The sequence below is a fragment of the Aspergillus steynii genome, assembly GCF_002849105.1.
Source record: "Aspergillus steynii IBT 23096 chromosome Unknown P170scaffold_4, whole genome shotgun sequence".
Taxonomy (NCBI): Eukaryota; Fungi; Ascomycota; class Eurotiomycetes; order Eurotiales; family Aspergillaceae; genus Aspergillus; species Aspergillus steynii.
The window spans coordinates 1,166,605-2,146,236 of NW_020194401.1; the positions used below are offsets into that span (position 1 = coordinate 1,166,605).

A 979,632-nucleotide genomic window follows, 5' to 3' on the forward strand; every position below is an offset into this window, starting at 1 on the left:
CCATCGGATCGTCTCGTGTGGAAGAAACACCACCAAGGTCCGCCAAGCCCTGTGTACCGGTTTCTTCAGGAACGCTGCGCGCAAGGATCCCCAGGAGGGATACAAGACGCTCGTCGAGGGCACGCCTGTCTACATGCATCCCAGCTCCGCCTTGTTTGGCAAGCCGTCCGAACACGTCATCTACCACACTCTTGTCCTCACGACCAAGGAATATATGCACTGCACCACGTCAATTGAGCCCAAGTGGCTGGTCGAGGCAGCCCCGACCTTCTTCAAAGTGGCACCTACGGACCGTCTTTCGAAGAGGAAGAAGGCCGAACGCATTCAACCCCTGCACAATCGCTTCGCTGGAGAAGACGACTGGCGTTTGTCTGCGCAGCGACGACAAGGAAGAGGTGGTGGTGGTGGAACCTGGGGTTGATTCTATTTTGCTGTTTTCATGCCACAGATACTATATCGCATGTGCTGTCTGGGTATATACTGTAGTTTTAAAAAGAAATACCCCCTCTGAAAGGATCTCTCTTTGGACGTTTGCTTTGGTTTCTTATCTCCGAGTCATAAAATGTATTTTAATGAGCAATAGAAATGATAGATGACAACGAATCTCGCTTTTTTAAAATATACTTTCTAGTGCGTATGCCTTTCTCAAAATTTCTAGGATTTTTCTTGATTTAATCTCATGCATTTTATCCATCCGGAGACTCGGGGCCATGAGGCGATTTCCCTTTTCGGCGCCGCGCCGGTTTTCTTTGCGCGGGCCGTGCCGACCAATCAGCGACCGCAAAAATCTGCCGGGACCGCGAACATCCTTAGATCATCATTTCATGCATCCTCCATCTTTTTTCTCTTCAGAGATCCCCATCCCCAGTATTCCATAATGTCGCACGCAGACAATCAGTTTCCCCGGACGAAACGGAGGAAGTTGGACTCCGGCGAGGAGTCAACTGTCCAGTCCGACATCACGTCTCATACGCAATTGCGGACCATCCTGACTTTTCAGCAAAACATTCAAGAGACCAAACAAGGTAGGCAGAAGACCATGCAACAATATGTTCTGACCCAACAATGTTAACAGCGTAAAATAGGCTTAAGAAAATTCAAGGAATTTCTGCTCTCCATCCCACAGACGGAGAATGAGAGTGAAAAAGCTAAAAAATTCCGCATCCTCAAAGCCTATTGTGATTCGCAAATCTCTTACAATGGCGAGGACCCATCTTGCTTCCCTGATCTGATTCAAGCCTGGGGATTTGCGGATACTAACAACAATGACTCCTTGTTGACGATCATTCCGTCCGTGGTGGCGCTCTTTATTAAGACGATATCCAGTAATCTGGATTTCCGAGACTTCGGACTGGCGTTGTGTAAATTTTTGATGCAAAAAGAGCAACTAAGATTTTTCAACCGTGGGTTGACCGCAACGAAGTCGAAGGAGCATTTGATCTCCCCGTGTCTTCGCCTTCTCACCGAGGTGGTCAGCTTCGATGGGGGTGCCGTTGCCCGTCAAGTCTATGCAGCGCGTTATATCACGTTCAAGCGCCTTGAGGTGTTCTTGACTCCGAATAAGGCCCAGCTGGAAGATGCGTCCGATGATGCTCAAAAGTCGACTCTGCGCCGCAATGCTCAAAGATATGTTTTGGCAAACTTGAGAGTCCAGCATGCAACCTCAAAAACCGATATCATCGAGCAAGGCAAACTCATGAGAGCGTTCTTCGAGTACATTCGAAAGGACCCGCGAGATATTGTCATCGACGTGATCAAAGCCGTTGACCGAGATATTGTCCAGGATGCTTCCCTTCCCCGGAACTCCAAGAAGTTGTTCTTCAGCCGCTGGAATCTGGAGCGACTCGTGACTTTGTACGGTTATGACCGAGAGTCCGAGGATCCTAACCCGACAGGATTTTCCATCGCCAACGAGATCCACAAGATCTTGATGAACATTTGCACGAAGACTGAGCTCGGGGTGTTGCTACCGGAAACAGGCTGGTACCCCCACGGTAGCGACCCGGAATCCCTGCCGGCGGACAGCGACGCATCGATTGAATTGGGCCTCGATTCTGCAGTTTACGTTGACAAGTACAGAGAGTCCGTGCCAGTTCGCAATGGAGTGCTCTCCTATATTATCCAGTCACTTCGCCCGGATACGGATAGTCTCCAGATTGAGCTGCTTGTGGCAATCTTCAAGGCTGCACCTGAGTTGGTCGCCGATTTCTTTAGCAAGAAATTGATGTTCGTTTCGGATCCGAAGCCTGTTCCGTCGTGGCTGGCCGAATCTGCGCTTTTGTTCTCGACTGTCAGTCTGCCGATTCCGAAGAACTGCGGATGGAAAGACAAACTGCCTCCGATGCCGCCGGCACCCTCGGTTGTGATTGAAAACATTCTACCGCGTCCGCTGAATCAAAAGATTCTCACTCGGTGCCTGAACCTGAACACGGAGATTGTTACTCTCTTCGCAGTCCGTCTTATCACGGTCTCCTTCAAGAAATTGCAGAAGGTCCTGCAAATCTTCAACTCCGACCACGGAATCAGCCAGCCGCTCTGGAAACAAGCTGCGGGAAAACTGGTCGCTGAGTTTTCCCGCCGATGCCCCGTCGTGAAGGATGTCATCCAGCTTTACAAAAGAACTGCCAAGGAAGACCTGCAGCAGCAAGAAGCCGTTGCCGAGTTGCTTTCTTGTTTCTACGAAGTTGCCCCGGATGCCGCTTTCGAGGAAGTCCTCGATGTTTCGCTCATAATGGTGGAAATTCTGAAACGACTGGACGAGCCTAACATTTCATCGGACGACTCTGAGCTGTTGCTCAGTCAACTGCAAAGTATTCTGAAGATTGCGCAGCAGTCGGCATCGATCCGTTGGTGGCAGCAACCTGGTGAGTCGCTCCATTCCCTCATTCTCCGTTGAAAGCCGGAGGGAAAACTAATAGAACATCTAGCTTCGATGCAATTTTCTGCGTTCACTTCCGTGATGAAGGTCGTCGTGGAAGCGTCATCTCAGGAATCTCTCGGTGATATTTATCGTCTATTGAGATCGGTGCTCATTGAAAACTCGATTCTGCAGAGTGCATCTTCATTTACCGCACTTATGTCGAGTTTCGACACTTCGGATTCTGCCCGCTTGCAGCATCAACTGGCCTTTTTCGATAACTGCGCCTGCCGGATCGCGAAAAAGCAAGTTCATTATCAAGATTTAATAGGATCTTTCTCACAGGATAAGTCCAAATCAACGAGCTCCATCGCAGCGGCTATTAGTGAGCAGTGGCCGTTTGTCATTAAGTCTGGAGATGCAAATGCCCAAAGTGCTGTGTGTGCATGGGCTGCCCAAGTGTTGGGTCGGTTGAAGCAGGCCGGTGAAGACTCGAAAACACTGAAGGGTGTTCGTGACTCCCTGATGGACGCTACCGATAACAAGAAGCTCAAGTCAACCCTGAAGAAGTCCTTGAAAGATAATGAGGAAAATTCTGAACAAGAGAAGAAGGGCATGGATTTGGATCAAAAGGCATCTCCGACTGCAGGAAACGAGCAGCCGCGCGTGGACTTGCTCGAGATGTTCGGCGCGCTTCCCGTGGAAAGTGATACTCGAAATGAATTACACAAATGGGACAAAGAAGAGCTTGATGTGTCAATTGAGCAGGGCCGAGTGGCGGAATTGCTGGTCTGTTTGTGCTCGGAGCACGAGGAAGTGCGCAGACAAGCCTTTAGCAACATCACCCGATTCATGTCTAAACTCAGGGTAAGTCTACAAGGTGCACCTACGGCCAAAAGAAAGCGGAACTAACGGCACTAGGAATCTAAATATACCGAATGGAGGTCGGTTTACCTCCTCACCGGAGAACTGTACGAAACCGTCAAACTGCTTGGCGTTGAATCGCCTGTGCCGTGGATTGTGGGAGAGTGTGCCGCTAGCTGTCTTGCAGTTCTCACGAACCCCATGCACAAGCTGTATGGCAAGGTCAACAAATTCCTCCAGAAAGCGCCTACCTGGGAGCCCGAGAAGATTCCCTCCTACTGGATCGACAAGATTTTGCTGCACGAGCCCGAGTTGGATGACGGTCATTACGAAGAGACCAACTGGCTGTTGGATCTGTTGGTCAAGGGCCTCCGGACTGGAGCGGTATGCACCCTCCCCCACCTGCTGCTCAGTCTATTTATATCTTACTGATTTTCGTGCCAGGATATGGAAATCTACCGCCGCGCCAACGTGTTCGAGCGCACATTTGCCTTCTACGAGTCCCCCAGTACGAGTGTCTCGGTCAAGCGAAAGATTTTGCATCTGCTGTATCGCTCGACCCAGGTCCAGGGCAGCACGACTCTCATTACTCGGGCAGGAATCATCAGCTGGATTCAAAGCCAGCTTCCGGCCGTGGGTGCCAAAGAGGCGTCGAGTTTCTCGGCCATCACCAACTCCTTGCATGAATCCTCGGATAAGGAGCGGGTTGCCAAATGGAGCGGAGGCGCCGTGGATCAGATTGTCGGCAACATCGCCGGGGGAAACTGAGCTGACTGGCGAAGAGAGGGAGGGAGTGTATTGGGTAGATGTGAATGTGCATCTGTATCGCATGCGTTCTAGATAGAGAGGTTTAGGGTAATTCTAATGAATGTTGGAAATGTGGATGTTGTCTATGTGTTTGGGACTAAGTCAACGTGTTACTCTTCTGGCCTGCGCCCACCCTAGTCCCATCAGACAGGACTTCCGACAGTCCGACAGGCAGTGACCAGAAACCATCGGATGATTCCTGGCGATGAATCTAAGAATCTACAGAATGAAGGCGGTGACCGGCGGCAGGAAAGGGAGCGAAGCGTCCATCGCACCCCCGCCTGCTGGTCTGCTGGTCTGCTGTCTTGCCCTTTGCCAGAATCCTGGATCCCCCCTTCTCACTCCCTGTTCTCACCCGTCCACGTTCTCTCTCGCCCTCTCACAGAATTCCACGGTAGCTGCAATCACGTTTGTCTACGCTTCCTGCAGAAACTCCCTCTCTCAGAGGCAACCCAAGTGGCGGTCGGGGGCTGCACGGCACGTAAGTTCTGCCGGCTTCACCTCCCGCTTCTTCATCTCGACGACTGCAATCCCCCATCCACCCTACTTCTGTCTATCCTCTAGTCGCCCTTTTCCCCTATCACCCGTTCTCCTTGATCCTCGGTCCGCCGTGACTTCTTTTTTTCAGCCGCTCCGCGCTTCTTTTTGGATCCCCACGAACCAATGAAAACGACGTAACAGCCTGCCGATATCACCGTTCCGCACACAGAGTCTGCCATCTCCATGGCGCGACGTTACCAGATCGATGAGCTGCTATGGCTGCGCTCGTCGCCTCTGGTCTCTAAGCCTGTTACTTTACCTCCTGTAGAAGAATGGATGGGGTAAGCATTCACCTTGCTCCTGATGCGGTGACCGTCAGACTGATTTGGCCTGTGCCTCGCTAGACCGATCCCCGACCCAACAACGCAACGAAAAACCGCCAACCCCAGAGATCCTAATAACCCCCCCGAAACAACCCCGCGACGATCGAGCATCTTCGAGGCTCGCCATGTCTCCCGTGGTTCAAATTCAGGTAATTTATGGCCAACCTGCCTGCGATGCACCGTGGTCTTTTCCATGTTGAGCGTCGGAAACGCTAGGGAGATCTTCGCTAACTGAGGGGCTTGTCAATCTCTTCTAGAGGACATCGTTCTTGGACCCCCGAAGACTGCTTTTGCCTCCGCTTCTCGCATCGCGACTAAAGGTTCCATCGACTCCACTGAACGGCCGCCCAGGCAACCCGACTCGGAGGACCCCAAGAACGACCGCTTCAACTTCCGCGAAAAGTTCTTCAAGGAAAGAGATGCCGGCGATCGAGATTTTGATCGGCGCGATGGCAAACAGGCCACGTTCAATGGCCGACGTTTAGATCGAGAAGACTGGAACAGCGGGCGCCCGCGTCGCACCTTTGGACCCGACGAACAAGAGAGAAAGCCTAGACGGAACGGCGAGTTCGACCGCTGGGAGGGTGCTCGGGACTTGCACCGGGACCGCGACCAACGAGATCCCAATTCCGATCGAGGAGTCCGAGATACCAAGGATGGTCGGTTCTTTCCTCGCCGGGACGGCCAGCCAGGGCGCGCGCGGCACGAAGGCAGCTGGTTTCGCGAGGAAAACGTCCAGGATGGCGGACACGATGCCGAAGAGGAAAAGACACCAGTTCGCAATCGTGAATGGCGTCGGGACCGACATGGTGCGGATCGTGATTGGACTCGCGGTGCCAAGCTTGAACAGGAGCCCGAGTGGTTGGACGCCAACGACAGGGACGAGCCTCGCCGGGTGCATACCCAAGAAGATTTTGAACGGTGGAAAGAAAGGATGAAGGCCGGATCTTCTCAGCCTCACGTGGAAGAGAAGAAAGAGTCCCCCGTCGAGCAATTTGCTGGCCCCTCCGAGAAAGCCGAGATCAAACCCACCGACGGGGAAATCTTCAGCAGTAACGGTGCTCCTTTCCAGGGCGACACGGCGATGGAACGATTCTTTGGGCTTTTGGGTGATGGCAAACCGTCTCCGGTCGTTACCACGTCCTTGCCATTGGAATCAACGCCTAAGAAGGAGACCGCGCCGGCCGCGCCGGGCAAGTCGGCCAAGTCGTCTCGCTTTGCCGGACTGTTTAGCCCTCCCCCGGGGAGTCCTGCCAGGGAGCCTGATCCTCCTCCTCAAATGATGATGGGAGGCAAGTCTCCAGTTACTCAGCCACCCCCGTCATCAACAACGCCATCGGCCGATGCGGACCAGGAGGGCTTCCAGCGTATCCTGCAAATGCTGGGCACCAGCAAGTCACGCAATGCTACACCCCATAACGATAACGTGCAAGCCAACCGTCCTCCATCTTTGGTGCAAATGGACCAGACTCGGAGTGCGGTGTCATCTCCGACTCGCGAGCAAGTCAAGAGGCCCGAACAACTAGCCATGCAGGATGCTGCAATTCGGAATGCTGGCCCACCTCTCAAGGAGAATGTCTACGTCCAGGACGCCCAGGCCCGAGACAGGGAAAACTTGCTCCGCCTCATGCAACAGGTCAAAGTGACTCCCATCACAAGCCCGGGACACGGTGGTCAAGGTCAGCCCCAGAGCGCCGGCCCGGCTCCCGGGTTGATGAACATGCCCGAAATGATGCCTCACCCTCCTCCCGGACTCTCATCCGCGCCGAAGGTGCCACCTTTCCTTGACGATCCGGCGATAGCCAACCTGCAGCGACCGGATCCCGAACAGTTCCGACGGAGACCTGCGAACGGACCGCCAATGGGGTACTTTGACGATCTGCCATTCCCTCAAGGTAGCCAAGTGCCCATCACCCCTGGTGGCTCCAGGGCTCCGCAAGGTCAGGGACTTCCCGGTATGGGCATGCAGAGACCTCCGGGATTCGAACATATGCCTCCCCCCGGATGGAATGGTCACCACCAGATGCCCCCACAGCAGGCAGGTGGACCGCCGACTCCTATGGGCCCTCCGCCAGGCATTCCGACGCCCAATCGCGGCATCAACCCCAACTTCATGGGAAACATGATGCCCATGCACGGAAATGTACCTCCTCTCGGTGATCGACAGCCCTTCCCTCGTGCTGCCGGCGGTGCTGGGTCGGCGGGGTTCCCCCCTCCCAGTATGATGCCACCCCCTGGATACATGAACGGTCCTCCCCCGGCCGGATTCCCTCCCATGCCGCCTAACGCCGAGGCCCTGATGGGTGTTGGTCCCGCGGGACAGGGCCCCTTTGAAGGCAACCCTGGTCCTCAAGGACCACCACCTTCCTCTCGACACTTGCTGGATATGTTCGGTCAGGTTGGTGGTGATGCCCGCGGCGGTATGATTGGCCCAGGTCAGTTCAGATAAGAGGGCGAATTTGCCAATGTCGAGTGAAGGTGGAAATCTGGAGCAGCGGGGGATGGAGCTGCGAGGGAGGGCAGTGGACTCCAGTCGTAATTGTGCCAGCAGGCCAAAGATTGACACGATGGAGCATTATGGATGCAGTGAAATAATTTCCTAGTCGAGTATTTGATACCACAACGGCCGCCAACGTGTATCGCGTTTGTACATCTAGGTAGATGGCTGGATAGCTTCGATCGAATCTACTACTTGACCTAGAAAACCTCGTCGATGTTGCGTTGTAGAATTAATGGTCGAGAAGGCATAAGGCCCTCGACTAATCCACGAGGGCAGCTGTGGTTTCTGTGTATCTGCGATGCTCTGCGCACAGTGTTGATTTGCATTTCTTTTCCTGGCTGCCTTCTTCCTCTACTTCCTCCCCTCTTCTCCTCCACTCCCTTCCACTATGCTGGTCGCCCACTTTCTCATCTTTCCAGGCTTTGAGGTATCCCCCATCGTGGCTCTTCCTCCAAGTGGTAACTCCCGCCCTTTTCTGCAGCTAGTCTGCCGTTTCCTAAATGTGCCTCGTTCCTAAGTGAATCCCCCGCTTCTCGCAAGTCATCACCAAACGAGGTCTAGACTTTCATTCCTAGCATAAAAGAGGCCCTCTCCTGATGGTAAAGAAGCCCCTCCATCCTCCAATCGCTGTGACTGGACCCTAGAAAGACAGTTCTTACAGCCTCTCCACACTACACTATAACCATGCCTCGTCTACCTGTAACCACTCCCTATATAGAGATGAGTTCCTCAAGGCTTTCGAGACAACAATTCTGTTTCCTCCAAGAACAGGAATCGCAGCTGACTATAGTCCTTCTTCTAGCCTATCATGATGGATCGGATCGACTTTGAACTCTGTCTTGATGTCGATCAGCATGTGAGGACTCCCCTAGTGATCTCTTCTACCGCGACGAAAGGTTACTTGCGCAAGACATTCTTAGATCCAGTTGATTGGAAATGCCAAAATAGCCCTCTTCAAATGCTAACAAACTTACGCGTAATAGGACTCAACTCTTGATCAACCGGATGATGTCAACATTACTTTCAGCACCGACACACACCACCACGAGAACCCATTGCCCATCCGACCTCGCCGCACTCGAACATTCAGTGAAATCGAAGATGAGAGCACAGATCGCCCAGGAACCGACACCGACAACCCACAAAAGAGACCTAGAGTACGAGAGCCCGGAGACTGCACACAACCCATCTACACTCTACAGGGAGATACCCACAGCGGAGGAGCAAATATGTCTGGCCAACGCCGGAGTCAGCTAATGGATCCCTTCTGTCCATATTATGGCAGTGAGATTCCACCCCCAACAAACCCTTTCTATGGCATGATATCTCCAGACGACCCTGGAAGCTTCGGCGTCGCGACGACGATTACTACGGATGCCATTCCTGGCCCAGAGCTTGGAACTCGCCGCATATCCCTCTCCTCCCTACACCGCTCCTACCTAAACGAAAGCGACATGGCCAGCTTCTCATCAACGGACCCTCTTCCCCCGACCCGATTCACCATCTACGAAGACCCAGACGGCATGGACATCGACAACGCGCATATCGAAGTCAGCCACAGCGCCTGGCCATCATATACGCGCTGGGTGACCGACGACGATGACAAGGAAAACCGCGACGCAGACGAAGACGAAGACGCCGCTCCTGAGACTGAAATAACCCACGCAGGTAGTAGACATGCTCCCATCCCCGCTGTCCCGGTCCAGGACTCCTTCCCTTTTCTAAGCTCCAGTTCTACCATGTACCCCGTCAGAAGCATTCACCATCATGAGCAGGGCCTTGAAAATACACCCTTCTACGCTCACCACACTCAAGGCCTAGACAACCCGATCGATACTTACCGCGACCAGCTCTTCCGGCGTCCCTGGAGGGGCCCAGGAGAAGGAAGAGACGTCTCTCCAGTATCCCCACCCCGCCATTCTCGTCTTTCCGATTTCGACGCAGACGACGAGGCCGACCAGGACATGATCCTGCCCAACACCCGGCACAGCACTTCCATGGACACTCATGATCAGGCCGAGCCCGAGATGGAAGGGGAATACTACACCGGGTCCTTGAATTCCACATTCGCCGAGGGGACCGAGATGCCATTCTACTCGTATCATCCGCTGCGGGAAATTCCGTCCATGAGCCAGTTTAGACCCGAGGATGTGGCGCGCGCGCCGTCTCGTCGGGCGAGAAGAATCAGGGCGTTTAACTTTCCGTTGTAGAGTGGTTGGTTTGGTTTTCTTTGTGTTTTCGTCGGATCCGGTGACTTTCTTGTTTGTTATCGAGTTGATGACTTTGTACCTTGTTTCCTGATGTTGGGACAATGAGGTTGAAGGGTCTTAAGGATAAGTGGATGATGTAAAAATGGTCTTGATGATTTGATGATTATGGACAACTGAGGTGCTTTTGTAGTCTAGGTTTTGATATCGAAGCAGCCTTTGTCTCATGTCTGTGTAGTTGAGTATGAGGAATGATTTGATATGGATACTTGAAACATTCTACAGAGAGTCTACAGGAGTATTTAGTGTTGATGTTGCGAAAATGAAACTTCCGATTTCAGAAAGTTACAAGCCTTTAAATATCAAAATTTTGAACAAAACGAAAGTAGGAGAAAGGAAAAGAAAAGAATCTCGTAGGAAGAAAATAAATCAAATCCAAACCCTTCAAAGATGCTAGAGGATTAAACCCCATAGATTGCAAACCCCCAATTCCAAGCCAAGCGCAACATGAAAACTCAAAAGTATCTCCCAAAAGACAGAGCAGCTGCTGGCTCCTGCTTCAATCCTTGCGCTGCGTGACGTTAATAGCCCCTGTATTGGTTACCTGGACATCGGCGAAAATTCGCAGCAGGTCTATGATACTTGCTCGTCCTTCCAGGGCTTCGTTCCCGATCATGTCCGAGATATCAAATGTCTTCGACTTCTGGAGTTCCAGGAGATGGGCGTCGATGGTATCCTTCACGATCAACTTGACGTATTCCACGTCGTTTTCCTGGCCAATTCTGTAAATCCGGGCAACAGCCTTGGGAATCAATCATGTTAGGCGCCTTGCAAAACTTGTGCAGTGATTTCGGGATGAACGTGTTAACGAACCTGGTCTTGGATGGCTTCATTCCACCACAGATCAACGAGAATACACTTGTTCGCCATAGGCATATCAAGCCCTGTTCCCCCGGCCTTGAGACTGATAATGAACACACTCATATTCTCTTGCTCCCTGAACTTCTCCACGCTCTTGACCCGGTCTTGCGGACGCATCTTCCCAGTCAACTAAGCGCCGTTAGCTCTGCGTATTCTAAAATCACGCGATGAATAGATGGGATTACCTCTGCATGAGGCCACCCCTGAGTGTAGCACATGATGGCTAAAATTCTGACAAAATCGATGAATTGCGTGAAAACAACAATCTTGACCTTGGGGTTTTCCGCAATCCATCCGAGAATGAGCTCACGGATTTTGGTCAGTTTCGCACTCGGCATCTCCTTAGCGCAGATCGGAATCCAGTCGGGCTCTTCGTCTTGATCATCCAGTTCGGTATTGCCGTCCGCCCTTGGGCCCCGATATCCAAACATCCAACCACCGAACCTTCCAAAGGCTCTTGGCTTTGGCGCTTTCTTTGCCTGTCCTCGTTTCTTTTTCGGGGCAGACGGTGCTTTTTCAAGATCGATGTCTTCCACCGGGACGCCAGGTGTGATTGCTTTGATGGCTTCCTGGCATTCAATACACTCTCGTTTCGGGTTAGACGAGTCCTTGTCTTGGTCATCGAGAAGGTAATAGCATTCCTCGCAGTAGAGATGCATGCACGATGTAATGACAGGGTTCACCGGTGCGAGCCTACACCTAGGACAATTGGTTCGCTCAAGTCTCTCTTCCCATCTCTCCTCCTCATGCAGTTTGCTCATCAGTTGGTGGAATTCTTGCACAAGCTTCGGATTGCTTTCCCGTGGCTCGTCTGTAGCTTCCTCCGCGGTCTTGTTGGACTGCTTAGGTTGGTCGGGGAATGGATTTATGGCCATTGCTCGGAGCCAGCTAGTAATTATAGCCGAATGTTTGTCTGAACTCCCGCAGTTTTGTGCAGCTTTGGTGAGTGTTTCCATTAGTTTTCCGGGCAGTAATTCCTTCACCATACTCTGCATTGTCAGGATGTGACTGCAGATCATGCGGAGCTTCTGCATCATTGTCAATATGCACTGATGCTGGGCTAATTTAGGATTTTTCGAATTCGAAAGACCTATTTAACGAGTTAGATATGCTCTTCTTGGTCCCTTTGCCCTTTCTCCTCTTTTGCAATCTCTTCGTCTTCCATTGCTAAAAGTGAAGGTGATTAAAATCATTTTCCTCATGCCATCACGTACCATTGATGTTATTGAAAAAGGTGGCTACTATGGCGTCGTAGATCGCCCTTTCAGCGGCGCAGAATTCAGTCGAGATTATGCGCTCTTGGATTTTGGGTAGATTCACCACCGGCAAAGAGAACAGGCGACTAGCATGAGTACGCCGAAACATGAACGAGCGAAGCATATTCAAAAGACGATCCCGACCAATTTCATTCTGATGTTCAATATTAGCGCTTCATCAGATAAAAGTTTATAACGGCATTATACCTTGCAATAATTTTCGAAGAAAGCTTCGAAAGTGCCATTACCTGGGACCTCGAGAAAGTCGAAAATGGGATAGAATTCGTGAACGTAACTCAGCAATTGTTAGCTCCAGATCGAGTCACTGCGGAGGAAGATACATACTTCTGCACAGGAGTCCCACTCAAAACCCATTTGTAATGGCCGGTGAGAGCACGAACGGCGATAGAAGTTTGCGAGAGGTGGTTTTTAATTAGATGGCCCTCTGGTAAAATGGAGGTTAATCAAGCACAAATCAGAACTGGAGCATAATGGGTTTACCGTCAAGAATGATTCTAAGGAATCGAATGCGATGAAGCGGTCCAGCTTGTTTTTCATAGACCTCCTCCCACCATTCTCTGATCTTGACTTCGTTTCCCTCGGGTTTGCCCTTGACTGGTGGATATGATCGTCGGACCTCGTCGTACGTTGTTACCCTGTTAAAATTGAATTAATACTCGGATATGGGGCAAGGCTAGAAACAGTCAGGTTCTCTCACACAACATCGTATTTCTGTAAACTCTTGGGCGAATCCAAAGTATCAAGTCGAGAGTTGGCACGATACAAAATCACTTCGCCTATTGCGCTTCCGTCACAATGCTTTTTGATTTGATTTCTCCTGTCCTAGTGAGACTTTTGAAACCATGTATTTGAGATTCCTTAAGACTCACCAGTGCTCGACAAGGTGCGAAGGGACAACAATCAAAGTTGAATTCACAGAGTCGACTTTCTGGGTATTTCTTCCGTCGACAACATTGGCTGCAACCACGTTAGATAGAAATAAAGACTCATGGTGGATAATTTAATACCTAATGCTTGGATGGTCTTCCCAAATCCCATTGTGTCGCACAAAAGACCCCCGAAAGGCTGCCGTGTGCAAAGCTCTCGCTCGCGCTAGAAACATCAGCTGGTGCTTTCAAATCGAGCCTATATATTTTACCATGAAAGATGCCCCCAAAAGCTATCGTCACTGTTAGTACACAAAAGGGTAGTCATGGGAAATCCGGATTTTCAAACCTGGTAATGATATAAGGTGGTCTTCATTCCCTGGACTTTCCACCCGTTCTTTCCGTGCACTTTTGCGCTTGGGGAGAATTTCCTCGAGGCCAGAACGCATTGTCTTTTGTCTGACCTGGCTTTTCGCTGCTCAGCATGGGGCAAAGCGCCAACAAGTTCTGCGAGGGCCTTGTCCTTGTCACCAGTATTCGTCGGAAGGGACGGAATTGCGCCCAATGCAGCGCTGGTATTTGCATCATCAACGAAATTGGTACTCAAGAGCGATTCAAGGGTCTCATCTGTTTGATTGGATGCCTTCTTCGCCCTTTTTTTAGTGGCAGGAGTATCAGAGCTAGCGGCGGCGCGCTTTCGTCCCTTTCTTCCTCCTTGACCTTTCTTCCCCTTACTTAGAGCAATGTTCAGGCCGAATTGCATGCTTTTCTTTTTCTCCGCTGCAGAGAGCGCAGCTGGGTTACGCTTTCTGCGCGCTGAAGGCTTATTCTTGGTGGCACTACTAGAGGACTGAGCCATATTCGGTTTCGCAATAGAGTCATCGTGCTCATTCTTGTTAGCTTCTGGGTCCTCTTCATCCTCGCTGATCGGATTCTCCTCGGCGATCTTCCTGTTCTCCATTTGCTTTTTGCGTGCACTTTCTTTCAGTTTTGCCGCTTCATAATGGACCATGTCAGCTAGAGTAGGCTGCTTAAGTCCTTGAAACCATTTCTCGGCTTCCTCGAAACTAAAATAGTCAGAAAAATCCCATGATATCATATTCATGGTGCTCACTTATCAGGAACTTCTTCTTCCTCTGGCCACTCCTCTTCGGGGTCTTGTTCTTTGTCTCCATTGGGAGGCACTTCCGCAAGACTTCCATTTCCATCACCTGGAACATCCACCGCGGCTCCTCCAGGCTCGACAGATGAACGTGCTTGAGGAATTTCTGGAAGTTCCAAGCCTTCCTGGCGTACGAAAATGTCATCGTCGGGGACATCATCGAGCGAAGTGAGCATTTGCGTCATCTCGTCTTGTGTCACATGGGTATCCTCAAAGCAGTCTGGCAATGTTTCGAGGGACGGGCAAGTCGGATCAATGACCATTTGATCTTTATCAGGAATTTCCGGGGAAGAAGGCCAGATTCTGACTTCTGTCGGGTCATACAGTTTGGCTGGCACTGGAGAAGCAACCGCCTTGTTGTCGGGATCCTCGGATTTGAGATTCATCTCGAGCTCCTGCTCAGGATTGCTTTTCGGTTCGTTTTCTGAATCCATATTGAAAGGAACCGGAGGGTAATGAGGGAGGGTGTTCGGGTGAAGCGACGATGATGGATTGATGAATTTAGAGAAAGGTCAAGGAGAAGATCACTGGGTCAATGTGTGTGGATGAAAGATGTAGTAATCTCAGAACCGGCTCTGAAGGTCAAGTGAGAAGATGCGAATGGTAATGCGAAGCTGAAGAAGAAGAGATATGGAGGTTTGATGAGAGGTAGAAGTGTCAGAATGATTCAATAGCATGAGATGTAGACATGGGTAAGATGATGGAGAGGAGAAAGAATTATATGGATGATGTCTAGTATTGACATCCTCCATAGGGCATGTACTTGATTCCCATGGGTTGAAGATGATTGAAGAGAAGAGACTCAAGAGGCAGATGTAGAGCGGAAGTTGAGAAGGAGGAAACCAGAGGTCGCATCGAGTATTTATACTCTATGCAGAGTGCGTGTTCAACCGCTAAAGGGTAATGAAACTGAAGCCTTGAGAGCGAGAGAGTCGAGGTGTAGATAAATAGAGGAGAGAGCTTCTCACTGTAAGGAAGATGCCGGGTGTTGATGAGAAAGAAGAAGTCCACGGGTCCCTTCTGGTGTTGGTATCGTTCACATAACCCGTCATAAGATGCGCTGACGGAGAGACGCAGTAAGCGGAATATATGAGGAAGATAAAAGGTATCGTACAGGAATAAGACATCTCTCCGCCGCATTATAACTCTTATCATGTGTGAAGGGATCCTCAAAGATGAGAGCTCGACCAGAAGACTAGAAGCTTTTTTGTATACCCAGTTGTGTATACCCAGTTGTGTTGCTTTCCCTTCTGCAAAAATTTCCCCATCCTGCCTCAAGAATTTGGGTCAGTTCTGTGCTCATTTGGAGGAGCACTATGGGCATCAGCATGAACGTATCTGCAGTGACCCTTTCCACGATATCCAAGGCGGACGAAATGGCATGTTACCGACAGTGGAAGACAGAATAGCATGATCTCACTCTTCGTAAATATCCAGGACTAGAAATTCAATTGCACTCACAGCTAATGAATCTGTATCTGCACCTGCTGTATTGCAAGCAGGCTTTCTATCATGCTTGTTGTATGAGTATGAAGCTTGTCCGGTGTTGACATGGAAGGGGAGAAGAGGCAAAGCGAAAACGAGATTATAGACCCTATAAATAACCTCAAGTCAAACAAGGTCAGCATGAAGAGAGCCCGACGAGAAAAAGGAGAGATAGCAGATCTAGATAGAATGATTTACCAGAAAAGCCATTTGAAGCCTCTAGGCGGGAGTAGAACAGAATTCTTAAGAGCTACAAACTAAGCTTCAAGGTAGACTCGATAATTGGAAAAGCCCGAAGGTGTCCATTCACTGCAGAAAGGAATTAGAGCTAGGAACGTTGTATTGGGATAGATAGTAAATAAATTGACAAGAACCTTCATCCTCTCGATTTAGTCTCTTTCTTTCTTCCTGTGCTTCCTAACATACTCTTCCGCAAAAGCACTGTACTCGATTTGTCAAATTCCCCAGTGCAGTGGTATTTCTCAATAAGCAAATAGATCGAGAAGCGACAGCACTGGACTCCTGGTTTCTGCAGCTAGCCACTGAGCTTTGAGCCTCAAAAACTAGAATAACTGGCAGCTCTACGGTACTGTCTTTTTCGAAATATTCCTACTTTCGTTATTGGTAGTAATTGACTCTAATAGTGTAGTAGATTCATCCTTGTGCTCATGGATTGAAACCGTTCGGGGCTCGACAAGGAACGGGTAGTATATGTTCTCTGGCATGACGGCTCTGGCGAGATTCTCTCTTAATAATAATCTGTTCAACTACATGCCACCTGTTTTATTTCGGACTGGCCTCGTATAGATGACAATTGCACATCAGTACGGACATCAATGAGAGGAGCCAAAGACGGAATTATCGAGAAAGAGGCTAGAAAGGTTACTCTACACTACTGCGTAGTTCACAGGGTCAGTCATTGCACATAACAGCCATACCATAATGCAAGAAGTGTTGAAGTACTACCAACGTGGAATGGCAGCAGCCACACATGCTCTAATGCCCGGGCTAGAGTCCGAGTATATAAGGAGCCTAAAAGTCTGTTGTAGCACTTCTCTGACTAGAATATGGCGCAGGGTAAGCGTGTCTACCTACTAGGCTATACCAAGATATATTTCGTTACTTGCTCTGCATTTGGCAGTTGTCCGAGAATAGGTGTGGGTCACCTGTTGCAATCACCCATGAGTGGAGCTAGAAGACACAGCCAACAAATTTCTCTGACGAATACGCTGTCCCCTATCACAGATGAAGACAGATGCAACACACCAGCAGGTACATTGCTACATTCACTCCTTCTAGCTGGAGCTCATTGGGGAATATAAAGTCAAGTTGTCAAGTTGCCAAGATATCAAGGCCGGCTGGCCCAATGGCAAGGCGCTTGACTACGAATCAAGAGATTGCAGGTTCGACCCCTGCGTCGGTCAATATTTTTGCTTTTTTGTGTGGATTCCTGGATGTCAGAATTGCGTTCAGCAAAATCGCAAGAAACTAAATGTAATTGCTGGTTTGTATTTTATTTTATCCAATGAACTGGTCTCCCGTAATCATATGACATCAATCTTCAAAAATCCTGTACTGATTCCTAGCCCAAACGGCGTCAAAATAAGCTCACACGGCAGGAGATCATTGCCCAGGTCTAAGATGCGCTTATGTATGTGCCGCACCGGGCTTTTATTTTTGGGATCATAGTTGTGTTGAACCATTCGTTAGAATAATCTGGATCCTCAGTTGAATTGTGTACAATATAATGGGGACAAATAGAAAAGGACTGAGGGTGCTTCCCAAAAGAACATTTTTCCCAAACACAGGAATCGCTATGATACAAATACTGTTGCAAAAACACCCAGTCCAACATAACATGTTTAAAAAAGAATAGGGCTCAAAACAGACCACATTACCGTGCCTAGGTATCACAAGTTATCATTACAAGAGACAGAAGGTCCTTGATCTTCACCACCACGAAGCAACTTCCTGCATCGCCTCGTCATTGAACGCCCAACTTAGCGATTCCGTGTTACCAGGGTTAAACAAAGCATCAGCCATCTGATCAAACCGTAAGCAGCTGCACTCGATGAAAAGTCTTAAAGAGAACTTACCGTCAAATCCCAATCTCCCAATCCATCAGAAGGTGTGTCCAAAGATATCGGAGGAAGAGTATCCAAGGCCCCATTCGCTTGACCCTGCGCCGCGATTCGTTCGAGTATAGACAAAGACGTATCCCCGGCCTCGGTTGCAGCTTTGGCAAGAAGCTGCGGGATCTCATCCGCGCCAAGTCCTCGCATGAGACCCTGGACCTGTGCAGCGATCACGCATCCGAGCAGGTACGCTTTGATATTTGTTTCTCCGGCTTCGATACATCGTACACACCAGGTCTTCACGTCTTCTATCACGGATAAAAGGTCCGGTCGTAAGGTGACGGGTCCTAGACCTTCGTCCTCTTGGAGCTGGGTTCGGAGTTCGCAGGCAATAAGCAAAGTAGCCTGGAGGGCAACGGTGCGACAGAAGCCGCTGCCGCAGACTGCGAGTCTGGCGAAGTCGTCATGGTCTGATGAGAAAGCGGCATTGCCACTGCGGGAGCCCGTGAACGACGACGCTGGATATACCGCGTACCAGATTTTGAGAGAAGTCTCGACGACCACCTTCCGGGAGAATGCATACGCCGTCTGTCGTAGAGCTGGGCCGAAGTAGGGTTTGTGAAGAGCAGATACATACTGGTGCATGATAAAGTGGACCATACGGGTGGAAAACTGAGAAGGGGAGGGTTCACTGCCTGATTCGTATCCATGAAGGGTGCGGGTGAGGACTCTATATGACGCTCGCAGGTCTGCGTCAAGTCGTAGGAGCTCCTCATATGATCCATGAGAGCTGATGTCGTTGAGAAATTTCGCTACCGCAAGCCGCGCAGGGAACGTTTTATGCAGAGCGATTGCAATGGATGTTTGAGTGAAATGGTTCTCTAGCCCCGGGACAGGACTGTCGGTTGTGAGCTGCTCGTCGTCAAAATTTGCTGGTGGCTGTGTGTCAAAGTCGTAGAGCGAAATTAGGGGAGCACCTCCAGTAGTCAGGCTTGACTGCAGAGCTAGCTCCACGATGGTGTTCCATAGCCTTCTGCGCATTTCAGAAACGAAGGTGCTTTTGTTCGGCAGGCGTGAAGGGTCTCGGTGCAACCCCATGATCATTCCTCTTCTGAGAAGCTCGCCAGCCGAGACCCAGACCGAATCTCTGCCAACACCTATTGTCTCTCGAGCAATCAAGAGCAGGATGTCTATCTGCAGGAACTGAATCCCAATTCGAGACTTGAACTCCGGCTCAGAGATCCAGGTTAGAGCTTCGTATACCCATCGAACCGCCGAGCTGCGTAGCGAGAAATTATCATCGTATGTAGCGGCACCAAGAGCAAAAACCAGCTTAAGTTGAACCAAAAAGGCCGTACTCGGCTTAGCTTCTGATGTCCAGAGTGCTTCGTAGTCCCGAATGAAGGTGGGGATATGAAGGATTCGATGCACTGTCTCCGTTGTCCGAAGATAGCAGTTCACGAGCTCATTGGCAATATCTACTCGGGGTAAGTCGGCTGTTGGTGGCGAGGGCCAGGGAGGTGCGCGCTGCGATTTTATAATCCTGGCCAACGATTTACATTTCTGCATCCCAGTGAAAGCCTCGTATAGTCCCTCTCGCACGAGAGGCTCCACTGACCCTAATAAGTCTTTGAACTATATTGAGCCGAGTCAGATTACCTCCAAAGCCAGAGTTTGAACAGCAGCAATGAAGCCTTACCAAAGACATTCCAACAATCCAATGACTTTGACCAAAGAAACGGCTTTTATGAGTGACACTGCGGGTCAAGCCCTGCGGTGGGCCGAACACGTTACTTTCACGATGAAAGTAGTAAGTCCCACCCATCTGCGACGCTGCCGTTTCAATTTCAGAGTTTAGGGGAGAAGCATGAGACTGGGGACTAGATTTTGAAGAAGTCGCTTTGGACAATTGCTCTTCAAGCTCTCTAATTCTGATTCTCATAAGCTCAACATCATGAGTCGAGGACGGGCTTGCAGGAGACAGTGCAGTTGTGGAATAGGCCACTGAGGAACCAGGAACATGGCTCGAAATATTCGACAATCTGCTTGTACTGGAAGCAGTCTCACTGGGGGTTAAACCTGACAATGTTTGTACCAGACTCGGCTGGGTTGGCCGGGGCTGTGGAGGTGGTGAATGGTTCTCATAGACGCAAGTAGCGTTCCTTGCCTTCATACAATTGCCACAGGGATTCTCTCGGTTGCAACGAAGCTTACGCCTCCTGCAGAGGGAGCACGAACTATGGCCGACTGTCGTTAGTATGGGTATGGAAGAAGCCAACAAGCGGGTCCGAACTCACACGGCCGGTCTTCTGCGTCGACGTCCGGGTTCAGCCATCGCCAGCTGTCTTGCTTGATGCCGATTCTTAGCTCCGGAATGTTTTCCCTGTCATGTCGCATGTCACTGCAGATTATCTCCGATCGAAGGCTTCGGTCTTGTTTTTGAAAGCGGGAGTTGCGTTTGTTGTCCGTCTCGCGTGCCATTTCCCGGCTCCGGCACTGTAGAAAACTGCGCTTTTGGTCCGTCTTGTCTGCCATTTGCCGAGTCCGGGTTAGTCATCTCCGATGCATTGCCTAATCGGGTAATAGACAGCCTCGCAGCCCTAACTGGAGGGCAATTTATATACGTCCTGGATTCCTCGAGGTTGAAGCCGATGATCATCCAGTATCCCAAACGCAGAAGCGCCAGATTGTTTGTTTCTTTGAACAGTCCATCGAGTCCTCAGTTGATTGCTACAAAATGACGACTGTAACATCGGAACCGACTGTCTCGCTCACAGATGAAAAGGTTGAACAAAACTCGAGTATCCAACCTCAAATAGACAAGGAAGATGCAGAATTCGGGCCTGCGCCTGATGGTGGAATGAGAGCCTGGCTTGTTGCAGCTGGGGGTTCTTGCCTCTTTTTCTGTTGCCTCGGATTCTCAAACTCATTCGGCGCGTTCCAAGAATACTATCTAAGAAACCAGCTCCGTGGAGAATCTCCCGACAGAATCGCCTGGATTGGATCTCTGTCGGTGTTTCTTCAATTTGGAGCAGGTATGATTGGAGGTCCATTATTTGATCGTTTTGGTGCAAAGGTATGCCCCCTAGCCTGAGCAGATCAAGTGCTTCCATTAACGGGATCGTAGGTCATCCGACCCGCAGCCGTGGTCTACATTTTCGCTATGATGATGCTGAGCCTGTGCAAGACCTTCTGGCAAATTATTCTCGTCCAGGGTGTCCTTATGGGTATAGCCATGGGCCTGCTGCAGATTCCCGCATGCGCAGCAGTGTTCCAGTACTTTGACAAGAAACGGGCCGTTGCCATCGGGGTAGTTGTATCCGGATCCTCACTTGGCGGCATTGTAATGCCGATTGCAATTTCCAAGATGCTCAACAATTCCTCTCTCGGCTTCGGATGGTCCGTTCGAATCATTGGATTTCTCATCATGCCCTTTATGGCCTTTGCCATTGTGACGGTCAAGGCTCGTCTACCCTCAAGGACCACGAAGTTCTGGATCTCTGAAGCATACCAAGACCCAAAATTCATCATCCTTATCATCTCCATGTTTTTCACTTTCATCGGCATCTTTACTCCAATCTTCTATATCCCCACATACGCAGTCACCCGAGGGATGGGCCCAACGCTGGCAGGCTATATGCCAGCAATTCTCAACGCGGCCTCGACATTCGGCCGCATCATCCCGGGACTCCTGGCCGACAAATACGGACGACTGAATCTATTCGCTCTTGGGGGTATTGTCACCGGCGTCATCATCTTTTGCATGGACTCCGCCACGACGAACGCAGGTTTGATCGTGTATTCGGCTGCCTTTGGCTTCACCTCCGGGAGCATCATTTCCGGAGCATCCGCAGCCATCTCCCTCTGCACGCAAGACCCACGAGATATGGGTACGTATATGGGCATGGGGACGGCTATCAGCGCTCTGGGGGTACTGATAGGCCCTCCCGTGAGTGGGGTGATCGTGGAGCACTATCAAGGATTCTTCGAAGTATCCATGATTAGCGGTGCTATGTGTTTGTTTGGGGGATTTGTTGGGCTAATGACTAAACTGGCGACTCCTCAGGGTATGTTTGGAAGAGTTTGATTAATTGAATTAATATATGAATCCCTAAATATATCACTGGACGCTTGATAAATACAGAGATTAAGGGACTCTAGACTATTTAATTAGTTGATTAGTCTAACTGAAGAACTTAATCCTAATTTGTAAGATATCTACGCTGCGTCGAAGAAGGGTAAGGTATTGGTAATGCCCCTGGATATGAAGTGGGTCCCCACAACTACGCTTTTCTACTGCGGTCTTTCATGTGAGTTCCCCGGATTCCATTATGACACTAACAAAGAAAAGAAAAAGACAAGGAAGAAAACATCATGTTGCGCCCTAAGGGTGGAGCAAAATGGCCAGAATAATCTTGGCAAAACCTAGCATGCCCTGCACGTCATCGACTGTCCATGGGCCATATGTCCAGACTCTGGCTAGGTTGACGGCTGGCACGGGGAAGATGCTACCAACTCTGTTCTTAGTGATATACTCCTCCCAGGCCAGGCCATATTCCAGGAAAGAGACGTACAGCTCTGGTCCGTCCTGGGCTACCAAAACGCGCCTGGTAATGTCAGTCATGGCGGAAACACCCTCAAAGAGAAACTGATAAACATACCATGGTCGCCGGTTTCCGGTGCCAAAATTGGCCTTGAAAGATACCTGTTCGGCCGACCAGTGCTTCGTCGCCTCCGGGATGAGCTCCTTGATGGACTGGAGGAAGGTGATCAGGGCGGTGTTGACGATATGTTCTCCATGCTTCTGGCGGAGTTGCCTTCTGTGTAGAACTTCTTGTTGCTGCCGGAAGAGCGGCATTACGGGAATTTGATTCACTTGTCTTAAAAAGCATTCACTTAAAATGTTACCCATTCTCACAATTTACCAGAATGGCCTAACAACCACACCCACTACCCATAAAACAGCTCAGAGACCGGCTAAGAAACCGGCACAGACAACGGCGAGCTCAACAGAAACTGAACAAACAACTCCACAGTTGCATCATCACGTGTTTGGAAGCTATACAGCCTCGATTGATAAACCATCAACTGCCTTTCTTCCATGTGAGCGTAGAATACTCTGCCATGCTGATTATTCAAGAAGGAGAGCATCAAGTCTGGAAACTTCTTTTCCCCTCCAAAGGCCCGGGGTTTGCCGGGGAAGTCCCGGGCGCCTTTAGTGTCCAGTCTTTCCATCTCCTCCATATCCGTGACTAGAGGCTGGTTTGCGCGGCTGTAAACAGCTTCTACCAATGGCGCTAGTTCACCCCATAGCATAGAGTCATCATTACCGGAGAAATTGTGTGTCGTTGTTATAATGACATGAGGGTAGACTGGTCGGTTGTTTTCCCAAGCGGGTTCCAGGGTCATGGCTGCTGTCGAAGAGCCTTGACGAGATGGATAACGGAAAAAGCCATCGAAAAGGTAAAAGAACGGGTTCGGAATACTACGACATAGTCAGTTAGGGCCGTGTAAACACTCGAAAGACAAGAAAACAGCCACCGGTTCTAAACTTACCTGACATTGACGGGAACAACAAGTCCTTGCTCCGCTGTACATAAAGCCCACTGAGTGACCAGGTTATACGCAAGTTGTGCCGCGAGCCCGGATCCGCAAACTTGATCCCGCCGAACCTCGGGGTTGGTATGGGTCGCGTAGTCAATAAATTGAGCTGCCTCAAGGGACTCTTCCGACGGCCGATGCTCCCTGACATCGGTAAGATCCAGGGGCTTGAAGAGAAAGCTGGGCATCAACCCGACTGCTGCAGTTTCCAGCTCAAAAGGAATACGGGCGATTCCATGGCGAGAAAGATCTTCATTATCTACCTCTTTCATAGTCGCGGGGTCTTCAGAGTAGACTATGTCATTGGTCACAAAGACCTTCTTCCACAGCTCGTTGATACTTTCGCGCGCCACATTTCTCGGCATATTGGGCACTGGTAGAAAAGAAGAATGGAGGAAATGAGCGAAGAGATAGTAGCAGTTTTAGATAGAATTTAAGAGTGAAATTGACTCAGTATTCTAAGTGATAGAGCGGAAATGGAAGCTGAGTGGGGTGAGAAGAAATACAAATTCCTGGGACGGTCAACTTCCCAGCTTTCATCACACTGATTCACGCACTAGACTCTCACCCATGGTTGTCAGTCCCCTGTGGAAGATCGGGTGCTTGGCACGCCGGGGATGGCTAAGAATGCGGCTTAAAAGCTAAAAGGCCTTAACTTTAGTGATTTAAGAGATTTATGTATACTTTCTTAAATACTAATGATAATTAATAGTATATAATTTTAGGGTCTCTCAGAGGCTTCGGTTGTCCTGAGACCCAGCACAAGAAGATACATTGACAAATCTGACCGCAGCATCCGCTGGAGCTGAAGTTCTGTCTGGGATGTAGATGAAGATTCAGGGCCTCCACCGATCCCAATGACTTGTTGAGACGGATCCTTTGTCCGTATAGGTCCGACTCTCGGATGCCGAAGATCTTCCCTCCAACTTTCTCATCTTCTTGCCATCTTTTTCCAGTGGCTCAACAAGGCCATCAACGATCTCTGCATGGATCTCTGCAATCTCCGGCGCGGTCAAGGCTCTTGCCGGTTCCTTTGACTCGTGTGCTCGTCTTATATCACCGGTGTTTCACTGCTTGCATGATCCACAGGGCGCTTATATACCCGCCTCCCCTGCCTTCAACACGACCACAGTGGGCAGCGACTCACCCATCCCGTCCCTTTGTAGCCATGTGCCTGAGGAGAATCCTTCAATCCGTTCCCTACAAGCCCTCCCCCCTTCCGACCAAGTTGCTCCCCACGGCAGATCTGGTTGAGGAAGAGCACACACCCCATTATAAGCCCCAGCACTTTTATCCTGTACGTCTTCATGAGCGATGGCCCACTATTGAGACAGTTTCGATCGAAGCCCGTTTATTTGAAAGGAATGAACACAAACTGAAAGAACATGCGTATGGATATTGATTCGTAAACCATAAACGTGAGCAACTAATATATAGGTGTATACTATATTCAAGACAGAAGACATCAAAAACAACAAGCCGCCCAAACGAAATCCAGAAAGAAAGAAGGCGCAGTGAGAAATCAATCCCACCCTCTCCTCTACCTATCTAGATAACACATAACACATAACAAAGGGGAGAGAAGAGCTCTAGCTCTATCACAGCTGCGGCGGCAAATCCGCAGACCTCTCAGCCCCCGTCGCAGGACGATTCTCGACCATCCGCTCCTCGACCTTCTCATTATTATCCAAGATGCCATACTCGATCGCCTTGGCCTCGATCTCCTCATCCGACAACTTCGGCAACTCCTTCGCCGCCCTCACATAGCTCATCTTCTCGACATATCCCTTTGCGAAAATCAGATCGATCTCCTCGAGACTCCGGCCGGCCGTTTCCGGATAAAAGAGCCAGATGATGGGGATGAAGATGGCGTTCCAGGCCGCGAAGAACAGGTACGTGCCCCAGCCGATGTGGTCGACCATGACGGGGGTGATCATGACGACGGTGAAGTTGAAGAGCCAGTTATTACACGTCGAGATGGCGTTAGCCTTGGAGCGGGTCTTCAGCGGCGAAAGCTCGGCGGGATACAGCCACGGCAGGGGCAGCCAGGTCGCGCCGAAGAAGCACATGTACATGAAGAAGCCGAAGACGGCGCCCTTGGCGGTCTGCGAGTCGCCGGGGATCAGACACCCGAAGACGATGACCATGGCGGCGCATTGGCCGTAGCTGCCGCCGAGGAAGAGCTTGCGGCGGCCGATCTTCTCGATGAAGAACCAGGAGAAGGTGGCGAAGATGGCGTAGCAGATCATGTTGATGCCGCCGATGAGGAGGGCGAAGTTGTGCGATTGCCCGATGGACTGCTCGAGGAGGACGGGCAGGTAGTAGATGACGGCGTTGCAGCCGGAGATCTGCTGGAACATTTGGGATGAGGAGCCCACGAGCATGCGACGGAGGTGCTGCGAGGGGCCGCCGGTGAGGAGGTCGCTGAATTTGGACTCGGTGCTGCCGGAACTGAGAGGGGGTTAGGATTGTGGGCTGAGGTTGGAGAAAGAAGGGAGGACTCACGCTCGGACTGAATCCAACACCAGGTTCTTCTCGAGTTGGGTGTGCGGGTGGTCGATTTCAGTACCGGCCAGGGCAGCCAGGACTCGTTCGCCTTGTTCTACCTTGCCGTGGCCGATGAGGTATCGCGGCGACTCAGGAAGATACCACATGCCCACGATGATGATGAACCCAAACACCACTTGGAAGGCAATCGGGAATCGCCAGACCAGGTCTTGCGGACCAAAGTGGGCTCCGTAGTCGATCCAGTAGGCGATGGCGGTGCCAATAGCGATGGTACCGCCCTCAATGCAGATCAAAAGACCACGATTGTGGGTTTTGGAGCATTCGGCTTGATACGTTGGGATGGTCGATGTATTCATGCCATTGCCAATGCCGGTGATGACTCGACCGAAGATGAACTGCAAGAGTGGGAGTGACTTGGGCATAGCAGACACTTGGATGATCACGCCGACAATCATGATCGTTGCGCCGATTATCACCATCCAGCGACGGCCCAGCATTTCACCGAAGCAAAGCGCGACGATTGCCCCGAATAGACAGCCTATAGAGATCGAGGGTCAGCTCGCTCGCATGCAGAATCCGAAGAATTGTACTGACCGACTTCATATACAGCAGTCACCGTGGCTTGCATTGTGTTATCGCCATCAGTGGCCTTGAACATGTCGTTGAAGGCGGGATCGGAAATAATTCCAGACATTACTCCCTCTAGAGCGATGATGAGCGAATGTCCAAGGGTGGCTACGGGTAGTAAGGACCTTACGGTCATATCCAAAAAGTAAAAAGCCCATTGTTGCGATGGTGGTAACTGCCAGGCCCAGTTTCTTGCCTGACATTCCCACAAAGGTTGGGGGTGCCATATTGAAGGTGTTCTATATATACAGCACGACGAAGACAAATTTCGGTCACGGCAGGTGTGTGAACAAAGTGAAGTGGGGGTACAAAATATGGGGAGAGAAGATGGAGAAGTATGGGGGATAAGATCAAGATGGGGTAGATGAATAAAGATTGTCAGGGAGTCATTGGCATAGTGCCACCAGATCTAGGGATAAGCAGCGAATTCTTGCGTGCCACATGCAGTAATGATTCGACGCAGGGTGCTTTTCGCCATTCTCCCTGAAGCCCATCTATGATCGCCGACCATCCATGCCGACATACTTCGCAGCACCCAAGGTTCTTTTCGGCTTGACATCACTGCCGTAGCCCATGATTGGATCTTTGGAGCGATCAATCAAGCAATCCAGGTATAGCTCGGCAGGATTGCACGGCTGTTGCGGATAATTGGGAGCAATGATGGTGAGATGATGCGGTGGTGTGTGAGATTCTGCAGAGAGACGACGATTAGCTCAAGTTCATGATGTAAGGCGACGGGTTAGCGGCCGGTTCGCAGAGGAAATACCCACATTTCACGGCAACCACATTGGTCCCAAAAGTCGCGTCGACTTTGGAGGAGGTGGAGAAGGTTCTCCAGTTCTCGATTAAGATTCTTTAGTATAACTCTAGCTCGGTGGGTAACCCTTCGCAGCAATGCCAATTTTCTCGAGTCGCGTTTGGCATTTGTGACACCATCCACAGTCTGAGACTGGGAGGTTTGGCAAAAGCTTCGGCAGACCTTAGTAAGCTCAGCTTGGGTCACCCACGGCATCCGGAGTTTGGAGTTACACGGCGCCCAGTTCTGCAGCCGAGACAGTCATGTAGGTCGGGCCGTCAGACTCAGAATCGTAGGACGGCAGCGACGCATTGGCCGGGTGAGCGTAGCACGACCGAAGGACGAACGGAGCCCGAGCCGTCTTCAGGACGTCGCTCGAACCGGTCGAGCCATGTCGCGACAAAGTAAACTCGAACTATTTAAGCCGTGGTTAGTCCCGGGGCTCTAGAAACATTGCGTGTCGCATGGATTGCTTACCTCGAGCCAGTGACTGACTTGCACATTTTGGTATTTGGTGTCAAAGTGCATGTTGAGCTTGCCGTCGGATTCGGCGTGCGTCAACGCGATGGCCTTGGGAAGGGACAGATTGATCTCCAATTTCCTCTCGTCGGCAACACCCGGCTTCTCGGTCGCATCCGAGCTCCAATCCTCCTCTGACGATGTGCTATCGTCGCTCGATCCGGTAGAATCATCCTGAGCTTCAGGCTGAGGCGACGACGTGGACAGAGAGTCACTTGTCGCGTCGTGTAGAAGAACCCGCTTGAACGGGCCCAAGCAGGATTGCAACCCGTTCCGTTGGAGGTACTGCGTGTTCTCCGAGAGAAAGATCTTCAATCCCTGCAGTTTCGCATTGCCCAGCTCCTCGAGAGAGACAACCACGGGCAGTTGATCGCCAAGAGCAGCGCCTCTTCTAGACAAGGTAACCTCACAATGCAGCAAGTGTCGCCAATTCCGGGAGATGTAGACTGGCTCGGCATCCTCCAAGAAATCGTCTTCCGGGCAGTGAACAGCCACTATCGGCATGTTCTGTGTGATGGGGTGGCTTAAACGCCCCGGTCGCTCGATGCATGCTTCCACATTGTACTGCACGTTGCTCCCGCGCACGCAGATCGACTCCGGTAGTTGAGGCGGCAGAACCATCTCAAATCCATATTCATGAATTCCAGGCGACAGGACCTGGTGCTTGGAGCCCATTTTGCGGGCGCCGCTCGGATGGAATTTCTTCTGGAAGGGGTTCCAAAGTCGACCGTGCTCTTGGCCTGCATGGCAACCGTTGAGGTCGCAGTCGGACGATTCAATGCCGCATGCGTTGTCCTGCATCTTGGTCTCGGGACCAAGCAGCACCATCTTGCAATCCGTAAACGTTCTCATTTCGTTACGGCCTGGGAGAATGGGGGCAATCGTCAGTCCGGGTATACTTCCAACGGCATCGCGGGCGCCTACCATAAGACCATTTCACATGGGAGACACCGCGGAGGTTTACTGTCAACCTCTTGACGGGGAGTTTCTCGTGCACATTCACAATGCAGCTTCCTCGGAAGACGGCAGGTTTGTTTGCACAGGGTGGTATAAATAGAGCGGGTTCGAGACTAACGATGTCGAGATCCGCCTCGGCGGATTTGCGACGACCGCCCGTGAGCGGCCGCGCAGAGTCTCGCAAGGGATGTTGCAACATGGTATTTTAAAAAGTGTGGTGGATGAATCTGCACTTAGGAGACGTTGGGATGCATGATAAATAAATACCTCTCCCAGGGGGCCTCAAAAAAGTCGTGCGACTATTTTGACCGCAGATGACTCGGATAACCCAAGCCGTTATCGAAGGGCGATTCGCACCAGACGCGTTCTAGATTAGGGAGACTCAATATAGATCGGCCCTAAGTTGCGTGACAGCGCTAATTCGGGTGCTAGCTGGCTCACTTGACTCGAAGGAAAAAAAAATTTTTTTTCTCTGCTAGCCTTCGCCACGATCGTAGTTTAGCTTGAGAGTTTTTTTGTCCCAACTGATGGGTCATCCTCAACTTTTTTATCATGGGTCTACCAGGCATGAATTGTTATGGACGACCCAGGCTCCAGCAGCTTGTCGTCTCCGCATCAACAGGTTGGTAGACTCAGCTGCAAGGGCGTTCCCAAGGGAGATGATGTCACGGTGAAAGCATGCTCACGGGCTGGCGAGTCCAATAGAGGCGCAGAAGCTCTGGGAGTGACGATCCATCGACGGGGAATGTGCCTTGGGATGGGAAGATTTGCCAGCGAAACATTCCTGAGCCCAACAAGAAGGCCGATCAGGTGATGCAGCACTAGGAGTTACGATGAAGACCTCGAATAATAATGGGGGCCGTAGGGCATGTCCACCGGGTGGGAATTAGGAATAGGATAAGCTAGCTACGTGCCGAGTTCCTGAATATCCTGGTTTCCTTGGAAAGACTCTGATGGAGCCGGACTGCGTGTCAGTCGAGAGATAAAGGGATGGATGACCACACCACTCGCCGACTCTTCCGTGCAGCGGTTCATGAACAATTCAATTTTTATTTTTAAATTCAGGGATGGAATCAAGCAATCCTATTAATATATTCAAGATAAGGAGAAGGGGATTTGTGTTTCTATTATTTTTCGAAAGCTCCGTGTTCGAGACATGCATTTTGCCACCGCGGATTGAGTTATTTATATGGGTTGGAGTCTAGATTTTTTCCTTTTTTTTATTTTTAATTTTTAGGACCCTATCTGCCCTATCAAAAGCAAAAACGAACCTCCTTATTTTAGTCTGCCGGTGGAGGAATTAAATAGAATGGCTTATTTCGGGATGCCGTGGATGTATATCTTTTGATCAAGGCGGATCTCCCCGTCACTCAGTCTGCACCGAGTATACCAGTAGACCCAAGTATACCACCGGATTCAGGAAATCCCCGGGGGCTGACAGCTCCGAGTGACGAAGGAAAAAAAGGAGCGAATGCAGGAAGTGTGCACGCTACGCCGATCGACAGTTCACCGTCACCATCACCCTCACGTAACCCGAGCTAAGGATGATCACCAGTCTTCTGACTGCCCGCGATGCTTGTCGTTTTATCCCGAAGAGTCAATTGAGGGCCAGAAAACCGGTCCATCCTGGGCGAGGAGGAAGTACCCTGGCGGTACCCGGTCGCCCTCACGGCGGCCAGAAGATACCCTCGCGGTACCCGCCGGCCCACCCGCGGACCGTCGAGCCAACCGGATTGAACGCGTCTTTCTCCTCTTTCTTGCTTTCTGGTCTTTCCAATGGCCTCCCAACTCTACCGTCTGAGACTAACCGGTTGAACTGCGGCCATCCAGTCTTTCGTTCATTCGTTCATTGTTCTGCTGTCCGGGTTTCACTTCTCGTGTACAACGTCTGCTGGTCGCATGGCCTCCTTCAGCCTCCCCAATTAAGGAGTTCCATTCTGCTCTGCGCTGCTCTGCTTGGACCACCGGCCAGACCTCCTTTCTTTTAGCCGCGGATCGTTTCACCTCTGCCTCTCGCCCTCGCTGGCTCTCCCCTTCTCCTCTTTGCCTCGCCGTGAACGTTCTTTTGTCCTTCCCCCTCCCTCCCCTCATCGATCATCCCGTCATCGTCGTGGTCATCGCTCCGTCTTGGATTAATACCGTCCATCCCGGCGACCGGTCCCCTCCTCCCTGATCCTTCTCGCACTCCTTTGCTTTTACGACCGACATCAGCCCAGCCGTCGAATTCGCCTCCCCTCGTTTTCAGCGCCATTCTCGGACATCATGGCTCCCAACGACCATCCGCAGCCAGACGGCTCGGGTCATACCAGAGATACCTCATCGCCGCCCACCCTCTCATTGGACTTGCCCCCTCAACTACCGCCCCTCGCCCCTTTCTTGTCGGTTCCCCAGGACCAGGAACCCATCCCGCCCGTCCACTCCGAGACCGTTCCTCAAGATAATACGATAACCGACGCGACGGATGCGAAACCTACGGCCGAGAATGAACCCGTCGAACCCGTCGAACCCGTCGAACCCGTCGAACCCGTCGCTTCTACCCAGGTCAGCGAGCCGAATGCTCGCCCGGCGACTCATGACTCCGCTGAGGAGTCCAACGAACCCAAAGCTCCTGAAGCCGCCCCCGAAGTCGTCCCGGAGTCGTCATCGCCCGTATCCGAGCCCTCAGCCAAGGAAGACGAAGATTCGGGTCCGTCGTTGTTGATCACCCTCCTGTTGATTACCGGGGCACGACATCCGTTTAAGATTGATGGAAAATACCTTCGCAAGCAGTCGGTCAATGTGGAAAACAACGATCCTTTTGCCATGAGCGTCTATACTCTTAAGGAACTCATCTGGAAGGGATGGCGACCGGGTAACTATTTCCATTGCCAAATCCATCGCGACGATTGTGACTGACGCTGTATCATCTAGAATGGGAACCCCGACCGGCGTCGCCCACGTCGATCCGATTGATCTCATTTGGGAAGCTACTTGATGACAAAGCCCCGCTGTCCGGTATGTATTGGCAATAATTACTTTTAGCTCGGCAAAAATGGCTCGAATGGCTCAGGCTGACGGGAGGATTAGATTCCAAATTCAATCATGACGCTCCCAACGTTGTGCACATGACCGTCAAGCCCCCGGAGGTTATTGAAGACGAAGACACCAAGGGAACCAAGGGACAATACCAGCGCGACGGAGAGGGCAGCCAACGTAGCCCTGGTTGCCGCTGTATCATTCAATAAACGGGCATCCTTGTGTTTCCGCAAACCTGGAAGATTGGGGGACCGCGGTCATCCAAACTGCATTGATCGACTGTTCTTTGTCCCCACCGTGGCCGCAGCAATGTACAGCAGGCTGGTTGGCTGGCTTACATCATTGGGCCTAAAGAACAACCCCCAACTTTACCCCCATGTTTCCTCGCCTATATTGCTCGGTTTGCCTTTTCTGTTCTCGAGTTGCTTGGGCGAAGACTCATTGTCTGATGGCTTCGATGCAGGATATCTGGCTCGTCAGCTGGACGGCGTTTCTGGAGACTGTTTACCTTTCGGCGCCGAGACGTCTGCGACTTTTTCCATCCCGACTTTTATCAGAACGGCCCGTGCTTGGCCTGCATTCCATGAGCAGCTTGATGCTTCTCATGTCCGCATCCCGGTTCACTATATACCCCCACTTCTATTTTCGAATCTTCGTTGCTCCTTTCCTTGGACTGGTCAGACCTGTCACCATTTCTGTTCGTTTACTGTAGCATCTTCGGCTTTCTCTCCGATTGACAATATGACCGGATCTTTCATTTGTTTTCGTTCGGGCAAATTCCTTCGTTCTCCTATTTCTTTCCTTCTTGGTCATGGGCGTCATTGTTTGGCAGGATGTATCTATTCCATTGACTGTCCCATGAGGGCTTCTGGCTGCACAATCTCTAAGCGGGTTGGGTACACCCCCGCGCATTTCTTGTATGTGCAAGTATATAGTGTTTGCTTGCTCCTTATCTATCCATTAACGGAGAAGCTGATGTACAAACTGTCTATTTCTTCGGCTTTTCCAGCCGTCACTTTGCTGATAATTCATATTAATTCCGAGTGGTAGATTCCGTGACAAATTCGTGTGTAACCACTGGCGCCTGATTTCCTTCAGCTCCCCGGGGCTTCCACTGTCGACCCCGGCAGGTGACCACTATTTTACGTAAACAGCCTACCCAGTTGCTGAAGACTAGGCAAGCCGAAAGAAACAGCCTGAAAGAGTCATGGTACCACACGCCTAGATCTATATGAAACCTAATGGCGACCTGTATGAACAATGAAGAGGACAAGGACATCATATTAAAAACTCAAAGGACGGACGGACGCATAATAAAGATATAGAGAACAAAGCCAAGATCCCAGCTTAATGGTCCATCCGCAATCTCTTCTCCATCTCGTCGTGGAACGTAGGCGGTTCTCTGAATTCGTCTCCTACAAGCACAGGTAGCATTAGCACCAATCAATCCAAATATATCCCCAATCCCCCGAATGACAACCCAACCGGGCCCATAAAGAAAAGAAAATCCCCCTGACGGAAACAAAAGAGGAGAAAAGGAAAAGACTCACCCTGAAAAACATCCTCCCAACCGATCTCCGCATCCCGACCACCCAGCACCAGAATATCCTCATGCACATTCCCGCCCTTGACGCCGCCCAGCACAGCCGGCCGGAAGGTACCATCACGCACCAGCTTCAGCTCCATGCCGCGGCGCACGGGTTCCGCGATGCCGTACGCCCGACGCAGCGTCTCCATCTTCATGCTGTCCTGGGTCTGGCGCCACGCGTGCAGCCGGGCTTCCAGGGGGTGCGAGGACGCCGGGACGCCGGTCTGAGACGAGGGCGGGCCCGAGGGCGCAGGGAGCGTGATCTTCTCGCGGAGCGTGTCGGGGAGGCCCGGAGCCGAGGGGGCGCCTTTGGATGGTCGCGGCAGGCAGATGGGGATTTGTTGCCGGGTCGAGGTGTTGCTTGTGGAGGTGGGGTGGTTGGCTGGGGGGGCGATGCGGAGGGACTGGTTGAGGGGTTAGATTGGAACTGAATGGGGAGGAATGGATGGGATGGGGCGTTGATGGATGGATGGGAGGAAGGTGAGGTAGATTGGGTAACGGGGATGGGAAGTTGAGGTTGAAGGGCATACCATGTTGGCGGTGTTGTGAAAAGAATGGAATAAACGGTGGATGTAAATCGTAGAAGCAGTCAATCTCGTAACAGAATCGAACTAAGTCTAGCAGAAAGATCAAGTTGGAGGGAAGATGAAGCCGAAGATACGGAGTACGTTAGCCAGCAAGCAACCTAGCTCTGACATCGGCGATTCAGGCAACCCACCGCCCGCGCGGCAGGCAGCTCCTCCGGCGCCGCACAGCGCCCAAACCCGCCAAACCGTCCACGTGACCCATATCGCAAATTCCCCCGAAACCCTCCCCCAATCGTCCTCGCCGTCCGCATCGCATCGCCTTACTCGATCCCAAAGAGGACCGACCCAACCGCCCAAAATGCCTCCCTTCGTCTCCTCCCTCACGCTCCGCACGCTCCGGACCCTCGTCCAACGCCCCTCCGTCATCCCCTTCCCCAAACCCCAACCACAACCCAGCTCGATACTCCCGCGCTTCCAACCCATCCTCCGCACCCCGTCCGCCATCACCGCCGCCGCGGCCCCGGGCTTCCGCACCTTCTCGACCTCCCCCCTCCGCCAGACGACGTACAACCAGGTGCGGCGCGGGTGCCGGGTGGCGCAGCGTGCGCGCCGCGCGCGGTCCCCGGCACTGAAGGACCGGCCCGAGATGAAGGGCGTGTGTCTGAAGACGGGTATCACGAAGCCGAAGAAGCCGAACTCCGGCGAGAGGAAGACGGCGAGAGTTAGGCTTAGCAGTGGGAAGGTCATTACGGCTTATATTCCGGGCATGGGTGAGTTTTCTTTCCTAGCTGTTCTTGTCGGTGGTGGATGGTGCTGGTGCTTGGTTTGTATGATGAGTTGGGGATTTTTTTGGACTACGGGTCTGGGCCAGGATTCTTGTATTGCATTGCATGCGTTATGTGATATTCTGGGACTTGAACTATCAATCTGTCCAGACTTGACCCAACCCAACCCAGCACCAGCACTAGATGCAGGGATCGAGTTCTACATGTTTAGGAGACCGGCTAACAAATTCTCCCACTCAGGCCACAACGTCCAGCAGCACAGTGTCGTTCTCGTTCGCGGCGGTCGTGCCCAGGATTGTCCCGGTGTGAAATACCACTGTGTCCGAGGCGCCATGGATCTGGTATGTCTATATTTCCTCCCCGTTTTCCATCTCTCTTCCCTCCCGCCTGAAAGGGTGTGCAGGGAGTCCTCGATTTCAAGTCCTGTGCCTGACCGTCTGACAGGGTGGTGTTTCCAATCGCTTGACGAGTCGGTCGAAGTACGGCACCAAGAAGCCTAAGAGCGATTAGGTGGTTACGTTACCTGCATGAGTAGGTGATTGGGTGTGGTTACACGTCGGGTGTGACCTATATACTGTATGAGTGTACAGTACATAGGTTCGTGGGGTGTTGGTTTGAGATTTTCCTTGTACTATTTATCTGAGTTTGTTCAAACGGATTGTTATCGTTATCAAAACGCCTATGTACATTTATGAAGCATTTCTTGCGGATGGGTTCTCTGCTTCCGTTTCTTCCTGATTAATCGCATCACACAACGCAGCATAGAAGAGCAACTGCTTCAGCTGCTAGCCACTGCCCTGGATATATCGCATGTCTCAAGGGCAAGAGAACAAGAGAGAAAACTCCCATAATAAGACATGATACGTGAACGCCCAATTTTATACGAAATAGTAAGGAAAAACGACAGTGATACTGAGCTGGCACTTATCGTTTCAGCAATGTCTTCGACTTCGAAACAACTTCCGTGGAGATGCGTTGTCCTCCATGGAACACTCGAGCGCGAAGGTTACGGCTGATGGCGAGGATGATGCTGGCGACGACGAGAATCGCCAAGACCGCCTTCCCGACGACGGCTAGTCAACTCTCGTCCTCGTATCCGGCGGGCTTATCCATGTCGTTGACTTGGAAGAATCGTGACGTGCCTGTGTAACGATCAGTGAGTGAACGAGTCACAGGTGCTGCGGTTGGTAACTTACAGGAGTAGCCCTTCCAATCAAAGTTGTCCTTGGGGTTGCAGTGGCACTTCAGATCCAGTCGCAGCTGCTCGCCGGTTGGGCAGTGAGTAAAGGGGATGTGGTAGTAGGCGATCTCGTTGAAGAAGTGGATTTCCTCCTTCTTGAGGAGGAGTCCGGCGGCGATGGAGTGGACCGGCGCGTCGCCCCATCGTTCGTAGAAGAAGCCGCCATCCCGGTCAAGAGACTCGAAGTAGTCGATGTACTCCTTGGATCGCAGCCAGTGCAAACTTCCGATCTCGAAGTTCGACCACTGTCGTCATCGTTAGCAAAGATTACGAGGCTGTCGCCTAGGGAGGAGTGCTTACGAAGTGGCACTTATTGTAGGTCTTTCCGCCGTCATCACTCAAGAAGTCGATCGAGTTGCCCTCGACGATATGCTCGGGGTGGTTGCCCATGAACTTCTTAACGCTGTCCCACAGGGTAGGGATGGTGTCGTAGTATTCGTAGAGACTGAGCACGAAACTGTACTTCTTGTTGTTCTCCTTCATGAAGCGGAAGGGGTCGAACGCGATATCACAGTAGAGTTCGATGCTGGGCTCCACGCGCCAGTAGTACTCGTAGTTCATCATCAGCGGGTGACGGAAGAAGAAGCCCGACTCGTAACGGCACATGTGGCGATAACTCTCCGAGTCTCCATAGATGATCTTCTTCTCGCCCATGTCGTGACGGACCTGCTGCGCCTTATCCTGGTCGATCCATTCGGGGTAAGACCAGTGCTCATTCGGGATGACGCCGTAGTGCGTGTTTCCAGAAACCAGCGCCGAGGTGATCTTCTTGAACTTGTCGTCGAACTCCTTGTCGTTCAGGAAGACCCAGTCATAGTTGTAATTCCGGTTGAACCGATCCTCGACTTGTCGGATGGACTTGGCGATGTCCCAAACATCGGAGTTGCGCGCCAAGGTGACAAATGTCGCATTCACCCGGTTAGCCGCAGGAGCGCCAGCGCTTCCGGAGGTCTGATCGGAGGGTTGCTTGATAGGAGTTTCGCTATGGGGAGTAACGTCGGATGTGAGGGAGCCATCCTTGTTGTGAGGGGTCAATTTGGCGCCAATGTTTTCGGGGATGGGGATCGCGCTTCTGGAGATGAAGAAGAAAAATGCCAGTCCCTGAAGCAGAGAAGCGCATCCCGTCAGCAACAATTGGCCCGCCAGGTGAATTTGGGCCAACTTACCACGGCGGCCAGCAGGAGGTACCGCATATACCTTGGTCCCGACGACATTGTTTTAGAATATACCCCAAAGCGTCAGGTCTGGGGGAAAGGGCCGGTGGAAGGCCGGAATTCGGATGCCTAGGAATGGAAATCGGCTGGTCGAAGGACAAGTAGGAAACGAGCGACGTAAAGGGAGGTGCGAGGCAAATCGACGTAATACCTCCGGCAGGTTTTCTCCGTATAGGAATGTGGAGAGTTTCTACCCACTCTAGCAATCCAACAGGTATGCCAGATGGAGCGGATAACTCAGGCGACGGACGATAGGCAGGCAATCAATACAAAAGTTTAAGGGGGGAAGGGAATTCTGTCACCAAACGGCCGTAAGAGTCCCCGAATGACATCTGCTGGGAAGGAAGGATGTCGGAGGGATGGATGAAAGAGAGACCGAACGGAACGGGGGGAAAGAGAGAAAAGCGACGATGGCGAAAAAGCAGAGGATAAGAATAGAATGCCATGCGATGAAAGGTCAAGTAAGACGAAATGGACGGGCGGGCAAAACGTAAGATGGAGCCTCATCATTGGCCAGGCCACGTACGACGGGCGCGGGTTTCAGCCACTCCATCGCGACGGTGGGTAATTAATCTTGACCAGAGGGGGCTAGGGTCCTTACAGAGATTAGCCTGCGCAACTGGTAAGGCTGTCCGGCGACGTGTTTCAGACTTCCAGGGAGCGATCGTGCTGGGCTGGATATGGTTCGTGGCGGGTTGGTCTTTAGGGCGACGATCAGTCGGTCGGTGCCTACGGAGTGTGTCTGCAGGAATGATATACGGAGTGGAAGATTGTCTGGAATGATGTACGGAGGATGGATCTCAGTGCACGGGGAGCAATATAATCCAATCTAACGAAACTGCATTCCAGAAATCACTAGTAACTCTACGGATACTCAACGTTGCACGCCGTAAGACGAACGATCGAGGACGCGGACTTACCCGAACAGGCAACTCCCGGTCAGGTGCGAGTGTCTGCCTCAGGTGTCGATAACGGGTCTATAGTGAGTCTTGGCTGTTATACGGGGTATGAAGAAAGTGTATACTTGCAGCGTCAGATATCGGTTCTATGTAAGAACAGAAGAGAATTCTATTGTCCGTCTGGGATTAAAGTACCCTGAACTCCAATGCCTGTCGAGAGATATGGACGATGTTTGAGTATTATAAGACACGTATGACAGCTCTGCAGTTCTGAGGGATTATATTGTGCAGAAGAGTTTCGCCAGGAAGGCTCTTTGGTCGGGTTTCAAAAGGTAGAAGCACTGGTACAGCAATCACACATTGTATTGATCACTTGGAGTGTTGGCGATGCCTTCGTATGAAACCGAGACATTCAGACTAGTCCGAAGTAGTTGGATGGACTTCCGAATGGTCGTGTTTGTTGCTCATGCCTCAGGCACCACATACACGCCCAGCGCTAGCCCGATCGGGCGGCGGCGGCGGCTAACCTAAGCGGGTGATATCAGACCCAACCAAGTCCCAGGCCAACTTCATCCCGCACTACCAATTATGCGCTGCTAATTCTCGCCCTCCCCTCCGCTTCCACCCTCGTCCTATCCGCCCTTCCCCTCCCGAAGATGTCCTTCTTCGGCTTCGATACCACTCTCCCGAGGGATCGAGCTGCCCCGGGCGACCAGAGGGGTATTTTCGATACCCCTGATCCGTTTGCCGAAGTCGCTCGCGCCAGAGCTGAAGGCCTCCAGGATGAAGACGACGATGCGTAAGTGCACTCGGCCATCTCCGGCCATTGGGATCAATAATTCCCTGTCTCCGCTCAACCGGGATGACGAGATTCAATTGACTAACTGCCGATCCTCCGTCCCGCAGCATCGATTTTGAGGATACGTATGACGGTTTAGGTGATCGCCTCGACGATGATCAGGATGCCTTCAACGATGATACCTTTGGCGGTGGCCCCGAGCCCGTTCCAGTTGGCAAGGATTTTGACTTCTTTGGAAAAACCGCTCTGGTCGCGGATGTCATCGGCGAGGAACAGGTCCGCTACAGCCTCCAACAGCCTCCCCAGGGCCCGGTGTCAGGTCTGGCTGCCGAGATTCCCCAAGCAAACGAGGCAGTTCAGCAGCCGAAACGCACGGGATATGAGAAGTACAATGACCCGGGCTACATTCCGGACCTGCAGGCCAAATCCAGTGTCTGGGGCGTGCAGAAGAAGCCGGAACCCTCGGGCCCAGTCCCTCAACAAGCCAAGAAGATGCTGAGCCTGGAAGAGGTAGAAGCGCAGCTGCGTCATCCTGCGATGCCATCTCAGCTGCCCGTGTCGCTGCCGCAATCGATGCCTGAGCCGTCTCATCCCCTGCAGCAGCCTCAGCATATCCCCGGACTCCCCGACGGATTCCCCCACCTGCCACCGGAGTTCATCCAGGCGCAATTTGCAAAGGGTATACCACCGGCGCAACTAATGCATCATCCCGCGATGGTCCCAGAACCGTTTCCTCTTCCGGGGCATGCGCCGAATATTCCTTTACATCTTCTCCAAAATGCGAACCTCCCGCCGCAGCACATGGGACCCCCGCCCCCTCCTCCCCAACGCCAAGCGATCCCTCCCCGCGCACAGCGAGCCCAGCAACAGCAAATGCCGTCCCAGGGTGCTCGGGGAGCCGCCAATAACTCCTTGCCGTTGATCACCAACCCCCAGCAGTTGATGCATTTGACGGAAGAGCAACGGATAGCATACTTGATGGAAGACGCCAAGCGTGCCAAGCGCAATCATAAGATCTTTCTTCTGTCAAGAGGCAACGGCCTGATGACCCCTCAAGACAAGAACTTCATCACCCGGATCCAGCTGCAGCAGTTGGTGGCCGCGGCCGGAAACGTTGCCGATTCGGATTCGGAAGCGATCCTGGCCGAGGACTTCTACTATCAGGTTTACAGCCAGATCCGTGGTGCTCCCCGGCAGCATCCTCACCAGCCCCTCGGTCATTTTGCGCAGACCTACCTCCTGCAAACAGGCAACCGCCTGGGTGGTCATGGATCCAGACGACAGGCCCAGAGCGCGGACAATCACATGCAGAGGATGCAGCAGCAGGTGCAGCGTGCAGTTGAGGCTGCCAAGGCAAAGCCGAAGAACAAGCAGCTGATCATCGAAGGAAGTTTGGGCAAGATTTCCTTCAGCAATGCGAAGACACCGAAGCCGATGCTCAACCTCAAGCGGCCGGAGAGCTCCGATGGAGCAAAGACTACCAAGAAGCCCCATGCCGACTTGAGTGTCAGTGACCGGAAGTCCATCCTCACTAACATCGAGGGTGTCTACAGCACACTGATGGAGCTGGAGGACATGGAGCGCACAATGCCTCCTCCACCGGATGAGAATGACCCGGAAGCTATCCAAGAGCATCTGGAATGGCGGCAACGAGTCCGCTCGCTGAACCAAAAGCTGTGGCAACAGCTCAAGGTCATGGAGCCTATTGTCCCTAACACGAATACTCCTCACCCATTCATCGCTTTCCTTTCTTACCCCAAGGGCAAGAAGGCCATCCCGCGCATCTTCCGACACATTGATCAGGAGCAGAGAGTTACAATCCTTACCATGATCGTTGTACACCTAGACACCTTGGATGTTGTTCAGCGCGCACAGCCCGTGCCCGGCGAGACGCAGCCTTCTTTGGCCGTTCGGGAGGCCATTGACCTCTTCTCCCAGGCCGTCATGCCCAGTCTACTCGGCTACGTCAACGAGGCGCCCTTCAACATCATCATTGGACTTTTGGGACTTGTCATCGCGCAGACGCATGTGCATCTGGTGGCTAAGACTCGTATTGGACTCGGAATTCTCACCATGCTGCTCAGCCGAGCAGAGATTGTCAAGGAAGCCGGACAGGCTTCGGAACGAGACTGGCAGCAGTGGGTGGAGAAATTCAATGTGCTATTCGACACTCTGGAACCGACTTTTGGCGATATCTTCCCCGGATCGATTAATACCGGTGACGACATGTATGTTTGGCAGTTCTTGGCTGCTGTTGGTATTGGAGCTAGTCCGGACCAGCAGCAGCGCTTGGTCATTGCCGTGAAGTGAGTTTGCACCTCCCCCCGTTTTGAAACCCGATCTAACCATTTGATAGGGACCGTGTGATGGAGACTGTGACATACAGCAAGACACTTCCTGTGGATATGGGGGCCCAGCGACTTGGAAATGTCAACCTCTTCATGCGTGCCATCGGTCTTGACGTTGAACTGCTTGGTTAAGGGGATGGGTTTATATTATCTTGCAGTCCAATCTGTTATTATTAGGATCCGACAGACTCAGCGCTACTATATTGTGCCGAGGCCCACGAAAACAACGTATTTAGTCGGATAAAGCCTATACCAGCTCCTGAGGGGGAGATGATTCTGAACGTCTAGTGGTCCTGAAATTTCCCGGGACTTTCCGTATGGAGGTCCCGAGAAACGCATGAGGGTCATTAGTCTTAAAGAGAAAGAGAAGCCTAGGCGCATATCGCCGGCCACTGTTATGATTTGAGATGATTCGATGGGCCTGGGGAGAAGGGGTGACAATCTGTCGACGGTTAATGACTTTGAAGCATCTGTTACACTATCACGTGATCCCGCTGCTGGAGATCTCCGGTAGGCACCACATCGTGTCTTTGGAATAACCACCTGCATGTTCTATTTATCTTTACTGTTCTATTCTCTTCAAGCTTCTATTTATCATTGAAACAAAGTTGTACATTTCTGGCAACACTATTGAATCGCGTCCCATCATCGCTGTAGCAGGAGGAGTTCCCTGTAGGTCGAAGTATCTCAGCGCCTTCAAGCGGATGGTCGAGTAGTAAGAGTCATCAGTGAATAAAGAAGAGGACAAGGCAGCCACCTGATAACAGGGAGAATCACGTACCCCGCCTTCACTTACCGGAAGTTGTCCCTAGATGCTATACAAGACAAAAGGAGCCTAACAATGATGCCATCCCCAGAAGATGGAGCATCCCGTTAGTTTTTGCAGGGATCAAGCTATAAATACTTCATCCACCAGAACACCAGAACCCTTTTCTCTTCTTCCTTTTCTTGATCACCTACCAACAACTGATTTTATAAACAGGGAACAGAATAGCTAACCACCAAACTGACCATCGATCTGACAAGTCCCGGTAAGCGACTCCTGACTCCCAATCCTACTGGCTTTGACACCAAAGCCATCACGAAAGGTCAATAGATAGATATATATATATATCTTTCTATCTTTCTATACATACTCAGACATCAGTCACTGTATTGATACCAAATCCTCACAATGTCAGGCCTAGAGCTGGACGTGGCCCTCGGGCCCTCCACCCCAAAGCGGACCTTCAAGAAGACCAGCGAACTGACTCGTCGACTCAAACTGATCGAGGAGCACAAGGCCTTCAAACGCCGCCTCCGCAAGGAGCGCCAGCTCCTCAAACCTCTCAGGCTCCGGAAGAAGCGCCCGATCATCCCCAACGTCACGGACGCCATCAAGAACGAGACATATGTCGAGCCCGACCCGGCCACACTCGAGCGACTCACTATGAAAACCACCAACAGCAAGACGATCGAGGACAACAAATGCCCGGAGAAGGAGCGCGAGCTCCTACGACGGACTCGACGTGTTCAGCTGGAGCGCGCCGGGTTGCAGCTCGACCCCACCGACGAGAACAAGGTGCAAGTATACGTTGACTTCCACAAGGATACGTGCCGCAACCTGGACGATCCGCAGGAGGTGCTGTTCGCTGCATACGGGGTGCTACTCCTACGCAGCGCTCAGCGCCGGTTTGCGAACCCCAAGGGGAAGCCGGCCCAGGGCATGACGCGAGTGGGCCTGGTCGTGAAGACGGAGGCGATGCGCCCCGAAGAGGTCCTCGAGGACGCCATCGAGGCCGTTGACTACCTGCGAAAAACACGCAGGTTCGAAGACATGGACTACCCCATCGGGTACGAAAATGTCACGCTGTGCTTGATCCATCATGGGTTTCCTGCCAATGGAGCAGTGCCGTCCTCTGTGGGGGTCGGTATTCGGCTATATGAACTATAGCTTTTCGTTGGTAGGTCAAATCTGTCGTTCTTATTTCTTATACTCTCTCCGTTGTGTTGCTGCTTTGATTTCTGTGTTTCTGATTGCCTCGGCAATTGGTTTGTTTTCTGCTTTTTGTTACTGCGTTTCGCTGTTGATTTCATTGCTGCTTTTGCCCGTCTTGAGTTTTCTTGTTTTCCTGGTTTTCTTGTTGCGAGGAATATACAGCTCATTTGCCGACAGGTATACGACGCTTACAGGAGGTGGAGAGAGTATGTTGCTGCGTTGCTAAAAAAAAAAAAAAAAAAAAAAAAAAAAAAAAAAAAAACAGTTTTGGATTTTATTTTCCCTGGTTAACTGACATATACTAACTTTAATTCCCAAGTCAATCCTACTGACAAGCATCCATGTCATGACTAACTATCTGCACGTTAATAAGACATTGAAATACTTCGTTATTACTTTTCATATTTAGAAACAAATTGAGTATATACAAATTCGATAGACACTGCCATGTAAACAATCGAGGAACCATTGTACTGTGAATGGAACACGATAACAACCCAACATGCTGAAAGCTTCAAATAATAACTCCCACTCGATTGCTTCTACTCATTGACCGGGCGTATTGGAGGGTTCGTTGGCTCGTGTCGGAAAGGAGTGTTGGATGACAGGCGAAGACACGGGCAACGCATTCGACTCGGGAAGATGATGAGAATGGTGATGACTACACAGTTAGCACATCTCAACACCAGCGGCTTTGCCCTAGCGAGAATGAAGACCAACCTACTGAAAAAGCTTCTTCGAAACAAAGTAAAGACAAGTACCAACGACGGCGACCTTCGCAAGCCCTCCAATCCCTCGAGGCCCAAGACCTCTAGGATGAAGATGTCGCTGGTAGCGAGAGTAGCTGAGAGAGGGAGATCGCATATTGTGTATGATCAATTAAACAGTGGATGATGATTTTACATGCTTCAGATCTCCTGTCGCAACTATATATGCAGAGCAGGACGGCGGCTTATCCGCGACCGTTCAGCCCTTAAAACCGAACTTATGCCGGAGTTCGGCTTAACAACTCGGTTTTCCCCGCCTCAAAGCCGAACTTCTTTCGGCCCCAACTGGCTTTCTCGGGTTTATTTATCTGCTTCACGAATCTATCCCGGGGTGAGTGTCCTCACTCCATCTTGCGTTTGTCAATAGACCGAACTCATCGGCCTCTTTGTCCCCAGTTACGTCATTCAATCAACACATCGCCTTTGAAATGGCCGACGACGACCGGCGTAAACGCCGTCGCCTCGCCAAGTCGTGCGAGCAATGTCGACAGCGCAAAGTCCGCTGCGATCGCAATGCACCCTGTGGTCCTTGCACGCGAGCACGAGCTTCGTTAAGCTGCTCTTACCGCAATAAAGCCAGTACCACTACCTCTTCATTTCCTCTTGATGTCATTCCACCAGCGTCTCATCCAGACCGTCTACATCACAAAGGTCCCGGGAATCATCCTACCCCAGCCTCCAATGATGAAACGGAACCTAGATCGACATGGGACAGTGTGCAGGGTCCTGGGTCTCCAGGTCAAGTTGATCCGTCGATTGGCAGTCTCCAGCATCGTCTACGGCGTGTGGAAGAGCTGTTATCGCATCGGGGAAACAATCTGACGCCTGGCCGCGATGGTTCCCTGGATCAAGCGTTGCGTGAGCTTAGTACTCGTGTTCAGGGGGTTGAACAGCAGCTTTCTGAAGGTTCCTCGTCTGGGAAGACCCAGACTGCAGATAAGGGTGAGCTGTGTATTAATGCAGCAAACCCGCGACTTCATGCCTCGTCCAGTAAGATGAAGCTGCTGGGTCCGAGTCACTACTCGAATACTGTAGACAAGGTGATATAATCGATCAACCCTGATGGCGACAAGTCTGACCGATGCACAGCTTCGACTCAGCCACATCATACACCTAAAGGAGTCAAATCCTTCACTTGACGCGTTCAAAACAGCCCTGGTCGCCCAGATTAAGGAATGTCGCGGGATTCGACAATCCGTTAAAGCACGACAGTCTTTCCAGCCCACCGAGCCAGTTCCGGATCTGAAGGCCAGTATTCCGGTAAGGCCAATCTGCGATGAGCTGGTTGATGGCTATCTGCGCACCTTTGAACCTATCTACCGCATCCTGCATCTCCCGTCTTTTTGGCGCGAATATCACCACTTCTGGGCCCAGGACCACCTCCCACCCTCTAAGGCCTTCCTCATGAAGCTCGTCCTTATCCTAGCTATCGGCACAGTCTTTCATCCAAAGCGCGGGAAATCTGGCCCCGACCACAATGTTCAGCTCACGCAGACCTGGATCCACGCTGCGCAGTGGTGGCTTACCGGTCCATCCGAGAAATCTACCCTCGGATTGGACGGGATCCAAGTGTTCTGCCTGCTAATTATCGCACGGCAGATCAGCGCCATGGGCTCATCGCCGTGGTTATCGGTGGGTTCGCTCATGCAGAGAGCCATGACGATGGGACTCCATCTCGACTCGACGCATTTTCCCGCCCTGTCTGTCTTTCAGTCGGAGATGAGGGCTCGTCTATGGGCAACGATTCTTCAACTTGCAGTGCAAGCTTCGATGGACTCAGCTGGCCACCCACTTCTGATCCCGGAGTTTGATACTCAGCCGCCAGCTAACTATAACGACGTCGATTTCGACCCGGATATTCATGTCCAGTCCTCTCGAAGTGCGAGGCCGGCTGCCGAGGTTACGGATACGTCGATTCAACGTCTCATGCACCAGACCTTTGACCTTCGTGCAAAGGTCATCCGTGCCTTAAACAATCGGCCGAGTCTTTCCTATACCCACGCCATTCAGCTCGGAACGGAACTACAAACCGCATGTCGCAGCATCACAGAATTCTTTCAAAACTCCTCAGAGGATATCTCGCCCAATACTAGCCGACATCTGAGCCCCAACTCCTTCCATAAATCCTTCCTCGACCTAGTCCTCCGTCGCTGGCTCCTCGCCCTCCACACCCCTTTTATGCTCCAATCCTCGAGCAACCCGGAATTTTACTTTTCGCGTAAAACATGTCTCGAGACGGCCATGACGATAGCGAGCTACGCGAGACCTCTCAATCTCCCCTCCGTCCCTGACGACGATCTATGCCGGCTAATGATCGCCGGTCGAAGCTCCATGAAGGGGGCGCTCAGTCTGGATATCATATCCATCTTAGGGCTGGAAGTCACGAGGCAGATCGAGGAATCTCCGATGGAGGACGCAGGCATCATGAGCGAGCTTGCGCTTTTATCCCGCGCCCCGATCCTCAATGTCATGAAGCACATACTCTCTCAGCTTCTGCGGGTCATCAGTCTCGGAACGCCTAGTCTGAAGCGGTATAATCTGCTCGCGGCAATTATGGGACAGATTGGCGCTATGGACACCGGGGATTGCGTGGAAAGAGTGGTCTACGAGACTGTGCGAGAGAGTCTAGGCGAGTCGGTAGCGTTGCTGCAGTCCGGGTCGTCGCGCGGGATGGCCCTGGGTGAGGGAAGCCAGCGAGCAGAGAGTCTGTTGGACCCTGGGATAGCTGAGTTGGGGTTAGACCTGGTATGTTTCATTCCTCTTTTTTTTTCCCCCTTCACTGGCTGAATTTATCACACCAAATACTAACCTTCGACTCAACAGCATCCAGAACTAGCATTCGACTCCGACTCGGACTTCAACCTGGACATCGCCAGTGTCCTAGGCCTCTCCGACTGGATGAATCTCGAAATGAACATTCCCGAGTCTCATTTCTAGCCATCGCGTTCACAAAACTGACAAGCACAATGCATACTGTTTACTATACTACGACGTGCCACCAGGACCAAATGACTGTATACCTTCCTTCCGCAGCAGTGCTGTCGCCTCACATGAAACGAGGCAAAGAAGACATTTGCTCCCTCTAAAATTAGATTTCTCAAGGTATATAACCAGATCCTGTCTACTGACTAAATTTATCATAATTCAGAGGGGTCTCGGGCGGGTGAGTTGCTCCCAAGTGTGTATAACACTATATATGGCGGGTTGGGTACGGGAACTCCGTAGGAGGTCCATGTTGGTCTTTTTGGCCGTGTGGGGAGAACGCTGAGCACCCAGGCGCCTTTTACAAATAGATAATTATAAGGTCCAGTTTCTCGTAGATCGACTTTATTCCGATGAATGGCTGCAAGGATTTGCTTCTGGTGCGCTTTATTACTATATGTAGATGGAACTTTTGGTGGACCAAGTGGGCCAGAAAACCTTGGAATCAGTGGCTGAACTGCTATATCGTGTGATGTTATTTCTACTGTACAGCACTGCATCGATCTGATGGATAGGCCTGAGGATTCGGGTAAGACTGGACGCAAGCTCAGATCGAGGAATCAAACAATAGGTTGATACAACGAAGAGAAACAATTCCATTAATTATCTGCTATCCCATGAGGGCCACAATTCCTTCAGCAAAATAAACAATAAATACAGATCCAATCGAATACAAAAATCAATTTTTAAGCCTGGCTTGCAGCCCATCGACCAGATTACTCCCGTGCTCTAGTATATCGTCGATCGCGATATCATGACCCTGCTGTTGCAGAGCCAGTGCAGTGTAGCCGGCATCGACAAAATCCTGGTCGCGAACGGCGAGCTCTATGCTCTGGTCCAAGCGAGAGTGAGAGGGCTTTTCGTCATGAACGTCGTCTGGCATATTTCCATCTCGAGGAAGAAAGGAATCGAGAGTAATGGCGTGGTCGCCGTTCAGCAACAGGTTCGCTGTGGCGTGGAGATCTTGAGAGAGAGCATCCGCTAGTCGTGGAGAAACCACACCTTCCAAGTAGCCAACAGCGAGTTCTATCTGGCCGGGCTTCTGGACGCAGGTGATCGAGATGTTGGGGAGATCCTCGGCTGCGTCGGGAAAAGAGACCGAGACGCGATAATCGGCTACGTCCCAATCTGGCATCCGGGCTTGTTTGACGCTGTTCAGCCGCGAAGTGAAGTAGACCGACTGCGGCATGCTTGTGCAGTGTCGGAAGATATCACGGAAGCCTAGTGTCTCATGTGGCATGCGGGCAAGAAGCTGTTCCCGGAGATGATAGAACAGATCGAGGATTGTCCATGTTGTCTCCAGGGAAGCCCTCACAGGAACGACGTTTGCGCAGCAACCAGCAGTGTTTCCAATGGGAGCGGACTCGAGATGCCGACCCGAGGCGACGTCGCCGAAGAGCACATCCTGTCGGCCGACATGGCGAGCAAGGACGAGGGCCCAGGCAGATTGCAGTACGACCGCGAGAGTAACGCCATCCGGCAAAGGTTGTTGGATGTCGACCACGTCTGTTGCATGGTGGATCAGCTTCGCAGGGGACCGGGTTTGTTTCGCCGATGGAGACACGATCGATGGCATGGACGCGCCGTTTAACACAGATCTCCAGAAGCATCGGCTCGTCTCCTTGTCTTGTCTCTGGAGAGAGTGCATGTACTGACAGGCAGTGGAGAATGTGTCCGTCGGCTGCTGATGGTATATCGCCTGCAGTGTTTGCAGGATGTAGGAAAGTGTAGCCTGATCGTAATCGGCATGGCTTATGCGAATAGCTATCTGATGGCACTGTGCATGCGGGTTCGTGATAATGGCAAACTCGGTGAACGGTCGACCAACACGGGGTGGTTGACCCATGTCCCGTGAGATTAGCTCCTTCGAGAACTGATCTATGGGCTGATTCGTATTGAAGACGGCGACGTGAGGGCGATACTCATCCCGGACGACTTGCAGGAGCTCTCCCTCGTGGAAGACATACGCAGTTCGCAGGCTTTCGTGTCGCCGGATTAGCTCCATACAGCTTGCCGTCCAGCGTTCGATGTCAGGGATCCCATTGCCATCCAATATTACATGTGCCAAGGAGTCTCTCGACTTGCGCAAAGTTCCAATTACGAAAGTGGCCTGTTGATCCGTAACCGGGGCAGCGTCGATGATTGCGCCAGGCGAATCCAGGCGAGAGCCCAACGTCTCCTGCAGTAGTACAGCATCTTCTGGAGTGCCCATGGCTGCAAATCGTTTGTACTCAAAGGGCCTGACATGAGACTGATGCTTTTGTTCTGACAGAGCCGACATGGCCGATAGAGTTGGGTACCGAAAGATGTCCGCAACCTCAAGGGCAGCGAGGGCTTCAGAACGGGCTCGGGACACCAATTGCATCGCCGAGATAGAATCACCCCCAGCCCGGAAGAAATCGTCGTTGACTCCCAGCTCTTGGACGGGAACCTTCAGAACGGATGCCCATAGCTGACGGAGGTGGACTTCCATGGAGGTTGAGGGTGGTATCTTGGAGGCGTTGCGGAGCCTGTATTGACTCAAGGAGGGGGACTGTGCAATAAGATTCCAGGTGGCTCTCCGGTCCAGTTTGCCCGAATCTGTGAGCTGCATCCTATTCATGGGAAGGTACAGGTGCGGCACCATGTATTGCGGGAGGACATCCAGTAAAGCGGCACGTAAGTTGACGAACAATTGATGCAGATTGCCTGACGGAGGCAGTAGATGAGGTGCTAGCTGGTCACCAGGGCGCAACCCGGGAGATGTTGACTCGTCCATTGCAATTGCAACGGCCAGGACAGCTCGAGGGGAGGGTTCATCTGCCAGCTGGTCCGGCTTGATGATTTTGACTGCCACCTCGTGGGCACTGGGGAGCTTCGCCTTGACCCAGTGCTCGATTTCCCCGGTCTCAACCCGTTGACCGTTGATTTTGATCTGGGTATCCACCCTACCGAGATACTGCAGTGATCCATCTGGAGCCTGTCGTACCAGATCCCCGGTTCGGTATAGCCGACGTCCACGGAGTGCCGCGAATTCCCAGCGTTTCGACCATCCCGGGTCCTTGATGAATGCCTTCTGCGTCCTTTCCTCGTCGAGATAGCCTCGAGCGAGCAACGGCCCTTCCACTAAGAGCTCCCCAGGCGTTCCGATCGGCACCAGCTGGTGATAGTCGGTAGCATTGACGATCCACGTTCCACATCCTGCCAGCCCCTTGCCGAGTGTCGACACTTGCGCAGGGTCCATTATGGGGTCACTGATGGTGGTGTAGATGGAACACTCCGTTGGGCCATATCCGTTCAAGACACGCACACCCTGCGCGATCCAAGGCTCTGTCGTCTCAGGGCGGAGAGCCTCGCCAACCATCAAGATGGTTTGCAACGAGGGAACATCTTCTGGCTTCAGAAGGTCGACCACAGTCGGGGTCAGGCTTACCACGTTTGAATTTGCGGCTGTAATTGCTTTGGCCACGTTGCTCAAACGGTCTGACGGCGACGGAATGCAAACACAGCCACCAAAGATCAACGTTGTGAAGATCTCTGCAATGCTGAGGTCAAATGTGTAAGTGGCAAACTGAAGGGTACGTGTGTTGGGCCCAGCAAAGAGTACTCCATGCGCCTTCATGCTTGCAGTTAGGGCTTGATGTTCGAGGACAACTCCTTTGGGCGTCCCGGTGCTTCCAGATGTGAAGATTATAAAAGCAGCGTTGTTGATGCCAACTTCAGGAAGGACGGTGGGATCGGCAGCAGGGAACACTGTCGGGAGATGCTCATCGATCACCAGCGTGTATTGAGACTGGAATTGGTGCGTGCCATCTGATGCTAGCAGGATGGGCGCCTTGACAAGATCTAGGATCCCCTGAATACGCTGCGTTGGATGATCCCGGTTCACGGGTACAACGATGCCGCCAGCCTTCAGAATTGCCAGCTCGGCGACGACAACCCACAATGATCTTTCTAGCATCATGGCCACTGGTGTCTCTACACGAACTCCAAGGTCGATGAGGTGCCGAGCTAACCGGAGGGCCAGTCGGTTCAGCTGCTCGTATGAAAGATCGCCATCGCAAGCGGACACAGCGGGTGCGTCCGGACGAGTCTTGAGTTGCTGGTCGACAAGTTCGTGGATTCTTGCTCGGCTCTCCTTTCGCGTTTCCATGTGGCTGAGGTTCCATTCTGCAAGTTGGAGTGCGTCTTGAGTAGACACCATGTCTATTTCGCCCACCTGGAGTTCGCTGCTATCCGTTATTGTCGCCTGTTGCAGTTGAGTCACCACATGCTGGTACTGATCTAGTAACCTCTTCATCTGGGCTGCCGGAATCATTGCGGAATCAAAGTAGACCTCAATATCCACCGCCGAGTGCTGCCCCCCTGCCATCGGATTGCAGATGACGGCCAGTTGGTAGTCCGTGAAAGCAGTCTCAGGACCAGGTATTAACTCGAGACCAGGGACAGTCTGGTCGAGGCGCTCACCCCGGGATTGAACCACAAACAAGTGCTGCATGAAGCTCGCCGGCAAGTCCACTCCCATGGATCTTATATTCTGTAAGCCCGTTTGCTCGAAAGGCATCATGTCGACAGCCTGTTGCTGGACTGCTTCCAGATAGCCTTGGACTCGTTGGTGTTTGTCCAGATGGATGTGGACCGGGACTGTCGCGATAGTTGGACCCATGATGTCTAAGATTCCTGCAACAGGAGCCGAGCGGCCAGCCAGTGTGCTGCTAAAGCCAACCCTGCTGTTTCCCGTCTCCTGAGAAATGACCATCGCCCATGCCGCGCGCAGCAGGGTGGCCTGAGTAACTGCATTTGGCTGACTTCCCGCTTCGATTCGATGTGTGAGCTTCTGAGGGAGTCTGTTGTCAGATCGCAACGACGAAACGGGGAATTCTGTTGCCTCGGCTGCCCCCGCGAGGTAAGATTGCCAATACTGCTTAGCAGCGTCGGTGAAGATAGTCCGCTGTAGGTGACGCATGAAGCGGCTGTAAGGCGTGAACACCCGGGAAACCTGGCCTTGGTGGTAGAGGCTGGAAACGGCGCTTAGGAGCCCAGTCAACGTCCAGCCGTCATACACGCTGTGATGTGCCGTAAACGTGAACACTGTTTCCGCAGGGCTTTTGGCAATGGCAAAATGGACCAAAGGTGAGCCAAGCCCCATTGGTTCGGCTGTGCTTTGTGTTTTGCATAGATCCAGGGTCCCATCAGTGTTTGACTCCGTCCAGGGCAAGTTCTGTCGAATAACCAGCTGCATATATCGCCCGTCGGAATCCTGAATAATTCTAGTGCGAAGAATCACGGTTTGCTGGAATATCTGGTCCCAGGCATGCTTGAAGCGGATCAAGTCCATGCTCGCATCCAGCCGGAATTTCCAATGACCAACATAAGTTCGAGGTTCTCGAGTCGTGACTGTGATCATGCCTTCTTGCAACGGGGAACACGGGTATACGTCTTCCACCTCCATCGGCGCCACATGACATTGCGTCGCTAGGGCATGGATGTACGCATCTCTATCACTCTTCGACGAGACAGGGTATAGAGAGAATGGGATTGGATTGGGCTCGGTGTCATCCGCCCGTCCCTCAGTTCCATACAGCCGCTGAGCGATGACCTCTGCCATGGTTGCAAGCATCGGGGAGTGAAAGACGTCGGCGACGGTGAGAGGCAAAGGCGGTTCGGCGTCCTGAGTCAGGCCTACCAGGCGCATTGCGGAAACTGAATCGCCACCACACCGGAAGAAATGAGAATCACGGCCGATCTTAGGACACAATGGCAGGACCGAAAGCCAACTGTCTCGCAACCGGCATTCGAGGTCGGTGACCGGCTCCCGATGGATACCCTGAGTCAAAACATACTGTGCCAGCTGATCGGAAGTCTGACTCGCCAGAATCGAGCGAAGGGATTTGCGATCTATTTTACCCGATGCTGTTAACGGCATTTGTTGCATCGGGACGTAGATGGAGGGGATCATGACAGATGGCAAGACCAGACTCAGCGTGCTGGAGAGTTTATCGACTAAACCATGCCATTCGGGTGTCAAATACGCAAATGGAGACTTGGAGCTTACTCCGGAGCCCCCGACGTGTGTCTGCTCGGAAACCTCGATGGCAACCGCGAGGACAGTCGATTGCTCCGTCTCTCGCTCAGGTTCAAACAAGACTGATGCTGCCGGGAACCCCGAGCCCACCGTCTCACGCACCCAGTGCTCGATCTCGCCGAGCTCGAGCCGCTGTCCATGTATCTTGACTTGGTCATCTCGTCGGCCAATGTAGATGATCGAGCCGTCAGAGGGATCCTGCCGCACCAAGTCTCCCGTGCGGTAGAGCCTTCGCCCCGGCGCTGACGGACCTAGCGAATATTGGGCGAGGAAGGAAGGGTCTACTAAAAAGGCATCGGCCGTCTTTCCAGGCTGATGAAGATATTCGCGTGCCAGGAGAGGCCCTTCGATAAGCAATTCTCCAATGGCCGCCCCAATGGGAACGAGACAATCGGGGTTGTTTGGATCTGCCACCCAAAGTGCACCGGCAATCGCTGTGCCCACGTTGGCGGATTGTGTCGGATCCCACAGAGGGCCACTGACTGTTGATAAAATCGTGCATTCGGCCGGGCCATACCCGTTGAAAACACGCGCATGGGGGGACCAGATTTCCACAATAGATGGAGGGAGTTTCTCCCCAAGAAGGACTAATGTCTTTAGCGAAGGGACATTCTCCGGTCGGATCAGAGAGGCCACGGTGGGAGTAAGCGCAGCTGAGTTAACATCAAAAGACTCCATGGCCGCCGCCAGCTGAGGACCGCCCATGCGCTGCTCTTCAGAGACCACGCAGATACATCCACCAAACCGGAGTGTGGTGAGGATATCAAGCAAGCTGATATCAAACACGTAGGCGGAAAACTGTAGCGCGCGTGTATGGTTCCCGATGTTCAGGCGCAGACCATGATGCTCGATGCTGGTCGACAAGGATCCATGTGTCAGAATGACTCCTTTCGGATGGCCTGTTGACCCTGACGTATAGATGACGGCAGCTGCACTGCCTGGTGCGAGAGAAGGAGGATCCCAATGCCTTGTGACCTCTGGCAAGAGTGACAGTGACTGGCGATTGATGACCATAGGGCGAACCGTGGGAATGCTGTCAAATCGATCCCGCAGATGCTCCATGGTGAGAACCATAGGGGCATTGGTGTCTTCTAGCATGAACTGGAGTCGGCTCATAGGCATATTGACACCCAATGGCACAGCGACGCCTCCTGCCCGAAGAACAGCCATCATCGCCACGACCGTCCACATTGACTTTTCAAAGTACAGCCCAACCATGACCTCCTCGCGAACACCGTGGGATTGGAGATGACAGGCTAGACACGATGCATAACGTTCTAACTCGCCGTAAGTCAGTGTTCCGTCCCATCCACACAGAGCAGGCGCACTCGGTTGCATGGCAGCCTGCTGCGAGACGAAGGTCGGAATTGCGGTCTCAACCGTAGGTGGGCTCTCTGCATTCCATCGTCGGAGCTTGTTGATGTCTGATGGACCTAGTACTGGGACGGCGTTCACGGGCCCAGTTGGGTCTCGCAAAATGGAGAACAAGGCCGACTGGAGACCCTCAATGACGCCTTGAGCGCTCTCAGAACTTATGATTGAGGAGTCATACTGAACGGAGAGTCGCAACTCGTCATCGCTGCCAGTCACATTCAGGTTCATGTCGTATTCTGTAGGGTCAATACCCGATACCCCACGAAATGTTATATCTGGGGCACTATCTGGACGCGGCTGAGCATCACGGTTGTAGGAGACGATGGTATTGAATAGGGACTGGCTCGATAGACCTAGGGAATGCTGTATGTCTGCGAGGGGCGTTCTTTGATGCTGGAAAGCGTCCAAAAACGACTCCTGCGTCTGACGAGCGCACATAGCGACGGTCAGATCATCCGAACCCATATCTATCCGAGCAACGGTCAGGTTAATCATGGGTCCCATTATCCTCTCGACCCCCGGGATTGGCGCATCTCTGCCGTTGGTCAGGAAGCCAAAAACGACGTCGTCTACGCCCGTATATCGAGCCAGCACGACTCCCCATGCTAGCTGTAGGAGGCTTGCCAACGTTACGCCATACGAATCGCGAAAGCTGCGCAACAACTGCATGTCCTCAAACCGAGCTTGCTTATGTCGCATAAGCCGGCCCTGTGAGGTCGAACTGCGCGTGCGAGGAAAGCGGCACGGCTGGGCACCACTGAGACGGTTGGTCCAGTAGGATAATGACTGCTCTGCTGGAGCTTGTTCGAGGAAAGAGACATAAGATCCGTAAGAGGGAGCTGGCTCCGATGGCAAGCCCTCCTTGTATGTCTGCGCGAGATCTCGGAGAAGAAGCTGCAAAGATGAGGCATCCATCAGACAATGGCTATGATCCAGCTGAAAGAAGACCTCTCCTCTCGCCGTCTGACACAACATGAAGCGATGCTGAGGTTGCTCCTCTGTATATTGGGGCAATCCTGTCCTATCAAACGTTGCTCGTACATCACCAGCGTCTTCACAGTGGAGGATTGACACCTGCGGCTGCCACTGGCGACGGACGACTTGATAAAATGAGGTCTGACCAGCACTAACTGGAACGAATACCGTGCGCAATATGGTATGATGTGCGACAACTGCCTTCCAGGCCGATGCCAGTCTTTTTGTATCAATCAGGCCGTCCTGGTGCTCCTTGATGGTCTCGCAAACCTGCTGCACCTGATAGGTGCCCGGATCCTTGATCTGACTGATAAGCATTCCGACTTGCACGGGAGACGCCGGGTAAATGTCTTCTATCTCAGATTCAACGTCGATGCCAGTACGAGCCAGGACTGCGGTATGGACCTGGGATATCAAATCTTCTCCCGAGCGGACATCAGGCAGGCGGCTGAGTGTGTAAGATTTGGGAGAAGTGAATAATCGATTGACGAGATCCAAAAGACACGTCTGAAATTCCTGCACCCATCGTCGGACCGCCTCTATTTGGTCTATTTGACGAGGGTAATTAAAGTCGAAATAGAACCGACCCGATCTGGTGCTCGCCTCAATTGCAAACACAGACGGTCTCTTGACAGCATTGCCGACGGCAGAAGAACGGTGCCCGTAGTCGATACTTAATAGGTCCTGCGAGCGATCAAGACCCTGGGTTTGGCCGGTATAGTTGAAAGTCACCTCCGAGCATCGATAAGATCCATCTGCACTCGATTGCACTGCGAAGCAGGCAAGTCTATGATCGGACTTTCTTTGGCGGGCCTTCTTCGTTTCCCAGAGAGCATCCATCGGATCTGCTGTGAGGTTTCCGAGCTCTACTGGACTCATGATCGTGAACCATCCTACTGTTTCGACAACATCGATTCGATCATCCCACGGCTCCCGTCCGTGGCCTTCTTCGAGGATAACGGGAACCGGGCGGTCCGTGAAGACCTGGCTGAAAGAGTGGCTAAGCGCAGCTAAAAATATGTCCGTGAGCTCCGTGCCCGTACATTGGCTGCTATAGAACAAGTTGGCGGTCTGTGCTTCATCCAGGATGACGGAGTCTGCCACACTATTCCCATAGATGTTGTCTTCTGGTGAAAGTGTCCAGTAATCCCAATTGGATCGCGTGGGGCTGGTGCCATCCAGCTGTTTGGGGATAGCAGATTCAGAAACGTGGGCCTGCAGTAGGCCGATCCATCCTGGGAACGACGTCGCCGGCTTCCTATAGCCCGGGGATAAAGGATTGCGGAGTCGGTTCTCAAAGTCTCGGATTATAATTCCCCAGGACACGATGTCCACAACCAGATGGTGTGCAGTTAAGAATAGTTGATCCGGCTTGGTGGCCATTTGTATCTTGTGGACAGCAAAGGCTGGTCCGTCCTGGAGGTTTAGCTGGCTTTCTGCAGCCAAGATAACATCGTCTGCCTCGGCTGCGGACTGGACTACATGAGAAGCAAAGCGGAACGAATCTTCAACGCTAGGAAAGATGCTCTGGCTGAAACCCAAAGGCGATGTATGGAATCGGGCTCTTAGCATAGGATGCCTATGAACGACCCCCAGGGCGGCCTGTTTTAGAGTGTCATCATCAAAGGGGGCCTTGAGTGTGAGGCAGACGCTCTGGTTGAAACGATTTTCCCCGCTGACATCCAGTCTGCCTGATGCCATTGAATTGAAGTAGTATTCCTGAATAGGCGAGAGCTTGAACGGCGTGTCCGGAATCGATGTGCCTAGCAGTTGAATGTCATTGCCTGTGGCTGTCTGTGCGAGGTCGACTAGAGACCGACACTGTAACACGTTTCGGATGCTCATATTCATCCCACAAAGCGATGCGCACCGCGAGGTGAATTGCATAGCTGTAATGGAATCCCCTCCATGACTGAGAAAAGACCGATTCATTGCCACCTTTGACGGTGGGAGCTGCAGGACAAGAGCACACACGGCCTGAATCTGGTGTTCCGTTTCAGTGGCTGGCAATACTGCGTCACCCTCGACAGTGGTTTGTGTCAGCCGAGTGAAATCATCAAGATCCATGTTTTCACACCAGCTTGTAAGACGGCGGCGATCTGCCTTGTGGGCGGCCGACTGTGGTAGGTATGCCAGAGAGATCCACGTCTCGGGGACCATATATCCCGGCATCTTCCCAAGCATAGATCGACGAATCGCAGAGGTCTTCTTCGACACAAACAACTGCTTATCTGAGCCCGTTGGCTTTATTTCGGCCCCCGGTGGCATTTCAAATTGCCGCATAACGACGACCCCGACTAAGCGGTCCTTGCATGGGCCCTGGCGCGGATATAGAATCACACCGTCAACTACAGGACGCTGTTGTAGCAGGTAGTGCTCAATCTCTCCAATCTCAGTACGTTGGCCTCGAATCTGAATTTGACTGTCGACACGACCGAGATAGACAATTGAACCGTCACCCTGCTGGCGTACCAAATCGCCTGTTCGATACATCCGGTCGTCTGTCGGGCTGCCGGTGTGAAGCCCGTACTGGGTTAACCAGGCTGGACTGCGAATAAACGCTGCCGTTGTCTTCTGTTGATCATTAAGATAGCCTCGTGCCAACAATGGCCCGCTTACCAGAAGCTCTCCCGGCTCCCCGATAGGGAGGAGTCGCTCTGGGTCCTTTTCATCGACGACCCACGCGGATCCAGCCACAACCCGTCCGATACTGCTGGCCTCGGTCTTGTGGCCAAGCTCGTGGATAGTAGTCATAATGGCACACTCACTTGGCCCATAGGCATTGAAAACGCGCCTGAACCCCAACCAGGGCTCTATCTGCTCTTGCTGGAGGGCCTCTCCTCCCGCGATGATGGTCTGTACGCCGGGCACATCATGCGGCCGGATGGTGTGGATCAACCGTGGAGTCAAACAGAGCTTGTTCACCTTCATTCGCCGAATGGCGCCGGCTAAATTGCCCAGCTTCTCTTCTTCGTGCGGCAGGCAGACGCAACCGCCTACCAGCAGGGCAGTCATGATATCATGGAAGGACATGTCGAAGGTGAAATTGCTAAACTGATATGCCCGTGTGTGCGTGTCAATGCCGAACCGATCCGCCTCCGCGAGCAGGCTTGTGGCCATCGTGCAGTGCTCTAGAACAACGCCCTTCGGCATGCCAGTGGATCCGGAGGTGTGATAGACAACTGCGGTGTGATGAGGTGCGACAGGAGACTGAACTGAGGCAGTTGCGGGCCGTAGTGATTCGATTAGCCTCTCATCCACGACGACGGGGAGAGACACCTGGCCCCCGAAGTCCTGCGGCAGATGTGACTGTGTTAAGACAATTTTGATCCCGGCCCGATCTAGGATAGCGTCTCGCTGCTGGGTTCGCTCGGTGTGAATCGGCACAATGGCACCGCCGGCTTTGAGAATGGCCAACATGGCAACCACCACCCATTTTGACTTGTGGAAGCAAAGTCCCACCAGGGTCTCTGGTTCCACTCCGAGCGTAACCAAATAGTGTGCAAGTGTCTCAGCAAGTAAATCGAGTTCCCCTCTTGAAAAGTCTCCATCCCAGGCGCAGATGGCGGGCGCACTCGCGGATTCACAAAACCGCTCGTGAATAAGATGGTGAACAAGAGTAGACTGTGTCTCGCGAATGGTCCCGTTCCACCGAGCTAGCTGCCCTGTCTCTTCTGGACTCATTGTGGTGATATCCTTGAGGATTGCTCGATGAGCCGTCTGATGCTGTATCGAGGATACAAGCTGGGTATATACATGGCGCAGTGCATTGAGAAGATTCCGTGCCTGTGGAGCCGAGAGAACTCGCTCGTCGAACTGGGCTTCGACGCGGATGCAACTCTGGCTTCCGAAGCCTATGGTGCCTCGTACGACCAAAGGAATGTTGTGCACAAATGGGGCAGTGTGCGTAACGGACTCAACACCCAGTGGCATGCAACCTTCACCGTCGTTAGGCTCTGGCGCCCGCATGATGGTAAATAGATGCGGTAGGTTAACCTCCTTTCCCACAAGACGACGGATGTTTTGTATACCGGTATGCTGGAACTTCATCAAATCCAGGCTCTGCTGCTCTATGGCTGCTAGGTACGAGCTGATTGTCTCTGTTTTCACCGGCCGCACCATGCGAGGGACGGTAGCAATCGTCGGGGCCACGATCTCTTGAATGCCTGGTACAGGGGCAGAACGTCCAGATAGCACCTCCCCGAAGAGCACGTTGCCTCCCGTGTGTGCGGACACAACTAAGCCCCATGCAGCACGAAGTAGTGTTCCTTTCGATACCGAGTCGGTGGCCCCGACCCCGTCGAGATTGCACGAGATTGTTTGCGAGGGCCCTGGCGTATAGGAGGTTCCCAATGATGCAGGAAAGAGGCTTCCAATGGCACCCTCGAGTTGAGAAGTCCAAAACCCCCGCGCCGCTGTAGCATCCTGATCTGATAGATAACGGAGGAATCGCGAATACGGTGGCATAATGGGAGCTCCACCTTGGGTGTACAGACGTGCGAGAGTCCCGAGCATTTTGTCGAGACTGACATCATCATATCCGCTATGGTGAGCCGTAAGAACAAAATATCGATGTTCGGGTGTCTCTGTAATGATGCCAAACCGAACCAACTCCGACCCATGCCCGAATGGGCGACGTGCGTTCAGGGCTAGATACCTGTCCAGACTATCCCCTTCGTCACAAGCGCGCCCTTCTCGTAAAACGACCTGGAGAACCCCATGTGACTTTCCGGGCACCAGGCAAGTTCGCAGGATGGGCAATAGCTTGGTTAGCTGCTCCCATGAACGTCTCAAGCGATCGATGTCGACATCAGCCTTGAGAGAGTAGACCCATCGGCCGACGTAGGCTTGTGGGTGCTGCAAGGTAATGGCCATTAATCCTTCTTGAAGGGGCGTACATGGATAGACGTCTTCAATGTCTCCAGGGCTCACGTGCGCTCGGCCTGCTACTTCTTCAAGACTGTCGATCAAACTGTCTGATAAATTGTGTTGGATGCTGGGATCAGCATGCTTCCACAGCGCGAATTGTGGCACTTCCTGCACAGGGTGATGGACTGCCAGTCGTTTCTCTAGGTCCGCCGCCATCTCCCGCAGGATTGGATACTGGAAAACGTTGAACACAGTCAAGGGGATCGATTGCTTCTGGGCGAGGGACACCAGACTCATTGCCGTCACCGAGTCACCCCCCATATGAAGAAAGTGATCTTGGACGCCGATACTGTCTCGGCTGATCCCTATCGCCTCGGACCACATTCCCTGGAGCTTTAGTTCCACCTCAGTAGCTGGGGGAGTCTTGGTAGCTGCGCGTAGGGCGTACTGCATCTGATCATCTGTGCGCAACCCCTCTATGGCCTCCTTGAGTCCCCTCCTATGAAGCTTTTCCGACACCGTCCGAGGGAGACGAGTGACCGGGACGAACAACTGGGGAACCATATATGGCGGGAGGGCCTCAATGAGCGATTCCTGAAGCTTTTCGAATGCCTTGCGACGAGACGGAGTGACCGGTATGAGCATGCTATCCGGATCGTCAGTTTCCTGGATGTGCTGGCCCATTTCCATGGCGATTGCAATAGTTGAAGCACTGTGCTGGTGACTGAGCTTAACAAGCAACGCTGCCGTGCCTCTAATCCCCGTCATATTCCGTTTCACGTGGTGTTCGATCTCTGCCAGTTCAACCCGCTGACCGTTGATTTTCACCTGTGAATCTCTTCTGCCCAGGATGCTGATCTCTCCTTGCCGATTCTGTCTAGCCATATCACCTGTTCGATAAAAACGGCGGCCCTGAATCTCGGGAATGAGACGGGACCAGGCGGGATTGGAAACAAAGGATTCATTTGTCTTTTGAAGGTCGTTGAGATAGCCTCGCGCAAGCAGTGGCCCATCGATCCAGACTTCGCCAACTGCTCCAATCGGACACAATTTGTCTTCAGAACCGACTATCCACACCCCGCCTACAAGAACCCCGCCAATGTTTGGTGCTCGTTTTGGGTCTGTTATGGGCTTGCTGCATGTCGTAAGCACCGAGCACTCTGTTGGACCATAACCGTTGAGGATAGTCCGTCGTCCCGAGTTGTCAACAACACGGTCTATCATGTCTTTTGTGACAGGCTCACCCACCAGGACCAGGGTTTTAAGAGATGGTAATTTGGCCCAGTCGAGTAACCCTGCCACTGTAGGAGTCAAGAGAGCTAAAGTAGCGCGACAGGATTTAATCGCCGCCTGCAAATCGCTCATTCGCTCCTCCTCTGATATCACACAGACACATCCCCCGTGGCAAAGGGTCGCCCAGATTTCAGTCAGGCTCGCGTCGAAAGTGAATGCGGCAAATTGTAAGGCGCGAGTGTTCTCATCCATACCAAAAAAGGATCCATGTGCTTGGAAGCTTGTACAGAGGGACCCATGAGTCAAGACGACACCCTTCGGCTTCCCAGTGCTACCAGACGTGTAAATCACAAAGGCCGCATTCGATGGTTTGGCATGAACCCTTTCGCGCTGGGCAGGCCCCGAGGTTGCAGAGAGTAGATCTGGGCCAACATCAAGAACGTTCGGAACAATATCGAAGAACTTTGCCCGGTGTTGTGGTGCAACAAGCACTATGTGGGCTTCCATGTCTTCCAAGAGCCCTTGCAGCCGTTGTATGGGATGATTCGGGTTAACTGGAACGGCAACAGCACCGGACTTTAGCACAGCGAGTTGTGATACCACAGCCCAGAATGATTTGTCAAAACACAAAGGGACCATAGCCTCCAGCCCGACCTCGTATTGCGTCTGCAGGATACTGGCCAACCGATCCGAGTAGCTCGACAATTCCTGATACGTGAGACTTCCGTCCCATGCAGATACAGCGGTGGCGTGCGGTTGAAGCATTCGATGATGTTCTACTAACTCAGGGATTGTGTGGCTTCTCTTTGGGTCGGGCCTTTTGCTGTTCCATGCACAGATCTGCTGTACATCTCCCGGACTGATGGGAGAGATGTTTCTGATAGGGTCGTTCGCCCTGGTGGCTAATACCTTGAGTACGTGACCAAGGCACTCGATGAGACCCACGGCAACGTCATGTTTCATGAAGGTTGTTGAATATTCGAGTAGCAAAGTCATTTTGCTGGAAGACGACAATGCGTGTACCGTGACATCATGGTCTGTCCTGTCATAGCCGACGATGTGTCTGAAGATTAGTCCGAACTTACCTTGTTCCCCCTCTGGCATGTTCCTATACGAGACTACTGTGTTGAACAGGCTCTTGCCCTGTAACTGGAGTGCATGCCATATCTTCACTAGCTGAGCCGTTTGATATTCAAAAGCACCGAGAACGTTGTGCTGGATCTGTTGAGCAAGGTCCCTGCCCGTGGAGTCGGCATCGATCTTAACACGGTTCACCATCATGTTTATCATTGGGCCCACCACAGTGTCAATATGGTCTACCGGCACATCTCTTCCGCTCGTAACGTAACCAAAGCAGACATCAGAAGATCCCGTGAATTGGGATAGCACTAGAGCCCATGCGCACTGGACAAGGTTGGCCACCGTGACTCCGTGATCCTTGCTAAACTGTCGCAGCTTGTGAAAGTCATTCACAACCAAAGAGACAGGTTCGATCACTGTCTCTAGATTTGATTCTGTGTTGATGCCTTCTGATAGAGGGGGGAGGTAGCACGGTTGCGCTTGGGAAAGCCGTTCTGTCCAGTATTGGATCGACGCCTGTTCTGACTTCTGGCGCAAATACCTTATGTAATTGGTATAGGACGGTGCAACAGCAGAATCGAGGCTACCATTGTAGGCCTTGATCAGTTCCTGCATGATAATCTGGATGGAGGAAGCATCCACAAGAGCGTGACTGGCTAAAATCTGGCAGTAAGTTCGCCTAGAAGGCGTGGAATAAACCACGAACTTATGCTCCACAAGGCCGCTGAATCGAATCTCCTTTTTTTGTGCTAACCGAGACATGATGTCGGTGTCTGGGCAGGTGAAATGCTCTATGTCGGCCTTCACAGACTTCAACACGACCTGCAAAAATCTATCGTCCATTGTCTGCTTCGAGGCAACGGTGAGGTGAGTTCTTAGCATTGCATGACGATCGACCAAGACCTGCCACGCCGACATGAGACCCTCGACGCTCACCCTGCTTGAGTCGGTACTCGTGACCTCGAAGGCCTGTTGCCCATAATATTGAGATGGGTCCTTGAGTTGATTCAAGATGATTCCCACCTGTATCGGCGAGCATGCATAAACATTCTCGACCTGGTCGGGTCCAATACCTGCGTTGGGAAGTATTGTGTCGTGGAGCTCTTCCAGTACCACTGGCTTTACTGTCACAGAAAAGTCGCGAGCTGTTGCCTGGTTCTCTCCTTCGATTCCATCGGTCACGTTTGTTACTTCAGACCTCGATTGGACCTTTTTATCGACGTACGAAGAGGCAGCCTCTTCAGCCCTCGCAGCCATCTGTGCGATGGAGGCGCTACCCACAACATCCCGCATCGAAAGATGAATCCCGCTTGGACGTAACTGGGATAACACCTGCATAGCTAGTATTGAGTCGCCCCCTGCCGCGAGGAAGGAGCACCCCTCGACCGAAATTTGCTCGCCCGGGAGTTTTAGGCTATCTGCCCAGGCGCCGTGAACTCTTCTTTCGAAGTCTGTTCTCGGCCCTTGGACGTGCTCCGGCTTCTGACCACCTTGGAATGGAGACAGTTTGCCGGGATCCAGCTCCTCCAACCACGTATTCAGTGTCTTTCGGTCTAGCTTGCCGGACTCCGTTTGGGGCAGACGACTTCCGATTGGAATCCAGATCTTGGGAAGCATGACGCTGCTGACTTTCGTTGCAAGGAATCCCTTGGCAAGATCAATCTGTTCGTTTACGGTAGGCTGGCCGTCGGGCATGACTGGCGGCGCCTCGGAGGACCAACTTGCGTTGGACGCATATTCATGAAGGGCCACTACAGATACCAGCTGATCTGCGCAGGGTCCCCGTCGAGGGTAAAGAACCGCACCATCGGAAATGGTCGCCTGCCGTAGCAGGTGATATTCGATTTCACCGATCTCCACGCGCTGGCCACGGACCTTAATCTGCGTGTCGCGTCGACCAATGTAGGTGATAGAACCATCATAGTTCTGCCGTACTAAGTCTCCTGTGCGATAAAAGCGGCGTCCTACTCCCAGGTCATGTCGATGCACCCAGGCTGGGTCTGTCACGAATGTGCCAGCTGTCTTGTCAGGATCATTGAGGTACCCATTCGCCTGAAGCGGTCCCTCGATTAATAGCTCACCAGGTGCCCCAAGAGGGACAAGGCGGTTATAGTCATGAGCCTCGGTGATCCACAAGACGCTGGCAAGTGCGGTTCCGATATTATGAACATCACAACCGGGCGTCAGCTCGCCACAGGCGGCCTCCATGGAGCATTCAGATGGACCATAGGCATTAAAAACCCGGAGAAGTCCCAGCCAAGGCTCAATCGTGGTTGGTTGAGCTGCCTCGCCGACCAAAACTAGTTTCTCCAAGCTGGGAACCTGCTGCCTCGACAGAAGGCTCACAACCGTGGACGTGAGGGCAGCTACATTAACTCGATAGTGCTCCATGGCGGCTCCTAGATTGCTTAGGCGATCGGCCTCGGAGATGATACACAAACAGCCCCCAGAATGCCAGGTGGTGTATATGTCTTGAATTGAGATGTCAAAGGTGTAGGCTGAAAACTGGACCGCACGTGTCTTCGAGTTCAGCTCGAACTTGTTCACTAGGCTGGCGAGACTACTACACAAACTGCCGTGGGAGAGCACTACTCCTTTGGGGACACCAGTGCTTCCAGAAGTGTAAACTATGAAGGCCGTGCTATCTGGCGTTGCCGTGCATGGTGGTGGTCTCGTAACTTGAAGCCGGGACATAAAGCTTGCGTCCAATTTAATCAAGGAAGGCCCTAGAGACGACAATTGCTCCGCAAGTCCGGGCGATGTTAGAATGAAAGGGGCATGCGTATCCCGTACGATTGCCTTCGTGCGTTGTAGTGGTTGGCTGTGACCAATCGGTACCACGCACCCCCCTGCCTTTAAGACAGCTAGCTGTGCGATCACTGCCCATTTGGATTTCTCGAAGCAAAGCAGGACTTTGGTCTCTCGAGCCACTCCCCGCTGAGATAGATAAGAGGCCAGTGTATCGGCGTTCGCAGCCAGATCTCTGTAGGTAAGGTCGCCGTCCCATCCCTGAATGGCCCAAGCATCGGGTCTCTGGCACTGCTGCTCGTATATACGGTCTTGCAAGCAGGCTTCTACTCTTGTGGGAGTAGTCTGGTTCCATTCACATATCTGTTGAACGTCTGCGGCTGGTGCCACGCTAACATGGCCCAGACACTTAACCTGGTCGCTAATGAGGCCAAGCAGCGCTTGTTGAAAGGCAGAAGCTATGCGTGTCACCGCTCGTTCATCAAGTCGCGTATCCCAGAAGTCAATCGCTAGATCCAGACCCTCCGAGCGCGTGTAGATATTCAGCACCAAATCGAACTTTTTTCACAGTCAGCTAGCATTGCTTTAGGTTGGGATGCTTGCACTACCTCTGTCGGATTAACACTGTCCACAAACTCGAAGGAGAGCCCCTGGCTCTCCCGTTCTGACCTCTCCTTTCTCTGGCAAGACATCATTGTATTGCCTTTTAACCGGGCGAGTTCCCTAGATTGCCAGCCATGCGGCGAGCTTAAGCTGGCCAACTGATCGACTGAGATGTCCTTTGCCTGCGCCAGGGCGTCCAGCTTGTTTGTATCCGCGGGGACCTTGAGGCGACAGACAGCCGCATACGCAAAAGAGCCAACGGCATCTCCAATACCGTCGACTGGGGCTTGACGGCCAGAGACGACGTTGGCAAAGCAGATGTCATCCGATCCCGTATAAGTACGCAAAACCAAAGCCCAGGCAACCTGACATATGTTGGCCATGGTGATCTGATGATCCTCGCAGAACTTTACCATACCATCGTTCTCCATCGTGTGACGCACGGTTTGCAGGCTCCGCCGGTCCGGGCTCCCAGCACAGATCGGAAAGATGCTTGGCTCGGCGCCAGACAGGTACGGCGAGGCATGGATAGGCTTCTGGCTGCCAGGTAAGCCATACTGATGGTTCGTCGATGGGTACGGTTGAGGTATCTCCGGAAGTGGACCGCCGTTGTATACTTGGCACAGCTCGCGCAGAAGAATTTGTCCAGACTGCGCGTCGGTCACAGCGTGCGATATCTCCAACCGAAAGATTCCTGAGAACGGGGATACTGGCGCCCAAGTAGCACGATGAGTCTGGCGGTGGCTTTCGAAGATGATCGGTCGACGCAGGGTCATGTCATCGATACTGGTCTCCGCGCCATCCTGCGCGGTGCCACGAACACATTCCAACGTGCTCTTCCCTTGACTAAGCACGATCTGGTCGAAATGGCCTGGCCGGGCAGAGCTTTCAACGAAAGTGCTACGAAGAGCTGGATGTCGTTCCACTAGGATTGCCCATGCTTCTTGCAGCCGAGTATGATTGATCGGGGCAGCTGCGGTACTAGCGTCCAGGCGGGCGACGAAGGCACATTGATATAAGGTCGGGTCCGTGGATTGAGCAATCAGAAAGGTTTCCTGGGTCCAGGAACACGCGACGGCGTCGTCGCCTCTCTTGTCTAGGCCTGGGCCCAAGGAGAACCCAGAGTCTGTCGTGTGTTCCTCGGAATTGCCCTGCGGGTTGGTGTTTGTGGCGTTCTTTTCGCCGCTGTTGTGTTCTTCCTTTGCTGGGTCCTTCTCAAGCGGCGAGACGAAGTCGGCCAGGCGTCCAATTGTCGACACCTGCAAGATATCGCGAATATTGATATTGTAGCCTTCATCTCGACATCGACCCATGAGCTGGATGGCTAAGAGCGAGTCCCCGCCATGCGCCGCGAAAGACTTGTTCGGCCGCAACTTCGCACGGGGTCGGTGAAGCACCTCTGCGCAGAGAGGAAGAAATACCTCTTGGAGAGCCATTCTTCTCGCGTTGGATCAGATAGACTGGCTTGAATGCCTGCTGTGTGTGCTCGAGAGATTCCACTCGGGCAAACTATCACGGTCATAGTCTAGCGAACGGCTTTGACAGACGGAATCTACGAGTGGTCGCTCAGAGTCCCCTATCACCGTCTCTACGTAGGCGATGTCACTACACCAAGTGATGAGATCATTACTATTTCGCAGTCGGCGGAGTGTCCTGGGTCTACCGGATTGCTTGGAAGGTGACCCGGCCTGGATGCGTCCAGCACATGGTCCAGACTTCCATGTGTAACGCATTTCCCGTGAACATGCCTCGTCCTGCCGTTGCATTGAATTGAGTGGAACTTATACTTCTTCGCCCCGACCCGCCCGTTTGGCCGGTGATTTTCAAAAGACGTTCTCTCGTCATGACTCGCCTGCGTGGTATCCACCATAGTTGCACCGGATTCCTTCGGCTGTGGCAAGCAAGGGATGCTGGTTACGTCAATGCAACCGGGGGGCTATCCCCTTCCAAGGCATGGCCAGAGTAGCAATGACTCGTATGAGTCGCATTCTTCATTCGCAGTCCTTCGTGGGGGTGTTATCCCTCGCCGTCATATCCATATGCGTCCCTGGAATTCTATGCAGGCCAAATGCAACTAGCTTCATCCGCTGGAACTCAACCACAGTTGCAAGCCCATTACGCTGCGAGCTCTGGGCGGCGGGTTCATTTTACTCTGTATTGCTCGAATGCCTCATCTATCTGTACTGCAAGTTCTTTGCTAAGTCCTGAACGCAACGGTTGACCGCTCCGTCTCTTCGACGATGACATTCCAGTCCCCATCTTGGGTGCCCCCCATACCAGGCCCCATTCCGGATTCCACATCCGTAGGGGAATTCGTTCTCACCCAGAGCGGTTGCTCGACTAGTTTAGCGGGTCCCAATACGCCCTTCGTGGATGGAGTTTCGGGGTTGAGCTATACCATTGAGGTGCTTCGTGAGCGTGTGGAAAACCTCTCACGATCTCTGGCTGCACGGCTGAACTGGTCACCGACTAGAGGATCACCCTGGGAGAAGGTTGTGGCAATCCATAGCGTCAATACAGTAAGTCTTGCATATCCGAACTACTCATCGATCCAGCTGCCTATTGCATCTGGCCTTCGGTTGCTAATCCAACCATCTCTGGATAGGTTGATTTCTTTGTCCTGTGCTGGGCAATCCACCGCCTCAATGGCATCTGTCTCCCAATCCATCCCACAACATCGGTGGATGAAATAACCAGCCATCTAGCCAAAGCGAATTGCACAACAATCTTCACTCATCCGAGACTTGCTTCCACGACGTGGGACGTTGCTCAACGGTTATCCATCCCATCCGAGAAGGTTTTTATGCTCTCACTTGCCGGGCTTCATGGCCTTCAGACAGAGTCGCCCGTCAGTGAGGCACCATGCCTCGAGCAGCTGGTTCTGGAGGGCACCACGATGCCTCCAATTCCCGGGCAGCAGTGGGCGCCCGGTCAGGGGAAAGAACAGGTCGCCTTTCTTTGTTCGACGAGCGGCACCTCGGGCAAGCAGGTGCGTTCGTTGCATTGGCCCAGTTGCGAGAGGCCCCAACTGATGAAGAAAATACAATAACCAGAAGCTTGCCATGCTGACACACTACGGCATCATCACCAACCTACTCCAGATACAAACCTTTGAGCAACACATTCGACAAGGGCGCTCGGAGGTGGTCACCGGCTCTGTTCCGTTTACGCATTCATATGGTATTCTGCTCGGACATCTGATCCCCTGGCGAGGAGACTCGCTTGTCGTCTTCCCCCAGTTCGATCTTCAACAGATGCTACAGGCAGTCTCTCGATATCGTATCCAGAGACTGTATCTGGTAAACCCCGTCTCGTTCCGGTCGGCGCTTGATATCTTCCTGACATTGTATCTGCCCTAGGTCCCTCCTATCTTAGCGGCTCTCGCAGCCAGCCCAGCCTTACTCCAGCTCTATGACTTGTCATCAGTCACCAGCGTGCTCACCGGTGCGGCCCCCCTTGACCGGTCGCTTGCTCAACGGCTGAGTTGCCTGCAGCCGGCTTGGGCCTTCCTTCATGTGTTCGGTATATCTACCCACCAGATTTGCTTCTACCACATCTACCTTTCTCCGACGTCTTATCTAACCGAGTGCACCTGCCTGCAGGTCTGACAGAAACGTGCATCATGGCGACCTGCACGAGCTGGCACGACGTCTGGCTAGGCTCGTCGGGATCGCTGCTGCCCGAGTTCCAGCTGCGTTTACTGGGGCCCAATGACGAGGTAATAACGAGCTACGGAGTACCCGGGGAGATTTGCTTCATGTCTCCAAGCCTTTTCGTTGGGTATCTTGGAGACGAAGAAGCGACCAAGCAGACGTTCGATCGGCATGGCTGGCTGCGGACTGGAGACCTCGGGTGTATGCAGCGAGGGCCGCTAGGAACGGAGCATCTATTCATCGTCGATCGGATCAAAGATATGATCAAGGTGAAGGTTTGCAGCGCATCCTTTTTTTTCCCCCTTCCATCCACTTCCGTCTATGGCTAATACCGATACGGTCGTAGGGCCTGCAAGTCATCCCTGCTACCATTGAATCGATCCTCCTGCAACACCCAGGCGTTCACGATGCCGCTGTAATAGGGATCGCCGATTCCCTCGCCGGTGAACGCCCGCTGGCGTTTATCGTACGCTCTCCGTTCGAACTGTCTGATGTCGATGAGGAAGATTTTCAGGAGATGTTAGACGACTACGTCCAGGAGAGGTTAGAAGAGACACACTGGCTATGCGATCGGATTCTCTTCGTGCAGGAAATCCCAAGAAGTGCGAATGGTAAGCTTCTGAGAAGGGAATTAAGGGCCATGATGCCACTCAACTGAGAGCGGCCACGTCTGATATCTCACTCGGTGCTGAGGTGGAAAAGAATATCATAAAAGTTTCGATTGTACCAGTTTCTCTAATTTTCATCCGATCACAATATGTATTTCTAAAAAGAAAAAAAAAGGGGGGGGGGAGGGGGGAAAGGGGGAAAAGGGGGAAAAAGAGGGAAAAAAGGGGGAAAAGGGGAGAAAAGGGAAAGAAAGAAAAAGAAAGAAAAAGAAAAAAAAACATAACAGAAAAGCCGGATTGAGATAGTTAAGAATCATCAAGAACATATTTTCTTCTCCCAAAATTCTTTTTGGCGAGACAAATAATGGGTTGGGGGGGCGGATATCATAATAGTATTCAAAGCATCCAAGCACAGGATCCAGGATAATGAAATTGATGATCCGCGGAGTAGGCAAAAAAAGGTCCTGTGCTAAATATTAGAATTCTAGCTAGTGTTGAAACAGGAAGACAGGGGAATACGCGAGAAGAAATCGGTTGAAGCAATTGACATTCAAATTATGGAGTCGACTAGATTTGTCAAGAACTACTGGAGCCATGACACTCAGTATAGATAGACTGGAACGCAGAAAATCATCCGAGAAACCGGGCGTAGCGACCAAACACCTCGTCAGCATTCAACCTCTGGACCGCATCCGGCTCGCACTGGATCTGCACTTCACATCCTCCGTCCTGATCCTGGGGCAAGACGTAGACCAGGCCCCTTTCACGGCTATAGGCACGGAGCACAGTGGGATGCAACAGCCGGCCCCAGTCTTCGCGCAGGATTCCCAGCTCAGATATATCCGTCAAGCTGAGATCCGGACCTGGGAAAAGATTATAATTGTCGGTCAGCTCGGTCGCTGCTGGGAGGCTGTTTGCCAGCCCGATGGCTGTGCGTACGTCCGGCTCGCCCAAGGCATTAATGGCAGACCGAATTCCGCGGGCCAGTGTCGCCAGGGACTGAGGAGTGGACGGCTGGCACACCTCCGTCAGAGGAAGACGCCATCGGGCGTTTGGCGTGTTGATGTTGCCGACGAAGCTGTTGGGCAGGGGAGGCTTCATCCGACTACGAAAGTTCAGGCGCGTCGTGAAGAGGGACGTCTCCGACCCGGCGTCCATGGGCAAGCGCCTAGCAAGGCTCAGGTGCTTCCATATAAGCGCTGCTAATGCCTCACTCCGAGTGAAGGCCACATCGTGCTCTGGTATGGCTGCTGCGAGCATCTGGCGTAGGGAATTCAGGCCGGCTGCGCTGAAATAGTAAGTCACCATCACGCAATCGGCGCAGGGACGATCGGATCGATCCAGCAAGTGAACATGGTCGGGGTGGCTGGGGGATCGAGCCGTCGGATCAGCGACATAATCGGATAGAGCGTCGACGGTAGGATTGGGAGACCCAATGTCAAGTCTCCATCGCTCCAAGCTCGTGTCCACGGCGGTCGCCGGAGTGCCCACGATACCGTCGTCGAGAACCAGGCGGGTGTGGTGGGCCCAGGTGCGTAGCAGGAGATTGAGACTGTAGGCATCTCCCACGGTGTGATGCCACGATAGTCCCATCAGCAACCCCCCGTCAATGAAGTTGAGCTGGACTGTCAGGGCGGGGACCCCCGTCACTGGGGCTTCTTCCGGAGCCGGCGCAGGAATGAAGAGGAGCTTCTGGGGCATGTTCGCCACCGGAAAGTGCCGCGACTCGAGCTCCTCGTAGCTACCGTAGGGCCATGCTTCGCGGTTGTGCTGCACATAATCTTGCAACCGGGTCGGAACGCCGGACCACGGATCCAGCCGGAGCTCCAACTCCTTCCGAGTCGAATGCGGCACGGGTCCGACAGTGGTGGCAAAGTCGGGGATTTGGTTCAACGCAAGGCGTAGGCCCTGAAGGAGCGGTTCGAGGACATCACCGATAGCCGTGGCCCGGTCCATCCGGAAGCACAGCACAACCATGCCGTACCTCCGCTGGGCATGCTGATCAAGGGCCGAAAGAGCAATTACCTCTTCGGCTCGGGCCTCCTGCAGTGGCACGGATACCTCTTGGGTGAGTCGTGTCATTCCGAATGTCTTTGCTGGATGGTTGTATTACGCCTATTGCCGCTGCTGGCTTCCACTCGCATTAAATGAGCAGCTCAGTCGATCTAGACCCAAGTCAAGGGCTGTCGTCATGGCCAGGACACAGAATCCACATCTGCTCCATAAATGTCTAGACTTCCTGCAAAACTCCGTTACATTTCGTCCATGCTGCACAGGCGCAATACGTAATTCTCGGCGGGATTTGACCTCTCCGATACATCCTTTTTCTTTGCACATTTGTTATTCGTCACCGATGGGGGAGAGAACACAGGGTGAGTGAGAGCATTAAGACCGAGAAAAGGAAAACTTTCTTTGGATTCTTTCGAGGTGTAGTGTGTTGGGCACATTCATAATGATATAATGATGACAAAGTCCTTCTGCAAAACACAGTTCTTCAACGGACGTACCTGTATTCGAAAGACTCCGAAAGAGAGCACAACGCAAATACTTCACTTGGGAATGCAACGAGGCAAGAGAGTGGATGATGGTGCAACCCAAATCCCCGACGACGAACCTAGGGGACTGTATCTCCACCTAGACTCATGAGTAATGGACCAGCAAGACATGGAACGATGCTGACCTCTGAGCTCAGCCATAGCCTTATCCACTGAGAATGTAACTCCGCAGCTATGGCACGGCATATACGCCATCTTCAACGGGTTGCGTGGAGCATCATCGATGATTCCGGCGTCCAACCAATACGACGGTGCAAAACATCTCCGCGGGATAGGACTTCCGTTGCATAGATTCACTGAAGCTATACATTAAACGGTCACTTAGGCATTTCGCGGCTTCCCAAGAACCCCTCGTGAAGCTTTGTACGTTTATTGCCCTGAGGCTACCTCCCTGCCCATCAGCATTGTACGTGGACACTGGTCATCGTCGTTGTTTCTCAACCTGGTAAAGGCCAACCCTTTCGAGAAGATGGCTACACACGATCAGGAATCGTCAACATACACTTCAGCAGAGGACCTTGGGATGGCAGACGACCCTAGAGGCCATGAATCCAAGCCGGTCGAGCCGATTGCCATTATTGGCATGAGTTGTCGGCTTCCCGGCACGGCGACGGATCCTCCGGCCCTTTGGAACATGCTTGTAGAGGGACGGACTGCTTGGACGCCGGTCTCAGACCGTCGGTTTCATATGGACGGATTTCGAGACCCTTCAGGGACCAAGGCCAACACGGTAGGTTTCCATGGCTGCTAGCTTCTTCCCCTGATCGTGGCACTGTGGGCTAATCTGGGGTATAGACAAATACCGGAGGGGGGCATTTTTTACAAGAGGATATCGCTGGCTTCGACGCCGAATTCTTTGGCATCGCCCCAGTTGAGGCCACCGTAAGTGATACCGGCAATTGTCGCCAGGGAGCAGAGATGGCTGACCGCCGCGATGATGATGATTAGGCGATGGACCCTCAGCAGCGTCTCTTGCTCGAGATTGCGTACGAGGCCTTCGAGAATGCGGGCATCAGTTTAGAAGCCGCCTGGGGGTCTTCCACTGGCGTCTACGTCGGCCAGTGGGCTTCTGACTATCATGAGATCCAAACCCGGGACATTCAACGCCCCCCGAAGTATTTAGTCACCGGTACAGGCCCAGCCATTGCGTCGAACCGCATTTCGTACTTCTTCAACCTGCGTGGTCCAAGCTTCACCATCGACACGGGCTGCTCTTCCAGCATGGTTGCCCTGCATCAAGCCGTGCAGAGCCTGCGCGGTGGCGAAACCACCCATTGCTTCGTTGGGGGCGTCAACCTCCTCTTGGACCCTCAGCGGTTCACTTACCAGAGCAAACTTCAGTTCTTCTCCCCTGACGGCCGCAGCTTTGCCTTCGACGAGCGAGCCAATGGGTATGGGCGCGGTGAAGGTTGCACGGGGTTGGTCCTAAAGCCACTCTCGGCTGCATTGCAAGATGGTGACCCGGTGAGGGCTGTGATTCGCAACTCTGCAGTGAATCAAGACGGCCGAACGCCAGGGATCAGTGTTCCCAGCAAGGAAGCCCAGCGGAAAGCCATCCTCAAGGCATACCGCGAAGCAAAGCTGGATCTACATGCCGATTATGTAGAGGCTCACGGCACGGGCACCCGGGTGGGAGATCCCATAGAAGTCGGCGCCATTGCGTCCACTCTTTCTCAAAAGCAAAAGCACGCCGGCCCTGTTCCAATTGGGTCGGTCAAGGGCAATATCGGGCACACTGAAAGTGCTGCGGGTCTGGCCGGGCTGGTCAAAGCAGTGCTGATGCTGGAGCATGGCATTGTACCCTCCCAAGCGAACTTTGAGAGGTTAAACCCGGCAATTGACGTGAAAGCCAGCAACCTACGGGTGAGATCTGAAGCCCGGTCTTTGGTTCGCCTTCTCTGGACTAATTGACGAGTAGATTCCACTGACCGCCGAAGAAGTACCACTGCATAGGATTTCGGTCAACAGGTATGCCCTTGGCGTTTTTTTCCTGCTGACAGCGGTGCTCACTGGACTTTAGCTTTGGGTACGGGGGTACCAATGCCCACGTTATCATAGAAAGGCCAGATCCCATACAAGCGCCTCTGCCTGCACAGCTACGCGACTCACGGTCCACGGTAGACCAGCAGTCACCCGATCCTATTGACCGGGTTTTCATCATAAGTGCTGCCGCTGAGAAATCGTGCCAGAGCGCATGCCAGCGGTTGGCCAAATACTTGACTTCGAAATACCGTCAAAACTACCATGACTCGAACAGTCTTCTTGCTAGACTGGCGTCTACCTTACAACGGAGATCCGTTCACGCATACCGCGTAGCCATAGTCGCGTCCACACTTGAGGGCTTGGTGATGCAACTGATAGCCGCTGCACAATCCCCTGTTCCTGCGGGAGAAAAGCGCCCTCAGCCTCGCTTTGGCTTTGTGTTCAGCGGTCAGGGCGCTCAATATGCACGCATGGCTTTGGAGCTCATTGAGAACTACCCATCATTTGATAGCGTGCTGGATCGTGCCCAGCAGCAGCTTACTCGCCTGGAGTGCCCGTGGAACCTTATCACAGAGCTTTCTCGCAAGAAAGAACACTCCCGCATCAATGATCCGGCCCTGTCCCAGCCGCTGAGTACCATTGTTCAGCTGGGGTTGATTGAAATATTACGAGAAATGGGGATACAGCCATCTGCTGTCGTCGGACACTCTAGTGGAGAAATTGCGGCAGCCTATGCCGCCAACGCCCTCTCACTCGACGATGCTATAACTGTCGCCTATTTCCGCGGCCAGATGACAAGTAACCTGATCTCCGAAAACCTCCATCCAGGCGCCATGCTCGCAGTGGGAACAACGGCCGAGGTGGCGCATGGCTATATTCAAAGCCTCGGGACCGAGATCGGTCGTCTGCGAATTGGCTGCTATAACAGCCCCAAGAGCGTGACTGCTTCGGGGGACCAACTTGCCGTTGAACGGCTCAAGGAGATGCTTGACGCGAATGGCATTTTCAACCGCAAGCTCATCACCAACGGGGCGGCCTACCACTCGCACCAAATGGAGCTCCTTCGAGACAAATACGCTTCTGCGCTGAAAGGAATCACGCCGGGCTCTGTGGGCTCAGATGTACGGATGTTCAGTACCGTGACAGACCGCGAGCTGGACAGCCGGACCGATCTCAGCGCAGAATACTGGGCTCAAAACCTCACGTCTCCTGTGATGTTCACTTCAGCTCTTCGGAGAATGGCCGAAGGCGACTACGGTGGTTCTTCCATAAACACGCTGATAGAAGTTGGCCCTCACTCGCAGTTGCAAGGGCCGGTGAAACAGACCCTGGAGTCCTTGAATGGCGCGGGAGACAAGATTGCATATGCCAATACTCTCTCGAGGAACAATGACGCCGCACGATCGCTGCTACAGTTACTCGGTTCTCTGTATATTCAACACGGGCGTAACCCTTCGTCCGGTCAAGATCGTGGATGCTCAGCTTTGACACCGCTCATCGACCTCCCCCCTTACTCGTTTGATCACGACGGAAAGTATTGGCATGAAAGCCGCCTATCAAGAAACTACAGAAGCCAAAAGCACCTTCCACATGAGCTTCTCGGATCTATCACTCCTGGTATCGACGGTGTTGAACCGAGATGGAGTCGTTACCTGAGTTTGAAAGGCAGTCCCTGGCTCCAAAGTCATGTTGTCCAGGGTCAGGTTGTGTTCCCAGCGGCCGGATACATCTCAATGGCAGTCGAGGCAATCAGACAGCACACTCAGTCTCGTCATGGCAGTCCTGATGCACGGCGTATAGTACTGCGTGATCTGTCGTTTGGGCGAGCGCTCGTGCTCCAAGAAGATGCCGAAGATTTGGAGATTTGCACTTCGCTGCGCCCACAGCCACAAAGTGCGAGCCGGTCTTCCACTCGGTGGCATGAGTTTCGCGTTTTCACCATAGCGGCGGACCAAGAATGGACCGAGCATTGTCGGGGAGCCATTCTAGCTGAAACAGAGGCAACAGAGGCGCAAGACCCTCCAGCTTTGGGCGCTGACGGAATTCCACGCAACCACTTTGCTGCTGGCCGTTCTACAAAGCCCCATTCGTTCTATCGCATTGGCCACGAGTGTGGACTCGATTGGAGAACCCCATTTGACAATCTCACCAGTATCCAGACGTCTGGGTCATCCTCCTTGGTGATGATGCAGGCACCCCAGATGGATGCTCATCCAGGAGGTCTTGGGGACCCCCTATCTCCCTGCATTTTAGATTCAGCTTTATTCCATGGGGTTTACGCCCAGCGATTTTTAGAAGACGGCATCCGAGCCACTCTTGTGCCGACCTTCATCAAAAACCTGCGCATCGCCAACAAAGAGATACACGGCGGCTCGAACCTTCACGCCTTATCAACCAAAGGCTCGGCAGGGGAATGCAATGTTTCCGTGGGAGATGAGAATAATGATATGGTTCTGGAGGCCGAAGGCGTCCGACTAACAAGCCTTCCCGGGCCCCTTTCAGCGTCCCAACCAGTCGAGGAAATGTGCCACGCGCTTGATTGGGTGCTGGACATGGGCATGTTGACACCGGAGGGTTACCATGCCTCTCTTGACCCCGTCATCCCTACGAGCTCTTTTTCTAAGATGAATTACTCTCTTGAGGCTTTGTCCCTGCGTCATATCCAACAAGCGCTGACGGGAGTCACGCTGTCCGATATTCCCGACGGACATCTTCGCAAATATTTCGCATGGATGCAGACCTGCACAGGCATGGAAAGGTTAGATGCGTCGCCGGAAAAGAAAGCAATAGATGGCAGTATTCCTCTTGATCTCGGACCCTTTGGGAAAGCTATTGATCGCCTAGGGCCAGAGCTTCCAGGGATTCTAACCAGCAGTAAAGACCCATTATCTCTGCTTACGGCAGGCGATCTCCTCTCTCAGCTTTATTCCGAGCCCAGCTGGCTGCGCTGCTATGCCCAGATGTCCGTTTATTGCCGCCAGATGAGTCGCCAGAACTCTGGTCTAAGGGTGCTGGAGATTGGGGCTGGGACCGCATCCGCCACGTTCCCCATTTTGACGGCGATGCGAGACGGGAACGATCGTTCGGTGGACCAATACGACTTCACTGATATATCGCCGGGCTTTTTCGAGGCCGCGAGAGACCGGCTCGCCGAGTTCCAGGACGTTGTTACATTCCGAACGCTTAATATTGAGCGTGATGTCCAAGAGCAGGGATTCAATGAGGCCAGTTACGACCTGATCATTGCTTCAAACGTAATCCATGCGACCAGCAGCATTGAGCATACTCTGCAAAATGTCCGTCGCCTTCTAAAACCAGGCGGCCAATTCATGCTCATGGAGATCACGCGTCCCACTCTACACTATAACATAATCTTTGGTACTCTTCCTGGCTGGTGGGCGGGACACTCTGAGGGACGCTTGCTCTCCCCGCTGCTCACTGTTCCTGCATGGATATGCCAGCTGGAACGCGCCGGGCTTGCCAAGGCTCAAGAGTGGTTCAAAGACTTCCCCGAGGAGGATGGCGGCTTGATGAGTGTCTTCGTTAGCCATTCTCCGCGGCCGCCTTCGTCTAACGGGTCCTTTTCGTCCCTACAGCTAGTGACGGCGCCCTCTGCCCAGCCATTTCCAGGGGGCTCTATCAGAAGCATCCAGAGCCAGCTTCAGGGCACTGAAGTATCCGTCAATTCACTCCAAAATGCGACCCAGGCCGACCTTATAATCCTTCTTCCGGAGGTGGCCCAACTGCTGTGCCATAAGCCTAGCGCTGAGAGTTGGGGCAGGTTCAAGCATATACTTATCCATGCCCGCGCCGTACTGTTCGTCAGTGTAACTGGGGATGGTACGCTTAACGGCCTAAAGTCTAGTATTTGGGCTGGTTTCTCCCGAACGATTCGCCTCGAGCATCCTGAGCTTCGGACTGTGGCACTGGAACTAAGCGTGTCCTCGCTGCAAGAGGTGCCCACTAAATTGGGCAACCTTGTACCTAAATTGCTCCGGGCTGAAGCGTTCAACCTTGAACGACCAGGATTGGAGGTCGATAATCAGTATCTAGAGCAGGATGGGCAGCTATATGTACCTCGGGCTTTCCACCGTCCAGAGATGACACAGTACACACACCGCAACAGGCAGCAGGCCGAACCCGAGATGACACCCTTCCTGGACACCGGCCGTCAGCTGGTGGCTGAACTGGGCATCCCTGGTCAATTGGAGAGCTTCCGCTGGCGAGACGCTGTCAAAACTCCTAAAGTAGGCCCAGACGAAATCCGACTTGAAGTGCGAGCTGCTGGAATCAACGTCAGGGACGTTCTCGTTGCGACAGGTCAAATGAATGGTGTTCCCGAGATGCAAAATGACTGCAGTGGCGTTGTCATTGATGTTGGAGAAAGCATGAAGAGCCGCTTTCGCCCTGGGGATCACGTATGTGTTCTGCACTCGCAGTCCTTCACCAACTATGCAGTTGTCCACGGCGACTACTGTCATGTTGTACCGGACCAGGTATCCTTCGCCGAAGCGGCATCTTTGCCAACTGTCTGGGCAACGGTTTATTACTCTCTGGTTGAGAAGGCACGTCTAGCCAAAGGAGAAAAGATCCTCATTCACTCAGCAGCTGGGGCGGTCGGTCAGGCTGCTATCACTCTGGCGCAATATCTCGGGGCCGAAGTCTTCGCCACCGCTGGCAGTGCTGCCAACCGCCAGTTTCTGCTGGAAAAGTACTACCTGGGCGATGACCATGTGTTCTCAAGCCAGAGCAGAAACTTTGCTGGTGGCGTCAAACGCATCACCGAAGGTTACGGTGTGGATGTTGTGCTGAACTCGCTCAGCGGTGATGCTTTCTGCGAGACTACCACTCTCGTCGCCCCCTTCGGTCGCTTGGTGGAGATTGGTTGGAAACAGTCTACCGAAGATGCGTTGATGCCGATGGGCTTCCTGCACAGGAATGTCACCTTTGCCTATGTTGACTTGGGCATGATCATTGCTCACGACCGTCTTCTGTCCAGGCAATTGCTTGCGTCTGGTGTCACCTTTGCCACGACCCACGGCAACCAACCAGTATCTATGACAACGATGCCCATGTCCCAGATCGATCAGGCTTTCCGCCTGCTTCAGCAAGGCGAGCATGTAGGGAAAGTTGTCCTGACGGTAGAGGAAGATCAGGAAGTCAAAGTGAGTGACTGGGATATGCGCTGCGTCTTTTATCGCACTGTTGTTCACTTGCTAACATACATGATGTCTTATAAGGCAATCCCCCCCGTCCCAGAGCAAGCACGATTCCGATCAGATGCCACCTACCTTGTCGTTGGTGGCTTTGGCGGTGTTGGGCGCGCCATCATCTCTTGGATGGCCGATCATGGGGCAGAAGTCATATTATGCCTGTCACGCTCGGGCATCGCCAATCCGCAGGGCCAGAAGTTGATCGACGAGTTCAGTGCGAGAGGAGTCACCATCATAGCTAAAGCATGTGACATTTCTTCCGGTCCTGATGTCGCCACACTGGCCCTGCAGGTCACCCGGGACAGGTTGCCCCCAGTTCGCGGCATTTTCCATTGTGGCATGGCCCTCCAGGTACGATTATCCCCCCCCTTTAAACCTCCGTTGTTCGGTCTCATGTCTTAACTTGACCGCAGGACACTCTCTTTGGCGAAATGGACCACGAGGATTGGCACACTGCCCTAGCCCCTAAGGTGGACGGCACCATCCACCTGTACGAGACTTGGGGACAGCATGTGGACTTTTTCATCAATCTGTCCTCCATCCTGGCGCTCATGGGTAACGCTAGTCAGTGTAATTACGCCGCGGCTTGTGGGTTCCAGGATGCACTCGCACATCGACACGCAGAACTAGGCGTGTCTGCCTACTCCATTAATGTCGGCATTGTCGCGGAGACCGGCTATGTCAGTGAAAACCCAGAGGTTGCTGCGTTGATCCGGCGACAAGGGTTCCGGCTGATCAGCATCGCCGATGTCCTGGCGCTCTTGAACTACGCCGTTACTCATCCAGATGCCACCGATCGGGTCTGGTCGCTCGGTCTGGTGCCCGCAGAGGACACCAAGCAGGTCCGTGGGCTGCAAGAGCGCTGCTTCAGCCATCTAGGACCGCGTCGCCACTCGAACAAACAGGCCTCCACGGCCTCAGCGGATGCTCTCACGCTGCTGGAGGGAGTTCGGTGGACGGAGGACGTCGTGCAGATTATCAGCCAGGCTATCCTGCAGCGGCTGGCCCGGCTGATTGCCACCTCCGTCGACAGATTGAGCCCAGCCAAAAGCCTGGATAACTATGGGGTGGACTCCCTAGTGGCCGTGGAGCTGCATAACTGGATTGCGGCCTCCTTGCAGGCCAACATCTCATTGGCGATTCTTCGCGGAGCCTCCAGCATTCACGATCTAGCGCAGATTGTGAGCAAGGCCTCGTCCTTGGTTCGCGAGGATGGAGCGACTGCGGCATAAATCCAGTCAATTGTATTATTGGGTTTGACAAGGACTGTAGCGATCCACGGGCTTGGAAGGACGTACATCCAGATCGAATTTGTATTCCAAGCCTTGTATTCTTGTGCTGCCTCTCATGCCATTCATCTCTCTCAGAGGTTGGTTAAAAGCTTTCTCTTGCGAATTGACCTATATGCCTTTATTGCATCTCAGATTAGCCCTGTAGTCCCTTCCACGGTTATCTGGTCCATTGCCGTTGTCTCATCCGAGTTCCGGGCATGCAATCGCACAAACACTCAACTTGGCATAGAGCACATCATGCCAAGTTGCAGGCGTTATGAGCTTAGGCTTGCGCAAATGAGGCCTTCGACAGGGCAACGGGGACGCAGAGCATGAAGCGGAAGCTAGGGAATGGGTTTTTGATCTCCTCGAGGGTGGGGAGTTGGTTGTTCCTGCGGACTGGGAGGAGGGGGTTGTCGCGGAGGCGGTTAGGGAGTGGCAGATGAAGGAGCATCAGAGACATGCGGCCAATATAGTAGGTGTTTGAAGGGATAGAAGGATGTTAGATTGACATGTGGTGTTTAAGAAGATAATAAGATAGAATAAGATAAGAAACCTTTATGTGCTAGAGTTAGATAGGATTTATAAGCCTAAAGATTTAGAGGTTGTAAGAATAAGAAAAGAGGATATAGTAATTATTCAAAGGATCGGGCATGCAGTGGTTAGGAAGAGGGCTAAGGAAGTGGCTGGGTTAATTGAAAGATTTTGGAGGATGGGTTGATTACCCTAGGGAGATGGATTAGGCATGTTTAGGCTATAGCCCTTTTAAATATCTATAGTGATAACACGCTGGGATATAGATGGATACTTGTCAATAATGCTGCAAGGGTCCGCGTAGGGAGCTTTGTGGTAGGATATCAACGCTATCAATATACGCTGTGATAGGGTCAGATGTTATATACTATCGCAACGGAGTAGTAAGCCGCATTCAGAAGTAGTTATTTTTATTTTTTAGACTGATTAAGAGGGCCTTAGGATACGTTCTTTAGTAATATGTAGTAATTTATAATAATACTAATATGATCTAATTTCTATCTTACTAGTAATCATTTGAAGAAAGAAATTGGCTAAGGAAATAGGCTGAGACGCTTGTATGGACCAACTGCACCATTTCCAAGACAAAGAAGGAGGAACAAGAAGAAAGACAAGCCGACTTAACAGACGAAAATCCTTGCGGCTATTCATCGGAATAAAGTCCCATGCAGCGATTGACGAGAAACTGGACTTCGCGGTTCTCCATTTGTAATCTTTCTTGGATTCGGTACGGGGGCATTGGGAAATCTAGACTGGAGTCGTTCACTAGAATGCATTCGCAGTTGCCCAGGTAATTGGATGTCTGTCCACGCAAGCGTTCGTAGAAATCTTGAAGGACGCTCATCGCGGTACCCGAATTCCACAACACGCGAACTTCGGTCCCAGGAACGATACACGTCTCGTTCACTAGGCGATGGAGATCACCTAGACGCAAGAAACCGAAACCCTCCCCCCCGATCTCGATTGTTGTGAGGGGCGCTTCCTTTCGAAAATGATCCGTTCTCACGATTGAAAGACGCCGCGTTGGTGGCTGCTGAATCAACATTCGTCTCCAGCTCGCTTCCTGTCGGAGGAGGTATATGGATTGGATCCAAGGTTCCAGCGGACGAATATGCAATAGCTCAGATGGTGTAGAGTTGTTCCTTCGGAGTATTCTATGCCAAATCAAGGGAAGGAGTGGGTTGACTTCGCGGGGCTGATTCGGCAGTAGGGGCTTGACGGATGGCCGGATGAACAGCACGGTCTGAAGATAGCTGGAGGTGTTGATGAGTTTATTCCAGAAGCGACACACCCTTGAAGCGGATCCCAGTAGGGTCCGAATATCCGTCTCTAAAAGGATCATTTCTAGCAGCTCCACGAGAAAGAGGGGGTGGGTGGCCATATTGACGGTATGACTGCTCCGGAACGCTTCAGTAGGTGGTGATTGTAGATAATAATGACTTGCGGAAGAGTATGGTTGAGTATGGGATATCTGATAAATAATGGAGAATTGAGATGAGTTTGGTGGACGGACAAGATCCGGTTGGAGAACTAGAGAAACCCATTCTATAGTGGAAGTCCAATTCTGGAAGGAACAAACGTTTCGTTTGCCTCGTTTCGTGTGCTGCAGAAGGACGGTATACAGTCCTTATCGTGGGATTGTTTCTATTGATCGCACTAAACTAGTGGACCAGGGGAGACGACTCGTATTACACTCGGGAATTGATAAGCCGATAAGAACTGGGGTATATCTACTCGTCCACTACTTTCTCTCCAGTTCAACCTCTCCCACCGAAATTGAAATCAAAACCAGCAAAATGTCCACTCCCCAACTCGTCCTCCCCCGTCCAGGAACCACCAACCCCCAAGACAAGATTTCCTCCATCTCCGCCCCCTCCGAATCCTCCTTCATCGCCACCTTCGGCTCTCTTCTCCCTGCAGCATCCTACCTGCAGACCCCCCACGGCCGCGCCGCCTACTACTCCCTCCCGCCCTCGTCGCAATCAACCACGTCCATATCGCACGTCCTCCTCATCCACGGCGTCCAAACCCCCTCCATCGGCCTGTATCCTCTCGTCCGGTCCCTCTCCGCCCTCTCCCCATCCACACACTACATCCTTCTCGACCTCTGGGGCCACGGGCTCTCCGACACCCCTGTTGCGCCTCACACGCCAGAGCTCTTCCACGACCTGATCTCCGCCCTCCTGGATCATCTAGCATGGAAAACTTTCCACCTGATCGGATACTCGTTCGGCGGGTCTACGGTAGTTAGCTTCGCGGGTAGGTATCCGGAGCGGGCATTGTCTATGGCGCTGATTGCGCCAGCGGGGTTGATTCCCTCGAAGGGGTTTAGTGAGGTGGAACGGGGGTATTTGGACCCTCGAAAGGGCAACGGGGACGCAGAGCATGAAAGAAAAGCGAGGGAATGGATTCTTGACTTCCTCGAGGGTGGGGAGTTGGTTGTTCCGGCGGACTGGGAGGAGAGGGTTTCGCGGGGGGAGGTGGTTGCGGAGGCGGTTCGGGAGTGGGAGATGAGGGAGCACGCGGGCATGCGGCCAGTGTGGTGGGTGTGTTTCGGGACGGAGGGGTCTTGGATCGACATGCGGTGTTCGAGGAGGTGATGAGACGGGGCGAGGTGTGGGGTTTTAGTGTGCTGGGGGAGTTGGATGGGGTTTGTGGTCTTGGGGATTTGGAGGCGGTTGGGATGCGGAAGGAGGATGTGGTGGTTGTCAAGGGGGTTGGGCATGCGGTGGTTAGGGAGAGGGCCGAGGAGGTGGCACAGTTGATTGAGGGGTTTTGGAAGAAGGTTTAGATTGTGTGCTCATGGTTAGGGATGTGTGGTTTATAGTGTGTGAGGTTGTATACCAAGGCAGACTGGAGGCTATAAACTGAGAGATAGAATCGGTATACTGCAGTGATTCTTGGCAATCTATGGTGACAGTGATAGTATGCAGTTTACGTCTTGTTGATATACTTTCGCATAGAAGAGAATTGAATATGCAGGCAAGATAAAACGCTCGAAAGAATCGTAGAACGAACTGTAGAAAATAGGTAAAGTGACCAAAAAATAGTCTTATTCACATGAGGCTCAATTACACCACTCCAAAGGAAAACAGGACCGAGAAATGAAATAGGAAAAGATGTGTTGAAGAAGAGAGAAAGTGAAGTTGGAATATGAAGACGGGATAACTAGTCAATGGATCTTTGGAGACATACCTGACAAACGGACGCTTGCAGTGAACTAGAGCATTGAACAAATGAGTGTCTTTCACTTGGTTTTGACCAGAGTGGGCTCTGAAGATGTTTTCTATCAACGAGGCTCATAATGGTTTGGCTTCTCTCTAGACGAGACCTCAGCGAATTCAAGGCCGTCATGGAAGACAGGATCGACGTGGATGATTCTTCTACCAGTATTAGCGAACGGCCATAAATATCGGAATCAGGGCGTAAATCCCGCACCTTTGCGAGTATAGCCAACGCAAAATCAACATAGAAATGTACCCAAGCCAAACAAATCCCAGCCATGGCCGAGGAACATCAGAAGTCTGTTCGCGCCTCTTCGCTTGTCTGTGCCTCAATGCTTCGATCAACTTGAAATTCGGTCCACGGGACGAGCATTGATTGCTGGTTACGATCGGTCCGGGGATAAATCAAGCAGTACTCCCAAGATCCAATTGCCTTTAGTTTTGTTCTGAGCTGCAGCATTGAGAACTCGATCCAATCTCCAGGTGAATGTATGACTTAAGAAAAGAATTGCTTTGTGGTCCCATTGCGCATTGCCTACAATTGCTTCAAGCACATTCTCATCCACATATGCCTCATGCTCAAAGAGTAGCCATAGCGCATCGGTGTTGTTGAATGATTGGCGTGCCGCAACTCTGGCAACCCCTTGTAAATTGGAAATGAGCTTTGTCGAAGGATGCTGGAGTAATTTCTTGAGAAACTATGTGCCATGCTCATAATTTCTTACTGCTGCTTTCAATGGCAAATTCATGATCCCTGACCTCTGCTTACCAAGGAGGTGACTTCATATTGCAATATTTCATACTATAAGCGATAAGAGTCCGGATGTTCTCCAATGTTTAATTAGCGTCAGATCTGGTCTCAAACTCGTGCGCCATGACTGAGCAGAACTGGGAGTGAGGGTGAGACAAGAGGCATAAACAAGAGCTGATCTTTTGATCTTTACAATTCCCACCCTATCAAATGTTACAGTCAACTAACAAGAAACCTTGGCTATTATATAACTTCCGTGGTCCGATTTAAAATGTCATTTTCCACCAACGAAACCCTTTTAAGGTACCGAGGGGTGTGTGAAGTTCTCATCAGCGGTCATTATGAGTTTGTATATCCTGGTCCTAATTGGCCTGAAGGGACAAGAAAACATCCCTCGCTTTTCCGGGGCACTACGGAATGTGACTCCAATTGTAGATCGGTTCCGGGATTTGATGCCGATCAATGCAGCCGCAAGGCTGTGTCCGGGTGTGAGTGAGCCTGATCGAACAAAGCTGAGAGAAGAGTTCTCTCCCCTGCTATTGCTCCAGTAATTCTAGCACTTTTTTTTGTTCATTCTATCGTCGAACATGGTTCAATGGCGAATTAAGCCGAACATGCTGAAGAAGTCTTCCACCCGTGACTACAAGAATGTTTCATCAGATCCAGTTGCGCCCAAAAGAAGCAGAGGACAGGATAGTTCTGCAGGCCAGAAAGGAAGGCGGACGAAGTGCACCCCGCTCATGGACACCTGGATCTGGGAGATCACCGCCATGATATTCAGCACCCTTTGCTTTGTGGCGATTGTCGCAGTGCTTGGGGCATACGACCAAAAAGCAAGCCCCAGCTTTCCCAAAGGCTTGACTCTCAACACCATTGTGTCGATATTAGCAACCGGGTCAAAATCATCATTGCTGTGCATGGTTGGCACCTCTATTGGTCAGCTAAAATGGAATTGGCTTCAGGGCAGCAGAAGGCACCTTTTATACGATCTCCAGTCCTTTGATGATGCCAGTCGTGGGCCTTGGGGGTCGCTGTTGGTTTTGCTGCACCGGCCGAAGAAGGAACGTTTATTGATCTCTCTCGGTGCCATTATTACCATCGCTAGTCTCGCATTTGATCCTTTCATGCAGCAGATAGTGAATCTTTCCACCAGGCAAGTCAGCCGAGAGTCTGATGGGGCTCGGGTTAAGCAGGTTGATGTTCCATGGCGTGTTTCATCAGGAGCGGATATTTATTCGGCTATGGTCAGCTCGCTGAATGCAGGAATCTGGACAGGCGGAGTAAAATCAGATCCCATCTGCCCATCAGGGAACTGTACATGGCCCACTTTTCGGTCCGCCGGCTGGTGCAGCAAGTGTGAAGACTTCACTTCGAATGCCACTTTTGTTGGGTGCGATGTTGCCATGTTCAACAGCAGCAGCCATGACTCTCAGAAAGTCGCCTGCAACATAAAGATCCCCGACGGTTACTCGATAAACTGTGATCTTCAGGGCGTCTGGGGAAATCGCCGAATGTTCGAGGAAGACTGGAGACCTGGACTCACGATGAAGATTCCGTTCTATGTTATTCAGCCCATGCATCCTCGGTGGGGGCCATATTTCAACCAGACCATCTTAGGGGTGAGGAGTCCGCTAAGTGCCGTGGCAATGGTGGGATTGAGCACGCCGAACGCTTTCACCGGCCCGGATTTGCTGCAGGTGTTGACGCCCACGATGAACGTCACTGTCTGCGTCTTGTCCCCTTGCGTGCAAACACACAGCGTCTCTGTATCAGGGGGTGTCCCAAGCATACGAAAATCATCCACCGAATTTGGCGAGATCTTTCTAAATCCTGATTCACCATATGAATCATCCACCGTCAACTTGAACTCTTGCTGGAAACCACATCGTGACCAGGCCGTTGACTTGTCCATATCCTCAGAGAGCTCTCTGCTCAAATTTAACCCCTGGGAAAATTCAACCCGTTTCGCCGCTTGCCCTGTGATTGGGGATATGACCGGCTCTGGCTTGGTTGACACGGTATACCACAGATATCAGTACAATACGACGATCAACATGTGGGAATCCAGGGACCAATTCTCTTACGAGCCCCCAATAACGAAAGCTTTAGCATTGTCTAGCTTCGACTCTATCATGTCTAATATCGCGGCATCATTGACAAATACCGCTCACGAACTTCTTGGTCGCGAGGTCTACGGTGTTGTGATGAATCCCGAGGTGTACGTTGTGGTCAATTGGTACTTTATCATTCTCCCGGGCGTGTTAATAGTTTTGGGAATTCTGTTTCTCATCTTGACGATATTGCACAACCGCCAGCGCGGCCATTCTCACTGGAAATCATCCTTGTTACCTGTCGTATATCATGGGCTCGCCGAGGACATTGGCAGTGACGAGCTGGGTAAGGCTAGCGCTATGGAGAAGTCGGCTCTTGAACGTACCGTGACTCTGGGGATTGTTGACAACAGAAGGAGGCTGGCTCTCGGGGACTAGACGATCGGATAAAGATACAGTATATTGAACCTCTTGTTTTCGATCCCTGAAATGGCTAGCTTTTCTACTTATTATTTTCGCTTTAACTACGTTGGGCATTTTTCCTATTTAAAAGGATAATCCGGGTGGATTTAGAAAGCGCAAAAGAACCACACGTGTCAACCCTTGGTGGATGGAGCATACTTGCGTAACTGGGGATCTTATGAGATTCGCTCAAATGACTAAGTTTAATGCTTGAGACTTCTGCGGTCTGCATCTCCAGCCATACGAGCCCGACCAATTGACCAATCCCGAGAGTTTCCATACGAAGTCGCCCCTCGTTCGGATGCTTTTTCAGTGGTGCACCAAACGACCATAAACCCTATTCTGCGCAAACAAAGACGTAGTCAAGGGCCTCAGCTGAATAGCAAGATCAATATGTTACACCAACTTCTGCATATAAAAACAGACTGCCGCCAGTTTACCATCACCATCCCAAACTCAGTCAGCTCTTCCTCACCTATCGCCCATCATGACAAGCAATACACCAGGTTCTCTCCCTGAAACCATGAAAGCATGGACATTCAGCCAATCAGGGCCCCCTCAATCAACCCTGCAGTTGCAACACATCCCACTACCGACTCTCAGCACAGACACGTCGCTGCTGATTCGTGTCTCCCACGTCTCCCTCCACCCCGGCACAGTCATCATGATGAACCTGATCCCGTCTATATTCCGAAACCCCTCAACTATCGCCGAGACAGATTTCTCCGGGGTCGTGGTATCAACCGGCAAGAAAGTCCCCGTCTCCCGTGCACCCAACAGCAACCGATCCTTCCCCCCAGGAACAGCCGTCTTCGGCTCCATCCCCGTCCCCCAGCATCTCCTAGGATCCGGCGCACTGGCCGAGTACGTCGTCGTCGACATGGCGTCTGTAGCTCGAAAGCCTGAAAGCTTCACCTTCGCCGAAGCCGCGGGGCTGGCCGTTTCTGGCTCGACGGCTCTCGACCTCCTAGACGCTGCTCGACTCCAGCCGGAGGGGAAGGTGCTCTTGAATGCTCCGTGCGGCGGGATCGGCCATTTCGTGACGCAGATCGTAGCGGATGAAGGGGCCCACTATATCGTGGGAGTATGCTCAGGGACGTCGGCGGATTTGGCCAGGGATCTAGGATGCGACGAAGTGACGGACTACCACGTATTAGATGACGGGACGTGCTTGGGGGATTCTCTAGCGTCGAGATTTAGCGGAGACAATGCGTTCGATGCCATTATTGACGCGCACGGCTCCCAGCACCTGTGGCATTCAGCGCCCAAGTTCTTGAAACCAGGTCGGGGCCATGCGTATACGACTGTCGGGCCGGCGCTGGGGTCTTACACTTACCGAGCCATGGGCGACGTGCTGAAGGATATGGTTCTCAATAAGTGTCTGCCGAAGTGGATGGGTGGTGTGGATAGAGAGTATAGACAGGTTGCGTCGATCGTGACTACCGAGAAGCTGGAGAGATTGGCAAATCTGGGTGAAGCCGTGGGTATGATAGCGTATGTTGGAGGAGAGTGGGCGTTTGAGGATGTTCTTCAGGTATGTCATTCCACCATCGTCTTCTTGGGATGTGCAGGCAAGCTGAAATGGAGTACAGGCATACGAGGTACTGATCAGCAAACATGCAAAAGGGAAGCTGGCGATTCGTGTTTGGGAGCCATCTTTTGCTGAGTTGAATGCGTTGGCTGGTCGCAGTAGTTGACGATGACTCTAGAGTGTGGAATGGGCATAAACCATGCATAATTAATTATAATACTCAGCTGACAAAGCGGGGTTTTGTGCATAACAGATTAGGAAGGAATAGCCCAATCAGGCAGTGGCACCTGACCGTAGACTATCCCTATTTAGATTAGCTCCCGCCACACCTGATCAGCCACAGTCAAGCTCCAGCCACAGGAGGGACCAACCAGACAAACATCTCTTCTTTCTCCTCCTTCTTTGGCTTTCTCTCGTCAAGTATACGTCCTGGATAGATCCTTGTACCAATACGACCTCAATGCGCATCAAACCCTCCGAAATCACCTGATCCCTTGTTGACTGAGTGTTGTGGCTTGCTCCTTTCGCTCACCGTTGGGCTCAACTGTTTATCTCGGCGGGGTTCCTGGAGATCCCCCAAAATTTCCAATCCGACCTGGAGAAAACACCAATCCACCCTCCTATGTCATAAAGCGTCTAGCATCAGCTTCCCCACTTTCGAGTCCCTCTGATGGTGTGTATTACGTGCATGATATTGAGTATCGCACCAGCCTGTCTCATACAGTGGTTTTGCTGACGCATTGTTTACTCTAGCTCTCAACGGTCGTCTAAATCATTAATCCACTTGCAACGTCTCTCTCGACAGATACAGACCCATCCTTTCCCACCGATCCCTCAGTCCAATGTCTGCTCTTCCTTCCGCAGTCACCGCCTTGTCCGCCCCGGGCAAGGTTCTCCTCACCGGTGGCTACCTCGTTCTCGACCGCAAGTACACAGGCACGGTGTTCGCCCTCGACGCAAGGATCCATATCGTGGTACAGCAACTGAGACGCGGCCACCGCAGAGGAGCATCTGGGTCAGGAAAACCCGGAGATAGCGCACCGACTGGAACAGCGGAGGAGGGCACTGCTGTGGATGATAAGGACAATGAGGATATCGTCGTGGTCCGCTCGCCACAGTTTATTGATGCGCTGTGGGAGTATAGCATCCAGCGTTGTGAGAACGGTGGCGGCATCAAAGTGATTCAGAAGAACGAGGGGTAAGCATTTCTGTCCGTCCGTTTGGCAAGTCAAAGACTAACATTACTAGACGGCACAACCCGTTCGTCGAGACCTCCCTCAACTACGCCTTGACTTACATCAGCTACGTCGCCGACTCCAAGGATTTCGGGTCGTTGTCGATCACCATTCTTGCGGATAATGACTACTACTCCGAGACTGCTTTCTCCAAGGCGTCTGAAATGCAGTATGCGGGGCGATTTGTGAACTTTGGCGTTCCTCTCCACGAGGCGCATAAGACGGGTCTTGGCTCTTCTGCGGCTTTGGTCACATCCCTGGTGTCTGCTCTGGTTATCCATCGGACAATGCAGCCGGATGACCTTGGTGCTGCCCGGGACAAGCTGCATAACCTGGCGCAAGCAGCCCACTGTGCGGCCCAAGGAAAGGTGGGATCCGGTTTCGATGTTGCCGCTGCGATCTACGGTTCTTGTCTCTACCGGCGATTCTCCCCTAGTATCCTGGAGTCTGTGGGCGATGTCGCGACTCCTGGATTCGAGGAGCGACTGTTTGCTATCGTAGAGGACGTCAACCCCCAACATCCCTGGGACACGGAATGTCTGGATTTCGGCATGCAGCTGCCCCGAGGCATGCAGATGGTTCTGTGTGATGTGGAGTGTGGCTCTCAGACTCCATCCATGGTGAAGAAGGTGCTGGAGTGGCGGAAGCAGAACCCCCAGGAGGCCGAATTGCTCTGGACGGCCCTCCAATCTAACAACGAGAGACTTTGCCTCGAGCTGAAGCAGCTGGCCCAGAACCCCAACCATGAACAAGCCAATGACTTCAGTGACGTCCGCCGCCTGATCCAGCGCTCGCGCAACCACATCCGCAGCATGACCCAGAAGACGGGCGTGCCCATCGAGCCCAAGGTACAAACCGAACTGCTGGACGTCGTCTCCGATATCGAAGGTGTCGTCGGTGGCGTGGTCCCTGGCGCTGGTGGATACGATGCCATTGCCCTACTGATCCGCGACGACGGCGAGGTGATCCAGAAACTGAACGACCTCTTCGAGACCTGGGAGAGTAAGGTGGAAGACGACTTCGGTGGCAAGATCGGCCAGGTGCGTCTTCTAGGCGTGCGGCACGGATCCGCCGGAGTGAAGAATGAACCGCTGGACCAGTACTCTGGCTGGGTATGAACCATTCTTTAGGCATGAAACTCGGCATCGCCCCGAGGACTCAACGGACGACTTAAGGTATAATTGCATACTGATTCGGATTCTCGATTTGACTCGGTTTCAACCACCCGTCGATCGTGTCGACTTTCTCTTCTTTGCATGCGGGCACATATTCAATTAACGACAGGATGACATAATGACGAGCATATTGCATGTTTTAGAATAGCATAATCTATCAATCCAATCCATTAACCACTCACCTCTTGTTATGGTCTGCAGAGACTATCAATTATACTATTCTTCCAATTTGAATCAGTACTTTCTGCATGCCAACGTATCGAACCCCAAACACATATATTCATTCTACGACCGGGACAGGCGCCAAGATAAACTTAGCCTGGTTATTTGTGACCTTGATGATTTGACAGTTCGTCACTAGAGGAAGTGAGCAGCTAGTCTACATTAGATTTGGTCGGGTGAATTGCACGAGACCTCATAATCTCCGACCGAAGTGACGTATGGCCGGGGGATCCGGGGACGAACGGAGGATTGGAAGCCACGTCGGAGATGAATCTGATAAAGGGGGCTTACGTGCGTGACGCGGGGTTGAGGAGCTGCATGGACCTTGGAAGGCTTGGATACGACCGTTGCTAGCTTGCTGCATTCTAGAAGATGGTGCGATTGATGTCATGGTACGGTCACTGCATACTGCATATACTCCTGGCTAGTTTTCTGCTGTCTATATAGTGGATACTGGATAGAGCAGTTCAAGGGATATGAATACGAACTCCACCTTCACTATTTATAAAAGCGTCGTTCTGGAAGGCTCGAACCCACCGTGAATCATCGGAATTGCAGACAAAGAATCCGAGGGCGAGAAATGCCTCAAACGTACTCGGCGACTCGGCGACCGGACACTCCGGGTGCCTTAGGCCAGGAATGATCAGGTGGTCTGGATCGGAGCGGCTGCCGAAGAGGCCAATCATATTTATGGAAGTTATGGGGCGCGGGAAAGAACAGGAACGTCGTCCGCCATTCAGGGCCCTGAGGGGCTCCTGGCGGACGGTCCTGAGTGGCCCTGGCAGCCCTGACTCACTCGCCTTCCGGCTGGTTTTCTTCTGCCGGAGTTGCGCTGCGTTTGCCCCGACGGGCCCAGCAGGCATCCGTGGTTGGTCCCTGTCAGTGAAAACTCTTCTGTACTGTACTTTGTGTTTGATTTTCTTCTGATGATTTAATCGTTCAGTTAGTTTCTGACATAGAGTCATGGGTACGAAACACAGCCCCTTTCCACTTATACTCAGCAACTCGGACTACTCCGTAGATACTCTAGAGTAAATTCGGACCTCCGCGTAAAGTCCGAAGGCTCCCTTGGTCCGCCCGTCCCAAACAAGTAACGCCTGGCGTGCGATCGGCACTAGTCCCCTTCAGGCCGGCCCGCCATACAGATCATTCTCGGCTTTTCTGAAATATCCTTCGCTTTCCTCGCTGACGCCCTTTTCTCTCTTTCTCTCCCAGATTTTTTGCCTCGACATCATTCACTCTCGTCGAATTCCCTCGTTATATCCTTCCCCCTTACTTCCGGGCGCGTTCCTTTGGCGATTGGTCATCGTCAAATGAACCTGCATCATTTTCACTATTTTGATTACAAGGTGCGTAAAGGACACGAGTACACCCATGAAGATCAAGAACACGCGACTAACTCCCCCCAGCATTGCCTCTTCTCGCTGAAGAGGTCGCCCGCCAGATAAATGGTTTTCAAACCGTTTACCCATCTCGCGCGCCAGAGTTTCACAAAAGCCTTCACCCATGGCTATGCTCAATCCGTAGTCGCCGCGTCGCAGTCCACCTACACCTCCTCCGCCACCTTCAACCAACTCGCCAACCAACCCGCCGCCAAATTCTCCCGAACTACCCTCCAAAATGTCTTCCAACCGTCGAGTTCCTCCTCTGGCGCTGGCGCCAAGGCCAGCCAGGGCGGTTCCGGCTCCGGCGACCTGGGCTTAGCCGCCTATTACCAGGCCTGGCAGCATGCCCAGCAAACCGGTGATGATAGCGATTGGAAGCAGCTGCAGATGAAACGACGCATCGGGTGGAAGCCCTCGTCGGAAGAAACTGCCAAGGCGAAGGAGGAAGAGAGTCTTGCTGCGTCCAAGTCGCATGAGAACCTCCATCGCTCGCCGCATCTCACCAAGGCGTCGGCCAATGCCGATGTCAGCGCGCAGGTAGAGGAGGCGGTGGCTCGTGAGATCCAGATTCAGGAGGAGCAGGCACAGGCGGAAGAAGCGGTCGAGGCGGAGAATGCCACCGAGGCGTTCCCCGATCTGCCCGATGAGGTTGCAGCCGTTGCGGATGCCGCGGCGGAGCAATCCGACGCTGCGTCCGAGCAGATTGTGCAACTGGCGTCGACGAAGAAGTTTGCTGAGATCCCCGGGGCGTTTGCCGCGTTGTTGAGAAACGGTCTGACCCCCACGGTCGGAGCCTACAACGCTCTGCTGGAGTCGGCCATCCAACTACATGGCGATAGCGCTCAGGCGATCCAGAAGGCGCTGGATGTCTACTCGGACATGCTCCGCCGCAAGGTGATTCCCGACGAGCAGACCTACCGCACGTTAGTCGAGCTTTTCGTCGTCCGGGCCCACGATGCGATCAAGGCCAAGGGCCTGCTGGAACAGGATCGACTTCGATTCGGCGGCATGGAAGAGGACGGCAAGTTCATGCTGCACTCCAGCGAGCTGGAACGCGCCATCCTCGACGAGGATCACTCGCTCGACATTGCCCTGAAGCTCTTCAACACGGCCACTATCCGACACGCCGACCTGGTCTTCTCGCTCGACACCTACCGCTATCTGATCACCGCCTGTGCGACCGAGGGCCGCGTCGAAAACATGGTCCGCGTTTACGCTCACATGGAATCCCACAAGGTCACCCCGCACGCCTCGATTTTCCCCTCGATGATCGACGCGTTCGCCTCGACCGGGGACATGAGGAGCGCCGTGGAGTGCTACAACGAATACAAGGCGCTGGCGGTGTCGGACGATAACGGCACCTTCAGCATCGTGCAGCGGTTGGACGCGCAGGTCTACGCCGCCCTGGTCAAGGCGTATCTCTCGTGCGGCAAGGAGGAGGAGGCGCTCCGATTCGTGGAACGCATCCGGACCTCGTTCGACGAGGTGACGGAAAATCGTGAAACTCGGCAGAGCGCCATCGAGTCGGTGATTGTGCAGGACGCGCTGGTGCGCCACTCTCTGAAATCGGGCGAGCATGATAGGGCGCTAGACCAGGCCAAGACCCGCTTGCAGGATGGCGCGCTGGATCATGCCATGGCCCAGATCTGCGTCACCGCGGCGGATGCCGGTAATCTGAAGGCTGCCTCCGAGGCGTATGATGCTCTGCCCACCGAATGGGCCCTCCGACAGGGACCCGCCGTCTCCTTGCTGGCGCTGCACGTCCGTCAAGGCAATGTGACCGCGGCCCGATCCCTGTGGCTCGCGCTGAGCACCTCCGGTCAGGCTACGTCGGACATGATCCAGCCGACTGTCATGTACGCCGTCGCCCTGCTGAAGAGTGGGCAGATCGAGGAGGCCCTGCTGGAGGCCCGCAATATGTTTACCCGCATTCGCAACGCCTCCTCGTCTTCTCCTGTCACCAACAACCCTCTTCTGCTGAACCCCATCCGCGAACAGATCAACGAAAGCATCCATCTACTCGGTCGCGTCCTCAGCCAGTCTGCCGCCATCCTCTCCCCTCCCGCTGCCATGGCTCTTCTCTGGTCGATGGCTGAGAACGGAGGCATGGTCTCCCCGGTCGCCGAGCATGTCGTCGCCAGCTTCGGTCCCCTCAGCATCTCGCAGCTCAACGCCCGCGACCTGACCCTGGCCCTCCAGGTGCAGGCCGGCATGCTGGTCAACGGCAACGCCGCCGCTTTCGACGTCGCACACCCCATCCGCTTCGCCCACATGCTCGACATCGCCTTGGCCACCGGCCTCCAGATGGACCCGTTCACCACGCGCGTGGTGGACCAGGCCGTGGGCAAGCTGTTCAACAGCCGACCCGACATGGTCCGCAGATGGCACGACCATCTCGGCCTCACCTCCAGCCCTTCGTCCTTCATCTCGGCCGACCGCCACGCCAGCCCCGTCTCCGACCTCTCGACGAACCTGAGCTCCGCGCCCGGCGAGGACTCGTTCGACCCCTACGCCTACGCCACCGACTTCCGCGGGTCGGCGATGATCGCCGAGGAGCTCGAGAGCACCAGCGGCCGCGCCGAGTCGCATCTCAACGAGTCCCTCAACCGCGTGCGCAACATGCGCCGCGCCGGTCGTCATCCTCGCTACATCACCTACGCCAAAATGATCACCGCCGCCGCCAAGATCAACCGCGTGGACCTGGTTCACGAGATCCTCAGCATGGCCCGCCGCGACGTGCCCCTCCTGCCCCAGTACCACGCGGTTAAGTACGGCTGGGTGTCGATCCTCGATGCCATGGTCGCCTCCTGCCTGACGCTGGGCGACCGCAGCCTGGCCACCAAGTACCACAGCGAGCTGCTGGAGCTCGGCTCCGCGCCCTCGGCCAACACGTTCGGACTCTACATCACGACCCTCAAGGAATCCACCAAGACCTTTGACGAGGCGACGGAAGCGCTGAAGATCTTCCACCGCGCCGTTGCCGAGGGTGTCGAGCCCACCTCGTTCCTGTACAACGCTCTCATCGGCAAGCTCGGCAAGGCCCGTCGCATCGACGACTGCCTGCTGTACTTTGCTGAGATGCGGGCCAACGGCGTCCGCCCCACGAGCGTCACGTACGGAACGATCGTCAACGCCCTGTGCCGGGTCAGCGACGAGCGGTTCGCCGAGGAGATGTTCGAGGAGATGGAGTCGATGCCCAACTACAAGCCTCGCCCGGCCCCGTACAACTCGATGATCCAGTACTTCCTCAACACCAAGCGCGACCGCAGCAAGGTCCTGGCCTACTACGAGCGCATGCTGTCCCGCAACATCCAGCCCACGATGCACACCTACAAGCTGCTCGTCGACGCCTACGCCTCCTTGGAGCCGGTGGACATGCCCGCCGCCGAGAAGGTACTCGAGACCATCAAGGCCGGCGGCCAGCAGCCCGAGGCGGTGCACTACGCGTCGCTCATCCACGCCAAGGGATGCGTCATGCACGACATGGAAGCCGCCCACGACGTGTTCCGCGCCATCGTGTCGGAGCGCAAGGTGCGCGTGCAGCCCTGTCTGTACCAGGCCCTTCTCGAAGCCATGGTGTCCAACCAGCAGGTGGGCCAGACCGAGGAGATCGTGCAGGACATGGCCCGTCGCGGCGTCGAGATGACGGCGTACATTGCCAACACGCTCATCCAGGGATGGGCGGCCGAGGGCAACGTCGCCAAGGCCAAGGCCGTCTACGACAGCATCGGCGTCGGTCGTCGGGAGCCCAGCACGTACGAGGCCATGACCCGCGCCTTCCTGCTGTCGGAAGACCGCGAGGGAGCCTCCCGTACGGTGCAGGAGATGCTCTCCCGTGGATACCCCAGCGCCGTGGCCAGCAAGATTGCGGATCTTGTCGGAGGAGCGGCCGTGACCGCCTCTCTTTAAGCAGTGCCTTTTCCGGTGAAAAATAGAGAGAGAGAGAGAGAGAGAGAGAGAGAGAGAGAGAGAGCAGAAAGGAGAAAGAGTATAATTTGCATTCGTCATCTGGACGAAGTTGCCTTCCCATTCCTGGTCATCGACCAGGATGCTTCTTTTTTGACTGGAACAAAAGAAAATAATTCGTTTTAATCTGTCCAGGGCTGGATCCCTGTCTTTCGGCTGATTCCAGCCCGACTCCGGCATTTTGGGAGGCAACCATGATTCCCCCGTTGGTTTGTTCATAATGTGATATTGTGTTTTCGGATATATTTGGTTTGCATTCAGCGAGTGACGGCGTTTGTGAGATAAAAACGGGGGTTACCAGATGATGTATACCATGGGTTTGGGATTCATATTTCGATGTTCATAGTGATTTTGTCTTAGACCATCTCAACTCTCTGCTTCGAGTCTAATGGGCTTGAATGAATTGACAATCAAATACAATCACAATAAACATGTACCACCTACAGAGTATGTAGTCAGTATAGGTACTCAGGTACTCAGAAGACGGAAGCGGCGATAAATCACGGGAGGAGCTTAACCCCACATGACATGACCTTCTCGTCTCTCCATCTTCCTTCTTCCTTCAACCTCACTGCAACCGCGGGGCTCACACTGTCTATGCACCCTCTCCGACTGTCCTGTTTCCCTCATTTCGTCTCTCGTTCCCGTCAATTCATATCCTCTCTCCAACTCCGCAATTCGAGATCCTCTTCCACCATGGACCACCCCAAGTACCCCACCAGCGGGGAAGCCGACAAACGGCCCAAGAAGCTAATCTGTATCCTCACTACCTCACTACGTTCTATAAACTATACACTAACAATAACATAATTAGTCGCCCCAGGAGACATCGCATCCACCGCCTCCACCCCCGAAAATCCCTCCCCATCCTCAACGCCCGATGTCCCCTCCGCCGCCTCCCGCCTCGACTCCCTCCGCTCCGATACCTCGACCCCCAACTCCGTCCAGGAGAGCCAGATCGTCTCGCACCCGGCCCGCGCGCACCAGTTCGTCAGTAACCCACCCCTCACCGTCTCGCAGATGCACCCGGCCAACCCGCTGCACCAATTCAACACCTGGTTCCGCGACTCCCGGCTGCCGGCCTCCTCAGCGCCGGAGACCTGCACCCTGGCCACGGCGTCTCTGCCCTCCGGCCGAGTCAGCGCGCGCATCGTCTACCTCAAGGAGCTGGACGAGCGCGGCTGGGTGGTCTACAGCAACTGGGGCAGTCGCGAGGGCAAAGGCGGACAGGTATTCGGGGCCACGAACGGAGAGGACACGCTCGGCGCGATGCCCGAACCATCCGACACCACCAACCTGCAGGAGGAGCTGCAGCTGGACCAAGTCCCGGGAGGAGGCAACAAGTGGGCGGCGCTGACGTTCTGCTGGTCGAGCGTGGAGCGGCAGGTGCGGATCGAAGGGCTCGTGGAGCCGCTCAGTCGCTCCGAGAGCGAGCTCTACTGGCGCACGCGCGAGCGAGGCAGCCAGATCGGCGCCTGGGCCAGCTGGCAGAGCAAGGTGCTCTGGAGCACGGAGCCACATCTGCTGATCGACCGGCGGCGCAAGAGCCTGGCGGCCGACGAGGTGACGGGCGCGGTGCCGGTCATCCCGGGCGATGTGAACGAGACGGACATCGACGACGGGCGGGCACTATTGGAGCAGCGCGTGCAGGAGCTGGAGGCGCGGTTTGCGGACACGAAGGAGATCCCGCTGCCGCCGTTCTGGGGCGGCGTGCGCATTGTGCCGGAGTCGGTGGAGTTCTGGCAGGGGAGACGTAGTCGATTGCATGATCGGTTTCGGTATGTGCGGGTGCATGAAAATGGGGAGGGAGAGATGTATAAATGGCGGATTCAGCGATTGTCGCCGTAGACAGACAGGAGCATAAAGTTGGAGTAGAATAGATAAGACATGCCAAGACAACACTTGGCCTCGGCTTCCCTCACTTTCACCTCATCATATCCTACACCATACCTTCATACTCTACATAATATTATATATATATATACCAACATGCCCCTCCCTCAACAACCCCCAAAGAACCGCCACTCCCGCTGGATCCTCCTCGCCCTGACCAGCGGCGCATTCGCAGCTCTGAACGGGCTCTTCGCAAAGCTGTACCTCCCTTCCCCTCCACCCAATCCAAGGACCAGACAGAACATAACCAACACATCCTATGACTCCAGAACAACAGACACACACACCTCCGCCTTCGCCGCCTCCATCCTCTCCCTCTTCCACGCCTCCCTCGACGACCACCCGTTCGTGGAGGTGATCATCCGCGGAGTCCGTCCTACCCATCCCATATCCTAGGCCCATCCACCCAGCTCCAGCTCTCCCTCCCTTTTCAACCTATCCATATCCACCCTTAACACCAATACTAACCCAGCTATGGTGATAATGTCGAATAGGTCTGCTTCGCATTAAACCTCCTCAGCAACATCATCATGTGGGCGCTGTTCACGCGCGCGCTGACCGCGTCCCCGTCCACCACTAAGGTGTCCATCACCAACACGTCCGCGAACTTCCTCGTCACGGCTGTCCTGGGGATGTGCGTGTTCGGGGAACGCGTTGCTGGGCTGTGGTGGGTTGGTGCGGCGTGCATGGGCGCCGGGTGTGTGCTTGTCGGAATGAGGGATCAATAGGTTATCGTCGTCGTGGGTTTGGGGCTTAGGGTGTATATATCTGGCTGTGTCTGTTTATTTGTGTGGTGGAAGGGGGGGAGGGGGAGGGGTGTCGATGCGATGCTATATGCTATATAGAGGCTGTGGAGGGAGTTAGTTGGGTTCCTGGTCTGGGTTGGATTGGTGTTATGGAGTACCTATGTATACTATTGGTTTAGTGGGCTAACACTGATTTAGTGTTTTGGTTAGGCTGGATGCTCTGCATCGAGGATGGTGTAGATGATATAGTAGCAAATCTATATTCAACTGGATGCCAGATCCAGAATCTATGTAGGAAGTGTATACATAACCATTCAGAGACCAGACTACTGCCTCTCCTCCAACTCCACAACCCCCGTATCCTGCGCCACCCCGCGGTATTCACCAGGCGTCCGACTCGGCCTGTTCCAGCCCGGAATCCTCGAACCCAAGGACTGTATGAAATGCCACAACCGCTCTTCCAGCGTATCGCCCTGCCCGTGCAGATGCTCTCCCAGCCGCAGTTCCTGGGGATTGTTCGTCGCCGCCAGGGCCTGTTCCTCGGCCTCGACTTTGAACTGGTACTTGAGGCAGTCCTTGACGGTGACGAGGCCCGAAAGGCGGCCGCGGTGTTCGACGAGAATGACCCGCGGGCCCATCTTCTTGAAGATCTCCATGACGGTCTCGAGCGGCAGGCGCGGATGCACGGTGAGGGGCGTGTGGTCTGCGTAGCGGCTGAAGTCGACGAAGCTGGAGCCCGAGCTGCGGTGGATGGCGTCGAAGGTGTCCGGGACGAGGGAGTGGCGGGAGGAAGAGGCGCGGCGCGCGACGGACGCCTCGGCGGCTTCTTTGGTGAAGACGCAGCGCGCCGTCGGCGAGACCATGCCCTCGGCGCGCGCGCGGTCGATGGCGTACCGCAGTTCGGTGCGGCCGATGTAGCCGACGAGGATCTTGGAGGAGCGGTCCTCGACGATCGGGAAGCCCTGGAATTTGTTGTCGCTGAGGAGGTGCTCGGCTTCGCGCACGGGGAAGTCGGAGGCAGGTAGGGTCAGCGGGTCGCTGGTCATGGCGTGGGAGACGGGCACGTTGAAGACGTGTTCTTCTTTGTTGTCGAGGAAGGGGAAGCCGTTCGACCAGATCATGCGGTCTGCGATGCCCCCGTTGCCGAAGCGGTCGCCGACTGCTTTGGTGACGCCGACGACGATCTAGACTGGTTAGTAGGGTCAATGAGCAGATGAACATGGGTACTAACCATAGTAGGGAGAATATAGGTCAATGCGCCAGTCAATTCAAACATGATGACCGTCACCGAGATGGTCAAATGCATGATACCACTCAGCGCTGCGCCAGCGCCCAGGAAGGCGTACGTTCCGGGTGTGATGCACGGAACATCAGGATCGCATGAGGCAAAGAATCTGGAGTCGGGAAAAGATTCATATAGCGCTTGCACGAGAATGCCGACCAGACGGCCGAACGACGCTCCCACGGCCATCGACGGCACGAAGATTCCCGCTGGCACTTTGCACCCGTAGGATATGATGACCAAAAAGATTCGAAGGAAGGTGGCTATCGCCAATGATCCAACCATATACCAGCGACGTTTGGGTCTGCTCATTAGCATAATTCATTGCATTCGGGGATAGACTCACTCGCAAAGCCCATGATAGTCATGGCCACCCTCGCACTCCCGGAACAGAATCTCCATCATTTCCGTCATGTTAATTCTCAGAAACATGTTCGGGAAGCACAAGATGGCTGTAATGGCGGCCAGGATAACCGACTCCAACACTGCATGTTGGGAGAGATACTTCTTGCGGAATGCCTGCACTCGGAGGTTCCACTTGATCACAAGCGCTCCGTACAGACCCCCGAAGATGCCGATGAAGACAAAGAATATCAGCTCGAAGAAATGCCACGTGCGATCGTATTGTACTTGAAACATGACCAGTTGTCCGGTTCTAAAGGGGTTCATTGCCTGTGACCTGTTAGTCTCGCATGAGAGAAGAGTGTGAAGCTACATACCGCCAAAACACCAGTCGCAACCAATGCGCAAAAGTAACTTCGCCATAGCGTTTTGAGTGGGAAATACGACGCAACTTCCTGCGATCAGTTAGCTTGGCCCAAAACTAGGCGAGTATAACATACCTCCAGAGAGAACAGCACCCCTCCAATTGGACTGCCAAAGGCAACAGCTACACCGGCCGCTGCCGTCGCGGTCAAAACCTCTCTAGTCTTGGATGCATTCCGTCTATATTTGCTGAAGAATCGCGATATCACATTTCCTGCACACACCGCAAAATGAACACTCGGTCCCTCTTTGCCGACAGAGAGACCCGATGCAATGGCCAGCGGCAGCGCAATGGACTTGATCAAGAGTGTCCACGCGCCCAAGAAGCCTTTCATCACGAATCCCGCAATAATACACTTGATCTCGGAGATACCAGAGCCTGCGGCATACGGAGCGAATGATTTGACGAGACTAGCGGCGACGAAGGCAAACAGGACCTATACAAGATTAGCCATGGCTGTCTGGCTGTCTGGCCACGTCAGACGACATACCGCGTAGAAGGTGTATATCATATAATTCACAAGCCAATATGAAGTCCAATGCTTCCATTCAGAACAGCCTGCGAAACAAATCAATCTACCACTCCATCTCCATTGAATAATATGACCGCTTACCTCCCTCTGCGCCCCAACAACAGAAATTCTCATTGAGATAGAACGCCGTGGTACAATGACCCAGTTTGATGTCCGACAGCCACTCGGTGATAATATTCAAGAAGGCCGAGATCAATCCGATCACCGCGCCGACGATGGTGATGACGAGCCACGCCTGTCCGGCATCGTAGGACTCGCGCACCTTTCGTCGCCAGCCAAAGGTGCCTTCCTGGTCCCAGAAGCCCGAGCCATCACGGCGCTTGGCTCGGCGTCGCGCTTGCTCTTGCACTGCATCCTGCACCCAGTCGATGGTGGTAAAGTCCTCGTAGCGTTTGATCTCGCTGATCTCCTCGGTGATTGCGGCGGGGTGGTTATTATCGGGGGGCTGCTGGTCGACGGGCGAGGATAAGCCCGATAGCCTCCTCAGGATCCGGCGCTCGGATAAGACGGAGGGGGAGTGCGGAGAAGGAGACGGGGGGCGCATGGAATTCATATCATATCCTTGTCGGAGGGGCGATCAGGAAGGGCATCGCCGGGGGGGGGATCTAGAAGGTCGCAATGATGAAGATGGATGGAAGGCAATTGGAAGCCCCAATATTGCCGTCTTGGGATGAGGCCTTCTCCGCCCACGTGAGGCGGTCCGTACGGAATGAAAGACTAGAATGGAGAATTGAACAAAGAGAATTTAATTGATTTTAGATTATTTATGATTTTAATTATTTCCTGAATTTCGTTCCATTGCGATACTTCAGTTGGCAGTCACAAGCAGTGGTGGTCGATTCGCCATAAGATTATCTACTCTCTACTATCTTTATCTCTTCCGCCACGCGTGGATTCCACCGCGCGCGCCTCAACTTCCTCCACGCTTCATACTCGCTCCATAACTCGATTCCTACGAAAATCCGTACAATTTGACCACTACGAAGCCGATCCCTCCAGCTACTCCAACACTCTTACATTCCGATCTCTTACACCCCATAACGCCTTCGACCGACGCGACGATGCCTCCCAAAGAGAAGGCCGCGCCCGAGTCTGCGCCCTCCGACGAGATCACCGGCCAGAGCGCTCTCCCCAGTACGTGCACCATATTCACTTCACGATTCAACAGCTGACTGGGACAGTCTCCCGCATCAAAAAGATCATCCAGCTGGACGAAGACATCGTCCAATGTTCCAGTAACGCCACCTTCGTGATCGCCATGGCTACAGTGCGTGACTTTTTCCTCTTCGAGCCACCCAGTTCAATCATTGACCCTCCAACACTAGGAAATGTTCATCCAATACCTCACGGAACAAGGCCACAACGTCGTCAAGTCGGAGCGAAAACCGCGCAAGAACATCCAATACAAAGATCTGGGTGAGTCGCACACTCCCGTGGGCTTGGACTGAGACTGATAAAGGCAAACCAGCTACCGCAGTATCGCGCATCGATAACCTGGAGTTCCTGGCCGACGTCATTCCCAAAACGACCACCTACAAGCAGTTCAAGGAGAAGCGGGCAAAGGAAGCCACCAAGGATGCTGAGTACGAGAAGGGACAACGCACGATAAACGGGGCTCTACCTCCGACGGAGCAGGCGAACGGAGCGACGGAGGAGCCGGAGCAGTCACCGGAGGAGAAGATGTCGAAGAGCCCTCGAGCGCCGATGGTCATGCATGCGTCGGGGGCCGTCAGCACGCTGATGGTGGATCGCACGGTGGACGGGCAGAATGGGCAGGACCGGGATGTGGAGATGACGGATGGATAGAATTGGCAATGGAATTAAATAGGAGCATGATTGGGGGTTTAGGAGTATATAGGATTCTGGTATAATTGATATTATTTATTGGATTTACTGGAGTATACGGAGTGTTAGTATGTTACCTTAGTATGGTAGTATGAAACGGAACGGGAAATGACGGACCAAGAAAACGGGTCGGGATCGTAGAAGAGCATTGCTGAACGGCAGGGTGTATGGCAGAAAGAATAGATGATCGAATTAATAATTAAATAAACATTGAATCTATATAGTTAAGTCATAAATATATTATATACTAATAGTGTACTCCATACTCCAGAGGGAGTTAATAGTTATAACCCCACGTGACTCCGGCCGTGAGCCAATGAGGCGCCCCGTGATTCCGATCGCTTGTCGTAGCGAAAGCTCTGGTTCATCCCCGGCCGACTTCATCCTCCTCCGTAGGAAAATCCCTCCTCTTGCTCCCTCGTCCTATCCTCCCCCCTCACCCCTCACCGCCACCGGTCGTCTCTGTTGCGATTGCTTGCAATTGCTTCCTCGTCGCCATGTCTCTCGCCTCCGCTTCCGGCTCTCTGCTGCGCTCCTGCGCCCGCCAGCAGCTGACCACCTCGCGCGCTGCCCTCGCCTCCTGCCAGCAGTCCCGGGGCGTCGCGGACGCCTCCAAGGCCTCCTTCGAAAGCCCCTTCTCCTCCAACACCACCAAGATCCCCGACTTCACCAAATACTCCTCCAAGAAGTCCCCGCGCTCGAACCAGGTCTTCTCCTACTTCATGGCCGGCTCGCTCGGTCTGGCCTCTGCCGTCGGTGCCAAGGCTACCGTTCAGGGTACGTGATTGCGATCGTTGGATATTCGTCCGTGGAAGAGCTGGGAAACGATCAGGATGGGTTGATCACGGACATCGACAATCGACATGGGTGGCAGCATACCGTCGGGGACCCCAATGGCTGATCTTCAATTTTCTTATCAACAGACTTCCTGGTCAACATGTCCGCCTCCGCCGACGTCCTCGCCCAGGCCAAGGTTGAAATTGGTCTCGGTGCCATCCCCGAGGGCAAGAACGTATGTCCCTCACCCCAATGGTCTGCAATCGGTGTGTAGGCTGGTTCCGCTGACCGCACTTCCCTCCAGGTCATCATCAAGTGGCGTGGTAAGCCCGTCTTCATCCGCCACCGCACCCAGGGCGAGATCGACGAGGCCAACCAGATCGACCACACCTCTCTCCGTGATCCTCAGGCCGACGAGGAGCGTGTCCAGGACCCCAAGTGGCTCGTCATGCTTGGTACGACAGCCCCTCCCCCTCCACCCGCCTTCCAGTTCCCACGATCCTAACCTCTCTGCAGGTGTCTGCACCCACTTGGGTTGTGTCCCCATTGGTGAAGCCGGTGACTATGGCGGCTGGTTCTGCCCCTGCCACGGTTCTCACTACGATATCTCCGGCCGTATAAGGAAGGGTCCTGCCCCCCTGAACCTCGAGGTTCCCGCGTACAACTTCCCCGACGATGAGACCCTGGTCATCGGTTAGATTAACTACAAAACGAGTCTGTATATTGACAATCCATCCTTTTCTTTTTCTGAAACAACCGGACGGGGTTCTGTACGACCACAGCCATGAGTTAGTTTTTGTTTAGACGATGGAACAGCTATAGCGAATGCGAGTGCGGAAAATATGGGGAAGAGCAGGGGGGAGCAAGCAACCCGAAGCGGAGACAGGTTTGTGTTTTTAGATGAAATCTCTCTCTCGTTGTCTTTTTTATTTTTGTTAAGATTAAAGACACCTTGTTTTAATATGCATCGATCGATAAGATAAAAACCAAAAAAAAGAGCCTGTGTTTTATTATTCATTGCGTGTCTTGTGATTTCTTGTCTCTTTCTGTATAGACCTCTCCCTCTTATCGTTATATTACTTTAGCCATTCTCTGCTTTCTCCTTCTCCCCGCCTCAACCGAGGATGATAGAAGATACAGCGAGGCAAGAGTCTCACGTTCTACCTGTATATTTATCTGCTTGCTTACTCGCAGCTACACTCCTATACCTTACTATTCCAATTCTGTACCGATGTCTATTCCATTTAATGCATAGACCCAGTTGAGTTGTGTTTATACCAGCGGAGAGTCCGGTGCCGGATATATCCGGATCATGCACACCGGCACTTTTTCTTCACCGCTCGAATGAGTTGGTGTTTCCCGACACCGTGCTATCGTTATTGCTGTTGTATGGCCACTGTGCTTTATTCAGCTATAAGGTACTTGTGTATTCGGCAGTCTGATCCGAGTTTACCCGAGCTGTTAACTTTCCTCGAGATAGGTATTTAACAAAGTATGGACAGGAGAATCGATTCAATTTATACATAACAAGAGGTCTATTTATATCTAGGTGAGGTAATACCTTACTTAAGGTAGGTTCAATGCGGTGTGGTTAGTTGAATATTTGTACAGTACATGTATGTTTTCTTTTTCTCAACGGAAAAAGAATCTGGGAGATGATACACGTCCTTTTTTTTCTCTTTTCTCTCCCGAGTCTATCGGTACATTCATTCGCATTTAATTGGAAGCTTTCATCGCGGTCGTATCAGTGCAATGACAAGGCCCATGATGGCCGCGCCGGCAGCGGCACTTTGCAGAGCCACGGATGATAGATCCCGCTGCGTGATGGTGATGCTGCGGTCGCTGAAGAGGTCGTGGAAGTACTGGCGCCAGGATTCGACGGATTGAGGAGAGGAGAGGCGCGACATTTGGGATTTGATGGTATCGTTCCAGGCGGAGGTGGGCTCGGCGGAGGGAGTGGGTTCGATTGGCGTGGAGGGGGAGGAGGTAGAGGCCGATTCGGCGGGTGCTACAGGACTGACATTGGAGGCAGCAGGCTGCTCCTGGATATCAGATGTCGGCGTAGAGGATGGTTCTGCGACTTCGGGGGTAGTGGTGGCGACGGCCGATTGCTCGGGCTGCTGCTGCTGCTGGGCCACCACCGGACTAATGATTTGGGTTTGGGTCATGACCTTCTCTTTCTCAATGGCTTCGATGACCTTCTCCTCGAAGCCCTTGACCAGCCTCTTGCGGCGCCAGGGTTCGACGGCGATCTGGAAGATGAGGAAAAGGAGCACGTTGACCCCCATCAGCCCCCATGTGCCCCATGTACTCATGCGACGGATCTTGTCCGACCAAACCTGTTCCTCGTGGTATCGGGAGAGGATGCAGCGGCTCAGCTGTGCAGCGGCCTCTTCCGATTCGCGCTCCGCCGAAGACAAGGCCTCCTGGGCCTCGTTCTCGGCGACTTCGTTGGTGTGGTCGTTCCGGTAGAGATGGGTGAAGCGTTCCAGGTCCGCAGGCGACCAGGCATGTTTGCGCTGAAGGAGCTCGTTGACTTCACGCTGGGAGGTCGATCGTCGGTTGATAGCGGCGGAGTAGGCATCTTTGGTTTCGCGGACTCGGAGACGGGCGGTGCGCAGGCGTTCCTCTGAGAAAAAAGCGTTAGAAGGCATGGTTTCTTGAGCGGCACAAATCGCCGCAGGGGTATACATACCTTGAATGTGAATCTCATTCTTGAGCGCCTCAATTGACGAATACCCAGTCAAATCGTTCAGTCGCTGGCCTGCCACGAAAACATTCGACTGCAGGTTATCCATCATAGTCCCGAACTGTTTCGCAAACTGCGATCTGCGATTCTCCATATACGACGGTAGACTCCCGTCACTTTCTGATCCGCGCTCTGTACCCTCATCCTTCCTTGGCTCAGGCCGTTCAGGTTTCTGTGTAGTTGTGTTCTCCGCGGCGGAGGGAGATCCCTGGCTGCTGGTGCTGCTGCTCCCCGCATCCGCCTCAGTAGTCTTCAGGATCCCCTCACGAACCGCCGCCGCCAACTCTGCATTCACCGACTGATCCGCCGGCTTCTCATCCTTAGGCTTATCCGTCTCATTCGAATATAGAGCCGACTGTTTTCGGAATTGGCACTGCAGACAGACCGAGAAGCTTCTCCGCGGGAGCGTATTGCCGACGGGAAGAGCTTTCGGGCCAACGGCCGACAGCAGCGGCGATCGCACGGCACGAGCAGAGGGTCTTGATAGAGTGACAGTGTGTCTGAGAGACTGTCGGAACAGCAATGGCATGGACTGCATGGCCGGGTTGGAGGGCCACGAAGAAGCCGGCCAGATTGCTGGGTCGGATGGTTGGGAGGTTGAATCGAACGGGCGGCGGGTGAAGCGCAGGTCGGGAAAGGCGGCAAGTTAGGCGGAATCTCCGCGCTTCTTCACGTTTCCGATAAGATCGACTCCCAACATCATGCGTTGCGTTATTGGGGATTCGTATGCGGTAGGAACGCAAGGTCTGGCATATACAGGATTTCCTATTTGGCTCGTTGGAGAGATGGTGTCCAGGCGATCTTCATTCTCTCGCTCTGGAAGTAGCGCCCAGCTGCAAGGGCTGGGGAATGGGCCATGATGGGAAAATTCAAAGGTATCTTATCATTGACTCGCTGACGTGACGAACATAAGCATTAAGTGATCCTAAGTACAGTACATAGCAAATTCCCTGGCCCAAGGTAACTCCCAGCGTATTCGGATTATCAAGGTGGCGGGAGAAAGCAAACAGTGTATGACAGACAGCCTGGCAGGCAACCCCCAAGTGCAGCGCGACCTCCAGGCGAGAATAGACGGCAGCTCCTACCAACCATCAAAAAGCCATCTCTTATCTTGCCTCTCGCCTAGAACAATTCAATCATCCGTCTGCACCTTGTTGTCTCCCTTCACTGCTTCCGCATAGGTCGGAGGGGGCCGAGAATCGTCATGCGACTGGCTGCTACTGCCACCCTCGGCGGGGGGGCCCTGCTGCGGCTTAGGGGCGGCCTGGCGACCGTCGGATTGGGCTGTCCGGGCTGGATTTTGCGATCCCAGCGTGCCGTAGGCTCTGGGTGGAGGTTGCTGGCCCGGCTGGTGTGAAACGTAGTAGTATGTCACGCGACCGTTTTCCACGTCCCTGCCCCGACCTGGACCTGCGGGAATGGGCTCGTAGCTTGGGTCATCGTAGTCCGGCTCGGGGTGTTTGAGGATGATGTACCAGGCATGTAGCAGGCCTGGAACATAGCCGAGGCAGCAGAGTGCCAGGTTAATGATCGAGTCAGCTGTGCAAATGCCTACTTTAATCCATACTAGAGAGAGCAGAAGTGTTAGCCGGCAGTGAACATATGCGGTTGTTGTTGTGAATCCAACCAAGGGGCAGGGGAGGGGTCACGGACCTGAAACGGGGGGGAAGAAGATGGCGAGAATTCCCAGGAAGATATCTGAACCACACATTGTGGCGGGGTATGGTAAGTCACAGTCTAGAGCGTCCTATCTGCGCGAGTTTTCAATAATTGTAGAGCAGTCTATAACGATGTGTGGGGTAAGTGTGAGCAACCAAAGCTGACAGCCTGAAGATATTTGGAATGACGAAACATCGGATGCCTGCGGTCAGATGACGTCGCCTGGTCACCTGACGCGGTGGCAGTGTCCGTCAGGCAACGGTCAATTCAGGGACTCTTGAGAGTCATTTTGTATTATCTATACAGACAATCTCTATTCTTAAGAAGAAGGTAGAGCTAGTACTTGGGAATCGGCGAACGGCGTAGAGCACGTCCCTGCAACTACTTATATATCCGTACCCACATCAAAGCTGCCGAAACTTGCCAGGAGCAGCCTAAGAACTATGTGCTGTACAGAGTAGTTGATCATAATTCTCTCTCACCAATAATGAGAAATCCATCTGGGTCATGATCTCTTAGCATGCTTTCTCCTCTCTTAATCCAACACCTCAAACAACCATTGGGTATCCAGAATAACGTCTTCCAGATGGTCATTGCTTATTAATACGATATTCTTTCCCTGTAGGCGACCAACTGGTATATATTTGCCAATTTACAGAAATGACATTATCCTCCGTAGTGTGTATGAGTTTATCTTGCCACTCCCTTTGTGTGTGTCTGTGATGCATCTCATTTGGGCAGACTCGAAGACATTGTCAACAGGTGACAACACATCACCGGGACTACATATATATCCACAATGGCGCCCTACTCTGAATTAGTATGGTAGTTCCCTCAACTACGAACAAACGTTGATGTAGTACCACAAATACGGTCCAGGATATGTATTGTAGTCGGTACATTGACCGAGAGTAGAATCTCTGAAGTTAATATCCGTTCACTGTTGATACCAGACAACGATGCCACTCCGGTGTGCCCCGGAGTAAGTGACCAGTCCACTCGATTCATATGACCTGGGTGGATTCCATTTTGTGGATACAAGATGCCCCGATGATTGAGACTAGATCTGCCTTGCAGATACGAGGATTCCTCCGCGTCCTTCAAGTGGATGTAAATTGATATCTACGGCGACTGTCCAAAATGATTTCCTAGGCCTGAATGACTCCTAGCGAAGGGTGTTCGACTCCGTGGCTCCTCACCTCCGATATTATAACCCTTGCATGGGTGTGGTGTTTCAGAAAAAAAGGACAAGAACCCAAAGGAACGTTGACTGCTGAAACGGAACCTGGGCAAAGCTGTCTTGTGCCAATGATCTGGCATGGGTGCGTCGATTTAATTCCCGCGAAGCACCCCTTGCCAAGTCATCGGCGAGGCTCAAATAGGGATCGACCAGCTCAGCCGTGCCTTTGACTGGTGGATGCCACGGAATGCGACACACGGGAGGATTGAACAATGTTGAATTGGATACTGACATGCTGAACAAGTGATGCTGAACAACTGGAGTCGTGCTAACTGTGAGTCAGTCAGAGCCCAACCCCTTGACCAACTTTGTCAAACCATTCGAGAATAATGGCAAATAAACCCCCTCCGTAGAATCTGGATGGTCATGGTTTTATTACTCCCAGTCCCAACCAGTCCAGTCCTTACCTGGTTCCACGGAACCCTCACTTTTGGTCCCGCGCAAAGTTCCACCGTTCGTGTGGATTCGGTAAACAGATCACAGCACATGGCCAGCGGTTGAGATAATGAGATGTCGAAGGAGGGGGAAAATAAAGAAATAAAAATAATAATAACAAGAAGAAAAAAAAAGAAAGAAAAGAAAAAGGCCGAGTGCCTGAAACGATGAAGCGCACCTCTTGTCAAGCCTCACCGCGTGCCACGTCAACAATGGATTCACCATCCAGTGTCCATCATGCCGTACAAATAGATCTATAACCTGGCGGTTCCTGCATCGGCCCTTTCTTTCGTTTGCTCTGGCATCTTTGGTGCTCTGAATTTTCCGATCGCCAAAAGGAAGCGTCGCAACGAGCCATCCGTGCCTCGATTGATCTCCCAACCGATTGATCACATTTTCCCCGTCGGCCACGGAATTGACTATCGATCTTTCGACCTTCTTGATTCAGCGTGGGAGTGGAGCTGGCAAGGTAGGGTTAACTTTGAATCTGCACCGCAGCAGCAGGGGAACCTTTGTGCAGTCCGTATAGCAGCGGGAGACTAAGGCCGTGCTACCGACTAGTGGAGTCTGGTTTAATTGGAAAGACGCCGGTTCCTCTGGCGAACCGCCCATCGCCCATTGCCCAGTCCGACTGTCTTTGACTCGGACTCTGGACTCTCTGGACTCTGCGACCCCCTTAGACTTTGAGTTTGGCCTGGAAATCTCGCAGTCGTCCAGTTTATAACCGCAATTGACCCGGCGGGAAAATCCTTTCGCTCCGTCGATCTCGACCGTCGGGGCCTCAGGCAAGGACGAAGCCCGTTCCTGGAATTGGAAAGCACCGCCCATCTTTCGTTGAGGCGTTTCGTCTTTCGTCTTTCGTCTTTCATTCCCTCGCCTTCTTCCGATCCAGCGTCCTCTTCCCTGGCTCTTTCGCAAGCCAAGCCATTCGTTTGATTTTTGATTGTGACCTTCTTTTCTTCCCTCATTCCCGGGAACCTCTCCCTTTTCGCCAATTGATTTCCGTTTCGCTCTTTTTGATATTCGAGATTCGATATTCGACGCGTTCCCATATCGCAGGGGCCTGAGACCGACGCCGTTCCCCTTCACCGAATAGTCGCGCACGTGCAACTGCATGAGAATCGCCAATTGAGACGACCGCCGAACTGGATACTGATACCGATTTCGCCATCAACTTGAATCTGCCTCTTTCCTCGTGCCGACCCCGTCAATTGCGATCCATTCATTGCGACATCAGAACCCCCGAAGGACGCCCAGGCCGGGCAGAGGATCGCCATGGCTACCTGTATCTCCCTCACCGGATCAAAGCAATGTCCGGCTTTTAATGGATCCTCGATATCGACCAACTCTAGTCTTCACACTAATTTGTAAGCTTGCCGAATACTCTTCCCTCCGGCGGGTTTGCTAATCATATCATAGCCCGTTTATGGAATCCGTTTCGAACTTGACCCAATTTGACGAAGCGCTGGATAACTACGTCCAGGATTCCTATGTCAAGCGAAAGTAAGCTCGCCAGTTCGTGCCGTCATTCTCATACGCGATTTACTAACGTTCGCCGCCCGATGGTTAGATATGTTGATTATCTGGGTTGTGGAGGCGCTAATCTTACCGATACCGATGACTACTACGCCCGGTACACCACGAGCTCGTTATGCAATGGGATCGTGCAGAGCTCGAAGGATGACTGCAATCTGTCCAGCGAGGAGTCAAGGCCGCTCTGTGCCGATGATTGTGTTTGTGATGCCCGCCCTTGGATGGTCGGAATGATTTACTAATTGCATACGTCTAGGCGCTGATGGCTAGAAGCGAACAGGAAATCCTGGTCAACGCGGACCTTTGTCCGCAGCGAGATGGGAACTACATGGACCAAATCCGCTCGGATTTCACCGTCTGTGCCCTGCCTGCTAATTCGCTTACGGTGACCTGCATATCGGGAGCAGATAACGAGCCCGACGAGTGTGGATTCCGATCTAATATGATGGGTCTCTGCGGATATTGCGCCGGAAGCTCTCCCAACTCGACCGATTCTTGCTGCGTAAACGCCGACGCCGGAACTCGTTGCAAGGACGTGACGCTGCCATCACCGACGACGACTCTGCCGCCGATAATTACCACGACATCCAACTCAACCGCAGATGATTCGGGTGGCGGCCTGTCGGGCGGACAGATTGCCGGGGTCGTGATTGGTTCCGTGGCCGGAGTCGCCCTGTTGGCTGCGTTGGCGGCATTTGGCCTCATATACTGTCGACGAAAGCGCCAAACAAGGAACGACGGGATGCTGAATCAGCCCAATCCCCAGAGAAAAGGCTCACCATCCATGCAAGGCGCGGGCCAGCACGGTTTCGCCGCCATCCCGGGGGGAAGGGTTACCAGGATGTCTGCGCTACGAGAGATGCCCAGTTCCTCACCGGCACGGTCTCGCACCTCTCGGGGCTTTTTCGGCGGGGCCAAATACAGCGACTCGTCCGACTCCGAAGGCTACGGAGCCAGTCCTGGAGCGATGTCTAAGAGGATTCCTCCGACGGCAGGCAAGCGACACGGCTCGCTCTCGAGCAACTCGGCGTTTGCCGGCGCGGGTAGCGACACATCGCCTCGTTCTGGCACCAACGGTCAATACTCCTCCCCCGAGGGAATTGCCAGTGGACAATCCGAACAACTTTCCTCTTTCCAGGATTATTACTCGCAAGATGACATTCGGCCTGGTGATCGCGTTGCCGCTTTGTGGGCATACCAGCCTCGTGCGAACGATGAATTCTCTCTGGACCGCGGCGATATGTTGAAGATTATAGGTATTTGGGATGATGGCTGGGCTACCGGAATTCGCATCCCCGAGAATGCCGAAGACTATGACGCTCGACACCGCGAACAGCGCGACAGTGGGGTGTCCAATGGCTCGCATCGCCCGACCGCATCGCCGGCGCCCGTGGGAGACATCAAGGCGTTCCCGTTGGTCTGCGTCTGTCTTCCGCAGCATTGGCGAAAAATCATCGATGGAGGACAAGGCGACGATGATTGATGACCCGCAGACCGCCATGTTAAGATCAAATCTGCATGGCTTGTTTACATGCCGGTTTACGCCTTTAACGATAGCGTCGTTGTCTACTCTCTTGTGATTTTTCTTTTTTCCAAACCTTGCGAGCCTTTCTTCACGCGTGTCGATGTTTCGCTTCAGTTGCCTTTCGAACTTCATCCCCATCGATCGGAGTTCCGCCGTCAGTTTCTCCCGGCATGACTATATCCTATGACTTGGACCGTTTCCGCTTATAGGTCCAAGTGACCGAATGCCCAAAGGAGTGCCTAGAGATTCCTCTTTGACGATAATCTGCACCAGCGTTGGTCATGCGCATGACTTCTACTACCAGGTGCCTTCGGGATTGTTCGGAAACGACTCGATACAGTTTTTCCTTCTCGTATATTATACCCCCCTTTATTATTTATTTCTTTTCTACGGAGGCAAATAATCGGCCGTTTGTTCTTCGAACATGGCCTGTCAGAACATGTTTTTTGTATCTTTGATTTATCTTTGCTCAGCCTTGGAGCAGATGACTGCGACGGTCGCCTGCCAGGATTCGGACTTTAGGGGTGTTACTATTATCGAACCAAGTTATTTGGGTACATATTGATGTATGCACATAGATATTTAGATACTGTCAGGCTGTCATCAGAATCGAACCACCTAGTCGAACTCGAGTTCCGCTGCTACATTCACTCGAAGGGTCCAGAGCCAGGGACAGGGGACAGGCACCTTGACGTGATGACACTCGGTTAGTTGGGGCTAGTCCCATGGTTGGCCATAACGGTAAGTTTAGTTTCGGCGAGACCGTAGGAATGGGTATGCCTACGGAGGTGTTGCGCTCCACTGGACGGGGGGTTCTCCCCGGACCAGGACTGGCAGGCAGACACTGCAGACACTGCAGACACAGGATGCGAGAACCCGCAGAATCCGGGACACTGGACGGCGAACACCTGCGATGGCAGCCCCGGAGGCTGCAGGATTCGATTCAGGGGAAGGCGAAAGGGCGGCCGGTGGTGCGACCGCGTCACGTGCGGGCCCGGGCACCCCCACCAGCGGCGAGCAGCACAACAACCAACTGCCCCTCTATCTCCATCTCGGTTCCCATCCATCCCCCGTCATTACGCTTCCCTCCTCCCCTTACCCTCCCCTGGATTCCCGTCGGCTCTCTGCAGGCAGTCTGTGAGTGTCTCCCCGTGATTTCTTAGTGTCGCTGTTTTCTGCTGGGTCTTCTCTTGAGATTGGACCCCCGCGACGAACGTTTTTGTCGGTTCTTTTTTTTGAGGGGGCCCCATAAACAAGGCAGAGAGAGAGAAATCCAAGGCAACTAACATCGCGTGCCCCCAGCGCAGATTTATCAACACCTTTCCCTTCTCCTTTAATCCACACAAGCAACCATGTCGGTGCGTATTTGTCCCCTCGACACTTTTCCTCCGGGTTGAGGCATGCCAATGCTGATTTTCTCCGTCGTCTTTTTAGCTCGCCTCTGGGTATGTCATCGGCCGAACCGCCGCCACTTCCACATGTCCTCTTCGACCCGCTTCGGAGCCATCCGATGACGCAGGCCGCTTGTCGACCAAGTACTGATCAGTTGTGTTTGTGTTCAACAGTGTTTCCATCACCGATGAGTGCATCAATGCATTCAACGAGTTCCGCATGAGCGGAGGTAGCAAGGCTGCCAAGACCAAGTTCATCATCTTCAAGATCGCCGACAACAAGAAGGAGGTCGTCATCGACGAGGTCTCGCAGGACCCCGACTACGAGGTCTTCCGCTCCCACCTCGAGGCCGCTCGTGACGACAAGGGCAACCCCGCTCCCCGTTATGCTGTCTACGACGTCGAGTTCGATCTCGGTGGCGGCGAGGGCAAGAGGTATGACGGACCCCGGATCTGCTGTGACGAATGGATCAGGGAGACTGATTGGCTGACTCGACTTGCACCGTTTGTAGAAGCAAGATCATCTTCATCTCTTGGGTTCCCAGCGACACCCCTACTTTGGTATGTCCCTCCGTGTTATCTTCTTCCCCCTCGCAGTCGTTCGGTCGACGGAATCAAGCGGTAACTGACGGGCGACGTTAGTGGTCCATGATCTACGCCAGCACTCGGGAGAACCTGAAGAACGCCCTCAACATCCACACTTCCATCCACGCCGACGACAAGGGCGACATCGAATGGAAGACCGTCCTGGCCGAGGCCAGCGGTGGTAAGGCCGGTAAATAAATGACCTGCGCCGGCTGGGTCCGGACTTAGGTGAGCGCTGTGTGTGCGTGTATGTGTGATGGTGATTGCACTGCACCCCTCCGTTTCGAGACCGCGGAGTGCAAACTCGGAATGAACCCAACATCCATGACCTTTCCTTTCTCCCTGCACACATTTAGTTCCAATATGAGATCGTTACGACTTGTCTGCCTTCATAGTGACCGTATCATCGTGAAACCAGCGATGGGGATGGAGGCTTTTCTTTCTTTTTGTGTCAGCGGTTTACCTGTACAGAATAGTTGCTGTCTTGTATGGGGTGTGATTTCCAGCGTTTCGGTGTAGAGTAGAATACACGGCATCGCCTCCCATTCATCCACTGTTGAACCTCCGTTCTGCGTTAGGCCTGTGCGTATTTCGAGATAAGGGAAGGGACCAGGGACTAGTAGGTAAGAGTTGGACTGCGGGAGCTTTCGGGTTTCGAGGGATGGGCCGATGTCAGCGGCACGAATGGAAGCGTCGAAGGAATCTTGGTCGAGTGTTGTCGGTCTTCTGGTTTCAAACACGTTCTATTGCGTTGGAAGTGAGAACGGGCAAAGATCCGACCGGTGAAAGTACCCTCTAGCAAATAGTTCATAATAGTTTCATAGTTAAATAGCCAGGAAGATGTTCTGATGTTGTGGTGATGAGGTCGGTCGGATACGCCGCGGACGTGGACCAATGAGGGCGCCGATAAAGCGGACTAAGCTGGCCCGTCCGGATCCTCGACTTTCCACCTCAAACCACAGTCGAACATCGTCTTCGTCTCCCATTGCGAGTCTCGATCTTCCCCCCCTCCTCCACTCTCCCCAACTTTACCTTCCCCTATCCCTCCCGAGGTAATTGTCTCCCTATCTCCACGGGAGTGTATTTTTATATCAATTGATTTGTTCTCCTCTCTAGTCGCGCGCTCGCCTCTCCCACACAATGTTCCTTCGCTCCGTGTCTCGCGCTGCTCCTCGCAGCTCGGTTGTGCCCACGACTGCCACTCGTTCTTTCCGCACCGTTTCGAGCCCCCTGGCCTGCCTGAACGCCCGTCCCCAGGCCGAGAAGAAGGCCGTCGCTCCCCAGCAGACCCGCGCCGCATCCGAGCATGCCATCGCGAATCCCACACTCGCCGGTATCGAGAAGCGCTGGGAGGCCCTGCCTCCCCAGGAGCAGGCCGAATTGTACATGCAGCTCCGCGACCGCATGAAGGTTGACTGGCACCAGATGACGCTGCAGGAGAAGAAGGCTGGTAAGGCATTCTCTTGATGAATATCCCCGGCTTGTCCGGCCTGTCAGAATTTTGCTAATTTTTCCTCTTCTTCCCCCACTCAGCCTACTTCATCGCCTTCGGTGCTCACGGCCCCCGCGCACAGGCTCCCAAGGGCGAGGGTCTCAAGATCTTCATCAAGGTGGCCCAGCTCACCACCGTCTCCGTGGCCATCTTCTACGTCATCCACCTGTTCGCTAAGCCCCAGCCCAAGACCATGTCCAAGGAATGGCAGGAGGCCAGCAACGAGTACGCTCTGGTACGTCATGTCCACTCGTTCCGCTGCATGAGAATGCAACGGATATCTCCCGGATCGTCCAGGGATCAATGGCAATTGCTAACCACATTTCCCCCCCACAGAAAGAGAAGATCAACCCCATCTACGGCATCAGCGCCGAGGGTTACCAGGGCCCTGGCTTCGTGCAGAGCCCTCCTCTCGAGAAGTCGTAAACTGGAGGACCCTGATCCGGGAGGATTCGGTATGAGCAACATCGGGACAGACCTGCTCTGAGCCCAACCGACCACAAACACCCTTTCCACCCCCTGACGACGCATTGGAAGCGTGTCTCTCTCGTCGGGCATTCGCCTTTCGTCTTGTGTCTTACTTGTTTTTGCCAATCTCAGCCCCCCCAAAAGACCCTGTGTATCTCGTACTGTGCAATAATCAATTGATCTCCTTTGTAGCCATAGAAAGATGTTGTCAAGTGTGGTTGTCTCTGGCCAGACGATCCGTCGCGTGGGTTTGTAGGGGGAGGAGGATGGTTGATATTGCACCCTAGCTTGTCCGCCGTGTATGTGTTTGATTGTTGAGAATAGCTGCCTGTTTACCAATGTGACGTTGTTTTGATCTACACCTAGTCGGTATGGGAATGGTTTTCTAGGGGCCTGCAGCACCTGGGAGATGACGTTAACACTTGGCCTGGGGGACGGGGCCCGGTTACAGACTACGGCGGCACGGAGTAATTGCTGGTGTTTGAGCTCATGGGATCAATTGGATTGATGTGTTTATTTTTCTTTGGGATAATTTTCCGACCGGATACTGAGCGGGAGCATCAGCAACATATCCCAGGATTGTTGTCGATACACCGATGTTTACCAGAGCATCACGGGAACACGTCAGATTTTTCGCAGCTCCTCCAGCGTTCGTCCGAAACAGGACGGCAGCTGCTTGGAACCGGACGAAGTCGGCGCACTGGCGGTGGAGGTGAGCCGCATGGACTTAAAGAATAAAAAAATGACCACACCATAGCTATATATATATTATTTATCATTTAGTATTTATCATTTATTATTTACGGATTCTATTTTAAATATTGTATGTTATTTTATAATGTAGGTACTGTTAAATACCATCTGCTCGAGGCTGGGGGAAAGGAAGACATTCCGCGCGACGATTGGCCAGGCTGGCGCTTCCCCCCCTTCCCTTCCGACGGGCGCCAAGAAAGCTCCTCATTTGTGTGCGAATTCTTCCAGTCCAGCTCCATCAGGGCAAAGCTGGAGAAGGCCGTCCGGAAGGAACTAGAGCACTAGGATGCGTCCGATGCAGAGGGTAGATACAGTAGATGTAGATGTAGGAGCGGTAGATGCCTTCCAAGAGAATCCTCTGACCGTCCACCTGGCAACAGACGCTGACGAAGGTCGCCCTGCGCGTTGCTCGGTACATCACGGGATCGTCGGCAAAACCGCCCCGGAAAGGCTAAGCCGGACACAGTCGCCCGTGTCCACCTCAACCTCAACCTCTTCCCTTCCCTTCCCTCTCTCTTCCCTCTCCCCATCTTCTCGTCCCTTTGACCTCATCTTTCCCCGTTTTCGCTCTTAAACACCATCATAATGTTCAAGAGGTATGTCTGCCCGCCGCTTTTCGCCTGCCCGTCCCCTTCCCCCTTTCCCCTCCCGGCTAACAGCTCTTTTTTCCCTCTCACAGCGGTCTCGCCCGGACCTTCGGGAGGGCTGCTTTTGCCCGACCTACCTCCGTCGCTCGTCGCGCCCTCCAGCCCTCTAAGATCAATGGATTCCCTTCCCTGGCCCGCTTCGCCAGCACTGAGGCCGCTCAGGGCGGCAAGATTCACCAGGTCATTGGTGCCGTCGTCGACGGTATGTGCTATCCGGTCGCTCCCTACCGAGAAAAAAAAATCCCTTCCTTACCCGGGGCTACGCGAAGAAAATCTTTTCCGGGCCTCGATTCCATCTCAACAACCATCGATTTCCATCCAATTGATAGCTCGATTCACGATCTCTGACTCTCCGCTACAGTGAAGTTCGATGGTGACAAGCTCCCTGCCATTCTCAACGCCATTGAGACCGAGAACAATGGCCAGAAGCTTGTGCTTGAGGTCTCTGTATGTTTTTCTGATATTGCTCTGTCCTTGATGACATCAATCCCCTTTTCTACTTTCTGAGCTCAGTTAGCTAACGCGTGATACAGCAACACTTGGGAGAGAACGTCGTCCGTACTATTGCTATGGACGGTAAGCTACCTCTTTTTTCTCCCTCGGCAGTTCGTCACGTATTGGGCTTGGCATCATGATCCAGATGGATATTGATATTGCCTTGCCCTGATGCTTGACCGCCGATTGGGCCATCGAACTCGACGTCGCTGACTTTCCTGTCTTAGGTACTGAGGGTCTGACCCGTGGTGCCGCTGCCCGCGACACTGGTTCCCCCATCAAGATCCCCGTCGGTCCTGCCACCCTCGGCCGTATCGTCAACGTCACTGGTGACCCCATTGACGAGCGTGGCCCCGTCAAGGCCGTCAAGTACGCCCCCATCCACGCTGAGCCCCCCGAGTTCATCGAGCAGTCCACCGAGGCCGAGATTCTCGTCACCGGTATCAAGGTCGTCGACCTGCTCGCCCCCTACGCTCGTGGTGGTAAGATTGGTCTCTTCGGTGGTGCCGGTGTCGGTAAGACCGTGTTCATCCAGGAGTTGATTGTAAGTTGACCTTCATTTCTTGTCACGTTCGAATCAAAACTAATAAGTGAATAGAACAACATTGCCAAGGCCCACGGTGGTTACTCCGTCTTCACCGGTGTCGGTGAGCGTACTCGTGAGGGTAACGATCTGTACCACGAAATGCAGGAGACCGGTGTCATCCAGCTCGATGGCGAGTCCAAGGTGTCCCTTGTGTTCGGTCAGATGAACGAGCCCCCCGGTGCCCGTGCCCGTGTCGCCCTTACCGGTCTGACCATTGCCGAGTACTTCCGTGACGAGGAGGGTCAGGATGTGCTGCTCTTCATTGACAACATTTTCCGTTTCACCCAGGCCGGTTCTGAGGTGTCTGCCCTGCTGGGTCGTATCCCCTCTGCCGTCGGTTACCAGCCCACCCTGGCCATCGACATGGGTGGTATGCAGGAGCGTATCACCACCACCACCAAGGGTTCCATCACCTCCGTCCAGGCCGTCTACGTGCCCGCTGACGATCTGACTGATCCCGCCCCCGCCACCACCTTCGCTCACTTGGACGCCACCACTGTGTTGTCCCGTGGTATCTCCGAGTTGGGTATCTACCCTGCCGTCGACCCTCTGGACTCCAAGTCCCGTATGCTCGACACCCGTATCGTCGGTGAGGAGCACTACAACACCGCCACCCGCGTCCAGCAGATGCTCCAGGAGTACAAGTCCCTCCAGGATATCATTGCCATTCTCGGTATGGACGAACTTTCCGAGGCCGACAAGCTCACCGTCGAGCGTGCCCGTAAGCTGCAGCGTTTCCTGTCCCAGCCTTTCACCGTCGCCCAGGTCTTCACTGGTATCGAGGGTCAGCTGGTCGACCTGAAGGACACCATCAACAGCTTCAAGGCCATCATCAACGGTGAGGGTGACGACCTTCCCGAGTGTAAGTTTCTCCGATGAAAATCCCTCCAACTGAACTCATGCTAACTCCTTCTAGCCGCTTTCTACATGGTTGGCAACTTCGCCTCCGCCCGCGCCAAGGGTGAGAAGCTTCTGGCTGAGCTTGAGGGCCAGTAAATGTAATATTGTTTTTGAGCGCCCTTTCTTTTTTGTTCCCTTTTTTTCCGTGTTAGAATATGGACTACCTCTTTTTTTCTTTGAAATGTTCCGTTTTCGAATCGATACGTGTACAGTACTCGAATAAAGAAAAAGGGAAGTCGAAAGAAGAAAGGTTCTCCCTTCTATAAAGAAAGAAAGGTGAAACTGGAAAAAAAAGAGCACTGATTACTCTCTCACACCAACCTCTTTTTTTAAGTCTGGATGGGAACTGGTGGTTGGTGGTAGGATGGAACACGACTACTGCTTCATCTCTCCCTGTCCGGGCTTGTGTTACACTACCTATGTGCTCATGTAAGTAAGTCAAAATGACCACAGTCAGCCTGATACCCTGGGGCTGGGACAATTGTATTCATTTCTTTTGTTGCATCTTTTCTTTCTTTGTAGAGTGTAAATTGTAGCTATTACTTGGCTTGTTCTCGTGTTTACGCGTAGATCTTAATATCAGGTTCAAGGTATATATACCTGTTAGGCGTTAAAAAGCAGCAGCTACTTGGTTGAGTTATTTAAGCTGCTCGTGTCGCTACATAAATAAATATATGCATTGCTTGATGTTGATATTGATATTGATATCGACGTCGGTTGGTGTCGGTTCATGTTCCGTTCGTCCGGGATCGGACCCCTTCCTTCCCCTCATCTTCTCTCCTCCGTGGACAGACCCTTGCGTTCTTGTTGGGTTTATTTAGGATTCGACTGGGAGGGGTTTATGCGGGTAGGTAGTTAGGCACCTATGCAGACAGAGCAGGGATCTAGATTTTATGCTGATGTGGTATATTGTTTGTGTGGATTTTATAGTGGATTGGTTGACTTCGCTGCTACAGTTTTGTAAGACTTCTTTCTACATGTGTTTGGATGGGATTCTTATGGGTATGAATAACCAGGGATTCGAGTATGGGTTTATGCAAAGTGGACGGATGGATTGATATATGTATGGATCGATCGGCTTTACATGGTCAAAACAAGACAGACAAATAGATGAAACTTAGACATGGACGTAAATCGGAGCCATAGACAGACAGATATATTAGTGGACGATTGGACTGAAATATGTCACGAAGCTTTGGCCATCTCCATTCGAAGGCGATGTGATGGATCTGGCTCGTAATCTAGAGTGTCTCTTCGAGGGCGAGGACCTGCTTCGAGTTAGTATGTTATGTTTATCATGTACTAGGGGGAATGAAGACTCACCAAAGCCGACCTCGTCGGGATATAGACCTGCAAGTAATTACTCCGTCCATTCCAACCAAAGTCCGTCGTGAAGAACCGGGTTTCCTTCAGATTCCTCCCCAGCCCGCCGAACGCATGATCGTCCGTATCCAGAACGATGCGGTACGTGCCGGCCTGCTCCACGCCGACCCTATAGTCCGTGAAGCTCTGCCTGGGATGGAAATTAAAGATCCAAAGGAGTCCGGCCCGCTCGAACACCAGCACCTTATCGACCTCGTGTTTCAGGCTGATGTATGCCTGCGGGGCGTGCAGCCAGCCGTACTTGTCCTCGGTGAGCTGCATGGAGCGGTCGAACTCGTTGAGGAACTTGTACCGCAGCAGTGAGTCCTCGGTGAGGTTGAGCTGGCGGCGGGCGTACCAGAAGGAGTTGTTGTTGCCGGCACGGGGGAAGTCGAGCCATTCGGGGTGGCCGAACTCGTTGCCTTCGAAGTTCAGGTAGCCCTCGCCGCCGAGGGCGTGGGTGACGAGGCGGATCATCTTGTGCAGGGCCATGCCGCGCTCGATGATGGGCGTGAATTCGGTGAGTGTGGACATGTGCGTGTACATTTCCTTGTCGCAGAGCCACATCATGAGGGTTTTGTCGCCGACGAGGCTGGGGGGTGGTTAGTTGGTTGGTTGGTTGGGTGGTTAGACGAGGAGGATGAAGAGAGCTTACGCTTGATCGTGGCTTTCGGCGTAGGCGATGGTTTTCTCGCCGTGTCGTCTGTTGACTAACGTGAAAGAGAGATTGCCAATGTCCCATTCGTCGTCAGACTTCTCCTTCAAGAGTTTGATGTACATGTCTGGGATGGCCATGGCCAGACGATAGTCAAAGCCAACACCTCCGAGGGCGTGGGGTAGACAGAGTGCTGGCATTCCTGAGACGTCTTCTGCGACGGTTATGACATCGGGGTATAGCTGGTGGAGCATCTCGTTGGCAAGCGTCAGATACATGACGCCCTCGTCGTCTACCGATGGCCCGAAGTATTCGTGGTAGCCGCCGGAGAACCCCCTTGAGACAGTTAGTTCGTCTGCACCAAAATATGGGCGAGGCCAAGTACGTACGTTCCAATTCCATGATGGAGATAAAGCATGCTGGTGACTCCGTCGAAGCGGAAGCCATCGAACTTGTATTCTTCCATCCAGAAACGGAGGTTACTGAGGAGGAATCGCAGGACCTCGTGACTGCCGTAGTTAAACAGACGACTGTCCCAGAGCTCATGCTGACCCTTTCCACCGCCATGGAAGTACTGATGGTCGGTCCCGTCGAACATGTTCAATCCGTCGAGAACATTCTTCGAAGCGTGACTGTGCACCACATCAAGCAGCACCACCAGCCCCAAGCTATGGGCCGTGTCGACGAGCTCCTTCAGGTCTTCAGGCGAGCCGTAGCGACTGCTCGCGGCGAAGAAATTGTTGACCTGATACCCGAAGCTAGCATAGTAAGCATGCTCCATAACGGCCATGAGTTGAATCGCATTGTAGCCCAAATACTGGATGCGAGGCAGCATGTTGGCGGTGAATTCTTTGTACGTCGCCACTTTGGTTTCTGGCGAGGAAATGCCCACATGAGCCTCGTAGATGCGGAGACTCTCAGGTCGCTTGGGACGCGCATGCTTGAATTGATACCTCTTTGATTCTGGGGGATTCCAGAAAACCGCATCGTACACAGGAGAGATCTTGAGATCTTGCACCACGCGCTTGATCCATGCTGGGATTCGATAGATTCGCTCTCCAGTGGGTGTGACCATTGAGATCTGCAAGTACCGTAAGCCGCAATTGACGGAAGTATAGGTTTATTTCAGAAGGTACAATCAGTACCTTGATCATGCTCTTGTGAGGAATGGCCGGGGCTCCATCCTTTGCCGGTATAGTAATCTCCCAGACGCCGAAGGGACTCTTGGTCATCGGATGAGCACTAACGTCCCAGTTGTCTACCAGTCTCAGCGAAACATTCGAGAAGGATTAATTTATCCAGCGAGACGTACTAAAATCACCGACCAGCTGCGCCTCTATAGCACTGGGAGCCCATTCTCGATAGGTAATGTCGCCGTTCGGGTGGACATTGAGGCCAAAACTCTCATAGCCCTATCATCAAGTTAGCCATGGTGCACAGGTCCACAGTTCCTTTCATCAGGATGCAATTGACGAGAGATTGATTCGGAAACAAAAGTCCCACTGACCCTGCTGAACTTCTCCAGTCCCCCCTCGGTGTCATTGATGGTCTTCACCCAGCTCTGGACGAACCCAAACCGGCGTTGTAGAGCTTCCCGGAAAGGTTCCAGCCAAGGATCCAACTGGATCACACCTGAAAAACATCAGCCAATAAATTCAAAGAGATCAAAATCCAACAGAATCGGGTCTGGAGGCGTACCTGTCCCGTCCGCCGGCACTGGCTGGCTGTCTGGCGCTTGGGTGGTCATTTTGGAGCAAGAACACTAGAGATAAACTCTAGATCACCAATTGCGAGAGCGTATATCTAAAACAAAGCGACTGTAACCGAGAATGCGCGAAAAGTATCACCTGAGAACAGAAGAAAGGAAAACGGTCGAGGGAAAAGTGTTGAGAGGGGGCAGGTTGGCTGTCATGCGGGGGAAGGTCGAGGCCAAAGCCCCCATGTGACATCACCCCCTCAACTCGTCAACAAACATCTTCCTTGTACAACCCGCCTTTCATCCTTGTCATCCATCGCCACGATCGACATTTATCGACTATTCATCATTTACGATTCGCTCTTCGAGTGGGTTTCATATTTGAAGATTGTGGGAGTGAATTGATTGTCCAGACTGTCGTATCCAGGCGCTTTACTTGAAATTCCAGCAACCAACAACCATTTGCTTGTCCACGAACTCATTCAGCATCCTGGCAAATTTCCAACTCAACAAGCTAAATGAGCTGCAATTTAAAACCTGTCGGATCACCTAGGAGACACTCTTGGCTTAAAGGACCGTGAACGACATCGAATTCTTTACGGACTAGAAAGATCAATGCCATGGCTTGTGAACAATTATCTAGAGATGTCCGTGACGGTGCTGGTGGCGCCAGAAATGGGGGGCCTGGAATTCACCCTCCGAGCTGCCAGTGGCCTGTGCAGTAGGCTCCGCGGTGGTGGTCGCAGCGGTGCTCTTGGTCGAGCTAACGGCGACGACAGCCTCACGAGCATTAACGGAGCCGGAGGAGCTGTCCGCCATGAGAGCGCTGACCGGAGTAGCATTCGGATAGAAAGAGGTGGGGATGGTCGGGATGGGAATGGAGACAGTGCTACCAAAGTCCGCGGTGAGATCCGAAGCCATGGTAGGTGCAGAGTAGCCGGACGGGGCCTGGGTGGCCGTGCTGGTGGTGACGGCATAATCGGCGTGGTCGGAGCCTTCCTGGAGACAGAAGCCGGAGCCATAGGCGTTCTGGCAGACGAAGGTTTGTCTCTCACCCTCCTCGGTCCACATGGCGAAGTCCTCGAAGTTAATGTCATAGCAGGGAACGCCGTCGGGGCAGATGATCTTGACGGGTCCTCGAGAAGCGCCGTTGGCCTCGGTTCCCTTCCAGTTCTTGATAGTGAAGTTGCTCAGCTCAACACCCTCGCCGCCCAGGCTGCTCATGCTGCTCCAGTAGCTGTCGATGTTGAAGGAGTACGCGTTTCCGTGACCTGATCGCAATAATGATGATTAGTTGTCAAATCCTGGACTGTGAAAGGTCTCAGCGATGGCCCGGTGCTTACCGATGAAGTTCTCAAAGGTGACATCGGAAACAGATCCACTGCCTCCGTTGCTCTTCACAAACATCATCTGGTTCGAGTTCCAAGTGTACACGTTCCGGAAGGTGATTGCGCTGATGTCGGTATCGGCACCGAGGGAACCCATACCGCAACCGCCACTCCAGTTGCAGTAGATATTTTCGACCAGGATGTTCTTGGAGGGACTCTGCAATTGTTGTTAGAACCCAGGTTTATAACAGATGGACTTTTGAGTGAGAATCCTACCTTGACGGTGACACATTCATCCTTGTTAGTGACCTCGACCTGATTGGACATTAGCAGCTGGGTGATATAACCGAAAGACATTGTTGCTCACGTCATGGATCCAGATGTTGTCGCTCCAGACATCAAGACCATCCAGACCACCATGATTGGCACCACGGATCGCCATGTTATAAATCTCGCCGTTGGTGCAGGTATCGATGGAAAGGTGGAAGGCCGGCGAATCAACGAGGATAATATCATGGGCCGAGAAGTTGGTGACGTCCCAGATTCGGAGCAGACGGGGGCCACTCCATTTGTTATCGGCGTGGAACTCATATCCAGACCCCTGCATGGCGCCCGAGGAGGTGCTACTGAAGAGCTCAAAGTCGTCGGTGTGCTCGATCATGATCATGTTTCCGGCCTCCGTACCAGTGCGGTAGATGGTTCCGTCAAGTTGCAAAGCCCAGGCCTTACCGTTGGCCAGCTTCACCCACGTTTCCATCGCATAATCTCCCTCCGGGATGACCACAACACCACCGGACTTGCAGGCGTCGAAGGCAGACGACAGAGCAGGGCCCAAATCAGTGGACTTATCGGCCGCCGCACCGTAATCAAGGACGTTGCAAGTCTTGACAGCGGCTTTGTCGGAGACCGAAGTCAAAGGACCGACAGAGCCGGAAAGCCGCGCAGCGGCAAAGGTAGGCACCAGGCCCACAAGGGAGAGTAAAGATACAGTATTAAAAAGCATTGTTCCTCTGGAATCACAATGATTGGAAACAGAGACGAACAAAAAGAACGACAAACAAGGGGGTGAGGGGGAAGGAAAGAAAAAAGAGTGCGGGTTGAAGAAGAGAAGCAAAAGAGCCTGGCGGCAGGAGAGAATAAGTATGGAAGAGCATTGTGAGACCGACCAAAGCCGAAATCGGAAACGGCTCTTGAAAAGCCCCAAATAAGGCCTTTAATATCCAACAGAATTTAGCTCAGGTGCTATAAAACAAGCTACGATATAGTCGACCATTCAGAATCGTCCTCTACGGAGCCACACTCAGCCTTGAACGATATCTATGGCACCGTCAAGCATTGAAATCGAACCGGACATCAGGCAAGGGGAATAGCGGCACAGCCTGAAACCTCGAACACGCCAAGCTTTGTGTGGTGTTGATAGAGATTCCTTAAGCCCCTGGATGCCAACGGAGCTTTTAATATTTTAAGCCCTGGTGGCCGAATCAAATAGAGTGCTCTAGATCGTGGACCCAGGGGCAATTGGAGAACACCTTGTGTATTCCGCGGAGCAGTGATACTGGGGTTCCTCAGCTCGATGGCCTTATATTGCATTCGGATGGGTGACATTGAAGTGCATCCCGCATTATGACATTGCTGCCACGCGACCTGCGACTTGAAGACAGAGACTTAAAAGCTTAAGCTTATTTTCCGCGACGTGTTGAGTGAGCATAACCGAAAATGCAGAGTTTGCGCCCATCCCTTAATACTCCGAGAAGCCTGAAACACCCTAAAGCATTGCTTATGGGAACCATCCACTACTATTTGCCTACCGGCAGGAAAAGTGGGTGCAAGAGCCAATGCTGCGATCGCTGGCAACCGCCCGGGTGAGTTTAGCCATTATTTACCCGACTCCGAGTCTCCAAGTCTCCAATTATAGGGAATACTCTACAACTGCCGAAGATCTAAAAGGGGCTACTCAGAGCAAAGAAGATATTGAAGAAGTGAGATATAGAAAAATGCTGTCACATTCAAGGGGTATTAAAAGTATATTCCTGAGTGTCGCCAATATTTGCAACGAAATAGATCTCTCTATCAGGACTCCAAAAGGCGCAACACAAGCTAATTAATGTACATCGGTTTCGTGCTAATTCATTGCTCGCATGTCCAGTCCGAAGGCTTCTCGCGATAAAAGAAAATTTGGTTATGGTCTATGCTTTAGACCGCAAGGAACGGTTCAAGGCTGGGCACACTGTATCTGGAATTAGCACACTGTGAAAGAGGAACGACGATGAGATGAGCTCACAATTTTTACAGGTTCTTGCCGAGGGTGGCGACCACGGAGCCGACCGAAGTACCCAGAGCAGGGAGACCGAGACCAGTGAGAAGACCAGCGACGTCGGGGGAGAGCTTGATGAGCAGGTGAGAGCCGTCGTTACCGACAACGGTCAGGAGCTGCTCAACGGGGTGGCCGAGGTCCTTCAGGAGATCACCGACGTTGCCAGCGGTCTTGACAACCTCACCGACGGAGGTGCCAACACCGGGGAGACCAAGCTTGGCGAGGAGGGAGGCGACGGAAGGGCTGAGCTGGACGAGCAGGCGCTTGGCGTCGGGGCCAGTGACCTCCAGAACGTCCTTGACCTTAGGGGCAGCGTCCTCGACGATCTTGCCGTCAGCAGAGCGCTTGAGGTTCTCGCCGAGGGTGGCAACGACGGAGCCAACGGGGGTGCCGAGAGCGGGCAGACCAAGGCCGGAGAGGAGACCAGCAACATCAGGAGAGAGCTTGATGAGGAGAGCACCGGCATCCTTGGAGACAACGGTCAGGAGGCCATCGACAACGGGACCAAGGTCCTTCAGGAGGTCACCGACGTTGCCGGCAGTCTTGACGATGGAGCCAACGGAGGCGCCAACGCCGGGGAGACCAAGACCGGACAGAAGACCGGCAACCTCGGGGCTGAGCTCGATGAGAAGCTTCTTAGCGTTAGGTCCGGTGACGGTCAGGGTCTGGTGGACACCGTGACCGGCATCCTTGACGATGTGGCCGTCAGCGCCAGTGGAGGCCACCGGGGTGGTGGAGGCGGAGGAAGAGGAGCTAGAAGCGCCCTCGGTGACAGTCTTGGTGATGCTGCCGACAACGGGGAGACCACCAGCAGGGGCGGCGACGGCCGAGGTGGCCAGGGCAGCGAGGAGGGTGACGAAAGATGCCTTCATTTTGACGATGTGGTTTGGAAAAGAAAAGATGGTACCAAAGAATGAACGGTAGGTAAAGAGTGATGTCAGGTGTGAATTAATGAAAGACCTGGGTTGGGATGAAGGAACGAAGGAATGAGAGAACGATTCGCCGCTGGATGGATGAAAGAAACTCAACAGAAGGGCGCAAGTTGACGTCCTTATATACTGCAGTTGATCAGGGAAAACCCTTCCTCGCCATCCTATCGAGGCACTTGGCAGCTGGATATCATGCTCGCTAGCTCAGCGGGTCGACTCCATATGGACGAACAAGATTATTGCTCATAGGGGATATGCCGACTACACCAGCTCGATGGAACCCTCGGATGACTAGGTGGTGGATACAAGCTATAGCACAGAATACGAATTATGGAGCTGGTGTTTTCACGGGTCGGCGATGATCAGTATGGTGCAATACGCAATGCCTGCACAGCGACTACGCAGTACGGCCACTTTCACTACCTTGAGAACAGCCGACTAGGGGACAATTGTAATGTGAACACCGAACGCAAGCCGTCGCAAAATTACACCATTTGCAGCACAAAGTAAGTTCTCGAGTCTCTTTTTCCTGGCCTTGGGATCAAAACATCCAGCGATAGTCAGGCTCCGCGCCATATGGGAAGTGGATAACTGCAATCGGAGTGCCAGTCACTATTGCTTCTTTTAGAACTACGAGGACCCGCTGATTTACATGCTGCATAGAAGTTCCGGGTCTTCCATGCCGTCACTGCCAATTAGGATCTGCATCTTAGTCCTACCTCTTTGGACCACATACTTTGGACGGACAATTCATAAGTTTGTCCTAACGCCATCGGGACTATCGGGGACTATTGGAACGAGGGACGCACTCCCACCACCATCGCCCAGCCGGAAAATTTATGACCTCGTGGTGTTTGAGAAATTTGGTACCCAATCAAGAAACCGGCCAAATTCCGTCATTTTCACTATCACTTATAGTACCTGGGATATAGACTTTGCAAACGACTAGATCGCTCAGGGGTTGGAGTGCCCTCCAGGAGAATGTCCGCCAGGAGAATTCCTCGTACGTGGCTCAGTGCGCTTGAAATCGATATGTCATAATCGTGACAGGAGATATGCATACATTTGCCCTCAGCCACTCTAGATATTTGGTCCCTGAAACGATCGATCAAGCCAGCGCGATAGACGAGATCTGGAATTGACATTTCCGGCTTGGAAGTCCGCCTTGCATTTGCTACCTGCCAATAAAGAAGAGCCGTCCCTGGGGTCCGATTCCGACTTGATTAAACTGGGGACGTTAGCAGACGCCATGGAAGTTTAAGCTTACAATTCCATATGAACAGATCCAATGGAAGGCAAACACAACGCGACGCATGACTCGTCAGAAAGCGCCATCTAGAGGCTCCACCACGGCAAATGCGCGCTTGTGCCTTCCGGAGTATCCAGGGACTCGGTCAAAGGGTTCCCTTTCTCGATTAAGTTTGTTAGTGATTGGTGCTTTTTAGTTTTTCATTTCATATAATTTCCTTCTGCTGGAGCGTCGACATTTGAGTTCCTGTTTGACTGGAATTGGATCCTATTCGCGGGTCTTGCCGACAACCAGAGAGAGTGGGCCCCGAATGCCTGCCTGTCCGCCATGAGTTTTCCACGGAATACCGAGTCCATCGTGTCCACGTCAAGTGCCTTCTGTAACACTGGACTGCTAATCGTCATTATCGATTGACATAGGTGGTTAAGTTTCCGAGCATTGGGCCGTTGAGACACGTTGACATAACGGCAGACATGCACATCCGGATGAGCATTGTTCTATTAAAAAAACAGGGAAGCGAAAAGGGGAAATATCGAGCTGCAATACCCGGTGGAGTTTGCTGAGGTCTCGCAAGGTCATCGTCGTCAGGAACAACTGAATAGGGAAGAGCAGACAGGATGATTCCAAACCTTGCGAGCGATCTGCAAGCTGGAGTGACTGCGGTGGGGATGTCGATCTCTCCCCAGATCACTAATTAAAACTCTCAGCCAGGCCGTCGATGGAGTCGATGGGGAATCGCCTTCCACTCTTCCGTTCGTCCCGGCCACTCTTGCCTTCGCTTTCTCCCTGATTCTCCGCATGGATGACAGTAACAAACAATGCGTGCTCGGCTATCGTGCGGCTGTTATGATTTTCAATCAGGGGCAGTTGTCTGCGCCATGGGTAATTCATCGCCGAGTTCGCGAATTCCTGCTGTGATCAGGATTAACTGGTTTCTCCATAGGATCAATTAACAACCAACAACCAACAACCTCGGGTGCCTGCCTTTGCCTGCCCTACAGGGTCGCTTTCCGCACAGCCAGTGGGCCACCGAGTCTCCGTAAACCAGTCCAAGTCGATGACTCGATAGACTTGGATGGACTATCCATGGTGGACGAAGATACGCCATTCGAGCTAAACTGCTAAAGACAGGTCTGCTGTCCTTGTTGTGGGTTGTGGAATCTTCTCGCCAAACTAATTACAATACTAAAAAATGCCGTGGCTAGCTATGTACAATGCACCCACTCTCCGGGACCACGTCCCCAGTTCCCCTGACAGATCATCTCTGTAATCTCAAGAAGCCGGACTGGGTGGCAACTCCCCTGTGAACCAGTCACTGGCACTGCTGCCCAGTTCGAACTCAATGCTGCCTCCGTCGGCAAAGACGTCGTCCCAGGTGAGCCAGTTTTTCTTCCAGTCTTCCCCGTTGACCCGGAGTCGCTGCACATGGATGTTGGTGTCGCCATTTCCATCGCCACCCTTGGCGGTGACATTCAGCTTCTTGTCACCTCCGAGATCGATCGTCAGGGACTCGAACCAAGGTGAGTGGATTAGGAATGTCGTTTGTCCGGTGATGGGATATAGGCCAATCATGTTCCACAGAAGCCATGTTTGCATCGCCCCGGCGTCGCTGTTTCCTGGGAGTCCTTTCCGACCTGTATGGTAGTAAGTCTTCGCGACATGGCGGGACCGGACAACTGACAAGTCCTGTCGATCGACATAATTATACAGGTACGGGATATTGAACATGCTGGACGAAAAAGCCAGTCAGCTCCATCGAGATCGGATTCGTTCCAGTCGGTGAAGCGATCTAGAATCAATAGCCGGAAGGGGAAACACTTACGGTTCGTTCGTGGAGTCGAAAATGATTCCACTGGAGCCACTGGCACCCTCGGTGAACATCGTGTCCAATCGTTTCACGACGGTCTCGGACCCTCCCATCATCTGGACCATCTGCTTCATGTCGTGGACGCTAGCCCAGGAGTACGCCCATGAGCTGCCCTCGTAGTAAGGGTCGCCCCAGTAGCCACCGTCCAAAGGATTGGTCTCGATGAACCCATTTTGATCGCGCGGGACGACGAAGCCCGAGAATCCCAAGGACGTCGCGTTGGGGTTCCAGTGGTTTTGCCAATTCCGGGACCGATTGAGGTACTTCTTCGCATCCTCGTCTTTTCCGAGCCCCGAGGCGACCTGGTACAGACCGAAATCGTTGCAGGCATACTCGACGGCCCTTGTGACCGCGCGAGTGTACTTTGGCGTGATGTATCCGAGATTCTTCCAGTCTGCTAGAGCTCCTCGGCCTTCTTTTGTTGAGGAGTCCGGGGCCATCGAGTCGACCGGGTCATTGGGTGGGACCACTTCTGCGTCCTTGACCATGGCCCGGTATCCATCGTCCCAGTTCACGGCACCACGGACGCCTTTCACATAGGCGTCAGCCAGGATGTTGTCTGCATTGGAGCCACCCTGGCTTCGGCCGTTGTAGTTAGACGAACGGGCGTCCGGGAGAAAGCCGTCGTTGCGCCAGATGTCAATAAGAGATCGAATCTGTTCTTCATATGCTTCAGGCTGCAGAACTTGCATCAGCGCCGTGGAGCAGCGAAAAAGGTCCTGAAAACAAGGATTAGCCTCAAAGACACCATGGAATTTCAAGAGTTGGTTTCAGGTGGCCTACCCAGTAAGTGAAAATATCCTGATAGTACGGCTCGGAGGAAGTCCAACCAGGGTTTTCGCCAGTTTGGTTGGTCGGAATCAAATGCATGAAATACAGGGAAGTGTAGAGCAAGGTGAGGCTCGTCTGGTTGGTGTTTGATGTGGTGACCTTGGACAAAACCTCGGAATCCCACTCTGATTTGGCATCTTTCACGACGGTATCTAGGCCCGTTCCATCGGGGATCTCATCTTGGACGTGCTTGCAAGCTTTGTCCGTGGAGATCCACGAAATTCCCACGCGAGAAGTCACCTTCGAGTCCTGAAAGGCGAACAGGCCCCCGACTCGTGTCGAACCCGACGAGGACGTTGCGAACCCGTCTGTTTGCTCGACGCTACCCCCTGCATCAGTCCCGACATATGTCTTGTTTCTGATAGGAGCATTATCGAAGTAGCCGCCTGATTACTCGACAGTCAGTTCAGATGAAAATCGGTCCAGACGCAGGAACAACATGGCAAACTCACAGAAGTATATGGACCAATCAGGTGAACGGTTCCATCCGTTATCATACACACCATGGCCCTCATAGTGGCCATCGTGGAAAACAGTGATGTTTCCTCCTTTGTACCCCTGGCCCAGGCCCTGACCCCTGAAGGAGGGCAACACATGCGATACGTCGACCAGAACGTTCCCCTGGGACCCCTTGGGGAAGGTGTACTGGTAGATACCCGCGTGGGCCGAAGCACTCAGCTCGACTACGATTCCATCAGAGGTTTGGGCCTTGTAATAGCCGACGGACGCCTCATCTGTGCCAGACCGGGCAACAGTCTTATTCGACAGCGGGTTGGTGACATTGCCGATCAAGGGCAGCTGAGACACGGTACCATATTTCGGGGCGCCTCCAGTACCTTGCTCGTGCATCATACTGAAACCCGAGAACTCACCATTGGGCAAATAACCGGAATAAGCATCCGTCCCCGAGACAAATAGGTCCGGACCCAGCTTGGTCATGCCAAACGGACGAGCAACTCCGGGGAAATTATTCCCCCCACCCTCGGAGCCCAAGCTTTGTCGGTTGTTAGGACAACACAGCTTGGTGACACAGACCATCCCCAACCCCATCAGGGGACCAGGACATCGGGAGGGAAACTCACAAAAGATCAACATGGGAGGTCAAATCGGAAGCCCAGACCACCGGTCTCACCAACGTGAGCACCAAGATGGCGCAAACCAATGCCATGACTAAGAAAACAAAACCTGGAACGAGACTCGTTAGGATCGCCAGGATGAAGAATCACATTCGCCGGACTATTTGAGCCTTTGGGAGGAGAAGGGGAGAGATCTTGTCCTACAATGAAAGTGCGGATGAAGCAAAGAAGAACGACAGCAGCAACGTGTGCGTGCAACAAAGCAGCTTTTCTACTTTCCATCAATTCTATCCTTGCCGAAGAAAAGCAGGAAAGTTCCGATTTTTCAACCCAAAATGAGCGTGAATGTCCACTTGCTCTCTGCGCGGGGTAGTTGGACCATGAGACCGAATGGTGAATAACGAATGGACGAGATCATGGAGGGGTCACTCCATGCTCAGGTAGGGAGCGTATAGGCTTAGGCCACTGGGTGCAAGGGAAGGTCGCACATGGTGAGATCACAGGCCGATGGGACAGGACATTGATTTAATGATCCAATCTACCTACGGCAGCCGGGTCGATCAGATAGACAGACTAAAAGGAGGGGAGAGGGTGGGACTGAGAAACACACTTAGGCACGAGTCAGAAGTGAGGACAGCAGGGAATGCAGAGAATACCGAGGATAAGGAGGTATAGTGGGTAAAAGTGGATTGGATATTATGTGCATGTATTCCCATGCATGCAACCCATCCATGGATCGGTTATTTCCAATAAAAGGGGAGGGCCACCTAGTCTGGAGGGTCCGTTACTCAGGCCAGAGACAAGACCAGGGTTGGCTAAGTTCCGTCCCTTGTTAAATTAGCTTAACCTATTCCTATTGATGGCTGATAAGCAATTTGTGCAGACTCTCACTACATCACTAGTCTGCTTTGGTGCAGAGTCCTCGATCCTGTCGAATCCCAGCCCTGTCTGCGTTACCGTTACAGTGACACAAGAGTGCCAGAGAAGCATTCCGGCCGTTTCTTGTCGAGTCCTATTTCGTCGGAATGCTGATAGGACGCATACCAACAGGGGATGAAGACAAAGCAAGCAAAACAAACATTCTCGAGAGAGCCCAGATTCCGACCCCAGAAATCAAATTACTGCCTAGTCAGTAGGAGGTATGCACGCATGTCTGCACTGTCCATACATCCAGGTCATACCCATCTCATCCTAGATGCTAGGTACATACTAGTTATTTAGTTAATCCCTCCCTACATCACACAGCAACGAGTCACCAACGCATGTGCCCCCTTAGTTCGCACGCACGGAAGGAAGTCTCCTTTTATCACATCTATTTCATAGATAAGCAAGTCCGTCTAGTTAACAAATCAAAACACTCAAATCACGCATGAGCATGAGCATGAGGATGAGTAAACTCCTCGCAAGCCTCGAGAGCCAGTCAAGCGCCCACATGTGGCTGGACTCAGGGAATTAGAGTGTCTGGTGCAGAGACGATCCTGCATTCTTCGGGGGAGCGTGCAGAGACCAATGATCGAGCCACATGCTCCGTCGATCATCCGCCAAGAGTGGTGGATGCTGATTGGTGGGTTGGGAGGTCATGTGAGGAGGGTCATTTATTTATTTATTTTCCATTTTCCAACTGATTCTTTTGTAGAGGGTGATCAGATATATATTGTCTAGTATATTAATGGGGAGTTGAGACGAGAGTTGTGGTGACTTCAATCTACTCGCTCGAGTCGCAGGTTGGATGAATATATATTCTAGCGGTGTGACTCCTGCACTCGACACCAGCAGGAAAACCCTGATCTAGCAACGTCACATTTCCAACTGCACAAGATCTGTGCCCAGATAACTTCGAAGTTTCGTTCGACTATTCCAAATGATGACGGTAGGGCTGGAGAAACCGGTTTCAGATATGCAGCTGCGATCTATCCCTAGCTTCCCTTCCATGCTTCGCTTGAGGCAATCATGGTTCAGACCCCAAGGAAGGACAGGGTAGTGGGTAGATTTCCAACGTCATAACGCATCCATTTAGTGAGTTTAAGGCTTGAAGTTAAGGCTAGTCTAACATATAATGACGATGACCATGGCTAGAGTATATCCACATGGACTGATTGTCTCAAGACATCTTCTCGCCTGGCCCGTTGGCTCACCCCTTGCGGATTTGGCTTGCTGAGTAGGTAGACTTGAGCACGGGATGAGTTGTAGGTGAGTTGTAGTGCTGTTCAGGCGGCAGATTCATAAGAAGGAAGGGTCTGAGGAGGAGAGAATGGCTTGTGCGTAGGAGTAGTATGGAGCTAAGTAAATAGTTCGTAGATGGGGAGTGTGATGCCTTAGGCAGCAAGAATTCAAGCCTGAGGAATCTGGATCGAAGGTTCCAATCTACTAGAATTTTTATTTGTTACTTTCTGGTGAATTTGAACATATTAAGTTACTGGTAACCTTTCTCTTATGATAAGAAAAGTAAACAATATGAACCTATTATTTTTATTTACAGTTCAACCACAAATTCAAGCAACCACGTAATCAAGACGAGCTTTTGGGTTTGATATACAGTCTAACTTTTGCGAAGACAGTGCAAATACAAATACAACAGATCATGAAAATAGCCAACTCAACCAAATTATCAATTAGACCAAAGACGCCAGGGTTGAACCCGACGAACTGGCAAACAATTCAATAGCAGCAGCGATTCTCTTTACCAGGTCTTCAGCGCTCGCCTGGTCCAACGTGTTTTCAGTCGCAGTGATGAGAAGCTCAAGGTGCGATGAACGTTCTACCGAATTGATCCCGACTTGGCCGGGTGCGAGTTTACTAGTGACCCAAGTGAGACTGGGCGATGATTTAATGCCATCAAAGTCCTGGACGGCTGGCAGCTCAACCATCTGCAGCCCCTGGTGGTGCGTGAAGCAGCCGATAGCCGAATCGTCAGGCCAGGAGGTGCAGTGGCGGCGGATATGGTCGAAGGAAATATTGTCGTTTGCCACGGCTTCCATCTGGCGAGTCTGCATTTCATGCAGGAGATCCTCGACGGTCATGTCCGGCTGCAATGTGACTCGTACTGGCAGCTGAGTAAGGCACGGTCCCAAAGTTCTGCCGATGTTGGGAAGAGAGCCGCCACGTCCATGCATGATCTGGCCCAAGATGATATCGGAGGATCCGGCATGACGCCCTAAGACCCACGCCGATGCTGCCTTCACAAGGGTTGCGAGGGTGATATCCGGCAAGGTCTGAGGTCGGCAGATTGTATGTTCCACAGTGATATCTTCCACAGAAGGTTCGGATATCCCAGCGACTCCCAAGGGGTCAATTGCTGAGGCTGAAGCACCGTTAAGATGGTCTCTCCAGAATGAAAAGCAAGAGTTTTCTGAGCTCATGCGGTATGACACGACATCTTTGAATTGTCCGCTTTCTCTCAATTTCCTATCCTGGTACGCAGCAACAAGGTCCTCCCACAGGAGTGGCACAGAGACACCGTCGTACTGCGCGTGCGAAATGTGAATGATGAAGATGCAGTATTGTCGGGTGAAATTGGTTACTAGTGTAAAACTCAATGGCACTGAGCCTTGAGCTGTCGTAGCTGGTGATGGCTCTTTGGACTTCGCTTGCACCCATTTTTCCGGGTCGGCACATTCGACAAACCCGATTGACGGTTTAACCTCTTTTAGGACCACCTGGAAGAAACAGTCATTGTGGCTGACGAAAACAGTACGTAAGATACTGTGACGAGCCATCAAATGCTCACATGCCTTGCGAAGCCGGCCGATATCCAAGTGAGTTTCAAAACGCCGTGCCATTGAAACTGGCGAGGAATTGGTGATATAGAAAGCCTGCAATGTGACTGCCGGGATGATGTCCTCTACATTATCGGGCGTAAAGGGACGTGTTCCGGCTAGGGACAAAGACATGATTCTTTTCTTTTCACTGTCTGAAACCAGGGAAAAGGGAGCTGGAGTTCTGTAGGAATAAGCGCTTCGTGAAAGGCGTGTAGATCTCTTAGCAACCTCGGAAATAGTCTTCCACTGGAGCAATTCTGCGACGGAATGTTTGATACCCAAGGAACGAGCCTCCGAGGTGGCTCTCACTGCAGAGATCGAGTCGCCTCCCAGGCGGATGAAGCTATCATCGATTCCTATCTGCTCCGTCCCGACGTGGAGCACACGAGTCCAGATATCCCACAGCAAGAGCTCGGCTTCCATGGATGGAGCTCGTTTGATCATGTTGTCTGGGCCCAAGTGTTGATTAAGCTCATGCCGCGGAATTGCTGCAATTGACTCTCGCAACGATCGACGGTCGACTTTTCCACTGGGTGTTTCCAACATGCGTCGTAGTGGCACAATCAGGGACGGAACCATGTAGCTTGGGAGCACATTTTCCAGCCGATGAAGGGCCGTTCCGACTATATCCGCAAACCTTTGAGGAATGTCAACATCCAACGATGGAATGATTGCACTTGAAGATTCGGGATCGGGCTCGTTCCAGGTGATGAAAGCAGCGAGCCAGGGGGCACTGGATGTTGACGAGGGTGTGATCACTTCTGCAACCACGTCTTTGACCCCAGAAATGCTCTGTTTGACCTGCTCCTCTACTTCACCTAACTCCAAACGCTGTCCTCGGAGCTTTGATTGATTATCCTTTCTGCCGATGAATAACAATGAGCCATCCTGCGCATAGCGGACCAAATCACCCGTACAATATAGCGGCGTGTCACAATCAGAGCTCTCCGGTGACTGCACTTCCTTCAGCCATGACGGGGGTGCGATAAATGCGGCGTTTGTCGCCTCCGGGTTGTTTAGGTAGCCCCGAGACACTTGCGGACCCTGAAGAAGGAGTTCACCCACTGATCCTATGGGTACTAGTCGTTCCGGGTCCCTCGGGTCTACTACATGCACGGCACCTGCCAGGGGAAATCCGATATTATTTTCCTCGGAGGAGTCTCGGATGCAGGACTTTATGGTAAACGCAACAGCGGCTTCTACCGGTCCGTACGCGTTTGAAAAATTGACGTGTGGCGCCCACTGCTGAATGTCGCTTGGTTTCAAAGGCTCTCCACCGGCAAATACTGTATGGAGAGAGTCAACAGTGACAGGATCGAGTGTCCGAAGAACAGATGGAGTCAAAATGGCCATATCTGGACGCAGATCTGCAATTGCTTCCGTTAATTGGCATCGTCGTTCCGATCCGGAGAGAATGCATAGGCAGCCGCCTGTCATGAGAGTTGGAAGTATTTCCAAGATACTAGCGTCAAATGCGTACGAGGCGAAATGAAGCACCCGGCTCTGAGGACTGAGACCTGCAGTACGAGTGTAGCCCATGACTGTGGCCAAGAATGCGTTGTTGTTGACAACAACTCCCTTGGGAGCCCCAGTCGAGCCCGATGTAAAAGACACGTACAGAGGCCGACTAGGGCCGGCGGCTATCTTATATCTCTGTCCTAAGGAAGGCAGAGTACCCTCTAGGGAAAGGGCGATAACTTTTGGAGCCAGCATGCTAGCCATTTCCTCGAGAGTAGAAGAGGAAAGGATGAGAGGAGCACGGATCTCTTCGCACATCATACGTAGCCTCTCAAGAGGCAGCGGGACATCCAGAAGCGCGAATGCGGCACCAGTCTTGAGAACACCGAGAACAGCAACAGGCACCCAGTGAGAACGATCGAGATAAATCGGAACAATGCAGCCCGATCCAACCCCTTTCCCGACCAATATGTCGGCAACAGAATTTGACCACAAGTCAAGTTCTCTGTACGACAGGCCGCCCATGGAGCCCGAGACTGCAAGAGCGGAAGGTTGTGTGATACATTGCTGGCTGATACTTTCAACCACTGTCCCTGTCCCCGGATCGAAGATTTCAGGCTGCCAGCTCCGAAGCTGCCGAAGGTCATGTTGGTTGATTGAGACAATATCTTGCACACTGCGATGAAGGCTTCTATGGACTTGCGGCAATATGTGACTGAACTGGTCTAGCAGTCGGTTCATTTGCCATTCTGATATCACATCAGGATCGAAGCAAGTCTCTACACTGATCTTGTCTGCCTTCATAAGGACAACCAGTTGCACAGCGTATGCATAAAGCCCGTTATCACTTGAAGAGCCGAGTGCCTGCATTCCACCTTCAAAATCCTGGGTACCAGCTTTGGGATCAAGTTGTTCCACGAGCAAGACTTGGAAGGCGCAGGCGCGAGCACCATCTGCCCCAATAGCAGCGATTTTAGAGAGTCCGACTTGCTCAAAGCTGGCCGATTCCGTTGACTGTTCATGTATATTTGCAATAGCCTGTGATCCACTGAGACTTTTATCAATCCGGACGCGCAGAGGATACGTGGCGATGGTGGGCCCAACCATGGCCTCAATACCATGAACGGGTGCGGTACGACCACTGGATACAACACCAAAAACAACATCATCGTTGTTCTGATACTGTGATTGTACCAGAGCCCAGGATAATCGAATTGCCGCAGTGCGACTGACCCAAGGGTGCATCAATGAACCAGTGTCAATGATTCGCTCAATTCGCGTTGATGGTCGAGGACGATAGGACGGACTCGGCAACGATGGGAATGGATCTGCCTTCAAATCGTGAAGCTGCTTGCACCAATACTTCAGACCGGCTTCCTTCCTGGACATGGAGTATGCGATAAAGTTCCTGAACGGGGTTGCGATCGTGTTTGGAGTATGCTGGTCGTGGTACACTAATCTTGCCTTTTCGACAAGAAGACAGACAGACCAGGCATCGTAAATTGCATGATGCATTGTGATCATCAGATCGAATTGATTATTCTCCGATGGTAGTATCTCAAACTGAGCCAGTGGCTGTCCGAAGATAAATTCCCACTGTAGTTTCCGGCTAGTGCGGTCAGCTTTGGTGATCCATACAGGTTCGTCTTCCTTCAGCAGGGCCTGAAAGTAACCGGCATCCAAAACTACCAGACGAGTACGAAGTATGTCATTTGTTGCCATTACTGTTTGCCAAGCTCTCGTGAGCTTGGCCAAGTCGGTATTGGGTCCTAATCGAAAACGATGACCCGCAACAAACGCCCCCTGACGTTGCGCGGTTAGAGCAGCGAGTCCAACCTGCAACTCGGTACAAGGGTAAATGTCTTCGATCTGGTCCCTTGGAACGCTGCATTGGCTGGCTGCCTGGGCTAGTATTCCTTCCACATCCGTCTCTGGAAGAAGTGAGAATTTTGTCGCATCCACATGTGGGGTTATGTTAGTCGGGCTTGACACTGGGGGCTGCCGGGACACGGCAACTTGTGCGAGATCCTTCAGCGTGGAATGAAGGAAGACATCTGAGACCGAAATGTTGAGGTCTTCGCTAGAAGCAGCAGATGATAGCTTCATGGCAGCCACGCTATCACCTCCCACCGAGAAGAAATCGTCTTCTGGGAAGATCGAGTCCCACGAGCGACTAAGAATATCTGCCCAGAGCCGTTGTAAGACCCGTTCTGTTGGATTCAGTGGACCTGAACTCCGTTTCGGACGACTTGCCACGGATTGACTGATTTCTGCCTCTACTTTTCGAGAAGCTGCTTCCTGCAGTTTACGACGGTCAAACTTGCCATTCACCAGTCGTGGCACTTTTTCAACTGGGAATATAAAGGAAGGCACCAGAAATGACGGGATTTCTGACCGCAAACGGGTCTTGATCTCATCTGCTGCCCGTTGGAAGGAGGCTTCGTCTGTCTGCGAATGAAGAACGACCGATGCGACAATAAACGGAGACGTTGAAGTGCCATGGAGGACAAGATCGGCAAAGACTTCCGGATTTGCTGCAGGATAACACCGTTGTACTTGATACTCAACCTCCGACAGCTCGATCCGCTGCCCATGAAGCTTGACTTGGTTATCGGCACGGCCAAGGTAGCTGATTGAACCATCCGGCATCATCCGGACCAGATCGCCTGTCTTATAGAGCAGGCCGCTCGCTGTATCACGAATCTCATGCATCCAGTCTGGATACGGTAGGAATGCCTCCTTCATATTTTCTGGTCTGTTCGCGTATCCACGACCAACAATGGGACCCTCGATAGCAAGCTCACCAATCGCACCAACTGGAACGGGGTGGTGCGGGGGATGCAAGCTGAGTACCCAAGCAACTGCTCCGGTGGGGTGCCCGATATTTGACGGATCTTCTAGAAGGCGTTGGCTGGAGGATTGACATGTTGAAACAACAGACGCCTCGGAGGGTCCGTATGCGTTCATGCAAACTACATGTGGGGACCATCGCCGGATGTCGTCCACACTCATTCTTTCCCCGCCAAACACCAGGGTCTGCAACGTTACCACCTGCTGTGGGTCGAGAATGCGAGACACTGACGGTGTCAGAAGAGCCCAGTTCACTTGGTATTTGGAAATGCAGTCTTTTAAGTGGTTGTTTCTTTCGTCATCGGAGGGAATACAAACACATCCTCCCACAAGAAGGGTGCTTAAAATTTCCAAGATCGCTGCGTCAAATGCATTGGAGGCAAAGTGAAGAACTCGCGATCGCGCATTTAAGTCCAGTGCTTTGCCGTGGTGGAGCGCAGCCGACAGGAAGGAGCGATGCTCAATAACACTGGCTTTGGGTTTCCCTGTGCTTCCAGAGGAGAAGACTGCATAGCAAGCAGAATGCATAGAGACGGGAGCCATGTTGTTCCCGGAGACTTCGTCGACAAATCCCACGTTAGCCTCCACTGATTCTGGAACTATGACATTGGGCGCAATAGTAGCCGCCAGTTGAGCCTGTTGTTTAGATGAAACGATCACAGGGCAATCAAAGTCGTCGTGAATCATGCTCTGGAGTCTGTGCTGCGGCTGAGCAGGATCGAGCAGGATGAAAGCCCCACCTGCTTCCAGTACTGCCAGGATTGACACAACCTCCCATTTCGACTTCTCACTGAGTATCGGTACAAATGTCTCTGGACCAATCAAGTGTTGGGAAAGCGCCTGTGCAGCAGCGTTTGCTCTTCGTTTGAGTTCCCTGTAAGTGAAGTCGCCGTCCCAAGCAGAGACTACAGTAGCCTCGGAATAATGAAAACTCGACAACTTGATCTGAGTATGAATACAAGATTGTATACTATCGGGCAATGAAACATTGGACTGGAGAATCAGATCCATATTATCGTGCCCTGCAAATTTCAACGAGTCGATGGATGTATCACTGCGACGTAGCAACTGTAGTATGCTACAGTGGAAAGCATCGGCGATCATCTTCACTTGGGAATGAGAGTAGAGATGGCTCCAATATGTCAAGTCTCCACGGATGTTGTTTTGGCCCATAGCGACATTCACAGTCAAATCATACTAGATGTGACTCAGAAAGTATGATCTCAAGAATAGGAACTCCCATTTACTTACCTCGGTGGCGTCAACTCCTCCTTCGGGCTCCACGGCCCTCCCAAATGCACTCTTGCTGTCTGAATTTAAAACGTCTTTTTGTACGGACATGACGGTGCTCAAAGTGATTTTCCAGACAGCTGAAGTAAGTGGACCATCTCTGCCAAGGAGCAATGTTGATGCTCAATGCTGTTTGTGTATGCCTTGTGATTGCATAGAAGCGCTTCTAGCGCCGTAGCATCATTGGATAAGAATAACCGACAAACCAAGATATTCACCATGGGCCCGGCAATTTGGCCGACGTGTGCTATAGGCAGGTCTCGACAGGAATGCAGATAACCGAAGCATACGGACTCGGACCCGGTATATGCACGAAGCACCAGTCCCCAGGCCACTTGCAGAAAGCTAGAAACTGTCATGTCATTTTGCCGACAAAACGAATACAGCTCCTGCGCAATCTCGAAATTGAAGGGAAGGAGCTGTGGCGTCTTCTTGGGGGCGGTCTGCATTGGCACATCTAACGATGGAAATATACAAGGAGTGAGGTCTCTCAGGTAGCTTTTCCAATGAACCTTCGATTGTTCGAGGTCAAGCCCTGCTAGATATTCCAGGTAGGAGCCCATCTTGCCAGCCGGTACCTCATCCATAACCCCACAATACGCGCGGTCAAAGTCGGCCAGGAATATCTGCTCGGTGGCCCCGTCGACCAATATATGATGGATGGTCAATTGGCAGAGTACACTGCCATCCGGTCGAGGCGTAATGCGTAGTAGATGAGGTGGACAACCAGACTCTGTGGGTAATGGGTGATACAAATGGAAACGGTTAGGCAGACCGGGTTTATCTCCGTCCTCGGCCACTGTAAGCTCCTCCTCAAGGATGCTCGCAGTAGTGGACTTCAGAACGACTTGTACTGGTTCTCTCGGATGAGCGGTGTTTTCGATGATGACCGTCCTCAAAATAGAATTGCGATCCACTACTTGTTGCCACGCCGCTTTCACCTGCTCCAGATTCACAGGGGCATCCTTCCCGTGGGCTGCAGGAACAGACCACCGCAGGTGTGACCAATATGCCTGTGGATCTTTCAGTTGACTGATATAGATCCCGAGCTGCAACGGAGAACATGGGTATATATCCTCACCTTAGATCGCGGTACATCAAACCGGGATGAAACATTGTGCAAGAGGTCTCGAAGTTGGCTGTCTTCGGTAAATGAAAGCAGTGGCAGGTCCGAAACAGTCAGTCGCTGTTCTTGCTGCAGCATATTGGGAAGTTCCTCCAGAGTTTCTCGGCACTTTTCAGCCCACTCCTGGATGCGATTCTGGTGTTTCGTGTTGTGATTATATATGAAACTGATGCTGAGATTGCCATCCATGACGACTGCATTTACGTCTATCAATGCGAACCGGGGTAGGTCGCCGGGCATGGGCAGAAGACCGTTTCTGGTAATCGGGGCCAATTGAAGAAGTGCACCTGGGCGCTCCAACTGCTGGAAAAGACCCGTATAGTTAAATAGAATCTCCATCAGCATGTTATCCTGTTTGACTTGTCGGTCTTCCGCATGTAGGTAGCGACTTGCGAAGGACGCAAATCCATTGCTGGGATTCCTGCGTCGACCATACTTGGTCAGCTCCAACAGCCTGAAGATGTCATGATCCTTGTTCACATCCAAAAATAATGGTGCGATCGTGGTGAACCAGCCCACTGTGCGGGCTATGTCAATGCGAGCGTCCCATGGCTCTCGTCCGTGGCCCTCGGTAAAGATGGTTGGTGCCTGTCGATCGTCGAACACCTGAACGAACGAGTATAGAATAGCTGTCTGGATGAGCTCAACAGGACGAGTATGGAAGGGATCATTGGCCGTGCCAAGAATAGCTTGTGTTGCCTCGCGTCCTATTGTGATCGGCTTTCGCGTTGCCTGAGCCCAATTGTTTTGTCTGTAGATGGCCGATGAGCCCCAGTAGTCCATAGGGACCGGACTAACTGCCCATGGCTCTGCTGGCGAACTCATCCCATCCATGATATGTGCCCGCTGAAGCTTGCACCACTGCTGGAAGGACATCGATGCGGGCTGCAAGGGTCGACCGGATGTCAGAATGTCTTCCAAATCCTGAAGCAGCACTCGCCACGACACGAGGTCGATAATAATGTGGTGTGCAATGAGTGATAGGAACTGCCCCTCTTGAGTATCTAACAGGCCAACAACCATCACCGTTCCACCACGTGGGTCGAGCACTTCTCGGTGACTGACAAGTATGGCTTTCAGCGTTTCGAGCTCATGGATCGAGTGGAAAGAGTGCGATCGAAAACAGACACCTTTTTCGAGTCTGTCGCCTATCACTTGGCCCCAGTATCCGTTTTCGCCTTTTTCAAACCGCGCACGTAGCATAGAATGGCGGCCACTCAAGGACATTATGGCTTCCTCGACCTGATCCTCCGCGACGGGCCTGGAGATCCGCAGCAAGAAGTCCATGGTAAACTTGTCATGCCCATCCGGTACCGTGTCAAAGAAAAATTGTTGGATTGGCGATAGCTCAAACCAAGCTTCAGTCTGGGTACTCTCAAGCCCGATAGCCAGCGGACTGAACCCACTTGTCTCCTGGATCCTCTCAGATAGCTTCTTGATAGTTGGGCGGCGGAAGATGTCCGCGACAACGACATTGAATCCAGCGGCCTGGCAGCTCGCCGCCATCTGCATGGCACTGACTGAGTCGCCTCCGAGGCGGAAAAAACTATCATCTATTCCAATCTCCGCCATCGGCCGATTTAAGGTCTCAGCCCAGATATTACGCAACGAATCTTCTTGCGCCGTGGATGGAAGCGTGGGCCCAGTGTCTGTTTCTCGGTATTTCTGCATCGTTGACCATGATAAGGAACACGTTTGATCACGAAGGAATCGCCGATCCGTCTTTCCAGATACTGTCAGCGGCAGATGTGAAACCGGGAGAAAGACATCCGGAACCATGAATTGTGGAAGGGCGTCGGATAATTGGGGTTCCGCATTCGCACATGCAGCACGGAAACCTTCGCTTGGGGGGAGAATCATGTGTTGTCCCTTTTCGCCATCACTTGAGTTGGCGGATGGATAATGGACGAATGCAGCAAGAAAGACGCCTGGGCGATGGTCTGCAGAGGTATCTTCGGGGGAGGAGTGAACCAATTCGGCAACAACATGCTCCGTTCCGAATACATTGCGCAAATGATGCTCGATCTCTCCCAGCTCCATTCGTTGCCCATGGATCTTTGCTTGTGTATCCTTTCTTCCATTGTAGCGGAAGCTGCCATCGCCCGTATATTCGACAAGATCTCCGGTCTTGTAAAAAAGGCCTGTGGGCAAGGGCTGAAATTGATGACGCCATTGTGGACTTTCGATAAAGACTTTAGCCGTTTGATCTGGATCAGACAAATAGCCCCTGCCGACAATTGACCCCTCGATTAATAGCTCGCCGGTGCACCCTGGGGGCATTAACCGACTAGTATCATCCGGATGCACGACCCAGCCAACTCCACCGGTGGGGAACCCAATATTAGACGGATCGTGGCATTTCAGCTCCGGTTGGACACTGAAAATTGGTGAACATTCAGCCGGGCCGTAGCCGTTTACAACCTGAACATGTGGTTTCCACCGTTCCACGTCACGAGCTAGTACCGCCTCCCCGATAAATATCATAACGCCCAAGGACGCTAGGGCTTCCGGGTTCATGATTCGAGTCACGGTTGGCGTCAGGCATGTAACTGTCACGCCATATTTCCGTATCGACTGGGCTAAATTGCTATGACATTCATCCGCAGACGGGATACAAACACAGCCTCCCATGATAAGTGTGCTTAGGTGCTCTAGAATGCAAGCATCGAATGCAGGAGATGCGAATTGAAGAACTCGGGAAGTTGGCGTGAACCGAAAAGACCCACCGTGGGCGAGTGCGCTGGATGCAAACCCTCCATGATGAACAACGACACATTTGGGTACTCCGGTGCTTCCTGATGTAAATGTAGCATACATTGGATCTTCAGGGGTAGCTGCAGGTGAAAGAGAAGAGAGAGAGACAACGTCCTCATCCAATTGAGTCTCTTCTACTGTGATAATGTTTGGGATACCCAGCTGCGAGGCGGTGTTGAGCTGTTCTCTCGAAGTTACTATCAGATTCGATTTTGCTGTTTGACACATCTGCTGTAGGCGAGGGGTTGGATGAATCGTATCCAGTAAAAAGAACGCACCGCCGGCTTTCATGACCGCCAGCATTGCTATTGCAACCCATTTCGACTTTCCTAGGCAGAGCGACACAAACTGTCCGGGACGTACATGGCGAGTCAGAGACATCGCAAAGGCCCTGGAGATATGGTCCAGATCATGAAACGAGAGGTCACCGTCCCAACTTGCGATAGCCGGTGCTTGGGGCTTCTCTGTGACACGCCGGCGGAAGAGCTCATGCACACACCATGGGGTGTCAGAGGAAAGGCCAGCTGATACCATGCGAGATAGCTCCATGTTGTTCTCTGGACTGATGCAAGTAATTTGTGACAGCGGACGCGTGGGGTATTGATCCACCTGACTGTATACATGGGCGAGCTGTGACAGAACTCTTTCTCCCTGGCGGACGTCCATCACCTCCGGGTCAAATGACATTTCAATCCACAAGCCCTGGGAAGTTGGACGACAACGAAGGATCAATGCGAATAAATCGAAAGTCGTCTGGACCGATTGACCCTGGGAGAATAGTGAGGGGCCTTCATGGCTATCTCGCGGCTCAACCGAAATTAGGGTCTGGAATTGACACGCTGCCTTGGTCCCAGGGCTTAGATGAAGGAGATTCTGGAGACCGACATGTTCGAATGGCATGCTAGCCCCCCAGTTCGTTTGAATGCTAGAGACAGCATCGCCAACGGTCCGATCGAGGTCTAGCTGTACACGTACTGGAACACTGGCCAGAGTGGGTCCGGCTATCTCTTGGATCCCTCCGACAGGAACGCCCCGTCCCGTGTTCACAACACCAAACAGTACATCATTACACCCAGTGTAGACAGACTGCAGAATAGCCCAGGACAGCTGGAGCTTGGTGTTTACGGTCCCTGGGCTATTGGGATTGTCAATCATATCCCATGATCTTTCCAGTCGGTAACTTGGTGTCGGAGAATAGCCTGCCGTGGGGACACGAGGGAAGACGCCGATAGAAGATCCATGCAAATTCTGGAATTCTGCTTCCCAGAAGGCGTTTGATTGAAGTTTTGTCGCCTTGATGTATTCTACCAACGGGCGAAATGACCGTGGCGTAAGTTCCTCCCCTCGATATGCTGCTTCTGTCTGCTTTAGTAGAAGATCAATGGACCACCTGTCACATATGGAATGGTGGATTTTAATCTGCAGTATGTGTCGGCTGGTGTTGAACGAAAAAGCCGCCAGTGGGGCACCAATCCTCCAGACGATGACGGTGGTTTCATCTGGAACTGCCTCATCATCACAGTGTTCCTGCCACTGAACGGGCCCTCGGAGAACCACTTGAAGACATCCTCGCTGAGGCGTGGTGACCATACGTGTTCGGAGTGTGGGATTGGCCTGGGCTGTCTGATTCCAGGCACTCTGAAGTTTGTGTGGGTCGACGTCCGGAGAAAGATAAAACTTATGCGCGATAGTATATGCACCTGGATCTTTCATTGTTTGTGCCACCATTGCCTCTTGCAGAGGGGTGCAGTCGTACATATCCTCGACGTCGTCTGACGAGCAACAGCACTGCGTGACCACCTCCTTGAGCAATTCATCATCATTTTCATCATCGGGCGGTGGCGTTAATTCCCCTGGTGGTTCTTGTAGTGCGATTCCGCTATCTAATGAGATTGATCTGTCGTGCGGGGGTGTTGGAAGCGTCGTAGGTCTGTTGACCTTGGGACCGAAAACTTCGAGTTTGGTAGGCCATTCTCCATCGTGATCGTATCCTTCTTTCTCACTAGTAGGCATAAAATGGTGTTGCGCATAGGTAGTGCCGGATTCAGACATAATGGTTGTATTGTGGCTTGGTGTAGGCTGCCCTGTCCAAAAGAAAAGACCCTGATTAAGACATATGATATGACCAAAGGTTTGCTTTTCAACCTTCCAAAGGCATAAAGGCTCCCAAACAGAGCGCCTCCGAACGTCACCAGCTTCGCCACTATCGCAGCGAATGAAAGCAACCACAACCGAAACATATAACAAGCCTCTGTGTGTTTCATGTAACAAATAGACCCGTTCTCTGTATGAGAGAAGCATCTCGACATTTGATGAGGCATTTTGGGGTTTTTATCGGGTATTGCCCCATGAAAAAAGTCAAAAACAATTGAAGACTTGTTCATGACGCTTGGGAACCATGGTAAGTAGCACGGCCCGAATAGAACGAGACTGTGTCGTTTCTCAATGGGAGCCGAGGCTGCATCAATCGGCTTTCCTCCCGTGATCCGACCCACATTTTGACATCAACACTTGAAATGCATTCACCATGATGGTGATGAGGACTCTCCGGCAGGTACGAATTGGAGGAACGACCGCTGACCGCACTGCAGATCATTCTATCAGAGTGTGGCGATGAATATCAACGGAAAGCGGCGGGAGGTGGGATCTTCTTTGGGTGTTATGTTGTCATGACTGCTCTGAAATCCATCTGGAGGAAACCAAATCGAAAACTACATGAATGATCTGCGGCTCCAGAGCGGTCGTCGACGGTGGGTCACGGGGTGGCTAAACCAGATAAGGTTAGATCAGACGGAAAAGTCGCCGAACTCTGGTATGCCATATTGGAGACACGTTTGGACCCGAAGGTTCAGCCATATTGCGAATATGCTATCGGGTAATCCATGCAGCCATCTAAGCATCTCGAAAGGTTTGACAGAAATTCTCGTGCAATTAACCTTTATAATCCCGTTGTCTGGCGTCGACCGGTTTTACGCCATTGCCGTCATTTCCTAAGTCGATCTTCTACGTCGTGCTTCCTTCTATGAAGTCGTTCCCTGGATCAAAACCCAACCTGGAAGAAAGCCATGGAAGTCCAGTTGAAAAAGCAGGGTCGAACACGCTCTTTGAAATGTCCAGGGGCAAAACACAATGATATTGCTTGTGATTATATGCCGCATTTTGCTGTCCTTCGGCTTTGACAGTTCACCCGTAAGCCAGCCTAGTGAGAAGAACTGGTATATCGAAAACCCGCACAACTGCGTCCGTTCCTGTCAGACTCGTAGGAAGGAGAATTCTGATCTTATTTGATAAGAGAGTATTCTTTCGTCCTGTTTCCTTCATGAACCGACTCGTCGATATCTACGTGTTACAGCCTGAGGCATGGAAATGCTTGATCGGGTAACGTATTCCACAAGCGAGTCGGCACCACAAGCGAGCCGGCACCCCCGCTCCAATTTCTGCCCGCGGACCAAATACTAGAGGCTTTATCAACGAAATAATTGCATTTCTATATAAAAACTAATTAGGAACTCGATTGGGACATTGTAACCGTCTATGTCCTAGAATATGACAATTACTGCAGCGTGGTGGCGCTCGTACGCGTGGCTCAACTGCAGAAAGTGCAGGGTCTAGAGGAAGCGTATTTTGAGCTTCATCAACCTCATTCTCGCGCTGAAATCGCTCTAGGCCTTCTTGAATAGCTGATCCCTCTGTAATAGCTAGCTGCCTAGTAGAGCGTTTCTTTTTTTGAAGCTTCTTTTCATGAGAAGCGCGTAATTCACGGATTTCTTCGCGTGCAAGAATAAGCTCATTAAGGTGTAATTCATGACCTTTAATAAGCTTATTAAATCGCATCTCTAGCGAAGATGAAGGGCCCTGCGTACGCGCTTTAAGCAGCTTCTTTGCTGTAGATGCCTGCTTTTCAAGCTGCCTAGTTGTATAAGGCGTTTTTGGCGCTGTATTGGTAGATCGACTGCCTGGTGGTGTAGGGGTCTTTAGCTGAATATTCAGCTTACTGAGTACCCTATCTGGATTAAGTGGAACTAGACCAGCACCTGCGAAGCTATTCCGAATAGTATCTGCTTGAAAAGCGCTTTCACGAGCTTGTGGAAAGGCCTCTAAGAAATCAAACTTATCGATATGATTGATTCCCAAGCGTGCCTGTTTCTCAACTAAGCTGCCGTACGCCCGCTTTAGAGGCGAGAAGCAGCCAACATCTAGAGGCTGTAGTAGATGCGATGAATGTGCAGGCATGCAGATAGGAATAATATTATTCTCACTGCATATCTGGTCGAATTGAGGTGTAAGATGGCTGCCATGACCGTCAAGAACTAGAAGACGATATCTTCCAGTTATACGACTAGTAGTAGTCGGAATAAAGAGGTTTTTAAGCCAGCGAAGGCTTATCTCATCAGTAGTCCATCCATTAGGACTAACTTCAATCCTGCTATCGCGTGGGAGTTTGATATCTTGATACCAACCCTCTATATGGATCTTTCCTTTAAAGATCACACATGGAGGAAGTGCCCAACCGGTTGAGTTAATACACTCGATTGAAGTAACCCATTCTCGATTGCCAGGCTGTATAAGAGAGGCCTTTCCGTAGTAATTAGCTCTAGTAACTACTTGAGCAGTAGCTACTAAGCCTATAGCGAAGCCAGTCTTATCAAAATTGTAGATATCTTCCTGTACAATTCCATGTTGCATTATAATGATTTGTACGCGATCAAACCACTCTCTGATAATCTTGGGGTCTTTGTATTTAGCGCGCCGATAATCATAGCGTCGAGTATAGCGAGTTTTCAAGCGATCTTGTCGTTTAATGAAGTTGGAGACCCAGTTCACTCCGACTGATTGAACTGGGGTAGTATCGCGCGCAGCAAGAAGAATATTGGCCATTTCTCGTATATGGGACGGTCGGGGAGGCGCTCCACGTCGATCTAGCGATAGAATCCATTGTACAAGCGATTCCTCTTCATTTTGAGTCATTTTATGACCATTGGCACGTGTTTCTGAGCGATTTGTTTTTCCGCGTAGCCGATCTTGTAGAGTAGAACGAGGCACATTATAATGACGCGCAGCTTTAGCAATTTGGGTAATTTGTTTATTTTCTATAGCAGAGATTGCTAATAGAATCCTCCCCTCCTGCTCGGCTGAATTTCCTGACTTTTGACGCGCTTTTGGAGGCATGGTTAGTGGTTGAATTGAGTAAGGTTTTTGATCGCGGTCAAAACGCGTTGGGGTGCCGGCTCGCTTGTGGTGCCGACTCGCTTGTGGAATACGTTATAAAGCACGTCCTGATGAGTCAGCATATCTTGGGATGCCCAGTTCTTCTTGCTATTGTTGTCAACCACAACTTCTCATCATCCATATTCTCGGGCAGAGCGATTCCAGAAATTCCACTGTCGCTGCCACATCATGCATGGATATCTCAACGGCTTTAGGGAGTCCCTTTTTCTCAACACGCTGGCCAGCCCTAGCAGACCACCATGCGTCGTGGAAGCCATGGAGAAACCAAGCAAGGCGTCGGCCATCTCGCCCAGGCCTTATCCTGCATGACCCTGCACACAGCAAAGACTCCAAACTTTTTTGTGCAAAAATCCACCGGTATGGAGATCTCCTTGCTGAAAGGAAATCCTTCGCTCTTCGCCCACGTCATAACCCCGCACCGCGATGGACATTGGTGTTACCGATGAACTGTTCCTCGGTAATGCGTTTCGGATGCCACTGGGAATTTATAGCAGTCTGGTGACAATGGAATCACATCTCCCTGCCCCCAAGGTAGCATACACCGACCTCAAGGCTTCAACCTGAAACGTGAACAATGACCGGCTTCACTCTCAAAGACCCCGGGACCCGAGAACTGACCGGCGGCGATCTGCTTGCCCAATCGCTCAAAAATATCGGCGTGGAAGTCGCGTTCGGGCTGCATGGTGGCCATCTCGATGCTTTTCTCATGGGCTGCGAGTTCTCGGGCATCCGTCTTGTCGACACGCGCCATGAAACGGTCGCCGTTCAAGCGGCGGAGGCCTATGCGAAGCTCACCTCGAAGATCGGAGTGTGCTTTGTGACGGCAAATAGCGGGTGAGATCTGGAGTGCCTTTCCCCCTCTACATACAGAGCGTCTATCTTCGGTAATTGACCAAAGAAAGGTTCTCGAATGGCATTCCCGGACTCGCGACGGCGCTGGCCGATCGAGACCCGATTCTCTGCATCACATCCTCTCCGCCCTTGAGAGACGCAGAGAATAACTCGCTTCAGGGCATTATCGACCAGGTTGTGGTTTCGCGACCGCTAACGAAATTTGCGCATCGCATGACAAACCCGGAGGATACGCCGAGAATTATCTCGTTGGCCGTGAGGACAGCGTTGTCGGGCGCCCCGGGTAGGTTAATCGCATGTCATTCTTGAGTGGATGGCTTTTTCTAATAGGAGATCTTGTGGACAGGACCGGTGTTGGTGGATTTTCCGATCGATGTGCTCTTCTCGCCGGTTCATCGGCCTTTAATTTCATGGGGTTCAATCTCCTCGCCGTTAGCTTACGGCCCTGGTGCACATACCGGGGCTGTTCAAGCTGCAGCCGATCTGCTGAGTTCGGCAAAACGGCCGGTGATAATTACGGGAACTGGAGTCTCGTCGGCAGTAAGTGATATTGTTCATGTTTCTAGACTATTGTCAAGCTGACAGCATGAACGTAGGCCGGAGCCGAGGTGGTGAAGTTTTCAACTCACAGCGGCATCCCTATCTTTCATTCACCAAAAGGTAGAATGCACGTTGCGTCGACCGGTCGTAGCCATGATGGTGGCTCAGCTGGCAAACTTGCCCTACTTGGTGACCAGAAACCGGACCTGGTGTTGCTCCTGGGCGCGAGAACCGGGATGTTTCTGGGTCTGCGCAGCGGTGCCATCATCCCTCGGGAGAACTGCAAGTTGGTGCAGGTCGACGTGGACGGGGGCGAAATCGGCCGAACTCTCCCAGTTGATCTGGGTGTTGTGTCTGACGTAGGCCAATTTGTCGCCGCCCTCCACTCCAAGTTCGATCCTGCCCTGTCTCGTAAATTCGACTCAGACTGGATCCAGAAAGCCATATCTCTGAAAGAAACCCCGTTTCCCTTCGAAAATGAGCCTGAGACGCAGCCTTCCGGACGTCTCCATCCATATCACGCCCTCAAGCATGTGTTCTCTTCCATTGAACCAGAAAGCATCGTTATCATGGACGGTGGCGAGGCCTCCGGATGGGCCGGGGACGTAGCCCATCTTTGCGCACCAAGCGTCATCCTAACCTCAACCGGGAATCTCGGGTTCTTGGGAAATGGATTCGGATACGCATTAGGTGCGGCTGTTGCAGCTCCCGATCGCCAAGTAGTCATGGTCCACGGCGATGGCTCAGCCGGGTTCCATTTCATGGAACTTGACACGTTCAAGCGCATGAACCTGAACATCCTCACGGTAGTGGTCAATAACTACTGCTGGGGCATGAGCTCGAATGGCCAGCAATTAGTGTACGGCGACAACAACCCAGCTCGCCCTGTTAGCTCATTGAGCCCCGTGGCGGAATATGACCTTGTTGCGAAGGCTTTGGGAAATGCCAGCGCCAAGTTGGATAAGATTGATGCGATTGCAGAGACAGTGAAGAGACTACAGAAGGAGATTGGGCCCAGCTGCGTGAATCTGATCGTCGATGATAAGCCTATTCATCCGATGACAACGGCGATGGTCGGACAGACGGATGATCCGGGGATGGTGGTGGTGCCTTATTATGATAATATTCCGAGGGCGTACTATAAGCTTTGAGATGTGTATTTACTTTGACTAACGAGCCGTATTCGTTCATCTAAACCTTGTGCCCTGAGAGTTAGTCTCATGTTAGTCAGGTATAGCGAGTATAGCATCAAATCTACAAGAACTTCCCCTCTCGAGATACGTCACTGAGTGACACGAGCCACGACTCATTGGTCGGAAATCCAACGAAAACCGAGGTTCGAGCCTGCAGAAACAGACGGATTCCCCCGCATCTGTCCAGGCATAAGAATAGAAGGCTCTCCTGAGCTTCTGGATATCCCGTCAACTGCTCCATCAACAACGAAGTCACAATCAAGGTCCAACAAACCAAAACAAACCAGTCACAATGAAAGCCGCTCGCTTCTACGCCGCCCGGGACATTCGCATCGAAGAGATTCCTCCCCCATCACCAACCCCCGAACAAGTCCTTGTCGCGGTAGAATGGTGCGGAATCTGCGGCAGCGACTTGAACGAGTATCTCGTCGGTGAGGACACAACCCCAGCCCTCGACTCATCCATACAGTATACCTAACCCTCAACAAGGGCCTATTGCAATCCCCGGCCCCGAGCGCGGCCCACACCCTCTCACCAACGAGACGCTGCCCATAACGATGGGCCACGAGATCAGCGGCCGAATCGTTCAGGCACCAGCATCCTCATCTTTCCGCCCAGGGCAGAAAGTAGTCGTCGACCCGCGCCTCTACTGCTCCAGCTGCACGCCGTGCCACAAGTCCGCGACCAACTGCTGCCGAAGCATCGGGTTCATGGGTCTCTCGGGCGGCGGAGGCGGACTGGCCAGCACGGTCGCCGTGTCGACGTCCAGCGTGCATGCTCTTCCCGAGGAGGTTGATCTCGCTGCTGCGGCGCTCATCGAGCCATTAGCTGTGGCGTGGCATGCTGTGAGACTGTCTGGTGTTCTTGTGGGCGACCAGACGTCTGGATTGGAGTCAGCTTCGACTTCAGAATCTGATATGCATGTCAAGTCGACACCGATCTTGATTATGGGCGGAGGACCCGTCGGCGTTGCCGTTGCCTTTGTGCTCCGGGCCAGGGGGGCAGAGAGGACGATTGTATCGGAGCCGAGTGCGCGGAGGAGGAAGGCTTTCGACGGAATCGCGCATACTGTCTTGGATCCGACGACGGATGATGTGGTAAGTCGGTGTCAGGAGCTGAGTCTGGATGGCGAAGGCGTCGGAATCGTATTCGATTGCGCGGGCGTCCAGTCGGGCATGGAGACCGGGTGTCAGGCGCTTAGGTTCGGAGGGAAATATGTGAATCTGGCGATGCCGAAGGGCCCGGTGAGTAAGCACTTGCGTTCTTATATTAGGGTATCAACCATGAACCTGGACTCCGGCCGGGATACGTGTTTGCTATCCGGGGACAACGGATCAAGCTGCCTCTCTGTACGGCGTACGACCTCTCTATCTCCCGAGTGGCGTCGGGCCGGGCAAAGGGAAAGAAGAAATGAATGACAAGAAAAGCGTTGTGGCTGACCGCTTGATTGGCTCCAGATTACGATCCCTGTTGGCCAGTTCTTGCTAAAGGAGCTTACATATAAGGCGTCCTTGGCGTATGACGAGAGGGACTTCCAAGATGTGGTAGCTACTTTTGTCGCCGGTGAGTGCTGGGAACCGTGTGGTTCCATCAGGACCACGACATGCTCATGCAAGAGACTAGGGCAATTGACAGGTGTCGAACGCATGATAACGAGAAAAGTGAGGCTGGAGGAGATTGTCGAGAAGGGGTTTGAGGAGCTGGCGAATCCGAATGACCATATTAAAGTGATGGCGACGCCGACGGGGGAGGGGAGAGGGATAAGCAGAGATTGAGGATGCGTTGAGAGCGGACAGTGAGCTGCAGAAGGTGTAAGACAAGGTTAATTAATTGAATATCACTGCAGGGTCGGCGACAGGAAACTGACAGACGTTGAGGGCTGCGCAAGTCACATGCATCGCCGTCCTTTTGACCGCCTCAACGAGGAATGGATCTTCTCCATCGCATCCACTTCGACGCAACCAACAGCCCATATTCTGCCCATCATGGCAGCCTGGCTACAATTATTCCATCATTCTCGGGGCGTGGACATGCCGGGAGATGGAAAAACGGAAAACCCTGGCATAATCGCCCTATATCGCAGCCACCGACAGCTGCCCAGTCAGAAGGAGCCGGACGCGATGTCTTTAGCGGCGCATTAGTGACGGGCGCTCAGTGGACGGAAAAATCCATCTCCTCACGACCGCAATAATTTCTCCGTCCGTACCCACCCCCCGGACTCGAAAGAAGCATTGCCGAGTCGCTGTCCTTCCCACGGAGTTGCTCGATCCAGTACAGGGCGCGGGGAGAAAGCAAAACGACTGGGGTCTCCGTGTGTCGCCCATTAGGGTCCCATCCTTCGCGATCGTCATTCTCCCGGTCTCCGGGCCTATCGGAAATAGAGATGACGGATGGAGCTTCTCTGGATGGAGGGTTCGAGTGATTGGGGTAAGAATTATGGGGGAAGGGAAGGAAATAAATAGTAGGGCCTGTTTCTGGGGATTGTGCCCCGGTTTCTTTCCCCTTCCCTTTTTTTTTCTTTTCTCTCCAGAAAACCCTCCCTTTTTTCGCTGGCCCAGGGGTTCTCGTCATCATGGGCTTCTTCAAGAATTATCGTGTTTATATCCTGACAACGGTGGCCTATTCGGGGTCCCTGCTTTTCGGTTCGTGGTTCCTTACCCCAGATTGATCTTGACGCAGTTGATTGATGGCGGATGTTGTCTAGGATATGACACCGGTGTCATGGGTAGTGTCCTTGCCATGGACAGTTTCAAGCGGGATTTCGGCTTGCCTCTCGACTCCGACGGGTTCGAGTCGTCGTCCAATGCTCAGGTCTCCTCCAACGTCGTCTCTCTGTTGACGGCGGGCTGTTTCTTCGGTGCCATCTTCGCTGCTTTCCTCAACGACCGTCTGGGACGTCGGTACTCGCTCATGATTTTCACCTTGGTCTTTCTGGTCGGAGCTGCGCTGCAAGTCGGTGCGAAGCATGAAATCGGCTTGATCTATGGCGGTCGTGTGGTGGCTGGTCTGGGCATCGGTGGCATGTCTAGCATTACCCCTGTCTACGTGGGCGAGAACGCTCCTCCCGCGACCCGGGGTCGTATTGCTGGCATGTTTCAGGAATTTTTGGTCATCGGAAGTACCTTCGCCTATTGGTTGGACTACGGAGTAGCCTTGCGCGTACCCTCCAGTACCAAGCAATGGCGTATCCCTGTCTCAATCCAGCTTATTCCCGGCGGTCTCATGCTCATCGGCTTGTTCTTCCTGAAGGAGTCTCCCCGCTGGCTGACAGGCAAGGGCCGCCACGAAGAGGCCCTGCAATCGCTCGCGTACATCCGCAATGAATCGCCGAACGAAGAAGGCGTTCAGAAGGAGATTGCCGAGATCCGGGCATCCATTGCCGAAGAAAACGCTGCCACCGAGGGTTTGACCTATAAGGAGTTCCTACAGAAGAGCAACCGAAACCGCTTCCTGTTCGCCTTCGTCCTCATGCTGTGCCAGCAGTTTTCGGGCACCAACAGTATCGGATACTACGCGCCCCAGATCTTCCAGACGATCGGCCTCAGCGCCACCAACTCGTCCCTGTTCGCCACGGGTGTCTACGGAACGGTGAAGGTTGTCGCCACAGCCCTGTTCCTGTTTATTGGAATCGATCGATGGGGTCGGAAGAACAGTCTTCTGGGTGGCTCCGCCTGGATGGCCAGCATGATGTTTATCATTGGCGCTGTCTTAGCCACCAATCCCCCTGATCCTGATTCCAAAGGCGAGGGTGTCTCGCAGGCCTCTATTGCCATGGTCGTGATGATCTATTTTTACGTGATCGGATACAGTTTCTCGTGGGGCCCCACACCCTGGGTGTACATGAGTGAGGTAAGATATCCCTCTTGAAACCCCAGTTTCTAAAATCAGCCTCCTTCTCTCTACCCTCAACACCCCATTTTTGTACGATTTTATCTCCTGACTCAGGTGTAACCAGATTTTCCCGACCCGCTTACGTGCCTACGGCGTCGGTCTCGGAGCCACCAGCCAATGGCTATTCAACTTTGTCATCACCGAAGTCACTCCCCACGCGATTCACAACACGGGCTGGCGAACCTTCCTCATGTTCGGCATCTTCTGTCTTGCCATGGGTGTCTTTGTGTTCTTCTTCGCCAAGGAAACCAAGGGCCGAACCCTGGAGGATATGGATGTGCTGTTTGGGGCGGTCGACGAGGCTGACCGGCGCGCGGCGGTGGAACAGACCTTGAACAAGGGGGTGACCAAACACATTGAGCGCGCAGATGAGGAGGACGCCATCCCTGCTACGTCCGTGACTGTTGCTCCTGGTGAGCAGGACAAGCACTAGAGAAGGAACGGTGTATGTTGAAGTCACAGTGATTGTATCATGACATTTTCCTTCCAAGATTTGGGTTAGATGCCAGTTAGATGGATTAGAGGTTACTAGATGCGATACGATATAGTATGATATGATATGCACATATAAGCCCAACGGTTTTTGGATCACTGTTTCACAACGCGGGAAAAAGTCTCCAAGTGGAGATTAGAGCTGTGGCACTACGTGTCTTGTACGAGGTCAGATCCATTTCCCATTCCATCTAACTAATCATCATCATTTCCAGCTCTTAATAGCCTCACATATACCTCTCCTATTCACACCCACTTACGTTTACCGACCATCTCAGCCAACAGAAAGGCTTGAACCCGCTGTCGACGGCAGGCGACATGAGATTAAGGCAGCAGGGCACCTTCCCAATCGATCGAACAATACTAAGACATCTGCCAGTTACCAAACATTGAAACTTGAGGCTTTGCAGGGAGCTGCAGGTGAGATTTGGATCGAGACCGGTGTCACTGACTTCTCCTTCATGCTGCTTCACCGACATATTTAATCATCCACCCTTCTCGCATTGTGGATTATATTCAACCATACCCTCCTGAGCTTCCAATTATTGTTGCTTCCTTTACGTGCGCCCTTTCACCATGATTCGCCATCTCCGGCTTCTTGCCCTTGCATTGTACGCTGGTACCATTGTCATTGGACATGAAGCTACCGCCAGCAGGAAGAGGGATTGTCCTCTTCCTAATCTGATTGACGCGACTTTTGATGAGCTCCATACTGGTTTGGAGAATGAGTGTTTTACGAGTGTGGATCTGGTGAATGTAAGTTACTACCTTTTCTTCTTTTCACGATGTCTTTGTTCTGTTAGTGTTGTACAAAGTTTATATAATCCTTGAGTGTGCTGACAAGATATAGGCATATATTCATCGCATTGATGACGTGAACTCCACTGTCCATACAATCCTGGAATTGAACCCCGATGCTCTAGACATCGCCGAGCAATTGGATCAGGAGAGGGAGATGGGAAATCTGCGTGGGTAAGTCTCTCTACTTTCCTTTCGATGGAATCAAGGCTGATATTGTTGGCTGCGTATAGACCGCTTCACGGCCTGCCGGTTCTCGTCAAAGATAACATCGGTACAGGCGATGAGATGCAGACGGCTGGTATGTTTGCGACCCGAACACATTCTTATCGATCCACTTACAGTAGACTAATGTGTTATCTGTTCAGCTGGCTCGTACGCACTTGTAGGAGCCAAAGTGGATGACGATTCCACCGTCGTGGCTCGACTCCGCGAGCAAGGACTGGTTATTCTTGGGAAGACTAGCCTCTCGGAGTGGGCAAATATCCGGTCGATGAACTCGTCCAATGGATGGAATGCGCGCGGCGGTCAGACATACGGTGCTTATTACCTCAACCAGGATCCCAACGGGAGTTCGAGTGGGAGTGCCGTGGCTACGGATCTGGGATTGGCTTTTGCGGCGCTGGGAACGGAGGTAAGTTATTGGTTCTAGCCTGCCTCTGTGCTTGAAAGTGAGAGGGCATGCAAGCTGACCATTTCAGACCAGCGGGAGTATCCTTTTCCCGAGTGAGGTGAACAATATCGTGGGCATCAAACCCACTGTTGGACTGACCTCTCGCCATCTGGTCATCCCCGTCAGCCCCCGTCAAGACACCGTCGGGCCCATGGCGAGGACCGTGAAAGACGCCGCGCTGCTACTACAGGCCATGGCTGGGTCAGACCCCTACGACAATTATACCCAGGCCTCACCCTACGGTTCCTCCCCTCCCGATTATGCCGCAGCATGCCAGCTCTCCGGCCTCCAAGGAAAACGAATCGGCATCCCCGAAAACGTCCTGAGCACCTTAACCGGAAACTTCACTCCCATGGCTACGGCCTTCAACGCTGCCGTATCGGTGATGGCCCAAGCCGGCGCCACAATCGTCCACGACGCCAACTTCACGGCTTACGAGCAATACATAGCAGACCAAACAACCACGCAAGCAGTGCTAGCGATTGACTTCATCTCCAGCATCCCAAAGTACCTCGCCACCAACCTGACGGCCAACCCACACAACCTGCACAACATCTCCGACATCCGCACCTTCACCCAGCAGGAACCTCTCGAAGAATACCCCTCCCGCGACACCCAAATCTGGGACATCGCCATTGCCACCGGTCTCTCAAGCACCTCGCCGGAGTTCTGGGCCATGTATCAGAAAAGCCTCTACTACGGCGGCGAAGGCGGCCTGCTGGGCGCTCTGTCCCGCCACAACCTCGACGCCATCATCCTGCCTACGGGCGTCGCAGCCGGTGTCCCGGCCATGGTCGGTGCGCCGGTCATCACCGTCCCGATGGGTGCGTTTCCAGACTCCTCGCCGATCGAGTATAACAGTCGCGGCGACATGGTGTATATTGCGCCGGGTATCCCATTCGGGATCAGTTTCTTGGGAAAGCAGTGGAGTGAGACGGTGTTGATTGGGATGGCGTACGCCTTTGAGCAGAAGACGTTGGTGAGGAAGACTTTGAAGAGGGTGGTTGAGCCGAAGGGCCAGTTGAGTGATGTGATTGATGAGGAGGATGAGGAGGAGGGACAGGATGACCACCAGGGTTGCGGGTTGTGATTGGGTTTAATTTAATCTCCTTGCGTTGGTATGGATGGGACTACGGGTTTTTACTTAATCATGGACGTTGATATTTACAGGCATCTGGTTACAGGTTAATAGCAGGTACTAGTGGATGATGAGGGGAGCTTAATCGGGTTATTTAATTTAATTGAGGGCTTGATACTGTTAATTCAGTAATGCTTCTAGTAATAACCACTAAAATTCCAGACCTAGACTAATGAAGTGCACCCAACATCTGGACCGTACAACTTCCAGAGTTTTGCCTACCTCTCTCATTCCGTAAGGCTATCGCTGCACCGTACACTCCGATGAGGAGAGTGTGCCAGTGTAAGTATGCCAATCTTATGCAATGCTACCTCGTCCCCTCTACTCCGACGTAAGCGGCTAACTAACCATGCAGAAATAACACACAAGCTGAACTCTATGCAGTGAGATCTAACCCGACGACTCCAGCCCATGACGATTTATCAGTGCCTTTTCCAAAATTCATGCATTTCTCACCCCGCTTTGCTCTTGTCCGCCAGCCACGGCTGAATGGTCATGCTGGCTCTCGAGTCTCGATATTGGTCTACCTACTCCCAGTAAGACAGAGGCTGGCCCCTTGCGTCTTTTCGACTCCATTTTCCAGTTTTAGTGGGGCTTTGTAACATCTCCGGGATACCCATGTTAGCTCTCTCCTTTTTCTTTTCTTGCATGTCGGTGTATATTGGTGTTGCAATTCGTTACTGTCTTTCCTGCAGTGCTTGCCCTGTTCTCGCACGGACGAGCAAGGCTATTGATAATGAGGACGCCAAAAGAGGGAAATAAGTCGAATATTCAACGGCTTTACAGTACTGGGGCTCTAAATTGGCTATATTACATGCTTCCTCCCAGTAATCATCGCTATGGGGTTGTTGGAAGGGGAAGGGGAGAGCTATCCGCAACACATACCAACAACAGTTGATTGGATGAGCAAATTTTGATAGCAATAATAATATGTCTCTTTTGTGTCGTTATGTTGGATCACAGACGATACGTCTCTCAGTGAGTCAGTCGTAGGCAGAGCGGAAAGTGGAGGGTTACTCTATGGCATCACAGAGAAAGCGATGCCATACAGAACGAAGCAAATCAAGGATTGAAAGAGGGGGTGTAAGACATATTCCGGAGTACTCTGCCGTCGCACTGCTAATGCATCAACTAGACAGAGTTAGGAAACGATAGCTCCTCCCTGCGACATGTCTGGTAGGGATGTGAATGTTTGGAAGCAAGGGGTGGGGGGCATCTGCGGCCTCCATGATGGTAACAGAGTTCACAAATTCAGAATCTGACAGATGGCAGTTAAAATCCGTGAGATTGTTATTTTTGTTGGTTTGCGAACTGCGAGGCTCTCCCTCCTTGTAGGGAGACGCGAAGTTTCTATACGAATGCAGAGTCTCGGTAGACTAAGCAAACTGGGGGGTCATCCCGAATGGTACGTCAGGAGACTACCAACCTGCAAATCGACGCAGTGATTTAGACGGATCAAACAAAGTATGTGGAGAATGAATGAGAAAATAGAAAAAGAAAAGGAAAAGAAAAAGAAAAAACGCCTGACCGCTGAAAGAGGAATCAAAAGGCCCATCAATATCTCTATGAAGCACGACACCGACAGGGGCCTTCCAGCCTACGGTTCCGACGCCCTGGAAGCATTCCGGTCTATAAGCTGAACTTCCATGGATGAACACTCGGCCGCGTCCAGTTTTTGGGCCCGTGCGCGGCGATAAGCGTCGCTGTTTTGATCGCTGACGGCCGTGGCGTACGTCTTGATTTCTTCTCGGTGGAATAGACCATTGAAAAAGGAGGGCATCATGGGCAAGCAGGAGCAGATAATTCCCGTCGTCATTTCGATCGCATTCCAATTGGCGACTGAGAGAAGGGAGTCTATGGAAGCTGATGTTAGCGAAAGAAGCCCGTGTAGAGAGTAGTTGTGGGGGGCAGTACAGGTCAGATTGTCCATGTCGAGCTCAGAGACAAAATAGATGCGGACAATACTCGCCACGCAAACGCTAGGAGTCCGAGTTTCCCGGTGTTAGTGAATGACCTGGCAACGGCGATTCTGTCAAATTTCCAGATAGCGACTCACAAAGCACCCAGGAGGAAGACAAGAGAGAGCTGTATTTTGCGCTGGCGAGTCATCTTCAACCTCCAGACAATCGATTGTGGCAGGCAAAGGACAGTAATATCTAAGGCTAAGTTGAGAGAGCAGAATGCGACCCAGACCGCATTATAACTGTGACGTGTGTGTGACTCGTCCTCTACCGGCTTGGATGGGAAGATCACAACGCAGTTGGCGGAAACGAAGTACGCAAACACAAGGCCTCCTATCACCCAGGTGGCTCGGCGGAATGCGGGCTTAACTACAAATATGCGTCGGTAGGATAGCAGGATAGACAGCTTGGTGAGGGAGAGGCATGATGTCGCTAGGATGTCGGTGGCCAGATATGACTGGAATCGCGGATCAGACAAGGGGTGCAGGACAACCCACGAGCAAGGGAGAATCGCACCTGGATGGATACTTGCCTCGTGTGTCGGTCATACGAACTTTGATCGTGGCCTGCCTGGCCTATCGTGACCATCAACGCGGTGGCGACGAGGAAGCCATATGCGACGGTCAGAGATGCCAAACAGATCCAGTCGTCCAGCTGAACCGAGGTCTTACGCCGCGCAAGGAATCGCAGAAGCACAAAGACACTGGCTAGGAAGGTCATTGTAGCCGTGATTGCGAGCGTTGTGCTACCGACTGGAGCGATCATGGTGGGCAGTTGGTTCGACTCTATGGAAAGGGTCGGTGGGCTTCTAGAAGCGGATAATGCAGAAGGGCCATATCGACGGGGAATATCATGGCCTGGGAGTGTATTTATTGCGAAGATCGCAACCTGATCGTCTCACTCTCGACTGGAATGCAGTCCACCCGGGGAATGACCACGGCCTTTCTCAGCCGACCCTCCCTCACCAGGCATGGTCTGCTGGGTGAGAGGGGGCCAAAAAGCTGCATTTCCCCTCGTCTGGACACAAACTTATTGCCCAATTGAAAGGGCTACATGCCATGGATCGCAATCACCCAAGTCGGGATCTACGCTGACGGCATTAGCCCAAGTTGCAAGGGTTCCGTTTGTTGACTCCATTTCCAGTTTAGTTGGACGCAGGGTCAACAAAGAACTCACCCACCGAGAAAACCCCTTCTCTTCTGCAACCACCTTATAACTCTGTGCAAAGACATAATGAATTACTTCCTCAATTCCAAAGCTGGATTATGCGCACTCGGTGTCATCGGGTTCTTGGGCACCCATGGTCGCACCGGGGCGGACGGTCCACGGCGCTGATATCCGAGGCGCTGGATAGTCCCAACCCCAATATTCTCCCTGGCACTCGCTTTGCTCTACGCAGAACCTTCACCGGACTTCGATCGCCCGTGGACTACATTCTCGGCATGCTCGTGCTGTTCTGGTGGGAGACAATTGACGGCTCCCACCCGGCCACCTCAACCATTGGGCTTTACGTCAAGGAGCTCAGCCCCGGCTCCATCTTCCTCCCTCCGGTAGGCCCCGGGCCACAAGCCTTGACGCCAGGAGATGGGGTGCGTGGCTTTCTCCTTTGGGACCAGGTTGCGGGGTACTCCACAGTCCTGGTGGTTGTTCTTTTGGAGTTTCGGAGCGCATTCGCGGCCAGTCGCGGGTTCAGAGGTAACAAAGCATCCACACTGTCGGCGTGGATTATTGGAGCGGTCGGAGTCGGCCTTTCACTCGTCCTGGGACCGGGATGCGCGTGCTTGATAGGCAGCTGGACTCGCGATGAGATATTCTCTTTGGGAATTGGTGAAGCACTCATCTCGCGCAGAGCGTCCAGTTCTATCGGCTTTCTCCGTACATATTTTGGGATGTCTGTAAGGGATCCGCGACCTGTTTGACACAAAATCCTCCGTAGGTTAATCTCGAATAAAGTAATGTTTCTGGATGTCGTTGAGATTCATTGTATCATATTTTATTATCAATAAATACTAACCATTATATATAAGGGAGAGGTCAGTGCCCAAGGTATTAGAATGTCTGACACCAGGAAAACAATTCAAAGTAGAACAGAGACAACTGCATTGAGAAACAAGACGCAAAATAGCTCAGGACATGCACTACGATGCAGAGTTCCAAAATGTCTACAACAAGTTCTATCACGACACGACCGAAAACAGAAAGACCCTGCCAAGGGCAGTATTTAGCGGTCAATAAGGCGGTGAAGTACTCTGGAGATCACGAGCCCCTGTTGCAAGCCTGAGGCAATCCTCGGCAGGACCAACAGCCTCAGGCCGCCATCCGGCAAGCAACGGCCTCAGGCCAATCAGGGCGGCTCTCAAAAACCCGCGAGTTACACCTAAATTGTCTAGTGACAGCGCCCTGGACTACGACTACCCCTATCCATTCACCATGAATCGCAATCCTAATCAATTCGTCGATCATGAACACTCCCATCCATTCCATTTTAATCCTCACCTCAATTTTGATTCTCACACATAAATGACCACCCCGATGGACGTGCCCAAACGCAAACCCCTCCCCATCGCCAAGGACGAAGAGGACAATGTGAACGCGACCGCTCCGCCTCCGCCTCCGCCTCCACCAGCGGGCCCCGGCTCCTCAGGCCCGCAATGGTGGCAGAACGGGCTCCAGCGGTGGTCCGCGCTGTCGCAGCGCAAACGGACCTTCATTTTCATTGCCGTCTTCGGGTCGTTGGCGCTGATTGCTCTGATAATTGGATTGGCAGTGGGGTTGACGAGGAGGGGGAGTGGGTGAGTTTCATCCAACACGTCTGCTATCTAGCTATGCGATGGTCCAATTGGATTGAATTGATGCAACATATCTACTTCGGATCGAATTAATACTAACGTGATATACATGAATGTTAGACATGCAAACCTCCCCCTCCCCACCTCCCACGGCGGCCCTTACAAAGGCGACCTGACCTACTACGACCCGGCGCTGGGGTCCTGCGGTATCACCAGCTCTAGCTCCGACTTGATCTGCGCGGTCTCGCATAAGCTGTTCGATGCGGCGTCAACGGGCTCGAATCCGAATGCCAATCCGCTGTGCGGATTGAAGTTGAGGGTGAAAAGGGGAGAAAGCAGTGTAGATGTGATGGTTGTGGATCGGTGTATGTTTTCTTTCCTGGGTTATGCGTCTTACTTTCATTGAGGGGAAGTAAGAAAGGAATTTGGAGTTGGTGCTAATTGTTTGCCCTGATAGGTGTTGGATGCGATTCGACCGACCTCGATGTTTCTTCCGCTGCGTTCAAACGCCTCGCCGATATGGATCTGGGTCGCGTGTTGATTGAATGGGCTTGGCTGGATAAGGCGCCGGTCGATACGAAGCCGTGATGTGGCTTGCTTGCTCTCTAACTAATGCGGATTCTATGTACGGTTTTATGATTAATATACGCGGATGCATCAGGTCGTGCTCTCGTTTCATCGTTCTTTTCTCGTTCAATACTCAGGCCATTCCGGGTCGACCTGTTCACGCCAGGCGCGGAACCCCCCTCGGATATCGGCAATCTTGCGTTCGCCGCTGCGATCCAGTCCCAACTCCTTCAGCTTTTTGACTGCAACCTGGGAGTCGTTGCCTAGACGGCAGACCACGTAAATGGGATTTGTGGAGTCAGGGACGATAGTCTCGGGAAGCCAAGATGGGCGAGATGACGGCTCATTACCATCGGGACTGGTCGTGGCTGTTCCGGATAAGATGGTCGAGATAGGGACGTTGACACTCTTCTCCAGACTGCAGATATCATACTGGACCTTTTCGCGGACGTCGATGATAGTGGCCTCATTCCCCGGCTCGGGTGTCTGTGCTACTTGTGGATATAAAGTTTGGTATTCCAATGGCGAGATCCGTTCCTCTGGAGACAGCAGAGATTCTGGGCTCACGGTCCCGCAGAAGAAGACATAATCGGTAGATCCCGACGTGACAGAGTCAAGAGTGACGGTTGCTTCAGAAGAACAAACGGCACAGTTTGGTCGACGCGATCTCAGCTTGATAGATCGGAACTGAGGTGTTGAATATGCCGAGAATATAAGCAGCGACGGCGGCTTTGCTTCGTCGACTGGTGAGGTAATCACCTTGATCGCCTCCAGCGCTTGGAGTACACCCATCGTGCCGACCACAGGACCAAGAATTCCCCCATCTGCGCAACTCAGAATACTGTTGGCCGGGGGTGGTCGTGGAAAGACACATCGGTAGCAAGGGCCACCAGTCTTATCACCAACCGGTCGAGGAGGGTTGTTCAGCACCATAAGTTGACCCTCGGTGCGCAGTGCCGAAGCCGAAACCAGCGGTTTCCCCAGAAGGACGGCGGTGTCGGAAATCAAATAGCGGGTTACCGGATTATCGGTGCAATCAAGAATCAAATCATACTTCTCAAAAATGGCTGGTGCTTCTTGAGGGGAGAGATGCGCTCGGTGAGGGATGTATGTAGGGTGGGGGTTCAATCTAAACACACAACCAGTCAGCTTATCCTCTTTCTTCAAACGGTGCTCATGAAAACATGAACTCACTCGCGCAGGTACTCAATGGCACTATCCACCTTCAACTTGCCCACATTGTTGCTCCGGTGCAAGACCTGACGGTGCAGATTGGACGTGTCAACCGTATCGCCATCGACAAGACCTATGGTGCCCACGCCCGCGCCGGCCAGATACAAAGCAGCCGGACACCCAAGCCCTCCAGCGCCCACAAGCAGTACTTTAGCTGCGCGCAGTTTCAATTGGCCTGTATTATTGATCGGCACTATTAGCGAATGACTCATGCCATAATTTTGATCTCAACGAACCTTGCAATCCCAATTGTGGAACAATCATCTGCCTTCCATAGCGCCGATACTCTTCATCAAAAAGTGGCCACCTTCTTTTCTCATTGCAATCACTCTCAGTTGCCGAGTCGCGAATGTCGTCGGCCTCTTGCGTCGTGGTTTTCGAGGCCGCCTGCTCCGCATTCTCGAGGTCGCGTTTTAACCCCGCGAGCTGGGTTTCCGTTGCGGCAATTTGGGCGCGCAGGGATGCGCATCTGTCTTCGAGGTTGTCCATGAGGATATACCAAGTGAGCGCGCCTCAGAAGGTGACAAAATGCCCGTCTGGACTTCGGAGGATTGATCGAAAGTTGGGAGAAAAAGACCCCGCAGGAGCAATCTTATCGCAACGGCGCTAATCCCTTTTTGTCTGGAAGAGCAAACCGACACGTGAGGGTCACCTGACTGGTTTCGCCGTGGAAATAACCAGAGGGACGTGTGGTATTGAAAGTTTCGCCGAGTTGTTGTGTACGTGACCGGGTGAAACATAAATTACACCGCCGGGAATGATGTGTATCCTCTCACTTTCTTACATTCAGCTGGCCAGGGTTCTGCTACTATCTGTATTTCTTCCAAGTCTATCCAGAGGATCCAACTCGGCCCCGACTTTGTGGATCCCCGGCTTCGTGACAAGACTCCCAACCAGTTAAAACGCAGATGTGAAGCAACACAGCACAAGAATTCCCAGGATGTGGCCTCCTATCCCGCTAACCTGGTCGACCGGGCCTGGGTTTATGCGCTGACAGGAGGGATAAGCAAATGTCAAACATGCAGGGCTCTCGCTATATATGGGTCATGTGTTGGGGACATTTTAAGCTATGCAATCTTTGCGCGAAGGACGATAGGTCTTGGCCGTTGACTACAAAGTGGCAGCTCATAGGTTGTGAGGCTTTATTTTGCTTTCCAGTATCTTGTCTTGCTATTCCGACCAAGCGACTACGTCAGACATCATTTATCAATCACTCCTATCCTCACCTCTCATTGCCATTGGGGCGCTTAATGCAGTTCTGGTCGTTATAGCTTTAATTTGGCTTTTTGAACTTGTTCTTCTGGGGAAATGGGAGCTCCTAGAGTGATGTCGAAGGCCGAGGTCGACGGCGACACAATAACGGAGATTGCTAGAGCTTGCAATGTGTCCGAAACGCAGATTGAAGATATCTATTCACCCAGCCCTCTCCAAAGCCGTCTAATTGTGAGAGCCGAGGTCTTTCAGCTAGCCCTTTCTTTCGGGCCCGATGCCGACATCGATCGGTTCTGCAAAGCTCTAACACAGGTGGCCGCAGCCAATCCTATCTTACGCACTCGCTTCGTCGACTCATGCCTGGGAATTGTGCAGGTCATTACAGATGAAGAACACACCACGCAAACCCTGTCTGGGACCCTTGATGACTATCTGAACGATGAAGACTCGTATAAATTAGGTCTTGGAGTACCTCTTTTCCGATCGAGCCTCATTGACAGGAAGTTCGTGGCCACGATCCACCACGCCGTAATGGATTACTGGTCCGTGACTACCTTTTTCCAAGAAGATGTGGTAGGCGCGTATCATGGACAAGCGCCGAAGGAACGCCCCCCTTTTAAGGATTTTGTGGCGCATATCTCGAGTATCGATGAGTCCGCGGCGCAGACCTTCTGGGGCCCGCGATTCAAGGGTGTTCCAGCTCTGTTTCCGACAGTTAGCCCGGGATATGCTCCCCACGCGAAACAGATTGGGACGCGAAAGATCGCATTGAAAGGGATCGGCGAGGGAGTGTCTCCTTCCCATCTATCTTCCTTTGTCGCGGCAGCTTGGGCTTTGACGACTGGTGTCTACACGGGAAGCGAAAATGTTGCGTTTGGTCTCGTCTTGTCAGGCCGTTCATCTACTCTGAACGGTCTCGAAAACGCCCTGGGGCCGACTCTGGCAGAAGTCCCGGTTCAGGTTAACTTACCTCGGAATCTGACCGTGGAAAAGCTCATTAAAGATCGCGCTACAACTCTGCGACAACTACAGACGCATCATACTCTGCAATATGGCATCAAGAGTATTGGTTCCCTCAGCGACGCAGCTCATATCGCTTCGGGATTTCACGCCTTATTGAACATTCGCCCCCCGCTACCTATTGCCACGGAGGCAACAGATGTTCAGTTCGAGCGGCTGCTGTGGCCACAGGGATCGTTCAGTCTTGAACTGGTGTGCAGTCTTTACGATGATGGGATTCTAGTTGAACCGAGGAACGATCCCGATGTTCTCGACGAGCGGCAGTTGGACCGGGTTTTGAACCAATTCGAACACACGTTGCAACTGCTTACGGAGGTTCCTTTGCACACCAAATTGGGCCAACTGCAATTATTAAATTCACACGACCGTGCAGAGATCCTTGAATGGAACACGAATATCCCTGAGCCGATCGAAAAATGTGTACACGACGTCTTTAGCGCCCAAGCTCGCGCTCACCCAGAGGATGTGGCAGTGGAAGCAAGTGATGGAAGTTTGTGCTATGGCGAACTGGATGAACTTTCCGATCGTCTTGCTTTCGACTTACAGAGGAGGGGTGTTTCAACTGGCAAGTCAGTTGCACTTATTTTTGAAAAGTCGCTGTGGGCCATCGTCGCTGTCCTCAGTGTCTTGAAGACGGGCGGAGTCTGCGTTCCCATTGACAAATACGCACTGTATGACCACAGAGCTTCTATTGTCTCGACCACGAACGCAAATATTGTCTTGACTTCGTCTGCCGAATACGCGAATTCGGCTAATCTGGCCCCTGACGTGATTGTTGTCAGTCAAGAATCTATTGCGGCACTTCCAGACACTGAGACTCTTTTCAAGAGCATGGTTTCTCCAGAAGATCTTGCTTACATCACTTTCACCAGTGGCAGCAGCGTGTCGGCGCCGAAAGCAGTAATGCTCGAGCACCGCAACTTGGTTTCATCATTGACCTCGCTTGTCGAAAGATTTGATTTACAGCCAGAGTGTCAGGTGCTCCAATATGCCGCTCCTGTATCAAACACTAGCATTGGTGAGATGCTCGCGGCTCTCTTTTCAGGTGGATGTCTTTGCATACCGTCCGAAGCGGCAAGCGCATCGAATCTTTCTGGCTTCATTCAGTCTAGCAAAGTCAATTGGGCGTTTCTACCTCCGGGAGTGATTCGAACTTTATCGCCCAATCACATATCTAGCTTACAATCACTGGTCTCTCTTGGGGAGCCCATCGCTATTGAAGCCGCGAAGACTTGGGGCGACGCAGTTCGCTTTTTCAACAGCTGGGGGCTATGCGAAGCATCTTTCCTCAGCACCGTCGCAGAGATTACACCTAACTCAGAATATCCAGAAAGCATCGGCACTCCAGTCGGCTGCGCCATCTGGATCGTGAAGCCCGGCAATACCAACGAGCTCACTCCAATCGGCGACGTCGGCGAGCTCTGGATCGAATCGCCTTCTGTCGCCCGGGGCTTTATAAACGACGAGCCCAAAACATCCGCCTCCTTCATCTCACCACCTCTCTGGGCCTCGTCCTTCCCGCGAAACGCAACCCGCTTCTGTCGCACCGGTGACCTCGCCAAATACAACCCCGACGGAAGCATCTCCTTTGTCGGGCGACAAGACAACCAAGTCAAGCTGGGCGGACAAAAGGTCCAGCTAGAAGAAATAGAGAGTATCCTGTCAACGTGTCCTCTCGTTCGAGAGCTCGTCACCTCCGCGAAGATCTCTGCCGGTCGCACGCAGCTGGTTGCGGTCGTTTGTCTAGCTGATGTGCGGTTTCCGCGGAGTGCAGTGCTGCAGGACTTACCGGATAGTGAGAAGGATCTTGCGAATGAACAGCTTGATCGGATTCGCGATCATGCCAGGTCTCGGCTGCCGGCTGAACGGGCTCCTACTATTTGGTTAACGGTCGAGCAACTGCCTCGCACTGTGTCGGGCAAGCTGGATCGGGGCGCTATTAGGGAGTGGTTGAAGATTAAGGTGCAGTCTGTTGTGACGCCGCGAACTCCGATGTTTTAGTCAGATAGATGTGGACATATTGTGAATGTTGGGTTTGTTTAAAGCTAGAGTTAGATCGAATATATATTTTGGATAGTTTGTTACTCTGAATTCAACCCCGCAAGGATTTCCCGCACTGAACCATGACCTTGTATTGTGAATAGGCTACCAACTGCTACTATGCTCCAGCCTGTCCGCAAGCATTCCGGTCTGATTCATCCTCCCATAATCATTACCCGACCTTAACTACATGGCGGTAACCCTTCGGTCTGTATTACGTTTCGACATATAGAAACAGAATCCCAGATCACCACTTAGTATCATGTATCTTCATGTTCTCATCACCATGCCAAGGACCCAAGCCCAGCATAACTTGGCACAGACCAACCCCGGTCCTCCAGGATTCCACGAAGCGTGGCAGTGGCATGTTCGGTCAACGTCCGATAAGCAGAGACCCCGAGGGATCGGGTTCTACTCTATCCCCGGGATTACAGTGGAGCTCGGGGACGGAGTCCATACAAAGTCGACCTTCCTATATTTCGTTGCTTGGCCTCTGCATGGGGGATGCTGAATTAAATTAAATTGCCAAGTTGGAAGGAGTTTGAGTTTAGACATGGTAAGCGTCATATACCGCGTATTTTTTTGTGGCGTTAGGCCGGATCCACACAGGGTTATTATTTAATTTTTATTTTATGTTAATAAGCGAGAGAGATACGAGTAATTATGGGCTCTTAGATTAAAATGGATTGTTACCCCTGTCGAGATATCTAGAATGAGAAGGAATGGTGGGATCGTTCTCGGAGTTTAAGAGCCATTGAGATACGCCCATGCAGTACCCCGTATACTTCTGTATACCATGTGCATACCTGCCAAGCAAGCCCAAGAGAAAATCATCCGAGCCCGTTACCTGCAGTGTCACTCTCCCAAACACGCCACGGGGCTCCCCTTCATTGATATCAACCACGGATCCGTTGGGGTCCGACGGACAAGGACCGGGCCGGCGGGTGGCTGATAGACTACGCAGTAAGGCCCTCCTCCTCCAAGACAATTACGACGTCACTCTCAGCGCCAAAGCTCCTTGCAGGATTAGCCTGCGCCACGTTCTACGCAGTGGTATATTCCGAAGTCCGTAGAGAGTAATACTCGTCGCATCTCAACCCTTTTCCAGAGTCATGAAACCAGCCCCCACAATTTTATCGGCCCCCGAAAAGCTCTGACCTTCTTCTCTTCTCTTTCTCCGGAACTTCGGCCACATGGTTGGTAGCTACTAACCTCGACACTGCGCTGGCGCACTGATCTCCTCTCGTGACCCAGTAGGGTGGAATGTGGATCGTGTCTAATGTCTTGGAAAGTGCCTCATACATGCGCTTGCCATCTACGTCAGCTGTCGGGGGCCGACTCGGGGCCGATTTTGTGCCGCATATCACTATGGAGACGCGTTGAGATTGCTGAGATCGATATACATCCACACGTTTTGGGGTTTCTTGGCTTTGGGAGGGGAGTTTTACCACATGATCTCCTCATTTGGACTTTCTAGATTACCACTCTTGTGGGTAGCTCGGCGTTCACACAAAATGCCTAGGACTCAGAAACATAATTGTCTTACTATCTACTACCCCACCGGCAAACTTCCATTATGCCGGGAAAAACGCCGAAAGCTACTGCAATAGCCTACAGTCTAGAACCATACGGAGCCGGAGCGATCGTACTCCGAGACAGCGATAGCTCCGTCCAATCTGCGGCGGAATCTGTGGAGGATCTCCGCGGTGCCAGCAGTCGGGTCAGCAGTGCCGGAACTGAGTCAGTTACTGCAGAATGCAGATCATCCACATTCTAGGAAACTGCGTAATTAAGCCTCCCGTACAGCGTATGCATATGTATAGCCTAAGCTACCTACCTGCCTAGGTAGGTATGCGTGCTGACAGGCTGACAGGGACGGTATCACCTCATCTCGTACGATTTCAATGCTTGTCTTTTTTTTTCGAGCTGGGAGGGGGGATAGTAATCCTTACGGTTACATACTGGGGGTAATGACGATCACAGGGGTGAGTGGTTCCATAAGAGGAAATTGATAGAAACAGGAACTGATTCATGACTAGAGGTAGTTGGTAAATATAGATAAAGTTAGACGACCGGGATCATCTTCCATCTCGCTTATTACGCGCGACTCTTGGTTGACTATTTAGGAGGATATCGATCAACGCTTCCTCCTGTGTTTCGCTCAAATACCGCCAAATACTCCGATACGCAGTCGAAAGTTACCAGTATTTTTCAGTTCTCCGCAATTCTGCAGGATTACTAGGCTGTGCAGTGCCCTAGGGATATAGTCCGTAATGCTCTTGGTCATCAGGAATCTTCAACTAGGGTATACTGCGTACCGCTAGCCACTCAGCTGCGAAAGCCCATATGTTGACTCTTACGACTGCACATTCCGAAGCTGCATTCCAGCCCCTGCCCTGTTGGGGCAGCCTAGAAACAAACCCGACTGTTCTGTTAGAGATCTCTGACATGATCTTTGGACTAGAGTCCAGACGCCGTGAATATTCAGTGACGTCGTCTCACCGAATACTAAGCGATCCAGTCAGCCACTAGCCAAGGCATGCGCGTTCCGACAAACTGTAGAATACTGCAGGCTATGCTGCGTAACTTTGATTGCCAGCTCATCCCGGTCAGTACCTGGAACATGCAGCTGAAGGAATGCACGAAGGAGTCGTAATATTAAGCCTTGCATGAGGCCTCCCATGAGGATGAGGGGAAGGTGAGTGAATGAGGGGACGAAGGAAGATAGCTATACTACAACGTGGAGAAAAGATACGATGGACGGTGTCTACAGACGGTTAATGCGGTATATTCGCCTCTGTGGCGTTCTGTCGTATGATTTAGTGCACTTACAACAGATATTGAGTTTGATAGCTCTCTTCCTTTGCCAGGAGTCATAGCAAGGCGGACTTCGCGTGCTTGATACACCCACAACACATGGCGAAGGGACATTCCCAACATGGTCCACGTGGATTTGACTCCACAGTAATCGCATTGCGTTGGAAAGGAAGGCTTGAGACTTTCAAGATTCTCTCACTCATCGTAAATAGTACGAGACTTTGGGTTATCTGTTGGTTAGACGTTCAGCAGTGGAGTATACACTTGAGAAATTAATCGACATAACCACCTTTAGCAATGACCCCATTGCCACCTCCAACGTAAGCCCGAATAGAATAACCGAACAATAGCAGGAATAACCATTCTGTCGTAATTTACACCAACGTTGCTTAATGCCGCGGAGCTATCGCAACAAATGGGGTTGGCTGGATAGCCACTGCTTCATCAAGCAGGTGCATGCAGCCACGAGGCTTACCAATTATTACCAATTGAATGCAAGAGGGCCTTATTCGACTTAATTTCGAACAGGGTAGCTGAAATATTCCAATAAGCGCTCGGGGTGATAATCGACTAGGGCCCATCCCCACCACGTGTCAAGGCTGGCCTGAGGCAAATGAACCTCCACTTTGTAAAATCCGACCTCCGTCCTGCACTCCGACTCCGAGACAATATCCAAGACGACACCAAGACGACAAGACTCCATGATCCGTAGAAACCAATAAAACATGGCTCTCGGGCTCCATCAAGAACTAGAATACCTGCTATACTTTCGAATCAACCCTTTTGAAGGAATCTACCAAGCCTCCAAGATGTTTTATGTCACCGGTGTCTCCTGGTGCCTCAAACTCCGGCTTACGAACAGGAATATCATCCTAGTTTATCGAAAGCCACGCTCAGAGAATCTTCTCGGACACGGACATGGACCTAGTGGGTCGATCAGTCCTGTGTATACCATTGGAGGATCACGAAGCTCCATGGAGGACACGCGGTACCAACTAACTTCAGGATTAGTCGAGCCGGCTATTTTCTGACAGGATACGAGGCATATTCATGGAGTACACTGGTAAACAATCAGGAAATCTACCAGCCTTGTTCAGCAGTCTGTTATCTGCTCACGAACTCGGACAAATGTCTGAGTCCCAGGTATATAACTCCCTCCATTGCCCACCTGTCTTGTCTATCACACTCCATTGACGAACTCACGAGATCTTTAACATCCACTACAATTCAACATGACGAACGACACCCCCATTGCCATCGTCGGTCTTTCCTACCGCGCCCCCGGCGTCGGGAGAAAAGGACTATGGGACTACCTGGCTGAAGCCAAGTCCGCCTGGACCGAGATGCCCGCTGAACGATTCGACCACAAAGCATACCACAACCCTGGAGCGGAGCGAAGCGGCAGCTTTCGATCACAGGGTGCGCATTTCCTCCCTGACGACATCTACGGCTTCGACGCCAGTTTCTTCAACATGAGGGCCGAGGAAGCTCGGAACTCTGACCCCCAGCATCGCATGATGCTTGAATGTGCCCTTGAAGCGGCCGAAAATGCCGGGCACAGCCTCATCGATCTGGCGGGCAAGAAGATCGGTGTCTTCGTCGGCTGCGGATCCCAGGAGTATGCGCACCGCACCTCTGAAGATCTATATTCAACATCCACTTTCTCGGCTACTGGTGTTGCTTCGTGCATGTTTGCCAATCGTCTCTCTTACTTCTTCGATGTCAATGGCCCTAGCGTTGCTATTGATACGGCGTGTGCTAGCAGTGCCTATGCTGCTCACCAGGCCTGCCAGGCTCTCAGAAACGGGGACTGTAATGCTGCGTTTGTGGGGTCGGCGGCACTATGTCTCAGTCCTAGTTTATGGATCACTCTCGAGAAGATGGGGTAGGTCATTTTGCAGACTATCATATCTGACTATGTAGCTGACTGTACATGAACAGGGCTCTATCGCCAGATGGACGCAGTTACTCTTATGACCACAAGGCTGCTGGATTCGGTCGTGGTGAGGGTGCTGCATGCTTGCTGGTCAAGCGATTGGATGATGCTATCAGCAATGGTGACCCTATCCATGCTGTCATTCGCAGCTCTGCCTGCAACCACTCCGGCCGCTCGGAAGGTATCACCATGCCCTCCCGGTCAGCTCAAGAGAGGCTCCTGCGAGAGGTCCATGCAGCTGTTGGCCTGGATCCCTCTGAGACGCCTGTTGTTGAGGTTTGTACTGCTCGTTCAAATCCCCCGTATTATGGGAATGCTAAAAGAAGACTAGGGTCATGGAACCGGTACTCAAGCAGGGTGAGTATTTTAACAGTTGTTTCAGAAATGCAAGCTAATTGAATAGTGACCCTATTGAGGCTGGTTCCTTTGCGTCTGTATTAGCCAAGGACCGAACGGCTTCCAACCCGCTGTATATTGGATCTATCAAGTCGAACTTTGGGTGCGTCTTTACAGTATTATCAAACTTACTTGTCCCTTTCTAACCATTTATTACAGGCACTTGGAAGGCGCTAGTGGAATCTTGGCCGTTGTCAAGGCAATCCTCATGATTAAAAAGGGAATCATCTTGCCGACTGCTGGTTTCGAGCAAATGAACGTCAAGATCGAGGGACGAGACCGGCTAAAGGTGGCCGAATCCCCGGTTCCTTGGCCCGAGAACGAGGCAAGACGAGTGATTGTTACAAACTTTGGTAAATGAACTGCTTGTCCTTGATACAGTATCAAGTTGCTAATCCGACAATACAGGATTCGGTGGAAGTAATTCCGCAGTCATTCTCGAGGCAGCCCCTTCGACTGCCAGCCTTACAAATGGTGCCAACGGTGCCAACGGCATCAACGGTACAAACGGCGTAACCAATGGTGCTAATGGACATGGCAGCCTAGCCGACGCGGCGAATGGTACTAATGACGTTACTGCTTCTGACCCTCTCGCACAGCGATTGTTTGTCCTATCCGCCAAGACAGAAAAGAGTCTTACTTCATACCTGGGTTCCTTCCAAGAATACCTGGATGCTGCTCCACAGTCTGTTGACTTCTTGAAGGATCTGAGCTATACCCTAGGACAGCGTCGCACTCAGCATGCCTATCGTGTTGCCGCGACAGCCAACTCGGTGGATAGTCTCAAGGAGAAGCTGTCAACAGCCAAGCCGAGCAAGATTAGAGATCGGGTTATTGCCTTTGCCTTCACTGGCCAGGGCGCTCAGTAAGTTGTCGTGTCCTATCGCATCTCTTAGTATGAAAGCTGATTTGGAATAGACACGCTCAGATGGCCTCCGGGCTGCGGCATTACAAGGCATTCGCTCACGCCATTGATCGTGCTGAATCCGAGCTTCAGGCAATGGGAGCGACATGGTCCTTGACTTCGGAGCTGGCAAAACCAGCCGCTCAGTCCCGAGTCAACGAGGCCGAGATCAGCCAGCCGGCCTGTACCGCCGTTCAACTGGCTTTGGTGATCCTCCTCCAGAGCTGGGGGATCACGGCCACGACAGTTACCGGTCACTCCAGTGGAGAAATCGGTGCTGCCTTTGCTGCCGGTCTGGTCTCCTTCCGAGCGGCCATTGCCATTGCCTTCTTCCGAGGCCAGGCTGCAGCGCAACTGGCTCGCGAGCAAACCAAGAAGGGAGGTATGCTGGCTCTGGGAACCGGTTTTGAAGACGCCTCGAAACTCATCGAGCAGCATGCCGACGGATACGCTACTGTTGCCGCTATCAACAGCCCACAGAGCGTGACTGTCTCGGGAGACCAGTCTTCCATTGAGAAAATCCACAAGGTCGCAGATGCACAGGGTCTATTTGCCCGTCGTCTCAAGATCGAGGTAGCGTATCATTCTAAGCACATGGAGCAGGTAGCCGCATCGTACCTTGCAACCATCAAGCCCTACTGCAACGCGGATGATTCACTTCTCTCCAAGAGCAACGAGCGCGCGGTCTTCGTGTCTTCTGTCACCGGAGGCGTGGTGGACCCGGCTTCTGTCGATGCTTCCTACTGGGTCAAGAACCTGGTTCAACCCGTTCGATTTGCGGACGCAATCGAGACTATCTTTTCGCCCAAGGAGGACAGCGACAAGAAGCTGCCCAACGTGATGGTGGAAATCGGTCCCCACGCAGCACTCAAGAGCCCAATCAAACAAACTGTTGATCTCATCCGTCAACGCCACGGCCAGCGTCAGACACCTTTCGCCTATCTGGCCTCGCTGGTGCGCGGCACTCCTGGCGATGAAGCGCTCCTCGGCCTTGCCGGGAGCCTCTTTACCATGGGTCCAACCATTCAACTGGGACTGATCAACCAAACCGGTATTCACAATGCTCATGTCCTGACTGATATCCCAGCATACGCCTGGGACAAGTCCGTGAAATACGAGCACAAGCCTCGGGCCACGCAGGAGAAAATGTTCCCCGGCGAGCCATACCACCCGCTTCTTGGACGCAAGACTGCCTCCAACGGTGGCAGCGAACGCTCATACCGTCAGGTGTTCAACCTTGACGAGCTTCCATGGGTCCGTGACCACAATGTTGCCGGTGTTGTTGTCTACCCCATGACGGGCTATCTGTCGTGTGCTATCGAGGCGGTGCGCAGAACCGTCCCTACTGAAGCAGCTGCCATTGTTGTTCGCGATTTCCACGCCATCCGCAGCTTGGAGATCGACGAAGAAGAGACTGTCGACATGATGACTACCCTGCGGCCAGCACCAACCGGTACCGGAACCTTCTCATCCACCGTCTGGACATTTGAAATCTCTACCTGGAAGGAATCTGAAGGATGGACGAGACACTGTAATGGCCGCATCGAAACAGAGTCCACCGAAATGACCACCGAGACCCCGACATTCAAGTCCTCCCTCCCCTTGGTCGACGTCACAGGCCTCAAAGAGCATGACGCGCATATAGAATACGCGACCGCTGGACAAAGAGGAACAAAATATGGACCAGCGTTCATGAGTACTGTGAAGTTCCACGAAGGCAAGGGATACACGGTTATTGAAGCGCAGCTGCGCGACCTTGAGTCTTCGCTGCCGACTCAGTATGGCTCTCCAGTCTCTGTCGATCCGCCAACCCTCGACGGATTCCTTCAGGGTGGTGGTCCTCTGCAAGAGGTCGACGGAAAAAGACCCGCACAGATGCCCAACTACATCAGCCGACTGCGAGTATCCAACCACATCCCCAGTGATCCAAAGCAGAAGTTCACCGTGGTCACTCGCCTGCTGAACTACGATGTCAAGGGCGGTCGCATGTACATTGGGGTTGCTGCTTTTGCTCAAGGCAAGGATGGGCTCACGCCTGTGGCTGAGTGGGAATCGGTGACCTTCCGCTCGATCCTGTCGGCTGAAAGCGACGACCCGGCCGCTCGCCTCCCGTCAACCTGGTGCTGGGACTTGGTTCCCAGCTTTGACTTCATTCCTTCTTCCGAGTTGTATGGCAAGTTCTCGGCTGGTGATTTGACCAAGGCCGAAAACGGACGCCGACGCTTGCTGAGCCACACTGCCGCCTACTACATGAACAAGGCTTTGAAGGAGACAGCACAGGACGATCTATCCAAGCTGCCGCATCACCTCTCTCGCTTTGTGGGCTGGGCAGCAAGAGCAGTTTCTCGCGAGGTCGCTCGAGAGGGACTCGACCTGAGTGGTGATCACACTGCGCTGCTGGAGGATGTGCGCACTCATGATGCTCAAGGAGAACTGCTCTGCGCTATTGGTGAAGAGCTCGTCCCAATTCTGCGTGGAGAAGTGCAGCCTCTGGAAATCATGCTCAAAGACGGTCTTCTGACCCGTCACTACGAGGCCGACGTTGGCAATGCGCATTTCAGTAAGGTCCTGGGTGAATGGGTGCTTCACCTGTCTGATCTCGAGCCGGATCTCCGCATTCTGGAAATCGGTGGTGGCACTGCTGGTACCACGCTGCATGTGCTAGAAGCGCTTTCTCGCGACAGAGAAGTGCCAGCGTTCCTCGATTACACTTTCACCGACATCTCGACCGGGTTCTTTGAGAATGCGCGCACCAAGCTGGCCAATTGGTCAAACCGCATCATCTACAAGAAGTTCGACGTCAGCCAGGACCCTGTCAGCCAGGGTTTTGCCACGCAGGACTATGATCTTGTTATTGCATCTAACGTGTTGCACGCCACTCCCAACATGGTGGATACGATGACGAACGTGCGCAGTCTCCTGAAGCCTAAAGGCAAGCTTCTCTTGCTGGAAGCTGGTCAGCACCCACCTCCTACGCTGCCTTTCGCACTGCTACCGGGTTGGTGGTATGCCGAAGACCATTACCGTGACCACGAAGAAGGCCCTCTGCTTTCAGTGGACGGCTGGAAACGCCTTCTTTTGGACTCTGGCTTCTCTGGAGTTGATGCCGCTGTCCAGGACTACCCCGGAAAGCCCGAGCAGATGCTCAGTGTGATTTGTTCGCACCGGGTGTGCAAGCAGGCAGATGATTCTCACATCACCGTCTGTGGGCCCTTCCTTGATGACGAGGAGGTTGAATTCGCTCAACTCGTCGCCGACACTATCTCCGACAGCCTTGACTGCACCACCGAAGTCAAGCCGCTTGGTGAAGTTGTTCCTGCGGATGACCCGTATTGCATCTTTATCGACTCGCCTCGCCAGAGCTTGCTGGCAAACGTCGACGCAGACACCTTTGAGGTGTTGAAGAACTTCCTCATCCACAACACTGGATTGCTGTGGGTGATCCCCGAAGGTGGCGCTCCGGAATCTGAGTCCATCAAGGGAATGTTCCGCACGTTCCGTCTCGAGAACGAGCCTAAGAATCTGTTGTGGTTTGACAATGTGCCGACCACCTCCCAGGGTGCATCGGCCATCACGACGATTGCCGAGAAGCTGCGCGATCCGGAGGTTGTTGCCAGTGAAGATCAGGATTATGTCTTCCACGACGGCTCGATTCATCTGCCTCGTATGCGCCAGATGCAGGGAGGAAAGGAGCAGTTTGCCGGCGAGCAAGGTGTTCCCATTCGCACGGTGCAGAACATCTGGCAGGGCGAAGGAGCGCTGGAGATGACCATCGACGCTGCGGGAAGCCCTGACTCCCTGTACTTCCGCCGAACTGAAGATCCCGCAAAGGATCTGGGTGCCGACGATGTCGTGGTCGAGGTCGAGGCGGCAGGTGTCAGCTCTCGCGATCTCGATCTCGTCTTGGGTTCGATCCCTTGGTCCCCACTTGGTTTTGATGGGGTTGGCAAGGTTCTCAAAACTGGCTCTCGAGTTTCCCACCTTCTGGAAGGAGACAAGGTGTTCTTCCTCGCGCTCGAGGGCAGTGCCTTTGCCACGTACAAGAAAATGCCCGCTTGGCAGGCCGCCAGAGTCCCAGCCAACATCAGCAGCACCGACGCCGCGAGTCTGCCCCTCGCCTACTCGATCGCTGTGTTGGCTCTCATTCGAATTGCCCGGCTCCGCAGAAACGAGTCTGTGCTCATTCACTCGGCCGCTGGCGCCGTGGGACAGGCTTCCATTGTCACTGCTAAGCACCTAGGAGCTCGCATCTTCGCCACCGCTGGTACCCCGGCCAAGCGGGCCTTCCTCCACGAGACTTATGGCATCCCCAAGGACCAAATCTTTTCCAGCCGCACGTCGGAATTCCGCGACAGCATTCTTGTTGCCACTGGCGGAAAGGGGGTGGATGTGATTGTTAACTCTCTCGGTGGAGAGCTTCTGCAAGAGACCTGGGCCTTGATCGCAAACTTCGGCCGGTTCGTGGAAATCGGCAAGAAGGACGCTCTCCAGAACGCAAGTCTTTCTATGAAGCCGTTCGACCGCAACGTCACCTTCAGCGGTGTTGACGTTCGAGAACTCTTCGAGCACCGTCCGGACGAGCTGAGAGAAACTCTATCAGAGGTGGTAGACTTGCTTCAACGCAATGCCATCGCGCCGCTCAAACCTGTCACCGCGCTACCTATCTCTCAGTTCGCAACCGCCCTGCGTACTCTCCGCTCGGGTGACAATATCGGAAAGGTCGTTGTCACCTTTGGCAAGGATGAGCGCGTTCTCGCCGAGAGCTCTCTTCAACCCACGCATGTGGAGCTCAACCCCAATGCGACGTACCTGATTACTGGTGGAACCCGTGGTATTGGTCTTTCGTTGGCCTACTGGATGATTGAGAACGGTGGCCGCAATGTCGTTGTTCTCGGTCGCAGCGGTGGCACTGGATCTGAGGTCCAGGAGCTCTTGAACAAGTACAAGGGAACGGACGTCCGTATTCGAGCTCTTGCTTGCGATGTCGGCTCGAAGGAGAGCCTTGTTGATGTGTTGGACTCGATCAAGGATCTTCCGCCAGTGCGTGGTGTGGTTCACAGCGCGCTTCTGCTAAGTGTCAGTACTTCTTCAAGGGAAAACCAAGCGATCTCAACTAACATCAACACAGGACAAACTGCTCGAGAACGCCACATACGAGGACTGGCGCACTATCACCCAGCCCCGAGTCCAGGGTGCCTGGAACCTAGACGCGCTACTCCCTAACCTCGACTTCTTCATTGCCCTGTCTTCCTTCCTCGGAGACACCGGTAACGTCGGACAGAGCATCTACGGCGGAACCTCAGTAAGCACATGTCCCCCTATCCAACACACAGAACACACACTAACCTGACCCAGACCTTCTACGACGCCTTCACCAAACTCCGCAACTCGCGTGGCCAAAACACCGTCTCGATCGCCCTCCCCGTTGTCGTCGACGTCGGCTACGTCGCCGACCGCGAACTAACCGCCAGCCTGAAGAGCGCCCTCGGCGCGACGCTCACGATGGCCGACATCAAAACCATGGTCAAGGGCGCGGTGGTCGGCCAATCTTCACCCCTCAACCACAACGGACGCGCAACCGCCTTCCAACTTTCCCTGTCCGGCGAATCCGTCGACAACCTGCCCTGGAAGTACTTCCACCCCGTGCATATCCGGGAGCGACTCAACGAGGACCACCGCAAGCGCGACACCGCAGAGGCCAGCGGCAGCGGTGCGCACGCCACTTCCGCATCGTGGACGTCCGCTGCGGACCCGCTGACGGGGCTCATCGAGGCCTTGATCACCAAGGTGTCTGCGATGACGATGATCGAGCGCGACGAGGTGGAGGCCGATGCGCCGCTTTCTTCGTACGGCCTGGACTCTTTGGTGTCTGTTGAATTGAGGAACTGGATTCGAAGGGAGACGAGCGTGGAGTTGGCGCTGACGACGATTACGCATGCGGCGAACCTGCGGGCTTTGGCGACGCATATTTTGGCGCAGAGGGAAGGGGCGGCGAAGGCTTAGGTGGTTGTTTTTTGTCTTTTTGAATGATGGAGTACGGTGGATTTTGTGCTTTTTTCTGCTTTATTGATACTTTATCGGTTCTTTATTGGTGTGGAAGGGGTTTGAGGTACAGCAATGGATTTATTTTAATTCAAGAGACGCGTCATGCTCGCATAGCCTCCTCGTTCTATTCCCTGTGTGGATATCTGTCCGGAGGTTGTAATTGCTAGTGTACGCAGCAGTCATGCAGAGAATATGAATGCGTGATGAATCGATTACATTAGGCCTATGCATAAGACTTTGAATAGTATGTGCTTCCGAAGTATCCGCTATGCTATGTAAATTGTCGACTAAATCATAAGACACTAGCATCATGACTCTAAAATCGCTAATATAGACACTGTTAACTTTTGACATGAGCCTAGCTGGTCCAAAATACCATTCTTATTAGTGATAGCTATCCAAACTGTTTCATTTCGCTATTGAAGCGTGTATCTGTACGTACAGCTTTTTTAGGGCTATATCAAGGTAAGAAACTAATATGACCTCGCTTTCCAATTTTTGTATAAAAAAAATCTCGCGTATTCCACGCCAGCTCAGGGTCATAACTATAGCTGTAATCAAGGGGCCAATGCCACATTGGCCAGACCTAGTTACCTAAACGTATGAAGGAATCCTTCTTTTTTTAGAAGAATTCTTTTTTTTTAAAGCAAAGATAAAGAAAGAAAGAAAGAAAGAAAAATAAAGCAATCCTCAAACGCCGGGGAGAATTTCATTCCAATTCCAATACCAAGACAGAAAACACCCGCGTAGACAGGATTTACAATACGGATCAGCTAATATGTGCGGTATTTGGAGGTATTTTCCAATTCCGCTTACGGCCGACATGGGATCCGAATCCTATAAATCCAGCTTATTTCTCAATTTATGTATAGTTGTATTTCCCTGCCCAAAAGAAAAGCAAAAGAGAGATACCACGAAAACATTGGAATTCTCTTGACGGAATGAGTCGGAAACGGACGGGGTACAGTCATTCATCAAGTCCCTCATTGCAACCTGCTGTTTTACCGTTTCAGGTTTCTGTTTCTCGAGGATTGGATTCCGATGCTTTTTGTCTTGTACTGGAGCTGTGCGGGTGTTTTATTTCGTTAATCCTTTGTTGGATATATGCATAGTCTAGATGGTTATGGCTATAATTCGGTGCCTTCTTTCGGTCTGCCTTGGGGTATAAAGGCTCTTTTTGATGGTTACTTATACTTCCAGAAAATAGCCGATACGGGTGGGGTAAGACATGGCTTTCATGGGTTTATTAACTTGTTCGAAGTAGACATGTTTATATCTGTTTTGAGGACTCTGAATACTGGTCGGAAGTTGATTCCTTTGAATAATTCCAATAACAAAACTTTAGACATATCTCAATAAACATTTCACATGGCAATATCCTAACACTAAATCAAATTGACAGAGGAGCAGAGAGAGAGAGAGAGAGAACAACCCATAACGTGTTGAATAAGATCCTCTCTACACACGGGCTATAATAGAAACCTACCCCTGAGTTGGCTTCGGCATGCCAGCACCAAACATGCCCGCTCGGTTATCCGTCTTCTCATTCAATCCCCACGCCGTGGACGAGGAATCATGCACCGTCGCCCGTCTCATGTCGCGAACATATCTGCCCGCAAAGGAGCCACCACACGCTCGGTGCATGACGCATGTGTTGTCCTATCACCCGTCAGTTTTCCACCTTCGTATCGTTGAACCGATCAAACAAGACAAACGAGTAAAGAGAGAAAGATAATAGATGAGAACTCACCCAAATAACCAAATCCCCATTATTCTCCCAATCCACCTGAAACGTATACTTCTCCTGACTCGCATGTTCCAACAACCGCTCAATCACTGGCTGACTCTCCTCCCGGCCCCAGCCATCAATATGGTGCGCATGCCAGGCAATATACAGGTTCGTGCGCCCGCTCGGCTCATGCGTCTGCACCAACCGATGCCTCGCCATAAAATGATCCTCGGGGTTCATCTGCTTTAGAAAGTCGCAGTCCGGCGCCCCCAGCCGCCGACTCTGCCACAGCGAATGACAAAGCACGTACTCGTCAATCTGGGCCTTGGTGGTCTCGTCTAAATCCTCGTATGCGGTGCGCGTGTCCGCGAACGCCGTGCCCCCGCCGGTCCCCTTCGGAGGGAGCTGGTGGGCACGGAGCAGTGAGAGCCCGGCGCGACGCGGGTTGTAGGCGCAGTCGACGTGGAAGAGGCCGTTGCCGAGGCCCATTTGGTGGCGCAGGCTGGTGGTGGGGACGACGTGGCCGTCGGCTTCGATGTTGCCGACGTCGGTGAGCTGGGTGAAGGGGTGGAGGCGGTATTTCTGGCCCGGTTGGATGAAGGGCGTCGAGTCGTCGAGCTCGCCCAGTTGGGAGGCGAAGGCGACGTGACCTGCGTCGTCGAGTTGGGTGGCCCGGAAGACGAGCACGCCGTATTTGGCCATGCCGGCTTTTATGGACGAGATTGTGGAGGGGGGCAAGGGGGAAGAGAAGTCGACGCCGTGGCATTCGGCGCCGAAGGTGGGATGGAGAGGTTTGAAGGTTAGAGGGGAGTCGGTGAGGGAGCCCATTTTGGAGGTGGATTTGTTTGGTGAGGGTTGTGAGGGTTGGGTATAGTATGTTTAGATGTTCAGACGGATGGAAGTGGGTGGATATAAAAGGGTATGGTAGGTATTTGTGAAAATCGGCCAAGAGAACCGGTACAGCAGGTTTATATGTTATATCTAGTGTTTCTATGCCGTAGTTGACTAATAAGATAGCTGGCCACCCGGAGACGTCGAGTCCGATAGGATGGTAATAGCCGGCATTGAATCCTGATGACTCGTAAGACTGACTAGATATCGTGTTGGTCGATGTCAGACCATTAACAGTATGAAAGTATGCTATGTGGATATGCAGTATCACAATCGAGTACAGAGGGCCTCCGAACAATAATGGTCATTCACTACCTGGCAGAGAACAGGTCTACTTACAAGTAAACACATTATAGCCTCGCTCCTTGGGATACTCGCTAAATAAAGTCGAATGTATCAAGCGAACTTGATCATGCCCAGCATCATGCATGCTCCTCAGTAACATAATTAACCACCAATAACCGGGACCTATCCTCCACGCAATATCCCAAACGCCAACATTCAAACCTTCTCAAAATACCTCATCAAGTTTGAATCAAGCCAAACTAACCGACCAGATCGGACCTCAAACACCCCCCCCGTTCTCCGTCCGAGTCCGATCCTCACCTAATATCCAGCCAAGCCGGCATAACTGACCCAACCTATCACGGCAGCTCTAATATCTACATGAATCCCTCGAGACGAGACAATATAAACAATAAGCCGGTGTCAGCCACTGACGCAAAGCGTAACGCCCACCTCCAAAGGATGGCAAGTATACTCCGTCCACCTCCCTAGTTCGGGGGTGATCGACCCGGGCGATCAGCCACCACATGGTAAGACGGAAGGGGCGGAGGGATTCAAGTCCGATTTGACGAATCTTATAGAATTATCCGGGCTTTTCTTTTTCTTTTTTGCATGGTGAAGCTCCGTATTACCAGTGCGTATCTGTGGCTGTTACGTGGACTGTAAAAGCAAGTAAGTAATTGTAATATGTCGATGCAAATACCAAATCAGACGTTTTGGCATACTCAAATACCCACGTAAGCATGAAGATCCCCCAATACCAAGCAAATACGCCGTCCAGGTTCAAAATCGCAATACACCATACCTTCCATAGGTAAGTAAGCAGCCCCTACTGCATCTCAGTCTTCTCAGATCCCCGCGCACTAGCGCAGCCTCCAAATCCACAATCCCTCAGGATTCCCGAGTGGAGACTCTTCAAGCTCCCTGATTGCCCCCGGGTCCCGAGGCCCCCGGAGATTGAAACCGTTGGGGGCGGAGGCAAGAGCCGATTTAGCGTGCTTTGGCGCTTACCGGGGAGTATCGGACGAAGACGCTAGAATTGTTAGCCTAGTGGCGGATTCAAGATTGTTTGCTCCGCGGACTCTAAGGGAGGCTTGGTTTCGTAGCTTGCGTGGTTACGACGTTGGGGATGTGGAGTCTGTCCGACTAGGTGGATTGTCGAGATGAACGGGGATCTAGATGGTATGACTCTTTTCTGTTTCTTGTTTTTGCCCGATGAGAAAGAAGTGTTATCGATCTGTTTCGGTATTGTACTTTCAATCGGCTTTGGACGTGGGCGTGGCAGTAACTATGGTGGACACATCGAGCTCATCGAGGGCGCTGACTAGGCAGGTCAGGGCTAATGTCTGAACTTCTCAAAATACTAAATTGCTTCCAAAGGGATGAGTTCGCTATGGTACAAATGACTTTTCATTCCGCGTTTCCGCATGATCTTGTCTATGATCTATACTGTACAATTTGTTCGCATCCTGCGCGAAGCAATTCGTCATGTCTCGCATGGTGTCAACCCTCGAGGCATTGAGCGACTCGTCCGTCCGGCAATGAAAGGACAAGTCTCGATTGCAGATGACCAGCCACATTTTAAATGCTTCTGAACGAACTGGGGCTGGTCCAGACATAAACCCATACTGTCAAGACCGCGGCACAGCCAGCATGTCATATCCAGCGGGTGTTTGACTATCCTTCAACCCATGATATCGAATCTTCAATCCTCATCAATCGCCGCGACTAGCGCATCCATCGCAGAACTGTGCGTCGACGCGTCAATCGCACTAACAGGCCCAGCCCAGTTGATTCCAAACTGATTCTGCTCGTCGCGGTCGTTGTCCCAGATACTGTCGGCGCAGGCACGGATCACCTTCTCATATACGTCGTCCGGCGCGACGGAGTGCAGCAGCTTCAAGTTCCGGATGAAGATGCCCTTGAATTGCGTGGCGTTGGCGTCACAGTCGGGTTCGCATGATTCGCGAATCACGTAGTTGTCGTCGGCGAGCTCGTCGATGGACGCTTTCGCGATCTTTTCGGCCATGTCGAGGTACGATGAGTTGGATGAGTTGGAGACGGAGCGGTGCAGTTCTGCGAGTCCGCCGATGACGACGCCTTGGTTGTAGGTCCAGCTGGGTGTTTTTGTTAACATTGTGTTCAGCTTTGGGAGACAGACACAGAAGGCTTACATTGTGTCACCGTTGTTGGCGCAGTCGTTGGTCAGTCCGTCGTTGACTGTATAGTTCTCGTTGATCATGCCGGTGGCATTGAACCAGTTCCACTGACGACGCGCCCAGTCCACATAATACTGGCTGTCGGAGGCACGGTTGGCCAGGTGTGCCGCGACAGAGAAGAACAACTCGTTGGTGACCGCGTTGACATACACGTGCGAGTAATCCGAGTCGATTCCGCCGTTTCCACATTTAGACGGCCAAGTATGACTCTGCACAGATGCCCATCAGCCATCACCGCCCCAATCATTCGGAAAGCCAAGCAAGGGGAAAAGTCACTCACCAGTCGGTCAAAAATGCCAATCGCCAAGTCCAGGTATTCATCATCATCCGTGACATCATACGCCGCGATCCACGCAAGCGCCCACCACGCATCGTCGTCATAAGATCCGTCCATCCACTGATAGGCATCTGGCGAGCCGGCCTGCGTCCCGTCGGTGATGTTGTAGAATTCGTCGCCGCTGCGCTCGGGAATGGGGTTCGAGATCGTCGCAACCTTGAAGGTGGTTCCGAGCACGCCCACAACCGCGTCGTTCACGGACTCATCGGCAATGGCGAAATCGGCCAGCGTCGTTAAGCAGTTCGCCCCGTTCCACCATCCGCAGGTATCCCATATCCCGCTGGTGCCGTTATACCACGTTTGCAGCACGTCCATCGCGATCTGAGCCCTTGACGTGGCATTCTGCGCCGAGACGCCGGTGGAGAACAGCAAGGGGGCGCTGGCGGCAGCAGCGAGTAACGTGGTGAGTGGTGCTGGAGACATGGTGAAGAGAAATATAGGGTCTGTTCTTCTTCAGTTCCAGCAGGACGGCGGTCCCCCTGGAGGTTTTTGTACCCCTGGGCTCTTCGCCCCAAAAAATGTGAAGCAGGGATTCGCCATTGTGGTCCCCTTGAAACCAGGGGTGCATGAGTTGTGAGATTCTAGAATTCCTGCGGACGATCATGTCGGCCTATCACATTCTTGGTTGTGTCCAAGGTCCATGTTTGAGGGCGGCTACGGATCTCCACCGATCACTGGTCGATTGTCGTTCGCCCTGCCCTATTAGGCGGCAGTTGGAGTCGGCGGCGATTCAAAATTCTAACTGCCAAGTCTGGGCCTGCACGCGAGAGAAAAAAAGAAAAAAGAAAAAGAAAAAAAGGCACAATGTTCCTTGTTCCTGCAGGGGAGGACCAACAATTTCCCACCACGCGATAAAGAACCGTTGGTGGTCGATCAAGGGAACTGCGCGGTTTTTCCCCGGGTCGGTAAATGCCCCCCTTGCCACTGTGGCCGAGGGTCCGGAGTTTCGTTGTGTGTTTGAACGGGAGATCACCGTTTAGATTTGTCATTGGAGCTATCAGATCAGAGGGGCCTGAGGGGCAGGATTATGTGTCAACTGGGTCAAGTTGATAGATGAAACGAGATATATCAGACCCCAAAGATGTGCTGTCAGAGCATAGATTAGCGCCGAACAGCTGTCCGAGACAATGCCAAGACTAGGACAGAAGGAAAAGTCTGTATCACTCAAACGCCGAACCATGGTTCTGGCGAAGTCTAATCGCGCTTCAATATTTGGACAGGGCTGGCCTCGACTTATCTATCGAGGACTCCCTCGACAAACTTTGCGGTGCCTGAATGCCGGTCTGGTTGCCGTTGCCGCCGTTCCGGGTTCCGTTCCATGATTCGATTTTACTGCATGCTGCGGCTTGGAATCTGCCGTTCAAGTGATCACTTCAAGTTGTATAACCCTCGAAATGATCTGCTGTTAGCGTTATATACCAGAACTTCTTCTATTCTAGTACATACGACCACAGGGTAAGGAGAATAGGGCTTCCCGTCCGCCCAGCCATATTCAACACATAAAATCATATCCTCGCGGGATTTCCCTGAAGCCTAGTAATAATACTCTAAATAAAATATATAATATACTTAAATATTTCTAGTTAATTATTATTATACTATCTCACCCTTAAGATACTAAGATATTTAACCTTATAACTTTATTGTTTATACTTAATTAAGATAGCTTATTAGTAAAATAGCTAATAAAAAAGGAGGAATTCGCGGACCTAATATCAGATTCAGACCATCTACTTGGAAGGATCCAATTGGGATCCTTCCAAGGATGGTTAGTCCTAGCCTAGCTAAAATACATAAATCTATATCCTCGTAGGATTCCCCTGAATCTGAGTGATAATATTCTAAGCAGAATACACCATACGTTTGAACACCTCTAGTCAATTGCTTTCACGCTGCCTTACCGCTAAGGGTAGGTTAGTAACCTTTAGAAGAGGTTTATAACTTTTATAACCCTATCCTAACCTCAATTCAGGGTCTAACCTTACAACCTTACAACCTGCGTGGTCCGGGTCGTGGCGAGGTCTAGTGCTGACCTACTAAATTAGCCTAGAACAAGGGTGTTGGGAGGGAAGGAAGAGGGGCAACTCTCCTCTCATCTCATTCATTTTCCCCATCCCACACCCTATCATTACAAAAGCATGTTCCCACCAAACCGAATTCTTGTCACCTGCGCCGCTGGCAATCAAGGACGAGGCGTTGTGCACCGCAGCCTCGCCGCAGGACACCACGTATACGCCTACGTCCGCGACCCAACCACACCCGCAGCGACTCAGCTCGAGGGTCTCGGAGCAAAGCTTGTAAAAGGTGACCTAGGCGACATCGACGCTCTGCGTTGTGCCACGGAAGGAATAGATGTCGTGTTCCACACCGAAGTGCAGACAGGAGACTGGGCCGGAGACCTGCAACGCAGCACGAATGTCATCGACGCGGCGCGCGCGTCATCGACCGTGTCCACGATGATCGTGTCGACAGCGATCAAAGTCGGTCAGCACGAGACTTTTCCTGGCTGGGGCCTCGAGCATCCGATGCGGCAATACTGGCTGAACAAGCACGCTCTGGAGTCCCAGGTCCGGGAGGCTGGGTTCCAGCACTGGACTATTATACGACCGGGTCACTTTTTGCAGAACCTGAAGGCTCCTGTCAATGCCCTTGCCTTTCCTGATTTCGTTGATGATAGAGTCCTCCGTGTTGCGTGGAGGCCGGACACGAAGCTTCCGTGGGTCGATGCGGCTGATGTGGGCATCGTGGTCGCCAAAGTGGTGTCGGATCCGGAATGCTACACTCACCAGGAGATAGACCTTGCCGTGGAAGCGCTGACGGTCGAAGAGGTAGCCGGCAAGCTCACCCGGTGCCTTGGGAGAGAGGTGAAGGTGCATTATTTGTCGGACGAGGAGGTGGATGATATGATCAAACAAGGAAGTCCGGTTCCAGCAGCGCATAAATGGGCAAATGAAGTTCCTGGTGTTGATGCGGTTGGGAAATTCAAGGAGCTTGATCTCACTCCTGTGGACGCGTTTCTGGAGACGAATGCGACTGCGATATGATCATCTTGATGCTACATCCTCTGCGAAGCACGCTACGTGTTCCGTCAAAAATCAGGCTTTTTGATGCAATCTTTTGGGACAAATGGATATCCAAGACAACACTATATATGTATATATCTCATGACCGACACTTTCAGAACAAAAAAGAAGTCCGTGTATACCAGCGATAATCCCAACAAAGCGCCTGAATCAACCATTCGAAAATCCAACCGCAAGCGCCCGATGACGCCTATGGAAAGCATTCCTCTCGGCCGACAAGCACCTACCCAGAATTAATGTCTTTGACGACGTCAATCTGGCCGTAGAGATCTGTCACGTCAAGGAAACCCTCCAAGCCTTCCGAACAGGCTCTTTGATCTGAGGTTGCAGCCGTCTCACAGCAAGCTTTAGGCACTCGCGTTCATAGTTGGCAATATCGAACAGCGACCGCTTCGCATTGTCGCCCCTTTGGCTGCCCGTATCATCCGTCTCGTCTTCACCTTGTTGGAACTCCGGAAAATTGATACTATTGAGGTTGTTCTCTTCTCGAGACCCGTAGTCATTAAACTGTCGGCACATTGTGGCCAAATGACGACAGACGTCTTGAGCGAGGTACTGAGTCCGTGTCCCAGCGAAGCGATCGGCGCCATTACAGGCCGAGGATGATACCAGGCACCGGAAAAGCTCAAGGCGGAAAAGAGTTATTACCAAAGACGGTGGTTCCATTGTTCTCTTCCAACCGAGCCTGGAGATGATTTGCTATCTTCGTCACATTTTCGGCCCCGAGAGCATCACCCGTAAAGTTGGAACCCAACAAGGTCGAGGAAACCTGGTCACGACAATTATTGGCATCTTGTACTCTGAATTGGAGCTTTCAACAGTCATTCACATACCCAGGAAGACTCACTGTGATGTATCCAATGAGTAGACAAAGAAAACCAACAAAAGAATCTCCCAGCTCCAAAAGACGTTTTCGATTTGCTACATTTGAGCAAGGTACTCATTAGCGAACCGATGGTCCATGAGTGCCTCGAAAGTCTGGGACTCCACGGCGCTAATGCTAGTGTTAGTGAGGCTATCTGTTAGTGAGGCTATCGGGATAGGGTTGCATCGGCCGCCTGCCGGCTAACCTCCTCGGGCAACACCCGCAGAACGCCGGGAGGGGGTGGCTACCAGTGGTTTTGGGCCCTGCAGCGGTTGGGCCTTTCTAGTTGATCCAGGCGCCCGACTTCCGGGTGATCTCGGCGTAACTCTGATCCCATGTAAGATACTAGCTGTAATTAATGCATTTCTTTGTTTGTTGAGCCTGGGCAAAAAAAGATCGTAAGAAAGGAGGGGCAGTGTTCTGCCTAAAACGAACGCATATGTTGGGCAGTTTCTTTTAAGTAGACAGATGTTAACTGGACGTGAGATCCGTTAAACAAAAAGGCCTGTGACAATCGTTAGAATCTTTTAAAGGCACCTGCCAAGATTTCATTCCTACCGAACGTTTTCACTCGCAATGGCTCACGGCATAGAGGCGGCAGTTGAGCAGTTGAGAGCTGCCTTTGCTCATCAGTTCGTGACCCCGGACTTGGAGGCGAAGTTCCAGCAAGCCGTGGCAGTCCCTTGGTCCCAAACCTGCTGGACCCCCGCGGCCGGTTATGTATACTTGAAAGACTCCCTGGAGCTCACTAGAGCAGTGGACATTATCAAAAGCACAGGATCCAAGTTCGCCGTTCGCACCACCGGCCACAACCCCAATGCTGGATTCAGTAGTGCAGACAGAGATGCGATTGTGCTTGACATCCGTCAGTTCCAGTCCAAGGAGCTGACATCGGATGGCGTCGCCCGAGTTGGTTCGGGAAGCACTTGGGGCGAGGTGTATGCCTGGCTCGAGGGGCACAAGCTGTCGGCCATTGGAGGCCGAGACCGACAGGTCGGACTGGGAGGTTTCCTCCTGGGAGGTATGTGGTGGTATTGGAAAAGGATACAACCAGGGGTGTACCGTTAACAATTGAGAACAGGGGGAATGGGAGCGTTGCCCAATCTGTATGGACTGGGAGCAGACGGCGTGAAGAACTTCGAAGTGAGTGAAGTTTAGTCTTTGAGTACCTTGATTTTGCTTTTCTACAAAGCTCACAACTAAAGACCTTTAGATTTTGTTGGCCGACGGCAGTCTAGTTAACGCAAACGCAAATGAGAACGCTGATCTCCACCGCGCTCTGAAGGGAGGTGGCTCCAACTTCGGTATGTGGCATTCCTTATCCTCAGGTTGACCTGGCTTGCAAGACTCAGTTAGTGGACCCGAGTTTTCTAATCCATTGAGCAGGCATCGTGACACGGTTCGACCTTGAGACCCACCCATTGATCAACGTTCAGTATACAATCAATGCTTACAACCTCGACGACTATGTTGCGATCAACAAAGCCACGGTGGCAGTTCAAAAGGCTATGGAAGAAGATTCTAAAATCGGGCTGTTTACCAATTACAACAATGGCCTTGTCGCAGTCGGCATGCTTTATGGAGGCACTCCCAACGAGCCACCTGCCGCCTTCCAGCAATTTCACGAACTCAACAGTCTGCTGATGACGGTTCTTCCTGTCACAAATGGAACTCTTCTATCGCTCGCTGAGGCCATGGGCCATGTCCAGGATAGTAAGAAGTAAGTGCAGGTAGAATATAGGATGCACTCAACTCGTCCTTAACACATAATAGGCGAGCCATTTGCACGTCCACCACACAGGTTTCGCAAGAGCTCTACGATGAAGTGTACAAATACTGGGTTGATATTCGCAACACCTTTCCGGCTGATCATGTTCTCCACTATACTATCCAGCCAATGGGCACGGCTGGTGTCCAGGAAGGCAAAAACCGCGGGGGAAATATCATGGGACACCAGATCATCCCGCAGACTTGTAAGTCCTTACTGAACCATACTGTACTCCCATAACTAATATGATGTTGACTCAAAGGGTGGGTCTTTACGTGTGAATGGCCTGAGGATGGCGACGACGTCGCTGCACAAGGTGCAGTGGACAAGATGCTCGCAAAAGTGCAGAGTTTGGCCGAGGAAAGACAGCTCTTGCTTGACTACCGGTGCATGAGTTTTGCTCAAGCCTCTCAAAGGGTTCTGGGCAGCTATGGGGCCGAAAACATTCAGAGGCTGCAGGACGTTGCAGCCAAGTACGACCCCGAGGGAGTATTCCAAAAGTTGCAGCACGGGGGCTTCCTCTTGCGCAACAATGTCTAAGCGATGTTGTCCCCTTGTAATGAATAAGGGGGGTTGTATCCCTATTCTGCAGGGAAACTGAGTCCGGAGCTTTACTATGTTTGCCTTATTCTAATGCACGCCATGAGTCGCGCCTCCTTTTTCCCAAATCCCTTTCTGTACTGCATGGGCCGTGCTCGGTGTACCCGACTTTCGTGCATTTTAATTCAAGTTGAGGCCGCCAAGCCCTAGCGTTAACCTATCGAATGTAACCATGTTCAATGTGTCTCTGTATTATTCAGCCCCTTCTTCACGTACTTTGGAGAAACTTCAGATTGGGCCTTGCTGTGGGTCATGTGAATTCGGTTGATCAGAATGCAGCGAAGTTTGATGACCTACACATTTGATTCATGGGTTGATGTAGCCTCTCGAGCTTCTGCAAGTAAGCAGCAGGGGTGTGAACGCAGAGTGAATGAGAGGGGTTATACGTATTGATCCAGCCCGTAAGACATTCTGGAGCTAAGTGGTTCGGGATGTAAGATGTCGAGGCAGCAGGACCATGCACAGGACTACCCAAATTCTATTATGGTCTTTGGAGTGGCAGAATCGCTGCCAGCTGACAGACACTTCTCGCGACAAACTAGTTACTTGGCAGCGAGGTCCGAAAGCCAGCCCCAATTCCAGATGCCATAAGGCTCATATGGGTCAGAGTCTGGGAACAGGTTTTGAAGTCAATATTACACCCCGGACACCTCGTTTTTCTTCTCTCTTTATACCTTCATCTGTGGTATTGGTTCCTTCGATTATCAATAAGGAAAGGCTGAGATGTCTGCTCCAGGTACTTTGTCGCCGGGCGCCTATCTGGCAGCCGGCACGCCTCTGATTGTCGCTTGCGCCGGTTTCGTGGGCATAAGATGCGCGATGAACATCAAGGTGTACAAAAAGCTTTTTATTGCGGACTGTACAGTTTCCATATCTGCCCGACGAAAAGGAAGCATATTGACTAACGCATTTCGAAATATAGATGTCTCCATCCTTGGGTTCGCTTTCGTTACAATCGTATTCGCCATGAACCACGTTATCATTCAAAGTGAGTATTTCGACCTTCTCTGAAAGTCCCAAAGAATGAACATTAATCGTATTCCTTACTGCAGGATTCGCCAATCCGCTAGGATCATTAAACTGGCTGAATCGGGTCAGTTCTCTTTAGATATATTGCCGAGTGTGTGGCTGACCTCTGAGCAGGTTGCGGTGGTTATAACGGTCATTATCACATTTGAACTGTGGACAGAAAAAGCACCGATTCTGCTCATCTATGTCCGACTTTTTGGCATCAAAAAGTGGCTGGAATACGTCTGCTATACCAACCTTGCGATTTCAGCCTTGGCATATATCTGCGCCATGTCACCCACCTTCATGCGATGTGACCCTAACGCCAAATCGGCGACCCTCGAAGACCTTGGATACTAAGATCTTTTATAGTTTTCTAGTAGTACAAAATCACTATAGTAAATAATATATTAATTTTTATTGTAATAATTATAGTGATAAGTAAAGATTTATAGTAAAATACGTAGTAAATCAAGTAAAATCACTCTACATTCAGCTATTATCTCATATTTTGGCTATACAGGCCCTTATTCAGCCTAGAACAAGACCTATCTTGGTGGTCAGACCTGCTCTGCAATTCTGCACTCGATGTGCAGCGCTCGCTACCATTTTGTTCTACGTACGCCTTCGGTACGCAGAGTGGTAGCCCACTAATTGCCTCATTGGGAGTGCCAAGGGGCGAGTATCCACCCCCGCTCTGCAAAAGTGAACTCTGCGTGGTTGCAGAACACCTCTATAAGTCACAAACACACGCATGCCAACACCTTCGGGATTCCATCCCGAGGAATGAAGTTGTCCTCAGGAACGAACCTTACTAAGCGGGATCTGCTCACATGACTACTAGTAAACGTAATCAACCACCGACGGCCCAGTTCCCGTTATAAAGTGTACACAGCTCGCGAGGACCTCACGTGACACCCGCGCGAGCTCACCCCACTTTTTTGTACGATCAACTCACGCGAGGTTTGGCTTACTTAAGCAGAACAACTCACCCGAGATTGTAAAATTTTACTGTATTTTGATTTCACTCTTTTATAGTAGTATTATACTAAGTATCTACTAAGTACCTTAAACACTTACTAAGTACTTAAAAGCTACTTAAAAGCTACTTAATCCCCTAATACCCTAATAATTATAAATAAAAATAATCCCTAATTATATTCCCTAAACAACCCTAACCCTAAATAATCCCTAAAAACCATATATAATCCCTAAAAATTACTAAGTACTTATTAAGTACTTAGTAAGTATTTCTTAAGTAGTTTATAAGTATCTTTAGTACTTAAGTAGTATTTAATAAGTACTTATAAGATACTTTATTTTATAAATAATTTTTTATAAGTATAATATGTAGTAATGTATTGAAATAAGTGATGTGAGTTGTAATAAAAAAAGTTGGAGTGGGGGTCAGGTGACCTACTAGCGCCTTTTTCAACTCAACGGAGGTAAAAAAACACCCTGACCGACCTGTAACCACCGTTATAATCATCCTTGTTTATCATCCTATGTTGGAGCTATTATTGTACTCCCATTATGATTCATGAAGTGTAAGGGGCAGCCACGAAGGTTCTGGTTCGGGCACTTGGTTCCCTTAGATAGATGTACCGAGGAGTTCAGAATGCCTGCGATACACTTGCGGACTGTCTATTACATATTAAGAGATATAAGAAGTTAAAAGACAAGTATTAAATAAATAAAATTAATTACTTAATTTTCTAAGGATTAAACAGATAATTTTTTTAAATAAAGGGTTTTCTGTATATAATATTATTACAAGAATTAGTTTTTAAATACTTTAGCTATTTTACAGACCTCCGGTAGTCTGATTATTCTGTATTTTGCGCTAACATAAATACTAATAATAAATATATCCTTTTTAATAAAATGGCTGTTCTTAAATACTTAATATAATATCTAGTATTTCTGTTTTAATATTCTTATATAAAGTAAAATTACTTTATCTTATTTTAAAAATTAATTTATACTTAAAATTATTTTTATAGCTTATCTATAGCTGTTATAATTTTAATATTTAATAAGGGATTAATTTATTAAATCAAAAATAAGATAACTAAATATTTTATAAGTATTTAAGGCCACCTAATATCTCCTATAAATATAAATAATATAAGTAAATTTAATAAAATTAAACTTTCTTTTTTTTAAAATCTCGTGTTTATTTTTTATATTTAAAAAAAATTAATTATAAGATTGTATATTATTCTAGCAACAGATTTTATACTAATTTATATAAAAATTAGTTTATTAACTAGTTTTTTTATTTTTTTACTACCTAAGATTATTATAATTCTAATAAGATAAAAATATATTTATTTTATTTTTTTTAAGAAAAGATTCTTTTTTTACTCTTATAAGTTTTTTTTTTTTTTTTTAAAATCTAATAAAAATTTTATAAGATATATATTAGGCTAGTATAAGACTAACTTTAAGTACATATAATATTTTAAAAAATTAAAAAATATTATTATACCAGCTGGCTATTATTTTTATAAAAAAGATAAAATTATTATTATTAAATAACTAACTTATAAAAATATTATTAAAATTAATAAAATAATTTTTTTCCTGGCTAAGAAGGTTTTTTTTACTTATATAAAATCTTTTATAATATATTAGAGATACTTGCTGTGTTATTAAGGCTGCTATTATTTAGATTATTATTAATAAGGGCCTTATTATTAATAAGGATCTATTAGCTTATATTATTAAGTTATTTTTAAATAATAAATTATCTTTTAAGTCTAAAGGGCTACTGGCTCCGGTATATTATTATTTTATATAAAAAAATAAATAAAATATTAATTTTTTATAGGCTATAACTTTTATTAATATATTTAATCTTATAAGAAAAGGAATATTTATATAAAAAATAAATTTTATATATTTTTAAATTTATATTATAATAAAGATAATTAAAATATAAAAATCTTAAAAAATATAAAAGTTTTTTTTTAAGTTTTATATTATTTTTATCCTGTTTTTTTAAAAATAGTTATTCTATTATTTTTCTTAATAAAAATTTAAAATATTTTAATATATCTTTTTTATTATTAAAAAGTGTCAAATGGGGTCACCTGACATCACCTGATTCATCAGAATCACCTGATCTAACCCCACAACCGAAATTATTCAAAATTTACTACAACTTTACTGTCACTTCATTGAACTCTCACTTCTACCACCAAATTATATGGGAAAAGTGAGGTGAAACTGAGCTCAATGTAAGCAGAAAATAAAAAAGAAAAATTTCTAAAGAATTTCTTATTTTAGACTAGCTTATCTTCCTCTTTGGGAAATCACCGGTCGCTAGAATCCTATAGAAGTCAGAAAACATAAGTTAATAAATTTCCTATTTAGGAAATTAAAAGTTTATTTTAACCACTATGATCAATGGCTTTGTTCAGATAATTAATATAAAGGGTCCAGAATATCTCGCCTATTTATTTTATAAGCTATAAAGTGAATATTGCTACCCTGGTTATTCTGATATTATTTAAATGATTTCATTATGATTTATGTATTAAATCTTAATTGTTCTAATTATTCTAATCATAAAATCCTGATTATTTGATCATTTAAATAATTAAATATTAATTTAATGATAATCTATGAGGTTAATCTTAAAAGCCTAGATTAATGATATGACTTACAGGTAAAGGCCTAAAAAGATTTAATAATTTTATGTTTGTAATATTTGCTTAGGGCCAGATTAAATTAGCCCTGATTTTATTATTTATAAATATACAGTTAATGACCTGCATTAATTTATTCTTTTTAACAAGTTAATTTTACTGTTTTAATTTAACAAGTTAATTTTATCTATTTAATTTACTTATTGATTTATTCATTTATTAATTAATTTCACCTATCTACATACATAGTAAATAGTAGGACCTCTGGTCTATTATCAGATCTAAATAGTCTAGGTGAACTATTTACTTTATCTAACTGATCGATTTCCTTTATTCTATTTAGTCATTTAAAATTTTTATTTAATCCACGTGACCTACTTACCCTATCTAATAATTATAAGCCCAGATTAGCATTTTATCTGATAGTTATAAGCCCGGTCTAGCCCTTTATTTTGACTATTTATACATACACGTGAATGAATTATTTATTTATTTAATTAAATTTACATATGTTTGATCGAATTCACACCTACACCTGAATTAATTATTTATTTATTTAATTAAATTTAACCTACACATGAATTAATCATTTGATTACTTACTATTGCAGTGAATTATTTACTATTTACATTAATTTAATTTATTTAACCTGTGTACTTACTTCAAGTTTTTTATCTTATTTGTCTGAAGTGTTTGATTAATTTAAATTATTTTATTGATTTATTAATTAAATTTACACACACGCGAATTAATTAATTACTTGTTTATTTACTATTATAATAAATTATTTACCTGTCTGATTTAGTTAACCCCTACTTACCTAATTTACTTTCACTTTATTGAACTTTCACTTTTACTACTGATTTATACGGTGAAAGTGAGGTGAAAGTAAGGTGATATAAAGGTTAAATAATTTAAATTACTTTATTAATTATTTAAGCTTACTAACATAGATATAAAGCTTAATTTTCAATTAAACTAGTCACATGACTGGATACACTAGTTCAACACGATTAAAACAATTGCTAAAAGTAGACATGTTTAGGAATTTATTAATCCTAGTTATATGATTATGCCTGATTAATCTATACGGCTTAGTTACCCGGAACCATGTGACCTCGATAGGAATACTAGATTAATTATTAATTTAACCCAAAACAATCAAACACTTTATTAAGACCTTCTATATGATTATAAATTAGCACTTTAAAAATATTATCATATGGATAAGGGCTTAGCCCTAATTCTACTCCTGATTAAGAACTCAATATTATTAGTTAATAGGGTTTTAATATCTAATAAAGAAACCCCATATTACATATTACAGATCCTTCAAACAAAACTAGCTCCCACTAATGAATTAAGAAAACGTGATATTATTAAGCAATATTATATGCTTAAAAATCTGCAGAATAAATATTTAATTAATTTATATATTTTACTATGGGAAAATGTCTATACCGAAGCAAAATCACTTGAAATAAGCGAAGTGAATAATCTATACTAAGTTTAATATAACTTTATTAAAGCCATTTATGGGTCTTATTCAACATTTGTAAATTATTAAAGCGAAAAATTAAATAATAAAATTAAATCACATAATAAAATACTATTATTTTTTAATATAACTAAGTGATTCAGAGATCACGTGAAAATATTTTTAATATTTAAATGCTTAAACTAACCCAGCCGAATCGCTTAGGCAATTTTTAAAGAAGACATCTTGGAAAATACCCTAAGCCCTAGGTTTAATTCTAGAATTTCTAAAAAGGAACAAAATTGCCCCTGTTAATCAGACCCTAATGGAGGCTATTATAAATTTGATTAATATTTTTATATTAATAATTCTTTAAAGAAACCAGAAAATTAGTCACATGATCCTAAGACTATTAAATAATTTAATAGAGCCTCTAGGAACCCTAAATTTCGCGTAGCGCTTAAAGCTATGAAAAATCGCTTAAAATTAATAAATTAAGTAATGAATTAAATAATAAATTTTAAACTGATTTAATTATAATGGCTTCAAATTTAATAGGACTAATTAAAAAACACGCTAGTCTTAATTAAGCATTTGATACTGCGGCAGATATTTATATCTGTAATAATTAATCCCTATTCAGTGATTATTATAAATTATCTATATCGATCTTTATAGGGAATACGCAGATATTAATTAAAGGTTTTAGAATAGTGAATTTAAAACTTTTAAACTCCTATAAAGATGAAACAACATTTGAATTATGTTATTGCGCCTATGTTCCATAATTTTATATTAATGTTTTATCTGCCTTAAAGGCAAGATAATCAGGTATTTACCTTAATTCTAGGGCTATATACCTAGAAAGCCCTAATCACCGCCAAATTTATAAAGTCCTTGAAATTACAGGCATTCATTTAATTAAATAGAGTATTAATAATCATATCCAATGGTCACCTGAATTAACTCCTAAAGATAATCATATTCACTATCTAAATTTACTACCGAATTCACTACCGAATTCACTACCAAATTTACTACCAAATATTGAAGTAAATGAATTAGAGGCTTATTTAGCAAGAAATTCGAATGAACCAATTATCTCCCATGGAATAGCTGAACTATGGTATTTAAGATTAGGGCACCTAAGCTCTGAAGCCCTAAAATACCTTGATTTAGCAGTAAATAGAGTGAAAATTAATAATAAATTAACTAAAACTGAAGATTATTGCCTGATTTATTAATTATTAATATTAAAACATTAAATTTCTTAAATTCTGATTTAATTAGGGACCAAACCATTCAAAACCATTTATTAGGACCTTATTTATTTGAATCAGGGAATCTATTAAAAATAATATATTAGCCATATATATTATCCTTATTTAAAGTTTTATATGGTTAAGGTAATTTTATTGAAAGATTATGTGAGTAATTTAATTATTGAAATAATTTAATTTATTAAATATTGATATTATATGATTATTAAACGATTTTATTTAGATTAAGATAGAAATCTAGCTTATTTTTATAATTACGCGAGATCTGAAGGGGTAATCTATAATATTAGCCTGATTAAGTAATTTAAGTAGAACCTATTTACAGAATGTTCAGGTGTCTTAATTACATAAAAAATACAGATTTTATTTATTAATTCAGGATTACTGCTATATTTATAGCCAGAATTATTAAATATAATAATATATATATTAAATCGCACCCCTACTTATTCACTAAAGTGGAGTACCCCGCATAAAACCTTATTTAAATATCTTGATTAGCCTTTATTATATATAATGCTATTACCAAATCTCTCTAACCTAAAGCGGTATGGTTGCCGAGCTTATATAAGGATTTTTAATATTTCTAGGCTTAGTAAGCTCAAACCGAGAGCTCTAATTGGCTACCTGATAGGGTACATTGCCCTAAATATATGGAAAATATAGATACCCGGTTAAAATAAGGTTATTTTAGTACGTGATTGTATCTTTGATAAAATAAAGGTCTATAAAAATAAACAAAATATTTAAATATTTGAACTAGACCTAATTAGATTAGAAAATTCCGAACTGTTTAGTCTTAAAGAAATTAATGATTTAATTTCCTTAATTTTGATTAATTTACCTGAAATCACTGAATTAGGATTTACTAAGAATAAAATTATTAATAATATTTATTCTAAACCCAAACAAGGTGAATCAAAACTATCTAGTGAATATAATCTTATTTATTATTAATCTGAATATGAAAATTGAATTATTAAATTAAATAATTAAAATAATTAAAATAATTTAATTTAATTGAATACTTAAAATAATGAAATTTTAGGAGACTAACCTCCTACTCCACATTCTTAATCACCCGAAGTTATTATTAATAATTCGCTATTCAATTTTAATGATTATAACAATTTTCATGAGCTACTATCCTTAAAAAAGAATAGATCAGAATCATCTGATCCAGGACCTTTAAAAATGCCTCGAAACTTTGTATTAAATCATGTATTCTCTATGGCTTAAATTAGTAATAATAAATTATATTGAAATGATTTGCCTATTAAGCCAACTAATTAGAATAAAATAATGAATTCGCCCTTTCGCGATGAATGGCTAAATGTATGTAAAATTAAATATAATTAATTAACAAAAATAAACACCTGGGAAGCTATCCCTAAAATAAATAATTTAATTTAAAAAATCCTACCATTAAAATGGGTATAGAAATACAAGTTTACTGATTAAGATTAATTATTAAAATTTAAAGTAAGAATATATGTTTGTGGAGATCTTTAACTAATTAATAATCTCGATTCTAGGGTCATTATCCTAGCCACGCGAATATTTAAGATTATTATAGCCTTAATTACTACTTTTGATCTTAAAATAATTTAATAGGATATAATAAATGCTTTTTTAAACAATAAATTAGATAAATTAATTTATATTTTACTATCTCCCGGACTCAGTCAACAAAATAAGGTTTTTAAGCTAAAATAAGCTTTATATAGACTATATTAATCTCTATTACTATAACAACAAAAAATAAGAAATACTCTAAAAAAATTAGGCCTAAAATCAGTGCCTGAAGATCCCTGCCTATTTATGAATGATTATATGATTTTAATGATTTATATGAATAATATTATTTTATTATATAATTAAAATTATTAATTAAAAATCAACAAATTAAAAAATCAATTATTTTTAATATATAATCTAAAGAATTTAGGTGAAATTCACTAATTCCTAAATATAAAGATTATTCGAAACTGGTAAAATTAAATAATTTGGCTTAATTAAGTAGATTATATTAAAAAAGTTACTTACCGCTTTAAATTAGCTAATCAGAATTCACCTAAAATGCCTCTATTATCTGGTAATTTAAGTAAATCTATAGGGCAGCCGCTTATTAAGCCCTATCATGTAGATTATTAAAAGAAAATTAGCTCAGTTTTATATCCTATAATTATTTCTAGATCAGATATTACAAAAAGTTGTGAAATCCTTGCAGAACATATAGCTAAATTTTTTTTAAATTATATAAATATAGCAAATTACCTGATTTTATTTATTTATAGAACCCGATTTAATTTAATTTAATATAGTCTTAATTTAATAGATTAATTAAAATTATTACTAATTTTCAAAATAGCGAGTAATACAGCTTATATAGATTTATTATAAAAAAAAGTCATCTGAAGGCTTTATATGCTGCTTATTTAGCAGATCTATTAATTGGTCAGCTAGAAAGTAAAAAATAATTACCCTATCTACTACTGAAGCAGAATTATTAGCCCTAATTACGGCTAGTAAACATTTTCTATGGTGGAAACACTTATTTATTACTATAGGGTTTAACCCTGAAGAAAAACTATATATTTATTATAATAATTATTAAATAATTAACCTGCTTATTAAGCCTAATTTAATTTATAAAACTAAATTAAAATATATAGATATTAGTAATCACTGGCTCAGGCAAGAAATCAAGAAAAAATCTATTAAATTAAAATAGGTCTCTATTAATTAAATAATTACAGACAGCTTTACCAAACGCCTGACTAAGCAGGAACATGCGAAATTTACTGAATAACTAAATATAATTAATATTTAATATCTTATTAAATAATAATTAATTATTTAACATTTACAGTTTTAATTAATATTTTTATTAATTTAAACTGAAGGGGTATATTAAATAAAGTTACCTAATATTATCTAATTTATTAGAATTATCTGATTTAACCCCATAACTAAAATTATTTAAAATTTATTATAACTTTATTATTACTTTATTAAACTCTCACTTCCACCACTAAATTATATAGGAAAAGTAAGGTGAAACTGAGCTTAATATAAGCAGAAAATAAAAAAAAAATTTCTAAAAAATTTTTTATTTTAGACTAGTTTATTTTCCTTTTTAGAAAATTACTAATCACTAGAATCCTATAGAAGTCAGAAAACATAAGTTAATAAATTTCTTATTTAGGAAATTAAAAGTTTATTTTAATTATTATAATTAATAGCTTTGTTCAGATGATTAATATAAAGGGTCTAGAATATTTTACTTATTTATTTTATAAGCTATAAAGTAAATATTATTACCCTAGTTATTCTAATATTATTTAAATAATTTTATTATAATTTATATATTAAATCTTGATTATTCTAATTATTTTAATTATAAAATCCTAATTATTTAATTATTTAAATAATTAAATATTAATTTAATAATAATTTATGAGGTTAATCTTAAAAGCCTAGATTAATAATATAATTTATAGATAAAGGCCTAAAAAGATTTAATAATTTTATATTTATAATATTTGCTTAGAGCCAGATTAAATTAGCCCTAATTTTATTATCTATAAATATATAGTTAATAACTTATATTAATTTATTTTTTTTAATAAGTTGATTTTACTGTTTTAATTTAATAAGTTGATTTTATCTATTTAATTTACTTATTAATTTATTTATTTATTAATTAATTTCATTTATCTATATATATAGTGAATAGTAAGACCTCTAGTCTACTATCAGATTTAGGTAGTCCAGGTGAACTGTTTACTTTATCTGACTAATCAATTTCCTTTATTCTATCTAGTCATTTAAAATTTCTATTTAACCCACGTGACTTACCTACCCCATCTGATAGTTATAAGCCCAGATTAGCATTTCATCTGACAAAAAGTAATACCCCTAGTTTCGCACAGGATATTTAGGGGGATATTATTAAAGTTTTAAATAAAAAATTTTCTTAAATTAATTATTATTTATTTTTTTAACTTCTCCCGGCCTCATTTAAAGATTAAAATTATTTTATATTATTATCTTATTTTATCCCGGAATCTCTTAAAGCTATATTTATCTTAGCTTAATATTTTTAATATATAAAGATACTAGGGTTAAAATCACAGATAATATATATTTAATTATATATTATTAAGATATATAAGTATTACACAGCTATAAAGTATTTTTATAAGCTTATTTTTATTTTTTTACAGGAAGAGGCGGGTAAGATATAAACTATTTATAAAAATAAGAATTTATTAAAAGTTGTCAGATGAAATGCTAATCTGGGCTTATAACTATTAGATAGGGTAGGTAGGTTATGTGGGTTGAATAGAAATTTTAAATAACTAGATAGAATAAAAGAAATTAATTAGTTAAATAAAGTAAACAGTTCACCTAGACTATTTAGATCTGATAATAGACCAGAGGTCCTACTATTTACTATATATATAAATAGGTAAAATTAATTAATAAATAAATAAATCAATAAGTAAATTAAATAGATGAAATTAACTTGTTAAATAAAAACAGTAAAATTAACTTGTTAAAAAAAATAAATTAATATAGGTTATTAACTGTATATTTATAAATAATAAAATTAGGGCTAATTTAATTTAGCCCTAAGCAAATATTATAAATATAAAATCATTAAATTCTTCTAGGTTTTTATTTATAAGTTATATTATTAATTTAGGCCTTTAAGATTAACCTTATAGATTATTATTAGATTAATATTTAATTATTTAAAAAATTAAATAATCAGGATTTTATAATTAGAATAATTAGAATAATCAAGATTTAATATATAAATCATAATAAAATTATTTAAATAATATTAGAATGACTAGGGTAGTAATATTTACTTTATAGCTTATAAAATAAATAAGCGAGATATTCTAGACTTTTTGTATTAATTATCTGAATAAAGCTATTAATCGCAGTGGTTAAAATAAATTTTTAATTTCTTAAATAAAAAATTCATCAAATTATATTTTCTGACTTTTATAGGATTCTAGTAACCGGTGATTTTCTAAATAGGAAAATAAGCTAGTCTAAAATAGGAAATTCTTTAGAAATTTTTTTTTTTTTTTTTGCTTATATTAAGCTTAGTTTTATTTTACTTTTCCTATATAATTTGGTGGTGGAAGTGAGAGTTTAATAAAGTGATAATAAAATTATAGTAAATTTTGAATAATTTTGGTTATAGGATTAGATTAGATGATTCTGATAAATCAGGTAATGTTAGATAACTTTAATTAATATATTTTTTTAGTTTAAATTAATAAAAGTATTAATTAAAACTATAAATATTTAATAATTAATTATTATTTAATAAGATATTAAATATTAACTATATTTAGTTATTTAGTAAATTTTATATGTTTCTGCTTAGTCAGGCGTTTAATAAGGCTGTCTGTAATTATTTGATTAATAAGGACTTATTTTAATTTAATAGATTTTTTCTAGATTTCTTGCCTGAGCTAATAATTACTAATATTTATATATTTTAATTTAGTTTTATAAATTAAATTAAGCTTAGTAAGCAGGTCAATTATTTAATAATTATTATAATGAATATATAGTTTTTCTTTAGGATTAAACCCTATAGTAGTAAATAAGTATTTTTACCATAGAAAATATTTACTAGCTATAGTTAGGGTTAATAATTCTGCTTTAATAGTAGATAGGGTAATTATTTTTTGCTTTCTAGCTGACTAATTAATAGGTCCGCTAAATAAGCAGTACATAAAGCCTTTAGATAACTTTCTTTGTAATAAGTCTGTATAGGCTGTATTATTAGTTATTTTAAAAATAGGTAGTGATTTTAATTGATTTATTAAATTAAGATTATATTAAATTGAATTGAATCAGGTTTTATAGATAAATAAAATTAGGTAATTTATTATATTTATATAGTTTAAATAAGGTTTGGCCATATGTTTTGTAAGAATTTCGTAACTTTTTATAATATCTGGCCTAGAAATGACTATAAGATATAAAACTAAGCTAATTTTTTTTTAATAATCCACATAATAGGGCTTAGTAAGCAGCTGCCCTATAGATTTACTTAAATTGCCAGATAGTAAAGGCATTTTAGGTGAATTCTGATTAGCTAATTTAAAGTGGTAAGTAACTTTTTTAATATAATTTACTTAATTAAGCTAAATTATTTAGTTTTACTGATTTCAAATAACCTTTATATTTAGGAATTAGTGAATTTTACTTAAATCCTTTAGATTATATATTAAAAATAATTAATCTTTTAATTTGTTGATTTTTGATTAATGATTTTAATTATATAATAGAATGATGTTATCCACATAAATTATTAAAATTATATAATTATTTGTAAATAGGCAGGGATCTTCAGGCACTGATTTTAGGCCTAATTTTTTTAGAATATTCCTTATTTCTTGTTACTATAATAATAGAGATCGGCATAATCTATATAAAGCTTGTTTTAGCTTAAAAACCTTATTTTGTTGACTGAATCCGGGAGATAGTAAAATATAAATTAATTTATTTAATTTATTGTTTAAAAAAGCATTTATTATATCTTATTAAATTATTTTAAGATCAAAAGTAGTAATTAGGGCTATAATAGTCCTAAATATTCGTATAACTAGAGTAATGGTCCTAGAATTGAGATTATTAATTAGTTAAAGGTCTCCACGAACGCATATTCTTACTTTAAATTTTGATAATTAACCTTGATTAGTAAATTTGTATTTTTATACTTATTTTAATAGTAGGATCTTTTAAATTAAATTATTTATTTTAGGAATAGCTTCCCAGGTGTTCATTTTTATTAATTAATTATATTTAATTTTACATGCATTTAGCCATTTATCACGAAAGGGCGAATTTATTATTTTTTTCTAATTAGTTGGCTCAATAGGCAAATCATTTTGATGTAATTTATTATTACTAATTTAAGCTAATGTAAAATTTTAAGGTATTTTTAAAGGTCCTAGGTCAGGTGATTCTAATTTATTTCTTTTTAGGGATAGTGGCTCATGAAAATCGTCATAATTATTAAAATTAAATAGTGTATTATTAATAATAACTTCGGGTGATTAAGAATATAGGGTAGGGGGTTAGTCTCCTAAAATCTTATTACTTTGAGTATTTAATTAAATTAAATTATTTTAGTTATTTTAATTATTTAATTTAATAATTTGATTTTTATGTTCGGGTTTATAGTAAATAAGATTATATTTACTTAACAGTTCTGATTTACCTTATTTAGGTTTAGAATAGATATTATTAATAATTTTATTCTTGGTAAACCTTAATTCAGTAATTTCAGGTAAATTAATCAAAATTAAAGAGATTAAATTATTAATTTCTTTAAAACTAAGCGGTTCGGGGTTTTCTAATCTAATTAGGTCTAGTTTAAATATTTAAATATTTTGTTTATCTTTATAGACCTTTGTTTTATTGAAGATACAATTATATACTAAAATAACCTTATTTTAACCGGGTATCTATATTTTCCATATATTTAGGATAACATATCCTATCAGGTAGCTAATCAGAGCTCTCGGTTTAAGCTTACTAAGCCTAGGGATATTTAAAATTCTTATATAGGCTCGGTAACCATACCGCTTTAGGTTAGAGAGGTTTAGCAATAGTGTTATATATAATAGAGGCTAATTAAGATATTTAAATAAGGTTTTATACGGGGTACTCCACTTTAGTAAATAAGTAGGGGTGCGATTTAATATATATATTACTATATTTAATAATTCTGGTTATAAATATGGCGGTAATCCTAAATTAATAAATAAAATCTATATTTTTTGCGTGATTAAGACACCTAAATATTCTATAAATAGGTTCTGCTCAGGTTACCTAATTAGGCTAGTGCTGTAAATCATCCCTTCAGATCTTGCGTAATTATAGAAATAAGCTAGATTTCTATCTTAATCTGAATAAAATTATTTAATAATCACGTGATATTAATGTTTAATGAATTAAATTATTTGAATAATTAAATTACTTACATAATCTTTCAATGAAATTACCTTAGCTATATAAAACTTTAAATAAGGGCAATATATATAGCTAATATATTGTTTTTGGTAGATTCCCTGATTCAAATAAATAAGGTCCTAATAAATGGTTTCGAATAGTTTAGTCCCTAATTAAATCGGAATTTAAAAAATTTAATATTTTAATATTAATAATTAACAAATCGGGCAATAATCTTTAGTTTTAGTCAATTTATCATTAATTTTTACTCTATTTACTGCTAAATCAAGGTATTTTAAGGCTTCAGAGCTTGGGTGCCCTAATCTTGAATGCTATAGTTCAGCTGTTCTATAGAAGATAACTAGTTTATTTGAATTTCTTGCTGAATAGGCCTCTAATTTATTCACTTTAATATTTGGTAGTGAATTCAGTAGTAAATTCGGACAGTAAATATGATTATCTTTAGGAGTTAATTCAGGTAACTATTGGATATGATCATTAGTACTCTATTTGATTAAATAAATGCCTGTAATTTCGAGGACTTTATAAATCAGGCGGTGATTAGGGCTTTCTAGGCACATAGCCCTAGAATTAAGGTAAATACCTGATTGCCTTGCCTTTGAGGCAGATAAAACATTAATATAAAATTATGGAATATAGGTGTAATAACATAATTCAAATATTGTTTTATCTTTATAGAGGTTTGAAGGTTTTAAATCTATTATTTTAAAATCTTTAATTAATATCTGCGTATTCCTTATAAAGATTGACATAGGTAATTCATAATAATCACTAAATAGGGATTAATTATTACAAATATAGGTATCTGCCGCAGTATCGAATACCTAATTAAGACTAGCGTGTTTTTTAATTAATCTTATTAAATTTAAAGCTATTACAATTAAATTAGTTTAAAATTTATTATTTTAATTTATTACTTAATTTATTAATTTTAAGTAATTTTTTGTAGCTTTAAGCACTATATAAAATTTAGGGTTTCTAAAGACTCTATTAAATTATTTAATAGCTTTAAGATTATATAACTAATTTTCTAGTTTCTTCAGAGAATTATTAATATAGAAACATTAGTTAAATTTATAATAGCCTTTATTAGAGTCTGATTAACAGGGGCAATTTTATTCCTTTTTAAAAGTTCTAGGGTTAAATCTAAGGCTTAGGGTATTTTCTAAAACATTTCTTTTAAAAGTTGCCTGAGTGATTCGGCTAGGTTAGTTTAAATATTTAAATATTAGAAACATCTTCATGTGATCTCTAAATCACTTAATCATATTAAAAAATAATGGTATTTTATCACATAATTTAATTTTATTATTTAATTTTTCGCTCCAATAATTTACAAATGTTGAATAAGACCTATAAATAGTTTTAATAAAGTCATATTAAACTTAGTATAGATTATTTACTTTACTTATTTCAAGCGATTTCGCTTCAGTATAGACGTTTTCCCATAGTAAAATATATAAATTAATTAAATATTTATTCTGCAGATTTTTAAGCATATAATATTACTTAATAATATCGCGTTTTCTTGATTCATTAGTGGGAGCTAGTTTCATTTGAAGAATCCACAGCATGTGATATGGGGTTTCTTTATCAGATACTAAAACCCTATTAGCTAATAATATTAAGTTCTTAATCAGGAGTAGAATTAGGGCTAAGCCCTTATTTATATAATAATATTCTTGAAGCGCTAATTTATAATCACGTAAGAGATCTTAATAAAGCGCTCGATTGTTTTAGGTTAAATTAATAATTAATCTAGCATTTCTATCGAGGTTACATGGTTCCGGGTAATTAGGCTGTATAGGTTAATCAGGCATAGTTATATGACTGGGATTAATAAATTCCCAAATATATTTATTTTTAGTAATTATTTTAATTATATTAAACCAGTGTATCCAGTCATGTGACTGGTTTAATTAAAAATTAAGCTTTATATCCATGTTAGTAAGCTTAAATAATTAATAAAGTAATTTAAATCATTTAACCTTTATATTACCTTGTTTTCACTTTACTTTCACCATATAAATTAGTAGTAAAAATAAAAATTTAATAAAATAAAAGTAAATTAGGTAAGTAAGGATCAATTAAATCAGACAGGTAAATAATTCACTATAATAGTAAATAGACAAGTAATTAATTAATTCACGTGTGTGTGAATTTAATCAATAAATTAATAAAATAATTTAAATCAATCAAACACTTCAGACAGGTAAAATAAAACACTTAAAGTAAGTATACAGGTTAAATAAATTAAATCAATATAATAAACAGTTTACTATAATAATAATCAAATAATTAATTCATATATAGGTTAAATTTAATCAAGCAAACAAATAATTAATTCAGATGTAAGTATAAATTTAATTAAACATATGTAAATTCAATCAGACAAATAAATAATTAATTCACGTGTATATATAAATAATAGGAACAAAGGGCTAGACCAGGCTCATAACTATCAGATAAAATGCTCATCCGGGCTCATAACTATCAGATAAGGTAGGTAAGTCATGTGGATTAAATAAAAATTTTAAATAACTAGATAGAATAAAGGAAATCAATCAGTCAGATAAAGTAAACAGTTCACCTGGACCACCTAGATCTGAAATATATAGATCAGAGGTCCTACCATTCGCTATACATATAGATAGATAAAATTAATTAATAAATAAATAAATCAATAAGTAAATTAAATAAATAAAATCAACTTATCAAATTAAAACAATAAAATCAACTTAATAAAAAAAATAAATCAATACAGGTCATTAACTATATATTTATAGACAATAAAATCAGGGCTAATTCAATTTAGCCCTAAATAAATATTATAAACATGAAATCATCAAATCCTTCTAGGCCTTTATCTATAAATTATATTATTAATTTAGGCCTTTAAGATTAACCTTATAAATCATTATTAAATTAATATTTAATTATTTAAATAATTAAATAATCAGGATTTCATGATCAGAATAATTAAAACAATTCAAATTTAACATATAAATCATAATAAAATTATTTAAATAATATCAGAATAACAAGAGTAGCAATATTTACTTTATAGCTTATAAAATAAATAAATAAGATATTCTGGACCCTTTATATTAATCATCTGAACAAAACCATTAATCGCAGTAGTTAAAATAAACTTTTAATTTCCTAAATAGGAAATTCATCAACTTATATTTTCTAACTTCCATAGGATTCTAGTGACTGGTGATTTCCCAAAGAGAAAGATAAGCTAGTCTAAAATAGGAAATTCTTTAGAAATTTTTCTTTTTTATTTTCCGCTCACATTGAGCTCAGTTTTACCTCACTTTTCCCATACAATTTAGTGGTGGAAGTGAGAGTTCAATAAAGTGACAGTAAAGTTGTAGTAAATTTTGAATAATTTCGGTTGTGGGGTTAGATCAGGTGACCCCAATTGACAAAAGTATACAAGCAGTTTTTTATAATTATAAAGTTTTTTAAGTATTATTACTAGAGTACTAAGAATAAGTTACTTTAGGTATATTAGTTTTTAAATTAAAATATATTTTATTTTATTTAATTTTAGAGAGGGGTATTAGGCTTATCTTATTTTAATTTAATATAAAAAGAGATAATATTTATTATTAAAGATAATAAAATATTAAATAAAATTTAATAAAAGTATTAAGTTTTTTTTTTTATATTAAATAAAAATAAGTCTTTAGATTATTCTTTTTTATATTTTATTATTAATTTATAGTCTTTAATATATTATTAAAACTTTTAATCTTGTGGGATAAAAAAAATATTATTATTTTATAAATAAATTACTAGGGGTTTATTTCCTGCCAGAGAGATAAAAAATCTTATAAAAAAAATATTATTTTTATTTTTAAGAAAGATAATAAAGTTTTAAACTTTTATATATATCTAGGGCTTCTCAAGTTGTCAAATGGGGTCACCTGACATCACCTGATTCATCAGAATCACCTGATCTAACCCCACAACCGAAATTATTTAAAATTTACTACAACTTTACTATCACTTCATTGAACTCTCACTTCCACCACCAAATTATATAGGAAAAGTAAGGTGAAACTAAGCTTAATATAAGCAGAAAATAAAAAAAAAAAATTTCTAAAAAATTTCTTATTTTAGACTAGCTTATTTTTCTCTTTAGGAAATCACCAGTCACTAGAATCCTATAGAAGTTAAAAAATATAAGTCGATAAATTTCCTATTTAGGAAATTAAAAGTTTATTTCAACCACTACGATTAATAGCTTTATTCAAATAATTAATATAAAGGGTCCAGAATATCTCGCCTATTTATTTTATAAGCCATAAAGTAAATATTACTACCCTGGTCATTCTAATATCATTTAAATAATTTCATTATAATTTATATATTAAATCTTAATTATTCTAATTATTCTAATTATAAAATCCTAATTATTTAATTATTTAAATAATTAAATATTAATCTAATAATAATCTATAAGGTTAATCTTAAAGGCCTAGATTAATAATATAACTCATAGATAAAGGCCTAAAAAGATTTAATGATTTTATATTTATAATATTTACTTAGGGCCAGATTAAATTAGCCCTAATTTTATTATCTATAAATATGCAGTCAATGACCTGCATTAATTCATTCTTTTTAATAAGTTAATTTTACCATTTCAATTTAACAAGTTAATTTTATCTATTTAATTTACTTATTAATTCATTTATTTATTAATCAATTTCACCTATCTACATATATAGCAAATAGTAGGACCTCTGGTCTATATATTTCAGATCTAGGTAGTCCAGGTGAACTGTTTACTTCATCTAACTAATCAATTTCCTTTATTCTATCTAGTCATTTAAAATTTCTATTCAACCCACGTAACCTACCTACCCCATCTAACAGTTATAAGCCCGGATAAGCATTTCATCTGACAATTATAAGCCCGGTCTAGCCCTTTATTCCTACTATTTATGCATACACGTGAATTAATTATTTATTTATCTAATTAAATTCACATATATTTAATTAAATTCACACCTACACCTGAATTAATTATTTGTTTGCTTAATTAAATTTAATCTATACATGAATTAATTATTTGATCACTATTACAGTAAACCATCTATTATATTAATTTAATTTATTTAACCCGTGTACTCATTTTAAGTGCTTTATTTTACCTGTCTAAAGTGTTTGATTGATTTAAATTATTTTATTAATTTATTGATTAAATTCACACACACGTAATTTAATTAATTACTTGTCTATTCACTATTACAGTGAATTATTTACCTATCTAATTTAATTAACCCCTATTTACCTAGTTTACTTTTATTTTATTAAACTTTTACTTTTACTATTAATTTATACGGTGAAAGTAAGGTGAAAGTAAGGTGATATAAAAATTAAATAATTTAAATTATTTTATTAATTATTTAAGCTTACTAATATAAATATAAAGCTTAATTTTTAATTAAACCAGTTACATAACTGAATATACTAGTTTAATATAATTAAAACAATTACTAAAAGCAAACATATTTGGGAATTCATTAATCCCAGTTATATAACTATGCCTAATTAACTTATACAGCCTAGTCACCCGGAACTATATAACCTTAATAAGAATACTAGATTAATTATTAATCTAATCTAAAATAATCAAGCGCTTTATCAAGACCTTCTATATAATTATAAATTAGCACTTCAAGAATATCATTATATAAATAAAGATTTAGCCCTAATTCTACTCCTGATTAAGAACTTAATATTATTAGCTAATAAGATTTTAGTATCTAATAAAAAAACCCCATATCATATACTACAGATCCTTCAAATAAAACTAGCTCCCACTAATAAATCAAGAAAACACGATATTATTAAGCAATATCATATGCTTAAAAATCTGTAAAATAAATATTTAATTAATTTATATATTTTACTATAGAAAAACGTCTATACCGAAGCAAAATCACTTAAAATAAGTAAAGTAAATGATCCACACCAAGTTTAATATAACTTTATTAAAGCCATTTATGGGTCTTATTTAATATTTGTAAATTATTAGAGCGAAAAATTAAATAATAAAATTAAATCACATAATAAAATACTATTATTTTTTAATATAACTAAGCGATTCAGAGATCATATAAAAATATTCCTAATATTTAAATACTTAAACTAACCCAGCCGAATCACTCAGGCAATCTTTAAAAAAAATATCTTAGAAAATACCCTAAGCCCTAGATTTAACCCTAGAACTCCTAAAAAGAAACAAAATTACCCCTGTCAATCAGACCCTAATAGAGACCACCATAAATTTAACTAATATTTCTATATTAATAATTCTCTGAAGAAACCAAAAAATTAATCACATAATCCTAAGGCTATTAAACAATTTAATAAAGCCTTTAGGAACCCCAAATTTCGCACAATACTTAAAGCCATGAAAAATCACTTAAAATTAATAAATCAAGTAATAAATCAAAATAATAAATTTCAAATTAATTTAATTATAATGGCTTCAAATTCAATAAGACTAATTAAAAAACACACTAGTCCTAATTAGGTATTTAATACTGCGGCAGATACCCATATCTGTAATAATCAATCCCTATTCAGTAATTATTATAAATCACCTACATCGATCTCTATAGGGAATACACAGACATTAATTAAAGATTTTAGAACAGTAAATTTAAAACCTTCAAACCCCTATAAAGATAAAACAACATTTAAATTACATTATTACGCCTATATTCCATAATTTTACATTAATATTTTATCTACCTTAAAGGCAAGGTAATCAGGTATTTACCTTAATTCTAAGGCTATAAGCCTAGAAAGCCCTAATCACCGCCCGATTTATAAAGTCCTCGAAATTGCAGGCATTTATTTAATTAAATAGAGTATTAATAATCATATCTAATAGTTATTTAAATTAACTCCTAAAGATGATCATATTCACTATCTGAATTCATTACCGAATTTACTACCGAATTCACTACTGAATATTAAAGTAAATAAATTAGAGGCCTATTCAGCAAGAAATTCGAATAAACCAGTTATCTCTTATAAAACAGCTAAACTATAATATTCAAGATTAGGGCACCCAAGCTCTAAAGCCCTAAAACACCTTGATTTAATAGTAAATAAAGTAAAAATTAATAATAAATCAACTAAAACTGAAAATCATTGCCTAATTTATTAATTATTAATATTAAAACATCAAATTTCTTAAATTCTAATTTAATTAGGGACTAAACTATTTAAAACCATTCATTAGAACCTTATTCATTTAAATCAGAGAATCTATTAAAAATAATATATTAGCCATATATATTACCCCTATTTAAAATTTTATATAGCTAAAGCAATTTTATTAAAAGATCACGTAAGTAATTTAATCATTAAAATAATTTAATTCATTAAATATTAATATTATGTAATTATCAAACGATTTTATTTAGATCAAAATAGAAATCTAGCTTATTTCTATAATTACGCGAGATCTAAAAGGGTAATCTACAGCACTAGCCTAATTAAATAACCTAAGCAAAACCCATTTACAGAATATTCAGGTGCCTTAATTATATAAAAAATACAGATTTTATTTATTAATTTAAGATTACCGCTATATTTATGGCCAGAATCATTAAATACAGCGATATATATATTAAATCATACCCCCACTTATTCACTAAAGTAGAGTACCCCGTATAAAACCTTATTCAAACATCTTAACCAGCCTCTATCATATATAATATTATTATTAAACCTCTCAAACTTAAAGCGGTATGGTTGCCAAGCCTATACAAGGATTTTAAATATCCCTAGGCTTAATAAGCTTAAACTAAGAGCTCTGATTAACTACCTGATAAGGTACATTACCCTAAATATATAGAAAATATAGATATTTGGTTAAAATAAAATTATTTCGGCATATAATTATATCTTCGATAAAACAAAGATCTATAAAGATGAACAAAATATTCAAATATTTAAACTAGACCTAATTAAATTAGAAAACCCTAAACTACTTAGTCTTAAAGAAATTAATAATTTAATTTCTTTAATTTTGATTAATTTATCTAAAACCATTAAATTAAGGTTTACTAAGGATAAAATTATTAATGATATTTATTCTAAACCTGAATAAGATAAATTAGAACTATTTAATAAATATAATCCTATTCATTATTAATCTGAACATAAAAATTAAATTATTAAATTAAATAATTAAAATAATTAAAATAATTTAATTCAATCAAATGCTCAAAATAATGAGATTTTAGGAGACTAACCTTCTACTCCACATTCTTAATCACCTAAAGTCATTATTAATAATTCGCTATTCAATTTTAATGATTATAACGATTTTCATAAGCCATTATCCCTAAAAAGGAATAGGTCAGAATCATCTGACCTAGGACTTTCAAAAATGCCTCGAAACTTTGTATTAAATTATACATTCTTTATAGCTTAAATTAGCAATAATAAATTGCATCGAAATAATTTGCCTATTAAGCCAACTAATTGGAATAAAATAATAAATTTGCCCTTTCGCGATAAATGGCTAAATACATGCAAAATTAAATATAATCAATTAACAAAAATAAACACGTGGGAAGCTATCCCTAAAACAGATAATTTAATTTAAAAAATCCTACCATTAAAATAGGTATAGAAATACAAGTTTACTAATTAAAGTCAATTATTAAAATTTAAAGTAAGAATATACATTCATAGAGATCTTTAACCAATCAATAATCTTAATTCTAAGGCCATTACCCTAGCCACGCGAACATTTAGGACTATTATAGCCCTAATTACTGCTTTTAACCTTAAAATAACTTAATAAGATATAGTAAATACTTTTCTAAACAGTGAATTAGACAAATTAATTCATGTTTCACCGCCTCCCGGACTCGGTTAATAAAATAAGGTTTTTAAGCTAAATTATTATTTAATTAATTCGCGCTATATCTTTGCCTTATAATCAGATAACTAAGATATTATAAAGATATAATCTATTAGTGTCTAATTTAGGGATATACTTAAAAAAATATAAGTTAATTTATTATAAATAAACTCTGTAAATAATAGCTAATCTACTTAATTATCTTATTAAAAATTTATATAATAATATAGGTATATTTCTATAATCTAATTTTATTATTCTGCTTAACTATTAGTTTAAGGATAGAATGCTGTATTTATTTAGTATTTAATTTAGAGAATCTGATAGAATTTATTTTAGTATTTATTTATAAATAATAATCTTTTATTACTAATTAATTTTTTTAATATTTTATATCTGTAAATAATTTTCTCTATAAAAATATTAACTAATTATTTTATATTAATAGTATTTTATACTAGGATATATTATACTATTTTAATAAATCTATTTATTAAGATTAGGATTATATTATAGATAGAACTCTTATAATTTACTAGTAATAAGTTTATAATAAAATTAAATATTATTAATTATTACAGTCTTTCTAGGACTAGTAAAAAGTTTAATTATTTATATTTATAATAATATAAGACTTTATTATACTAATAAATAATATAATTAATAATGTATTTTATTATATCCTTTGGTATAAGATCTTATTAAAAATATTAATAAATAAAGTTTAATATTTTATTTTATCTAAAATATCCTATAAAAAAATTATTATAATAGATATATAGTAGCTCCTACTATAATATAATATTTAAAAGTATATATAAAATACTTTTATAATATATAAAATCTTTTTTATTAAGATTTTAAGTCTCCGGAGAAATAATTTAATAAAATAAATATTATAAATTAATTATATATTATATAAAAATATTTTTAAATTATACTTACTATATTAAGGCCTTAAAGCCTCTGGTACTAGATTTATATTTAGTTTTTTTATAATTACTCTACATGTTAATCAAGCTCGTCCATGAGGTATTACTACTTTTTATTTATTTATTAATTTAATTTATTTATAAATTTATTTATATATTAATTTAGTACTCTTGTAAATAATTATTATTTATTTATTTATTAGTTTAATTTTTTTATAAACTAGTTTAGGTATTAATTTAGCTTTTATATAATATAATATAATTTAAAATATAAATATTTTTAATTCTAATTTTAATATTACTCTCTAAGAATTGCGGTTTGCTATTTCACTGCCATTTTCGGCGGCACGTGCCGCTGAAAATAGCCGTCTTTCAGTAACATCCCTCCGCCACGCTCCTGTTTCCTTTAACCACGTACCAGCTTATTTACTGTTTCTATCTCAGGCTGCTATTATTTAGGCGGCTTACATCTTAGTTTCCTAAAGGCTTATTTATTACTTTATTATTATTTATTACACTCTTACAAGGGTGCCAAAAATGGCCTTTTTCACCCTGCTTATTATACTTTAGCTAGTATCTAGTTATTATAGCTATAAATATCCTCTCTTTAACTATTTTCTATCTAATATTCTTTCTATTTTCTAATTTAATTATTATTTTAAAGTTTTTCCTCTTCTTATGCCTCTGTGCTATTTATTTAATTATATATTAAAATATTTTAAATCCTTTAGTAATTTTTTTTTATAATTAATATAATCTTCTAATTATATATTATTATTAGAGGCCTAATACTAGCAACTACTAAATTACAAGTAATTCCTTTTATACCTTTTCTATTAATACTAATAATAACAGATTATTTAAGCCCGACTTCTTTAAAAAATAATTTTATTAAACCGGAATATTCCTCTCTAGCTAATTAAAATATTATTAGGAATAAGTTAAGTCCAAGTACTAGCATAAAATTATTATAATTAAATATATTAAATATAAAGTATATTTATTAGGCCCTATACTAACTTTCAGATGATAATATAGATAAGAACCTAGCCTAGATATTAGAGAATTATAGCTAATCTAATAATATAAAAAAGCTAAAACTTTAACTAAAAGAGTATTAGATTTAATAAGTAATTAAGATCTTATTAAAAGATTATAATAAGATACTATTAATTAACTAATATGCCTTATCTTAGATTCTACTAAATCAAAGTAAAGGAGTAATCTGTTAATCTAAAATAAAAGAATATAAAAGATATATTATATAAGATATCTTTAAGTAATATATATTAATTTTTTAATTAATATCTGAAGCTAGAGTATAGTCCTAATAGCTACTATTAGAAAGGCTATATAAAGGTTAGTACCCTAAAGGCGGATTAGAAATACTTTTAAATTTACTATATACAGGTTACTAAATATAAGATAAGCAAAAAGATAAGTAAAGCAGTTTGCATAGTTTATTTTTGTTTTTTTTTTTTTTTTTTTTTTATTTTTTAATCTCCCTATTATCTTAATAAGGCTTGCTCTGACAAGAATAGACAGGGCATGAGGTACTTGGTTGACAAGCGTGGCCTTAACAAATAACCGCGGGTAAGTACCCTAGTATATATTAAAGATTTAGTCTTATTTAACGAGATAATCCTTTAAACCCGGGAAAAATGATTTTACCTGGGGTTTTAGTGGATTATTTTATATTTATATAATATTATTAGGCTATTTACTATTAACTAGAAATAAATAATATTTTATTTTTAATTTAAATATTTATAATTATTATTCTAGCAAGATCCGCGCGGAGGACCTCTAGTACTAATAATAAAACTTAAGTTCTAGTTTATAAAAAGTGTCTTAGGCATGTTAAAGCTGTAGATGCTACCTAGTACTATATATCTACTTATTATATGGCTTGTTGGACTGACTAGCTAATTAGAAATATATTCTTACTACCTAAAATTATTTATAACATATTATTTATCTTTAGCCCGCACGTCTTGCTCTTTAGTATATTATTTTATATTTATATATTTAAAGTAACTTATTTAACCTTAATAAAAGACCTACGGAGGCTACTTATTAAGAATAGTTAATAGAAAATATTACTCTCCTTAAAAAAAGAGATAAATAATTATTATATCTTCCTAAAGATTAATATAATCTGTAGTTAGCCCTGTATTTTATAGGAGATACTAATAAATAAAAATATACTTAACACACAGCTCAGGATATTTAATAAGATATATAGCTTTTTTAATTATTTTTTCTCTTACTAGTTCTAATATAGAGGAAGTAATTTACTTAACAAGAGTAGTAAGTAAACTATTGTCAGATGAAATGCTAATCTGGGCTTATAACTATCAGATGGGGTAGGTAGGTCACGTGGGTTGAATAGAAATTTCAAATGACTAGATAGAATAAAGGAAATCGATCAGTCAGATAAAGTAAACAGTTCACCTGGACCACCTAGATCTGATGATAGACCAGAGGTCCTACCATTCACTATGCATGTAGATAGGTGAAATTGATTAATAAATAAATAAATCAATAAGTAAATTAAATAGATAAAATCAACTTATCAAATTAAAACAGTAAAATCAACTTGTTAAAAAGAATAAATTAATACAGGTCATTAACTGCATATTTATAGACAATAAAATCAGGGCTAATTCAATCTGGCCCTAAGCAAATATTACAAACATAAAATCATCAAATCCTTCTAGGCCTTTACCTATAAGTCATATCATTAATCTAGGCCTTCAAAATCAACCTCATAGATCATCATTAGATCAATATTTAATCATTTAAATAATCAAATAATCAGGATTTCATGATCAGAATAATTAAAACAATCGAGATTCAACACATAAATCATAATAAAATCATTTAAATAATATCAGAATAACCAGGGTAGCAATATTCACTTTATGGCTTATAAAATGAATAGACGAGACATTCTGGACCCTTTGTATTAATCATCTGAACAAAGCCATTGATCACAGTGGTTGAAATAAACTTTTAATTTCCTAAATAGGAAATTCATCGAATTATGTTTTCTGACTTCCATAGGATTCTAGCGACCAGTGATTTCCTAAATAGGAAGGTAAGCTAGTCCAAAATAGGAAATTCTTCAGAAATTTTTCTTTTTCATTTTCTGCTCACATTAAGCTCAGTTTCACCTCACTTTTCCCATACAATTTAGTGGTGGAAGTGAGAGTTCAATGAAGTGACAGTAAAGTTGTAGTAAATTTTAAATAATTTCGGTTGTGGGGTTAGATCAGGTGATTCTGATGAATCAGGTGATGTCAGGTGACCCCAATTGACAACTATAAATCTCTAAAGTTCTCTTCTCTTAATAGTAGATAGATTAAGTCTTTTATCCAGGTTTCATTAGTAAAGCATAATATGATATAATTATAGCCCATATTATTAATAAAATGTTTATTAAATATTATTATCCCTGTTAATATACTAGCTTATAGGAGATTATGTGCGGCCTTGATCCTGATAAGAAGTTCTTAAAGGCTATAATCCGGATAAACTATTAAATTAATTAGTAGTAATTATAACACTTAAATAACACTAACCAGGAATTAATAGAGAAAAACCCGGAATTATAATTAATTATATATTAGTAATTTAAGCTAGACTTTTAATATAGCAGTTACTTTTATAAGCTAGTATTATAAGTGATATTAGAGGATTAAAAATATAAAGTCTATAATCTGTATTAGTGTTTACAGGAAAAACAGCGGAAGGAAATATAGTATAATTTTAATTAAAAACAGGCTATAATTAATATTAAATAATAGTTAACTAGTAAAACGGTTAGTAATAAGCCCGCGCGCCAGATATTACGGAAAGAGTTTATAATATTACTAGAGTAGATTTTTCTTATAGAGATATTTTTCACTTAACCTATTACTAATTCATTAGAGGATGAGTAGATATAATATAATAAAGTTATTACTACTGGAATATAATATTATAGTTTTTAGAAGAGTGGGCCCCTCCGGAAATAACAGAAGTGCTCTGCACTATCTAATAATAATAATATAGTTTTATTTTTGCTAGTTTAAAAGATAAAGACTAATATACTGCTAACTATGTTACCAGAGAAAGAATATACTTCTGATAGGAAAGATATTCTAAATATAGAACAAACCTTTACATGCTTCTAATGTCCCAAGATATACTTTAATTATAATAAAGTAAAGAGGTATTTTAAATTATTATATTTAATAGACTAAAAATATAATTTTTATAATCTATCTATCTTATATAAGATATACTTACAAAAGCATGCTGGGAATATATATGGTCTTTAAATATGAGTGTCAGGTTCTATTTATCTAATACTGGAGGCCTTTGCCTATTTTATTTATATGTTTTTCTTTTTAAACTTAATTAGTAAAGGTATTATTAGATTGGTTGCTGTTTTATTAGAGAGTATTTTGTTTATCGCGATTATATAGAGCCCTCGCAACAGGATGTTCTTGTTCCTTAGATGTCCAGTTGTGATGATTGAATAACCTTGACCATACCAAGAATCTGGAATGGTGTAAAAACGAGCAGCCTGTAATTGACAGCGAGCGGCAACTTTCTGGAAAATTGATGGACGAAGAGGTAATGGGCGCGCTCGAGCGAACTGGGTATATAACTCCCCAGCATATGCTCTTGATCGATTCTATTCTCACCATGCCCAGTTCTACTGTCGAGCAGGAATATCAGCGTCGAATCTCCGCGATCAATGCAGTTATCGCTTTCTGTGATGTGGAAGAGGGGTCGCACTGGCCCCTCACAGCCTTTCAAACGCCGAGGTCACCCGTCCGTTAATAGGCGGCACTCCATCAAACTAGAACCAAATATCTTAGAGCAAAGCTATAGCACTCAGGAAAATCCCATATTTCGTGTCACAGCCATAAATTTATAGGCACTAGTGTATAAATACCATTAGGTATTACAGCAGAATCAATGTTTCATTCCGTGCTTGTACTGTGTTTAAGTATTATTTTTAATATTAACTTTGCAAGACAAGATAGCGCCAGGTCAACTTCCATATTCCTTTAGTAAGATTTAGTAAATTAAACCCTATAAATTTAGATCTTAATTCCTATATCTACCTTCCCCGCGTGCTGAGTGCTATAAGCAGTATCAGTGACCTTTTAAATTAGAGACAAGGATTTAGCTAATTATTAGTCCTAATACCTCCCTCGGCCCCGTATTAATCATGCAGCTCTATTATATTATATAAACTTATTAAGAAATTAATTAAATATTATCTATTTATAAGCGATCTCCGTCAACAGGACAGCCCGCTACTATTATACTAATACCACAAGTAGTACACATCATCAGTGTCAGAAGCAAAAGGTCCATCCGGTGTTACACCGCCTAATAGCACAACAAAGGGACAGTGTTACTAAATCTCGTGTTAACTGGTTCTAGCGTTTGTATTTTGGTTATTCGGAGAGATACTAAACTAAAACAGACAATCTGCCGCCAATGAGTATTACAGCTATTGTTAATAATCCGGAAGAGGGCTCAGCAGAAGAGCCAATTGAGAACGTGGTGATGACTATCAAAGGAGAGGATGCGTTATTTAAAATCTTCTTAGATCTCTTGCGCGCTGTTAAGTTGGCCAAGAAGCTATATATATAATACAAGATTTTGATATACAAAGTAATGCCTGGCTTTAGTATTCCTTTGCCAGAATTGGTCTTAGTTATACGCGTTTTTTTTTTTTTCCGGCGTTGTCGGTTTCCGAAACCATAACATAGCTGTTTTGCCAGTAACCTACGTCTTTTCTGTGCCATATATAACCTCCACTTTATTATCAGGAACATCATCAAAAAACCTCAAATCCTTATCTAAAGCCCCGTCTGGCCGTTACTGCTTCAACCATAGATAATAACACAAGACAAACTAATATTTTATTGCTATAGGTGCTTAAACTCCGCTCCGGTGGCGCAATTAATCTGCATCAACAGCGAAGTAAAAATCCTATCCGTATGCCGGCGCCCTAAAGATACAGTATAACAGATATCCTAATTGTAAGCAAGTCCGCAAACACCTAACTAAATATAGCTAGAAGCTCTACTTTACATAGTTTCTTTAGTAAACCACTATAGCAAACTAAGACCTATTTCGAGCATATAGCTCAGCTCTTGGAGGTGTTTTCGCTTATAATAACTGAAATTAAGCTCCTATGGTTAGTCTTTATTATCTTGAGAATTTACCTGTCTTATACAGGAATAAAAGTACTCCGGAGAATATATCAAGATCTGATCGCAGGGCCCGAGAATTAGAACATTGTAGTACTAGAAGCCTCTAGTATTAACATCTTCTCAAACTTCCATGCTGTTCCAAATTCTCGCGCACAGGACCAGACCGCACGAAAGGGCATGCTAAATCCAAACCAACAAAAGCATAAGTCTATGCCAAGCATTGGTTCTAAGTTATATAAAAATATTTTCTTTGTTTGCTTAGAAGGCATCAGCAGCCTATTGTCCGACTAGAGTCAAATATTATGGCAAATATGCAGGAAAGTTAATAAGAAGTTTTATACAGTATACTACTATTAAACATTCCCCTAGTATATGAGAGCCTCCATGAGGAAGTTTAATATGGATTTAATCTTATAGTTAAATACTCTATCAGATCAGTGAAATTTACACTTGCAGCATAGCTTTATTTAATAAAAAACCTTTACGCCCTTTGCTCCCGGTATTAGTAAAAAGTAAAGTGCCAGTCCAAGGTGCATATCTTTCTAAAAAGGTACAGAGGCGCCGGGGTATGGCCTGTATATTATACCGAATTAAGTATATAAAGGTTATAATCTTTTCTATGGTATTTTGTAACCATCTTACTAACGGATGTGCAGTGTGTTAGTATGCCGCCGTCTTATAAAGAATATATCTAATCCGGTATCCAGTGCTTCTTTAATCCTCACGAAGATAAGTGTTGTAAGGAGTACTGGGAGAAGATCCAAAATAATGCCAGAGTGTCTTATAATATGATTATATAAATTGTTTCTTTAATACAGCACGGAGCCTACGATCAGATCATATAATTAACAGAAAAGATATATCAGGAAAACTCCCCTGAGCGTGCAGTTGAGTGCCTACGATCATTATTACTCAGGTATAAGTATGTAGGATAAGAGGTAATAGGCAATTTAGGTCCCTACTAACAGTTGCTAGGTCTGAATCACGACCAGAAAGTTTATGAGACTGTTTTTTTTGAGGCCCTAGCATGCTAGCAAGAGTCGTCCACCAACAGACGGTTGGATGTTTGTACGCGGTACTTGTAGTCACCAATATGATCCCATTTTTGGAACTTGTTGGCCAAGTTTGTCGAAGAGAAGCGGCTCATCTAGGAACATAACTGAATCTGGAATATCCCAAATCTCCCAATTGAGAGGCTTTCAGTTTATCAGATCACGCGACCGGATTTTGAGATAACCATATCTGTTCTCCAGAGTAATCTGGCTCCTGCATAATCTGGGTGAGTTCTTAGGATAGTGGAGACTAGCCGTAGGAGCTTAAACCGGGTTCTCATAACGAACGCACCCTCAAGAGCTAGTTGGTATGCACGAAGCAAAACCTACTTTGCCGTGGTGGACTACTGTTCAACAAGACCAACGGTTTGATTCAGCATCTCCAATTGACTACTACTAGTATATTATCTATTCTGGAGTAAACATGACAAGCCGACCGGGCAAGAATCGCGGGCGCATTCTTTTACATTGTTTGTTCAGTAAGCCATCATAGCAAACTAAGACCCATTTCAAATATAGCTTAGCTCTTAAGGGTGTTTTCGCTCATGACAACTCAAAGTAAGCTCCCACGGCTAGTCTTTATCCTCCTAAAAACTTAGCCGTATTATGTAGGAACCAAATACTCTGAAGAACATATTAACATATTTAGAGATCTTAAAATCTGGTCAGGGGATCTAAAATTAAATCTTATTCTGCTAGAAGGTCCGAGCCGCCCCTAGAACTATTAGTAATATTTTTAAGAGGCTAAAGATACCGTGAATAAATATTCAGCTACCTGTAGGAGTTATCCTCTAAGCCTATAATTAAAGAGAGAGTATAAGACGCTAAAACTGGTTTTATATTTTTATGTAATATATTTATTTATAGCACAACAAATAATAGGACAGTATAAGTGTTGTAGATCTAGGTTTTCTGGTCTCGTCTGATGGCTTAGAAAATAGCAGAGAGCTTAGGTAGGTTAGAATAATTTCTTATAATAAATCTGGGGAATACTAAGGTATTAGGAAATATATAAATTTATAATTAAGATAAAAAATATTATAGCTAACTAACTTTTTTAGTTCTTCCCTCTAGCTTAGTATAAAATACCCACGGGTATTACTCTCGGGGTATATCCTTGTAGATAAGTATAATATAGGCCCTTTATGTAGACCTTTAATAATTATTAATAATAAATAGGTCCGTACTATGGCTAGAAAATTTTCGAGATATTAATTTTATGTTCCTCTTAGGCTTTTATAACCTAAATATTATCAATTTCCACTGTTAGCGTAAATGTGTTTAATTTACTTATAAAAGATAATTATATTATATTTTCACGCAATTTATAAGGTCCTAAGTTAATTAAATTAGTTTACTTAATAAGCGCTTTAGCGCCCCCTTGTTAGCTGGTTCTAGAGTCTATATTTTAGTTATTCGGAGTGGAACTAGCCCGAAATAGGTAATCCGCCGCCGGTAAGATTTGGTGGAATGATAATATTTGGAGATTGGACATTGCTTTTGTGGATGTATTACAGCTGAAGTGGCTGGGACAGTCATAGTCGTATGTCGACTTACCATGGAAGCGCGCCAACCCCTGTCCAATTCTCTAAAGTCTGATCAATCATCAACTGGATAGAAATAAACATGAAGACTTAAAACGGCCCACGAATGCCGTTCGCGCTCATAAGGGCTCTGATAATCGCAGCAGCAGCTCCCTGGCCGTAGTGCATCGCCATGTTCAGTCCGAAGCGCTCTGAATCAGGTCGAGCCGGGAGCGACAAAAACCGTTCCAATGTATGGCCTGGGACATATGAACTCGGGCTGCCGGTGAAATATTGCTCGATTCTTTTCCCAACCGTCATGCTGCCTGTGTCAGTCTTCTGCTAGGCTTTCGGATGCGAGGAGCTAGTGAGATGGACTTACGCCGCGACGCCAAACAGGCCCGCTCCACAACCATAGAGAATGCACCGGCCTATTGAGAAGGACCTAATTGGCTGTTCTGGGATGTAGTGCGACGCCACATGAATAGGGAACGGGGGCCTTTTCATTTCTGCGCACGAAAGTCATTGGGTTGAGCGCAGCTCATGCAGCGAATTTCTCCTGGAATATCATGACTGGAAGAGCCAAAATGGTCATCAAATCCTTGTTGCTGCTGGAACCAGGATATGCCCTGGGGGAATCCGCTTATTTTCCGAATGACTTTATTGCCTATACGAATAGAGATCGTGATAAGCTCTGTTGGGTGTCGGACGGAAAAAGACACATGTTTCTAGTAACGATGGCATACGGAACAAATATTTTGACCCAGTTCACATTCTGTAAGGGCCTCCGTTTGAGTTAGGAACTCTATTTGCGAGGAGTAGAGCTCCGTGAGTGCATCTGCGACCCGGCGATAGTCTCCACGGCAGTGGATGGAACCCTGGCAGTAATAAACTCCCAAGTTATGATACATAGGGCGATCTAATTGAAAATAGAAATTTGGGGTTAGAAGTGTAGTTGCAGCCCCAACCAGGTCAGCGGATTTGTGGGTCGCACTGCACGTAATGCTTTTGCTTAATACTGTCAGCATTGTCGAGCTGGATGGGTCGAGCCAACTGCGAATTCAGTCACAATATGTCTTGATCTGATGTGGTTCTCTTTATATTTCAAAACCGTTGCTGTCTATCTAGAAAGATGTTAAAAGCACTTAGATTGCGAGAAAGTGAATTGGCAAGCTTAGGTTGTCTTAGCTCTTCTTCCCATAGGAGCATAACCCCTCTTGACCTGTCATCTCTTGGTTGCGGGGTGGCTGTTTGCTTGGTGAGCAGGTGGCGAGCTGATTCTATGATCATTTCCTTTTCTAGATTCATCACCAAAGCCCACGGGCTGGAAGAATGTGTATTAATTGCCTATTCTTACGGTTCTGAGCGGGGCAAGACTACGCCGGTCAGCTGAAAGACCAGAATCTCGAACTTTCTGTCAAATACCACCCATATTCTCCAATGACTGGAATGGCCTTTCCCTGCGTGCCGTGCATGAAGTATACTGCATTGCATTTATCACGCTGCATGTTGATACTTGGTGAGTTGTCATGCAGCGGCTTAGCTACGTTAGTAAAGGGGCGTTAAGGCCTCTACTTGTGACCGAACCTAGCGTGAGAAGCATAAACAGGGCAGATAGACTAAGCATACCTTCGCTCCAGGGCTGTCTAGACCTGAAACTAGCTCTTTGAATAGAAGTAAAGAAACAGAACAAGCCGGAGAGGGCCGCGACCATTTCACAGATCAGACGAACCGTGGCCTGCTATTACTACTGTACCATGTCACCAAAACAACGTCAATCATTTGTATTCCTTAACAGAGAGGAAGAAAGAATATCTCTTGCCATTCCTTCCGGAGTAATTCAAAAGGCTTGTTGTCCAGCAGTTTGGTCTAATAAACCTCCGTCTACATGCCAGGACTACGCGCGTGTACAACACAAAATGGCAATTTCCAGGACCTCGATATCTCAACCAATATCAAGTATTCTATTGAGGTCCACTCTATCTAATAGGTACCATAATCCGTTCGTGCATACTCTACGTTGAGTAAGGAAATTGCTCGTCAACATACTACTTTAGGAAATCAGTTTATTGTAACTTATTACAAGTTGGGCAAGCTGAAAATACTTCAGCTACATAGCTTATACACCGCTGGCCAAGTCACGAGCCCGACCCTTCAGGTAAACCATTCAGTGACCATTCCAGAATATGAGGTCCTTGGCCAGAGCAGAACATCTTATTTCCCTTCGCCACTAAAGAGAAAATGCGCAATCCCTTCTTCCCAGCGCGAGTGCCAATTTGCGATATGCCTTCTCTAACCGACTGAAGTACGCATTCATAGGAGACGGTACTAGCCAAGGTCCATTTCCCAGAGACGTCTCTTTTCCAGGTATTGCAAGTGCCGTCATAGGAACCGGAGACTAGTATATTCTCATTTCCACCATTAGGATCGCTTGGAGTTGACTGTAAAGAGCGCACCACATTAGCATGAGCGGGTAATCACTCCAGCTCAATCCCTAATAAGGCATCGAAAAACCTGATGTTCATCTGAGCCGCCGGACACAAGACATTTCCCTTTGAAAATTAGAAGAAGTGAAGAAATGCCACCCCACTTGCTAGCTCTAGGGAATTCCTGGGATGAATTTCCGGCTTCTAGGTTCCATCGACTTATTGATCCATCGCCTCCTCCGACAAAAACCCGCGGAAAGTCATCATCTATTACGATGGCGAGTACGGGTGTCTTGGGGTCAAGGCTCTGTAGTAAGATAGGGTCGCTGCAAAAGTGATCAGTATTATATATAGCATTCTGCGGCAAACAGCGTTATATCCCACAATTTAACTTTCCCGTCACGACTCCCAGTGAGCAGCCCTCTGTGACTGGAAACCAAGCATAGCACAGCTTCCTCGTGCGCTTTCCACTTGCGCAGGAGTCGGCCGGTAGATATTTCCCAGATTATTACTATGCCATCTGAATCCGCTGAAACCAATATACCTTGCGTCACACACAGGTTGTTCAATTCGCTCACATGAGGTATGATACGTAATCAGGTCGGCGGATCAAAATCTTCGCCAAAACATAATTCACCTCAGGTAGGGTTGCGTTGTCTTGTTCGCTCTCGTCCCCCTCCATTCCTCCTCCTTTCCTTCCTCTTCGCTTCACTTCTTTCTTCCTGCGCTTACTCCTCTTGTCCTCCCCGTCTCCTAGATAATTACAAATTTGTTCAATCTTCTTTCTCACCTTCCCTATTATCTCTTTTTCTCGCCCTCCTTTCTTCCTTCGTCTTATACATACGCCAATCCGTACTCTTCCGGGGTTGAAGAATCATCTTTCAAGACCTCAACTTATCAACCTAGCAGCTGATATAGATAGCAAACAGGTTCAGATCAAGATTACCGCGGTCAGACGCGAAGCCAAATGTTTGAAGGACAGGATCAAGAGCAAAAAGGATTAACTGGCTGACACCACCCTTCTTCAGACTGCACTGAGCCAAGCGGCCACCCGGTTTCAAATTTCAGCAAAGCCTTGAAACACACTCATTATTTCACAACCTGTCATCCTCTTCAACCCTTTCGTGTTCCTCTAGCTGAACCAGGAAGAATGCCAAAAATTGGACAAAGGGAGCAAAGCTTAGACATAAATCACAGGTGACTTCTTTCTCTGTCAGTGCGCATCTGCAGCCGCGTCACACTCTTGTGGAAAAGTCTGCAAGGAAATTTCACAGCTTTCATACAGAACTCTAGCCATCCGGTTATCGAAGGAGATCGGAACGCTCTATTGGTTCAGCATGAAGTTGCTTGACTACTTCACGTAGGAGGCGAGTTGGAGGTGGTGAATCTAAAATCTTGCCTCAGGCCTCTACTTGCCTCCGGACCGACTATGTCTATGTCAGCACAATTATAAGGATACTAGCTAAATGTATGAATGCATTTTCAATCATTTAATGGCCGAAAAACAAGTTTCCTCGGGGGAATTCTTTGGTCGTGTTTCGGCACAAATTGTATTGCCTATTAGACTTCCTTAGGTATCCCATCGCAAAGACATAATAGACATGAACAATTCCTGGAGAGATAATGAACACGCTGATTTTATCACAACGCCGCTAATGAAGAATAAAACTGGAGGAGAAGGGAAATTGTGATACAAAATCACCGACATTATCCCATCCCAAACAAAAGAAGACAATAAACATGAAGGCCAATCAAAACCAGCATCATAGCGTGCCGGCGATCAAGCTCCATACAACCATCATGATAAGGCCCCAGGCGGGTTTCGACAACGAGCTGGCAGCGCTCTTCCCGCCATTGTCGTTGTGATAACTCGTTGCTTTGGTGAGACCGGCATTTTGCAGGCAGTCGACGACATCTGTCGTGTTTCCGCTAGTGTTGCAGAACCGTGCACAGCGCTTGTTGTAGAGTGTGATGTTGGCAGTTTCGCCGCAGCATTCGGACATGCTGCTGAGGTATGTGTGGTCATTGGGGAACGCGGCGACATCTGTCGTCGTCCATATGTTGATGGGAGGAATGCGGACTGTGGCGGGACATTTGTCCAGGTGGCTTTGGTGACGGGGAGACATATTCTTTCGGAGGTTTCGTATACGAAGGCGTTTCTTCGAGGCAAATGAATTGGGGGTTGACAGTACTTTGCCGTAGACTTGGATCCGCTGTACGAAGGTTTGGGTTAACAGTTCTGAGACTGGGAGGAGATGATGATGTTGGGAGAAAGAAAAATTCTCCAACCTACGAGGGTTGCTCAAAATTTAAGCTATTTCGCATACTGTGTACATGCCATCTGCATCAGGGGCGGTTATAAATAAGGCTACCCGAGGCTCAAATTCGGCCCCCAAAAACCGTCCACCAACAGTCGATGATTGGCGGAGGCAAAGCCCTGCTCGATCCTGCGGTGGGGGTCGAAGGGATTAGCATGCCATTATTCCCGTCTCGTAGGCTTGGATCTGCGCGCTCAGCCTCAAGGCATGGCTGCTGCTCGAAATTTGTTTAATTTATCCCGCCCTGAAGACCCACGTCTAATTACCTTGTCACCGAAGATTGCGACTTTCTAACGGAGAGCGGAGCACCGAGTCGCTTGGGCAATGAAGGCGATGCTGCGTAGTGCATATTCCGTAATTACTCCGGAGATCCGAGTTATTGCTGCACAGCCAGTGTGCGACTTATCTGGCCGATGTTTTCTTCCCAGACGACCTATGTCAAGATTTTCTACTCCGTAGCATATGAGATACAGGAAGGAAATGGGGGCAATTTAATCAGTCGGTCGGGCGACTCTAGAAAGTCAGAACTCTTCGCATACCCCTGCGACGTTGTTAAGGTCGAGCAAATTTTCATTCCGGGCCGCAAGGATCAATGCGAAAACGAGCGGTGGGTCAAGGTTGACTAAATGGTTTTAGCTCTGTGTTGTTTACACCGGAGTACTCCGTAGTATCGCAAAGAGCCGCTAAAAAAATGACCTAATGCTAAATGACCGATGGATGATTATTCTGTGGAGGCCGGAGACTTCGGATAAAGTGGTAGCATTGGAGGTCAATTGTCGGTGTAAATGAATGAGCGAACTATGATGGGGCACCTCTTCGAGACCATGTCCTTTGGAGAATTAAGTAATTCTGAATCATATGTCATGGTCTTTGCAGTAACTAGGGGAGATTAACAGTCTAGACAGTACTGACTACCTACCTTCTCGCTTCTTAACGCGTTGTAGTGGCTGCAGCTTGCAGAAGGCGAAGGTGAAAGGAGGATAATAGGTTTCTACTACACGTAGACCCCCTGAAATGAAAGGCCAAATATTTTCATGGGATAGCATTGCTAACATTTACACTGTCGCAAATGGCCCAATGCGTCTTCACAACGGCCTGTTAGTTTCATTGGTCTCTTGCCATTGTATTGAGAAATGTCGCGAATTCCTTTCGAAGTACCTGTAAATTCACCCCATGCCTCATGGAGTGACTTTATCCTCTATTGTAAGCGACACAGCACTTCGAATTCCCGAGTCTCTTGTATCATAAAGAAAACAGTTTTTGACTTTCAGTAATCCCAGCCTGAGAGGCTTTTATGTGACAAGATTGCCTCTACCCGAAAGTCAACGAGCCATTGCCCAGTCTTCCAAATTTATGCCGTGTTGGCCAGGTACATAATTGAACGACCGGAGGTGACCTTAGCCCGTTCCTAGCAGACACTAGAAGCACTGATTGCAGTTCCAAGACCCTGGATTCTTTCGACTAAATCTCTCTGATCGCTGGAGTAATCCAGGTTATCTAGAATGATCATCGACCGTACAGAAAAGGTGAATAAATGAGGGAGTAGAGAGAAATTATCAAATTTAGTACTACCAAGCGAAAATGAATATTTAGTGATTCTTTTATTTTTAACAACCGCAATCCCAACCCAACAAATTGAGTCCCAATCCATTCTCAATACATTGAATTTACAATAACCAGTAGATTAAGCACAATACCCCAGGCTGCTCTTGACAGCAGTCTAACATGGGAACCAACCATAATAATAAGAATATTCACGGCTCAGCCTACCGTCTACATGATCTTGAGTCTGTAAGACAGTTAGTCATCAGTTAGTCAGAACTAGAAGCATGGGGCTAAGCCTACCAAAGCTTTGATAAAGTACTCCATCGTTTCATTCTCTTCCTTGAACCACACATTTTGCCTTGGTGAAAGATTGCCTGAGAATGTTTGGGCAGAATCAAAATCAATCCAGAGCACTCTATTCTGTTTGCGAGATATTATCATATTTCTCGGTTTGGGGTCGCCATGAAGGACTCCTGCTTGGTGGATACTGTAAAGACTATCGCGAAGTTGAACAAGATAATCTTTCGAGAAGTTGGATAGGTCTATTTGCTGTGCGTCCGGTATATACTCAATGAGAACGGCATTCGGAGCTAACTTGTCCTGAAGAAACATATGCAGACTTGGCCAGAGAGTCGGTTGTATTTGTGTTATCGTACCATAGAAGTCGGGAACAACCCCTTGTCTGTATAAGCCCCTTTCTTTCATGCGTCGATAAGCGGAGGATTCGCGAGAAAAGAGATTCACGTCATAATCTGGGGGGTCACATTCAGATAGGCCCCTATCATGGTACTTAAAAATCTTAGTAGCGCTTCAGTAATGACAAGGACTCACTTACTACTTTCATCACGCACATCCTTCCGCGAACTCTGACCTTGAAGACAGCAGAATTCTTGGACTCTTGCAATAACTCAAGGAATGTCACATCGGAAGGGTTAATTCCAACATATTCATCAGCCATTTTGACACCATGGGGAATATGCGCGTACACACGAGAATTTGGAACTGTACCACAGGAAGGAAGTTGGGAAAAGATAACATAAGGCGGCGGGGCTAGTGCCGACATTCATATATTTCCTTGCTGCGTATTCGTAGCGTTCCGCCTACCCACCGTCCGCTCTAACCGCTTTCCATTACTGCCTACTAAAACTGTCTGCTGCTGTCAAACTGCCCCTGGCGGCTTCATCTCTCGAGCTTTGCTACCAGCCTATTTGCCGCGTAGTCTGCGGTAGGTCATATTACGTATGCGACTTGAAGAGTTAAGCGATTGACAGTTAACGACGAGCTGCTTTGGATCATACGAAAATCGGCTTCATTTTGATGTAGAGATCGTAATTATGATCTTGCATTCTTGCTCAACCAAGCATAGGGGCCATCATTTGTAGCAGGACCAGAAATGGTGTTTGTTGATTGGGAGGTTAAATCAATCCTCCTTTTAGTGTAGCGGTCGAGTGATAATTAGGGGTCCGTAAAGTTGCAAGGTACTGTTTTTATTATTCACTGGATGCCCTATGCTCATGCCATATCATAGAATTCGTAACATTTCCTCATCAAGAAAGCGAATTCAGTCTCACTAAGCGCAAACCTAAGCGGGGAGAAAGTTACCAACGGCGGGCTAGTAATAAAAAATCCGGGGTGGGCTGTTACCTACATCCCGCCTATTCCGCGCTTTATCGTAAAAGTAAATGATAATTCTGCAGAAGCTCTTCTTCAGACATGCCTGCAGAAATTCGAAGAGATTATTTTCCTGATGACCAATACAAACAGCCACGGAAAAAGCGTACAATCGAATAAGCGGCTGAATCTAGCCTCTCGGCTTCAGACACGCCAGACTGGAAAAGAAAAAGCGAACTAGACCAACAGTGTCTAAGTAATATGGACTGACTGTTTATACAAGGCAACACACTCAGGTGTTAGGCCATGAGCAAGCTGTCGAGCCCACAAGGCTAAGCGATGAAGACGGAGCAGGCAGATAGTCTTCAAAGAACGAGTTACTTTACCCACCACAACGCAGACTGTCTTGCCGCTCCGTCCACTCTAGACGGGCCAGGCTCAACTTTGATTTTCCTAATTGTGTTTACTTGTTATAACGCGAGGCCTATAAGCAAACAAAATTCCTAATATGTTAGTGTGAAGCCAAGTAGTGTGGTAATAATGATGTTACAACATGAACCATATTCTTAGAGACTGTATGCCAAGTTTGCTGCCCGTTTTCAGCCCATCTTTTTGGATATTTTATAATATCATATATAACTATATTCACGCGCATCTTCTCATTGACATTATCATGCGCGTTATTTACCAAACCATGACTATGTATCAGGCCGTCATAGACTCGGTTTCAAAATCGTGAACAATAAGGTTGAATTCAACTTTGTAATTCACCACGATATTATTGTGAAGGATTCAGTAGCTATAAAAGTCCCTACCAACCCAAATAGAAAATGTCTTATCCCTATCCCTTTTCCATCATTAATCTATCAAGTTAGCTTAAAATAAACATACAATACGGTCGTCAGGATGATGCTTTTATCTCTTACTATGGTAGCGTGCGCAACGGCAATGACCATATGCAACATGGCGTATTCCGGGAGGGGGCTGCCACCAGGGCACCCATAACTCCTGTGATGGAGGGTTAGTATGTATCCCTTGCCCGGCCCAGGATATGCCTGGTGGGATTGGAGTGGTAAGTATTAGATCTTGATAAGAGAAATTACAGAATGTTAGCTAACAAGATGCAAAGTGTGCCTACCCAGGTGTATGCCCTCCGCCCGACGAATTCGTGTGGCATAAGTGATATGGTAAAGTTGGCAGCACAGTAATAGGTTACAGCAGGTTATATAATGTTGCTATAAATGGATTACAGTATATGGGGCTGGTATCCAATTTTGTTACAATGTATTAATTTGACTCTCTAAATCCAGCCTTGGTACAGGTTTTTGGCTAACATTTTCTTATGTTTGTTAGGTTTTCTTTGTACTGTATCTCGAATGAGAAGGTACCATCTCGAACTTAAGCAGATCAATACAATCAAATATAAGCAGTCTTCCTTCCCACAGCCCTGGGGCGAATGAGAGTTTATTCGCCTTGAGGTAGCACATCTATTACGCGCTGTACTTGCGGGTCTGAAATGTATCCATGACTGGCTCGCGTACCGTTTCTCAGTCTGAATTTACTTATTCCATCTCGTATGAAGCCACACCGTGGTGCCCTCGGGACGAGGATAAATAATTCCATGAGCAACTCAACGGATACAGGTAAAGATGGGACATCAGCTTGGCTCTGAACATAGTCCTGGCTTATCTGGTACCTGGAGGTATGTTACATCAATTAATGCGATGCTGCGACAAGTCGTGTAAACAGGGCCACATTGCTTGGATGACCCTAACACAGAGAAGCACTATACACAATGGACTCTTTACTAGACGTTACAAAGGAGGCTATTACGTGGAGGGCTCGGACTTTCACGGGAGTTGCGCTTTGGTAAAGTAAACCGTAAATTCCAAACATGTCTTGTCTAGTTGGCCGAGTATATAAAGGAATCACAATCCCCTAAACATCCGCTTGTGGTTTAAGCCTGATAATTTCTAGGAAGCTACGTTGTGAGAGGCTTTCCTCACTTCGCCTCTCTTTAAAGAATAGTTATCTACTTAATTATAAAGACGGCCAAGTACTTCTTTCCTCGTTTTTAACCGGCCGTAGAGAATCAATACTACGTTAGCGGAACTTTAGTTTTGCAGATCTATTGCACTTTGCCTTTCCAAGTAACCGTGGCTACTTTGTGAAGTTGTCAACCAGATTGCCATTTCTCATAGTACAAAGGAAACAATTTGGAATTTCTTGTAATAAGAGCAACTTGCAGTGCGGTCTACTATCTGATCAAGGCGTCCTTTGACGAAATACTACATTCTTATAAGCACTAAAATTAGCGACAGCAATACTGAACAAATCCTATCCTGTCAACTTAGGTATTATCATCATACCAAACTTGTGCTGATGATATAACTGGATTGTGGGGATGTCCGATATATTTTAGCCAGAACTAATATCTGTCTTCATAATTCTGCGGCATTCATAGGTATCTGGTTGCAGACAAAGTGAACTCTTAGCTGCTTCTTCCGGACTGCTTTTGGCACGAATGTCTTTATTGGCATCTTTATTGACGTTTCTAGTGTTAGGAATAGGGGCATATGGCTGCGAAATACTTTGTCGTTGAGGATGGGCGGTGCCAGTCTTAACATTTCCATATCAGTCACGCGATCGGCTGAAGAGACAGCAAAATCACCCGAGTCGAAATACGTCCGTTTCTTCTAACCATTAGATAGTGTTCCTAAGTGGCAAGGTTATGTAACACACCTTAGACTGCTGTCCAAGCAGACCTCCACCATGAGGTAACATTCCATAAATACGTAACAGACGTTCCTCATCTTCAGTCAGTGGCTAAAGATTGAACGGATTAATAAAACTATAGTAGAGCTGCTGAAAGGCGAAACTTACATCATGATGGGATCCTTTGCTCTGTCGTGCATCCACTTCGAGCAATATGGGATAGGGAAATGATTAAACAACACGAAGTAAGAAGAGAGATTAAAGACTATCTGTTGCCAGGGTGTATCAAAGTGGATTATCTATAATAGCCTTGTTCGCCCCTCACGTCATAATACATGAGTCACCTGGGGACAAAAATTTCATTCCAAATAAAAATCACCTAAGTTGAAGAGGAATGATGACCCCTCTACGTTAAATGACCTCAGATCCAAGTATTTTACCACGGTTGAACCTGATTGACCGATCCAGACGTTGAACATACTTTTCTCCCCGTTAAATCTTTTCGCCACTAGTAGCAGTACACTATATAACTGCAGTTTTGCGGAGCTTACTTCATACTCTTAATACCATCTACATATTTTTTCTATATAATCGCAGGCTACTATTTATTGAACATGCGAACAACCCGCCTACTTTATTCTACATGGAGCCCTCGCCAAGTCTATCGTGCGATTTTATACCCTAGAGCATTCAGTGTTCCTACTCGTGATTACAGTGGTTCCACAGAGGGCGGGGAATATGGGCAAAATCCGAGCAACGAAGGCCTGGGAGGTCAAATAAACGGAGAAATAGCAAATACGGAAGGTAAGTTAGATGTGTCACAGTCATGTGGTGCTAGTTCCCCGCAATTATTGTGCTGTCTAATCATTCTGATACTCTTCTCCCTCAATAAAATTAATTTGATATGGCGATTCTATTGTGCCCTTTACACTGAGCTTGGTCCTATAATCTACCTTCGAGCCGGTAGCAAAATGTTTACGGAAATTAAACTAATACTGATTAAAGAATGCCACGGCTCGTCTGTAGCCCCCTCGAAAAAGTCGCGCACAACAGCCAGTCACGATAAAAACCGTCCAGAGTACTACAGTCTCAAGGATTACCGAGAAGGACCTAATACAGAGAGCGGGGAGCTGGACACCGAGCATGATCAGCGAAAAGTGAAAGAGCATAATAAAGATATGGAAAATAGGTTCGAAAAGCGTCAAATGTTATATATTAAAGTCCATTCTGGCGATCACTAGCGATCCTGGGGCTACTATCCCTTTCTGTTCGCGGCCAAAAAAATTGTGCGCACACTTGCGCTAGTGACCAGCACAGATTGGTTACCATATTAAATATTCGCTGTACTTATGAATTTGAAATGTATCCATAACTAGCTCGCGGACTGTTTCCCTTGTTGAATTCGCCTGCTCCACTTCTTCAGCGGGATCATCAAGCCTAGCCGGCTACTTATGGGAAGCCATGTTTTTTGCAACGATGTATGTCCAGGGAGCGTAACAGAAGCCAATTAGAAAGTCTATGAGTTGAATGTTAAGGCAAGAGAACTGTGGCGTGGGAACACCTTTGTAAAGGAGGTGAAAGATCAGGAGAGTTCTCAGCAATGCAATTTAAGGAGAGTTGTCGGAACACCACCTGATTGCTTATCTAGTGTGGCCGCGGGAGTTGACTAAGCCGGCACTTCATCGTCTTGTTCAGTCGAAATAATCGATCAGTCAATTATTCAACATAGTTGCTTTTTATGATGAGATGATAGGTCATCATTTTGGAGCTCTAGAGATTACATAAAGATGAGCTGAATGCCATAGCTAGAATAATCAAGACCTTCATTCTTATTGAATCGGTGGAGATCACGTAGTTAACGCACCTTACAAGCGAGCCGGACAAACAAACGGGCCGGACACAACGCGTTTTGACCGCAATTAAAAACCTCACTTAATTAAAACACTAATTATGCCTCCAAAAGCGCGTTAAAATCCAAGAAATTCGGCAAAAGGGGGGATGGATCGTTCTTGCTATTTCAGCTTAAAAGCAAGAAATTAGCATTATTCGCAAGGCTGCAGAGGTTTTTAATGGACCTCGTTCAACCCTTCATGAACTATTAAATGGAAGCACCCATCGTGATGAAGTACGCACCGATAGTCATAAAATGACTCAAAATGAAGCTTGTACAATGGATTCTATCGCTAGATCGACGTGGAGCCTCTCTCCGACCGTCCTATATACGAGAAATGGCCAATATTCTACTTGCTCAACGCGGTACTACCCCAATTCAACGGTCGGGGAGAACTGGGTCGCCAACTGTTAAACGACAAGGTTGTTTAAAACTCGCTATACTCGACGTTTCGATTATCGGCGCGCTAAATGCGAAGAATGCTAAAGTTATTAGGGAGTGATTTGATAGCGTACAAGCCACTAAAATGCAACACGGGATCGCGCAAGGAAAGATCTACAATTTTGATGAGACTGCCGCAACACTTGGAGACTGGAAAATGCTTCCTTCCTACAGAAAGAAAACCTTGAGACTGGCCAACTTCGGTACTCAAATGACTGCTCGAGATCACGCGTATCAACAGCCCTAGTCCTCAGTTGCGCCAATATGATCCTGTGAGCGAGCTAGTTTGTCATGCGGGGTTTGGCGGGGTCAAAAGAAAATCAACTTCTATCTTTCCTCAGATCTCGACTGTCAAACACAAAGTCTGTCCAGAATCGAGGCCACATTATTTCCCGATAACTGATTATCCTACATATATATTGTTGGATAAAAAACGCTAAAAGTAAATATGGTCTCCACTACTGATATAACGCACCTCCGCCGCTGTGTTGAACTGGCTCGCGAAGCTCTCAACGCAGGCGATTCGCCCTTCGCCTCCGTCCTCGTCTCAGCGGAAGGAACAGTCCTAAAAGAAGACCGTAACCGAGTCGTCACCGAGGCCGACGTAACCCGCCACCCGGAGTTCACGCTCGTGCAATGGGCGCAGAAGAACCTGTTTCCGACGCAGCGCGCCGCGACCACTGTCTATACCTCTGGTGAGCATTGCCCGATGTGCGCGACTGCGCATGCATTCGCGGGGATGGGGCGGATTTTTTACGCAAGCTCGACTGCGCAGCTTCTTGCTTGGAGGAAAGAGATTGGGATGGATTCGGATCTGGTTGCGCCGCTGGCGATTAATCAGGTTGCACCTGGGGTGCCTGTTGAAGGGCCAGTGGCCGGGCTTGATGAGGAGGTGAAGGAACTGCATCGGTTGAAGCACTTGTGGGCAAATGCATGAGGATGTAACAGGAGCATTGGCACTAATCTAGTGTGGTGTAGAATATAATACAACTCTGGTGGTGCACACCGGCCATACCAGGCGCAGTGATAGAATTCCAACCCTAGAGGTTCCAGACACAATCTATATAAGGATCCCCATAAACCTTTAGTATACGATCCTTGCTACGGCTATTGCGCAATGATGCGGATGTTTTCCTAACACCCATAGCGCCTAGTGATGATTTATCTACCTGTAAGATCGACGCGACATTCTAACGAATCCCATTGAATGATATAGAACTAGCTCCTAAATACATTCAATCAAATTATCCCGCAGGTTCCTGTCTTTTTTATCATCCTTAACCGATTGTTATACCGATATCAACACAACATTAGTACTCTATTCCTGTCCTACATGAATTTGATTGTTAAAAGAAATTGAGTATCCTCTTCAAAGGTAGGCCTTCACAACTAGTAAAGGAAAGAGTACTCCACATAACTATCTCTTCATTTATCCTACCAGCCACAGCGGACCGGTGATGCTACGCGTAGGCTTTGAGGAAGAATGATGTACATCAACGGCCATGGATTTTCTTATCTTGCACTGAGCTCGTGATATCTATTCAATTTTCCTAGCTTTAGAGAGACTCCACCCGTTTCCTTGGCAAATATGACAAGGGACGCTTTCTGTTGTAAGCCAATTCACTCCAAATATGCTGCGGCCTAGCTCCGGTGCTAGTTCGACCAAGGTGAAGGGATCGGGAGAAATCAGACTGTGTTGTGGAATCCTATAGATTCAATGGAGCCCGCGTTGTTTTCCAGGAACTCGGTGAGGAATTGTGCATGGACGTACAGGCAGCACAGGTCCAGCTGCTGGAGATGTAGCAGGGCGTGGGACAGTGTTCTTAATGGTGACCCAGATCCACTTAGACGTAGAATTCGAGAGTGATCTACTAAATCACAGATATACGTTCTCAGCGTCTGCGCTTTTGGCGTATCCCATGAGCTAAAGTAAGGAAGCTCGAGGTTTGATAATTGAATGGAATGCAAGAATGTTCCACTGTCGGTTTAGGTTTTGAGGCCCTTTATAATGGCGTGGAAGTGATGCTCAAGGGTCTTTTCTTGCATGGTCATAGTCGTGTCCAAGTAAGATCCCACCCAATGTTCTTTTGCGTTTGTCCGACGAAAATATACGCAGAAACCGGTCAGTTTAGGAAGTTGTTGTCCAAGAGCAGCCGAAAGCACTTCAATATCCTCACGTCTTTTCAAAATATCATGTTGCTCCTTACATATACCCCTGAAAGTATCGTAGATGACCATATATGGGGGAGGTGGCTTAGCCGGACAATCCTTGTCAGACGACTGCTTTAATTCATCCAGGTAATTCTTAGGGGGAAGAATGTTGTTTCTAAAAAACCTGAAATCCATGATCTCTAGACCAGATTAGTAGGTTCCCAAGTTCTCATCATAAGGTCCTTACCAGATTGAAGCAGTTCCGGAACAACATAGGTTAAAGAAACCACATACCAGCGCAGGTTTGACAGTAGCAGCCGTTGTAGCGATATGAAACCCGATCTCGAAAATTCAAAACTGACGTTACGGAATAAATACGGCAAGCAAACCTTCCTCAGTCGTTCACTAACAGATGAGAGGCGTTTGACATCCCGACTGGATAGACGGGTTATGATTTCATAGAGTAATTCGGTGGGCAAAAGCTCGAAGCGAGCATGTCTGCGTATGGAGTTCATCATCAACAATACGTAGATAATAGAAATAGGCTTCGCCGAATAGGTCTCATGCCAGCTAATTACGGATATCGGTTAAAGTACTTTTCCGGACAATAGCCGACTGTGGCAGATACGCGGTAGGTCTACCGAGCGAGGTGAAAATCAACCAATTATATGACCATATTCAAACTGGCTGAAGGACTTGAAAAATTCAACTAGAACTACGCGATTTGAAGCCGATTTTAATATGCACTTTCAGAGGCTTCGAATCGATCATTTCGATGAGCGATATAATGTGATATACGTGTTGGAATCGCATTTGTTTGGGCCGATCGCTTGAGTGATCGGTTGATTTGAAGCAAGGCGATGATATAATCATTTTAGTCATCTCCCGCCGGCCACACCGACCTTGTCTCCGAAGTATTGCGCAGTTGTCAATAACCGGCACAACCAAGTATACTGCAGCAATTATTTATCTGGAATACAGCTAGTGAGTTTGTGCCAATTATGCATGGGGCTGCTGTATTCTATTAGCTCTAATTGATGTCTGGGGGAAGTCTCTTAATATAGACCAGATTCTGGTGGGGTCGATCTATGCCGAGCAATGACGTCCATCCTATAAGCGTTCCATCCTCGAACAACCTTCTTGGCAATCTTGCCTTTGGAATCAGATTCTGTGATTAAAGAAACACATGGTGAAATAATTACGGCTTTTCTGTCACTGTAGCAGCCATATTTCGTAAAATCCATCATTATCAATAGTTAGTGGATAGAGCCACGATCCGCTTGAATGATATCAATCATCATGTTCCCACGCATCACTAGACAGCATCACATTGTGGAAGTATTCGCGATATACAGTTTGAAACCAGTGTCTAAATAAAGCTTTGTGCCTTCTCAAACAAAGAATGGAGTCCTTCCAATTTGGAAGTGTGTCCTTCCTCCGTACGGTCTTTGTACAATCTGAAACATGGCAACCCCGCTGTCGCAGTGCTGCCTCGACGACCAAAGAAAACAATAACAGAGATGTAAGAAAGAGTCATGTGACGCAAATTTGCTCAAGTATTTACATCGAGTGCCAGAATTCGGCTAGTGCGCGGTCCACATCCAGCGATGAACCTTGCCAAATTGCAAGTATCTCTAGAGACAGCGATTCAGACAGTAGTCCTTCTCTCAGGACCGCCTCTCGATTAAGACTTTAGAGCTCTACTCGAGGCACTAATATTCTCATCAGTAGCTGTCAAAATGCTGGAAAAGATGGTCATTCTTTATCTTCGCGAACGTATTATCACTGATTTCCGGAATCGGTTTTCCGCCGGTGCGGTGTATGTCGGCTAGGAAGACAAGCTTAGTTTAAAAATCCGCAAAGATCATTTGATTAGTAATTGTGGAGCAAATACGTTAAAATTCAGGACGGCTGAAAGTGAAGAAGCAACCGATATTTTAGAGATATCGAGTGGCTATCGTTTACAATTAGGCCAGCTTCGGTGTGCGGTTTGAATTCGAAACTCATGGGTTGCTCGCTCGGTATATTTTGGACCGCGTCATCATCTAAAGGAATCGCGGCTCCCTGGCAGTCTATTATGGTTGCGGATACTACTTGCCCTTCAGTAAAGATAAATTTGCGAGAGACGCTACCAATCAGCTCCTTTAATGATAGCTGTTGGAGGTACACGGCGTAGTATATTTCGTCGTCGCAGGAATATCCACACTCTTTGAACGCCCGGATATATAGACAGTGTCCTACCAATATTAGATTTTCTTAAGCTCACACTGCCAAAGGGAACACATACGAGATATTCTCATGTTGACGCTTCGTGTGGCCTTTGGTCGCGATGCTTGACGGGGTATTATTGATGCCTCTGACTCCTGAATGCCGCGCTGCAACTGGAAAGCAGGTGATGGATCATATGGTATGCTATTCAACCAAGCATAAATCTCATTATTGGCAAACATCGTATGCTCCGATACTGAGCCCACACCGTGCAATCTGAGTTGGGAAGTTGTGTAGTCAGATTATAACATATTGCTGAAATAAAGGACTATTTCTTCGGCCCCCTTACCAAAGTTTACTCCGGTTTTGGTTGAAAATTGGCTTCACACTGATTGGCCGGCTATGTTATCCGACGAAAAGTCAGGGTGGCTCCGTAGTTAGATATTGCTGCCGCCATTTATTAATGAGAAGCACCCATCAGAAGCCGAGCATCAACTAACAGCATTTTCAAAATCGCCAAGTATTAATGCAAGTCTAGAATAGTGCTGAGGAGTAGTGAGGACAAATCAATCCAACTTCTATTACATAATGTTTAGGTTCGTTAAGCATTTACTTTACCGTGTTAAAGAGTGTCCGCGTGACCCGGTTATTTAGCGCTCAGGAAAAACGTGGCGCGGTCGTCTTCAATGAGGACTCTGTTCGCAAGCTCCAGTCATTACATCCGGTTCATGAGTTCAACCATTAACTAACTTATATCCGGCATTAATAACCTGAGATTAGTTCAATATTTGCTGGTTAATAGAGCCACCCCCATCCCGCCCTTTTTCCTTTTATTTTTACTATTTTCGTTTCAAGGAAAGGATTATCTTCATTTAGGGGCTTGATAGCTGAAGCGGGCGGTCATACAGAGACCAATTATAATCACTATTGGGCACCCCAGTAACCGATGCAATCACATGATCTTGTGGCTGGACTAAACCTTACAATTCGCCCCAAATCTGTCACAGCGAAAGGAAGATTGTCACTAGTTGGCCTCAAGAAGCGACTTGGCCAGTTGTTTTCTAAGCTGATTTCCGGTAATTTTATAAGCTATTTTTCGAAGCATAATGTCGGAAAACCACCAGCTGATTACTTATTTAGTTCCTATTTATAAATTCGAGCTTTAGTTCAAGTGATGTCATTTCCCTCTCGACCACAAGGGTTCTAGGGAATTCAGCCTTTCACGTGCCGTAACCTCGTTGTGGCAGAAATAGTCTTGGCAAAGAGCTGATTAATACGCCGAGCTTATATGATCATATGAAATGATTAAAGGTCTTGATTTATTCTAATCTACTGTAAAAAGAAGCCATATTTATGCAATTTCAGGGGTTTTAAAGATGTAATTTTAGGGGCTTGATTATATGATTTAAGCTCTATAATTGTACGATTAATATTGATTAATTAATTAATTAGTTGAGTAAGGTAGTAAAGTAATTATTTAGTTAGTTCCGCGGCTATATACCCCTTTAGCGCCTTGTGTAGGGCCATTATCTTCCTTCTTAAGCTATAATAAGATCTTTAATATTAACAAGATTTAATATCTTCATAAATTTATAGTAGTTTTAAGCCAGGAGGGGCTTTATAAGCCTGTCTGTAATTATTTAATTGGTAGGGATCTATTATACATATAGATCGCTTTTCTGAGCTTCCTGGCGAAGCCATAAGCGGTGTATATTAATATAATAGAGTTTAGAGCGTTGCTCTATGTTTTTGGAGTTAACTAATCAGACAGTTTATTAATTATTGCAAAAAATGATTATTTCGTGTTAGGGATTAAAGTCTATGGTGCTAAAAACCCTCCTTTACTAATATACTACTTTAGCTGCTTTAGATAGAGTAAGAAATTTAGCTTTAGTTATAAAGGTTATTATAGCTCGCTGCTTGCTTGCTTTTTATTCTATAGGCCTATTATAAAGCTTTATAAGAAATCTTACAGAGCTCCAGCAGTCTAGCTAATCTCTAAAAATTATATCTGAAGTAATAACTGTGATCTTTTAATTATCTATTTTAGCGGAGTATTCAATTGCATAAAACCGTATGGTGTAAAGATAAATAATAATTTAGTTTATAGCACAAATATAATCTACTGATAGGTTCTTAAGCGCTTTAAATAAGTAGCTTATTATATATATAATATTAGGTTGTGTAATTATTGCGGGGTACTAGCTTAATCTTATTTTTATTAAATATTCCTTAATCTTTGCCTCTGTTACCTGGCCTTTGTAGGGATTAAAATTAAGCGAGATTAAATATAGTGTATTTAGCTATTTTATAAGATTATTTAAATAAAATTTTATAATAATATTCTTAAAATATGTATTTTGGTAGAGCCAGAGCTTTTTACAAGCTTTATCTTAAATAATTCTAACTTTAAGAAACTAGTTTATTTCTCTTATATTATATAGCTTATATTTTTCCGTGAGGGCTTCCTTAAATTATCTTGCGGCTTTTTAGGCTTTAGTGGTAGGTAAATTAATAATAATAATATTATTAATATAAACTAATATAATTATATATTAATTTATAAAGAGGCACTGCTCTTCAGGTACAGGATAGAAGCCAAACTTGAGTAGTATAGTAGAGAGGGCTTGCTATTAAAAATATAATAATTTCTATAATTTATATAGTGTTTTTCTGAGCTTTTATATCTTTTTTTTTATATGGAATCCCTCTGGCGATCTTATGTATATAGCTTTTTTAAGTAGGGTGTTTAGGAAGGTGTTTACAGCATCTTTCTAGTCTATATTAAGGTTAAAAGCAGCTACTAGTGCTATAGTAGCTCGAAATACTCTCACAGATACTGTTACCGCGAAATTATTAGTAATAATATTTTTTTTAAGATCTTCTCTTACACAGATTTGTTTTTTCACTTTTATAAAGTTGCTATTTTTATCGAATTTATATATAAATACCTATTTTAATAAAAGAACCTGTAAATCGCGAGCTTCCTCTTAATTAATAAAAATAAAGTAGTCTTTTACCTTAAGATTTTCTACTTTAATCTACGCAGCATGTAAGAATTTATTTTTAAGTAGGTGTTATAGTATTTCTGTATAAGAATTTAGTAAAAGCAGAAGCTTATTATAGTACTAGTGTTTTTTTTTTATCTATAAGTTTTATAATTATTAAGAAAGCCTTTTAAGCGATATAGGGATCAGAGATGTAAGAATTAGTAATTATATTATTATAAAAGAAGTCTAGATTTTTTTAGGTAGGCCTTAGTTTTTATTTTATATATAATATATTTTTTTCCTGGGTTCTGTTATTAATAAGACTTTTTTTTTTATATCTTCCACCCCCTAATCTTGATAAGTTATATAAATTATAAGTATCCTCTGATTTGTAAAGTTAAATAGGTAATATAAATAAAGCTTATAAGCTCTCTGTTTTAAGTATCAAGCTCTGCAGTAAATCTTATAAAAATCCGGATAATAATCTGTCTTATAGAGGAATTACTAAGTATTATAATATTTAATTTAGTTTCTTAGGTATAAGATCTTCTAGAAATCTTTCAGGAATTATTTTAGTGCGGCTATAGCTTAAATTAATTTCTTTGTGAGCTTCAGTATGTGGCTTAAATATTAATTTAGGTATTAGTAGAGTACTCAGTTATATAGGGTTACTGTAATAAAAGATCTAATCTATCTTCTAGTTTTTCTAATTTTTATTAATTTTACTAGTTTAAGCTTTTTCTAATCCCTGATTCTCTGTAGCTTATAGAGATTTTTTTATTTTAATATAATTAGTCTCTTTGTTAAGGAAGATCCTTTCGCCTTTTAATAAGTCTAATACCTCTATAGATGGCTCTAGAGATACCTCGCTAAGCAGGTCTTTAAAAAACAGTTATATAGGATTATAGGATTATGTTTTATTAAATATGATATCTCTTGCTTTTTTAACGCGTTATTTTTTTAGATTTTATATATGTCAGATATTCAAGACCATAAAGCCAAGGAGGATGCCTTTATATACGCGGGGGACTATTTTATTACTTAATAATTAGTCCTGTCTTATATATATAATATAGCTAATTACATAGAATACTAAAATATCTGGCTTTTTGCCTATAATTATCTTATATAGTATTTTCTAATTTAGAGCTTTAGTAAAAGTATGATTAGTGATATTTATTATTTCTTTTATAACCTATAGCTAGAGATCTTAAAATAACTTAGCCTTAATTATTATCTTCTTTTTTTTAAGTATAAGAATAGCTCCTATATATTCTGTAGTACTATTTTACTTAAGTATATTAATTATAGAGTATTTATAAATAATTCCTTTAAGCTCTTTTTTATACTTGACTGTATTACTAAGGGTTTGCTTATGATTATTTTTAAAAAAGATAATCTTTATTTTAATAAGATATTATATTTGTTAAATAAAGATATTAAAGACTTCTACGCAGCTGTTCTTTAAGCGGTGGGTAAAGATATTATGAAAACGTGAATTCTTGTTATAAAAATATGAAATCTATTAATCTTTATTTAATGTAGGCTTTATTTGTATAAGATTAAAGTGTATGTGTTAAAATAGTATTTTAGCTATTATTATAGACCATCTTAAGATCTGTCTCGGGGCCTCGGACACCTTGTATATCTTATATTTTAGATTATTATGTTATTTTACTTGAAAATGGTTAATTTAGATATCTTAAATAATTTTAGGTAAGTAATAAAGCATATCCTAATTCAGATAAACTATACAGTAGTGCTATAAGTTAATATTTTTTTTCAGAATATAAGCTCTTGCTAACCTGTGTAGATTATAATCTAGTTTAATTATTATAATGTTATAGTAAGTGCTTTTTTTTTTTCTTAATAATTTATAATCTTAATAAGTGCTTCTTTACTCGGAATATAACCCTGCTGTTTTATAAGATTATATTACAGGCTATACTAAAGTTATAGCTGGCTTGTTTAAGCTTTTACGTGCTTAGGATATTTATATAAAGATCTAGAATAAAGATAATATTAATAAGGATAATTTTTTAATTTTTTTTTTCTCTGTAATTTAGCTGTATTTTGACTTTTCCGAATCCTTAGATCTTAATAGTTAAATTACTAGCGTGAAGTTATCCTTTGCTTAATTAATTAAGCTTCTTGAATCTTGATATCTTGTTGTATATATGTGTATAAGAACTGGTATTAATAATAAAATAGTTTTTAAGCGGGATATCTAGCAAGGTGTTAAATAAGAGGGCTATAATATAATATTCTTAAGGCTTTTTTTGCTTCTAGTTTTTTTTAATAATTGATCTGACTATTTAGGCTTGTGTTAATAATTTTGTAGTAAAGTCCTTAATTTTTTTTATAGCTCTGCTGTTTGGCTTCTAGTTTAGTAGCTGTAGATCGGGATAAAGCTGCTAATACTTGTTTATATAATGTTTTAGTCTGTATATATAACAGTAAGTTTCTTTTTTTTTCTTTATATCTTAAAGCTTTTGGGCGTTTGCTGGTTTATTACTTTAATTATTAAGTGTGGTAAAAGTGTGTGTTACTGCTAAATTATTATTTCGGCCGCTGTTAGTAAAATAAGTACGGAAATTACTTAGTAAAATATGGTAAGTGGTATTCCGGATATTAGAGTAATATAATCTTGAATATAGAGGATCTACGGCTTTAATTAATTAAAGGAAGTCCTTTTATATATGCTTATTTTAGCTCTTACTTATATTAAGCTATTTAATCGCGAGGTAAGCATAATTAAAATCTTTAATCCAGGTGTTAATCTTATTTTTCTGTGGAAATCTTTTAATAATTACTTTATACTGCTTTAGAGCCTTTTTTTCTATCTTGTCTTTTATTAGCTTATATTACTCTTTTAGTATTTTTAATATCTTGAATTATCGCTTTTCCTTGATCAGGGGTTATATATAAATCGCAATAGAGCTTTTAATTATTTTCTCCACCTTTATAATATTATTTTGAGTATCCTTATAATCTTGAAGATCAAGTTAGTATACGCGGAAGTTGGTTTTTATAAGCTCTATAGGTCTTATTAGTTTCATAAGGGCTTTAGGGTGTTATGGAGAGTCCTCTGGATTAAAGTAATCTTATATATCTAGCTGTTCGGCATATTCTTTGATATTAAGGGTCTAATTATATTAATTATTTTGGCTTTTCAAGATAATTTTAACTTTCGTGGCGATATCTGAATCAAATAAGGAGGTTATATTAACTTTAGTAGCAGGTTAGCTTTACTGAATTACTTCCTTTTGCAGGATCCTATTGGGGTTACTGTTTTGTGTTTTGCTCGGAGTGAGGAGCTTGTATAGCTTTAATAATTAATTAAAACAGTATGTATGTTCTCTAGAGTAGAACCGGGCTTATAACTATAGCAGAAATAGTCTTGGCAAAAAGCTGATTAATACGCCGAGCTTATATGATCATATAAAATGATTAAAGGTCTTAATTTATTCTAATCTACTGCAAAAAGAAGCCATATTTATGCAATTTCAGGGGCTTTAAAGATGTAATTCTAGGGGCTTGATCATACGATTCAAGCTCTATAATCGTACGATCAATATTGATCGATTGATCAATTGGTTGAGCAAGGTGGTGAAGTAATTGCTTAGTCAGTTCCGCGGCCACACTCGTCTGGCCAGGTGTTTAAACTCCGCTCCGGCGGGTCCCGTCCGCATGTCGCGCCTTACAAAGACACAGCATAACAGGACACCCTAATCGTAAGCAAGTCCGCAAACACCTAACTAAAATATGGCCAGAAGTTCCACCATCGAAGCGTAGTCTAAAAAATCGCTGTACCTAATTAAATATGCCCTCTCTAACCCCGCGCTCGCTGCTAGGAGGACTTCCTCGAAAAAAGAAACTAATCTGGAGTAAACATGACAAGCCGATCGGGCAAAATCGCGGGCGCATTTTTCTATGTGGTCTGTTCAGTAAACCATCATAGCAAACTAGGCCCTGTTTCGAGCGTACAGCTCACTCTTGGGGGTATTTTCGCTCATAACAACTCAAATTGAGCCCCCACGGCTAGTCTCCATCCTAGGAACTCGCCCGTATTACGCAGGAACTGAATTACTCCGGAGGATATATCTAGAGATCTTAAAATCCGGTCGGGGAATCTGATAAATTAAATACTATCCTGCTGAAAGGTCTGAGCCACTCCTAGAACTATTAGTAATATTTTTGGGAGGCTAAAGATACCGTGAACAAATATTTAGCTACCTGTGGGATTTATTATCTAAGCCTATAATCAAAGAGAGAGTATAAGGCGGTAAAGCTGGCTTTATACTTCTATATAATATATTTATTTATAGTATAATAAATAATAGGATAATATGTAGATTCGGGTTTTCTGGCCTAGTCTAATAGCTCAGAAAATAGCAGAGAGCTTAGGTAGGTTAGAATAATTTCTTATAAGAGACTTAGAGGATACTAAAATATTAAAAAATATATAAATCTATAATTAAAATAAAAAATATTTTAATTAATTAATTTTTTTAATCTTTTCTTCCGGCTTAATATAAGATACCCATAAGTATTATCCTTGGGGTATACCCCCGTGGGTAAGTATAATATAGGCCCTTTATATAGATCCTTAATAATTACTAATAATAAATAGATTTATACCATAGCTAAAAAATTTTTAAAATATTAATTTTATATCCTTTTTAGACTTTTATAACCTAAATATTATTAATTTTAATTATTAGTATTAACATGTTTAATTTATCTATAAAAAATAGTTATATTATGTTTTCACGTAATTTATAAGGTCCTAAATTAATTAGATTAATTTATTTAATAAATATTTCAGCACCCCCTTATTAGCTGGTTCTAGAGTTTATATTTTAGTTATTTGGAGTAGAACTAGCCTAAAATAGGTAATCTGCCGCCGGTAAGATTTAGTAGAATGATAATATTTGGAGATTAGACATTGCTTTAATAGATGTATTACAGCTGAAGTGGCTGGGACAATTGCTCTAATATTAATTCTTAAACAAGTTTGTGTTAGCATTAAATACACCATGACAGGGGTTTTCTGAAACTAATTTCCAATACTTTCGGTCTATTGACTTTGTGACAGCGATCTCTATATGGATTACGCTGGCTTTTTTTATTACCCCCGCGCTGCACTAGTTATGTGCTTCTTAAACCACTTTAATTATAAGTATTTATACCATACCGCGAAGATTTCTTCCCTTATTATATAGCTATTTTCTTTACTTGTAATTCGCAAAAGTCCTTAGAGATATAGTAGTTAGTCTTTAACTCTTAAATCTAGGCCTGTTATAATATATAAGTGAGAGAAAAATACTAATTAATAATAAGGACTATTTTGTGTTGTGAATGGATGTCTAGGAGTCTGGATAGTGCTTTCCTTTAATACTGGTATTAGTGTTAGTGGATATGGTATTTATACACTTCTGAACAAGAATACTGGCGAGAAAGTGGAGGCAGATGAATAATGGGAAGTGTGCCTGGGCAAGGACGCGATCGGAAAAGGGATCTATCTAGGGAGAACCGGTACGGTTTTGATAGATTCCAGCAGGATCAAAAGAACCAAAACGAGATGGGGAAGAGACATTAATGGTGGCACAGATTAACAGAATAGGCTTTCAGTTCATCGGATCACCCGGCCGGATTTTGTGATAACTATGTCTGTTCTCTATAGTAATCTGGCTTCTGCGTAATCTGGGCGAGTTCTTAGGATGGCGGAGACTAGCCGTAGGAGCTCAATTTAGGCTTCTATGAGTAAACACACACCCAAAAGCTAGGTTGCATGTTCAGAGCAAATCCTAGTTGCCATGGTAGTCTACTGTTTAACAAGACCATATAGAAAAGCGTGTCCGCGATAGTTTCCCAGCAGCTTTATTGTATGGGCTCAAGACTAGATAACATATTAATAATGGTCAAACCAAAATACTGTAGTGAACTATCTAGCGTACCCGGTCAATTAACTGATTGTTTACATATCCACTGTAATAGGTTTCCAAATCACCGTATTCACTTTTTGTAGAGATACAAGATATACTGAGCTCGTTACACCACCTTCAGGAAGAAAGAAAAGGCGAGTATAGAGAGTCACTAGTCATTGAATACCATCGAGAGCATGAGCGACCGCACAATATTAGGAAGTCTCATTTCCCCGAAACCCGGGCTCCTCTGTGCCGTGGAATCCGGGCATTATCGCTCCCTTGATTATTTTGTTCATTTTTTTATTCGTTTAACTTACTTGTTCTGGTTGCCCCACAGGGCCAGTGAACCTGCGCTCTTGAACATGTCTATGGACGATGTTTAACTTTCCCTTCGTGCTTCATACACACTTTATTATTTTGCTATAGTAATATTGTCTCGTCTTGTATTAGTTGCGCATAGATGGCGGGATCTTTTCTCCCTTCTTCGGTTCCTATGGAAGTGGTAGTATAGAAGGATATTTTGATGGATATGAGAAGCTTTAGCAACAAGTCAACTTTATATCTGACATGCGAAAGTGTTTAAATGCTGGTTAAACATTTGCTCTACTGTTCTCAAGTCTGAGATTTGCTAAGGTGATTCCGGCTATTAGCATCTGATGATGTAATGTGGTTGTCTGGTCTGTTTACTATTTAACAAAGCCTTGATTTACACGCTCTGGTCATTTTATCTAGTTTATATGTTTAACTTGTGATATTAATATCCGGGGGCTAGTTTGATAATTGTTAGTTAATAGACTACCTTACTATCCTTTCTATTACCTCAGTTAAATATTAACTATAACTAGAGGCCTGATGGCTAAAACAGGTGGTTATTTGTGTAAATAATAACAGTTAGAAAGAATTAAGGGATTATCTGGTTATAAACACTTAATCTTTGAGGTATAATACTAATCTTTTTAATAGGGACTCCAAGTATAATAATTATACAAGATATAAAATAGGATGGCGTGTGTTTAAAGAGTATTTTTAATAACTAGTAAAAATACTGCTTGTCTGTTAATTAAGCAGGATAAAACTATTATTTTTGTTCTTATTAGAGCTAATAGATATATTTAGAAGCTTATTACTTATCACGGACTAGCCTTACTTTGAGTAAATAAAATATAGATATTAATAAGATCACTCGAGTCTGTGACAGAATATCTTAAAAGACTTAAATTAATTTTATAGGAATATTTAAATAAAACCAGATTAAATAATTAGTATAAGTTATAGAAGATAATTTTCAGGCATTAATTATATAGAAAATCTATAAGATATTAACACTCTGTAGAATTAATAAACTTAATTATAAGTTAATTAGGTAATATATTATTAGTATTTTAAACTTTAGTAAGTATTATATATATTTTAATAATACTGGCTACTGACACACACCCTTATCCGCGAGATAAGATTTTAGGCTAAAATAAATATTATATTAATAGTCTTTAAGCTGAACTATAATAATTTAATTTTTTAGCTAATTACAAATAAACTCTGTGGATTATATTGTTTGCTATTATATCCTGAGGAATAAGGTCGAGCAGACTATATAGGGTTAGATAAGATAATCTAAAAAAGAAAAACCAAGTGTAAAAGGCACTAGAAGGATTCTACTCTCCCTGGTGAGAAATAATACCTAAAAGACTATGTAATTATCTAAAGGGTATATAAAAATAAACTAGGTAATTATTTACTAATTATGGAGGCGTAAGGCTATAATAAAGTATATATAGTTATATTAGTCTCCCCTTCTTTTAAGGCCTTGCCTCCTATGGATAGTTTTAATAAATATTAGGATCTATTTATTAAAGTTATGAATACTATCTTGGTAAACTGTGTAAGACTTAATAATACACTTGGTAGATATAGATACTAAATAAAGGAGAGAATAATAATAACTAACATCAAGAAGATTCAGGGCTGTGTGAATTAGCTTACTTAGTTAAGATATGTAGAAGTAATCTATACTATTAAGAAAGAGAATACTCTATTTATAAGCAAGTATATCTAAGTTTAGTATAACTGTCAGATGAAATGCTAATCTGGGCTTATAACTATCAGATGGGGTAGGTAGGTCACGTGGGTTGAATAGAAATTTCAAATGACTAGATAGAATAAAGGAAATCGATCAGTCAGATGAAGTAAACAGTTCACCTGGACCACCTAGATCTGATGATAGACTAGAGGTCCTACTATTCATTATGCATGTAGATAGGTGAAATTGATTAATGAATGAATGAATTAATGAGTAAATTGAATAGATGAAATCAACTTGTCAAATTGAAATGGTAAAATCAACTTGTTAAAAAGAATAAATTAATACAGGTCATTGACTGTATATTTATAGACAATAAAATTAGGGCTAATTTAATTTGGCCCTAAGCAAATATTACAAATATAAAATTATTAAATCCTTCTAGGCCTTTACCTGTGAGTTATATCATTAATCTAGGCCTTTAAGATTAATCTTATAGATTATTATTAGATTAATATTTAATTATTTAAATAATTAAATAATCAAGATTTCATGATCAGAATAGTTAGAATAATCAAGATTCAACATATAAATTATAATAAAATTATTTAAATAATATTAGAATGACCAGGGTAGCAATATTTACTTTATAGCTTATAAAATAAATAGGCGAGATATTCTGGACCATTTATATTAATTATTTGAATAAAGCTATTAATTGTAGTGGTTGAAATAAACTTTTAATTTCCTAAATAGGAAATTCATTAACTTATATTTTCTGACTTTTATAAGATTCTAGTGATCAGTGATTTCCCAAAGAGGAAAGTAAGCTAGTCTAAAATAGGAAATTTTTTAGAAATTTTTTTTTTTATTTTTTACTTATATTGAGCTCAGTTTCACCTTACTTTTCCCATATAATTTAGTGGTGGAAGTGAGAGTTTAATAAAATAATAGTAAAGTTGTAGTAAATTTTGAATAATTTTGGTTATAAGGTTAGATTAGGTGATTCTGATAAATTAGGTAATATTAGATAACCCTAATTAATATACTCCTTTAGTTTAAATTAATAAAAGTATTAATTAAAACTGCAAATATTTAATAATCAATTATTATTTAATAAAATATTAAATATTGATTATATTCAGTTATTCAGTAAATTTCGCATGTTTCTGCTTAGTCAGGTATTTAGTAAGGCCGTCTGTAATTATTTGATTAGTAGGGACCTATTTTAATTTAATAGATTTCTTTTAGATTTTTTGCCTGAGCTAATGATTACTAATATCCATATATTTTAATTTAGTTTTATAAATTGAATTAGGCTTAGTAAGCAGGTTAATCGTTTGATGATTATTATAATAAATATATAGTTTTTTTTTAGGGTTGAACCCTATAGCAGTGAATAAGCGTTTCTACTATAGAAAATACTTATTAGCTGTAGTTAGGGCTAATAATTCTGCTTCAGTAATAGATAGGGTAATTGTTTTTTGCTTTCTAGTTGACTAATTAATAAGTTTGTTAAATAAGTAGTATATAAAGCTTTCAGATGACTTTTTTTGTAATAAGTCTGTATAGGCTGTATTACTAGCCATTTTGAAAATAGGTAGTGATTTTAATTAATCTATTGAATTAAGACCATATTAAATTGAATTGAATCAGGTTTTATAAATAAATAAAATCAGGTGATTTGCTACATTTATATGGTTTAAATAAGGTTTAGCTATGTGTTTTGCAAGAATTTCGTAATCTTTTGTAATATTTGGCCTAGAAATAACTGCAGGATATAAAATTAAGCTAATTTTCTTTTAATAATCCATATGATAGGGCTTAGTAAGCGGCTGCCCTATAAATTCGCTTAAATTACCAGATAGTAAAGGCATTTTAGGTGAATTCTGATTAGTTAATTTAAAGCGGTGAGTAATTTTTTTAATATAATCCGCTTGATTAAGCCAAATTATTCGATTTTGCCGATTTTGAATAACCTTTATATTTAGGAATTAGTGAATTTTACCTAAATCCTTTAGATTATATATCGAAAATAATTGATCTTTTAATTTGTCGATTTTCGATTAATGATTTTAATTATATAGTAGAATAATATTATTTATATAAATTATTAAAATTATATAATTATTTGTAAATAGGCAGGGATCTTCAGGCACTGATTTTAGGCCTAATTTTTTTAGAGTATTCTTTATTTCTTGTTGTTATAGTAATGGAGATCGGCGTAGTCCATATAAAGCTTGTTTTAGCTTAAAAACCTTATTTTATTAACTAAATCCGGGAGGCAGTAAAACATGAATTAATTTGTTTAATTTATTATTTAGAAATATATTTACTATATCTTATTAAGCTATTTCATGGTCAAAAGCAGTAATTAGGGCTATAATAGTCCTAAATATTCGTGTGGCTAGGGTAATGGCCCTAGAATCAAGATTATTGATTGGTTGAAGGTCTCTATAAACATATATTCTTGCTTTAAATTTTGATAATTAATCTTAATTAGTAAATTTGTATTTCTATATTTATTTTAATAGTAGGATCTTTTGAATTAAATTATCCGTTTTAGAAATAGCTTCCTAGGTGTTTATTTTAGTTAATTAATTATATTTAATTTTACATGTATTTAGCCATTCATCGCGAAAGGGCGAATTTATTATTTTTTTCTAATTAGTTGGCTTAATAGGCAAATTATTTTGATGCAATTTATTATTGCTAATTTGAGCTAATATAAAATTTCGAGGCATTTTTGAAGGTCCTGGGTCAGGTGATTCTGACTTATTTTTTTTTAGGGATAGTGGCTTATGAAAATTATTATAATTATTAAAATTGAATAGCGTATTATCAATAATGATTTCAGGTGATTGAGAATGTGGGGTAGGAGGTTGGTCTCCTAAAATCTTATTACTTTGAGTATTTGATTAAATTAAATTATTTTAGTTATTTTAATTATTTAATTTAATAATTCGATTTTCATGTTCGGGTTCATAGTGAATGGGATTGTATTTACTAGATAGTTCTGATTTATCTTGTTCGGGTTCAGAATAGATATTATTAATAATTTTATCCTCGGTAAACCCTAATTCAGTGGTTTCAGGTAAATCAATCGAAATTGAAGAGATTAAATCATTAATTTCTTCGAAACTGAGTGGTTCGGGGTTTTCTAACCTAATTAGGTCTAGTTTAAATGTTTAAACATTTTGTTTATTTTTATAGACCTTTGTTTCATCGAAGATGTAATTACGTGCCGAAATAACCTTATTTTAACTGGGTATCTATATTTTCTATATATTTAGGGCAACATACCCTATCAGGTAGCTAATTAGAGCTCTCGGTTTGAGCTTACTAAGCCTAGGGATATTCAAAATCCTTGTATAGGCTCGGCAACTATACCGCTTTAGGTTAGAGAGGTTTAGTAATAGTATTATATATGATGGAGGCTGATCAAGATGTTTGAATAAGGTTTTATGCGGGGTATTTTACTTTAGTGAATAAATAGGGGTGCAATTTAATATATATATTACTGTATTTAATAATTCTGGCCATAAATATGGCGGTAATCTTGAATTAATAAATAAAATCTGTATTTTTTACGTGATTAAAGCACCTAAATATTCTGTAAATAGGTTCTGCTTAGGTTATCTAATCGGGCTAGTGCTGCAGATCACCCCTTTAAATCTCGCGTAATTATAAAAATAGGCTAGATTTTTATCTTGATCTGAATAAAATCGTTTGATAGTTACGTGATATTAATATTTAATAAATTAAATTATTTTAATAATTGAATTACTCACGTGATCTTTTAATAAAATTATTTTAATTATATGAAATTTTAAATAAGAGTAATATATATAGCTAATATATTATTTTTAGTAGATTCCCTGATTCAAATGAATAAGGTCCTAATGAATGGTTTTAAATGGTTTAGTCCCTAATTAAATCGGAATTTAAGAAATTTGATGTTTTGATATTAATAATTAATAAATCAGGCAATGATCTTCAGTTTTAGTCAATTTATTATTAATTTTTATTTTATTTACTGTTAAATCAAGGTATTTTAGGGCTTCAGAGCTTGGGTGCCCTAATTTTGAATACTATAGTTCAGCTATTCTATAGGAGATAATTAGTTTATTTGAATTTCTTGCTGAATAGGTCTCTAATTTATTCACTTTAATATTCGGTAGTGAATTCGGTAGTGAATTCGGATAGTAAATATAATTATTTTTAGGAGTTAATTCAGGTGACTATTGGATATAATCATTAGTACTCCATTTGATTAAATAAATGCCTGTAATTTCGAGGACTTCATAAATCAGGCGGTGATTAGGGCTTTCTAGGTATATAGTCTTAGAATTAAGGTAAATACCTGATTGCCTTGCCTTTGAGGCAGATAAAATATTAATATAAAATTGTAGAACATAAGTGTAATAATATAATTCGAATGTTATTTTATCTTTATAGGGGTTTAAAGGTTTTAAATTCACTGTTTTAAAATCTTTAATTAATGTCTGCGTATTCCCTATAGAGATTAATGTAGATGATTTATAATAATTACTGAATAGGGATTGATTATTACAGATATGGGTATCTACTGTAATATCGAATACCTAATTAGGACTAGCGTGTTTTTTAATTAGTTTTATTAAATTTGAAGCCATTGTAATTAAATTAGTTTAAAATTTATTATTTTGATTTATTATTTAATTTATTAATTTTAAGCGATTTTTTGTGGCTTTAAACACTATATGAAATTTAGGGTTCCTAAAGGCTCTATTAAATTATTTAATAGCCTTAAGATTATGTGACTAATTTTCTGGTTTCTTTAAAGAATTATTAATATAAAAATATTAATTAAATTTATAGTGGCCTTTATTAGGGTCTAATTAACAGGGGTAATTTTGTTCCCTTTTAGGAGTTCTAGGGTTGAACCTAGGGCTTGGGGTATTTTTTAAGATATCTCCTTTAAAAATTGCCTGAGCGATTCGGCTAGATTGGTTTGAGTGTTTAAATATTAGGAATATTTTTATGTGATCTCTGAATTACTTAGTTATATTAAAAAATAATAATATTTTATTATGTGATTTAATTTTATTATTTAATTTTTTGCTCTAATAATTTGCAAATATTAAATAAAACCTATAAATAGCTTTAATAAAATTATATTAAACTTAGTATGGATTATTTACTTCGCTTATTTCAAGCGATTTCGCTTTAGTATAGACGTTTTCCTATAGTGAAATGTATGAATTAATTGAATATTTATTCTACAGATTTTTAAGCATATGATATTGCTTAATAATATCATATTTTTTTGATTTATTAGTGGGAGCTAGTTTTGTTTGAAAGATCCGTAGCACGTGATATGGGGTTTTTTTATCAGATATTAAAACTTTATTAGCTGATGATATTGAGTTTTTAATCAGGAGTAGAATTAGGGCTAAGCCCTTATTTATATAGTAATATTCTTGAAGCGCTAATTTATAATCACGTAAGAGATCTTAATAAAGCGCTCGATTGTTTTAGGTTAAATTAATAATTAATCTAGCATTTCTATCGAGGTTACATGGTTCCGGGTAATTAGGCTGTATAGATTAATCAGGCATAGTTATGTGACTAGGATTAATAAATTCCTAAACATGTTTATTTTTAGTAATTATTTTGATCATGTTAAACCAGTGTATCTAGTTATATGACTAGTTTAATTAAAAATTAAGCTTTATATTTATGTTAGTAAGCTTAAATAATTAATAAAATGATTTAAATTATTTAACTTTTATATTATCTTGCTTTCACCTCACTTTTACTGTATAAATTAGTAGTAAAAGTGAAAGTTCAATAAAGTAAAAGTAAACTAGGTAAGTAGGGGTTAATTAAATCAGACAGGTAAATAATTTACTGTAATAGTGAATAGACAAGTAATTAATTAATTCGTGTGTGTGTGAATTTAATTAATAAATTAATGAAATAATTTAAATCAATTAAATATTTTACACAGGTGAAATAAAACACTTGAAGTGAGTATACGGGTTGAATGAATTAAATCAATATAATAGATGGTTTACTGTAATAGTGATCAAATGATTAATTCACGTGTAGGTTAAATTTAATTAAGCGAATAAATGATTAATTTAGGTGTAAGTGTGAATTTGATCAAATATATGTGAATTTAATCAGACAAATAAATAATTAATTCACATGTATGTATAAATAATAGGAACAAAGGGCTAGACCGGGCTCATAACTGTCAGATGAAATACTAATCTGGGCTTATAATTATCAGATGGGATAGGTAGGTTATGTGGGTTGAATAGAAATTTTAAATAACTAGAAAGAATAAAGGAAATCAATCAGTCAGATGAAGTAAACAGTTTATCTGGATTATCTAGATCTGATAATAGACTAGAGGTCCTACTATTCACTATGTATATAGATAGGTGAAATTGATTAATGAATGAATGAATTAATGAGTAAATTGAATAGATAAAATTAACTTGTTAAATTGAAATAGTAAAATCAACTTGTTAAAAAGAATAAATTAATGCAGGTCATTGACTGTATATTTATAGATAATAAAATTAGGGCTAATTCAATTTGGCCCTAAATAAATATTGCAAATATAAAATTATTAAATCCTTCTAGGCCTTTACCTGTGAGTTATATCATTAATCTAGGTCTTTAAGATTAACCTCATAAATTATTATTAGATTAATATTTAATTATTTAAATAATTAAATGATCAAGATTTCATGATCAGAATAGTCAGAATAATTGAGATTTAATATATAAATTATAATGAAATTATTTAAATGATATCAGAATAACCAGGGTAGCAATATTTACTTTATGGCTTATAAAATAAATAGGCGAGATATTCTGGACCCTTTATATTAATTATCTGAATAAAGCCATTGATTGCAGTGGTTGAAATAAACTTTTAATTTCCTAAATAGGAAATTCATCGACTTATGTTTTCTGATTTTTATAGGATTCTAGCGACCGGTGATTTCCCAAAGAGGAAAGTAAACTAGTCCAAAATAGGAAATTTTTCAGAAATTTTTCTTTTTTATTTTCTGCTCACATTGAGCTCAGTTTTACCTCACTTTTCCCATATAATTTAGTGGTGGAAGTAAGAGTTCAATGAAGTGATAGTAAAGTTGTAGTAAATTTTGAATAATTTCGGTTGTGGGGTTAGATCAGGTGATTCTGATGAATCAGGTGATGTCAGGTGACCCCAATTGACAATAACAAAACTATTTATTAGGAGATTATTAAAAAAGGTATAGTCCTTTTAGATCTGGTAAAGCTACTGATTTTTAAGGGACCCCTTAATAAATTTATTATAGCTAAAAAAGTTATACCTAAAGTTTTTATGAAGAAAATAAATTACAGACTTAGTTTTATAAATAAGTGCCTTTATTATATATTCTGGAAGCAGTTGTCCGAGATATAAAAAATTAATATAAATTAACTTCTTTTATATTATATGAAAGAATTCGATGACTTCTGCAAAAATTATAAACTAGAATATAAGATCTTGCTAGAAGAAATGGTTCGGAGCTGGGAAGAAAATTACAGCCTATATTTTAAATAACTAGAAGACTGAATCACGCGGGAGAGCCAGGGAGATTTTATAGGAAGACTATGGTTAAATTAGCTGTATATGGTAATAAGGTTAGAGGTCTCGAACTTTTCTTGGAACAGTACAGACAACCTATGGTTTTCTGATGTGAAAAAAGCCGTGTTTTAATCAAGTAGGGCCTGCGGGCTGGCGGCCGCCTAGCTTAGGGGTTTTTTTAATATTTATACAGGAGCAGAGGGAATAAGGAATAAATTAATCTTTGTTATTTTTTTACCTAAAGATAAGATTTTTTTTTTTAGTTTATTCTATTATTTTGGTTAACAAGGGGGACTTTTTAAGGATTTTAGCGGGGGATATTTAGTACTCGGATAATTTTAGTATTTTATATGGTATTCTTGGTCCTGAAAACAAACTTTAGTTAGATTACTCTAAGGTGACTGGAATATTTAACTTAATGGGAGTAGTAGTCCCTGGTAAAAGCTTAAATATATATTTTTAATAGGAGCTTGCTTATAAGCAGGACGGAAAAAAATTATATCTAATATAAAGGATTGCAGTTTGAGCCCTTAGGGTGATTCGGCCTTTTAAAGAGTTTATTCGGGATATTACCTATAAAGAATAATTTCTCTTATATTAGTTGCCAAGTCTTACTAGAAAGGGTTTTCTGCAAAATAATTAGTTCTAGACAGTCGCATAGATGCAAGTACCTAGCTCTCTGGTAGAAAGAAAACCTTGAGACTGGCCAAAATAGTTATACTTCGTCCGAACAACTTTGGCACTAGCTGTCCACTTATAGTCTGTTCTTGCCTCCTTTCTGGGAAAAATTGGAGTGCAGAGATATACGAATCCATTATCCGGCAACACAGGACAGGCTCGGACATATGTTAACAAGCAGGGGTACATAAAGCTCATACTATCACACTGTAGAAACAAACAAATTCACACGAAAGCTCAGCGTGAAGCGGGAAGATCAAGACATGTATTAGAGCATAACTAAATTAAATTAACTATTATCTACGGCCAGCGTAGGTAAAATGCGAATCCTAACGCAATCTCGCGAAGAGAAACACTATGCATATGGCAGTTCAGGGTCATTTAATCCTCTCTGTTATTGGCTGGCCTTTGAATAAGAGGCTCCGGTGGGCCCCTCGCCTGTTCAGACCACTTATAGATGTCACGCACGAATCGCCGAGCAGTACCTTTTGTCACTCCTTTCTCAATGAGAAACTACACGTGCTCTTGATCTTCGTCCACTATCTCGAGATCTAGACCATTTAATAGAGTGATATCACACGCCTTATGCCAGTCGGCTTTGCGCCTCTCGTCGGTCACTTGTAGTTCGTGCCATTCAAGTATTTCTTAACGGCATCATCCCGGGGTCCATAAATCTTCAGTTGTTTGTTCGGTGGTGCAGGGCTAGCTGTTGACGTAGAGGTTGGAGGCTCTCGCGTGCTCTGCGGAGGCAAGCAATTAATGATATAAACTGGGCACGGGACGCCAGAAACAATCTGTTTATTTATTTTATTTGGGCTTCTCTCCAACTTTTGCTGGGCTTCCATGTATAAAGCTTGTCGAACGTCCTCTGGGACGTCATCATAACTATCCAATTTACTCTTTGCCTTTACATGGGCGCAGAGCTTCTCAAGATGGGGTTTTCGCAGTGTATAGTGTCTCCGACCCTTAACATCCTGCCAGTACCACTTTTCAAAGTTATCGCATGAAGACACAGAACATCGCATTAGTTTATAAACATATCTCCAAGCTGAAGGCTGATCAGGCTGTTCTTCAGCAACAATCTCTGCGTCTCGTTCAGCAAGCATTCTTTTTGTAGCTAAGGACCCCGGCTTGTCCGACATATCATCATCTCTTATATACTGGAATGTGATAGCAGTCTGAGACATTTTGCCTATGCGGACCAAATCGCTCCACTTGTGAAACTACCTTTCTACTGTATTGCGGGGGCGGAAGAAGGTTTCGACCCACCCTGTAGGAAACTACCACTGCTACCAGGGATTAAATCGAAGGATATAAGGACACTCATTACCATATACCTAGAATAGTTCTTATTTTACTCTTCGCGTTCAATAATACTATCTTTAATAATCATAGTGTTTTCACTGCTAGTACGATTCGTCCACACTCTATCACAAGAAGGTATACGTACTAACCTGGCCTTACTTCTTCTTTAGCTATGTAGGGATCTTTCGATCATCGAGTTAGTCCATCAGAACCCAGGCATAATTCTCAGGAGCAATCACTAGTCATTCAAGAGCATCATTGCTCTTAGGCAAATATTACCCGTTCCTAGGAACAATTGGACTGTTCGCAAAAAGGCTCAAACTATAACCTAGCAGTCACCACAGCTTTAGCGGATCCTAGGGTTTGACACTGCTCACGCGCGACATCGCGATTGCTCGGGGCTCAAGAAAACTTGGCTGATATTTCTGTCACGTGATTTCTCGATCACACATCTGTGGCCGCGGGAGGATAATCCGGCAACCCTATTGCCTTGTTCACCTATCGGATTATTCTACCAGATTTTGAGATAACTATGTCTGTTTTCCAGAGTAATTTGGCTTCTGTATTATCTAGTTAAGTTTTTAGAATGGTGGAAACTAGCTGTAGGAACTTAATTTAAATTATTATAAGCAAACACACTCCTAAGAGCTAGATTACAGATCCTAGTTTACTATAATAGTCTACTGTTTAACAAGGCTATATAAAAAAGTGTGTCTGTAATAATTGCCCAGTTGTCTTATTATTTTGACTAGGATTAGATAATATTAATAATAATTAATTGAAAATGCTATAATAAACTATCTAGCCTACCCGGTTAATTAACTAATCGCATCCACTGTAATATGTTCTTAATTACCGTATTCAACTTTTGTAGAGATATAAGATATATCTAGCTTATAAAGCTATCTTTAAAAAAAAAAAAGGGCGAACACGAAGAGTCACTAGTTATTAAATGCTGTTGAGGATATAAATAACTGCCTAATATTAAGTATACAGTAGAATATTATTGCTTTATTTTATTATTATTTATTTTGGTTTCTTCTCTGTGAAGCCGAATCTATTATAGTTAATAAACCTGTGCTCTTAAATATATTTATAAATAATACTTAATTTTCTTTTTATGCTTCGGAAATATTTTATTATTTTTAATTAATTTTAAACTCTTCTTATTTTTTGCTTTATAATAATATTAACCTGTTTTATATTAATATATTCTGCTTCTATTGCCTAACAATATTCTCTTAGTGTTATCTATACATAAATAGCTAGATTAGTTTCTTTTTTTCCTGATAAAAGCAGTAGTTTAAAAAAATATTTTAATTAATATAAGAAGCTTTGGCAGCAAGTTAACTCTATATTTAATTTCTAATAAGCTTTAGCAAGAAAGTATCTTATACTAGTTAGGTATTTACTCTACTGTGTTCAAATCCAAGACCTGCCTAAGTGATCTTGGTTATTTAGCAGCCGGGGAAAACATAACGCGGTTCGTCCATCTAGTATTCAACAAGGTTCTAATTTGCACGCTCCGGTCATTTTATCTAGTAACCAGCATGAATGAGCTGAGGCTAGTTTGATATTTGCTGGTTAATAGGCTACCCCAACATCCCCTCTTTTTATTACTTTGACTATTGTCTTTATTTCGTGTCTGATGGCTAAAGCAAGCGGTCATTTGTGCGAACAATGTTGGTCAGAGAGAATTAAGTAATCACCTGGTCATAAACTCCCAATTCTTAATATTAAGTACCGATCCTTTCACTGGAGGCTCCAAGAAGGATAGTTATACAAGATATAAAACGAGGTAGTGTATGTTTGAAAAGTATCTTTACTAACCGGTGAAAGCACTAGTCACTCACCTGTATTTAGTTGAACAGAAAGGTCATTAAAGGCCCATGGATGTCTAGAAAGCTCATTGCCTATTGCGAACTAATTGAGCTCATACCAATGGTGACTCAAGATGGGACCAAAATCCGCTCGGGTCAGCTAGCAACGTGTATACTCGGCCAGAATCCCTTAGTCGGATACTGAGACAAACATCCGCTTTATATAGCTTATTATATTAAGAGGCTTTTCTTATTATGCCCTTTATTTATTAATCCCTTTTTTATTATATAAACTTTTTTAAGACAGAGGTTTTTTTTCCCTTACTTTTGTTTAGGGAATTTTTTATTTTTATTTCCTCAGGTATTATAGAAAAGAAAAAGAATAAAATAATATCTAGTTATTATACAGTATAAGATAAATCCTATTACCTCTGAGTAAAGATTAATTAAAAAATAAGTAGAATTTATATACTAGAAAGAAAGGGCTTATGGTTTTTAAAGTCTCTTATAACTATAGTACTTAATAATAAATACCTTATAAGTATATAATTAACTTTAATAATATAAGAATATTATCTTTATAAATATTACAGCACTATTAACAAGTAATTATGTAATAGCAGTTTAGCTAAATAATCTATAAAAAACTATTATCTGCTCCTGTAGGTTAACCCGATTAAATAGTATTAAAAAATCTACTATACACATAAATACTTATTAACTATTATACTTTTGTAAGGGATAAGCTAACACAGGCTATAATAAAAGAAGGATAGTTAAAAAAAGTTTTCCTAGGGTAATAAAGTAAAAATAAAATAAAAGAGAAAAGTAAAATAGGCTTAGTTAGGATTAAAATAGTACTTCTAATAAAATTAAGGTGTAAATAGAAAATTTATTATATTTAGTATTTAAATAGTTAACTCTAGTATTTAATATTATCTAAATAACTTACTCTTGACTACTAGCCTAATATAATTATTAAATCCTAAGAGAAAGTAAAATAAATATAGAGTTTAATCTCTTAATTTCTGGAGTTAAGAAGAGGCTAGCTAAAACTTCTTTATAAAAAAGCGGGAATATAAGATAAGTAATAAAGGAAATAATCTAGTACGGGCTTTTATAATATATTTTTATAAAGTCTTATTTATTTTGCTAACTTGTAGTGGTCAACTTTCTAATAATCTAAGTAAAGAAAAAGAGGATAAAAAAAAATAATAATAAATATTTTATAATATAGAATAAATATTAAATATTATTAGCTAAACATATTTTTATCTCTTATTAAAAAGCCTTTAATTACATATATTCCTAATACCCTGGCACCCCCTAGCTAGCCAGCAAGGAAAAATATTCTAACTTACTAAAGAAAAGCTAACACTAACTAACTGACTAACTAGCTCAGGGCTGCTAAGCCAGGTAGAATAAGATAGATAACTTTACTCCCTTCTCTCCTGTATTTTCTCCTAAAAGATTAAAAGCACTTATAAATAAATATTATACTCCTCGGAATATGGCGTCAGCTCTTATAAATAGTTTAATATACCCTAAGAGCTTGGGTCTCGCTCTAGGAAACCCAACAGGCGATCTGATGAAAACCACTATCCTGAGATTCTGTCCATCCTGGGATCCTCTATCCTGGGATCCTCTATCCTGGGATCCTCTATCCTGGGATCCTCTATCCTGGGATCCTCTATCCTGGGATCCTCTATCCTGGGTACATACTTTCCTGTGACTGATTGTCCCAGGGACAGTTTATTCCTAGAACACAGTTTCCGGGGTATGGCCGATTCTGGGATCACTTATTCCTGTGATAGATAGTCCTGGGATCACGGGAGTGTCAAACCCTAGGATCCGCTTAAGCTGTGCTGACTGCTAGATTGGTTATAGTTCGAGCCTTCCAGCGAATAGTCCAACTATTCCTGGGAACGGGTGATACTTGCCTAAGAGCTCCAAGCTCTAAAGTAATCAACGGTGTCTCGGATGAACCTCCCAGAGATTCCGGTAAACTAACTCAATAATTAAAAGATCCTAAACAGCTAAAGAAGAAGTAGAGCCAGATTAGTACATATATCTTCCTGTGATAGAGTGTGGACGAATCATACTAGCAGTTACTGAAAGGTAATTATCAAAGACAATAATTGTATTAAACGCGAAAAACTAAACAAGAATTATCTAACAGGTAGATAAATAAGTGTCCTTATATAGTCCTCCTTAAGTATACCATCTGGCATACTATCTAGTCCTCCCTGTACTATTTAGTCGCAACATACCCGATGGTATACAACATACTATATGGTATCGGCATACTATATCACGTGACTGAATCCTTCTTTGTAGCGTCACGGGTCCTGGGTCGCCGCCGACCTATCGTTCCTTGCCCCGCGGCTCCTGGTGTAGCAGGGGTTCGTAACAATTTAATAAAACTTCTTATTTTATTTTATTAGCTATTTATATTATTTTACTAAGGCACTCGCTTTAATAAAGTTTTTAGGCTTTTTATTAATTAATAATTTAAAGGCTTATTTAATATTTTTTTGTAAATCTAGCTGTAGTATTTTAAAAAAGTAATTAATAAAAAATTAGTTAATATCTTTTTATATAAGCTTTATAAAAAGGATATATCTATTTAATATAATCTATATTAATTAATTAGGGCCCTATCTTAATTAAATAAAATTATAAATATAAATTTATCTTTAATTTTTTTTACTTTTTATATATTTTATTAAAAAAATCTTAAAATCTTTAAATATTATTTTTTAAAAATCTTTAAGGTGTATTAAACACTATAAGTTTTAGAAAAATTTTAATAAATACATTTTTATATATAAGATTTTTATTTTTTTTTAAAAAAAATATAGGATTTATTCTTAAAATAATACTTTAAGTTTTATATAAAAATTATATATTAATATAAATCCTTATCCTTAAAGATCTCTAAATTTTTAAGCTTAAAATTTTTTTTCTTTTTATTTTTCCCTAAAATCTTTATTATTATTATTAATATATTAAGAGTTATCTATACTAGTAAAAAGACTATAAACTATTTACTAGTCTTTTAATAACTAGAAGACTATTTAAAATAATAATTTTTAAGTATTTAAATAAAAAAAATTATTATTTAATATAAAAAATTAATTTACCTCCTCTGAAGCGGAAAAAAAATTATTTAAAAATATTTAATAAATATAATATCTCTATTTATTACGGGATTACTCGTGTGTAAATATAGATAATAAAACAGGAAAAAATAATTAAAACTATAAAAAATAATTATAAAAGTTCTAGTTCAGGCACTTAGTTCTCTTAAATAAATATATTAAGAAGTTCGGAACGCCTGTAATATACCTATAGACTGCTTACTATATACTAAAAGATATAAGAAATTAAAGGACAGGTGTTAAATAAATAAAATTAATTATTTAATGTCTTAGGGGTCAAGCAGGTGGTCTCTTTAAATAAGGGGTTTCCCGTGTATGACATGATCACGGGAATCAGTTCCCGAATGCCTCGGCCACCCTGCGGACCTCCGGCGGTCCGGTTGTTCCGTGTTCCGCGCTGAGGTAAGCGCCGGTGATATGAAGTATGCCAAAACTAACTTCGGAATCTTGAACACTGACCTTGACCAGTTTCGCCAGACTCCTTACTTCTCTGCATCAAACTGGCTATAATACAGTTCGACATTCGGCTTCCTGCGCCTTGCTAGTTCTGAAGGCTCTAGCGCCTCCCCTAATTAGCAACGGGCACTATAAGTAACAAGTCGTGGGCTGACGAATTCTTCTTTTAATGGCCTCCGCCAGCTTGAATCAATACAGCTCATACGGATAGGCCAACTTTCAGATCTTTTCTTCCACCTTAGGGAAAATAGGTGTTGGGAAGGTCAGTAGATACCAGTCTGTGCTCTAGCCAGGATCAGATTCAAGTTCTATGGCTTTTCCTTCAACATCAAAAGACACATATACGCCAATATGTGGCTAAAGTAGTAAGTATATTATGAACAGGGTCTTTCTAACTATACTAATGTCAAATAAAGTTCCCTAAATACACTGAAAAAAGGCAAAAGCCCAGCTGCGACACTTTCCTTCACGAATATATAAGGAGCCTACGGAGGTAAAAAATAAACCTAACCCATATATTAATAAAGCTCGAGCATACCACCGCATTAAGATGTCGAGTAAAAACTCCAAAAGAGTATATTTCCCTGAGTTTCATGGCGTCATCACTGATTTTGGCATATCAAAGTTTACCGTCAGTTATATTAACCCTCGAGCGGTTATTCTTGAACCTATCAGGCCAAAGCTTGTATTATAATAAATCCTGGCAGCATAGGGAGAATACAGCTATAAATTTCAAAATTAGCTCAACACTCTAGGCTTTCTCAGTGTTTTTGAAGTGGAATACTATCATAATCTTTTCCATGACCGTATCCGCCGTCTCTTAGTATTGCACAGACTTGGTATCACGCATGGTGATATATAAGATAATCATTTCAGACTACCAGGTGACTTTCACGATATAATCTTATATAACTTTTTTTATTTATACACTTTCTCTCCAGTCACACCTTACCTGATCAATTTTCGCCCACCACGTGCTTTGAAGGATATATCAGACAGTGAACAGGACATGGTTAAGCAACAGGTCTATAAACGGTAGGTAACACCAGGCAATTGTTATTGGCAGGATTCTTATTACACCCCTGGAATGACCAGTGGGACTGTTAGTTAGTAAGGCTTTACACTCAGCTTAGAACGACAAATAGATGTTGGGTATGGCCTAACCGCTTAATTGTGACCTGGGAATATGTGCGACTAACTGGTCCCGAAAGGTCGGTTCATAGAGCACAGATTAAGCATTGATAGGGTTATTTAACGGGAAATCGCTAGATCAATAGCCTGTGGGGTGGGCTAACAGTAGTCAACGGTAGTTACTCCTACTAATGTACCAGGATGGATGACGTCAGTTCTACCGTAGCTCCCCCAACCAGATCCCGCATCTTCTACCACTTCGATCATCAACCATCCGCCGTCAACAGTCCCCAGCATCATGAATGGCCTACACTGCCCCCCTGAGTGCTTCTCTCCCGGCAACCATTGAAGTTTCCCCGGGCGCAACCCGGAGCAGGCGCACGTGGGGGGTTCTTGGCAAGAGCCTTCTGGAGCCCCACACAAACTCGCTGCCGATCCTCAATCGAGTCGGTCTCTCAAAACTCTGTCGCTCTTCTCACCGGAGACAGTTCGAATTCACCAGAAAGAAATCCCCCCGTCTCGCTGCATCCCCGCACTGTCATCTCCAACGCACTCGGTCTTTCCCGTCGTCGGAGCTGTCATTTGCGAAGCCTCCATGCACGTCACTGGCTGATCACGTGCGGGACTGAAAACGGCCGGAGAGAAGAGATCCGCCTGCAGCTCGGAGTTTGGGACGCAGAATCGCGGAGGACCGACCGCGGTCGCCAAAACATCGCGAGAATCCGCCAATATGACATCGCGTGACAGCTCGAGCGAATCGGCTGACTCGCAGTGGTCTCATCAAGACCCGCCCGAGCCAAAGAAAGAGCCCAAGTCCGGTCTGGGGACGAGGATCAAGAATGGCTGGGCCCGGCTGGAGTTGGATTTACCGACCGTGATATTGATGATGAAGTGAGTACTCTTACCTACAACAGTGCAAGTAAATTGGAACTAATATTCTGGCAGAGGCGCGGTTCCGCCAACGATCGCCTTAGCCGCGTAAGATGAACTTATCAATCTGTTGAGGATCCGATTCCTCAGTCATGGAAATCTACTAACGTCCACAAGATATCAAGCCGACTCCTTTGCATCGCACTTTAACACGGTCGGATACCTCGTGGCCATCGTTTCGGTGCTGGGTTTTGCCATCATGCCTCGCGCCAAGTTCATTCAAATGATGGTCCTCGATGTCTTGGCAGTCTGCACGGCTTCCGCCGTGGCTCTGTTGATGATGTATTCGAGCGTTAAGGCCCGCGAGCATACGGATCCGTCCTCGATCCCCAGCTCTGGCTCTAGCTCAATCGCGACGAACGGGAGTGGTGGCATCACTGCGACTCCGTACAATTCGTCGGCCTCGGCGGTTAGCGGCGTCTGGTTGTTTTTCGAGATTTACCTTGTGCACTCGTTCCGTGCCAAGTACCAGCAATTCCAGTTTCCCGTGATTATCTTCTCGATTGTGGCCAATGTGACTTTCGTGTACGCTCCACGGCTGCCGACCATGGCCGCCTCCATTAGTATGGTGAAGAAGCTACTTGAGGCGTGTCTCACCGGATTGGCCTTCTCTACGGGCACATGTCTCTTTGTATTCCCAATGACGTCTAGAAAAGTAGTCTTCAAGGAAATGGCAGGCTACATCGGGGGTCTACGTGCGGCTCTCAATGCGCACACGGATTATTTTGGCACGCTGGAACGGGACGATATGTTTGGACGCGCGGAGACTTATGACTCTCACGTGGAAAAGATCACAGAGAAGGGCAAGGTGTACAGCCCCGAAGCCGAAGCCATTCGGGCGGCGGTTCGAAAGCTTACCGACCTCCATGCCAAACTCCATGCGGATCTGACGTTTGCAAAGCGTGAGATGGCGATCGGAAATCTGGGCCCCGACGATCTGCAGGCGATTTTTAGGCATCTGCGGCAGATCATGATTCCGATTGTCGGACTCAGCTTCGTCGTCGATATCTTTCAACGCCTGTCGGATTATAACAAGTGGAACCAGCCTATCGATCCTATGGGAGCAGAACCACCGGACATGATTCGCCATCGGGTTGTGCAGGAGTGGAACGATATTATGAGAGCGGTTCATGATCCGTTCGAATCGTTGATTCACACAATTGACGAGGGTCTCCAACACGCTCTGTTTACGCTTAAATTAGCCAATCCACCCAAGAAACCCGCCACAAACTCAGCGGACGGCTCTGCAGACGTGGAAGCTGGCGTTGGTCCAGGAGACAAACAATTTGCCGCTCATTTTGAACGAAAACTGCGCGAGTTCAAGGTGGCCAAGAAAATTGCTTTGAGAACCTGGAGCGAAGAAAAGGGGATCAAGCTGCCTGCTGATTTTTTCGAGCGCCCGTCATCTGCACACATAAACGTGGATGATGTTCCCAAGGATGAGTATGGAATCGGTCGTGACCGAAGTAGGCGCCAACTTTATCTGTTCCTTTATGTAGGTTTTGCTCGACTTTGGAAGAGAGCTCTGCAACCCGCTAATGTCCTTGACAGATGGAACAATTGCTCAATTCAGCTGGTCATGTCGTACTGGAGTTCGTCCGTTTCGCAGATGAGAGGGTTGAGAGTGGCAAGCTCTCCCGGAAACATCTGATTATCCCTGGCTGGAAGCGCGTGCGAAAGTGGGTACTCAGCGTATTCAAGGCGGACGATTCCCACGAAGATGACAATATGGGTGACATGCACACCCAGAACAACATTCTGCAGCTCGGAGAGGCCTATAAGCACCGGCGGGATCCAGAGCATCTCCCGTCAGATACCGCTTTCCAAAAGTTCGGAGACAAAATCAGAGTTATTCCTTCGCTCCTGCGTTCATCCGAGTCCGCATATGGTTTCCGAGTAGCCTGTGCTACCATGACCATTGCGGTGGTCGCCTTCATTCATGACACGCAGACCTTCTTCATCAAGCAGCGCTTTGTGTGGGCCATGGTCATGGTGAACCTCAGCATGTCTCCCACCTCTGGTCAAAGTATCTTTGGCTTCGTCCTTCGGATTTTTGGGACCGTTTTGGCCATGATACTCAGTTTTCTCTGCTGGTTCATACCTGGCACAAAAACGCCCGGTATCATTGTTTTCTTCTTCATCTTCGTATCCATCATGTTCTACATTCCGATCAAGATGTTCCGGTTCCGTATTATCGGCATCATCACCATCATATCCACGTCTATGATCGTTGGATACGAGCTCCAGGTCCGTAAGGTCGGCGAGCATGTTGCAACGTCCAATGGACAGCCCTACTACCCCATCCACCTTCTTGCGCCTTATCGACTGGCGACCGTTACCGGCGGTATTGCAGTTTCGTTCTTTTGGACCTTCTTCCCGTATCCCATCTCGGAACACTCCGTCCTGCGTCAGAGCTTAGGAGCATCGCTTTATCTTCTGGCCAATTATTATTCGATCATCCACGAGACAGTCAATGCTCGCATGCGCGGCGATGAGGGTGATATCGCTTTGAAGACGTCGGCCGGACGTCGGCTTTTGAAGGCCCGTAATAAGGTCTTTTCCAAGCAGATGCTCATGTTGACTGGTCTGAGAACCTATTCCGAGTTTTTGAAATGGGAAGTCCCGATTGGTGGCCGCTTTCCCAAGAAGCAATATGATTCTATCATATCGTGTATCGAAAGGTATGTCGTCCATTTCTCCGTACTGCGTTGGCGTCGTCCCGCTAACCTCTAGCAGCATAATCAGCTATTTGAGTCTTTTGGGGTACGCCTCGGACACTCTCCTACAACTGGGCGATGATGGTGATGACAGCAACACTGTCTGGATTCACGATTTCCGGAGACTGGTGGCCAGTGCGCGTATAACGACCCATGAGATCACTTCGGTGCTGTGCCTTCTATCAGCCAGTATTACCAACCGACAACCTCTACCACCGTACCTGAAGACACCTCGGCCGTATAGCTTCTCCAAGAGACTAGAAGCGCTTGACAAAGACATTCTCAGTCTGCGGCATATTGCAGAGCCTGGATTCGCGACTTTTGCCGTGCTTCAGATTTCGACGCGCTGCATTGTGGGTGATGTAGATAGACTTATGCGGTGAGTGATATTGTTCTTTCTGTCTGGAGCATCCCTGACTTACTGGCTTTAGGGATGTTAAAACCCTCGTCGGAGAACTCGACTTTTCCTTCCATGCAGTCAGCACAGCGCAGAGCGTCAAGTCCTCGGCTGATGTGTCGCGGCTGTCGAGAGCGACCGATCGCGATAAATTAGAATAGCCCGCGGATGGCAATAATATGTAGTATATGTATATACCAACCGTATACAATACAAGGCAAAGCCCAATGGGCCAATGTTCATATCAGACTGCATCTGTAGAGTGGCAGATGGAGAACAGCTGACCGGATTGCCGACAACCCCGCTCCTTCGTCACGTCATCTCTTTTCTTTTCTTTTCTTCTCCTTTTCCCCTTCGTCCTCATCCCATTTTCTTGCATTCCCCATATTGAAAGAACCAGGTCGCAAGATGCAGGAATACCATCTCGACGCCTCCATTCTCGCGCACGCCGCCACGAAAACAGTCATCATCACCGGCGCAGCCAATGGCATCGGCGCCGCAACAGCCACATTGTTCAACAAGCACAGTGCCAATGTAGTCATTGCTGACTTGGAGTCATGTCGCGAGAAGGCCGAATCGCTAATCCAGTCTCTCGCTCATCCCGACCGCGCAGTCTTCATCCCAGCCGACATTCTGAACTGGACCGACATGACCACGCTATTCAATAAGGCTGCGCAGAAGTTCGGGCCCGTCCATATCGTAATCGCTAATGCAGGGACTATGGAATCTCGTCCGGCCCTAGATCTGAACGATGTCGACGACGAGGGAAATCTGAAAGAATCAACCGAGGCATTCAAAGTGATTGACATCAACCTGAAAGGGACATTGAACAGTACCTCTACCCCCCACCCAGCTCTCCCTCATCACATCCATCCCTGGAAGATTGACTAATCACGGGAGAGAAAGCCCTTCGCCTCGCAATGCATCACATGAAATCCAATAAAACACCCGGCTCGGTCGTGCTATTAGCCTCCACATCTGGCTATTTCGGTGGCACGGGAGTCGCAGCCTACGTGGCCTCCAAGCACGGCGTCATCGGTCTCCTTCGGGCATCTCAGCAGACGGCACAAAAGTACGGGATCCGAGTCAATGCCGTCGCGCCTTTCTTCACCCCGACGCAGATCACGGCTGGGTTCGCGCAGAGGTGGAAAGAGGCTGGCTTGGATGCGAACACGCCGGGGGCTGTGGCGGGGGCGATTGCGAATCTTGCCGTGGATCAGGAAAGGAGAGGGGAGTGTATACTTGTAAGTGCACTCTGTTTCCAGCCATTCTGTGGAAATATTGTGACTGGTTTAAGGGTTATGTGAACAAGCAGAAAGACAAGCGGACTGACCAGCTCAGGTCGCAGGAAAATATCTCCGACATCTAGAGTCCACCAGAACGCGACTTCTTCCCGACTGGTTGGGACAGGACGTAGCTGAGTTCATGGGCCGGGCGATGCAGTTCTTCGTGGAGATCGGTGGGTATGTTTTACCGCAATGGCGCGGCTGAATCACAGATCGGACCTGACCCGACTATTTATTGTGCTGATCACCTATCAATATTAAAATGTGTCACTTCCCCTGAGGCAGATCTAGCGGTGATCCTCCACATTCGATATTCGACAGTCAACTCCAATACGCAATCTGACACAGCATATCCGCAACACCGCCACTTATGCAAGGGGAGACCGTGATGATCCACGTCATTCATTACTCTACTAGTCCAAGCTATTTCCTGCGGTCCGCATAACTTTCGACCTACGTTCACATTCCAGCAACTCCCTGGGCCAATTGTTTCCCAGGAAAATCAAACGATGATACAGAATGGAATGTACCGACTCCGCCAACACCCAAAACCGGGGTGATGACGACTTCCCCCGGGTGATTTCTTCAACTCTAAGATTCATATCCAGACGGCTCCGCGGGCTCCCTAACGTGCGGCGCAGTCTCACCCGCATGTGAGTAGGTCGCAAGCGACCCAGCACTACGGAAGGCCCCCTTTTTTGGCATCAATAGCTTCGCCATCATCCCTTGCGCTGCGGAATCCCCTCGTACACTCTAGTGGCTTGTATCCATATAGCTAAAAACCCTTTGCTTCACGAAAGTGACAGGTATATTTAGCTTGCTACAGAATGGATGTGCCATTTCAGACCTCTTCCAACTTTTTCATTAAATTCACCGATGCTGTACAACCGGATTAAACCGCACCCGCCCTGCCCTGTCCTGCCCTACGCCATTCGACCTTATTTATGACGCCGCATTATCCAGCTTCGCACCCTGTTATGGTATTCATATCGCATTCAAGATTAACGTGAACCGAATGAAATGGGTAGAGGAATAGAATTAGTCGAGGTCGTCGCTGCAAAAGCTGGCAATGGCGACCAAGCCGGTTCCAAGACGGCACCTCACACGAGCATCCAGTGCCTCGGCGACGACCATAATGGCATTAATAGCCCGCACGCCACATCGTTTCCCAACGCCAACGGTCCGGATCTAGAAGACTGTCATGAGAAAAAGCAGGGTGGGAAAGTGGGCTGGAAGCCGGGCGTTCCAGAATGCCTCTTTATGACTTGTATTTGCATCTTAGTGATGATGGATGCGTTTAACGCCATGGTGGTCATTCCGCTGGTTCCTGTATGTCCTCGAATGCAGCCCGGGCAGAGCAAAAACCGGGAGGCGAACGACAGCCACTAACATGAATATTTTCTTTCCGGACAGGATTTGGCCAATAGTCTAGGACAGCCCCTCGAAAATGCCCTATGGATCAATACTTCCTACTTCCTCGCCAATGCGGCAAGCCAAACCATCTCGTCCATGTTGGCCGAGGTATTCGGACACGGGCCAGTTCTTCTCTCCGCGGTGGTTCTCGCAACAATCGGAACGGGTGTCTGCGGTGGATCGTTGAACTTGGCAGGTTTAATCGCCGGTCGATCACTCCAGGGAACAGGTGGCGGCGGGATTTTGGCTGCTTCGTTCCTGATTATCTCGAACCTGATACCCAAGTATCATCAGCTGGAGTTTTCGAATTACGTTTTTCGCGCGCAGGTGACGGGCTCGATCCTTGGTGCCATTCTGGGTGGACTTTTTGGTGACTATGCAACAACGATATGGCTGTTCTATTCCAGTTTCGTCTTCTGTGCACTAGGCATGCTGGTCGTCCCTTTTGCCGTGGACCTGCGAGGATGCGGACAGGGAAAGACCGGCTATATATGCAAACTGCGCCGGACTGACTGGCTGGGTACCCTGCTCATCCTGCTCGGCGTCGGATGTCTATTAATTGGAATCAGTTGGGGTGGCACTCGCTTTTCATGGGATGCGGCAGCCACATTGGTGCCGATATGCGTGGGCATAAGCCTACTTCTCGTCTTGGTCGTCTACGAGCGGTTCTGGACAGTGCATCCATTTTTCAGCTCTGCCATGTTCAAATCGCTCTCCACGACCATGATACACATAAGTGGGTTTATCCACGGAATCATCGTACGTCTCCCTCAACCCAAGCCTCCATTCTACAACCCAATGAACACGGCTAACCAACCCGACAGATATCAAGCCACCTCCACTTTCTCCCCCTCTACCTCACCTTCGTCAAATACCTCCCCCACGCCCTCACCGGTCTAGGCCTCGTAGCCATTGTCGCACTCGCCCTCCCGTTCCTCATCCTCCTCCAAAAACTACGTTTCCTCTCTCACCAACCAAACCTTAACCCCTGGATCCTCCGCCTAGGCTGGACCCTCGCCACCATCTCTACCGGATGTCTCATAATCCTGGACTTCCACACCCCCACGCCCGCCTGGATCATCCTCTTCCTCATCTGCGGCCTCTCCCACGCGCTCCTCACCCCCTCTTTCATCCGCTGCATGTTCACCCGCCCCTTCGACCCCGACAGCGACTCCGACTCCGACTCCGACACAGATCCCGTCCCGAAGGGATACTCCAAGCGCAAGATCCCGCCGGTATTACTACACTCGATCCTAAGGACATGGGGGATGTGCATAGCCATTCCCATTAGCGGGACGATCATGCTCAACCAGCTGTTTTGGGACGTGGAGCGGCGGTTCCCGTTTCCCGGGGAGATCTCGTATTTGGTTGAGTTTGGGGCGTTGATGCCGGGCGGGGAGAGGGATGATTACGTCGATGGGTTTAGGGTTCTTTGGCCAGTTTGTACGGGTGTTGCGGCGTTGGGGGCTGTTTTGGGTGGTGTTTGGGGGAGGGTGAGGTAGTATTTCTTTTTTGTTTTCTGTTTTGTTGCCGGATGTTTAGTGCGTGGATTGTGGATTTAGATTGATGTTTGTGGGTTCTATCAATGTGGAGGGCTTTTATCCTTCTCATTATGAATGAATATTATATTTCGAGGCAGTACATTTAGCTATTTTGTGGTAGATACTACGTAGCAGGTGAATGTGGTGTCTGCTGCTGTCACGGCTCACCTCGGTGAATACCTTTATAGATGACCTTCTGTATGCCTAAGTCTTTTTCTCTTCAACTGTTCATTTATCAAGCTGCAACGTTTTGTCTGTCTTTATCCCTTTTTCCTCATCGTCTCTAGCGCCAGCCCATTTTAAGCCGGTGACCATTGATATATTCAACGGTCTTTTTCTTCTTCCATGGGAACAAATTCGCTAAAATTGGATCGTCTGCTTCAGTTTCGTGGTCAATTCCCGCAACTTAGGCTGGAATTCAAGGGTTAAAGACAATCCACGCGTTCATTGCATGATATGTGGTGCTAACTATGTACACCTGTCTCTCCTGATTATTCTGCAGATCTGAAGGCAACGAGGCAGTCAGGCAGTCAGGCAGTCAGGCAGGGACGAGAGAGGCAGAAAGGTAGCAAGGCAGTAAGGCATCCAGCCATCATTAAGGCCTGTGCTCCACCCCATCGGGTTAGCGCCCGTCGCCGCCTTCGGAAGGCACCGCCGTCTCTCTTCATTCTTCCTTGATTCTTCCTGTTGGCAACACTACGTTTGATATTGTGGATTCAATCTGACATTTGTCATTCATCTGTCTCTACTAGCATCGTAAAAATCTCACGAAGGATACGATAGCTCTCCACAGAACCCACTTTCCTTGTATTTCTCATGACGATTACGATTGTTCACCCCCAAAATGCATACCACCCCAAGGTCAATCGCAGGACCAAACATAGCTCAATATGCATGTACAAGTCATCATGACCTTGTGAGCTGAAGACCCTCTATACTATAGCTACCAAACAATTTCTAATCTCTTAGCAATGATTGGGGCCCCAATCGAGAGCAGACAAGTCGAGTCGTGACGTAGAGAATGTGGCTCCGGAAACGGACACCACATACCTGCATGTATGCATACCCGTCCGGGTTCATCAGCCAGCCACCCCAATACCTCCTCACCGTATACATGGTGCTTACATATATATATCTTCTAATTGCACACTCTTTACTTCCCATGCTTTTCATCATTATCCAGAACGATCTACCATTCTGCCAACATGTCTCCTCCCGCTGCAATCTCTCCACCGTCGGGGCCAAGCCCCAATCCCAAGGATGATATTTTCAACGAGCCCGATTGGAACAAGGTTCATAGTCATCGCATTGGCCTGCGGAACAAAGATGATCGGTTCCCCGGTCTCACGCACGACGGGGATGACCCGCGATGGGAACTGGAGGCATTGTCGGAGAAGGAAGTGGCGGAGTTGCAGGCGAAGAAGGCGAAAGGTGAACTGCTCACCGTGCGGGATTTTATGCAGGATCAGCGGGTAAGTTGTTTCTTTGGACTTGGAAGGGAAGAGAAGCTAAATGAATCTCGAATAGGATTTTCATATAACTCGACCTGATGTGCACCCTCAGAGCTGGAGATATGTGCTCCATACGACGGAAGACTTCATCAAATATGAAGAGGACTGGCCAATAAACAAGAAGGATTCACAGAAGCAGAATGGGGAAGCAAATGGCACCCAGGCAAATGGCGCCAACGGGGCTGCGGGCAGCAAGTACACACCCGAGGAGGAGTTGTTCCTGAAGAGTCTCCAGGAGGAAGAAAGGTACTTCCGCAACTTAAAAATCAACGATGGAAAGGGCGTCTCCCCGGTGAAAGATGCGCCGATGCCTACAGATGTCGACGATCAGGACAAACTAACGCCTGACAATTGGGTTCCTCGGTCGGACCAACTGATTCGCCAAACGGGTGCACATCCTCTCAACGCAGAGCCCAATCTAGCAGAGCTTCTGGGCGAAGGCCTCATTACCCCCAGTCGTCTCCACTACGTGCGCAGCCATGGTCCCGTGCCGCATCTGTTGTGGGAAAATCATCAGCTCGAGATATCGGCAGGAAAGTCTCTGACCCTATATATGGACGATTTGGTGGATAAGTTCCAGAGCATTAACATCCCCATTTTGCTGGCTTGCGATGGTAATCGTCGAAAGGAAGTCAATTGGGTCAAGCAAAGTATGGGATTTAATTGGGGCGCCGGGGCTGTCAGCTGCGCATACTGGAAGGGTGTTCTTTTGCGCGACGTGTTGATCATGGCGGAGATCGACCAGTTGATGGCGGATTACCCGAATCAACGTCTTTATGTCAACTTCCAAGGATCGGAGACCTTGCCCGAGGGCAAATACGAGACCTCTATCCCTTTGGATCATATCATGGACCCTAACAACGATGTTTTGCTGGCTTATGGGATGAACGATAACCCATTACCTGCTGACCATGGGTACCCAGTCCGACTCATCGTTCCCGGGTTTGTCGGCGGTCGCTGCGTCAAATGGCTGCAAAGCATCTGGGTGACAGACCAGGAAAATGACAGTCACTATCATATATACGATAACCGTGTCGTTCCCAGCTTTGTGGAGGATAGAGACTCGGACTTTGGCAAAGCCATGTACAATCATCCAAGCACAGCGTGTATGGAGCAGATGCTAAACTCAGTCATTGCGAGGCCCGATCATGGCGAGAAAATTGATCTTTCTGGTGCCAAGAAGGGCGGGACATATCGAGTACAGGGATACGCGTATAACGGCGGTGGGAACGAGATCCAGCGCGTTGAGATTAGCTTGGATGGAGGGAAAAGTTGGCTATACTGTACACGCCAGGTGAGTTAGGATGAGATGTTCCCAGCATTGCAACGCGCCATACTGACGATTGATTGACAGTATCCGGATGCCCCCTTGCGACATGGACGGAAGTTTTGGACGTGGCTGCACTGGCATAAAGACCTCCCTATCACCGATCTGCTTCCAGCGGAAAGTATTACTGTCCGATGCTGGGATGCCAACAAAAACACACAGCCGGAGAACATCCGGTGGAATCTTGAGGGGTGAGTTGACCGCTCTTTCTGCTCAACGTATCATAAGCTTACTGGCCACAGAATGATGAACAATGCCCAGTTTGTGGTGAAATCGGAAATTGTCCAAGATCCGGATACCAATAAATCTGTGCTCCAATTCCGCCATCCGACCAACGCAGCAGGCGATGGCGGATGGATGACGCGCTCTCGCGAGAATCAGATCCATGACTGGGAGCAAGAGGGCGATGTTCCAACCACTCAATACGGTCGCGAGGAAATAGAAAAGCACTCGACGGAGGAGGATTGTTGGCTCGTCATCAATAACAAAGTGTACGATGCGACCCCCGTTCTCGGTTGGCATCCAGGGGGTAAAGCTGCCATTTTGGCACACGCCGGGCGAGTACATTTAGAGACTACGGAACAATTCGAGTCCATCCATGACGCCAAAGCGCACGATGCTCTGAAAGGTTTGTCATGACTGCTCCAGCACGCGGGTTTTGCTAATTGCCTGCCAGAACACCTCATAGGCGTGGTCTCGAAGAACACGCAGGACTGGATGAAGCAGCAAGCGGAAGAGGAAGCAAGGAAAGAAGCCGAGAATCCTCCGGATCCCGACATAGCTCTGAAACGCCACAAGTACGGAACTTTGCCCCTAATTACAGACCACCAACTAACATCTGCCAGGTGGATACAAGGCAAACTCCTAGGAAAAACCAAACTTTCGGATGACACAAACCGGTACAAGTTCTCCTTGCCGGATGGTAAGAAGCTCGGTCTAGAGAGTGGACAGCATGTTCAAGTCGGATTCCATTTCGAAGATAAATTGGTCTTCCGGTCCTACACGCCTGTCAGGCCGGTGTTAGAGGAAGATGAAGACGGCACATTTGACCTTGTCGTCAAAATCTACAAGCCCGACCTGCAACAGCCAGGCGGCACGATGAGCAACATCCTCGATTGTTTGCGCGAGCACGAAGAGATTGACATCGCCGGGCCGACCGGCGAGATCCGCTATCAAGGCAATGGCGATTTCTTGATCGATGACACAAAGTACCATTTTGATCGCATTCAGTTGATACTGGGAGGTTCTGGAATCACACCCGGTTATCAGATCATTGCGCATATCTTGTCCTCTCCGAGTGATAAGACGCAGATCAAGGTTTTAGATGCCAACAAGACCGAAAACGACATTTTGTTGTACGATGAGTTGACCAAGTTCGAGAAAGACCATCCGGATCAGCTTCAGGTTTATCATGTCCTCTCTAGGCCGGACAGCGATTGGACCGGGCTAAAAGGGCATGTCGACGCGGATAAGCTTCATAAGTATGCATTTCCCCCTGATGACAAGACCGTCGCCCTACTATGTGGGCCATCTACCTTGGTCACGGCAGTCGATACGGCATTGGAGGAATGGGGATATAACAAGGACAAGAACGTGTTTGGATTTTAGATCAAGTTATGAGACATCTCTTCGTTATATACAACCCAAGATCAGTCTTTTTTTTAATTCCGTTCCAACAACGTTCTTCTTCCATGTTATACATGGCTTTCCCTTTATCTTCCCAATCCATTTATAGAAGATCATCAATTCCTCCTCTCCTTCTTTCGCTTGAACCTTTCCCGTTTCACATAGCCTGAGGCAACAATATCGACAAAAGGTTGGTGACATCTTTTTTGAGTTTTTAATGTTCAGCCAGCTGTATCCGATGTATACATTTTGATGGGGACATATTTGCAGCTCACTGCTTCCGCAATGTTCTGGTGGCATTTGCCATAACCGGGCATAGCATATCACCCCGAAGCACAACACTCCTCTCTCAAGCGCAACGCAAACCTTTACGGTCAAATGTACGGTTTCCGTCACTCCATGCAATTTCTGCTTCAGATGGAACTCCTTCCATGGGATATAGTTCTCAAATGGCGACCAGACCGCATCCTCCCCTTCAGGCTTGAGCCCTTCGAGAACACATTCTCTGGGCACATAGCAGGAACGGATCTGCTTCACGAGACGCCTCGCCTCTCGATATGAGATCGACCACTCCCGACAGATGCTCACCAGCCCGGGAGTCTCGCAGTAGGGCATCAAGTCCTCTTCTTTCCCCTCTTCTTCTTCTTTTTTTTCTTTACCTGTCCTCCGCCATTCCTTCTTGATCCTTGCAAACTCCCCGCGCGGATGCATCGTATAGCACTGCGTACAGTACTTCCACCGCTGATTCTCGAGGTACTGCAAAATTTCATACGGCGAGGGAGCCCCGTCATTCTCGATCGCCAGTATATCTTCCCACTTTCTCGGAATTCTGAAGCACGGCTTCTCTGCCAATCGCGTCCTTAGCTTGCGGTACATCGCGCAGCACGAGATAGCGAGAACTGCAAGCCCAAGGGGCGGCAGATTCTCTGCGATCATGTCGATCAGTTCCTGCGGGAGGCGTACGAGATCACTGTGTTGGATGTTGTGGTGTTTGGAGGCGTTGAGGGCTTCAGCTTTTGCGGTGGCTGCAGCGGCTTCGGGTTCGGGGTTAAGGCCTTCGAGATGGGCTTTGGAGGATCCGGGGAGGAGGTTTTGGAGGGTGGATTTTGCTCTTTGGAGCGTGGTTGTTACGCTGGAGGGCATTTTGGATGGATTGGTTTTTAGTTCTGGAGTTGGTTTTGATCTGTGATGTGATGTGGTGATGGAAGTTCAGATTGACTTGAAGAATGGATAAGGGAGCCGTTTGACAGACCGTTGGAGAGGGCTTATGGCCGTTGATGTAGTCGAGCAGAGTCGTCGAAGTCTGGATCTCGCTTCATCATGACCGTATTGGTGGTTGAAAGTAGGTTTACGCGGAGATGAATCCGTTTGGCTCGGATCTCTTGGTGTATGGAACAGATACTACCTTGACACCCTCGTGTTGTGTTGGAAAGAAGTGGCTGACGAACATGACATCAGCGAATTGGCCATGACCAGCTAGATTGCGGTTTTTAGGTGAATTTTCTTGATCATTGACATTAAATGCATGGATGTCTGATTCTTTCTTTCTTTCTTTTCCCACTTCTTTCCCCATTCCTTCGCATTCTCTTCTTTGATCCCTTCAAATCGCGCAAAAACGAGCCAGCCTGTCGTAGTATTTCCAAGAGGACATTAAAAGCCTCAAACCCGGATCTCAAAACCGAGCTCTCACTCTCCTTCGGAACTTCCGCCCGACAGCCAACACCAAATGCTCGACTCCAATGAATCACACTCGGAAAGCACCCCCGAGCCCAGCCATCCATCGCTGCTCCATATTCCCTCACAACGAAGCTTCCATCCGCCCATTCGCGATTCGATATTAGATTTTTAATCTCGGAGGCTGCACAGGAGTCGCACGGTCGTCGATTAATATACTCCGTATAAATATGGAAAGGCTGCAAGATTTGATTATGGGTGGGTTCGAAGTGAGACATCGACTAGTTTAATTAGCCTCTAATCCTGCCTAACCGTGGCATGCCGGCAGTGGCATGTTGGATGGGGTCGGACTGCGGGATTCAATCGGCCGTGGCGCTGCATTCATGTGGATATAGCATGGAGCTTACTTTACGGAGTAGGAAGGAGAGCTAAAATGATGGTTGAGAGGTTAATCTATCGATAGGAGTTGAGGGGGTTCTAGAAGGCGGTTGGTTGAGGTGCACTCCGTAGAGGATGGGTAGTGCAGGTTTTTTTTCTTTGCGGGTTTTCTCCTATTGAGGGGTTTTTTTCGGAGTAGAATAAACTATCTTCGCTGTTGAAAGGGAATTCTTCCCATCCATTCGAACTCAAATTGACCACGACCTCTACTCCATACAACAGTGTATATCTCAAGCCACATTGCCACTTCAACTGTCTCAGTATCATGCCACAGCCACTACTCCATACGAGTCTATCCCCTGAGCATTATCCTACAATCAAACCTCCAGCTATGGAGTGCAGCCTAACTCGACGGACCCAAGTCAGTCGTACCGGGCCCCCGCATGGCGCCGCCGGTCTCCAGCACGCAGCGCAATCTTAGACAGTGGCACAGCAGCCCGCTGAATAAGCTTTCTCGCAAGCAAGCTTAAGTCTAGTTGCGAGCTAGTCGTGTGGCAATTAAAATAAATTAACGTCATTTCCTTGGAAGAGCCTAGAGACGGGATATTTGACAGGTTAGATTCGTGGGAAGTTGCCGTGTTGGGCGATGCGATGACCTTGAGATTTGAAGCCGAGGATTACTGCTATGTAGGGGCTGGACTAAAATGCTAGATAATTGGTAATTGATCGTTTCTCTCGGTTATTCTTGTCTGAGTGTTTGGAGTATTTTCACTGACGAAAGGCCGGAAGTCCGCGGAGGTATCAGCCGGATGTAGTTTCATGTTCTGGAAGCATGCACTGGAGCATATACTGGAGCATGCATGGAGCAAACGGAGCATGATATGATCTGAGATTTTTATATCCAAAGACCGAGTCGGTGGGCCGGTGGATCGGACTATCACCGTTCCTGGCTCGCGGGGGTCCACTTCACCACGATCTTAAATAGGGTTAAAAGTTTTCATTCTCGCGTTCACCGTATGGGTTACCCCTTTAGTCGAGTCTTTACTCTGAGGGGAGCTAGGATTTAACATGAACAGAGAAATTAAGACAAGAAATACACGCCAAGAGAAGATAGGGAAGGTCATGAGGGCGGCATCTTGAGCACACCCCGTAATTCTATAATAATCCGGACTGTCAGCATCCCTATAATACTATAATATATTATTATCGCTCCAATTTCGGCAGTTGTCCGGCCAGTCGCCAATACGGAGCAATTGCTTTTACGGTGAAGCCGTCAGCATCAGGACGGGGGAAGACTATTCCCGGCCTCAAACTAACAGCCCTTGTGAAACGCCGTAAATCTCCCGAGTGACTCCACCGTCCACCTCGTCATTAACGGAATGGATCTACGGGTTCGTGAACGCCGCAATGAGAAACGTGGTTGTGCCTGTTCCCCTCCACCGGAGTTCTCGCTGGACCTGGCAATGGGCCTCCCTCTAGTCTCGGTGGACTGGAAACGGCGCGGTTTTACTCTGGGGCACTGGTCTGTTCTCGCCGCCTGCTATGGCTTGTTTCACTGCAATCTTCCCGGACCCCAATTTATTCTGCAATCCGGATTATTGGACCATGAGATAGCGGTGATGGTGTGTTTGGCTCCATGTTTGTTTCCCAGGGGGAAGGGGGTGTCTAGCCTTGCAAGGATTTTTACTCCTCTCTCTCTCTGGGGATTCTATACATATAAAGACCGGACTTCGCTGCCCTCCTGTGGCGTTTTTCTTCCCAACCAAATCATTCATTCTTTCTTTTTTTTCTCTCTTTATTTTAATTGATACCTTTATTGAATTTCCTTTCTTTTGTCTCAGTCATTCTCTCCATCATGAAGTACACTGCGCTTGCCAGCGCGGCGGCTGCTGCATTCGCCAGCACTGCTGCTGCCATCGGCGTCTCCGGCGCCGCTGAGGGATTCGCCAAGGGAGTGACTGGAGGTGGAAGTGCCACCCCCGTCTATCCCAACTCGATCGATGAGCTGGTCTCATACCTCGGCGACAGCTCGCCCCGTGTCGTTGTCCTGTCCAAGACGTACGAATCCTAGTCCTTCGGTGATACATCTCGCTCGCTCATGGTTGATGCTGCGTCTGACTCGGCGTTGACGGCGAGCGAGATCTATATCCCCTTGTTTACCGGCTCTAACTTTTGTATAGCTTCGACTTCCGTGGCACCGAGGGAACTACCTCCGAGACCGGTTGTGCCCCCTGGGGTACTGGCTCCGGCTGCCAGCTGGCCATCAACAAGGACAACTGGTGCAACAACTACGAGTCCAGCGCCCCTTCGGTCTCTGTCTCCTAGTATGTTCTCCGGCCTCATATCGCAGACTTCTTGCTGATTCTCCTCAGTGACAATGCCGGTTCGCTCGGTATCACCGTCGCCTCCGACAAGACCATCATCGGTGAAGGAAACAAAGGTGTGATCATGGGTAAGGGTCTGCGTGTTGTCAGCGGTGCTAGCAACATCATTATGCAGTGAGTATATCATGGGTTCTGCTTGTGTGTATATCCCTAATCATGTATAGGAACATCGCTGTTACCGACATCAACCCTCAGTACGTCTGGGGTGGTGATGCCATCACCGTCAACGACGCCGATCTCGTCTGGATCGACCACGTCACCGTATGTTGCCATCCACCTATCACCAATCCATGATTTTAACCAGAACAGACTGCCCGTATCGGTCGCCAGCACATCGTCCTCGGAACCCAGGCCGACAACCGTATCACCATCTCCAACTCCTTCATCAACGGCGAGTCCGACTGGTCCGCTACCTGCGACGGTTACCACTACTGGGGCATCTACCTCGACGGCTCCAACGACATGGTCACCATGAAGGGCAACTACATCTACCACACCTCCGGCCGTTCCCCCAAGATCCAGGGCAACACCATCCTGCACGCCGTACGTCCCATCCTCATCCTTTCTGCTACAATTCACTAACACCATCTAGGTCAACAACTACTGGCACGACAACTCCGGCCACGCCTTCGAGATCGGTGAGGGTGGCTACGTCCTTGCCGAGGGTAACGTTTTCCAGAACATCAACGTTGTCGCCGAGGACCCCATCAACGGCGCCCTCTTCACCTCCCCCGACGCCGGCACCAACGCCGTCTGCTCGTCCTACCTCGGCCGCGCCTGCGAGATCAACGGATTCGGCAGCTCCGGCACCTTCAGCCAGGCCGACGAGGACTTCCTCAGCAACTTCAAGGGCAAGAACATTGCTTCGGCCGAGGCCTACGGCAACGTTGCCTCCAGCGTTACTTCCAACGCTGGCCAGGGCCATCTGTAAGCGGTTCAGGGTCGCTTTCTTTGGCCGATTCAGGGGAACGTTCCCGGCGGACGGGATCCAGGTCCTTCATGGATGCGTGAGATTGTTTGAGACTCTCTCTTTTTATATATAACTTGTACCTATTGCATATGTTCCTAGTGGATATCAGTCTAATTTGGTTCAATGAAACCCTGGGTGGTTCATTTAATATCTTGCTTCAATCGACTTGTAGTACTCTAGCAGTCACGAGAAATCGTAGCCTGACTCTTTCTCCTTACTCTCTTCAGTCTGCAGGAGCAACGATCTGCAAACCTCCCTGGGATCAGGATCATCTGGACATGTTCGCAACACAGACCAAGATCTGCCGATCTTTAATCTACCTGAAAGAGTCAACCGTGCAGAATTGTCAAGGCAGTCGTTCACCTTACGAAACGTCCCGAAACGGTCGCAAATCCTGAATCCCCATCGATCCTTCTAGCCCAGGGCCTTCAACTTCTTAGGTAACTGTTCACACGATCTGGTGGAATAAGGTTTGCAGCTGTGCTCCGTAGGTCTAGATGGAGGTCCACTGTCGGGGCTACATTCGGTTCAGGTCCCCGCGTCTCGGGTTTGTTTCATGGGGTTTTATGATCTCAGAGGGTGAATACAGTTAGAATTGGGCGAGACGGTGCTGTGAAATCATGAGATAAACAATGCTAGAATCCGCTACAGACAGGGGTTGTTGATGAACCACCGGATTCGGATCAGATCCATTTTTTTGTCCAATTCGGCAATTCAGGCCACAAGGCATCAACACCCGAATAGGCTAGCGCAGTGGAATGCCTTTTTGCCGACCGGATGCCTCAGGCGGAAGGCTTCACATGACGGCAACGGATCGGATACTCGGTTCCGTTGCCCCTTTGGGAGGCAGGCCTGACCGAGTCATGATGTAATGCCTGGGTTGGAGTAAGGAAGGAAGAGGGTGAGTGCAGAGAGTGCAGAGATTACACAGATTGCATGGAGGATCGAAGGATTATAAGTTAAAAGAATAATGCAGGAAGTGCAGATATCCTACCCACCGGCAGGGAGAATGTTTAAGCCATCGACCGAGTCGCCGTGTATCCCCGACGCTTGCAATTAGCCCGCGCGTGATTGGCCGGCGGCGGCTGAGTCATCCGCGTGGCCGGCAAACCCGAGGTAACCCTCAGGCAGAGACTGGCAGCTCCCAAAGCGACAAAACACATCGTCGCCTCCCCTTTGGACCTTCATCTCTCTGCCTCAATTGCCGCTGGCTGGCTGCCTTTTGTCCCCTCTCCATTCCGGCGTCTGCTCCTCCACTCCACTCTCCTCTCCTGCTTCTCTCTTTCTTGCGGCTCTTACCCGCCCCGAATTACTCTCTCCCTTTCCGACCCTTGATTTCCTGCGCCAGCCTTTTCGATCCACAAAAGCCACCATGGCCGCTCTTCGCTCGACCTCGCGCCTCGTCGCATCCTCGCGGCCTCTGTTCCGCCCCTCCGTCTTCGCTCGCTCCTACGCGACCGTCGACCCCGTCGCCCAGGCCGGCTATGCCAGCAGCAAGACCGTTCCCGAGACCAAGACCTCGACCGACCAGGATCCCAACATGTCCGAGAGCCCTCGCGTCAAGAAGTTCCACATCTACCGCTGGAACCCCGACAAGCCCACCGAGAAGCCGTCCATGCAGTCCTACCAGCTGGATCTGAACAAGACCGGGCCCATGATGCTCGACGCGCTCATCCGGATAAAGAACGAGATGGACCCCACCCTGACTTTCCGGAGGTCTTGCCGAGAGGGTATCTGCGGTAGCTGTGCGATGAACATTGACGGTGTCAACACCCTGGCTTGCTTGTGTATGTGAATCCCGAATGACTGGTGGCGACAGAACGGTGGCGCTAATGAAAACAGGCCGTATCCCGACCGACACGGGGAAGGAGTCTCGCATCTACCCGCTGCCTCACACCTACGTCGTCAAGGACCTGGTTCCCGACCTGACGTATTTCTACAAGCAGTACAAGTCCATCAAGCCGTACCTGCAGCGTGAGACCAAGACCGAGGACGTAAGTCGGCCCCTTACTTCGCCCCTAGGCTGTGTGGCGAACGGACGAATATTAACAACATCCAGGGCCTGGAGCACCGCCAAAGTCCCGAGGACCGCAAGAAGCTGGACGGTCTCTACGAATGTATCCTCTGCGCCTGCTGCTCGACCTCCTGCCCCTCGTACTGGTGGAACAGCGAGGAGTACCTGGGCCCCGCCATCCTGCTGCAGTCCTACCGCTGGCTGGCCGATTCGCGTGACGAGAAGACCGCCGAGCGCAAGGCCGCGCTGGACAACAGCATGAGCGTGTACCGATGCCACACCATTCTCAACTGCTCGCGAACCTGCCCCAAGGGTCTGAACCCGGCCCGGGCGATTGCGGAGATTAAGAAGATGATGGCCGCTCACTAAGATGGGGTAGAAAAGGGAAAAAAGACTTGTGTTTATATTTTGTGATATTCTTTGCATCCTTCTTTTCTTTTTTTCATTCTCCTTTTTTTTACTTATTTTTTGATGTTTTGGTCGCTATCTAGCTTTTCTTTGCGTCCTATTCCCTCGGACTGTGGGGTTTTCATGTCGGATGTTTCATTAGGTGTAAATTGTGAATATTCATATAAGACTATTTCCTAAGATAATATTGTATACGAAGTTCTGGTAGAGTTGTAGGTGAATAGGTGAATAGCTGGAAGACTTGGTGTGAATGACAGCATACCCACTTGCAAGCGAATGAGAACCGTTTGATTGATGCTGATATTCGCATTCACTGAGTACTTTTCATTCATTGTGTTAACAATCCCTAGTGACAACCAGATGACATCTCAATTGGGGTTGTGGTTTAGTGGTATAATGTTCGTTTTGCATACGAAAGGTCAGGGGTTCGATTCCCTTCAACTCCATTGGTTTCCTTTTTTCTCTTTCTATTTTTGCTTCCGCTGTAGACAGGCTGTTTTGTCTTCCTACTTCTTCTTTCTTTTTTTCTTCTTTTTTTTTTCTTTTCTTCATTTTTTCCAGCTGTTTCCAGCTTCATAAGTAGCTGGTATTTCTTGATTTTTGATTCCTTTGCTTAACGTAGGCAGATCTTGCTGCTGTTGGTTGTTTCGGTGATATATATTTACAACACTAGATTACTATGGAGTTTATTCTATTCTCTGCACCAATGCTCTCGTACTTATTTCTTAGCAATGGAATATTCCGCTGTATAGTACTCCATAATACGCATGAATATGTCTTAAGTGCATCTTATTCAGACCATTTATATACAATTCCCCTAAGGTCATCCAATTCTCACCACAACAACCATACTCATGCGCCCACCACCACAAACCACAAAAGAACACAAAATCAAGGATACCTCCCCGACGACTTCAACATATCCATACACCTCTCCACCGCCTTCTGCATCTCATCCGTCGCCTCCTCCAACAGCGCCGTCAGCGGCACCCTCCCCGCCTTCTCCCTCTGCACCCTCACATACTCATTATTCAACACCTTATTGATATTCACCTTCGACACTCCACACTCAATGCACTTCGCAAAAATCTCCTCCGTGAACGGATCCGCCCCATGCAACACCAGCCTCACCTCCTTCCCCACCTCCCCAAATATCCCCCTCAACCGTTCATACTCCAACTGGATCCCCCGCGGCCCATACTCCCCATGCACATTCCCAAACGCCGGCGCCAACCAATCGATCCCCGTCGCAACAAACTCCCTACTCTCCTCCCTCGTCGTCAACAGCCCCTCCAGCTCCGCCGTGTCCGCCACCCCGTCCTCCCCGCCCTCGATCCGCCCGGGCTCGGCCTCCGTCGCGATCCCGCGCTCATTGCAGTAGCGCACCAGCTCGCGCGTCAGCGCCAGGTTCTCCGCCTTCTCGTAGTGCGACATGTCCACCATGATGCTGTCGAAGCCGCCCAGGTCGGCCGCGCGCCGGATCATCTCGGGTGTCTGCGCGTGGTCCATGTGTACGGTTATCGGGACGGTGGCGTTGCGTGCGGCTTCGGCCGCGGCGTGCACCAGGAGCCCCGACGCGTAGGTCACCGCCCACGGGAAGAGGAGGATCATGGCCGGGGAGCGCTTGTCTTCGGCGGCGCGGACGGTCGCCAGGATTCCTTCCACGTTGTAGCAGCACATCGCGGGGATGCCGTAGTGGTGGGAGGCGGCGTGGTCGAGGAGGGTGGTGGCGCGGTTGGTGATGGGCATTTTGGTGGGTATGTCGGGGTTGTTTTGGTAGGGGGTGGTTTTTGGGAGGAGGAGAGGTTGGTGAGAGAGGGAGTGAGGGAGTTAGGTGGTGCAGGGTTATATATTCAGGTTTGTTCCCCTCTTCTGGGCTTTGATAGATGGATTATGGACGGAGGGTCTGCGATCGGCGGGTTGGCCGAGTCGGAGTTGTTCCGATTGACGTCAGTCAGGATCCGGGGTAAACAACTCATTGAGCGGAGATGGATCTACAATCTGGAGGGTTTTCGGGATACTGTGCAGCGTTATAATAGCTGACCGGGCTTTCTAGTTTATTCCGAACCCCTTTGAAATGGAAGCCTCCGGAAAACAGAACCCCCGCTCCACCCCTCACTGCATATCAGCAAAACTCGTATACTCCAACGCCAACGCAACCGGCAAAGAATCCCTACAGAACGCCCCATCCCCGGTCGCTATACCCATCTCTAGTTTCTTCTTCTCTCCTTCGAGGTGAAGCTTATATCCCTCTTTCCCTGTCCCCACCCCAGCACTAGAGCTGGCAGTCCCAGTATTAGCACTAACAGCCCCCCTCAAAACATCAACCTCCATCCGATACCTCGCCTCCCTGAACAGATCCAAAAAGGTAAGATAGGCCGGATGCTCACGCATCTCTTTCCGAAGAAGAATCATCACCGATGTTCGCAGCAGACACGCGTCGTTGATCGCTGTGAGACCGACGTCGGGGCGATGATGCCAGAGTTGGCGCTGTTGCTTCTCAGTCCGAGGTTCAGTCTCACCCTGAGTCTCAGATGACGGTAACGACGAAGACATAACATCATACTCGAGACGGAACGAAGTGTGGAAGATCTCAACAAGCCAGGAGAGGAGCGTTAAGTCGCCGGACTCATGGGGGGTGGGAGGGCGACGGAGGGTTTGTTGGGCGGTTTTGAGGAGGGGGTTTTCTGTTGGAAGGGAGTGGATGGTGGATTTTATGCACTGAATAGATGGTTAAATTAGTGTTAGTTGAAGGGCTATGGAGAAGAGGGAGGGATAGAAATGGAGAAAAGCACATACTTCTTGAAGTCGAGTGATGGATGCAGTTGGTGTTCCTTTTGCTGCGAGATCGTCGGTCAGTTTGGCCAGGAGGTGGTTGAGGACTTTGGAGTCGGTCATTATTTGTTTATGTCTGGGCCCGTGAGTCTGCTATCGTGAGCTGGAGCGATCTGATAGAATACATCAGATGAATAGCCCATTCAAAATCGATCTTAATAAAGAGGGAAAAACGACACTGTAGCTAATATCGCATCAATTCTCCCACAGCCTACTAACTGAATACGTCACTTCACGCACCTTGTGTATCCAGTAAATGCCAGCATAGATGAGCAAATCTCAGCGAAACGGGAAACACAGACATATGTAAGGCATAGAGTATGTACGTAGCTTGGAATAGGGAACTGGAATCTGCAGGCGCAACGATTTAGAAGTGACCGACAGTCTGACGACATGCAAGATTGGAAAGATAGATGTGCCGGACTTTACATACAGAAAGCGATCTGACGAGATATGAGAGGAACGGAATACCTTCTCTATCTGTAAGGTATGTTGAGATCGAATTTACTCGGAATAATTACCTTGGACAAACCTGGAATGCGCAAGTGATCCTGGAAATACATAGACGGATGCAAGTGCGTTGTTACCCCTTGCGTGTACGTAGATTTGGTCATTCGGCAAGCCGTTGACATCAGCTTGAGATTACTATCTCAATTAATATTTATGCATTTTTGTGACACTGAGTTATGCATAATGCTCCAGAATGGGCAAGATGATTCTTGCATGATGCTATGAGTTCTACGTTACGTCCGATTGAGCTCTTGGATTGCCGAAAACGAACAGTAAAAGACTACTGACATGATTATATTCCAGCAGATCTTGCGTCGCTTTTTATCGAGCGCAGCTCCTCGTTAAATGACAGCATTAAGGCTAGGTTCCCTGCTCCAAGGAGAGCTCGATGAATCGTATACTCCCCAGACTACGTGTGTTCTCCCCTACCTCATCCCAGACGATGACATCATCGCTATTATGGATAGAAAAGCGTACTAGATCAGCGAGACCATTTATCAAAGCCGGAAAGTCTTAGGTCAATTAGAAAAATAAAGTCACACGAGCTATAACAGTACGGAGATAAGAAAGAATCTATTTTCTGCAATCAAAACCACCATGACAGACACATACTCGAGGAGATGAGTGTAGAGGACTCTAGCGATGCCATCGAGGAAACGATTACGGTACAGAAATAACATGAGCTGCCTAGCATTCTACTCTTCCAAGACCGCATAGATACAGCCCTAGAGCAAGCAGAGACAAAAAACAATACAAAGTCACCTGGCAATTCCCATCCCAAACACACCCGCATAGCCCTAGTACTGAGAAAATCCAACAATCAATGTAAAGCCCAGCACCTGCTCTCTCCTCCCCACTTTCTCAGAAACAAGCACCGTGTGAACCAACCTCCTGGCGTTGCAGAGCTCCAGAATGATGTCGTAGGGATGGAGAGGGATATTTAGGAAAGGAGGCGATGAAGGGGATGATGTTTTTGATTCGCAACCAAGAGGGAAGGCAAATCCATTGGATCACCGCTTCAAGGATACCAGCATACATGCAGCTATCCGTCCTCCGGAAGATTCAGACCAGACGGAATTGTTTCCAGATGCCACAGCATGTCATGCATGTCGCCGTGTCGGGACTCCCAACGAAGGAATCAAGGCAGCGCATTGTCAGGATGATAGTCTTTGGCGAATAGAGGCGTAGATACAAGCTCCGCTAAGCAAGGAAGAAATAACCCAGTTCCGCAGCGTTTCAAAGACCCGTATTTCTTCACTCCATCGAGCCGTTACTATTTTCAGTCTGAGGCAGAGAAGGTCTAACCAGAGAAAACACCAGAAGTAAAGGATCAGTAAAATGCATTCTCATCAATCTCATCGATACATCGCAAAATCAAATCCAAAAGAACAAATTAACCCTCATACCCATAAGCCCTAATCACACTCGTACTGGCCTCGCCCCCAAACCCAGCCCTCTTCGCCACCAGCAACATGTTCAACGCCGCATTCGCCAAATGCAGCGGCACGTACAGATCCCTCGCCTTCTGCACCACATTCTCCAGCCTGCCAATAGCCTCGTCCACTGTCTGCGACCCCCCGGGTGCCTGGGCCCCGATCTTCCCCTCGATCATCTCCAATCCGCGGCCGACAAACACTTTGCTGGCGCCCGCAGCGTCGCTGACCAATCGGTAGAACTGCGCCATGTCGACGTTTAGGTATCGCGCGAGGGAGACGGCTTCTGCGGCCGCGACCAGGTTGATGCCCAGCATAAGGTCAAGTACGAGTTGCAGGGATTCGGTCGTTTGCGGTTGCCCGGTGGCCTGCACGTCAGCAATGGGCGAGGCGTAGTATTGGCGCACCATGGCGGAGTCGTCTTTGGGGCGGTAGCCGTGTAACAAGGCGGCGAGGTATGTTTGTTCGGCGGTGGAGCAGAGAGGCGTGGGGAAGTTGTGCTGGCGGGCTTGCGAGGTGATGATGCCCTAGATGCCGCAGGTCATTGGTTAGTGTGATGTGTTGTCATTTCAAACGAGGTCAGACGGAGGGCAACGTACGACATCCTTCAGGATAATGGTCAGCGCACTAGCACCCGGGTTCCAGTCTTCGTCGACCATCCGCGGAAACCGGTTCTCATGCATCCATGTCCAAGCCTCGGACGACATGATCCGACTGGCTGTATCGCGGGCCTCCAGGCCCAGATGGGCCGCGAGACCTTGGGCCTCGCTGGCGCCGAGGATGTGAATGGCTGCGAGGATCTGATGCACCATCTTCATGTTGCTGCCGGCACCCACGCCCCCCGGGACCAGGTAGAGTTTGCTCTCGGCGGAGAGAGTCTGGAGAAGGTCTCGACCGCTCTGGAGCGCCTCGTCCGACCCCCCGGCCATGATGGAGAGGGTTCCGTCGGCGGCGCGTTTGGCGCCACCCGAGACGGGACAGTCGATGAAGTGGATATCCGACCGGCCGCGGGTCTGGAGCTCCGCGGCGACGGATTGGGCGTAGGATGCAGCGACGGTGGAGCAGAGCAGGAGAGTGGCGTTCTGAGGGAGGTCTGTTGTTGGGCTGTCAGTTGGTACTCCGTAGAAGGGAGGATGATTGGCGAGGTCTTACGCTGCACAATGCCATCATCGGCAAACAGAACGGACTGCACTTGCGGCGCGGAGGCAACCATACAGACGTAGAACGACTTCCCCTCAGCGGACTCCTGCAGCGACGCGGCGGGGATGCCTCCGGCCGTTTGGAAGCGTTGCACAGAGGCCGGGAAGACGTCGAATCCGTGGACGGCGTAGCCTTGCGAGACGAGGTGGGTGGCCATGCCGAAGCCCATGGCTCCAAGGCCGACGAATCCAATGGCGGGCTTTGACATTTTGATCTTGTTATTGTGTGGTTTGTGTTTGTGTTACTTTGGCAGCGTTGGGGTTGCGATGGCGGTTAATATAGGAAGCCTTGGAGGATCGCCGAGAAGTCCGAGAGTGGGATGCCTCGGAGGTGCTCCGATCTGGGATCTGCCCTGGCATCTACTCCGGATGACGATCAACTTAAATACACTCGTCGAGGGCCTGTTTTGGATGTTTCTTCTTTTTCCTGTGCCTTCGCCGTTTCCTTTGTTTTCGTACCTATTTCGTATATACTATATCTCCCCATTCTCTCTATATAGAATTCTTCATTCTTCATTGATCTCACCTACTTGTCTTCATCCGAAGTTGCCTTGGGCACTGTCCAGTTTGACTTTGAAAGGCAATGCCCTTCGCCTTTAATTGGAGTCCATGTTCCATCCGACGTTAATAGGAGGCTTTGCCCAATAGCCTCGTTCCAAGACCCTGTTCAACTAGACAACACAGCTCCTGGATTCGTTGTTCACAGGCATACAACATTGAATATTGCAGCCAGAATCAACATAGTAGCTTTCTCCTCAAACTGCAGTTTTGTACGGATCTCGAGAAAGTCTTAGTTGCTCCTCTGCAAACCTAAGTTGGCGACGCAGAAAGCTCATACATATTGCGAACCACCTTGGGAATTTGAGTTTTCATCCTGACTTTCCATGCCACGAATAGAGCTGACTGAATACATTGATACCAGAATATCAGTGGAGAATGAAGAGGTGGACATAATCAGTATGTCATGCTACATACATTGCGTACGTCACAGGACCCTTTCATCATGCACTACTAACACCACGCCAGAGTCCCGGCAGCAAGAGTTTCCAAACGGTCGCAAGGACCAACACTCGCATTTGAATCTCGACGATGAACCGAACTTATCCATGGGACAACGCGGGGTCTGCATTCCAGAGCCCGTCCGGACAATCAACTCCGCTGTCTGAAGCCTGTGCCAGGGAGTCCCAGGACGCAATCTGCACACACTCGATTGCTCCGGGACCCACAGTCTGCCTCCACGTACAACAGACGACCTGCATTATCGGACGCGGATGTATAAACACCCCAGGAGCGACATGGGGTTTGTAATCCGGTATGTGGTTATCGACAACAGACCTTGTCCTGTTCAAGCGTTCTGTGCCGCCGGGACAACTACCGCCCTGTAGCCAGAGCCATGAATGAGGCAAACCGATCCCGACTCTAGCGCAAGGCATCATTACGGTATCGCGGCGCGAGTTGCGTCTGTGTGATTGATGATCCAATTGGTCCTAGCCGGCCATTCGGGTGGTATGTTCGAGAGGCAGCATCGGATGGTTTGACGCTTGGGGGCCTCACATCGGCTTTACGGGCAACCTGAACAGTCTGAAGTTGCCACAAGGCGAGCACATGCTGCCATGTATATTATCGGTCATTGGAAAGGACTGCATCAAAAGAAGGGTTGTCCAAAGATCAGCTACCTTAAACACCTGTGCGAATATATCCAGGACACGCATTGCAGACGGTACAAGCTAGACCCACTCAATGGCACCATCGACCCGATTGATTTATGTCGGCCTGGTTGCTCAATGAACCGGAGAGAGGAAGTCCAATTCATCGACTCTTTGTCCTGGGGTCGTCAGTTCCCCAAGCCTCCGATGTGCTTTTGTATCTCTGGAAGTGCATCGGCATGCATAGGCTTGAAAGTGGACAGAGTGATAGGCGTCAAGATGAATTACCAACGACCGACCCGAATATATCAGGAAAGAACCCGGTCTCCGACGCCTGTTCAATATCAGTGGAGCGAAATCTTGCCCTACCCAGTTTTCCTGAGGCGTACATTAGACGCCGAAGATGCGTGGAAGGTTTGTCTCAGACAGGCAGTCTTGGGTCAGAGATTGAGACCGACGGCATATGAAGTCGAACTCTCAATGCCCACAAAGCTGATTGCCAATGGATCCAAGTGACCGAGCGTCGTGTGGTACATATCGCGAGATCAGTAAATCTAATATTCAGGACCACAGCCTTCTAACACATTCATTCATTCTCGGATTGCCCGATAGGTTGATTTCGGCACCACCACTGGAGAATCGAGGAGTTCATTTCGTGGACATTGGACGATGTGATCCTAGAATGGAGGTTCACGCTGGGAAATGCTGTGTTGGGAGGCTCAGTCGCCCCTTTTCTCGCGCAACATGCTAGAGCCACGATCTGTCAGCAACGGCAAAGTGCAATTATGAGCTGCCGCGGGATTTCGATCACACAATGTTCTCTGTGTCAAACACCTCTCCAGCAAGCATTTAGCCGTGTTGAAATGGTGCTGGCGTACTGGTTCCTATCCGCGACGCCCTGTACGTCGTCCCCAGCAGACCCGGAGGCGTTTATGCGGCTGACTGAAACTACGGCGTGGCAGAATAATCCCCCATGACGCTTCAAACCCCGGCATCGAGCTGAACAGTATGATGCTCGTTGGTTTATCGCGTTGGCGCGAGGTTCAGAAGATCATTACTGGCCTGGGTATCGAACCTGAAAGCGGCAACCCGCGCAAGTTGGTAATCCTGTCGCAATATCCGACAATGGCGGTTATTGTTTATCTCGTTAGTTCCCAGAAGCCCTGTTCCTGTGTTCGGCAGCCGCTCTAACGTGCTCAGGCGATCCGTAAATGCTATCCCAATCACCATCCTTACCTCGCGCGAACTGCTTCTATTGTCGATTTTGCCATGCAAGCTGCACCCCAAAAAACCCCATGCAACCGATTTGGATCCCTGCTAATCCTCCCAAATCCATCAGCTATCCGCCATTAGGCTCCATGGAAACTTCTCGCCACAACAATGGGAGACAGAAACCCATACACTTCGAACATACATACAATGCTTTCAACCTGAGCGCGGAGGTCTGGTTTCAGCAAGGCGAGATTCAACTGCAGAGCTTTTCGAAAGGCGACATCGTGATTCGCTTCAACCCAGGGAAGGTCCATCCAAGGGGACAGCGACTGCGTTCCTCGAGAACATGAGCGAAGCCAAGTTTGATCGCGCCAATAAGGACAAGGCGCTGCAGAAGTGGAGATCAAGCCCTCTGGTCAAGTGCATCCGGCTCTATTGGTATTTGAAGACTGTTCATCGCCGACAGCAGCGCTCTGGGAATCATCCGAAGCATCCGCTGCGTTATCCACCTCGGCACTCGTGGTCGCTGCTCGAATCCTTCACCACACAGGTCGAACGAGGTCATTGATATTGGTAGTGATGACGAAGGCGGTTAGCTGCGTACGAAAAGGAAATTAGAACCGAAGGATACTATTATGGGTTTGAATAGTCACGGCGGTCTGCGCGGCGAGACTATTCTCATCCGTCCCTTTGGTCACCGACTATAAACGCGTCGCAGGATCGTGGCCCTGCGATTACCCGAATGTCTTGATATGAGAAATCGAAGGTTTCAATGACACTGGGCTTTGTCTCGAACATCGTCTGTTCTCGTCTTCATTCTATTCATCGTCGTCTTTCTTTCACCTCCAATTGCCCATCGTCCTGTCAACATGGCGTCACTCGCCGAATTGAGAGACGACCCCTATTTTGCTTCTTACTATAAACCTGGCTCTGCTATTGGGTCCTATTTCATCGCGAACAATCCCGAACATTACCATGGGACGGGAAAGAACAGTCGGCATGAAATTCACCGACTATCGACTTCAAGCCCGGGCTTTCGACTAGTACGGTCGTCCTCATCCAGGGTATCATGCTCCAAAACACGACATGTTTGAAATCGATGAATATCTGAAACCGAGGATGACCTAGTCTAGAGAAGACTGGGTAAAAGCAATCCATATCCGGTCTACCATTCATTCTGCCGAATAATCTCATCCAGGGGAACATGGCTTAGCACACGGTGCTGGACGATCAAAAGGACTTAGTCTGCTGGGCTAGACGGTGCGAAATCAGCGGTCCAGAGTCCCGATCGTCCTGCTGACTCTTTGCTGCCGCCGGTGCACGAGGCCAGATGTCTTCTCATCGGAGTCGTCTCTAGCCATGGGTCGAATATCAAACGCCAGGGCCCTGGTTGTCCTGGAAGCTTCTTTCCGTCACCCGTGGCTCTGGCGATCTCGGCTAGCTACACTGGAACCAGATATAGGCTTGCTTTCTTGATTGTGATGAGAGAAATGAAGGTTACCGAAATCGATAGGCTGTCATAATCTTAGCTCGCGTGTTTGTAAGCTCTGGGTGACGCGGTCAAAAACACACGCGCCAGATTGGCGGGAAACCAAAATACGTCGCTGAGCAGCACGATTCAATGCTTTTCGAAAGACAAAACGACCAATGGCTATGCTGTACCAGAAATCCTGCGATGCTCCCGTGTGCCTATATCTCGAAAATGAAAGAGTGGATTGAGGTCCGGGTTGGCTGGAGATCCTCAAGGCCTCCTTTCAGCCTGACAGCTCACACACGCCTGGCGCAGAATCTTCCTATCAATGATGTGTTCTCGGCAAATCAAACTCACCAGCCAAGAATACGTCCTCGATGTTCTTATTGCTCAGACGCTGGTATTATATCCTCCGTTCTTGTTGGCAAGCTTGCACGCAATCTAAAGCCAAGTCCACTGGACCCACATATCACCAATGGGAACCCAAGTCCTGAATTTCTACAGGGCGTTGTCAAGCCTGTCCACCTGGAACAAACACACCTCAGACCTCTTAATAGGTTGTCTTGTTGCTCCTGGAGAGCAGCACATGCACTTGTACTCCGCAAAAGCGAGCTGGTCATGCATGGCCATAGGGCTGAAAGGTACTACTGGTTGGGGGGCTATGAGCCATATGCGCAGGCAATAATCAATTTAACTGCTCATTGCTCTGTATATTTTGCAACCATGAAATGGCTGAAGGAACACCCGGCTGACATATGAGCTTCGGCATACAGTCAGACAATGGAAGAACGCCCCAGAACACTATGAGCGGTGTGGTTCTGTCATCCTGTCTGTCCTGTCAGGCAATCAGTCATAGTCTGTGATCGCAGATGTTGACATGGCTAAACACGCAGCTGGAAACACCATACAGCCGTGAGAGCTGATATCTTGTCTGAAAAGCATGAGAATATATCCAACTAACAGCATATCTTCGGACACTGAATGCCATACAATTGCGTTGACACCAGCACCGATTTCGAAATACCAGATTCCACAGCGCGCAGCGTGAACAGATGGGATTAAGGACACGATGAACACCATGGGTCGTTCGAAGTCATCAATAAATTCCCCACTGGCTGGTCGGCGAATTCGCTGTCCGATACCTTGGCTCTGCTCGCGAATCTCACGGATTTCACCAGCTATTACATTAACGAGGTTGAAGAATTCACATGTTGATTCCGCAATGTATCATCCCTCTATGAATGGCCATACATGCCATTCTCTCAGCCGAAGAACCGCGAAAGGAAGCCGCAGTCAAGTCATTCCCCCGACGTAGGCATCCAACCGGCAGTTTGAATATATCGACCGGAACGATGAGATGCGAAGGCTATTTCATCCAAATATCCGCCGACCAGCTCGTCATGAATATTTTCAAAATCTTCTGAAGCCTCCTATCGGTGAGGAGTACGAGGCCACTCCTCCGGTTCCCAGCGATCCTGGTGCCTACATAATGGATATGCCTTCCGCAGCCACGATGGTCTCTACACTGCAGAGGACGTTACGCAGATTCCTCAGTCCCAGCGACAGAAAGTTCGCCGACATACCCTATTTCCTCTACAACAGACCTTATCCCGCTAGTCACAGGTCCCAGCGTCCCAACTGCTCGTCTATATTACTCCGTTGTTTGAAAGCATAGCCTGACGGCAGAGCAGCGACATTGGTCTGTTTGTCCGTTAAATATGGCTCCACGAGCACTGAAAGGCGCCACTCCTACTCCTTTGCATCTCCTGCTTTTGATCATTTAGCCAGGCTTCGATCTCATACTCAATGAGACTTTGCAACGACAACCTGAGAGTCAACCATCTGGCGCTAATTTCCACTCACGGAACCTGTGATGCCTGCCGCATTCCCTAATCCACCTTTCCCCGTTGCGGCTCTTCCACTTGACAGATCCCTTTCTTGGAACAGGCACCGTTAATTATTCACACCGTTATACCCACGATAGAGGGCGAGAGCCTCTTATTCATGCTTCAGGTTGCAGATGATCTCGTGCATGACGGTCATGACAGATTTGCTGCTAGCGCTGCGGCGATATAATACAGATACCCCGTGGATATGTATCTCTCCCGAAAAGAACACGTCATCTATCGCAAACCCAATACCATTCTCTTACGGGCGGCTTTGTCTGTACTGAGACTTTCTTTGGTGTTGCTCATCCAACAGCGTGTCGAGGTCTCGGACGGGCTCGCGTTGCATCGCTCGGGTTGTCTGAAAAGCGAGAATTCGAGTCAGAATAGAGAATTTTTGTGGGCGGCTCTTTCACTCTGCTTTGCTCGATGTGTGTTCCGCTCTAGTTGATGCACTATGGCGAATCAGAGCCCGGAGTGTTGTCTGGGTTCCATTGGCGAGACGACTGATCTGTCTGAATCCACTTTCCTTGCAGTGGCCATAACAGACTTTCAAGCAGGAGACTGTATCCTCATTGTTGAGAGGTACTCCAACCTGAGCAATACGGGCTACTCTGGGCTGTCTTTCTACTTCCGACAATTGTACCGAGACATCTCGAAGCGTTTGCTTTTTCCGTCGAAAGCAACACGGCATCCAACAATTCTTTCACAGCCGAATTTTCAATCCCGCTGATGCTATCTACGTCCTGCGGCGACTTATCCTGCGCTGCGATGTACCTCTGCCGAGACATGGAAAATCCCAACTGTGGATAGCTGCAAGGTCGTTCAGACATGAACCTGAAGCCCGGAATACCACAACCAAGGACACTTGACGGGGGACGTAGAAGACCGAGAGAAGGGCAAGTAGCTCGGTGACTTCTACGAGCGATGCAGAGCAACTCACCAGCTCTTTCGCCATATACTTGCTTTGTTCTTCCACCCTAGCATACTCACATTATCTCATGCTCGTCACGTCCTGTCGTTTGGCAGCTCAGCCTATATACAAAGCCGACTACCCAAGGATGAAGTCACTGGGGCACGACCGAGTTAGCGATATTTGTGTTCGCATTCAAGTTCTGAAACGCAAAATATCAGTGCCGAAAGATTCATGATCCAAGGAACTGGAGAAATCGTGACATCATGCGCCACATCTGCATCGATACCGATGTACCCAAAAAGCAACATGTTTGACGATCGTTTACAAAGGACCTTGACCTGACCATATAGCCAAAATTCATCCAGAGCTATGAAACCCAACCACCGATAAGATTTCCAACTTCAAAACAGAGCCTAGCAGGCATTGGAGTGCCCATGATTACAGACATATGATTCCAGACATTCTCAATGGATCGTCATGTAATCTGTCCAGGCTTATTGGATGCCTGGGCTTTGCATCTCTAGACGCATTGATCTCTGACGCTATGTTGAGTGTCGCAAGGCTATCCGACTCGTTGGTCAATTACACATGAAACAAACTGCTACAACCTCGATGATGCAAGAATCAACCTCATTTTGGCACATGAGGTGGTCACTAACTCCCGAAATGAACCCGAGGTCCGGTTTCCACGGTCCCATTCGATTTGATCCCATTCCGTCTGTCACTGTCTTTCCATGAGTATCAGAACCAGAAGCCGAGAGCAGATAGGAATCATGGACCCTTCCCTCATCTCACACGGTATCTGGATGACCCTTATCCTTCGAGGAGGTATTGGGACTTGGCCTCATTCCGACAACGAAACCCCTTACGGAAAGTGTCAATCAAGCGACGTTTACCGGTAAAATGCCTGCTTGCTTTGCGCATTTGAATTTCCTGCGTGACGGATTCTGCATATGAATCAAACGTCTTTTCCATTGGCTCGATGCCAGCTCTCATGTCTCGACACACTGCCAATTCGGTTCTGTGCTGGAATGCAACACCTGCGACTGGTCATCTGTGGTCGGCGAAATGCCAGCCCATGTTTGTCATCGCAGTCGCATGTGGACTACTGGGAGTTTCTCTGGTTATCGTTCGGAGACCTGATCTGCTGCGGATCAGCTACTTCCTGAACTATATCCCGCGCGTTTCATACCGACGACGAAAACCCGTACGGATTTGTCAGTGATACAACGGTATCCAGTACAGTGCCTGCCTGCCTGCTGCCTGCCTTCCTTGGCCATTCGCCTGGTCTGCTTGGTCCATTCTGCGTATTGACACGATGCGCTATCCACTGGAATGTCACCTTTGTCATCATAGTCGCGCGGGGCTTGTATGCGGTCGCTTTTGATATCGTTTATATACCCGAGCTGTTGCAGATTACCCACTTCCTAAGTCATGCAAACTTATACCGGCATCGGCTGATCGTCGGGATAGGTTATGAGCCCGGAGCTCATGCGTTAGGAGCCCAGTTTATTTCTACATGATTGACTAAATGCGATGACCGCCATGTTCGATGGCGAGACGACTAAGAAAGCCACAAACAGGAAAACCATGAAGAAAGACAGACGGCAAAAGAAAGGAAGCAGAACATTGATGTCTTCGTTAGGCTGTGCTCTTGAACGGAACACACCAGCATGAAGAGATGAGCGACGATGGGGATACCAGGTTACGCCGTCTGTGTGAGAGAAATGCTTGGCTGAGATCAGGCGTGCCTGGCTCTTGGGCTGTGAAAAGAATGGAACAGGAGGGATCAGACCCGGAATGAATGTCTCCACAGACCATCTGTTCAACGGAGACCGGTCAGAGAATAGCCCACGAGGTTGGCGTTCGGGCTATCAAGTCCAGCCACGTGTGTTAAGGCGATGCTGGATGAGAGGCTGGAAAGACTGGAAAGACTGGATTAATTTATGCAAGAAACTTCTCTGGAAGGCGGAATATTGAACGGCCAGAACACAAAATGACCAAGGACTTCGGGTCTGTGCGAGCTAGGGACCACTGGTTCTGTAAGGAAGGGTGGTCATCTATGGGCTTTTATCATACTTATCTATGTTAGTTAAGTTGAAGGGGATCGTGAGAAGTGGATCTGGTTTGATGAGTGAGGGTTCGGGGTAGGTGTGAGTCGTCAGGCATCTGGTCACGCGAATGGTTCGTTGTGAGGAACCCCGAGGTCTTTATGTGTTCAGCCCTCAATTCCTATTCCTCTGGTATAATCGACTCAGCCCAATTGAATTTTTGATTAAAGACTGAGCCCTTTCGTAGTCCACCTGTTGATTCTCAGCTCATCCATTACTTAAATTTGAAGCTTATGGACCTGGATGGGCAGTGATAGCGAAAGAAGGGAGGACTTTTTTTGCTCTCATTTATTTTCTCTGATGAAGAAGATACCGAGACTAACTAACAACAGTCATCGTCATTGGGAGATGAATCGCTGATAAGTCAAAAGAATTTGACAGGAAACGGGAGAGATAAGAATACAGAGACAGGAGGCAGCGGATATCAACTCCTTCTGAAGTCGACAATCTGTTCTCCCAAGTTCATATTGTCATTTCTCGATCGACAGTGTTTCCATCCTTTTCTGTCTTCACCTTTCTTTAGAAACCCAATCTTTCCATCACAGCATGACGAGAGGGATCGGCTTTGCCGGGCAGCCAACTTGCTTCATCTTCTCTCGTGGGGAAAGGAGGACCGAAGCAGTTTTTGTTTCCATCCGTCTAGCTTTGATCAGCAATTGTCACAGACGGTCAAGCAGTCGAAATCCCACCAGTCCCTCACTTGTATGAATAAAACCACATGTCATTGTCCTGGCAGCATAATCACCCAGTCGACAAAAACAACGTGAACAATTCGGAAAAATCTTTTCCAAACCCAGCCCCGCACCATGCGTCGAAGACACCCATACCTCTCACGCTATACCACCCGCTCTCAATTATTCCCGTGAGCCCCCCAACCCCCACCCCGCATGGTTCAGATTGCTGTAATAGCATCTACGAATGCAGACCGGGAGGCAACGTCCATGCCCTGCCTCCCGGCCCGCAATCACGTCTATATCCATCATGAACCCGCAACGTAAAGTAAAGCAGCGACCACACTGACAGCCGCACTGACAGGTGTATGGAGGGACAAAGGCACCACTGGCCAGGCTACAGGTCACAGAATCAGCACAGCCCGCTCCAAGCATCTCGAAAGTGGCTAACTCACCAGGAGGCCCCCACCGACTGATTTTCGCCAAAGCATCCGGCGTCTGCGCCCGGGACTTAATATGGCGCTTGGTGTCTGATGACGAGGTTGGTTAGTCGATTGTTTCATTTGGGTGCTGATGGTGGGGAGGTTTCATACCTTGTTGTTTTCAGCGGGTGTAAGGAACCTAATCAAGGGAATTGCAAGGATGCTTGGTGGCTGATGGGTTCCGATCGGGTAGATGGGTCGTAAAGTCGACTGAACCCATTCATTGTGGAAAATCTTGGCCGGGTGGTTACTTTTACTGAAGTCCATCATTCGTTCCTATAACGGAGGACGCGGTAACGCGATTTTCTGGGCTGGACAGGATCCTGAAGATGGATCGTGGTAGCATTGCGATGGCCTCAAAGTGGCATTGGATAAGGTTGATTGTTAGAAACTCGATGGATGGAGGAGGAGGAGGAGGAGGACAAGAAAGTTGGAAAAGAAGTGAAAGGAAAACGAAAGAGGAAGGACAACACAAAAGTGGCTGCCTGATTCTTGCCTGGTTCATGCCTTCGAGCCTGAGGCCAACACGACCAGTGCCTGGCGATCGATTTACGCAAAAGAACATCCACAGCTTCACTGTCTATTCTGCTCTGCTTTCCATTACTCCTTTCTTCTAATTAAGAATTACCGCCATTCATCCAGCCTTATTGGACCCATTCCAAGCCGCCGATCCCTCACCATTGCGGTTAGCGGGTCAGCACCTAATACTAGTGAGCATCCAAATTGCCTGCGATTCCTATCATACCCAAAATTAAACATAATTAAAACTAATATCCAGAGCCGAACAGCCAGTCCCATGACCATAAATCCTCGCAGCAGATATACCACCAGGAGAAATTCGATCGCAGAACATCCCTCGCAGATTGCCACCCAAGCGGGAGCGATCGCCGCGGCTCAACGAACATCGTGGCTTTGCTGGGGCCAATTCTCGAATTCCCCACTTCTGGGCGCAGCGGGAGAGCCTTGTGCCAGTTCCCGTACTCTGGCAGGGTTCTGGGGCTATCAGTGGATCCTAGTTCCTAGCTGTTTCGGGGGTTTGGGTCTGGTTGTGCGACGTCATGCGGTCCTGGCTGGGCTGTTATTGGAGGAGATCACGAAGTTGAAGATGAGACCCATGGGGCCAGGGATTTGGCGTGTCTGGGGCTGTGGTTGTCATAAGCGTGTTGGCGAGGTGCTTATAATAGGGGGATGGGTATAAGTAGGTCGTGTTCAGTCCAGCTTTCTTTGTTGGACTTGTTAATTTGTGCTAGAGCGTCATCATTAACCCCTTTTTATGGTCGCATCCTTGGTCTAGATCTACTCTTCCACTTGATTCCTGCCATATAAACTACCAAACAACTAAACCAACTCAACAAAGCAATCCGTTGAAATGTCTCACGACGAAAAGGTCGCCTCCGGTACGTCTCCCCGAACCCTCTTCATCCATATACCGAATCTAATGCACTCTAGCTCCTCCCCTCTACGAACAACAACCCACCCCTATCCACCCTCCAACCGCACACATGGTTCCTCCTATGGAACCTCCAGCCTGGCAACCCGGAATGCCGCACCCAAGCGGCTACAACACCTCGTCGCCACTACACACGCTCCAACGGGGTCCGGCACCAGTGGATTGTCCGATCTGTAGCCATCGGGAGATGACACGCGTGGATGTCGAGTCAGGGAATACGACGCAGTATGTACTCCTTGGTTATATTCACCACGAATGAAGAGAGTAAGCAAGGGACGGACCGCTAACGGATATAGTGGCTGGGCGGCCGTGATCTGCTGTTGCTTTTGTCTAGGATGCATCCCGTACCTAATCTCCTCGCTGAAAGATGTTAACCATCATTGCGGCAAGTGTGGTGCTATGCTGGCGACGTTCCATGCGAGTGGCAGGACCGAGGTGCATCAGAATGTGAGACAGGGATAGTTTGATGCGATAGGCTGATGGTGTATGTGCGTTTGATACCACTGATTTTATGTTTGAACAGGATAAAGGGTTGGGTGGTTTTATGATTTGTGATTAAGAAAATATGATTGTTGCACTATGAACACTGATTTTAAGTCCAAAAGTTTAGACCATATCATTAAGTGGCATTTAATTAAGACATTAAATAATACATCCAAAGAACTCAGAACGCCATCCCAACGCTCAATATACAGACCAGCAGCAAACACCAAACCCCCTACTCCTTCGCAATCGAACTCGACCTCGACCTCTTCACATACCCCTCGCCGTCCATCTCCATCAACTGCCTCGAATTACTCAATTCCACTCCGCCCATCTCCCCCGGCAACTCAACCGGAAGTCTTCTCCCAGGACGATGCACATTGGCACCGGGGTGATAGCGAGACGCAGAGTCGGAAGAAGCAACCAACGTTGTTTCCATCATTTGCGGTCCACTCGTATCGTATGAGTACCCAGATCCGGGACCAGATCCATGACCAGACCCAGGAAACTGTCCTCGAGAATCCTCATGTGCCAATTGCTCTGGTATATCAGACACACCTCCAGCAGGCTCGTCCACAGTCCCGGGATGGGATCTCCGTCTCCCCCAGAGAAAAAACACCGTCGCGAGAACAACCACCCCCGCGACACCACCGACCACGATCCCCGCAATCGCGCCTCCAGATAGCGCTCCTCCACCATCACCATCTTCACTCGCCTCCCCCGTCGGAGTTGGCGTGGCACCCGTCGCACTCGCACTAGCCCCCTTATCACTCGTCGTGGCTTCACTCGTCGTGCTCGTCTCACTCACAATCGTCGAGATCATCGTCATGGTCCCCGTAGTCTCCGTCGAAACAAACTTCCTCACCGAATCCTCGGGCATTGGATAAACATCATACGCGGACAGATTCCTCGTTGCATCCTTCCTCCACCGCGTATTCTCGCACTCCCACCCGATCATATTCTCACATTCGGCCTCGCGCCAGATGCGCAGACACCAGGGGCCCTCGGGGTCCCAGGAGAACTGGAGGTCTTTTTGGTGGTAGATGCGGACGCAGGTGGCGTTTTTGTTTTCGTGCGCGACGTTGGCGCCGGTGGAGTTGCGCCAGACGAAGGTCCATGCTTGTATTGGGGTTGAGAGCAGCAGGAGGAGGAAGGGGAGGTGTCGATATGAGAGAAGGGATGGGCGGGGGAGGGTCATTTTGAAGACGCGCTCTTGATACAGACGCTGAGGATGAGGCTGGCGCTGGCGGAGAGAAGATAGACGTCGACGTCGAGAGTGAGCTAGCACTGTCTGCGCAGCACAGAGAAACGACAGAGACCAGACCAGAAAGTGGGGAAAATCGAGCGTCGAAGATATTAAACTAGCTAGATCATATGTTTAAATCGAGTCCTGAGGTTCAGGGGGTAGGCCTCGTCTGAATCATCCCCCTGCAAGGCTGAGCATAAGACCCTCCTTCTCCGTCCCTGTCAGAACAAGCCCGTGGAACGATCGTATCAATCTCAGCATTAGCACATGCTCTACCACCAGAAAAGGAGAGGGTTGCGGCCTAAGACTCTTGATACCTGAAAATGCTTGATCCCATTGGTCTGGAAAATGGCCCGAACCTTGCCGGCAAAAAGCGAGTGGGGGATTGAATCTGATTGTTGCTCTAAATCTCTGGGCTCTGCAGGTGGAAAAGCGGTGATTGGTGGCGGAGACGGAATACGAGCAGGACGGGACTTAGCTTCTTGGTATCTTAGTCGAGTTGGGGTCTTGTTGAAGACTTTTGGGGCCGTTTCGGATTTCTCTTGGGGAGGGCTAATGCCAATGATGTGGGGATCTCGATGTTATCTCCATATTGAAGGAAAGCGGAGGGATGATTGAGATTGAATAGGTAAGTTTCTCTGCTTTCTAAAGCCTTGTTCTGATTTAGGTAGGATCGGAATTAAGATATAAACCCCTTCGAGCCTTGGAAATATGAACCAGAATCATCTAAATAGTAATATTATAATTAAGCTGCTAAGCTTAGAAATAGATGTTATTTTAAACCGTTCCTCAACAACATATACAAGAGGAATTAGAAAAAGCACGCGAGATGATATCTTTACAGCCATGACACTTCGACATATTCAAAAACCAACGAGTCTTCATGCAGCATCCAGCTTCTCATCGGGACAGGAAACTGATAGTCGAAACTATGTGCCAAATGTCCAAACTGGATGAAATACCCACCTGGTTTGAGCCTCCTTTGGACTTTCTTCAGACCTACTCAACGCAGGGGAATATTTAAGGCGCCAAGTAAGAAAGCGAAATTCCACGTAAGCAAAGAGCTTTACGGTTTATACAGCCCTGTTTCAGGTCGCGGGAAAAAAGGAATTATACGATAGTGTCGCGACTTGCATCACGATCGATGATGGTTTCATGATTTCTGGCTAGAGGCTACAGTAGGTAGAACGGAGGAGCCTGATTTCAGTATTGTTTTGATGTTGCTTTCTTGTCTACCTTTACGACTGCATATTTCTTGAACAACAACATTACAGTTATCCGGCTATGATGGCTGTCTATCAAGTAACAATACCACTGCGATTGGAGACCATTGATCATCTTTCTGTGGTGAGCTTAGCTATAAATTGCAAGAGGCTCTCTGAAATTCACTCAAGGGATCCATTAAACCAATCGCGAGGAATGCAGCGGCGTGCTAGAGTTGTAATGCTGGTCTGCCCCTTCATTCCTCTGGCCGGCGCGGATTCCTCCAGGACCTCCATACAGATTATGTCGGCCATCCATCAACGCCCTCCCTTCATCAAACTCCGTTCAATTAAACACTGTCTGACTTCAAATTATTGAACATGATTCACCAGGAGAAGGAACCCGAAACCCTAATACAAGATAAGGCCCCAGAGAGCCCTATTCAGCCGACGGAGGATGAGAAAGATGACCACGAGTATCCACCACTATGGGAGGCAATCCTGCTGACGGCCACGCTGTTTTGCAGCTTTTTCTGCTGTGCTCTGGTAAGACGATTCCCTCTATGCCCTTGTCTCATGAAGCGACTGACCAAATCAGGATCAAACTATACTGGCGACAGCTATCCCCCGAATCACCGATGAATTCCAATCCCTCGACGACATCGGCTGGTACAGCGGCTCGTTCCTGCTGACCATGTGCGCCACCAAGATGGTCTGGGGAAAGATGTACCTGTTTTATCCGGCCAAATGGGCCTTTCTGAGCGGGTTGTTTCTCTTCGAGGTCGGCTCCTTGATATGCGGCGCCGCTCCGTCGTCGGTGGCTCTGATCATCGGACGATGCATCGCAGGTATCGGCGCTTCTGGCATAGATTCCGGCGCCATCATCATCGTCCTCTATATTGCTCCGGTGCGAAAGCGCCCGATCTTCATCAGTTGTTTGGGAAGTGTGCGTGGGATCACCAGCGTTGCGGGACCACCGTGAGTAAACTACCTCCTGGCCCTTTGCACAAAAGCTGAACAATACAGACTCGGAGGTGTCTTCACTGACCACGCGACCTGGAGATGGTGCTTCTACATCAATCTCCCCTTCGGTGCCGTGACCCTCATCGGCATCTTCATCTTCCTGTCCCCTAAAACGCCCTCCATGTCGCATCTCAACTTCAGACAGAAGGCCCAGCGCATGGACATCCTCGGCACTCTCTGCTTCATCCCTGGCGTCGTCGCCCTCCTACTGGCAATCCAATGGGGCGGGTCCGACTTCGCCTGGAACAGCTGGCGCATCATCCTCCTGTTCACGCTGGCCGGCGTGCTTCTCTTCTCCTTCGGCGTCATCCAGGTCTTCTCACCCGAGGACCGCGCCACGATCCCACTCCGGGTTCTTCGCGACCGCAACATCCTCGGCGGCCTCTGGTACGTGAGCTGCCTCTTCGGCGCGCTCTTCGTAATGATCTACTACGTTAGTCCCCCTCCTCTCCCATCCCAACCCAGCCACGAACTAACGAACAACCCAACCCAGCTCCCCATCTGGTTCCAATCCATCAAAAACGTCTCCGCCACGAACTCCGGCCTCATGCTCCTCCCCACCGAGCTAGGCATGGTCATCTTCTCGCTGATCGGCGCCACCCTCGTCACCGTGACCGGCTACTACACGCCCTTCATCGTCATCTCGCCCGTACTCTTCAGCATCGGCACCGGCCTCCTCTCCACCCTCACCCCCACCTCCGGCACCGCGTCCTGGCTCGGCTACCAGATCCTCATGTCCGCGGGGGCAGGTCTGGGCGCGCAGAACGCATACATGGTTGCGCAGGTGGGGATCCCGCCGTCGGACAGCATCATGGCCATTACGATGATCTCGTTTGTGCAGCTGCTTGCGGGCGCCGTGATGCTGGCTGTCTCTGAGAGTGTGTTTCATCGATATCTGGGGGCGGAGATGGCGGGTGTGGATGGGTTAGATGGCCAGGTTGTGACTGGGGCGAGTGTGGACTGGGAGAAGGTTCCGGGGGACTTGGTTGGGGATGTGCTGTCGGGTTATAATCGGGCGATTGTCAGGACGTTCTACATTGCGGTTGTGCTTGGGGCGGTGGCGTTTTTGGGCACGGTGGTGCTGGAGTGGAAGTCTGTTAAGGCTGGGAAGGGGGAGGGGAGGTGCGTGGAGAGGGAGAGGAATGGGAGTGCCGAGGAGTTGCATACAATGGAGGGAGGGAGAGAAGAGGATTCGAAAGGGTCAGAGAGGAAGGTGTGAGCTATTGGTGACTATACAGTTGTGACAGGGACATCATGTTACGGTTATTAGGGGAAAAGAAAGACAAGGAAAAAATCGGCAAGCTATATAGATAAAACTTAGTTGTAATGCAGCACAATATAATCTGTATAAGAATACATCCAACGGACAGCCCAAACATAACTGAGCCAAGCCCTCCACATTCTCTGCCTCCCGAAGAACCATGATTCATGACGGGCAAATTAACTCATTTGGCAATAGCGCTGCAACCAGTCCTGGGCCATACTTTCGTCGCCCTAGAATTTCCCTCCCTTTATTCTGGAAAAGACTCTACTTTTTCGAATGGAAAAGAGCAATTGAGGAAGGCTCAATCACTAGATACAAAAATATGTCCTCCTCAAAAGAATCACTATAAAAACGACGCCGTGATGCAGTGATTACATAATCATATCGCGATGTATGACGTCACCATCCTGTACGAGTGAAGCTGAATTGAGACCGGGCCACCCTATCTGACCGGAGATAAATGCTAGCTATCCTGCATGTTAAGTCTGTTCAATCCTTAATATATGACCAGGCTGAGATGGATTCGAACATGTCATGATCCACTAGGACCGGCGGATATGATCGAGTGGTGACGCCAACGGGACGGGCGGATCGTTGAACCTTGTCTTTGGACTTGACGGGGTTTGTATATCTTGAGGATGTTCAGCATGAGTGAAAGAAATTTCATAGATTGATGTTGAATCGGTGGTGTTTAATTCCTTTTCTCGGTAGTAATACTATATATCTGCAGGACTATCGCCCCATTACTACATTAGCACGAAAAACTACCTGAACATTGAAGGAATCAAGAAGAAATCCCCGGCAAATCCCGTATACAAGTAACCACCGCAATAAACTTCCTCCTCCCGTGGCTGCCGCCAGATCCATGATTTCTCCCTCCCTGACAACCCGACCACCCGCCAAACCGACGTTGCATACACTCCTCTCCTGCACGTCATGGCCCTCGATTCTCGCTCTGCCCTTCCGCTGCTCCCGATCCTGGCTACAGGGTGTAGCTAAGCTAGCCTCAGCCTCGTCTTCTTCTATAATCCTCACCTGAGCTTGCTCGCCCGTGCTCGTGCTTTTCTTCCCGGCCTACTTGTTCGTTCGGTGGCCTGTTACAGCCAGCCAGTGGGCGTGCTTGAGCGAGACCGACCGACCGGTGTCAAGCTCCTTGGTTCTATACCTCGCTCTTTACCTATAGCTTGGAAGAACTAGATTTTTCGAGTTCGAAGTGAACGTGCGCCTGCCTCGCCGACAAGACGCGAGAACCCTACACGGAACTCCTTATCTTTGTATGTGCACATCACATCCACCAAGTAACCCCCTCCGAAGCTAGAAAAAGCAAGCTAACATCACCATTCATCCAGCAGACCAGCAAAATCACAGACCATGGCAGCAATAAGTCTCCCGCACCCGGAAACCCGCCGCGCAATCCTCAAGCGAAGTAACTGGGCAGGCGAGAACCCCGGCGTGGTCCTCGTCTTCTGCATCGTGTTCATCGTGGGCGTTGGGATTGTCGCGCTGTTCCTGTATCGGACTTGGATGGCACGGAAGGCGAAGAGGGCGGCGGTGCAAGTTGAATAAGATGAGGGTGAGGACTGGGGAAATGAAGGTGGTGGGTGAAGATGGATGGATGTAAGGGGTTAAAGGGGAGTTGGATGTTGGACGTGGATGGATGGGGTGATCGGTATGATTTCTTGTCTGGCTTCGAGTATGAATTATGGCTGTTATGGGGAGATTGATAATAATTTGGAGTTCTGGAGCATGTAATATGACTTAAATTTCTTATACTATTCTCAGAGCAGGACTATGCCCTCTGTGAGTGTCTTCATGGACTGTATGTTCGGTATTTCTTCATCGTGGCCGAGCGATCAGTAGATGGGAAATGACGGTTTGGAATGGCATGTAAAATGGGATCTCACATAATGAAAGCATAATTATGTTGACTATTTTCTCATGATAAATAGTAACCATCCTATACAGTAACTGTTTCTTCAATCAATTGGTCAAACAATCAAATTTCTATTAACCTGATAAAGCCTATCTATTGAAGCAACAGGCTATACAGGCGCTTCTCCGGCAAAGCAGAATTTCGCAGCCGTACACTATATATAAATCTCACAATCACAATAGACTATTAAAAAGCAAGATATAACTAAATCATAGCTGCCACATATCGACTGTGTGTCTACCGCGCCATCATAGACGCCTCCGCCCCTTCTGTATTCCCGTATTTTGGTATTCTAGTGGGTGTGTTACTGGTAGGGGCGAGACATCCACCCCCCCTTAGAGTTCTATGTAACTATTATCTTTGTTGTCTAATCCGAGCCTTTCTAATAAACTACTAGATTCCGGGGTCTCTTCCTCCTTTTTGTCCCTAAATTAGGCGAATTAGAATTACTAGAGTAGGCCAGTTTATTATATATACTCAACGATATAGTAAATCACCTACAGGTGATGTATAACTGTATTATAGTTTTATCTACGCCCACGTAGCTCCTTGACTGAGTTAAGGCTTTTTATAAATTTTTTACAGTAAGTGATATGTAGTGGGTACTCCAGGAGAACGTGTTTAGGGGTCTGGGACCCTAGTTTATAGTAGTATCCATCTGAGTTGACCTGCTTAATTTTATAAAGGAAGTGCCTTAACCTTATCCTGATAGTGCGCATCTGCATAATAATTGACGAGTGCGACTTACTGAGGTGCTTGTACAGCCTCAGGTTCTTCTTAACGGTTCCTTCCAGATATGCCCATGACGCCACCTGCCCTAACAGACTCTCGCAAGTCAGCAACAACAGTCAAGACGAGCTCTGATGGCCATTTGAACCAGCATCAACACACTAATCTACATCATACAACTATATTCTCTACTATTCAGCCTGACAAACCTTTTATACTTACCTTCATCATTCGCAATACATGGAAGAATTAAAACAACAACTGGTCTCACGGACTTCAGTCTTCACCAACAAAATTGGCAATGCAAACTTCAAAACACCCTCTTTGCGTACCTGGGCAGTGCTAATATCGTCTGGCATCACGCTCTCATCCACTGTCGCGCTCTACACACTCCACAGATACCTCGGCAAGCGCCTTGAGCATGAGCAAAACGTGGGCGACGTTTCCCCCTTTCTCCCCTTCAAAATCACATCAGTTCCCCCCGTGTGGGATAACTGGCATTACCTTCTTAATTGCGCCACATGCCGCGTACATCGAAAAGACCTCCCACCGCGAGATCTCCCGGGTTTGTTCGAGTTGATGGTGCGTCAGAATATGATGGAGTTTCGGCGTCTTCCCTATGGATACTTCGTATATTGGATTGCGCCACGATCGGTAAAGCCAACATTTGCTGATTCGCATATCCTGGCTTTGGACTTCGTCGAGCGGGATGCGTTAAATGGGATATTCGTAGTCTGCCAACGAGAGGCCGATAAACTGGTCTGCCTGGTTAATGGTAGACATCCGATTGAGACCAGATTGATAATGCACTACTGGGAGGAAGGCGACGATGTGATTTTCTGCAGAGAGACGCTTATGTGGAGACTGAAAGCCAGAGAAAACGAGAAACAGCGAAAGCTTCCGCTTGAAAATCCGGTTCTGAGATTCATGCATGAGTTGACGGCTTGGTGGTTGTTGGATTCTGGCGTTCGCTACCTGAAAGAAATGAAGCCCGATCGGGAGAAGAAACACCGGGGTTTTCATGTACTGCGCCCTTTGTTCTCTCTCTTTAGGTGGACGAGGCCTGGAGGCTAGGGAGTTTTCCGGGTATGGGGACAAAGAACCGCGACTCTCCGCTATACTGGTACAATATCATTGTATGCACCGGGGCTTCCAATTGACGGCTTCATATCCACAAGTATAAATACCCTCGCCATTAGCTAGATACAACAGATCCACCCCATCATTTTCAATCGCACAACAGTGAACTACAAGCAGTACTCCGTCTCCGGTAGACTTTCATGCTTGTCATAGATCACTGAAGTTGCGATCGCTTCATCATCTTACCTCTGTTGTGAAAACGGAAACGGTAAGTTCAATCAAAATGTGTCACTACACTCTCTACCACAGCTCTGCCTGCGGCCACATCACCAGCTTCAACATGGAAAGCTGTGCTTCGATTATCAACTCGATGCGCAAGGGAAAGAGTAACATGTACTGCGAGTACTCGTCCTTCAGCCACCACGTGGTATTCCACAACAACGAATACAGCTGCTGCAAATGCGACGCCGAGACCAACGCTAAACCGATGACCGACATCGACCACGAGTGGCAAAAGATTCACCTTGAAGGCATGGATCTGGTGTCTGATGGATATCCCTGCGCTGTGTCGAGCGAAATCAGCCCTGGGAACATCTCCAAGAGAACCCTCTCGCCCATGCGATGTGTGATTCACCGATGTCTCCCGATGGATATCCCCTACGAGCCGGGCTGCGAGCCCGACGAGGAGCAGCAGGGCGCACCCAAAGCATCGTCTGCTGCCCCTTTCAAGCGTCCAATTGAAAGATCGTGCCCCGGGCCTGCGGAACTGAAAGGAGACTGTCCCAGGGCTGCCCTCCGTCCAACGGCAGCGTGCTATGCTCCTCTTGGCTCTGATTCTGCATCGTGCGTGAGCGACAGGGACTACGAGGACTATGAACGGGTGCTCCTGAGTCGGAAACTCTTTGGAGTACCCTCTAGACTTGTTCCCACTCCACAGGATAGTCTTACTGATCAGACGCCCGAGTTCAAAAGCCAGTCCCCGTGCTCCCAGACCAACATTCCGGATCCCAAGGATGATGACTTCAGCCAGATCAATGCAGCGGACGCAAACGACCCCTTTGACATGGGTGCAGCCGTTGACAACGACTTTGTGACGGTTGTCCAGAACATGGCTGACTCTAATATCCCCACGTTCCATCTGATGAGCGCTGAAGAGGAGAAAGAGGCCAAGCCGAAAAAGAAGGCTCGCAAGCAGAAGCCCAACCTGGCGCCTATCAACACAAACCTGCCCTACTCCTCGGAGTGGGAAGTCTCTATTCAAAAGACCCCATCTTCCAAGTTGGAGCAGGCCCTGGAAGAGGCGATGAGCGACGATGCCCCTGTCCCGGTTTCCATCGCGTCTCCTAAATTCGTGACGCCTGATTACCGGAAGCCAAGCGCACAACGAGTCGATACCGGTCTCATCAGTCCCCGTCAGACTTCGCCGATCCTCGCCAGCCCACAAAAGAACTACTTCCAGCCTCCTCCCCCTTCTGGGGATTGGTCGGGCGACGAGCAGCACGATGAATCTGGCACAATGCTGGACTGGATCCTTTCAACCTACTATGAGAGCTATGGGAGCAAATTGTCGAGACGTAAGTGGATGGAACGGATGAACAGAGGAGCCTCCTTCTGCACCTTTGCCGAGTCCGATGAGTCCGATGAGAGCGAGGAGAGCGAGGAGAGCGAGGATTACGAAATTATGAACAAGGAGCCTAATGACAACCGGGACGTTTCTGTCTTCAGTGACGAATCGGACGCCATGAACTTTGACCCCTTGGAGGACTCGGGCGCCGAATCTATGCTCTTTATGATTGGGAACCGAGACCACATGGACAGAAATACCACGCCTGATAGAGAAGTTCCCGCTCCCCAAAAGTCGCCTCAACTGTTCGCTCCAAAGCCTCACCGGCCCATGGGAGGTCTTTGTCAGGAATGGGCTCAGAAGGTCGAAGCCCAGCAACAAGTGAGAGACACTTTCCCCACCCAACTTGTGGGCAGTCAGTTCCTCTCCGACAAGTCCATCGCATCTCTTTCTCCCCCAATTGGGACATGTGATCCCGATGACGAGCTGGCTGTATGGGCACAATCTGTCCGCGACACTCGATCATCATGGCAAAACCCACCGATGAACCCCAGCATGGCGGCGTTCGCAAAGACTGAAGCCCCTCGTATGCCGCTAGCAAACGAGAAGGAGCCGGTCTTTGGCACCATGCAATATGCCGCCAAATACGGCCTCCCTCAGCCTACGCTTACTGAACACATGGCCGCTCAGAGTCGCGCAGCCAAATTTGTTCCCCTTCCTGGCCTCGGCCAAAACACCCCCCGTGAGGACGCACAAGGTCCCCAACCGGCCTGCGGACAGAATCTCTTCTGTCCCCCGGGACTGGGCCCCATGCCCATGTTCAACGACCAGAGTTGCGAGCCTTCTGCGCCATTCAGCGTGAACCAGACCCCCTGTCTACGAAGCAGGAGGCTCTGGGCCCGGCAGCCATTCCGCGAGCTTCCGGAGCTGCGCTCTTTCGAGGGTATCAGATTGCCCTTTTCTAGTCGCCTCGATCCGATGGTGAATTCGGTGAGTGAGACTTGGATACTGCATCCCGAGGTGAGGAGTGACCTGAACGAGCAGCGGCGTCGATGTGATGCTTACTGGTGAGTCGTGTGCGCTGTTCTGATCTGAGTTGAGGGGTGATTGATCTGACTGAAGGTTCCGAACTAGAATCCGAGAAACCGAAAAAAAAAATGTTAAAATGTGTGAAAATTGACATGTGCAAGGTTTTCTGATCTGTTTCGGCTTTATTCAGATTGTGAAAACCAATGTTATTGTTTTTATTTTTCTCTTTCGATTATCTTCTTATTTCTTTCGTATTTTGTTTTTTTTGTATTTCTTTTATTTTTTTTCTCTATTTTGATTATCTTTCTTACATATCTCCTATTTTGTTTACTTTTGTACTTCTCTTTGTTTTGTTTCCTTTCTAGTTTTTTGCTATTTCTTTTCCGTTCTTCTCTTTGTTTCTTTGAGTTCTTTCTTGCTTTTCTGTCGTTTCATTTCATGACATTTTAAAACCACATTATCTGACACTTATAATTTGTTTATATAGAGTGTGTTTGAATACAAATAATTGTCACTGTGTGAGATTTATCTGAGTTGCAGACCATCCACGGCATTTAAAAGCATTGCCTCTTTCTCAAATATTTACCCCATGCCGTTATAAGGCGTAGATCAACGAATAAGACCAAAAAGAGGTATTATAAAGTCGATTAAATGGCATGGGATCTAACAAGGGATCAAGTATTTAAATTTCGTATTTTCAGAAGTCTGGATCCTATTGATTTTTCAAGACAGGTATCCCCTTCAGTCTTGTTCGCCAGGGAGTAGAGGGGGTACTACTAAGATATCAAACGACATGATATGAGCAATGAGCAATGCACGTTGATTCTCCGTATGCGTGCTATTTGTGCCTCTGCTAATGTGGATCCAATCCAGGAACCAATTCCCCGTCCCACTTCAACCGAAGTGAACAGTGGGCCGGCCGGCGACAAATCGGAGAAATCATACTGAATCATGAAAGTAGCAAGGGAGTGGCGGTGTCACCTTCTCGCATGTGGCCGGGTCCAGGAGCCATGTGGTCCCATTATAGCTACGCCGTATTTCCGCTGATAGAGCCGAAGACAACAAGAAACGCTGAATCTGTCCGTGTCCGTGAAGGAGAAGGAACGTATACCCCGTGTCGAGGATTGCCGCCTGAAGACTGCAGAATCACATCTCAAACAAGGCAACTAAATCCCGAACACCCCAGACACCTGACAAGCGAACCCAGCAAACCACCCAGCATACCATATCACCTCGCGCAAATAAGCGACTCAGCAATCTACATCGCACGTCTTGGCACGCCAAAGCGCTTGGCACTTGGCCCTGGCGCGCTGACTGTCAATTTCCGCGAACCACGCCAGGAGACGGTTAGGGCGATCCTGAAACATCGTGTCTTAGGGACGAGCGTTCTTCGCTATTAGTGCGAAATTAGCTGCTCCGTAGGGGTTCGCCGGCTCCTAGGGTTTCATTGCCGAGTTCACCGTTGAGGTTGGTCAAACGACGATCTGGTTTAGGCAGTTTTCCGCTGTGGTGGTTTGCGAGGGGTGGGGATTTGGCGGAGAAATCGCCGTGTCAGTCTATCTTGGTCTGGTTCTGATGGGCTACTCTGTAGGTGGATGTGGTATAGGCTACAGCGTAGTGGGTGTGAGGCTATTTTTGGAGTCGAGAGTGTACACTATTTAAAGTGAGCGGATTCTGCTCTTGATATGGTGTTTCTACACCGGTAATCAAGATATCGAGTACTGTCAGACAAGAACCATGAAGGCTGCCGTTCTCTCTAGCCTGTTGGCCTTCTCGGCCCAGACTGCTTATGCCCAGGTCAAGGGCACTCCTCAGGGCTTCGCGGCCGGAACTACCGGTGGTGGCGATGCTACTGCTGCCACTCCATCCAGTATCGAGGAGTATGTACTCCAGATGCACTCACCTGACATGTTCACCTCAATGCTAACCATCTCAGACTTACCCAGTGGATCACCGACGACACTCCCCGTACCATCCTGATCGACCGCACCTGGGACTTCGCCGGCACCGAGGGCACTACCTCCGGGCAGTGCTGCAGCACCAGAACCACTACCTGCGAGGGCGGCACCTCCAAGGGCCAGGCTTGGATCCAGGACAGCTGCGACGACGGCACCTGGGTGTCTTGCACGTACGACAACGCCGCTCGTTCGCCCCTGGACATCGGCTCCAACAAGAGCATTGTCGGCGTTGGCAGCGGCGCTGTGCTCAAGGGCAAGGGACTCCGTGTTCGTGGTGGTAACAAGAATGTGATCATCCAGAACATTCACATCACGGTATGAGTGCCTTCTATACGCCCAGATGAATGTGGCTAATACAGCACAGAACTTGAACCCCCAGTACGTCTGGGGCGGAGACGCCTTGACCCTCGACGGAGCAGACCAGGTCTGGATTGACCACAACAAGGTAAAGCACCTCGGTTACACAGTATAGCGAATGGTCCGCTGACCGAGAATAGTTCTCCCTGACGGGCCGCCAACACATCGTCAGCGGCTGGGGCCAAGCCGGACGGGTCACGATCTCAAACAACGAGTTCGACGGCCGCAGCGAGTGGTCCGCCGGGTGCAACGGCAAGCACTACTGGACGATGCTCCTGATCGGCGAGAACGACCAGTACACGTTCTCCGGAAACTGGGTGCACGACGTCTCCGGCCGCGCTCCCCACATGGGCACCGACAACACCGACTCCCAGATCTTCTTCCACGGCGTGAACAACTACTTCCAGGACATCGGCGGACACTCGTTCGACATCGACACCAACACCCACGTCCTGCTGGAGGGCAACTACTTCGATAACGTCGACACTCCCTTAACGCAAACTTCGCTGGAGAGTGGCGCGCTGATTTACAACGTTCCGACTGTGGACTCGGCCAGTGCCTGTACCTCGGACCTGGGATATATCTGTGAATGGAACCGTCTGAGTAACTCGGGCGAGTGGACGTCGAAGACTGATCAGGCGGTTCTGAGCAAGGCCGCGGAGTTTAAGGATTCTTTGATCGACCATATTGGTGTGGCGGATGTGCCGGCGACTGTTAAGGCCAATGCTGGTGTTGGCAAGATCTGATTTGGAGGTTTTACTGACGATGAGTGTGTAGTTAGCTTTCTTTCTTACTGTCGTTAATAGTACTTTTTTAATGTCGGAGTTGACTGGCTGAGGCACCGACTGACATATCGTGACAAACTCATCGCGACTTCATCCCTTGCTTCAGCACCTATCTGCTTCACAGTTTGAAATTAGCTCTATCAAGAGACAGTGCACTATTTTCAAATATTCTTCGATAGGCCTTCCTTTCCTTCTTGAGCCCATTCTCTCCGTTGATCCCACCTTATTATGCCTTCGGATTAGGACCGAGCAGGGAAAAGTCCGGCTTCCCTACCAAAGCCACATCCAGCACTGCATTCTGGCTCAACAATCTCTCTCTCAGCAGTCCATACGGAACATCCTGGACTGGCATCGGGGCAGTTGTATCTGATAACGCAATATCGCAAGCATTCGCACACGCCTGACCAAGCTCCCAGAACTGATGCTCAATACGAACAGCCCCTATTACTCATCAGTACCAAATCACGGAAAAAGCACTCCGAACAAAGCATACCGTATCCCACATGCGACGAGCTCGGACATGTCGCCGTTAAAGCATTAGTGGCTTCGGTTCTCCGAGGTACCAAGGCACGATATGAGATCCCGAACGGTCTTCATTGATGCTTGTCTTTGAAGATAAAACCCTCGTTATGGGCTAGACCATCCCAGACAACTCTTCGCGCACAATGCGTATTAGTGGACCAGTACGCAATGGCAACGGGGTACGGGTCTTCTTCTTCCCCGTCGTGCTCTGATGCTGTGTGCTGGGTGATCACGTAGTCGGAGACCATTCGCCGTGCATCTCGCACGTAAAGCTGACGCGGGAAGTGGTTGTTGTCAGGGAATTCATCGAGGCAGTAGCCGAACCGGGACCATTCGTTACGGATGTCCAGCTGAGGGTTCATTGTGAGATGATCATGCATGTAAAGAGGGAGAGAGGAAGTTCGAAGGACCTACAGGCACAGCTGGACCATTCGCAAAGAACCATATTAGGCCCTTGGTGAATGTGGCAGTTTTGTCGAGGATGTTCTGTCGTTCTTGAGAACCAACAGCTGGCCAGTCATCATTCATTCCAAGTAGGTCTGTCGCAAGGACTGCTTCAGAGCCGATTAGATCGGTCTTTCGGTTGGGAATTCCTTTCAGCCGAGGTATATATAGTTTTCCACCGGCCTGGAGATAACGACGGTGTAGCTCATAGTGAGATGGATCGTAACCATCCGGCTTGTATATCGGAAGCCTGTTTTCCTCAACATCAGTTAATGGAAGGCGATACGAGTAAGCTGCAAGGTGCTTATCTCCACTTCCAGGCTGACCAAATGGTTCAGGCGAGATTCCAAACAATAGTCCGCTGGATAGATCGCCGGGAGCACGGTAGGGATCGACTGGTACGTCGAACTGCGTGTAATGTGTCTCGGCTCTGACACCAGCTAGGCTTTCACCATAGTGGCTGAAAGATTCACGGCTAATAACTGTAGAGACACCAGCTGCGGCAAGAATGTTCGTTAGAGACTGCATTGCACGCATTCTGACCGAACAGTAAAATGTTGACCTGCACCGTTTAATAAAGCCGTAAGCACCTAGTATTTAACCTGCAGCCAAGCGTCAAGCCTTAATTGTTTGCCCGAGCAATCCACGATGTGAATTTTGAGCGACAATTCAACCCCGACGTCGGGAGAATCGATCTTCCTGACTCGCTAGTGTCACGCAAGCTCCGCCCTCAAATTGTCGATTCGAATGAATCCCCACATCTTGGCTCTCACGCTTGCCAGACCTGAGGATAGTCCGGGGTACGGGGGAGAGACGGCCGACATCTCCACCGGAAGGATCTCAAGACGAGCCAGACAGGGTTCACCCAAGGCGGCAAAGCGAATGGGTCCTCTGGGAATTCTACTGTGAGTAGAGTCTAGCAGGACTCGACCGAGTCCGATGTCGCATCAACTCCGAGGATAAACAAATGCTGGAAGCGACTGGGAGGATCCAAAGGATGGGGCAAAGATATTTGCCTCTCCACCCCCGCATTGCGGAGATTCCAGTTGCACCACATATTTATACGTGGGTCTTAGGAAGGTGATATTGGTCTTTTTCACAGGTCTTGATTTCTGTGCGGTATTTCCAGAATGGCCGGAGGGGGCAAATTGTATGCCAGCAGGCAGGCGTGGTCGGAATGTACGACGCAGCTCATTCTCATCTGTCTGCTCTATTCGATGGGAAGCATCTTTTTTGGTAGGTCAATGAAAGACAAATTGTGGCGTTTCTAGTCTAACAGAGTGATGCAGGATAGTGAGTGTGCCTAGCAAGATACCTAAGCGATTCTAACTCATAATCGTGAACAGTGATGGAGCGTCCTTCGGCGGAGTACAGACTTTTAATCCCTTCGTGCAAAGATTCGGTGAATACGATTCCGAGAAAGAAACATGGGCTATCCCAACGAAGATTGTGTCGTTGATCAACAGGTGTGTCTATGAAAGCTAAATTGATAAACACATCTAATATACCTCAGTCTTGCGCTGATCGGAAAATTCATCGGTGCTATTATCGTTGGCCCTATAATTGAGAAGCTTGGACATCGCATCGCCATGGTGATTACCTGCGTAACTCAAATCGTCGGGGCAGTCAGTAAGTGGTAATTTTACTATCAGTTACTATTTTGATGCACTAATCTTTTGCAGTACAAGTTACCAGTCATTCGTCAGCGCAGTTCATCGTCGGTCCATCATCATTTATACAGCTGTTGGTCTGGTTGAAAACGTAAGACCATCCGATTTGTTATTAATACCCACTAACGCTCTCAGGTTGTTCCCACGTACGAGTCTGAAATCTGCCCTGCTCCCCTGCGCGGTTTCTGTGTTGGTTCAATTCAGCTCTTCCTCACATTTGGATCACTGATTGCTGGAATCGTGAATCAATATCTGTCAAAGTCCAACACAGATATGGGCTGGATGCTAGCGACGGGAATTCAAGCTGTCCCTGCTCTGATCATCCTATCTGGCCTGTACTTTACTCCAAGTAAGACCTCCATCCCGAACAAAAGCGCCTGAAGCTAACAAAAACACAGACTCTCCCCGCTGGCTCATCTCCAAGAACCGTCGGGAAGAAGCCCTAGCAGCCTTACGCCGGCTGAGACCGAAGAAGGCAGTCGAAGATGGCCTCTGCGAGCTTGAAGTATGGGCACTTGAGAACTCCGATAATCGCAGCGAAAAAGCGCCCTGGGTTGAGCTCTTCAGTGCCTCTAACTGGCGACGCACATCAATTGCACTATTTCTCATGGCCCTTCAGCAACTTCCTGGCGTGACTTTCAGCAGCTCGTACGGACCAACATTCTACAAGAAAGTCGGACTAGGAGATATGGCGTTTACATATGCAGTATGCTCAATCTCACCCACCAAGCCATGAGCTATCAATCCTAATAGCCCACTAGGCAGTCAACAACGGCGTCTCGGTTGTAACCGCTCTCATCGGCATGACGCTCTTCGACATTTTCGGCAGACGCGAACTCACATTCCACGGATGCTGGGTCCAGGCTCTTTTCCTCTGTCTGATTGGGGGATTAGGTTCAAAAACCAACCGCTCAACAGGGGATACCAACGGAATGGTAGCATCATTCATTCTCTACGCGGCTGTGCTCCATGCGACATTGGGCCCGGCTGCATATATCACAGCTCCTGAGATCGGAACTGCCATTTTACGAGAGAAAACTATGGCTATTTCGGTATGGCCCTTCTGATGAACTTTTTTTTCTAGAGGAATGAAGACTGATACACTCCTACAGACAGCATTCAACGTCGTTGTCGGTTTCGTGGTGGTATACACAACCCCGTATCTCTTATCTACCCCGGGTGCCAATCTAGGTGCTAAACTAGGCTATGTCTGGGGTGGGTTTGCAGGTGCTGGAGCAATCTGCGTTTGGTTCTTTATGCCCGAGCTGAAAGGGAGAAACCTTGAAGAAATTGACCAACTGTTCAGGGCTAAGCTGCCTGCTTGGAGGTTCAAGGGGTACCAGTGTGAAGGGTTGGATCATGAGATGGCGATGTATCAGACTGCGGGATTGAAAGAGAAGGAATTGAAGGAGGAATTGCGATGAGTTGGTATAAGTGTCCTATAATCCAAACTCACATTGCTTTAGATATTCTCACACCTTAATACCATGTGCACATACTGCTCAAATTGTTTTTATTTTGGCTTAGTCTCAAACTACACTATCCGGTCCCCTGAAACAAAAACAAGATAATCAAAATAAACGAAAAGGTGAAAATTAAAAAAGTAACTAGGTAGATACCGTAGTCCTAAGCGGCTAAACCCTCACCAGGCCACTCCCCTTGGCAAATACGCGCCTGTATATTAAGGCAAAGAAGGCCCAGGCTACCGACTATCTAGTATCTATATACCCATATTCCTATAAGATCCTATATCCAGGCGCCATGAAAGTTATTAACGGATGATTTAGGCAGTATTGCATACCATGCGCAAAATACACCATGTGAAGGTATTTGTTCTAGGGGTCCCGTTTCAATCTGTCTCTTTACAACCATTATAAGATAGTGGAATGAGTGTGGGGATACGAATAATATTGCACAGGACCAAATATCCCTGTGTGTACATTTGACGTAAGCCAAAGAGTTTGACATGTAAAAGAATGCTATACGTATGTGACTTTATGTTGCTAAAAATACTACACTGTAACTAAATTGTAGTGAAGATTCATTCTCATAGTTCTAAATCAGCCCCATGACAAGATAAAGATGCCTCGAAGCTATCTTTCCCCAAATAGATACCACTATTACAGAGGAAACGCAAAAGAAATGAGACTCCAGGCTTATTACAAAAGTGTGTTATTCTCAAGGCATGGAATAACTCGGCAACACCGGTTACAGGTAATAAGTCCCATTTCGGTGGTTCTTACTGAGAATCCACCGAAGCTTGGACAGTTAGAGCAAAGGGACCGCCTTGACTTGTTATACTGTTTCACAGCTTTCTCGAGACACTGAATCCACTCTTCCCTTGTCCCAATAATCCGCTGTTGGTCAATCATTTTGATCAGAGCCGCTGATCCAATAGCTTCGTTGTCCGCAAGAAGTTGTTTCAACTTCAAGTTATTGAATTTTATAAAGTGAGAGAAATGTTTTGTGATAGTGTCGGTCACCAATTTGCTTAGCCTCTCTTTATGTAACGGGGTCACTCCCATAATATCCTGGGCGGTCTTGAAGAACGTGTTGGAACACCAACCAGTCTCGGTCCAGCTGACTAACTTTTCAGCTACAAGGGACTTCAAATCTTCGATACCAAACTTATCTGCTGCTCGGTAGACGATTAGGTGGATGTATACGACTGCATTGTGTTCATTTTCTGTATTGGCGTCATCTTGAGGGCGGTCCGAGGTTCCTTCTGTAGATTGATCTGAAGTAGAATGGTTATCATCATCCGTGTACTCGTCTTCGGGTCCCTCTTCATCATAATCGTGCGTATACATGAATGTAATCACACGTTTGACTGTGTTCACGTCGTCTTCAGGTAGGTCAACAGTCTGTTCATGGGATTCCTTTAGTAAGTCAGTAATAATCTCGAGGCAAGTCTCTCGTTTCACCTGCCTTGAAATCTGATGCTAGTGCCCCTCGGAAAAAGGATGATTGGGGACAGATTATGGCACGGTGGACATTAAAGGTGGTTCCCTGGCAGGTTACTTTGCAGTCTGAAAACTCTCCACTTGAGAGAAGGTCCTGCATGGATTTCTTCCAGATCGCCGGAGGAGACATTTTGGGGATCCCACCCGGTAAAGTCCAGGAGAGAGTAGTTGTTTCGGAAGAAAAGAAAATATCAATCCATCTTTCAGATAAATAGTGCCAATATCGAGCGTCTCGCGTTATGATTGCTCATTGAACTATGGAGTTAAGGTTCTAGGAGGATCTGATATAATTGGTTCGACCAGGGCAGCAGTAGGAGGAGGAGTAGTAGTAGTATTGATCAACGTCCAGTCGGAGGCTGCCTGATGAGCCCCCCGGAGAGCTTTCGAGGGATTCAGGGATGTGTCGAGCTATGGAGATTTTGTTGGAGTGGCTCAACCGATCGATCAGGAAGTGGATCCTTGATTGCATGAAGCATGCCGGCACTGCAGACTATCGAGGCACTGTGAGTCATACGCAACACTAAGAAACAGCTACATGCGGAAGGTGGTTTAGTAGGTAAGCCCTATCGAGGGCAGATCGAGATATAGAACCCACCCCGTAGCTGCCAGGAGCTAAGCGAGCCCCTGGACAGACATGGACCGGGGATACAAAACAGCCTCTTTCATCCCATCCGAGGGGGAGGGAAGGCTGATACTACCAGAGATAATTGCGGTTATACTTCATTAAGATTCTGAAGCATAATACCACTTTTACCGTCAAACCAATCATACTGCTTAAATTGCTTTTGCTTTGGATAGTCTTAAAACTACCCTGTCTGGTCCCCGGAAAAACAAACAAAATGGTGAAAAAGAAACAAAAAGCAAGCAGACATCGCACTTCCAAACCAACTGGGGGGAGGTAGCACTACCACAAGGTAGACTTAGTACGCGGAATCAAACTCTCGCTACGCCACTCCCCTTATCATATTTCAGTCCTCCCTACTACCACGCGTTCGTATATCGAGGCAAACACAGCCCAGGCTACTCATTATCCAGAATACAATATCACCATCATAGTATTCTCATGAGATCCTATATCTAGGCATCATCGAACTCGTCAAACAGCTCATGCTGCTCCTCATCATCCGACACTGCAACTAAAGGACTTATGTCACCATCCCCCGTGGCGTTCCCGGTCAATCGGAGACATTAAGGCCCGCTCAGGACCCGGGTAGCTTCTCCGCCAAAGTAACCATACAAATTGGTATTCCGCCACAGAACCCAATGAATCATCTCAATTCCGGCTTTGAGGTAACCTTTATGCAATCCGAAAAAAAAACCAACCCTTTCATCCCAAATGATTTCGCCATTCTCTCAATCGACGTCCTATGCGATTTCCCTCCTTAATCTGCGGAATATTTTCGGTCCCATTTGAGTCATGCTTAGGGGACAAACCGGGCCCATTCGCTTTCCGGTCAACCCCATTTTCTTGAGTTTTTGTAATCAGGGTATTTTCTAATTCTTTATCACTCGCCGATTCTTCTTGTTCACGAATCCCTTGTCCAAGTTCTTGTTCCTCAGCCTCTCGCTTCCGGCGCTCTCGCGCGCGTCGAGCAATTCCTTCAATGCCCCCTTTCTCGCCAATCATGACTGTCCCGGCGGGTCCGGGTGCGAGGGCTGAAATATCCCAGCCCATGTTGTTGGTTTTCTTTTTATCGATGCGAAGGCAAGTATGTGAGAATGAAGTGTGGTAGGTGTAGGTGGATAAACAGTGGAGAGACAGTAGGTTGTTGATAATGTGGATTCTCGGCTGCGATAGCACAGCAGGGGTTATTCTTGAACGAACAAACTTACCCGCGGGCCACCACCCTTAAATAACCACATCCAACCACATGAGGCAGGGCATGTTCTGGAAATTCGGCCGGTGGATCGACAAAGAGTGGATCGCCCCGGATTCCGCATCGGGCTAATAGTAGGGCCTATGATGTCATAGCTCCAGTTTCTTCATCCAGGATCTTGGAGTTTGAGGGCATGGCTATGCTTGCCGATCATTTATGAATAGTGCTCATATTGCCTGAGACGATTTGTGCTATTTCTTAGGGGACTGGGTGTGTTTTTGGTGGATGCGACCTGTCGTAGCAGTCCCTATGTTAGGACAAAGAAAAAAGGCATAAACAAAGAACCACATAATAGAATGCGGACTTTCCAGCCAAGAAGACAACACTGTCGAGGCCCTGGTCCGGATGAGCCAAAGAAGGGTCGGGCTCATCCGAGGGAGAGAACAAACCCAGGCAGCGCTCGTCCCTGCGTATTCCATATGCTTAAAGAATCCATGGGCAATGCGTATTGAATCTCACAGGTGATTGAGGGAATTCCCATGAAGGTTCTGCCTACAGTCATGAAAGCTGGCATTGGTCTAAGGTATAAATACCTCCTGGCTTGCCGCTAATTGTAGGTGGCATCATCAATTATTCCACTCCATTACTGACCAGCCTAAGCCCAAACAACCAACACATATACCGTGACAGCAGTCTCATCCAGTCAATATGTCTGATAACAATCGTTATCGCTCTAGGTGCATCCTTTGTGGATCTACGGACACCCCCCTTCCCGAAGAATGCAGCATGTGTCGCGCTGCATCTTTCTGCAGTGCTGAATGCAAAGGGCGTGCCGTTTTCACGAAAAAGCACATAGGATGTGAAGCCGTGGGCATAGCAAGATATCGGTATGAAGAAAAGTTGGGAAAATATCGCGATCACCCCGTGTATCGATATCTCACCGACCCGGACAACATGGAATATCATCGACTTCCGGAGGGACCGCAGTACCCTGCTGCGCAAGCTTTCCGAGGGGTTCGTTGGCGCTTAGCGGCTTCTCTTAGATTCATCCGTACCAGGCAGGCCACAAAAGAAATGCTGCAGCTTATACGGGCGGAAATTTTATTGGGCGATTTTGCATACCGCGATCGCATTCTGGAGATTCTAGGGCCATCGCTGCTAATGGGGGACGACAATACATGCTATCAGATCATCACGCGAATGTGCAAACACGAGGTAAAGGGAGTGGATTTATTCTCGACAATTCAGTCCTTGAACCTAAACCTCATGGAAGGTTCAAATGGCATGGAGGCCTTGACCGACATGGATATTTTGAGTGACATGGAGCTGTTCAGTTGCTATGACAATCTCCGTGATGTTCGTCATAAAAGAACTTTCAAAATAGCAATAGCACTCATTAAGTTCAGGCTTCTCCAGAGACTGAATTGCTTACCGGTAATGACGGAGACCATGGGACCAAAGGTTCCACAAGAGATATTGGATGTGATCTATGATTGTGTGGTAAAAACTGATTTTAGTTCAGATCTACTGCAAAGGATTAAATCACGGGAGGACCACGAAAATGCCGTTGCAACTCTGACTAATGATATAGATACTTTGTTCCAATGGGTGGGATTGAAGAATTGGTCTCTCTTCCTTGACTCGGGAAACTCAGAAAAATGGGTCGATAAGAAATTGCATAAGGCCTTTTTCGAGACTCCTGGCGCTGAGAAGCATTTCCGCGAGTTACTGGATAGGCACAGAGCTGGAGGCGAGTGGTGGCAGGTCTGATGAACATGCAGTAGACCTCCAAGGCTCATGCAACTTGCTCTCTTTCTTGTGGCGTTTAGTGCTTTGATTTGGTCTTTTGTCTTGAATTGTTGTTATACTACGCCTTAGGCCACGTTAATGTGATTTGATAGTCGATTTCTACACTCTTCCCTTTTTAAGTATATATTTACTAAAAGGTATCGCTAGATTTTAAGTGTTACTAGATACCTATAGATAGACTGTCACGTACGATGATCAATATCGTGGTTCTAAGATCAGGGAAGGAGTTCTCTGACTTCCCTGGTGTGCTATCCGCAGGGTGTTGAGTATCCTATGAAAATGAAAGCTTGCATGTTCCAGTATAGCTATTTATGTTGTGGTATACAATTGTTTCCTCTAGCTATGATGAGAAACTATCAATTACAAATCCCAGAGAAGCTTCCTAAACCTACCGGACCAAAAGCCTCATTATACTTCATCCTTTCGCAATTGAACTCTTTACCTCAAAGGCTCAAGTGAATGTATCACACTACATGTTAGATAGAGTGTCTCATAATTTAAGATTCGTACATGGCATTTACATAGTTTACTATCACTAACAATCAAAACAATCTATAACATCAGAGGTATCATTGATAAATTATGACTCAACTTGACAGTCGAAAGATCAACGAGGAAATTTCAAATCAAAATATTAGAACAATATTATATGTATAATTACGTTCATCCATAGGGGCTCGAAATATGCAGGGCTTGGTGGGAAACAGTGGTGAACATATGAATCATTGCAAGGACTGGCCACGAACCAGCCGGCGTTTTTGGTCTAGTTAGTATGACGTGACTTCTAACAAACAGGAAGCGTAACAGACTTAACCCGCTTGTGAAGAAAGACTCAACTATCAAATCAATCACAGTTTGCTTGTTTCTGTGTCTCTTTTGGTGTGTCTCATCAATATTCCTTTGTCTACCCGGCTAATGAATAGCCTTTCCGAACAGAATGGTATCGTAATATTGCATTTCCCGTTATCCTACAATGATGGAACTGGAGACCACCAAAACTACCAATGTAACAAAGAAAGGCCTCCAATTGTATAAATACGAATTTGCCCTCGGGGATTTCTGAACTACCTAGCCATCCAAACCACGTTAATTCGAGAAGGGCCAGTCAACCTACCTCGCTGAAACAGTGGCAGCTCTACCTTATCATTTCATTTTTAATTTGCTATTCAATATACAGGGCTATCTACAGTTTGTCGGAAAGTATGAACTTCGACCGTATTCATCCATATGGATGTCCTGTGTGTTCCGCAAGGACGGGGCTTTCCGCTTGTAATAAATGCAAGGCAGTGTACTATTGCAGTGAGAAACACAGAAAAAGGCACTTGGAGCTCCATCAACATGGGTGCAAGATGATACAAGTGTGTGATGTGTCCTGTAGACTCGCATCATACCAGTTGCCCGATGACGGAACGCAGACAATGCATGTCACCGATAATGCAGATATCGATGATGTAACATACCGTGCCGTCCGAAGATCCAGTGCCTTGACTGCGAAGACGGATCTAGCCCATTACCTCACGTATCTGATGAGCGGCGAGGCCCAGGAAGAAAGTATAAAGATCCTGCGGACCTGTAGTCTTTACGATCCGGGATATCCGGGGAAATGCCATTCTTTCGAAATGGTAGCAAACTACATGGTGCTCAGAGACTGGGACGATGAATGTCACCACTTTCTCCGGCAAGTCAGTATCGCCTTTTGTCGGATTGAATCTGGCAACAATGCGTATCATGGCCCCGGATGGGATGTAGGCCGAGATCCGCTCAGTGACAACGAGTTCTTTCATCATCCTACGATCAAGATTCGCGTATTTATCTGCCTTTGGCTGCTCCGATACAAATTGCTTGTCGGGTTCGAGCAACTGCAAGCGGTCCGAGAACAGGTAGGACAAATATTCCCCACAGAACTCGTGGATATGATACAAGAACGTGCAGCAGTCAACGGAATTCTGGCAAAAGGCCCAAGCTTGGCCCGAGGAGATCATTGTGCAAGGATTGAAGATCTCCGCAAAGAACTTCAAGAGTTGTGGTCTACAGTCCATCGTCGTAATCCTTTGATATGGGCAGTTCTGCTTGGCAAGAAGTTCAAAGAAAAGCACACCTGCAAGCCCAGAAAGTCAAATAAAGCGTCATGCCGAAAGTGCCAGGTCCAAGACATTAATCTAAAGGACATAATTGCTTCATGGGAAAGTGTCCCTGGAGCGTTGGACTGCATCAGACGGCTGTGCAACACTTCAGGGAACCGCTCGTTCACCCCGATTTATGAGTCGGCCTGATGAAGGGCGTCCAGCAAACAGTCCAAGGAAATCAGATTTCTTTCATAGCATAGAAATGGAAAGCATACATGTTGAATGTTAGATACGACAGTCCAAGATGGTCCAGGCTGGATAACAGTTAGGGCTAACTAGTAGTAGCATACATCCAATCATCAACAGACACGCCTGCACGAATAAAAGTATAACAAGTGGTTTATACATTGTAGCCAACGAAATCCAGTAAGAAATATTTTCTAGTCCATGTGGTTATTTTCAAGACAAATGACAAGAAATCACCAACGATATCTATAGGATCACGTGACCTATGAGTCACGGCAGAGATCGACGGGAAGATCGAATCTCCGAGCCGATGGCGGGACGAATTCTCGCCGACGTCGGGCGGGGCAGAAACTTGAGAGCATCCAAGCGTTAATCATTAGAGTCATTATCGGACGAGCGAGAGTGCCGGCCTTGCCATTGGGACATCATGACGACCAACGCGATTCCGACCGAGGCGCAGAAGTACCTCTCCACCCGGGGAGGCGACTATGACGTGCGCTTCCTATACTCCGGGCTGCTGATAAGGTGCTAACTTGCGAAAAGTTGTCTTTCGAGACCGTGGTCCTCAAGGGACTGGCTGCGGATGGTGGACTTTTTCTGCCTCATGAGGTTCCCAGCGCCGATGACTGGGTATGTATACGCGTTTATATTTGAGAGCCTGGTTATAGGGCTCCGCGGGGGTGTGAAAGCTAACAGACAATTACAGCAAAGTTGGAAGGATCTCAGCTACGCCGACCTCGCCCTAAAGATCTTCAGCCTCTATATCTCTCCCTCCGAAATCCCCACCGAAGACCTGAAAGGCATCATCGACCGCAGCTACTCGACATTCCGTGCCGACGAAATCACCCCATTGGTTCATCTGCAGGACGATAACCTCTTCCTTCTTGAACTTTTCCACGGACCCAGCTACTCTTTCAAGGACTGTACGAATACTTGTGGTTTTCACGGCTTTTTGAGCCTACTTGACTGACGGTTTCAGGCGCCTTGCAATTCTTGGGAAATCTGTTCGAATATCTGCTTGTACGGAAGAACCGCGGGAAACAAACAAAAGGTGGGGCGCGCAAAGATAAATAGTCATGTCATCATGGCTACTCGGATTTGGTGTGGATTGACTGACACGAGAGCAGACAAGCATCACTTGACGGTTGTTGGTGCTACGAGTGGTGATGTAAGTCTCCGGTCTATACTTGATCTATTGCGGATATTGACGAGCTAGACCGGTTCTGCGGCTATCTACGGTCTCCGAGGCAAGAAGGATGTGACGGTCACCATCCTGCACCCTAAGGGCCGCATCAGCCCCATCCAAGAAGTGCAGATGACTACCTGCACGGAAGCGAATGTCCACAACTTGGCTGTTACGGGCACATTCGATGACTGCCAGGTACGTGCTTCTATCGCTGGCCTAGAATATAGAATTAAATTAACAAATCCATAGGACATCGTCAAAGCGCTCTTCGGGGACGCCGACGCAAACGAGCACCTCAAGCTTGGCGCCGTCAACTCCATCAACTTCTCGAGAATCCTCGCCCAGATTGTCTTCTACTACTACTCGTATTTCCAGCTCGCGAAGAAGTCGTCCTCGTTCAACGTTGGCGATAAGGTCCGGTTCGTCACTCCCACTGGAAACTTCGGAAACATTCTCGCCGGTTACTTTGCACACAAGATGGGGCTTCCCGTGGATAAGCTGGTTGGTAAGTGATGTTCAACTCGCGACTTGATTGATTGGTAACTTGACTAACATTTTATTTCTCCCTGAATATAGTGGCCACCAACGAGTGAGTTATTTTAGGATATACTCCAATAGCTAGGAATTTGCTAATCAGGTTCAGGAACGATATCTTGCATCGTTTCTGGACGACTGGCCGCTACGAGAAGCACCCTGCTGAGGACAAACAGTCTGGCAAGCCCGACGCTTGCAAGGAGACTCTTAGCCCGGCCATGGACATCCTGGTGTCCAGCAACTTCGAGAGACTATTGTGGTTCCTGTCCAAGGGTATGATTGATCATCCCCATCCTCCAATCACACGCTAACAATCGACAGAGCACGCCCTGGCCAATGGCGCCGACAGCCAATCTAGCAAGAAGCAGGCCAGCGAGGACATCGTGTCCTGGTACCAGTCGCTGAAGTCCTCCGGCGGCTTCGGACCCATCCACCAGGACATGTTGACCAACGGCCGACAGATCTTCGAGAGCGACCGTGTCAGCAACGCCGAGACCTCGGCGACCATCAAGTCCTGCTACCAAGAGACCAAGTATGTCCTTGATCCCCACACCGCCGTGGGAATCACCGCCTCCCACCGATCGCTGTCTCGGACGGGCGCCCCCACGCATCACATCTCGCTGTCCACGGCCCACCCCGCCAAATTCTCCGACGCCGTCGCTACGGCCTTGAAGGACGAGGCTGGCTTCGACTTCGACGCCCAGGTGCTTCCGGATGAGCTGAAGGCTCTCCTGCAGAAGGAGACCCGCGTGACGCAGGTGGAGAACTCGTGGGAGGCCGTGAGGGAGATCATTAAAGCCCAGGTCCAGAAGGAGCTGAAGGCCGAGGAGAATGCTTAGGACTTTAGAACTAAAGAGGGGAGTGATTGGTGAATGTATATCAACGAGCCCTAAAATTGCAGTATATCTAGATGATAGAAATGTTTATGTCTTCTCAATTATGACCATTAATTATGCCGTGATCTACTGCCGTCACGAGCATCTACAGCACTGCTAAAATTCCAACAATCCTTTTTTTTTTTTAATATAGACTATCTGACCAGTTTCTATCAGAAGAAAATAAACCGAAAGTACAGATAGCAGATAATCCATCACTCGAAGCCACAAACAACAACAGGTACCCTTTACTGGTAGGGTTTTAATCTCAATCACGCGAACAAAGGAAATAGCGATAGGGTAATTAATGAGTGACGGAAATCTGCTTAACGCGAGCAGACAAGCATGCGAAAGAAAACAAGGGGAAGCAATACCACCATCCCCATCAGAAGGGGATAGAAAGAACGCAAAGCAAACTGCAAAATGCAAAATGTAGAAGGGGAAAAGCAAACCGAACTCACGAACCAACCAACGACAAAAACCAACACCTAACCCAACATCACAACGCGACCCAACTTCCAAGGGCTCACATCGCAACTAAACCCCCGGACTCAAACACTGCCTACTCCCCAAACTCGGGCACGGACTCGGACTCACCGCACCAGCCGCGCCAAAAAAGCCCGACGCATTGGGCGTATTTAACGGCGATGGCGAATGCGCGTTCGCCATGACCCTCGTTTTCAAGATCGCGCGAATATCCGACAGACTGCGGTCCTTCCACTCGGGGTACCCTGCGGTGCTGTGGGGGAAGAAAACGAGGTTCTCGTCGCGGGAGCCGAAGTCGTCGACGTTGGGGGCGGGCATGGCGGTGATGATGTCGAGTTCTTGCGCGATGCGCCGGCAGTACGTGTCCAGGGGGAGGTCGTTCACGTCGTCGCCGAAGGGGTTCTCGATCTCGCGGCCGATCGCGGAGAGGCCGAGGATGATGTATGCGGCGGCTAGGAGGGGTTTCCAGGGTTAGGGGTTGTGGATGGAGGTTGAGGGGATGGGAAATGGGGGGAAACATACCGATTGAGCCGGGGATTGTCACCCAGGAGAGGGTGTCGTAGAGTTGGAACGGGAGGACTAATACGTAGATCCAGGTGATTTGGGCGATGGAGATCGTGTATGCGGTGGGTAGGGGCGTGTCGAGGACGCGTTCGGTACCGGTGACGACTTCATTGAGGCTGGCGAGGCTGTTGACTATTCCTTGTTAATACTTCTTATGGACAAGAAAGGTAAAAGGGAGGGGCTGAACATACTCGCTTGCGTCTGATAGACATTGAAACTGAGCGCGTCGGAGGCAATCCACTGATTGACATACACCGACAGATGGTTCAGAATCTCCAGCGGAAGATGACCAAGGGGCTTCTTAGATCGCTTGACATGTTTCCGAGGATCCGACTCCGCGATTGATAATGAAAGGTACTCGCCGGCAGATTTCCAAAACGATTTTCGCGGGGGTACGAGACGCTGGCGATCGTACGCTTCTTTGGCGAACGTGTCGAGGTGGCCTACTAGTCCTGCGAGGTCGTCGTAGCCGATGTCGGGTTCGAAGCGGAGTTTGTGCTTGAGGGCGACGGCGAATGCAAGGATCAGGTTCATCGCAGATCTATATTTATCGTAAGTAGATGGTTCATGTATGACAGAAAGAAACGTACAATTTGTCAAGGACATCCTCTTTGCCTTCTTCGCCTTCTCGCTCGGTCGTGCAGATCCAGATAGTGCGGGCGAGGTTTCGCGACGCTTGATGCAGAAGGGACCAGTACTTTCGTCCATCGGCCCATCTATTGAGGTTTAGCTTTTGGTCTTCGATGAATTCTAGGGTCATAAGAGAAAGGGCATACCTCTCGTAAGCGGTTGAGCTTTGAAAAGATAGCGACAGTCCGACGACGAGACCAGTAACGGTGAGCAGGATGTTATCAATCCCAACTGTCTTGGTTTAGTATTGTCATAAGACGATGGAGGGTAAATACTCACGATCGTAAACATATTTGCACACCAAGGTAACGACGGTTGACCAGATGGCAATGAACGAAAGAGGGATGATCAGCTTTGGCAACACACTACCATGCAGTCGGAAGAAGACTGGCCATTTAGTGTGCTTGTCCAGATCGCGAGGACCATGCTAGGCATTTTTGAATTAGAGAGGCTCATTCGACCGAGACGCGAGAAAAAATGACATACAAAATAGCGAACGAGGTCGCTAGAACCCTGTCGCTTCAAGGTGGAATGACCATCTTTGGGACTAAAGCAGCCGTCGAGGAAAGTTGGACGTGGGGTTAGACGGCGACCAGGAGACAGAAATTCAGGCTCAGGACCGGCTTCTAAGTCATAATGGACTTGAGGGATAGGCTTGGAGTCGAAGGTTGGCAATATTGGCGGTGATTCGGTCCTTGACGATGTTGTCATACAAGCAGCAGGCGCTGCAGGTGGAATCTCAGTGGGAGATAAAAGCACCATTCAGGCGCAGGTCAAGAAGGCGCACTCTGGCGGGGAGGGGCAAAATTATTAGTAAGTATTGAAACGAGCGTGATGCAAGGTTTGCTTGCTAATTGCGATATAACGAGTGACTGGGGCTGAAACGAATGACAATCAATTAGTTGGAAATAAGGGGTAATGAACGACTGGCTGATAGAGTAGAGATGCAGGAGAAAGATGGCAAGAAGACGGGATGTCTGGATTATATGACCCAGGCAGTCATCGCATTGGCCAACAGCAACACTAGGATCACACTCTGCTGCAGAAGACTTTACTCTTTTGGGCCCGGTAGCGAGTGTCAATGGTAGTAACTACTCCTTATGTGGATAAAGCGGACTGTATCCGGTCAATGAAAGCTAGAACATGCAGCATCGAGGGGTAACCAGTGATCCAGGCCAATGGAATATCCCTGCGCGGGACCTGATGAGGGCCCTCGCCTGTTGGGCGGTCGATCTAGGCCTTTTAGCTGGAATGCTCGACTTCAACGCTGATCTGCACCGTCATTCTACAGATTGCGCACGCTAGCCGGCAGAGATACAAGAATCTTCTCGAATGACAGTGGAGTAATACCCTGCATCGTCAAGCACTTGCTATCAGGCTCTGATTCTCTTGTTTTGATGTCTGGTCATTGTAGATAGACGGATAGTCACTCCTGGCAGATTACTGGAAAATTCCAGAGATCAATTGCAATCAATCCCCATGAGTAAAATGTCGCTCTGTCAAACGATGATCCGCCCAAAGGCTTGCGACACGGACGGTGATGACCCTTAATTTATTAAGAATGCCGATCCTGAGGGTCTGTTTGGCTGCGGCATTGAGGAAGTGGATCCCGGACGGAATGCCTGTCCATCACTGTGGGGGCTGTCACCATGTATGACCGCCGTTGATTCGAGTGTCCCCTAGCAGTTTTCTCAAATCATCTTCATAGAGCATGCACTACTGACTGGCTGCTTTCTTGCAGCATTATGCCTTGTAGGGCGAATTCCGTTTATGTAGAGTATGATTCGAGGAAATCATTTCTCGTGGCACTTTGGACTGAAGGGCTGAATGGATGGAGCCTAGTAAGTAGCAACTATCCTTGACATTATTTATTTTGTGGAAAGCTTCCGTGGATGAGACATACCGCCCAACTGGCGCATAGGCTCTTTTACTCGGATAGACGGTTGCCTTGCTGTCTTGTGTCTGGCCATCTTTCCTTATAGCCTTCTCATCAATTCGTAATACTCTGATTATCATCGCAATATGTTTCGATACACTATTGACCATTATTGAAGACAGGTTTTCTTTGATGGTGAGACTGATGGAGATCGGTTGGTGATGAGAAGGAAGTGGAGGAAAGATGAATCCTTCCGCAGAATGAACCACGACAACGGCCATCACGTGGGCCGGGTTCTGGCTTATAGACCTTTTCTTCTTTTTATCACTAGACAGGGGATGCATGTATAACATTAGCTTTAATGCAGCTAGTGAGAAAACCTGTCTATTTCCCCCTCCAATCAGCTGGAACCATCAGATCGATAGCCATCTGCGAGCCTATTGAACCTTCCCTCTCGAATCCACCGGCCAAATCTCCTCCACAACGCCCTTGCGATGAGCATAATAGAAATCATGCAAATTCACCGTCGGATCAATATGACTCGGGACCATCTCCACACGATCCCCAACCTCAAGATCCGGCGTCCCAGCCTCCCAGATCAGCGAGCCATGCTCATCACCCAAAACCCCATAATCATACCGACGATCCTTGCACTCCGCCAATCCACTATCCGTTGTCAACGACTTCAATCCGCTATCGATAGTAACCGCCCGATCCCCCTGCTTGCTCACAACCGTCGACAGAATGGTCAAACTATTCGTGTAAAAGCTCCCCACGGCGTTGCGGTAGTCCGTATCCATGAAGATGAACGATCCCGGCTGTAGCTCCGTCACGCCCGGCACGGTGGCGCAGAACTCCGCCGTCCCCGTGCCACCGGTCGTCACGACCTCGATGTTATGGCCTGCATTGCGCAGCGAGTCCGCCGTGCCGGTCAGAACAGCCATGGACTCCAGACACTGCGTTTTGCGATCCTCCTTGTCGTGCAGATGCTGCAGATGGCCCTCGTAGCCCTGCACGCCGATCAGCTTCAAATGCTCCAATCCCGCGACATGGCTCGCCAGCGCCACAGCCGGATCTCCAGGCTTCACGCCCGTCCGGTGCAGTCCCACGTCCAGATCGATCAGGACGTTGATGGGATCTTTGATGCCTGAGGCAGACAGGGCGTTGTTGATAGCGGTCGCGCCGACGTGGCTGTCCACGACGATGCGAATCGATCGGTGCTTGCGGAACAGCTCGACCAGCCGCTTGACCTTTGCCGGGCCAACGATCTCGCAGGTGATTAGGAGGTCGTGGAACCCTGCTGCGGCGATGGCTTCGGCTTCGCTCACTTTAGCGACGCAGCCTCCTTTGGCGCCTGCTTGGACCATCTTCTTGGCCACGATGGCGCTCTTGGTTGTTTTCAGATGCGGGCGGATGTTCAGGCCTGTGGGGAGGAGCTGGTCCATGAGTTTCTTGAGGTTGGCTTCGGCGAGGTCCAGGTCGACGATCATGGATGGCGTGTCGAGGTCTGAGACCAGAGTGCCGACTTGAGGGGAGTACATGATGATCAATACTGCGTGTCCGAGATCAGGATATGGGTGTAGTTTGGGAAGATAATGCGGGGATATGAGCTTTATTCTGTAGACAAGGGACTGAGATGCTAAAGCAGGGATCAGTTCGCTATTTATAATCTGCCAGGGGCACGAATCAAGGGGTAGAAGTGGTGAGGATCAACAATGTCCCCTCATACCGTTGCATGCAGAGACTCCCGGGCTAAATAGGTATTATCGGATTGTAGTATCGAGTATCAGACCCCCGCACTAGACGCGTTGACGAGAGTATCTCAGCCCCCACACTAGACGATATCGTTTATCAGGTTGCATCCCGTGATAACCAATGCGGGGTTGATAGCCGAATCTTGACTTCATTAATATTGACGTTTTTATAACTACGATTAGTATGTTGATCCCATTTCAACAGATCATGTTCTCAAAGATAAATACAGAATCGAGGAATAGAAACAAAAGGCAATCTTACCGGGCACTTGGTATTACTCAAAAAGACTTCAGAGATCAATATAGATCCATCGTCTATACAAGAACTGACGACATTTTGAATATTATTATATATTTCCCATTTTGATCATCGCAATAAGTACAAATACAAAAGTAGCAAACCAATCACTCCGCCGGATCCAACGCCTTCCCAAATGTCGCCAGCGTATGCTCCCAAATCTTCCTCGGGAACTGCTTCTCGCGATACCCATCCATCAACTTCCGATTCGTGGCATCACTCCCATCATAATTCAAGATATACGAACCCCCACCAACACTCCCCGTCGACGCGTTCGATATCTCCGCCCCACCAACAAGAGGCACCCCGGTCGCCGTCCCCGCCTTCGCCGCCGGATACGCCGCCGAAGTAGCCATGTAGAGGTTCCTTTGCCCGCTCTCCTGCGGCGTCATCGAGATAGGCGTCGACAAGAAACCCATCACAGACCCGGCCAGGTTTCCGAAGGTGTTGCTCATCAGCGGCGTGCGCACGACACCGGGGAACATGTGGATGAAGCTGACGGAGGGGTTCTGGGCGGCGAGGTACTCGGTGGCCAGCGAGTTCATGGTCGAGGCGTAGGTGAGAGAGGCCATGAAGGTCCACTTCTTCTGCAGATCGAGGTTGTCTTCGGAGATGGAGCCTTCTTGGCCGCCGCCGAGAACGGAGATCACGCGGGCGGGACCCTTCGAGGCGCGGAGGAGAGGAAGCAGGTTGTAGATGAAGCGCATGCGGGAGTAGTAGCGGAGGGCATGGTTGTTTTCGAGGCCTTCGGGTGTATCTGTTTAGAATATTGTTGTTAGTCAGGCGTGCTTAGTTTCTAGGGATGGAGTTGGGTTGAATGGTGAATTACCATTCTTCGAAAAGCCCATATACCCGGTACTCATGAACAAGAGATCGATCGACTCCTCCTTCTCCTTGATCTCGGCACACGCCTTATCGACATTCTTGAGCAGCGACACGTCGGACTTGATGAAGTGGAACGATCCCTCGGGGTTCGCGGCCCTCAATTCCTCCAGGATCTTGGACCCCGTGGCCTCGTTTCGTCCGATCAGGTGAATCGTCGGCTTCTTGACAGTATTGGCAAGCTCCTTGGCTGTACCTTCGCCGATGCCACTGGTTGCACCGACAAAGACAGCTACTAGCTCGGGCTTGTGAGAGTTGATCGCGGCGTTCGAGGCGCGGACTTGGTCGAGTTTCGCCATTTTGGAGAATCGGATTGATGAGAGGGTGAATAGAGAGATGTATCAGAGAGATATTGGCTCAATGCGTAAACAATCGTGATTGATGGCGTCCAACATCAACAGAGGCACCCCCATCTTAAGTAGCAGGACGAGGCTGGCCGGGACGAGGCTGGCCGATGACGGCATCGCCCGGATGGATCCACTCGGGCCCGGACAGCCTCCGCACGTGACTTTCCGCCCCCGGATCTGGACGGCCCCTCGGAGGTGCGCCTCCCGGGGATGCACGTGACCTCGGAAGGGCCGCCGTCGGATCGGAGATGCGATCGACGGACTTCATCTTTCCGAAACCAGGACGACTCGATCCCTCTGAGCCACAATTAACAGGATGGCCGACGCACCGGCCATAAGCGTGCCAACAATAGGGGACAAGTTGGACGGCTTCCGCGAGAGTTTCCGCTCGACTTGCGACAATCTAGGACTTCCTCATTCAGCAGACGCTTTGCGTCAACTCGATAGCGAAGGTAAAATAGTTGGCAATGGATCCAGCCTGTTCTGACTTTCCCCAGACCTGCAAAGCCTAGCGCTTGACCTAGTCTCTGCACTGCGAACCTTGTCGGACCTGCGAAGGCGACCGTCTGTCAATAGCCGAAAAAGCCTCTTGAGTGACGTGCTGAGGCTTAATTCTGCAATCAGTTCTGACGACTTCGACACCGACCAGCTCGTTTCGTTACTGAGTGCCATTGTGAACGAAGAGTCTCATGATATAATCTGGAGAAAAATACAAACTGTTCTTGTCGAATCTACCCCTCCCCCGAAGTCCCTACCGCCCATGTTTAGCCAAACTCCCAATTTGCACACTGTAAGCAGCTTCGTAAACTCTTCCGAACAAAGAAGGCATGTAGATGCTATGCTTAAGGAAGAGCTCAAATCAATCTACGTCGGTGTGCAAGGTTTCTACGAGGCATACTTCGGTGATATCGATGGGTTGGAAGAAGCAGGGGCTGCGGTTTTCAGAAGATGCCAGGAAGGACAGAGTCCTCTGTTCACAAAGAATGGATGGCGAGACTGGCCAGAAAATGCGAAGGAGGGGGATGTTTTAGATTGGCTTTCGACTTGGATTCGTCATATCGTCAGTATTGCATCTGAACAAGGGTTTGCCATTACCTCGCAGCGTATGGTTTTAGCTCAACCTAATCGACCATTGGAGGGATCTACAGCCGACCGCAAATTAGACATCGGCATTATGCCCAACACCAAGGAACACCATTGGTCGCATATCCTAGTCCTCGGGGAGCTGAAAAGTAATCCTAAAGCAGATTCAGCTTCGCAAACCTGGCGGGATCTAGGACGTTATGCAAGGGAGGTCCTCACCACCCAAGATACTCGCAGGTTTATCCTAGGCTTTACACTCTGCGGATCCAGTATGCGTCTGTGGGAGTTTGATCGAGTGGGAGCTATCGCATCATCCCCATTTGATATTAACAAAAAGGGATACCGGTTTGTTTCAGCCATGCTAGGATTTCTTCGGATGAATGATGAACAATTAGGATATGATCCCAGCGTCATATCAGCGTCAGATGGGAAAAGACTCATTGAGATAACACGAGACGGGCATTCGGAACGTCTTGTTCTCGATAGTCTGATAAAACGCGCCCCATGTGTGGCGGGCAGAGCCACAACCTGCTGGAAAGCCCATCGCGAGGGGGATGAAAGCACGCCACTTGTTATCAAGGACTCATGGCAGTATCCAGAGCGAGCAGAAGAAGGCAAGCTTTTGCACGAAGCCACAGAGAAAGGGGTTGTCAATGTGGCCAGGTATTACCACCATGAAACGGTTCAAGTTAACGGAAAGATCGATGATGTTCGGAACGGCATTCGCAGAGGACTCGATGTGACCAAGTCAACAAATCACAGAGCAACACGCCCTGAAACAACCTTAGCTGAGAGCGATACAGCAGATATAGAAAGGGTAGGTCGCTCCATGGGTAGCAGTACGGGGAGCAAGAGGTCATCCAGTCGTGCCGGTGCAACGCTGCCGCACAGCAAACGAACCTGCTCGAGTTCCCCCTTCAAGGCGGCTCGGGACATCGCCCGAGAGAATCGAGTGCATAGACGCGTGATTATCCGTGACTTCGGGAAGCCTATTTACAAAGCAAGCTCTCATACCACTATGCTTGCAGCACTGGAGGGTTGCGTAGATGGGTACCAGTCTCTCCATATGATGGCAGGATTGTTCCAAGGTGACATTTCGACGGGCAACCTGATGATGAACGAAGAAGATGGCAATCCATCATGGCTCGCATTTCTAATTGACCTCGACCTGGCAATTAAAGAAGATCGGACGGCACCCTCAGGAGCCCAAGGCAAAACCGGCACGAGGGCCTTCATGGCTATAGGTGTGCTATTAGGAGACATACATTCATTCATGCATGATATGGAATCACTCTTCTGGTTTTTATTTTGGATATGCATCCACTACGATGGACCAGACCAGAAAGGCAGAGTCGTTCCCGAATTTGACTAATGGAATTATGCCATGATGAACGAGCTGGCCCAAATCAAGAAAGGAATAGTTGCTGATGAAGCGGACTTCATTGAGATCGCCGGGAAGAACTTCACGTCTTACCACCGACCACTTATCCCTTGGGTTAATAGATTGCGGAAGGTTGTCTTCCCAAGTGGCGGCCGATGGAGGACGGAAGACAGGGCTCTTTATACACGGATAAAGGAGGTTCTTCAGAAAGCTCAGAAAGAGCCGAATGTTTCCAAGGGGTAGATGTAATGATATACTATTTAGATAATGTTGAAAATACACGAGAAACGCTGTTAGCGAGGAGGATATAACCCCTTTGAATCAGTAGGCTTCGATTGGATTCGATATAATACCAACACTGTCCCGTCAATCCAGACCTATATGGCATATATGCGAATTGTGCAGTAGTCGCTCTACCCTGAACAGGCAATAGCCAAACTGCTCTACATATAGAGGCTCCATCACAATAAATGACAAGCACCGCCGTCAGCCCCTTCATCGCCCCCTCCACAACCAACCAATACACTCCGATTCCTCTCCTGCGTCGAAACCGCAACATCCAAGCCGGGATTCCCCGTAAAGAAATTCACCGGCTTCAGACCCACCACCATCTTCTCGCACGGCATGACGGGCCAATCCTCGATTCGCGGATTATGCGTCGACCCAAACGTATGCCAGACGACAATATCCTCATTCCTCACGGACGCTCGCTCCGCACTCCGCTGCTGAATCGCCGACGCAATACCCTCCCCGCCCGCGGACTGCATGGTATGTCTCCCGGCGGGAAACAGCTCGTCGTCATGATACCTGGTGACCCAGACGGCGTGGGTTGTGAACTCAGACCGCTTCGCATGGTACGACGACGGATGCGCGAGCAGCATCTGGCTATAGCAGGGGAGGAGCTTGAAGCCGACAGGGGAGTGGGTGATGGGATTGCGGCTCGCCTCGTTGATGATTTTGAAGACGCGATTCTTGGCGAAATCGAGGTCCAGGCCTTGTTCGTGCTGCAGGATCTGGGAGGTCGTGGTGTAGCCGACGCCGAAGGGATTGTGGATGTCGGGATCTCCGACGGGCAGGGGGACGGACTCTTCGACTTGCAGGGAGTTCGCGTGCCCGTCGAGGGCAGGGTCGATGCGTAGACTGAACAGGTGCTGGTGGTACGGCGCCAGAGTGCCAGGGGCAACGATGGTGCCGTAGGGGACGGTGTCGTCTAGATTGATGGGAGCGGTGGATAGGATTCCCGTGGCGCGGACCTCGTAGTGGATGGAGGCATCCTGGCCGAAATGGAATGCAAAGATATACTCATAGTTGCTGACCGTGATGATGGTCTGGAGAACAAGAATCCTAGAGCGCGTGACCACCGCATTCTGGGTGCGAAAGTTGGTATGCTTCCAAAGAATCCCATCGTCTTGCTCATGGCAGCAGACGACATTAGGCAGTTTCAAAGCCTCCCCGGACGCGGTGTTATGCCAGCCATCGAAATACTTGATATGGCCGAGACAGTCGCAGCCGAGACGCAGATTATTCGCATTGATACCGGCGCCATCGTTGCCGAGATCGAACGCGCCTTTACGAGGATACGGGGCACGAGGATCGCCATACGGCACGAACATCTCGGCCAGGGAGAGCCGGTAGAAGAGACTTCGACCGTCGTAGCGGATATCGTGGAGGGTTAGACCCTCCCGGTGGTTGAAGCCCACACGCATGCTCCATTTCTCCCACATGAGAAGATTGCCCTGCGTAATGAATGACGGCCCCTCTGGCTGCAGGACCTGATAGGGCTTGGTGGATGTGCGCGGAGCCGGACGCAGACTCGGATGATATTCACTGGCGTCGGTGGGGTGGATCTTGCGGCGATCATAGGGGCGCGAGTCATCGTGTATACGATCGTGAGCGGCTGAAGGGAGCTGGTAGACTTTCGTCACAATGAGGTGCTCAGCGACCTCAGCGCAGAGATCGAGGGGGTAGGCGTAGTAATTGGCGTCTGGGTTATCGGTGAGACGTATGTAGAACCAGCACTGAACCTGTTAGCCCTCCAATCTGACTGGGAAAACATTGAACTCACCATTGTAGTCCGTTCAGACATGTCATTCACCCCATCTGTGGCATACGCCCACGGTTCGACGATGACCGATGCTCCAGCAGGCAGGTCTAGCTTCTTTATCTCCTCCTGAACCCTGGAGTCGGCCAAGCAAGCCTTTTCGACGGATTTCATGTACTCGGGATCGATGTAGGAGTGTTTCCCCACGAGATGCTCCTGATGCAGAACCTTCTCGTCATCGATATTAACCAGAAGCTCAACCAGCTTGTTTGGAGAAAGCTTCGCATCCTGAATAACCACCTGAACACGAGCAGTTCGGACAGGACGTGCATCCGGGGGTTGCCCGCGATGCTCCTGGTCTAGAAACGGAATCATCTCATGCTTCGGTGGTTCTTTGAGAGTGATGAAGCGGAAAATTGGATTACTTTCAGGAATTGCGCGACGGACGATCTTCGCTGTCTATAGAAATTGTGAGCAATACATCTGGATAATAATAAGACGGGGAGATGGTGAATTGACCTGGGAGATCTCCTTCGGAGTCAACGGATCGAAGGGGTGCGAAGGCGATGCCATAGTGGGAGAGATATATGGAAGATCTAGAATGTAGCAATCAATGTCCTGATCAGGGAAGGAGATATGTAAAGATAATGCGTATCCGGTCCTAAACTCATCCTAAATACCCTGGCACGACAGGCGCTTCCCCGCCGCCAAGACTAGTCAGTCCATTAGGGCATTTGCGTATTACATGCTGCCACATCCATCTGCCATCGGCGCACGCTCCAGTTGAAATCAGAAAACGAAATAAGTGAAGAAGACATGAAGCCTCAGATAGATGCTTCTTCGCAAGTGTGGATCCAAGCAAAAGTTTAAACGAAGTGACCAAAATGCTGAAAACTGCCCAAAGAATGATAAAACTCCCACCTCCCCATCCCCCTGTACGATCAAAGTCCTCCTTGACGCCCGACACCTACTTTCCACCCATAGCTCCTCGAAAAAGGCCCGTCAACTGAAAGTCTTTCTCAGTGATTGTCACACGGCGTGCATGATTCGCCAAAAGCTGTGCCACTATATACACACCTCCATTAGCGACTCTCCCATAACAATAAAAGCAGCAGCGGCGTAGCCATCGCAGCAAACGCCGAATACCAAACCTACTATAAAGCTATCGGACGACCAAAGTCTCGACAATGTCCTGAATGGTATCCATAGCCAGAGAATCAAACTTGATACCCGACGCTTCGGGGATATCGCGCATCACTTCCCGAGCCAGACGTCGAAAAGCAGTTTTCTCAATGGATAAATGAGAGGAAGGCTGGTTCGCACGTCGGAATTTGTGCAGAAATCGGACTGAGACGGTTAGTTAGAGAGACATGTGTCGGATGTGAATGGACTCGAGGGGACGGAGAGATAGGACGTACCACGACGGCGATGGAGGATTTTGCTGCGTGGAACTGTGAAGATCTTGCGAGACACTAGCTTTCCCGTACGCGCTGAGTGCACTGTTTCTATGATAGTGCGTGGCATGATTCAAGAAGATTAGGAGATGAGAGTATGAAGAGAGATTGAATGGGATTGGAAGTCTTCAAGTCAAGTAAGGAAGAATCCAAGACGAAAGAGCGTAGGACGTATAGAAGGAAAGTGACTGGTTGAAGTGAAGTAAAGGCAAGAATTCGAAAAAGAGTAGATTGGAAGTCGTTGGCCCATTCAAGGCCTTTTGTTTCATCTAATTGAACTGAGAGATATTCCGTTTATATCCACCAAGAACTTCACCGCAATGGAAAGACTCAAGCGTAAAGTCGTGTGCAGAGAGATATGTACGTAGTAGCCTAGAAAGCGAGCGCATCTTCCCTCACCTTGAACTCAACACACGTACTCAAATCCGGAATCACAACATCATACATGCTCGAGTTTGAAGGCCGTTCCGTCGACCCGCCCACAAAGCGAAGATGGTATCTCAACAAGATGTTACTAACAATCATCTTCATGGAGTGATCGGCAAAGAACCGTCCCGGACACACGATCTTGCCGTGGCCAAAGTGTAGGTTATTCTCGCTGGTCGTGGTGAATTCTATATCAAAAGAGTCAGTGGGTTCGATGCTATTATGGTTGTAAGCAGGAAGTCATACGGTGCCAGTTGCTCTCGCCCGGTCGCTTCCGATTGTTGAACTGACGTAGACCGTCGAATTTGTCTGCATTCGGGACTCGCTCGGGGTCGATGCCGATGGCGTAGGTTGCCATCTGGATGTGGGCGCCTTCCGGGAGGACGACGCCGTCATGTAGAGTGACCGGTTGGCGGACGATAGCGTTGAAACCGACTGAATTCGTTAACCCCTGAACTATGGAAACCTGGATAATGGTTGACAAAGGAAAAAGGCTGAACTCACGCAAGGTAGGCGGACTCAGGCGCTGAGACTCCCGCATAAAACTATCCATCTGCTTCATGTCGGCCAACGCCTTTTTCGTATACCCACCCTCCTGGGTCAAGATCTCAATCGCCTCCTGTCTGAGAGGCTCCACATACTCTGGATGAGCGCAGAGATCGAACAGGACCTGTGCAACGGCAATGATGGTTGACGGACCAGACCCCAGATAGGTGACCATCAGCCGCTGTACCGTTGTCTCGTCATCATCCTCGATCTCTTTCCCTCCATCCAGCAAGTGTTGAAGAAAATCATCGGGCCGCTCATAAGTGGGGTCTTCACGCTCACGGCGCCGGCGCTCGTGGATAAGAGGAATGACCATGCGCTTGGCGTTCTTCAGAGCGCGATCCACGCCCCAGCTCGTAGGAAGGAAACGAGCAACGACGGGCTTAGCCCAGTCGGGGAACACACGGAGGAGAAAGTTGTGCCTGAAGCCATGCTCAGAGTACGCGATCGCTGTTGACAAGTACTCCTCATTTTCGGCAAGCTCGGCAACGAACTGAGTGGCCACGCCGCGGTGGACCATGCGTCGTGCAAGATGCAAGGCGTTAATGCTAGCCCATTCATCCTTCGTGGCAGGAAGCTCCTGAGGCAGGTACTTGCGGAACTGGTCCTGCACCAGAGGGACATGCAACCCGAGTTTGGGCGTGAGTCGGGTCATGAGCATGCGCGATTGCAAGCTGTGATCGGTGATGACAGCGGTGATGGAGTGGAGGCGCTGAAATGCATCCACGATGGCGGTGTTGAGACTCAGCTTCTCAGGGGGCATGCTGGCCAGCTCAGCGAGGTACTTGTTGGGAACGATGAGGAGGTCATTGCCCGAGACCTTGAAGAAGGTGTCCTTGTACTTTTCATACCCTTCCTTGATCATGGCAGGACCGTTGAGGAAGAACTGCAAGCGTGCCGGAATCATGTACTTGTACCCGATGATCGGAGCATCGAAGTCATAGTTGCCATAAATGTTGGGGTACTTCTTTCTGTTCACGGTAATCAGATACCACCAGATGACCACAATGCCCGCAAAAGCTGTGAATATTGAAGTCGGTACTGAGAACTGAGGCTTAAACGAAGGAGCATCAACCCCTAGGGTGTCTGTATGATTCAAACCAAAACCGTCCATAGTGAAATTGGCAAGAGCCATGACTGCTAGTGCCACAATATTGAACACTCTGATAAAACAATTTCAACAAAGTGTTGACCGGCACTCCCCCCGCCGTGGCGGCTGACATCTTTATACCAAAAGCGTCCATCAAGCTCCTCATCTTGGATGCCTCGCCCACATGAGTAAAGGCCGCATAGAACACGGATCTTACACGCTTCGGAGTCCGTAAATAGCTTGGAAACGCCTCATAGCTCTTACTTCGAAGCCGACGCTCTAGCCAATGATGTTTTCATGCCAGCACATGTCGGCTTGAGAGAAAGGCTTACGAGTTTCAGCCCAGCGCCCTTTACATGTCTTTTCAAAGGATCAACTCGAAGGATGATGTGGGGTGTGAGGCCTTCAACACCCCACTGCGTTATTTTCATCCATTGACAGACGAGGGATAACTCAGCTCTTGGGCTCGAGTACAGCCAAGTTGAAGTGCGCGGCACATTTGGCCAAGTGTGGTAAGACTGACCACACTCTAGGCAAGATGAGGAGAGTAGCCTCTTTGGCTCGTCATCTCTGTAAAGCTCATAACGTATCAGACGAGTAGATCCAGGCACTCGAAGACGAAAGCTCAAAAAGCAAATTGCCTTTCTCCACGCCAAACTTCTATATCAAGTCTAAGAGTTGCAGCAGATTGTTGCTCTACTTCATCCCTTTTACCAGACAGTAGACTTAAGTGCATTTGTCACGGAAGTCCCGACATTAGCAAGTATGTCCGTGCGCCACGACTGGACACACGTCGGATCAACTTCGTCACAGGAATGCAGGTTGTTCTCGGCCCTTTGTAATTGGACAGCCTTTAGCGCTGACTACTTTCTGACTGGTGATTTCATACCTTCCCTGCTAGATAACGGCTTGTCGGCGTCCTGTCAGATCTGACTGCATGAAACCCACTAAGCCATTCACGGTTCCCAATAGGAGGATGGCGGGACTAGTATTTGCCTAGACCAGAGGATGAAACTCCATATCGGGTGCAAATTATAATCCGGATTCGGAATCCATTCCAGGTGCCATGTGCAGCTCGTATTTTGCTAGGTCTTACTTACCATGTCTTATTAAGCATCGACTCGCCACTCATACAGACATTCTGACCTGTCCATTATCATCATGAATTAGATAGATGATTTGGCCATTTCCTTCTTTCCGTGGCTCGCCAGCATCATGATCCAGGCAATCGCCTCCGTGCTTGTGGGAGTCGTTTTGCTTGCCTATGTGACCGAATACCTGTTGAGCATCAGAGACGACCCTCGAGAGCCTATCCGCCTTCGGCCGAAGGTACCGGTGATCGGACACATACTTGGACTCATAAGAAATGGCCCGTCGTATCATAGCCAGCTGAGGTACCGGAAATTGAATTTTGAGACGAAACCCCCTGACCGTTTCTTCCAGGACTGCTACCGACCAGGAAATATTCACACTGGGAATCTTCAATTTCAAGCTCTACACGAGCGTCTCAACGCGACTGTTACCAGCTATCCAGCGACAATCGAAGACGCTATCCTTCCGACCCCTCATTCAGCATGTGGCTCGCCGATGGGGAGATGCGAGCGACCAGACGAACGAGATATTTGGCGGACCGCATTTGGTCACCAATTTCAGCCATGCCATGAAGCTAAGCTTGGCACCGGGTCCACACCTGGATGCGCAGAATGAGAGAATGGGAAAAAGGGCTTTGGTGGATATTGATGCTTTGCTTGGTCCCTTGACTGTAGAGCAGCAGGGGATGTGCCAAATCAAGCTACTGGAATGGGTGCGACATGCGATTATGCAGGCATCGAGCTGTGGGGTGTATGGGACAGAACACCCTTTTCTTGACGTTGAAGTGGAGAAGGCATTCTGGTAAGCACTGTCTGGTCTAATTTCCACCCCCATATAGAAGAGTGAATGCTCATAATGCACGCAACGTCGACAGGACATGGCACGCTCATCTCTCCGCCCACATATCGGGATTGAACTTCGACCTGCTTGGAAAAGGCTATGCCGCTCGTCAAAAAGTCTTTGATGCGCATGTGAGATACTGCAGGAATGTTCCGTCGGACGCGTCGCCTCTTTTTACAGAGCGCTGGCGCGTCTTACAGGAGGCCGGCATTTCAGAGGCGGATTGCATCAAGCAACAGGCCACTCTCCCGATCGGAATGTTGAGCAACACTGTGCCAACATTCTACTGGACCATCTGGGAACTGTTCTCTCGGAGAGAGCTTCTTCGCGAGGTCCGACAAGAGCTGGAAGCGCAAGCCATCATAAAGCAGGACGATGGGTACGCGCTCGACGTTGGTTCTCTCAAGTCCAAGTGTCCACTTCTGCTCTCGGTCTTCCAAGAAACGCAACGCGTTCGACACATCCACGCCGCCATTCGCAGAGTCATGAAAGACACCCTGTTAGATGGAAAGTATTTCCTGCGAGAAGGAAACTATCTACAAATGCCAGGACACTCAATCCATTCGAACACGAACATCTGGGGCCCATCGGCGCGAGAGTTCGACCCGTATCGATTTATCAAGGCAGCAAAACCCGCTGGCAGCGACTTTTTGGCATGGGGCGCACCTCCACATCTGTGTCCTGCTAGACAGTTTGCTGCAACAGAGATCTTGATTATGGTGGCTCTCCTCGTGATGCGGGCCGATCTAGAGCCTGTGAGTGGTGCTTGGGAGGCAAGTCCAGCATTGGACTTCAATGATCCGGTCACGGTATTGAATCCGAAGAAAGAGGTCCAAATGCATGTCAGCATTCGAGGCCAATGGACTGGAAAGTGGGTACTACACATGTCACCAAGTCAGAGTCGCGTTCCTTTAGCTTCGGGATGACGATACCCAAATCAATTACACCACTTTACGGGCGTCAGCCTGCCTCGAACACGTAATGGGCTTAGAAATGCAGAATCGGAAACTGCCTCCCGCGAGACACTTCATTTCAAGCGCAGTCAACCATGTGAGATGGAGTGTAAGCCGGGGTACAGAGCTCCCTGGGTGGCCTTGAACTGCCAAGTGAAGCGGGGGCTGACAACTCCGGGTTAATCGGAGGGAAATTCCATCCTCCCAGCGTCTCGCGTAACTCCACCTTTCGGTTCAATAGTATCTGAAAGCACTGATTGCGAATATCGATACCGTATGTTATTGGTCCCGGAAGCCTGATCTGACCTTTTCCGGTGAGACGGTCAAGCCAATCATGGTAGCTCCGGCGTCTCGGCCCAAGCTGTTTCAATTCGTCCGCCTAAACTTCCCATGGATTGCTAATTCATGTAAGCCGCTTTTTGATTGGTAAAGCTGGCGTGGCTGGATGCTAGGTTCTGGCAACATGATGCAGGCTGTTTGCTTGGCCTGAGTTAGGGGTAAAAGAAAGTTCTTCGTGAAAATCCTGGAAGAAGAAGAGGGGAAAGGGAGCAGGTGACCTCACGTGGACACTGAGATGGTCCGGACTCTACAACTAGCGATGCAAGACCCTAATGGACTCGATAAAAAGGGAGACATATAAACAGGAATCCCAGACAGAGGTTCATGAAAATATAAATAAAGTTCATCATCCACAAGGTTGATCTGGGTATTTATGCATGATTAAATTAGTGTTGTACAGAAGGCCTTGCTCTATACTCAGCAAGATGAGGTCTAGTTACGTAAAGTCGCACATCTATGATCGTTTCTTGAAAACCAAATTGGCACCGTCCTTTTTCAAAGTCAGCGTAAGCCATGAAGGCCGAAAACGGAGAATATGTAAACTTACCATCGGGAACAGAGTGGCAAACACCCGAATCTCTTCCGACAAGGGCGTGGGGTGGTGCTCCCAGTCAAGCTCTAGCGCCGCCTTGCCGATCATACCGGCCATTGAGAGTGGTACGTATCTCCTCGCAAGGCAGTCATGCGGGCCTGCACCAAAAACAAGCCAGTTCTTGGTCTTTGACTCGGCGTCACCGGTGATCCAGCGATCAGGGTTGAAGACATTCGGGTCAGGATAAGCCTCGGGGTCGTGGAGAGCTGGGTAACAAGACGGGATGATCATGGAGCCCTTGGGGACGGTATAGTCGGGCGTGACAGGGAAATTTTTCGTAGCCAGGTACGGAACAAAGATGACGGGAGGTCTGTGGCGGAGCAGCTCCTTGATGACGGCGGCGGTGTAGGTGAGCGACTCCAGCATGGGAAGATCAAACGGCTTGTTCTTATCGCCACCCCGAGCAGCCAGGTTCTCTTCTCGCAATCGGGCAAGGACGTCGGGTCGCTGAGCGAGGATCTGGAATAGCCAGGTGGTGGCACTGCTGGACGCATCTTGGGAAGCAAACAGGAAGGTGAACAGCGTCTCCGAGATCTCGTCGTTGGTAAACTCTCGGATCATGTTGGTGGGTTTCTCCAAGCCCGTCTCTCCCGCAGCAGTTCTTTCGCGATACCGTTCGGATTCCATCATGTGAAGGACCCAATGGTCCACGACGCACGTAGGGGTGGCACCCTTAGCCATGTTCACCTTGCATGCCGCTGCACAGTTCGCGAACTCGGCATGGACCGCATCAGCCGTGCGCTTGCCCAACCAGGTTTTCGTGAACGGAATGTACATTGAAAGAGGGACATTGACCAACTCCATGGCGGCGGTAGCAAGATAGAAGTCGTCGGCAATTTTCTTGACTGCGCTTTGGGAGATGTAGTCGCCGAAGAAGGTACGGCAGGATAGCGCGCAATTGATCTCACGGAACAGGGTCATAAAGGCCATTGGCCGCCCTTGATTCTTCTCACTGGCGGCAACAAACTTGTCGAAATAGTCTCCGAGTACCTTCTCCTGAACAGGAAGATAGGTGGAGATGGCTTTGTTGGTGAAGAGTGGCGTCAATCCCCTTCGGTACTCGGCATGGGCTTTACCCTGAAGAAAAACCCATGACTTGTGGCCTAGGAGGTCTTTGGCAATTGGCACGATGCATGGCTCGGCATATGCGGGCGACTTAAAGACCTTGTGGGCAATATCGCGATCGGAAGCGAGGACGACGAATCTGTAGTGCTGAAGTATGAGTACAGCCCTTCAATATCCTTTACTCAGTACAGGGAAGGCGCATACTTGTGGAAAACCGATACACAACTAAGAGGGCCACTCGCCCACTGAGCCAAATATGCCTCAAACTTAGGATGGAGCGCTTGAATGAAGGGGCCCATTAATGGGATCTTGAACATAGGCCCAGCAATCGAGCCCTTCCGCTTGAGGTACATAACTAGATGGTGTCAGCGCATACTTATGATGCCCCGATCATGTCAATCACCTTGATCATAAATCACCACACCCAGGACGAAGGTCACAACATATTGCCAGGTCGGCCAACCCAGCAAGAATTCCGGCAAAGCATCTTTCAGCTGAGCACTGCCAACGGAGCCTGCCTGAGGCAGATCCTGCGAGCTGAGAGTGGTGTTGACGAGTTCAGCGTCCATTTTGGAGTCCTTGAAGGAAAGCAGACTTCGAAACTGGTGCAGAGGAAAGAGAAGAAGCCGACGAGCCGGTTAAAAGGGGACATCCCCTAACAAGAGGCAATAACGCCGTGGCTGATGATTGGGTGGCAGCGCATCGTCGCTCTGTGTATGAAGGCCCGATTAGGACTAGACTCCGAACACGACGCACGGATGCCGCATCGCCCAGGCATCGGGGACTAGTCCTCTTTCGGCCGGTGGAGTGTTTCCAATGATCTCGCCATGCAATGATGAAGGCCCCTTTATCATCCCACTCGGCCAGGAAGGAACGGCTGCTTTGCAATCATCCCGGCTCATGTGGAACTGTACTATTGAGCGGATCATTCCAGCTGTGCCGTGTGTGGACGCCTCAGGCCGGTTCTTCAACCGTGAGTCCAAACATCGGAGAATCCCTTGAACTGCCAGATCGACGTGGATACTCGGATCGATCATTTGACAGACATCACCGGAACGACGTATAGACATGCATAGATCCGAAGAAAACCTCCCATTCACCCGCATAGAAGAAATCGATCGCATCGAAGGATGTCGAAGCGCCGATTCAGGGCCGTGGGGGATTACGTAACCGAGTCGAAGTCTTGGCGCGGCTGTGATTACGCGCCTGACTGTTCAGGCTGTCAGCGGCCGGTCTCCACCAAACATTCTTCCTTGTTTGATTGCTCCGTTTTGCCGACTTCATCTTTGTCTCTCCCGCTGTCCCCGAAGATGCGCCAAACGCTTCGCCGGTCCTGTGCGGCATGTGCCAAAGCCAAACATAGCTGCGACTTGCGCACCCCGCGCTGTTCTCGATGCGTCAAGCGCCAGGTCCAATGCATCTATGCGAATGAGCCTCTGAGTGCACCGCCGGCTGCTCCCGGGCGGGGAGATGGCGGATCATTAGGACCTGTCGAGGGCCTCGGCGCTTTGACAACGTACAGATTCGGCTCTCTAGATCCTTTCGACTCTTATCCACAGACGAGACTTCCCCGGGAGCGCGTCCAACGTCTCATCCATAGCTGTAGGTAACCATAGTCTTCTGTCATCAAGCAGGGCTTACATAAGTACTCCAGTTGTCCATAAGATCGCATTCCAGTACTATCCCCTTGACCTCAATCCTACCTCGAATCCGTTTCTCATCTCTTGGTGGCCACTCGCTTTGGGTGATCCAGCGCTGTTCCACGTCTCGTTGCAGACAGCATGTCTTGATGAGGAGTTACTGGCGCAAAAGGGCTTTCAGGCTTCCGAAATCCTCATGGCCGACTCTGTAGCTCTACTACGACGAAAGGTGCAAGAGCCATCACTAGCTGTACAGGATGGAACGATGAACTCTGTCATCACCCTGGCAGCAATCGAAGTGAGATTCTACCCGTGTCTTCTGTCTGCAGTTCTTAGTTTGATTCACTGTACTGACATGTTGCACTCTCAGTTCGGGAAGGGTAATATTAAAGTCAGCGAAATGCATGTAGATGGGGTCAAAAAGCTCATCGACATGAGGGGTGGCATCAATTCGGTAAGGCAAACCAGTCCGCTGACCGCGAGAATGGTGAGCTGGTAAGTAGTTCCATTGAATTGTCGTGGCAGCCGAGTATTTACATATCTTAAAGGGTATCGATGATCGTTACCGGTCGCCCTCAATTCGACACGCAGGATGATCTCGGCACTGGAGATGGCATACCTCCCATTCCGGAATGGCAGCTTGATTCGACTACCCACGATGATTTATCGGATCTTGGCACCATTGAAGTTGATGATGCGGTAAAGAACGTTCTCATCCGTCTTCGCAATGCCTTCGGGCGGGCGCAGCAAATCCCGCTGCCTTCCACGCGACTGCATGACCTCACGTGCTTCGTTGTACACCGGCTTCTTCTCTCAGTGCCGAACCTGACAGATTCTCAGTTGTCACCATCACCAATCACTGAATGCATTCGCTACGCAACTGTCCTCTACATGTTTGCCATTCAGGGACCATTGTATTTCTCGCATGCTGTCATATTGAATATGATCGTTACCCGGCTCATGGATAACCTGAAGCAACTCGACTTGACAGGCTCTGTGCATGATGACTCACTAGATACTTGGTTCTTTGCAATCGGAATGGTGGCCTCGACTGGTACACCCCAGTACCAGTGGTTCATGAACAGAGCAAAGGCATTGACTGCTTCTTTACAGATCAGTGATTGGAGTGACGTTTTCACGCGTGTTAAGAACGTTCTGTGGCTGGAGCTACCGCAAGGCGAGGATACATTCCGGCCTCATTGGGAGACAGTTCTACACATGACAGACTCAATGTCACCAGATGTTATGATGTGTTTCTCGCCGGGCAGTGTCTATGGGGTACCATCTCACATACCTGCGTGGTATCCTGACTATCCCGATTACTCGACAGATGAAAGTCAGCCACTGCCCACGGAAGAGAAATGGGACATGGACATGGTATCATGATGCCGACATGGATAATCAAAGAAACATCCACAACCCGTGGGGGATAATATTTCCCCAGCCACCTCACAGCAGACCTACTATCATGACATACAATTGTCGAAGGTGAGCTCAACTTCCCCGCTACACGGTTGGCTAGCTTCTCATGCTTTTCACTTAGACTGATATATTGATCTGTACCACCGTACGGTGATCACTCATACCAGCGCCATCGAATCCATCCCAGGCCACCCTCAATCCATTCGCGCCGCCCAGTCGGAATTGGATTACTATACTTGACATTTTGAGTGCTGGGCTTTACCCACCAGTCTTCACTCACGACCAACCAGTTCACGATCTACTCCAATGTTTCGTCAGGCTTGCCTTACCCAACATGTCCACCAGGGACATCATTCTCACCGGATTCTTAGAGGCAGAATCCATAACTTCAGTCCTTCACAGGGCACAGCTAGCTCTAGACAGTATTTATCGAATATCTACCAATATTCTTTCATCATAAATTGTAAATAGCCTATTTCCTAGTCCTCGATACAAATTGTTGCACTCCCAAATACCTTATTTCATCTCTTGAATCAAACCTTGCCCCGTGTCCACCGTGCGTGGCATTTCCTCTGCGTAAAAATACCCGGTACTCGTTCCGCAGGCAGTAATCGGCACTAAACACGCTACATCCGCAAAGGTAAGGAATAGCCGGATGTTTAACCCCAAAAGTATAGAATCCGATTGCGATCGTCTCGAGTATCCCTTAGGGGACGCACAGTGATTTTGACTTATTGAGAATTTAAGCAGATCGGTGGGGATGGTTTTGATTCTCTGTACACTTCAGCGAGCAAGAAATAATAGCAAGGGTTCTTTGCGTTAGTTACACTGGGTAGTTATATACCATGCGCGAAAAACCATTAGTATTGAACAACAATAAAATATCGAACCATTCAACCAAAACGAATAACTCCCTAGTAATGATATAAACCCCTAACGATCCACTCCCATTCAAACCGACACATGCGCCGAACTCCCCTGCACCGCCTCATCCTCCTTCTCCCCCTCGCCCTCCCTCCTCCCCTCATAACCATGACCATGATCCTGCAGCTCCCCCGGAAACACAAACTTGGAACTCCTCCACGGCTTCACCTTCATCACATACATCGTATCGATCTCCTCCAGCGTGCGCCCCCTCCCCTCCACAACAGCCACATAGACCAAGCCCGCCGCAAGAAACAAACACCCCGCAAACACATACCCCAGGCGGAAGTCAATCGCACTCGTGATGAACGGGGTAAAGAACGCCAGGAGAAAATTCCACAGCCAGTTCGACGCCGTGGCCAACGACATCGCGCGCGCCCGATACTCCGACGGATACAGCTCCGCAATGATAGTCCAGGCCTGGGGGCCCCAGGTACTCGCGAACCCGAGGATGAAGAGACACGCGAAGACGACCATCACCACGCCGGGGGTCTTGGTGTTTTCCGGGTGCTCGTGGTCGAGCAGGAAGTGGCCGACGGAGGCGAAGACCATGAAGCAGATGAACATCCACAGGGCGCCGGCGATGAGGGAGCGGCGACGCCCGTAGTGGTCGATCAGGTAGAGGCCGAGGAAGGTGGTCCCGAAGTTCACCCCGCCGAGGATCATCTGGGTGACGTAGGAGTTCTGGATGCCGGCGCCACGGAAGATGGTGGTGCCGTAGTAGAAGAAGTAGTTGGCGCCGGTGAGCTGTTGGAGGGCTTGTAGGGCGACGCCGACGGCGACGCGGTAGGCCATGCGCGGGGCGCGGAAGAGGCGGACCCAGGTGATGGGGCCCATGGATTGTTCGTGCTCGAACTTCTCGCGGATTTCGTTGAATTCGAGGGCGAGGGCGCGGTGGTGGGGAGGGACGCCGTAGAGGTTGGAGAGGGTGCGGATGGCGCGGGGGACGTGGCCGTGGCGGTAGTCGTAGCGGGGGCTTTCGGGGAAGAAGGCCATGCCGACGCCGAGGATGAGGGCCCAGAGGTAGGTGATGCCCATGGGGATGCGCCAGGAGGAAGTGTCGGGGTGGTCTTCGGTGCCGAAGTTGATGCAGTTGGCGACGAAGATGCCGAGGGTGATGAAGAGCTGGTACGTGCTGACCAGGGCGCCTCGGATGTGTCGCGGCGCGGACTCGGCTTGATACATGGGGACCAGCAGCGAGAGGGCGCCGACTCCAAGCCCGGCGACCCAGCGGCCCATGGCGACCTGGACCCAGTTTCCGGATGGGCTAGAGATCTGGACGGTGATGCCGATGCAGAGAATGCCGCACCAGCCGGTGATGGACCACTTGCGGCCGATGCGATCGGCGATGGGCGCGGCGATGAGAGCGCCGATTAGGGTGCCAATGGAGAGCTATGTGTGTCAGTCAGGAGACATCATCGGTTGGATATATAGAAAGGGACATGAGAGGGGGATACCAAAGCAACAATCAATCCCGATCTCACGTTCGAGAAGTAGTACGTGCCATCCGATCCCAGCTGCCCGTATCTCTGCAGGAAATCCTTCATCTCCAGGAACCCCGAGATCTGACCGGTGTCATATCCGAAGCAGAAGCCACCCATGGACACAAAGACACCCATCGTCAAGGATCGCCACGTGAGTAGAGGAATGGGCCCGTCAACGACCTCGTCCGGGGCGACTTGGTCCGGGGGTATCTCATCTTGAAAGTGGGCATCCGGCTTAAAGCGAGGCCCTTTAGACCTTGAAAACTTCATCTTCAACCTAGAGTTAGTAATACAGGTTTAGTGCAGCATAGAAGAAACTCTAGCTCGCCTATACCCCGAGAACAACCCATTCCGGCTTTAAATAGTTCGTCGCGAACGATGATGCCATCAACGGAGAGGACCGCCGCTGTCGCATGTGGCGTCAGCTGTACCACCACGCGGTCTGGATGGAGATCAACCGGGGATGGCGACTCGGCGCCGAACTTTATCTGCAGTTTGCGGCCCCGGATTCCGGGGTGTGGGGATCCGGAAACACCGGTTTCCTGTTCCATTCGTGTCACCTGCTAGTGTGACGTCGATCGAGATTGGGATACGAGGTCTGGCGTCATGATTTCAGAATCTGTAGAATGAGTTCAACGAAACGTAGGGCATAGAGGGAGTAGCTCGTGGCATGAAAGTTTGGCACACCGGTCTTGTCGGTGCTAGTTCGTTAACGCCGGAGGGAAAACAGCGTAGAGAAGGAATACAATGAGGTGTTTGAGTTACGCATGTCTATGGTGGGTACTGTGCACAAGGAAATAGAGACCGAAACTTTGTGCCACAAGGGCTGGGCTAGCTACTGGATAGTGTTCAGGATGTTAAGCATACGGCCACGCCAAGATTCGGAGTCATTGATCCCATCTAGAGGATACTGTTTTCGTTGTAGTAAAGAAAGGCCAGTATGCCTTTCCAGGTGCGTGGCGATCTAGTATAATATTTAGCGGTGATCCTCTGGGGGACTGTGATACTCACCACCAAGGAAAGAGTCCTTATTGCTGGTTCGGACGGCAGTTCCATATGGAGCTATCGAGTCAGCATACTCCAACCACAAGGCTAACAAAGAACAGTGATAACATACCAATCAACGGAATATTAACACCTATCTGTCCGACATTAACTCGACGCTGAAACGTGTTCGCATGCTTTCCACTCGTCGTGAAGATCGAGCATCCGTTTCCATCTGTAATCTTAGCGTCTATCCTTCACATCAGACGTATTCACTTACATTTATTATGATTGATCAGCTCAATCGCCTCGTCGAGCGTATCAACCTCCATGCAGATCAGCACTGGCCCAAAGATCTCACTCTGGTAGCACTCCATATACGTTTCCACTCCGGTGAGAATCGTCGGCCCCATGAAATTCCCATGTGGATAGTCAGGCACCTGCACATCGCGACCATCCAGCAGAACAGAGGCCCTCTCTTCAACCGCCCGCTGAATGATCCCGCTGACGCGCTTCTTGGCCGCCTCGTCAATTAACGGCCCGATCTTCGACTCCTGGTCCCCACCACACCCAACGACCATCGACTGTGCCAGTTCGATCAGCTTGGGGATCCATTCTCGCGTGCTGCCCACGAACACTGCAACGCTCAACGCCATGCATCGCTGACCTGCAGCACCAAATGCACTCCCCGCAATGGCGAACAAAGTCGGCATCATGTTCGCGTCTTCGAGAACCACACCGTGATTCTTCCCGCCGCATTCGGCCTGGACGCGTTTACCTAAGGCTCTGGCGGTATCGTGCACTTGCTTGGCTGCGGCCTCGGAGCCGACAAAGTTGATGGCTTGAACGGACGGTTGGCTGATCAGTTGATTTGCCGTTGACGGTCCGCCATGGATAACATTGAAGACACCCGGCGGGAAGCCCGTTCTGAGGAATGCCTCTGCCAGAAGCGAGGAGGTGGTGGGTGTTCGCTCAGATGGTTTGAGAATGGTCGTGTTGCCTGTGATCAGAGCATACGGTAGCGACCAGAGCGGAATCATGAACGGGAAACTAAACGGGGTGATTGTCATGCAGACACCCTATTACTCGGTCAGTCTGCAGCATGAAGTGAAAGGGCATGATACTCACGATGGGCTCGTAGAACGTTTGCAGCAAGGTGACGTCGTTACCTAAGTACATTCCCGCCATCTCAGGACCAACCGAGCATGCGGCGTGGATACAATCCAGTCCCCGGAATACCTCTGCATCTGCATCTGCGAGGGTTTTGCCGACCTCTCGAGATAGACACGTTACCTATAGGTAGCCACCGTTAGCTACTCTACCTTCCTCGAGATGGAAGCAGACCACGCACGATATCAGGAGACATCTCTCTCAAAACATCAATTAATCTCAGAAGGTGCTCCCTTCGCGTTTGAAACCCCAACGCCGCCCATTCCGGCTGAGCATCTTCCGCCGCATCAACTGCGGTCTGGATCTCCGAGAGTGTACTCGTCGGCACTCTACAGAGTAATCGCTGCGAGACCTACAACTCCGTCAGAACCGACTCCCACAAACCCAATTATAGCTGCAGTCCGAATAAATCAAACCTACCGGATCCAGCACACTCCCCCAATCCCTCGCCCTCGACATGACGCGCCTATTGCTAACAAACAAATGCGTGACCGTCGGCGGCGGAGGCGGCGATTCTTCCAGATCCGGAGAATGTCGAACACAGTCCGAGCCCACCGGTTCCTCAATTTCAGTCACCGGCTCAAGTTCATCGTCAGAGTCCGCTTTCGATCGACCGGGTCGATCGCACCCGTCGTCTGATCGGCGCGCATGGCTTGAGATTAGCGTATCGTCGCTGCTATTAGGCGATACGCTGAAAAAGGGCGTGAATCTGACGCGTCTGGACGTGGCGGCCGGTGCTTTGGGCATTTCCAGTTATCGCAGGCAGATATCGACGGGGGGATGGCTATCTCCATGATTGTTGATTGCGAGGTTGAGGCTTATCGCGTCTCTTTTTGCGGGGAACGATAAGGGGTGGGGTATTACGTAAGGGGTGATAAGCAGAGAGTGTGTTCTGATTGGTTGCTTGGATTCAATTCACTAGAAACATCTACCTTAAGAGAAAGTAGGGACTCCGGAGTAACGTTGGGGTAGATAGAAGAGTGGATTGTCGCTGAAGCACTCATTACTCACTATCGTACCAATGATTGGGCTCAAAGCGGGATTTTATTTCTAAGATTCATAGTATACTTTTGGACAACCCGGTGCCCGAAAACATGGCGGATCCATAATAAATATATCATGTCTTGATTGCAACATATCGGCAAATGTTATACATCATACATTACACTCAGAAGCAACACCGTATAGGAATGGATCTTAATTGCGGGCGTCTACACGTTTGGAAGATTCCCAAAACATGTATTTCTATTCGACGTCAAACACCGAGGACGCATATCGCCCTTGTCCCCGTACTTGCGGGTACTATGATATATCTTGAAATACCAGGGACATAAAGAGAATTATAACATATCCTTTAGGGATGCATATTCGGCCTAAGGAGATATGTCGAGCTCTGAAACGTATATCAAACCAGAGAACTTGTTATCTCAAGACATACTTCTATCAGCCCGTAGACCGACCAGCAGAACAATCCTCCAAAAGCCCAGCATACGCAGCCAACGCCTTCCCAATCCTGCTCACAACATCCCAAACAGCCTCGCCACTCAAAAGCTTCGCCCACACCCTAACGATCCGCGCACAGAGATCCTCCCTATCCAAGCTAAACTCACCCCCCGGATCCGCCTCCGCCACCAAATCCTTAATATAACCCAGCAACCTAACTTCCTCCTCGTCCAGCGTTCTCCCACCCTCGCCACCATCCAACACAGCCCTCAACCACCGACTAACAATAAAAGCACACTCAAGCGCACACAGCGCATGCTGCAACGACCACGTAAATGCCTGCGTCCTGGCCACAATATTCACCCCGATTTTAACCGGGATGCTCAGCGCATGCGCAGAGTAGAGGACCGCACGCGTGATTCTCGGGCTCGGAGCTAGCGGCGGACTGGTGTGCATGCGTGCTGCGATTTCACGTGGGTCATGGGTCGTCAGGGCACGGTAGGGCCCGAGATTCACATTCAGCCGGATATAGGCCATGCGGAGGAGGGCGGTGGAGTTGAACGAGATCGGACCTCTGGTGCTGCCGGGGCCGAGGAAGGATTCCGGATCGCGGTACCATGCGGATTGCCAGTTTTGGAGGGCGACTTCGACCTCTGTGATGTCTCTTTGCGGGAGGGGTGGGTTTTGCTGTGAGGATAAGGATCCGAAGATCTTGGTTTTCCAGGTCTCGCGAAGGAAGTAGATGTGTTGGATTAGGGCTAGGATTAGAGTGTAGCCGCCTAGAGAGGAGTAGGTGATTTCGTGGTGAGTGTGGTGGCGGTGAGTTGGGGCGGAGAAAAGAGATGAGAAGGAGGATTGGAAGAGAAAGGATTCAGGTAGGGGTTGAGTGGATTTGCGTCGGGTTTCGATCCAGTCAGTCTCGCAGGGGGCTTCCCAGTCTGCTTCTCGAGATGGGAGGTGGAGGTCGAGTTCCGAGTTGAGAATCGGCGGTGGAGTGTCATAGACTATAGTGTGGAAAACGAAAAAGCAATAGATAATAGCGATGGTCCTGTTGAAGGCCTCTACTTGGATCCATTGTTGCCAGGAATTATTGCTGTCTTGAAAGCGAGGCTGTAGATCCAGAAGTTTTTCCTCTCGGATATAATTGGTGAGGGTATTTTGGAGACCAACAGCCTCGTTGAAGATAGCCTCTGAATTACCCCAGGTTGCCATGGCCATTAAGATAAGAAGTGTTTGTGCGAGGGAAAGCCGGGTGAACTGATTATCGGGGGTTTGATTTCCGCTCCACCCTGATAGAGTGTCTGTCGCGGAGAATAATCGTTCCCGTTGCAAGGCCTTTCGGTGACGTAGACGTTCCTGGGCTATGGCCAAGGACGATCTATAGAACATAATTGCATTGCCGTGATCGAAGGCCGACTGCGCCCCGATTGTCGCCACGGCCAATAGTAACTCAACCGGGCATTTGGTGGGTGAGAATGTTGGTATATGTAAGAATGGTAGATGCCGGTGGAATCCAGAGAAATAAGTCGCGATATAGCGAGTCAGCGTGTGGCGCGAGGGGAGAACAAAATTTGAGGGCAGCACGGGTAGGAAAGACTGGATCTCAGCCAAAAGATGATTCCAAATGTCCTGCGTGATCTTCCAGGGCTCTTGACTGGCCCTGGCAGATTGAGCTGGTTCGAATGAAGGGAATGTTGACGTAAATTCATCAAGTAACGGTGTTGATCCCTCAGGGCTTGGGGTGTTTGGTAGAACGGAATGGGATTCAAAGGAATCGAAAAGAGGAATGGGTGAAAACTGCAAAGTCGGTTGATCAAACAGAAAGGTTGACATGTTGCTTTCATGTGGCATTGCCATGCTATCAATGAATTGAGCGAAATCACCAAAGGTACCAGTCGATTGAGCGCAGTGTGGTTCCTGATCGAACGCAATTTGTGGCGTGGAATCGGAACAAGATATATTTGGGGTCTCTAAACGGCAGTTTATCGAAGGATTGCTATGGAACAGACATTTATGACGCGCCAGGAGGTCCCTAATGCGTCTCAGCTTAACATTTCAAGTCTCGTATTGATTAGACAATTACCTTCGAGTAAACCCTGCCGAACACGCCGTGCAGATAAAAGGCTTTTCTTTAGTATCTGGTAAGTGTTAATACATGACTGGCTATCAGGATGAGTTATTCGACATACGCAATCGTTCGTGCCGGTGTAAATGCTCCTTCCGTTGAAAAGCCCTGGCACAAAACTGACACTGGAATGACTTTTTCTGAATCTTCGAATCTGGCGAGGACTGATTTAAAATGGATACATTATCCACGGCTTGTCGCTCCTCATCAGCCGGCATATGTCTGTTCTTCTTTCTTGGTGGCATCTTTGTCAGTTTCGCACCGGGTTAAGGTAGGATGAAGCCGAAGCTGGTCCATGGAAAGGTAATCCACCCGCACCGCTAAGTCATACACTTACCAATGACAACCTCCGCAACTAAGCGAGTTCACGTAAGCAATTACCGCCGAAAGATTTTGATTGGTGAATTCAAAGTCAATTTAATTTAAGACGTCCATACTTTTGGTGAGTCATGGTAAGACTGCTTTTTTCTATGGCTATTGGCTATCTACTTCGGCTGCGGTAGGTAAACGCTCATCTCGAACCCGTTTGTAAAAGGCAGGGTCATATTCTGGAACCCATTCTCAGGCGAACGTAAGAATGCCAGCAGATCTGCGTATCCCTTCGCTCCAGAGATCGTGTTATCTGTCAGAACAACTGCTCCGTGTCGAAGACGAGGAAGAACCGTCTTGAGGGTCGGAAGTGCAAGTGCGGACCAGACTAGAATATTTCTGTTAGTACATCATCTTCACACTGTAGTGAACCGCCAACTTACTATCTAGAAGGAGCAAGTCCACTTCCGGCAGCCCTTCCTTCAACGTCTCAAGAAGGTCCCCCTCACGGAGGTCGATTTGCTGCTCAACGGTCGCACCACACTGTGCCCAGTACTTGCGCGCGATAGCTGCCTTCTCTGTTTCCTTTTCCGTGGCGATCACAGTCCCGGACTTGCCAGTCGCCGCGGTCGTTTTAGCCACAGCTAAAGCAAGGTAGATAGTGCTGACACCGAAGCTGGTTCCTGCTTCGACAACATTGGTGGCGCCCATGGCGTTGATCAACTGGTAGGTGAATTGACATTTATCCTCGTCGAGAGCGATAAACTTATCCAGCATAAGCTGGTCGAATTGATCTCTGGGATTTTCAGCTGGGCTTTTGTCTTCTAAGTCGCCGAGGATTTTGGAGGAGAAGACTTTGCCCGTTGTGGAGAGGACAGCTTCTTGTTCGAGAGACTTTTTGTGAAGTTCGGACAGGAGCTGCAGGATGTGCGCGGGGGCATCAACGGGTGTAGGGGTTGACATTATTCAATCGGGTGCGAAGATCAAGAGTTGAGGCTCAATGATTATTGTTAAAGCTGGTGAGCAGTGATTCTTCCAGGGTTATATACTCGCAGCTTCTTAAGATGACATGACATTTGTGCTGCTGCGAATGTGGGGAATGGATTCTTGGCATTTTGGAGAAAGGGATTGACTTTAGCCGGGCGACTAGGGAGTCCTATACTGCTATCCTACTTTCTACTTCTTCCTTTCTCCCTTCTTTTGATCGTGGATTTCGCCTCTCTCTTTCACCAAATCCGAGATAAAATCCCCAGTATCTCCCCCTATCTTCCCAAAACCGTCCACTACCCCCTGTCGATCCCCGGGCCTCATCTCCTGACTCATTTTAAACTTCCCCTCGATCTTAGTAACCTTGATCTCAATTCCCACAATATTCCGTTTCATCAACGCGAGATACGGTCCAGGTGCATCTGACACTTTCCATGGCTTCAGCCGTGCCCCGTTGCCGTCCCCAGTATGCCCCACAATCGACCTCTCAGCATGCTCAGACAGATCATGGATCTGCTTCGCTAGAAATGCGCCAGCGTCCGGGGACTTCGAGTCATAGTAGAGCGAAAGTTTGCCGTAGACCTGAACAGCCGTGTAATTCCACGTGGGTACGACCTTGCCCGTGGCCGGTTTGGTTTCGGTGTAGAACTTGGGCGTAACGTAGTGGTCGTGTTTGCCGTTGAAGACGACCAAAACCTCGTCGTCCAGGTCCAGGATGCTTGGGGGTTTGTTGTCGACTCCTTCGATCAGGGCCTGGGCCTGAGGGTTCTTCTTTGCGATGTGGGCGCGGAGCCGGGGTTCCGATGCGTTGGAGTCGTCATGGGCGTCGAGAACGAATGGGACGTGGGTGCATTGCAGGTAGGAATGTTGGGAAGAGTTGATGCCCGTGATTAGCATTCCCAGTGGGTTTTCGCGGATGAACTGGAGGAGGACATCGCGGTCAGTTTCGGCGTGGACGCTTGGAAGGAACATGTTGGATGATGAACTGAGAGGTGATACTAGTCCAACGACAGCTGAGTGTTTATTGATTGTTTATGTATTCGTGATGGAGGAAGGTTTAAACACCGGATGAGCCAATACTCTATAGTCTAAGGTCTAGATCCTGCGTGATAAAACTTTCATAGTGATGGCGAATTTTTAAATCGGGGTAAAATGAAAACTTTTCATAATGTCGCTCTTGCGCACCACATAGAGCAAGCACTACTAATTGAGGGAATATTAAATCCGAGACTGAAGGGTGGGAACCATCGCAGCCGCGCACTATATTGGGAATAGGATTGTTCGGGGTTCAAAAAGGTACCCTGGTACCACGACGTTTACAGATCCACCGCCACGGATCAATCCACCTCTTGCTAATCACGGTCAAATACCGACACAATGCGAAGCCTACATCGGTATGAAGATATAGACAAGCCTCAGCTACATGGTGGGAATGGAGTCGTAGCTACCCTCTGATTCTTCGTTTTCTCTCATTCAGCATCTGCATCCTTTCCGACCTTGCATTGCTATCTTCAGCACCATGGCCAACCAATCACCGCTAAAAATCGCCATCCTGATCAACACCCCTCCGGGCAACGAATTCCGGCACGATGTACGAAATTCATACACCGAAATATTCAGAATCATGGCCCCAAAAGCTCACTTGAGGTTCTTCGACCCCGTGTTTGCAAATGAATTCCCTGATCCCAAAATGAACCCTTACGACTTCCTAGTTCTCAGCGGTGGCAAAGCCGATGCTTCCTCCGAAGAGCCGTGGGTCCTCGGCGTTCTTCACTTTGTTCGAAGAACAGTATGCGAGACTACAAAGACAAAGCTTTTAGGCATCTGCTGGGGTCATCAGGCAATTGCACGAGCCTTGGGTGGGGAGGTTCAACCAGTGCCAACGGGCCCAATAGTAAGAGATCCCCTCCACCCTACCCATTCACATGTATTCGGAATATATCTAACTTCGCTGATAAAACCAGGCAGCCGTTCAAGATATCCGGTTGACCTATGCGGGACGAAAGTTCTTTGGCTATGCTGCTGAAGCGGGATATTATGTGAGTAGATGATGGCACTCTCGCTGATTAGTCCTATCCATATTAATTAAATATCTAGACAGCTCCCGAGTTTCATATCCGTGAGGCCGCAAAACCAGCTCCGGGGTTCATCCACTTAGCAGAGAACCATGAGTGCTTTTTGAACGCGACCGGTACAGTCTTGACCTTTCAGGCGCACCCCGAGGTTCAAAGTGGACTTGCTAGGAAGATGTTGTTGGAGGAAGACGACGTGTACAATGGAAACTCCACCAAGGAGCAACTGGAGGAGGAGCTTAGAAAGCTGATGCAGCCCACGGATGGAATTCGGCTTATGGAGAGGGTTGTTCAATGGATCAGGGAATAAGATATCTAGTTTCTCTAGAGGTAGTAATTTCAAGAGGGCTTAAAAATGATCGAGGTTGACGTAGTACTCCATAACTAAAATGGGGATTTTTAGGTGCGGTAGGGCGATGTTGATGCTTGGCATTTTGGAGAGAAGATTCTGCAACATGCCAGTTAGAATGACTCAATCGTGGCAATCATCCATTCACAATATTTCCTGTACTTCTCCAGAATGCCAAGATCATCTCACCGGGTCCGGGCGATCGGCAGCTCCACCACGCCAGACCCAAAGAAGTGCGCGAGAGCGATGCGTACCAACGGGGAGGTTCATTCCAACTCCGATGGCCCACTTACTCCCGAGTATACCATGGTCATGATACCTACGGAGTAGTTCTTATCCTTCAGAGCACAGTTTTATGTGGCAGTACAAACTGAGTATATAAAATCGATTGTCGTCGGTCTTCATATTCATGTGCGGGTATGCTATCTCAGTTTCAACATGTCTTCTTCAGCTGGAATCGAAAGATTAGGTGCAGGTTCACCAACCAATGAACAAACCTCCCATGGTCTTACGGAGAAGACACCACCAGATGGAGTACTTAATCAAAGACAGGAGAAGCCCTCGAACAGGTATGCGAACCCAATGGCGCATCCACGATCGAATGCCACGTGAACTAGGAACTAACAATAGCAGGCGCAAACTGATTATCATCATCGCCGCGTTCATGCTCAACTTCTCTGGCTGTGGGCTTCTCTTCTCTTTTGGCATCTTCCAATCACTATATGAAAATATGTCACTGGAGGAGAATAACCCATTCAGCGGAGCTTCATCAGCCCAAATTACTTTGATCGGTAGCATCGCTGCAGCCTTGATGAAGCTGGGTGCTCCCTACGTCGTTGCATGGTCGAAATACTATAACCCACAGCCGGTAGTTTGCGTAAGCGGTCTACTCTATGGGATTGCCAGTGTCCTTGCCAGCTTCGGAACACAGCTGTGGCACTTCCAGCTCACACAGGGTCTTTTGATCGGCATCGCGACATGCCTCTCCTTCATGCCCTCCATGGCCGTCCCGCCGAGCTGGTTTGGAAAGTATCGTGGTCTGAACATGGGCGTCATCTCTTCCGGGACCGGAATTGGTGGCCTGGTGTGGTCTCCTGTAGTGAGCGCTTGCCTGCAGACCATGGGATTTCGAAACACCTTGCGACTTACTGGCTGTATCTGCACTGTTCTCATCTGTGCCTCTGGGGCCGTTCTCAGCTGGGAACCGACCATGATGGCGCAGCTCCACGAAGAGAACCAAAAGCTGTCTTGGATCTCTGGCCTATTTGTTGTTCCTCTCCCCCCTCGGAACATCGTCATGACCCGCAAATTCCTAGCCCAGTGTCTCAACGCGACCTTTCAAAGTGCCGCCTATTATACTCCGATCTTCTACATCTCTGCATACTGCAAGACCCTCGGCTACAACGACACAGACGGCTCCAACTTCACCGCACTGAGCAACGCCTGCAACGCAATCGGCAAGATTGTAGTTGGGTTCGTGGCCGACAAAATCGGGCGCCTGGACTCGTTCTTCCTCACCACGGTCTTGAGCTCTGTGTCGACGGCTGGGCTCTGGGTTCCGAGCACCGTGCTGGGATCTACCGATATTGCTTCCGGAAAGGGAGCCTTCGTCGGATTTACCGTGCTTTATGGTCTGTTCGCCAGTGCGTATATTGGCCTGTTCTCGCCGGCATTGGTGGAGCTCTTTGGGATGGCTAATATGCCACACATCACGGGCATCATGTACATGCTGCAGGGCGCTGCTGGCTTGGTAGGGACGCCTGTTGCTGGTGTTTTGGTACAGTCGACAGGTGGGGAGATGTTGCCGGATAGCTACTTGTATATGGCGGTGTTTACAGGAGCGTTGATGGTGGCTTCCGCTGTGACTGTATTCTGGGTGCGGATGGAAAAGATGTGGGAGCGACTTGGTGGCTCATTGAAGTGGCATTGGAAGTTATAGATTCTTTGACAGTCCGCCTTTACCTCCGTCTCAAAGCGCAACTTACCGCGCATGTGGAGAGTGAGAAGAGCTTAATGGGATAAATGAGGGTAATATAGTCATTATTCAGATGTGGTACTTGATTACCAGGGCTAACGTCTGTGGAGCTTGTGCGACATTAACTGGGAGGCAGAAATAGTCCAAGGCAGCCACTAGACCCAAAGCTGAGCTGCGCCTGGAACACATCCAACTGAGCTCAAGTGTGCAGATCATTGTGATCTCATAAGCAATAATTCACAAAGAAGATCACCCGGGCACATGACCACCTGCCGAAAGCGGGGAAATATACTCCCGTGAGGGGGTGGCACTATCGCCAGCAGTCATAAAGGTGGCATCTGCAATATCACTGACCCTATAACTGATAAGCCTTGCAAGAGCGGGCTCTTCGATAAACATATCATTGCTGGGGTTCTATCAGCCCAGTCGGTGCAGGTGGTACGATAAGCTTAATCAATGATCGTATCTTATCAGTCATCTAATCGGACCCTACCGTTCAGCGCAGATCGACGAGACACTGAATTATTTGCTCCTTCCCTGAGCTCTAAAATCCAGGAATCTCTCTGAAATTGGCTGCTCTTGATCTTTTCTTTGATTCTAGTGCTCCGATCTTGAACAATTCCTCAAACCCTCTATCCATAACCACCACTTCCAACCAACCCCGACCATGGAACTATCCAACGGCGTGAACCACAAGAAGCCCGTTCCGTCGATTGACCGAATCGCCGTCCTCGAGCAAGATGCACCACTTCTCAGTCTAATGACAAGAATCCGAGACGAGAGTACCTCGCACCGCGACTTTTGTGCCGCGGTGGATAGAATCGCCCAGCGGTTAATCACACTAGGTTAGATACATTTCATCGCAATGCCGTCCCATGCTAACAGGTAAAGCACTTAACCATGTCCCCGTGGATTCTCATACTATTACAACGCCAACAGGCGCGACCTATCCGGGAGTCCAATATACCAAAGGCGTATGCGGAGTGAGCGTTCTACGGGCGGGTGCTAGTATGGAGCACGCGCTGCGAAATACGTGGATGTACGATTTCCCTTACTCAATTTCTTTCCCTCTTATGCGTGCTAAACTTCATGACCAGGGGACCACTCACCTTCGGACACATCCTGATCCAACGAGACGAACGAACCAGTAAAGCACAGTTATATTACTCCAAACTACCACCGCATATTAAGGACGATGGTAAGTCCAACACTATCAACGAATGCAAACCAGCCTATCTGACAAATCAGTCGTCTTACTCCTGGAACCGATGCTCGCAACAGGGGGGTCGGTAGTCAAGGCCGTCGAATCGCTCACGGGGTTCGGCGTGCCCGAAGAGTCCATTGTTCTGGTTAACGTGGTCGCTTCGAAGAAAGGGCTTGATGTTGTGTCTACGAGATTCCCTGAGCTGAAGATTGTATCGGCAGCTGTGGACTCAGAGCTGACGGCTGAGAAGTAAGTGCTTTTGAGTCAGAATTCTGAGCTATTTGCTAACTTGCTCCGTGAAGTTACATTAGCCCTGGGGTGGGTGACTTTGGGGATCGGTACTATGGTACTTAGGGGTTTTGTTTGGGAGCGTTTACTCTGATGTCTTATGTGGGTGTTGGGTTCTGGTTCGGTGATATTGGATGTCATTTCTATTAAGCATATTGCTCTATTGGTTAAGGTTCTGTAGTGTTCATATCAAGTGTTTTGTGTTTATATCGTGTTCGGATAATTCGTATCAGGTGTTCATACTATAAATCTAGAATTGACAGATGATATCTCTTTAGTTACACAATTCACCCTAGCAGCTAACGATGACTCCAAAAAATTTCATTCAGATTTACGTCCTATTTCCCGCAATCAACTGTTATCTATTCTTTCACGCACGACTTTCAACGTGAAATTATGGAAAAGCTACTGTTTCTACAAGCCAAATAACACTTGACTTGTAAACTGCGTCGGAATTCTAATTTAGGTTAAAAGATTTCAATTACTATTGACTCTAACAAATACACATCTAATCAAAAAGCCGTCCCAAACAGCCTATCACCAATATCTCCCACCCCCGGCTCAATATACCCCTTATCATCCAACCCCGGATCCACCGCGCCGACCACAAACTGCGTCGACTCCGGCCACACATTCGCCGCACGATCGAGACCAACCGGCGTCGACAACAACGACAAGAACGTAACCTTATCAATTCCCCACTCCCTAGAACCAAACCAAGCAATTAGCATCCCCAAACTCACCCCAAGAAAGACATAGAACAATGGAAAAGAACTCACTTCAAAATATCCACCACCGCACCCGCCGTACCCCCCGTCGCGATCAACGGATCCAGCACAATCGCCTGCTTAATATGGTCTGGCTTTTGCGGCAACTTGTTATAGTACTCGACCGGCTGGAGCGACGATTCGTCACGGAAGATGCCCATGTGGTAGACGGCGGTCTTTACCTCGGAGGGGACATTCTTCATGAAGCCCTCGAACATGGCGAGCCCGGAACGCAGGACCACGATGATCGCGAGGGTTTCGTCGTTGGGGGCCTTGAGGGTGGTGTTTTGGGCGATTGTGGACGAGGCTTCGTGGACTAGGGACCGGACGGAGGAGGGGTTGAGAGTGCGGTCGCGGAGTTTGTCGAGGAGGGAGGTGAAGGTGGGGTCTTGAAGTTTTTGGACGTTGGGGGGGTAGGAGATGGTCATTTTGGGATTGATTTTGTATTGCTTGGTGAAGTGGTGATGAGGATGAAGGTGAAAGGATGATGGTTGATGAATGCTTCGATGTTTGGATCAGGACAATTGGGGATACATATATCTGTGAACCATGAGAAGCCCAATCCGTTGTTATTCTGTGTTCGCTATTTACATCTACTATCTATACAGATTGCCCAGGTAATCAGATAAGATAGGTCTATCTCTCAACCTCCATCGATAAGCCTCGGGCCACCTAAAACGGAAAGGCTTGGCACCTGCAGCTGGCCGCGTCTACCAAATCAGACGCCTTCGACCTGCATGCAACCCCTCATTGTCGATTTGTTGTCAACCTCATCTCGACCTGGAGCTTCTCTTCATCCTTCGCATCCTTCCAAATTTCAAGCGCTGCTACCATCGCTGAAACCAAACACCCACCATGACAGACACAATCCCGTACCTTCTCAGCCTAAAGGCCGTGCGAGAACGAGCACAGATCGTGTTCAAGAATGCGGAGCAAGGCAAGCTGAGCAACTTCGACTACCACCCCGAGAAGCTCGATGCGGCCGCCAAATATGTGATGGATATTATCGAGGTGAGAAATGCTTTAAATATCGACCTGGAAATCCACTAACAGGTCTCCTGGACAGAGAGACTTCGGACCAGACAAATACCACCTCATCCCCCCGCACGGTCGCTGGCAGCATTTCGAAGTCGGTGGAGTACCCAGGATCGCAGATTTGATCGAGCGATGGGAGACACAGGGATACGACGATGCAGAGAAGGTGCGAAGTCTGCTCGATCTGTTCTTTGTGTCGGTTCTCCTGGACGCTGGGGCGGGTGATCACTGGCGCTTCCGCGAGGAGAAGACCGGACAGGTATATAACAGAAGTGAGGGGATTGCTGTCGCGTCGCTGTATATGTTTTTGGACGGGGTGTTTGCAAACAAGGATTCTTCGCGGAAGGATGTTGTGCATGGTAAGTCCAGTACCTTTGTTATTGGATGGTGGGCTAATGAGAGGTGGTAGGGGAGGCGCTGGAGAAAATCACCCCGGAGGAGCTATCTCGCGGTTTCCAAGTCGATGAAAGCAATCCCTTGCTTGGAGTGAATGCACGAACGGAACTCATTCAACGACTAGGAGCATCGTTGCGTAATCTGTCCGATATCTTTGGTCCAGAGGGCCGTCCAGGTCGACTCTTTGGTAAATATTCATTTCTAACCCTTTCAGATATCTGTCTAACATCACGTAGACTATCTACAATCCCAGAACAAAGGAAGTCTCGATTACACCCAGCTCTGGAACGCCCTGCAAACAACCCTCATCCCAATCTGGCCGTCCGATCGAACTCGCATTGACGGAAAGCCCATCGGAGATGCATGGCCTTTGAAAGTCCTCGCAGACAACGCCTCCACCAGCACGGGCGGCATCCAGCCATTCCACAAACTCACTCAGTGGCTCGCATACTCGCTGATGGTCCCATTCCAGCGTCTCCTATCGGTGAAATGGACCAATGCCGAGCTCGGCACCGGTCTCCCAGAGTACCGAAATGGCGGAATGTTCGTTGACATGGGGGTTCTCACGCTGAAGCCCGATACGTTGCAGCAGGGATTGAAGACCTCCGGGACTAGTTTGCCTTGCTACGGGGCTAGTAGTGATGAGATCGTGGAGTGGCGCGCCATGACGGTTGCTCTGCTGGATGAATTGCATAAGCGCATCTTGTCGAGTGGTCGGTTTGGTGAGACGAAGTTGACTCTGCCGCAGATGCTGGAGGCAGGGTCTTGGAAGGCGGGACGGGAGTTGGCTGCTGAGAAGAGGCCGGAGAGTAGGTGCAGTCCGATCCTGAATTCGGGAGATGGTACATTGTTTTAGATAGTTATGTCTAGCGTTAGTCTCTGGCTATAAGGGCAAAATGCAAATGGCACATTTTCAAAACATATCATTGACTCCTAGGTCAACACAATATTGACTTCTTAGCTCAAAGGGATACCCTAAATGCGATGCTTCTTCTGTGCACTCGTTATTCGAGGCGTAATTCCACAACATAGAGATCATACACACTTCCTATCCACCCTACACCTTCAAGGTTGCAAGATAAGATAAGATTAGATGAGATAGGAAGATAAGCCAGATAACTCCGGATCCGCCGTGTTATCTCCGCCCCTCAACCAGCTTTATCTACCAAGGATTTCCCCCGTGTTGCTTATGTTCTGGTCCAGATAGTTCAGCTAATCTCCAGGTCCCTCTAGCGCACGATGACAGATGATAGGTGCCCGGCACATCCGCAGCTGCCGTCCAGATTGCAAGCAAGGGCTTATCAGTGTATCTGGTGACTTGGTGGAAGCGACCGTGGAATAGTTAGGTATATAATTGTGATGCCCACCGGTTAAGAAGGACTAATATTGTGTTTTCATATTCTCTATATCCGTGTGCATTCCATTTACACACTCTTCACCCTTCGAGATGACCGGCACAATAAACCCTCCCAACCCAGTAATGGAGCATTACTCCAACCGCATCGTCGTACGCTATCCCTCACCCCACCACCCCCTCCCTATCTCCTGAAATCCCACTAACACTCCCAGCTCACAACCTACCCCAACCAAAGCGTCGCCAACCCGATCCCTCTAACATGGGGCGCCGCTACACCCACGGAGCGCGGTCCCGTGATCGTCTCACGCTCGAAAAACACCCTCAGCAAGCGCAACGCGATCGGCGCCCACGGCGGCAGCTACGCGATCTACGGCGCGCTGGCCATCGCCTCGGGGGCGCTTGACCCAGACTTCCGGCCCAACTTCCTCAACACGCAGCCGACGTTCAACTTCCCGCCGCAGGCCGCATGGGGGGACAAAACGAAGATCGTCTCCATGGACCCGTTCGGCCACGACATCGTCAAGCACTACAGCCATCACATCGAAGCTGGGCTGGACGTCCGCCCAACCATCGCGGTGACGCGCGCCACGATGCGCGTCTCGGAGGTCAGCGAAGCGATCAAGCTCGGCCGGCTACCTATCGACGGGAACATCGTGCTGAACGGACAGGGCGACGTGCGCGTGACAAAAGTAGCCGTCGAGCCGGTGTGGTATCTGCCCGGGGTAGCGGCGCGGTTTGGCGTGGACGAGGTGCTGCTGCGACGGGCGCTGTTCGAGCACACGGGCGGCAACTATCCGGAGCTGATCACGCGGCCAGATATGAAGGTGTTTTTGCCGCCGATCGGCGGGCTCACGGTGTATATCTTCGGGCCGCCGGAGAAGGTGTCGGATCCGAATATAAAACTGGCGCTGCGGATCCACGACGAGTGCAACGGGTCGGATGTGTTCCAGTCGGATATCTGTACGTGTCGACCGTATCTGGTGTTTGGGATCGAGGAGGCAATCAAGGAGGCGCAGAACGGCGGGTCCGGGGTGGTGATTTATTTCCGGAAGGAAGGGCGCGCGCTGGGTGAGGTGGTTAAGTATTTGGTGTATAACTCGCGGAAGCGTGGCGGTGATACGGCGGATCAGTATTTCCAGCGGACGGAGAATATTGCGGGCACGAAGGATGTGAGTTCTCTTTTTTGTTGGTTTTATTTCTTGGAGGGGGTGGTGGCTAATGGGGTATAGATGCGCTTCCAAGCCCTGATGCCGGATATTCTGCACTGGTTGGGGATCACCAAGGTGGATCGCATGCTTTCCATGTCGAACATGAAGCATGATGCTATTGTGGAGCAGGGGATTCCGATTCTCGAGCGGATTCCAATCCCGGATGGTGAGTTCTATCCATCGATGGCTTGGAGTGGTACTGACAGAGTTAGAAATGATTCCTGAGGATTCGAGGGTGGAAATCGATGCGAAGATCCACTCGGGCTATTTCACAACGGGGAAGCAGTTTACTGAGGAGGAGTTAAAGCAAGTGAAGGGTCGTGGGTGGGATGCATGGGAGGATGTTACGGTAAGCTTTCTTTGATTGTATGAGATGTAGTTGACTGACTTGTGTTGTAGCACTGAGCGCATGAGAAATGGAAACAAGGGATTAGATTTGGGCTTTATTCGAAGTAAATTTGTACTTGACATGAATAAGAACTTATATCACATAAAGACTCTCCTAATTCTTTTGGCATCAAAGTAAATAAGACTGCGATACAGGCACATACTCTACTACAGAGCCACCATTCCACCTTCACCAGAGTCCCTAAGAATGAAAGCACCCGCAGAACGCGATGACACATCCCAGCACCCCTTCTATTGGTTAAACATACCAGGTAGATACTCGCGATTCTACATCCAAGTTCTCTGACTGGCTCGCAGAGTCTATCTTTGCAAGACAAACCAACCGGTCCGAAAGTTAGATGTAAGCCTAAATGTAATTGATTCTTCGTTGTTCAAGCCGAAAGACATATTCATTGAGCTTCAGCCATCTCATGTTATGTTTCTGCCCCTACCTATCAGATTCTCTCTAATAGCTTTAATGTCCCCCTCATCCAGACCACAACAACTCCTCACATACCCCTCAACACTACCATACCTACACCTCATAAACTCCAACGTCGCTCTCAGACTCGATTCCCTGAACCTGATCAGCACTGTCACACCAATAAACCCCACAGCAAGAACACAGGACACATACCTAACACTAAAAATATTCCTCACCTCCTCCACCCCAAACACCCCCGGCTCCTTCCTCCACAGAATCCCCTCCAACGCAGGTCTCCAGTCCTTCAGACCCTGTTCCGACAGACAGTAATCCATCTCAATCGTCGCATCGTCCACGCCCACAAGAGTCAATATCACGGCCGCCAGGATCCCCGTCCTGTCTCGCCCCAGGGTACAGTGGAACAAGCAGCCCGAGTAGCCATCGCGGAGATGGAGCAGGATAGGACGGAACGCGTCCCCGCCGGCGGTTAGGATGTCGCGGTATTCTTTTCTGAAGCCCTGGTACAGTCAGCATGTTAGTCCTATCCATGTTCCCTTACCTCCCTTCTTGAAACGAGGTGGGCCGGACATACAATCTCCCCCATCGCATAACTCTCACACCTCGACTTCGTGCTCTTGCCTGCACCCTGAGCGACACCCCGAGATGAAAACACAGGCGCTGCGACCCTCCTTATCCCCGCGACCTCCGTCACCCTCATCGAGGAATCATGCGTATCGCTCTCCCCTGTGGATCGGAGGTCGAAGATAGTCGAGATACCGAGTTTGCGCAAGACATCTGCTCCGGCGGGGGTGATGCTTCCTGGCTGGGCGCTGCGGAAGAGCTTTGAGTGCTTTATGCGCCCATGACGGGTTGGTAGACCGCCGAGGTCTCGGATGTTGTGCACCCCGGGGACGGTGAGGAGGCGAGATGGGGTGGGGGGTGGATGGTCGAGGAGTTTGGTCGGGAGGAGGAGGTCAAGTTTGAGGATGAGGGTTGGTTTCATATTGAGGTATTGATTTAGTACATTTGGTTAAGTTGATTGATGGCCGTATAGTAGGTGTGGAGGAGAGGATAGAATACTATATGTTTGGTAGGACATATCCCGATACAGATCATATGAACTAGGAATCTAGAAACAAACAGGTCAGGAACCGGTTAAACCCATTACATGCCAAGGCTAAGGCTGCTGTCTATCTGGGTAGTATTCGAGACCCCGAATCCCGAATCTATCGACATGGCTATCTAACACGTTTATGTCACACATAAGGATCAAACAATCCAACAAGATCTCTATCTATTGAATGGAACACCTATAGCCCTCCCAATTCCGTGGATAGCATATTCAGTAGACAAGAAACAGCATCGAGACTAGAAAGCAGCAACCCCAGAAGAAGGCGATTTCGCGAAGGACGGAAATGAAGTCCATATTGTTTTCTGTAGACAGACGTCGAAAGAAAGCGTTCTAGAAAATGGAGTTTTGTGGGCCGAAGATAGATGAGAGGACTTCGAGGTTCCCGGAAGCATGGATAGAAATTGTGGTTATGTATGTAGATGTATGAGGACGCGTCCTAATCTTGAATTTCTAGTTTGATTTCTTTCTTGTCGAGAATCAACAAAAGAGGAGAGGTATAGTAGAATCGAGCTTTACTTTCGCAAAATGCCCGGGGAAAGGGGATTAAAGTATCGGAGAAGGCATAAAGGGCGTCCACCGTCACAATTTGGGTTTCGGGATTAGTGACTTCTGAACTCTGCGTGATGAGGGATTTTCCAGCCCTCACGAGGACCTGGTTCCATGGAATGGCATCTGTCATTACTTGTTCCTAGCCAGAACTTTCTTTCAACTGGTAATTCTGGGCGCATTCTCCGAAGAGATTTAGGAAGTTGGTCGTTGTAGTAAGCTATATCCATGTAGAGAAATGTTGACATGACATGACGTGACAGATAACCTCGTGAGAACATTAACACTAATGACTGGATAGTTATAGATTAATTCCATAACAATGTTTCAGGCTGCCGATAACTTCGCAGTCGACTTGAAAGCCGTTTCCACATCGCTCAGTCGAAAGCCTGGTGCTCGGCCTAGTATAATCATGTTTTTCAGAAGCACTGTCAAATTAGCATAGGCCCAAGATGATCCGGGTGAGAAACTCACAGCGAAAGAAGCCCTCCACATTGAGGGTCAAATCGCTAGTCCGCGATCTCACTGACGTTCCATCACCGATGTGAAACTTCCTAGGCACCACACTCTCCTCATGCGCATCCACATCCATAACACCCTCATCCACCCCCTCGGACGCTTTCGCAACAGCACCCGACCCAGACGCATAGACACACGAAGGACCATCCAGCGCCAGCCCCTTCTCCTCCAAATACCCCTGCACATCATGACAATCGAGCCATATACCATGCAACCCCAGGGCCTTGAGCAGCGCATCTCTCTCCTCACTCGCCTCATCGACCTTATCATCCCTCGCGCCCGAAAACGGCATCACGCTCAGAATCCTCCTCGGAAGACGCATATTCTCCGGATAGACTGGCACCCCGTTCTGTTTTCGGGGGTAATGCGTTCCCGCGCCCCCGATGCAGTAGAACGGTGCGGCCGCTATATCCAACGATTCCTGCGCCCCCGACCGCACGAGACACTCTAGATACGGGCGCATTTTGTCCGTGTAGCGGACGCAGGGGACGAGTCTGAAGATGCGGTAGAAGTCCTGCGCGTTGGCGTGTGGATCGATGAATATGCGCCAGGTATATTCGAGACAGTAGCGGTGGAGGCGTCGCGAGAAGTCGGTCTCGTGGAGGCTGTGCGTGTGTGCGGAGCTGCCGGGGAGAGGCTTCTCGATGTGTCGCAGGTGGTAGGAGTATAGAGGATGGCAGAACCGGACGGGTCGGTGTCTTTCGTGAGAGGTTGGGAGGTGGGAGTTGGGGTCTTGCTGGTCCTCGGGGTTGATCATGTAGCCGAATGTGACTGGGTCAGGGTCGGTAGTCGTGGTGGGATAGAGTGGATGGTTTGTTGCGTGGATGTCTTCTGTACGGGTCCAGTGTTGGTCACTTCTCGGGGTGCTACTCTGTACCTGGGCGATTGTCTCGTTGAGCCTGTCGAATAGATATGGATGGGTGACGTGCAGATCGGACTGGATGGCCATTTCGTGGAAGTCGGCGAGAGACGAGGATATTCGCTCCACGGTATCTTGCAGCTCCGAGACCCGATTTCTCATATCGCGGAACATTGTCTCTTTCTTCTGGCGGTAGGTTCGTTGTGCGTGTCGAACCTGAGTGCGACGGTCCTGATTTCGTCAGACTCTATCATCCTATTTATTAGGAAAGACTACATACATGAGACGCTGTGTCTGTTGTCGACGGCGACATCCTCGGTCGCCCACGCTTACTCACTCGATTAGAAGTCATAGGCGTCGATCGATGAACGAAGCTTTCCCTGCTAATAACCTCCACACTCGCGTCCGGTCGAGATTGGAGCTCAGGATTCGGCAAAATGCGCCCCGGCAGATAATATCGCGCCGAGAGGGTTCGCGCCAAATCATGATCGGCCATGTTGGCTTCAGGAAATTAGCAATTCCTGACACTGGAATAACAGACCGAGTAACCGGAATACAACGACAAACGATGAGAATATCAGCGGGGAGAAGAATCAATCGCAGGTGGGGGCATATAACATGTCAGACGCAAAAAGATCCCTCGGCTCGATTGTGATCAGATAATCTTTGCCGATCCTCGGCTCACGCATTTTGCCAATTGGCCACTCTCTTGCGTGGTTCGCGCTAAGAACGCCCCTATCGCTTCGAATCACGCCATGATCTCTGGAATTCTATTTAGCCGGCTGGTTCCATATCGGCCCAGTCCCGTCTTGGGTTTCCGTCGAGTACTTCGTGCAACTCCCAACCGAGATGCTGTGCGGCCCGATCACGCTGTCTGCGTTGTTCGATTAGTGGATTGTGGATTTGGGCGGTTGCATGATCATGTGGGACAATCTCCTTACGCATGAAGGTAGTAGTCCACAGTCTTCAGCATTCTCGTCGGGGCGTCCTCGTTTAAACACATACCGCAAGTCAAAGCTAGCAAAGACCTGTTTCTGAGGCTGTTCGTCGACCTGCTCTCTCGCCGATAATTTCCGGTCGACCATGGCCTGTTTCAAAGATAAGTCTCGGGATAAATGCCCTTCTCCAAAAGGTGCGAGACCACGTATAGCCCTTTCTGGTCCAATGTCATGGCGCGAGACTAGATCTCATACGGCTGGTAGGGCTTATCTCTCGCTTCAAGACAATGCACCCCTCCCAGAGCAATACTTGTGGAATCTGGAGCAGGAAATATCGAGATACAAGGACCAAAAAGGACTCCGCAGAGGTTTGCTCTGGAAATATCGAACACGTGGAGTTGTGGATGTTAGTCGCAATCACTCTGAGGCGATCGTTTGAAGTTTGAACTAATGACGGCAGAAACAGACAGTCGGGGGTTAGCGAACTAAATGACGTAGGAGCGATGTACAATCGTGCGATAATCAGGTGAAAAATCAAATCCTTGTCGTCAGTGCTATCGGAATTCGATTGATTGCTGAACGTACATGCCACATCAGGGTAGGGTCTTGTATGCCGTCAAGAGAATCATCAGGACCAGCACTCCCAGACCCGTCGAATCATGCATGGCGGTGAATCTATTCTGAATTTCTTCGAATGATCTACTCCATAATATGACGATCCACGACGATCAATAGTTCAGTTCGAGTCCGACCGATGATCAATTCCAGCTTATTTATTCCCGGGCTGCCACGCATCGGCATGCCGAAGTGCTTGGCTGTACTACAGATGACGTCGCATCTATTTGGCAAATACCAGGATTCTGCTTGGATCGTTGCACAGTAGTCAATTACACTTCTTCATTGCTCAAGACGGTATCAGTTGTCGAGAACAAAGTTCTTGTCAAACCCGTGGGCCAGGTAAAGGTGCGTCCTGCCGCTCCGGTATTCAGCAGGGCTTTGCCCGCGAATAACAATCCAGTGATACATGACTAACATGCTCTTTCTGAGCAGAGTGAGAAATCCGTGGTTCGTGAGGGCAATCATGGCATGGTGGTCACCAATTGGAGAGGGTCAAGCAGCCATCCGACGGTTCGCCAGCCATGGCCAGTTAAGCTCTCACCGACAACGCCATCTACGTGATGAGTACATGGATCGGCCGCATGTGATATAAGATTCTCATATTATGAGTCCAGCACGTCGCCCAAAACCGAAGAGATCATCCTGAAGCTGGAGAACTCCTACATGGAACATGAACTAGTAGACTGCAGTACCACCCCAGGCCATAGTGGAACATTCAGCCCTTATCCCTGGCTCCACATTGGATGCCCATTCCCCAGGCTGACGCACCTCCGCGGAAAAGAATCCCCACGATAAGAGCCAATGCGATGACTCGCCCATTGCGGTGGGCAAAGGAATGCCGTCGATCCGCGATAAGCAGGTCCCTTGCTGATTGGGCCATTGGGGGCGCTTGGCGATCATTGTCGAGATCTTGGCGGAGTTGAGTATATCGGATTATCATATTATCTCATCAGGGATTTGCATCTCCTATAATACATGTACTGCGATTTACCCCTTTCCTCGCTCCCCGTAGTCTATCGTTACTACTCCTTTACTCTCCTCACCATGGACGCCTACACTCCCCCGGAAGTGGCCGAGCTGGTCTCCCGCGCCGGAGCCACCAAGGGCAATATGCGCCTGGATAAGGTATTTTTCAGCGCTTTCTCCGCCGGATGTCTCCTTGCTTTTGCATGCGGAACCGTGCTCAGTACAAATACTGCCTCGTGGTTCCAGGACAATGCCCCGGGACTCATCCGGACCATCGGGGCGCTGGTTTTCCCGTACGGGTTATGCATAATCGTCCTGACAGGAGCAGATCTATGCACGGGGTCGTTTATGGTTAGCTCCACATGCCCAATCCATATTCTAGATCCTCCTAACAATGTACTGTGCAGTATACCACAGTAGCTGCTCTCCAGCGCCGACTCTCGTGGCCCAAAATGCTTCTCCACTGGTTCGTCACTTTCTGGGGAAACCTCGCCGGCTCGTTATTCATCGTGGCCATCATATTCGGTTGTATGTCCTCTCTATCCCAAACGACATCAATCGCGCGCAGTAATTAACCCAACACAGACGGTGAAACCTTCTCCGCCGACCCCTACAAATCCCAAGTCATCTCCTTCGCCACAAAAAAGCAACTCACCCCAGACTTCCACATGATCTTCCTCCGCGGCATCGGATGTAACTGGCTCGTTTGTCTGGGCTGCTTCCTTGGTCTGCAAGGACGGGAGTTATCATCCAAGATCATCGGGATCTGGCTGCCTATTTTCGCCTTCGTGTCTCTGGGATTCGATCACGTTGTGGCTAATATGACGTTTATTCCGATGGCGATCTGGCTGAAGGCTCCGGGGTTGAATATTGGGCTGTATATTTGGAAAGGGATCATTCCGACCTTGTTGGGGAATATTGTGGGTGGTGGGTTGTTTGTTGGTGAGTTCCTCGGGGGTTCGATATTCGTCGAAACTTGTATACTGACTGTTTCCAGGAACATACTATTGGTACATGTATCTTGTCAAGGAAGAGACTATCACTCTTACCGGTCTTCGAAAGGGACAAGATAAGTCCGAAGCGAGCAGCTTCGCTCCCAGGGGAAAGGAAGATGTGGAGGCTTCTGCTGGGGCTATGGATAGTGGGTTTAAGATTAATAGCCATTGATGTTATTTTGGCACCACACTGTAATCCCGTCTACGATTACCATGAACCCCAACGCACAATACTTTGAATGAACTTTCCATTTTCTCGAACTTGAACTGAAATGAGGCTCTAGATCTCAATACGTCTTCAAGCATGTCAGTCAAAGACCTCAACCTTGGTCTGCTCCTTCCTTCTCTTGTATTTGATCTCTCTCTTTTTTTTCGATCTCCTGGTATTCGGCGACCGGGTAGTAGCTTCATATCCTCAAGTTCGCCTAATTTGGTTTGCTGGTAACTACCCCAGGGTCGAGGTACAATCCCTGCTGCTCAGGTAGCAGGCTCTTGTCCACACCTTTCATGGTAGATGGCCGCAATCCGACCTTCCGCATCCATCTCCGCGTAGCCCAACGGGCAATGCGCAGTCGACGCTCTTCTTCGGTCATGGATCGCGCCGGCCTTGTCACCTTTATTAAGTCTCCTCCGAGTAGCCGCCACAACTCGAAACTTCCAACTTTCTGCGGGCTAAGCTGGTGAACCGGAGGAAACTGCATGCTGGTGAAGCGACTTTTGATTCCCTCGAAGATTTCAGTAGCCGGCGCCACGTATGTAATATCCTGGGCGCTGCATCCGGCAACTATACTTCCAACAACGGATTTCTCGTCGGCATTCACCACCCATGCACCGCAGTCTCCTGGTTCTAACAGCAGGTTTTAGCGTTCCGGCAGATTTGTGACTAGACTTTACTCATGGGGGGTCTTACCTGGTTTCATTCTCAACGCAAAGACATCTCGAAACCCCGAATATGGCGTTGACAGACCACACAACGTCTGGGAAGCAATTGCAGGGACTGGTTTCAGTGGGCCGACTGCCGCCCACACCCGGCCTTCTGCCCAGACTGAGTATTTCGAAAGCACGATCTCACCGTCCTCAGTAGACACAGAATTTTTCGGAGAAGCCGAGTCAATGAGCCGTATCAACGCCCAGTCAGCCTCTATAGACCAAAATGCAGGTTGCGTTCTACCATTCTCGAAGCCAGGCATAGTTTCTGGTATATCCCCTAGGAGCCTTGTCTGATTTGAGCCGGTACTATCCGTTGCAAAAGCTTGTGTCGCCCTCAATTTTATAGACTCCTCATGCTCCAGGATGTCAAGGTCAGTGTCGGAACTTGACTCGTCGCTGTCGTCATCGCTTCCGTCGGTCTGATCGCCGTAATGAGCGTCAAGAAACGCGTGAGACACTGTCACGCCGAAATATACCCCGTTGATCACGACTGCTCCTCCAATGGTCGCACTGTAGTCGTATACATTGCTCTCGTCCCCTACATTAAACAATGTGCCGCAAATGCCCCCGTTCCCTTCTGCTTTTCTGTCCGAGCCGCCGCGATTCGAGGCGATTTTGGTCCTGTATCCATACACTCGGAACCCCCATCGCCCATGTACCTCGCTTTTTCGAACGAGCTTCAGCGCTTTTTCAGAGAACTTCGCATCATCACAAATGAACACCACCGATGGATGGGCTGATTGCCGTTCCTTTCCAACCATCCAGCAAGTGATAATATAATGCGGCTGTTTCCTGCGGCGTTTGAAGATCGCTTCGCCGTTCCCGAGAAACAGCGGCTTGAGGATATTCGGATAAATTGTTTTATTCCAAGCATCTTGAACAGGACCGGCGGGATCCCAGGCATGCTCGTCGTTGAAGCTGCGCGAATATTCTGGGTTGGTCGATGCGTTCTTCTCTTCGAGAGTCAGGCCCTGCCAGAATGTCTCGCAGGTCGCTTGAAGCCCGGTGGTATAGGAATGCTTTACATTATTGAGGGGTGGCTCAATCATAGTGCTCACTGCCATTGTATCGCTCATATTTCGAATCGCCTTTCGAGTGTGGGGAACGGTTGTGATCTCTGACCTGCGTCTTCTCCCTCGTCTCGGGTTGATCCCCGCGCGGGAGCCTCGTCACAGTCAGCCTCATCATTCGCCGAATTTAAGCGCCTGCAGGGAATTGTGGCTGAGTGTTGCACGCATCATGAATTGGCGCTGGCGTTCCAGCCTTCCAGACGAAGAAGCCTTGCCATCTCAATAAACTCTCGATCCCAGACTTTCAGAATTATTCTAGTGTTTCAACTTCAAGTGCTATCTATAAAGCAAAGATTGCCACAAACCCTACATCACTCAAACACTAGTACTGTAACATGACAAGCCAACCTGAAAATGCCCTGCAACTACCTATCAATCAAGCACTAGACGACTCTCGAAACCAGGCACTGAGAGCCAAGTTGCTCCCTGCATTATGGGGCCTGTCGGGTGCCGCCCTTCGACAATCAGATCCCTATATAGATTACTACAATAGCCATATGATATTCATCGAAGCCTACAATCTCCACATCCGAACCCATCAAGACCTTCTTGATTTGATCAATTCCATCAGATCAAAATCCTCTGTTCCGCTCGATGTCCTTCTCAAAGAATTGAATGCGGAGTTCCCGCAACTGGGTCCTGCGATGCGAGCCGTCGAAATCGCAGTCCGGATCTGGTTGATGATTTCCACTGAGGGTTGGGAAACCACTCAGTCACTGGAGGACTTCCTCAATCATTGCTTTCCAACATCCAAACAACTGCCGCATGCAGATCCTTTTCCACTGGCGTTCAACGCCCTGAATCTCCAACGCATCGGTGCGTTTCAGATCGTCTGGACGGAATGTTCACAGGATCATCTTTCTCTCACGATTACCGAAACGCAAAAAGTGCTAAACCTATTTCACCTATCTGCCTTTCTGCAAAGTAACAAACATGGACTAGATGGGTAAGTAACCACTTTGCTTGAACATCTTAACAGATCTCTAACCCACCCACAGCACCATCTTCCCCCCCAACCTCCTCCAAGAAACAGCCCAAACCCTCTCCCTCCTCATCCCCGCCTCCAACATCGACTGCATGAGATGGGTCCGAAAAGCGCAGCGACAAGACGAAATCGACCTTGAGGCTGGTCTGTTTCCTCCAACGTCGCGCGACATCTCGAATTATCCGTACTGGGGACGTCAGTTGCAGATCTTGCGCGATGAGCATGACCGAACTGAGCCGACGACGCTCAAACAGTGGATTTTGGATAGAAGACGGCCAAATCAGCGGTATACGTTTTTGATTGCGGTTGTGGCGCTGGCTCTGGCGTTGTTTTTTGGACTGGTGCAGTCTGTTACCGGGGTGTTGCAGGTTGTTTATAGTGCGAGAGAGTGAGTATGCTATCATGCTTGCTATTATGCTTTTCTATAGATTATGATTATGTAAAATGGAGGAAATGATGGTGTTCTGTTTTCTTTTTCTTGTTCGACTACCTTTTTGGTTCGCTAGTTTTGTATTTGCCTGATTCGTGCTTCTACTTGAACACTCTACCTTTTTTTTTTTTTTTTTCCTTATGTAAATTATTATCTCTTTCACTTTCACACTAATGCTTATTTGGCCAAATTTGATTTCTTTGCCGTATTTTGAAAATGCCATGATCATTTGTTAATTTGTGCCGCGTCCAGAAGATTTATATATAACTTCGATGCTCTTTCTCCACCCAGTTCAAAGACCAATTCAACAATCACCTCATACCATTCATTTACAACACTCGACAATTCTATGAATGCAGATAGTTCAATATCCAATTCATATAAACATGTTGATGCTATAGATCATCGATCCGACATCGGCAAGAACAGGAGCGGCCCCGCCAATCCCAAGCGGCAAGTTTCTCCGCAAATCTCTAAAACTACGGAGTAATGTTCACCGGCGCCTTGCAATTTCTACTTGAAAGGTTTTCAGGCACTTGTGAGCAATAGATTTAAATTCGGCCCTGTATACTTTTACCGGAACTCGTTTCCTGAGATGGCGATTGTTGTTCAGCATTCATAAAAATCTTCACGATGATCCAGGTCCCCAGCGCAACGGCTGAGCGCCCCGATGGCATCACCGCCGACAAGGATGCGGCGCTGGCGGTGGTAAGCGACGAAGCGCAGGAGATTGATCCCGCCGTGGAAAGACGCGTGCTGCGCAAGATCGATATGTTCTTCATGCCGGCGATGTTGATCGGTAAGCTTTCCTCGTTCTTCTGGGCGATGGTAGCTAATTATTCTAGGTTATGGATTTGTATATTGGGATAAAGTCGGTCTTCTCCACTTCGTTCCCATCAACCACGCTAACCTGTCAGGCTATTCTGGGAAGCGCCTCTCTCTTTGGAATGACGACCGATTTGGCCTTGATGGTGGTGGATGATTCCACCTCGCCACCGTCAAAAGATACATCGCGTCTCAGCTGGGCCACCTCCATCTTCTACTTCGGTATGCTGGCCGGGCTGTACCCGATGACCTTCATCCTGCAGCGATTTCAGATTCGATACGTCTTCGGACCGATCGTCATGCTGTGGGCGATAACCTGTGCAGCTACTGCGGGTGTAACAACTTGGCAGGGGCTGTTTGTCCAGCGGTTTTTCCTCGGTACGTCGCACGCCCTAACTCATCGTTACATATCTAACCCGAACAGGATTCGTCGAGAGTGTCGTGCCAACCGGCTTCATGACCATCGTCAGCGGCTACTACACCCAGCAAGAGCAGGCCATGCGTCAGGCCTGGTGGTTCTCCGGCACCGGGTGGTTCACCATCATCGGCGGAGCTCTCAACTACGCCTTCGGCCAGATCACGTCCGGCGCGCTGACCCGATGGCAATACATCTACATCTTTGCCGGAGCCTTGACCTTTCTCTTCGGCCTCTGGTGCTGCATCATGCCCAACTCGCCCGTGTCCGCGTGGTTCCTGTCGCCAGAAGAGCGCGTCGTCGCCGTCGAGCGCCTCCGTAAGGGCCAGACCGGCGTCCGCTGCCAACAGATCAAATGGGATCAAATCAAAGAAGCCTTCCTCGACGTCAAGATCTACCTTGTGGCGATCATGATGGCCGCAGCGTAATTCCACCGTACCCATTCACATATCCTCCGCCGTGCTAACCACCACAGATACACCATCAACGGGGCCATCTCCGGCTTCGGTCCCCTCATCGTCTCCACCTTCGGCTTCGACACCCTCGACTCCATCCTATTCCAATTCCCCGTCGGCGCCGTCTGCGTCATCTTCATCCCTCTCTGCGGCTTCATCTCCTCCCGGATCCCTAACACCCGCATCCCGATGCTCATCGCCTGCTGCCTCCCCGTGATCGCCGGGTGCGTCATGATCTGGAAGTCTGAATGGGGATATCAACCCGCAACACCTGTCGCCGGGTACGCGATTACCGGATTCTTCGGGCCCGTAGTGAGCCTCATCATCACACTAGGAGCCAGCAACGTTGCGGGAGCCACGAAGAAGACCATCATGGCGGCGACGGTGTTCGTGGCGTACACGGTGGGCAACATCATCGGGCCGCAGCTGGTGAACAGCAAGACGGTGGATCAGCATTATCCGGAGCTCTGGCAGGGGTTGATTATTTGTTATTGTATTACGATTGCGGCAGCGGTGGTTTTGTATGTGTTGCTGAGGAGGGAGAATCGGCGCCGCGATGCCATGGATGTGGATGAGAGCTTGAGGGATAAGTTGGCGTTTCAGGATCTGACGGATAAGCAGAATCCGTTTTTTAGGTATGTTTTGTGATGAGGTTGGTTTGAATGGGTGTGATGATAAGTGGATTTAATATTCTCGATCTATATTTCTATTCCGATGGCATCGATATCATTCTTAGAAAACAAGTACATTCCCATCGGCCTGTACATCCACCAAGGTAGGAGGCTCACCCATACAAAGTCGCAGAACATAATCAGCATCGCACCGAACTAGCGATGCTACATGAAAGACTATTCTCTGCTTCAACTACCTCTAGCCTGCATATATCGAATTTTCCGGGCTGTAGGTGTGGACAGGCTATTCTTAAATATTCTGAATTCGACTTGAATTTGGTATAAAGCGCCAAACACCATACTTCTATGGCAGCCGAAATGACTCTATAGGCGGTGGTAATTCAAATACAGACCCATGGACCTCAGACTGTTACGAGTAGGTGCAAAGCGAAATCTATTACTGGGCATGATTTAAAGCAACCTAAACCGGAAGCAATTGCATATTCCGCGGTAATATTGTGGGCAAACAAGAGGTTTGAAGGTTAATTGATCTGAAGAGGTATACATTGCGATGCCTTTCTCTATCTGGCTAGTGGTATAGATTGGGTTGTCTTATTCTAAGGTGCTAGGCCTAGACTGGGACCTAGACTGGGATGCACGCACAGACATAGATACGTTAATATAGCTTAATATCTGCACTGTATGCTACTGCATAATAGGCCGGGTGATCCGAAAACACCCCTGCCTGAGATTATTAACAGTACCGTTCCGTACTTTGTTCCAGTGGCCTGGAACCGGTCTCTGCTAACGCTGCATGCAGACAAATCGAGCCATTAGGGTTCCCGTGCTTTCGGCCGGGGTTGTACATACAGAGTCCAGCCACGACGCCCATCCAACCCTGCAGGTGTCACAATTTAGACTTATGCATGTCTGTCCGAGTTCTCTTTGTTTGCCTGTAGATAGTGGCTTCTATAGAGTGTCTCGATCATGTGGGACCGAAATAACCACACGTGATGGAACTGTGACTACAGCAGTTGTCTTGGCCGTTGATCTAGACACTCGCCACATCTCCCCTCACTTGATAGCAATGCACAGACATGTCAGGTCCACGCCTTGCCGCACTTATTTCTCACCCTGGGACCAGATTAAGTTCAAGCCCTGAACCAAGATCAGCTAGTTCATGCACGTCTCTGATCACCGGACCCGAGGGCACTCGGAAACCGAAGCCACGTTGCGTCGGCCTTCGGTGATAGACTTTATAACACATCTTATATACCATATTGGCACATCCTTGCATGGAGCAAACTCATCCTAGCGTTCCAACCACAGTCTCCAACCTGGCTAGTCCTACCGAGACTCTTAACCACCACGCTCACCCGTGTTTGTCGGCGCAGTTTCGGCCGGAACAAACATCCCATTCAGTCGAGTGCAGCGCCGTCCTGACTCGACAGCGCGTTGGCAGGATCGCCGTCCAATCGGAACCGCGAGTGTTGGATTTCCGCTGGGTTAGGGGGATTAGTGCGAGACTGATGCGGAAGAATGGCACGCAGAGAGGACCAGACGGACGGATTCACCAGCGTGCATCACCGGAGGAGTTCCGGCGTCGTTCCAGTGGTTGTAGTCGGTCTTCTGTACGGACTCTGGACGGCTCCTGCCAGCGTGGATCGGCAGTTAGTCCGTAGCAGCTCCATACCGGCCTTATGATGTATTTGGATTCCCCTTCGATTCCAAATTTTCTCCCCGAGAAGGAACCAACGGCGGCTCAGCCAATCAGGCCGGGCCTGTCGTCAGATTCTGGAACCTCTCTAACTCCTTTGGGCCGGGCAGACCGGCCAATCCGCGGGGCAGGCCGACCTCCTCCGTGGGTGACGGAGGCAGCGCCATCCAAGCCATTGGCTGGCAGATACAGCCGGCCAGCGGACCCGCGTGGGTCGATCTGCAGCCAGACAAAGAATGGAAAGCCGGATCCACAGGAACCGTCGGCCTCGAGCGCTGATTGGGCGGCCGCAGGGCCCTCAGCGAACCTTTTTCCGCTTGGACTTTCGTCTTTTTCGTCTGTTGTCGGCACGGGAGAACGTACACTGTAGGGAAAGTACCTACTTTTAGATCCTCTCCTTTTACTATCAAAGTCCACAACCAACACCAGATAAAATTAAAAAATTAAAAAAACAAAATTAAAAAATCACTCCGTTTCCCTTTTTCTTAAAGAGCTCAACCCGTCCCGCCAACGATGGCGTCGATATGAGCTCGTTCTCCCCGTTTGTTCTACATGTCCGATTCACAGTCATCGTCCTCGCGTCCGCTCGCTCCGTTCCCTAACCCCCTGCAAAAGACCAACTCGCCCGACGATGTAGTGCCCGGCCGGAAGCACAAGACCACCGCCTGTAGGGCGTGCAAGCAGAAGAAGTTGAAAGTGAGTCCCCCTCGGCCATCATTCATCCCCTTCTCATTCTGGCCGTCTGACGTCGCCACGCTATAGTGTCGAGGAGATCCGCCCTGCGAACATTGCGTGGCAAATGGCATCGACTGCCACGTCGACGAGATGGCCGACATGCGTCGGAAATTCGCCATGAAACGGAAACTCGACCGGCTCGAGCTGGCCTCCGACGTCCTCCTGCGTCTGGTCAACGCTCTGCGAGAAAGCGAAAGCACCCGCGTCGCCCAGCTGCTGAACCTGATCCGCAGCAACGCGTCCTTCGGCGAGATCCAGGTCTTCCTGCGCCAGGAATTCACCCCGTCCGAGATCGAAGGCTCCCCTGAACTCCGCGAATTCCAGAGCCAGCTGTCACGACCGGACGAGGAGGCCGACGAGGAGGAGGCCAGCGGTGGTGCCGCCGGCCACCATCGAAGCGGGCGCCGAATGCTGGACGTCCATCGTCTCACCGATATCCCGACGTACCGCGTGCCGGCGAAACCGTGGACAAAGGTCACCGACGACGACGACTTGGTGTCTCATCTGGTGTCGTTGTGGTTGACCTGGACGTATCCGTATTTCCACTGGATGGATAAGGACGCGTTCGTACGCGACATGCAGGCGGGCAGTTTGCACTCCCGATTCTGTTCTCCGTTCCTGGTGAACGTGATTCTCTCAGAGGCCAGTGTACGTTAGCATGGACATGTAGATGCTGTCTTTTTTCTCTTTGTTTTCGTGTTCTACCGACAATGGGTCCGGCGAGCTGGATGTTGATGATTTGAGCGTTCAGTATTATTCCGACTACGCCGAGGTGTTTACCGTCCCCGGAGACCCCCTATCGCGAGGCACGCATTTCTACGACGAGGCGCGTCGGTTACTGGAGGAGGAGGAGGAGGATGGTGCTGCGTCTCTGCCCACCATCCAGGGGCTGTTGATTCTCTTCATCCGGTGGGTGGCCTTCGGTTTGTGCATCGCGGACTGGGCTAACGAGCAGCAGAATGGTTCTGATGGGAAAAGACCGCATGGGATGGATGTACCTGGACCTCGCCTCGCGATCCGCAGCCGAATACGCCGCGTCTCACCCGCCTCGACCGACAGAGAACGAATCCGCACGGGAACTGGAGGAGGTGGAAAATCATACCTTGTGGGGGACATTCTGCATTGCCGCGTACGTGGACCATCCGCTGGACTGTTAGCATGGCTAACAATGCTGCAAAGTACTGCCGCCGTGTCGCTGATGAAACACATTGACGTGAAGCCTCCTCGCCGTCCTCGCGTGGCGATTCGCCACGACCCCCACGACGTCTGGTCGCCATACCCGAGACAGGCCGAACCGGTCCCCGGCCACCACAACTGCGTCTTCGACCGATGGTGCGACCTCAGCTGCATATGCATCGAGATCAGTCGCGCTTTCCACGACGTGGATGACCGATCGCCGCAGTTCTCCATAACACACGTCGTCAACGACATCTACCGACAGCTGCAGGGCTGGTACGCCAATCTGCCGGAATGTCTCCACGTGGAAAACGCCACCGTACCACACATCCTGAGCATCCAGTAAGCCCGTCCCTCTAGTGCCATGGACCAATCTAACAATCCAGCCTCTTCTACCACACGACAGTCATGCAAATCTTCGGATTCCTCCGCTCGAACCCCAGCGCCCGAACAGACCTCGACCCCAGCGCCGACCACGCGCCCACCATCTGCCTCTCGACCGCCCGCCGAATATCCTACCTGCTCAGTATCCACCGCGACAAGTGGGGCATCGACCGGATGGCCCCGTCCACAATCCAATGGATCAGCATCGGTCTGTTCACACTGCTCGAGGGCTTGGACGCGCTGGAGAACCGCACGGCGTTCATCGAGCTGTGCATCGTGGCGCGGGCGTTCTCGCGGCGGTTCCCCCTCGCCAAGGGCATTCTGCGCATGATCCAGCTGTCGGCGAGCCAGCAGCAGGTGACGCTGCCGGCGGAGACGGGGGCGCTGTTCACGGACTTCGAGAGCCAAAGCTGGCGCAACAACGACGCGCACGAGTTCAGCAGCTTCTATCCGCATTTTTCGTCGGTCATCCAGCAGGGCCCCGCGCGGCAGCCCGACGTCGCGATGGATTTGTTTCTGGAGAAATGGGACCAGTTCGGGATCGGCGAGGACCAAAAAGATACTTAATGAATAACGATGATATGATTTCCTTTCCTCAGCCCTGTCGGCCCTTTTGCCAACAGACACATCCAGTAAAATTAAAACAAATCCAACATGATTACGCCCCGTTCAGGCACAAGTGTTGGGGTTTCAGTCAGATTGGAAACGGCCCCTTGGCAGCCTTTGGGGTCTGGCAAACGGTGGCACAGGCGGATATAACCACGCCCTAACGATCCGGCATCAATCCGAGGCTAAAGTAGCGCGGGCGATGTTGCATGCAACCCTCATAAGGGCCTGCAGTCCACCTGTTTTGACCTTCTGGGGAGCCGGAATCGTCAACATGCGCTGCCGAGCGCCAGAGATTTTAAGATGAATGTTCGCCTCTTTCTCCCTCTCCTAGGCCTGCTTCTGGGGGGTATGTACATACTACGAGAGTTTCTCGACTCGCGGACGGCTTGCTCAACGCTAATGTGACTCGCAGCCCGCTCGCAAGAATGCACCCCGCCGGACGGGCAGATTTACTTCAACATCACGGGACAGGATTCCATCGATGCTTTGTCGTCGTCGTGCACGACGCTAGTCGGGCCGGTGTCGGTCGCGAGTAACTTCAGCGGGGAGTTTGTGCTGCCGAAAATCACCAACATGACGAACGAGTTTTCGGTGACGTCGAAGTTCAGCCCGAACGTGGCGGTCATCGATCTGCCGGACCTTGAATACATGGGGAGCACCTTTCGACTGGGATCCGTGGCTGAGACGCTGGAACGGATCTCGGTCCCGAAAGTCGAATCCCTGCAGTCGTTGTCACTGTATCAGTATCGTGACAACGCGACGGTGGATTTCAGATCGTTGAGGACGCTGAAGGATTTGTACATCCAGGGGAATTACTCCCGGTGTGTATTTCGTGTGTTCTCGTTCGAAGTCCATGTCAGGTCGTGTTGACGCCATGCAGTGTAAGGCTGGACTCACTGCGGAATGTTACATCTCTGACGATCTGCAATACCAAAGAGTGCGACTTTCTCGGGACACAGACCGCGCGTCGGGGGATGAAGGTCTCGTTGCCGAATCTCGAAACGGTCGACATACTCCAGGTTACGGGGGGAATAGCCAAGTTCGTTCTCTCACAGCCCGTCCCCGTGCAACATATTAACGTTTCCCTAGACTCGCCGTGCCCAAGATCTCGTCGGGGGTGATTCGCGTCGAATCCGACAAGACGCCCGCCGATTTCGACTTTGCTCAGGTGACGAGTGTACCGGATGGCTCCTCTCTCAACATACAAGGCCATATCACGAGGTACGCACCCACCGTTTCCTTTCCAGCTATGCACCCGCGCGCTGTTCACTGCTAACTAACCCTAGGCTCTCGCTGCCTCGCCTCGAAAGTATTTTAGGAAATTTCGACGTAAAAACGAGCCACCCTCTGGAGGTAAACCTCCCTGTCCTCACCGAGAGCCAAGGTCTCTACCTCAACGGATCAATCAAAAGGTCAGCCAGTCTTGTCTCATGAAACTCTATATCGTGAAGCTCCAGGATCTAACCCAAAACAGCGTCTCCCTTCCCGCACTCGAGGTCCCCCCTAGAATTAGGGTCCATTCTGATCTTGATCTCAACTGCGGCAAGCTGAGGGACGAGGTCATCGACAAAACCGGCGAGCCTGCGCAGGAGTGGGATATCTTATGCAAATCGACGTATAAGCCATGGTTGAATACGAAGAGGAAGGTGATTATTGGGGTTGTGGTGGGGGTGGGCGGACTGGCTGTTCTTGTGGCCGCTTGGTTCTTCTGGAAGAAACGGGCGTCGAAGAGGAAGAAGATTGATGGGATGGTGGATGAGTTGACGACGTGGAGGCAGAGTCAGGATAATCCGCCTCCGCCGTATACCCGGAATACTTAGTATAAGTATTTATTGTTTAGTACACTGCATTCTATATCAGGTATAAAGTACTAGACATACCATTCAGTTGAATTCATCTGCACTACAACAGAAGGGAAGATCGACCGCTGAGTCATCAAGTAAACGCACAGACAACGAAATCTTCTCTCAGTTGTTCTCCTATTCGATCTCCATCTGCATCGTCATCTCATCCACCGAATCACATCATCCACCATGGACGAGAAAGACCTAAAAGAATGCTATAGACCACCGCTGCCGCCTCGGCCGTCGCGGAATCCGTCTGCATCGTCGTCTTCGTCGCAGACCCCGTACCCCAAGGATGAAAAACACCTGTATGATTATAGCGGCCAGGCGCCGGACCCAGGGCCGACGCATACCACGCAGGACGGCTTCGCGGGCTTCACCTACGCGCATTCTCCGTTCGACCCGCCCCCTTTGCCGGCGTATTCCGAGCATCCGGAGCCGCCGACTCTGATCCGGAACCAGATTCCCGATGAGAAGGAGGCGAAGCTGCCGGTTGTGATTCCGCGTATGTTTCCCTGCCTGCCATCCCCACATCTAGAGTCTAGTCTAGACCCGTCACTAGCCCTCCTTCCCCCACATTCCTCCTCCTCCTGGAGTATAGACCGTAGATCCCAACCAACCAACATCCACTAACAAATAAAAGAAACATCCCACACCCTCCACGGCACAATCTACCGGCCTTTTGCGCGCGCCTACCCGCCGTCTCTCGCCCTCACGACCGCAACATACAACGACCTCTCCACCACAAACACCTACCAAGGGCCGAACCAGAACCTCGCCGCCGGATCCATCTCCGCGACGGACTTCCTCGCCTTCATCGACGGCCTGAACGCCGTCTGGCTGGCCCATCCCTACCTGCAGGCCGCCAGTGCCACGACCTGCATCTTGGGCTTCGTGCCGCTCCTGGAAGTCCAGCTGGCTGCGCTGGGCGTGCAAGTCGCCACCGAGTACGGGTCCATCAAGCTGTCGCAGATGCGGACGCAGGCGTACCTAAGGCTGGCGAATGAGGAGCTGTTCGTGCCGAGGGGCCTGCGCGTGCAGGTCCTCAAGACGAGGAAGATGATGGAGGTGGCGGGGGTGCCGGGAGAGGTACTTTCTTTGGGAGAGGGGAGGGGCGTGAAGGGGGGGATGGACGGGGAGGAGGTTTTTGATGATGATGACAGTATGGCGGGGACGCCGGTGGAAGAGAAGGGGAAGGGGTATGAGTCTCTTTCGCGTGTTTCTCGTGAGCTGGATGGCGAGAAGGGCAAGGGGAAGGGGAAGGAGAGGGAGAAAGACTACGACCTCAACCTCAACCCCAGCTCTAACCCTACCTCTCCATCTATTGAAAAGACACAGACACAACCAGACAGCATAAGCAAATACGACCCCCAACTGCGCCGCATGTCCGCGCTACACGGCTACGTGCAACCCCTCGAATTCGACACCGACCTCCCCCTCTCCGAGAACTGGCTCAAGCGGGCCTCCGAGAAGCAAAGCCGACTCTTTGCATCTCGCCAGAACTCCATCTTCAGCGGGAAGCGCGACAAAGCGGCGAAACAGATCTCGGAGGCGCAGGACGCCGAACGCGAGCTCAACGCCAAAGTCTCCGAGGTGGAGGACGCACAGCGCGAGGTGCGGGCTCGGGCACGCGAGAGGCTGCAGGGCCCGCTGGGCGAGTCGATGCAGGGGAGGCTGATCGTGCAGGAGGATCTGGAGAAGGAGATGAAGAAGCTGGAGAAGAAGATGGAGAAGTTGGGTCGGGAGCGGGAGAAACGGGTGACGAGGAAGATGCAGCAGAGTCAGAGGAGTATTGAGCGGGTGGAGAAGCGCGAGACGAAGATTGCGCAGCGCGTGATGTGGGTGGTTGTCACGGAGGATGATGGCCGGGGGTTTGAGAATCATCTGTGGGAGGATTCCGATTGATCCACGGATTCTTGTGGCTTGTTTTTATATTTCGGTTTGTTCTTTCAGCCCTAGCTGATGGATCGTACATGAAGACATCCTAATTCTAGAAATCAGCATTCTACTAATTCGAGCAGTGATAACAACAAAATAAACGCACATAACTACTCAAGAATCCATGCAAGAGATATCAAACAATCCACCCCCTCCCCCTCCCCCTTAACCCCCAAAAAAAGAAAAGAAAGCAAGATCACCACTTCGACCGATCCGCATCCCTCGGCTCCTGATTCCCCAAACAAACCACCGCTCTAGAAACCACCTTTCCCACCCTCTCATTCAACGCACAACTCGTCCACGAATCCACAAACACCCTCCTCAGCACCGGCCTGACCATCAACACCGGCAGTCTCCCATTCAGCACTCCGTCCGGATACTCCCCCCTCGTCCACCCATGCGGCTTCATACTATCCTCGACCTCCTTGTACCCAAGCTCCAAACACTCCTCGCGGCCGGTGATCTGACCATCGAACGGGCCCAGCGCACCGACCTCGTCCGCGAACACGAAGTAGCTTTCCTGCGTGTACATCCAGACCGCGATCTCGGCGGCCTCGCGGAAGATGGGCACGAGGTGTTTGGTGCGGGTGGACTGGGCCTGGCTGTCCAGGGGACGGAGGAGGGGATGTATGGGGCTTTTTCTGGTGTTGGAGCTTGGGTCGGCGAGAAGAGAGTCGACGAGCCGCTGCACGGCGTGTTTGCGGAGAGTGCGGCTTTGCGCGCCGATCGAGATGTCGTGGCACTGGTCCCAGATGTCGAAGCCGTTGAGGAGCTGGGTCAGTTCCATGCGCACGCGGTGGGCTTTGACGCGGCTGGCTGGGGGGTGTTAGCTTGCTTTCTTTTTGGGGGTTGAGGGGAGGGTTAAGGGTTGAGTGTTAAGGGGGAGGAATACCTCGCATCAGTCTCTGCCAGACGTTGTAAAAGTCCCTGCCGAATGTGGTGGGGACGGCGTCGATTATGTTGTCGTCTGCTTTGGTGAGGTAGTAGAATGGGTCTTGGATGATGGTCTTGTAGAGCGATTGGCTGATCAGACATTCGACTAGGAGTTTGGGGAGGCCAGGGGGGCAGGGGAGCTTTTTCTGTGAGGTTGATAGGAGGGGTTGAGAGGTTGGTGCTTCGGGGGAGCTGGATGGTGGTGTGTTGGGCGTGGAGAGAGGGTCTGAGTTCACTTCTGGAGCAAGCTCAGGTGAGGCATCAGGAGTACCTGATAGAGTATATGGATGGACTTCCGGGGTATCCTTCGTAGAGTCTCCCATGGGTTCGGGTTCATCCTGAGCGCTCTCCTTTGGCTCGTCCGGAATGCTTTCTATCTTCACATCCGTCTTCACGTCTGAAGTACTCTCCACTGCATCATTCAGACTCATCGTCAACGGAGGATTCGGCTGGACCTCCACCAATTCCATCTCCTCCTCCTTACCATCCGCATCCTCCGAAATACTCGGCGACACCAACCCCAACTCCTCCACATCTTTCTTCGAAAGCCCCTCCACCAACTCATCCCAGTCCTTGAACACACAATACCCCCCCAAACCCTTCATAATCAACCGCTTCTCCTCATCCGACAGCCTCTCTCCAACCGCCTCCCCATCCTCCGCCCACTCCTCCACCCACTGCGCGATCCGCGCCTCGAATCGATCCAACAGCGGCTCGATCTCCGCGTCCTCGAGGCTCGTCCACCGCCGCACACCGCTGTAGGGCGGGACCAACGATCCTTTGATCCAAATGCATCCTTCGTATTTCGGATGCTGGAAGGGGGGGAGGTACTTTTGCTCAGTGGTGGGCTTCTCTTCCTTTGGAGCTTCTTTGGTTTCGTTCGCTTCTTTGCGGGGGCGTTGTGTGTCCTGGTCTGGGCTCTTTTCTGTTGTAGTGGTAGTGCCCTCTGGGCTCTGGGCCTCAGTGGCTGCGGTGTTTGATTCTTGATTTAGCCGGGACCATTTTGAAGGACGACCTCGTTTTGCTTTTTTGTTCGAACGGGAGGTTTTCTTTTCCGGTGGGAGGGCCCGTTTCAGGCGGGGAGATCGTCGGATCTGTGGGCGTAGGAGTTAGCATTCTTTGTGAGATCTGCATGGATAGGAGATATCTGAGTAGGCATCAGGGAGTCGAAAGTCTCGGTGATATCAGGATCGAGCCAAGCGACAATCGCCATATCAAGAAAGATACACGCTTGTCGCCATGAAGTGCTTGGTTCTATCTTACCTGCATCTCGCCCAGTCGGATATGCTTTCCCCTCACTCTCGCCATGATGTGTCTGGATTTAGCTTTAACTATTGATAGAAGATAGATATGCAAGAAATATCGCCGTAGGTCTTCGGAGCTTCAAAAATCAATAACTGAAATCGAATCTGATAGATAGTTAGACTATAAGCAGGTGACAAGCAGAGAACATCGCAGCCAGAGGAAGAAGTAAGAGCCACTATGCGATCTTTACAAAGAAAACCGAATCTTTTGTTATCCGAGTCCGCTTTCTCGATCCTTTCTTTTGAACTGCGCTTTGAAACTATCGTCTGTTTGAGGGTTTCTTTGTTGCGGGTTAGTTACTACTTAAATAGCAGATAACTAGACTCAGCAATTAATCGATAAATGAACTTCAGTCTGGCGTTAACCTAACCGTTTAAATTTTATAATATCCTTTTGAATGCTTTTGATATGAATCAGTCTCATACTTATTTCCCCTGTCTAGATTCCTATCAATGTTGGTAGACATGATATTGCCCACCACTCAAAAAAACGGCATCAACAATCAGGGGCCAAAGGAATGCTCGACGGAACAATCACAGTTTCAGTCAAAGGTTCTCCAAGAGACTTTAAGGCTAAGTTTCGAGATCCCTGCTTCCTCAGTATGCACAATAAGGCTGTTTTGCATCGGCCGTACAATGGCATCAAGCGCCATTCTTTGAAGTCAGGCGACTTCGATCAGAAGAAAAGAATTTTATTTGTAGATATCCTATCGAAAGCAAATTCGAAGAAAGAAAAGCAATATGGTATTATAACAGATACAACAAAAGATCGAAAAGAAGCCCCCTAAACCAAACCATCACAAGTCCAGTGATCCGTCAAACCCTAACTTGCCCCTCTCCATAACCATCTCCTAATCCCAAGATAAAGTAAATCCAACCAAACAACCAACCCCTTATCCCCTCCAACCCAACAATCACGGCGCCTCCTTAATCTCCGCCGCCTCGCCCCCGGCCACAAAGACCGCGTCTTTCTGCAACGACGCCTTCTTCGGACTCTTGGCCTGGAAGATGGCCGTCAACTCCTCCAGCGTGCGCTTGCTCGTCTCCACAAACAGGAAGTAAATAATCAGGAACTCGAACGTATCCCAGAAGATGAACAGGAAGTAGTACTTCCAGCCGGCGCCGGAGAACGCGATCCCTGTGACGAAGGTGTTATAGAAGGAGGCGATGTTGACGAAGAACTATCCCATAGTCAGCACCAGCCCTCAGTGAGAGTTTGGGCTAGAAGGAACTTACATTATTCATCCCCATGCCCTTCGCACGACTCTCGTACCGCAGACACTCCACGGGATACATGGCCTGGTTAGGCGTCCAACCGGCGGAGTAGACGAACCCGAAGAGGAAGATCATGGCGATCTGGGCGCGCGCCGTGACGCCCGATTTAGCGATGGGCTCGCCGTCGGGGCCGTCGATGACGTTCGTGGCGTTGAGGGCCGTCACGATGGCGAACAGCACGACGATGATGGCCGTCGAGACGAGAAGTTGGGGCCGACGGCCCACGCGGTCGGTTACCAGGGCGCCGGCGACGGCGCCGATGAACTGCACCACGTTCTGGAGCCCTTGGAGCAGCAGTCGCGTGCTGTTGTTCTCGATGCCTGCGCCGCGCAGCATTTGCGGGTAGTAGTAGGAGACGGGGCCGTTGCCGGACCATTGGCCGAAGAAGGCTGGTTTGGTTAGCGTTAGCTTCGAAGATGTGCTGTGCTTTTCAGGGATGTAGATAGGTAGAGTGGAGGATAGTGCTAGATCATGTCAGGCAAGGACTCACCCATGAAAATCACCAACATCGACCGGTATCTCGTCTCGCGGCTGTTGAACAACTCGCGGTAATCCCACCACCGCTTGTCCGAACCGGTCTTGGAAATATCCTCGATCATCTCGCGGTACTCCAGCTGGACGATGGGGGCGTTTCGGTCCCCGTCGCCATGGTAATCAGCCAGGACCTTGAGCGCGGCTTCGTGCTTGTCCTGCGAGATGAGCCAACGGGGGGACTATCAATCGTCAGCATCACATCTTCAATCCAACCTCAAAGGGGACGGGACATACCTCGGGAACCGTAAAGCAGAAACAAAGCACCAGCCCCGAAAACACCATCTGCAACCAGATCGGGATCCGCCAGCTCATATTGCCCTCGATGGAGCTGGTCCGCCACGGGATAAACGTCCCGGGGATACCTCCACCGAACCACAGCACATTGTACAACCCGGTCATGGCACCACGGTACGCCGGGTGCGCGATCTCCGAGACATAGGCGGGACCAGCGGTGGCGGAGGTAGCGACGCCGAAGCCGAGAATGAAGCGGCCGGCCATGAAACCGCCCAGGTTGTGGCAGGAGGCTTGGACGATAGTGCCGATGATGATGAAGATGGCGCCGAGGGCCATACCGACGCGACGGCCTATTCAGACTAGAGTCAGTACCCCACTTTCACTTCAATCCCTGTACACAAGGGGGGGGGGGGGGTCTAGAGGGGAGGGGTACCTTTGAAATCAGTAAACGGGCCGGCCGCGAACGAACCCACGATGTTACCGATCGTGTAGATGGCATACACGATGCCGGTGGAGGGCGTACCCTCGTCGGGATCGAAGCCGAAGTACGACCGGTACTGCTCGTAACTGTTGATCGAGCCCATGAGGGAGCCGTCGTAGCCGTTGATACAGGAGTTGAGCATGGCGACGCCGATGCACCAGTACAGCTGTATTGCGGCGTGAGCCTCCAGCTACGTGGAGAAGTTCATTGTCAAGGGATGAGGTTGAACACACCTTCAGCATACTCTTGCTCAAGAGCTTCGGCTTCTGCTGCATGGTGGCTACCGCCAGGGCGGCATTGTTGACGCCACGCACCTCGGCATCGCCCTTGTCGGCGTGCGATACAGTGGTGTCCAGTTTTTCGGACATATTGGCTGGAGTAAAAAAGAAGTAAAAGCTGAAAGACAAGAGACAGAAAAGGAGAAAGACCAACAGGACGACCCTGATTTATATCAATCCCTCATCCCAGTCAGACACAAACCCACCTAGGAAGGGGAAAAAGCGAGCAAAACAATGTAACAACCCACGCAATTCCGAACCAAACACTAGACCGAAAAGAAAGAGGAAAAATCAAACGATCCTCCGGCTATAAGGCGTGCATTATACGTGGATAATTGCAGGATCTGGCCCTGTCTGTTCTCCCCGCGACAAGGAGCCTTCGGTCCGTACCGAATCGGGTAAGGATGAAGTCCGGGGAAAATCCACCGTCAAATCATAAGACGGACTAGGAGCTGGGGTGACTGGGATGTGTGCACTGGAGAGGCCAGATCAGGATGAAAAATCTGCTGTCTTGTGATATGGATTTGCCTCTCAGTTGAGTCTTTCCGCAGGACAGTTGGGTGAGCTGACTGTGACTCTACAGACAAGTAGAGCGTTAATACGCAGGCGAATTCCAGAAACCCAGCATGGGCTGATCATATCATACCTGACCGTCAGGCAGGCAAACTAAATGCTCACGTCCATTCTGATTCCAACCTCACGGCTGACGGCCCGATATGCCGTGGCCAACTGGTGCAGCCTGGATTCTCGCATCGCTACTCCGTAAGCGAAGGCCGGAGACCCTAGACTCCGCATTGACCCCATAATCAGATCAAGTATGGGGTAGAACCACGGAGTCGGCGATCCTATGCTGCCCGAGGTCGGCGGTCGTTGGAATAGTCGCACCGGACGAACAGTCCGAAGCCATCGGATGGTGAGCCTGGGACCATGCATGCGCCACCCGCTTTGATACTATCTGTTTTTATATCTCGGTGAGAGGTTTAGCCTGAGCCTGAGAAATTGGACTCTTAGGATGATAAATCACCCCAGGGAATGAAATCGAATCCTGCTCATATCATCCATACCCAATAAGAAAATTCATTCCACATAATATACATCCAGCATAAATAATCCAGTCCCATCCCACCCCATACCTAAAATACAATCCCAAGCCCAAACCAAACACCCCATCCCATCCCAAAAGACCCTACCTAAGCTAACACCCCAACCCCATCGCCCCCTTCTCCTCGCCACTAACATACAAACTAAGCGTATACTCCCTCCCCCCAATCAACTCCGACACACTTTCTGGCTCCCCAACAAGCACAACCTTCGTCCCCCCAGCCGCCTTCCTCCCCCACCACAGCGGCTCCCCCTCACGATCCGCACCCTCCCAGTGCGTCGCATGGCACGACATACTACTCCCCACCAGGAGCGGATTAAAGCCATTACACAGCGCGTCCGGGATATGCAGGACGTCATCGAGACGGATGGTTCGGGGGGACGGGTCTGTAGCGCTGCGGCAGGTCGTCAGCAGGACGGAGCCGACGCCAGCGACGCGCAGCTCGTCGTGGGCGTTGAAGAGGTTGTTTTTCAGCACGGCGGACACAGGGCGGTAGCTGGTGAAGTGGGCGAGATCGCGCGCGTAGTGGCAGTTTCCGGAGACGACCATCCAGTCGTGGCAGATGTTCGGGGTTGGGTGGGTTTGTTTGGTGCGTTTGCGTGGATCGGTGCTGCTGGGGGAGGGGGAGCGGGCGTGCATGGTTCGTTCGTGGGGTGTGGATCGAGAGTAGGTGTCGAGGTTCGAGGTTCGGAGGAGCGGGATTTTGAAAATTGAAGGAAGGAGAGGAATTGAAGAGGAATTGAAGAGGAATTGAAGAGAAGTTGGAAGAAGGAGATCAAAATTGATGAAGCTGTTCGATGAATGCGGATGACTGGCAGTATGCTGCGTTGGGCAGGCGGTGTGCTATATGATCGGACTCACCGCTTCTGGATTGGGATGGTGCGCACGTGAGATGGGTCGACATCGACGCGTTTGATTGGTTGGATTGTCTGTATACATCTGGAGATTATTCAGATTAACAGGTGGGTTTGCTAGTCTTGATTGCGAAGGAATATATAATTATCTAAAGATGTTGCCTGTCCTCTATCAACTGATCTATCCCAAGCAAAGAAGTCCAACACGACGAAAGTCTTCATTTCATGCAACAAAGGGCAAAGGCCAAATTCGATCTAGTAATCTGATACAACCACTATCAGCTCACAAGTTCCAACCAAATATCCTCATGGAAGCCTCAACCGATGCCGACGGCATCGATGACAAGCCCTCATGTAGCAGTTTCTGCAGACATAGATAAAATTAGTCAGGGTTTTATTGCAAACATCGCATACTTTCCAGCCTTGTTTATGCCGCATCCACTGAGCAGTCTTTTCGTGATTACATCCGACGGTTCCGCGATATCTAAGATCTCCCACTATCCAGTTCAAGGCTTGCTGGTGCCCTATGTTTCCTGTTTTCCGCAAGGTGTTCATAAAGAATCCGTTGGAAACCGCCTCATTCGCAACATGATGTAGCTCATATTCGGTCCATCGTGGACAATGGCAAGTTTTCCACTCTTGACCGCAGACGTAGCAGAACTGGTGACCGCATCTATCACAGTATTATCATCTATGGCCTTCCTCCTGTTGCATTGAATGACAGGGCGGTTTGAATAACTTACCGACACACCATATGAAGAGAGCCATGGCTAAGCTCGACCATGGTACGGCAGCGGAAACATCTTTGCCATTGTTTCTCCTGAGCCATGGCAATAACAGCTTGCAGAGGCAGATCATAGGGGCAATTAGCCCGCGGATGCTCCAGCGAGCGGCAGGCCAGATGGGTCCGTTCAAGGCACCGCGTACAAAAGCCGTGGTCAGCTATGAAATCACACGGCGGAATGAATTTCGAGCAGGTCGGTGCGGCGCAATACACTCGATCCGTGCTGGAATATTCGATCCCTCGTTATTTGAATTGACTTTGCTCGCGGTGGTCGAACAGTATGAGGTGTGGTTCGTCGAGAGGGATCGTGTGGCCGCAGCAGCGAGGGGGGTAGAGCTGTTCGTCTCTCATCGCGTCCATGAATAGCTTGCGTGTGCAGGTGTGACAGAAGCTATGACCACAAGGGTTTTTGAAGGTGTCGTGCTCGCCGAATGTGTCCATGCATGCGGCGCAGAAGGCCCTGGACTTGACCTTCGACGAGACCTCGCCATTATCGTTATTCGGCTTGTCGGTGAGCGTCATTCGGGCCATCGGATCGTTCACGATCGCGGAGGTGGAATCACCAAGATCGTCTTGGGAGGGGTTGGGGAGTGAAGAACTGTGGTTGTCATCCTTGGGCGCATGTTCATGATCTCGTTGAGCCATCGTCTCCTCTTCCTGGATGGACTGTGGAATGTTCTGGTCCAAACCAATTGCCGTGCTCGTACCTTGGCTCTGAGCACGGTCTCGAATGAGGGCTTTTAGCGTGTGCATGTTATTCCTTGTGCTAATGATCGATGCTTTGAGGTCAGCTTGCTCTTCAGCTGCTTGCTTTTCTTTCAGTCGGTCCTCCAGGTCTTTGAGGTCATTTTCAACAAGGTTTAGAGCGATTTCGAGACTTTCATCGGTGAACATATTGGTAATTGTCATAATAGAGACTGATCATATAAAGCGAAATATAATAGAGAATAGAAGGATCTAATCGTAAGATACAAAGTGGATCAGTTAGTAATAATTGAAGAATGGCCGTGGTCAGTTGTAGGAAGAATCAAGAAGGAATGGAAGGTCGAATGTCATCTTGACTTTATGCGCATAATATCAGTTGAATGCTTCTTACTGGAATGGAAGCAACAAATAATTCAATCATGGCAAGTGCCAACAACAAGTCAGCTCTGTATAGCAAGATCTCGCTTAGAAAACAACCACCCCAGAATATACAATATATACAACCGACCCATAAACATCATAAGATACTACTGTCCCTCCTATCTTTACTCCTCACAATCGTCTCCCTCACCACTGTAATCCCCTCCTTCTCATCCCCATCACCACTCAACCTCTCCCACTCCCTCCCCAACCCCAACGCTGACCCTCTCTTCCTCTTCTCCCCCTCTCCCCCAGCCTGCCCATGCCCCTGCCCCTGAGGCTGCACCTGCGCCTCCGCCCTCGCGTTCGTCTGAGTATGACTCTGACACCCCTCCCCCTCCACCTCATCACTAACCGTAAACCCCCACTGCGTATCCGGAATCGACAACGGATGCCTAAACTTCTTCTTCCGACTCTGCGCCGTCGACTCTGCATCATGACTCGCCTGCTTGCCATCGCCCTCCGAAAGAGGATACGACTGCGACGTGTTCCCGCCGTGCCCATACGTCGTGCTGATGTACCAGCCCGCACGACGCGCCATGCGCCGGAACAGGGGATAGATCATGGGCGCGTTGCCGATGATCACGGCGACGAAGGTCTCGCGACAGGCCCAGCTGCCGGCTTGTTGGGCGCCGTTGGCTCCGGCCTGGTTTCATTTTCATTCATTAGCTTTGAGGTTGGGAGGGGGATAGGATGGGGTGGGGGAGGGGGTAGTACGGTGACGATGAGCACGCATCGGAGGATTCCCGCGGCCATGACGAAGATGCCGCCGCTGAAGAGGACGAGGAGTTCGAGTTTCTCGCGCCAGGGGAGACGCGCTTTGAATAGCATCTGCACTCGGGTTAATCGGTGGTTAGATGCAGAGCGAGTGTAGAGACCGAGAGGGGACTCACTGGCGTCGGGATCGAAATCAAATATACATCCGTCGCGACATTCAACGTCACTGTCACGTAGACGTCGATATGCGAGACAGCCGGCTGGCAATAGTTCCCCGGGTCGGGATAGATCTGCCAGTTCTTGCTCATGGGGTGGCAGCCGAAAAGAATCGAGCAGATGACTGCAATATAAGTGGCCGCGACGAAAAGGTAAGCAAGACGAATGCGAATGGTCATGTTGACGAGGCCGGCCCTATTCCACAAAATCAGTTAGCAAGGGAAGAAAGGTAGACGGGAGGAGTAGACGCACGCCACTCTGGAAAAGAAAATAGCCATACAAGCCTTCAGCAGCCACAGCAGCGTCGTGTACAGACTCCAGCCCACGACCTGCGTTTTGCTGCCGCCGACTCTGAGCGAGAACTCCTCGGACGCCGGGTCCAGGGCCAGACGCTGCTGGTCTGTCATGGCGTTGTTGGCGAGGCCTTTCCACCAGGCACCGACGCAGTATGCGGCGGCGGTTTCGAAGCCGTAGACTATCTACTCATATTTCAGTGTTAGGATGCATGCCGACAAACGCAAACAGACCAGGTAACTCACCCCAGCCACCGGCATCAAGTAATCGTCTAGTTGGAAGTTCTTCACCCCGACAGTGAGACAGCGGGCGACGATGCGCACGGCGATGGTGACGATGGCGAGAGCCAGCAGGGTGAAGGCCTCTATCGTGAAGTCGTCGGTGGCAGCCATGTCTTCCTGTCCTGTATAAAGCAGAAAAATAGAATCATCGAAAATAAAATCACACCTGACTCGAAATGAACGTGAAAAAAATCCCCGGCAATCAAACCATGACTCGTCCAGAGTTTAAAAAAAGAACGAACCCCAGAAAAACAAAGAAGAAAACAAAATCAGAAACCAGAGAACAGAAGGGGCTTTAATACCCGCCTGACAGCCGTTCGATTCTGATGCATCACCCAGACCAGTTTATCTATCGATCCAGGGCGATCACCGGAAATGCCGGTCTACGACTCCGTACTAATCTAACTTCGCCATCGTCGGATCAACTTTGCACTGGGTGCAGTCCTACGCGACCGTTTAATGTCAACCGCCGTCGACAGGAATAGCAGACTAGACGCAATAGTCGACTCCACTTTGCCAGGCTCAGGCACAGGAACAGGTTCCGAGCACCAGCCCAGCCCATAGTGCCGGTATATACTCCATATTCCAAATGAACGAGTCCCACCGGATCCATAGCCGTTGGGCTGGGAGCCTGGGACTGAATGCCGAACTTCACTTACCACACTACGGTATAGATAGCGGGTGGAGTAAATCTTGGCTTCGTTGACGTCTGACGTCTGACAGAGGATTCGGCTGACGATGACGGGCCTGCGAATCCCGACAGGCCAAGAAAGCCTAGCCTGAGAGTCAAAATATACTGACTCCGAGGACTCCTTACTCCTTACTGCGTACACAAAGCTTGCAGTTCCCCTGAAGAATCACAGCCCTCAGACCCCTGCACAAACTCCGAAGATGGAGAACGATCGACAGTCTTGGTTTGTCAAAGTGGAGCTGAACGCAACTGCGTCTCCTGACCTCGCTTAGAAGGCAAATGATAAGAATGCATGGATGCGCAGGCAACCGACCTTCGTACTCGGGGAATAACTAATAACTCAGTCTGACTTTCCCTGGACATGATCAGCTATTCGTATACACGGCACATATACTTCACTCATAACTACATATCCACGCCGTATGCATAGGAGAGGAGTACCAAATAACCTCCGACGCGACCACGGAACGGACACTCAAACCCGAGTCCAGCTGTCAGTGTCAGTGTTAAACCAAAAAACACTGACAGGAATCCACAGACTCCACATGGCGGATGAAACGCCGAACCAAACCCAAACCTCCATTTCGCAGCCTGATGCCTCCCACTGGACAGGACGCAGAAGTCCCGAACGGTCGATGGCAACAAACTCCGGGAATTAGGTTATTAGTGATTAAATACGAGAATGGCATTGTCTATCCTCTAGTCTCCAGTCTCCAACTCAAGTCTGTTCAAAAGTCCAACCGACCGTTGCGTTAACCGACACTAAAAGTTAGGGCTGGTTAGTGTCACGCCGGGGAATCCAGGGGGGGAGAAGGGAATGCGGTCGATTTGTCGAATCAATAGTCAATTAATATTAATATTGCTTGTCCTGAACAGTGGCATTGTTAACCTTGTTAAATTGGAATAGGAACTGGGATTATTTATCCCATCCCTGAGCCTCCTCCTCCATCCATCCATCTCCCTCCTTCGCTTCTTCTCTGTGGAGACTGGAGTCCCCTCAGCTCAGTTCAATCAGTTCTATTTATTCCCGAGATCGGCGCTGCGGATGATCTTGATTTCACCGTTCTTTCATTTATTATCTCCTAGCAGTGGTTACATCGGTTCGGGACTTTTTTAACCCCTCTGGTCCACTTCTTTTTTTTCTTTGCTTTTTCTCTCGACTCCGAGTGACTGACAGGTGCTATTGCCAACCTCCTTGCTGAATGCTGGGACTTTTGCGGTGGATTTAATCAGGAGTCAATCAGATCAGTGGATTGCTTGCATTCCGGCTTTATCTGCCGAGTTGTTTACCCTGCCTATCTGTCACCTTCCTTCTCCTTCTCCCTGCATTCCACGCAAACCCAAATCCAAAGGCAAAGAAAGTACCACGATGCTCAAGCCCGAAGACCCCTTCGACGTCACTATAATCGGCGCAGGTATATCCCCCCTCTACCTCCCTCCCTCCCCGCCCTACAAACCACCCAGAACTAACAACCCCCCGTAAAAAGGCTGGAGCGGCCTCTGCGCACTCAAAACCTACCATGAGGTGCATCCCACCGCGCGCATCCAGCTCCTCGAAGCCGCGGACTCCGTGGGCGGCGTGTGGGCGAAACACCGGCTCTACGCGGGCCTCAAGTCGAATAACATGCTGGGGACGTACGAGTTCAGCGATTTCCCGATGGACGAGGAGACGTTTGGCGTAAGGGAGGGAGAGCATGTTCCTGGGGCGGTGGTGCAGCGGTACATGGAGTGTTTTGTGGAGCGGTTTGGGCTGGAAGAGATGGTGAGGTTGGGGGTCAGGGTTGAGAGCGTGACGGGGGATGGGGAGGAGGGGTGGGTTTTGGAGACGGTGTCAATTGATGGGGATGGGGATGGGAGGAGGACGATGCGCAGTAAGAAGCTCATCGTCTGCACCGGCATCACCTCGCAGCCGTACCTCCCTGCGTACGCCGGGCAGGAGGACTTCGCAGCGCCGCTCTTCCACTGTCGTGATCTGCCGCTTCACCAGGATGCCATCTTCCAGCCGGATTCCCGCGTCACCGTCTTCGGCGGCACCAAGTCGGCGTGGGACGCTGTATACGCGGCGGCGACGGCCGGGGCGCGCGTGGACTGGGTGATCCGCGAGAACGGACACGGGCCGGTGTGGATGGCGCCGCCGTACGTGACGCCTTTGAAGAAGTGGCTGGAGAAGCTGGTGACGACGCGGCTGCTGACCTGGTTCAGTCCGTGTATCTGGGGCCCGGCGAACCGGGGGATCCGGGGACTGCTGCACGGGACGTGGCTGGGGCGCAAGATCGTGGACCTGTTCTGGTTCGTGCTGGGCGACGACGTGCTCAAGCTGAACGGGTACGACGCGCACCCGGAGACGCGGAAGCTGAAACCCTGGGTGAGTCCGTTCTGGGTGGCCTCGGGGCTGAGCATCCTGAACTATCCGACGAGTATCTTCGAGCTGGTGACGAGCGGGCGGGTGCGTGTGCATGTCAACCATATTGAGCGGCTGTCAGAGCACGCGGTGCATCTGGCGAACCCAGGTGACGATGGTGATAAACCTCTTGTTCTCCCCTCGGACGCCCTGATCAGCTGCACGGGCTGGCAGGCGACGCCGAACCTGGACTTCCGGGCCTCAGACGCGCTGCCGTTTCCGGATATCGCGATGGGTTTCCCCTGGTCTGAGGATTCCATCCCCAAACCGATGGTCGAGGCTGCGGACACGGAGATCCTGACTCGCTTCCCCCGTCTGATGGACCAGCCGTCTCGACCGGCGTGCTATAAGCCCCTGGCGCCCGGGGCCGCCGCCACGGCGCGCCACCCGTTCCGGATGTATCGGTTCATGGTGCCGCCGGCGCTGGCGGCGTCGCGGTCGATCGCGTTCATGGGGCTGACGATGACGATCAACACGACGATGGTGGCGCAGGCGCAGGCGCTGTGGGTGGCGGCGTACTTCGCGGGTGATCTGATGGCGCTGAAGCCGAGCGAGCGCTGTCCCGAGAGTGTGCGCGCGGAGCTGCAGAAAAAGGGAACGACGGACGAGGCGACGGACGTGGATCTGCTGTGGGAGACGGCGCTGCATAGCCAGTTTGGCGTGCATCGGTACCCTGGGGGGTTTGGCAAACGCAACCCGGACTTCGTGTTCGATGCGCTGCCGTATGTCGACCTGCTGCTGGGCGATCTGGGACTGGATATCGGCCGCAAGCAGGGCGGGCTGAAGTGGTTGGAGCCGTATGGCATGGAGGATTATCGCGGGCTGGTGCAGGAGTTTCTCTCGAGCAGGCAATAATGGAGAAAAGACTGTAATGAGAATTCCATAATCAATCAACCTTGTTCAATCCCAATCAATATCAGTCCATACAAGTGCCATTCCGTCGCAACGCCCTTCTACATACATAGGAGTACATAACATCCAGGTGTGACCGTTCGCTCGATGCCATCCCAGCAAGCATTCAATCAATCAATAAGCACAAAAAGAAACAATATCCGACCCGCCTTGCGAAAAGCCGCCCAAATCCAAGCTGAATACAGTTGACAAAGTCGTGGAACATACAGTAGACGGAAAAGTCAGGGCCAAAAAACTCACGTACAAAGCTCGACATAGTAACACCGTTCCCAGAGGCAGAGCGAAGATCCAATATATAACGCCGAGGATGACAATATTAACTCCGGTAAGCACGAGCCAATCAATCAGGTGTGACCGTTGGACTCCAAATCTCGTTCTTCCTCTTTGACGGTGCTCCGTTCTTGCTTCGCAGAGCTCGTGTCGGTGGCTCCCTCCTTTCCGCAGCCTTTGACCAGAATGTGTCGCTAGCACTTGTTAGTCTTTCTGTATCTTCCTGTATCTTTCGGTAAAGTGTTCAAGGGACGAAGCTCACCTTCAGTGCATCCTTGCGGGAGAAGCTCTTGTCGCAATGGGTGCACGGGAACGGCTTCACCGCCAGATGAATCCGTTTATGTCGTTTCAGATCATGGTTGCGGTTGAAGCTTTGAGGGCACTCGTCACATTTGAATGGCCGGTCGTTGGTGGGCCCTGGCGCATGTCCGGGGTGCGGTGGATGTCCTCCGTACATTTGCTGCATGCTGGCCAGATGACCACTGTTGAATCCCGGTAGAATGCCCGGTTGGAGACCGCCCAAAAGCGACATCTGACTTCCCGGGTTATGGACATTGGTCATCACGGGTCCGTTCATGGCGGGAAGCGAATACGATGGCCAAGGCTGTCGCGGGTGGTAGCCCAGAGGGTGATGGGGAGAAGGATGCGGATTCGAAGCCACTCGTCCTGGCGGATGGATTCCCATTCCCGGTTGTCCGGCATAGGGTGGATATCCCGCTGGAGGACTGGCTAGCTGTTGAAGCCCGCCGTATGCCGGGGCGGACGAGGATTTGGCCATGTACGGATCGTTGAACGGAAGAGGAGGCGGCGCAGAGGCCGGGTTAGGTAACGCATTCTGGGCCGTGAGCATCGCATGCGCCATGGCGTGGTGATGCGGGTGATGCGTGTGCTGATGGTTCGGGTTTGCGGGAATGCTGGCGACGGAGGGGACTGAGAGCGGTTGCTGAAACGGAGGGAGCTGATTCATATCGTACGATGGAGAGATGCCGTCGCTGCCAGGGGGTGAGGTTGCGGGATTTCGGCTCAGAGGATTCAAGGATGGGGAGAAGGTGTCTCGAGTCGTGTAAGAAGCGGGATTGTTCCACGATTGCCGTGGTGTGGATGAAGCGGTTCCGTAGGAGCTCTGGCTTTGCCAGTAGCTCGGCGCATAGGACGAAACCAGATCCGGAGACGCGGAGACGGTGGTGGCCGCCGCTGTGGCGGTCGTCGCTGTCGCCGTGGCAGGTACCGTAGATGCGCTCGTCGGAGCCGGAGTATCAACCGATTGCGTGGATGCTGGCGGCGTGAGAAGGTTGCTGACGCTGGGATTGGTGGGGGGATGCTGAGGATTCGATGGATGCGTAGGCAATCTCAACCCGGTCGTTCCAATATGGAAGTTTGGCGGCGGAAGTTCAAAGTTGGGAAGAGACGAAGCGGCAGGTCTGCGCGTGTTCAGTGGCGGCTGCGGGGTGTTCAGCGCATCGAGCGCCGTCCCCATGCCAGAGGGAGGGATTGCTAGGGCCGCCAGCGTGACGGAGTTATCTCGAGTAAAGGTTAAGGGTTGGAAAAAATCGCCCGCTTCCACAGATGGTGGAGTGGTCAGGGTAGTTGCCAGTTGCCCGGTAGGAAACGTGACGGTGTCGCCGCCCAGCGTCCAGTATCGATTGCCAGACAGGCCGCCAGAGAGATCTGGAGGATCCAGGAGGGGCAATGATCGCGATTAGAGCGATCTGACTGGGGGGAGAGGAGAGGAAGAGATGGATAGGGGGAGAGAGGAAGAGAGGCAGATGATCAGTCGGACGCAGGTGAGAATGGCCGAAAGTGAGGGAGGATTTCCTCGTCGTCCGTCGAACTCTCGCGGTGTGGATCCCTGGATGTTGAAAATCAATCGAGTTCGATGCGAAGAATGCAGCAGGTTTGCGCTTCCTCGAGGGTCGTGTCAACCGAGGCTTTCGTTGGTTTTTGTCAGTCGGGTGACATATCCCAGGCGATGTACACAACGAACAGCGGCGAATCGATGAATCCAACCAAGGAATGACGAGATCAAACTTTGACGTGCGCAGGTCAACACGATAACATTTCCTTTCTCAACAGACCGACCGTGCGATGGAATCAGAAAACAAAAACAGCAGCGACACAGCGACACAGCGTATATAATCGAGCAGGCCAATTGGCGACGTCCAGAACAACAACAGTGGATACAGAAACGGTTCCTTCAAGCGCGACGCAGATGGCGGATGACGATGGTGACAAGAAAAAGGATCAGAAGGAAGGGAAGAAACAAAAGGAGATGACCGATGGATGGATAGATAGATAGACAAGGGAGAGAGAGGCAAAAATAATCAGTGGTGGTGGTTGCGGTGACAAGATCGAGGGAAAAGAAAAGGCGCCGGAGCGAGTAAGTGTGGGATTATTAGGTCAATCTTTATTTTTTATTTTTCCTTAACGTGTATGGATATTTGTATAGGCCGGGAGTATCAGGCAGTCAATGATAGATTGAGGCGACTGAAGGGCCAAAACCAAAACCAGCCGGGAATGGAGACGTATCCAGACCAGTCCAGCGCTGGGTCTGGCCAGCGCGGGGGTTGAGAGTCGTGGTCGGATGTGGGAATAAAATACCAAGGGTAAGGAAAATAAAATCAAATCGAATGGGTGCGACTATGGAGCTAGAACGGATGTAGAAAATCAGTCACCTAATAATTAAATCCAAAAAGAAAAGAAAAAAAAATAAAATGGAAAAGGGAATAAAATAAATGCCAGAGAAAAAAAGGAAATAAAAAAAAAAGAAAAGGAAAAAAAAAATAACAGACACACCTCCAGCCGGACGACAGACCCAGGAGCTAGTCGGGATCTAGTCAAGAAGAATGAGCAGCTGGACCAACCAGATTTCAGAGAAAGATTTTATTGGGAAATTCCCTGGGATCGATCCATGGCAAATTTCCAGGGAAAACGGATAGTCACGAAACCAAGGGCAGATGGCCGAGAGAAAAAGAGAGAGAATAATAATAATGATAATAATCAACCACCTGCGCAGTCCAACCCCCGAACAGACGTTGACTGAACAGTAACAAGAATCCGCTTACTGCGTATATACTGCGTAGGATCCAAATCAAACATGCTCCTACGGAGTAGAAAAGAGGCAAACCATCAGATCAATCATGTTCGAAACCCACCACTAGCAAAATTATCATACGGAGTATGCATTATTATCAGAGAGATTATTTATAACTCGCCTCCGATGGACTCCATCTCCCCATCTGGCAAGAGCATATACCACGGAGGAAGCAAAAATAAATTAGATCCATCCTCAGGAGAAAAATCCGCTCAGGCGCCGTCCGCAACACCAGACGGACTGATCAACGGCAACGTGGTTGACAGGGCTCGCCAGAGGTCCAAGTCCCAGCGCGTTCCCACCTTTCGGCCGCACCCACGGTCAAGGACCAACTTATTTTAGCCAGATGGAACGGTGACCGGATGAAGCATACTCCGTTTCATCGATCCATATTTTTTTTTTTACTCTCTGTATTATTCTATCGTCCGTTCTTTTATCCTTTCATGACAATAATGCCAATAATCAGCTGCATGGTTGATGAACCGGAACCATTCGACGGTGGTTTCTACATCTCTTTCTCGTTTGGTCAGATGGTGACTTCATAACTTTCTCACTCGGCAGGGTATGGAGTTCAAGGTTTGATGCTGGACAATCGTATTCGAGTAGCTCGAGATAAACAGACAAATACGGAGGATACCCAATTACACATAGAATGGATGTATATGAAACAAAAGAGAAAAGAGCCAAAAAGCAATTCGCCCGCGCAATGAGGCTAGGGGGAAGCACAGGAAAAGATGGACATGTGGAGCGCATTCTGGACGATCGGCCACCCCGACCCAGCAGGGAATATTGCTGAGTGCTTTCCCTGTTTGGTGGAGCAGAGAATAAGCTTAGCAAGTGGTGGACGATCGATTCTGCGTCTAGGAGGGATCAGAGGTTTGGATCGACAGATCTGGAGTTGTGTCAGAAGGAGCTTTTTTCAGGAGGGCCTGGAAGAGCATCGTCAAATCCCATCGGCTCAACGCCGCAAAAATACGAGGTCGAAACAGAAAAACAATCATACCGACTTGTATTTCCCGAAGCCAAAACAAACGGACAGAAAAAATAAATAAAAGTCAAGTCAAGTGGAATGGACGTTCCAGACAGACAGCGAGACCCAGAAAAAAAAGGGGGAGTAGAAAGCGTTGATGCTCCCTTGCATCGGGGAATGCATGACAGATGGGGAATGGAGGGAGATGGGCAGAAACTGAAAGACAGCGGAGTCGGGGCAGTTGTGAGGCATCAACCGATAGGATCCAGAACCATTGGATGGGTTTCCTTATCGGTTGTCATAGGAAATATCTCCATCATCGACTCCCGTCCTCGAGTTAAGGTACTGCCCACCCAGGGACCGGGTACTGCAACCACCACCGGTCTCCGTTGGGAACCATTGCAGCGAGGACGGCTTACGGCGTCTTCGCGAGTGGTGAATAATACACATGGCATATCAGAGTATGAATGGCTTGTTCTTCTCGAGCTTCTGCGCCAGACCCGGCCTCTGATGGCGGATGATCCGGCGATGATTTGTCGTGCTGACGGGGTCTGATAATAACCATCAATCTTATTTCCCTCCGTACCGCTCCTTATTGTTCGATCCCCAGGAGAATCGAATAATTACTATTCATCTGATCCCAGGCTTTCCTCCGGACATACTTACCCAGTAGTACTAAACAATAATTTCCACTCGCCCGCTCGTATTTCCTCGCCAGTCGCCTGTCGCCTTCCCCTCTCGCACGGACACTTCCCCCTCCTCGATCAAAGAACCATTCCTCGTCTTCAGACAAACGGTCCCTGGTTTGCCCGGTCGGTCGTCCCTTCCAGCTCATTCCAGTTGGTCTTCCTGTTGTTTCCCTTCGCTTCCCTCCCCCCCCTCTTCAGGATCGGGTCAGGTGTTCTTGTCGCTTCGTTCTTTTGCACTTCCCGTCAGATCGAGGTCACCGACCCGGCTCCAAACCAACCCCGAGGCTGCAATACGAGACCCTCTTTCTCGTCAATATTTTCCCATTATTCCCCGCCGGGTAGATGCAAGCGAGAGACCCTCGGAACCGCAGGGACTAGAGCTGGTTTAGGTTTCTCAGATCCCTGCGCGGCGGTCATGTCTGGGTCGGGCGCTGGGACTGGCTCACTGCCTTTTTTTTTTTTTTTTTTGTCTTTCATTTTTTTCGGGATTTCCTTGTTTTTGTTTTTCTTTCTTTTTGTCTTTGGCTTGCGTTTTTCTAGCGGCGGCGGTTCATTGGCTGGTCGTTTTCCCACGAACGACGCTAGGACCGGATCGGGACTAGATCCGAGAACGACTGCTTTCAAGCGGGCCCCACTTGGGCTTACCCGGCTGGTCTGCCTGCATCTCGGTCAGCTTCCACTTGGACCATTGCCTGGAGAGACAGAGCCAGAGCGAGCGATAGTCTCAGAGCAGTCCGGTAGGAGGAAAGGGAGGGGAACGGAGACTGGCGGAGTTCTTTGACTCATGACCGGGATCTTTTCGTGGTCCAAGGCTTACGCCGCACAGAGAGATGGTTTCTTATTTCCTGAGTCCTGACTCTCGGTTCCTGCCTTACCCACATTTCCTCTCTTGCTCTCTCCTAGGAGTAGTCCTCCAGCCCTCCCCCCTGAATTCTTGGTAAATGTCTAATTGAAAGTGGAGACTGACGATAGCTAGTATAGCTGTCATGGACAAACCCAATTCACCAGAGTAAACACCGGCGTACGCAGGAAGTACTCGTACGAGCGCAGAGCAATCGCCAACCAAGGAACTGGCCAGTTCGGTCGTGGACAAGCACACCCCGTCCGTCTGCGTTCGGGATCAAAAGCAGCGCAGAAACTCGACTAGGTGGAATCCAGCAGAGTGTCTCCTGCTGCTGAGACTAAAAACCGTCCGTCAGATTGATTCCACGGGCCCCACCCGTCCAGAACCTTCCATTGGCCCCCGCCAGCGCCGAACGGGCCGTCGATTGGCTGAAACTCAAGGCTATCTATCGGTGGTGGCCACATCCCCGCGGCCAATGATGGCGCGGCCGCCCAAGAGGGAAACAGACCACTCACAAAGGGAGGGGGAAAGATAGCCAACGGTCCACCGCTTTAGACTTCATTCGCGGCGGCGGACAGCACCGGCCTGTCGGTGTCGGCGGGGACGAGAAGTTGTGCGCGGGAGATCTGGGTGGCGGCCACACGGTCGAGGTGGAACGATGGGTCTACACCTACTCGTACGGAGTGGTACTTTGTCACTACTATCTCCCAGTACTGCGCAGATAGGTCTGGAGCTTACAGAGGCTGGTAAATCAGATAGGTAGATAGTATACCCTAAAAACTTTCCATCTCCCCGACGACTGCACATTCCTATATCCTAAAATCCTCAGAAAGCGGAACCCTATCAGCGACCGTCGTGGAAGATGCTCTTTTGGCACGGTGCTAGCCCCGACTAATAGGGGGATGTTTGCTAGTCTCACAAAATAATTTATCCAGACTCGAGTTGAGCTGGACAAGACATCCGGACAGCATGGTATCCATCCAGCCAGCGGAGGGAGGGAGGAGGGAAGGACAAGAACGGGGTCGAGTCGAAAGTAGAAAGTAACTGTAGGATTTCCTGCCGCAAGTCTAAGTCCGTCTCGGTACAAGCTCCGTACAGAGTATCATCGGTACAGGACTAAACCTGCCCGGGGGTGCTGGCCATGCAGGAAGAACGATGCCGGTGGATACGACCTGACCTGACTGACCGCTTGGGTGCCAACGCTATTCGTCCCCTGTCTCCGATACCTGACCAGAGACTTACGGAGTACGGACTAAGGTACCTGTACGAGACTGCTAGTACGGTAGTAGTAAGCGGGCGGACATGTAGGCGGTCGGGACCAGATTGATTGATTGATTGACGGATTGATTGATTAGTTTAGACTATGTCCACCCCGGCCAGGGTAGTATACTTCGACCTCGAGAGTATGGGGATGGATGGGATGCCCGGAAGAGCCGACGACATGAGGGTATTCTGCTTATGCAGGCCCATGTAGGGGATGCAGAGCACCATGCACAGTACTCCGTATACTGAAACACCAGCAACAAAGGAATAAAGAGGGGGAGGGGGGGAAGGGTACGAGGTGATAGATAACCATGCAGCACTTTCCTCCGTACGTCTGCGTCTGTAGCTGTGCGGAGGGAGGACACCCACACCTACCGGACCAGAACCTAAATAACTCTAGAGTCTGGAAGGACGAGGACGATAGTTCATTCTCGAGCTGCAGTGCAGTCTCCTCGCGTCGGGACCCATCCCACTGGACCAGCTGAGTCGATCTTCTGCATCAAAGGGCGGCGTCCGTTTGCTTGTCGCAGTGCGTGGCGCAAAAATAGGACGAGAAAAAAAAAAGTCTGGGGAAAGGGGAAGGGGGAGGGGAAGTACCGGCCAGGTACCGGGCTACTTTTTCCCTACCGCGGTCGACAGGTTAACTTTGGGATCAGGCTGGACTGAAATCAGATGTTTGTTCCGTTGCAGGAGAGGTGGGGTTTCCCTGTCCTGACCTACGCAGCAGAGAGTAATAATAATAGTATACTCGGAGAACTAGCTGGCACTTATCGTGGACTCGAGTCATAATAGGGATTACTATTACTACCGCGGCGACGTATTCGGAATATGGTCTAGACAGCTGGGCAGATACCTGGCAGGTACTTCCTCTTCCTGAGTCCTACTCCGTCGATGCTAAGGACGCGGCTACTGTACATCAGAAATTATGCGCTCCAGAATTAAGGGTGCGGTTGACCAAATCCCATGATGTTCCCGGACGGGATTAGCGGAGCAGGGATGGCTCTCCTTTTGTCTTTTTTTTTTTTTTTTTTTGTCTTTTCTCTTTTGCGGCACTCCCTGTGTGTTATTCTTATTTTTTATTCTGATTATTTTTATTTGATTGATTTATTTGTCCTCCGCCAATCCTCGTTCTCGATCTCCGTCTTCATACCACACCTCCGTGCGACTGGATCTAGAATACGGAGGGTGCCAGAATCGACGAAATAAATCAAAATCAAAAATACCAACAACCAAATGATAAAATAAAATCAACTAAAATCAAATAAAATCAAAATGCCAGTCTGGACTTCGGTCCAATCCTCCCCGCCCAATCCGGCTAGCGCGAAGAATGTTCGGTCGAGTCACGAGATGGGGCCTTCTGCAGCAGCGACCGGTCTAGACTGAGCAGAGCGAAGGGAGCCGATCGAATCGCCAGCCAAGGGGGAGGGGAGAAGAACCCGGCAAGTCCACGACGGGACCGCAAGGCAAAGGCGTTGTGGTGGCTTATCGTTTGTAGTTTATTCTGCTTATGATAACCTCATCTCAGCTCATCTCGACTCACGATGCGGAAGAACTGTATGTTCATTCTCTGTTGATCTCTTCTCTCTTCCGGAATATCTAGCTGGCTGTCGCTAACTGATCTAATTAGATGCAGCAGCCTCATACGGTGCCTCCTCCTCATAAACCTCATATTTATATCCGCTGCCCGGATGGTCCGCCCGCAACTCCCTCTGTCCCTTGCCATAGACCTTCTCGCGCGCCGTCAGCCCGTCCTCCTGCTCCTCCGCCGCAGGATACACGCCTCGCCGCCGCAGCTCCGGGATCAGCAGATCCACCACCTCCTCGAACGTCCCCGGCGTCGTGACATACCCCAAGTTGAACCCGTCGACGTCGGCCTCGCGGATCCACCGCTCCAGCTCGTCCGCCACGCGCGCCGGGCTCCCAATCGCAACGGGCCCCAGGCCGCCGATCGCCGCCTTCTCGGCCACCACGCGCGGCGTCCACCGCGGCACGTCCTCGCTGGTCGTCGTGAACGCGTCCAGCACGCTGGTGACCTTGTGCGCCTCCAGCGAGTCCGCCGCCGTGATGTCCTGGTCCAGCGGGATGCGCGAGATATCGATGCCCGTCCAGCCGCTGAACAGGACCAGGCCGCCGACGACGGAGGCGTGCTTCTTCAGCTCTTCGTACTTGGCCTGCGCCTCTTCGTCCGTACGCCCGATGATGGGCGTGAACGTCGCGAAGAACTTGATCGAGCGGGGGTCGCGGCCCTGAGACGCCGCCAGCTGCCGGATGTTGTCGATCTTCGGCCGCAGCACGCTGGCGGAGTGGCTCGACACGAAGATGGCTTCGGCGTGGTTCGCCGCGAAGGCCGACCCGGCGGCCGAGGTGCCCGCTTGGAACAGGAACGGCGTGCGCTGGGGCGACGGGTCGACGATGTGCCGCGTGTTCAGCGAGAAGTATTGGCCCTTGTGGTTGATCTGGCGCACCTTGTCGGGGTCCACGTAGGTGTCTGTTTCGGGGTTGGGGTTGAGGGCGTCGGGGGCCCAGGATCCTTCCCAGAGTCTGCGAATAGGTTACTACCTTGTCCGGTATACTAATGAGTGCTACTTACTTGTACAGCACTCGCAGGTATTCATCCGCCTGACGATATCGCTCGTCGTGCTCGATCGGCGTGTCCAGCCCGATAGCCTTGAAGGCGGCCTTCTTCCACGAGGTGACGATATTCCACCCGATGCGACCATCCGTCAGATGATCGAGCGTGGAGAAGCGTTTCGCCAGCAGAAACGGCGGCTCGAAGGACGTCGAGGCCGTGATGCCGAAGGCCAGATTCTTCGTCACGGCCGCCATGGCCGAGATGGGCTTTTCCAGTCAGCTTTGCCTTCAGCCGGAATCTCGCAACACATACAATAGTCGGATCCGTGACAGGCCACTGGGCCGCTCGTCGAATGCACTCGTCCAGCTTCCCTTCGTAGGTATCATACCCACCGTACGTATCCGCCAGGAAGAGGGCATTGATGCCGCCGCGCTCAAGCAGCTTGGCCAGCTCAATCCAGTACTCTAGCTTGCGTTTCGTGGCCGATTTATCGACCGGATTCTGCACTCTCAGCTACTTCCAATAACACAGTTTCTGACTAACTCACCTTCCACTGCCCAGGCGACAGATGCCCCACGGTCGACATGTCAAACGCATTCAGGAGGATTTGCTTCTTGCCAGGGCCATCTTGGCCGGAGGGTGCGGTACTATCGCCCATGTCGATTCAATTTCGGATTCAAAGCTCAATCCTTGAATCTCGTCTCGTCTGGGCCTTCCTTCCCCTCTTCTTATCTGACGCAGACCCCTCAGCAAAGAGACCCCACATATCGCCATCATGTATTCTCATCGCGTGAGATACATTGTCATGCTGATCGTAGTCGGTAGAATGCCGGGCAGGGGCAGAGATATTGACTGATTCGCCATCGTCTCCGCTGTAATCGCCACTGCATTGGATGTCTTATTTGCTGCTAGGACGTAGTACATGGACGGACATCTAGCCGATCCGAGGTGATGCGGAGACGGGTGGCATCATTAGGGGGTGGATTGCGTGCGCGGGCGGATCAGTTATCAGCGATAATCACTTAGTTAGAATTGCCTTGGATCGTTAATGAGATGTCATTCATAATTCCTAATATCAGCTGTCTACAAATTCGAATAGAAAGATGAGACAGGAGGGAAATGTAGGCTTGTTTTGTTAGATGTTCAAGTGTTATATCAGAAATGAATTACAAGCAACACTGTCAATAAAAGAGAAAGGAAAACGCAGTCCAATAGTGTTAATCACATCCAAGAAGCGTGATAATTGTTTAGCTTCGAAGTCGTTATGGTTAAGAAACTAGTTTACTCGGAGCAATGCAGTGTAGTACTGTTCACCCTAAATACCATCTTATACTGTCTATCTCTACTGACCAGTTGTATCCCATATATTCAATCAATACCCTCCGCATAGTTACTCCAACCTTCTACTCTTTCCCACCCTGAGAATGCGCAACATGCACCACAGCCTCTCCTCTCTCATCTGCCTCTCCCTCGCTGACACCAGCCTCCTCCATCTTAGATTGTCTACAGTCCGTCAGCCAACCCCCTCCCCTCCCCTCCCAAACCCCCAAAGAAGAAAGAAAAAAAGGGACATACCTCCTAACCCAAAACATAATCCCATGCGCAACCCCCACCAAACAAACCGCATTCGCCAACACAAACGCATACCCCTTGACGAACCGCGGCGCCTCAACCGTCTTAAACACCAACAAGGGCGTCCACGCCGTCGTCGACTGCGCCACCGTATTAACCGCAACCAACACAACAGCCCTCTCTGCATCCGAATACCTCAGCAAACTATTCACCCAACCATACAGCACACTCGACATCGCGACGGCCGCATACGTCGTCAAGAACGCGAACCACAGCGCCGACTCCGGCACGTCCCAGCTCACGAGGATGAGGAGGCCGAGGGCGTTCCAGGCGTGTGACAGGGTGATGGCCCATGCCGGGCCCAGCGCCAGGTCGGACAGAAAGCAGACGGCGAGGGTGTAGAAGATGCCGAGGGCGGGGGATATCGCGGCGAGGGTGTTCAGACGGGGGGTGGAGAAGCGGTTGAGGGATTTCAGCCATAGGAGGTAGCCGCCCGCGTTGGTGTTTAGGCAGGCGTTCCAGAAGAAGATGTCGAGGGCGAGGAGGGCCCAGAAGCGCCAGTTGCGGAGGACCGAGGGGATGGTGGATGTGGTGAAGGTGGTTGTTGAGGTGGTGTTGGAGGGCTGGGTGTGGCCGGCGCGGAGGAGGCGGTGTTTGGAGATGGCGAGGTCGGTGTCAGACAGCACGATGCGGTTGGGTTTGCTGGGTGTACCGGGCAGGATGAAGTAGCCGAGGATGCCGATGGGGATGGTGATGAGCGCGCAGATGATGTACATCCAGCGCCAGCCGGCGAGGCCGTGGACGCCGTCGAGGCGCGCGGAGGTCCCTGCTTGGATGAGGCTGGCTGTGAGGGTGCCGAGCGTGAGGCCGACGTAGAAGCAGCCGCCGCGGCGGGCGATTTCGTCGCCGCGATACCAGGCGCCTGGTAGTGTTAGCAATGAGTGGGAGACGAGGGAGAAGGGGAGGGGAGGGTACCGAATATGTAGTGCATTCCGGGGAAGAATGCAGCCTGTCTTATCAGCATCAATTATAGACATATGGAGGGGGATGGAGAGAGAAACCTCAAACCAGCCCACCAGAAACCGATACGCCATCAACTCGGCATACCCATTCACGCGATACTGCAGCAGCGTAAACACCCCCCAGCAGATATCCAAGAACGGGATGAGCCACGACATCGGGACCTTGGTGAACAGATACGCAAACGGGATCTGGCCGACCACCGCGCCGACCGTATACATGGTCTGCAGATGGACGAGCTCGTTGCCATGGAGTCCGAGGTCTTCTTGCAGGCCGGAGACGTAGGCATTATCTGACAGATGTTAGTTACACTCTCCGTCCTTAGAATGGCAATGACAATGGCATGGCAGGATAGCAGGACGGGAAAGGTAGAAGGAAGGAAGACGTACTAATATTCGACTGATCAATATACTTCGTCCAATACGCCAAAAAAGCATACGGCACGATCAACAGATCCAATTTCAGAATCAGCCTGCGCTCCTCGGGCGAGTCCTGGTCTGCGAACCATTGGATGCGCCACCATTTGCGACGCGCTTGGACGGTATCGGCCATATGAACCACAACTAGAGCCCAGCCTGGACTTCACTTCAACTTAATCCGGCTGCAAGCATAGCGAAACCAAACCTCTTAAATCGCCTCCCTGTTCGACAAGATGTCAACGCAGCTTGCGATGACGTGACTGGTCCTGTCGGGCATGGCATTGAGGAGAGGGGGCTCGTGGAGATGACCTCCTTGTCCTTCACCAAAACATCTAAACAAGTAAGAAGAAAACAAGAGAAGATGATCTCGGAAGATCCCCGACGAGGATGGATAAGATTCGGCAGGACGAAGACGGGAGTTGGCTGCAGCCAAGCATCGTGTCAGGAGGTGGAGGTAAGACGTGCTTAGATGTGGTCTAATTGTCTGGCTATCGGGGGAGCGGGTCTAGAGCCAGGTAAGTGAGGGGTGCTATTTTATTCATTTTGTGGATTAATTGTCAATTAGAATGGGCCTACCTTGATGTATATTTATCCTTATTGTCTGACAGCATCTTGTTACATAAAACATCCATGATAACACAGCTGATAGACATAAAACTCATGGGCTCCAATTGTATATTCACTTATGTCAATTCAGACCTGGAACAATGCACCGCCTTATATACAGTTCTGCAACAAACCAGCAGAAAGAAACACATGGATGGATGTTATGTGATAGAGAACTAAAAGCATCATCTACCACAAATATATATACCCTTCATATACAGTAGTCTTGACTTTTATTTTTTATTTATTTTTTTTTTCTCTCCTGTCCATTCATTCAAATAATGGGGGATATTAGGTTCAAGCTTTATACAGATTTACATATATATTCAGTTCTTGCGTCCCAAATCAGAAGAAAAGTCAGAAAGGTTGATCTAAAGCAATACACTATTTATATCTTCGAGTATATATACTTGACAGTTATGAGAAGGCATTGACTTCATACTTTTCCCTTTTATATATACCCAAGCCTTATAAATAAACAATAACGCTAATGCATAAATTAATTCCTCACATCTAAGACCTGTATCAAAAACAACACCTTTAAGGTATATATATCTACCACCTCACCCACGAACTCAAGACTAAAGAGAAGCCAACACCCTCCGAATCGTACTCGACACCCTGCCCACCTCCCCACCCTCCTGTCTCGCCGCTTCCACACCCCCCTTCACAGCCCCCAAATACCCCCCCTCCACGAAAACCCGATACCGGTCCTCCTGCGTCTCATACATCTCGCCATCCGAGTCCCTCGGCGCCCCGAACAGATTCAAATACGCGTACGGATGCGCCGACTCCGGCACCAGATGCACCGCCGAGAGGATCGGAAAGTCCCCATTCCCCTCGCCTCCTGCTCCATCCTGTCCCGGACTGGAAAGTAAATGCGGCGCAAGACCCGCTTCCAAGAACACGCCCAGGACTGATAATCCGCGGATCAGACCCTTGCCTTGCTTGCCTGCTTTGCCGAGTTCGACGCGTCCGGTGCCTGAGCCAGATCCAGAGCTAGAGGTCCCGCCGGCACCGGTGCTCGTCCATTTCGATTTCCCGCCAGCCGGGTCGGGAATGTGCCATCCCAGCAGCGACAGGAAGCATTTCAGAACCTTGACCCAGCCGCCGGGGGCGCTGACGACTTCCTCCCCTGCGACGTCGACCAACCACTCGAGGATGTCGAGGGTCGAGAGGCGAATGTCAGCGGCGAGATGGGTCATGCCGGCGCGAAGGTACGGCAGGAGGGTGGGGACGTGGTCGCGGACATCTCCCGGGGGGAGGGTCTTGAAGAGTTTGAGCAGGGCGGAGCGGACGGAGACGTTTGCGTCGAGGATGAGAGGGAGGAGGGAGGGGAGGAGAGACGGGACCGGGACGGGGAGGGGGACGAGACGGGGCGCGAGGCGATGGCGGTGGCGAGGTGCGAGAGGGAGTCGCGGCGCTGGGAGTCGGATTTGCTGGACAGGAGGGAGAGCGAGTGTGTGAATTGGGTGGATTGGGAGGGGGCGTTGAGGGTGAGGGATTGTTGGGTGAGGGTTATTGCTTTGCAGAGTTAGGTTAGCTTGCGAACTGGGTTTGATGGATGAGGGGGGAGTACATTTCGATTTGAAGCTGGTGTCTGTGAAGTTTTCGGGCTTGGCTTTGGCTTTGCCGACTTTCAACTTGGGTTTCTGGTACATCAATTAGCATGCGCTTCATTCAACATCCCATTCCGTTCATCTGGCACCCATTCATCTGGCAGAGCATCAGGACATGGCACAGGGCATAATGGCTTACCTGGAAGTCCTTCTGCTTCTCCTTCTTCTTCTTCGAGCTGGCACCCATTGTGTCTTCTTATCTTGCGACGTCTCTTCTGGCCTGAAATGTCTGAGGAATCAATGGCGTCGGAGGATGATCTGCGGAGAAAAAGCAGGAGGAAATTTTGGTTGTTCGATAAGATAAGCTTATCGCACGTGACCTTATCCACATGCCTGAGGTGTCTGCAACACTACATTTACAAGATGCATGCTACCATCTGGCAGTACATCTACATCTACATCCATCTACACCAAGACAAATCAAAATAAAGACCATCACCATAAAACAGTCTATAATCCATTCAATAAAAATTCAATAAAATCAAATCACAGTGCGCACTTCTGTCCGGCAAAGCCATAAAACAAACACCGGACAGACGCGATTGTATCAAACATAAAATCAGGCCGACGGAGCATCAAACATCAAACATCAAAACCAGAGAAACATGAAACATGAAACAACTGCACACGAAAAAGGAAAGAAAAAAAAAACATCAGGCGCTAGAGTCAACCATTAAATAATATCCGAAAAAAAGAAAAAAGAAGCTTTCCTTCCTTCATCACCATTAATCCTGTCCTCCTCCCCTGATAACACAGCGGGAGCTCGGATAGCGAGCGCCGTCGTGTTTCATATCTATGAATATCGGTCATGCGGGCGTTGCTGATAATATCGAATAAGAGAATGAAAAGAAAGAAATTATAAGCTCATGGTCAACCATTCCCATTCTTGACTGGCGCCTTGGCCACCCGCGATGCTGTGGTTCGCCGGGTTCGCCGCCGCCGGGGGCATCGCAGGAGCCAGAGGAACCACCTTGGATCGGCCGGAGGATTTGCTGCTGTCTTCGGTCTCGTCGCTGGCCTTTTCCAGCCGGCGCTGCCGTTTGGGAGCCACTTGCACCGCGCTGCGCGTCTGTCCGGTACCCGGGGATGCGGCGACCGACGGAGCGGACTTGGGCGGCGCGGCGGCAATCGGGACCACGCCGGACGCTCGTCCGGGAGCACTCGGCATGGCCGGCGGGGACTCCGACGCCGTTCCTCCGCTCTGGGCGCGACTGGATGTCGGCGTGGTGGCGGGCGCCTGCTGCACCGAGTTCTTGCGCGCGGATTTCTTGGACGATCGGGACGTGCCCACGGCCAGGGTGTTGGCGCTGCTGCGGTTCCGCTTCTTGATGACGTCCGTCTTCAGCGACAGCGGTCGCACCACGCCGTGCAGCTTCAAGAACAAGCCGCAGGCGTTACACAGCGGCTGTCCCTCGGGATTCCGTCGCCACAGCGGCGTGGTCTGGGTGAAACAGTTGGTGCAGGTCGTCGGGCCCGTGCTGCCCTCGCCGTTCTTCGAGCCTCCGGGGCTCGCGGGCCGCGAAGGAGCCGCACTGCTCAGGCCCGACTCGGGCGGGGTGTTGGGTGAAGTGTGCGAATTGTTGGCCGAGTTCATGCTCTGACGCAGCAGCTGCGCCGTGTTGGGCGTGGAGGCGGTACGGGCGATCTTCTGCCGGCGGGGATCCTGCTCTCGGTTGCGAACCTCGCTGACCGAGGCCGCCGACCCGTGAGTCCGATTGAGACTACCGCTCTGGTGGTTCCATTCACTCGGGGTGTCCATCATATCCGCCGATCCAATGGTGACATGTTTGCGGTGCTGAGCGAATCCCGGCAGCGAATGGAACGATCCCGGGAACTGTGTATCCCACTGCATACCCGAGTTCATATCGCCATTCTCGTCGCTGAATTCCGCCGGCATCGCAAGTCCGGCACGCTCCGAAAATGGACGCCCCTCGTCATCCTCGTTGTCCGAATCGGCTCCAAAGGAGAACATGTTGGCGTGGGATGCCGTGAAATCCCCCGGTCCCAAAACCTGAGACGGATCGACATGCGGAACCGGATATCCTGGGGAATGCACCGAGGAGTTGGTCTGCTGCTGCTGCTGCTGCTGCTGCGCTTGCTGCTCATGCTGGTTGAACATATACCGCGGCTGCAAGGACGCCGACAGGTTCGAACGGTGGGAAACGTAGTTGGGCACTCGGCGCTGGGTGCGTGCATCCACCGTCGGCATGTCGAAGTACATGGAGTGCTCGCCATCGTAGGCCGGCTGCGGAGTCGACACGGTCGACTGGTATCCCGAGGGAGGGGGCGAAAAGAAATCGGTCGAGTTGAGCGACGACGCCACGGGCGTCTGTGCATACAAGTTCGTAAACGGATTACCCGAGGTCATGGGCGAGTCACTCGGGGAGAAAGTAAAGTGGGTTTGATAGGGGCCGGCGGAAGGAAGGATGGGATCTTCGCCGAGACTGAAGGTGTCCAGCGCGAACGGCACGCCCGGGGAGGTGTGGCTGGCATGGTTCGACGCATGCTGGGTGGCGTGATGCAGTCCGAACGCCGAGGTCGACGCATCCAATGCGTAATCGGGAACGCCGCCGGAAAGATCGGGATCGTGGGCCAGCATGGTGTTGGACACCGGGGGAACCTGGGGCGAGGATTCGGCGGGTCGTTTGCGGTTGGGCAACTGCAGACCGAAGAACTGGCGCTCGTCGATACTCGTCTTGCGCACGCGACGGGGCACGTAACCGAATTCGCTGTTCTTGCGCTGATCCCGAGCCGGGTGGTGGAACGACGCAGGCACGGGCGTGGATTCGGCCACTTGGTCCTTGCGAGATTTGATGGGGATCGCCGCGGAGGTCGTCTCGGGCCCCTTGGGAGCATTCGGGGATGGGTGATCGGAGGGAGATTCGAAGGGCACGATAAAATCGTCCAGGTTCATGGGATCGGAAGCGAAATCGTTCGGGGTGGAAGACGCCGGGTGGGCGGGAGCTCGGTCGGAAATGCGCAATTGGGCAATACCACTGGGGCTGGAGATGCTGTTCCGGGCGGGAAACCTTTTAAACCGAATGATTTCATCCCATAATAAGCCAGATGTTCCAACCAATAAAGATCTTACGGTTTGTAAGACAACCAATGCTAGGGACAAACCTCGACTGATATAACCGCTCCTGCTCCTGGCGCTTCAAACTCATGGCCATCATTCGCCAGGTCAAGTTTTCCATGCGCTCCTGGTTCGGCAACTGGGCCTTGGTCCTAGAATACAGCTTCCATATCTGGGTGGCTAGCGGATCTTTCCTTTGCATCTCATCCGGACCGTCGAAGCCAACGCGAGGCTGCGCGCCAGAGCTCCACTCGGGGAACAGCGAGTCCTGCAGTAGGCCGCCGTCCTGCACATGAGACGAATCGGGCGGACTGAGGGGAGAACCGAAGGAGAAGTCGTCGGAGAGTTGAGAGGAGGCAGTGGGAGGAGGGAAAGGTTGACGGTGGTGGAAGGAGGCGGAAGACCGGTCAGCGTCGGCGGAGGAATCGAAGCCAGCGGGTTGAGTCGGTCGCACGCCCCCAGGACCTCGCCCGAGGGTCAACCCGGACATGATCTCGCGGACCTTCTCTCCCTTCTTATTGGAAAACGAGCCAGGGAATTAAAGGGAGGGAACCAGAAAAAAAGAAAAAAGAAAAAAGCCGGTATGCAAGGCGATAAGACGGAAGAATTTCGAAAAAGAGGGGAAGAAAAGAGAGAGATTAGAAGGAAGGAGGGAAGCCCAAAAAAAAGAATAAAAAAAAAGAGAGAGAGATAAGAGTCGTCAAAAGTCCAGACAACGAGAGGGGAATTCCTGCTCTTGTGTGGGTGGATTGGCCAGTCAGGAATTCCAGCTTACCCGCCGTAAACGACGTCCGGGCGGGAAGAACAATAATCAATGGGATCCAGGAAGGGTTTCAACCGATCTGTTCGGGGAGGTTAGTCGAGGTGGACGCAGCGACTAATGCGCGTGGATATCTCGATCATCTAGATACAGGCACAGGCGATGGAGAGATGGACAGGACGATGGAGCAGAGCAGGCGAGAAAGAGTAGTGGTATGTATCATACATCATTGGCCAGTCCACTAATTCCCAGCACTCGGACAAAAAGGAAAGGAACGTACCTGGGAGACGGAATGCCGAGGGATGGCCAGGAAGGGAATTGAGACAAAACGGGGGGATCGGACGACAGAGAAAGCCAGACCGAGCAGGGAATATAAGAGAGAAGAGGGAGGGAGAGGAAGAAAGAGGAGGACGAGAGGAGGGGGAAAAGCGGACGATGAAAGGAACGGAGGAAATGCATGACGGAGACCAGCCTGACCGTCCGTACCGTATTATTCTGCTGGCCGGAACCAGTAACGGGCGTCTTCATTTTTGGGTTTCCTCTTAAACCTACGGAGTGTGCCATATGCTATGGTATATTATAATTCTCTCATTTATTGTCTATAGATCACCAGCTGTATATAATGAAGATATTCAGGATGAATCCGGACCAAGACTCAGCCTACAAACGTATGTAAACTAGGTCTACAGTATACGTTAATACGGTACTGGTAATACCAATACCATCACCCGGTGGCAACCAGGTACGGGCGTGGTTTGGACGAGATTTAGCGTGGCTTTAGCGCGCCGGACTAAAATAGGACGACTCTGAGTCTCCAGTTTAGCTCGTGGTTTAACGTTGCCGGGGATGTTCTCGAAGCTCCACCGGGTTAATATTGGACATGAGATTCATTCGAGTACGTATTCCTGACCTCTGAACTGTCTACATCTATGTCTATCTATGAATACAGACATTCGATATAGATGGATATACCATATATATAACCAGCTCATGACTCTTCCCCACATCCTCCAAAGCACTGAAAGCATCGGCTAAAATCCAAAGGACTTCAGATCCGTCATCCATCGGGCCTAACCAGGCTAAACTCCGCCAATGACCGTGCGCAGCCACCGTCGGCCAAATAATGTTCCGCGACTCTGCCGTCCCGAGGCGGCGGAAATATGAAATCTGGTGGTCTCTGCTCTCTCCTCTCTCGAGGGATATTAATCTACGGCTGCACTAGTCAGTTGGTCGCAGGCCGTGGGATTCTCATCCCTGCTGCATTGCCAAAGTCAATCAGTTAATTAGTTACTAGTTGGCTAGGGAGTGTACGTCTCCCTCCAGAGAAAATAACCAGAGGTTTAAAAAAAAAAAAGGCAGTCGGTTCGCCTCCCATGATGTTAACTGCTGACGATGCCTGGCTTCCCATTCGTTGTTGACTGCACGCGGCGTCCGACCGAGTCAGATCGTCCGGGGCGCCCTGTCCAACAGGATTGAAATCCGCTCGGGCCAGCGATGTGTCTGACTTCACTGTGATCCAATACTCCATAGGAGGAGGCTACTCCGGGACACTGGAGACGGGTTACCGCTATAGGCCACGCGAACCCGAAGCGGTAGGAGTAAGACACGACAAGAATATCTACTGCGTACTGCAAGTCGGGACTAGATCCTTGTCAAGCTTGGACAATGCATGCAAGATGCATAGGCTACTCCATCGTGATAGAGGGGGGAGGGGAAGGGGGGAGGGGGGACCCCCATCGGGCCGATATGAGGACAGGAAGATGGAGATGAAGCTACTGCTAGTGTTCCGGAGTGGTTAAGGCTGTCCGTGAGTTGAAACCACGCCGTAGAGGCCACGGACCAGACCAGACCAAGGCCTACTCCGTATGAATTGGAGTAGCCAGAGGGACAGGACTCCGCTCATCGGACCGCGCGACCAGTCTGACCGGAGCAATCAGACTCCGGGTCTAGGAGATATATGACAGACTTGGGCCTCGGAGGGCAGAACAGCGGGGCGGACGTTGGTCGGGCTGGTCCTGTCTGGTCCGGACGAGTCCCGAGGCCGCCAGAGTTACGGAGACCGTCCTGCGCATGGATGACTCGACGAACCATGGAGAGGTGAAAATCCCGGATATACTTCTGTCTAGGGCTCTAGTGGTTGTAGTTTGTAGTTTAATAGGAGAGGCACCTGAAGTCGGGGCTTTTCTTCTTGTTTTGTTTCAAGGTCGCAGCCAGATGATGGGGAAGTGCAGCAAAGCCGTCAAATCTCAGATCTGAATCGAAAGCGACTTCAGACTCCCCGACTGTAAGCTCCGACATCGTCACTCTCCCTCACTAACCCCAAGTCAGTCTTCAGCGTAGTCTTGATGCTTCGTGCTCACCGAGAGCTTAGATTCCTATCTTACCCGATCGTGTACGCGGCCGGTATCGAACGGCGGTACCGTACGGCTCGTAATGCGGTTTCAACCGCCATACTTGAGGCATGTTATTACCAGCCTGGGGGTAACTTACCTTACCTCGCAGCCTCAGACCTACCTGTTATTCCCTACGAATATCACATCGACCCAAATCACAAACCGTGCCAGATTGATTTGGCTCCACCTCCCTCCCTTGCGGGGTCATTCATGTCTCTGGTGTTGTTCATCCGGCCCGAATGCCAACGTCTCTGGCCAGTGGCCAGTCTGGCGGCGTCATGCATCGTGCTGCAGTAGTGAGTTCCGCACTCCGTACTGCGTAGGTGGTCTCCTCTAGCCCGGCCCTGGCATGTCGATATTACCCGATTGAAAGAGGCGAGATCATTCGGCAGTCTCGCGATGTGAATCGACTGGGTTATTCGGCGGGAAGACCCTCAGGCCATGAACGATGGGCACTGGCCAGAGCGAGCCCCTGGTGGCAACAGGACGGCAGAGATGCCAAGCAGCAGACAGACAGACAGGCCAAAGACAGAGAGCAGGGCAGGACAGAGGGAGTGCCGGAAGGGGCTAGGCGGCGCGGTGATTTCATTTCCTCGATCCTTCCGCCCATTTTCGCATTCATTTGTATTCATTTCGATGGATCAATCACCTCCGTCAGCTCGTTCGGGCGAATTTTGGGCCCCACGGGAGAGGAAGCAGGGTCCACCGCGCTAGAGTCCCGTTCTCCGACCCTCCCAGGTGATAATCCAGAATCCCGAATCCATATGCAATCCAGATAGCGACGGTGATAAGCTGATAAGAATGTCATTAGCCGTGGTCATCGCAGCCAATCGACTTCCGCCGATCGGGCGACGTAAACCAGGTCGGGTTTCCTTTTCCTGTAGTCCTGGAGACTAGAGTTAGAACGTTAATATCACCGCTCAATCTTTTCGAGTCTTGTTTCATTTTAGCTGTCCTTAGTGACGGTTAGTTCTGGTCTTTGGTTTTGGCCCGGTTGCCCTTTTTTTTTTCTCTCTCAGTAGCGTCCCTCGGTCGGCGGTCGTACTTGATGCGTGGCAAAAAAGCCAAAAGAAAGGAAATCTCCCCTCCTCCCCCCATGCCAAGCTAAAAAGCAAAGGGCAGATGTGGGCGAGTGGCGTCCCCCGAGGAACCATTCACAGCGCACACGCCCTCTGTATAAGCCGGGCAGTTAATTGTTCGGATGGAACAGACCACGCCACGCACCGCGGGTTGGCCTGGTGCCCTTTTGGACCGGATGCATTTGCAGCGCTTCCGGCGAGGGGCTTAAAAGGGAAGCCAGTCAGACGGCGCTGGACGAGTAAGAGGGAGCGAAAGGCTTGTCGTGTGCCTGGGCTAGCGGGCCAGCTGGACTGCCGACCGACTGAGTACTCTGGAGTCTGTAGAGTAGAGTTGAAACCGACGAGGATGACCGACAGAGAGGATGGCCGATCGCGACTCCACATCATGCAATATGTAGAGATAAGAAAGACACCAAAGGGGGGGAGGCAAGGCAAGAGTGACGTACCTCGACAGCATTTGCTCGGTCGGTCTCGTTGGATAATAATGGATGCATCACGATGATGCCTTTTTTCTTCGTTGCCTTCCCCAGTTTTGTCGGTGGAGCGTGGCGGGCTGCGCCGTCACTAGAGAACCGGAGTAAGGGGAGCAATCGGAATGCAGACGATGGTCATCGTCAGCGTTGGAATCCTGCCACTTCTTTTCTCTTTCCGTTGCTGTGCTGGTGACCTGGGAGTGTGTTCTCCCGCGACCGGGAAATTTCGTCTTCATCGCAATCATCCCCCACGCGAGATCTGGATTTCATCATGTTGAGGGGTGTTTTTCCTTTCCCTTCTTCTTTTTTCATTCTCATTCCCATTTTCTTTTCTTTTTCATTTCTTTTTCATTTCTTTTTTCATTTCTTTTTCATTTCTTTTCCCAAGCGGCTGCAGCGGACCCGCCCAAAAAGACAATAATGACAAGTCGGGCCGGCATCGACCCCGGCACCAGCATGTGCTCGCGCATATATTATTGCAAGCCCAGGAGCAATAATACGGGCATCCCACACGCCTGCAGTCTGCAGATGAGGTGGTGTGTGGCCTGGTGGATTAGTTCAAGGGAGGAGGCCCGTGAAATGCCTCCAGCGAAGGAGGGAAGCCGCTCGACTAACGATGCAGGGAGGAACACTGGAAAAGTGCTCAAGCCCATCCGTAGCAAACGACTAGGAGCAGTTTTATCGAAATTATACTTTGTTTGAGCCGAAATGCGATCATCAGATCATGTAGTGTGGGCGAGCGAATCGAACGGGTCGCCGGTGCAGCGTGGGTAAGATTAAGGTGGGAAACGGGTCCGGGGGGAGTAGTTGGGAGGGTCGTCGCTCGTTTCCCCACGTCCAGTTCTTGATATATATGAAAAAGAAGTAAAGATGGTAGAGAAGTGAGAATCGAAGAAAAAATGAGAACCGATGCCCGACCATTCCCCAGGCTTATTATATGACAATTTATAACTCGGCCCTGGATCCGAATCGATTGCCATTTATCACCCCACAGATTGCTGATAAGGCGTGATGCAACCCAGATAGAGGCGAAACTGGCACGCCGAATGAAGGGGCGGTCAAAATCTCAGCTCAGCACAGCTGGGCGACAAGCGTCGGGTTTTGTATGGCAGGGGGAAAAATCTGAAAAAGGGGAATGGCGATAACTGTACATGTGTCAAGACGCAGACTCGTCCAGATAAGAGACCCTAAGCAACACGTCACAAGTCGGGTGTAACTGACCTCGTCCAGAGCGTTATCTCTTGCGATCCTCTATCTCTCGCAAATTGAGGACGTGGCTGTCAGAAAATCGAGCTCCGGCGTTCCGATTGAGGCTGCTGGGTGTGTTTGGGCTCCATTTTTCTCCACAAACCCCAGATAGAGTACGGAGTAGACGGCTTCTGTCGTGTTCTTTTCGATCGCGATCACTCCGACATGGGTGAACGAGTGACTCGTATCCCCGATTGACTGACCGGCCAAATCCAAGGGTCTCTCTATTGCCTTCCCCCATGCGATCCTCTCTCCTAGGATAGACTTATACCCATGAAAACCACCCTGTCATCCGCGGAGATCCTGACAACTCTCCGTCGCCCCCGTGCAACCTTACCTGGACGGTGATAAGCGGAGCGCCGGTGCGATTGGCAGATCCCGAATGACGCGAACGTTATCTTATATTAAGCTTTGATCCATGATCTCCGTCATTGGCCATGCGCCGAAAGTCTGAATATCGTGCCCAGCGGTCCAGGCCACTTATCTCGGGCTTGGGGCGGAGGAATTACCTGAGACGTGTGGGGGGGGTTGACGGGTTGACAGGATCTTCCATGGCATTGTTTACTGTTTATTGTTTGCACGGTGGATGGAGTATAGGGACACGTGACTCAGACCAGGGTCCTCACGGTGATTTGCATTCCACGTAGCCGGAGATGGGTGGATTCCCTGCAGCGAACAGCTGGATGGAGCTCCGCCGTGGGATTACACATCCAATCCACCGAAGCGAGGCAGTGCGATAGGTGTGAGCGCCTGCATGTGCACACCGGTTCTTAATCCGAGCAATGATAGCCGCTCATATCGGTGACAGATACGACACTTGAAGATAGGCAACTGACAGGTGTTTGTGACTGATAGCCTGTCGATCTTGACTATCACATCCTGCAATCTGTAGATCCGAAGGGGTCTGACACATCCAGGGCAGCTCATTGATAGCAGCGTAGCTGACCACAACAATGTGACAAAGATGGATCAGATTTTGATTTCTCAATGGCAACCCAACTTGTCAGGTCAGGTCCAGGCAAGCCTCCAACAGTCCAATGCAATTGGGATGCAACTCGGTCATACCGGTAAATCTATCATTTCTGAAAATAAAGCGTCCAAAGTAAACGGGTCTATATGGCAAACATTGATGTGGAATAGATGGAGAAAATATGTAGATCTTGAAAGAAAAGAAAAGGAAAAGGACATCAAACATAAGCTGTTTTGGAATCAGACCGCAGGCCCCCCAAACCACCAGCCAGCCCATCTATCAGTTGAAACGACCCGGGCCCTGGTTATGTACTCGCCGCAAACAAGTTGGAAGACAACGAACGGAACCACCGGTTCATCTGGTGTTTAGTTCCGCCGCCACTGACCTCGTAGATCCATTCCAACATCCACCAACGCCATTATGACCTATTATCAATGACACCTGTCCCGCTGGTGACTTAAAACGTAGCTCGTGAAACCAGACATGGATAACAACGTGTAAAAGAGAAGAATTAGGAAAGAAATCAAAGGGAAGACATGAAGAATCTAGTCGCCTGCCCAAAACGACAAACCCCGAGCACGTGCAACGACACCAGAGGATGAAGGCGCAATAAACAAAAGAGAGAAAAGAAAAAAAAAAAAAGGTATGGTAATAGAAAGAAAACGAAAAATGGCTCTCATGGAAGAATGGAAAATGCCGCCCATATAATCCTTTTGCGCCCGCTAATGACCAGCTGGTAAAAGTGATGCCCACCAAAAAAAGGTGTATAGGTGAAAGATAAAAGATGAAAAAGAAAATGGGAAGAAAGAAAAAAGAAATAAAAAGAAATAAAGATGCAACAGTTCACACAGGGGGTATTATGCAACAGATTTGAGGTCCCTTTCTAAATCTTCTCGAGCGTGAAGTTTTCGTCAGTCCCGCAGAGACCTCGGTGTCACGGCGGAGATTGCCCGGGCCCGGGATGACCCATGGGCGGTTGGGGACTGCCTCCGAACGGCGCCTGTGGCGTGCCATCGCCCGCGTACATGGGATACTGAACGACATTCATCGGGGACATGTTGCTCATATCCGGCCACCCGGTGAGGCCCATTGCGGGTGCTTGGCCGGGATAGGACACGGATACCGGCGTCCCTTGCAAGTCAGTCGATGCAGGGCTCTGCGGATGGACGGGACTTCCGGGGTACGGCTGAGCTGGGCTGGTCATTCTCCGTTTGAGATCCGGGGGTATCGGCTGCTGGAATTGGGTGGGAGTGGGATACGGCGCGGTCATGTCGGCCTGCGCAGGGAAAGTCATCGATCGCGCCGGGGCCATGGGCCAAACCGAACCGTCGGGTTGCATGGCGTATCCCGTGGCGGGACTCAGGGCGTGCGATTGCGAGGGTACTGTCGGCGTTCCTGGAAGCGGCGAGGTGGCCTGCATAGCAGCCATAGGGTTGGGCCCGGGATTCCACACGCCGGGTGCCATATTCATCATCGGGTGCTTTCCTGCTGCGGTCATATTGGCGAGTAGTTGGGGATCTGAAATCGTCGTAAATTCGTCCCACGGAACGTTGGGGTCAAGCGACGGTCCCGGTGCAAACTCCGTGGCTCCTACGTTGCGCTCTATACCAGGTTTCTCGTTAACACACCCTATACTCACTTGTCTCAAGAAAACAAACAGACAGAAAAAGACGGAACCACCCACCTGGCGCAAACTGAGTCATAGGATTCACCGGGAAGCCTCCCGGATGGAATGCCGCGACGTCCGGACCCGTGCTGAGCGGAATCGGTTGATAAGGGAAGAATGCCTCGGTTTGCTCTCCCCCACTGGCAGTCGGAGGCGACGAAGAGGCCGTGGACGGATCGGTCGACGCAGTGTCCAATCGCGAGTTGGGACGGGATTTCTTTTCGACGGGGGGTTGCTGGTCGACGGGGAAGAATTGGCACTCCTTTCGAAGTCGAATACAGTTCTCGCATCGGCCCTGAGCGTCGTCGGCTGCTACCAGACATCGGATCTTTCGTCGGCGGCAGTGTACTGTCGCAAAGACGATCAGCAACGGGGGATCGGTCGAGGAGAGGGAGGAATGGAAAGACTAACCACATGCGACAGAGGTGCGATGGTATCCCAGCTTGTTGCGCTTCTTGTCGGCGGTGGAGGACTCCATGACGGCGGCTTGCGAATTCGGGGTTGAGCTCATATTTTCGACGACGGCGAGCATAGCTCCCAGGAGCGAGAAGAAGGAACAAAAGCCCAAGGCACAGGGCGCATCAATCGCCGGCAGCGGTGGGCACGAAGAGAGGGGAAGATAGTGGGAAACGGTGCGGCGCCCCAGAAAACGGTGTGGAAGGACGGGACTACCCTAGATCCTTAGTAGATGGGAGACAGAAGGTGAGGAATGACAGCGCGAGGCCGGCAAGAACCATCCAATTCCATACACGTGCGATCGCAAGGGAGAGGAGAGGCCAGGAATCTGGGGGAAACCGGTGAATGGCCGGTGATGCGCTGGTTTGGTGATAGGCGTCGTAGTACGTATTCCGACCTCCCCGTTTCAGCAACGTTACTCCACCCTCAGTCGACCTAGGACCGCCTGGTAACCAACAGGAAACACTCAATAGGGCGATGGATAATAAAGTCTTGGAATGTTTCACACCAGGAGACCCTGTAGACGAAACCGCGCTAAGGATGAGTTTGATTTGCGATTTCTGGATACTTGTTTTTGGGCTTCCTTTTTTTTTTTTTTTTTTTTTTTTTTTTTTTTTTTTTTTTTTTTTTTTTTTTTTTTTGCGCCTCCTCCGCCTGGTTGCTTGTTTCCTCCGATGTCGTCGGGAATCAATCGATGGTTAGAATAAATTGGCCCACGCGTAACACGTCCGTGGCGACGGGCTCCGGCCACGAGTTGGTTTGAGAAGATATAAATAGAGAGAACGAGGGTCAAGTGGGTGTGGGAGCAGTCCGGAGTAATAAAAGGAGGGATGGATGAAGAAGAGGGAAGAAAAAGAGAACAGAAGCCGAATCAATCCCAGAGATATAGTAAAAATTAAAAAATAATTTAAGAAAATAAATGAAACCACGGCGAGGGCGTGGGAAGCAACGACACTAAACCACCGATGCAGATAATAATAGTAGGAGTCGTAAGTGTGCAAAGGATGGACATGAAATGACAATAAAATGGAGAAACCGAGTGGTGATTAATATGATCGAAGGGGGGCAAAGTAAAGGGGAAAGAAGAGAGAGAGAGAGAGAGAGAGGATGGAGAGACTGAAGGCGTACGGAGCCAGAGCTGCTAAGTCGACTCACTTCTTCGGGATCGAGGATCTCGGGACTTTTTCGTCTTAGAGGCAGTCCCGTAAGGGTAGGGATTGTTGATATGTTTAATCGTTTATTGTTGGAAACCTTTCAAATACAAGGTTTGGGTTTTATTTTTCATTGCTGGTACATCGCGCATGGCCTAACGCTGCCCACGGAGTATAATGCCATGCCGAATTAAACTCAATCCCCTTTCTTGGTTTTTCAATTTTTGGAATTTTTTACAGGACAGCTACACTACGGAGAAGGACAGTAGAAGGGGGACCCATGAGCGACTCAGAACGCAAGAAGCGAAGGGACTGAGAAAAAAAAAAAAAAAAAAAAAAAAAAAAAAAAAAAAAGTGTCCAAGTGGATAACAGATTGCACCGAAAGGGTCAATAACACTGGTCCCAATCCAGATAATTATAGAAGGTGCAAATGGGTGATGATGAATCCTCCCCAGGCCGGAGATTCAGAACGTCCAATGGAATCCAGCCTTAAGCAGACCCTGAATAAAAGTCCTGATAGCTAAGCTGAACAGGTCTTCACTAACCCGAGGATGAAACACCCAGCCTTTTTTATTTTTTATTTTTTCCCTTCTTTAATTTCCAGACTTTCTGGTTTTTATTAATGGATTTCTTTTTTTTTCTCTGTCTCTTGTGTGAGTTGCCATGATGAGAATCGCCCAGGATTGTCGTCATCACCTTCTTGGGACTCCTGGGTAGTACGCTGTAGGAGGGTTGGGCTCCATTCGTGATTTCCTTCCCCCTCATTCTCCAATCCCAGTCCAATGGAGTACCGACTGACAGGTTAAAACTTCATGTCAGGTACCACAGGTTTGAATGGATGGAATGTGGCATGTTTTACGGAGTACTCCGCACATGATACCGATGGAATGATGCGTCTGGGTCCCAGGGGAGGGGAAGTCTGACGGAGTCGACAACCGGTGATTTGAAGGGGTTCAGGGCTGGTGATGCTGCATACAATTTTCCCCTCCAACAAATGGCTCTTGAGTCTTGAGGCCCAAGATCATACCACAAAAAAAAAAAAAAAAAAAAAAAAAAAAAAAAAAAAAAAAAAAAAAAAAAAAAATATACACGCCATGCTCCCCCATTGCATGCATACCCCTGATCCCTTCACCTTGCGCAGGTGGTTCATTCCAAACCCGACTCAACCATGGACCCGGAGGTCTGTGACAGACATCTGTAACGGGTCTAGTGGGGGGGGTGTGGGGTGGAGGGGAGAGAGGGGAGTCTTTTCCCTTGTTCTCAATTTCGATTCGGGCTTTTTCCTGCAACCAACACCGTGCTACGGCGTAGGGTAGGTCGGCTTAGAGCTTTACGGAAGATTGTGCGAATCAAAGCCCAAGAAAAAGACATGGACTTGGGTGGCTTACCTCCATCGGGGTTAGCGGACCAAGGCGAAGGGGGGAGGCGGAAAGACCGAGGTGAAAATCCGGAACCAGAAATAGGAGAGACCGACAGAGAGAAAGAAAGAAAGAGCTGTCAATGGGGGGAAGTAGTCTGCTAGGGAGTCTGCTAGTATCCGGAATTCCCAGACTAACAGGCTCAGACTGGGTCGTCCAGCAGAGAACAATGGAAATCTCGTGGTCAAGGAATTGACATTGGATGTCTGCCTCGTTTAACCCGGGTCCAGCCAGGAACCAATCGTGTCGGGCCATGGCGCATGGGACTTTCCCTTTGCGGCCGCAAGAAGATTCGCGGCGGTGTCGAGGGCCTCGGAAGGGCTTAGCGCGGGGGACGAAACGGAAACCTCGAAGTTTGCTTGGGCTTCGAGAAGGTCGGGAGTCGTCAGCGTTTGGGGCTGGCGGGGGCCCTGATTGGCGGAGCCTCTGGGGGGAGTGGGGCAGGGACGAATCATCGTCATCGGGATTCCACAGATGTGTTAATAAGGATGAGCGTTTCATCTGCCTGGTTGAGTTAGGGTTTGGGGGGAGGGCCTAACGCCACTGGGTCAAGCTCTGAACGGATTCCTTTGTCCTTGGCTGCTTGCCCTGCGCGCTGTCGGTGGCAGTCTGAAGAGCGCAATTGGACTTCGCGTCGGGTACCGTCACCGTCGCGCTTCCTTTTTCCTCGTCCATGCCAGATTCATCGCGGCCCAAGATATCGATGCGATTCCAGATCTGTCAAGGACGCGGTGGGCCGCGGTCAAGGTTTAATTAAGGATCATATCTGCATCCTAGCGTGTCTGGCCGTTCTTGGCTCTCGTTGTCCTGTAAGGGACTTGCCTGACCTGCCTTCTGGAATTGGCATTTGGTCCAAGGACAATCTGGCTCCTAGGAAAAAATTCCCCGTCCATAAGGTACCCATTTCATAGGCAGAAAAAAAATAGAAAAAAAAAAAAAAAAAAAAAAAGAAAAAAAGAAAAAAGTGCCCAGACTACCAGTGTTTTTCCAGTAGATAGCTGATTGATAAGAGCTCCAAAGCCTATCAGCCTCAAATCCACAAGTTTGCGATGAAACTGCCAGTCTGCGACTACTGCACGTCTTTCCGCAGGTACTACTTATTTTTGCGTATGTAAGAGAGGGACCCCGGAGACCTAGACCTGGGTCCATGGATGAATGCACGGAGTACACGGAGTCCCTGCGTAGGGAGAGCGAGTACGACTACGAGTTATCCTCTCCTGCTTTCTCCTTCTCCATCAGGAAATGTCAAGGTCTCAGAGTAACCACCAACAATTGATTGATTTGCCTCAGGGTCCATCTTCCAGGAACAATAACGGAGGAAGAGCGAAGTGAGAAGAAAAAAAAAAAAAAAGGAGTACCCACGTCCATCGTACGTACTCACTCCAATCGGGGCCTAGTTTAGCGCCCCAGCTGAAACGACACCAACTCTGGCTCGGGGCTCCGCTGACGACAGGCGAAACCCGAGTCACTTTGGGTAGGGCTGGCCGGATGATGCGATGCTCGATGTGATATGCACATGCGATATATATAGACGGGAGGACCCGACTAAGTATATACTCCGATTCTAGGCTGCGTTGGAGGGCACTGGGACCTTGTGCCCTTAAATCCCTCGGGCGTGGAGGTTGCTTCTTTGGTCATGCTGTGCATTGGCTAGTGGGATCGGGGTTGATATACGTAAGCGAGATCGTCGGATTAATCTAAGTAATACGACTCTATTATTCCCTGCCCCTCTTCTCTCTTACTGCGTCCTGGTCCGGAGTAGATAGATATGAGGATTGAGGACGCCATACTCCGTATGCAATATGCATCTAGGTCCTCCGCATCGACTCCGTAGTCCGTCCGGCGCCCAGCCCAGCCTCCAGCGAAGCCCAACAGCGTCCAGTGTTAGCTGAGCCTCCCAGCCCGATAAGGGCTGCACCGGAGATGAAACAGAGCAATGCTATATGAGCTTGTTTATTGATTGATATCCAGCCCAACCGAAGTTAGCAGGTTACTCCGTGGTAGTTCCGTAACCCTACCCAGGAGTAGGGCGTGCAGCCCTGCCTGCAGAGTGCCGCCCAAGAAAAACCAAAAGTTAATTAAAACAATTTAAATAAATTGGGCGCAGAAACAGGAAGAAATAACGGTTCTCCAGAAATTCTCCGAGAATGCCACCATCGCCAGCACATGCAGCCATTGTCCTACGGAACCTCCCCTCCCCTACACTCCCCTACCTTACACTGTGACTCTGACGCTTTTAATCAAATGGCCATCCGAACCAACCAACCGCCTGCGTCTGCTTTATTGGTTGCGTTTGCAATTTCCCAGCCTTTCCCTACGGAGTACCTCCTCCGTGTCGTGGCAACGCTGAGTGACATTCCCCCGTAGCGGCGAAAAAGCGAGGGTCATCATCAACTGACCGAGTAGGTATCTACTCCGGACTGACGGAGCAGGTTGGATGCTCCAGGATCCAGTCATCTGCTGTAATATTATATCACGGAGGACCGTCAGTGTCAGTAGTGAGGCCTATGAGGCAAACAATATCCGTACTCCGTAACTGATTATCCATGCGATCATCCGCCAAGCCGCGACTCGTTCTCCATTTCCTGCTCCCACTACCTGGTGTCCACGAGTCCACGACACCGCAAGCTGATCAGTCGGCATTTCCACTTTCCTTCTTTTCCTTTTTTTTTTTTCTTTTTCTTTTTCTTTTTCTAGTGTCTGTCCCCGGGGCTGGGCGCCTGCGTAAACTCCGTCAGTTCTACGGAGTACGGAGTATGAGCGAAATGTTGATCCTCGTGGGATGAACAGTGGTTCGACCTTTTTTTTTTCTTTCTTTCTTTTTCTGGGTGAACCGAACCCCTTTGGTTCGTCTACCCCCTGTTCTACTCCTGTCCGGTGTCGTGCATGGCGATAGAGTGGGTTGGTTTGATGTTTCACATGGCAGGTCCCATTGGATCTTTGAAAGAGTTACCCAATCCGGCCACGAATGCCACTTTTTTTCTCTCACGATGGACTTGTCCTCGTATCCGTTTGGCAGATTAGTTAACATCCATGCGCTGACTCAGCACGACCAGTCCGTCCAATGATCCGATCCATATTCTTTATCTGCCTACCATCTAGATTAAGAACCCGAACCCGAACCCCTTGCTAATGAGTAATGACATAGCTGCTCTCTTAATCAATCATTGACAGACAAAACCAAACCACTCCGTAAGGGTAAGTAAGGCACATCCAACGCGCGCCCCAAGCGCAGAACAAATCGTTCCCTCAGCTGCGCTATTCCTACTCTGTGGTTACTGTTAGTACTCCTATCGTACTCCGTATCGGACTCCCTCCATCCACTAAGCCTGGGGAGGAGGAGGCGTCCACCGGCCTGTTTCACCATCATCGGGCACTTGACTTCAAACGGGCATGGTTCTGCTCTCTACATGCAACGTGCCCTTACGTGTCCCTGCCCTACACCGAATGATTGACCTGCGAGATAAATCCACTTGATTTGATTTTTTCTTTTTCTTTTTCTTAAGGGAAAAGGGAAAAGGGAAGAAAGGAGCCAGACTGGAATTGGAAAATCCCGGATGGAAAGGGTCTTCCTTCTACGGCGGACTAGCTGCTGGTCCATGCGTTTCGCATCACCGCCAGCACCACCGAACCCTGTTGGTTTTGGCTTTGGCTTTGGCTAAATTGCGGTCTTGGCTGGATGGTTCAGGTTGGATGGGATTGGATGGGATGGGATAGGTTGGTTTGCTTGACCCCTTTTTTATTGTCTCTGCAATCTGCACAGTTCATTGCCATTGTTCGTTGTATAGGGGATATCCTAGGTACATTGTTTGGCACGTGTCGGAGGGGAAAACGTGGTGTCAGGTGGTTTATCAGGTGATTGTAGAACATGACAGGATTTGGTGACAGGCAAACCGTTTCCTCCCTCCCCTCTCCGGCCTCCGTCCCTGTCGCATCATCTCCCCTGTCACACCTCACGTCCTCCATCCAAATGGCTCGGACATCGACATCGAGAAAGGGGGGCAAATTGATTTCTACTAGAAGGCCTAACCTCTAGACGGGGATGGTCTGGACGGAGGGCGTTCGACTAGGATGACCCTCGCCGACGCGAATCACCGTTTTGACGCTAAGGGCGTAGGCTTCGCGGATGCAGCACGCTAGGCATGTCCGACCAACCCTGCCAATGATGGCGTTATGGCCCGCCGACGCACACCATGCCCTGGCGAGGGTTTCCTTGTCGCGAGAGCCGCGCGCATCGAGCACTATCACTTCGTGCTGCTGGTGCTGGTGCTGGTGATGGCTGAGCGTCCGTCCCATCCCCATGCGGTCCAGGGAGATCGTCTCGGGGGCGGACGGTTCGGGTAGGGCGTCGAGGGAGAGCACCTTGTATGCGTAGGTGCGGTAGAGCGGGTGGCCCGGGAGGCGGTGGTGTTTGTGGGACGAGCCGCTGGACGAGGCGGATGAGGAGTTGGTGTCGGTGCCTGTGCCGGCTGAGGACGCGGAGGGCGTGTTGGGCGACGAGATGAATCCGCCCGGAGGTCGGCACTCGTGCGAGGCGATGAACTGCACGTTGTATGTCAGTGGGAGGGAGAGCGTGCGAGGCAGTTTGATGGTCTCGGAGGCCAGGGTCACAGTCATGCAGGACTTGTGCGCCACCAAATGCGGGCTGCCCTGGAGTGGTTGCTGCCCGTCACGGCCGGAGAAGCTCAGGCCCTCAAAGGTGACCTTGACTCCGTCCACAGGGCCGTCGGTGGGCAGCGAGAAGGCACCGCATTGGGTGTTTCGCACGGGCAGGGGGCTGGATTCGTGGGTCAGTTTCTGGCCCTGCTTGATGCGCGGTTTGCCGGTGAGCTGAGGCACGGGTTTCACGACGACCTCGAACCAGCTGTTGTGAATGTCTTCCGATGTCTGGGAGGCCTTGGGGACAACGGGGCTGCTGATCCATCCCATGGATTCTTTGGTGCCGTCCAAGCTGGCCAGGACTCGGCCGACGATGCATTCTTTGCTCCACCAGCTTCGTCCGGAGTACGAGACCCCGCCGTACAGGTTGACGACCGGTCCCAGCTGAGCCATGGCTTCCGGGTCGTTCTCTAACATTGTAGCCATCAGTAAGTGGTTGATCATCTCGCCGGGCATGACGAAGCCAGACAGCCAGCTTCGCGTGATCCAGCCACCGATCTCCCCGGTATCTTGGGCGCAGTGCAGCAGTAATCGTCGCCGAGACGGGCTTCGACTGTACATCTCGTCTATATTGGATCCCAGCTCCAGGCCGTCGGGCACTACATTATGAGTAGGGGTGTTGTACACATCTACGATCGCTTGATTAGTCGGGTCGTCTCCAATCTTGGATTGAAGCCGGGCCTTTACGGTCTCCAAGCCGGGCCAGCCGATGTTGTCGGCAAACACGAATAGTCCCTGCATTTGCAGATGCACACGGGACGGTATGAGCTTGCAGTTCCAGGAAGACTCGACAGGTCCTACCGGGGGAGGTTCCGATCTATGGATGAAATTTTCGAAGAAGCGATGATGATGGCGTTCGCTCTTCTGGTGAGTTGGCGACGACGGAGAAGAGGGCTCGTCAGGTGCGACGGCAGGCTCGTCCGGAACATAGCTGATGTCGAAGCTGTCCATGAGGCGCCGCACCACCACGATATCCCAATCGACCTTGCCGTTTCGCGTTCTATCAAAGTCCAGCATATCTCTCATCGAGGGGCGCAGCTCATTCGAGTGCCCCAGGATACCCACCCGCACCGTCGCGTCCAACCGGAGCAGCAACTCACCTGCCAGGAGCATCTGAACCAGGTACCACTTGCGCTCCAGGGTCGGGTGGACCCACGGCTTGTCGCAGCCGCTGGGGTCCAAGAAGTCCCCATCCACATGCGGCGCAGCCTCCCAGAGCAACTGCCCGGCGCGCAATCTCCATTCTGCCAGACTGAAGTTGGCCCAGGCCCCCGGCGTGGCCAGCACCACCGTAAGGGCCTTGATCTGGGCCTTGATCCCGTGCGGGTTGTTGATCCCTTGCATCATGAAATGCGGCAGGGGGTAGAGGAAGTTGGTGAACAGCTCTCGGGACAGCTCGTGCACCGACTCTCGGTCCATGATCGACGTCGCCTTGGTCCCATGCAGTATCTCATCTCGCACGTCGGCCAGCTCGCGTAGACGCTCCACCAACGTTCTCAAACCGATATCTCGAACGCCGATCCGCCTCCACGCCAACGGGCCCTCACAGAGCAGCTCTTTCCGATCATGCACCGTACCATCTTCGCACCGCGAGTACGGGTCCTGATAGTGCTCCATCAACTCGTACGCCGCAGACGCAGGCAAGCTCGAGAGATGCATATAACCCGCCATGGGTCTCGGGACCTCCGGCCCAACATACCTCACCGCATCGCAGATGGGCAGCTCCAAAAAGTGACACGACCCGATCGTCCCAGGCTCCCGACCATACATCGACAGCATATTCGGCGTCTCAAAGATCCCCACGTCGAAGCTCGCCCTCTTCGGCGCCGCCGCTCTTTTCCAACACTCCAGCCGCACGGGCGTGTTATCGCCCTGAATCACCCACCCATCCGGCAGCGGCAGATGGGCATGCAGCGTGCAGAGCGTGAACGAGGCGTGCGCCAACGGCCGCCGGTCCCACAGGTTCTGGATAAACGGGTCGTGGTCGTCGAATGGGAAGATCACCTGCAGATACCAGTGGCAGTGTCGGCCCTTGTCGAGCAGGAACACGGGGGCTCCGGAGAACAGGAACTCGGTGTCTTCTCGAGCCAGCTCGGTCTCGGCTGATGGTGTGCTGAGCTTCGTGTGTGATTTCGTTCGCGCGGTGGGCTTTCGTCGGACTTCTTCTGACGGTGGTTGCTCTGTCGAGGCGGTGGTTTTATCGTTGGGACTCGATTCAACCTACACTTCGTTAATTTCCACCAACTCAACTTTCCATTTTCGTTTCTGTCTTCTTTACTTACCTGTCCCGCAGCAACAGTAGCAGTAGCAGTATTCGTAACACCCTTCATCGTCTCTCCATCTTGACCCCGCTCATGACCATGACCCTGCTCCCGACCTTGATCATGATCGTGATCCAAATCCTGATGCCTCCGAAACAACTCATGAAACATGCCCCCCTGGGCGCGCGGCTCCGTCGCCGGTGGCCGTACATGCGGCTGCGAGCTTCGTCGTCGCAGCGTCGTAGGCATAGCATCGTCGTGGAGCGGCGGCGCGCCGGAGATCGAATGTCTTCGACCAAAGAAGAAGGACATTTTCCTTTCTTTCTTTCTATGTAGGTAGGAGTAGGGATGGCGTCGCTGATGCTTTCGCTGTCGTAAGTTGGTTAGTTCAGATACACCGTCCCTTGAATAGATATCACATCATTGCTAGCCCAGATAGGCGGTTGAGATATTCTGCGGGGCTTAGACAGGTCACAGTCCACGTACCTCAGTTAAACCAGCAGGAAGTAAGTCGGTCGTTAGCTAACCAATAGCGCAGCCAGACCACACACGCCCAGTAAAGCAAGTAAGAAAGTCAAGAGAAAGTAAGTTCACCTCACCCACGGATAATCGAGTCAATGAAATTAACTTCGTCGATCAGGGCTGATAATAGGTCCAGAGACAGACGGAGGGGACTGTCACATGAACAGGATCATCAGATGGAGGAGACCAGAGCAGACCAGTTCCGATCGACCCAGGGAAGAGATTTAGGTGCTTTTCAGGTGCCGGTATGGTATATGTATCTACCTTATTATATTACCTGACTCCGGAGGAAGTGGTAAGTCTTAAGAGTAAATGTGAAGGGTTGGGTGTTAGTTAAAGGCCCATGATTAATGAAAAGATGACGTCGATGCCTGTCTTGCCTGATGGGGAATGAGATGTGCATCACCTGTTAGCTATTAGGTAGCTGGTGATCTATCGAAATCTGCCATACCTATTAATATACCAAAAGGAAATAAAAATTCTCCTGTTCGTGATAACCATGAATATTGACATGACCATGGAAGAACACGCCATGTGTACGCGTGACTACTACTTCCCAGAGTCATGATAAGGACCATGAATGAATGGCATGATTGATGATCGGTTCCCGGGCGGGGCGGCGGGACTGGCGTAACCGGTTTACTTGAAGGGTCCATTTTTACGGAGTATGATGGGGTGATCTTTTTTTATTTTTGTTTGGTTTTGTTTTGTTTTACTTTGCGGTGAGCTGCTGCTAAGTTATTGGTGGTTGTCTATCGGTTTTTGTTTTTGTTTTTGTATCACTGTACCCCAGAGCAATTAATGGAACTTGGTGTGTTAACAATCCCTATACTTATGAGCATCGATTTTTATAATCTGTACGTTAGAAATTGACACAATATCATTTGTCCCATGCAGCTATGTCATTCACTAAAACATAACATCCTAAGAACATTACTCATTACATTCCAACCATCTAAGCATGCTTGTGCAAAAAGTCCAACGCAGTGCGATATCCCCTCTCATACTCCTTGCTGACCTCCTCATTCTCCAAATCCGACCTCGCCGCCATCCACCCATGGATCTGGGTTCCAAACGTCTCCACGTAATGCGGCTTGGCCAAGTTATCCCCGAAGGCCGTCACGTCGGCCGCGTTCTCGTCCTTCGACGCCAGCACCGCCATCGGCACATTCACGGACTTGGCGTCGTCCGGCGCCAGCATGGCGGGGTGGCACTGCACGGCCGCCTTGAAGGTCGTGTTCTCCTGCCCGGTCGCCAGGGCCGTGATCTTGCCGCCCCAGCAGTAGCCGAGAATGGACCAGTCGAAGGAGCCGGCGGGGGCGAGCTGGTTGGCCTCTTTGACGACGTCGGGGATGCGGGACAGCGTGGCAGGCGGGGCGGCCTTGGTCTGGAAGAAGTTGCCGAGCTTGGCCTTGTGGTCGTCGGTTTGGGGCGGGAACCAGGAGATGTCGGCGGGTTGGCCCTCGAAGAAATCGGGCATGAAGACGCGGTATTTCTGGGTGTTGGAGGTGGAGAGGATGTCGGCGCCTTGGATGGTTTGGGGGAAGAAGCCGAAGATATCTGGTGCGGGGTTAGTTGAGGGGATGGTGGTAGGAATGGGTGTTACGAACCGTAGATGACGAGGATGGCCTTGGTGGCGTCTTCGGGGCCAGTGACATCTATGGATGATTAGTTTGGTTCGATTGGATGAGTTCAGAGGACGTACAGGTCTTCAGGCCATTGATGGTCTTGTATTCACCCTTGGCCTGGTAGTTCTTGGCCACGACGGGGGGGATGCTGTCGTCTGTCAGGATCCGTTCTCTGTCTGAAGATACAACAAAACATACGAGCAGCAAGCCTTGCTAACACCCGACATGGCTGCAGATGAGCAATGAATTGGACGGAAAGAAGAAATCGGACTGATTGGTTTGAGCGACGAAAGGAGGGACCTTCGTAGCGGGGCCGAGGCAGAAGCGGAAGCTAGAAGTTGTTTGTATATCATTAGTACGGTCTTATGGAATTGAGGGAAATAATATAATTAACGCACAAGAGAGATGGATGAGGATCAATTGAACGTGGGGGGAGAGAGAGAGAGAGAGAGAGAGAGAGGAAGAAAGAGGGGGAGGAGAAGGAATAAATTAAGAAGACGAAGACCGGCAAAGCCCAACCCCGCCGCGTCGACGTCATTTCGGCTATTCGAGGATGATGTAAGCCCCGCATAATCCGATCTATACACTTTCTCTATACTTATAGCTGGCTGTACTTGATAAGCTGCTGAGTAGAGTTGATGGCCTCTACTAGCTGGTTCGGATCTGTCGGTCAGATCGGATACGCGGAAAACCTCAGAGATTTTGTTCTGTTTACTCTCCGGACGTGTATATAGGCTATATGTCTATATAGTGGATACCTACCTTTTCGACGATGGTTTCTCGTAAGTGACTAACTGATAGCTAATCGGTTTTTTCGATCTGTTCACTGATTCGATTGATTTCTTCATATATAGACCTATCATCATCCTAGTGTACTACAAATAGTATGCAAACATACACTTGCCAATTTAGCAGATAACATGGAAGTAGATAGTGAACAATTCCAATTCATCCCTCCACATCCCTCTCCCTATACCCATTCCTCATCCCCTTCTCACCGACCTCCTTCCTCCCCTCCTCCCCATCCCCAGCCCCCTCCACCTCAATCCCGTCATAAACCTCCTCCGCCATGACCGCCCGAGCCACCAAACTCTCCGAACAAGGCCACATCCACGACACGCCCACGTAAACAACACTCGTGCCCACAAACCCCAGCAGCCAGCCAAACTCATACGGATGCTCGCCCTCTCCAACAGGGATACTCCCATTCACCGAGTGAATCAGACCCGGTAGATTGGGCACCACACCGACCAAGAAAGCGACGATGGCGCGCCAATTGACGCCCCACCCGCCGTAGCTGTAGATCGGGTTCCGCGGCTGATACAGCGCCAGGGTGTCGTATTTCCTGCGCTTCAGGACCCAGAAGTCCCAGAGCATGATGGCCGCGATGGGGCCCAGGAAGACGGCGTACGCAGACATGAAGTTGAGGAAGTTGCCGGCGCTTTCGAGGATCTTCCACGGCACGAGACACCACGAGAGAATGCCGCAGATGATCTGCCCGCGGCGCAGATTGACGTACCCGGGCAGGAGCGCGGTCAGGTCGTTGGCGGCGGAGATGGAGTTGGCGGAGATGTTGACGCCCAGGGAGGCGAGGGCGAAGGAGAAGGCGGCGAAGAAGCGACAGGCGCGGCTGGACCAGTGGCTGATTAGGTCGAGGGGGTCCCAGGGGATGGAGGCGTTGTTGTAGTAGCGGGCAGCGCCGGCGGAGGAGGCGGCGATGCCGATGAAGGAGATGAAGGTGAAGACGATGGGGAGCATGGGGACGTAGAGGAGCTGCCATTTCGCGGTGGAGCGAGAGTAGCGGGAGAAGTCGCTCTAGATTTATCGTTAGCTCTCATTGATCTTTCCCTCCATCCAGCAAATGCATAAGATGCAATCTCCATCGAGAGAGAAGCATACCTGATTCACACTCAGAGTGGCATAATTCCCCAACACACTCGTCATACTACCCAAGAACAACCAACTATAACTGGACCCCGTCACGGTAGCCTTCTGCTCAAACAGCGCACCCCCATTCTCCGCAACAAACGCCCACACAAGGATCGCAATCCACGCCACAGGGACCAAAACACTCTTGGCAATAAACAGCCAGCGCACCTGATTCGGATGAATCCAGAGGAACGGAAACTGCACGATCCAGAAAATAAGGTACGAGATCATACCATTGGTCGTGATACCCTCACCCTCCGGGATCCCATTCCCCATCGTCAGGAAACTCGGCCAAATAGCACCGAGCATGACGCGGACGGCATTGCCACCATTAACGTTCTGAATGGCGAACCAAAACAGCGCCAAGATGACACGCGAGATGATGGCAATGTACGAGCCCCAGAACCCCCAGCTGGCGCGGGCGATGACGGGAAACGGAATGTGGTAGATTGCGCCGACGGCGCCGTTGGCGGCGATGACGAAGGAGATGATGAAGAAGGACAGCGCGATGATGCCGAGACTTTCGCGCCAGCCGAGCCCGACGGCCATGATGCTGCTGGCGAACTGCCAGGTTGCGGCGTTGAAGGCATCGGAGATCCAGTATGCTGTTTCTGCGTTAGCGATCCGAAGTATAGGAAGATGGGTAGATTGGGATAAGGGAAAGCTACCGATAAAACTCCACGGGCCCCAGTGTCGGCGATGTCGAGGCACAGGGTCGAGATCGAGGTTCGTCCAGCGGACGTTGCCCTCCGCGAAGGCGGATTGGGAATGCTGGACGTGGAGACGAGGGCGACGGAGCTTCATTGTAAGGGATATGGGACTAGATACGGTCGGTCATGGATATATGCATTGAGGACAGGTTGGATATGCAACCACTGTACAAGATACTATGGAAGAGAAAAGGAAATGAAGTGACAACGAAGAACGAAGTGTTGTCGAGAGTTCATGCAAGAGATAAGCCGCCGCCGCTCATTGGATCTCGCCTTATCAAGGGATGCAGATAAAACATCCCTGCACGCAAAGTCTCATTCGTGGATAATCGACGATAGCTACACTCCCCCCAGTAGACCAGTAGGATTCCTGTTAATACGAAAAACCTACTGCCGGTCTAGACTTTCTCGCCCGGAAGCCGCACATCCTGCCATCCCCGACCATCGCCTACACCGGCCAAACTCCCCTTCCTGCGAATCCCCGCCCACTCCGTCACATTCATCCATCCGATCTGCTGCAATCCTCCAAATCCGCCGATCCAGTACACCTCCGTAACGACCATCCGCGCCCAGAAGCTCGAATGCGGCGACCCCGGGCGCCCGGGCAACCAGACCCGCGCGTCGGGATGCGCCTGCAGATAGCACGATTTCAGCGCTTCCTGCGTCTCCGCGGGCACCGGGGTCGGGAATTCCTCGACGTATCCGAACAGTGTCACGCGCGGCAGTCCGGCCTCGCTGAGCGGGAAACCGGGGAAGACGGGCTTGGTGTCGTTGACGTGGTCCCACCAGTCAATCGAGACGCTGAGGTTGGATCCCGCGGCGATGTTACGGAAGGTGGTGGACACATGCAGGCCCAGGAGGGTTGGATCGCCGTTGCCGCCGTGGCCCGAGTCGGAGGGGAGCTGCTCATCGCAGTCCGAGATGTATTCGCGCAGGCTGACGGATTGGCCGGCAAGGGAGGCCGGGGTGTGGGATTTGTCCGGGGCCGGGTCGGGGAATATGGTCGAGACGACACCGGTAGTGGAGAGAGCCAGTAGGCGTCGGGCCATCAGTGTGGATGTGAACCAGGAGGGGGCGGCCGTTGCGTCAATGTCGTCGTCAGTGTAGATGGCATCATGTTCACGGTCGGGGCGAGGGTCCGTATGTTCGAGTGATGATGACGACGTAGATGCAGCCGATTTATGGCTGCCGCCGAGGAATGTTTGTCCTAGGGCATGATTCTCACTGCCAACGGGGGTGGCTAGCACCGGAGACAAGGGACTGAATAGAAGAGCGAAGGTGGAGAAAAGGGCGACTGTGCGACTGCCCATTGTGATGATATTACAGCTCTCGGAAGGATAGGGAGAGATGATATGAATATAGAGAGACCGAGGAGCTGGACAGCCAGAATGAGGAGCGGTGCAAGCAGAAGAAGGTGGAGGTGGGAAGAAAGACCGAATGAGGGGAAGACCGACGCACTTGACCGCGGCGAGTGACCTCGTCACTGATCGATCTTATCAGATTGCACTAGGCCCCATCCGGCTAGCCGGCGGTTGCATGACTAACCACCTGATCGCCTCCGATCCCGGCCGGCTCCGACTGCTGCCTCAGTTCTCAAGCCACGACGCGTGACTCATGGGGCGGCGCCACTTGCGCTCTCGGATGGCAGACCGCGAATCGCAGCGCGGCGGTGAGTCACGCTGAGCCGGCGGTCAGCAGTTGCACGCCACGAGGCCAAGGGTCATGCGAGGCGAAAATTTGATCGCCCCGTCATTGGCGTGACGTGCGAATTTTTCCATAGGTAAGTAGGTGGTACCGGCTAAATAGATGATCGAGTGGCACTCCAGGCATCCAGGCATCCAGGCATCCAGGCATCCAGGCAGGGACTATAGACGGTATTGTAGACAGGTAGATATTTGATTGGTAATAGGTATTCGGTAATAGGTGAAGCCAAAAACATTCCCTTCCATCCAACACACTCCGGACAAATAAAAAATAGCAACAAGTGTAGACAAAGAAATGGTAAGTGTTGATAATGATCGAAAAGAAAAAACACCTTCGCAGACACAAGAACCACCCCGACGTAGATCATACAAACCAGGGACTTGGTAAATCAAACAAATCAAAGCCCCCTGCACCATGCTAGAGCCGACGCAGACTCCCATCTCGAATCCCGATAGAACACCTGGGTATATACAAAAGACGAAGAAAAAAAACACCGTTTTTTCCCCATGAAAAATAAAGAACCGGAGATAAAGTTCGCACAAAACTTTTTTCCTCTGGTTAGTCTGCGTCTCGTCTCTGCAAGCGGTCGCGGTCCTAGCTGGGCCGGACAAGATAATAGAAAAGATTATGCAATAAACAATAAAGGCTTTGTTCGTTTTTCTCCTTCTACTCAACACAAGAACAGAAAAGAAAAAACGTAGATCACCTGGGTCCACTGCATAAAGAGAATGGAAGAACATCGGGAGCTAGCCCAGATATTCAGCGCGCATCGTAGGATTCAACGCGATCTTGTTCGCTTCGCTACCGCAGCAGGCCCGTTTCATTCCGACGGGTCCGGACAGCGGCGCGTACGAGTTGAGGGCGTTTAACTGCGTCGCCGTCAGAGATTGCGAACGACGCGGGCCCGAGTTCAGAAAGAGGTCGGCCATCTTCCCGTCAGGGAGAACCGTCCCCTCACGAATGGCGGTGGAATGGATCAGGTGGCGAACATGATTCTGGAGCGGGAAGTCCTCGGAACCGGCGCGACCGCGCTTGCGGCCTTGGCTATGACGCTGACTGCCGGCCGCATGAGGTTGACGAGATGCGGCTGCTCCGGAGAGCGCACAGAGACCCTGTGCGGCCTCGTGAGTAGAACTCATATCCACCGGAGTGCCCAGCGTGAAGTTGGACAGATCGGGGACGGCAGTAGGGGGGGCGCCGTAGCCGTCGAGAGGCGACGAGTGGTAGATATCACTCAGCGAAGTCTCGTCGATGGGCGACGCAATGGCCAGCGGCTTCCGATTTTCCTTCATGGTGTTATTCGTAGACCGAAGCGCGGCCTGCACCGCCAGGCGGGGCAGAACGACGCCGCCAGACCCCGATGCACTGGACATGGAGGAAGATCGCGACGACTGCGAGGACAGGGTGGAAACATCCGAGATCATCGAGTCCGGAGAGGATGCAGACGAAGTCGAGCGAGCCAGAGACGACCGACGCACCATGGTCGGGTAACCATCAAATGAGCCATTGCTCGCCTTGGGGCAGAACGGCAGCGAGGGGCGCTGGTCGAGAGTCGACCGCGCCATGCACATGTTCTGCACCTGAGACATAGCGGCACAGATGTTGCGTCGGTGGGGAGGGTAGGAGCCAGCACTCGCTGCAGGAGTGGAGGCCATGCTCGACTGGGGGGTCATCTGCGGGGTCGGCAGCATGGGCGGCCGCGGAATCGAAGGGAGAGACGGGTTGAATGAATCCACAGTCCGAGACTCGGGAATCCGCTCGGACAGGGAGGGCAGGACGCAGGGTTCGCCCGCGGGGTAGGACGAAGGATAAGACGCAAATCCTCCTCTCGTCGACGTGCCACGGGGAGACGGCGAGTCCGCCATGGAGCGGACATCGTAGCCTTCCACGCTCGCCGGGGGAGTCATCGGAGCAACGTCCACTTCTTCCAGGTCGGGCGTCAGCCTGGGGATGACAGTGCGCCAGGAGTAACCTTCCAGGGCCAGCGCGCCGGCGCCGGGGGTATACTTCAGGACGATGTCGGTCCATCGCTGGAAAGTCGCCTCGGTGATGTGAAGCTTCCAGTCAACCGCCTGCAGGAACATCAACTCGTTCTGGTTGATCTCGACCGTGTTGAGACCGGAAATCTTGCTCCAGGCGCGGGCCGAATAGTTTCGGTCCTGCAGGTACTTGGAGGCCAGGATCAAAGCCGCAAGAAACATGCGTCGGCCACATTGCATGGCGCGGCAAACAGGCTTGCTGCGAGTCTGATCCTGCGTCAGATCATGACTGGGCACGTGCGGCTTGATCTTGATCAGATAATACAGAGCAACCTGCAACGTACTGTAGCTGGTGCGAGATCTGCGCAGCGTCTCTTGGATGAAGGTGCGAAGAGGCAAGACGCCCTTGCACCCCGTCGCCGAGTCACTCCGCAGAGAGACGGCCGACAAAGGCCAGATGATCTCAACGATTTGGGAAGCGGTGTCTTTTTAAAGAAACGAACCCACAAACAATGCTTAGCCAGACGCCCGAACGCCAAAAGAGAGAAATAGCGACTTACCGACGAGGTTGTCGACGAAGTTAACCTTCCGCTCCGACTGTCGCATGAGACAGGGAGGCGGCCGAGCAGACGCCGCAGTGTCGTTGGCGGCCTGAACGCCGGTGCGCCGAGGGTGCTTACGTAACTCCGGAGCCACCGGGACGTCCGCGGGCTTGGGAACAGGCGCCCTCAGGCAGGCTCGCTCACGCGGGCCCTGCAAGGACGCCGGTCCTCGGCCAGCCTGGAATTCTCCGTCATGTTCCCAGATCACATCTGCCGGATTCGTCGAGGTCGAGGAGGTCGATCCCTGGGTGGACAGTCCGTCCAGGGAGAAGACCGACGAGGACGAGGAGGAAGCGGAAGAGGAGACGGACGAAGAAGGATAGGGGTGCGCATAGGACGTCTTGTATGAAAGACCAGGGTTTGGATCTTTCAAACCCAAAACGTCGATTCCTGTCATATCCGAAAGTGTGTACTGTAGATCCAGTCCAAGGGTGACCTATGATATGTCCTTTGATAAGCAACTCAAAAGATGGTCATCCGAAAAGCGGATAGAAAGTAGATCGAAGTCGAATATGGCGAAGAGTTGCGCGGATGTATAAGACCGTGGTATAGATTTTTTTCAAAGAACCGTTGTGCAAATAACCGTTAACGAGAAACCGATAAGACAAGAACCGTCTTTTGTTCACAGGCGACGGCAAGCCTTCGAGGATATGTTCGCCAGTTTATCGTATGATAGGAAGAGGAAAAAAGAGGTTAAGATAAAGCGGCGGTGGCGGAAAAGGTAGAGCGATATGAGTCAAGGTAGAGTGACAAGAGGATCAGGTAGGTATCGGGCAAAAGAGGTATGAGGTGATTTAGATCTAATGTTCCGATCACCAGGTGTAGTAGAAGTCCAGGTGTAGATCAAGCCGAAACAAGCGGAATGTTCAGAAGAGACACGTAGGAAGGGTATACACCGCAACGTGACTCTCTCTAAATACAAAAAGCGACGGAGACGTTGTTATTCTTTTTTGGAGAAAGAGTTTAGACAACAACAGCCTGGCCGGCGACTCGGAGATCTGAAGTAATGGATTCTGCAACACAGGCGATCGGAACAAAAGATTTCGAAGCAACAGAGTACATCTTGAGGTTTGGTATAAGTATAAAGAGGGTTTAGAAAGGAGCCGCTAGAACGGCAGACCGTCTAAACAAGCAGGCAGATTTGGCGCTCGTCCAGGCAGTCAGCAGTTGTTCGACAGCTCTTCGCGGGGGGCGGATGGCGGATGACGAAGGATGAATGAGATATGAATCTAGAGGCGAAAGAGGCGAGAGGAAATAGTCAGCAACGAGGTCATCGGACTGTGAGCCTATTCTTTAATTTTTTATTTTTGGGGCGGCGGAAGATTTATGACTCCCCGAGGTAGAGAGGAACCGCTGCCTGGAGGGCTGGATGGACTGACTTATGGGGGAGGAAGAGGGCGGAGCGGTAGACTAAATCGAGTATGACTAACTGGGGGGCGAACCAGTCAGAGTGGGGGTGGGCAGGAGGATCAAGGGCCGATGGAAAGATGGAAAAGTAGCGAAGGGATGGCGAGATGGCAAGATTTGCAACCCGGCGAGAGGCATCGGGCAAGAAAGAGCAGAACCAGAGGGACTGTTACTCACGATGAGTGGCGACGGTGGCGGGAGTCAGAGTGGCCGCCGGGACCAGTTTTTTTCACAGGGAGAGCGGAGAGATAAAACGAAGAGAAACGAAACCAAGCAAATCAGAGAAATGGAATACAGCAGGCACGGAGAGGAATACAAATCACACAAGCAAAGAAAAGGGAGAAGAAGGCACACGTCGTCCTTTCAGCGAAAGGATGGACGAGAGAAAGAAGAAGGGAAGGAGAAGGAGAACGAGTCAGGATCGGGAGCGCCTGAGACCGATGACTCCTCGCCGTTTCCGACCAGACGCCCGGCTGGCGGCCGAGGATCCCTATCTTTGGTTTGATATGAGTCCTAGGGCACTCCGGATGGGTTCATGTTCTGCTAATCCGGATTATCATTATTATCATTCCCATTAGACTATGTATTACACATGGTTCCATCCCTCGACGTGGTTATCGCTTTGACGATTGTACAGTACCGTCCATAGTTACGGGATGCCTGGTATCTCCGGCATCTACGGAGTATTCCTCAACCATCCACCTAGGTAGATAACTCTACATGACGTACTATCTGTAGACATTTCTAATTAATTCAATATCAGATATACGGAGTAAAGATAAACATCAATATCAAACAACTACTCCGTCTGCCTGTAGGTACCTTAGGTCCTTAACGTCAGGCACGACCGAAGCCGGCCCAGATCAGCCAACCATCGGCGCTGCATTTGCCAGTCCACGCCACCCTTCCGGGCTGTGTTTCCTGCTATTTATACCTGCATAATTTATAAAAATAAATCCCGGTATCTACTCCGTATATAAATGCCTATAATTATCTGCCTTCGTATACATAATATGATCATCACAGTAACACTCACTGCCTCAAAACCTGACTCCTCGACCTCCGTAAATTAGAAATCAAAAAACCCTCGACATCATATCACTTCAGACCGGTCCTCGACTACCGGCAGAAGTTCCCCCGACCATCCCTCCTAGCCTGCATCCGGACTAGGCTTTTTTACGCATTCACATTCGACCGGGCGACGCAGGCAGGCATAAACCCATGGTCGTGCAAAGACAACTGTCCTTGTGGAACCCCGAGGCCATGTTAGCGTGAGTTCCAGGCAGCAGAGAACTCCACCGACTGCCCGAGACTAAGCCTGAGGAGGAGTGAGAGGGAGGACGGAGGACGGAGGCTTGGTCTGGTGGTTGGAGTTGGTTCATCAGCTAATGATTACGAAGATCGTCGGGTCATCATCATCGTCATCTTCTGAGAGGACAGAGGCGAGGCATCCCCTGGTCTCCGGCGAGGCGAGGAGGCTGGGGGAATTCCGAGTCTTAGTCATGAAGACATGAGGCGATGAAACCCGGCTTGACCGAATCGGGACAGTCCGGGTTCAGCAGTCCGTGACAGGAGACATGCATATCCCTGCAGCGTACATATTCTGGATGGATCCCTTGATGTGAGTATCTTGACAGAATGATATTCTGGAGTATAACTATGAAGGGTATCGGAGACATAATAGACCGTACTTGGATATCTCCCTATTTACTAGGAGTAACTAGAAGTCGGATGCGTTGTGTGACGGCAGCAACGCCCCGCGTAGAACCAGTCCCGCCGTCCACCAATCACGTGCGGGATGGTTGCCGGGGATCCCGTGAGCATTTGGTCAGCATTACTGGCATAATTACCTAATGCCGAGTATACACGGTATTCGAGTATTCAGGAGGATTCCGTCGAGTATGCTGCCAGTTTCACATCTCCTGCAGACATCAGTAGATCAATCTATCACTATGCAAAATATACGACTACGACCCAGCTCTTCTCTATATCATATATACTTCCGAATGTGTCCATACTACATCAGTACGTTTATAATAAGTAGTATACTAAGTCCTCCCTCAAGAATATATAACCACACAGTCCAGCATAGAACATACAACACAAAAAACGAAACCCCAGTAAGCAGCAACCAACCAAATAAACGACCCACGAACCAATCACCGCAAGCGGGGTCACCATGCATGACCGTCCCACGTTGATTGACTGCAGACTCGAGACCGCACTGGACCGCCAACCCGGTTCGAGCTGCATTTGACCCGTCCCGTCTGTGCCAATGCAATGCAAGGTCCGGGACAAGACCAGCCTGGACGTGCTCTCCTCATTCTTACGCATTCTCGTTCATTTGATTTAGTTACTAGAATAATCCAAACCATTCCAGAGAGAAAGAGAGAAAGGTGAGAAGAGAACACTCCAGTATATACTTCTCCTATCCGTCGAGCTAGTAAATGCAGAATAATCAGATCAGTACTAGGGTAGACATTTTATCCCCATGGATTTAATACCCCCAAAGTCTGCCTGTCTCCTCCAGAATAGGTACCAAGACATACCCATGCACAAGGCCATGGTCAAGGCTTCACAGGTGACAGCGGGCATCCCCTCGGTCAGCCTGACAAAAGGCCAGTCAGTCGCCAACCCCTACCGGGTCTACTGCGCAGTCCCTTGTAAAGTTCCGTGTCAAGAAAGCACTACGACCGAAACGAACCGACCGTCGCCCGATCCGGTGAGCCGTGCATGGAAAGGATGCGTGCTAATGCAGGCTTCCCGCATGGGTGCTTACTCGTACTTACGGAGTACGTTTTACTGAATGGGGTATTTTGGAGAGGTTGGATTGGATTGGATTGGATTTTTGGACTGTCGTGGAGGAAGTACGATGGAACCTATGGGGGAGGATATTGAATATCTGGGTATCGAAGTGTCTGTTGGGTATTGATTTCACTACCCAGGTGCCTAAGTTCTCTATATGTGGATGGTGGATGTTGGGTTGGATTCTGGACTGAACCTTTTACTGACTATCTGAGAGAAAACTTTTAGGTACCTCGGTTAGTTGGGCTTTTTCGATTTATGGCATACTATAGGTATAAGAAAGAGAAGACATCAATCAAGCTATAGCCAGTCGTCAAGCCCCAAGCCCCAAGATTTATACCCAACAACTTAATCACCCAATCCAAATCTACCTACAAGTAAAAACGGAGTATAAGGTACTCACAAATCCCCCCTCACCTGCTCCACAAACGCCAAAACGTCATCAAGCAGATCTCTCGGCCGTTCCAGCGCCGCAAAATGGCCTCCCTAGAAGTACCCAAGCACCGTTAGCAAAACCGACCAACCAATCTGCACCCCCACAAGTAGCTAGCTAAGCTAGTAGGATCCCAGCACGGCACCCCGTGCTGACACTGAGACGCTGGGAAGGACCAACCTTCTCATGATAATTACAAAACACCAGGTTTCCCGTGGTGGCGACCCACGCCTTGGGCGCGGGGATCAACTCCCTGGGGAAATACGAATATCCGAATGGTTTCTGGATGTACCATCTGGGATCCATGGCGTGTTTGATAGGGGGCGGAGGGAAGGCCTGTTCATTGTATGTCAAACATGTTAAATCAAGTAAGTAGGGAGGAAGTAATAGCATACCTCACGATAAGTATAAATCGACCTCGGCAGCGTCCCCGTCAACCAATACAACGTCGCCGACTTAAGAATACTCTCCAGAGGCAAGGGATCGCGATCATCGACCCAGTCGAGGAACTTCTCCCCAATCCTGCACACAAATCGTCAGCCAAGCAAGCTCAATCCCATCCCCGCTACAACCCAGCCCGACGCGGGACATAGACATGCACATGCAGCCGCATCACCAATCCTCGACTTACCAAGCGAGCAGTGCAACCGGGTTCGTCGCGATGGCGTTCCCAATCGTACTGGTGCGGGTCCCCTGCTCGACGAAATAGCCCGAGCCCCAGAGCGCGAACCACTGGGCGCGCTGCAGATTGCGGGCTTCGGACTCGGAAAGCGCGGAGTCGGCGACGGAGGCGGGCTTTTCAACGAAGCAGGCGTTTACTACCGATCAATAGGTCAGTATTGAACGGGGACCGGGACAGAGTCCGCAGGCAAAGAGGGGACTCGGGACTCACGATGCACCGCTATAAGCGCGCGATATCAAACCAAATCAAGTCAGCGTTTATTGTGTTCCAAATCACCACCCCACGTAACACAGATTGTTGTAAGAGGACAAAAGGACATACCCCTGCAAGCATCATAATCAACGCCCAGGATGCGCGCAACCTTCGAGCCGATATCACCCGCCTGTACGACGTAGGATTCAAAACCCAGATTCGCCATGACCTGGTTCATCACCTTGGCGATGTCTTCGGTCCCGAAGTCCCTGTCCACCGGGGGCCCTGAGGAGAACGTGTACCCGGGCAGCGAGGGCACGATGAAGTGATAGGGCAGGGTGGCGGGGGTATACTTCTCCTTGACGAGGGAGAGGAGGGGGAGGAATTCCGTGAAGTTGCCTGTTGAGGTAATTAGATTAGTAACCGTTGTTCAATTGTGCTTCATGTTCAAGGATCTCGTCTCTGGATGGAGGAAGGGGGGTGATGGTAAGGACAAGGTCTGCTGGTCTAGCTCATATGGAAATGTTCCGACGCGACACAACTCTATGAAAGGGGAGCTTCCCTGGCCAGCCGTGGAGCAGGAGGATTGGGATGGCGTCTGGATTCTCCGAGAATAGAGCGACGAGGTGGATGTCTAGTCCGTCAATGGAGTACTTGAACTGGGGGAAGCCATTGAGGTGGTCTTCCACGGCTCTCCTGTTTCTGTTAGTATGGGACCCCACGCTGGAATAACACGATGATCAAGCTAGAAAAAGAAAAGAAAGCCTAGAACAGTACCAGTCAAAGGTCTTCCATGCCTCTCGAGCCGTGGTCAGCCATTCGGTCGTGATACCGTACTTCCGGTCCTGCTGCTGACTCTCGAAGGTGGGCGGGGCGATCTTCGACAGTTTGATCAGGAGCTGCAGCTCTTCGATCTGCTCGTCGGGGACATGGACCTGAAAGGGCGAGGGAGGGATCTTTGCCCCGGAGGGAACCTGACTGAATGGAAGGGCCATGATTGCTTTGTTGGAGGTTCAATGGTGATGAAGTGGGGTACGGGGACCTGATTCCTGATCAACTGGCGATATAAATATGCCGTTCCTGTAGCATCAAGATCACCAAGATGATGTGAAACTAGGCAGAACAGACCTGTCTACTAGGCAGACATACCTCAATATCAATGGCGTTGTATCTCGTCGGTGAGGGAATTAGGACTAACAAGCTTTGGCTCTAGCTGATCCTTCAAGTTGGAGTGATAGTGATTGACTCACTTTGCATCATACCGACAGTAGGTCCATTTTAGTGTACGAAATACGCACCTGGAGCATCTAGAGCAGAAGAAGAGAACAAAACAAAACAAATCTGCTTTCCAACCGGGTATATTCCATACAAAAACATATGTCCATCAAACCACCATTTCCACCACTCATGCCAGTAGTCCAGCCCCCAGGATCCATCCCACAGTCCCTTATTAGACCTATCCCAACAATTCCACCCCAACCAACCAACCTAGTATCATGATATCCTAGATCCTAGATCCTAGACCTTAGACCCTAAATCAAAAGTCAGAATCACCTCCCCCTCCCAACACCCCCCACCGCAGCACCACCACCAGCACTCCCTGCAGCATCATGCACCACACACAACAAATACTTCCGATCCGGCACCACCACAATCTCATGCTTCTTCGTGCGCATCCGTAGCAACTTGACCTCGTCGTCCTCATCTCTTTCGAATCCCTCTCCTCCCTCCGCATCTTCCCTAGCTCCAGCCCCCGTCCCACTTAAATAACCCCCCTCCTGCGCGCCATTCACATCGCCGGCCTCAACCGCTCTAGACCCGGCAGACGAAACTTCCGCCCCAGGGGGCCTCGACAGCGAGAGACTGAGATCCGTCGCGCTCGCGACGAAGGCGAAGACGTGTGCGGCGAGGGCCTCGGCCTGGGATGGTTGGTAGGGTGTTGTGGGGGTTTGCTGCTGCTGCTGTGTTTGTTGTTGGGATTGTTTCTGAGCTACTGGGCTAGTGGGCGTAGAAGAAGGGGAGGATGAATCTGCGGCGCCGGCGCCGGCGGGCGTAGCAGAGGAAGTAGACGTAGAAGTAGGCGAGGCAACGGAGGGCGCAGGGTCCAGTTCCTCAGCTGCAGGGGCACCGTTCGGGGTAGAGACGTTCGGAGCGGGTTTCGAAGCGATCAGGCCGGTGCTTTGGATGATGGAGCCGTCTTTGCGGGAGAGGATGAATGTGGATTGGACGCCCGGGCGGGAGGTCAGATGCGACAGGAGAGCCGTGACATGTTGCGGGATCTGGAAGGGCTGGGACGAGAGTTGTTAGCGATTGCGCGGTTCTGGGATCATCGTGCTGGGGAGTGTATGGGAGAGCTAGAGCTTCTCCTGGTGGAAGGTCTTACTGGTGTTGTGGCCGCCATTTTCGAGGCTGCGGGGATGGTTGTGAGGTGCTGAGTGCGGGAATATAGTTGAAACAGTGATGTTTTGGAGATAGAGAGTCTCTCTAGAACATTGCCTCTGGCTGCGCACTGGAGCTGTTTAAGTCTTAATCGACTGGGCGATGTTGATTGTTGATTGTTGTTTGCAGGAGTCTCAAAGCTGCGGTGGTCATGGATGACTAAGCACGTCGTGGGGTCCTCACGATCCAGGCATCAAGGAGTGACTCAATACTCTACTATAATACTACCTAGGCAGTTGGAAACTAGTACTCTGAGAGGATTCGTCATTCGGCGTCCTTTTATTCATATATATTTCTCCCACCGACGTGGTAATTAAATCGAGTACATATTATCCTATATACACTCCAACCCGCAAAGCACAAGCACAATGGTATCGTCAACAAAACAACAAATGCAGCGGCACGAAAGGAAAAGCCCAAAACCAAGACCCCCAGAGAAAACGAATGACTCTCCAGGAGATGCAGACACCAGAAACCCAAGGAAATTAGATTCATACACGAAAGTGGAAGTTGGATATGGCCACCCTCGAATCAACCAAACAGATGCATAGAAAGCATGCAGATAAAAACACAGCAAGGAAAGGAAAAGAATGTGTGCACGATAAAAGAGAAAGTATTTTCAGTCAAGTAGCCGCCCAGGAAATAATGCAAAAAATGAATGTAAGAACGACGAGAAGAAGAAAAAAAGATTAATTGCGCCCCAACGGGTGTCTCTCAGAGCCAGGCTTATCCTTATCCAAGATCCAGTCAAAGTCGAAGTCCTCGATCATGTCTTCTAACTCGCGGACATTGGTGCTGTCGTCTGAGGACCCGTAGCTATCGCGTCGACTGGACCCGGGACTGGCGATCCAGCTTTCCTGACGATAGCAGGATTGTTCTTTGGTCTTGCTCCGTCGAGGGAGCTCCTCTACGCTGGATGAATTGGTCGTGGACGAGTAAGTCCGCCCGGTGCCGGACGCAGACGAGGTGCTCGAGCCTCCAAGGAGAGCCTCGAGGTTCGGCTTGACGCCGACATCCAGAGCGGCCAGGAGAGCTGCCTGGAGAATCGTGTTTTGGCGCTCAAGATGCGCGATACGTCCTTCCAGATTCAAGGCATACGCACGATGCCGACTGCCCCGCGAGTCCTGAGAGTAAAAGGTGCTCTGAGAAAACTGTGACTGCGGCGATAGCTTCTCGACACCGCGGCTCCTGCGAGTCCGGGGAGTCGACGGACCGATAGATTCATGTAGAAGCTTCTTGGAGTGCCGTGCGCGCTGGGTGGCATGGTCGCCGATGGAGAGGGGAGCCGGTCTAGTCTGTCGATGCGAGGGGTGTGGACGCGACTGGTGGTCCTTGTGCGAGCTGACGCCGATACATTCGTCCTCGGAGGAAGGAAGAGGGCTTTCGGCGCGATCCGGTGGACTCTGCCCGATTGGCAAGTCCTCGTGGATCACATCTGCACTCTGTGCGCTGCTGCTTCGACTTACTCGTGAGTCTCGGTTGGATCCGGGTAGCGAAGTGGGTTTATCACTTCCGCTCGAGTAAACAGGTGAGCTGCAGGAGCGTTTGCCTGAGATGTGCTTGCTGACAGGGAAACTGAGTGGTTTGGAAAGCAAAGGAGAGAGTGGCGGCGAAAGAGAATTGGCCTCACTCAGTCGAGAATCAATGGATCCTCCGCTAGCTGGCTGCGACGACTCTGTGTGAGATCGCGAGGACTTGGAGGATTGGTCCTCTTTGGAAGCCTTTTCTCCACCCTTGAGGTAGAGGCGACTGGCAGACATATCCTTCATCTTCAAGGCCCGCACCCTCTCCGCTCGACTGGGTCCGGTAATCACCACCTCTTTAGAGTCGGAGTGTTTTGAAGGAGAGGTCTTGGATGCGCCATTTTGCATGATAGCAGCTGGGTCTTTGTTCTCTTTCGCCCCAGACAGAGCGTCAGGGTAGACACCAGTCTCCTTGGAGCTGGTCCCTGAGATTTCGCCCGACGATCGAGGATCCGAGTTATTGGACTTAGTTTGGGACGTACGGTTCCCACTGGCTTTCTTCTTGTCCCGACCCGCATGAATGCCAGGGACTGGCTCCGGGAGAGAAGGCAGTGGTCGCATGGGCGCTGGGAGAGGAAATGCATTGATCGCACCCAGTGGCAGGGACGCGGGACGACGATTCGTTAACGGACGGGGAAACTTCTCATGGATTGGACTGGCGGCCGAAAGTTCAGTCAGATTGTGAGGTAGTGCTAATGAGTCAGGGCTCGAGCCGCTCGAATCATTGTTGTAGGATTTTGTGATCGGGGTGTTGTTAGACGAGAGTTTTTGGTTGTCGCCGCCAGATTTGGCTGTGGATGGCTTGTCCTCTGGCCGGATTTCACGGTTTTCCGGAGTCACTGGGAGAGGCCTGTTTGGGGGACGGCCGTTCGATATGCGCCAGGCTCCTTTGCTTGAGACCCGTGGAGGCATCGGATCAGGGAAGAGTTTCAGCGTGTGCGCCGGGGTCTGTGACGACGTCGATACGCTGGACGAGGTTGAGTTGCGCGCGGACTTTACCGGCGCATCTTTGCACTCGGCTGGCTTGGAATCACGAGTCTGCTCAGTGCTTGACTGCTTACAGTCAATTAGTCTGCATTTTGACCGAGAGAGAAAAACACTCACTTGGCGACTGTCATCCGAAGCACCGGCATCCGGCGCGACAGACGATGCCTTGGAATCAGAGCCGGCAGCCTGCTCTGTGCTAGGAGTCTTGGGAGGAGCTTCTGTTTCATGTTTCTGCAGCTCCCCATTCTCCAGCATTTTATTTTGTAAACCAGGGCCACCAGCATCGTATTGCTTGTGAGTATACTCATCACCTGCAATACTGCTTGACTCTATCATTGGTTGATAAGGCGGAAAGTTTCCATCCTCATGGTGAGAAAACGAGACCGAAGCCTCAACCAACGAGGTTAGATCTCTGATATCAATCGAAGACAACTGACTGTCCTTTGTTCCACGCGTATCCATCTTCTCCAACGGATCATCCAGCCATGGCTGTCCAATGCGCTCCACATCCCGCCGTGAACTAGACTTGAAGCTCAGATTCGAGCTCGACACAGTCGAGTCCAGACTCTGCTTGGCCTCCGATCTTTTCGGTCTCGGAGGGGGAAGGAAGCCCGCGTTTTGCAGCGCCAGCAATTGCTTGGATGCTTCCTCAGCCTTTACCTTGGGGTCCACTGGTTTCTTCTGGCGCTGAGCGAGCTGTCGCAAGCGCCGATGGCCAGCCTTCAGGAAATCGCGAGCCCCCGAGGCTTGGATATTCCCATTGGGGGACGAGTTCTGGGCTTGGAACAATTGCACGAGCTCGGGGACGTTCTCGCCTCTCATGCGACTATCAGGCGTTTCGGGACGCTGAGGGTCTCCACTCGAAAGGGCGGACATGCTGCGGTATGCTCGCCTAGATAGCTGCGAGCTAGGCCGACAGGTGGGAACGATTGGACCGGGGGCAACTAGGTTATCATGCAGCTCGCTCCGATGCTGCATAAGGGGGCTGGGCTGGAATGGTCGGATTCAAGCAGGCCCGCGCTGGATACGAGACGTGCGCATCGACAGCGGTGAGGGTCGGTGTGTAGGTATAGGGGGAGAGGAAGGAGATGCGAAGGAGGCGAAAGGAGGGTGATCGTGATATTAAACGTTTTGCAATAGGATGGCGTTATCCTCGAAGGTAGTAGGTTGCATCAAGTTGATCGTGTAAGAGGGTAGACAAGTAAAAGAAGTAAATAGGAGACGACAAAGGTAAGCTAGGGAGAAACAAGAGTTATGTCTCATGTATGTACAGGAACTCAAAGGAAAAGGTACTACCGTGGGAATTGTGATAGAAAAAAAAGTAACTACAAAGAAAACGAAACCGAGGGAGAACAAGAATTCATCGAGTTTAAGAAGGAAGACGTCGAATCTCGACCTGTCACGCTCCTACATAACTGGGTACATCCATCCCGGGCGTGACAGACGGGTGGAATGCAGAGCAGATGCATCGTCGAATGAAGAGCGGTCCTCGTTCTCGATAATTCAAGAGATAGAGTTAGATCTAAGTAGTGCTATGCCACCATGCCAGGATTCATCGGCATCCAAGGGCCAAGAGAGGAGAGAAAACCTCCAACAGGGAGATGGCGGCAAGCAAGGCTAGTGGACCCTTTCGCGGCCAGAATAGGGATGGAGGGAAAGAAGAAAAAAAGTCCAATAATCCAAATAAAAAAAATCCCAAAAGAAAAGAAAGAAACGTTGAGCGAGGACGATCCCGTCCGTGCCAGCGGTTCGATCGGGATTCAAGATGCCACAAATGACAGACCGGCGGGCTCCATCCAGCTGGGAGGGACTATTTGCTCGGAAAGAAGGGGCCCCCTGTCATGGCTGCAGTAGTCGCGGGTTTTCTTTTTTTGGTCTGCGCCCACTCGCATCGACTGTTCCCAATTGGAGTCATTGCCGTTGGTTTCTGGCGAGGATTTCGCTCAATACTTCCAGCCCTAGCTTGACGGAGCTCCCACTACTGAGCTCAGCACAAAGGGAAGCTTGGCTCGGTCCCGAATATGGGAAACCTAGATCGGCATTATTTACGGTCTTGTGTGACGTCGCGCCTATCTTTTCGGCTCCTATTTCAGGCACAGGGGACCCCCAAAGAACCGTTACACGCAAGGGATGGCCTCGCCCTTTTTTCGAAGACCAGCTGGAGGGGCTGAAGGTGGAATGATCGAAGAATCCATCCCCTGAGGACAGAGCTGTGAAAGAAAAGGCGATGACGCAGAAAATGTGAGGTATCAACTCGGACTCTGATCAGACGGACAGTCGGTGGCACTGAGGGCACGTAAGTACTGGACATCGACCAAAGTAAGGACGCGAGTGGAGCGCGAGAGGAAGAAAGTCGAAAGAGCCAGAAAAGCAAACCTACCGAACTAGTGGCAAGGGGAGCGATGCAGGTCCGACAATCATGGCAATGTGATAGATGGGATGGCGAGTGGAGCGGATGATGAGAGGAGGTGGAAGAAAGAAGGAAATGGACGAGTCACAAATCGAGCCTTACCGCCGCCTCCCAATGCGGCGTCCTGACTTACCCTAATTCCCGGAGTATAAAGAAGGCGATAACAGATTCAAATCGAATATTAGGTTATTAACCGTTCCATCCAACTATCCCCATTCTCTAGACCCAACAGATAACTAAACTCACGCCGTACTTCGTAGGAACCAACACTAAGATCGACCCCCTGAGATACACGAAATGTAGGGAGAGACATGGCGCGGCAAACGCCATGTTTCCATGCTCGATGCCCCTGTGCTGTCACATTCCCTCAAAATCTCGTGTCAGAGATCTGATGCAGCGTCACCACGCGCCCAAGGGGTCTCCAGGCAAGGAGTGGCACGAAGGAAGCAGCAGGGAGAGAGAACTACTGTAGGGGAGTTTGCCGCATGCCGCATGAGAAGAACAGAAAATAAAAGAAAATAAAATAACAATGAAAAAACTAGCGAACTGTAACTCCGTAGACAATAAAAAAACAACTAAAATAAAATAAAACAGGATAGAATAGAATAGGAGACGCGACGAACTCACCCACTCCAACCTGCCCAGGTCCACACCCTTCCTCTTGCCACCCCTTGCAGATCGCAGAACAGAACGCAGAAGAGAGAACAGAAGAGAAGATAGGGAGCAGAAGCAGAGAGGATTACGCAGAAAGAGAGAAAGAAGAGCGAAAGAAAGAGGGATCTTCCCAGCAGGGTTCGCTGTCGCTATCCACAAAAACCGCAGCACCGCATAGCTAGCATACATGTTCCATTCTGTCGTTCATGCAGCGTATACCTCGCAATCCCCATCGACCCCATTTTTCTCCGATGACATACATGTGTAACCGTTCTGAAGAAAGGTTCGATCCTCCAATCGATTTTTCCCGGGAATCGCCATCGCCGTCCGATGCGACGGCAATCGACATGACAGGTCCTAGTACGTGCTGGAAGTGCAGAGAACCCAGAGATCTGCCATGATCCATCCACCCATCGGTGGAATGGGCTCGAATTTCGATCTTATCATCGTTCGTCCTCTTTGCATTTGCCTTTGCGCGTCTTTTTCTTTGACATGACATGGCACTCGTTGACTGCCAGTGCTCCACGCCAATGCCGGTGCGACCCGTCAATAAATCGTGTCCTACGACTACGACATCCCCACCCACAACATACGCATATACACAGCAGGCATCTACAGATAGATACGGATACTATTGAATATCACCTAGGGTAGGCAGCGACTGTCCGCCTACTATCGATCGATTGGAGTCGTGCGGTGTCACGTCGTATGATTTATTAATTCATTAGCCAACCGACTAACTAATGAAATTGTACGATAGGCTAATCGCGATTTCGAGTTCCGAGATCGATGACAAAGTGACACGACAGCTTTGCTTTTGTTTGCTTGCTCACTTGCCCCTTGGAAACTCTAGCGAGTCTAGTCTAGTCTAGGTCTAAGTCTCTCTTGGTAGCTACCTTAGTTTCCTCTCCTCGAACAATGCGCATTGCGGTCAGACGGTGTCTTAATCTCACCTGCAGTTGATTGTCCCTCGGACGCACAATAAGACCAAACAGTTAGTTAATGGAATTGTGGTTATTTTAATTTAGACCCTAATTATGTAACTAAGTAGCTACTAGCTGGGCTGGTAGGTAGGTACTTTGTTGCCTGCGTGCCTGTCACATTATTGTGATTAGAATTAGGGCTTGCATGAGCATGAGCCCAGTGCCAACCTCCCAATGATAAGGGGAAAAGGAAAAGAAAAGAAAAGGAAGGAAGAAAGGAAGAAAACTCGACTGCTAGTGGTCATTGGCCAGTTCCATTCACAATCGTAGTAAGACAAGCACATCATATCATATGTATGCACAAGTATGCATCGATAGGCCAAGAAAACCCATCCCTCGTTCTCGTCCTTGCTCCATCCCCATCCCCTTTGCCGGACTAGCAATGAGAATGGCCGGACCTGATATTGTACGGAACATGTATGTATGTGTCGCCAAAAGTTTAATAACACACCCAATTGAAATTGGAATTCGTTTATCCTTTGTTCCAAACAAACAAACAGAAAGTAAAAAGCCTCCTGTACCACCTCAGCCGTCTAAAAATTCCCTCCCCTTCCACAATGCATATCGCAGAAGATGAAGAATCTAAGTCACCAACAGAAAAAAAAAACGCCTCGCAATGCTTTTTCGTCTGGTCTCTAGAAAGAAATCGCAGCCTTGCTTGTAAAGCCTTAGACCTGTTGACCAAAAAGAAGGTTATGCGTAAAAAAGATACAGGAAACACACGAAGATAGTATGACATAGAAGGAAGCAAAAAGGCAGCAAGAGCAGTGAAAAGGAGATAAAACAGACATAGAGAATCTCAAATCAATGATCCGAGACGCTCAAATGCATGCAAAAGACTGGGGTGTCATGCAAAAGCCATCCGACCTCCCAGGAGTGTATGACAGGTCCTTGGGATGGACGTGCAACTCAGGAGAAAAAAAGATACAATATGTCCGGTGCCACAGCGGCAGACGAACAGCCATCTACCTTCTCTTCGGCCTAATAAAAGGATCGGCATCTTTCTTCTTGCGCCGCATAGGAGGGGGAGGTTTTACTCCGTTTCCAGGGCGTGGTGGCGGTCGTGGAACCTACGTAAGGTACGAGTCAGTAAGACCTCACCAAAGAGACCATGTGGAAGCCAAGTTGCGGAGTAATTCGAACATACATTCGCTGCTGCAGAGCCTGCGGAGCCTGCGTCCGGGCCGCTTGGAGGGTTATTATGCTTGATAGGGGCATATGCCGGGCCATCCCGAGACGGCTTGATCAGGCCCTGTGGGATTCATTAGTTCAGAAGCCAATTTAATGTGGAACGCGGGTCAAGATCGTTCCGACAGCCCAGAAAAGGATGCCAAAAGGGGATACATACCTCAGGCTTGGTTGGAATATTGGCATCGAGCTTGCCACGCCGTGGACCCTTAGGGGCATTCGGCGGAGCATTCGGATCGCCCCTGCGTTTGGGACCAGTCGGAGCACCGGTGGGTGGAGAATTGGGGCGTTTGCGCTTGATCGAGCCCTTGTTGGGATCCAATTTACCCGGCTCGACCGATTTATCATTGTCCGAGCCCGTGGTCACCTGGATGGACGGAACCTTAGGGTCATGTCCCCCGAGTTGCTTGGCACGCTGGCGTTCCGTCCTCTGCTTCTGCATGTGAGCAAGGCTGCTCTCCTCGCGCATAATTTTCCCTTTCTCAAATTTTGACAGACGCCTGGCCGCTTTGCAGGCATGGGCGAGATGTCCGATTTGGCCACATTCCACACATCGCTCTGCCGTACACGTGATACGTGTATGCCCAGTCTGCCTGCATCTGAAACACGTGCTTTGGGTTGTCTCCTTTACCTCCATATTGTCGCAGTTGTGAGTCATATGGGAAAAGCTTCCACAGTACCCGCACATGCGAGTTTCATCCAAGCCATTGTGGCCTCCTGAGGGCCCGTCCGGAATTGGCATTGGTGGGGTGCCTTTCCCAGAGGCAGACACGGAAGGAGAGTCAGAGGGAAGGTTATCAAGAGAGACGGAGGATGGTCGAGAGACAGATCCGACCGACGCCGGCCGAGAAGGAGGTTTAGACCCCGGGGCATCAATGTCCGTCATCTCAACGTTGGTATAGCCGGTGAACTGAGGTTGTTGAAGTATCTTCAGGACGTCGCCGTCCGTGTAGACGTTTCTTCGGCGGGCATCCTTGATCAACTTATTCCAAAACTCACCCTGCACCAGAGACTGGGAGTTACCGAGAACCCAGAGAGACGACTTGGCACGCGTCAAACCGACGTTCATACGACGGATATCGGACAAGAAACCGATTCCTTTCGTAGACGATCGAACGCAGGAGAATATGATGACCTCACTCTCTCGACCCTGGAAAGCGTCTGTGGTGTTGAAATCGATCATGTTGAAGATGGAATTGCCGTACCTGGCGGCAAAATGCGTTTTCAACTCCCTCAGTTGACCCTTGTAGGGCGTGATGATACCAATCTTTCCAGTAAAATCGAAGCCCCGGAAGTCGCTCATCAGACGTTCGTATAATTGCATTGCTACCCTCAATTCTGCCAAGTTCACCAGGGAGTGTCCCCTGGCTGCACTCTGATGAAGACCCTGCACATCGAAGAAACGGTACGGACTGAGAAGCTGGCTTTGGTGCCACGGACGCGTCCGAAGCTTGCCCATGTCCGGACCATCCTGCAGTTTGCCGTCGTAAAAGGTAGCGCTCGGGAAAGCACTGATTTGCGGGTGCATACGATACTGGATATCCAAAAGATGCACGTCCCGTGGGTGGTTGGTCTGCATTCGCACGAACAAACTTTGTTCGTACTGGAACTTCGAGGCGACGGTCGACAAAACAGTAGGAGGCAACTGTTTGGGATCACCGACCAGGATACATTTAGAACAACCGTACTTCAGCGGGATGAGGGCACTCAATTCAATCGACTGTGCCGCCTCATCGATAACAACCGTCTCAAATTCGATACTCAGATTTTGGAACATTTCGTGACCACTTCCACTTAGTGTCGCACAGATAACGTGAGCGCCGTCGATGATCTCCTGTTGGATCCGTCGCCGATTCAAGTCGGCATCACGCGCCGCCGAATGGTTCTTGTCTCGGGCATCGTCGATTTGCTGGCTCAGCTGAGTTTTCTTCTTCTTGAGCAAATCGAATTCCCGTTCCAGCTCCGCAGGAATAGGAAGACCCTGTGCTCTGCACTGATCGAGTCTCGAGCGAGTTTCCTTGAAGGCGGTATCAGCGGACTTGTGCTCCATGTAGATTTTCTGGAGGTCGACTTCGCCGGAGTCCTTGCGTGAGTTCTGGCTCAATCTCGCATTCACAAGCTCATCCAGGGTTACATCAAGGACATTCGTATTGATAGCATCGCTTCTTCCCAAACGGATAACCGACAACTTCTCGTGCCGCCCTTGCGCCGTTTTCACGCCATCCTTAAATCGCATGACCAATTCGTCAACGGCAGCATTACTGGGCGCGCACACAAGTAACTTTTTCGACGTGGTTGTCCTTGCTGGAGGTCGTGCGCCGCGGATGGCGGTAGGTCGTGAGATTGCTACGCCTTGTTCGCCGAGGACATTGGTTAGGAGAGCACCCACAAGGGCAACGATAGTCTTTGTTTTTCCGGAACCCGGAGGACCTTGAATGAGGGTGAAAGCATCGTTGTCCAGAGCGGACTTGATTGCCTTGGCTTGAGCCGAATTCACGTTGTAATTATCGGCGAGGGGCTTTAGGCTTGCATCGGAGTAGTTCAGAAGGGGCGATGGCTTGGCCTTCACGATTTCTTCGCAGAGATCATAGTATTGGACGGCCATAAGTGCACCGTACTCACGCTCAAGCGGCGTTAACGATGTGATTTTGGCCCCAAAGATTGTTGCACCCGGGGAAAGGGCATTGATGAAGGAGTGGCCAGGGTTGACTCGGTAAGATACTTCGACGGTGCCCTTCTTCCTGTTGATCCCGGAAACCCTAGCCAGGCAGTGGGGAGAGGAAGGGTTCGAGGTCGGGGCCTCTGCCTTTGACAGAAGAACGATGTCTGCCTCGCCTAGACCGTAGTCCTTAGCCTCCATGGCCGGTAGAACCGTGCTAACTTCGACAAACGAATCCACAGACAGGCGGGTGGCGACCTTGATTTCAAACGTTTTGAACGAATTCTCTTCCTTCGATGACTGGAATCCCTGCCAAGCTTCCAGGATCAAAAGAGGCTCAAATGTCTTCTGATACTCAATAGGATCCCTGAATGCATTGGAAACCAAGCTGTAATCGGTCCGTCCAGAATTCGGCGGTAGGTCGCCGTTGGCGAAAAAGTCCCAGGCAAGGATAGTCCGATGCAGTGAGGAAAGGTCCGGTGCCAACCGCGCTCGCATGTCCTTTGCAGAGCGCACTTGCCGGACCTTCTTGACCGGGCCCTGATGCTTAAACGCCAAGCGTTTGCCCTCCTCGTAAGCCCTGACGGCGTCGGGTTTGGATTTCGATTTCGCGCCAAAGAGCTCCTTGTCGAGCTCGTCTTCGCTTTCCGAGTCGGATTCCGATCCAGAGGAGACCATCATACTATCAACAGCCCCATGGCTATGATCTTTACCCTTGACCCCGATTCCACTCAATCCAGATCCCTGTTCGGCAGTCTGCTCACCAACACCAGACGCGGCGAGATTCTTCTTATACCGTGCCAGCTCCGCCAGGTCGCGCTTCTTCTTCGCTTCTCGCTCTTTCTCTCGCTTTTCACGGAAAGACTGAACGCTCACAACAGGGGTTGCAGGTGCGGGTGCTGGAATAGGTTTAGGAATCGCAGGAAGTGTCTTGGCTTTCTCAGCCTTCTTTTTGGCCTCTGCGGCCACCCTTGCCTTATTGAGCTCGACAGATCGAGACAACTGCATCAGGATATCATCTGGAACGTTGTCGTCGAACTCATCTGGGGTCCTCGAAGGGCTAGAAGTGCCCGAACCCTCTGATGGCTTGGCAAATGCAGTAATGCTGCTCTGCTTCTTGAAACTAGCAGTCGACGCGGTTACTACGGGTTTCTTATAGTATGCCTCTAACGCCCGAACAAGTTCTGCCTTCTCACGCAAAGTCAAGATGGTCTTCGTAGTCGAAGTGACTGCGACACTTTCGATAAATCGCAGAGCATCATCTTTGATTGCTGTTACGCTGAGTTCGCCTAGGCGGCGAAGGAGCTTGGAAACCAGCCCCACTAGGGTGGTGGCTAGGTATTCATCCTTGAGTCGAAGCCATCTAACCATTGCGCTCATTGTCGTGCTTGGAGATTTGAGGAAATTCTCACGCGCGGAGGCCTCCATATTTGGGTCTGCATCGCCAACAGCACTTAGGAAGACGCCATACTGATCAAATAGCAAATCGGCAAACTGGATGCTATCGCGACAGAACTCCAACATCACAGATCGGTCGTTACCTCGAAGATGCCATGACTCTGTCTGGTCAAATATGGTGGTCAAGGCCTGCCATAAGTATTCCCAGAGCTTCTGCAGAGAGAGAACTTCCCTCCGATCAGCAAGTTTTCGAGTTCGAAGCATGCCATTCTGGCTATCACAAAGAATATCCACGATGTCCGTTCCTGTATGTAACATTCGAGGAGCAGAAGCAAATGTTTTCATATTCGATATCCGGCGGAAGGACCAACTGAGGCCGTACATCGTGGTCGTGAAGAAAGCCTGTAGAAGATGGGAAATCGCGTCTCTTCTGGCGGACTGACCGCTGACGTTCTTGATGAGATCAACAGCAGCTTGGTAGGTGTTTAGATCGGCGGCAAAGAGTGCGGAAATCAGAGCGCTGCTCGTGTCCTGGCTCTTGAAGAGTTCGTCAAGATGCTCAGGTTTAAAGTCCGCCAGGCGTTCGATTATTTGACACGACAAGTGAGTGAGGTGGCCATAAATCACGTTGAAGTGGGTTTTTTCCTGGTTCGCATCGCCCCTCGTAGGGAACTTCTCCAGGCCAACCAGTGGCAGTATGCCGAGAAGAGCTGACGTGGAGAGAGGCAGGTTGTCTTCATGGAGATGGCCTACTACCGCATCCCAGATGGTGGCCGAATATGTACTGACCCCGTGCTGGAGAGTGTTCTGCCGCAGAATGACTTCGTAATCACTCTTAAGAGACTGGCACTCAAGAGCCAAAGTATTCCGGATGACATCCATACAAAGTGTCGATATCTCCTGCTGCCGCCCTTGCTCTACATCAAATTTAGGGGGGTTTAGGATCGTACTGATGTTTGCTCCCACAACTCCCAATGTCTCAGACAAAACAATACGCGCCACGGACCCTCTCGAGGACTCGTGGTCAGTAAAGCGGCGTAGAGTATGGAGCAAACTTATCAATCCGACGTGGAAGCAATGATACCTGGCTAGTTTGGGGAAGCGCGAGTCCTGCAGGCGATCAAGAAGCTGATATACCAAAGACCTACACGCCGATGGCTGATGCGCACCCTTCAGCGAAAGCATAAATGGGGTAACCCATGACAGCATATCCTTCATGGCGGACTTTTCGTAGGGTTCGCCTTCGGTGGTCTGCATCAAGAAGGCGTCCACCTGGGGGTTGTAGAAAACAAGCTCAATGAGAGCCTGCGGGGATATTGTTTGCATGGCGTCCCAAAAGTCTCCCGGGGCTTTTTCCAAAAAGATCTGAATCGTGTTCAACAGGAATCTTAGCCCCGGTGACTGGATTCCGAGATGGTCCACGGAAAGGCGGCAGGGATCGATCTCGAGGGCGCGCAAATGATGAGTAATTTGGTCCTTATCCAGGCGTTTGACGACCAGCTGCATTCCACGCCAGAGTCTCTGTATCACGGCCACCTGGGAGGGCTGCTGAGACGCCATCCGTAGTGCATCTAGCAACCCCTCCTTAATCGCCCAATCAAACTCCATAGCCGAAGGGGGCCGCGAATACCGCATCCACGAGCTGATAGCCCAATAGCTACGGCCTTGGTTGGGGTCGAACAGGAAGCGCGTCACGGCAGGAATATAGTCCGACACCTTCAAAGTTCGCTTAGTTTGGATAAGCCGAAAGGGCTCGTCGAAATGCTCCTGCAAAAGCGCATCATTGCGGAGCATGGCGTCGCAACTCAAGGTCTCAAAAATCGACAGCAGCGACGCCCGGTCCAAGACATGAAGTCCGATTTCTTGTGGGGGCACAGATTTCAGCCTATCCGTCGCCGTCGTCAAATTCCTCGTTATCCGTTTAATATCCCATTCGTCCAGCATGCGCGCGAATCGTTCGATATCCTCGTCATCGTGATTCTCTTTCAGATGCTCCATCAACCAGATTTTCCCCGTGTAATATTTCTTGATGCAGAGGTCGCATTTCTCGAGCGAGTCGTCCAATTTGCGCCAGATCCAATTCTGCAACTCCTCGACCTCTTCCTGGCTGTAGGCCAAGAGGCGCATACTTGAGAGGAACTTCTCTTTGCGTGTGTTCGCTGCCGTTATCCGATCCGCCATAGTCTTCCCCGATTCGTCAACCTCGTTAGGATCGTCATATCGTCCGTGGTCGTCGTCATGTTGTCGCGGGCATAGGATGTGGACGCTGTCGGGGAGGGCCTGGAGCTCGCTACAAGAAATACGGTCACTCGACTGTTGCTGTCTAGAGAGAAGGAAGACAAAATAGGAGCAGTATCGCCAGATAGTGTAAGACTTACCCAATAATGTTCATAAACTCCATGGCGTCGGTTCCAACCTGTGGTGATTTGCAGTGTGTTGTCGCAGCAAACGAGAGATCACGGCATCCCTCTTCCAACCAGACACGAAATTATTCTTTGACTCAAAGTTCACAATAGTCTTGTCCACTATCAATGCAATCAGATCATGCAGCTATGAAGTGTGGTCACCGACCCAATATGATCATGGCCAACGGTGGGAGGAGACGAACTGAAGCTTCACTTTTCGAATGCAAGCCGCCACCATGGATGGAACAGGGAAAAGCGATGTAAGTTTAATGCAGTAAGGTGAGCAATGCCTGTTCGGTACCAGACAAAAGAAGATAAAGAGTAAGGTTCACCCTAAGGCCCCCTACAGCTTGAGAGGCACAAAGGAATTGAAAGCAGGTGAAGAAAGAGAGCGTCGGAGCGACGGGCAATACAAAGAGTATGGAAATTAGCACGGGCAGTTAGGGGGTGATGATTGGCTGGGAGACCAAGGCGGTGAATCACGCCGAACGGCCACTTTACGCGCCGAGACGCGTTTACCATTTGCTGTGGTGTTACTCCGGAGCCAAGTCACACTGATATTGAAACCATCTACCTGGGATTTACTGAACTCATCTACAATCCGTTTCGGAGTTACTTCCGCATCAATAGTCAATTCATTGAGGTTTCCAATAGAACACGTAAAGACCCGTAAATCTCCTCCCCACATAACCTCATTTCATGTGCTGGCTTTCGAAGCACTAAGAACCTCCATGAGCTGTAGAGCAACTCGAGATTATTATATGAAAAGCAAACAAGAGAAAGAAAAAGAAAGAAAGGACGGATATAAGAAAAGATGAGAGAATGCGCATTCACAGAGATGCTTTTGTACAAGAAAGAGACAGGCAGGAGTACGCCAGAATGTAAATGTAAGAGAGGGCAGAAAGCAAAGGTGGATGAAGTAAACACTTCGAGGGGGGAAGCAAAGAAAAAAAAGATGTGCGCCAATCACCAACCAAATTTGTATACCGAACGCCTTCTATCGGGGAATAAGTAGACAACGGGGCTCCAGTAAAACAAGGAGATTACTCGTCATACAAAATAGAACAGATCAGATGCAGCGGCAATTAGAGAAAAGAGAAAATGAGAAAGAAGCCGACATGGTCGTAAGGACAGAGGTAATCAATCGGGGGCTGACATATTAAAACAAGAGGCAAGGGGGTTTTTATACGGCATGGGTGGGCGGATCGTAGGGCCCTTTGAGTGGACTGTGGGGACTTTGAGGTTCATGAACCCCCGTCAGTGACGATTCCACACGTGAAAGATCATGGGTGGTCCCGTATTCAGGTTGGACTCGATCAAAAGAATGCCGTGTACGCTCAGCCGAGGTTCGGACGTAATCCACCGATTGGGGGTGGTAGTGTTGAGTGGTGTCGAGGCTGGAGGCATAATTCGTCCCATTGCTACCGTTTTGACTTCGCGGGTTATGTGTATGTGACGTGGGAGCGACCGAGGGCGTGTAGATCTGCTGGTCATCTGAAAAGGGATCCTGCTTCATACTAGGTTGGATTGGTTTACCCAAATCTGAAGAGGCAGCAGATTCGTCGCTGAAACCGCCGGAGGGAGCCTTACTCTGCGGGGGGACAAATGCCTCGTACTGGTCCAAGTACTTGAATTTGCCCAAGGTAATCTGCTCACGAATGATGTCCACATCACGAGGGAAGAACACCTTTTGGAATGATTTGATGGCGAATCGCGGTAGAAGGCAGATGATGACGGTAATGAGAAGCACCGTCCAGAAAGACAACGCACTGTATACCTGTGACGCAGCCCCGTAGAACTGGGCTGACGCGGAGATGGAAGAATAGATACCGGTCCAAAGGAAGATCAGCAGCGAACTGATGACATTGATCAACACCGTCAGCCAATCCCACCGATATTGGTTCAGCATGATGTAGGTGTTGCTGGCAATGACTGCGCTAGTGGCGACGAGAACACCCATTCTCGTCCGGTCGCTGATATCTCTTCCGTCGGCATGCACGAAGTTTGCGGGGCTGTACAGAAGATACGGCATGAAGAAACAAATGATTGACTGGTACAAACCATCGCCCATGTACATCCTGCAGTGTGTTAGTGCAGCCGCACGATAATATAAGCACAGATCATTTGCTTACCAAAATTTAAACTGCGACCATTCCTTTCGCTCAATGCCTCTCATATACAGCTGTGGAATGGCAAGAGAAACCTTGTCATCGACGTCCTGGTCAAAGATTCCCATCAGAATGACAGGCAATGACGTGAAGGCGACGTTGACCAAGACGATGTATGTATAGTCGACAAGATACGAGCCGTCGAAGTCGTTGTAGAGCGAGTACCAGAAGAGCGCGATTGTCCAGACCAAGTTCTAATCAATGTGAGAAAGAATCGATGTGAGTGATTTCAAACGTAAACGTACCTTGTAGAAGAAATTCGCGATACATTCACCCATGCGGCGATAGGAGTATCTTCCATGGACAAGAATGAGTCGCTGTAAGAACCGAAATTGTCCGATAGCATAATCAGACGACATGGCCGCCTGGCTACCTTCCTCTCCGATAATACCAACACCGACATCGGCCTCCTGGATCATAGCAACATCGTTGGCACCATCACCAATGGACAGTGCCATGATGTTGAGACCGTTCCTCACCATGCGCACGACGGCAGCTTTCTGGGCAGGACTGACACGACAGCAGAGAATAGACTTGCACTGCTTACACAGGAGAAGAAATTTCTGCTTCAACGTATCATCAAGCATAAGCTTGAGCGTCTCGCCGTCGATGACAACGGCATGGGTCGGGGCGGGTGCTGAATGATCCTCGCGAGCCGCAACCAACTCTTCGTCAGAACCGGTTAACCCAAATTTCTGCAGCTGCTTTTCGAGTTCCTGAGCTGCACGTTGTGGCTCGGATTCGGGAACATTGAAAACAATCAATTCCATGTCGTTATCGAGAAGATTGCAGGAAAAGCCAATGTTGATGGCAGTTTCGAGCTTGTCACCAGTAAGAACCCAGAGTTTGATACCGGCGTCTGCGAGGAGAGAGATGGTATCAGGGACACCGTCCTGAAGTCGATCCTCAATCGCAGTGCCACCAATAAGCATGAGATCTTGTTCGATCTCACTCGCCACTTGCTCCAGCTTCTCCTCACGATCCGTGAGCGCAGCAGCGGCAATGTCGTGCTCCTTGCTCCATGCACGATACTCCTCCTCGCTGAGTTTCCGATCGGCGACACAGAGTGTCCGCAGACCTTCACGAGCGAAGACTTCCAAATGTTCCGCAGTTCGCTTTCGCAGATCCTGCTGCTTGCCCGGGGCCAAACGCGAATAGATGATGCTGTCGGCACCCTTACAGAACAGCCGAATACTGCCGTCTGGCATGCGGATGATCGCACTCATTCGCTTTCTGGTCGAGTTGAACTCCAATGTGTTCAGTACGGTATACGTTCGTTCTTCGCCCATCACGTTCAGAAGGAGGTCGTCATTCGCCCTCCCAAGGAGGGTGAAACCACAGTCACGAGCCGTGCTGACCAAAGCTGCCTCATCGGGCGACTGCGCTTTGAATTCGATCTGTGGAGGGTCTCCGGGGGTGTGTTCGGTGATAACAGTGTGGCACACAGCAAGGGCAAGCATGAAGTGCTCGTTGGCCTTCTTTTGGGCGACGCCCGACTGACCATCCAAATCTGCGACGTAGTTAGAAGAGACGAAGGTCAACGAGTCGTCATGTAGGTAAGGATTGTCGTGGATTCCGCGAAGCAATCGAATCATCCGTTCCGTATCGTTGGCGATTCTTTCCCGAGCGCTAGCGGCCACAGCATCAGCATCGCCACCTTCTCGGCGTACCATACCGACCTGTGCCTCCGTAAAGGCTTCGCCGTATGAAACGCCGTTAACCGTGCACTTTTTGAAGTCCATGACGTTTTGAGTCAGGGTACCCGTCTTATCGGAGAAGATGTACTCGATTTGGCCGACATCGTCCGAGATGTTCCAAGTCTTCGGTACGCAGGAGATGTCCAGCTTCTCGTAGTACATGAACACATCGCTGTGGATGAAGACGGCCTGGATCGTACGAACGATTTCCAGAGAGATGTAGAGCGAGATCGGGACCAAGTTCTGGAACAAGATAAGAGCCACCCAAAACGTGATGATGCCAGTAATGGCCGGTGTGTCTCCAAAAGGCTCCAAATCGAAGTAATTCAGGGACCTGTCGGTGGAGGACCAGGCAACACCGTTGACGATACCGGTGATGAGACACATGGCAAACAGGAGAATGAAATTGTAAATGACGTTCCAGTTCAAGTCCTTGGCGAGTCGGGGTCTCTTGGTGGGGGTCACACCCGAGTTCAGCATGATCTTGGTTTCATCACCGGTGAAGACCACCACACCCAGGGCCCATTCGGTGTTGCGCAGAGTGCAACCACGCAGGAGCATGTTGTTGATCGTGATCGGTTCCACCATTTCCTTCCGAGGGGCTTCCGCGAAGTCCGGATCGCGCTGGTCCCATCGCAGCGCACCGTTGTAGGCGTACAGATTGGGATGGGGCGCTTCGCTATCGATCACGAATTCGGCTTTCTCGCAGTCTTTGGCGTGTCGGACTTGACGCCCGCAGTTTAGAGCTTGTCGAACCTTGAGGTTAGTCTCGCCATCCAAACTCTTGGTTTCCACGTAACAGGCGCCGTCCGGGTCAGAAGTGGACATCACCACCACGTCAGCCGGGATGGGATCTCCATTATACAATCGGACAAAATCTCCAACCTGGATGCTTTTCCAGAAGTCGCGCTTGAATCGAGCCTTTCCGAGGGTCTGCTTCGTCTTGTCGACGACGCTGCCCCCTTTCCGAGGGGGCGTGGTAGGTGTAGGCGGTACAGCCATGCTATCCCGCGCAGCCTTGTCGGGATGCAGATAGGCAGCGTGGTCACCGCCCGGAAGGGGCCAGTCTGGTCGTGCTTCGGGTGTCGGAGATGAAACGGGGGTCATTTGGATCGCGTCGTCTACGGGCTCGCCATCGCCCCGCTGAGAGTACATCGACGCTCGCGGAGACACGGTTGTCATGAAGGATGCGCGCCGGTCGCTCTCTTCAGCGGTTGAACCACTCTTCTTCTGAGCCAAACTCTTAAAGAACCTATAGGTAAAGATTGTAGCGCGAGTAGACGCTTTCTTAACCCGACGCCACAAAGAGACATTGTCTTCGGTCGAATTGACGTTGTTCCACTCAATTAAGCGATAAACGGGCGAATTGTTGACGTCGTTATCGATGACCGTTCGCCGCCAATCCTCGATCGCGTCTTTGATTGAAGTCACCACGACGATAACAGCCAGCGGGACGACGTTAAGGGCCGGGGTGTCGACACCGAAGATGGAAAAGAACTAGACGATTGATTAGCATCACAGCGAGTTGCGCCTCCCCCCTCTCACTTTCCTTCCGAACCGAAAGAACGGGGCGAAACATACACCAAGGATAATAATAAACAAGAAATAGATATTTGCAATGTTGTGAAACTGCAGCCAGATGTTTTTCGGAACGAACGATAGAGGGGTATATTTGGCCGTTCTGATCTTATTCCGGGGATATGCGGCCTTGGGGTGGCCATCTTCGTCTCGTTCGGACTCCGGGATGGGGATGTTGAAGTAGACCCTTCGGGTGCTCGCTTCGGAGTCGCCCTCGGCGTCAGGGTTTTCGGCGGTAGGAAGATTGCTGGCGGTGGACTTGCGCTTCTCGTCCTTCGAAGCCGTTCTCTTGTGAAGGCGATCCATGATAGACACGCGTTTCCGCACGCCTCCGGTGCCGCCAACCCGCTGGGTTGCCCATCGTTGTCGCTTTGTCGGCACCGAGACGTTGCTGGGGACCTCCCTGGCCTCCGTCCCGGGCTCGTTCAGGTCTGCGCCGAAATTTACCGAAGCCATTTAGGCTAGATCTGGCCCTCGCGGGGGCATGTAATGGGCGACCGTGCTGTATTCAAGACGGTGGAGGGAGAGCATCCGCTCCGACGAGCCGGACCCCGACGATGGCAGCCAGTTCCCTTGTATACTCCTTTTTATGAATGGAATCGGCAGTTTCGGGCGACCAACGGAGCGGCGAATGGAGCGGCGCAAGGCAGGTGAGATATATACAGCGGAAATTGCGATTGAAGAGTCGTGGCGGGACAGCAGGACGAGGGTGCTGCAGCCAGACGGGAGAGCGTTTGGCGGAGGGACGATGGCAAAACGAGCGGAAGGGTAGGGAAGTCGAGATGTAGACAGAGGATTGGGGAGCTAGACCATAGGAGAATTGACGTGCAGCTCCAGGGACGTGGCAATCGAAACCTCAGGCACAACACGCAACGGAAAGGAAGCAGAAGAAAGGAAAGGGACGGATGCTGGAGGGCAGAGCAGTAAGGTGTATTGAGGAGAGAGAGGGAAAAGCGGAGGGAGGAGAATAGCGGATTGGAAGGGCCGATTGTTGCTGACCGTGTATAATTACTCAGTTACTATGGATTATTACTCTGGATTACCGCCCAAGCCACGGGTGGTGTCAGCCCGGTATGGTAACAATCCATCCAGGGAACGCGTAAGTTTCCCACGATTCTCCAGACACCAAATGGATCGTCATCTTAATAATGATTAATGCTGCCCGGCTGCTCTGGAGGTGTTTCATCTACATCAAATGCTGTGCTCGAGTGAAAACTCGACTCGGTGGTCCTCGTCTCCTTTTTTTTTTCTCCTATCAAACTTGTCCCTGTCTTTGTCTACAAAAGCGCCCCAAACCCGTCACCTACTAGCTATTGGCGGTTTTTTATGTCAGATTGATAGATTACCTACCACCAGGCATTTACATCATTGCCCCGATTTCTTCAAGCGCACTGCATAACGGTAGGGTCGGTAAGGTAATCTTACCAGGCGTACCAGTCCTGCCCACGAGGGAACCAAGTCCAGCCCAGCCAAATCGCCAGCCTCGCCGCAGACTGCAGGTCAGCGTTATTTGGTTCCCTTCGAAAAATCTTCTGGGGATGGTGGCAAGCACTGGTAACGGTCGCGCACGAGGAGTCCAGATCCGGGAACTCGGAAAGGTTCGTCCTGAGATATCCAGGTCGGACCCTTAAAACGGTTGACCTGATCTATCTCGCAATCTACTAACTCCGTCAGTACTACCGTACGTAGAATGAATCCTCCCCGGCTGTGGCCCCCGTATCCTTACCCGAGCTTATTCCGCACGGGTCATTCGGTCCTTTTTTCTTTTTTTTTCTTTAAATTGAACAACTGTTAATAATAATGAAAAAAAAAAATTACTCGGGCCACCTCGTCATCAGGAATCAACGACCCTGGGTCAATCGTTCTTGTTTCTAAACGTCCGCCAATAGATAGCCAATGCCTTAAGGCAGTGCCAGCCGGACCGGAAGCCACGGCATGTACCGCCAACAATGGTATGTCCGTCCTGAATGTTACTCAGCGGCAACCACATTTCGATCGCATGTAGTCCCCTAGTTACCTGCTAATTCGCGTCGGTGGTAGGTATACATCCAGACCTCCTGCCGACGGAGGAGACTCCGTATTATGGAGCCGATCCGAAACCTCATAAACACATTGTATTAACATTAACAGCGAGCCATCCGACCGCTTCCATGGGACCCAAGTGTCACCCACTTTCCGCGAGTCGGAGAATGGAGACTGAAACAGGCTAAAAGCTGTCGGGGACGGCACATGCTTATGCCAGACGGTCCACTCTGTCGCGGAGCCCTAGGATGGGTATTTTCCATGATTCGGATTCGGATACCGCTGCGGTGTCAGTCTCCTTTTTTCTTTTTCTTGTTACAATGCTGAACAGCCCACTTCCGACGCATGGACTGTGCATACTACTACTACTAATCAAATGGCAGGCCGGAATTCCAGTCCTTGACCTTCAAGTGTCAACACCCTGAATGGACATTCCTCGTCGAGACCGGCGGCGGTGGTCATACCAAATGGATCTGGGAGAATTCCCATCGACAGCCAGTCAACCACCCCCTTTTCCTCTCCTTTTCGCGGCTTGGCACGCCTGGTAGATCGCTCAATCCAGTAAAGTCGGGCTCCGGTTGGCAGGTACTTTTGCTCCTGATTGGGGCTGGGAAGTGATCTTCTCGCTGGATGCATGTCGATAGCCTCAGTTCTGTTGGATGGTTTTGCTATGAGACATATTCACGGCCCCCTATCCATTGGTCTACGGAGATTATCAGCGTAATTTCCTGGGCCCCGTCCGTTACGTGAGCTGTGCACGGTGAGGGTTTTGCTTTTTTCTGTTTACTTCTTTCATATTCTGATCGGTCATCAAAATTATCTTTTACTTTAAAAATTTTTTTCTATGATTGTTCCTTCAGTCGCGTTAGCATGGAATAGTAACAAATTAAAAGAAACCATCCGTGAATACCGACCGAGAACGAGAGGAGCCAGCAGAAAGAAAAGATAAAGTGTTTAAATCCTTCTCCGGAATCCCCAGACGCGCAATGTTCCGAGCAAAGTTGCATAATTTACCGGAACGAGTAGCAGATTTGTGTACACAGTGTCATTTTGTTGGATTTTTACATTGACTTGCAGCGTACTCCGCAGGACGTTGGAGTGCTCGACCAAGTACTTCTACTTGGTCTGATTCATGGATTTTCTATCTTTTCCTTTTCAGTATCCTAATAATTCTGGTACGATGTCCTGGTAGCTCGGGTTATCTCCATGTCCTCTGTACAGCCTCCGGAGTATATTCTCTGCCAGGTCTAACCAAAATCTCTGATCATGACAGGCTGGCGTTGCGGTCCGATCGACCGCGAACTGGTGTGGAGACGGGAAAAAGGCCTAAAGTTCGATCTGCACTTCCCAGCCCTTGGCCGTAAATAATAAATACGTCGGAATATGTCAACCTCCGAGCCTCCCTAGATTGGCCAGGGGTAACAGGCAGCGGGAAAAAAGGCTTACATGCGGAGATCTGTATTCGATTGATCACTACCCCGTACGGCGTAATAGGAGTCCTGGCATCTCGCGAAGGCGTAAATAGATTGTTTGAAGTACTCAATAGAGAACATGTCTGCCTGTCTGTTTTCCGTGCGAGAACAGCGCCGAGGGGGCTCAGTCACTTGGCATTCTCCAGTACGTCGTATACCAACACGACTACGAGGCTTCCTGCTCTCCTCTCGAGGCTGTATCCGTCCCTCTTCGGATTAGATGATGCGTAACTCTGCGATCACTGATCAGCCTTGCTGCGTCTATCATCATTAGACACACCTAAACTACCTAAACCGGTAATCCATGTGCTTCAGAGTTCAGAATCAACGGTCCGCGTCACTATATATAGCACCATGTTACAGATTAGCTTTCTCCCTGGCAATTACTTAGGGCGGGCTATCAATAGATCGTTTCAACTCCTCGAACATGCTGGCGAACGACTCCTATGCCCCATGTAGCTATAACCGGATGTCGGGAAATTACCTTGAATCCATGGTACGTCCGGTGATGTTGCACCGTCTCATTGGAGGACGTTGACATCATGGCGCTGCAGCCACCGGAATGCGGGCCTTCAGAAGAACCTCCAGCCGAGTTTTCTGTGCTTTTTCCATTTGCTTCGGCGCCTTCCAGCCATCCCCGCTCCGATCTTTTTTTTTTTCTTTCTTTTTCTTTGGGAGGGGGTTCTAAATTTACTCCGATTACTCATCGCATATAATCCATACCTTGTAGCTTATAAAGACTATAGTACCGTATAGACACCGTTAAGTCCGTAGTTACCTTCCGGATCATCCGGACTCCGACGGCGTCGGATCCGAAGAAAGCCGCGCACAGAGGTCGAGGTCGAGGTCGTTCTTTGCCTGGATAAATCTGCTCGAACGATGGCAAGAACGCCGGTGTCCGATTCACTTGCAACGAGTCAGCAGTGGAGACAACTACGGAGTACCTTGAGAGGGAGCCGCCGGTCGACACCTCAGGCATGAAATATACAATGAAGATTGACTAGCGTTTAGTTCGACGCCGATAAATAACAAAGACACACTCGGTTCGCACCGAACAAAGATCCCTCGAATAAAGGCTCTGCCTATAGATGATACATCAAGCATTCTACCGCATTATAATACAGGACTCCTCTCATCCCAAGCTGTTCAAAATCACATACCGCGTAGCACGGCGGATGGAGCCCAGCGGATGACTAACGCGCCAATCCAGACCACCCTCACGCGCTGATTGGTCCACGCGAGCTCTAGCGCCCAACCGAGCGAAAGGATATACTCACAGGCATCTGCCGCGGGACCGTGCTTCGGCATCAACCCATCAACCGATCTCACTCCCGTCGCATGCCCGGCATGCCTCCGCGTAGGATCTCACAATACTTCAAACCACCGCCGTTCGCTCACCAGGCCAGCGAACAGGTGTCTGAAACGCCCATCAAACCACCGGCTCCCGCGCCTGAGTCGTCTCCACCCTTGTCCAGCCATGCCTCTCCGCAGGCTCCTGATGAGTCGGCGTCGCAGCTAAAGCGCTCGCTGACCCGGGCGGCGGAGGCCTCGAACGCCTCGAGCGAGCAGCTGGGTCCTCTGGATCTGGAGGATGAAGTTGTCGCGGATCCGCCGTCAGGCGCCGGTTCCAGTTTCGACCATTCTCAGCGCGTCGTGAAGAATGGGAAGGAGGTTGTTATTAGTTCCGATGGCGAGGATACGGACTCCGTGGCCTCGTTTGAGGCGCCGGACGCGTTGTTCACGAAGTTTGCTCAGCCCTCTGTTGTCGTGTCTGCTCCTGCCAGCGAGAACGACAGCGATGTGTTCACCCCGGGAGGTCGGCGGTCAAAGGATGGTCTCACGTTTGGGAGGTTTGGCAAGTCTAAGAAGGCGTCTAAGGTGTACAAGAACACGATGGATACGCTGGTTACTCAGGCGGTTGATGATAACGAAACCGAGGCCGGTATCGCCAAGCTTAAAGCTGCACTTGAGCACGACAGAGCTCGCAGGGAAGCTGGCGCCGCTGGATTTGACCAGGCGAACCATTTGGATGAGAATGTCTTGACGTCGGCTCTCGGTGAACAGGATGATGAGATCGAGATGCGACGTTTGCTAGATGCGGTCAGAAGAACTGAGGCTTTCGATCTGGAAAAGACCTGGACCTTCTTTGATTACGGCAGTGGGCTGGCTCCGGCGCTGGATTTCCCCCGACATTCAATCTCAGAGAAGACATACAAGAATGCTCTGAGTGGTGAGTCATTGTGCTTTTATTTCTACTGGGTCTTTCTAACAATTCACAGATCCCGACTCGCGGGAACGAGCGTTTCAGTCGGGCATGTTTGACTTCGCACTATCAAAAGGATGTCTTTCGGATGATTTTCTTCTATGGATATTCCACTCCGGTTAGTATACTGAATACTTAAGAAAGAAAATATGCTCACTCTACCTCAGTACCTTCAGAGCCTCGGGAAGGCCTGAGACATGCTTATTGCCGGGCATTCAAGGTTAGTCCATGTCTCAATTGACTCTGCCTAGCTGTCGATACTAAATGTTGCAGCATGCCAAGGAAGAACGCGTGAAGTCCATAGTAACACCTGACGCTGTTGATGTTCTGTTCGAACGACTGGGAGCCACCAAGGAAGCGCTGGCAGTTTCCGACCCTGTGGTTCCCCACACGCTCCCTAAAGGTGCGTCAAAATCCAGAGCATCTGCAATGTCCAGGTAACTGATAATCGCAGGCAATCTTCCGAAGGTGGACGTGCAGCATCAAGCTGCACTGCTCTCCATTCTAGAACTGCTCTCTGGAATAGCGCATCTGTAAAGCCCATGTCCTTCCATATCCAGGCAATGCAATCACTAACGTGGCGCAGACTTTCAGACACCACTCGTGAACATGTCATCTTACTCTTATTCCGCCTAACACTAGACATCTCCCTCACCGGAGATCCCACGATCTGCTCAGAGCTAGAAAAAACAATCACCATCTTCTTCCAAAGTATCCCAGAAGACGCAGACGACGACCTAGTTAGCCCTCCCCTCCCCTCATACAATAAGACAGTCCCACCTAACAGCGCAAAACCAGGAATTCCGCCTCTGCACCTCCCTCCAGATCACCATCAAAGACAACATCCTCCAAAGCCGCCTCCTCAAACACATGCTCCCCTCTTTCGAGCACATCGCAAAATGGAGATCCCGACTTGCCCTCTCCTTCCTCCTCAACGACGCTACGCCCCTTTCCCAAGACGCGGACATAATGCTCGATCTGCGCCGCATAATCGACGTCCTCAAAGACCCCCGCTTCAACATAAAGCACCACAAGGGAAAGAGCAAACAAAACCAGAACCAGCACCAGCACCCGCACCAAAGCCACCACCACACCGAATACGACTACGGCTGGCTCAGCGCCATCACGTACCTCCTCAGCGTGGTCCTCGACTCGGGCTGGTCAGGCATCGAGTTCCCCAGCAAGGAGGCGAAGCAGGAGTTCAACGCAGAGGTAGACACGCTGGCGGAGCGGATCAAGAAGATCTTCACGGCGATTGAGGACTCCGGGGCGTCGCATTTGAAGCGGACGCTGGCGAAGGGGGCGCTGGAGGCGTTGCACTATCGGGTTGTTTATTCGGTGAGGACGAAGCCGCCGCCGAAGAGGACGCTGTTCGAGAGCCTGAATACTCGCAATCAGCCGAAGATGACGCATCTGTGGAAGGGCATCAAGACGGAGGATACGGAGATGCCGATCCGACCGCATGAGGCTCAGTCATGATATCATGGCTTACCGGCTGGATAGGGCTGGATGGTGGGAGATGATTGGTAGCTACGGTTTTCCTCTCCGGGTTGACTGCTTTTCGGGACGGACTCTAGCTGCACCACATTATCACAGGCCATTGGTCCATTGTGTAAACCTAGGCGACCAGAGTTCCTTGTCATTGACTAACGCATACGAAATCGAATACCGTCGTTTGGCGTGAATTGGAATACGGATAAGATACCAGAGGAATAACTGTAACTGTATACAAGGCTATGCTGTTCTCCGCGGGTAAAATCAGAACAAAGGAGCAGTCAATAGATAAATACAAGAGCCGCAGCAAAGAAAAGAGGAAAATGGCGGTGCAAAGGGAATCACAGGGCGCGCGTTATCTTGAATTTAGTCGTAGAATCTCCGGTTGACGTTCTTTCCGAATAGCGTTTCCCTAACGGCGGGGAGAGCTTCGATCTCCAGCAGCCGCAGACGCTCCTCAAAGGTGTTGTTGATCTCGATCTTGCCCTGGCAACCCAGCACGACGACACCACCGGCCCTAGGTGAAAACAAGTCAGTAACTGCCTGGACCAGACACAATGATAAGGACGAAACATACAATCCCTCAGGCAACGGCTCCTCCTCGTCCAACTCAACCGTGACGTCCTTACCCACGACCTCCTTGAACTCCTTCTCGGCCTCCTCAATCGCCTTCTTGACGGCATCAAAGTCCTCCTTGCGCGCCTCCACACCCACCTTGTCCTCGTTCAGCGCATACAAACCCTCCAGAATCAGCCCCTTCAGCACGGTCTGGTACTTGTCCGCATCCTGGGCCGCGACGCCGGAGATGCGCTCCCGGGCCTGCTGGAACAGCTCGTCCAGCAGCTCCTGCCGGGCGGAGAGGACACGCAACCGGGTCTTGTTGGCCAGGGTGGAGCGGGTGATCTGCTGGGACATGGCGGCCTGCTTGAACTTCTTCTCGTACAGGGTGTCGATGGCGGCGGTCTCCTGGCGGACCAGCTTGGACTTCTCGATGGCGAACTCCTCGTCGGCTTTCAGCTGGATCTCGCGGGCCTTCTCCAGCGCTTCTTGCCGGATGAAGGCGGTCATCTTGCGGAGCTCGCCCGCGACCTGTGTGTTTCATCGGTTATGGTTATGTCATGTCCTGTCATGGCCGGGGTCGGATGCGGAGGTTCTTGAGCGTACCTGGTCGTCGGAAAGTGCATGGGTTTGCGACATTTTGACGGTGTGGTTATGACGTCTAGATTATTATGGGAGTCGAGATGTATAGGAGGGGAGAGTGTGGCGGGGAGAGGCGTGGCGCAGAGAGTCGAGCTACTCCAAAATGCGGGCTTGGAGAATGACAGCAGGCATTAGCATAGCTTGCGAAGCAGCAGGGGGGAATGAGGGGAGGACCAGAGTGACCCCGTGGTCAACTGGGGAGAGGGGAGGTTGTTCAGTAGGGGGGAGGTCTGAATGGAATGCTCACCTGTACCAACCGGGGAATTCTCTGGGGGGGATCAGAGGCGGGTGATGCAAGTGAGGGAGAGAAGCGAGAGAGAGAAGAGAGAGGAAGGGAAGGTTACCGTCGAGTGACGACCAGCAAAGCGGATCTGCTGACGATCGGGTCACCACTTGGCTTCCCGCAGGTCACCCACTCCGTTTCAACTTATCTCCCTCCCCGACTTCATTTCCCTCCACTCCCGCTTTCCTATATATCCTCCCTGTTTTCCTGTCTGCTGCTCATCTGAACTATGGCGACCGTACTCTGGCTTGTTTCTCAGCTTCTCTAATGCCCTCCCTCGTCTGGTCTTTGTCCGCCACTTTGCGACCAATGCACGAGGATACTCGAGATGGGTAATCTTGGTGACCTGTCGCCCCAGGGCAGTGTCGCGGTATGACTCCATTCTTTTCCCGGCGTCATGCTCGCCTGCTCAATGCACAGCTGAACTGACCGAAATTGTGCCGTCAGGTTGGGGTGATTGTCGGGTTGATCTCGACCAGCTTCCAGGCCATTGGCTTGACCCTACAGCGCAAGTCGCATATCCTCGAGGACGAAAAGCACGACTACGATCTACGAAGACCTCCTTACAAACGTCGGAGATGGCAGGTGCGCAGATTCAATGGACAGCCTGATTTCGAGGGACCGTGGCTGACCATCCGATAGCTGGGAATGCTGATGTTTGTCGTGTCGAACATCGTGGGGAGTACGATCCAAATTACTACACTTCCGCTCCCGGTGCTCTCGACTCTCCAAGCGGTCAGTACTCTCAACCCCAACCAGTCCAATCGAGCCTTGCTGATAGAGTCAAATAGTCGGGACTTGTCTTCAATACCATCTTCGCTACCCTGATCTTGGGCGAAGCTTTCACTAGATACTCCCTCATCGGCACCGTCCTCGTCTGCATCGGCGCACTCTTGATCGCGATTTTCGGCGCCGTCGGGGAGCCCGCGCACACACTCGACCAACTTCTAGAACTCCTGCAACGGCGAGGGTTTATCCTATGGATGGTGGGAACGGCTGTACTGGTGCTGGCCATCTTACTGGGTTCCAATTCTCTGAGATATTTCACCTCGTCGCGCGCCAAACACTCCGGCTCTCGCCATCCGTGCTGTCCTTGCCTCCAATTGCCTCCGAGCCGAGTGCGGCTGATCCGTGGACTGTCATACGGCCTGATAAGTGGGATTCTCTCGGCACATTCGCTTCTGTTAGCCAAATCCGCCGTTGAGCTGCTGGTGCGGACCGTCGTGGACCGCGTCAACCAGTTCAATCGGTGGCAGTCATGGGTTATCTTGATTGCCATGATCTCCCTTGCGCTCACACAACTATTCTATCTTCACCGCGGCCTGAAACAGTGCAGCACCAGCGTTCTCTATCCATTCGTCTTCTGCATCTACAACATCATTGCCATCCTCGACGGACTCATTTATTTCCGCCAGATGTCGCAGTTGACGGGTTTTCATGCGGGACTTATCGCGCTTGGCACCATCGTCCTTCTCAGCGGTGTACTTTGTCTCTCGTGGCGCTTGGAGGTGGTCGACAGCCACGCAGCCGTGACCGTTCCCGCGCCAACCCAGACCGCACTGGGACCGGGAATGGCCATTGTGGACGAACATCCCCAATCCCCTGTCGGCCTGGAACCCGAAGAAGACGAAGAAGCGCAAGTCGGCGAACGCGAACCTCTCCTCCGTGGCGCCCCTCCATATCGTGGCCTTCCTCATCGACGCACCCCCAGTCTCCCTCTCCTCTCCCCATCACATCAACGGAGCTCCACCGACTTGGACCCAGCTTCGATCTGGGCCGAGCTCGACGATTCCGATTACGACTATGCCGACACTGACGTCCAATCCCCATTACTCCACCGTGCCGACCCATTCAAAACCCGACCTAGGAGTAAGACAGGTCGAGACGGCTCCCTGCGTGCATCCCGGCACCCACAACATCCTCTGCATGCTTCCCACCGACTGTCCCTTTCCGAACGACGAACCTCCGCCCCGGCTGCTGAAATCCGTAAACCTCTGCAAAAGCAGCACGTGCATTCCGATGCTGCCCATCCCTTGACCCGGGCATACGGCACGCAAGATGACCGCTCCGACCAGCTGTTTTCCAGCCAGACTCATCCTCATAGTCACGCACACCACGCATCACCGAATCCTACACACTCACATTCCCATTCTCATTCCCGCCCCCTCGCAGGCCCGAGGAGCGTTTTCAACACGGCATGGACAACTCTCGCCCGGTGGACGGGATACCGACGACGTAGTTCCGACGATCCCGAGGCTCTTGATTCTCGTGAAGATAACAACCACGGGCTATGATCATTCGATATCCACCTACCCTATCCAACCTCGGAAGTTTCCTTTCCTCAGAATAGAACGAGAAAGACAGAAAGACAGAATATTATGACGCAGTGTCACTGATCGCATGTTATTATGTATGCATGTATGTTTGTACAGTACTCTCTTTCCTTTCCCTTTTGCTTAGTATAACTCATCACCATAAGTGTCTTTTCTTTGTTTCTTTTTTAATTATCAATATATAGATCGAAGAGATTATCTACTATACTTGCTTCCATATTTCCTCGTCTTCTTTTCGGTGTCTTGTTGCTTATTCCGCAATAATAGCTATAGATATAGTTATGCATAGTCAAATACCTAGCGAAAGAAATGCAACGATCTCTCATCCCTCTCAACATTCCCCAAACATATCCATACCTCTACCCGAACCACTCATAATAGTAAGAGCGAGTGCGATCGATCTTCCCGTCTTCACAATCCCGGGCCTGTGAATAAGTCAGCCAGTCCTTAAAGCTACCAGCAACCAGGTAGGCAAGTTGAAACTGAAAATATACACCTACCAGCGCGTCGACAAAATAATCCACCATTTCGACTTCCTCCTTAACCCACCATTCTTGTCTCGGTGTAAGAAATCCATCCTCCGTGAAAGTCTGCGCAGAATCAAAGTCGATCCAGAGGACTCTTCCATCTTTATCTTGCTTTTGCCCCTGTTCTTGTTGACCCTCCGATGAAGCCTCCGATACAACCATCATATTCCTCGGCATCGGGTCCCCATGAAGTACACCCGCCGGATGGATATCCTCGAGCAGAATCCTCCTTAACTCCGACACCCGACGTTCTGAAAAGTTAGATAGATCGATCATCCGCATGTTGGGAATATACTCGATCAGAACGGCGTTTGGAGGGCGCTTGTCTTCCAGAAACATGCCCAGGCTGGGCTGACAGAGCAAGGGCTGTATGTTTGTGATCGTGCCGTAGAAATCAAGAATAAGTCCTCGCTTGCATAGTCCCTTGTCGTGGAGACGCTGGTAGGCGGTGGATTCGCAGACGAAGAGATCTACCTCGCGGTCTGGAGGGGCCCATTCTGGTGGGCAGAGGTCGAGGTTGTGATACTTAAGGATTTAGTATTGGTAGAGTCGAATTGGGGAGGATATGCATGCTTACTACTTTCATGACACGGAGAAGTCCGTGGATGGATACTTTGAAAATAGCGGAGTATTTCGACTCTTTTAGTTTTTCGAGGAAGGTTATATCTGAAAGCTTCACTTCACACGGTATAGGCATGTCGACTGGGTTTGTAGTCATAGTGAGTATATTAAAGTAAGATAGTATCCATAGGAAGTATCTTAGTGTAGAATAATATGTAGGGAGAAGGTTGGTGTGGAGATGGCAGGCAGCATAGCGGTCACTCTCTTTGCTGCCTTAAGATGCCCGGATGGCTGCAGTCAGCTCATCATGTAAAGTCCAGCACCTTCGCATTATCTCTACCTACCTAACCTACTACCTACATCACCGTCCATCTCCCCTCAACCACCATGCCATGCCACAAGTCAACCTCCAAACATACCTCTCCCACGGCTTCCAGCCCCTCCCAATCCTCGACCCAGAGGACTTACATCCACCACCAACCCCACGCCCCGACCTCCACGATGCCAGCGACATCCACACCAAAAACACCTGGACCAGCTTCACCCTCTCCACCATCCAGCACCAATTCAGCCCTCCTCGCATCAGCACATATCGAAGACGACCCAATCCCGCCATCACCTCCCCGCCCCATCAACTCCCAACCCGCAGTCCGATCCCGTATCCACTGCTACTTGACCAACCGGATCATACGCGCTCTTCGCTGCGGTTTCGCCCATTTAGAAACCAACCCCGCTACCAATCTACCCTGGACAGGATATAAGTATACAGTCGTAACCTACGACGTCGGATCCATGGCCCTAGCCCTAGCCCATTCACCCCCGTCTGAGCCTGATGACTACCTCCCTGACCTCGCTATCTTCGACCCGTCCCTTCCCCCAGAGAGAGCTGTCAACCGTGCACCAGGGGTTATTAAGCCCTCGTTTACATGGTCTCTCGGTCAGCGAGATAGTTCTGATCCTAGTCAACGGACGGAGTTCAGGCAGGTTCTCGCCGAGGTGAATTTCCACATGAAGCGGAATCAGACGCGGTATGGGTTTGTTCTCACGGATGCGGAGCTGGTTGCGGTGCGGAGGCCTGATGGAGATGCAGATGGAGATGGGAATCTGGAGGTTTCGGAGTCGATACCGTGGAGCGCGAAGGGGAGTGCGATGCAGCCGAGGATGACGGTGCTGCTGGGGTTGTGGTATTTGGGGATGTTGGCTGCGGAGGAGAAGGGTTGGAGTTGTTAGTGTTGTTTTTTGGTTTTTAATCTTGGGGTTCTGGCTGCTGGTGTTCAACATTAAGGTGGCATCTAATATACGGGGAGCTGTTTCAGCTGCAATTGAAGTTCTTGTTTATATACGCTTATACTTCTCTTCCATCGTCGGCCAGCTCTGGAGGCTTGACCGCAACCTCGACAGGACTATATACTATGTCTCCGTATTTAATTCCCAAATTTGGGTTCTCTGTTGCACATACATATGCAAAATACCAAAGACAAAATAATATCCATTTTGTCATCAGTCAGTCTAACCTGGTCTTGAATTGATACTGATAGTTACCGCCAATCTAACCTTCCCTGCCAACAGACCACGACGCAGTCAAATCACCACCACCAGAACCTCAGCCTTATGAGTATGACAAAACAAGAACAAGAATAATGCACGGAGCGAGACATGCAAAAGCACCGAAGGAAAAAAAAGGATAAACTCCAATTTCTCATACCATACACATTAAGACTAAACTGAACCAAATCGAGCATATGAATGAAGTACATCCATCAATCCACATAATATAGCAGAATTACGAACTAACCCTCACCCTATTTCTCAATCCTCCACCGGTCCTAACCAGACCACCTTCATGTCCTACAATTTAATCCACATCATTGCGCATGACATTGAGATCCACGATCACTCCATCAAGATAAGACAGGACAGACTCAAGTCAAGGAATTCAATAAGAACTAGGTGGGAAATTGGTCAGAACGCAGAATAGGAAACAAATTATGGAATAAACATAATAAGAATGAAAACAGAACAGACAACCACTTCGCCAGCAGAAATCAGAGAAGAGAGACAAAAGGAAAAGCACCAGAAACACCGCCACTTCCCCTGTTCGTCTAGGTGAATTAGGAGATGAGATGAACAGAAAATAAAAGCCCGAGGCCTTCGAGGGAGGTCCAGAATAGAATGAAAAGCGCTCACATCCTTCGTGGTTCATCGTCAATTCGAAGCTGCTTCCCTGCCCTTGTTTTTCGTATGTCTTTTCTTTTCTGTTCATTGCTTTTTCGGGGGAAACTTTTTTTGCTTGTTTTGCTTCTCTTTTCTTGACTCCCTTTCGTATAAAACTCTCACATCAAAAGGTTCACAACACAGTTAACGCGCAAACAACTAAGACCACAACTTAGACACTTGCAGATTCTGGGGGGGTTTTTTTTTTGAGACATTTTCCAGGTTTTTTCGTTCTCGAACCAATGGTTCATGGTATACACGGGTTACAAAAGAAAAAGGGATCAACTTCTTGTCCTCGTTCGAATGGTTCTCAGGTGATATACGATCAAGACCGCTTGCTTCTTCTTCATCTTTTTTCTTTTTGTTTTTCAAGGGTTAGGAGAGTAATCAATTGTTTGACCAAAGGGATTTGGCGGTGGGTATCAAGAGAGAGGCCCGGGAAATAAGCGGAGGAACAACTTGTTGAAGATGAAACAAGGATGCAGTCCAGACTGAATCTGGGACCCCCCTCGAAAAGCGTCTCGAAGGACGAACTATGCGGGGAAGCGGGCAGAAGGAAATGAAATCGAGCGCCACTACACACCTACGCAGTAGGTTGATGCTGGGGGGGCATGCGGTTGCCCACGGGCATACCGGGGTACTGCCCGCTCGCCTGCTGTTGCTGCTGCAGGTTTTGGTAGTAGGCCATCTGCTGTTGTTGTTCGTTGGTCATATAGCCCGGGTGAATTCCTGTAGGACGAGGCATGTTGGACTGCTGAGCGCTGACGTTGTTGTGAGCCACGTCCTCAGGCGCCTCGGCAGGCACCTCAGGGGCATCGACACCGTTCTCATTGGTGGTAGGATCGGGAGCATTGAGACAAGCCTGAGAGGTTCTCGAGTGTCAGTCGAAATCGCGTCCAAGTCCGAATGCATTGCGCGCCTCGAGTCGCCGTCATTGAAAGGAAGGGACGTCTCTTTTGACTCACCTGGATGAGGTTCTTGCCCTCGGCCTTGGTCACCAATGGTTGAAGCTTGGGGGTCGTAAAGGTATAGACGAGACCGGTTTCCGACACAACGAGCAGCAGGACTTGGGTACCCGTAAGGACAGAGAGCTCATAGGCCTAGATTGCGACCGCATTGGAGTGGTTAGCCGGCAGGTTCTGTGGACGCGACCGAGCGAAGCGGCTTCGGTGTCGATGAATCAATGGAGGGACGATCCCATTTTAGGATGAAGCCGCAAGGGAACAAAAGAAAATTAAATGCACGGAAATTAAAAGCGACTTGCAAAGACCATAAGAAGAATCACGAAGGGTTGGTCGAGACGAAACGCGAAAAGAAGCACGTACCTTCTTCATGATACCCGCCTTCCGCTTGGAGAAGGTGATGTGGCGACGCGACTTATCCTGGATAAACTTGATCTCAATCTTTCTGCGCTCGCGACCGGGCTTGTCATCATCATCGTCGTCGTCGTCGGCGCTCATGCGATTACGCTTGGGACCGCGGTTGTCAGCGGCGCCGTTACCGGCGGCCTGCTGCAGGTCATCCTGAGTGGGAGACGGGTTCTCCTCACCGACGGCAGTGATGTCGGCCATGATGGAAACGGGACGAGGGAAGGGGGGAAGGAGGGGAGGAAGGGGAGAGGGCGAGTTGCGAGGCCGGGCAGGTCAAGGCAAGAGGTTCAACGGAGCGCAGGCGAAGTCTGGGGGAGAGCGAAGATGCCCAAAGAGGAATGATGCTTTTGAGGGGGAGGGAGAATGACCAAATCGAGTAACGCGTTTGCTTCGCAGGGTTTGGGTTCAGGACGAGAGGAGGAAAGAGGGAAAGTAATTCGGGGGAAGGCGAGGGCGTTCGAAGAGGGCATGGCGTCGGTGTCTTTGCGGCAGGCGGTAGGTCAGGTGATCTGGCTCCACCGGTACGGTATTGTATTTTCCTTCTCTTTTACCATACATTCCCATCTCCAGATTCCAGGTGTACCCCAACTTCTACAGTGCTATTATAATTGTATGTTAATCATCATCATCATAATAATAATAGTCCTATTACTCCTCCTCACTACTCTCCAATCCTCCAGGGCTACTCCTCCCACCTGCCTCACTCCGTCCATCCGTGACCGTACCGTACCGCCTCCCGTGGTTGTCCAGACCCAGCGATGGAGATCCCTCGGCCTTGGCACGCCTCCCCATTGGTGCAGCCGCCTGCAAGCATTGGGGATTCGAATGGACGGCCAACTCAACTTCCCCACTCCGTAATCTTACGCGCGGTATGGTATTCCCTTTCATTCTTCCCAAAATATCAACTGCAATTCCCTGCCCTACGGAATAGAACAACAATCCCTCATTATTCAAAAAAGTCATGAACAACCCCCGCAATTAAGTCACCATGATACCTAGGTGCCTACCTACCAGATCTGTCCTAGATCTGTCGCCATTTGGCCCCCAACCCGTACGCACCGTATCCCATTTAAAGTCGTCGTGAGAGTCCGACCTGAACTACTCAGGCAGTCAGACTTTAGACGGAGATTCAGGCGATAGGGGAAGACCGACGGCGCTCTAACAGGCACTAGACAGTCCGTACTCCGTATGAAGAACCCTTCCAAGGTTCTGTATGCATACAGCGTAGATACTAACGACCTATTATTTCCTCATTTACCCGACAAATCCCCCCGTATGATCGGTACTATCGACCTCATACATCCCCACTACTACCTACCTACAGACATAGGAGTAAACACCTCCCTCTTGTCCCCTCCTCCCTCATAACCAGATACTCACTACTACTCCGTAGGTGGCATGTTAGGTGGTATATCAAAAAAAATAGTCAACCAATAATTCGCCCGCCGAGGCGAACGCACCAATAATGGCTCTCCGCCCTGCAGCTCCGGTAGTTATTTGCCCCAGTCAACGTTCTATTTTAAAGTGCACGAGACTCTCCGTCTCTCCCTCCCTTGTCCCCCCCCCCCTTCTTTTCCCTTTTTCCCCTCCCTGAGAGTGACCCGTAACTTTACTTACGGCGGACTTCCCTCTAGTCTCTCTCGGCTCTCGCCTTCTCCTCGTGCTGGCCCGTCGATCGCAGATGTATCCGTCCATTTATCTAGTCTAGCAGCTATCTGCTCCGTTCTCCGTCGATGGTACTATCCCCGGTTAATCTAAATCGGTCGAGTGATCTCCAGGGAACTGGGTCTGGTGACTGGATGCGTAGGACTAGAGGGTTGTCGCGTTCTATATATATCTCAGGTACATGTACTCCGTACGTATTACTTCTGCGAATCTGTAGGGCTCAATAATATTGGCCTGGTTTAATAAATGCACCTTGGGGTAATAGTATGCCGTACTCCACCTACCAAACAAATATATATCTTACTGCGTACATATAAGCCAAATCCCACCCCAGTCATAAAGAGAAGAAAACAGTGAAAAAAAGAAACACAAAGCCAAGTCCAACCAAGCACCTATCGTTGGACCAGAAAGAGCAGGAATTACACCTGCAGACGGGAAGATCGCGGCAACCTACGTAGGCACCAAGCCTTATCCTTCTTTGAATAAGAATTGATTGTGATTATGTAGGTAAGACAGTGCGGTGTTACCGATTCACAAGTAGTAGCATGTACATGTACATGGCATGAAGGGAGATAGTATTTTTACAATATCATCTACCCTGTCGCGATAGACACTCATCTAGTATGACTGGATATGAATTCTTCTGCTCAAAAGCGCTCAAGTATAGAGATACTATCTGACACCTACTCGAACGGTCAACAAATCGAATGGAATCCAATCATGCGTATATCCCTGCGCGAGGTTTATTATATCTGCACCACCTAACGACCTACAGACACCCACTACACGCAAGTATCCGTACAACCCCATACAAAGACATTATAATATATACCCAATATTATAAGATATCATACTATTAATATACCACCCACCAATAACACAGAACCAACCCGTACCGTAAAACAGAGCCGACAAAAGAATGGACCTCGAACGAACGAACCAAGGAACAAAGCACGATCACGCGCTTAACCAAACCAAAAAACGAACACACAGGTAACCAACCAAGCCATGAAGTCATGGGAAATTCATGGACTACGTCAAGTAGCAAACCGCGGAGGCATCGGCGTCGGTGGAGCGGAGACCAGCTGTTTCTTTTCCACGGAAAGAAGCAAAAAAGATGGGTTGACGTTGCATTCGCTCGAGAGTTTCACGGGGTTCACTTCACTCGACGAGGACAGTCGAAGCGGTCGGTCGGTGAATCACTGAATGAAAATGAACAGGCTGCCATGCATTCCAAAGTCAGACAAACAGGCAAGGCAGCAAAGATTAAGATTAAGATTAAACAAAACAAGGCTGTCAAGGTGAAACAGGAATCTGAAACATCAGATGGATTTCGATGGAGCCGACCGCGTAACCGCCCGAGTAATTGTAATGACTCCGCGTGAGAATGGCACCATAAGGCGATTGATTGCAAGCAAAGGCAACGATAGATTAATCGGATCTAGATCTAGGACTTAACTTCATGATATTTCTGGCATAATGACAGATGCGCTAATCTCCAAAAGCAAGACGGACCTGAGCACCAGGCCGGGAATTCTATTTTTACAAATGCATCACAAAGCCTCACCGAGTCGTAGCAAATAGCAAACACGGGAGATATAGTAGCAAGTGGAAAAGAAAAAAAAAGAAAAAAGAAAAAAGAAAAAAAAAAGTTGATGACTCGTGAGTGAAATTCGTGCGAGGTACCAGTCCAAAAGTCGAGACTTCAAGACGGTATCGCTCGTGGGAAAACCACCAGGTGCCGATCTTCGACTGCGCCGTTCATAGACTCCGCCAATTCAACGCCGGCAAATGAACAATTCAAATATATGGGTCGAAGGTGTTTCCATAGTCGAAAATAAACAAAAGAATCCGTCCATGCACGACACATCCTCTTCTTCTTTTCATCTGTCGATACTGGCAGTTCTCTTTCCCCCAGAGGGAGAAGGCGAGGTTGGTTGGTATAAGTGAAGATAAAACTCGAAGAAAAGAATAAAAAGGAATGTAAATAATGTGCAAGAATCGAAAGCAAAAGTAGAATATAAGAGCAATTCACAGATCCCAAGGGCCAGCCTCAGCATCGGTTGAGTGTGGTTTTTCTCATTTCCCATCCATACATGTGCGAGAGACGATTAGTGCATCCGAGTGGGACGGGCGGCGTAATCCCGAACACCGGCACCACCACCTCCCTTGGGACCGAGCCAGACAATCTCGATGACACTGTGGCCCTCGTCTTCCTCACGAACATACCACTGGTGGACGTTGTCACCGACGACGAAGGCTTCCCTCAGCAACCAGCGGTCCTTGAGGATGCCCTCCTGATCCCGAAGACGGAGGGGTCCGAGACGGCTCTCATAACCACGGGGGTCCTCCTCCCACGTCTTCTCGGCGTGGTCGAAGTTGATGGCATCGTCGGGCGTCTTCTCGTCGTAAGTGTACTTGACGAGGGAGTATCCGTTGGTGAAGACCCAGAAGGTGCGGGTCGAGTCTCCGGTGGCGTTGTTGACGAATTCCTCCTGGTCAAAGACCCAACGACGCAGGACGGACTTGCGACCGGCGGCGGCTGCCACGGTGGTCATCTTGACAACGTCCTTCGAGTACCAACTGTTCCAGTGGTGCAGGGACTCAATCTTGCGGCCCGACTCGTAGACACCGTCGACCTCACCCTTCATGTCCATCTGGTACAGGGAGGGCCAGAGAGTCAGGTCCGTGTCACCGAATCGCTGGATACACTGGCCAAGCTTCTGGTCACCGGGCTGCTCACCCCAGGCCTGGCACTCGTCGTAGTACTGCTCCAGGACGTCGAGAAGAGGCTTCGAGACGAAGACACCGGCACCACCGAAAGCGATGTGGCCGAAAGTGTCGACCTGCCAGCTGGCCTCAGACAAGGCTCCGATGTAGTGCTTCTTGTTGACATCGAAGAGCTTCAGTTCCTTGGCAATGGTGGGGAGGGACAGGAAGAAAGTGTCATCGTCCATGAATCCAAGCCACGTGGTCTGAGGGCGCTTGGTTCGGATGTGGTTGGCGAAAGCCTCCACCATACCGAAGTAACGAGCGGTGAAATCCAGAGGAGACTGGATCAGAGTGACGTCCAATCCACGGTTGCGGAAGTAAGTCTCCTGCTTGGGGATGTCGTCGTCCGACATGGGAACGAGAACGACGATGCTGGCCTTGGTGTTTCCGTACGAGTAGAGCAGCGAAGGGAGCAAGCGATCCAGACGATCGGCCGTGGTGGCCAAACCGAGCAGAATCTTGTCCGTCTCGTCCACATCATCATCCGCAGCCACGTCGACATCAATGATGGGAGGGCAGGTCGATTCCAAAGGCTGCTTGTTATCCGGCGAGATGACCATGCCACGCTCGATCACGGTCATCGGGGGAAGGACCGGCACGTTGATGTCCTCGAGGGAGTTGAACTCGGCGTCAGCGTCGACGTGACGAGGGCGGAAGTAGGCACGAGTGTAGTTCTTGCGAGGCAGCCATTCCGTGAAAGGCAGAGGAGCCACAGCACCGGGATCCGCGTCACACTGCACAGGCGAGGGCGGGGACTGCAGCTGGATCTGGGAGGCACCGGAGTTAGAGACGCGATCGACCGGGTGCTTGAATCGCATAAAAGCGGCCCGATCGAAGCGTTCGATGGCCCAGAAAAAGAAGCCTATCGAAAAGAGGGCCACGAGGGGGAAGATGGTCTTGAGGCGAAACATCGGCATTTTGGTGGGTTTATTAAAGGTCCCGTGTTTCAACATGAAAAGGGATTTCCTTTCTGTCTTTCCGCGAGGGAGATAATAGAATATTAAGTTAAAATAGTCGTCGTCGTTGTTACCGGGAAAAGATGTGCGTTATCGCACAGCCGTTACCGAGAGGGTCCGAGAAATCGACGGAAAGAGTATAAAAGAGTGGAATTGGCACCCGAGTCACAAATAACTCTGGGGAACCAAATTGGTCTGTCAACGAGAGGCTGGCAGCGTCGAGACCTGCGACACGGTCACAAAGGGGGTTGGAGAGAGGCCCGAAGAATATATGGGATCCCAGTCGCAGAACCCAAGTCCAAGCCAATAGGAAAAAAGGGGAAATTCGAGACGCGAAAAAGATAGAGAGCACAACTGGACGCTGTGTCCAGGGGCCTTAGAAGAGAATCAGGCTGGAGGAGAGGGGAAGGGGGGGGAGGAAGAGGAATGGGGATGGACGATGGTTGTTGAAGCTTGAAAGGTTGAAGAAGAAGGGAAGAAAGGGGGAGGGCAGAAGAAAAAGGAAGAGGGGAGTGAGACCAAGAGATGTACGTAGTAATCGTAAGGGCAAAAAAAAAAAAAAAAGAAAAAAAAAAGGCGGATGAGGGAAGGATGAAGACAGGAGACAGAAAGCGATCCAAGTGGGAATGCCGACTGCTGGCCCACGGGTTGGGTTGGGGCCTGAGCTCCTCCCACTGGGTAATTTAATCTGCAGCGTATTAAGCTCACCCGTCACGCTGTGGTTCGCCTGGAATTGGGTGATTTTTTAATTTCGATTCCGATTTTCTGTTTGACCCGGAATTAATTTAATCTCGGTCGTCTTGGATTTTCCTGATCTTTTGGCGAGTTGGTGGCGTTGAATTTGGTCGGCAGGTTCACAGGGCAGGAGAAAAAAGGATCTGATTTTGGGGGCTGATCTGACAGGCAGGAATTCGCAGATGAATCGACGTTGGTCCGAATTTAAGATCGTTCAGAGGGACTCGAAAAAGAAATGAGAAGGAAGGGGAAAATTAAATATCAACAGAAGAGGAACTTGTCGGTTTATCATGCGGCGAATCTTCCGCTCCTGCATTGCATTTCCTGGTGGTTTCCGGTTCATTTTATTATTATTATTATTATCATTACATTTTTTTTTTTTTTTTTTTGTATACTGCGTACTGCGTACATTTTCCACCGTACGTAAGTGCAGATCATCAACCAAAGCAACTGGAAGACTGTCGTCCAGCAGGATGGATCTTTCCCTCGTCCTCTCCACCCGTATTTTTCAATTCTCTCGGACCCTTGCGATCGTCCTTCATTCATTGCGGTCGACGACTCTGTACGACCGACGTCATGGTACAGATAGACCGTCTCGGACAAGTCATCCATCTCGAAGTCAAAATCTCATTTCCCCAGCCTCGATCTCTGGCGACGTACGATGTCCGGAGTGCATACGCAGGAGGCGACATGAGCAGAGATATCTTTAGATCAAATCACATCGGCTGACCATTAGAGGAAAAACGAGAGAAAAAAAAGGTTAAGATTTGGATGATGAATGCATCGAGGTGCATGGTGGAATATTTTCCACCCATGAGATGACCAACCGCCTGATCTCTTGCGTGGTGCCGATTGCGTACTTCGGGGGTTTTTCAATATTTTAAATTTTGGATTGGTACTGTATAACCATCAACCATTGACCATAACTACTATACGGAGTACTGCGTAGGTACTACCAGGGTCTTTGCCGGCACCATCTTTCCCAAACGGTCGATCACCGTTGTTCATGATCAATCTCAAACAACACAGGATGTTACAGGTTACGGGTTACAGATATTGGCATTCCGTCGGATGTAGCCCTCTCTAGTCCCCGATCGCGTCTGGATATGCACCGACTACTACGAGCTAACGCGAGGATTATTCCCTGCGAATCCCTGGCCGGCGGACTTTGCAACTAATGTCGAGAGTGGAGATGTTTCTATTCTTTGGTTTTCGGCCAGGGCGAGTGGGTTGCGCCGGACCCGGTGGTCGGGCGGACAATCCGCCCATTGTGGTACTCCGTTGGTTCGTCGACGGTTCTGGATAATGGAGATTGGCAGCCACCGTTTTTCGTTTCTGCGCCGGCGGGAGGCTGGACCGACTGACAGACGAGTCCGACTCCCAGAATAGTGATTCTGTCTCGGAGTACGAGCCTGGTCCGGCTGCATCGGAGTCAGCCGGTTGTTCTCTAGAGCCCTCCCGGGGCCTGATAGAGCAGAATTGACCGCAGAGCCAAGAACGTGAGGGCTCCCAGTCACTACGCAGTAACTACATATCGTGTACTTCGTACTGACAGGGCCATCGCAGTCCCTCCGAACAATTTTAATCTGAAAACGAAAAAGCTCGATCGGCGCGCGTTCCCGTCGTCCCGGCCAATCAGACCGCAAGTCTTCCAGGAGAGCCCCACCGGCCGCGTGTCCCCTGCCACCACCGTTTCTCCTTTTCGCTTCCATCCGCCGCGTTCGGAGGACGACGCTTAGGCCAGACCAGCCCTGAAATACAAGAATTGGAAATAAAACAATAATTTACCAAAATAATAAAAAAGATGAACCACTGTCCAGCGTCCAGTGGCCTCCCCGGACTGCCTGGAGTCCGGGACACGCACCTCCCCCCAGGTACGGGTCCCAAGGTTCGAAGGTTTAAAGGCTCAGGGCTTTGCACCGCCCGCTACTTTTTTTATCTGCACTCTGTATACGATCTGCCGTCTGCGCCAGCTGAACATGTTGGATAAGAACCAGACTCTCTCGTCATGTCTGTCGCCACCAGCACCGGGCCATTTCGACGCCTTTTGACTGGCAAATGGGCGGCCTGAAGGTGATATCCATTATTCAACCTGCCCGGCCATGACTGGACTAGCCCCGAAATTAGGGACAGACGGTACCTGTTCACTACGCGCTGGGTGGATCGGGATCAACGGGTTGAACCAGACGTCCTGCCATCTCGGCAATCCAATCACGTCCGTCGCTGGCAGCAGACGCTGGCTCAGAGGACGCGTGGCAAGAACAAGAACCCGAATGGACGCCGGCGGCTGAGGAGAACAGGGCTTACGGCCATTTACCCCATTCGCCCACGCCCAGGATGATGTACCTGGTCCGGCCATTACGAGGGCGATAGGGAAGATGGCAACATCCGGTGCTGCTCCGACCTGCCTGGTATCGCCGTCCTCCGGGGGGTTGGTTTCTCGACTCGCATCCGATGGTCGGATGGCGAAAACCTGTCCGTTGAAATATCTTCACGGGATGAGGATCGACACGATGGACTCGAGTTTCCCCTCCGATCTGCCAGAGCGAGGCTGGAAGGGGAAGAGTGGCCTTCAGTAACGCAGAACATTGGCGAGACGGACTAAGATGACTGCCGAGCAATTAAGCTTGAACGCCGGCCTTGGCAGCTGTCACAAATATACAAGCCCAAGGCCTTCTATCCCCTTTTCTCTCCATTCGGAATGACCTGGACGAGAGAGCGGATGCCTCAAATCAACGGTCGGAATTTGATGCCCTTACGTCAGTCCGGGGATGTCAAAGCATTCATTCCTACTGAATATTTCTTGCACAATTTCCATGGCCCGTCGACTACCCCCTGATCTGCAGAGCTGAGAGCAGTCTTCAGAAAGCCCAGGGATCCGATTCGTTGCCTTTCGTATCAGTATCTTCAGGATGATATGCCCCTTAGCATCCTCCCCCCATGCTAAGGACCAAAAATCCCCAAATCCCCTCCGATGGAAGCGCTGGAAGGGCATCCTTACCGCTGGTTGTGCCGACCCAAGAAACCGATGTAACCACCATCAGCCCGTCAAAGGGTCCGGGGATCCGCTCAGGGTCCAACTTTACACACTACTGTACCTGGTTAATTTCAACGCGTAACCGGTTTCTGTCTTTTTCTTTTTCGGTTTTTGCAAACCCGATCTGTCTATCTTTACTCCATCGAGCACGGCATACGAATTCGGTCTAGAAGACGGAAGACACCCGTCGAACGGCGGTGGGATATCTGTCTACCTCCGACACTTGCGAAACAAACGCTAAATAGACTTTTTGACGAAGTACAGGGGAGGTGAGTTGCGACTTCCGGCTTATGACTTACGAAGGTTAGACCAAGTAGGGCAAAGCCACGGCCAAGATAGCTTGACTTGACTGTCCAACTCTCCAAACCCTAAGTCAAAAGTCACTTTCATTATCGGGAGTCCCAAGCTGGTTCCTCGTTCTACGGCGTTCTCGCTCTCCACGACGATCTCCGCCTCTAATCTAGAACTCCGTCTGAGATAGACAATTAATCTATTCGACTGGTCCTAGCTCCCGCCGAAGACGTCTGCCTGCCTGCTTAAATTCAAAACCCACGCTATTCGTCTGATTCGGAATCTCCGTAGCTCGTGTCTAGAACCTACTCCGGAGCAGAATCTCGAACTATGGAGCCAGGTATACGGTAGTCTCTTGCGTAAGTAGGAGTAGCTAATTGCAAACTGGCCTGTGTCCGTCCGTTTGTACTTTGTGGAGCGTAGCCTTGTGGGCCTGTCGGGTTGAGTTTGAGACTTGAGACGGTCATGGTTTTATCCAGATTCTTCCACGTCATGGATTGCGGGGAGGGCAGGGATCAAGCAGGACACGGAGTATCCGGTCTGTGAGTGTTGAGTTTGGCTGCATAGTACGGAGTGGATGGCTGCGGTGTGGTGTGCTCATTGCGTGTCCTTTCTAGGACGGAGTTTGCCTGTTGTGGTTAGTGGATGTAGTTTAATCAGAGGACGAGCACGGAGTATCTCTTGATAGTACTAGATAGTAGATATGAACGTGCGTGTGCGGGCCAGGTCTGGAAATTCAATATATCCCATTAAAAGTTCCTTGTCGCCATTTCCTACATGAATGGCGAGCAGGAAAGCTCTCTTCAGTTCTTCTGTTTATAGGGGCTAGAACATCTCTCTATTTGTATTCCAGATACCTTATCCACCTGATCTCCTGGCTAAACGTCTGCTCAACATCTTACAAGCTTGAGACTTGAAGACTGGATACAGATATGTAGCTAGACTAAAAGAGCATACATACTACCTACCATACCCCTTACTATGGCTTCCTCTCACATCGTGAAGGGATCCAAGCCATCCTGATCGTTTACATGACCCACCTCTAATGACAAACCATTTCTCCAACTAGATCTCAATTGATTCTTCTCTCTACAAGTCCTAGATAACCCCATCGATAAGTACCGTCTTTCAGACTCAAAACCCCCGCATACATGTACGTTGAGGTCTAAATTCAAATTTAGCTTCTCTCGCGCAGATACGAGGTCCTCGTGCTATGTTAAGCTAAGCTATGCTTTGCCTGTACTGTGCCGTGCCATCCCGTGTTGTGTCACAACCGCCGGATCTGATTGATAGAAGTAAGTCTGATCGAAATAGGATAGATGCATGGTTACACATTCTGCCGTTGTTCAAGGATTTAGCGGAGACCGGTTTAGGTAGGTACGTACTGGCCTAATTTGTAGCTGTGGATGGGTACATACTTGGGTAGGTAGTGTGGTGCAGCACAATGAGTACAGAGCACTGGACAGCATTATTGATATCACTAGGTGCCTGTGACCAAGGTATGGGTTTAGCTTTATTGCTGGCTTATCTGGGCCTTCTTTCTGAGGGAAGCTCATGAGAATAAACTTTTGCGATGTATGCTAAGAAGTTATGGTGAAATGTACTCAGCATAAATCCAGTCCGCAACGGCGAACAGGTTGGCCGCGCAAGTGAGAATTCATGTGCATGGATTTGTCAAATGATTGATTGTGCAGGCCTAAAGGCATACTAAATTGGGAGAATGAGCTGTTGTAGAAACACAGGCGGGTCAGGTTAATCCACATTGGTTTGCAAAGGATAGCTCCTCCAACAAGTAGTCCAGTCTGTGTCGGTGGATGTGAGTGGCCAGATCGAGTGAAACAATCGAGTGATTTGTCTGGAAAACTCGGAAGGCCGTATCTGGTAATATTCTCTGAACTTCTTTATTCTGGCTTCCTGTTCCTCTCCTCCGACCTCCGCCACTTTGGTTCCGCCATGCGTCACGAGAAACGACCGGGCCAGGTGTAGCATTACATTTTGTATCTCCCAACGAAACATCTGTAATCCCGACGGGGAAACGCGCAGCCGAATCAACTTCCGGGAGGCCTGGTGAGAAAAGATCTCGGTCCAAATAGCGGTGGCTAGTGCTTGGTCGGTGGCGAAGTTGATGAAGGCATCTTTGAGACTGACGTGCAGTAGACGATCATCTATATTACCGCTTTCATCCGAGAATATCCCGTCTTCAGCTGACAGCACGGGTCGCGGGTTGCCGTATAAGTCTAGGATTAGGTTCTGAAGTCTGGGAAAACCACCCAGCGCACGATAGGTAAGAACTTCCGCATAGTCACCCTTTGATCGAGGGATTGGGATACGGAGATCTCTCAGGTTGGTCTGATGCTACCTCCCAGCTGCACACTAGACATCAATGGGCCATGCCGCTCCAGAATGCCGTGAAGAACTGAAATATCCTCCAGGCCCTCGATGCAGAGATATTTCAATGGGTTGAGACGTCTGGGGTAGAACCATATTCTCTACAAAATACCATTTCAGGGAGAATGATTGCAAGCTCAGCAGCCGGGGCAAATCACCGGTGCGCTCGGGAATATTCCGGACATCCTCTTCTCCAGGGTCACGATTTGAACTCAGGAAAATATGCTGCAGATTTGGAGCCTGGGTTAAGTATGGAACGACTCCGTCAATATCGCGGATGGGATCCGATAAATCTAGTTTAATAGCGCGGAGACACGGGGAGCGAAGAACTTCGATATCCAATTGACGGTCAGGCATTGAGGCCGGGACGCCCGTGTTATATCCCGGATCCAGGCGGGGTGTTTGGGGGCTCCAGATATGAATTTCGCAGGTTGGATGATACTGGTGCACGGCGTCAAGCAAGTGCCGAGGGAAAGAGTTGCCCATGGCATAGTGCATACTTTTCAACTTGTTCAGCCGCGAGACCACAGAGACCAGTGGTCGGCAGTTCTCCTCATGGTAATACAGCCACTCGCCCCGAAAGGGTCTATATTCAGGGAGCCCATGATGAGACATAAGAGGTTCCATAAAAGATCCAACGCTGGCGGGAGTGAAATCCTCTATGGTGATACTTCTATCCCACGATCCGGAAGTACGTGGTAGATTGCCGTCAGTCAGGTGTGCTCGCCACGGAAGGGCCACAATATCCAGTCTCATAGCATGGGCCAAAAATGGTCGTCCAAGGCCATTTTCAGAACATTCATCGGCTATTTCCTTGAGATCAGAAGGTTCACCAAATCGAATCGAGATGGTGTTGTAGAGAAGCGGCGCGGTCAAATGGTACATTCTCCAGCTAACCTGGCTGAAGGCGTGGAGAGCGTGCGACTCTTCATCCTTGAGCTAAATGTTGGCGGGTTTGAGGGTTAGTACTGACCCTTGCACGGCAGAGGGGTAAGAGAACCTACAAAGCCAGCGATATGGAGGATCAACTTTGCAGGTAGAGTATCCATCGTGGATGAAATCTTGGTTGGATGGGGTGAAGGCAATGGGATGGTGCAGATGACAAGAATCGACGAAGGGGAAGGGCGACGTGATGACGGGCTTGGACCAAAAGTTCTGAGGATTAGTGTAAAATTCACTCACTGTCATTGTCCTGATCAGTTGGCAAAATCATTCACTGTTTCTACCAGTGGCCCAGTGATCAGGCCCTAGCTCTTAATTCTCCCTTAGACGCACCATGCACTAGTACCCATCTACGCAAGTAATCTAACTACTATAATGACTCCTTCAAATCCAAGTCTGCAGCACGAGAGATGCAATCCCTTGGGCGACTCATCGCATTTCTGGTGAGTATTATCCCAAGAAATAATGTTTGCTAACCTACAACACGGAAATTTAGATACCATATAGTATGCTATCTGATTGCAGGCATCTCGCCAACCTCTGAATGCACATCTTTTCAAATAATCTAGTTCCTTAGCGTCTGACTTAATGCTACTTCAGCCATTCTAGTTTTAGCATGTTGAGCCTGAGCCGGTGCCTTGTCACGTGGATCATCGTGATACGTCCTCAACCACTCCCTTTCCAATCCCTCTTGCATCTGCTCTATTCGAAAACCATGTCATCAAACAAACCAACTTGTATTTCCCATGGCTGCCAGCGACCAGACCTACCACATCGACCGAGAAATCGCCGACTTCTTCAAGAAGACCACGACGACTCGCTCAGCCTGTGATGACTATGCAAGAGAGCATCTAGGTGGCAATGTCGTTCCGGTCGCCGTGCAAGGCGTATGCAGCTATACCGTCTACGCTGGACCCAGCGCTGAATTTGTCGTTCAGTTCCGCTTGGAGTCGCTTCAGCTGAGCATGCATACTACAAATCTCGCCTGGACCATTTACGGCCCCTATGTACCCCAGGTTTCCTTTAAGGGGGAGATTGGGGAGAATATGGAGAGTAGGGAGGAGCTTTACATATACGTCCTGAGTCGAGTACGAGGGGTTAGCTATTTGGATTTTATCCTGGCGCATAACAGCCATGTGCCTGAGAGCTCTCCTCGGTTTTCTTTATGGCGCAGGAATCTTGTGGCTGATATTGCGAAGTATGCCATTTCACTATATGCCCCATAAACATCGAATTGCTGAATTTGTGTCCTGTCAGACCCTTCGCTCTATCTTGGAAACACCCTCAGGACGTTAACCAAATGGACCGCGACAACCTCTATGACCAATACAAAACAGAACTGAAAGTACTACTCGCTTCTCTCCCAGCTCGATTCCACCCATTCATCCAAGAATCTCTCAACTCCTTACCAGCCATCTTCTCTCTCCCCATGGTTCTCCTGCACAAAGACTTCGGCGTTTGCAATATCATGGTAAATGAGACTTGCAATCTAGTCGGGGTGATTGATTGGGCCGAATCCGAGATTGCCCCGTTTGGTCTAAACCTCTACTCTCATCAGCGATTGATAAGTAAGATTCACTTGAAGCATGGCTGGATCCGATATGATGATTATCCCCTTTTGGAGAAGATTTTCTGGGCTACGTTTAGTGATAAAGTTGGAGGGTTGGGTGATGAAACTACCACGGTCATCAGAGCTGCGAGGATCATGGGGTTACTGTTGTCCCGTGGCTTTACCAGTCGTCTGGCGAATATGCCGGAGCCAGTGCCGATTCGTGATGATGAAAGTGAGCGTATAATATGCGTGATTTGGATGGGCTTTTGATTAACCCGGTTACGAGGTTCATAGATTTGGCGTGATTATATTAGGGTCTACAGTATATCTTGCTATGGATCCAGCTTCCCTACTGCTTTCGCGGCAATGAGCTGGGGATATCCGTCTGGACTCTGGAGGGCCTCCAGATAAGTAGTCCGAAGACCTAGCCCTAACTGACTGAAGATCACCCGGCGCTGACCAAACCAAAAAGAACTTCATTCCTTTGTCATAATGCATAAAAAAAGTCTCAATTAACTATAAAATGGTTTTATAATTTTTGATAATCGCCACTTTAGAGTACAAGAAAACTAGATCCCTTAGCAGCCTGCCACTGACAACAACTCGAGAAGCCCCTCCAGCAACTACCATCAACCAGCACGGATTGCGTGAGGTCTGATCACGATTATTATTGTCATTTTCCCTAGTTACTAGACCACTGATAGATTTTAGAATCATAACTTCATGATTTAATATGTTTGAATGTGAATAACGTGAGCCTCCTGCACTTCCTCCTATGTCATGAAATGCGTCAGTCTCTTGACAGGCTGCACTATATTCTGTCCCAGTTAATTTGTGTCTCATTTCTTCGTTGCGACTATTTAACTATAATCAATAATTTATACTTCGAGTAGTGTTGGCTACAATTCCTTTGCACAGGCTCAAGGGGTTCGAGAAAACTTTGTCTCTGATATTCTAGCATCGTGATCCCTAGATGTACACTAGAATAACCAATCTCAAGTATCAGTACCTCGCTTGATTACTGCTCGAGCGCATGCAACTAAGCCCTGCTGAGCTCAGCCAATAAGGCAAGCATTCAAATAAGTGTACGGTGGGTGGCTTTTCTCCCGCTCATCTGCCCCGCATCCCAGTCTTCATGAAGTCGGGAGCAGTTCAGGATAGCGCACCACACCCTGAGGTAAGCTAACTAAAAATTCAAAGTCGAGTCTTTCTTATTTCCGCTGACTTTCAACCTGTATCAAAACAGAACCCTAGCTATGTCCGTGTCGTCCCTCCGTACGGACGGCCATGTCCACGAGCCGACCTTGCCCCCAGAGGCACCTGTTAGCCAAGATACAATCCAGAAGCTTCAGGAAATGATGGAATCCGTGGAGAGAAGCTATGCAGGCCAAATTAAGTCTGCTGCTCGTGACACTACCCGACGTCTCGAAAAGTCGAACAAAAGCCTCGGCGTTCAAGTCAACAATCAGCGCAAAGAGATTGAACAGGCCCACGCCCGGATTCACGCACTGATGGCTCAGATCAAAGATTTAGAGAATACCTTACATGCTAAGAATAATCAACTTGAAAAGAACGGGGAGGATCTCTCTTCCAAGGATACCCAGGTCAAAGATCTAGAGAACGCCTTGCATACTCAGAGTGATCAACTCAAAAACAATGAGAAAGATCTCTCTTCCAAGGATGATCAAATCAAAGATCTAGAGAATAAACTATGCATCAAGGATGCTCAACTCGAAGATCTTCAGGACGATCTATCCTCCAAAGACGCTCAACTCGAAGATCGTCAGAATAAATTATCCACCAAAGATGCTCAAATCAAAACCATGAACAACAACCTCACCGCCATGTATCTTGAAATTCGCGAGGTTGAACGGCTCCGAATCAAGAATGCCAACAAGGACCAGCGCATCGAAGTCCTCCAACTCGAGAATGCCAACAAGGACCAGCGCATCGGAGAACTCCATACCGAGAGCAACGATAGGAACCAGCGCATCGGAGAACTTGAAACCGAGAAAACCAACCAGAACCAATGCATTGAAGAACTTCATGCCCAGAATGTCAACAAGAGCAAGCGCATCGAAAGGATCGAAGTTGAAAATACTGCCATAAAAGCCAACATTCGTATCCGCATCTCTGAAGCTCTCGAAAATAACACCGCCCTTGAAACACAGTTGGAAAACTGTAGGAAAAAATTGGAGAACTGCGAGGAAAGCAAGAGAAAGTGGAAAGAAAAGGCACGTTCGAACGCGAGAACAGACGGATATCACAGTCGTCGCCATGGTCATCGGTACTAATGTCTGAGCCTGAAGACTTTCTCCGTCTGTTCTTTACTACTTCTCTTTGTATGATGGTAGAATGGATTGAATGGATGATGTAACTTAGTATAGGCCCTCTCCGCTCCCTTATTTTCAATTATTTCCTTTTAGCTAAGAAAATAGAGTTGTTGAATTCAATGTATGAGCTCCTAGTCAATCCCTATGCCCGGAACGAGGAAATTCCAGTTGACTTTGACTGTGAATAAACTGGCCAAAGTAATTCACCAATGAACAAAAGGATCCTTCTGGGGAAGAAACAATAGTTTTTGACTTTAGAGGCTCTCTTATTCGTGTCATTGAGGTGAAAAAGACGGCAGTAGTAAGGGCTGTGAATAGAGTTGGTAAGAGAATATCGGATGACATATTTAAAAGATGAGGACATGCTTCTAAGGTGTCAAGGCTATAAAAGGATGTTAGGACAGAATGAGTTTATTGGAGACGTCAATGTTCGAATGAGATAAATAAATTGTACTATATCTACAGCATGCTAGATGGTATAGTAAGGGAATTACAAGGCAAGCATCATTCCTCGTCGTAGGCACCTTCACGGTCCTCGAATTCCATGAACTCGCTTTCCTTCGCCTCATCACCCATTACTAGCCTCCATGCTTCCTTGACCACATCGATCAGGCTATCATCAAAAGCAAGATCAAGATTAACAGGCGGGAAGCAAAAGGTATCATTGGAGAGGCGCGTGAGAGTAGGGACTTGTGCTCCAGCTTTAGTGCTGGCTTGACCCAATTGTGTGTAGCAAAGGGACCACAGGACAGTTGCACTGGAATCAGCACTTGATTGAAGAAGCTTATGCATCGCATTCTCAATCAAGGACTGACCTTCAGGTCCAGGGATGCTAACGCTGCCATAAAGGACACCTAACACAATATAGTTAGCATTGATGCTGACTCATGATGTGTGGACAAAGTCAAGGATGAAGCTCATGATCAGATTATAAATTTTCAACATAGCGTTTCAGGCAATGTAGATAAGTAATTTTTAGGAAAGGTCATCATATGAGCAGGGGAGTGAGGGCAACGAGGCTGGCGATAACAAAAAAGGATCAACTTACTTTGTCCTGGCGGGCATTCCCCAGTCTCGCTTGAATGGACCAAGACATAGACTGGGGGCGAGTCATCTGCGTGACCCAAAGAGCTTGAAGGGAATACCACGACGGCTCCGGCAGGGACCGGGGCGCCTTCAGCCGTGACTGGGAAAAGGCTTTCGAGCGGAGACGAAACAATTGCAATTGATCGAGCCACCTTGTCACAGGTAGGACGCTCTTGATCAGGAAGATCCCACTGAGAGCCAAGGACTAATTTAGTCTTGATGACCTCGTCATTGGATAGATGCACTTCGGCACGCGCGTCATCAGCATCTCCCGTTTCGGAGGAAGGAGTCATAGACTTGATGCCAGCATTCAAGACATAGACCCCACCTCCGACAGCAAGGGCGCGGCAACCGACCTGGGCGAGCTCGGCGCCACCTCCCCATTTTGCCAGCAGGCCTCCAAACCCAGGACCAAACACACCAATGGATGCAAGGTGTCGTTTGATGCGGGGAACCGCAAAATCGGCTGGTGTTTGTTGAGGAGCAGCTTGCGACAATGAAAGAGAGAGTAGGGGATCATGAAGCTCAGCGGGCACCTGAAACTTCGAAGCTAGGTATTCCGAGAGTGGAGATGAAAGATCCTCTTCTGGGCCATCATGATCCTCTTGAGGCTTTCCGATGTGACGGAGAAATCTCATCAAAGTCCGCTTGGACTTGACAGTAATCAAATCATCCGCAAAAATATCTTCCCGACTGCTTGGTACTCGATACAAGGATCCGCTGCTGTTGTCCCCATCATTACTGGACGAAGTTCTATGAATCCACCAGCTTCCAACAGCTTGGAACTCCAGCTGGCGGTAAACCTTAGAAGACACCAATGTAGGCAACAGCCGCGACCGAGAATAGATGAGTTGCGGCGAGAGGGAGAGCGTGTATGCCCGAGGAGCCGACAACTGCGTATCCTCGGGTCGATGGACAGTTGCATCTTCAAAGGGGAAGTCCTCGGGTTCTAGCTTGCAAAACAACGTTAACATCCCCAACAATAACCTAGTTCACACCCTTACTCACCTTGATTTACTCTGGTAGCCCATTCCTGGGCTTCTTGCAGACTAAAGGCTGCTTCCGATCCCCCATAATACGGGTTCCGGTCAACATGGAGTACCTTTTTCCCTGAACGAGAAAGGGCACTGTATAGAAGGATTAGCAGTAGCTCATTGAATATCCGTACAGGAGAACTCACAGTGCCAAAAGTGACTGGGCCAGACCAGTGCCAGAGATTGTTACATCCCATGGCGTCTCAGAGAGCGACTCCATTCTGGTGGGTGGTGGCTGATAATAGCTGGAAATCAGTTCGAGTTATTGTATTTACAAGAGCGTGCCCGGTTATCATCACGTCGGGTGACACGTTGTTGAATGCCTCTGCAGCAGGACCTTCCAGCCCATGAGTGGTGCGTAGAGAATCATTCGTTCCGAGAACGAAAGTATTTTCGGGGGAGAAAAGAAGACGAAGGACACGCGCAGAAATACTGCGGGACCCGCTCTCGTGCGTCACGTGTTTGGGAGCTCCGCCGGTGGGGGTCACCGGAAGAATGACCTGCTTTTATTTATGGGAGATGACACAAAACGCTGCTCTTCATTGTTGTCATATAGCTGAATAAGTCAAGATAAAAATGTAATGATGCATATTGAGCTTTATATTGAACTTCGCGATCCTCCATTCGTACTGGACAGATGACAGATTTCCTCGAGCTCATCAAAGCTCGAGTCAATAATGCTGAAGTGTACATGCTCGAAGTAGTAGAGTAATCAATTAGAATAGGGCTTCGAAGTTAATCCATCTAATTGAGAAGTCCCCAAGCTGGCATTTTCTTTGAAGATTGATCATGTCCGAACTTCATACTTCGTGCTCCTGTTACGGTATATCAATGCCTCAGGCAGGCAATTACTGCGCCATGCCCGAAACAGCTAGACCCGTTCAAACGCGCGAGTTGAAATTTGCGCATCCGCCCGCCTCGATTCTTTCTTTCTTCACCACTCCTGGTGCTCTGCATAGGCATGCTACCATTACACCATGGTAGTCTCGTCATTTTCAACAAGCCTTCACTGGTCTTGTCGTCTACAGGAGTGGTAGAGAGAACCTATCACTCTGTATCTGCTGCTCTGGAATGGAAACATCTGATGGAAGCAGTTCGTTTGTAGTGATACATTACATTATCATAATTCTTTTCTTGTCAATGAGTCCGATGCTCTGTCCCAGTGAATTGACGGATGTAAATCAGTAGAGTCAACCACTGCAAGAGGTAATCCTTCGGGGTATACAGGGCAATTGTATGACTTTAGTAGTCGAGCGTTGCTCATCTCGGCGCGGAGCGAAGCGGCACCTTGGGCCCATCCCAATGACTAGCTTCTGTCTGCACCGGTGTGATGAACTTGAAAATTGTCCCTTTGGGCGAGGAACGGTAGACGGATTGAAGTTCAGAAGAAAACGCCGGTCAGATCTGTCACGTTCCAACAGCTCACTCTTCTGCCCCTTCTTCCACAACTCTGGCGCGAATGATCTTGACTTCGTCTACCGGTCTGTCCTCGCCGTTCGTTTTAACAAGTCCCATGCGCTGGATCACTCTCATCCCGCTCTTTACGCGGCCAAAGATCGTGTGCTTTCCATCCAGCCACGGGGTCGGCGCAAGCGTAACGAAGAATTGACTGCCGTTGGTGTTGGGTCCGCTGTTCGCCATACTCAAGATGCCGGCGCCGGTGTGCTTGAGACCTGGATGGATTTCGTCCTCGAATTTCTCTCCGTAGATTGAGCTTCCTCCTCTGCCGGTGCCAGTAGGATCTCCGGTTTGTACCATGAAATTGGGAATGATGCGGTGGAAGACGACGTTGTTGTAGTAGCCCCTCTGTGCAAGGGTCGCGAAGTTTTTACACGACTAGTAGCCACATTGAATTAGCATAAGGTACCCCAAATGTAAGAGGGGTCATTTGTACTGACCTTGGGTGCATGTTCATTGTAAAGCTCCACGGTGAACGAGCCCTGCAGGAAATTAACAACCAATTGAGTCATGATTAGTGTAACAAGGGTTCTCACCATGCTCGTGTCAAAAGCCACGTCTGTCGCCATTGTGATACTGGAATATGAACGGGAAGATGCCGATTGAATGTCAAGGAACCGCGGTCGAACCGTGAATTCATGGAGGTTCTCTGCCACTGCAAGGCGGCGGGGAAATGCCGGTCTTGGCATCCGCCGCATATCATCGGTGATGCAATCTGTCGAATGTTTTCGCCCCGTGTAAACAACCCCCAACAGTCATGATCTAATGGTTTTATGATCACGTCAACTTCTCCTTTTCTCTTTTAACTATGAAAAACTGAGATATTGTATCTTTACCTCTGAACAACACGAAACCTCGTCCCTACCGTCATTATGGACGAGGTCAGCCCTTTCGCCGAATTCTTGGGCCAGGCGATCTACCACCTCACAGCTGTCAAACCTCTAGTTCCGACTTACGCGCATCTCCTTGTTTCCGCTTTGTTTCCGATTTACATCGGCGCCCATGCTTCGCTCTCGAGACCAACCTCTGCCGCAAAACGTCCTAAGAATACCGAAAATGACGAGTCCGAGGACGAAGACGACGAAGACCAGGAGGGAGAGAGCAAGGGGAAGATGGAATCACTGGAGCCTAGTGATGCAATCATGTTTCCCCTGACTGCTGGTCTCACTCTCGGTGGACTATACTTGGTGATCAAATACATGGGTGCCGAGCTTCTGAACAAGATTCTGGGCTTCTATTTCTCTCAGATGGGCATGTTCTTCGCTGTGGCTTTCTTGCGGGACTGTCTTTCGGTCTTTCGGTCTTTCGCGTTCCCACAAACGTATACCTATGGCGGGAAACTCTGGAAGGTGCAACAGTCGGACCGCGTTTTCAAAATTGCTGGCGGAAATGCTGCTTCAGACTCGTCAGAGGCCCGACGCTCTCCTCTTCCGGGCATTCTTGGTTCAATTCCGTTGCCAGAGTCCACCATCAACTTCCTGTGGACATACCGCAGTGTGCTCTATCAAAAGGCGAAATTCAAGATCAACATTCACCGTATCTGCAAGGGCCAAGTCTCAGTTGACATTCTGGACTTGTTCAGTACCTTGCTGGCCCTGCCTGCCGTCGGGTATTTCGCGTTTGTTGAGAAGCCGTGGTGGTTGACCAACTTCCTGGGATTCAGTTTCTGCTATGGTGTCCTGCAGTTCATGTCGCCGTCTACTTTCTTAACTGGATCCCTCATCCTTGGATCGCTCTTCTTTTACGATATTTACTTCGTCTACTTTACGCCTTTGATGGTGACGGTTGCGAAATCCTTGGATGTGCCGATTAAGCTCCTGTTCCCTCGCCCAGCAGGCCCCAACCAGCCACCAGACACCGTTTCTTTGGCCATGTTAGGCTTGGGCGACATCGTCATTCCCGGTATGATGGTCGGTCACGCGCTTCGATTTGATCTTTATCTTTACTATCTGCGGAAAGGATACCAGAAGGCGAAGGCTGAAGGCAACGAAGAAGAGCCAGTCAAACCTGTATATCAGTCTGCTAGAGGAGGCTGGGGCGAGCGTTTCTGGACGAAACCCATCAAATCGCAGGAGGCTGAACTGGAACCCCCTTATCAGGACGCTCGACTCTTTCCCAAGACTTACTTCAAGGCTAGCATCGTTGGGTACCTGGCTGGAATGATCGCAACTCTTGTGGTCATGCAATGTTTCAACCACCCTCAACCTGCCTTGTTGTATCTGGTCCCTGGAGTCCTCATTTCCCTGTGGGGCACTGCCTTCGTCAAAGGCGATATTCACCACATGTGGAACTTCAGTGACAGCGAGGAGGATGAGGAAGACGAAGAGGCCGACTCTGATGATAAAGAAAAGGAGAAACAGGAGGAAGAGGACAAGAACGTCGGCTTCTTCAGTAAACTCTTCAACAGATATCAGAGAGCAGCCGACAAGGCACAGAAGTCCGAAGAAGCTTCCAAAAAGTCCAACGACATGAAGAAGAGCGACAAAGCTGGGGAAAAGAAGTCCGATAAACACGGAAAAGCCAAAGATAAAGACTTGGACTTGTTTTCTTTTTCATTCTACATCCCGCGCAAGAGCAAGTCGGCAAAGTCGGCCGCCAAACCTGCCGAGACTGACAAGGCTACGGACGATTCGAAGAGCTCATCGCCCCGTACTGACTCTCCTGTGGAAGACGAGAACTGGGCTGTCATTAGCAGCTTGGGGCCCGATAACGAACCTCCTACAAAAAGGCAGCGCAGAAGCCCTAGACACGCAGCAAAGACCGCCGCTAACTAGGCATATCAACTCACGATCCCTGAGAACTTTTGCATTTTCTTTTACTCTCGATGAAAGCAGGCATGACTAGAGGCGTTTGGACGGAGTCGATGCCCTTTGTTTTAATACTTGTCTTTTGGCGGCCAATTTGACACCGACTGCTGCATTGCGTGGAATATCAATAAACTCCTGTTCCAAAGAACTTTTCAAAATCTAGTTGGTATCATCGACAGTAATCATAGCTAGGTAAGGTCTCGCACAAAAGACCATTTTTTCAACACTGTTCCAAGATTCGCTTCACATCATCCCATCTTTGCGCGGACACATCAATCAGCTCTTTCAGTTCCTCGCTGTCCACCGCCAACCCGCCATTCTTCTCCATCTTCAAGATCGTAGTCTTCCCCTTGCCACCTTGCTTCTCGTCCACCACAATGCATACCCTCTCCTGACCAAGACCCTCCTCGTATCCATCGGGATCAGCCAGAATCCACCTCCGCTGGATCCCCTGCCTCTGGCTCTCCGTAATCTTCCTCTCCTCCTCCGCATCCGGAATAACCACAGCCCTCCACCCACTCGCCGCATCAGCCTCAAACACAGCGAACGAGCTAGAGACCGGCATTCCGCGCAACGTCAACTTCTTCGCCTCCGAGACCGCATCCGAACACACCACCGTCTCGTTATCCACATCCCACCAGGCACGCGGGAGCTTCGTATCCCGGAGCGCGGCCAGGACAGATGCCCACGCAGCATCGAACGGGTTCCCGGCCAAAGAAACAATCATGACGTCGATATAAAGCACCCAGAACGCTTTAATCTCCTTGTCGTGCTCGGATCCTCCCGCCCCAGCACCAGCACCAGCTTCCGCATCCACATCCATCTGCTCGCTCTCGTTATGCCGCTCCAGCTCCTCCCCGCCTAGATTCGGCGCCTGGTACCAGATCCGCAGGTCGTCGGCGCGCACAAGCCGCGAGCTATGCAGCAGCGTAAGGATCTGATGGGAGAGCGACTGCGCGAGCGACGAGGGCGGCGCACCGGGGATAAAGCCGGGCGCGCACCCGGTGCTCAGCGAAAGGTTGGGGACCAGCAGGTTGAGGTCTTGGATTTGGGATTCGTTGGGGTCGACGTCGGTATCGTCGGAGTCTGCTTTCCGGCGATTGTTTGCCTCCTCTGTTGACGACGAGTGGGATAAGCTCCACGAGGCAATGTCTTCTGTGTGTAGGATCTCAGCGCGCACGCCGCAGACGGCTGTCGTGTCGCCGACTCGCACCACCGCGCTGCCATTGGTGTGTGTCAAGGAGCCTGTGTTTGCAGAGGTCACGCGGAATTGCGAGGGGGCGCGGCCGTTGGCGCGGACGGAGGGGTGGTTGCTCGACGAGGGGGGCGATAGGTGGGCGAGAAGATAGGCGTGAGGTTGCAGCCGGGCGAACTGGGAGGGGGGGAGAGAGAGGGATGGCGGGGTAGGTTGCGCAGCGGTTCCTGCTGCGGAGGCCATTGTGTAGGTTGTCGCAGATGCGGATGATTGATTAAGTTTGGGTATAGGATTTGGAGGTTGGACTGTCGCTCTTTGATCGGCGGATGAAAAGAAGCAGACATCTTATTTTTCGGCGGCAGAATAGTTGCCATATCGAAGGCGGTGAGGATATGCAGGGCTGACGATATCAAGGCTGAGAGTGGCCACTCCTTGACAACTATCTCTGTATTGTTGCTCTTTCTTGTACATTTATTGTTCAAAGGTCCTATATTCTGTAACGAATGACTAGAACACTAGAACTCTTTTCGAAATACAAATTTGGTTGTTTCAGCTTCATCCGATGATGAGCCACCTCCTATGGTGCTCTACGCCTAATCCTAGAATCCAGTTGAAATGTCTTGTGACTGGTTTTTGATGGAATATTTCAATCAAACACACTTACGCAATACAGCTAACAATTTTCCTAGCTTGAGGTATGCCGGGTTTCATTTCCCAATGAGCCAGACCGAAATGAACTTTACACAGCGATTACCAGGCAATTATTGTGTTGACCCCAAAGAATTGGATTGGCACTCGTCTAACTCTTCTATCTGAAGCACGCCTCCAACTCGATCCAGGGTTCGCTTGTTGTTTGTGGGATCGTCGCTTCATCTAAATATAAATACGAGATCCTGAGTCTAATTGGCCTCCGCGGATGCGAGACTCTGGGTTTGGCCCGCCAAGTGATGCCAAATAACCACATAACACGGGCACTCATGACCACTGTGGGAGTCCTATTGATTTGAAATCAGTACTTGGATGGGATCTATTTGGATCTTCCACACATCGGTAATGCGGCGTTCATTATGGACTGGTCATAATGAAGACATATCCGGTTGCTGGCGGCAAGCCGGCATTTTCCAAGTAGCGTCGATCGACATAAGCTCCCCCTCCATATATCCGTCAGATCCGTGGAATTCCGGTCGATTTCGATGGAGATTCCAAGATGATCTCATGGCTGCGTACCAAGGTCCTCGAACATTCTACAACGTTTCCTCGGACCATATCATTGCCCATTTCCGATGGTCGTTTAATAAAATCGCCGCGGGTCCTGAGGCAAGTGGCACTCTCGGTATCTGGGACTCGTATTGATTGCAGGATGATACCTTCTTGGCTCTAGTGTGCCATGGAATATGCACTGTTGAGCATTAGTGGACCCTCTTCTAAATAAGGATGTTCGGGGTTGAGCTCGTGCGAGACCTGTGCGCGAGAAAGTATATGCTACAAGTGTTATATCCTGTTGCTGGAAGCATGAAAGTTGGCAGACTCATTTTGAACCACCAGTACGTCTGGGTCGGGATATGTGGACTTTTTTCTGTCAGACATTTCTGGACTTGATATTTTGTGGGGGGAAAGATGAACGCACCATATCCAGACGAGATCTCCTACACTACCCATACTCGCGACATCTCTCCTCCACCCCGATACTCCTTACATGAGCCCCTTCGCCCTCCTCAACCGAACGACCGCTTGACGAGCACAGAACAGCCAGGCACTTTATCGGCAGAAGACAGCACCAGGCATCTCACGACATCCCATATCATACTAGATGGAGAGTCAACAAGTTGCTGGAGCGACGCATTCACAGCTAGCGCAGTGCTATCCTTGCTTCAGAGAGAATCTTTGACCCCTTTGCCCCGTCCAGTAACGCACAACGACATAAACTTACGGGAAATACCCCTTCTCACCTGCGTTGTCTGCTTCGAGACGTTCAGTGATGATTATTTCCCACGCACACCAATCACCGCTAGCTGCGACCATGGCTCTATGCCCGACACAAATATCTGCTTGGCATGTCTCCGTCGGAGTCTTGACATTCAGTTCTCGTCCCCGGACACGAGCTCACTGGCATGCCCCCTCTGCCATGAGCAGCTTTCCGATGAAGAAGTCCACCGATGGGCCAGTCGACAAACATTCCAGACCTATGATCGAATGCGAACTTGGCAGATCCTAGAAGAGGATGCCGAATTCGTCCCCTGCATCCAACAGAATTGTGGATATGGTCAGCTACACGCCGGCGGACTGGAAGACCCGATTGTGGTATGCCGCTCGTGCGGCTCGAGAACATGCTTCATTCACCGAGAAACACCCTGGCATGAAGGCATGACGTGCACAGATTACGAAGAAAAGATAAACCCAAGAGAGAGCGAATTAGATATTAGGGAACTTGCCCAGAATGAAGTTCCTGAGCTGTCCAATACTCGCAGATCGAGCAATGACACCCAAGCGTCCTCGTCCAGCGAACTTACGAGACCAGAGGCAATAGAGTGGGTCACACGGCCTTGTCCTCACTGCAGCTCACCAACGGCGCGACCAAGTGGCTGTAAATTTACAAGGTGTACGTATTCTCTTGTTGCTTTACTCTGTCTTATCAATAACCACCAGAGACTAACCGCTGTTGTACTTTAGGCGAATCATGCCTGCATGAGTGGTGTTGGGACTGCGGCATTAGTTGGAAATGGAGACATCTCGATATGGACTGTATTCTACCTCCGCAGTGAGAGATATTGTGTAGATATCACACAAGGTCCTACGACGAAGCGCTGATTGGAGGCATGCTGGATATTAATTGCGGAGAATGTTCCATTCGTACCTATTCTCGCAGTCAGATTTGGTATGACTTTTCTATCTTCTTGACGTCTTTAGAGTATATCAAACCAGAGACACGCGAACATGAGTCCGCTTTACTCCACTCCATACTCTCGCGGCCGACTAGTTACCAACATGATAGATGCTTCTAGCGATTGGACGGGCTACCCCATCACAATGAATTCGAATTCCGAAAGAAATCTATCAGGTGCACCACCGTAGCAAATAATCTGGGCCTGCAAATCGCTTTCTGACTCGCGTTGTATCAACGGCGCTTTGACCGGATGTTGGTGAGCGAACCTGCGTCGACTCTGCGCCACAACCATCCTCATCACTATCATAGCACAGTGTGGGCGCAAGACGTAAGACCTGGCGAATGAGGATCAAGCACCGTTGGCGAAATCCTGGCAACGCAGTCAGTGTTGGAAACCCTCAAGGGTTTGCACTCGTGGGAGCGAATCATGCATGCTGGGTTTCCCTCCTGTTGGGATATCCGGATGGTGCCGAAAATGTCTTATATTTTGACGCGAATATCGGACGCTTGAACCGTTTCCAGGGTGAAAGTGCCCAAAAAGGCGGTCGTTTCTGGGGTTTCTTCCTGCAGTGACTTGCTCTGCATAATTAGCGCAGTCGAAAGCACGAGTAATACCGCATCGATCCAAATCGGCTGGCACCGTGCATACCAGCAGAGCCAGGACGGGAAATCTTCACTGACCGATCGGCATGAACCATTAAGCCCCGTTGGTGACGACTCTGCGGCGAGCGAGTGACAAGAGCAGAATTACCGCCGGGCCAGTCGAGTGGCAGCCAATGCGAGGATCCCCTGACGCCGGGCAGGTGACAACGCCCGCCGCTCGTGCATTAGCGGGGATTTCGCCTGCATCGCGGTCGAGCAATGATCCTTCGCCATTGCCTTCATCTCACCGTTGGCCAGCGCCATGTTAAGCTCCATGCACTTTGCCATGCGCTTCGGGGTTTCCCCCCTCCTCGTCTTCGCTTCCCGTCCCCCTCGTCTTATCTGGCTCTCCCCGGGTTGATCTTCGCTTCTTTTTCAATTCATTCTTGCATGCTCTCTGGGATAGCTCTGCTTGCTATAGCTGGTTGTGAAACTCTGCTTCGATCGAATCCAAGACAGTTTCGCAACGATTGACTACTAAAATGGTATTCCCGACCATCTGAAGGGGTCAGCCGGTCAGAAAGGAAGTGGCGAGAAAAGAAAACATAGTGGCATACAGTCAGCTTTGGCTGGCTTCTGAACAAGAAAGAGTGGAAGTGCTACGGCAATACACAGCGCCATGTCCGGTATATGGCGTTCTGCAGCTTCAATTGCGAAGCGGATCGATATCCCGATCATTGCGTCCAATTCTCCGGCAGACATTGCTGAACAACAACGAGATCCGTGGGACCAGTCGGGCAAATATGCTTTGGGATGGGTCTTCTTTTCTGTGATTCTACTGGCCATCACGACACTCGTTCGGTTCTACCATATCTGGGGCGACAAGATTCGAATCGCATTATACAAGGAGGATGCCACTGCAGCTTCTCCATACATCGGCTCCCCTCAGGACGAATATGAGCTTCCCAGTGCAGCTACGGACAGTTCAACTACCCAGTTCTTTCCAGCTCATGGTCCGCTACCAAGCAATACAAACGTGAAACAACAGTCGTCGGTATCTACAATCGCCCCAATTAACAATACCATCGCATTCGTACGCTGGATCTTCTATCGACCACTGCCGGTGATACAGCTATGGAAGTTCCGCGTCGTGCTCCCGTCATTGGGCGCTTCTGCCATCGTCCTTGCAGCGCTGATATTTGTTACCCTCTATTCGTTCCTACCGCAGCCTCTCTACTTTTCGTCCAGTGCTCTTGGATCCCCTCCTTTGGCGATCCGTGCTGGCATGATTGCCGTGGCCATGATTCCTTGGATAATTGCACTCAGCACCCGAGCCAATTTCATCACCATGATGACCGGCATTGGCCACGAGAGGCTTAATGTCCTTCACCGCTGGGCAGGCTATCTGTGTCTATTTTTGAGCTTGGTTCATATGGTTCCATTTTATGTCACTCCGATCTGGGAAAGCGAGTCCTTCGTGTACTATCAGCAGGTTCTTCCGCAGAACATCTACGTCTATGGGACCGGGTTCGCGGCGTTTGTCCCTCTGGCCTTCCTGTGTCTTCATTCCTTGCCTATACTCCGATCCAGGATGTATGAGCTCTTTGTGGCCGTGCACATGCCAGTATCGATCGTCTTCCTCGGCATGCTCTTCTGGCACTGCAAGAACTTCTTGACATCGTGGGACTATCTATGGGCCACAGTTGCCATCTGGGTGATGTCTTTCATCGTTCGACTCTTCTACCTCAACTGGACCAATCCATTCCGGCTATCATTCATGATTGGAGAGGAGTCTGCAATAACCATTCTTCCCCAAAATACTGTGAAGGTTACTGTCGCAACCCGAATGCGATGGAAACCGGGCCAATATGTCTACCTTCGCATGCCCGGTGTCTCGCTTTTCGGGCGTCACCCTTTCACCATCGCCTCCTTGTGTAGCGATGACTTCCCCTCCGAGTACGGCGAGAACTATCGTGACCTGGCCCTTGTCTTTCGTCCTTTCGGCGGCTTCACCCGCCAAGTCTTCCTCAAGGCCTTCGAGCACGGCCCGTACAAGACCTGGACCGCCTTTCTGGAGGGGCCCTACGGCGGCATGCGTCGCGAAATGGCCGCCTTCGACGATGTGGTCTTCTTTGCTGGCGGAAGCGGTATCACAGCAATCGCCAGCCAGCTCCTCTATCTGATCAAGAAGATGCGTGACCGCAAAGCAGTCACCAAATCCATTCGCGTAATCTGGGCATTCAGAAACCCAGAGTCCATCGAATGGTTCAAAGAAGAACTCCGCATCTGCAGAGACTTCGCACCTCCCAACACAGTCCACTTCCATTTCTTCCTCACCGGCTCGCCACAATACACGATAGACGGCCGCTTGTCCGAGGACATCGTGCAGGAGAAAATCTACAACACCCTGCAGGTCTTTGACAAGCGCAACTCTGCTTTCATCCGCGAAGAAGCCGCCGGCGACCCCGAGGTCGAAAAGGAGCTTCGTCGCGAGAACGAAGACGCCATTACTGCTCTGCCGCCCGCCCACACCCTACCTCACATCAACACAAGCAGACACTACAGCCCCATGGTCAATAATCACCAGTTCCCATCTCCGTACACAGGGACCACTGATAGCACCGAAAGCCTACCATTTGACTTCGGCTTCTCCCACTCCCCGGCTGTGTCTACCAGATCTCTTCCACGCTATGCGACCCTCCCACAGCAGCGACGCAACGGATGGCGTATCGACTACGTCCGTCCGGACATTCCACGCATGTTGACCGAGTGTTCACGGAGCTTCGGTCGTCGCGCGTGTGTCTTCGTCTGCGGCCCTCCCAGTATGCGAGTTGAGGTATCTCATACGACAGCACGGCTGCAGCAGCAGGTCATGGGCGACTCGTCGAAGGATGAGATCTTTCTACATGCGGAGAATTACAGTATTTGAGCTGATTTGCTTTACACTGTTTTGGTTCAAAGAAAACATGTTAATGATGGCTTGGTTATTGAATGGTTTATGTTTGTATGATGATGCCCGATACCCTCTTGTTTCAGATTGGGCTTGATCTCGGTCTTGATGATAACGTTTGTTTGAATATGGGGATGAATTTGCACATAGGATAGCATTAATCTCGTCTATTCTCTTTTTACTCTTTTGTTTACTCTATAGTTAGGAGAGGTAGCTTAGAATGCCGGTAATACACTGTATTCTTATATCGTATCCAAACCCACATGCCTTCTATCTATAAATCAAAGGATGGAACCCTCTAGACTAGTTAGTAGACACATGTATGCATATACAAAGCCAGGCAATGGACAAGAAAAGAAAAGAAAAATCACAGCAGGGACCGTAGACCTTGAGTATGCAACTATTGACAAGGATATATCTGTTCGCAAGATCCGGTATCATAATCCAAGGGTGGAGAGACAGATAACAAACCAAAGCAAGATGCAAGTAAAAGAGCAGAGTGCCAAATTCAAATAACCCCGAAATATACAAAACGAAAAACTCCAAAAGACAAAGTACTATCGTTGCGGTTCATCGTCGGCTTTCCGCTTCCGACTCGCTGCATCGTCAGCATCCAGCAGCTTGGAGTCCGAGAACGGTCGAACGCCATGGTCATCTTCATCTTCGTCGTCAGCCTCGACCTTTTCCCAGTCATCGTCCTCATCTTCCTCTTCTGCTGACGCGAAGTGTTCTTCTTCGTCTCCGGAGAGGTTCTCTTGCTCCGGCGCATCCAGTTTCGCATCTCCACCCTCTTCGACATCCTCGTCGTCGTCCCATTCCAGTGTCAATTTCACGATGCGTGCCCCCGATGGCTTCAGTTTCCGGTAATAATTCTCGACAACACCCTCTTCGACCATAAAGCCGCGAGAGACGTACCATTTTAAGCCCTCGTCGTTCGCCTCGTGCACGTGTGCCGTGACCGTGCGGATATTGTAGTGTCTGACGAGTGAGGAAACGCGGTACCCAGACTTTAAGCCGGTCTTCTCCTCTGATGAGGCCGGCGGCGGCGTTGAAAAGAGCAACGAGTTGAGTAAGGACGTCGCGATCCCGTAGCTCCGATACGGAGACAACAAATGCAGTGTCTGGATGTAGAGGTTTGCTGGGTCGCGGGAAGCCTTTCCGGGGAGACGTTTCGCAGACATAGGCGGCACAGGCTCCAGACGACACCGGATCCCCCCGATCACTTTGTCCGAGCCCGTAGACGCTGCCGTGGCAGGGGATGTCGCCGGGGCTGCGGCGACCGGGTGATCATGGTATATGGCGACGCGCGAGACAGACGCGATGACGGGGTCGGTGATGGTCGCGGTGTAGAAGGAGTTCGGGTAGCGGATGGGCAAGAGGAGGCCCGTTATGCGCGACAGGGAGGGAATGTGAGCGGTGTTGACGGGGTCGATGGTGACGTGGGGATGCGGAGTTGGATATCCGGACGTGACGGGGTGAGGGTACGCGACAGGCTGGTAGGTTGAGTCGCCGGAGCCGGCCGGGGGCTTGAGTTTGGCGGCGATAGTGGCGTGCGAGGTAGTTGAGTGCTGGAAGGCGCTCAGCGATGGAGGACTGATGGGGGATTTGGCGCGTCTGGTGTTGGAGGAAGGGGAGGAGGAGGGAGGAGAGGAGAGAGGTGGAGAAGTGGGCGGCTGCTTGGACTGATGCGCCTTTGCGAAAAACTGGTAGGCCATGGTGAGGTGGAGGGGGGTTGGTGATAGAGGATGAACAGAGGGAAATGGGAGAGAGACCGACCCTCTCGGATTCTCAGTCTGTTTTCTCACCAGGCAGAGAGTTGTCACGAGCGAACGAGAGAAAGAGATCAGGAGGGGAAGTCACTCGACGCAAACAGCCAACGCGGAGATGCGATAAGATAAGATCGCCCGGGCGGAGAGACTCGCAAGGCCTGAGGCCAGCGCAAAGCCTCGTCTTCCCTCCAGTCCTTCCCCGAACTGCCCGTTGGCCTCCCCGACTCCGCTGCGACTGCCCCATGTCCTTCGTCGCTTGATTCTCGCCGTTGTCCTTTCCGCGTTTATATATAAATTACCCTCCCTCTGATGTGAACCAGGTAGGCCCGTCCTCTCCCTGCCAGAAATGAGTCCTCCCCCGTCAGTCCGCTGATTCTCCCTACCATGGGTGTCTCCCGCCTCAGACACTAGAGCTCCCCATTCACTATCGACTGGCAGATGGACTTGATGAGCTGCACATGCTCCTGGTCACTCCGCTGAGTTTTGTCTTCTCCATCGATTGTTCCGCGCACGCTCCTTCCTCACTTCCGACAATCCGCTCCGCCTCAGCTTGAATCGTCGGTCTTCTCCGTCGCCGCTCATCCATTCCTATTGTCGGACTTGACACCACACGCACGAACGAGTACATGGAGTCTGGTTGCTGACCACTGGGATATTCACTTTGGTATTGTGCGGGCTTGGTTTTTTGGCCATTGTCTTGGGTCCTGGGTCTATAAATTGTGAATAAGGTTAGTCTTCTCGCGCCGCGCATCATGACGGCATTCGGGTGGTCGGACTATACACTCGGTGATTGTTGCGATCCTTATTGCACCTGTTGTTGTTTGTTCTTGTTTGAGAATAGGCACCTCTTCCCCCTGGGGTCCTTCACTCGTATACTCTACCTGCTGGTCTTCGCCTCTTCCTCACCTCCCCGACCGTCTCTATCCTCCTTCGCGTCGCCCCCAGACAGCGTACCTTTGATGTTAGCTGGCTTCTAACATTTTCGCAAACAGAATACACAGTTGCATACATATACAAAATGGGCGAATCGAATGGACCAGGAGAGCAGGGCAGCTCGTATGCTTCAGGCACTATTGCAAAACTGGTATGTCTGGCATCCGCGACGGATCGCATATCGAGTCTTCTTTTTGCCCCAGGCCGAGTCGCTAATCTAATTAGACTTCTGACATTCTGAACGACACCTTCTACAACATCGTCTATGATATTGTTGCCAAGGTCCATCGCGATGAAAAAGTCGCCCGCATGCGCTCCGCCGTTGTCGTGGCGAGACAGAAAGCCGAAGACGAAGCGGCCAGGCGCCGCGAAGAGTCTGGCAACAAGGCCACCCATCCATTAAACTCGGGTGATCCTGACTCCGAGGAGTTCAAGGACCTTCGAGTGGAAACCGATGCGGCAGTTTTCGAAGACAGTAAAGTTTACCTCAAGGGTAATCCGCTCCAGACCGTCAAAGACATCATCTGCCCTGATTGCCGGCTACAACGTCTGCTATACCCAACCACAGGAGTCGGGGCGCGGCAACCACCCGATCCATATCGAGAATATTGCAACGATACGCCGTTGGTAAACAAACCGGGACACGACGTGCACGGCAATCCGTTCGCGACCGACAAACTGAATCCCAAGAAGAAGAAACAGACCACTTCATCTAATACCCCCGCCTCGAGTCCTCCTACGACGCCCGATGGCTCATTCAAGCATGCAGCCCCGGAAAAGATCTCATTCCCGACGGTCAAATGCCCGCAGTGTCCGAGATACTTCGTCGTCACGCGTGTAGCGCAGCACATGGATCGATGCATGGGCCTATCAGGTCGACAGACCAGTCGGAACAAAACACCCATGGAAAATGGCAACAGTACGCCTACTTCCGCTCCGCCGAAACGCCCATTAGAGGATGATACGCCGTCGGCGGCTATTACGAAGAAGAAAAAGCTGGGCGCTCCGAAGAAACTCTCGGGCAAAAAGCCACCTCCTGCTCCCAGCAGTAAACTAAAGAACGGCCTCACGCCTGATATGGCAGCCGCCGCCGATGCAGCAGCTTCCGGGGACGCTGACATCAAGAGCGAGGCGAACGGAGATGCTTGATAGATCTCGCTCGTTTCTTTTCCTACTCTCTGTTTTTCTTTCAACAGTTTACACATTACTTTTTGCTTCATGGATACACAGACCTTTTGTTGTATTGGGGACGAGATTTGGACATAGTCTCCCTGTTTCTTTTTCTTTTGTTTTAACGATCTGACGTAAATACTCGGCATCAAAGGCGTCACCGGGGACTTTGCTCTAGTACACAATCATGTCGAAAAGTCTGGGACATGCTCGGCGTCGTGTTTCTCCCTTTGCTTTCTTTTCATTTTTATTTTCCCAGTTGTCATGATCCTGATCAATGTGGTTGTTTATTGTTCTGTTGAGGAATAGATGATGATGCAGAAGCAATCCGTGCATTATGCACCTTATGTACTATAGTTTTGCGCTCAATTCCATGGATAGCTTAGAAAGACAATCTTCTTTGGCGATAGCCCTTACAACCTACCGAAATCCTTCAGAGTCAAGATGATGCTCACTGACTCATAGTGACTGATGAGGTCATGGTGGCCTGAAAAATGCGGCCACCACTCTCTCCACAATTCCGATAAGACCAACGCCAACCACTTCCGCATCTCATCTTCGATTCAACTCTCAATATCTTCACCTTCCCCAGCCAAACCACATGGCCGACTCATCCCTCCTAACATGGGGAGTTCCCCGTCTCTCCCAAATCCTGCCTCTAGACGAAGAATCCCTCAAACAGATCCTCTCCTACGCCGCCAGCCTCTCCAAGGATGAAGGCGCGGAGCATCTCAAAAACCTCCTCGGCGACTCCCCCGCCGCATTCGAATTCATCTCATCCTTCAGCGCCCGAAAAGAGCCCCCTTCTTCTCAACGAGCCCGCAATGCAGACTCCGGACCCCCATCGCGAACCTCCAGTCCAGCAGGAACCGCAACCCCCGGTAAGAAAGGCAAAAAGTCCAAACCACCGCTCCACAGCGCCGGACCTGTCCGACAGGTTGAGAACTTCGGGAATGTCGCAGGGGGGTATCGCAAGGCGGACCAGGAAGAAGATTACATGGCCGCGTTTTCGGGAGGTCGCGCACAAGGGAAAGATACCAAGGGTGCGGAGGTGCGGCCGAGCGCACAGTTCCTAGGGCCGTCGTCGCGCGAGGACTCCTCGGCTTCTTCGTCGCGGGCGCCTTCCCCTGCGCCGAAGTCCGGAGCTGCGAGCAGTAGTAAAGCCCCGCCGTCGGCGTCGGGGCCCGTGATCTCAGATTATCTACCGAATGTGAAATCGAAGGCTGCGAAGACGTCCTCGGCATCATCGTCACGACAAGGTGGAGGGGGCTCGTCGAAGGGGGCTCTCACTACGAGTAATATCTCGGATTTAACGGCTGCGATCGCGGCGCTGGAGGTATCTACGAACCCGACGCTTGGCGGGGAGAGCCAGAAATGCAATTGCAACGCCTCGTTACATCCACTCTTCGATCCGGCCCCAAACTGTCTAAATTGCGGGAAGATTATCTGCTCGTTGGAGGGTCTACAGCCTTGTTCGTTCTGCGGGACGCCGTTGCTATCAAGTGAGGAGATCCAAGGCATGATTCGGGAGCTGCGAGCAGAGCGAGGACAGGAGAAGATGCGTGCTCATAACGAGGGCGTCCACCGCGAAGGAGGACCCGGGCCGGGGAACGCAGGATCCAACAAACTAGATGCAGCCAAGGCGCATCGTGACAGACTGCTTCAATTCCAAGCGCAGAACGCCAAACGGACCAAGGTTGTCGACGAGGCGGCAGACTTTGAGACACCCAATGTCGCGTCCACATTGTGGATGAGTCCTGCGCAGCGAGCCCTGGCGTTGAAGAAGCAGCAACGCGTGCTTCGTGAGATGGAGGAACGGGCCCGTCCGGAATGGGAGAAGAAGCAGACTGTCATGAGCTTGGATATCAAGGGCGGGAAACTCACTCGGGTGTATCAGTCGGCTGGACCGGCTGAGTCGAGCCCGTCTGCGGAGGAACAGGCCGAGCAGGCGCTCGTGGAGGAAGCTCTCAGTCATGGTACGGGGAGAACGGGTAGTGGAGAAGCATTTAGTCACAACCCTCTACTTGCAGCTGGAGGGCTGGTACGGCCAGTCTGGAAGGGGGCAGATGGGAAGCAGGTGGAGAGCACAGCACGCAAGGATCGAAAACAAACGTGGCGACGGGTTCAGGACGACAATGATGACAACGAACAGTGGATCCTGGACGGCGGGGCACATGGATATACGGGATGATAGATATGTCTCATCAACCATCCATTTTTACTAGGTGCAATCAGGAGGGCCAACATAGAACTGATCAACGTCGCAAAAAGACAAATGAAAATATCCTATTCGATCGTACGACCTGGAAATAGAGGACCCGTTAATCAACATCTGCCTGGGTCTTTCCTGATCTCGGGATCTATCTGGATGAAAAACACACCCCGACCTGTCTCGAGCGGAGGGCGGAAGCTGCTGCGCCTCATTTGTCCGCCATGACGAGCGTCACCACAATCAATGTGATCAGTCACTCCCCGGAACTCCCTGTCGTCACCTTCCGGCTTCAAGACGAACATCTGCTCCGCTACGCATGAACCTTTCCCCGGGGTGGCAACGTTGGACAGCCAATGGATAATACATTGGGTAGGACCTGCGTTGCCAAATTCAGAAACATGAGTTGGCCAATCTTTGTGGCTGATGCAAGATCGTTCTACTTACTGCACATCCGTCTGTAGACACCACTGCGGACACTCATGCCTCATCTTTTCATCACGGTCCCTGTGTAGGGCTGTCTAGAGAACCGATGTTGGGCAGCACCCAAGTATGCTGCGCATAAAAAGTCCTGGGCCACTGGAGGCCTTCCAAGCCTTCAAGTCTATTCTCAAGAAGCATTAGCACAGACGCTGAGGAACCTATGGCCTTGTCAGTTGAGGCCGTCATCGCTCTCGTCACTTTGCTTGTCATCGGGCCCCCTTCCCTTCTCACGATATGGGATGTTTTTCGAAAACGCCGGCAGTCCCAGCTCACCCTAGTCAATTTATTCCTTGCCTGCTTCATGCAAGTGACACCGGCATGCAATTGCCATTGCTTGCTACAAATAATAACAATAAGATAGCACGCTATGCCAATCAAACCATTATTATAAGACCTGTCAAAACCTAAAACAAAAATCATACATACTATTCCTTATTTGGCAAATCTCTTTGGGATCCCAAAGAGATTTGCCAAATAAGGAATAGTCAAATAGGACTGGTGAGATAAGCCAATAAGAATAGACTAATAAGGAATAATAACCACCGGATAACTTTAGCGGCTTAGCCGGACACCTAGTACTCTACCTATATTCGCCAAGTTCTACCCCGGATACTACCTCCCGCCAAAAGCAGCCTGATGACCTCAGGTTTGCCGAGTGGGAGATACTGAGACGGCATGCCTACCGTGGGTAGGTGCTTTAGGTATCAAAAGAATGACTGACGGTATGTGTGCGAGTAGTTACACATAAAATGACAAGGTAGGTACCTAACTATATGTGTACGAGTATGTACACAGAACCCTACCCTCCCACCGCCCATCATCAATCGAAGTGGCTTTCCCAGGATTACAGGGCTTTGGAGGTGACTTATTATATAAATTGAAGGTCTACACAGGAGAAGACTAGAGACTTTTCCACTCTTCTCTCCAACAAGCATTCGCACTAACACCAAGAATATGACATTATCAGCCGAGGCCATAATTGCAGTAGTTACTTTGTTAGTAACAGCACCTTCTGCCCTTCTCATGACATGGAAGTATTTCCGAAGACACAGACAGTCTGCACCTGCTGAAGGTAAGAAGGATTATTTTATTGATTTTTTCATCCATTTTTTTTCAACTTTTTTTTTTATCACCTTCAAACCTCATTAATGACACTGGCATGCACTTGTTAACCGGGTTTCCCTCTTTCTTCTCTAGAACCGTTGCAGGACTTGAGGCCCCGGAGGTTCTCTCCTAGAAACAGCCGTGAACACCATTACCCCGATTTGTTGGTCGAGGCTGGGTTGATGGACCGTCGCATTAGTAGTATGTCTCGCCCTTCTCTTTATAGTCGCTTTTTCTTTTTTATTCCTAGACATCAAGCATGTGCTACTATTGTCTCGGTCGCCTATAGTCAACTTTACTAACTACTTATAGGAACTGGAACTCGAATATTTACCTACAGAGAGATCATTTCGGAAACCTCTATGCAATATACTATGAACTAGAATTGATTTATCTCCTACATTATCGGCATCAAGTGTGGCTGCAGCGGATTTGCCTATCGAGAGGCATCTTAGAGGCTTGTACAGAGTACAACTTGCATGAATTCGGAGCATAGTGACTTGCTTTTTTATCCTTGTTATTCAATCAATACCTAAAGCTCGGTGATTACATCTTATAGTCTCAACGCATGTGGATGTGGTACCTGTTTATCTTTTGTGTCTGATAAACTGTCTTACTCTATCTCGACTTTATAGTTCGTGTGTCACTCTGCCACGAGCAAGCCGGATTGATTAATTTCCATCGTACGCTTGGAGACAGAAGACCCGATAATTGCTATTTCACCTCCAGGGCCTTACTGCAAATAAGTTTGGCACTTATCTGTCACCAAGAATTGTCAAGGGTTATTCTCTCCAGGAGAGGCTAGCTATAGATTGAAATGTATCTACGTACTACTCAAGTTGGAGGGGGGAAGTCGACATGACTACGATGATTAATTTTAGTACTCGGTGCTATAGTATGCCTACCGGAGCCTTCCGCTGGCTTATCCCAAGGTGATGTCATTCGATCATGCTTTATGGAAGGTTCCATTAGTTGGTCACGGCCTTGATCAGCATAAATATGGCCTTTCTGCGAGTATCTAGAACCTCCTCTCTAGCCACCTCTTCAATCGTTCTGTTTAGTCAAGTCAATTGAATTCTACCACCCGTTCCGCCTGCATCGTCTACAGTACTCTCTGTACGGTTGGAAGGGCGGATGACAAGGGGCTATCTGAGGACTTTCTACAGTAGTCCAGCCCTACGCAAACGCAAAGCCACACGCCGATCAGATTGACTTTCATGATATATATACCTGTGCTGTCTCAACACATTACATTTGCAAACCCTATAGTATACTCTTAGAGAACCTCAACGTCGGTTTAACCCTTCTCTCAATAACCAGTTGCACCCAGGCTAGCAAAATGTCATTGTCAGTCGAGGCCATAGTTGCTATAGTCACTGTAGTAGTTACAGGGCCTGCTGCGGTTTTCGTAGTATGGGAATATGTTCGAAATCGAAGACGCAGACGGTCTCATTCTGCGGATGAAGAGGGTAAGAGCTTCTTTCTTCCTTGCTTGCTTGGTTTCAATTTCTTCCTATGCCATAAATGAAATAAGCTTGCGATTATTAACTCAGTTTCCCTTGTACATTTCTAGAAGCCTTTCAAATCCCGAGAACTATAAGAAATGGCCATGTGTATCCCCATTGGATTGTGGAAGCTGATCATGCCAATGGTATGTCTTGCCCTCTCTTATGTCAATCCAGAGTTACGTTTGGCTCGAAATCCTGCAGTTGAGTTTACTAATTGCTCATAGAAACCGTAATTCCATTAGTGTTTACCCAGCGAGCAGTCATTTGGGAAACTTCTATACAATACCATTGATTTGCGACAGACTGGCAGTCTGAGCATGTTCGACCGACTCTATGTTATATTTAGCATCACCTTTGATATCCAGCGTCTTTGCCGATTATCACTTTTATATTTCCTCCAGACTTTTGGCGTTGAATGATTTTTCTTGTGTTAGGGTATTAGCATCAAGTGTGGCTCTAGCGGATTTGGCATCACAGTGTATCTTACGAGGCTCGTACAGAGTACATTGTGCATGAATTAGGAGTATAGGAGTGATCTGCTTTTATGTCATGTTTCCTACAGCCGGTTGAAACTACTGACTCTTATAACTTGAATGAATTTGGATGTGGCACCTCTCTATTCATTATTGATTTTACTCAATCTTGATTCCACAGTCAGTTGATCACCCCCGGCAAAGAAAGCCGGCTCTATTAATTTCCATCCTAAGTGTAGAGAGGGAATGACTCCCGCAGAAGAATCGATATATTGAAAATGATGTAATCAAGAACTTGGCAATCGGACAGCGAGACTTGACTTACTTCACATCGAGCGTCCCTGCCGGATTTCCTATTAGGGTTAGACACCATTCCTCAGGGAACTGATTCGATCTTGAACGCTACCGACAGAAAGAGTATACCGAATATCACCTGGATGACTTGCCGTTCTTCCGTATTCCAGAAACACGATCAGCATGAAGCCGTGCCACAGCGTGACTTGTAACCCCGCCATAGCCCACCCCAGTCTGCGAAAGCCACACAGATAGACTAAATGCTGAGAGATTTACTGCAGGGATGATAGAAAAGCTTTTACTTCGTCATGGATTTCTATGCCATAATTAAGTAAACGGTTTCCAAGATCGAGAATAGTAGTGGTAACGAGGCCTACCATGCTGTCAAGTTCCGCTGTATTTTCTAACGATGACTGCTAGCGACCCGGGAATACACCAGTATAGAGATCATCACACTGCAAAAAGACTTTGATGTATGTCTGAAAAAAGAAGACCCGATAATCGACACCCAGGAGACCCGCAACCCGCTCCGCCTATCCGGATGAAAAGCTACCGGCTTGATGTCTAATTATGTTCGCAGGACACAGTAGGATCATCGAAGAGTCGAAAATTGCAGCAGTCATGCGGTTTTTTCCGGCAGTAGCCAAGACTCTCTCTCCCTCGTCAATCCTGAGACTCTGACGTATAGATCGTCCACCAAGAGAGAGAGAGAGAGAGAGCTAAGCCACAGGCCACCGCTATCTACATTCCACTGCTTATTCATGTATAAAAGGTTCCCCCGTACGGGAGAACATTTGGGAGTTTTCAACCATTCGCATTCATATTCAGAAATGGCCTTGTCCACCGAGGCTATAATCGCATTGGTGGCCACCGGCCCTGCACTTCTTATGCTCCGGGAGTATCTATGAAAGCGCAGACAATCTCCCCCAGCTACAGATCAAGGTATGGATCTCTCTCTCTCTCTCTCTCTCTCTCTCTCTCTCTCTTTTCTTTTTTTTTTTTTTTCTTTTTTTTTTCAATTTCTGCTATACGTATGTCCCGATACGTATCGGAATATCTAGCACAACTGAGGGTTTCCTCTTCTGGGTGCCGCCGCTTTAGTAAGGGCACTCAGGACCTTACTCAGTAAGTAATTCACATCACAGATCATCGCTCACTGAGCACTCACCCAGCACTCACTAAGTGTTTATTAAACTATTACATGCTTCCCGGCTTACTTATATGCTCTTTATTTTGTGCGAGTAATCTACAACCAGGCCTGTTAAACAGTCCACATAGTCATTTATTAGGCCTACTCATTCCAGTCTATACCCGGGTAAAAAAAAGAATAAAGAAAACTAAATAGCCCAAGTAGCTTTTCAGCCCGGTGTGGCGATTGCCTTGGAGTGCGTAAACAAAATGTCGAGATGATCATTGATTTGCCAGGGTAATAGCTTGCAACAAAGGTATAAAAAACCAGCTACTTTTACAAGTTAAACACATGAACCGGATAAAATGACCAAAGCGTATAAATCAAGAGCTTGCTGACGGACTGGACAACTGTGTCACCCGGGCGCTAAATGATTAGATCGCCCGATCAAATCTCAGACTTGAACACCGTAGAGAAAATGCTCAACCAGCATTAAACACTTTGGCGCTAAAGTTGGGTTGATCTGTCTTTAGTCCTTCGCTGGGTAATTCTAGACAATGGAACATTGAACGATAATGTCTTTTAAAATAATCTTTGAGCAAACGTTGTAATACTCAATCATTTTGCTAATATTACTGCTAAGTACTCATCGAGCTTCCATTAAAATGTCGGCATTGTCTAAAGATCACGGTTCACTAGTTATAAAGGGCCGGTTAACTGAAAGGTCAAGAGAAGAAGACAGTGGAGATCGGTTGGATGGGGTTTCCAAATATTCAGGGGTTGAAAAAGAGGAGGCTACTCCGTAAGTGCTAGTTAGACACTGTCCTTTAATTTTATGAGGTGGGGCTAGGGAAGGAGAAAGGGAATACTGATACTTGCTTCTTTAAATGACAATCTTAATCTAATATCTCTTGTGCTCGCGCTCTCGTCCCTGGAATTGTTTAACTCTATTCCCAATAAGCAGCAAGTCTTAAATTCAGCACCACACTACCCGACGTAATCGCCAATTACTTCTTTCCGTAATCAGTTTATCATTGGTAATGATGCACAAAGACGGCACGCAGCCACTTGAGAATATGGTTGCTTTTTCTCATGCAGCCAGGAGTCAAAGCGGCGAATGAGGAAGCTGTAAATTTATAATACGAGCTGCATATGCATTCAAAATACTACGCAAACATTTGAGGTGGCTTTGCACCCACAACAGACGGGCGCAGTACCTAGTAAATATTAAGGCTCATGGGCACTTCTTCATCTTACTCTTCTCTCCTTGTTCCTCTCTCCCTCTCTCCCTCCCTCTCTCCCTCTCTCTCTCAAAGTTGCTAGAAGAACGCGATATTCTCATTCTCCACTCCCCTGTGTCTCATCGGTAAAGATCCTAAAGACCCTTTGCAAGGTGCCTATCTCGAAGATTGACTGTGGTGAAGCACCTGCTCAAACTTACCCACCACTGTTTTATCATACTGTGACCGTCTCCGCAAGTGATTGCAATTATGAGCTCCCCCAGCGATGATGAACGGCACTATACAACTATCGATCCCTCAAGATTATCATCCGATCACCTATCTCCCCATACAGCAGTGGTCCACCCAGAAACAGCCTCTATGGTGGCCGAAGAAGACCCGGCACAACGGGACCCAACACGACCATTCATATCATTGAAATCAAAACCACACAGAGGCAGATTCGACCTAGATGATTCCTGGACATGGGAAATCGGTAGTGCGGTCCTAAGTGTAGTTGGTATCGCACTCCTTATTGGGTTTCTCATCAGTATTCACGGCAAGCCATATGCGAATTGGCAATATACAGCCTCACCGAACACAATCATCGCTATTATTGCAGCCATCACCAAAGCCGCACTGCTCAGCGCTGTTTCAGCCTGCCTTGGCCAGCTTAAATGGAGGCTATACGAGAGATCAAGTTCCGCTCCGCTTGAGTACTTGCAAACAATCGATGAGGCAAGCCGTGGATCGTGGGGCGCGCTTAAAGTTCTCTCGCGAGTGGCTTCGGGGTCGAAACTGGGCTTTCTGACATTCTCAGGTGCCTCGCTGACCTTTCTGGCCCTCGCGGTTGACCCGTTCGCTCAACAAATTCTTAGCTTCCCTTCGAGGCAAGTACAGGCTTTGAATGAAACTGCTTTGATTCAATCTGCGCGTAACTATACAGCCGGTTATCTTACCGCCGATTATAAAAGGATATCCAATCTACAAACCAGAGCCATCAACAGTGCGTTGTCACTTCCGGATACTGGCCTTCAGGCTCAATGCACCATGGAAAAGTGTTCTTATCCGAGATTTGTTTCATTAGGAATCTGCAGCAAGTGCGAAGATGTCACCGAGCAAACGACTCAGGATTGTGTGGGGACTGTGCTGCCAACTGCCAATTTGCCAGTTATAGATATGAACTGCACATATACAGCGCCGTATGAGTACAGTGTTACTCTATCCCTCGATGACATGGCAACTGGTACTGTATTTGATGGTGAGACCTTTAAAAAGCTCGCAGTGAACTTTTGGACAACCTATTCAAGAACGCCGCCACCGAGTGCAGACCTCGAGAAAGAGAGATACAAGATATTTGATATTGAAACACCAATTGTTTCGTTCATCGCAACCACTCAGTATGCAAGCATTCCCTATACAAGCCAGAACACAACAGCGTGGCCCCCCAAACCTTCCTTCACTGAGTGTGTGATGTACTGGTGTGAAAAAGAGTATGCACCAAGTAATTTCTCTGCCACAAGCGATCCAACTCCCGTCTCCCGGGCTCAGAAACTTCAGATCATTATACAGGATGAAGATTATATCTGGGCGAAGAATACTTATAAGTTCGTGCCACCGCCAGATTTAATACCCTTGTCCAACAAGTCCTCAACCTACCATATTTCTCAGCCCCTCTCCATGGATTTGGTATCAGAGCTTGGAAATCTGTTTAATGGATCCGATGCTACGTATCATATTCTGGTGGCAAATAATCTGACGGATGTGGTCAAGTCTTTGTCCACTAGCCTAACCGATGCTATACGTTCTGCCGACGTGAGCAGCAGAATATCTGGAAAGGCGTTCAGGACCGAAACCTATATTAATGTTAGATGGCCATGGATCATCCTTCCTCTCTTCGTTGTTTTGGCATCTACTATCCTACTTCTGGCCACTACGGTATCAACCAGGAATACTGTACTTTGGAAAAATTCACTGCTGCCTTTGTTGAGAAGCTACCTTGATGTCAAGCCCGAAGACAATTCTATCGCACTGCGGAGTGTTGATGGAGTGGCGAGGGGTGAGTACTAAAGCGGAAAGGGAAAGCTGCCCTGGATAGAAATCCCGGTACGTATGCTATAATTACATATTCATGTAGTTATTAACTCAATCTCTTTTGTTCTTTTAGAAGTGTCGTGGGAATTAGCCCCCCAGAGGCACCCTTGGCCTAGAAATGGCTGTGAATATCGTTAATCGATGATTGAAGCTGTGTTGATGAACCATCGTGTCGGTGGTACGTCTCATTCCTGTCTACTTCCTACCTCCCTCTTTCATTTTGTTGCTCCCTCTTCACAGATTTCAAGCACGTGTCACTGTTGTCTTGACTGACTAACTTTCTCGACCGCTCACAGGGCCTGGTTACTCGAGTATTCATCCGCAGAATTTCGGACACCTCCGTTGGATACTACTCATGAGTTATGATTGATTATCGCTTTATACCATCAGCATCAGGTGTTTGCAGCGAATTTAGGTATCGAGACAGGTGCATCTTTGAGGATTATAGAAATTCCATGGTTTCGGAGCATGGGGTGATTTTCTTTTTTTGCATCATGTTTAATACAATTAATAGAGACCAGTGGTTACATCATATACAGTCCACATGAATGTGAATATGACATCTATCCCTTACCACTCGTGCTGGATCTAGCTCACGTTCGAAGTTAGAGGAGAATGCATGTACTCAACCCAGAAACCCCCAAGTGACGTATAACCACTCCTCACTCCCACTGCCTCATAAGCGTGTTACCCTCAATTTCATCATCAAAGTTGACCAAATGCGTCGAATGGCACCAAGGCTTAATGCTCTCCTCCTTGCGAATAACCCCCGCAAAGAACCGGCACCACTTCATGCGCGGATAAGCCTCGTTGACCAGCTTACGGGTCGTTTCATGAATCAGCTCCCCGAACTGCTTCACATGCGGATGGAACCCAGTGTTATCGTATGTCGTGGCCAGCTGGATCAATTGACCAATGTAGGTGATCGTTCCGTCGACGCCCATGTCCTCGTGCCGGATGATGGCCTCAGCAGCCGCCTCGGCCTGGTCGGTCGTGGCGCCAAAATCCTTGAGGATGGAGAGCGCCTTGATGCCGCCGTAGATGTCGAAGGACATGCGCGTGGCGGTCAGGTTCTCCTCCGCGGTGCCGAGGTCGTGAAGCAGGCAGGTCAAAGCCCAGGTTGCTGGGTTCAGAGCGGCGGCTTGCGCGGGGAATTGCTGCTTGGTGATGGCCATTCCTGGGTGGATGTTAGATTGGGGCTTGGGGTGTTAGGGTTAGAAATGGGAATGTGTAGGCGTACCGTAGAAGTAGACCCGCATGGAATGGTTGAAGGTCTCGGGGTGCAGGATCTCCTTTGCATACTTCAGGGTCTTTGCGACGACTGGGTCATCAAATGGGAATTGGATAGCGTCGAGAGAGAGAGCCTCCGGCTTGTTGATGAACGGCCGATCGCCGAAGATGGCGCCTGCATTGGCCGGGGTGCTGGTCCAGCCGTTGGCAGCGATTTCCTGGTTGCACATGGTGAAGTGGAAAGCGTTGGAAGATTGAAGATTGAACAAATGATTTGAGTGTTGAGTGGGACTGTAGGCAGTGTAATACTATTTGAGAACCTGTTTAGTGGATGCCAAAGTAATGAAACGAGCTGGACTTAAGCCTTTATATATGATTTGTTTTCTGATCACTCACTCCGTCCCACTATTAATTCAATGCATGAGACGACAGAGACTGAAGCTTTTCCGAGCTGGTCCACAATGATTTGCAAGCAGGACATTTCTCGCACTTTGCAGATGTGAAGTCGTCGAAGCGCGGTGGAACCATATTTTCCGGATTAGGAAGTTAGAGCAGGTGGGCCTGAGGTGGCAACGTCCAATAACGCTAAAAGACCCACCAGACTTAGCGTGATATTCCGTCATATCTACTCCGTATGGAAGATCCCCAGAATTTCGGGATCTTGCCATCTGTAAGCTCGAGCTCCTGTTTAGGAAGTTAGAGCATGTGGGCCTAGTGCAGTAGCTTTCAATATTTCCGAAATATCTACTGGCGCGATATCCTTTGGCGTCTATCAAAAATCCCCGGATTTCAGAACTCGCCCATTGGTAAGCTCGAGTCGCCTGTCTAGGCAGTTGTAGCATGTGGTGCTCAAATGTCTAAATTTCAGCGTTATTTTGTGTCCTGGTGTAGAGATAGGTCATATAATAATGAGGCTCGGGCTGAGTTGGTTGGTATATTTCTCTTGTGATGGACACGCCAATAGGTTGTTGAAAATAAGCGTTAGCACGACAACAAATCAGAGCTCTTATTCACAATGGCTAGGTACCATCTAGCCAACCCAGTATGTACTAAGCCGCTATCTTATCCGGTTAATTTTGACCTAAAATGCTGACAAGAACTCCAAGAGTCCACTAGGATTTGGTGGCTTTGCAACTACCCTGATGACCCTTTCGCTCTCGATGATGGGCTTTCGGAGCGTTTCCAACCAGACAGTATTCATTGGAAACCTTTGCTTCCTAGCAGGGGTAGGCCTCTTGATATCTGCGCAATGGGAGATGGTGAAGGGAAACACTTTTACGTACACCGTTCTCTCCGCATTCGGTAAGTCAACCAGCTCTCACACATTGAGACGGTCGTTCTTAATGCGTTATAGGATTTTATTATGGCGGTTACGGCGTAATGCTGATGCCCTCGCTCGGTGTTATAGAGTCCTATGGCGGAGAAACCGCCGAATATCATAGCGCCTTTGCGTTCTATCAGCTAAGTATGTCGCTCACAATGCAATCTGCACTGCCAACTTGGGCTGACAATGAGGTGGAGTTTGGTGTTTTCTGAATTTCTTTTTCTTGCTTGCCGCTTTGCCAACGTAAGTACAGCCATTCAAGCCGAAATGCGGGTTATGCTGACATTTCTGAGGAATGTCCCGAATATTGTCGTCTATGCTGCCTTGGAACTGTGCTATATCTTTAACTGTACGGGCCAGTTTATGCGGGCAGATGGCAGGTCGGCTTTAGCTGAGGCTTTCACAAAGGTGGCTGGTGCCTTTGGCTTCGTATCGGCAGTGGCTGGCTTCTATCTGCTGGCACATGGTTTGTGTCAGGAGACATTTCCATTTGAAATTCCCTTGTGTGAAACCCGTGGACTTTTTCGGCGTGCAGTTTCGGTCGGTGAGAAGGGTGATGGCATGAGTTCTGTTTGAATAATTACCGTGAGAGTGCATAGTCAGTTCCCTTGGCGGCGATAGTATGTCAAATCGACGGTGATATCCATAGTAGCTGCATTCTCGGAGGCATCCGACATTATAAAATTCAAGATATAAATGGCCATGTGCAACGACCTAGATCAAATAAGCAACCAGCCTTGTTCTATCATGTATAATTGAGATTCCTTAGGTACCGAACTCTCATCAAAATGTGTTCGCTGCCAATAGTCGTTAAGAATATTTGAAGCGCCGATCACATTCAAACAACAGGTCAGTTCCCAAAGCATCCTCAGGGACTCGATGACCAGCTTTTGCTCAATATCAGTTTGGCTTTCGAGACCTGCAATGAAGGTCGGCCACAGCAGACATTTGAATAGAGCCGGGTCGCATTTGAGAGAGTCAATCACGTCAAGTAATCGCAACACCAACTCTCTATTGCCAGAAGAAATAGTTCCGGTTAGTGTCGTGAAAGCACGAAGGACTCGGGCTCCATAGAGCATAGCGGCAGTTCTGTATGCTTCGGATAGCATATAAAGCTTCTGGATCTCTATTTTTGAGGAGTCACTTGATTGTAAGGAGTCTGACGCCCATTCCAGACAATCGAAGTTTGCCGTTAGCTCTAGCATAGTTTGAGTATCTCGTATATGCTCCTGGATCGAGATGCCATCATGCATGTCCAAGGTCTCAATCACATGTCTTTGGTTGGAGAAGTAGCGAATAGCTCTCAGAAGGAAGCTTGGGCATCCCAGAAAGCTTCTGACAATGGACTCTTGATGCCTGCTTTCTTCAAAATTTATACACAGCTCAGGCCCCGTCTTCGAGCCTGAGAGTGCACCTCCGATGGTTGAGACACTAATGTTGTCAACGACAAACGACAGCAACCTCAATAATGAAAGGAGACGATGGAGCTTACAGTGATAACTGTCGGGCGACAAATCGCCTTGTCTCCTCATCTGTCTCTCCAGGGTCTCTGTTGACATATTGACTGGCACCAGACTCCAGCAGCGACTGAGAAAGCTTGACGATGCCTTCTGCCCCATTTAGATGATACTTCCAACCGTCAATACCAGACTCGAGGAGATCCAAGAATATCAGAAGAAGGATAGTTGCCATTATCGCGTCTTTCTGAGAATGCTCTGGATGGGATAGTGACGATAACAATGCCTTGATGGCTTTCCTTTTGAAATGGAGTGCGTCCACATTGGCATTAACAAATCGAGGGGATAAAACTTCATTATCCTGGTCAAAGGATCGGCCTGTATTGGCGAAGTGTCGTGCCGCAACAGCAATCATACCCATCCGCAAGGGTGAATCATCATCCGTCGCGTATGTGAGTAAATTCCTAAATGGATTGCTTTTGCTGTCATGTAGAATATATAATTTGGCGATGCGTACATTATCTTGTCTGGCATTAGCTCACCCACGAGAACATCAACTTGCTAGGAACCCACAATAGTCGAGATAGAATTTTGATGACCAATCGAGATTGTACATGCAAGGGTCTTGCAACGCGACGGGTGGAGCCACATCAATTGCCAGAGACTTCACGCGAGAAGATACAATTTCTTTCCGCTGGAGTTTCTTGGATTCACTTTGATTGGTGCCTTTGAGGTCTCCCCCAAGAACACGCCCGCGCATTTTACCCCGAATCGCCACACCTCTGACCCATCGTAGCGGTCTTTGTTCAAAGCATTCCAGCCCCGCTTTCTCGCATTTGGCGCAAGGGAATTTGGTTTGATCACATTGGATGGTGCGATTGCGACATGTCCAGCATGCTGCATGCATCCCTAAAGGCTGACGAAGAAAAGAACGACGATGATCGGAAACGGAGGGGTTGAGTTTGAAGATGTCGTGGAGCGTTGGAGCGCCGGCCGAAACTTAAGTGGAATCGTGGTCCGTGCACGGTGACTCGACAATTACCAGTTTGGGCGCATCAAGACTCTTGCGTGACACCTGCTGGGAAGTATTTTTGAAGCCGAAGATAGACTACAAGATAGAGTTCCGATGCACACCATCGGGTCTTTTGCGGGTGCAGTCCCCACGTGATGTCAGGCGTCTCTGCCCCTCTTTTCTCTATACTTCCTGAGACCTTGAGAAGTTCTCAACAAGCATATCCGCACATTCATCAGAACAGTCATCTCAATTCATACGTTAGTGTCTGAAACCTAGGAATCGATATCTTGAGTTTATTTCCCACCAGCGTATCCTGCTTTACCCGAATCGGAATCGACTCTGATAGACTGACACAGTTAGATTCCTGGAATCCTGCACTGTGCACCATCAAATCCGCAATGAAAGCTTCGCTTAACCTCGGTCGTAGATAAAATTCCTACCCAAAGAATGGAACTCATATCCGGGTGCCCATTTCTAACAACCTTCGAAAGGTTACACAAGAAAGCGCCGATGACGAATGTGCGAATTGACCCCGCCGAAGAACATCAACTTCTCTGCCTCTTCAATCGACACAGCCAATCCTCTCCAGCCCAAAACGCGTCATGGATTCTATCTATTCAACAAACCAGCGCAAGTCAGTCCTTCTCTCTCAGCGCATCAAGCCGATACGACCGGTCCCAGCACTGTCTGCCCAACGCCTTCTATACGGATTTCTGTCATACCCTTCCTCCATGGATGTTGGATAAAGGCTCGTCTCGTGAGCAGAGGGTCCTAAAGTTGGGCTTGTCTCATCCGATGTCAGATTTTGCATTTCGAGAATACATACATGTGTGTTGAAGAGAACTCCGCTAATGCATATTCTTATCCTCCCTTAACTGACCGAACATCTGACAAGTCTATGAACTGTCGGTGTTGGTTTAAATCTCAACCGTCGAGGTCAACAAGCTAATGATATCGCGCCAAGTATACTCCTTTCCCACGTTCATCCAAAACTTCTCAGTTATTGGGGAATGTCTCTTTTCTCGGTGTCGTTCCGGTTTCGCCCCGATGTTCACCTTACCAGTCAGACGACGAGCTCGATACACTGCCTTCTTTAGTGCAACAGCAAATCAATCCTTTCTATCTCCTGCTAGCAAATACCAGGTAGTTGGGATGACATGCTGACCGCGTGTCAGAACAGACAGGTTTATCCTAGCTCCAAACTAGTCTGTTTCTACCCAATGCGTCGGAAAACATCTACGTCAGAGAAATCGATATAGGTACTCATCAGCATCTAACAACCAGGCCCCACTCATTTGTCTGCCCATATAACTGGGTCTATAAATCTCAAGGGTTGGCATGTTACCAACTGTTCGCCTCCTCTTTCTTCACCACATACGCTCAAATACAATGCCCTGGTCCACCGATACCACCATCGCAGTTGTGACGCTGCTTGCAACCGGTCCCTCCTCAGTTCTTGTGCTATGGAAGTTCTTCCGCAACCGAAGACAGCCCAGCCATGCAAATTGTACGAAGATCAAGTTTCCCCTGAAGCGGGTCGGGCAGTAGGTGTGAGAGACGAGTGTTCACATAAGTATCCGGTACTAATTAAATTAGATCCATTGGATGAGATAGAGGAACCTTCAAGGTCTATCTCTTCAAACCTGACTCGCTCTCACCTGTCGCGGACTGGTAGTGATCATTTCTACTGCTATCCATCTGGGTTGGATATTGAGGCGGGCTTGATGAATTACTTGGTTGGTATGTTGAGTGAGTGCATTTACTTTCTGCTCATGTTCTTCATATCGGTCCATTTATTTGTCTCTTATGGTTCCCTTTTTTTGCTCTTACTCTTGCTCCTTGTATTTAATGCCCCGAGTTAAGTATTCTGTGTATTTTTATGCCTGCTCTACTAACACCACCTGCATGAACAGAAACCAACGGGCACGTCCATCTGAATAGGAGAATTTATTCGGAGCTCCACGTATCGTACTTTATGGGTCAGGACCAGGCTCGGAACTAGTTCTTTAGGTTATGTGAGTTTATCATGGGTGGCAGCATTTGATTCAATTGTTCTGCTTTGCTTTTTCTCGATTCACGACACTGCGCAAGATAAGGGGAAGGATAAGAGGGATGCAGGGAAAAGACACTAGACCAGAGACGACGATCACGGCTATGAATAGAAAAGCAGACAGATGGAAAGTATCCTCGAGAACATAGTCATGATATGTAACTCTCCAACGATGGAAATTTCGATAGAAAGCAGTTCATGGGGGCCGTTGTTCTAGGCTCGACCCACCGATGACTAATCCGCCCAAGGGGTTCGTCTCGGGTGGACCCGCATTTGAATCCCTTTTTTGACTCCACTGGCTCCAGTCTCTCCATGTTATCATGGCGAAACTCGTAGATTTCTCTATAGAGGCGTTCATAAGGGAGGCGAGGTTTCGCGTATTCCTTGGTCCAAGCCAGCTCCCGTTCACCGACTGCCCGGAATATATCAGTTGATGACAAGACTGCGGAAGGTTAGCAAGGGACACTGATTACATTTTGAGATCATAAACTTACACGGTCCTCGATCAATATTTAATGTCTTCCTTTCACCGTGCCACCAACCATAATGGACAATTGGGCCCAAGCAAAATTCATCAGCGTTCTTATCGGGTAAAGGAATCTTTCTCTCTCGAGGAAGGTCTCTGGAATAGTATATACTGCCGCATGCAGGGAATTCCAATGACATGAGCCGTGCCTCCAGCTCAACAATCTGCTTCATGACCACGTATTGCTCTTTTGGCGTCATCGAAAACCATTTGTCACCGAGGGGCGCGCCGCTCAGCTTCTCCATAATAATATACTCGGCGCCAACGGGGTTTTCTTTGGTTGAGCTCCATGCGTACACATCAGGCGCGCAGATTCCATGCCGACGAAGGTAATTTAAAGTGGCAGTCTCGCTGGCGATTGTGTATTGCTCTGGTGTAGTAGATGGATATGGCAATCTAGCAATTACACATTTGCCATCTACAAAGTTTGCCTGGAAGACGCGGTTGAATCCACCTTCGGACAATTTGAAAAATTCAACAATGTCCGATGCCGGGCGGTCAAATGTGGCAGCGATGATTCTCTTAAGGGCAAACACGTCGAACTTCAGGTGGCGTTCCGCGAGACGTAGCTGTTCATTGTAGCTGCCAGTCGTAAGCTTCTTAGACTGCTTTGGATCAGACAGATCCTACATACACCCATCTACCAGACGTATAACGGAACAGGTCATCGTGGGAAGCCTCGGTTGACCGATGCGCGGTTACCATTAAACCTCTGACTGGTCGAGTGACAGAACAGCGCGAAAATCGGGGGCGTATCGTATGGAATAAATTTTGTATTCGCATGTTTCTTGTTGCCGAACTGCTGGAAGTTACGATCAAAGAAAGCTGTCGGAGGATGTCAAAGTGGAAGGTTCCGTTGGCTCGCGCTTGTTCGGTTGAAGATAACCAGTCCCTCGACAAGAGAGCCGGGGGTTGGGGGCAAATAATATCTAATTTGAGTAGTTAGTACTAAATACTGATAAGGATCAGAAATGACTATATTTGGATTCCATTTTCCGTGTACATCACGGAGCAGTTCAATTAGCGTAGCCCAAGGGGTTCCAAAATCCCAACCACCTCGGTGATCCGCTTGGCAGTAGACAGGTCGATCCACTTGTTTTTGCACCCATATGGGATTTAGGATGAGTCTTTTTCTTTTCTGTTTCATTTTTTCTTGCTTTAAAGGGCTTGTATTACATTTCCTCAGTAGAAAGCCTGCATTTCAAACATGACTCAATCTAGACATGCTTGTGTCCTACCTAGTCCTTAGAAAAGAAACTATTTACATCAACATTCTTGCCCACTCCCAAAAACGCCGACCCGCCTGTAACATTAACATCGTGAAACTCCTGCTGGGCCTCAATACCACTATCACAATTGATGAGGCCAGCAAGTAGCTTTCCCCCATCACTGACAGCGACTTTGGTGAACTTTTGCCCGGTGCGTAGCTGATGAGATTGCGATACCAAGCATTCCAGGGACTTCCGCGAAAGACTGAGTGTATCAAGCTGTTGACCAAGTTGCTCAATTGTCTCGGAAGGGTTGCTGTCTGTTTTCTGCGCGGTATTGGCCTGCTGCAGTGCCATCTCCACCTCTGTCTTCTGATCATCCATCGCTTTCATTTCCTCGGCGATTCTGATCTCGTTGTCTCGGAGCTGGCTTCGCATCGACTCCGTGATCGAGACTGGTGTAGTTGCTGTTAATCTGTAGACCAGGTAAGTATGACACGGCCGATGATCAGAATTTGCGTATGCAGGGGCACAGGTACATACAGGACTGCTGTGCTGACTGCCAAGTTCAGCGTAGATCTGCAGGGGTTGAGTTTCTTCCTGAGATCTTCGATTTTTGGCTTCACGAAAAGGCCAAAACAGACGCGATCCCGCGGACCGGAGCCCGTTTTCCATCTGTTCAACCTCTCGCCAAACTCGTCACAGACTCGTTGGCAATTTGTAATGGTTTGTTGCAATGCATCTTGTGCTTCGGGTGTGAGTGCGTCAAGCTTTTGGTCCTTTTGCGCATGGTCCAAGGTAACAAGGAGAGCCTTTACTGCTGCCAGCTCATCCTTCAGATCCATGATGATCTTCGGTGCATTCTTGATCGCATCAATAGCATGTACTAGAGAGTTAATGCTCTGAAGTGCTGCTCCGGCGATACCCAGAGTACCAACGGCCACGCTGAACGGATCCATCGTCGTAATAGGGCCAGATGAAGGGGTCTAGGTCGATAAGAACAAGCGGGCTTTAATTCGAACGAGATAGCCCGGATATGTCGAAGCTGCTCAGACAGCCACAGTGATGAAGATGAATAGAATGCTTGAATTCAGAGAATCGATGAGTTATCTGTAGCTATCTGAGGACCGATAGCGAAACGACCGCTTCCGTAGTAGATGATGGAATAGGATGAGAGATGATGAAATAGGTGAAGCATTCAAATTCAGGGTGGATGACTATGCAGAAGAATAAGTTATGAGCTACTGGGAGGGGCCTTTATATTACGACTAATCAGTGCCGAGCCAACCGTTCTTTCATGAAGCTGGAGGGGTGGCGTTTGACAACTTACACCTCAGAACTTCCACAAACCCGACTGCAATCCCTGTTGGTTATTGTTTGACCTGGTTTGTCATCTGCTTCTGGGACAGATCCTCAAGCTTCGCCTTTCTGTTGACTACTGCCACCTGTCTTCTTTGCCCTCTTCTGATTCATCATGTCTCGGAACGTCTCCCAGAACATATCTCACGTGCACACCGAAACTGGTGGCAGATCCTTCATAGGCATCGCAGATAACAGCACTCACTTCCATCAGTATCCTGGTAAGCTCTCGGGGCAGAAGGTTGACCTAAATAATATTAACAATGGAACCCCTAGAACAACCTGGATCCCCTGTTAGCCCATTATCAACAGTCCCGTTTCGACGTGATCCAGACTTCGTCAGTCGCGACAAACTTCTTGATGAGATTCGCCAGAGAAACTTGGTCCCAAGGTTTAGCAGAATAGCGCTTGTCGGCCTTGGCGGCGTTGGGTTAGTGCAAAGCTGCCAGCATGTAGTACTGGGATTTTATCGCTAACGATTCGAAGGAAATCACAAGTTGCCATAGAGTATTCCTATTGGATCCGGCAAAAGTCACCGTCGACATGGATTATCTAGATTCATGCGAGCAACGCCGCCCGGTTTGAACAAAGCTTTCGATACTTTGCAGACCAGGTAAAGATCCCGGGCCGTGATGATTCCAAGCAGAACATATACAATCTCGTCAAAAACTGGCTTCGAGACGAGAAGAGAGGCAACTGGGTGGTCATCCTTGATAATGTCGATGACTACGAATTCCTTACTGCGCAGCCGCAAAGCCCAGGAAGCTCGATCAACGGCCAAGCGGATAGTCCTCCGAAAAAGCCACTGTTGCGATTTCTCCCCGAAATCAAGAACGGCTCAATTATTGTGACAAGTCAGTCAGAAGAAATCGCCTCCAAAGTTGTCGACCATAAGGAAATTATCAAAGTTGAGCCAATGGATCAGCTAGAAGCGCTGCAACTTCTCCAAAAGAAGCTTAAAGCACGAGCAGAGGGTGAAGAGGCCTGCGCGTTAGTAAAAGAGCTCGAGTTCATGCCATTAGCAATCGTCCAGGCAGCAGGCTACATCAATTCTCAGCCCCGTTGCTCGGTATCGCAGTACCTGGAAAGGTTTCGCAAGTGTGATCGCAACATCATCAAACTTCTCAAACATGAAGCAGGGCATCTTAACCGAGACTGGGAAGCAAAGAACTCCATTTTACTTACGTGGCAAATGTCCTTTGACCGTATCCAAGAAGTGAGACGGTCGGCGGCAGACTTGCTTTCACTGATGAGCTTCTTTGACCGACAGGGGATTCAAGAGAGTCTTCTCCAGGTCAACGACGAGGCGGGAAATAGCAATTCAAGATCTGGGGATGTTGCGAGCGACTCCAGCGATAGTGGTACAGACACAGATGACACTTTTGAGCAAGATGTTGCAACATTAAACCACTATTCACTTGTTTCTTTTGGCGACAACACCACGACTTTGACTTTGACCATGCATCGGCTAGTCCAGTTAAGTGTTCGGACCTGGTTGAAGGCCCAGGGACAATTGGAGCGATGGAACACAAGATTCATCGTTCACCTGCGCAAAGAATTCCCAGAGAATCCTGAGTATGAGAACTGGGAAAAGTGCCGGTTGCTCTTTCCACATGTAAAGTCGGCAATGTCGCAACGGCCACAGCCACGCGACATGAATTCAGACCTCTGGGATACACAATACCCGCCTTCTATACTTTCATGGGCTGATCTAATGCACCAAGGCGCATTATATGCGTTGGGAAGTGGTAATATTGCAGACAGGAGGAAAATGGCATCAAGATCAAGAGAAGCGAGAATGGAAGGGCTTGGATTCAGATGTCAAGACGTCGTCACAAACTTTAGGGCGATAATAGAGGCCTTTCATCCAGAAGAAGACTCTGCCAAGAGGGATACTATGAATCCGTCATCGCAAACAGTGGGCGGCTAGCAATGACGTTTAGGCTAGACGAGCACTGGAAGGAGGCCGAGATAATTGAGGAGCAGGTGATGAAGATGAGCAAAGATATCCTCGGTGAGAGCCACCACCTTACGCTGCAGAGTTCCAATCGCCTGGTAACATTCTATATGAACCAGGGCTATTGGGATAAGGCTGAGCAGCTTGTGAGGCCACTAATAGAGGCAAAAAGAAAGAAATATGGGGAGGACGACCCTGTGACAATGATTAGTACGAACCATCTTGCCACGATATTTTTGAATCAGAAAATGTGGCAGGAAGCCGAAAAGCTCCAGTTGATTGTGATGAAAAATTACAAGACGCTCAGCCCGAACAACCCTAGAACACTGATGATTATGGCAAACCTGGCCGCAACACTTTGGCACCTGGGCAAAGTGAAGAAAGCCGAGAAGCTTGAGCTGGAAGTGTTAGAAAGGCGCAAGAAGGTGCTCGGCAAGAACCACCCTGACACATTGATGACTATGCACAACCTAGCGGCGACATTTGGGAGCCAGAACCAGTGGGACAAAGCCGAGCAGCTTGAGAGGGAGGCGCTAGAAAGGCGCAAGAGCGTGCTCGGCGAGAACCACCATGATACGCTGAAGAGTACCGTCCATCTTGCTGGGTTCTGCTTTTTTCAAGGTCGACATGCAGAGGCTGGTGAATTGTTATCAGCTTGTTTTCCCACGCAAGAAGTCCCAAGTTCCGTTGATTCTATGGTCCAATTCATGTTGAAATATTAGCGAAGCCCCGGAGTCGAGTGAGTCGCGAAATGGGTGACCATGCTGAGCGGAGAGATCTTCAAGAGGAAGGAGATTGCTGAGTTTGTTCAAGGGACGTCGTATGGAGTGTGGATATGTCAGGCGCCGGAGAAGAGATTGGCAAAGTTGAAGGAAGGTTACACCGACAAGACGCCGACCTGCATATGAATTAAACCATCTCGATTTCATCGGCGCTTTGCCACATTTTTCTTGTTTTACCGGGGTGTGCTGGGGTGTGCTGGCTATCTGTTATTTGTAATTTGCTTTGCCGTGTTCGGAGTTATTAGTCTAGTCTTATCTTTTTATTTCTTAGGGCTACACTTCATAAATGCAACTGTTTCGAGACCTGGATAATTATGCCCAGATACTAGCACATAATGCATAAATAATACTTCGTATCCTACCTCTCCTTGAACTCAATAACTAATGATAGTGGTCCAAAGAGCCAACCATCAACAGTAACTCTATTACCAATCACTCAATCAACCATAGACAACCGTTTGATTACCTCTTTTCGCCTCGCGGATATGATATCACAGACCCAGCATTCCAGAAAGCCAACCTACCTCCTGCCCAGCACACGTATCCCCCGTCCAGCGTACGTGACCGAATCCCATAGAGGAAGGAACCTACCTGGTACCCTCGGTATGCGCGTATGCAAAGCACAGATACCTAAGCCACCATATCCAACCCGCCTCTTCTACGTCAGCCTCCAGACAGATAGGTCGGACAAATAAGCCGGATAGATAGATGACGCAAGGCCAAAGAAAGGATACGTCCGTAGCTAACCGAGCCTGCGAGGTCATGGACCGCTATATAAACCGTGGTCTAGTCCCGGTGTATTCTTGGGTTCGGGTCGTGTTCAGTTGGTCACGTCGAGACAGAAACAGACACTCAGACACAGGGCAGAAACGGCACACAACACACCGGGACAAGCCGAACCTACACACGCCAAATCATATATTCTTGAATACCGGCTAAGCACCAAATCTATTGCCAATCAACACCCTGGTATTAAAATCGGGGTTATTTTTGGTCGATTTGCGGGGAAACGGCCGGCTCGGTTGGCGGCGCTTAGGCTCGGCGGGACTTCCGTCATACTTACTCTTGCGAAGTCGGGGTCTTGATTCGGCCGGACTTCGGTTGGAAGTGGACTTTGTCTCGGGTTGATACCAATTTCCTTCTACTGCGGAGTACAGAGGACTAGGACAGAATGCTCCTGCAGCCGTTGTGGGAGAACCTCTCGGTCTTGGGGGTTGCGTCGGCGGTGGGGATTCTCACCGGAGGATTGGTATGTTATTTCCTCCCTCACTTCCTCCGAGTCTAGCCATTCGGTGGAATGTACACGTACACACGGAATATGTATGGCTAATGTAACCAACCCAGACGCTGGTCTATGTCATCTACAACTATCTCTTCCACCCCCTTCGTCAGATCCCCGGGCCCTTACTGGCGGGTCTGACACCCTGGGTGCAGCTCTATCATGGCCTGAAGGGGGATCGGCATCTGTGGCTTCATCGACTGCATGAGCGTTATGGATCGCATGTGCGCGTGGCGCCGAATTTCGTCTCGATCAATAGCGCGCAGGGGCTGCATGATATCTACGGTCATGGTAAGAAGCTGAAGAAGGCGGATTTCTATAACGCGTTCCCGGCGATCAAGGGCGTGTATAACACGCACAATGCGATCGATAAAACAATGCATGGTCGTAAGAGACGTGTGCTCAGTCAGGCGTTCTCGGACCATGCGCTGAAGAGTATGGAGGATGTGATGCTCTTGCACGTGCGTCAGCTTTGCACGGCGCTGGGCGCGGAGAGTCAGAGTCAGAAGGGCGGTGCGGTGTTCAACATGAGTAACTGGTTCAGTTACCTGACGTATGATGTGATGGGAGAGTTGTGCTTCGGGAAGAGCTTCGATATGTTGATTTCGAGTGGGAAGCGCAAGCTGATCGAACTGGTTGATCGCGCTGCGAATCGGCACTATGTGGTGAGTTATCCCTTCTCCCCTCCGTCTCCTCTGGCCAGAAAATCTAACAGAGTCAACAGTGTGGACTGTGGATGCCTCTGGATAGCTGGCATCTCGACCAAATTGTCATCCACCGGCTCACCAACGACCGATGGAACTTCATCATGAACTCGCGCGTGGAAGCCAACAAGCGCGCCCAAGAGCGCACGCAGGCCGGCCACGACTCCAAGAAAGATTTCTTCTTCTACCTGCTCAACGCCAAGGACCCCGAGACTGGCAAGGGTCTCACCACGCCCGAACTCTGGGGCGAGGCCAACGTGCTTATGATCGCCGGCAGCGACACCACCTCGACCACGCTCGCCGCCGCCCTCTTCTACCTCGTCCGGAACCCTCGCGCCATGGCACTTCTGAAAAAGGAAGTCCGCGGGGCCTTCTCCTCCGTCGAGGAGATCGTCACGGGCGCGCAGCTCAACGAGCTCGTCTACCTGAAAGCCTGCCTGGACGAGGCCCTGCGGCTAGCGCCTGCCGTACCCGGCGCGATTCCGCGCGAGGTCATGGACGGCGGCGCCACCGTGGACGGGGTCTACCTGCCCGCCGGCACGGACTGCGGGACGCCCACGTACTCGATCCACCGGCAGGCGGAGTACTACCGCGAGCCGCAGGCATATCTGCCCGAGCGGTGGATCGAGGGGGCGACCTGTCAGGGCCCAAACCAGGAGAAGGGTTGGACAGTCAGCAAGGAAGATGTCGAGACGGCGCGCCGAGCGTTCTGTCCGTTTAGCATCGGACCGCGCGGTTGCATTGGCAAGGGGATGGCCTTCATGGAGATGCGCTTGACGATTGCTCGGATGATGTTCCTATTTGACATTGAGTTTGCCGATCGCACGGGTGAAGACGAGGGCGGACATTTGGCGTTGGTGGATCACTTCACGAGCGCCAAGCGGGGGCCCAACGTGGTGATCAAGCAGGCTGGAACGTGTTGATCATGCTGTATAGCTGGATAAGGGGATAGATTGAATGTTCTTTAGTAAGTATATATTCTCGCAATGGAAATTATGAATAAAGGATTATCAGGAGGTCAAAAGTGGACTGGAACACGCGGAGTAGAGAAGAGAGAAGAAGTGGCAGTGAAAAACTCCGCAAAAGGAGATCTCCAGCAGAAGAGGACACGTGCCCCCACGTGCTCCATCCCTATGCATCAACAGTATTCCTTCATCTTCTCTATCTTCTCTCCTGACGAACTCTCATTGATCCCCATCGCTCTTTACCATGTCCTAGTCACTCCTTTTATCCTCACTAATTCCAAAGCATGCCCCGATCCCCTTTACCCTCCATCCTCCTGCAAGCCACCATCCTCAATGCCATCTCCAACCTCCTGGCGCAGGTGATAGACCAGTACCAGAAAGATGTACGTAGAACCATTCATTTTTTTTCTACCCAGCTTTATCCTGTAAACCACTATTCCACTTCCTTACAGCCATCCCCTAATCCCCCCAAACCCCCTCTCCACATACCCCCTACCAAACTATACCATAACCAGCTATACAAAACTAACCACACCCCCTCCGGGCCCTCCAAAATTAAAGGCCCCATTCACACTCAACACCCTAGCCCTGCTCCAATTCATCACCTACGCACTCATCATCGTCCCCATCAACTTCTCATTCCAGAACTGGCTCGAGTCCAGCTTTCCGGGCTTCCCAACATGGCAGCGCCTGAAGCCCCGGAAGCCCACCCCCCATCCCAGTCTCGATCTGGACATGGACGGCGTGGCCATCGACATCCTGCCGTCTGTGAAGGACAAGCCGATCCCGATGTTCCAGCCCCGAAAGGCCAGCCAGCGGTCTGGAACGTGGAACTTCGCGATGAAGTTCCTGCTCGATCAGACGGTTGGGTCGGTGGGCAATATCGTGCTCTTTGTGGTGCTGATTAATTTGTTGAAGGGCGTGGCGTGGTCGAGGACGTGGGAGTTGGTTGCTGAGGTTAGTTTTTTTTTCTCTTTCGTTGGTCTTTTGGGGTCTGTGAGATGGACTTTATCTGGGACGGTGGATACAGATACGGAAAGAAGGAGAGGCAGAAGCGAACTAACAGCAAAATCAGGACTTCGAGCCCATCATGATCGCAAGACTCAAGTATCGCCCGGTTGTCTCGACGCTCATGTACACGGTTGTGCCGGTGGAGCGGCGAGTGGTGTTTGGGAGTGCGTGTGGCGTCATCTGGGGGGTTTATCTGAGTCTGTATGCAGCTGTGTAGGCTGGTTTCCTTCCTTCATTCTTTTATCCTTCTTTCTCTTTTCTACCTTCCTTCGTTATGTGGCTCCTTTCTTTGGGCTCTCTTTTTTCCCTCATTCTTTGGGTTCTCTTTTGTTTGGCTTCGGTTTCATTCTACTTTCTCTTTGGTAACATCCATGATACCTTACAATTAGATAGATGTTGTGTGTACTATAATACCCCAGGCATAGGCAGTGTATTTCATGTGTTTGCTTCTTATTCATCCTATATAGATTCGAGTAGCTGGCTATCTACCAATAGTATGGTTATAGTTACTCTTTTTTGCCGTCTCATCCGGCTGTCATCTCGTCATACTCGACTAAAGAATACATTTCATCGTATATATTTCCCAAACATACTTCCTTCCAAACTACAAACCAAGCCCTTTGACGACGCTCGCATGCTCATACTATACTCACATACTCGCCCGCTCCTATGCCATGCCATGTCATGCCTATGCATGGCCCGGTTCCATGCTCCTCCCCTTCACCGAAATCCACTGCACCCCAAGCGCCGCAAAGAACGCCATCGCGGCCGTCGCAACCGAGATATAGAAAGTATGCGTGATGGAGTCGCTATACGCACGCAGCACACCGTCCAGATCCACCTTATCCACGACCTTCCTGAGCATAGTCGCGCCCGCGGAGATGACCTTGTCGCTGTCTACATGCGGCGCCATCGTATGCAGATTCGTGCGCAGCTGGTTATTGAAGACGTTCTGGGCGACGGAGACGAAGACGGCGCCGCCGAGGGTCTGCAGGAACATGCCGATGGCGGTGGCGGTGGGGACGTCGACGGGGGGCAGCACGGCCTGGTAGACGAGCATGTGCTGCTGGATGCCGGTGCCGACGCCGATGCCGAGCATGGCTTGGTAGCCAATCCAGACGGGGTGGCCGGAGTCGACTTCGAAGGTGGAGAGAAGGCCGGCGCCGACGGTGGTGATGATGGGAGCGAGGAGCATGAAGGGCGCGTAGTAGCCGAAGCGGGTGACGAGGAAGCCGACGATGACGGAGGCGAGGACCATTCCGATGACCATGGGGAAACTCATGATGCCGGATTTGGTGGCGGAGACGCCTTTCACGGATTGGAACCAGATGGGGAGCTAGTGGTGGTGTTAGCTATGGAATCTAGAGGCAGAAAGGTCAGAGGGTGGGGGGGGGGGGGGGGGGGGGCGCATACATAATACATAATGCCGTAGAAGGACCCAAGTAGGAAAAAGGCAAAACAGGCAGCGCAGGAGACATTGCGGTTCTTTATCAGTCGAGGAGGCACCGTGGCCCTGTCACCCCGGTATCCCTGCATCGCGACGAAGCCCAGAATGAATACACCGAAGAGAATGAACAGAGCGATGATACGGCCATTCCCCCATGCATATTGACTACCTCCCCACTGCAGCGCGAGCAGAAGGCAGACAATGGCCGGAAAGAACAGGACCAGACTGGGCAGATCCAGTTGCGATATTTGATCTCTCGCTCCAGATCGACCTTGCACCGGCTTAGGCGCGTCGAATAGAAAGATAATAATAAGGGCCGTCGCGCCTCCAAAGGGCAGGTTGATGTAGAAGCACCATCTCCATGTGAGATTGTCGGTAAACGCGCCACCCATCAAAGGCCCAATCACACTGGCAACGCCAAACATCGCTCCCAGGACACCTTGGTAGGCTGGTCTTTTCTCCAGCGGTACCATCTGGGTGATGATTAAAATGGCTCCTGAGAAAAGACCGGCGGCTCCTATGCCAGCTACGGCACGACCGATGATCAATCCCAGCGAGCTAGGAGCAACGCCGCAGATCAGGGACCCGAGCTCGAAGATGAGCAAGGCGATTAGATAGACCCATTTGGTCGAGTAGAATGTGTAAATCTTGCCGAATGGCAGAGTCAACGCACACGTAGTGAGCATGTATGCACTCCCGTACCAACCGACATCGTCCAGGGAATTAAACTGTTCCGTTATCTTCGGGATAGCAGTTGTGATTATCGTATTATCCTGGTCAAACGTCAGTTTAGACTCATTGAGCGCTGGAAGTCATAATGTCATTTTCTTTTGTTCGCATCGTATCACATACCAAAGATAAACATAATATTGCAAGTCCCAGGCCAGCTGTGACAAAAATGAGTTTCCATATGCTCGGGGGTTCATTTCCGGAGTTTTTCGACTGTGGATCGTATGTTTCCATCTCACTATATGCCAGCCCATGTACTAGCACCTCGTCATCTTTCTCGAATTCGCGAATGGCTGGTTGCGGAGAACCACCCGGCACTGAACCGATCTGTGGACTTTGCTTATCTATCGAATGTGGTCTGCTGTTGGGTATTCCCTCCGCCAGGCTGGTCTCAGAGGGTAGCCTAATGGCACCATTTTTCGAGAAACGATTGTGGTGAATTTCTCCCATGTTCTTGGGTGATGGGGCGCGAGGCGGAAAGGTGTTAAACAGCTTCGACCTGACTTGCGACACAGCGGAATCAAGTCTCTAAGAAAGGGGGGCACAGGTAATATTGACAAGAATTCAAAAAGACCAGCCAGAGCACTCGGATATTCGGGACATATGGAAATGTTTCACAACACGCAAACACAGGGAATGGGGTGCCACAACTAAGTCATAAAATCATGAAACTTTTGAAAAAGACCGACTGCAGTACCTGTATGTAGAAAGCATCATGTGCAATAGGTGCAGCATCGACGCATAAAAGAAATCATGGCAGACCATTTTCAGCAAGGGATGGTAAATTACCTGGCCATTCATTCTTACGCGTCCACCAACCATGTCCCCTGGATAGAGGCGACGGGGAATGCCAAAGGGAACTCAGGGTCAAGTTCGTCCTAACATGCCAGGCCCGGGGTATCGTCTGTGGAACTGCTCATGGCTGCCAACTCGGCGGCCGTGCAAAGTATAGTGTGTGCGCGCCAATGCCATTTGTGTGACAACGGATGAAGCCCTGTTTGTAGACATTTCGTCAGACCAAGGGATAGAGTACCCCGAGGCAAGCGCCTCGGCCCCAAAGAGCCCCTGACCTAGCTTCCCGAACCAAAACAAAGAGTTTATTTCCCAGCTGTAGCCTTGAATGCGCGCTCTTGTCGTGCATGATTCGTTCATCCTCAACGGTCCAGAATAGAATGACATCCCCATATCGTATCGGCGCTTTAAAGTCCCGCGAGTAATGGCATGTGGCATGCAGTAGCCAGCCCCATGTGAATGCTCGGGTGCCACAGACAGTAGCTTCCGAGTATCTTATGCCTGAGTACTAAGTTGATGTGTTATGAAATAATGGGCCTGCTGGACAACAACCCCGGCATCTGTTGCATCCGATTCCGAATCCCGTTCCATACTGGGTTGATCGAGACCCCGGCAGCCCCTTGCATTGTGAATGAAGCTAACGAACTTTCACCGGTCTAGAGAAGTAGTCAGCTTGAAACAGAGACGGCCCGAGGATGAATGCGAGAAGGAAATTACAAATGAAAGAGTAAGGAACAAAAACGGAAATCCATTCAACGACTTGATGTATTCCGGCCATCGGATATCTCCTAACGGAAAATTACTTGCAACGCCAATACCAAATGACATAAAGATATTTATACATATCATTTTCTCCCAGTGACATTCACAAACACCAGACCCATGCTCGAATGTTGCCCCCTACTGGTTTGGTCTCATCCGAGCCCACCAGGGGTCCTTCGCAACAAACCCGATCGAAAAAAAGCAGAAGACGGAAGAAAGAATACCATCAAAAGGTACAAAGAAATAAAATCGTATCAGCGTATCCTTCGAGTAGTTGACCTTTATTTGGCCTTCTTCATGCGCGCCTCCTCCTTGCTAGCCACGAGGGCGATCAAGGCGGCTCCGACTCCACTGCCATCCTTAGAGATACCGATGCGCACCTTCTTATCGCCGGCAGGACCGACTTCCGGTACCTCGCGCAAGGCATCGCGCATGTATCCCTCGAAGTTAGGATAGAATTCGACCAGACTTCCGTCGACACCAACGTCGACCAGGTCATCGGTCTGCAGTTTACCGGTAGCGATCAGGACAGCCGCCAGGGGCACAGCGCTGAGACGAGCGGCACGCTTGCCAATGGCATGCACAAGCGTCTGAACGGCCTTGCAATCAGTGGTGCTGGCTTGCTCGATCTTCAAGTGGTCTTTCAGGGCCGTCTTGGTCTGCTCCAGAGTCTGGGTCTTGTCGGCTTCCACCGTGCTCAAGAGACTAGTGTCGAGACCCCACTGTCTGAAAAGCGTGGAGTTCTCGGGAACAAGGACGTCGGAGGACTGGCCGGGCTTGAAGAGACCCTTGTTGTTGTGCATATCAAGCAGAGCCCGTCGCAGAATCTCGCCCAGGAACATTCCGGAGACACGCTTCTCGAACATCTGGACGCCGGGGTTGTTACTGTCGGCATCAAGCTGCTGGTCGTACAGGGTGTTCGGCAACACACTGAGATGGTTATCAAAGCTGCCCCATTCGGCGTTGATAATCATCTCTCCCGTGGACTTGTCGTAATCGGAATGCTCGATCGTCTGCATCTTAGGGATTCTGTCGAGCTTCTCCAGGTAAGCACCGTTGGTGCCCGTGCCAAAGATCGCACCCAGGAAAGTTCCCGTTTCACCAGGCGAGGTGTATGAACGAGCCATCAGCGTTCCCACCGTGTCGTTCACCAGAGCCGCCACGCGCACGGGAAGCTCCAGCTCGTCAATGGCACCCTGCAGCAAGGCGCATACATCATGGCCAACGGCGTCGGGGATGTTGAACCCCTTCGTCCAGCGAATCAGGGTGCCCTTGTTGATTCCCATTTGGCGCACGGGGAAACTGAACGTGAAACCCAGGTCGAACAGCTCCTCCTCGCCGCTTCCCTCCCGTCGACGTTGCAGGTGGGCTTCGAAATGCTCGTTGTGATGAATGCGCAGGAAAGCCTCGATCTGGCGCGCCAAGAAGAGGAAAAGATCCTTGGACGAGCCCGAGGCCATCAGTTCACGAGGAATCATGATCTTGGACTGGGTCAAGGAGAAAGTGGTGTCGCCATGGAGGTCGATCGAGCACACGCGGAAATTTGTGCCACCAAGATCCACGGCCAAGTAGAGGCCCTACGGAGATAAGCCAAGGTCAGCCCGTCGGGTGTCACGCGGATGTCTCTTCAGCCAATGCCGGGCACTCACCTTTTCAGTGCCATTGGGGACCGAAGTCACGAAGGTAGGAATCTGGCTCAGGGTGGTATGTTCCTGTCTGAGACCCTCGTCCATTTCGCGAATGTATTCCTTCACCCCGCGCTGGACCTCCGCGGCGGGGTAATCGAATTCGCGGGCAATCCGCGTGGCTTCGTCCAACACGGCGGATGACATGGTGAGAAAGTGAAGGGGAGATGGAAGATCGGGGTATAGGAGTAAGAGGTCAGAAAGTGGTGGCGGAAGAAGAAGAACCAAGGCTGGGGGTAAGAGAGGGGATGGAGGGGTATATATGGGGAGGAAAAGTGTGGAGGGGTAAGAGAGAGATTATGTCTGTAGATGGTGGGGGGTTGTGCCGTGAGAAAACCTGGAAGAGTATAGAGAGGGAGGGAAAAAAAAAAAAAAAAAAAAAAAAAAAAAAAAAAAACCAGCCGCGGAAATCCAGACGAATTAAATAACAGAAACTGGATGAAGAGAAAGTAGGAATAATAATAACTACGGTCCAGCGTCGATGAGGTCAGTCGGTGGAGCGTCTCGAGCGTCGGGCTACAGACCAACGGGAAGACCGGGTTCGCCGGCGGACGGGGATTTGGGGAATCCACGATTTCTCCAGACGGCTTCGTTCGCTCCTGTTTTCTCCGACGGCTGTCAGGCCAAGCAGTTCCGGTTAGTGGCAGGCGGCCATTTCCATGACGCCATGAAACACCAGTGGGGAGCGGCCGGTGAGAGACAACGGTTAGGACTGCGCGAAGCGAGCGGCTGACTCGGTGGTACGGGAGGGTTTGCCGGGGAAGATGGATGTTTAGCATGTATTACTGGTCTTGGGAGTAGTAGCCTACTAGAGTGCAGAACAATCAACAGGGACAGGACAGTTTCAGACTGAGTTGGTTGGTTGTAGTTGGTTGGTTTATACTGTAGTGTAGACTCGATGTGGTTGGTGCCTTACCTATCAGGCAGCATACACGAATGACTGCTGACTGGAGTCGTAGGATTCTTTGCGGGGATATTAAGTCTTGGTGGTTTTGAAAGAAGTATTAGCTGATAACTATCAGGAAGATTGATGGGATGAAAACAATGAAGGCAAAAGTATTCTGGAATGGCCAACTTGGTACACTATTTCAGTACTTACCTCCGTTGCTTGAGCAAAAATATACATTCTATGACCAGAACCCCCATACTCAGCGGTAAAATAGTCCCTCTACTATTATAACTAGAAAAAGTAGCCAACAAATAATACTTTCCCCCCAAAACAAAGGCAAAGTACCAACAACAGAACCAAAAAAGCAGTCCACTCCCATTCTCCCAGTCCTTGAATCCAACCATCTGACTAAGCAAGTCATCACGTGATCCGGCGGAAGTCGGCAGGAAACAGAAGAAACGATATGCGAACTCCTCTGCGAAGGAACCGGAGAACTTGCCCGCGGGTCTACCAACCACCACCACATCAACTCCGAGCCTAGCGCCCATCAATTGCGACCTCCCGACGCCGGCCAACCCCCCCGGCACAAGCAACGCACTCCTTCGGGTGTTTGGACTAGTTTTTTTTCCCGATTCACCGCACATATACCCGTTCATCATGGGCTCCGGTAGCTCCAAGCCCGAGGCTTCGGCGGGCTCGAAACATCTTTTCCAGGGGTAGGTACTGTGCTTTCTTGATTTGGGGGTTAGGGAGGTGGATGGATGGATTGGATTGGATTGTGTGGATTGGGGATCCTGAGGAGATGGGACGTTGAGTGATGGGTTCATGGGTCCATGGCAATCTGATAGACCGACGGATGGATGGAAGGATGGATCAATTGTCAATGGGACAAGCAAGTCAAGACACCAAAGCTAACAATCAACACCAGCTCCGCACCTATCCAATTCTCCTCCAACGTCGTCGACTCCCTCCAGTCCAACACCGAGGTACGTCTTTCTTCACCCACCCCATGCCCCAACCATCCCCATCCAGAACCCTCTAACAAACCTCTTAACCAGACCGACTCCGCCCGCGCCAAAACCCTCGAACTCCAGATCCAAGCGCGCGTATCCCAAGAACTCGAGCGCCTGCGCGAACGCGAACAACAAACCCTCGCCGAGATCGAGAAGCGCCTCGCCGAAGTGAAAGACACGCCTAGCCCGTCGCCCGCCGCCCCGAACGTCAGCTACCCGCCGGGCTCCCTGAACCTGGACGCGCCGCGGATCCCGTTCGCCGGCCGCGAGTATGCGCCTGCGCCGCCTCTGCCGGAAGACCAGGCGCGGCCGATCAACCGGGACGTGTCGCGGGAGTCGGTGAACGGGGAGATCGAGGAGCTGCGGGCGAGACTGGAGGGGCGGAGAAAGCTCGCGGAGCTGGATTCGGGCGTCGAGAAGGCGAAGGCGGATGTGGTGAGCTGCCTCCGGTTGAATGATCGGCGGCCGTTGGATTGCTGGAAGGAGGTTGAGGGGTTTAAGAAGGAGGTTGCGAGGATGGAGGAGGCGTTTGTGGATCGGGTTGTTGGTTAGGTTTTTCTTTTTTGATTGACCGAGCTGAGATTCGAGTTCCGTGGACCTAGTTAGATAGGTTTTTTCGGGTCTGTCTGTCTGACTGGCCGGGTTAGAGAGGCCGAGAAGGAAAAGCGATGGAGAATGCGGATTGCGCTCCTAGATGATAGATTTGTGGGCCGATTCGTGGTTATGTGTATCTGTATAGCTTAGTACTTATCCATTTTGTTTGACTGTCTTTTGCTTTTGTCTATGGCTGAAACACCTGAGTGAGATGCTCTATATTCTTTACTAACAGTATATCAAAAGGCAACATCTTCATAACCTGCTAAATATCTAAACAGAACACCAGACGGGGTATCTTGAAACAACCACTTCATAATCCACATAGCCATCCATCTAAACATATGTAAAGGACTTTTTAAAGTAAAAAATCTAAACAACTTCCCAATACCCCAATCTCCCCACCAACTCACCCGCCGCACGAATAATACACATATTCTGCTCTCGGGCTTTGCCTTTCTTCTGAGAGGGGTTCCGATTCTGATTCTGACCCGCAACCTTCGAAACAAGAATAGATCCAATACCCGTGCCTTTCCCCTCTGAGAGGTTATAGTTTCCCGTCGTGACGAAGCCGATGAGATCTCCTTCTGACGGCAGCGGGAGGTGCGTTTGCTGGGCCTCTGTGTCGGCGGAGGGCGAGATGAGCGACGCAGCGAGGTATGCCTGAGCTTCATCTCTGCTGGCGGAGCCCTTTTGTGTCAACGAGCCAGCGGTTTTAGCAGATGTGGACTGTTTGTTTGATGCGAGGGAGAGCCATTTCTGGCGAAGCTCGGGGTTGGTGGTAGGTAGGCGGTAGATACGGGCTCGTGGGGTAGGAGTGCCCCTGTCATGAACGGAGACCCGAACAGTTACGAGGTCAGGGCTGCTGCTCAGTGTGGGTTGAAGGGTCTTGACTGCACGAGCAGCCGCTGGTGGGTGCAGATGGCGTATACCAAGTGGCGGGGTCTCAGGAGCTTCGACGGCGGTAGTGTTTGCATCCGAATCAGCATCGGATTTAGCCTTAGACTTGGCTGGTTTTCCCTTGACATCTTTTGGAAGTGTGTCAACAAGCTTCTCCCAGTCACAGGCCCAGCCTCGTCCAATTTCGCCCTTCTGGCCATTCCCAAGATCGATGCTGTCAAACTCGATTCGCCGACCTTTGGGCCGTCGTTCCCACTCCTCTTTGGCCTTTGCCTGCTCACGCAAATTCCATTCCCAGCCTGCCCTGGTCCCCGGGAAATCACCAGGGAACCAAGCCTCTCCTGCCTCAAAAGCAAGCTGCTGTTGTTCCTTCAGCCCGCCGAATCTCGGGTTTCCGCCGGTGGAGAGAGGGTAGTACATCAAAGAATACCACACCGGAAGAACACATTTCCATGGGAGAAGGACAGTCCAGCTGCCTGGAGCATTGTTGTCCTTAGACTGCGAGCTGGGCCTAGTGGCAAGGATAAGGACTGGGATTTTGGGATCCGAAGGAAGAGGCTTCGGGTACTTCCCGGGTCCATTTTCACTGCGCCGTCGGTTGATGGCTTTTTGGCTAGGGAGTTGGCGTGCAGCAGCTAATCGCGCGCGACGGTCGAAGATAGCAGGGGAAGACTGGGTTCCGTCAACAGGCCACGATGATAGTACAACGGCTAGATTCTGCAGATCCGTATCCGAGGAAGGGGGCTTCATCGATTTTGGCGGGAAGTGAAGACGAGGATCGGATGTAGAAAATCCAAGAACCGCGTTCTTAGGCAAAGAGGACGGGTTCGACACCCCCAACAGATTACCCCAGATAGACTCTGGGCTGTTCGCCGGAGCCTCTGTTCCTTCAGCTATCAGAGGTTTCAAAGCCGCGATGAGCGCTTCCGTGGAGCCCGGGCCAGTGATTTCGATGCTGCCAATTTCGAAACGAAGATCCTCGATCATGACAGGCGGGTTCTGCCGCTTAGACAGCTCCAGGAGTTCGTTCCATAATTGCAAGAAGGCAGACGGATGCACCCTGACAAAAATCTTCACCCGAGGCTTCTTTCCTTTCGTTGGAGCAGCCGGGGTGTCGGCATCTGCCATTTCCACATCCTCAGACTTCACCTCAGCACATCGAACCAAGGTGACCGGCGCAATAGGCCTCTTTTCACCACCATGCTCGAAAGCCCAAGCCTGTAGACTTCTCGTGCCAGATCTCCACTTCCTCCCCTTCGACCCCCAAGCATCCTCTCCATCCACCCCAACAGCCCTCAGCAGGTTTTCCAACGCCGGCTCGGTACCCTCCAGCTGAATCGTCGACATATAGCTCATATCCCAAGCCACCGCACCCCTCGCACCTCGCGCCCGGTGCGAAGACCTATAACTCTTCTCCGTCGGCGACAGCGGAACAGCAAACCGCCACAGGGGATCCTTCGACGTCGTCATATGCGCGCGCTTCGCATGGAACATATGCGTCGGCAGCCAAGTCTTGCACCTCTGGCGCTTTTTGAACTTCGACTCGGGCGGCGCAGGGCGCGAGAGCTTATATTTCTTAATCTTCGGCACCCGCGGGGCGATACTGAACGCATGAGAACCGGCCTCCTCCAACGACGTCCTCGTCTCCTGAGCATCCTTCGCTTTCGCAGCGGCACGCTTCGCCTTGGACTTCGAATTGAGGTTCTGTAGACGTCGAGCAGTCTCGAGACGGATTCGCATCAGCTCTGTCGGTTTTCTCCGCCGCGCTGTGACGGTGGGTGTGTTATCCTCGGCCATCTGGCAGCAAGGCAAGTAAGTTAGCAAACCCCTCTTCGACGATCATTTTGTAGTTAGCTAGCATTGGGAAACGAACCTCTCGCTTCGCCCGCGCCCTCAACCGGCTCGGAACCCTCTTCACATTGTGACTCGCCGTCCGCCGTCTCATGGACCGAGGCACCTGCTGGAACGCGCGACTCGTCAAGGCGGCCTTGGAGCGCTGCATGCCCGCCTCGAGCGAGCGGATCTCGAATTCCCTGGTGCCCACGTACGCCGCGGCGTCGAGCTCGCCGGAGGCAGAGAGCGCCGCGTCGGCGGACTGAACGGCCAGGGTGCGGGCATCGAACGTTTTGGCGCGTTTGCGGGCTGCTCCGGAGCCGTTGACCGGACGCTTCGAAGGGGGGTTGAGGGCCATGATGGCCGGGGATGAACAAGGAGAGGGGAATCAAGAAATGAAAAAAGGAGAAAAGGAGAGAAGAGAAATTAAGCTTTAAGCCCTGGTCAGGGTGTCTGGTTAGCTGGTTGGTTGGATAATTCGATATCGCGAAGTTTACTCCGTAGTGCCGGTCGGGTCTGGAATCAATTTTGTTTTTTTAGCGCGTTCAGGCTTTCCCGGCCGAAAGCCACACAGACGTTCCTGCAGCCACCAATAACAAGAAAAGTCCGGAGGGGAACAACTCGCCCAACGCTTGGAATCAATGTAGATCGTTTGAGAAGCCGGGGTAAAAATGAAGCTAGTTTGTACTACAGGCGCAAGGCTTGAGGGTGCTAGGATGCTGACATCATCGCACGTCTACGGGGAAGTCGAAGGGGAAAATGTCAATAAAAAATACAGAGGAACCAGGGGTTTGCTTTTTCATAGCTTCGTTATTGCGTTGTATTCTAAGGGGAGTCTAGCTCTCTAAACATGAATCTTTGCTTTCGCAGGTCAATTAAGCCCACCGAATATCAACGCCGGATCTATTAGGCCCATGCCACGTCTATTGCGTTTCTCATTGGTGCATTTACAGGTTCTTGATGACGGTCTCGGCGCTCGAGAACTATAGACAGGGTCAGCGATGGCCTTGGGTAGCAGCATCGAACATGTTGCAACTTACCTCAAGGTGGTTCTTAGCGGGCTCGAGAGCAGCGTAGGTGACCTTGCCGTGGTCAAGGACGATGGCGAAACGCTTGGTGCGGCCCTCCTCGTCAGCCCAGCCAATGCTCTTGGAGAACTTGGCATCGGGGTCGGACAGGAACAGCTGGGAGATGTTAGCGGATCTGGACTTTCGGACAGCTGGGTAGTGATTATTGAAGACTTACGATGTTGTCCTTGGCGTTGTTGGCCTTGCCCCAGGCGCTCATGACGTAGGCATCGTTGTAGGCAAGGACGGCAACGACGTCGACACCCTTCTCGCGGATCTCGGGGAGACGCTCAAGGTACTCGGGGACGTGGCGAGCAGAGCAGACGGGGGTGAAAGCACCGGGGAGGGCGAAGAGGATGACCTTCTTGTCGGCCCACTCCTTGGAGGCGTGGTAGTTGATGGGGATACCGCAAGAGGTGATTTCACTAGCCTCGTCGGTGTAGGGGATGTAACTGCAAGGGGCGGTGTCAGTGGACCGATCTCAGGAGGAATTGAGTCCCGCCAGGATAAGAAAAAGGGAATAAAGATGAGAGGGGAACATACGAGAAGGTAACGTCAGCGGGGAAGCTGTCACCGGCCTTGATTCCAGACATTTTGATGGGGTTGATTGGGAAGTGAGAGGGAAAGTGGTGATAGATGTAATGAGTAGGAAGAGATTGGTTAATTGCAGTGAAGAAGGGAAAGGGTGGGTAGGTTATATAGGTTTAGTCGAGTGGGTAAGGGGAGAGAGGAAAAGCGAGCGAGAGGGGCGCATGTGGCGGGAAATATATAACGACGGTTCCAGTCGGGAATTGCAGCTGGCCGACGCAGCGACGGGCCGCAGGAAAGGCCATAAGGTGATCCGAAGCAGAAGGATACCGAAACCTGTCGATTGCTTGGGAGTGCTGGTCGTGTATTATCAAGAAGACCGCCCGAGACTTGCGCAGGCCCCCACCAGTCATCGTCCACGGTTATCTATCTAGACCGCCCGCCTTGACAAATCTCTTTTTCCCCTTTCTTTTTTGCTTCTGACTAAAGAATCCTCCGTATGATGACTATTCAAAGAATCTGGCCAATCTGGGTCATCTCTTCCCTCGCTCTCTCCAGAGATACTCGTACCGCATCGCCCCTCCACGGATCGAACGCTCCTTCGGCCAGCAGCTGGTTGCCGCCCCAATGACGAGGGGGGTGGACCGAATAGGCCAATATCGGGCCAATGGCATCCACGTGCTGCAGCCGTTTGGAACGAAAGGCACCCACTGCTTTTCTCTTATCTAATAATTCTGCCATCTGGCGATAGAATGGGAATAATGAGGAATTGCTGAACTGTAAATGCCATTCTCCGATGCTAGACTGTTGCCAAGGCCGCCGGCTGAGCCAATTGGGCATTTAGAGCAAGATACATGGGTTAAGGTAGCATCCATACCCATGGACAAGTCTCCAGGCTAGATTGTCGGTCAATGCATGAGGACCAGGGGGGTCAAGAGGTGGAAAGCGAATCGACGTTGGTGGGCCTTACCGCCTTCCTCTCCTGGAGCTCTACCGGAGATGCGTGGCTGCCACGTGACTGCGCGCCGAGGTTGAACCGCGTGGATTTGGGCAATTCTCACTTTCTCGACTCCGGAGATGAATAATAACGAGAGACCGCATCGGCCTTGCCACTCGCAGCTTAGCGAGACCGTCGGGTCTGGATGCCGAGGCGATTACCGACAGCCATTCAGTAATCAGATAAGATTGGTCCCTGGTTTATTCATCATGACGGGCTCGGTCCTGCTGCACGCATTGGGGTGACTCCACTACGATTACAGATCATTGGGATTCTAGAAGGGAGCCGCCGTCTCTTCCCCGGAGATGACTCGGGGGAGCTGTGGCTTGGTTGATTTGGAATTATCATCAAAGTGGCTGTTTCTAGGCATCGACCGACCGGGGTTGTCTTCAAACAGAAGAGGGGAGACACAGGATGACATCACCGTCGCTTGGCCATGTACCTCTGATGCTTATTTCCAGGTCCTGGCAATGCACTGGTCAATGGGGTAACTGCCGCTGTAGACTGCCTAGAGATTGGTGGCATGTCTGGATGACACAGGTGGGATCCATCGATGTTCCTGCACTGGTTTACCTGTCGGCCCTGGACTGCTACATCATGTATTGTAGATGTGTCATATTGATTGAACTTGGCCCCCAACGAGAATCCAGACACGTGACAATGCGTCTATGACTCGAAACCCATGTGCTACTTCCTCCAAAAAAAAAAAGAGAGATCACGCCAGCGATCAAAATATACCGTTGCGATTAATATAAGACACGTCAATCGTCATGGCCGATGTCAAACCCCCCTTTACCGAGGAAACGGCAAGAAAGAAGGTCAAAGCCGCACAGAACCTGTGGAATACCCAGTAAGTACGAGAGCGGGGAGATTGTCTTCCCCTACGTATTTTTCTTGTCGTCCTCTCGCTTTTCCCTCATCACCAGCGAACCTCGACCATCAATTCCCAGCCCAGGTAGATGCTGGTATGAGGGGATGGCGGATCGAAGATGGAAGCATGAATGTTTCATCCCTTGCGTACAATTACCTCATGTCTTCCCAGTCCTGGCTCTCGACCCGGAGATTGCTCTCTCATATCCCGCTACCTGATGTCTCATCCTAAATTACTTGGTCCCTCGCAGTGTCGATGTTCATGCTGACCACATTTTCTGAAAAGAGATCCCGTCCGGGTGGCCCAGGCCTATACTGCCACCTGCATCTGGCGCAATCGCACCTCGTTCTTCTCTGGCACCGATGGAATTATCTCTTTCTTGACGGCCAAATGGAACCGCGAACAGAACTACAAGCTTCGCAAAGAGCTCTTTTCCTTCACCGATAACCGTATTGCCGTGCAATTCTGGTACGAGTTCCAAGACAAGGAAGACGGCCTGCGGTGGAAGCGGTGCTATGGACTTGAAGATTGGACCTTCGATCGGGAAACTGGGAAGATGTGTAAGCGGATGATGAGTGGGAATGACGTGGTGATCGGGCCTGATGGAAATGGTGAGGGCAGGTGGTTTGTGGACGGGGTTGATGTCGAGGAAGTGAAGATCGGAGATGAGCATTGGTAAGGGGTTGTCACGATATTAGTTGCCCTTTAGCCACTGTTGTCATGCGTATTTTTATTAAAGGCCAAGAAAAAATTGAGGCCGGTTCCACGTTGTCGACCTGCACGTTGTGCTCTCACGCTTGTATCTGCATGTAACTGGTAGACCGTGCCTTGCTTCGTATGCTGCACGATCCAATTTCGATTTCTGGTTCAAGGTTCTCGATACATCTGAAATTCATTCATCCATTGTAAGTTAAAAGGCGTAAAAGTCAATGACGACGTAAGAATGTACTAGACATAAAGTCAAACGAACTCACATTGGCCAAATGGCTCTCCCTAGATTCGGGATGCTGGGCATATCCATCCCTCTTTTCCGAACTTAAAACCGCCTTCCCGTATGAAGGGTCAAATGGCTGGAACGGAAATGTTGGCAGTCTGTGAATTAGTGGGTCTGCTTTTTGTAATGCGTGACAAGGTCTCCCTTTCTGGAGGGAAGGGAGGACGGAATGTCTGGACGTCAACGAGCTCGTGCAACTTCAAATTTTGACGAAAATTGAAGGATTGTGGATGAATATTGACTGGATACCATCGACCTGTCATTTCGAGATACTGAAGAGTATTATCTTCCTGACGACAGATCAGTTTGTGTATACTCTCATCAGCTTTATTTGCGTGGGGATACTCCAAGCCACCTACGGCCAACAGTATAGTCGTGTAATCAACAAGCAAGAAGCCAGAGACCCCTGGTAAATTCTGTTTAGTCCATAGCAAAGCACATTGTGGCATCGAGGTGGAGCGGAGCAGGGAGGAGGAATTCCTGGGGAGAGAAGAGGTGGTGGTGCCGGGGGGACCTGAGGAATCCAGACGAAACAAACAACCAAACACCCATTCCACACGGTGCGACCTCGCCATGGTATGTCCACATCCTGGCTAGTCGGCCAGCTCTGCTAGCGCGGGCTATTGTCGCCGTGTTTTGGAAGCATGCTTGCCAGCAATTAGCCTAGACATCCACGATTATCTGTTTTGACGCCCTCGTCGACCTCCCAGCATTCGATAAACACGGCCTGTCTATCATCACCATCCCATACTCGGTCGACATCATTTCCCCGCGTTAGCCAGTCAATCGCCAATCTTGCTTTTGTGGGGGAATCTACTAATTATCTAGGACTGAGAGGGTAGCAGAATTGGCGATTTCGTTTACCCTCCCCCCCCCTCCGGAAACAGCATTCGATCTTGTTCGTCCTGTGTAAACTTCACATCAGCCTGCATACAGATTGATCGATACCTTTTCATCGCATCCGGTGGTTTGAAGCGTGTGAGGCAAGCCCATCTCAACCCCTCAGAGGTTAGCATCCCCGGTGTTACAGGGCTCACACGGTCATCTAGCCGGAGATATCCTACCCTTTCTCAGAGCTTCAGCAAAAGCACATGCGGTGGTGCGACAATTGAAGTCTGTGACACGTTGGTCTGGGGTTACCTGGCAATGGACGAGAAGGATCCTCGTCCGAGCCCACCGATTATACGCGCACCTCTGACAGATGCCACGCGCAGAATAAACAACGGCGCCACCATCCGGAGTGAGCCAGAGGAACGAACAACAGAAGAGGTCCGCGCCGAGATATTGTCCGACCCAATGTCTATCGTGACCAGCCCACTGTCGACCAAAGGACATGTGGAAATCAATTGCATGTCGCCAGAAGCGAAGTCACAAGTCAACTCAAACCGCAACTCGACTCTTTCCGCGCACTCGCTACTTTCCAACAAGGGAAAACGCAAGACCCATGTCGGACCATGGCAGCTGGGAAGAACCCTTGGAAGGGGCTCCACAGGGCGTGTCAGGTTGGCAAAGCATGCTCTCACGGGACAGACAGCGGCGATTAAGATCGTATCGAAGAAGTCTGCTGCGATAGCTCAGAGTGAGAGTATTGCGGCGATGGACAAGAACATCGGTCATTATAGCGGGGGAACAGCTAGGCCAATGCCGTCCGGCATTGAACGAGAAGTGGTTATCATGAAGCTCATTGAACACCCCAACGTGATCAGTCTATACGATGTGTGGGAGAACAGGGGAGAATTGTGGGTAGTATACGGCGCTATCGTTTGGACAGTACTGACTTCTGGTCCCCAGGTATCTTGTGCTCGAATATGTCGAGGGCGGAGAGTTGTTCGATTACGTTTCAAACCATGGCCCGCTGCCGGAGGAGGAAGCAGTTCGGATCTTCCGACAGATTATCGCAGGTCTTGGACACTGCCACCGATTCCATATTTGTCACCGTGACCTGAAACCGGAGAACATATTGCTCGATGCGTGGCACAACGTGAAGCTTGCTGATTTCGGCATGGCTGCACTCCAACCCGCTGGCCACTGGTTGAACACATCCTGCGGAAGCCCACATTATGCGGCGCCTGAGATCATATACGGGCGAAGGTATCGTGGCGACAAGGCGGATATATGGAGCTGCGGCATCATCCTTTACGCGCTCTTGACGGGTTATCTACCATTCGACGGCGGTGATCTTCCTACAACGTTGCGATTGGTGAAAAAGGCAGAGTTCATGATTCCTCGCGAGCTCAGTTACGAGGCAACGGATCTAATTGAGCGTATTCTTCGAAAGAAGCCGGAGGATCGCGTCAACATGGAGCAGATTTTCATGCACCCTCTCTTGAAGAAGTACGAAAAATTTCACCAAGCAAGATCCAACCACTATTTGGGTCCTGCGCCGCCCATCTATGTACATGATTGTGGGCCACCAGTCCTTGCCAGACAGGACATTGATCTCGACCTCTTGAGGAATTTGCAAACACTTTGGCATGATGTGAAACCGGACGCTTTGATTCAAAGGCTTCTGGAGAACGAGTAAGCCATCAACAACAATCTGAGTTCGCTTTGCGCTGACACGATTTTCCAGGCCAACCCAGGAGCGGATGTTCTACAATGCATTGGTAAAATTCAGGAACGAGCAGCTGGAGAACTATCAAGGACAACCTCTTGAATATTCCGCTAGCGACTATCACCACATCTCACGGGGTCCAGCCCGCATTGGCAACAAACGTACAGGCTCTCGCAAGCGAAATCAAGTTCCAACTAGGGACAAGACAAATAGTCCTGCCAGAGAGCCGAAGTCGTGCGCAACGGTGGAAAGCTACGACCCATTCCGGTCTCCCAAGAATCGAATTTCAGATAAAGAGCCTCAGTTCGCTAGAGTGACGATTCATCGCAGAATTCCAGAAGAAATCCACAAAGAGCATTCGGCAGAGGTCGTCCAGGTGCCGAATTCTGTTCCAGATAGCGATCCTGGATATGAGGATTGTCCCCCCAGTTCTCCCTTTGCGGTGGTACGGAACAAGAAATCTAAAGTCAACTCTATGAAGTCATTTCAATCAAAAGCTTCATATAGCAGCTCTCGTCGACCCTTGAATGCCACTCCAACACCCCGTTCGGCCAGCTACAAACGAAACGTGTGCTTTCGTCATGGTCGATATCGCTCTCAGGGATCGATGTCTGCCAAAGCCAGCAATACACAAGTTAACGTCCCGACGATGAAGAAAGACGGCAGTGATAGTAGCTTTGAATATGAAGATGATGGCGACCCGTTCTCCGACAGATTCGGTAGCCCTGTGCTCCCTGCCCAGCCAACTGTTGTCCGAGGCAGTGGCATTACAGTTAAGAACTGCTCTCAGATGAGAAAGGTTCGAGAGTCTGACTTCATCTGGAAAGATGAAGCGAGGAAGGTTTCTCACGAGCTCGGTCAAATCTGCGAAGAGGCATTTAACGGCAGCTCTGTCTCTACCGGATGTACCACGAGTACATGCACAGACCCTGAAACTCCAGCAACGTCAGTCTCAATGGCTAGCCCCGAGGACTCATATCGTCAAATATCGACGGCAAAGTCCAAGAGAAGGTCCGGTTCCTCAACCCCCGGTGCCTCGCCAAGGTCCTATACAGTGGCTGAATTGGCCGAGACTCGCCGCAGATTAATCCAGCACTCTACCCATGACGGGGCTGAAGACGTCCCTGCATACCTCACAGCGGTGATCAGCCACCTCGATCGGTTGATCGAGCAAGACAAGCTTAGGCAGTCACCGAAACGGACCGGCTCTGGCCAAAACCCGCGTGTCTCCCAGGCGGACCAGCTCCCAAAACCTCCTCGTGAATCATCCTTTCTGCCGATTATATCGGAGGAAGCCAATGCACACACTGGACATCCTGCGAATACTAACGAAATACAGCAAGACCTGCCAGTTTCGCTGCGCTCGGGACCTGGTAGTCGCCCAACCAGCATCGTCAACGCCGGCAGAAGAACCATACGGATGGTTCCTCAGAGCTCTACACCGTCCATGGATAACAGCAATCCTCTAGACGTGAGAAAGCGACACCGCAATCGCGAAACGAACCTCGCAGACTCCCAACCATTAGTCGAAGACTACGAGGCACTTCCGGAAATCGAAAGCACGACAGGGACTAGATACGCTTCTGCCAGCTCTCGTGCGAGCCGCAACCCATGTGAACTGGCTCCCATTGCAGAAATCCCACCAAAGTCGCCCCGACGCAGTGCTCGTGGACCTGAGCCCAAGAAATGGTCATGGTTCCGCAATCGATCTCATACAAGCACCGAGACCGCAAAGATGCAAAATGAAGACAAGCCTCTGCAATCTAACGCTGCTGCTGTAGTGATACAGGAGGTCAATGAACCTGCACAACCTTCCCCAACTGAAGTTTCAACCCCTCCAAAAACCCAACCCCAGTCACCACCTAAACAGAAGCGTGGTTTTCTAAGCAAGCTCATGAAAAGAAAGCCGAGCAACACACCCGAAACTCAGCCAACAGGTCAGTCATCCCCAACCACTCACCGATCTACCAGCTCACACTTTTGTAGTAGAAACACCGCCCCCCGCAACAGATGACCCAGCGGAGAACAATCCTCTGCTGAGGCAACTCAGCTCAAACGAAACCCCCTTGGACACAGAAAGCGCCCAGAAGCCTCTCCCCCGGAAACCACGGGCCCCGAGAAGCCAGAACTGGTTCGCCCGCGTATTCCACTTCAAACCAGCCACCCGAGTCATCGCTCTGAATACCTCGAAGATCAAAGGCCGGAAAGAAGTCTACAAGATCCTCCGCGAATGGGAATGGAAACAGTACGGCCTGGAAGAAGTTTCCATGGACAAATCCAACAACATTATCCTAGGCCGCGTGGGCGAGGTAAACCGTAAGTGCCTTCTCATATCTTGACTCATGCTATCGTAACCCCAGCTTACCAATCCCCATCTAGTCCTCCGTCTCCGACCCGTCAAGTTCTCTGCGGAATTCTACACCATCCTCGAGCACGGACAACAGGCGAATCTGAGTCTCGTGCGCTTCAGGCAGGAGCGTGGAGCCGCTTCATCTTTCCAGAAGGTCGTGGACACCCTGCACTTGGTTATGAAGCAGCGCGGGATCCTCGTCGAAGACGCATTCCGAGCTAAAAAGATGACTCGAATCCTGGATGCGTTCCCGGACTCTTGATCTATCTCTCTACCCCCTTCCCCTGTCCTTTATTGCAACAGGCTTCGCTTTTTGCCGTTTTTTGTTCAATCGATCAGATCCCCAGATGCATGCCACTTTGGAGCGTATTTACGCGGTTTTGTTGATCTACCTAGTTACTCGTTTTTTGCATTTCAAATCATCGGTTCTCTGTTTTATTGCATTCTCTAAGCCTTTTTTTGTTCTCGCCTGTATTCAAAATCATGTCTTGTCTTGGCTTGTTTCGTTTCCTTTGGCTTGGTTTCTTTGCATTGAACATTTCTCTCTATTTTGCCTTGTCGCCTATCGTGTTCTCGTCATCCATTTTACCTATCTATCCCATCTAAACGGACCAGACGAGACACTCATCTTGAACTCTCTGTTTTCTCCGTTCTACCCGCTCTCTACACCGGTCCAACCCTATCACAATCTACTCCACCCCGACAAAAAGCCACAAGATGAGGAACGGGACGGGGCCAGCTCGTTCGAGCAAACAAGACTATCTCTCACTCAGGATATCCTATACTACTGGCGTCGTCTCGGGGATTGGAAATATCATTGGCCGGCCTTACCCTAACATACCTCGCCCGCGGACGCTGGTGCATTTACTTTACTTAGGTAGTTCAGATAGCAACTAGTAGGTAGATGAATTCTATTCCATTCTAGCTCTTCAATTCGAAGTATTGTGTCCCTTTATCATTCACTCTTCATTCCTACATCAACACAGCACCGCCTACGTGTGTCGCTAAGTCATATCAACCTCAAAACAAGTTAAGATGAAAAAGCAGCAGAGACCTGTCTATAAGACTTGAGCATCCTAGCCAATTATACCGCTCAATAGAGGAAAAGGTAGGTACTTGATTTAATATACTAGAGATATAGGAGAAAGAAAAAGAGGGTAACTCCTCAAAGTTATACTATTGAACAAAGCAAACAAGGCAAAGAGTATGCACAATGCAACGTGAGCAGAAAACCACCAAAAGAGAACGAAGCAAGCAAAACGGAGACAGCAAAAAGAAAAAAAACAGCTAAATTGCAGATCATGACACGATAGGACAATAGGATAACAATAATTGATCAGACAGCCTCCCAGAAACAGTTAAAAGGGAAAGGGAAAAACCAAGCAACAGTAGCAATGAAACCGCAAAGAAAGACAAAAAGACAAATCCTCCCTTTTGTTCGCAATGGCAGAGAATACTCAGATGAACATGCAAACGTGATTCGATCCAAAGAAACAAACAAACACACAAAGTAAACTAGAACGCAGAACAGAGAGCCTCCCGAAATGTATTCGAACACTTGGAAAAATGATATAACCACCGCCAATTGATCAAAAAGCCTCGCCGATGATTCCTCGAAGGGGGAAAAACAAACAGGGAAAAAAGGAAAAGAGCAAATGCGACAAGTTCCCACCTCGTGATGACTGACATAGAAAGGCACGCGTATCAAATGCATAAAATATTATCTTATCTCGGCAGTCGTGTACCCGAAAGATCACTCAATGAACTCGACAGGCTTTTGCAGCAAACAAGTGGCCGAGCATCTCGAATCCTGTCGACATGCCCACCAGCTTGACGGTGCGCGAGGTTCAAAACTGTCGATGCAGATGGACTCATTTTAACATCACAACCAAAAGATCTGTCAGGTCCGAACTGTCTGAGAAAAGAAGATTCGGAGGCTCGTGGTCGTTGAGACGGTCTGAAAAAGCAAATGCTAAGGTAGTCAAACCCGGCGTCAACACGGTAACAGAACGAATGTAAAGAGAACAAAAAGAAAAATTCGATTAGCGGGTTGCCCCAAATAGTTTATAAAGCCGTGATGTAAATTTCGGAAAGGGGAAGGTAGAGAGAACGTTAGAGTTGCGGTGGTTTTTGGGCTTTCGAAGTATCTCAGATGGACGGATACTGCGAAGGCGACAACTCGCATTCTCACATTAGATGATTCCATGTTCAGATCGTGCAGCTCATAACACTCTTGCTTCGCGTTTTCATGACATCATATCGATCGACATGGCGTCCTCGCTCCGTAGATTCCCTCTTTTTTTTTTTGGTATTTTTCCGCTCTCGATTTCATCTTTCCCGGGGTGATGTGATGTGTTGTAGCATCCAGGTAACATCATTCAGTCGAGTGTCAAAAAATCCCAAAAATTAAAACAAGCTTTCGTCTCAGGGTTTCGGTAGCGCTTTTCATTGACCCATGTTGCGATGCTGTTGCTGGAATTATTGCGCAGCTTTCGATTCTCGACCCATTTCCTGTCTTTTTTGAAAACTGTTTTTCGTTTTTCGTTTTTTTCTTTTGTCCATTGGACTTCTCACGACAGCAGACGTCACAGTTTCGCGCTACCAAGGGCACGCAAGGATGCTGCAAACGTCATAAGATAGTGTGGCCAGCACACAATGCCTTCCACCGTCAATCAACCACCAAATTAGACCAGCATTGCTCTTTCTCGTTTCCTGTTTACTTGGTATCTTCGTCCTCAAACACCCGCTCATATATTTGTCCGGAAGGGTTTTTTTTTCGGCCAGTATTCGCATCCAGCGTTGATAATTTATTGATTAATGTCCCCGGTTCAACGCATTGAGCATGCTACTGTCGGTACTGGAGCGGCCTTGGTCACCCGGATTGAGCATGTCACGAACATTGAGTCCTCCACGCGAGCTGGTCGGAGTAGATGCGGAAGGAGTAGCGCCTTGGCTAGGGTGCATTGGAGGGTATGGAGAACCGTGGGGGGAGGACGAATGGCGACTATCGTAAGGATACGCGGATTGGGGCGAAGGGCGACGATCGATTTGCGGAGGATAGTAGGGGCTTGGGGCGGTATGCGCCGAATACCCCGGATTGGACGTGACGGGCGTAACGGGAGCTAGGTTCGTGGGATCCGGGTATTCGTATCCAGAACCCGAACCGCGGCGACCAGGGGGTCTCTGATGAGTGAAAAGATGAGTACCAAGTTTAGCAATTGGGCAGAGAATGGAATACTTACGTGATCTTGAGGCACTGATGCAAGGGGTGGCGCGCCATATGGCTGTTGATACATTGCTTGCGGTGGCGGGAGGGTAGCATCGGGACCTGCTTGCGGCTGTTGTTGAGGCGGTAGAGGCTGACCGTGAGCACCGTAGAGCATCACGGGAGGCGCACCGGGGCGCCCCGGGGTCTGAGCGTTTCTCAAGTGAGGGTACGCGGCGTGTGCTGGAACAAATGCCTGTGCTTGCGAGGAGACGGGCGTGAACATGCACTCTTGATTGAACCGGATACAGTTACTGCATCGTCCATCTTGAGAGCTCTCGAAACCCGAGCATCGGATCTACCAGTTCCAGATAACCGTCAGTGTTTCAATGCCCTACCATGTTGTATTCTCCAATATCTTCGAGCCCGGCGACAACGTACCTTCCGTCTTCTACAGTAACGGCAGGCGATAGCCGTTCGCTGCCGAGGAGCGGCGGCCTGGTAGACAACTTGAGTATGGGTAGCAGGACCTTGAGCGTAGAGGTCCGGGGCACGATAAGGTCCAGCCTGAGGCGGCGGCGGCGGCAGACGGTAGGGATCGTGATGTAAACCAGCCTGTGGGACCTGGTGAATAGCAGCCATGGTTGTCGCAGGCGGATACTGCGCTTGGTGTGGTGAAGGGTATTCTGCGGCCGGGGGAGGATACGACGCGGGAGGGTACTGAAAAGTGCAAGATCACCGAGGTCAGTATAGAGTCCTAGACGGTAGGCAATGACAGAGGAAGACACAATTGATAAACAACGGGAAGGGGTACGGTGGAGCAAGGTGTTTCACGGCAGCGAAATGACGTCCGCGTCCGACACCTGAAATGGGAGGGGGGCAGAATGCCAGACGGCAGGACGACGAGGGAAGAGGGAAGAGGAGACAAGGCAGCAACGTGCAAAAAGACAAGAGACACATACAGGGTATTGCGAAGCCGGCGGATAGTGAGCGGAAGGGTTATCCTCAGGTTGACTAGTGTTCCACGGCGGAGGTGGATACTGACCCTGCCGGTTAGGGTCGTTGAAATCGTGGGGGTTGTTGGACATTTGTAGGCGAGAGAGCGACAGAGGCTGCTATTAATACGGAACGAGACGGGGGCAGAGAAAGGACGGATGCAGGATGATGTGAGTTGAGAGTCACGTCCCGCGGGTCTTCGGCCAAGGAGCAGGAGCAGCAGGGGTGTAGTCCGTGTATGTATAGATTCAAGGTACGCCTCGTTCGGGGCGGCCGTATGTATGGGGTGTATGCGTTGGTTTGGATTGGCGTGGTTTGGTTGGATGCAAATGGCTGAATGGGATTTTGGGGGGAAGAAGAAGGGTGTGGAAGAAACGAGGAACCCCGTCGTATGTAATCGGCGTATGTATGCGTAAGGCGTAAGGACGTATGTATCGGCCGGCTGTCCGTACGTTATGTGTAAGTAAGAGTGTAAGAGTGTAAGAGTGTAAGAGTGTAAGAGCGTAAAGTATGTAGGAAGAAAGCGTGGTGGGTGTTGTGTGTGCGCGTGTAAAGCGACCAGGATTGCGATGCGGAGTCCAAGCCGGTCAGAAAGTAGACCAAATCAGAAACAGTTCCAGCTCCCGTCGGGTGATGTGCAAGGCTAGCATAGCCTCGTGGTCACGCTGGAACCAGACGGGGAAAGGTGAGAGCGTCAGGAAGTGGGAATGGATAAAAAAAATGGGGGATGGCAAAATTAAAAAAAAAATCAAAAAGTGACAAGGATCTAGTCCGCAGAAGGAAGAGGTGACCGAAGGGTGAGAGGGAAAAAATGACCAGGGGGGCAGAAGAGGCGGTGGAGAGTGAAGGCGAAGATGTCGAGGTGGTCAATTTAGTAAGGTGAAGGTGTCAGGGAAGAATACCTTGCGAAGGGGGTTGGCCTGAGAAAGGAAAAAAAAAAAAAAAAAAAAAAAAAAAAAGACAGAGAGATAAAATAAAATAAAATAAAATAAATGGGGGTGGAAAAAAAGAAAAAGAAAAAAGGCAATTGGTAATAGGCAAATTTATTTTTTTTTTCTTAAAAAAAGAAGAAAAAAAAAAAAAAAGAGCCTCGGGGGTTTCAGTTATGACGTGAGCGTCAAACACTCTTCTCGACGAGAGCCCTCAAGGTGCGAATGAGGGTAGAAGAGGTGACGAGTGGGTTCGAACAGGCCAACGGAAGGAGGAGAATAAAGCGGAATTGGAAAAAGCAAAGAAAAATTTCTGTCGGGCAGGAGTATGTAGGTACTACTCAAGTGGTGGGAGTCAGCAAGCAAAAGGAATAAGGCCTGGCAGTAGCGCGATGCACAAGTGTCAGTATAGGATCAAACGAAACCAGCGCCGTGAAGATTGCAAGGTCAAGCCGTCAGCGGAACCGTAAGAATCTTGCAATTGCGATCCTGGCTCTTTTTTCTTTTCTTTTTCCTTTTCTTCTTTGCCTTCCCCTTCGTGTCAGGATGAAAAAAGAAAAAAGGAAAAAGAAAAGAAAAGAAAAAGATGCTAGGGAAAAATACAAATGGATTCTGCAGACGCCCATGGAAATGTGAATCAATTGACAACCGTACCTTGAGATCGCAGGAGAGTTCGGGTTCGGGTGACACAAGGAATGAATAGAATCAAGTGAAGGGATCGGATCCGACGATGATAAGACGAAGGAATTGGAGAGATTTTCTTATACTGAAAACGTGAAGAATGGAGGCCCCAAAATAGAAGAAAGAAGGAGAGAGAAGGAAGGAAGGGGGAGAAGGATTAGGACGAAATCAAACAAATTTGTTCCCTTGGATGGTTCGGAAGCAGGTAAGGAACGAGAACGGATCTATTTGGTCACTACCTTACTGTTAATTTTCTCCCTATCTTCGCGAGAAAAAAAAAATAGAAAAAAAAAATCGCCCTTCCTGCGCACTTTCAACAACCTAAGAACCGCTCTCTCCGCTCCTTGCAACCTGCTTCCTACCTAGTTTCAATTGTCAAACCCCCCATATGCCGAATGAAATCAACCATGCGAAGAGATTCCAAACGACGGTTAGTTGGTATGGGTCGCCGACTCGCCGGTCCGTCCGAGAGGCAAAAAAAAAAAAAAAAAAAAAAAAAAAAAAAAAAAACGGTTGGGTCAAGCGCATCCAGAGGACCAGAAGACACGAGACGCAGGGCGAGTGCCCCCGGTTGGCGGAAAGCGGAAAGGCGGGAAGGGCAGATTCGCAGATGGAGATCTCAAGGGATGGCAATTCTTTGGGTCAACTGGGTCAAACTGGGTACTGGTGGAAGCTGCGTTCCATGGATGAGTGGTGGTTTTTCTTTTTCTTTTTTTTTTCTATCTTTTTTATCCCTGAAAAGGACGAATGGAAGGGTAGAATTTAAGAACGAGCAGACAGCCAAAAAAGAAAAAAAAAAAATGATTACGGAGTCCAATAACTGTTAATTAATTCTAGGTACGGGAACCAGTATGCTATTCAGGCAGAACGAAAGACCATTGGTTTACGACGGGGTAGGAGGGAAATCAACCACGCGGGCGATTAATTTCTCGACCGAAAATAGTAAGGGGATTGGTCCCAGATTTCATCGACAGGCGATTGTCGGGCAGAAGGGAGCGAACAGAGTGGATTATCGGCAGCGGTCTAGCAGGGACGGAGGGCAAGACGAGGAGGGGAGATGGCCCAGTGGAGGGCAACTAGAACAAGAGAGAAAAAAGGCGGTCATGGAAAGAAACTTAACTATACGGAGTAGAAGAACGGTCCGCAGACGGAGTGGGGACGCGCTAACGGCCCATAGATATGGATGGGCTAGAGTAAGACGCAGCTAAAGCATTCATGGTTCCATGGGGATCACCTGAATCGCCGAGAGGGCCTCGGGTTGGGCGTTTGGCAGGCCCCGGCGACCGCTCGAGCAGCGACTACTGTCGAGTCTAGAGCCCGAAGAGGGGCGTAAGTTTGCGAAAAGGCGCAAGTGACGACTGATGACGGAGGGGAGGGGACGCCGGGACGGGTAAAGGCGCCGTGACGGAACTCCACCGACCGCTCCAACTCCTTCCGTCTCCAGTTGGTTTCCTTAGCGCTCGGGAGGTACGGACTACGGACTGGACGTATTATTCTTTGCGTCCCTACCTTAGGTACTCTCCTCGGTCGCTGCTGACGGGGGACCTTCGTTTCTTTTATTCTCACCGCAGTCCTCGGCTGCTGAACACTGAACACTTTCCGCAGGCTCTTCTCCCGCCGAAGAATGACTTCAATAACGCAGTATTGCTCGGTAAGATATGTACCAAGTCACAATACGAGTAATTCACATCAATGCGCACCGATATTACTAACACATACCACCCACTGGGGTATATGCAAAGTAAACTGACCTTAGCATTGAATCATCGCAGAGAAAATTCATCGACCAAATGGTTTAAAGAACAGAAAATAAAAAAAATAAACCAGCAAAGGCCAAGGCAACAGAATGTCTCATCTGACCATGGCTGAACGGCATCGACTAACCCAACTAACCCGGTTTCAGCTCCTAGACCGATAGACGGTGCTTTGGCCTGGTACCTAGATAGCACCTGCATGACTAGGGAGGATTTAGACGGACTTTCAAGAATAGCTCCGTGCGGGCAAGAATAATTCCTGCCAACTATAATATGAATTTTAATATGCGTACGAACCGCTGATACAGCTGCAGGTCACTGGCAACCTGGAGCGGTACTCTGATGTACCATCCAACCTGCCAACCTACTACCTATTCGAGTCGCCCCTACATATCCCGTGTGATTCGGTTGAACAGGATGCATGGATCACCTCAATCCTGCAAATCTGTTGTTACTTCTACACGTCTAAGCCTCGGTGAAAGAGGTGGAGAGAGAGCGAGCGCGAGAGAATCAATGAATTAATTAAAAGAGAAAAAATAATAAATAAACAAAAGACGCGGCAGCATCGCTAAATCCCCCCATGATTGGATACCAAAGGATACGCCGCGATACCAATCCCAAGCCTCCTTGGAAACTCCGTGTGTACTCCGTGCGATGGTGGTGAACCAAGGTTCAATTCGGGGAGAAGCGACCTACATCCTGGGGGGTCCACCCGGGTAATGCCCGAGTCCTAAGAAGGAAGAGGGGCTGACGGGCCGTCGATGGCCAAAAAAGCAGTGATTAAAGCCCTACTTTGCCTCGACTAGGCAGGCATGTATGTACTGGTTGCAGCTGCAGAAGATTAATCATCTCTTCTGCCCCCATCCCATCCCATCCCATCCCATCCCATCCCCCCTCGCGTATCTATCATCATCATCAGTCGATAAGGGAACTGATCCATCCGGGTTACACTACCGGCTGACAGCCCCCCCTTCTTCCATGCGCGCGCACCGGGCACAAGGGGAAGGGAAAAAATCACATTAACTAATCGTGGGGAATTGTAGGTGATTGAACGACCCAGCCCCCAATTTATGTGCCCACTACTCCGTAATTTTCTGACTCCGTGTCCTTTGTCCTACCCGTTTCTAGAATATACCGGTCTCGTGTCTCTTGCTAGGCCACGCACTAGGAATTAAGGGTACCAAAGAATTAACTCGACCAATGGACACGGAATGAGAAATCCTTCGCCTGAGAACCCCTCTTGCCTTTTTCAATCATTTTTATTCTCATTATTCTTCTTGTCGTCCCGGTCAGACAAAGCTAGTCATTTACTGGGGGGGGGGGCTTTTTGGCTCCATCACCCGTATACTCCGTACAGAGCGGCCATCTGAACCATGGAACATGCGGTTCTTAGTGTACCACACCTCGGGAGCAACGCATGTGGCCTTTTTTGATTTTCTTTTTTTTTTTTCTTTACGCCGTCTGTCTCACTCCTTCTACTCCGTAATATCGGGGCGTTTTAATCCAGGCTGGGTATTCTTCACGAAAAAAAAAAATAAAAATAAAAATAAAATAAAATTAATTCTCCAGCTTACGGAGTAGATTGTTCCTTAATTCTACTACAGAATACCTACTCCGCAGTAACTAGCTCCATAATCACACACGGAGCGTCGGTTATCTACCTACTCCGTACGAAGCACCTCTAGCGTTTGTTTTCGATGCTGCTAAACCTCCTTACATAGTAGTTGACTGTGCCTGATCCGATGACCCAGCAAAAGGTGGCGGGAAGAAACGAAACATCACAGAGTAAAAAATAAAAATCCCAGGCGTGCCTGCCAACAAACAACCCCCAGCCCTACCTAGCTATCTATAGGGCAGAAGTCGTCGCATGCCAGGACTTTTCTGCTCAACCCTTACTTTATTTACTTGTTTACTGCCAGGTTCCAACCACCTGATCTCTGACGAACGGGACACCACAGCATAGGTTCCCGGTGCCTAGCTTGTACACCCTAGGTACGGTACAACGAGCGGTGCGTCACGCAGTAGCTCTCCCGCGTGCATGCAGCGGCTCCCGTGCTATGACCAAACCAAACCGCTCCCATCAAACATACATACAGGTGCTGGTGCTTATCAAATAGGGTATTGGACGCCGAAACCGTCGCGTCAGAATCAGATGGTCCCCGATGCGTGGTCTGGTCTGGTCAGGTCAGGGCCAAGCGACGAAGTAAGTATAAACAAAGACAAACAGCCCTATCCTGATTGACGACCGAACGCTTTGGAATGTTTGCTTTATTCTCACGTTGTCCTATCCCGTCCCTCCGTTCCTTTTCCCGTGCAAAATATGTAAATTATAGCGTAGTGCTTCAGATCTATGTACTTCCTGTCTTCTTTTGTCTTGTTCTGGTCTCGATCAACCACCACCGACCCTCCATCCCCCTTTCCCCTCCCCCTGCAATCCCCCTCTCACTTTCTCCCCGGTGATACCTGCAGAGCACATCATGCTGCTGCTCCCCTTGCGTCCTGAGCAATCGGGGGGTTCTGCAGCGAACGGCCCAGTCCGTAAGCCAGGGCTGCAAGGGCGGCCGACGGCATGTTGCGCCGTACCTTTTTCGCTCCCCTTCCTCACAAATCCGAGGCAAAGGCACCGAGGAAAGGAATGCTTCTAGTTTCTCGTCTCCGGGCTAGTCTCGTCTCCGGCGCCGCATCGCCCATTCCGTGAGTTGAATCCCGAAACTTCAAATAACGACACGATCGGGGTTTGAGTGGCGGTCCATAATATGTATGTATGTACTAAAGTATGCGTAGGCGTTATTCCAAATACCGTCGCAAAGGGATAGCATGCATACATACGTGTCTAAAGTACGCCGTTCTTGCTCAGATCAAGATGCCAGATCATCCCGATCGTCTGCAGAATGTGCCTTGTTTTAATGGCTGGAATGTTACTTACGAAGCTGGGACTTTTTGAAGGCTACGGTACCCATATTCGGGGGTTTATGCTCATTTTTGCCAATTTTTTGATTGGCAGGGGGAGAAGTACTGCAACCGGACTCTTGGAGTACCTATCCGTATCGGCACGTACAACCCGATCGGAATGCGGTTTGCAGGAAATACGCTTCCGGAAGAGCGGGTGGAACTGACGCTTTATCGCGGAGGCGCGATTACCGATCGTCAGCGATCACGCGTCCATGAACTCTGATCCGGTTTCTCTCGTGCATAGTTATGAGAAGTAAAATAATTTAGAAAGGGGAACGCCGAATAAAGCCTTTGCAGCACCGCGGAAGCGTCCGAGGCAGACTTATTATGTATGCTTGAAGGCTACAGCGATAAGGATGCACATATTTTGTCGTTAGACCGGGGAGCTATGTCATCATAAGCGTCACGGGATCGAGGAGATGCGGTTGCGATTCGTGGATGACGATCCGGATCGGGTTGACGCTGAATTTCCGGTCGTTCCGCCCTTACATTAGGTAGGGTTATAAAATGGAATACGACCCCCTCGAGTATAGTATTTGGAGGGTGGTAGTGGTGGGAGAGGATCCTATGCGTGAAGACATACTCGGTACGCCGTAGAGAATGCCACTGCCTGGGCAAGGTCCGCGGAAGAAAAGCAGAGAACAAAAAAAAAAAAAAAAAAAAAAAAAAAAACACCCCCGCCTAGGACGAAAAGTGGATGACGATGCAAGTCAGGTCCAGAAAGTTAAGCGACAGCCGCGGCGCCCTCCTATTAGTGCATGGCAAATCCGGATCCTCAACTCGGGTTAGGTCCAGCAGGGAAAGGAGCGCTCCGAACCGTAGTCGCACGGCAGTTAATTGGTGCCATTGCTGTACATCCATGGGGCCGGTTCAGGTTTCAAGAACGGTGAGGTAGGCTGTGACTCCTGTACCAGGTTTCCTCGTTCGGTGGATGCTCGGTTCCGATGGTACACCGCGGTGAGCCGTAACACTCCGTTGGGAGAGGTGCCATTGGATCGGCGGGGCCCGTCCTTCCACTGTTCCATGGAACTGGAAGACGAGCAGTGCTGGATGTGGAAGGTATGAAAAGGTCAGCTCCTGGGGCCATCCACACCTACGCTTTCGAATTAAAGTGGCGATGGAGGAGTTGCTAATTCGGTGGGTTCTGAGTGGGTGCGAGTCATCCTTAGGCCCCGAGGGCCATTGGGGGTGGCAGGCTGGGAATCAGGCGGTGAGCAGCCCAAATTCCCAACCGGTCCTAGCAAAGGACGCTTATCGTCATGGTGGGGGACGCTTCAGCTGAACCCGGACGAAACCAGATCTTTCCTTTTGCATTGGATGCTGTGGTGCTTTGATGCTCGGGATATCCCTCGGTAGATCGATACCACCCCGTACGGAGACGCAGTGCTGCTGTCTTTTCCCCTCGTACAGCGTAGCGTACACCCCGTAATGGTCCGAGCTCCCTGGTCGACGCGGTTTTACCAGTGTGACCAAAGGATGCCAGGCGCCTCATCCTTGTACTGTAATCAGGTCGCTATTCCAATATTATTTAGTATATCGGAAACGTCCTGTTAGAACTTTAGGCATCAGGCCAAACTAACACGGACCACCAAAACACGGACTCCGCAGCCGAATAACGCTCAGCCACCTTGAATACGCTGTATGTGAACGATGAAGGACAGCTTTCTTTTCTTTTCTTTGGTTTTTTTTTTTGTTTCTTTTCTTTTGTTCCCCCTTTGGTTGCTCGGGACGAAAGAAAAAAAAAAAAAGTAAAAGGAACGAGGGACTCCCTCATTGGAGGGCTCTAGGTTTCCCGATGCTACAGCCCTGGGACGGCACCCGGTGCGATCGGGGCACATTCAAGGAAAGTTGCATTAGCGTACCTTGGCCCAATGTCTCGAGCAAAACAGAAGAGCGATGAGAAGGGATGGGCGAGGCCGCCAACGTCTGTCGGAAAGTAATTGACCAGAGTCCAAGAACCCGGAATCGTTTGCGGGGTCTGCTGACATGTCCGCCAATCAAGCGGATGCGAACCTGGCTATGATCCCTGCCGTGTGCGTAATATCCAGTCACTCCGTCCGACAAGACATCCACTGGCACATGGGAATGACATGGAAGCTAGACTCTAGTCCTTCATGGGTTCGGCCTAGTGGAAGTTTCGAGGGGCCAGCAAGCAATGGCGATTTGCTGCCAGCCCGTCACAGCCATCATCCCAACACCCACTGGTGAGAAACAAGTTCGCGCTTCCTGCAACCTAATCACATTCGTCAAAGAAGGGTCTGCGAAAGAGAGGCCGAGACAGATGTTATTTCTCCGTTCGCCACCCTCCATGACGGACTCGTTTCTCTGGACCATCATATATCGTGAGGGGTGGTCGCCGTTAGAGAGGTAGCTTTGCAGTAGTTCGTCCTGGTATCGACCATGTAATAGGACGACGACGGTGGATGACTGACATCGTGTGACTCGGCTCGTCTTGGGGCAAGAAAACCATCCCATCTTCTTTCCTTGTTTCACATATCGGATCGAGCCTGCCTAACGTGGCTCCCCGTCTCGCTCGGTTCCCTGGGGGAAATACGGGATCATATCAGAATCGATTGGTCCGATTCAAATGTCCAAGGGAGATGTGCACAAAGACTGCGAAAGAGAGCGAAAGAAAGAAAAACGAGGGCCTCCTATTCGCAACCCGACCAAGGTCACACTCAGCAATCTAAATAAGTTCGGAAATCCACGGTCGCAAACGGGCCACCGACCGGGATAGAGTTGTGATTCGGACGCAGGTGCAGGACGTCAAGGATGTTTGGGCAACCAGCGCAAATCCCATCCTCGCTCGCTAATCGTCTCCTGGACATGTCCACGACGGGCCGCCCCGACTCCCGCCGATCTTATGCATGAAGCGTAGTGTGGCATGCCATCGACCACCGGTCAAGACTCAATCATACTAATTTCTTATCCAGGATTGCTGACAACCAGGCTCGGAGGCCTGTTCGCCTCTTGCTGTGGCCGGCCTCATCGCCCTAGCGCATCCTTTCGCCGTTATTCATATGTGGTCTCGCTTATTCTTGTCTCGTCCATCCCCATGATCATCGCTCAGCTGCGCACTCGTGACCGGGGAGCCTCATGCCAAGCTGTCTTCACCATCCACGCTTATGCCCTTTCCCCTCTTTTCCCTTTCTCCTCAGCTGTCACGTTGATCGTTCGGAATGCTGAGTTGCGTCAACGGGCGCCCCCTCCTTTCTGCTACAATCCACGCAAGGGGATATCCTCGATGGTAGGAGCAACACAATCGAGACAACTCCCCCTGACTCTCGGTGCGACATACAGCAGAGGCCGGGATACCTGCTGCAAGCACTCTGGCGCTTTCACATATGGCGTCTCACAGGATTGACAATCACAGCCAGCCTCACTTATATCATGAACGACTTAAGGCGAAGGGGGTGGTCTGGGCTGGTTACCGGCCGAGCATACCTTAGCATCCTGGAGGAATCTTTCGAGACCGTACGGTAAGAAACGGGACGAACGGTAAATACCAGGTATTACCAATTGGTACATTACACCACTCAGCTCTTGTCCTTTCTTGGGTTTTTTTTTAGGCTTTCCTTGTGATTACCCTTTTGTTTGATTTGATTTTATTCTAATTGATTTTATTTTTTTTTCTCGCCCCCTTTCTTTGCCACGTTTTTTTCGATCCTACTAATCGGCTCGATGCATTGCCGTCCGCGTCTTTCCGTTGCCGCCAGAACCCACAACGCAGGTGATTGTGGACTGGTTCTTTTTTTTGTTCTTTTTTCCTGACGGGGTGTGTCTTTTTATTTTCATTTTCGTTTCCATTTTATTTGTTTTATTTTTCATTCCCCTTCCTCAGCTCCGTCTCTCCGGGTCTCCAGAATCCCGTGCTCCACTCGCCAGCCAAACGTCGAGTCGCCGCCCTTTGGACCGGTGGGATCGCGCCCGTTCCATGGTTTCCGTGATGGGACTTTATGCGCAGGGTTCGGGGCGCAGAGGGAATTGTCCACGGTGCCGGCCGCAGCCCAACCTGAGGCGCCGGGCCAACGTGCGTCACTTCTTGTATGCGCGTTGCCCGGCCGGGTCCCTCTCCGTCCACAGTAAGCAAGGCGCCCCAGCCCGTTATCACCGTCGCTAACCCAAGCCACAGCGGTTGGCAGCCAGCGGCGTAGCGCTGACCGGGATGGAGAAGACAGAAAAAGGAAACATGCTGCCTGTGATCATCGATCCGCCCGCATACCGGTTCGGTCACGTGAGGCCATCCCGGCCTATGAGCGCGAAGCCATTCGGAAGACTATCTCTACCTTACTTTATCATTTGCTTAGGGCTGCCTTACGCGCCCTGCTCCAATAGTTTAATCGGCGGCTGTCCTTCGGATTGGATGATGGGGATGTTGGATGTTGGTTGGCAATTCCGTTCCCCTCACGTTATGGCCGCAATGACCAGGGGAGATTAGAAAAAAAAAAAAAAAAAAAAAAAAAAACCGAGCCAAACAGACCGAGCTAACCTACTCAGCCAAACCAACCTCGTTCTCCTGTCTGTGGCTCGCTCGGGTACAGGTGTGTGCGCGCAAGCGCGATCATCCTCAACTGACGTGGCGGAACGAGAGACAAACATTTGCCAGATCACCTTGCGGACTTCCTTGTTCAGACCGGTCGAGTTCCCACCTCGCGCAGAATCGGCACCGACTACACGCCGGGGTAAAGCTCTCGCCGGCTTTGTTTCTTCCCCTTCGAGTCATGATCCTGACGTGGTGCATGGAACCACCGTGTGATGACCCAGCATATGAGTGTGACATGCTGTACGAGGTACCCGGGTTGTACATGTACCTTGCTGCCGTCATGTTCGCCCGTCGCGTGACGATCGAAGTGGTTAGGCTCGGAGGTGAGAAAATGGTGAATGGATGTCTGACTTTGCTAAGGGGAAACGAAGGGGAGGAACGGGTTCCATCACTCGCGGCGGTGGTTTCGGCTCCTCCTTCAGACGAAAGTAAGTGGCGACCGAGGGAGAGACAGCGCGAGAGGTCTGCGGCGATCCTGGGTAACTATCCGGGACGAAAATGAGGCTTGCAGGGCGAACCGTTGGGTTGAATGGGCTGGCTCCCGTCCTTGCTGCAGGTTTCTGTCTTTCTTTCTCTCCCTGTCAGTCCGAACTCTCCCCCCACACTTACGGTATCATTACTGGAGGACTTGGGGCCTGAGCAACTCTAATTGACCCTCGCTTCGGCTCGTTCACACGGGAAGAAGGACAAAGAAATTCGGGGAGAATCGACCGCCGAGATGGGCTTTAATTTCCGCCCGTGATCACGATGGTTCTTTTGGTTTCTTTCTTTTCTCTGCCTCGGGGACAAACCAGAAAGAGAGCGAGAGAGAGAAAACCATCACGCGCAAGACCTCCCCGAACTCGAATCCTTTAACGATGCTAACCTTCCCGGCCATTTTCCCTCGTGATTGATTGATTGTCCCCCTTGATTTCTCCGATTTGCTCGCCCTCTTGTGCTCGTAACGTACTGTACGGCGGACGCATCCCGATCGACGTATCAATTGCATCCCCGCATCTCGTCGGGCGGATTCCTCCAGATATCATGGATCGATGGCCTCACCTGCCCCATCTGTAAGGGGGGCAATTGAGCGGGGGTTGGGCTGGGCCTGGCCTGGCCAGGTAGGTTTCAAAACAATCAAAAGCCTGGTGCTGTACGGTGTCCTAGCGGCTGGTCACATCATTCATCTCATCATCAGGGCGCTGAAACATCCCTCGTCGATCCCTGCCTGCTGCGGTGTACATGTCACCTTTTCTCTCCTCGCATGAAGATGCGGCTTATTAGCAAATAAATAAACGCGATGTCACTTTGTGCGGAAAGTGGAGTGGAGTATGAGGGCTAGATGTATGAAATGTCACTAATTACCTATTTATTATCTACCCATGTATTCTCTACTTATTGCGGATACTACAAAGTACGAGAATTATTATTCAACTAGATCCAGAGTATATCGCCCTGCCCTCCCCGGCAGTTCATCCCCGAGTCCTTAGACTAGACCACTAGCCCGGATACCGTTACGGCTGGGAATCGAGAGGAATTGCGATGTGCGTGACTATTGGAACCCTATCTTGGGCTAGTTACGGGGAGATCTGCGACGTTTTTTTTTTTTTATTTTCTTCATTTTTTTTTTTATTTTTTCCCAGGTATGGACTGGCGTACAGCGTACTGATGTGATGTGATCGTCCTGGTGATCTCATCGTCATACGCTGTGGTTTCTTGTTGGGTTGAAAGAGCCAACCAACCGGTGTTGATCTTATTATCTTATCATTAGTTGATCGATGGTCGATGTTATGAACTCATCTATCATATGTAAATCTACGGATATGATTTCTTATATTAAGTGGTTTGGTACTGTGCAGTTGTTGCCAGTACGCCTTCGGCAGTATATATATTGTATAGTTGACTAGTAAGTTTATCAGTCAGATTTGCATCCCATCCCGAATAATCACAATGAACATACAAAACCCATAGTATATACAATAATATAATAAAACCGGAATATAACAGGTAATATCCTTGTTACCCATCAAACCATGAGATCCAAGGTGTTTTTCTTTCTCCTTTCATCTTTCATAACCATAACTCAAACCTAGTTCGTCCATTCATCCGTTCTTCAACCTTCTTAATTAACCTTTTCTATGTAAACTAAATACTGCTTACATACGTGTGTAGCACACGGGTCATACGCAGAGGTAGGTAAGGTAGTTAACTGCCTCCCTACCCGGGTAGGTTTGAATCCATGAGCGAACGAACGAACGAACGAACGAAACCTGACGTCTCATCTTCCTAATTCAGACTAATCCAAAGTAAAACAGGACAGAAAGGGAAAACTGACACTCCGACAGATGACAGATACGGAACTAAATTAAGGGAATATGGAGATGCAAGCATCGGCCCATCCCATCCCATCTACTGCTGATTCGATTCTGAATAATGGGATCGGGGCCAGGAGAGACAAAACGGTGATTGTCCGTCCGTTCATGGACAACCACCCACCAAGTTCGGGCTCGCAAGGGAAAAAAAAGCAAAAGGCGAAAAAGAGTTTCCGCTAGGATCTTACCAAGTCAAATCATCGGTGGTCATTGAGTAGGACTGAAAAAGACTAAGACTGAGTTTCATGGCTTGCATGGATTCTAGCCGGAGAGGGATGGCTGTGCGTTTTTCTTTCTTTTTTCTTTTTTTTTTTTTTTTTTTTGTTTCTGGTATTTTTATTTTGGGGTGAAGGGGGCCGTGTTTTACGGAGTTTACGGTTTGCCAATGGTCCATCTGCCGGTCTTTTCTCCTCTTGGGGATTTGTTTGCCCTGCTTCCAAGAGGGAGGGGGAAGGGGAGGGGGAGGAGGGGCTTTGGGTGGCAGGAGGGAGCACCGTGAAGAAGCAGGAGGAAAGGTACAGGACGAGGATGAATGGATGGTTGGATGGCTGGGAGACACTAGTCTGGCCATGTCGACGACAGCATGGTTTGTGGATTGTGATTGATACGATGGCTTCTCTTTTCTCCCCCCGTCCCCCCTCCTCTTTCCCTTCCCCTCTCTCTGTCGTCTCCTCTTTCTGCATTGCTCCACCCCGTCTGACAGGAATTCATGTATCGGGGAATTGTTTGGGCAGGGATGCAGGCTGGAGAGGGACTTTCCCCGTTCAATGGGAAAAGAGAAGAGGGTAAGGATCCTCATGGGCCATGGACGAATTCGCCCAGGTGCAGATGTGGATATCTCTTTCTGCTGGAGGGATAGGCAAGCGGCCGTGGAGCTAACGGCACGCCCGACGGGCCGACTGCGGCGCGCGGACAGCAGTCCATAACATGCACGTCACTATTGTGAAGGTCTGAGATCAGGAAACCTGACAAGGTTGTCCGGGAATGAGACACGATCACTGCCATTATTGGGGGACAAGAAATGGCGGTAAGGGGAACGGAAATCCCGGGGCTAGGTATCGATGTCCTTAGCTCAGCATGCTCAAGCAAAAAATGAGTGAGAGAGAGAGGGGGGAAGGATGTCTGCTGTCATGACTACAGAAAGCCCCAAGCCACTGGAAACAGAAAAGGCCAGTCCCTTGAGGCGGCACATTCCTCTGGAGTCCAAAGAGATGGAAATCGAGAGAGCCTATTACCCAACAAGGACCCATAAGTTATCTTTTTTAGTTTGTAGGAAATGGTTACGGATTCACATCGAAGCCGCAAAAAAGACGCGAAACATACACAGCCAAGTGATGCCCAACTCATAATACACGGAGGATAGTTTAACAAGAACACAGACAGCTCACCTTCAGAGGAAGATAACAGAAACATGACGAGCAAAAACAGTGGCAGCACTACAGAAAAAAAAAGTTCGACACACCTACACCGCGAGATAAAACAAGACGGTCGCCATTGAGGGGACTAAGCACCCAACATCGCGGAAATTCCAGTGATTCTAGCTGGCAGAGTCGTCCGAAGACTCGGATCCAGAGTGGTTGACCGGATCCACCGCATCGGGCATGACGACGCTGTTGAGATACGTAACCTGTTGAGCGATAATTGAAGTCTAGTCAGTGAAACACATCCTCATCGCGTTCCCCCTCATCTCGCCTTCCGAGACACCCCTGCCACCCTCTGAGGAGGATGGATTTAGCGGTGGGTATCGTTGTGCCCGAAGCCACACCGCTGGAGTGGCCAGAAAGGGAAAGAATGAGAGGGGAAAAAAGGGCCTTGTAACTGATACGGGCACTAGGATCCAATAGACGCAGGCGCGGACAAGCGGAGGGGGGAAAGCCAAATGACGGGACAGCAAGGATGGGCAGGATGGGGGCCTTACAAAAGGTTCAATGACACCAATGAGCGCCGCGATTTTATCCTGTGCGTCGGGGCTTCTAAAGTCCTCATCGGCAAGAGGCTTGCTAATGGTGAAATTCCGTAGGCGAAGCAATTTGATGTTTTCGTTGTCCACATCGTATCCCTGGGCAGGCAAAAAGGCTTGTCAGCAATGTAATTGGACGAGAGATGTGGTCCGCCGGGGAAAGCCCATCAACTGAACCATGGAAACAGATGAGACGGTGTCGAAAACTCTTCGAGACCAAAGCCCCCGGTGGGACGACAGGCATGGCTTCCCGTGCTAGCTGGGCCCCAGAACAACCAGATACCAGGGGGTTGGGCTTGGGTCGAAAAGGGTGCGACCCAGACCCAGACACGGGTAACCTGTCGGAGCCACCCGCGCTCCAGCACCACCGCTGCTATCAAGAGCGCCTTTGTTGACATCCTCCGGACTGCATCCCCGTCTAGGACCATCAATGACGATGGCTCTAAGTGACCATGGGATTCTTTCGGCGGAGTGGTGATGCTCAAAGCCATGGCGGTTGATCATCGCAGGGTCACAAGCCACAGCTTGGGCCACAACACCACGACCGGCTGTTGTCCAGGCATCATCATGCCAAAGCCATCACCAACCCTCTGTTTCCATCAACCTGAGAGTCGTTTCGGTCCCTTTTGCTCTTCATATTTACCCAAAGAATGAAAACAATTCGGTCTTTGGTGACTTGAACGTGATGCTAACGCAGATAATCCGTTGTCAACGGCGATGGCACGCGCCCGGCAGCCTCCCTCGTCCGTCGAAAGCCGTCATTTTTGGCCTCGCAGAATTCAAACAGTCGTCTCGAACACATGGAACCGAAACCAAATTGGAATGCACGGAAATGGAGATGATAACGATGCTCGATGGCCGCGAGGCATACGGCATGCAGGCGATGGGGCAATGACACATACCTTAGGTTTGATCTTGAGAGCAGTCTCTTTGTTCTGATCGAGAAACTCCTTCACGGCTTTCTCTTCGTCGTCAGGTACCCCGTTCAAGATTTCGCGGCGCATATTTGCCTCGTTCAACACGGCCTTCAGCCCATGCGAATTGCGGTCGATATCCTCTCGAAGAAGCGCCAATTGGTCGGCATCTGGTTGCCACAATCCCGCGCCTAGAATATTCCCAACCCCTCGTTAGCATGCCGTCTATTGATCATTACAGATCGGTGGATAGAGAGCGTGGACGCCACGGTCGTTGCTTTCTGCTCTAGACCAATCTCGGGCATGCACACCAGTCGATTTGTGGAAAAGGGGTCGAAAGCACGACGCAGTGGTAGCACGGGACAAATTCCGATGAAGTTCTCGCTTAGAACTCCATGGTCTAGAAACAATCGCATTGTTCTGAAGAGAAGCGACATACCGATGATGCAAGATCCGGGCTGGCAATGGACATAGTAAGAGGCATAAGGGCCTTTTTTACCCGTGCGAGACCTTCCGAGAAAGCAAATTAGCTGACAGTTACAATTGCTCAGTGCCAGGCCTATACCTACCAAGCAGCAGAAAAGTAAGGCTGTTCGATGACGTGGTCAGCTCATTCGATCCAATATCACAATAGCTAGAATCGGACGGGTACAACGGGATTCCCACCAAGTCGTGGGGATCTCGAACGTACGTACCTTATACGGTGTAGGATCTTTGGTGAACCTGACGTCCCTATGAATGCGAAATATCTAGAGCACATTTGATTGTCAATAAATATCCCTCCTTTTTCCGTCCATACCATTATTTTTCTTTTTTTGTGTGCTCGTCTCTTTTCTCGTGCTCTCCATTCATTCACTTGGAATTTGATAGCACTTACCATGTCCTTAGCTGGCAATTCGGGAATTGTGCTATCGACGTCTGAGATTTTCTCTGAGAGAGATACAACGAAGCTTTCCCAATCCTTTCTTGCAGCCTGATAGTCCGCATCATGTGCTGTCAAAAGGGTTGATGGTTAGCCATAAATTGAAGCCAAATAAAAGACACCATGGCGGTCGCGGCTTGTCGGTACCTTTGAGCCAGCTCCTCTCATTGTTCTCCGATAAACCCTCCAGAAACTCGAGGGTGTTGGGATGCAACGTGTGATCCTCATATGGAATGTTTCCTGCATCCTTGGCCTTAGGCTTCTTGATGAAGACTTCCTTCCCGGGCCCCAGGCCGGTCGTGACGCCTTCTCGCCACAGCTGCTTGTCTTTCGGCACCGTGTCGCCTGCGCTTTCTTCGCCCGAGTCATCCTGCGATTTGGCGCCTCCTTTTCTGCTCTTTGCGCTCTTGAATGCCTTCCGACTCCCCTGTTGAGTTGCCGACACCGTCGCCTTGTTAGTTGCGGGTGCTTCCCATTCCGAATCGAGGGGTGGGGGGCGTAAGCCGGTGGAATTTGGGGAGAGAAAGACTCACGGTCTTAGGCGCGGACTCCTCCGGGTCATCTTCCTGGAAAAATTTGCTCGTTTTGGTGGTGGTTTTCACGAGATTTTGACCGGTGGTGCCTTCGGACTTTCGCCTTTTGGGATCATTTTTGGAGTCCGTGGATGTGGATAGTCTTTCAGACGCGCGCCTTTTTGGAGCCGGCGCTGGAGCTGGCGCCGACGCGGGAGCGGCCCGAGACGATCGACGAGGCATGGCAAAAGAGACTTGGAAGACCCTTAAGTGCTCCTCTGGCAGTCTAGCAGAAAAGGGGGTTAAAGGTTCAAATAGCTAAGAGGCGGTTGGAGCAGATACGGAGAGCTACGCCGGCTGTATGCAAGAAAAGGTTGGAGAACGTAGGTCATATAAGAGGCGTTGGCGTGGCTTGGTGGTAAAGCTCCTTGACCGGCTTACGGGTCGTTAGCGGCCTGATAGACTTTCAAACGGACAAAGGGACCGGGAAGCGACCAGGAGGCTGGTAACTTCTGGGGCGTTTTCGCGTGGGAAAAGCGGGCGAGTTCTTTGCTTCCGCACCGCTAAACTTAGTGCGTCCGCTCGGCAGAAGAACGTCGTGTTCGAGAAGGATTTGCGGCACACGATCGATGCGGGCCTTTCTTTTTTTCTCTTTGTATAGTGACAGATGGTCTGCTTTCCCCTGGATCGTTGGGCTTATTTTTATTGGTTCTTTGTCGTCTCGAGTGTCGCTTCGTTCGAAACAATAATTTTCTTGGTTCGCGTCGGTCATCTACCTAAAGAATAATCGTCAGTCTCTGCACCGACCAGTTCCTTTCTGAAGCGAAGAGGGAAGATCGGATCCTCTTCCTCTTTGATAGTATCGGGTTTCTTTGGACTCCTATAATAAAGCCCTCCCCTAAAATAGAAGCCACCCATAAGAGAAAAATGAGTGAAAGTGAAAAAGACACGATACCAGAAACCTTTGTGTCTCGCAAGAGCAAAATCCTCGCAGAGCTCTCCATCCCAGATGCCGAGTACACAGACCTTTCACCCAAGGGCTCGGTCGACGAAGGCATCCGCGATCTCATCCGCGACATTAACGCACTCCCAGGCCTGGTCACAACGAGCAGCTGCGCTGGACGAATCAGCGTCTTCCTGGAGGGGAGGAAGAGCAAACCCCAACCTCAACAAGCACCACTTGGACAGAACGAGTCGTTCAACGAACCACAAAGACAGTTCGTGCCCTCGGGGGGCAAAGGGGCAGGAAAATGGCTGTTTGTGTCCCACGAGCCTTTGAAGGAGGATGCCGTCCCCCTTGGATCTGTATCTGGATCTGAATCTGGTCGACCGGAAGAGACGAAGCCGACTAGGTCGTTGTGTGAACGGTTTGGCTTGGAGCCAGGCGATGGGAAGCCTCCGGGGATGAACCAACAAGGCCGAGCCCCGCGTCTGGTGCGCTTCCATTTCGAGCCGATGGTACGTGCCACCTGACTTTGCTTTTTCCTTCGTTCGTTCCTTGTGGGTGCTGGAGGGGCCTGGACCTCTTGCTTCTTTGTTCTTGAGTTTCTGCTCGCTTGCTCTTTGTCTGTTGCTTTCCGCCAGCCTCGTTGCTTATCTTTGCGTTGTGAATCATTGGTGGTCCTTATTGATAGATACTACTTGTGTTTCCATATACGCTAACGTCCTAACCCTTATACCTAGATTTTGCATATTATGACGGCTACGCTCCATCACGCCCACCCTGTCTTATCTGCCGCCTCGGCCTCTGGCTTCCGCGAGAGTGGCCTGCAAAGTCTCCGCTGCCTGGATGCCGAAGATGGTCCGAGTCCGATTGTCGCTGTGCGCTCGGCAGGTCTCTCGCTGGAGTCGGTGATCGGGTACTGCGAAGAGGGTGATGATGACAATGAAGACCTCGCGGATAGCGAACCCGTTATTCGAAGTCTCGTGACGGAGGAGTATCTGCAGATGTTAGTGGCGATGTCGAATGAGCGATTCTCGGTCAACACGGAGCGGAAAGAGCGATTCCGCTCAAGTATGCTGGATCTGTGTGCGGCGGCTCATTCGCGCGGTGCGAAGACGAAAGGCAAGGCGAAGGGTTCTGCGGATTGGGAGGATCCGGAAAAGCGGAGGGAGAGAAAGAAGGCAGAAGGTTTGTGGAGGAAGAAGCAGCTTGAGGAGCAGAAAAAGAAGGAAGAGCAAGAAGGTGCTCAAGGAGATGTAGATATGAGCTAACGAGGAAGTTATCTAGTTATGAGTGGAATGAACTGCATTAAGCTAATTGCTAGACTGGAAAGTAAATATGCACAGAAAAAGAAAGAGAGAAGGAAAGCAGGAAAAAAAGACCATAAAGAAGATAAAAGCTTCTGTAAAAGAAAATAACAGGATGCATGCGGATTGCATGTTCGAACGCAATGGCTGTTCGTCGACCTGACATGGCTGTGATAGAAGGGGATAAGGTAAAGAACGATAGAGATAGTTAGGAACCCAAGGTCCTTCTCCAAATGACTTTCCTAAATTCATCCAAGATCATCAAGCCGTGATATTATAATCAGGTCCAGTGTAATCTGTGCAGCGTAAACTTCGACCCAATGAACAAGCTCATAGTATTTCCTGCACGAGATTCTGTACGCATGGGAAAACAAACGCATCCAAATAAAGAGCACAAAGGAAATTCGTAAAATCCAAAAGGCTACTTCTCGGAAGAAGGGAAGCGAGTGGGTGTCGACTGAGTGATACGGTGGGCGTAAACACCACCCCTAGCTTTCGCAGGATGCAGAAGGAATCTCTGATCCCAAGAGGCGGTGTTGGCAAAAGGACTGTCGTTGTTCGCGGCCATGCTGGCGCGGCGTGTCGGAGTAACGAAGGTACCAACCCTTGAAACCCTTGACATAGAATCGGTGCGAGACCGAGGCTGAGAAGTATTGAAGGTGCTGGCAGAATAGAGGGACTCGTTGCTGTGAACGGCACGGCTGTCGGAGGAAGATGGCTGTTCAACTATCGCAGAGTTTTGCTCTTTCTCATGAACCAACCAGCCACTAAGGACAAGGTTGCGTAGGATGATCATCTCAAGTCGTACGGCATCTTCCCATATCATCTCAGTTGCGACATCCGTATCCCACTCAAACCAGATAGGACCGTATGGAGCTTGGGCGCATAGATCCATGTTATCAAGAGGGAATTTGTTTGGCAATCCTGCCACTTCGACGTCGGGAATAGTGCCCTTCGAGATCAACTGCGTATAATACTAAATGGAAATAAAGTAAGCAAAGCTCGGAAAGGAAGCCGGAGGAGAACATACCATGTTCGTAATATTGTTGAACAATGGCATTCTGACTAGAGAGTCAAACGGATGCCATTTTCCCGCTTCAGGAAACCGGATAATCTCCGACATATCCTCAGAGTTGACACAAAGAGTGTATTTCTGGCGTTCGTTGAAGGCTGGACAATTCAGACCGGCATAGAGAAGTTCTCGCAGCAATCTATGATCAAGGCCGATGGTGTTGGTCTTCTTCATTCTAGAAACAAGCGACAGGATATGACGGTTGACTAGTTCAAACAGCTGGTTGCGCTCATGAACCGTGTACAGCTTTGTCGCGTACCATGGGAACTAGAGGCCATGTGAGAACAATTCACTGCAAGACCAAGCAGAATAGGAGTTTGTCACTAACCTTGTAGAGAGTACTGACAGTGGACTCGTAAGTACGCTGGGGACACTTGGCACAGAATGGTGACTGGTGCAGACCAGGACATCAGTTTGCGTCCTGCAACACCTAACAGAACAGACACGGAAGACTTACACGATGCGGAATTTCTGCGTGTCTGATAGCGCCAACAACTTCCTCGCTGGTGAGAAAACCAGCAAATCCAGTGGAATAGGGATCAGTGTTGGCAAGGGCAAAAGGAATGCCGTTTTCCCACACGACACACTTGGCCCGCGGAAAGAGATCCTTTAGCAGAGCATCCTGGCTGCTGAACTCAACATCAACATGTCTATTGCCTAGACGGGGAGGGCGACCAGTCTCATAGATACGATTGATCCGGTTGACTGTCTCCTCGGCATTGGCCGTAGTTTCAAGTTCAACGTAGCAGTCCATAGTCTTAGCAGTAGAACGCTCCATGATGATATGGATCGGACATCCCTGATTAGACGCGATAAGCCGCGCCTGTCGGCCAACGAATTGCACGATCTCCTGCTTGGTAATGGAATATGGAATCTTCGCTGTTGTTAATAAAGCGTATCTTAGACTAGAAGAATGGCAACTCACGTTTGAGATCTTGATCACGCCCCACTGAGGCGGCTCTCTCAGATGCACGTAGCTTCCAAGTGGCATTTCGCTGGGCAATGCAACAGTTTCTGAGCTTCTCGTTATGTCTGAGAGACGCTGAGGTCCCTGCGGAAGCGCCTCAATTCCCTCATCCAGCAAACGATGCATTGAGACATTTTTGGTACGAGAGGACTCAGGAGAGGCAGCCTGGGGGATACTCGGTCTGGTTTGCTCATAAGGCGCTGAGGAAAAAGGATCCGTGAAAAAGCGAGACTGGCTATTCAGAGTAGGAGGTGTAGGAGTTGGAGTTCCAACCGGAAAGTGTACGGAGCCATTGAACGCAGACCTGGCCATAGGAGGACGAATCGAATGGTGTTCTCGGGGAAATTGGGACTGCATTGGGTTGAAAACAGGAGCAATAGGATTATTGAACGTGTTCAATCTAAGCCGTTCAATATCTGGGTATGGACTTGGGGACTCATACCCCATGAGTGGGATATCATGCCCCCTATAGGCCATTGGAGCTGGTGTTGCCTCGCGTTTCTTGTCAGGTGGAAGGAGAAGCAGAGTGGCTGCAGGGAGAGAAGAGGATGGAGTCTTTTCTCAGGGGGAAGCGTTTTTAAAGTGAAAAATTCATTAGGCCGCAAACTTCTCCCAGGCATAAGATGGGGGTGTCTTGATCATTCTTATATTCACTTGTCCTTCATTGAACAAGCCATTGTATGTGAGGGGCAATTCACTCCACTACTGGAGTGTGACAGCAGTTGTAGAGTAAAGGTTTGGATTACCGCAATCAGCTGGGAAATTTGCCGCAGAGAAGTGAATTAACAGTGATGACAATGCATAAAAGAGAGCACGTAGTGACCATTCAATCAATGCTTATCAAGTGGGCTATTGTAGAAAGGCGCTAGGCGTGCTTTGGTAGCCAATGGAAGCTGGCAAAGCTCATCTTAGTTCCAGTCGAACAATCGTTTGTTGCAACAATTGTTATACAATACAATGGCTAGGCTGGTGCATGTAGGGCGGACCTTCACCTTAATCTTGGGGTAGGAAAAGACAGAAGCTTTGATCCATTACAAATCTTCCACTGCTGATATTCCGTGACCGAGGGCGTTGTCCATTCCCAGTTGACAGAAGCTATAATGGCGATGGAACTGGCCTGGCAGGTGAGAATTATGGATGTCTGCGATAGGAGTAAACTTCTACATGTGTTTAAGACGTCATCCGATAAGTCGACACAGACTGTCGCTGCTGGAAGCTGGTATTGATTGAAAAGGTGCAATGGACAATCTCACTAGAGCCGAGTTCGATATAGTCTTGAGACTCTAAGGAAGGCAGTGTCAAGTCAATAGCGTGAACTAATTCTGGAACCAGCCTAGATCGCCTATACAACAGTGGCTATTGGATGACAAGATGATAGAGTTCATGTAATATTTGTAGACTGAACGGGTAACATAGCAAAACGGCTTAATCAAACTGTGACACTGGGTTAATTTGTGGCTCTTCCATCAAGAGGGGATTGGGTATCATACGGGTGTCAAGAACGATTCAGCGACGAATCGAGCACGGGCATTCAACTGCAAGATGGTCAATATCTGAACAACATGTCGCCGTGTCATACGTACGAATAGCTTCATCTCCGAGATCTCCTTATCCACCTCCTCCAAGAACTGGATTATGAACTCCACTAATTGGTGCTTCAACAGTTGTTCCGTATGGAAGTTCGTGATCAGGAACGAGATGTCGTATCCCTAATGCTTGATTAGCATCCGCAACGCACTCTCCAGTTATCCATAGAGCCTCTACCTTCACTGGCTTCCTTCGCAGAATGAAAAATGACTCGGCACGTTGTGTCAAGAACCGAGTAAACTTGTGGACCAAGATATGCTCGATCTCGTCTGCTTGCTTAATCCGAACGCTGACGCGGACACTGTTCACACTGGGCTCGATGAACACCTTCTCGTTCTCGTTTCGCGAGACTGTAAGGGGGTTGAGGATGAGTTCGGGGGAGGTCTGGGCCTCGATCTCGGGGACGTTATGCCGTTCGGAGGTCTGGGAAGCGAAGTTCGAGACAGTAAGTGCGGCGGTAAGGGAGGACCGGACACATTGAAGATAAGGGCGCAATGATTGAGACTGTAGGTTGTCAGCTGCAAATCGTGTGCATTTGGCAGGGAACATAGCTTACCATGGTGAAGATGCAACGTCAGCCGCGAACTGGTGCTGAAACTCCGGGAATTGGTGATGCTGTCAGCTCCGACTCGGTCCAACGTTCAGGAGACGGCGATGATGTCCCGCTGGGCCCGTGATGTCGTCGCCTGGTGGTGGCTGTTTGTTCTGTTTGCACTGCCCGCCCCACGCCTCTCCGAAGGCGATGGCTGCCAACGCCGTTGTTTATGCACCCATTTCATCATCGAACCGGTCAACAGCCTTGTTCTCATATCACAAGATTACTTCCAGAATCCATCAGGATGGCTTCGATACCAGGTATGCTCGTTGAAGTCGCACTGAAGACATTGTTCGCCTCCAATCTAACGCTTCTTTCATCCGGGCAATAGTCATCGTTAAGCACCAAGGTAAACGTCATGAGGTCGAGCTCGACCCATCTTCGAACGGCGAAACCCTCAAATATCAGCTCTACTCTCTTACCGGCGTCGAACCCGAGAGGCAGAAGATCCTGGTGAAAGGAGGCCAGCTTAAAAATGACACCCCGCTCTCCTCGCTCAAGGCCAAACCTGGCCAGACATTCATGATGATGGGTACTCCCGGGGAGGGACAAGGCGCTGGGGATTTGGGACGTCCAAAGGAAGCAGTCAAGTTTCTGGAGGATATGACCGAAGCCGAGGCTGCAAGGGCGGAGGGAGCTACTCCCGCTGGTCTGCAGAACCTTGGAAACACCTGCTATCTGAACTCGACGCTGCAGACTCTGCGAAGTGTGCCAGAGCTCCAGCAGGAGCTCCAGAGGTATCGTCCTTCTGCGTCTGGAGGTGGATCGAGTGTCTCCGATCTCAGCAGCTTTGGTCTGGGTGGTCTCGGCTCTTCCATGGACCTCACGGCCTCTCTGCGGGACTTGTTCAAGCAGATGTCCGAGACCCAAGAAGGCTTTCCCCCGTTGATGTTCCTCAACGCTCTGAGAAACGCATACCCTCAATTTGCCCAGAAGGACCGAAACGGACATGGATATGCTCAACAAGACGCCGAGGAAGCTTATTCACAGATCGTTACTCAGCTGCGAAACAAACTGGTCATCAAGGATGAAGCGAGTGACTCGCCGAGTGATATCTCCTTCGTGGACAAGTTCATGGCTGGACGATTCGAATCGATTACCGAGTGCGACGAGAAAGCTGCGAAGGATGTTGGCGAGCAGCCCAACGAAAGCTCGGACGTCTTCTACAAACTTGACTGCCACATTGGCAAGGAAACAAATCATCTGTCCGACGGCATCATGGCGGGTCTGGAGGAGAAGATCGAAAAGCGTTCTCCCACTCTGGACCGTGACGCCATCTACACAAAGCGCTCTCGCATAGCACGACTGCCCAAGTACTTGACGGTGCACTTCGTCCGTTTCTTCTGGAAGCGTGAGACCCAGAAGAAAGCCAAGATCATGAGGAAAGTGACGTTTCCTGCGGAGCTGGATGCTGTTGACTTCTGCACCGAAGAGCTTAAAAAGCAACTCATCCCCATCAGGGATAAGGTGCGGGAGATCCGGAAGGAAGAAGTTGATGTTGATCGTGCCCGCAAGCGCCAGAAGCTCGCTCATCAGAGAGATGAAGAAAAGAAGGTTGAAGAAGAATCGGGTGCCTCCATGGAACCCATGCAGAAGAAGAAGGCAACCGAGGAACGCGTGGAGGCAGGGAAATCTGAGAAGGATGGAGACTCCACGATGACTGATATCTACAAGACTGACGCTGACTACGAGGCGGAGAAGAATGCATCCATTCTCGCGGCGAAGAAGGAGCTGGCTGAGCTTCTGGGCCCTAAGCCTGCCTCGGAGGCGGGTACCAACAGCTCGGGTCTCTATGAGCTTAGAGGAGTCATCACGCACCAAGGTGCCAGCGCCGACAGTGGTCACTACACGGCATACGTGAAGAAGCAGGACAATGGAAGCACCGCAGGGGAGAATGGAAAATGGTGGTGGTTCAACGACGACAAGGTGACCGAGGTGGAAGCAGAGAAGATCGAAACACTTTCCGGTGGTGGTGAGTAGCCCCGTTTCGTCTCGTCTCATGTGGTTCTCTTGCTAATCTATATTGCTTTCATTAGGTGAATCTCATTCTGCACTCATCTGCCTCTACCGCGCAATTGATCTGCCGACTGCCAACTAAGAATCCTTATTGGCGCGATACTTCCGATGCTTTACGATTGAAAAGTCATCATAACTTAACGTCGATCATGTACTTATGGCTCATGGCTTAAGACAAAATTCTTACTAGACCTTGGACGCGAAAATCTGATACTTCGGCTGTTCTTATTGTCAGATAGACCGTTATAGCACATTATTTTGTCGATCAATGACTTGAGCTTAGCGATTGTCTCCGTGATCCACTGTCAAGTATTTTATTTCATAATGCAATGCCAATCGCGATGTATGGTTTCTTTCGACATCATTTCCACTGAGTAGCTACCATCCACTTCGTAGACCGTATAAAATCACGTGATCGCAATGGACCTCGGCATTGCCGTTCGGTCTCCAGTCTTTAGCGTCGTTCGTCGGAGCCATTCAATAAACCGTTCCTCGCGCCGCCCTCACCACATCGTATTTTCCGCGCAGGATTGCGATGTGACCCGCCATGTTTGGCCCTCGCAGAGTCTTACAATCCCGACTGCGCGTTCTCGCGACCCAAGCGCAACCATGGTCTCGGCTCCGATCCCAGGTACCACGAAACAGCAGCACCGTTGCCCATGAGCCCGCGCCCCAATCATCGAGGTGGCCGCGACGCCTGATATATACTGGAATCTTTGGTGGTCTGGGACTGGCCGCTGGGAAATGGATGGACCAGCAAGTGTCCGCGCCTCCAGTGCCGGGATCAGTCGAAGACCTTGCCAAGCTGGAGGAGATTTACTACGCCTACGAGAACGGCCTGCCTCTTGTGCGAGATCTCCGCAAGGACCCGGATTTCGTGGAAGCAAACGTGTATGGAAACTATTCGGAGGAGGACAAGATCGGGAGGCTGACGTCTGGGCCCTTGAGCGGGAGCCGGGGACTGGCGCTTCAGGTTTGCTTGCTTCCCTTGTTTTGAGTTTGATGCCGTGAACGGTATCTGTATCTGCTCCGCACAGGCATCTTGCCAGTTCAAGGAGAGAGTCTTAGCCAATGCGACGCTCGCACAACCGAGCTACTGCAATCTGCCGAACCTCTCAACTGCCGGCGGCCTGTGCCAGGCTCAGATCAGATCAACCTCGGATGTTCGTCTGTTCCTCGCTAACTGATTGGCTCTACAGAAAGTGTTTTGGAACGAGAAGGAGAAAAAGGCGGTTAGCGTGGTCTTCTTGGGGACTGGGCTGGAAGGATGGCCAACAGTCGTTCATGGCGGAGCTCTTGGCACCGTGCTGGATGAGAGTTTAGGACGAGTCGCAATCCGCCATCTCCCCGAACGGACTGGCGTTACTGCCAACCTCGAAATCAACTATCGTGCTCCGGTGTACTCGGGCAATTTCTACTCGTTCCACGCCACTGTCGACCAGGAACGCAGCAGTGACCGCAAGGCCTACGTGACTGGCGAAGTGCGTGACCCCGTTGGAAGACTGTGCGCTCAAGCCACTGGGCTGTTTGTCGTTCCCAAGAAGTACAAGCTGCAGAAGGTTGGCACTGAATATTGAGGCCCGCTATACGAACATTCCAAGGGCTTTGAACGGGGCCGAGGGGTCAGTTCTGGACTCTGCGTTGGCTCAGGCGCCATGGACGCCACGAAATTCCACAGGCAGGCATGTGCTCTAGATCCAGGAAAAATGCGACAATAATAAAGGGGGGGCAAAGTGTCGTTGAGAGTACCATATATCACTGTATGTACATAAATAGACCTATCTACAGAGACCCAAAGTCGATACTATCTAGAATCCGGCCTCGACCGGCAATCCCGAATTCACTCGGAATAATTCGAATATCGAATGAGCAAATAGAACTCCGCCAGCGACCAAAATAACCACCACGAGCAGCGGCGTTTTCTGGCCCCCGACAGGCTTGAGTGCCTCTCCACGTTTTTCCCTCCCCGCAATTTCCCCGGCGTATGAGAATCCCCCGTCTCGATCCATCAACCATGGCTCCTCCGCGTCGGCAGTGTTACGCTTTGCGCACTAGAAACATGGAAACTTGCCTCGGCTGTGTCTCAGAATGGCACCAGCGCCGAAAGTCTACGTCTTCGATCGCCTTTGTGACCCATTCGGTGCCCCTCACTGGCATGCATGGAGTATGGACAAGCATTGCTGACCCACGCGCCCAGTGACACCCTCCGGTCTACGTTCGTCGATTTCGCGGGGTATATAAGATGCCACGGCTTGGATTGAAGCTTGTCGCCTTCTCTTTTTCCTTAGCTTTCTCTTGCGCGCTTGTCGGCTGCTAGCGTTGATAATTTTTCGTCCTTGTAGTCTGGCATTTCTCGGCTCGCTTTTATTTTGGACTATTTGTTGTCGCAATCATGGAGACTCCCGGTCTCTCCAGCTCGCCTCAGGTAGACGAGAAGGCGACAGGAAGGAGAGTCGAGGAAAACGAGGGTCAGAAGTATAGTCACCATGAAGACGTTGCGCTGAATTCCTACGCGGATGAGGCCGGGGAGTCTGAAAACGCACATCCCGTGAGTACAGGTTGACATTGATTTCATTCCTGGAGAAATTGATTATTGATGGTGACCCTTTCTTCAATTAGATGACCTTTCGTCGATTCATGGGGTTTACCGCCATGGCCTTTCTGTGGACGGGCAGTCAGATTCCAGTATACCTCTTCGGTGCGTCCTCGACCGAGGGTTGACATCACGACCGTGGCGCATATTCAGACTGATGGCTCTTCACAGGAGGCATTCCACCGCATATTTATGGTGATATTGGTGGGTCGGATCGATGGGTTTGGTTTGTGAGTTGAATCGATAGCTTCGTCCATTGGATGCGACGAAACTAATTGATCTTGCTCGTGTTCAGGTTCTTGCAAATCTGCTAGCACTGTCGGGAGTTTGCCCTTTCGTCGGGTCATTGTCCGATCTTATCGGTCGTCGCTATGTTGCTATCATTGGAGCTACTCTGGTTTGCATTGGCATGATTGTGTGCAGTACCGCCAACACCATGAATGTGTTTATTGGTATGTATATCTGAGGCACTCAATCCTTTCGAAAACCCCTAAAAAGGGTGCACTGTAGACAGTTACTAACTACGAGCAGGCGGAATGGCGATCGCAGGAGCAGGAGCAGGAGTCAACGAATTAACAGCGCTGGCTGCTACCTCGGAAATGGCGCCCACCAGCCAGCGAGGCAAATATGTCGCCGTGCTCATCTTTACCATTGTGCCATTCTGTCCATCCGTGCTATGGGCTCAGCTTATTTCGTCCCATAGTGGGTGGCGTTACGTTGGTGCCTTCTGCGGTGCTTGGAGCGGCTTCGGCTTGCTCATCACAACACTGTTCTACTTTCCCCCTCCTAGAGTCAACTCGGAAGGACTGGCCAGACGGGATATTCTCTCCCGAGTAGACTATGTTGGTGGATTCCTCAGCATAGTTGGTTTGATTCTATTCATGGCCGGCATGCAATGGGGCGGTTACCAGGTGCGTATTCTCCTTCGTCGTGAACGCCCATTGAATCTAAGCTGCTAACTATATGCAGTATGAGTGGACATCAGCCCATGTTCTTGTCCCACTTATCCTTGGATTCGTTATTCTAGTCGCATTTGGCTTTTGGGAAATCTACGGAGCGAAATACCCTATTTTCCCGAGCCGTTTGAAGCAGGAACCTCGCACTCTGGGCCTAACGCTGGTCATCACCTTCATCTCCGGCGCCAACTTCTTCTCAGTTATTATGTTTTGGCCTACGCAGTCATTCAACGTGTATGGCCATGATCCCGTGGACGTCGGTGTTCGAAGCCTTCCCATCGGGTTCGGTATCATGGGCGGTGCCTGCATAGTCCTCTGGCTACTCAGTGTTCTTCGTGGACACAACAAGGAGCTGTTGATCATCAGCAGCATCCTCATGACAGCAGGTACATACATAGACACCCCATCCATCCCTCCTGACATTCTCAACCTCGACGTCAGACCTAACTAACCACCCCTAGGCTGCGGCGCAATGGCCGTCGGACGAATCGACAACCTCTACCAACTCTGGGGCATCCTCACCGTCGCCGGTCTCGGAATCGGAGGCATCGTAGTCCCAGCATCCATCATGACCACCATCATATGTCCAGACGTAAGTCTCCCTCCCTCCTGCTCCTATCCTTTCAGCCAACCCCCCTTCATCTTCCAAACCAAACTAACCCCCTTAGGACCTAATCGCCACGATCTCCGCCCTCACGCTCTCCATCCGCGTCGTCGGCGGCAGCATCGGCTACACAATCTACTACAACGTATTCATCTCGAAATTCATCCCCAACGCAACGCACTACATCGGCGGCGTGATGGTCACAAAGCTCAACATCACGGACCCCGTACTCATCAAACACGCCATCGAACTCACCGGCGCGTCGCTTCTCGACCAGCTCCACCACCTCCCGGGCATCAACGGCAGCGAGGCGGCGTACGAGGCGGTCGTGGTGGCGGGGCAGATCGCCTACGCAGAGAGCTATAAGTGGGTTTATTATGCTAGTATTGGGTTCGGGGGCGTGTCCATCCTCGCGGCTTGCTTTTTGGGGAATATTGGCGATTATATGGATGATCATGTGGCGGTTGTTATCCATTGAGGTTTTGTTTGGTTGATTGGGTTAGGGTTTGTTGGGGGGGAGGGGGTTGGTTGCTGGTATATAAATGGTATTGTTGGGTTGGAGGAACTAGTAGGGGCTGTGTTTATGATTCATGAATAGTAGTATGTGTTTTACTTAGGTCAATTACTTTTGGGGTATCACGATTATGTATTCAGCAAGATATATGGTATTCAGGTAGCCGATCAAACCAAGACATCATTCATGCTATACTATACTCGCTCTACTCCAAGACATGAGTACAATGCAAAAAGCAACACAAATACAAGATCTGGGGTATGGGGTATACAGGGCGTCGAAAACAAGAAGCCACAGGCTGATAAAAACAACAAACACGAAAGAGGAAGAAGGGGATGACATGGACGCATGCTACATATCCACACATTCACTGCTCTGCTACTGCCACCGATTCTCCACCTGATTCATAGCCGACTTCTTCGGCACAAACATCGTCCCCGGCTTCGACTTCCGCTTGTCTGCTTCCTTCGGACGCAAGCCCCTGCTCAGACCACCGCCGAGACCTCTTGCCAGCGAAGCAAACGGAGATGTTTGCCAGTGGTCGAGGTCGTCTTCGGGTTGGCCGGCGTTCGAGGGAGTCTCGTGATGAGCACTTGCGGCGGCATATTTACCGGATCCATCGGAGTGGCGGTTACGCGCTCGAGTGTTCAGGGGCGAGTTCTCGCGGCTGGGCCGCGTCAAAGGGGAGACGGGATTCGATGGGGGAGGAAGGATATCGGTGGCGATGTGTTCGGAGCATTTGCAGCCACAGCCTGTTGGGCAGAATTGGGACTCTGCCAACTGTTCGGGGTCCAGGGTGTCGGTGGCGTCAGAGGATATGGCGAACCAGCCACGATGGCAGTCGAAGCAGCTCACATGCCCGCAGCCAAAGCAGGGAGTGAGCATTCCTTCGACGACTTCTCCGCAGACGACGCAGGGAAGTTTGAGGGGCAGACGCTGCTTCGGTTTGCAGCTGGAGCAGGTGGTAGATGGAGAAGATGCAGAAGGGTAGATCTTCACACCGGGCTTGGTTGTTGCCTCGGTTGTGGATTCGTTCGAGAATATAGAGAGATGAAGAGGACGCCCGCATCGCATGCAGTGACGTTGAATTTCGAGACCGTCGTTGCCTTTCTCACTAGCTGCAGCGGAAGAGTCCTTCCGGGGTAGGGTTGGGAGGGAAAGAGAGCCTTGGAAGTTGTCGTAGGCCCATTGGCGAAGATTGGCGTCTCCGGTTCGGTCGGTGCCTCCGCCGATCTTGAGCACTTCGGTGCGCTGGACTGGTAGGCCCCAGATTGAAAGGAGGTGAGCATACGCAGTGCGATATGACCGGTAGAGCCAGTCTTTATTGGGATCGATAAAAGATGAAGGTTGTGCGATCCCATCGGTATCGAAGGCGCCTGTGTTTTTCAAAGTTGCGTGGAGTTTGAGCTGCGGCTTGGATGTTGCCCCTCGTTCCGGCCTTTCACTCTCGGTGTCGGAATGAGTTTGGGAGGTGACAGCGGTGGAGGTAGTGGTAAGATAATCCGGGACCGTTGACGGGGGTTTTGAGGTGAACGGGTTTGTAGACCATATACCCGAGCCGCCTGTAAGGTTTGGGCTGCCATTCGGACTTGGTTTTCTTTTGCTAAGAGCACTGGTAGGAGGCGATGCCGACGAAGGTCCAAACGTAAATGATCGGGATAAGGAAGAAGCGAGAACAGAGCCAATGCCTGATCCACTGCGCGGGTGGGATTGTTGGTCAGGGGAGGCGGCTACTGGTGTGTTGTGCCCCATCGTCCTCCTTTCTGTAACCAGCCCACGAGACGCCAACGGGGGAGTGGTGCCTGTCGAGTACGGAGGTGTGGAATCAGCACGCCATATCTCAGAAGAGGACCGCCCCGAGCTCTGTGTGACCGGGGTGGTATGGCTGTCTTTAGGCGTAGAGATCAAGGGTGTAGTCATTTGAGTCTTGCTCTGCGAGGGATGGTGCGAATAAAAGTCCAATGAGAAAGACTGCTTGTCCGTCTTCTTCAAGGTTGCCCTGCCCCGACGCTCTTGGTTCAACGATCGGTTCTGATGGTTAGACTGTTCAAGCACGCAGGACAACATCGCAACCATTTGTACGTCACCGATGCGCTCAAAGTGATCAAACAACGCAGGAATAAACCAGTGGCTACCAAAAGGATGGTCTCCCCAATGGATTACGCTGCTCAGGGCATCCTTTGCTCGGGGATCCTGAGCGCCTGTGTCGAAACTCAGGTCCACGGCACTATCCTTTCTCCGCATATAGCGTGTTCTCTCGGTAGAATTCAGCCCTAGGGAAGGAACAGAACGTTGGTCGTTGTGTAAAATAAGTTTCACAAGTCCCCATATCCGTGCTAACTCATGATAACCTTGACGGAGGGCCACAGAAGCGTTATGAGCACATACGTCTGCTCCTTTGCCGTAGATGCGATAATCACTTGCCAGGTCACGTTTTGCTGGTAGCATGTCACTGAAGTCATAGATCGATATCACATTTTGAGCTTGCCCGGATGACTTGGCGGTCATCGCACCAGCTGTCGACCTTTGAGAGTTGTCTGTTGAGCGTGGTCGGTATAAACCAAGACTACCAGCACTGCGCCAGGTTTGGGGCGTCGGAAATCGATGTTGCAGACTCGACAAGATACCAGAAGACCCAGAAGAACTCGAAGTTTCAGCCTCCGAGTCATCCGAATACTCAGAGGCTCCGTCATCCGTACTCGCAATCCCACTGCCCATGCGGGGTCCAGGCGAGCTTGTCTGAAGCCGGCCAAATCCTTCGAAGACCTTGTCCGCCCTAGACATTTCTTTGAATCCAAGATTTTCTAGAAATGAGGCGGAATCGTCCTTCTTTGAAGGGAAAAAGCACACCAAACGGCCATCATTGGCCCAGAGCGCACCACAAACCTTGGCCACGGGAACCATGACATTGGCATTGACGGGTCGAAGCAACTCAGAGCTCATTCCTAGCTCCTGACTTTGAGACAAACCAACCTCATCTTCATCGCTAGACTCTTCGCCACCCAGCTGTCCGTTGACCGGGGATTTGACCGTCTCAGCAGTTTCGCCCAGTATCCATGCAATGCTTTCTTCCAGGCTGCTCTCGCCGAGAAGGTAACGGACGACACCTTCGAGACAACCCCGGTTGTGGGAAAGATAAGTCTCTGCTATTGTACGCAATTCAGCAATTATCTTGTCGGAGAGCTGGTCGGTAACAGCCGAAGTCTTCTGCACGCTGAACGTCGGCATTGCGGTCTTGGGGTAGTCGACTGGGAATTTGATGTCCACTTTCAAGAACAAAGACGCCCCGTCCGTCCCCCATGGCCCATGGAGAGATATCGTTGCTTTGCGCTGGCGGACATCAACAGACTCAAAGGAGACCTTGGTGAACTTTTCCCCAACATGCGTGATTTCATCCCCCAAGGTCTCAATTTCCCACCCTGATATTTTGACACCTCGCATCCATGAGATTGGGTTGGTATCGGTGCGGACGTTTGACCTGCCCTGCATGCCGATCCGCGAATCTGGATTTCCCCCATTCCAAGCACGAGCAGATGAAACATTCGTGGTGCCCATTCCGGGAGCACGAGTAGGTTGTGAGCCGGCTTCCTGAAAACCGGATAGAGAATCCGAATCTTCATATTCTTGGCTAGCGCTTTCATCACGGAAACTTCGATAAACGGCGCCCCTGCGGGTGAGGTTCAAGTTGGTTAGGAACGAATCCCCCTTCCGGTAGCCAACTCCTTGTAGAATATCGGGATCGACTCTGTGTAGGCGAAGTTCCCGGTCTGTCCCCCATGATACGAGTTGGAATTCCCGATGGTCGATCCCGTCCGACTCCCCTCCGCGAGCTCTCCAGAGGAATTCCTTCACCTGACCCTTGTGCCCGGGGAAGCTATGCACCAGCGGGAGATCTTCGGCCGGATTGGCGCCCTCGCCAGCCCTGCGACTATACAGATGGAGGTCACTATTGCCTCTCTGGGGCATAGCCAGAACACCCCATCCAAAGGGAGTGTTTCTCGCTCTCCACACCGGGAAAGGGGCCCGGATGATTTTCTCGGGCTGTTCACCTTCGACCGTATAGTCCCAGAATTTGATGGTCTTGTCCAGAGAACAGGTCACAAGAGCTCCCGGGCGAACTCTATTCCAGTCAACGCCGTAGATTTTGGTGTTGTGAGCTTCGATGGACTTGATTGGGGATGCGCCCTTTCTTTTGTCCCATATCCGCAGAAACCTGTCATGAGAGCTGGCGATGACATTGGGGTCTTGTCGATTCCATTTCACCTGCGTCGCACCCGCGAACCAATCGGAGAACGTAATGGCCGGGCGCGCGGGTGACCGCAAATCCCAACAGTGTACAAAACTATCCACCGCACATGTCGCTATGGTGTCCGGGTGATGGGCGGAGAAGTTGATATCCGTAATGGCTCGCGTGTGAGCATGGAGGACAAGCTCGATGGAGTTTTGCCAGGTCTTCATCGCCAAGTTCCATACCAACGCTTTCTGGTTTGACGTGCTCACAACCCAATAGTCTCGAGCGGCAAATGGAGACCATTGAACGTCCGCGACCTCCCATGGCGTATGATGCGGGAGATACCGAGGTGGTGAGTATGGCGAATCCAGGTCAATGACATGCAACCCCTCCTTGGAAGCTAGAACCACGTCCCGTCCACATGGCGATATTGACATGGATCCCACGGGCTGCTCCACGTGAAAGGAACTATCCTCCCCGAAAGTCGGGCTTTCGAAGGCCGATGTCAGAGGCCTGGGCTCCATGAAATCGGACATTGTGCTGTCGCGGACCTCGCCCTGATGAGTGCTCCGTGTCTTCCTGTCTGCCGACTGCTGCGCAGGGATTGCTTATATGGGGGCTTGGTATCCAGATACCATCCAATGCATTGGTACAACAGTATGCGTGGTACTACAGGCTAATCTCATTTCGGTGGTTTGGGGGAGGCGAGCGGTCAACCGTTAACTGTGAAGGGGATCGAGGGCTCATGCATGCGCATCGTAAAATCGATCGGCCAGGTGGATTTGATTGCGACGCAATTGTACGGAGGTTGAACGAGGATCGCGATGAGTTTCTAGACGACTTGAGTGTCAGAGAATGTAGCAGTATTCAGGGACATGCGGCTTACCCAACATCTCCGACCAGAGGAATGAGCTATGAGGTGGACAGGGCAGCTCCGCAACTTCGCTGTGGGGATTCCCTGGACATGAACGTCGCCCGATAGGGTCTAGCGTAGCTGGCGGCATGTCTGGCACATCTGCCCTGCCGTAACACGTCGGTACGGCTGCCGAGAGACACCGTCGACGCGGTGCCCCTCGGTCGGTTACGTCGTTCCGATTTCGAGACTGGCATGACAAATGAACTAACCCTCAGACTCGCGCCATCTGCTCGTGAGCAATTTCCTTGATTCCTTTCAAATCCTCTGCGAGATCCCTGCCGAATCGCACGTGCCGGCCACTACCAGCTTCGAAGCTGCACAGCATAACTACCCCACCTTGAGCAATCACCAACGCGGGGTTAGAGTGAACCACTATGGCGTTGCCCAAGAGAATCGTGAAGGAGACCGAGCGTCTGATGGCCGAACCGTACGCTATGATTGATAGTTGGAGAGAGGGTTTTGTTACTGATCTATTTCTTCCAGCGTCCCCGGGATCAACGCAGTGCCTCATGAAGAAAACTTGCGATATTTCGATGTCTCGATCCATGGACCGGCGCAATCTCCGTATGAGGGTATGATACACCATACTGCAAGCTTCTAGACCGTCAAATATTGACTTTGACTAGGTGGCATCTTCCGTCTTGAACTGTTCTTGCCCGAAGACTACCCCATGACTCCCCCCAAGATCCGATTCTTGACCAAGATCTACCACCCCAACATCGACCGTCTTGGACGAATTTGCCTGGATGTCCTGAAGAGTATGTTCCCTGTCCATCCGCATATCCGTCATTCTCCCCGTGATGACTTTGGTTTACTCATATCAACTAGACAACTGGTCCCCCGCTCTCCAAATCCGCACAATCCTCCTCTCCATCCAGGCCCTGCTGGGTGCTCCCAACCCCGACGACCCGCTTGCCAATGACGTTGCTCAGCGCTGGAAGGAGGACGAGCCGGCTGCGATCCAGACGGCGAAGGAGTGGACCAGGACACACGCGATGACTTAGATCTGGGACTAGCGAAATTGCCAAACCATCCTTTATATTGACGGAAAATTGAGCGACCGCGTTTATGATGTGACCATGAAGCGAGCGGGATATCAGAAACAAGAAAGAGCACAATTACTGCGACCCTTTGGCTGGCCTTTCCGGCTTCTTTACTTGGATCAATCCATTTTATTTTGAGATCCTCATTGTTTTCATAGCCGAGAAACAGGGCACCCTTTCCTTCCTGTTACTTGTGTCTTCTCCATCGAACTATATCAAGACTCGACTTTGGTCGTTTTTCTACTTGACGTTCTGCGTGTCATTGATACTTGTGCTTGCGAAGGCGTGCTTTAGGTTTTGAAACCGGTCTCTTTTGTCATGTGGAATAGCGATGCCGATTACTTATGATAGAGCGATTAAGTTGGGATAGAACTTTTATTACCTATTTGCATTCGTTCTTCTGTTTAACGGTATATGTAAAAATGAGGTAAAATCCTCTGGCTTTTAAGTTTTAATTCGAAGATATAGTCTTAAGCAAGGAAATATATAGCGGCAAGCTAAGGCTTTTGCAAACATACCACAGTCTACTAGAGAATAAGAAGTTTCAGGACTTCGAGTATCAAGACTTAATGCAGTTTCAAGCTCAAACATAGGCATTCATTTACTGTATCTAACCAACCTACACAACCCTACTGCCTATAATTTAGTGAAGGGCACTCTAGATACAGCCCCATGAAGAATTGCACTCAGTGAATACGAAAACTTAGGAAAGGTAGCATCTAGAGCACGCTACTACTCCTTGCTGGCATTCACTGCAAACAGCAAATTAAACAAGTTGAGCTCAAATATGACCTAGTATCTAGTGCATCACAAACTTGTTCAGTTTTCTTATACCACTTATTCTGTAGTAGTGATTGTCTTTCCTTAACAAACCAGACCTACCTACCCCCATTTGTCTTCATCTAGATTCCCTCCAAAGCAATCAACATATCCGCGCAGTAAGCAATGCCACCACCAACCAAGGGCAAAAGAAAGCCCAAGAAGCATGTTTCACGGACCCGCGTGAGGTAAGGTGATTCCTCCACACATCTTCTGCCACAGGTGCTGAAAGCTCGCTAGCTCCAGTGCTGGACCCGCGGGTCAAGACCATGATCAGAGTCATGGACCTGCTCCGGGCCCCAGCAACGCGGCTGCGCAAAATAATCCCCAATCACGGTCTGGGAAACGGCGATCTTCACGGAAGTCCACCTCTGGCTCTGGCTCTGGCTCCAGCCCCAGCTCCAGTGCTACCGCAGGGCCCAAGATGGACGAAAGCTTCACCGAGGAACTGGCCAGCCAGATCGAATCAGCCTTCCATATCAAAGGTGAGGCGGAGACTCAGTTGACTATGCCAGCGGTTCCTGAGGAAGCGGAGTCGGTTGCGGATGGAGGCAAGGAGGACGTGGCTGGTAAGGGCAAGGGTAAGATGAAGGATGAGAACACTGTGCAGCAGCAGGCCTCGCCTAGAGGAAGTTCTTTCAAGAGAAGACTGAGAGCGTTGACTGGAAGTTCGCCGAAGTCGCCTCCCTCTGGCCTGGGATCTGATCGCAGACGCAGCTGGCAATCTAAATCGTCCGCGAGCCTCGGCGCATCTTCTCTTTCTCTTTCAGCTGGATCCGATTCACTGACTGTCCGCGATGCCAACTTGGCGGGTAGTTCCAGTGCAGCAGGAGGGGCTGCTGGTACTATCCCAACTGCTCAGAGACGTCCCGCTATCGAAGGAAAGCGTTCCTTTACTTCTCCCTCTGTGCCGTTGAAGTTAAAATACATCTCACCCACTGGTATGTTTGGCCTGTTCTGGTTGCTCTCCTGATCCATTTGCATGCAGTGCTTGAAAGAAACTGATCAGATTCTCTGCACAGACTACATGCTCGTCGACATGGATCTTCCTGAGCCTCGAACTGCCCCGAAGGCGCCAGAGCCCGGTCTTCTGCCCAAGATGAAAGACGCTGCACAGCAAGCACTGAGCAAGAAGAAGTCTGGCGACGTCAAGCCATCCAGGAAGTACAACAGATCTGCCTTGCACATCAAGAACTTGGACGACAAGACCCCCGAGGCCAGAAAAAACCTCCAGGAGCTGGCAAGTAGCCAGCGAAATCTTGCCTCTGCTCGCCTAACTCAGAAACAGATCGAGTACGCGCGCAGCGTGACTGGCACCGAAGTCAAGTTCCGCGACCTCAACGACCCGAATGCGAAGCAGAGAAAGGATGACGTCCGTGTCTGGGACACCGTGAATCTTAGATGCATCAGCTGCCGCGGTGAGTGTCCGGTTTGCGCCGGCGCATGCTGCCTCTACGCGAACGCCAGCAAAGCCATCGCTAGCGAGAGCGCGGACACCGAGAAGGTTGAGAAGGCAAAGCGCATTGTCAAAGTCGTCGAAGACCTCAGCCCCCAGGTCATGGATGTCGGCACTTACCAGCTGTGCAGCCAGCCGGGTGGTTGTGGTCGCTACGTCTGCCCTAACTGCTGCGGCGTGTGTCCGAATGAGATATGTCGCGACGTCCAGTGTAAGGTACATAGCTCAGCCTTTCCTTGTTTTCTGTTCATTCGTCGACTTCATGTGGTTTCTATGGGCAATGTTAACCGTGCGTTTTACATAGGAGTGCAAGGACGACCCCTGGGGGCCCTGCGACTGGCACGACTAAGAGGGAATAAAGGCCCACGAGACAAGTGAAGACATGAGGAACGAATAATGAGATACGAATCAAATGGAACGGAGAGATATTCAATGAAATGGGCGATGTTGGACATGAGTTGTCTAGATAGTCTTCTCGGAAGTGTACCGCATCTAGAATACCCGAAGTCGACGAAAGGACCGGGAGGAATAAATCACGGAGGAACAATGAAAGTCCAAGTCAAGATGCCATTTTCCATATCATAAACTACTCTCTAGACATAAATAAATCCATCATAAATAAGTGGTCGACATGGCCAACTCCTCTTGCATCCGGCGAACATGGATGTAGGTGGTCAGAAGCAGCGCGGCCGGCCAAGGGCAGCCGAGGTCACGTGGGCCCGTTTAGCGAGCGCACCCGCACCACAATTGTGCCAGACTTCGCGATCCGCTACGCCGCAGAGACCGATTCGACTCAACCACCCAACGCCAACCGACAACATCTCGTCTCGCCCGGCTGCGCATCTCCGACGTTCAAGATGCGTACCTACGACGATTCTTTCAGCGGTCAGAAGATCTACCCCGGAAAGGTGCGTTCCATCCCCTTTTTTTATATTGGGGCGGACAGACAGAACTCGATCAAATCCGTCGCCACCAAGCCCGCCAACCCCGATTCCCCTCCCTATCTCGAGAAAAGGGAAACCCTGTACGCACAGGGCCGATAATTTTTACTATGGAAAACGAAGGAACAGATTATTGACGTGGAATCTCTCAATCTTTAGGGTAAGCTGTACGTTCGCGGCGACAGCAAGATCTTCCGCTTCCAGAATGGAAAGTCCGAGTCCCTCTTCCTCCAGCGCAAGAACCCTCGCCGGATAGCTTGGACTGTCCTCTACCGTCGCCAGCACAAGAAGGGTATCTCTGAAGTCAGTACCGCCAATTCAATTCCCCCTTCGGTTGAAATGTTTCGTTATTTCCGTTTGATGAGGGTGGAGAGGATACACAGTGTGGGCGAAAGAGCCTGGGGATGAATGAAAGATTCGACAACGTGCGACAATGGAATAACAGCAAACTTTCAAGACATGATGGAGAAAGGATACAGAAAATGCTGACGGGGTCTCTTTTCAACGTGAACAGGAAGTTGCCAAGAAGCGTACCCGCCGTGCTGTCAAGCACCAGCGTGCCATCGTCGGTGCCTCCCTCGACGTGATCAAGGAGCGCCGCAACCAGCGCCCCGAGGCCCGTGCCGCCGCTCGCCAGCAGGCCATCAAGGACGCCAAGGACAAGAAGGCCGCCTCCGAGAGCAAGAAGAAGGCCGAGAAGGCCAAGAACGCCGCCAGCAAGGGTGGTGCTCAGCGCATCCAGAGCAAGCAGGGCGCCAAGGGCTCTGCTCCCAAGGTCGCCGCCAAGTCGCGTTAAATAAACGAAATCGAGGCGGTTTAGGCACATTGGGCTGGGGAAATTAAAAAAGAGGAAAAAATGTTCTTTTTTTATTTGACGCTGGGAAACTTGGGAGGTTTATAACCGGAGCCGGAAATGAAATTTTGTGTGTGGTTTTTTACGTTACTCCTTGACACAAAACCTTTAACTTGTTTCTTCAAGACAACCAAATTCGGCGTATTGAGTCTTCATGGGGTTCCTCTCTCGTTGTTCCGATGCATTGAGATTTGTTCCCCTCCCTCCCCCGCAATGGGCTTTCAGATAAGGCTTGATTGATTCATTGCGCGCCATGAACTTTACTATTTTGCCAGGAAATGGAAAAATGGATGTGATATGATCGGCCGTTCTGTTTCGCTCTGTCTGGGCTGTAGATTTCCTGGGCCTTGTGTCATGACTATAAGTTTGTTCTTTGATCTCCGGTGGCCCTTCGCCAGATCTCGTAGTTGACCACTGACGCCGATCGACCCGAAAGACCATGACATACATTCCTTCCCATGGTAGATGTAGATCTATCTAGCTTGAATGTATGACATACTCGATCCTGGCAACCGTAGGGTCTTAGCCCTGCGCTAGGCCGTTTTGAGAAAGCATGCATGTTAAAACAACCAAGTATGCGTCCTGGTCTGCTATGTATGGCCAAACTTAAAGCCTTTAAAAGCAAATTGTCTCTCGGAGGGTTTAATAATGAAAGCAAAGTCAGATGTGGTTGACAAAGAACTATCTTCGCTTATTACTGCCACCAGATCCAGCTAATTAGCACCATACCATTGCAGTAGTTAGTAATTGAAAATGGCCTACAATCTAAACAAAATGTCCTAAGACAAACTGCTATTATAGTGAAAAATCGAAAGTATTGACGATGTTTCATAATTACTACGGCCTAGTAGACCACACGGAACCCATGTACGGCGTCCCAACTCTATCAAAACGGCTCCATGCTTGCAGCCATGGAGAAACAAACCATACAGGAGCAATCCAAATATCAACAAAACTCCTCTTTGGCAAGAATTGCCCTGGCCCAAACGTCAAGAATGCATGCTTCAGTCGCAGTTCTCATGCAAAGCATATCCAACGAAATCTCCAACACGCAAGCAGTCTATACATAACGCCGAGCATATTCGCTCACCAGCCGCCAGCCAAAGACTCCGGGATGCGGGGTTGCTCAAAGGGGCCCGTCACAGACGTAATGATGAATGCCCCCAGCAATAAACAACCCCGAGCCCGAGTCTGATAACGATAACGCCAGTATAAAATCAACGACCCAGAAAGGCTTCACACTCAGTTGTAGTAGTGAGCCATCTCGAGACCGGCACGCTTGAAGCCGCACTTCTGGTAGAAACCCTCGTTGACTTCCGAGCAGTCAAGGATCGTCTATTATAGAAAAGTTGTCAGTCGACGAAAACACGACGGTTATCTTTGGGGCGGAACTTGAGCCTTACCTTGTAAGCACCAACGCTCTCAGCAACGTGGTCCAGAGCCTGGATGATTCTCAGGCCCAGCTTCTTTCCCTGCTGGTCCTTCTCCACGGCAATGTCTTCAATGTGACCGACCAGACCCAGAGAGTGGATGAACTTGCGCTCCACGATCAAGCTACCAGTGCCGACCACACGATCCTGTCCGTCCACAATCACAAGCATGTAGTATTCGTCGTTACGGGACGCGATCCAGTCGAATCGCTTGTCCCACTGCTCCTCGCTGATCTCTCCAACGGTGGTCAACACACGCAGGACGTCGAGGTAGCCTCGCTTGTAATCGGAGCGGCGCATGGGACGGATGGTGTAGTTCTCTGGCAGCTGAACGGCCACTTCAGCGGAGATCAAAGAGGTCGGGAAAAGGGGGGCATCTTCGGCGGGGTGAGAGTTTGCGGCCGCCTTGGTCGCAGGGATAGGAGAGGGGGTGGTAGTAGTAGTGGTGATGTTGGTCATTTTGACTTGAGAATGTGCGGTGTATTAATATGTGAGTCGTTGGATTTGCTGAATATTAACAACTGATGTACTGTCCAGTCTTGTAGTCCGTTGCCAGGGTAAGACCGCGGGGTCTTTGATTAAAATAAGTGTAGAGTGATAGGAAGAAAAAATCAGGAACAAAAAGAAGCGTTCCAATAAGCTTTCTTGATGGGTTTAACGAAGGACAGTGATATGAGCAGGATCAATGTAGAGGGCAATGGATGGGGAGAAAGAAAGTGAAGGAAGACAAGTTGACGGTTTCCTTGAAGGAGGAGGCAACTGATAAACAAGCCCGAAAAATACCAACACTGCCCGGTCCCATGGTCCAAGGGTGAGACACAATCGATACACCGGTATTTTACGCTGTCCAACCCTCGTTAACCCCTGGCTCATTGGCTTTAGCGGAGGAAAATTGTGCCTGGAAAATTAAAAAAAATTAAATGATATCGAATTGGCCCAATCAGTAAGCATTATTTTTTTTAGTCTAGATTATTGCTTTTTCCATGCAGTCCGGCACACTAATTTTTTTTGGTCGGCGCAGCTCCCGATCGATGGCTTCCAAAAATAGCCTCCGGCATCCCAGTCGGCCTGACGGACAACCCGACTCATAATTTGAAAATCGATAAAACCACAATTAATCAGGTACTAAATATAATGAGGCAAAAATTGTACAGTAATATTTTCTTCAGAATACATAAAAGATGCTAATCATCGCTATATTTAAAACGAAACCAAAGCAACTTTACTCCGCTTCGGTCGGCCGATATTGGCTGAAGACATTTATTTCTTCTCCTTGGGGCTCAACATCAGCTCCGGGCGAACGTGCTTGTCGAAGTCCTCCTCGCTCAGAGCCTGGAGCTCCATAGCACTCTGCTTCAGGGTGAGACCCTTCTTGTGAGCGTTCTTGGCAACCTTGGAGGCCATGTCGTAGCCAATGACGGGGTTGAGGCAGGTAACAAGCATCAGACTAGTATAGAAGTTAGAACGAACAATGAAAAAAAAAAAAAAGTCTATCGGGGAAGGGATAGGAACATACCTCTCGTGAAGGAGACTGTTGATTCTGGGCTCGTTGGCCTCAAGACCGTGAACGAGGTTCTTCTTGAAGCTGGTCATGCCATCGGAGAGGATGCGCACGCTGTGCAGCAGGTTGTGGATCATGACGGGCTTGAAGACGTTCAGTTCGAACTGGCCGTTCATACCACCAACGGTGGCAGCGACGTGGTTACCCATAACCTGAGAGCAGACCATGGTGAGGGACTCGCACTGGGTGGGGTTAACCTTTCCGGGCATGATCGAGGAGCCGGGCTCGTTCTCGGGGAGAACCAGCTCGCCCAGACCACAGCGAGGGCCGGATCCAAGGTAACGGATATCCTGGGCAATCTTGAAGAGAGAGCAGGCAAGGGTGTTCAGAGAGCCGGAGGCCTCGACGATGGCGTCATGGGCGGCCAGGACCTCGAACTTGTTGGGGGCGGTCTTGAATTCAGTACCGGCCAGCTTGGAGACCTCGGCAGCGATGGCCTCATCGAATCCCTTGAAGGTGTTGAGACCGGTGCCGACGGCGGTTCCACCCTGGGCCAGGAACCGAAGGTGGGGGAGCGAGGCCTGCACACGCTCGATGTTGCGGTCGAGCTGGGCGACGTAGCCGGAGAACTCCTGGCCAAGAGTCAGGGGAGTGGCGTCCTGCAAGTGAGTACGGCCAATCTTGATGATCTTCTCAAACTTCTCCACCTTGACCTGAAGGGCATCGCGGAGGCTCTTCAGGGAAGGAAGCAGGGTGTTCTCCAGCTCCATAACGGCGGCGATGTGCATGGCGGTGGGGAAAGAGTCGTTGGAGGAGGCGGACATGTTAACGTGGTCGTTGGGGTGAACGGGCTTCTTCGAGCCCATCTGACCTCCCAGAATCTCGATGGCACGGTTGGAGATGACCTCGTTGGAGTTCATGTTGGATTGGGTGCCGGAGCCGGTCTGCCAAACGACGAGGGGGAAGTGGTCCAAAAGCTTGCCCTCCGCAACCTCGGCAGCAGCCTGCTGGATGGCCGCACCGATCTTAGGGTCTAAGGTATGTGCATTAGCACCGCCGTAATAACTGTCGTCAGAAAATAGAGTATCACGCACCAAGGCCATATTTCATGTTCACGGTGGCAGCAGCACCCTTCAGGATACCGAAAGCCTTGACCACGGCGGCGGGCATGCGGTCCTGGGGCTGGTTGATGTCGAAGTTGCCCAGGGAGCTGTCGTCGCCTCAAATCAGCATCCTCCGCAAGATATCGTATGGGATTTGTGCAAGCTTGTTTTGGGGGCGGGATGACGGTGGTCTCTTACCGCTGAGTCTGCGCACCCCAGTACTTGTCACCGGGGACCTAAAGACAACACAACTGCGATTAGATCCTGTAACAATATCGTAGAAACGGAATGAACATACCTGGATTTCGCCAAAGGCATCACTTTCGGTACGAGGAGCGGAAGCCTATGAGGGATAGACAGCAATCGTCAGCGTCTCTGGGTGCAGCGCGGTCCATGTCCGGGTTTGGGTACCATTCTGAGGGTTGTGCCAAAAGCTCTCTTGTTGGCGATGGTGTTGAGGGACTGAAGGCGGGGGAATTGTTGAAGAGGTCGGCTATTGGAGCTCAAGGAGCGGCAACCGAACGATGCGGGGGAGCGCAAAGCACTGCGGGAGATTGCGGGAGAGCTGGCGGTGGCTCGCGATGCGAAGGAGGCCATCGAGCGCACCGCCCGGGAGGAGTTGGTGGATGACAACATGACGATTCAAATGCCGACGCTGGTCTAACTCTATTAGAACTCGATGGGACGCTAAGACTCTAGAATTGACAGAGTCTATCACACAAGAAGGCACAGGCGAAACAAGGATCAATGGCAATGGCAGATGGCCGCGAATGGAGAGAAAGAAGGGAAAGAAGCAAAAACGCGCGCAATGAACGAATTATTCCGTTGAGGCCGTCGACCCTCGTTTCCGACGCGGACTGCCGAAAACACCCGGCCCGGTCTTCGTATTACAAAGATTACGCCGCCCGCCCGGCCGGAATAGCCCCATGCTGGGTACGGTACGGTCAGTATTGCGTCCGGATAAACCTTGATCCCGCCTCTCTATACCCTTCTTCCCCTTCGTCAGACTGTCCGTCTCCCTACACTACAAGCTCTTTCTTCATCGCCTCGATCACCATCGCATTGTACTTCTTTCCCGCATCCAGAATGCCGTCCAAATGGATGAACGTATGCGGTGCCCCTGCCATGCGCGTCAACTCCACCCGACACCCTGCTTCCTTGAGTTTCGCAGCGTAGATCTCCCCTTCGTCCCGGAGAGGGTCCATCTCTGCCGTGAACACAAGAGCCGGCGCTAGGTTGGAAAAGTTGGGCGCGAGAAGTGGCGAGATCTTCCAGTCCTGTGGCTTGTTTCAGCGTACAGGGTATATATGCTTGTTTAGTTACCATCAAAGACACTTACCTCCTTAGATCTGGCAGGCCGTGGGAGTCCCAAGAAGTGCTTATGGAAGAACTTCATTCGCGCCAATGGAAGGGCGGTCGTGAACTCCATCTCTCGATAAGACTCGTATGGACAGTTCTCTCGGTCGAATTCGCCATCCGGTGTGAATACATTGTGCAGATCACACACCGGCACTGCTAACACCTGCAAGCGGAGAGGGATGTTGGCATCGCGGCAAAGATGGCCGATGACGGCTGAGAGATGACCTCCGGCCGAAGCACCGCCAACCGACATCCGGTCCGGATCGATGTTGAATTCTTCGGCTTTTTGTGACCGGACCTGGGTCGAGTCAGTCGATAGCAAGTAGGACTCTTCTGGGTGCCCGACTCACCCAGTTGAAAGCCGTCCAGCAATCCTCCAGCGGAATAGGGAATCTGTTCTCCGGTGCTAGGCGATAGTCGATATCAAAGGCCACTAAATGGCCGTCTAGACCATGGACCAGTTGCTTGCAAAAATCATGGTCGACCCCGAGATCTCCAAATACCCACCCACCACCGTGAAAGTTGACGTATGCCGCCCTCTTCTTGGGCTTGCCTTGCTCATCATTGATTGTCGGGGGCTCAAAGATCCGCACGGCTATTTCTCCTCCCTCAACGGGTATTTTCTGCTGGGTAATCCGAAAAACATCCGGGCCAACGGCGCGGCCGTATGCAGTGAGGAATTTAGCTGGGTTCTTTCGAAATTCCTCGATTGGCACCTCATGCGTATGTAGACGTCCTGCATTGTATTTATTGTGGTGCTCCACATAAACTGGGTCGAATCTTGGAAGTAGTTCCGGGGGGATACTATTGTGAAGTGGTTGGATAAGGGTTCTCGGACGAAACGAGTGCAGGTCCTCGGCTGAGCTTTGAGCTGTCTGGGTCATAGTCATGGTCAGATAGAAATTATTCGGTGTAGCAAATCAGAACAAGAAGTTGCATGATCATGAGGTTTTCCAACTGAACAATCCGAACGAGCCTTCTTAAAGCGCGGGCAGGTGACTTTCCGCCAGAAAGCCTGACTTTTCCCCTCACAACCCCTCTTCTCTTCCCTTATCAATCATCCTTCCAACCCGACGCCATCCTTCTGCCAATGCGTGGATGACTGCCTGGTCGCTTGCAATCCGTCGCCAATCCTTACACATCATCAGCATCCTCGGTTCAGGCTAGAAAGAGCCTTGTCGCTCCTAGTAGCGGCGTTCATTCGTTATCTAGTATCCATCCTCCATGGGCAAGTTAGCGGGCAAATAAACTTCAACTGGATGATATCATATCTCGATTTTATAGGAGACTAATTATGTTTAGTACTATAGAAGAGATTAACGATGATAGGTTGGGGACATGGCAATCAGTGTACCGCATCTATATATTCTATTGTCATTGCATTACTGACCCCACAATAGATATATTGAAAAACGGTATCTCAGCGCTATATTTGCTTTCGGAAGAGTGCCGACAAAAAGAAAAAAGAAAGAAAAAGAAAAAAGACTACTGAAATCCTCTCTGAGTACTTGAAAAATGCATCAGAACTCAACATGGTCGGCTACAGAATGAATGAGAAGACGGATCTCCGGTGGCAAATCAGAGGGCAACAACTGCCACACCACGAGAAAACGAAAGAAATAACCATAGAGAGTAAGACAGAAAGACAACTCAGAATACATAATCTAGTACGAGATACGTCAACCGAATCCCTTGCATCTGGTTATGCAGATGACATCTCATGACATATCCTGCGAGACTACTCCGTATTGAACAAAGGATCTCCAAGGAAACGCCAACTCAAAACAGGACGCGGTCTACCGTCTAAGCCCTCAAAATACTATTCCCCGGACTTGGTTAGAGGCAGACCATGGGAAGCGGATGTAACAGTGGTCACATTGTTCACGTTATCCTGGGCCTTATGATGCTGGCTCCCTTCTCCACCAGTGAGGATGCTTTCCTCGGTCCCCATTGATTGACCCACAGTTTCAGGAACCCTTCACTAAGCGATCTTTTCCGCTGCGGTTAACTTCGATCCAGAGGCGATGGCCCGATGGCAAACAAGAGAAAAAAATTGCAGCGGGTTGACTAACGAGTATTTAATACTCGCCCGCAGCGGCGATATCGGGCCAATGCTAAAATCTCCAAAGCCGAATTATCGATTCATGCAGATCCACCGCGTCACTCACTTACTAAATTGGGCAACATAGTCATTCTTCGGTGGCCTTTGGTACCCACGTCCGCCCCTGCACGGTTCTTATTTAATTCAAGCCCACCTGTTCCTCCACCTCGTCTTTCCCTTTAACTTTAAAGCCTTACCAGACGCTCTGTGTCTACCCCGGTCAGGAACCAGATCAATTGCAGTGACTCATTCTAATACTGTTCTATCACAATGACTGTCCTTAGCACCCTGGCGCCGGTGCCGGCCGACGAGATCTTCGCCTTGAACCGTGCATATGCCAACGATGACTACCCCCAAAAGGTCAGCCTGGGTGTTGGTGTCTACCGCACCGACGATGGCAAGCCATGGCCTCTGCCAGTCGTTCGCGACGCTGAAAAGCGCCTGCTCGCCGACGACAACCTTTTCCGCCACGAATACACCGCCATTGAGGGCGACATCCCTTTTCTCGAGCTGGCTCGGGATCTGATGTTCGGCTTCGATGCGAAGGACACCTCCGAGCAGCTGAAGACCACCAAGGGCCGCATTGGCTCTGTCCAGGCCGTCGCCGGTACGGGTGCCAACCACCTGGGTGCTCTCTTCCTGTCGCACCAAATGAAGCCCAAGAATGTCTGGCTTTCCAACCCCTCCTGGGCCAACCACCTCACCATTTGGGAACTGGCCGGTGTCCCTCGCAAGACCTACCCCTACTACAACGCCGCGACTCGCTCTTTTGACTTCGACGGCATGATGTCCACTCTCGAAGAGGAAGCCCAAGAAGGAGAAATCATCCTCCTGCACGCCTGTGCGCACAACCCCACCGGTCTCGACCCCAACAAGGAGCAGTGGAAGGCTATCGCCGACCTGTGCGAGCGTAAGAAGCTCTTCCCCTTCTTCGACTCCGCCTATCAAGGGTTTGCCTCCGGATCCGCCGACGAAGACGCCTGGGCTGTCCGCTACTTCCTCAACGAGAAGCCCTCGATGGAGATGTGCGTGGCGCAGAGTTTCTCCAAGAACTTCGGTCTCTACGGCCAGCGTGTCGGTGCCTTCCACTACGTTCTGCCCAACGGCTCCCAGGAGCTCCGCGACATCGTCGTCAACAACCTTTGCCACCTCATCCGAGGTGAATACTCGATGGGCCCCACCGCCGGCTGCAGCATCGTCAAGAAGGTCCTGACGAACGATGAGCTCACCGCTCAATGGCACCAAGATCTCACCGTCATGAGCTCGCGGATCAAGTCCATGCGCAAGGCGCTCTACGACGAACTGGTTCGTCTCGAGACGCCGGGAACCTGGAAGCACATCGTTGAGCAGGTACGATCACCCCATCTCCCTCAAGAACAACACATTGGCTAACTATCTCATCTAAAGAACGGAATGTTCTCCTACACCGGCCTGACTCCTTCGCAAGTCTACGCCCTGAAGGACAAGTACCACATCTACCTGCTCAAGTCCGGCCGAGCCTCCATCAGCGGCTGTAAGATCCCCTTTTTCTCTCCCTCGTAAGCCAAAATACTGACATTACTTTCCAGTGAGCGAGAAGAACGTCGCCTACGTTGCGCGCGCCATCAACGATGTTGTCCGCAACGTCAACTAAACAAAGACAATAAGAGAGAAAAGAAAACGAAATAGGAGAAAAAAGAGGACTAACTAATGACGGACATGAGCAGGAGCTTAGCAAGTTGCTATGATTCATTATACACAGCATGAGACATCAGTAAATGTTTACTATAGATAGACGCATGAATATCAGACCAAGTTATTGGATTTATGAACAGGCTGGACTAGAGCAATACATCATCTACTCAATAACTCTTTACCCAGATCCCATAACATTATACTATCTACTGTACACACGGATAGTGACACAAGAAAAAACAGGGCCCAAACACAGCAGGGAATCGGTGTTGCACGCACAGACGCATGCAGGGACAACATCAATAAAACAACAATGTACCATGAAGTACACGTAATTGGGGGTAATGTCTCAAAAAAGAACAAAACGAGGGCGCAGATGGATAAAGCCTCTGAAAACCGGATCCCCACCGATCGTTGTCAACACCAAACTGGACCAGCGGCTAAACCGAATCCAAGTCTGCCCTTATACAAAATATACAAATCACATCAGACACATCACACACAACAGACAACAGACAACACACCACAAACGGCGGATCAATACGTTGGAAATCCTCACTCAATCATGGTAGAAAAAAATAATAATAAAGAAAAAAAGGGTTATGATAGAATAGAATAGAGTAGAATAGAATAAAAACAACAGTTAAGAGAATAAGAAAAGAAAAGGAAAAAAAAAAAAAAAAAAAAAAATTAGAAATCGCTCACATGGCTCCGTTAAAGCGGGACTTCGTTAAAGTCCCCCTCGCCTTCTTTACCCTTTCCCTTGGTTTGTTCGTTACTTGATGAATCTTCTTCTTCTTGCGCGTCTTTATCATTGCCGGCGTCTGCGGCGGCAGTTTCCTTGCCCTTGTCGGACTCCTGGTCTTGGTCCTTTTCGGTGTCGTGGTCTTCTTCGTTCTTGGACGGTTGGTCTTTCGATGGGGAGGTGGGCTCGGTGATTACAATCTGCGCGGGAGGGCCATTCGACGACGGCTCTTCCGATTCTTCGGCTTCGTCCTTAGGCGGCGGCGCAGGGGGCGGCGACTGGTCGTCGTCCGAGTCGATTTCATCCTCCGCGGCCGTGGGCTGTCCGCTCATGTTTGCGCCGGGGAAAGGCGTGATCGGAGGCTCGCCGACGGTGTGCGATTCACGCTCGCGCGAGGCGCGAGGCGCAAGGCTCAATCGCGACTGCGACTGCGGCCGGTGAGTCGGGGTCTGCGGCTGCTGGATGGAGGTGGCCGAGGAGGTGGTGCGCTGGTGCTGCGTGGAGCCGTGGATGGGACCCAGCTGTCTGGCCTTAGGGTCGGCGTTGAGGTAGTAGCCGCGGACGCTGACGATGGTGCCCTCGGCCTCGCAGGCATCCACCCACTCGGGCACGACGACGGGGATGTTCATCTCGACGGCCTTCTCCCACAGCGGGCCGCGGCCCTCCGTGCAGACAAAGTGGGTCGTGTCGATGCGGACGGTGTCGATGAGTTTCCCGCCGATGCGGTCCAGCGCGGCCGCGAGGGCGTCCTTCTGTGGCGGGGGCAACACACCCGATGTCACGGTGATGCCGGACAGGTCGGTCATCTTGTGCGTGCGACAGGTGAGCTTCTCGGACTGGTAGGTGCCGGCGGTGGTGCGCAGGACCAGGTGGAAGGTGTATTCGGCGTGGACGGCGAGACCGCTGATCTTGGTGCTGCGAGTCTCGAGGGGACGGGGTATCGAGCCGGCCTTGGAGCCGTTGCGGTAGAGGGAGAGGGATTTGAGAGAGGCGGTGGCCAGGTCGATGGGTTCCCATTCCAGGACCAGGGAGGTCTGGGTTGCGTTGCGGAGGCGCAGGATGGGCGGCGAGGGTGTCTTGACGCCGTAGGTGTTCAGGATGCGTTTCTGGAGGGATTGGAATCCGGCGGCGCTGGCAGCTTCGGCATTGTGGTTGCGCGCCACGGTGATGTCGACGATGCTACCGGAGGTGATGTTGTTTGGGAGGAGAACGGAGGGGAATTCGATCTGTAAACAAAGCGAGTGTTAGCGGACTTGCGATGATGGATTGGTTGCCTGGGTTGGCGAAGATATGCTCGGAATGAGCAGCGAATAGACAGCGAGGAGATTGTTTAGATATGGACCAAAGCTTCTCGTCGCATGTGTCCATTGATGCAAGAAGAGACAGCGAGAGACGACTTACGAGGCGGTTGTCCTGGGTCAAGAGCACGGCGACGCCAGCGTCTACCTTGCCAACAGTCAAGGAGACCAACATCGTGACGAAGAGAGGAGCAGCGAGGCGGGGATTAAGGGGGCATAAAAGAGCGAGGGAGAGGCAGGGCAGGTGGAGGAGGAGGAGAGAGACAGGAAGTCGTAGTTCGGGGCGCTGAAGTTGACTGTCGTCTCAAGAGAGGATCGGCAGTTAGCGAAGACGCCAAGGAGGCAGTGCCGCGTGGATTCTCCCCGGCGCTTTAATTGGAAACCACACGTACGACAGCCCTGCGGATCATTGCAAGGGATTGACTACTCTGTACGTATGAAAGGGTCTGGTGTGTTTCATCATTTCTCCGATGAAGTCGAGAGTGTGTCATTATCCATCTATCCAATGCAATGCAGTCTATATGCCCAATCCCAGATCGCCGCGTAACCCATAATATACAGTGAACCCCGAAAGAAACATTATTGTACAATCGAAAAGACTCCAAAGAACTCCCTTCTACACAGAAGCAGCGAGTTCCACCCATTTCGACCTTTTCCCGCCGGCTCCCCGCTGGGGAATCTGCGCCTTTTTCTCCTGCGTCTGTCTCAGTAAATTATCCACCGTCTGATTCATATCACTTTGCAGATTCGAGAAATCCTCCCGGGGCATCCGCGGATTAATTACTATTTCCACGGTGCCCGTCAAAGGAGCATCGCCTGGCAATTTCTGGCCCTCAGGAGATGGAGTCGCCGGTGCAATCCTCTTTCCATTAGCGTCGAAGCCGCGGTCTTTCAACGCCTGCCGGAATGCGAAGCGGATATGTCGCAGGCACAAATTCCGCACCACCCGCTTGTATGCCATCAGATGCTGCGCCGATACCCTCCACCACAGTTCAGTTCGATCCCGCGTGGCGTACATGTGGGCAATCTTCGGATGGATAGGGTTGGCCGGGGAGCCCAAGTATCGGGCTGCGACGGGCGGAATCTGAGTCCGCGGATTGTATTTGATCGTGAACAACCTAGTTCGCAAGACCATGATGAAGGGATCGGTTCAAAGGAAGACTTGTTTTGTCGATGCCCTGAGGAAGAGAAGGTAATGGAGGAGTGTTTGGCACTGGGGGAGCCCTAGGCTGGATGGGTGTTAGGACAGAATCGACGTCTTCATGGCCAGGCAAGAGGAAGATGCGCTCTTGTCCAGGTTGACGGGAAAGCAAGCTGTTTGAGAGGGTCTCAAATGGAGAGAAGATTACTGTCTAGAACCACAACTGTCTACCTGAAGAATAAAGATGCGTCTTTTTCTGCCGCCAGAAATACGCGGCGTCCCGGGCGGTGGACATGGCACGATGTGATTGGGGCGCCCCTTGTGGCGAGCCTTAGGCGCCATTCAGGCCGCCAGTCCCCACCGAATGAATAATACGGAAGTCACGTTGAAAAAGCCTTCGCTCGCCCTCGCCAACTTCTCGCTTCCCCCCACTTTCTTTTCTATCAGCACTCCGGTCTGGTATCGTTATCGAGTTCAAACAACAGATAGCGACTATCCGCCATGCCCAAGAACAAGGGAAAAGTAAGCTCTATCACTCCTTGCCTCTGCCTCTTTTCCTTGCATTGTTTGTGTATTGTTTCGGACGAAATACCCCGCTTTGTGCATAAGAGTTTTTTGAGTCGCGATCTGAGGCTGCGCTTTGGCCACGTCTCCCTCCCATGGACGAACGAGAAAACATGGAGAATAGAAGACCCCAGTGACTTCTCTCTGTCTTTTTCCCGTTCCCCGTGGGAATATATGGAGATTACGCTATTGTGGCGGATTGACTCTTAGGGCACGAAACGGGACAGATCACAATTTTCGTACTAGAACCATAAGCTAACCATCTCTCTTCCTCAACCAAACAGGGCGGTAAGAACCGTCGTCGTGGAAAGAACGAGAACGACAACGAGAAGCGTGAACTCGTGTTTAAGGAGGAGGGCCAGGAGTATGCGCAGGTCGTGAAGATGCTCGGCAACGGCCGTCTGGAGGCTCTCTGCTTCGACGGCGAAAAGCGACTCGCCCACATCCGTGGCAAGTTGAGGAAGAAGGTCTGGATCAACCAGGGTGACATCATCCTCCTCTCGCTGCGTGATTACCAGGACGAGAAGGGCGACGTGATCATGAAGTACACCGCCGACGAGGCCCGCAGTCTCAAGGCCTACGGCGAGCTGCCCGAACACGCCAAGATCAACGAGACCGACACCTACGGCCACGAGGGCTTCGAGGACAACGTCGAGTTCGACGAGGACCGCGAGAGCGAAGACGAGAAGGAGATCGATGTCGACGAGCTCTAATCTGCCCTCCCCCTCCCCTCCTTCTCTTGCGTCCCCGATGCATTTCCGCCCTGCCAGAAAGAGTCACTGGGTTTTATTTGTGAACCTCCTCTCGCCGACCCTCCGTTTCCCTTTTTTTCCACCATTGTCTCTGTACTTGAGATTGTCAAGATCCGTTTGTTTTTACCTCCTTGGGGACTTCTTCCGGGCAGACTTTCCGCACGTCAGGATGAACCTTGCCCGGACCGGCCGAGTATCTTGATCCACCATTACTCGGGCAAACTATCCTTTTACCCCTGAGGAGGACAACAAACGAGAGAAAAGGGACCAGGGTTGCAGCGCTTTCCCCCGCTTGACAGGGGTTCCCTTACGGTACCCAGTGCTGCTCCCAAATCATTATTCCAGGGCATGAATCATTGGGGAGCTCTCGACCTTCTCCCCTCCACGATGCGAATCGATTCGACATCAGCTATTTTTCGTCGTGCAGGATGATCTCGAGAGTTCGCAGAGGAATTTATTGCCAAGCTTTACGGAACTGGCTGCTACTGCAGTGGTATTTCTTGCTGGCAATGCCACTTTTTTTTGTCTTACGAATTCTTTTTATTTCGTTGCTTTTTCCTTCGATAGATTCACGAGAAAGGTCACGAAAATGAAAATATTTCCTAACTCACTAGTCCTACGTCGTAGTCATCATTCTATTAGTGGCAAGTAAGAAGTATTTGTATCTATACGGGAGCATGTTGTCATTTCTCATCAAACACACTCTTCCGAAAGAATCCCACAATCTTCCTCGCCGCCTCAATCCCCACCAACGGATCCAGCTGCTCAACCTCCATATTCGCAATCTCGGTAATATTCCCCGTCTCCAGAATCAACCGCTCCAGCACCGCCGGCGACACGCCCGGCACAGCACGCAGCATGTCCTGCGGCAGCAGATTAAACGTACGATGCTCGATACCCGCCGCCGCCATGATGTCACCGGAGCCTTCAGGCGCGGCCCCAACCTCCATGTCCAGACCGATCTGGACGGCGCGGAGCGGATCCGGCTCCGGGTTGTTTTTCTTCAGCTCGGCGAAGATCTCGGCGGTTTGGTAGGGCGACGAGGACCAGATGATTTTCAGTCGGGGGAACGCCAGCGTCAGGAGGACGAGGAGGTGTTGGGCGGATTTGGGGCCCGAGGGGTTCACGAGCGAGCTGCTGGCTGAGAGGGAGGTGGTTGCGGTGCCGGATGAGGAGAAGCCGAAGTCTGTGAGGAAGGAGGTGCCGGGGTTGGAGGCGGAGGCGAAGGCGTCGAAGGTGAAGGATTTGTTTTGGTCGAATTCGATGAGCAGGAGCGGGTTCTTGTAGTGCTGGAGCATGGTCTCGGCTTGGTTGTAGAGACGGCCGTTCTTGAGGGAGGTGATCAGGTCGCGGATGGATTTGCGCTCGACGCAGATATCGGGCGTCAGGATGTAGTCGCCGACGGTGAGTTGGCAGGGCACGATGATCATGTTGTTGCCGTGGAGGAGGGAGGGGAGGGCGCTGCGGAATTCGCGCACGTCGACGACCACGCGTGGAGGCGTGGCTGTGGCGGCGAGGCGGCCGCCTCCGGCGATGCGGGTGTTGACGGTTCGAAGGAATTGCTCCTGGGGGTCTTCGAGGCTCTTGTCGTGGGTGATGGTGACGGCCATGTTCTGGGAGGGTTAGTGGGTTGGTCTGGGGGAGGGAGTTGGGAGGGGGTTTGCGTACGCTTTTCTCTTTGATCAGTTTTGTGAAGGAGTCTTTCTCGCGTCGGACAGCACTCAGGTATCGTTGTTCTTCGACGGAGCCGCCGTAGTACATGAAGTATACTCGCACGTTTCGTCCCACATGGGAGCTGCGGTATACTTCTACTCGCCGGATGAAGGCGGAGTCGGGCTCATACATGATAATGTAACGGGGCCGGATCTCTTCGAGTATATGCTCGTCCATGTCGCCATCGTATGGATGCACCACGGTCAGGTTGTCCATGTCGTATAGTTCATAAAAGTCTTCCATGTCTTCGAGGTCGTCAATCACAATCTCCTCCTTTTGAGCCTCCTCGACCTCTGTAGGCTGGATTTCGTCCAGTAGTTCCGACACTTGACCTGACGGCTCAACGTCGGTCTGCACACTGCTATTCGGCACTCGTGCGGCTGCTGACGAGACTGCACCTCCACCGCGTACACGACGTCGCTTGTTGGGAGGTGCTCTGCCTTGTTGCTGATTGGAGGGCGCCGGTGAATCGGAGGCCTTGCCGGCTTGTGATTCGTCATTGTCAGGTCGAGCCGACAAGTTTTTGTTGACATTTGACAGAGAGTTCTTCCAATTCAGGTACTCCCGTAGTCTTCTGCGCATGATGACATTTCCGAATCCTTTCCTGTCCTTATTCCCTTCTTCGGCATCCTCGTCGTCCTCGGCTTTCGCGGCGTCCACGCCAGCATGCATGGTTCCGAGGTATTCGCGAATCTGTCGACATGTTCGTTGATCGGAACACATAATTAGCACAGTACTATTTGATTCATCGACGTTGACTGGGTTGAGGTATGCATCGGTGTCAATCTCTTCTAGCACCTCTGCCAGAACATCCCATTTGGGTTGCGCCTCCAGGACAGGCTGCAAGGTTGAGGGAGTGTCGTTGCTTATTTTGCCTTGATACACTCGGGACTTCGCCGTCTGAAACAAGACGTGGGCTGCATCGAGGAATAGCCATGGCGAATAGTTGTGCCGTGATGAACCGGGCGGGGGAGAGTGTGCCGTGACAATGGTGTCAAGGTATTTCATGAAAGAAACAGCATCGTAGGTAAGCAAGGCGCTGGGATCCGGTTAGGGTGATTCAATTCATCCGAAATTGCCGGCATTAGAGCAGAAAACTTACTGTAGGATTGCTCGAAGATCCGACAAATCGCTGACAATTTGCCTAGTCCTGAAGCTCACACGATGCCAGATAGGATCGAGCTGTCGCCTGATCGAAACATCAAAGCTCCTGTGCAGAGCGCTGTCGAGGGTCCAATCGGCCATGTCGAGACCCGAGTTCGCCTTCTTCAACTCCCCAATGCAGATTTCCACACACTCGAGGACTGCATTTTGAATTTCGCGCATCTTGTCGCTCATCGGAACTTCAAGTTCAATCACTTCGGCCTTCCTGTGTCCTTCGAGGGACTCTGCCACTGTAACGTGGAAGCGGGGCCATAGGGAGGCTTTGCGAAGGAACAGATTGCGCATGGAGTTTGCCAACGGCGCGAACCCTGTTGTGAACGGTTCGGGAGAGTCCGAGAAGGCCTTGAGAAACCCTTGCTTGTTGAGCTGTCGGAAAATCCGGATGATAAAGGCCTCGGTGGAAGTTGCCACGATCCTGCTAGAGTCAGTATACATGCATTCATAGGTTCTTGAGAAGGGTCGATGTACTTGTCGGCATGAAGCACAATCATTCCAGTAATTTTCTCGGGATCGAGGAGGTCTGAATCGTGTTAGAATGCCTAGATTACAAGGGTTTGGGGGTATCAGCCTACTCGATAAGAGATCTACAACCAGTATTCTGGATGTCACACTCAGAATACCGCCCCCGGCATAAATCTTCTCTCTGGGTTTCCATCAGTCATTTTCATGCACCCATCCACGGGAGTACATACCGCATAGTGACAGAAGCTCTTTCGGTATTGATCACCTTGAGACCCCTAGCGAGGGGAGTCTTGCTAATGGCATAGTGTTCCGCCAAGGCTGTGGAGGTTAGAACCGACAAGTCTGCGGACCGCGATAACGAAGACAAACCTTCCCCAATCCATTCGTTCTCTCTATCATCTGCTCCCACCACCAGAACCAGATTGTTTCCGGCGGCATCGTAAAAATGAAGTAGGTTCGTAATCAGGCGCAAAAGCCCGAGGCCACGAGCGAGGATGACCAACTCATCCTCCGAGCGCAGTTCGGTAAAGATGTCCTGCTGGTATTGCTGGTGCGGTCATCAGTCAGATCGGTTATCGTGTATAGTGTCTAGAGATCATACAGAGACATACCAACGGCAGGGACAGCTTCACCGGGACATTGGGGCGTTCCGGCGGCATGAGGGGCCTCTGGACGCGAGTAGAACTGGTCGTCGTCGCGAATCGAGGATCTAGACACGGGGTCACGTGGATTATGACGTAAGGCGCTACCGTTGAATGTAACTAGAACGAAGAAGCCTGATTCAGGAAATTTGCGAGTGGATTTTATTGAACTATGAGGAGGGGCATTTGGATTTATATAAACAAGAAAGGTAATCTGTCACAGGTGACGGAACGGCGTACAGGCAAACGGCCGACAAACGACCGTCAACCGGCCATCAACCGTCAACACCGAGGGAACTAACAGACTAACAAGCTTGCCTGTACGATCTCCACAGAATACGGTCGGTTTATTCAAGGAGACTTGTAGGAAACATATCATTCATCACATATCATACATCATCACTAGCAAACTACAAGCATCGCCCCGCTAGACTCCTGTCCTCAGAAAGAAGACAAATATCTAGGTCCAGGCATATAGATATAGTTTATTTGTTCAGCTCCTTCATCCGCGCCTCGATCTCCTCTCGGGAGGCTTTGGGTGGCATGCCTGAAGAGATAAGGGATTAGTACCTTGTCACCCAGCGGGGATATCTATATCATGGTTGGACACGGCAAGGAGCACATACTGTCTGGAATCTGCGGGCCCTTCGACTGAAAGTCCTGTGCAGTTGCCTTGGGCTTGTCCTCTGCTCCCTTCTGGCCTTCCTTTTGGCTTTCCAGCGATGGGAAGTTGGTAGGATCGGAGGGGATGGTAGGCATTTTGTTAGCGAAGAGGTATGGCGTGAGAAAGTGTGAGGCTTGGTAGATGACAACAAGGCTAGTTTCAGATAGAGAACCTGTGGAAGGATGAATGCTAGTTGGATGCAGTGGTTAGGAGGAAAGAAGTCAGAAATGGCTCTACGAAGTATATAAATCTGTAGGCAGACGGGATGACGTCGGTCGCCCACAGTGGGACAGACTTGGCGGTGGGCGCACAAAACATTCAGCAGGGTTGGCCAAATGAGAAGACTGTCTCCGTCGATTTATTGGATCTGGCAGGCCTCGGTCGAATCATGGCGGGCATGTCGGGCGGCCGTTTGGTGGCACCGTATGCAGGTTGACCAGAAGGGTCAGGGTGGATTACTGAGAGAGATGGACTTTGCGAATAGGGCAGATATACCGCGTATAGTTAGTTATGTGTAGAAGAATAAGACTGCCTGGTGCCTCAGGACGCCGCGGAGAACCTGGGGGCCTGAGGCTGGCTCGGGCGGCTACTAGGACTGGTTAGTAGTGAGGACTGAGGAGTGACTCTTCCTGCTACTTGACCTCTTCTCTCTCCTGCCCCAACCCGACTTCCGCCCGCCAACTCCCTTGTCTTTCTCGCCTCCCGCCCCCTCAATTCCCTCTTCTCCTTCGGTATATTTATTTATACCTTCGACTGGATTTGTCCTCCTTTCCGGGAAATCTCGCCATCGCCTCGTGATTTCCCGTCGTTCGGCCTGCGTCTCCCGCATCAGCAGCCATCCGTGCCTGAGGAGACGAGCGCACCGTGATCTTTCTGCCTGCAGCGCCCACCCCTCACCTGCAATGTGTTCCCGGGAAATCACTTAAAACACATTCACACCCCTCCGCGCTACTCCGACTTAGTCTACGGGCCTTGGACCGGTCGTTTCCACCGCCGTCATGCCGTCCATCCTCAATGACACCGACCGAGAGACCGTCAAGCGGATGGTCCCCAAGTCGGCGAACAAAATCATCGCAGTAGCCGTTGCGCGACTTTACGTGGCGTACCCAGATCCCCAGAGTTGGACTTACACCGGCCTACAGGGGGCTGCAGTGCTGGCGAACGACTTGGTCGGGCGCACCTTTTGGCTGAAGCTGGTGGATGTATCGGTGAGTAGACCCTCCTTGCCTTTCGCAGCCCCGGTCAATGGATCGCTGACGTATCTCTGCCTCACCGAGTCATAGCCCGCCAACAGAGGTGTTCTTTGGGATCAAGAGATCTATGAGAACTTCCAGTACAACCAGGATCGCTTATTCTTTCATACCTTCGAGCTGGAGGATTGCCTCGCGGGGTTTTCTTTCGCGGATGACAAGGAAGCCAGAACTTTCATCAAGAAGGTGCACGAGCGGGAGAAGAGCGCAAACAAGGAGACCCTGAAGACACCGTTCGCATCTACACGAGGCCAGGGCCCTGCTCCGGTGGTGAATGGAAAGTCTGGCGTGGGACGTTCGCTATTCGGCAGTCTGTTGGGTCATCGGTCAAGCACGGCTTCCAATGCACCAGCGATCACACCCGCGGAACTCCCCCGGCACCCTCGATCCAGGTTGCTCCGCCTCCACCGAGCAAGAGCCCACCTCACAAGTCAATGCCTTTCGACACCAGTGACCCGTCCATGAAAGGCCTGTTGGACGAGCTGGTGCAGATGGGAATCACGGAGGACCAGATCGCAGACAACTCCGATTTCATCAAGTCATATATTGAGCAGAAGCAAGCCAATGGAGCAGACACCTCGCCCTCGCCCTCTGGTGATGAGCAGAGAAGGGGAAAGGCACCTCCGCCGCCTCCACCGGTTGCCCCTCCTGCCCCCAAGTCAACCACCATCAGCCCGCAGAACACTGGAAACAGCACGGGCAGTCGACGAGGCGCTCCTCCTCCTCCGCCGCCGTCGCGCAAGGCGCGCGCAGATGCGGGCGACGAATCGCCTGCACCGAATCGGGAGCCATCTCCTCCCCGACCCAGATTCCGCGCGCCGCCCCCAATTGCGGATGCCGGCAAATTCGCCCATACCGTTGGCCCTGCACCCCCCAGTCGCCAACGTGCCATGTCGGGTACCAACCCGGGGCCACCGCCGCCTCCCCGGCCCCCAAAGACTCCTATGGAAGACCAATCGCAAGGCCGCTTCGGAGTTCCGCCGCCTTTCGCAGGGGAACGGAAGGTCTCTGCTCCTCCTGCACCCCCGAGTCGCAACTCCGGGCCCGGAGGACCCCCGCCGCCGCCTCCCCGGACGATGAGCCCGGCGTCACCACCACAGCTCCCCCCCAAGGTTCCCCATGCTCAATCATCGGCGCCAGCTCCTCCGCCGCCGCCTCCGAGAAGTCCGGCTCAGCCGCCACCTGTGCCGGCTCTTTCCCGGCCTACTCCACCCCCTCCGTCTGCCAGCGCGGCTCCCCAGTTCCCCCGCCGCCTCCCCCGGCACCAGCCGTTTCAACGCGACCACCACCACCCCCTCCCGCGGTCAGCTCCCCGCCGCTTCCGCCGCCGCCTGCCGGAGGAGCTCCTCCTCCCCCTCCGCCCCCTCCTCCGGGAGCCGGACCCGCTCCCCCTCGATCGGCAGCTCCCCCTCCGCCCCCTCCCCCGGGCGCTGCAGCTCCGCCTCCACCTCCACCCCCACCAGGTGCAGGAGCTCCTCCCCCTCCCCCGCCGCCTCCTGGCTTCGGAGCGCCGCCACCGCCACCTCCCCCGGCAGCCGGAGCACCACCACCCCCTCCTCCTCCTGGGGCTGGAGCACCACCGCCGCCGCCTCCTCCTGGCGCTGGGGCACCCCCACCGCCACCCCCTGGAGGAGCTGCGCCCCCCTTGCCCAAGCCTTCTGGCGGTAGAGATGATCTCCTGTCTGCGATCAGGGCGTCCGGAGGCAAAGGAGGCGGAGGCTTGCGCAAGGTCAAGGACTCGGAGAAGAATGACCGGAGTGCAGCCTCAGTTCCAGGAGGTGCGAACGAACCTTCTGGAGGGGCTGCCCGTGGCGCACGTCCTCCCCAGGGAGGCCTGGCAGGCGCTCTACAAGAGGCTCTGGACAAGAGAAAGGGGAAGGTTCGAGGAAGCGGTAAGTTGATTCTCACCCCTTTAGCGTTGTGTCTGGTTCTAACGTGAGTGACTACAGATGACGAGAAGGAAGACGACGATGATTGGTAAATGTCGGACGGTATATTCTTTTTATTATCCTTGCTTTCTTTTTCAAATATCCTTTACCGTCATTGTGGGTTAGACTTGTTGCGCTTTACTTGATACCTGCATTGGTCAGCGTTTCTCGTTCTTTCTTTCATCGTGATTCCATGTCCTATACGCATCTTCATTACCATCATACTCCGCGAGGTGCTTGAACACTGTCCTGAACCCTTTGTGGGGAAAAGTTGAGTCGATATGGGAAGTGGCGTGTGTAGATTCCGGGTGGATCTATGGCAAGCCAGTAGCTAGGAATACAATCATTAAGACCGATCATTTGTCTGCATCGTAGAGAATCCTACTGTCGTATACTCCGTAGTCTCTAGGCAACTAAATCCAACGAAAGTGTTGGGCCAAAGTATACCGTCGGATCATCATTAGCCCGAGGTCTTCCGTCCGCAGCGCAATTCCGAACGAGAAAAAATTATATACAAGAATCACCCAAGCAGAGAGACATCAGGTCTCCTCATCATTCCTGACGGCGGCTTGTTCACCCCGGCAAGACCGATATGCTGTCCGCGTCGCCTTTGAAATCGACCGTTCCCTCGACGTCGCTCCTCCGATTCTTGCGTTCCCAGACCGACTCGCTCCTCTACTTCACCGCGAATCCATCGACCCGCGACTCTACCGCGCGGAAAGCATCGCGCAGCCGACCGTCCTGCGTGCCGCAGCTCGACTCCTCGTCGAACTGGACGCATCTCACCCCGGCGCGATGCCACGCGACCGTGCAAGCAGGGTTGCTGCCGTCCTTGTCACCGCGTAAGAGTCCGGGCCCGTCGTCGTCACGCCATCGTCCCTGCGCCGTTCTTCCGCCGATAAACCCGCTCTCGTGTCGCGCCTCGTCTTCGCATGCCCGGCCCCTCCTCCGCAGACTCTTCGACCTCCGACGCAGCAAGACCGCCGCCGAAGCGAAGCACCGCGCCCCCGGGCCGGCGCTGATCGACGAAGGCACCGAGGGAAGCTTGAATTTCGGAGGCCGTCTACTCGCGGCGAAGGCGTCGAATGAGCCACGATTGCGATGTACGGAGTTCGACAGCAGCGGGAACGTGACTCTGGTCAATGGGGATTTCAGGAAGAGTGAATTGATCGCGAAGGTGGGTTGATAGTTGGTGATTGGACAGACGGCATTGATGGTCGGGCAGGACGCTGACATTGAGTGACTTCGCAGTATGGGCTTCTTCCGCGCGATCTCCGCAAAATCGACTCCTCGACTTTGCCGCACATCCTGGTGCGACCGAGCGCTATCCTCATCAACCTGCTGCACCTGCGGGTGCTGATCAAGGCGGACCGGGTTCTCGTCTTCGATGCGTACGGCTCGACGGATTCCTACATGCAGTCGATGTTCGTCTACGACCTGGAGGGCAAACTGCGGCAGAGACAGGGGCAGTCGCCTGGTGCCGGAGCTCTGCCGTACGAGTTCCGTGCTCTCGAGGCGGTCTTGATCAGCGTGACGACCGGGCTGGAGGAGGAGTTTAACGGCGTGCGGGAGCCGGTGGTGCGGGTCCTGCGGGCGCTGGAGGAGGACATCGATCGCGACAAGTTGCGGCATTTACTCATCTACTCCAAGCGACTGGGTACGTTTGAGCAGAAAGCGCGACTGGTGCGAGACGCCATCGACGACCTCTTGGAGGCGGATGACGATCTGGCCGCGATGTATTTGACCGAGAGTGCGAAGGGCATTCAACGAGAGGAGGACGACCATCAGGAGGTCGAGATGCTCCTGGAGTCGTATCATAAAGTATGCGATGAGATTGTCCAGGCCAGCGGCAACTTGGTCACTGGGATCCGTAACACGGAGGAAGTGTACGTCCCCATACCCTTATCTCCCAACCACCCACCCACCCACCAACACCCACTAACCTGATACCACAGAGTTAAAGCCATCCTCGACGCCAACCGCAACTCCCTCATGCTCCTGGACCTCAAATTCAGCATCGGCACCCTCGCCCTCGCCGCAGGGACCCTCTTCTCCGCGCTCTACGGCATGAACCTGAAGAACTTCATCGAAGAGTCCGACTTCGGCTTCGGCGGCGTCTCCGTCACCTGCTTCGCCATCACCGCCGTCGTCTGCGTCTACGGCCTCGCCAAGCTGCGCAAGCTCCAGCGCGTCCGCATGTGGGGCGAAGCTGGCGCCGGCAGCTCGCCCATGGTCCATTTCCCAACCCGCGGCGGCGGCCTCGCCGGCCACCGCTCCAACTGGCGCGCCGACTCCATCGAGCCCGTCTGGGGCAGTCTTCCGGGTGAAGGCCGCTCGGAAAGAATGAAGCGTCTGAAGGATAACGCGGCCGCGTCGGCGGCGGCTCGCTCTGTCGCGGCGGACGCCACGGCCCAGAGGGCTAACGTTTTAAAGCAGGCTCATTCGGCTCAAGATGGACCCAAGCACTAAGCTGCCATAAGTCGTAAATCATAATACCCGTGGTCATGGCCAGCTCTGTGTTAGAGTCAGCCAGGTAGGTGGCAATTCGGGGCCATCGCCGTGTACAGATAGAAACGATGGATGGATGGAATGGGCTCTCTTCTCTGGAACTAAATCGCATCTTATCTTAATCACTCGCATAGTTAGCAGGAGTATGGACCTTTTTACCTTCCTTCATTTGGATTTGGTTTGCTTTCTCTTTTCGTTTTGGGGTTATGTCAATGTAAATTAGATTTTCAGTCTTGTCTTCGTGAGATGGATGGGTGGTCTTCATTCTCCTTCGATTCGATCTATAGACTGGTTTATATAGGTACATAGGTAGGTAGGTATTTAGTCGCCGCTCATGAATACTGTGATTTAACTGGAAAAGAATAGAGTCCAGAGTTATAGGCACCTAGTATCGCTCTATAGTCTATATACAGTATGTACGTAAACCGACCAATATAAGTTCTTTCTACCTCCCTCTTTCATATATACATGACCCCTAGCTAGATACGTAGATAAATCAATGCCCTTCACTAAACCCAACCTCCTTCCCCCTCCCCGGCCCAGCAACAATGCCTCTCGCGCGCTCCACCCAGATATCCGCCGCAGCTCGCACGCCCCCATCACGTAGACACTCGCGGTTCACCACATCCATGACCTTCGCAACAGTCTCAGCCCCGTTCGAATCCGCCTTCGAATCCGCATTCGCCTTCGATCCCAATCTCAAGCGCTCCCTCCTCACGCGCCATTCCCTCGTCACGGCCTCTCGGCCGCCAATCACGCCCATGTTCCTGGTGCTCGGGATGCGGAGCATCGTGCTTTCGACGCCGTAGCCGATCTCCTGGGCCATGGACATTGTTTTGGCGGTGAGGGCGCCGTAGGTGGATTTGTAGAAGCCGGTGGCGCCGGGTTGGGAGGATAGTTTGGCTTTGCGCAGGGAGGCGAGGGAGCCGTGGGCGTCGGTGTTGGGGTCTTCGCCTTCTTCTGCGTTGGGGTTGGGGTCGTCTTGTTGCGTCTGGGTCTGGGTTTGAGGGTTCGGCTTGGGTGGTGGATAGCGGTGTTTCGAGCCGGATAGGGCATGCGAGCAGCAGGGGATTGCGAGGAAGGGGAGCGGGGACGCGGGGCTGGAGAGGGCGCCCATGAGAGGCGTCCAGACGGTGAGTTCGTCGGCGTGGTTGGAGATGATGAAGGTGTTGGGGCGGTAGATACCGGTGTGGGATTTCAAGCCGATGTTGAGGTCGAGGTCGAGGTCGCTGACGAAGTAGGGGTCTTCTTCTTCTTCTTCTTCTTCTTCTTCTTCTTCTTCTTCTTCTTCTTCTTCTTCTTCTTCTTCTTCGTGGGTGTGGTCTTCGTTGTCTTCAGAGGCGGATTCGGAATCGGAATCGACGTCGAGATTGAGCTCCACGTTGAGGTACGCGTCGGCGGGTTCGCAGTCTGCGGATGAACCGCCACGAATCGATTCGGAGAACGGCTTCGGGATGTAAAGCCCCTCTCTGAGTTGAGATTGCACCATGGGAGGGAATATGCTCCACGTTTTGCGCCGGCGGGCGTCGAAGCCCCAGCCCTCGTATCCCTCCATGAGGAGGACGTAGACGAGCACGCCGTTGCCGCAGGCGATGTCCACGAAGCCTGGGAAGCTCGGCCGTGGGTTTGCACCTGCGTTGCTTGAGCTGCCATTCTCCTGGGAGCGCTCGTCGGCAGGACAAACGCCATACATGCTTCGCCACAGCTCGATCAGAAACGCAGTGATGCTGAGATCCTCGAAGACGTGCTTGCTGGGCTCCGTGGACTCGACCCAGTCGCGGCAGAGGGAGGGGCCGTATTTCATCTTCAGTCGCGAGTAGGTGTTCTGCACCAGATGCTGCGGGATGATGTTGTCTTTATTGGGCTTGTCGCCGCCACCACGACCCTCTCCGCCTCCTCGGCTTTGGCCCTCCCCGTTGGATTTCCCAGGGGTGTTGGAGAGACGGGTTCCGCGCGCAAGGCGGATCTGGGTGTTGATGAGGGCACTGAAGGTGCGTTCCAGACGGTTGGAGATTTCCTCGTCGGCGAAGGGGAGGAAGTGTAGAGAGAGGGTACCCGAGCCAGGCGGCGTCTCCTCTGCTTCCGTTGTCTCAGTATTCTTATACTCGAACTGGTATAGGATGGCCAACGCCCGGATCTGAGGATGATAGTAAGGCGTATCTTCCTTGGAGGTTGCATGAGGCGTATACACGACCAGCACGTCCCGCGAAGCTGGCAAGTCTTCCTCCCCATCCCTGCCCTGCATCCTATCATACAAATGACACGTCTGGTCCAGCTCCCGATCCAGCTGCGGGTTCCGAGGAATAAACCGTCTCACCACGGTCCTGGTCAATTCGAACCCAGGAACGTCCCTGGCAGGGAGCGGGTCCACTGTTTCCTCTGCGGCCTCAGGCTCAGGCTGGGCACCAGAACCAGGAGCATGGTCTCTTTCCTTCTGCCACGGCGTCTTCAGCAGCCCCAGGCTGTCGTGCAGGATGTCAGCCCGGAACAGATGGCTCGAGTTGACATTGATGTTGCTCAGAAGGTAGACCGTTACATCTTCCATGATCTCCGGGATGTAGGGCAGACGGGGCTCTGCCAGGTCTGGGGAGGTTACCCATTCTTCTGAAGGAGTGGCGAGGACCTTTGAGGGAGTGAGAGTCTCCGCAAGAGGCTTCCCCGAGAGCAGAGAGGTGTCTCTTAGGATTTTGTTCCTGACGGGCATCTTTCAATGGTCTTTGGGTTGCCCTCTGGTTCTAGCGGGGTATGGACCGTATGGGTTGGTTTGGTGGTTCTTTGGATTCAACCCTGGTGACTGCTCAGATCATATTCCGATTCTCGAACTGAATGCGAAACGGTTGAATAGTATTCAATATGGCATACGCCAAAGATGCAATGCAAGAACAATGAAGAAGTACTTTGCATGCCCGACGAAATTGATTCGTGTATCCGCATGACATAAGCAGACGTGGATCTATCGTCCAATCAGATCTCGATGTAGTATACAGTAGGCCAGGATATCTCCATAGGTAGGTAGACATTGCAGTCATTATCGTCTAGAAATATTTTGGAACAATCTTATTTAAAGACTCTGTTTTTCCGTGCAAATATCATTCTTCACATTAATCCTGAGAGTTGGTTGAGTTGACCTCCAAATCAAGGATCAACAACCCCCTTTCTCAATGTTACTTACTACCAGGGCAGTAGGTAGATCAATTGCCTTGCTAATGCTCAAAATTAATACATATGGATGCTATAATCTCTATTAACCCAATACCTATCAAGTTCCACTATATAGCATACGTAGATACTCCACACTCCAAATCCACCCTGAACAATCCGACGATCCCCAACCCCGAAAAGATAAGCAGCCAAACCCAAAGCTATGACGCAAGGACCCCCACCTCCAAGGCATGGAAGTAACAGTAAATCTCACTCCATCGTCTTCTTTTCTCCCTCCTCTTCCCACTTCAATCCAATCCAATCCAAAGCCCCTTTACCCTCTACCCAAAACCCCAACCTCAAGCTTAAGCCAAGGCCCAAACAGCAGAAAATAAACCATGGCCCCCCGCTGCTTCATCATCCGCCACGGCGAGACCGAATGGTCCCTGAACGGCCGCCACACCGGCATCACAGACCTCCCGCTCACAGCCAACGGCGAGAAGCGAATAAAATCAACGGGGAAGGCGCTCGTCGGGAATGACCGGCTCATTGCGCCGAGGAAATTGGTCCATGTGTTTGTTTCCCTTCTCTCTCACCCTCAACTATCCCCCCACCCCGGCCAACCTGCCCAACCCTCCCGAATATTCCGTAAGGGCTAAAGGCTAACCGGGTGATTGATGCTGTGGATAGATACGTCTCCCCCCGTGCGCGCGCCCAGCGGACACTCGAGCTCCTCGATCTCGGCTGCCGCGAGCGTCTGCCGTGGACGGAGAGAAGGGCGCCAGAGGACGAGGAGCCGATTCGCACGGAGGCCAAGGTGGAGGTGACGGAGGCGGTGCGCGAATGGGACTACGGCGACTACGAGGGGTTGACGAGTAAGCAGATTCGCGAGATGCGGGCGCAGAAGGGAGAAGGGGCGTGGGATATTTGGAGAGATGGGTGTCCTGGGGGAGAGTATGTCTTGTCTTTTTCTTTCCTTTTGGTTTCATTGTGGATGTTCTATATGGGTTCATTCTCCGGCTAACATGGCATGCTACCTAGATCCCCTGAAGATGTCGTCCGGCGCCTGGACGCCGTGATCGCCGACATTAGACAGAAGCACCACGGTCCGTGCTTCGACGGGTCCTCGCCGAGCGAGCAGGGCGATGTGCTGATCGTCGCGCACGGGCACATCCTGCGTGCGTTCGCGATGCGGTGGACGGGGAAGCCGTTGACGGAGACGGCGCTGATTCTGGAAGCGGGAGGTGTGGGAACGTTGAGGTGAGCAGCGTTTGCCTTGAGGATTTCCACAAGAGGATCTTGCTAACCCTACTCGAACCGATCAGTTACGAGCATCATAACATCGAAGAACCGGCAGTGATTCTGGGCGGAGGATTCGTCGTCGACAGCTGAGTTTCGAATCGAAATCGAAATCGCAACTCCTTCTCCGAGCGATGCGATGGTCACAGCGAGCGAGCGAACATAACGATGGTTGAATCCGCCAGACATCTAATAATCAGTTAGTCGATAGTTAGCCTAGACCCTCATAAACCCAACCAATAGACCACAACATAACAAAACCTACCCGATCCAAAACCCAATCATCAAAATATCCATAATCACGCAGAACCCTAAACTTAACTCTCCCTCTTAACCCTCACCACCCCCTCCCCATCCATATAAACATCCCCATCGGCATCCGCATCCTCCTCACTTTTCGCAGCAGTGCCAGCCCCAGCACCAGAACCAACCTTAACCCCCTCCTCGCCCAACACCTTCGCCGACCCCATAAACAGCGCCCCGACATACCCGCCCAAGAACCGCATATCCTGCGCCTGCACGGCCGTCATGCGCACTAGATTCTGCGTGTCCGAGAGGTTCGCGTTCAACTGCGCCAGCGAGGCGTGGAGTTGCGCATACTGGCGCGTTTTGGTGGCGGACATGCTGGACCCTGTCCCTGCTGCGGAGCCGGAGCCGGAGCCGGAGTAGGCTGGGTTTGTGGTGCCGTGCATGTTCATGTTCATGTGCATGGAGGGGGTTGCGGTGGCGGGGAAGTTGGTGGAAGAGGGGCGGGTGTTGCTGTAAGGGTTGGGGATGCCGGTGCCGGCGCTGTGGGTGTATTGGTGGTATGGAGGCATGGTGTTGGATTTCGGTTCTGCTGGGGTGGTTTGTTTGTAGGGATGGGCGAGGTTGGATGAAGTTGAGGTGGATTGGGTCGAGGGAAAGTTAAGATGTTTGTTTACTTTCAGTGGAGAGGTCACGTGCCGCTATCTCTATTGCAATCTCGGCATCCATGGGTCGAGCATCGCTACTCCCTCTTAAATCTGTAAAATTACTCTTAATTCTATCGATCAAACTCATTTCAAGACTCATTCATTCTCAACTTCTATCAAATAAGCAGGATGACATGCCATTTACTGGCCAGGGTTCTAAAACTGCAAGACGAACCCAGCCAATTCAAACCACAACTGAATCAAACAGGTACTGCTTCTCTCTTTATTTTTCGCCGAAACCAGGCCACGAAATCAAAGCCGCTGAGTGGCCCCAGACCGTGGAATAGAACAAGAAATAGGGTAGACACAAGGAGAGATACAAATGAATGCAGGCGCATGTCACAAAACCTGGTCAAGTTGCAGGATGAATCGTCCACACAAAATGAAAGCTCGAGAAAAGATGCGGCGCCTTCGGTAAATAGTGTACAACGATCTTTTTATGCAAGTAAAAAGGAAAAAGTAAAAGGAAAGCATGTAATGCACGGTGGGCAATTATGGACGTTCGAGGTGGTCATGAGCAAGATGACGATTCGTATTTGTCGGGTCGAGCTTCCTTGCTCGCCCTCATTAAGGGTAAGAGAAAGAGAAAGAGACTGGGAAAGAGAAAAAGGCAAGCGAAACACCACATGCAAAAGAAACCCACACACGCAACGCGCCCGACCACTCCAAAGTAGAGAAAGGAAAACGTGAATCGAGAGAAAGATGACCCCGTATGTCCCCCTGTGTATATGCAAAGAACTGAACAACAGAGTTATAAAATTTGAGCCCTCGCCTGCCCTCCTTCTGCCAAACAATGGATTAAAAATGCTTCTTGGACGAAAGAAAACAAACCAGATGAAGGGGGGGGGGCTTTCTTGGAAAAGAAATACCAGACAAGTGCAGTATAGAGCGGGTTTGAGACTGGGTTTCTTGAAGGAAAAGAGGGAAAGGAAAGAGAGCGAGCTAGCTCAGTCGTGAGATCGGATGAGAGAAGGAGATGGTGTGATATGGGAAATGGAGAGAGGTAGGAGGGGAAGACAACGGGCAATATCGTCCTTCGGTCTATCTCTTCATTTGTTTTTTCTTCTTCTTCTCAACGAACGGGCATCGCAGCTGGTTGCTGAGCACCGAGGCTGGTTTGGCTGCTATGCGCCGAGTTCTCGGAATCAAGGTTGGCACTGGCCCCGCTATCACCACTCTCCGCGCTGGCGCTCGCACTTCCGGTCAGACTTCTATGTTTGGGAGTGCCCTTGGCGGAATACGGTTTGCTCACCCCATAATGTTGCTCAACTTGTTGCGGACCTACCGCATTACCTTGCCCAGGTGGGTACCTGGGAACAGGCGCTCGCATCTGTCCGGGCGGCGACGGTTGGCCGCCGTGAGGAGGGCCGTGGGGAGGTCCTAGGTGCTGGTCTTGGGCGGTCCCGGGGCGGCCCATCCGAGGGCCGGGAGGACCGTAGGGAGTCGCGGGCGACTGGCTGTTCCTTCGGCTCTGGGGATAAGGGTGCGGAGGGTAGTCACCCATCCGGCTGGCCGTGAGCGAATTGGCCCGCGATCCGGCGGCCATATGATTCCTGTCGACTGCACCGTAACGGTTGGATGAGTACGCCATCATGGGGTTGTCCATAAGCGAATCATGAAGCCCAGGGATTTCCTGCATGATTCGGTCGCTCGCTCGCTTCCTTCCACCGCCGAAGTACCGGCTGAAAGAAGAGCCCGGCCGGCTGGGAGGCGGGGGCATCGTGCCCAACTCGGGGTTTTTGCGTATTTGGCTGGCACTCGGGACCTTCTTGGCCTTTCGGGAGGTGATGCTCATCATATCCACACTGTCGGGGTCGATGTTGGGGATGGGAAGGGCATCCATGGGGTCAAAATAGTCATCTTCATCCTCCTCGTCGAAGGCGGCCTTGGGCGGGGGCCCTCTGCGAGGGGGGCCTCGCCGCATGCTCATCATTTCTTGTTCACGGATCTGCAACTCGCGCTGTCGGATCGCCAGCTCCCGTTCTCTCAACGCCAGATCGGCCGATCCCGGGGGCCCGGGGGGCATGTCGGGGAAGCCGTTGCTGCCGCCGTTCTGGTGAGGTAGCCCGCCTTCGCCGCCGCCGGCCCCGTCGTCATATACGACAAGGTGGCTGAACTCCTCGAGACCCTCCAGAGAAGGCTCGCGGGGAGGCATTTTACTCGACGGAGGCTGGGCACTGCCAGGTCTCATCATCCCGGGCATCGGCGGTCCCGGGGGTCCCCGTCTGCCGGGCATTGGCATTCCGGTGCTCGTTCTTCCGCCGGGACCCGGACGCATGGGACCATTCATCATGGCTCTCGGAGGGGGAGCGGAAGACATGCGAGGGGGAGGACCGGGGGGACCGGGAGGCACGGGGGCACCAGCAGCCGCCGGGGCCGCCACAGGAGGCGGGGAGTCGCGGGGCTTGCTGAGGTTGGTGGCGTTGAGGTGATGAAGCACTGCGTAAAGGGTTTCGACGCGTGGGATACGGACGTTTGATTCGGTCGCCAGTTTGATGGGAGATCCAAGGTAGGTTTCGATTTCCATCGGACGTCGGGCCTGGAAATCCTGATACATTGTGCTGGGCGATCCACTGGCAGTCATGCTCGCGATGGTCTTTTCGCTGAAATCACTTGGGAATGAACACCCGTTTGCTTTGGCCAGCTCGAGAAGCTCCTGGACGATGTCCGTGACTAATTGACGCACACCAACCTTCTCAAGAAGCTGCCCGTGGTTGCCAGTATCAAACATTACACTAGCTGGGTAAAATGCAATTGGTCTGTTGAGGGGTTAGCCCTGTTTCCAATGAGGAATCACCGATAGGAGCTTTTTTTTTGGGACTCACCCTATCATGCGCTCAAACTGTTCCTGTCGGATATTATTCGATACCTTGCAGTTCACCTGCCCCGATCCCAGCGTCATCGCTAACGCAGCCGCCATATCGCCTTGAATGGAGCTCGGAATGTTGGTCTGCTTGTTGGTGGAGCCAATCCAAATGTCCGACGAGTTCAAGTGTTCGAACTCGCTCGCTCCAATCTGCGAAATCTCCACCCCCGAAACCAGCGAAAGGACGACGTTTGTCGGAAACCGCTGCTCCAGATGCGACTCGACTCCCAGGGTGTTTGTTGTGTTCACAAGAATGCAGGTATGTTGAGGGGTAACGACGGATTCGATAACGGAAGCCAGGTCGTAGATATCAGGCAAGGCCTTCACGCAGAGGATGACATAGTCGTAGGTGTTCTCTCGAGACGAAGCTTCTTCCGGCGTACGGACCACTGCAAAACCACGCGTTAGTCTCCGGGCTTCTTTCTAAGGCAAGGGCTCAAGAAAACATACCGTGTCGGGGCTTAAACCGTTCGTTCCCGAAAGCTTTCGACCTAGACACGAAATCGCCGGTGAGTAAAATCGTCCGAGGGGAAAGGGGGTCCCGAAGAAAGTAGTGCCATACTTGAAAGAAACGCCGTATTGGGCCACCGCGTCGAAGCCCGATTTCCAGACCAGCGTCACGTCGCATGAGGTGGTCGCCTGGAGTCTCCAGGACAGGAAGGCCGAAATAGCATTGCTCCCGACTACACAGACTCGCGTTAGATACCGGTCCAGTGGATACATTGTCGGAAGTGCAGGGAAAGTTCTTGACGGAAAGCAGGTCGGGACAATGAAGGAAACCAAGAAGTGCAGATCTTTGACGGGGCCAGAGTACACACCTGATAAAATGCGCAAGCGCGGCGGAGGAGCCATGATGATCGAACCGAAATGGAAGGAAGCTTTCCCGCCAGCCAAAAAGTCGACAGAATCGATGGACCGTTTGGGCTGGAGCCAGGAACCTCCTCGATGGCACTAGAACGGCGCGATTGGCGAGAAGTTCCACGAGATCAACGAAGGCAAAATGGCGACCGAAGCCAGGGCGATTCCGAAGGCTGGTCAAGGACGAGAAAATTAAAAGAATCGAAAAAAGAGAAGCCGGGTCCAGGCGACGGGAGGGAAGGGAAAGAGACGATTCAAGAAAAACGAAGGTAAGGGGAATCACTAAAAAAAAAACACTACGGACGAATTGAGAATCGAAAAGGGATAAAAAAAAAACGAAAGGAGAGAACGGTGAAAAAAGGTTGTAGGGGGAGAGATAGGGAGAGGATGGGAGAGGATGGGATGGGATGGAGAGGGGGGGGAGCGGAGGGATTAGAGAAAAGGGAGGAGGAGAGCAGACAGTGCAGTCAGTTCAATCAATCAATCAGTCCGATAGAGCCTGATGGGGGGAAGGGAGTCAAGAGAGGTTGCAGTTGAAAGCACGATGGAATGGGTCACTTTTAGGCGGAAAAACAGCCCAGAAGGAGAGCAGCTTATGGCCTGCCAGTTATCTTTTCCTTTTCTTTTTTCTTTTCGGTTTCCTTTTTTTTTATTTTTATTTTTTCCGTTCCCTTTTTTTCTCTTCCTTTTTTTTATTTCTTTTTCTGATCTTCTGCTACAGACCAATAGTCACTACTCTCTCAACGGTCGTGGATCCCCCGCCAGCGCTCGAACCGGAAACGGAGCCAAGGAGGCGATAACCCGGCCGGATTGACTGCGATGATGCGAAAACAGTCGTTGGAATCTGGTGAATCCGATGAGGCCAGAGCATGAAGTGACTATTTGGTGGCCCTGAAACTGGAAGCAATATTCAGTCTATGCAGTCGAACCGATAGGAGAGACTAATGCCGGGGAGTCTCTTTTTCACATTAGCCTGGCGGATTATCGCTGCGAAAGTCGCGATTAGGTAGCAGCATTGGCTCCGTAATCGTATACTTCTGGCATATAATCTCGTCTGTAATGCAGGGATTCCAGCACAAGGCGCACACCTCGTCGGCGATCGGGTGGCAGACGGATTACAGATTAATAATGTTTACTGGATATAGATTGATGTCTTTGATCTCCAGCTCCATGTCTCATCATGCATCCGACGAACTCCCACCGGCTCCAAATAGCTGCTGGGGAAAGCATCGAGGGAAGGGGCAATTAATCGCCCAATCCTACGGCGTGGAACTAATCAGAATCATCCAAATCCCCATTAATTACTACGGAGGATAATGGAGGTGGATGAAAGAGAAGAGTAAAGAAAAAAAAAAAAAAAAAAAAATGAGACACGACAGCGAAAGAAAAAAACCCACCGCCCGTTAGTCCAGCCAAAGCACATCCTCCCGTCGCCCAAAAGCCCACTTGGGGTCGGTTGGTCGAGGTCAAAACCGGGTTTCGCCCGCCGCAATCAGCTTGAGGCTATCAGTTGGGACTTGGGCTGCGCCTGCTTCAGGTTTGGGTCGGTTTAGTGCGCCCCTCCGTCTCCTCTCGGGGGAGGAAACGAAAGCCGAATCGAGAGAACAAACTCTTTCTTCCGGGAGTCCTGCGTATAGTATAGTCCACTCCGTCGAAGCTGAAACGCCGTCCGTCGTAGCTCCTTCTAGTAGCAGGCTAGAAGAGCCCGGCCACCGAAAAGAGTGGGAACAATCGATGGATTTAAATGCGATGAACTCTGTTGAATCTTGGAACGATCCCAGATTTCCCGGGTTGAGCGCAGATTCTGACGGTCTATACTCTATAGATGGAGTGCATTTCCATCTAGTATCTCCAATCCACGTTAGACTCGCTCACCTGCGAGGATTCTTAACACAACCGTCCGCCCGGGAAGGTGTGACTCTCTGAAGGCCGGAATATTTCCTTCCCAACGCCCTCGCAACAGGAGAGGAATGGGTTGCACAAACAAACAAGCCCCCCGGGGTAGTTCGGCATGGTCAACTAATAATTGTTCCTATAATAAGGATTCCCCTTCATCTTGCCTGGTCCTCTCCCCCACAACCAGCTGCCGGTCTCTCGACTCCCTGACCCTGCGCATGGATGGCATGACATGACACTCACGAAGCACCCTATTCGGCAGCGCATCTCGATATTCCTTCCCTCTGCGACCGAAACTCAATAATGGTAATGGAGGATTCTCAGATCGGACCACGGAGACATCGGGAAGGGGGGAGAGGCGGTGTTGGTTGTTTCCGGCATGCCACAGGTAGGGATCGACAAGAACTCATACCAGGATGTCCGTTCCGGGAGGGAATCGGATTGCACTGGGCAGGTATCCGGGCTGAGGCCGTTTGCAGCGAATCAGTACGAGGGACGATGCAGGACACGTTATGGTCCATGCCAGGTACCGTCTCGATGCACCCTGCCGGTCCTTCGCACGGCGTAGAGTCTAGACGGTGAGAGAAAGAGAGGGGAAAGTCTTGGCCTGATCCTGTCCAGCAGTCAGCCAGCCTTCTCGCAGTCAGTCTCCTGAGGCTACAGTCCTCCCGGATGCTGCGGCATTCGGTGTCGACTCGGGAATGGGGTAAATTAAATGAAGGGCATCATAATAAATATCCCGTTTCGAAACAATGGGCGTGGCTTGCTGCCAATGTTTGGGATTGATTGCAGACGAGGAATGCTCGAGTCGATACTGCGCAGGATGCCGACCGTGGGATTCCCTGGTGCCCATACATATCTGTCACCTTTCACCTTGTCAAGCCCTCGCAAATTAAACGCTGCGAAAAAACAAGAAAGCGACCGGCACTAATTTCCAACTTCTCGCCAAACCAAGGTCCAGGCCCTGGGGGACGACGATCAGTCCGATTGACCAAAACATCGGTGGGCCCTGGCGCTGGCTTCGGTTTAGTCGCGGTTTCTATCTATGGATGGCAGTGGGCCAGGAACGGGTCGATTCTCCCAATAAAGACCCGCATGGCCTGGTGGATGATGGATCATTTGAGATATTTCCCCGAGAACATACTCCGCTTGCGGTGGAATGCTTCGACTGTTTTCATGTCCTGGAGGGGGTTGTTGGGTTGTTTGGGGGGTTCGACGGGGTAGTATAGCTTCATAAATAATTGAATGACCTGTCACAAGGCAATACTCGGAGGATAATGAATATCTCAAGCGAGCATGGTTATGTACATGTCTGTCAGCATCTTCCTCGCGTGACCGGAACTATATATATTCTATATAACAGACAGACTGTAAGGTATTGACCTACCACTTGGCTCTAGCAGCACACATCCCCTATGGCTTAAAAAGTCGAAATACCTAGCATCATCTTGATCTTCGGATCCATTTCGTCAGGTTGACATATAAGCATCAACGTCTAACGATAATTGGCCACTTAACATCCCCAAACCGAGACGATCTACAAAGTTGACTAACAGTCCCTTTTCCTCGTGGCCCGTCGCAAGCAACGATCTTTCCCAGCTCGATAGCCATGACTTCGTTCATACTCCGTGGATGTTCGAACGCAGCACCATCACCAATCATAATATCTACTATTACGCAATACTCCATACCCCCAAGCCCAAAAACCTACCCAAATTAAAATATCCATCGAAAACGGACCGATCCCCAATCCATCCGTAGCCTATCCCACTCCGCCGCCATCTAGCATAAAAGCACCCCCTTAGGGAATTAGAGGCAAGCCACCACGCGCACCCAGACACGCCGACTACGTAGTCCGTACGCGGTACTCCGCAGATAGCAGATACGTTGGACTGAGTCCCGGTCTGCACGGAGTAAACTACGGAGGAGGAAGTACGGATATTCGTCAACGCCAGCAAGTGGACCCAACCGTCGTTGCTTCGCCACATCTCCGTCCACGAAACGACTATCATTACGCACTCCTCCTTCTCCGAGCCGAAGCTTTCTGGACCAGCCCTTAGCTACGGCGTGGGTTCTTCCACACTTAGCTGGTCCAGACGCTGAACAAGCTCAACGGGCTCCTTGGTGGTAACCGGTGGTGGGCGCGGAGTCGAATCCTCGCGACCGACCGGTGATCTACGCGGCTGTCTGGGTACGCACGTCGCTATAGCATCTCCAAACCAACGTACATGCCCAGGTAGAAAGAGGTATGTAATGTAGATACTCCATCGAGTATAGCCCAGACTCCGTCGAGAAACGGGACTCGTGTCGCTTGGTCTGGTCTTGCGGGGTAGGATTGCCAATGCCAATGCCAATGCCAATTAACAGTGGGTATGTATGCGATGGATGGATATGCTTTGGTCTGTGTTGGTCTGGATTGTGGTTCTGTCTTTTGATCCTTCTAACCCACGGAGGACTTAGGAGTGTGTTTTCGTGGGCGATGTGCATGCATGGCTGCACGGATGCGCTGCGCCGTCAGCCTCTTCTAGTAGGGTTCTCCTTTTTCATGCATAAGCGATTCTTTAGCTTATCTGTTTGCTTGGTTTTGAATGGAGCTAGAGGTTAGTCCTGGATTTAATTAAGTACCTAGGAGGAACTGGGCTTATGCTTAGGTAGCTCGATTCTAAATCTTGTCCAGATAAGTAATCTATCTTGAGTTACCTAAGATGTGTTCGCAGAGTATATGATGAGGAAAACTATATATCCCTAGGAGTCCACAATGTAAGTCCGTCACTTTTCTAGTAGATTGCTCAATTACTGCCTAATAATAAGCAACTGGTAAATTCACCGAGTGGATCGTTGTACTTACCTAGATCCTGCGTTAAGGCATGCGCAAAGTAGATCAAGGAAATCAACTGTCTTATGGACTTACAATGAGAAAGTCTTCTGAAACTCTTTTGGCATTGTTATTCTTTGTTTTCTCCCTCCATTCGGCCCAAGAAGACTATTCAAATATAATAGTGGTGCGTCGCCTCATCGAATTCGAACATACATATACTACGTACAGTTCATTTAACCAACCCAAGCGACCAGATAAAACACAAGAAGAGCAATCAAAAGAAAGACTCCCATACCAACCATCATTCTCATAGCCCTAGTAACGGTACAATCTCTAAAAGTCCAAACTCTATGTGAAAACAACCACCAGCCAAAAATAAAGTACCGAAAACAGCCACCACCGAACCCAAGCATTCCAGCTGAGGTGCACATCATACGATAGTCAACCCTATGCCTCACACCTCACGAGTAATGTCCACTATGGACGAATCCCATGACATGTGATTATAATGTGAATCACAAGCAAATGTTCGAAAACAGCCCTATCCACACTCAATGCTACCTACCCAAACCCACCCAATCCATCCCCTCAAGTCCCAACAATAGCCATTAACCACCTACTCCATAATCAACGTTACATACGGAGTCAGTAAGTACAATCCCATTATCCAAACCCCGTAATATTCCAGACGACTTCCCCTTCCAGAAATGGCGAAAGAAAGAACACCGCTGTGCTGAAACGACGCCGCGTCTTCAGTCTTCCCCCCCATCCTGAAACCACCTACTCCGTAGTAGGTCGTAAAACTTTGTCTGGCCCTAGCTTAACTGAACCATTCCACGCCGTAACCACCTACCTACCCTAACCTACCTACCCAGCTAATGAGTGGGACCGCCGAACGGGGCCGATGACGAACCACTCTCTTGTCTACGTAGTTTGGTACGCCGGTAGTTATCCGTGCAGTCTGGACTCCGTGTGGTTTCAGGCGATGAGGCCGAGGATGACACGAACGAGTGTTTGGTTGTTTCGGGGGGCTGCAGTTAGATTGTTTCGGGTTTTGGTTTGGGGCTGGGTTGAGGCTGGACTTGTCTGGGCGTTTGATGTTTGCTGCTGGAAACCTGTCTGTCTGTTGAATCCAACGTGTTCTGCGAGTGAATGAGGTTACGAGTTGGGGATGGTGAACGCGAGCTCGTATATTTTGCAGACTGCTACGTGGAACATGGCAATGCATATCGCGTACAAATATACTACGCACTCGAACCCGAAAGCAAGTAGATTGATAATACAAGGCTATCAGAGACATTGGTACAAAGTTGTCATCGAAGGCACCCCGTTGATTAAAAGCTGAAGACCGAGTATGTTTTCCTTCCGGTTGTCCCCGATCCCTTTCCCATCAATTCCAGCCAGTGCCTCAGACGCGACAAGAGACACTTGGCGGAGACAAATCACATCCGAACCATCACGCCAAAAGAAAAGAAACAAAGAAACATGTAAAAGAAATCGAAGAAAGAAAATCGAAGATTGGTAAGCCATAGAAAAGACAAAAAACGCAATTTTCAACAGATACAGAATTGACTCGACATGACATGGCATCTAATCAAGTTTGCTTTTCACCATTTAAGCCATGTAAGTAGAGGAGTCGACACCACCCTCGGGGTATTCACTGGGCATGATGTTAGTTTCTGATCGAATCGGATCGGAATGGAAGACATACTCAAGAGCAACAACGAATCGCTTCTCAATCTCCTTAAGAACGTTCTCATCATCTTCGCTGCTGATGAAGGAGATCGACAGACCCTTGGTACCGAAACGACCCGCACGACCGACACGGTGCAGATACGAGTCGGCATCGGCGGGAAGATCGTAGTTGATGGCAAGGTTGATACGCTCAATATCGATACCACGGCCGAACACGTCAGTGGCAACGCAGATACGCTTGTTGAAGTCCTTGAACTCCTTGTAGCGTTTGATACTGTGGCTTCTGTCAGCAGGATTTCGAAATGTCCAGAGAAAAAGAACTTACCGCTCCTCCTGGCTGACACCAGAGTGGACGGCGATACTGGGGAAGTTGCACTCGCGCAGCAGCTTATCCAGCTCATTGGCGCGGACAGTGCTCTTGACGAAAATGATGACCTGGTTGAACTCGAGGCTATCCAGCAGCTCGTTGAGTTTCCGGTTCTTCTCCGCCTCGCTGAGCTTGATGTAGTATTGTTGCAAACCGTGAAGGGTAAGCTTCTCGTCGTTGTCCACGAAGAGCTCGAGAGGGTTCTTCATGAACTTCCGGCAGATCGGGCGCATTTCTTGAGAGAGAGTGGCGCTGAACATCATGACCTGCTTGTCGGCAGGGGTGGCGCGGAAGATCTCCTGGACGTCACGGCGCATGTCTGTATTCGAATTAGCATTGGCAACGGAACAAAACCGACTGCAAACATACCGATCTGGTCAAGCATCTTGTCACACTCGTCGAGAACGAAGGCCTTGACGTTGCGGAGGGAGATCTTCTTGTCGCGGACCAAAGCGTTGAGACGACCGGGAGTGGCGACGACAATGTTGGGGTAGGTCTCCTTGTTCGACAAGAGTTCGATGTCCTTCTGAATGGGAGTACCTCCGTAGAAAACGGCGGTCTTCACATCGGGAAGGTACTTGCTGAAACGAGCGTATTCGTTCTTGATTTGGTAGGCAAGTTCACGAGTGTGGCACATGACAAGGATAGAGCACTCTCCAGGAACAGGTTCCAGCTGGTGAAGAGTGGTCAAAACGAAGACGGCGGTCTTTCCGAGACCAGACTTGGCCTGGCACAGAACATCGACGTTCAAGATAGCCTGGGGGATGCAGCTTTGCTGGACTGTAATAAGGCGACACGGTATGTTAGACTTGTGTTCGATTCATAACGTTGTGTAAAAAGAAAAGCAATATCCGCGTCGCAGAGTCCGTCCATCCCTCCGAAGTCGTCGAATTTCAAACAAGTGGTTCAATCCTTTCTCGTTTTGGGACTGTTTTCGACACCAAGAAAAAACCCGTAGAATGAAAGCACACAGGTCGACAGGTTGATTCAGCTGCAGCCAATGATAATCTCTACCAAGAGCTTTCATGCAGACGGCAAGAGGACATCCACAGTCCATGAAACAGAATGGTGCCCAAAAGAGAGTACCGTGTCTTCTTTGTTTTCATGATGGAAACAAAGAGTCAAGAAGACACCACGGTTTCAACCGGAATTGCTTCACGCAAATCTCCGGTACTGATTCTTTGCAAATCTTTGATCTCACCGTAAACTTGTTGAAAACAGAGAGAAGAGCAAGAGACAAAAACCGGCAGGCTCGCAGAGGAGCTCTTATCACCGGCGCAATGCTTTCGTTTTTGTCTGATTGGAAAGGAATCCAAAGAAGATATCCTCATGCCGTCCACAAAGCTCGAAACCGGAGAAACAGGTGATCCCAATGCGACTTCATATAATATATCTCGCGGAGATGGACGGACGGACGTAGGAACAACGGAGCTATGGAGGGAGACTTGTGGAAAAGAATTATGTGATGGAACTAACCCTCCGAAGGATGTTCGAAACCGCAATCGGTGATGGCACGTAGAAGTTCTCCCTTGAGCAGAAAGTCGCGGAAACCGGTCGAATGAACACCGACATAGCTTCCCTTCTTGTCAACAGCCGCCGAGTCGCCCTTCTTGGCGGCATCTCCATTCGCAGCGGGAGCGGCGGCGGTGGCAGCGGCAGCCGCGTCGGTGGTCTGAAGCTCCTCGTCGGAGTAGTCAATGAGATCTTCCTCGTGAGACATGGTGATTGCTGGTTGTGAGATTAAAGCTGTGTCGAACGGACGAAAGAAAGAAAACTCTAAGAGTCGCGGCGCGCGCTTTTCTTTGCAGCAGCGAGAGCTTGGAGTTTACGGTAGCGGATCAAAAGGAAAGAAAAACTGGGTCTGAAGTTGAGATAAGAAAAGCAAGAAGGCCGTGAAAATCGAAAAATGCCCTCCTTGAATTCTATGAGATGGATTGAAGAACGGGGTGAAGACAGAGGAGAGACGGAGGCGATGGAGTTGGGGGAGAAGGGCGAAGTCGCGGGAGGGATGAAAGGCGAGAGAGTTCAAAGGCGCCCGGGTCACGTGTGTCAATTAGTCATGGTCTCATTGTCAGCATTGCTTTGTCGGGCCTAGCGCCGTCTTTTGCCACTCGAAGCTTCTACCCGCCCGGCCTGTTTGCGGTCGTGTTTGCGCCGGCACGATTTCCAAAGCCTCGACATGGCGAAGGTCAAGGGCAAGAAGGGCGTGGCCGGAGGCGTGAACAGCCACATCCGCGCCCGATTGAATTATTTGCATGCCGCTGCGACATATCTACAAACGGGCGAAATTCCCTCCCGACGATCTACAGGCCCAGATCCTGTCGAAGGCGCCCAAGCGGAGGACAAAGAGTCGGAGCCTGTTTCAGCTCGCATTGTGCCGCAAGTTGTGAATGACGATGAGGCGATCAAAGAAGAATCAACTACCGCTCCAACACCGACTAGTCTGAACCCGAACCTTTCACGAGTGCTGATTTCTCATATGCGCGGAGTGTCTTTGAAGTCCCAGCTTCGACTGCCGGTCGAGGTCAAGCGGTCATTCTGTAAACGCTGCGAGACACTCTTGGTTCCTGGTGTCAATTATGTCCAAGAAATCAGGAATGACAGCCGTGGCCGAAGCAAGCCATGGGCGGATGTCTTGGTCGTACGATGCACCACGTGCGGGACGGAAAAGCGTTTCCCTCAAGCAGAGAAACGAAGCAAGAAGCTGGCAGAGCGTCGGAAAATGCAGGAGCCAACAGAGAAACCAGCGACAGCATCTTGAGCTCCCATGGCCAGTGGCGTAATCGACCACAAACGACAAACTTTTGCCTGTCTAGGCTGCGGAAGTCGACCTCGATCAGGCGTCCTCTAGCGCCCTGACTATTCACATGTCTTACCTCGGATGTCGTCATGGAGATGGCATCCATGATGAGTCCTTGAAGGTGATTGCACAAACACATTCGCCCCTTTGGCATGGTGTTACACCGCACTTGGCACAGGTATTGCGGGAGTGCAGGTTCGAGCACCACAATTGGATGACCACCATCAAATCACGGGCACACAGCATGAAATGGCCAGGTTCTTCGAGTTATCTCGCAATGTCGTCGCTGAGGCTAATGGGATCCTTCTGATGGGACATTCGTTCAAGTAGTACGATCCAGCAGGGAAATATCAACAGGGCCATGGAAAAAGCTACGGAGAACCCCTATGAAACAATATCAAATGAAAAACATTAAAAGCCCGACAGTCATGCTGGGGCCCTCTCATTTATGGTCATGACAAATATCCCGGTGAACAAACGCATTGTAACTAGAAGGGTGACAGCCGCTCAATAAAACACATGGATGGGAATGCAGATCGGGGAATCGCAACGTCATACAAGAGGCAGCATATCCAAGTTCGTAAAACAAAATAAGTCGCCAAAGAAGGACAAAAAAGAAATCGAAAAATGAAGGGGTAGTGACAAACAAAAAGGAACTCCGGGGAGAACACCATGCTTATTCCTGTCGATTTTTTGATTCAACATAAATCCAAATGTGCCGCGAGGCAGGTATCTCAGTCTTTAGACAACGATCCTCTCCAAAGCACCAAGCTAGACGGACAAAGAAAAGAAAAAGAACGAGAAATCTCCTTCGGCGCAGCACACATACTGCATACGGGCATTAAAGCAGTCATCAAACGCTTGCAACGGCGGCATAAGTCGTAATAACACAGGGTCCGTGAGGACAAGGGCAGTATATAAACACGTGGGTCTCCTTTTTGCCCTTTCAGGGCAGTTTGTTTTCATGCATGTTTCCTCTCGGTTTTCGGGGGTTGATAATGGGTGTACTTGGTCGTGTTGGTAGTATCGTGTTGTGAAGTCATGGTCGTAATCATCCAGGAACGTAAGGGAATCGGTCGGCGTCAAGGGATTGTGTGGGTAGTCGGAAATAGAGAGCGTCAGGGAATTGAGCAAGTGCCTCCAGGGCAAAGACATCGGGTCAAGGTGGGACGAGAATAGAAGAGACGGAATGAACGTAGAAGGGAAATGGCAGGGACATGATCCAAGAGAGTGCGGTTCGGCGAGTATGGCCGATCGGATAGAACCAATGGCGCGCATTATCGTCTGCGACGGGCGGCCTGATCCAGACGTTGGTCGAGGCCTTCTATTCGGCCACGGTAGGCCTTCACAATTTCTCTGATGTGTCCAATTTTCGCCATCTCATTCTCCAATTCATCGATTGAGGCTAGGATCGAGCGAGTGCGGGCAATCTCGGCGTCGGCGTTGCAGATGACGTTTCCGGCGCGGTCGTAACTGTTTTGAAGCGAAAGTTGCATTTGTTCCTCGAGCTGCGATACATTGTTGCGTTAGAATCAGGTTTACTGGGTTCTGGGTAGGCAGGATGAGGATATGCAAGTGGGACAGCTTCTGTGAAACATCGGTCGTCTGACATATTTCCGCAACGACATGGGAAAGTCTCGGTGAATGTGGAGAGAACCAAAACAGCACCAAGAGAGCAAATGAATCCAAAGAACGCGCGAAGGAAGGGCAAGAGGCGAATGGATTGCGAACAATAGTAGAGAAAAGCGGGATGATGGCAAGGCACGTACATAATCGATGCGACTCCGGATCTGTTCCTGCAAGGCGTCCAACTGATGAGAGAGCGCTCGGAGGCTCATCGGATCCAACAACAATCGACCGTGACTGCTGGCGGCGCTGGCGGCACGCGAACTGGAGTTGCTGGTTCGACCGGTCCCTCTGCCCCTGGAAATCCCATTGCCGGCATGGCCACCCTGCAGCGCAATCTGCTGTTGTTGCCGGAGGATCTGGATCTCGGAGGAAGTAAGGCCAAGCGAAGTGTCGGGGATCGAGGCTGATACGGACATTTGGTCCCGGCAGAGACATGCTCCAACCGCGACAGGTGTCTAGGAAGCGCCGGTCGATCTCGATGTGTGGAGATGGGACGGACCGAAGTTCATGATGATGGCCGACACCAGTGCAGGAAGTGGAAATCCGATCAGGGGAGGAAATGAAGGAAGAAGAGGAAAAGAGAGGGGGACTTGAAGTCGACTTGGCACGATGTTCTTTTTTTCTTTTTTTCTTCTGGGTTTCTTTTTTCTCGTTCAATTTTAGTTTTCTCGCGAGTGGATTGGATTAATCCAGGTTTTCTTCGTCCGTCTCCGTCCTTTTTTGGTTTTCTGGATTATCGTGTTGGATCGTCTCGTCTTCTGGCGAAGGGATCGATGTCAGCAAAAGAAAAGGCCTGTAAGAAGCGATACTTGGCGAGACATTTGGGTGGAAGGTCAGCGGTCGTGAATGGGTCGGGGTTACACTGACGAGCATGCGATTCGATCCAGAAGATCCTCAGGGATGCCTCGGGATAGGAAGAGGCCAGAGGAGAGCGAATGAATGGATGCGGAGGACGGGCGCCCTGGATCAGCCTTGCCGATGGATATACTTGCGATGGTGATATTCCGATGCGCGGTGATGCCATGCAGAGACTCGAGGGTTCCTGAAGAGCGAGTCTTGCTAATTCCTTACTCATGGACTCGGTCGCAAGTATCTAGAGAAGGGAGTATAACTCCAAGTAGGTACAGAGAATCTACATCAGGAAGAACTCACGGGACCGGCATCACGGGCTCTCTTCCTCTCCCGGCACTTCTTCCGCCTCGTCGTTCTTCCTTTTCCCTCTTCCTTTCCATCTCTCCGTCTCTCGGTCCATCCATTCCACATCCATTCAACATCTATCACCCTCCTAAATCCAATCAATCCGTTCCTCTCCCCGCCGATCGGCCATCACACCGCCCCCAGATCCGCCGCATCTTAGCGCTTCTGCAAACGCCCTCCATCCCGTCCATCCTATCGCCCGTTCCTCATTTTCTCCTGGCGAAACAAGGAAACCTAGACCTAAAATCCCGCTGCCCAACCCGTGAGGCTAAACCCTGCAGTGACCGATCCATCCGATTATTGATTGGTCCTCTGTCCTCGATTTCTTTTTTTCTTTCCCTGCGCCTGGGCAAAAATTCGGAGACGTCCGCGCTGACTCGCTGCAAAATCGCGCGCGCAGCCGTCTTTTTTGCCGGCTCCATGCCTTCGGGCTTTCCACCTTACCCTGTAAGATCCTGATTGGTGTTTTTTCTGTTTTTCTTTTTCTCCTTTTCTTTCTTGTCGCGGGGATGCACTGGTGGCGTTTGCGCCGGGTTTCTCGCGCTGAGAAAGCTCCGAGTAGAGCTGTGCCCAGGTCGTATTGCTCAGAGGACATGCCAACAGGATGTGACGGGGATCTCAAGGGTAGAGAACTGGATTGACGAGCTAATCCTTGCGCTTTTCTTGTTTCAGGTATAATTATTATTCTATTCGATAATCGACATCGACAACGCCGGCGGCGCAACTAAAACAACCGCACTCCGACTCCAACTCCCATAAAACCCCCCTCATCAACCCAAACAAAGACCGTCCACCTCCAAAATGCCCAAAGATAAAGAGCGCTCGATGAACCCCGCCGCGGCGCAGCGCAAACTCGACAAGCAAAAGAACCTCAAGAAAAGCAAAGCCGATGCGCTGGCCCGGCGGAACGAGAAGCTCGCGCGCCGCAACCCCGAGCGTATCCAACGACAGATCAACGACCTAAAATCAGTAGAAGAGACGGGCCAGCAGCTACGGCCGCGCGACAAGGAGCTCCTGGGGGCGCTAGAGCGGGATCTACGAGCCGTGCAGAAGGCGCGCGAAGCGCTGGGCGACAAGGCGCCGAAATTCGAGCATTCAGGACCGAGACGCGACGGACGAGGAGACGGGGCTAATGTGCTGGGAAAGAGAAGGCGAGATGGACACGGCCACGGCCACGGAGGAGGCTTTGGACAGGACAGCGACGGCAGCGAGACGGACGAGGAAGTCCGACGGATTCCGATGCCCCGGGACACGCCGCCGCCTATCCCCCGACAATACCAACAGAGGCGAAGAGATGGGGACTCTGGCCCCGGTGGTCCCCGTGGTCCGCATGCGCTGCCGGCCAAACCGCCCGTCACGGAATCCAAGACGGTGTACGAGGCCCAGCCGGAGATCAAGGACCTGCGACAGGAGGCCATCAACAAGTTCATCCCGGCGGCTGTACGAGCAAAGCAGGAGTCGATCCGGGGGCAAGGGAAACTACTCGAACCGGAAGAGATGGACCGACTCGAAAAAGCTGGATATAATGCTGGCCCGGCACAAACTGGGGGAGACGACGGCACGAATCAACCAGGTGGCGAAGACGAAGACGACGATGATACCCAGCGAAGACTCCAGGAAGAAGAACGGCGGTTCAACCAGGAACTAAGATCTGTGCAGATCGAAGAGGTCGAAGACGAAGAGGCATGATTGAGATAAATACCTCGATGAAGCTATAGCTATCTAGCTAGCTAGTCTCAGCCGGCTGCCCTATTCTGGGAAAGCAAAGCCGCAAAGAAAATCCATGTACAATATACAAACATATGAAGACATTACGTCCATGTCTCCTTTCCCAATACTTTTCTACGCTGAATCTTATTCCAAGCGAAAGAAGCAAGCAATCGACATCATCGACGAATATATGTATTCCAATCGATATTCCGCAATTCTATAGCAGAACGTCACCAGAAAAGAACAAGATAAGAAACACAAAATCAGTATGTACTTCCATACGTAAGGAAGAAAAAGGAAAAAGGGCAAGACCAATAACGCCTAAGCCAAGAGAAAACCACCAGATAGAGCGCCCGTCCGTGGGATGACAAGCAACAGACGAAGAAAGAACTCCACACCGAAACAAGGAAAATAAGTCCGTCCAGGACTAGAAACGAGTGGAAGACCACACCAGATGATGAATGATTCAGAATCAAAACTCTCCAATGCGAGAAGAAAGGTCAAAGAATGTCCTGGACTGGAGGAAGGAAAACCACCCAAAATCAACATAACCACACAAAAAGCCGGCTGTCATATGCAAAAATAGCTGTACAGTATTCCAAGGAATAAGGGGTAAACAAAAAGAAACAGGGACATCACAGCATCAAGGACAAAGGAAATAGGGAGTGTTGGGGGTCTCAGTAGGAGCACTTCGAGAAGAAGTGTGAATAAAGACGCAGAAGAAGAAAGCGGCGCGAGATCAATGCATCGAGAATCCATGGCTCGCATGGTAAACTCGCTCTGGAAAATGCATTCACCCAGGGCCTTTGAACGCCAGAAATGTGTAATTATTAAGACGTATGAGGGGATAAGGAAGATTAGAATGCGAAACCACGGGGCGTGCGCATCCGTCTCTTCGGGTTGTGAGAAGTGACTTTCACGGATCAACCAGTGAAAAATATCGTAACAGTTGGAAATGGGTGAGGTGAGCTCTGTTTTGGATTACCTCAAGTTGCGGATGACCTTTCGACCACGAGCCAGGAAGGGACTGGGCATTTCGTCTCTCTCGGGGTCCCATACAGCAGGAGGATCACGCTCCACCGAAGACTTCATGCTGGTCGTAGTCCGGGTGTCGCTCGCAGATCGCTTGACTTCGTCAATTGGTCGGCCACCAGCCCGTGCTTGAGCAAGCTCGACCAAGGTTCGGCCGCCCATATTCCGTTGCATCACGGCTTTGAACATATCCTCGCCACCGCCGTTGACTTTGGAAGGGGGTTGTTTCGTGCCCGTCTTGCGGGTCGGGGATCCGGCATCAGCAGCAAGGTTCGCCGAGGATGCGATCTTTGACAAACGTCGATGGGGTGACCTGGACTTCGCTTCGCCGTGGCGGCTCTCGGATTGGCCAGACGCCTGAGGCAGTCTAGAGCCATTCGTAGGGAAAAGAGGGGGCTGCGTGCTCAGCTTCTGCATCAGTGCGGCGGTGTTCTGACGGAGAAGAGGGCGAGATGGGGCCTTGAAAGGATCGGGCTTGACCTTAGGTCGAGTTGGCGAGGGAAGATCGGGCGTGTCATCTTCGTCGTCAGAGTACGCAAGCGTGGGCTCCCACTTGGCCCGGTGCCGTTCGGCCTCCGCAAAGATGTTTTTACCCGAATGTGTCGCTGAAGTACGACGGGGCGACAGCGAGAGAGAGGCAATCGAAATTGGAGATGGCTCGGCCATTTGCACATCAACGGGCGACTCGACCACCGTTTTGGAGCGGTTGAATGGCGTCCGGGTCTCCTTCTTGGGTGGCTTACTAGCCACGGGCGATTCCATAGACAGCTGGGTGATGTCCGTACTCGAGGGAAGCTCCGTGTCATCATTATTGCTGTTGGATGACTGTGAGCCTCGTCGGCTGGAACGGCTGGAACGGCTGGAGCGACTGGAGCGACTGGAGCGGAAGGCAGACTCGTCCCTGAAGTTGCCATTCTTTTTGAGCTTTTCCACCTCCAAGGCAACCCGATCTTGCACTTCCGACTCGAACCTCTTGCGAAGTCTTTCCAGCTCGCTCTGTACCTGGCGGTCAATCTCTAGGCGAGCCTTCACCTCCCACTCTCGGCGCAGGGTATTTTCAAGCTCAGCCTTGATCTGCTGCTTCTCCTTTTCCATCTTGGCGAAAGCTTGTTCCACTTCTCGGTTCTTTTGGAGGCTGGACTCTTCTCGCTTTCGAAGGGCCCGGCTCAGGTCGACGACCTCTTTTTCCTTTCGCATCAAACGGATGATGGGGAGGTTGATCAAAGAGGCAGTGTCGGGGCGGTGATCGGGGTTCACGCGCAAGCAGCTCGCAATAACACTCTTCAGCTCAGGAGAGTAAAAGTCTGGCAAAGAAGCAAATTTGCCATCGCGAATCTTTTGAATCAATTGGATATGGGTTCTGGCGTTGAACGGAGGCTCCTTCTGACACAGCTCGTACATGATACAGCCAACGGCCCAAATGTCGGAGCGGAGGGTGTATTTCTCGGCTGCACATATCTCAGGAGACATGTAGAACGGGGTACCAACGTAGGTGGAGGCGAAGTCGTGGGAAGCCATCACTTTCGAGAGACCAAAGTCGCCCAGTTTTACGGAGTTGTCGCTGCCCAGGAAAATATTCTCGGGTTTGAGGTCACGATGCAGGATAGTCATCTGTGCCTGCTTTCCCTTGAGGCCCGAAGGCTTAGGAGCTGGTCCGAGGACGTTGGACCCAACATCAGCCGGATCGACACCATAATGGCAACGGTAGAGTGCCGTAACCAATTGGGACAGGATCCGCCAGACAAACTCCTCGTCTGCATATTTATTGGTCTTCTTCAGGTTTTTTATGACCATGCTCAGATCACCACCTCCGCAGTATTCCATGTAGAGGTACAGGTCCTGGCTTGCCTTGAGGTGCTCGCGGTGGTAGTAGGCGACGATGTTCGGGTGTCTGAGCGAGCTCAGGATATTGAATTCGGCGGTCAGCTGTTCACGCTCCTTCTGGGACATTTTGATGTAGTTGATCTCTTTGCGGCACAGAATCTATTGAGAAATATATAGTCAGCTTCCGGATCCATAGCAGTAAATTTCGAAATTCTTACGAAGCCATCTTGCTTCCGTTTGACTTTGCGAATGATGCCGAAAGAACCGCAACCTAGAGTAATCAGTCTCACAGACCACCGACGCAAGCAGACAATGTTCATGACAAGGCTGTCATACCAATCTTCTCAAGTATCTCGTACTTGTCGGCCTCCGCGAGTGCAATTGCCATCGTGGCTGTTGGGGAGGGAAAATTTAGCCACTGGCAAGAGGTCGAGGACAAAGATGAAAGGCGAAGAGGAGAGAAAGCGAGGGAGCAGAGGAGTGAAGGTGTGTTCTAGCTCATTTATGAGTGGGTTGGGAAGAGAAAAGCCTGGATGGTTAGTATTTTCCGGGTTCAAAATCGAGACATGTAGCAGCGTTGTAGATTTAAAGAAGACTGTATGCCACGGGGTTGGAAGGTCCTGGATGTTTAGTTGGAGGCTGTTGCTGAGCAACGGCCGCTGCCATGACTCTATGCTGCATGAAGCAGGCGGTCGCTGCCGCGCAGTGCGGGCGGTGTGGCCCGGGGTGCAGCGTCACCGGTCTCGTCATACATTGGATGCTGGGTTTAGCTTGCCAGTGCATGCAGTGGCAGATCTGTCTGGCTTCCAGAGGGTCGCCAGGAATAAGCTATAGCCCAATGTATTGCATCCCCAGTGTGAATCCTGGCGTGAGATGCTGCAAGGACGCGCTTGTTGCAACGACCCCTTGGCGCCCTGTGGCAATGGCTGCCCCACGTGATCAGCCGCTTATCGATAACCGTTTGGTCCCGCACCTCCGCGGCTTTCATCATAATTCATAATCATCATCCATCACGACCCCTCCCAAAGTCTCATGATGGCGGATTCAGAACCGACCGTGCTTCGCAAGGATCAATTGGAGATCAGCTTACATAATGAGAAGAAACTGATCAAGGAGGGGACCATCAAGGATGACAATCCTCTGGATCTCAGTGAGCCGTTTCGGGAACTCTGCAATGCTTGTCGTAAGGGGGATCTGAAAGTTTGCCAGGAAAAGATCACGGAAGGTGTCAACATCAATGCTCGCGATCCCTATGACTACACCCCCTTGATTCTGGTGAGTGGCTCGAAGTCGCCTGGCAGACCCCCCAGCAATGCATTCCGTCCTGCAGAGCCGTTGGTTTTGGGCTAGTTAGTGACCAAGAATTGTGGAAAAGGCAAGTCTGTGTGGCCATTATGAAGTTGTCCAGCTGCTTCTCGAATCGGGCGCATTGTGCGAGCGAGACACGTTCCAAGGAGAAAGGTAATCAGGTTCCGTTCCTCGCTATGCACGAGGTAAAATTGCATGTCCAGCTGATGCCCAAATCTGCGTGCAGATGTCTATATAACGCATTGAATGATCGCATCCGGAACCTGCTACTTGAATATGACTACTCGAAATCCACCGACCCTCTTCAGCCATTGGCCGCCCATATTTCATCGCTGCTCACGCGCGATAGCCCCGGGACCTCGGACATCGTGGTCACGGCGGCCGACGAGGATGTATATTTGCATAAGTTCATATTGGCAGCACGCTCGCCTTATTTCCGCAACAAACTGGAAAGTGCCCCCGAAACCGTAACCTGGGAACTTCCAAGCGCAATCCCGCCCCAAGCCTTTGGGGCAGCGATCAGGTATCTATACTTTGGAGAGGCCCCGCGTGATCTGAGGACGGGTCCTGGCACCGGATTTACGGAGTCGGAGGTTTTTGTGGGAATTGGTAAAATTGCCAAATGCCTGGAATTCAATAGCCTTCTGGACAGCATTTTGGATAGCGGAGACCGCAGGCGGGCTAGACAGAGACGAACCTTGGAAGTTGCCAAAGGCAGAGACCAATTGGAAGAATGGTTCCGAACGAATGTTCTTCAGAACAAGGTGGAAGTTGAGACTTCCAAGGTTGATGAGGTCAAATGGAACCATGATAACGCCATCTTTGCAGATGTTCTGCTGCAGGCGGATGAACTGCCTGAAGATGAGGATGAAGACAGTGATGATGTCTTGCCCAACGATGAAGGAACTAATTCAAGTACCATCCCCGTTGGGCCGGTCGACTCTTCTAAGAAATCAGTCCAGAAGTCGGTCATATTCCCGTGTCATCGAGCGATGCTTCTGCGGTCTGAGTTTTTCCTTACCATGTTTTCGTCGTCGTTCCGCGAGACCCATCTGAAAGAGAACCTGAACATTATCTCCGTGGACTGCTCTCCGGAAGTTTTGGAAATCGTGCTTACTTTCCTTTACACCGAAAGGGCTGATTTCCCACTTGACATTGCTGTCGATGTCTTGTTTGCTGCTGACATGCTGTTTATTGAGAAACTCAAGACCAAGGCTGCCGTGGTGATTAGTACACTTGGCAGCGGCGACATGTCGCAGGCAGAAGCCGCAAAGACTCGCGGCACCGAGGAGGAAGACGACTTGGATATCTATGCCATCATCCGTGCTGCATGGTTGACCCGGGTGCAGCGACTGGAAGAATTCGCTGCTCGGTACCTCGCATACAGGCTAGAGGGTCACATTGACTCTCCGGAGTTCGCGGATTTGATCCAAGAATCCGCTGCTCGTATTAAGGGAAGACAGGAAACCGACTCCATCGAACTGCTCGATGATATCCGTTTCTATCTAGGGGAGCGCTTCCGCCTCCGGTTCGATGATGCCGGTCTGGAAGAGATGATGGAGGAAGAGACCCGGCAGCAGTTGCACGCTGCCGACGAGAATGTTGACAAAGTCACCAACGGAGTCGAAGCTCTTGAGCTGTCCAAGGAACATGCCAGCAATGGTGTGGAATCCTCGGACGCTGCGCCCGAACAACTCACCCCGGCCAAACCGGACCATGCACCTGTCATCAGGACCTTGGACGGCGAGGTGGCAGGTGACGAGTTCACCAAGGACGCGATCAACTACGAAATCCTGATGGCGAAGCTCGACAAGATCCTAGAGGACCTGGACCTGGACGCTTAGATGGGGGGTATACTATTATCCCGACCACATGCGCTTTTCGGAATGCGGGCCCTCCGGCCAAGTTGACGATTGACGATTCACGCAGAGGTATATACACAAAATCCTGCATATACAGCATATAACATAGAATGGTAGATGCTCTGCTTTATCCATTTATTCCCAGTTTATACAAGCATACACCCACATGTACAAAGTAGCCTTAGATGCGAACCCCAAAAACAAACCCCCCAAAAGTAGAGCTCACACGACCACCTACCTCCCCCGGACAGCCACCCCAGACCTGGCAACCCAGACGACAACGCAACCTTAATTCACAGCCCCCATCTCCAACCTACCCCAACCCAGAAAAAACAGATAGACAGAGACAGAGACAGCCGACATAGTGGGGTGCTTATCAATTCCCAAAAATGCAAACCACGGATCACCTCGAGGGAGTCAATTTACGGACCAATCCGGTTCGATCCGCGCGGGGGGAGCAGGGGAGCATGAAACATGGAAAGGCAATGGAACGCGCTCATCGCAACTCACCTCACCTCAACTTAACTTTATTCAGTTGCTTAGCAGACGTATGGATGTACCTGGACGTCAAAAGTCTGTCAGTGGTGCTGTCAGCCATTCATGTCGCGGGATGGAGTTTCCCTAGCGGGGAAGATGTGCGTGGGTGTGATTAGTGAGCTGGGATCTGAAAAGTTGGATTCGTAGATCTAAGGAATACAATGGGTGAGGGGTTTGTTTGGATTGTTCTGCTTGCTTGTATGGGTGGGTTTGTATAGCTGGGTGCTGGTTGGTACTTTTAAGTACTTAGGGAGGTACGGTAGGGATTGAAGGTGTTTCGTGATTTTGTGGAACGAGGCGGGGAGAGGGGTTTGCTTTCTCAATTGTGTTATGGGGTGATGGATGCATCGAATGGATTGGATTGGAAGAAAAGTAGAGGCAGAGTGTTTAGAGTTAGGTACTGTATACATTCTCTAGAGTAATCCTCAGAAAAGACTGAAACATGTGACTTCTGCTCTTCCAGACAGAATGTATCAGCTAGCAAGGTGTATAGAATTCTACTAGGATAAGTCTACAAGCACAGATTTAAATCGTCAAGAAATTTGGTTTCTTCTAATAATGTTGTTCAATAGTCATATCACATCATCAATGTAAGACAAAGGAGATGACAAAGGAAAAGAAATAAAAATAAAAAAACAAAAATAAGAAAGCTCATATGGGACAGAGCAGAGGTGAATGAAAAAAAGCACAGGACTCCGAAATGCATGGCCTTGTCTTCTTTTGCGTTCCCTCTTTATAATTCTTTCCCAGATCAGCCTCCTTTTCTTTCCAGCGACGCCTCTGCTCCCTTTTTCCATATGAAAAAAGAAATAATAAAAAAATGTTTAAACAAATGTACACACGAAGAGAAGATGAAATCAATCCATGTTTAGTTCCCCGAGACACCTTATCCACCTGTGATAAAAAGTTGCAGGGGACATGAAACAAGAAACAAAACCAGGAAATGAAAACAATATGAACAAGAGGGTATCATCAAAACAAATCAGAGCAGAGCAGGAAGTCGCTGGATGGATTTGCAGGACTTTCAATGTGTGGTTTTTTCCCTTCTTTTTTCTCGGATTTTTTTTTTCTTTTTTGCTGTTTTTCTGTCGGCAAGTTCAACCTGCCAGATAATTTATACAATGGCAGTAGCCACTGGTCGACCAGTGTGGCAACCCCGCTCGTGACGCTTCATGTTACTCCGTACGCTGAAGGCCTTGCCACAGCCGGCGTGGGTGCAGCGGAAGGGCTTCTCGCCGGTGTGGCTGTGGGAGTGGATGCGGAGGCTGGAAGGCCGGGAGAAGGCCTTGTGGCAGGTGCGACAGATGTATCGATCGTGGTTCTGCTGGAATGCCCCGGCACTGGAGGGAGGGAAGTAGTGGTGATGTTGCCAGGCGTTGGCGACCTGAGGGATCATTTGCTGGGTGGAGGCAGGCGGCAGAGGAGCGGCTTGCGCGGGCGCGCTCTGGTAGGTACCCGAGGATCCGGGTCTTTGGTAGTATACAGCGGACGAGGCAGGCGGGTCGATGGGAGACGAGTAGGAAGCCACGCTGGGAGCGGGAGAGACGTAAGGAGCACTGGGAACATGCTGAACGGAGCCCTGGCTCGAGATCGAAGACCGGTCCGTGGGGCTAGGCAGGGTCATCTGCGTTTGGGGGTAGGATTCCGTCTTGATCGCGGTGCTGCTGATGGCCGAGACCGAAGAAGCGGATGGAGAGTGGCCATTGCTGTGGAAGCCGGAGCCAGGTCGCAATGGCGGAGTGGGTGGCATGTTGGTCTGAGGTCCGCTGGGAGCGAACGTCTCGCGGACCTTGGCTTGAGAGCGGATTTCTGCCTCGCCGTGCAATGGCGGGGTAGTTCTTTGGCGCTCTAAACAGGGGAGATGTCGTTAGCAGACATTCAATGGGAAGAATCGCGTTGCACTGTCACTTGCGCAATGCAAGCTTGGAGCTAACATACTGGCTGCGTGCATGGCGGCACCGTCGGCGCCTTCCAAGAGAGAGGAGATGGAAGGGAGAGAACACTTGGGGACATCGTCCACGGGTGGAGAGAGAGGCGGTTGCGGCGTGCGCGAGTACGACGTCGGGACCGACTGGAAGTATGAGCCCGCAGCAGAAGGGCTGTACGAAGCCCTGGGCTTGTAGAGGGGATCGGGACCCGGAGTAATGAGACTGGCGAGATCCATGATGTCAGGTGTCGGAGTGGGAGACGTAAGTAAGGTGAGGTAGGTCAGGTGTTTGGAGAAGGTTGGATGTGTAGAAGAATTGGAGGTAAGAAAAGAAAGAGAGTAGAAGAGGTGAGGCCAGAGATAGATATATTAAGTGGCTACAGGCGAACCATATATGAGATTAGGTAGGGCAGACGGCGAACAGGCAATTTCGAGACCCAATCCGAATCCACACTCACGTTAAGGTACAAGTGGGGGTATGAGAATGGGAACAGGGGGGAAGGAAAGAACGGGGTTTATAGACAAAGAACGAAGAGGGAGGATTTGCTGGGCCAGGTGGGGAGCAGGGAATAATGATAATTATTTTCGAAAATAAAAGAAAAGAAAATCAAAAGAAATAAAAAAGAAATAATTAAAAAAAATAATAATCCTGAGGTGATGGGGGGATTTCTTTTTTCTTTTTTCTTTTTTTTTTAATTCTTTTTTTTTTTTTTTACTAGTGATGGGAGGACTAATTAAAAAAAAAAAAAAAAAAAAAAAAAAAAAAAAAAAAAAAAAGGAGGATCGATCCTAATGTTAATTATAGCCTGGCGGGTATACTCCGTCGTCGTAAACGAGGAGATGCGCGGAGGTTAACCTGATAGGTATAGAGCCGACACAGCAGAACGACGGGAGTCTCCCGATCTCTCCTCTTTGCCCCTTGAACCAGACCGACCGGAGATCTTTATACTCCGCTTGATTTTTTGGAACGTCCTCCACCCTCCCTCACGATGATTTAATCCATACTGCATGCTCGACACCGTCCAGAGGAGGCGGCATCAAAATCCAGGGACGTTGTCGATTGATCCCAGAGATCCCGGCAAAAGAATCCATGGCCGTACGATACGTGTAATGAATAATGAATTATCCCGAACCCGCAGTGGCCACTTCGTCGATTCGCTTCGACAAAGGGCTGATACCTCCGTTCCAAAGCTTAATTAATGACCAGCGGCCTGGTACACGCGATGACTTCCCTTTTTTTAAAAAAATAAAAATAAAAAATTATACTAGTAGAATAATTTATCCAGAAATATTATTTGAACAGAATTACGAAATTGTGGTTAAGGATTGATTATTGTCGACGATTTTTGAGCCCTTCGGGTATGGTACGGTATCTCTCCGTTTGGAACGGAGCTAGGATGATTTGCCATTAGTTGGTATTGTTTTTGGTAGCTTCGACGAGAGCTAAAAAAACGTGTCTCTCCGCCCGCCCCAGAGACCGCCGCACCCTGGCGAATGGTTCGACTGGAGCCGGTTAGTCAGGATCATTCCTTTCTCCGTCTCCCCCCTCCTCCCTCTCTGCCTCGTTTGCTCGCTCTTGAATTTTTGGATGATTTAGGGTTTGGCCCACGAACAACTATGGAAGTCTCAGGATTGTCTGAAACTCCTGGAGGAATACATCCGGCCCCTCAGATGCCAGCCAAGGGCAACTATTTCCCCGAACAGGCAATTCCCCAAATTCCTCCAAACGGGCGTTCTGAGGATCAGGAATCCGTGCCCAGCCCTCCCTGGGAGATACATGATACACCACGCGGTAAGTGTACGTAACCGCGTCGTACACAGATCGGCCGGTGGACAACGGTACTTTCGGGGCTCGGCTACAGCAAGTCTGGCGCTAGTGCAGATCCACGGACACCTTTCCTCCTCCATCATGCGCCGGGAGACAGTCAATCATCGATCATCATTAATCATGGGGGCATGACTGTGCCTCCTCCCCCTCCTGTCTCCTCCCATTCCATGGCAGCGTTTCCCACCTATCTGTATTGAAGTGGGTTCTTACGTTACCACCGACCTGTTTCTTTTTTATTTTATTCTCTCCCCCCTTCCCTTCTCAGACTAGGGTCCGGAGTATATTAGATGATTCCCGTCGAATATGGTCCTACTCCGTCGTATATCACATTAATTAATTTAAAATAACCATCATCATTATGATTCCCCCATCCTGGACTCTGACCGAAATGGCCCTTTTCTCTCGCCAGCCGATCGTCTCGGGTGGATCAGGCTCCATCCCTCAGGTTTTACCTGTCACAACGATCCCATGCCCCATAAACGGCTGATCGTTGCCGCACGATCACGCTGTTTTGCTGAGAGCCTGATCGCATGGTCTAACCTTTCTGAACAAGTATTCCCTCGTAGATCCTCGGTGAACAGGGAGAGGCGGACCAAAAAAAAGAAGGAAAAAGAAAAAGAAAGAGGGCCTCGGCGTCGTACTGCAACTGGGGTGGTACGGTGGTACCGTTGCACTGTGCTTTACCTGGGAGGCAACCTCTTTCCATATTGTCGGGATTGCTCAGATCACTTGTTTGGCTTTCATGCGTTGTCTTCCCTGTTCAAAGGCCCAGTTCATTTGCATATCCGTCACCAACCTCCTCCTCCTCCCCTTTTCCCCTCCAGGCATTCCCCCTTATTCTTTGTTTGAATGTGCTTCCTTCGTAGTTGGTTGGTTGGGGGTTATTTACCTCGGTACGGCCGTTAGTTCAACTTCACTGCAAGAAAAAAATCCTTCAGCGAAAATAAATAAAAGGAAGGCCAAGATGGAACATTCCTTTCGCCCTTCTGGCCCTCTGGAGGATTATCACCGATCAGTATAATAAGGGGGGGCCAGTGAGAGAGAGAGAGAGAGAGAGAGAGATGATGCTTAGCTGCTCACGCCATGGCAGAGGCAATAGTCGGCAGCTCCCTTCTGGGATGGGAAATGACTCCGTGCATTTCCATCGTCAACCAAGCCCTTGGGGCCGGATGACGGAGGAGCGGTACGATGCGTGGAATGGCACCTCCTGCCGTGGCTGGCGCCAACCCGAATCGGTCTAGGCTCCGAGACCAAGAAAGGGCATCTGTGAACGATTTCCTTCCTTTGCATCCTTCGCTTGGGGGCCAAGGGATTTAGTGGCATGAAGGAACCGGAGATTATCGTGGCGTTGACAGCCAACCAGAGGATGGGAGAAACTTTAAAAAACGACGGCGCTAAAGATGGGGTGGAACTGGAAGTCCACTTTTCTTTTTCTTTTTTCTTTTTTTTTGCTCTTAGAGGACTCCGTAGTAAGCTGCTATTCTCGCCAAGGTTATTTGTCCGTTGTGTCTTGTCCTTGCTTGGTCTTTGCGTTCTATTCTTTTCCAGGGCCGGAGATTCGGACTCTCACACTGTCCAACGAGATGACGGAGATTCGCTGGAAGGATGCGCTTTCTCCGTGCATACTGCAGCTCTTGGGCGCTTGGGTGGATTACTCATCACACACAGACTCGACGATCCGCCTTGTTTGATCGGACGATGCCCGTACCTGGACTTGACGGGTCATCATGATGACGTCGATCCGCCTTTTTTTTTTTCTTTTCTTTTCTGTGGCATCTACTCCCTCAAAAAATCACCCCCTTCACTTCCGTACTCGTACTCCATTCCAGACGTCTAGAACTGATCTGTTCGAATTAATCCACAAAAACGAAAACCGCCCAGGCACACGGTACGTAGCCGATGGCTAAAAAATCCCATAACCAAGGATGTCAATCCCCACAGACAGGTACTCGTCCCAATAACTAACGGGGGATTCGCTCCCAATTTCCCTTCCATTGGGATCGACCGTCAGAGTCCGTGTCCGAGACAGCTGCGAATGGACGAAGGGGGAAGAAGACAGCGTTCTAACCGCGTAGGCTCTAGACTCCGGGATCCCCTGGGTTGATTGGCTTGGCTTTTTGGGCGGGTTCCTTGAAAAGCCACGAGATACCTCGGCCGGGAATGGCTCGCTAAGAGTCCGAAAGGGTTATGGAGACGAAGGTGGGACTGTCCTGGGTGATCATCAGAACATCAATAGGTTCTGGAAACAGCTTCGTTAATCAAAACCCATGAGTCGTAAAACGTCAATAGATTGCGGTGGAGGTTGTTGGATGGCTTTGCGGTGTCTAACTCATCCTAGACGTTTTGACGATTCCGAGGTAGAAAATATTTACGAGTAGTAAAAAATAAATAAAAGAAAAAGAAAATTAAAAAAGAAAATGATTTTTCGATCCCGCATGATCATCGCGATGTTCACTAGCGACGGGCCCCTCCGCCGCAAAGCTGATTACCACATGGTCCTCAAGTCCTGTGCAACACCGCAGCAGCTGGCGATCGAATACGGCAATGCTCCCGTTGTGAACAGCAGCGCCATCACATCTAGCTGCTTCCATATATAGCGTGCATCAGGCAATAGTGTCGAGCGTGGGAGGACAATCTGCGAACCCCTTACGGAGATACAACGGACGCAGATTTTTGCCGAGGTACATCCGATCGGGTTAGCCGCCGAGCATTCCATCAATCCCTCGAGTCCTCGTATACGCAGTCGGTAGGAGGTACGGACGGAGTAGGATTCTCGAACAAGCACAGACCGAACAGAGACACGCAGGAATCCATCCCCGTCAAGGCGAGTCACGGTCAAATAATCAAACCACGCCGCCAGCGACCCAGCCGTACCAAACTTTAATAAACGACAACGACACAAGAGAAGTCGGCCGCGACGGTCCACGGGTGTCTCGTGGAAGCGAAGCTTGCCGGGGCGCCAATCAGATCGGCCCTCTGGCCAGGAGCCCCATCGGTTCCGACCGGATCGGGAAGGGCATCTCCTTCCTTCACGACTCGCGCATATTAAAGTAGATTGTCAACCACGGGATCTTTAATCTGGGCCTCATATATTCCAGGCAACTGGATTCCGGGAAGCCGTTCATGGGATGGATCAGGATGATGGATCATGGCCCATAGGCCACGTTGTGACTCCGTCCCGTTAGTTTTGGGCATAGTGAGGTCCCCTCCCCCCCATCGTGCTCTTTCTCCGGCCGTTCCCTTTGCACCGTCGGTATCGGGATTCGACCCTAGAACGAACTCGCTATACTCCGTGTTTTACGTGTGGGACACCGCATGGTTGGCAGACTCCAAGACCCATGGAACCGACGCCAGTGTTACAAAGAGAAGGGGGTGGAAAAAAGGTCGGAAATGAGACATTCCCAGGCGGTACGGAGTCGAGAAGGAAGAACCATTCCCTCCGAAACGACAGAAAGGCCAGATCAGGTAAAACAGTCGAAAAAAAGCAAAACTCGATCAGACGGAGTACTCCGTAGGATCTCAGGAGAAGATCTACTCCGTAGGTTACTCCGTAGAAATGCGCATCAAAACAGATAACATTAACGACGAAAAGTCAAAAAGGCGAAACAAAAATAAAACAATGCGGCAGGTTGCCTGAAGAATCCAGTCAGCATGATCCACGATGGTTCCGCTATCTCGGCCTTGCTGATCCTCGGATCGCAGGGTGATCACCGATCAAAGACCTTGGAAGGACTGAGATTCCAGAACCGCACGGAGCCGACAGGCGACGAGCACCGCCAGAAGTGGCAGCCCATACGGGCTCTCTCCGACCCTTACGTACTCTGTGCCTGTCGCCGTCCCACGATGGCTTGGTTGCCTCCGAGGCAAGTCCCAGGAACCTCCGGCGTCCGTCGTCGTCTATCGAATAATAATGGGGCGCATACGAATCTATGTTCCGGAACGACACCACTAGTCTTGTCGAGGTCTCCAGTCGTCCCCTTTGCTGACCTACTGCGTACGGACTTTACGTGGTAGTGACTTACTCTGGACTCTTTTTCGAGTCCGAGTCCGTCCGCGGCGACCGAAAATCCCGCCTTTAGACTTCGCGATAGTATCAACTGTAATCGAGGCGATAAACTTTCAGCTCGCTTAGTTCGGTCAATAATAGTCGGCAGAAGTACGCAGGAAAGGGCCTGGCAGATGGATCTCCCCGGCGTACCTTAACTTTCCGTCTGAAAAGGGAAAAAGAAGAGAAAGTCAATTCTGCTGCGTGGTCTCAGGTGTATCTGGAAAGGGAAAGACAAGCAGATAGACGTTCTGGTCGGTCGGTGCTCACCCACGCACGGCGAATACGACACAAACTCCTGTTCTCTGGCGGCAAAAAAGGGGTAAGCATGTTGATCTACAGCGCATCATCTTCACTGTCACACCGAAGCAGGTCACTGCCTTGCTGGTCGGTGATTATTCGCAGCAGCGATTTACAGGTTTATTTCATTTATTTTTATTTTTAAATTTTTTTTCTTCGTTCTTTGTCTGTCGTGCCGATTTGCCTCCAGCTTGGCGAGTCAAGGCACCCAAACAAGCAAATAATCTCATCCGCAGGACTCCGTACGTGGATGCTTACCTACTCTACTCGAGGCAAGTCAGAATTCTAGACTTTCGATTAAAAGGGAGGATAACCTGTTCCAGCTCCACGGGATTACGTCCTTGAAGGCCGCCTTTCACGGTCGCGAGGTGGGGACCGGCAAGAGGAGTGGGATCGTTCATAATTCACAATGATGTTATGAACAGGTCATTCCGTGGATTGGGATTTATGACAAAGCACCAAGGGGCAAAGCGGCGAGCGGGCGGAAAAGGTGTGTTCCGTGTTTGAGGGCTTTACGGCAAGATTCCGAGATAAACTTGATCAAGATTGACAATGATGTGCGCTGATCGTCCAACGCTTTCCAACGTCCCAGCTTTGACCGCCAAATAGTCCCGGGTGAACTACTGCAACCCGCTTAGCGCCGGGAACCATTATTCAGCTCCTTTTTCCCCTCCTTCCCCCCTGGCAGTAATTAAAAATAACAACAGGCGAGGGCACAGAAAGTGGATGCGCAGCTGAGCACTGACACGCTGAGCGGCGCATCTCTGACTAGTCGGCGGACTTGTCGACGGTACTATTATCGACTCCGTAGCTAGGCTCGGTCTCTAGGTCAATCTATCTATCCTCGTACGCAATGCGAGGTGATATTCCTCGGCTCAGCGATGATTGTCCCGACCCCCGACCGACCAAAGATAGGTCGTGTCAAAAGAGACAATGTTTCAAAACTATTGCCTATAAACCCTGTCAAGGAATGGTTCTCCGTCTCCCCCCATAACCTTGTGTAAGCACCCAGCCTGCCTATTCCGGCATTTTGCCCATCTTTTCGGCCTGCCGATCGGGGTTAAGTCGACCTTATCTCCATTGGATAACTTTCTGAAGTCCAGGGTACTACTAACTACCACGTAGAGCAACCGATCAACACGGGGAAAGGGACCCTGACATCACATTTTGAGTTTCTGGGCATCGTGGATTTTGCCTAAAAGTGACTTTGGAGAGAGCGCAACTCAGCCTGTATTGAATTCGAACATCTCCAACGACGAAAGTCACAGGCTCAGCCTCCAAGCCCCAGAAATGGTTACGCTACCCCGTTGCTGGACTCTGCGTAGCTTAGGTTTTCCTCTAGGCTTCTTGGGTCAGCTTGACGGTCGTCGATCAACAAATCCTCAAGTTTCAGCTTGGCGCCACCAACTTCTGCCGCCCGTGCCTCTTGCCTTCCATCCCATTCATGCGAGGGTGTGGATGACTGGAAGGGATTGGGATTGGGTCAGCCACGCGGTGTGGGAATACGGACAAGGGGGGAAGGGAAGAGTCGATCATCGTAGCGCCTTTCCGCCTTCCCCCTACGGATTTGACTTTTCTTTGCTTTTTTTTCTGCCCGTAGGATTCATTTCGCCAAATCGATTCGTTCGTTCGGTTGTCATTCGTAGCTCCCGTGTGAATTACTTCTTTTGAGATGGATTTTCTTTTTCTCCTCCTCCCCCTTACTACCCCTCAGATACTTCCTTTCATTTCAACGAAATAAAAGTGTAGAAAAAGAAAATCAGGCCCGCGTTTTACTTTCCTCTATACTCGTTTGCGTATCACTAACCGACGTCGCACAAAGCGAAGCGTGACAAACACATGGGAGCGGTTGGCTGGCGGGATCGCCAGCGTCTGCAGATTGGGTGCCTTCCTCTAGGCCTAGGAGGCGTCACCGCCCATGTCACAATGTAACTCAGAAAAAGCCTCGGGAGCATCTCTGTGCGACAATCCAGATCAAGTACCGGAGAACTACGGGTTTCCCTCCCTCCCTCTCTCTTTCTAACAAGGAAGCGAAGGGGTGGGGGGAGAAAAACATCTAGACGATCAAAAATTCGGAATGGCGGCGAAAAAAGCCGATCGGGTCAGAATTGCCTCTTTGACAGGTGTCAGTCAGGTCAGGACGCAGTCAGGTCAGGACGCAGTCAGGACCTGACGGACTTGGACTTAGATATTGGGGCGCTGTGATTGGGAGGGAGGGACATCATGTCGGGTTCTGGATCGCATTACGCCTATACTCTAGAGTCAATATAATATATCTTAGACTTTAGCTTCGGTTTGCCCCGTGGATGAGTGTCCGGAGTAAGTAGTTCCTCCGCGAGACTAATCATTGACGCCATGGTCCTGGGAATGAGATATCTCCGGACGAGCAAAGGAGCAGAGGCCAACCGAGGAAATAAAACAAAACTTGAAACGACAGACGATTTGTCTAGAGCAAGGCGACCGCCACGTTGGTTAAGCGTCGGCGCAGATCATCATCAGGAACTTCGGGGTGGGTTCGTGGGGAACGAACATCAGTCGAGGCAGCCAGGCAGCCAGGGGTTAAACCCGCTAGTGAGGACGGGATGTGTTTGGACTGTGACGCCTTTACTCCGTCGGGTGAAATTAAATCTTTTATTTTTTGTTTTTGCCGGGCTGAGATAGCCGCTCATCAAGTGTCTGTCTTCCTTTAACCTCCGGGGTTTGGACTGGTGGTGAAACTTGAGAAAAGGGCGGTACCGTATTCGGTTTAGACTGGGAAACCTAGCCTTGGAGAGGGTGATGCGGTCGCAGACGGGGGGAGGTGGAAAAAAAAGAAAAAGAAAAAGCCCCCCTTTTTGTTTTAGGCGAAGGGGAACTGCTGGAGCGGGCGTCAGACGATCTAAACCGCATCGGGCACTAGACCTCCGCCTAGTGTCTAAACTGGAGTCTGGACCCTTGCTAATTCACGTGGCAGACGTCGGCTCCGCCTGCAGCATCGTTCGGGCCTTCCCGAGTTTGGCACCAAAGCCGATGCACTAAACCTAGCGTCTTCCTGTCAGGCCTGTTTAGGAGTAGGCCCGTCTCTTACTAGCCGTAAGACCGGCGGAGGGAAAGGGGGGGCGTAAACACTAAACCAAAAGGTGTGGCCACTGGTGTATTGGTACGGGAAATGAATACCGTAGTTACAGTGTCCCCCTCTCTGAGCCCATCCTGTGGCAGTGGCTGCAACGCACTCCCGCCCATTTCCAACTCCCAGCCTCCTTCCGAAATGTGATATACGTATTCCGTATTGTACCTAAACACGGACACGGACAACGTAGATCCACTGGACTCAGACGTCTTGATTCCCACCCCCTTAAGGCTGTCCTGTCCATCATGGCGCCAATCAAGCATGGATTACGGGCTAGGAAAATAATTGCCCTATCGCAGTTCCAATCCTGGTCCCCTGCAGACTTGCTACGTAGTACGCAGTACTAGGGTAAAAGCAAAAGTATGATGCTATTTCTCACTTCTCACATGGCTAATCTGCCCTCCAGCCAGTTGGATTTTTGGATTTTATTTCTTTTGCCAGAATTCGTATTACAGGGAAGGAGGGGGAGAAAGCTGCTTGGTTGATTCTCTAGGATTTGCCTCTCCTTCCGGCCGATCATTTATTGTTACCTGCATAGTAATCGATGTTATTGTAATTTTGGTGGTTTCGCTCTTGTAAGCAGCAGTAAGCTAGTTGACCACCACTCAGTAGGTACTAGAGAGTTGAGACGATTGCTTATTCTGCCTCGTTCCGAAGTCACTTCCGCGCGGAAAAGCAAAGTGCTCAATCTCGAGTTAACGAGATGAGTTTCCCACATGGAGGGAGCAAGAGAGGGGACCAGCGCACCACTCACAAAGGACTAGGAAAAGAGTCAAGACCGAGGACAAGGGACAAGGGACGAGTAGTACATAGATTATCCTTTTGCCCCCGCAGCGCCGACCGAAAGAAGCCTAACCCCCATGCTAGCGTCCGAGATCAATTTCGGAGTCACCGTTAACCTCTCGTAGGACGAACGCGCGCGGCCACTAAGGACTCGCCATTGGGTCCCCCCCAGTGGGAAAATCACCAGAAAATCAAAAAATCAGAGTTAGCCCGAATGCCGAGTCATGACATTTCTGACCGTAGCCGATGTCAAGTCCCAGTTCCCAACTCAAGGATCTCCGCTCTATTTCCTGAGCCCCATCAGTAGATTAAAACCTAGATTACCCACAGGCCACAGGTTGAAAGCCCGAAAGGACCAAAAGCCGGGTTTTGAGAGTCAGAGGCCCATCAGTCATCACTTGATAATCCGTTTCGGCGCGGCGGTACTGCCCCGACGGAAACGCTGGCTCCCTTGCCCGTTGCCAATCGTCCTACCGATCTGGTTGTCATGTCCGGCATTATCAGACGATAGTTTGGGATAGATGGGCTAAGCACGTTCACCCTTTTCCTTGTCTGCTGTGGCGGATGACGACAGAGGCTATTTTGGAGTTTTCTAAATCGAGTAGCATCCGGGATCTCTATCCGTGCCCCTCTCTCCCCTTGATCTATATTCCTAAGCTGTATAATGAGGTCGAAAGTTGGCCGGAGCTTTTTCGTTCCTTGGAATTCAGGGCACAGGCAGGTTCAGACTCGGGCACCGGGCCAATGCAACTCTCCAGTCTCCCCCCATCCCACGTCCGGTGGAGCAAGTCAGCGCATACCTAGGCACAGGCACATACGCAGTACTCACCCAGATCCAATTCCGATTTTCAACCGGGGAGGGAGCCCATCGGCCGGATCGAACTCAACAGCCTCCCCTAAGAGAACTAGATATGTACCTACCGCCTAGTGTTGTACCTACCACATGCACTCCGTATCCTCCGGGGGTGGCGGCGCAATGCACAGAGCCCAGTGCATCGCCATGTAGTCCACTTGTCTTGCCACTTCGTCTTCTTGTCATCTTCAATTCGCCTCAGATCTGACGGAGCAGCATCCTGGCCGATGACTCTTAGTAAGATGGGCCATGATGATGATTGCTCCTGTCTGTCTGTCACGGCCCACCTCTTCCTCCTGTCCTGATCCTCAGTCGCTAGTTATTTCCGACTCAGCAGATGTGGGTCCTGGGGATCGCTCTCATGGTGCAATACCCGCTGTATGCCAATAATAATGGGCATGGATTCCGTGTCGTTTTCTTTTTTCTGCGGGTTTCTTATTCAGCGTGGGATCGTTTGATTCCCGGTCGTAGGGGTCGGTCTGTAGTGCAATCCAGAATCCTACAGTTACATTGACGGGCGTCGATCACCAGGGAATATCGAAACGCAAAAACGAGAAAAAGAAAAAGTAAGAAAAAAAGAAAATCCTCGGCGCCTAACTATGCAGATGACCGACCATCTTGGTCACCTCAGCTCAACTCAACTTTTCAACCTCATCATGACGATAATATACATATTCCGTAGAAATGAGCGTAGGTTCTGCGGGTCATGCTGGAAGTATCCGGAGAAAAAAAGACACATCTCGCGAGACGGTATCCAATAAGCGCGACGAGGGGCTAACGGAGATGTTCCTCCAGGTATGAAAAAACAGGCACAGCTCTATCCTCGGGCCCAAAACGGATATAATGATACGACACGTCAATCAAAGTTAAATTCTGACTACATTATGATGTGGCTAGAACGGAACCAGGGACGACTTGGTAGTCGTCTTGTCTGGACTGTTCATTTTAATCTCCCAACTAGTCTACACGGTAAAAGCCCTTTTGGCGGGCTTTCCAGACCGGGGGTCCACGATAGGTAGGATTCGCTTCCTTGTTGATATCATATCACTATGTGGGTGGTGCGTAAGAGCCTTGCGACGATGATCAATCAGACATTATTGGAGGACAAAGAGGCGAAAAAAGAAACCTACCTAAGTCTACTGCGGAGGAGCGAGGCAAGTGAGGGACGAGGATTTGATGTTGAGATGTTATTACTATCGCCATTCAGCATTTACTACTCCGTACTGCCGGAGTATGACTGGCCAGGACAACCACATCGTGGCCATAGCTTCTTCGCTCTCCCCCGTCGGTCCCTGTTCGCTGGGCTGTGGCGGAGTTGAAGCGTATTGGCGTTACGGGGCGGTTATTTTAGTGACGGACGGCGTCATCATCTATCCGTGACCAACTACGGAGTGCCTAATTACGGAGGAAGTTGGGGACTGGAAGGAGTCGGAAGGAGTCTCCGTAAGAATCTTCCGTAGGTCCGAGACAGGCCAGACGAAGGATACTTTGTTCTTTCGTAGAACTTAGTCCTTAAACTCAACATTGGATATCTACGTAGGAGTACGTAGTAGGAGATACTCCGTACGGACTACGGAGTACAGGCATTTAAAAATAAAATAAAATCTAAAATAGATAAAATTAACCAAAAAAAACAAGCCCATCCACAATCGTATCGACTACCGAAGCCGGTAAAGCGGCCAAAAGCACCGACACGAAGATCTCCGGCGTGGCAGGCGAGGCCTTACCCTACGAGGCTTAGTGATGCGCCGCGCTGGACCCAGAACTTCTCCAGAAAAAGGTTTGTGACCGAGGTTCGGTCGGATCCCAAGCCCGCCGTAACGCCATGCGGTTTGGCTCACTGGTTAGCCTCCCCCACCCCTGAGTCTCGTCGAAGACTTAGTAAGTTGGTTACTGCAACGAGAAGGCCAGACGACCCGAGGAAAGGTTCCACCGGTTGGCAAAAGGATCGACACGGGACTTGCGGACCATTTTCTTTTCTTTTTTCTTTTTCTTTTTTTTTTGGGCCATTTTGTTTTTTTTCGTTCGCGAGTGGTGACTTGGCTTAGCGTCGAATCTGGACTCCGTTGACGACTGCCACTGGCGATGGTCGGCAATTTGGTTTAGGATGATGGACTGTCCATCAAAGTCTGTTGTCTCAGTCAGCCATGCCTAAGCAGGATGAGCCGTGGACGCGCTGTTTGTTGGTTTGGTTTGGTTTGGGGAACCGATCGGTTTGGAGTTTGGTTCGGACATGAGACCTGCCTGAGACAGTTGCCTCATCGTGTCTGAGTCGCACTGGATACTATTACGACCGAGTTTATCTGGCTACTATTCTAGTATCAACCTTCACCGGATACCACGGAGCCCAGCGAACGCATTCAGTTCCCATAGTCCAACCATACGCAGCAAAAATAGAAACGCAGTCCCGAACTTGGTCGCCTGCACGCATTCCACACGGCCTACGGGGAGATCAGGATCTTCATGAGGATCCTTCCTATACGAAGGATGCGTAGGAATCTCTCCTACTGGAGAGGTTTAAGCGACTCGCTTCTCTGCAACTGCAATACCATGCACCACACACACACACCCATCCCATCGCATCCCACCACCTTACGGCGTTGTGACGTGGCGTACCTAATCACCTACAGAGCTACCCTGCTAAAGCAAGCAGGAACGAAAACATCTATCCATCACAAGACTTGTCTCCTTCATCGGATGATATGGACCAAACAGAATCCATCGCTCGTTGCAACTGATCCTCCATCTTGCATGCAGCTGCATCAGCACCAGCGCCAGTACCAGCGCCAACACCCGTCCGATTGGAGATCCTATCAGAGACCACAGGAGGCGTAGGCGTAAGCGTAAAGAGAAAAAAAAAAAAAAACGTCCTGTGAATGGTAATTGGCAAAGGATGGAGCGAGAGCACCGGCGCTAACTCAAACGGCGCTCAAGCCTGCCTAGCCCCCAATTGCCGAGGATCCATACCTTTAGTCAGAGTCGAGTAATCGGTCATGCTTGCTGGGGATGTGCATGATGTGACGAGATGCGCATGTACTGTTTCAGCCGGGAGGATCGTGGTTTAGGCCTTCCACTCAGGATGCGGCTGCATGGGATTTTTCAGCTGGATGGGAGTGCAGATTACAGGTGTGGGATGGAGTTGTCGTATTCGAGGCTGTATTGTGCAGGTTTATTGCTGGATGCGGATATATATACACAAGTAACTGTGATATATATTGTCTACAAATACAAGGATGTAGACAGACTTACTCGATGTCTATTAACACTGAATAAATTAACAGATAATCATAATCAGATATCATAACAATTACTCGATAACTACAGTAAACCCCCTCAGAACTCTTAGTCAGATGCATCATAGCCGCCGGATATCTTGGGCAGCAATCCTGAGGCTACACTACAAACGGCGGCTAGAGACGGATATATCCAGTGCATCCAAACAAGAAAAATGATCTCTTCGCCTGCAGCAATGCAGGGTCCGTGTTGTCGGGAGTACGGAGAATAAGGATGATGTGTTTGTACATACGATAGTCTGGGCTGGTGCAAACTTTCTGTACTCCATATGATCTGATCCATTGGTGGTGAATTGCATGCATTGCCATGGTCCGTCCATCCCATCAGCATGGGAGATGCACGCACGCCGTGCGGACAAACGGACAGATGGAATTGGGCCTGGAGAGAAATTAGGCCCGGTGACTTGACTGACCGGTGGGTGCTTCTCTCAAGACTCGACTCCATATTCCCAGTTCTGTCTGCCTCGCTAAGTGGGCTTGGTTGGGTTCAACGTTGGTTGTTGTCGTTCGAGCATCCTTCGAAGTGACGATATGATGATCGCCCTTCTCATCCTTCCTTTTATCTCAATAAGGCACTAGACATACGGAGCACGGAGAATTAGACACGAGATCAGGATCGTTAGGGTGTCATCACAATCCGTCATCACCTCTTGTCAGAAAAAAAAAGAAAAAAAGAAAAATCTCCCCCAACTGGACCCATTCCGGGGCTGCCCGGGTTAGCTAAGACTCCTTCGTTCCCTCTTTCTTCTCTTGATGCACACTGCATAGTCCATCGTCATACATACATGTCGACGAGGGGGGAACAAGTTCGAGACCTACCTCACTGCCCTGCCCTGCCCGGCGTAAGAAGCTAGCTAGCCACGACACAAGTCACCTGCTTTCTCGCATCCCCCTCCGGGCCTAAAAAGCGGTTCCTATCGCCCGCATCGAATGCATATCACCTGGTCTGGCTCATCCTATCAGCGTCTTCATCTCCGACGGGCAACCGGGACTGAACTGGACTTCAGCACGGCGCTGGAAATGAAGAGTGACGGGCCCCGGGTCCGTCATGGCATTAGGGAACCCACCCCAGCCCATCCCGTCGCCGTCAGCCAATTTGCGACGATGGCTTGAGTCTTGACTCCGTAGGGAGTCCGTACGTACGGACGGAGAACTAGGACTGGGACTGGGACTGGGGGCATGTGCATGCATCTACCTACCCCCGATACTCGAGCGATTGCCCCATCCTGACCGGTCCGTCCCAAAGGCCATAACATCCCTGATGCAAAGCGAACGGCGGCCGCCCCTAGACATGGACTAACAGCCAAGTCCGTCCGTACGGCGTAGTCCCTTACGCATGCCATGACAGATCATCCGCAGGCCGTGAGTTTGTGATACGCTGTCCGGGATGGTGCAGGCGGGCGTTTGGCCACGATGCCACGGCCTTTTTCATTTATTTTTCTAAAAAATGATTTTATGATTTACCATACAGAAGGGACTACTGCCCGTTTGAGTTGCGTTTGGGGGCGATCATGGGTGGTCTTTTCTTGGGAGGGTGTGGGAATGGGACACGACGACGAAAATTAATATGAACGAGTCGAGTCGGTCGAGAAGAAATCCCCACCGCTGACCGGTGGTTCGAAGGTATGCGGCCGAGAAGAGAGGGAAAAAAAACCTAATACTAGTTGGTCCCCTCTCCACTCACTTCGTCCTGCTCCTCTGCAGTTGGCGAAGAGGAAGCTATCATGAAATCATAGTCATCATATCAGGCTGAGGCAATGCGGAATTCTCAGGATGCACCGAGTATCAACGGTGGTCGCAAATATTGCACCAATGAAGGCGATACCCCGCACACCGATCGAGGCGAAGGCTCTGTCGATCTAACGAGAGATGCACGAATAAGCCCGAGAGCCAAATCAGCAGAAGATTACAGCGGATGTCGTGGCCAGGAGAATAAATTAATCGGGATTAATGCTGCAAGCGAGAAGTTGCGGTGGCCATCGTTGGTCGACGCCCAACATCGCCAATCGCCGGGCGCTCCGCTTTCATTGGCCTCGAAAAACTCCGAGAGAATCGGCCATGCGCCTCTCGTGGATGATCCGCAACGGAAATGCCCGATCACCAGGAGGGACAATCAACGACGAGAGGGCCGGAGGGGGCCAGATCACCAATCATCAGGGGTGATCATCTTTTGGACCACGGTTTCGTGGGTTTGTCGCTGCATACGTAGGGGCGTACGTAGTAAATATTATATTCCCATAGGAGTACTCCGTAGTGAGCAAAAATATGCAAATTCGGCCATCGTCCGACGCCTCAGGCACGGAGGGGAAATCCCGTGCGATCGCAAGCGCCAGCCTTGCCCATCCACTGGGATGCGAAGGAACCGGATGATCTTCGAGGAAAAGAGGGGAGCCAGAGAAGGCCCGTTCTTCTGTCCTAGACTCACTCCTCCATAGGTCACGTCGGGTAGGTCGAGTCCGATCCTGCCATGCGCGAGGCCCTGTAGGTTTGGTCGCTGTTACTGTAGCCTGTTACTCGGTTAGATCAGCCCCATATGCATGGGTCGCAGCTCTTGTCACACCTTCGCCTTTTCGCCCATACTCCGTCGTAGGCGTTTGGGACTTATTCCTGTTTGCGTTTCGTCTCCGAACGTCTGGATCATCCTCTGTCTAACATGTGACGGGCAAACAGGATATCGCCAGGGAAAAAAAGGGGGGGGGGGAGACGCTACACGTAGAACTAGGGAACTCTGTCTGCTCGATAGTTGGGACGAGACCCGGTCCGTGAGGCATAATAATGAACGATATTATTATGAGCGTGTGGGATATCAAGTCGTCGGCGAGCACAGACATGCAACCTTCGCTCGCACTGACAATCCTGCGGCTCGGGTCGTGTGGTGTGACTCGTTCGAATCCGTAATCATCTTGTTTTGCTCGCTCGGCCTTTCAGCTGCGTTTGCTCTGCCTGCCTTCTGGCCTGCCATCGACTGCCATCGCAGGCGCGCCTAACCAGATCGAGGCCGCTGCTCTCGCTGCTTTTGCGGAACGCTGCCATCTTTCAGGGAAGACGGACATACTGCCTTTGCCCTGTCGACGGAGCAGTGTAGCTCCTCTCCTCGTTCTGTTTCCTGGATCGGATGAGGCATTTTTGCCATTGATCTGCTGTCGCGGGCTGTGCCACACCCACGCCCCTCTTTCGGCCGGTGTGAGGCTTGTCGGCGGCTTGGGATACGGCGGCTTGCTCGTCAGATTCTGGGTGTATGGATGTGGAATGGATGATTTCTGAATGAAAGCAAATGCCGATAATCGTGATGGTTCTGCGGGGGTCTCCGAGTATAGTTAGCAATTGAGGAGGTACTTGATTGCTGGGATATTGGAGAGTCAACTGCTTCATTGTATCCGTAACCTGGCTGATATGCAGGAAGCCAGCGTAGAATCATTCGTATCCCAATCAACCAAGTTACCGTCGACTTCCATCGTAGTTTGTCTGGTAAGGTCAAGAGACATACCTGTTGGATAATCTGTTCCGTAGGAATCCAGCTTGTAGCTTCCTAAATTACATTTTGTCGTTTCTCACCCATTCACTCATGGCTAATGACCAGGGTTGATATCTGAGGCTAGCCTTTCTTGTGCTTGTTGCTAGGAGTGATCGCACAATCAAGTAGAATGAAAAGTAACGAAGCATTGAATAGACGTAACTAGAATGTGAGCAATTTACTGAACAATGGCATGGATTATCTTTGATTTCTTTTGATATCTACTTACTGAATCAAATTGGTTGGTGCCAGGAGCGATGTACTTCCGGATTGAATCCAGGGAGATGCGACTTTCCCTCCTCCACTCCGCGAAGAAGTTCTCGTGGCCTTAGGCTCTACATGGCTTATCTTCATCACGGGAATTTGCTGTAGCAACTTCTGTTTTTGACATCAACTCCTGCCATCCTCGTTTCACAATGCTAGGGTCCTTCATCACGATCGCCATCGACTAGCATCATAAAGTGGATGTCACGAACAAACGAAGGCTAAAGAAGTATCAATGAGGTGCAACCGACTCCTGCGACATCATGAGGATATCGATTAAGTCCTTGCCTGTTCTCTGGCAACATCAGTGCTAACAGCTTTCTGTCTCAGGCATAGCTTGCTCTAGGACAAATCTATACCGAGACCTTGCATATGGCGCTATGACGAGCTCGAAAACCCAGAAATCATGTCCGCATATGTTGCCTTCCAGAAATATACTGCTTCAACCTATTCCGTTCTTGAGCTGATCGTAAAGTTACGAAGCCTGGGACGTTGTTTCACACGGGCACTCAATCCTTTACCCAATTAAACTCGCCCTTTCCTAAGACAAACCCGAGAGATACTCAGAAGAAGTGGCTCTGCCAGCTGGCCTAGGAGAATATGATCCATCTGGCTAGTCCTGTCGGAACATCCAAAGATATGGTGAAACGACTGCTGTGAATCAGGGCTCAGTTGCAGAAAGAACTGGAATTGAGTTTGCCAGAAGACAACTGATGATTCCCCAGCCCAACAAGGAATTGAACCGCCCCTGGGTTTTGCAGTACTGAAGGCTGCCTATGCTTGGATTGAGGCCTCTACTTCCGCTCTGAGGTGGTATCAGTTTTCAATGAGAATTGTGATGGGCCATCAAAGACGGAGCGAATAATTCACGTCTCTTTCAACACCGGCACACATGTCTTCAAAGAAACCATTGAGATGCTTGTTTCGATAACCACCAGCTACTTGCATCGCCCAAGACATTGAACAATGCACTTTAACTTTTGCCTTGACTCTGGGAGCTAACAGATCAAATATAACCTACCAACAGGAACTCAGTTCACTTTGATATCTCGCACTCAAAGAGAACAGAAGGACAAAGCATACGCCAATATGAGTCCTGATGAATTTGATATCCAACCCACAGAGACTGGTATATAAGAATCATGAAGAATCATTCTTCTCAGGCCTCAGAATTCCATACATCAAGCATCCCTGACAACTCCCAATACAATACACCTTCTGAGCCTCCTGTCAACCACCCTACTAGCCGCCCGCCAGCTTGCAAGATGCACAAAGTCTGGTCTCAGTATCGCGACAGCCATTTCAGGGGCAACAGACGCCGGCGTAGCACCCCTAACCCCCCGACCAAACCAAGGTTTCAACCCTATCACCCGGAATACTTTGACAACACATGGGAGGTTGAAGCTATACGACTGACCCTCACTTCCCCTGGCACTCCATTCCACTCAAGAACTGACTGCGGACTCCATGCATCTCTTTATATTCGAATTGAAGGCCATTTTTCGGTCCGGGTAAGCATGACCCAGTGTGAGCAAAACCACCCCAGGGGCAAGCTCTTGATCCAATATTGCACTATTCTACCGCCGCTTGATTCGCATAGGACCATCGACATTCCAGTTGTACGAGAGTGCAGCATTCACAACATCACGGATATCATTCGCCACGATCATCGTGAATATGACTTCCTACCTACTGGTAGGGGCTGTTGGTCTTGGGTGTGAGTTCAACTGATTTTTATGTTATCCGTCCATTGCTTTTTACATCTGATATTACGAACATCTCAAGAAAGTCGACGTTGAACAACAGGATACTAATTCAAAAATAGTCTCGGCGTTATTTATGACTTGGAGAGCAGGGGACTCTTGCCTTCTTCACCCTCCTCATATGCGATGGCTGAGAATTTCTTGCAGCCCAGGCACACAGCACTTGGAACCCTTCTACCTGATCAAAACATCCAGGGCTGAAGTAGCCTACCCTTCTGCAAGATGAACGTTGCAGGAGCAAGGGAAAGTAGGTAGATGCATTGTGTACAGCACTACCCTGTTCTAGTGATGCTACCTTCGATCAAGGGCTCATGACATGACCTTCATGTGCACTTTCTTTTTCCTTTCATGTGGTGATTGGCGTTGAATGCTGGAGCAAGAAGAGGAACCGTCCTAACAATATTTTCTTTAATATCGGCCTTTTCTTCTCTCTTTCTGATACTCTTTTGTTTGATATTTTCATTTTTGGTATTTCGAAATAGAGGCTAAGTTTTCAATGACCATACGTTCATTTCCTTCATGTTACCCAGCCATTCCCACCCCACTCGGCCGTATTAACCTAGACAACCTAATGGAGTAGATCTACAGACACTTCCCTTCCGGCTTGCGTGTCCCTCCCCTTCCCTTCCTCCGGGAGCCTTGATGATCAGTCCATAGTTCACGTCAATGCCATGTGACCTGATCTGTCCCTGACTCGGTGTTGTACTGAACCAACGTGTTGATTTTACTCGCATTAGCTAGTACAGCGTAGTTACGCAGACGCAGGGGATGCGAAAAGGATCATGAACCTTGTCTTGGATTATTTACTTACTGATATTTAGACATTCACATGTACTTATTTCTGTTTCCATGATGTCTCGTGATCCTTGTCTTGACGGCTAGTAAAATACCCATTTATTTAGTTAGCTCCCTAGCCAGTTAGGCAGATATCTAATCCTTCTACTACCTCGAAAACTAACTAATCCTTAATTCCAGTGTGGCACGTGGACGTTATCAGATGTTGATGTACGCAGTAAGTTAGATGGTACTAGATACTAGATGTAGTACTTAGTCCGCTCGTATGGTCTGATCTCCTTAGTCCAACTTTGATTGCCAATGCCAATGCTCCTCTCCGGCGATGCATTGTAACATTGATTTATTTAAGTTTACTGTCACTCGGGGCTTTCAGAGGTATGCGTCATCGGCTCGGCGTGGGGGCCTGCCTGCATCTAATCTGGATTATAGTGTAGTCGGAGGAATAGATAAAATAAATCGACATTTTGGTATTTGTTCGCGAGGCTGGGAAATGGGAAAGAGTGGCGTGGTTTTTCTTGGGTGTTCGGAGTGAGTTCTTGGCTTCCAGGGTTCACGGGAAGGGGTCGTGCGATTTGGTTGGAGGGCTTGGCTGGTTTGATTTAAGGATGTTAGATTTGATTTCGATTTTTTTTTCTTTAAAAAAATTGTAGTTGTTCTATCATGATTCACATGTGATCGGGTTGCTAGCGGCTTAATCTTGTATTTTATTTACGCGAGTTGAAATTATAGATCGAAGTTATTTCGCCTATAGTTACGTTGTAGATATTAGAATTTCTAGTTGTACTCCGATGATCAGTAGGGTATCTGCATCCCAGAATTGTCTATGTGTGTATCTATGTACCAGAAAAAGAAGTAAAAGGCCAAAACACCAGATCCGATCCGACTAAGAATCAAAACCACAAAGAAAGCGGAAATCAGAGCAGAAAGCAGATAAAAAGAAATATAATAGAGGTATCATAAAATTCAACGTCATCAGGCATACACATCAACTCGACTATCTCCCTGAGAGATAGCACCGTCGAAAGCTCTCCCCTTGCCCTTTCCTTGATCCGATTCTCTGATAGCCCGCATTCGCTGCACGGCTTCACCGACGTCCAAAACGCCGTGCTCTGCCGGCATGTGTTCGCCGCTGTAGATACAGAGAACCCGCATGCCGGGCTTGTAGACTAGCCCGCTGAGCAGCTTGGGGGTGATGAGGAAGTATTGGCTGCCTCCGCTGCTCTCGGTGCCGTCCTCGTTGTACCCACCGTTGGCGCAGGCGATGTCGACGAGGCGACCGTGGACCATGCGTTCGTTCCTCGGGTCCATACCTTGGTTGATCTCGTCGACGACGCGGAATGGAGACGCGGAAAGGGATTGTAGAGCCATGAGATAGAAGATGGTGCTGACGGCTCTTTCTCCGCCAGATTGTCGGTGGGAGTCGAGCAGAGAAAGGTTTTCGTTTTCTCGGAATTTGACGTGGATCTGGATTGACCACTGGTCAAAGTTGCTGCCGCCGGATGTGTTGTCTGGGCCTGCCTCGTCCTCTGCCTTGTCAAGTGAGACTTGTCCGGCGCACCCAATGCGGGCAAAGGAGTCGGAGAAGGCGTCACTGATGCTCTTGACCAACGCGTCGAGCTGAGGCTCCCATTTGCCTCGGATCTCATTGATGGCGTGCTCGTAGTCAGCAAGCTGAGTCTGGAATTCTTCCAGTTTGCTGCGTATTTTCTGGATCTGGCGTTCGCGTTCCTCGAACTCTTTGATGATGTTGCTGCTACCACCCTGAGTGAGTTCCAAGCGTGCCTTCTCCGAATCAATATCCGCCTCAAGCTGGTCGACGCTGTGTTCAATCAAAGTCGTCATCAATGCGGCGAGATCGGGTTGGGTAGCGGAGGTTTCAACCACCTTCCCTGCCTCTTTGTGCAGCTTCCTCACTTCTTCAGACTTCGTCTTGACTTCGTTCACAGCCTCCTTTAGCTCGTTGGTCTTGACTGCCAGCTTATCGCTGTGATCCTTATTACGAGCCTTGAGAATTTCCAGGTCGGAGACAGCTTCGGCACGACGGACACCCAGCTTGATGAGTTCTTCATGCGCTTCACGAAGTTCAATGACCGCTTCCTGTTCAGGAGTTAGCGAGCGCCCCTCCAGGTTAACCACATTCGAGTAACATACAGAATATTTGAGAGTTGCTTCGGCCTTCTGCACAGAAAGTTCGTCCTGTTGATGGCGAAGCTCCAGAACTCTGGTCTTGACATTTGCGCAGTACTTCTCATTGTTTCTGCGTTTTGTTTCTTGCTGACCTGTTATTTGTCAGTATGCAAGTGAGATAATATGCCAGAAAGAAATGCATACGGATCTTTTCTGGGATAGCCCTTTGCTGTGTAAGGGCGGTCTGCTTTTCAGCTTTCTCCCGTTCCAGTTCTCTCTGTATAAGAGTTAGCGCATAAGCTAGTCGCTGGGGTTTGGAATTCCCCTCACCCTTTCCTCTTCGCACTTTCCATGACTCTGGCCCATCTCCGTCAGATTGGCCTTCTCGGTTTCCATTCGTTGCTGCAAATCCCGTAGTTCTTCTTTGAGAGCTGACACGGCCTGGATCAAGTCTTGCTTCGCCATAGTGTCTACGGGCTGAGAGGTCCAAACTCTTGCCGGTCTGACTTGTCGCACACGGGTGGAGGTGGCGCTGGGACCATATTCCCGTCGCCTGGAGACTTGATAGCTCTGTTTCCCGGCCACCCAAGAGCTGATCGATCCGTTTTCCATTCGGCTGAATTCTTCATCCGAGATATCGCGAAGGGTGACTGGTGTTTGATGTAGCCGATTTTCACTGCATAGGACTGATAGTATAGGGTCGGGGCCATTGAGGAAGTCCTTTGCCCAGCCATCAAACCCCATTTTTTGGATTTCCTCGCCCGAAACTGGAGGCTGAAAGTTCTCCAGAGGAACTGAGCTGGTCTTGATACTGATGTCATGAAGCCTCATTTCCATGTTCAGAGACCGTTGCAGCGTCCTGAAATCATTCCGACTCTGCGTGGTGAAGGCAGTAAAGTCTGTTTTTTGGAGAAGCGACTCAACTGCATCGGCATACTTGGGATCCTTTATGGAGCACTCGACAATCGGAGGACCAAAGACTTTGTGTTCAAACTTGTCCTGGTTTTCTTGTAGCCATTTGTAAGCTTTGAACGAATCAGGCGAGACTTGCTTGAGCTTTGCTTCCTGCCGTCCAGCTTGAGAATCCAAGCCTTGCAGCTGCTGCTCTGTTGATTTCAGATCTTCCTTCTTTACATTGAACGTATCAAATAGAGGCCTGCGGCGTTCTTTGATTTCTTGGGCTTTTTCTTCGAGGTCTCTTGCTTGTCGTCGTTTGGCAGCCTGTTGGAAAAGTCAGCGACAAAACATGTACTTATACCAAGCGGAACCCACAATCTGCTCGTTGTACCAGTCGATATCGAAATTGACAGATTCATCATTCAGCTGGCGAGTTAGTTTATTGATTGTCTGCTGAATTTTGGTCGCTTCTTGTTTATACTGTGTCCCCTGCTTCTTTTCGCCACTGATCTGGTTGTTAAGATCTTTCATGGAGTCATCGTGCTGCTCAATTGTTTTGCCAATGTCGGAAGCATTCTTTTCGGCTGTTTCGACGCCGCGTTTCTTGTAGTCAATATATCCGTCTAGTTGCACACAATAAGACTGCTTCGCGTTTACTGCTCGCAATGCGGGTTCGAGTTCCGACTTCAGAATATCAAGCTCACGGCTCACATTATCCTTCTTCCGCTTCAGCTCCTTGAAATCGGCGTGAGTCTGTTTGTATTTCGTCACCGGGCGAATATACTCCAGCATCTCGATTTTTCTCTTGATTTGAGCCCGCTCTCGCATTCTCTCGACATCTGCTCTTTGCATTTCCTGTCGATTCTCGAGGTTCGCCAGTAAGTCTCGGTCGCCTTGATTGTTCGACTGCAGCTTCTTTTGCTCCGTTCTCAGGGTTTTCAGATTATCGTGCCATTCGATCATTTCTGGTCCGGCAGCGGCCCTTTGCGTCGAGTAGAGCAGCTCAATTGGCGTCAAGGCGGCAAACTCGCTAACTTTGTCTTGTGGAAGGAACTGACACAAGTTGTCGATTTGAATGGCAAACGACTGAGCGAGCTTCAGCACCTGGGAGCGAGATGCCTGCTTTCCGTTCAACATGAAAGTACTCTTATTGCCTTCGCGTTTAATCGTCCGAGATACAACCGGGTTCCGCCGATGTTTCGGTCCTCCTGCGAGCTCTATCTCAATCGTGGCCTCTCTGCAGCCGTGCTTGACGAATTCGCCGGGATCTTTCGCTCGGCCTAGATGCTGTAGACGGGAAGTAATGTCAGTACCCGGATTGAATGGAATAAATCTGCAGGATATAACAGCAGAAAATGCAAAACCATGTGTCCTCATACCTGTGGTCCCCAGCCCAGTCCCAGACATATCGCACAGACGAGCGTACTCTTCCCCGTCCCGTTCGGCCCAATCACCATGTTCAACTTCGGACCGGGGAAGAACTCGGCAGACGTGTAGGTAACGAAGTCGGTAACCTTGATCCGCACAATAGCACCCGGCTTGTAGGCATCCTTCGCTCCATTTCCATCGCCATCGCCTGCTTGGTTTTGCGTCCCAGCGCTCCCCGCATCCTGAGTCTTCTGAAGTCCGCTCGAAGAACGTTCTGCCGAGGATTCATCGCCAGAGTTCTCTTGACTGCCATCTTCATCGGCATCCTCGTCGTCCTCGTCGTCATTCTCCTGCGCGCCTGTGTCGGCCGTATTCCTCCCTTTGTCCCGCGACGCAGGGTTCAAAGAATTCTCCGCAGGGGCATCACCATCCGAGTCCTCCTGGCTGGTGCTATCTCCTGTATCGTCGTCCTCGTCATTATTGTCCTGGGCGGCTTTTAATCGGATGCGTTTGTTACTCGAGGCATGAGAAGCGGGCGTGGGGTTTCTCGTTGACACCGAGGATGTGTCGTCGCTGTCGCCGTCATCGTCATCGTCGCTTCGTGGTCGACGGCGCGGTATCGAAGTTGAAGAGGACATAGTTGCTTGATCAGGCACGAGCGGCCCATTGCAGTGCGCCGGGGGGACCTTTGACAGCTGGGATCTCGTTCGCAGAAGTGATATCAACGCGGAAACGCGACGCGCCCGCCCGATCATGTGGATCGCTCAATGCATCAATCTATCACTGTATGTGGCAGGCGGTGTGGATGGGCAGTTTGGTGAGACTGGCCAATGAGATTCCCGGGGATTCGGATATTGACAGCGTCCTTCTCGGAAGAGCTGCGGTTCTTGGTGACGGTTTCTTTGGACGAATTCACTGCGGAGGACACCTGTCTTGCCAGCGATCATGGCGTCGAATTTCAAAGCTAAGCGCCTTGTTTTGACCGCGGCTGTGACGTCGATCACCATTGCTGGAACGCTTTACGGCGCCGGTCTCAAATCTGGACAAGAAGTTACCCAGGTATGTTGCTACGAGGGTGTTTGGAGTTGGGCAAAGATAGGTGGCTTACATATTATTCTCATTCTAGGCAGCTCAAAAGGCACGAGAGGTTTCAATCGACGAGCGCATCTCGGCGCTACGGAACACGCGGGAGGAATTGGCAGCTAAGAAGGGTCTCGTGGAGAAGCAAATGAAAGACCTGGAGGTTCGAATCGAGGAGAGGAAACGAAAGAATATCGATGGATTGAAAAAGGAGCCACCGCACAATTGAGAATTAATCCCTATGTCTAAAATTCTTCAAGATGACGGGATGTCTTCGGCAGACACGATTGCCAGTGTCGCTGCCGGTCCGCGCAATCCCGCAGGTGGATGGGTTTTGATAGAACCGCACATACGGTTCAAGCGCCTTGTCACCGCCAGTGCTTCATGACCATGCCACTTTTGCGACGAGATCCCGACCATCAAGGCCTTCCGGCCTTCCTGCCATGGGAAACCGAAATTACCCTATCTGTGATGTGGCAGAACCCAGCTGGGTTGACCTACGAGGTTGCCGGGGAACGGAAATTGGGATAAGTGATCTCACGTTTGTTGATCCTGGCTGTTTGAGGAATTGCGGTTCTGGGGAATCTAGCTTTGTTGAAGATACTGGAAACGCTGTCCAACCAAGGTGCATTCGAATTCCTCGACCGATCTCCGTTGAATGCGGTCGACATATGCTTATCGTCGAATAACAAGAAATCCAATGGGTCCAACTAAATGCAAAGTCAGGTTCTTGACCTCAGTTCATTGTGTGTATCCAAAATGATGCAATGATATTATAATGAAATACCAAAAGATTGTCTATGTTCAAATCCAAAGCTGTCATTTCCCGGTATCCAAAGAAAGTATATAAACTCATAGCTCGTTAATCATCCAAAATGCCCCGTGCAAGAGCGGCGAGACTCGCCTCATATCTTGCCGGATTGTGGTCACTGAACATGCCGGAACCGAATCTCAGCTCTCCAAAAAAGGACTCAACATCCCGAATGAACTTGAGCTGTACTCGCGTTGCCGGGCGTCCGAGTTGTGGGTGCCCGTCTTGACTCATGTCCGATGTGAATGCGTTTCGCTGTAGAACACGCATCGTCTCAACTACAAAGACCTCTCCGGGAGGCATCAGCTTCGGCGCAATCATCTCTTCCCGGAGCATCTTCAGAGTTCGCCATGCCCAGACATCTTCACCAAGACCATCGCCAGCATTTAAAAGCATAGGCGGTTCGTTCACATAGAACTTGTTGAGGATACTCTGTCGTATATCATCCCAAAAGCGACCGCGCACGTGTGATCTGGCACCAGAAGTGTCGTCCTTGAATGCCACAGACACGGTATGCATGTCATGCAAGATGCCCAAAGACAGACTCGGTACCACATCCTGACCATTCACGACTGTCGTAATCAGCCCGCGGGTTGCACGGCGAAGGAAAGGGGACATGGTCGCAGGTGGACCATAGGCGTATACATGTATGGGGCGCCCTGAAGGGAGGTAGTAGGCTGCGTGGCTGGTTTTCTCGCTGTTCTCTGTCAGGAGCAATCGCTTCGTGCTGGAGTGCTGAGAAGCAGTCATGAATGAGGTCCCGGGTTCTTCGTTATTGGGTTCTGAGATCATCGTCGCCAGAAGCGCGGCGACTCCTCCGCCTAAGGAATGGCCACAAAACACCACACCGTACTCCGGGAATTCTTCCAAGGCTGCCCTTATGGTGATCATGACCTTTCCTCCCCCACCCATCAGAAGACGCTGGGCAGAGGCATGCATGCCCTTGTGGACCGACCAGCTTTTCCCTTGCCACATAAGGTCATCGTAATCACAGGTCATATCAGTGAGGACGTCTTCAAATCCCCATGTTCCTCTTAAAGTTAGAACAACAGCCTTCGATTCATGATCCAGAAAGAGGTAATGAACAAGAGGGTAGCCACTGTCGGTCTCTCCAGCAGCGTTTGTCCCACCGGCAGTGTCAACAAATGATGAAAGAAGAATTGTAGAAGCTGGCAGTCCTGTATGGTCCGAGAAATCGGCGTGCTCTTGGCTATGTGACTCTTGGTAAGGAAGGGCATTGGGCGCTCGCGGAACTCCCATGACCTTGAGAGCATTAGACCCATAAGATGCCGACGAGAAGCGACAGAAGCGTCGGATATTCTGCACAAAATGCTTTTGAGGAAAGATACCCGGGACCATTCCATCCCGGTTCAACGCTTGGATGGTTGTGATATCATCATACGTGCTTTTGCGCGAGCGATGGGCAAGTATCAAAGAGGTCTCCGATCCCGCTGTGGCCAATGAATATAAACCGGGAGAATATGAATTAGATCTTTCGTGCCTATAAGAAGAGCCCGGCCGGCTATCACCATTGACTGATAGAGTCATCTCGTTTTCGGACCTTGTCAAAGACATTGAGCTACTACTGCGGACATGAGCTCTCATTGTGGCCGGTGATTTCGAACGAGCGCCCATTGACCGAAGAGAATAGGCATCGGTTTGAGTGACAAAAGACTCTTTGTTCTTCTCGTAAACAGAATAATACTCTGTTCCAGAGTTTCTCCCACCCTTCGCACCTCGTGCATTGTCGCGGCGCGCGGTTGGCGAAGAGGAAAGACCCAGCCCAGAGCTCTGTGATGGTGGTGATCTTTGCAAGCCTCGATTGGCTATAGATGTAGGCTTAGCAGCTGATAATTTGTTCTGCGGGTTTCCCCCGGAACCAAACTTCGAGTCGGATCCTCGAGCTGAAGATTTCCTTTCGGGGATTGGGACCTTGGGGTTCTTGCTTTGCTGACTAGAGCCCGTTGAAAAAGCCTGTACGCTGGGGTTTTCCGCGGGTGATTTGGATAAGGGTCGCCTGGCAGATTCGTTCTTCTCCACGCTGGTTGGCTTGACCTTTTGCGCAAACCTTGATAGTGAACCTTTTCCAAAAGCGTTTTTTGGGCTTGTTTCCGAATTGTTTGAGATACGGTAGGTTCCATTCTCAGAATTGAGCTTAGCGGCTTTTGCTGTTCGATCCCCAGAAGTAGTCGGTGAGCTTGGACCTGATGAAATACTGTTGCGTTTGTGCGCGGGATGTTTCGGCTTTCTTGTGGGAGAAAGAGTGCCACCTGAGGGAGATTGGCTGCTCGTTATGTTGTGATGGCTGTCATTGATTATTTTTGGTTCAGCATCTATTGATGGTTCGGTGTTGCCGTGTGCTCGAGGCGTAGTCGAAGAACTCGACGCATTCAGCTCAGAACCTAGGCCACCTAGACTGGAGACATCTGCGCTTTGTGACTTATTGAATGCCGTTCTGAACACAACTGTATGCTTGGGAAGCTGTTGTCGGCCCGAGGTTGTGCTTAGAGTATGATCATCATGAAATCTTTCTTCAATCATCATCGTACCGGGCGGAGGGGCGATTTCGGCAGTGTCATCATCGAATACATCAACGGTGATAGTGCGGGCTGTTACCAAGTCGGTTTTGATCGAAGCTCTGCAGCCGCGGGGGAGCTGGCTCATTATGTACAAACGGATGTCTTCGTCCGAGACATCGCTCTGGTCTCCCGGAGGTAGCGTCAGGAAAGGCCGCTCCGTCGAATCAGCCACGCTTCTTGGACGCTGCACAGCATCGAAGGCGTCTTCATCTTGTCCAGGTGATAGGAATGAGGAGCGCTTGGCCTCTTCGCCCAAGTCATTACGTGGATGGCTTGCTGGCTCAAGCTGGTGAGACCCAACCACATCTGCTCGCAATCCGTTGTCTAGAATGACCACATCCCAGATAGTCTCATCCCCGCCATTGGCATGGATGTGTCTTTCGGTACTTTGACGTCCCCAGCGTTGGAGCATGGCAAAGCCTACAGTTCCAACCAAGAGGTCACCAACACCGACTTTTTCTGTACCAGCATCAATGCTCGGGCTATGGAACTCCCGTCGAATCAGGGTGATGATTGCCGCGATCGCTCGGGAAGATTCCGTCGAGCCTAGAGTGGCATCGAGACTGGACAAGAGGGCTTGGGACATATGGGTGGCAGAAGAGAGAGTCGTAGACGACATGTGGAACGTGGCAGCTGCAAAGAACGATGCAGACGTGACCGTCGTGTGCAGAGCAGCGAGCTATTTTGCAATTAGCATTGAGAATTCTCAAAAGGCGTCAATTTAATGTTCTGCATACACTTCTCTCAAGCAAGGATTCAGCCTCTGCCTTGCCATGTTCGCTACTTCGGATGGCAACGTCACGCCCGGCCCTCGTTAACACCCCTTCGATGATCGCTCTACTGAGCTCCAGCCCCGTCAATGTCGTGACTCTGGCTCCATCGATGGCAACCCCACCAAAAAAGGAACCCACGCGCAGCGAGAGCGACGTAGATTGCGTGAGAAATGATACCACAGAGGCAACTGGTCGCGGAAGCAGGGTCATGCCCGAAGTCGCGGGTACATGACTAGCACCGTCATGATGGGTCACATCCACATCCCCGTCGGGTCGAGGCCCAGGATCAGCTCGCCTTAGCAGGGGTACGAAGCCCCAAAGTCGAGACATTCCGAGGTGGTGAAGTACAGAGTTGAGCGAGAGTTGTGAGTCGCATCGAGATAATAGCAATTTGCAGCCATGAGCAGACCGATTTCTAGTGCCAGATTAGTTGCGTTGGCACATTTGGTTGATAGATAAGACAGGCACCAAGGGGGATGTTCTCGACTTCAGCCAGCCAAGGGTTGCGTCAGTGGAGGGTTCCTGACTGGCAGACAACAAGCGTGTAGATCAACTGGTTTAGGGGGAAGCATGTGATTCCCGGCTTCGATCGGATTTCCATTGCCACTCGCTGCCTCGCTGCCGCACTGCCTTAGTGCCTGAGTGCCTGGCTGCTCGGGCTCCACATCGCCTTCCTCCGGCTTCTTTACCCCGGAATACTAATCAAGTCCCAGCCAGTGGATCATATCATCTTCAGGTTACGGATCTTTTGTTGCTTCTGAATAATAAAACTAGATCGTTCAACTGCACAGCCATTCGGCCGCCACGACAGTTATTTCTTGTATCACGACGTCGCTTTGCTATCCCCAGGATATTGAATCTTCCTGATCCTGTCCGGAGTGCACTCGGCGACCGTACAGATTCCCGCCAAGCTCATATTCTGCCACAAGTCTGCTAACAATCCTCTCAGTACGGCTTTCGCCCCGTTCTTTCCATCAATGGCGAGACCATAGATCGGCGGTCGGCCAACAAAGACTGCCTTGGCCCCTAAGCACAGCGCTTTGATGACATCGGAGCCAGTCCGAACGCCGGAATCGAAGAGGACGGTCATCTTGTCGCCGACTGCCTCGACAATCTCTGGAAGCACTTCCAAAGAACCGATCGCGCCATCCACTTGTCGACCTGTGTGTTGTGTCAGCCAAGCAGTTCTTCCTGGCATCTTCCAAAGCGAGTACAACCTACCTCCATGGTTAGAGACCACGATGCCGTCGCATCCCGCCTTCAGGGCCAATTTAGCATCGTCCGCATGCTGAATACCCTTCAGCACGATTGGACCATCCCAGTTCTTTCGAAGGAAGGCTACGTCCTCCCAAGTGTGCGGCCGGCCAGGGAACAAGTCAGAGGTCCATGCCATAGAAGCACCGACAATATCATCCTCGATTTTGCGCCCGGATTCCTGCTCGAAATTCTTCCGGAACACTGGATCGCTGAAGCCAATCTGGTTACCGACCTCCTTGATAAACGGGATGTAGGCATTGTCAAGATCTGCTGGGCGCCATGCAAGCGACCATGTGTCTAGGGTCACAACCAGCACGGAGAAGTCATTCTCCTTCGCGCGTTTCAGTAGGGACAGAGTAATGTCATCGCTCACCGGCCAGTAGAGCTGAAACCATCGTTTTCCATCCCCGTTTGCCGCGGCCACTTCCTCGATCGTGCTGCTGCTGGCCGTGCTAAGGGTATATGGTACGTCGGCCTCCGAGCAGGCCTCCGCTAGCCCCTTCTCCTTGTCATCGTGAAAGAGGCATTGCACTCCCACCGGTGCCTGGAGGATTGGATTGGGATACTCCTGTCCAAACAGATTTACGCTGAGGTTTTGGTTATCCACCTATAACTCATGTTATCAGCTGTTACCTGCGAAAGCCAATAGAACGTAATAACCAACCGGCCTCATCATCCTCGGGATCCTAAGGTATTGTCAGCACCAGTCTATCGCCATTCCAGCACATAGAAGGGCCCCGATTAGACCCAAAACCTAAGGATCACTTACAGCTTCCACTGCCGAAACGCCAACCGATTACTATCCATCGTCGCCTTCTCTCCCGCGCCGCCAGCAATATAATTGAACGAACGCGCACTCAGTGCCTTCTTCGCCTGCTCCTCAAGCAACCGCGGGTCCGTCGTAACGGTCGGCAGAAGGCCCGTCGCAGCCCCGCGGCCGTAGATCTCCGATTGATACTCACCGTACCTCGCAGTCATTGTGCTAGCAGCCAGTAACAAGTAGAGTGACGTGGCCAACAGAAGCAGAATAAAGATATTTAGTGTAGTCGGTTAAAACCTTGCAAGAATGCAAATGAGGAGCTCCTTTATGGCTCTCGGCACGTGGAAGTGAGGGAACCGACCCGACCGCATTGCCTCGGGAGTTGACGTCAATTATTGAACTCTCCAGCAGATCATCATCCGCGTTGCACTTTGGGTGCTCCACAAGGCTTGATCGATAAATTAAACAAGATATCAATACCGAGTTTGTCCCATTGGCCTACGAATTTTATCTATATAGATCAGGGTTACTCGGGGACCACTGCATACCTTAGTAGTAAGTGTTTCGAATAGATTGAGTTCCTTTGAGGATGTACTACGTTTACTTCGGTCATACTGCATTTGGGCAGCACAGTTTGATCAAGATGGAGCTGCTTTCATAGGTAGCGGGCTGTTTCTCGGGCTTCACGAATTGAGGCTAAGCTGTATAGCGGACTTGATGCCAGTTAACTGAAAGAGTTACATCTAGGATACAATGGAGCTGATGCCGGATGATACTTACATGGATTACTCGCGGAACATTATATCACTTCAATGCTATCTCTCCAATAACACACGCCGGTATAATTTCAGTTTGAAGATCATATAACCTGGAAGACCGTTTTGATTACTTGAGTGACTTCCATTTTACGCTGTGACAACCAGACTGCGAAGGGGACATCGTTGGCTTAGAGCGGCACTGGCAGCGTAGGCTTGGCAACGTATCGCGTATCTTCGATCCAGGGGCTCTTCTGTAGGCTCTTCCATTCAGTGACAACAAGCTGCTGGTGGTATAGCTGTTTCAACGACGAATACATCGGTCACGATTGTGATGTTCCAGAAAGTCCTGTCTTTTTTCAATAGGCCTTCTTTGCCCATCCAAGTCCTCTCTGACCTCCATCTTGAAATTAACCAACAGTACCTCTCTTATGAGATCCCAGTCTGCGCTCAACATCTGATCCTTGCGGGCGACATTGGCCGCTTAACTGACTCCGACAACTATCGCGAGTTCTTACGTCGGCAGACGGACCGGTTCAAGGTGGTACTTCTAGTTCTCGGAAACCATGAGTTCTACAATGAGACTTTTGCAGCGGGGCTCGAAAAAGCTAGGCAGCTTGAGCAGGAGCCTTCTTTAAACGGAAAGCTCGTCGTCCTTCACCAGAAGCGATACGATGTCCCGGGGTCTTGTGTCAGTGTTCTTGGCTGCACTCTGTGGTCAAAAGTGCCGTCTGAATCCAGGGAAATTGTTCGGGCAAAGATCAAGGATTTTCAAAAGATTACCGACTGGACCGTTGATGACCACAATGCAGCTCACGACTCGGATCTCGCCTGGTTACGGAGAGAGATCCAGTCGATACGTCGGGAGAATGAAAGGACAGAAAAGTGGAACCCAAAGCGGTCGATCCTCGTCGTGACCCACCATGCTCCTCTTCTCCAGAGGACATCCGCCCCGAAAAACGCCCTGAACCCTTGGAGGTTTGCATTCGGGACGGATTTTCTATCACAAGTCCCCGATGGAGTGAAGGTCTGGGTGTTCGGGCATACCCATCACACAACCGAATTCAAGGAGGGCCGGGTCAAAGTTGTGAGCAGGTTGCATGCCCCTCAAGACTAGAAATGGGTGGAGGCATTGGGCCTGTATTGATGAACGGAGATTTCGGTTCTGTTATACTTGAGAAGGGGATTGATTGGTCGTATTTCACTTGTGGGATTGTTGAGGTGTTTCGTCCTCTTTCATGCTCAAGGACCCAAGGCAGAGCGAGTCCTTTGACGTCCTTGCTAGTCGGAAGGGAATTGCATTCAGCAAAATGTAGACAAGTAGTATTCTACCGGTTATCTAGATTAGGCTAACCCAGTCTTGTCTAAGGAAGCTCCTGCCTAATAGCGGAGGGAGTGTTCCACGGCATCTGCGGATCCTCGAGAGCAATAACAGTCGTAGGGACATAGGAGAGCAGAAGCTGATGGTGGCTCAGTGTCATCCAATGAAACACAATTCCCAGCTTGTTTAAAATAAGTATCTGTGTGATGGCGGGGTCAGCTGCGATTTCTTTTCTCGGCATCTGTCACATGAAAATTTATTGAATAGAACAAATCAAAATCCTACCATTTATATCTTTCATTTATTCAAGCAAAGACATCTATATGCCCAAGTAAGCACTAGCGATTCTCCACCATCGACGATGACAGACAAAGAACCACCATCTTGGCAGGAACTTGCCCAGCAGGTTCGAGCTCGCCGGGACAAGTCCATTGAAGAATTCGCGCCGGACCTTTCAATCCCCCCGATCTCATCCGGCCGAGCAATCCCAATCCCAAGACACCATCTCACCAGCGCGGAAATTGCCATCACGGAGTCCTCAGCTCAAGGACTCCTGACTTCCCTATCACAAGGGGTTTTGTCCGCAACAACCGTGACAAAGGCGTTCTTGAAGCGAGCAGTGATAGCTCATAAACTCGTAAGTTGAAAAGGCTACAGCATGCGGATAGAATAAGCCCATCAGGTAAGGCTCACGCAAGGCCATGCCATATCTAGGTAAACTGCGTCCATGAACTTTTGTCTGAGAGGGCTCTGGCACGCGCCGAGGAGCTGGATGACTTCTTCGCGAGGAATAAAGGGACGATGGGTCCTTTGCACGGACTGCCGGTCAGCTTGAAGGCACACGCGGGTGTCAAGGGAGGTGATGCAAGTGCGGGCATTGTGGCACGGGTTGAGATCAAGTTCCAGGATGATGCAGACCTAGTGAAGATTCTTCTATCTGCGGGTGCCGTTCCGTATGTGAGGACCACTGAGCCCCAGGCTTTGGTACGTTGAATCGGTTTCATTAGTATCTATTTGTTCGACTACCACGGCTCTTTTCAGCACAGGCAATGTATACCGCCAAGGTAATCCTGACTCAGTTTGCTCATCACTCAAATGCTGCTAGATGATGCTCGAGACTCATAGTAATATCACGGAAGTGACTGTCAACCCTCATAATATCGCCCTTACTCCGGGAGGCTCTTCTGGCGGAGAAGCGGCGCTGCAGGCGTTGTATGGAAGCCCGCTTGGGGTTGGGACGGATATCGGTATGCTTTCTTTGCCATTCAGGGGCATTTTCACCCTCAGAAACGCAGACTGATATTAAAGCGAAACAAGGAGGTAGTATACGGTCGCCAGCCGCGAACTGCGGGATATACGGCTTCAAACCTACCACCTTTCGCATTCCTCTTTCCGGTTTCGCTAGCTGGAATCCCAGACTAGGCACGATCAAAGGAACGGCCGGTCCATTGACCCCGTGGTTCGAAGGAATCGATATGTTCATGAAAACAGTTCTTGATACGGAGCCATGGCATAGAGATCCAAATCTGCATCCGATCCCTTGGCGCAACCCCCCGGGGTCAATCGATCTAGAAAAAGGAGGAAGACTGAGAGTGGGCGTGCTTTGGGATGACCAAATCGTAAGGCCACTTCCTCCTGTGGCTAGGGCTATTACCGAGGTAGTTGAGCGGTTGAAATTGGTCCCTGGAGTCGAAGTCACGGACTGGAAGCCTTACAGACATGACGAAGCAATGGAAATTCTAGTAGGTCTCTTCCGAGATGCTCTTCCTGATTGGGGAGGGAACTGTGTCGCATGCTGACTCGGAAACTCCGCAATAGAACGGATTGTACTCCCCTGACGGAGGAAAGTTGCTCGAGTCGCTTTTAGATGCTTCAGGAGAGCCAATGCTTCCCTTGGTGGCGTGGCCAATGCGCGACGCCCCGGGAGTCAAAAAACACAGCGCTTCTGAGCTGTTAGAGCTGCTGCGACGTCGAGATACATTTCGATATGACTACCTCCAAGGTCTGTTTGTCCTACCCGGGTTGGAATATCAAACCACCATCGTTGACAGCATCCTGGCAGAATGGAATACCGTGGCACCGGATATGGACGTGATTCTCTGCCCTTGCCATCCGAGTCCGGCTCCTTTGCTGGAAACCTCGTACTACTGGGGTTACACGTCGATCTGGAACTTGCTGGACTATCCTGGAATCGTGTTCCCTGTCACAAGAATTGACGCTGAACGGGATGTTCTAGTTCCTGGAACTGGAAACGATGAGCCCCGAAATGAGATGGACAGGTGGTATCAAGAACACTACGACCCCGTGGCACAAAAGAGTGCTCCAGTATGCCTTCAATTGGTTGCTAAGAGATTAGAGGATGAAAAGGTTGTGCAAGCTCTGCGGCAGATCAAAAAGACGGTGGGACTGCCGTTCGTGAATTGTCTCGAGGGCTGAGAAAATCATATTGGTGTTTGAACATGGCTGTGGTTATGCGATAGTATGGTCGGAATCATGACAGAACCAATAGCCGATCAGCCATGCTTGATGCATGCCAGATGAAGAGCCGCTACTGCAATATGAAATCACATTGACACGCAAACTGTCGTCACTGTGTGGTTCACTGCAGACCTCGTATAAACCCCTTGCTTCATGCAGAAAGAACATTTTACATCACGCTATCATGGCATGCCGGATGAACTCAAGCTGCAAAATGAAGACATCAATGCTTCATGATAATGTCATCGCCCTCTCCTATATCGGCGATCGACGGGAGACGTCCGGGCAAATGATGATCCGGGATGCGATATAGGCAGGGATCGGACGGCTTTCGAGATCATTCGAGAGTCGAAGCCACGCCGGGATTGGGCCCTTACTTACGGTAGATAACAGGGCTCTTGGATCTGCACAATCCCGGCAGTGACGAGATAAATGGCGGGGCGATTGTCATCCCGGGCTGCAGAATGAGATGGCAAATTGACAATAATGATGGTCGACGGAACACAACCAGGGAAAAAGGAGGGAGAAAGTCAAAGCCCCCGCATCTTTAACTCGCCGGTCTCGAATCTTGGCGCAGCCACTTTATCGCACAATTTTCTATTCGCTTATCGCTTCGTTGGACGATCATATCGCGCGATGACTCTGACACGACCGAAGCACGCATCATCTTTCTTTAGTATTCGCTGGGCCATGGACTTTGCCTGGGGACTCAACTGATGTCCTTTAGCAGCCAGGGGGAAGTTCGTTCTTGATTCTCTAGATTTGCGGCGAGTTTTGTCTTATCGGCATATTATCAATCAAATAGCCATGGAGGCCGAACGAGAGCCGAAGCACGACGTTGAGTCACCGTCGTCGGCCGACAACGCTGTGGTGTCGGGGGACACCGTTTCTGATATCTCGATGCTGGAAGAGAAGAGGGAGAAGCATTTAATACGGAAGATCGACTTGCATATTCTGCCGTTTGTGGTGCTTCTTTACCTTTTTAGCTTCTTGGACAGAGGTATGTTATTCATCGACTACTGTCCTTGTGTAGCAAATACGCATACTGACATTGATTTCAGTCAACATTGGCAATGCCAGACTGTACGGCCTAGAAGAAGACCTGGGTCTGGAAGGCAATCAGTATCAAGTGGCCGTTTCCATCTTGTTCGTCACATACTGTGTAGGCGATATCTTTTCCACCAGAATATCAGCAACGGTCTAACGATTTAGTATAGCTGTTCGAGGTGCCATCGAATCTGGTCATCAAGAAACTCACCCCCTCGCGCTACATTGCGTCAATCTCGGTAATATGGGGTATCATAGCGACCCTTACCGGCATCACTCAGAGCTACGGTGATCTGATCGCTTGTCGCGTTCTTCTCGGTTAGTAAGACCTTACTCGGTCTATGTCCGTAGCTAACAGGCCTAGGTGTTGTGGAAGCGGGTCTCTTTCCCGGTTTGATGACTTACCTTACCTTGTTCTACAGCAAGCGTGAACTTGCCCTGCGCACGGGGTATCTATTTAGTAGCGCTGCTATCGCCGGCGCATTTGGCGGTTTGTTGGCCTATGGTATAGGCTTTATGGACGGGATCAGCGGCCTCAAAGGTTGGCGATGGATCATGATCATCGAAGGCATTCCAACCGTTCTTCTCGGCGTGATCACTTGGTTCTTCCTCGCCGATGACCCCGACACGGCATATTATCTCAACGAGGAAGAAAGGGCTCTAGTCGCCCGCCGTCGGGGTCGCTACGTGGGTCAGACCGCCTCTGCGCAAAAGTTCCACTGGGCGGATGTCAAAGAGGGCGCATTGGACTGGCGCATCTACGCCTTCTGCATCGGCCAGTTCGGAGTGGACACCATGCTCTACGGCTACAGCACATTTCTTCCCACCATCATCAAGGGTATGGGATCCTGGACGGTTCCTGAGGTCCAAGCCCTCACGATCCCTTGCTATGCACTAGGTGCTTTAGTGTATTTAGCCGTTGCATGGCTCAGCGATCGCACTCAGCAACGTGCACTCTTCACCTGCATTTTCGCCGCCATTTCCGTGGTGGGGTATGGCATTCTGATCTCGGATTCCTCGTCGGGGGTGCATTATTTCGGCGCTCTACTCATTGCCTTGGGCCTCTACGTTGCCGTTGGTCTGCCACTCGCATGGCTACCCACCACGCTTCCTCGCTATGGCAAGCGCACGTTCGCCACGGGTCTGCAGCTGACATTCGGTAACGTGAGCGGGGTTATGTCGCCATTTCTGTATAAAACCAACGAAGCTCCACGATATGTTCGAGGCAATGCAGTCACTTTGTCTATGGTGGGGTTTGCGGGCGTTGTCTATGGTCTGATGTGGTTCTATTATCGCGGAAAGAACAACCGCAGAGACCGAGGCATGGAGGATTATAAAGTCGAGGGAATGACGGAGGAGGAGATTCAGGAAATGGGCGATCGGAGTCCTCGGTTCCGATACAGTCTTTGATCCATGTCTCCGAGTCAGGATGCCCAGGTTGAGGTGGTGCAAGTTTCATAAAGTGATGATTCATGAGCGGTTTGGGGGAATCTTCGCCGTCGGTCGGATTTCTCAACACAAAAGAAGACACTGAGAATTTAATCCAGCCCATTTGAATAACAGATGTCGGTTATTGCAGCTTCTGTCGGCGGAGTCCCGATATGAAATTCCCGCAAGTAAGCCCATGCAGCTACCACGAGCGAATTCACCTCCACAGCCAATTTATTCTCACGAGCAGAATACTGCAACAAACCCCACCAATTAATAACACGAAAGGCTGCCAGCGCCAGACTACCTTTTAGGGCTGAGAAGATATGAGCACATTTTCTAACCCTTTCGGGGCTAGCGGATGTGAGCAATGGTTCGGCTACAGCAGAACAGGAACTGCTTCCCAGGAAAGTATGCGCCTCTGTCCGTTGTCCCTGCCAATGGATCCAGATCTTGTGTCACCGTCATCTCAGAGGCCAATTCACCTGTAACATTATAAAACAATTAACCACCTAGTCGGGTTAGCAGCTTACTAGTAGCTTCCGCTCCTGTTCCGGGGCTACCGTATCAACCCTCTCATCTCATCTCGCAAGCTCTATATCAAGTAGCTTGGTTCGCCCTTTTCTTACGCCCTCTACTCCTCTCACTCCAGCCCAACCTTCTCTATTGTCAATACAAGGTCTACTGCACAACCCCCAAATAACAATGCAGCTCTCTCTCCTCACCTTCGCCTCCCTGGCGCCCCTCGTCGCCGCCCACTTCAAACTCAACTACCCCGAATCCCGCGGCGTCAATGAAGACAAAATGACCCAGTTCCCCTGCGGTGGGCTCTCTGCGTCTTCGGACCGCACAAAGGTCGCGCTGTCCAACGACGGCTCGGCGTATCTCCCCGTGGCCATCACGCTGGGCCACTCGCAAACGGCTGTCGAGGTCCTCCTGTCCCTGGGCGACGACCCCGGCGAGAACTACAACGTCACTCTGGTGCCGACCTTCCGCATTGAAGGCCTTGGCTCTTTCTGTATCCCCGATATTACATTCGATAAGAATACGACGGGCTTGAACCTTACCGATGGAGTGAACGCTACCGTCCAGGTGCAGAGCAATGGCGATCCGACGGGAGGGTTGTATGCTGTATGTTATTTCTTGCTCTTTACTTTTCTGTCGGCGTGAGTTCCATGCTAACCACGTACCCAATTACACAGTGTGCCGATATCCAGTTCTCCACGAGCATCAAGCAGGATCAGCCCGATTCTTGCAAGAATAACACCGGTGTCAGCGCAAAGCTGTTCCATGGCGACGCAGCCAAGCGCAACGCGAATGAGTCCACCGCCGATGGTGAAGCCCAGAGCGGCGGCTCCTCGGCGTCTGCTTCTTCGACTGGTAGCTCTCCTTCTTCGACCGGTGCTGCGGTTGCGTTGGAAACGGCTACTTGGGGGGTTCTGGGAGCCGCTGTTGTTGGGGCGATGGCTGTTTTGTAAGGATGGTTGATATTATATTGGGGTGGAGATCGGATCGATGGTGGATGGATGAGCTGTGAGAAAATGAAGAGAAAAGAAAGAACGAAAATGAATGAAGAGCGAAGATTGAAAAGGTGAAGCTTATGAGTGACGAAACTATTACTATGATGGGGCATGCTTGCATACTGACTAGCTCCTTGTATATATTTACCTGCTATCCATGCCCATAGCACGGCGTTTAGCCTTAGCATTACTACATTTCATTTATGGCATCCATTGATACCAAGAATGTTTTTGAAAAGTAAAAACCATTCCCATCGATCTACTAGAGGAAGATCACGTGGGCTGGATCCTTTAGCGAATTAGGCTGCAGCCGTTAAGTTCCAGATTTGCCGTTTCTTAATCTCTTTCGTCCTGAGGAAATCTAAATCAATTCTCCCCGCTGCATTTGGAGAATGGCCAGGACAGAACAATTCGAGAAACTGAGGCCTGTCGGTGAGCCAATCGACTCGATCCCAGTTTCCTCACACAACCCACTAACCAGCACCTCCCGGACCAGGCGGATTAGAGCAATACGCCACCGCCAGGCACCACCTGCGCTTCTTCTACAATGCCGGCGTAACCGCAACTTACACCCTGCCGAGCACCTACGCTCTCCCTGCCAAGGACTACATCTACAAGGCCTGCGCGACGCTCATCGCGCACCACCCGATCCTCTCCGCCATCCCGGTGGGCGAGGAAACGAAAGAGCCGTATTTTGCGCGTCTGCCGCAGATTGATCTCACGGGGGCGGTGTCGTTCCACCAGCGAGCGGTCGGGTTTCCGGAAGCCGAAGATGCCCAAGATGACGATTTAGAAGCCCTCTTGAAAGCCCAGCATAATCGGGCGTTTGAGCCGCCGTTGCCGTATTGGCGGCTTTGCGTGTTGGTGGATGAGAACGAGAGGCGGTTTACCGCTGCGTTTGTTTTTCATCATGCCGTTAGTGATGGGGAGTCTGGGAAGGCGTTCCATCGGACGTTCCTGCGTGCGTTGCAGGGTCTGGAGGCGCTAGGGGCCGGTGAGGTGCTGGGTATTGTGAAGCCGCCGGAGATGCCGCTTTTGCCGAGTCTGGAGCAGGCGCATCCGCTGCCTTTGTCGTGGTGGTTTGTCGCGACGACGCTGTTTAAGGTGAAGGTTTGGTCTCCGGCGCGGAATCCGGGGCTCTGGACGGGCGGGGTGATAGCCTCGTCGTTGGAGACTGACCTGCGGCATTTCGCGGTCTCGAGAGCGTCGAGTACGGCGTTGAGGGATGCTTGTCGCGAGAATGGGACGACGGTGACTGGCGCGTTGCAGACGGTTGTTGCTCGCGCGCTGTTCAAGAATCTACCGGAGACCTGTACGCAGCTTAATTGCTCCGGCGCCATGTCGACTCGGAGGTGGCATTTGGGTGTCATTACCGAGGATTCCATCGGTGACTGGGTCAATGGCTACGGCGATACGCATGATCGTGCGAATCTGGCGGGTCCCTCGTTTCCGTGGGAGGAGGCTCGACGGGCTCGCGAGACAACCGAGGGTGTGTTGAACCTGCAGGGCACGAATATGACCCCGGCGCTTTTGAAATACGTGGATGATTTCAAAGAAGAGCTCTTTCTGTCGAAGGTGGGGAGCGAGCGCGATTCGAGCTTTGAGGTCTCGAATATCGGCGCGGTCGGGTTGAAAGAGGCCCCGGATTCTTCGACGCCGCAGATGGGCCGCATGGTTTTCTCTCAGAGTGCCAATGTTACCGGCAGTGCCGTTGTGGTGTCTTCTGTCACCGGCGCAGATGGATGTCTGGTCGTCACGTTTGTGTGGCAGAAGGGGATCGTGGATGAGGATCTGATGTCATCTTTGGTTCCGGCTGTGAAGGCGGAATTGCTGAGCCTGTGTGCCAAGTGATGAGTTGGTTGGTTTGATATTGCTATTGGTTATAACCTGTACAGTATAGAGCTGTCACTTAGATACGATTAATGTTTAATATGTGTTTAATGTTTCTGAAGCTCGAGAGGGAGAATGATGAAATCTTCCAGGTCTCCACTTCTCTAGACTCCTGGCATTCTGATCGCAGCCGTAGTGACATCACCTCTCCTTGAAAGGAGATTCTGCCTGCCGCGGAGGAAGAAGAGAGTTCAAGCAACTTGATTTTCCTGTTGACCCTCAAGTTTGCCAATTGTAGTATCTAGAAAAGTAAATCCTTGTTGACAAATAAAAAATCACCGGGCGGTGAACGTCCCAACAACCTCGGCGGCAGAATAATCGCTCCCCTCCATCGTATCTCCCCTTCTTTCGTCTATCTTTCCTCCCTCCTCTACAAATCCCAGTCATTTCAAAAGCAAAATGGCATCGCGCGCACCTTATATCGTTCCGGCGCTCAAGAAGCACACCGCCACGGTGATCATGGCCCACGGCCTGGGCGACAGGTTGGTCATCAGATTAGATCTCCAGACTCCTTTTTGCGCCGGCTAAACGACAATCTACACAGCGGCGCTGGATGGATGGCCCTCGCCCAGAACTGGCGTCGCCGCGGCATGTTCGACGAAGTGGCCTTCATCTTCCCCAATGCCCCCATGATCCCGATCACAGTGGTATGCGCATTTCGACCCGGTCGCAACAGAATCAGACCCAACTGACCGCATCTATAGAACTTTGGCCTGAGCATGCCCGGGTGGTATGATATTGCCAAACTTGGTCGTGATGTAAGACTGACACCTTCGATTCACAAAGATCCTGCCTGGCTCGGACTGGACTAAGCTAACTAATCCGATGTATAGCTGGACTTCGAAGAATCCCTCGTCAACCAGGACGAACCCGGTATCCTGCGCTCCCGCGACTACTTCAACACCCTGATCAAGGAACAAATCGACCAGGGCATCAGCCCGTCTCGGATCGTGCTGGGTGGGTTCTCGCAGGGCGGTGCGATCTCCCTGTTCACGGGCATCACGAACAAGGAGAAGCTGGGCGGAGTGTTCGGTCTGTCGTGCTATTTGCTTCTCAGCGACCGCATCAAGAACTACACGCCTGAGAACTGGCCGAACCAGAAGACGCCGTTCTTCATGGGCCACGGCCTGGATGATGAGGTGGTGAAATACGAATTCGGAAAGATGTCGTCGAAGGCGTTGACGGATATGGGGTTGGATGTCACCTTCAACTCTTATCCGTAAGTTCTGCTCCTGCGTTTCATGTGTCTGGGACTGGGTTTGCTGACGAAATGTGCAGTGATTTGGGTCACTCTGCCGACCCCGAGGAGATTCAGGACCTTGAGAAGTTCCTGACGAAGACTATCCCGCCTCAGGGAGACGGCGAGACTTCGGCCGGATTATGACTTGACGAACGCAAGGGTAGCCAGGGCGGAGTTATCGGTGCAGCTCTGAAATACAGCATTGGACTGGGTATGATCGTTTTGATAGCGGCTGTTCTGCTCTCCAAGTTCCACTCTAGAGATAGAGAAGCTGTGTCGAAGAAACAATACTAAAAAATAAATATATTCCATCGTTCTAGTACCCCGATCCTAGCCATCTATCTAATCAATTCGTAAATCCCAAACCTAACAACCTACTCCCCCCTCTCCGCCCTTTCAATCGTCCTCTCAATCGCCGCAAGCATCGCATTCGTATTCTTCATATCAAACGGAATCAAATGCCTCGAGCCATGATCATAAAACTCCGCCTTGGCCGGATCACACAGGCTATACAGCAGCATACTCGACTCGTACAAATAATCCTGCTTCCCCACGATACTCGTCGTCGGGATGCTCAGCGGATACTTTTCCCCGGGCTGCAACTTGATGGCCTCCTGCCCGGAGCTTTCGAACGGCGGCGCCCCGCAGATAAACACGGCGGCCTTGAACAGCGGCGTCGAGTGGGTTTTGGCGTGTTCGACGAGCAGCGAGAACGCGAGCGCCGCACCCTGCGAGAACCCCATCACCGCGTCAAACGGCCCTTTCTTCTCGATGATCTGCATGACATGGGCGATGGCTTGGCTGAGCCCAGGGCCCGGGGGCCCGTCGCGCGAGTAGTGGTTGTAGAACGGGCCCTCGCAGATTCCCGCGAGTTCTGGATTGCGGAAGGACGTTAGTTGGGGGGGTGTTTGGTGTGAAGAACGAGTGATATATAGTACCCGGCTCTACGGGCGCTGGGACCCGTCCATCAATGTATTCGAAGTGATGGCCCTTGTCGCTGAGAGTGTGGCTTAGTCCTCCTGTGTGCGGATCGGAAGTTTAGTACATTGGGCGCAGCGAGAGAGTAGAGACTGTTACTCAGGTACCAGATTGGATCTCAAAGATCTAAGATCGAGATGAGATGTCCCCGCCATGTTAGCTTGGGTGTTACGAGGGGTTGGCCGGTTGACGTACTTCCCCGCTGGTGCCGGCGCCATGTAAGCACAGAAACCGCATTTTGATTTTGTTCTTGGGCTCGAATATTTGACAAGATGTTTAAGACGTTTGATTTTGCAGGAGCAGATCTGATATGGTCGTCGAGTTGAGGCGTGGAGAAAGAGACGCCGTTGATGATCGAGAGGTGCATGCGATGGCACGGGATCTCGCTAACCACAAGCTGCAGGCGGAAATGCTGTCACTGTCGTTGTTCATTCTTCCTGGCAATTCATCGCTGGCCTGGGAAGCGCATCATGATCGTCATTTTGCTCGACGGCATGATGCCATAGAGGATCCGGGAAGTGTTCTTCACGATAAGTGGAGATGCATCTGAACCTCGGTCGCTTTGATGAAAATCACCGTTGTTCCACTCTTGTATTCCCCTTTTTCAGGATGCCGAGAGCGGCAGCTTCATGCGCGCTGTTGACGATCGATTTTCACAAGAGACAGATAAACCATCCGATCGCAACTGACTACTCTGCATTCTAGCGTTTTCTTCTCATTCCACCTGATTTCTCTAATTAATCTTATCAGCATGTCCTACGCTTCTTTAGCTGGAACCCTCGTTTGCCATGCCTTGCGCCATCCCGGGGACTTTTACTCCAGCGTCGGGCCCACGCTTAATGAGCTGAGCTTTGGCCTGGCGGGTTCTTCCTTCGAACCGCGACGAGATATAGGCGATCTTTCGGGGAAGGTCGTCTTTATCACTGGTGGTAAGGTCCCTTTGCCCTTGGTCTGTGCGATGCACCGTCTATCTACTTGCGTTGCTAACAAAGCTCGGTCAATTCAGGAAATGCCGGCCTTGGAAAAGAAACCGTCCTCCAGCTCGCCCACCATCGTCCGTCTCGTATCTACCTGGCCGCTCGCACCGAGAGCAAAGCCCGCGATGCCATTGCCTCAATCCAGGAGATCCTCCCGGAGACCGTCGACATCAGACACATATTGCTCGACCTATCGTCCTTCGACTCCATTCGTGCAGCGGCCGAGAAATTCACCGCGGAATGCGATCGCCTCGACCTGCTGATCCTGAACGCCGGCATCATGGCCACTCCGCCCGGTGTCACTGAGGAGGGATTTGAGATCCAATTCGGAACGAACCACGTCGGACACTTTTTGCTCACGCAACTACTGCTTCCTACGCTGCAAAAGACCCTCGCCAGTGCCGTTCCTGCGCCGGACGTCAGGATCGTGACGGTCAGCTCTGTCGGACACAATGTCTCGCCATCCTTCGAGGTGATGACATCCACGTCGGCTCTGCAGGCCACAGGACCGTTCACCCGGTACGGCGCTTCCAAGGCCGCCAACGTCCTGTTTGCAGCCGAGCTCGCTCGTCGCTATCCGGAGATTCTTTCGGTCTCCCTCCACCCGGGGGTGGTGAACAGTGACTTGTACAATCACACCAAGGAAGCGGGCATGATCTCCAACATCGGCGTTCATCTCACCTTCATGGTCTCACGGGGAATCCGCACGGGGGCGTTGAACCAGCTCTGGGCAGCCACGGCGAAGAAAGAGCTACTAACTAACGGCGCGTATTATGTACCTATCGGGGTTCGCGGGTCGAGCAAGTATGCCGACGACGTGGATATGGGTCGCAAGCTCTGGGAATGGACCGAAGCTCAAATTGCCGCGGTCTCCCGACCGACATGACTGCGTAGAGATTTAGATTCCAATGAATAATGTTTACAGGGACCTGCCGGAGGATGTCCATGATGGTTCCGTAGACGGGTTACCCGATCGGGAATAAGACACCGAGTGGAGGCGAGATGGGCTGGGCAAAGGCTCAGGCACCTTCATCGGAGCCAAAGGTTCATCCAGACGAGTAGAGAGCAGAGTATCTCATCTGGAGATGCATGCAAAGCTCCCCAACGAGGGTGAGCAGCGCCTCGGAAGCGTCGTTAGGGTTTAGCCGAGCAGCCTCAATCTCCTCCACAACGAATTCGGCCGGCGATCAACCACCACCGTCGAGCTTCAGACGAAGTGAACATGATCAGACTTCCCCCGTAAGGCACAGATAGACGCATTCCCAGCGACCAAGCCCTGCCTCCATCGCCGTAATGTAAAAGAAGCACACACACCCGTAGTCCCTCAGTGTTGCAACGAGGCGGCCTCCCCACACAAACGGACATCATCAGCCACACTTTCCCACTAACAAACGGGCACCTCAACCTTCTCTCCTCTCCTCTTCCCCTCCAACTTCATCACCACCAGTTTTCGGTAGGTCTCTCTAGAACCCCCCCCTTCATTCCCATCTCCCCTTGGACCGTGTGAACTTCACTGCGACCGGGACCTCAGCCAACCCGCCGTCGTTGTTCGGAGGTTCTTCCCCCAAAGCTTGGCGCCCACACACATCGAGCCAAAAGCCTTACCGAGACTCGAGTTCCACAGATCCGGATTATTGACGTCTTGCTTCTTATCCCACCAGTTTCCTTCGACTCTCATCCACCCCCCTCCCCTTTCTCCCCTTTTACTCTCGACTACCGTCACAATGGATCAGGCTAAGTTGGCTCGGATGCAGGCTAGCGTGCGGATTGGTATGTTTTATTTTTTTCTTTTCTACGTTCTTTGGCTTTTTGTTGCGTGAGCTGCAATTTCGATGGGAGGGTTTGATTGAGAGGGGAATGATCCGACCGCAACTTTTGATTTCGATCGCGTGCGATGAGGAGTTTGGTTTCGACGAGGCTGGATTGGATAGAGGGGGAAGTCGCGATCGCTGGGACGTCAGTCAGCTCAGCTCAGTTCATTTTGAGGGGGATCGAATTGCAGGAGCTGAGCGGAGGCTGAGGCTGAGGCTTTCGACATGTTGATGGGATTTCTGCTTTTTTCGCGACTTGCAATTGTTCTTTCGATATGATGGCTAATAGCTAACCTGCGTTTCTCTGAATAGGGTACGTATATCAACTTCTTTCCTACCTTTCTCTTCCTTCCGATTCTGTCGTTTGCGATATCTCCGACCGCGAAAATACCTGAATCGTTGCATTGCACCACCGCACACATCAAATCTCCCCCGCTTAATCCTCAACCCAACTCAACCACGCTCACGATAGCAATCATGACTCGAACCACACCAATCCAACCAGCCACGACCCGATAAAGGACAAGAGCTAACGCAACGCACAGAGGCAAGGGCACTCCCCGCCGCAAGGTCAAGAAGGTCCACAAGTCGTCCGGCGCCGACGACAAGAAGCTCCAGGCCACCCTCAAGAAGATGAACGTGCAGCCCATCCAGGCCATCGAGGAGGTCAACATGTTCAAGGAGGACGGAAACGTCATCCACTTCGGTGCTCCCAAGGGTATGTCCCCAACCAACATGGATGATTCCCTCAAACGACATGTAAACTAACAATCGTGAAGTCCACGCCTCCGTCCCCTCCAACACCTTCGCCCTCTACGGCAACGGCGAGGAGAAGGAACTCACCGAGCTGGTCCCCGGCATCCTGAACCAGCTGGGCCCCGACAGCCTGGCCTCCCTGCGCAAGCTGGCCGAGAGCTACCAGAACATGCAGAAGAACCAGGCCGGCGGCGAGGGCAAGAAGGACGACGAGGAGGACGATATCCCCGATCTGGTTGAGGGCGAGAACTTCGAGAGCAATGTCGAGTAAATGTTTTTTTAGTTCACGGTTCCCTAAAAAAATTTAAAGTTCTTGTGTGATACACTCTAGTGCATGCATTGCAGTGCTTTGCAGTCATGAATGGAATGATGCCATTTTTCTGAATTATTGGTTAGTTTGTTCCCATTCCAGCTCAGCTTCGTCTGTCTGTCCCCGTATCCATGCATAGAAAAAAAAAGTAGATTGAATACAATAAAGAAGCATGAAATAAATCGAATTAGTTCCGGTGCGCCTTGACCATGCCATGAATCATATAGAACAGAAACAAGAAAACAAAAATAAAGAAATATGCCTGAAGAAAGCGAGAAGAAAAGAAACGAAAAGACCATCGAATCGGATAGTCGCAGCCAGCCACGGTTCTGATTTAAAACCACCAGAGGATTGCCAGTCTGTTGCAAGATACCGAGGTTTTGTACACGGAGGGAGAGAAGGGAGCTGGGATGAGTGAGCCAGCAAGGTCTTCGGTCTCTGTGCTTATTGATGGATGTTTTTGAGGAAGAGGATCTAGCCCCCGCCGTGACTGGTAATAGATGGTGCTGTTTGGACGGCGCTCGAACTCGACATGCATTGATAGCAAATGTCAAACGAATCAAGATTCCTCCTTCAGCCCACAGATATCCGTCCCCAGGAATGAATCCAGCATGTTCCAGAACCGCCAGTAGGAGTTCGACTTGTCGTAATCGAAGGTGCCGTCCTCCTTCAGCTGCGGTCCGTCGCCGACGATATCGCCCGTGAACCAGCTGAGGATGGGGATCGAGCGCAGCACCCGCTCCGTGACCGTCGGCTGCGGCGGCAGGGCCTCGGCGATGGGTCGCAGCTTGGCCCGCCGCACGGTGGGAATGTGCGTCATGAACTCGGACTCGGGTTTCTCCTGGGGCGGCTGAACGGGGACGTCCTTGGGGACGACGGGGCGTTGGTGGACTCCAGACGAGGGCGAGGTGCGGTTGTCGACGCCCGTAGCGGTGGCCGAGCTGGCGGTGGTGGTTGAGGTGAAGGAGTCGTCCTCCTCGACGTCCGGCACGGTCGAGAGGTTATTCATGGCCGACGACCTCGGCAGTGTCGAGGCGGCGCGCTCTTTGCCCTTCTGCGTCTGCAAGAACGTCGTCGAATGCGAGGTCGTCAGGGTCCGCGGCGGGTTTGCCTTGAAGAGGTCCGAGAACGCAGCGACGGCGTCCGATTTGCCCGTGGGCACAGGGATGGGCGCATCCTCCGCGGGGCCCTGGCCGTGATAAATCTCACAGATAACATGATGCCCGTCGATCTCCTGCGGCGAGTAAAAGCAAGCCCGATCGGCCGCCAACGCCGAGTCAAAGGTCACCTTGATCCAGTGGTATCCGCCCGCGTAGCGCTTCGACTTGCGATTGGCATCGGCGGACAGGTTCGAGCGGATGACGACGTCGCCGCCGCTCAGCAGCTGAGCGTACCCCGTGGCGGAGTTGGGGTCGGTACGCGGGTAATCCTCGCAGATGAAGCCGCCGCAGATGCGCTCGAACTTGTCGATGACCTTCCACTCCGAGTCCTTGCTCTTGTAGCCGTAGAGGATGCACTCGGTGGCGACCTTCTCGGTCTGCTGCTTGCGCTGGCTCTCGAGGTTCGACGACGACGACGACTTCGGCAGTGCGTTGGGCCGGGTCTTCTCGTCCTCCTGCTGCTGGGCGAAGAGCCGCCCGAACTCCGCTACGTTCGGGTTCTCGCGTTTGGCGGGCGTGCCGGTGCGTGTTCGCGAGCGGGCATGTTCGTAGCGAGCGTTGCGTCGCCGTCCAAACGGTCCGGATTCCTCGGGGGGTCGGCGGGGATTGCGAGCTTCGCTGGGGGCGGGTTAGCTGGTCTGCGCTATCTTCTCTCTGGATGAAATATTGATAAGGGGAAAGGCTCACTCTTTATAGACATATCCCCATGGTAAGAGATTTCCCTTGTCGTCTTTTGCGCGCTCCTCGGGAGGCACGAAATGGTACTCCATGCTGGAGGGAGGTGAGGCGAGATGCCAAGTCAAGAAGAGGAAGAAGGATTGAATGCAAGAAAGAAGACCGCAAAAAAGATCGCTAAAGGGTACAGACGAGTGGAATGGTTGGTCAGAACAAGCGCTGATCCAGTCGCTCCCGACCAAAACTTTTGGCGGCCATAAACAGTTGGTTCGCCCGGATACCTGCACGTGACTCGGATCTGCAAGTTATGCGCTTACCGCTTTGGGAGTCTAGTCGGTGAATGCAGCAGAATCAACAAGTGAATGACAGAATAGAGAGATTAACTACTAGTATTTAAATAGGTTTATCTGGGTTTTCTGAAATAAGAGACTCGGAGATTCAGGTGGCTCTGTGCCACAATAACTGCTGCAATGACTACAGTTTATAGTCAAACTCACATCACTATGTTTCTATATAGTTCTATTATTTATTGCCAAATCACAACTCAAGAACGAAGAAACATGTCTATTAATCCTGGCGCAAGAATTCTATACGTCCAACATCTCCATCAAGTCCACAAACTTCTGCGAAATCCCCCACCTCTGACCTTCTTTGCTCCACACGCTGAGCAAAATCCCTCAACGGGCATGAATGACCAGGCCCAGATTTGCAGTATGGCAGCGGCACTATCCTGTCATTGATATTGATGCGAACAAAATTATCCTGCCCATCTTTGCCACTCTGAGCTGACGGTGAAGGACAGGCCATCCTCTCTAAAACGATTCGGGCACCCATCGGCATCACAGACGAGGTGCGCCATTTTCGGTCTCTCGCTACGTGTGTGACGGGAAGCGACGGGTCGTATTGATGATCTTTCATGATGTCTAAAGCTGTAAGGAAAGGGGCGATATCGCCGTCATGGACGCTAGTTGATGTGTCAGTAGATTGACTCAAGGGGATGGGAGTTCTGGTAAAGATACGCACAAACTAAAGAACATGGTCCCGGCTGCAGGCCCGGTTTGTAAGAGTGCCGCTGTGGCATTCAGCCAGAGCCAGCCCATTGCACCAGCGTATGGGTTCCCAGGACCAGCGCGGTAATAGTGGATTATATCGCGAGCATATTCGAAACTCTCCCATTCCTCCCTGGTGAAGACGTCGCACCAAGGACTAGATCCCCGGGTGATAGTCTCGTAGCCACACATTTCCTGCATGCTGAAGATCTCATCACTGGAAAGTGAGCCTAGAGCCAGATTGTCTTGTTCCGAGATGAGTCGGTTCGCGATGGCCGGAGTATAAACGGCTTGGAAACGATTCCGCATGTTCATGCCGTTGTCATGTCCCTTTTCAGGGTCTTCCAAATATTTCAAACACGTATCACCAGGCGTAAGTGTATTTGCGCGCTGTTCAAACGTTTCAGGGATAATCTCCAGCTCAGCTTTCCCGTTCTTTTCCCAGTCCAGATCGAACATCCCCGAGGCGAAGTGCTGGGCCGTTTCTATGACGCGCTGACATTCGCTTGCCCATAGGCGTGTCTTGTAGCCTCTCGACAAGAGATGACCGTAACGAGTCACAAATCGGACTCCCGTGGTAAAAGCCTGCAGTTTACCGGCATATGGCCCAGTGGCGGTCAATTGGTCAAAGTCTTTCTCAGGCTCACTGGTAAAATAGGACCAGTTGTTGAGGAATGCCAGAGATCCATTAAGAGGTGCGCTTGTCTCTTTGATCCGGTCGAGTAGGGCAAGATGGCCTTACATTCAGGTTAGACACATTGTAATACTGTTAAGAAATTGCGGCAAGATCACTAGAAACATACGACTTCCTGCAGATTTAGTCGGGTATCTTTCTCCATGGCGAGACATCTGCAGTGTTGTTAGAAGACTTCATGAGAGCAGGGGGCTGTTGCTTAATCGTACCATATGTACCTGTTCAATTGAACATCCATCGGGAGGACCAACTCCCTGGAATACATGATCTCCATCTGTCTTCTCTACCCACGGACCGTTTCCGCCAAGGTGGTGAAAGAGGTTCCAGCCATCGTCGCCGTATGATAATTTCTCGGACGCCTTAGGAGACCTGGAAGAGTGAAACCAGGTATTCCAGCTGGCATAGTGAGGTGATGAAGGAGCATTGTCACAGGCGCAAGTAGTGAAGAGGGATGTCGCGTGATGGCCCCATTTGTGATAGGAAATACCGACAATTGCAACTATAAGGGAGATGAGCAATGAGCAGACGGAAGAGGAGCTGCGCATGTTCAAGAGGCGAGCCGTTTAGATTGCCATGGATGGAGCAACCATGGACAACGACGCTGGTGAGTGTTCAAGAGAGTCCAGCCAAATAACTGAAGGCGCCGATCAACCGCCAAGACTGTGGGCCTCAGGCACCCGATTCCCTGCTCGACGTTGTCAACAAACTTGAAGGTTTCAACTTTGAATTAAGTCTAAACGAGCTCTATGTACAAACCAAATTATTCATCTTGACATCCAGATCACTCATTCAACCATTCCAATGCTCGCGTCAAGTTCACGTTAAACTCCTCAACATGCCTCTTCAGCACCGGCGCCGGAAACATCCATGAATAATGAGGATATCCATCGTATGCATCATACAGAAGCGGCACCTTCACCTCCTCCAACGCCTGTTTCATCAAGCGCGCATCATCCCGCAGAGTATCTGCACCGCACTCCACAATATAGACCTTATTCAAGTCCTTCAGGCGCGGATGCAGCAGAGACGAGAAGTACGGGTCATGCGGGTTCGGGTCGTATAACGAGACGAACGTCTCCATCGTCGTCAAGGTGTTGATCGTGCGGTCGGCATTCTCCCACCATGAAGTATACAGCGGCTTCTTATCCGCAGGCACAGCATCAGGGTGCACGACGGCCGGAACCAGCGCCATGACGCCCTTGATCTTATCGCCGAGGCCCGCGTCGACGAGTCTCAGCGCGACACCGAAGGCGAGGTTGGCGCCGGCCGAACCGCCCATAAGCACGAATCTGGAGAGCGAGAGGTGCGAGATGGCCCACAGGGTGCCCTGGACGCAGTCGTCCAGCGCGGTGGGGAATTTCCACTTCGGCGCCAGTCGGTAGCCGATGCTGACGATCTTCATGTGGTTGGCCTTGCTCCTCTCTCGACACGGCATGTCCTCCTGGTCGACACTGCCCATGATCCAGCCGCCACCGTGCATGAAGACGCCGACGGGCTCGTTGCCAGTTGCCGAGGGAGACGTGTAGATGCGTACCCAGATGTTCTCGAGCGTGATGTCTTCGGTTGTGACGGATGTGTCGAGCGGCGGGTACTGGCATATCGCCATGAACTTTGGGGCGAGGTGGTTCTCCCATTTGTTGGTGAGCTCTTCAAGAGTGGTGCCTTCGAAGGTAAGGGGCTCGCCTAGTTGCTCGATGAACTGGGTCTGTTAGATGTGGCTTGCAGTTGAACGGAACGGTGCTTACCTCTGCCCAGTCTGGCGCGAAGTGAGACATGATTGTGGTTCGCGATTGGGTTGCTTCAAGTTGAGATTGATATCCTAGCATTTATTGCTTGAAGCTGCAGTTGATGTCTACTCATACACCATAGAGGGAGGATCCTAAGCTACTTATACTCCCAAACCATCATCTAGATCTGAAAGCCATCACCTCACGATCGACTTAGCCACATGGCTCATCACCGACAAGAACATGGTCATGGCATTGTGGGTGCGATATCGACATTCACCACCAATGAGCTCAACAGACTTACTGAGAAAAAGCCCACATGAAATTTAAATTGATGGCTCACTTGACATCATTTCTGCAGCAAGAGATCGTGGTGGTTGATGTGAAGATGAGGAACCGACTAAGACTGACTCGGGATGGCGGCCGTCTTATGCAGGCTTCATAATGACTCATTTCGATCGCCAATTCGCCATTATGTCGACACGGCTCTTCTTGACTCTATCTGTACCTACGCCTGCATGATCCTGCGGATTCCCGAGGTGCTTCTGCTCTGGATATACTCGGTTTTCCAAGAGCCAATGCCAAGGATCACAGCAAAGGGCTAAGATATTCAATAAAGACTAAAAAGCAATATCCTTGTCACCAAAGGACTTCGAGCGCGAAATTTAGCATAAACAAAACTAATCGACTGAAGAATGCACGCCATAATGAAAGTTGCCAAACCCATTTATGGATAATATTGGTATTATCAGTCACGTCAACTCCATAACAGACATTCAAGATGGAGAAACCGCCTAATGAAACCAAACAATCTAACCAGTCTATACTCAAAGAAATCTATCCAAAGACCCCCCACCCTCAAATTTTCACCATCAACCTCCACCCCGTCGTCGAAACCCTCGCCGCGATCAACACCCCAGCACCCACCAACAACGCAATGCCCGCCCACAGCTGCGCCCCCAAATAGTCCCCATGGCCTCTATCAATCAGCGCCCCGGCCACCGACGGCCCCGTCAACGGGCCCGGACTCACAAGCGTCAACGCCATCCCCACCCGCGTCCCAATCTTGCTCATATCCTTCGTCAGAGACGGGATCGTGCCGATGACCATGCCCAGCACAGCCGCCGACACGAGGCCAAAGAATACGGCAAACACGTACAGCCCGGCGATACTGACCACGCCGTGCCAGCAGAACATGAGCATGCCGCAGAGTGCGGTCAGCGGGATCAGGCAGTTCAGGGGTCCGATGTAGCGGTCTGCGATGAAGCCCAGAGGTGGGCGGATCGGGACCCCAGACGCGTGCATGATGATGATTAGATTCGCGCCGTGCGATTCCGGCATCCCTAGCTTTTGGCGCGCGTAGACTTGGATCTGCTTGTCTTAGCTTTATAGGGTTTGGACTGGGGAGTGGGAAGGGATGGGAAAGAACTCACGTAGAAAAAGACGAAAAAGAACGTCCAATAGATCAGGAAGATCCCGAACGTAAGCATCACATACGACGGCTCCTTAAACGCCGCCCACTCGACCAGCGGCCCTGACTTGCGCGGCGGCATGCGCGGACAAAGCACGCAGTTGATAACGACGGCGACGAACAAGACGACGAATCCCATACAGCGAACCGCCCACGGAAAACCTACCCTAGTCAGTCCCAGTCCAGTCCAAGCCTTAATAAGACCATCACTATCACTGACCATCACCTCCACCCATCCCCCATCCCCCATCCGCGAAAAAAGAAAGAGAGAAACAAAGAAAACTCACCAACCCTCGGGATCAACCCCTGCACAATCCCCGGAAAGACCATCCCGGCCGTACTCGTCCCCGACGCAGCAACCGCCATCGCAAACACCCTCTTTCTCACAAAATACGTCGAAACGAGCGTCACGCCAGGAAGCCAAATCAACCCCATCCCGACCCCCACGCAGACCCCCTGCGCGAGGAAAATCTGCCAATACGTCGTCGCCAAGCTGGTCATGAACGTGCCCAGCACGATCAGAGACGTACCCAGCAGGACTAGAGCCCTCGTGAATCCGGCGTCTGTGGCGCGGCCGGAGAGCGCGGAGATGAGCAGGAGGATGAAGACTTGGACGCCGCCGATCCAGGAGATCGTGGATGAGGACTCGGGCAGGGTGTGGCGGTAGTGGGTTTGGAAGACCCCGAAGGCGGCGCTGTAACCCCATGTTAGGAGGAAGATGAAGTGCCCGGCGAGGACTTGGGTCCAGGCGAGAGGGCCGCCGTCGGGGGGTACACTGGGATTGAGATTGGGATTGGGATTGGGGGTTAGGGTTGGGCCTGGGTCTGGGCTCATGGGTGGCTTAGGGCTGAGGTGCTGGACTGTGGGCGCTGGGGATATCATGCTGTGAGGATGCTGTGTGGATCGGGACTAGGCAGGAATGTGGAGGAAAGGGGTGCTTATAAAGTTGGGATAGAAGGTTAAGATGCAGGATTTCAATATTTAGCACTAGATGGGGATAGTATGTGGGTCTCTTTCAATATAGACGACTAGGGTTGATTAGGCTTGGGTGGTTTCGATTGCTTTAAGGATACTGAATGCAAGTCAAGCTTATATCTGACAAGCATGTACGGTTCAATATGCACACGCAGCTCAGGGAGCACCGTCAAATGGTGTTTTCAAGTTCATATGTTGATGTCTTGGATTAATCTGAATGTGTATGATGATCACCATGACTTGTTCTGACCATGAACAGTCTTTTGTACCCATATAACAGAAGCAATGGCTAGGTCTCTAATATGTTCGAGCTTGACCTTACCCTGAAGACTAGAGACCTTTAGACAAATCTTCTGGTTAGCCTTTTGTCAATGTAAATTTGTGTAAATCGTAGAGGATTGTCGAGTAAAAAGTCACCAAATCAATACAGGGAGGCGTGTATGCAAGGGTTAGATTAAAGAAGAAACCGGGGATGATACAGCACAAAGTATTTGTCAGCTGATCAAGCACTGGCTGAATAGGGATGTATTTGTCTTGCTTGAGTGTTTCTACGTATTCAAATTAATGGAAAATTTTTCAGATGCTAGAAGAGGGTCTTGTTTCCAAAGAACCGGGGACCCAGATACTAGACCGGTCAGCGGTAGCAATGTAAACCGCGGTTAGGATATTGGAATCTCGAGAAAATATGGCATGTCAGCTGGTCAAGACATATTAGCTATCAATATCAACTTGGTTATGCCTGTGCAATGGGATTGTCTTTGGTGCTATAGCTTAAAGAACGATCGGTGGTCATTTGCGTCATTTTGACCAAAACAGGCTATCTCGGGTTCCCCCGGTTTAGGTGGAGAGATGCATCAAGACACTCGTAAACCAACCCTACTTACAGTATCTGCTTCCGGCCAAAGAATAGGTAGGTGGTCTGTTCTCTAGTATGAAATCGGCAACTCTTCCGGCCATCCTGGCAATTGACAGATTAGCAGGCGGGGAGTCGGGACCTCATCCGAGATTCATCTCCACCATTCATTAGCGAGATAACCATCAGAGTATTTATAGCTCCGTCGTTTCTCTATTCCGATCATTTCAGCCTTGTTGCATCACGATGAATTCAAGTTCTCACTCTCCCAATTATAGCTGCCTTGAACAAAGCAGCCATGGCATTAGGAATGCAGCAAGTCTTCCAGGGCACGCCCTACGTGAACGGAACAGCATCCGGCATTTTGATAGCGTCTGATCTCGAACTGAGTTTCTGGGGTGGAGTTGACCCAAGCACAGGGGAGATCATCGATCGGTTTCATCCGCTGAGTGGCCAACTTTTGAAGGATGCCGTCCTGGCAATCCCTAGTGGGAGAGGATCATGTGGCGGAAGTGTGATCATGCTAGAACTCATCCTGAACGGCCTAGGCCCTAAGGCTCTGATATTTGAGCGATGCGAGGAGATTATCACACTTGGGGTCATAGTGGCCGATGAGCTTTTCAACCAGACAGTTCCTGTGGTGACAATTAAACCCGAGGATTTTCGCCAGGTTCGGATGTGGAGTGGGAAGACGGTCTACATCGCGGGCGACCAAGTATCGGATGGCAAGTTGGATCTCAGCACTCCTGACAGAGACGCCGATCCTGGTACCGATATGAAAGCACCAAACGTCGAGCTTTCCGATTTTGACCGCGCAACCCTTGACGGAGCGAATGGCGACGCAGCGAGACTTGCGATGAGGGTCATTGTTCGGATGGCACGCATGATGAAAGCCCCAGAATTGATGGACGTGAGCCAAGCTCATGTGGATGGTGCTTGGTTCGGACCGGGGTCTGTTGCCTTTGGAAAGAGAATGCGGGACTTGGGTGGGAAATTCCGAGTTCCTACGACAATCAACTCCATAAACATAGACCAAAGACGCTGGCAGTCTCTGGGCATTGACACTCAGTTTGGCACGGCCTGTGATGAGTTAGCCGGGGCCTTTGTCGAAATGGGCGGGAAAGTATCCTTCACCTGCGCGCCATATTTGCTTGAAAGTGCCCCCAAGCGGAGTGACCCCATCGCATGGGGGGAGTCTAATGCCGTTACCTATGCCAATAGTGTCCTTGGTGCGAGGACACTGAAATTCTCCAACATGTTTGAATGTTTAATTGCATTGACAGGTCGTGCCCCTAAATCCGGTGTGTACTTGGACAAGAACCGGCTCGCCTCAGTCTGGATCAGAGTACAAGTGCCCGAAGACGCGGACGACTCGTTCTGGCCTATTCTTGGTTACAGCGTCGGTGCTATTGCGAAGCACCGCATTCCAGTTATTACGGGCGTGGAGGGCCTTGGACCTTCCAGTGACGATCTCAAGGCGTTCTCTGCTGCGTTCGCTACATCTTCCAGTGCACCTATGTTTCACATGGTTAAGTTGACGCCAGAAGCTCCCACCCTCGAAACCGTGTGCCCTGATGGAATTCCCCCGGAGGTGACTGCGGACTTGGGCCGAAAAGAGCTTGAGTCTTGTTGGGACGAATTCAATCACGGATCTTCGCCTCGGCAAGTTGGCCTCATCTCCCTTGGGAATCCACATTTCTCCTGCCGGGAGATTGAAAGACTAGCACGCCTATGCCGAGGCAGAATCAAACACAAGGACGTCGCTATTATCGTAACGTGTGGCCGTGCTCAGCATAGTCTTGCTACACAAGCGGGCCACGTTCACGAACTGGAGAAGTTTGGCGTCCAGTTTCTCACCGATACTTGCTGGTGCTTTATAACGGAACCGGTCATCCCGAAAAGTACCCCGGTTATCATGACAAACTCCGGCAAGTTCATCCACTACGGGCCCGGACTCACCGGTCGAGCGTTCTGTTTTGGCAGTTTGCAGATGTGTGTAGACGCTGCATGCTCCGGGGAAAGCACCGGAACACCACCTGCATGGTTGCAGGCCGCTAGAACCGCCTAGATCAAAGGAGGGCATATTTCTGCGTAGTGATCCCATGACGCGAATAAGTTTTCTCAGGAAAGCTAGAAGACGGATTTCGTCGCGTGCGTTGGAACTTTAATACTGATTTCGAAGCGATCGCTTATCGAGAAGGCTAGTTTGTATAGGATCTGAGGCCCTCAAACCTTAAAGCGATTCAATAATTCCGATGAGATGAATGCCGTGATTTGCAACGGGGGTTGCAACGGGAAGTGGCTGTGGTCGGAGATCGAGCGAGCCTGTTTAGACGCTGAGGAGGGGAAACGGGGCAATGTCGCACAGATCAGAATGCCGAGGAGCCGGCTCTGATATCCGTCTAGTTGGGTGAATGCCAGAATCTGCAGGATAAACTTTTGGGCCTTACATGGCAGGCAGCTCTTAAAATCCAACTCGCCAGGAAGCGTCATGCGCCGTTCGCAGCACTGGATTCAGTGTGAGTGTAGCCGGGGAGGAGAGAAAGGCTAGGAATGAGATGGAGATGAGCACAGGGATCAGCATGAGATGATGGGAATGGGCTCGACACGAACAAGGATGAAAGACAGAGGATGGATGATGGAACAAGTCCGACCAGACTCCACGTTCACGGCCCTTCCAGCGAGGGCAGCTGATTCGTGGCAGATTTCAAGTTCAATATCGATTGAGTAATCGATTCTCTGTCCCACATTTCGACGTGTGGGGATTCCATGGTCTGGGCACGGAGTCTGGAGTAGTTCGACGTTCCCCAGATTGTTACCTGCCTTTGTCGCAGGAGGAAACCGAGGGACGACCAGCACTAACGAGCGACGCCCACGGAACCGCCAGAGCGCCTGACTAATGGCCTCTCATACACTGGACGGTTGACTCTCCCTCTCTCTCCGCATTCCACGGAGCTGTCCTTCTCTTCTACTTCCATCTCACTTGCCTTTCCTCGACTAGCTGCTATCTATAGATCCCGCCCACCCGACCGACGAATCCCATGAGGGGGATTTTCTCACGCGAGCCAACCGCCATCCTTGGTTCCCCCCAGTTCTCACCGTCATCCATGCGATGCGCCGTGTGGCGTTTTGCTACCCTATCGCCTCTCCTCACGGCCACCGAGGGATAAGGGCATGACTTGTCTGGAAACATCGCTGCGAAGGTTGAGTCGGTGGGAGGGCTAGAAAAAAATGTGAACGATAAAAAAAAAGTTTGGGCCTAATCAATGGCCGGCAATTTCACCGACCACGCAAGGTGGGTGCTGGCTTCTTCAGCCCCCTAGACCAGCGTCCTTAACGATCAATGCCTTACCCCTCCATCCATTAACACATCGTGCATAAAGGAACCTGCGACCATCTCCAATCCGTCCCGGTACCAATGGAGCCCCCGTCCCTTGTCGAAGCTCCTGCCTTGGATCGGCGAATCCCCGTCGCCCACCTCGTTCCAGCTGTCTCCGCAGTCTTGCTGCTCTAGTGGCTCGTTCTTATCACCCTGATGTCGTTTCTCCTCATCATTTGGGGGTAGTCCTCGGGCAGTGGGTTATCTATCTCCTTCTCCTATCTATCCACCCTCGCTTGCCGGCTGATACGGCTTAAAAGACCGTTTCATCGAGTTTTTTGCATCTTGCATTCTACTTCATCTCCATAGACCTGGATTCCATTTATCTGGTCTATTGTATTTATTATTTTTTTTTATTTGCATTTTTCTTCGTCTGTTTTCTGGGATCCGTAGCTACCTACCCATTTTTTTGTTCTTTCTGTACAACACTACCCCGACAACCCCCTTGCTGTCCTCTTTGTTTTGGTCCTTTTATAGGCTGGGGAGTGCTTGGATGATTTTCATGTTCTCATTTCTTCGGCTGGAATGGAAGAAATCAAGATCCCTTCGCCGTCCGCTATTTTAGACATTCCGCCCGCCGTCTCGTCGGCCGGTGCACATCCCAAAGCCTCGCCTCCGTCCGCTAAAAGAACAGCCACCTTCGGTCCCAACACGAGTCCGGTTACTAACAAGCCCAAACAGTCCAAGAGCCGTAATGGTACGGTCCCACCCGTTCTTTCAAAATTTACCATCTCATGAGAGCGAGGCGGGGTTCATTGGCGAAGCAAGAGAGCCTCGAATGCTGCTCAAGTTAATGCGCAGTGCGCTGACCTTGTCGTGATTCTCTCACAACCCCCAGGCTGCATCACCTGCAAGACAAAGCGACTCAAATGTGACGAGTCCAAGCCAACTTGCCTGCAGTGCAAAAAGCGGAACGTGGACTGTGGTGGATACAAAAAGGACTTCAAATGGCGCCCCTTCGAAGAGACCAACGTCGCCCAGAAAACGGCGGTTGCGAAGTCCAAAAAAGGTAGGCATTCATGATCGCAGCTGACCATTGCGGACGGCCCTGACCCCTTGTTTACACAGTGTCATCGTCGCCTCCCTCTCACCGGAGAACCAACTCCGGTCCTGCAGCGCCGCCCGCAGTAGCGCGTTCAACAGCACGGGCGGTAGGCCAGACAACGTCGCCAACCGGCTTGCCAGTGGAACCTAAGAAGCTGTCGAGCCCTGATAAAATTTCTTCTATTCTGAATGCTTCACCTGGCCAGTCCAGTGGGTCATTCCCGCAGAGTGACATTACCCAGTTCGCAGATGACTTTCTCAGTCAGCACCGGTTAGGTAGCCTGGGGGAGGATATCACTGCACCCTCACTAGCAGAGATCACTCCTTCAGACCATTCCTCCTGGCTCTCGGACATATCGTTTCCAGCCCTAGACCAAGAGACTAGCCCTGACCGAACTACGGTCGCAACGTCTGAGGGGGATAATCTTCAAGACCCCGATAATTTCAGTTTCGAGGCTCTCCTGGAAAGAGATAATGATGATATCGAAGAGATTGTACGACAGTCTGATCGGGGCATGGGACCACCTATCCCGGGACTTGGGGGGCCGGGTTTCATGTCGCACCTTCATAATATGAACTCTCCGCCGGAAATGCTCCAAGAGCCCCGGTTTGGAATCGCTGCCCCTGAAATGCTGGTGTTGCAGTTCGACAGAGTGACCTGCGGGATATTGTCGATAAAAGATGGTGCTCATGAGAACCCTTGGCGAACCTTGATCTGGCCGTTGGCCAAGGATACCCCTGCCCTCTACCACGCTGTCTTTGCTTTGGCCGCGTTTCATTCCAGCAAACAAGTCCCTGCGCTGAGGGTTCTCGGTGTGGATCACATGCGCCAGAGCATCACCTGCATGGTGCAAGACATACAGAACATGAGAACAGATGCCGCGTTGGCAACGAGTCTGGCACTTGCCTTCGCCGACACGTGGGATCAACACACTCGCACGTGTATCCAGCATCTCCGCGGTGCGAAGGCGCTGGTGTCGCAGGTCATCGGGACGGGATTGCAAAGTGGGATGAGCGGGACCGATCTAGAAAGGGTTCGGTTTCTCTATAACACTTGGCTGTATATGGACGTGATTGCGCGATTGACGTCCCATGAGGATAGCGGAAACGCAGACCTGGAACTAACGGTCCCTCAACCCCCTAGCGATGCAGTACATGAAATTGATCCTTTGATGGGCTGTGCCACCACTCTTTTCCCACTCATAGATCGGGTTGTTCGGTTGATTCAACGGGTTCGAAAGACGGAGTCCAACTCTATCTCGCTTGTCTCTGAGGCTATCGAATTGAAGAGGCTTGTCGAGCAGTGGGAGCCCCCTGACTGGTTTGAACCACCTGAGGATCCAACATCAGAGGTGCAGCATAGTATCCAGACTGCCCATGCTTACCGCTGGGCAACCCTTCTTTACCTGCATCAAGCTGTCCCTGAAATGCCCTCGGAGCCGGCACCTGAATTGGCAAAGCGGGTGTTGATTCTGTTAGCCACGGTGCCTCCCAGCTCTCGGACAACAATCATCCAGATGTTTCCCCTGCTGGCGGCTGGGTGCGAGGCAGAGCAAGAAGAGGACCGGGAATGGGTAATGAATCGGTGGACCGCAATCCAGACCCGCCTGATGCTGGGGTCGATTGACCGGTGTATAGAAGTTGTCCGTGAAGTCTGGACTCGTCGGGATGCGTTCGAGACGGAGAAGCAGCGACGACAAGCGCGTGCCGCCGGCCGCTCCAACTCCCAAGCCCTACCTCGCGACGCCGTTGGGAAAGACGGGCTGTCGTTCATGGGCTCGGGATCAGGAGACCGCTCACCCAGTAATCCTGTCTACGGCAGAGATCCGTGGAGACGGCCCGCCGCGGACGAGCGCGCGGTCTCTTCTCGGATCACTTCCGTAAACACACGTCGAGCTTCGGCAGCATCGCCTCTTGAGAACATAGAATTTGAAAAAACAGTCCGGGGTAGCTTACACTGGGTGAACGTGATGCAGGACTGGGGCTGGGAAGGTAAGCCTCTTCTTTATCTTTCACCTTTTCTTTTTCTTTCCTTTTTTTCTCTCTCTCCTTTTCTTCTTTTCTGTTTGCGTTGCACAAATTTAGCAAGAACTGACAATTCATTGTGGTATCAATAGTATTCCTAGGGTAAAGAAGATCTCGGGATAGACTCTTTACCAACCGGCCGGGCTGTATATTTTTCAACCTTTCTGTTCACCTCACGCTTCACCTCCCGCCGTGAATCCTCCACCATCGGTGGTCGCGATCCAGGGGAGCTTGTCGAGTTCTCATCGCTTCCCTCTGCATCTTCTACCTCCGGTCGAGGAGACATCGATGACGACGACGACGACGAATCCATCTTCTCTCTAGCTAGATAGGATCGAAGGGAGGCCAGATAGGGCTCCAGATCGCTCGTTATGGCCACGGTCGTCATTTTGGTTCTGGTTGTGCTTTTGGTTTGCGCTTTTTGGTAGTCTGTTTGGTTGCGATGGGGTTGCGGTTGCGGTTGCGATAGGCAGACTTTCATGTATCACGATACGAGTAGCAAGCACGCTTTTTGTTTTGTTTCGTTGCGTTGATGTATGCTTTCGTTTGTGCTTTTTGACTGCTTGTGGATTTGGCTTTATTTTATTACGATCTGGTTTCCTCCGGTTAAATCAGCATGGCGTTTCCTTTTGTTTTTAATAAATTATTCTGCTTTCAGCGTCATGGAATGATTGCACTTGCTATACGGACATCTTGATGTTCTCTCTTAAATGCTGTTTGGAGTTCGCGATGACTTGGTTGGTTGGGCACCTGGTTTGGACGTAATCAATATGTTGCACGGTAGATGAAGATCAAGATGGTCTTGTAAGTAGGTGCAGTGGTCTGGTTCGGTGGTTTGATTCTCGTGCGGATGCGTCGGATTTTACTTTTCGAACGGACAGGAATGGCGCATGGGATGCAATAGTTATCGTAGTTGTTGGAGTAGGTAAAACGAGGTAGATCTGCTTTGGGGAAAAAGAACGATGGAACCAGGAATCGACTGCGGGTTTCGGTGGTATGTCGCTGTGGAAGTCGCTGTGGACAGAAGAAGCAAAAAGAACAAAAGGCCGCCGTCGGGACGTGGATGTGAGCGCAATCGATAAGTGCCGCGTATAGGTCAGGTATTGTCTGCGTCGGAAGGTCGAGGTTCAGGCGGGTAGATGGACCCGAGACTTATATAGATAGATACTAATAATCTATCGGATTACTGATGTAGTAGCAGTAAGTCAGGTAGATAGGTAGGTAGGTAGGTAGATTGGTATTGCTTTTGTGTTTTGTTTTTTTGTTTCTCGCTTTCGTGCTGAGTAGCAGAGCAGCAGCAGCAGTGGGTAGGTAGGTAGAAAGAGATGAGATATTCGTGCCAGTATGTTAGAGACGAGAAGAAAATGGAAAGAGGGAAGCAAGATAGTTCAGGAAGGATCAGTTCCTTATTGATGATGTATCGGGTTCTGCGCGGGATCGAGGATATCGAGGATCGAAATCTGCATAGGGTTGAGGTCGAGGTGGAAGGGACACGCACTGCTTTGCTGCATGGGCTGACAGGACGAGGCAAATGATACTTTTGTATGAGTCTGGTTGAATGCGTAATTTTTGACCAAGATGCAGTGTTCGAAAGTTTGAGAAAAAGAAGCGAGGGGGGAGTGCTTAGAAGAGAGGAAAAAGAAAAGGGAAAGAGCGAGCTATTTTATTTCCTCGCTTCTTGATTTTCACCTTGCCTTGCCTGGTCTTTCTGGCTTAAACTTATCTCGGCTGGAGGTTCCGGTCCGGAGAATGGTTTTGATCCGGATCAGACCATTGAAGGCGTTAAGGCGTGCTGGGTACAGCGGGATACCAGAATGGGGTTGGATCAAGTTGACCGGTTTAGGTGAAAAGGTTTCTCTCGGTGATATTTTCCCTTTCCTATTTCCAGAAAACCTTGGATCCAGAGGGCCGAGGTGGGGATGGGACAGACGAAAGAAAAGAGTGGAGGGAGGAGAGGGGAAGAATGGCACGGGTGAACAATGTCGACGAGCAAATCAGGAGGGAGATTGGAAGGCAAAGGAGAGGGTTTCCCTGCGATGCAGTCTGCACTAGGTTTCTGACTCTGCAATCTGGTTTGTGCTTGCAGCCAAGAAGGTGCGAGGTGAGGTCAGTTCAGACTCTACTAGCGAGATGAGGTTAGTGACGTTAGTACTGGTCCTTGGGACCAACCGCGAGAGAAAGACTATCCGCGGGAAATGCTTCTTGATAGGGGTTGCGTTCCTCGGTTCTGGTGAATGCAACCCGTCTGAATGGAGGAAAGACGGAATGAGAACGGAGAGCGAGGATCAGGAGTGGGGGATAGGGAATGAGAAAGAGGGGAAGAAAGAACGAGAGAGGTGAGGGTGAGATGGACGAGGACGAGGGAGGTGTCCGGCCGTCGATCGCCCGGACAGAGACGGTGATTGGGCGCTTGCCTGATAGGCCGGGGAACCACTAACCCATTCGGGCAAAAGAATCCCAGAGAATGGCGCTAAACCCGAATCGGCCGTCCTGGGTTATCTCGAATTCTCATGAATATCCATGAGTAATGCACTTGCTATCGCTCTGATAGGCTTATCGGAAGGGTCGTGTCTGACAGCATGGCCGGCAGAGACTTGTCAATAATCATTCTTCTGATTGTGTTCCATTTTTGTACAACCGAGAGGGTAAGGGCAAGCCAATTGCTTGCCCTACACTGCAGGAGTAAACTGCTCACAGTATGTATAAAGCACGGGAGAAAGTAGCCTTCTAGTGTTTTAATCTATAATAGAGACACTACACCAGCTCGTACGTAGTAGCATTTGGCAGAAACCAAGCATGATCATTGTTGATCTAAACTACAAGCCATTCCTTAAACAAGCAGTTTGTATCTCGTCAAAGGTGATGTAGGAAGTCTCATGTGATAGACACTCCCATATGACAGATCAAGTACATATCTAGCAGGCTGCTACACGCTTTCGTTCCAAACCACATGCGTCACTTTGAGCACAGAGTTGGCAACTATCTGATGTATTAATGCCCGAATCTTGCTTAGAACTTGCAAGCATGCCCTTAGCATTGATCACATAAGATACTGCAACGGAATATAAAAGCACCACTTTGATATTCCTTTAGCTCGCGTGTATTAGACAAGCTGAAAATCTCCGAAAAAGGACACAGGAGATTCAAATTTCCAACCTCGTCACAGAAGCTATGGGCATTGGCGAATTAGCAGCTACCTTCATCTTTGTGACAGGCTTCCCGATGAATTATGCACAATACAAAGGTTCACCTCGCTAGTTATCACATGTTTGAACTTGTAGCTACCTTGGAGCTTACTCCGGACTTTATCTCTCGTGGATTCAGTATCTGTTTATTGACTTTTCTTTTCTTTTCTTTTCTTTTTTGAGAAAAACATATATTGAATCTTACCTTTTTGTGAAATAATAGTTGTTTCTTGAGATCTGCAGAAAGAATACTCGTTGAATATGCAATACAGGTACGATACCATCATATCAAGTGTTGCTGAGACCTTGTAGGCCGCATGAAAAGTGAAAATAATTTTGCCTGGCCTCTATATAGTACTGCTTCATCGAAAGCTAGCAGCTTATTTAGATTGGGATTTCATTGAACTAGCAGCAGATCCCATGGGCCTTGAATAGTGTTTGAGACTTGCTAAATCCAGGCTAATTAAATAGGCACGATCATTTTATAACAGATTCGATAACAACAACAGGGGGGCTTCCTTTTGTGATTGGTACAATCGATCTATTATTTCGCCTGTTAAAATATTACAGAATCAAAGTGTTCATCGACTACTCATTTTGAGAAATGTCGTGATGTGATGGCCCAACTTAGTTTGATGGGAGGTTGAACAGCACTTGGAGCTAAGTTCACTAACCCCATATTTGGGTCAAGTAGTTCTAACCTTCAATATAGACTAAGCTCGTTTTATCAAATAAGGTCTGTATGACGGTCGCAAGATGATGGGCTTGGAAGAGAAGCCACGGATGATGAGCAGTTTATTTCCGGCCAGTCAACAGGACGCGAGGTGTCATTGCCAGAGGATCGCAAAGTCTCCGGAGTCGCACGGAAAGACGCTGGATATACTTGGATCGACTATCTCGCATCCTTGCTGATATCGAGGGGTCTCCCCTCATTACCCCTCAAAAGTTGGTGCTTCCCACTCCTTGGCCTGCCTATTCGAGCAGCTGGATGCGAGTTTGTACAAGACTGCTCGTGCTCGCATTCGACAACGCTTTTCAACATCGAGGTTGGCAATAGTAAACCAATTATAAAACCGAAGGTCCCAATCGACAGGCTGTGCCCAAGTGCCTGGTTGAGACTTTATTTGAACCATTAATTGCGCAGCCAAACCCTGTCCGAGACCTATACGAAGCTAGCAAAATGACCATCGGCTTAGTGTACCACCCAAAGGCTCAGTCCACCTTCAAGCCTCCTTTGATCGCCAACGAAAATGCCTTTCTTGGTGACATCGACTCGAGGTATGAGCAGGTGACTCCTTGACATACAACAGAACTGGCCGGTTCCAGTGATCAAAACAACCCCGAAAAACCCATCTCCGCCGGCTTCTACCGGCTCGAGAAAGGTACCCCGCTGGTTTACGAATATACCTACGATGAAATGAAGATCATCCTGGAAGGCGAGTTCGAAATCTCCGACGAGACGGGCCAGAAGGTCACGGCGACTCCGGGCGACGTGTTTCACTTCCCCAAGGGCGCGAAGATAACGTTTACGACGCCGTCGTACGGGTTGGCATTTTACGTGAGTTTCCTTGGTTCTGAGTCGGAGAGGGGCACGAACGGGGCTAACATCGGGGGTAGACCGGGCAAAGAGCCAAAGGAGCCGCCTAAGCGATGGGGATTCAGGCCACGGATTGGGCGGAAGAGGAATCCCAGTCGATCGTGGGATCCTGGCAAGGAACATGATGGCTTGTTTGTTTGGATCATCGGGCCTCGGGACCATGGATCGGATCCCCACCGTCACCCATGGGTTTAAAATGGGTTTAATTTGCGGGCCTTGGAACTATCGATCAAGTAGGCATAATGTTATGACGGGGGACTTCTAGATAAACAAGGGTGCCTGGCAACCAGCGCGAGGGTTCACGTCGTACATGATCTCGCTGCAGCACATTTGGAATCAGTAGTGTAGGACAAGAGATGTTGACCGGGGGTGAGACTGCGGCCTTTAGGGGATAAGCCTGCCCCCCCGGCAGCAATCTGAATTAATCGATCCGGTTTAATATAAGAATCGGACCGGGAGAGGCTCTGAGTTCGATCGGACCAGCCCAATGGATCTAGTCGATCTCGCTAATGCCGCGTCGGTCAGCATTCGACAACCCGGATTACGAGCCAGAGAGCGCCAGGGCTCCATTACTCCTCGCGGATCATGACTTGCAGGTGGATTGAGCCCAATCAGGAGCCGGTTCCTTGATTTTCGCAGACGATTAAGTCGCCGACGGGACCATCTGGATCTCCAGAGCTGAAGTCAAGGGAGTTGCTGGGGAAACCGTCGCCATTCAGGGCTGCCGTTGGTCCAGTGACTGTGGGGACGTCGTGGCTGGCTGCGTCGGTCGCTCCTCCTTCGGCGTCATCTTCCATCTTTTCTATCCCTGTCGCCGCCGACCGACTCTCGGGACTGTCTTTCTCTGCTTTTCTTCGTCGTTCCCTCTTTCTTCTTCGTCTTTGATCGATCTCGGACACGACCCCTCCAAGGAAAACACCCTCTCGCCTCTCTCCTCCCTCCGGCGATCCTGAACTGGTCTCCTCCTGATCTCAACCCAAAAACAAAGCCATTCTTCGGCTCCCGACTGTGGACGGAAGTGGCTTTTGTGTGAGTCTGGCTGATCCAGCGCTCTTTGTCTCTCTGCCCTGTCCATCGGGGCATCGTTTTCCCCACCGAGGTTTCAGGAACCGCACACCGGGTTCTGCCTGCCATCGCCCTGCCTTCTTTTTCCGCCCCTCCGTTGCTCCCTCCACCTGAACCAGCTCCAGCGCTCCGTTGGCGGAGTCTCGCCCTTATTAAGGGGTCCAGTCGCCCACCTGTCCGATTTGACAGACGGATCCCACTCGGAGGTGGTTTTTGACTTCAGTCGTGTCGTGTCCTGACCGTGGCATCCATGACCATGCCCCTCGACGTTGAGCCTTCCGATCGTCTAGGCCTAAGGCTGCCCAATCCCCCTCCGCTGCTGCACACCCGCTCGGGCAACGTTCCTCTGGATCGCCCCTCCACCCCCGCCGACAATGGCTTCACCAGTCCCGTCCAGACTCCGCAGGGCAGTCCCAGCAAAAGCCGATTCCCTCCCGGTGCCCTCGACCTCCCCAATGTATTCGACAAGGCCTTGAAACTGAACCCCACCTCGCCCACCAAGAGCCAATACAACCACTATGATCATCCCATGTTCGCGCCGCCCAAGGGGTCGGTGGAAGACTTCAGCGAGAGCGTGATTCGTTCCCCTCAGGCCAGTCCGACGCGCAAGTCCAATAAAGAAAACACCCCCCCTAGTCCTACTCGAACGACGAAACCACTCGGTCCGAATCCCGCGGCAGCAGCTATCTCCCGTCATGAACCCTACCAGCCTCGCGACATGGAAAGCATCCAGCGACGTCAGGTCCCGATGCGCGGGTTGACGCCGGAGGAGATGGAAAAACTGCAGGACCCTCGAGTCAAGCGACTGGTCAACGTCACCCAATTATGTAGGTCCTCGGTTTGATTGGTCAACGTACGCCTTTTGTGCTGACGGTAGATTAGACTTCCTCGATCACTACTTCGATTTACTCAGCTATGTTCACAACCGCCAGAATCGTCTTACCCAGTTCCGAGCGGCACACCCCGAGCCTCCTGCGACGTCGATGGATGACTATGAGCCCGCCCTTTTAAAATACCTAGGACGAGAGCGCGCTCACCTGCGCAAGCGTCGCACCCGATTGCGCCAACATGACTTCCAAATTTTGACCCAGGTGGGCCAAGGTGGGTACGGTCAGGTGTATCTGGCACAGAAGAAGGACACCCGGGAAGTGTGCGCATTGAAGGTTATGAGCAAAAAACTCCTGTTCAAGCTGGATGAAATTCGACACATTCTGACGGAGCGTGATATCCTCACGGCCGCCAAGAGCGAGTGGCTCGTCAAGCTGCTGTACGCGTTCCAGGACGATACCCAGATCTATCTGGCCATGGAGTACGTGCCGGGAGGAGATTTCCGCACGCTGCTGAACAACACCGGGGTTCTGCATAATCGCCATGCGCGGTACTATATCGCCGAAATGTTCAGCTGCATCGACGCTCTACATGCTCTAGGCTACATTCATCGCGATCTCAAGCCAGAGAACTTCCTCATCGACTCGACCGGTCATGTGAAATTGACTGATTTTGGGTTAGCAGCGGGCATGTTGAATCCCGGCAAGATCGAGTCGATGCGGGTGAAGCTGGAGGAGGTAGGCAACACGCCGGTGCCGTTTGGCCGCCCGATGGAGCAGCGTACGATGGCCGAACGACGGCAGGGGTACCGGACGCTACGAGATCGACAAGTTAACTATGCCAAGTCGATCGTCGGGTCGCCCGACTACATGGCACCCGAAGTGCTCAAGGGCGAGGAATATGACTTTACGGTGGATTATTGGAGTCTCGGGTGTATGCTGTTCGAGGCGCTGGCCGGATACCCGCCATTTGCAGGCGCCACGGTGGATGAAACGTGGCAAAACCTGAAGAACTGGCAGAAGGTGCTGCGCAAACCGGTTTACGAAGACCCCAATTACTTCCTGTCGCGTCGCACATGGGATCTAATCACGAAGCTTGTGGCCTCGAAGGACCGACGATTCAAGAACATCCAGGAGATCCACTCGCACGACTACTTCAGCGAGGTTGATTTTGACCGCTTGCGCGAGCAGCGCGCGCCGTTTGTGCCCGAGCTGGATTCGGAGACGGATGCCGGATACTTTGACGACTTCTCCAGCGAGGCGGACATGGCCAAGTACAAGGAGGTTCACGACAAGCAACGAGCATTGGAAGAGATGGCGGAACGAGATGATAAGATGAACAAGGGACTGTTTGTTGGGTTTACATTTCGGTATGTCCTCCTTCAATATCAATTTGGGTAATGATGCTAACTAGTGCAGGCATCGGAAACCGGCCATGGACAACTCGGGCCGGAGCTCACCGCGGAAGCCGATACCAACCGACGGATCATTCGGCACGATGTTCTAAGTTTCTTTCTCTCTCTCTTTATTTCGGGCACGTCACGAGCTGGATCTCGCATTGACTTTGATTGACTTTATGTTTGAATTGACATGAGCGAAGTATGTGTTTAATGTTCATGGATCCGCCATCAGACTTGTATGCATTATCACCGAGGGGAGGGTTTCATGGTCTGGAGTTGAGAGTATTGCTTGTAAGATAAGATACATAGATGGTATCGTAGAGATCTGATAATACAGTCAATCACTGAGTCTTCACCTGAATGTAAATGAATGGGAGATATTTAATCCACATCCAACTGATGCACCATCCTGAGAATCTCCGACTCATTATCCCCAACCACCGCCTGCCCATTCGTCCAATCGACCGTCTAGACACGTTAGCACCACACCCTCAACCAATCCACCTAATTCACACAAGCCAGGAGAGAGAGAGAGAGAGAGAAAACATACCACGGGCCTCACAAAACTCCCCTCGGGATCCTCCTTAAACCGTTTCACCGCCTCCTCCGCGTCCCTCGCCCCCCGAACCACCTCCTCAATCGCATACTGCTTCTTGTTCGCGCCCGCGCCCGCCGGGTTCGCCGTCACATAGTCGAGGATGTTGCGCAGCTGGTCGGTCGTCGGCGGGGCCGTCGTGATCTCGAGCTGGAACTCTCCCCGCGTGCTGGATGGTAGGGACCCGGATTCGGCGGCCGCGGAGGCTTGTTTCAGGATGTTTAGGGTCCGCGCGGAGCTGGGTAGGGAGGGCTTGTGGAAGAGGGTTATGGGGTCGATGGTTTTGGCCTGTTGCTTTCGGTGTTAGTTATTTTGGGGAGGGGAGGGGGATTGCGGGATTGAGGGATTGGGGGGTTGGATTGGGGGTAAAGGGGGGATTGGAGGGGGGGAGTGAGGGAGGGAGGGGAGACTTGCGAATCGGAAGACCATCTTTGCGGTGTTTTTTTTTTTTTTTTTTTTAATGCGGACTTTTGTTGTAGGTGAGATGGGATAGATGGGAGATGGTGTTGGACTTCGACTTGGAGGTGGTTGGAGAGCTGGGCTGAGCTAAGGTAGGGATTCGGGTTGGTGATTACGTCATGTTGCGTGGATCGGGGGTTCTCCGTATGTGAGTCATTAACTGCTAGAAGTTGGTAACTAACACTGGCTGGCTATGATCTTTATGGTATTTAGTTAATTGGGTTGTTTGTGGTGTTCTATTTATGGGTTGAGAAGGTTGATTCAGTTTACAATGGTTTTGTCTGTTCTGTCCTTAATGTTGGTTGACTAGTTGAATGGAGACACGCGGTACTATATGGCGTTACTGGAACTATCAAGTAATTCGATTATAAATTCAAAATGCAGAAAATAATCTAGTGATGAAATTACCTTCAAATGCCATATGTACAGACAATTGCTTGAGTTGAATAACTGGTGTTATCTATAGGAGATGGATGGACAGACTATATACTCCGGAGTATGGCCGCCACAACATGTTCGATCACCCCCGTATGATCTGGTATGCATGCCATGCCGCAGTAGTACTCTCCCTGTGACCAAGGCGCTATCAATTTTGTACTACTCAAGTGGATTGACCACAGATCCGGTGCTACTGTGGCTTAAAGAGGCCATCTGAACCGCCCCAGTCACCGATGTCCAATAACTACGGAGTACTCCGTATAACTGGTAGATTGAAAGGGATGTGCATTTTCCGGCCGGCTGGGTAGAGCGCGCCTTCGGGTATTGAATCATGCCTAGGAGATTACATCTATGACCCCTTGCTTCTACTATAATGATTATGCCCTGGCGTGGAATCGAACGTGTCAAACAATGGCACCTACCCTAATTGATACTTTACTTGAGCTTGACCGAGGGTAGTGTCGACATACCTGGTCACTGGTCTATTTAACTAGGTATACTAATCTATACTGAGGTCTCTGTGAGCTGGGTACGTGAATGTGTACCCAAGGTAGTGTGATCACATGTCTGACCTGTAAGAACTGACCCAGGAGTAAAGATCTCGCATCCATTTGATGTCATCGTCCTGATCCCGAAGGGGGTGGTTGGCCGCCCTTCTGCATTCCGAGGCAATGGCGAGAGGGACGATGCTACTACTATAAATTGACGACTTTCCCAGCGTCAGGTCATGGACGGTTCGCCATCTTTCATTCCATCTGCTCTCCGCACAATCCTTCCAGTCAATTGGTCTATCCTCTTTCCAGTCAACATGAAATTCCACTTCACCTCCCTCCTCGCCCTTTCAATGGCGACGGTCTCCCTCGCCGACGATCTTCAATGCTCCTCCAAGAAGTCGTGCATATCACACTACTACACCGGATCCTCCTGCAAAGATGGCTACACCTCGTACGACAGCAAGGACAAAGCGGGCTCATATAACGGCTATGACTGCTTCCGGGACTGCAACCCGAGCGAAAAAAGCAAATGCATCGCGGACCAATGCGCAGCGAAGAAAAAGCACTGCCAGGAGTTCCCCGGGGGCGCGGGGTGCATTGACGCGGTGGAATTCTGCGCGGACGGGGTCAAAATGGACTCGAAGGAGTGCAACGCGCGCAAGATGGAGCAATTCGTGGAATACAAGGACGGGAAATGCCGCGCCAGCGAGCGCGGGGGTGCCGCCCCGGACGTCCGCGGCCATAGCATCTTCGTGCGGACAGACCCAAAGGGGCGCGGCGGTCCACGCATGACCATGGAATGCCTGCCGATCAAGGTAGACATCCCCAGGTTCAATGGGAGATCGGAGCGGGCTGAGCGCAAGAGAGCCGGGAAGCCCAAGGGGACGAGTATGATGCGATATAATGCCGCTCTGGGCAAGGCCTTCAAAAGTGTGGGTGCCCAGTGTGAGTCGACGACTAAGTCCTTTCGGACCAGGGTCCTCACCACGGCGTGTGTGCTGCCCGAGGATAAGTGGGATCAGTTGGAGGAGAAGGTTGAAGAGGCGTGCAAGAGTGCCCAGTCGGGCGATGACCAGCCCCCGGACTTTCACCGGTACAATTACACTCGCTAGATGGTTGTTTCTTTTCTTTCTATTTTGTGTGTTGATCGAAACCGGAGTCAAGGCACTTATCTTGACTGGTCATCGTGTATTTCTGAAGGTCTCATTTCTTGTCTGTTCGGGTTTAGGACTTTGTTAAGGTAGAGGACTCTGTTTTAATCGAGCAAGGTTTATACTAGAACCGTCTTATTAAAGGCCAGTTAGGTAGAGGAATATTTAATCCTGGTTCTGATTATTGAGGAAATACACTATACATCGTCTTCTGTCCTTCGGGGAGGATTTATCAGAATGATGGCTCTGCACCTGGGAGGCGAAGGTTAAGAACCCCTGATCAGGAATGCACTGCTCCCAACTGGTAGGCTGTATAATAAACAGTCGCTGAATAGGATAGCTTGATTCCAACTGCAAGAATTTATGGGTATATTTAAAATCTATATACAAAAGCGAAATCACACAGGTGTAATCACCACCCGAACTTTTCAACGTGCAGGTAAATGCCTTGGGCCCCTGTGCCCTTGTGAACGGCCCGGTCATCACTCAAATACACAACGCTGCGACGCACATCATCCGAGAGTCCCTCGGGCCCGCAGACAACGACCGCGCTTTCACCCTCGGCCTTCTCTAGGACCTTGCGGATGATATTGCGCGGCTGAGGACGACCAGACAACACGCTGAGATCGGGGTACTTGATGTTTTGTTGGGAGTCCGATTCGATGTATTTCACCTCGGTTTTGGGCTTTTCCGAATCGATTGCTATCTCATCGTCCTTCTCTGAAGCTTGAGGCTTGGGCTCGGATGGCGCAGCATGTCCGGAGCAAGTACAGTTGTGCTCGGTGATCTCGTCCTCGTCCTCGATTGCCGTGGTGCAGCAGCATCCGCCGCCCGGGAGACAGCCAGAGTCGGTGGACTCCGAAACGGAGTTGACGGAGATGGTTTCTTTCTGGTCCGTCTTGGCGGGGAACTTCTCTTTCGAATCGGGATTCGCAATGACGGTGGTGGTGGTGGTGGTTGGGGCAGGCGGAACCTGCGAGCATTGCGCTTGTCCGGCCGCTGGTTGAGGCTCCAGCTTCTCATCACAGGTCACGTAAATGCTGAGGTCAAGTTCTCGGACCAGGTCTTGCTGGGCACTTTGGCAAATTTCCGCGTCGGCGAGCAATGACTGCAGTTGGGTTTCGAACCAGCTGAGTTGAGCCCGTGATTTGATAACCCAAACGAATCGGATGCGCTTGGTCACGGCGTGGCGAGTCGTGGATTCGGCGCCTTGTGATTTCCATGCTGCGATGAGATCCCGCAGGAATGGCAGCGTGAACGTGATTCCCATGCCTCCTGCCAGCAACACGACACTGTCGAACTGACGAAGCGGTCTGATTGCCCCGTACGGGCCATCAAGGAAGACGGCGCGGGGTCGGTTTTCTGGCTTAGGTTCTGCAGAGCCTAAGACGTGGTGGTTTTTGGAAGCGTACCGGAAGAATCGCTGGGTGCCGCCTTTCTCGGCTCGAACGAGAAACTCCATTTTGTTGTCTTCGGGGATGGAGGCAATGGTGAACGGGTGACTTTGGAGTGGTACCACCGAGTGACAAGTCAGAAAAACATGCTGACCGGGTTTCCATCGGATCCCAGGATTGTCGATGGTGATCCGAGTGACATTTCCGGGCAAAGGCGTGAAGGTTGCACGGTTGGCCCAAAGGGCATGGCCGTTATTCTTCGATCGATGGAAGATGGACAGGTTCGCGTAGGTTGCCCAGGCGTAACGAGCGACTCGGTCGAACACCAACAACCCGATGGGAATCCACACCCAAACCTTGACCTCCTCGGGGGCATGAAGCCACACGGCAGCGATGAATCCGACAAAGGTCACTAGGTGCTGGAGAACGAAGAACTCGTAACTCAAGCGTCGGACGGGTGCAGCGGACGACAGGACAATAAACGTCAGGATAACCCAGGCAGCAAAACCCCGCTGGGACAGAGGATCATTCTTCAGCTGGTAGGTGATATAATCGTAGCGTCCCCAGTTGCGAAACCAGAATCCCATGTGAATCGTCGTCGTGAGCCAGAGCGTCCGGGAAACCCAGCGATGGAACCAGTTTAGACGCTCGTAACTCATGCCGACCAAATAACCGATGATATTTTGTCTTCCCGCCAGCAGGAAGATCAAGGGTAGTTGGGCGATAGCGACGAACCCCGTCCGGTAGCCGACATCCTCCCACTTCCATTGGTCGAGGGTGTCCAGCTTGTAGAAGCAGAAGACCAGAACCACGACGAGGTTTGCGAGAATGACCGACAAGGGTCCTAACGGGGCAAAATGAATGGTGCGACCACCGAATGACCACGGAGGCAGCGTCGCGTAGCTTGCCTCCCGGGTGATCGCGGTAAAAGTGGCATACGTGTTGAAAAATAGCGATTTTGGTTTTGACGGAGTGAGCGTCGAGTCCCGAAGTCTACATAAGATTAGCATAGTCCCTATCAGCAAGGGACATGGACATACCTTTGAAATGCAAGGAAGCGATTTAGACCGTTAACAAGTGTGCCGGCTGCAATGGCGCTTCCGACGACGGCCCAATACATTTTCTGAAGGTAGAAAAGATCCGGAGCGCCATCGCCCATGTGCATGTGGCCCATGGAGCCCATTGACATGCCACCCATCGACATGATTGCGGGCGATGCAAGGAGAGTACGGAGTAGATCTGATTGAATTTACAGGAGGGGTTTGGCGGGGGCTCTCAGGACATTTTCCGATGTCACGCTGTCGGATTGGCAGACTGGCGGATTGGCAGATGGGTTATAGAGTAGACAGTTTGAAGGGCGGAAGAAGAGAAGAGAAGATGGAACAAGCGAGGATGGCTACACCGGGACCAAGTCATTCAATTATTATTACTACGATTATGATTATTATTATCCATTGGAATATTATTTATTGCCTAAACCTGCTCGGAATATTCCAATGCAAATGAAATGGTAATAATCTGCTCACGTCGCCAGTGGACACTCCGGATTGGCCGGAAATATGCTCACGCCCCACCCAGACGGACCAATCAGGGGGCAAAGAAAGTGCTCACCCGCAGAAATGTGCTCAAGCGTGCTTGACATGGGCCTTGGCTGGACCGGCTTCATTTCGACTTGATTGTGTCTTAAAGTCTCCGGCTCTCGTCTTTTTTATATGGCTTCATGTCCACAATTGCTCTCTTACTCCCTCACCTCTTCCTATTCCTCTCCTCATTACACACGGTCTGTACTTAACCCTCGACCTTCCTCTCGAGCATTCTCCCTCTTGGAATCAACCGTCACCACCCGCATCCGTTCATTCCGCAAACCCCACCACCATGGATATGAGCAATATGGACCATTCGGGCAGCTCCAGCTCGTCCTCGTCATCCTCCGGAATGTCTATGACCATGACATTCATGAACGCCCACGATACGCCTCTCTTCGCCACGAACTGGACGCCCTCGTCCAGCGGCTCCTACGCCGGCACCTGCATCTTCCTTATCGTCTTATCGATCATTGCCCGGCTGCTGACGGCATTCAAGGCCGTCATGGAGACCCATTGGCTGAACACCCACCTCAACCGCCGCTATGTCACCATCGCCGGCAAGACGCCAGAAGTCGGTCGCATCGATGCCGACCCCGAAACCAAATCCGCCTCGCTGGTCACCGCGCAGGGCGTCGAGGAGTCCGTCCGCGTCGTGCGTCGGGTTGCGCGCGAGCCTCTCCCGTGGAGATTCAGTGTGGATCTGCCGCGAGCTTTCCTGTTCCTTGTCATTACGGGTGTATCATACCTCCTGTATGTGTTTTATCCTCTCCCCCCACCTGATTGCCTTGTGTCACGAAGTTTCATCTCGCTAATTTTGATTTTCCCATTAGCATGTTGGCCGTGATGACTATGAATGTCGGATATTTCTGCTCCGTTCTCGCGGGCGCCTTTCTCGGAGAACTTGCCGTCGGACGCTACATCCAGTTCAACGAGCACGGCCATTGATTTGGTCCGGTGCATGAGTCTTTGATTTTTTTTTTCGGAGTTTACGATATCCCGTACGGCGTTTTGGGCGGCACAATATCACCTTCCTACTGGCAGCGACACTTCCTGATGCAGCATTTCTGGCGTTGGATTCAGCATATTCGATTTTGGTTAGATACCATCTTTATTACTCGATGGAACGAGCCGACCTGCACATATACTTTCACTGGAGACAATCCAGTTGAATCCTTGTACATAATTACACAAATATACATATACTAAGATGTCGATCATCTTCATACGAAAAAGCTTGTAATACAGTGCCCAAAAAGACAATAAAAAATCACAGGACTTGATCGATTCTCAATGGCCTTGAATTCCACGTAGCGCGTTTATATTCCCCTCTAACCAGGAAGCAAGGTATGCCATTTACCCTTACATAGACCCGTTAGATACCATATGATCTACATACTCAGGATCGATAACTCTATACATCTGCAGCCCTTTCTTGGCTCTGCAGGGTCCCAGCCCAGCCCACTCTTATGCCGCCCGGGTATACCTACCCTTTCGGGTAATTTGGAGCCTAAGGCAAGTTACATTGAATACATCAAAGACCCTGTCATCATTCATCTGTAAACTTCCAAAATAGAAAAACCTATTGCGTTGAGCTATCCTTCTTGGCCTCCAGCTTATCCATATACATGCTCCTGAGATTCTCGCAAACGCCCCAGATCCTCCTGCGGTTCACAAGCCCAGGGATATAACCCGTCTGGTCTTTGCTATATCGCGACTTCTCGTTAAGCTCTGAAACTACCTGAGAAAGCTCGCTATTCAGCTTCCCAGACCTGCACATGTCGACTTCGAGGTCGCGAAACTCCCAAAGCCAGGGCATATCAGATGCTAGTTTCTGCCGCCACGAGAGCGGCGCCTTGAGCATCGTCCAAGATGCGGTTTTCAGGGCCAGTGCAGACGCTGTGGGAAGCAGGTTCAGGATTTCAAGTCGTAGTTCGCTCGGGAGCTTGTCGAAGATGTCTACCGTTGATGGGGGATTCTCCGGTTTGGATTCCTTGGTCTTTGTAGCGATGGTTTGGGCCTTTCCCAGATATTCAGGTAATTGAGGAATCTGGACGGGATTTGTCACCAGGACCTGTTTTACATCTGATGAGTATATTTGCTTCATCGGGTATAAGGAAGGGAAATACCTCTTCGCCTTTCTTCGACTCCCAGTACTGTCCCTTTGTGGGTTTGGGTTCGCCGTAGTCGAGATCCAGTCTGTTCATGCGATTGGATGCCACGATCTCCTCGAAGAGAGTGTACAGTACATCGCCGTTTATCTTTTGCTTAGTATCGTTAAAACACCTCGGCAGGATGTCCTGATAGCAGGTGGCATGGACAGGGAAAACAGGCTGTTGGTTCCCGTCGGGGTCGTCGTATCTGGTTTTATTAGCATAGTCGCGAACGCAGAGATGACACGTACGCGACAAAATCGATCATTTCTTCGTCGGAGTGGGCGGGAACATTGGGGTCTGTGGAAGGTTAGGAGGTGTAGGCTGCTAGGCCATGGTTTATAAGAACTGACCATCGCCTGGTTCGAGAGATAATATCCCCTAGAGGCATACGTCAGTACACGATCCTCTTAGTTCATAGGCCTGATATATTCACATAATCCGAATACCTGCCCGACCCTGTCAAGAACGATCTGCGCAAATGATCAGCATCAACACCCAATCCCCAAAGACGATAATGATATCCATACTTTCGATCCCCAGACGCATCACGATTGAATCCAAGACCGTGAACCTTTCCCAGCCACGTTGTGTCACTCTCTCCAATGACATCCGCGCTATACGTGTTCTTGCTCTCGTCGTCAGAGTCGGCTACAATGCGTTTCTTGAAATTCGAAGCGCAGATTGCGCAGTAGACATCCCAGCCGCCCATCGTGCAATTATTTCAGGGCAGGTTGACAGGTGAAGGGAGTAGGCGTGATAATAGAAAGCAGGTTATCGATGCGGGGAGGCAGTTCTATTCCCCATTGGGCTTTAGGGCCTCGGGCTGCGTCATCGGACGGTTTCCGCCTCTCTCGGAGTATATCCTCTCGCTATCTTCTTTTTGACAATGCGCTGCGATGGAAATATTGTAGGCGGTATATCAGTCATTTTATCATACTATAGGAATTGTTGTCATTGTTCACGTGTAATTTGCTCAGCTTTACCATGTGATAAGCAAGTGTTTTTAATATGGGTCTGGGTAATTGTATTCCGCAATTTTATACACCTCGGATTTGAATACGAGAGTTGTTGATGTTGCATCGATAATGGATAGCGTCGGATGCACAGCTAACACTCGAGATGACTGGATGTCGCGCGGACACGGATTTTTAAACCCCCAAAATCGAGACAGGCAATTTGGAGCTAATTTGGCAGACGTTTCAATTCCGCTCATCAACCCTTCAAATGGCATGGCGTTAAGATGTTAGTGAGAAGATGAGCTTCAACGGTTGACGGTATATCGTCTCCGCAGTTGAAAAAGGGCATTACTGGGCGAGGTATTATTTTTTAGTTTAATATTCCAAGTTTCTCTTGTGTGCACCGCCAAAAATTCATCCGAACCACGGATTCCAGAATTGGGCACTGTATGTACTCGCAGAATAGAATAATCAGCCTTGACACACCGACACAAGCGAGGGAATCATTCCTTAAATAGCAATACGTGCGAGAACAGACACTTTAAAGAAGATCGCAAAAAGAGGCCCTTCCGAGTGTAGGGCCCAAAAATTGGCGTGCGGCTGTTCCTGAATCAGGTCCACATTCTCATCCTTCATGAAGATCCGCTGGTTCAGGCCCAACCTAAAGAATGGATCGACAAGAGATTGCCTCGGATGAACGATTGAAATATCGCGCATGTGTACTCCCTACGGAGTAAGTCATACAATTACAATCAAATTGGCCCATACTTTCTGAACTGGATTTGCGGCCCATGATGGGTTAAATTGGCCTCATATCAAAGTCAGCAGATATCTTGGATTAGGGCTTGAGAATAGTGCAGCATTTCAATTTCTTCCGGTTCAAGTGGACCAAAAGATGCTAAACGATAGCTTAGCCTGCTCAGCTCTCTACTCCGTAGGTGGAGACCATGGATCTACTCTCTTAACCGAATGAATCGATCCCTTTTTCTTCAGCCCCCCATTTTTGGGCCCAATTGGTGGTTTCTATTCAGGTACAAATGTTTAATATTTTTTAGTCCTGCCATTAGCCCTATTGTAACATTTCCGCTTGAGGAAGATATATAGAGGAGGATCTGCTCTAAATTCTGCAGCACAAGCAGTGGAATAATATCAACCCTCCAAAATGTACGGGCTCCGCTCCTTTCTGTTATTCTCTCTTGCTCTCCTGCCCCGGGTTTCGCTGGCCATGCCAGCTGCTCGCTCGGCAAACGATTCCCGTCCTGTTGAGCCCGTGCATGATCCTTTTTATCTCCCTCCTGAAGGCTTCGAATCTTCACCTCCCGGGACAATCCTGCGGTCCCGAGAACCTCCCTTCCCAATTGCTGCCTTCAGTATTGCCAAGGTCAACCTGGCGTCGGCGCATCAGCTTCTGTTTAGAAGTACCGATTCTTTTGGAAAGCCTGTTGTGGCTGCCTCCACGATCCTCGTCCCTCATAATGCCGACTATACCAAACTTCTGTCTTACCAAGTAGCTCAGGATGCAGCCAGCCCGAACTGCGCTCCCTCTTTCGGACTACAACTCCATGCTGCTCACGATAACTTCCTCGGTCTCATCATGCCCCAAGCTGAAATCCTCTTCCTGAGCTCCGCACTGGGCAAGGGATGGATCGTGACCATCCCCGACCACCTTGGAACCAAGTCCGCCTTCCTGGCAAACAACCTCTCCGGGCATATCGTGCTCGACAATGTCCGCGCTGCACTGCAGTCCTGCCACATCACGGACATCGCAGCAAACCCGACCATCACGCTTTGGGGCTACTCCGGTGGCAGCCTGGCCAGCGGATTCGCCGCCGAACTGCAGCCCACGTATGCTCCCGAGCTGAAGATCGCCGGTGCTGCTCTCGGCGGCACCGTGCCCGAGATCCTGCCCGTCATCAAGACCGTCAACAAGGGTTTCTTTGCAGGCCTGGTCCCCTCCGGAGTCCAGGGCCTTGCCAACGAGTATCCCAAGATCGAGCAACTGATCAACGACAACGTTCTGCCCTCTAAGCTCGAGGACTTCCGCAAGACCAAAGACTACTGCTTGACGGAGGACCTGCTGCACTATCTCAACCACGACATCTACACTTATGTAAACAACACGGAGATCTTCGAGGGGCCGGAAGCGACTAAAGTGCTGAAGGAGAATGCGATGGGTCAGCACACGCCCAAGGTGCCTGTTCTTGTATACAAGTCGCTCAACGACGAAGTCAGTCCCGTCAACGATACGGATGCGCTGGTCACGAAGTACTGTGATGGCGGTGCCGACGTGGAGTATAAGCGCGATACGCTGTCGGAGCACGGAGCCATGGAGATCGTCGGTGCTCCTGATGCCATTATATGGCTTACTGATCGCATGAATGGCGTTCCTGTCAAGCAGGGCTGCCATAACTCGACTGCGCTGACTAGCTTGACGGACCCCGGTGCTATCGGTGCGCTTGGTCAGGGCATTATCGACATTCTGCTGATTTTGCTGGGGGCGCCATTGAAGCCAATTGCTTAGTATGCTCTTAACATTCAGAGTGACCGAGTTATGCAACGACCCATTCGTTTTTTCTTTTCACTTAATTCTCTCCTTCTCTTTTTTCTTCTTTTCTTCTTTTACTTTCTTCTTTTTTTCTCTCCTAAATTTCTTTTTATTTTCTTCTATGTCATATTATGATAATCTGTCCAGTGGATATAATCTTGGTGGTTTGCATCAGTCAACAGCTATCTTTGGATAGGTCTACGATAGCTCTAATGTCTAGATAACTCTAAGTCAGATCTAATACGAGAAATGTCGATGCACTACGCAATAAAATAACATTAAGAATCTTCCTGGTAACTACCACTATCTTTTACCAGCTTTAAAATGCTTGTTCCTTCTTTACCTTTTCCCCCAGAGAAATGGAATTTAACATTGCAGATATACTTCCTCCCCCACCAACCCACAGCGGGAACTCCCACCAAGCACCTCACATCAAGCTCTCCCTTCAAAACAATCTAATTTCCTCCTCCCTCGCCGTAATCTCTTCCCTTCTCCCACAACCCTCCCTGTATCCCCTCCTGCCTCCTTTTCATAAACCCTCTTCTCCCCCATCCAAACCCAATCAACCAACCACCCAACCAACCCATCATGTCCCACCGTCCCGCACGCTTCAACCGGCGCCCGCACCGCTCCACCCCCCAAGCCCACCCCCCACCCGCCTACGCCAACCTACGCGACAACAAGATCTGCCCCAGATTCAACGCCCTCCCATCCGCCGAAGACCTCGACCTGCGCTACTACGCCGAGGGCGAGGTCGGCTACGCGCCCAAAAAGCACTGGTGCCTGCTCGTCGAGATCGTTGCCATCGAGCGCTTCACGCGCGTGCTGCTGCGTGCTCGCGATAAGAACAACACCCCGGTCGTCGTGGCCTTCTATACCGATGATAAGGGCCGGACGTTGGATACCCCGGCGTTGAAGGTGGGGAACACCGTGGCGATTATGTATGCGGCTAGGCACTTTTTTTTGGATGGGAGTTTGGGCGTTAGGGTTGAGGAGGGGGAGATGGTTAAGGTTAGTTTTTTTTCATTGCTTACTTGTTTGGCTGGCTAGGGTTGAGTGAGGATAGATTTGCTGATGAGGTGGTAGGTCTTTCCTACTTCGTTGGAGAATTTGCTGCGCTTGAGTGAGGAGATTCAATCGTGGCCGAGGGATTTCGCAGAGCATAGTACCTGCCATGCGTGTGGTGCTGAGGGTGAGTTGAAGAAGTGCGTGAGGTGTGGTGTGTTGAAGTATTGTAATAAGGTGAGTGGATGCTTGTATTTATTGCTTGCGGTTTAAGCATGGGGCTATGAACGATGCCTTGGTGTCGGTCTATGTAGTCCCTGCTTTTTGGGCAGCTTTGGTTGAAATTACTGACGCTAGGTTGCAGGAATGTCAAGAGATTGGTTGGAAGGATAAAAACCACAAGAAAGACTGCAAGATCATCGCAGACAGTGACTTCCAGGAAATGTCGATGATGCATTGGTCTATTTTCTGGGACTTTAAAAGCTTCCCTTTGCGCAGTGAATGAAGATTGGGAAGCTTTGTGTCGGGATGAGTCCATCGATCATTGGACCAAGGTGTATGTATTTGATGCTATGCAGATGGAAGCAGCATCACAGGACATGAACAGCGGTTAAGCCACCAGTATGATATATGACCCATTCTGACTTTTATGAAGGTGAACAAAAAATGCATATTTGCGTGGTTTATGCTTTATTATCTATTCTTGAAGCTTATAAACCATTCCCCCAAGCAACCAGCATTAGTTTCCTTGTGCTGCCTACAAACGAGATCTCCCGCATTATAAGATATAGGAGGTTTCCGCTAGAAAAGACAGAGCTTCAATCCTCCTTCTAAACTCCGCCTACTAGAATTCTCATGTCTGCAGCCTATCAAATATTGCTACTATATCCTCTCTAACGTACCTATCTAAGACCACACAGCATGTCTGACTCGTCAAGTGCCAGCGAGCCTTATTCAAACGCATCAAACTCTACAAAAGATTACGCAAACTTGCGAGACCGGACAGCATTTCCAAACTTCGCTGACATTCCAGAATTGAAGATCCTACAGTCAAATCGCAAGGTTTACAAACCACGAAAGCATTGGTGCTTACTTGTGGAGGTTGTCAGCATCATTGATACATTTCCCCGCCTGATTCTCAGTGCCATTGACAAAGCAGACAGACAAATCACCATTGCCTTCTATACAAAAGATATGGGACAGAGACTTAAAACACCTGAGCTAAAAATGGGACGCGCTATTGCGATTATGTATCCCATACAGCATCAGTTTCGTGATGGTTCCTTGGGGGTTCTTCAGGAGGATTATGACTTGATCAAGGTATCTTACACCTGGATATCATCTAATATCCTTTAAGTTGTTGATTATATATGCTAACTTTCAAATAGCAATTTCCTACGTCCCTCGCCAACTTACTTCAGCTCAGTGATGAAATTCAGTCCTGACCGAGAAGTTTTGGCAAGCAAACCAAGTGTCATGGATGTGGCCAAGGAGACAGGCCATTGTCAACATGCGCGAGGTGTAATGTGATGAAATATTGCAGCAAGGTAAGTAAGACATCGTCATGAAATACATTGAGTCTTCCTCAGTCCATGCCAGCCGAAGCTCCTGGGCTGGAAGATTCGTGTCCGTTTGCGGCTATCTGTGCAATCCCACTGCCCAAGTTGCTGATGCTTATGAACTGGCTCGCAGGAATGCCAGAAAATTGGTTGGAACGACAAAAATCACAAAGAAAAATGCAAGATTATTGCAGATACTGATTTTCGAACGATGATGACAACAGATTGGGCGGTTTTTAGGGGCTTCAAAAGATTTCTTTTTCGGGGGCACTGACGTGTTCAAATGATTTGGTGATAGGTAGTTGTTCTTTTTTGTTTTGATTCGATCTCCTGTTTCTTTATTTATTTTCTTTTATACTTCTTATTTATTCGCAAAACTTTCAGGTCATCTGTCTGGAATTATTATTTCCACGGATGCATCTTTAAGGTCAATTCTCAACAATTTGCATGGATCGGGTAGTTGCGGGGTTGCCTGCATTCGATTGACTGAATCATCGTAACAAATCATCAGAATGAGAAATTTGTATTTATTGAATTGTCCACCGTCAAACCAAACCAACTCATCCGACGCAAAGCGAGATGTTAGTCAGGGCGGATATTGCGGAGGCTGGGCGAGCACGGGGTAAAGGGAGACACCCCGGGCCGAGGTCGATTTAGCCCCGGTCTTTCGGCGGGGATCATCAACGTCCTTCTTGCATCACCGCAACTCTTCTCTCCTTACTATTTCCTTTCCCTCATAGAATTCATCTCAATAAAACTATCTCACGGATGATGCTTCGCTCAGTGCCTCGTCGAATTCCTCGACGCTTTCCCTCTCTCTCCGCGACTGCAGGCAGTCCCTCCCGCAACGCCCTGCGCTCCTTCACATGCGGTTATCCGCGGATGTCGGCCTCCTCGTTACCGCCCGTCTCTCCCCCCGTGTCAACCTCATTGCCAGGCGATTCATTCCAGCTCCTGCCTGAGTCCAGCAAAGCCGGAGCGGCCGAAGATGCGCTCTACGAGCAACAGATCAAAGATGTCGAGGCGTGGTGGAATTCCCCCCGTTTTGAAGGCATCAAGCGCCCGTACTCCGCCGCGGACGTCGTCAGCAAGCGGGGCTCGCTCCAACAGACCTATCCCAGCTCATTGATGGCGCGGAAACTATTCAATCTGCTCAACGAGCGAGCGGCGGAGGGAAAGCCGGTTTCTACCAGTATGTGTTCGTCCATAATTGGTGGGGGGATGGAATCTGACGTATCTCGCAGTGGGCGCCATTGATCCCGTCCAAATGACCCAGCAGGCACCTAACCAGGAAGTTCTGTATATTTCTGGCTGGGCGTGCTCTTCCATCTTGACTAGCACCAACGAAGTATCCCCCGATTTTGGCGATTATCCTTACAACACCGTCCCGAACCAAGTACAGAGGCTGTTCAAGGCACAGCAGCTACACGACCGAAAACAATGGGACGCGAGGCGGAAGATGACGCCGGAGCAGCGCAGCTCGACTGAATATGTGGATTTCATGCGACCGATCGTTGCAGACGGTGATACGGGGTAGGTGTTCCTGTCCAATGGTGTAGGAACGGCTGGTTGATATTGTTACAGGCATGGCGGATTGTCCGCTGTCTTGAAGCTGGCGAAGCTGTTCGCCGAGAACGGTGCTGCGGGTGTCCATTTCGAAGACCAGCTTCATGGCGGAAAGAAGTGCGGTCATCTGGCAGGCAAGGTGATCGTGCCTGTTGGTGAGCATATCAACCGACTTACTGCCGCTCGGTTCCAGTGGGACATGATGGGCGCAGAGAACCTGGTGATTGCACGGACGGACTCGGAAAGCGGAAGGCTGATCAGCAGCGCCATTGATGTGCGCGACCACGAGTTCATCCTGGGTGTTACGGAGGAGGTCGAGCCTCTTGCCGAGACCTTGCAGGCAATGGAAAGAGAGGGAGCTGCCCCTTCGGAGATCGACGCATATGAGCTGGACTGGGTTAAGAGGCACAAGCTTGTCACTTTCGACGAAGGTATTTCTCTCCCCCAAACCCTTGTTACCTTCTATGCTAACCACATCAGCCGTCGACGCACACCTCAAGGCAGAGGGAGCCTCCCAATCCGCCCGGGACGCATACAAAAAGCACGTACAGGAGAATCCCGACCTATCATTCTCCCGCCGACGAGCCCTCGCCAACGACTACACAAAAGCACCAGTGATCTGGTCTTGCGACAGCCCCCGCACACGCGAGGGATTCTACCACTACAAAGCCGGCTTCCCGGCCGCCACCAAGCGCGCCAAGGAGTTCGCTCCCTACGCCGACCTCTTATGGGTCGAGACCGGGGACCCCGACGTCGCGAAGGCCGGAAAGCTCGCTGGTGAAGTGCGCGGCGCTTTCCCCGGCAAGAAACTCGTCTACAACCTCAGCCCCTCGTTCAACTGGATGGGCCAGGGCTTCGACGAAGCTTCCTTGAAATCCTTCATTTGGGATCTAGCTAAGCACGGGTACGACACGCCCTAACCTCCCTTCCCTATAATACATGACCAAACTAACGATCCACAGATTCGTCCTGCAACTAATCTCCCTGGCGGGTCTCCACTCCAACGCGACCGTCACGACAGAGCTCTCCCGCGCGTTCAAGGACGAGGGCATGCTCGCATACGTGCGTCTGATCCAGGCCCGCGAGAAAGAGCTCGGCGTCGAGGTCCTCACTCACCAGAAGTGGAGCGGCGCGCCATACATGGATGGCATCCTAGGTGCGATCCAGAGTGGCAGCAGCAGCGCCAGGAGCATGGGCGAGGGAAATACCGAAAAGGGTAAGTTCCACAGGTCTTAGGGGTAGGGAAATCATTTGTGCTGATAATTCATCAGGTTTCTAGACTAGGTTTTGGATGCTATGTGATGTTATGGTGGTTTGTAGTTGAGATAATAGCCCTATAGATATCAGTTAGTGTATGTTTTATGTATATGCATTTGAGCTTTAGCTATGAATTACAGAAGATCAAACAAATAATCGGCACCGAGAGAAAACTGTAATAATATTCTCTTTTCTTTTGCTCCTCATTGTCACTAGGTAAACCTCACTAGCTAGGCAGTTTGTCGTTAATAAATTGCAATAAATCTGCCATTTACCCTCCTAGTTACTCATTTAATAGTCCTTTAATGATCATAACCATAAACACAACCAACACGTACGTGTGTAACATTCAAGGCGGGGGAGGGGTACCCTGCCAGATAATTCGGCAGGGTAAGCTACCGAAGAGGAGGTGGAAACCAAAATAGAAACCGGCCAAAGTCTTAGGTAAGTAAGGAGGGCTGACAGACGCTAGATCAGATCAGCCCAGATCTTAATCTTAATCTTAATTGCACGTTAATCTGATCTGACGGGATCAGGTCAGCTCAGCTCAGCTCATGGGCATGGGTAGAGGGGACAGAATACCGACACAGTACTCCGTACAAGCTACGCTGGTCCGGTACAGAGCACCTACCTTACCTTATACTCTTACCTAGATAGTATAATCATGTTTCGAGTTAGAATCTTAATTAAGGACCTTTGGTGGAAGGGCTGTTGATTATCAATGGTAGGTGGTAGGTACTGGGTGGGTAAATACCTCCCCACCCGGACGGATACATGCACTAGGTTAACCGTTACCCTTACCTGCCAGGGTCCAGGTTCGGTTATTTCCGTGAACTGCCCGCATTTCGCATACTGATACAGGGTACCGGGCCAGCTATCCCTCAACGTCGTACGGGGTATCATGTATGTACTACCTGTGTACCTGGCTGTTTATCAGGGAGATATAAGGTATGGGGAGTGTATAGGTAGGTATCTACCTTATATTTAGTTGGTAATGAAAGGGGCTTGTAAATATCACTCCGTACACACGATAATCTGGCACTAACCTTGGGGTATCTTGGTACAGCCGAGACCTAACTAGTAGTATGTTGTACGACCAGTATCTTCTGGGTAAACAGGAGTAGTAAGGTACTGTAATTATCTTCCCTAGAGTTGAACGCAAGTACGAGTATTTAATACCTACTATTAATAAGGTTATTTGTTTGTATGAATTTCGTTCATTCATAGTTTCATTCCCCTTTCCATCTCATCCATACAGGAACCCCGGTTATATATTTCCTCTCAGGTGAACTTGGTAATTGACCAAATCACATACCATACCCGCTGACCTGTACGGCGGTACCCCATTTATATATTTTACTGGTCCAAACCCGTACCTACCAGAAATCAACCGACATAGTAAACATTCTCCATTCTTGAAAAGAAATAAGATACATGACCCTAGGTCGTGATTCCACTGTCGTCGAATTAAGACAAGAGAAATCAGAGCGAACTGAATGAACTGAATGAAAAAAGACACTTCGAGTCAAGGCTAGAACATCCTGCACCTTGCAATGAGATGAGAACAATACCATACAGAAGCAAAAGCGCAAGAAACAGATGGTGTCATCAGAGGAAATAGCATGAAAAGCACCGGATATGTCCCGATAGAATGGCATCAAGCGGACCCATGAGTGAGTGATGTAGAAGATATAAGTGGAAAAGAAAAAGAAAAGAGAATTTCCATACCAGAGGCTTTGAAAGGTCGAGAATACACCAAGCATATTCAGTAATGAGATAGGAAAGATAACAGGAATGAGAAAACAAACGATGAATTTTCCCCAATCGAAAATAGTGATTACTCGCTCAAAAACCGACAAAAGAGTTGCAATATCGTGGCAGATCAATTGACGCGGAAAGCATCGAAGATGACTTCTGAGAAATTAGCCAATGCGATGATCCGACGGAATAGAAGATATGGACGAACCTTCATGGCCTCTGCGGCAGCCGCTACCAATCCACATTAAGGTGTTCAAGAATGCATAGCGTTCATCACCTGTTTCCATAGAGAGATTTACCCGGTACTTATAGGTATTAGGATTAATAGCGTCCGCCATGTTGGGGTCATTAACCTTGTCCAGAACATCTTTCGCACCCGTTAACCATCCGCTGGTTTTTACAATAATATACGCCGGCGGCTCATCGGAAGTCTGAAGCATATAGCTTGCCCGAAGACTGGTGGTGGACTCTTTGGTCACGATCTGAGAATCCTGTCCTCCCGGCTGTTGAGATATTAGCATCACCAATTATATAGGTATAGATATAGATTTAGATAGTCGCCCAACACCGGGCAGGGAAATTGAAGGATGGAGAGCTCACCAAGATAACGCCCTTGCCCCATCTACCGGCCCACTGACCACCAATAAACGTCACCCAATCTCTCTGCCCCCAAATACTTTGTCCGACGGCAACCCGGGGGTTCATCTTGATACTCATCCGGAAATCCAATTCGAGGGAGGGAGCGGGGATCTGCAACGAGCGGGCCACGTCGCCCTCGGGGAAGGTGTGGAGGAGGTTGTTCGCGGGGATGGAGTCCTTCATCACGCTGAGGTAGGTGGGGCACTCGAGTAGGTGTTGGCGCTGCCGGCTGGTGTTCTTCGCGCGGACCTGCTGGCAGTAGATGCATTGCACCGACAGGCACTGTTCCTCTGTCAAAATACCGTCGTCGGAGACGCCGAGTGTGCCGGTCGGTCTTACCTTGTCCTCCTCCTTCGCACGGAACTCAACGAACGCCGCGTGGACGTCATCCAACGGCGGGGCGGGTAAGCTGGAGGTGGAGGTTTTCGGCTTGGATTTGGGAGTGGCGCGCGAGGCCTGTTGCGAGGCGGACGCGGACGAAGCGGCGCCCCCCGTGGGACCGGAGGTGGGCAGCGAGGCGCGACCAGGCATGTTCTGCAGCGGCGTCTGCATCGGCGTCGCGTGAGGGGCCACTCCGTTGGACATCATGGGCCCGTTGGGGGTCTGCATGGCAGCAGCACTGGGACCGGTGCCCGGAGCGGCGGCGGCGGCGGTGCCATTGGGAGTGGGAGGATATCCGTTGGCGGCGATACCGTTCGGGGCGGACGGGGTGGACTGGGTCTGGGGCGCCGGGGGGTTGGTGTGGCCGCGGAGACCGGGACACTCGAGCAGGTGCTGCTTCTGACGCGAGGTGTTCTTTGCGCGGATCTGCTGGCAGTAGATGCACTGGACGGAGAGACACTGGACAGGCCGAACGCAGCGCGGACGGACCGGTCAGTTTCTGGGTTGCGGTGAAATATTACGGGAAATACAGCAGGCCGCCGACACGCACCTTATCGTCTTCCTTGGCGCGGAACTCGACGAACGCCGCGTGAACTTCCTGGTCGACGGTACGACCCATGTTCACGACGTAAGAATTGAATAAATCGATGGTGGATGGAGTTCAAGGCGACCCGGGGTTAGAAAGGAGATGAGAGAGATGGACTCGGAGGCGTGGCGATGGGGAGCGACCTCGAAACTGCGAGAGGGCAGGGGAGAAAGAGAGAGCTTTGGGCGAAGGGGAAGGGAGACTCGGGGGTGCGAGAAGGAAAAGAGGAAGAAAGACGAGACGAGACGGGGACAAGACGAGACGGTGGCGGTTAACTTACGCGAGTCTCGTCAGGACGGAACCTTACGGGCCCGCGTAATTTCGTTCCCGGCCCAGCCTGGTCAGGCGCACCACGTCAGTCTGAGAACGACGGTTGCAAGGTGTCGGCCAATCTGACTCCTTCTAGCGGATCAGGCCACTGTTGCGAAGGTAGTAAAGTCGACAACTTTGTCTAAGTATAAGGTAGGTAGGTAGGTAGACACCCATTGCTGAAGGGGCCCGTAAGACGGTACGAATGCCAAACACGTAATTTCGGCGGACGCGAGTCTTGGGTGCCTCAGTCAGGAAAGTCTAAATTTGTCACGCGGCAGGCTGACCAACCACCAAAAAAAGGATTATTTTCTCTTCACCAGTAGCCCCGTCGAGTGAAGACGGGCTGCCATAGCGGGCATTCAACATGTCCACCCTTAATAGGTTCCATATCGTCCATCGCGAACTGGTAACTGGCAGTAAGGTATCTCTCGATACCACGAGCGGTCGGCGTATGATGTCGTACTTACGAATACCGTAAGAGTATCGATCGGCGCATTTACAGTTCATCGTCCGGCTGACCCCCGTCGTTGTATCCTTACTGGTCCAACCGATACCAGAGCGCCTGTAGTTTCAGCTGGTCTATCGTGGTGTCGCCGGGGTTTTCACATCCAAGAGTGTTAAACGAGGATCGGTTTCTGTTGACCGGAATCCAAGGACTCAGCCACCACCGGCATCGCATGTTTTCGTGGCTGCCTGTTGGGGCTAAACCAAGATGTTCACCAGGTCGCTGAGCTGTCGCGTGCCAGGCAGGTAGGATGTTGATCAACACAATACTCGATGCAGTACGGAGATCAGATACACCAGTACTCATGCGTGGGAATCGAATTGAATTGCTGGTATTACTGGTATACCGTACGTGGTATGGCCGTGATGACCGCGGTTTTTACGGCCGAAAATGACGCCGTTTACACTTGAACTGCAAAAACGCTTGACCATCCTGTTTTTCGTCCTCACCGGGTGTCCTTGGTTTTACTGAATATTTTTTTTTTTTTGAATTTTGAATTTTTGTCAGAAAGCATGCGGAGAAAGGTCCGCCATTGACTCCAGGAGCTACGCCGCAGAGATCCTCAGACGCGGTCGATCGTATCGATAAGAGTCACGACTTCACTCGGCTAAAACGCGGTGCCTCCAATACTGCCGGCAATTACCAAGGCGGTTCCTGGGAAAAAAGGCGGTACTGTCCAGCAGACCATGGGAAGTCGGCGGTGAGACGGGTAGGCGGTAGATAATGAAGGCAAAGACGCCAAACTTCATTTCTCATTTTCTCCCAAGGGAGGGTCTACCGGAAGACCGCGTCCCTGAAGCTTTGCTTCACTTTGTCAGAAACGGCTCTGGCCGTTAAAAAGTGCGTACTATATCTAGCAAAGGGATAACTATCTTCCGGAACATGTCATCTGCACCATGATCATCCGGCCAGAACAAGCACTGTTTCACCACCTTCCTATATCTCTCTCCACTTTGTTCGGAGATATCACGCAGAAATTCCTTCTTCTTCACACCTCCGAGAACCTCATTCTTGGAGTATGGCAGATCTTGGATTGTTGAGCAAAACGAAAGTTCGGCTAAACTCCACCCAAGTGATATCAGGGTCTCTTTCAACATAGCTGAGGTTGCTGGCCGATATGACCGTCTCGGAACACTAGACGTGTTGCGCGCCAAAAAGGGGGTTCGGAGAGACTCTTCAGACCCCATAGTGCTCAAGAAAGCGATGTCACGGCTGCTCCAACTCTTAGGGAGCCAATTTCCGTGGAATTGAAGTGCGGCACATGCAAGCTTTCCAGCAAAATGAAATCGAGATTTTGCACTGAATATGGGCTTGTTCTCGGCCGAGACTGATCGGACACATGGATATTGTACGATGTCCTCAAGACTTTTCAACTGCAGTCCTCGTACTGCAGCCCCGGTGATGGAAATCTCATGTCGGTAATCACTGTCGCTCAGATACCCAAAGGCGGGATGTGGCCCGGTAAGCATGGAGCACATGCTAGTCATAGACGCAGTCGGACCTCCGGTTGGATTTGGGGCGGAGTCAACCTTCACCTCTTGCCACCTCCGTTGTCCACGCGTTGCTCCATCCGAAACTGTGGTCGGTGAATCTATGCGAAGTTTCATTCCTTTGGGTCCTTCATAGTTCTGAATGTCATGGCAGAGTATCACATCAATGCAGTGGTTTCCGCACCGACAGCCCCAGAAGTTGCCATGTAATAGGACATCGTGTATTGTGCTGGCTATCTTCCTAGCCTCTCGGTATTCGGGGAGCAGCAGCTCGAGGCGTGGATTGCTATACGTGGCAACTGGTGGGCTCGCGAGACGCTCCATGAGTTTGATCCGCTTTTCCAATTCGTCGAATTGATCTGAGCGCTGTTTTTTCGCGAAAACGTATTTTATTTTCCAGCAGATCTTAAATGCTCATGGTTAAATGCTGAAATGAAACAGGAAAAGAATGGCCGGATTGAAGATTGACTTACATCATCAGCATTCCCCGGGTTTAGTTGGTCACTGAGCCTATCCATAATCCTTTGTGCTTCCTGCATGGACGAAATAAACGAAATACGATTCTGGCCAAGCCTTCCCTGCAGGCTTTGGACCAAACTCGGGTGTCTCCGTAATGCACTGCCAGGGTCTCTGCAAAAATTGGCAATATCAACGTCAGGCACAGGGCTTGGCAACCCTATCATTCCCTTCACGGTAGAGGTGAGATAGCGTTGATAGTCATCCAGGAGACTCTGGTCTTCTTGTAACTCATATTTGTGTGTTGAATGGCGAAGGGATTTCAAGACTCGCGAACCCCGAATGCAGAGGGGGATTAGTTGCAGCAGCAGAGAGAACACTGCAATCGTTATCCCCGCTCCCTCCACTGTTGTGAGCATTTTGAATGCCATCCCCTAGTATGTTGTCGGTGTTCTTGAGGCAAGAGTTGGCTTGAACAGAAATGAAAGGGTGGTGAGCGGTCTGGGTACCAGATAGGCGTTTGTCTGTGGAGCAAGGATTATTGTTTTCCCCATCCTCCCATCATCCTTCATCTTTGACACAAGACCAATCGGCGGAAAGGTCCTGGTAAATTTCCGGGCCAGTATCTATTATCGGAGGCTTGCGGTAATTTGCGTGGCTCGCTAACACTTTTCGTCGTGTGACCCGGCCTATATAAAGGCCCTCCTCAGCCCAGAGAGTTCCAAGGTCCATCAAATCGATCGAACATCATCATCTTTCATCATTTAGTTCCCTGGCATCGAGAGCTTTATTCCCAATGGACCTGATCTCATCCAAAGTTTCCGCCTGCCTCGAAAAATTTGAAACCTTGGTGGCTTCTGAACACTTAGAGGAGTACAGGGTATCGCGTTCGGCCTGGCAGGACGAATTGGATCGCCTGCGGGATTGGTGTTCTGAAACTGAGGCCCAGGAAATCGGTCAGGACTCTCTCGATTTCGTGTTGCGGGATTCTGGGGACTATGCAAGCTTTGCTCTTAGGAGCTTGGAATCGTTACAAAGCTGGCTAGAGAAAGCGATATCCGACCCGGAAGGCCTGAAATATGGCCGCAACGAGGATTTGGACACTCTCCTCAGAGATTTACCCGCTTGGGCTGACGCTCTCCGAAGATATTTCCTCGCTTGGGCTGGTTGGGCTGATGATGGTAAAGAAGAACGGAATGCTGAGTATGAAGCCATACTTAATCAACTTGATCAGGATGAAGACTCTAAAGCCAGAGCCGCCCAGCACCACGCAACCTGGTATCTTCGGGAAGAGTCATTGCCGCCTGTGAACCAGGCGACGCCGATGCAAAACTACTACAGAAAGACTATCAGATTGATTAGGATGCTCTGTTTCACGATCGATTCATTTCAGTATATGAATCCCCCTGATAGGGACTACCTAGTTTGTTTCTCAAGCAGGAACAAATATGTCCTTCGCTTCAAGGACGTCGACGAGAAGCACGTCGCCGCCAAATTCCCCTCTGCGCGAAGTCTTATACCTCGACTGGCCCTACATATCTCCAGGTGCAGGGCGATTCTAAAGTATCGTGAAAGACGCTACAATGATCCCAAAGGTCCCAATCAGAGGAAATTTGATGTGCAGGAGAGTGATTACCCAGACGATGAACCAGTGACCGTCAAGGAAACCGATATCCCCCAGTCGTCTTCGAGCCACGCAGAAGCACCCTACAATAAGGATCTTGTGTACGGCAAGGAACCCCTCTCCTGTCCACCTATCCCTGAGTCAGCAAGCCTGGGCGAATTCCAATGTCCATACTGCTTCTACAGTATTTCAGCTGGGTATGGGAAGCTTCCGAATGTCTGGAGAAAGCATCTGTGCGAGGACTTGCGGGCGTATGTGTGTGTGGTCCCGGATTGTCCGATAGGGGACACATGGTCATTTGACCATCTTTTCACATGGCACAGCCACATGACAAGCGAGCACTCGATCCACCGCACGCCAGATCCCACCGTTCCGTGTCCCATTTGTCAACATCCCTTCCGTCCCACTGAATTATTGGAGCACATCGCATATGATCTCGAAGAACTCGCTCTCTTCGCTTTTGTTGATCCCTTTTCCCAGCCATCAGGCGAGGCGGGCGAGACCAGCGCCGTGGAAGCTACATCTTCCTCTCCTGAAGACCCGGTAAGTCCCAGGTCCCTCTGACGCTGTTTCAAACCACTTGTGATCTCTCACCATAGAGTCTGTCGCTCATGTGTTTCCATACAGGAAACCCCATCGTTTTGGTCTGAACAAGCAGGATTTATACCCCATCGAGATTTCCGGTCCTCGTCCAGCGAAATGGACGTGAATCTATCCGTTGAGTCAGGAGAAATACGCCGCCGCCGCCGTGTTAAGGGCAAACGCAAACGCAGAGGTCCCCGACATTCAAAGTCCCGGCGTCACGAACCACAGTGGTAGCAAGCATCTACAAGGTCTACATGCACATATGCGTTAGTCTATTCCCAACTGTCGTCGTGTGGTGTATACCGAGGACAAGAAATCTTCAGATTCAGGTAAGTGTCCATTTTCTTGAACTGTTTTGGCTGTGTTGACTGTTGATTTTGTTATTTGAACACGACGAGGACAAGAGCTTTCGGGTTTTTCGTGTGATTGTTGTGATCTTTGTTTTGTTTTTGAGATGTTTTTGTTGGTTATCAGTGTTGTTATTTACAAAAATCTAAAAAAAAAAAGGACATTCGTCCGACCTACTTTTTGTGTTATTTTGTAATGCATCGTACATTTTACTTTTGTAGAAATCAAATATTAAGAGAAGAAAAAAACAAGAAGTATTTATGTAGCAAAGATAAAGAAATACATCACTAAGAGAATATGCAGCATAGATCAAAGAAATTCACCGAAGCTGAACGCGAAAAGAAAAAGAGCCGCAAGGTCAATAAGATTCAGATGAGCCCTTAAATGGAAACTCCGTGTCGATGATGTTACTCGGACAGATTCTTGCTTTGTTTTGCTTTGTTAGTAGGCGCAGGGCAGGGCCGGCCCGGATCGACTCATCGAGTTTGATAAACAAATAAATGATGCATGGAGGGTAGATAAAGCGTATAAGAATGAAAGAAGCAACAAAGAAGTTTGCAAGGAAAAACATCGCAAAGAAATCGGTAAAGTCTACTCATACATACATAGCGGGGTCGAGAGGCTTGTTCATGGTGAGTTGGGGATGACGGGGAGGATATGGGTCTTTTTGTAGAGGGAGAGGGGAAGGTGAAAGAGAATAAATCGATGAGATGAGATGGCGATTGGGAAATGACGGGGGATGAGGCTTTTGTGTTATGTTGTGCTGTGTTGCCCTATGTTGCTTGAACTGGTAAATCGAAGCAACGACCATGGCAGACCTAGATCTCCTACGCTAGGCGTAGGAAGATCTCGCCGTATTCGTATCTTGCACCGTACTCCTCTGTGCTGAGATCCTTGTAGGCTTCCTGCCGAACGGAGAGGATTCCCTTGGTTGCGAGAGCAAGAGTGTGTGCGAGGCCGTGGGTAGCCACGGCACGAGAAGTTTTCCTCTGCGGAAGCAATGTCGTGAAAGGCAGGCCTTTCAGTTGCATGGATGCATTGACATCGGTGTCTGCGCCTGCGACTGCGCCTGATTGATTGTCTTGAGTCGTGTCAATACTCAATTCCTCGATTTTCTTCATGACGAATTCAAGGAAATTCAGACTGTCTTGGTCAAGGTTTGATTGTATAATGCGGTCTCGAAGAGGGAGGGGAGGATTCCTGACTGGTTCTTTGCCTTTGTTTGGGCCGGTGAGATCAATATCCATTGCATTTGCATAGTCGTTGGCGTAGAGCTCGTTCTGGAGGTAGTGACTGAGGTCAAAGTCTTCGAGATCGTCGTCTGTAAAGCCAGGAAGACCTTCAATGTCTGCTGGATAGCCGCGTCCTGCGAGAGGACTGGCGCTGGTCAGACGACTACGATATGCTCCGAGTCCGGAAGGCTCGCCAAATCCATGCGACGAAAAGTCACTCATACTTCCTACTCCGCGGAAGATGTTTGCGGTGACTGATCCATGTTGGGAGCTTTGAACTGATGCAGTGATGTTCCAGGGCATGATGGAGTTGTCCTCGCGGATAGCTGAGGCTTGACGGCCGATCTCAATTTCCTTAAAGACCATTAGTATCAGTGCGACACGGCAGAGATGGCATTGAAGGGATTTCAGACCTCTTGCCAATTAACACCGCCATCATTCTCACCGCGGCCAACTTGTTCTTCGAGCTCTTCGCGTGCGCGCACACGACGCACTTCCAACTCAGCATCGCTGTCTTTGCCAGATGGGCGACCACGTTTGCGTTTCTTTGGAATGGCAAACGGGCTAAGTGTCTCATATAACTCTCGTCCTGAGAAAAGCTCCAGAGGATGAGCAAATCGAGTAACTCCCACTCCAATACCGACGGAACCGATTCCTTTGCCGAAAACCCAGAAGGCAGCATTTTTCTTAGCCTGAGTAGGAAGCAGGCCATGCTGCTGTTTTGCCCCAGCAGTAGCCATGTTCTGCAAATATTGGTGCATCAGTTCGGCAAGCTCGGTGTTTTGCAAGACGGTCTCAGTGTCTGGGGGTATGATCTTATGTTGTCTTCCTCGTGACTGGCGCATTGCGGCATCTGCTGTTTCCGGAGCAATCTCCATCTCATGTCTTGCTTCAGACGCAGGGTGTTCAATAGATTGCCGAATATCTGCGTCTGGAGTGTGAGCTCGTCCGAGATCAAGGCCTAGATCTTCGTTCATATTCATGGGCTGCACGGAGTCTTATTAAATCAATCACAAATATGAAGGTTCAAATGCTCACTTGATCATCACCGAAGACATCATCTATCGCGATATCTCTCGACGCACCAAATACAGGTGTTTCGCTGATCAACCTGAGTTCCCTACGCTGTCTAACCTCACCTGGAAGATAAGGTCCTCCCAACTCAACTATATTCCCGTCTTCGTCAAACTCGAAGTCAGGTTGGAGAAGTATTCCTTGTTCTTCACCGAGAGTTGAGGCCGCGAGTCTCGCAAAGTCTGTACTCCGTTGCGCAGAGCCCACGTCGGTTTCCGAGCCAAACCCCACTAGGTCTTTCATCATTATATCCCCGGAGGAAAGGCTGAGTTGGAGACTGGAATTGCGCGAGATGGCAGACTGGCTGAGATCTGGGGTTCTGGGCCACGCGAAATCGGGGTCCTCGCTTGTGTCTGTGTCGATGGCGATTCTCCATTTGGAGAAGTCGATGCCCATTCCGGGAATGTCATTTTCAGGCGCGAATGACGGATCATAGGGAAGGATCAGCTGATCAGGTCTAGATGCCTTGACTTTAGAGAGGCCGTCCACCGGAAAAAGCAATCAAAAAAGACGAAACGAAAGAACACTAACTTCACTTTCCCCGCGGACGGGTCCAGTCCTCCTCCCGGTACAACTCGCAACATCAACTTCATTCTATCATGCATTGTCTGGACGTCCGTCAGCGCATAGCCGCATTGCTGATTGTACACCTTCGAAACGCCGTATCTGAGGCGTTAAATCAGCATCTTTTACCCGAAGTTAACCACATGATAAATCTTTGACCTACAGCAGATTCCCTTGAAGCCTCAGCGCCATTGGCGCCGCAGGATCCATGATGACATGGCAAGCCTTGGGAACGTCGACATCCAGTATCGCTTTTCTGTTGAGTTTCTTCGTGATTGACCTCGGTCCTAGAGTTGCGACCAACCTGTGTGAGAAGACTCGATTAGTATATCCGCGACACTCATGAGTCTAAGTCGTCCACTAACACGTACCATATTGTAGCGACACCGTGCTCGGGTGAGGTGAGTACTATTGGAAGCAGTAATGATTAGAGACTCATGCCATTTCATCATGTTGATCAACAGACTATTGGTTGCTTACTTTCGTGGCTGTAGAACATTTTGATCGTTCTATTTTCTGGGCTCCCGCAGTCGTGCAAGGTGTCTTTTCATCACCGCGCGAAGTATGGGCCAATTAGTGAGAACGACAGGTGAAAAGCGCGAGGTTCGGTTTGGTTCCAGGAATTAGTCTCTCCGGTGTTAGGCGCAAATCACACTGCGATTCAGAAAAGTGTCAATCACAGCGAGAGGCGCTGAGACTTCGACTGTGGGCTAGTATAAGGAAGCTGGAGAAGTGAATAGGACTATGGAACATTAGAAGATGCAATAATCTTCGGGTATAGAAATAAAAGAATCGATTGCACTGATAAAGAAGGGATGTCGCTGGACTGTCCGGTGTTCAAGGTGCTAGGTAAGTGGGTGGAAAGTGAGCTGAGAAAAGAATCCTAAGGGTGCCCATTTTAGAAGGCCACCCATTCCCACAAACCAAACAAACCACCATTCAAGTATGGAGGACCGTCTGAATAACTGCCTAGTAGGTATATTGTCACAGAGGTTATAGTACATCCTAGCAAGAACTATTTACGTAGCATTGGTAAATAATCCCAAGGGCAGGCTCAAATCCACTGCAAAAATGCAAGATAGATCCAGGAGAAAGAGAAATCCACAGGTAAAAATGACTTTTCATTCCTCCCTCTATATTCTGCAGCTCACCAGCGCCGAAAATAACATTCGCCAACGAGATATAGAAAAGGCTTTCCGTTGGACGCAGACCGAAGAAAAGAAAAAGTAAAAAGAAAAAGAAAAGCAATAGAGAATCAAACATTTGTAGACAGCAAGATAGGGTTCTATAGACCGAGGATCCAAGTGAAGGAGATAGATAGTAAGATAGATAGGTAGAGACATGGCAAGGTTGACTATGGAAAGAGACGCAAGAGATAGATCTCTTGTCGCTCATGTCCAACCCACAGCAACCGGCTAAATTGCACACGGGGTATGACACGCAGAAAAGATAAAGAGAAAAGGATACTCAGGATCTGGGCACCTAACATTGTTGCTTTGGTTCGGAAAACAGACAGGCCCCATGCTTCATACGCGTACCCTTCGACTGTCAGTTATACGCGGTGCGTTTCCGTTATTTAATCCAGGGGAATGCCTTCGTATTCGCTGTATCCGAGGGCCAAGTTCATGTTTTCTAGAGAATTATTAGCCGGGCAATTCATAGAACGACTAGATAGAAGACTTACGCAAACACTGGGTGGCCGCGCCCTTGAGCAAGTTGTCAATGGTGGCACAAACGACGACCCGCTTGCCGCTGGAGTGGACAGCAAAGCCGCCAACCTCGACACCGTGACGGCCGGCAATGTTCTTGACAAGAGGGGGCTCGCCGACAATCTTGACCAGCTTCTCGCCGGCATATCGCTCGTGGTAAAGGTTGCGGATATCACGAGAGCTCATTTCCTGCTTGAGAGGAATGCTGATGGAGTGCTATGGAAAGACATGGATTAGTTTAGGTAGGAAAAGCTATCACGTGAAGGACTTACGTGAATACCCTGGAACCAGACAGCGACGTGGGGGATAAAAGCAACGCTGGTTCCGAGCTGAGAGCTGATCTCCCTCTCGTGGATGTGATCAGTCAAGCTGTAAGGGATGATGTTGTTGGTAAGGAACTGGACATCGTTCTTGGGGCTTGGCTTGGTGCCAGCTCCCGAGTATCCAGAAACACCGAAAGTAGTGGGCTGTCCACCGAGGAAAGGAACCAGAGGGGCGATTCCAACCTGAGCGGCAGTAGCGTAGCAGCCCGGGTTGGCAATGCGAGTTGCCTGGGCGATGTTGGAACGGCTGACCAGCTCGGGAAGCCCGTAAGTCCACTTGGAGTCGAAGCGGTAGTCGGCGCTCAGATCAACGATGACGTTGCCCTTCTCGGAACCCTGGTCAACAGCGTCGACAAAAGGCTTGCAGACGCCGTTGGGCAGAGCCATAACCCAGCAGTCAACGTCACCGTTGGACGACATGCGCTTGACGTCCTCGGGGCTCAGGTTCTCGTAGATAATCTCGCGCTTCTCGTAACCCTGAAGCTTCTTGCCGGCCAGCTCGCGAGACGAAACGTGGCGCAGATCCAGGTGAGGGTGGGCATTGATCAAGCTGATCAGAGCCTGGCCGGTGTATCCACGGGCTCCAATGAGAGCGACCTTGGAAGGCTGGCTGTTGGACATGTTCTTCTCGCCCAGGGGAGGGTTGGGGTTTGTCGTCGCATAAGTGCGACGAGCAGTCAGAGGCACGGTAGGACGGGCAGAGCGAGCGGCACGCAGGACGTTACCAGTCGAGAAGGCACGTCGCTGTTCAGCCGAGGCACCGCTAGCGCCGAACCCCTTACCAATGTTGGTGGCAGCCTGGGCGGCCCGGTGCAGTCGCGATTCGAGGTTGATGTCACCGAACATCTGGCGACCATTCTGGTTGAACTCCTGAACCAGCTGCTTAACCTCGTCGCCGCTCTCGATGCCGTACCAGAAAAGAACCTCGCCCTCGCGGCTGAGGCTACCATCGGCCTTGTCGAAGAACCAGGTCAGGTTCTCGTCGTCCTCCTTAACCGTCCACACCAGCTTGGGGAAATCCTTCTTGATGGACGCAAAAACGTTGTCGGCCACATTGGTCAACCATCCCGACTTGGTGATGGTGAAGGTAGCCAGGTGCGCCAAGGAGGTAACGGCATCCTTCTGAGGAGGCAGAACCACGGCCAGAGCCTCCATGGGCTCATCGTAGTAGACCTTGAAGTCACGCTCCTTCAGGCCTTCGACGTAGCGGTCGACGGTAGCCCGGGCATCCAGACCCTCGCGATCACGCACCAGAACATCCTTCAGCTTCTCCAGGTCCTCGAACTCGGAGAGAGAGGTCTTAGTGTGCACCTTGTTGCCGCGGCGGATCAGCGTACCAGCGCCGGAGTCGGTGAAGAGCTCCTTCTGCAAGTCGGCGGGGTGGATGATCGCAACGCTGGAGGTACGAGGGAGATCGCTGAGGAGATCCTTCATCTCCTTGATCTTCAAGCGGGTGCCGTGACGGACCCACCACTGGCTCATCAGATGCTCATACTCCTCGTCCAGGTTGATGGCGGAAATCTTCTCGCCGGTGTCGCCGTTGAAAAGTCCACCCTTCTCGGCAAGGTAGACGATCTTGAGGGGCTGAAGAGCACGGGCAAGCTCACCGGCCGCCACATCGGCGTTAACGTTAAGGATCTGGCCATCCGGGGTTTCGGCCATGGAAGTCAGGATCGGGAGACAACCAGCCTCGATTGCCGACTCAATTGGGTTCTTGTTCACTCCGTTGATCTTACCGACAAGGTTGTAACGCTCCTTGTCGAGATAGTCTGCCGAGAACACGCCAGCGGTGAGGGGGCGGGCGCGCACACCCATGCGCTCCAATTCCTCGATCAGCTTCAGGTTTTCCTCCAAAAACAGCTTCCGAGCAAGCGCCAGAGTCTTGCCGTCGGTCACCCGAATACCATCTTCGAATTGTGGCTCCACGCCGGCCTCCTCCAGCATGCGATTGAGCTGGGGACCAGCGCCATGGACAACGATGGGGTAGAGTCCGACGTGGTTGAGGAAAGCGAGCGCGGACGAAAGAGTGTGGAGGTGTTCGGTGATGATGGCACCGCCAACCTTGATGACGGCGAACTGCTGCGAGGAGACGGAGGTGAAGTGCGAGAGGTACTGCTGGACCTCGCGCTTGGAACCGATGTTACTCAGCAGCTGGACAACGGTGGACCGGGTCGACGAGAGTTGGGGATCCGCCGCACGGGAATAGTGGCGACTCTGCAGCAACGGCACGGCAGAGGCCTTGAGGGACTGGCGAGCAGAGGCGAGTCTCGCCGGAGAAACGGCGTGCGGTGCGGAGAGCGAACGGAGGGGCTTGCTGGTGGAAGCTCTCCGCACTGCGGTACGAAGGGAGAACATCTTGCCAGCCAGCATGCGGCAGCTTTCGCAGCTACTCGGACAGGAAGTCTGGAAGAGGGGAGAGAGGGAGTGAGCGGAGAGGAGAAGAAAAAGGGTAGATTGGATGGAGGGGAAGTAGTAGAAGAAGGGCCAAGAGGAGTGAGTAATAAGAGGCGAACGAGGGAAAAAAGTGTGTGGAGGTGCGGATTGACCGAATTGCCGCGCCCCAAAGAGTTTGGTCCTCCCAAAGATTGATTATCGGAGACGCCTCGGAGTCATAAGGTGGGTGAGGGTGGTAGACTACTCACTAGCGGCTGGGATTAGTCGGGTCGTTCGCAGCGTCACCGCCCAGTGACACTGATGCGCGGTTTTTGTGGTTCTTGCTCCCCCTCGCGTGAAATCCCGCGGATGAGGATCTCCCAAAAAGAAGACGGCGCTGATGCGTCCAGCCAGCAGCTGCAGTGAGGGATTAACAAATGACCAGTCCAGCGGTCGGGCAGAATTGGAGAAACGCGTCGGGAAGACGGAGGGCGAGAGGCAATTGGGGGGTTCCCGGAGAGGGAGGCGGAGAGCGAGGGCAAAATGTGCCTGAATATCTTGGCTGCGACTTTCGGAGCCGGATGGGCGCCACTTTTTCTACGCAGTCGACGCAGTACAGTAAGTAGTACGCAGGTCGACCACCTTGTCCTCTGTCCTACGCAGTCCGTACTGCCTACGGAGTGGTCTGTCTGGAATCCCGGGATCCCCTGCCAGTCCCCTCTTTTTTTTTTTTTTTTTTTCTCTCTCTTTTCTACCAGCTCACGTAACAGAAATTCCCCTCTCACCACCACACCCAGCAGATCGACCTCGTCAATTTCCACATTCCAGGAATTCTGGGATTATCAGATCTCGCTTCGACCTGTTAATGGTCTGTCGTGCCCCCCTCATTGACGAATAACCGTTCGCCCAGCCCTCGCCGGATGGATCCCTGCCCCGATATAATTCCCAGATGTCATTTCGTAGTGCATTGGGTCCTTCGTTATCTGATCTGTTAGCTAATGGGAATGTCTCCGGCTCATTTACCCTAGGGGTCTTGCCGGTCCACTCTTCGTCATGTCGCCCTCGTAGTTCGGCGTCGACTGCCTAAAGAGATTTATAGCCGGCTCGGGTCTTCCTTTCGTGCAATCATCTTTACATGTCTCGGGGTGGCCTGTTCGACATGCTTCGGGTGTCTACCACCATGGAAACGGAGTACCGACTTATTTTTATTTATTTCATTCTATTTATTTATGCTTTATTACCTGTTGGTTTCCTACTACGATGTCCGCAAGTATATGGAAGTTATAAAAAATTCATTAGAGTTCGAGGCTAAGGAAAGACATAGGAAAGAACATAAGAAAAAAAAGCAAAAAAGCAAAAAAGACACAAGAGCGTACTCAAACACAGGGGAGCACCGGAGTATCATTTACATCTTCACCGTCGACGAATCGTGTGACACAGCCTCATCGCAATCTCGAATCGGCTCGTAACGTCCATGGCGTATAGAGACAAGACTTTCTTTAATCGTGAAAACCAAGGCGGGCTGGGACCCGAAGAAAAAAAGACGTAAGGTATTAATGGCTGAAAACAAAGCTTCGCAATCTCATCAGAGAGAACCCAGTTGCAAAAACATCCATTCCCAAGAGAATCGTGACTGTCGCTGCGTGCATGACTTAGGTGGTTTTGACAACTGCGACAGACATCAACCGTTAGCGTTCTTGATCGCGTTGATCGCGGGGGAAGACAGAAAATAAGACGAGGAAAGAAAAGGGGGATGTCATCTCAAGGACCGTCCAAACTTACCAACGGGAACGATGATGACTACCAGCAAGATGATGACGCAGATAACCAAGCAAACGCGCATTTTCATGTCCTTCCACCACATTTGCTTTCGCACGCGGTTGGCTCCTCGGCGGAAACCTTGGGCTGATGTGGCCAAGTTATCGGTCTTGTCCTGCAGAGAGTCCAGACGTTCACCACGCTCCGAGACCTTGAAGATATTCGAACGCATCGTGTCGACAGTTTCTTGGATTTTCTAGCGAAAGAGAGAGAGTCAGCGGGACTGGCTTTCAAGAGAATCATCTTGCGATAGATTCCATAACATCCCTCACACCAGAAATCATTCCCATGGCATGATTCGCGATTATTCGGGACCACGGCCAGGCCGGATGGTTTGAATAACGCCAAGATCGCTCTGAATCTACCAGGGAAGACATCTTGCGCGATGTTATGGATGAAGTCACAAGGGTTTCTTCACGTACCTTGTCGATTTCCCGCGTCCTGGGATCGCCATTCTGCGCGGCACTAGCGGGGGCCCCGTTGGAGCCAGAGGGGATATAAGGGTCGTAGGGTTGTTCGGACATGATGGAGGTAATAGACGGTATTCAAGAGTACTGAAGTCGTAGGACCTGGTAGATCACCAGACGGCCTGGTCGAATGAACGGATACCGTTGACTTTTCCTCTCGCAGGGGAGTGGAAAAGGGGGAAACGAGAGGTCGAGACCAAAAAGGGCGAGTAAAGACGGGCGAGCAGAGACGGTGGAGGAGATCCCCGGGGTCTTCAAGGGTGGGTAGATGACGGGATGCGAAAGGGAGACGGTGAGGTGCAGGCTGGGGTGAAGCTGACAAGGTGTGATGAATCGCCGCCCGCCTTTGGAGATTACAGCCCGTCTCGGTTCGGTCGGGGTGGCAACACGTGACCCTAGCCACTCAGAATCGGGAAAACAACGCCCAGGCAGCTATTTTGGGGTGAAACCAATCAGACGGCGGGCTATAAATGAAACAAAGAAAGGCGGCACGGTACAAGTTGGTAGGTACTCCTATGAGATCGAGTTTTGTTGCTCAGGGTCCAATGTATTTCTAACAAAGTCCTCATTCTTTCTGTCCGGTTTATAAGGTATAGGACTACCTACAGTACGCACAAAAATACGAGTCTGCCAATGGCTCGGAAGAAAACATAATAATAGTAATAACATTTGGTCCATTAGGCACCATTCGCCGGGACCAATCGCCAGACCAGCCAAGTAGTGCGTTGGCGTGGCTCAAGGGACTGGATCTCAAGAGGCTGTGCAGGCAGGCAGGACCTTTGCCCTTGTCATCGCGCCTCCCAGGTCAATCGCCACGTGAAGCTGTGTGGTCCCTCTGCAGTTGGAGTCTGGCCGCGACCAATCCCTGAGATCATCCCGCTGGATCGTGGATCCTCCAACCTACAGAATTGACAGCCTTTTCCGGGTTAGCCCTGTCTATTTTTATGCATGGCTTAGTCATATGCATGCCCTTCTATGCTTCCATCGACTGTGATATAAGTCCGTTAATACTCCGTACCTGCTCATCAGTGGGTTAATTCTGCAGATGATGAAATCTGACATTCAAAAAGTAGAGTTGGCTTTTGTTGTTAACTCATTTTTATTTTGGAATTGCGTTGTTGGTATGCAGCACTATGTGCATCAATTTGCTTGGTTAAATATATCTTCCGGCCAACCATTCTGGCCGATGATGATTCAGGACTATGTTTGTCCTACTCCGTTACTTTCCCCTTTTAACAATTGTTTAATGACAGACAAAACAATCATTTCACCTAATATTGACAGATCTCAAATCAGGTTGACAAAGCAAAGCCATTGTGCCATGAATTGCTAATCTTAAAGCAGCAGGGCGCTAATCCCAGAGCAGATGCATGATCTCCGCCATAAAAGAACATCCTCAAGTCCAAGACTACATGGCGTTTGCCAAGTGTAACTTCCTCTTCACTGCCTCCTTTTTGAAAACTCTGCTCTCGTAATAGGAACTTTGCTTTTGCACGCTGGCCCCTTAGAAGAGGGTCTTTTTAGCGCACAAGACCGCCTCCTATTCTTTCATTTTGGAGTATTCAAGTCCATCGTTGGATACTAACGAAGGATACTATCATCTTGCAGCCTATCAAAGCTCCACCGCTGGAAATGACTCGCCTCTTTTCATATAAATTTCAAAGACGAGGAATGCTCTACTCCGGCGGTCGAACACCCGCAGCAGAATAGCCAGGGTTCGCATTTCCAAGCTTTCCCCCGTCTATCCCTCGCAAACCTCCGATGGTTCCGCTGCCAATATGACCCCGCTAAGACTCTTGGCCGGTATATTTTCTCGATTTCTTTGACCGCCAATACCTGTGAGAGAACAGACCAGGGTGGCTGATTGGTACGGGCCTCTTCAATCATGGCTCCCTTGGCGGCCCTTCCAAGCGCTTGCGTTGTCTTGGAGGTCTGCTGCACGTCTTCGTTACAAAGAATAAAAGCTGGTTGATTTCCTGGGGCCCATGTCTGCCTAATTCTATGTTCTTTTTTCTTCCGACCTTTTCAAATTTGGTGTTGCTGCTGTATTATTACAGGGAATCCTGACATAGACGTATATCTTTTTATGCGGCTACCATGAAGATGCATCGACCTCTCTAGTTCCATTTCGTTTCTGAATTTGTCTGATTGGCTGGGTGCCAACTGCCACTCGTTTGCTTTGATGAGCTTCTTCATATTCTTGATATCCATTTTCAATTACATTCAAACAGAGCCGCTGTCGTTGCCGAGTCTTCGATGTTCTAGAAACCGGCAATATCCTTTCTCATATCCATCCTACGCTTTCGTTTCGCAAACAACATCACTTTTCTTATACCCTATATCGGAACTTTTCGTCTCTTTCACTCTTTACCGACATCTCCTTGTTTGACATAATTATAACAAGGGGTCCTGGGGCTTGATCTTTTGGAACATCTACCGTGACAATACCCTGTATCTTGTGCGAGCGCATCATCATCATTGCCGACATTCCATCAGAATGCAGCTCCTATCCCTCCAAACTCAGTGCTCATGGTGTACTATCTTCTTGTCGGCGACTTTGCTCGGGGCCCAGATGGTGCAGGCATCTATCGAACTCGATCTAGACAACCAAGGTAAGCCTAAGACTGTCGCATAGTGACCATACCTTAGTTTCGAGCGGTATTGATCTGATAAAAATGTTTATTCAATCCCATAGAATCCATCAAGAAGGCCGCCAAAACAGCAGCGTCGGGAATGCTACAATACTACACCGGCCACAGACCGGGTGATGTCCCCGGTAACCTCCCAGACCCTTATTACTGGTGGGAGACTGGCGCCATGTTTAACGCCATGGTCGAGTACTGGTACTACACAGGGGACTCGCAGTGGAACGACATAACAACACAAGCACTGCTCCACCAAGTTGGACCGGAGCACAACTACATGGAACCCAATCAAACCCGGACGCTGGGCAACGACGACCAAGCGTTCTGGGGCCTCGCGGCCATGGCAGCCGCAGAGGTGAAGTTCCCCAACCCGCCGAAAGACAAACCGCAGTGGCTTGCGCTGGCCCAGGGTGTCTTCAACACGCAATACCCACGCTGGGACAATAAAAGCTGCCACGGAGGACTGAAGTGGCAGGTCTTCTCGTTCAACAATGGCTACAACTACAAGAATACCGTCTCCAATGGGTGCTTCTTCAACCTCGCTGCTCGATTGGCAGTGTACACGGGGAATCAGTCGTATGCAGACTGGGCCGAGAAAACGTGGGATTGGGTCTACGAGGTCGGCCTGATCAGCAAAGAATGGCAGTTCTTCGACGGCACGGACGATAAGAATAACTGTACCGAGTTGAATCATATTCGCTGGACCTACAACGCAGGACTATTCCTCCTCGGAGCAGCTCACATGTATCACTTTGTAAGTTCCCACGGCCCCAACTGCCGTTCTTCCCTCAATCGCTAGGTAGATACCCAGCTAACACCACACACAATAGACCGACCGATCCGAGGTTTGGAAAACTCGCGTCGAGAATATCATCAGCGGATTAGACATCTTCTTCCCCATCGGCGACATCATGAGCGAGGTCGCCTGCGAGCCGAACGGCAAATGCAACGTCGACCAACGATCCTTCAAAGCATACCTCTCGCGCTGGATGTCGCACACCATCCAAATCGCCCCCTTCACCAAAGACCTACTGATGCCCAAGCTTCGAGCATCGGCCGAAGCAGCCGCTTTGCAATGCAGCGGGCCCGACAATGCGTGCGGGCTGCGCTGGAACCGCAACGAGACCTTCGACGGCAGCACGGGCGTCGGCGAACAGATGGCTGCGTTGGAGATCTTTCAGGGCCATCTGGTTGATTACGTGGATAAGCGGGTTTCTGCGAACACGGGGGGCATCAGTGAGGGCAATCCGGATGCCGGGACAGGGAAGTCTGATGAGGACTCGGTGGGGATTCATGAGCGGGTTATTTCGACGGCTGATCGGGTGGGCGCGGGGCTGTTGACGGCGTTCATTGTGATAGGGAGTATTTCGGCGGTTTATTTTATGGCGGTTTGATGCTACCTCGGGGTTAGGTGTTTTGTTTCTTTTGTCACTTCTTGTATATTGGTGTTGGGTTGTTCACTGAGGTACTTTGTAGAAAAGTGTAGAAATTTATATGAGGTTTTGAATGCAAGCATCTAGTTTGACATCTGACATTGGCATAACACATCTATAGGAGAACCATTCGGCCCCATTATTCTACAGAGTATAACGAAAACAACCATATCATCATTCGCTCATCCAATCCCATCCAAAAGGTAGATAATAATACAAGCATCAAAGCACTAACCCATAACTCCATATATTTCAACCCGCTGCTCCTTGCACAATTGTTAGGAGTAGATAGTCAGTAAGTAGGTAGGACCGGAACGAGCGGGTGATCGTGCCCATGAATCCACCCTCATGCGATCGATATAAATACAGATACAGTCAGTTAAGATGCGACCTTTCCCAGCCTATATCGTGCCCCGTAGATATTGACCATAACATAAATCAACCACTCTATTTATCACCCAGCAATTCCTTGCGCATTTCCTCGCGCTGCGTCTTGGCTTCCTCTTTCGCTTGGCTCTTCTGGGCTGAGAGGTCGTTTCGTTTCTGCTCTTGTTGTTCTTGCGCGGCGTACCAGACTGTTCATGATTGATACTCGTTAGTCGTGGATTCAAACCAAGTCAAGCCAGGTCACATGCGAATGAGGGGGACGACGGGGACGTACTCGACTTATCCGACTTCGACCACTGCTTGAGCCGGTTCACGTAGTCGTCGAATTCCTGCGCCCGGCGATCACCCTCCTCTAGACTCCGTTTCTGTAGCTCGGGGTTGTAGCGCTTGAATAGCTCCTCGTCGGAGGGACGGATCGATTGCACGAATGCCGGACCGCCGATGCAGATGACGGCACCGCTGTCTTGGTTAGTTGGGGTTTCGAGTGTGAGATTCCGCTGGCTGCCTTACGTGCCGAGCATCTTCAACCAGGTTCCTGCTCGCGACATGGTGGTGGCGTGGGCTCCGATGCGGAGGAGAGAGCTAGGATCGACTCGGAAAGGGAAGAATGAACGAATGAGACAATGATGTCAATGGGATCCACGCAGGGTGAATCGGCAGGCGAGGAATGCTACCGGACTCCGGATGCTCAGAGCAGAAAGATCAGATGGATAGGCAAGTTAGCAAAGCAGGCGATGCAATTGGATCGCATTATTTTCGGCGGATGACCGATTGCTGTGGCTCAGTTGCAGGCGGGGAGGCTAGTAAGACCGGCAGAATGAGGGACCCGGACCGAGTGGCGCGCGAAGGCGGTCGCCTTTTCCTCTTTTCCTTTCGTCGGGCAAAACATCAGAAGAGTAAAACGTCCTTCCCTTTGACTCCACCTGCCCTGGACTAAACTCACTACGTTTCCGAAGTTGGAGAAACTAAAGAGGTTCTAAACCCCATCATGCGGCGCTAACTGCTTGTGTCCTTTGATCCTTTCTTTGCCCTTGCAACTAAACCTCGGGAAGTCAAGGTCTGGAGGATGGACCCAAACTTTTCGCTTTTTCCCTCGCATAAGGCTTTCTTTTTATATCTCCCCGGGACTGTCATGTCTAAGACATTTCTCTGGCCGGTATATCCGATTGCTCGGAGCCAGGTTCGCACAGGCAAGAAGTCTTGGTACTGACGCCATCCCGTGAGCGATGGAGACCTTTTTTTGTGGTGCGCCCCGTTTTAAGCACCTGAGTTTCTGCTGCGGAGGGAAGCGCGCGATTCATTTGCTCAGAAATTTCGTTACTTCATCCAGCAGTTATTGGATGATCGTCATCTTAGTTGCTTTTCTGCTCGAATTTCCGCCGTTGAACAGTTTATCGCCGCGGTTCTGCGATTCAGCGCTCCTCTTTCAGTTGCCCTATGGAGTAACCTGATTAATTTTAGTTATTGATTTTTTTTTAATTCCGTTGTCCTTGACTCCTTTGTCCACTCGCGATTCACTTGACTAATGGATTTCTTCACTTTGCAGAAGAACCCAAGAATCTCAGCGGCAAGGGGGAAGTCATCTCCGGCCCACAATTCGGATCTCAATGCGACACGGCTGATACATCAACCAGGCAAGGAGGAATGCACCCTGTAACAATTGTACGTTGTAAGCTCAGAACCTCGAACAATGTGGCATGTACCCGTCCTGCAATGCCCCTCGGCGGAGGATACACTCGCTCCTCCGTTCGACGCTGTGAGCGCCAGTCCACAGCGTCCACAGTATCGTGCCTCATTAGGGTTGCAGCCTCGACGAATGAGATGCCGGGAACGCCCCGAAGCACTGCAGCTGCGCGCTGCGGACTCGGTGCTAATCCATCGTGTAGAAGGCGATACGCCCGGAATCCCCTGCGTTTCGAACGGAGATTATTCCCCCCTCGTACTCGTAATATCGAGACGTGCTTATATGTATTATGTACTAGGTCTTTGCATGTAAGTGAGTCGTAGAAGTGGGACGAATTCTTTCCCCTGATGATCAGGGCGTTTGGGATCGGTATCACCATGGCCAATGGGTAGAAGATGATACGGATACGGAGTGTGGGATGGGATAATTATTTAATATGGGAATAACGTCCGACGTCATATTGTGCACGGCGGATCCTTGGTGACTGGTTAGGAACCTAGCTAGGAGAGAGACCGTCTCTCCTCGTACAAAGTCCAAAGGATAAAAAAAAGGGGGGCCTGTGGGAAACGAAATGGACTATAGATCCCCAATTGGGCCTGCCAAGAGGGAATTGCCCGGGGGGTTTCCTGCATGGCATGCGGTGCGACTGGATGGCTCAGGAGTTCTGTTGGGCGAAGGGGTGGTTTTTTTTTATCTTTTTCTTTCTTTCTTTTTCTTTACTTCGGCTGTGGTCTTATTAAAACCAAATGATGACGAGAGACGGTAAAAGCTAAAATCCCACGGAATAAATAATCGCAGATATACTCTGTAAGCAAGTGAATGAGATTAATATAATCTGAGGCCGCCGATATCCTTGCCTTCCGGTGGGACGGTGGATATATTATTGACATCAGACCGAGAGGGGGAAAGAAAAGAAAAGAAAAAAAAAAAAAAGGAAAAAGAAAAAGAAAAAAGACGTGGGTCAAGGGTCGAGGAAAGAACGGTTCCAAAAGTTGTCAGTCAAGTCAGGTCCGTAGCGTGAACAAGTCACCCGTGCATCTGGCAGAGCGAGTGGATAGGATGGAATAAGAGTAATCAGAAAAAGAAAGGAAAAAGAAAAAAAAAGAAAAATAAATAGAAGAGTTAGAAATCGGGACGAATTTAAAATCGAGGGTGAGATCCTGTTCAATTATTCTTTCCAAGGGTTGTTCATCACTCATTATTCTTCTCTCCTGTCCCTATCGTCCCCTCCTCGGGTGCCTTATTATTCGCTGCCTGCCTTAATACTTCCTCCTTCCGGCGCATCCACATTCATTAAATCTCCCACTCTTCTCTCGCTCAACCTCTCTCGCTCTCCCCGATTAATCCCCTCGCAAGTGATCACACGCTCGTTCAAAATCACAAGGGGCCCCCTTCTTTCTTCCACCCCCTCCCTCCCTTTGATCGATCTCATTCGGCTGCGGCCCTTGGTTCGGTTGACCCTCTCCTTCATTCTTTTGGAGAAGCTTCGGTCCCTCGTGTGGGCTCGTTTTGGGTAAGTCAGGCCTTGGCGCATTGGTCGTCCGATCGCGCCCTCTGTTCTTCTGTCGCCGTTGCGCCAAATCCCGCTGACTATGTTACCTTTCCTCTTGTAGATTCTCTTCCCAGCTTTTGCGCTCGATTTCTCCGGTCTGGCCTGGAATCGCTACATACTTTCGATGAACTTCCCCGGAGTTTGAGTCTTAGCGCCATTCTTTCGCAGTCCATTGTCCACTGAAGCGCCAGGTTTCTCGATACCGTTGGCACCCGACAACCGCGGTGAATTGACGGTAGCCCAACTCGGTGATCACAGAGTGAACAGGCGGGGCGCAATTTCGGTTCCCAGTTGATGAACGGTCGTCGGAGCTCAGCCGGATAACGAACCCTGACCAGCGCGCTTCCGCTCTGAACCGCCCAACGACTTTTCTTTTTCTTACAGATACACGCACGACGCAGCCTTTATCCAAGTGATGGCGTATCCTCAACGTCATGCGCAGAGGCCCCCGCCAGTGAGAAACTATGGTGGTGGCGGCCCCCCTCCTCGAGGTGGGGGCTTCCAAGGCCCCCCGCAGGATGGATTCTTCGATCAAGAAGCTTACGATTATGGCTATGACAACCCAAAACAACGATATGGAAACGGAGGATATGATGACGCAGGATATGGATACCCAAGTGATCAGGCGGTCCCGAGATCTTATGGACCTCCGCGAGGCGCGCCGCGGCCCCCTCGGGGAGGATATGGCCCTCCTCCGATGGAGCAACCCCCGGATCGCAGCTACGCCTATGGCGGACGATCTGCGCCGATGGGAAGTGACAGCCGTCGCGGACATGGTGATAGAGGACCGCCGAGATCGGATCGCATGAGACCTCGTAAGTCTCAGATACTTGAAAGGGAAATCGCTGCATCAGTCGCTAACCTATGGCACTAGCACCACGCCAGGTTCCGCAATCGCCGGATAAGATGGGATGGGACAACCCGTTCCCTATGTTTCCGCCCAACGGGCAGCCCCGCGGTCGAGCCGACTCTCAAGGTCGTCTTGAACGGGGCATGGCGGGAATGGATCTCAACGGCTCGATGCCGCCAGTGAAACCTCCAGTGCGCCCACATACCTCCAATGGAAGACGACCGGAACCTTCTGCTCGCCCGCCCATGCCCATGCCCCCGCCGCCAGGTCGGGGGAGAGGAAACGCTCCTGGACCGCCGATGAGATCGGCCAGCGCAGGGCGCCATGTAGCAGGCCCCGCGCTCGAACGATCCTACACCGACGCTAGCGAACCACCGCCACCGATCCCTCAGATTAACCGGAGCGCAACCATGCCCGTCACATCAGCCCCAACTCCGCCACCTGTGTCCAAGCCCTTGTATCCTGGACAGACGACATATCAGGAGCCAAGTTATGCCGCGTTTCGTTACACCCGCGAGTATAGCACGGAGGAACTATTGGATGTCTATTATAATTCGGCCCATGCGGCGGAACCCGACATGCCCAATTTTGATGCGATACCTGAAGGCGGCAATGGGGGTATGATCGACGAGAGTTTGCCCGGGCTGGAGCAGCCAAAGCCGAAGAAGGCTCCGGTCGAATCGCCGCCACCCTCGAGAGGTCAATATACTGCCTTCAATCCACAGGCTACTCAGCTTCATCATGCCAAGTCCCAGCCAGACATGCGAGCGGGTAATGCGCCAAATCAATTCGAAAACGCAGGCTTTCAATTCGACCTCCCCGGCGAACCACCATCCTCTCCGGGCTATTCTCCCGCGTACTCTCCTGGATATCGTCATGATAGTATGGGTTTTGGCATTGGCGATAACCCTTATCACGATCCGATGCCGGCACAGTACCGTGGACGCCAGGACAGTCGCAGCCAGTCCATAACATCATATTCTGCGGAAAGACGGCCTAGCTTTGCAGCGCGAGAAGGGTCCATCCGTAGCAATGGGCCCCCCAAACCCTACCGGGCCAACCAGCCCGGATATGCCAGCAACCCGCCGCCGGCAGTGAACGAGATCGAGCCTACCGTGGATCCTGACCAAAATCCGGATGCGCTGCCTCATCATCCGGTGCCTTTCCGGCCGGGCCATGACTCGGGAAGCAAACCCGCGCCCATGCGCCAGTACAACTCCAGCGTGCCAGTCTCAGGGCCTGTCCCGACACCTCCGCCTGCACCTGCATCCGCGCCCCCGACTTTACAGCAGCCCCCGGTGGAGATGCCAGTCCATCAACCAGTAACGCGGGAGGAAATTCAACGACTGCAACAGACCGTCAAGAGCCGACCATCGGACCAGAAAACTCAACTTCTCTTGGCCAAGAAATTGGTTGAAGCTTCGACAGTGCTGGTCGAGCAGATGCGAACGGACCCGAAAACGAAACTGAAGGCAAGGGAGAAGTATGTGAACGACGCTTACAAAATAATCAAGAAACTCGTTGCCGCCGGGAATGGAGAGGCCCAGTTCTTCCTCGCAGATGCCTACGGTCAAGGCCAGATGGGTCTTCAGGTCGACAACAAAGAAGCATTCAATCTGTACCACTCCGCTGCGAAACAGGGACACGCTCAGTCCGCATACCGAGTCGCCGTGTGCTGTGAAATTGGCGCTGAAGAAGGCGGCGGTACTAAGCGCGATCCTTTCAAGGCGGTGCAGTGGTACAAACGTGCTGCGTCTTTGGGAGATCCCCCAGCCATGTACAAAATGGGGATGATCATGCTCAAGGGACTTTTGGGGCAGGGGAAGAATCCCCGCGAGGGTATTTCCTGGTTGAAGCGCGCGGCCGAACGTGCCGATGTGGAGAACCCACACGCCCTCCATGAACTGGCCCTGCTGTACGTGAACGCAGGCACCAATGATGTTGTCATCCGCGACGAGGGCTATGCCTGCCAGCTTTTCCACCAGGCCGCAGAGTTAGGGTACAAGTTCTCTCAGAATCGACTGGGCACTGCCTACGAGTACGGATTGATGGGATGTCCGGTGGACCCTCGACAGAGTATCGTCTGGTACACGCACGCCGCAGCGCAGGGAGAGCACCAAAGTGAACTTGCCCTCAGTGGGTGGTATCTTACCGGTTGCGAGGGCATGCTGCAACAGAGCGACACCGAGGCGTACCTGTGGGCGCGGAAGGCCGCCACTGCGGGACTTGCGAAAGCCGAATATGCGATGGGATATTTCACCGAAGTTGGCATCGGCACGACCTCCAATCTCGAAGATGCCAAGCGATGGTATTGGCGAGCAGCTGGTAAGCAATTTCTAACCTTTTAATCATTAAATCACTCTTGCTAACTGAACCACTAGCCCAAGGATTCCCCAAGGCTCGCGAGCGTCTCGAGGAGCTCAAGAAAGGCGGAGCTCGAATGCAAAAAACCCGTCTTTCGCGGTCTGCCGTTAACCAACAGAAGCAAAATGACGGAGACTGCGTCATTATGTGATTTGCTTCAGTCTTATATTCGTTCAATACCCCTTCTTTTTTTGTTTCTTTTTGTCTGCCAGCGTTGATGAACCGCCACTTGCGGATGCACACCTTTCCGAGTCCTGCCTAACCAGACCCGGAATTTTGGTCTGGTCTATTTTTTCACGCTGTAACGCATAGATCTGGAAGGATTTTTATCCGGGTTACACCTCATGTACATTTCGTTTTGATTCCCCTCGATGCCATTTCCGAAGTTATAAAAGCAAGTCCGAGCATAGACCCGGCGTCGCATTGGATGTGGGCATAGATCGGGCCGGTTATTGGATAAACTATACACTGTATTTAGTTAATAGTAATGAAATTCGACATTCATCTATATTGATGCTGTACATTAATCGAAGATCCACCGCCGTCCAGAGCGGTGGAATTCCGCACTCCGCCGGATTGGTCACCACCCGATCCGATCGGATGACAGTTGCTTACAATTTCGGCTTGACGTTTATAAGTAGATCCGCATATCGCGTTCGCCATGCTGTTTGGCCCGGTATATTTTGCCATTTGAGTACTATATCTATTCTCCTTTTTTCTGCACTCGTTCTCCTACTCCTCTCCTCGCTATATATGTCTTCCGACAATTCCGCAGCCCCCGATCAATCTCACCCGAGTCAAACTAGCTATAGAAAACCGTCGTGGGCATTGATATCTCTCCTCACGCTGTTTCTTGCCCTCTCGATTGCTTTTTTTCTGGGTTCTGGTCCTAGTGACATTCAAGCCCAGAGGACAGAAAGTGAAGGAGAAACCGCCAATCTGTTCGGTCTCAGGCGTTTCTTTTCTCGGTCCTCTGCGTCGGCGTCTGCATCTGTGAAGCAGACCGGACCCATTGCATCGCTTCAGAACCGGAAGAACGGGATTCAAAAGGGGCAGAAAAGCACCGAGACGATGGCGACGAGAACTCCGGTTTACTTCTTGAGTCATGGTGGGGTATGCTAATCTCTCTCTTTCTCTCTTTTGCTATACTGTATTGTCTAGCTCGGATGGGAGTACTAACACACCCCAGCCCAACATCATGTACGACAACGAGCACCCAGCGTATCTGAAGCTCGCGCAGATCGGCAAGGAAATCACAGGAAAGGTGAAGCCGCGCGCGGTGGTTGTCTTTTCGGCGCATTGGCAGGCCGGAAAGGACCATGTGGAGGTCAACAATGCTGAGATTACGGATCTCATATATGAGTATGTCCTGTTCTACCTTTTCCTCTTGCCTTCTGTCGTATTGAGGTCCGGGCTGGGGATGTGTATGTGATTGGGTTAAGCTGACTCGTCTAGTTTCTACGGCTTCCCAAGCCACTACTATAAAGAGACGTTTCCGAATGTCGGCAGCAAGGAAGTCGCGGATAAAGTCCTGGGTTTGCTGGGTAATGCGGGGATCGATGCTCGCGGCGTCAAGCGGGGATTGGATCATGGGGTGTGGGCGAGTTTTAAGTGTGGTGAGTTTCTTGCTCTCGTATTCAGGCATAAAGGAGGGCACACGGAGAGAGTGTGGCGAGATGATAACTAACAAACGCAGCCTTCGACCCGGACTCAAACCCCCTCAGCGTCCCCATCGTACAAGTCTCGCTCTTCAAAACCGAAGATCCAACCCAGCACTACAAGCTCGGCCAAGCCGTCTCGGCTCTCCGCGACGAAAATATCCTCATCATCGTCTCCGGCATGGCGGTGCACAACCTCCGCGATCTGCAATTCACCTGGGGAAATCCCCGCCCGCTCCCCTACACGGCTAGTTTTGACGAGGCGCTCAAAGACGCCGTCACGACGGCTCCGGAGGGCCGGGAACGCGCGATGGCGGAGCTGCTGAAGAGGCCGGATGCAAGGCAGGCGCATCCGTATTTCGACCATCTGCTGCCGATTCATATCGGGGCGGGGGCGGCGGGAGATGATGTGGGTAAGAGGCTGTGGACGCTGAAGGAGGGGAGTATGAGCTGGGCGCAGTTTCGGTTTGGGGAGGTGGGGAATGGGAGTAGTTTGTTGTAATTTGGTCATCTTCATCAATCAGTCCTGGATGGTTGGTGGGGTGTGTTCCGTGAGAATCCGTGAGAACAGGGTAGATAGAATCAACAGGTGATAGTGTAGTTGATAAGATTTCATTTTTTTAATTCATCTATAGATACAGTGCTAGATAACTGAACCGGATTCGAATTCGAATGGGACTGGACTGAAAAAAGCGATCGATGCGAGAAAAGTAGGTAAATAAGAGAGATATACGAATGCCGCGATAAATTCCGCTATGAAGACGCTTCTTTCACCAACTTGGTGATTTTCTCTTCGATTTGCTGATCCGACAGGCCTGCTTTGCGTTAGCATTTGTCCATCCACACATTCACACTAGCTTATGCAATGAATGCAGTGAGGGAACTCGAAACTCACCAGACAGGGCCTCCTGCTTCTCTTGTCCCAATGCTATCCACCGAGATTAATTAGTTCCGTCATTCCATTTCAAGTCTGATACCGCCTGCAACCGCAATTCCAATCCAGGGAAGTCATACCGTATCTAGCATAAACCCGGGGCAGGGTACCCGCGGCCTCGCGCATCATGATGGGAGTGTGAGGGTTGTGCTTCTTCATGGTGGGGTACGCGCGCTGGAGGAACGACCTAGCAGAACACAATTAGCTCCATGACTCCAATTGAGGATCCTTCCTCCGGGGACAAAACCATACCTCGTGGCGGCGCTCTGCTGCGAAGACTGGCAGAAAAGGAAGCGCAGCTCCTTCAGGCCCTTGGTGAAAGCGTACTTGGAGGACATGGTGGCGGGATATTCGGAATCGGAGGGGAAGAAAGAATATCGAGTGAGCGCGACCCCGCAGAGCAACAAGAACCAGGGCGAGGGAGAAGGCGAAGGGTATCAAATGGGTGAAGGCGATGAATCTCCCGAGACGAGAAGAGGTTCTGAACAACCAATCCGGTCAAGCGTGATTACTACGCCGCAGGGCCTCACCGCCTTCCGCAAGGAGCCGAGGAGCCGCAGGCATTTGACCTCGCCGACGTCGGCTTGAGACGGGCGATGCTGTCAGATACTTGGAGTGATCGTCTTTCTCTATCTGTGTTTCCTTTCTCTTCTTCTATAGACTAGGGTTTAAGGCGACCGGCGGTTTTCTTCGCGTCTTCTCTTCCGGTTCCGTGTTACCTGTACTTTAATACCCGGCGCAAAAGCAAACTTTCGCCCTCCCTTCTCAACTCTCAACTCTCCACTCTCCGATTTCTCGGGTTCCTCGAAAAAAACAACTACACAATGTCGTCTCGTCTTGGACTTCGCTTCTTCCAGAACGCCCGCGCGGGCTTCCGCAACTCCGGTCCCTTCCGTCGGCCTGGTGCCCAGGGTTTCCGGTTCCAGAGCTACGATGCTGCCGCGGCCGACAAGCAGAGCACTTTCCAGCGTATGTGGAACAGCCCGGTCGGTGTGAAGACGGTGCATTTCTGGTATGTTGCCATCTGCCATTTCCCTTTTAAAATGTATTGGGATTGAGATTGCGGTTGAATGCTAATTGTTTTGTTGATAGGGCCCCTGTCATGAAGGTACGAATTGAACTTTCCCCTGGCTTCTCCGGTTACCGTAATCGGATCACAAAAACATATTGGATATGAATAAAGGACTTGGATAAAGACGATGCTGATTGATTGCAGTGGGCTCTCGTCATCGCCGGTATCTCCGACTTCAGCCGTCCCGCCGAAAAGCTCTCCCTTACTCAGAACGGCGCCCTGATGGCCACCGGAGCCATCTGGACTCGCTGGTGCATGATCATCACGCCCAAGAACTACCTGTATGGAAATCAGATTCTCGATGGGCCAACCCCGGCTAATGTGTACGCAGGCTCGCTGCCGTTAACTTCTTCCTCGGCTGTGTCGGTGTCGTCCAGGTCACTCGTATCGTCAACTACCGCCGTAGCCTGGATGGCTCGACAACAGAGGCCGTGAAGGAACTGGAGCACGAGGTCGCCGATTCCGCCAAGGCTGTTGCCGATAAGGCTGAGAAGACCGTCGAGAAGTCGACCTGATTTGCTCTGGAGATTGCGTGTGATTCGACGGACTAGATTAGCGTTCTTATCTGGGGATTGCATTGTCTTCTCGCCCACTGGTACCTGGTTTGGTTTTCCGGAACTCCGCTTGCATGGATAGCAGACATAGATGGGCCTGCATGGGCCTGCACGGCAAAGAAAGCAGCTGGCATTTTGTATATATTGAATTGATGTTTAGCAGTTTCGTCTGTCAACATACAAATTGGTGTTAGACCTTATTCGTCCGCTATAGGCGTAGTTACACAGAAGAGTTACTCAGGCTAAACACCAACTAATAACACCGACATTCCATCCTGCATAAACCCACGGAGCAGACCACAACCAACAGCACTAACCCTTGCCAATCAGTTACTCCATCATAATCATCATAATATCGACTTCTCCACACGACAACCGACGATCTGCATAATTTTCCACCCAATCGGGCGAATTCGGCCGCCAAGTTAATCCTCCTATCAGAGTGTCTCTCGCATACTCTCTCCTCATGCAACAAGCATCTTCTACGGAGTCCTCCGTAGGACTCAAGACCGAAATGAACGCTTGCTCGCTCTCCACATGCTGCGCTGGCTCCACTTTCGTGAATTTCCCCGGATCGCGGCGCCCTGCAGATTCGCGGGCAATTTCTCCTCCGCAGGCAGCGTCGTTCGCTAATGGCTTTTGACAGGGGGTATGTCATTGTTTTACCGCATAGTATGATTGTTTGTTAGTTGGTGTGGGGAGAGGGGAAGATGGGGAGGGAGCAGTGACTAGCTAGTAGTAAGCATGTAGGTACAGAGGGGGTATATAAGGCTAGGTTCCAGAGCTGATCATTTCTATTTTGTTCATTTCAAGAGTAACTTGTCAATTGGGATTTTTCTTTTTTTCTCTCCCCCCTCGCTTTGTCTTGGTGACAGCGTCCCTGGCACTGTCCTATGAGAGTCTAAACCCTAGGACAAGACAAGATGAAACTCCAATCCCTCGCCCAAACAGCGAGTCTGCTGCTCTCCCTGGGCACCGCAGTCCAGGGCTTCTCGCGCTCCAGGAACGACGCCTGCAAGCCCAACAACCCATTCAAACCTCTACCTACCAGTTCGCCGCGGACGAAGACCTGCCGCGTCAAGGCCCACGGCGACGGCACCGACGACTCACCTGCTATTCTGTCTGCTATCAAGAAGTGCAACAATGGCGGGAAGGTGGTCTTCGACGAGGATAAGGAATATACCATCGGGACGGCGCTGGATTTGACGTTCCTCAAGAACATCGATCTCGGTGAGTACCACACCTAGCCCTTTCACCCCCAGGTACTTAAGAAGAGTGGAAAGAAAGCTAATACAGTGTAGAAATCCTCGGCAAAATCCAATTCACCTCCGACACCGACTACTGGCAAGAGCACTCCTTCAAACACACCTTCCAGAACGCGACGACCTTCTTCCAGATCGGCGGCGAGGACGTCAACGTGTACGGCGGCGGTACGCTCGACGGCAACGGGCAGGTCTGGTACGACCTGTTCGCCGAAGACGCGCTGATCCTGCGCCCCATCCTGGTGGGCATTATCGGGCTGAAGGGCGGCACCATCGGGCCGTTGAAGCTGCGGTATTCGCCGCAGTGGTATCAGCTTGTCGCGAACTCGTCGGATGTGCTCTTCGATGGGATTGATATCTCTGGGTATAGTAGTAGTAAGCATGAGGCGAAGAATACGGATGGATGGTTTGTTTTTCCTTTTCTTTGTTTTGTTGGGTTGGGAGTGGTTGACTGACTTGATATTAGGGATACGTATCGCTCTGATAACATCGTTATTCAGAACTCGGTGATTAACAACGGGGATGGTATTTCTGCCCTCTCTGCTATTAACACTGGAGAAATTGATACTAACAAATGAGTATAGACTGTGTCTCCTTCAAGCCCAACAGCACCGACATCCTCGTCCAGAACCTGCACTGCAACGGTTCCCACGGTATCTCTGTCGGCTCTCTGGGCCAATACAAAGGCGAAGTCGACATTGTGAAGAACGTCCTCGTCTACAACATCTCCATGTACAATGCTTCTGTGCGTCCACCACTCCAAACCCTTCAACTCCCCCTCATTTGATCAGAGAGCGAGTAAAACTAACCAAGGAATAGGACATGGCTCGCATCAAGGTCTGGCCGGGCATCGACTCCGCCATGTCCGAGGACCTCCAAGGCGGAGGCGGTCTCGGTGCTGTCTCCAACATCACGTATAACAAGATGTACATTGAGAATGTGGACTGGGCGATCGAAGTGACGCAGTGCTATGGACAGAAGAACCTGACGCTGTGTAATGAGCATCCGGTATGTATATCCCCTCCTAGATTCTTGTTCGGTATCTGGATGGGAGGGGGGTTATTTAGCGGGTTTGCTGACGATGAATTGAAACAGAGTAACCTGACTATCTCCGACATCCACTTCAACGACTTCAAGGGCACGACGTCAGGAAAACGGGACCCGTATGTTGGGACGATCGTGTGTTCGAGTCCGGATGTATGTTCCTTTCCCTCTTCTACTTTGTTGATTTGGTTTTATACCCAGTGGGGCTAGTAAGTGCGTGGACTAATGATGTAATAACGATAGGTATGCTCGGACATCTACACGAGTAACATCAACGTGAAGAGTCCTAAAGGAACGGACGACTTTGTCTGCACGAATGTAAGTATCACTGCCATTCTTTCTTTGCCCTGCTGTGTTCAGCATGTATGCATGGGACGTGCAATGTTTGGAGAATGCTAATGTGATTTTTAGGTGGACACGGAGTTGCTAGATGTTCAGTGCGAAAAGCCAAAGAGCGATACACTGGATGGCTAGCCTGTCTGTGTTTGTATGCTCAAGTCACTGGCGAGCCAGATATTGCTTGGGACGTAAGTATGGAGAAGGAAAGAGCAATGAAAAAGCTTTTATGTAAATAGGATCATTCAATGAGGATATGGTTGAATGTGGACAGACTACTAGTTGCCTTATATAAATGAAATAGTGAACCTGCCACTTAAGTGGCATTCAAAGAAAGGTCGCATTAATCCGGCATAAGTAGATTATGATATCATGCCTTATATTCTATGAGCCTTTTTCAAGGGCTTGGTTTTAACAGTTTCCTGTACGTCTGGTCGTGATCGCTACTTCTTGAGGCTGTCATCTTCATGGATCTGTGCATGAAAATACGCACGGATTTCATTGATAATCGCATGTTTCTTACTGAATAGGAAAGTTAGATTCCATACTCCCCAGGTGTCCAACTCATAAACCCTGATTCATTGTACTCCGGGTAAACCGTGGCAAGAAGATGAACAAGAGGCTGTAGACCGTTTTATTTACCTTATTGTACACCACACCTAGGCCCAATTGAAAAACTATCGATTTAATAGAGACACAAAATGCTTTATGCAAGAACTTGGAGAGAATAAGTAGCTCTTAAGCGTCAATGGTTTCGATGTCTTTTCAATTTCCTGGCCGGAACAACCCCAAGCAATTCCTTCGCATAGGCAGCGGCAGTCATAGCAGCGTACTTTTGCCACTTGTCGTTCTTATGGGAGTCAGCATAATTGCTAATTCCCCGGATAACGAGGCAGGGAAAGTCGTTCATCAGACCAGCGGCTTCCATTTCGAAACAGATGCAATCTCCTCCCGTCCGGTCATTGAGTGCAGCAGCCAATTCATCCCTGTGGCTCGCATCTTTCATCACCGTATTTCCAGATGCAATTATGCCGTAATGGACTTGTGGCTCCACTGAAGGTCTCGTGTTTTGGGCACCGATGGGTGGATCGCATGACATCCGGCATTCGTCACAGCCATCCCCTCGGTGCTCAAATGAGGCACTGAATAGCCAGTCGTTCTCGCGGCCCTGGTGGGTAAAGCCTATTGACCTGTCTAGTCTTCGCTGCAAGCCTGCCAAGATCTTCTGCATTTTTGACTTGCCTCCCATCCGATTCGCCTCGATGTTCGTTACTGCGTTGAGAAGAATGGCAGGTGGTTTGGCCATGAACCCAACTCGCTTATAATCGTTAAGCCTTTGCTTCCCGAGATCATACTGCACTATACCACCACTGTCTCCCGATGGCCTACTCACTGCAACGTCACCCAGTCGGATATCACGAGTTTTGTCAGGGCAGGGAATACCACCACCGATGCCGATGAGAAGGCCGATGCGGATCGATGGAATAGACATGACCAATGACTTTGCGGTCATTGCTGCTGGCACAATGCCGTACGATCCGGAAACCAAAGGAGCAATTACAACATTGTGCTTTCCAATGCGACCCCAAGTGTACACGTTGTCGTCAGGCTGTGGCTGTTCAAAGTCCGAAGGTTCCTCGTGTTCTTCATCAAGAATGGCTTTTACCGCAGCGAGTTGGATATCAAGAACTGTAATCAGACCGACGGTGTACTCATCACACTCTAGAGTCTTTTTTGGGCAATCTTCAATATCTGAAGATGTATGTGCACTAACGTGCGGCATTTTCGTCCCGTAAGGCACTACTGCTGAAGGTGCCTTTGATATATCTGGACCTCCCTCTCGTAACATGGAACCCTCATTGGAGCCTATATGTGATAATGAGCGAGAGGATGATCTAAAAAGATATGGATAAAGTATGTTGGCTAAGATAAAGATAACCAAATCATTACCAATTGGATACCAGCCATTCTGAAGAGGACTCGCCATGTTGTTCGAGCAGAGGACTGGGTTCGCTCCTGAACTTTTCTGAAACAAAGCCAATTAGCACTCAAAAGCATGGAATGACAACTTTTGTGTGTGGCACATGAAATGTCTCTGGTAAAGAAACAGGATCGATGTACTAATGTAGATAGTAATATATGAGAATAGCGTATGTTGTTAGATGAGGGGCCTCGTCGGTTAGGCGCCTTGCAGGGATGTGTTTTATCTTCGTTTTCTGCTAGTGGCTGCGTTGGCACAGCTGAACATCCATAATAGGCGCCCCTGAGAATGCCTGGCGCTAGCATCAGCCTGGACCGGACTGGATAGCATCTTGATAGGACGATGTAGCCATAGCTATTGTCCGGGCGAAACCAAACTTTTGATCAGCAAGGTCCTATTGTTTCTTACGCTTGTCGATCAGGCTGTAGCTCGTTGATCAAAACACACTGACGAGGGTATAAGGTAAAACCTGATGGTCACGAGTATCTAGAGACGATGGAAACATGATCTCGAATTCTTCGGTAGGATGAATATGTGTAGGAAGGAAGGATGTATGTACCCTTCCCGTCCAAGAAATCCAGACCAGGCAGGAACAGCGGCATCACGTGGTAGTCCACATAACTCCCATCAGCCCATCTCTTCAAGTGTGAAGTAGGAACAGAATATTCATCGATCTATTGCAATATCTTGATCTAGCTAAAGGCCAGCCTCAAACCTAACCAATCCGTATCTAATAGAACTCCCGATCTGCCTGTATCCTAAGTAGTAAGGTATCAAAGTATGTCAAAGCTAGATCCAGCCATGAGACAACCACGACCGGGTGTAAATTCCCTTTCAATGTAGTGTTTTGGGACAAGTGCCTTTCCACAAGTGCTTCTCGGGGTTTCTGCCCTATATCCCACGGGGTGTTGTGTTCTGCGACTCGGATCTGTGGAATATTTGGTTTGCAATAACCCGGCGAAGGCCCGAACAGGGATACAGGATCCACAGGCGTGGAATAATGCAGGTATGTTCTGGAGTTCGTTCGCAGAAGTCTCAGTTTCCATAGAGGTGTTCAAGAGACGAAGCTGCGATTATTCAAACCATGATGTGTTGTATATCGCCAAGCGCTTCAATCGTTTTCATCCTGCAGCAAAACACTCAACTTCTGCAACTTATCCTCGCACTTCACCTCCATCTGCATGACTACATCGACGCTCTCTTTCTGATTAATCAGGAGCCTCGCAACGAGCCAAAAGTTATACCCGTTGCGATAAAAGCCCATGGACGCCCACTCGTCCTGAGAAATTGTACTGCTGAGCGTCTCCCAATACTCATGCCAGTTCCTCAACGCGATGCGGATGGCAGACAGAGTCGAGTCCTCCGGAATGGCTGATCGGCGGCGTTTACCGAGTCGAGAGTCACGGATTGAATTCTTGGATGAGGCGCGGGATCTTCGGAGAAGAGGCGCGAGGAGAGTCATGTGTGTGTTTATGAAGGCGTAGAGCACTGCGTTGTTAGGCTTTGTGGCGTGAAGTAATAGGGTCGAGAGGACTTACTGTGGATGAGGATGAACATGTCGAGGACTGTTAGGCCTGCTAGCATGTTTGTGCTGGGGCTGCTGAGGGCGGATGGAGATGGAGCCTGGCTGCAGTGCTCGTGGAATAGGTTTTGAAAAGTGTCGATGATGTTAAACTCGCGCGTGAGTAAGAACTTCGGCTCTTGGAATGGGTGCTCGGATGCGAAGACGGCCTCTGCGCTGGGGAAGTCGCTTTCCATCTCGGCGTGGGTTAAGCGACAGGGGTAGTTTTGGTAGAAGACAAAGGCACAGTCGAGGAGAGATATTAATGCCATGGTGCTGTAGTTGTCAGACGAGATATAATCAAGGTGTTCACAAGGAACTCACCGAATTCGACACTCTGTCTGGATCCATAGGAACTCGTGTGTACGTTCGTCTAATCGGTGCCGGCATTTAGGAAGGCCGATTCTGCGCGCGACCTGATTTTATTAGCGATTGATGTCCTCACTTGCCCCAAGTAAACATACCTTGATAACCTCACTAAACCGATTCTCCATAGCGCGGTTTCGCGACACCCGGCTTCCACTCCAGTACTGCGCAACTACCACGATGAACCCAGCCTGGAAGTTCTGGAACATAGTCCAGTCACTGCTCTCGACTTCCGTGTTGCGGCGCCCACCAAATGCCGAGCCGATCTCGTTCTCGCATGAGTAAATATCACTGGAAAATGTAAAAAGTTCTGCGAAGTCCACCAAGCGTCTGGCAAGGTAGACTTCTCTCGTATCGCTCGAATACATAGCTCCCATGAACACCACGGCCACAAGGAGCGGCAGGGAGACGGTTTCCGGATCGAACGACGGCTGATGGAGCAAGGCGCAGCTGGGCTGCCAGTATCTGAAATACATAGAGATGAACTTGCGGATGCGCGCCGTTGTCAGCAAAAAGTTCAACCCGACCGCGATTTCCTCCTGCGCCTTGAGATTCAGCGGAACGGAGCAGGCCTTAGCACGAATCGCCTGGATCATTGCCATCGCGAATGGTCGTTCCGGTTCGTAGACGGGCTCCTGTCCGGGGAACGGAAACCGAGGGTCCTGCGTCGGAGGGATCACCGCCTGGAAGGGAATCTCGCCTGCATACAGACCGTCCAGCGATTTATTCGGATCGCCGAACGGCCCATTGAAGAATTCGAGAAAAGTATCCTGGTAGAACGACAGCGCCGCCGGGTCTGAATCCACGAATGCCGGCGTAAAATCCGGCTCGTGGTTCTTCACGCCGGGATAGCCCATCATCGAGTTCTCGGTTTCCTCCAGCCCCTTCTGCGTATGGTACTCGAGGCCGCGCGCTCGGTCACTGCGCGGCGGAAGCAGAAACCGCTCCGTGAAACCGTCCGTGCCGCCATTCAAGAGAAACCGGATCGACCCTCGATCCGACGACGGTTCATCGTATTCCTCCTCCTTGGGTATCGTGGGACTGAAAGAATTGGGCTGTCGGATCGTCGACCGAGCATTGTCGGCCTGGCAATGTATCGCACCCGCCGCGAGTCCGGGTGTTTTCTGATCTTTGCGCTCGTTGTTGCATTGGTAACCGCGTTTCGTACACGAACCGCATGGACTCATTCCATCGCACCGGAGTTTCATCGAAGTACACTAATCGAGGGGCCGTTTGTTAGGGGAGTCCAATTGTTGCGCCATGCGACCGGGGGACTTGCCGATTCACAGGCATGACGGCGTCTGCCTCTCTGGCCGGTCTCGGGGATCCTGCGGTCGCCGCGACGACTGCAGTCCGCATAATGGTCGCGAAGATTGTCACTAGAGATTGAGACGGGGGGGGGGGGGGGGTGCAATCAGCCAGCGAATGGGGCGACCGGGCGGGGACAGGGAATACGGTCGGAAGCTGTGCGACCGGCAGAGACAAAGGAGTCGAAACTCACCATCGAGCGAAGGATTCACTGCAGAAGATGCACGAGTAGGGCTTAACACCGGAATCTGCCGAGGAAACGGACTCATCGGGTCAGCTAGTGAAAATAGTATTAAATAAATAAAGACAAATAAACGCATCCATGGCCGGGAAAGGGATTCCGACGGGGAGAAAGGGGGAGGAGGATGACCGCAGGCAATTTAAAAATTGCCGGAACGAGAAAAACAAAAGAGCGCGGCAAACATACGGCGCAATTGATGGCGCTTGAGATGATCGACTCGAGTGAAGTTGCGGGAGCAGACTTCACAGGTGTTTTTGGAGGGCGGATCGGACTTCATGATGGGGAGCAGGCATCACTCGCGACAGTCGGGGACCTTTCATCGGGGAGATCCAGAGCAGTGGAGGGGATCTCTGGGGTAAGATCAAGAGGCAGGATTAGCATTAAACGGCGCGGTGGCAACGCCGACAAACCATTGAGTTCACTGAGTGCAGGTTTGGCCTCGCCGTTAACCGGTCTCGCCCGCCCGACCAGCAGGTTGGCGTCCCGTCCCTTGCCGCGGTTCCACGGTCTTAACTATGTATTAGTATTAGTCTTCAGTCAGGAGAATAGTAAGCTGTCATTTCGTTAGCTTTTATTATTTTAATATATTTTGCGCCATCCCAACAGGTAGTCAACGGCTAAATTTAAACCATCCTACTTACCATCCCGGAGCTATATACTAATCCTGCCCGGCGAACCACGGTCTACCAAGCCTCACAACACAACAACCCAAGGACGGAGAAGTAGCTACGGTTAAAATGCACTGCCCAATGTCACATTCAAAGCCAATCTTGAGTCACAGCCTCTGGAAAGTCAACCTGTTCGTCATCCAAATAATCCACCTCAATGGTCTTGTTTCTCTCATCCTTCGTGCACCCATCGCCAATCCACCCATTCGGATTGTCATGAACATACTCATACGTGAAATCCTCCCATCGTGGATGAGAGAGCACTTGCATGGAATGAAGGGAAGAACCTGAAAATATCAGCATAATGCAACCTCAAAGCTATATCCGTCTTACCAGGCCACAACGCTGTCACCCTCCCATCCTCAGTCCCCCCTTTATACCAGCTCCTACATTTCTCGCTGAACACTGTCCGAGAGAAATACTGATCGCAGTACTTAGTGAACCGATCCACAGCCTCCCTCTTTGGACTCATTGCTCGGATATTGTCTCTCTGGATCTTCTGCACACAGGCAGTGATGTAGTCAATCGCCTTCTCCATCGAACCTAGTAGATTACCGTCTCCCAATCCAGCATTAGGCCCTAGACAGATGAAGTAGTTTGGAAAGTCATCGACTGCTAACGAGAGATACGTTTCAGGAGTCTTTCCCCAGCGCTCGGATAGCGAGAGCCCGCCATGTCCTAGAACAGGGAATCGCGGCGAGAACGTGGTATCGAAGCCTGTCGCGCAGACAAGAACGTCCGTGGGATGATGAATGCCGTCGGCGGTGACGATGCCATCCTCTTTGACTTTGACAATGTCACTGGTTATTACGTCAACCTTCTCGTCTGTTAGAGCTTCGAGGTAGCCGGGTCCAGGGGTGAGACGGCGGCAAAACGGCGGGAAAGATGGGAGGAGCTGATCGAATAGTTCCGGCTTCTTAGACAGTCGCTTTCTCATAATCTGCGCGAAGACATCGCGAGCTTCGAGTTGCTCCGGAGTTCCTCGTATAGTCGCGTTGTGGACGGATTGAAGCTGAAGTTCAATACCTGCATTGCAGCCCTTAGTAGATAGTCCTGCATATAAGCGATCGAGTCAATCAATTGTTTACCTACCCTTTCGAAATCGCTGATACGCCTGATGATCCTGCTTGAAAGTCTCTATTTCCCCCCGAGTAAAGGAAACTGAAGCCAGCCCGAGCGTTCAGTGGCTGAACTCTCTCCGACTCGACCCACGGAGCAACTTACAGTTTCCCAGCTCAGCACCGCGCTTATCGACCTCCTCGCGAGCAATTGTGGGCGCAATCCACGTCCGACCTCTAATGTAATGATCGAGATGTGCTACTTTCGGCAACAAGCCCGGCACGATTTGGATTCCGCTGGAACCGTTACCTATCACCGCCACCCGCTTGTCCTGCATGTCATGTCGTGTCATCAGTACGTATATCATTATGACAGCGGACAAGGACAAGGACAAGGACAGCTTACCGTGTAATCATACCCCTCGTCCCAACGCGCACTGTGCATCAATTTCCCCTGAAAATCACCAAGGCCCGGAATATCCGGCCATTTCCAATTATTCAAGGCGCCGGTGGCAGATATCAGAATGTTGCATTGATGCGGGTAGACTGAGCCAGTCTCGAGGTCTTTGATCTGTATTCGTAGACGTCAGCGTTGGCTTAGTCTCCACTGATCCCATGTGAATATCAATATCAGCCTGCCTACCTGTAACGCCCACCGACTCTCCTCCCCATCCCAAGCAGCCTCCACGACCTGCCGTTTGAGCTTCACATACTTCATGCACCCGTACTTGTGCGCCACCCGCTTCCAGTACGCGTGTATCTCCGGCGCCGCGGCATAGAAGGTCGACCATTCTTTGTTCGGCTCGAAGGTGGCTTGGTACGTGTGTGCTGGGATATCTGTCAGGCGAACAAATAGATTAGCAAACTTCAAACCGCAACCATCAACCACAGTAACGATAGCCGATATACGGACTGAGTGTGCAAAATTGTTGAGAGGTGCAAATGCCGAGGAAATACAGTACATACCACACGCACACCCCGGATACCGATTCTCCAACCACGTACCTCCGATATCGTCATTTTTTTCGTAAACGATCAGTTCTAGGTTTGGGATTCGTTGGCGGAGTCGGATGGATGCGATCATGCCGGATATGCCGGAGCCGATGATTGCGATCCGTAATGGGCGGTGTTCGTCGACTGGGCGGTCCTCAAGCGTCCAGGTGGTGGTTGGTTGGGGCTGGCTTGATGAGTCAAGGCCGAGGAGATGGGATAGATGCTGCATGATGGTGAAAGATTTAGGCTAGGCTAAATCATGAGGAGGACCGGATGGTTGGGTGGCGACTTATAGAACAGGAAATAGAGGAATAGGGATATCAGCTGTTCGCCCGGAGGACGAAAGAATAACACTGGCCTTTTATGGCCCTGTCCAGCACAAGGGAGTCGCCTCGGATGACCGAAAACAGGGGACTTGGTGTCTGGTACACTTCAAACCATTCTCTCCGGCACCAGGACGCGTGGTTTTTTTTTTTTTTTTTTTTTTTTTTTTTTTTGAAATTTGATGAATGGAGAGCGTATGGTTTTCTTTGGTGGAAGGCTACCAGGAAATGTTCGTCGATGAGAGTGACAGTAGTTGTTGGTGACTATTGCGTTCCAAATGACCATGAATCGTAAAGATCAACATATACAATCGGGAAAACCCCTTTGTTAACGGTGAACCTCCGCGGAAAAGCTATAGCCTGCTGTTCTCGGAAGTTGCTGCCTTCATGCCACCTGAGTAAGACGGTGTAACTTGAATAATTTCGTAATTCCAGCGGGTAGCCATTATTTAGGTGAGGCGGTTAGGTATGTGAGACAGGAATGAAGGCGAAAACAAGGGAGCAATGCACATTCAGATCCATGAACGGGAAATAGCCTTAGAGGAAGTATCCACAGATCACTGAGTACAGCAACAAAATCCTTCTCTTATCATGCATAAAATGTGAATGAACCCATAAACCAACCCGGATGGCGCTTCAAACTGCCCTAATAAACCTAGCAGACTGACAGACCCGTTAACCAACCCCCCAGCGATCCCGTAAAACCCCCTTGGTATCAATATGTGGAATGCTGAACTTCTGAGCACAAGGTTAATCGCGTCTGCAAGACCTGAGTATAATGAGAAGAATACCTACTGTAACATTGAAGCTTTGATTCCATAGCCCTCTTAACAGGAACCATGTTGGAAAAGACCTTTACCACTTCCATCACAGTAGATCAGCTAAGCACACTTGGGATTAAATTTCTGCATATCATATTTATCACCTTTACTGTCTGATCTTGACGCCGAAGAGCCCCTATGGTTCATTGAGACACTGGAAGAGAAAGCCAACAGGAATGTTGAAATGGCACAGACATCTATTTCTTTGATGTTGAATGCTGTGTAGCACGGTACCACCAAAAAGCCATGATGATGAGTTTGATTGACACAATATAGAGAAAGAGAAGCAATGCCGACATCGCAATAGACATGTTGAAGTAGATTATGCCCCGAAAGTGGTGGATAGACGCAATATCCGAGAATGTGGAGGCTTTGATAGCAGATGGGTGAAGGCCGGGAGGCTCTTGAGGTGATGCACAAGGGTGTGAAAGAAGACAAAGATGCAATAGAGCGTTGCGACAATGGAAAATTGGTTGCTGTCTGCATTTGAAGCCTGAGTGCTTAGTCGTCATCAGGCCCTTCTTCGTTTTGTTAGAGCCTGACGACTAATCACGGTCTTTGTAGAGCGTCAAACATGTTCCGGACCCTTCTAGTGCTCCATTCACTGTTATGGACTGGAAGAATTTTCTCCTCCACAAAGTTCCCCCCTTTCTCTCTGCTCCAAATTTCTCCCTCTCTTTCCAACCTATTTTTATTGCCCGACTGTTGGAGTTTTTTCGTATATTTCGTCGACTTGGCTGAGACTTCGCAGCTAAGCTGCTAGACAAACATTCTCTACCACCCCCAGTGTCTCCAATACGAAGCCAGCCATGAGTTCCATGAATGAGAGAGTGCACCCCGTCGCTGAGAGTCCGCCCTCCCCTGTCTATGGGCAGACTAGTAACGCCCTGGATGTTAACGATGTCGCGTCTGAAGCCAAGATCTTCGACCAAGAAAGCTTCAAAGACCACCTTGATTTGCTGTCTTTGGCGAAGGTCAATCACGAAGGCGATGAGACTTCCTTGGCTCCGATAATCGCTGCTCGTGCCCTCAACCTTCCCTCAGATATGCCAAGTGGAAGCCTAACCAAGCTTCCAAAGGTGCAGCAGTACGGTCTGTTGGCAGGACTGGCCCCGGAAATGGGTTTCCAGAAGGACGAGGAAGTGAACCCTCATAATGATCCACGAGTCCTTTTCAATGTGACTTCGCCGTCAAGCACTTTCATTTGCGGGTCACAGGGCTCCGGAAAGAGTCATTCCCTGTCCTGCATCCTGGAGAACTGTCTGATTCCCTCCAAGGCTGGTAATCTCAAGAATCCTTTGACGGGGTTGGTCTTTCACTATGATTTATTCATCAGCGACTCGACGGGCTCGCCTTGTGAAGCAGCGTTTCTCTCATCGAGCCCCGAAGTCAAAGTGAGAGTACTGTGCTCTCCCACCAATATCCAGACCATGAGAGTATGTAACCCTGATGAATTATTTGTGAGCCGAAACTAATTCAGTCAAAGTACACCTACTCGCGATTTAAAAATGTCACAGTCGAGCCACTTCAAATTGATGAAACAGATCTGAATACCCAGAGAATGCTCAACCTTATGGCTGTCAGTCAAAGTGATACAGGAATGCCGCTATACATGCACACCTTGTTGCGTATCTTAAGGGAACTTCGTATTGAGCAGCAGGAGACAGGAACGCAATTCAAGTACCAGGAATTCAAAAGTCGCCTACTGGACGCCAACCTAACCAACGCCCAATGCGAGCCCTTGAAGCAGCGACTTGATACTTTGGAGAGTTTTATGCCCAAGCCCCAGGCTGGGTTTTTCAGTGGTGGCCAAAAGAGAAAGCAGAATGTCACCGCGAGGCGTGGCTCGACTTGGGATCCTGTGGTAAGTATCATCATGTTTTGCCCGGTAGCCACGCTGACTCTCATAGGCCGGTCGCTTGACCATTATCGATCTATCCTGCCCCTGCATTTCGCCAGATACAGCTTGCTGCTTGTTTGATATCTGCTTGAGCATTTTTCTGGAACAAGATCAGTCAGTGGGTCGTGTAGTTGCGTTGGATGAAGCTCACAAGGTATGTACATACTTACACCTAATCACCCTCTTGAGTGCTCTTTCATATCTCCCTATTCTATTTTCAGGACCTGACTCCAGCCTGTGTAATAGTATATGAACTCATCCGCCGAAGCTAGCGCGTTTACAAAAGCCTTGTTGGCCGTTGTTAGACTACAGCGCCATCTCGGGGTGCGCATCATCATTTCAACCCAGGAACCCACTATTTCGACTGATCTCTTGAATTTGTGCTCCGTGACCATCGTTCATAGGTTCACTTCACCGGAGTGGTTTCGAATCCTCCATCACCATCTGGCCGGTGCCTCCGACAACTGCTTTGCCGCTAAGTCTGGGGCTTTGCTCGAGGACGAAAACGAGGAAGAGGAGGCAGAATCGCTTTTTACCAAGATTGTGCGTCTGACGGTTGGAGAAGCGCTGTTGTTTGCTCCCAGTGCGATTGTCGGAACCAGGGTGGCCAAAGATGGCGATGTAACTGTCCATCGGCTGGGTGTTAGGCATTTGTCTGTGAAGGTCCGGGCTAGATTAACCGATGACGGAGGAAAATGCGTCCTTTCAATTTGATTGATGCTTTCAAGCGTCCATCTGTGTGGCTGTTGTTTCATGGCAGGATGGAATGGAGGGATTGTCTTCGTTTGCTGATTGATTCTCAGCACATGACTGAGACCCCGTGATCCGGGCCTGTCTTGAGATTTTGTTGCGTCGCACATTTGATGTTTTATCATCAACTCCTGCTGCCCACTCAACGCAAAGACTCTGTGTTCTGATGACACGAGTGGCGATGATATCTGGGGGATGCAGTATTGTTTCTATCCTTATTTCTATTTTTATCTGTTATCAGTATCGAATTTATTATTTTTGTTTGCTGTGACCGCAACAATCGTACAGTCTATGCTCACTTCTCAGTACTAATCATAAGGTAAGAATCGGTCAGCACCTTGGACTCCATCCCCAACAAGGGGAGTGGAGCAAGGGGCTCCACAAGTGCCGATCAGCCCAGGATTGGTGAGGTTCAAGTAAGCGACTTGTCAGCAAGCGATCTCCAACTCCCTGCCATTATCGTGCATACAACGAGCATATCCTCCCATGGGTTGATGCCAAGAGGTACTCATGCTGCCTGGAAACGGTCTCCTACCAAACTTGGAACCAATCCCGGGCAGGGAGAGGAACAATGGAGTTCAAGACGCCTCGCGTCAATGATCCAGGAGTCCAAACCCCGCATGCCAATTTCGACTTGGAGATTTTCAAGAACTAAGCGGTGATCCACGCCCTCGGGCCACTTGCGGGTATATATGATGTTTTGAATCGCCGGTGCTTGGGCCGGGTAGGTTTTCTCTTCTTTCTTCTTCTTTTTCTTCATTTGACTGGAATTGAACCAATTGCCTGATTCTGGACAGCAATGCCCGTGTTCACCGAGCACGCCTCCGCGTCTCGCGACCTTCGCGTGCTGCCCTTCTTCGCTCCTCCGCTTCCCCGCCTTTCCCCAGCTTTCACCCCCGATGCCAATCCCGACGCCGAGAAATATGAGGTCGTCATCGTCGGCGCCGGTCCCGCAGGCCTTATACTGAACTTGCTTCTCGCGCGATATGGCCTCTCCGACGCCTCGCTTCTCTGCATCGACGCGAAACCCGGCACCCTGGTATCTGGACAAGCAGACGGACTGCAGCCGCGCACGCTCGAGGTGCTTAAATCGCTGGGCCTGGCCGACGAGATCCTCAACGATGGCTGTCACATGGCGGAGGTGGCGTTTTGGAACCCATCCAAGAACACGGACGAGGTGATTGAGCGCACCTCAATCGTGCCGGACGTGGCGGTGCCCGCGCGATTCCAGCACGAGGTGACGATTCATCAGGGCCGGATCGAGCGCATCCTGGAGACGGATCTCTTGCGGTATTCTGGGCGCGGAGTGCAGCGGAATACGAAGCTCGTGGATGTGCGCATCGATGAGGATGGGGATGCAGAGTTTCCGGTCCTCGCGGAGATCGAGACGGAAGGGAAGCGGAGAACTATTCGCTCGAAGCATCTGGTTGGCGCGGATGGGGCGCATTCGGTCGTGAGAAGGTGCATGGGGTTGAAGTTGGTGGGCGAGTCGACGGACCATATTTGGGGCGTTGTGGATTTGGTGGTCGATACGGATTTCCCGGATATTCGACGGCGGTCCGCAATTCATTCGCCAGCGGGGTCGGTCATGGTTATTCCGCGAGAGCAGATTTCGACGGGAGACTACCTGACAAGATTGTACGTTCAGGTACCGGAGGAAGAGGTTGAGGAAGAGGTTAAAATCAACGGAAATGGCAACCAGAAGGGATGCGCAAGGGAGCGAAGGGGAAAGGTGACGGTGGAGGGGATCTTCCAGCAAGCCGTCGATGCTCTGAACCCATATTACATCCGACCCAAAGAGGAGGGAGCTGTGGATTGGTGGGCGGCCTACCAGATTGGCCAGCGAGTGTCCAACCAGTTTGCAGTGAAGGATTCAAAAGGTGTCAATCGGGTGTTTATCGTGGGAGACGGTAAGGCTTTCTGATGGATTTTACATGGAGTTTGGCTGACTGGTATGATGTCTTAAGCGTGTCATACACATAGCCCCAAGGTTGGTCATACTGGTCCATAAACCCAAACTTTTGACTGACTTAGATTATAGGCTGGCCAAGGCATGAACGTGTCTATGATGGACTCATACAATCTGGCTTGGAAGCTGGCCTACTCCATTCAAGGCCTTACAGCTGACTCGGAGAGCAAGGAGACACCAGACTCTATCCTGGACACCTACCATACGGAGCGGCACACGATAGCCCAGGAACTAATAGCATTCGACCGCGCCTTTTCCTCCATGTTCTCAGGGAAGATAGCGTCCACCGGAGACAGCATCGAAGGACTGACCCATGATCAGTTCATGGAGGTGTTCAGCACAGGTAATGGATTCACCAGCGGCTGCGGCATCGAATACCCGGAAAACCTAACGGTCGAGAAAACTCACGATACGGATTCCAAAAACCCAATCCAAGGCACAGATTACCTACATGGGATTCTTCGACCTGGTAGAAGACTGCTTGACGTGAAATTGAAGAGACACGCCGACGGGATTCATATCCACCTACAAGACGGTACGATTCCTTCCTATCCTGAGGTAACCAGATCACTAATGAGACTTTATGTAGACCTCCGCTCAACCGGCCGATTCCGCATTTTGTGCCTGACCTCGTCAGATATTCTCGATGCCGATGGAGTATCAGCGAAGACGTTAACGGCTCTCGGGTCCACCGTGCTTCCTCGCTTCCCGCCGTCCGTGGTCGAACAGGTTGTGATCCATCCCCGACTGTCTAAGACCTTCACCTGGCGCGACGTGCCCGCCGAGCTGAAGAAATACTCCGAGATGCGCTTCCACGACGGTAGTGCGATCGACGATGCATATAAGATCTACGGCGTGGATCAGGATAGAGGCGCATTGGCTGTGATCCGGCCAGATGGGTATGTTGGCACGGTGGCAGCATTGGAGGATGTGGGTCGAGTAGAGAGATATTTACAGCAGTGTCTGCGAACTGTGTAGACGAATGTAGTCGATATATGTTGAGCGCATAAATGGTGATCTCGAAAGAGGCAGAAGAACAATAGAGCTAGATTTTCTTTACTTATCGCCGTTAGCTCTGCAAGTATGTGATGGAGGTAGCTATAGCTACATCTCAGTAGCCGGTGAGTCATGGACAATGTAATTCGTATCTGGCGAGGAATCACTACAGCTGAAAGCACAACTCAGAGGATATCTATGAAAACCCATAAGCACCATTTCTATTTTTAAATACTCCATCAGTATAAACTCCGTTGTCTGTAAACTCCGCCGGCAAATCGGCACAAGAGTCAGCCCCAGGCAGATCTCCCAGGCCAACACAAAAGGAAGCCCCAGGCCCCGACGCCTTTTATGCCTGCACAGTCCCTTTTCCAAAACCCACTCTCCTGATTGGCCCCTCTCCTCCCTTATCGATAAGCTCCACGTGACTCCCGTGCCGAGACCCGAGCCCAGCCCAATGATTCAAAGAGAATGACGGATCTCCGACCCCCGACTTCTCCGTTTTCCAGCGCCCGTTCCCTGTCAAGCTTTCGCCAGAGCCAATGGGCAGCTGCAAGGACGTTGGCGAGGAGATTTCCTCTGCGCTTGTTGGCTGCTCGCGGCGTTTGTGGACCCTTCGGCTCTGGTCTCCACTGGTCGGGATTAAGCGCTTCGTTATCGCCGATGGGGTTTAGGAGTGTGGTCGGGCTGGAGAAAATTTTGGCTTTGGGCTGATCGTGACAAGATGCTATAAGTGTGTTGGTTCCCTGGTTCTTCTGGCTTGTTTCGGGTCTTGGCTTTTCTTGCTTTGATATCCATGCGGAGTATCGTTGAATGAGATTTATGTTCGTTTGTCTCTGACCCTGATCGGTTTAGGATTTGATCGATCATGGTGGCGAATCCCGAGGAACATCCTCATGGCTCAACTCGGTCACGGTCAACGTCGCTTTCTAGCTCGGATTCCGACTCGAGAGAGTCGAGGTCCGAATTTAGACAGGCACACCGGAGAGGGTCTGCTCACACGAGGTCGAGATCACGCTCTGTGCGGAGTACCCGGCGCATTGACCGGATCTATTCGGGTCGACATATAGACGATCAGTCGGTCTATCACAGTGATGAGGACCCTGAGGATTCGGAGGACGCCGATGACGCGAGGAGGGTCGACTCGGCTCTCGAAGTTCGAGGAGGAATTGTGAATGAGCGAGATTATGATCTGGAGCGAAATACCCAGCCTGCTGCTGGTTTGGAGAAGTCGAAGACGGCGAGGTCTGATAGATCCCGGGATCCAACGCTGGTATGTATTCCACCTCGTCTGATGTCTGTGTGGACATAGCTGATACAATCAGGTTACGTGGGATGGCCCTGATGACCCGGAAAATCCAAAGAATTGGCCTGCGAAGAAGAAATGGGCGGCGGTGGTTACCGTCTCTTTCTTCACGTTTATCTCACCAGTGGCGTCATCTATGGTAGCTCCGGCGCTGCAGTCCATTCGATCGGATTTCGATATCGAGGATGAGGTTATCTCGCAGCTTACGCTCTCTGTTTTCGTCCTGGCCTATGCCGTCGGCCCGCTCTTTCTCGGTCCCTTCTCCGAAATCTACGGCCGAGTTATCGTTCTGCAGGTTGCCAACCTGTTCTTTCTCGTCTTCAATATCGCCTGCGGTGTCGCCCAGACCAAGGTACAGATGATCGTGTTCCGATTCCTAGCTGGCCTAGGCGGCAGTGCTCCATTAGCCGTAAGTCCAGCTCCCCCCTGCACCATGCTACCTCAGTCTCTAACCCATCCAGGTCGGCGGCGGCGTCCTCTCCGACTGCTTCGTCCCCGAAGAACGAGGCAAAAGCATCGCCATCTACAGCCTCGCGCCCCTCCTCGGTCCCGCCGTGGGCCCCATCGCGGGCGGGTTCATCGCCGAAAACACCACCTGGCGCTGGGTCTTCTACTCGACCTCGATCGCCGACGGGGTCATCCAACTCGCCGGCCTCTTCTTCCTCCGCGAGACCTACGGCCCCAAGATCCTGCGCGCCCGCGCCCACCACCTCCGCAAAGAAACCAACAACCCATCCTTCCAAACCGACGCCGAGCGCCAGAACAAGACCCTCCCCCAGGTCCTCCGCACCGCGCTCGTCCGCCCCTTCCGTCTCCTCGCCACCCAGCCCATCGTCCAGGCCCTCGCCATCTACATGGCCTACATCTACGGCATCATGTATCTCGTGCTCTCGACCTTCCCAGCCCTCTGGACCAGCCCGTCCTACTACGCCGAATCCACCGGAATCGGCGGCCTCAACTACATCTCCCTCGGGCTCGGCTTCTGGCTGGGGTCTCAGATCTGCGCCCCCCTCAACGACCGCATCTATCGCCACCTGAAAGCCCGCAACAACGGCATCGGCCGCCCCGAGTTCCGCGTCCCCCTCCTCCCCTTCGCCGCCCTCTTCACCCCCGCCGGCCTCTTCATCTACGGCTGGACAGCACAGTACCGCACGCACTGGATCGCGCCTAATATCGGGGCGTGTCTGTTCGGGATGGGCAATATCGTCACGTACCAGTGCATCCAGACGTATATGGTGGATGCGTATACGCGGTTCGCGGCGAGTGCGTTGGCCGCGGCGGCGTTTTTGCGGTCCCTCGCGGGCTTCGGGTTTCCGCTTTTTGCGCCCTACATGTATGAAGGGTTGAAGTATGGGTGGGGGAATAGTTTGCTGGCGTTTGTGTCTCTGGCGTTGGGGATTCCGGCGCCGATATTCTTGTGGAAGTATGGTGAGAAGTTGAGGAAGTTGAGTCCGTATGCTGCTGGGTAGGGGGGACTGTATATAGGGGGGGGGGGGGGGGGGGGGGTTTGAGAATAATGTAAAGATATAGAAGTGAAATAAGAATATTTAATATTTTTCGATATGGGCTTAGGAGATTGAGTAGCATGGAGAAAGATAATGTATGTGATTGAAAGCTCACTACCTACTTAGCACTTATTCAACGACAGACTATGGCTATTGGTATAGCGTTTTCATCTCCCATCCTCAAATCCAATCAAGGCAAATCAAACCAGAACAAACCAACTAAACAACATCTCTTCAACCACAGGCCCCTTCCCTCAAAACGTCCTAATCAACAACTAATCAACCAACTAAATCCCGAACCCCCTAAGCCGAAGGCACACCAGAAGGCGGCCCACCGGGCCCACCAGGGCCTCCGGGACCACCAGGACCACCGCCGCCAGAGTTCGGGTTCTCGATGCCACCATTCTCAGTATACCACACGGCCGGGGCAACATCGCTCGACTTGGTGCCATCAATACCCAGCGAGATCCAAGCAAACAGGCCGTCCTCGACACTATCGCCGAGGTAGACGTACTGCATGAAAGGGTCGATGACGTCGGCTTCTTCGGCGAGGATGCCATCGTCCGCGTTCGTGGTCAGGGGCTGGGTGTTGGCGGCGTAGGTGGTTGTGGCTTCGACTTCGTAGATCAGGTCCTGGTCGAAGAAGGTCTGGCCAACGTAGGAGGCGTGCGCGGTGAAGAGGTCCGAGAGGGTGTTGTTGGCGTTGACGGTGGTGCCGTTGGGGGCGTGGGAGAGCACTGGTTTGGTTCTTTAGCTGGGGTTAGGTGATTGACGAGAGCGAGCAGACTTACGATGGATGTGGTGCGTACGGCCGGTGTAGTGACCGGGGAAAATGGTCTCGAATTGAGCAACGCCGCTGGTGTCGGTCTTCTGGACGCCGCGGAGGAAGGTAGCGTCCAGGTTGGTGTCATCGCCCTGGTTGCCGTTTCCGCCGGCCACGACACCGGAGTAGACGCCCTGTTTGGGGTCAGTGGTTGCTTCTTACTTTCAGATGAGGGTGGGGGGTGAGCATACGGTGGCGTTGCAGTGCCAGGCATCAATGTAGATGTTCGGAACCGGGTCGCAGGTGTTGGTGTCGATGATCTGGAAGTCCAGGAACAGAGGAACACCAGCCTGGTCCTCAGAAATGTCCTCGCGGATCAGCTCGCCGGTGACGTCTGGGATGGGTTAGCCAGAAGTGTGCTTAAGGGAATTGTGGAAAGACAAACAGTAAGGACCCTGGGTGGTGTCGGGTCCGAGAATGCAGGTCGCGTTGGACGCAAAGAGCACAGCAGGGTCAACGGTCTGGTCCACGTCCAGGGAGGAGTGGTGGGAGGTGTTGAGGGCCTCGTCAAGGTCCCGCGCCTTGAGATAGGTGGAGCCTAGATTGTGTTAGCTTTGTAGTCCTAGTAAACGTATCGGGGACAAAGGACAGCTTACGGGTCTCTAGTCCCTTGCGACGACGCAGCCGCTCAACAGTCAGCTCACGACGAGCGACGTTACGCGCCTCATGGCCACGAGCACGCAGCTTCTCAGTGCAGTGGTTCAAACTGCGGTGGTGCACGGGAGCCCGCTTGAGGAAAGCAGCACGCTCCGCGGCCTCGGCCTTGACGTCGTGACCCGGATGGGCCGCTGCGAGACCTGCAAGACCAACCAGGCCCGCAACAAGGGCAGGAGTGAGATGGACCATAGCGCCGAAGACAAAAGACCAGCAGAGAATCGAGGAGAGAAGCTGAAGAGGAAAGCCTTGATGGATGAACAACAATTCCTCAACGATCAGGCCGACTTTATATCTTGCACTCCCACCCCAGTCGACTCGGATACTCCAAGGCCAAGAAATGAGGAGATTGCCATGGATGATGACACAGCCGATATAGATTGACTTCGACTGCTCTAGACTGTCGAATAGGGCGGCATATATTGTTCAGCGACCTCCGGCAGAGGGCCAACATTGGACCCGCCATGTAGAGAGGGCTCCAACCACGAACGTAGATAGATTAGGGCAATTCGTCTAATGTGACGGGCGCTGCAGATGGCCCAAAGCCGAAGAGCGAGTCAACCTCGCCACAGGCTCATGTTAGGGCTTCTCGGGAAGCCAACCAGCCAAGGTGGAGGACAAGAAGACCAGGATCACCACGGGCTGACGACGCGGCCCCAAAAATCCGCCAAGCAAACGCTCATAAAAGGGAAACGAGGTGAAGCTAACAAGCAACGGAGCCATAGCTAGGCAGAGGTAGCTTCCTTGGCAAGTTTGCTTGCACCGGACTCCGCCGTGGCGTGCAATCTTATCCATCACAAGAGGTTGAAATCTCCGTGGATCAAGCTTATTATCCACAAAACCATCGGCGGCTTGGCGCAGTCGGGAGTGATTAATGCAGTCGTTCTGATTTGCGGGTATTCATCGGGCCTCCGTGGGCGACCAGGGTATATGATGCGCACCGTGCAAGAGAAGGTTGTCGATCATTGCCGATTTGTTTTTGTAGAGTGTCGGCAAGGTTCATAGGCCTTGCGTTTACGTACTCCGTGCATCCTTCTATCCAGGGCCAGCGTCTTGTATATCTTGGCGCGGCAGCGGAAACGTTCCGTTCCGAGGTTCCCCGGTAGATGGAAGACAGTGACAATGCCGATCTGCATAGTGACGTTTAGTGTTCCTGGCGCGACAAGGAAATGAGTGAAACGCACCTTAAGATCTACGCAAAAGGACCTTGAAGAGAGCAAGACAGAGAAAGGAGAGAATGAGAAGATGAAGCCGTTCCTGATCAGCCGTGCCAAGACGGCTTTGTTTGGTTTGCACCGGGCGGGGTGCCTGAATTAGCGGGCACCACTGCGTCCATCCAACATTCGATTTGAGGAGAAACACTGCAGGAAGCGCTCTGACAATTGTTAATGTCCTCGCAGTGATTGGCCCTCTGATTTGGGCTTCAAATCCGATACAAAGTGGCTGCCAGCCAAGGATCACATGCACCAACGCCTTCTTGTAACCTCCGGTTGTAATCCTGGTCTGCTTTGGCTGCCATGGATCTTTAGCTCTTACCAACTGCATCATTGACGCGACTGCGGAAAGAGAGCACGCAAATAAATTGGGCCATCGGTGGACTCCGCCGGAGCCGTGGTCCATCCGTAGCGGGCTGGGCCATGGGGCATGAGCCTATCGTGGACGCCTGCATCCTGATCCTTTCGGCAGACGGAGTAATAATGTGTAGAGACTGGTTGGCCAATTTACTGTTTTTGCACATCTCCCGAGAAGTAGTGGCGACTGGCCCCGCAGTCTAAGCCGGCTGGATCACGCAAATGGCCACTAGTCATGGATGATTGAGATAGATGTCCGCGTTCTTGAAGGTGCTACTCATTGCGGCCGTTTCACGCGACACGCTAATAACGATCTTTCTCCGTCTCCTTTCCAAGATAGTCAGGACTAGTTTGCATTTGCAACGGAGCGTAGATGAGGTGCGATCAATCCAGGCCTCGTGATCCGTAGGGCCCTGACTGCCGTGTCCCCGGAGAATGTTGTATATGCGTAACTCTAGATGGTTGATGGAAAATATGACAGACCAATCGCTTGAAGGTCTGGAGCCGCAGAGGGTACAAGACATGGAATTGGACATACCACCCTTTTGTTTGTAATTAGTTGTCTTGTTGTTAGAGCCAAGCCTAGTAGCGCTAGACCAACCTAATCCGGAGAACTAACAATCAGTGTAGGCCATAATTGCTCTTGCCCAGTCATGAAAATGATATATTGGTGGGATATTTCTCCATTAAGGGGAAGGCGCTAATTCTATGGGTCCTGATTTCAAAAGAGTTGGCACTCCGATGATTCTGCAATGACAATGGTGTGAATCCTGCGCCGGTCACAGCCGCATAGAACAAAACAAAATGGAACTATATTTGCTTATGGCGCGTAGATGCCTTGTTATAGAACGCGATGTTACCCAAGGACGATAACTTTAGGGCGTTCGAACAGATATCTGCATATCCTCCAATAGGAACCAAGAAAAATTGCGGATAGCTGAGCAACAAGATAAGCAGTGAAGCTTGGCTGTGGAGTCTGATGGCATTTCTAGAGCCCAAATCACCTAGTTCCTGCCAGCGTTAATGGCATTATCCAACCCAAAAACATGCGGAAATTCTCGTGACCAAAATATTCCCCATGGCGTTGAAAAGGTGGTATCGTTATTGGCTGCTCCGGAGAAGTTTGTGTTCAGCCAGAGCTTGCAGATTTGCTGCTATTGCGACTGTGGATTTCGACAACCGTGGTTGTCCGAATTCGCTTCCCCGAATGACTTTTCCTCCTCCCGCTGCTGGACAGGGTAAAGCTTCTCAAACTTCTGAAACTTCGCGGCCAAGGAATTTTAGGCATGTCGGGCAAGAATTTGAATAGCGGCCGCATGTTCGATAAGCAGGCCGCCGTAATTCCGACGGCCGGCTCGATGCATGTCCAAACACTGGGTTGCGTTTGTGCATCTAAAAAAAGACCGGTCAGATGATAAAGACATAAACGTGCAAGGACCAGGGACATACATGTGATATCATTGCCCGCCTCCGATAGCTCGACCATTGCCACGAGTCGGATGATGTCAAAAATTAGAGTCCTGGAGGAATCAGCAAAAGACTCAACTAAGCCAGCAACGGGGATCTCGCACAAGAAACCGAGCAGGAAAATGCCCGACAACGCCACCTTCTGCGCCCTAGGCACATGCAGGTTCCACACGACCTTCATTGGCATTGCCAAAATGATGGCGTCAGTTACGATATTGGGGATTTGTAAGCCGTAGTAGAATTTGGGAAGGTCGATGCAGCCGCCGGGGGTAGTAGGTTCCCACAATTTTCGGAAGGGGATGCAGGTTAATGCGCCGACAAGGCAAACGCCGTAGGCCCACAGGATGACGAGAGATCCGACAACATTGACACCAAGGACCATGGGCTTAATGGGGAACAATCGTTTGTAAAAGGCAAGAATGGATAGTTTGACGAAGGCGATGCATAGCGTGTATGTGAAACTGCCCGTGGACAGTGTCTGGTTTGGTAAGCTTTTATCCCACTAGATTTGACTTTGTTCTATACCTTCATGTACACGACCAATTCTTGTGGAGGCACGAAATAGATATGAGTTCCGAGGCCGTTGTAGAGTACTTTGCAGAGTCAGCTTCAAGTCACATAGGCGTGCGTCGGGTCCGCTAACGTATTACTCCAGAAAATGAGACCGCATATAAAAATACCTAGCAGAGTGAGCATGTACAGCAGTTTCGGCCGGAACGGAATACCTACAAGTGCAACGATGATCAAATAATCATCCAGGAACATCTTGGTCTTCGTCACCACCCTGCAAAAAAGCCGCAATATCACCGAGACGGTCGATAAAATGAGAGCAAAGCAAGTGGCTGTAATGACAACATGACGAAGATTATCGTGCGAATACCCAAGCTCAGGGCTTTGTTCGGCGGTAGAGCTGTCAGCCATGGTCAAACCGAATAACACCTTGTGTAGGTCGTGTCTCCTGGACGGGCTTACTCGGCGCAACCACCGAAGGATTCGAAATTCTGACACCCTCATCATTTAAAAGACCTTCCCCAAGCTCAGGGGACAGCTCTCAGGGGTCATTGCCGACCAATCTGAGGGCCCGACGTCATGAAATCAGGAATGGTATCACAAAGAGTCCTATTTTGTCAAAGTTGGAGTCTCCACATTTGCCAATTATCGACTATAGACGACGCCAAAAACCGGAGGAAGACAAGCCACTTCTTATCTATCACCCGTCAAATGTACCTGTCAAATTATTCAGGAATGGAGAAAAGACAATATATTTGGGAAGGCTCGGCAAAAATTGAATCTCCTTGCGAAAGAAAAACCTCGGAAAATACTCGCGATCTGTCTGTGGTTGGTGAAGAACAAGATCGACAGTAATGATGGACATGTCAGATTGGCGCATATCCCACACACTGACCGTCAGTGCTCGATCTTGAACAATGTCATTGGCCGATCTGCAAAGCTTCCTGCTTATTTAGCCGAGTGACTATTTCCAGAGATCTGGAGCTGTGGAACTTCAGTCATGATATATCACAAGAGGCGAAGAAGGAAGAGCCTGTTCCTTGTTTTTTGGCTCGATAATTTGGGTCGTCAGTTTTTGTTGGCATTTTCAAGACTACTCACCTATTCAGTTTCAAAGTTTCTGACTCAATTTAAGGCTTTCTTCGGCAAAGTAGAACGCCAATAGGCGGCGTTCTTGATAGCTGGAAAGAGAAAACATTAGCCACAGGGCGGTTAAGAAACTTTCCATTCCCTGGTGATCCTCATTTGCCTCATTTTGATGCCGAATAGCAACCTAGCCCATATGATCGATGGATAAATCATGAAGCCTTTTCCTTGCTGTTCGCGTGACACCAGGAATCTTCAGGTTCTCTGCATGTTTCGTGCGCTTGGCAGCAGTCTATCCACACTGTGGGGCGGATCGCGAAGATCGAGAGTGGAGTTGGGTTTCGGTCGACACTCATCAACACCAAGGGGTTCAAACGCGAGAAAGTGAAACGCCGTAGAAATGCTGGATATTATCTCGGAAGTTGGGTTTCTTCCACTGTTGTAGGTGCGAGTAGGCGTTCTCACGCGGCTTGCTAATCAGCGAGAATAAACTGACGAGTTTAGGTAGTATTGGGAGTTCGATTACTGATGATCCATGGTGTTTCATTTGCCACCCGCACAATGTTCAATGGGCAAGTCCTGCACTCCGATTTGGCCTAGCTGGACGCTCTGCCTGCAAAGCGTCAACTATTTTAGGCGATGAGGCAATCGAGCTTGACTCCACCTCACTGTCTTGGAATAACTTTCTCTCTGTCGAGTGTTGAAACTGATTGGGAATTCCCAGAGCCATCGGTCTGAGTGGTCTTGGCCAGCCCATTCGAACAACCCACTGGTCGAAAACAGGGCTCATGGCATTCTTCGACAGCAAGATGACATCGGTTGCAACATCTATCCCGAACATTTGTGGTCTTTTCCAAGCCATTGATGACAGCGACATTTCATGCTTTCGATTGATGATTTGGTGTCGACAAAGATCCAGTCGGATCGCACGACTCAAGTTTGGACGCATTCAAGTCATCATTTCACCCAGTATCTGGCTTCTTTGATCGCCTTCGCGTCTTGAACTTTTTTCCTGCTTCATTATCTTACCCCGTCACCCGAGAAACGTCATGCCCTGCCACTCTATTGCACCGTGTATATGAGCCTAGTGGCCATGTTCCCACAGCCGGTCGGCATGGTCAGCAAGCTCCATTGCGTGAGGCATTTGGCATCATTCAGGACAGTCAGATGGTATGGAGCATCCGGGGGAATTCACATCCAGGTGATTCTTAGATAGCGAATACACAATTTCAGGAATACTTAAGAAGGCATGCCTATGCAGAAAGAGCAACGTCAGCTATTGTCCATCTAATTGAAGCCAAAGCTTTGTTGAATTTGGCAAGAGGATGACCTTAGGAGCTTGCGATCGAGACTGCGACAGATATCGTTTCATGGCTCCGAGGAGTTGGAATCGTTGGGTCCCCATCTCTGCAGAATGAAGAGGGGGTGAAGTTGCGAGTCTTGTCGACGTCGTCGGCAAGTTCAAGCCCTGAGCACATGACCCACAATCCCCTGCTTCTGTTTTTTTCAGGACGTCGGAATGGAAGGACCCCTGTGACTGTTTATTCTAATCGCAGAACATGTCCCTAAGAGTGTTCTAATGGATAGAAAACATTTGCATTCGCTAACTCAACAGACTATCCTCGACTGAATGAATGTATCTCGGAACCTTTACCCGCAGCTGATAGAATGCCAAACGGCTTCAGCGCGAGCTGGGCAGGTAGAGACGGAACCAGATCCTGCAGTTTGTTCTCCGCCAGCTGTGTATCTCTCCAGCTATATGGAGAAGCTGAGAGGCCTTTTGCCGGCGGTGGCTAAACATATGCTGAAGACAAAAGAAATCTATATAGAACTAGCTAGGTGGGTGGAATTGGACCTGCCCTCTCTGTGGCTGGTTTTGCTAGTTTGATTGTTAGAATATCACACAGCATCAAAGGAAAGAATGGTAGGGGCAGAAAAGGGATGACGATGGAGGGCGGAGTGGGTGCATGTCCAGGAGTGGAGGTAGAAGTGTGTGAAGAGGATGGAAGAGAAAGAGAGAGAGAGTGTGTGTGAGGGCGAGAAGAAATGCGAGGGGAGGACAACGTGACCAGGCAGGATCAGGCAGGAGCGATGCAAATAGCGGCCTCATGGATCTGGCATTCAATGGATCGAGTCAAGGAAGTCGCCTTCGAGTGAATGGACTAGACCAAGCCAACAAAGTTGAAGGCTCTACATTTCCCTTGGTGGTCTTTTATCACAGATAGTTCACCCGCGTATCCCTACAATAAATATATCCTATCGATCAGGGATCTTAAATCAGGTTCATGTGGCTAGCAATATATGGAGCGAAAGCAATAACAGCCACAGGCAAGTACCATAACGCCTGTCAGCTCAACATGAACAATGAAATCCAACAACTTCCTGCGCACCGCGATCTCTTATCTTAGTCTCCGAAAGAAATACTCCTGTAATGAGCTCAGCGAGTCTAAGATATGTTTCCGTATGATCATCGTGTCAGTGTTGGCCAGGCTCTCCAGTTGGAAATAGAGATACTGCCAATCTAAACTCTGATCAATCACCTCCGGAATCTCGAAATAGAGCGTCTTCCGAATTTTCTGTCGCCAGTAGGATTCATCAAGCTGCCAGTCCAGCGCCTTTTGTAATTCCAGCACATCTCGGCCTTCTAGGTCATCCATAATCTTATGTTGTATCTCGAGCGGAAGCCGAGAAAACAAGCAGTCCCGGGGCTCTTGCGGTCTTTTGTTTTCTTCAACGGTGATTTGTTTTTCTCTCTCTTGGCGGCTTTTGTGAATAAGGCCCAGGATCTGATTGGAGTCTCCGGGATCTGCAGGACCCCGCTGTTAGTGACACCATAATATCATTTGCGTTGTTCTTATTCGAATTGGCTAGAGAATTGCTTACCGTGTCTTTCACGACCGGGTGTAGCAGTAAGAAAGCCATATGCCCATCCCCCAACGCCCGTGTCCCTAGACCTGTGGCGGATAGCGTCAAGTATCAGATTTAAGTCCGTCTCAATATATCGTCCCATCTTGCTTTTTTTCAGTAGTCTCCAGCAGGTAACATGAAGGGGGAACCCCACAAGATTCCTTTGTTTGTCCATATCTCGAAAAGGCTCGATGACACTGGGCTTTGCTATACGGTCTTCGAGTTCCCCAGCCGCGGACGTTCTAATCAGACCTTCATCCGGATCCAAAGGTGCCTGAAAGGCCCCAGCAAACAGAGAAACACCGGACACAGTTGTCGTGCCATCGGTAGGGTTATAAAGAACTGAGAACATGTAAGTACCAGGACCGATATCTGCCTTCATCTAGGAAGGAAATATCTGTGAAAACGCACCTAGACGATATATGGCCTGCCAAGAAAACCAATATTCCATCTCACTGGCTCGATAGATACCATCGCCGCGGAATTTCGGCCCCCAACTCTTCTCGAACCTCATTGCGCAGGCATAGCAGAAGGGGTTTGTGCGGTAGCTTGGAAATGCCCCATACGAGTCCAGGGAATAGTTCTGCGCTGCCTGACAAGCCATGATGAGATTGTAGTTTCTTTTAAGTTGCTGTATCGATGGTGGATCATGATTGGGAGTTATGGCGGGAGGGAACTTTCTGAAGTCCAAAGTATATCGTCATAATTGCGAATGGCGTTGAATAGGCTGACTTTTGTGACTCACCAACTTACAAGCGCGGATAAGTGATGAGGCGTCGTGTCGTGTTTCCAGTGTGGTAAGATTGGATCTCTTATAACTGCATGCTCGTCCGCTGCATTTTCACCCGTTCCGAGTTGGATGTCTCGTTATCAGAGCAACTAGCGTGGTTTGGCATTATTAGGCGGACGTATCGCTTCTATATTCAGGAGGTCCAGAGTAAAACTTGTCATTGGCATGGTGAGCTTTGGGTGTCTCAAAATAGTATGAATAGATCTCCCAGAAGGATAAAGATAATCAAGAAGCCTACCATCTATTCAAGACTATCAACATACTACGCTGTGTCGACACAGACCACGGATACCAAGCGCGAAACAAATCACCAAGCACCCTTCTGAATGATTCCCCAAACCTCTCTCATCGCTTTTTCGACCTCCCGCTCCAACCCGTACGCCCTACTCGCCATAAACACATCATGCGGTGCATCCAGCATTTCATACAACATCACCACATTTCCAAAAGCACGCATTTCCCGCACAAATTTAGCATTCGACTCATAAAAGCTTTCCGCCGTCCCGACCATCGCCCAAATAGGCACCTTCACATAGAACGGAGACTGCGCAAAGGAGAGATACGGATGTGAGCTAGGCACAATCCTCCCGTCATCCGTCAGGACGTCCACAGCCCATTCCAAGAACGTCGCGTTCAGACAATCAATACCCCTATTAACACTGCGAGCGACATGGCTCATATCAGAGAGATTAACCCAAGCAGACCAAAGAAGCGCCGCGTTAGGCAGAGGCAGCACATCGGGATTGTCAGAAAGATAACGCAAGAGCGCCAGAACGAGGTTCCCGCCCGCAGAGTCACCAGAGAGAATAAGCCGCGACGAGTCAATGTTCATGTCTTCGATGAGGTAGCGATACGCCGTGACTGCGTCCTGGATGGCCGCAGGGAAGCGCCCGTTGGGTGTATTTGCCAGTCGATAGTCGAGACAAAGGACGGGGGCGTCGTCGAACTGTCGGCTTAGGGAGCGAGCGCTGGGGCCGCAGTCGTCTTCGCGAGCATCGCATATTATGTATCCGCCTCCGTGGAAATGGAGGACGATTTTCTGGGTGGTGTCTGCGTTGCTGTAGCGGGTTGGGTACCAGATGGCGCCGACTATTGCGGGTTTGATTTCAGCGCTATCGAGGATGTCTTTGTACACGCAATCGAGGCGAGGTTTGATCCTGATGAACTGATCTCCTTCCTTGTCTGGGTTCAGGGACAGTTTGGCTTTGTAGTCGATGCCGTAGACAAGTTCGACAGACAACTTGATTATCTCGACTGAGATGCAGCGCCTGTATGGCCAGCGGGGGCGCGAAAAGCGGAAAGCATAGAAAACAATGTAGAATAAGAGGCGGAGGGATGCCACGGGGAGGAAATGGAGGATGAACAGCAGCTTGAAAGGCAGTGAGGCCCTCAGACGATTATTGCGTGCCATTTTGAGGCAGCTAGTTAAGAGTGGGGTAGCAGTTGTTAGGATGAAGATAGTGGAAGGGCAGCCACAAAGAATTCCTAGTATGATAGATGATAAATTGTCACTGATTGGTTGAATGCCTTGCAAATCGGAAGTATCCATGGGTCGATGGCAGGCTGGTTTGCTCATCACTGCCAGGACAGGAAATAAACAATGTGGCATATCCCACTCCCATCCAACAACAATGCTCCACTATCACGGCCTCCACCGAAATCCGGGATGCCACCAATCCAAATCCTCGACCTCCTTCTGGCTCAAACCGTCTAGCTCAGCTCTGACATCACGTTTCTCCCTCCGTCGATTATCCCATGTCATATACAGCAGCAACGCAATAGCAACAAGCAGTGTGGCAGACGCAGCTGCCAGATTCAGTCCGTTTCCTACATGGTACAGAGGAGCATCCTTAGCCATATACGACCACGTTGAGATCAGTCCACCGATATTTCCGATTAATCCCGTCGTGCCGATGGCGGACGAGCGTGCGGTATCGGAGACCACATTGGCCGAGGCAATCGCGTTGACAAGGGCGCCGAAAGTGAATGATCCGCTGGCGATCAGGAACGTGGCTCCGTATTGCGTCGGTTTATGCGTTGTGGCGAGGAACATGATATACCCTATCATCATGAGTGGCGCACAAATCAGTGCAATGACCAGTCGACGGTCGATTCTCCAGGAAATAAACGGGAAAAGAAGGGTGAAAAAAGCGCCTACAGCGTAGGGTGGAACGGTATGCAGTTGCTGCGAGATGACGCTTGAATTGGGATAGATTGTTTTGACGATCGTGGGCGCGAAGAATCCCAATCCCTGGACGGTAATCTGGTTCAGGCAAAACATTAAAGCTGCACCGACGGTCGCGGGGTTGAGTATTCCTCGCATTGCCTTCGTGCGGTCCAGACGATCGAGAACTTCAGATGTCGCGACACGTTCGGATTTCACCCGCGCAATGGCCAGATTCTTCTCCTCTGGGGACAGCCAGCGCGCAGTTTCTGGGCGATCGGTCAAGGTGAAAAAAGAGATAATACCTAGGCCGATGGTGACGATACCTTCGATGGCAAATATCATGCGCCATTCGTGCAGACTTCCGAAATGGTCAAGCTTGAGAATGCCAGATGCAAGGAGACCGCCGAATGCCCCCGCCAGTGGAGACATGACAATGTAGCATGATATACGGAAGATAAGCTCGCTGCGTCGATACCAGCGGGAGAGATAGTATGCAATTCCTGGAAGCATTCCAGCTTCGAAAAGACCGAGAAGGAAGCGCACGCCCGAGGCACTGTGGATGGTATGCACGAAGGCTGTGCCTAAAGAGCAGATCCCGAAGCCAAGTGTGATCGCGGGAATGAACCATCCTGGTCCAATCCATTTGCATGCGATCGTGCAGGGAATTTCGAATATGATGTATGCGATGAAAAACACCGAGAGAACGGTGTTGAAGTCGTTTCCGGTCAGATTGAGATCTGCCTCGAAGCCAGCAAGTTTGGCGTTTCCTACACACGATGAGTTGAGACAATTGAATGTGGCTAGCGGTGAGACTCACCGATATTAGCGCGGTCAATGAAGCAGAATAAATAGAGTACAGCTACAGTCGGAACGACATATAAGTCGATCTTGGTCCGTAACCGTGACTCGGCCTTGGGGTCAAGTTGGATGAGCGAATGGCCATATCTGGAGGCGTAAGCAGAGAATCATCCATCGGGTTACCAGGCACATACTCATCAGTTGCAACCTGGCCCTCCCCAGCCGCATTACAGGCCGAGAACTCTTTAAAGCCGGCCAACCCTTTCTCAGATACAGATTGATCGTTGTCCGAAGTCATGATTCACAGTCAGGAATTCCTTGATCAAACCAGGAGGTCATCAAGACATGAAGTGATACGACTATTCGTTCATACAGTACTGAGCCAACACTGAATTTATATGCGTGCGGGATTTGGTCAAGGATTCTGACATCTAGAAATGCGGGGAAGCTGTCAGTTCCCTTCCGAAAGAACCAAGATAATGCCCGAAACTCAACCATGGTCCGCCCAAATAAATGTGTGTATGGAGAACGATGACTGGTTAGTCAAGATTCAGAACGCCTCCTGGTATTTTTGCTCTGATTAGCGGGATATCCGACTTCTTTGTCTGTTCATCCGATGGCAATCGGAAGTGAACTCTCGATATCGGCTGCGCAGCCGAAGGCCTAGTCTGGCGGCTGACATCTCCGCATTACCCCGGATTTCCCGCTCTGCGATGATGAAATCTCATTAGACTTTCGAAGTCTTCGGATAGGATAAGTCTGGATCCATTGATTCCTTTTCTTTTGGGCGTTCGAAATCATCTGCTCCCACCCTTAAACCTAAAAGGTGCATGTAAGGATCTGAAATGATGGTAGCCACTGGGGACGCTCGAACCACTTTCTTATTCTGTTCGCCAGAGTACAATAGAAGAGACAGTTAAGACTGAGGTCGGAAGAACCATCATTTGATGATGGTGCGCGCGGTTCCAACTTTTTGGCTGGGTAAGCCTGCGGTATCTGCGCTGGCCAGTTATTTCTGCGCCGACGCTCCAAAGTCCTTGATGTGAAGTATGGTGTTCACTGTCTGCTGACAAACAGTGAAGATGGATGAGACCATTCAGCCAAAGGTCAAAATTGAGTCATCGGCCTCATACAACTCATCGAGGAAGCTCGTAAAACTAGACCAGGAGTTTTGGCCAAGGTCTTCTGTCCAGTCTTCAAAGTTTAATAAGTCCCATATGTCGTTCGACGGGACGAAGCCTTCAGTGCTTTGCCCATTGACCTCGATGGCAGGTAGACTCTTGTCGGCAGCGCTAGGTGTATCAGAGACTGCGCTCATTTGAACGTCTTGTGGTTGGCTGGTCTGGGTGATTTGGCTCGCTGAATGGAGATGCTGTTGCTGCTGTGGGATCTTCATGAGGAATTCTCTCTTTGATTCAGCCTGCTTCATCAATTTATCGATCGGCTTCCACAACATCCCTTCTTTGGAATCCGCAACGGCAGGTCCAACGACATGAAATGAGTGTTCCACGACAGGCCAATACGTCTCCATCACGGAAAGATCGTCACAAACACAAATTTCGGCTAGAGCGACCGACAGAGGATGCCACGGAGCCCATAACTCCTGAAACCAGCGCCATGGAGCTACGTGAGGGTCATCGGAGAGCTGTTGTGTTCTTTGCAGAATGTCTATGCACAGTTTCAGGAGACCATGGTTCTTGACCTGCGGGGGTGTGAAATCCGGATCCCGTTGCAGCGGCCTTAGGGCTACCAGCTGCAATGAAGCAATCAAGCATTCCGCTGTCTTAACAGCAAGCCACTGGAGTGGACTCGTGTCTGGAGAACAGCCCGAAACCAGCCTTATTGCTTCTTTCTGAAACTCAATCACGAGGGTCTGTCGGTCTTCCATGTCCATCACCCCATGCTGTGTCCAACGGGAAAAATTGAGAGTTCGCATGGTTTTGTGGGCTTTTAAAACTAGCAAATTGAATGTCATGTCGGTGAACCCACCATTTTCTAGCGGGGGTTCGTCAGTGAAAAAGCCGATGTCACCGTCGTTAATGTTGGAAGGCGTGTTTTGCTCGAGCCAAGCGGGTATGATCATTGGCTCCGTGGCTCTGTCGAGGGACGACTGGGCATCCAGAATGCCGATCGCATGCCAGACGCGTCTGCGCAATTCCATCTCGAGCGGTCGGATTTCGAAGGGCGGATTCACGATGTGGAGGAACAACGCTTGACCAACTCTCAGTGCCATGCTCAGCATTGTCCATACACGTCGGCCTTGATCCAAAAGCCGATATGAAAGCTATGTGCGTAAGCGAATGGAGGTAGTCTTTATAGACGACGGACTTACCAATGATATCATGAAGGCCTGGAGAACAGTTAAATCATTTGTTGTCATAAAGTCCGCCCGAAATAGCGCCACATCGCAGACCCTCCGATACCTCGCGACTACTGCAGATTTGGGCTCTTGGAAAAGCAAGTTACATTCTTGGTCGTTCAGGATACAAACAGCTGCATAGTAGATAGCAGACGCGAGTGTATTCGGAGCATGATGTCCTCGTTCATAGTCAAGGTACTGCTTGCCCTCTAATAGATACGCCCTGAGGGAAGGTTGATGTATAATCTTGAATACTGGATCGATTCGAGACAGGAAGACTTCGACTAAGCTTCTCTGGACCGTAAAAGACGAAGGGTCATGGATGCCACTCGAGCTCATTCCATCAGAGTCAGCAGGACTTAGCAGTACAGATGAGAGGATATGATTTTCCGACTTGAGGGGGTTCCTAGAACAATCAATATTCTGCAGACTAATTAGCACACTATAGAGGGTTTAGGAATGGCAACTCTAACCTGGCCCATCACATCGTTCCAGAACGAGCCGCCAATATATTGATTCCTTTTCTTACGATCAGCCTCGCTGGCACGTGGACCATTCTCTGCATTTCCAGATGCTGCGGGGGAAGGGGCAGACTTTTCTATTGATCTCAGTGGGCTTTTATTCAAGCCAACGCCACCTTCTTCCTGTTCTCGGCACCGGAGAAGCCATTCGAGCCTTGCTACGCGGGCCCTTAAATCGCTGTCACTTTCTGCCGACGGTCCATCCTTGCTCACCCGATGCTTTCCGCGTGGCAGACGCGGGCGCACTACGGGCTTGCATACTGCACCTTGGCGCTGGCAATATGAGCATGGGTTCAATTTATCGCAACGCTTCTTCCTTTGAGAGCATAGTTCGCAACTTAGTCGAGCTCCGGGCGCCAATTTGCCGCCTGAGGGATCCATGGCTACAGCCCCAGACATGGTGTTTGAAAACACCCAATTGAAGGATGAGGAAGGGATCAAGAAAGACAAAAGGAATGGAACCTAAGGCATCATTTGATCTCGAACAGAAATTGAAGCTTCATTCTGGAAGTGGCACGTTGGCATCAGGTGATGTAGCTTAGTAATATATTCATGACTAATCCGATCACCCACGGTTCCGCCGCCCACGATAAACAACAATCTTCGTCCACAAATCTCGATATCGCGATCGAACGATCTGAGATCACACATCGCATAAATTGAAATTTATTGCGATCGAGACCCTAAGATACATTAGCATCTGATGAACCATGTCTTGATACCGATACCACAACCAGTCTGCTCGAAGACACTCCAGTGACGGAATGTTTCTGCCAACGTTGTCTGCTGTCAATATACTCACGAAACTAAAATTGTCCATCAACCCCCTGACAGCCTTAAGCCCCTTCTGCTTTCTTTGGGGCGCCTGGAACGGTTTGACCTCTTCAAAATTCTCCGACAGATGTCAAACTAACTAGTGGACCTAGTCATCCACTATTCGACGGTCGCTGCTCCGAATTGAAACAACCGGTGATCTAAATTATGATCACCGTAAGAAGGATCTCGAATGCTTATAGTACTCGGATTCCTGTCGCCCGCGATCTACAGGATTAATATATAGACTGCGTCACTCCCAGCTAGCCACAGGGGTTCATTTATATTATCCATTCGTCCGGATGGACCACCCACATCGTCTTGGCTTAGGCGTATTATCTCCTGCGCCTGAGTTAATATTCTCAGCAAAATTCGATAACAAGTCAAATCCTGTTCATCAAGATGCAGATGGCAACTAGTTTTGCAACATCTTGTCGAGCCCTCGTTACCTGAAAACCAGGGTGCTCTGTTCTCTGCCATGGATGCTAAATTGCGAATACCGGGCCCATCGAAGGAATCGATTAGAACGACGGATTGCTATAGTCTACGGAGTACTCCGTAGTATGCATCCACTTATATTGTGGGCTTCTAGCAAGGGCAGGGTACCAATCATACTTGGTTTGTCACTCGCTTTTAATATACTGATTACGCCTAGAATTTTTTTTTTTAGAAGGCTTCATGCTGAGTTCCTTGTTATATTGTACCAGTCCCGCCAAATGCTCCAAGTTATACGCCTCTGACGGAGCATGTCATCAATATCGATTCCACGTAAAGAGATAGTTTCATGGCGGCAAATATTTACCGGTAGATCTTTTTCCTCGATCATCGCGTGTCGTCGGCTCATGGGATGCTCTCGATATGCCGTCTTTCGATGTGCTTCTGATTTTCAGCGTCCTGTAGTCTTCCATACTGTTCCCTTCGGTCAGACGAAAAAGTCATTTGGACTAAAGGTCCAGAGGGGCCTATCTGCGTCATCGCGATGACAAAACCGTGTCGGAGCGTTGTACGGAATGTTGCTACCGTTTCTGTCATTGCCTAGCTGCCGATGTTGAATCCGCGTGATCGCCATCGGATTCAACGGGGTTAACCCTTTCTCAGGGGAAAGGTTTCAAATGTCGCATCATGTCCGGGACCTCCATCGACGACATGGTCACCTTGCTGTCCTTTCGATACGATAGAAGGCAGCGATTGTCACCTGGTGTCGCTGTGCGTTTGAATCGAGGAAAATCCCAATTGTGGCGAGTAACCCCATACGGAATACGCAGGAACTTGGTTTCCGACTTCGTCATGGTCCTCGTCATGCTCACACGCCTCGGTCGCTGAGATAGTTAGCTGAAAAATGGGACGAGCTGCAAGCTAGCACATCTCCCCGTAAAAGCTTTCCAAAATATACGCCGCGGAGATCGTTATGAAAGCCCTTGGCTCGCTGATCGCAGGGAGAGGATTCGTTGGCCTCTCGCACTTTGTGGATCATGCATCCTTCCTTTGATGACGGTCGGCATGACCCGATAGCAGACAAAAGTACGCCAAGAGAATATTTCAAGGTAGTTGTTCAAATCGAAAATGCCGGCAATTAGGGGCTGCGGCTCCAAATCCTGTGGCCTCCAGCGTTCGCACTAGGCTTCAATCAAATTCCCGCCTCCTTATTGCAACATACGCACGAAGTGGTCATTGTGGCCTTGCAGTATTCACCCCATCAGAGCGTGGAGAATAAAGACGGAGCCCAATTAACCGGTGACTTACCGAACCGCGATGTTGGCATTGAGCCATAAGGATCATAAATATACTCCAGAAGGACTCCCCGATTACGTTATGAAGCGGCACTTAGTCAGGCTGCGAGTCAAGAACCGGAACTTCCGCAATGCCGACATCGCTTGCAGGATTAATATACATGGCACTTAGGGCAAACTCAATTTGACCGTTGCCAAATGCTCCTGCCAAATTTATTCTAGACCGGTTGGACATCAAGGTGCCCACTGCCCAGCTGCGAACAGACCCTTGACTGGATATCTGGTTTGGCCGTGTGGTGACTGCATACCAGATCGTGGAAAATCGCTCGGGGTTTCGCCGGAATGGAAAATGCGCCCGCCACCGTGGATTGGAACGCACTTTGACCGAGGCCAGAGCATTCTTTATCAGCGGAGGCTCAATAGATGCAAGCCACGTGAACGCCACTCCGATTTCAGTCCGTGTCCGAGAGGATCTTTTCCCGGAATCGAACCTCGCCCGGGAACCAGAAAAATGGAAAAGGTTAAGCCCTATCCCCCTGACTCATGGAAATTGATTCCAGGGCGGCAGTTCAGGGACCCAGCTGCACTGGTTCCGCCCACATTGACTGGAGAAAACAACATGAAAAAAAAATTTGAAAAATGAAAAGAAAAGTACCCAACGCACACCATCCACCTGGGACCGTCATTGTTTCCAATCAAATCCCATTGGGTCACCTAGAAGATCACCAGAACACCGACACGCGCTTCGATTGCGGACCTGGTCGACTCGCAGTGGGTGCCAAGACGCAAGACCGGCGTGCTGATTGCCTTGGTTTCACTCGACCCAAACTCTATGATGGACTCGTGTGGAATCGATCTGCTACGGAGTAGATATTTTCACCATAGGTTTAGCCGACAACGAGCCTCGGACAACGGCTAACGGCCGCCACCATTCGCCGTCGCTTCGCCCCGCCCAGTTCCTGGATCTTCATCGTGGAAGTAACGGACCAATTCCTTGGTTGAGATCCTCGCCACGCAGAGACCAGCCAGAGGCCATCGTGGTAGATAAGCTTATCCTATCTAGTGTGGTTTCACCTTGCTCGTTTGGGATAATTCTCCATGGTGGAGAGTCCAGCCGGACAACTTCTGGGTCTCCTAAAAATGGGTACATAATAGCGAGCGAAAGGGAGAAAAACCCTCTAGAACCCCTCAGTTTCATTCCCTCGTGGTTCTGTTGACAGTTCAATCCTGGGGTGCATAATCGGCAGTCTCGGATCTCGTTCTAACTGCCAACATGAAGCCTCTCCATTATATGCTGTGTATATTGGCTCTTGTCGTCGGGCTACATGCAGCTGATCCTGATTTCAACAAATTTCCCTCGTGTGCAGTATGTCTACGGATGATTTCGCTATCCCGCGTCCTGACTGACCCTTGCGACAGCTTGACTGTGGACACCGGCTGTTTCCCAACTGCGCCCTTACCAACTCGACTTGCTTCTGCCCGGAAAGCTCGAATCGAGACAACCTCCTTACCTGTGTAAGCAACTGCACGACTAAGGAGAGATTCAGTAAGCTTCCTGTTACGTTTCCCGACAACAGTGAACTAATCTCTCTAGTTACCACGCGACTCTCCGCGCAAGTATGCGATATCGAGCAACGCCAAGGTCCTGCCGAGATCAATGGCGCGACTCTTGCGCCCCTGATCCTGGGCGCAATTTTCTTTATAATTAGGATCGTAGCCAAAGGCCTCGGTCTTGCTGGTGGCTGGGGATGGGACGATTATACCATCATAGTTTCGTTTGTGGGTATACCTCATCGTACAAATAACTCCGTTACTAAACCATCACGCGCAGGCAATGGCCGTGGCTATCTACGTCCTCAACGTTTTCTGTAAGTTCTTCATGTTTTTACCAAATGCTCGCAATCTAACAAGTCAGGCATTCGGAATGGATTTGGCAAGGATATCTGGGATATTCCCTTCGACAACATCACCAAATTCTATCAGGTTGGTCCACTTCTCCTGGTCTATAACAAACTGATTAACGTCGTCAAGCTTTTCGAAGCCCTCGCCGTGATGTATAAGATCCAAATCTCTCTCGCCAAAATCTCGGTCTGCCTGTTTCTTCTGCGCATCTTCCAGTCCCGATCGTTCCGGTATTCCGCGTATACGCTCATGGGCGTCAACACAGCCATCGGCATAACATGGGCTTTTGTCGACTCGCTGAGATGCGTGCCACCGCACCTGGGATGGAAGGGGTGGATGAACGAAGAGGAGGGCCAGTGCATTAATTTCATCGACGCCGTCCTGGTCAACTGTCTCGTCAACATCGTCGTGGACACGGCATTGATCATCATGCCCGTTTACGAAGTCAGCAAGCTCCAGCTCCCGATCCAGAAGAAGCTCACCGTGGGCCTGATGTTCGTGATGGGATCAGTGTAAGTGGTGATCGAACGAAGCCGATGAACATAAACTGATCTTCGCAGATTGACCGTCATCGCCATCATCCGTGTTATCGTCTTCTGGAACAACCGATGGGGCGAGAACCAGACTTACGGGTTGTATCCCCTGATCCACTGGTCCGTCATCGAATGCCAAATCGCCGTCATGTGCGCCTGCCTCCCTGCCTCGCGGGCTTTGATCAGTCACTTCTTCCCCGGAATCATGGGCAATTCGACGCGACGAACGTACGGCACCGGCCCTTCCAACTGGTACAACAAGGAACCGTCGGCGGGCAACAGCAAGATCGCCAAGTCGGTCAGCTACTCGGTGAACTATACGCCTCGGTCGCAACAAGATGATACGACTAGTATGGTCGAGCTGATGGATGTCGAGGGGGCGGCGAGGTTCGCTCGATGATGCTGGAATTGATAAAGTGGAATGTCACTTCCCATCTTATTTTATATTTTCTACCAATGTTCAATTACGATGACAAGATTACTTTTAATGAACGATTCTCTATGAACGTACAGTATTCTGGGTATTGATCAACGCTCGCTCTATGCATGCAATAATACACAATATACCAACACCACCTATCTCAGCACAAAACAAAAAAGAAGACAGATCAAACCGCCTCCCAATCCATCGCCTCGACAATAAAATCCCACCCCCCATCCATCTCCATCTCCATCTCCACCTCCCTCTCCGCCCCATCCCCATCCCCCTTCACCTGCGCCTGCGCAAGCAAATACCCATCCTCCAGCCCGCCAAAAATCTCACTCAGGATCTGATCGAAATCATAACTCTCGAGCGGCAACACCGCCCGCTGCCTCCCCCACCGATCCACATCCTGCTCCTCATCCGCCGTCTTCCATCGATTCCGCAGCTCCTTCGCCTTCCGCAGTTGCTCCCGCACAGACCCGCACCCCAGCACCTCATACAGCGGACACTCCGGATCCTCCAGCGTCTCGAGCACATTCGCATGATAGCTGTGCGTAGCCCGCGACGCCCCACTGGGTCCAGGTCCGATGGGGGCAGTGGTGTTCCACTGCACGCCCTGACCGGTTTTCTTGCCGCGCCATTTGCGCACAGGCGTCGATGTCACCTGCACGCCGAACACGGACAGGAGGTGCACGATCGCGCGCTCCAGCAGCGCATAGTACTCGTGGAAGTCGATCTTGAACATTGTTTCCGCGTAGGGGGTGTCCATTGGGGCATCGGTGGATGGGGTGCCGGAGCCGCTTTGCGTGGCGAGGCGGTAGCCTTCTTCGAGGAAGGGGAGTTTCCAGCGCAGGCGGGCGACGAGCTTCGTGAAGCGGGAGAGTTCTTGGGAGGCGGTGATGCTGGGGCTGGTCTTGGTGGTGGTGGTGGAGTTGGTGATGGTGCTCGTGCTCATGTCGGTGTTAGAGCTGGGGCTGGAGCTGGAGTGCGGGTTCACGCTAAACCCATTCCCGAGCCCATTCTGCACACGACCCGGATCGGACTTCGCAGTTGAAATCGACCCCGAGGCTCGAGACGAGGTGGATTTGCGATTAACATTGTCGGGTCGAGGCGCCGACGGGGCCCATCGGGACTGCGAAAGGCCCGACATCTCGGTACTTGACTAGGCTGTGGATGATCGGTTAGAGAGCAGATCGGATCAGCCGGGTAGCCCGGGGTGGACTTGACACTTGAGATTGATATATCCCCGGATGGGGCAGGGGAAGGGAGGAAGGTGAGCGCGATTGCCGACGAGATGCGACGCGATCGAAGCTCGGGTAGAGAAATTGGCTCGGTTGCGCTGGTGGAGCCGTGGTTCCGGCGGGTTTGGAACTAGACGGTTCGGTCGGTTAGTGTCCTTGGCGGACTGAAGTCTGGAGGCAGAGATGAAGGGTTTGATTTGGTTGATGGGTATTTGGGATATTTGTAGTGAGTATTGTTGTGATGATGTTAGTGGGGAGGTTAGCAGGTGGTTTTCCGAATTCGCCACTCTCGTAGTACTTCTTAGTTCAAGACTTTGGTAGATGAGGTCAGGCTGACTGGAAATATATAATGGCAATGCTATTGTCGGTGGAATACTGTTGAAAGCAAGAGTTTTGTTCTTGTTTCTTGATCCCTGTATCTGAGGCCTTTATATGTCAGACTCTGAGCACAATGAACCGTATTCCCAAACTGTTGCCTGTGACGCTAAAGAAGAGACAAAGAAAAAGCAGGAGACTTCCGGAGCTGTCAATGAGGCTGATGAATTGTGGTTGTACATGCATTCAGCAAGACATGGGGCCTCCTGTAGTGTAGCATGACTTAGGGCTTCATGTGTATAAGCCCTGGTTGTTGTTGTTAGCCTACTCATCGGCTTGCTTGCTCACAATAGACATATATACCGTCCAAGATGAAAGTGTATTCGATAAGTGATATTATTGACATAGTCTCTTGCTTCTATGAAATATCAGAACGGGATGATTCAGCTTCATCAGCCCAGCTATCTGTTGAGGTCAAAACGGACGTCATGGATAGTACCTGGAGTGCAATTCCTTCACTTTATGTATAGAGTAATCAAAAGGAACTCTCCGGCAAACGTAATTCTCCTATACTTCCTGTAACTATAAAAGCATCGCCTTGCACATCAACTCCCATCCCTTCTAACCATCCCAAGGAAGAACCGATTCCTCCTACTCCATTGCTCACAGCACCCATACAAACTCCTCCACCACAATATCCTCCGACATCATGTCCGCCGCCACTGACAGCGAGCAGATCTCCGACGTGCTCGTCCTCCTCGGCAAATACCTTGACCACAAGAACTTCGACTTCCTCGACAGCGTCTTCACCTCCGACGCGGTCTTGGTTCTCCCAGGTCACTCCTCCCCCATTATTAAGGGCCTTCCCGCGATCAGCGCCGAGCTGAAAAACATGCGCTGGGAAGGCAACTTCTGGGACGAATCGGCCATCCACTCGATTGAAATCACCAGTGCAACTGCGGCCTCGACGTTGTCGCGTCTGGGGAAGCCTCTGATGCCCCGGACGCTGTGGTTTGAGGATGATTTTGTCAAGGATAAGGGTGGGTGGAGGATTACGGAGAGGAGGATCTTGCTGCATCCGGGGGAGGTTGATTCCAAGGACTGGTACAGTACGACTCTTGAACCGATGAAGGCTCCTTCCCCTTAGCCCTTAGGAAGACTCAGCTATGACTCTCATGTCTTTTGATGATTTATTGTCTTGATGATTTTTCTGTCTCTCTGAAGTGTTGTTTCTTACGCAGTCAAGGGATTGTATTCTCCTTAGAAAAGAAAAAAGAAAAAAAAAGTTGATTTGTTCTTAATCTACACGCATATCGTACGACGTACCCTCGTAGCCCCTAAACCGACTAAACAGCGAATAGCCTAAACTAGCATTAAACCGGCCAATAAATGCACTGCCCACCTGCAAGGACTCACTGCCCCCTGCCAACCAGCGACTGGTTCGTGGAGATTCGCCGACATTCCTCCGCCTTGGACGCTGCACGATGCGGGGGGGAGTCTTGACTGGCCCACATTTCTGGCCTCGTAAAGTCCATCGTCCGGGGCTCCGCGCATCTTGGCTGCCTCGCTCGGGGTAATATAAATGCCTATCCCCAGTCTTGTCTTCTCCACCGTCTTTCACCGGTCCCACGTTCTCGATTATAAAAGGTATGGTCGGTCCGCTGCCGTCGCGGGGCAATTCGCTCTCTGTTCCAGGATCTCAGGCAAGATGTTAAGGTTTTCGAGCGCTGTGGTGTCGTTTCTGACTGTTTGTGGTCGCTGGCAGGGCGTTATGGCGAAGGATTATGCTTCGGATGGTGAGTTCTTTTTTGGTTTGTTATTTGGCTAGGTGCTAATTGTTAAAGCCATCGTCGTCGACGACAAGACGTTCACCCTGAACGGTGATAATGTCTCTTATCGATTCCATGTGAATGATACCACTGGGGATCTCCTGTCCGATCATTTCGGTGGCAGCATCTCCGGAGAGATCCCGACTGATCCATGGCCCGAAATCAATGGCTGGGTCGATATCGGTCGTCTGAGGCGTGAATTCCCCGACCAAGGACGAGGCGACTTTCGCGTTCCTGCCATCCGCATTCGACAGACTGCAGGATACGCTATTAGCGATCTGCAGTATCAGTCGCACGAGGTGATCAAGGGCAAGCCGGAATTACCTGGGCTGCCGGCTACGTTTGGTAGTGAGGACGATGTGACCACGCTGGTGGTGCATTTGTATGATAACTATAGCTCCGTTGCGGCTGACCTGTCGTACTCCATCTTTCCTAAGTATGATGCCATTGTGCGCAGTGCCAATGTCACGAACAAAGGGGAGGGAGATATTACGGTCGAGGCGCTCGCTAGCTTGAGTGTTGACTTGCCCTTTGAGGATCTCGACATGATCGGTCTCCGGGGTGATTGGGCGAGGGAAGCTCGTCGCGAGAGACGCAGAGTTGCGTACGGCACTCAGGGGTAAGCTTGCATTCTGATATTGTTGATTATGATGTTAACGGCAACAGATTTGGAAGTACAACCGGATTCTCATCTCACCTGCACAATCCCTTCCTTGCGCTGGTCCATCCATCTACCACCGAGTCGCAAGGCGAAGCATGGGGCTTCTCTCTCGTCTACACAGGCTCCTTCGCCGTGGACGTCGAGAAAGGCTCGCAGGGATTCACGCGTGCTCTGCTCGGCTTCAACCGCAACCAGCTCTCCTGGCCCCTTGCCCCCGGCGAGTCTCTCACCTCGCCCGAGTGCGTCTCTGTATACTCGAACAACGGCATCGGCGGCATGTCTCGCTCTCTGCACCGGCTCTACCGCAACCACCTCATCAAGAGCCAGTTCGCCACCGAGAACCGTCCCGTGCTGCTCAACAGCTGGGAGGGCGTGTACTTCAACTACAACGAAAGCAGCATGTACACGCTCGCCGAGCGCTCCGCCGCCCTGGGCACCAAGCTCTTCGTCATGGACGACGGCTGGTTCGGCGACGAACACCCACGAATCGCCGACAACGCCGGCCTGGGTGACTGGACACCCAACCCTGACCGATTCCCCAACGGCCTGGGCCCTCTCGTCTCCAACGTCACCGACCTCAAGGCCGCCAACTCCTCCACCAACCTGCGCTTCGGCATCTGGCTCGAGCCCGAAATGGTGAACCCCAACTCGTCGCTGTACGAGAAACACCCGGACTGGGTCATGCACGCCGGGCCCTACCCTCGCACCGAGCGCCGCAACCAGCTCCTGCTCAACCTCGCCCTGCCCGAAGTCCAGACCTTCATCATCGACACGGTCTCCAGCATCCTCAACAGCGCGGACATCACCTACGTCAAGTGGGACCATAACCGCGGCATGCACGAGTCCGCCTCCCCCGCCGCCAACCACGCCTACATGCTCGGCATCTACCACGTCTTCGACACCCTGACGTCCCGCTTCCCCGACGTCCTGTGGGAAGGCTGCGCCTCGGGCGGCGGCCGCTTCGACCCCGGCGTGTTGCAGTACTTCCCGCAGATCTGGACCTCCGACGATACCGACGCCGTCGAGCGCATCTCCATCCAGCTGGGGACGTCGCTGGCGTATCCGCCCAGCGCCATGGGCGCGCACATCTCTGCCGTCCCGAATCACCAGACTGGAAGGACCATCCCCGTGCTCTTCCGTGCTCATGTCGCGATGATGGGCGGCTCATTTGGTCTAGAGCTGAACCCTGACGAGCTGACGGAGGACGAGAGCGCCGCGGTCCCCGGGCTGATTAAGCAGGCGGAGGAGATCGCGCCACTGATCCTGAAGGGAGATATGTATAGGTTGAGGCTGCCAGAGGAGTCGAATTGGCCGGCGGTGCTGTTTGTGAGCGAGGAGGGGGACAAGGGAGTATTGTTTGTGTTTCAGGTCAACCCGTCGATTAACCATGCGTTCCCGAGGGTGCGGTTGCAGGGGTTGGACGAGGAGGCGACGTATCGGGTTGAGGGGCTCGGAGAGCTGAGTGGGAAGACGTTGATGAATATGGGACTGGTGATTGAGTTTGAGGGGGAGTATAGTAGTAAGGTTTTGAGCTTGGAGAGGGTTTAGTTGTTGGAAGTTGTGATGACGGACTCGTATGAATTTGAATGACCTAATGAATGGGCTTGAATTTGGAATGTTGTCTGATTGTAGCATTGCTGTCGGCTCTCTGGTTTAATTCGGGATGCCGTGAGTGTATCAGGTAGGGAGTGATGAAACCTGTGCCCTGACCCAGTCCGGCTCAACTGATTGTGATACTGATAAAGCGTAGGACGCTGGTCCTTGGTTTGAGGTCATTCAGAGCTATTACTTACCTGCTGACTTATATACTCCGTCTCTGCCAACACAATGATGTCAATATAGGCAGTCTTCATGCACTCTCACTCGGTAACGGACTATGTCTTCCTCTTTGTGAGATTTTGCATTCCCTGGAATATTAGCACCGAGTACCAGTATGCCCAGTGCTTTTGTTCATCGCATCAGAAATAAGAAATGATATTTGGAGCATGAAGCTATGTGCGCAAGTTCTCTTAGACATCAACTCTTCTCCCTTTCCAAACCTACCCACGATCATCATATTGAATAATTCCGCTAAAAGCAAGTAGGTTAACCAAGTGGCCTCCAATCTGCACAATTCTGTTATTTCCATCATGGCAACATGGCAAATCACGTTGTTTACCGGTACTTTCACCTCAACGCACAATATACTATCGCTATGAATCTATCGGTGATGATCCTCTGAAACGGATCTCTCCAGAGATGAAGCAGATCATCCTCGACCACGGTAATGGCAGACTCCGATATCCAAACCGTCCAATCCCTTCCAAATGTGCATAAATATGGCCTCAAAATCAGCCCATCATGATTCCTCTCACCACCTTCGACATCTACTCTCCTCTCCTCTACTCCTCTGCTCTGAGCGAATTCCAATCCTCAAGCCCTAACCTCCATCTTCACCTCCAACCAAAACCAACCCACCATCAGAATGTCGCCATTCAGTGGACGCCGCACCCCCGGCAATGAGAGGCCTACTCGCGAGACCTCCAGCCGTCACAGCCAGAGCCAAAGCCAGGCATCTACCTCCAGCCATGGCCAGGGCGACAACAGCAACCAAACCAACCCCCACGGCTTCACAACGCCCCTCTCCACGCAATCCCAAATCCAAAACCAAACCTACGGGACCGTCTACGCGCACCTCCCCTGCAGCCGTATCGACGACGAAGGGCACCCCTACCCAATGAGCACCGTCTACGACCGCGCCTACAACTGCGCCCTCAACTGCATGTACTCGCTCTACCTGCCCAACGACCCGAACCTGCCGCGCCACCCGGGCCTGAACGGCTTTATGGTCCAGGTGCGGTGCTATGCTAATCGGCCCCTCACCGATCCGGCGCAGAGGTCGTTCGTGCATGATAATCTGGTTGCGCAGTGTCGCACGCAGTTGGGCAATTATCAGCGCATGGAGCGCCAGGGGGGTGGGTTTGGGAGTGGTGAGGTGGCGTCGTATAGGTATGGTCCTGCTTCTGGGGCTGGGGGTGCTGCTGGGGGTGGTGCTGCTGGTTCTGCTGGTGGTGCTGGCCAGGCGCCGCGGTATGAATCGTACGAAGGCCATGGGCATGGGCAGCAGCGACGGCACTGATTTGTCCGGCTGATGCCTGTGTGAAGGGATATTTCGGTGATTGACTCGATCTGTCCGGAATTATTCCTCTTGATACGATCCTCCTTCCCTTCTCTTCTCTTGATCGAAAGATCGCCAAAAGTTTCTTGATACCCTTTCTTTTCTCTCCTTGATCTTGATGATCTTGTCCAAATTGTTTCTCGATACCCTTGGGTTTGCTTTGTTGAGACACCTTGTCTGTACTTGTGCTTTATGCTGGATTGAGTCAATGGTTTGATTCAGTACGCAAGCTGGCTTGGATTGTCTTCTTGTTGCTTGTTTGTTTTGAAAAAGAAAAGGGATTGGGAACCCAGATGTTTATCCAGATTGCTAGAAATTGAATAGTTCCCACTCACCCAGACTCCCACTTCGTAGATTCTCTCTTGACAATTAGAAATTCTCGTAGATCTAGACTGAAAGGGTCGTCGTTGCTGGTTGTGTGAGGTTGATGCAGTGTCAGACTTAGGGCTGGCTCTGTCTTGGCACGACGTGACCTCGTTGGCCTGAGGAATCTGCATTATTGGACTGGGGGGATAGTTATTACCTGCTGTCAGGATGTCTTACGATAAAGCTGATCCAGTCATGGTCACTGGCTCTTTACTTAATGACCCACCTCTCAATGGAGCGTACCTACATGGCACGAAAATATACTCATGGAAAGAAATACCATGCAAAATGAAAACGAAAATAAAATTACATAAAAACAAACTATCGATCTATTAACAACCACCCCCTGTAAGCCCCCTTTCCCCTTAAACAGTAGTGCCTAAACAGTAGTATCCGCCTGCTCAAGCTGCTCCTCCAACGCCTCATTCGCCTCCTCCCAAAGCTCATACGCCGGCTGAATCGGCTCACAAACCGTCCCATGCTCCGGCAGCGTCCCATTCGCAAAATAAGCTCCAATCGCCTTGATCGTACACTCGGACGGATGATTCATCACCCCGTGCTACATCATCCGTCAGCATTGCCTCAAAGACCAATTGACATTTCGAAATCGGGTGAAGTGAGATGGAGGGAAAAAGAGAGGAAGACTTACCCCATGCCCCTTATGCACCAACAACCGACTGCCCTTGAACGCCGACGCGGCACGCCACGCCCCACTAAGCGGCGTGACAGGGTCATACGCGCCGTTCACAAACAGCGGCGGATAGCTCGTGTTAATGTTCTTGAACTCGCCCTTAAATTGCTCAACCGCTTGCATGCGCCACTGGTAGCACGGCCAGAGCTGCGGCATGAAGGCGTCTGAGAACCCGCCTGTTTCGAGCTCCGCCTGCACCAACGAGTAGAGATCATCGGGTGACTGCGCGCGCAGGGACATGTCAGCGCAGGCGATGCCGTGGAAGGCTTGCGATCCTTCGCTCCATTTCGGCGGGACGGGGACCTCGGGCGTCGGCGAGGTGAAGCTGGTCCAGTTGCGGGAGAGGGCGACGGAGGTGACAAGGGAGAGCTGGGCGAAGGAGGCGGGTTGGTAGAGGAAGTTGAAGAAGAAGTATTTGAGTTCGGGGAGGAGGGGGCGCGGGCCGGGGCGCCACCAGGGCTGGGAAAAGAGGGAGTGGTAGTCCTCGTGAAGGTAGACGGGGTTGTCGACGAGCTCTTGAAAGACGGTGGTGAGTTCGGACAGCAGAGATTGGGGCGTGGTGGAGGGGCCGGAGAAGTTGGCGAAGGGGCACACCGAGGGACCGCCGCGGATGCATTCCGTGAAGAAGTTGAGTAATGAGATGTGCGTGTCGCGCGTGGAGTCCAGCCATTGGCCGCTGTGGTAGTCGCGGGGGTCTTGCACGCTGTCGAGAAGGAGGCGGCCGACGCGGTCGGGGAACATGGCGGCGAAGGTCTGGCCGAGGGTCGTGCTGTAGGAGCGGCCCCAGAATCGCAGCTGGCCGTCTTCGTTGAGGGCGTCGACGATGTTGAGCAGGTCGCGCGCCGTGAAGGCCGTGCTGAGGTATCGGCCGGTATCTTTCTGGCTGTCGTAGCAGGCGTCGGCGAACCAGCCGCCGTCGCTCCAGGCTTTGGACTTCAGCAGGCCCCAAAGGTCGGCTTGGGGGAGGGTTGAATTGGCGAGTCGACGAGACAGCTTTGCATTTCCCAGATGCTTCAGGTCGCAGGAAAAGGGGAGGGTTTTCCCAGTGCCACTGCTTAATTAGCCATGTCGTGATGAGTCGGGCGAAGACATACCGAGGATCGAATCCGATCACGTTGAAGTGTCCACCAAAAACCCTAATCCAATTAACACCGATCGGAGAGAATGGTCTTCAAACTTACTCCCTGTACATAGGCCCTTTTGTAGACACCTCCTCAACCCCGGAGCCTCCAGGCCCACCGGGATTGAAGATGATGCTGCCCTCGACGGGCTTTTTTGTCGCGTTGATCTTCACCAATTGCAGCTCGATTGTTTCCCCAGAATCGACATAGGTGTAGTCCAATGGCACGCGGAGTTTGGCACAGTCGACTGGCGTTTTAATCAACTCCGCCGTTGCGTTCGGGAAGTCGAGATCGCAAGGGGCCCAGTGCAAGGTTTGCTCATGGTTGGATTCATGAGGCAGAGCCTCCACAAGGCTGTGAGAAAATAGTAAAAGAGCAGTGGTAATGTACCTCATATTGGTCGAATTGAGTTAACTTGGGTTGTTGAATCCCCCACATCGCGGAGAACAAGGCGTTTATATAGACAACCATGACCCTATTCATCGACTCAGCCTCGTCGATTCGATATGTCCAACACAGCGGCATCAGCTACCAGACACGGTAAGGCAGCGCCCAGCTCGGCATACGTCAGGCATCCCATCTCGACGTTTCTATGGGCCAAAACCGCAATAAACCAGTAGGAACCAGTCAAAGTCCCAAGGGGGTAACGATCTACTCCCGAAGGAGTGACACGCGGCGCATTTGATCTCCGCCTCGATGAGTTCAGTTTCGAATTGCATCATCGCAGCTGAATACGAGATGTCCTTGACAACAAGAAGACAAGAAGACGAGATGCAATGGACAAGTCAAGGGAAGGCTTGGCATGACGCCGATCTCTTGGCGCCCACCAGCGGCACATGCGTCCCGATCGGGCTAGTGGCATCCCCGAAGAGGGAATTTCCGGGGGGGCGACATTCTTCTGCCTGACGTTCCCATCCGGACTTTCATGATGAGGCGGGCTGCAATTCATTGGGCCACGTGGGGCTGGTCAGTTCTTAAAATATTCCCGGGATGACACTATGCTCTTGAAACAAGTGCATTGACATCTACTAGACCTCCTAAAGAACCACAACCCAGACCCTACACATACTCCATCATGAGCTTCCTCCCAGACCGGCTCCTCCACTGGGTCTACGGCCTCCCTGCTCCCTCCACCAAACGCCATGAACCAATGCAAGTCCTGGCCGTCGGAATCTCCAGATCAGGGACCGATTCCCTGCGCGAGGCCCTCCACATCCTCGGATACAAGCACACCTACCACGGCTTCGACTCCATCCTGCCTCCATCATCACTCGAAGCAACCTACCGTCTCTTGCAGAAGAAATACACCACATCGCCCACCTCTTCCCAGGGCACAAACATGAAACTAACCACCTCAGACTTCGACACCGTCTTCGGCCACTGCGTCGGAATCAGCGACCTCCCCGCTGCCGAGTTCGCTCCCGAGCTGATAGCAGCATACCCCGAGGCGAAAGTCATCCTGAACACGCGTCGCGATCTCGACGCCTGGTACCGCAGCATGGAGCAGACGATGGGGTACTTCGACGCCAACCCGGTGGACTGGGACTGGGTGAAGAGCTGGTTCGACGCGGACTTGTTCTGGACCCGGCACGCCATGTGTCGCACGCTGATGCCTAGGTTCTTTCGGGGGAGTTTTCGATCGAATGGGAAGTGGGTGTATGAGGGGCATGTTGCGATGGTGAGGGGGTTGGGGTTGGGGGAGGACAGGTTGCTGGAGTGGTCGGTGGAGGATGGGTGGGAGCCGCTGTGTAAGTTCTTGGGAAAGGAGGTGCCGAGTCGGGAGTTTCCGAGTGGGAATCCGCCGAGGGAGTGGGTGGAGAGGATTGCCAGGACCATGGAGGGGCATCATCGGAGGGCTGTGAGGAATTTGGTTGTTTTTGGGGCGGTTGTGGGGGTGGTGGTTGCGATGTTGGTGGTTTACGTTGTTTGACACAGCCTATGATGGGATTGATGGGATGAGATGGTTTATTCACGATGTTCTGCTCGACATGTCTGGCTACTAATCACCATATCGACCCCCCACTAGTCTTTCGATTCTCGCTTGGGCTGCGAATCGTCTCGGCGAAGATGGAACCTATCCAACCCGGAAACCAACTTCCTGCGGCAGATCCCTCGAACTGAACCCAATATGAACAGTGAACTCTCCCCTCGGCATCCTCCATTCCTGAGCAGTGACATCCCAATAACTGAGATCCCGCCGAGTCAGCGGGAAGCTAACCTTCTTGCTCTCTCCCGGGCGCAGGCGAACTTTCTCGAATCCTCGCAGAACCCGTTTAGGCGTTCCCGCTGGGACCGAGTCTTGCGGAAAGGCAAGATACAGCTGGGCCACTGTCGCTCCGGAGATGGATCCCGTGTTCTTCACAGAGGTGCTCGCGCGGAGCACTTCCTTCCATAGCTCTGGGTTCCCGCCCGGGCGGTTCTGACTGGCTTTGGGTGGAAGCTGGGGAATGTTGAGCTTTTTCTTGGATAAGGAAGCCTTCTTGGAAAAATCGAAAGTGGTGTAGCTCAGACCGTATCCGAATTCATAGAGCGGAGTGACGTTCTTCCGATCAAAGTGTCGGTAGTCGATGAACAGTCCCTCGTCAAAGTCAACCTTCCAGGCAGAGGAATCCGTCCGCGAAGGCCCGGTGAGGTTAAAGATACCCGTGTTGTAATCTTCTTCTTTCTTGGCGATGGTGTACGGGAGTCTTCCGGATGGGTTCACGTCTCCGAATATGACATCGGCGATGCTATTGCCCGTCTCTTGGCCCGGGTAGTGTGCCACCAGGATGGCACTGACATTCGGGTTATTAGCCCATGGCATAGTGTTGATGCCGGCAGAATGCGTGATGACCACGGTCTGGTTGCATTTCCTGGCAACGTTGTTCACGACCTGAGTGGAGTTATGATCGGCTTCGAACGCCAGCCGATCAACCGCTTCTCGAGCCCACGTCTTGAGGAAGACGAGACAAACATCCGGGATGGGGTAGATGCCCACGAAATCATTCTTGGCGATCACCGCGTTGTCGGTGATATATTGCAGCCGACAATCGTGTTTCTTGGCTCGAGCTTTCATCGCCTCCAGAGGGCTGACGATATAGCTGTTTCGACCACCGCCTGAACCTCCGCCAATCACTAAAGTTCCGATGTCGAATCCGAAATCAGGAACGTCAAGGCGAGGTCCGTCGTACACCATACCTTGGGTCAGATCTGCGGCATCGTTTCCGAATACCCCGATCACCGAAGGCATGGGTTTCTTGAGCGGTAATAAAGAGTTGGTGTTCTTCAGGAGCACGGTAGCCTCCGCGGCCGTTTGACGGATGAATTTTGCATGATCACCTCGGACGTCTCTGCCTTGTGGACTGTCTGGGAAGTCTCGGCCATATGTCTGCGCCATCACCCCTGCAACTGATGGGTCGGGCGTAGGGTAGTCCTTATCCTGGCCGAGATAGAAATACGGCGTCAAGACCCGTTTAACCATATCGTTCACCCGTGTCTCGGAAACGGTCCCGTTCTTGACAGCCGCGGTGAGATTTCCCCCGAAGTAGGATTTACTGAAATCTGACGGATCAATCGGACCCGGCATAGTCATGTCCAATCCGGCAGTAATGGCTTTGACTCCGGAGTGAGTAGCGAACCAATCCGAGACAACGTATCCATCGAATCCCAGCTCCTGCTTCAGAATCTGGTTCAAGGCTCTGGGATTCTCGCAAGTATATGTGAAGTTCAGCCGGTTATAGCTGCACATGATCGACGATGCCCCGGCTCGAACTGCATGAGCAAAAGGCCAGACATACAGCTCATGCATCGTTCTGTCATCAATATTGGACGATATTCCGTCCACGGGTTTGCCGTCGTGAGGAGTATTGGAACGCTGAGTCTCCTGCTCATTACCAACGTAGTGCTTTGCGGACACCTGCACACCTGCATCCTGGTTTCCACGGATAGTGAGATCCATGGCAATTCCTGTGAGATACGGGTCAGGCGAGAAGCCTTCCCAGTTGCGTCCACCTAGGGGGTTCCGACCCAACGGTCCAGCAACGGGCCTAAGGCTTGGTCAGAATGATACGAAGCTTGATAAGACACACCACTTACCCCAAAAAAACATTTGCGCCCTTTCCTCGGAATTCGGTCGCAAGTAGGAACCCTCTCTGATAGAAAAGATCCTTGTCCCAGGCAGACGCCACTGTTACTCCCGCCGGGAACACACTGGCCAGATCTCCGGTGTGCACTGCAGTCGGTCCGTCGAGCATGCACAGTCCCGGGAAGCCAATGCGCTCAATGGGCTTAACATTGCCAATGCAGCCGACTCCCAAGTTTCCAGTGACAATGGTAGACTTCTCAGTCAGGTTCATTTGCTCTATGAGAGCGTTTGCTTGCTCGGTCGCAGCGTTCCATTTTGCCGTGTCGATTGCGGGAGCTGTGTCGCGTGAGTGCGAGAAATTTTGAAGGAGCGTCGGACTTACTCAGGTAAGAAGGCGTCGAGGGTACATGTTGAATGCTGGAGACCTGCTGAGCAGGGCTAGCAATGACCGCGGAAAAGAGAGTGGAAAGAAGAGTTGCCTGTTTGACCCCCATTCTGGAAGTGGCTTCTCAGTTAACCTGTCACTTTGCATCTTGAGATACTTCCGTGGAAGGCTTTTATAGCCTTTGTCGATCAACACCCATCTCCTCACCCCGCTGGAAGTCTCGCGAATTGCAAGAAGGGACGCATTTCGGCTTGAGTGGCGCCTTGCAAGATTCGCATGTTGATCACTTCACCAGCACTCGAGAATTCCATGGCAAACAACACCAACCAATGAGGATGTCGATAGATTTGAAAAGCCTGACATATTCAACCGAGGATGGAATTCGGATACGAGTACGAGTAGCTGCTCAGGAATGACGACCCCTGCAGCGGAACGATTGCGGGGTTCTTCACGCTTGAATCAGCATTAATACTCAATTGTCTCGCCATGAGCGCTTGGAGATGCCTGATCTTCGGTGAATCAGACCCCGAGCGTTGGAGTTGTCCACCTAAATGGCCCTACCATCAAGGACCGATGGGCTGATTGAACCCGATTCGGTTAGTTCCGCAACGCATCAACTTGGCGGTCTTGAGAAACAAACACGAGTACGAGTAGAACAGCAAAAAGTCGGCAACGTTCCTTATTAAACCTCGCAGTCAAAAATGATGGAACGCATGTCGAGTGGCATCCCGCAGGCAGAACGAAGAGCGGAATTGGCCTACTCAGTTCTTGGGCGACCATTCATTATCTCTCGGATGCATATAACGGTCGCCGTTTGATTTCATGATTGCGAGTCCACTGGTGTGTCAGGCCATCGGCGTGATGGCTCACAAGAGCGAGATGAAGCCATCCCCACTCATGCATCACTTGATGTCGTCTCCACATTTTACCCCGCATTTCCGAGCGCCCTACTCTGGAGTAACACCCACTCGCCATATGGCGAACTGCACCGATGTTTAACTACGTCAGAGAATGGGGCGAATGCTAGTCCTTCCATATGTGTGCTTAGTGCAAATCCTCCGTTGTTTGGACGGGCACTTCTCGGACTGCGGATATGGAGTAGTGCCGAAGACAGTCAACACCAAAACAATCCTACTGGTCAGCTCCAGAAAGTCTTTCCAGCCTATCATTGCGTCCACAAAGATTACACAGCCTGCGTACGCCGTGGGACTTAAGTTCCTGGACTCCAGAATCGCCTCAAGGAGGCCCCGTGACTGCTCATGTGGCACGCTATCGGTCACTCAAATCCTTTGCCATGTGGCGTATCATCGATCCCGGCTATGTGTTACGAGCTATGACTGGACATCGGGTTCTGTCCACCGTACGAGGGCGTCAATTAGAACAAGTGAACAAGCCACCAGGATGTCAAGACAACGGTTTGTTCACGTTGAACGCTTGCACCCATTCCAAGATGCTTATGCACATAGGCAAGAGCAACAGATTCCCGAGTCAAGACCGAGAACCCACCAATCAAGGTCAGAAGGTCGGTAATTCCGCGACTAGAAGTGCGCGCAATGCCGCAGAGCCGAGGAGCCGCGAAAGGGGTCAGACGCAGCATCCAACGCAATACGGCGCGGAGATTATTGCGATACTGATTCACTAGGCACGGACGAACCAGCGAATAGAACCCGTGCCTTATTCTCCGACGTGGCACGAGCCTCCATCTATTCCGACGGCTAGGTGTCTGACAGGATCATAGCCATTTGTAGACTGAAGCTGAGCTTTTTGATTAGCAAGACCATTTGAGACTAGGAGAAGGACATTCACCCACGAGCAACGACAAGGGCAAAGATCCTGACGCCTCCACGATCCCGAGTGCTAACGCAAAACGTCTCACCGGATCGGAGCCGTGGCGCGATTCTGGGGATCCCCGCGTCCAGGACCGGTCTCCTTTGTAAGCCGACCCCAGGATATTTGGGTAAGCGAGGCAAACCTTGCCCTGTGGGACGGGACCGGGCTCGGAGAAGGCCTACTGGGTGGCGGCCTGTCAAATCCAGTCAGGACTCCAAACGCCGCCAGACGGAAGACCAGAGAGGGAGACCGGTCATTTGTGATCGGGAATTCCAAGCCATCTCACCCGTCAGAGTTCCCCGAGGGTGGTATTGATACCACGCCCGTACAGGCCATGGGCGCCGGCGTATGCCAAGTCCTTGGCATCTCTCAGCCCGCACCAGCGTGTTGTTCTTGTGAGGTTTTCGGGATAGGGTTGGGGGGTCCTTGGGAGGGTGTACGACGGAATCTTTTTCTAGTTGCGTTTGCTGTGTAATGGAAGCTGAGGTCGATTGGGATCGTAACTGGGGGGTGTGCCTCGGGGAGTCCGATCTGATTCCCCCGCTCCGTCTTCCACTCCATCGTTGGGGGATAGAAATGAAAAAATCAGATCAAATAAAAGAATAAGATCAATACGGCGACGCCACCGAGCGAATAATGTCTCGGATACACGCCAGTCGAGAAGGGTGCCGATTTGGTGCTAGGCTGAGGGCGCAGGAATCGGTGCAACCGTCAACGCTTATTGTCGTAGTGGCGTCCGAATACGCGGACTTGGCTCTGGAGGACTCTGGAGGAAGAGGTTGCGATGAGGGTTACATTCCGCCGATGCCTGACTTCCCCGTTTACACATGAGACACCTCAGCCAATGGTTGTTCTTTTTGCGGAAAGGTGTCCGTTGCCCCAGACATTGTCCAACCATCCTGAGACGATGCTTTCCACCAGCATCTTCCAGGTTCCAGAGACATCCACGGCCTGGGGAGTGCCCTGACGGGAAGCAGACGGAGGCCATGGCAGACAGTAATCTGCACCTCCAGCCTAACCGGATCCAGCCAGGTGTGGCACACTGCATCCTCATCCAGGCACTGGTGTGTGTGGGGCGTCCATGGGGAAATGACACGTGGTAGGCTGGAATCTCCGACCCCGGTCGACCCCGTCCAATCAGCCCCGGGGGTCGTCGGCCACTTGGCCAAAGCAGGATGGGCTGACAGGCAAAGTTTTTCTCGCCCGCACCTGTTTCCAGGCCGGGCTTAGCGGCTCCTGACTTATTTCCAGATGGCCAGCAGCCCGATGGTCGCCCGGCCTAGACCCGAGCTTCTGTTTGGCCAGATGCCCGCTGGTTTGATGCCGCCACCAACACTCTCCAGTCTGGGGATAGCGTGGGAGAGCACATGGCCGGCCCGTCAGGGTTAGACCTGCTAGTCAGCCTGAGGTGGTGGTACGAACCGCAGGCAATAACGGGTTTTCTACCACCCCGATGCTACGTAAAACATGACTCCAGCTGTCCGGGCCGTGGTTGATTGGCTCTCGCTCCGGTGCCAGTCTTTGTCGCTAGCCCTCATCAGGTCTAGCCGTACGCGGTCGGTTTGATCTATGCTGCTTCCGAGATTAGCCTCCTTCCCCAGGACACCTGGAGTATGACAACGGAATTTTCACGCGGCTTTTCCATGGGGGTGGTCAACCCATATGGGGCCAATTTCTGTGGGAGCCGAGTGGCATGCAGCTGGCATCCCCGTGGGCAAACTTCCCCGGGCCCGGTTCTGAGCCGACGGACGGGCTGTCCGTCGCCAGATTATAAAACCAACTGCATTCCCTCCCACATCCCCGAGATCCCAATTCCTTTTCTCGTCCTCATTGATCTTGCAGTCAGGCCCACAGCAGTTCGCCCGTGGATCTCCCTTGACTTCTTGGTGGAAGCATTGTTATTGTAAGACTTCACCGCGACACCTGCCACCATGGCCGACACAATAGATGCTTCGCGTGTCGAGGCACCCGTCACCATGAAGACCTACCTCATGTGTGCCTTTGCGGCATTCGGTGGTATCTTCTTCGGGTATGACTCCGGTTATATCAACGGTGTCATGGGTATGAGATACTTCATTGAAGAGTTTGAAGGACTGGTAAGAAATCCTGCACGGATGATCTGCCTAGATCGTCGACTGATCTGCTCCTCCACTAGGATTACAACACTACCCCCGAGGACGCCTTCGTTATCCCCTCCTGGAAGAAATCTCTGATCACGTCCATCCTGTCGGCCGGTACATTCTTCGGTGCTCTCATTGCTGGTGATCTGGCCGATTGGTTCGGTCGTCGGACAACCATCATTACCGGATGCGGGATTTTCATCGTCGGTGTTGTTCTTCAGACTGCCTCGAGCTCCGTCGCCTTGCTGGTCGTCGGTCGCCTGGTCGCCGGTTTCGGTGTCGGTTTCGTCTCTGCCATCATCATCCTGTACATGTCGGAGATTGCTCCCCGCAAGGTCCGTGGTGCCATCGTCTCGGGCTACCAGTTCTGCATCACTATCGGTCTGATGCTGGCTTCTTGCGTCGACTACGCTACTCAGGACCGCACGGACTCTGGCTCCTACCGTATTCCCATCGCGCTCCAGATTGCCTGGGCCTTGATTCTTGCCATCGGTTTGTTTATCCTGCCGGAGTCACCGCGTTACTTTGTGCGCAAGAACCAGCTCGACAAGGCCGCCCATGTGCTCGCCCGTGTTCGTGGTCAGGCCCAGGACTCGGATTACATCAAGCAGGAGCTTGCCGAGATCGTTGCCAACAACGAGTATGAAATGCAGGCCATGCCTCAGGGCGGATACTTCACCACCTGGATGAGCTGCTTCAAGGGCAGCATCTTCTCGCCTAACAGCAACCTCCGTCGTACTGTGCTCGGAACCTCGCTTCAGATGATGCAGCAGTGGACCGGTGTGAACTTTGTCTTTTACTTTGGAACTACCTTCTTCCAATCGGTATGTCTCTCTTGTCTTTCGTCATCGCTCAGAACTAATCACTGCGATAGCTCGGCACCATCAGTGACCCGTTCCTGATCAGCATGATTACCACCATCGTCAACGTCTGCTCCACCCCCATCTCCTTCTACACCATGGAGAAGCTCGGTCGCCGCACCTTGCTCCTCTGGGGTGCTCTTGGCATGGTTATCTGCCAGTTCATCGTCGCCATCGTCGGCACCGTGGACGGCAGCAACAAGAACGCCGTCAGCGCCGAGATCTCTTTCATCTGTATCTACATTTTCTTCTTCGCCTCCACCTGGGGCCCCGGCGCGTGGGTTGTCATTGGAGAAATCTACCCCCTGCCGATCCGTTCTCGCGGTGTTGCTCTGTCGACCGCTTCTAACTGGCTCTGGAACTGCGTAAGTTTCCCGGAAACTCCCCTTTCGCTTCCTTACTAACGCCCAATAGATCATCGCCGTCATCACCCCCTACATGGTCGACAAGGACAGGGGCGACCTGAAGGCCAAGGTCTTCTTCATCTGGGGCTCGCTCTGCGCCTGCGCCTTCGTGTACACTTACTTCCTGATCCCCGAGACCAAGGGTCTTACCCTGGAGCAGGTCGACAAGATGATGGAGGAGACCACGCCGCGGACGTCGGCCAAGTGGAAGCCTCACGGCACCTTCGCGGACGAGATGGGTCTCACCGAGAAGGACGTTTCCGCGAAGGCGGGCATGGTCCACCACAGCGAGGTTGTGGGTGTGGATTCCAACGTTTGATCGGTGTTCAGCCTCAGCTTTCAGCTTAAGATACTCTTTTCGCGATCGGTTGGGTGGTTCTTCGTTGCTTTCTTGATGCACGCATTGTCGGTGATGGATACCCGTGGGCGATGGTTGGGATGACTGGATAGCTGCGAACGTTTCATGTTCATGTCTGATGTTATAGTATATTAATGCCGTTTATTACTAGTTCTTTGAACTATCTACATAATGAGATATAAGGTTAATATTGGAATTATGATCTACTTGCATAATGTAAGCATCGAGTCATCAGGACAGCTTCCATAGTAAGGTAGCTTTCAATCCTAAACTGCCCTGCAACCTATTTCACAGTGTCACCGACCCAGTTCGACGTTAATATTATTGCACTATATGAAGATTCGAGTCCACTCAAAATGAACTAGAAGCTTTGGAAGACTAATGTTCTGTTGTCTGTTCATAACGCCTTCCATGACGATCAAACTCCGGCCATTGTCCCTATCTGGAACATTCCTTGTTCTCTCTCTCATCCAAGAGAGTATTTCATTCCCGCAGTCATAATACAGACGAGAATTGAGTAATTACCACAGCATTCGGTGGCTATCCAACAATCATTCAAGACATGAGTCAGTCCGGACCAACGATATGTATCAAGAGCAAATTTCTTTTGCCATTGAAACTGACTTGAAGTCTTAGGTTGTAACTTTTGGGTCGTGGTGGTTCTTATTTTCATGGTCGTCATGGTCTCTCAGTCAATGAGTTAGCGGATTTCGAACGATCATCGAAATTCGCCCATCTTAGCCGGAACAGCCTGGCCCGTGGTGATATCTGCAGATGGACCTAGACATCGTCTTTCTTAATTCGGGCGATAATCTTTATGTCCGTTTCGCTCTCTGTGATGACACAAACTGGGGCATTCATCAAGGCTCTCGGCTTTCGGGATTTCTGCTTTCCAGAGACCACAACTCTTCTGGGCTCTTTTTCTGGCCGCAGTCTGGACGTGTGATTCCAATCTTCTTTAGATGGTTAACTACGCCCGACTTTATGGCGTTATAGTCCTGTCACGCGGAATGGAAAGAGACAAGTTTCGATGGGGTGGATCTCATTGATCAGATTGGATAGTATGACGGTCATCGCTCCATCATGAGTGGTGGTAGAATGCTCGCCATCGCCGACGTCAGGTTGCAGGGCGAGTCTACAGACACTGCTGAGGATGCGCTCTTTCGTGGTAGTGAAGGTCTGCTCGGCGTTGGTGGAGTCTTTCTCGGTGGGTGGTGTCGGCCTAGTGCTCGCCACAGAGAATTGCGTGCAGCTTCTGTAGGTTCGAAGTGGACGTTCTTTCGTGGGCCAGGTTTCTAACAGGATTTGGCTTGTAGCTGCGAGCTAATCCATTCTCCAGGTGGGCAGTATGTCCTCTTGCGTTTTCGAGTCTGGTCTTTTCCTTGGTCAAGATACCAGTTCCAGGGCACCTTTACCTCTCCTGCAATCCGAAGCTCTCCTTGCGTCGTCATGCAAACTGAGTCTGAGACTCGGCCGCTCATCGATCGGCTTAGTTTTCCAAACTTCATCAAATCATATTTCCGCTGCTTCATTCTTCGCCGCCGCATCACTGCCTCTTGTCTCTGAATGGCGCCCGGGCATACCGGCTACGATCCAACCACAAGGAAAAAGGTACTTGTCAGCAACTGAGTAGCTGCTTTGGTCTGCGCCTCGGTGATCTGCCAGTTTGGTAAGCTCCAGGGTGGCATTCAACAGGTCGTGGGTATTTACCCGGGGAGTGGAGGGCAGGAACATTGAGAGCGGGAGATATTTCTTGTCATTATCGGGAGGATTGGCCTCGAGATCTTTAGACTCCCTGCATATCGTGTCAAAACCTTCTTCCCTCTAGTGCTCAGAGAGCTTTTCAGTGGCCGTTAACATTTTCTCTGCACCATGGGATTAGAGACCGGGTGGATCTTGACATCATCCTCTTTAGCTTTATTAACAAGCATGACGTTCACTTGGTTCAGGAGGATCGCATGTACGGGGCCTGGTAGCCCACCAGGATTGGCGTCAGCCAGGGCCTGCAGCGAGCCCCCCTCCGTACTGTCGTGGTCCCCTCTCAAGCATGTAAACACCAGTATCGGGTCTATTACACCACGGCGCACTAGAGTTGACACCTAGGGAAAAAGTCGAATCACGCAGGTGCACGAGGCTCGTCGTCCGCCAAGAGTTCATCGGCCGATCTCAACGGACGCGGACGGGAATCGGCACAACAGTGTTGTGAGGGTGGGCATCGGGCTCATGACACCATCCTCGTCGATGGAACGGACGATGGCGGCAAGAGGCAATTCTTTATCATCCGGGATGACGCATTCTAAAGTACGTCCCTAAAAGCAATTCGACCACCCCAGACATAGGAACGTGTATCTGTAGAGAAATTTGGCTCTAAGCCTCCGTCGTATCGCAACAGGTCGTTCCAGAGATGTTGGTTGAGCTGGGCGTTGCGGGTGACCGTTCCATTTATTATCCATTGCACCTTCTGAGCCATGTCTTGACCAATCAAGGCATACCAAAAGCGTGCAACAGCAATGTATGAATGGCCATCTTTTCCTTGCAGGATGACCGGATCTCCATGCGGTACGCGTTTCTTTTTCAGGTCACCATTAGAGGTGAAATCAACTGCATACCAAGCCCCTCGGTCCCTCATAGATATTTTAGGGGTTCCAGCGATTATCCGAGCACAGTCTCGATCACTACACAACTATTTCGCCTCTTTAACGAGGTCACAAGGGTCCCATGACCGCATACGAGCATGATCGTCTTTGCGAGAGACGAGGGTCAACCCACGGGCCTTGGGGATCTCACGAAGGCGGGTAGTGGAAAATGCTTCGTTTGCAGGACTGGATATTCGAGGGTGATCCATCGCCTTTGAAGTAATAAGACGAAGGTGAGAGCGGGAGATCCAAGATAATCAGATTGTTCGATCAAGTGTAAGAGTAGAGAGACCCGCAAAGAATATATAAAGGGGGCTGTACTTAAGCCCCCAAGCTTCTATACCATGATGGTATGTACATCGCGATACAAAACTGCAGGGTACATATCTTCTTTGTAGCTCGTACAGCGAAATACAGCTAAAAAGCAGAATACGTCAACAATAGAGCCTTCAAAGCACTGGCAACTTTTCAGCGGCTCCGTGATAGATTTCCATGATGGAGACTCAGTATTTTGTCGACTACTGATAGCTCGAGTGACGAAGGCAAAAGAATTGCAGCGGAGGAGCCATTCTATCCTTGCTCAGGGATAGAGGTTTCAGCGCAAATCGCGCTTTTTCTTATCACTTATGGCTTATTGCGATTCCGGGTGGTATCTCTCGCATTGTAGTTCGCGAAAGGAATATCGAGCCTGGGCCGACAAGCATGGGAACAGACAGCCTGGTCAATGTCGTTATTAAAATGTCCGTGTACCCCCGTCTCGTCCCCGACGTAGACATGCTCCTTTAGTAGGCTATGGTCAGGGATTCGCCCTTTTGGCTGCTGCGTATATCGCCAAACCTGCGTTTATCTAGCTCGATTAGCACCGATTAAATAAGTTGCAACGGAATGGATTTATTACATGTTAAAGAGTGTGTTGGGGACTCAGGTTTGCCTTGTCCATCTTCGCCATGATGACCATTTGACATGGACCGATTGATAGATGTGAAATAAGATATTCTGCCTTCACTTCTTGGAGGAATCCTGTCAAGTAATGCTGTTTTATACCCGAGCGCTTCGTTGCTGGCCTTTATACGCCGTTGCTACCGATTCAAGCGCGAGGCGTGCCTTACCCCAAAGCTCGTGCACGATGTTCGACATGCGTAAGAGGTTTTAGGGTACCTCTGTACTTTCGGGCCCGACAATATCGTGACGCCATTTGTCGATTTGATCTGGCTTCCAGAATACCTGTGGTATCGAGTCACTATGATACTCTGTCTTGGCCTGCAGATGAGCAACGAACTGTGCTGACGGTAAACAGTTCGGGAACAGTATGAACGACGAACGTTACTGACGAAAGACAGTATACAATGAAGTTATGTGGCTGCAATATGTAGGATGGAGAGATGTAGAGTAGAGCTGAAGATGGGAAGATGAAGGGGGAAGAAGACCTTGATATAATCGAATTAAGCAGCTAAGTGAATAAGTACGATGGGAATCTCTTTGTTGAAGATTGATGTATTAACTTTAACAAATGAATGGATATCAGTCACTGTCTATCATAGAGTGAATTGATAGATGGAATTGGATTCAAACGAATATTCTTACTCTCTACACATAGGGGCTCAGAAAGACAGGGGCTCATAGACAGGTTACAACTCTCTTTCGCTTTTCAACAGGATATCTAAGACCATCTTCATGCCGAAAGTCAAAGTCCTTTCTATGCCCGTAACGACTTTATATTCATTGGGTCATGATCATTCCTTAATATCTCTACATCAACATTCCAATTCTATAGATCATAATAACCCACCTCCAAAACACCTCAAGTATAAAACGCATTCTGAAACGAATCCGCATCCGAAGTCCCCGTAAACGCCTCATTAACCTCATCACAATAACTCGGCCAAGCCGCCGGATCAATCAAATCCACCCACGACCAAAGCGCATTCCCATCCCCTAAATCCGGCGTCAACCCCGTACTCTCCACCACCACCTCATTACCCCCAACCTGCGCCACAGGAACATCCTCCTTCCCACCCGTCCCCTTCCCATGATCAATATTCAAAATCATCATCAACTTATCAACCTTCGCACGCAAATGCCTCGTCAAGCACGCCGCCCTCATCGCGACATCATTCTTCGGCCCCGCGAACTCAAACGTCTCCAGCGCGAGATCAATATATCCCCGGGCAGTAGGACAACGATAGCAGAAGGGATACGCCAGCATGAAGCCCATCAGCGTGAGGGCCGCGTTCCACTGGTACTGGTAGAGTTCGCAGGAGCCGAAGAAGAGGTCTGTGTTGGACATGCAGCGGTGCACGGTTTCGATGATCGCGAGGCCGTGTTTGAGGGCTGTGGCGGCGTGCGCTTCCGCTTGGGGGCTGCTGCGTGGGATGAGTGGTTGGGTGGGGAATTGGATGAAGACGCGGTGGAGGCTGATGATGATGTCGTGGTATTGGAGGGAGAGGAGAGTGGAGAGTTGGTGTTGGAGGGGGGGTTGGGTCATGTAGGTTGTTGTGGTGGTGGTGTTGGGGTCTGGGACGGGGCCAGGGCCAGGGAACTGTGGCATTTCAGGCACGTCGAGACAGAGGTGCTGGAACCAGGAGTGTTGGCGGAGTGCGGTGCGCCATTTATCGAGCCGGCCGAGATGTCGGGTCAGGGCTTGGGCTTGGGCTTCTACGTCGTAGCGTCGGTGGGGGTCTTTGTCGCGGGCGACGGACTCGATGACGCCCAGGGCGAGGTAGGTGAGTTGGATGGATTGGGTGTGATATGGGAAGTAGTCTGAGCCGGGTGGACTGTCTGAGAGACGGCATGGGGGCGTGGATCGGATTACGGGGAGTTGGGCGCTGAATGGCTTCCCGAGGTGTCTGGAGCATCGAAAGTCGAGGTGCACGAGGGTCCACCAGATGCGAGATGTGAGGTCCATTTCGTCTGGGGAGACGCCGACGGGGGCATCGCTGTCGAAGTTCAGGGATCGGGCCATTCGAACGGCTAGGCCGATCATGTTATACGCTGCTTGGTGCTGGCCGGCGTCGAGGAGGTAGAGCGTCATGATGCAGTAGCATTGCAGGATGGGGAGGGAGGGCTCTGAGAATACGGAGTATTGTGTGGCGCTGGAGAGACAACGTTGCAGGTATGCCATGCCGATGACTCTGGAGCATCGGTTTCCTTTTGCAAACTGCTTCCATTGCAGCCCAAGGAGTCGGGAATGAAGACCTGAGTAGAAAACGTACTGCATTGTGTACGCTGTCACCGCATCCCGGAGTGGGGATTGTGTTTTCAAGTCCTCGGAGCAGATAATAGGGATCATCGGATGCAGGCGGTCCCAGAATATTTGGATAAGACGCTCAACCTGTGCAGGGGAGAGGTCGCATTCCGTCGGATTCGCACCTGCCAGGATCTCCGAGCCAAACGGCGAAGTGTAGGCTGGCGGGGGATCATCTGTAGGTGACGTCTGCGAGAGCTGCGACATTCCCGAGCAGAAGTTATTCAGACGCGAGATGAATCCGAGCATTGATTCCAGCCGACTGTTCAGTGCGGCGTCATCTCGGGCTGCTTTGCCATCCTCGTGGCCGGGGACGGGCGTCTCCTGGGGTGTCGTCAAGGCCTGGGCTCCACCGTCATCAGCCCTGTCAGGGACTGGACCCGCCTGATGCGAAAAGGAGTCTTCTCCTGAAGGCCTCTCGGAAGATTGAAGGCGACTGCAGGAGACTTTGTTTGCCACGCATTGCGAGCACGGAGTGAAAGCGTCACATCGCACGCGCTGGGCTCGACAGAAGTCACAGGCGCGGCTGACCTTGCGACGCTTCGGCAGCGGACGTTGACTTTCAAAATTGTGGAACATTCCGATGCCTTGTCTATGAGATTGTTGGATGCTCGTTCTGCATCTTGAGAGATTGATGTTGAGGCGAAACCAGCCAATCGGATGGGCGGGAGAGACCCGTTTCGGGTTCCGTCCAATAGGAATGATCGGAGCTGGCCAAATATGAACTGGTCCACCACGCGGCACTACCAGCACGACTAGGATATCAATTAGAGGGCACATAGGCTGTGTTTGAGCTAACTCTTGATACTCGCTCCAGCATGCAGTGCCAATTGTGTCTATTTGGTAAGTAGTTCTACGTGCAGGAATATGTAAGTAGATTATGAACGTTTCTATCACAACAAGGCCGGCTGGCCCAATGGCAAGGCGCTTGACTACGAATCAAGAGATTGCAGGTTCGACCCCTGCGTCGGTCAATCTTTTTGTTTTTTACATTTTTCTTTATATCGGTTGTTCGTTCTTCTATCTGAAGTTTGTTTTGACTCCTAATATATCTCCTGATACAATCCGTAGCGCCTGAAACAAACCTTCCTGTATCCACCATATTCCATTCACTCCATCCTGAAATCACAACCTCCTACCGAATAGGCTGCTTCTCGCCGCTATCCAGACTGCCCAAAATCAACTCCACCTCTTCATCCGCCGCCTCCAGAATATGACTGGGGCCATACTTTGGCGTCCAACCGATCCGCCCCCCATGATCCGCTGTAAACCGACACCTTGAAATAAATCAGCGTCATGCTCACCATATAAAATTGAAAGCAAACCTACATCCCACCCAATAGCACCGGCACCGCAGACGGCGAGACACCCAGCGCCTCGCCCATTCTCGCCATCGCGTCCTCATCCGCCTGCGTGATCACGTCGTCATCAATCGCGTTGCGCTTGGCCAGAGCGCTCGCCATGGCCTGGTACACATCGTTCCAGTGCACGTGGCCAGACGCAGCCAGGAAGTAGCCGTTCTTGCCGTGCCCAATGTCCTCGCCTTGCAGGATCCTCGCAGGATCTGGAGATATAGATCTGCCGTGTCGGCTATGTGGCAGACGGGCCAGGTCTGGGGATATTAGTCGGCCACATACATATAGCAATAGGCATGAGATAGGCAAGACTTGAACGTACCGGGTTATCAGTCTCCACTTTATACACCCTCCGCAGCTTCGTCGCCGCCTTAAACAATCTGCGGTACAGTCTATCTACGGGTAAATGATTCTGGAGATTGACTTCTGATTCTTTCGATTTGTCCGATTTGTCCGGGTAGTGTTAAGGTGAGTTGGGAATATATCTGGCGTACTTAACATCTCGTATGCATTGAATGCTGTAGGAATTACGAGGTAAGACGCTGTATTCATCTTAAATAAAACGTTCAATTTCTGATGATCAAGATGATGATAAAGGGAAGGTCTAAATACACCAGAGGACCCCATTTTATATCTCATGATCTCGCTGGGGGTTCCCATTCAATTTAGGAGGTTTCTGGTAAATTACTGCGGATGACCTTATTTTAATAGGAATATTCCGGTATGCCTACTTAGGATACCGGGAGTTCCTATATACCCCCTTAAAATAACGGTTATCTTGAAGCTAAAGTGTTTTATCTAGATATTTTTATTTAGTTATAATTATTTAATACTTATTGATTTAGCGTATTATTTAAATTTAACACGCGGGAGCACCTTTATTAATATATTCGCGATTATTTTGTTTATAGTTAAATATTAAAGTTTAATATTACCGCGCTAAATCGCCTCACAAATTTAATAGGTTTAAATATTAATATGTTTACTTTGGGTATATATCTAGGCATTCTTTACAAGTTTTAAAGCGGGTTTTAAGTTAGTATAGATGATTATTAGCTTTATGTTATTAAAGCTGATTAATTTAAATATCTAGATAATTTAAATTATTTTTCTGCCCGCTATACTAATTATAATATATTTAATTTTATAAATTAATAAGCTTATTATAATCTATAGCTTTAAGGTCTAGGAAATAGGTCTGCTAGCTAATATAAAAATAAAGCTAATAATAGATCTCTGTATATTAAGATTACTGGTAAAATCTGTATCCATATATTTTTTTATTATTTTTAATTATTTTATTATTTTTGCCTCTTTATCTTTAATTTAAGAGCGGAAAACAATGCTATAATTAATTATTAATTAAAAAAATTAAAAGAAATAGATTAGATCTCTTATATATAAGTTATTAGGGTTTAAAATAAATCGTATAAGTTATTTAGTTTTAAATAAGGTATCGGGACAAATCTGTAGAGTAATATATATAATTAAATTAAGTAATTTCTAATATTACTTTAGAAGATCAAAATTTAGTTCTTTTATGGTTAATTTAGTTAATTTAATACTTTTATAGGCCGGAGTAAATAAGATTTTATTTAAATCTTAATCAAAGTTATCAAAAACATATTATATATATATAAATTAAGTTAATTTAAGTATTTTTTTCTTTTTATTTTTTTCTATCTTTATTTTTAAGTAGTAGGTAGCTTTTTAAAAGTAAGTATCATTAAAAGTATCTCAGATAGCCACTATTATTTCCTTAATAGTTTTACGATTACTAATTGTCAAGATATTATTAATATAGATAATTAAGAAAGTCCTATTTAAGTTAATAAAGAAATATTTATTTATAAAGGTTAAAAAGAAACCTATTTTAGCTAAATTCTATTATAAAGTAAGATATTACACTCACACGGCCTATTTTAAGCTATAAAGTAGTTAAAGTAATTAATAAATATATCTAGAATTATCTTTGAATCCTTTTAGCTATTTTATATAAATAATCTTATTATTAAAAAAATTATTTTATAAGAATATAAATAGAATATCTCCCTAAAGGCATTTAAGATCTATAACTATTATTAAAATAAAGAATAATCGGATAGTCACTAGGCGCGCTATAAGTAAAAAAGTATCTTAAAAATCTACTCTATATTGCTATATAAAGCCTTAAGTAATTTATCTAACTTTAAAATATAAAATTTAATTATTAATATCTAATTTTAGCTTATAGATCTAATAACCGCGAAGCGCTTTATAGCTAAAAAGAAGATCTATAAATTTTTATAATTTTTACTTAATTAGGCTGTTAAATTCCAATTTTATAGCCTTTTATTATTTATCTTTATGTAGAGAGGCAATAGTTTTATTAAATAAAAAGAGTTTAATTATTCTATTATAATCTCTGCGATAATTGCTAATCAAAAGGATACTATTATAAAAAAGATAGATAGCTAGCAGTTAGTCTGTCACTAGTAACTTAAAAATAAAAAAAAAATATAATTAGTAAGCACTAATTTAGAAAAAAAGGCATTAAGTAAGCTTATCTTTAAAATTATTATCTAATTTAATTTTATAGGGGTTTCGGGATAATAAATTAATTAATAAAGGTGCCTTTTAATTCCTATAATTATTATTAGGTATTTTATATAGGTCTGGGTCTGATCTTTTATTAAATTATATATTACAGACTTACTTTAACTCCTCTATTAAAAAGATCCAGATAATATACTGCTTACTTAAAGATATATATTTAATAAGTTTTATATTAAATATTTTAAGATTAATTTTTATTATTTTTTTATAAGACTAGATCTTAAGGGAAATAATAATTGTAATTTTATAACTAATAATCTTTAATCTTTTAATATTAGGCCTCTAATTATTTCTAATTTTATATAAAGTTAATTCTTTATCGCGAATAGGTAAAATATTATAAATAAAAATAATTATTTTTATTATTTTGGCTCACAAATAACAGGATAAATTACTATTAATTAAAATAGTACGGACTTTTATAAGAATAGTTTTTAAAAAGTGCTTAATAGGCAAATTCTGGCTATAAGTATATATAAAAGTAAATTTTTATTTGATCTTTTACCCTTCTGCCTACTTTAATATCTTATAATTAGTAAATTCCTTACTATTATTAGAATAAAAGTATTAAATTAGGTATTTTGTAGTTCTTTTAAAATTAGTATACGCCTAAATTACTAAGTATACTTGATCTTTTATTTTTAAGAATTTGACTAAAGCAAATCCACTATACTAATTATAAAATAAGATTTAATACTTTGCTTTATTTTTATAGGTAAGTAGTATATTAAAATAATTACTCTTTAAATTTATAAAAACATAATTTTTATATCTCTTTACAGAGGTTATCACTTCTTATCTATTCTTTATTATTATTAAGGTCTTTTAGTAAGGCTTATAAATATATTTTAGTATAAAAAGGCCTTTAATATTTAATCTATTAACTATTTTGTTTAGACACTTTATATTTCTAATTAAAAAGTAAATAAGTTGATAGTACTATATTCTAAAGTTAACACGCGTTTTCTTTATCATTCGAATATAGTAAGGTTTTAATCGATAATTCGCGTGCTGAATTTTAACTATTTCTTTTATAAAAAAGATTTTATTTTGCTAAAATAAGGTCTAATTTAAATTATAATTTTTAATTAATTTTATAATATAAATATCTCTCTAAATATCTCTGTATTTAATAATTGATTTATTTAATATTTTTGTAAAGATAACTTTATTTAGGAAGAAGTTAATATTAAGACTTTTCTGGTTTATCTTAATAATTCTTATTAAGTTAACTCTTACCTTTAGGAGATAAAAAATATTAGTAAGAATTATTTTTTAGATTTTTATAAAATGTTAAAAAAGTAACTTAATATCTCTAATAAGTATTAAATAAATTAAATAACCTGTTATTATATAAATCTTATAATAGGATGGCTGCGCGGTCCCTGTAATAAAGTTACTGGGATTATTAGTAAGGTAGTAGGTTAACCCTAAATTAATAATTTAGTTATTTTAGCTTATATAACAGACTTTTTTAATATTAATTTTAATTATTTTTTTTTCTAAATTATTAGGGTTACCTCTTTTAAAGACTATATAAATAATATTATTATTAAATAAAGTATTAAAGGACTTTATTTTTTTTTTGCTGCTTCTGCTTTTTTAATTAGTTTTTTATTTATTAAGGGACTTTTTTAAAGTATTTTTTTAATAGTTCTTTTTTTTATAGTCTGATTTTTTATAATAAAAATATTTTAAAGATAATTTTAGATTATTATTATTCTTTTAATTTTTAGAGTTCTTCTTTTTTTTTTTTTATTTTTTTAGTTTTTATCCTTGTTTTTACTAAGCTTTTTACTAGTTCTAGCTTTAATAAGATTTATTAATTTTTAGTTAAATTTTACACGCATCTTTTCTTAAATCAGGACCTAAGATACTTTTATATAAGTTGTAGTATCTTTATTAAAGTATAAGTTAAAATAAGAAATTAAAAAGGTCTGCCATATTTCTCCCAAATTATAGAAAAAAAACTAAATATAAACTAACTTATTAAGGGTGACTCCTTTCTTTAGACTTTTATTAAAATAATTTAATACTAAGGATATTTTCTTGATATATTTATTTATATTTTTGTAGTATAAATAAATTATTATTATTATTAATTAAAGTCTTTTAAAAGATTAGATATTATATATAACTTTATATTTTTTAGATAGGGCTTTTATAAGGTCTATAATAGTATAGAAATGGATAAACTTATAGTAGATAGCTTTAGATAATAAAACAAAAATAATATCTATTATTTTAGTATTATTATTTTTTTATTTAAAAAGCTTATCCTGAGCTTTCTAGGCTATATTAAATAGTATTAATCTTTTTAAAGTTGATACCGGGGCCTTAAGGCGAGGGAACTTATTATTAATTACACGAAATATATTTTTAATTTATAATTTTATATTAAGACCTTTAATCTAATCCTAGTAGTTCTTTATTAATATAAGTTAAGACACAGTATATTTTCCGGGTGCTATAACTACTTTATTAAAGTATTCTATTCATTTTAAAGATAGTTAATTGCTTTAAAATCTGTTTTAAGGGCCTTAAATAAGGGTTCTGGGGGTCTGGGTAAAGGACTTAGTTGATTAAGTCTCCGGGCTTATAACCTGTAGGAATTATAAGGTAAGATATTGTATTTATCTTAAATAAAATATTTAATTTTTAATGATTAAGATAATAATAAAGGGAAGGTTTAGATATACTAGAGGACCCTATTTTATATCTTATAATCTTGCTGGGGGTTCCTATTCAATTTAGGAGGTCTCCGGTAAATTGTTGCGGATGACCTTATCTTGGCGGGAACATTCCGGTATGTCTACCTAGGATACCGGGAGTTCCCACAAATGCCGATGTTTTGCAGAATATATATTCCCGAACAATGACAAAAGTCCAACATAAACTCACGAAACCAATTGAATACTTTATTTCCTAAACTAGTGCACACTCCATAGCTGATAAATCCAGACTACAACTACTCTAATACCCCGTCAGACCAAACCTTGGCATTTCGGAGACAATCTTTCCTACGCAGTCCATCATGATGCATTCGGATATTCTCGCCCCACATCGTCTTCCCAACCAATAGGAAAGCCCGGAGCCCACCGAATCGAGCGAGCTCTTCCACCCCAACTTCAACTACGAAAATAGCATTTTGTAAACAATCCAGAGGGTAATTGAATTAGAGGTGGCGGTCGGTTTTAAATTACGTCAAACTGCCACTTGATTTCCAATGCAGATTCCTGAAACGTCCACACCCAGTTATTCCGATTGGTTGCTTCTATAGAGGATATACTATGGCACGTAATGGATCTACGATAACCTCAGGAAGTTGAGCTCCCAGACGAAGAATATTTAAAGGAGCCGATATCCCTGCATCCTAGCCCTCCATTCTCCCCGACCTACAAACATTCAAACCAACACCAATCTACCTGCGCAATCGCAATCAAATCAAAATGACCACCCACACCGTCTTCCGCCTCCCCTCCCTCGGCGCCATCACCAACCTCACCCGCCAAACCGAGCCCCTCCCCACCATCTCCAAGCACGAGGTGCTAATCCGCATCCGCTCGGTCGCCCTCAACTCGCGGGACCTCCAAGTCGCGACAAACACCTACCCTGCGGCGACCAAGAACGAGCTGATCCCGTGCTCCGACGGCGCCGGCGACATCGTGTCCGTCGGCTCCGAAGTCAAGGATCTGAAGGAGGGCGACCGCGTCGTCATCTCGTTCGACCCCATGCATCAGTATGGGCCGCAGAAGGACTTTTTGAGCTGCCAGGGTGGTGCGGCGGATGGCACGTTGGCGCAGTATGTGGCCCGCCCCGCGACGGGGGTCGTGAAGGTGCCGGAGGGAGCGCCGCATTCGTATGCGGAGCTGGCGAGTTTGGTCTGTACGGGTGTCACCGCGTGGAATGGGTTGTATGGCAATGTGCCGTTGAAGCCGGGGCAGGTGGTTTTGCTGCAGGGTTTATTTCCCTTTTCTTTCCCTGCTCTTTCTCTGGGGTTGGTTGAGGATGAGATGCTAATATAGAGTGTAGGCACCGGAGGCGTGGCCGTGACGGGCCTCATCCTCGCGAAAGCAGCCGGCGCAACGACGATCATGACCTCGTCCAGCGACGAGAAGCTGGCGCAGATCAAATCGAAGTTCCAGCCCGACTACACGATCAACTACAAGAAGACGCCGGACTGGGCCGCCGAAGCGATCAAGATCACCGGCGGCAAGGGCGTCGATCATATCCTCGAGATCGGCGGTCTGGGGACCATCGAGCAGAGCATCAAGGCCATCACCCCTGGTGGTGTCATCAGCGTGATCGGGTACCTGGCGGGCAGCGACAAGGTGGTTGATGTGCCGCTGCAGGCGCTGTTGAAGACTTGTGTGGTGCGTGGCGTGCTGATCGGTCCGAAGTGTATGTTGGAGGACCTGGTGACGTTTGTGTATCGCAAGGAGCTGCGGATGCCGGTCGAGAAGGAGTTTGGGTTCAGTCGGGACGAGGTCATTGCTGCTTATGAGTATTTGAGATCGGGGCAGCATGTTGGGAAGGTTTGCATTCGGGTGGATTAGTGATAGATTAGATTAGATGTAGGATGTTTTGGAGAACTAAGTTAATATTTCTGTTAGCAGGACAATAGTAAGAAGGAAAGAGAGTGAAATCTACCTGAAATAGACCAGTACAGCTAAGAATAGGGTATACAGTTGGCGCGGTGTATGAAATTTCTCGCGCGGTATAAAAATCAATTAAGATATGTTATCTTATCCGGTATATAAATACCAAGAAAGCCTTCTTATACTAGCTCAGTTTAATTATATAATCTTATACTAGATTAACTTAAATTTTCTTATACTGGTTTAATTTTTTTAATACTAAATAAATTTTTTTTATATTAGATTAAATTTTCTTATATTAACTTAGCTTAATTATATAACTTTATAAATCCTTCTTTTTTAGCCCTTAAAGTATAGCTTAAACTATAAATCTGTAAAGTTCTAACTGAGTTTAAATATAATATATTATATATAAGCTTTATTTTAATGCCATGACTAATTAAGAAATTACTTAAGAAATTATTTAATTTATAAATAGTATTTCTTTTAATAAGGTATTATCTTTTTTTTTCTTTTTTATTTAATAATTATAAATTAAACTAACTTTTTTTTATCTTATTAAAATATTAAAGATATAAATTAAGATATTTTTTTTAATAATAATAACTATATTTTAAATATTAATAATTAATCTTCTAATTATAATTTAGAAAATTTTTAATTTTTTCTTTAAAATTATTTTTAGATTCCTTTAGCTATAAGTTATATATTAGATACAGAGGTTATCATTAGTATAAATAATTATTAAAAAATTATTATTAATAAGGTTCAAAATTATTTAACCTTACTAAAATATTCTAATATAAAGGATAATAATGTTAGTATTATTTATTTTATATATTATATAAATCTATTTTTAATACTAAACCTAATATAACAGGACACAGATTAAATTTATAATAAAAAAATATTTAAAATAAGTATTATTTTATTTTATATTATACTTTATTTAAACTTAAACTTAATATTTTTTAAATATAATATAGAATAAATTTAATAAATAAAATAAAAAAGATTCCTTTTTATTTATTACAGTAGGCAGGTATAATATTTAAATCTACTTAAGTTTAGGCCTGTTCTTATAAATATAATAAAATTAGATATTATAAATATTATAAAGATTCTAAACTTTTTTATCCTATAATATAAAATAGGATTATACCTAAAATACTTACTAGAATTTAAAGATATTTATATTTTAAATCCTCTTATCCAGGATTATACCCGAATTATTATAAGGTTGAATACCTTAGTGCCTTAGGGGTAAGGCAGCGTGAAAGCAATTGGCTAAAGATCTTAAATATATGGTATATTCTGCTTAAGGTGTTGTTACTAGGGTTTAGGGAAACCTTATAAGAATATATTTTTATTATATATTTGCTAGGCTATAACTAAGCACCTATTCTGACTAAGTATCCTTAAAAGATTCTTATATAGATTTTTATAATTATTTTTTTTAAAGGCCTTAGTCCCTAAGGTATCTTATAAAATTAACTAGTTAATATTATTAAGCTTTATAAGGTTACTCTTCTTATAAAGGTTATTATCTTATAAGATTATTATATTATATAAACTTTTTTTATAAATATAGCTAAATATAGCTATTAACTAATCCTCTTTATCCTGCGGGAACTTTTTATTTAATAGTCCTTAGATACTAATACTTAGTTTACCTTTTTTTATAATCTTATAAAAAATACTATTTTATAAGTTATTTTTTTTTTAGATTTATAAGTATTAACTGCCTGATGAACCCCTAATATAGTATAATATAAATAATTCTTATAAAGGCGTACTTTATTTAAGATAACCTATTTATAAAATTTATTATAATTAGTTTTATAATTCTTCGTGAATATATCTTATATGTAAGGATCCATATAGGAACCTTCTAAGGATGCTTAGTCAGAACAGGTGCTTAGTTATAGCCTAGCGAACATATAATGAAAATATATTCTTGTAGGATTCCCCTAAATCCTAGCAATAATATCTTAAGCAGAATATACTATATATTTAAGATTTTTAGCTAATTACTTTTATACTATCTTATTCCTAAGATACTAAGGTATTTAACTTTATAACTTTATTATTTATATTTGTCAGATGGGGTAGGTAGGTCACGTGGGTTGAATAGAAATTTCAACTGGCTAGATAGAATAAGGAAAATCGATCAGTCAGATGAAGTAAACAGTTCACCTAGACTACCTAGATCTGAAATAGACAAACCAGAGGTCCTATTATTCGCTATATATGTAAATAGGTAAAATTAATTAAATAAATAAATAAAATTCAATTAAATAAATTAAGTAGGTAAATTAACTTATTAAAAAGAATAAATTAATATAGGTTATTAACTGCATATTTATAAATAATTAAATCAAGGCTAATTTAATCTGGCCCTAAATAAATATTACAAACATAAAATCATTAGATTTTTTTAGGCCTTTACTTATAAGTCATATTATTAATCTAGGCCTTCAAAATCAACCTCATAGATTATTATTAAATTAATATTTAATTATCTTAAATAATCAAATGATCAAGATTTCATAATTAAAATAATCAGAATAATCAAGATTCAACATATAAATTATAATAAAATTATTTAAATAATATCAGAATAACCAAAGTAGCAATATTTACTTTATAGTTTATAAAATAAATAGGCGAGACATTCTAGACCCTTTGTATTAATCATCTGAACAAAGCCATTAATCGTAGTAGTTAAAACAAACTTTTAATTTCCTAAATAGAAAATTTATTAAATTATGTTTTCTGATTTCCATAGGATTCTAGCAACTGGTAATTTTATTGAGCTCAGTTTCACCTCACTTCTTCCATACAATTTGGTGGTGGAAGTGAGAGTTCAATAAAGTGAGAATAAAGTCGCAGTAAATTTCGGTTGTGGGGATAAATCAGGTGATTCTGATGAATCAGGTGATGTCAGGTGACCCCAATTGACATAATCATATTCAATTTTGCATGTATTTAGCCATTTATCGCGAAAAGGCAAATTTATTATTTTATTCCAATTAGTTGGCTCAATAGGCAAATCATTTCGATGCAATTTATTATTGCTAATTTAAGCTAATGCAAAATTTTGAGGCATTTTTGAAGGTCCTGGGTCAGGTAATTCTAACCTATTCCTTTTTAGGGATAGTGGTTTATGAAAATTGTTATAATTATTAAAATTAAATAGTGAATTATTAATAATGACTTCAGGTGATTAAGAATGTGGGGTAGGAGGTTAGTCTCCTAAAATCTCATCACTTTAAGTATTTGATTGAATTAAATTATTTTAATTATTTTGATTATTTTGATTATTTAATTCAATAATTCGATTTTTATATTCAGATTCATAGTAAATAGGATTATATTCACTAGATAGTTCTGATTTACCTTGTTCGGGTTCAGAATAAATATCATTAATAATTTTATCTTTGGTAAACCCTAATTCAGTAATTTCAGGTAAATCAATCAAAATTAAAGAGATTAAATCATTAATTTCTTTAAAATTGAGCGGTTCGGGGTTTTCTAACCTAATTAGGTCTAGTTTAAATATTTGAACATTTTGTTCATTTTTATAGACCTTTGTTTTATTAAAGATGTAATCACATGCTGAAATAACCTTATTTTAACCGGGTATCTATATTCTCCATATATTTAGGGTAACGTACCCTATTAGATAGCCAATTAGAGCTCTCGGTTTGAGCTTATTAAGCCTAGGGATATTTAAAATCCTTATATAGGCTCGGGAACTATATCGTTTTAGGTTAGAGAGGTTTAGTAGTGGTATTATATATGATAGAGGCTGATTAAGATATTTAAATAAGGTTTTATGCAAGATACTCTACTTTAATAAATAAGTAGGGGTACAATTTAATATATATATTGCTGCATTTAATAATTCTGGCTATAAATATAGCAGTAATCCTAAATTAATAAATAAAATTTATATTTTTTATATAATTAAAACACCTAAATACTCTGTAAATAGGTTCTGCTCAAGTTATTTAATCAGGCTAGTACTATAGATTACTCTTTCAGATCTCGCGTAATTATAGAAATAAGCTAGATTTCTATTTTAATCTGAGTAAAATCGTTTAATAGTCACGTAATATTAATATTTAATGAATTAAATTATTTTAATAATTAAATTGCTTATGTGATCTTTTAATAAAATTGCCTTAACCATATAAAACTTTGAAGAAAAATAATATATATAGCTAATATATTGTTTTTAGTAGATTCCCTAATTTAAATAAATAAGGTCCTAATAAATAGTTTTAAATAGTTTAGTCCCTAATTAAATCAGAATTCAAGAAATTTGACATTTTAAAATTAACAATTAATAAATTAGATAATAATCTTTAATTTTAATTAATTTATTATTAATTTTTACTCTGTTAACTACTGAATTAAGGTGTTTTAGGGCTTTAGAATTTAGGTGCCCTAATCTTGAATACTATAATTCAGCTATTTTATAGGAAATGACTGGTTTATTTGAATTTCTTGTTAAATAGGCCTCTAATTTATTTACTTTAATATTTAATAATAAATTTTATAATAAATTCAGATAGTGAATATAATTATCTTCAGGAGTTAATTCAGGTAATTATTAAATTTGATCAGTAATATTCTATTTGATCAAATAAATGCCTACAATCTCAAAGATTTTATAAATCAGGCGGTAATTAGGGCTTTCTAGGCACATAGCCCTAAAATTAAAGTAAATACCTAATTATCTTGCCTTTAAGGCAGATAAAATATTAATATAAAATTATAAAATCTAGGCATAATAATATAATTTAAATGATATTTTATCTTTATAGGGGTTTAAAGGTTTTAAATTAACTGTTCTGAAACCTTTAATTAATATCTGTGTATTTTTTATAGAAATTGATATAGATAATTTATAAAAATCACTAAATAATGATTGATTATTGCAGATATAGGTATCTATAATAGTGTCAAATGTTTAATTAGGACTAGCGTATTTTTCTTGTTTTATTAAAGTTAAAGCCATTGTAATTGAATTAGTTAGAAATTTATTATTTTAATTTATTACTTGATTTATTAATTTTAAGTGATTTTTTGCGGTTTTAGGCGCTATACAAAATTTAGGGTTCCTAAAGACTCTATTAAATTATTAAATAGTCTTAGGATTATATAACTAATTTTCTAGTTTTTTTAATAAATTATTAATATAGAAACATTAGTCAAATTTATGATGGCCTTTATTAGGGTCTAATTAACAGGGGTAGTTTTGTTCCTTTTTAGGAGTTCTAGAGTTAAACCTAGGGTTTGGGATATTTTCCAAAGTATCTCCTTTAAAGGTTGCCTGAGCGATTCGACTCGGTTAGTTTAAATATTTAAATATTAAAAACATCTTTACATGATCTTTAAATTACTTAATTATATTAAAAAATAATAGTATTTTATTACATAATATAATTTTATTATTTAATTTTTCGCTCTAATAATTTACAAATATTAAATAAAACCTATAAATAACTTTAATAAAGTCATATTAAACTTGGTGTGGATTATTTACTTCACTTATTTTAAGTAATTTTACTTCAGTATAGATATTTTCCCATAGTGAAATGTATAAATTAATTAAATATTTGTTTTATAGATTTTTAAGCATATAATATTATTTAATAATATTATATTTTCTTGATTCATTAGTAGGAGCTAGTTTTGTTTAAAGGATCTATAACATATAATATAGGGTTTCTTTGTTAGATACTAAAACCCTATTAGCTGATGATATTAAGTTCTTAATTAGTAATAGAATTAGGGTTAAGCCCTTATCCATGTAGTGATATTCTTGAAGCGCTAATTTATAATTATATAAAAAGTCTTAATAAAATGCTTAATTATTTTAGGTTAGATTAATAATTAATCTAGCATTTTTATCAAGGTTATATAGTTCCGGGTAACTAGGCCATATAGATTAATTAGGCATAGTTATGTGACTAGGATTAATAAATTCCTAAATATGTTTGCTTTTAGCAATTGTTTTAATCATATTAAACTAATATATCTAGTCATATAACTAGTTCAATTAAAAATTAAGCTTTATATCCATATTAGTAAGCTTAGTTAATTAATTAATCAATATAATAATTCAGTGTAGTATTAACCTAAGTTTTACCTTACTTTCACCTCACTTTTCCCATATAAATTAGTAGTAGAAGTGAGAGTTCAATAAAGTAAAAGTAAACTAGGTAAGTAGGGGTCAATTAAATCAGACAGATAAGTAATTTACTATAATAATAAATAGACAAGTAATTAATTAATTTATATGTGTGTAAATTTAATTAATAAATCAATAAAATAATTTAAATTAATTAAATACTTTAGATAGGTAGACTAAAACACTTGAAGTGAGTACACGGGTTAAATAAATTAAATTAACATAAATAATAAATAATTCACTATAATAGTAAATAATTAAATAATTAATTCACGTGTGGGTTAAATTTAATCAAATAAATAAATGATTAATTTAGATATAGGTATAAATTTAATTAAATGTATGTGAATTTAATCAGACAAATAAATAATTAATTCACGTGTATATATAAATAATAGGAATAAAGGGCTAGACTGGGCTCATAACTGTTAAATAGGGTAAGTAGGTCATATAAGTTAAATAGAAATTTTAACTAGCTAGATAGAATAAAGAAAATTAATCAGTCAGATAAAGTAAATAATTCACCTAGACTACTTAGATCTAAAATAGACAGACCAGAGGTCCTACCATTTATTATATATATAGATAGGTGAAATTGATTAAATAAATAAATAAAATTTAATTAAATAAATTAAGTGGGTAAATCAACTTAATAAAAAGAATAAATCAATACAGGTTATTAACTATATATTTATAGATAATTAAATTATGTTTTCTGACTTCTATAGGATTCTAGTGACCGGTAATTTCCTAATTAGGAAAGTAAGCTAGTCTAAAATAAGAAATTCTCCAGAAATTTTTCTTTTTCATTTTCCGCTCACATTAAGCTTAGTTTTACCTTACTTCTCCCATACAATTTGGTGGTGGAAGTAAGAGTTCAATAAAGTGAGAATAAAGTCGCAGTAAATTTCGGTTGTGGGGATAAATCAGGTGATTCTGATGAATCAGGTGATGTCAGGTGACCCCAATTGACACTTATTAAAGTTTTCAAAGTTTCTCTAATAATATAATTTATTAATAGTTCTCTTACCTATGAGATTTTTAAGTTATTATTAAATAATTTTTTTTAATAGTTTTATAAGATTTTATTAGCTCTAGGATTTCTTAAATCTATAAAAACTTTTTTTAATAAATTAGTTTAATAAGTGATTAGGTGCTCTGTCCGCGAGTTCCTCTCTTTTTATTAATTATTTTGCTAACAGGCCGCCTTAATTAGATATTGTCAGACGTCGAAGGTAGGCTAGGATCGAATAGGAAGGTGGTAGTCACCTGATCCTAGAGCAATACCTTATAGAATGATAGCTCAAAGGTTTCGATTATTCGACTTTAATTGAATTGATAAGAAAGGGTGAAATTGATTAATGAATGAATGAATCAATAAGTAAATTGAATAGATGAAATCAACTTGTTAAATTGAAACAGTAAAATCAACTTGTTAAAAAGAATGAAAATATGCAGGAGATTAACTGCATATTTATAGATATTTGAAATAAATCAAACATTGCAAATATAAAAGAATAAACTTTTAATTTCCAAATTAGGAAATAGATAATAGCTGGTTTTCTAATTATCATATGATTCTTGCGATCAGATATTTCCTAAATAGGAAACAGTTAGGTATTCCTTAATTAGGAAGTAGTCAGGTGTTTCCTAATTTAGGTGTTTCCTAATTAGGAAGTAGTCAGGTGTTTCCTAAATAGGAAGGTAAGCTAGTCTAAAATAAAAAATTTTTCAAAAAATTTTTTTTTTATTTTCCGCTCATATTGAGCTTAGTTTCACCTCACTTTTCCCATATAATTTGGTGGTGGAAGTGAGAGTTTAATAAAGTGAGAATAAAGTCGCAGTGAATTTTGAATAATTTTGGTTGTGGGGCTTAATCAGGTAATTCTGATGAATCAGGTGATGTCAGGTGACCCTAATTGACACACCCCTTTAGTTTAAATTAATAAAATATTGATTAAAACTGCAGAATTTTGAATGGTTTCTTTTTTATTTAATAAGATGTTGAATATTAACCATATTTAGTTGTTTGGTAAATTTTGTGTGTTCCTGCTTAGTCAGGTGTTTAGTAAGACCATCTGTAATTATTTAGTCTGTAGGAACCTATTTTAATTGAATAGATTTCCTTTTGATCTCTTGCCTGAGCTAATGGTTACTAATGTTTACATATTTCAATTTAGTTTTATAAATTAAATTAGGCTTAGTAAGCAGGTTAATTGTTTGATGATTATCGCAATAAATATATAGTTTTTCTTCAGGATTGAACCCTATAGCGGTAAATAAGTGTTTCCACTATAGAAAGTGCTTACTAGCCGTAGTTAGGGCTAATAATTCCGCTTCGGTAGTAGATAGGGTTATCGTTTTTTGCTTTCTTGCTGACTAATCAATAAGACCATTGAATAAACAGCATATAAAACCTTCAGATGATTTTCTTTGGTTTAAATCTGCATAAGCTGCATCACTAGCTATTTTAAAAATTGGTAGTGAATTCAATGATTTTAATTAATCTATTAAATCAAGACCATATTGAATTAAATTGAATTAGGTTCCATAAATGAATGAAATCAGGTGATTTACAGCATTCATGTGGTTGGAATAAGGTTTTACCATGTATTCTGCAAGAATTTCGCAACTTTTTGCAATATCTGGTCTAGAAATAACCGCAGGGTAGCGAATTGAGCCAATTTTTCGCTGATAATTTGTATAATAAAGCTTAATAAGTGGCTCCCCTATTGATTCGCTTAAATTGCCTGATAGTAAGGGCATTTTAGGTAAACTTTGATTAGCTAATCCAAAGCGGTGAGCAACTTTTTCAATATAATCCGCTTAATTAAACCAAATTATTTAATTCTGCCGGTTTCGAATAACCTTTATATTTAGGAATTAATAAATTTCACCTAAATCCTTTAAATCATATATCGAAAATAATTGATCTTTTAATTCGTTGATTTTTAATTGATGATTTTAATTATATAGTAAAATAATATCATCCACATAAATTATTAAAATTATATAATCGTTTGTAAATAAGCAAGGATCTTCAGGCACTGAATTTAGGCCTAATTTCTTAAAAGTATTACCTATTTCTTGTTGCTATAATAACAGAGATCTACGTAATCTGTATAAAGCTCGTTTTAGCTTAAAAACTTTATTTTATTGTCCGAAACCGGGAGGCGGTGAAACATGAATTAATTTGTCTAATTTACTGTTTAAAAATACATTTACTGTATCCTATTAAGCTGTTTCAAGGTCAAAAGCAGCAATTAGGGCTATAATAGTCCTAAATATTTGTGTAGCTAGGGTTATTACCCTAAAATCAAGATCATTGATTAGTTAAAGATCTCCACGAACGCATATTCTTACTTTAAATTTTAATAATTAACCTTAATTAGTAAATTTGTATTTCTATACCTATTTTAATGGTAGGATTTTTTGAATCGAATTATCTGTTTTCGGAATAATATCCCAGGTGTTCATTTTAATTAATTAATCATATTCAATTTTGCATGCATTTATCTATTTATCTTAAAAAGATGAATTTATTATTTCATTCCAATTTATTGGCTCAATAAGTAAATCGTTTCGATGCAATTTATTATTGCTTATTTGACCTATATTTAATACAAAATTTCGAAATGATTTTGATGGTCCTGGGTCAGGTGATTCTAATTATTACCATTTTAGGGATAGTAGCTCATAAAAATCATCATATTTATTGATTTTAAATAATAAATTATCAATAAGCACCTCTGGTTGTGGAGGGGTAATTGGTTGGTCCCCTAGGATTTCATCGGGGTCATTTAAATCGTTTGATTTAATTGACTTATTAAATTGATCATTTTGATCAATTGATTGAATTTCACCAATTTCTTCGGGTGATTCGAATTCAACCGATTCAGCCGATTCAGCCGATTCAGCCGATTCAGCCGGTTCAGCCGGTTCAGGGTCATTATCATCGATAAGCTCATTTTCAGAAAACCCTAAGGTAAACCCTAGTTCTGACCCTAGTTCTGACCCTAGTTGAATTAAAGTAATTAATTAATTAATTTCTTCATAGATCAGGGGATTAGGATGATCTAACCCGATTTAGTCTAGGTCAAATAGCTGAATATCTTCCTTATCTTTATAGACCCTCTTTTCATCGAAAATACAATCACATACTAAAATAACCTTATTTTGACTAGAAATCCATATTGTCCATATATTATAAGCAATATACCCGATTAGGTAACCAATCATAGCCCGAGGTTTTAGTTTGCTAAGCCTAGGGATATTAACTATCCTAATATAAGCTCGGCAACCATACCGTTTTAGGTTAGAAAGGTTAGGTAATAATGTCATATATAAAAGTAGTTAATCAAGTTAATTAAATAAGGTTGAATATGGAGTGCTCTATTTTAGTGAATATGTAGGGGTTCAATTTATTATATAAATTACTACATTCATAGTTTCAGGCTATAAATAAGGGGGTAGCCCTGAATCAATAAATAAAACCCGCATTTTTTAAGTAATTAAAGCACCTGACCTTTCTGAAAAAAGATTTTGTTCAAATTGCCCAATTAGGCTAGTGCTATAAATCATCCTTTTAAATCTTGTATATTCATAGAAATTAGCTAAATTTCTATCTTGATCTGAATGAAATCGTTTGATAGTTATGTGGTATTAATATTTTATTTAATTAATCATTTTAATGATTGAATTGCTCATGGGATCTTTTGTTAAAATCAGTATAGCTATATAAAATTTTAAAAATAGGCAATATATATGGCTTATATATTATTTTTAATATATTCCTTAATTTAAATGAATAAGATCCCAATAAATTATTTTAAATGGTTTAGACCCTAATTAAATCGGAATTCGAGAAATTTAACATTTTAATATTAATAATTAACAAATTAGGCAATAATCTTCAACATTAATTAATTTATTATTTAATTTTATTCTATTTACTGCTAAATCAAGGTGTTTTAGGGCTTCTGAGCTTAGGTGCCCTAATCAAGAATGCCATAATTCAGCTGGAGCGGCAGAAATAGTAGGTTGAGTTAATTTTTGAGCTGAATAGACCTCTATTTTATTTACTTTACTATTTAGTAGTGAATTCGGTAGTGAATTCGGTAGTGAATTCGGGAGTGAATTCGGGAGGTTAATTTGATCATTTTTAGGATATAATTCAGGTGATCATTGAATATGATCATTATTATTCTATTTAATTAAGAAAATTCCCGAAATTTCAAGGATTTGGCAAATTGAGGTATAATTAGGGCTTTCGAGGCATATAGCCTTAGAATTAAGATAAATACCTAAATTTCTTGCTTTAGTGGCTAAAAGTATATTAATATAAAAATTTGGGACGTAGGCGTAATAATATAATTTAAATATTATATTATCTTTATAAGGGTTTGAAGGTTTTAAAATAATTATTCTAAAACCTTTAATTAATATTCAAGTATTCCCTATAAAAATTAATATAGGCCATTGATAATAATTATTGAATAATAATAAATTATTACAGATATGGGTATCTGCTGCAGTATTAAATACCTAATTAGGACTAGTGTTTCGAGCTATTCCTAATGAAGTTAAAGCCATAACGATTAAATTAATTAAATTAATTAATTTATTATTCACTGCTTAATTCTGTGATTTCAAGCGTTTTTTCATTGCTTTAAGGGCACCTAGGAATCTAAAACTTTTAGAGGCTTTATTGAATCATTTAATTACCTCTAGATCACGTGACCAATTTAGTGGTTTTTTTAATAAATTATTAATATAAAAATATTAGTCAAAATCATGATTTCCTTGATTTGGGTCGGATTCGCATAGGCAATGGTGTTTTTTCGATTTAGGGTTGAATTTAGGGCTTGGGGTATTTTCTAAAATACTTAGGGTATCTTCCAAGACCTCTCCTTTAAAGGTTGCTGAAGTGATTCGGCTCGGCTGATTTACTCGCTTAATTACAGGGAACATTTTCACATGATCTCGAAATCGCTTAGTCATATTAAAAAATGTTGGAATTTGCTTATATAATTCGATTTTATTGTTTAATTTTTCGATCTAATAATTTGTAAATGTTAAATAAGAACCATTGATTGATTCAATAAAATTATATTAAACTTGGTGGGGGTCTATCACCTCGCTTATTTCTAGCGATTTCGCTTCGGTGAATATATTTTCCTATAGGGAAATATAGGATTCAATTGAATATTTGTTTTGCAGGGATTTAATCATATGATATCGCTTAATCATATCCCTTTTTCTTGATTTGTTGGTGGGTGCCAATTTCGTTTGAAGGATTCGCAGCACGTGATATGGGGTTTCTAGGTCAGATACTAAAACCCTATTTGCTGAAGATATCAAATTTTTAATTAAAATTAGAAGTAGGGCTAAACCCTCATCTAATTGACGGTATTCTCGAAGCGCTAATTTATAATCGTGTAATAGGTCTTGATAAAGCGCTCGATCATTTTAGGTTAGATTAATAATTGATCTAGCATTTTTGTTTAGGTCGCATGGTTCCGGGTGACTAGGCCTTACAGGTTGATCAGGCATAGTCATGTGACTGGGATCAATGAATTCCCAAATATGTTTGCTTTTAGTAATTGTTTTGATCGTGTTGAACCAGTGGATCCATTTATGTGACTGGTTTAATTGAAAATTAAGCTTTGTATCTATGTTGATAAGCTTAAGTTGATAAAGTAATTAGATCAATAAAATAATTGAATTAATAAAATAATTAAATCAATAAAGTGATTGAATCAATAAAGTAATTGAATTAATAAAGTAATAAAGTAATTCAATCAAATGAATTAACTTTGACGTCTTAATAATTAAAGATAAGAATAATAGAAATAATAAGAGAATCCGGGCTCATAACTGTCAGATGTCGAAGGTAGGCTAGGATCGAATAGGAAGGTGGTAGTCACCTGATCCTAGAGTAATACTTTATAGAATGATAGCTCAAAGGTTTCGATTATTCGACTTTAATTGAATTGATAAGAAAGGGTGAAATTGATTAATGAATAAATGAATCAATAAGTAAATTGAATAGATGAAATCAACTTGTTAAATTGAAACAGTAAAATCAACTTGTTAAAAAGAATGAAAATATGCAGGAGATCAACTGCATATTTATAGACATTTGAAATAAATCAAACATTGCAAACATAAAAGAATAAACTTTTAATTTCCAAATTAGGAAATAGATAATAGCTGGTTTTCTAATTATCATATGATTCTTGCGATCAGATATTTCCTAAATAGGAAACAGTTAGGTATTCCTTAATTAGAAAGTAGTCAGGTGTTTCCTAATTTAGGTGTTTCCTAATTAGGAAGTAGTCAGGTGTTTCCTAAATAGGAAGGTAAGCTAGTCCAAAATAAAAAATATTTCAAAAAATTTTCTTTTTCATTTTCCGCTCATATTGAGCTTAGTTTCACCTCACTTTTCCCATACAATTTGGTGGTGGAAGTGAGAGTTCAATAAAGTGAGAATAAAGTCGCAGTGAATTTTGAATAATTTCAGTTGTGGGGCTTAATCAGGTGATTCTGATGAATCAGGTGATGTCAGGTGACCCCAATTGACAGATATAAATAATAAAATTATAAGGTTGAATATTTCAATGCCTTAAGAGTAAGGTAGTATAAAAGTAATTAGCTAAAAATATTAAATATATAATATATTTTACTTAAGGTATTATTACTGGGGTTCCGGGGAACCCTATAAGAACATGTTTTCATTATGTGTTTACTAGGCTATAACTAAGCACCTGTTCTGACTAAGCATCCTTGGAAGGTTCCTATATGGATCCTTACAGACAGGCAGGGCAGGCGGACTAGCTAGATCAGGCAGGCTAGATTCACAAGGTCTTTAATGATTACTATAGTCAGGCTATATATAGGATAATAAACAAGATGTAGCTTAGAGAGCTATAATAAAATCTTTAGTATTTAGGCTTTTAAGCAATTAGGAGATTAGGATTAAAAATAGGTTCTTTTAACTTAGTAGTTTTGTTTGGTTCTGACAGACTTAATAGTATTTTTAAATTTATATTATGATAATATACCTCTTTTTTATAATTAAGCTTTATTAAGGCTAAAAAGGATTAGGTTTATTAAAATACTAGCAGTAATAATTCTAGATAATTTGTTTAGTATGCTTTAGGTAACTAGCAGGCTTAGTAATAAGATTTATATATTTAACCCACTTTATAATATATATTAGATAAGGGCAGCCACGGCCGCGATAGTCCTAGAATAAGTTAAAAATATTTTTGATCTCTTACTTTTTAAGTTTATTAATCTTAATATAAAATAAAAAAGAGTTTTATTAGCCAGGTAGGATGTCTAAGCTAATAGGGATAAATAGGCTTATATTAAATATAAGATAAATTTTTATGCTAAGTAGGAGTTTTAAGTAGTAGGTGTGTGGGCTAATAACCTTTTTAATATAATATAGGTCTAAAGTATTCTAGTTTAGCTTCTTATTAGATTATAGGGTTTTAATATATTAGGTATCTAACTAAACTAGTTAGTCTTCTTTGAATAGGCGGGCAGGGTAGTACTAATAGTCTATTTACTTAATATAATAGGTTTAAATAAATAGTATCTCGGCTTAGGCAAATTTAATAATAATTTATATTTTTATAATAAATTATTTTATATTTTATATAGTAAAGCAGTTATAAGTATAGTCGTCTTTTATTAGAATAGGTTCGAACCCTATATGTGAATAAAAGCTGTAATTAGTGAAAAATAGGCTAGTCTTAATTAAGTTAAAGTGCATAGTGTTTAAGGAGAACTTAGCTAGAAAAAGCTAGATATTCTAGTTATTCTATAAATAATTTATATAAACTTAGAGATATTACTTTAGTATAATATTTATTTATTTAGTTTAATTATTAGTCTTAGAGTAGTATATAGTTAATAATTTACTTATAATATTTAGGCGCTAGATCAGGTATTTCTAAAATTTAGTAATAAATTAGGGTTCTCAGTCTAATATAATAGTTTAGGGTAGGCTATATAACTTTTATATATATTATATATATATTATAACTATAGCAGGTGCATTAGCTGTTAAATTATAAAAGATTAAGTATTTTATTTTAATTAGGTAGTCTATAATAATTAAAATAATATTATAACTCTGGCTCTCGGGTAGATATATAATAAAATCTATAAAGATATTTTATTAAATATATTCAGGTATAGGCAGGGGTTTTAAGATATTTTATTTAGTTTTACGGGATAGAGTGCTTTAATAATAAATATAGTAGTTTTAGATCTATTAGGCTATATATTAGTATATATTAAGCTAAAAATATTTACAGGCGAAAAGTTTATATATACAGTTTCTCTTAGGATATCTAGATATAAGTTTATTATATATGAAATAAATTAACTTAATTTAGAATTTATTATCCTCAGGAATTTATAAGTAGTTTTTATAAAATAAAAAATTACTTTATCTCTCATAAGTAACTAAGATAATCTTTAAATAATAATTTTTTTTTATAATAAAGGCCTTCTAGAGTTTATAAATTAAATTATTTTTTTTATATATCTCTCTCAAGTTTATTTAGACTTCGGACAGTAGTTATAGGTCTTATTTATCTTTTAAAATAATACTTTAGCAGGTTTAGATTATAAGAATAAGTAGGGTCGGGGATTCAGGGATTTTCGCTAGGTCAGATTTAAGCTTATTAATATTAAAATTCTTACGTTTTAATATTATTTAGCTTTAGTACTATAAGTACTTATTTTTTTTTTAAAAAAAATCCTCTAATTTTTTAGTTAGGCTATTTAGTTTAGTTCTGTATTTCCTAGGGCGGGATATAATCTTAAACTTAAATTAGAATAAAATTTAGACTAGCAGGCTTATTATTAGTTTAAAAGCTTAATTAATATAAAGTATTTTAGATTATAATAATTAAAAATAACTTATATTAAGAATAAGACTCCCTTAAGTTTAAGATATTATTTTTTAAAATATTAAATAATAATAAATAATTCCTTATTATAAATCTTATAATTATATTTTATAGATAAGTATTTCTTTAAAAAAAAATAATAAAATATAAAATTTTATTATTATTATATTAGGATAGGACTCCGGCAGAGATATAATTAGAAATATTAGTTTTTAAAATTATAGTATATATTTAGTTAAAGAATTATAAGACTAGAGTATCTATAAAAGCTTTTTTAAGGTAATTAAAAGCCTTTTAATAAAATAGGATCTACTTCTAAAATATTCCCTTGCGGGTTAGATTAATAAGTAGAGTAATTAACTTTAAAAAATCTTAAATAAAATAATAGTAAAAGTTACTAAATCCTAAGAATATTTAAATATTTATAATATAAGTCAGGATAGGCCAGTTAATAATTGTCTTAATTTTAAAAAAATTTATTTAGATCTCTTTATAGCTAATAATTAAATCTAAAAATTTAGTTTTAAGAATAATAAACTTATATTTTAAAAATTTTATAAATAAGTAGACTCCTTGTAACTTTTATAAGATCTAGTAAATATAATAAATATATTTAGAGCAGGTTCGGCTGTAAATTAGGATATTATTTAAATAAATAATATAAAAAATATTTAAGTAGTTATATAAAATATTATTAATATAATATTAGAATATCCCAGAGGCCCCGGTTAAGCTAAATAGTATTATTAAAGATTTAAATAAGCTTAAATAGGTATAAAATATAATTATCTACTTTTATCCTTTTTAAATACATAAATTATTAAAAATACTTATAATATTAATCTTTATAAAATAATATATCCTTTTTAAGTTATTCAGGGTCTTTTTCACCAGAGACAGCAGGTAGTAATTTTTAATTATAATTATATTTAGGGCTTAATAATTAATATAAAAATATAAGCCTTTATTAGGCTTATTAATAAATAAGATAAAGAATATTATAAAAAATAAGCTTAGACAGATAAAACTTTTTTATAAATTTTTAAGTAATTATTCTTAAAGGGCCTTTGGCTCCTCCTAGGATATATTATATAAAAAACTAAATAATAATCTCTTACTAAATTCTAAAATAATTATATAATTATAATCTCTGTACGGGGGTAACTTATTTATTTTTTTTAGTAAAAATATGTTATTAAAATCCTAGAACTTTATAGGGATATTAGGGCTCTAATTAGGGCCAGGTATTTTTTATGTTAGGGATTTTTTAAAGAACCTTTTATAGATTACTTAATTAATTTATTTTATAATAATAATAAAGATTTTTTTTCCCTGTCTTACATACGCGATATAAACTCTTATAAATATTATAAAAATATTACGGGTCTGGAGGGCCTTTAGGGCCTTTAAGTTAATTAAGCAAGCTTAAATAAAGATATTATATAAAACCTGAATCTTCTGGGGGCGGGATAGGATATTATAATATTTTTAATAATATTAATTATTAAATTAGAGGGTATACTTAATAAAGTTTATTTTAGGGTTATAGGTCTTAAGCCAGGAAAGTCTGATTATAATAAAAAAATATATAAATTAGGTAACTAGGAATAAAATATTTTTTTTAATATAATTATAAATTTTTAGGGTTATACAGGTATAATAAATAATAATATTAGTCTTATTTTCGCGACTATTAAATCTTATAACTAATTTAGACTTTTTTAGGGGGTATAGGGTTAGGTTTTAGACTTTAATCTAATTCTTATTTATACTATAGAATATAAAGCAGCCGGTATTAAATATAATATAAGTAGTAATCTTACTCTTACTAAGGTTTAGTATAATAAAGATAATTAATTGTCAATTGGGGTCACCTGACATCACCTGATTCATCAGAATCACCTGATTTATCCCTACAACCGAAATTTACTGCGACTTTATTCTCACTTTATTGAACTCTCACTTCCACCACCAAATTGTATGGGAGAAGTGAGGTGAAACTGAGCTTAATATAAGCGGAAAATGAAAAAGAAAAATTTCTAAAGAATTTCTTATTTTAGACTAGCTTACTTTCCTAATTAGGAAATTACTGGTTGTTAGAATCCTATAAAAGTCAGAAAACATAATTTAATAAATTTCTTATTTAGGAAATTAAAAGTTTGTTTTAACCACTATAATTAATGGCTTTATTCAGATAATCAATATAAAGGGTCTAGAATGTCTCACCTATTTATTTTATAAGCTATAAAGTAAATATTGCTATCCTGGTCATTCTAATATTATTTAAATAATTTTATTATAATTTATGTGTTAAATCTTGATTGGTCTGATTATTCTGATCATAAAATCTTAATCATTTAATTATTTAAAATAATTAAATATTAATCTAATAATAATTTATAAGGTTAATCTTGAAGGCTTAGATTAATAATATAACTTATAAATAAAGGCCTAAAAGGATCTGATAATTTTATGTTTGTAATATTTATTTAGGGCTAGATTAAATTAGCCCTGATTTAATTATCTATAAATATGTAATTAATGACCTATATTAATTTATTCTTTTTATTAAGTTAATTTACCCACTTAATTTATTTAATTGAATTTTATTTATTTATTTAATTAATTTCACTTATCTACATGTATAGCAAATAATAGGACCTCTAGTCTATTTATTTTAGATCTAAGTGGTTTAGGTGAACTGTTTACTTCATCTAACTAATTAATTTTCCTTATTTTATCTAATTATTTAAAATTTCTATTTAACTTACATAACCTACCTACCCCATCTAACAGTTATAAGCCCGGTCTAGCCCTTTGTTCCTACTATTTATACATACACATGAATTAATTATTTACCTGTCTGATTAAATTTATATATGTTTGATTAAATTCACACCTATACTTAAATTAATCATTTATTTGTTTGATTAAATTTAACCCACACATGAATTAATCATTTGATTACTTACTATTGCAGTAAACTATTTACTATTTATATTAATTTAATTTATTTAACCCATGTACTTACTTCAAGTGTTTTAGTCCACTTGTCTGAAGTGTTTGATTAATTTAAATTATTTTATTGATTTATTGATTAAATTCACACATATATGATTTAATTAATTACTTGTCTATTCACTATTGTAGTAAATTATTTACTGGCCTAATTCAATTCATTAACCCCTACTTACCTAGTTCATTTTCACTTTATTGAACTTTCACTTTTATTATTGATTTATATGGGAAAAGTGAGGTAAAAGTAAGCTTACTAATATAGATACAAAGCTTAATTTTCAATTAAACTAGTCACATAACTGGATATATTGGTTTAATATAATTAAAATAATTGCTAAAAGTAAACATATTTGGGAATTCATCAATCCTAGTCATATAACTATGCCTGATTAACCTGTATAGCCTAGTCACCTAGAACTATGTGACCTTAATAGGAATGCTAGATTAATTATTGATCTAACCTAAAACGATTAAGTGCTTTATCGAGACCTTTTACATAATTATGAATTAGTGCTTCGAGAATATCGCTATATAGATAAGGGCTTAGTCCTAATTCTACTACTAATTAAGAACTTGATATTATCAGCTAATAGGGTTTTAGTATCTGATAAAGAAACCCTATATCATATATTATAGATCCTTTAAACGAAACTAGCTCCCACTAATAAATCAAGAAAATGCGATATTATTAAGTAATATTATATACTTAAAAATCTCCAGAATAAATATTTAATTAATTTATATATTTTATTATAGGAAAATGTTTATACTGAAGCGAAATCGCTAAAAATAAGTAAAATAAATAATTTACACTGAATTTAATATAACTTTATTAAAGCTATTTATAGGTCTTATTTAATATTTATAAATTATTGGAGCGAAAAATTAAATAATAAAATTAAATTATATAATGAAATACTATTATTTTTTAATATGATTAAGTAATTTAGAGATTATATGAAGATATTTTTAATATTTAAACATTTGAACTAACTGAGCCGAATCACTCAGGCAATCTTTAAAGGAGATATCTTAAAAAATATCCTAAGCCCTAGGTTTAACCCTAGAACTCCTAAAAAAGAATAAAACTGCCCCTGTTAATCAGACCCTAATAGAGGTTATTATAAATTTAACTAATATTTTTATATTAATAATTCACTAAAGAAACCAGAAAATTAGTTATATAATCCTAAGGCTATTTAATGATTTAATAGAGCCTCTAGGAACCCTAAATTTCGTGTAGTGCTTGAAGCCATAAAAAATTGCTTAAAATCAATAAATTAAGTAATGAATTAAAATAATAAATTTTTAACTGATTTAATTGTAATAGCTTTAACTTTAATAAGACGAGAAAAATACGCTAGTCCTAATTAGGTGTTTAATACTGCTGCAGATACCCATATTTATAATAATTAACTATTATTTAATAATTATTATAAATCACCTATATTAATCTCTATAGGGAATACCCAGACATTAATTAAAGGTTTTGGAATAATTAATATAAAACCTTTAAACCCCTATAAAAATAAAATATCATTTAAATTACATTATTGTGCTTATATTTTATAATTTTATATTAATATTCTATCTGCCTCAAAGGCAAGGCAATCAGGTATTTACCTTAATTTTAGGGCTATGTGCCTAGAAAGCCCTAATCGTCATCTAATTTGCGAAGTCCTCGAAATTACAGGCATTTATTTGATTAAATGGAATACTACTGATTAAATTTAATAGTTATTTAAATTAATTCTTAAAGATAATTATATTTATTATTTGAATTTACTATAGAATTTACTACTAAATATTAAAGTAAATAAATTAAAGGCCTATTTAGCAAGAAATTTAAATAAACTAGTTATTTCTTATACAACAGCTAAACTATAGTATTTAAAATTAGGGTATCTAAGTTTTAAAGCCTTAAAGTACCTTAATTTAGTAGTTAATAAAGTAAAAATTAATAATAAATTAATTAAAACTAAAGATTATTACCTGATTTGTTGATTATTAATTTTAAAATATTAAATTTTTTTAAATTCTGATTTAATTAGGGAGTAAATTATGTAAAACTATTTATTAGGACTTTATTTATTTAAATTAGGGAATCTACTAAAAATAATATATTAGCTATATATATTATCTTTATTTAAAATTTTATATAGCTAAAGTAATTTCATTAAAAGATCACGTGAGTAATTTAATTATTAAAATAATTTAATTTATTAAATGTTAATATTATGTGATTATTAAATAATTTTATTTAAATTAAGATAGAAATCTAGCTTATTTTTATAATTACACAAGATCTGAAGGAGTGATTTGTGGTATTAGCCTGATTAAATAACCTAAGCAAAATCTATTTATAGAATGTTTAGGTGCTTTAATTATATAAAAAATACAGATTCTATTTATTAATTTAGGATTACCGCTATATTTATAGCCAGAATTATTAAATATAATAATATATATTTTAAATTATACCCCCACTTATTTACTAAAGTGGAGTACCCTGTATAAAACCTTATTTAAATATCTTGATTAGCCTCTATTATATATAATACTATTGCTAAATCTCTCTAACCTAAAACAATATAGTTGCCAAGCCTATATAAAGATTTTAAATATCCTTAGGCTTAGTAAGCTTAAACTGAGAGCTCTGATTAGTTATCTGATAGGGTATATTACCCTAAATATATGGAGAATATAGATACCCAGTTAAAATAAGGTTATTTCAGCATGTGATTATATCTTTGATAAAACAAAGGTCTATAAAGATAAATAAAATGTTTAAATATTTAAACTAGACCTAATTGGGTTAGAAAACCCTGAACCGCTTAGTCTTAAAGAAATTAATAATTTAATCTCTTTAATTTTAATTAATTTACCTAAAACTACTGAATTAGGGTTTACCGAGAATAAAATTATTGATAATATTTATTCTGAACCTGAACAAGGTGAATCAGAACTGTTTAATAAATATAATCCTATTCATTATGAATCTAAATATGAAAATCGAATTATTGAATTAAATGCTTAAAGTGATTTAATTTAATTAAATGCTTAAAGTGATAAGATTTTAGGAGACTAACTGTTAAGGTGCGGGCTGGCGGGTTGGTAGAGTTGGTGCAGTAGGGGCAGGCGGAGCAGGCGGTCTGGCTAGATCAGGCGGGCTAGGTTTATAAGGTTTTCAATTACTATTATAGTTAGGCTATATATAAGATAATAAATAAAATATAGCTTAGAAAGCTATAATAGAATCTTTAGTATTTAGGCTTTTAAGCGGTTAGGGGATTAGGATTAGAGATAGATTCTTTTAATTTAGTAGTTCTGTCTGGTTTTAGTAGGCTTAGCGGTACCTTTAGGTTTATATTATAATAATATATTTCTTTTTTATAGCTAAGCTTTTTTAAGGCTGAAGAGGGTTAGGCTTATTAAAATATTAATAGTAGTAGTTTTAAATAATTTATTTAATATATTTTAAATAACTAGTAGGCTTAGTAGTAAGGTTTATATATTTAACCTACTTTATAATATATATTAGGTAAGAGTGGCTATAGCTGTAATAATTCTAAAATAAATTAAAAATATCTTTAATCTCTTATTTCTTAAATTTATTAACCTTAATATAGAGTAAGAGAGGGTTTTACTAGTTAAATAAAATATTTAAACTACCAGGGATAAGTAGGCTTATATTAAATATAAGATAGATTTTTATACTAAATAAAAATTCTAAATAATAGATATATAAGTTAATAATTTTTTTAATATAATATAGGCCTAAAGTGTTCTAGTCTAATTTTTTACTAGATTATAAAGTTTTAATATATTAAGTATCTAACTAAATTAATTAATTTTTTTTAAATAAGTAGATAGGGTAATACCAGTAGTTTATTTATTTAATATAACAGGCCTGGTTAAATAACATTTTAGCTTAAGTAAACTTAGTAATAGCTTATATTTTAATAGTAAACTATTCTATATTTTATATAGTAGAGCGGTTACAAGTATAATAGTCTTTTATTAAAACAGGTTCGAACCCCATATATAGGTAAAAGCTATAGTTAGTGAAAAATGGGCTGGTTTTAATTAAATTAGAATATATAATATTTAGAGAAAATTTAGTTAAAAAAAGCCAGATATACTAATTATTTTATAAGTAGCTTATATAAGTTTAAAAATATTATTTTAATATAGTATTTACTTATTTAGTCTAGTTATTAATCTTAAAATAATATATAATTAATAGTTTACTTATAATGTCTAAGTATTAGGTCAAGTACTTCTAGAATTTAGTAATAAATTAAGATCCTTAGTCTAATATAATAGTTTAAAGCAGGCTATACAGCTTTTATATATATTATATATATATTATAATTATAGCAAGTATATTAGCAGTTAAGTTATAAAAAATTAAGTACTTTATTTTAATTAAATAATCTATAATAACTAAAATAGTGTTATAATTTTGGCTCTCAGGTAAGTATATAATAAAATCTATAAAAATATTTTATTAAGCATATTTAAGTATAAACAGAGGTTTTAAAATACCTTATTTAATTTTATAAGATAAAATACTTTAGTAATAGATATAATAGTTTTAGATTTATTAGATTATATATTAGTATATATTAGGCCAAAAATATTTATAAGTAAAAAATTTATATATATAGCTTTTCTTAAAGTATTTAAATATAGGCTTATTATACACTAGGCGGATTAACTTAATTTAGAGTTTATTATTTTCGGGGATTTATAGGTAATTCTTATAAAATAAAAGACTACTTTATTTTTTATAAGTAGTTAAAATAATCTTTAAGTAATAATCTTTTTTTATAATAAGGGTCTTTTAGACTTCACAGATTAAATTATCTTTTTTATATATTTCTTTTAGGTTTATCTAGATTTTAGACAATAGCTATAAGTCTTATTTATCTTTAAAAATAATATTTTAGCAGGTTTAAGTTATAGGAGTAAATAAGGTCAAGGGTTTAAAGGTTTTAACTTAGTTAGATTTAAGTTTACTAATATTAAAATTCTTATGTTTTAGTATTATTTAGCTTTAATATTATAAACACTTATTTTTTTTAAGGAGATCCTTTAACCTTTTAATTAGACTATTTAGTTTAGTTTTATATTTTTTAAGATAATATATAATCTTAAACTTAAATTAAAATAAAAATTTAAATTAATAGGCTTATTATTAGTTCAGGAGCTTAATTAATATAAAATACTTTAGATTATAATAATTAAAAATAACTTATATTAAAAATAGGGTTTTTTTAAGTTCTGGATATTATTTCTTGAAATATTAGATAATAATAAATAATTTTTTATTATAAATTTTATAATTATATTCTGTAAGCGAGTATTTCTTTAAAAAAAAGGTAATAAGGTATAAAACTTTATTATTATTATATTAAGATAGGATTCTAGCAAAAATATAATTAAAAATATTAGTTTTTAAAATTATAATATATATTTAGTTAAAGGGTTATAAGACCGGGGTATTTATAAAAGTTTTTTTAAAGTAATTAAAGGTCTTTTAATAAAATAAGATTTACTCCTAGAACACTTTCTTATAAGTTAGGCTAATAAATAGAGTAATTAACTTTAAAAAATCTTAGATAGAATGTCAAGGTGCGGGCTGGCAGGTTAGTAGAGTTGGCGCAGCAGGGGCAGGTAGGGCAGGCAGTCTGGCTGGATTAGGCGGGCTAGGTTCACAAGATCTTTAATAGCTACTATAGTCAGGCTATATATAGGATAATAAACAAGACATAGCTCAAAGAGTTATAACAGGATCTCTAGTATTTGGGTTTTTAAGTAGTTAGGGGATTAAGATTAGGAATAGATTTTTCTAGTTTAGCAGTTTTATTTAATTTTAGCAGGCTTGGCAGTACTTTCAGATCTATATTATAATAATATACCTTTTTTTTATAGCTAAACTTTATTAAGGCTAAAAAGGGCCAGACTTATTAGAATACTAATAATAATAATTTTAAATAATTTATTTAGTATATTCTAAGTAACTAGCAGGCTTAGTAATAAGATTTATATATCTAATCTATTTTATAATATATATTAGATAAGAGTAGCCACAGCCGTAGTAGTTTTAGAATAAGTTAAGAATATTTTTGATTTTTTATTTTTTAAATCTATTAATCTTAATATAAAATAAAGAAAGGTTTCGCTGGCTAGGTAAGATATCTAAGCTAGTAGGAATAAGCAGGCTTATATTAAATACAGGGTAAATTTTTATACTAGATAGGAGTTTTAGATAGTAGGCTTGTGAGTTAATAACCTTTTTAATATAATATAGGCCTAAAATATTTTAGTCTAGCTTCTTACTAGGTCGCAGGGTCTTAATATATTAGGTATTTAATTAAACTAGTTAGTTTTTTTTTAAACAAACAGGCGGGACAGTACTAATAATTTATTTACTTAATATAATAGGTTTAGGCAGATAATATCTTAGCTTAAATAAACTTAGTAATAACTTATATTTTTATAATAAACTATTTTATATCTTATATAACAGGGTAGTTACGAGTACGGCAGTCTTTTATTAGGACAGGTTCGAATCTTATATATAAATAGAAACTGTAGTTAGCGAAAAACAGGCTAGTCTTAATTAAATCAGAATATATAATATTTAGGAAAAACTTAGCTAAAAAAAACTAGATATTTTAATTATTCTATAAATAGCTTATATAAGTTTAGAAGTATTACTTTAATATAATATTTATATATTTAGTCTAGCCGTCAGTCTCAGGATAATATATAATTAATAATTTACTAGTAATATCTAGGTGCTAGATTAGATATTTCTAGAATTTAGTAATAAACTAGGGTCTTCAGTCTAATATAATAGTTTAGGGCAGGCTATATAACTTTTATATATACTATATATATATTATAGCCACAGCGGGCATATTCGTGGTCAAGTTATAGAAGATTAGATGCTTTATTTTAATTAAGTAATTTATAATAATTAAAATAGTGTTATAACTCTGGTTCTCTAGCAGGTATATAATAAAATTTATGGAAATATTTTACTAGATATATTCAGATATAGGTAGAGGTTTAAAGATATCTTATTTAATCTTTTAAAATAAAGTAATTTAGTAACAGATATGGCAGTTCTAGATTTATTAAGCTATATAGTAGTATATATTAGGCTAAAAGTATTCGCGGGTAAAAAATTTATATATATAATTTCTCTTAGGATATCCAGACACGAGTTTATTATATATTAAATAAATTAATTTAGTTTAGAGTTTATTATTCTCAGGGATTTATAAGGAGTCTTTATAAAACAGAAGACTATTTTGTTTTTTATAAATAACTAGAGTAATCTTTAAATAATAATCCTTCCTTATAATAAGGGCTTTCTAGACTTCGCGGATTAAATTATTTTTTTTTTATATATTTTTTATAAGTTTATCTGGGTTTTAAACAGTAGTTATAGATTTTATTTATTTTTAAAAATAATATTTTAATAAGTTTAGGTTATAAGAGCAAGCAGGGTCAAAGATTTAGGGGTTTTAGCTCGGTTAGGTTTACTAATATTAAGGTTCTCGCGCTTTAGCACTACTTGGCTCTAATATTATAAATATTTATCCTTTTTTTTAAGAAGATCCTCTGACTTCCTAGTTAGATTATCCGGCTTAGTTTTATATTTCCCGGGATAGTAAATAATCTTAAACTTAAATCAGAACAGAAATTTAGATTAATAGACTTACTATTAGTTTAAGAGCTTAATTAACATAAAATATTTTAGGTTATAATAATTAAAAATAATTTAAATCAGAAATAGGACTTCTTTAAGCTTAAAATGCTATTTTTTAAAGTAATAAATAATAGTAAATAATTTTTTATTATAAATCTTATAATTATACTCTGCAAATAAGTATTTCTTTAAAAAAAAAGTAATAAAATATAAAATTTTATTATTATTATACTAGAATAAAACTCCAGCAAAAATATAATTAAAAATATTAGTTTCTAGGATTACAGCATATATCTAGTTAAAAGGTTATAAAACCAGAGTATTTATAAAAACTTATTTAAAGTACTTAAAAGCCTCCTAGTAAGATAAAGTCTATTCCTAAGATACTCTCTTATAGGTCAGATTAATAAATAGAGTAGTTAATTCTAAAAAGTCTTTAATAAAGTAATAATAAAAATTATTAAATCCTAGAAAAGCCTAAATATTAGTAATATAGGTTAGGATAGGCTAGTTAATAATTATTTTAATTTTAGAAAGATCTATCTAGATCTTTTTATAACTAATAATCAGGCCTAAAAACTTAGTTTTAGAAATAATAAACTTATATTTTAAGAGTTTTATAAATAAATAGGCTCCTTATAACTTTTGCAGGACCTGATGGACATAACAGATATATTTAAAATAAATTTAGCTATAAATTAGGATATTATCTAGATAAATAATATAAAAGATATCTAAATAATTATATAGTATATTATTAATATAATACTAGAAAGTCCCAGGGGCTCCGGTCAGGTTAAATAGTATTACTAAAGATTTAAACAGGCCTAGACAGGTATAAAACATAGTTATTTATTCTTGACTTTTCTAGATACACAGATTATTAAAAGTATTTATAATATTAATCTTTATAAAATAGTATATTCCTTTTAGGTTATTTAGGGTTTCTTTTATCAGAGATAATAAGTAGTAATCTTTAATAGTAATCGCGTTTAGGGCTTAATAATTAATATAAAAATATAAGTCTTTATCAGGTTTATTAACAAACAGGACAGGGGATATTATAAAGGATAAACTTAGGCAGATAAAATTTTTTTATAAATTCTTAAATAATTACTCCCGGAGGGCCTTTAGCTCCTCCCAGGATATATTATATAGGAGACTAAATAGTAGTTTTTTACTAGATTCCAGGGTAATTATATAGTTATAATTTTTATATAAGAATAATTTATCTACTCCCTTTAGCAAAAATATATTACTAAAGTCCTAGAATTCTATAAAAATATTAGGGCTTTAATTAGGGCTAGGTATTTCTTATACTAAGGATTTTTTAGAAGATCTTTTATAAATTATTTAGTTAATTTATTTTATAATAATAATAAAGATTCTTTTTCTCTGTCTTATATACGCGGCGTAAGCTTTTATAAATACTATAGAAATATCACGGGTTTAAAGGGCCTTCGGGGCCTTTAAATTAATTAGGCGGGCTTAAATAAAAATATTATATAAGGCCCGGATCTTTTAGGGGCAGGACAGGATATTATAATATTTCTAATAGTATTAATTATTAAATTAGAGAATATATTTAATAAAGTTTATTTTAGGATTATAAATCTTAAGTTAAGGGAGTCTAATTATAATAAAAAAATATATAAATTAAATAATTAAAAATAAAATATTTTTCTTAATATAGTTATAGGTCTTTAGGGTTATGCGGGTATAATAGATAATAATATTAGTCTTACTCTTACGGCTATTAAACCTTATAATTAATTTAGGCTTTTTTAAGAGATATAGGGTTAGGTTTTAGACTTTAGTTTAACTCTTATTTATAACACAGGATATAAAACAGCTGGTATTAAATATAATATAAGTAATAATTTTATTTTTACTGGGGTTTAATATAATAAAGATAATTAATAAATTAGTTTTTTAAAATTCCTTTTTAATAAAAAATCCTCTAGTAGCGGCTTTAAAGATTTAATAAATATATATAAAAGGATCCGCCTGGTCGCGGCTTAGGCTAGATTAATCTTTTTTAATTACTTACTTAGGTCTAAAAAATATAAGTATTCTATTTAAAGAATTATTCAGGGCTGGGGAGCCTAAAGCAGTAGTAATATAAATAGGTCTTATAAAATAAGGCAAGGCTAAAATATAAAAGAGGACTATTTTTAAAAGGGTAAACAGGACTTTAGAAAAAAAATAAGGTATATAATATAATTAATTTAATATAGGTAATTATCTGGTTTAAGATAATCCTTAATTATATACTAACTTAATTTATAACAGAAGTATTTACTATAATCTTTATAGGTATTATTTTTAAAATAAAAGAATAGATAATAAATTAAAAAAAAAATTATAATATTAGGATTTAGGGTAATAATAGCAGGCTAGGGGGATTTATTAATTAGATTCTGGGGATAATAGTTTTAGGTATTTTTAATTATAATCTATAGGTGGGTATTAGTTCCGGTTAAAATTAGGACAGGCTTTTAAAATTAATTATAAAAATATTAAGTATAATAATTTTTTAATTTCTGTAAAAAAATAATAAAATTAATATAATTTTTAGCAGGCAGGTCCTAGTATATTAATATAGTTTTTATTTTTTAGTTAATAGTTTTTTTAAGAAGAGTAAAAAAATTATTTTTAGTTATTTTTTTTTTTATAACTAGTTCTTAGAATTTAGTAAAAAAAACAGAAAATTTTTAATTCTTTTATCTTAGGTTATATAAGGTATTCCGGGTATTATAAACATAATTCAGGTTCTTATAAGTATAATTAAGTATTTCTAGGATTTTAATATAGTTTTTTAGCTAGTAAACTTTATTTCTAATATATAAAAGGACTTAAGTATAAAGGAGTCCCTTTAGATAATTAAAAATATAGACTACATAAGCCTAGGAGGTTAGGAAGTAGTTATAGTTTATAATTATTTTTTTTTTAATTTAGGAGATAAAGTAGCAAAAATCTAATCTAGTATTTTTAAACTTATTAAAGTTAAGTAGTTATTTAGAAAAGCAAGTAAAGGCAAAAAATCTAAAATTAATTAATATAAATATTTTTATTAAAATAATTAGGGATCTTTCAGCAGCAGGTTCAGGGGTTTAGTCTAAAGTACTAATCACAAATATAATAGTCTAGATTGCGCAGTTTTATTTTTAGATTGCTATACTCTTATTAGTTAGGGCCTAAATAAGTTTAAAATTTAAACTTTTTTTATAATCTGCTTAAAAAATAATAATTTATATAATAATATTTATATTTTATTAGAGACAGGAGACTTCTTAACAAAAATATTCTTAGTTAATATTAATATTTATTATAAATATATAAATCCAGTTATAATAAGTGTATTATTCCTTAGTATATTTAATAATATACTAGATAAATAGTTTAGGGTCCTTAAAAAAAGATAAGGGCTTTAGAATTTTAGGTATATTAAGTAAGTACTAACTCTATAGGTAGGAGCTATATAATATTAAGGTACAGGCTGGTAGGTTAGTAGAGTTAGTATAGCAGGGGTAAATAAGGCAGGCAGTCTAGCTAGATTAGGCAGGCTAGGTTTATAAGGTTTTTAATAATTACTATAATTAAACTATATATAAGATAATAAATAAAATATAGCTTAGGAAGCTATAATAAAATCTCTAGTATTTAGATTTTTAAGCAGTCAGGGGATCAGGATCAGGGACAGGTTCTTCTGGTTTGGCGGTTCTGTCTGGTTCTGGCGGGCTTGGCGGCGCCTTCAGGTCTGCACCGTGACATAAAATAATAATAAAAATTATTAAATCTTAAGAATATTTAAATATTTATAATATAAGTCAGGACAGGCTAATTAATAATTATTTTAATTTTAAAAAAGTTTATCTAGATCTCTTTATAATTAATAATTAGGCCCAGGAACTTGGTTTTAAGGATAATAAACTTATATTTTAAAAGTTTTATAAATAAGCGGGCTTTCTACAGCTTCTATAAAACCTAGTAGATATAACAGATATACTTAGAGCGGGTTTAGTTATAAATTAGGATATTATTTAGGTAAATAATATAGAAAATATTTAAGTAATTATATAAAATATTATTAATATAATATTAGAATATCTTAGGGGCTCTGATTAAGCTAAATAGTATTATTAAAGATTTAAATAGGCCTAAGTAAGTATAAAATATAATTATTTACTTTTAATCTTTCTAAATATATAAATTATTAAAAATATTTATAATATTAATTCTTATAAAATAGTATATTCTTTTTAAATTATTTAGGGTCTCCTTTATTAGAAATAATAGATAGCGATCTTTAACTGTGATTATGTTTAAGGCTTAATAGTTAATATAAAGATGTAAGCCTTTATTAGGCTTGTTAATAAATAAAATAAAGAATATTATAGGGAATAAACTTAAATAAATAAAACCTTTTTATAAGTTTTTAAGTAATTATTTTTAAAGGGCCTTTAATTCTTCCTAGAATATACTATATAGAGGGCTAAATAGTAATCTCTTACTAGGTTTTAGAATAATTATATAGTTATAATCTTTGTGTAGGAGTAATTTATTTACTTCTTTTAGCAAAAACATATTATTAAAATCCTAGAATTCTATAAAGATATTAAGGCTTTAATTAAAGTTAAGCATCTTTTATATTAAGGGTTTCTTAAAAGACCTTTTATAGATTATTTAGTTAATTTATTCTATAGTAATAGCAAAGATTCTTTTTTTTTATCTTATATATGTAACATAAGCTCTTATAAATATTATATAAATATTGTGGGCCTGAAGGGCCTTTAGTGCCTTTAAGTTAATTAGACAGGCTTAAATAAGGATATTATATAAGGCCCGGATTTTTTAGGGATAAGATAGGATATTATAGTATTTCTAATTATATTAATTATTAAATTAAAGGATATACTCAGTAAAGTTTATTTTAGGGTTATAAATCTTAAATTAAAGGAATCTAATTATAACAAAAAAATATATAAGCTAAATAATTAAAAATAAAATATTTTTTTTAATATAGTTATAGATCTTCAAGATTATATAAATATAATAGATAATAGTATTAATCTTACTCTTACGGCTATTAAACCTTATAATTAATTTAAATTTTTTTAGAAGATATAGGGTTAGATTTTAGGTTTTAGCCTAACTTTTATTTATAATACAGGATATAGAGTAACTGGTATTAAATATAATATAAAGAATAATCCTATTTTTACTAAGGTTTAGTATAATAAAGATAATTAATAAGTGTCAATTGGGGTCACCTGACATCATCTGATTCATCAGAATCACCTGATTTATCCCCACAACCGAAATTTACTGCGACTTTATTCTCACTTTATTGAACTCTTACTTCCACCACCAAATTATATGGGAGAAGTGAGGTAAAACTAAGTTTAATAAAATTACCAGTCACTAAAATCCTATAAAAGTCAGAAAACATAATTTAATAAATTTCCTATTTAGGAAATTAAAAGTTTATTTTAACTACTGCGATCAATGGCTTTGTTCAAATAATTAATACAAAGGGTCCAGAATGTCTCGCCTATTTATTTTATAAGCTATAAAGTAAATATTGCTATCCTGGTCATTCTGATATCATTTAAATAATTTTATTATAATTTATATATTAAATCTTAATTGTTCTAATTATTCTAATCATAAAATCTTGATTATTTGATTATTTAAAATCATTAAATATTGATTTAACAATGATCTATGAGGTTGATTTTGAAAGCCTAGATTAATGATATAACTTATAAGTAAAGGCCTAAAAGGATCTAATGATTTTATGTTTATAATATTTGCTTAAGACTAGATTAAATTAGCCCTAATTTAATTATCTATAAATATACAGTCAATAACCTATATTAATTTATTTTTCTTATTAAGTTAATTTACCCACTTAATTCATTTAATTGAATTTTATTTATTCATTTAATTAATTTCACTTATCTACATGTATAGCGAATAGTAGGACCTCTGGTCTATCTATTTTAGATTTAAATAGTCTAAATAAATTATTTACTTTATCTAACTAATTAATTTCCTTTATTCTATCAAGTCATTTAAAATTTTTATTTAATTTATATAACTTACTTACCCCATTTAACAGTTATAAGCCCGGTGTAGCCCTTTGTTCTTATTATTTATATATATACATAAATTAATTATTTACCTATCTGATTAAATTTATATACATTTAATTAAATTTATATTTACACCTGAATTAATTATTTATTTATTTAATTAAATTTAACTTACACGTGAATTAATTATTTAATTACTTACTATTACAGTAAACTATTTATTATTTATATTAATTTAATTTATTTAACCCGTATACTTATGTCACGGTGCAGACCTGAGGGCACTGCCAAGCCCGCCAGAACCAGACGGAACTGCCAAACCAGAAGAATCTATTTCTGATCCCGATCCTCTGACTGCTTAAAAGCCTGAATATTAGAGATTCTGTTATAGCTTTCTAAGCTATATTTTGTTTATTATTTTATATATAATCTAATTATAATAGCTATTAAAGATTTTATAAATCTAGCCTGCCTAATCTAGCTAGACTACCTGTCTTACTTATCCCTGCTGTGCTAACTTTATTAACCTGCTAGCCTATATTTTAATATTATATAATTTTTATTTATAAAGCTAATATTTATTTAATATACTTCAAATTCTGAAGCCCCTGTCTCTTTTTAAGGACCCTGAACTATTTACCTAGTATATTACTAAATATACTAAGAAATAATATATTTATTATAATTAGATTTATATATTTATAATAAATACTAATATTAATTAAAAATATTTCTGTTAAAAAATCTTCTATCTCTAGTAGGATATAAATACTACTACACGAATTATTACTTTTTAAACAGATTATAAAAAAAGTTTAAATCTTAAACTTATTTAAGCCCTAGCTGATAAAAATATAATAATCTAAGAATAAAATTATATAATCCAGGCTATTATACCTATAATTAATATCCTAGACTAGACTTTTAAATCTGCTACTGAAGAACTCCTAACTATTTTAATAAAAGTATTTATATTAATTAATCCTGGATCTTTTGCCTCTACCTGTTTTTCTAAATAATTATTTAATCTTAATAAGTTTAAAAATATTAAATTAAATTTTTATTACTTTATCTCCTAGATTAAAAAAAAAATAATTATAAATTATAACTATTTTTTAACCCTCCAGGCCTGTATAACTTATATTTTTAATTATTTAAAAAAACTTTTTTATACTTAAATCCTTCTGTATATTAGAGATAGAGCTTACTAGCTAAAAGATTATATTAAAATCCTAAAAATATTTAATTATATTTATAGAAACTTAAACTATATCTATAACACCCGGAATACCTTATATAATCTAAGATAAAAAAACTAAGAGTTTTCTGTTTTTTTTGCTAAATTCTAATAACTGGTTATAAAAGAAGAAATAGCTAAAAATAATTTTTTTATTTTTTTTAAAAAAGCTATTAACTAAGAAATAAAGATTATATTAATATATTAGGACCTGTTTACTGGGAATTATATTAATTTTATTATTTTTTTATAAAAATTAAAAAACTATTATATTTAATACTTTTATAACTAATCTTAGAAGCCTGCTCTAATTTTAACCGGAACTAATACTTACTTATAAACTATAATTAAGAATATCTAAAGCTATTATTTCTAGAGTCTGGTTAATAAACCTTCCCGGTCTGCTATTATTATCCTAAATTCTAATATTATAGATTTTTTCTTAATTTACTGTTTATTCCCCTGTTTTAGGGATAATACTTATAAAAATTATAATAAATATTTCTGCTGCAGATTAAGTCAGTATATAATTAAAGATTATTTTAAACTAGATAGTTATCTATACTAGATTAGTTATATTATATACTTTATTTCTTTTTTAAAGTCCTGTTCATTCTCTTAAAAATAGTTTTCTTTTATACTCTAGCCTTGCTTTATCCCATAAAACCTATTTATATTACTGTTACTCCAGGCTCCCCAGTTTTAAATAATTCCTTAAATAAAATGTCTGTATTTTCTAAACCTAAGTAAGTAATTAAAAGAGGTTAGCCTAGCCTAAGCTATAATTAGGCGGACCCCTCTATGTGTGTTTACTAAATCTCTGAAGCTGTTACTAAAGGACTTTTTATTAAGGAGGAACTTTAAAGAACTAATTTATTAATTATTTTTATTATATTAAATCCCGGTAAGAGTGAGATTATTATTTATATTATATTCAATATTAGCTGTTTTATATTCTGTGTTATAAATAAGAGTTAGGCTAAAGCCTAAAATCTGACCTTATATTTTCTAAAAAAGCTTAAGTTAATTATAAAGTTTAATGGCCGCGAGAATAAAATTAGTATTATTATTTATTATACCTGCATAATTTTAAAAACTTATAACTATATTAAAAAAAATATTTTATTCTTAATTATCCAGCTTATATATTTTTTTATTATAATAGGACTCTCCTGGCTTAAAATCTATAATTCTAAAATAAATTTTACTAAATATATTTTTTAGTTTAATAATTAATATTATTAAAAATATTATAATATTTTATCCCGCCCCTAGAAGATCCGGGCCTTATATAATATTTCTGCCCGAGCCTATTTAATTAATTTAAAGGCCTTAAAGGCCCTCTAAACCTGTGATATTTTTATAATATTTATAGGAGCTTACACCGCGTACGTAAAATAAGGAAAAAAATCTTTATTATTATTATGGAATAAATTAATTAAGTAATTTATAAAAGATTTTCTAAGAAATCTTTAGTATAAAAAATACCCGGCCCTAATTAAAACTTTAATATTTTTATAGAATTTTAGGACTTTAATAATATATTTTTATTAAAAGAAATAAATAAGTTATTCTTATATAAAAACTATAATTATATAATTATTTTAAAATCTGGCAAAAGACTACTATTTAGCCCCCTGTATAATATATTCTAGGAGAAGCTAAAGGCCCTCTGGGAGTAGTTACTTAAAAACTTGTAAAAAAGTTTTATTTGTTTAAGTTTATCCCCTGTAGTATCCCCTGTCCTGTTTATTAATAAATCTAATAAAGATTTATATTTTTATGTTAATTATTAAGTTTTAAATATAATTATTATTAAAGATTATTACCTGCTGCCCCTGGTGAAAGAAACCCTGAATAATGTGAAAGAAATATGTTATTTTATAAAAATTAATATTATAAGCGCTTTTAAGAACTTATATATCTAGAAAGGTTAAAAATAGATAACTATATTCTATATCTGCTTGGGCCTGTTTAAATCTCTAGTAATATTATTTAACCTGATTAGAGCCCTTAGGACTTTCTAGTATTATATTAATAATATATTACACGATTATTTAAATATTTTTTATATTATTTATCTGGATAATATTCTAATTTATAACTAAATTTATTCTAAGTATATTTATTATGTCTGCCAGGTCCTGTAAAAGTTATAAAAAGCCTGCTTATTTATAAAACTTTTAAAATATAAGTTTATTATCCCTGAAACCAAGTTTTTAGACCTGATTATTAATTATAAAAAGATCCAGATAAATCTTTTTAAAATTAAAATAGTTATTAACTAGCCTATCTTAACTTATATTACTAATATTTAGGTCTTCCTGGGATTTAGTAATTTTTATTATTATTTTATTAGAGACTTTTTAGAGTTAACTGCTTTGCTTGTTAATCTGATTTGTAAGAAAGTATTTTAGAAATAAATCTTGTTTTGCTAGGAGGCCTTTAAGTGTTTTAAATAAGTTTTTATAAATATTCTAGTCTTATAGTTTTTTAATTAGATATATATTATAATTTTAGAAACTAATACTTTTAATTATATTTTTACCGGAGTCCTATTCTAGTATAATAATAATAGAATTTTACGCCCTATTACTTTTTTCTTAAAAAAATATTTACCTACAGAGTATAATTATAAAATTTATAATAAGAAACTGCTTATTATTATTTACTATTTTAAGAAATGGCACCCTGAGTTTAAAAAAGCTTTATTCCTAATCTAAGTTATTTCTGATTACTGTAATCTAAAGTATTTTATATTAACTAAGCTCCTAAACTAATAATAAGCTTATTAATTTAAATTTTTATTCTAGTTTAAATTTAAGATTATTTATTATTCCGGGAAATATAAAATTAAGCCGGATAGCCTGACCAGGAGGTCAGAGGATCTTTTTAAAAAAGGAGATAAATACTTATAGTATTAGAGCTAAGTAGTGCTAAAGTATAAGAATCTTAATATTAATAAACTTAACTAAGTTAAAACCCCTAAACCCCTGATTTTATTTACTCCTGTAACCCGAACCTGCTAAAGTATTATTTTTAAAAATAAATAAGACCTATAGCTACCGCCCGAAATCTGGATAAACCTAAGAGAGATATATAAAAAAAATAATTTAATCTATAAAATCTAGAAAGCTCTTATTATAGGAAAGGATTGTTATTTAAAAATTATTTTAATTACTTATAAAAGATAAAATAGTTTTTTATTTTATAAAAACCGCCTATAGATCCCTGAAGATAATGAACTCCGAACTAAGTTAATTTATTTAGTATATAATAAGCCTGTATTTAGATATCCTGGGAAAAGCTGTATATATAAATTTTTTACTTATAAATATTTTTAATCTAATATATACTAATATATGGCCTAATAGATTTAAAACTATTATACCTGCTATTAAAATACTCTGTCCTATAAAACTAAGCAAGATATTCTAAAATCCCTGCCCGTATTTGAATATACTTAATAAAATATTTTTATAGATTTTATTATGTATCTGCCTGAGAGCCAGAATTATAATATTATTTTAGTTATTATAGATTATCTGACTAAAATAAAATATTTAATCTTTTGTAACTTAACAGCCAACACACCTGTTATAGCTATAATATATATATAGTATATATAGAAACTGTATAGCCTACCCTAAACTGTTATATCAGACTAAGGACCCTAGTTTATTATTAAATTTTAGAAATACTTAATCTAGCGCCTGGATATTACAAGTAAACTATTAACTATATACTATTTTAAAACTAATAATTAGACTAAATAAGTAAATACTATACTAGAGTAATTTTTTTAAGCTTATATAAGCTATTTACAAGATAACTAGAGCATCTAACTCTTTCTAATTAAATTTTTCTTAAATATTATATATTCTGACTTAATCAAGACTAGCCTGTTTTTCACTAATTATAGCTTTTATCTATATATAAGGTTTAAATCTATCCTAATAAAAGACTGCTATACTCGCAATTACTTTATTATATAAGATATAAAATAATTTACTATAAAAATATAAGTTATTACTAAGTTTACCCGAGCCGAGATATTATCTGTTTAAGCCTATTATGTTAAGTAAACAGACTGCTAGTACCGCCCTACCTGTTTATTTAAAAAAGATTAATTAGTTTAATTAGATATCTAATATATTAAGACCCTATAATCTAGTAAAAAGCTAGATTAGAATACTTTAGGCCTATATTATATTAAAAAAGTTATTAATCTATATACTTATTACCTGGAACTTCTGCCTAACATAAAAATTTATCTTATATTTAATATAAGTCTGCTTATTTCTACTAGCTTAGATATTTTATCCGGCTAGTAAAACCCTTTTCTATCTTATATTAAGGTTAATAGACTTAAGGAATAAGAGATTAAGGATATTTTTAACTTATTTTAGAACTGCCGCGGCCGTGGCTGCCCTTATTTAATATATATTATAAAATAGATTAAATATATAAATCTTATTACTAAGCCTGCCAGTTATTTAGAATATATTAAATAAATTATTTAAAATTATTATTACTAGTATTTTAATAAGCCTGGCCTTCTTTAGCCTTAACAGAGCTTGGCTATAAAAAGGGAGTATATTATTATAATATAAATCTAAGAGTATTGCTAAGCCTGTTAAAACCAGATAAAACTATTAAACCAGAAGAATTTATCTTTGATCCTGATCCCCTAACTACTTAAAAGCCTAAATACTAGAGATCTTATTATAGCTCTCTGAGCTATATCTTATCTATTATTTTATATATAGCCTGATTATAATAGCTATTAAAGACCTTGTGAATCTAGCCTGCCTGATCCAGCCAGACCGCCTGCCCTACCTGCCCCTGCTGCGCCAACTCTACCAACCTGCCAGCCCGCACCTTGACAACTTACTTCAAGTGTTTTAGTCTACCTATCTAAAATATTTAATTAATTTGAATTATTTCATTAATTTATTAATTAAATTCACACACACGCGAATTAATTAATTACTTGTCTATTTACTACTACAGTAAAATACTTACTTATCTAATTTAATTAACCCCTATTTACTTAATTTACTTTCACTTTATTAAACTCTCACTTCTACCACTAATTTATATAGGAAAAGTAAGGTAAAAGTAAGGTAAAACTCAGGTTAACACTACACTAAATCATTATATTAATTAATTAATTAATTAAGTTTATTAACATGGATATAAAGCTTAATTTTTAATTAAACTAGTTATATAACTAGATATACTAGTTTAATATAATTAAAACAATTATTAAAAACAAACATGTTTAGGAATTTATTAATCCTAGTCACATAACTATGTCTAATTAATCTATATGGCCTAGTTACCCGGAACTATATGACCTTGATAGAAATGCTAGATTAATTATTAATCTAATCTAAAACAATCGAGCGCTTTATCAAGACCTTTTACGTGATTATAAATTAACGCTTTAAAAATATTGTTATATAAATAAGGGCTTAGCCTTAATTTTACTACTGATTAAAAACTTAATATCATCAGCTAATAAAGTTTTAGTATCTGATAAAAAAATCCTATATTATATACTATAGATCTTTCAAACGAAACTAGCTCTTACTAATAAATTAAGAAAATATAATATTATTAAGCAATATTATATGCTTAAAAATCTGCAGAATAAATATTTAATTAATTTATATATTTTATGATAAGAAAATATCTATACTAAAGCAAAATCGCTTGAAATAAGGAAAGTAAATAATCTATACCGGATTTAATATAATTTTATGAAAGCTATTTATGAGTCTTATTTAATATTTATAAATTATTAGAGCGAAAAATTAAATAATAAAATTAAATTATATAATAAAATACTATTATTTTTTAATATAACTAAGTAATTCAGAAATCACGTGAAGATGTTTCCAACATTTAAATATTTAAATTAACTAAGTCGAATCGCTCAGGCAACCTTTAAAAGAGATGTTTTAGAAAATATCCTAAACCCTAGGTTTAACCCTAAAATTCCTAAAAAGGAACGAAACTGCCCCTATTAATTAGACCCTAATAAAGGCTATTATGAATTTAACTAATGTTTCTATATTAATAATTTATTAAAGAAATCAGAAAATTAGTTATATAATCCTAAGGTTATTTAATAATTTAATAGAGCCTTTAAAAACCTTAAATTTTATATAGCGCTTAAAGCCGCAAAAAATCACTTAAAATTAATAAATTAAGTAATAAATTAAAATAATAAATTTCTAACTAATTTAATTATAATAGCTTTAACTTCAATAGGACAAGAAAAATATATTAGTCCTAATTAGGCGTTCGACACTGCTATAAATACCTATATCTGTAATAATCAACTATTATTCAGTAATTATTATAAATTATTTATGTTAATCTCTATAGGGAATACCTAGACATTAATTAAAGGTTTTAAAATAATTAATATAAAATCTTTAAACCCCTATAAAAATAAAATATTATTTAAATTACATTATTATACTTATATTCTATAATTTTATATTAATATTCTATCTGCCTCAAAAACAAAATAATTAGACATTTACCTTAATTTTAAGGCTATATACCTAAAAAGCTCTAATCGCCATCTAATTTGCGAAATCCTCAAAATTACAGGCATTGATTTAATTAAATAGAATACTATTAATTAAATTTAATAGTTACCTGAGTTAACTCCTAAAAATAATTATATTTACTATCTAAATTTACTACAGAATTCACTACCAAATATTAAAATAAATAAATTAGAGGCCTATTCAGTAAAAAATTTAAATAAATCAGTTATTTTTTATAAAATAGTTAAACTATAGCATTCAAGATTAAGACACCCGAGTTTTAAAGCCCTAAAACACTTTGATTTAGTAGTTAATAAAATAAAAATTAATAATAAATTAATTAAAATTAGAAATTATTATCTAATTTATTAATTATTAATTTTAAAACATCAAATTTCTCGAATTCCAATTTAATTAGGGACTAAACTATTTAAAACTATTTATTAGGACCTTATTTATTTAAATTAGGGAATCTACTAAAAATAATATATTAGCTATATATATTGTCCTTATTTAAAATTTTATATAGCTAAAATAATTTTATTAAAAGATCACATAAGTAATTTAATTATTAAAATAATTCAATTCATTAAATATTAATATCACATAATTATTAAACAATTTTATTTAAATTAAGATAAAAATCTAGCTTATTTTTATAATTACACAAGATCTGAAAAGATAATCTATAGTACTAATCTAATTAGGTAATCTAAGCAGAACCTATTTACAGAACGTTCAGGTACTCTAATTATATAAAAAATATAAATTTTATTTATTAATTTAGAACTACCACCATATTTATAACTAAAATTATTAAATACAGTGATATATATATTAAATCACACCCCCACTTATTTACTAAAGTAGAATACCCCGCATGAAACCTTATTTAAATATTTTAATTAATCTTTATTATATATAATACTACTACCAAACCTCTCTAACCTAAAATAATATAGTTACTGAGCCTATATAAGGATTTTAAATATTCTTAGGCTTAATAAGCTTAAACCGAGAGCTCTAATTAGTTACCTAATAGAGTACATTGCCCTAAATATATGGAAAATATAGATATTTAATTAAAATAAGGTTATTTTAGCATATAATTATATCTTTAATAAAACAAAGGTCTATAAAAATAAACAAAATGTTTAAATATTCGAATTAGACCTAATTAGGTTAAAAAACCCCGAACCGCTCAGTTTTAAAAAAATTAATCATTTAATTTTTTTAATTTTAATTAATTTACCTAAAACTACTAAATTAGGGTTTACTAAAAATAAAATTATTAATAATATTTATTCTGAACCCGAACAAGGTAAATTAGAACTATCTAGTAAATATAATCCTATTCACTATAAATCTGAATATAAAAATCGAATTATTAAATTAAATAATCAAAATGATCAAAATAATTTAATTTAATTAAATACTTAAAATAATAAGATTTTAGGAGACCAACCTCTTATTCCACATTTTTAATTACCCAAAATCATTATTAATAATTCACTTTTCAATTTTAATAATTATGACAATTTTTATAAACCACTATCCCTAAAAAAGAATAGGTCAGAATCACCTAACCCAAAATTTTTAAAAATACTTTAAAATTTTATATTAGCTTAAATTAGTAATAATAAATTATATTGAAATGACTTGCCTATTAAGCTAATTAATTAAAATAAAATGATAAGTTCGCCCTTTCGTGATAAATAGCTAAATATATGTAAAATTCAATATAATCAATTAACTAAAATAAATACCTAAAAAGCTATTCTTAAAACAGATAATTCAATTTAAAAGATCTTACTATTAAAATAGATATAGAAATATAAATTTACTAATTAAGGTTAATTATTAAAATTTAAAATAAAAATATATATTTATAAAAACCTTCAACTAATTAATGATCTTAATTTTAGGGCCATTACCCTAGCCATATAAACATTTAGGACTATTATAGCCTTAATTACTGCTTTTAACCTTAAAATAACTTAATAGAATACAGTAAATGCATTTCTAAATAATAAATTAAATAAATTAATTTATGTTTTACTGCCTCCGGGATTCAGTCAACAAAATAAAGTTTTTAAGCTAAAACAAGCTTTATATAGATTACGCCGATCCCTATTACTATAGTAACACAAAATAGGGAATACTTTATAAAAATTAGGCCTAAAATCAGTACCTAAAGATCCCTGTCTATTCATAAATAACTATATAATTTTAATAATTTATATAAATAATATTATTCTACTATATAATCAAAATTATTAATCAAAAATTAACAAATTAAAAAATTCATTATTTTTAATATATGATTTAAAGGATTTAGGTAAAATCTACTAATTCCTAAATATAAAGGTTATTTAAAACTAGTAAAATCGAATAATTTGGCTTAATCAAGCGGATTATATTAAAAAAGTTACTTATTATTTTAAATTAACTAATCAGAATTCATCTAAAATATCCTTATTATCTAGTAATTTAAGCAAATCTATAGGGCAACTACTTATTAAACCCTATTACATAAATTATTAAAAGAAAATTGGCTCAGTTTTATACTCTATAGTTATTTTTAAACCAGATATTACAAAAAATTATAAAATCCTTACAAAACATATGGCCAAACCTTATTTAAACTATATAAATACAGTAAATTACCTAATTTTATTTATTTATAAAACCCGATTTAATTTAATTTAATATAGTCTTAATTTAATAGATTAATTAAAATCACTACTAATTTTTAAAATGACTAATAATACAGCCTATACAGATTTATTACAAAAAAAATTATTTAAATATTTTATATATTACTTATTCAGCGGACCTATTAATTAGTCAGCTAAAAAACAAAAAACAATTACCCTATTTACTATTAAAGTAAAATTATTAGCCCTAACTACAGCTAATAAATATTTTCTATAATAGAAACACTTATTTATTACTATAAAATTTAACCTTGAAAAAAAACTATATATTTATTGCGATAATTATTAAATAATTAACCTGCTTACTAAACCTAATTTAATTTATAAAACCAAATTAAAATATATAAACACTAATAATTACTAGCTCAGGTAAGAAATCAAAAAGAAATCTATTAAATTAAAATAGGTTCCTATTAATTAAATGATTGCAAACAGCCTTATTAAATGCCTGACTAAATAAAAATATGTAAAATTTACTAAACAACTAAATATAGTCAATATTAAACATCTTATTAAATAATTAATTATTTAACATTTGTAGTTTTAATCAATACTTTTATTAATTTAAAACTAAAGGAATGTATTAATTAAGGTTATCTAATATTATCTGATTTATCAGAATTACCTGATTTATCCCTATAACCGAAATTTACTATAACTTTATTCTTACTTTATTGAACTCTCACTTCCACTACCAAATTATATAAGAGAAGTAAAGTAAAATTAAGCTCAATAAAATTACCGGTCACTAAAATCCTATAAAAATGAGAAAATATAATTTAATAAATTTCCTATTTAGGAAATTAAAAGTTTATTTTAACTACTATAATCAATGGCTTTATTCAGATAATCAATACAAAAGGTCCAGAATGTCTCGCCTATTCATTTTATAAGCTATAAAGTAAATATTATTACCCTAGTTATTCTAATATCATTTAAATGATTTTATTATAATTTATATATTAAATCTTGATTATTCTAATTATTCTGATTATAAAATCTTAATTATTTAATTATTTAAGATAATTAAATATTAATCTAATAATAATCTATAAGGTTAATCTTAAAAGCCTAGATTAATAATATAACTTATAAGTAAAGGCCTAAAAGGATCTGATAATTTCATATTTACAATATTTGCTTAAAGCCAGATTAAGTTAGCCCTAATTTAATTATTTATAAATATATAATTAATAACCTATATTAATTTATTCTTTTTATCAAATTAATTTACCCACTTAATTCATTCAATTAAATTTCATTCATTCATTTAATTAATTTCACCTATCTACATGTATAACGAATAATAAGACCTCTGGTCTATCTATTTCAGATCTAGGTGGTCTAGGTGAACTGTTTACTTCATCTGACTGATCGATTTCCTTTATTCTATCAAGTTATTTGAAATTTCTATTTAACCCACGTGACCTACCTACCCCATCTGACAATAAGTTAATTTTTTAAAGTTTTTTTTTAATAAGAAGTTCTTTAGTAATAGTTTTAAAGATTTATTAGGCTTATGCAGGGGGGTCCGCCTAGTTATAACTTAGATTAAACTAATTTTTTTTAATTGTTTACTTAAGTCTGGAAAATATAAATATTTTATTTAAAAAATTATTTAGGGCTAGGAAGCCTAGAATAATAGTAATACAGGCAGGCCTTATAAGATAAAATAAGGTTAAAATATAAGAGAAGATTATTTTTAAGAAGGTGAATAAGACTTTAAGGAAGAAATAAAATATATAATATAATTAATCTAATATAAGTAATTATCTAGTTTAGGGTAATCTCTAATTATATATTAATTTAATTTATAACAGAAGTATTCGCTATAATCCTTATAAGTATTATTCCTAAGATAAAAAGATAGGTAATAAGTTAAAAAAAAGTCTATAGTATTAAGATTTAGAATAGTAATAATAGGTTAGAAAAGTTTGTTAACTGGATTTTAAGGATAATAACTTTAAATATTTTTAATTAGGGTTTATAGGCGAGTACTAGTTCTGGTTAAAATTAGAGTAGGCTTTTAAGATTAGCTATAAGAGTATTAAGTATATTAGTTTTTTAATTTTTATAAAAAAATAATAAAATTAATATAATTTTTAGTAAGTAGGTCTTAATATATTAATATAGTTTTTATTTTTTAGTTAATAGCTTTTTTAAGGAGAGTAAAAAAGTTATTTTTAGTTATTTCTTTTTTTATAACTAGTTATTAGAATTTAGTAAAAAAAATAGAAAACTCTTAAATTTTTTATTTTAAATTATATAAGACATTCTAAATATTATAAACGTGATTTAGGTCTTTATAAGTATGATTAAGTATTTTTAAAATTTTAATATAGTCTTTTAGCTAGTAAACTTTATTTCTAATATATAAAAGGATTTAAGTATAAAAGAGTCCCTTTAGGTAGTTAAAAATATAAGTTATATAAGTTTAGGAGATTAGGAAGCAGTTATAGTTTATAATTATTTTTTTTTTAATTTAAAAAATAAAATAATAAAAGTCTAATCTAATATCTTTAAACTTATTAGGGTCAGACAGTTATTTAGAAAGATAGGTAAAAATAAAAGATCTAAAATTAATTAATATAAATATTTTTATTAAAATAATTAGGGATTTTTTAGCAGTAGGTTCAGGAGTCTGGTCTGGGGTATTAACTATAGGCGTAACAGCCTAGATCGCGCGGTTTTATTTTTAAACTATTATATTCTTGTCAGCTAGGGCCTAAATAAATTTAAGATTTAAGCTTTTTTTATAATTTACTTAGAAGGTAATAATTTATATAATAATATTTATATTTTATTAGAGGCGAGAGACTTTTTAATAAAAATATTTTTAATTAGTATTAGTATTTATTATAAATATATAGATTTAATTATAATAAATATATTATTCCTTAGTATATTTAATAATATATTAAGTAAATAATTTAAGGTCCTTAAGAAAAAATAGGGGCTTTAAAATTTTAGATATATTAGGTAAGTATTAGCTTTATAGGTAGGAATTATATAATATTAAGGTACGGGCTGGTAGGTTAATAGAGTTAATATAGTAAAGGCAGGCAGGACAGGTAGTTTAATTAGATGAGGTAGGCTAGGTTTATAAGATCTTTAATTACTATTATAGTTAGGTTATATATAAAATAATAGATAAGATATAGCTCAGAAAATTATAACAGGATCTCTAGTATTTAGGCTTTTAAACAGTCAGGGGATTAGAATCAGGGACAGGTTTTTCTAGCTTGGCGGTTCTGTCTGGTTCTGGCGGGCTTGGCAGTGCCCTTAGGTTTGCACCGTGATACTAACCTCCTACCCCACATTCTCAATCACCCGAAGTTATTATTAATAATTCATTATTCAATTTTGATGATTATAACGATTTTCATGAACTACTATCCCTAAAAAAGAATAGGTCAGAATTACCTGACCCAGGACCTTTAAAAATGCCTCGAAATTTTGCATTAGCTTAAATTAGTAATAATAAATTATATTAAAATGATTTGCCTATTGAGCTAATTAATTAAAATAAAATAATAAATTCACCTTTTCATAATAAATGGCTAAATATATACAAAATTAAATATGATCAATTAACCAAAATAAACACCTGGGAAGCTATTTCTAAAACGGATAATTTAATTTAAAAGATCCTACTATTGAAATGGGTATAGAAATATAAATTTATTAATTAAAATTAATTATCAAAATTTAAAGTAAGAATATGTATTTATAGAGACCTTTAACTAATTAATGATCTCAATTCTAGGGCTATTATCCTAGCCACATGAATATTTAGGACTATTATAGCCCTAATTACTGCTTTTAACCTTAAAATAGCCTAATAAAATATAGTAAATATATTTTTAAATAGTGAATTAGATAAATTAATTTATGTTTTACTGCCTCCTAGATTTAGTCAATAAAATAAGGTTTTTAAGCTAAAACAAGCTCTATATAAATTATGCTAATCCCTATTATTATAGTAATATAAAATAGGGAATATTCTGTAAAAATTAGGCCTAAAATCAGTGCCTAAAGATCCCTGCCTATTTATAAATAATTATATAATTTTAATAATTTATGTAGATAATATTATTCTACTATATAATTAAAATTATTAATCAAAAATTAAAAAATTGAAAAATCAATTATTTTTAATATATGATTTAAAGGATTTAGGTGAAATTTACTAATTCCTAAATATAAAGGTTATTTAAAACTAGTAAAATCAAATAATTTGGCTTAATTAAGTGGATTATATTAAAAAAGTTGCTTATTGCTTTAAATTAGCTAATTAGAATTTACTTAAAATACTCTTATTATCTGGCAATTTAAGCAAATCTATAGGGTAACTACTTATTAAGTCCTATCACATGGATTATTAAAAGAAAATTGGTTTAGTTCTATACTTTACAGTTATTTCTAGGCCAGATATTGTAAAAAGTTACAAAATCCTTGTAGAACATATGGCTAAACCTTATTTAAACTATATAAATATAGTAAATTACCTGATTTTATTTATTTATAGAACTTAATTTAATTTAATTTAATATAATCTTAATTTAATAAATTAATTAAAATTACTACTAATTTTTAAAATGGCTAGTAATGCAGCTTATGCAGATTTATTATAAAGAAAGTTATTGAAAGGTTTTATATATTATTTATTTAGCGGATTTATTAATTAGTTAGTTAGAAAGTAAAAAATAATTACCCTATCTACTACTAAAGCAGAATTATTAGCCCTAACTATAGCTAGTAAGCATTTTTTATAGTGGAAACACTTGTTTACTGCTATAGGGTTTAACCCTAAAGAAAAACTATATATTTATTATAATAATTATTAAATAATTAACCTGCTTACTAAGCCTAATTTAATTTATAGACCTAAATTAAAATGTATGAATATTAGTAATTACTGGCTTAGGCAAGAAATCAAAAAGAAATCTATTGAATTAAAATAGGTCCCTATTAATTAAATAATTGCAGATGGCCTTACCAAATGTCTAACTAAGTCAGAATATATAAAATTTATTAAATAAGTAAATATGTTTAATATTAAATATCTTATTAAATAATTAATTATTTAATATTTACAGTTTTAATTAATACTTTTATTAATTTAAAACTGAAGGGGTGTATTAATTAAGGTTACCTAATATTACCTAATTTATTAGAATTACCTAATTGAGCCCCATAACCGAAATTTATTGCGACTTTATTCTTATTTTATTGAACTCTTACTTCTACCACTAAATTATATAGGAGAAGTAAAGTAAAATTGAGCTTAATGTAAGCGGAAAATGAAAAAAGAAAAATTTCTAAAGAGTTTCTTATTTTAAACTAGCTTACCTTCTTAATTAGGAAATTACTAGTTATTAGAATCCTATAAAAGTTAAAAAATATAATTTAATAAATTTCTTATTTAGGAAATTAAAAGTTTATTTTAATTATTGTGATTAATAGCTTTGTTTAAATAATTAATATAAAGGGTTTAGAATATCTTATTTATTTATTTTATAAGCTATAAAGTAAATATTACTATTTTGGTTATTCTGATATCATTTAAATGATTTTATTATAATTTATATGTTAAATTTTGATTATTCTGATTATTCTAATTATAAAATCTTGATTATTTGATTATTTAAATAATTAAATATTAATTTAATAATGATCTATGAGGTTGATCTTGAAGGCCTAAATTAAAGATATAATTTATAAATAAAGGCCTAAAAGGATCTGATAATTTTATGTTTGTAATATTTGTTTAGGGCCAGATTAAATTAGCCTTAATTTAATTATCTATAAATATACAATTAATGACCTGTATTAATTTATTCTTTTTATTAAGTTAATTTACCTACTTAATTCATTTAATTGAATTTTATTTATTTATTTAATCAATTTCACCTATCTACATGCATAGCGAATGGTAGGACCTCTGGTCTATCTATTTCAGATCTAGGTGGTCCAGGTGAACTGTTTACTTTATCTGACTGATCGATTTTCCTTATTCTATCTAGCCATTTGAAATTTCTATTCAACCCACGTGACCTACCTACCCCACCTGACAAATATAAATATAAATATTTATTTTAACCTTTCAGTAAAAGAGCAGAGATCGTCTGAGGGTATTAGCTAAAAAAAATTAGCATTATATAAAGATAATATATAAATATCAGAAAACTGGGAATTCTGGCTCTCAGACTAGCCCTAAGATATCTTAAGCAAGTCTTATAAAAAATAAACTATAAATAAAAATCACTTTAAAGACAAAAAAAGACTAAAAAAAGAACCTATAAGACTAAAATCTTTTACTCTAATAAAGATAAGAAGTCTTTAGACCCTTAAATAGCTTTTTAAATTTTTATTAATCTGTAATCTATTATATTATAGCTTATGTGAATGATGATTATTGAGTAAAATAGCAGATTACCTATATCTTACTTGTGAAAAACCTATTGGCCTATAAGTAACCCACAGGTTACCTATTTCTAATCTAAAGTATCTAAAAATCTCTAAGTCCTATTAATATAATCTTATAGCGCTTATTTCTCCTTATTCTTAATAAATATAGGGTATTTAAGGTTTTTAGGTTTATGTATAGATACTATAGATTTCTTTTATTACTAAAACAGGTGCGTATAAATAAGGAATAATAAAAAATAAAGGTAATATATAATAATAGGAAAATAAAATAATAATCTTAAATAAATAAAATATATTTTTATCCTAATTATTATAAAATATTATAATACTTACTAAATAGCATTTTATTATTAATAAGGGATTAGAAAAGCTTAAAAAGTAATAATTATCTATTATTTAATAAATATTTATATTAATATTTCTTAATTTTTTAATAATTATTAGTTAAATTTATGCCTATATTCTTAGAAGAAACAGAACAGGTATAAAGAATAATATTTTAATTATATAAATTATTACTTTATAACTGCTAAGACCTTCCTGATTAAATAATTTATATATTTTTAAATTCTTAGCGGTTAACCCACGGGTTACCCAAAAAAACCCGCGGGTTGACGGGTAATAGGTATGGGTCCTGACCTTGGACCCGACCCATGGGTTTGGGTCCTAATCTTGGACCCATGACGGGTTTTGTCGAGGTCTAATTATTATTTATAGTTAGTAAAATTTCTGCAAGACTAATTTATTAATTTTTTATAAGGTAAAATACCTAATAAATAGATTATTATAAAGTTTTATTAAGATAGCTAACCTTAGCTCTAAATTATTTAAAATATAAAATTTATTCTTTTAATATAACTAATTTTTATAAGACTTTTATTTTACTAATTTATCTTTTTTTTTATTTTTATAATAAGTAAATTTTTTAAGCTTTATAAACCTTTAATAAATCTTTTATATAAAAGTATTTACTTAAAATAATTAAAGAATCTTTTTTAATAATTTTTTTAAGGGATTTTTTTAGTAGAATTGCGATTTGCTGCCTCGCCGCCCGATTCGGCCACCCCCTCGTTCGGGTTTAGCGCCGCGCCTCCTGTTGCTATATCTAGTATAATACCCTCCGTATAAAGTTTAGCATATCTTTATCAGGTTTAATCTATGATATTAGCCCTGACCAGGATCTGTTATCGCCTACCGCCTATTATACAACTTCTAGCATCTATATAAACCCGCAGTGTGTTACTTAATAATATCTCTTTTTTTTCCTATATCCTTCTCCTCTATCCTGTGTCACCAGCATCATTCCCTGGTCAGCTAACGCGGCCCCCTGCCGGCTGAAAACTGCGCTTTAACTAAGGCCCGCTTTTCCGCTCGCGAAAACAAAAAAGATTCAGTCTGGTAATGTGAGCTATTTATTAGTATTTCCCCCCTATTCTGTATGGCTTAATATAACCCTTATTTTACACTCAATACTATGGTCTGTCTCTAATCTAATTATTATACTAAAAAACTTTGAGTCACTTAATATTTAGATATAATAATATAGGACCATTAAGAACTCTTTGTTATAGCCTTAGTTCGCAAATATAATATAACGCCCTAATATAGTTACTTTGCCAATCTAACAGACTGCTAATAATATTTCATAAAAAAGCTAATCACTGGATCTTCTTTAGCCTACTAATTAACTGTAAAAATACCTCAACATGCTCTAATACTAAACTAAAGTAGCCTAATTATCTATAGCATTAATAGCTTGCGTGATTAGTAACCTGTATGCTGCTACTTATATCAAAGAATTTTTCTTATTAATCTTTTCCTGATTATTTTACTGTTAGCTAAGATATTTTTAAAAACTATAGTATTACTACAAGCCTAAGGCACCCTTTAATAAAATAATTCAGCCAAATTTACCCGGAATACTCTCTCCTAAAATAAGCAGGGAATAAAATCAAGTAAAAAGAAGTATTACAGTTTTTAGCTGTATTAGATCTATAAACCAATATCCGCATAATTTCCAGCCAGTAATACTCCGGCGGCTCATAAATATTAAAAAGAAAAACTAACCTTTTTCTTTCTATTCTTTTGATATAATTCAGGCCGGACGTGAATATATTAAACTAGCTACCGCCGCGCCCTGATTTAAGGCTGTTTTATCTATTATTATCTATATCTACTGTGTGTCACCTCTTTCTAGGAAATAAAGATAAATCTTAATTAAATTAAGTTTTACTATAGCGCAAGTCTCTAGCAGCTATCTACTAATATAAAAAAGATCCTCTCCGGCCATACTATAGCTCATACTCCTTATAATTCTTAATATTACTCTTTCTTTAAATTCAGTTTCTGTCCAAGCCTGAATAAGGCATCTCTAGAACAAGCACCACCATTAACTATTTTAAATTATAAGTAGGATATATTTAATATCAAGATTAATAATTTATACAGCCCTACTCAGCCTTAAATACTAAAAGATATTAATCCTGTAGTAAGAATAAATATATTATTTACTAATAATATTCTATTATATAATAAAAGTTCCGCGCTAGTAGAGCCAGTACTATTAAAAATTTCTATAATACTAGTCCCATATCCTGTAAGGGCAGACTATTTTAAGCATATTCCTCCTAATATATAGGAAAATAACTTACCAGATATGTTAGTATAATACTTAATAAAAATCAAGAGTTTTTCTCTTATTATCTAACTTTTTTTTTTTTAATATAGTTCCTGATATTAAAGAAATTAAGGCTTTTTAACTCTTATATATATTTTATATAATTATACTTATACCTATATCTAAATAAGTAAGCATTATTTTTAATAACTTATTTATAGTAGATGATTCCTAAGAAGAATCAGCTAAACCAAAGCTATTTATTATAGGCCCTTCTTATTTAAATAATATGTACCCTAGGCACTATAAAAAAGAAATAGAACTAAATTAAATATCTGAACTAGATAGAGACCTATATCTTAGAATAAATAATATTCCTAAACAGACTAAAGATTTTAGTATTATTAAAAATAAGTTAGGCCTATCTGGCTTATCCCTTTTACTAACTGTGCGCTTTACTATAGAATTTTCTAATATTTAAATAATACTAAGTTCTGGTAGCCCGGTATACTACTTGTTAATAGCTGTTGTTATACTGCTACTATTCTAGAAATAAAGAACTACTAAAAAAAGCATAAGGGCCGCTATAATAATATATAATAAATAATTCTGTTCTAGTTAAGGTACCAGTAGCCACTAAAATAGGAATGTAATCTATAGAACAGAATAACTAAGTTAAAAAAAAAAGAAATAGAAATCTTTAATTAAGCTATTTTTTAGCCCTTTAGATTATTTTATTTCTGTTTTATATTATTGTTCTAGTAGTATCTAGGATATCTGCGGGAGTATACTTTTTATAATTAAATTTAATTTTAGCCTTAAGCTAGTTTATTACTTTATTTTTATATTTAATCTTAGTTTAATATTATTTTAATCCCGCATAACGGATACTGTAAGAAAACAAAAACTATATTTATTAGATAAGAATATGCTACTAGTATAACTAAAAAAAAAAATAATATTATAGTCTAAGATTATAACTTATTTCCTAGACTAAAATATATTATTACTCTAAGTTTATTATTTAACTAAATTACATAATAAGGCCAGCTCTCGGTCTGGAAAACCAAAAAAACATGTATAACAGGCTATACTCTCAGAATATTTTTTAGTATATACCTATTAAAACTCTCCTATAGTCAGCTGTTTTAATACAAGTATAGAGCAATCACACATGCTTTTACAGAGGTTAATATTAGTTATATAATTTATAAATACTTAAAGTTAGTACCAAAATCTAATCAGGAATTTTAAAAATTTAGGAAAAAGAGACATATAAATAAATATACTATATATCTAGTAGCTTAACTAAGAAAGTCTTGTGAGTTTCCTTGCTCCAGATTATTAAACAGTAGGGCTCTTATTATAATATTTTGGACTAGTATATAATACTTTATTATATTATTTCTGAAGCATTATATTAAATCAGCTTTTTTATTATTTATAATATTACACAAAATTCAATTATAATAGCAAGAATTAGTTTGCTATTATTAACAAAATAAGAATATCTAGCTTATACAAATATAAAAACAAATTTAGTGTTCCCTCTAATGTTAGCTGTATCTGGTTATAAACAGGCCTGTAGAGCTCCGGCTATTATATTAGGCAGTCTACTTAGTCCTATATTAAATATTATCCCGCTTATTAAACAAAATAATATCTACCTCCGCCTTTTCTCCGTCTGCAGAAAAAGCTTAGTAATCTGGTTAACTTTTATATATTAAAATAATTAAAAGGAGGAAGCAGTAGCTTAAAAATAACTAAATCTAATATTTAATCTAATTAACTTATATTAGTAAATCATGGTTTCGCGTAAATTACAGATACTCCAAAGCCAGTAAGTATAGGCTTTCTGTCTAACAGGATAATTAGGTACTTAGAGCAGAAAATACTCTCTTCCAGTCAGGTAAGTTTTTAGCACTTAAATAACTCTTTTGCTTCTCGTAGTATAAAGAGAAACATAGACTAAAGAAAAATAATATAAAGAAGTAAACTAGATAAAGATAATATATTTATATATGCTAGCCTAGACGCGTCCTTTGCCTGTAATAATCTTTATAATTTATTTCCTTATATCTTGGTTATTCCAACTGATTATTTATATTTATATAGTAATATTTTTTATTAAATAATAGCTTTTATATATAATTTACTTTGCTGTCAGTCAAACACCTTAAACTATATAATAATATTTAAACCAGAACATATAATAAATAAAATAAAAAATCACTAATTATTCCTGAGAATATTTTAGTTATATCTAGAAACTTAAACTATATATCTAGAATTTTATAATTTTATGTATTTTAAAGCTTAATAAAGGGTTTATATAAGCCAGCTATAAGATTATACTAAGTTAAAAGATTACTTAATATATATATCTCCACTGCCTACTAAACCTACTATCTATTTTAAGCTTATTATATTAAGCCCAGCAATACACCTAAAAATAAATATATATAAAATAGTAACAGCATTTAGCGCGGTATTATAGAAATGGCCGGTAACCTTATCTATAGTGTAAAGGTTAGGAATAGCGCTTTATTAAATTAATATTTATATTTCTATATTAGTCGCAAGTCCACCAAAAGTATATATAATAACAGCGGCTAAAGGAAAAACTAAATACAGTAGAGCATTAAATAAGCAGGCCTAGTTTGATTTTAAAGGTTCTAAGCTAAACCTAATTATAAGGCTATTAAAACAGCCAGCAAAAAAACAGAATATATCTGTATTATAAGCTATATTATAACTTAAGATTATATCTAAGAGCATTTATTCCAGCACCTTTATCTAGACTATTAGGCCAGATACTGTGTCTGCTATAAAAGGCAGAATATTAGTGTAAATAACTACTTTATAATCTTCTACTTTAAAAAGTCTTAAATCATAAACTACCCAGGCTGACTGGCCCAAAGTATTAAAATAAATAATTTATAAAAGTTATTTCCAGATATTATAAACAAGCCCTGCGCCCTTATTAATAAATCACTTTCTGTTATAATTTGCTATAATACTATAAGGATAAACAAGTACAAGCAGTGCAGGCATATTACTGCGCGAATTAATTATTTCACTATATATATTATTCTAATTTCTATTTACCGTAGCTCTGTTATTCAGCGCCATTTAGATCCTATCACCTATGTTCCACCGCGTGCCTGGAGATATCAGTTGTAGAGACTCTATACCAGTCCCGAAATAAATATACAGGAGGTCTGGATTATCTTAAAATCTACTGCTGGCGAGAATAACAGATTTAGTAATAAATTACCGCCTGTCTGCCGCCTTAATAGTGGCCCCTTTTTTCCTAAGATACAGTTACTTAGCATAGTATTTGTACACTAGCTGGATACCTTTTACCCTGACAGATTATTACAGCACTTTAATTATAGTAGCATCTTTACTAATAAACTAAATCTTATTTAGCTATAACTTCAAGAAATAGTCTATAGTATAAAATTATATATTTTATCTCTCGAGCTACTGGACGGCCTGCGGTGCCTGATTAGCTAATTTTTTAAAATAGGCGCGGTTACTGTTTACGCTACTAATAGTTATTATATTATCTATAAAACCAGGTAATATCTTATTAACAGATCACATACACATATTAGCCGGGCTATAATATATGTTGCCCCCGCTGGCATTCTTAGACACGCGCTTTAGCACGGTAATCTGAGCTGCTAAAACAAGTTCCGCCACTAATACTATAACAGCTAGACTAGTTATACTGTGACTAACTATAACAAGATTATACATACTAATTATGCCTGCTATTTCGCTTTAGTAGTTAGATTTCAGCAGGTTTTAGTCACTAAAATTACTTATTATAGTATTTAATAAAAAGATCTTATTATTACTAAAGTCAAAATAATTTATTTTATAGGATTTACTTCATAAGATTTGCTTATGTGTTAGTATTAATTTACATAATCAGACACCGAGCGGCCACTTTCTTCCTAAACTATGTACTTTATATTTATTTTATAATTTTAATACATTAATAAAGTAATTATATACCTTGGAAGACTTAATTATACTTATAATTATCTAACTTATCTGGCTCTGACACAAATAAAACTACTAGTTACAAGCAGAAAATTAGTTAAGTTATGCTTTTGCCTTCCTTGCGGCGATTAAATTAATAATAAAAGTTAAAAAGTAACTAAGAAGATTATTTTTAATACCGTACTATATAATTTTATACACAATAATATTTATTCAGTCTATAAAGTGGGCAGCCCTTTAACAAGCTCTGTCTAAATATAAGCTATTATTATACGAGTTAAAAAGATCTAAACCACCATTCTATCTCAGTTAGAGATTTAATTACTTTATTAAAAAACTAATTAAACAATAATATTAACTGTTATATTCCTTTTAGTTATTATAGTTCCTATAATACCCTGTTTAAATTGACTTGCTTGACATACAATTATACAGCTGTCAGCAAAAATACCACTACCTCAGGATTATAAAAGAAAGTCTATCGCGAAATACAGATATATTAAGTCTTACGTAAAGTATAAGTATCTGTTATACCTGTATTTTTAGGAACAATAGATCTAGCAAAAATATACTTTTTTTATAATACTGGACAAATCCGCCATATAATTATAATAGGTTAGGGAGGTGAAACCACCACTAAAATAAAACTAATATAAGGACTTTGCCGTAGAATTTACAAATTAAATAAAGAAATTAAGACTCTTAAAATAATAAACAAATATTTTCTTCTTATATTTACTTATTAGTCTTTGAAGTATCTATAATACGGAAAATAAATAAACTATTTTTTTATAAAATTCAGAAATATCTGGACACTATTTAGTAAATCAGAGTTTACTTTAAATAAAGCTTAATAAAATAATTTATTATCTTAATAATAATTATAGGCCACAGTTTAGATAAACCTTACTTAACCATAGTACTTAACTTTATAGATCAGATCGCGAACTCCTAATATACCCTTAACATAATCTGCTTCATTTTATACACCCTAATTAAAGTTATATTATACCACCCCTAAGTTATAGAACAGCTCTTGGTTACCTAATCACTAATACCGCGGCATTTATATATTATTATTATTATTTTTTCTAGTCTTTCCACACCCAGTCAAAGATTCTAAAGCATAGCTCAGTAATATAAGCTAATAGTAAAATACCTTACACACCCCTACTATTAGTTATTACTATATCTATAGCCAATCCTAGGCTGCGACTGTAAAATTTATATAATAGTCCTATTACTACTTATTAAATAACTAATAAGATAAAAACTAATTAATAACTAGTATAGATATTTATTACAAGAGCTATCCGCGCAACATCTTATTAGGAACAGAGTTATTAATATATTATATTAATTCACGTGATATTTTAAATATCTACAATCTTATAAATATATTATATAAATTTCCCTAATTTATCTGTAAACTCTATTCAAAATCAGGTATTACCTATTTAACTATTTACTTTAACTAAAGGACTTTTTCAGCAGTTAGTTATTCTTCTAGTCTAAATAACAATATTTAACATATTAAATCTAGGATAGCAGCAGTTTTATCTGTTTTAAATTCACTGAAACCAAGATTCCTTTAATACTTTTACATACTATCTTGAAATAACTTATTAATTAATGGCCAAATATACCGGCTCTCTTTAGGGCATCTATTATTATCAAAAAATTGGCTTTGCTTTATCTAGCTTTTCTACTAAATATTAGATAAAGATCCTAATATATTAATTTACTAGAACACTAATTTATTCGCAATAATAAAGTTACTACTAAAAATAATTTTTATACCTAGTATCTCCCAGATTATTGTGGCCAAACTCCAAATATCTGCTGAAAATAAAAGGTAATTATAAGATTAAAATCTATTTTTAGGCAGTCGCGTTACCAGCAGTATATAATAATCCTTTTTATAATAGTTTTCTAAATTAGATAAGAATATCTCGCCAAAGTTACTTAAAAGCATATATATATTAGAAAATACAAATTCTGCCGCATTTTTCCCGAGATTAAGTAATATAACCGCATGTACTAGGACATTCAGAAAAAGCAGTTTTTTATTAATCTATTAAATAAAAACTACTTTAAACTTTCTAAATTCCTTATATAGTTACTTAACTAAAAAATAATTAAAAATTAAAGGTATTTTAACCAAGATATTACAAAGGTATAAATCTAAAGTTTACTTAATTAATTAGGAAAAATATATTCCAGCATTATAATTATAAACCTCTATAAATATAACCACGCGAGTACATATACACAATAGCCAGAGCGAGGCCACCTAACAGTACCCGCGTAACTTCCTAAGAAAATAAATAACTAAAAAACACTTCTCTAAGATTACACTGTATAAGACTTATTATATAGCACAGATATATTCTATTAGGGCCTTCCAGCTAAAATTTATTGAAAAAGTAGGATATAAAATTATGTCCTAGGTATATAGGAAAATATACCAGGAAAAATATAAAAAGTACCTGTAAGATATTAGTCTTATATATTATTAAATTTGCTATACCAACTTTAACAGCCATATATTTATTTAAATAAATATTTTAAGCAAGCTAAACAGTTAAATAGCCTCTAAAGCCTAATTTATCTATAATATAATATCTTTTATAAAATATATTTTTAATTAGTACAGAATAATAATTACTAGGTCTATACTTTTCAAGAGACTCGGTACTATTAATCTACTAGAAGTGATAGCCTATTATATCTTCAAGATATAATATTATTATTAAAAAAAAAGAAGCAAAACTAAAATAATTTAATAATCTAAGTAAAGACTTCTAGGAACGGCAACTTAACAGCGAGCGTAATAATATGTCTGATACACATAAGTAATATAATAGTAAAGAAAAAGGACAGAATAAAGTAATAGTTCTAAGGTTTGGATGGTGTACTATGATAAATAAATATAGTAGTATAATAATAGGTAGTATTTATCCAGCCTGTTACCGCGGGAGAGCGGGAACAAGGAAGGTCCTAGACTTTTTCGGGAAGGTGCCCCACCCAGGGCAGTCGCCATTCATGCCTCTACTTGACCAATAAGCTTACATATCATGGGCCGGGAGCCAATAAAGCTTATTTACCCTATCTATATCTATACAACCGCAGCGCATATCCAAGTATTAACTAATTTCTGCTCTTAAAGAAATTCTAATTCAAGAAAAACTCCGAAAAAATAACTTATTAGTTACTACTATAATATTAAATCTAGACAAGAATAAGATCACTAATTATATTTTATTAAATATTAGTTATTCTATATCCTGTATAATAGATAATAGTTAGACCGAAACTTACTATCTTATTTTATATCTTCTAAAAAGATTTAAACTATTAGAAGAATAGAGATATATTTATAGATTTATGTAGTAATACTATAGCTGTAAAATCTATTATAAGTAATAATTTTAGCTAGTTATTTTAGTAGTAGTTTATAAAGGATTTTAGTTATTATATAATATATTAGTTAACTATCTCTATTCTTCTATTAAACTAAGGATAATATTCGGAGGATAGCTTTAATTTAATCTTTAAGATTTTATAAAGTTCTATCTAGAATTTAAAAATAAATTATCTTTCTTTATTTAAAACTATTATATCCGGAAGACTTATCCATGAATAGACTCGCTGTAGAAATAGTTTAGCTATATCTTTAGTTATAATCCGGCATCACGCCCGTCCGTATTATAAGGTTGAATACCTTAGTGCCTTAGGGTAAGACAGCGTGAAAGCAATTGGCTAGGGATCTTAAATGTATGGTATATTCTGCTTAAAGTGTTATCACTGGGGTTTAGGGGAACCCTATAAGAACATATTTTTATTATATATTCGCTAAGTTATAATTAAGCACCCATTCTGACTAAGTATCCTTAAAAGATTTCTATATAAATCCTTATAATTACCCCCCCTTTTTAAAGGCCTTAGTCCCTAAAACATCTTATAAAATTAACTAGTTAATATTATTAAGTGTCAATTGGGGTCACCTGACATCACCTGATTCATCAGAATCACCTGATTTAGCCCCACAACCAAAATTATTCAAAATTCACTACAACTTTACTTTCACTTTATTAAACTCTCACTTCCACCACCAAATTGTATAGGAAAAGTGAGGTGAAACTGAGCTCAATGTGAGCAGAAAATGAAAAAGAAAAATTTCTGAAGAATTTCCTATTTTGGACTAGCTTACCTTCCTAATTAGGAAATCACCGGTCGCTAGAATCCTATAGAAGTCAGAAAACATAATTTGATAAATTTCCTATTTAGGAAATTAAAAGTTTATTTTAACCACTGTGATCAATGGCTTTATTCAGATGATCAATACAAAGGGTCCAGAATGTCTCGCCTATTCATTTTATAAGCTATAAAGTAAATATTGCTACCCTGGTCATTCTGATATCATTTAAATAATTTTATTATGATTTATGTGTTAAATCTTGATTGTTCTGATTATTCTGATCATGAAATCTTGATTATTTGATTATTTAAATAATTAAATATTGATCTAACAATGATCTATGAGGCTGATCTTGAAGGCCTAGATTAATGATATGACTCACAGGTAAAGGCCTAGAAGGATCTGATGATTTTATGTTTGCAATATTTGTTTAGGGCCAGATTGAATTAGCCCTGATTCAATTGTCTATAAATATGCAGTCAATGACCTACATTAATTCATTCTTTTCATCAAGTTGATTTACCTACTCAATTCATTTAATTGAATTCCATTCATTCATTTAATCAATTTCACCAATCTACATGCATAGCGAATGGTAGGACCTCTGGTCTATCTATTTCAGATCTAGGTGGTCCAGGTGAACTGTTTACTTCATATGACTGATCGATTTCCTTTATTCTATCTAGCCATTTGAAATTTCTATTCAACCCACGTGACCTACCTACCCCATCTGACAAAAATATTATAATATCCTGTCCTGTTCCCAGAAGATCCGGGCCTTATATAATATTTTTACTTAAGCTTATTTAATTAATTTAAAGGCCTTAAAGGCCCTTCAGACCCGTAATATTTATATAATATTTATAAGAGCTTACGCTATATATGTGAGATAGAGAAAAACAATTTTCGCTATTACTATAAAATAAATTAATTAAGTAATCCGCGAAAAGTCTCCTAAGAAACCCCTAACATAAAAAATACCCAACTAGAGCTTTAATATTCTTATAAAATTCTAAGATTTTGGAGATATATTCTCACTAAAAGAGGTAGATAAGCTGCTCTTATATAGGGATTATAATTATATAATTATGCTAAAACCTGGTAAAAGACTGCTATTTAATCTCTTATATAATATGTCCTAGGAAGAGCTAAAAGCCTTCCGAGAATAATTTCTTAAGAATTTATAAAAGGGTTTTATCTACTTAAATTTATTTCCTGTAATATCCCCTGTCTTATTTATTAACAAGCCTGATAGAGACTTATATTTTTATATTAATTATTAAGCCCTGAACACAATTATTATTAAAGATTATTATTTATTATTTTTAATAAAAGAAACCTTAAATAATCTAAAAGGAATATATTACTTTATAAAGATTAATATTATAAATGCTTTTAATAACCTATATATCTAAAAAGATTAAGAATAGATAACCGCATTCTATACCCGCCTAGGCCTATTTAAATCCCTAATAATATTATTTAGCCTGACTGGAGCCCTTGGGACTTTTTAGTATTATATTAATAATATATTATATAATTATTTAAATATCTTTTGTATTGCCTATCTAAATAATATTTTAATTTATAACTAAACTTATTTTAAATATATCTGTTATGTCTGCCAGATTTTATAAAAGTTGTGAGAAGCCCGCCTATTTATAAAATTTTTAAAATATAAGTTTATTATTCTTAAAACTAAGTTTTTAGGCCTGATTATTAGCTATAAAAAGATCTGGATAGATTTTTCTAAAATTAAAATAATTATTAAGTAGCCTATTCTAATTTATATTACTGATGTCCAGGCCTTCCTGGGATCTAATAATTTTTATTATTATTTTATTAAAAACTTTTTAAAGTTAATTACTTTACTTATTAATCTAACCCGCAAGAGAATATCTTAAAAATAGACCCTATTTTATTAAAAGGCTTTTAAGTATTTTAAATAAGTTTTTATAGATACTCTAGTTTTACAATTCTTTAACTAAATATATATTATAATCTTAAAAACTAATACTTCTGATTATATTTTTGCCAGAATCCTATCTTAATATAATAATAATAGAATTTTGCGCCCTATTACTTTTTTCTTAAAAAAATATTTATTTATAAAATATAATTATAAGATTTATAATAAGGAATTATTTATTATTATTTATTATTTTAAGGAATAGCGCCCTAAACTTAAAGGAGCTTTATTTTTAATTTAAGTTATTTTTAATTATTATAATCTAGAGTATTTTATATTAATTAAGCTTTTAAATTAATAATAAGCCTACTAATCTAAATTTCTATCCTAATTTAAGTTTAAAATTATTTACTACCTTAAAAAATATAAAATTAAGCCGGATAACCTGACCAGAAGGTCAGAGGATCTCCTTAAAAAAAATAAATACTTATAATACTAGAGTTAAGTAATGCTAAAGCACGAGAATCTTAATATTAGTAAATCTGACTCAACTAAAACCCTTAAACCCCTGACCCTGCTTATCTTTATAATTTAAATCTGTTAAAGTATTATCTTTAAAAATAAACAAGATCTATAACTATCATCTAAAGCCCAGATAAACCTGTAAAAAGTATATAAGAAAGATAACCTGATCTACGAAGTCCAGAAAGCCCTTATTATAAAAAAAGATTATTATTTAAAGATTATTTTAGCTGTTTATAAGAAATAAAATAATTTTTTATTTTATAAAGATTATTTATAAATCCTTAAGAATAATAAGCTCTAAACTAAGTTAATTTACTTAATATATAATAAATTTATATCTGGACATCCTAGGAGAAGCTATATATATAAATTTTTTACTTGCAAATACTTTTAGCCTAATATATACTGCTATATAGCCTAATAGATCTAGAACTGTTATATCTACTACTAAATTATTTTATTTTAAGAGACTAAGTAAGGTATCTTAAAACCTTTATTTATACTTAAATATGCTTAATAAAATATTTTTATAGATTTTATTATGTACTTACCAGAGAGCCAGAGTTATAATATTATTTTAATTATTATAAACTATTTAATTAAAATAAAGTACCTAATCCTCTATAACTTAACTATAAATATACTTATTATAGCTATAATATATATATAATATATATAGAAGTTGTATGGCCTGCCCCGAATTATTATATTAGATTAAGGATCCTAGTTTATTACTAAATTCTGGAAATACCTGACTTAGCACTTAGATATTACTAGTAAATTATTAACCGTGTATTATCCTAAGATTAATAGCTAAACTAAATATATAAATATTATACTAGAATAATATTTCTGAGCTTATATAAGCTATTTATAAGATAATTAAAATATTTAATTTTTTTTAATTAAGTTTTTTCTGAATATTATATATTCTGATTTAATTAAGACTAGCCTATTTTTCACTAACTACAGCTTCCACCTATATATAAGATTTAAACCTGTCCTGATAGAAGACTGCTATACTTATAATTATTTTATTATATAAAATATAAAATAGTTTATTACTAAAATATAAGTTATTACTAAGTTTACCCGAGCTAAGATACTATTTACCTAGGCCTACTATACTAAATAAACAGATTATTAGTGCTGCCTTGCCCGCCTGTTTAAAAAAGACTAATTAATTTAGTTAAATACCTAATATATTAAGACCCTGCGGCCCAGTAAGAAGCTAGACTGGAATATTTTAGACTTATACTATATTAAAAAGATTATTAGCTTATATACCTATTATTTAGAGCTCTTATCTAATATAAAAATTTATTTTATATTTAATATAAGCTTATTTATCCCTGCTAGCTTAGATACTTTACCTGGCTAGTAAAATCCTTCTTTATTTTATATTAAGGTTAATAGACTTGAGAAGTAAAAGATTAAGAATATTTTTAATTTATTTTAGAACTGTCGCGGCTATGGCCGCCCTTACCTAATATATATTATAAAATAGGTTAAATATATAAACCTTATTACTAAGCCTGCCAGTTACCTAAAGTATATTAAATAAATTATTTAAAACTATTACCGCTAGTATCTTAATAAGTCTGGCCCTTTTTAGCCTTAATAAAGTTTAATTATAAAAAGGGGGTATATTATTATAATATAGATCTAAAGGCACTATTAAGCCTACCAGAACTAGATAAAACTGCTAAACCAGAAAAACCTGTCCCTAATCTTAAACCCCTGACTGCTTAAAAGCCTAAATACTAGAGATCTTATTATAGCTCTCTGAGCTATGTCTTGTCTATTATCTTGTATATAATCTGATTATAGTAATAATCGAAAGACCTTGTAAACCTAGCCCGCCTGATCTAGCCAGACTGCCTGCCCTGCCTGCCCCTGCTGCACCAACTCTACCAACCCGCCAGCCCGCACCTTGACACTACCTATCTAAAGTATTTAATTGATTTAAATTATTTCATTAATTTATTAATTAAATTTACACACACACGAATTAATCAATTACTTATCTATTTACTACTGTAGTGAAATACTTACCTATCTAATTTAATTAATCTTTACTTACTTAGTTTACTTTTACTTTATTAAACTCTTACTTCTACTACTAATTTATATAAAAAAAGTAAAATAAAAGTAAGATGAAACTCAGGTTAATACTATACTAAATCATTATATTAATTAATTAATTAACTAAGCTTATTAATATAGATATAAAGCTTAATTTTTAATTAAACCAGTCACATGACTGGATACATTGGTTTAATATAATCAAAATAATTACTAAAAGTAAACATATTTAAGAATTTATTAATCCTAGTTATATAATTATACCTCATTAACCTCTACAGCCTAGTTACCCAGAACTATATAACCTTAATAAGAATATTAGATTAATTATTAATCTAATCTAAAACAATTAAGTGTTTTATTAGGACCTTTTACATGATTATAAATTAGTATTTTAAAAATATTACTATATAAATAAGGGCTTAGCCCTAATTTTACTACTGATTAAGAACTTAATATTATTAGCTAATAAGGTTTTAGTATCTGACAAAAAAACCTTATATTATGTATTACAGATCCTTCAAACGAAACTAGCTCCTACTAATAAATTAAAAAAACATAATATTATTAAATAATATCATATGCTTAAAAATCTGCAGAACAAATATTTAATTAATTTATATATTTTATTATAGAAAGATGTTTATACTAAAGCGAAATTACTTAAAATAAGCGAAATAAATAATCTATACCGAGTTTAATATAACTTTATTAAAGCCATTTATGGGTCTTATTTAATATTTATAAATTATTAGAGCGAAAAATTAAATAATAAAGTTAAATTATGTAATAAAATACTGTTATTTTTTAATATAACTAAGTAATTTAGAGATTACATGAAAATATTTCCAACATTTAAACATTTAAATTAATTAAGTTAAATTACTCAGGCAATCTTTAAAGAAGATACTTTAGAAAATACCTTAAACCCTAGGTTTAACCCTAGAACTCTTAAAAAGGAATAAAACTGCCCCTGGTAATCAGACCCTAATAAAGGCTACTATAAATTTAACCAATATTTCTATATTAATAATTTATTAAACAAACTAAAAAATTAGTTATATAATCTTAAGGTTATTTAATAATTTAATAAAGCCTTTAAGAATTCTAAATTTTATATAATGTTTAAAGCCGCAAAAAATCGTTTGAAATCAATAAATCAAGTAATAAATTAAAATAATAAATTTATAACTGATATAATTATAATAATTTTAACTTTAATAGAACAAGAAAAATACGCTAATCTTAATTAGACATTTAACACTGCTGTAGATACCTATATCTATAATAATTAATTATTATTTAGTGATTATTATAAATCACTTATGTCGATTTTTATAGGGAACACCCAGATATTAATTAAAGGTTTTAAAATAGTTAATATAAAACTTTCAAACCCCTATAAAGATGAAATATCATTTAAATTATATTATTATACTTATATTTTATAATTTTATATTAATATTCTATCTGCCTCAAAGGCAAGGTAATCAGATATTTACCTTAATTTTAGGGCTATGTGCCTAGAAAGCCTTAATTGCCACCTGATTTGTAAAATCCTTGAAATTACAGGCATTTATTTGATTAAATAGAATACTACTAATTAAATTTAATAGTTACTTAAATTAACTCTTAAAGATAATTATATTTACTATCTAAATTTATTATAGAATTTATTACTAAATATTAAAGTAAATAAATTAAAGGCCTATTTAACAAGAAATTTAAATAAACTAGTTATTTCTTATAGAACAGCTAAACTATAATATTTAAGATTAGGGTATCTGAGTTCTGAAGCCCTAAAATATCTTAATTTAGTAGTTAATAGAGTAAAAATTAATAATAAATTAACTAAAACTGAAGATTATTACTTGATTTATTAATTATTAATTTTAAAATGTTAAATTTCTTAAATTTTGATTTAATTAGGGACCAAACCATTTGAAACTATTTATTGGGACCTTATTTATTTAAATTAGGGAATCTATTAAAAATAATATATTAGCTATATATATTATCTTTATTCAAAATTTTATATGGCTAAAGTAATTTTATTAAAAGATTATATAAGTAATTCAATCATTGAAATGATTTAATTTATTAAATATTAATATTATATAACTATTAAACGATTTTATTCAGATTAAAATAGAAATCTAGCTTATTTTTATGATTACATAAGATCTGAAAAGGTGATCTGCAATACTAGTTTAATTAGGTAACCTAAGCAAAACCTATTTACAGAGCGTTTAGGTGCTCTAATCATGTAAAAAATATAAATTTTATTTATTAATTTAAGATTATTGCCATATTTATGGCCAGAATTATTAAATGTAATAATATATATATTAAATTATACCCTTATTTATTCACTAAATTGGAATACCTCGCATGAAACCTTATTTAAACATCTTAATCAGCCTTTATTATATATAATATTATTACTAAACCTCTTTAACCTAAAATAATATAGTTGCCGAGCTTATATAAGGATTTTAAATATTCCTAAGCTTAGTAAGCTTAAACCGAGAGCTCTGATTGGCTCCCTGATAGGGTATGTTGCCTTAAATATATGGAGAATATAGATATCTGGTTAAAATAAGGTTATTTTGGTATATAATTATATCTTTGATGAAACAAAGGTCTATAAGATAAATAAAATGTTCAAACATTCGAACTAGACCTAATTAGGTTAGAAAACCCCGAACCGCTTAGTCTTGAAGAAATTAATAATTTAATCTTTTTAATTTTGATTGATTTATCTAAAACCACTGAATTAGGGTTTACTGAGGATAAAATTATTAATGATATTTATTCTGAATCTGAATAAGGTGAATCAGAACTGTCTAGTGAATATAATCCTATTTACTATGAATCTGAATATGAAAATTAAATTATTGAATTAAATGATTAAAATGATTAAAATAATTAAAATGATTTAATTTAATTGAATACTTAAAGTGATGAGATTTTAAGAGACTAATCTCCTATCTTATATTCTCAATTATCCGAAGTTATTATTGATAATTCACTATTCAATTTTGATGATTATGACAATTTTCATAAACTACTATCCCTAAAAAGGAATAGGTTAAAATCACCTGACCCAGAACCTTTAAAAATGCCTTGAAATTTTGCATTGGTTTCAATTAGTAATAATAAATTATATTGAAATGATTTGTTTATTAAGCCAATTAATTAGAATAAAATGATGAATTTACTCTTTCATAATAAATGGCTAAATGCATGCAAAATTGAATATGATTAATTGACTAAAATAAATACCTGGAAAGCCATTCCTAAAATAGATAATTGAATTTAAAAGATCTTATTATTAAAATAGGTATGGAAATATAAATTTACTAATTAAGATTAATTATTAAAATTTAAAGTAAGAATATGTGTTTATAGAGATCTTTAACCGATTAATGATCTTAATTCTAGGGCCATTACCTTAGCTATATGAATATTTAGGACTATTATAGCCTTAATTGCTGCTTTTGATCTTAAAATAGCTTAATAGAATATAGTAAATATATTTTTAAATAGTAAATTAAATAAATTAATTCACATTTTACCGCCTCCTGGATTCAGCTAATAAAATAAGGTTTTTAAGCTACAATGAGCTTTATATAGATTATATTAATTCTTATTATTATGGTAATATAAAATAGGGAATACTTTGTAAAAATTAGGCCTAAAATTAGTACCTGAATATCCCTGCCTATTTATAAATGATTATATGATTTTAATAATTTATATAGATGATATTATTTTACTATATAATTAAAATTATCAATTGAAAATTAATAAATTAAAAAATTAATTATTTTTAATATATAATCTAAAGGATTTAGGTGAAATCTACTAATTTCTAAATATAAAGGTTATTTAAAACTAGTAAAATCGAACAATTTGGCTTAATTAAGCAGATTATATTGAAAAAGTTGCTTACTACTTTAAATTAGCTAATCAGAATTTACTTAAAATGCCTCTATTATTTAGTAATTTAAGTGAATCTATAGGGCAACCGCTTATTAAGCCTTATTACATGGATTATTAAAAGAAAATTAGTTTAATTTTATATTTTATAGTTATTTCTAGGCCAGATATTACTAAAAGTTGTAAAATCTTTATAGAACATATAGTTAAACCTTATTCGAACCATATGAATGCAGTAAACTACCTGATTTTATTTATTTATAAAACCTAATTTAATTTAATTCAATATAGTCTTAATTTAATAGATTAATTAAAATTATTACTAATTTTCAAAATGGCTAATAATGCAGCCTATATAGATTTATTGTAAAGAAAGTTATTTAAAAGCTTTATATACTGCTTATTTAACAGATCTATTAATTGGTTAGCTAAAAAGTAAAAAATAATTATCTTATTTATTACTAAAGCTGAATTATTAGCCTTAACTACGGCTAGTAAGTATTTTCTATGGTAAAAATACTTATTTACTGCTATAGGGTTTAACCCTGAAGAAAAACTATATATTTATTGTGATAATTATTAAATAATTAACCTACTTATTAAGCTTAATTTAATTTATAAAATTAAATTAAAACATATAGATATTAGTAATTACTGGCTTAAGTAAGAAATCAAGAAGAAATCTATTAAATTAAAATAGGTTCCTACTAATTAAATGATTGTAGACAGCTTTACTAAACGCCTGACTAAGCAGGAATATGTGAAATTTACTGAATAACTAAATATAGTTAATATTAAATATTTTATTAAATAATTGATTATTTAATATTTGTAGTTTTAATTAATATTTTTATTGATTTAAAACTGAAGGGGTATGTTAATTAAGATTATCTGATATTACCTGATTTATTAGAATCACTTGATTTATCCTTATAACTAAAATTTATTATAACTTTATTTTTACTTTATTAAACTCTTACTTCCACCACTAAATTGTATAAGAGAAGTGAGGTAAAACTAAGCTTAATATGAGCGGAAAATAAAAAAGAAAAATTTCTGAAGAATTTCTTATTTTGGATTAGTTTATCTTTTTAATTAGGAAATTACCAGTCGCTAAAATCCTATAGAAGTTAGAAAATATAATTTAATAAATTTTCTATTTAGGAAATTAAAAGTTTGTTTTAACTACTGCGATTAATGGCTTTATTTAGATGATTAATATAAAGGGTCTAGAATGTCTCGCCTATTTATTTTATAAGCTATAAAGTGAATATTACTACCCTGGTCATTCTAATATTATTTAAATGATTTTATTATGATTTATGTGTTGAATCTTGATTGTTCTGATTATTCTGATTATAAAATCTTGATTATTTAATTATTTAAAATAATTAAATGTTAATTTAACAATAATTCATGAGGTTAATCTTGAAGGCTTAGATTAATAATATAACTTATAAATAAAGGCCTAGAAGGATTTAATGATTTTATGTTTATAATATTTGCTTAGGGCTAGATTGAATTAGCCCTGATTTAATTATCTATAAATATGTAGTTAATGACCGGCATTGATTTATTCTTTTTATCAAGTTGATTTACCCACTTAATTTATTTAATTAAATTTTATTTATTTATTTAATCAATTTCACTTATCTACATGCATAGCAAATAGTAGGACCTCTGGTCTATCTATTTCAGATCTAGGTGGTCCAGGTGAACTGTTTACTTCATCTAACTGATCGATTTCCTTTATTCTATCAAGTCATTTGAAATTTCTATTTAACCCATGTGACCTACCTACCCCATCTGACAATTTAAAATAAAAAATCTTTTAGAAATTTTTCTTTTTTTATTTTTTACTTATATTAAGCTTAGTTTTACCTTACTTCTCCTATATAATTTAGTAATAGAAGTAAAAGTTTAATAAAATAAGAATAAAATTATAATAAATTTTGGTTATAAGGCTAAATTAGGTAATTCTAATAAATTAAATAATATTAAGTAACTTTAATTAATAATTAACTTATAAGAGTTTTAGATTTTATAATATATCTATAAAAATAATTATTAATTATAAGTTAATATTCGCGAAAAGCTTTTAATTAGAATTTATATACTATCTGTAAATTAAGGAGGGGTTAAGTATTATATATTATTTTTAAATAAATAGCTAAACAGAATAGTTAAATAATATATTAAAGTAATATTTATAAATATATATTAATTTTAATTAAAATAATTAAATTAATTATTTTTTTCTCGCAGAGTTTGTATATAATAATATTTAATAAAGTTTAATTTAGGTATTACCCTTTTATATATTAATTAGGGAATATTTTAGGGTAATTATTTTAAACTTATAAGAAAATCTAAAAATAAAAAAATTAATATAAAAATAAATTTTATAAATTAAGAGAGTTTATAAGATAACTAAAAAATTATTAAAATATATTTATAAATATTAAGCCCAGTATTATAATTAGAAGAAATAAGTAAAAATATTTATTAAAAATTAATTAATTTAATTATTTTTAAAAAATTAGTAAAGTCTATAATTAAATAAAAAGCTTAATTAGCTAAATATAAGGCTATTATATATAATAAAAAGAATTAAAAAATAAATTTATTAATTAAAACTCCTTATAAGGGTTAAAATATATAATATATTTTATATATCTTTATTATATAAGTATTAGAAAATATTAGGAGTAAAATTTATAAAATAATTTTTTATAATTTATTAAAAAAAAAACCCCTAAAAATATTATATAAAAGGATTTTAAGTAAAAAAGACCTGGAATAAAATAAAAAAATTTTTAATTTAATAAAAGAAATATTTTTATAAAAAGAATATAACTTAAAAATCTATAATAAACTTATATTATTTAGATTTATATAAATAATTTATAAATAAAGAAAAACTATCTTTATATTAAAAAATAAAAAAAACCCTTTTTTAAAAGAAGAATAATAATAATTCTAATAATATAAACCTATTTTATTAGTATTAAGGCCTTAACTATTTTATATATTTAAAAAATAAAATAGTATTAAAGATATAATAATATATTATAATAAAATAATTATTATCTGATAATACTTACTTACTCGCGAATAAATAAATAATATTATAATATAAATAATTATTATATTTTTATTTAATCTTACTAGAAATATAAAGATTTTAAAATATAATATTTTAAAAAAACTATATTATTTATAATTATATTTAATAGAAGGCTATATTTTAATATAAGTTATAAAATAATTCTTATAGTATTAAATATATAAAATAAATTAAATAAATAAAGTTTTTTTTTAGTATAAGGAGGGTTTCTATATTAACTATTAAATTTATTATTATTTATAGATAGTTAGGTTTTCCGGGCTTAACCAGAGAAAAAGACTAAAAATAAAAATAAATATTTATAATAGATATAATCCTTATATAAGTAATTTAATTATATAAATTATATTTTATATAATATAATCTACTAATAGCGCCAAAACTTTATTTTAAGTTTTTTTATTAATTAAGCTTTAAAAAGATATAAATTTAATTATATAAAATTAATAAAAAAATTAGGTTATAAATAGCTTAAATAGATTAATTAATTAAATTAATTAATTTAAATTAAAAGTAACTTAGCAGGGTAATAAATAATAAATAACTATTAAAAGATTATGATAAAAGGTATATTTGTCTGTAGCTGGCATAATATATATAAAATAAAAATTATTATATTAAAAAGATTAATTAACATAAAAGATATAACTAAAAAGGCTTTATAAATTATTTATATAATTAAATTAAAAACTAATTTAGTTAATATATATTATTTATAAAAGATTATAAGTATTAATATAAAAATTAAGATTTTTAAAATTTATTTTTAAAATAAAAAAAAATAATAATCTATAAAAAAAAAGTTTTTTAAAAAAAATATTCTTTTAAAAAATAAAAAAAGAAAATATAATAATAATATTAATAATTTTAAAGAACTTTAATAGTAAATATAATATTATAATTTATTATATATGAAAAATCTGTGAATAAATCCTAAAATTAATAATTTAATTTAAAATAAAAAGTCTCATGATATAAAAATAAGATAAGAAATAAACTTTTATAATATAAAAATAAAATAAGAAATAAATTCCTATAATATAAAAAATAAAATAAAATTAAAATAAAATAAATCTTATATATTATATTTTATAAAATATATTTAATTTTTAAAGGTCAATTTACTAAAAATAATAATTATTAAAAAAAAAAAGAAAATTATAAAAAAGATTTTTTTATAATATAAAATTAAATATTTAATAATAAATATAGAAAAGATAATATAATAATACTTAATTTAAAAAAAATAAATAATAAAAATAATTATAATAAAATATAATAGATTTTATAATAATAAACCTAGATCTAACAGGTTCACGAGCTATTAATATTATATAAGTAATAAAAAAAAATTAAAATAATTTTTTTTTTATAATTATTTTTTTTTAAAAAGAGTTTTTTAATAATAAAAGGTTTTTATAGATATTTTATAAAAGTATTTTATAAAATTTATTAAGAATAGATTAAATTAATTATAATAGATTTTATAAATAAAATATCTTAAATAAATATTAAATTTATAAATAAATTAAAATAATTATATTAATTAAATTTTTATAATAAAAGGGCTAGCTTTGCGAGAAAGCTAAGACATTAATTATAATAAATTTTATAAATAAAGTATTTTAAATAAAAAAATAATTTTATAAGATAAATCTACAGTATATATAAGATATATTTATAAAAAATTATAAAATTAATTATAATAGATTTTATAAATAAGGTATCTTAGGTAAAATATACCTTTATAAGAATTATTTATATTATATTATATTAAAGGTTCATGAGGCACTTAATATTTATAAATTTAAAAAAAAATAACTTATAAAATAATATTTTTTATAAAATTATAAAAAAAAATAAATTAAATATTAATATTTAAAGATTATTAAGTAAAAAGTTCCTATAAAATAAAAAAGATTAATTAATAATTATATTTATAAAAAGGGTTTATACAGTATAATAATCTTATAAAGTAATAGCTTTTATAAATGTTAGATAGAGTAAATAGGTTATATAGGTTAAATAAAAATTTTAAATAACTAAATAAAATAAAAAAAATTAATTAATTAAATAAAGTAAATAATTCACCTAAATTATTTAAATCTAAAATAGATAGATTAAAGGTCTTATTATTTGCTATATATATAAATAAATAAAATTAATTAAATAAATAAATAAAATTTAATTAAATAAATTAAATAGATAAATTAATTTAATAAAAAGAATAAATTAATATAGATCATTAATTATATATTTATAAATAATTAAATTAAGGCTAATTTAATCTAGCCCTAAGTAAATATTATAAATATAAAATTATTAAATCTTTTTAGGCCTTTATTTATAAATTATATTATTTATTTAAGCTTTTAAAATTAATCTTATAGATTATTATTAAATTAATATTTAATTATTTAAATAATTAAATAATCGAGATTTCATAATCAGAATAATTAGAATAATTAAGATTCAACATATAAATCATAATAAAATTATTTAAATAATATTAGAATAACCAGGGTAACAATATTTATTTTATAACTTATAAAATAAATAAGCAAAACATTTTAGATCCTTTATATTAATTATCTAAATAAAGCCATTAATCATAGTAATTAAAATAAACTTTTAATTTCTTAAATAGGAAATTTATCAAATTATGTTTTCTGACTTTCATAGGATTTTAGTAACTAGTGATTTCCTAATTAGAAAGGTAAGCTAGTCTAAAATAGGAAATTCTTTAGAAAATTTTTTTTTTATTTTCTACTTATATTAAGCTCAGTTTTACCTCACTTCTCCCATATAATTTAGTGGTGGAAGTGAGAGTTCAATGAAGTGAGAATAAAGTTGTAGTGAATTTTGAATAATTTCGGTTGTGGGGCTAAATCAGGTGATTCTGATGAATCAGGTGATGTCAGGTGACCTCATTTGACAAATTTATTAAGTATCAATTTTAAAATATCAACTTTCTTGAATTCTGATTTAATTAAAGACTAAATTATTTAAAACTATTTATTAGGACCTTATTTAAATCAGGGAATCTATCAAAAATGATATATTAGCTATATATATTATCCTTATTTAAAATTTTATATAACTAAGGCAATTTTATTAAAAGATTATGTGAGTAATTTAATTATTAAAATAATTTAATTTATTAAATATTAATATTACATGACTATTGAACAATTTCATTTAAATTAAAATAGAAATCTAGCTTATTTCTATGATTACACGAGATCTAAAAGGATAATCTGTAGTAATAGCCTAATTAGGCAATTTAAATAAAACCTATTTACAGAACGTTCAGGTATTTTAATTATATAAAAAATATAGATTTTATTTATTAATTTAGGATTACTGCTATATTTATAGCTAAAATCATTAAATATAGTAATATGTATTTTAAATTGTACCCCCACTTATTTATTAAAGTAGAGTACCCCACATGAAATCTTATTTAAACATCTTGATCAGCCTCTATTCTATATAATACTATTATTAAACCTCTCTAACTTAAAACGATATGGTTACTAAGCCTATATAAAGATTTTAAATATCTCTAGACTTAGTAAGCTCAAACTGAGAGCTCTGATTGGCTACCTAATAGGGTATATTGCCCTAAATATATGGAGAATATAGATACCTAGTTAAAATAAGGTTATTTTAGCACGTGATTACATTTTCGATGAAACAAAGGTCTATAAAGATGAACAAAATGTTTAAATATTTAAACTAGACCTAATTAGATTAAAAAACCCTAAACTGCTTAGTCTTGAAGAAATTAATGATTTAATTTTTTTAATTTTAATTAATTTATTTGAAACTACTAAATTAGGGTTTACTGAGAATAAAATTATTGATAATATTTATTCTAAACCCGAATAAGGTAAATTAGAACTGTCTAGTAAATATAATCCTATTTATTATAAATGTAAACATGAAAATCGAATTATTAAATTAAATAATTAAAATAATTAAAATGATTTAATTCAATTAAATACTTAAAGTGATAAGATTTTAGGAGACTAACCTCTTATCCTATATTCTTAATTACCCGAAGTTATTATTGATAATTCACTATTTAATTTTAATGATTATAATAATTTTCATAAACCATTATCCCTAAAAAGGAATAGATTAGAATCATCTGACCTAGGACCTTTAAAAATACCTCAAAATTTTATATTAGCTTAAATTAATAATAATAAATTGTATTGAAATTATTTGTTTATTAAGCCAACTAATTAGAATAAAATAATAAATTTGCTTTTTTATAATAAATAGCTAAATACATACAAAATTAAATATAATTAATTAACTAAAATAAATACCTAGGAAGCCATTCCTAAAATGGATAATTTAATTTAAAAGATCTTACTATTAAAATAGGTATAAAAATATAAATTTACTAATTAAAATTCATTATTAAAATTTAAAGCAAGAATATATGTTTATAGAGACCTTTAACCAATTAATAATTTTAATTTTAGGGCTATTATTTTAGCTACACGAACATTTAGGACTATTATAGCCCTAATTACTGCCTTTAACTTTGAAACAGTCTAATAGGATATAGTAAATATATTTTTAAATAGTAAATTAAATAAATTAATTTATATTTTATTATCTCCTGGATTTAGTTAACAAAATAAGATTTTTAAGCTAAAACAAACTTTATATAGATTACGCTAATCCCTATTATTATAGTAATAAAAAATAGGGAATACTCTATAAAAATTAGGCCTAAAATTAGTGCCTGAAGATCCTTGCCTATTTATAAATGATTATATAATTTTAATGATTTATGTAAATAACATTATTTTATTATATAATTAAAATTATTAATCAAAAATCAACAAATTAAAAGATCAATTATTTTTGATATATAATGTAAAGGATTTAGATGAAATTTACTAATTCTTAAATATAAAGGTTATTTAAAACTAACAAAATCGAATAATTTAGCTTAATTAAGCGGATTATATTAAAAAAATTATTTATTACTTTAAATTAGCTAATCAAAATTTACCTAAAATACCCTTATTATCTAGTAATTTAAGCAAATCTATAGGGCAGCCGCTTACTAAGCCCTATCACGTAGATTATTAAAAGAAAATTGGCTTAGTTTTATACCTTATAATCATTTTTAGACTAGATATTACCAAAAGTTACGAAATCCTTGCAGAATATATGGCTAAACTTTATTTAAACCATATAAATGTAATAAATCACCTGATTTTATTTATTTATGGAACCTGATTTAATTTAATTTAATATAGTCTTAATTTAATAGATTAATTAAAATCATTATTAATTTTTAAAATAGCTAGTAATATAGTTTATACAGATTTATTACAAAGAAAGTTATCTAAAAGCTTTATATATTGCTTATTTAACAGACCTATTAATTAGTCAGCTAAAAAGCAAAAAACAATTACTTTATTTACTACTAAAGCAGAATTATTAGCCCTAACTACAGCTAATAAGTATTTTTTATAGTAGAAACACTTATTTACTACTATAGGGTTCAACCCTAAAAAAAAACTATATATTTATTATAATAATTATTAAACGATTGACCTGCTTACCAAGCCTAATTTAATTTATAAAATTAAATTAAAATATATGGACATTAGTAATTATTGGCTAAGGCAAAAAATCAAAAAAAATCTATTGAATTAAAATAGGTCCTTACCAATCAAATGATTGCAAACAGCCTTACTAAATACCTGACTAAGCAAGAATATAAAAAATTTACTAAATAATTAAATATAGTCAATATTTAACATTTTATTAAATAATAATTAATCATTTAATTTGCAGTTTTAATCAATATACATTGATTTAAACTGAAGCGGTATATTAAATAAGGTCACCTAATATTACCTGATTTATTAGAATCATCTGATTTAGCCCTATAACCAAAATTATTTAAAATTTATTATAACTTTATTCTCACTTTATTAAACTCTCACTTCCACTACTAAATTATATAGGAAAAATGAGGTAAAATTGAGCTTAATATGAGCTAAAAATAAAAAAAGAAAAATTTTTAAAGAATTTTCTATTTTAGACTAGTTTACCTTTTTAATTAGGAAATCACTAGTCACTAGAATCCTATAGAAGTTAAAAAATATAATTTAAAGAATTTCCTATTTAAAAAATTAAAAGTTTACTTTAATTACTGTAATTAATAGCTTTATTTAAATAATTAATATAAAGGGTTCAGAATATTTTACTTATTTATTTTTATAAACCATACAGTAAATATTACTACCTTAGTCATTCTAGTATTATTTAAATAACTTTATTATAATTTATATATTAAATCTTAATTATTCTAATTATTTTAATTATAAAATCTCAATCATTTAATTATTTAAATAATTAAATATTAATCTAATAATAATCTATAAGGTTAATCTTAAAGGCCTAGGTAAATAATATAACTTATAAATAAAGGTCTAAAAGGATCTAATAATTTTATATTTATAATATTTATTTAGGGCTAGATTAAATTAGCCCTAATTTAATTATTTATAAATATATAATTAATAACTTATATTAATTCATTCTTTTTATTAAGTTAATTTACTTATTTAATTTATTTAATTAAATTTTATTTATTTATTTAATTAATTTTACCTATCTATATATATAATAAATAGTAAAACCTCTAATCTATTTATTTCAGATTTAAATAGTTTAGGTAAATTATTTACTTTATTTAATTAATTAATTTCTTTTACTTTATTTAATTATTTAAAATTTTTATTCAACTTATATAACCTATCTACCCCATCTAATATTTATAAAGACTATTACTTTATAAGATTATTATACTATATAAACTCTTTTTATAAATGTAATTATTAACTAATCCTCTTTATTTCACAGGAATCCTTTACCTAATAGTCTTTAAATATTAATATTTAATTTATTTTTATATTATTTTATAAATTATTTTTTTTTAGATTTATAAATATTAACTACCTTATGAACCTCTAATGTAATATAATATAAATAATCCTTATAAAGGTATACTTTGCTTAAAATACCTTATTTATAAAATCTATTATAATTAATTTTATAATTTTTTATAAATATATCTTATATATATTATAGATTTATCTTATAAAATTACTCCTTTATTTAAAATATTTTATTTATAAAATCTATTATAATTAATTTCTTAACTTTTTCGTGAAACTAGCCCTTTTATTATAAAAATTTAATTAATATAATTATTTTAATTTATTTATAAGTTTAATATTTATTTAAGATATTTTATTTATAAAATCTATTATAATTAATTTAACTTATTTTTAATAAATTTTATAAAGTATTTTTATAAAATATCTATAAAAACCTTTTATTATTAAAAAACTCTTTTTAAAAAAAAATAATTATAAAAAAAATCTATTATACTTTATTATAATTATTTTTACTATTTAGTTTTTTTAAATTAAGTATTATTATATTATATTTTTTATATTTATTATTAAATACCTAATTGTCACCGGCGCTTATCTCAGCGCGGAACACGGAACAACCGGACCGCCAGAGGTCCGCAGGGCTGCCGAGGCATTCGGGAACCGATTCCCGCAATAATATTATACACAGGAAACCCCTTATTTAAAAAAATCACCTGTTTAACCCTTAAAGGTCAAGTAATCAATTCTATTTATCTTATATCTATCCCTTAACTCTTTATATCTTTTAGCACGTAGCAGGCAATCCGTAGGTATATTATAGGTATTCTAAACTCCTTAATACATCTATCTAAGGGAATTAAGTACCTGCTAAATAAAACCTTTATGGTTATCTTTTACAGTTTTAATCATTTCGCCCCTGCCTTACTGCTATCATATTTACACGTGGGCGATCTCGCGATAAATAAAAATATTATATTTATTAAATATCTTTAAATAACCTTCCTCCTATCTCAGAGGAAGCAATTTAACCTCCTATATTAAATAATAACCTTCCTCTTACCTAAACGCTTAAAAACTATTATTTTAAATAGTCTTTTAGTTATCAGGAGGCTGGCAATTAGCCTATAATCCTTTTACTAGTATAGATAATCCCTAATATGCTAATAATATTAATAAAAATTCTAGGAAAAAATAAGAAAAAAAAAACCTTAAGCTTAAAGGACTAAAGATCTTTAAGGATAAAGATTTATATTAATATCTGATTTTTATTTAAAGTTTAAAGCACTATTTTAAAAATAAATCTTGCTCTTTCTCCGAGAAAAAAATAAAAGTCTTATATATAGAAATATGTTTATTGGAACCTCTCTAAAATTTATAATATTTAATATACCCTAAAGATTTTTAGGAAGTAATATTTAAAAATTTTAAGACTTTTTTAATAAAATAAATAAAAAATAAAAGAAATTAAGAATAAACCTATACTTATAATTTTACTTAACTAAAACAGGGCCCTAACTAACCCATATAAATTATGTTAAGTAAATATATCTTTCTTATAGAGCTTATATAAAAAGATATTAACTAATTTTTTATTAATTATTTTTTCGAAATACTACAGCTAAATCTATAAAAAGATATTAAACAGGCCCCCGAACTACTAATTAATAAAAGGCCAAAAAACTTTATTAAAGTAGATGCTCTAGCAGAATAATATAAATAATTAATAAAATAGGATAAAAAGTCTTACTAAATACTATGATTATATAATAGATTATTTTTTAGGAATAAATATTCTTTTTAAAGAGAAAACTTTTTTTAAAAAAAAAACTTCTAAAATAGTTTCTTTATTCCTTAAAATAATTTTTTAATTTTTTAGGATAGCAGCATACCATACACGAAATATAAGTATTCTGAAAAAAAAACAATTATTTTAAATAATAGGCTTTCAGAAAAGAGAAAAAGCACTTAAATAGAAATAAATATTATTTTATTTATAAAAAGAAGAAATATTATTCCCAAAATTATTATCCCCAAGAGAATAAAAGACTATTTATAAATATAATCTCTGATAAGGTAGGACCCTTAATAATAAAAAAGAAAGGTAATTCCTCTCTTTAATAAAAAGGTATGCCTGTAATCCTTAATATAATTAAATCTAATATTTTATTATAATTCCTTTCTTTCCGCGCGGACATTTAACTATATATAAAAAAAATAAACTACTGTAAATATATTATTAGATATAAAGATAAATAATAACTTTATATTATATTATTAATTAAAAAAATAAAACTTTTAATTTAATATTAGCTAAATATTAGCACCTGTCCGCTTTATCAGGAATCAAATAATATCTTAATATAAAATATTATAAAAAGATATAAAGGTCTTTAATTTAAACAGTAATATATATAACTATACTATATAATTTTATATTATGAATATAATAAATTATAATATTATACTTAATAAAAGCTAAATAAGTCTTATAGATCCTAATTTTAATATTATTATAAAAATCTAGTAATACTGTAGCAGATCACTTGCGGTTAACTTAATATTCTATTACTAATTTAAGTAATACTACTGTGCTAAAGAATTAAGAATATTACTTAAGATAATTATATTAAACTAAAAAATTCCTAGTCTTTTTAAATAATATATCTAGTTTAAGAAGGTATTCTCCAAGTAAAAGATAATATCTATATTAATAGGGTTAACAGAATATGCTATCCTGTTAAAGCCTGGTATAAAACTTTTATATAAACCTTTATATAATATATCTTATACTGAGTTAAAAGTGCTGTAACACTATTTAGATAAAATAATTAAAAAAGGATAAATCTAACTCTCTAATAGGCCTGTTATAGCCTCTATCCTTTATATTAAAAAACCTAATAATAGCCTATGATTATATATAGACTACCGGGGATTAAACAAGATTATAATTAAGAATTATTATTTATTCCTACAGATTAATAAGATTATAGATCAGTTAAAAAGTACTAAAGTCTTTATAAAATTAGACTTATGTAATATCTATTATCAGATATATATCCGCTAAGAAAATAAATAAAAAATAGCCTTTTAAACTCGCTATAGATAGTATAAATATATAATAATACTGTTCAGACTGTATAATACCCTTTCTATATTCTAGGCCTATATAAATAAGGCATTATAAAGGATCCTTAATAATTACTATATTACTTATCTTAATAATATCCTTATTTTTTTAAAAACAAAAGAAGAATACATCCAGTATATTAGTAAGATATTAAAATATTTAAAATATTATAATCTTTTTATAAAAATATTAAAATATATGTTCTATATAAAAGAAATCTATTTCTTAAGTTTTATTATTAGCCAAGAAGGGATTTAATTAAACCCTTCCTGATTAAATATAATTACATAATAACTAGAGCTATAATTAATTTATAATATTTAAATATTTTTAAAATTTACTAGATTCTTTAGAAGATTTATTTATTAATATATAATAATTATTATTTTTTTTACTGACCTACTAAAAAAATTAAAAATAAGGGAATAATTTTAAATAATATTTAAAAGGCATACTACTTTTAAAAAATTAAAAAAAATATTTATAAAACTACTAGTACTAGGGTATTTCGACCCTGAACAGTAATACCTTATAATTATAGATATTTTAAGCTATATAATAGCTAATATTTTTTTATAATCTATAAATAGACCGCAAGAGTCCTGTAAGTAAGAGGCCTAAAAACTAATTACTTTTTATTTAAGAAAGCTTAAAGACACTAAGTAATAATAAGAAATATATAATCAAGAATTATTAGTAATTATTAAGTATTTTAAGGTATAGCAGTACTATCTTATAGGCGGACCGCAGACAGTCCGCGTGTAAATTAATTATATAAATCTTAAATATTTTTTTATAATAAATATTTTAAATATAAGGCAAGCCTAATAGGCTAAGCTACTCGCGGCTTATAACTTTATAATTAAGTATAAGCCTGGCTATAAAAACCCCGCAAATATATTATTAAAATAATAGGATTACTAGTTAAATACTAAGAAAGAACAGGATATTAAAATATTATTAATATTTTAAAGAAAGCTATAATTAAAAAACCTCTAAAGATTGCCTTTATAAGATAAGATAGATTTTAAGGGATTATCTTAAGAAATAAGAAAAGATTTAAAACTTTTATTCCTAAAAAATAATATTAAAATTAAAATTAATAATATTTATACTCTAGATTATACTATACTATATAAAAGCTAAATTAATATCTAAACTAGTTCACAGAAGGATTAAACTAGTAAATAAATAAATAATAATTATTTATAAAAATACTAACTTAATATATAAATAAATTTATAAGTAGATTAGACTAGTAAATAAATAAGAAATAATAGCACTTTATAAATAAGCCTAATCAGCGTGTAAGATAACCGCAAAAAAACTAAATATAGATCTAATACTAGAGGCCTTAAAGCCTTAATATAATAAGTATAATTTAAAAATACCTTTATATAATATATAACTAATTTATAATATTTATTTAGTTAAATTATTTCTCCGGAGGCGTGAAGCCTTAATAAAAAGGGTTTTATATAATATAAAAATATTTTATATATATCTTTAGATACTGTGTTATAGTAGGAGCTATTATATATTTATTATAATAATTTTTTTATAAGATATTTTAGATAAAATAAAATACTAAACTTTATTTATTAGTATTTTTAATAAGATCCTATACTAAAAAATATAGTAAATTACATTACTAGCTATATTATTTATTAGTATAATAAGGTCCTATATTATTATAAGTATAAGTAGTTGAATCCCCTACTGGTTCCGGAAGGACTATAGTAATTAATAATACTTAATTTTATTATAGGCTTATTACTAATAAATTATAAGGGTTCTATTTATAATATAACCTTAATTTTAATAGACAGGTTTATTAAGATAGCGTGATATATCCCAGTATAAAGTATTATTAATACTAAATAGTTAGCTAATATTTTTATAAAAAAGATTATTTATAAATATAAAGTGCCAAAAAGATTAATTAGTAATAAAAAATTACTATTTACAAGTAAATACTAGAATAAATTCTGTTAGATTTTCTAAATTAAATATTAAATAAGTACAGTATTTTATCCCTAAACTGACGGTTAAACAGAACAGTAAAATTAAACTATAAAAATATACTTATACTATTATATAAACTTCTAGCAGGACAATTAGGCAGATTAGCTGCTATTTACAGAGTTTATCTATAATAATTTAACCTACACTTTTTTAGATGTGTCCCTAAATCAGGCACTAATAGGCTATATCCTTATAATATTCTAATTATTTAATTATGAGGCAAAAATACAGCATAAATTAATTAAATAGTAGTAAAAATATATAAATAGCCTTAGAAAAAGGCTAAAGAAATATCTTTAATAAATAATTAAAATGTAGAAGGAATACTATAATTATTATTATAAACTAGTAATATTCTAGGTTAATAATAAAATCTTATTTAGTAAAAAAAAACTTATTAATATAGAGACTATTTAAAAAGTTAGATAGCAAATATATTAGACTATTTAAAGTTATAAAACCTATTAAAAAACAAATTTATTAATTATGCTTACCTAGATTATAAAAACAGGTTTATTTAATTTTTTATATTTCTTTTTTAAGACTGTAAATCTAGTAAACTAGTAATAAAATACTTGCGGTCTAAGAATTTATTAAAGTTAATAATTAAAAAGAATAAAAAATAAAAAAAATTATTATATATTAAAACTAGCAAAAAAAAACTTAATATTTTATTAAATAATCTAGGTTCCCTGACTATAAGAACACATAAAAATCTATAAATAACTTAGTAAATACTTTGGAGGCCCTAGATATATATAAAAATTTAAGATTTTATTATCTTTCTTAAAAATAAAGATAATATTTTTTCTTATAAGGTTTTTTATTTTTCTAATAAAAAATAAACTTTTGGTAGTCTGTCTGTAAAATAATAATATATTTTTTTTTATTTTATAGAGTTAAAAGTTTTAATAACACACTAGGGGCTATAAATTAGTAATAAGATATAAGGAAGAATAGCCCGAAGGCCTGTTTTTATTTAATATAAAAAAAAAAAAACTTTTTATCTTTACTAAGCTTTATCTAGAATTTTACTATCTTTAATTATAGGTATTATCTTTTCTTACACCAGGTTAAGATAAGGCAGACCTAGCGCCCCTTACTATAATTATATAAGGTAAAATATATTATAATTTAAGGACTAATATACCTAAAATATTTTATTTTTAATACTCTAGTAATAACGCTTAAAAAACTTTATAATTATAATAAACTATTTATATATTTTTAATAAGCCCTTACTTTCACAGGTAACCTATACTTTATTTATCTCTTCCTGTAAAAGAACAGAAATAGGCTTATAAAGATACTTTATAGCTATATAACGCTCGCATACTTTAATAGTATACGATTAAATATATATTACTTATGGTTTTAACCCTAGCGTCTTTATATATTAAAAATACTAGACTAAAATAAATACAGCTTTAGGGGGCTCCAGGATAAAATAAAGTAGTAATATAAAATAGTTCTAACCTTTAAGGGAGGCTAGAAAAAATTAAGAAAATAAATAATAACTAATTTAGGAGGATTTTTTATTTAAAACCTTAATAATACTTTTTTAGACATCTTATACAAAGCTAAGGATATTATTTTTTAATAATAAGAGAAGTATATTAAAATATCTTACATCTTTATTAAAAAAAATAATAGGATAACTATTCTTAGAGAAATAAAATAAAAATAATATAAGATTTAAAAAAAAAGGTTTTATATCCTTTAAGGCCTTTATATCTTAGTTATTTTTATTATAATACAGGATTAAGGATATATAAGGTCTGTTTTTCTGTTTAAATATCTCTTTCTTTATAAGATTAGGTATATTAGTAAAAATTACGGCTTATAGGAAAATTAGTATTTTATTTATTCTTTTATATAAGATAATAATATATTAAAGCTAGTAATCTCTCAAGCTTAAAAGATAATTTATTATCTAAAAATAGCGCTAGGGCGCGGGCTAGTAAGTCCTTATTAATAATAAGATTTTTATTAATAGCAGTCTAGGTAGTAATAGTCTTAATAATACGGCAGGCGTCTCTAATACGCTATAAAGGACCTTATATAAGTAAAAGATCTTTTTAATCAGAAAAAAAGTTATCTTATTAGCCTTGGTAGTATCCCTATAAGTTAGTTATTTAGTGGTAGTGACTTTGTCCTTTTTACAAGAATAACAGCTAGCTAGCTTAACAATATTTTTTAGCTTTTTAAGGCCCTATATATACTTGAAATTAGTCTTATATTAACCTAGCCTGTATACCGCAGGGCTTTTACTAGTATTTTAAGAAAAGAAAGCTTATAAGAGTAGGAATAGAATCTTCTTTTAAAGAAAAAATAAAATAGATATATTTTTGTTTTAATAGGGTTATAATAATATTAAATAACAGAAAAAATAAAGAAATTAATTTAAAAACTAATTTTTATATAAATTAGTATAAAGTTTATCGCCAGAGCAGTACGGAACCTTATAGTTAATTTTTTTTAATATAAGAAATAAACGCGAGAATATAAAAAAAAAGAAAATTTAATTTTATTAAATCTACCTATATTATTTATATTTATAGGAGGGTGTTAGGTAGCCTTAGGTACTTATAAAATACCTAATTATTTTAATCCTTATATAACAAATTAACTCCCTACTAAATATTAAAATTATTATAACTATAAATAAATTATAGAAATAATTTTAAGTGTAAAATAACCCTTAAGGTAAAATAAAGTAATTCTATTTTATATAAGAATACTAAGGCGGGAATACAAGATATTATATTAAATATTTAAAAACAGCCGCTTTATTAAGAGGGATATATTTATTACTAATACTTATTTTAGCGCAAAATATAAAATAACTAAACTACTAGAGATCTGTAAAGCTATTAAGGTATTTAAAAATTAATTCCTATAATAATATTATATATAGGAAACCTTTTATTTAAAAAAATTACCCGCTTGACCCCTAAAGATCAAGTAATTAATTTCATTTATTTTATATCCGTTCCTTAACTCCTTGTATCTCTTAGCGCGTAGCAGGCAGTCCGCAGGCGTATCGCAGGCATCCCGAACTCCTCGGTACATCCATCTAAGGGAACCAAGTGCCCGCTGAATAGAACCTTTGTGGCTGCCCCTTACACTAATTTTATATTATAAAAAAATCTTTTTTATAATTCTTTCTTTGTTTTTTTTTTTTTAATAATTATTATTTTTA

General features: G+C 47.5%; 314 protein-coding genes and 3 non-coding genes across 317 annotated transcripts; 162 read left to right on the forward strand and 155 right to left on the reverse strand.

The window, feature by feature from the left end:
* The first annotated feature begins 856 nt into the window (after positions 1-856).
* On the forward strand, positions 857-4,610 carry P170DRAFT_509665 (NPA1/URB1 family protein). Its single transcript, XM_024854696.1, has 5 exons — positions 857-1,025; positions 1,086-2,864; positions 2,928-3,724; positions 3,779-4,105; positions 4,166-4,610. The coding sequence occupies exons 1-5, from the start codon at positions 878-880 to the stop codon at positions 4,487-4,489; spliced, it is 3,375 nt and encodes a 1,124-aa protein (XP_024704309.1). The 5' UTR covers positions 857-877; the 3' UTR covers positions 4,490-4,610.
* Position 4,611: 1 nt separating this feature from the next.
* On the forward strand, positions 4,612-5,229 carry P170DRAFT_172151 (uncharacterized protein). The gene has a single exon (XM_024842622.1). The coding sequence runs from the start codon at positions 4,734-4,736 to the stop codon at positions 5,193-5,195; it is 462 nt and encodes a 153-aa protein (XP_024704310.1). The 5' UTR covers positions 4,612-4,733; the 3' UTR covers positions 5,196-5,229.
* P170DRAFT_436679 (uncharacterized protein) lies at positions 4,851-8,093 on the forward strand. The gene is made up of 3 exons (XM_024849200.1): positions 4,851-5,349; positions 5,413-5,540; positions 5,649-8,093. Exons 1-3 carry the CDS (start codon positions 5,252-5,254, stop codon positions 7,838-7,840), a joined length of 2,418 nt encoding a protein of 805 aa, XP_024704311.1. The 5' UTR covers positions 4,851-5,251; the 3' UTR covers positions 7,841-8,093.
* Positions 8,094-8,702: 609 nt separating this feature from the next.
* Positions 8,703-10,101, forward strand: P170DRAFT_426002 (uncharacterized protein; the record flags this gene model as incomplete). The annotated part of the gene is made up of 2 exons (XM_024847683.1): positions 8,703-8,747; positions 8,875-10,101. The coding sequence occupies 2 exons, from the start codon at positions 8,703-8,705 to the stop codon at positions 10,099-10,101; spliced, it is 1,272 nt and encodes a 423-aa protein (XP_024704312.1).
* Positions 10,102-10,543: 442 nt separating this feature from the next.
* On the reverse strand, positions 10,544-14,261 carry P170DRAFT_407934 (putative SNF2 family helicase; the record flags this gene model as incomplete). The annotated part of the gene is made up of 13 exons (XM_024846707.1): positions 10,544-10,900; positions 10,972-11,148; positions 11,205-12,109; positions 12,234-12,429; positions 12,483-12,570; positions 12,621-12,720; positions 12,777-12,931; positions 12,994-13,113; positions 13,166-13,253; positions 13,304-13,388; positions 13,435-13,455; positions 13,512-13,789; positions 13,898-14,261. 13 exons carry the CDS (start codon positions 14,259-14,261, stop codon positions 10,658-10,660), a joined length of 2,820 nt encoding a protein of 939 aa, XP_024704313.1. The 3' UTR covers positions 10,544-10,657.
* Positions 14,262-17,161: 2,900 nt separating this feature from the next.
* P170DRAFT_t101 lies at positions 17,162-17,233 on the forward strand. The gene has a single exon. It is a non-coding gene; the product is annotated as a tRNA-Arg (tRNA).
* Positions 17,234-17,579: 346 nt separating this feature from the next.
* On the reverse strand, positions 17,580-20,244 carry P170DRAFT_455805 (uncharacterized protein). Its single transcript, XM_024851568.1, has 4 exons — positions 20,182-20,244; positions 19,584-20,121; positions 17,906-19,519; positions 17,580-17,852 (listed from the first exon to the last, which is right to left on the reverse strand). The coding sequence occupies exons 1-4, from the start codon at positions 20,217-20,219 to the stop codon at positions 17,760-17,762; spliced, it is 2,283 nt and encodes a 760-aa protein (XP_024704314.1). The 5' UTR covers positions 20,220-20,244; the 3' UTR covers positions 17,580-17,759.
* Positions 20,245-20,621: 377 nt separating this feature from the next.
* P170DRAFT_356875 (MCT family MFS transporter) lies at positions 20,622-21,971 on the forward strand (the record flags this gene model as incomplete). Its single annotated transcript, XM_024844181.1, has 2 exons — positions 20,622-20,960; positions 21,012-21,971. The coding sequence occupies 2 exons, from the start codon at positions 20,622-20,624 to the stop codon at positions 21,969-21,971; spliced, it is 1,299 nt and encodes a 432-aa protein (XP_024704315.1).
* Positions 21,972-22,268: 297 nt separating this feature from the next.
* P170DRAFT_475342 (uncharacterized protein) lies at positions 22,269-22,742 on the reverse strand (the record flags this gene model as incomplete). The annotated part of the gene is made up of 2 exons (XM_024853248.1): positions 22,269-22,491; positions 22,546-22,742. 2 exons carry the CDS (start codon positions 22,740-22,742, stop codon positions 22,269-22,271), a joined length of 420 nt encoding a protein of 139 aa, XP_024704316.1.
* Positions 22,743-22,861: 119 nt separating this feature from the next.
* Positions 22,862-23,850, reverse strand: P170DRAFT_475343 (uncharacterized protein; the record flags this gene model as incomplete). Its single annotated transcript, XM_024853249.1, has 2 exons — positions 22,862-23,369; positions 23,441-23,850. 2 exons carry the CDS (start codon positions 23,848-23,850, stop codon positions 22,862-22,864), a joined length of 918 nt encoding a protein of 305 aa, XP_024704317.1.
* A 1,233-nt stretch (positions 23,851-25,083) lies between these two features.
* Positions 25,084-26,847, reverse strand: P170DRAFT_356574 (putative MFS monosaccharide transporter; the record flags this gene model as incomplete). Its single annotated transcript, XM_024844160.1, has 4 exons — positions 25,084-25,936; positions 25,991-26,531; positions 26,588-26,695; positions 26,751-26,847. The coding sequence occupies 4 exons, from the start codon at positions 26,845-26,847 to the stop codon at positions 25,084-25,086; spliced, it is 1,599 nt and encodes a 532-aa protein (XP_024704318.1).
* Positions 26,848-27,645: 798 nt separating this feature from the next.
* Positions 27,646-29,091, reverse strand: P170DRAFT_357539 (uncharacterized protein; the record flags this gene model as incomplete). Its single annotated transcript, XM_024844222.1, has 3 exons — positions 27,646-27,831; positions 27,894-28,798; positions 28,860-29,091. 3 exons carry the CDS (start codon positions 29,089-29,091, stop codon positions 27,646-27,648), a joined length of 1,323 nt encoding a protein of 440 aa, XP_024704319.1.
* Positions 29,092-31,544: 2,453 nt separating this feature from the next.
* P170DRAFT_324356 (uncharacterized protein) lies at positions 31,545-32,116 on the forward strand (the record flags this gene model as incomplete). Its single annotated transcript, XM_024843332.1, has 3 exons — positions 31,545-31,743; positions 31,803-31,886; positions 31,953-32,116. Coding segments are annotated over 3 exons (447 nt in total), but the record flags the coding sequence as incomplete, so codon positions are not given.
* Positions 32,002-33,198, forward strand: P170DRAFT_172662 (uncharacterized protein). The gene has a single exon (XM_024842623.1). The coding sequence runs from the start codon at positions 32,217-32,219 to the stop codon at positions 32,955-32,957; it is 741 nt and encodes a 246-aa protein (XP_024704321.1). The 5' UTR covers positions 32,002-32,216; the 3' UTR covers positions 32,958-33,198.
* A 56-nt stretch (positions 33,199-33,254) lies between these two features.
* Positions 33,255-34,028, reverse strand: P170DRAFT_446796 (proteasome maturation protein; the record flags this gene model as incomplete). The annotated part of the gene is made up of 3 exons (XM_024850830.1): positions 33,255-33,322; positions 33,458-33,899; positions 34,026-34,028. The coding sequence occupies 3 exons, from the start codon at positions 34,026-34,028 to the stop codon at positions 33,255-33,257; spliced, it is 513 nt and encodes a 170-aa protein (XP_024704322.1).
* A 303-nt stretch (positions 34,029-34,331) lies between these two features.
* On the forward strand, positions 34,332-35,710 carry P170DRAFT_436686 (mitochondrial 37S ribosomal protein uS12m). The gene is made up of 3 exons (XM_024849201.1): positions 34,332-34,792; positions 35,048-35,148; positions 35,252-35,710. The coding sequence occupies exons 1-3, from the start codon at positions 34,381-34,383 to the stop codon at positions 35,315-35,317; spliced, it is 579 nt and encodes a 192-aa protein (XP_024704323.1). The 5' UTR covers positions 34,332-34,380; the 3' UTR covers positions 35,318-35,710.
* Positions 35,421-37,671, reverse strand: P170DRAFT_436687 (glycosyltransferase family 15 protein). The gene is made up of 4 exons (XM_024849202.1): positions 37,214-37,671; positions 36,348-37,148; positions 36,004-36,292; positions 35,421-35,949 (listed from the first exon to the last, which is right to left on the reverse strand). Exons 1-4 carry the CDS (start codon positions 37,259-37,261, stop codon positions 35,885-35,887), a joined length of 1,203 nt encoding a protein of 400 aa, XP_024704324.1. The 5' UTR covers positions 37,262-37,671; the 3' UTR covers positions 35,421-35,884.
* Positions 37,672-38,816: 1,145 nt separating this feature from the next.
* P170DRAFT_446799 (deadenylation-dependent mRNA-decapping factor PAT1) lies at positions 38,817-41,439 on the forward strand (the record flags this gene model as incomplete). The annotated part of the gene is made up of 3 exons (XM_024850831.1): positions 38,817-38,959; positions 39,067-41,265; positions 41,316-41,439. 3 exons carry the CDS (start codon positions 38,817-38,819, stop codon positions 41,437-41,439), a joined length of 2,466 nt encoding a protein of 821 aa, XP_024704325.1.
* An 828-nt stretch (positions 41,440-42,267) lies between these two features.
* Positions 42,268-43,240, forward strand: P170DRAFT_509676 (uncharacterized protein; the record flags this gene model as incomplete). Its single annotated transcript, XM_024854697.1, has 2 exons — positions 42,268-42,338; positions 42,489-43,240. Exon 2 carries the CDS (start codon positions 42,737-42,739, stop codon positions 43,238-43,240), a length of 504 nt encoding a protein of 167 aa, XP_024704326.1. The 5' UTR covers positions 42,268-42,338; positions 42,489-42,736.
* A 591-nt stretch (positions 43,241-43,831) lies between these two features.
* On the reverse strand, positions 43,832-44,163 carry P170DRAFT_509677 (uncharacterized protein; the record flags this gene model as incomplete). The annotated part of the gene is made up of 2 exons (XM_024854698.1): positions 44,010-44,163; positions 43,832-43,946 (listed from the first exon to the last, which is right to left on the reverse strand). Exons 1-2 carry the CDS (start codon positions 44,147-44,149, stop codon positions 43,832-43,834), a joined length of 255 nt encoding a protein of 84 aa, XP_024704327.1. The 5' UTR covers positions 44,150-44,163.
* A 278-nt stretch (positions 44,164-44,441) lies between these two features.
* Positions 44,442-47,266, forward strand: P170DRAFT_464581 (Zn(II)2Cys6 transcription factor). Its single transcript, XM_024852260.1, has 3 exons — positions 44,442-45,042; positions 45,206-46,797; positions 46,876-47,266. The coding sequence occupies exons 1-3, from the start codon at positions 44,481-44,483 to the stop codon at positions 46,987-46,989; spliced, it is 2,268 nt and encodes a 755-aa protein (XP_024704328.1). The 5' UTR covers positions 44,442-44,480; the 3' UTR covers positions 46,990-47,266.
* A 366-nt stretch (positions 47,267-47,632) lies between these two features.
* P170DRAFT_464582 (acetyl-CoA synthetase-like protein) lies at positions 47,633-67,416 on the reverse strand (the record flags this gene model as incomplete). Its single annotated transcript, XM_024852261.1, has 2 exons — positions 47,633-65,935; positions 65,986-67,416. 2 exons carry the CDS (start codon positions 67,414-67,416, stop codon positions 47,714-47,716), a joined length of 19,653 nt encoding a protein of 6,550 aa, XP_024704329.1. The 3' UTR covers positions 47,633-47,713.
* Positions 67,417-68,220: 804 nt separating this feature from the next.
* P170DRAFT_446803 (acetyl-CoA synthetase-like protein) lies at positions 68,221-70,291 on the forward strand (the record flags this gene model as incomplete). The annotated part of the gene is made up of 6 exons (XM_024850832.1): positions 68,221-68,499; positions 68,586-68,969; positions 69,034-69,279; positions 69,340-69,502; positions 69,583-69,908; positions 69,980-70,291. 6 exons carry the CDS (start codon positions 68,221-68,223, stop codon positions 70,289-70,291), a joined length of 1,710 nt encoding a protein of 569 aa, XP_024704330.1.
* Positions 70,292-70,832: 541 nt separating this feature from the next.
* On the reverse strand, positions 70,833-71,947 carry P170DRAFT_436691 (uncharacterized protein). Its single transcript, XM_024849203.1, has one exon. It carries the CDS (start codon positions 71,940-71,942, stop codon positions 70,872-70,874), a length of 1,071 nt encoding a protein of 356 aa, XP_024704331.1. The 5' UTR covers positions 71,943-71,947; the 3' UTR covers positions 70,833-70,871.
* A 1,372-nt stretch (positions 71,948-73,319) lies between these two features.
* On the forward strand, positions 73,320-81,392 carry P170DRAFT_407966 (type I polyketide synthase; the record flags this gene model as incomplete). The annotated part of the gene is made up of 7 exons (XM_024846708.1): positions 73,320-73,526; positions 73,592-73,678; positions 73,745-74,659; positions 74,715-74,764; positions 74,817-79,944; positions 80,020-80,343; positions 80,406-81,392. The coding sequence occupies 7 exons, from the start codon at positions 73,320-73,322 to the stop codon at positions 81,222-81,224; spliced, it is 7,530 nt and encodes a 2,509-aa protein (XP_024704332.1). The 3' UTR covers positions 81,225-81,392.
* A 1,048-nt stretch (positions 81,393-82,440) lies between these two features.
* Positions 82,441-83,178, reverse strand: P170DRAFT_509682 (uncharacterized protein; the record flags this gene model as incomplete). The annotated part of the gene is made up of 1 exon (XM_024854699.1): positions 82,441-83,178. One exon carries the CDS (start codon positions 83,176-83,178, stop codon positions 82,441-82,443), a length of 738 nt encoding a protein of 245 aa, XP_024704333.1.
* Positions 83,179-83,567: 389 nt separating this feature from the next.
* On the forward strand, positions 83,568-84,790 carry P170DRAFT_436693 (alpha/beta fold hydrolase). The gene is made up of 2 exons (XM_024849204.1): positions 83,568-84,300; positions 84,336-84,790. Exons 1-2 carry the CDS (start codon positions 83,594-83,596, stop codon positions 84,586-84,588), a joined length of 960 nt encoding a protein of 319 aa, XP_024704334.1. The 5' UTR covers positions 83,568-83,593; the 3' UTR covers positions 84,589-84,790.
* Positions 84,791-86,386: 1,596 nt separating this feature from the next.
* P170DRAFT_357764 (DUF3176 domain-containing protein) lies at positions 86,387-88,261 on the forward strand (the record flags this gene model as incomplete). Its single annotated transcript, XM_024844240.1, has 2 exons — positions 86,387-87,471; positions 87,532-88,261. The coding sequence occupies 2 exons, from the start codon at positions 86,387-86,389 to the stop codon at positions 88,259-88,261; spliced, it is 1,815 nt and encodes a 604-aa protein (XP_024704335.1).
* A 246-nt stretch (positions 88,262-88,507) lies between these two features.
* P170DRAFT_407969 (NAD(P)-dependent alcohol dehydrogenase) lies at positions 88,508-90,082 on the forward strand. Its single transcript, XM_024846709.1, has 2 exons — positions 88,508-89,819; positions 89,878-90,082. Exons 1-2 carry the CDS (start codon positions 88,773-88,775, stop codon positions 89,980-89,982), a joined length of 1,152 nt encoding a protein of 383 aa, XP_024704336.1. The 5' UTR covers positions 88,508-88,772; the 3' UTR covers positions 89,983-90,082.
* Positions 90,083-90,283: 201 nt separating this feature from the next.
* Positions 90,284-92,406, forward strand: erg8 (phosphomevalonate kinase). Its single transcript, XM_024845645.1, has 3 exons — positions 90,284-90,489; positions 90,570-91,014; positions 91,065-92,406. Exons 2-3 carry the CDS (start codon positions 90,659-90,661, stop codon positions 92,167-92,169), a joined length of 1,461 nt encoding a protein of 486 aa, XP_024704337.1. The 5' UTR covers positions 90,284-90,489; positions 90,570-90,658; the 3' UTR covers positions 92,170-92,406.
* A 1,490-nt stretch (positions 92,407-93,896) lies between these two features.
* On the forward strand, positions 93,897-97,742 carry P170DRAFT_358218 (pentatricopeptide repeat protein; the record flags this gene model as incomplete). The annotated part of the gene is made up of 1 exon (XM_024844271.1): positions 93,897-97,742. One exon carries the CDS (start codon positions 93,897-93,899, stop codon positions 97,740-97,742), a length of 3,846 nt encoding a protein of 1,281 aa, XP_024704338.1.
* Positions 97,743-98,495: 753 nt separating this feature from the next.
* Positions 98,496-99,647, forward strand: P170DRAFT_357953 (pyridoxamine-phosphate oxidase PDX3; the record flags this gene model as incomplete). Its single annotated transcript, XM_024844251.1, has 2 exons — positions 98,496-98,556; positions 98,614-99,647. 2 exons carry the CDS (start codon positions 98,496-98,498, stop codon positions 99,645-99,647), a joined length of 1,095 nt encoding a protein of 364 aa, XP_024704339.1.
* Positions 99,648-99,788: 141 nt separating this feature from the next.
* Positions 99,789-100,420, forward strand: P170DRAFT_358326 (uncharacterized protein; the record flags this gene model as incomplete). Its single annotated transcript, XM_024844280.1, has 3 exons — positions 99,789-99,892; positions 99,962-100,061; positions 100,187-100,420. 3 exons carry the CDS (start codon positions 99,789-99,791, stop codon positions 100,418-100,420), a joined length of 438 nt encoding a protein of 145 aa, XP_024704340.1.
* Positions 100,421-100,688: 268 nt separating this feature from the next.
* Positions 100,689-103,636, reverse strand: P170DRAFT_383606 (chloride channel protein). Its single transcript, XM_024845646.1, has 7 exons — positions 103,100-103,636; positions 102,977-103,044; positions 102,563-102,922; positions 102,440-102,517; positions 102,067-102,392; positions 101,670-102,027; positions 100,689-101,622 (listed from the first exon to the last, which is right to left on the reverse strand). The coding sequence occupies exons 1-7, from the start codon at positions 103,569-103,571 to the stop codon at positions 100,765-100,767; spliced, it is 2,520 nt and encodes an 839-aa protein (XP_024704341.1). The 5' UTR covers positions 103,572-103,636; the 3' UTR covers positions 100,689-100,764.
* A 268-nt stretch (positions 103,637-103,904) lies between these two features.
* P170DRAFT_436701 (histone-fold domain-containing protein) lies at positions 103,905-104,895 on the forward strand. The gene is made up of 4 exons (XM_024849205.1): positions 103,905-104,152; positions 104,200-104,285; positions 104,344-104,434; positions 104,487-104,895. The coding sequence occupies exons 1-4, from the start codon at positions 104,080-104,082 to the stop codon at positions 104,822-104,824; spliced, it is 588 nt and encodes a 195-aa protein (XP_024704342.1). The 5' UTR covers positions 103,905-104,079; the 3' UTR covers positions 104,825-104,895.
* A 465-nt stretch (positions 104,896-105,360) lies between these two features.
* Positions 105,361-106,338, forward strand: rip1 (ubiquinol--cytochrome-c reductase catalytic subunit RIP1; the record flags this gene model as incomplete). Its single annotated transcript, XM_024853250.1, has 4 exons — positions 105,361-105,640; positions 105,787-105,875; positions 105,945-106,095; positions 106,157-106,338. 4 exons carry the CDS (start codon positions 105,361-105,363, stop codon positions 106,336-106,338), a joined length of 702 nt encoding a protein of 233 aa, XP_024704343.1.
* A 1,032-nt stretch (positions 106,339-107,370) lies between these two features.
* On the reverse strand, positions 107,371-108,927 carry she9 (putative mitochondrion biogenesis protein (She9); the record flags this gene model as incomplete). Its single annotated transcript, XM_024850833.1, has 2 exons — positions 107,371-108,269; positions 108,336-108,927. 2 exons carry the CDS (start codon positions 108,925-108,927, stop codon positions 107,371-107,373), a joined length of 1,491 nt encoding a protein of 496 aa, XP_024704344.1.
* Positions 108,928-109,245: 318 nt separating this feature from the next.
* P170DRAFT_383615 (putative stress response RCI peptide) lies at positions 109,246-110,314 on the reverse strand. Its single transcript, XM_024845647.1, has 2 exons — positions 110,043-110,314; positions 109,246-109,955 (listed from the first exon to the last, which is right to left on the reverse strand). Exons 1-2 carry the CDS (start codon positions 110,098-110,100, stop codon positions 109,522-109,524), a joined length of 492 nt encoding a protein of 163 aa, XP_024704345.1. The 5' UTR covers positions 110,101-110,314; the 3' UTR covers positions 109,246-109,521.
* A 1,499-nt stretch (positions 110,315-111,813) lies between these two features.
* Positions 111,814-113,000, reverse strand: P170DRAFT_173449 (uncharacterized protein). The gene has a single exon (XM_024842625.1). The coding sequence runs from the start codon at positions 112,837-112,839 to the stop codon at positions 112,168-112,170; it is 672 nt and encodes a 223-aa protein (XP_024704346.1). The 5' UTR covers positions 112,840-113,000; the 3' UTR covers positions 111,814-112,167.
* P170DRAFT_173196 (SH3 domain protein) lies at positions 112,888-114,872 on the forward strand. Its single transcript, XM_024842624.1, has 4 exons — positions 112,888-113,090; positions 113,143-113,226; positions 113,294-113,456; positions 113,513-114,872. The coding sequence occupies exons 1-4, from the start codon at positions 112,999-113,001 to the stop codon at positions 114,737-114,739; spliced, it is 1,566 nt and encodes a 521-aa protein (XP_024704347.1). The 5' UTR covers positions 112,888-112,998; the 3' UTR covers positions 114,740-114,872.
* Positions 114,873-116,088: 1,216 nt separating this feature from the next.
* P170DRAFT_436711 (actin-binding ADF family protein) lies at positions 116,089-116,970 on the forward strand. Its single transcript, XM_024849206.1, has 5 exons — positions 116,089-116,139; positions 116,216-116,226; positions 116,347-116,607; positions 116,685-116,733; positions 116,815-116,970. The coding sequence occupies exons 1-5, from the start codon at positions 116,134-116,136 to the stop codon at positions 116,953-116,955; spliced, it is 468 nt and encodes a 155-aa protein (XP_024704348.1). The 5' UTR covers positions 116,089-116,133; the 3' UTR covers positions 116,956-116,970.
* A 927-nt stretch (positions 116,971-117,897) lies between these two features.
* On the forward strand, positions 117,898-118,675 carry P170DRAFT_358002 (cytochrome c oxidase subunit IV family protein; the record flags this gene model as incomplete). The annotated part of the gene is made up of 3 exons (XM_024844256.1): positions 117,898-118,207; positions 118,291-118,484; positions 118,586-118,675. 3 exons carry the CDS (start codon positions 117,898-117,900, stop codon positions 118,673-118,675), a joined length of 594 nt encoding a protein of 197 aa, XP_024704349.1.
* A 1,370-nt stretch (positions 118,676-120,045) lies between these two features.
* Positions 120,046-122,602, forward strand: P170DRAFT_436713 (F1F0 ATP synthase subunit beta). Its single transcript, XM_024849207.1, has 7 exons — positions 120,046-120,066; positions 120,150-120,319; positions 120,479-120,564; positions 120,651-120,693; positions 120,840-121,156; positions 121,211-122,060; positions 122,115-122,602. Exons 1-7 carry the CDS (start codon positions 120,056-120,058, stop codon positions 122,192-122,194), a joined length of 1,557 nt encoding a protein of 518 aa, XP_024704350.1. The 5' UTR covers positions 120,046-120,055; the 3' UTR covers positions 122,195-122,602.
* A 448-nt stretch (positions 122,603-123,050) lies between these two features.
* On the reverse strand, positions 123,051-125,985 carry P170DRAFT_509698 (1,4-alpha-glucan branching enzyme GLC3). Its single transcript, XM_024854700.1, has 8 exons — positions 125,814-125,985; positions 125,623-125,747; positions 125,428-125,527; positions 125,261-125,373; positions 124,505-125,196; positions 124,116-124,451; positions 123,422-124,052; positions 123,051-123,366 (listed from the first exon to the last, which is right to left on the reverse strand). The coding sequence occupies exons 1-8, from the start codon at positions 125,860-125,862 to the stop codon at positions 123,340-123,342; spliced, it is 2,073 nt and encodes a 690-aa protein (XP_024704351.1). The 5' UTR covers positions 125,863-125,985; the 3' UTR covers positions 123,051-123,339.
* Positions 125,986-126,450: 465 nt separating this feature from the next.
* On the reverse strand, positions 126,451-128,142 carry rhgB (putative extracellular rhamnogalacturonase; the record flags this gene model as incomplete). The annotated part of the gene is made up of 4 exons (XM_024852262.1): positions 126,451-127,082; positions 127,155-127,356; positions 127,416-127,454; positions 127,507-128,142. 4 exons carry the CDS (start codon positions 128,140-128,142, stop codon positions 126,451-126,453), a joined length of 1,509 nt encoding a protein of 502 aa, XP_024704352.1.
* Positions 128,143-129,425: 1,283 nt separating this feature from the next.
* Positions 129,426-130,325, reverse strand: P170DRAFT_455834 (uncharacterized protein; the record flags this gene model as incomplete). Its single annotated transcript, XM_024851569.1, has 1 exon — positions 129,426-130,325. The coding sequence occupies one exon, from the start codon at positions 130,323-130,325 to the stop codon at positions 129,426-129,428; it is 900 nt and encodes a 299-aa protein (XP_024704353.1).
* Positions 130,326-130,712: 387 nt separating this feature from the next.
* P170DRAFT_426040 (uncharacterized protein) lies at positions 130,713-131,331 on the forward strand (the record flags this gene model as incomplete). The annotated part of the gene is made up of 2 exons (XM_024847684.1): positions 130,713-130,888; positions 131,046-131,331. The coding sequence occupies 2 exons, from the start codon at positions 130,713-130,715 to the stop codon at positions 131,329-131,331; spliced, it is 462 nt and encodes a 153-aa protein (XP_024704354.1).
* Positions 131,332-132,903: 1,572 nt separating this feature from the next.
* P170DRAFT_359083 (alpha-1,2-mannosidase family protein) lies at positions 132,904-135,497 on the reverse strand (the record flags this gene model as incomplete). Its single annotated transcript, XM_024844331.1, has 5 exons — positions 132,904-133,360; positions 133,454-134,217; positions 134,282-134,715; positions 134,758-135,323; positions 135,412-135,497. 5 exons carry the CDS (start codon positions 135,495-135,497, stop codon positions 132,904-132,906), a joined length of 2,307 nt encoding a protein of 768 aa, XP_024704355.1.
* A 2,491-nt stretch (positions 135,498-137,988) lies between these two features.
* Positions 137,989-150,693, reverse strand: P170DRAFT_464604 (uncharacterized protein; the record flags this gene model as incomplete). The annotated part of the gene is made up of 4 exons (XM_024852263.1): positions 137,989-144,668; positions 144,723-144,773; positions 144,968-145,774; positions 145,843-150,693. The coding sequence occupies 4 exons, from the start codon at positions 150,691-150,693 to the stop codon at positions 138,018-138,020; spliced, it is 12,360 nt and encodes a 4,119-aa protein (XP_024704356.1). The 3' UTR covers positions 137,989-138,017.
* Positions 150,694-154,012: 3,319 nt separating this feature from the next.
* On the forward strand, positions 154,013-156,433 carry P170DRAFT_464605 (thiamine pyrophosphate-binding protein). Its single transcript, XM_024852264.1, has 4 exons — positions 154,013-154,704; positions 154,773-155,005; positions 155,069-155,262; positions 155,319-156,433. Exons 1-4 carry the CDS (start codon positions 154,445-154,447, stop codon positions 156,411-156,413), a joined length of 1,782 nt encoding a protein of 593 aa, XP_024704357.1. The 5' UTR covers positions 154,013-154,444; the 3' UTR covers positions 156,414-156,433.
* A 306-nt stretch (positions 156,434-156,739) lies between these two features.
* On the forward strand, positions 156,740-158,230 carry P170DRAFT_455836 (2,3-butanediol dehydrogenase; the record flags this gene model as incomplete). Its single annotated transcript, XM_024851570.1, has 5 exons — positions 156,740-156,886; positions 156,945-157,321; positions 157,385-157,699; positions 157,913-158,018; positions 158,079-158,230. The coding sequence occupies exons 1-5, from the start codon at positions 156,748-156,750 to the stop codon at positions 158,228-158,230; spliced, it is 1,089 nt and encodes a 362-aa protein (XP_024704358.1). The 5' UTR covers positions 156,740-156,747.
* Positions 158,231-159,027: 797 nt separating this feature from the next.
* Positions 159,028-160,779, forward strand: P170DRAFT_408026 (sugar porter family MFS transporter; the record flags this gene model as incomplete). Its single annotated transcript, XM_024846710.1, has 3 exons — positions 159,028-159,097; positions 159,160-160,304; positions 160,411-160,779. 3 exons carry the CDS (start codon positions 159,028-159,030, stop codon positions 160,777-160,779), a joined length of 1,584 nt encoding a protein of 527 aa, XP_024704359.1.
* Positions 160,780-161,414: 635 nt separating this feature from the next.
* P170DRAFT_475384 (putative amidase) lies at positions 161,415-163,399 on the forward strand (the record flags this gene model as incomplete). The annotated part of the gene is made up of 5 exons (XM_024853251.1): positions 161,415-161,594; positions 161,689-161,810; positions 161,870-161,937; positions 162,005-162,270; positions 162,338-163,399. The coding sequence occupies 5 exons, from the start codon at positions 161,415-161,417 to the stop codon at positions 163,397-163,399; spliced, it is 1,698 nt and encodes a 565-aa protein (XP_024704360.1).
* A 1,819-nt stretch (positions 163,400-165,218) lies between these two features.
* On the reverse strand, positions 165,219-166,146 carry P170DRAFT_323256 (uncharacterized protein; the record flags this gene model as incomplete). Its single annotated transcript, XM_024843329.1, has 4 exons — positions 165,219-165,301; positions 165,362-165,426; positions 165,504-165,865; positions 165,925-166,146. Coding segments are annotated over 4 exons (732 nt in total), but the record flags the coding sequence as incomplete, so codon positions are not given.
* Positions 166,147-166,673: 527 nt separating this feature from the next.
* On the forward strand, positions 166,674-167,327 carry P170DRAFT_475386 (uncharacterized protein; the record flags this gene model as incomplete). Its single annotated transcript, XM_024853252.1, has 1 exon — positions 166,674-167,327. The coding sequence occupies one exon, from the start codon at positions 166,674-166,676 to the stop codon at positions 167,325-167,327; it is 654 nt and encodes a 217-aa protein (XP_024704362.1).
* Positions 167,328-167,815: 488 nt separating this feature from the next.
* On the forward strand, positions 167,816-169,234 carry P170DRAFT_383648 (RlpA-like double-psi beta-barrel domain-containing protein). Its single transcript, XM_024845648.1, has 3 exons — positions 167,816-168,200; positions 168,318-168,562; positions 168,655-169,234. The coding sequence occupies exons 1-3, from the start codon at positions 167,929-167,931 to the stop codon at positions 168,783-168,785; spliced, it is 648 nt and encodes a 215-aa protein (XP_024704363.1). The 5' UTR covers positions 167,816-167,928; the 3' UTR covers positions 168,786-169,234.
* On the reverse strand, positions 168,696-170,641 carry P170DRAFT_464609 (HesA/MoeB/ThiF family protein). The gene is made up of 3 exons (XM_024852265.1): positions 170,234-170,641; positions 169,959-170,172; positions 168,696-169,893 (listed from the first exon to the last, which is right to left on the reverse strand). The coding sequence occupies exons 1-3, from the start codon at positions 170,484-170,486 to the stop codon at positions 168,891-168,893; spliced, it is 1,470 nt and encodes a 489-aa protein (XP_024704364.1). The 5' UTR covers positions 170,487-170,641; the 3' UTR covers positions 168,696-168,890.
* A 682-nt stretch (positions 170,642-171,323) lies between these two features.
* Positions 171,324-175,652, forward strand: P170DRAFT_509708 (putative aminoadipate-semialdehyde dehydrogenase; the record flags this gene model as incomplete). Its single annotated transcript, XM_024854701.1, has 2 exons — positions 171,324-174,191; positions 175,527-175,652. The coding sequence occupies 2 exons, from the start codon at positions 171,324-171,326 to the stop codon at positions 175,650-175,652; spliced, it is 2,994 nt and encodes a 997-aa protein (XP_024704365.1).
* A 2,666-nt stretch (positions 175,653-178,318) lies between these two features.
* Positions 178,319-186,384, forward strand: P170DRAFT_383657 (type I polyketide synthase; the record flags this gene model as incomplete). Its single annotated transcript, XM_024845649.1, has 9 exons — positions 178,319-178,971; positions 179,028-179,298; positions 179,354-179,379; positions 179,426-179,521; positions 179,578-179,771; positions 179,827-180,283; positions 180,337-185,398; positions 185,451-185,624; positions 185,678-186,384. The coding sequence occupies 9 exons, from the start codon at positions 178,319-178,321 to the stop codon at positions 186,323-186,325; spliced, it is 7,581 nt and encodes a 2,526-aa protein (XP_024704366.1). The 3' UTR covers positions 186,326-186,384.
* A 1,334-nt stretch (positions 186,385-187,718) lies between these two features.
* On the reverse strand, positions 187,719-189,014 carry P170DRAFT_509710 (TauD/TfdA dioxygenase family protein). Its single transcript, XM_024854702.1, has 2 exons — positions 188,118-189,014; positions 187,719-188,026 (listed from the first exon to the last, which is right to left on the reverse strand). Exons 1-2 carry the CDS (start codon positions 188,922-188,924, stop codon positions 187,850-187,852), a joined length of 984 nt encoding a protein of 327 aa, XP_024704367.1. The 5' UTR covers positions 188,925-189,014; the 3' UTR covers positions 187,719-187,849.
* Positions 189,015-190,977: 1,963 nt separating this feature from the next.
* On the reverse strand, positions 190,978-192,251 carry P170DRAFT_426054 (putative glycosyl hydrolase; the record flags this gene model as incomplete). Its single annotated transcript, XM_024847685.1, has 3 exons — positions 190,978-191,389; positions 191,447-191,700; positions 191,772-192,251. The coding sequence occupies 3 exons, from the start codon at positions 192,249-192,251 to the stop codon at positions 190,978-190,980; spliced, it is 1,146 nt and encodes a 381-aa protein (XP_024704368.1).
* Positions 192,252-193,689: 1,438 nt separating this feature from the next.
* P170DRAFT_174577 (NAD(P)-binding protein) lies at positions 193,690-195,131 on the forward strand. The gene is made up of 2 exons (XM_024842626.1): positions 193,690-193,741; positions 193,801-195,131. The coding sequence occupies exon 2, from the start codon at positions 193,967-193,969 to the stop codon at positions 194,870-194,872; it is 906 nt and encodes a 301-aa protein (XP_024704369.1). The 5' UTR covers positions 193,690-193,741; positions 193,801-193,966; the 3' UTR covers positions 194,873-195,131.
* A 53-nt stretch (positions 195,132-195,184) lies between these two features.
* P170DRAFT_475394 (uncharacterized protein) lies at positions 195,185-195,577 on the reverse strand (the record flags this gene model as incomplete). Its single annotated transcript, XM_024853253.1, has 1 exon — positions 195,185-195,577. One exon carries the CDS (start codon positions 195,575-195,577, stop codon positions 195,185-195,187), a length of 393 nt encoding a protein of 130 aa, XP_024704370.1.
* A 775-nt stretch (positions 195,578-196,352) lies between these two features.
* On the forward strand, positions 196,353-198,084 carry P170DRAFT_357144 (FAD-binding oxidoreductase; the record flags this gene model as incomplete). The annotated part of the gene is made up of 6 exons (XM_024844199.1): positions 196,353-196,797; positions 196,858-196,919; positions 196,990-197,080; positions 197,160-197,496; positions 197,550-197,749; positions 197,807-198,084. The coding sequence occupies 6 exons, from the start codon at positions 196,353-196,355 to the stop codon at positions 198,082-198,084; spliced, it is 1,413 nt and encodes a 470-aa protein (XP_024704371.1).
* A 783-nt stretch (positions 198,085-198,867) lies between these two features.
* On the forward strand, positions 198,868-199,512 carry P170DRAFT_475396 (uncharacterized protein; the record flags this gene model as incomplete). Its single annotated transcript, XM_024853254.1, has 4 exons — positions 198,868-199,003; positions 199,067-199,132; positions 199,197-199,237; positions 199,288-199,512. 4 exons carry the CDS (start codon positions 198,868-198,870, stop codon positions 199,510-199,512), a joined length of 468 nt encoding a protein of 155 aa, XP_024704372.1.
* A 4,503-nt stretch (positions 199,513-204,015) lies between these two features.
* P170DRAFT_321515 (uncharacterized protein) lies at positions 204,016-204,300 on the forward strand (the record flags this gene model as incomplete). Its single annotated transcript, XM_024843313.1, has 1 exon — positions 204,016-204,300. A coding segment is annotated over one exon (285 nt), but the record flags the coding sequence as incomplete, so codon positions are not given.
* Positions 204,301-225,251: 20,951 nt separating this feature from the next.
* Positions 225,252-225,496, forward strand: P170DRAFT_327512 (uncharacterized protein; the record flags this gene model as incomplete). Its single annotated transcript, XM_024843349.1, has 2 exons — positions 225,252-225,283; positions 225,349-225,496. Coding segments are annotated over 2 exons (180 nt in total), but the record flags the coding sequence as incomplete, so codon positions are not given.
* A 2,485-nt stretch (positions 225,497-227,981) lies between these two features.
* On the forward strand, positions 227,982-228,248 carry P170DRAFT_357573 (uncharacterized protein; the record flags this gene model as incomplete). Its single annotated transcript, XM_024844226.1, has 1 exon — positions 227,982-228,248. A coding segment is annotated over one exon (267 nt), but the record flags the coding sequence as incomplete, so codon positions are not given.
* A 4,077-nt stretch (positions 228,249-232,325) lies between these two features.
* P170DRAFT_475399 (uncharacterized protein) lies at positions 232,326-232,721 on the reverse strand (the record flags this gene model as incomplete). The annotated part of the gene is made up of 2 exons (XM_024853255.1): positions 232,326-232,536; positions 232,597-232,721. 2 exons carry the CDS (start codon positions 232,719-232,721, stop codon positions 232,326-232,328), a joined length of 336 nt encoding a protein of 111 aa, XP_024704376.1.
* A 3,599-nt stretch (positions 232,722-236,320) lies between these two features.
* On the reverse strand, positions 236,321-236,923 carry P170DRAFT_436730 (uncharacterized protein). The gene has a single exon (XM_024849208.1). It carries the CDS (start codon positions 236,764-236,766, stop codon positions 236,404-236,406), a length of 363 nt encoding a protein of 120 aa, XP_024704377.1. The 5' UTR covers positions 236,767-236,923; the 3' UTR covers positions 236,321-236,403.
* Positions 236,924-238,678: 1,755 nt separating this feature from the next.
* Positions 238,679-239,513, reverse strand: P170DRAFT_408052 (uncharacterized protein; the record flags this gene model as incomplete). The annotated part of the gene is made up of 3 exons (XM_024846711.1): positions 239,339-239,513; positions 238,804-239,292; positions 238,679-238,747 (listed from the first exon to the last, which is right to left on the reverse strand). The coding sequence occupies exons 1-3, from the start codon at positions 239,459-239,461 to the stop codon at positions 238,679-238,681; spliced, it is 681 nt and encodes a 226-aa protein (XP_024704378.1). The 5' UTR covers positions 239,462-239,513.
* Positions 239,514-242,512: 2,999 nt separating this feature from the next.
* On the reverse strand, positions 242,513-243,066 carry P170DRAFT_436731 (uncharacterized protein). The gene is made up of 3 exons (XM_024849209.1): positions 242,998-243,066; positions 242,857-242,940; positions 242,513-242,807 (listed from the first exon to the last, which is right to left on the reverse strand). The coding sequence occupies exons 2-3, from the start codon at positions 242,896-242,898 to the stop codon at positions 242,556-242,558; spliced, it is 294 nt and encodes a 97-aa protein (XP_024704379.1). The 5' UTR covers positions 242,899-242,940; positions 242,998-243,066; the 3' UTR covers positions 242,513-242,555.
* Positions 243,067-245,609: 2,543 nt separating this feature from the next.
* On the forward strand, positions 245,610-246,098 carry P170DRAFT_475401 (nucleoside deaminase; the record flags this gene model as incomplete). Its single annotated transcript, XM_024853256.1, has 1 exon — positions 245,610-246,098. The coding sequence occupies one exon, from the start codon at positions 245,610-245,612 to the stop codon at positions 246,096-246,098; it is 489 nt and encodes a 162-aa protein (XP_024704380.1).
* Positions 246,099-246,681: 583 nt separating this feature from the next.
* On the reverse strand, positions 246,682-247,837 carry P170DRAFT_174660 (F-box protein). Its single transcript, XM_024842627.1, has 2 exons — positions 247,560-247,837; positions 246,682-247,512 (listed from the first exon to the last, which is right to left on the reverse strand). The coding sequence occupies exons 1-2, from the start codon at positions 247,828-247,830 to the stop codon at positions 247,148-247,150; spliced, it is 636 nt and encodes a 211-aa protein (XP_024704381.1). The 5' UTR covers positions 247,831-247,837; the 3' UTR covers positions 246,682-247,147.
* Positions 247,838-249,078: 1,241 nt separating this feature from the next.
* P170DRAFT_174665 (uncharacterized protein) lies at positions 249,079-250,067 on the reverse strand. The gene is made up of 3 exons (XM_024842628.1): positions 249,600-250,067; positions 249,207-249,549; positions 249,079-249,140 (listed from the first exon to the last, which is right to left on the reverse strand). The coding sequence occupies exons 1-2, from the start codon at positions 249,760-249,762 to the stop codon at positions 249,215-249,217; spliced, it is 498 nt and encodes a 165-aa protein (XP_024704382.1). The 5' UTR covers positions 249,763-250,067; the 3' UTR covers positions 249,079-249,140; positions 249,207-249,214.
* A 17,651-nt stretch (positions 250,068-267,718) lies between these two features.
* P170DRAFT_358376 (uncharacterized protein) lies at positions 267,719-267,907 on the forward strand (the record flags this gene model as incomplete). The annotated part of the gene is made up of 1 exon (XM_024844286.1): positions 267,719-267,907. A coding segment is annotated over one exon (189 nt), but the record flags the coding sequence as incomplete, so codon positions are not given.
* Positions 267,908-276,042: 8,135 nt separating this feature from the next.
* Positions 276,043-276,947, forward strand: P170DRAFT_426061 (uncharacterized protein; the record flags this gene model as incomplete). Its single annotated transcript, XM_024847686.1, has 5 exons — positions 276,043-276,123; positions 276,235-276,343; positions 276,434-276,527; positions 276,638-276,703; positions 276,824-276,947. 5 exons carry the CDS (start codon positions 276,043-276,045, stop codon positions 276,945-276,947), a joined length of 474 nt encoding a protein of 157 aa, XP_024704384.1.
* A 406-nt stretch (positions 276,948-277,353) lies between these two features.
* Positions 277,354-280,828, forward strand: P170DRAFT_426062 (MFS transporter; the record flags this gene model as incomplete). Its single annotated transcript, XM_024847687.1, has 6 exons — positions 277,354-277,514; positions 277,569-277,601; positions 277,671-279,048; positions 279,105-280,234; positions 280,299-280,649; positions 280,702-280,828. 6 exons carry the CDS (start codon positions 277,354-277,356, stop codon positions 280,826-280,828), a joined length of 3,180 nt encoding a protein of 1,059 aa, XP_024704385.1.
* Positions 280,829-281,075: 247 nt separating this feature from the next.
* Positions 281,076-282,158, forward strand: P170DRAFT_358372 (dehydrogenase with different specificitie; the record flags this gene model as incomplete). Its single annotated transcript, XM_024844285.1, has 3 exons — positions 281,076-281,499; positions 281,574-281,911; positions 282,009-282,158. 3 exons carry the CDS (start codon positions 281,076-281,078, stop codon positions 282,156-282,158), a joined length of 912 nt encoding a protein of 303 aa, XP_024704386.1.
* An 815-nt stretch (positions 282,159-282,973) lies between these two features.
* Positions 282,974-284,868, forward strand: P170DRAFT_426064 (MFS general substrate transporter; the record flags this gene model as incomplete). Its single annotated transcript, XM_024847688.1, has 3 exons — positions 282,974-283,282; positions 283,367-284,125; positions 284,191-284,868. The coding sequence occupies 3 exons, from the start codon at positions 282,974-282,976 to the stop codon at positions 284,866-284,868; spliced, it is 1,746 nt and encodes a 581-aa protein (XP_024704387.1).
* An 870-nt stretch (positions 284,869-285,738) lies between these two features.
* Positions 285,739-289,431, forward strand: P170DRAFT_383687 (putative nitrate reductase). Its single transcript, XM_024845650.1, has 7 exons — positions 285,739-285,823; positions 285,877-286,379; positions 286,435-287,712; positions 287,773-287,936; positions 287,988-288,373; positions 288,422-288,542; positions 288,591-289,431. The coding sequence occupies exons 2-7, from the start codon at positions 286,113-286,115 to the stop codon at positions 289,351-289,353; spliced, it is 2,979 nt and encodes a 992-aa protein (XP_024704388.1). The 5' UTR covers positions 285,739-285,823; positions 285,877-286,112; the 3' UTR covers positions 289,354-289,431.
* A 161-nt stretch (positions 289,432-289,592) lies between these two features.
* P170DRAFT_494775 (uncharacterized protein) lies at positions 289,593-290,514 on the reverse strand (the record flags this gene model as incomplete). The annotated part of the gene is made up of 2 exons (XM_024854075.1): positions 289,593-289,600; positions 289,647-290,514. The coding sequence occupies 2 exons, from the start codon at positions 290,512-290,514 to the stop codon at positions 289,593-289,595; spliced, it is 876 nt and encodes a 291-aa protein (XP_024704389.1).
* A 2,764-nt stretch (positions 290,515-293,278) lies between these two features.
* Positions 293,279-294,903, forward strand: P170DRAFT_383689 (polysaccharide lyase family 1 protein; the record flags this gene model as incomplete). The annotated part of the gene is made up of 6 exons (XM_024845651.1): positions 293,279-293,481; positions 293,604-293,747; positions 293,796-293,921; positions 293,972-294,068; positions 294,117-294,350; positions 294,400-294,903. The coding sequence occupies 6 exons, from the start codon at positions 293,279-293,281 to the stop codon at positions 294,736-294,738; spliced, it is 1,143 nt and encodes a 380-aa protein (XP_024704390.1). The 3' UTR covers positions 294,739-294,903.
* An 867-nt stretch (positions 294,904-295,770) lies between these two features.
* sdh2 (succinate dehydrogenase iron-sulfur protein subunit SDH2) lies at positions 295,771-297,369 on the forward strand. Its single transcript, XM_024849210.1, has 3 exons — positions 295,771-296,564; positions 296,620-296,771; positions 296,837-297,369. The coding sequence occupies exons 1-3, from the start codon at positions 296,150-296,152 to the stop codon at positions 297,158-297,160; spliced, it is 891 nt and encodes a 296-aa protein (XP_024704391.1). The 5' UTR covers positions 295,771-296,149; the 3' UTR covers positions 297,161-297,369.
* A 204-nt stretch (positions 297,370-297,573) lies between these two features.
* Positions 297,574-297,645, forward strand: P170DRAFT_t102. The gene has a single exon. It is a non-coding gene; the product is annotated as a tRNA-Ala (tRNA).
* A 321-nt stretch (positions 297,646-297,966) lies between these two features.
* Positions 297,967-299,125, reverse strand: P170DRAFT_436740 (class II fructose-bisphosphate aldolase). Its single transcript, XM_024849211.1, has one exon. The coding sequence runs from the start codon at positions 298,946-298,948 to the stop codon at positions 298,091-298,093; it is 858 nt and encodes a 285-aa protein (XP_024704392.1). The 5' UTR covers positions 298,949-299,125; the 3' UTR covers positions 297,967-298,090.
* Positions 299,126-299,314: 189 nt separating this feature from the next.
* Positions 299,315-300,097, reverse strand: P170DRAFT_509722 (uncharacterized protein; the record flags this gene model as incomplete). Its single annotated transcript, XM_024854703.1, has 2 exons — positions 299,315-299,920; positions 299,999-300,097. The coding sequence occupies 2 exons, from the start codon at positions 300,095-300,097 to the stop codon at positions 299,315-299,317; spliced, it is 705 nt and encodes a 234-aa protein (XP_024704393.1).
* A 1,774-nt stretch (positions 300,098-301,871) lies between these two features.
* P170DRAFT_408075 (putative dehydrogenase) lies at positions 301,872-303,412 on the reverse strand. The gene is made up of 3 exons (XM_024846712.1): positions 303,130-303,412; positions 302,577-303,070; positions 301,872-302,504 (listed from the first exon to the last, which is right to left on the reverse strand). The coding sequence occupies exons 1-3, from the start codon at positions 303,383-303,385 to the stop codon at positions 301,938-301,940; spliced, it is 1,317 nt and encodes a 438-aa protein (XP_024704394.1). The 5' UTR covers positions 303,386-303,412; the 3' UTR covers positions 301,872-301,937.
* A 1,225-nt stretch (positions 303,413-304,637) lies between these two features.
* P170DRAFT_174875 (uncharacterized protein) lies at positions 304,638-305,696 on the forward strand. Its single transcript, XM_024842630.1, has 2 exons — positions 304,638-305,352; positions 305,435-305,696. The coding sequence occupies exon 1, from the start codon at positions 304,790-304,792 to the stop codon at positions 305,336-305,338; it is 549 nt and encodes a 182-aa protein (XP_024704395.1). The 5' UTR covers positions 304,638-304,789; the 3' UTR covers positions 305,339-305,352; positions 305,435-305,696.
* A 193-nt stretch (positions 305,697-305,889) lies between these two features.
* Positions 305,890-306,792, forward strand: P170DRAFT_174835 (uncharacterized protein). Its single transcript, XM_024842629.1, has 3 exons — positions 305,890-305,968; positions 306,023-306,093; positions 306,162-306,792. The coding sequence occupies exons 2-3, from the start codon at positions 306,034-306,036 to the stop codon at positions 306,600-306,602; spliced, it is 501 nt and encodes a 166-aa protein (XP_024704396.1). The 5' UTR covers positions 305,890-305,968; positions 306,023-306,033; the 3' UTR covers positions 306,603-306,792.
* Positions 306,793-307,447: 655 nt separating this feature from the next.
* P170DRAFT_174934 (uncharacterized protein) lies at positions 307,448-308,307 on the forward strand. Its single transcript, XM_024842633.1, has one exon. The coding sequence runs from the start codon at positions 307,656-307,658 to the stop codon at positions 308,262-308,264; it is 609 nt and encodes a 202-aa protein (XP_024704397.1). The 5' UTR covers positions 307,448-307,655; the 3' UTR covers positions 308,265-308,307.
* P170DRAFT_174933 (uncharacterized protein) lies at positions 308,308-308,723 on the reverse strand. Its single transcript, XM_024842632.1, has one exon. The coding sequence runs from the start codon at positions 308,583-308,585 to the stop codon at positions 308,352-308,354; it is 234 nt and encodes a 77-aa protein (XP_024704398.1). The 5' UTR covers positions 308,586-308,723; the 3' UTR covers positions 308,308-308,351.
* A 5,775-nt stretch (positions 308,724-314,498) lies between these two features.
* On the forward strand, positions 314,499-315,483 carry P170DRAFT_408078 (LITAF-like zinc ribbon domain-containing protein; the record flags this gene model as incomplete). The annotated part of the gene is made up of 4 exons (XM_024846713.1): positions 314,499-314,769; positions 314,866-314,968; positions 315,021-315,246; positions 315,318-315,483. Exons 2-4 carry the CDS (start codon positions 314,941-314,943, stop codon positions 315,481-315,483), a joined length of 420 nt encoding a protein of 139 aa, XP_024704399.1. The 5' UTR covers positions 314,499-314,769; positions 314,866-314,940.
* A 220-nt stretch (positions 315,484-315,703) lies between these two features.
* Positions 315,704-316,792, reverse strand: P170DRAFT_436742 (uncharacterized protein). The gene has a single exon (XM_024849212.1). The coding sequence runs from the start codon at positions 316,700-316,702 to the stop codon at positions 315,740-315,742; it is 963 nt and encodes a 320-aa protein (XP_024704400.1). The 5' UTR covers positions 316,703-316,792; the 3' UTR covers positions 315,704-315,739.
* Positions 316,793-318,333: 1,541 nt separating this feature from the next.
* P170DRAFT_446851 (MDR family MFS transporter) lies at positions 318,334-320,400 on the forward strand (the record flags this gene model as incomplete). Its single annotated transcript, XM_024850834.1, has 5 exons — positions 318,334-318,498; positions 318,551-318,930; positions 318,979-319,408; positions 319,469-320,097; positions 320,328-320,400. The coding sequence occupies 5 exons, from the start codon at positions 318,334-318,336 to the stop codon at positions 320,398-320,400; spliced, it is 1,677 nt and encodes a 558-aa protein (XP_024704401.1).
* A 2,741-nt stretch (positions 320,401-323,141) lies between these two features.
* On the forward strand, positions 323,142-323,975 carry P170DRAFT_475417 (uncharacterized protein; the record flags this gene model as incomplete). The annotated part of the gene is made up of 1 exon (XM_024853257.1): positions 323,142-323,975. One exon carries the CDS (start codon positions 323,142-323,144, stop codon positions 323,973-323,975), a length of 834 nt encoding a protein of 277 aa, XP_024704402.1.
* A 289-nt stretch (positions 323,976-324,264) lies between these two features.
* On the forward strand, positions 324,265-326,616 carry P170DRAFT_426074 (uncharacterized protein; the record flags this gene model as incomplete). The annotated part of the gene is made up of 1 exon (XM_024847689.1): positions 324,265-326,616. One exon carries the CDS (start codon positions 324,265-324,267, stop codon positions 326,614-326,616), a length of 2,352 nt encoding a protein of 783 aa, XP_024704403.1.
* A 1,695-nt stretch (positions 326,617-328,311) lies between these two features.
* P170DRAFT_408083 (polysaccharide lyase family 1 protein) lies at positions 328,312-329,635 on the forward strand (the record flags this gene model as incomplete). Its single annotated transcript, XM_024846714.1, has 4 exons — positions 328,312-328,454; positions 328,511-328,847; positions 328,897-328,977; positions 329,030-329,635. The coding sequence occupies 4 exons, from the start codon at positions 328,312-328,314 to the stop codon at positions 329,633-329,635; spliced, it is 1,167 nt and encodes a 388-aa protein (XP_024704404.1).
* A 265-nt stretch (positions 329,636-329,900) lies between these two features.
* On the reverse strand, positions 329,901-331,177 carry P170DRAFT_426076 (uncharacterized protein; the record flags this gene model as incomplete). Its single annotated transcript, XM_024847690.1, has 3 exons — positions 329,901-330,115; positions 330,339-330,546; positions 330,611-331,177. 3 exons carry the CDS (start codon positions 331,175-331,177, stop codon positions 329,901-329,903), a joined length of 990 nt encoding a protein of 329 aa, XP_024704405.1.
* A 593-nt stretch (positions 331,178-331,770) lies between these two features.
* On the forward strand, positions 331,771-333,734 carry P170DRAFT_494789 (general substrate transporter; the record flags this gene model as incomplete). Its single annotated transcript, XM_024854076.1, has 8 exons — positions 331,771-331,880; positions 331,987-332,106; positions 332,154-332,276; positions 332,323-332,401; positions 332,446-332,659; positions 332,694-333,016; positions 333,072-333,362; positions 333,423-333,734. 8 exons carry the CDS (start codon positions 331,771-331,773, stop codon positions 333,732-333,734), a joined length of 1,572 nt encoding a protein of 523 aa, XP_024704406.1.
* Positions 333,735-334,518: 784 nt separating this feature from the next.
* P170DRAFT_475422 (uncharacterized protein) lies at positions 334,519-335,403 on the reverse strand (the record flags this gene model as incomplete). The annotated part of the gene is made up of 3 exons (XM_024853258.1): positions 334,519-334,569; positions 334,620-335,189; positions 335,332-335,403. The coding sequence occupies 3 exons, from the start codon at positions 335,401-335,403 to the stop codon at positions 334,519-334,521; spliced, it is 693 nt and encodes a 230-aa protein (XP_024704407.1).
* A 947-nt stretch (positions 335,404-336,350) lies between these two features.
* On the reverse strand, positions 336,351-337,063 carry P170DRAFT_509728 (uncharacterized protein; the record flags this gene model as incomplete). The annotated part of the gene is made up of 2 exons (XM_024854704.1): positions 336,708-337,063; positions 336,351-336,409 (listed from the first exon to the last, which is right to left on the reverse strand). The coding sequence occupies exons 1-2, from the start codon at positions 336,946-336,948 to the stop codon at positions 336,351-336,353; spliced, it is 300 nt and encodes a 99-aa protein (XP_024704408.1). The 5' UTR covers positions 336,949-337,063.
* A 735-nt stretch (positions 337,064-337,798) lies between these two features.
* On the forward strand, positions 337,799-338,860 carry P170DRAFT_426080 (uncharacterized protein; the record flags this gene model as incomplete). The annotated part of the gene is made up of 1 exon (XM_024847691.1): positions 337,799-338,860. One exon carries the CDS (start codon positions 337,799-337,801, stop codon positions 338,858-338,860), a length of 1,062 nt encoding a protein of 353 aa, XP_024704409.1.
* A 1,266-nt stretch (positions 338,861-340,126) lies between these two features.
* On the forward strand, positions 340,127-341,172 carry P170DRAFT_426081 (uncharacterized protein; the record flags this gene model as incomplete). The annotated part of the gene is made up of 2 exons (XM_024847692.1): positions 340,127-340,137; positions 340,278-341,172. 2 exons carry the CDS (start codon positions 340,127-340,129, stop codon positions 341,170-341,172), a joined length of 906 nt encoding a protein of 301 aa, XP_024704410.1.
* Positions 341,173-341,577: 405 nt separating this feature from the next.
* Positions 341,578-343,875, forward strand: P170DRAFT_436743 (threonine synthase THR4). The gene is made up of 10 exons (XM_024849213.1): positions 341,578-341,704; positions 341,755-341,841; positions 341,918-342,134; positions 342,191-342,262; positions 342,339-342,379; positions 342,428-342,592; positions 342,647-342,902; positions 342,974-342,986; positions 343,041-343,204; positions 343,253-343,875. Exons 1-10 carry the CDS (start codon positions 341,639-341,641, stop codon positions 343,768-343,770), a joined length of 1,599 nt encoding a protein of 532 aa, XP_024704411.1. The 5' UTR covers positions 341,578-341,638; the 3' UTR covers positions 343,771-343,875.
* Positions 343,876-344,343: 468 nt separating this feature from the next.
* P170DRAFT_358338 (bestrophin family protein) lies at positions 344,344-346,197 on the reverse strand (the record flags this gene model as incomplete). Its single annotated transcript, XM_024844282.1, has 7 exons — positions 344,344-344,744; positions 344,815-344,988; positions 345,048-345,397; positions 345,447-345,572; positions 345,633-345,717; positions 345,766-345,913; positions 345,973-346,197. The coding sequence occupies 7 exons, from the start codon at positions 346,195-346,197 to the stop codon at positions 344,344-344,346; spliced, it is 1,509 nt and encodes a 502-aa protein (XP_024704412.1).
* A 1,509-nt stretch (positions 346,198-347,706) lies between these two features.
* Positions 347,707-349,157, reverse strand: P170DRAFT_436745 (DSD1 family PLP-dependent enzyme). Its single transcript, XM_024849214.1, has 2 exons — positions 349,092-349,157; positions 347,707-349,001 (listed from the first exon to the last, which is right to left on the reverse strand). The coding sequence occupies exon 2, from the start codon at positions 348,901-348,903 to the stop codon at positions 347,800-347,802; it is 1,104 nt and encodes a 367-aa protein (XP_024704413.1). The 5' UTR covers positions 348,904-349,001; positions 349,092-349,157; the 3' UTR covers positions 347,707-347,799.
* Positions 349,158-349,447: 290 nt separating this feature from the next.
* P170DRAFT_383714 (putative short-chain dehydrogenases/reductase) lies at positions 349,448-350,729 on the reverse strand. Its single transcript, XM_024845652.1, has 2 exons — positions 350,244-350,729; positions 349,448-350,171 (listed from the first exon to the last, which is right to left on the reverse strand). The coding sequence occupies exons 1-2, from the start codon at positions 350,593-350,595 to the stop codon at positions 349,522-349,524; spliced, it is 1,002 nt and encodes a 333-aa protein (XP_024704414.1). The 5' UTR covers positions 350,596-350,729; the 3' UTR covers positions 349,448-349,521.
* Positions 350,730-350,930: 201 nt separating this feature from the next.
* Positions 350,931-353,350, forward strand: P170DRAFT_455861 (protein kinase family protein; the record flags this gene model as incomplete). Its single annotated transcript, XM_024851571.1, has 6 exons — positions 350,931-351,095; positions 351,141-351,405; positions 351,442-351,703; positions 351,746-351,751; positions 351,782-353,077; positions 353,123-353,350. The coding sequence occupies exons 1-6, from the start codon at positions 350,960-350,962 to the stop codon at positions 353,348-353,350; spliced, it is 2,193 nt and encodes a 730-aa protein (XP_024704415.1). The 5' UTR covers positions 350,931-350,959.
* Positions 353,351-353,559: 209 nt separating this feature from the next.
* P170DRAFT_383717 (amine oxidase) lies at positions 353,560-355,742 on the reverse strand. Its single transcript, XM_024845653.1, has 3 exons — positions 355,668-355,742; positions 355,173-355,607; positions 353,560-355,125 (listed from the first exon to the last, which is right to left on the reverse strand). The coding sequence occupies exons 1-3, from the start codon at positions 355,719-355,721 to the stop codon at positions 353,569-353,571; spliced, it is 2,046 nt and encodes a 681-aa protein (XP_024704416.1). The 5' UTR covers positions 355,722-355,742; the 3' UTR covers positions 353,560-353,568.
* Positions 355,743-356,310: 568 nt separating this feature from the next.
* Positions 356,311-356,672, reverse strand: P170DRAFT_475432 (uncharacterized protein; the record flags this gene model as incomplete). Its single annotated transcript, XM_024853259.1, has 2 exons — positions 356,311-356,495; positions 356,567-356,672. The coding sequence occupies 2 exons, from the start codon at positions 356,670-356,672 to the stop codon at positions 356,311-356,313; spliced, it is 291 nt and encodes a 96-aa protein (XP_024704417.1).
* Positions 356,673-356,835: 163 nt separating this feature from the next.
* P170DRAFT_383722 (cytochrome P450) lies at positions 356,836-358,747 on the reverse strand. The gene is made up of 3 exons (XM_024845654.1): positions 357,533-358,747; positions 357,275-357,463; positions 356,836-357,216 (listed from the first exon to the last, which is right to left on the reverse strand). Exons 1-3 carry the CDS (start codon positions 358,707-358,709, stop codon positions 356,975-356,977), a joined length of 1,608 nt encoding a protein of 535 aa, XP_024704418.1. The 5' UTR covers positions 358,710-358,747; the 3' UTR covers positions 356,836-356,974.
* Positions 358,748-359,817: 1,070 nt separating this feature from the next.
* Positions 359,818-361,639, forward strand: P170DRAFT_509736 (cytochrome P450). The gene is made up of 3 exons (XM_024854705.1): positions 359,818-360,058; positions 360,108-360,557; positions 360,631-361,639. The coding sequence occupies exons 1-3, from the start codon at positions 359,880-359,882 to the stop codon at positions 361,520-361,522; spliced, it is 1,521 nt and encodes a 506-aa protein (XP_024704419.1). The 5' UTR covers positions 359,818-359,879; the 3' UTR covers positions 361,523-361,639.
* Positions 361,640-362,247: 608 nt separating this feature from the next.
* On the reverse strand, positions 362,248-363,859 carry P170DRAFT_436751 (cytochrome P450). Its single transcript, XM_024849215.1, has 3 exons — positions 363,750-363,859; positions 362,436-363,684; positions 362,248-362,378 (listed from the first exon to the last, which is right to left on the reverse strand). Exons 1-3 carry the CDS (start codon positions 363,842-363,844, stop codon positions 362,343-362,345), a joined length of 1,380 nt encoding a protein of 459 aa, XP_024704420.1. The 5' UTR covers positions 363,845-363,859; the 3' UTR covers positions 362,248-362,342.
* P170DRAFT_436752 (uncharacterized protein) lies at positions 363,787-364,340 on the reverse strand (the record flags this gene model as incomplete). Its single annotated transcript, XM_024849216.1, has 1 exon — positions 363,787-364,340. A coding segment is annotated over exon 1 (170 nt), but the record flags the coding sequence as incomplete, so codon positions are not given.
* A 515-nt stretch (positions 364,341-364,855) lies between these two features.
* Positions 364,856-366,571, forward strand: P170DRAFT_357447 (Zn(II)2Cys6 transcription factor; the record flags this gene model as incomplete). The annotated part of the gene is made up of 4 exons (XM_024844219.1): positions 364,856-365,147; positions 365,200-365,483; positions 365,556-365,680; positions 365,734-366,571. 4 exons carry the CDS (start codon positions 364,856-364,858, stop codon positions 366,569-366,571), a joined length of 1,539 nt encoding a protein of 512 aa, XP_024704422.1.
* A 972-nt stretch (positions 366,572-367,543) lies between these two features.
* P170DRAFT_383732 (sugar porter family MFS transporter) lies at positions 367,544-369,351 on the reverse strand. The gene is made up of 2 exons (XM_024845655.1): positions 368,989-369,351; positions 367,544-368,923 (listed from the first exon to the last, which is right to left on the reverse strand). Exons 1-2 carry the CDS (start codon positions 369,283-369,285, stop codon positions 367,559-367,561), a joined length of 1,662 nt encoding a protein of 553 aa, XP_024704423.1. The 5' UTR covers positions 369,286-369,351; the 3' UTR covers positions 367,544-367,558.
* Positions 369,352-369,819: 468 nt separating this feature from the next.
* Positions 369,820-371,959, reverse strand: P170DRAFT_464642 (methylmalonate-semialdehyde dehydrogenase). Its single transcript, XM_024852266.1, has 7 exons — positions 371,590-371,959; positions 371,351-371,521; positions 371,128-371,292; positions 370,280-371,078; positions 370,133-370,234; positions 370,027-370,077; positions 369,820-369,979 (listed from the first exon to the last, which is right to left on the reverse strand). Exons 1-7 carry the CDS (start codon positions 371,914-371,916, stop codon positions 369,903-369,905), a joined length of 1,692 nt encoding a protein of 563 aa, XP_024704424.1. The 5' UTR covers positions 371,917-371,959; the 3' UTR covers positions 369,820-369,902.
* Positions 371,960-372,612: 653 nt separating this feature from the next.
* On the reverse strand, positions 372,613-374,737 carry P170DRAFT_455869 (uncharacterized protein; the record flags this gene model as incomplete). Its single annotated transcript, XM_024851572.1, has 2 exons — positions 374,696-374,737; positions 372,613-374,644 (listed from the first exon to the last, which is right to left on the reverse strand). The coding sequence occupies exon 2, from the start codon at positions 374,467-374,469 to the stop codon at positions 372,613-372,615; it is 1,857 nt and encodes a 618-aa protein (XP_024704425.1). The 5' UTR covers positions 374,470-374,644; positions 374,696-374,737.
* Positions 374,738-375,197: 460 nt separating this feature from the next.
* P170DRAFT_436757 (O-methyltransferase) lies at positions 375,198-376,079 on the reverse strand. Its single transcript, XM_024849217.1, has 2 exons — positions 375,500-376,079; positions 375,198-375,447 (listed from the first exon to the last, which is right to left on the reverse strand). The coding sequence occupies exons 1-2, from the start codon at positions 376,007-376,009 to the stop codon at positions 375,223-375,225; spliced, it is 735 nt and encodes a 244-aa protein (XP_024704426.1). The 5' UTR covers positions 376,010-376,079; the 3' UTR covers positions 375,198-375,222.
* A 143-nt stretch (positions 376,080-376,222) lies between these two features.
* On the reverse strand, positions 376,223-377,005 carry P170DRAFT_475441 (FMN-binding negative transcriptional regulator; the record flags this gene model as incomplete). The annotated part of the gene is made up of 1 exon (XM_024853260.1): positions 376,223-377,005. One exon carries the CDS (start codon positions 377,003-377,005, stop codon positions 376,223-376,225), a length of 783 nt encoding a protein of 260 aa, XP_024704427.1.
* A 547-nt stretch (positions 377,006-377,552) lies between these two features.
* P170DRAFT_358547 (copper/iron-regulated glutamine amidotransferase) lies at positions 377,553-378,415 on the forward strand (the record flags this gene model as incomplete). Its single annotated transcript, XM_024844302.1, has 3 exons — positions 377,553-377,927; positions 377,998-378,072; positions 378,131-378,415. 3 exons carry the CDS (start codon positions 377,553-377,555, stop codon positions 378,413-378,415), a joined length of 735 nt encoding a protein of 244 aa, XP_024704428.1.
* A 640-nt stretch (positions 378,416-379,055) lies between these two features.
* P170DRAFT_357209 (putative MFS monocarboxylate transporter) lies at positions 379,056-380,393 on the forward strand (the record flags this gene model as incomplete). The annotated part of the gene is made up of 1 exon (XM_024844206.1): positions 379,056-380,393. The coding sequence occupies one exon, from the start codon at positions 379,056-379,058 to the stop codon at positions 380,391-380,393; it is 1,338 nt and encodes a 445-aa protein (XP_024704429.1).
* Positions 380,394-381,096: 703 nt separating this feature from the next.
* P170DRAFT_475444 (uracil phosphoribosyltransferase) lies at positions 381,097-381,987 on the forward strand (the record flags this gene model as incomplete). Its single annotated transcript, XM_024853261.1, has 5 exons — positions 381,097-381,274; positions 381,321-381,468; positions 381,527-381,627; positions 381,678-381,882; positions 381,936-381,987. The coding sequence occupies 5 exons, from the start codon at positions 381,097-381,099 to the stop codon at positions 381,985-381,987; spliced, it is 684 nt and encodes a 227-aa protein (XP_024704430.1).
* A 423-nt stretch (positions 381,988-382,410) lies between these two features.
* Positions 382,411-383,214, reverse strand: P170DRAFT_455871 (uracil phosphoribosyltransferase). Its single transcript, XM_024851573.1, has 2 exons — positions 382,701-383,214; positions 382,411-382,626 (listed from the first exon to the last, which is right to left on the reverse strand). Exons 1-2 carry the CDS (start codon positions 383,114-383,116, stop codon positions 382,434-382,436), a joined length of 609 nt encoding a protein of 202 aa, XP_024704431.1. The 5' UTR covers positions 383,117-383,214; the 3' UTR covers positions 382,411-382,433.
* A 243-nt stretch (positions 383,215-383,457) lies between these two features.
* P170DRAFT_383747 (URC4/urg3 family protein) lies at positions 383,458-385,026 on the forward strand. Its single transcript, XM_024845656.1, has 4 exons — positions 383,458-383,699; positions 383,755-384,082; positions 384,133-384,306; positions 384,356-385,026. Exons 1-4 carry the CDS (start codon positions 383,544-383,546, stop codon positions 384,973-384,975), a joined length of 1,278 nt encoding a protein of 425 aa, XP_024704432.1. The 5' UTR covers positions 383,458-383,543; the 3' UTR covers positions 384,976-385,026.
* Positions 385,027-385,347: 321 nt separating this feature from the next.
* Positions 385,348-387,165, forward strand: P170DRAFT_455873 (uracil-regulated protein 1). Its single transcript, XM_024851574.1, has 5 exons — positions 385,348-385,626; positions 385,689-386,645; positions 386,706-386,850; positions 386,897-387,033; positions 387,084-387,165. The coding sequence occupies exons 1-5, from the start codon at positions 385,567-385,569 to the stop codon at positions 387,087-387,089; spliced, it is 1,305 nt and encodes a 434-aa protein (XP_024704433.1). The 5' UTR covers positions 385,348-385,566; the 3' UTR covers positions 387,090-387,165.
* A 441-nt stretch (positions 387,166-387,606) lies between these two features.
* P170DRAFT_426103 (tyrosine-protein phosphatase) lies at positions 387,607-388,498 on the reverse strand (the record flags this gene model as incomplete). Its single annotated transcript, XM_024847693.1, has 3 exons — positions 387,607-387,664; positions 387,709-388,013; positions 388,088-388,498. 3 exons carry the CDS (start codon positions 388,496-388,498, stop codon positions 387,607-387,609), a joined length of 774 nt encoding a protein of 257 aa, XP_024704434.1.
* Positions 388,499-389,407: 909 nt separating this feature from the next.
* P170DRAFT_408131 (bZIP transcription factor) lies at positions 389,408-391,144 on the reverse strand. Its single transcript, XM_024846715.1, has 3 exons — positions 390,832-391,144; positions 389,648-390,782; positions 389,408-389,601 (listed from the first exon to the last, which is right to left on the reverse strand). The coding sequence occupies exons 1-3, from the start codon at positions 391,045-391,047 to the stop codon at positions 389,501-389,503; spliced, it is 1,452 nt and encodes a 483-aa protein (XP_024704435.1). The 5' UTR covers positions 391,048-391,144; the 3' UTR covers positions 389,408-389,500.
* A 1,981-nt stretch (positions 391,145-393,125) lies between these two features.
* Positions 393,126-394,402, forward strand: P170DRAFT_383754 (formate/nitrite transporter family protein). The gene is made up of 4 exons (XM_024845657.1): positions 393,126-393,424; positions 393,481-393,601; positions 393,659-394,015; positions 394,071-394,402. Exons 1-4 carry the CDS (start codon positions 393,152-393,154, stop codon positions 394,238-394,240), a joined length of 921 nt encoding a protein of 306 aa, XP_024704436.1. The 5' UTR covers positions 393,126-393,151; the 3' UTR covers positions 394,241-394,402.
* On the reverse strand, positions 394,320-396,099 carry P170DRAFT_175299 (uncharacterized protein). Its single transcript, XM_024842634.1, has 2 exons — positions 394,979-396,099; positions 394,320-394,915 (listed from the first exon to the last, which is right to left on the reverse strand). Exons 1-2 carry the CDS (start codon positions 396,072-396,074, stop codon positions 394,494-394,496), a joined length of 1,518 nt encoding a protein of 505 aa, XP_024704437.1. The 5' UTR covers positions 396,075-396,099; the 3' UTR covers positions 394,320-394,493.
* A 246-nt stretch (positions 396,100-396,345) lies between these two features.
* P170DRAFT_509749 (uncharacterized protein) lies at positions 396,346-397,550 on the forward strand. The gene is made up of 2 exons (XM_024854706.1): positions 396,346-397,014; positions 397,067-397,550. Exons 1-2 carry the CDS (start codon positions 396,404-396,406, stop codon positions 397,443-397,445), a joined length of 990 nt encoding a protein of 329 aa, XP_024704438.1. The 5' UTR covers positions 396,346-396,403; the 3' UTR covers positions 397,446-397,550.
* A 500-nt stretch (positions 397,551-398,050) lies between these two features.
* On the forward strand, positions 398,051-399,876 carry P170DRAFT_383756 (putative MFS transporter). Its single transcript, XM_024845658.1, has 5 exons — positions 398,051-398,282; positions 398,329-398,354; positions 398,401-398,686; positions 398,733-399,147; positions 399,199-399,876. The coding sequence occupies exons 1-5, from the start codon at positions 398,117-398,119 to the stop codon at positions 399,824-399,826; spliced, it is 1,521 nt and encodes a 506-aa protein (XP_024704439.1). The 5' UTR covers positions 398,051-398,116; the 3' UTR covers positions 399,827-399,876.
* A 2,134-nt stretch (positions 399,877-402,010) lies between these two features.
* On the forward strand, positions 402,011-404,374 carry P170DRAFT_436770 (uncharacterized protein). The gene is made up of 6 exons (XM_024849218.1): positions 402,011-402,202; positions 402,269-402,889; positions 402,993-403,150; positions 403,200-403,370; positions 403,421-403,759; positions 403,804-404,374. The coding sequence occupies exons 1-6, from the start codon at positions 402,059-402,061 to the stop codon at positions 404,366-404,368; spliced, it is 1,998 nt and encodes a 665-aa protein (XP_024704440.1). The 5' UTR covers positions 402,011-402,058; the 3' UTR covers positions 404,369-404,374.
* Positions 404,375-404,710: 336 nt separating this feature from the next.
* P170DRAFT_475456 (uncharacterized protein) lies at positions 404,711-406,230 on the forward strand (the record flags this gene model as incomplete). Its single annotated transcript, XM_024853262.1, has 6 exons — positions 404,711-404,756; positions 404,823-405,231; positions 405,291-405,449; positions 405,500-405,631; positions 405,697-405,822; positions 405,885-406,230. The coding sequence occupies 6 exons, from the start codon at positions 404,711-404,713 to the stop codon at positions 406,228-406,230; spliced, it is 1,218 nt and encodes a 405-aa protein (XP_024704441.1).
* Positions 406,231-406,424: 194 nt separating this feature from the next.
* Positions 406,425-408,285, forward strand: P170DRAFT_509753 (uncharacterized protein). The gene is made up of 2 exons (XM_024854707.1): positions 406,425-406,759; positions 406,898-408,285. Exons 1-2 carry the CDS (start codon positions 406,444-406,446, stop codon positions 408,157-408,159), a joined length of 1,578 nt encoding a protein of 525 aa, XP_024704442.1. The 5' UTR covers positions 406,425-406,443; the 3' UTR covers positions 408,160-408,285.
* Positions 408,286-408,388: 103 nt separating this feature from the next.
* P170DRAFT_475458 (uncharacterized protein) lies at positions 408,389-410,433 on the reverse strand (the record flags this gene model as incomplete). The annotated part of the gene is made up of 3 exons (XM_024853263.1): positions 408,389-409,008; positions 409,085-410,219; positions 410,389-410,433. The coding sequence occupies 3 exons, from the start codon at positions 410,431-410,433 to the stop codon at positions 408,389-408,391; spliced, it is 1,800 nt and encodes a 599-aa protein (XP_024704443.1).
* Positions 410,434-411,105: 672 nt separating this feature from the next.
* Positions 411,106-413,489, reverse strand: P170DRAFT_383762 (putative MFS lactose permease). The gene is made up of 6 exons (XM_024845659.1): positions 413,187-413,489; positions 412,906-413,119; positions 412,473-412,822; positions 412,195-412,417; positions 411,666-412,093; positions 411,106-411,610 (listed from the first exon to the last, which is right to left on the reverse strand). The coding sequence occupies exons 1-6, from the start codon at positions 413,319-413,321 to the stop codon at positions 411,344-411,346; spliced, it is 1,617 nt and encodes a 538-aa protein (XP_024704444.1). The 5' UTR covers positions 413,322-413,489; the 3' UTR covers positions 411,106-411,343.
* A 937-nt stretch (positions 413,490-414,426) lies between these two features.
* Positions 414,427-415,129, reverse strand: P170DRAFT_509755 (uncharacterized protein; the record flags this gene model as incomplete). The annotated part of the gene is made up of 1 exon (XM_024854708.1): positions 414,427-415,129. Exon 1 carries the CDS (start codon positions 414,970-414,972, stop codon positions 414,427-414,429), a length of 546 nt encoding a protein of 181 aa, XP_024704445.1. The 5' UTR covers positions 414,973-415,129.
* Positions 415,130-415,693: 564 nt separating this feature from the next.
* Positions 415,694-416,865, reverse strand: P170DRAFT_446878 (RBR family RING finger protein; the record flags this gene model as incomplete). The annotated part of the gene is made up of 4 exons (XM_024850835.1): positions 415,694-415,711; positions 415,761-415,860; positions 415,931-416,194; positions 416,249-416,865. The coding sequence occupies 4 exons, from the start codon at positions 416,863-416,865 to the stop codon at positions 415,694-415,696; spliced, it is 999 nt and encodes a 332-aa protein (XP_024704446.1).
* Positions 416,866-417,193: 328 nt separating this feature from the next.
* On the reverse strand, positions 417,194-419,166 carry P170DRAFT_455878 (uncharacterized protein; the record flags this gene model as incomplete). Its single annotated transcript, XM_024851575.1, has 7 exons — positions 417,194-417,299; positions 417,459-417,742; positions 417,814-417,927; positions 417,990-418,224; positions 418,282-418,508; positions 418,569-418,770; positions 419,117-419,166. The coding sequence occupies 7 exons, from the start codon at positions 419,164-419,166 to the stop codon at positions 417,194-417,196; spliced, it is 1,218 nt and encodes a 405-aa protein (XP_024704447.1).
* A 1,104-nt stretch (positions 419,167-420,270) lies between these two features.
* On the forward strand, positions 420,271-422,545 carry P170DRAFT_383770 (flavin-binding monooxygenase-like protein; the record flags this gene model as incomplete). The annotated part of the gene is made up of 2 exons (XM_024845660.1): positions 420,271-420,710; positions 420,783-422,545. Coding segments are annotated over exons 1-2 (1,809 nt in total), but the record flags the coding sequence as incomplete, so codon positions are not given.
* A 407-nt stretch (positions 422,546-422,952) lies between these two features.
* Positions 422,953-424,565, reverse strand: P170DRAFT_357415 (putative C2H2 finger domain protein; the record flags this gene model as incomplete). Its single annotated transcript, XM_024844217.1, has 2 exons — positions 422,953-423,072; positions 423,141-424,565. Coding segments are annotated over 2 exons (1,545 nt in total), but the record flags the coding sequence as incomplete, so codon positions are not given.
* A 1,806-nt stretch (positions 424,566-426,371) lies between these two features.
* P170DRAFT_175401 (uncharacterized protein) lies at positions 426,372-426,880 on the reverse strand. Its single transcript, XM_024842635.1, has one exon. The coding sequence runs from the start codon at positions 426,720-426,722 to the stop codon at positions 426,432-426,434; it is 291 nt and encodes a 96-aa protein (XP_024704450.1). The 5' UTR covers positions 426,723-426,880; the 3' UTR covers positions 426,372-426,431.
* On the forward strand, positions 426,545-427,986 carry P170DRAFT_436775 (uncharacterized protein). Its single transcript, XM_024849219.1, has one exon. The coding sequence runs from the start codon at positions 427,039-427,041 to the stop codon at positions 427,492-427,494; it is 456 nt and encodes a 151-aa protein (XP_024704451.1). The 5' UTR covers positions 426,545-427,038; the 3' UTR covers positions 427,495-427,986.
* A 3,064-nt stretch (positions 427,987-431,050) lies between these two features.
* Positions 431,051-433,285, reverse strand: P170DRAFT_455882 (xenobiotic compound monooxygenase, DszA family; the record flags this gene model as incomplete). The annotated part of the gene is made up of 5 exons (XM_024851576.1): positions 432,855-433,285; positions 432,620-432,808; positions 432,326-432,573; positions 431,380-432,276; positions 431,051-431,216 (listed from the first exon to the last, which is right to left on the reverse strand). The coding sequence occupies exons 1-5, from the start codon at positions 432,963-432,965 to the stop codon at positions 431,051-431,053; spliced, it is 1,611 nt and encodes a 536-aa protein (XP_024704452.1). The 5' UTR covers positions 432,966-433,285.
* Positions 433,286-433,710: 425 nt separating this feature from the next.
* Positions 433,711-435,585, reverse strand: P170DRAFT_509760 (putative MFS transporter Seo1; the record flags this gene model as incomplete). The annotated part of the gene is made up of 5 exons (XM_024854709.1): positions 435,289-435,585; positions 434,941-435,191; positions 434,855-434,888; positions 433,883-434,801; positions 433,711-433,810 (listed from the first exon to the last, which is right to left on the reverse strand). Exons 1-5 carry the CDS (start codon positions 435,449-435,451, stop codon positions 433,711-433,713), a joined length of 1,467 nt encoding a protein of 488 aa, XP_024704453.1. The 5' UTR covers positions 435,452-435,585.
* Positions 435,586-436,505: 920 nt separating this feature from the next.
* P170DRAFT_455884 (IPI1/TEX10 family protein) lies at positions 436,506-437,795 on the reverse strand (the record flags this gene model as incomplete). Its single annotated transcript, XM_024851577.1, has 4 exons — positions 437,683-437,795; positions 437,504-437,576; positions 437,300-437,448; positions 436,506-437,192 (listed from the first exon to the last, which is right to left on the reverse strand). Exons 1-4 carry the CDS (start codon positions 437,728-437,730, stop codon positions 436,506-436,508), a joined length of 957 nt encoding a protein of 318 aa, XP_024704454.1. The 5' UTR covers positions 437,731-437,795.
* Positions 437,796-437,979: 184 nt separating this feature from the next.
* P170DRAFT_464663 (uncharacterized protein) lies at positions 437,980-441,109 on the reverse strand (the record flags this gene model as incomplete). Its single annotated transcript, XM_024852267.1, has 2 exons — positions 437,980-440,572; positions 440,667-441,109. The coding sequence occupies 2 exons, from the start codon at positions 441,107-441,109 to the stop codon at positions 438,400-438,402; spliced, it is 2,616 nt and encodes an 871-aa protein (XP_024704455.1). The 3' UTR covers positions 437,980-438,399.
* Positions 441,110-443,090: 1,981 nt separating this feature from the next.
* P170DRAFT_436780 (uncharacterized protein) lies at positions 443,091-443,893 on the reverse strand. Its single transcript, XM_024849220.1, has 2 exons — positions 443,764-443,893; positions 443,091-443,692 (listed from the first exon to the last, which is right to left on the reverse strand). Exon 2 carries the CDS (start codon positions 443,468-443,470, stop codon positions 443,279-443,281), a length of 192 nt encoding a protein of 63 aa, XP_024704456.1. The 5' UTR covers positions 443,471-443,692; positions 443,764-443,893; the 3' UTR covers positions 443,091-443,278.
* A 1,633-nt stretch (positions 443,894-445,526) lies between these two features.
* On the forward strand, positions 445,527-446,063 carry P170DRAFT_175781 (uncharacterized protein). Its single transcript, XM_024842637.1, has one exon. It carries the CDS (start codon positions 445,745-445,747, stop codon positions 446,024-446,026), a length of 282 nt encoding a protein of 93 aa, XP_024704457.1. The 5' UTR covers positions 445,527-445,744; the 3' UTR covers positions 446,027-446,063.
* A 2,130-nt stretch (positions 446,064-448,193) lies between these two features.
* Positions 448,194-449,940, reverse strand: P170DRAFT_175742 (putative C6 finger domain protein). Its single transcript, XM_024842636.1, has 3 exons — positions 449,620-449,940; positions 449,227-449,556; positions 448,194-449,144 (listed from the first exon to the last, which is right to left on the reverse strand). Exons 1-3 carry the CDS (start codon positions 449,738-449,740, stop codon positions 448,477-448,479), a joined length of 1,119 nt encoding a protein of 372 aa, XP_024704458.1. The 5' UTR covers positions 449,741-449,940; the 3' UTR covers positions 448,194-448,476.
* A 6,326-nt stretch (positions 449,941-456,266) lies between these two features.
* Positions 456,267-459,466, reverse strand: P170DRAFT_446889 (uncharacterized protein; the record flags this gene model as incomplete). The annotated part of the gene is made up of 2 exons (XM_024850836.1): positions 456,267-459,113; positions 459,176-459,466. The coding sequence occupies 2 exons, from the start codon at positions 459,464-459,466 to the stop codon at positions 456,267-456,269; spliced, it is 3,138 nt and encodes a 1,045-aa protein (XP_024704459.1).
* A 1,139-nt stretch (positions 459,467-460,605) lies between these two features.
* On the reverse strand, positions 460,606-461,635 carry P170DRAFT_436785 (dienelactone hydrolase family protein). Its single transcript, XM_024849221.1, has one exon. The coding sequence runs from the start codon at positions 461,154-461,156 to the stop codon at positions 460,632-460,634; it is 525 nt and encodes a 174-aa protein (XP_024704460.1). The 5' UTR covers positions 461,157-461,635; the 3' UTR covers positions 460,606-460,631.
* Positions 461,636-462,252: 617 nt separating this feature from the next.
* Positions 462,253-464,037, reverse strand: P170DRAFT_446891 (nucleobase cation symporter-1 family protein; the record flags this gene model as incomplete). The annotated part of the gene is made up of 3 exons (XM_024850837.1): positions 462,253-463,119; positions 463,204-463,838; positions 463,902-464,037. 3 exons carry the CDS (start codon positions 464,035-464,037, stop codon positions 462,253-462,255), a joined length of 1,638 nt encoding a protein of 545 aa, XP_024704461.1.
* A 310-nt stretch (positions 464,038-464,347) lies between these two features.
* On the reverse strand, positions 464,348-465,019 carry P170DRAFT_327924 (uncharacterized protein; the record flags this gene model as incomplete). Its single annotated transcript, XM_024843350.1, has 1 exon — positions 464,348-465,019. A coding segment is annotated over one exon (672 nt), but the record flags the coding sequence as incomplete, so codon positions are not given.
* Positions 465,020-466,393: 1,374 nt separating this feature from the next.
* On the reverse strand, positions 466,394-468,625 carry P170DRAFT_356866 (putative G1/S-specific cyclin Pcl5; the record flags this gene model as incomplete). Its single annotated transcript, XM_024844179.1, has 2 exons — positions 466,394-468,111; positions 468,187-468,625. The coding sequence occupies 2 exons, from the start codon at positions 468,623-468,625 to the stop codon at positions 466,394-466,396; spliced, it is 2,157 nt and encodes a 718-aa protein (XP_024704463.1).
* A 1,173-nt stretch (positions 468,626-469,798) lies between these two features.
* Positions 469,799-470,520, forward strand: P170DRAFT_436786 (uncharacterized protein). The gene has a single exon (XM_024849222.1). It carries the CDS (start codon positions 469,814-469,816, stop codon positions 470,138-470,140), a length of 327 nt encoding a protein of 108 aa, XP_024704464.1. The 5' UTR covers positions 469,799-469,813; the 3' UTR covers positions 470,141-470,520.
* A 2,157-nt stretch (positions 470,521-472,677) lies between these two features.
* P170DRAFT_436788 (epoxide hydrolase family protein) lies at positions 472,678-474,922 on the reverse strand. Its single transcript, XM_024849223.1, has 8 exons — positions 474,525-474,922; positions 474,310-474,443; positions 473,877-474,146; positions 473,766-473,774; positions 473,505-473,691; positions 473,269-473,395; positions 473,054-473,209; positions 472,678-472,926 (listed from the first exon to the last, which is right to left on the reverse strand). Exons 1-8 carry the CDS (start codon positions 474,740-474,742, stop codon positions 472,840-472,842), a joined length of 1,188 nt encoding a protein of 395 aa, XP_024704465.1. The 5' UTR covers positions 474,743-474,922; the 3' UTR covers positions 472,678-472,839.
* A 197-nt stretch (positions 474,923-475,119) lies between these two features.
* Positions 475,120-476,287, reverse strand: P170DRAFT_436790 (uncharacterized protein). Its single transcript, XM_024849224.1, has 2 exons — positions 476,131-476,287; positions 475,120-476,035 (listed from the first exon to the last, which is right to left on the reverse strand). Exons 1-2 carry the CDS (start codon positions 476,146-476,148, stop codon positions 475,298-475,300), a joined length of 756 nt encoding a protein of 251 aa, XP_024704466.1. The 5' UTR covers positions 476,149-476,287; the 3' UTR covers positions 475,120-475,297.
* Positions 476,288-476,778: 491 nt separating this feature from the next.
* On the reverse strand, positions 476,779-479,812 carry P170DRAFT_176899 (uncharacterized protein). The gene is made up of 2 exons (XM_024842638.1): positions 478,814-479,812; positions 476,779-478,765 (listed from the first exon to the last, which is right to left on the reverse strand). Exons 1-2 carry the CDS (start codon positions 479,672-479,674, stop codon positions 476,876-476,878), a joined length of 2,751 nt encoding a protein of 916 aa, XP_024704467.1. The 5' UTR covers positions 479,675-479,812; the 3' UTR covers positions 476,779-476,875.
* Positions 479,813-483,708: 3,896 nt separating this feature from the next.
* On the reverse strand, positions 483,709-490,389 carry P170DRAFT_357900 (putative tRNA-splicing endonuclease; the record flags this gene model as incomplete). Its single annotated transcript, XM_024844249.1, has 4 exons — positions 483,709-483,813; positions 483,891-483,995; positions 484,092-490,278; positions 490,367-490,389. 4 exons carry the CDS (start codon positions 490,387-490,389, stop codon positions 483,709-483,711), a joined length of 6,420 nt encoding a protein of 2,139 aa, XP_024704468.1.
* Positions 490,390-491,576: 1,187 nt separating this feature from the next.
* Positions 491,577-496,292, reverse strand: P170DRAFT_475480 (phospholipid-translocating P-type ATPase domain-containing protein; the record flags this gene model as incomplete). Its single annotated transcript, XM_024853264.1, has 4 exons — positions 491,577-492,471; positions 492,526-492,755; positions 492,807-495,755; positions 495,840-496,292. 4 exons carry the CDS (start codon positions 496,290-496,292, stop codon positions 491,577-491,579), a joined length of 4,527 nt encoding a protein of 1,508 aa, XP_024704469.1.
* Positions 496,293-500,535: 4,243 nt separating this feature from the next.
* Positions 500,536-503,263, forward strand: P170DRAFT_177012 (uncharacterized protein). Its single transcript, XM_024842639.1, has 7 exons — positions 500,536-501,560; positions 501,610-501,711; positions 501,761-501,813; positions 501,867-501,996; positions 502,048-502,126; positions 502,180-502,333; positions 502,392-503,263. The coding sequence occupies exons 1-7, from the start codon at positions 500,669-500,671 to the stop codon at positions 503,070-503,072; spliced, it is 2,091 nt and encodes a 696-aa protein (XP_024704470.1). The 5' UTR covers positions 500,536-500,668; the 3' UTR covers positions 503,073-503,263.
* On the reverse strand, positions 503,233-504,361 carry P170DRAFT_436796 (H(+)-transporting V1 sector ATPase subunit E). Its single transcript, XM_024849225.1, has 3 exons — positions 504,252-504,361; positions 503,665-504,176; positions 503,233-503,604 (listed from the first exon to the last, which is right to left on the reverse strand). The coding sequence occupies exons 1-3, from the start codon at positions 504,282-504,284 to the stop codon at positions 503,454-503,456; spliced, it is 696 nt and encodes a 231-aa protein (XP_024704471.1). The 5' UTR covers positions 504,285-504,361; the 3' UTR covers positions 503,233-503,453.
* A 352-nt stretch (positions 504,362-504,713) lies between these two features.
* On the forward strand, positions 504,714-507,140 carry P170DRAFT_436797 (DUF803 domain protein). Its single transcript, XM_024849226.1, has 4 exons — positions 504,714-504,940; positions 505,018-505,155; positions 505,213-505,305; positions 505,362-507,140. Exons 1-4 carry the CDS (start codon positions 504,899-504,901, stop codon positions 506,862-506,864), a joined length of 1,776 nt encoding a protein of 591 aa, XP_024704472.1. The 5' UTR covers positions 504,714-504,898; the 3' UTR covers positions 506,865-507,140.
* Positions 507,141-507,262: 122 nt separating this feature from the next.
* Positions 507,263-508,127, reverse strand: P170DRAFT_357004 (uncharacterized protein; the record flags this gene model as incomplete). The annotated part of the gene is made up of 4 exons (XM_024844191.1): positions 507,263-507,328; positions 507,404-507,541; positions 507,587-507,955; positions 508,008-508,127. 4 exons carry the CDS (start codon positions 508,125-508,127, stop codon positions 507,263-507,265), a joined length of 693 nt encoding a protein of 230 aa, XP_024704473.1.
* Positions 508,128-508,340: 213 nt separating this feature from the next.
* P170DRAFT_436800 (uncharacterized protein) lies at positions 508,341-509,335 on the forward strand. Its single transcript, XM_024849227.1, has one exon. The coding sequence runs from the start codon at positions 508,379-508,381 to the stop codon at positions 509,219-509,221; it is 843 nt and encodes a 280-aa protein (XP_024704474.1). The 5' UTR covers positions 508,341-508,378; the 3' UTR covers positions 509,222-509,335.
* Positions 509,336-510,788: 1,453 nt separating this feature from the next.
* Positions 510,789-511,776, reverse strand: P170DRAFT_426137 (MADS-box domain-containing protein; the record flags this gene model as incomplete). The annotated part of the gene is made up of 3 exons (XM_024847694.1): positions 510,789-511,067; positions 511,171-511,305; positions 511,531-511,776. 3 exons carry the CDS (start codon positions 511,774-511,776, stop codon positions 510,789-510,791), a joined length of 660 nt encoding a protein of 219 aa, XP_024704475.1.
* A 3,575-nt stretch (positions 511,777-515,351) lies between these two features.
* gfsA (glycosyltransferase family 31 protein) lies at positions 515,352-516,929 on the reverse strand (the record flags this gene model as incomplete). Its single annotated transcript, XM_024844210.1, has 1 exon — positions 515,352-516,929. One exon carries the CDS (start codon positions 516,927-516,929, stop codon positions 515,352-515,354), a length of 1,578 nt encoding a protein of 525 aa, XP_024704476.1.
* An 895-nt stretch (positions 516,930-517,824) lies between these two features.
* Positions 517,825-518,617, forward strand: P170DRAFT_177099 (uncharacterized protein). Its single transcript, XM_024842640.1, has one exon. The coding sequence runs from the start codon at positions 517,994-517,996 to the stop codon at positions 518,411-518,413; it is 420 nt and encodes a 139-aa protein (XP_024704477.1). The 5' UTR covers positions 517,825-517,993; the 3' UTR covers positions 518,414-518,617.
* On the reverse strand, positions 518,618-519,601 carry P170DRAFT_177111 (uncharacterized protein). The gene has a single exon (XM_024842641.1). It carries the CDS (start codon positions 519,413-519,415, stop codon positions 518,822-518,824), a length of 594 nt encoding a protein of 197 aa, XP_024704478.1. The 5' UTR covers positions 519,416-519,601; the 3' UTR covers positions 518,618-518,821.
* A 3,182-nt stretch (positions 519,602-522,783) lies between these two features.
* P170DRAFT_475488 (uncharacterized protein) lies at positions 522,784-524,468 on the reverse strand (the record flags this gene model as incomplete). The annotated part of the gene is made up of 3 exons (XM_024853265.1): positions 522,784-523,338; positions 523,411-524,358; positions 524,424-524,468. The coding sequence occupies 3 exons, from the start codon at positions 524,466-524,468 to the stop codon at positions 522,784-522,786; spliced, it is 1,548 nt and encodes a 515-aa protein (XP_024704479.1).
* Positions 524,469-525,090: 622 nt separating this feature from the next.
* Positions 525,091-526,218, forward strand: P170DRAFT_509780 (uncharacterized protein; the record flags this gene model as incomplete). The annotated part of the gene is made up of 3 exons (XM_024854710.1): positions 525,091-525,559; positions 525,619-526,145; positions 526,208-526,218. The coding sequence occupies exons 1-3, from the start codon at positions 525,108-525,110 to the stop codon at positions 526,216-526,218; spliced, it is 990 nt and encodes a 329-aa protein (XP_024704480.1). The 5' UTR covers positions 525,091-525,107.
* An 821-nt stretch (positions 526,219-527,039) lies between these two features.
* On the forward strand, positions 527,040-528,349 carry P170DRAFT_464681 (uncharacterized protein). Its single transcript, XM_024852268.1, has 2 exons — positions 527,040-527,090; positions 527,160-528,349. The coding sequence occupies exon 2, from the start codon at positions 527,170-527,172 to the stop codon at positions 528,205-528,207; it is 1,038 nt and encodes a 345-aa protein (XP_024704481.1). The 5' UTR covers positions 527,040-527,090; positions 527,160-527,169; the 3' UTR covers positions 528,208-528,349.
* A 325-nt stretch (positions 528,350-528,674) lies between these two features.
* Positions 528,675-530,744, reverse strand: P170DRAFT_509782 (putative Rab geranylgeranyl transferase escort protein). The gene is made up of 4 exons (XM_024854711.1): positions 530,513-530,744; positions 530,341-530,459; positions 529,295-530,281; positions 528,675-529,100 (listed from the first exon to the last, which is right to left on the reverse strand). The coding sequence occupies exons 1-4, from the start codon at positions 530,584-530,586 to the stop codon at positions 528,751-528,753; spliced, it is 1,530 nt and encodes a 509-aa protein (XP_024704482.1). The 5' UTR covers positions 530,587-530,744; the 3' UTR covers positions 528,675-528,750.
* A 565-nt stretch (positions 530,745-531,309) lies between these two features.
* Positions 531,310-532,440, reverse strand: cyp1 (putative peptidyl prolyl cis-trans isomerase (CypC)). Its single transcript, XM_024851578.1, has 3 exons — positions 532,361-532,440; positions 532,265-532,306; positions 531,310-532,202 (listed from the first exon to the last, which is right to left on the reverse strand). Exons 1-3 carry the CDS (start codon positions 532,391-532,393, stop codon positions 531,789-531,791), a joined length of 489 nt encoding a protein of 162 aa, XP_024704483.1. The 5' UTR covers positions 532,394-532,440; the 3' UTR covers positions 531,310-531,788.
* Positions 532,441-532,573: 133 nt separating this feature from the next.
* Positions 532,574-534,813, forward strand: P170DRAFT_436808 (aspartic endopeptidase). Its single transcript, XM_024849228.1, has one exon. The coding sequence runs from the start codon at positions 532,697-532,699 to the stop codon at positions 534,596-534,598; it is 1,902 nt and encodes a 633-aa protein (XP_024704484.1). The 5' UTR covers positions 532,574-532,696; the 3' UTR covers positions 534,599-534,813.
* Positions 534,734-536,143, reverse strand: P170DRAFT_436809 (3' exoribonuclease family protein). Its single transcript, XM_024849229.1, has one exon. The coding sequence runs from the start codon at positions 536,067-536,069 to the stop codon at positions 534,852-534,854; it is 1,218 nt and encodes a 405-aa protein (XP_024704485.1). The 5' UTR covers positions 536,070-536,143; the 3' UTR covers positions 534,734-534,851.
* Positions 536,144-537,311: 1,168 nt separating this feature from the next.
* Positions 537,312-538,714, forward strand: P170DRAFT_177197 (BRcat and Rcat domain-containing protein). The gene is made up of 2 exons (XM_024842642.1): positions 537,312-538,425; positions 538,497-538,714. The coding sequence occupies exons 1-2, from the start codon at positions 537,444-537,446 to the stop codon at positions 538,586-538,588; spliced, it is 1,074 nt and encodes a 357-aa protein (XP_024704486.1). The 5' UTR covers positions 537,312-537,443; the 3' UTR covers positions 538,589-538,714.
* An 893-nt stretch (positions 538,715-539,607) lies between these two features.
* On the forward strand, positions 539,608-542,477 carry P170DRAFT_436810 (putative metalloreductase transmembrane component). The gene has a single exon (XM_024849230.1). It carries the CDS (start codon positions 539,972-539,974, stop codon positions 542,219-542,221), a length of 2,250 nt encoding a protein of 749 aa, XP_024704487.1. The 5' UTR covers positions 539,608-539,971; the 3' UTR covers positions 542,222-542,477.
* P170DRAFT_436811 (uncharacterized protein) lies at positions 542,467-544,063 on the reverse strand. The gene has a single exon (XM_024849231.1). It carries the CDS (start codon positions 543,955-543,957, stop codon positions 542,800-542,802), a length of 1,158 nt encoding a protein of 385 aa, XP_024704488.1. The 5' UTR covers positions 543,958-544,063; the 3' UTR covers positions 542,467-542,799.
* Positions 544,064-545,029: 966 nt separating this feature from the next.
* On the forward strand, positions 545,030-546,093 carry P170DRAFT_426149 (transcriptional activator; the record flags this gene model as incomplete). Its single annotated transcript, XM_024847695.1, has 2 exons — positions 545,030-545,095; positions 545,170-546,093. 2 exons carry the CDS (start codon positions 545,030-545,032, stop codon positions 546,091-546,093), a joined length of 990 nt encoding a protein of 329 aa, XP_024704489.1.
* A 622-nt stretch (positions 546,094-546,715) lies between these two features.
* P170DRAFT_356538 (C2HC5-type zinc finger protein) lies at positions 546,716-548,305 on the forward strand (the record flags this gene model as incomplete). The annotated part of the gene is made up of 1 exon (XM_024844156.1): positions 546,716-548,305. One exon carries the CDS (start codon positions 546,716-546,718, stop codon positions 548,303-548,305), a length of 1,590 nt encoding a protein of 529 aa, XP_024704490.1.
* A 6,296-nt stretch (positions 548,306-554,601) lies between these two features.
* Positions 554,602-556,769, forward strand: P170DRAFT_177262 (DUF3176 domain-containing protein). Its single transcript, XM_024842643.1, has 2 exons — positions 554,602-556,640; positions 556,702-556,769. Exon 1 carries the CDS (start codon positions 554,805-554,807, stop codon positions 556,602-556,604), a length of 1,800 nt encoding a protein of 599 aa, XP_024704491.1. The 5' UTR covers positions 554,602-554,804; the 3' UTR covers positions 556,605-556,640; positions 556,702-556,769.
* A 371-nt stretch (positions 556,770-557,140) lies between these two features.
* Positions 557,141-558,281, reverse strand: P170DRAFT_455909 (putative cyanamide hydratase). The gene is made up of 2 exons (XM_024851579.1): positions 557,869-558,281; positions 557,141-557,805 (listed from the first exon to the last, which is right to left on the reverse strand). Exons 1-2 carry the CDS (start codon positions 558,086-558,088, stop codon positions 557,291-557,293), a joined length of 735 nt encoding a protein of 244 aa, XP_024704492.1. The 5' UTR covers positions 558,089-558,281; the 3' UTR covers positions 557,141-557,290.
* Positions 558,282-558,873: 592 nt separating this feature from the next.
* Positions 558,874-559,758, forward strand: P170DRAFT_446913 (uncharacterized protein; the record flags this gene model as incomplete). The annotated part of the gene is made up of 5 exons (XM_024850838.1): positions 558,874-558,900; positions 558,956-559,160; positions 559,213-559,323; positions 559,380-559,425; positions 559,476-559,758. The coding sequence occupies 5 exons, from the start codon at positions 558,874-558,876 to the stop codon at positions 559,756-559,758; spliced, it is 672 nt and encodes a 223-aa protein (XP_024704493.1).
* A 143-nt stretch (positions 559,759-559,901) lies between these two features.
* Positions 559,902-561,546, reverse strand: P170DRAFT_446914 (Zn(II)2Cys6 transcription factor; the record flags this gene model as incomplete). Its single annotated transcript, XM_024850839.1, has 3 exons — positions 559,902-560,613; positions 560,675-561,161; positions 561,213-561,546. 3 exons carry the CDS (start codon positions 561,544-561,546, stop codon positions 559,902-559,904), a joined length of 1,533 nt encoding a protein of 510 aa, XP_024704494.1.
* A 184-nt stretch (positions 561,547-561,730) lies between these two features.
* P170DRAFT_177337 (uncharacterized protein) lies at positions 561,731-562,905 on the forward strand. Its single transcript, XM_024842644.1, has 4 exons — positions 561,731-561,911; positions 562,011-562,482; positions 562,550-562,559; positions 562,619-562,905. The coding sequence occupies exons 2-4, from the start codon at positions 562,102-562,104 to the stop codon at positions 562,816-562,818; spliced, it is 591 nt and encodes a 196-aa protein (XP_024704495.1). The 5' UTR covers positions 561,731-561,911; positions 562,011-562,101; the 3' UTR covers positions 562,819-562,905.
* Positions 562,906-563,853: 948 nt separating this feature from the next.
* P170DRAFT_475503 (uncharacterized protein) lies at positions 563,854-566,283 on the reverse strand (the record flags this gene model as incomplete). The annotated part of the gene is made up of 4 exons (XM_024853266.1): positions 563,854-564,146; positions 564,199-564,835; positions 565,496-565,913; positions 565,982-566,283. The coding sequence occupies 4 exons, from the start codon at positions 566,281-566,283 to the stop codon at positions 563,854-563,856; spliced, it is 1,650 nt and encodes a 549-aa protein (XP_024704496.1).
* A 629-nt stretch (positions 566,284-566,912) lies between these two features.
* P170DRAFT_446915 (TPR-like protein) lies at positions 566,913-569,476 on the forward strand (the record flags this gene model as incomplete). Its single annotated transcript, XM_024850840.1, has 5 exons — positions 566,913-567,018; positions 567,074-567,188; positions 567,254-567,328; positions 567,365-568,625; positions 568,688-569,476. 5 exons carry the CDS (start codon positions 566,913-566,915, stop codon positions 569,474-569,476), a joined length of 2,346 nt encoding a protein of 781 aa, XP_024704497.1.
* An 892-nt stretch (positions 569,477-570,368) lies between these two features.
* P170DRAFT_509793 (cytochrome P450) lies at positions 570,369-572,499 on the forward strand. Its single transcript, XM_024854712.1, has 3 exons — positions 570,369-570,785; positions 570,881-571,480; positions 571,540-572,499. Exons 1-3 carry the CDS (start codon positions 570,708-570,710, stop codon positions 572,440-572,442), a joined length of 1,581 nt encoding a protein of 526 aa, XP_024704498.1. The 5' UTR covers positions 570,369-570,707; the 3' UTR covers positions 572,443-572,499.
* Positions 572,500-572,704: 205 nt separating this feature from the next.
* Positions 572,705-573,909, forward strand: P170DRAFT_383857 (uncharacterized protein). Its single transcript, XM_024845661.1, has 3 exons — positions 572,705-572,867; positions 573,046-573,441; positions 573,560-573,909. Exons 1-3 carry the CDS (start codon positions 572,769-572,771, stop codon positions 573,710-573,712), a joined length of 648 nt encoding a protein of 215 aa, XP_024704499.1. The 5' UTR covers positions 572,705-572,768; the 3' UTR covers positions 573,713-573,909.
* Positions 573,910-574,078: 169 nt separating this feature from the next.
* P170DRAFT_408238 (MDR family MFS transporter) lies at positions 574,079-576,083 on the reverse strand. The gene is made up of 3 exons (XM_024846716.1): positions 575,795-576,083; positions 574,909-575,715; positions 574,079-574,831 (listed from the first exon to the last, which is right to left on the reverse strand). Exons 1-3 carry the CDS (start codon positions 575,903-575,905, stop codon positions 574,184-574,186), a joined length of 1,566 nt encoding a protein of 521 aa, XP_024704500.1. The 5' UTR covers positions 575,906-576,083; the 3' UTR covers positions 574,079-574,183.
* Positions 576,084-577,198: 1,115 nt separating this feature from the next.
* glkA (glucokinase glkA) lies at positions 577,199-579,247 on the reverse strand. The gene is made up of 2 exons (XM_024849232.1): positions 578,875-579,247; positions 577,199-578,802 (listed from the first exon to the last, which is right to left on the reverse strand). The coding sequence occupies exons 1-2, from the start codon at positions 579,055-579,057 to the stop codon at positions 577,507-577,509; spliced, it is 1,479 nt and encodes a 492-aa protein (XP_024704501.1). The 5' UTR covers positions 579,058-579,247; the 3' UTR covers positions 577,199-577,506.
* A 1,136-nt stretch (positions 579,248-580,383) lies between these two features.
* P170DRAFT_436821 (Mic19 family protein) lies at positions 580,384-581,581 on the forward strand. Its single transcript, XM_024849233.1, has 2 exons — positions 580,384-580,785; positions 580,858-581,581. The coding sequence occupies exons 1-2, from the start codon at positions 580,660-580,662 to the stop codon at positions 581,362-581,364; spliced, it is 633 nt and encodes a 210-aa protein (XP_024704502.1). The 5' UTR covers positions 580,384-580,659; the 3' UTR covers positions 581,365-581,581.
* An 84-nt stretch (positions 581,582-581,665) lies between these two features.
* On the reverse strand, positions 581,666-584,597 carry P170DRAFT_464698 (ribonuclease P/MRP protein subunit POP1). The gene is made up of 2 exons (XM_024852269.1): positions 584,180-584,597; positions 581,666-584,103 (listed from the first exon to the last, which is right to left on the reverse strand). Exons 1-2 carry the CDS (start codon positions 584,495-584,497, stop codon positions 581,779-581,781), a joined length of 2,643 nt encoding a protein of 880 aa, XP_024704503.1. The 5' UTR covers positions 584,498-584,597; the 3' UTR covers positions 581,666-581,778.
* A 352-nt stretch (positions 584,598-584,949) lies between these two features.
* P170DRAFT_177450 (peroxiredoxin family protein) lies at positions 584,950-586,206 on the reverse strand. The gene is made up of 4 exons (XM_024842645.1): positions 585,750-586,206; positions 585,385-585,658; positions 585,180-585,323; positions 584,950-585,122 (listed from the first exon to the last, which is right to left on the reverse strand). The coding sequence occupies exons 1-4, from the start codon at positions 585,797-585,799 to the stop codon at positions 585,087-585,089; spliced, it is 504 nt and encodes a 167-aa protein (XP_024704504.1). The 5' UTR covers positions 585,800-586,206; the 3' UTR covers positions 584,950-585,086.
* Positions 586,207-587,501: 1,295 nt separating this feature from the next.
* On the forward strand, positions 587,502-588,281 carry P170DRAFT_357136 (nuclear transport factor 2 family protein; the record flags this gene model as incomplete). Its single annotated transcript, XM_024844198.1, has 2 exons — positions 587,502-587,581; positions 587,888-588,281. The coding sequence occupies 2 exons, from the start codon at positions 587,502-587,504 to the stop codon at positions 588,279-588,281; spliced, it is 474 nt and encodes a 157-aa protein (XP_024704505.1).
* A 1,461-nt stretch (positions 588,282-589,742) lies between these two features.
* Positions 589,743-593,816, forward strand: P170DRAFT_494943 (putative serine/threonine protein kinase; the record flags this gene model as incomplete). Its single annotated transcript, XM_024854077.1, has 5 exons — positions 589,743-590,335; positions 590,388-591,116; positions 591,169-593,087; positions 593,161-593,466; positions 593,530-593,816. 5 exons carry the CDS (start codon positions 589,743-589,745, stop codon positions 593,760-593,762), a joined length of 3,780 nt encoding a protein of 1,259 aa, XP_024704506.1. The 3' UTR covers positions 593,763-593,816.
* A 2,498-nt stretch (positions 593,817-596,314) lies between these two features.
* On the reverse strand, positions 596,315-597,347 carry P170DRAFT_356520 (uncharacterized protein; the record flags this gene model as incomplete). Its single annotated transcript, XM_024844155.1, has 3 exons — positions 596,315-596,737; positions 596,758-597,063; positions 597,147-597,347. The coding sequence occupies 3 exons, from the start codon at positions 597,345-597,347 to the stop codon at positions 596,315-596,317; spliced, it is 930 nt and encodes a 309-aa protein (XP_024704507.1).
* Positions 597,348-611,962: 14,615 nt separating this feature from the next.
* P170DRAFT_177580 (DUF2461 domain-containing protein) lies at positions 611,963-615,804 on the reverse strand. The gene is made up of 10 exons (XM_024842646.1): positions 615,241-615,804; positions 614,855-615,134; positions 614,663-614,778; positions 614,481-614,534; positions 614,355-614,374; positions 614,225-614,295; positions 613,774-613,976; positions 612,830-612,970; positions 612,374-612,538; positions 611,963-612,139 (listed from the first exon to the last, which is right to left on the reverse strand). Exons 1-9 carry the CDS (start codon positions 615,460-615,462, stop codon positions 612,449-612,451), a joined length of 1,197 nt encoding a protein of 398 aa, XP_024704508.1. The 5' UTR covers positions 615,463-615,804; the 3' UTR covers positions 611,963-612,139; positions 612,374-612,448.
* A 342-nt stretch (positions 615,805-616,146) lies between these two features.
* On the forward strand, positions 616,147-617,433 carry P170DRAFT_357817 (tRNA wybutosine-synthesizing 3 family protein; the record flags this gene model as incomplete). The annotated part of the gene is made up of 2 exons (XM_024844247.1): positions 616,147-616,677; positions 616,903-617,433. 2 exons carry the CDS (start codon positions 616,147-616,149, stop codon positions 617,431-617,433), a joined length of 1,062 nt encoding a protein of 353 aa, XP_024704509.1.
* A 484-nt stretch (positions 617,434-617,917) lies between these two features.
* On the reverse strand, positions 617,918-619,688 carry P170DRAFT_313766 (uncharacterized protein; the record flags this gene model as incomplete). The annotated part of the gene is made up of 5 exons (XM_024843269.1): positions 617,918-618,445; positions 618,500-618,808; positions 618,870-618,932; positions 618,999-619,415; positions 619,467-619,688. Coding segments are annotated over 5 exons (1,539 nt in total), but the record flags the coding sequence as incomplete, so codon positions are not given.
* A 1,028-nt stretch (positions 619,689-620,716) lies between these two features.
* On the reverse strand, positions 620,717-621,741 carry P170DRAFT_408262 (actin-related protein 2/3 complex subunit 4 family protein). The gene is made up of 5 exons (XM_024846717.1): positions 621,652-621,741; positions 621,273-621,599; positions 621,092-621,217; positions 620,999-621,043; positions 620,717-620,942 (listed from the first exon to the last, which is right to left on the reverse strand). Exons 1-5 carry the CDS (start codon positions 621,652-621,654, stop codon positions 620,934-620,936), a joined length of 510 nt encoding a protein of 169 aa, XP_024704511.1. The 5' UTR covers positions 621,655-621,741; the 3' UTR covers positions 620,717-620,933.
* A 133-nt stretch (positions 621,742-621,874) lies between these two features.
* On the forward strand, positions 621,875-624,054 carry P170DRAFT_408266 (ubiquitin-specific protease UBP6). The gene is made up of 3 exons (XM_024846718.1): positions 621,875-621,950; positions 622,022-623,662; positions 623,727-624,054. Exons 1-3 carry the CDS (start codon positions 621,935-621,937, stop codon positions 623,786-623,788), a joined length of 1,719 nt encoding a protein of 572 aa, XP_024704512.1. The 5' UTR covers positions 621,875-621,934; the 3' UTR covers positions 623,789-624,054.
* A 145-nt stretch (positions 624,055-624,199) lies between these two features.
* P170DRAFT_436831 (PaaI family thioesterase) lies at positions 624,200-625,534 on the forward strand. Its single transcript, XM_024849234.1, has 2 exons — positions 624,200-624,679; positions 624,906-625,534. The coding sequence occupies exons 1-2, from the start codon at positions 624,455-624,457 to the stop codon at positions 625,281-625,283; spliced, it is 603 nt and encodes a 200-aa protein (XP_024704513.1). The 5' UTR covers positions 624,200-624,454; the 3' UTR covers positions 625,284-625,534.
* A 564-nt stretch (positions 625,535-626,098) lies between these two features.
* Positions 626,099-628,337, forward strand: P170DRAFT_408270 (putative MFS drug efflux pump; the record flags this gene model as incomplete). Its single annotated transcript, XM_024846719.1, has 8 exons — positions 626,099-626,254; positions 626,326-626,404; positions 626,471-626,529; positions 626,595-626,751; positions 626,831-627,210; positions 627,269-627,641; positions 627,717-627,847; positions 627,924-628,337. 8 exons carry the CDS (start codon positions 626,099-626,101, stop codon positions 628,335-628,337), a joined length of 1,749 nt encoding a protein of 582 aa, XP_024704514.1.
* A 204-nt stretch (positions 628,338-628,541) lies between these two features.
* On the reverse strand, positions 628,542-633,437 carry P170DRAFT_464707 (Mtc5p). Its single transcript, XM_024852270.1, has one exon. It carries the CDS (start codon positions 633,138-633,140, stop codon positions 628,752-628,754), a length of 4,389 nt encoding a protein of 1,462 aa, XP_024704515.1. The 5' UTR covers positions 633,141-633,437; the 3' UTR covers positions 628,542-628,751.
* A 282-nt stretch (positions 633,438-633,719) lies between these two features.
* On the forward strand, positions 633,720-634,949 carry P170DRAFT_455926 (E2 ubiquitin-conjugating protein UBC13). Its single transcript, XM_024851580.1, has 4 exons — positions 633,720-633,947; positions 634,004-634,092; positions 634,147-634,278; positions 634,349-634,949. Exons 1-4 carry the CDS (start codon positions 633,895-633,897, stop codon positions 634,522-634,524), a joined length of 450 nt encoding a protein of 149 aa, XP_024704516.1. The 5' UTR covers positions 633,720-633,894; the 3' UTR covers positions 634,525-634,949.
* A 1,136-nt stretch (positions 634,950-636,085) lies between these two features.
* Positions 636,086-637,251, forward strand: P170DRAFT_436834 (uncharacterized protein). Its single transcript, XM_024849235.1, has one exon. The coding sequence runs from the start codon at positions 636,365-636,367 to the stop codon at positions 637,214-637,216; it is 852 nt and encodes a 283-aa protein (XP_024704517.1). The 5' UTR covers positions 636,086-636,364; the 3' UTR covers positions 637,217-637,251.
* Positions 637,252-637,638: 387 nt separating this feature from the next.
* On the forward strand, positions 637,639-638,687 carry P170DRAFT_408281 (60S ribosomal protein eL24). The gene is made up of 3 exons (XM_024846720.1): positions 637,639-637,746; positions 637,939-638,082; positions 638,294-638,687. The coding sequence occupies exons 1-3, from the start codon at positions 637,696-637,698 to the stop codon at positions 638,573-638,575; spliced, it is 477 nt and encodes a 158-aa protein (XP_024704518.1). The 5' UTR covers positions 637,639-637,695; the 3' UTR covers positions 638,576-638,687.
* An 843-nt stretch (positions 638,688-639,530) lies between these two features.
* Positions 639,531-640,742, reverse strand: gup1 (glucosamine 6-phosphate N-acetyltransferase). The gene is made up of 2 exons (XM_024846721.1): positions 640,036-640,742; positions 639,531-639,967 (listed from the first exon to the last, which is right to left on the reverse strand). Exons 1-2 carry the CDS (start codon positions 640,519-640,521, stop codon positions 639,875-639,877), a joined length of 579 nt encoding a protein of 192 aa, XP_024704519.1. The 5' UTR covers positions 640,522-640,742; the 3' UTR covers positions 639,531-639,874.
* Positions 640,619-640,996, reverse strand: P170DRAFT_177738 (uncharacterized protein). Its single transcript, XM_024842647.1, has one exon. It carries the CDS (start codon positions 640,933-640,935, stop codon positions 640,717-640,719), a length of 219 nt encoding a protein of 72 aa, XP_024704520.1. The 5' UTR covers positions 640,936-640,996; the 3' UTR covers positions 640,619-640,716.
* Positions 640,997-641,322: 326 nt separating this feature from the next.
* Positions 641,323-643,302, reverse strand: P170DRAFT_358958 (class II fumarate hydratase; the record flags this gene model as incomplete). The annotated part of the gene is made up of 6 exons (XM_024844325.1): positions 641,323-641,509; positions 641,579-642,596; positions 642,658-642,773; positions 642,865-642,902; positions 642,965-643,009; positions 643,078-643,302. The coding sequence occupies 6 exons, from the start codon at positions 643,300-643,302 to the stop codon at positions 641,323-641,325; spliced, it is 1,629 nt and encodes a 542-aa protein (XP_024704521.1).
* A 383-nt stretch (positions 643,303-643,685) lies between these two features.
* On the reverse strand, positions 643,686-644,915 carry P170DRAFT_475528 (alpha/beta hydrolase; the record flags this gene model as incomplete). The annotated part of the gene is made up of 3 exons (XM_024853267.1): positions 643,686-643,943; positions 644,006-644,323; positions 644,376-644,915. 3 exons carry the CDS (start codon positions 644,913-644,915, stop codon positions 643,686-643,688), a joined length of 1,116 nt encoding a protein of 371 aa, XP_024704522.1.
* A 1,481-nt stretch (positions 644,916-646,396) lies between these two features.
* P170DRAFT_475529 (putative aspartate transaminase) lies at positions 646,397-647,759 on the forward strand (the record flags this gene model as incomplete). Its single annotated transcript, XM_024853268.1, has 3 exons — positions 646,397-647,476; positions 647,534-647,639; positions 647,695-647,759. 3 exons carry the CDS (start codon positions 646,397-646,399, stop codon positions 647,757-647,759), a joined length of 1,251 nt encoding a protein of 416 aa, XP_024704523.1.
* A 697-nt stretch (positions 647,760-648,456) lies between these two features.
* P170DRAFT_408296 (putative chitin biosynthesis protein (Chs5)) lies at positions 648,457-650,124 on the reverse strand. The gene is made up of 2 exons (XM_024846722.1): positions 649,947-650,124; positions 648,457-649,771 (listed from the first exon to the last, which is right to left on the reverse strand). Exons 1-2 carry the CDS (start codon positions 650,016-650,018, stop codon positions 648,515-648,517), a joined length of 1,329 nt encoding a protein of 442 aa, XP_024704524.1. The 5' UTR covers positions 650,019-650,124; the 3' UTR covers positions 648,457-648,514.
* A 199-nt stretch (positions 650,125-650,323) lies between these two features.
* Positions 650,324-651,200, reverse strand: P170DRAFT_436839 (uncharacterized protein). The gene has a single exon (XM_024849236.1). The coding sequence runs from the start codon at positions 650,976-650,978 to the stop codon at positions 650,460-650,462; it is 519 nt and encodes a 172-aa protein (XP_024704525.1). The 5' UTR covers positions 650,979-651,200; the 3' UTR covers positions 650,324-650,459.
* Positions 651,201-651,446: 246 nt separating this feature from the next.
* On the forward strand, positions 651,447-652,379 carry P170DRAFT_436841 (translation initiation complex factor eIF1A). Its single transcript, XM_024849237.1, has 2 exons — positions 651,447-651,506; positions 651,833-652,379. The coding sequence occupies exons 1-2, from the start codon at positions 651,486-651,488 to the stop codon at positions 652,259-652,261; spliced, it is 450 nt and encodes a 149-aa protein (XP_024704526.1). The 5' UTR covers positions 651,447-651,485; the 3' UTR covers positions 652,262-652,379.
* A 527-nt stretch (positions 652,380-652,906) lies between these two features.
* P170DRAFT_408300 (ssDNA endodeoxyribonuclease RAD1) lies at positions 652,907-656,405 on the reverse strand. The gene is made up of 8 exons (XM_024846723.1): positions 656,251-656,405; positions 656,009-656,186; positions 655,870-655,957; positions 655,750-655,820; positions 655,646-655,697; positions 655,116-655,592; positions 653,969-655,052; positions 652,907-653,913 (listed from the first exon to the last, which is right to left on the reverse strand). The coding sequence occupies exons 1-8, from the start codon at positions 656,296-656,298 to the stop codon at positions 652,984-652,986; spliced, it is 2,928 nt and encodes a 975-aa protein (XP_024704527.1). The 5' UTR covers positions 656,299-656,405; the 3' UTR covers positions 652,907-652,983.
* Positions 656,406-656,765: 360 nt separating this feature from the next.
* P170DRAFT_475534 (uncharacterized protein) lies at positions 656,766-657,039 on the reverse strand (the record flags this gene model as incomplete). Its single annotated transcript, XM_024853269.1, has 2 exons — positions 656,766-656,827; positions 656,907-657,039. 2 exons carry the CDS (start codon positions 657,037-657,039, stop codon positions 656,766-656,768), a joined length of 195 nt encoding a protein of 64 aa, XP_024704528.1.
* Positions 657,040-657,607: 568 nt separating this feature from the next.
* P170DRAFT_436844 (WASP family protein) lies at positions 657,608-660,479 on the forward strand. The gene is made up of 5 exons (XM_024849238.1): positions 657,608-658,152; positions 658,228-658,586; positions 658,646-659,657; positions 659,849-660,086; positions 660,144-660,479. Exons 1-5 carry the CDS (start codon positions 657,943-657,945, stop codon positions 660,173-660,175), a joined length of 1,851 nt encoding a protein of 616 aa, XP_024704529.1. The 5' UTR covers positions 657,608-657,942; the 3' UTR covers positions 660,176-660,479.
* A 176-nt stretch (positions 660,480-660,655) lies between these two features.
* Positions 660,656-662,982, forward strand: P170DRAFT_436845 (cora-domain-containing protein). Its single transcript, XM_024849239.1, has 3 exons — positions 660,656-661,299; positions 661,374-662,008; positions 662,078-662,982. The coding sequence occupies exons 1-3, from the start codon at positions 660,715-660,717 to the stop codon at positions 662,589-662,591; spliced, it is 1,734 nt and encodes a 577-aa protein (XP_024704530.1). The 5' UTR covers positions 660,656-660,714; the 3' UTR covers positions 662,592-662,982.
* A 144-nt stretch (positions 662,983-663,126) lies between these two features.
* On the reverse strand, positions 663,127-665,443 carry trm44 (tRNA (uracil) methyltransferase; the record flags this gene model as incomplete). Its single annotated transcript, XM_024846724.1, has 2 exons — positions 664,022-665,443; positions 663,127-663,859 (listed from the first exon to the last, which is right to left on the reverse strand). The coding sequence occupies exons 1-2, from the start codon at positions 665,332-665,334 to the stop codon at positions 663,127-663,129; spliced, it is 2,046 nt and encodes a 681-aa protein (XP_024704531.1). The 5' UTR covers positions 665,335-665,443.
* Positions 665,444-666,065: 622 nt separating this feature from the next.
* Positions 666,066-667,258, forward strand: P170DRAFT_436846 (histidine phosphatase family protein). The gene is made up of 3 exons (XM_024849240.1): positions 666,066-666,345; positions 666,462-666,725; positions 666,813-667,258. Exons 1-3 carry the CDS (start codon positions 666,170-666,172, stop codon positions 667,033-667,035), a joined length of 663 nt encoding a protein of 220 aa, XP_024704532.1. The 5' UTR covers positions 666,066-666,169; the 3' UTR covers positions 667,036-667,258.
* Positions 667,259-667,387: 129 nt separating this feature from the next.
* On the reverse strand, positions 667,388-667,888 carry P170DRAFT_475539 (DASH complex subunit HSK3 family protein; the record flags this gene model as incomplete). Its single annotated transcript, XM_024853270.1, has 1 exon — positions 667,388-667,888. The coding sequence occupies one exon, from the start codon at positions 667,886-667,888 to the stop codon at positions 667,388-667,390; it is 501 nt and encodes a 166-aa protein (XP_024704533.1).
* A 221-nt stretch (positions 667,889-668,109) lies between these two features.
* Positions 668,110-669,013, forward strand: P170DRAFT_178117 (uncharacterized protein). Its single transcript, XM_024842648.1, has one exon. The coding sequence runs from the start codon at positions 668,153-668,155 to the stop codon at positions 668,711-668,713; it is 561 nt and encodes a 186-aa protein (XP_024704534.1). The 5' UTR covers positions 668,110-668,152; the 3' UTR covers positions 668,714-669,013.
* Positions 669,014-669,095: 82 nt separating this feature from the next.
* Positions 669,096-671,741, reverse strand: P170DRAFT_357169 (ketopantoate reductase family protein; the record flags this gene model as incomplete). Its single annotated transcript, XM_024844201.1, has 5 exons — positions 669,096-670,782; positions 670,849-671,278; positions 671,340-671,380; positions 671,452-671,572; positions 671,708-671,741. 5 exons carry the CDS (start codon positions 671,739-671,741, stop codon positions 669,096-669,098), a joined length of 2,313 nt encoding a protein of 770 aa, XP_024704535.1.
* A 6,159-nt stretch (positions 671,742-677,900) lies between these two features.
* P170DRAFT_178157 (ATP-dependent RNA helicase SUB2) lies at positions 677,901-679,448 on the reverse strand. Its single transcript, XM_024842650.1, has 4 exons — positions 678,893-679,448; positions 678,482-678,842; positions 678,173-678,430; positions 677,901-678,121 (listed from the first exon to the last, which is right to left on the reverse strand). Exons 1-4 carry the CDS (start codon positions 679,158-679,160, stop codon positions 678,076-678,078), a joined length of 933 nt encoding a protein of 310 aa, XP_024704536.1. The 5' UTR covers positions 679,161-679,448; the 3' UTR covers positions 677,901-678,075.
* A 919-nt stretch (positions 679,449-680,367) lies between these two features.
* On the forward strand, positions 680,368-681,347 carry P170DRAFT_178211 (ribonuclease P Rpr2/Rpp21/SNM1 subunit). The gene has a single exon (XM_024842652.1). The coding sequence runs from the start codon at positions 680,703-680,705 to the stop codon at positions 681,282-681,284; it is 582 nt and encodes a 193-aa protein (XP_024704537.1). The 5' UTR covers positions 680,368-680,702; the 3' UTR covers positions 681,285-681,347.
* Positions 681,348-681,831: 484 nt separating this feature from the next.
* P170DRAFT_178142 (uncharacterized protein) lies at positions 681,832-682,738 on the reverse strand. The gene has a single exon (XM_024842649.1). The coding sequence runs from the start codon at positions 682,599-682,601 to the stop codon at positions 682,095-682,097; it is 507 nt and encodes a 168-aa protein (XP_024704538.1). The 5' UTR covers positions 682,602-682,738; the 3' UTR covers positions 681,832-682,094.
* On the reverse strand, positions 682,607-683,368 carry P170DRAFT_329031 (uncharacterized protein; the record flags this gene model as incomplete). The annotated part of the gene is made up of 2 exons (XM_024843357.1): positions 682,607-682,831; positions 683,093-683,368. Coding segments are annotated over 2 exons (501 nt in total), but the record flags the coding sequence as incomplete, so codon positions are not given.
* Positions 683,369-683,639: 271 nt separating this feature from the next.
* On the forward strand, positions 683,640-684,779 carry P170DRAFT_178207 (uncharacterized protein). The gene has a single exon (XM_024842651.1). It carries the CDS (start codon positions 683,892-683,894, stop codon positions 684,606-684,608), a length of 717 nt encoding a protein of 238 aa, XP_024704540.1. The 5' UTR covers positions 683,640-683,891; the 3' UTR covers positions 684,609-684,779.
* P170DRAFT_436854 (WW domain binding protein 11) lies at positions 684,484-685,953 on the forward strand. The gene has a single exon (XM_024849241.1). It carries the CDS (start codon positions 684,951-684,953, stop codon positions 685,836-685,838), a length of 888 nt encoding a protein of 295 aa, XP_024704541.1. The 5' UTR covers positions 684,484-684,950; the 3' UTR covers positions 685,839-685,953.
* An 887-nt stretch (positions 685,954-686,840) lies between these two features.
* Positions 686,841-689,103, reverse strand: nimA (serine/threonine protein kinase nimA; the record flags this gene model as incomplete). Its single annotated transcript, XM_024844242.1, has 3 exons — positions 686,841-688,874; positions 688,934-688,986; positions 689,052-689,103. The coding sequence occupies 3 exons, from the start codon at positions 689,101-689,103 to the stop codon at positions 686,841-686,843; spliced, it is 2,139 nt and encodes a 712-aa protein (XP_024704542.1).
* A 138-nt stretch (positions 689,104-689,241) lies between these two features.
* P170DRAFT_178295 (uncharacterized protein) lies at positions 689,242-689,912 on the forward strand. The gene has a single exon (XM_024842653.1). It carries the CDS (start codon positions 689,380-689,382, stop codon positions 689,713-689,715), a length of 336 nt encoding a protein of 111 aa, XP_024704543.1. The 5' UTR covers positions 689,242-689,379; the 3' UTR covers positions 689,716-689,912.
* Positions 689,751-692,018, forward strand: P170DRAFT_455947 (ankyrin repeat and BTB/POZ domain protein; the record flags this gene model as incomplete). Its single annotated transcript, XM_024851581.1, has 3 exons — positions 689,751-689,990; positions 690,091-690,176; positions 690,250-692,018. The coding sequence occupies 3 exons, from the start codon at positions 689,751-689,753 to the stop codon at positions 691,865-691,867; spliced, it is 1,944 nt and encodes a 647-aa protein (XP_024704544.1). The 3' UTR covers positions 691,868-692,018.
* A 928-nt stretch (positions 692,019-692,946) lies between these two features.
* On the reverse strand, positions 692,947-693,334 carry P170DRAFT_178360 (uncharacterized protein). The gene has a single exon (XM_024842654.1). It carries the CDS (start codon positions 693,217-693,219, stop codon positions 692,995-692,997), a length of 225 nt encoding a protein of 74 aa, XP_024704545.1. The 5' UTR covers positions 693,220-693,334; the 3' UTR covers positions 692,947-692,994.
* Positions 693,335-693,457: 123 nt separating this feature from the next.
* On the reverse strand, positions 693,458-695,053 carry P170DRAFT_436858 (uncharacterized protein). Its single transcript, XM_024849242.1, has 2 exons — positions 694,361-695,053; positions 693,458-694,270 (listed from the first exon to the last, which is right to left on the reverse strand). The coding sequence occupies exons 1-2, from the start codon at positions 694,584-694,586 to the stop codon at positions 693,537-693,539; spliced, it is 960 nt and encodes a 319-aa protein (XP_024704546.1). The 5' UTR covers positions 694,587-695,053; the 3' UTR covers positions 693,458-693,536.
* A 4,775-nt stretch (positions 695,054-699,828) lies between these two features.
* On the forward strand, positions 699,829-701,721 carry P170DRAFT_475548 (uncharacterized protein; the record flags this gene model as incomplete). Its single annotated transcript, XM_024853271.1, has 2 exons — positions 699,829-700,072; positions 701,648-701,721. 2 exons carry the CDS (start codon positions 699,829-699,831, stop codon positions 701,719-701,721), a joined length of 318 nt encoding a protein of 105 aa, XP_024704547.1.
* Positions 701,722-709,504: 7,783 nt separating this feature from the next.
* On the reverse strand, positions 709,505-710,144 carry P170DRAFT_436865 (uncharacterized protein; the record flags this gene model as incomplete). The annotated part of the gene is made up of 1 exon (XM_024849243.1): positions 709,505-710,144. A coding segment is annotated over exon 1 (235 nt), but the record flags the coding sequence as incomplete, so codon positions are not given.
* P170DRAFT_178521 (uncharacterized protein) lies at positions 710,086-711,296 on the forward strand. Its single transcript, XM_024842655.1, has one exon. The coding sequence runs from the start codon at positions 710,318-710,320 to the stop codon at positions 710,993-710,995; it is 678 nt and encodes a 225-aa protein (XP_024704549.1). The 5' UTR covers positions 710,086-710,317; the 3' UTR covers positions 710,996-711,296.
* A 1,883-nt stretch (positions 711,297-713,179) lies between these two features.
* Positions 713,180-714,303, forward strand: P170DRAFT_436867 (uncharacterized protein; the record flags this gene model as incomplete). The annotated part of the gene is made up of 2 exons (XM_024849244.1): positions 713,180-714,055; positions 714,164-714,303. Exons 1-2 carry the CDS (start codon positions 713,481-713,483, stop codon positions 714,300-714,302), a joined length of 714 nt encoding a protein of 237 aa, XP_024704550.1. The 5' UTR covers positions 713,180-713,480.
* A 1,380-nt stretch (positions 714,304-715,683) lies between these two features.
* On the reverse strand, positions 715,684-719,994 carry P170DRAFT_455949 (DNA repair ATPase SMC5). Its single transcript, XM_024851582.1, has 6 exons — positions 719,300-719,994; positions 718,296-719,207; positions 717,354-718,244; positions 717,228-717,300; positions 717,048-717,175; positions 715,684-716,993 (listed from the first exon to the last, which is right to left on the reverse strand). Exons 1-6 carry the CDS (start codon positions 719,924-719,926, stop codon positions 715,869-715,871), a joined length of 3,756 nt encoding a protein of 1,251 aa, XP_024704551.1. The 5' UTR covers positions 719,927-719,994; the 3' UTR covers positions 715,684-715,868.
* A 239-nt stretch (positions 719,995-720,233) lies between these two features.
* Positions 720,234-720,597, forward strand: P170DRAFT_475551 (uncharacterized protein; the record flags this gene model as incomplete). The annotated part of the gene is made up of 2 exons (XM_024853272.1): positions 720,234-720,347; positions 720,415-720,597. The coding sequence occupies 2 exons, from the start codon at positions 720,234-720,236 to the stop codon at positions 720,595-720,597; spliced, it is 297 nt and encodes a 98-aa protein (XP_024704552.1).
* A 325-nt stretch (positions 720,598-720,922) lies between these two features.
* P170DRAFT_408337 (putative lipase) lies at positions 720,923-725,037 on the reverse strand. Its single transcript, XM_024846725.1, has 2 exons — positions 724,496-725,037; positions 720,923-724,437 (listed from the first exon to the last, which is right to left on the reverse strand). Exons 1-2 carry the CDS (start codon positions 724,859-724,861, stop codon positions 721,231-721,233), a joined length of 3,573 nt encoding a protein of 1,190 aa, XP_024704553.1. The 5' UTR covers positions 724,862-725,037; the 3' UTR covers positions 720,923-721,230.
* A 267-nt stretch (positions 725,038-725,304) lies between these two features.
* Positions 725,305-726,875, reverse strand: P170DRAFT_436870 (lactate 2-monooxygenase). Its single transcript, XM_024849245.1, has 4 exons — positions 726,558-726,875; positions 726,453-726,474; positions 725,753-726,395; positions 725,305-725,692 (listed from the first exon to the last, which is right to left on the reverse strand). Exons 1-4 carry the CDS (start codon positions 726,764-726,766, stop codon positions 725,355-725,357), a joined length of 1,212 nt encoding a protein of 403 aa, XP_024704554.1. The 5' UTR covers positions 726,767-726,875; the 3' UTR covers positions 725,305-725,354.
* A 708-nt stretch (positions 726,876-727,583) lies between these two features.
* On the forward strand, positions 727,584-728,741 carry P170DRAFT_436871 (calcineurin-like phosphoesterase). The gene has a single exon (XM_024849246.1). The coding sequence runs from the start codon at positions 727,638-727,640 to the stop codon at positions 728,418-728,420; it is 783 nt and encodes a 260-aa protein (XP_024704555.1). The 5' UTR covers positions 727,584-727,637; the 3' UTR covers positions 728,421-728,741.
* Positions 728,742-728,942: 201 nt separating this feature from the next.
* Positions 728,943-731,074, forward strand: P170DRAFT_408345 (amidase). The gene is made up of 6 exons (XM_024846726.1): positions 728,943-729,261; positions 729,339-729,608; positions 729,730-729,871; positions 729,942-730,366; positions 730,443-730,626; positions 730,687-731,074. Exons 1-6 carry the CDS (start codon positions 728,986-728,988, stop codon positions 731,058-731,060), a joined length of 1,671 nt encoding a protein of 556 aa, XP_024704556.1. The 5' UTR covers positions 728,943-728,985; the 3' UTR covers positions 731,061-731,074.
* An 835-nt stretch (positions 731,075-731,909) lies between these two features.
* On the forward strand, positions 731,910-733,559 carry P170DRAFT_356503 (putative MFS transporter; the record flags this gene model as incomplete). The annotated part of the gene is made up of 4 exons (XM_024844153.1): positions 731,910-732,102; positions 732,164-732,264; positions 732,320-732,467; positions 732,514-733,559. The coding sequence occupies 4 exons, from the start codon at positions 731,910-731,912 to the stop codon at positions 733,557-733,559; spliced, it is 1,488 nt and encodes a 495-aa protein (XP_024704557.1).
* A 654-nt stretch (positions 733,560-734,213) lies between these two features.
* Positions 734,214-735,258, forward strand: P170DRAFT_455956 (putative GPI anchored protein). The gene is made up of 2 exons (XM_024851583.1): positions 734,214-734,708; positions 734,780-735,258. The coding sequence occupies exons 1-2, from the start codon at positions 734,283-734,285 to the stop codon at positions 735,053-735,055; spliced, it is 702 nt and encodes a 233-aa protein (XP_024704558.1). The 5' UTR covers positions 734,214-734,282; the 3' UTR covers positions 735,056-735,258.
* A 198-nt stretch (positions 735,259-735,456) lies between these two features.
* P170DRAFT_455957 (uncharacterized protein) lies at positions 735,457-737,034 on the forward strand. Its single transcript, XM_024851584.1, has 2 exons — positions 735,457-735,529; positions 735,594-737,034. The coding sequence occupies exons 1-2, from the start codon at positions 735,490-735,492 to the stop codon at positions 736,946-736,948; spliced, it is 1,395 nt and encodes a 464-aa protein (XP_024704559.1). The 5' UTR covers positions 735,457-735,489; the 3' UTR covers positions 736,949-737,034.
* Positions 737,035-737,343: 309 nt separating this feature from the next.
* Positions 737,344-738,537, forward strand: P170DRAFT_464737 (palmitoyl-(protein) hydrolase). Its single transcript, XM_024852271.1, has 5 exons — positions 737,344-737,469; positions 737,532-737,634; positions 737,692-737,745; positions 737,821-738,206; positions 738,266-738,537. Exons 1-5 carry the CDS (start codon positions 737,387-737,389, stop codon positions 738,369-738,371), a joined length of 732 nt encoding a protein of 243 aa, XP_024704560.1. The 5' UTR covers positions 737,344-737,386; the 3' UTR covers positions 738,372-738,537.
* A 64-nt stretch (positions 738,538-738,601) lies between these two features.
* On the reverse strand, positions 738,602-739,686 carry P170DRAFT_408360 (uncharacterized protein; the record flags this gene model as incomplete). The annotated part of the gene is made up of 4 exons (XM_024846727.1): positions 739,401-739,686; positions 739,313-739,331; positions 739,166-739,246; positions 738,602-739,101 (listed from the first exon to the last, which is right to left on the reverse strand). Exons 1-4 carry the CDS (start codon positions 739,440-739,442, stop codon positions 738,602-738,604), a joined length of 642 nt encoding a protein of 213 aa, XP_024704561.1. The 5' UTR covers positions 739,443-739,686.
* Positions 739,497-741,118, forward strand: P170DRAFT_408365 (putative short-chain dehydrogenase/reductase family protein). The gene is made up of 2 exons (XM_024846728.1): positions 739,497-740,134; positions 740,212-741,118. Exons 1-2 carry the CDS (start codon positions 739,957-739,959, stop codon positions 741,066-741,068), a joined length of 1,035 nt encoding a protein of 344 aa, XP_024704562.1. The 5' UTR covers positions 739,497-739,956; the 3' UTR covers positions 741,069-741,118.
* A 729-nt stretch (positions 741,119-741,847) lies between these two features.
* Positions 741,848-743,121, forward strand: P170DRAFT_436880 (nascent polypeptide-associated complex subunit family protein). Its single transcript, XM_024849247.1, has 3 exons — positions 741,848-741,952; positions 742,538-742,711; positions 742,773-743,121. The coding sequence occupies exons 1-3, from the start codon at positions 741,907-741,909 to the stop codon at positions 743,018-743,020; spliced, it is 468 nt and encodes a 155-aa protein (XP_024704563.1). The 5' UTR covers positions 741,848-741,906; the 3' UTR covers positions 743,021-743,121.
* Positions 743,122-743,618: 497 nt separating this feature from the next.
* On the reverse strand, positions 743,619-747,182 carry P170DRAFT_446968 (uncharacterized protein; the record flags this gene model as incomplete). Its single annotated transcript, XM_024850841.1, has 6 exons — positions 743,619-744,837; positions 744,907-744,983; positions 745,495-745,858; positions 745,918-746,680; positions 746,747-746,792; positions 746,847-747,182. 6 exons carry the CDS (start codon positions 747,180-747,182, stop codon positions 743,619-743,621), a joined length of 2,805 nt encoding a protein of 934 aa, XP_024704564.1.
* A 201-nt stretch (positions 747,183-747,383) lies between these two features.
* Positions 747,384-748,735, reverse strand: P170DRAFT_383996 (alpha/beta hydrolase). Its single transcript, XM_024845663.1, has 2 exons — positions 748,383-748,735; positions 747,384-748,336 (listed from the first exon to the last, which is right to left on the reverse strand). Exons 1-2 carry the CDS (start codon positions 748,461-748,463, stop codon positions 747,419-747,421), a joined length of 999 nt encoding a protein of 332 aa, XP_024704565.1. The 5' UTR covers positions 748,464-748,735; the 3' UTR covers positions 747,384-747,418.
* Positions 748,736-749,222: 487 nt separating this feature from the next.
* On the reverse strand, positions 749,223-751,767 carry P170DRAFT_446970 (MFS monocarboxylate transporter; the record flags this gene model as incomplete). Its single annotated transcript, XM_024850842.1, has 5 exons — positions 749,223-749,735; positions 749,798-749,997; positions 750,123-750,610; position 751,133; positions 751,695-751,767. 5 exons carry the CDS (start codon positions 751,765-751,767, stop codon positions 749,223-749,225), a joined length of 1,275 nt encoding a protein of 424 aa, XP_024704566.1.
* Positions 751,768-751,961: 194 nt separating this feature from the next.
* Positions 751,962-753,731, forward strand: P170DRAFT_475567 (uncharacterized protein; the record flags this gene model as incomplete). Its single annotated transcript, XM_024853273.1, has 1 exon — positions 751,962-753,731. One exon carries the CDS (start codon positions 751,962-751,964, stop codon positions 753,729-753,731), a length of 1,770 nt encoding a protein of 589 aa, XP_024704567.1.
* A 1,101-nt stretch (positions 753,732-754,832) lies between these two features.
* Positions 754,833-755,739, forward strand: P170DRAFT_384003 (uncharacterized protein). Its single transcript, XM_024845664.1, has 2 exons — positions 754,833-754,958; positions 755,047-755,739. The coding sequence occupies exons 1-2, from the start codon at positions 754,930-754,932 to the stop codon at positions 755,297-755,299; spliced, it is 282 nt and encodes a 93-aa protein (XP_024704568.1). The 5' UTR covers positions 754,833-754,929; the 3' UTR covers positions 755,300-755,739.
* Positions 755,565-758,203, forward strand: P170DRAFT_359090 (Zn(II)2Cys6 transcription factor; the record flags this gene model as incomplete). Its single annotated transcript, XM_024844332.1, has 4 exons — positions 755,565-755,739; positions 755,881-756,051; positions 756,111-757,851; positions 757,921-758,203. Coding segments are annotated over 4 exons (2,370 nt in total), but the record flags the coding sequence as incomplete, so codon positions are not given.
* Positions 758,204-758,205: 2 nt separating this feature from the next.
* Positions 758,206-758,902, reverse strand: P170DRAFT_436886 (uncharacterized protein; the record flags this gene model as incomplete). The annotated part of the gene is made up of 1 exon (XM_024849248.1): positions 758,206-758,902. The coding sequence occupies exon 1, from the start codon at positions 758,497-758,499 to the stop codon at positions 758,209-758,211; it is 291 nt and encodes a 96-aa protein (XP_024704570.1). The 5' UTR covers positions 758,500-758,902.
* A 3,574-nt stretch (positions 758,903-762,476) lies between these two features.
* P170DRAFT_358413 (cupin domain-containing protein) lies at positions 762,477-762,943 on the forward strand (the record flags this gene model as incomplete). Its single annotated transcript, XM_024844292.1, has 3 exons — positions 762,477-762,574; positions 762,623-762,854; positions 762,914-762,943. 3 exons carry the CDS (start codon positions 762,477-762,479, stop codon positions 762,941-762,943), a joined length of 360 nt encoding a protein of 119 aa, XP_024704571.1.
* Positions 762,944-764,214: 1,271 nt separating this feature from the next.
* P170DRAFT_446974 (putative serine/threonine protein kinase) lies at positions 764,215-766,292 on the forward strand (the record flags this gene model as incomplete). Its single annotated transcript, XM_024850843.1, has 3 exons — positions 764,215-764,785; positions 764,841-766,155; positions 766,205-766,292. The coding sequence occupies 3 exons, from the start codon at positions 764,215-764,217 to the stop codon at positions 766,290-766,292; spliced, it is 1,974 nt and encodes a 657-aa protein (XP_024704572.1).
* Positions 766,293-766,327: 35 nt separating this feature from the next.
* Positions 766,328-767,239, reverse strand: P170DRAFT_408385 (uncharacterized protein). The gene is made up of 3 exons (XM_024846729.1): positions 767,195-767,239; positions 766,736-767,068; positions 766,328-766,653 (listed from the first exon to the last, which is right to left on the reverse strand). Exons 1-3 carry the CDS (start codon positions 767,207-767,209, stop codon positions 766,567-766,569), a joined length of 435 nt encoding a protein of 144 aa, XP_024704573.1. The 5' UTR covers positions 767,210-767,239; the 3' UTR covers positions 766,328-766,566.
* A 1,246-nt stretch (positions 767,240-768,485) lies between these two features.
* Positions 768,486-769,283, forward strand: P170DRAFT_495047 (uncharacterized protein; the record flags this gene model as incomplete). The annotated part of the gene is made up of 1 exon (XM_024854078.1): positions 768,486-769,283. One exon carries the CDS (start codon positions 768,486-768,488, stop codon positions 769,281-769,283), a length of 798 nt encoding a protein of 265 aa, XP_024704574.1.
* A 451-nt stretch (positions 769,284-769,734) lies between these two features.
* On the reverse strand, positions 769,735-771,920 carry P170DRAFT_384010 (ferric reductase family protein; the record flags this gene model as incomplete). Its single annotated transcript, XM_024845665.1, has 2 exons — positions 769,735-771,709; positions 771,757-771,920. The coding sequence occupies 2 exons, from the start codon at positions 771,918-771,920 to the stop codon at positions 769,735-769,737; spliced, it is 2,139 nt and encodes a 712-aa protein (XP_024704575.1).
* A 677-nt stretch (positions 771,921-772,597) lies between these two features.
* Positions 772,598-773,247, forward strand: P170DRAFT_358272 (copper transporter family protein; the record flags this gene model as incomplete). The annotated part of the gene is made up of 2 exons (XM_024844278.1): positions 772,598-773,052; positions 773,133-773,247. The coding sequence occupies 2 exons, from the start codon at positions 772,598-772,600 to the stop codon at positions 773,245-773,247; spliced, it is 570 nt and encodes a 189-aa protein (XP_024704576.1).
* A 611-nt stretch (positions 773,248-773,858) lies between these two features.
* P170DRAFT_384015 (uncharacterized protein) lies at positions 773,859-775,176 on the reverse strand. The gene is made up of 6 exons (XM_024845666.1): positions 774,983-775,176; positions 774,889-774,925; positions 774,806-774,833; positions 774,704-774,752; positions 774,429-774,660; positions 773,859-774,373 (listed from the first exon to the last, which is right to left on the reverse strand). The coding sequence occupies exons 1-6, from the start codon at positions 775,162-775,164 to the stop codon at positions 773,882-773,884; spliced, it is 1,020 nt and encodes a 339-aa protein (XP_024704577.1). The 5' UTR covers positions 775,165-775,176; the 3' UTR covers positions 773,859-773,881.
* Positions 775,177-776,573: 1,397 nt separating this feature from the next.
* On the forward strand, positions 776,574-777,932 carry P170DRAFT_358991 (putative secretory lipase; the record flags this gene model as incomplete). Its single annotated transcript, XM_024844327.1, has 1 exon — positions 776,574-777,932. One exon carries the CDS (start codon positions 776,574-776,576, stop codon positions 777,930-777,932), a length of 1,359 nt encoding a protein of 452 aa, XP_024704578.1.
* A 497-nt stretch (positions 777,933-778,429) lies between these two features.
* P170DRAFT_509858 (zinc finger MYND domain-containing protein) lies at positions 778,430-779,613 on the forward strand. Its single transcript, XM_024854713.1, has 3 exons — positions 778,430-778,967; positions 779,043-779,198; positions 779,326-779,613. Exons 1-3 carry the CDS (start codon positions 778,545-778,547, stop codon positions 779,464-779,466), a joined length of 720 nt encoding a protein of 239 aa, XP_024704579.1. The 5' UTR covers positions 778,430-778,544; the 3' UTR covers positions 779,467-779,613.
* Positions 779,614-779,882: 269 nt separating this feature from the next.
* On the forward strand, positions 779,883-780,406 carry P170DRAFT_426222 (uncharacterized protein; the record flags this gene model as incomplete). Its single annotated transcript, XM_024847696.1, has 2 exons — positions 779,883-780,281; positions 780,350-780,406. The coding sequence occupies 2 exons, from the start codon at positions 779,883-779,885 to the stop codon at positions 780,404-780,406; spliced, it is 456 nt and encodes a 151-aa protein (XP_024704580.1).
* Positions 780,407-781,210: 804 nt separating this feature from the next.
* On the forward strand, positions 781,211-783,481 carry P170DRAFT_408394 (methylisocitrate lyase ICL2). Its single transcript, XM_024846730.1, has 6 exons — positions 781,211-781,712; positions 781,765-782,053; positions 782,105-782,517; positions 782,567-782,990; positions 783,049-783,302; positions 783,358-783,481. Exons 1-6 carry the CDS (start codon positions 781,289-781,291, stop codon positions 783,363-783,365), a joined length of 1,812 nt encoding a protein of 603 aa, XP_024704581.1. The 5' UTR covers positions 781,211-781,288; the 3' UTR covers positions 783,366-783,481.
* A 499-nt stretch (positions 783,482-783,980) lies between these two features.
* P170DRAFT_464751 (uncharacterized protein) lies at positions 783,981-786,948 on the reverse strand (the record flags this gene model as incomplete). Its single annotated transcript, XM_024852272.1, has 8 exons — positions 786,672-786,948; positions 785,702-786,580; positions 785,310-785,604; positions 784,724-784,757; positions 784,659-784,671; positions 784,390-784,420; positions 784,145-784,269; positions 783,981-783,992 (listed from the first exon to the last, which is right to left on the reverse strand). Exons 1-8 carry the CDS (start codon positions 786,738-786,740, stop codon positions 783,981-783,983), a joined length of 1,458 nt encoding a protein of 485 aa, XP_024704582.1. The 5' UTR covers positions 786,741-786,948.
* A 1,409-nt stretch (positions 786,949-788,357) lies between these two features.
* P170DRAFT_426225 (uncharacterized protein) lies at positions 788,358-789,889 on the reverse strand (the record flags this gene model as incomplete). Its single annotated transcript, XM_024847697.1, has 2 exons — positions 788,358-789,380; positions 789,488-789,889. 2 exons carry the CDS (start codon positions 789,887-789,889, stop codon positions 788,358-788,360), a joined length of 1,425 nt encoding a protein of 474 aa, XP_024704583.1.
* A 321-nt stretch (positions 789,890-790,210) lies between these two features.
* P170DRAFT_464753 (uncharacterized protein) lies at positions 790,211-792,411 on the forward strand (the record flags this gene model as incomplete). The annotated part of the gene is made up of 4 exons (XM_024852273.1): positions 790,211-791,637; positions 791,722-791,909; positions 791,951-792,008; positions 792,331-792,411. Exons 1-4 carry the CDS (start codon positions 790,267-790,269, stop codon positions 792,409-792,411), a joined length of 1,698 nt encoding a protein of 565 aa, XP_024704584.1. The 5' UTR covers positions 790,211-790,266.
* Positions 792,412-792,541: 130 nt separating this feature from the next.
* Positions 792,542-795,396, reverse strand: P170DRAFT_495065 (Rad21/Rec8 N terminal domain protein; the record flags this gene model as incomplete). Its single annotated transcript, XM_024854079.1, has 7 exons — positions 792,542-793,613; positions 793,673-794,220; positions 794,309-794,790; positions 794,865-794,999; positions 795,061-795,201; positions 795,263-795,305; positions 795,378-795,396. 7 exons carry the CDS (start codon positions 795,394-795,396, stop codon positions 792,855-792,857), a joined length of 2,127 nt encoding a protein of 708 aa, XP_024704585.1. The 3' UTR covers positions 792,542-792,854.
* Positions 795,397-795,859: 463 nt separating this feature from the next.
* P170DRAFT_179362 (uncharacterized protein) lies at positions 795,860-796,591 on the reverse strand. Its single transcript, XM_024842656.1, has 2 exons — positions 796,582-796,591; positions 795,860-796,529 (listed from the first exon to the last, which is right to left on the reverse strand). Exon 2 carries the CDS (start codon positions 796,290-796,292, stop codon positions 795,903-795,905), a length of 390 nt encoding a protein of 129 aa, XP_024704586.1. The 5' UTR covers positions 796,293-796,529; positions 796,582-796,591; the 3' UTR covers positions 795,860-795,902.
* Positions 796,474-799,299, reverse strand: argEF (bifunctional acetylglutamate kinase/N-acetyl-gamma-glutamyl-phosphate reductase; the record flags this gene model as incomplete). The annotated part of the gene is made up of 3 exons (XM_024844233.1): positions 796,474-796,529; positions 796,582-796,822; positions 796,879-799,299. The coding sequence occupies 3 exons, from the start codon at positions 799,297-799,299 to the stop codon at positions 796,474-796,476; spliced, it is 2,718 nt and encodes a 905-aa protein (XP_024704587.1).
* A 736-nt stretch (positions 799,300-800,035) lies between these two features.
* On the reverse strand, positions 800,036-801,644 carry P170DRAFT_495067 (SNAP receptor SNC2; the record flags this gene model as incomplete). Its single annotated transcript, XM_024854080.1, has 5 exons — positions 800,036-800,385; positions 800,438-800,500; positions 800,544-800,557; positions 801,085-801,316; positions 801,543-801,644. 5 exons carry the CDS (start codon positions 801,642-801,644, stop codon positions 800,113-800,115), a joined length of 684 nt encoding a protein of 227 aa, XP_024704588.1. The 3' UTR covers positions 800,036-800,112.
* A 2,440-nt stretch (positions 801,645-804,084) lies between these two features.
* Positions 804,085-805,626, forward strand: P170DRAFT_357170 (glycoside hydrolase family 76 protein; the record flags this gene model as incomplete). Its single annotated transcript, XM_024844202.1, has 3 exons — positions 804,085-804,199; positions 804,283-804,986; positions 805,063-805,626. 3 exons carry the CDS (start codon positions 804,085-804,087, stop codon positions 805,624-805,626), a joined length of 1,383 nt encoding a protein of 460 aa, XP_024704589.1.
* A 170-nt stretch (positions 805,627-805,796) lies between these two features.
* P170DRAFT_509866 (uncharacterized protein) lies at positions 805,797-806,896 on the reverse strand. The gene is made up of 3 exons (XM_024854714.1): positions 806,563-806,896; positions 806,327-806,511; positions 805,797-806,240 (listed from the first exon to the last, which is right to left on the reverse strand). Exons 1-3 carry the CDS (start codon positions 806,598-806,600, stop codon positions 806,113-806,115), a joined length of 351 nt encoding a protein of 116 aa, XP_024704590.1. The 5' UTR covers positions 806,601-806,896; the 3' UTR covers positions 805,797-806,112.
* Positions 806,897-807,134: 238 nt separating this feature from the next.
* On the forward strand, positions 807,135-807,611 carry P170DRAFT_179513 (uncharacterized protein). Its single transcript, XM_024842658.1, has 2 exons — positions 807,135-807,535; positions 807,599-807,611. The coding sequence occupies exon 1, from the start codon at positions 807,279-807,281 to the stop codon at positions 807,501-807,503; it is 225 nt and encodes a 74-aa protein (XP_024704591.1). The 5' UTR covers positions 807,135-807,278; the 3' UTR covers positions 807,504-807,535; positions 807,599-807,611.
* On the reverse strand, positions 807,580-808,309 carry P170DRAFT_179469 (uncharacterized protein). Its single transcript, XM_024842657.1, has one exon. The coding sequence runs from the start codon at positions 808,113-808,115 to the stop codon at positions 807,657-807,659; it is 459 nt and encodes a 152-aa protein (XP_024704592.1). The 5' UTR covers positions 808,116-808,309; the 3' UTR covers positions 807,580-807,656.
* A 1,414-nt stretch (positions 808,310-809,723) lies between these two features.
* Positions 809,724-813,012, forward strand: P170DRAFT_179529 (putative chitin synthase activator (Chs3)). The gene is made up of 3 exons (XM_024842659.1): positions 809,724-810,107; positions 810,163-812,463; positions 812,520-813,012. The coding sequence occupies exons 2-3, from the start codon at positions 810,195-810,197 to the stop codon at positions 812,651-812,653; spliced, it is 2,403 nt and encodes an 800-aa protein (XP_024704593.1). The 5' UTR covers positions 809,724-810,107; positions 810,163-810,194; the 3' UTR covers positions 812,654-813,012.
* Positions 813,013-813,573: 561 nt separating this feature from the next.
* P170DRAFT_475588 (DODA-type extradiol aromatic ring-opening family dioxygenase) lies at positions 813,574-814,662 on the forward strand (the record flags this gene model as incomplete). Its single annotated transcript, XM_024853274.1, has 4 exons — positions 813,574-813,615; positions 813,692-813,864; positions 813,958-814,118; positions 814,199-814,662. 4 exons carry the CDS (start codon positions 813,574-813,576, stop codon positions 814,660-814,662), a joined length of 840 nt encoding a protein of 279 aa, XP_024704594.1.
* A 97-nt stretch (positions 814,663-814,759) lies between these two features.
* P170DRAFT_509869 (L51/S25/CI-B8 domain-containing protein) lies at positions 814,760-815,522 on the reverse strand. Its single transcript, XM_024854715.1, has 4 exons — positions 815,347-815,522; positions 815,175-815,281; positions 815,056-815,088; positions 814,760-814,975 (listed from the first exon to the last, which is right to left on the reverse strand). The coding sequence occupies exons 1-4, from the start codon at positions 815,430-815,432 to the stop codon at positions 814,914-814,916; spliced, it is 288 nt and encodes a 95-aa protein (XP_024704595.1). The 5' UTR covers positions 815,433-815,522; the 3' UTR covers positions 814,760-814,913.
* A 177-nt stretch (positions 815,523-815,699) lies between these two features.
* P170DRAFT_436901 (mitochondrial pyruvate carrier family protein) lies at positions 815,700-816,916 on the forward strand. Its single transcript, XM_024849249.1, has 4 exons — positions 815,700-816,106; positions 816,187-816,202; positions 816,311-816,447; positions 816,498-816,916. Exons 1-4 carry the CDS (start codon positions 815,919-815,921, stop codon positions 816,679-816,681), a joined length of 525 nt encoding a protein of 174 aa, XP_024704596.1. The 5' UTR covers positions 815,700-815,918; the 3' UTR covers positions 816,682-816,916.
* Positions 816,917-817,643: 727 nt separating this feature from the next.
* P170DRAFT_357035 (putative extracellular exo-polygalacturonase) lies at positions 817,644-819,500 on the forward strand (the record flags this gene model as incomplete). The annotated part of the gene is made up of 8 exons (XM_024844192.1): positions 817,644-817,950; positions 818,022-818,388; positions 818,449-818,507; positions 818,567-818,727; positions 818,802-818,990; positions 819,078-819,179; positions 819,270-819,344; positions 819,438-819,500. 8 exons carry the CDS (start codon positions 817,644-817,646, stop codon positions 819,498-819,500), a joined length of 1,323 nt encoding a protein of 440 aa, XP_024704597.1.
* A 606-nt stretch (positions 819,501-820,106) lies between these two features.
* P170DRAFT_455978 (ankyrin repeat protein) lies at positions 820,107-821,349 on the reverse strand (the record flags this gene model as incomplete). The annotated part of the gene is made up of 2 exons (XM_024851585.1): positions 820,107-821,084; positions 821,313-821,349. The coding sequence occupies 2 exons, from the start codon at positions 821,347-821,349 to the stop codon at positions 820,108-820,110; spliced, it is 1,014 nt and encodes a 337-aa protein (XP_024704598.1).
* A 615-nt stretch (positions 821,350-821,964) lies between these two features.
* Positions 821,965-825,096, reverse strand: P170DRAFT_464762 (putative C2H2 finger domain protein; the record flags this gene model as incomplete). The annotated part of the gene is made up of 7 exons (XM_024852274.1): positions 821,965-822,831; positions 822,882-823,180; positions 823,229-823,320; positions 823,369-824,487; positions 824,550-824,616; positions 824,772-824,826; positions 825,006-825,096. 7 exons carry the CDS (start codon positions 825,094-825,096, stop codon positions 822,455-822,457), a joined length of 2,100 nt encoding a protein of 699 aa, XP_024704599.1. The 3' UTR covers positions 821,965-822,454.
* A 344-nt stretch (positions 825,097-825,440) lies between these two features.
* On the reverse strand, positions 825,441-827,698 carry P170DRAFT_384050 (flavin-containing monooxygenase). Its single transcript, XM_024845667.1, has 7 exons — positions 827,512-827,698; positions 827,189-827,382; positions 826,952-827,116; positions 826,712-826,877; positions 826,580-826,648; positions 825,821-826,513; positions 825,441-825,774 (listed from the first exon to the last, which is right to left on the reverse strand). The coding sequence occupies exons 1-7, from the start codon at positions 827,627-827,629 to the stop codon at positions 825,578-825,580; spliced, it is 1,602 nt and encodes a 533-aa protein (XP_024704600.1). The 5' UTR covers positions 827,630-827,698; the 3' UTR covers positions 825,441-825,577.
* Positions 827,699-829,381: 1,683 nt separating this feature from the next.
* On the forward strand, positions 829,382-831,296 carry P170DRAFT_408430 (uncharacterized protein; the record flags this gene model as incomplete). The annotated part of the gene is made up of 4 exons (XM_024846731.1): positions 829,382-830,118; positions 830,169-830,546; positions 830,593-830,736; positions 830,829-831,296. The coding sequence occupies exons 1-4, from the start codon at positions 829,492-829,494 to the stop codon at positions 831,294-831,296; spliced, it is 1,617 nt and encodes a 538-aa protein (XP_024704601.1). The 5' UTR covers positions 829,382-829,491.
* A 381-nt stretch (positions 831,297-831,677) lies between these two features.
* P170DRAFT_179692 (putative phenol monooxygenase) lies at positions 831,678-834,482 on the forward strand. Its single transcript, XM_024842660.1, has 4 exons — positions 831,678-832,056; positions 832,130-833,242; positions 833,300-833,322; positions 833,374-834,482. Exons 2-4 carry the CDS (start codon positions 832,132-832,134, stop codon positions 834,277-834,279), a joined length of 2,040 nt encoding a protein of 679 aa, XP_024704602.1. The 5' UTR covers positions 831,678-832,056; positions 832,130-832,131; the 3' UTR covers positions 834,280-834,482.
* Positions 834,483-835,165: 683 nt separating this feature from the next.
* Positions 835,166-837,072, forward strand: P170DRAFT_426241 (MFS transporter; the record flags this gene model as incomplete). Its single annotated transcript, XM_024847698.1, has 3 exons — positions 835,166-835,570; positions 835,623-836,012; positions 836,065-837,072. The coding sequence occupies 3 exons, from the start codon at positions 835,166-835,168 to the stop codon at positions 837,070-837,072; spliced, it is 1,803 nt and encodes a 600-aa protein (XP_024704603.1).
* A 339-nt stretch (positions 837,073-837,411) lies between these two features.
* On the reverse strand, positions 837,412-838,777 carry P170DRAFT_356474 (intradiol ring-cleavage dioxygenase; the record flags this gene model as incomplete). Its single annotated transcript, XM_024844151.1, has 5 exons — positions 837,412-837,845; positions 837,900-838,065; positions 838,123-838,265; positions 838,317-838,469; positions 838,528-838,777. The coding sequence occupies 5 exons, from the start codon at positions 838,775-838,777 to the stop codon at positions 837,412-837,414; spliced, it is 1,146 nt and encodes a 381-aa protein (XP_024704604.1).
* Positions 838,778-840,826: 2,049 nt separating this feature from the next.
* P170DRAFT_179744 (uncharacterized protein) lies at positions 840,827-842,736 on the reverse strand. Its single transcript, XM_024842661.1, has 6 exons — positions 842,353-842,736; positions 842,267-842,303; positions 842,149-842,216; positions 841,728-842,101; positions 841,606-841,676; positions 840,827-841,548 (listed from the first exon to the last, which is right to left on the reverse strand). The coding sequence occupies exons 1-6, from the start codon at positions 842,638-842,640 to the stop codon at positions 841,286-841,288; spliced, it is 1,101 nt and encodes a 366-aa protein (XP_024704605.1). The 5' UTR covers positions 842,641-842,736; the 3' UTR covers positions 840,827-841,285.
* Positions 842,737-845,569: 2,833 nt separating this feature from the next.
* P170DRAFT_464769 (uncharacterized protein) lies at positions 845,570-846,769 on the reverse strand. The gene is made up of 3 exons (XM_024852275.1): positions 846,538-846,769; positions 846,103-846,468; positions 845,570-846,025 (listed from the first exon to the last, which is right to left on the reverse strand). Exons 1-3 carry the CDS (start codon positions 846,728-846,730, stop codon positions 845,619-845,621), a joined length of 966 nt encoding a protein of 321 aa, XP_024704606.1. The 5' UTR covers positions 846,731-846,769; the 3' UTR covers positions 845,570-845,618.
* A 454-nt stretch (positions 846,770-847,223) lies between these two features.
* On the reverse strand, positions 847,224-848,327 carry P170DRAFT_408443 (alpha/beta-hydrolase; the record flags this gene model as incomplete). Its single annotated transcript, XM_024846732.1, has 1 exon — positions 847,224-848,327. The coding sequence occupies one exon, from the start codon at positions 848,325-848,327 to the stop codon at positions 847,224-847,226; it is 1,104 nt and encodes a 367-aa protein (XP_024704607.1).
* Positions 848,328-848,558: 231 nt separating this feature from the next.
* Positions 848,559-850,179, reverse strand: P170DRAFT_475602 (MFS general substrate transporter; the record flags this gene model as incomplete). The annotated part of the gene is made up of 3 exons (XM_024853275.1): positions 848,559-849,850; positions 849,901-850,028; positions 850,076-850,179. 3 exons carry the CDS (start codon positions 850,177-850,179, stop codon positions 848,559-848,561), a joined length of 1,524 nt encoding a protein of 507 aa, XP_024704608.1.
* Positions 850,180-850,977: 798 nt separating this feature from the next.
* P170DRAFT_426246 (Zn(II)2Cys6 transcription factor) lies at positions 850,978-853,160 on the reverse strand (the record flags this gene model as incomplete). Its single annotated transcript, XM_024847699.1, has 3 exons — positions 850,978-852,165; positions 852,214-852,663; positions 852,714-853,160. 3 exons carry the CDS (start codon positions 853,158-853,160, stop codon positions 850,978-850,980), a joined length of 2,085 nt encoding a protein of 694 aa, XP_024704609.1.
* A 3,593-nt stretch (positions 853,161-856,753) lies between these two features.
* Positions 856,754-858,139, forward strand: P170DRAFT_358397 (uncharacterized protein; the record flags this gene model as incomplete). The annotated part of the gene is made up of 6 exons (XM_024844289.1): positions 856,754-856,850; positions 856,899-857,083; positions 857,136-857,172; positions 857,220-857,287; positions 857,336-857,718; positions 857,767-858,139. Coding segments are annotated over 6 exons (1,143 nt in total), but the record flags the coding sequence as incomplete, so codon positions are not given.
* A 116-nt stretch (positions 858,140-858,255) lies between these two features.
* Positions 858,256-859,645, reverse strand: P170DRAFT_436911 (uncharacterized protein). The gene has a single exon (XM_024849250.1). The coding sequence runs from the start codon at positions 859,311-859,313 to the stop codon at positions 858,348-858,350; it is 966 nt and encodes a 321-aa protein (XP_024704611.1). The 5' UTR covers positions 859,314-859,645; the 3' UTR covers positions 858,256-858,347.
* A 652-nt stretch (positions 859,646-860,297) lies between these two features.
* On the forward strand, positions 860,298-860,956 carry P170DRAFT_436912 (nuclear transport factor 2 family protein). Its single transcript, XM_024849251.1, has one exon. The coding sequence runs from the start codon at positions 860,429-860,431 to the stop codon at positions 860,864-860,866; it is 438 nt and encodes a 145-aa protein (XP_024704612.1). The 5' UTR covers positions 860,298-860,428; the 3' UTR covers positions 860,867-860,956.
* A 390-nt stretch (positions 860,957-861,346) lies between these two features.
* P170DRAFT_384078 (alpha-galactosidase) lies at positions 861,347-864,052 on the forward strand. The gene is made up of 3 exons (XM_024845668.1): positions 861,347-861,515; positions 861,564-862,167; positions 862,215-864,052. The coding sequence occupies exons 1-3, from the start codon at positions 861,428-861,430 to the stop codon at positions 863,755-863,757; spliced, it is 2,235 nt and encodes a 744-aa protein (XP_024704613.1). The 5' UTR covers positions 861,347-861,427; the 3' UTR covers positions 863,758-864,052.
* Positions 864,053-864,673: 621 nt separating this feature from the next.
* P170DRAFT_426251 (uncharacterized protein) lies at positions 864,674-865,327 on the forward strand (the record flags this gene model as incomplete). The annotated part of the gene is made up of 1 exon (XM_024847700.1): positions 864,674-865,327. One exon carries the CDS (start codon positions 864,674-864,676, stop codon positions 865,325-865,327), a length of 654 nt encoding a protein of 217 aa, XP_024704614.1.
* A 784-nt stretch (positions 865,328-866,111) lies between these two features.
* On the reverse strand, positions 866,112-867,954 carry P170DRAFT_509887 (alpha/beta hydrolase; the record flags this gene model as incomplete). Its single annotated transcript, XM_024854716.1, has 4 exons — positions 867,605-867,954; positions 867,518-867,559; positions 866,382-867,474; positions 866,112-866,291 (listed from the first exon to the last, which is right to left on the reverse strand). The coding sequence occupies exons 1-4, from the start codon at positions 867,937-867,939 to the stop codon at positions 866,112-866,114; spliced, it is 1,650 nt and encodes a 549-aa protein (XP_024704615.1). The 5' UTR covers positions 867,940-867,954.
* A 505-nt stretch (positions 867,955-868,459) lies between these two features.
* On the forward strand, positions 868,460-869,511 carry P170DRAFT_179998 (sulfotransferase family protein). Its single transcript, XM_024842662.1, has 2 exons — positions 868,460-868,510; positions 868,577-869,511. Exon 2 carries the CDS (start codon positions 868,620-868,622, stop codon positions 869,472-869,474), a length of 855 nt encoding a protein of 284 aa, XP_024704616.1. The 5' UTR covers positions 868,460-868,510; positions 868,577-868,619; the 3' UTR covers positions 869,475-869,511.
* A 107-nt stretch (positions 869,512-869,618) lies between these two features.
* P170DRAFT_447002 (beta-glucosidase) lies at positions 869,619-872,101 on the reverse strand (the record flags this gene model as incomplete). Its single annotated transcript, XM_024850844.1, has 3 exons — positions 869,619-871,569; positions 871,619-871,943; positions 871,990-872,101. 3 exons carry the CDS (start codon positions 872,099-872,101, stop codon positions 869,619-869,621), a joined length of 2,388 nt encoding a protein of 795 aa, XP_024704617.1.
* Positions 872,102-873,286: 1,185 nt separating this feature from the next.
* Positions 873,287-873,711, forward strand: P170DRAFT_475612 (uncharacterized protein; the record flags this gene model as incomplete). Its single annotated transcript, XM_024853276.1, has 3 exons — positions 873,287-873,407; positions 873,459-873,575; positions 873,635-873,711. The coding sequence occupies 3 exons, from the start codon at positions 873,287-873,289 to the stop codon at positions 873,709-873,711; spliced, it is 315 nt and encodes a 104-aa protein (XP_024704618.1).
* Positions 873,712-875,442: 1,731 nt separating this feature from the next.
* On the forward strand, positions 875,443-877,760 carry P170DRAFT_436916 (sugar porter family MFS transporter). Its single transcript, XM_024849252.1, has 4 exons — positions 875,443-875,918; positions 875,978-876,766; positions 876,817-877,167; positions 877,217-877,760. The coding sequence occupies exons 1-4, from the start codon at positions 875,754-875,756 to the stop codon at positions 877,523-877,525; spliced, it is 1,614 nt and encodes a 537-aa protein (XP_024704619.1). The 5' UTR covers positions 875,443-875,753; the 3' UTR covers positions 877,526-877,760.
* Positions 877,761-882,001: 4,241 nt separating this feature from the next.
* On the reverse strand, positions 882,002-884,023 carry P170DRAFT_509891 (putative transcription factor; the record flags this gene model as incomplete). The annotated part of the gene is made up of 1 exon (XM_024854717.1): positions 882,002-884,023. The coding sequence occupies one exon, from the start codon at positions 884,021-884,023 to the stop codon at positions 882,002-882,004; it is 2,022 nt and encodes a 673-aa protein (XP_024704620.1).
* A 323-nt stretch (positions 884,024-884,346) lies between these two features.
* Positions 884,347-884,418, forward strand: P170DRAFT_t103. Its single transcript has one exon. It is a non-coding gene; the product is annotated as a tRNA-Arg (tRNA).
* Positions 884,419-884,579: 161 nt separating this feature from the next.
* P170DRAFT_475615 (uncharacterized protein) lies at positions 884,580-885,097 on the reverse strand (the record flags this gene model as incomplete). The annotated part of the gene is made up of 3 exons (XM_024853277.1): positions 884,580-884,721; positions 884,774-885,056; positions 885,082-885,097. 3 exons carry the CDS (start codon positions 885,095-885,097, stop codon positions 884,580-884,582), a joined length of 441 nt encoding a protein of 146 aa, XP_024704621.1.
* A 5,746-nt stretch (positions 885,098-890,843) lies between these two features.
* P170DRAFT_356989 (zinc-dependent alcohol dehydrogenase family protein) lies at positions 890,844-891,950 on the forward strand (the record flags this gene model as incomplete). The annotated part of the gene is made up of 2 exons (XM_024844189.1): positions 890,844-891,354; positions 891,427-891,950. The coding sequence occupies 2 exons, from the start codon at positions 890,844-890,846 to the stop codon at positions 891,948-891,950; spliced, it is 1,035 nt and encodes a 344-aa protein (XP_024704622.1).
* Positions 891,951-979,632: the final 87,682 nt, after the last annotated feature.

Excerpts from the sequence above, each read along its gene's own strand:
- P170DRAFT_408337 (XM_024846725.1), bottom strand. The coding sequence starts at position 724,861 with ATGTCTCGACTTTGGGGCTTCGTACCCCTGCTAAGGCGAGCTGATCCT. Across the intron at positions 724,438-724,495 it reads AATCCTTGCTTGAGAGAAGT|CTCGCTGCTCTGCACACGAC; the intron begins GTATGCAGAACA and ends ATTGCAAAATAG.
- P170DRAFT_174577 (XM_024842626.1), top strand. The coding sequence starts at position 193,967 with ATGTTCCCACCAAACCGAATTCTTGTCACCTGCGCCGCTGGCAATCAA.
- P170DRAFT_436686 (XM_024849201.1), top strand. The coding sequence starts at position 34,381 with ATGCCTCCCTTCGTCTCCTCCCTCACGCTCCGCACGCTCCGGACCCTC. Across the intron at positions 34,793-35,047 it reads GGCTTATATTCCGGGCATGG|GCCACAACGTCCAGCAGCAC; the intron begins GTGAGTTTTCTT and ends TCTCCCACTCAG. Across the intron at positions 35,149-35,251 it reads TCCGAGGCGCCATGGATCTG|GGTGGTGTTTCCAATCGCTT; the intron begins GTATGTCTATAT and ends ACCGTCTGACAG.
- P170DRAFT_174934 (XM_024842633.1), top strand. The coding sequence starts at position 307,656 with ATGCTTTTCGAAAGACAAAACGACCAATGGCTATGCTGTACCAGAAAT.
- P170DRAFT_436701 (XM_024849205.1), top strand. The coding sequence starts at position 104,080 with ATGCCTCCCAAAGAGAAGGCCGCGCCCGAGTCTGCGCCCTCCGACGAG. Across the intron at positions 104,153-104,199 it reads CGGCCAGAGCGCTCTCCCCA|TCTCCCGCATCAAAAAGATC; the intron begins GTACGTGCACCA and ends TGACTGGGACAG. Across the intron at positions 104,286-104,343 it reads TCGTGATCGCCATGGCTACA|GAAATGTTCATCCAATACCT; the intron begins GTGCGTGACTTT and ends CTCCAACACTAG.
- P170DRAFT_178157 (XM_024842650.1), bottom strand. The coding sequence starts at position 679,160 with ATGTGCCACACTCGTGAACTTGCCTACCAAATCAAGAACGAATACGCT. Across the intron at positions 678,843-678,892 it reads CAAGATGCTTGACCAGATCG|ACATGCGCCGTGACGTCCAG; the intron begins GTATGTTTGCAG and ends ATTCGAATACAG. Across the intron at positions 678,122-678,172 it reads CGATTCGTTGTTGCTCTTGA|TGAATACCCCGAGGGTGGTG; the intron begins GTATGTCTTCCA and ends CATCATGCCCAG.
- P170DRAFT_455805 (XM_024851568.1), bottom strand. The coding sequence starts at position 20,219 with ATGGCTGAACCCGGACGTCGACGCAGAAGACCGGCCGT. Across the intron at positions 20,122-20,181 it reads CGACGCAGAAGACCGGCCGT|TTCGTGCTCCCTCTGCAGGA; the intron begins GTGAGTTCGGAC and ends AGTCGGCCATAG. Across the intron at positions 17,853-17,905 it reads TGGGAGATTGGGATTTGACG|ATGGCTGATGCTTTGTTTAA; the intron begins GTAAGTTCTCTT and ends CGGTTTGATCAG.
- P170DRAFT_407969 (XM_024846709.1), top strand. The coding sequence starts at position 88,773 with ATGACAAGCAATACACCAGGTTCTCTCCCTGAAACCATGAAAGCATGG. Across the intron at positions 89,820-89,877 it reads CGTTTGAGGATGTTCTTCAG|GCATACGAGGTACTGATCAG; the intron begins GTATGTCATTCC and ends AATGGAGTACAG.
- P170DRAFT_174835 (XM_024842629.1), top strand. The coding sequence starts at position 306,034 with ATGCTATCCCAATCACCATCCTTACCTCGCGCGAACTGCTTCTATTGT. Across the intron at positions 306,094-306,161 it reads TCTATTGTCGATTTTGCCAT|CTATCCGCCATTAGGCTCCA; the intron begins GCAAGCTGCACC and ends CAAATCCATCAG.
- P170DRAFT_174933 (XM_024842632.1), bottom strand. The coding sequence starts at position 308,585 with ATGGTGTTCATCGTGTCCTTAATCCCATCTGTTCACGCTGCGCGCTGT.
- P170DRAFT_408075 (XM_024846712.1), bottom strand. The coding sequence starts at position 303,385 with ATGTCAAAGCCCGCCATTGGATTCGTCGGCCTTGGAGCCATGGGCTTC. Across the intron at positions 303,071-303,129 it reads CGATGATGGCATTGTGCAGC|ACCTCCCTCAGAACGCCACT; the intron begins GTAAGACCTCGC and ends GCCCAACAACAG. Across the intron at positions 302,505-302,576 it reads CCATTATCCTGAAGGATGTC|GGCATCATCACCTCGCAAGC; the intron begins GTACGTTGCCCT and ends TGCGGCATCTAG.
- P170DRAFT_408262 (XM_024846717.1), bottom strand. Across the intron at positions 621,218-621,272 it reads TGCGAAGGAAGCCAGTGAAG|GGATACGACATCTCGTTCCT; the intron begins GTAGAGGCTCTA and ends ATCAAGCATTAG. Across the intron at positions 621,044-621,091 it reads TCTCGGAGATGAAGCTATTC|TTGAATGCCCGTGCTCGATT; the intron begins GTACGTATGACA and ends ACCATCTTGCAG.
- P170DRAFT_173196 (XM_024842624.1), top strand. The coding sequence starts at position 112,999 with ATGGCTACCTGTATCTCCCTCACCGGATCAAAGCAATGTCCGGCTTTT. Across the intron at positions 113,091-113,142 it reads TCTAGTCTTCACACTAATTT|CCCGTTTATGGAATCCGTTT; the intron begins GTAAGCTTGCCG and ends ATCATATCATAG. Across the intron at positions 113,457-113,512 it reads CGCTCTGTGCCGATGATTGT|GCGCTGATGGCTAGAAGCGA; the intron begins GTTTGTGATGCC and ends GCATACGTCTAG.
- P170DRAFT_436839 (XM_024849236.1), bottom strand. The coding sequence starts at position 650,978 with ATGGTCTTGCGAACTAGGTTGTTCACGATCAAATACAATCCGCGGACT.
- sdh2 (XM_024849210.1), top strand. The coding sequence starts at position 296,150 with ATGGCCGCTCTTCGCTCGACCTCGCGCCTCGTCGCATCCTCGCGGCCT. Across the intron at positions 296,565-296,619 it reads CAACACCCTGGCTTGCTTGT|GCCGTATCCCGACCGACACG; the intron begins GTATGTGAATCC and ends TAATGAAAACAG. Across the intron at positions 296,772-296,836 it reads GTGAGACCAAGACCGAGGAC|GGCCTGGAGCACCGCCAAAG; the intron begins GTAAGTCGGCCC and ends AACAACATCCAG.
- P170DRAFT_464707 (XM_024852270.1), bottom strand. The coding sequence starts at position 633,140 with ATGTCCGATTTCATGGAGCCCAGGCCTCTGACATCGGCCTTCGAAAGC.
- P170DRAFT_174875 (XM_024842630.1), top strand. The coding sequence starts at position 304,790 with ATGTATATTATCGGTCATTGGAAAGGACTGCATCAAAAGAAGGGTTGT.
- P170DRAFT_436912 (XM_024849251.1), top strand. The coding sequence starts at position 860,429 with ATGTCCGCCGCCACTGACAGCGAGCAGATCTCCGACGTGCTCGTCCTC.
- P170DRAFT_436811 (XM_024849231.1), bottom strand. The coding sequence starts at position 543,957 with ATGGCCTACCAGTTTTTCGCAAAGGCGCATCAGTCCAAGCAGCCGCCC.
- P170DRAFT_383732 (XM_024845655.1), bottom strand. The coding sequence starts at position 369,285 with ATGAAGTTTTCAAGGTCTAAAGGGCCTCGCTTTAAGCCGGATGCCCAC. Across the intron at positions 368,924-368,988 it reads CGGGATTGATTGTTGCTTTG|CTCTCCATTGGCACCCTAAT; the intron begins GTATCCCCCTCT and ends TGACACACATAG.
- P170DRAFT_384003 (XM_024845664.1), top strand. The coding sequence starts at position 754,930 with ATGGCCGGCAATTTCACCGACCACGCAAG. Across the intron at positions 754,959-755,046 it reads AATTTCACCGACCACGCAAG|GAACCTGCGACCATCTCCAA; the intron begins GTGGGTGCTGGC and ends TCGTGCATAAAG.
- P170DRAFT_464609 (XM_024852265.1), bottom strand. The coding sequence starts at position 170,486 with ATGGACAACCTCGAAGACAGATGCGCATCCCTGCGCGCCCAAATTGCC. Across the intron at positions 170,173-170,233 it reads TCCACAATTGGGATTGCAAG|GCCAATTGAAACTGCGCGCA; the intron begins GTTCGTTGAGAT and ends TCAATAATACAG. Across the intron at positions 169,894-169,958 it reads GCCATTGAGTACCTGCGCGA|ATTGAACCCCCACCCTACAT; the intron begins GTGAGTTCATGT and ends TTGTGTGTTTAG.
- P170DRAFT_455956 (XM_024851583.1), top strand. The coding sequence starts at position 734,283 with ATGCAGCTCTCTCTCCTCACCTTCGCCTCCCTGGCGCCCCTCGTCGCC. Across the intron at positions 734,709-734,779 it reads CGACGGGAGGGTTGTATGCT|TGTGCCGATATCCAGTTCTC; the intron begins GTATGTTATTTC and ends CCAATTACACAG.
- P170DRAFT_408131 (XM_024846715.1), bottom strand. The coding sequence starts at position 391,047 with ATGGCCGATCATGATTTGGCGCGAACCCTCTCGGCGCGATATTATCTG. Across the intron at positions 390,783-390,831 it reads CAACAGACACAGCGTCTCAT|GACCGTCGCACTCAGGTTCG; the intron begins GTATGTAGTCTT and ends TGACGAAATCAG. Across the intron at positions 389,602-389,647 it reads TGTGGAGGGCTTCTTTCGCT|TGCTTCTGAAAAACATGATT; the intron begins GTGAGTTTCTCA and ends CTAATTTGACAG.
- P170DRAFT_178295 (XM_024842653.1), top strand. The coding sequence starts at position 689,380 with ATGACTCTATGCTGCATGAAGCAGGCGGTCGCTGCCGCGCAGTGCGGG.
- P170DRAFT_436679 (XM_024849200.1), top strand. The coding sequence starts at position 5,252 with ATGGCGCGACGTTACCAGATCGATGAGCTGCTATGGCTGCGCTCGTCG. Across the intron at positions 5,350-5,412 it reads CCTGTAGAAGAATGGATGGG|ACCGATCCCCGACCCAACAA; the intron begins GTAAGCATTCAC and ends GTGCCTCGCTAG. Across the intron at positions 5,541-5,648 it reads CTCCCGTGGTTCAAATTCAG|AGGACATCGTTCTTGGACCC; the intron begins GTAATTTATGGC and ends AATCTCTTCTAG.
- P170DRAFT_383762 (XM_024845659.1), bottom strand. The coding sequence starts at position 413,321 with ATGTCCGAAAAACTGGACACCACTGTATCGCACGCCGACAAGGGCGAT. Across the intron at positions 412,418-412,472 it reads TCTGCTTTACGGTTCCCGAG|TCCCCCCGTTGGCTCATCTC; the intron begins GTATGTCCCGTC and ends GACGATTGATAG. Across the intron at positions 412,094-412,194 it reads GATGTTGGTGATTTTCATGG|CCTTCTTCGGCCAATGGTCC; the intron begins GTGAGTCCTTGC and ends TAACCAAACCAG.
- gup1 (XM_024846721.1), bottom strand. The coding sequence starts at position 640,521 with ATGACCAACATCACCACTACTACTACCACCCCCTCTCCTATCCCTGCG. Across the intron at positions 639,968-640,035 it reads AGAGCGTTGGTGCTTACAAG|ACGATCCTTGACTGCTCGGA; the intron begins GTAAGGCTCAAG and ends TTTCTATAATAG.
- P170DRAFT_436800 (XM_024849227.1), top strand. The coding sequence starts at position 508,379 with ATGCCATGCCACAAGTCAACCTCCAAACATACCTCTCCCACGGCTTCC.
- P170DRAFT_509665 (XM_024854696.1), top strand. The coding sequence starts at position 878 with ATGTCGCACGCAGACAATCAGTTTCCCCGGACGAAACGGAGGAAGTTG. Across the intron at positions 2,865-2,927 it reads CCGTTGGTGGCAGCAACCTG|CTTCGATGCAATTTTCTGCG; the intron begins GTGAGTCGCTCC and ends TAGAACATCTAG. Across the intron at positions 4,106-4,165 it reads AGGGCCTCCGGACTGGAGCG|GATATGGAAATCTACCGCCG; the intron begins GTATGCACCCTC and ends TTTTCGTGCCAG.
- P170DRAFT_436809 (XM_024849229.1), bottom strand. The coding sequence starts at position 536,069 with ATGGCCTCCGCAGCAGGAACCGCTGCGCAACCTACCCCGCCATCCCTC.
- P170DRAFT_383615 (XM_024845647.1), bottom strand. The coding sequence starts at position 110,100 with ATGTGTGGTTCAGATATCTTCCTGGGAATTCTCGCCATCTTCTTCCCC. Across the intron at positions 109,956-110,042 it reads CTTCTTCCCCCCCGTTTCAG|TATGGATTAAAGTAGGCATT; the intron begins GTCCGTGACCCC and ends TGCTCTCTCTAG.
- P170DRAFT_177099 (XM_024842640.1), top strand. The coding sequence starts at position 517,994 with ATGCGGCGAATCTTCCGCTCCTGCATTGCATTTCCTGGTGGTTTCCGG.
- P170DRAFT_464642 (XM_024852266.1), bottom strand. The coding sequence starts at position 371,916 with ATGCCCAAAGCACCGGCCGCCACGTCCAGACGCGTCAGATTCACGCCC. Across the intron at positions 371,293-371,350 it reads GAGAGATGTCTCCTGATATC|GTAACGTGTCTATCTCGAGA; the intron begins GTGCGTGGTCTG and ends GGCTACCTATAG. Across the intron at positions 370,235-370,279 it reads GCTGATCAATCATAATAAAT|ATGGAAACGGATGCTCGATC; the intron begins GTAAGTGAATAC and ends CTAAGATTACAG.
- P170DRAFT_178211 (XM_024842652.1), top strand. The coding sequence starts at position 680,703 with ATGGCGAAGGTCAAGGGCAAGAAGGGCGTGGCCGGAGGCGTGAACAGC.
- P170DRAFT_383996 (XM_024845663.1), bottom strand. The coding sequence starts at position 748,463 with ATGCTAGGATATCAATCTCAACTTGAAGCAACCCAATCGCGAACCACA. Across the intron at positions 748,337-748,382 it reads TCGCGCCAGACTGGGCAGAG|TTCATCGAGCAACTAGGCGA; the intron begins GTAAGCACCGTT and ends TAACAGACCCAG.
- P170DRAFT_455873 (XM_024851574.1), top strand. The coding sequence starts at position 385,567 with ATGACCGGCACAATAAACCCTCCCAACCCAGTAATGGAGCATTACTCC. Across the intron at positions 385,627-385,688 it reads ATTACTCCAACCGCATCGTC|CTCACAACCTACCCCAACCA; the intron begins GTACGCTATCCC and ends TAACACTCCCAG. Across the intron at positions 386,851-386,896 it reads GCGGATTCCAATCCCGGATG|AAATGATTCCTGAGGATTCG; the intron begins GTGAGTTCTATC and ends TGACAGAGTTAG.
- P170DRAFT_178207 (XM_024842651.1), top strand. The coding sequence starts at position 683,892 with ATGGATGCGGAGGACGGGCGCCCTGGATCAGCCTTGCCGATGGATATA.
- P170DRAFT_383687 (XM_024845650.1), top strand. The coding sequence starts at position 286,113 with ATGTCTCCTCCCGCTGCAATCTCTCCACCGTCGGGGCCAAGCCCCAAT. Across the intron at positions 286,380-286,434 it reads ATTTTATGCAGGATCAGCGG|GATTTTCATATAACTCGACC; the intron begins GTAAGTTGTTTC and ends AATCTCGAATAG. Across the intron at positions 287,937-287,987 it reads ATCCGGTGGAATCTTGAGGG|AATGATGAACAATGCCCAGT; the intron begins GTGAGTTGACCG and ends TACTGGCCACAG.
- P170DRAFT_383857 (XM_024845661.1), top strand. The coding sequence starts at position 572,769 with ATGCCCCGATCCCCTTTACCCTCCATCCTCCTGCAAGCCACCATCCTC. Across the intron at positions 572,868-573,045 it reads TAGACCAGTACCAGAAAGAT|GCCCCATTCACACTCAACAC; the intron begins GTACGTAGAACC and ends CCAAAATTAAAG. Across the intron at positions 573,442-573,559 it reads CGTGGGAGTTGGTTGCTGAG|GACTTCGAGCCCATCATGAT; the intron begins GTTAGTTTTTTT and ends CAGCAAAATCAG.
- P170DRAFT_383714 (XM_024845652.1), bottom strand. The coding sequence starts at position 350,595 with ATGGCGAAACTCGACCAAGTCCGCGCCTCGAACGCCGCGATCAACTCT. Across the intron at positions 350,172-350,243 it reads TATGGGCTTTTCGAAGAATG|ATACACCCGAAGGCCTCGAA; the intron begins GTAATTCACCAT and ends TATTCTAAACAG.
- P170DRAFT_436757 (XM_024849217.1), bottom strand. The coding sequence starts at position 376,009 with ATGTCAACCCCTACACCCGTTGATGCCCCCGCGCACATCCTGCAGCTC. Across the intron at positions 375,448-375,499 it reads TGCCGGAAGTGGACTTGCTC|AGAAATATTCTAGTCTGGTC; the intron begins CTTCTAGATAGT and ends TGATGTACTAAC.
- P170DRAFT_175299 (XM_024842634.1), bottom strand. The coding sequence starts at position 396,074 with ATGAGCGATACAATGGCAGTGAGCACTATGATTGAGCCACCCCTCAAT. Across the intron at positions 394,916-394,978 it reads TGCGTTGAGAATGAAACCAG|AACCAGGAGACTGCGGTGCA; the intron begins GTAAGACCCCCC and ends ACCTGCTGTTAG.
- P170DRAFT_455871 (XM_024851573.1), bottom strand. The coding sequence starts at position 383,116 with ATGACCATCTCCTACCCCCCCAACGTCCAAAAACTTCAAGACCCCACC. Across the intron at positions 382,627-382,700 it reads GCGGTGGTGGATATTTTGAA|GGAGTGGGGAATTGATAAGG; the intron begins GTGAGTTCTTTT and ends GTTTGGTTCTAG.
- P170DRAFT_436854 (XM_024849241.1), top strand. The coding sequence starts at position 684,951 with ATGCCCAAAGATAAAGAGCGCTCGATGAACCCCGCCGCGGCGCAGCGC.
- P170DRAFT_177012 (XM_024842639.1), top strand. The coding sequence starts at position 500,669 with ATGCCCGGCATGCCTCCGCGTAGGATCTCACAATACTTCAAACCACCG. Across the intron at positions 501,561-501,609 it reads ATACAAGAATGCTCTGAGTG|ATCCCGACTCGCGGGAACGA; the intron begins GTGAGTCATTGT and ends AACAATTCACAG. Across the intron at positions 502,127-502,179 it reads CTCTCTGGAATAGCGCATCT|ACTTTCAGACACCACTCGTG; the intron begins GTAAAGCCCATG and ends AACGTGGCGCAG.
- P170DRAFT_383722 (XM_024845654.1), bottom strand. The coding sequence starts at position 358,709 with ATGGCTCTTGCCAATTTCACTATGGACGGTTTTGGTTTGAATCATACA. Across the intron at positions 357,464-357,532 it reads CCTGAGTCCGCCTACCTTGC|TCGGTTTCAACGCTATCGTC; the intron begins GTGAGTTCAGCC and ends TAACGAATTCAG. Across the intron at positions 357,217-357,274 it reads GGGCGAGAGCAACTGGCACC|AATTCACCACGACCAGCGAG; the intron begins GTATGACTTCCT and ends CTTTTGATATAG.
- P170DRAFT_179529 (XM_024842659.1), top strand. The coding sequence starts at position 810,195 with ATGGGATGGGACAACCCGTTCCCTATGTTTCCGCCCAACGGGCAGCCC. Across the intron at positions 812,464-812,519 it reads ATGGTATTGGCGAGCAGCTG|CCCAAGGATTCCCCAAGGCT; the intron begins GTAAGCAATTTC and ends CTGAACCACTAG.
- P170DRAFT_509736 (XM_024854705.1), top strand. The coding sequence starts at position 359,880 with ATGATCCAGGCAATCGCCTCCGTGCTTGTGGGAGTCGTTTTGCTTGCC. Across the intron at positions 360,059-360,107 it reads TCGTATCATAGCCAGCTGAG|GACTGCTACCGACCAGGAAA; the intron begins GTACCGGAAATT and ends CGTTTCTTCCAG. Across the intron at positions 360,558-360,630 it reads GAAGTGGAGAAGGCATTCTG|GACATGGCACGCTCATCTCT; the intron begins GTAAGCACTGTC and ends CAACGTCGACAG.
- P170DRAFT_436693 (XM_024849204.1), top strand. The coding sequence starts at position 83,594 with ATGTCCACTCCCCAACTCGTCCTCCCCCGTCCAGGAACCACCAACCCC. Across the intron at positions 84,301-84,335 it reads GTTGCGGAGGCGGTTCGGGA|TGTGGTGGGTGTGTTTCGGG; the intron begins GTGGGAGATGAG and ends GCATGCGGCCAG.
- P170DRAFT_436785 (XM_024849221.1), bottom strand. The coding sequence starts at position 461,156 with ATGCCCGATTTCTTCGAGGGCCAACCCGCCGACATCTCCTGGTTCCCG.
- P170DRAFT_178360 (XM_024842654.1), bottom strand. The coding sequence starts at position 693,219 with ATGGAAAAAGGGAGCAGAGGCGTCGCTGGAAAGAAAAGGAGGCTGATC.
- P170DRAFT_436846 (XM_024849240.1), top strand. The coding sequence starts at position 666,170 with ATGGCCCCCCGCTGCTTCATCATCCGCCACGGCGAGACCGAATGGTCC. Across the intron at positions 666,346-666,461 it reads CCGAGGAAATTGGTCCATGT|ATACGTCTCCCCCCGTGCGC; the intron begins GTTTGTTTCCCT and ends TGCTGTGGATAG. Across the intron at positions 666,726-666,812 it reads GATGGGTGTCCTGGGGGAGA|ATCCCCTGAAGATGTCGTCC; the intron begins GTATGTCTTGTC and ends CATGCTACCTAG.
- P170DRAFT_464698 (XM_024852269.1), bottom strand. The coding sequence starts at position 584,497 with ATGGCCCTCAACCCCCCTTCGAAGCGTCCGGTCAACGGCTCCGGAGCA. Across the intron at positions 584,104-584,179 it reads GGGCGCGGGCGAAGCGAGAG|ATGGCCGAGGATAACACACC; the intron begins GTTCGTTTCCCA and ends CCTTGCTGCCAG.
- P170DRAFT_509793 (XM_024854712.1), top strand. The coding sequence starts at position 570,708 with ATGCTCCTGCAGCCGTTGTGGGAGAACCTCTCGGTCTTGGGGGTTGCG. Across the intron at positions 570,786-570,880 it reads GGATTCTCACCGGAGGATTG|ACGCTGGTCTATGTCATCTA; the intron begins GTATGTTATTTC and ends TAACCAACCCAG. Across the intron at positions 571,481-571,539 it reads CTGCGAATCGGCACTATGTG|TGTGGACTGTGGATGCCTCT; the intron begins GTGAGTTATCCC and ends CAGAGTCAACAG.
- P170DRAFT_436687 (XM_024849202.1), bottom strand. The coding sequence starts at position 37,261 with ATGTCGTCGGGACCAAGGTATATGCGGTACCTCCTGCTGGCCGCCGTG. Across the intron at positions 37,149-37,213 it reads ACCTCCTGCTGGCCGCCGTG|GGACTGGCATTTTTCTTCTT; the intron begins GTAAGTTGGCCC and ends TCTCTGCTTCAG. Across the intron at positions 35,950-36,003 it reads TGATTGGAAGGGCTACTCCT|GCACGTCACGATTCTTCCAA; the intron begins GTAAGTTACCAA and ends ATCGTTACACAG.
- P170DRAFT_383648 (XM_024845648.1), top strand. The coding sequence starts at position 167,929 with ATGACCACCCCGATGGACGTGCCCAAACGCAAACCCCTCCCCATCGCC. Across the intron at positions 168,201-168,317 it reads TTGACGAGGAGGGGGAGTGG|ACATGCAAACCTCCCCCTCC; the intron begins GTGAGTTTCATC and ends CATGAATGTTAG. Across the intron at positions 168,563-168,654 it reads TGTGATGGTTGTGGATCGGT|GTGTTGGATGCGATTCGACC; the intron begins GTATGTTTTCTT and ends TTGCCCTGATAG.
- P170DRAFT_436797 (XM_024849226.1), top strand. The coding sequence starts at position 504,899 with ATGGGTAATCTTGGTGACCTGTCGCCCCAGGGCAGTGTCGCG. Across the intron at positions 504,941-505,017 it reads CGCCCCAGGGCAGTGTCGCG|GTTGGGGTGATTGTCGGGTT; the intron begins GTATGACTCCAT and ends TTGTGCCGTCAG. Across the intron at positions 505,156-505,212 it reads ACAAACGTCGGAGATGGCAG|CTGGGAATGCTGATGTTTGT; the intron begins GTGCGCAGATTC and ends ACCATCCGATAG.
- P170DRAFT_177738 (XM_024842647.1), bottom strand. The coding sequence starts at position 640,935 with ATGAGCCAGGGGTTAACGAGGGTTGGACAGCGTAAAATACCGGTGTAT.
- P170DRAFT_177262 (XM_024842643.1), top strand. The coding sequence starts at position 554,805 with ATGAGCTCCCCCAGCGATGATGAACGGCACTATACAACTATCGATCCC.
- P170DRAFT_384015 (XM_024845666.1), bottom strand. The coding sequence starts at position 775,164 with ATGGGCGGCTGGGATGTCTACTGCGCAATCTGCGCTTCGAATTTCAAG. Across the intron at positions 774,834-774,888 it reads CGGGCAGGTATTCGGATTAT|GGGATATTATCTCTCGAACC; the intron begins GTGAATATATCA and ends GTATGCCTCTAG. Across the intron at positions 774,661-774,703 it reads GAAATGATCGATTTTGTCGC|ATACGACGACCCCGACGGGA; the intron begins GTACGTGTCATC and ends TAATAAAACCAG.
- P170DRAFT_436845 (XM_024849239.1), top strand. The coding sequence starts at position 660,715 with ATGCTGTCCGCGTCGCCTTTGAAATCGACCGTTCCCTCGACGTCGCTC. Across the intron at positions 661,300-661,373 it reads AGAGTGAATTGATCGCGAAG|TATGGGCTTCTTCCGCGCGA; the intron begins GTGGGTTGATAG and ends GTGACTTCGCAG. Across the intron at positions 662,009-662,077 it reads ATCCGTAACACGGAGGAAGT|AGTTAAAGCCATCCTCGACG; the intron begins GTACGTCCCCAT and ends CTGATACCACAG.
- P170DRAFT_509858 (XM_024854713.1), top strand. The coding sequence starts at position 778,545 with ATGTCCCACCGTCCCGCACGCTTCAACCGGCGCCCGCACCGCTCCACC. Across the intron at positions 778,968-779,042 it reads AGGAGGGGGAGATGGTTAAG|GTCTTTCCTACTTCGTTGGA; the intron begins GTTAGTTTTTTT and ends ATGAGGTGGTAG. Across the intron at positions 779,199-779,325 it reads TGTTGAAGTATTGTAATAAG|GAATGTCAAGAGATTGGTTG; the intron begins GTGAGTGGATGC and ends GCTAGGTTGCAG.
- P170DRAFT_436810 (XM_024849230.1), top strand. The coding sequence starts at position 539,972 with ATGTCCGGTATATGGCGTTCTGCAGCTTCAATTGCGAAGCGGATCGAT.
- P170DRAFT_509749 (XM_024854706.1), top strand. The coding sequence starts at position 396,404 with ATGACAAGCCAACCTGAAAATGCCCTGCAACTACCTATCAATCAAGCA. Across the intron at positions 397,015-397,066 it reads AACAAACATGGACTAGATGG|CACCATCTTCCCCCCCAACC; the intron begins GTAAGTAACCAC and ends ACCCACCCACAG.
- P170DRAFT_384050 (XM_024845667.1), bottom strand. The coding sequence starts at position 827,629 with ATGATCGCATCCATCCGACTCCGCCAACGAATCCCAAACCTAGAACTG. Across the intron at positions 827,117-827,188 it reads AGAGTCGGTGGGCGTTACAG|ATCAAAGACCTCGAGACTGG; the intron begins GTAGGCAGGCTG and ends CTACGAATACAG. Across the intron at positions 826,649-826,711 it reads CGGTGCTGAGCTGGGAAACT|TTTCCTTTACTCGGGGGGAA; the intron begins GTAAGTTGCTCC and ends GGCTGGCTTCAG.
- P170DRAFT_177197 (XM_024842642.1), top strand. The coding sequence starts at position 537,444 with ATGAACGCACCATATCCAGACGAGATCTCCTACACTACCCATACTCGC. Across the intron at positions 538,426-538,496 it reads TGGCTGTAAATTTACAAGGT|GCGAATCATGCCTGCATGAG; the intron begins GTACGTATTCTC and ends GTTGTACTTTAG.
- P170DRAFT_177337 (XM_024842644.1), top strand. The coding sequence starts at position 562,102 with ATGGAACTCATATCCGGGTGCCCATTTCTAACAACCTTCGAAAGGTTA.
- P170DRAFT_436751 (XM_024849215.1), bottom strand. The coding sequence starts at position 363,844 with ATGGGCCCCTTCATTCAAGCGCTCCATCCTAAGTTTGAGGCATATTTG. Across the intron at positions 363,685-363,749 it reads TGTGTATCGGTTTTCCACAA|ATTCGTCGTCCTCGCTTCCG; the intron begins GTATGCGCCTTC and ends TCAGCACTACAG. Across the intron at positions 362,379-362,435 it reads TTGCCACTCTGTTCCCGATG|GACGGTGCCAATTTGGTTTT; the intron begins GTAAGTTTACAT and ends ACTTTGAAAAAG.
- P170DRAFT_436808 (XM_024849228.1), top strand. The coding sequence starts at position 532,697 with ATGGACGAGGTCAGCCCTTTCGCCGAATTCTTGGGCCAGGCGATCTAC.
- P170DRAFT_464769 (XM_024852275.1), bottom strand. The coding sequence starts at position 846,730 with ATGGCTTGTCAGGCAGCGCAGAACTATTCCCTGGACTCGTATGGGGCA. Across the intron at positions 846,469-846,537 it reads GCAGGCCATATATCGTCTAG|TTCTTTATAACCCTACCGAT; the intron begins GTGCGTTTTCAC and ends ACATGTTCTCAG. Across the intron at positions 846,026-846,102 it reads ACCCGGTCGTGAAAGACACG|ATCCCGGAGACTCCAATCAG; the intron begins GTAAGCAATTCT and ends GGGGTCCTGCAG.
- P170DRAFT_509710 (XM_024854702.1), bottom strand. The coding sequence starts at position 188,924 with ATGGGCTCCCTCACCGACTCCCCTCTAACCTTCAAACCTCTCCATCCC. Across the intron at positions 188,027-188,117 it reads ATGGGGATTTGGTTATTTGG|GACAACACATGCGTCATGCA; the intron begins GTGAGTTCTCAT and ends GACGGGTGATAG.
- P170DRAFT_383747 (XM_024845656.1), top strand. The coding sequence starts at position 383,544 with ATGACAGACACAATCCCGTACCTTCTCAGCCTAAAGGCCGTGCGAGAA. Across the intron at positions 384,083-384,132 it reads GCGGAAGGATGTTGTGCATG|GGGAGGCGCTGGAGAAAATC; the intron begins GTAAGTCCAGTA and ends GAGAGGTGGTAG. Across the intron at positions 384,307-384,355 it reads CCGTCCAGGTCGACTCTTTG|ACTATCTACAATCCCAGAAC; the intron begins GTAAATATTCAT and ends AACATCACGTAG.
- P170DRAFT_383717 (XM_024845653.1), bottom strand. The coding sequence starts at position 355,721 with ATGGCATCGCCTTCGCACCCCTTCGATCCGTTGACTCCGAAGGAGATC. Across the intron at positions 355,608-355,667 it reads CTCCGAAGGAGATCTCCCAG|ACAGCGAAGATCGTCCGTCG; the intron begins GTCAATTCACCA and ends CAATTTCTATAG. Across the intron at positions 355,126-355,172 it reads TGTCTGAACGGACTACAATG|TGCTGGTTCTACATACGTCT; the intron begins GTGAGTTCAATG and ends TAACAGGTTCAG.
- P170DRAFT_383606 (XM_024845646.1), bottom strand. The coding sequence starts at position 103,571 with ATGAATTCCATGCGCCCCCCGTCTCCTTCTCCGCACTCCCCCTCCGTC. Across the intron at positions 102,923-102,976 it reads TGATATACACCTTCTACGCG|GTCCTGTTTGCCTTCGTCGC; the intron begins GTATGTCGTCTG and ends AATCTTGTATAG. Across the intron at positions 102,028-102,066 it reads GACTATCATGGGCTTTGCGA|CAGACCCAAACGTCGCTGGT; the intron begins GTGAGTCTATCC and ends TATGCTAATGAG.
- P170DRAFT_383756 (XM_024845658.1), top strand. The coding sequence starts at position 398,117 with ATGATCCAGGTCCCCAGCGCAACGGCTGAGCGCCCCGATGGCATCACC. Across the intron at positions 398,283-398,328 it reads CATGCCGGCGATGTTGATCG|GTTATGGATTTGTATATTGG; the intron begins GTAAGCTTTCCT and ends TAATTATTCTAG. Across the intron at positions 398,687-398,732 it reads TGTCCAGCGGTTTTTCCTCG|GATTCGTCGAGAGTGTCGTG; the intron begins GTACGTCGCACG and ends TAACCCGAACAG.
- P170DRAFT_455909 (XM_024851579.1), bottom strand. The coding sequence starts at position 558,088 with ATGTGCAACCAGGAAATCGCTGCCAACGGCTGGACCAGCACCCCGGCC. Across the intron at positions 557,806-557,868 it reads CATGCGGGTCTACTTCTACG|GAATGGCCATCACCAAGCAG; the intron begins GTACGCCTACAC and ends ACATCCACCCAG.
- P170DRAFT_408365 (XM_024846728.1), top strand. The coding sequence starts at position 739,957 with ATGTCCTACGCTTCTTTAGCTGGAACCCTCGTTTGCCATGCCTTGCGC. Across the intron at positions 740,135-740,211 it reads GGTCGTCTTTATCACTGGTG|GAAATGCCGGCCTTGGAAAA; the intron begins GTAAGGTCCCTT and ends CGGTCAATTCAG.
- P170DRAFT_179998 (XM_024842662.1), top strand. The coding sequence starts at position 868,620 with ATGAGCTTCCTCCCAGACCGGCTCCTCCACTGGGTCTACGGCCTCCCT.
- P170DRAFT_408238 (XM_024846716.1), bottom strand. The coding sequence starts at position 575,905 with ATGGAAACATACGATCCACAGTCGAAAAACTCCGGAAATGAACCCCCG. Across the intron at positions 575,716-575,794 it reads CAATATTATGTTTATCTTTG|GATAATACGATAATCACAAC; the intron begins GTATGTGATACG and ends ACGTTTGACCAG. Across the intron at positions 574,832-574,908 it reads TCTACGGCATTATGTATTAT|CTCCCCATCTGGTTCCAATC; the intron begins GTATGCGCCCCC and ends CACCACCACTAG.
- P170DRAFT_178142 (XM_024842649.1), bottom strand. The coding sequence starts at position 682,601 with ATGCGCGCCATTGGTTCTATCCGATCGGCCATACTCGCCGAACCGCAC.
- P170DRAFT_174660 (XM_024842627.1), bottom strand. The coding sequence starts at position 247,830 with ATGATGAACTCCATACGCAGACATGCTCGCTTCGAGCTTTTGCCCACC. Across the intron at positions 247,513-247,559 it reads TCCGGAACTGCTTCAATCTG|AGATCATGGATTTCAGGTTT; the intron begins GTAAGGACCTTA and ends AATCTGGTCTAG.
- P170DRAFT_436745 (XM_024849214.1), bottom strand. The coding sequence starts at position 348,903 with ATGTACTCCCCTCAAGTCGGCACTCTGGTCTCAGACCTCGACACGCCA.
- P170DRAFT_179744 (XM_024842661.1), bottom strand. The coding sequence starts at position 842,640 with ATGATGAGGGTGTCAGAATTTCGAATCCTTCGGTGGTTGCGCCGAGTA. Across the intron at positions 842,304-842,352 it reads ATTTGATCATCGTTGCACTT|GTATTTTTATATGCGGTCTC; the intron begins GTAGGTATTCCG and ends TCACTCTGCTAG. Across the intron at positions 841,549-841,605 it reads GGCGGGCAATGATATCACAT|ATGCACAAACGCAACCCAGT; the intron begins GTATGTCCCTGG and ends GTCTTTTTTTAG.
- P170DRAFT_436711 (XM_024849206.1), top strand. Across the intron at positions 116,608-116,684 it reads GGTGGCGGCGAGGGCAAGAG|AAGCAAGATCATCTTCATCT; the intron begins GTATGACGGACC and ends CACCGTTTGTAG. Across the intron at positions 116,734-116,814 it reads CCAGCGACACCCCTACTTTG|TGGTCCATGATCTACGCCAG; the intron begins GTATGTCCCTCC and ends GGGCGACGTTAG.
- P170DRAFT_509753 (XM_024854707.1), top strand. The coding sequence starts at position 406,444 with ATGGACGAGAAAGACCTAAAAGAATGCTATAGACCACCGCTGCCGCCT. Across the intron at positions 406,760-406,897 it reads GCTGCCGGTTGTGATTCCGC|AAACATCCCACACCCTCCAC; the intron begins GTATGTTTCCCT and ends AACAAATAAAAG.
- P170DRAFT_436743 (XM_024849213.1), top strand. The coding sequence starts at position 341,639 with ATGACGACCAACGCGATTCCGACCGAGGCGCAGAAGTACCTCTCCACC. Across the intron at positions 341,842-341,917 it reads TTCCCAGCGCCGATGACTGG|CAAAGTTGGAAGGATCTCAG; the intron begins GTATGTATACGC and ends AGACAATTACAG. Across the intron at positions 342,263-342,338 it reads CCGCGGGAAACAAACAAAAG|ACAAGCATCACTTGACGGTT; the intron begins GTGGGGCGCGCA and ends ACACGAGAGCAG.
- P170DRAFT_172662 (XM_024842623.1), top strand. The coding sequence starts at position 32,217 with ATGTACAGCAGGCTGGTTGGCTGGCTTACATCATTGGGCCTAAAGAAC.
- P170DRAFT_175742 (XM_024842636.1), bottom strand. The coding sequence starts at position 449,740 with ATGCTCGCCGTCGTCGAAAATATGAGCTCAACCCCGAATTCGCAAGCC. Across the intron at positions 449,557-449,619 it reads TCGCACCTCTGTCGCATGTG|TACACTGCCGCCGACGAAAG; the intron begins GTTAGTCTTTCC and ends TCTTTGCGACAG. Across the intron at positions 449,145-449,226 it reads TATGACTCAGTTTGCGCCAG|AGCGCAACGTAGGAGCCACG; the intron begins GTGGGTGGTTCC and ends AACCTGGTATAG.
- P170DRAFT_464681 (XM_024852268.1), top strand. The coding sequence starts at position 527,170 with ATGTCCGTGTCGTCCCTCCGTACGGACGGCCATGTCCACGAGCCGACC.
- P170DRAFT_436775 (XM_024849219.1), top strand. The coding sequence starts at position 427,039 with ATGGACGTTCCAGACAGACAGCGAGACCCAGAAAAAAAAGGGGGAGTA.
- P170DRAFT_383754 (XM_024845657.1), top strand. The coding sequence starts at position 393,152 with ATGGACGCCTACACTCCCCCGGAAGTGGCCGAGCTGGTCTCCCGCGCC. Across the intron at positions 393,425-393,480 it reads TATGCACGGGGTCGTTTATG|TATACCACAGTAGCTGCTCT; the intron begins GTTAGCTCCACA and ends TGTACTGTGCAG. Across the intron at positions 394,016-394,070 it reads GGGTGGTGGGTTGTTTGTTG|GAACATACTATTGGTACATG; the intron begins GTGAGTTCCTCG and ends GACTGTTTCCAG.
- P170DRAFT_177450 (XM_024842645.1), bottom strand. The coding sequence starts at position 585,799 with ATGTCTGGAATCAAGGCCGGTGACAGCTTCCCCGCTGACGTTACCTTC. Across the intron at positions 585,659-585,749 it reads CCCGCTGACGTTACCTTCTC|TTACATCCCCTACACCGACG; the intron begins GTATGTTCCCCT and ends CGCCCCTTGCAG. Across the intron at positions 585,324-585,384 it reads ACAACGCCAAGGACAACATC|CTGTTCCTGTCCGACCCCGA; the intron begins GTAAGTCTTCAA and ends AACATCTCCCAG.
- P170DRAFT_408385 (XM_024846729.1), bottom strand. Across the intron at positions 766,654-766,735 it reads GGAGTTTTGTGAGGCCCGTG|ACGGTCGATTGGACGAATGG; the intron begins GTATGTTTTCTC and ends TAACGTGTCTAG.
- P170DRAFT_175781 (XM_024842637.1), top strand. The coding sequence starts at position 445,745 with ATGACAAGTCGGGCCGGCATCGACCCCGGCACCAGCATGTGCTCGCGC.
- P170DRAFT_436911 (XM_024849250.1), bottom strand. The coding sequence starts at position 859,313 with ATGTCGGGCCTTTCGCAGTCCCGATGGGCCCCGTCGGCGCCTCGACCC.
- P170DRAFT_172151 (XM_024842622.1), top strand. The coding sequence starts at position 4,734 with ATGAATCTAAGAATCTACAGAATGAAGGCGGTGACCGGCGGCAGGAAA.
- P170DRAFT_179469 (XM_024842657.1), bottom strand. The coding sequence starts at position 808,115 with ATGGTGATACCGATCCCAAACGCCCTGATCATCAGGGGAAAGAATTCG.
- P170DRAFT_436780 (XM_024849220.1), bottom strand. The coding sequence starts at position 443,470 with ATGGTTCGTCGAGTCATCCATGCGCAGGACGGTCTCCGTAACTCTGGC.
- P170DRAFT_408281 (XM_024846720.1), top strand. The coding sequence starts at position 637,696 with ATGCGTACCTACGACGATTCTTTCAGCGGTCAGAAGATCTACCCCGGA. Across the intron at positions 637,747-637,938 it reads AGAAGATCTACCCCGGAAAG|GGTAAGCTGTACGTTCGCGG; the intron begins GTGCGTTCCATC and ends CTCAATCTTTAG. Across the intron at positions 638,083-638,293 it reads ACAAGAAGGGTATCTCTGAA|GAAGTTGCCAAGAAGCGTAC; the intron begins GTCAGTACCGCC and ends CAACGTGAACAG.
- P170DRAFT_436786 (XM_024849222.1), top strand. The coding sequence starts at position 469,814 with ATGAGTGGCGACGGTGGCGGGAGTCAGAGTGGCCGCCGGGACCAGTTT.
- P170DRAFT_509869 (XM_024854715.1), bottom strand. The coding sequence starts at position 815,432 with ATGTCCTCCAAGTACGCTTTCACCAAGGGCCTGAAGGAGCTGCGCTTC. Across the intron at positions 815,282-815,346 it reads CAGCAGAGCGCCGCCACGAG|GTCGTTCCTCCAGCGCGCGT; the intron begins GTATGGTTTTGT and ends GTGTTCTGCTAG. Across the intron at positions 814,976-815,055 it reads GAAGCAGGAGGCCCTGTCTG|GCCTGTCGGATCAGCAAATC; the intron begins GTGAGTTTCGAG and ends AACGCAAAGCAG.
- P170DRAFT_436821 (XM_024849233.1), top strand. The coding sequence starts at position 580,660 with ATGGAAGGATGGATCAATTGTCAATGGGACAAGCAAGTCAAGACACCA. Across the intron at positions 580,786-580,857 it reads CCCTCCAGTCCAACACCGAG|ACCGACTCCGCCCGCGCCAA; the intron begins GTACGTCTTTCT and ends CCTCTTAACCAG.
- P170DRAFT_436858 (XM_024849242.1), bottom strand. The coding sequence starts at position 694,586 with ATGGATCTCGCCAGTCTCATTACTCCGGGTCCCGATCCCCTCTACAAG. Across the intron at positions 694,271-694,360 it reads TGCCGCCATGCACGCAGCCA|AGCGCCAAAGAACTACCCCG; the intron begins GTATGTTAGCTC and ends TCCCCTGTTTAG.
- P170DRAFT_436831 (XM_024849234.1), top strand. The coding sequence starts at position 624,455 with ATGGACCAGCAAGTGTCCGCGCCTCCAGTGCCGGGATCAGTCGAAGAC. Across the intron at positions 624,680-624,905 it reads GCCGGGGACTGGCGCTTCAG|AAAGTGTTTTGGAACGAGAA; the intron begins GTTTGCTTGCTT and ends TTGGCTCTACAG.
- P170DRAFT_509782 (XM_024854711.1), bottom strand. The coding sequence starts at position 530,586 with ATGGAGTCGCTCTCTGAGACGCCATGGGATGTAACAATCTCTGGCACT. Across the intron at positions 530,460-530,512 it reads GCCCAGTCACTTTTGGCACT|TGCCCTTTCTCGTTCAGGGA; the intron begins GTGAGTTCTCCT and ends CCTTCTATACAG. Across the intron at positions 529,101-529,294 it reads GGAATGCCCGCCAGGACAAA|GTGTCCTTTATGGCAGCGTT; the intron begins GTAAGTTGATCC and ends ATATTGTGTTAG.
- P170DRAFT_177580 (XM_024842646.1), bottom strand. The coding sequence starts at position 615,462 with ATGCCTCGTCGATCGTCTCGGGCCGCTCCCGCGTCGGCGCCAGCTCCA. Across the intron at positions 615,135-615,240 it reads AGGAGTCCGCGCCTAAGACC|GGGAGTCGGAAGGCATTCAA; the intron begins GTGAGTCTTTCT and ends GCAACTCAACAG. Across the intron at positions 614,296-614,354 it reads CCTTACTTTTCTGCTGCTTG|GTCTCGCACGGGTAAAAAAG; the intron begins GTAGGTATAGGC and ends CTTTCTCGGAAG.
- P170DRAFT_436740 (XM_024849211.1), bottom strand. The coding sequence starts at position 298,948 with ATGCCCATCACCAACCGCGCCACCACCCTCCTCGACCACGCCGCCTCC.
- erg8 (XM_024845645.1), top strand. The coding sequence starts at position 90,659 with ATGTCTGCTCTTCCTTCCGCAGTCACCGCCTTGTCCGCCCCGGGCAAG. Across the intron at positions 91,015-91,064 it reads GTGATTCAGAAGAACGAGGG|ACGGCACAACCCGTTCGTCG; the intron begins GTAAGCATTTCT and ends TAACATTACTAG.
- P170DRAFT_436841 (XM_024849237.1), top strand. The coding sequence starts at position 651,486 with ATGCCCAAGAACAAGGGAAAA. Across the intron at positions 651,507-651,832 it reads TGCCCAAGAACAAGGGAAAA|GGCGGTAAGAACCGTCGTCG; the intron begins GTAAGCTCTATC and ends TCAACCAAACAG.
- P170DRAFT_436770 (XM_024849218.1), top strand. The coding sequence starts at position 402,059 with ATGTCCGATTCACAGTCATCGTCCTCGCGTCCGCTCGCTCCGTTCCCT. Across the intron at positions 403,151-403,199 it reads CTGTTGATTCTCTTCATCCG|AATGGTTCTGATGGGAAAAG; the intron begins GTGGGTGGCCTT and ends AACGAGCAGCAG. Across the intron at positions 403,371-403,420 it reads GGGACATTCTGCATTGCCGC|TACTGCCGCCGTGTCGCTGA; the intron begins GTACGTGGACCA and ends AATGCTGCAAAG.
- P170DRAFT_178117 (XM_024842648.1), top strand. The coding sequence starts at position 668,153 with ATGACATGCCATTTACTGGCCAGGGTTCTAAAACTGCAAGACGAACCC.
- cyp1 (XM_024851578.1), bottom strand. The coding sequence starts at position 532,393 with ATGGCGACAGACGTGGCTTTTGACACGAGCATG. Across the intron at positions 532,307-532,360 it reads TGGCTTTTGACACGAGCATG|GGCTCGTTCACCGTGGAGCT; the intron begins GTGAGAACCCTT and ends AATTTCCTGCAG. Across the intron at positions 532,203-532,264 it reads ACAATGAACATGCACCCAAG|TCGTGTAAAAACTTCGCGAC; the intron begins GTCAGTACAAAT and ends TGTGGCTACTAG.
- P170DRAFT_436844 (XM_024849238.1), top strand. The coding sequence starts at position 657,943 with ATGCCGTCCATCCTCAATGACACCGACCGAGAGACCGTCAAGCGGATG. Across the intron at positions 658,587-658,645 it reads CCCCGGCACCCTCGATCCAG|TGACCCGTCCATGAAAGGCC; the intron begins GTTGCTCCGCCT and ends TTTCGACACCAG. Across the intron at positions 659,658-659,848 it reads TCCACCTCCACCCCCACCAG|CCTTCTGGCGGTAGAGATGA; the intron begins GTGCAGGAGCTC and ends CCCTTGCCCAAG.
- P170DRAFT_436901 (XM_024849249.1), top strand. The coding sequence starts at position 815,919 with ATGTCGTCTCGTCTTGGACTTCGCTTCTTCCAGAACGCCCGCGCGGGC. Across the intron at positions 816,448-816,497 it reads ATCACGCCCAAGAACTACCT|GCTCGCTGCCGTTAACTTCT; the intron begins GTATGGAAATCA and ends ATGTGTACGCAG.
- P170DRAFT_436880 (XM_024849247.1), top strand. The coding sequence starts at position 741,907 with ATGGATCAGGCTAAGTTGGCTCGGATGCAGGCTAGCGTGCGGATTG. Across the intron at positions 741,953-742,537 it reads GCAGGCTAGCGTGCGGATTG|GAGGCAAGGGCACTCCCCGC; the intron begins GTATGTTTTATT and ends ACGCAACGCACA. Across the intron at positions 742,712-742,772 it reads CCACTTCGGTGCTCCCAAGG|TCCACGCCTCCGTCCCCTCC; the intron begins GTATGTCCCCAA and ends ACAATCGTGAAG.
- P170DRAFT_179692 (XM_024842660.1), top strand. The coding sequence starts at position 832,132 with ATGCCCGTGTTCACCGAGCACGCCTCCGCGTCTCGCGACCTTCGCGTG. Across the intron at positions 833,243-833,299 it reads GGTGTTTATCGTGGGAGACG|CGTGTCATACACATAGCCCC; the intron begins GTAAGGCTTTCT and ends TGATGTCTTAAG. Across the intron at positions 833,323-833,373 it reads GTCATACACATAGCCCCAAG|GCTGGCCAAGGCATGAACGT; the intron begins GTTGGTCATACT and ends CTTAGATTATAG.
- P170DRAFT_408394 (XM_024846730.1), top strand. The coding sequence starts at position 781,289 with ATGATGCTTCGCTCAGTGCCTCGTCGAATTCCTCGACGCTTTCCCTCT. Across the intron at positions 782,054-782,104 it reads GTTGCAGACGGTGATACGGG|GCATGGCGGATTGTCCGCTG; the intron begins GTAGGTGTTCCT and ends ATATTGTTACAG. Across the intron at positions 782,518-782,566 it reads GCTTGTCACTTTCGACGAAG|CCGTCGACGCACACCTCAAG; the intron begins GTATTTCTCTCC and ends TAACCACATCAG.
- P170DRAFT_174665 (XM_024842628.1), bottom strand. The coding sequence starts at position 249,762 with ATGTTTGCCAATAATGAGATTTATGCTTGGTTGAATAGCATACCATAT. Across the intron at positions 249,550-249,599 it reads CGTCAACATGAGAATATCTC|GACACTGTCTATATATCCGG; the intron begins GTATGTGTTCCC and ends TAATATTGGTAG.
- P170DRAFT_384078 (XM_024845668.1), top strand. The coding sequence starts at position 861,428 with ATGTTAAGGTTTTCGAGCGCTGTGGTGTCGTTTCTGACTGTTTGTGGT. Across the intron at positions 861,516-861,563 it reads GAAGGATTATGCTTCGGATG|CCATCGTCGTCGACGACAAG; the intron begins GTGAGTTCTTTT and ends TAATTGTTAAAG. Across the intron at positions 862,168-862,214 it reads GTTGCGTACGGCACTCAGGG|ATTTGGAAGTACAACCGGAT; the intron begins GTAAGCTTGCAT and ends TAACGGCAACAG.
- P170DRAFT_436871 (XM_024849246.1), top strand. The coding sequence starts at position 727,638 with ATGTTCCAGAAAGTCCTGTCTTTTTTCAATAGGCCTTCTTTGCCCATC.
- P170DRAFT_509698 (XM_024854700.1), bottom strand. The coding sequence starts at position 125,862 with ATGACCACCCAAGCGCCAGACAGCCAGCCAGTGCCGGCGGACGGGACA. Across the intron at positions 125,528-125,622 it reads GACTGGAGAAGTTCAGCAGG|GGCTATGAGAGTTTTGGCCT; the intron begins GTCAGTGGGACT and ends ACTTGATGATAG. Across the intron at positions 124,053-124,115 it reads GCCGAAAGCCACGATCAAGC|CCTCGTCGGCGACAAAACCC; the intron begins GTAAGCTCTCTT and ends ACCACCCCCCAG.
- P170DRAFT_436691 (XM_024849203.1), bottom strand. The coding sequence starts at position 71,942 with ATGCCCCAGAAGCTCCTCTTCATTCCTGCGCCGGCTCCGGAAGAAGCC.
- P170DRAFT_464737 (XM_024852271.1), top strand. The coding sequence starts at position 737,387 with ATGGCATCGCGCGCACCTTATATCGTTCCGGCGCTCAAGAAGCACACC. Across the intron at positions 737,470-737,531 it reads GCCCACGGCCTGGGCGACAG|CGGCGCTGGATGGATGGCCC; the intron begins GTTGGTCATCAG and ends CAATCTACACAG. Across the intron at positions 737,635-737,691 it reads CCATGATCCCGATCACAGTG|AACTTTGGCCTGAGCATGCC; the intron begins GTATGCGCATTT and ends CCGCATCTATAG.
- P170DRAFT_175401 (XM_024842635.1), bottom strand. The coding sequence starts at position 426,722 with ATGCGCTCCACATGTCCATCTTTTCCTGTGCTTCCCCCTAGCCTCATT.
- P170DRAFT_176899 (XM_024842638.1), bottom strand. The coding sequence starts at position 479,674 with ATGCAGCATCGGAGCGAGCTGCATGATAACCTAGTTGCCCCCGGTCCA. Across the intron at positions 478,766-478,813 it reads CTTCGGATGACAGTCGCCAA|CAGTCAAGCACTGAGCAGAC; the intron begins GTGAGTGTTTTT and ends ATTGACTGTAAG.
- P170DRAFT_179513 (XM_024842658.1), top strand. The coding sequence starts at position 807,279 with ATGGAGACCTTTTTTTGTGGTGCGCCCCGTTTTAAGCACCTGAGTTTC.
- P170DRAFT_436796 (XM_024849225.1), bottom strand. The coding sequence starts at position 504,284 with ATGTCGCAAACCCATGCACTTTCCGACGACCAG. Across the intron at positions 504,177-504,251 it reads ATGCACTTTCCGACGACCAG|GTCGCGGGCGAGCTCCGCAA; the intron begins GTACGCTCAAGA and ends TGAAACACACAG. Across the intron at positions 503,605-503,664 it reads GAGCCGTTGCCTGAGGGATT|GGCCGGTGGTGTCGTCGTGC; the intron begins GTATGTTTCGTC and ends GTTTTCACCTAG.
- P170DRAFT_436788 (XM_024849223.1), bottom strand. The coding sequence starts at position 474,742 with ATGGCCCTTCCATTCAGTCAGGTTCCCTCCGGGGCAAAGATCCCTCCC. Across the intron at positions 474,444-474,524 it reads GCATGGAAGACCTTTGACTG|GAGAGCCGTGGAAGACCACC; the intron begins GTACTGTTCTAG and ends TAACAGAAACAG. Across the intron at positions 472,927-473,053 it reads TTTGTAATTATCATGAGAAG|GGAGGCCATTTTGCGGCGCT; the intron begins GTTGGTCCTTCC and ends GGGTACTTCTAG.
- P170DRAFT_177111 (XM_024842641.1), bottom strand. The coding sequence starts at position 519,415 with ATGGAAGCGAAAAGGAGAAACGGTGGTGGCAGGGGACACGCGGCCGGT.
- P170DRAFT_436742 (XM_024849212.1), bottom strand. The coding sequence starts at position 316,702 with ATGACCCTCCCCCGCCCATCCCTTCTCTCATATCGACACCTCCCCTTC.
- P170DRAFT_455949 (XM_024851582.1), bottom strand. The coding sequence starts at position 719,926 with ATGTCCTCTTCAACTTCGATACCGCGCCGTCGACCACGAAGCGACGAT. Across the intron at positions 719,208-719,299 it reads GACTGGGCTGGGGACCACAG|CATCTAGGCCGAGCGAAAGA; the intron begins GTATGAGGACAC and ends TCCCGTCTACAG. Across the intron at positions 717,301-717,353 it reads GAAAGTGCGAAGAGGAAAGG|AGAGAACTGGAACGGGAGAA; the intron begins GTGAGGGGAATT and ends ACTCTTATACAG.
- P170DRAFT_464605 (XM_024852264.1), top strand. The coding sequence starts at position 154,445 with ATGACCGGCTTCACTCTCAAAGACCCCGGGACCCGAGAACTGACCGGC. Across the intron at positions 155,006-155,068 it reads AGCGTTGTCGGGCGCCCCGG|GACCGGTGTTGGTGGATTTT; the intron begins GTAGGTTAATCG and ends TCTTGTGGACAG. Across the intron at positions 155,263-155,318 it reads GAACTGGAGTCTCGTCGGCA|GCCGGAGCCGAGGTGGTGAA; the intron begins GTAAGTGATATT and ends GCATGAACGTAG.
- P170DRAFT_455926 (XM_024851580.1), top strand. The coding sequence starts at position 633,895 with ATGGCGTTGCCCAAGAGAATCGTGAAGGAGACCGAGCGTCTGATGGCC. Across the intron at positions 633,948-634,003 it reads GAGCGTCTGATGGCCGAACC|CGTCCCCGGGATCAACGCAG; the intron begins GTACGCTATGAT and ends TATTTCTTCCAG. Across the intron at positions 634,279-634,348 it reads TTGCCTGGATGTCCTGAAGA|ACAACTGGTCCCCCGCTCTC; the intron begins GTATGTTCCCTG and ends CATATCAACTAG.
- P170DRAFT_436730 (XM_024849208.1), bottom strand. The coding sequence starts at position 236,766 with ATGTCTCCCCGTCACCAAAGCCACCTGGACAAATGTCCCGCCACAGTC.
- P170DRAFT_173449 (XM_024842625.1), bottom strand. The coding sequence starts at position 112,839 with ATGCAGTTGCACGTGCGCGACTATTCGGTGAAGGGGAACGGCGTCGGT.
- P170DRAFT_408266 (XM_024846718.1), top strand. Across the intron at positions 623,663-623,726 it reads CGAAACACTTTCCGGTGGTG|GTGAATCTCATTCTGCACTC; the intron begins GTGAGTAGCCCC and ends TGCTTTCATTAG.
- P170DRAFT_436834 (XM_024849235.1), top strand. The coding sequence starts at position 636,365 with ATGCAGTGCTTGAAAGAAACTGATCAGATTCTCTGCACAGACTACATG.
- P170DRAFT_178521 (XM_024842655.1), top strand. The coding sequence starts at position 710,318 with ATGCGGAATTCTCAGGATGCACCGAGTATCAACGGTGGTCGCAAATAT.
- P170DRAFT_408296 (XM_024846722.1), bottom strand. The coding sequence starts at position 650,018 with ATGTTGGTCTCCTTGACTGTTGGCAAGGTAGACGCTGGCGTCGCCGTG. Across the intron at positions 649,772-649,946 it reads TGACCCAGGACAACCGCCTC|ATCGAATTCCCCTCCGTTCT; the intron begins GTAAGTCGTCTC and ends CTTTGTTTACAG.
- P170DRAFT_408300 (XM_024846723.1), bottom strand. The coding sequence starts at position 656,298 with ATGCCGCCGGAACGCCCCAATGTCCCGGTGAAGCTGTCCCTGCCGTTG. Across the intron at positions 655,958-656,008 it reads GAACGAATGGATTGGGGAAG|CCTTGGCGGAACACTATGCC; the intron begins GTTTGTCTTCGT and ends TAACCTCCACAG. Across the intron at positions 655,053-655,115 it reads GATCTTCGAGCAATCCTACA|CGCCTTGCTTACCTACGATG; the intron begins GTAAGTTTTCTG and ends ACCGGATCCCAG.
- P170DRAFT_408345 (XM_024846726.1), top strand. The coding sequence starts at position 728,986 with ATGACAGACAAAGAACCACCATCTTGGCAGGAACTTGCCCAGCAGGTT. Across the intron at positions 729,609-729,729 it reads CCACTGAGCCCCAGGCTTTG|ATGATGCTCGAGACTCATAG; the intron begins GTACGTTGAATC and ends AAATGCTGCTAG. Across the intron at positions 729,872-729,941 it reads TGGGGTTGGGACGGATATCG|GAGGTAGTATACGGTCGCCA; the intron begins GTATGCTTTCTT and ends AAGCGAAACAAG.
- P170DRAFT_455957 (XM_024851584.1), top strand. The coding sequence starts at position 735,490 with ATGGCCAGGACAGAACAATTCGAGAAACTGAGGCCTGTCG. Across the intron at positions 735,530-735,593 it reads CGAGAAACTGAGGCCTGTCG|GCGGATTAGAGCAATACGCC; the intron begins GTGAGCCAATCG and ends CTCCCGGACCAG.
- P170DRAFT_436731 (XM_024849209.1), bottom strand. The coding sequence starts at position 242,898 with ATGTTACCTCATGGTGGAGGTCTGCTTGGACAGCAGTCTAAG. Across the intron at positions 242,808-242,856 it reads TGCTTGGACAGCAGTCTAAG|AAACGGACGTATTTCGACTC; the intron begins GTGTGTTACATA and ends AATGGTTAGAAG.
- P170DRAFT_464581 (XM_024852260.1), top strand. The coding sequence starts at position 44,481 with ATGGCCGACGACGACCGGCGTAAACGCCGTCGCCTCGCCAAGTCGTGC. Across the intron at positions 45,043-45,205 it reads GCGACTTCATGCCTCGTCCA|CCCTGGTCGCCCAGATTAAG; the intron begins GTAAGATGAAGC and ends CGTTCAAAACAG. Across the intron at positions 46,798-46,875 it reads CTGAGTTGGGGTTAGACCTG|CATCCAGAACTAGCATTCGA; the intron begins GTATGTTTCATT and ends TCGACTCAACAG.
- glkA (XM_024849232.1), bottom strand. The coding sequence starts at position 579,057 with ATGTCATCCGCCGTGTTGGACGAAGCCACGCGGATTGCCCGCGAATTC. Across the intron at positions 578,803-578,874 it reads TCCCCAATGGCACTGAAAAG|GGCCTCTACTTGGCCGTGGA; the intron begins GTGAGTGCCCGG and ends TTATCTCCGTAG.
- P170DRAFT_436916 (XM_024849252.1), top strand. The coding sequence starts at position 875,754 with ATGGCCGACACAATAGATGCTTCGCGTGTCGAGGCACCCGTCACCATG. Across the intron at positions 875,919-875,977 it reads TTGAAGAGTTTGAAGGACTG|GATTACAACACTACCCCCGA; the intron begins GTAAGAAATCCT and ends CTCCTCCACTAG. Across the intron at positions 876,767-876,816 it reads GAACTACCTTCTTCCAATCG|CTCGGCACCATCAGTGACCC; the intron begins GTATGTCTCTCT and ends TCACTGCGATAG.
- P170DRAFT_509866 (XM_024854714.1), bottom strand. The coding sequence starts at position 806,600 with ATGTCGCGAGCAGGAACCTGGTTGAAGATGCTCGGCAC. Across the intron at positions 806,512-806,562 it reads TGGTTGAAGATGCTCGGCAC|CGGTGCCGTCATCTGCATCG; the intron begins GTAAGGCAGCCA and ends TAACCAAGACAG. Across the intron at positions 806,241-806,326 it reads GTCGAAGTCGGATAAGTCGA|TCTGGTACGCCGCGCAAGAA; the intron begins GTACGTCCCCGT and ends AATCATGAACAG.
- P170DRAFT_436713 (XM_024849207.1), top strand. Across the intron at positions 120,320-120,478 it reads CATTGGTGCCGTCGTCGACG|TGAAGTTCGATGGTGACAAG; the intron begins GTATGTGCTATC and ends TCTCCGCTACAG. Across the intron at positions 121,157-121,210 it reads TGTTCATCCAGGAGTTGATT|AACAACATTGCCAAGGCCCA; the intron begins GTAAGTTGACCT and ends ATAAGTGAATAG.
- P170DRAFT_179362 (XM_024842656.1), bottom strand. The coding sequence starts at position 796,292 with ATGAGCGACAAGAGATCTATCTCTTGCGTCTCTTTCCATAGTCAACCT.
- P170DRAFT_436870 (XM_024849245.1), bottom strand. The coding sequence starts at position 726,766 with ATGACTGCGAGGTACGGTGAGTATCAATCGGAGATCTACGGCCGCGGG. Across the intron at positions 726,396-726,452 it reads TCCCGAGGATGATGAGGCCG|GTGGATAACCAAAACCTCAG; the intron begins GTTGGTTATTAC and ends CATGAGTTATAG. Across the intron at positions 725,693-725,752 it reads CGTGGTCTCTAACCATGGAG|GTCGACAAGTGGATGGCGCG; the intron begins GTAGGTTGTACT and ends CACAACACACAG.